The sequence below is a fragment of the Triturus cristatus genome, chromosome 10 (assembly GCF_964204655.1).
Source record: "Triturus cristatus chromosome 10, aTriCri1.1, whole genome shotgun sequence".
NCBI lineage: Eukaryota > Metazoa > Chordata > Amphibia > Caudata > Salamandridae > Triturus > Triturus cristatus.
In genome coordinates, this window is record NC_140593.1 from 704,128,073 (window position 1) to 705,281,505 (window position 1,153,433).

The 1,153,433-nt window shown below is 44.3% G+C and overlaps 1 long non-coding RNA gene across 2 annotated transcripts; it reads right to left on the reverse strand.

Annotated features, from left to right (window-relative positions):
• Positions 1 to 8,347: 8,347 nt before the first annotated feature.
• Positions 8,348 to 752,846, reverse strand: LOC146789917 (uncharacterized). 2 transcript variants are annotated; one of them, XR_014969877.1, is made up of 3 exons: positions 752,718 to 752,846; positions 464,677 to 464,759; positions 8,348 to 8,421 (listed from the first exon to the last, which is right to left on the reverse strand). It is a non-coding gene; the product is annotated as an uncharacterized LOC146789917 (long non-coding RNA). The 2 variants fall into 2 exon arrangements; XR_014969878.1 differs by lacking the exon at positions 8,348 to 8,421 and adding an exon at positions 450,373 to 450,474.
• Positions 752,847 to 1,153,433: the final 400,587 nt, after the last annotated feature.

Below are 1,153,433 nucleotides of genomic sequence, written 5' to 3' on the forward strand. Positions count from 1 at the left end.
TTACGACTCCAACCAGCAAAAGCGCCACTGCGCTTGGACTCAGCCGAGTCAAAAAGCGAAGCTCAATGGTTGACCGGTAGAGCTTCCGGGTCCTTCACAGGTGACGATGGGGCAAGACACGGCCCAGGGAGTAACGACTCGACCTACCTCCGTTCTTGCCTTACTGGAGCACCACTCCGGAACACTGCTCTTCACGAAGCAGGTACGTCGGTGTAAACACAATATCCGACAGCCTTGTACCTCCCGGTTCCTCCCTTTATAGGGCGTGTTTTCCTTGAGTTATGTAACAGCTCTCCTGTTTACATAAGGGCGTGTTTCCCTTGAGTTATGTAACAGCTCTCCTGTTTACATAAGGGCGTGTTTCCCTTGTATGACAGGAATTCTTGACACCTGTCAATAGTGAGGTTGGTGATTTTCAACTCTGTTTATTAGATCCGGTGAATTTTGTGCCACAAGAGAGGGGGCTGGGGGGGGAAATCTCATCAACAAATAAAATCATGACTTTGTCATGGAATATTGCCGGCCTGAGAACGAAAAGAGGCGATACAAATTGGAAGGCTTTCCTTTCTACCTACCACATAATTGCCCTGCAAGAGATGTGGGAGGTTAAAGATTCCTATTATTTGGATGGGTATCAGTCTTTTAATAAAAACGCCGTGCCCTCCTCGATGGGGAGACCTCGGGGGGGTCTCCTGTTATTATTTAGCCTTAAGTTATTGTATAGTACAGAACTATTAGTGACGAGTTCTCCAAACATACTGGCGGTTAAACTTGAAGGTGCCAATCTCCCGTCATTATTAGTGGTGAATTTAGTAGGGCGGATGAATTGGAGCACCTAAAAGCACTGTTTACATTCTTGGATGAGTTTGATGCAAGTAATGTTACACCTTACTCTTTTTTATTTTTTGGCGATTTTAATATTTATGTATATCATCTCAATTGTTTTGAAAATTTTAATCATGACTATTGCCCTCAAGAGATAACCCACTTTGAACACTCTAAGGGTGGGATGTACCTAGAGTGTATTGTATCTTCATTTATTTGCTCCTGCACAAGATTCCTTATCTCCTGTCCCTACATTCACTTGACAGGGTCACTATAGTATTATTGATTACATTTTTATTTCTTGTCTTTTGAAGGACCTTATAGGTTCTTTTTGTGTCACTCAAAATGCCTTAAGTGATCATAATCCTCTGACTATGGAAATTAATATAAATGCTGTGACTGGGTCAAACCCTCCGTCTGCGATTGCTAACTTAAACCTAGTCCCTATAAATCAGGGAAGACGTTTGAGATGGGACGTCATTACCCCAACTGATTTCCTTGAGAATTTGTATAATAGTAATATGGGGGATCTAAGTATATGTTTGTCAATAGAGTCACAACCAGTGGAAATCCTTGGTGCTTTCGAGAGAATAACAAAACAGGTAGCGGGTAACTTAACCCACCACGGGAGACCAAGGCCTAAGAAATTTAAAAACTGGTTTGATCAAGCATGCTCTAGTGCGCATTTTGTACTCTTATCAGCATTAAAAGAATGTGGGAAAGACGCAAGTAAGATTGTGGAGGCAAGAAGGACCTATAAAAAAGTAAAAAAGGCAAGGAAATTTCAGTTAAAGAATATGGCTTGGGAGGAATTGTCAGAAGCAAGTGTTTTAAAAAATAGTACCCAATTTTGGAAAGTAATTAATAGCCCACTTTTTAATGAGATGGAGAACACAATCAAAGACTGTCTTATTCCACCAGATAAATGGGTGGCCCACTTTAGTGGGCTCTATTCTGAAACTCTTCAACTTAACCCAGTGAATTATGGGGATATAAACCTGGCTTCGAAAATTCATTTCAATGAAGACGAAGTCCAGGAGGACATTGAGTCAATGGCAAAAAGCAAAGCACCAGGTCCGAATGGTGTCCCCGCAGACCTTTATAGGGCAGATTCAAGGTATTGGGCGAAGCTTTTAACCTCTGTTTTTAATGCTGTTTCTAAGGCGGGTGCTCCTAGTTCTTAGAGCAAAGCAGTCATAGTACCATTATTCAAAAAAGGCTCAAGAGAGGATCCGGCATGTTATCGGCCTATCTCTCTCTTGGACTCTGCTATGAAGATAATGGGTAAAGTAGTCCTCTCTAGATTAACAAATTGGTTGGAGGATAAATCCATTATTTCGGATTTACAATATGGGTTTAGACAAGGAAAGGGCACTGTGGGTCAATGCCTCAATTTACATCTTATCATTGGGAAGTACACGGTCGCTAAGCAGGGGGATTTACACCTAGCGTGTATGGATTTGTCCACTGCTTACGACCTTGTAAATCGCCAAAAATTATGGGCCTCCCTAGTGGTATTGGGGCTGGACCCGGTGTTGATTGCCTTTCTGGCACTTATTCACGAGGACACCACCGCAGTCGTACGCTACAGTGATGACGGGAGTCTGTTAGAAGCTTGGCAGGTGAAGCGAGGGGTAAGACAGGGGTGCATTCTTGCTCCCCTGCTTTTCTCGCTTTATATTAATAATCTGGGTGATGCTTTAATTTCGACCAGCAAGGATATCCCCAGAGCCGGCATAAAATTGATCCCCGCATTATTGTATGCGGACGACACGGTTCTGCTGGCAAGAACCGCGAGAGGCCTACAAGCCCTTTTAAATGGATTTAATGATTTTATGGTTTCTTTAGACCTATTAATACATTTTAAAAAATCTCACTCCATGTCAATTGGTTGTGGGGGGGCGAAAAAGGCTAAATTCTACTGTAATGGGCAGGAGCTCACAAAAGTGCAGACCTTCCCATATTTGGGGATCTTCTTTGATGATAGGAGAACCTGGGTCATGCAACGTGCCCAGAAAAAGAATATTCTTGCTAGGGCTACAGGAGCCCTGTTGGGCTTTGCAAAACGTTTGGGTTGTAAACCCTTGCCCGCGGTTATGAAGATATATAGCGCCAAGTGTGTTCCCATGGCCCTATATGGTAGCGAGGTATGGGGTTACAAGGCTTCGACAGAGATCCAATCAGTAGAAAGTGCCTTTTTCCGGAAATTGCTGTCACTCCCCACATCTGCTCCTATTTTTAATATTCATGAAGACCTGGGGGTAGGTTACCTTACTGATCAAATTTCTGTGGCTCCATTATTAGGCTGGTTAAGAGTTTGGGCTCAGCATCCTCCGAACCTAAATCAACTTATTATTCAAGACTGTTTGTCTCTTGATAAAGCCATGTGTATTCCTTGGTTGCGATATATCAAATCTAATTTGGAGTCACTCGGTTACCTTGACCTATTTGATAAACCAAGCGCGATGAGGTAAATAGAAATAAAGGCCTTCAAGACTCAGTTCGTGAGTAGAGCAATGTTGCTGAGGGAAGGAGGGGAAATGGGTAAGCCGACAGTCAGGAGATTTGTCATATTAAGTATAGGCAGAGAGATTCAGCCATACCTGACCTATATAAGCAAACCATTCCATCTGTTTTTGTTAATAAGGTTCAAGCATGGCATGCTTCCCTGGCTTTTAGCTTACCCGAAGGGTTTTTTCAAAGAGGGTACCCTGGGGCCCTGTCCTTGTGACAACACCTCAGAACAAAATACGCTGCATATGGTTTTCTTTTGTAAATTTTACACCTTGCAGCGAAAGAAATTTATCTGCCCTATTTTTAAGAACCGTAATTTTGAGCAAGTGAGGCACGCAATGGTTTATCTGCAAATGTTAGGGTCACCACTGGTATGTTTCGGGGTAGCCAGCTACTTCATAGGGGCCATCAGGTGTAGAAATCGGGTGTAGTTCTTTGGGTACCCCCCTCATTTTTAGTTTTGTTTGATAGTTGGAGAACGTGGATTAATGAATTAGTTTTGGTTTTATGGAGATGCAAAAATTGTAGAATCGTTGGGATGACACACTTTTTATTGTGATTGTTTGCCAACTATATTGTATTATTCATTATTTATGAAACATTGTTAATTGTGTTTATTTTGGTATTGTATTAATGGATTTTTCAGATTACTGTAATTGTAACTATTTGCAGCATGAAATATCGTCGTATGCTTTGATGGTTTTGAAATTTTTAACCGAATAAAGCGATTGTTGACTTGACTTGTATCAATGCTACATTAGAACTGATTATTTAATATAGCCTTAGAGCCTGCTGTACAAGCTCTACTGGGCATTACAGGCACGCTCTAACATTAAAGGCATAAGCCGAAGGAGAGGGCCTTTAGCATGAGAGGTGGCTTTTAATGGCCGGTAGAGCCTGCTATGGAGGGCTCTAAGGCTATTAGAACATTCTGCTCCTAGAGGGAAGAATGTTCTAATTTGTAACAAAGGCCTCACAGAGCCGAGAGGGTTGAAATCCCCTCGGGCTCCGAGAGGCCTTTGTTCACAACTACAACTGCGAACAAACATTGGAATGTTGATGTTCCGGGCTTCTACCAGCCATTAGAAGCCCAGAACACTCCATTGTTTTCAATAGAGCACCCAACATTCCAATGTTCTAATAAAGCATAAAGTGTATATTAAAGTGATTCATGCTTTGTCCTTGTTGAAATATCTTAATAGGCCACAATAAAAACATGATCAAGATAAAAACATGATAATCAAGGAGTTCCCAGAATACTAGTGCTTTGTGCAAATCGAACATAGAACTCACAGTCATTAGTGCAAAACTGGTCAATTACCCGTCCAGTGCAATAAACCTATTACGACTTCTGTCACTTACTCAAAGCGTATTCTTGCTCTATTTACTGTGCCTAAACATTTCGTGTTCAACCAATTGAAGATTCCTCTCTTCACACCAATTTTTTATCACTGGGCTCTCATCACAGATTCTAAAATATCTACAAGAAGAAAGCACACAATATCTGAAAATGTTAACTAGTACAAGTTTGTTTAACAAATATTCAAAGATAATCTATATTCAATAATCTATATTCAATTATAATGGTAGATTCTCCATAGTTCTATAAAATATATAAAATATTGACATGTTTGATGCCTCAAAAAATAAGGATGCCTTTTCCTAGTTACGTTTTGAATGTTTTAATTAGCAGGTTTTACATTATGCAATTTAGCAAAATCCATGCTCAAATTGTTAGGTGATTGCATAGTCATTCTTTTATATGTGTCATGATCACTGAAGGGTTCTATTTGGAGCTCACGGAGGGAGGGGGCTTAAAGGGCAGTGATATGAAGATGGTTTTTGCAGCCTGGTGCTCCTTGAGCCTTGGTGCATGACTGTGGACATGCAAATGGCGTAGCCACCATTTTGGCAATGTTAGCGTCAGTGCTGACTTTGTAAAAGAATGGGTGTCCCTGCCGAAAGCTCTGTTCAGAAACCTGCGGCCGGAGTTCTTAAATGTTGGTGCGCCAAATACCAAGGCTGCATGGTCTTGAACTCATCCCATGCTTCATTAATTCACTAACAGATAGAACCTGCCCCCTTTCACTATTGAGGTGTCTGATTTCTTTCTGTGAAACAGTTTTTCGTCTTTATCTTTCTCCTTCTGTCCCCTGTGTTGGTTTTACCTTTCCTTGCTCTCCGTCATTGTCTGATGAATTAAAATAAGTGCTGGTCCCCAAATATGAGTGCAGGTGGCCACCACCGGTTCAAATTAACCACTAGTTAGAATAAAGAATGAGGATGTGATATTGAGTATTGATGTTTCCTTAGAAAGGCTGAGTTCAATGATAACCATTGCTGCATGTGGAGGTGGTGATATGTTTCATCAGGTTGCTCAAAATGTATGTTCCGCTTTTCAATCAATCAATCAATCTCTAAACTTTATTCGATCTATCGAGATAGACCATAAAAGTACAAGAAGAAAAAAAGTTACAGTACAATGCAAAAAGATGAAGGGGTTACCAGTACATTATAAAAAATGGTTAATAGTTTTACATTTACAATTAAAATCAGCGAGAAGGCAAAAACCTCAGTTGGCCATGCGCTATGCATTTCATTCTACCCAAATTTTTCTTAAAATCATCAAGCTTCACTTAAAACTATGTACAGTAGTTACGACAATAAATGAGACAAAAGTATATATTGTTAAAAACCACATAATGCGCCTTTAACAATTCAGTTCATAAACCCCTCCCCACTAAATTACAAGGATAAAAAGCGGGCTGAGACATAGACCGGGGCAATCATGTAAATAGAGCTCACAAAATGTTCTTTAACCCCTTGGCTGCGGCAGGAATTCTGCCGCAGCGCTGGGGGGGGGTTTGGGGGCACTACGGTGGCGCCGTGCTCATGACGGAACCACTCCATCATGAGTCACGGTTGCGCTGTGCTCATGACGGAGTGGTTCCATCATGACTCCGCCCACGGCGCTAATCGCCCACACAGGCGGGGAATTAGCGCCGCGTGGGCGGAGCGGCCGCCAACGGCCGCAGCATGACGGAACCACTCCGTCATGAGCACACGGCACCCGTGGCTCATGACGGAGTGGTTCCGTCATGAGCAGGGAAGGGGTTAAGGACACGTTCCGCTTTTACCATTCCCACAACAATAAGTGATGAGCTAGGGCAAAAGAGATTTTAGTTACTCTGTGTGGTGAAAAAAATGGTCATTCTTCTAAAGACTACATATCGTATGATCTTAGAAACAATATTTTGGGATATATTTTGAGTTGCAAAACTACTGAACTCTAACGTTGGAATGTTAAGTAGTCCATCACACCTCTCAGACCCCAGCACACCCACCTAGATACACTTTCTGGATGTATGCTTACCTTCAACCCGGTTAAGCATTACACTCTCTTGCAGCTATGTTCAAGCTGCAGGAACACCACATACAGAAATACAAGCATACATGAAACACAAGGAGTGTGCACTATGACTGGTTATATCAACTTCCCACCTGTCAGGTGTTCCGGTGGTTAAAAGGGAAAACTTAACTGTAGATGGCCAACCCTAGCTACTGTCTGCCCCCACTCACAACCAGAGGATACAAATCTGTTATCATAAAAAAGACATCAATGATACATAATCTCCCTTATTTCTATGTTAACATGGACATACAAAATATGAACAAAACTTCCATGACGTAAACAAACCAGTCCCCCACATGTACTTATGCAAGATAAACTACATGTCATATACGAACCAATATAACGAGGTTAGTTAGCTGGAAAACACACTGCTCTACAGCCCTAGGCTTCTGGCCTTCCCCATCACACAAACTCTGAAGAGATGCTAGACCAGGGGCACTTCCAAAGGTGGTAATTGAGGATGACCTCTGCCCTGTCAACAGCGGCAGTCATCTACCACCAGATACTTGGCAATGGAAGCACACTGTACAAAGCATACATGAACACAACACAAATAACATAACATGTATTTGTACAAGCGCACGTTCACCCTAGGCATCATGGCGCTGAATGACAGATGTTTATTGTTACCCAATTCAATGGTGCTCATTCGTGACAGAGACAAATATAATCCACAGGCATTGATGAACTCGCCTTAGGTACCAGAAAACAAGCCTCTGAATATTCACCATCTGCCTTCAATCAACTCTGTCAGTGCTTGCCTGAGTCTCATGTTTGTAAGTGCAGGCTAGGCCAGGGTCTGAACATTGCAATACTGCCTTGGGAGTGCTTCCACCCTAACTCACATTCCTTGGCTGCAGCTTGGCCTTTGAACATTATCATTTGGAGTGAGATCAAATCACAATTCCATGTATCAATAGTCGCAGAACTTTAATCTGTGTTTGAATATTCCTTGTTACAATTCTTCACACGTTTTCTATGCCCCAGGTCATGTGTGACGCTGTTGGGTTGAGGTTTGTGTAGTATCTGGTATAGACACAGTGGTGTAAGAAATACCTCCGATTCTGAGTTTTCACTCAGAAAATGGGACACTTAGGTGGTATTTGGTGCACAAAACAAATTGCCCATGTACCAGAATGTTCTGGGCTTTTACCCAAATACATTTCACTACTTCTTACCTGATTAAATTTACATGGGTATCGCTGCAGGGTATATGGCAATGACTGGAATTCCAATATGTGAGGTAAGAGCAGAGGAGGAACAGGATTTCATGTTTTTTCTATAACCTTCTAGAAAATTAGTCTCTCCTGTTATTTCCAGTCATGAGTGAAAATTTGATTTAGCCAGGTGGAACGCTGGTGTTTATACACTAGAGATTTCTTTCCATAGATTTCTCTATCAACCACTTTTCCTCAACCCAACATGTCAATTTGACTACCACTGCTGCCTACTATTGATAGAAGAGCAATAATGAGTTCCATGGGTCTAGTACTGTGTTATTCTAATCCCAGGTCAAATTCAAATCCTTACAATTCTGGGGATGGTATAATTGTACAAGCATCCGTTAAGGTAAGAGAAGGGAAATACTCACAGTAGCCGGAGACCGGGACAATAACCGCCAGCACCAAATCCAATGACCAGTTTCTCACAAGTTGTCCAAAATCCAATCACTGTAAGAGATGACAAAATAACATCAAGTCACAAAGGACATTAGACATTAGATTTACCAGAAAGATGTGGTCAATTTAAGACAAGAGGTGTATACTGACCCCATTGACTAATTTCAAACTAATACAGATTTTCAGTCCCATTGTCAAACAAAATTGTGCCAGTCAGTGGGAAATGAAAAAAAAGTCAGCAACCTCTGCAACATGTAGTGAAGTGGCAATATGAATTTTGTAATTATTTATTAAGAGGTAGTTTTTTAACGTAAGTGCTGTAACTAGGCACAATCAATCCTACTTGGTTGTTTACAGAGAGATTAACAGCATACAGGTGGGCTGGTGATGGTTGCAAAATGAATAATGAGACATTTATATGCAAAAGATCAAATTACAGATAAAGGCAGCAGAACAAACTGTGTAAAAAACATAAAGGTCCCTACCATGCAAGTAATTCAAAAGGGTTTATGAATGTGCCCACAAATCGGTGGCAAATATTGCACACATGATCTGTTTGCACATCGGAATGTTGAGTAACCTGCTATTTGAGGGTTATTCCTCATTCTTAATTGAAATGGAGTACGGTTTCCCTCTGTTGATTTCAGCACCCTGTGCTAATGAAAATTAGCAAGTTAACACATTTGCACCCTCATTTTGCTGCTCCATTGTGACAATCCAATTGTAGTAGCACATTGTAAAAAGTGAAAAGGGAAGCAACCTAAAGGTCCACCTCAAGCAGCAAAGGCATTTGGGCACCACCAAGGATGCCTATAAAACACAATGGAATCTAAGCAAGACTATCAGCCACAAGTACAGGAAAAGGTTGGTTTGAGTCAGGCATCAGATGAGTGAACACATTTCACCAAGCAAGAAAAAGTTAATGAAGGCCTTATTAAGAGAGCCACCATTTTTTTGAACCGGGATGAGGGTTATTAAATATGTGACTTTTAATGATTGGGCCCTTTAGCATCCAGGACCTTATGACATTTTGCTAATTTGTCTGCATCATAAACTTCAAAGGACATCACAGATAGCAATAAGTGAAAACAAAGTAATCTCTTTAGTTTTACCACATATATTACCTTCACTTCACTGGTGAATCATAGTGGACAATAATTAGAAAATATAAACCAAATAGGTATGTTTGAAACAGTATTCATTTCAAAAAAATTATAAAGAGACATAGGATAAAGAGGAACTTGAAATACAATTGAGAAATGATAACACATCAATCAATCAAGTAATCAATCAAGTGTTTGTAAAGCTCGGCAAATCACCCGTCAGGGTCTGAAAGTGGTTGGAGTTGCTGCTTGTATTGTGGTGATCTGTTCATTTGAACAGCCAGGTCTTGAGTCCTTTCCTGAATTGCTGGAGAAATGGGGTGGTTCTGAGGAGCAAGGGAGGGTCATTCCAAGCTTTGACTGCCAGGTCTGAGCAGGAGCATCCACCACTGTTGCTTCAGTGGGTATGGGAGGTGTCTGCGAGGGAGGTGGATCATAGGTGTCTGGTTGGTTGGGAGAAGGTCAAACATTTAGTGATGTAAGGCTGGTCCTTCATTTTGCAGGGCTTTGTATGCATGGGTCAGTATCTTGAATTGGCATCTCTCCTGGATCGGGAGCCTGTGTAGCTTCCTGAGGTGGAGGTTGAGGCTGATTCTGGCTGCTGAAGTTTTGTATTATCTGTAGTCTCTTTAGGAGGTGTTTAGTGGTTCCTACGTAGAGTGTGTTCCCTTAGTCCAGCCTGCTAGTGTCAAGGGTCTGCGTGATGGTCCTTCTAGTGTTGACTGGTAGCTACCAGAAGATCTTGCAGAACATGGCTAGGGTATGGAAGCAGGCAGATGAAACTATGTTTGCTTGTTTCTTCATTGAAAGCTTGCTCTTCAAGATGATGCTGAGGTTGCGGGTGTGGTCAATTGGGGCGGGGGATGGACCGAGTTCAGCAGGCCACCAAGAGTTGTTCCATGGAGAGGTGTTATTTCCATACATGAGGACTTCCATTTTGTCTGTGTTGAGCTTTAGACAGTTGTCCTTCATTCAGTGGGTGACGTTCTTCATACATCTTTGGAAGTTAACTCTGGTGGTGGAGAGGTCTTCATACAGAGAGATGATGAGCTGGGTGTCTTTGGCATAGGAGATGATGTTGTCTGTGGGATCTGATGGTGCTGTACAAATGTAGGTGAATACGCGCTACAACCAGATTCGAAAGGGTTGCATCCTATTTTTCAATATTAAGTGTGCTCCTGGAGTAACATCTTCCAATCAGTGACGTCTCTTAAACATGCAAATTTCAGCACATCCTCGGAGGGGCGTGTCCCCCTAGGCACAACTTGCATCCCAATGATGGGCTCCTCAGATTATGATAAACCGTATACTCCAAAGGAAGGTTTAGTTCATATTTCTATTTATTTTCATTCTTGTGAAGTACTTTGTTCATTTCCAATATCAATAATTCAATTCATTATGACTGGATTTATAACATTCAATGCATTCTGGGGATTACCCCTTCGTCAGGGAACATTCCTGAAGAACAAAACATATAATACTATGAGAGACTTGACTGTCAATTACATTCATCTGCTTATTGTAATATATACATTGTGCATGTTTTTTAATCAAAGCATAATACTATATGAAATGTAGTTTAATCTAAAAATTGCTAGCGGGTTAAAGAAACAATCAATTAATTTCATTGCATTAAATAGTGTGAAGGTTAATCATGCTTAATACTTAATAAACAAATTTTGATGAGCTAGCATGCTCTAGATTAAAGTAGTGGTTTACCGTGAAATTAAAAGATTTTACGAAAGTAAACAATATCTGACGAGTTTAAACTCCGTGATGAGTCCGTGTCTTTGCGACATGCTAAAGAGACAGAATGTGTCAGCATGTTGATCAGATTGCCCGTAATTCAGAAGGTGAGATTATCGTGCCGGTACTGTTCAAAAAGCGAACATGAACTATTGCGAGGACCCGGTAAGTTGTGTGTATAAACTCCGAGTGCTAGAATAAAAGATAACGTATAGCAAAAATGAATAATAGGCACTTACGGTCCAGTCATATGCTCTAGTCTTGTTATCAACGGCTCGGATCAGTCCTGGGTGGTGTGTAACTAACAACCGTCAGTCCGTGTATAAAGCATGCTGGGTTAATAATCGATAACGGACTCTGTTCATTGAAACTTGGTGGCCATCTTTGAGTAGCGTGTATAGAATATATCTATTTGTCTAAAATGTCATTAAAGAACTGAAATGTACTATGAATAGTAGCAATCTGACTAATAGTGTTTTGTATGAGAGTATGCATACGTATTCGTAATTATTATTGGTTATTATAGGTAACGACCGGTATGGGACTGCAGTTTGCTAAAGTGTGGCAGCCATCTTAAAATAGTCTAGCATGAGACTAAGTGCTCCCGCTATGTGACGATCAAGATGATATGCATGATACTCCGTATATATGCCAGGACATATATATTAGATTAGGTGAAAAAATTAAGTGAGCATCAGTCAATATGATGTTATAATGTAAATGTGAGTGTGAAAAATTAATAAAACAGCGCAAATGCATGTATGTATCACACACATTTTTCTCTCACCTACGATGTTGTGGTGCTTAATTAACTCATCATTAAACTCATTAGTGTATCATTCTGTTGATGTATAACAAAAAGAAAAGATATGCAACAGTTCTAAGTAACAAGAATATTCAATGCGATCATTCATCCCATGAGTTTTCAAACTGTCCTGTGATTTTATCCAATGGTTCTCTCTTTGAAGGAGGTACTTCCTTTTTAGCAACCACTTCTAGGAGTAAGAATTTAAGTTGACTGACGTTGTGTTGGTGTTCAAAAAAATGATTAGCCACAACCGATTTCATGTTGTTCGTGCGGATATTTGACTTATGTTCATTGATGCTAATTTTGACTTTTCGTTCTCTTTTTCCCACATACACTTCTCCGCATGGACATTTTAGTAGATAAATACAGCTCTTAGTGTCACATGTGGCTGTGACCTTTAGTTTAATATTATATTCTTTTCTAGGGTGTATCATGGCTGTACCTGGTATTACATTATGGCAGTTATTTCAATTATGACAGGCTATAGCACCTTTATTGGTTGTATTTTCTTCCTCGTATGTTTTTGAATATTTGAGCATTTCTCCCATATTTTTATTTCTGGTATATGCAAAAATCGGAGGTCCTGTAAATAAATTCTTGAAATCTTCTTCTAAGGATAGTATTCACCAGTGCCAATTTATGATGTGTTTGAATCTTTTACTTGCGGTTGAGTATTTGGATACCATTACCATGCGATTGCTGGTTTTATTTGGTGATTTTTGTAGGAGTTCTGTCCTACTTCTTAATTGGCTTTGTCGTTTAGCATTATCCAATATAGGTCTGGGAAAACCTCTATCCATGAAGCGGACTGTCATTTCTTCCATTCTTTGGGCAACTACTAATGGGTTGGATACTATTCGTCTTATTCTAAGCATTTGTGAATATGGTAGATGTCGTTTAAGTGTATCTTGATGAAAACTTCCATAGTGAAGTGTATTGTTTCTATCTGTTGGTTTTCTGAAAGTGTCAGTCTCTAGTTTGTTCTTGGCTATGGTTATTGCCACATCCAAAAATATGATTCTTTCTTCTTGTATTTCATGAGTGAATAGGATTCTTTCATTGATATCATTGAGTTTGTTTAAGGCGTCTATAAGAGTTGATTTTGAGTCATTCCATATGACAAAAATATTGTCAATGTAGCGGAGAAACAATTTACAGTTGTCTGTCCATGGATGTTTTGTTAAGATGTTGTCTTGTTCAAATTTACCCATGAATATATTTGCATACGCCGGTGCGGTGCAGAAGTTCCTGTAGTTTGAAGAAATTATCGGTCTTTCCATCTAAAGTTACTGTGTAAGAGGGTGAATTGTAGCAACTCCATCAAGAATGTTTGCATGTCATGTTCTATGGCTTCAATTCCTAAGTTATGTGGTATTGAGGTGTATAAATATTTCACATCTATTGTACAAAGTAAAACAGACTCATTGTCAGCGATGATAACTTGTAATTTGTTTAAAAAATCGGTGGTGTATCGTACAAAGGTTTGCATTTTTGTGACGCTAGGTTGTAAATAGCGGTCAATGAATTGTCCTATTGGTTCATATATACTGCCTTTGGTTGATACAATTGGTCTAAACAGAGGATGTAACAGATCTTTATGTATTTTAGGTGTCATGTAGAATGTTGGGCTCTTCGGGTGTCCTTGTATTACATTTTTTTTCGTTTTTATAATTGATCACTCCATTCTCATGTGCTAAATTGATCATATTTTTTAGTAGTGCGGAAAAAGCTTCAGTGGGATTAGCATCCAATTCGATATAGGTGGTTCCATCTGAAACATGTTTATTAAGTTCTTATTCATAATGTGTTGAGTTAAGAATCACTAAGGCACCTCCTTTGTCTGCTTTCTGACAAACTAAATTGGGATTCTTAGCTATATTTTTAATGACGCCGAGCTCTGATGGTGCTGGCCAGGGGGCCATGTATGTGTTGGAGAGGATGGTGACTGAGGGGCGATCCTTGGAGGATGCCACAGATGATCTTCTTGGGTTCCAAGGTGAACGGTGGGAGACTGATTCTCTGGGTTCTTCCTGTGAGGTATGAGCCGCTCCATTTGAGGGTGTCTGCTTGAATTCCGATGGGGTGGAGTCTGCTGATCAGGATGTGATGGGAGACGGTGTCAAAGGCAGCTGCAGTCCAGGAGAGCCCTGATGTCATCGGTGGCTGCGATAAGGACTGTCTTGGTGCTGTGGTTGGCTCGGAATCTGGATTGAGAGGGATCCAGGAGGTTGTTGCTTTCCAGGTGTTCGGTGACTTGCTGGTTGATTGCCTTCTTGAGAACCTTTTCTGGGAAAGAGAGCAGGGAGATGGACTGGTAGTTCTTTGGATCTTCTGGGTCGGTGGATGGTATCGTCAGGAGGGGCCTCACTTCAGCATGTTTCCAGTCCTTAGGGAAGGAGGTCCAGGTGATGGAGGTGTTCAAGAATTTCTTGAGCTCATCGCCAATAGTCTTACTCCTGAGGTTAAAGACTTTGTGGGGACAGGGGTCTGTGGGTTTGCTTGAGTGCAATGAGTTCATGATAGAGATTGTAACTTGAGATGTGAAAGGGTCCCAGGGGGAGATCAGGTTTTCAGGGTTTGTGTTCGTAGGTGTGAGCAGTCTGATGCGGTCAGCGGCGGTGGGTTGGGGTTTGAAGTTTTCATCGATGGCAGAGATCTTTTTGTGGAAGAAGTCAGCTAAGGTATCACACAGTTCTTGGGACAGGGTGATGCTGTTCTTGGTGGTTGCGGGTTTGGAGAACTCCTTCAGGGTGGCAAAGAGCTCCTTCCTGCGGTTAGTGCTGGCTTCTATGCGGTCTGCTAGAGCACTCTTCTTTGCTTCCTTAAAGCCTTGGTGATACTAGTTGAGTGCTTTCATGAAGGTGGTGTGATCTTCTGTGTCTTTGCTGGTGTGCCACTTCCTCTCTAGTTTCCGGCAGTTGAATTTGGTGGAATTCAGCTCCATTGTGAACCAGTTGGCTCTTCGGACCAGTCCTTTGAATTTGACTGGCTTGTCGGGGGTGATAGTGTTGGCACATTTACTGATCTACTGGGAGAAGCTTTTCACAGCTTGATTTGGGTTGGATGTTGTGTCTGGGAGGTGTAAGTTAAGAGCCTTGTTCCATTGGTCTTCTGGGATCTTTTTCAAGTCTTTGTGCATGGAGCAGGGGGCAAGGTGCCAGTGATGGTAGGTCCTGAGATGGTGAAGTGGACACTGTAGTGGTCAGTCTAGGTGAGCTGGGAGACGTGGTTTTGCTTGACTATGGATGCTAAAATGGGGTAGAACATGTATCCTGCACTGTGGTTGAGGATGGTGACAAGTTGCTTGAAGCCGATGTTGCTCATGCTTTCCAGGAGGTCAATTTTGTTGGTGTCACTGGGGTCGTTGAGGTGTAACTTAAGATCTGTTAGGAAGATTTAGGGCTCCGAGTTAATGGTTATCTGGTGATGAGTGCAGGGATGGCGTTTGCAGAAGCTGGGGCATTGTGAGGATACCTCTGACGGTGCTTTTTCCATCGGTGTAGAGATGCAAGTTGATATGCTCCATTGTGAAGTTGTATTTGTCTTAGGTGTTCATGCAGTGGATGGTGTCCTTGAAGTTGATGGCAATTCCGCCTCCGTGTTTGTTGTTTCAGTCCCAGTGTGTTATCTTGTAGCCATCGAGGGTGGCATTGGCGATGTCTGGCGTGGAGGCAGGGTTCAGTCAGGTCTCTGTGAGGAAGATGGCATCCGGAGTGAGGGATGAGATCGTGTCCCAGATAACTATGGCATGTTTGCTGAGCTATGGTGCTTTGAGTAGGATGCACTGGAGTTCTGCTGTGGTGGTCTTGGCCGGCGAGGTGGATGCAGTAATTTTTTTGTGGTGTCTCCAACGTTGTTGGTTGCTCTGGTGTTGTGCGAGAAGAGGCAGCAGTGACATGTGAAAGGTCCTACTGTTGATCGTAGAGATGCGATATAGCAGTTGGAGCTCTGTGCAGGATATCTGTGGGTTGAAGGAGGGAAAAGGTTCCTGATGCTGGACACGGTCCAGGCACAGGCGGGTGCAGATGAGCTTGCCTCCGGGTGCTCCAGCGCTTCTTCGCTGCGCTGTCATTAAGTAGGTCCTGGAGGATCGCTGGGAGGCAGTGGGCTGGGCTGGCAAGAGGGAGGAAGGGAGAAAAAGAATCATCAGGAAGTGAGTGGGCAGAGGGTGGTGGGGGAGCAAAAAAAAATAAATTCTAGGGGGCAAGCAAACCCAAAATGAACAAAAAGAGGCAGCAATCACAGGCAGTAGGGAAAGCGGACACAAGGACCTGCTCAATGGGGTCGTGAGGCAACCTACATTAAGTAGGTCCTGGGAGGTGTGAGGGTCGCTGAAAGGTGGTAGGCTGGGCTGGTGTGAGGGAAAAAAAGAATTGGTGGGAAGCGAGTGGGCAGATAGCGGTGGGGGGAACAGAAACAAGGAATTCCAAGAGGAAATCAATCCCACAGCTAGCAAAATGAGGCAGCAATCAGAGGCAGTGAGGGGAGTGGACATGAGGACCTGATCCAATACAACCAAACGTTACTGTTTCAATTGGTCTAGAATAAGTGACCCCAATTTTAGGGCACTCTCTTTTTTCCTTTTCTTCAAAAATATTGGTAGACTTACAATTCCATGAGAAGCCTAAACAAAAAACAATAATGTTCTGATATTGAACATCGCCTTAGCATTTCTATCAAAATATCTCAGAGATCATTGAGAAGTATTCCTGAGGGGTGGCTAAATACAACACAAATACTTGAAGTTATCGCCGTTACTCATAAGGTGAATGAAGAGACTGCACAAGAACAATTACAGATTGGTAGATTTGAGTAACATGCTAAGACATGTTCGAAATTGTTTTCTTAAGTTTCTCTCTTTGAGAGTCTTCCCCTCGTAAATTGGCCACTTTTAATAATTGTAATTTGTACATATTTACATTTATTCAAAGGTGTCGAATTTTCAATTTTAGAAATATAAAACAACTGGATAGGTGTCAATAGGTGCAGTCCAAGGCTGCTTCAAAAGACCTGCTTAATACCAGAGAAGAGAGAGTACCAACCTCATAGTAAATTGTCAAAGGCCTATTCATCTATTGTATTAATTGTTTTGAGGATTTGTTTTTAAGCCGACTATGACTGTTCAGCCATTAGAGAACTGTAGAAGGTCAGGCCTTTCGTTAATTCTTTGCATCACTAGTCATAATGGAATTAGTAGCAAAAGACCATGGCCCTATTAGGTCCCCGTTAATTACACAACTAACTATCCCTTCCGGAGATACTGATACTGGATATTGATCCCGCTAGGCGAGTAGATTTAGCAGGGGTTACAAATGGGTCCTTCTGGATCAGGTTGAAATTAGAAATTACCAAAGCAATTTTTAAATCTGATCCCAATTCCGCCCAGTAATTCTGCTGTTTAGCATATTTACTTCAGATCCTGAAATCCTAATTTGGTTGGTGAATCCTATTACCAGCCTATTCAGGATAACTGGAACCCTCATATTTTGGCTCCTGGTGAGATTAAGCATGTTGCACAATCAATTAAGTCTCCAAGGTACACAGGCACCATCTGTATGTGGAAGTTCCAACTTGTTTATTTCATAAGGAAGTTGAGAAAGCCTCTTTTACACTAGATTTCTTCTCTAGGAGGGAGGGGGTATTTGACTTCGGAGAAATCTCTGCTTGACTATTTGGAAAATAAACTGTTCGGTATTGTGAGTATGACATTCAGAGATAATAACTTATGCAAGGCATAATGGAAACATACAACCACATTATTCCTTCCCAGATAGTCCAAGCATTCTTAAGAAATGTCCCAACTTGGCCCGATTAAAAAAAAAAAGACTGATAAATAACACATACACAAGTCAACAATTAATTTTTTTACAATTGTTTTATGATGATGGCCTTAACATGATATTACATTTTGGAAATTGATTTACTGGTTGAGGGGGGTGAAATACTACTACAGTAGCAATCACAATCTGTCAGGGTGTAACACGAGCAAACCCTAAATGATTATATGCCTAACCCTTTAGTAGCTTGGCACAAAGCAGTCAGACTTAACATAGAGGAAATGTGTAAAGTATTTAAGCAGCGCTCAAACTGTAATAAAGTGAAAACATCACACAAGGAAAATTCCATACCAATTTAGGAAAGAAGAGTAAATGTAATTGCTTATTTTGACCAAAACAACAAAAATCCTATCAGTAGAACTAGAGCTATGCAATTTAAAAAATTTCTGGTAAATATAGTGCCTAAAATCACCTAAAAACACAAAGCGCCACTCACAGTTATCTTATCATTCGAAACCAGGTGGAAGTCACAAGTTCAGGCCGACCGCAATAGAGTGCAGGCCATATACAAAGACCAAGGTAGTCCCGCTGAAAGTGTTACTTTCAAAAGTCCAGCTTGAAGAGTTCTGTTTGCATTGGAGGGGTCCATGAGGTGCAGGGGGAGCTTTGAAGATGGTCATTGAGGTAGTGCAAACATCTTGTCGAGCATTGTGAACGGCCATTGTGGTCACTGTCAATGCTGTAGCTCAAAGTGCAGATCTTGCTCTGTAGATGTGGTTGGCAGCCGCTGTGGAGCAAAGAGCCAGGTTCACCATAACTTAGCACTGGCAGTCACCACGAGCGGCAGAATTATGAAAAGAACAGGCCTCTTCGTGGTTGCATAGAGCACGCAACTTCAAGATTTTTCCTATTCTTAGGGAGAGAGCTCAAAGAGGCCTCACCAAGGTCTAAAACCTGAGGGGCACCTCTTGGGACTCAGGAATTCACTTAAGCAGAGGCCAGCAGGGCTTAGACAGGCTGGGCAAGCAGGTCAGCTGGGCAGTTGCAGGTAGCCTCTGGAGCTTGTTATGTCTCTGTAGCTCAAACAGGAGGTCAGTCAGCTGAACCTTGGAGTTACTTCAGCTTGAGATGAAGGATGCAAGTCCAGTCTTCCTTCTTAGCAAGCAGGGAACCAGGCAGCTGAGTAATAGGACAGCAGAGCAGCACATCAGTCCATCTGTAGTATCCACAGGTTCAGGAGTGTACTGACAAGTTGTGATTGACGGTCCATTATTTACACCTGGCGCCCACTGTGAAGTAGGAGAAGGTACTGAGGTTTGCACCCTGAGAGGTTTTTGGATTTTCATGCCTCCCTGTCCTGACACCAGCTTCACTGGGGACACACAAGGCCAGCGTGAAAGCCTGTTGTGAGTGTGCTGGGAAACCTTTGTGATGTGCAAGTGCGATAGTTGACACCTCCTCCCCTCATCAAGTCAGATATGTCCCATCCTGCCAACACCTATTCTCCTTTGTCTCCCTGTCTGGGAGCAATTCACAAAGACCAACTGCCAGCTACATTTACGTGACCCAGGAACAGACTAATGACACCAAATGGTAGGACAAGAAAAAGCTAACTTTCAAAAAGTGGTATTTTTAGAATTGCGTCTTAAAAACAAACATTACCATTAAAAAGGGTTTGAAATTACAATTCTTTAGACACCAAACTCAACATTCGTTTTTGCTCACAATTGAAAGTTATCACTTATTAAATGTAACAAATGAACCCAATGCTATACTATGGGAGAGGCAGGCCTTGCAGTAGTGTAAAACCAAATTGAGCAGTTGTTCACTAGCAGGACATATACAACTTTTTACATACACTGCACCCTGCCCTATGAGCTCTTTTATGCCTACCTTATGGGTGACATATGTATCAAAAAGGAAGAATATCATTTTTGTCAGGGTGAAATGGCAGTTTAAAAACTGCTTGTACAGACTGAATGGTAGTCCTGAGACATGTTTAAAAGGCTACTTGAGTGGTTGGCACAATCAGTGCTACAGGCCCACTAATAGCACTTAATGTACAGACCCTGGGTACATGTAGTATCAATTTACTAGGGACTTACAAGTAAATTAAATGTGCCATTTGAGTGCAAGCCAATATTACCATGTTTTTGGTAGTTAGCACTATCATTTTAGCACTGGCTAGCAATGGTAAAGTGCACAGATTCCCAAAAGCCAACACAAATGGGTTCAGATAACAGGAGGGTGAAGTCAAAAAGTTTGGGGCTAACTCTGCAGAAAGGGCCAAGTCCAACAGCAAAATATTACAGTACTTCCATTAGTGCACATTCAGCCCTCCTGGTGAATCAACATGTATTACCCTGTGTCAAATTTAATCAGGATCCATCAATTGGGTTGTTTAATGGAACAATGCATACCTGAACAACGCATGCCTGAACAACGCATGCCTGAACCACGTGTTCTTAATCATGACAGCGTCTTCACCATGCATGCCTCTACCACGCATGCCTTTACCACTCAACTCAAAATAAGCTTTATTCGGTTGGGACATACAACCATAAAATCACAATATATAGCACATGACATACTAAAATACCATGATACAGATCCACATAGAATATTAAAACACATACAGTTATCATTTTACAATATCCAACAGACCATGGTTATCTTCTCTTAAAATAAATAGTAAGCACAGAATAGCATTACAAACTTACATTAGGGGGAACCATCGAGGCTTTTCAATATCCGGTATATAGTGCGTAAGTTAAAACAAAACTCCAGATGTAAACAAAGAACTCATAGCAGCTTAACCTGATATTAATAGCGATAGCGAAGGATCAACTCGCAAAGGCTTAAAAAAGTACAAAAGCTAAAGTGCGAAGTGCATAGAGTGCAGGAGCAATAGGACTGTCCCTAACTTAATGAAGAATAAAGGTTCACGTTAGAACAGCATACTCTTCCTTATCTTAATTGCACTTAAAATAAATGTAGCAGTATAAAAACATACATCAGGGCCGTTGAGTGCAAAAAGTAGGGTCATAGCAACATTGATGGTACTGGTTTCATACTTTTTAAACAAGGGCTTGAGATAGACAATCCTTAAAGGCAGAAAAAGATCACATAAAAACAGAAAGTGCAAAGTGCTTTGTTTTGTGGACCCGTCACAAGGACAAGGGGTAACTGGGTGCTGGTTCATCATAGGAAACGCAACTAGATGGTGCACAAGGCCTAATCTCAATCTGGTTAATACATAACGATGGGAAGATCTTGTAACTAAAGAGAGATAGGATTGGAAACCCAGCGTATCCATATATTGGTGGTAAAACTGGTATGTGGTTTGTTTCTTAATTAATTCCCTCCTACATCCGTTCTTATGTGACAAAAAGATGTTCTTTAACTCCTGTTTAGATGTAACTGGTGTCTCGTTATGCTTTCCCAGAACAGATAGATTTAAAATGTCCCCATAAGTTTGAGTTAAATATTTTAACCATGGTATCTTTAGATAATTTTCCAGGCACAGACAGTCGTTTATAGTAGACTTAGTAAAAGATGTCTCGTCTTTAGACCATATCGAACGCCAAAGCTGAAGCGGTCTCAATGCTATTAAATCACTCAAAAAGTTAAGACCGACCTCGCAATGGATAGGTTCAGAGGGGGCAGAGACGGGGAGACATAAAAGCTTTTTTTTTAAAAGAGTTCTCTTCCACCTGTAGATCATGGCAAGGTTCTGATCCCCAAACCCCAGCCCCGTAAAGGGCGACCGATGTACATCTAGCTTTAAAGATCTCAATCATGTCTTTAATACGACGATCCCCCAGATTAATGGCAAATTTAAAAACACCATATATACTTTTCCTCAGTTTGGCCCAAACCTGGGATATTTCATAGTTCCATTTCCCATCCGATGAGAAAGAGATACCCAAATAACAGAAATTATCCACATTTTCTATTTTATTACCCTCAATAAAAAACGGTTTCAAGTTTTTATATTTTGGGCCACATACCATTGTGAAGGTTTTGGTTTTGTTTATTACCAGCTTCCTCTGGTTGGTAAAAGCTCCAAACCTATCTATTAACCTCTGGAGGCCAACCGGTGTTCTTGATAAAAGCATGGCATCGTCTGCGTAAAGCAGGATTGGTACTTTTTTGCCTTCCACTAGCGGTGAATCCGCCTGCATACTCTTAAGAATAGCATCAACTTTGTTAATGAACAGAGTAAAGAGTAGTGGGGCTAGTACACAGCCTTGGCGAATGCCGCGTTTTACGTTAAAATGGGGGTGCATTCACCCTTCTGGCCATATCTAACTTTGGTTGAAAGGTTTTCGTACAACCTGGCCAAAAAATAAATAATCGGTTTCGGGGCCCCTAGATTGAGTAAAACAGACCATAAAATTCCATGATCAACCAAATCAAAAGCACTACTTAAATCAATGAAACATAAAAAAGCCGACCATGCTTGTCTTTGGTATATTTGCCGATTAAAAGCTCCAAATTAATAAATTGTTCCAACGTGCCTAACCCTTTTCTGAAACCATATTGTGCCTGTGACATAATTTCATTATCCAAAACCCACTCCTCCAATCTTAACAATAAAACCCTACTCATGATTTTTACTGAGGAGTCAAGTAGGGAGATTGGGCGGTAGTTCTTCGCTTCTGATTTATTACCTTTTTTATAAATAGGGATAATAACAGATTCCCCCCAAGTGGTAGGGCAACCCTCGGTTACCGCTGCGTTAAAAACTCTGGTAAGTACGGGTCCCCATATTTCTGGTATTGATTTGTACACATCAATGGGGGCACCGTCAACATCCGGTGTTTTGTCTCCTTTACTATTTCCTATTAGGACTTCGTCCAAAGATATATCAAGCGGGATAATTGGCCAAAGGCATTGGGTATTTAAATTTACTGAGGGGATATCGCTAGGACTAAAAATACTAGAAAAATGGGCCACCCATTCTTCACAGCTTACATGAGTTAAAAGCTCTGGGACTGATTAGATTTTAAGTAATTTTGAACTCACTGTTTCCCAGAATAGCTTATTATTTGAGGTTTCTGCTGTGAATGCAAGGTTGTCCCATGCCTCTTGTTGAAGCTCTTTCTTCCTTCGTTTTATATTAAGATTATATTCTACTCTTAGCAAATGGATAACTGAACTATCCCTTGGTTTATTTGAGAGGGCTATTTTCAAACGGTTCAGGGAAACAGTACAAAAGTGATCAAACCAGCCCCTAGCCTGTGTTGGTTTCCTGGATAGAAACACAGTCAGTAATTTAGTAATATGTGCAGAGATTTTAAAGGAAATTAGACATAATCTGTGGTGGTTCCGTCCCGAAAGATAAACAATCATCTATTTCATTACTACATGTCTGTACAATCTTTTTTTGCATCACACAGGAGCTGGAACCTCTCCATTTCAGTCTTGTACCATTAGGGCGTGACGGTATGATGTTATTCACAATTGTACATGGTTCAGCTGTCTTACGCCCCCATATATTCAGGTACATAGTGATTGAATTATGGTCACTTATAGACAATTCGACAACCTGCGGGGTAGAACATAAATTTACAATATTGGCAGAAACTATGACATGGTCAATATAACTGTGTGCAGACCTTCCAATAAAGGTTGGGATCTCTTGTCCGCTCCCATCCTTAGCACACTGCAGAATATCCAGGTCAAATTCTGTCATTACTGCATTTAGAGTGTTACCATAGGTAATATGTGGGAAGTGCAGATAATCATTACCCTCTTCATGTTGACATCCGCATACTTTGGTCATCGACAAAGGACAGGTAACAACATTAAAATCACCTAGCCAAACAATATTCGAATAAAATTCTTCCCTATTGGCCATTTTGTCTAATTCTAGTTTTAATTTTAAAACTACATTATAGCGGGTGGAATCGAAAATATTATTATAAAACTTAATCAAAAGCACATCCTGGGCATCCCTATGCTGCAGCCATAATAACTGTGAATTATGCCCTATATTGGTGCCTCTTTTGACTTTCATCGGAAAGTTATTTTTTAATAAGATTAACAAACCTCCCTTTGCTCTTCCACTGGGGGGGGAAGGGGTTGCGGGCAGATTATATTCTACATAACCATCGAAATAGACATCTACGGTACTCCAGGTTTCCTGAAAACAAACAATATCAAATTAACTAACAAATTCCTTCCATCCTCACACACCAGACTTACTTGCAATGCCGGCTATGTTCCAACTAATGATTGAATAACCATCATCCTGGTGTGCTCCCTGTTGTAATGCGGGTAGGATGGTTCCTTTGCGGGTAGGATCACTAATGGGGGCTCCACCTTGAACCTTTGTACGGTCGTCTAATAGTGCACTACTAGAGGAATTTGCAATTAAACTGTGACCGTTACTCCGATCTATATTAAGCCCTTTTTGGGGGGTTATTTGCTCTCCTTGATATAGGGATGTCATTTTATCACAGGCTACATAGTTAGACATGGAGAAGCCATCGGGATCTTTGGTAGACCCCTTTACAGAGGGCAAATCTAAGTCCAAGGACCCAGGAACTCCCAACCCCCTTACATATATACTAGTTGGATCCAGTCAATCATTACAGTCTAGGGTACTGAGAGGTTGGAATCTATTATGTATGGGCAGACCAGGATATTTCTGCGAATTTAATACTGAATTAAAACTACAAGCACTGGGGTTCCTGTCTCCAAACTGAGGGTGACTTAAATGTCTATAAATATAATCAAGAGGGTAGAGCGAGACACGGCGTTCGGAATACGGACTTAAAGCTACTCTCTCAAGGGACATTTGCACCCAGGACGGGTTCTTAAAGTTAATAATGATACAGTCCCCATACAGAGTCTTTCTGGAGGGCCCTATCCAGTTCACCCTTCTAGTAAAAAGTACCTGGTCCGCCCGACCCACTGGGAAACCGCATTTTTGGTTCAACCAGTGCACCACCTTATTTTTTAGGGTATCACAGCTTTCTATTTGTTGCACCTCTAGTTGTGGGACATTAACCATAACTGCCACATATGGGCTACATTCTGGCGGTAGGTTAATAGAAGTAACTGTTAGACCCACAGGCTCTTCCCTACTTTCCGGTTTATTACGAGTTGGGTGTTTAATAATTATTGCCTCTCCATTAATCTGTGGACCCATCCACCTGTCCCCTCTTGCTAAAGAATTATTGGCTGCCTTAGATGTAGGATTAATAGTCACTGAATCATAGATCTTCCTGATGGGACTGTGGGATGTAGCTATACCACTAGTGGATGGAATAGATATAACTTCATTTATTGGATTTAAATTACTGGGCAATCACCCGACGGTAACCTTACCGGTCCACAAATGTCTTTAAGGATATTGCCAAGTTTGGTCACCTCCGCATTTAAGCTAATTATTTTATCAACTAGGGGTTTGATGGTTGATTCAATTTTTTGTGTTAGAGTGGATATAATAAAATTAGCTTGTTCATCAGGCAATAGGTTTAAAACACTCTCTTTTACAGGTTCCTTACTCGTGTTGCGAGAAGTGGCCCCTTTAATTGGTTTACAACTATTCCTTGTCTTGGTTTGTTCTTTCCTGCAATTTCTTTTCCTTTTCAGTGCCGGGGATCCACTTGTAGAGGGTGATTGAGGTGTCACAGTTTGCATCGGTAGGGCTTGGGGAAGAAAAGGACTCTCAGAATGCACAAGGGGGATGGGATCTTGAGCATTACCCGATGTGACATCTAACCCCGGGACAGATGGATTCACTTGACCATTAACAACTCCAAGAGACAAACGGCGTTCAGCCCTATTTATTTCGACATCTATGTCACTAACAACCTTAACTAAATATTCGTCTATGGTTGGGCCATGGCTTTCCTTATTTATGGGGGTTTTCAAATGTTTACGCTTAGACATCCTACCCCAACACAGAACCTTATTATAAGTCACCCAAAAGACAAGGCTACTAAGACCAGACAAACTGATGCTATGTGTATTATCGCCAGTGGCTACTATGACAGAACTATATAAATATCTTGTCTAGCTCGGATACTGTGGCTTAAATACTTAGGTGCCGATTCCGATCCGTTAAAAATTTACCCCGTACGAATCGTATCCGGATTTTTGTCCGTACGAATCGTACAAGTATCGTACAAACTGCCAAGTACGATTCGTATGGGAAAAAGTCCATACGAATCGCATTGGGAAAATTTCCCCACACGTCCTCGGGTCGGAAATTGTGTCCGACACATCCCCGGATGATTTAACGTACGAATCGGAAAAATGAAGTCCGACCGCGCAAGTACGATCCGTCCCGTGCTTCCGATTTTACAACTGTATGGAAAAAACACGGTACGGACCGAACTCCTATAGCAACCATGGAGACATGTGCCTGCATACGTGCCGAACACCCCACCCCAGACCCCGTATGTACGCGCAGAACACCCCCCAGCCCTCGTATGTATGCACCGAACACCCCCCCTCAGCCCCCGTATGTACGCGCGAAACGCCCCCCCCGGCCACGGATGTACGCGCCGAACCCCCACCAGTGTATATACGGAGCGTACCCCCACCCGTGTATGTACGGAGCGTACCCCCACCCGTGTATGTACGGAGCGTACCCCCACCCGTGTATGAATGGAGCGTACCCACACCCCACCAGTGTATGTACGGAGCATACCACCACCCGTGTATGTATGGAGCGTACCAACACCCCACCAGTGTATGTACGGAGCGTACCTCCATCCGGTTATGAATGGAGCGTGCCCACACCCGTGTATGTATGGAGCATACCAACACCCCACCAGCGTATGTAAGGAGCGTACCCCCACCTGTGTATGTATGAAGCGTACCCCCACCCGTGTATGTATGGAGCGTACCCCCACCCATGTATGAATGGAGCGTACCCACACCCCACCAGTGTATGTACGGAGCGTACCCCCACCCGTGTATGTATGGAGCATACCAACACCCCACCAGTGTATGTACAGAGCGTACCCCCACCCGTGTATGTATGGAGCGTACCCCCACCCGTGTATGTATGGAGCATACCCCCACCCGTGTATGTACGGAGCGTACCCCCACCCGTGTATGAATGGAGCGTACCCACACCCCACCAGTGTATGTATGGAGCGTACCCCCACCTGTCTATGTATGGAGCGTACCAACACCCCACCAGTGTATGTACGGAGCGTACCCCCACCCGTGTATGTATGGAGCGTACCAACACCCCACCAGCGTATGTACGGAGTGTACCCCCACCCGTGTATGTACGGAGCGTACCCCCACCCGTGTATGTATGGAGCGTACCCCCACCCCACCAGTGTATGTATGGAGCGTACCCCCACCTGTGTATGAATGGAGCGTACCCACACTCCACCAGTGTATGTACGGAGCGTACCCCCACCCGTGAATGTATGGAGCGTACCAACACCCCACCAGCGTATGTACGGAGTGTACCCCCACCCGTGTGTGTATGGAGCGTACCCCCACCCGTGTATGTATGGAGCATACCCCCACCCATGTATGAATGGAGCGTACCCACACCCCACCAGTGTATGTATGGAGCGTACCCCCACCCGTGTATGTATGGAGCGTACCAACACCCCACCAGTGTATGTACAGAGCGTACCCCCACCCGTGTATGTATGGAGCGTACCCCCACCCGTGTATGTATGGAGTGTACCCCCACCCGTGTATGTACGGAGCGTACCCCCACTCATGTATGTACGGAGCGTACCCCCACCCCACCAGTGTATGTATGGAGCGTACCCCCACCTGTGTATGAATGGAGCGTACCCACACCCCACCAGTGTATGTACGGAGCATACCCCCACCCGTGTATGTATGGAGCATACCAACACCCCACCAGCGTATGTACGGAGCGTACCCCCACCCGTGTATGTATGGAGCGTACCCCCACCCATGTATGTATGGAGCATACCCCCACCCATGTATGAATGGAGCGTACCCACACCCCACCAGTGTATGTATGGAGCGTACCCCCACCCATGTATGTATGGAGCGTACCCCCACCCATGTATGTATGGAGCATACCCCCACCCATGTATGAATGGAGCGTACCCACACCCCACCAGTGTATGTATGGAGCGTACCCCCACCCGTGAATGTATGGAGCGTACCAACACCCCACCAGCGTATGTACGGAGTGTACCCCCACCCGTGTGTGTATGGAGCGTACCCCCACCCGTGTATGTATGGAGCATACCCCCACCCATGTATGAATGGAGCGTACCCACACCCCACCAGTGTATGTATGGAGCGTACCCCCACCCGTGTATGTATGGAGCGTACCAACACCCCACCAGTGTATGTACAGAGCGTACCCCCACCCGTGTATGTATGGAGCGTACCCCCACCCGTGTATGTATGGAGTGTACCCCCACCCGTGTATGTACGGAGCGTACCCCCACCCATGTATGTACGGAGCGTACCCCCACCCCACCAGTGTATGTATGGAGCGTACCCCCACCTGTGTATGAATGGAGCGTACCCACACCCCACCAGTGTATGTACGGAGCATACCCCCACCCGTGTATGTATGGAGCATACCAACACCCCACCAGCGTATGTACGGAGCGTACCCCCACCCGTGTATGTATGGAGCGTACCCCCACCCATGTATGTATGGAGCATACCCCCACCCATGTATGAATGGAGCGTACCCACACCCCACCAGTGTATGTATGGAGCGTACCCCCACCCGTGTATGTATGGAGCGTACCAACACCCCACCAGTGTATGTATGGAGCATACCCCCACCCATGTATGTATTGTGCGTTCCCCCACCCGTGTATGTACGGAGCGTACCCCCACCCGTGTATGTACAGAGCGTACCCCCACCCGTGTATGAATGGAGCGTACCCACACCCCACCAGTGTATGTACGGAGCGTACCCCCACCCGTGTATGTATGGAGCATACCAACACCCCACCAGTGTATGTGCGGAGCGTACCCCCACCCGTGTATGTATGGAGCATACCCCCACCCGTGTATGTATGGAGCGTACCCCCACCCATGTATAAATGGAACGTACCCACACCCCACCAGTGTATGTACGAAGCGTACCCCCACCCGTGTATGTATGGAGCGTACCCCCACCCGTGTATGTATGGAGCATACCCCCACCCATGTATGTACGGAGCGTACCCCCACCCGTGTATGAATGGAGCGTACCCACACCCCACCAGTGTATGTACAGAGCATACCCCCACCCGTGTATGTATGGAGCTTACCCCCACCTGTGTATGTCTGGAGCGACCCCCACCCGTGTATGTACGGAGAGTACCCCCACCCGTGTATGAATAGAGCATACCCACACCCCACCAGTGTATGTACGAAGCCTACCCCCACCCGTGTATGTATGGAGCGTACCAACACCCCACCAGTGTATGTACGGAGCGTACACCGAGCCCCCCCTGTATGTACAGTGCGAAACACCACCACCTATGGACGGTGCGGACCAACACCCTGCCCAGTGTATGTACGGAGCATACCCCCACCCGTGTATGTATGGAGCATACCAACACCCCACCAGCGTATGTACGGAGCGTACCCCCACCCGTGTATGTATGGAGCGTACCCCCACCCATGTATGTATGGAGCATACCCCCACCCATGTATGAATGGAGCGTACCCACACCCCACCAGTGTATGTATGGAGCGTACCCCCACCCGTGTATGTATGGAGCGTACCAACACCCCACCAGTGTATGTATGGAGCATACCCCCACCCATGTATGTATTGTGCGTTCCCCCACCCGTGTATGTACGGAGCGTACCCCCACCCGTGTATGTACAGAGCGTACCCCCACCCGTGTATGAATGGAGCGTACCCACACCCCACCAGTGTATGTACGGAGCGTACCCCCACCCGTGTATGTATGGAGCATACCAACACCCCACCAGTGTATGTGCGGAGCGTACCCCCACCCGTGTATGTATGGAGCATACCCCCACCCGTGTATGTATGGAGCGTACCCCCACCCGTGTATAAATGGAACGTACCCACACCCCACCAGTGTATGTACGAAGCGTACCCCCACCCGTGTATGTATGGAGCGTACCCCCACCCGTGTATGTATGGAGCATACCCCCACCCATGTATGTACGGAGCGTACCCCCACCCGTGTATGAATGGAGCGTACCCACACCCCACCAGTGTATGTACAGAGCATACCCCCACCCGTGTATGTATGGAGCTTACCCCCACCTGTGTATGTCTGGAGCGACCCCCACCCGTGTATGTACGGAGAGTACCCCCACCCGTGTATGAATAGAGCATACCCACACCCCACCAGTGTATGTACGAAGCCTACCCCCACCCGTGTATGTATGGAGCGTACCAACACCCCACCAGTGTATGTACGGAGCGTACACCGAGCCCCCCCTGTATGTACAGTGCGAAACACCACCACCTATGGACGGTGCGGACCAACACCCTGCCCGTGTCTGTACGCACCCTACCCCAGGCCCCTACACCAGCACCCTCACCCAACATCGCGCATGTACGAGTCGTACTAAGCCATAGCAAAGGTCAGCACTGTACAACAACATGGCCCATGTACGCACCGTACAGACGCCAAAAACACTCGTACTGAACCAGGACAAAGCAAAACAACACAAGGAGAGTCAATTTGATTCGCACAACACCACAAAACATGTCCAACAAGCCCAAATACATCCTATACACTGACCTGCAACTGCCAAACAGCTAAACAGAGGCCCAAAACACAACCACTCCTTATAACACACCCACCCAAAGTTCAAACACAGCCACACCCACAAATGGACCAATAAAAAGGCCCAACACACACAAACTATGATCCTTTGCAACAGATCCACTACTGCCAGACCACAGAGACAACGCACTGCACCACACTACATCCATCAATACACCTTACACTTGCACTCCTTCATACAACCACCATCACAAACACCCCCTCAACACATTCACACACACACACACCTTCACAACCACACTCACACACCCACAACCATCCACACCCACACCCCCACAACCATCCACACCCACACCCCACACCATGCCCACTAACAAGAATCCAAAGTTCACAAAGGAGGAGCTGGAGATCCTTGTCGACAAAATCATCAGAGTCGAGCCACAGCCCATTGGAACATTTGTCAGACAGACCAGCATAGCAGCAAAATCAGCCATGTGGCAGAGGATTGTCAATTCTGTGAATGCTGTTGGGGCCACCAGAAGGACCAGGCATGAGTGCCAAGCCAGGTGGTACGATCTGCGGAGGACGGTCCGCCGCAAAATGACGGACAATACCAACCAGGGGAACATCACTGGAGGAGGGCCGCCCCGCAGACGGGTACAATACCATCCCTGGGAGGAGAAGGTGATGGCCACGCTGCCGCCGGTGGGAGTACACGGACTAGAAGGATTCCGAGACCCTGGTGAGTACACAAACAACTCACCTCACATGGGGGGAACGCCATACACAACCAAAATCCCAATCAAGCACGCAACCCCCCCAAAGCCAGCACCGGACACAACCACACTCCAAAAACACACACATGCCACTAGCGCCTCCATGCCCCATGCACCAAGCAAGGCCATGCCAAGTCACAGGCCACACAAAACACCAACACAAGACAGGATGTCCCCGATGCCGGGAGGGTGGGCCTCAAAACTAACATTGAGCAACTCAGAAGCACACAACAATGCCCTCAGCCCATATGGCCTAGGGCACAGCCATACAAACAGTGTGTCCCCACACAGTACTGTGTTGCCTGCAAATGGTGGCCGCGTAGCAGGAGGACATGGGTATGAAGGCACAATTTGCACATAACAGCAGCTAATGAAGACGCATCACTCTGAAAGAGTGTCAGCACACACCGCCACAGCAGCAGCACAGACTTAGACACTCCGCCCAATGGGTGCCCGGAGATTAGAAACAAACCCACATGAACAAGCCAATGGCCTTTGAAAGACCTGCAAACTGTGTGTGTCCAGAAAGCTGGGCTGAGGTGACAGAGGGTGACACACAGAGGGAGGGAGAGGGGGAGAGAGAGGGAGGGAGACAGAGGGGACACAAGGAGACAGACAGAGGGAGGGAAGAGTGTGACAGAGGGAGGGAGAAAGGGAGACAGAGGGAGACGGACAGAGGGAGGAGGGTGACAGAGGGAGGCAGAAAGGGAGACAGAGGGAGACGGACAGAGGGAGGAGGCTGACAGAGGGAGGGAGAAAGGGAGACAGAGGGAGACGGACAGAGGGAGGAGGCTGACAGAGGGAGGGAGAAAGGAGACAGAGGGAGACGGACAGAGGGAGGAGGCTGACAGAGGGAGGGAGAAAGGGAGACAGAGGGAGACCAAATCACCATTGGGTGGTGTGGCCATGTCCGCTCGTCAGCAGGTGGACTGTGTGCATGTAGACAAGGTTTGGCAGTGCCTTAACCCCCCCTTTTCCTTTGATAAACACTGGGCCATGTGTCAATCTGTGCACGAGTACATCCGTGCTGCAGGCACAAACCTAACCTTACACCCAGTAAACCCACCCACTGTGTTTGTTAGAACCCTGTCACAAATGCTTAAGTTACCTACCTGCATTCTCAAATAGCATGGAAAAAACACCATTTGGCCACGTACAGTGCAACACGTAAGGCGGCTCTGCATGGCTCGCTACGCCCGCTCACTACACTGCTGACTGCGTTCCAAAAAGATGCATCAACTAAGATTGTGTCACACATAGGTAAAGTGTCGAAAGCTGTGGCCAAGGGACATACCCATGCACAAGTACACTGTGAGAGGAATGCAAGACATATCCAACTACCCAGAGGAACTGTGCCAACTCAAAAATGAATGAAACATGGATGTCGCATGTAACACAATTAACATTGTCTCTCTCACACACAGGTCAACGTCGTCGATCTCTCCCCAACACTGGGGGGAAGACTCACAGGATCAGGCTCTGCGTGAAGAGGACCCCACCGGCAGCGACGACTCTCACCACTCCGTGGATGACCCAGACCAACCTGGCCACTCTGGTGTCCAACCACCTGCAGCACCTGCGTCAGGTACAACTGTGCCAACCACCACCCCCATTCCTGCCACATCCCAGGAGACACCCAGGAGCCCTGCCCGCACACGACAACACAGCCAGGCTGACCTGGAGGGACAAGGTCCTCCGGGCACCCAGGAGGAGGCAGGTGACACCGCAAATGCCATCCCTCAGGGGTCCCGGAGACCCGATGTGCCCACAACAGCAGGCCAGGTGCAAGTGGGCAGGGGTGGTGGGAGTGGAGGACAGCGGAGGCGCGAACCTGACCAGTTGGCTTAGGAACCGGTAATGTCACACGTCAGCAACATCCTGGACACATACCAGCGTGACACCAGGGGCATGGGCCAGGTGGTGGAGACCCTCAATGAGATTAAGAACATGCAGGCCGAGCAATATGCCAGTCAACAGCAACACCAAGAACGGATGGAGGCAAGACTGGCTGAGCTTGTGGCGGTGCAAACGGACATGACCCGTGTACTCCGTCGGATTGCCGAAAACATGGGCAACCCTCCCTGTGCCACCAGGCGAAAAACATCACCAGCCCCAGGGAGGGATCAGGAGGAGGAGGATTCATCCGACGGAGCATCACAAGCATCGTCACGGCCTGCTTCTGAGGGTCCCCGCAGGAAGGTGGGTCGTCCACACAAAAGACCGTGAGAGTCAGCGGAACATCACCATCTCCCAGGTCACGTGGCCTGGCACCTGGCCCTCTGGCCCAACAGCAGCACATCATCACATGACATTCTCTGGCACATGAACTTGCTGGTCACTGTCTGACCAATGTTGACAAAGACTGTGGCATAGACTCTGATGACTACCAATGGCAAGGATACCAACTCCCCCAGTGAACTTTGGATGCTACACTCCCGCCAAGCACCTCTTGTCATCCCCCCAAACACGTACCCCACCACAAATAAAAATCATCACAATCACAAGATAATGCCGTAATTTTGCATTATTCCACTACATGTGTGTGTTGTAAAGTCAAACCATGCTTGATTTTAGAAGTAACTCCAACCATCCATACCCTGGGGTCTGAGTCTGGCACAGGACACACATGGGTCACAATGTATCATCCAATACAGACATGGAGCACCATACTCACCCGTGATGGGCCCAACCAGCTGAGGGGGTGCCCGCACAACTGTGCCTACAGACCTATTTAGAAGAGCAACAGTCATGCGCAGAGGTCAGGGATCATGTGGAGTGTCCTGGGGTGCTACTCCCAGGTATGTGTAGACAGGTGGCAGAACCATGTCCTGCATGCTTGAGTCAGGTGGATGTGGAGAATGGTGGGCCGGCCAAGGTTGGATGCATGGAGATGGCACAATGGGGTCTTGGATCACAGTGCCACAAGGTTGTGTTGGGGTTGTGGGCTGCATCCTGAGTGTGTGCGTGGATTGAGAAGGTCATCCTGCAGCTGGCAGTGATCCATTCCCCCATCTCTGTCGGACGTTGATGTGGCTTGGTCGCCGTATGTAGAAGCAGAGCTGTGCAGATGCACCCTGGATGTGGACAAGTATCATGGGAGTTGTAACGCACATGTCCGTAGAGTGCAGGGTAGGATTAGACACGGATGTTGTAGTTGACCTGGGGGATGGTCTCTCTTGCCTTGAGGTGGATGGAACTGGGGATCTTGTGCATAATGCATAGTGTGCTGCAGCATGAGGCACAGATGCTGCTGATCAGCATAGCACATGTTAGCAAGAAATCCATGATGAACACCAGCTCGTTTGCGTGGACACTGGGTGCCCTTGCTGCAGGGCCTGCAGCAGCATGCACCAGGTCAAGAAAACAATGCCACAAGTTGCACACAAAGACAAGGATCTCAGGAAGGAACTATGCAAAAGGTGTATGTCAAGGAAGGAATGTCTGGTTCAACATGGCACACACAAACACAATGGATGCACATGCAGCACAGTGGCCGTCGTGGAGACTGACATGCCACAATACCTACACAGCCATGGACATCATGCACAATACAGATTCTAATCCCTGACAAACAGCTTGCAACTTGCTACTCTACACATAGACTCATATGCACTATCTCTGATAACTATGCCAGACATGCCGCATGCACAGTGGCAACAGACCACCATTGACAGAGATGAGGCACCTTGGAGGCAGAGGAACACCTTTATTAGTCATGTGTGTCGGAATGCTAATGCAACTCTGTCAACACATACACAGGTCATGTGGATGAACATGTGGGACCGACACTGGCACCCCCCTTTGCACCACAGATGCTGGAAATCCATAGAACTGGCACACAAGTGACGGGTTACAGCTAAACACCCCCTGCTGCTCACGGAGAGGCTGCTATACACCATTGAGCCTCTAATGGGGAATTCACACACCATGTCAACCCGGTGCAACCCGTATGTTTCCGAGGGCAGTGTTACATACATTGATGGCTTCATCACAATCCACAATCCCATTACAGATGACTGTCACCAAATCTGATCATCAATTCAGGTTAATTCAGCTCCATGTCATGTGCCCCATGGTGATTCTACATGTATGCAAAGTAACCAAACATGAACAGGAGCAGTGCACACACATTCAAACCAAATACCACACCCAAAAAGCCGTGCTGCATCCCGTACCCTAAGGAGATTTTCAAACTTGTCCGTGCATGTAACGCTGATTCAGCACATTTTGCTGTGTTCATGAGGAATAGCAGGAGCACAACAATGCCACCAGCAGACAGCATGCTTAAGTACCTGTGGATGAGAGACACACAAGAAGTCAGCCAAAAGAAGCACATCCCCATGCATGTGCATGTACTGGACACGTATAAGGTTGTCAACATGCTAGGTGACAATGATGACTCTGGAAAAACATTCTTCTATTGCACCATCACTCGAGTGACACATCCAAACACACCTCTGACTCACTTGGCAGACATGCAGATGGACACACACATTGCAACACATGCCACACACGGCCCAATGCGTGCACACTCAGACACTGGACTCACCACTAAGCAAAGAAGTCGCGTATGAGCCGACTCCGGATGTCCTCTACCGCCTCCTCCTCCTCCACATCACTTGCCTCATCCCAAGCCCTTCATCCTCCACAGGTGGATGGTCCTGCTCATCCGGATCCAGGATGAGTGGCACAGCTTTCTCCACTGCCATGTTGTGCAGCATGCAGCACACGAGGAAGATCTTGCAGACCTTCACCGGTGCATATGGGAGTGCGCCACCAGTTTTGTGGAGGCAACGGAAACGGCTCTTCAGGAGGCCAAACTTCCTCTCTATCACTCGCCTGGTCTACCCATGGGCGTTGTTGTAGCGGTGCTCGGCAGCCGTGCTGGGGTTGCGGAAAGGCGTGATCAGCCATGGCATGATGGGATAGCCAGCGTCCCCTACATGGAAACATCATGGACCAAAGTGGGTCAGGAGAAGCAGTAAGACAGGAAGATGACGCTAAATACAGGACTGCCAGAGTATACCCACCAACAATACATGCTCATTCGTTGCGCAGCTGCAGCATCATTTCAGGCACCCTGCAACGCCTCATGATGTAGGCATCGTGTGCTGATCCTGGAAAACGAGCACAGACATGTGAAATCACCATGTTGGCAAGACACACCACAAGGGCATTAATGGAGTGGTAATGCTTGCGGTTCCTATACGCTACCTCCTGTGCCTGTGGTGGTACCAAAGCCACATGTGTTCCATCTATGGACCCAATGACATGGGGCATCCCTCCCAGGGCATAGAACTCACGCTTGACACCTGTCAACTGCTCAGGAGTTGGGAATTTAATGAACTCATCTAGGTGATCCGACATGGCCTCTAAAAAATCATGCAGAACACTGCTGAACATGGTTTGGGACATGCCACCAACATGAGCAATGGTATATTGGAAGGTACCCGTGGCAAAGAAATGTAGGGCTGCCATCACCTTCATCTTGGGTGTCAGTGCAGTAGGATACCTGTGTAGCGGTTGGAGGTGTGGTGCCAGCCGTGTCGTCAAGTTCTCAATCAACGGTCGGGGGAAGCGGTAGCGGCGTATACAGTCATGTTCCCTCAGGTCAGCTAAGTCCGGAATTGGTCGAGGGAGAGGCGGAGCCCTGCAGAAAATTTGAAGGGACAACGAAGAGTGAGTACAGTACACCACCAATGTCAATGTACTGAGCACATGTTCAACAGGCAATACACATATGCTACATACAGAGTCAGGTCTGTGCAATATGCCCTGGACACGCATGCCAGGCAGGTGACACTCCTACCAAGAGCCAGCTACAAACGTCGATTCTCAACCTCAATATGCCATGCCATGAAACTAGCTGTGGGCCAGTGTAAGTGAACAGGCAGACGCATCACAGGAGTTACAGACATCCACATATGTGCAGAAGAAGGATGTTTATCATACAGACAGGTTGCGGAACACTAGATGCACAGGTCACATGTCATAGAAAAAGGACAGACCACACAGCTTGCCATGAAGGAGTACATGTCAAGACTGATCACACATACATTGAGAGTATGCAGATATGTCCTTGTTTTGAAACTCTGTGTCGATGCATACATACACACCTTACGTCGGATTACACATGTGGGCTGGTGTGCGTAACAGTGTGCCATGCCCATCTACACACAGACACATGTTGGTTGCAGCAACTGCAGATGCATTTGACCAAACACCTACAGCAAACCTATGGGAACACGTGACACACACATGACATAGTTAAAGTGTGCAACGCGGGCATTCACATGTCAGGTGTAATATTCCGTGTACCTGGCATCAGGGGACAGTTGCGGGTGTCGGTGACTGTCCCATGCCAGTGACGCATGGCTCAACAAGTCTGTACTACATGCACACATGTCAAAGGAGTGAAGGGGATGTGTGGCACATAGTGCACCATCACACATGACATGTGTACACAGCTCATCATACATTGATTTGCTTCTCACCTCAGGAGTAATGTGCCACATCACAGCCTGACACACCTGTGCCCGACACATGTAGTACTGCACAGACAATGCCTTGATGTCCAGCCTTGGCCAAGTATGACAGCTCTATTCCTGTCTGTGTGCCGCCTGTCACCACTGTCAGGTGTAAAACGCACCATACATATGCTCTGAGGGCGTGTGTAGGGTCCCTATCACTATGGGAGTGCTGGCGTATGCGTACGCTATAGTAATACGGACCGTACACACGTGTGTAGGGTCCCTATCACTATAGGAGTGCTGGCGTATGCGTACGCCATAGTAATACGGACCGTACACGCGTGTGTAGGGTCCCTATCACTATGGGAGTGCTGGCGTATGCGTACGCCATAGTAATACGACCCGTACATGCGTGTGTACGGTCCGTATTACTATGGCGTACGCATACGCGAGCACTCCCACAGTGATAGGGACCCTACACACGCCTGTACGGTCCGTTTCACTGCATTTGGGGTGCCCTAGGGCCGTGGAACCCACCGTACCTGTGTGTAAATATTGAAATAACATAGGGGACACATGAGGGACAAGTATAAGGGCCTAAATGCATGCTGGTTGTCATGGAGACCGAGTTTAAAGTTTGCATTTTTGCATCAGGTGGCCAGCAGAAGTCGGTTGGAAACAATATACTTTGTTGCAAAGTGGTTGTTGACTTGACATCATGCTCAATTTTTAAACCATGCAAAGCCACTCACTGGGGTAGGTTTAAAGGGATTGGAGGAAACGTAGGATGCTAATGTGACTGACCAATCACTCTGTACTCCTGTAAATGAAACAGGCCAGCAAGGCAGATATAAGGCAGCCAGATCCCATGAGAGAGCACTTGCCTGCACATCCTTTCATTCCACAACACTGCTGCTGCTCGTGATTCCTCTGGCACCATGTCCAGGTCTGTGGAGATGGCCCAGCCATTCACCATGGAGGAGAATATGGCGTTGGTGGATGTGATCCTCCCACAGTACACCATGCTGTATGGTTGACCAGGGGAGCAGGTGAGTGCAGACTCCACTAGCTTAGACTGTGCCCCTTTTTTGTGACTGTGACTTCTGGCATTGTGTCCATGTGTGACAGACATGCAATGTTGTTTAGAGTGGGTCCCAGGGTGGGGAAGGCCTCATGTCTCCCATGCAGAGAATGCTGTAGTTCCTGTGTGCACTCCTCACTTGCATAGTGCTTACTGTGACAATCAATGCATGGTGCATGCCACATTCTGCCTGGCTACTCCTCCTGGGAATGTTGTTTCTACAGTCCTGATGTGATTCTGTTGTCCCCCCCAGTGTGACAGGTGACAGTACCCATAGATGTGTGTTTGTTTAGTGTACCTGTGCTGTGAGTGTCCAAATGATGTGTTCGTCCCCTGGACATTGGTGTGTGTGTGTGTAAGTCCCCTGTCATGTGGGTGAGTGCATATGGGGAGTGTTGCACACCAGCTGCATGATGGATGGAAATACCCTGCTGTTAGACGGACCGGGAGGGTCGGCCGAGGACAAGGGGAGAGGTCTCCGGTTAGAGCCGTCTCCAGCGATCGTACAGACAAATAACTTCCCCCCCCCACAGACAGATACCACACAAGGATAAGATTTAGCGTTCTTTATATGCACTTCTTAAGGTACGATGAAATGGTACAAGGAGGTCTGGACTTAGGGGTCCCCTCGATTAAGTCTCTCAAGATAGGAAAAGGGGTAGCGGGACAGTCTGGTTACCAGTCTGGTAGTTCGGATGATATGGTGATTAGCTCACAATCCTCGAGCTTGGTGGTTTAGCTGGTACGGGCCGCGGCAGCGCCAGCAGGTCCCGGTGGAGATGGTCGATACACGGTCCGCGGCAGCGCCAGCAGGTCCCTGTGAAGATGGTCGATACACGGTCCGCGGCAGCGCCAGCAGGTCCCGGTGAAGATGGTCGAGGTATGGTCCGCGGCAGCGCCAGCAGGTCCCGGTGAAGGTGGTCGTTACAACGGTCCGCGGCAGCGCCAGCAGGTCCCGACGAGGATGGATGTTGCAGAAGGCCGCGGCAGCGCCAGCAGGCAGGACAATAGTTCGCAAGGTAGGGCTACGGCAGCGCCAGTAGTCCGTCAAGGCTGAGTTCTCTTGGTGTCTCTCGACTCCCGGATACAACTGCCTCCCTGCTCCGGAGCTGCCCCAGTTATAGGGCAGGCGCCCTTTGATGTCCGGACCCTCGCACTTGGAGGTCGGAGGGTCCGGGATGAAGGTGTCCAGACACCCAGCAGGGGGTGGAGCCAGCGCCTGGGGGAGCTGGAGGCGATCGGCACCTGGCGGGGGAGAGTCCTTGGTGCTTCATTCTCCCATTGACCTGCCAAGTGGTCCGCTCACCTCCTGGGTGGATGGTGGTGCCGGGATGTCGGGGCCGGCCAGGCCCAGGGTTAGGGTCGGATGGAGGCCACGCGGCCTCGTGGCGCAGGGCCCAAGATGGCGGCTTGACCCGGCCGGGGGAGCCGGTGGTGGCTTGGGTCCGTGATACATGGAGGTCCGAGGGCAGGGATTCCGTCGGGAGACGGGGTGCGGGTGATTCTCGTGGGTCACGCCTGGTGGGCCTGGGCTGGGGCCCTGTCATGCGGGGAGGGAGCCAGCCCTTCGTGAGGCCTGTCCAACATGCGTCCCCCCCAGCTGAAGGCGGGGAGAGTCACCCATCTCCTTGGGGACTCTCCTCGTCGAGGCGGAAAAATCGTGACAGGCCATCCGCGTTGGCGTGGTCTTGGCCCGGTCGGTGCTCCACGGTGAAGTCCATTCCCTGCAGGGAGATGGACCAGCGCAATAGTTTTGGGTTCTCCCCCCGCATCTGCATCAGCCACTGCAGGGGTCGATGGTCGGTTTGTACCCGGAAGTGGGTACCGAAGAGATAGGGCCGGAGCTTTTTGAGGGCCCACACCACTGCGAAGGCCTCCCTCTCAATTGTGCTCCAGCGCTGTTCTCGGGCCAGGAGACGTCGGCTGATGAAGGCCACCGGCTGGTCATGACCTTCGGGGTTCACTTGGGAAAGAACCGCCCCGATGCCGTGGTCGGAGGCGTCTGTCTGTACCACGAATTCCCGACTGTAATCGGGGGCCTGGAGTACAGGGGCGGTGCACAGGGCAGCCTTCAGCTTTTCGAAGGCCGCTTGACAGTCGGTGGTCCAGTTAATCCGCTTCGGCTGGTTTTTGGACGTGAGACCCGTGAGGGGCCCCACAATGCTGCCGTAGTCCCTCACGAACCGCCGGTAGTAGCCGGTGAGCCCCAAGAAGGCTCGGACCTCGGTCTGGGTGGCGGGGGGCTGCCAGGACTGGATGGCAGCAATTTTAAGTTGCAGCGGGGCCACCAGCCCGCTTCCCACCTGGTGCCCAAGGTAGGTCACGGACCCTTGACCAATTTGGCATTTGCCGGCCTTAATCGTGAGGCCAGCCCGCTGGAGGGCTTGTAGGACCTCTTGGAGGTGGAGGAGGTGGTCGGACCAGTGGCGGCTGTATACAGCGATATCGTCCAGGTAGGCCGCGCTGAACTCTTCGAGCCCCGCCAAGACCTGGTTCACAAGACGTTGAAACGTGGCGGGGGCGTTCTTCATGCCGAAGGGCATGACCTTGAAGTGGTAGTGGCCATCGGGGGTAGAGAAGGCAGATCGTTCCTGAGCCCGGGGTGTGAGGCCGATCTGCCAGTAGCCTGCTGTTAGGTCGAAGATACTGAGGTAGCGGGCGGCCCCCAGCCGGTCGATCAGTTCGTCCGCCCGGGGGATAGGGTGAGCGTCGGTCCGGGTGACAGCGTTCAAGCCCCGGTAGTCGACGCAGAATCTCAGTTCAGGTGTGGTGCCGGGGGCAGCGGCTTTGGGTACCAATACAACCGGGCTGGCCCAGGGACTGTCCGAGGGCTCGATGACCCCGATCGTGAGCATTCTGGCTACTTCTTCTTGTATGCAAGCCCGTACCCGATCTGGTACGCGATAGGCCCGGTGTCGGATAGGGGGACTGTCCCCGGTGTCCACGTCGTGCAAGCACCAAGGGGTGACCCCGGGGGTGAGGGAGAACAGTGTAGCGAACCGCAGCAGGAGGTCCAGGCAGCCCTGGCGTTGCTCTGGGGTGAGGGCATCGGAGAGCCGGACCCCGTCCACGGAACCGTCGTTCTCCTGAGCCTTCAGTAGATCCGGGAGGGGTTCGGAGTCTTCCTCTGCCCCACTGTCCGTAGCCATCAGGAGGCTAAGTTCTGAGCGCACAAAGTGTGGTTTGAGTCTGTTGGTGTGGAGGACCCGAAGGGGGTTCCGGGGGGTCCCCATGTCGATGAGGTAAGTGACGGGGCTTTTGCGCTCGACCACTTTGAAGGGCCCCGTCCACTTATCTTGCAAGGCACATGGTTCGGTGGGGGACATCACCCACACTTGTTGACCAGGTTCGAACTCGACGGAGGAGGCATTGTGATCATACCACCTCTTCATGTCTCCCTGGCTGGCCTCGAGGTTCGCCTTGGCCATCTCCCTGAAGCGCCGAGTCTGGTTGCGTAGGGCCAGGAGGTACTTGAAGACGTCTGGAGGGGTCTTTAGGGGGGCCATCTCCCAACCTTCTTTGACTAGGCTGAGGGGCCCTCGCACAGGGTGCCCGTACAGGAGTTCGAAAGGGCTAAAACCGAGGGATTTCTGGGGAACTTCCCGGTAGGCGAAGAGGAGGCACGGGAGTAGTACATCCCACTGGCGTCGGAGGGGCTCTTCCAATCCCCCAATCATCCCCTTGAGAGTGCGGTTGAATCGCTCCACTAGTCCATTCCCTTGTGGGTGATAGGGGGTCGTGAATCTGTAGGTGACCCCGCACTGTTGCCAGAGGGACTTCATGTATTTGGAGATGAAGTTCGTCCCTCGGTCGCTGACGACTTCTCGGGGGAAGCCCACCCGGGAGAAGATCCCCATTAGGGCCCGGCCAACCACCGGAGCGGTCACAGTTCGTAGGGGCACCGCCTTGGGGTAGCGGGTGGCGTGGTCCACCAGTACTAGGATGAACCTGTGTCCTTGCGCCGTGCGGGGGTCCAGGGGCCCCACAATGTCTATCCCTACCCTCTCGAACGGGGTAGTGACCACTGGGAAGGGTTGTAGAGGGGCTTTCAGCTTACGGCCACTCTTCCCGCTGGCTTGGCACGTGGGGCAGGACCGGCAGTGGTTCAGGACGTCGTTCCTCATCTTCGGCCAGAAAAAGTGGGTTACTAGGCGACTGTAAGTTTTGTCCTGGCCCAGGTGTCCAGCCAGGGGTACATCGTGGGCCAGGTTGAGCAGAAAGTCTCTGAAGCGTAGAGGTACCACTAGTACTCGACCGGCCCCTAGCTCCGCGATTCTTTGCTCGCTGTATAGCAGGTCGTTATCCCAGTAGACCCAGTGAGTTCCGGTGGAGTCCCCTGCGCTCTGGGCGCTGGCTTGTTGGCGGAGTCCCTCGAGGGAGGGGCAGGTCTTTTGCTCCTGGCGGAACTGTTCCTGGGTGGGCCCCCCTTCTTGACGCCATTGAGCCAGGCCGGGTAGGTCCTGGGGTTGCGTGTCCCCTTCGATCGTTGGTTCCGGGGGGTTGGCCTCGTCGTTGTCTTCTACTGGGGTGACCGGGGGCGGAGGTGCTGGCCATTCCGGTTCTTCGGATCGGGGGACGGCACGGGCGGCCATGGACCGGGTGGTTACGCAGGCCCAGTCCGGGAGGCCCAGCATCCCCAGGTGCTCTCTTCTCTCGACGGTGGCCCACGGGGAACTCTCAAGGTCATTCCCCAGGAGGCAGTCCACGGGGGCATCATCCCGGACCGTCACCTTCAACAGGCCGGAGACCCCTCCCCATTCGAAGGGGACGCAGGCCATTTGACACAGACTTTCGGAGTTGTCGGCTGAGCGGACGGGGCAGAGAATGTTCGGCAGGATCTGCTCGGGCTTCACCAGGTGACAGCGGACGGCCGTCACACTGGCGCCTGTGTCACGTAAGGCCTCGGCCCGATGCCCATTAATGGTCACCCACTGACCGTATTTCCTGGTGTTGGCGGGTAGGGGAGCCCGCGGGACCATGTCTTTTCCCCCTAGACACGCTAGAACCATGGCGGCCGGTTCCCACTCTTGCTGGGCCGGCTCATACTCTCCCTGTTCCTCTGATAGTCGTTCTTCCCCCAGGGCGGCGGCAGCCACCTGGCGGGGCTTGGGCGTTTGGTTCTGCGGGCAGCTCGGGTCATTGGCGTAGTGGCCGACTCGCTGGCATCGGTGGCACGTGACGTTGGCTCGGAACCCAGGACGCATCGGGGGGTTGCCCCGGCCGGTCGGGGGCGGGGTGCTGGTCACGGTTGTTGCCGGGGGGCTGTCTCTCCCTCGCCCCTGGCCTCCTCCTCCTCCCCGGGGACGGTGCTGGCCTTGGTTGCTTCGGTTTTGCTCGTGTGGTCCTCTCCGGCCCACTCGGGTGCTTTCCCATCGATCAGCCTCAGCGGCGAGCTGCCGGGGGTCAGTCAGTTTACTGTCGAGGAGGTGCTGCCTGAGCTCGACGAAACAGTTGTTCGACAGGTGTTCCCATACCATAAGGTTAAAGAGTTGTTCGTAGGTTGTTACCTGGCTCCCCTTGATCCAACCCTCGAAGGCTCGGCTGAAATAGTTGACGTACTCCACCCAAGTTGTACCCGGGATCCGGGTGCAATCTCTGAACCTCTGGCGGTACATCTCGGGTGTGAGGCCGTAGCGGGTGAGGAGGGCAGCCTTCATGTGGTCGTAGGACGACATTTGGTGATCTGGGAGCTGCAGCAGGGCATCGCGGCCTTCGTTGACGAACCTCCCCCATAGTCCGGCTCCCCAATCACTCCGGTCGATCCGGTGGGAGGTCATGGCGATCTCGTAGGCTTTGAACCACTGTTGTATGTCGTCTTCTCGAACATACTCTCGGACAACATCCTTGGGGATGTGGACTTTTTTCTCGGTTGCCCCCGGGGTGTGCGGTCGCTCAGGCATCCCCGGTTCTTTATTCTGTTTCCGAAGTTCTATTTCCGCCAGTTTGCGCTCGTGTTCGAGTGTTATTCTTTTTTCCTCAAGCTCTCTCTGTCTTTGCTTTTCTTCTCGCTCTTCTCGGAGCCGCAGATGCTCTAGATTTATTTTCTGCTCGGCTAACTTGAGTTCACCGTCCATCTTGAGTCGTGCCATTTCCAATTCGTGTAGTCTGGTTCTTTCTCTTTCCTGGATCTCCTCCTGCGAGAGGCCCGTTCCCCGCTCCTCGGGAGCCGTGGCGTTCCCCTCTGGTGCGACACTGTTTTGGTCGGAGGGTCCGGTGATCCCAGTTTCTGTCCACGACTCAAGGGCGTGCTTCAAATCATCTTTGGTACTCAGGCCGGTGGTAGTAATGCCTAGTTCCATGCAGAATTGTTTAAGTTCGCGGTGGCTATATTCTTCCAACTTATCCATTTGGAACTTTTCAGTGGAACCGCTATCTTTGGCTGACATCGTGGTTTTGTCGTGGGGTGAGCTACTTTCTGTACGATTACGCGTTGATTCGGATCGCGCCGCTGGCCACCAATGTTAGACGGACCGGGAGGGTCGGCCGAGGACAAGGGGAGAGGTCTCCGGGGAGAGCCGTCTCCAGCGATCGTACAGACAAATAACTTCCCCCCCCCACAGACAGATACCACACAAGGATAAGATTTAGCGTTCTTTATATGCACTTCTTAAGGTACGATGAAATGGTACAAGGAGGTCTGGACTTAGGGGTCCCCTCGATTAAGTCTCTCAAGATAGGAAAAGGGGTAGCGGGACAGTCTGGTTACCAGTCTGGTAGTTCGGATGATATGGTGATTAGCTCACAATCCTCGAGCTTGGTGGTTTAGCTGGTACGGGCCACGGCAGCGCCAGCAGGTCCCGGTGGAGATGGTCGATACACGGTCCGCGGCAGCGCCAGCAGGTCCCGGTGAAGATGGTCGATACACGGTCCGCGGCAGCGCCAGCAGGTCCCGGTGAAGATGGTCGAGGTACGGTCCGCGGCAGCGCCAGCAGGTCCCAGTGAAGGTGGTCGTAACAACGGTCCGCGGCAGCGCCAGCAGGTCCCGACGAGGATGGATGTTGCAGAAGGCCGCGGCAGCGCCAGCAGGCAGGACAATAGTTCGCAAGGTAGGGCTACGGCAGCGCCAGTAGTCCGTCAAGGCTGAGTTCTCTTGGTGTCTCTCGACTCCCGGATACAACTGCCTCCCTGCTCCGGAGCTGCCCCAGTTATAGGGCAGGCGCCCTTTGATGTCCGGACCCTCGCACTTGGAGGTCGGAGGGTCCGGGATGAAGGTGTCCAGACACCCAGCAGGGGGTGGAGCCAGCGCCTGGGGGAGCTGGAGGCGATCGGCACCTGGCGGGGGAGAGTCCTTGGCGCTTCATTCTCCCATTGACCTGCCAAGTGGTCCGCTCACCTCCTGGGTGGATGGTGGTGCCGGGATGTCGGGGCCGGCCAGGCCCAGGGTTAGGGTCGGATGGAGGCCACGCGGCCTCGTGGCGCAGGGCCCAAGATGGCGGCTTGACCCGGCCGGGGGAGCCGGTGGTGGCTTGGGTCCGTGATACATGGAGGTCCGAGGGCAGGGATTCCGTCGGGAGACGGGGTGCGGGTGATTCTCGTGGGTCACGCCTGGTGGGCCTGGGCTGGGGCCCTGTCATGCGGGGAGGGAGCCAGCCCTTCGTGAGGCCTGGCCAACACCTGCCCATCTGATGTGAGCAGGGAGCAGTGCTGTGTGACTGCCGTGCTGAGCCAGCCCCACACCTGTGACACCCCCCAGTCTAGTGGCACATGGGCAGTGTGAGGTTTGTACCCGCAGTTGGCAATGGCAGGTGATTGTCCTGTGCCTGTGTGTGTCTGTGTACTCTGCTGAGGTTGCGTCAGTGGGCTGGGGCATGTGACTGCTTTGAGGTGCTGTACATAATCCTGGTGTAGCTTGTGATGCACAGTGTGATCCAGGATCATTGATTGTGTGGCACCCCTCATGCCACCTGTGTACTTTCAATGCCACGTAGTGCATTTGGCCTTCCCCAGAGGATAATGTCCCTATGACAAAGGTGCAATGAGTTGCCAGCATACCATGGCCTGTTCAAACAAGACAAATTATTAATATGTGTGTCTCTGTGTCATTGCTCAGGTGTATTAAAGTATTCTCACTTTTGCATCCTCACAGGTAGGCGTCCATGCCAAGGGGGAGATATAGAAGCAAGCCGTGAGTGCCGTGAGGAAGACGGAGGGTCGGAAGTGGCGCCTAGCCCAGGTGAGGAAACGCTGGCAGGATATCCGGTGCTGGATGAGGAGGATCGCACGGGTCCTGCTGGGGGACTCACCTGAGAGCCACAAGAACCATGGGCGCCGGCGTCTGACCCACATCCATAAGCATGTGCTGGCGGTGGTCTTCCCCGACTTGGATAGGCGCTTACGGGAGAAGCAGCAGCAGGAAGGGGGTAGGTACATGTGTGTTTTTTGTGTGTCACCAGCTTTTGGAAGTGCGCAGTTGCATGAATACACTGCCAGGGTTTAAATGTGCAGTGCATGACCTGTTCCCCAAAGTAAACCGGTGCTGTTCTTCCTCCCTTTCCCTCCTTAACATGTGTTCCCTGGCCTGTGTGTAGTCACTCTTGCACAAGGTTATCTAGGCTGGCAGTTAATCCAAGTGCCCAATGCTTTCAGCATCATGTGTGGGGGTGGTGTGTAACAGGTTTTTGGACCTTGCCTGTACCTGGCCAGTTCAGTCATTGTGGGGTCCATGTCAGTTGGCACTGATGGTGAGTCCCGACATAGGAGTGTGTCTTAAAAGTGTACTGCCTTACAGCATGCATGTCCAATGTTGTGCCCTCTGACATGATGTGCATGAGTGGGAATAATGCATAGTGCAGGGACGGTTGCTTCAGTTGCAGTCATAATCATCCAGGACCATGGAGGAGTGTGGCCACTACCGTGCCCTGGGGCACCTTTTCCTAGGTATCATGTGTGTCATCCAACAATGTGGACATTCTCTGTGTCTTCGGCATTGGTTGGGCTCTGTGGCATTGTACCCTGGCCTCATCTGTATTTAAGTAAACTGTGCTACATGTGTCCACTGTACAGTGTGACCCAATTTTGCTGGTGCATACTCACAGTGGGCAGTGCCTGTGTGTCTTGGTACGACAATCTGATGATGGTTGATTGTCAATGATATATGTGGACAGGCGCACCAGGGGTAGTTTGTGTACAATCAGGATTTAGTGCAGGTCATGTGTTTTTATCCCAGAGTAAGAGGTGTAAGTACTTCCACTGTCTCACATTGTCTCAGGTAGGGGGTGGTTTGTGCGGGCAAGGCATACATGTAAAAATCTGAAGTCTCCTTGCTAGGTCTGGCCTGTGTGTGATGTTTGTCTGGACATACACTCATGGTGCAGTGACCCAGTCATGTTGGGCATGGTTTAATGTATTAGCTTTGCAGCATGTGCAAAAAGTTAATAGGCATGGTTCCTGCTCATCCCTTTTTTGGCAACGCTGTGTGGTGCAGATGCTGTGCACGATTGTCCCCAGAGCCTGGCTCCTCTGTCCAATTTGATATCAAGTAATTTGCTGTTGTGTCATGCTCTCCATTGTTTCTCAGTGGCATGGTGGGTCAACCAACTGTGTGTTGCAGGGCCTACATATGTACCTTGTATTGTAGATGTTGCTCATGTTGCTTTTCAGGCTATGCACTGTGACCTATGTAGATTTGACTCATGTGACATATGTATACAGGTGTCTGATTATTTCCTGTCTCTTCACCTTGCCCACAGCATCGTCGGGGGACTCCGAGGGAGACACTGGCACGGACCGTGAGGAGGGATCGAGCACCAGTGCTGTCTTGTCTGGCGCATCGAGTGGCATGGAGGCCGAGGGGAGTGAGGCGGAGGACCTGTCCAGTCCCTCCACCGACTATGACGCTGACGGGTCCGAGGGTGAGCTCCCAGAGGGGGCGGAGGCTGCTCCCACAGCTGAAAGCAGCACTCAATCTCTACCCGCCCCCTCCATTCCCATCACCGGCCTCCCACTTGCTCGGGTCCCTTCCCGCTGTGCTAGTTCACCACGTGTCTCCTTCTTGCCAGGCACCGCACCCCCTGCCCCTGTCTCCACTGCTGCAGTGAATGCCGAGTCTGTGGACATCCTGCGCCAGTTGCAGGTTGGTCAGACTGCGATGCTTAATGTCCTCCATGGCCACACCCGAGTGCTCACCCAGATGGAGGCATACATGGAGGGCATCTCAGCTGCGCAGTCTGACCAACGCCAGTTGCTGAGGTCCATAGACTCCACACTGACTGCAGCAGTGGGTCTCCTGCAGCGCTGCGTCCCCCCCTACCCCTGCACCATCCACACTTCTCACTCCCATGCCTGTCCGAAGCACACCCAGACGTACCCATGCACGCACCCCACCAGACACAGGCACCACACCACCAGGGAAGGCCAAGCGCACACCTCCTGTCACGCACACACAGGGTGAAGTAGGCAAACCCACTGGGTCGGGGGCAAACAGAAGACACGCAGCCACAGTGGGAGTCCACATTCCCCACAACACACTCCCTCCAAATCCACTCTCCTCAGCTCTCCTGGCCAAGATTCAAACAAAGATTCCTTCATGGCCTCTCTGTCCCTGAGCCCCAGTGTGTCACCACCCCGCAAGCGGTCAAAGGAGTCCCCGGTCAGGGTAGTTGAGTCCCCCCCCTGTCCACACCCTCCCCCAGTAGCGCTGCGACCCATCCCTCCGACCCCCCCCTCCTTGGGGCCTGTGGTTCCTTCGGGTGCAGGGGAGACGCTGGGGGACCTTGCAACCGTGTGCAGCGCCATTCTCACCACCACCTTTGGTGCTGCCCCACCCCCTGTGGTAGAGTCGTCCGTCCCTGCACCCACCACACCTACCCTTGCCCCCCCTGTCCCTGCGGTGCCTGGTCCTTCCCCCCACATGATGCCCCCCACCTGTGGAAGCAAAGGAGGTATGAACTGTGCAGGCAAGCTAGGGGACACGCGTCCCTATGTGTCCCCCACCAGGAATTGGACTATGGACTGCCCTATGGGCCTTGTACATATTGAACTTTTATTAACCAATTTTTTTTCATGCTGAATAAAGCAATGTTTTTTTTCCTTTGAACACTACTGCTTTTCTGGTATTGCTGTTGGTGGTGCTGCTCCATGATTTGGGTTGGTGATAATGTGTTAGGTGTCTGGGAAATGTAGTAGTGTGCTGCTCATGGGGTGGACCCTGGTATCTGTGTGCCATCACAATGTATTTGCAAAATATTTTTGTTCATGTAAGCTCTTACTGCATGTTGACATTGTCCCAAGGTGTGTTCCTCTGTGGCCCCTGACATCTTCCCTGCAGGGTGTTTCCTAAATGTTGTGCTGAGCTGTGTCTACATTTCCTTCGTGTGTGACGGATCCGTTCAACTTTGCCCATGCATGCTGGGCAATGTCTCGACCTGCATCATTAGTGGCATCCTTGGTGGTCACTGTACTTGTGTATGGAGTATATTGACATGACTTCATGTGGACATGTTCCCTTTTACACACTATGCATGTGTGTACTCCCAGCCTCGCACACATGTGTTACGTGTTCTGCAGAGTCTTTGAGCACCTGACTGACAATTGTGGGCATTGTATCTGTGGGTACTGCACCCTTTTCTTTCCATGGGCACTGCTGGGGGGACTCTGCACCCACCCCTCCTGTGTCTGGGCACTGCTGGGAGTGATAGGCACCCACCCCTCCTGTGTCTGGGCACTGCTGGGAGAACTCTGCACCCACCCCTCCTATGTCTGGACACTGCTGGGAGGACTCTGCACCCACCCCTCCTATGTCTGGGCACTGCTGGGAGTGATAGGCACCCACACCTCCTGTGTCTGGGCACTGCTGGGAGGACTCTGCACCCACCCCTCCTATGTCTGGGCACTGATGGGAGGACTCTGCGCCCACCCCTCCTATGTCTGGGCACTGCTGGGAGTGATGGGCACCCACCACTCCTGTGTCTGGGCACTGCTGGGAGTGATAGGCACCCACCCCTCCTGTGTCTGGGCACTGCTGGGAGGACTCTGCACCCACCCCTCCTATGTCTGGGCACTGCTGGGAGGACTCTGCACCCACCCCTCCTGTGTCTGGGCACTGCTGGGGGGACTCTGCACCCACCCCTCCTGTGTCTGGGCACTGCTGGGAGGACTCTGCACCCACCCCTCCTATGTCTGGGCACTGCTGGGGGGACTCTGCACCCACCCCTCCTATGTCTGGGCACTGCTGGGAGTGATAGGCACCCACCCCTCCTGTGTCTGGGCACTGCTGGGAGGACTCTGCACCCACCCCTCCTATGTCTGGGCACTGCTGGGGGGACTCTGCACCCACCCTTCCTGTGTCTGGGCACTGCTGGGAGGACTCTGCACCCACCCCTCCTATGTCTGGGCACTGCTGGGGGGACTCTGCACCCACCCCTCCTATGTCTGGGCACTGCTGGGAGTGATAGGCACCCACCCCTCCTGTGTCTGGGCACTGCTGGGAGGACTCTGCACCCACCCCTCCTATGTCTGGGCACTGCTGGGAGGACTCTGCACCCATCCCTCCTATGTCTGGGCACTGCTGGGAGTGATAGGCACCCACCCCTCCTGTGTCTGGGCACTGCTGGGAGGACTCTGAACCCACCCCTCCTATGTCTGGGCACTGCTGGGAGGACTCTGCACCCACCCCTCCTATGTCTGGGCACTGATGGGGGGACTCTGCACCCACCCCTTCTGTGTCTTGGCGCTGCTGGGAGGACTCTGCACCCACCCCTCCTATGTCTGGGCACTGCTGGGGGGACTCTGCACCCACCCCTCCTATGTCTGGGCACTGCTGGGAGTGATAGGCACCCACCCCTCCTGTGTCTGGGCACTGCTGGGAGGACTCTGCACCCACCCCTCCTATGTCTGGGCACTGCTGGGAGGACTCTGCACCCATCCCTCCTATGTCTAGGCACTGCTGGGGGGACTCTGCACCCACCCCTCCTGTGTCTGGGCACTGCTGGGAGGACTCTGCACCCACCCCTCCTATGTCTGGGCACTGCTGGGGCACTCTGCACCCACCCCTCCTGAGTCTGGGCACTGCTGGGAGGACTCTGCACCCACCCCTCCTATGTCTGGGCACTGCTGGGGGGACTCTGCACCCACCCCTCCTATGTCTGGGCACTGCTGGGAGTGATAGGCACCCACCCCTCCTGTGTCTGGGCACTGCTGGGAGGACTCTGCACCCAACCCTCCTATGTCTGCGCACTGCTGGGAGGACTCTGCACTAGGGGTGGGCGGAATTTGCGGAATTAACCTTCGCAAATTATCGCGAGAATGTTTAAAATTATCGCAAACAAGCAGAAATATCGCGAAGATGCGGAAGGTTTTTTCCGGCATGTTCGCGCGATTTTCTGCATGGTTGCGGGTCGCCAACTTACCCATGTGGCTGCTTGCGGGCGCGGCCATCTTGTTTTGAGTTGTTCTCGCGGTGCATGATCGCGAGAAGAAAGACGTGATCGCGCGACGCATGACGTCACTGCGGGCGCGAACTGTCGCGAGACAGCGCAAATGGCTAAAAACAATACAACATCTCATGGAGAACGCGACCGGATCAAGAAAACTTGTCGGCGAACGCAGGGAATCAGGTAAGGCGATCGCGCGCGCGCGAGAATGTATCATTTTACAGCGCGAGCAAGAAACAAATTATCGCCAAGCTGCGGAAACCGGAATTTTTGACATCTTCGCGCTCTCCGCGGAACGCAAAAATGTCAAAATATCGCAATTTCCGCGAACGGAACGAAATTTTTGCCCAGGCCTACTCTGCACCCACCCCTCCTATGTCTAGGCACTGCTGGGGGGACTCTGCACCCACCCCTCCTGTGTCTGGGCACTGCTGGGAGTGATAGGCACCCACCCCTCCTGTGTCTGGGCACTGCTGTGAGGACTCTGCACCCACCCCTCCTATGTCTGGGCACTGCTGGGAGGACTCTGCACCCACCCCTCCTATGTCTGGGCACTGCTGGGGGGACTCTGCACCCACCCCTCCTGTGTCTGGGCACTGCTGGGAGGACTCTGCACCCACCCCTCCTATGTCTGGGCACTGCTGGGAGTGATAGGCACCCACCCCTCCTGTGTCTGGGCACTGCTGGGAGGACTCTGCACCCACCCCTCCTATGTCTGGGCACTGCTGGGAGTGATAGGCACCCACCCCTCCTGTGTCTGGGCACTGCTGGGAGGACTCTGCACCCACCCTTCCTATGTCTGGGCACTGCTGGGAGGACTCTGCACCCACCCCTCCTATGTCTGGGCACTGCTGGGAGTGATAGGCACCCACCCCTCCTGTGTCTGGGCACTGCTGGGAGGACTCTGCACCCACCCCTCCTATGTCTGGGCACTGCTGGGAGGACTCTGCACCCACCCCTCCTATGTCTGGGCACTGCTCGGAGTGATAGGCACCCACCCCTCCTATGTCTGGGCACTGCTGGGAGTGATAGGCACCCACCCCTCCTGTGTCTGAGCACTGCTGGGAGGACTCTGCACCCATCCCTCCTATGTCTGGGCACTGCTGGGGGGACTCTGCACCCACCCCTCCTGTGTCTGGGCACTGCTGGGAGGACTCTGCACCCACTCCTCCTATGTCTGGGCACTGCTGGGGGGACTCTGCACCCACCCCTCCTATGTCTGGGCACTGCTGGGAGTGATAGGCACCCACCCCTCCTGTGTCTGGGCACTGCTGGGAGGACTCTGCACCCACCCCTCCTATGTCTGGGCACTGCTGGGAGGACTCTGCACCCATCCCTCCTATGTCTGGGCACTGCTGGGAGTGATAGGCACCCACCCCTCCTGTGTCTGGGCACTGCTGGGAGGACTCTGAACCCACCCCTCCTATGTCTGGGCACTGCTGGGAGGACTCTGCACCCACCCCTCCTATGTCTGGGCACTGATGGGGGGACTCTGCACCCACCCCTTCTGTGTCTTGGCGCTGCTGGGAGGACTCTGCACCCACCCCTCCTATGTCTGGGCACTGCTGGGGGGACTCTGCACCCACCCCTCCTATGTCTGGGCACTGCTGGGAGTGATAGGCACCCACCCCTCCTGTGTCTGGGCACTGCTGGGAGGACTCTGCACCCACCCCTCCTATGTCTGGGCACTGCTGGGAGGACTCTGCACCCATCCCTCCTATGTCTAGGCACTGCTGGGGGGACTCTGCACCCACCCCTCCTGTGTCTGGGCACTGCTGGGAGGACTCTGCACCCACCCCTCCTATGTCTGGGCACTGCTGGGGCACTCTGCACCCACCCCTCCTGAGTCTGGGCACTGCTGGGAGGACTCTGCACCCACCCCTCCTATGTCTGGGCACTGCTGGGGGGACTCTGCACCCACCCCTCCTATGTCTGGGCACTGCTGGGAGTGATAGGCACCCACCCCTCCTGTGTCTGGGCACTGCTGGGAGGACTCTGCACCCAACCCTCCTATGTCTGCGCACTGCTGGGAGGACTCTGCACCCACCCCTCCTATGTCTAGGCACTGCTGGGGGGACTCTGCACCCACCCCTCCTGTGTCTGGGCACTGCTGGGAGTGATAGGCACCCACCCCTCCTGTGTCTGGGCACTGCTGTGAGGACTCTGCACCCACCCCTCCTATGTCTGGGCACTGCTGGGAGGACTCTGCACCCACCCCTCCTATGTCTGGGCACTGCTGGGGGGACTCTGCACCCACCCCTCCTGTGTCTGGGCACTGCTGGGAGGACTCTGCACCCACCCCTCCTATGTCTGGGCACTGCTGGGAGTGATAGGCACCCACCCCTCCTGTGTCTGGGCACTGCTGGGAGGACTCTGCACCCACCCCTCCTATGTCTGGGCACTGCTGGGAGTGATAGGCACCCACCCCTCCTGTGTCTGGGCACTGCTGGGAGGACTCTGCACCCACCCTTCCTATGTCTGGGCACTGCTGGGAGGACTCTGCACCCACCCCTCCTATGTCTGGGCACTGCTGGGAGTGATAGGCACCCACCCCTCCTGTGTCTGGGCACTGCTGGGAGGACTCTGCACCCACCCCTCCTATGTCTGGGCACTGCTGGGAGGACTCTGCACCCACCCCTCCTATGTCTGGGCACTGCTCGGAGTGATAGGCACCCACCCCTCCTATGTCTGGGCACTGCTGGGAGTGATAGGCACCCACCCCTCCTGTGTCTGAGCACTGCTGGGAGGACTCTGCACCCATCCCTCCTATGTCTGGGCACTGCTGGGGGGACTCTGCACCCACCCCTCCTGTGTCTGGGCACTGCTGGGAGGACTCTGCACCCACCCCTCCTATGTCTGGGCACTGCTGGGGGCACTCTGCACCCACCCCTCCTATGTCTGGGCACTGCTGGGAGGACTCTGCACCCACCCCTCCTATGTCTGGGCACTGCTGGGGGGACTCTGCACCCACCCCTCCTATGTCTGGGCACTGCTGCGAGTGATAGGCACCCACCCCTCCTGTGTCTGGGCACTGCTGGGAGGACTCTGCACCCACCCCTCCTATGTCTGGGCACTGCTGGGAGGACTCTGCACCCACCCCTCCTATGTCTGGGCACTGCTGGGGGGACTCTGCACCCACCCCTCCTGTGTCTGGGCACTGCTGGGAGGACTCTGCACCCACCCTTCCTATGTCTGGGCACTGCTGGGAGGACTCTGCACCCACCCCTCCTATGTCTGGGCACTGCTGGGAGTGATAGGCACCCACCCCTCCTGTGTCTGGGCACTGCTGGGAGGACTCTGCACCCACCCCTCCTATGTCTGGGCACTACTGGGAGGACTCTGCACCCACCCCTCCTATGTCTGGGCACTGCTGGGGGGACTCTGCACCCACCCCTCCTGTGTCTGGGCACTGCTGGGAGGACTCTGCACCCACCCTTCCTATGTCTGGGCACTGCTGGGAGTGATAGGCACCCACCCCTCCTGTGTCTGGGCACAGCTGGGAGGACTCTGCACCCACCCCTCCTATGTCTGGGCACTGCTGGGAGTGATAGGCACCCACCCCTCCTGTGTCTGGGCACTGGTGGGAGGACTCTGCACCCACCCCTCCTATGTCTGGGCACTGCTGGGAGGACTCTGCGCCCACCCCTCCTATGTCTGGGCACTGCTGGGAGTGATAGGCACCCACCCCTCCTGTGTCTGGGCACTGGTGGGAGGACTCTGCACCCACCCCTCCTATGTCTGTGCACTACTGGGAGGACTTTGCACCCACCCCTCCTATGTCTGGGCACTGCTGGGGGGACTCTGCACCCACCCCTCCTGTGTCTGGGCACTGCTGGGAGGACTCTGCACCCACCCCTCCTATGTCTGGGCACTGCTGGGAGTGATAGGCACCCACCCCTCCTGTGTCTGGGCACAGCTGGGAGGACTCTGCACCCACCCCTCCTATGTCTGGGCACTGCTGGGAGTGATAGGCACCCACCCCTCCTGTGTCTGGGCACTGGTGGGAGGACTCTGCACCCACCCCTCCTATGTCTGGGCACTGCTGGGAGGACTCTGCACCCACCCCTCCTATGTCTGGGCACTGCTGGGAGTGATAGGCACCCACCCCTCCTGTGTCTGGGCACTGCTGGGAGGACTCTGCACCCACCCCTCCTATGTCTGGGCACTGCTCGGAGTGATAGGCACCCACCCCTCCTATGTCTGGGCACTGCTGGGAGTGATAGGCACCCACCCCTCCTGTGTCTGAGCACTGCTGGGAGGAGTCTGCACCCACCCCTCCTATGTCTGGGCACTGCTGGGAGGACTCTGCACCCACCCCTCCTATGTCTGGGCACTGCTGGGAGTGATAGGCACCCACCCCTCCTGTGTCTGGGCACTGCAGGGAGGACTCTGCACCCAGGCCTTTAGAACGTGGGTACGGGCCATACCGCCATTGTTGGGGTGACGGAGGGGTGGGCGTTGTACGACCCGTACCCACGCTCTTAAGGCGTGGGTACGGTACGTACCAGAATTGTTGTGTTGCCGGTTCACGTCAACATCCACCTCCGTTGTGGCGGACGCATGCATTGCTGGACACGCCCCCACCCCCTCGAAGTGACCAGGCCCTGTTGGTGAGGTATGTCCAGGGCATGTAGGATTTGTGACTTAGGTGGGGGTTATGTGTCCTGCCCCTGCCCCCCCCTTTGCCCCCGGGTGTTGTTCTGACCTTCTGCGGCGTCTGCGTCGGTTCCTGTAGAGCAGGTGGACTGCTATGAGGGCTGGGATGACACGTAGGTTCGGGTCCATGGCTGTCCGTCGCATACAGGTGCTCCTTGTGCGCGTCGTCCTGATTTCCAGGCAGTTTTTGGCAGCCGGAAAATATAATCCGTGAGGGGTGACGTCGGTCCGGATCGAACCTACTGGTTCGTGAAACGCAGCCTGAATGTGTCCCGACGTCACGTCGGTGCTCTCCCGGATCACATTTGTATGTATATTTTCGTCGGTCAGTGTTCTGTATGATTCGTACGGAAATAGTGTTTCCACACGAATCGTACTTGCATTTTTGTAATGTTTTTTAACCAGGTATGAGTCGGACGGAGAAAATGCTCCGTCCGACGGTTCGTACCCGGTTTCTCCAGGATCGGAATCGGCCCCTTAATATTAAAACAGCCGCAATAATAATATCCCAGTAACCATGTAATATAATTGCTTACATTCTGCAACTAAACTAAAGACAGATAAAAACTAATTATAATAAAAATGTCCAAAGAATAAAAAAACTTCTTCTGTTCTACCAGAGAGTAAATGTCCATTAGGTAGTGCAAAGAAATCAATAATGCACAACTTGCTAATTACCTGTGGAAATTTAAGGAACATAGTCCTTTGGAGTTGCGAAATGATCCTATATGATCCTGTATGCACGAAGTTCAAACATTAAATAACGTGACCCTGCCCTGCCCTGGTGCTGTGGGAGCCCTGGGCCGGTTTTTACCGTGCCTCCTGGTTCTGGCGGGTGACAAAAACAGCAGGCGCCACAGGGGGACTCTGGCAGATGGAGTCTTCCGGTTAGTAGATGTGGCAATGCAGACCCCCACGGACTGTTAAGCAACAGGCAGGCAGAGAGATGGCTTAAGATGGGTTAGGCGAGGCCGCAATCCAGACAGGGCTCATGTAACTAACCGTGACAACTGAAGACGATGCTAGGTGCCAGCCCTGTCACAGGCCTAATTGTTGCGCTGCTGAAGGTAGCCTAAAGTGGTATCAGGGGCCTGAAGGAGAGGGGCAGTACAACAGGCCTCCGGAGACTCCACCCCAATGTCAGTCAGGCGGCCAGTAGAATCTCACAGGGCCGTAGGCCGCAGCGACTATCAGGGGAGTTGCTGGAGAGGGCAACAGAATTCAGATCGTGGCGACGACGGGCAATGAAGGCCAGTGCTTATACAAGTGGAACAGGATCGTGAGCTGCAGGGTTTAGGTGCTGGGCCCCCAAAGCGCAGTCAAGTGCCACTCAATTTCCTGGTAAAGGCACAGGTGTACCTAAGATCATACTCTTGCCCTCAGCCCTGAAAACTGTCCTGTTTCCCCCGCCCTAAGCCCAAAGAATTAACCCCATGCTCTAACAGCTCCCCCGACCCCAGCTCCCCCACCCTTAGTCTTAAAAACTGTCACCTACATCTATAAAGTACCCTGAACTCAGCCCCCCGCCCTTAGGCCTAAAACTGCCATATGCCCTAAATCTATCCCTTCCCCCACCACACCCTGATCCCTTCAAATTAATCCCATGCCCTAAAAACTACCCCGACCCCAGCCCTCAGTCCCATAAACTGTCCTCTGAAGCTGTAAAGTACCCTGACCCAGACCCCTGCCCTAAGCCCTAAAACTGCTCCCTGCCCTATAAACAAACAGACCCATAGTCCTAAAAACTACCCCACCCCGAAAAACTAAAAGACCCAGCCCCACTTACCTCACAGCATACTCTACCTGTCTTCTTATGCCCACCCATCCACTCTGCATCTAGACTGTGCATTGCCTTAACCACGCATATGCATTGTTAAGGCATATGCATGGTTAAGGCAAGCGTGGCTCGACTTCCGGGGAAAGGGCATGCGTGGTTGAGCCTTCGTTGTTAAGGCCGTTTCCCATCAATTGTGAGGGAGATCATTAATGATTCACAGGCTCTCTTTTCTGGAGGAAACCCTCACAATAACTGCATTGCACTCCAATCTATAAATTTACAATCAAAAAAGCTGATTTACATTCTCTAAGAGGTATGATACAAATCTAGTAACACACTTGAGACTTCTGTGCTCATCTCCATGCCTCAGAAATGTCTTTGAAATGTGGAAAAACTCCTTTGAGAGATCATACCCCACTTCGCAACTGGTGTGATGGAGCTCAAAACTGTTTAAAATCACACAAGGCAATGAAAATGCTTGATGTGCGCCATTGTTCATATCAATGGCTGAAGTATGATGAGATGCAAAATCTTAGTAATTGGTTTTGTGCACACAGTAAATTGTAAGTAGTGCTTTACTTTGAAATAGTACCGGGCGATATTTTAATTATGTACGTGAAATTTATGATACAAAATTTTTGCTGGGAACTGTTTTGCACAGAAAATATCTCATTAAGAGACCTTCTGCTGGAACCAGTCTCTTGCTTCCATCTTGTATGAATTTTTTGTACAAAGCACACCTTCATGTGAAAAATGTAAAGTAAGACACCGGCAAAACACTTTATACAAAAAATTATTTCACCAATCATCATGAAATTGTGCAAAATGTCTAAAATATATATGCAATTTTGTACACCCTTACTTAGTTAATCTTTGGATATTTCAACAAAGTGTTAGAACACCAGTAAAAGTTAATTTGTAGGGTTCTCATCTGAGCCAGAAAAGAGGACAACACATTTAAAAATACATACTTTACAGAAATAAATAGGACAACTGCAAAATATTCCGGACTGAAAAAACATTGAACAGAGCAAAGCTATCTAAAATTTACTAAAACGCAATCTATTTGTGACCAATTAAGTAAACCAGATTCCTCTTTACTATCACATTTTCTTCAGTTGCCAATTTCTTTGGAAACAGATAAGGTCACACTGAATGAATCTGTTCCTCATTACTCTGCCCATCATGACTCTGCCTCCTTGACCCATCTCCTACTCTTCCTTCTACATCCAATTTGTGGGTTCTCTGAACCTTTTCTTTTTGAATTTTAAGCCCAGAGTTCTTACAGTTGCTTCTCACAGCTCAAGTCCATATTGGTTAATTCCTGCTTCTAGGAAAGAAAAAAATTAATTGTTGCCCATACTTTTTCCATGCAAGCAGCAACCCTTTGAAATTCCCTACCTGCAAAGATCGGAGCAACTGAGAATAATTTGGCGTGAAGGATGTTTATGACTTTGTTGGAGCACATTGGGACTAACAAAGATTCCACACATTCTCATTTCCTAACCACAGACAGGTACCTTCCAGGAACATCAAAGATCAAGGAAATGCTAAATCAGCAGAATCTCTTTCCAACCATTAATTTCAGTCGGAATCATATGCAAAAAAAATTTAACACTGATGGCTCACTCTCAAAAAGACAACTAACAGTATCATCAGTGCAAAGGATTTATTGTCCACTTCTCAAATTCTCAACCAACATATCAACAAACCACTGTCCAGACATACCCCATATTAAAAAGAGAAAAAAAACACACAAGAACAAAATATGACACTTTCAGTGATATTCAATATCCAAGTTGAAGGGAGCAGACAGACTGCACCACTGGGGTCAACTGGTGGATCAACCAAAGAGAACAACTTCTATCACCTCCACAAAGGTAATCCACTTTCAACCTTTCTTACTACTCTTTCTACTTCCTCAAATTGAATCCTACCACAACATTCCAAAAACCCTGGATGAAAGTATCTTGATTTATATCTATGGATTCTCTCTTCCTATTTGAATGATACTCTTCCCTGCACTTTAGCCTCTGCATGCCTTAGTGCCTCCGAGTTTCCTTACACTTACACATGCTTTTCTCCTCATGAACTACATTTCAGTAAAATAATTATGCCCCTCCTTACAAAGTATAAACTGTCCTTTGGAGTAATTGTTCAAAACACATCTAAACAATCTACTGATCCTGTTCCATACATCACAGTGTCTCCTTCTGTTTGACCTTTCCGTATCATCTCAAAATATTTACCCTCCATCACCCTATTATCCTCAACCCTTCTTTTCCTCTTCCATTAACTCATTCTAAAATTACACACAACATTTAATGCAATACATAAATATTTGAAAATTTAAAGAAATTCTTCAGTTTGTTTTAGAGCTAAAGTCCAACCTAAAAACCAACAAATCAACAACAATAATAAATAACCACTGGCGTAAGGACTAACATAGGGCAACAAGTAGCATGCTTCCTGCCTTAAAGCACTTCAGCACTGATGGAGCAAGTTTTTGTTTGCAAACTTCTCGAATAACCTATAACATTGTAATTAACCTGTTCGTAAATACTAATTCTGCACCACATTTGTATCTAGGGGAAGCTTTTCTATGTATTCTATTAACCAGTAACCCGAGTGTCCTAAAATGGCTGCCAAAACGTGGGAATTCTTCTGCGCATGCGTCTACTACACCTACATAGTATGGCGCTTACTGTCGCTTGGGGGGAAAACTTTGCAGCTGCGCAGTAGCTTTTAATATGGCTGCTCGAAATCTTCACACTAAAGCACATGCTGAGCTGAAACTAACTTATGCAAGTTTTACTAAACCATTAATGCAAAAGATTTATTAAGTAAATGAGCTTAGAGTAGAAATAAGTGGTATACAGTGAATTCATTTAAGTTTGTATCCTAACTTGTTCTTCTTTGATTTTATTAATAGCTGATACTTGGGTCTTGTAGGGTGACAGCGTCTCTGTTTCCTAGTGGCTTCCACGCATGTGCAACGTCTGCTTGTCCTAAAACAATTGAGGTTATGGACTGGCTGCCAAAACCTAAGCCCAGCAAGGACATGGGAAGAACAGCTCTTGACCCTACGAGAGGAAGAGGATGCAACATTGTATTACAGATTTATCGATCCACATATGAAATGCTTGTGGGAATAAAGCTTGTTGGTATTAAAATTAAGGGGCGGGGAGCTAGACAATAGACTAAAGAAAAATATTACACTTTGGGGCCGATTCCGATCCTGGAGAAACCGGGTACGAACCGTCGGTCGGAGCGTGTTTCCGTCCGACTCGTACCCGGGAAAAAAACATTACAAACATGCAAGTACGATTCGCACGGAAACACCATTTCCGTACGAATTGTAAAAAACACCGACCGACGAAAAAATACATACCAATGTGATCCGAGACAGCGCCGACGTGACGTCGGGACGCATTCAGGCTGCGTTTCACGAACCAGGAAGTACGATCCGCACCGACGTCACCCCGCACGGATTAAATTCTCCGGCTGCCAAAAACTGCCGGGAAATCAGGACGACGGGCACAAGGAGCACCTGTACGCGACGGACAGCCATGGACCCGAACCTACGTGTCATCCCAGCCCTCATAGCAGTCCACCTGCTCTACAGGAACCGCTGCAGATGCCGCAGAAGGTCAGAACAACACCCAGGGGCAAAGGGGGGGGCAGGGGCAAGACACATAACCCCCACCCAAGTCACAAATCACACATGCCCTGGACATACCTGATCTGCAGGACCTGGTCACCTCGAGGGGGTGGGGGCTTGTCCAGCAACGCAAGCGTCTGCCACAACGGAAGTGGATGTTGACGCGAACCGGCAACACAACAATACCGGTACGTACCGTACCCATGCCTTAAGAGCGTGGGTACGGGTCGTACCACGCCCACCCCTACGTCACCCCAACAATGGCGATACGGCCCGTACCCACGCTCTGAAGGCCTGGGTACGGGCCGTACCAGCATTGTTGGGGTGATGTAGGGGTACGCGTGGTATGACCCGTACCCACGCTCTGAAGGCCTGGGTATGGTGCAGACCCCCAATGGGGTGCCGTAGGGGTGCCGTAGGGGTACACCCCCACCCGTGTATGAATGGAGCGTACCCTCACCCCACCAGTGTATGTACGGAGCGTACCCCCACCCGTGTATGAATGGAGTGTACCCACACCCGTGTATGAATGGAGCGTACCCACACCCCACCAGTGTATGTACGGAGCGTACCCCCACCCGTGTATGAATGGAGCGTACCCCCACCCGTGTATGAATGGAGCGTACCCACACCCCACCAGTGTATGTACGGAGCATACCCCCACCCGTGTATGAATGGAGCGTACCCACACCCGTGTATGAATGGAGCGTACCCACACCCCACCAGTGTATGTACGGAGCGTACCCCCACCTGTGTATGAATGGAGCGTACCCACACCCCACCCGTGTATGTACGGAGTGTACCCCCACCCGTGAATACATGGAGCGTACCCACACCTGTGTATGTCCCGAGCGTACATGCCCAGACACAGGAGGGGTGGGTGCAGAGTCCTCCCAGCAGTGCCCAGACATAGGACGGGTGGGTGCCTATCACTCCCAGCAGTGCCCAGACACAGGAGGGGTGGGTGCAGAGTCCTCCCAGCAATGCCCAGACACAGGAGGGGTGGGTGCAGAGTCCTCCCAGCAGTGCCCAGACATAGGAGGGGTGGGTGCCTTTCACTCCCAGCAGTGCCCAGACACAGGAGGGGTGGGTGCAGAGTCCTCCCAGCAGTGCCCAGACATAGGAGGGGTGGGTGCCTATCACTCCCAGCAGTGCCCACACACAGGAGAGGTGGGTGCCTATCACTCCCAGCAGTGCCCAGACACAGGAGGGGTGGGTGCAGAGTCCTCCCAGCAGTGCCCAGGCACAGGAGGGGTGGGTGCAGAGTCCTCCCAGCAGTGCCCAGACATAGGAGGGGTGGGTGCCTATCACTCCCAGCAGTGCCCAGACACAGGAGGGGTGGGTGCAGAGTCCTCCCAGCAGTGCCCAGACACAGGAGGGGTGGGTGCAGAGTTCTCCCAGCAGTGCCCAGACTTAGGAGGGGTGGGTGCCTATCACTCCCAGCAGTGCACAGACACAGGAGGGGTGGGCGCAGAGTCCTCCCAGCAGTGCCCAGACACAGGAGGGGTGGGTGCAGAGTCCTAGGAGGGGTGGGTGCAGAGTCCTCCTAGCAGTGCCCAGACACAGGAGGGGTGGGTGCAGAGTCCTCCCAGCAGTGCCCATGGAAAGAAAAGGGTGCAGATACAATGCCCACAATTGTCAGTCAGGTGCTCAAAGACCCTGCAGAACACGTAACATGTGTGCGAGGCTGGGAGTACACCCATGCATAGTGTGTAAAAGGGAACATGTCCACATGAAGTAACTTCAATATACTCCACACACAAGTACAGTGACCACCAAGGATGCCACAAATGATGCAGGTGGAGACATTGCCCAGCATGCATGGCCAAAGTAGAACGGATCCGTCACACACCAAGGATATGTAGACACAGCTCAGCACAACATTTAGGAAACACCCTGCAGGGAAGATGTCAGGGTCCACAGAGGAAGGAACACACCTTGGGACAATGTCACCATGCAGTAAGAGCATACATGAACAAAGTTATTTCGCAAATACCTTGTGATGGCACACAGATACCAGGGTCCATCCCATGAGCAGCACACTACTACATTTGCCAGACACCTAACACATTATCCCCACCCCAAATCATGGAGCAGCACCAACAACAGCAATACCAGAAAAGCAGTAGTGTGCAAAGGGAAAAAAACATAGCTTTATTCAGCATTAAAAAAAGATTTGTTATTAAAAGTTGAATATGTACAAGGCCCATAGGGCAGTCCATAGTCCAATTCCTGGTGGGGGACACATAGGGACGCGTGTCCCCTAGCTTGCCTGCACAGTTCATACCTCCTTTGCTTCCACAGGGGGGGGCAGCATGTGGGGGGGAAGGACTAGGCACCGCAGGGACAGGAGGGGCAAGGGTAGGTGTTGTGGGTGCAGGGACGGAGGACTCCACCACAGGGGGTGGGGCAGTGCCAAAGGTGGAGGTGAGAATGGCGCTGTACACGGTTGCAAGGTCCTCCAGCGTCTCCCCTGCACCCGAAGGAACCACAGGCCCCAAGGAGGGGGGGTGTCAGAGGGATGGGTCGCAGTGCTACTGGGGAAGGGTGTGGACAGGGGGGGGACTGAACTACTCTGACCGGGGACTCCTTCGACCGCTTGCTGGGTGGTGTCACACTGGGGCTCAGGGACAGAGCGGCCATGAAGGATTCTTTGGTGGAATCCTGGCCAGGAGAGCTGAGGGGAGTGGATTTGGAGGTAGTGGGTTGTGATGATAGTGGACTCCCACTGTGGCTGCGTGTATTCCGTTTTCCCCCTGACCCAGTGGGTGTGCCTACTTCACCCTGTGTGTGCGTGACAGGAGGTGTGCGCTTGGCCTTCTCTAGTGGTGTGGTGCCTGTGTCTGGTGGGGTGCGTGCATGGGTACGTCTGGGTGTGCTTTGGACAGGCATGGGAGTGGGAAGTGTGGATGGTGCAGGGGTAGGGGGGGACGTAGCGCTGCAGGAGACCCACTGCTGCAGTCAGTGTCGAGTCAATGGACCTCAGCAACTGGCGTTGGTCAGACTGCGCAGCTGAGATGCCCTCCATGTATGCCTCCATCTGGGTGAGCACTCGTGTGTGGCCATGGAGGACATTAAGCATCGCAGTCTGACCAACCTGCAACTGGCGCAGGATGTCCACAGACTCGGCATTCGTGGCAGCAGTGGAGACAGGGGCAGGGGGTGCGGTGCCTGGCAAGAAGGAGACACGTGGTGACCTAGCGCGGCGGGAAGGGACCCGAGCAAGTGGGAGGCCGGTGATGGGAATCGAGGGGGCGGGTAGAGATCGAGTGCTGCTGTCAGCTGTGGGAGCAGCCTCCGCCCCCTCTGGGAGATCAGCCTCGGACCCGTCAGCGTCATAGTCGGTGGTGGTACTGGACAGGTCCTCCGCCTCACTCCCCTCAGCCTCCGTACCACTCGATGCGCCAGACAAGACAGCACTGCTGCCACTGGTGCCTGCTCCCTCCTCACGGTCCGTGCCAGTGTCTCCCTCGGAGTCCCCCGACGATGCTGTGGGCAAGGTGAAGAGACAGGAAATAATCAGACACCTGTATACATATGTCACATGAGTCAAATCTACATAGGTCACAGTGCATAGCCTGAAAAGCAACATGAGTAACATCTACAACACAAGGTACATATGTAGGCTCTGCAACAAACAGCTGGTTGACCCACCATGCCACTGAGAAACAATGGAGAGCATGACCCAACAGCAAATTACTTGATATCAAATAGGACAGAGGAGCCAGGCTCTGGGGACAATCGTGCACAACATCTGTACCACACAGCGTTGACAAAAAAGGGATGAGCAGGAACCATGTCTATTAACTTTTTGCACATGCTGCAAAGCCAATACATTAAAACATGCACAACATGACTGGGTCACTGCACCTTGAGTGTATGTCCAGACCAACATCACACACAGGCCAGACCTAACAGGGAGACTTCAGATTTGGACATATAGGCCCTGCCCGCACAAAGCACCCCCTACCTGAGACAATGTGAGACAGTGGAAGTACTTACACCTCTTACTCTGGGATAAAAACACATGGCCTGCACTAAATCCAGATTGTACACAAACTACCCCTGGTGCGCCTGTCCACATATATCATTGACAATCAACCATCATCAGATTGTCGTTCCAAGACACACAGGCACTGCCCACTGTGAGTATGCACAAGCAAAATTGGGTCACACTGTACAGTGGACACATGTAGCACGCTTTAAGTCAATACAGATGAGGCCAGGGTACAATGCCACAGAGCCCAACCTATGCCGACGACCCAGAGAATGTCCACATTGATGGATGACACACATGATACCTAGGAAAAGGTGCCCCAGGGCACGGTAGTGGCCACACACCTCCATGGTCCTGGATGGATATGACTGTGTGGGAGCCGGCCTCGTGGCGTGGTCCTGTTTCCCCGCGCTAAGCCGCACGAGGTCCCATGCACATCGGGACTCCTCCATCTTGGATTGCACGTCACTCCACGTGACCATCTGTATGACCCTGCTCTACCCGGCCTCGGTCCCAGCGAGGCCCGACATCGAGACGCCAACCCCTGGCCCGGGGGATACCACGTGAGCCCTTCCCACTCCCGGCGGAGGGCAGTATCGATGGGACCCCCAACCGTCTCTCCACACCTGGGTGTGACCACCCCACAGCTCTCTGGGGCCTGGCGCCTCTCCTGCTGGGCGTCTGGCCGCTCCCTACCCGGCCTCTCCGCCCCTCCGGGTGCCAGGGTCTGGACATCAAAGGGCTCCCGTCCTATATCTGGGGCGACCCGACAACAGGGCAGCAGTTGTATCCTGGAGTCGAGAGCCCTGCTGATCGGATCGCGGCTGACCCTACGGAAGAAGACTCACCCTGAACCACCACTTGAGCCCTGCTGACGACGTCGCGGCTCCACCGTGCTTAAAGACCTTCACGAACCTTTGGGGCCCTGCTGAAGCTGTCGCGGCCCGACCTTGTTGAACCTTACCACCTGAGCCCAGCTGACCTCGTCGCGGCTCGACCAAAGCGGACCTACCACCAGAGCCCTGCTGACCGTGTCGCGGCTCGACCTGAGCGGAACTACCATCCGAGCCCTGCAGACGCCGTCGCGGCTCTCCACGTCCGAGCCGCTCTGAGACCAGCATCCATGGTCTGGCACAGAGCCCTCCCGTACCTGGCTGGTACTAAGACTGTCCCGCTACCCTATCCTCTTAACGAACATTGAGACTCTGATAGGATCCCTCGATCCCCCTGTAAATATTGCCTGTATTACTGCCGATAAAGAATCTAAACTTGCAACTGCTATTGAAGTCCTGTGTGGTGGTGTTACTGGGCCTAGTACGATCATAGGAGAAGGACCTCCCCGAGGGGGCTTCTCAGCGGCGCTCGGCTATAACTTTGTGGCAGGAAGGTGCCCGGAATAGTCTCCCCGACTACCCGGTGGGCCTCCCTCCAACAGACTGCAACTGAAGCAACCGTCCCTGCACTATGCATTACTCCCACTCATGCACATCATGTCAGAGGGCACAACATTGGACATGCATGCTGGAAGGCAGTACACTTTAAAGACACACTCCTATGTTGGGACTCAGCATCAGTGCCAACTGACATGGACCCCACAATGACTGAACTGGCCAGGGCACAGCCAAGGTCCCAAAACCTGTTACACTCCTCCCCCACACATGATGCTGCAAGCATTGGGCACTTGGATTAACTGCCAGCCTAGATTACCTTGTGCAAGAGTGACTACACACAGACCAGGGAACACATGGCAAGGAGGGGAAGGGAGGAAGAACAGCACCGGTTTACTTTGGGGAACTGGTCATGCACTGCACATGTAAACCCTGGCAGTGTATCCATGCAACTGCGCACTTCCAAAAGCTGGTGACACACAACAAACACACATGTACCTACCCCCTTCCTGCTGCTACTTCTCCTGTAAGCGCCTATCCAAGTCGGGGAAGACCACCGCCAGCACACGCTTATGGATGTGGGTCAGACGCCGGCGCCCACGGTTCTTCCGGCTCTCAGGTGAGTCCCCCAGCAGGACCCATGCAATCCTCCTCGTCCAGCACCGGATGTCCTGCCAGCGTTTCCTCACCTGGGCTAGGCGCCGCTTCCGACCCTCTGTATTCCTCACAGCACTGACGGCTTGCTTCCATATCTCCCCCTTGGCATGGACGCCTACCTGTGAGGATGCAAAAGTGAGAATACTTTAATTCACCTGAGCAATGACACAGAGACACACATATTAACAATTTGTCTTCTTTGAACAGGCCATGGTATGCAGGCAACTCATTGCACATTTGTCATAGGGACATAATCCACTGTGGAAGGCAAAATGCACTACGTAGCATTGAAAGTACACAGGTGGCATGAGGGCTGCCACACAATCAATGATCCTGGATCACACTGTGCATCACAAGCTACACAAGGATTATGTACAACACCTCAAAGCAGTCACATGCCCCAGCCCACTGACGCTACCTCAGCAGAGTACACAGGCACACACAGGCACAGGACAATCACCTGCCATTGCCAACTGCGGGTACAAACCTCACTCTGCCCATGTGCCACTAGACTGGGGGGTGTCACAGGTGTGGGGCTGGCTCAGCACGGCAGTCACACAGCACTGCTCCCATCACATGGGCAGGGTATATCCATCCCTCATGCAGCTGGTGTGCAACACTCCCCATATGCACTCACCCACATGACAGGGGACTTACACACACACCAATGTCCAGGGGACAAACACATCATTTGGACACTCACAGCACAGGTACACTAAACAAACGCACATCTATGGGTACTGTCACCTGTCACACTGGGAGGACCACAGAATCACATCAGGACTGTAGCAACAACATTCCCAGGAGAAGTAGCCAGGCAGAATGTGGCATGCACCATGCATTGATTGTCACAGTATGCTCAATGCAAGTGAGGAGTGCACACAGGAACCACAGCATGCTCTGCATGGGAGACATGAGGCCTTCCCCACCCTGGGACCCACTCGAAACTACATTGCATGTCTGTCACACAGGAACACAATGCCAGAAGTCACAGTCACAAAAAAGGGGCACAGTCTAAGCTAGTGTAGTCTGCACTCACCTGCTCCCCTGGTCGACCATACAGCATGGTGTACTGTGGGAGGATCACATCCACCAACGCCATATTCTCCTCCATGGTGAATGGCTGGGCCCTCTCCACAGACCTGGACATGGTGCCAGAGGAATCACGAGCAGCAGCAGTGTTGTGGAATGAAAGGATGTGCAGGCAAGTGCTCTCTCATGGGACCTGGCTGCCTTATATCTGCCTTGCTGGCCTGTTTCATTTACAGGAGTACAGAGTGATTGGTCAGTCACATTAGCATCCTACGTTTCCTCCAATCCCTTTAAACCTACCCCAGTGAGCGGCTTTGCATGGTTTAAAAATTGAGCATGATGTCAAGTCAACAACCACTTTGCAACAAAGTATATTGTTTCCAACCGACTTGTGCTGTCCACCTGATGCAATAATTCAAACTTTAAACTGGGTCTCCATGACAACCAGCATGCATTTAGGCCCTTATACTTGTCCCTCATGTGTCCCCTATGTTATTTCAATATTTACACACAGGTACGGTCCGTTCCATGGCCCTAGGGCACCCCAAATGCAGTGATACGGACCGTACACGTGTGTGTAGGGTCCCTATCACTATGGGAGTGCTGGCGTATGCGTACGCCACAGTGATAAGGACCGTACACGCGTGTGTAGGGTCCCTATCAGTATGGGAGTGCTGGCGTATGCTTACGCCATAGCTATTTGAGAATGCAGGTAGGTAAATTAACCATTTGTGACAGGGTTCTGACAAACACAGTGGGTGGGTATACTGGGTGTAAGGTTATGTTTGTGCCTGCAGCACGGATGTATTCGTGCACACATGGCCCAGTGTTTATCAAAGGAAAAGGGGGGGTTAAGGCACTGCCAAACCTTGTCTACATGCACACAGTCCACCTGCTGACGAGCGGACATGGCCACAGCACCCAAGGGTTATTTGGTCTCCCTCTGTCTCCCTTTCTCCCTCCCTCTGTCAGCCTCCTTCCACTGTCCGTCTCCCTTTCTCCCTCCCTCTGTCACCCTCCTCCCACTGTCTGTCTCCCTCTGTCTCCCTTTCTCCCTCCCTCTGTCAGCCTCCTCCCTCTGTCCGTCTCCCTCTGTCTCCCTTTCTCCCTCCCTCTGTCAGCCTCCTCCCTCTGTCCGTCTCCCTCTGTCTCCCTTTCTCCCTCCCTCCCTCCCTCTGTCAGCCTCCTCCCACTGTCCGTCTCCCTTTCTCCCTCCCTCTGTCACCCTCCTCCCACTGTCCGTCTCCCTCTGTCTCCCTCCCTCTGTCAGCCTCCTCCCTCCCTCTGTCTGTCTCCCTGTGTCCACCTCTGTCTCTGTCCCTCTCTCTCCCCCTCTCCCTCCCTCTGTGTGTCACCCTCTGTCACCTCAGCCCAGCTTCCTGGGCACACACAGTTTGCAGGTCTTTCAAAGGCCATTGGCTTGTTCATGTGGGTTTGTTTCTTATCTCCGGGCACCCATTGGGCGGAGTGTCTGAGTCTGCGCTGCTGCTGTGGCGGTGTGTGCTGACACTCTTTCAGAGTGATGCGTCTTCATTAGCTGCTGTTATGCGCAAATTGTGCCTTCATACCCATGTGATCCTGCAACGCGGCCACCATTAGCAGGCAACACAGTATTGTGTGGGGACACACTGTTTGTATGGCTGTGCCCTAGGCCATATGGGCTGAGGGCATTGTTGTGTGCTTCAGAGTTGCTCTATGTTAGTTTTAAGGCCCACCCTCCCGGCATCTTGTGTTGGTGTTTTGTGTGGCCTGTGACTTGGCATGGCCTTGCTTGGGGCATGGGGCATGGGGCATGGAGGCGCTAGTGGCATGTGTGTGTTTTTGGAGTGTGGTTGTGTACGGTGCTGGCTTTGGGGGGGTTGCGTGCATGATTGGTATTTTGGTTGTGTATGGCGTTCCCCCCCATGTGAGGTGAGTTGTTTGTGTACTCACCAGGCTCTCGGACTCCTTCTACTCCATCTACTCCCACCGGCGGCAGCGTGGCCATCACCTTCTCCTCCCAGGGATGGTAGTGTACCAGTGTGCGGGGCGGCCCTCCTCCAGTGATGTTGGCCGGTTGTGCTCATCCGTCATTTTGCGGCGGACTGTCCTCCGCAGATCGTACCACCTGGCTTGGCACTCATGCCTGGTCCTTTTGGTGGACCCAACAGCATTCACAGAATTGACAATCCTCTCCCACATAGCTGATTTTTCGTCTATGCTGGTCCGTCTGACCAATGTTCCAAAGAGCTGTGGCTCGACTCTGACGATTTCATCGACAAGGACCTCCAGTTCCTCCTTGGTGAACTTTGGATTCTTGTTAGTGGGCATGGTGTGGGGTGTGGGTGTGGATGGTTGTGGGGGTGTGCGTGTGGATGGTTGTGGGGGTGTGAGTGTGGTTGCGCAGGTGTGTGTGTGTGAATGTGATGAGGGTGTGTTTGTGATGGTGGTTGTGTGAAGGAGTGCAAGTGTAAGGTGTATTGATGTATGTAGTATGGTGCAGTGCGTTGTCTCTGTGGTCTAGCAGTAGTGGATCTGTTGCAAAGGATCATGGTTCGTGTGTGCTGGGCCTTTTTATTGGTCCATTTGTGGGTGTGGTTGTGTTTGAACTTTGGGTGGGTGTGTTATAAGGAGTGGTAGTGGTTTGGGCCTCTGTTTAGCTGTTTGTCAGTTGCAGGTCAGTGTATAGGATGTATTTGGCCTTGTTGGACATGTTTTGTGGTGTTGTGTGCATCGAATTGACTCTCCTTGTGTTTTTTTGGTTTGTCCTGGTTCAGTACGAGTGTTTTTTGCATCTGTACGGTGCGTACATGGGCCATGTTGTTGTACAGTGCTGGCCTTTGCTATGGCTTAGTACGACTCGTACATGTGCGATGTTGGGTGAGGGTGCTGGTGTGGGGGCCTGGGATAGGGTGCGTACAGACACGGGCAGCACCGTCCATCGGTGGTGGTGATTCGCACCATACATACAGGGGGGGCTGGGTGTACGCTCCGTACATACACTGGTGGGGTGTTGGTACGCTCCATTCATACACGGGTGGGGGTACGGTCCGTACATACACTGGTGGGGTGTTGGTATGCTCCATTCATACACAGGTGGGGGTACGGTCCGTACATACACTGGTGGGGGTACGCTCCGTACATACACTGGTGGGGGTACGCTCCGTACATACACAGGTGGGGGTACGCTCCGTACATACACTGGTGGGGGTACGGTCCGTACATACACGGGTGGGGGTACGCTCCGTACATACACTGGTGGGGTGTGGGTACGCTCCATTCATACACGGGTGGGGGTACGGTCCGTACATACACGGGTGGGGAGTTGGTACGCTCCATGCATACACCGGTGGGGGTACGGTCCATACATACACGGTGGGGGTACGCTCCGTACATACACTGGTGGGGTGTTGGTACGGTCCATTCATACACGGGTGGGGGTACGGTCCGTACATACACTGGTGGGGTGTTGGTACGCTCCAGTCATACACGGGTGGGGGTACGGTCCGTACATACACTGGTGGGGGTACGCTCCGTACATACACTGGTCGGGTGTGGGTACGCTCCATTCATACACGGGTGGGGGTACGGTCCGTACATACACGGGTGGGGGTACGCTCCGTACATACACGGGTGGGGTGTGGGTACGCTCCATACATACACGGGTGGGGGTACACTCCATACATACACTGGTGGGGGTTCAGCGCGTACATCCGCGGCTGGGGGGCATTTGGCGCGTACATGCGGGGGATGGGGGGTTTCGGCGCGTGCATACGAGGGCTGGGGGTGTGTTCTGCGCGTACATATGGGGTCTGGGGTGGGGTGTTCGGCGCGTATGCGGGCACATGTCTCCATGGTTGCTATAGGAGTTCGGTCTGTACGGTGTTTTTTCCATACAGTTGTAAAATCGAAAGGACGGGAGTGATCGTACTTGCACGGTCGGACTTCATTTTTCTGATTCGTACGGTAAATCGTCCGGGGATGTGTCAGACACATTTTCCGACACGAGGACGTGTGGGGAAATGTTTCCAATGTGATTCGTATGGAGTTTTTCCCCTGCGAATCGTACTTGGCAGTTTGTACGCTACTTGTAAGATTCGTATGGAAAAAAATCCGGATACGATTCGTACGGGGGAAATTTTCCCAGGATCGGAATCGGCACCTTAGTATGGTGTGATGTTCTCACCCCACTGTTTGGCCCAATCAAATTGCGGGTGAACATGGAATTGAAACATTTGGGGGTGGATCATACATTTGAATTGGTATAACAGAGGTACGTTCTAGATAGTTAGACACACTTGATGCTGAGATGCCGATGCTATGCTGAGATGCTGCCCGATTTTGCTGCAATTTGACTACAGAATCTAACACTAGGGAAATTCGCAGAACAACCGAGGAGGTACATCTAGGAAGGGGTCCCGACGAGGCCGAGCCAGAGAGAGTAGCTCCAGAGAGGGGTGCAGCGCTGGTGTTACACTATAAGAGGTCACCTACCATGTCCTGAGCAGGTCCTGAATCTTTGACACTCTGATGTCGGGGTCCTCACACCATTCTAGGTAAATATAACTGTAGGGTTATGCTCTGTGCCTGTTCTCTATTCTTTCTCTCCTCAGGTACTGTCATTGCAAGAATTAATTGATGCAAACTGATTATAAGCTAACTGTACTATTTTTCCTGATGGAGAATTATGGCATGGATCACTGACGAAATATCGAGAAGGAGAATATCGAATTGCCAAAATATCGAAGGAAAAATATAGAATGTCAAAATATCGAAGCCCTATCTCAAAACAGGTAAGTACAAAAATATTGAATCCAAAACATCGTTGTAAAAATGTAAAATTAATGAAATAAAACATATAATTAACTGAAACATACTTAAAAATACTTAAATAACTTTAAAATTAATAAATAATTAATGTAAGTAAAAAAAATAATAATACATATATATTAACGTAATATTAATTTAAAAAATGCAATATTTTTTGCGTAGGATAGCGGGCAGGTAAAATTTACTATTACCACTCCAGTAAGTGCAATAGTAGGGAAAGCGTTAGATAGCGGGAGGGTAAAAATTACTATTCCCACTACAGAGAGTGCAACAGTAGGGAAACCGTTGGATAGCGGGAGGGTAAAAATTAGTATTCCCACTCCAGACAGTGCAATAATAGGGAAAGCATTGGATAGCGTAGGGGTAAAAATTACCATTCCCACTCCAAAGAGTGCAACAGTAGGGAAAACGTTGGATAGCGTAGGGGTAAAAATTACTATTCCCACTACAGAGAGTGCAACAGTAGGGAAAGCGTTGGCTAGCGTATGGGTAAAAGTTACTATTCCCACTCCAGAGAGTGCAACAGTAGGGAAAGCGTTGGATAGCGGGAGGGTAACATTTACTATTCCCACTCCAGTGAGTGAAACTGTAGGGTAAATGTTGGATACCGTAGGGGTAAAAATTATTATTCCCACTCCAGTGAGTGCAATAGTATGGAAAGCGTTGGATAGCGTAGGGGTAAAAATTACTATTCCCACTCCAGTGAGTGCAATAGTAGAGAAAATAATAATTTAATATTTTATTAAAAATAAATGAATTATTAATACCCCCAAAAATATATATAAATACAATTTTTTTAATAACCTATTAATAATTAATTAACAACCAATTAATTTTCAATACCAAAAATTAATAAACTAAATTAATACCAATTAATAATTAAGAATAAATTAATTAGCAATATACAAAAATTATTTCAATAATTATTTACAATTAAATTAATTCCCACCATATTCTCCTATAAACCCACAACCCGCTACAAATAATAAATTAATACAATTAACATAATTATCAATTAAACAATTAATACAAATTAATTACCAATTAATACAAATTATTTACCAATTAATAATTAATCAATCAACAACCAATTAATTTTCAATACCAAATAATAATTACCTAATAACATTTTAATTACTTCCCACCCTATTCCCCTATAGACCCACAACCCGCTACAGAAGTAAAACACAAAATTAAATTAAAATAATTAATAATTCCTAAAAATTATTATTTAATGTACTATAATTAAATTACTTCCCACCCTAATCCCCTATAAACCCACAACCTGCTACGGAATTAAATTACACAAAAATTAAATAACATAAAATTCATTACTTTAAAAATATTCAAACATACATTCCAAAATTTATACATACTTTTAACACATATACTAACACTTAAAACACTATAAAAAAATTCGATATTCTTAACAACTATATCATGACTGTCGATATTACTTACTTCTATATTATTTAAATCGATATTTTATTTCTTACCTGATTTTCGATATTCTTCACCACTATATTTTGGCAATTCGATATTCTGTCCATTCTATATTAAAAACTCGATATTCTGTCCTGTCGATATTTTTAATTCGATATTATGTCTGTTTACCTTATGGTATATCTATGTGTATTCTGATTTGACTCACAAAATTATTAATTCAGATAAACTTTTAAAAATCCTTTTGAGTCTGTGGTTCTTTGAATAAAGGATAAATGTATTATTGTATTTACTCCCTATTCTAATCTACTACTAGATCTTTTGAATGTGCATTTACTCAGGAGACAGGAATGGTAAGAATACTGGGGTAAAAGTTTCCTAGGGTAAAAAAAAATTGATAACCAGTGGACATTTGCCAGCTCATTGAGTGCATGAATGTATATGGGCCCAAATGAGTGTTGTGTGTATGAAGGTGTAGAGCTGGTAAACTCAGCTGCATCAGTTTTACTTGGTAGCAGAGGCATGGTTAGTATAGTTAGTTAGGTGAGGATTGTTTTTGAAATTTTGAATTATTGCTTTATGTTTTAACCAAAACCCGTTATGTATTTTTTTATGTTGTCCGGAAATTCCCAGGAATAATAAATAGCGGGTGGTAAATGGAAGCCACACTGCAGTGAGGTTATTGGTCTGGATCGAGAAAGTGCTGAAAGTTATGCAGGACTACAAGCACTACATTAGGTGAAGATGCATTGCATAGCAGAAGCGATGCATTGATTCAAAGATGTTGCAGTGTGAGGCCCTGTCTCACCGTCAAGGATCTCATCAACCAGGGCTTGCGATGTGAAGTCTGGAGTAAAGGATGCACAGAGCAGTGGGGGCGCTGCTTCAGTTCAGAGGAGCTGCAAAGTGGAATCTGGCATTGTCACCTAGGCTGCCATCAACTAGTGATGCGAGGGCCTGTGCAGAGGATGCATTGTGCAGTGGCGGTTCTGATGTGGTGACAGGCTACGATGTGGGTCTTTGTGGTAGTTCAGATTCATGCAGTAGCGGCAATACATCGATTCTGCCCAGGGTGGCACAGCACAGCAGAGGAGATGCATTGGTTCCCCAGGATCCACAGAGGCTCCCAGAGCACTTTAAGTCCACTTTCCAGGGTCCAGGACTGGGGTGGCCCCACTTGGCAAGGTAAACTCAAAAACGACAGAGTCCAGGTGCTGGGTCAAGGTTTTTGGAGCTTTTTTTCTCTGAGGCTCAAGTCAAAATGCCAGCCAGCAAGCCTGTGGAGTCATTTTGGGGTTCTGGGTTCAAGCAATGCAGGTTCAGTCCTTCTCACCCAGGCAAAAGCGAGGCAGGTAGAAGAGCAGCACAGCAAGGCAGCAGTCCAGCAGGGCAATAGTCTGGAAGACTGGCAGTCCTTCAGCATCTCAGCAGTCCTTCTTGGCAGAATATCCACAAGTTTACTTAAGTGGTGATGTCTGAGGACCAGTATTTATACCCATTTGTGCCTTTGAAGTGAGGAGAAGCTTTTAGAAGTTTCCCTTTCAAGTCTCTAGATATCCTGCTTTCCCTACCCTGACTCCAGACTAACGACAGAGGGTATGCAGATCTTTGTGTGGAGCTAGAAAACAGCCTATTCAGGTATAAATGGGTTGGGTCCAGCTCCTCCCTACCATCCTGCCAGTGATGGCCCATCCAGACGCACCTATGCTTCCTATTTTGTGTGGCTGTCTTGGAGAAACACGCAGAGCTAAACTGTCAGGTACACCAAGTCATGTGATCCAGGTACAAGCACCAAATGGCTAAGGCATTTCTGGTGAAGCCATCCTACTGGCATGGATCAATTTCCCTAATACTCCCCTTCCAGCCTCTCAGGTAATCTAATTACAGAGGCTCCTGCCTGGCTGGGGGGTGCAGGATGTTGGGGTGAGCCTGTGCTGCCCTATACTGTCATTCCCTCTTTGAAGACCAGTTTGCTACTCCTCCCCCATCCTGCCTTTTGCTCTGCAGCTCTCCATCCACCAGATGTCCATTGACTCTAGTCAGGCCATTTTACACCTCATCAAGGCAGCTTGGCTCAGCCTGGCAGAGGCTGGCCAATCAGAGAAGGGCTGCTGGAAGATTGGATTTGGCTCATCTGAAAAGCAAGGTGTATAACTTATTTTCTGTGCTAGTTATAATGCATTTAACAGTGGCACGTTGTTGGATTGAATCTATCTATCAATTTGATACTGTGAAGTATATCTTTAGCTCCTTTCTTTCAATAGTTATACTTATTTAAGTATTCCCATATTAGCCTATGGAACCATTGTGCTACAATAAGGAAAAACAAAATTGGCAGTTTTTCTCTCACAGGGCTTATAAAACATCTTTGTTAATGTCCCTGCTTATAGTTACAAGGCCCTCTATCCCTGGGGCACCTAAGGAAGACCTTAGGGGTGACGTAAATGTAACAATAAGGTAGTTTGAGACTTTAGAAGTACCTCTAATACCATAGTCAAATTAGCATATGCTTCTGGTCCTGATTTAGATTTCAGTGTATGGGTTACTCCGTCACAATGGTGATGGATATCCTGTCCACCAAAATATACATTCCTTAATATTCTATGAGATTTATATTTCAGAGGACGTGGTGTCTGTTGCTGTTGTGATAGAGTAACCTGTCCACTGAAATGTAAATCAGGCCCTACATTTTAAGAAACAGCCTGCAAGACAGGGCTGGATTTTAAAATGTTAGCAGGCACCACAGTAGTGCACACTTTAGTGCATTAAATCTACTGGGCCTCTAAACCTACATGCCCCACCATAAATTAGGGACTTGATGGTAGGGTGTCATACCAATGTTAATTACACCTGATTATCATATCCATTTTAAACAGAGCACTGCCCCCCAGGTCTGGTTAGCAAAGCCCAGGACAGTCTGAGTTATTAACCATTGGTTTCAGCCTAAAAATGTGGGTGATCAGGGCAAAATGGACTACTTTCTCACAGCAGTTTAAAACTGCACACACAGGCTGCAATGGCACTCCTGAGACTTGTTTAACAGCTTACTTAAGTGTACGGCACGATCAGAGCTGCAGGCCCAGTAGTAGCATTTAATTTACAGTTAAGCCTGGGCAGGTAACTACGCTCTGCCTGCGGACTTTACGTAGTTTTGCATACTCCGCGTTCCGTTGTGAACGCAGAGTTTAGGCAAAACTACGACTCCGTGGCAGAACGTAGTTAGCCGGCCCCTCCACCCTCCCAAAGGAATTATAAAGTCAGAAAAAGACACTCACCTGTCGTGGCTACCCCCTTCTCGCCATGGCCGCTCTCCTTTCTCGTCCTCGACGTCCTTCTTCTTTGATGACCCCTATGTTGTACGTCTCGCGAGTGCGTGTGCGCAAGACATACTACGTAGGGGTTATCAAAGCAGAAGGACGGTGAGGACAAGGAAGGAGAGCAGCCACGGCGAGAAGGAGGCAGTCACGGCAGGTAAGTGCCTTTTTTCATACTATATAAATACTTTGGAAGGGGGAAGGAAGCGTACCAGAGTTTTTTTCCATCTCCGTGGAACTCCGTGTAGAGGCACTACGCCTGCTCCACCCGGGATTATTTACAGGCACTGGGCACATGTAATGCCACTTTACTAGGGACTTACAAGTAAATTAAATTGGCCAATTGGGGATTAGCCAATGTTTCCATGGTTTAAGGAGTGAGCACATGCACCTTAGTTCTGTTTAGCTAGCTGTGGTAAAGTGCACAGAGTCCTAAGGCCAGCAAAAACAAGATCAGCAAAAAATAGAGGTGGAAGGCAAAAGGTTTGGGGAAAAAGACCACCCTAAGGCTGAAAGGTGTAACACTTGCCATTTACTATGGTAAGTACCATTATTACTATTTTACTGTCATTTTTTGCCTTTCAAATATTTTCTTTTAAAGGGTCGCTAATGCTCCTCCTGTGCAAGTGCCCTATATACATCTGATAAATAAAGAAATGTGTTTAATTCCATTGTGATACCTACTAAGTCTGCTTACCATTTACACAAGATAGTTAATCTTTATATTGATCTCCAATAGAGATTTTAGCTGTTCCTGGGATCATGTGGAGTCTTCACTGTAGACCTGCGTAAATATGTAGGAACATAACAGGTTTCTCCGCTCTGTTATGCCTCTGGCGGGGTCTGCTCTATGAGTGAAAACTACTTCCGAAGCCTCTCTTTATTTAACTTCAGCAATAGTCAATCAATAACCAAGATGTCAAACTGTATGAAAGGATTGATGAATATGTTATTCTCCGGGGCACAGAAATGCAATTAAATCAGACCCATTCGAGTAGACAATAAGTGATTGTGTATCAGTAAAGTTTAACAATTTATTGATATGAAAATTAACCGATTCCGAGTTAGTTTGTGTGCTTACATATTCCATCAACTCATGTGAACAGTTATGTCCCATTTTAGTTCCGATGTTATTTTGTACATTCTCTTGATTAATCAATTTTTTTTAGTTTCCCAGTTTTCACAAATTGTGATATATTTTTTTAAGTTACTTTAAAACACCGGATTTTACTTTTGCTTTCTTTGTGTCTTAGCTTCTCCGTAAATGTTTTTAGAAATAAAAAAAAACATTTTCCTGATACAGTACAGTGTCCCTTGCCAAAGTATCCATAGTTTAAAGTCTTCCTTTCACTAATCAGCATGCTTTCCTGCTGGGTCTGTAGGCAGCAGTGGTCTTTGCATGCTCCCCGGGTCACACTGTACCCATCTTTTGTGTAACAGGATTAGATCCCGTTTGATAAAGTTCTAAGCCACTGAAAGTCTGTTCTCAGCATCAAACACTGGTTAAACCAAGAAATAATAAAAGGAGGGGTGAACCTCAAGATACAGCAGCAATCTAACCACGGGACAAGAATAGGATGTGACCTCAGAGTCAGAGGAACAACTGCCTTTGGAAAAAGCTGAGATTATGAACGCTCCAGTTTACAATGTCTTCCACAGCTTGACACGAGAAAAATAGAGCTTACATTCAAAGAGGACTCAGAATTGGCAGATAACATGCTGAGAGCTAACGCTGGCATCAATCTGTTCATTTTCTTTCAGCAAAATTAATATCCATCAGAAGAGGGACTTTATATAGACTACCAGAATGTAGCATCACGTTAGAAAATCTGAACAAAGGCACCCAAGCCTGGCACATATGGTGGATGCAACAAAAAAAAAAAAAGGAAGCACGGATAACTTTAAGAATGTTGTTTTAATGCAATTCATATAGCTTTGGCAGCCATGAAACAGCCTGAAGGACAGGTTCTTCGTTGGACATAGACGGCATAGGTGGTTACCAGTATGACGCCACCAGCTGCATGATACAAAGGTGCTTCTGAAGTCTAGCATACGTTTTGTACTGGAAGAATACTTTCCAATATAAAATCTTATGCTTAAACACTTATTTACATTTTATACATGGGTTACCTTTATCTAACATTACACTCGTCTATCTTTATCATTGTATTAATGCGTCTACAAGTCTACAAGCCAAAGCATAGGCTTTCCAGTAAAAGGGCAGACCTATCAATATATCTTCCAGTTAATACCAGTCACACTGCCCTAATGCCAGTAGTGGTACTCGTTTCTTGCCTCCCTCATTTGTCGAAGGAACTCTATATTACATAACTTTCCTCTCAAGCATCTAGCTAGGATTTCCAATAAAGAGGGTTCCTGTAATAACCAATCAGATGGGCACAGTCTAAAGAATACAACCAATCCTATCAACATTGCAAAACGCCGCTTGAAACTACATCGATTGCAGATAAGCCTCCAAACAAATCTGTCTCATGTATACCGGAAAGACTAACACAATGCAAATGCACAAAAAAACTAACAAATCCCTCCATAATCACCCTACCATAGCCCAGTTGTATTGTAAGATGCAGAGCTGTAGACACTTCTGTCAATACAACTCGATCGACAGAGCTCCAGTCATACACCAGAACAACAAGAACTGCACTGTAGGAGTACTCTTATACTGCTGAATATCAAATTCTTTTTGAAGGAAAGCGATAGACATTGAGAAGTAGACCTTGCAGTCACATCTCCAATTTAGAACAAGTCAATGTATCCGGCTTCTGAATGTGCTTTTTGTGTCATTGGTGGGTTCAGGCACTCAAGTGATCGTTCAGGAACTCTGTCACTCATCCTTGCACTTATGTAACCATTCACCCATCCACCAACTCACTAATGTCTGCATTCACCCTCTGACACAACTGTAATAAAACACATACAAACTCAACAATCTGTGTAAGATTAAATAAAATAATACAAGTTGAAAACAACAAAGTATGTTGTAGACTTAACACAGTTGGCATTTGCTTGCAATATTAAAATGTAACATAGCAGTGGGTGTTATTCTTGCAGAGGTATAGTAAATAGTCTATTGCTGTTTTTGGAAATTCCAGCATGGCCATCACATTTAGAACGAAAACGTTAGCCATCTTAGAATGCTACAACAATGATACACTGTGGACAAAAGCATTCCATAATGATCTCCTGGTTTAGAGAAATGACCATGTGTTTGTTGGCCACTGCAGAAGAAATGAGTGGCAAGCAAGCACCCTGTTAGCACTGGCTGCTGGAGAGCTGTGGTATCCTCTTAAGAAACAAATAAAAAGAGGAGAAGCCAATACATAAAAGGGAACGTATAAGAGGAGATAATTGAATACCAAAGTACTGGCAAACCAGCCCAACACTGAAGCATTCTTCTATTTTGGTGGATGTACATGTCTAATCAGACAATGCCAACATTCACAGAGCTCAAAAAAGTCAAAGACTGATGTGGGCTGAACAATTACCCCATGGAGTACACTGTCATGGATGGCAGGACAGAGTTGATCTTTCAGGACCACCTGGCTAAAGTCAAATCGGGAGCCCCCACGGACTGCTGCCCACCTCACATACTAAAAGTCTCCCTCTCAACATTCCCGGGCCCAGCCCTCGCCCTCCTGAATGAGTCCCTTTCTTCTGGTCGCATTCCAACAGCATTTAAAGAAGCCATCATGGTTCCTCTCCTGAAAAAACCTGGAGCTGACCCCATGAATCTGCCTAACTACCATCCCATCTCCCTGCTCCCATTTTTGGCAAAAGTACTAGAGGCCTATGCAGCAAGATGCCTGTCCAACTTCTTGGAAGAATCAAAATACTTCGACCCTCACCAGGCTGGCTTCCGCCCCGCACACTCCACAGAAAAAGTGATATTAGCTGTCCTGGACACTCTCCGTGATAACGCTGACAGAAGCTCCCCTCAGGCACTGGTACTGCTAGTGCCTGAGGGGACTAGTAGACTACGGGACTAGTAGTGACATGGTCGACCACACTATATTGGCAGACCATGTCAGGCAAGCTGGCATCCAGGGTACAGCTGCTAGATGACTTAGTTCCTTCCTGCAGGATCGGTCCCAGGCTGTTCGCACAGGCCACTTCACGGCCCCTAAACGAAGAACCACGTGGCTCCTCACTCTCCACTCACCTGTTCAATCTCTACATCCTCCCCCTGATCCAGTCCCTCTAAGAATGGAAGGTGACTGTATTCAATTACACGGACGACCTTCAATTGGTTTTCACGGTCGACAATTCACACAGCTCAGTCACTGAATTTCACGCCACCATCCTGCACATTCAACATTGGATGAACAACAACCACCTCAAGCTAAATCCTGGCAAGACGGAGCTAGTCCTCACAGGAGACAGCCATAATTCTGGGGCCCACACTACTGGCCGACAGAGCTAGGATCCCCGCCCATTCCTTCCTCTTCGGTAAAAACACTCGGTGTCAACTTAAACAGTGATCTTTCACTAAAAACGCAGGTCGGGTCAGTAATCTCTAAATGCTTCTTCCAATTGTGGAAGATTTGCTGTTTACTCATGCAGGAAGCCTTGACTCAGGTTGTAATAGCTACCGTTTTGTCGCACCTGGACTATGCAAACTCTGTTTACCTGAGCATGCCACTCTACCTGTTCAAACGGCTGCAGATAGTCCAGAATCAGGCAGCCAGAATGATTCTTCGACAACCCAGGTGGCATCCGGCGACACCTCTAATGAGGAAATTGCACTGGCTCCCCATCCTTCAACGTTTCGCATTTAAAACTGGTTGCTTGATCTTCAAATCCTTGCACGGTCAACATCCCAAACTCATAAACAACCCGATACTCAGGTACACCCGCTCTCACAACCTGCGATCAGCTCACCTCTTGCTCCTTTCCACCCCCACGTTCAAGCAGAAACGTCAGGGAGGCTGCAGATTCACAACCCTCGCCCCTAGACTGTGGAACTCCTTCCCCTTGGAGATCCGGTCATGCACTGACCTTCTGAAATTCAGGAGGTCGCTCAAAACATGGTTATTTGCATAAGCCTACAACTTACTTCTCCATAGGTAACAGGCAAGGCCTACTACAGTGCCATGAAACCAATCGGTGTACGTGCGCTTTACAAATCATTATTAACATATACATATATATATTCACAGAAAAAAACATAGGTTTCAGGGGTATTATACTTAGCTGGCCATTTCACTCGTACAAAACCATAGAAATTCCTCCGTTCTAGTTAGTTCTGCTAACTATAACTCGCACGCTCGCAATGCACTGCTGATGAAGTCACATATTGCATCATTCATGACATGGTCAGTGACATCACTCATGACATCATCCAGTGAATGTGTTTTAGTTTGAAATTTAAATATGTATTATATATATATATATATACCAATCTGTATTGAATATTGAGTGGATATATAACTGTCTGGATGGAGGATTTAGTAGCTGTCTGACTGTCTGTTTAAGTGAGTAATTAAAAGTGTCTCACTTAATACATGGATTAGTAACTTAACTATGTGAATGTGTGCATCACTGTCTCTGTTGTTGTAAAAGGCTGCATCAGTTGTTCACTAACTACATGAGTGTGTATATTAGTTATTGATTAGTTGGGTGAGTATTTGTATGGGATACTGAGTTTGTGTGTGGTTGGATAGTGTGTGTGTAACTATGCATAGATGTGTGAATGGTTGATTGACTAGGTGTATAGGTTTAAGAATGCATGTGGAAACAGTTGTTTGGGTGAATGAGTGTATTTATGTGTGTGTTGGTGAGCGAATATATGTTTTAGTTGTACATCTTCAACAAAGTAAAAAAATAAAAGGCATTGTATGTGAGAGTTGGTGTATATAAATAAGTATGTGTAAGAGTCAGTGATTGTGCGAGTAACTATATGAATGAGTGTATAATTGTAATGGGGATTTTTTAACATAATATCTATGAGTTACTATGTGTTTGAATAAATGAGGTGTTGTTGTATAATTGTGTAAGTGAGTAAATGTAAGTGTGATTAATTTTTTTCATGAGTGAGTAGGATACTGCATAACCGACTAAGATGACTGCTGATGTGTCAATGTCTATATATGTGTATAAGTGAATTTGATAGTGTTCTATTAATTAGTGACTGCATGTATAAATGATTCTGTTGTTGAATGGGTAGTTGTGTGTGTAGACGTAGGAATCAGTGAGTGGGTATGCAGTAACTGGTATTGGTGTGTCAATGGTTTCAAATATGGTACAATATATTTTACAGTGAGTGATGAAAGGTTATACTAGTGTATGATGAGGTGTATCAGATTGTCAAATGGATGATGTCATCAGTGATGTCATTTGAGATGTCATCAGTTTTGTCAATGACCATGTCATGAATGATGCAATATGTGACATCATCAGCAATGCATTGCGGGCGCGCAAGTTATAGTTAGCAGAACTAACTATAACGGAGGAATTTCTATGGTTTTGTACGAGTGAAATGGCCAGCTAACTATAATACCCCTGAAACCTATGTTTTTTTTTGTGAATTTCTAAGGTTTTTTTAATGCTAATTTCTAACTATAACATGCCTGAAACCTATGGTTTTTTCAGTGAATTTCAAAGCTTTTTTAAATGCTAATTTTTAAGTGTGATAGTAGTTATACCTATTTTTTTGTACTGATTTTCTACAGTTTTTTAACTGCTTATACATTTTTTATTCATTAAATAACATATTTTTCTGAAAATTGCAAAAAAAATTAAAAAAAATTCAAACTGAAATATTGATTAATTTTCTTGTTTTGATTTTATATTTTCATATATTTATATTATTTTCTTTAAAACAAATTCTATTTTTTTTCGGAGTCGCGCACTTAAAGCGTACACATTACGGTGGGTGCGCGCATTCTAGCCGCCATTTTAGAAAAGTCGTGAAGGATCCGCGTACGGTGTGCGATGGCTGTGTGTTTTTCAGTTACATCATATACATTTAATATTACATGATGTGCGCGATTGGTATGCGACCAGTCCGCGACTCCTGCTCCCACGCATTCGCGACACATGTGCATTACGGTACGAGATGCTTGCGCGGTTGCGGGTTCTGCATGACGTGCTATACGTGCTGGGGCACGCTGGTTGCGCTACTCCCGCAACAAAAAAATGTATGTTCCAAAATTATATGTATGTGTCTTTAATATACGTATTAGGGCAAGAGATTATTTAAGATATTCATAAAAATAATATATTTGTACTTATAACAAACTTATATTACTTTTAAATATATTTTCGCGAAGCCGGGTGCGTGCATCGTGAGTGCAGAGAAGAAGGTCAGCAGAGCTGCTCTAGAGCCTAAGAACTAGGCCAGCTGAGCTTCTCTAGAGCCAGAGATACAGGTCAGCAGAGCTGCAGTGGAGCCAGAGAAACCAGGCCAGCAGAGCTGGTTTAGAGGGAGAGAACCAGGTCAGCAGAGCTGCTCTAGAGGGAGAGAACCAGGTCAGCAGAGCTGCTCTAGAGCCAGAGAACCATGTCAGCAGAACTGCTTTAGCGCCATAGAACCAGGTCAGCAACGCTGCTTTAGAGCCAGAGAACCAGGTCAGCAGAGCTGCTCTGTAGCCTAAGAACTAGGTCAGCAGAGCTGCTTTAGAGCCAGAGAACCAGGTCTGCAGAGCTGCTCTAGCTGACACTGACTGACTGACACTGACTGACTGACACTGACCGATAGACACTGACTGACACTGACTGACACTGACTGACACTGTTTGACTGACTCTGATTGACTGACACAGACTGACTGACACTGACTGACTGATTGACACTCATTGACTGACACTGACTGACTGACGGACACTGATTGACGGACACTGACTGACGGACACTGATTGACTGACACTGATTGACTGACACTGATTGACTGATACTGACACTGACTGACACTGACTGACACTGACTGACTACTCTCTACTACTCTACTGCTCACTCTCTACTACTCTCTACTACTCACTACTACTCACTCTCTACTACTCTCTCTCTACTACTCTCTACTATTCACTCTCTACTATTCACTCTCTACTACTCTCTACTATTCACTCTCTGCTACTCACTCTACTACTCTCTTCCACTAACTCTCTACTTCTCACTCTCTACTACTCTACTACTCTCTACTACTCACTCTCTACTACTCTCTACTACTCACTCTCTACTACTCGCTACTATTCACTCTACTATTCACTGTCTACTACTCTCTACTACTCACTCTACTACTCACTCTACTAATCTCTACCACTCACTCTCTACTACTCTACTACTCACTCTCTACTACTCTCTACTATTCACTCTCTACTATTCACTCTCTACTATTCACTCTCTACTACTCACTCTACTACTCTCTACCACTAACTCTCTACTACTCACTCTCTACTACTCACTCTCTACTACTCTCTCTCTACTACTCTCTACTACTCTCTCTACTATTCACGTTCTACTACTGTCTACTATTCACTCTACTATTCACTGTCTACTACTCTCTACTACTCACTCTACTACTCACTCTACTAATCTCTACCACTCACTCTCTACTACTCTACTACTCACTCTCTATTACTCTACTACTCACTCTCTACTACTCTCTACTATTCACTCTCTACTATTCACTCTCTACTACTCTCTACTATTCACTCTCTACTACTCACTCTACTACTCCCTACTACTCACTCTCTACTACTCACTCTCTACTACTCACTCTCTACTACTCTCTACTACTCTCTACTACTCTCTCTCTACTACTCACTCGCTACTACTCATTCTCTACTACTCTCTACTATTCACTTTCTACTACTCTCTACTATTCACTCTACTATTCACTCCACCACTCTCTACTACTCACTCTATTACTCTCTACCACTCACTCTCTACTACTCTACTACTCACTCTCTACTACTCTACTACTCACTTTCTACTACTCTCTCTCTACTACTTACTCTCTACTACTTACTCTCTACCACTCTCTACCACTCTCTACTACTCTCTACTACTCACTCTACTACTCTCTACTATTCACTCTCTACTACTCACTCTCTACTACTTTCTACCACTCACTCTCTACTACTCTCTCTCTACTACTCACTAGCTACTACTCACTCTCTACTACTCTCTCTCTCTACTACTCTCTCTCTCTCTCTCTCTCTCTCTCTCTCTCTCTACTACTCTCTACTATTCACTCTCTACTACTCTCTACTATTGAACAATACAACTACCCCGGCACTCAAACGTAATGATTCTTATACTTTAAGTCAAACTTTGTTAGGCAAAAACCATATTTCAATATAACACTGATTGTAAACAGAGATAGATTCGTACAAAAAGATTGTATGTTTAATTTTGTCAAAACATAAAATATAGACAAAACATTCTAACAACATAGTTTGATAGACAGAAAACCATGTAGACCCCTAAATTTGTCATGAACTTGACAATTGCAGTATCAATTGTGAAGGGTGTCTGTGGTTCTAAAGTCTTGATCCCAAAAGCGCAACAGCCGACACATCAGTGACTTTCTCAAGGCTGTAAAGATAATAACATGGTCTCATATTTTATGCATGGTAAAATAGAATGGTCTCCATATGGAGATGTTACTTTTACGGAGTATACGAAGAGTGAATTAGTGCCGAAGAAAATTAAAGAAAGTTGTGAGCTAAGAACAAGCAAGAAATATTATCAAAAACAGAAACAAGATCATAATACACAAGAAAAGGTAAGGACCACCAGAGTGCCAATGACATCAAGAGAGTGAAATTCATAAATTCAGAAAAAATAAATAAAAATAATTGTGAAAAGAATCTAGAGCGAGAACCCACTGCCAAGTGATGTGCAGCCAGACCTGAATTGACATTGTGAAAACAATTATTAAGCATGAGATGCAAAATAGTAGAATCCACGATCACTAACCTTATACAGCAATATAAAGATCTCTGTATTTTGATATCTGATGCCGAAAAAGGCCTCAGGACAAGCGAAATTCTATATATATAAGCGTCCAAGAAAGAGAACAGATATTTTAGTGAGCAGTTCTAACTATTCCTATATTCCTGATTATAGTATTATTAAAAAATGGACACTGCTCACTAATTTGTGAAGGCAAAACTTGCCCGTCCGATGACCTCAAAGACCGAACAATCATCTAATAAATGATTCCAAAAATGTATTGAGAAAAGATCCTAGTGGACAAGAAAATGAACAATATGAAAATTAGAAAGGCCATCCCAATATTCTCAGTGCAATAGTGTAACACTCTCAAAAACTTACTAAATGTTGATAATGATTCTATTGGACATGAGTCGAATAATACTCCTAACTCCGTCATCCATGTTTCAAAGGAGACATCATCCCTGTTAAGAACACATTCTTTAAATAGGTCTAGTTGCCAATTGAGCCCTCGATTCTGTAATAATACCAGAAAAACAACAATTATGAAATTATTTCCTGAGGGGCTGTTTCCTTTCAATCGAAAGCGGATCCCTGTTGCTTACCTGTGTGGCCTCGTGTGTTTCTTGGGACCACTCGTTCTTCTTCATCTGGCCTCACGACTCCCCCCCGCCGTCGCCTGACATCGCGACCGCCGTGTGGGGGGAGTTCTCCACGGGGACTACATTACCCAGGCCCCTCAGCGACCCGGAAGCAGAAACCACGCACTTTGCGCGCCCGGAGGCGCTACTTAACTGATCCCGCCCCCCGCGTCGCGGGATCGCGCGCGGGTCGGCGCCGGGAGAAGCCCGGGACAAGGGCGGGACCGTCTGTGGCCGTCCGGGGCCGGAAGAGGCCGGGCCGGGCCACACCCTGTTTCGTTTGCCATTTCAAGTAAGCTGCTGTTGGTTGCTAAACCGGGACTATTGATGACTGTTGATATTTACACTTTGTAGATCACTGTGCTGTAGGTCCCGTGAAAATGGCAGGGAAGGGGAAACGTACCGCAGCTCAAACCACAATTGCAGGGACCATGGACCAATTTATCACCCATGCCGTCTCGGTCCTGGAGCATGAAATTGCCATTACCGAAAGACGTCTCTCAACAGAGCCCCTATTTACAAGGCGTTCATCACTGGGCCCCTTAGTTCACGTAAGCTCACCAAGCAATAACAGAGAGCAGCCACGAGAGGAGGTATCACGACCCATATCAGATACAACTGACCTAGTGGCTGCATCACCAGTAGAGGAAGTAGAATCTATACTAGCACCTAAAACCCCTCGCCCCCAGACTAGAGCAGGGGCTAGATCTTCTACACCCACTAGATTAGTCGCACAGAAAAGGAAAAGGGGGAGGGCGACTGAGCGCTCTAGACCAGCTAAAGTTTCCAAAGCACTTAAAAATATTGTGCCCCTTGACTCACCTAACATTAGTCCCGGCACTTCTGAGGAGGATGCTGGTAGACTTGAGTTACCTCCTTTTAACCCAAGTAACTTTGCTCTTCAGCTAGAAAGCATCGTTCGTACTCTAATATCCCCTTTAATGGAAAGGATCGAAATGGTTGTATCCAAAGTAGATAAATTGGAACAAACTATTCTGGATAACTTTTGCTCGGTGAAGAATGTCGTTAAACTATGTGCTAAGGACATATCCAAAAATAATTACTCTGTGGGTTCTGCTGGTCCTGTCCTACCCATATCTGTCATACCGCCTGTCTCTGCCTTTATTCCAACTGCTGTAGATACTTTAACCATAAACAGCAATCAGTCATCTCGACAGAAGGGAACGACACAAAACTGTAAATCCCCGAGGTGTGAGGGTAGGTCAAGTAAAGATACACAGGGCACCAATACAAATACCATGCATTTGGGTGGTCCGAGCACTAATCCTCCTAGTTTGAACGCTGTTCCACAAGGAAACGAATCTAGGCCATCCCCGATCCAACTCCATCTCCCATGTGAATCCTTCCCTTATGTTGCAGTTTTAACTGGTGTCCCCGAACTTCCCACTAACAAATATGAATCCTATGAGCAATTAAAAAACAAAGTTAGTCACTGGCTCAACATTCATAGACCTATTCCAAATGAATTGAATGGTCGAATTCTTTTTGTTAGAAGGGTCCAATGGGTAGGACCTTTACCTAAAAATACTCAGGGCGATTGTGTTGTTGTCAATTTTAAAGATGCGCGCCTTTCAAAGTTTATCACGGAAATTAATTCCTATGGCCCTAGATCTGGAATTGCGGTGCATGATTTAAACTACTTCTACACTACACCTACATGCCATTGACAATTTCATAGTATTGACACCCCCTTAATTCCTGTGGCATTAGGGGCTACTGTTAACCCAACAATGGATGGACTGGTAATCATGCCAGAGATCTCACCGTTGTCATCACATATGCGCGAAGCGAGGGCAAATGTATCTGGATATTCTGCTGAGCCCCGTGCTATATGCGCGGGTAAAAACTGGGGCACTCTTTTGTCTTGGAACCTGGCTAGTATCACAACTAAAATTGATACTCCTGAATGGGCGAGTTTTATTAATGATTTCGATGTTTGCCTATTTCAGGAAACATGGTCCCTCGAGGCCCAGTACATGCCGGGTTATCTGAATTTTTATGTCCCAGCAACCAAAGGCACAAAAGGTCGTCCTTCTGGTGGTTTAACTATATGGGCTCGCCAGAACTTATTTTCACATGCCACAGGGATTGACACTGGGTCCCAGGATATTCAACTGGTTAGGCTCACGTTCGGCCCCAAGAAGTCTGTGGATATATATAATGTCTACCTTCGGGGCACGAAGGGGAAGAAGTCAAGTGCGCTTGAATCCCTTACTGCACTCATAGAATCTAAATCGAGTAGCAGGGACTTGATTGTAGCTGGGGATTTTAATGTCACTTTTGAACCCCTCCTAGATAGCGATTCTGAATGGGGGCTTGACCCCGAAGAGGACCAACGCTGGGGCATCCCAGCCCTCGCATTACCTCCAATCAAACGGTGGTCTATGGTGGCTACCCAGGTCAATGCACTCTGTCTAGAATTCGGGCTCCGGGCATTGAACGGTAGAGTCAACGGAGATAAGCTTGGAGCACCGACCTTCGATAACGGCCGCTCATGCAGCCGGATTGATTATGTCCTCTGCTGTATGAGACTGTGGTCCCCCCCTATAGATATGGAGGTGGTGCAAAGATTGGAGAGCGACCACAATCCCATTTGTGTCTCTCATAGCTGGTGGGGTAAATCATGCTTAATGTTAAAAGAAGCAATTCGGGTCCCCCCCGCAAGCGTGCCTACCAACGACCTACGAAGGTTAAAATGGGCATCAGTAAAGTCCAAGGATTCAGTATTAGCCCAGATTAATATCAAACTCTCTGCAACCATGGCGAATCTTGAGGATATTTCGCAAAGCCGAGACCAAGTAATTAGGCTGCATGAGTCATTTTTTGAGGGTCTACGTCCCTTTTTTTTTAAGCAAATAAGGCACGGTACTAAGCAGCAGCCCAAGCAACCTAAGTGGTACGATAAACACTGTAAAAATGCAAGATCCACCCTGGCTAAAGCCTTATCTAGTGGTAGCACCCCATTCATCCAATTAGCAAGATCTGCTTATAGGAAATGCATCACACAAGCTAAAATAAAGTGGGAAGAAATGTTTTGGCAGGACCTAAAGGAAGCCAGTGATTCCCGAGATGCTAGACTATTTTGGAACGTTCTGAAGTGGGGCAGAGGAGGTCTATCAGAAAATCCTTCAAACCATGTCTCAGAAGGGGATTGGCTGGACTACTTTAAGCCCCAATATGCGCGTGATCCCCTCTACATAAGTCAGGGCACAATGCCTTATGCTTTTTATTCGTCAGGGCCTTTCACCCCGGAAGACTGTTTAGCTGCACTGTCTTGTGTAGCTGCAGGACGGGCTCCTGGGTTGGATGGTATTCCTTCTGATCTCTTTCTAGAGAATAAAGATTCATGGAGCAAGTATATCGCTCTTATAGCGAATGCCGTGGCTGAAGGTGCGCCAGTACCTAAATCTTGGGGAGGCGCAGTCATAATTCCAATTTATAAAAAGGGTGACAAAAGCCTCCCGGGGAATTACAGGCCCATCAGCCTAATTGACACAATTCAAAAAGTCATTGGGAGGATGGTCCTGAATGAGGTACATAATTGGATTGATGCGAACGAGATTCTTTCTAGTCTCCAGGTGGGTTTTCGCAAATCCATTAGCACCATTGATCAGGTGTTCCGCTTTAAGCAACTGTTATGGAAAGTTGTTGAACTGGGCAAAGGCAGTCTCTATGTCACCTTCGTGGACTTAAGAGCTGCCTTTGACCTCGTCCCTCGTGAACAGCTCTGGAAGGTCCTAGAAAAGCTAGGACTTTCCTTGGAACTCCTGACCTTAATTCGAAGATTGCATGAGTCCAACTTCGCAAAAATTCAATGGGGTGGCCTGGGGGAATCAACCATCGAGTTCCCAGTAGAGCGGGGAGTCCGTCAAGGATGTGCAATGGCCCCAACACTATTCTCTTTGTACATTAATGGAATAGTGGACTACATGCTTCAGACCAATACTGATGCTCCAAAATTGGCAGGTGTTACAACACCAATACTAATGTTTGCCGATGACACTCTTATAGTGTCAAAAACCCCGAGCGGCATGCAGAAGGCATTGGCAATTTTTGAAAATTTCTGTAAAGACCATGGACTGGAGGTCAACGTGGCAAAGACAAAGCTTATGACCTTCAACCCACACACTAGCTATAGGGTTGGTAAGCTTAGGATGAATGGCCAAACCCTCGAGGAGGTTACTAACTTCACATACTTAGGCATTCATATGTCCCACAACAACCGGTGGAACAGGCATTTGGAAAGGTCAACATTGAAACTCACACAAATATCGGGAACGCTGGCCAAAGAGTTCAAAAAATCTTTTACTAAACCTCTTAAACCGGTGTTACAAGTCTACGAGGCAAAGGCCTTAAACTCGGTTCTGTATGGAGCTGAGTTGTGGGGCTTTGATATATTAACACCCCTCATGGTAGTTGAAAACAAATTTTTCCGCTCCATTACAGGCTTGCCACAAAGTACGCCAATGGTCCCACTGCGTTACGACCTAGGTAGGAAGTCCATCAAAGATTTGGCAAATCTCCGTCCAGTTTTATACTGGAGGAGATTGTGGACTACTCCGGAGCTTCGACCTTACGCAGTGGGTATCATGGACGTAATCCAGGTTGACACATTTCACAAAATCAAGTGGTTAAGGAACCTCCGAGATTCACTAATTGCCTTGGGACTGGAAAACTTATGGAATGACCCAGTGGCCGCTGTCTTCCCTATAAAAAAGCTTATGAAAAAACTTTATTGGGACAAGGTAAATCACAGGGTGTGGGCAGCCTCTACTTCCTCTTCCATGACTCATCGTTTCCTAGAGGCAAAGGTTATACCCCTACTGGAACCCTACTGGGATCTGATAACATCTCCAAAGGATAGGAAACTCTATTTTCAACTCAGAGCAGGCTCTCTTCCATTAAGGGCTTTAACTTCTGGGTGGTTTGGTGGAAGTACATGTATTTGCCCTGCCTGTGGAGACAAACGAGAAACCACTGGCCATTTCCTTTTCGTGTGCCCAGTATATGCCGCCCCTCGACGTCACTGGCTTTCCCCTTTATGCAAATTGATGGGCACTAGGAGCTCTGCCGTAGCTATTCGAATCTTATGCACGAGCACCTTACCAGTCCATTCAATAGGTCTAGCTAAATATTTGGGGTGGGCATGGTCACTTAGATTAAAAACCCTTCATTCCTTAGAGAATGTACGTGGGCTGGCTTGAAGTTTGCAAAATGCACTGCTGTCACTTTTGCCTCAATTATCCTCTTTTAATCATGTGCATTTCACGTCATTTGTCTGTTGCTTGTTTAATATTTTCTTATCTAAAAGGTTTTATTTATTTATTGGAATGTATTTATTGAACCGATTACTGTGATTTTATATATTTGTGATTTGTTGTGTCTTTATGAATTATTTTTAATTCGAATAAAGACTTATGACTTGACTTGATATCTGATGCTGAAAAAGGCCTCAGGACAAGCGAAATTCTATATATATAAGCGTCCAAGAAAGAGAACAGATATTTTAGTGAGCAGTTCTAACTATTCCTATATTCCTGATTATAGTATTATTAAAAAATGGACACTGCTCACTAATTTGTGAAGGCAAAACTTGCCCGTCCGATGACCTCAAAGACCGAACAATCATCTAATAAATGATTCCAAAAATGTATTGAGAAAAGATCCTAGTGGACAAGAAAATGAACAATATGAAAATTAGAAAGGCCATCCCAATATTCTCAGTGCAATAGTGTAACACTCTCAAAAACTTACTAAATGTTGATAATGATTCTATTGGACATGAGTCGAATAATACTCCTAACTCCGTCATCCATGTTTCAAAGGAGACATCGTCCCTGTTAAGAACACATTCTTTAAATAGGTCTAGTTGCCAATTGAGCCCTCGATTCTGTAATAATACCAGAAAAACAACAATTATGAAATTATAAAGTGTTAACGTGAGGTTGATCTCACTATGTTTCCATGCAACTTACTTTGTTAGCATTTGTTGTGAATTCCCAAAATATGTAGATCCTATATGGGCTATGATAGGCCCCTGTGAGTCACGGCTTCACGTGTTCTATGTGTCTATGTACCCAAGGTAGTAGGGTACATTTGTAGACCCTAGTGGCACCATTTTTTAATTTGTTTCTGTTGATGTTTATTAAGACAAATGAGAACTTTTCCTACATTGCCCAGTCTGATTGTACACTGATTACTGAAGTGCGATCTATCAAACACTACTACCGCTTCTCTGGTTTTGCCAACTCTCTACTATTCACTCTCTACTACTCTCTACTATTCACTCTCTACTATTCACTCTCTACTACTCACTCTACTACTCTCTCTACTATTCACTCTCTACTACTCTCTACTATTCACTCTCTACTATTCCCTACTATTCACTCTCTACTACTCACTCTACTATTCTCTACTACTCAGTCTCTACTACTCTACTACTCACTCTCTACTACTATACTACTCACTCTCTACTACTCACTCTCTACTACTCTACTACTCTCTACTACTCACTCTCTACTACTCACTCTACTACTCACTCTCTACTACTGTCTACTAATCTCTCTCTACTACTCTCTACTACTCACTCTACTACCTTCTACTACTCTCTATCACTCACTCTCTACTACTCTATCACTCACTCTCTACTACTCTACCACTCACTCTCTACTACTCTCTCGCTACTATTCACTACCTACTACTCACTCTACTCTCTACTACTCACTCTCTACTACTCACTCTCTACTACTCTCTCTTTACTACTCTCTCTTTACTACTCTCTCTCTACTACTCGCTGCTACTCACTCTCCACTACTCACTCTCAAATACTCGCTCTGTATTACTCTGTACTACTCTGTACTACTCTCTATTACTCACTCTCTACTATTCACTCTCTACTACTCACTCTCTACTCTACTACTCTCTACCAATCACTCTCTACTACTCACTCTACTACTCACTCTACTACTCTCTCTCTCTACTACTCTCTAGTACTCACTCTCTACTCTCTCTACTAGTCACTCTACTACTCACTCTCTACTACTCTCTACTACTCACTCTCTACTACTCTCTACTACTCACTCTCTACTACTCACTCTAAACTACTCTCTACTACTCACTCTCTACTACTCTCTACTACTCACTCTCTACTACTCACTCTCTACTACTCTCTACTAGTCACTCTCTACTACTCACTCTCTACTACTCTCTACTACTCTATAATACTCTCTCTCTGCTACTCACTCTCTACTACTCACTACTACTCACCCTCTACTACTCACTCTCCACTACTCTCTACTACTCACTCTCTACTACTCTCTACTACTCACTCTCTACTACTCACTCTACTACTACTCTCTCTCTACTACTCACTTTACTACTCTCCACTACTCACTCTCTACTCTCTACCTCTCTACCTCTCTCTACCCTCTCTCTTCTACTGTCTACCTCTCTACCTCTACACCTCTACACCTCTCTACATGCACTCATACACACATATATATATGCATATGCATTTATATATATGTATGTGTATATATTGATACATATAAAATGTATATATATAATCTGCATATCTATATAAATACAAATATAAATGCATGCACACATACATACATGCATACATACGCATGTTATGTACATTAAAGTTTTAAAAACACTAATACAAGCAAAGCTAAAAAGCCACCTAATTACAAACAGAATTGCTTTACCTTAAAACGAGGGCGAGACCTATTGCATTTCCAATGCTTGTTTACTTTGGTTATATGAAGAAGGCATTCAGATGTGTCACACATTTGCCATAAATTCAGAATGTTAGCACTCTAGTTGCTCATTAGATCACTGTAGTTAAGCTACTGCTCACCAGGGAAGTCTGCTGCTGGTATTCAAAGTGCATGTTTCAGTCTGCATGTCAGAATTTTTTTATGCAATAGAAGAGGATTTGAGAAGTCAAAATGTGCCCTAATTTTTCTTTTTGCAGCACTAATCATAATTTCTATGGCAAAATGAACCCCCTCATTCTGTTCTTTTGAAAATTAAATGTTTTAAGTGTTACCACTTTATTCCAATCAAGATGGCTTCAGGTGTACCATGCTTTTGTCATAAATAAGACAGTTAGCGCTCTAGGACACTCTGTCATTGAGCTATACTTGGGCTACATCTGGGTGATATTTGTGCTACATTTGGGCTCTTTTGTCTCTGGTGGCCATCTTGGGAGACTTATTTGCTGTGAAGTTTCCTAATTTCCTCATTTACTACAGTCTCCTAAGTAGGAAATACGTTCAGGGTTTTTACTTTGATTCCATCAAGAAGGCATTCAGATGTGTCACACATTTGCCATAAATTCGGAATGTTAGCATTCTAGTTGATTATTAGATCACTGTAGTAAAACTACTGCTCACCAGGGAAGTCTGTGGCTGGTATTGAAAGTGCATGTTTCAGTCTGCATGTCAGAATTTTTTAATGAAATAGAAGAGGATTTGAGAAGTCACTCAAAATGTGCCCTAATTTTCTTTCTGCAGCACTAACCATACTTTCTATGGCAAAATGAATTCCCTCATTTTGTTCCTTTTTAAATTAAATGTTTTAAGAGTTACCACTTTATTCCAATCAAGATGGCTTCAGGTGTGCCATACATTTATCATAATTAGGACTGTTAGCGCTCTAGTTGTTCTTTGGAACACTCTGGGAAGCAGCAGTAGAACACAAAGGAATCAACTGACAGTCTCTGCCCTTGTTGGATGTACATGTTTTACTGAGAATGTCAGACTTCATTCTCAAATGACTGAGAAAGATAATGTGAATTTACAGAAAATATGCTCTCAGTTTAGCTTATAGATCACTTTCCAAACCTCTGTGGGTAAAACATGAGAAAATAGTTTTCTCTCAAACATGATTCATGATATCCCAGCAGAAGGCTTTTTCACATGGTAAAATCACCTTAGAACATACCACAATTCCTAAAATGAATATGGTACCATCAACACATGATTTATAATGTAACTAAAGTCTTAAAACCTCTATTAACTGCAATGCTTTTTAATGAGGTGCTATCATGTATATTGGTCCCAAGATGGCTGCCAACACTTCTTGGATGAAGTGCTGACAGCCAATCTGATCTCACGATGAGATGTGTGGTTAGGTTCCGCCCAGATATATATATGTGACTTTACTTTTGATTTTCTCAGGAACTACTGAACAGATTTACACCATTTAAGCAAAAGGCACGAGTCTGAGCTGAGGACAGGAGGGACATGGAGAGGTGCACCAAACTGACCCTACAGGGCAGGCATCAGGGTTTGCAGCAGCACAATACACCACACAGCGCATGCGTGACGGGAGTGCAGCACAACACTCCATAGAAAGAAATAGGGAGGGGACAGGACCATGCACATGGACAACAGAGAACAGATGGGAAAGAGGCAATGGTAGCTAGCTGACCATAATGGACAGACAGAAAGCTGCAGCATAACAGACCATAAAGGGCAGGAGGGACGGATCAGGGGCATTACAATGGAACAGACAAACCAGGAGGGAGGGAATAGGGGGTCTGCACATGGAAACTGAGAGCTGGGGGCAAGGTGGCAGGGCAGGAGCAGCAAGATGACCATGGAGGTCAGGCAGGATGGGCACTAGAAACAAGACACACCATGGAGAGCAACAATGAGACTATGGTGGCATACACACAGACCATGGAGGGAAGGTGGGAGGGGGTCAGGGGCAGCTAGCTGACCACACAGGGAAGGTGGGGGGCCATGGCAGCACAGAAGACCATGCATGGCAAGCGGGAGGGTTAGTGGCAGCACAATGGCTATGATGGGCAAGAAGGAGGGTGCAGGGGCATGCACAAAGGACCATGGAGGATAGAAGGGAGGGTCAGGACCTGGGCACAGACAAGAGAGTTCAGGGGAAGGGGCCTCACAACAGACCACATGGGGCAGGCAGGAGGAACAGTTACAGCACAACAGATCAGGGAGGGCAGAAGGGTGTGGCAGTAAAATGGAGCATGGAGGACAGGAGGAAGGGGATAGGGGCATGGCATGTGGACAGGCAGGGTAGAGGTGGCAGGGACAGGTTACAGTCATCGGTCATCTGACAATGCTAGGCAGGTGGGAGGGGAGTGGCAGCTCAACAGAACACCCAGAGTAGATAGGAGTGGCAGGTCCATGGAACATAGTGGGCAAAAAGGATAGAGCAGGGGCATGCACAAAGACATCGGAGGGCAGGGGGAAGGAGAATAGGGGCAGCAAGCTAAACACAGAGGCTAAGCAGGAGGTCAATGATGGGCCATAGAATTGGGAAATGGAGGGCAGGAGGAGTGGACTGGTACATCATGCTAAATGGAGGGCAGTGGCAGCACATCAGACCATGCATGGCAGGAGGGAGGAGGCTAGTCCATGGATTCAGACAACAGAGGATAGGGAGGAGGTGGATGGGGCAGCAAGCTAACTGTTTAGAGAAGGTGAGTATTAGGAACTTTATTGTTTTTAAAATGTGTGTCTGTGCGAACTACTTAAAATATGAACAAGTATGCAGCATAATCTCACTTTTATTCAGGAAGAAGGGGACGTTTGTGACTGTGACTCCGGGCTCACTTGGCAGAAACACCCCCTGACCCTCCACCCCCATCGCAAAATGTAATGCCATTGAAAAGGGTAGGTGGACGCAGTGTTATATAGAACATAGTCCTGAGAGCACGATTGAAAATGAAAACTAGATGTAGTATATGGTATAAACTATGCACCAAAAAGTGTGATACAAGATGAACCGGGGCGTGAAATATAATATGCAATACATTGTGCGCAATGACAGATTCATTGGAGAGCGCGAGATAGCACAGGCACTAGCGCGTGCTATGCGATATGCGCCTTGGAGTGTAATATGCACAGGGCAGTGTTGTGTAACCTAACTAGTCTCTAAAGTTGTAATATAAAATATGTGCTGGGGAGTGTAACGTTGCATATGCACTGTGATATGGATCCCAGATTGTAATATGTATGGCATAGCGCTGTGCGTTATAACATAGGCATGGAGGAAGGCACGTTAATGGGGTAAAATAACCCATGCGAAAGCAAGTGTGGCATGACATATTCACGGGGTGGTGTTACAGTGCATATGGGCTAGAGAGTGTCGTAGCATACACACTAACTGGTGGAATACAACACAGAGGTGTGAGGCAATCGGCGGGCACTGGTGGGTGTAACACAGCATTGGGCTCAGCCAGGAGCACGCTGTGACTCAAGTGAGGTTCGTCTCCTTTCCAGAGAGTAAAATAAAAAGTATTACACATCCGGCGGTGGATGTGTTTTTTATTAACCGTGAGGGGGGTTTCTTGCATAGTTTGGTCGAATTTTTGTCGAATCCTCTTTGAGTGGCTTGGTGTGCGTGTATAATAAATGTGCCCGTCAATAGCTACCCATGTTTGTATAAATGAACGACAAGGGTGTCTACTTGGAGAGTACCCACCGGCGGGGGCGCCGGGATTAGGCACGGTAGGGCGTCAGACATGTCAGAGCTTCACTAGCGGTGTAAATCCATTCCATGTGGATTCATTCTATGCATAGTCGCCTTTTAATGAATATCATGCAAATTGTCATGGTGATAGGTACATACGGTTTGTCCAGCATGTCCTAGGTGTTTCTATAAATATATATATTTTTAAAATAATAAAAAACAAAGGTCGGCCCCGGGGGATGGGGTCCCCGGAGGCATAAGTGGCCTGAGGAGGGGGGCAACACAGCCCCCTCCTAAAGAATTTAAATTAAAAAAAGGCCATGACCCGGGGTTGGGGTCCCCGGGGCCGATTAAGACCTTGGGAGGGCCAAATTTATTTTTTTCAACAAAAAAAATTAGGGTGCAGGCCCTTGGGGATGGGGTCCCCAGGGCCAGTAAATTAGAAAAAGAAGGGGGGCCACACAGCCCTTCTTCTTAAAAAAATAAAATAAATAAAAGACCGGCATCGTGCTGGAGGCCACGCCCCCTCCTTGCAGCACTCTGCAAACGCGCCCCCTGGCCAGTTGTAAGTTGGGGAATTAATTCCCCTTCAATACTGAGGGTCCCTGAGGGCCAACTAGCCCAACCTGTATCTCCAGTGTGCGCCAGGGAGCTGCGTTGCAGACAGGTGTTCTGAGGCCACGCCCCTTTTTACACCTCTATGCAACGCAGCTCTGTGGCGCTTACTGGAGGTACCTAGTGGGCTAGTTTGACCCTAGGGACCCTTAGGATTCAAGGGGACTTAATCTCTCAACTTAGAACGGCCACAGGGCGCGTTTACACAGTGGTGAAGGGAGGGGACGGGGCCTGAGGTGACGTGTACAAACACGCCCTGTGGCGCGTTTTAAGTTGGGGAAATAATTCCCTTTCAATCCTGAGGGACCCTGGGGGCCAACTAGCCCACCAGGTGCTTCCAGTAAGTGCCACTGCTCTGCGTTGCAGAGAGGTGGTGCAGGCCGTGCCCCTTTTTACACCTCTCTGCAATGGCGCTTACTGGACGTACCTAGTGGGCTATTTTGCCCCTAGGGATCCTCAGAATTCAAGGGGACTTAATCTCCCAACTTAAAAAACGGCCACAGGGCAAGTTTACACAGTGGGGAAGGAAGGGGACGGGGCCTGAGGTGACGTGTGCAAACACGCCCTATGGCGAGTTTTAAGTTGGGGAAATATTTCCCCTTCAATCCTGAGGGCCCCTGGGGGCTAACTAGCCCACCAGGTGCTTCCAGTAAGCACCACTGAGCTGCGTTGCAGAAAGGTGGTCTAGGCCGTGCCCCTTTTTACATCTCTCTGCAACGCAGCTCTGTGGCGCTTACTGGAGGTACCTAGTAGTCTAATTGGACCCTAGGGACCCTCAGGATTCAAGGGGACTTAATCTCCCAACTTAAAACGGCCACAGGGCGTGTTTACACAGTGGGGAAGTGAGGGGACGGGGCCTGAGGTGTCGTGTGCAAACACGCCCTGTGGCGCGTTTTAAGAGGTAGTTTTAATCCCCTGCCCTATTATATACTAGGGGCTTACAGAGGAGGTCATGCTGATCACAGGGGGACCCCAACGCAGTGTTCCCTAGTGTATGTAGGTGTTTTCACTGTATTCTGAGTGTCTTTTAACATAGCACTGGCTCTAGGACTGGTTAGTCAGACTCAGTTACCACCAGTATCCGTCTGAAAAAGTTGAGGGTACAGGAGAATTTTGCAACAAGGCTTCTTTCTGCTCTTCTGTTTGTTCTTTCTGCACGTTATCCTTCTTCCTGCACTTTTCTTCGTCTTTGAGGACTTCTGTTGCTTCTTTCTGCATTTCTTTTTTTTCTTTCTGTGCGTTTTTTCTTCTTTCTTCACATGTCCTATCTCTGTAGGCATAGTTAGAAATTAGCATTTAAAAAACCTTTGAAATTCACTGAAAAAACCATAGGTTTCAGGCACGTTATAGTTAGGAATTAGCATTTAAAAAACCTTAGAAATTCACTGAAAAAATCATAGGTTTCAGGGGCGTTATATTTAGCTGGACTTTTCACTCATACAAAACCATTGAAATTCCCTCGTTATAGTTAGTTCAGCTAACTAGAACTCGCGCGCCCGCAATGCACTGCTGATGACGTCACATATTACATCACTCATGACATGGTCAGTGACATCACTGATGACATCTCAAATGATATCACTAATGACATCATTGATGACATCAACCTTTTGATAGAGTGGCAGACCTCCTCTTCCCCTAATATAACCTTCGATACACACATTCAAAAATAGAAACTACAATGTTCAAAACAATGGACATACCAATACCAGTTACAACAACCTATTCAGTAATTCTAAGATCCACATACACATCCACTCATTCACCAACAGTCCTATACAGTCACTCATACATGTACTCACTCATCATATGTACTCACACACCTACACATCCTGTTACACAACGCCACTCATCCATAGAGTTACTCACACACATAGTCACTCATGCTAATAAAGAATCAAACATCCATTTACTTGCATATACAGTTATACACACACCACCACACTTACTTCTACAGAAACTTACACATACTTAGTCTTTTAAACAATCACTTATAGAAACACATACTTATTCATTCAGGAACTCTTTCAATCTCTCACTCTCACATATACTCACTTATATACACCAATAGTCACATATACTAGTTTAAAACATATGCAGTTACTCATAAAGACACTATTAAGACAGTCTATCACTCACTAACACACCCATGCACACACTCATCCACCCATACAGTCCTGCACACATGCTGTCTTCAACACATACAAACAGTGAGTCACTCATTCATGCACTTATGCACTACGTAATACCCCCCACCAAACCATACAGGCACTCAGACACTCATACTGATACTCAAAAAACCAACTAATAACATATATAGACACTCATGTAGCTACTCACCAACCCATGCAGCCATTTATACACAAAGTGAGAGACTGATACAGATATTTACATATTTAAACATTACTCACTAAGCCATGTATTCACTAAGATACACTTAATCAGTCAGTTATACAATCAATTTTTCAAAAACAAATCATCCATTTAGACACTTATATACCCATTTATTCTTCCATCGACCTTGAGATAAACATATATAAAACATATGTAATTTTCAGAAAAACACACATTCACTGGATGATGTCATCAGTGATGTCATTTGAGATGTCATCAGTGATGTCATGAGTGATGTCACTGACCATGTCATGAGTGATGTAATATGTGACGTCATCAGCAGTGCATTGCGGGCGCGCGAGTTATAGTTAGCTGAACTAACTATAACGGGGGAATTTCAATGGTTTTGTACAAGTGAAAAGTCCAGCTAACTATAACACCCCTGAAACCTATGTTATACACACACACACACTGGCAGTCGCCAGTAGGTAGTTTTTGTTAGGACCTAGTTTCTATTCAAAAAGCGTTTTTTCTTTTGCCAATATCTTTTGCGCCATTTGTTGAATCTTCACCAAATTTTCAAAACTAATGGTTTACTCAGGTCAGCTCCTGTCCTGAAAATTCGGGGCAAGTCGTCAAGCGGGGGCCTAAAAAAAAAAGTAGTGGGCCCAAAACGCGTTTTCCTCATGTTAATTTCCATAGGAACTTTAGGACACTGCTACAGCCTGAACTGCTGAATGGAGTTACAACAAATTTTGCAAAAGGGTAGCTCTTGGTCCAGAAAGCGACCTTTTTTTAATTAAAATAGTGTAAATACGTTCAGTAGTTGCTGGAAATTTAAAACATAAAAATGTATAAATCTGAGCACCGAGGAGGAGTTGAGATTCCTCCCGAGCATGAGCTTCAATCTAATTGACTGCCCACACTCCAAACCAGGAAGTGTTGGCAGCCATCTTGTAACTCGGTAACCTACTCACAAGAAAACAGTACAAAAAAGGTGAAAAACAAGAAAAGGGGGCAGGGTAGAAAAACCCTGATCCCCTAGGCCTGCTCAGGGGTCCCACAAGGACCCCCAGGGTCAAAAAAAGCATTTTTTTAAAATAATTTCAGCCACATTCGCACTGGGTGCTCGAATCCGTCAACATTATAAAAAAATGAAGCGTGGTCTCCCGCGCTTTTTTTGTTTCAAGCTCTTGGGTGGGCCAGGTCCCGGGGGCAATTCTTAATTATGGTGTGGGGGCCTGTGGGGGCCCCCACAGCCACGGGGACTACCACCTCCCCGGGGCTTTATCATATGTGGTTGGCCCCAAAAACACTAAAAGAGGGGGGCCAAATTGCCCCCTTCTAAATATATATTTTTTAAAAAGCCGGCATCTCGCCGGAGGCCCCGCCCCCTCCCTGCACCACTTTGCAAACGCGTACCTTGGCACGTTCTAAGTTGCACAATTAAGTCCCCTTGAATACTGAGGGTTCCTGGGGGCCAACTAGCCCACCAGTTATCTCCAGTAAGCGCTACACAGCTGAATTGCAGGGAAGTGTTCCGAGGCCACGCCCCTTTTAACACTACTCTGCAAACACGCCTCTTGGCACACTGCTGGTGGGGCGATGAGGTCCTCTTGTGTCCTGAGGACCTCAAGACACAATTGAACTTCCCCCAAGCAGCAGTGCTCCAGGAGTGGCGTTTGCAGAGTGGTGTAAAAAGGGTGTGTGGCCTCTTACCGCTCTCAAGAATCCAGGTGTGTGGTGTTTACTGGAGGTACCTTGTGGGCTAGTTGGCCCCCAGGGACACTCAGTAATGAAGGGGACTTAATACCCCAACTTAGAACGTGCCAGGAGATGCGTTTGCAGAGTGGTGGGGAAAGAGGGCATGGCCTTTGTCCACCTCTCAGCAATCACACTGTGTGGGGCTTATTGGAGGTAAGAGGTAGGAAAGTTGGCCCCTAAAGGACCCCCAGAGCGTGCCAAGGAGCGCGTTTTGCAGAGTGGTGGGCAAAGGGGGTGTGGCCTGCTATGAGAACTTAGCAATCCTGATGTGTGGAACTTACTGGAGGTAATAGGAGGGGTAGTTGGCCCCAAAGGATGTCCGTAGGAGCCAACTACCCTTCTTGATACCTCCATTAAGTCCCACACAGTGGGATTGCTAAGACGTCTTCGGAGGCCATGGCCCCCTTTCTCCACCACTCTGCAAATGCACCTCCTGGCAGACTGCTGGTTAGGGAATGAAGTCCAATTTACTCCCGAGGGACTTTAGGGGCCAAGAAGCCCTCCTGGTACCTCCTAAGTCATACACAGTGGAATTCCTAAGCACTGGTTGGAGACCCAGCACCCTTTCTCCACCACCATGCAAATGTTACTACTACTTATAGAAGCGTTTACAATGTAATAGGTTCCACATTTTCGAGAATTAGAGCTATTGGCGATGTAAATGTAAATGTTTTTTACTAAAGTTTTTTGTAGTGGAATTATGTGGCATGTTGTGCAGTGAAATTATGTGGATATAAAGTATGTGGTATTTAGTGTATCGGAATTATGGAGAGTGGGATTATGTGTTATGGAGAGTAATTATGTGGTATGGTAGTCTGTGTTGTGAAGTGGTAACATCAGGTTTAGTCTTCTTCGTTTCCATAGAAGCTCAACTATGAACTCAGTGAGACAAAAAAGAAGGAATCAATGATGAGTACTTGTGGACTTAGTCAGGGGTATGAGCAGAGCCACTGGAATTATGCAACTGTTTTGGCTGCACCAACTTTCGCATAATTATACATTTTTTGCATTAGCCACATAATTCATAATCTGCTCCCTAATCTGCAGATTTGAACAAAAAAGCCTTGTTTCTAGCTCAAACGGATCAACATTACCAAAAATGCAGCAACAAGGCCCTTTGTAAACCTTGACTGGTCACCTTTTACCTACTGCTAAATGTGGGTGTTAAAGTGGTACTAATTCTGTGCAAGTCACTCTTGCCTCCTTCTGCACCTCTCTTGCCTCTTTCTGCATGTCTGTTGCTTCTTTCTGCACATTTCTTTCTTTTTCTGCACTTATCTTGCCTCTTTCTGTAACTCTCTTACCTCTTTCTGCACCTCACTTGCTTCTTTCTGCAGCCCTATTGCCTGTGTCTGCACCCCTTCCCTCTTTGTGCAACTCTCTTGCCTCTTTCTACATCTCTGTTGGTTCTTTCTGCACCTCTTTTTCTTCATTCTGCTCTCCACTTGCCTCTTTCTGTACCCGTCTTGCTTCTTTCTGCACCTCTGCTGGTACTTTCTGGACTGCTTTGGCTTCTTCCTGCACCTCTGTTCCAAATTTCTGCATCCCTCTTGCTTTTCTCTGTATCCCTCTTTCCTCTTTCTATACCTCTCTTGCCTCAGTCTGCCACCTCTTCCCTCTTTCTGCACCCCATTTGCCTGTTTCTGCAACTCTTTTCGATTTCTGCAGTTATCTTGCCTCCTTCTGTACCTCACTTCTCTCTTTTTGCACGTCTGTTGGTTCTTTTGCACTGCTCTTGCTCCTTTCTGCACCCCTCTTGCCTCTTTCTGCACCCCTCTTGCCTCTTTCTGTACCCCTTTTACCAGATTTTGCTCCTCTCTTGCCTCTGTTGCTTCTTTCTGCATTTCTCTTGCCTCTTTCTGCACCCCCGTTGCGTCATTCTGTACTTTCCATGCTTCTTTCTGCACCAGTCTTTCTTCTTTCTGCACCCCTGTTGTATCTTTCTGCACTGGTCTTCCCTCTTTCAATACCTTTCTGTCCAGTTTCTGAATCTCACGTGCCTCTTTCTGTACTTTTCTTGCTTCTTTCTACACCTCTGTTGCTTCTTACAGCAATTATCTTGCTTCTTTTTGCACTTCTCTTGCCTGTTTCTTCACCTCTCTTGCTTCTTTCTGCACCTCTCTTGACTCTTTCTGCACCTCACTTGCTTCTTTCTGCAACCCTATTGCCTCTTTCTGCACCCCTGTTGCTTCATTCTGTAATTTCCATGATTGTTTCTGGACCTGTCCTGCTTCTTTCTGCACCCCTGTTGTTTCTTTATATACCTCTTTTGACTGTTTCTGCAACTCTCTTGCCTTTTTTCTGCAATTCTCTTGCCACCTTCTACACCTCTGTTTCTTTCTGCATTTCTCCTGCCTCTTTCTGCACCCCTGTTGCTTCATTCTGCACTTTCCATGCTTCTTTCTGCATCGGTCATGCTTCTTTCTGCACCCCTGTTGTCTCTTTCTGCACTTCTCTTCCCTCTATCTGTACCCTTCCTTGGCTCTTTCTGCACCCGTCTTCCCTTTTTGTGCAACTCTCTTGCCCTTTCTACACCTCTCTTCCCTCATTCTGCACCACTCTTGCCTCTTTTTGTACATCTGTTGCTTCTTTCTGCACTTCTCCTGCCTCTTTCTGCACCCTTTGTGCCTCCTTCAGCACCTCTATTGCCACCTGCTGCACCTCTGTTGCTTCTTTCTGCACTTCTCTTGGTTCTTTCTGCACTGCTCTTGCCTCTTTCTGCATCTCTCTTGCCTCTTTGAGCACCTCTTTAGCTTATTTCTGCACTTCTCTCTCACCTCTTTCTGTACTACTCTTGCCTCTTTCCTCACCTCTAATGCTTCTTTCTGCATATCTCTTGCTTCTTTCTGCAGCTGCCTTGCCTCTTTCAGCACCTATTCCTTTTTTCTACAGATCTCTTGCCTCTTTCTTCACCTCACTTGCCTGTTTCAGCACCTGTTGCTTTTTTCTGCAGATCGCTTGCCTCTTTCTGTGCCCCTCTTTTCTCTTTCTGCACCTCTCTTGCCTCTTTCTGTTCCCCTGTTCCCTCTTTCTGCACCTCTCTTACCTCTTTCTGTACCTCTGTTGCTTCTTTCTGTACTTCTCTTGCTCTTTTTGCATCCTTCTTGCCTCTTTCAGCACCTCTGCTACTTCTTTTTGCACTTCCATTCCTTCTTTCTGTACCTCTCTTGCTTCTTTTTGAAACTCTATTGCCTCTTTCAGCACCTCTGTTGTTTTTTTCTGCAGATCTCTTGCCTCATTCTGCACCTCACTTGCCTGTTTCAGCACCTCTGTTGCTTTTTTTCTGCAGATCTCTCTGCCTCTTTCTGCACCCCTGTTCCCTCTTTCTGCACCTTTCCTGCCTGTTTCTGCACCTATCTTGCCTCTTTGTGTGCCCCTCTTACCTTTTTCTGTACCCCTCTTTCCTCTTTTTGCACCTCTGTTGGTTCTGCACTGCTCTTGTTTCTTTCTGTATCTTACTTGCCTCTTTCTGTACTCCACTTGCATCTTTCTACACCTCTGTTGCTTCTTTCGAGAAATGCTCTTGCCTCTCTCTGCACTTCTTATTCCTTCTGCACCCCTCCTGCCTCTTTTTGTACCTCTCTTGCCTCTTTGTGCACCTATCCTACTCTTTCTGCACCACTCTTGCCTCTTTTTGCACCTCTGTTGGTTCTTTCTGCACTGCTCTTGCTTCTTTCTGCACCTCACTTGCCTCTTTATGCACTTCTCTTGGTTCTCTATGTACCTCTGTTGGCTCTTTTGGCACCTCTGTTGCTTCTTTCTGTACCCCTCCTGCCTCTTTCTGCACCCTCTTCTCTCTTTGTGCAACTCTCTTGCCTCTTTCTACACTTCTCTCTCCTCTTTCTGCACCCCTTTTTGCTCTATCTTCACCTCTCTTGCCTCTTTCTGCACCCCTGTTCCTTGTTTCTGCACCTTTCATGCCTGTTTCCGCACCTCTCTTGCTTCTTTCTGTAACTCTGTTGCCTCTTTCCGCCCTTCTCTTGCTCTTTCTGCACACTTCATGCATCTTTCAGCACCTCTGTTGGTTCTTTCTGCACTGCTCTGGCTTCTTTCTGCACCTAACTTGCCTCTCTGCATGTATCTTGCTTCTTTCTACACCTCTGTTGCCTCTTTCAGTGTTTTTCTGCAATTTTCTTCCTACTTTCTGCACCCCCTCCTGCCTCTTTCAGTACCTCTCTTGCTTCTTTGTGCACCTCTCCTACCTCTTTCTGCACCCCCTTGCCTCTTTTTGCACCTATGTTGATTTATTCTGCAGTTCTCTTTCCTTTTTTTGCTCCGCTGTTGCTTTTTTCTGCACTGCTTTTGCTTCTTTATGCACCCCTTGTGCCTCTTTTTGTACCCCTCTTGTCTCTTTCTGCACCTCTGATCCCTCTTTATGTACCTTCCCTGCCTGTCTCTGCACCTCTTACCTCTTTCTGTACCTCTGTTGCTTCTTTCTGCCCTTCTCTTCCATCTATCTTTCTGCACCCCTCTTCCTTCTTCCTGCACCTCTCTTGCCTCTTTCTGCACCCGTGTTTCCTCTTTCTGCACCTTTCCTGCCTATTTAAGCACATCTCTTGCTTATTTCTGTACCTCTGTTGCTTCTTTCTGTACTTCTTGTGGCTCTTTCTGCACCCTTCTTGCTTGTATCTGCAACTCTCTTGCCTCTTTCTGTACCTCTGTTGCTTTTTTCTGCACTTCTCTTGCTTTTTCTGCACTGTTTGTGCCTCTTTTGGCACCTCTATTGCTTCTCTCTGAACTTCTCTTCCTTCTTTCTGTACCCCTCCTGCCACTTTCTGTACTTCTCTTGCCTTTTTGTGCACCTCTCCTACCTTTTTCTGCACCCCTCTAGCCTCTTTCTGGACCTCACTTGCCTTCTTCTGCATTTCTGTTGCTTCTTTCTAAAGCTTTGTTGCTTCTTTCAGCAACTCTCTTGCCTCTTTTTGCACTTCTCTTCCTTCTTTCTGCACCCCTCCTGCCTCTTTCTGTACCTCTCTTGCCTCTTTCGGCACCTCTGCTGCTTCTTTCTGCACTTCTCATACCTCTTTCTGCACCTCTGAGTTAGAGGTAATTTTAATCCCTATGCCCTATTATGTACTAGTGCCTTACAGGGGAGGTCATGCCAATCACAGGGGTACCCCAACCCATAGTGTACCCTAGTGTATGTAGGTGTTTTTGACTGTATTCTAAGTGTCTTTCAGCATAGCACTGGCTCTGGGACTGGTTAATCAGAGTCAATTACCACCAGTACCAGTCAGCAAAAAGTTGGGGGCAAAAGATGACTTTGTAACAAGGCCTCTTTCTGCACCACTGTTTTTTCTTTATGCATATCTCTTGCTACTCTCTGCACTTTTCTTCGTCTTTCTGGACTTTTTTGCCTCTTTCTGTGTTTCTCTTGTTTCCTTCTGTGCCTTTCTTCCTCTTTCTGCACATGTCCTACCTCTGTAGGCATAGTTAGAAATTAACATTTATAAATCCTTTGAAATTCACTGAAACAAACAATAGGTTTCAGGGACATTATAGTTAGAAATTAGCATTTAAAAACCTTAGAAATTTACTGAAAAAAAGATAGGTTTCAGGGACATTATAGTTAGAAATTAGCAGTTAAAAAACCATAGAAATAAACTGAAGAAACCACAGGTTTCAAGAACGTTTCACTCATACAAAACCGGAGAAATTCTGCCGTTATAGTTAGTTGAGCCAAGTATAACTCGCACCCCCGCAATGCACTGCTGTACCTCACTTCTCTCTTTTTGCACGTCTGTTGGTTCTTTTGCACTGCTCTTGCTCCTTTCTGCACCCCTCTTGCCTCTTTCTGCACCCCTCTTGCCTCTTTCTGTACCCCTTTTACCAGATTTTGCTCCTCTCTTGCCTCTGTTGCTTCTTTCTGCATTTCTCTTGCCTCTTTCTGCACCCCCGTTGCGTCATTCTGTACTTTCCATGCTTCTTTCTGCACCAGTCTTTCTTCTTTCTGCACCCCTGTTGTATCTTTCTGCACTGGTCTTCCCTCTTTCAATACCTTTCTGTCCAGTTTCTGAATCTCACGTGCCTCTTTCTGTACTTTTCTTGCTTCTTTCTACACCTCTGTTGCTTCTTACAGAAATTATCTTGCTTCTTTTTGCACTTCTCTTGCCTGTTTCTTCACCTCTCTTGCTTCTTTCTGCACCTCTCTTGACTCTTTCTGCACCTCACTTGCTTCTTTCTGCAACCCTATTGCCTCTTTCTGCACCCCTGTTGCTTCATTCTGTAATTTCCATGATTGTTTCTGGACCTGTCCTGCTTCTTTCTGCACCCCTGTTGTTTCTTTATATACCTCTTTTGACTGTTTCTGCAACTCTCTTGCCTTTTTTCTGCAATTCTCTTGCCACCTTCTACACCTCTGTTTCTTTCTGCATTTCTCCTGCCTCTTTCTGCACCCCTGTTGCTTCATTCTGCACTTTCCATGCTTCTTTCTGCATCGGTCATGCTTCTTTCTGCACCCCTGTTGTCTCTTTCTGCACTTCTCTTCCCTCTATCTGTACCCTTCCTTGGCTCTTTCTGCACCCGTCTTCCCTTTTTGTGCAACTCTCTTGCCCTTTCTACACCTCTCTTCCCTCATTCTGCACCACTCTTGCCTCTTTTTGTACATCTGTTGCTTCTTTCTGCACTTCTCCTGCCTCTTTCTGCACCCTTTGTGCCTCCTTCAGCACCTCTATTGCCACCTGCTGCACCTCTGTTGCTTCTTTCTGCACTTCTCTTGGTTCTTTCTGCACTGCTCTTGCCTCTTTCTGCATCTCTCTTGCCTCTTTGAGCACCTCTTTAGCTTATTTCTGCACTTCTCTCTCACCTCTTTCTGTACTACTCTTGCCTCTTTCCTCACCTCTAATGCTTCTTTCTGCATATCTCTTGCTTCTTTCTGCAGCTGCCTTGCCTCTTTCAGCACCTATTCCTTTTTTCTACAGATCTCTTGCCTCTTTCTTCACCTCACTTGCCTGTTTCAGCACCTGTTGCTTTTTTCTGCAGATCGCTTGCCTCTTTCTGTGCCCCTCTTTTCTCTTTCTGCACCTCTCTTGCCTCTTTCTGTTCCCCTGTTCCCTCTTTCTGCACCTCTCTTACCTCTTTCTGTACCTCTGTTGCTTCTTTCTGTACTTCTCTTGCTCTTTTTGCATCCTTCTTGCCTCTTTCAGCACCTCTGCTACTTCTTTTTGCACTTCCATTCCTTCTTTCTGTACCTCTCTTGCTTCTTTTTGAAACTCTATTGCCTCTTTCAGCACCTCTGTTGTTTTTTTCTGCAGATCTCTTGCCTCATTCTGCACCTCACTTGCCTGTTTCAGCACCTCTGTTGCTTTTTTTCTGCAGATCTCTCTGCCTCTTTCTGCACCCCTGTTCCCTCTTTCTGCACCTTTCCTGCCTGTTTCTGCACCTATCTTGCCTCTTTGTGTGCCCCTCTTACCTTTTTCTGTACCCCTCTTTCCTCTTTTTGCACCTCTGTTGGTTCTGCACTGCTCTTGTTTCTTTCTGTATCTTACTTGCCTCTTTCTGTACTCCACTTGCATCTTTCTACACCTCTGTTGCTTCTTTCGAGAAATGCTCTTGCCTCTCTCTGCACTTCTTATTCCTTCTGCACCCCTCCTGCCTCTTTTTGTACCTCTCTTGCCTCTTTGTGCACCTATCCTACTCTTTCTGCACCACTCTTGCCTCTTTTTGCACCTCTGTTGGTTCTTTCTGCACTGCTCTTGCTTCTTTCTGCACCTCACTTGCCTCTTTATGCACTTCTCTTGGTTCTCTATGTACCTCTGTTGGCTCTTTTGGCACCTCTGTTGCTTCTTTCTGTACCCCTCCTGCCTCTTTCTGCACCCTCTTCTCTCTTTGTGCAACTCTCTTGCCTCTTTCTACACTTCTCTCTCCTCTTTCTGCACCCCTTTTTGCTCTATCTTCACCTCTCTTGCCTCTTTCTGCACCCCTGTTCCTTGTTTCTGCACCTTTCATGCCTGTTTCCGCACCTCTCTTGCTTCTTTCTGTAACTCTGTTGCCTCTTTCCGCCCTTCTCTTGCTCTTTCTGCACACTTCATGCATCTTTCAGCACCTCTGTTGGTTCTTTCTGCACTGCTCTGGCTTCTTTCTGCACCTAACTTGCCTCTCTGCATGTATCTTGCTTCTTTCTACACCTCTGTTGCCTCTTTCAGTGTTTTTCTGCAATTTTCTTCCTACTTTCTGCACCCCCTCCTGCCTCTTTCAGTACCTCTCTTGCTTCTTTGTGCACCTCTCCTACCTCTTTCTGCACCCCCTTGCCTCTTTTTGCACCTATGTTGATTTATTCTGCAGTTCTCTTTCCTTTTTTTGCTCCGCTGTTGCTTTTTTCTGCACTGATTTTGCTTCTTTATGCACCCCTTGTGCCTCTTTTTGTACCCCTCTTGTCTCTTTCTGCACCTCTGATCCCTCTTTATGTACCTTCCCTGCCTGTCTCTGCACCTCTTACCTCTTTCTGTACCTCTGTTGCTTCTTTCTGCCCTTCTCTTCCATCTATCTTTCTGCACCCCTCTTCCTTCTTCCTGCACCTCTCTTGCCTCTTTCTGCACCCGTGTTTCCTCTTTCTGCACCTTTCCTGCCTATTTAAGCACATCTCTTGCTTATTTCTGTACCTCTGTTGCTTCTTTCTGTACTTCTTGTGGCTCTTTCTGCACCCTTCTTGCTTGTATCTGCAACTCTCTTGCCTCTTTCTGTACCTCTGTTGCTTTTTTCTGCACTTCTCTTGCTTTTTCTGCACTGTTTGTGCCTCTTTTGGCACCTCTATTGCTTCTCTCTGAACTTCTCTTCCTTCTTTCTGTACCCCTCCTGCCACTTTCTGTACTTCTCTTGCCTTTTTGTGCACCCCTCCTACCTTTTTCTGCACCCCTCTAGCCTCTTTCTGGACCTCACTTGCCTTCTTCTGCATTTCTGTTGCTTCTTTCTAAAGCTTTGTTGCTTCTTTCAGCAACTCTCTTGCCTCTTTTTGCACTTCTCTTCCTTCTTTCTGCACCCCTCCTGCCTCTTTCTGTACCTCTCTTGCCTCTTTCGGCACCTCTGCTGCTTCTTTCTGCACTTCTCATACCTCTTTCTGCACCTCTGAGTTAGAGGTAATTTTAATCCCTATGCCCTATTATGTACTAGTGCCTTACAGGGGAGGTCATGCCAATCACAGGGGTACCCCAACCCATAGTGTACCCTAGTGTATGTAGGTGTTTTTGACTGTATTCTAAGTGTCTTTCAGCATAGCACTGGCTCTGGGACTGGTTAATCAGAGTCAATTACCACCAGTACCAGTCAGCAAAAAGTTGGGGGCAAAAGATGACTTTGTAACAAGGCCTCTTTCTGCACCACTGTTTTTCTTTATGCATATCTCTTGCTACTCTCTGCACTTTTCTTCGTCTTTCTGGACTTTTTTGCCTCTTTCTGTGTTTCTCTTGTTTCCTTCTGTGCCTTTCTTCCTCTTTCTGCACATGTCCTACCTCTGTAGGCATAGTTAGAAATTAACATTTAAAAATCCTTTGAAATTCACTGAAACAAACAATAGGTTTCAGGGACATTATAGTTAGAAATTAGCATTTAAAAACCTTAGAAATTTACTGAAAAAAAGATAGGTTTCAGGGACATTATAGTTAGAAATTAGCAGTTAAAAAACCATAGAAATAAACTGAAGAAACCACAGGTTTCAAGAACGTTTCACTCATACAAAACCGGAGAAATTCTGCCGTTATAGTTAGTTGAGCCAAGTATAACTCGCACCCCCGCAATGCACTGCTGATGACAGCACATATTACATCACTCATGACATGGTCAGTGACATCACTCATGACATCTCAAATGACATCACTGATGACATCATCCACGTGATCCGCTGATGCACCTCCTCACAGCCTAATATAACCTTTGATGGGCCCACTCTAAAATACAGACTGCCATTCTTGAAACCATAGACACACCAATACCAGTTACTAGATACTCACCCACTGATTCCTAGGTCTACACACATATCCACTCACTCACCCATACAGTCACTCATACATGCAGTCACTCATCAATACAGCCACTATCATATGCACTCATACACCTAAACACTCACACACCACCACTCGCCCATAGAGTTACTTACACAGCTAGTTAGTCATGCAAAGAATCAATCACACTCCCATTACTCACCTATACAGTTATACACACACCACCTCACTTATTCACACAGATACTAACACACACTTACTCACTTGTACAATCACTGACACAAGCACATACTCATCCACATAGCCACTCACAATCACTCACTCTCACATATCATCATTGATATACTCCAACACTCACATATACTGCCTTTAACATATGTAGCTACTCACACATGTACCACTGAGACATCCATTTAGTCACCAACAAAGTCATACACACACCCACCCATACAGCCACTCACAGATGCACTCTTGAACACATACACCCGGAAATTACCCACTCACACATCCATACAGTGAGTCACACACACCCCACCCACACAGACACTCAGGCACCCATACAGATTCTCAGACAAGCAATCAATAACCCATATAGACACTCATGTAGCTACTCACCAACCCAAGCAACAGCTTACACACCAACAGACAGACTGATTGACATTCACACAGTTTAGTCACTAACCCCTGCATTCAGTAAGACAAGTTTAATCACTCACTTATACAGTCAGTCACTCATCTACTAAATCATCTATTCAGACACTCACATACCCACTAATTATTCAATAAACCTTGGCCTATATATATATAAAACATATTTAAACTTTACAGAAACACACAGTCACTGGATGATGTCATCAGTGATGTCATTTGAGATGTCATCAGTATTGTCACTGACCATGTCATGTGTGATGTAATATGTGATGTCATCAGCAATACATTGCGGGGCACGAGTTATACTTAACTAACTATAACGGCCGAATTTCTCTGGTTTTGTACAAGTGAAATGTCCAACTATCTATAACAACCCTGAAACCTGTGGTTTTATTCAGTGAAAATATATATATATATATATTCACTAAAAAAACCATAGGTTTCAGGCACGCTATAGTTAGGAATTAGCATTTAATTTTTTTTTCGAAATTCACTGAAAAAAACATAGGTTTTAGGGGCGCTATAGTTGCTGGAATTTTCACTCATACAAAACCATTGAAATTCCCCCGTTATAGTTAGTTCAGCTAACTATAACTCATACACCCGCAATGCACTGCTGATGGCGTGCCACATTGCGTGTTTGCACATGTCACCACAGGCCCCATCCCTTCCCTTCCCCACTGTGTAAACACGCCATGTGGGCGTTTTAAGTTGGCAGATTCAGTCCCATGGAATCCTGAGGGTCCCTAGGGGCAAACTAGCCCACTAGGTACGTCCAGGAAGCGCCATTGCAGAGAAGTGTAAAAAGGGGCACGGCCTGCACCACCTCTCTGCAACGCAGCGCAGTGGCGCCTACCGGAAGCACCTGGTGGGCTACTTGGCCCCCAGGGTCCCTCAGGACTCAAAGGGATTTATTTCCCCAACTAAATCATTCCACAGGACATGTTTGCACAAGTCACCGCAGGCCCCGTCCCCTCCCTTCCACCACTGTGTAAAAGGGCCTTGTGGCCATTCTGAGTTGAGAGATGAAGTCCCCTTGAATCCTAAGGGTACCAATGGGTCAAACTAGCCCACTAGTTACCTCCAGTAAGCGCCACAGAGCTGTGTTGTAGAGAGGTGTAAAAAGGGGCGTGGCCTCAGAACACCTGTCTGCAATGCAGCTCCCTGGCACATACTGGAGATACCCGTTGGGCTAGTTGGCCCTCAGGGACCCTCTGAATTGAAGGGGAATTAATTCCCCAACTTACAACTCGCCAGGAGGCACGTTTGCAGAGTTCTGCAGGGAGAGGGGCTGGCCTCCGACGTGATACCGGTCTTTTCTTTTTTTTTTTAAGAAGGGGGGCTGTGTGGCCCATCTTCTTTTTCTAATTTATTGGCCCTATCCCCCAGGGCCTGCCTGCTAATTTATTTTTAGAAAAAAAAGAAATTTGGAAGGGGACCGCGTGGCCCCCCTCCCGAGGTCTTAATTGGCCCCGGGGACCCCAACCCACGGGCATGGCCTTTTTAAAATTCTTTAGGAGGGGGGCTGCGTTGCCCCCCTCCTCAGGCCACTTATGGCCCCAGGGACCCCATCCCCCGTTGGGGGATGGGGTCCCTTTTTTATATTTAAAAAAATATATATTTATAGAAACACCTAGGACATGCTGGACAAACTGTACGCACCTATCACCATGACGATTTGCGTGATATTCATTAAAAGGCGACTATGCATACAATGAATCCACGTGGAATGTATTTACACCGCTAGTGAAGCTCTGACATGTCTGACGCCCTACCGTGCCTAATTCCAGCGCCCCAGCCGGTGGGTACTCTCCAAGTAGACACCCTTGTCGTTTATTAATACAAACATGGGTAGCTATTGACGGTCACATTTAATACACACGCACACAAACCCATTCAAAGGGGATTCGACAAAAATTCGACCAAAACTATGCAAGAAACCCCCCTCACGGTTAATAATCCACCGCTGGATGTGTAATTCTTTTTATTTTACTCTCTGGAAAGGAGACAAACCTCACTTGAGAGTCACAATGCGCTCCTGGCTGAGCCCAATGCTGTGTTACACCCACCAGTGCCCGCCGAGTGCCACACACCTCTGTGTTGTATTCCACCAGCTAGTGCGTATGCTACGACACTCTCTAGCCCATGTGCACTGTAACACCACCCCGTGAATATGTCATGCCACACTTGCTTTCGCATGGGTTATTTTACCCCATTAACGTGCCTTCCTCCATGCCTATGTTATAATGCACAGCGCTATGCCATACATATTACAATCTGGGATCCATATCCTTGTCACAGTGCATATGCAACGTTACACTCCCCAGCACATATTTTATATTACAACTTTAGAGACTAGTTAGGTTACACAACACTGCCCTGTGCATATTACACTCCAAGGTGCATATTGCATAGCACGCGCTAGTGCCTGTGCTATCTCGCGCTCTCCAATGAATTTGTCATTGCGCACAATGTATTGCATATTATATTTCACGCCCAGGTTCATCTTATATCACACTTTTTGGTGCATAGTTTATACCATACACTATATCTAGTTTTCATTCTCAATCGTGCTCTTAGGACTATATTCTATATAACACTGCGTTCACCTACCCTTTTCATGGGCATTACATTTTGCGATGGGGAGGGAGGGTCAGGGGGTGTTTCTGCCAAGTGAGCCCGGAGTCAGAGTCACAAACATCCTCTTCTTCCTGAATAAAAGTGAGATTATGCTGCATACTTTTAAGTAGTTCTCACAGACACACATTTTAAAAACAATAAAGTTCCTAATACCCACCTTCTCTGAACAGTTAGCTTGCTGCCCCATCCACCTCCTCCCTATCCTCTGTTGTCTGAAACCATGGACTAGCCTCCTCCCTCCTGCCATGCATGGTCTGATGTGCTGCCACTTCCCTCCATTTAGCATGATGTACCAGTCCACTCCTCCTGCCCTCCATTGCCCAATTCTATGCCCCATTATTGAACTCCTGCTCAGCCTCTATGCTTAACTTGCTGCATCTATTCTCATTCCCCCTGCCCTCTGATGTCTTTGTGCATGCCCCTGCTCAATCCTTTTTGCCCACCATGTTCCCTGGACCTGCCACTCCTATCTACTCTGAGTGTTCTGTTGAGCTGCCACTCCCCTCCCACCTGCCTAGCATTGTCAGATGACTGTAACCTGTCCCTGCCACCTCCACCCTGCCTGTTCACATTCCATGCCCCTAACCCCTTCCTCCTGTCCTCCATGGTCCATTTTACTGCCACACCCTTCCTCCCTCCCTGGTCTGTTGTGCTGTAACTGCTCCTCCTGCATGCCCCATGTGGTCTGTTGTGAGGCCCCTTCCCCTGAACTCTCTTGTCTGTGCCCAGGTCCTGACCATCCCTTCTATCCTCCATGGTCCTTTGTGCATGCCCCTGCACCCTCCTTCTTGCCCATCATAGCCATTGTGCTGCCACAAAACCTCCCGCTTGCCATGCATGATCTTCTGTGCTACCACAGCCCCTCCCACCTTCCCTGTGTGGTCAGCTAGCTGCCCCTGACCCCCTCCCACCTTCCCTCCATGGTCTGTGTGTATGCCATCATAGTCTCATTGTTGCTCTCCATGGTGTGTCTTGCTTCTAGTGCCCATCCTGCCTGACCCCCATGGTCATCTTGCTGCTCCTGCCCTTCTCCCTTGCCCCCAGCCCTCTGTTTCCATGTGCAGACCCCTATTCCCTTCCTCCTGGCTTGTCTGTTCCATTGCAATGCCCCTGATCCGTCCCTCCTGCCTTTTATAGTCTGTTATGCTGCAGCTTTCTCTCCTGTCTGTCCATTATGGTCAGCTAGCTACCATTGCCTCTTTCCCCTCTGTTCTCTGTTGTCCATGTGCATGGTGCTGTCCCCTCCCTATTGCTTTCTATGGATTGTTGTGCTGCACTCCCATGCCCTGTGTGGTGTATTGTGCTGCTGCAAACCTTGATTCCTGCCCTGTAGGGTCAGTTTGGTGCACCTCTCCATGTCCCTCCTATCCTCTGTTATCCGAGTCCATGTCCCTACCCCAATTCCTTCTGCCTTCCATGATCCAATGTACCATACTTGCGAACATTTTGAACTTGGTAAGAGGGAGATTTTGAAAAAAAAACTGGGGTATTGATTTTCCCCTTTGAGTTACATTGAAAAAGAGGAGATTGTAGACAGAAGACAGATCAAATAAAGCCCATTTGAGCTAAAAAAACATTGGACGTTTCCTGGCTGAAACGGGTCTGTTGGCATGTATGGTTGTACTACCACTGCCTCTTCCTTCTGCCCCCAATGGTCTATTATATTGACACAGCTTCTCTTGCCAGTCCTGTATTGTTGGTTTGTTGCCCATTGCCCCCCTTTCCACTGCGCTCCATAGTCTGTTGTGCTGCCACTGCCCTTCCTGCCTGCCCCATGTGGTCAAATTGTTGCCTCTGCATCCTCCTACCTGCCTTCAATTTTCAGAGTCCGTGCCCTGGCCTCTGCCTCTCAACAGTATCCTAATGAACAACTAGATTGCTATCATTCTATATTCATTACAAATGTGTGGAACGCCTGACGTCATCTTGATGGAATCAAAACTGTAATACCTAGAGCATTTCCTTTAGAAATTACATATATGAGAGGGTCATATTTGCATCACAATTATGGTTGGTGCTCTAAAAAACTAAAATGAGGACAGATTTTCTGAGTTTTCAAATAGCGACAAAGCACTTTTAAATTATTTGTTATCTTTATGTTTTTTTTATCCAGTTGACCACTTGATTAAATGTTGCACCTAGGAGAGAGGATGTGGTGTTACTTCCAGAGCTGCAGACTTTGCAACTGGGGAACCAGGTTGGAGTTTCTGCTTCAGCTCAACATTCTGTGATTCTGGTCAAATCACTTAATCTCCCCATGTCTACAACCAAAATGAATTTGTTCTTGTGTGATGTAACCAATGCTCATGTAAAGCACTCCAATACCTGACAAGTCTGCACTATATAAAACTGCAAAAACACAAAAAATAAAAGTGTTTTGCACACTTCTGTTATTGTGCTACATGTGGGCTACATCTGGGTGATATTTGTGCTACATTTGGGCTCTTTTGTCTCTGGTGGCCATCTTGGGAGGTTTATTTGTTATGAAGTTTCCTAATTTCCTCATTTCCTGCAGTCTCCTCAGTAGGAAATACTTTCAGTTTTTTATTTTGATTCCATCCAGAAGGCATTCAGATGTGTCACACATTTGCCATAAATTCAGAATGTTAGCACTCTAGTTGCTCATTAGAGCACTGTAGTAAAGCTACTGCTCACCAGGGAAGTCTGCTGCTGGTATTGAAAGTGCAGGTTTCAGTCTGCATGTCAGAATTATTTAATGAAATAGAAGAGGATTTGAGAAGTCACTCAAAATGTGCCCTAATTTTTCTTTCTGCAGCACTAATCATACTTTCTATGGCAAAATGAACCCCCTCGTTTTGTTCATTTTTAAATTAAATGTTTTAAGATTTACCACTTTATTCCAATAAAGATGGCTTCAGGTGTGCAATACGTTTATCATAAGTAGGACTGTTAGCGCTCTAGTTGTTCTTTAGAACACTCTGGCAAGATGCAGTAGGATTCAAAGGAATCAACTGACAGTCTCTGCCCTTGTTGGATGTACATGTTTTACTGAGAATGTCAGACTTCATTCTCAGATGACTGAGAAAGATAATGTGAATTTACAGAAAATATGTTCTCAGTTTAGCTTATAGATTACCTTCCAAACCTCTGTGGGAAATGCATCAGAAAGTAGTTTTCTCTCAAACGTGATTCATGATATCCCAGCAGAAGGCTTTTTCACATGGTAAAATCACCTTAGAACACACCACAATTCCTAAAATGAGTATGGTACCATCAACAAATGATTTATAATGTAACTAACGTCTTAAAATCTTCTATTAACTGCAATGCTTTTTAATGAGGTGCTATCATGTATATTGGTCCCAAGATGGCTGCCAACACTTCTTGGATGAAGTGCCGACAGCGAATCAGATCTCACGATGAGATGCGTGGTTAGGCTCCACCCAGATATATATGTGATTTTACTTTTGATTTTCTCAAGAACTACTGAATGAATTTACACCATTTAATCAAAAGGCATGACTCTGAACCAAGGGCTACCCTTTTGCCACATTTGGTGTAATTCCGTTCAGCAGTTCAGGCTGTAGCTGCGACTAAAGGTTCCTATGGAAAACTGCGTGGGGAAAACACATTTTGGGACGCCCCATTTTTCTCTTCCCCCGCTTGACGAATCACCCCGAGACTTTCAGGATAGGAGCGGACTGTAGCTGGCCAAAGGTTTTGATTCTTTCGCGAAGATTCGTCAACCGGCGCCAAAGTTATTGGGAATAGAATGTTGTGGATTTCCAATGGAAACTAGGTCCCAACTATAACTACCTACTGGCAACCGCCAGTAGGTAATATATATATGGCTGGGTGAGGGGATGCGTGACTGCCTGTATGGATGAGTGAGAGGGTGACTCAGTGGCTTTATGGGTTAGTGAGAGCAGGTGAGAAGTTTTGTATGGGTGAGTGAGTGTGTGTATTGCTGTGTCAGTGAGTAAGTGGATGTGTCAGTAGTATATGGGTGAATAACTGCATATGTGAAAGGTAGTATAGGTGAGTGTTGGGGTATATGCGTGACTGTATGGGTGAGTGAGTGATTGTGAGTGGCTGAATGGGTGAGTTTGTGCTTGTGTCAGTGACTATTTAGGTGAGTGAGTATGTGTTAGTATCTGCATAAGTAAGTAAGTGGGTGTGTGTGTAAGTGTATAGGGGAGTAAGTGGTTGTATGATTGATATTATGGGTGAGTGAGTAGGTGTGTGAGTAGCTCTATGGGTGACTGACAGTGTGCGAGTGGCTGTATGGGTGTATGAGTGGGTATTTCAGTGGCTGTGTGGGTGAGTGGGTGTGTGAGAGGCTGTATGGGTGAGTGAGTAGATGTGTGTGTTGTCCTAAGAATCAGGGAGTGGCTGTTTAAGTACTGGTATGGGCATGTGAATGGGTTTGAGAATGGTAGTGTGGAAGTTGGAGTGTGTCTATAAAAGGTTAAATGGGGTATGAACGGGTGCATTAGAGATTATGTGTGTGATGTCATCAGTGATGTTATTTGAGATGTCATGAGTGATGTAATATGTGAGGTTATAAGCAGTGCATTGCGGGGGGTGAGTTATAGTCAGCTCACCTAACTATAACTGTTAAATTTCTCTGTGTTTGTACGAGTGAAATGTCAGCCTAACTAGAACGTCCCTGTAACCTTTGGTTTTTTTCAGTGAATATACATTTCTTGTGATCAAGGCCACAGTCAGGCTGCCGAAACATGTCATTTGGACTTGATATTGCAATAAAGAATCTTCTTTTTCATTATCACTGGAGTCTGTGCCCTTGTGTTGTCCTGGCGTGGCCAAACCTTGGGATGTTGCTCTGATATATATATATATATATATATATATATATATATATAGATAGATAGATATATATATATATATATACACACATATACACACACACACATGCTCCTTGTTTATATAGGAGTCGCCAGTAGGTAGCTAAGTTAGGATGTAGTTTCTACAGGAAGAGCGTTTTTTTATTTGCCAATAACTTTGGCATTTTTTGATGAATCCTCGCAAAATGTTCAAAACTAGTTTGCCACTAACCCCAGCTGCTGTCTTGAGCGTTTCAGGTGATCCATCAAGTGGGGACCAAGAAAAAGGGGGGGTCCCAAAACATGTATCTTTCCTTAGGAAATTTAAACAAGGCTACAGCCCGAACTGGTGAAGGGAGTTATACCAAATTTAGCACAAAGGTAACTGTTATTGCAGAAAGCAGCCTTTTTCTAAAGTTGGTGTAAATCCATTAAGTAGTTGCAAAGCTTATTTAAAGAAATTTCTAATTGTTTATATAGGGATGCGGAGGATCTGCGACCTCTCTCGATCTCTTGCTGAGATCCTATTGTTGTTATGTTATGTTAAATGCATTTATATCACGCGTGGCTACTCAGGAGTGTCCCGGCGCTGTACCTTGCAAGAGAGTGGGAGTCAGACAGAGGAGTTTATACAAAGAGCAGTCTTTTCAGCCGTTTGCTGAACAGCTTAGCATCTTGGATACAGCACAATTCCAAATGGAGTGTGTTCCAAGCCACGGCAGCCTTATAGGCCAAAGAGCTGCCACCCATTCTCACCCTGCGGAAACGTGGAATCAATGCCAGGAACTGTGCCATAGAATGCAGGTTGCTTGAGGGCATGTAGAATTTAAAATGCTTCCTGAGATAGCCAGGGCCGGACTGATACAGGGCTGCATGCACCATGGTAAGTTCTTTAAATCGCACTCTTTCTGCAACTGGCAGCCAGTGGAGATCATGCAGATGTTTTTGTATGCTTGATCTTTGAGGGATATTCAGTACAACCCTGGCTGCGGCATTCTGGATAGATTGGAGTTTTTTCAACTGGTACCCAGGAACGCCAACACAAAGTGCGTTTGCGTAATCAATATGCGACAGTATTAGGGCGTGGGTGACCATCTCTTCGGCAGGCTGTGGTAGAAGTGGCAGAAACTTCCTATGTGATCTTAGGGCACCAAAACATTGTCCTGCATATTTTGTAATCTGAGTGGTAAACCTAAGATCCTCATTAAACCAAATCCCCAGATATTTACAGGTTGGCCATCTGAATTGGGTAGACGATATTCAGCCGGCCAGAGGGATTCTTTGAACTGAGAGGGAAAGGTACTGTACAAAAGGATTTCAGACTTCTCCTCGTTGCACTTATGCTCTGCAGCATGAAGCCATTTAAAAACAGCCGACAGGCAAGCTCTGGCCTGAACCAGAGAAGAGTCATCTTTACTCCAAGTGAAGAGGAACTGGGTATCATCAGCGTAGGCAATGATCTTGGCATCCAGCTCCTCTGCCAGATAAATCAGAGGAGTCATATATATGTTAAAAAGGAGAGGGCTCAGAGAGGAGCCCTGAGGGACTCCGGTGGTCAGAGCTTGTGGCGTAGAGGAGAACGGGGGCATCCATACTTGCGGAGAGCATTGGTCCAAAAATGAGCCAACCCAGCTCAGCGCGGAACCTGTCACCCCATTGTCAGACAGGCGGGCCAGAAGCAGCGAGTGAGGGACGGTATCAAATGCCGCAGAGAGGTCTAATAAAATCAGAGCCGCTCTGCCGCCAGCGTCCAAACACTCTCTGATGGCCTCAGTCATTTCAACCAAGGCAGACTCATACTATAACTGGCCCTAAATCCTGATTGGGCTGGATGAAACAAGCCTTTGTCTTCCACAAAGGAGGTAAGTTGTTTATTTACCGCCTTCTCACAGACTTTGGCCACAGCTGGAAGTAGCGAGACTGGCCTGTAGCTTGTAGGGATCAGAGGATCAAGAGAATGCTTTTTCAGCAATGGCAAGAGTTTGGCTTGCTTCCACATCAGAGACACAGTAGTTGTCCTCAAGGATAGATTAATCAAAGTGTTAACCTCTAGGTTGACTGTCTCAGCTACTGAGACCAACAGCCTGGCCTCACAGGGATCGGATGGGGAACCAGATTTAAGTGCTTATAAAATTGCCAAAGAATCTTGCAAAATAATGGGAGAAAAGCAGAGAGCACCGAAGATCCATGCGGTCCCCCTAATACGGCTGATGGGGCAGAGCACTCGACTGATGAAGTCGAGGATTTCTTGAAATTTTCATTGATCGCCAGAATTTTTTGTCAATAAAAAAGCTCAATAGTTTCTCACACCAGGCAATCGATGTGGTAAGAGGGGTACTTTCAGCAATAGGTGCCAGGAAACTCTGTACAATGGAGAAGATTTCTTTAGCATTGTTTTTTGAAAGAGCAATTCTCTCAGCATAGTTCAGGCTCTTGGCCTGCAATATGGCAGCATAATACAGTTTTTGAGCTTTCGTCAACAGCCCTTTTGCCAGGGGGCAATAGGTTTGATGCCAGCTCCGTTCTAGTTTTTTACATGCGCGCTTCTGTGTTTTGAGCACCTCAGAGAAGCAAGGTTTTGAAGGAGAGTCTCTGGCTCGCCTGGGGGGGGAAGGGAAGGGGAAGTAAGCTTGACTGCCTGAGCAATCCAGCTAATAAAGTTTTCCTAAGCTTCCTCCAGATCTTGGGCTAAGTCTGGCTTGGACCTTGCCAAAGCTAATCTGAAGGCGTCTGGGTTGATTTTGGGTGTCGGTCTGTACTTGGTGGGCTTTTTAGGGGGGACTTCAAATCAGGAAGTGTTGCCAGGCATTTTGGAACTTGGCTTGAGTCAGTGCCAGAAAAATGCAAAAAGAAAAAGAAAAGGGGGCAAGGTAGAAATAGCATGACCCACCTAGGCCTCTTAGGGGGGTCCCATAGGGACACCGCAGGACCAAAAAGGCATTAAAAAAAAAAAGTGAAGTGCTGGATCTGCAGATCCTGACAAAAATAAAAAAAGAATCCAAGCGCGGGCTCCCGTGCTTCATTAATAATTGGCCCCCATGTGGGCAGGTCTTGGGGAATTTGCATAGTAACGGAGGGAGGCACACGGGTCCCCCTCCTGGGCTTATTATTTTCTCCTGGGACCACCACCTACCCGGGACTTATTTATTTAGAAACAGGGGGCCTCCAGGACCCACCCTGGCCCCAGGGACAACAACCTCCCGGGGCTACATTGAAAAACAAAATGGAGGGCCTCCCAGACCCCCAGTGTCCCGGGAACCACCACCTCATTCTTTATTATTGGGGGGCCTCTCGGACCCCCCTCTGGCCCCAGGGACTACCACTTGCCCTGGGCCATGATCAATTTGTAGCAGGGGGGCCTCAGATATCAACCTGGCCCCAGGGACCAAAACCTCCATGAGGCTAACCGCCACCTTCCAGGGGCAGGTCCAACATCAATAATGGGTGGGGCAGCTCAATCATTTCTCCTGGAGCCATATGTGGCCTTGGAGAATGCCACCCCCAGGGCCGGGTCATGCAATTTCCCGGGTGTCTGATATTGAATTGCTTGCTGGAAGCAGAGCGGAATTGCTTTTAGACACAGGAAGCTGCATTTCCAGCAGCTCCCTATGTCTAAAAGCAATGCAGGCACCTGCAGGAGGCAGGGAGCTGGCAGGGACCACGGGGGGCTTGAGACTCCCCCCACGATATCCAACAGATGTGAGTGGATGTCCAGGATGGGGTCAGTATATTTTCAAAAAACAATGGAACCAAAGTAATCTAGAAGGGACCTTGGGTACAATTATTTATTCAGGATTAGTTGTCCTTAACAACAGTAATAAACACAAAGAAACAATTATATCTATGTTCTAGATGTCCCAATAAAAAATTATGATTTATTTACATAAAAAACTCAAGAAACCATAAAAAGTGGGACAGTATTCAGGTATTTACAATAAATGTATGAGCAATTCCATGTCAAGATGCTGATGTTGACTGCATTTTGATCCCTAATGTTGTAATGGGATCATTATCAAGACACAACTAATAATGCCTGAAATTAATGCTTGCCAGATGGATGAGAAGAGTGTACATCAAATGACTCCATGTGTAAGGTTATGAAGGGGAAACGGGCGCTGGAACAAAGCATGATCTGATTTCAAGAAGGACAACCAACTTGTCCTTGAAGTGAGTAGAGAATCAATACCATTCATTAAGCAACCCAGACCAGCCTTCAGTAGAACACAGTGTATAACTGCACGGCGAAGTTAGTTGGGATAATTTTGTGCGGAGACAGGCTGCAGCCCGTGAGGAAGACCACAAATGGTACCGTGGCCATGATTAAGTGGGACCAGGGCACCCACAATAGAGTCTGGCCCCCTTGAGTCTGGGTTTACTGAGCTGAAATTGGCCCGTGGAGGTGGGCATGTGGGTCCCCTCCCAAATAACATGTAGGCCGGGACCCATGGGATGGGGTCCCTTGGGACAAAATCAGCCCACGGAGGGGGGGAACACATGGTCTGCTTTCTCAATTTCAAAACGGCTTGGCCCCGGGGATGTGTTTCCCAGGGCCCAAATAAGCCCAACAAAGGTGGGCCCTCCTCCCCTAATAAAATATATATTTATTCTTTTAAAGTCCAGCAAGGTGACGGAGGCCCCACCCCCTTTTACCACCAGTCTGCAAGTGTGCCTTATGGTGCATTACTTCTTGGGTATGAAGTCCCCTTGGCTCTTGAGTATCTTTGGGGGCCCACTACTTCTGTTACCTCCAGTAAGTCCCATACAGTGGGATTACTGAGAGGCTGTTGGAGGACATATCCCCTTTCTTCATCACTCTGCAGACACACCTCAAGGCACACGAGTGGTTGGGGAATGAACTCCCCTTGGCTACTGAGGGTCCTTGGGAGCCAACAACTCTCCCTTAACCTCCAGTAAGTCCCACACAGTGGGATGGCTGAGAGGTTGGCAGAAGCCATGCCCCCTTTCTCTACCACTCTGCAAATGCTCTTCCTGGTGCACAACTGGTTGGGGGTGAAGTCCCCTAGGCTCTTGAGGGTCTTTAGGGGCCAGCTACCCCTCCTGTTACCTCCAGTAAGTTAATGACCTCACATATTACTTCACTCATGACATGGTCATGATCTCACTGATAACCTAACTGATGACATCATATACGGAACCACTCACACACCCACTCAAATCCCCATACAAACTCTCATGCACCCACCCAAACAAACACTCACATACCCATTCACAGTACTCACACACTTGCTAACTCCTCCATAGAGCCACTCACACAACCATTCAATCACCCATACAGTCACTCATGCAACCAATCACTCACCCACACAACCAGTCACATAACCACACACTCACCAATACAGCTACTCACATACCCATTTATTTACCTACACAGTCACTCACTCACCCATACAAGCACTCACACACCCATTCACACATCCATACAAGCACTCACATAACCACTCGCTCACCCATACAGCCATACATACAGACATTTAGCCTACTATGATAATCTCTGGGATTCCATGTAAAAATAATCCTAGCTGTAGTCTTTAAAATGGAGTAGTACCAATTCTCACTTAAATGCCTATTGACCTTAATGTGCTTTTTGCATCTGATCTAATGCCTTTGTTCTAATATTTCATAATAAACTTATCAGGCCTATAGCAACTATCATTGGTTTGCCACTATAACTATAGCTTATACTTGGAACTACTGATGTATGAAGTATAAGCTTTGCATAAATTGAAAAATGTAATAAATAATTTTTTTTTTGTGGGCGTACATAAATTTGGCTCAATTAAATCCTGTAATCAAGGAAACCAGCAAGTGTATGGAGCCTAAGCCCCTCACTCAGTAGTATTCTGAAAGCTTTGTGTTCATCACATAAGCAGGGGCATCTACTCTATTTGATAGAAGGAGCGTCAGCCCACACGCCCCAAGGTTGAAAAATAAAATAGTAATAAAGTTTATTTATTACCATTTTATATTTCAGCAATCTGTCCCAAACTAAGTGTCAGGATGGGCCATTGCCAGTGCTGTTGGGTGGCAGCAGCAGAGAGCAGTGCACTTCAAAATGTGGACGTCTCTTTTGCCAGCCGTTTAGGAATGGCCAGCCAGACATGCACATTTTAAAGGTCTCTAACCTAGCTGTTCTAGACAGCTGGGTTAGAGAAAGTGAAGTTCTCCAGTGCTCTTATGAGTGCTGATACAGCCTGCTCTATCCAATACTGATGCTGTTCGCATATTGTGACAGCAGCACCAGGATTGGGTAGTGGAGTATCCTGCATCCAGAGCTTGCAGATTGTTAGAATAGAAATGACTTTGTTTATGTATTATCATATGTAAGTTAGCATTCGCGGCACCATTTTCTATTTAGGCACCATTTTGAATCATGATTGAAACCAATCCTTTGCTATTTCTGAGAAAAGGCCTCTACTGAGTTGCATTACTCCAAGGTTGAGTTTTGCTTCATTAATGAATGGACTGTTCTTAAAAGCACATACCTTTCTCTCTAGATAGAGGCCTACACCCACTTGTCTAGTGGCAGGGACGGGCAGAACAAACTTGAATAGTAGATAATGTGTGCCCGGTCCCAGAATCCAAACTTACTCTTCGTACTTCACTGTTTTGCTGCAACTGCTTGGAAAATTTAATTATGGGCGTGCCTTCATTGGTTCTGAATGTACATAATGTATCTTTATGCTCTGCAGCACTCCTAGCGACTGGGCAGACCGGGCTCTGCTCTGAGTGTACTTTGAATAAACAGTTATTGGTTTGTATCATCTTCTGTCTGACATTCTCTTAATTTTGTATGGAAGGCTAGGAGGTGGTCATTAGTGACCTGAGTGACCCTAATCGGGTCACTTCCTTCAAGATGACACCCGAGGTAGGAGGACATCATGTTGCAAGTTCAGAAGGTAAGAATATTTCCTTTTTTTGTGCCCCCAGTCATACCACCCTCAGTACATGTCAACCGACACTGCACTTAAGGTCAGGCGACAGCTACACTGTCAAGCTAGATCTATAAATCTATATAGATTAGTGTAGCTGGGGCATCCCATACTGCTCTCCAACACAAAACTGCACTCTGAAGTCCAAAGTTAGTGATGGAAGTGGATCATGGTTGTACTGAAATATATTTCTCATGACAGCCCTCCCATCTGTGCTGCTGCCATACTAAGACAAATATGATAAAGTATTGACATTTCAGAGACACTTCAACAGCCATACAATGTTGTGTGTGCCCTTGAAGGTTCAAGCTGAGGTAGCCATACCACTGCTAGATCAACATCTATATAAATTAACAAAATCACAGCTGCATGAGAAGAATCACTTTCTGTGGAAGCACATAACTTCTGCACAATCAAAGCATGCAATCCTGGATATGAACATGTGGGAGGAACCAAAACTGTCTGTATTACTCCTGAGAGTTCATTTTTCAGTTTATCTCATTAAAATGTGAAAGCTGTAAAGCTCAGAACATAAAATCTAAACAAGGCTTTTTCCCCTAAAGTTTCAAAATGTCTTGGTCAATCTCTTGGTATTGACCAGCATTAAAAACTACCAAGAGATACATTAGTTAACAGTATCATACGATAAAACAATTAAAATCCAAGTTATGTACTGTTTGACCTGTCAGCTCTAGGGTGGTCTTCCCTCAAACCTTTTACCTTACACCTCCATAATTTTTTGCTGATCTCATTTTTGATGGCCTTAGGACACTGTCCACTGTACCACTTCTGACTAGTGCGAAAGTGCTTGTGCCCTCTCCTTAAAATATGGTAAAATTGGTGCACAAGCAATTAACCTATTAAATGTACTTGTACGTCCCTAGTACAGTGGTACTACATTCACCCTGGAGCTGTAAATGAAATGCTACTACTGAGTTTACAGCACAAATTCTGCCACCCATTAAGTAGCACTTTAAACAAATCTCAGGCCTGCCATTTCAGCCTGTGTGTGCAGTGTAACCTGCTATTTTGACCTGGCAAAAAAGAACCTTTGCTAGGCCTATACATTCCTTTTTTATGCATTAATGACACCCTTAGGGTAGGCCCGGACGCCAAGATGGCAGGCTGCAAGGCATTTAAAAAGCAGGACATATACTTTTAGGTTTTACTTGTCCTAGTAGTGAAAAACTCAAATTAGTTTTTCACTATTGCACGGCCTGCCTCTCCAATAGGATAACATTGGGTAAACTTCTTACATTTAATATGTGATAATTTCAATGGGGAGCAAGTAGGAATGTTGAGTTTGGTGTCTAAAGAATTGTAATTTAAAATATTGGACGCTCAGACCCACCTCTTCAGAACACCTCTGGACATGTGGAAAATGTAGTAGTGCTGTGCTGCAAGAAGGACTGCTACTCTGCTACCTGATTGGTGGTCCTGGGCTCAAGATGTAGGTCTAGTCCTTCTCAGAGTGACTCCAAAGGCTAGGTGGCTGGCCTCCTGATCAGAGCCTCAGAGACAGAAAAGACTCCAATCAAGTTGAAACCAGCATCTGGACTCTGTCTGCTTTGAGTCTTGCCCCTTAGTGGTGCCACCCCAGACCTGGACCCTTGGAAGTGGGCCGGAAGGTGCTCTGCTGGTCCAGTTGTGGTCTCTAGGGCAAAATATACAACGCAACTGATCCCCCCCACAGCTCCACATCGGAACGCATCCCCAGTGCAGGACCTCACCTCACAGCTTCTCAAAACTGACACTGTGTGACGCATTATCAACAAAGTACTTCGCATCGCAAGCCCAGTTGACAGCATCATCAGGCACAATGCATCTCCGATGAGGATTCTCGCAATGCTCTGCAACCAGAATTCAAGGTACTCTGTACAGCAGATCTATCTTGGTCCCTAAGCCTCGAATTCTCTCCATCGTGGTTGGCCTGAACTTGTGACTTTGCCCCGGTCCGTCATGAATAGATAACCACAGTTGGCACTTTGTTCATGTAAGCACTGTTTTCACCTAAAACTTTAAAGTTACATACCTTCAGCTCTGGTTGGATTTTTGTGGATTTGGTCTCAAAGAATTAATTTCATTTTAGTCTTTCTAAATGAGTGCTGGATTTTTCTTGTGTTGTGTTTTCACTCTATTACTGTGTGAAGTGCTGCATGAATACTTTACACATTGCCTCTAAGTTAAGCTTGACTTTTGTGGCAAGCTACCAGAGTAATGAGCACAGGTTAATTTGGGGTTTGCATGTGTTTCACCCTGACAAGAATTGTGGTTGCTGCTTTAGTAGATTTTCACTACTCTTAATCAGTAGACGAATTTCCTACATATAGGAAAAAATTGATGAAATGCAATACTTTTAATACAACCTATCAATCGAAAAATGAGATGTTCAGCGGCAAAACATTTCTGAATTTCTTTAAAAAATCCAAGTGTGCTATATGCGAACCCCGACCTAAGTTTTTAATTTGTATACAAAGTTCAAACATGCCACCTGGTGATCTAGGATAATCAAAAGCAAGCTATAATATTTCTTTCTATCAGCTCATTGGTTTAACACTCCCCTACTGGTCGTGGAGTCGGGCAAAAAGCCAAATTAACGACTTTAGAAAAGGTTCTATCACAAAGAACTGCCTCTCCCCACTGATGCTGAAGCCACATTTTTAGAACGTTGTTCTTCAGTATAATAAAAAAGCGGCAGAATTCATCTGCTTGGAGCACAGGGGACACTACAAAGAAACAATTAGGGATTATGAAAGGTGCATTAGATCACTTGTAAATTGCTAGAGCTGAAAAGGTTAGCAACTTGTTCTGCGTCCTCAAAAGCCATTACCATCAATTATTATGAGCAGCAATGTAAGAGTAATGCGGGTGACCGCGTGCCTGGGAGCTCAGGCTGTCTCCTTCCACAAAGGGAAAAATGGCGCACCTTGTGTGTTATCAGTGTGCTTTTATTACAGACGGGTGGCTCTGCATATCAAGTGCGAGGGGGATTTGTCTCGAGTGAATGGAATCCTCATCTGCCGTTTATCATGCGAGGAATGAAACAAAGGCCTGTAGATTTCAGCGCAGGTGCATGTTTGCTTCAGTTTTCGAGTTTCTTTCATGTTTGAATGTTATTATACTTATGATTGCTATAAACACATGCTGATTAGCATCCTTAGTTTGCAAGTAATCGTTTTTCTTTGGAGGATTTTACCATCAGCTTGTAAACACACCTTTCAGACTGTACACACAAACATACACACTGACCCATTCACAGCCTTATTCATTAAGCATTTCTGCGAAATGCTTTAAAAGCATTTCCTAATAATGTAAGTATTTTATTAAATGTTTCCATACAAGACTTATTTCGAGCAAATAGTACATTGAAAGTCCTCAATGTGGAAGCACGAGTTAAAGAGAGTTATAAATGTGCTAGGACCTACACTGGAATATTAACCCCTCGTTCACTCAAACCATCATTCATAGCCACAAATGTCTCTTTAGAACCTGGTTCATTTTTACTCGCCCAAGCCGATAATCAACAGCTCAAGCATCAATATTATACTTTTGAATGCCCATCGGATCTCCGCTTACTACAAATTTGATGGACCTCGTGTGAGTCAGAGGTCCTCTGCCTTTGGACATGCATCTCCTATAGGCTGTCTCTGGAGTCCATGCCTGCCATGTGGCACTAAAACGTGACTTATTGAGACACCTTTTGGAATGTCTCAGCCAGCAGTCTTTTGTGGGCCGTCTGTATACCCCTTTACTGTCTTATTTCATTCAGTGCAATAGGCACTGATATTTTTCTTTTTAATGTCTCTACAGACAATTTATGCGGCTGGCAGACAGGTCAATAATTTAATAAAATGTATAAAAACAAGAAGTACTGAAGGAGATGCGCCAGCCACTTCCCACAATTGGCTCTCACTTATTTTGCATGGTTTGCCAGTGCTTGGATGGGTTTTGCTTGAAACCCATGTCATTTTATGGATGTTTAATTGTCCCATTATGGTTTGTATTAGGATTTGGTATGGGCTTCAACTCTTAGCCCTACACACCTTGTCTCCCTCACTCCACATCCTTTACTATTTTCCCATTACCTCGACCCAACTCTAATGCACTCTGTCATTCCTTTCCCCTTTCCCCGTTAACCTTTCCACCCTATCCCCATAGTCATTACTTCCTATCATCAAATTCCCACTCCCACCGATCCCTAATGCTTTCCACCTTTTCCACAAACTTTCCTTGCTCCCCATCACTGGTTCCCTTCTCTGTTCCTTCCTTGCCATCTTTCCCTCTAGTTGTTTCTGTACAGCAAATTTTTCTTCTTCCTAATTCTGTTCCAACCCCAGCGCCCTCCCCTTTCCTTCTTTGTTTTCCCCCTCTTTTGCTTTTGCCTTCTGCCCCATTCCTCAATGCTTTCCTACTGTCTTTGTCCACCTGCCTTGCTCCATGTCATTGCCTTCCCTCTTTTTCTACCCAATCACTGCCCCACCTACTTCCATGGTTATCTCGCTCTCCCTCTCTTGCCATAACTGCATGCCTGTGGAAAACCTAGTCCTTCTGACTTCTGGAGAACACAGAAAAAAACTATACAAGTTGACTACTGAGAAACTTCACAATAAGATAGCCCTGGCTTAAAGTTAGTAAACTGTGGTGGGAGATGGCCCTGGCAAAGCTAACAGACTGGCGTTAGTGTGTCGTTCATGGTCACCAACGTTGTGATGCACCTCTGCGAATATGTTATGAATGGAACACTAAATCAACCAGAGCTCACAATATGGGATAGGATGGTCAGCTGACCTATACAGAACAGACTAAAAGCCTGCAATAACGCTCAAGATGCAAGTAAATGGGAAAAATAAAATCTGAATGGAGCAGCTAAGAGTAAATGGTAAAGGTACCTCCTTTAGAGGGTGGCACCAGTACTCCTGAAAAAAGTGCTCAGAGATTAAGTTTCAATGTGGAGTCCTATAGTTTAGACAGAATAGGCAATGCATGTAGCTGGAGCAGCGTAATTTAGATTTCACACTCTGCATATACCTTATACATATGTTATAGCATATAATCTATATATTAATTGTGTGCCTTAACTCATTAACCCATGTATTTTATATTTATGCATTATCATACAATGTTGCTATGCACATCTAGAAGTCACAATGTAATAAAGGGGAGTGGATACACAAGACATGTATTTACCCTTATTGAATGTTAACCAGTATGACAGCTTGGTTTTTAAGGTTAATAACATTATACTGTGCTTCCATTTTGATTCCCAAGCTAACTTAGCTTAACTTAACTTAAGGCCTTAGCCAAATGCTACACATTTTGAGACTTACCATATGCTACTTGTTCATTTAATTAGCTAGAGAAAGGCCCATTATTCTGTACTCTATTTGATAGTAAGGCTTGGAGAGAGGATGTTGGCAGTAAAGACAGAGATGAGATGATTAAAGGAGACTCCTGGACCCGACAAACCAGTAGGATGCAGTTAAAACGAGCAGGTGTGTGCCTAGTTGTGCTGGGTTGGGAATTTAGGGAGTTTATCTACACCTGGTAAATGCTGCCACGGGATTGGTTCTGAAATGTGGAAGCGAGATATTGATGTTCTGGAACTTTCGATTGTGTTTTTAATTAGTGTTCCACAGCAGTTAACATGTAGACCTTCTATCTGACTCTGAAGAGAGGAGATCCCTCTACCTTTCTGGTTCCCCAAAGTGTGAGGCTTGGTGCTAAATACTCTTTCTATTTCTGAACTTCTGAGGTTCACATGATGCTTTCCCCTTTGGAAATCCCCTCTGTATTTTCATTTCTCAAATTAGTTAGAATTGGTTCCTTTTCGGAAAATTCAATCTGGATGATTTGCATTATTTACATATTGATTATTTGCATTCTATAATTTATGTTATCTCAATTTAGAGTGCATGAGCACCTTAACCTTTCCCTATAAGAAGATTTTTGATTAACCTTTGAAGAGTTTGGTGATTAAAATGAACAAATAATTTTAAAAATAACTTTTATGGTCGAATACTGTCTTCTTTCATCATTACAGACTTGTACTGATTTTATTTGAAATGGAACGGACTTCTGGATGGTCGCTGCCCTCAATGCTTCAAGCAGACAACCAAAGAACCCTAAGACCAGTGGGGGAGTTTTGTTTGATGATTACACCAAGAGATTGAAGTTCAGAGACCCGCGCTGCATCAAAGCTCCAAATTTGCTTAAGGCAAGAAAGTTAGTTGTTTAGGACTGTAAGGGAAGTGTGCAGCCTTAATCAAACTTGGGCGTAAGATTAGCCCTTGCTCTAAGAATATCAATCACTACAGCACAGGTTCCAATTCTTTGAGTTTTAAACTGTTTCACTGTGGTGAGAGGGTGATAAACAGGATTATCAGTTTAAAATTCACACCCCAGCAAATAGGGATTAGACATATTGTAACTGCTGAGCGGTAAAAGGGATGAGAATGATAGTATTGTAACAACGTTTGTTTTATCATTCAACAACTGCATAAATTAGGCTTCATCAGTGAACAGTAAAGCCAGTTATAAGGGCGAGATCCTAAAATTGAAAACTTGAGTCTGCTCCGGGAGAGAATTCTGTGATGAATACAAACTCTTACATGATAAATCATGGCAACAACGATCAAACCCAAATAGATGCTCAGGGTGTCGGACTTAAGGGGGCCGCAAACACTGCAAATAAGGTAAGCATGTATGTGATGCCATGGCATATGATCAGCAGATGCAAGCAGCAACAGAGGGTTAGCGAACTGGGAGCTTCATGTGAGAAGCAAGTCTGTATAAACTCAGAAATACCAATCCCCCTATACAGTCGTATGGCGCAATGCTTAAGGACTAAACACGCTCTACTCTATCATCGACAGATGTCCCTTTTTTATTTTGTTAGGCTTTGTAGGAAAGTAGGATCTGCTTTCATGGTTGCCCCCACTTTTTGCTGTTGTCATACTGTGTTTCTGACCAGTCAGACTGGAATCCTGCTAATCAGGACCCCAGTCACTGTGCTTCCTTCCTAAATTGGTGATGGGGAGTACCTTGGTAAATTTCTAATTAGCTCTTGGTATACCCTAGTAAATCCCTAGTATATATGGTACTCAGGTGCCTAGGTGCACCAGGGACCCCCTCTGGGCTGAAGCATATATTATGGCACCCATAGGGGACCTTCCAAACTCTGACTACAGGCCTGCCATTACAGCCTGTGTGAGTTGGTGCTTGCACCTCTCACAAAAGATATATGTTTCCTTATGTCTAACATCACTGCACTTAAAACCTCTAAGTCACCCCTCTAGTAGGCCTTTCAGTCCCAAAGGCAGGGTGCTTGGTTCTATGTGTGGGGTGGCCCTGCATGAGCAGGAGGCCCTTTCAACCATCGGAGTCCATTTGCCTGGGTTGTCAGTACATCAGCCAATACGATCCATTGAGTTACCATGCGTCACTATGCAATGACCATCTCTAAACAGGCTGTAGCGAACCCTATCATGTTCGGTATATAACATGTTGGAATCATATTCCCACACCGTAACCAGTGTGGGAGGTAGGATTCCATGAACTGTAAATCTCCATCGGGAGGCCCTCGGTCCTCTCGGTACCAGTCTTCCAGAACCGGACAGCAAGCTAGGGCTGCTGCCGACCTGAGACCCGATGCTGCCCCCCTGAGCAGAGGAAGGCAGAACAATCGGTATTCTGTCACTGGGAGGTATAACCACCTCTCAGACAGGGTTTAGTGCATTTGGACAGGGTGGGGGTGCTTGCCAGCACCATTCAGACTGCTTGAGGGGCACATTTGGTGCCCTCCTTGCATACTTCAGCTCAAACCATTTCAGGGAGCTGCTGGATCCCGCTCTGGAGTGAAAGTGTACAAAGGACATGGGAGTATCCTCCCCACTGTCCAGCCCCTCCTCTGGGAGGGACTTCTGAATCATCCCAACCCTTTCCTTAGGGTATTTAAGGGCTTACTTGAGGGTGGGTTCCTAGATTAGCTGTGGCATTCGATTCAGATCTAACTCAGCATCCTCTTCATCCGTCTGGACATTCTGACAAAGTCGTACGGACCTTGTCAGACTGACCACATCGGACTTTGCTTTGGAACCGAGACTGCAACCGGGAAAACTCGGTCTACTCCTGATCTCTTCATTCTGAAAGCCCGCCCGCTGCACCGTCAGTGTCTGCGCTCCAGACAGGTTCCATCCAGGAGCTGTGGACATCCAAAGACACCCGAAGAAATCCACCTTGGAGTGAAAGAGTCACTCCCCTGCATCCGCAGGCTACGCAACGTAGCTGACCGATTTGCTGATTCTGGGCTCCTACGGACTCCAACACGTTTCAGTAACACAGGAGGCTGCTCTGCAACTTCTTCAAGGCCTGCACTGTCTTAAGACCGAGTCTGAGGCGATCATCCCTTGTCGACACCGCCGGAACAGAGTCACTCAGCACCGTGTCGGCTAGCCGTTGCTGAGGCTGGGCGACTCTCGTCTCCAGAGATCTTTGGACCCTGTCGAGGATCTCCTTTGATTCCATTAGGCTCCCCTGCTTGCTCAGGGCCTGCCTGGACGTACTTGAAAGAGGTGAGTCTCTTGGATCTTGTTGGTCCCAACACTGTACCTTTTCATCTTCTTCCACTTGTTGCCATTGGTGCTCCCGCCAGACGCCGACACCTTGGATATCGACATCCAATGTTGAACAACTCGTACACCATTCCTGGTCATTATCAGCATCATCTGTGCCATGTAGATGCAGAGACAAGGGCACCGTGAACTCTCCTGTAACAGCGACATTGGTAGGAACTCGACTCTGGTGCCTCCTGGTCACTCCAGAGTGACCTAGACGCTGTCCCCCTGCATACAGGTACTCTTCTTCTTGAATCCACCCTTGGATTCCAACGGACTCTTCCAGCTTCTTTGCCAGCAGCATCTACTTGAAATCCTCCATTGGGGTCTACAGCCGTTCCCAACGTCATTTTGTACCTATGCATCCAGCTTCCCTGGGGCAGGTAACCTTGTCTCCTGGATAGCCACGGGTGGGGTGACTCTTGAACCATTTATCTTCCACTTGTGTCGTCCAATTCCTCTGTGAAAGGTCCTTTTTTCTGAGAACTACGACCGCGACTTTCCCATTGACTAACCTTGAGCATGCAGTTATGTATTCACTTAGCACACCCCCTCCGTGGGGTTCCTAGGTCCTTACCTTGGGTGTTCCCTTGGACCCCCAGCACTCCTAAGTCTTCCACTCTCGACTTAGATCGCTAGTCACATTTCACTATTTTTCAATATGGTTTGGTCTCCCCAGGGAGCCCACTGTATGTTCAGGCTATTTACCTGTTGTATTATCAAAGTATTGTGTATATTGTAGTTATATCTCCAGGCAGGAGATATTGCATTGGGTTAGTGAGAGTCTGTCATAAATAACTATTTTTATAACTACACTGTGTGATTCTTTTTTCACGTAATTTGCACTATATAAGGTTAGATACTGGTGAAACAAGCTAATTTACACTCCTCCTAGACTAAGCCTGAAGGCTGCTCTCCACAGCTACCACTTAAAGAGCTTTCTAAGGTTGTCTAAACCACTGAAAACATCATAAGGGTTGTCTGGATTGGTGCCCGGTGCTACACTTGAAATGAAATGAAAAAAGGAATTTAGTAAAGCGCACTGCGGCCAAAGCGGCTTCCTGGCGCTGGGGGCTCAAACACGCTCACAGGGAAAAACCCAAGAGGACAGGCCGGGAAAAGCCTGGGAAAAAAGAAAAGTTTTAAGGGCCTTGCGAAAGTGACGGTAAATGGGGATGGAACGGATAGCAAGAGGAAGGCTGTTCCAAAGCCGAGGGGCCAGAACCGAGAAGCGAGTGCCCCCGGTACGAGTTTTACGAAAGCGGGGAATGTGAAGCAGAGACAAAGATGAGGAGCGAAGAGTGCGAGCGGGGGCATGAGAGGTGATGAGGGAGTTAATGAACAGAGGGGCAGAACGATGGTGGGCCAGGAAGGCCAAACAAGCAAGTTTAAAAGAAGATCTGAAATGTACTGGGAGCCAGTGGAGAGACCTAAGGGCAGGAGTGATGTGAGAGCATTTAGGTAAGTGAAGAATGAGTCGGGCCGCCTGATTTTGGATGGCCTGAAGACGGCGGGCTTCATAGGCCGGGATGCCAGCATACAGGCCATTCCCATAGTCAAGGCGGGAGATGATTAAAGCGATGACTATAGTTTTTAGAGCATCAGTCGAAAAAAAACGAGAGATCTTGCGAATAATACGAAGGGAAAGGAAACACGAAGAAACAACAGAACTAATTTGTGAGTGCATAGACAGGTCTTGGCTGATCTTGATGCCCAAAGTCCGGACAGAAGAGACGGGTACCGGGGGAGGACCAAAAGAGAGAGGGCAATGAACAGGGGACCAAGGGTTGGAAGGACCACCGGTGAGGACAAGCTCCGTTTTATCCGGATTGAGCTTCAAATGATTGGAGCTCATCCACTGCGAAATAAAAACTAGGGTAGAGCAAAATTTGGGAAGGGAAAGAGAAGGGGAAGAGAGATCGAAAACAAGCTGGAGGTCATCAGCGTAGTTATACACAGAAACCCCCAGCTCGAGAAGAGAAGAGACAAGAGGGCGGATATAAAGATTGAAAAGAAGAGGGGAGAGAGAAGAGCCCTGCGGCACCCCACAGGTGACTGAGCGAGGGGGAGCGGACAATCCGGAAAGATGAACCGCTTGCGTCCTGCCTGAGAGGAAGGACGCGATCCAAGAAAGGGCAGCTCCCTGAATGCCCACTGCGCTGACACGGTCGAGAAGAATGGCATGATCGACCGTGTCAAACGCAGCGGACAGGTCGAGGAGAACCAGGGCCTGGGGGAGACTGCTATCAGCTTTCCCCTTAAGTTCATACATGACTGCCAACACCACGCCCTCTGTAGAGTGGCCAGGGCGAAAACCCGCCTGGTGGGAGGCCAAAAGACGATTCTCCTCGAGATAGGTGGATAAGCAAGTAGTGACGTAGCTTTCAAGGATTTTCCCGAGATAGGGAAGCAGAGAAATAGGCCTGAAATTAGATAACGAGGAGGGATCAAGACTAGGTTTTTAAGAATGGGAAGAATGATAGCAGATTTGAATGAAGAGGGGACAGTAGCCAAAGTAAGAGAAGCATTAAGAAGAGCAAGAGGGGGAGCAGGGCAACTAGAAAAAAGAGTTCTAAGGATGCGAGCAGGAGCGCAGTCCGCAGGAGAACCGGACTTAACTTTGGCAAGCAGATCCAAAAAGAGGTGAGAGGAAATGGGCTGAAAGTAATTAAAAGAAGAAGAGGGTGAAAAGGAAGAGGCAGAAAATTCAGGTTGGGGCGCAGGAGGAATGTTGGCCTTAATAGTAAGGATCTTATCAATAAAGTAATCATTGAGTGAAGAACATAAAGATTGGGAAGGAACCAAGGATGTGCAAGTGCGGTCAGAAGTGGCAAGACTATGAACTAGGGAAAAAATTTCACGCGATTTGTTGGCAGAGAGGGTAACTCTCTCAGTGAAGTATTTGGTCTTGGCCGCTAAAATAGCACTTTTGTATTCGTTCAAGAGGGTTTTATATTTGAGCCGGAGAGTGGGACAGTAGTTCCGTCTCCACTGACGTTCAGAGCGCCTGAGACCCAGTTTAAGAGTTTTTAGTTCACAAGTAAACCATTTGTGGGCATCATAAGGTCGAACACGCTGAAACCCTCTTCAGGGGGGCGGCCTGATCACAAGAGGAGGAGAGCCAAACAGTAATGGCATCAGCCTGATCTTCCAAGGGCAAGTTAGTGAGGTCAGGAGCGGATAGAGCCAGAGAAGAAGAGAGAGAATTAAGATCAATCTGGTTCCAGCTGCGTGCCAAGATGGTCTTAGAAGGGGAAGCTTTCTCAGCAGAGCCCAGATGGATGGAGAAAGAGATCATAGAGTGATCCGACCAGACACAGGGAAGAATGGAAATTGATGAGATGTTGCAGCATGAAGACCAGATTTGATCCAGAGTATGACCCTGTGTGTGAGTGGGGGCTGAAACATGAGAGGAAAAATTGAGGCACTTAAGTGTGGCAGTGAAGTCTTTGGATGATGAATCCTCCCTGGGATCACCTGGCCAATAGTTAAAATCCCCGAGTAGCAGCAACGAAGAGTTGTTGACTACCAGGGTGGCCAGGAGGTCTAGCAGGGTGGACACAAAAAGCGGCATGGCTTGAGGGGGGCAATACAGAAGAACAACTGTAAGAGGAGAGGGTAGATTAAGTGAGCGGGCCACCAAGAAGTCTACATTAAGTATAGGGGGGTGGGCGAGGAGTTGAAATTTCAAGGAGGATCGAATTATCATGGCCACACCCCCACCTATCTTACCGTCCGGGCGATCAGCTCGGAGGGCATAATAGGTGTCAGGCAGAATAGCTAAGAGATCAGGAAGAGAGTCAGAAGAGAACCAGGTTTCTGTGAGAAATAGAAAATCTGGAGAGTCCGTGTGAAGAAGAGTGGAAAGTGCCGTATGATTTTTGGCCGCAGAGCGAGTATTGAGCAGAATAGCAGAGGCTGGAGGGAGACTAAGAGAAGAGCGGGAAGCAGGAGGAATACAAGGCAAGGGAAGGGAGGAAGTACTACCATCAGAGAGGGAACAAGGAAGAGGGCGGGCATAAATGCCCAAAGCGTCTAGATGGAGCCGTAGAGAAGGAGAAAGTGGAAGAGTAGTGGAGTGAGCAGACAGTTGAGCCGAAGTATACACTTGAATAAGTGTGCACGATATACCAGGCCAGGCCAGCCTCCTAAAGGCTTCAAATACAGCTATTCTGATCATTTGGATTTATCTTCTTTGAGGAGGCGGTGAATGCATGTAATGAAAAGGTGTGAAAAAGTAAACAACTTGAATGTTCCCCTGAATCATTTTTAAGAAAGGCAGTTACTTTGTACCATACTTTATCAAGTAACAATGTGGTCTTGTTGTATTAGTGGCTGCCAATACATCAAGACTTATTAGTAACCAATGATGACTGTTCAGGACAAAGTTGAGGAGCGTGGGAACTAGAAAAGACATTCTAACTTTTAGATTTTTGGGGATTCCAGAAGGGGCTCAACATTGTATTCCTCTGGTCTTTATGAAATGGATGTTAAAGAAAGCCTTTCTGTAGTAGAAAGAATGGTAGCTGAGGTACAAGAGAGCTCACGGAGTATGTTTTAAGCCTTGAAATTATTCAAAAAAAAAGTGTACCATGCATGTAAAGTTTCTTCTAAACTTGATATTTTGAAAACCTAATTTTTGTTTACCCTGACCTCACAAACGAGAGACTATCAAATTTGGTTTTCTCTGATTTATGCCACAATCAATCTGACTTGCGGTGAAGGCACTGACAAGGTTTGTTTGACAGAATACCGACCAATAAAACATTGAGGCACAAAAATATTTTTTGTACAAATATTGGCTGCCAAAATATTGACATAGTAGTGAGTGTATGTATTCAATTGTAACTGGCATTATTATGATTTAAAATAAAAAATGAATTTTCTATTTGAATTTTTCTTCAAAACCATTACAAAACTATTCTTTAAAGGCCTTAATTGCAAACTTTATGATGCTTATGTGTGAAAAATCCTGCTTCTGATTCATTCAGTAGTTTGCTATTAACAGCTTGCAAATGCCTTTATTTTATGAATTGTCTTATGAAAATATGTAGAACATACTGTAGTGTATGACACCTGTTTTTTAAAATAGTACATTTTTGTAAATATATACATATGTGAAATATCTGTATCTAATTACAATTTTATTATTTTGTTATCAATTAAAAATTATTGTATATTTTATTAATTATGTGATACTTCCACCATATTTATCTAGTTGATATCAGTCAACATGTAAATTAAAGTTAGTATGGATGTGAACATCCACTCTAGAGGCTATAATAACGTTTTCACATATGTTTGCCTTTTAAAAGAAATATAAAAAATATGAATACACTTAAGTCTTACAAATTTTTTACGTCTGTACTCAGATGTAAATTGGCATAAGAAAATATGTGTGCATATTTTATATATATGGATGAGTGTAACTATTAGTTTCACAGAATGTAATCACACAGAATTAACTAAATGTTCAGCAAGATTAAGCAGAATTACAGGAGAAGTGTAATTCTGCATTTTGCATAATTTTCTTAGGGCCAAAATGCCATAATACCATCTCATGTAAATGAGAAATGCATTCAATGAAAAACCCTCTCGCAGGACCATGGAACATGGTGATCGACGTGGCCACAACTCATATCACCCAAATGTGAGCAACATTTCTAGAATTTGGGCACCAACAAAGTAACTTGAAAACTAATTTTGTGTTAACGTTTCTGCTTGAGGGACCATTCCAGTAAATTATGAGCACAAACAGCATCATGTTTCCTTTTGTTGTATTTAAAAGCACTGGAGTGTAGGGCTGCTTTAACAGAGAGAATCAACTTCCTCTCCAGAAGACTCCTTCTAGTGCTATGTCCAGCCCTTGGTTATTCCAGATTTTAGAGGAAAAACATAATTTTTCCTCTGTCTGCAATGGTGGTTGCATTATCCACCCTTTGAAGCTGGAATTTATACCTTTTACTTTTAGTTCAGTACAGCTATTTGCATAATGTTTGTTTTGGCAGGTAGGTAGTAATAAGGGGAATTGACATTTTTGGATGGCGGTGTCCTGGCATTATCATATCTCCTCATTTTCCTTGTGATTTTGTGAATTTTTGTCCAGATGTGTCTTCATACTGTGGTGGGGTTTATATTTGAGGCCCTAGTGTGCTGTGGGTTTTGAAAGCACTTTAAACAAATCTCACTGATTGTGTGCTAGAGATATTTTTTACCTTATTTTAGGGGCTTGTCAGTGGGCTTGTAGTTATGTTGAATTCAGGGATTTGTTTTTTATCTGCATACTGCTGAGGTGGTGATTTGTTTTCTGGATTTCTTTCCACAACATGGTCTGGAATTAGTTTCTATAGACACTGTGGCGCTCAGGACTTATTCAATGTAATAACATGAGACAAAGAACCAGCCAGGTTATTAAAGTCCTCTAACCTCTCACTTACTTATATTCTCTTAATCCCTGGTTATGGTTTAAAAATAACTGAGAAATCAAGATTGTTTATTGAAGAACAAGGCTTCATAGAAATAAATCACTGGAAAAAAGCAATTCAAACTGTGCAGAAATGAAAATGAATATTTTCAAATTAGCTGAACTATCACTTTGCAATTGATAGCAATAATTGCACATTTATAGTTGTAGTATACACCTAACTAATCAAACAAACATGATTCAAAAGGTTGATATATAGAAAAGAAAAAATATATTACGACATTGTCCTTTATTCCTCTCCATGTTTTTGCCCACCATTTTGTTTTTTGTGTGTTTGTGTGAGATGGTTGATTAATTATATTTCTTGCTCTTTCAAAAGTATTGTGTATGGGTAATGGCTGCCTTGTGCTTTTTAAGTTGGTTGCAGTTGTAATCAATTTTAAACTTTTCTCACTGTTCCCATGCTTCATTTCTATTGAGGTCATTGCTGCCTCTTTGCTGCTAGTGTACTAGGCCCACAGATAGGCCCAATCACATGTTAGATTTGTATTTAAACAGCTGCCTGAACCAGCAGCAGTATGGCTAACGGAGCTTAAACTTTCAAGTGTCCTCACATGACTGACAATTTAATGCTATTAAACTGTCTTAGAATACTTTACCTGCACTCCTGCAATTTTTTGATGGAGGGGGGAATAGTGGGCTCCAGCCAGGTTAGGGCAGCTGTGTTCTCTTTATTTTCCAAACCTTCATGAGGTGACAGTAATTTTGGGGACTTTGGTGTGGGTGTGTGTATGTGTATCATGGGCAGCCATTTTGTCCTTGTTCTCCTTGCTGGCCAATGAAATTCTGTAATGTCTGTATGAGCACTGACCATGAAGGAGGCCAAAGAGGATAGTGGATTACTTAAATCACATGCTAATTCCCTTTGTGACTTTGACATAGGAAGTCAGGAAGGAGGAAAGTATCATGAGCCAGACAATCCCATTGTTGCACACCCAGTATGAGCATTTCCAAAGGTGGAACAAACAATTATAATGTTAATGAATAAGCAGCTGTTTGGTCAAGAGATTAATCCTTCACCTGAACAGAAAACAAAGTCTGTGTAAAGAGGTTTTTTCCCTTGAATAGTGAATGTGTGCCAATATACTGGATCTATGGTAAAAATAGTGCTGGGCACTTTCATTCAATTTTCAAAAGTCAACATCTCAATTTACAAGAACTAGATTGTCAGAAATGTGGGAGACTTAGAAGATGAAGAATTGTAAAGGTGTGGCCATAGCATAACTGCAATTCAGCCTTCATACTCCAAAGAGAGCAGTGTTTGCCTAGAATTGAGAAGCATGTTGCACCTGTAGCAGCACCCACCAGTGATAACACCATCACTTTCTACTAAACCTACGCCATTAACAGCTTCACATTCAATATCAGCAGTGGGTTGTTGTATTGCTATAGCAGGACATGAACCAAGTGCACAGGGAATGCATGAACATTAAGTGTCAACAACATTGACACTCGAGGAGACGTCAAAGGGCTATTTTAAAAAACCAATGAAGGTCTATCTGAATCAAGACCTATTGAATGATTGCCTTGGGAAGACGTACCAGTGTCCATAACTAAACAGGCTTGCAATAAAGTATCTTCCATTTCTGGTAGCCAGTATATCTGCAGAGCACGTGTTCAGTACAGCTATGGCAATAGCCCCCATCAGAAGGAACAGTCTTTCTCCCCAAACCATGAAGCTGATTGATTAAAATGAAAACAGCAATATACGCCTAAACATCATAAGGCTCCAGAAGACAGAACCATGGATGAAGAAAGTTTTGTTGATATCACAAGTGTGGAGAACGATCCTCCTCCAGACAGCCCCCCTGAATTTGAGGATGAACTCTATTTAACAGATTAAACTAGTGACAATCCAATTACAGAAATGTTTCCCATCCACAAAAAACTACAAAACATCTGTAGTTTTAGATTTGGTGTGTGGCTAATGAATAAAAATGTAAATGGACCACAATGTGCTGCACAGCTAAACAATCAATCAGGACAGTCATTTAGCTTGGTGAGTGATGAGAAGTAACAGAAGGAAAACGAATTCAGACTTAAGATAATCCTTGGACTTTAAAATAAGCAGCAGTACTTTCTAAGTCTAAAATGGAGCCTCCATTTTCTACAAAGAACAGGAAGCCTCCCATGCCTAACCTTGTATTCCCATGCCCAGCTCTCCATTAAAATAAACGCACTGCTTATTTATATTGTTTCATGGGAAACAGAGATACAAGTAAAAGGACACCAGCTTTGCAAGAGTTGGCTAGAATGAATGACTGCCAAATGATGACTAATGTTTCATGTGACGGATGGAAGGGTATTAGATTAACATGGTATTTATTTAATGTTTGGGTAATTCTATGTGTCATTGGGAGTGTTTTACTAACAACCTGGTTGTGACATCTTCAGAATGTTGGCGTGATAAGGCCATATACAGTAAGGCTTTGGTCAATCCCCATATTGTATCTCTTAATTGAGTTAACAGAAAATACATGTTTCTACTCAGCCAATAATTGAAAGGAGGAAGTGGTTGATCTTGGGGTTAGAGGCATGATTTTATATCTACAACCACATTATATTTGCACAAGTTAAAAAAATACCTAAACAATTTTGAATGATTGCAGCCAAAATATTTGATGTAATAAAAATATTAAAAATGGGGAAAAGGTCAGAAAAGGATCAAGCATACAAAGAATAAGGGAAGGAAGAGCCAACGGCTAGAATGGATATTAGAGGTAACCGCAAACTCCATCACCACTGCTCCCTACCTGAGAGCCAAAGTACAGGATCTTTCCCTGGGGACTCGGTGTCCCGTGAGCCCCTGCCTGGAGAAACGCTCTCACAAGGCAGGCCCGGAGGAGGCTGGGCTGGGCCCCTCCTCTAACAACTGGAATCTTTGCACGGTACTGTGCTAACATTATTCCTTTGACTATAACTGATTACTCCCAACTGAGGAATGTTTAAGCGAAAAAGTGAAAGTGTGCAAGTGGGTGGTGGAGTAGTAGGCACCCTCAATGCATTTCTAACAAGGGCAGCGTGCGTCCTCACACACAAAATTGAACTAACAGCGGCGCTTATCACTGGAGCCCCTGATCTCTCAGAAGCACTGCTCCTTAGGGGATATAAATGCAGACACTGTTACAACCCAGATCCTCTCAACATCCCTACTAGATCATGTGGGGACTGTCCTTCCAGAATCCCCTCCTGTGATACCCACCACCTCCCCAATATCTACCAGGGATGTGGTTCCACAACCTGATTTGGATGGCAACAATGAACTGCCAGTTAAGAGAAGAAGGATGGAGGGCCTGCAAGATCCACTCACGCAGCAAACATAGCTGCAGAAGTTGGCGCGAATATTCCCCAACCACCTTCCCTGCCTTCCTGTCTGAACAATGAAGACATGTGGAAAAAATTTGAAAATATGGTCACCACATTGTTGACCCCTCTCCTACTTAAATTAACCCAGATTGAAGGGAGATTATCCCAAATTGAGGACCAGGGCACTAGTAACCCTTCTAAGCTTTCATGCTCTGGGAATGTCCTATAATTGCAGGTGGGGAGCCAGTTACTGGAAAACTGAGCAACACCATTTACAGTAACTCAGGCCCGGTCACATACCTAAACGACCGTTCTGAAACTGGTCCCTCCCCTCACACTCAAACGCTTTCTTCACAAGACATTGTCCACCTTGAGAAGCCGATGGAAGATATAATGCCAAATTCACACATCACAACTATCTCAAACAGTCTAGCGGCCCTGTTGATGGGGGTGGAGGGAGGGACTATCCACAGAGGCCAGAAAGATCTAGGGTGGGGAAGACCAATTATTCGCTCCAGATCTTGCACCTTCCACCAGCAGCTTCCCGCTTGCTCTGGGTATGGCAAATGTACCGCCTATGCGGGAGGATCAGCAAGAAACTACAAACTAACTAATGGACGAATGCCTGCATTGGCTGTCGCATCATTTAACTTACCTGGGAGGTGGGAACAGATGTTTGTCGAATCAAATTATCATGGCAAGGAGAATAGAGTGGTTGGGAACGTCCAGTAAAGTAATACCAGGTGACTGTGTGGGGATAAATATTAATGATCAATTTGTAGCTAGATTCCTTTTAGCACAGCTACAAAGAGTTCCCCACAAGGGCATGAAATATTTTTATAGGCATTTTTTTCTCCTGGGCAACGAACACAGAGGTCAGGCAAGGGGGTTGCCCAACATGGTCCTTCACAGGAGCAAATATTAGCTCTCCAGGGTAGAGTCTCGCAAATAGATTTGCCCCCCTGTCTGACCTGGAAGTATGTGATTGACTACCCCCTGGAGGTGACAATCCCCTAGTTGGATTGGATAGACCACCCAGCCTAGATCCTGTCGCTCAGGGAGTCCTAAAATCATTGACGCACAGTACGTGGCACACAAACACTCAATTAAATTAGCGTCCTGGAACATGACGGGTATTGCCCATATGTTAGGTAATGATCACTGGCATAACCTCTGTCAAGCCTGGGTCATCTCATGTCTACAGGAATCAATTTTTGTAACTGGCTACCACTCATTCTAGACAGTGGCAATACCATCAGTGTCAGGGAGAGCTAAGGAGGGACTCGTAATGCTAATCACTAACACACTAACAATAAAAGTAAAGAAGTTTGAATCCCCGACCGCTCATTTCCACCCGCTCTTCCTAGAGGCCGCCAGCGAGGACAACTGGCTTTTAATTAATTATTACAATAATGATTTTGGGGGAAACATGCACTTAGTGGTAGATGAGCTGAACAGGGCAATATATAAATTTACAAGGTTTGATAATAATGGCGCACTTAATATTTTCTGGGTGGGTGACTTTAACATACATCTCTGCAAGCATAACCAAGACCGTGTTTGTGGTCTGGAAGACCTCCGGGGAAGCCCTATCTATCATTTGGCCCACAATGACTATGGAAATAGCTTAAATAGGATGCTATATACCAGGAACATGGTATTAGCCAACCACCTGAATTCACCAACAGGCCATCCAGGGAAAACCTTCCGAATGAATGGCTACGAATCTACTATTGGTTTTATCATAGCCACTATTCCTTTTAATAATAAGGTTACTCACGTAGACACCCTATTCACGAGTTTTAGTAACCACACCATTCTAATTTTACATCTCAGCTTGGCCACTAGGGAAGTGAGACAGCACCAGAAAATGGAAAGCCCAATCCTCTCAAGAAAGAATGGCTTTCAACTAAAGTGTGCTCAAATTGACAAGATTAAACTAGTCCCCGAAATCATACAGAATATGCTGGATAACATTTTTAACTGCCTAGAATTAGAGTCTTGCCCAGTAGTACTAGTATTGCACTTTAGAGATCTCGTAGAGAAAGTCAAATTGGCACTTACCCGCTACAAACTGGTGAATAGCCTAACAGGCAACCGCTGGTTCGACTCTCCCTATACAAAAAACAGAAAAGCTCTCACTTAAGCCCTGAAAGTCCAACCTAGAAATATGAAGCCAATAAGATCATTACGGAGCGACTACAAGTAAGCAAGAAGAAAAAAAAAAAAGGCTATGAGGGAGGAGGCCTGGGATAAACTTGACCATGCAGCTAAGACAGGAAATAGCAGAGAATTTTGGAAGGTAGTTAATGCACCTTGCTTCAAAAACCCTAAGGATCCTACATTAGACAGCCGTGTAGGCAAAAAAGCATGGGTTGCACTTTTCGAAAACATCTTTGCATCCACCACCTCCCCTGTGCAACTTCCCACTAATTTAGACCGTAGACCACAGGGTACCTTGTCCTTCTCACTCTCTGAAGTAAGAAGAGAGCTGTTGGCCTGTAGCGCTGGAAAGGCTCTGGATCCCAATAGATTTTTTCCAGGAAAACCAAGACCTGTGGGTCCCTCTACTAACCAACGTTTTCAATAACATAGCTAGACCCGGCCCCCTGCTTTCCTGGAAAACCAGCATAATCATCCAGATTCACAAAAAAGGGGACAGTGGAAGCCCAAAGAATTATCGGCCAATTTCCTTGTTGGACACAACCGCCAAGCTCATGGGCCGACTCCTTCTATTTAGGTTGGAGGGGTGAGCACAAGAGAAGATCATCTTAAAGCAGGCAGAGTGTGGATTCCAACGGGGAAAGGGCACCATAGACCAGTGCCTGAATCTATCACTAACCATAGATAAATATACCAGAGTGAAGGGCGGTAACATTTATATGGCCTTTATAGATCTGTCAGCAGCATTCGACTGCGTGGGCCACTCCAAGCTCTAGCATATAATGGAGGTGATAGGGATTGATCCAGCCATAATTAACTCAATCCGCCAACTATACTCTAATGCCACTGCATGCATTTGCTATGATAAAAACGGGGAATGCACCCGCCCCTTTAAGATCACCAGGGGAGTTAGGCAGGGATGCGTCCTAGCCCCATTTCTTTTTTCCATCTATACAAACGGTGTTCAGGCAGCCCTTTCGGGTTCATCTCTGGACGTCCCTGTGTTTGACACTCACCCCATTCCAAAACTGGCCTACACCGATAATGCCGTGTTGATTGCTAGAACGGGCTTAGGCCTCCAACACCTTAGAACATCTTATGCGTCTTTTATGGCTTTACTGGATCTGACAGTTTACCTAACTAAATCATTTGTCATCATAACAGGGGATAGCAAATGTGACAAAGCCCTGCACTTTCATTTGGAATCAGGTAAAATTGAAGTGATAGCCACCTTTCCTTATTTAGGGATTCTCTTTGATCAAAATCCAACATGGCCAAACCTGGAGGGTAGGCTTCTAGGAATGGAGAGGAGTCTGACAGCCATTATGTCTTTCTCCAAAAAGTTGGACGCTAGACCGCTACACCTTATAAAATCATCTACCAGGCTAAGACAAATTCAGCAGCTATGTCTGGGGAAGGAGTCTGGGGGATGGTGACGATAGACCCTCTTCAGATCCTTGAAGATAGATTTTTTAAGTCCTTAGTCTCCCTCCCGTCTTCCCATTCTAACTATATCCTTCACACTGGACTGAGCTTGGCCTGTATCTCAGATACAATCAGATTAGCCCCAATCCTACTCTAGTACTCTATCCGGCATAGGGACATGGTAAATCTAACGAAAAATATAATAAAAAATTGTCTAAAACTGGAAAACTACACTAAGATTAGATGGGTGAATTATGTGGAATCAGAGCGGACCACTATTGGGCTTGTGGAGTTATTTAAGTATCCAACTGTGTGCAGGAAGATTTTGAAACAGAAGCTGATTAACACCTTCATGCTGAGGGCACATTACAAGTAAATGGGAAAGAACTATAATAAACAGTCAATCCTCACATACCATTCGATCCCACCCCTGATAGAGGGAGAGTATTTCTACTTAGCACGCAATAGCATAGCACAGCACAGATATATACATTTGAGATTCCGTATGAATCTGAGTCCACTGATGTTAGGTTATCCAGAGAGAAGTTTCAAATACTCAGACCTGACCCTCTGTCCCTGTGACAAACTTTCCCCCTAAACAAACTTGCACCTAGTCTTGCTCTGTGGGCTGTACAAGAAAGAAAGGAAAGCTTACATTCTCCAGATTTTAAAGCAATATAATTTCAGACAATGTTGGGTTGCACTTCATTTTTTTAAACCATTGCCTGACCCTTTGGTTTGCTCCTCAGTTGCCACATTTTTGTGGGCTTGTATAAAAAAGAGAAAGCGACGGGGATTATAAAGGGTATTGTGTTTTTAGTTAATAGTCTATAGAAGATAACATGTAACCATCTATATATCGTATGTGGGCAAAAGGGTAGGAAAACTCCCCGGTTTTCCTTTGATTGTATGTTTTTAGACTTTTAATAATACATATTTTCATATCTGATATATAATTTTACCCATAACATGGATTCTACTTTACATAAATTGGAGATGTATGTTAATTACTGTTTTTCTTTATCTCTGCTTTTATGATCTGTATTTAATGGATCGAATAAAGATTTTATTGATTAAAATTAGAGGGCCAGGTTGTTTAATTTATTGGCTAATTGCTAGTGCTACAACAGTAAAAATAGGGAAAAGAAAAGGGAAATAGTAATTCCAAAGTAGATAGAAACAAATAGGCTGAGGAAATAGATTCTAGAAAAGAACATGCATGTAAACATAAGTGGATTCATAGGTTAACTTAACAGACGCTGAAGAAAGATAAGGGTATTTTGGAAGGCTGAGAAAAGTTTAGGACAATACCAAAAAGTGTTGCATAAGAAGGAAATTGATTTATTTTTGTTCAATCAAAGGAAAGTAAACAAACAATATTTTCAAGAAGAGGCAGTCATGCCTTCACTTGTGATTGCAATGGCCTGTGCTTGGCACCTGACACTGGCCCGTCTGCCTTCTTGCCTCTAGGTTTCTTCAGTTACCTTGATAGGCGGACAGAGGACAGAAGAAGACACAGTAGTACAATCTACAAAGGTAATTGACAAATGTACAAATTTGCAAGAAAACTAATTACTGCTTGAGTAACCAATACTATTGCCACCAACCTAGACACTAAATACGCTTTCCTGTCCTACTCATTACTTACATTTTCAAGATATTGCTTCTTTATTAACTTCCTAAATTTACATTATCACCACACTAAAGATACCCTCACTGTCCCTTTACAGAAATGGAGGCTTTGCAGCCTGATAAGAGTCATGGAGGAGGCCAACCCCCTCGATATCTTCTCTCCTCACGTCGTGCATATTAAGGACAGGATTCCGAGCTCCCAAGCTGCTTGATATCACCCTAGTTGACAAATTACTCATAGATAAAAAAAAAATGTATCTCAACCAAGCAGACGTGTTGCTGTCCAATCCAGTCATCCTGACAACCTTTCCTGACAATAACCAAGTTATCTCTCTGGAGGTGGGAAGCCGTCCGGGCATACGGGTGTCTTCCAGGTGCCAGCGTGGTCCCCAACCGTGGTAAGTGGGTGTCCAGGAGGCACCCACTTTAAATGGCCAGGACCCGGGAGATTGGGCCCCTGGGGCCAAATTCAGTACAGAAAGCGGGCCGTACAGGCCCCCTCCCCATCTGTAAATGGCTGGGCCTGGGGGGATGGAGCCTCCAGAGCTGAAATCAGTCAATGGGCGGGGGCCGTGCAAGACCCTCCCCTGTATTAGAAAAAATAATAAAGAAAAGGCCAGGCCCTGGGGGATTGGGTTCCTGGGAACAAGATACGCATGGGGAGGATGGACGCGCAGCCCTCTCCCATATATTTAATAAGAAAAGGCTGGGCCCCGGGATGGAGTCCATGGGCCCAAAATTCGCCCCTAATAAAAAAGAATTAAAAACAGCAAGTCCCGGAGGCCCCACCCCCTTTCACCTCCCCTCTGCAAACATGCCTCCTGACGCACTACTCTGTAGGGTCCTTGGGGGGCCAAAAAGCCCTCCTGTTACCTCCAGTAGATCCCACACAAAATTCCCATGTTTAGTTGAATGATCACTCGATCAGCTAAGTGTCCACTTCTGACATTATAAATCTGGTCATATTTGGGACCATCAAAAGCCCAGGTTGGCTTTTAAATGTTCCCAGAATTGTTAAAGCTAGGTATTTAGGGGCTTATTTACAAGCCCCTTGCACAGCTGGTGTGCAACTTTTTTTTTATGCACCTGCGTTGCATTGTGCAAGCTTATATTTACAAGGCCACGTAAAGCCACCCTGCATGGCTTTTCATGGCCGTGTGAATACGGCCCCTTTGGACTCATCACTTTGCATGAAAGGGGCGTGACATCAGTGCTGCTGTAAGTGTTCCCACGCAACACCCAAGGATTTTGCTGAATTACCACATTTACAACATTTCATAAACCTGAGAATGTGCCAGGTGAGGCATAAGGAGGTGCAAGGAGAAATACTTTTATCTCTCCTCATTTTTTCCTCTTTCTATATGTGTTGCATTCTGCAGCATGCACAGAAAGAGGAAAACACCAACAATTTTTTTCTGTCCTTGCGCTATACTACTGCCACCATGTAACTAGAGGTCCGTCCTTGCACTACACTACCTCACTCTGCCTGGCCCCAGATGGCCGCTACCTACAATACGATTTGAAATGACATACTCCGGAGGGATCCTCTGGTGCCTTACGGCGTTGCCCTGAGCAGGGCCTCAGCACTCCGACTGGGTACGGTACGAGCCGACTCTTTGCAGCTTTGCCCCCGTGGACGACCACTAGCCTCTGCTTTTGGGTCCTGGCCTGTCCTGGCTAGCCCAATCTCTCGGACTCCACTACAGGCTTACCCCCGCGGATGACCACTTGCCTCTGCTTCTTTGGATCCCGGCCTGTCCTGGCTCTGCCCTGGGCCTGAAGCACTGAAGCTGGCCCAGTCTCTCGGACTCCGCTGCAGCTTCGCCCAGTGGCCTGACCACTACTGGGAAAAACTACTACACTCTGTTGTATCCTCACAACCTCTCCAAAACTGCCGCAAAATATTTTAAGCACTGCACCCTGAAAGCTCACCCTGAGACATTGATCTCTGATCTATGCTACACCGCTTACAAGGGCACAGTCATTAACGACCTCATTTTCTTCTCCAGAAGAACATCCGCCTGGCGCAAAACCATCGCACACCGCCTCAAGGTACACAGAACCAGGAACATTCCGTATGGGACCAAGCTCACAATAGCGCACTCCGCAACCTTGCAAGCTGACCTCACCATCACCCTGGACAAAAACGGCATCGTCCTGATCCAAGCTACAACCATAAACCTCAATAAATTTGCGGACCTTTTTACCCTCCTCAAAAACCACATGCACGACTCCTGCAGGGGAGCAAACACCCGCCCCGATGAACGCCTGACTAGTGTGCCCAGCCACCCACAAACCACCACCCTAAGAGCTCGCAAATCAGTTCAACCCAACCCCTATTCCACGCCACATAGGCTTACCAACAGAAGCGTTCCCAGACATTTTGTCTCCTCCCCTCCAGCTCCTCTCCCTGACGTTGAGATCGAAACTCTCCCATTGACCTACGCCACAGATCGACCCAGGTCTGCTACCCCACCACCAACGCATCCAAATAGAACTGCTACCAAACCATTGTTCCCCTGCCTTCAAGCGCCTCCCTCTTATATGGATATCAAAACTCTGCACCACAGAGCAGCCAAATTAACGCAGAGCATCCATAACTCCACTCTAGACCCAAAGCACCTCCTTCACGTCACTGAACTCTTCTTCACCAAACTCAAGCCTCTGGGGAACCCCACCCCCCTCCCTATCACAGAACCTCCCAAACACCCATAGCCGCTATCAGGGAGACACCTTCGCCCTCGCAAGCAACCATGCCACCTCTCGGAGGAGGAAATTCTAACTCTCCTCCTCTCCTACAACCCTACCGCTGTCACCCCTAGTTTGCTAGACCTCACTGAAGAGGAGATTCGAGCCATCCTCCTGTCCTACAACTCTAACCTAGAAACCCCTATGCCACCAGGCGTGATTGTCGAACATGCCATCCACACAGTCGCAATCAACGCCAATAGATCAGCTACACTCCGCAACAGGAATGTGGTTGATTGTAACCTAGTGCCAGTACCCCTGTCCACCCCTTTGCACGACACTCTCCGATCCCCCTTTGTTTGGCCTCCTAATTAACTGCCGTTCAGCAGCTAAGCATGCCGCCAACATCTCAGATCTCATACTGAGTCAAAACCCTGACTTAGCAATCCTGACTGAATCATGGCTCACGAATACACTTCTCCATGCCTGGACCTCCTAGTCCCTCCAAATTACCACATCACAAGGCTGGATAGGCAATCTAGCAAAAAAGGCAGCGGCATTGCCTGCATTTACCACTCTAACTTCCTTGCCACAGAACTCCTGGCAGACACCATAGACGCCTGTGAACACCTCGTACTTTCAATATGCAGCAACACTAGCCAACTGTGCAGTCTGCACATTTTTTACCACCACCCAGGCATGAATGACACCTTCACTGATCACCTCATGGAAATCATCACAGCCAAGGTTTCCCCCAACTCTAAAGACATTTTCCTCGGTGACTTCAACCTGCATTGGAACGGCCCTAAAGATCCTCATGTCAATGCCATCAAAGATTTCCTGGCCGACCAAGCCCTAATCCAAGTCTACTCACTCCCCACACACTCGAAAGGCGCCTCTCTAGACTGGATTATCGCTAAGGAATCAACAGTCAAGCTTATCGCTATAGACCCTTGTGACTGGTCTGACCACCACGTCATCTCTTTCCTTTTACCTGGCACCCACAAGATGAGGGCACCACAACAGGTGATTCCTAAACGCTGGGCTAGAGACACCAAGAACCTTGATCCCAGGGAACTGGCAGCTCGCTGCAAATCCGACCGCCCCCCTTCATATCACATCAGTCAGTGACCTCAATGACCATTACTCTGTGACTATAGTTAACATTCTTGATGACCTTGCCCCTCTAAAATTAAAAAGAACTCAAACCAAAGACAGAAACCCCTGGTTCAATGGGTCCCTCAACAATGGGAGGCGATCCCTCCGGCAGTCAGAAAGAATCTGGTGACAGCACCCCTCAGCCGCACACTTAAAACTTCTTCGCCAGGCCAGAAATGCCTACAACAGGAACATCCTCAAGTCAAAAAAAGAATTCTTCAGATCGGAACTGGGGAACGCCAAGAACAGACCCCGCAAACGCTTCGAATAGGTCAAATACCAATCCAAAAAACTGGCCAAAACTTAGAAAGAAACCCCTAAGTCCCTTATAGCATGTGAGGAATTCTCCTCCTTTTTCTCTGACAAAATCACAACCTTAGGAAATGAACTCAGATCCGCCACTTACTCTCAATCCCTTCCTGATCTGCCTCTTCCTCCGGGCTGCCCCCACAGGCCTCACCTAAAAACCAAGCGCACTGGACTGATTTCAAACTCTATGACGAACACTCCGTCTCGGAAATCTTTTCCACCTTAAACCCGAACAACCACTTTAATGACCCACTCCCCTCTAACTGCCTAGCTGCCACTGCCTAATCCATCATTCCTAGCTGGACGACAATAATCAACGCCTCCCTTCTTCAGGGATCTATACCCGACTCTCTGAAAGCCGGCCAAGTCCTCTACATCTTAAAAAAAACGTTGCTTGATCCTGCCTCCCCTGACAACTTTAGACCTATTTCTAACATCCCTCTCTAAGCCAAAGTTCTAGAGAAGTGTGTGCAACAGCAGCTAAGCCAGCATATCGCCAACTTCCATTACTAGATGACTTCCAAACCGGCTTCAGGACCGGGCACAGCAGGGAAATAGCCATTCTCCACATTGTTGATGATGCCCTCCAAGCCCTTGACCAAGGCAAAACCTGCCTACTAATCCTCCTTGATCTTTCCTCGGCCTTCAACAGGGTCAACCACGAAATACTACTCGAATGCCTCAAACTCAGGATGGGAATGGATGGCGCTGTTCTTGAAGGGTTCAGGTCCTTCCTCCATAACCGGTCACGGAGGTTCTTAATTAACGGCAACCTGTCCGCTCCATCTCCGGTCACTGTTGGATCAACCCTATCCCCAACCCTCTTCAACCTTTACCTAGAACTGCTTGCCAAAGTACTACACACCGCAAATATCTCCTACCACATGTATGCTGACGACACCCAGATCTACATCAAAATCCCCTCCCTCAAGGAGATTCTTTCCCTGAATGAGGCCTTGAAATTGTCTGTCCTCTGGCTCTCCTCCAACCAACTCAAACTCAAAGCAAAGAAGACAGAATTCCTACTAATCTCACCTCAAAAAACCAACCATGAGACTCAGATATGGATTAAGGCCATAGAGTCAAAAAAGGGGAAGGAAAACTAGGGCTGTTAGAATTAGGTCCGGCATACGTACCCATTAAACTATGTGAACACAATTAGTATGCAGTTCCTATCAAAAGGAAGATGACGGATCGTAACTGTTGGGTGGAAATCAGTAAAAGACAGGAGATGAATCTCCTTTTTGGAAAAAGCCCTCACACACCCAACAAGTAGGTGTCTTGCTTCATCATCGGGTCTGCTCCTACTCGGGCCGGCGCTGCAATGCCCGATCAGGCGCCCGTGATGGGGCCTACTTAACGGAGATCTTTATTCCAAGGCAGACAGGTGATGTGTGAGTGAGGGTCCTAGTGTTGTGTAGGTGAATGTGAAATATAAAGTGAAATTTAAAATAGGGCAAAATAGACCAATCAAAATAATTTTAATGAAGTAGGCTACTCCCCTAATTAAAATGAAAAAAATTGCGTATAGTCACTTAATGTTGTGTATTTCTACTCTTATGAAATGAGGTTGACATGTTTCTTGCCATAGTATCAAATCGATGGCAATTCCTCAGGACCTTATCAAATACTACCTACACATTTTTTGGTGGTGGTCACCCAACACTAACAGTGAAAAAGAGGCCACCCTTACAGCACCCTAAAAAATGTGGGGGTACCTTTAGTTTCGACAATGCTAATTAAGTATTAACCTGTAATAATAAAAAACAGTTAGGACAGTCAAAAAACAAAGCAATACAATGTTATTTTCCTTGAAGACCAATGCTATTGGTTCAGTTAGTGACAGTGCGTCAAAAGCATGCAGATGGCCCGTGGGCGGTGACATGCTTGCTGCATCTATACTGTACTACATCAATATATGAGCATTCAGGTGATGAAGATAAAAATCAGTGAACTTAGCGATAGGTATAAAATTAGAAGGTCTAGCAATTATGAAAAGAATAAAACACAATCCACGAGAAAAACCTCACCCTTATTGAGTCTGTTCCGGGCCATAACAGTACCAGTCGCCGTCGACACTGAACTCTAGTGTCCTAATATATAGTAAGATTGATATTAGCTCTTGTAAAGATACTAAACACGATCGGCATAGATGATAAACTCCGGATGACACTCGGGAGAGAATACTGTGTGTGCATATTACCTTAGCAACGAAGAATGAGGTAATTAAATGTGTAAAGTTGGTCAAATATGTATCCAATCGAGCAAAATTAGTTGGAAGACGGGATTACCCAGACATAATAACGTGTAGGAACAGCAGGTTGTGTTTTAAATAATATTATTAACGCTTGCTGCTCGTGGGGAATCTTACCAAATATGAAAGGAATTGCAGCAGGGCCTCGAGAGGCGGAAACGCAAATACGTACATATTTATCAAGTTAGCACAGTAAATATAGTCAGCTCCCGTTTACTCACGGTTCCCCTGGCGGAATCACGAAGTTGATCCTACCCTGACGGATCGGCCTGTCCAAGCGGTCTGCTTGGTGAAATTGGACCAAGGAGGATATAGAGAACTGACAGGTCGGGGTGGGCGTGTCAACAAGGACTTCCAGGTGGTTGGGTGGATTGCTAGAATGCCGACCTTTAGACGGCTCCATGACTCTGATGTGGTCATGTGATTACCTTTCCAATATGGCACCATCTAAAGGTCGGCATTCTAGCAATCCACCCAACCACCCGCAAGTGGACTATATTTACTGTGCTAACTTGATAAATATGTACATATTTGCGTTTCCGCGTCTCGAGGCCCTGCTGCAATTCCTTTCAGATTTGGTAAGATTCCCCACGAGCAGCAAGCGTTAATATTATTATTTAAAACACAACCTGCTGTTCCTACAAATTATTATGTCTGGGTAATCCCGTCGGAGGTCTGTTTTCCCTATAAGCCTTCGCACCAATTTAAGTGGTTGTCTTAAACATTAACGCCGTTCCAACTAATTTTGCTCGATTGGATACATACTTGTCCAACTTTACACATTTACCTACCTCATTCTTCGTTGCTAAGGTAATATGCACACACAGTGTTCTCTCCCGAATGTCATCCGGAGTTTATCATCTATGCCGATCGTGTTTAGTATCTTTACAAGAGCTAATATCAATCTTACTATATATTAGGACACTAGAGTTCAGTGTCGACGGCGACCGGTACTGTTATGGCCCGGAACAGACTCAATAAGGGTGAGGTTTTTCTCGTGGATTGTGTTTTATTCTTTTCATAATTGCTAGACCTTCTAATTTTATACCTATTGCTAAGTTCACTGATTTTTATCTTCATCACCTGAATGCTCATATATTGATCTAGTACAGTATAGATGCATCAAGCATGTCACCGCCCACGGGCCATCTGCATGCTTTTGACGCACTGTCACTAACTGAACCAATAGCATTGGTCTTCAAGGAAAATAACATTGTATTGCTTTGTTTTTTGACTGTCCTAACTGTTTTGGTATTATTACAGGTTAATACTTAATTAGCTTTGTCGAAACTAAAGGTACCCCCACATTTTTTAGGGTGCTGGAAGGGTGGCCTCTTTTTCACTGTTAGTGTTGGGTGATCAACACCAAAAAATGTGTAGGTAGTATTTGATAAGGTCCTGAGGAATTGCCATCGATTTGATACTATGGCAAGAAACATGTCGACCTCATTTCATAAGCGTAGAAATACACAACATTAAGTGACTATACGCGATTTTTTCATTTTAATTAGGGGAGTAGCCTACTTCATTAAAATTATTTTGATTGGACTATTTTGCCCTATTTTAAATTTCACTTTACATTTCACATTCACCTACACGACACTAGGACCCTCACTCACACATCACCTGTCGGCCTTGGAATAAAGATCTCCGTTAAGTAGGCCCCATCACGGGCGCCTGATCGGGCATTGCAGCGCCGGCCCGAGTAGGAGCAGACCCGATGATGAAGCAAGACACCTACTTGTTGGGTGTGTGAGGGCCTTTTTCCAAAAAGGAGATTCATCTCCTGTCTTTTACTGATTTCCACCCAACAGTTACGATCCGTCATCTTCCTTTTGATAGGAACTGCATACTAATTGTGTTCACATGGATTAAGGCCATCACAGCCTTAAACTGCCCTCCGACCATTGTGGACTCAGCCAAATCCCTCGGAATAACCCTTGACTGCAATTTGAACATGCGGGACCACATTAACTTAATGGCCAAATCAGCCAGATTCCACCTGAACTACCCAAGGAAATTGAAACACTTCCTTGACACTCCCGACCTAAAAAAGGCAGTCCAGGCACTAGTCATCTCCAGACTAGAATATGTCTGCTCCACCCTCTCGGGCTTACACAAGATCTCCCTGGCACCTTTAAAAGCCTGCCTCAATGCGGCCGCCAGACTACTATTAGGCTCAAGGAAATTGGACCACATTTCACCTCATCTGAAAGCTCTGAATTGGCTTCCTCTAGAGGCCAGAATCCAACTCAAATTGGAATGTATCACGCACAAGGCATTATACTCAAACTCCCATGCATATCTTGCCCAGAAACTCGTGTTATCCGGAGGTACCAGAAACTCCCAGTCCACCTGAGGCGTTGAGGGATAAAAAAAGTATATTTCCCGTATATAAGGAGTATCAGACCTATATTATGTTAGCATGATGCATCTATACGTACACTCCCTGTTTGATATATATACTTTTGCTTGGAGGAAACTCGTTTATTTCCTCCCTGAATATCTATTGCTAAAAGAGTAGGCCGAGAACCATACAGACGACATCTTTTCATCACATGCTCGAGCACGGGCCGTGATCACGCGTTGATCACATGAAATTGTCAGGCCCCAGTTCATCTGAGTTACTGGTAGCAGCTGAAGGTAGGCTGTTTACTTGACTGTTCTAAGACTCAAGGTCGCATCTGGTTTTGGGGGTGATGAGCGCATTACTGGAGGCGCCGTGTCTACACTCCCAGGCACCAAGACGAAAGGGAGTCACCCCTCCTGACCTCATCAGTAATAGATAGTCAAGCCTTTGTACTGGTCTGACATGTGCCATATATGGTTCATTCCTGGAGCTCGAGGGCCAACTGGTGTTTTTCCTTTTACAGTGATTGTATGTGTTGAACCTAAAAGTATATAACCTCATGTTTGAATAGAAGCCAACAGTCTTCTCGGTGCACCTGATGGGTGAGGTTCGGAGAGGCTCCTCTATAGAGTATTTTGTTCAATAAACGATTGAACCTTCTTCACTGCCAACTGACTGATTATTTGGTAATGGTATTGGGACTATTGGTAGGTATAGTCCTTTAGTTTATTTTTATCGTACATCAGTTGGAGACTCCGCCGGGATTCCGTGACTGGGTCGTCCTCCCCGTAAACGGGTGATAAGGACAAGGGGTAATTCTAGTCGAGCGGGTGGACTGAATAAGGATCCTTTGAAATTTAGCCATCTTTGGTATGAACTTACTCCGCTCTTACGATCAGAGTATCCCCAGCTGCTAGTGACCCTTCACCAGAGTCCTACGGGTGTAACCCAGGAGCTGACCATGTTGGTCTTCAGGAGTTGGCAGTGGAGAACACGCAATTATACCTGTGTGCACCAGGTGAGTTGAATTGTTTTGATGTTCTTGGCGTGCACTGTTGAGCAGTGCTTTTGAAGCAGTTAACTGTGTGAGTATTTGGTGGTAAGTGTACCACAGAGAATCTTGGGGGTCTGACGGGGCAGCATTGTGGTGGCTGCACGTATAGATGCTCCACGGACCTTTTGTGAATAATAGAGATGCCAATCTGACACCCGGTGTGGCATGTGTGGTGCGCGCCCGGCCGGACTGCTCTTGGAAAAGCCTGTGGCTGTACCTGGGTAGCCTTGAGAACACATCTGAAGCGGTGCTAATGCAGCGGGCTTAGTCAGAATAGTCCCAAGAGTGAACCAGGAAGGCTGCGGGATGGTCTGTAGGTCGGTCTGTGGTTATACCTGTCTGACGGTCTCTTGGTAGTCTTTGGACTGCTTGATTTTGGTATCTGTCAGTCTTGAAATCTGAATTTGATTGATTCTCCATGAACAGGAGTCGACAGGCTCTGTTCTTTGTTTGAAAAGACGTCAATTTGAATATCTTGGTATGTACATATATATTATTGTCTTGTGTATGTTTGAATGAGCGTGAGGTTGTAGGTTTTGCGAATGTTTGAACATGGCCATGTTTGGAAGTTTATTTTTATGATCGAATGAGGAACGCGTGACGACAATAACTATGCCGTGTTTTAGCAAATTGAGTTGTTTTGGATGTGGTTGCCACCCTAATGATACGCGTTTGGCTGAAAGTCAACCTGCTTCGCCTGAGGGCAGTCGAAGTTATGATATGTATGTTAAGCATGGTATTACACCTCTCTTGTTTAATACACTATGGCATAAATATACTAAATATAATGTGGGATTGCAATGGCCCTTAACCGGGACCTTTGATGAGAAAAAGATACATTTTCTGCAGGATCGATTCTTTTCTAAACGAAGTCGACAGTCAATGTTTGACTAACTAAGCCTGTGGCAGAAGGAAGCAAAGCGTAGACGTATGCGGGAGGAGAAAGTATGTAGGATGAAAGGAAATCAGACAATTACGCAGAAAGCTATAGCTTATGATAAAGCACAAACTGAACAAAGGATTGATTGTGCAGACAGACAATTTAGATTGCAAGTGGATAAGACCTATGTGGCTAGGACTGAAGTGGAGGATGAGATGGAGTATTTACTGGATACTCGTCCACCTCCACCTTATGCTCCGCAGAGCATATATCCTGTTGTTCCCCCGACTCTAGTACAGGCCCCTTCAGCTTCTGCCCCTGTCGTTTCCTCTTCTCTTGCCTCTCCGGGAACGTCCTCCGTTTTGTCTCCCTCAGTATCTGAGACGGCTACTTTATGGCCTGTTACCCTGCCGTCTTCCGTTATGTCCACAGCTGTTTTGTCTCCTCCCACCCCTGTGTGGGCTTCCCTTTCTGCGAGCACGACCCCATCTCCAGTTGTTTCGACTCCATTTCGTGCTCCAGGGGATTTTGACGCACGGAAGCTGTTTACCCCTTCGGCTGTAGGACAGAATGAGAAACAGATGATTGAGAATCAGTCATCTCAGTGGATGCGACAGCCTATTTACACTATAACTGATGTATGGAACACGCTTCGAGACTATGAGCCTGTTATGCAGCAACATGCCTTGAAATACATGGCTGCATGTATTATTACTCTCTGGGAACAGTGTTTTCCAGGAGGGATGGCACCCCAAGTGATGTATGACATCCGGGACCAGGCTCATAAGTCTGAACTTAGCCCAGATGAAGTGTATAGAAATGTGGGGGGTTTATTAAATTATCGAGAACGGATGCATCAAAAGGGTCCCTCATGGGACACTCAGCATCCTATGCGAGAAGTTCATCCTATCTTTCATCCTGAAATACCGGAACTAACAGATGGCCACGGCGTGGTGACTCGACCTCGTGTAGACGCCCGAGTGCAGGAGCAATGGGTTTACACCCCCTGGAAGAGGAGTGAAGTCCTCTCGCTAAAATCACAATTACCTGACCCCCTTAAGAATCCCAAACTTATTATAAAGAACTCAGAGAAGCGGCCTCTTCGGCCGTCATGACCTTAGCTGACAGAGTCATTTTTTGCATTGTTAGTTCCGGTTGACGTATGGCGTCAGGTGCATGATCAGGAGCATGCTCAAGAATTAGGCGGAAGATGGGAGCAGATAAAAGATTGGGACAAGGAATGTAAGCCTGGAGATAAGCCGAAACCTGAATTATTGGCATTACCTGGCCATATTATCACTTACATGCATAACTTAATTTCGCCTCGTAAGGTGGATTGGGACAAATTGACCGCATGTAAACAGAAGAAAGATTAAAGTGTTTAAGATTTTTTCACTAGATTTGAGGGCGTATTCATTGATTTTAGTGGACAGGATTTATCGTTGGAAGGCGGTATACGATTATTTGTTAATCGTTTTGTGACCAATTTGTTAACAGGAGTCTCTGCAAGGCTACAGGCCGCTGAAAGTACCTGGACCAGTTCCACGTCCTCGGTAATATTGAGTATGGCCCAGTATTATGAACATAGAGAAAATTAGAGTAAGGATAAGACGGAAAAGAAAACGTAGGACCTTAAAACACGGGTGTTGTTGCAAAAAGTTGCTCAAGGACGAGGCAGAGAGAGAGGCGGTAGAGGGTTTGTCCCGATGGGGGCGGAAACTGGACGAGGCACAGAGTCAGCTGTCATTTTGGGACCAAATCAGTGTGCTTATTGTAAGGAGAAAGGGCATTGGCGATTTCAGTGTCCGTTGTTGCTGGCCCAGAACGGGGCTATGAGAAGTAGAGGAAGAGGTTGGGGAAGTATGGATCGCAGTGAAATGCAACAAGAAGAGGCGACGCAAGTTGGACAAGAAAATAATTATTTTGATAATCCATGAGGTAGGCAGTATTATAATGAGGACTGTGCAATGGACGTGATCGAAGGGTATGCTTATACATAGGATAGCCATGGACAGAGTGAGGGCCAGGTGTCAGTACCCATTGATCAGCAAGGACCTTATGTAGAGGCGCATTTGATGGGGACATCTGAAAAGTTTTTAGTTGATACGGGTGCAATGAATAGTTCTATTTCTCGTTCCCTGGTCCCAGGGGCTGCTCTGTCTGGGCACAATAACGTTTCGGTAGGATTCTCGGGAATTACGGTGGTGAGCCCCATCTCCAAACCTATTCCTTTTACAATTGGTCCTGTTACGATAGACTCCCAGTTTCTTTTGACTTCCCATTGTGGCAAAAAATTTGTTGGGTTTGGATTTGTTGAATAAATTACATGCTAAGATTCATTGTTCACCTGATGGTGTTTACTTGACTATTAATTCCCTTGGGGGGCATACTTTACAGTGTTTCACTAAAAATGAACCCCTCCCTCCTGAGTTCGCTGCTATTCCAGCAACATTGTGGGCCACTGGTGACACAGATGTAGGATTATTAAAGATTCCGCCCATTTCTATTACTTTGAAGCAAAATGCTCGGCTTCCTCGTATACCGCAGTACAAAATTTCTCCATCAGGCGAGAAGGCTTTGCTCGCCTTCATACAAGATTTGGTAAAACGGGGTGTGGTGGAAGAGACAACTGCTAATGTGTGCAACAGCCCCATTTTGCCTATCTTAAAGAGAGCCCCTGTTGGAAGCGATCCTGACTATGTTGATACCTATAGTTTTGTGATTGATTTGCGTGAAATTAATAAAATTGTGGTGCCACAATTCCCTATGGTTTCAAACATCACTACTATTCTCACCATGATTCCGCCTACTGCTAAATATTTCTCTGTGATTGATTTAAAGAATGCTTTCTTTAGCATTCCGATTCATCCTGATAGCCGTCATATTTTCGGCTTCTTATTGTCTGGTCGCAGCTTCCGTAGGTGACCTATCTCGGTCATCTACTGTCGAAAGAGGGGAGGAGACTAACCCCTGAGAGTGTGACTACCATTTGTAACCTCGTACTCAGCGTGATGTTCGTGCATTTCTTGGCATAACGTCTTGCTGTCGCCAATGGATCCCTAATTTTTCCCTTCTCACTAAGGGCCTCATGTAGGTAAATAAATTTTACCGGTTCTTAAATACCGAGCCGTACCGAATCGGTAAATTAGAATCGGTAAGTTACATGTAGGTAAAAATTCGGTAACAGTTACCGATTCGGTAACAGTCGGTAAATACGAATCGGAATTCACCGATTCGGTAAATACCGAGGTGATAATTACCGAATCGGAAAATACCGAGGTGGTATCTACCGAATCGGAAAATACCGAGGTGGTATCTACCGAATCGGAAAATACCGAATCGGTACGTACGGATTCGGTAAATAACATCACATGACTTGACGAAACAGCTAATCCTGTGCAACGACAGCCCACCCAACCAGGAACTGCCCACACCCAGGCAGGTGTACACAATTAGCCGAAGTGGCCACACCCAGGCAGGTGTACATAATTAGCCGACCCTGGAGAGGCTCGGAGTGCAGAGGAGAGGCAGGGAGCAGTTGCATGTGCGAGCGGGAAACGAACAGCATGTCCAGCCAGAGCACACAGAAAGACGGAGGGGAAAGGAGGAGGAAGCTCAAATTCAGCCCCAAGGAACTCCAGGTGCTGGTGGAGGAGGTGGTGAAGCAGCACCAGAAGCTGTTTGGGAGGCAATCCCTGCAAGTGCCTGAGGCCGAAAAGCGCAACATATGGCTGGCCATCCAGGCGCAGGTCAATGCTGTGGGAGTGACCCACAGGGAAATTGAGGTCCTCAAAAAGCGCTGGTATGACCTGAGGATTGTGACCAAGAGGAAGATGGGCGACATCCAGAAGGAGGCCAGCCAGACCGGAGGTGGAACCAACAGGGCACCTGCCCTCACCGAACTGGAGGAGCTGGTGGCGGCCACACTCGAGCAAGAGAGCGTCGTGGGTCTTGGGGACGCCGACAGCTCTGCCAGAGCCGCAACACACCAAGGTAAGACGAAAGCACAGCAATGTAGCCGCCCCTACCCCTATCCCACATCCCCCATTGTGACACGAGAATCACACTGCAGTCCACACGTGTCAGTGCAGACAGGCAATGCATTCCGGGAGATGTAGTCAGGGCAACACTAACCATGACGTAAATGTCACAGGGCAACAAGGCATGTCACGCACTCGAGGCACAAGGAGACAGAGGACAGATTGGAATGTGAAATGATTTATTGTGACGCTTGCAATGCAGCCCTTCGGGGACACTGAGCCAATGTTGTTTTTCTGTCCACAGATGTGACATCATGCAGTACAGGGCATGCTGCAGGGGAGACGGCACACCGGCCACAAAAATCACCTCTAGCCAGCACGAGTGCAGACCAGGGAGCAGGCCCACTTGCAGCCGCACCACCTACGCAGCCAGCCTCGCCGCACACAGAGCCAGCATCACCTCACCGAGAGCCAGCATCACCTCACCGAGAGCCAGCATCACCACCACCAGAGCCAGCATCGCCACTCATGTTCGATTCACCGGCCACATCTCCGCTTGCAGGTGTGAGAATGAGGAGGCGTCCAGCAGCCAGGCTACGAGCCTTAGACACCTCGTCAGACGACAGCATGGGCCCAGAAGACCGCACCGGGCCCCAGGAAGGGAGCCATCCCACTGTGCCCCAAACATCACAGGCAGCACAGACGGGAGCAAGAGGGCGCCGCAGGTCGCGTGTCCAGAGTCCACCAGCACCCACTGACGGCCATGGTGTCTTCTTGGGGCTCGAGGGCCAAATGTTGAAGCAACAGCGCCTGCAATCAAAGGCAGTAATGTCAGTCCAGAGGCACATGCGGGTGATGAGGACAAGCTTAGTCAACATGGACACAAACATTGGCGGCATGGCTGCGGGCATTCGGGACATGTCCCAGTCAATCCAGCAGTTGTGCAGCAAATTAGATGCTGACATCGAAGCACGGCGCCGGGAACGCCAGAGAAGGGACACTACCAGCAGGGCACTCAACCGTCTGGCAACTGCGACTTCCCTACTTTGCCGGCGCTCTGTGACGATGCAGGAGGGCCTAACACAGTGCTGCAGCGACCTGTCACGGGGGATGGTGCAGGTGACAAGTGCACTAGGGGTGCTATTGACAAGTCAGGCGTCGACAACTGCTGCAGGGGATGCTGCGGAGAGCATCGACACCAGCAGCAGCATCACACCCCCCGTCCCCGAAGCACACAGGAGCAGCAGGCGGCTTGGGGTTGGCTCTAGTGAGGATGCACAGGCCGTGCAATCCACCACTGCAGCGCGTATGCGCAAACATTGATGTGGCCCTGCTTATCCACTTGCCATTGGGTGACGTAACCCTGGACATACTCATTGTATAGATGGCATATTGCCAGATTGGCCTGTTCATGTGTTCATGGCGTGGTGCCACATTAAACTACGTCATGACTTCTCACGACTCGCTGTGTCCCCTCACTTACTCAGAAATAGTTGCATGTGATCTCTGCCCGTCTCTCTCTCCCATCGATTGCAGTTGGCACTCTAGCTGCGCTGCCCTCTGGCTGGCCTGACTCATCCTCGTTGTCCTCAAAATATGTTAGTTCCACATCTGTACCTTTTTTCGTGGCAAGGTTGTGCAGCATTGCACAAGTGGCAATTATCTTGCAGCAGGTGATGGGTTTGTACTGGCGTGCGCCTCCGCTCTTGTGGAGGCAGCGGAACCTGCTCTTCAGCAGTCCAAACGTGCGCTCCACCACATTGCGTGTAGATTTGTGGGCCACGTTGTATCGTCTCTCACTCTGGGTTGCTGGGTGTAGGTAGGGAGTGAGGATGAATGAACGGCATGCATATGCACTGTCGCCTGGATGAGTAAAAGGGAACCATCAGTTACATGCCTCTATACACTCTGATTTGCAGGTTTCAAGGGGCGTCACTGTTACTTACCCAGCAGGTATCCCTCTCCGAATTCTCCGGCTCTCAGTCGTGTGTAGATCCCACTATTCTGGAAGATGTAAGAGTCGTGGGTGCTCCCAGGAAACTTTGCAACAATATCTGTGATGATGTTCCCTGCATCACAGATCACCTGCACATTGATGGAGTGGGTGGACTTCCTGTTCCTGTAGATGTGCTCTGTGTCAGCTGGAGGACAGATTGGGATGTGTGTACCATCAATACAGCCGATGACATGGGGGAACTGTGCCATGTGATAAAAGTCTGTTTTTGTTTTCTGCAGTGCAGCCTGTGTGTTTGGGAAGCTGATGTAGTGGTGCATTCTCTGCATCATGGCATCCAGGAACTTCCTGAAGAAACGTGACAGGCAACTCTGGGATACCCCACCCACCGCAGCTATCACCACCTGATAACTGCCGGATGCCAACAGATGTAGGCTGCAGAGCACCTGCACATGTGGGGGTATGGCGTGCGCCCTTCTTATTGGCTGGTCCAGGAGTGGGTGAAGGTCCCTGATTAAGTCCATGATGGTTTCGGGGTGTAGCCTGTACCTCTCATGTATCTCTGCATCAGTCAGCTGGAATAGTGTGATGCGCTGTCTGTAGATTTGTTCCTCCCGTCGCCACACCCTCAGTCCTGCTGCCTGTAGACGTAGGCGCCTTGCAATGACGTACATGGCGGCCATGTTGTCCACGCTGTTGCATTTTGGGATTGCTTATGTGCATTGTTGATGGTTACCACCTGCTTTCCATCCGTGTTAATTACCGACTCTTATTTACCGATTTTCCTGGATTTCTTAATTACCGACTGCTCCTACATGTCATTTTCAATTTTTACCACTTCATATTTACCACTTCATATTTACCGATTCGTTAATAATGTATTCGGTAAATATGAATCGGTATTTTAGAATTCGGTAACTATGAATCGGTATTTACCGCCTCATATTTACCGAAAAGTGGTTTTTGGACTCCTACATCTCACTTGTCTGAATACCGGTCGGTAACGGCATATTTACCGAAAATCGGCCGTTACCGACCGGTATTTGGCTACCTACATGAGGCCCTAAACCTCTTCTGTATTTAACCACTAAAGATGTGCATGAACCTTTACCCTGGACTGATGCTTGTCAAGATGCTTTTGACTCTTTGAAATCTGCACTTTGTTCTGCACCTGTTCTTGGTACTCCTGACTACCGAAAACCTTTTGTGCTTTACGTACAAGAGGTGGACAGTTGCTCGCTTTCTGTGTTAGCACAAGGATTTGGTGGTAAGCAGAGACCTTGTGCCCATTTCTCGGCGGTGTTGGATAACGTCACCAGAGCACTCCCTAGCTGTTTAAGAGCTACTGCTGCGGTTGCGGTAGCTATTCGACAGTCGGAAGGGCTCGTTCTGAACACTGACCTCACAGTGATGGTACCGCATGCTGTGGATACATTTTTGAACAAAACATAGACCCAGCACCTTACGAGTGCGTGTCTTACCGGATACAAATTGACTTTGTTTGCTCCACACATTATGATTAAACGATGTGCCACTCTGAACCCTGCTACGTTACTACCCCTCCCTTCAAATGAAAAGAACAATGATGTTCATGATTGTATACTTCGGACTGAGGAAGAAACGAAGGGACGAGTAGACCTGACTGACACTCCTCTATCTGACCCTCAAGGGGAGTTGTATGTCGATGGCTCTTGTTTCAAGTTACCAGATGGCACGACAACTGCTGCATATGCGATAACTACTCTTCGCACTATAGTTGAGACTTCTCGAGTACCCTATCAGTCAGCACAGGCGGCTGAATTAATGGCATTGTTTCGGGCCTGTGAGTTAAGTGAAGGACTGAGAGTAAATATTTACACCGACAGCCAGTACGCCTTTGGCTTGGCTCATAGTTTTGGTCGACTCTGGGCAGAAAGAGGTTTTCTTACTTCTCATGGTCAGTGAATACAGCATGGCCCCTTGATTTTGCGATTACTGACAGCATTGACGTTACCAGAAATAGTGGCTGTAGTCAAATGCAGTGCACACAAGGCAGTGGTTGATGCAGTGGGGAAGGGTAATGCCTTTGCCGATCAAGTAGCTATGGAAACTACGAAATCCAAATTGACCTCAATGTTTGTAACTAGTTCTGCTAGGTGGGTGGCTGAAACAGATGTTTGATAATACCATGGAGAGTGTCCGAGAAATACAGAAAGAAGCTACCCCTATTGAACTGGCTCACTGGAAAGAGCGAATTGGGAGATTAGATGCAGATGGTTGTTGGATTGATCTGACAGAAAAGCAGCGGTGGCTGTTGCCTAATGCATCAGTGAATGCGGTGGTGACAATGGCACATGGTTCAGCTCATATTGGGGTGAAAGGTATTTGTGCATTATTTGATCCTGTATGGTATAATCCCAATGTTTCTAAGACTGCTGCTCATTTGGTACAAAATTGCATGGTTTGCTTACGACATAATCCAGGGGGCAGGGAGCCTGTTCTGAGTGGAAACTTTGCACCACCATCTTTGCCTTTTGAGGTGCTTCAAATGGATTATATCCAGTTGGAGCGCGTTAACAATTTGAAGTATGTTCTAGTCGTGGTATGCGCTTTCAGTAAATGGGTGGAAGCCTACCCGACAAAATAAAACACTGCTTTGGCAACGGCAAAAGCGTTGGTAAAGGAGTATTTCCCTCGCTACGGATTGCCTCATGTGATCTGGAGTGACAACGGAAGACATTTGAATGCAGAACTTATCACACATATATGTAATGGATTACAGATTAAACAGAAATTCCATCCAGCTCGACACCCTCAGTCCTCTGGGTTGGTCGAGAAGTATAATGGGATATTAAAGCTCAAATTAGCTAAAATTCAAGAAAGTACTGGATTGAGGTGGCCAGATGCTCTGCCGCTGACATTAATGTCAATACGAGTTACCCCACATTCTCGTTCTGGTTTGTCTCCGCATGAGGTCATTTTTGGGCACCCTGCTAATGTTTGGGGCGTCCCGATATCCAGAACGTTTCGTGATATAGAGTATCCTATGCTGACAGACTATTTGTATGCTTTGACTAAAGATCTTCGTTCCATTCATCAACAGGTCTCAGCAGTTTTGCAGCCCCTGCCGGAGGGTTTTGGACATCGCTTGGAACCAGGACAGTGGGTTCTGGTGCGTAACTATCAGCGAAAATCCAGCTTGGATCCTCATTGGTCTGAACCGTTTCAAGTCTTGTTGGCCACGCGGACAGCGGTAAAAGTGAACGCCAAGCGACACTGGATTCATGTGTCACATCTGAAAAAACGAACCCTCCCGCTTCCATATGATCAGCGAATCCAGGACGGGGTTCTGACTCAAGAAAGTGAGCAAGTTCCTCGATTCATCCCTTTTTCTGATGCCCGGGTAATTGGAGACGGGCAAGGAGAAGGTGCACCGGGCTCATAAGGGGCTCCGTCATCAGCACAATTAATCGCCCCAGATTCTGTTATTCCTACAGCTAACCCAGAGGCTCGCAGTACCCCTGTTTCACAGGATTCGTCATCCTCTGTTTTGTTCTCTGATCAAGAAGTGCCTGGCCATACTCGATACAACCTGCGGCCCAGAAAACAACACGGTACACCAGGTGAACATGGTAGGAGATAGGAAGAGACTTGAGTGATAGGGTACAGACCTGTGCTATGAATGTCTGTTAGTTACGCTTCTGGTGTACTGAGCGAGACACTGGACTGAACGTGCTGAGAGCCTTGAACATTTGTTTGCTCTGTTCAGAAAGAAAGACTGAATTTCAGATTCAAAGGGGCCCAGGTTGTGTTTTCTTCAAGGGTTGTGTGAGAACATAACTCCAACGTGAGACGTTTGTTTTGGTATCATCTGTGATGAACGATAGGAGCCTGCCTGTGAGGCTCTAAACGGACACAGGAAAGAAGCACCCTCTGGCAGGTTGGACTGCATTGCCCTAGTTTATTGTTGGACTTTTAGTCAGCATGTATCCCTTTGCTCGTTTTGTTCCTGAAGAGGAACGTCTTTTTGTACCATGTCATTTTCCTACATATATGCCTGTTTTTTCTAGTTGGACCAATCGTGTTAAAATTGCATTTATAGCTACTATAGCAATATTGCTAATTATATTACTGGGAGTATTCATATATTTAGAATTTCGCCACCCTATGCATACTGTTTTAGGAACAACTATCCCACCTCCGAAACATGTGTTTCATACTTTAGCCCCTCATTAGGAAAGGCATCGTCAGACCTATGTGAAAAACGCATTCATTGAAATGCTTCATCAAGCACACAGTGCCACCAATATTACGAATTGTTGGGTTTGTGGTCTTTTACCATTGGTTATGCACAAACACGACCTATTTATATCCCTACCCTTGTCTTATCTGGGAAGTTGCGAGGCTTGGTTCCAATTGCTTTCGATGATGTATATGCATTACACTGTGGACGCTCGAAGGTTTTCAGAGAAAGATTATGAAATGATTTTAGCATATATAGAGGTTCATCAAGGGTTCAACCCCAATGGGAATAATGGAGAGGGAACCTTAGATCCGAATGCCTGTATGAATATGTATACAACGCATGAAAATACAACTTGGTGGAAAAATGAAATTTTGGACTTTGTTGAATTCAATTTCACTCAATATTATCGACACTTTCAGGACCATAATATTACTGAAGATAGGGCTATTCCAGTACCTGTATTGAACAGTACCCTTATGTTTTGTGTTCAAGGAGTAGGGTACATATCAGTAGGAGAAAGCCGATGTAATTACACTTATCAGTTGCGTACCTTTAGCAGCCCTCCTAATGTACATTTTGTTTGTGGACAAAGTGCCTATACTTGGCTTCCACAAGGTTGGACTGGACGTTGCTACATGTCCTTCCTGTACCCTCCAGTATATATTGCCCCTTCTAATTATCACAAGGATCACCGACTAGATAAACGTAGCGTGCTTATTAGGAGAAATAATAGGGTGATAGATACCACCGATATAGATCAGACCGATACTCCACTGCAGCATTTCACCGACACTATGAAGGGAGTGTTCCCCTTTTGGGGGCCTATGATTACTTGCCAAGAAGTCCGACGTTTGTCTAGAGTAGTTGAAGGGGTAATTAACACTACTGCAGGAATACTGACCAATATAACAGTAGAGCTACAGGCGACCAGACTTGTTTCGCTTCAAACCCGTATGGTTTTGGACGTTATCTTGGCAGATCGAGGAGGAGCATGCCGTGTGATCGGCAGCTCTTGCTGTGTTTATATTCCTGACTCCGCCCCCTCCGTTCATTTGGCTATACAGAAGCTACATCATTTAGCTTCTGAGATACATGTAGAAACTGGTACGTGGTCTCTCTCTAGTTGGTTCTGGGGTTTGCTGTCTACTTGGGGATGGAAAATTCTGATGGTGCTGGCATGTATAGCCGGTATCATATTCACGTGTTGTGTTTGTGTACAATGTGGACCTGCATGTTGCTCTTATTGCGCGACAAAACTCACTTCCTCTGTGTCTGGTCCATCCCCAACAGCGGTAAAAGCTCAGCTAGTTCAGCAGGAACTCAAAGACCTAATGAAGATTGATGAGGGAATATTTGAAGATTCAACTGTTTTAGTTAGCTACATCATGCTAAAAGGGCCGTTCTGAGGGATAAAAAAAGTAGATTTCCCGTATATAAGAAGTATCGGACCTATATTATGTTAGCATGATTCATCTATACGTACACTCCCTGTTTGATATATATACTTTTGCTTGGAGGAAACTCGTTGATTTCCTCCCTGTATATCTATTGCTAAAAGAGTAGGCCGAGAACCATACAGACGCCATCTTTTCATCACATGCTCGAGCACGGGACGTGATCACGTGAAATTGTCAGGCCCCAGTTCATCTAAGTTACTGGTAGCAGCTGAAGGTAGGCTGTTTACTTGACTGTTCTCAGACTCAAAGTCGCATCTGGTTTTGGGGGTGATAAGCGCATTTCTGGAGGCGCTGTGTCTACACTCCCAGGCACCAAGACAAAAGGGAGTCACCCCTCCTGACCGCATCAGTAATAGATAGTCAAGCCTTTGTACTGGTCTGACGTGTGCCATATATGGTCCTTTCCTGGAGCTCGAGGGCCAACTGGTGTTTTTCCTTTTACAGTGATTGTATGTGTTGAACCGAAAAGTATATAACCTCATGTTTGAATAGAAGCCTACAGTCTTCTCGGCGCACCTGATGGGTGAGGTTCAGAGAGGCTCCTCTATAGAGTATTTTGTTTAATAAACGATTGAACCTTCTTCACTGCCAACTGACTGATTATTTGGTAATGGTATTGGGACTATTGGTAGGTATAGTCCTTTAGTTAATTTTTATGGTACATCGACGTCTTGCTCCAACCTACACGTTTGAGGAAAAAGAAAACTTACAATCAGGCCTTCCCTGGGACCGCACCAAGAATATGGAATTCACCCCTCCCGACATTAGAAGAATCTCTTCTATGGCTCGTTTAAAAAAAGATGTGAAAACCTTCCTAATGGGCAAATTCCTTGCCTAAATCTTGCCTTCTAATTTCCCAGAGACCTTGCTCTACCTCCGACTAGTGCATCCCCTGGAGTACCTAGTCACTATCCACTCGGCACCTCCGGGTATCCCACAGTGGAACTTGGGACCTTGCATTTCTCATAAAATGTGATTGTAAATTGTACATACTTGCCCTTTATCCCTTATGTATCCAGCCACCCCTCCTAGTCTTTTGTATACTACTGTTGTTTACTGTAAAGCGCTCTGATACCCTAACGGGTCAAGTTCGCGCTCTATAAAACTCAAAATAAATAAATAAATAAACAGTGTCCCTTCCTACACAACAACAATCATCTTAGCAATTCAGGCCCCCTTGAACCATGGTGTAAGGTACCTGGATTAGCGCATGACAGCCAATTGTGCACCAGCGTGGGGAAAGCACAGAAATGAGTCATATTTTTCGTAAATATGATGTATCCTTGTGCTTTCAAAATGACTCAGCTCAGCGCAGCAAAATGGCTTGCGGCGCCGTGCTGCGTCCTTTTGTTTTAAATGAGGCTCTGAGTGCTAAGAAACAGAAAAAGTGTTATAATAAGTGCTACATAACAGACACTGGGTTTTGCTTGACCTATTGCACGAAACAGTACGTATCAGCAGCGCTACTGTAAAGTTCGGGCAGTTATTTAGTTCTATAAAAGTGGTCCATGTCCTCTTTATATTTTGTTGATGGTATGTTAAAAAAAGTAAATCTCCAACTTCTTAATAAATAAACATACAGACCACCGTTCATACAGCATCCAATTTTTAAAGTGCAGCTTGGGTCACATTACTTCTTTGCCTTAGTATGAAGTTCACTGTATCAGTAATTGGTGGTGTACTGTCAAAGCAGGAATCTTTACAATTAGAGACACGTTCTCTGTAGTTATTTTTGGAAATACACAAAGCACACGCTGTCTATAATTCACCATCTGCTTTAAATGCCCCCAAGTGAGGTGTTGGCAGATACTGTACAATTATCTACACAGGACTGGTTTTTGCTTGCCAACCGAAACTCAAATGTTTACTGGTTTTGATAATAAAGCACGTACACTGCATAGCAGACACCGGCATCCGCAGCACAAATGTATTACAGCTGCTAAAAGCACTAGCAGTCTCACTGGTTTATCGTTCTCAACATCTGAATGACTTCACGGCCCTGTACCCAACACACACCTGGCACACACTCCTCACATTAAGGCACTAGGGTTACTTTTATTTTGGAGAACTTACATTTTGAATAGTTTCATAGACATAAAAACAGAATCATAAAAAAGATTTAACTTTCCTTCTACAAAATCTATATTTTTAATGTCTGATTGATTGTTGAAATCATATTTGATAGATGTTACCAATCGAGCTATTATTTCCATCTATAATGTTTTCGACTAATTTTCCATAGTAAGCTTTGTGTTTTTGATTTGGTTTGAGGTTGTCAGTCAAGGACTTTAAAATAGATCATTTAACTTAAAATGTACTTTGCCCGTGATCATCTTTGGCATTTCATAGAGAAACTGAATTGATCTACCCGTTTTTACTAAGTGATACTATTATCCTACAGATTTTATATTGCATGCATATATCGCTAGAGACCTGTCATGGGCACCGCCTTTTCCCACTTACTAATGATGTCATTTGCGTCATGAGAAATCTCATACTGTGGCTTCCTGGAGGGTCACCTCACCTCTTACTTCTCATCCCCAGTAAATGTCCAAACATCACCACTGGAAATCCCCAAAAAGGAATCATGTCTTAAAATCAGGATGGGACTAGAACTATTACAGTGACTGTTAGTTTAGTATTGTGTGCCCACATCTGTGATGAGGAGGAAGTCTTTACCAGAAACATTTGCTACCTGGCAATCATATATGTTATGTTAGATTATTTCTAGAGTGGGCAGCTGCCCCAACAAAGGGGATTCCTGGTGCTGATAATGAGAGACAAAGCAGCAGAGGAAGCACACAGCAAATAAAGCCTAGTCTGGAAACAACCAGGTCTTTAACTGTTTCCGGAAGCATAAGTGATTTTGAATCTTTCTTAGCTGAGGTGGCGTAGAGTTCCATAAAGTCAGAGCCATAACACGAAAGGAGCATCCTCCTATTCTGGTTCTTATGTGGCGAGGTATGAAGGGCAGGTTCAGATCTGTGGAGTGTAAAGCTCTAGTGGGCACATATGATTGCATCAAGGCATCTAGCTTTGGTGCTCCTTGCTTGTAAAGAATTTTATGGGAGATCCATAAAGCTTTGAACGTCATACGCTTTTTAATAGAGAACCAGTAAAGATTAGCTAATAGTTGAGAAGAAGAGCAGAACTTTGGTAGAGATAAAAGAAGCCAGCTACACCGTTTTGAGCAATCTACAATTGGAACAAGACAGATTTTTTTGCACCCAGATCGGGAATGTTACAGAAGCCCAGGCGTGAAATAACAAAGGATTGCCCAATGAGTCGGCAAATTTGTCAAAAGAAAATTTCCATAATGGACTTGAGGCTTCTTAGGATGCTAAAGCGATAACCGCCAAGAGTCCTAACTTGGGTTTCAAAGGATAGAGAGTTATCTATCTAAACTCGAAGATCTTTTACCACAGATTAACGTTCAGGGGGGACCCAAGCACTTCTGGCCTCCGTGATTGCCCCATGGATGGGTGTGCCTACCCACCAAGAGGATCTCTGTTTTAATGGTATTAATTTTTGAACAGTTGTCGTGCATCCATCTGGCAACCACTGTTAGACAGTTTTTAAAATTAACACTGCCATCAGCTGACTTCATTAACAGGGAAATAATTAACTGAGTATCACCGAAGTAAGATACTAGTGATATCCCAAAGAATTTCACCACATCAGCTAAAACCAGATTACATCTTGAAATTTCAGGAGAGTATTACACTTGTTTTATTGGAATTGGCCAGTCTTTTGTTGAGGACTGTGGTGGTGCCAATCTCATGGAAACATGCCAAGAGTATTACTCTTTAAAAAAGCCTTCACTAGAAGCCACTCTACTCTAAGAATATCAATGCTCATTGGCGCCGAATAATGGTCCGGTCAGATCACCTGGATAGGGGCCACTATTTAAAATTAGACAGATTTTAAAAACTGAGTCTAACAAATGGCCAGCCACGTGAGTTGAATGTTTTACTAGCTGTATCAGTTGCATATTAATTAAGTCATTGAGAAAGTCCTGGATTTCTTTATCATAGTCAGATCAAGGTAGAGATTCAAGTTGCAAATAATGTTAAAATTAGACAGCTAAAACAAGAGCATAGAGATGCTCTCTAAGAAAGATTCCCTGAACTGTTTAAGCAAACCTGCCAGTCTTTATATAAAAATGCTTGAGAAAGTAACATTTTTGTTTAATGTTATGAAGTTTGAATAGCGTGCTTTCACAGTACTGAATGAGTACAGGAGACATGATTCACTCAAGACTAGTGCTGTGAATAATTGCAACACCGCCCCCTCGGCAAAGGGTCTATCGCATCTTTTGATGTAATACCCTGGAGGGAGAGCCCAAGAGAGTTCTGCAAGTGTGGATTGGGTGAGCCATGTTTCAGTAAGAAATAAAATATTAAGCCTTTGGTCTAAGACTAAATTGTAAATATCAGCACAATGGCGGAATAACGAGCAACAATGAATACTATACACTTTCATAGTAGATAAAGTTGGATTAGAATGTGTGAGCTTATTGGTAAAATTTGTAAGATAACCCACGGAACCCGAGGAGAAACCACGGTGTCTGCAAAAAACCTCAGCATTTTCATCTTCCAGATCATTGGAAGATTGCAGGCAAACAATTGCGCATGGTGGCCTGAGTAGCAGCAGTAGAGGGGCAGAATAGATTATCCTAGATGACGCCGGAGGGGCAGGGGTTCTGGCACCATCTGGGCGCAGATGGGCACAGATGGGCTTACCTTTGGTGCACGTACAGCATGCCAGAATGCATCAGAACATCAACCGCCTTTTTATGGCCCATTGGGATTGGGCTCATAAAGAATCCTCTCAGAGAGCAGCCACTAGACTGCTAACCTGCTCTCTTTTAGTGGCTGGAGCAACATAGCCAACGAGGAGAGCAAAATGCCGAAAAAAAGACAAAAACACCTTGCTTGTCTAAAGCCCCCAAACATTGCTCCACCTTCCCCTACAATCAAATTCAATTAGCAACAGTAGTTTTTAAACGCACAACCGATAAAAGAGAGTGAAATTCAAATGTTACCAATCTTAAAATAAAGCATCACAGCACCAGCGTTTCACCATGAGTACAATTGTACTGTAAAATTGAATGTCATATGAAATTTCTCATTTAAATTTTTTAGGATGATTAGGAAGGTTGTTGGGGTATTAGTTAAGAGGGGTGGAAAACACTCAAATTAAACACAATACTTGTCAGAATAAACAGCATAAGTCACTAAATAAATCAGCACTTAAGCACGTTTGCTTGGTACCAATCTGCCAGAGTTTTAACTTGGAGGCAACGTGTAAAGTATTTAGGCAGCACACACATTAATAAGGGGAAAACACAACAAGAAAAATACCAAACCGATTTAGAAAAATAAAGTAAATAGTAATATATAAAATAATACCAGAATGACAGAAATCCTATCAGTAGATATGAGTTTTTAAAGTTTTAGGTGAAAATAGTTCTAAAAAGCACACGTGTCACTCACGGTTACCTAGTTTTGCTGAACCAAGAGAAAGTCACCTATTCAGGCCGACTGCAATGGAGCCTGCGTCTGATTCAGGAACCAGGTTCATCCTGAAGAATTACCTTCTAAATTCTCCACAAACAGTGGTAATCGCATTGGCCACAAGCAAGCCAGCATGATGAGCAGGTCTGGCATCGTACAGTCATTACTGTAGCAGCAAGAGCCATTCGGCGCTGGAGATTTGTGTAGCCGGTCATCTCAAAGAGGATACTTTGCAGTTGAGAGAAACCCAAGTCTTCACCTTTTCTTCAGGAGTAGTTCTAAATGATGCCAGCCAACAGTACAGGGCATAGGGGGCACTCCTGGGGAATCAGGACTCACTCCAGCAGAAGGGCTCAGGCAGGTCTAGTTGGTGTTTGTCAGTAGTTGGGAGGCCTCTGGAAGCTTGTTGTGTCCTTGTAGCTCAAAAAGAAGTTCAACCAACTGACCCTTGGAGTCACTCTGGAAAGCCTTGGTTTAAGGCAAGCAGGCCAAATCTTCATTCTTCAGGCTGCACGGCAGACCTCCTCCTGAACCCACAAGTCCAGGCTAGTTCTAATGAGACGTGCTGAGGGTCCCACTTTTTTTAGCTTTGTGTAGGGGAATTCTCTGACCTACCTGGACTTAAACAGTTTTCCCATTCCCCTGGTCCTGGCTCCAAACTGTCTATGGGGGACAAGGGCAGGCCTTGTGTCTGAAGCCTTTGTGTGGGCTGCAAGCAGGTCCCTTTGAATGGCAATCCAGGCAGGGTACAGCTCCTCCCCAATCATCCTGTCAAGTAGTCCCTCTCCCCTCAAATGTAGGCTTACTTTTTCTCACTCTCTGTGAATGGCTCTGCTGGTGTGAGTTGTGTATTACTTCAAGTCATGTGACCCAGAACACAAGCAGAAAGGAACAGTTGATTTAGGCGGAGAAATTGAAATTTTCTAAAAGTGATATTTCAGAATAGTAACTTAAAATCCGAGGTTTTTAAAATTCAAATTCATTTGAGCATGAACATTATTTCGCTATCTGCTCCCAAACTTATGTTAGAGCTTAGGTATAATAAGTTAACCCACTGTTAGTCTATGGAAGACATGCCTATTTAGGGGCCGATTCCGATCCAGGTCAGAAGGGCACAGAATGCGATCCGGCCGGAAAAACTGCGAGCCGTACGCGTGTTTTCCACCCAACTCGTACAGCTGTACGAGTGAGCAAGTACGATGCGAGCTACGTGAAATTCATCGACCGAGTCGTTTCCAGGTCCGAACCGCTCCATACGTCTCGGTCGTAAGCTAACCGTGGCGTGCAATGGATGCGATTTACAACCGAGCCAGTACGATGCACATGTCGGATAGCCGGTGCAAGCTGGAGAGTCCGGCTCGCAAAACGTCTGGGTGGTTGCCTTTGGGGTCCGCGCCGGACCCCTTGTCACCCGCAGCTCTACGACTCAGACACAGGGGGAGACCCAAGGGTCCCCCCAACACAGGCATGTACGGTGCGGATGGCACAGATGCGTACCCACTGTAGGGGGCACCCTTGTGCAAGACGTACTCATTAAGTCAATGGGAGCCCATGTACGCGTCGTACGCCCGGCTCCCATTGACTTCTATGGGAGTCCGACCGAACTGAGTCTGGCAGCATACGGCCACATCGTACTCGCTCGGTCGGACTGCAGGACTCCGGCTCGGTCGGAAAACACTCCGGATCCGGCTCGGACAGAGTGCTTTCCCACCCGGATCGGAATCGGCACCAAAGTAGTGAAATACCACTTTCACGTTCACCATGCCAAGACACATTAAACCTAAGCCCACATGTTCTACATTTTAAATACCGTGCCCTAAAAGACTTCAGAACCAATCTTACGGTTGATTTATAAGCTAATAATCCTATTACTAGTTGGAGAGGGTGGTCTTAGAGGGACAAATAAAAGAAGAATTATCAAAACTTGTCCTTACAATCCCATAGGAGTCCTACGGGACTCAGCATGGCCCTTATTTAATCCTGTGGGCATTTAGAAAGAGAACTAGGGGTTTGGTCTGTGGCCCATATACCCCTTGTGCGGGTGATGGCCACCTGCTGGTGGTTAGCTACTAAGGCTGGCCACAGGCAAGTCCCCCATTGTCAGCCATGCTCTGCAGAAGGCCTACCTACCATGGGCCTCCAGCCTACAATTTTCTTTTCTTTTTGTCATTACCGATATACTCCCCCAGTATCGTAGCTGAAACTCAACCTGCGGTGCAGTATAAGGTTCACTTATTAATGCTTGTGTGATCTCTCATGACCCAGTTGTAATACATACTAAAAAAAAGAAATTTTGGCACAGGGGAACACCTCGGACTCCTACTCTTCCCACATTGAATTTTTTCTTTTTCATAACTCAAGACACAGGAAGTCCTGAAACCGAAGCCACTATATTTTTGTTCAAAGCTACTGTGGCCAGGTGCTTCCTCATCAATGTTAACCCTATCTCATCCACTCGGCTGGGATGATGCTGAAATGAAATTGAAAATGTGTTTACTGTATGTGCATGAACACACTAGATCAAGAGGTTTTACCACAGACCATTACTAAAGTGCACTGAACACTCCAGCTACAAGGTCCACTATAGTGGCTTCCACATTAGCATGAAGATAGCATGTATGCTAAATGGCCTGCAAACAGTTCAATTGCATGAGTGAACTTTTCTCAAATCCATACTCATGCACCTAGTAGGATACTTGAACACCTTGTACAGTTTGGCCCTTGTAGTATGCCAGGGTGACCTGATGTCATCAAATAGGATGGCAATGACACACTCATTCCTACAGATTCCTCACAAGGCCCTGCAATCAGCAAATAGTCATATACCTAATATCACATTATTATGAAATGATGGTCAAGTAATACAGCTATGTTGCAGCAATAGGTGCAGTAGCAGGAAGAAGGTTTCATGGAAATGCTCATTTCACATTGTTGACACTTCCTAATTGAAAGTTCCTCATATGTTCACTGTCAGTATAGTCTCATGAAAGCTGTACTTAAGTAAAGTGGCGGCTCTTCCGCCAAGGCGGAAGATCGTCATCCCCCTGCTCAAAAGGAATAATAAAATGATAATAACGTAACATTATCATCATTTTATTTATCCTATTGCAGTCAGTGGAGGGCGGGGAGGGCCAGAGCGGAGGGGGGAGTGGTTTGCACTCCCAAAGTGCTTATGGCTGTTTGGTCACTCCTCTTGGGCCGGCCAAACATTCATGAGCCCTTTGCATGTTCCCCACCAGGCTGAGTTAAACCGACTGGTGAGGAAAATGCACAGGTTCCCAGGCCTCGTCTGAGTGCCGAACCATGGCGCTCAGACCAATGACAATGCTGCATAGCAGCGTTGTGTTTGGCTCTGGGGAGCCTGTGTGCCTGCGTGCTTCCTGCTTCTGGCCAGGACAGTATGAAGGATGAGGACGAGGACGGAGAACAGGCGGCGGCCGTTCCAGGTAAGTCTGTTTTCTTTCTTCACTCAACCCCCCCCTCCGGCGCCCCACTTCCCCCATCCGGTAGAGGCCGCTACTGCTTAAGACCTTCGCTATGTATCATATGTAACATAAAAAAGTGGACTGAGGACAATCTGGACCACATTTCTGGAGGATTTGTCCACAAATATCCACAGCAAAATGATTCACCTAGGCATATGGACATCCCCCATCTAGCTTGGTACTGTTGAGAATCCCATTCTTGCATTGCCAATAGACCACTGAAGGTTGTTAAGGCTCAGGGAATCTCCATTACATGAAGAGATGGTTTCACTTTTATCCTAATGTTAAGGAACATAACAGTACCTTTTTGTCAGGCATACACTAATTCCATTGTCATCCTGAGTGTAGACAGACACTCACAAATAATCCCTACATGGTATCCAGGGAAAATATTGAAACCAAAGAATTGTTCTGCCAAAATATTGTGTATAAAATATTGAGATATGGAAATATCGTCTGCAAGATTATTGTTGTCAGGAATATCGATTTTAATGTAAGTAATACCAATTTTGAAAATACCGGAAGGTATTATTGTTTACAAAAATATAGTTATCGTTTTTTAAATACTGTTATGCATTTTAGTATATTTAAAAAATGTATATGATGTACTTTTTTTGTATAATTATTGTTTATGTTTTCTAATATTTTTTAGTAGTTCTTAAATGCAATTTAATAACATTTTGTGATTTTATTACCATAGCGGGTTGTGAGGTTTTAGGGGTACATGTGGGAAGTAATTTAATTATAATTAATTCATTGTTTTTAATTAATATTAAATATTTAATTTATAATTATACATGTTAATTGTGCAATTAATTTCTTTTCAAATAGTAGGTCTGAGCTGTGGGGTGTATAGGGGTACAGGGTGGGAAGTAACTTATAATGAATTAATAATTAGTTTTTAATTAATACAAAATATTTAATTGCTATTTAATTATGTTAATTGTGCAATTGTTTTTTAAATGAATGTTTTAGGTGCTGGTTATTGTGTTTATGGGCTAGAGGGTAAGAAGTAAATTAATTATACTTTATAAATATTTAGTTTTAAATTAATATTCATTATTTAATTGACAAGTAATAATGTTAATTGTGCAACTAAGTTTTTTTTAGTTACATTTAAACTGCGGTTTGTGGGTTTTTTAGGGCTATAGAGAGGGAAGTAAATACATTTTAATGAAGTAATCATTTATTTTTAATTGGTGTCAATTATTTAACTGATAATTATGGCATTTGTGTAAATAATTTTTGGTTAAATTCAATTTTAAGAGGTTGTGTATTTTGTAGGGGTATATTGTGTAAAATAAGTTAATAGAAATTAGATTGTATTTAATGATATTTTGCTAATTGATACATATTTATGATAATAGTGCAAATCTTTTTTTTTAAAGTTAAGTTCAGGTTGTGAGTTTTGTAGGGGTATAGGGTGGGAAGAACCTGAATTAGAATTATTTAATCAATAATTTGATGTTAATAATTAACGTTTAAATAATACTAAATTAGAATTAATCATGTAAATTGTGTAATACATCAATTGATTTTTTTTGGTGTGTGATGTATTTTTTGTATGTGTATAGGATGTATAGTAAATTAATTATACTAAATAATTAACTTACATTTAAGATATTTACAGAAATTAAAAAATATTTATGTTAAATATGTACATTACATATTTTGTATATTATATATTAGGTGTGAGTTGTTGAGGGTGTAGGAGAAAATAGTGGGAAGGTAATGAAATATTAATGTATTATTATTTAGGGCCAATGTGAGACCGACACTGATGGCACTTTGGTGTCGGTCCCACCAACATCTGCCCCTGCGGTCCGCCCCCGCATTACGACGTGGCGGGTGGAGGCATCAGACGGAGGGACTGTCCGATGCTGTTCCGACGGGCTCCTTGAGCCCATTGGAGCATTGGAAATGCTCATGATCTCTTAACGACTGCAGATCTGCTGTGGGGATCATTGTGTCATTTTCGGACAGCCTTTCCAAGTTGGCCTTTCCGACGTGGAAAAGTGGTTATAAAATGTCTTTTGGGGCCCCTATCAGGGCCCCCTTCTCCCCTGGCCCTCAGCTATGGGATCTGCGGGACACCTATGGTGACCCCCTAAACATCCGGGCACCGCACTATCAAAGGAAGCTTGTGCTGCAGGCCTTTTCTGCCCACCGCACAAGCTTCAATTGGAAAATGGATGTTTGCGACCACCTTTTATCCGGTTGCATCCTAAACCGCTGACCTAAGGTCAGGCGGTTCCAGAGCCATACAGACATTGTAATCAGCCCCTCAATTGTTAATAATAAATGCTTAATTGAGATTTAATTATGAAAATGTAGAAAATAATAATGATTTAATTTATATGTTTGGTGTGAGCTGTTTTATTTGTAAGGATCAATGGTGGGGTGGTAATTACCTATTATTATTTTAGGTTAGCATTTTTATTATTAATATTGTAACTAATATTTTAATATATTGGTATAGAATGTAATTTAAGTTTTAGCAAATTTAAAAATAGTTAATAATTTTCTAAAAATATATGTATTTATTATTGTATGTGCTAATTGTGTTTTTCAAAAATGTAAATTATATTTTACTTATTTTTTATTATGTTGAGAATATATTTTTGTATTTTAATTATATTTATAGGTATGTATATCTTACATTGTACTACATATTTATTTTAATTTTTAAAATAAAATGTATTTGTATTTCTTTTAACATATTTATATTTTTAATTGATTATTATGTTTTTGAAATTATTTTATTATGTTGAAAATAATTTGTTTGTTTCTAATGTTGCACTGGTTGGAGTAGGAATGGTAAATTGGACCCCTCCACATTTTTATTACTGTTTCACTAATTGGAGTGGGAATAGTACATGTTAATCTTCCGCAATCCAACACTTTCCCTACTGTTGCACTCACTGGATTTGGAATAGTAAATTCTACCCCTCTGCAACCCAACACCTTCCCTACTGTTACACTGATTGGAGAGGAAATAGTAAATTTGAACCCTCCAGAATCCAACACTTTCCTTAGTGTTGCACTGATTCAAGTGGGAATAGTAGATTTTACCCCTCCACAGTCCTTTTCTTACAGCTGCAGTAAGTGGAGTGGGAATAGTTAATTGTACCTCGCTGTTATAGAACACTTTTCCTACTGTTACACTGACTGCAGTGGGAATAGTTCATTTTACCTCTCAGTTATAAAACACTTTCCCTATTGTTGCACTGACTGGAGTGGAAAAAGTACATTTTACTTCTCCGCAATCAAACACATTTCCTACTGTTCCACTGACTGGAGTGGTAATAGTAAAGGTTTCCTCTCTGCTATCCAACACTTACTCTAGTGTTACACTAACTGTAGTGGGAATAGTATATGTTACCCCTCCCCAATCTAACACTTTCACTATTGTTGCATTGAGTGTAGAGGAAATTGTAAAATGTATCCCTCCACAATTTAATAATTACTCTATTGTTGCAGTGACTGTAGTGGGAATAGTAAATTTTACCCTTGTGTGATGTAACTGCTTTCCTACTGTTGCATTGCTTGAAGCGGGAGTAGTAATTTTATCCATACTTAGTCCAACACTTTGCCTACTTTGGTATACATTATAGTGAAAATAGTATTCGTATTCAGTGTAAAATTGTAGTATATATTTTATATTGTTACAATTTATATTATGTTTTTGTTTGTTCAAACTGATAATACTTATAATTATTCATGTTTTAATGTGTAAAATATGTTTAGCAAATTATAAGGTATTTAAGATGTTTACTTTTTTTATTTGAAATAAAATGGCTTGTTTTTATGTTCTTGATGTACATATAGATATATATCAAGTCTAAAGTCTTGTCCCACCTTCTGCAGCAAGGGGGAAACAAAGCAGGTACGGACCAACAAAGATCTCCAATAAATCCAAAGCAAAGGCTCAAAGTTCTTTTCTTTATTCACATTATCACCACAGTGAAACAGACGAGTGTCCGCCCCAGACACGTTTCGATCACCACAGTGATCTTCATCACCCGACGCGTTAGTGACGACTCACTACACAAATACTCAGTGTGACCAATCACAACAAAGGACTGGTCGAAGGTCAGTGCAAACAAAATAAATAACAGACTATTGTATGGAGCTGTTAATGTAAAAAACCTTACTAGAGATACAGCATGACTCTTGATATATACACTTCAATTAATAAATACATAAATAGAAAGTGTGAAGAATTTAAATAAACTAGCCCAAGGTAAAGAAATGCATAGATATTACAAAGAGGTTAAATAACTAGAATCATTCTATGTGTGAAGTATTATCAATGATAAAAACTTGACTGTACACAGAATAAAAACAATGTCAGAGCGCAAATATGCTAAAAATCACGGTTAGTGCCAATAATTGATAAAGTGCAAAGAATGTAAACCAACTGACATGTTGAACACCAAGTGGTATTGTCTCTCCAATATCCATAACAACTCATTTGAAATAAACCACATGGGCCAGATGGAACAAATCTAGATAGCATCTAATACTGTAAATATAAAGTGCAAACAAGAGTAAAAGAGTTGCTGAAAACTCCATATTAAATACATGTGCAAAAGTGCAAAAAGTGACAAAAACAAATATGAATCGCCCTATATACACTGGTATATAAAAAGTAGTAGGGTTGTGCAAAAGGCGCAAACAGTACTATTGAAACACAACCCGTAGGTTGTAATCAAAGTGCTAATGCTTAATAAAGTGTCAGTGCCAGAAAAATACAGTTCCAATAGAATCAGTCAAATATATGTAAAAGATACAACACAAATTCACATTTTGAGTAGTAGAAAAATGGAAAAATTAGAACATTATGCAGAAAAGAGGATGAGACTGTGAGTCACTAACCCATAAGCATGTCAGATAGCCAAATAAACACACCTATAAGTAGTTGTGTAAGTCCTCACTGGTATTTAATCCGTTAGGCATCTTTGTGTCGAGGGTCATGATAAAAGAAGACTAACTGTCGCAGCTTCCTTTCTCTATTGACCCTCGAATGGAGGGGGGGGGCAGCCCAAATTACTGAAAATTTCAAGTCACTGACTTTCTTCTGATGGATAGCTTTAAAATGTCGGGCAACTGGATAGTTGGGGTCTGAGTTGATTATAGCTCGCAAGTGCTGCAATATCCTATTGAACACCAGGAGCTTAGTGCTGCCTATGTACTTAAGGTGATATGTGCATTCCAGCAAGTATACAGCATATTCAGTGCGGCAAGTATAATGTTCCTGGAATGTCACTGAAAGCCGTTAAGTATTGACTCCAAACTTACATGCCCGGCAGGATGAACATTTAAAAAAGCCAGATTTTGAAAGCCAGGTAGATTCAGGTGTCATTTCAGGGCTGGATTTAACCAAGGCATCCCTCATAGAGTGTGCATTTCTGAATGTAATAGCAGGAAGAGTTGGCAACAGTGATTTTAATGTTAAGTCAGTGAGCACAATGGGCCAAGGTGTGTAAACAATTTTCCGGATTCGTTTTTCCTGCTTACCGAATGTCGTAATTAATCTAATGGGCTGTTTTTCACTGTTCACTTCAGCAGGTTAAGACTGAACTGCCATTTCAAAATTGCGTCAATTTCTTGTTTTTAAGTAGAACTCACGTGGTTGGGAATTGGCCTTGTCCAAGGCTAATTGTAAATCTGGATACTTATACCCACGAGCCAGGAAGCGTTCAAGAGCCTCAGTTTGACACTGTCTTAGATCGGACTCAAGACTGCAGATACGACGTAGGCGAAGAAATTCCCCATATGGTATACTGCGAATTAGGTGTGGCGGATGAGAGCTGGTGGCGCGTAGCGTGGAATTCCCTGCAGTGCTCTTTCTGTGCAATTTAGTTTGAATACAGTTATCATGGACATTTACTTCCACATCTAGGAACTCCACTCTCTGTTCCCTCACAGTAGCGTTGAAAGGGAGATTCAATTGGTTATCATTGATAGATGTTACAAATTGTAAAGCTGCCTGTTTGGTGCCCTCCCATACAATAAATACATCATTGATGTATCTGCAATAATATTTAATATGGGTGTCCCACATGTCCTTATGGATCGTCCTGAGGGAGTGTTCCTCCCACCATCCCACCAGTAAACAGGCGTAGCTGGGAAAGATGCACGCCCCCATCGCAACCCCTCTCAACTGTTTGTACAAAATTTTGTTGAACAGGAACAGATTGTTATTAAGGCAAAGATCAATCATTTAAAGCAGCGTACAATTGTGGTCATGCAGACAAATCATTGAGAAAATATTTGACTGCCTCCAGACCGTGAGTGTGATGGATGCTAGTGTACAGCGAAGCTATATTCATAACAATTAACAAATAGTCAGGCTGCCACTCAAGTTCAATGATTTTTTTCAAGAAGTCTCCTGTGTCTTTAATGAAGGAGGGCAAACTGATCATATGTGGCTGTTAAAATAAGTCAACATACTTGGACACCGCTTCTAACACACTGTTCCTAGCTGAAATAATAGGTCTACCAAGAACAGGGGATGTCCCCTTATGCACATTATGCATGCACCTTAGGAATAAAGTACCAAATGGGAGTCGTTGGAAAATCATTCTTTAAAAAGAGATATTCATTTTTAGATAGTAGGCCCTGTCTCTCCCATTCCTGGAGATGTTTAAATACATTGTCTTTTACCAAGCTCAAGTGTTGACGGGTGACAATACAGTAACAGCTGGAGTCAGAGAGGTTCAGTTGAGCTTCAAATAGATAGTCAGTCTTAGGCCATAACACGATATTGCCACCATTGTCACACTGCTGACAATGACCTCATGTTTCTCGCAATGTTTTTTCATAAGGGCCCAGTAACTCTTCAAGCGATAACTGCGATGCTGACATTTGGAATTGACAGAGAAATTGAGTTGTTTCAAATCTTCAATTACCATCTCACTGAAAACATCAACAGAATCTTTGGGCATTAGTGGGTAAAAAGATGAAGGAGGACTAAATGGACTGGCGGCCTCCACTCTTATATTAATTCCTTCAATGGACATGCTATCAGTATATTATATTACATTATTTTAAAACAATTGAAATTATAATATAAATTGAAATTATTAGTTTAATAATAGTTTTTAACTAAATATATGTACACATATTTAACATGTGTATTAAACTTTTTCTAAATAAGTTTCATTGTGATATTTTTTAAATATACATTAAATCTGATGATATTTAATGCAATATTAATGACGATATTTTACCCCCGATATTTTTGTACTTACCATTATAAGTATAGGATGATTTTTCTGATGATATTTTTGTCACAATATTTTGGTATGGTGATATTTTGTCAGTGAACCATGCATGTCACCAGCCAGGGAAGGAACCTTGCCAAATCAACATGTGCAGTTCACATAACTGAATACTCCCACTTCAATGGCATGAAAATACACATTGTGACAAATTACTGTAAGTCTACCTGTCATGTCCTTCGTTGCTTCATCAATTGGACCCGACTAATGACACGGAGTAAAGGGTATGTGTAATCCACCCACCAATGTGTACACATTTCTGTCTGTGGTGAAACATCATCTGTATACCCTTCACAAATACCTCTTTTCAAATACAGATTGGCCTACACACACAGTGGTGATGGAATCAGACACCAACTTATGAAGACACGTAGATCATGAATGAAACGTTAGTGCAGATGATACTACAACAGGGAAAGGCATTAATACTGATGGCACCAGTGATGTTTGCTATCTCATGGTAATGTAGATTCCACACTCACCAAGGGGAAGTATTGCTTAGTCATTGCATCCAAAGTGCACTGTATACTATGTCACATGTAAGATGGCCACCATCACATGAGACATAGTAGTGAGGGAGCATCACTACTAACACAATGAAGTCATGTGGCCTGTTTGGGACAGCTGTCACCCAGAACATCAAACAATTTTAGGTGATTTTTATGACTTTAGTCAGCCATGTGTATGCTCAAATCAGAAAATTGGTATGTGACTGAACTCTTCTTTGTTCCTGCTCAAAAAGACAACAAGCTGTTAATTGCTGCTGTGTGGAGGGGACTACTGTTCCCATATTGCCCTGCCCTGCTGCCCTGTGCTAACATTCGCGCCAGGAGGCGCTGCCGCCATTCCACCGTGCCCGGAGGCGCATAAATTTCAGCGCGGCTCCCGCTTCGCGGGAACCGCTGGTAATTGCTGCCGTGTGGAGGGGACTACTGTTCCCATATTACCCTGCCCTGCTGCCCTGTGCTGACGTTCGCGGCAGGAGGCGCTGCCGCCATTCCACCGCGCCCGGAGGCGCATACATTTCAGCGAGGCTCCCGCTTTGCGGGACGCGCACAGACGCGCGCCGTGCAAGGGGCGTGCCCGTCTGTGCCTGTCAGGGTCCAACAGGGGCCGGGCTGGGTCACCCCCCTAACCCCCACAATACGAGCGCTTTGCTAGATGCTGTGGTGATCGGACATTGGACTAAGGATTCTTACTCACGGAAGTAAGCTTGTTAAAAGTGCTCGCTTTATTTGTACTGCTGTCCTGTTATTGTTAAATCATGTCAAAAAGGAAGATGAATCATGCAGCAACTACATCAAATGTAGAGGCCAAGGTAGCGGGCCAGACATCATTATTGGTATATCTCACAGGGGCTATGGGGGCTATCGAGAAGCAAATTAGCATGGTGGAGGAATCGTTATCAAAGGGAAGGAGGGGCCCAGTAAGGGAGGAGGGAGGTCTTAACTCCAATAACCCCTTAATACAATGTGATAATAATCCTGCTCTGGGTTCCTAAAATGGCTCTATACAGGATACCTCAGCTCACATACTTCAGAGTGACCTGAGTGACCTGGTAGAGGATATTCAACCACCATTGAAGCGTAGTAAAAATCCTGGAAGCCCAGAGAGCATACGTACACAAAAACCCAAAGGGCAAGGTCTAGGGAGGTGTAAAAAGAGCTCCCAAGGCAAGAAAAGGGCAACTCAGAGTAAATTGCCATCTCAACCTCTACCTGCACGTAATAACATAGGGGGCCTAAGAAAACCTACCACGCAAGCCCAGTTAGCGAGCCAATCTGTGGCACTAGAAAAAATATCGAAAAGTATAGACGAAATGCACAGGCACTTAGAGAATGCACTGGGGAAATTAATTTAGAGAGTGGTAAATCTGGAGGGGAACATAATGGGCAAACTTTGCATAAAAAATCAGGGGAATCCAACACATGTCCAGGAAAAGACTTCTATAAGTGGCCCGATAAGTACAACCAATATAGCTATCCCTAACCCAGTGACTAGGAGCATTATCTCTGGATCCCCCATCCTTGGATACAACGCTGACATGAGTGATCAAAACGTTATCACTGAGACAAATAAGTTGGCGGGGGAGGAGAATAGATATAAAAATAGACTTGGGCATAATGGTAGGGATTTGAGGCTAATTCAGGAGCCCCAAACACATACTCGCCTTGATTTGCCACCGGAAGCTACACCATATGTGGTAATCTTGGCTAATGCCCCAGTACTAAGGTCCCCTGAACTAGAAACGTGGATAGAAATTCGCACTAAGTCTCTCCACTGGTTGGGAAGGCATACTGGCCTCACGGATGTGTTATTCAAGCATTTCAAAATGGCAAGACAGGTTGCGTGGGTGGGCAAAGAAAGAAAAGAGCTACAGGGTGATTGTATGGTGCTGACGTTTAGTGATCCGAGACTAGTGCATGCAATCCTAAATAGGCTAGGAAATACTTCTTTTATCAATAATGCAATCAATGTACTGCCACTAGGAGCTTTCTACCCACCACTCGCAGGCCTATATAGGCTCAATGGTAAATACCCTGTTTTGGGCCCTGATGTTAGGAAACCCATAGGGGATCGTTTTGAACCTTTAATGGGAATGGAAGAATTAGACTGACCTATTGCTATGGTAGAGAGGGAGGAGAACCAAGGGAAAATTGGCACAACTCTGAAAAGGGGGAGACACGTAGTAAATAAGGGACTCAAAACTAAATGCACGAATGCATTGGAGCAATCCTCGCCTATAAATGCAAGCTATGTGGGGGAGGTTAGAAGCATAGCTTCTGCAAAATGCCCAAGTAAAGATGGTCATATCGATCATACCATAATAGATACCCAATGGATAAAAGGAGAAGTAATTAGCCGAAAACCTAGTAAATCCTGTAAAATATTAACTTGGAATGTCGCTGGTTTAGCGGCTAAAGTAAAAGACCCTCAGTGGCTAACTTACATTAATGACTACGCCATCGTTTGTCTCTAAGAAACATTGGCAATAGAGGAGATGCACATAATCGGCTTTCAAACATTTAACACCGCAGCGTGCATTAGTAAACAGGGCCGTAATAAAGGAGGACTATGTAGTTATGTCTCCAATTAGTCAGGGGTCTCATGTGAAAGTTAGAGAGGTTAGTGACTACAATCAGATTCTGACTATGAATTTATGTGGGCAAAGGGATGCAGTTTTGATAAATCTATATAATAACATTCCTAAAGCCCAGCAAATGAATGTTTTATCTAACTTAGGTACATCCTTAAAAAATCTTGGAGGAAAATTAAAGGGAGATATGTTTAATATCTGGATGGGTGATTTCAACTGCTCGTTGTGCCAATTCAGCGAACCAGGGATCTGTGGGTTGGGTAATGAAAATGAAGATACATCGTCTCACTTCTCAGACACATTTTTGGGAGATCTGTTGAATGACATAGCTTTCCAATTTGATCTTGGTTATGCGAATGAAATATGTTTGCCTCCCATTCCGTTTCAATCAACTTATAATGGAAGGGGATGTAATTCTACCATTGACTTTGTCCTAATTTCCAATAGATACTCCCGTAATGTACTTTCTTGCAAGACTTCTGACATCCTAATGAGTGATCATTACCCTATTTGCCTAGATCTCGTTCTAAGAGGACAGAAGAAAAAACCTGATAGGATTTCGCAATATAATAGCTATTTTTATCTTGCCAGCATAAACGGGTATATGCTAAACTTGGCAAAAGTGGATCCTGGGGCATTCCTCCTAGGCCTGATTAATAATAGCTCAGAGGACATAGCGATATGCCCCTCACAGGATAGGGAGGATAAAGATATAATTAATGCCTTCCTTAAGATTTCAGCTGAGGTCAGGAAGCGATTTACAAGACAAAAACGACATGGCCAGCAACTCTCTCAGGGCTGGTTTGACAAAGAATGCACTAAGGCCCATACCCATTTAAAAAAGGCTCTGCATAATATACCGAGGTGCAGGGATAAAATAAGGCAGGCAAGATTTTTGTACCAGTTGGCGCAAAAAAAACGCAGGACAACATTAAAAAAGGAAGCGTGGGATGCCTTACATGAGGCTTGCACAAACAAAGATAACACTGGCTTCTGGAGAGCGGTTAATGCCCCTTTTTTAATAATAGAGATGCAGATATCATAGACATGGCTATTCGTGGCGATATGTGGGTAGACTTTTTCTCGGGGCTCTATAGGGATGAGACCATAGATGGAAATGTGACAGAAATAGTCACACTGAGAGTAGATGATAATATTGATCGTGGACCGTTCCCCCTAAAGATCAATATTACCCTCGAGGAAGTCACTAAGGCAATCAATGATAGTGCCTCAAGGAAAGCGCCAGGGCCAGATGGCATCCCGGTGGATGCCTATAAATCTAATATAGGCTTATGGGCCCCTCTCTTAACTAATGTAATAATTAGTTGTACTCGTCATGGGTTAATCCCTACCTGGGCAGATGCCATTGTGATACCTTTATTCAAGAAAGGGAACAGAAAGGAGCCTAAGTGTTACCGTCCGATATCATTATTGGATGCCTTTATGAAAATAGCGGGTAGGGTTATCTTAAACAAGCTTGAGACCTGGGTCCAAGAGATAGGTGTGTTATCAGTCTTTCAATATGGTTTCCGACCAGGTCTAGACACCATCGAACAGGGACTTAATTTGTCTCTGATAATTGACAAATATACAAAAGCTTAGAAGGGCAAACTTTTCCTCACCTTTGTGGACCTAAGCTCTGCTTTTGATTGTGTCAAACAGGTCATGCTGTGGGACACCCTTAAAGATCTAGAGCTGGACCCTCCCTTGCTGCTGTTCATAAAGGTATTGTACAGGGGGGCAGGCACGAGGGTACGGTATGGGAAACAGGGAGAATGCTCAACCAGGTTCCCCATAAAAAGAGGGGTAAAGCAGGGGTGCATTCTTGCCCCCTTGCTTTTCTCCCTCTATATAAACAACTTGGGGCAGTACTTGAGCGAGTTCCATCATGATTATCCAACCATTAAGGGTACCCCTGTTCCTATTTTTTTATATGCAGACAACGCTGTTATAATGTGGCGGACACAGCTGGGCTTGCAAAGGTCTGTCTCAAATGTTGTCGCCTACATGTCAGAACGGGATTTAAAGGTAAATATCGCCAAGACATTTACCATGAGCTGTGGGACAAGATTGAGAAAGACATGTGACATTTTTATTGATAACAAAAAAATTGCAAGCACGGATACATTTTCATATCTAGGTATAACCGTTGATAGGAAGGGTCTTTGGACAGCAGCCATGAACAGCAGAAAGCTGTCCCTGTCGAGAGCCATAGGAGCCGTTAGTAACTTTGCTAATAAAATAGGTGGAAGACCTGTCCCAGAGCTGCTGGCCATCTATAAATCTAAATGCACCTCAATAGGCACATATGGGGCAGGCATTTGGGGTATTGAATGTTTGGACCAAATACAACGCTGTGAAAATACTTTCTTGCGCTATCTATTGGCGGTCCCTAGTTCGACCGCCACTTATTTTTGTCACAGGGAACTTGGTTTAGCACATATCTCTGATACAATAAAGATTACTCCTCTCCTTCTATGGCACAAGGTATGGGTATCAGTAGAGACGGGCTTCAATAGGGATGTAATTATGGACTGTCTTAAGTTGGACGGGGTGGCAAATCTGCCTTGGATTAGTTGTATTAAGGGTTAGACATATAATATAGGCCAACCTGAATATTTTCATCAACCCAGCAGTTTAAAAATTGTTTCCAGAAAATCCCTTAAGACACACTGTTTGAATTACTTAGAGAACAAACATTGGCTCATCGAGAGAGAAAAGAAATCGGTCATGGCAAATTACTTGATGTCCACTTGTATAGGTTTACAACCCTACTTAACAGTGGTACAGAGCAGTTTTTCTCGCATGCTTCTGGCCCGTTTTCGTAGTGGGTCTTTCTTTAGGATCGTTACATTTCCTGATATCAATGACTGGTCTAAACACCATCCTATATGTCCATGCGATGATATTTCTAGATTAACCACAATGCACTGCACTTTATTCTGTAAAATATTATGTTGCACCGAGGAATATTTTTTTATTGCCCATTCTTAGAAGATGGAATCTAAAACAATGTAGAATAGCTTTTTTAAGATTACAAATGCTAGAAAATAAATTCATCATCGCGGCCACCTCTTCCTTCTTAAAAGCTGTCATAAGGTTTCGGAACACTATGTGAAGAAATTGTGAATAACTGCTGTCCCTGTACTCTCCTGTGTGTATATATATGGATTATATTATGCATCTATGTTTTTATAGTGATTGTATTCTTTATTATACTGTCGATTGTATTTGAACCTGGAGAATTGTATTTTTTTGTTTTTAAATAGTTTTTTTATCATTGTGCTTTTATGATTTTATGCTATAGAATCGAATAAAGCTATTTGACTGACTGAGTGACAACAAGCTAAGTATATCATCATGCACCTACTATCAGACCTACACATTCAACAACTCATCAAGTGCATTGGGCATGAGTCACCATCAATGTTGATGGGGAAATGGTTGCCTGCAACCACAACATATGGCCATGTAACATGTAGATTTCTGGTCAAGACTTAACCCCTTGTAGCTGGCCTTCAACTGCCCATCCAGCTCAGGTTAGGACACACCAGTATGTGAGCCATTTCAGCGGAGTCAGTGTACGGTGCGCGCCCGATCCACATTGAGTGGAATTCCCCAGCTGGACCTCTGCGATATTCTGGGTCCAGAACCTCAAGTCCTCCCATGTCCCTTGGCAATCGATACAGCGCCACTTGAAGACCTTCAGGCTCCATGCCTTTCTGGTGATACCCTTCCATATGTCCCACTTCTGATGCGTGTTGACATGTATGTGTACAAGAGAACAAAAACCAGTTGGTAAAGGAAACTTTCTGTATATCAGTTGTGATGTGATATATTGAGAATACATCTAGCACACTCATTACTTAAAAGTCAACACACAAGTTATGTACTTTAACATGCTGAGCACTAGTTATACATGGATGCACACTTTTGTATCAATATTCTGACTAGCATCATACCTGGTCATGTCCCAAACGGATTAAGGCAGCACACTAACATCATGAATGCCAGGCCTATCTCACATGTACTGTAATGTGAATTACTATGACACCAGAGAAAACATTGTGGCCTATTGCAGGCTAACCAACTTTAGCATTACTGTTCTGACACCTTTACATCCAGGCCCATTGATTTGATGGCTATGGACCATAGAGCCTGGTATCCTAGTATACACTACATTGTATGTTTGAATTCATGATAAAAGGGCTGCCATGTGTGTCAGTGAGAGTTTGCTCACTGGGGATGTGGGGACATGTGAACTCATAGATGGGATACAATACTACAGGATTATGTGTGCCATGTACTAGCATCACAGGACACACCTTTTCCCATATGTGGAACTTGTATAGGGATGACATCAACATATCATTGCATGTCCTGTTGGATTGGTCGAAGATTAATAAGCTGGTGAGTCACTGAGACAACACATGTTATGAAGTAACCAACTATTTGCACTGTTAATGTGTCACATGTGAGATAGAGCTGTACAATGCAGGCAATACTCATGGAACAGTGAAAAAAGACCTGTGGAAGTAAGGGACCTGTCATTTGGAAATCACACACCTGGGAAATGCAGGTCAATGGACAGGAGTACCAGTCTAAGGGGTAACTACAATCACAATTCCAAATGGGGTTCTGATTGTGCACAGCTTATTGTCAGACCTTTCTGTCTGCAGGCTGAGATACAGATGTAACATGTCCAGCACATTCCCAACATTGCTGATTCTAAATGATGAGCTTGGGGTCCTCTGTTGCATGACCTCAAGGCTGTGTGGTACTCTGAAGGGGTTTGTGAGCTATTGCTAGTTCACAGACAATGGTTTGGAGAGCCCTGAATGTGGCTGACTGATATTTGGGACAGTACACTTAGCTAACAGCATCCTTATCTGCTCCAGACAGAGTGCATACACAGCTCATGATGTAAAGGTTAAATAGTTGTCTTCACATTTAAGAATTATCAGAGTTGTATCAACATAAGAGGGACCATGAAAAGAATGAATGCATAGATGGCTACATGCACACCAGGTAGAATCTAGTGCTTTCCACACACTACACATGCCAATGGTGATGTCACAATAACAATGTGTAGTGCTCAATAATACCCAACATGAGTGTACTCTGTAGGGACCAACATATGATACACTTAACAGACCAGACTCTGGAATTCAGGGGCACATTGCATGCTGTGGAAATGACAAAGAGGGAGTTACAGAGCAATATATGTATGTCATAGAGATGCCTGCTCCTCAGGTGAGCAATAAAGCTTTCCATACAGGGAAGGGACCTCTTCAGGCAGCAGATCCAGCTGCTCTGCAGAGGAGGCACTGGCCTTCCCACCTGTTTGGCCTGGATTGATTCCTTCCAGATGTGTCTAACAGCAGCTAAAGTGGAAGAGGTGTTGATACCAGAAGTCAGGAGTCAAGTGAGTTATTTTTCAAACCACGCTGTACATGCACACGCTGTACGCGGTAATTAGCGGAGATAGACACAGCCATTGGCCCTCTACTGTCACAATCACCAACCTTTTCCTATGGCTGTTTCCATTGTAGATTTAACCACCCATCACGTGGTCAACTTCTGCCAGTGGCAGCAGATTCAGATTGTCCAATATGCGAGGTCAGGCATTGAGCATTTTAGCAGTTGGAAGTACAGTATTGGTGACTTTTAAGTGCAACACCACCACTCCAAATGTTGGGTCACATGTTCAGATTTGGACTACTCCATTGCCATTTGATTTCCATGACACAAATCATCTGTGTAGTAAATTACTGTGCAGAAGCGCGAAATGTGAGCGGTGCACTCCACAGCGTTGACATTTTTTGACTAAAACTACCCTAACATCAATATTAAGATGCTGAGAATACCTTTCTGGATGTATAATTTGCACATTTATGTTACAGGCACATGTGAAGGCCACAATGGTGATTATTGGTGGATGTTGGACAGTAGACAATTATGTCAATAATGTGCTATGATTTCTAAACCAGTTATGTTTTGACAAATTACTTTTTGCTTATTCTTCTTCTGTCGACATTGTGGCCAACTTTCAAAAACTGTTTTCCATTTCACACATAAGTACCATAGGAGAGGGAGGAGACATCAGCCTCCATGTTACCACCCATTTACAGACCTTTAGACCATGGAAGAAAGGGATATAATCAAGAAGTTTCATTTGAATGGGCAAACAATATAGGATTTATGTCATCAGTTGGAGCCTGATCTCCTTCCTCAAAACAGTAATCCCACATATGTCCCAACAATTGTGAAACTTAAGGGAGTATAGCATTTTCTGGCCACAGGTTCCTTTCAATACACTGGCTATATCTGGTGGTTTGTCATAACCAATGTTCAGTGGTGTACTACAAGACGTGCTTTCAGCAATGATAAGACACATTGACAGCTACATCCAGTTTCCCAGACATGAGGATTTACCCAATGTGAAGGTAGACTTCTATGGATTTGGTTGGAGCCATTGATGGCACCCATATGGCCTTAGTACCACCGCAAGTCAGGGAACAAGTTTACTGTAACAGGAAGCACCTTCATTCTGTCAACGTACATGTTGGCTGCTTACCATATTTGTATATCTGTGTCCAGGTCCCAAGATCAGCCCACGATTCCTTTATACTTGAAACCGCACCATAGCCAGGCTGATGTCACAATTACTTTCGGAGAAGGCCTGACTTATTGTTTATTATGATCTGTCCTAAATTTGTGTGGGTAATGTCAGGTAGTAGAATCTGAAAATGTATAACTTATTGTTGCACTTATGTCTGTCTTCCATCTAGGAGTCAACGTATTCCAACTGTCCATGGTTGTTGGGACTGCTGTGGAATCCCACAACACCAAAGGAAGAACACTTCAATGAGGCCCATGAAAGAACATGGCAGCTAGTGGAGTGGCCCTTTGGGCTCCTGAAGGCCAGATTCAGATGTCTGGACAAGACTGGGGGAGCCCTCCTCTACTCACCCAGGAAGGTGTGTCAAATCACTGTGGCCTGCTGCATACTCCACAACATCCTCCTATGATGTAACATCCCTTATATTGCAGAGGATGGAGACCATGAAGTGCCATCCGCTGAGGTTCCTGAAATGCCAAATGATGATAGTGGTGAAGAGGAAGGAGCTGACTTGTGTCAAGACCTCATCGACAACTTCTTCACATGAGTGTTAGTATGTTGTGAAATGTCATGACTTTGACTGTGGCAGCAACTTTTGTTGTGATGATGTCAGAGAGATATGCCAAGCGAAAATATTAAAAAGGTAAAGCTCTGGAAAATCCTGGTGTTTGTGGGGAAAGGTTTTGGCACATGGTCATTTTGTTAGTGTTGCTCTGTTTAAATCTGTTTTTTGTCATGAACTGTGATGTCCAGAAATTCACTATATGAATTAAGTTATAAGTATGGTTTCATAGCTAATCTTCGTTTTGGTCCGTTTTAGGTACCTTCACTAGGTCATCTTCCTTTGAACATTTCAGAATTGTAACATTAGCAGGTATATGATGCTGTTTGGAGTTACGAAGGAACATGGGTTGGTCCTCAGAATGTCTGTCACAGGCATTGGGTGCACAAATCCTGCAAATGACAGCTTGCACAGCAATTGGATGCAAGTTAGAAGGAATCCATTGGACTTGTTCCTTGTCATGTGGTGGTCCTAATGCAATATGTGTGCCATCATGTGCCCCAACAAAATGTTGTTTGGGGGCCAAATCATGCTAGTCTCCCTCCACATTGGCTAAATCCTCATTGAATATAAACTGTATGTAGCGGTTAATGTTTCTCCTCATTGTAGGCCAAAGTGTTTGTGGCACACCACTGACATTTGTTTGTGGCATAAAACTAAGAGCAGCAACATTGGATTGGAAAGATCCTATGATCATAAAATGTTGTACTGGCATGTGTCTGTTTATTGGTGTTAGTGATGTGGGATTCCGTTTGTGAGCTAGGCGATATGGCTTCAGCTGATGACAGACCAATTTTATTTTGCCTATTCAATAGAAAATGTTATGATGTATCCCCTCCTTCCATGTTGTTAAGATCTGCACCTGAAAATGTGATCACCGGCACAGAATATTGAGTCATGTATGATTTGTTATGTTTCTGACCTAATGCCAGTCTATTGTTGGAAAAATAGAATAAAAATGGTATAAGACAATACAGTTGTTTGTATGTGTTGGTGTGACATGGTTGTTATACTGAGCTAACTTTTTGTGCACATGCAACATATCCATGCTTGCATAAGTAGCATTTTTCCATTGTAAAGTTCAGATGATAGTACATATATACATTGCTAGTTGTGAGACACACTTCAGCAGACAATGAGTTTCTGTCCTGTGTATTTATTGACGTGGACAAGGTGAAAATAAACATTGTGCAAAACCAAACAGGAATAAAAAAAGGGAAGAAGTCAGTCATCATGAGTGAAACCATAGTCAAATGTCCAAAATTGTACACTCATCAGAAAAGTTAATGTGTCACACATAGTCCACAGAGTGAATACGTTATACACACTGGTGGAAATTAGGGTTGAGGTGTCTTGCTGGTGGTGGTGGTAGCCTGGTCATCTGCACCTCCTCAAAATTTGCACAGTCGACCCTGCATGTTAGTGCGGGAGGGATCCGCTGCTGCAGAGACAGGGATGTCTGCAGGCATGTCTTTCTCTAGCAGGGCCTCCCTTCCCATGGCTTCCACAGATATAGATGCCCGGATATTGTTTGACCACAGGAAGAGGTAGCTGGAGCTGGAAAAGCCCTGAACAGGTGTGTGTAGATGTCCTGCAGCATCCCAATGAGGAAGCCCATGTTGGAGTTGTGGGCTTTCAGCTAATGGTGTATGTCCCACTGTATCTGCTTCATTTCCCAGTTGTGGTTAGTATCTTACCCATCATAGCTTGGGACTCATGATAGACTTCCATGACTTCGTTGATGGTGGCCTGGTTGTGAGTGGCCCCAGGTGCCTCACTGTAATGTAATGTAATGTAATGTAATGTAAGTGCCAATTTGTATCGCGCGGCAATCGCTCCAAGGAGCATCTAGGCGCCCAGAAAGGACCACCAGATGTTAGGTAGTCCCTATGCTTACTTGACCGAGAACCCGAATTACACTAGGCTTCTGGCAGTTATATCTTGGAGATTAAAGATCCAGGTTTTTAAATGTTTACGGAAGTCTATTTCTTTATCCAGTAATCTCAACTGGGGGGGAAGAGTATTCCATGCTTTTGCTCCCAGTACCGCCAGGGATTTGCCCCCTCGAGTTTTGAGTCTGAAACTCGGGACGGTAAGCAGGTTGGCCGTTGAAGAACGCAGTGCTCTGGTTGGACAGTATCTGCTGAATTTTTTCCTCAGATAGGACGGGCCTAGGTTGTAAACAGCTCTAAAAGTAATTAACAGTACTTTAAACAAAACCCTTTTTGTAATGGGCAGCCAATGTAATGCCTTGAGGGCTTTGGTTGCAGATGATCTTTTCGGCCATTTTAGAACCAGCCTCGCTGCTGCATGTTGCACCATCTGAAGTTTGTGTGTGACAACTTTATTTGTACCAGCATAGAGGCTGTTGCAGTAATCGATGCGCGATGTTACAAGTGCAACCGTAACTGTTTTCCTTGCTTCAAGGGGCAAAAGATCAAAGAACTTTCTCAGTCCCTTTATTACCCCAAAGCACATGCCTGCCACTCTAGCTGCTTGTTGTCTAAAAGACAGGTCAGAGTCAAAATGCACCCCCAGATTACGGGCCGAGTCGGTTGTATGAGGTGGTATTTCAGCTTTTTCTGGCCACCATAATCGTGGGGTGAACTCATTTTTTGGGCCTATAGGCATGATCTCTGTTTTACCTGTGTTGCATTTCAGGTGATTTAGGCGCATCCATTCAAAGGTGGCCGTTAGGCAACCTTTGAGCTTATCCTCCCAGGCTTGGTTATCCTTATCCATTACCAGGATAGGTTGTGTGTCATCGGCATAGGCTATAGCGTCTATGCCAAATGACGATATCAGTTTTATCAGGGATGCAGTATAAACATTAAACAGGGTCGGGCTCAGGCTCGAACCCTGCGGAACTCCCGTCAACAGCGCTTTTTCACTGGAGCAGAATTCCCCCAGGGTCACCACTTGCCTCCTGTCACTTAAAAAGTTTCTTATCCACTCAAGCACTGTCCCTGTGACACCAGATGTTATTAACCGGTCTAATAGGATGGCATGTGGGACCGTGTCGAAGGACGCCGATAGGTCTAATAAAATCAGGACGGCCTTCTTGCCTTGGTCTAGGGCTGAGCGGATAGTTTCTGTAGTGAACAGGAGGGCCGATTCGGTGGAATGTTGGGCCCTGAAACCTGCCTGGTTGGGGTGCCATACATCACTATCTTCCAAGAAACGAATAAGTTGTTTATTTACAATTGACTCTGTGACTTTGCACAGAGCCGGAAGTCGTGAGATGGGTCGTAGGTTCGACAATGTGGTGGGGTCAGGGAGTTGTTTTTTTTGCAGTGGTTTCACCGCTGCCAGTTTCCACTCTGGGGGGACTTTGGCTGTGGACAGTGAGGTGTTGACAATGGCATTTATTATTGGATTGGCAATGTCCACAATGAGGTGTAAAAGTCTAACTGGGCATGGGTCGAAGGGGGATCCGGATTTTGTTGCCAGAATTCCTCTTTTGGTATCCTCCAGGCTAACTGGAAGGAAAGTTGTCAACTGCGTGGCCCCTTGCCTCACTATATGATCCTCTGTTCTTGGCTCTAATATAGGGACATCGAAGTCCTTCGTCAGCCCCTGTACTTTTCCCTCAAAGAAATCTGCGATCTTGTCACAGAGTGCCTGCGAGGGCGGGATATCCTGCGCTAAACATTTAGGCTTACAGTGCCCCTCCCATGAACCCTACCCCCAACGAGCCTGTGCCATTGGCCCAGGGTGCCCTCTCCCACTGGGTCCCGGGGCCTCTCTAACTGGGCGGGGCATTGGCACCTCATGATCCAGGAATGGGGGGGCACAAGAAGGTTGAAAATGTGTTAGGTACACAGGTTGGGAGGACTAACTTTCAAAACAAAAATGCACCCAAGCTCACACAGTTGCAATCACAAGGTAAGTCTCCTGTTTGTAGTCCGCTATCAATTCCAGTCCACACAAATCAAAGTATTTCACAAAGTTTTTTACTCCGAGAGCAGATTTCCATACAATGCTGTCCAAAAATGCTGTGATAATTGCAGAGTGTAGAACAATGGTTCTGTCTCTCTGGGGCCTCAAAATATGGTGGTACACAGACCTAGTAACTACAGACCAGCACTCTCAGGGTTGTGCCGTCCCTCCTTTGGTGTAATAGTACTGAAGCAGGCACAGATTCTTAGAGGATCCCTTCGTAGTCAGCCCAGTAATGGGACAACCATTATCTTGAGGCCCCAGACAGATGGAACCATTGTTCTACACTTTGCGATTATCACATTTGGGAGAAACCTTAAGTTTATTTTGGGCATATCACCATACTCAGTCTTGAAAAAGTTCAGGTGGATGAAACACATATCGGCTATGGCATTTTTGAACAGCATTATATGAAAATCTGCTCTTGGAGTAAAAAAGTTTGTGGAATACACCAGCACCATCATTCACAGCCACATCTCCAAGAGTGTTGTCATCACGGAGTGCTTGATCCTGTGATGGAGTGGAAGTCTCTTCAGTGGCCAAGCTCTGGTCAGGTGTTCTATCAGATAGACCTGTTTTGCAATAGAGAGCATTGTCATTGGTGGATTGTGGGATCTACATCCAAATCTTTTGTGACACAGTAAGTAGAGACCTAGGAAAAACAAATTGTAGAGAGAGTTCTTGTGATATATTTCAGTAGTATTGAACACTTTAACAAGACATCTGGAGACATTACATATATGTAATTGAATTAGGCAGCTCATTAGATGTCCTAAGATGTTGCATTGTGGATTAAGGTATGAACATGACATCTCACAAACATTTAAGGCAACACAGTAGAGAGGTAACATGAATATTTGACCATTCCAAGGCCTAGTTATGTACAAAACAGACCATCATCGTGGGAGCAGTGCTGAGTCAATGGGTCGCCTGACACTTCTAACGAGCTGGGTTACCCTCAAACCTTCCAATTATTTGAGCTACACACTTGGTATGGTGTCACTCATGCAATCAATAATTTCAGTTGAGGAGACCAGGACAACATAAAGCTAAGTAGGTAAAAATGTCTCTGTGTAGAACATTGTATGTAGATTACTGACTCCATGAGACATGAACATCAGTTGTAATTTGTCAGACAAGACAGAAATGGCAAAATCGCAATGCCATCTTGTTTTGAGTTACAGAAACAGGGCCTCAAGGTAGTTGAGGTCATTTCAAAGTCTACTTGTCAACGCTTGAAAAATGTTTAGTGTAACATACCTGTTGTCAAAAGGACAATGCATTTACATATATACACTTATCATGGGTCCTGGACTGATATTTTTTAGGTAATAAACTTAGACAACATTAAAACATGTAGAATGTAATGGAGATTGATACATGTGATTATATATGTAACAATGCACACTGGCACAGACAAATCAACATCTCTGATACTTTGAGAATTGCATGTTAGGAAACTAGGTACACAACACAATTTCAAAAGCGGAGTTGAGAGCAAACAGGACATGGTGGTTTTGTAACGGTTAGTGAGGTGTAACTTACCAGACTCCATTCCCCAAGATATGCCTGTCAAGCTTTCCGAATGTAGGATGGCCAAGACCACCTCAGTGGCATAACAAAACTTGATGGGCCCCCTGCAAAGTATATGGCTGGGCCCCCTTCTGAACTCACTCAGGAGCTCTAAGGCTAGGGTACTGTGTTGAGGGGGGCCCCCAGTTCTGTGTGTCCTTTGTTACACCACTGCTTCTCCTCCCAGCAAAACAGACGTAATGGGGCCTGGGAGGACCACAGCCAGTCTTCTGGTCCTCCAGATGTTGCATGGAGGGCAGGGAATGCACATTCTCCCTCAGGTCATTGTACCTCATTCTAATTTCTTCTCATGTGCATGGTACCTACACCATTCACTCTGTCAACTATTCTGGACCACATTTCTCTTTTCCTACTGAGACCAGTATGTTAGACTGGGATCCAAACAATTGTGGCTCTACTCTTATGATTTCATCTACCATGACTGATAACTCATCCTCAGAAAAACATTGATTTTTTAGTGCGTAGCATAACTCTAAATTAAAGTGTGTGACAATGATAAAATACACCAAGGGATGTAAGTAAAGTGTGCCACAAGACTATGTGGAGAGTGGTAAGAGGGATGGGGAGAAAGGGCTGCCTATCCTCACCCAAAATGTGGGCTTTGCCTTGTTGTGCTGCAGTGGAGAGGCAAAGGATCATGGTATGAAATGGGGTGTGTATTATTGTGTGATTTTCAGGTGTATCCTCTTCACAAATTGACATTAGGCACGTTATATTCGTATCCATCGAATAGCCACTTTTGCAGTGCTTTCCTAAGAGCAAAAGCACTGTAAGTGGCCTACTACTGGGGGAACCACCGCTAGGGGACTGCCACTACAAGTGTGTTTTTGCAATAGGTTTAGCGGGAACCCACGGCCCTGACGGCGATAGATTATGCATCGCTAACATTGCAGCCCACCGCGGCCCAGGTGGACACTCTGCGTTGGCATGATTGGCGTTTCAGGCTGCATGCATCATAATAGGGCGAGTAAAAGACCGTAGGCTCAGTGGTCTTCCTCGGACCGCCACCGCATCGGTATGGTGGTAAGACCACCAAACTTGTAATGGGGCCCTATATTTTTTAATTAAAAAACTACCTCTTTTACTATGTAGCTTTATTTAAAAAAAAGAAAAGAGTATTTAACCCCAAAACGAATTCCCTCACTTTAAAAATAGTCTCCTCTTCTTTTTACGTCTTGCTTTCTTCCTTTTTTTCTTTAAAAAAAATAATTCTCTATCTCTCTGTGAAAAACCAGATTTAAAAACCAAAACGGCTTGGTTTTAAAAAATGAATACAACGAAATAAAATACTGTATTTATTTGTCTGCAAATTGCATAAAGGAGTGATTAGTTTTCTTTTATTTACTTTTTTTTAAAAACACACACACCCGCTACGACAACAACCTGCAATGGAATATTTTGTAAATAAATGTATTACAAACAAATAAATTTCAAACTTAACCCCTTTGCTGCTAGGCCGCCCCCGTGCTAAGCCTTTTTTTGGCTATTTGGGGAAGTTCACGCTTAGGCCTCTGTAACTTTTTGACCATATAAGTTATCAATGCCAAATTTGCGACCTTATTTTCCAACATCATGGGGATTCTAAAGGTACCCAGGGTTTGTGGATTCCCCTGGAGGGGACCCAGAAATTAGCCAAAATACAGCAACATTTTTTTTTTGGGGGGGGGGAATGGGAAAAAAGGGCTCCAGATGAAAACGCCTGTTTTTTCCCTGCAAATGGTATCAAAAAAGGGGTTGTGGTGCTAAAATCACCATCTTCCCAGCTGTCAGGGACAAGCAGACTTTTGTCAGAAAACCAATTTTTTTTTTTACACAGTTTTGGCATTTTTCGTGAACATAGCCTATTTTTGCTATGTTTTGTGCTTTCAACCTCCTTCGAGTTAATGGTAGAAATTGCTATGAAAGCAATAATAGATCCTGGAAAGCTATACATTTTTTTCAAAAAGTAGACAAAATTCTAAATTCAGCAAGGGGTCATTTGTGTAGATCCTTCAAGGTTTCTTCATAGAAACCAACAGTTAAATATAGGAAAATTAGGTGAAAGTTTTCTCCTCTAACTTCTTCTAATTATGACTGTTTGAAAGCAATATACCATTACATCTGCTGGACCTTTATGGTTGTGGGGATATATAAGACTTGTAGGTTCACCAAGAACCCAACGAACCCAGAGCCAATAACTGAGCAGTGTCTTGCAATGGGTTTTTATTATGTACCGGGTATATAGCAATTATTTTGGAAAAATGTATACATGCAAAAATCAGTATTAAAGACACCTATGTATTTCTGAAATGGGAACAAAATATAGAGTTTAGAAACAGTAGATATTTGCACATTTCCAAAATTGGGAGTACCCATATTAGCATGAGAGTTATAGGTAAATTTTCAAAACTACTTCTTTTTTACACATTGTCTTTCATTTGGAAGGCAGAAATGCATCGAAAGTCAATAGGTAATAACAGTTGCTCTACAATCCTGTGTTACCATAAGTCTCCCGATAAAAATGGTACCTCACTTGTGTGGGTAGGCCTTGTACCCACGACAGGAAATGGCTCAAAACGCAACCTGGACACACCACATTTTCACAATGAAAAAGGACCCTAATATTGCAAAGTGCTTAACTGTAGTTTTTGAACCCTAGTTCTGCCAGCACCTAGAGAAACCTAGCAAACCTAGACATTTTTGAAAATTAGACACCGGAGGTATGGCTTGCACGGATCCACCAAAGTTTTCTTACCTAGATTCCCCTGCAAACCTCAAATTTAGCTTAAAAAAAATCACTTTCTTCACACATTTTTGTGTGGTAAAGTTGTGGCATCACAGGGCTGACACAAATTTCCTACCACACAGCGTTCCCCAGGTCTCCCGATAAAAATCATGCCTCACTCGTGTGGGAGGCCCAAGTACCCACGACAGGCAAGGGCCCAAAACGTATTGAAGCGACATCAAAATTGCCCATCACAAAACAACCTGGTTTTGCAAGGGGGGTCACCTGGATTTTTTGCCCAGTGGTGTAAAAAGGGGCATGGCCTCGGACCACCTCTCTGCAATTCAGCTGTGTGGCGCTTATTGGAGGTACCTGGTGGGTTAGTTGGCCCACAGGGACCCTCAGTATTTAAGGGGACGTAATTCCCCAACTTAGAATGCACCAGGGCTGCATTTGCAGACTCTTTTTTTCTTTTTCTTTATTTCTTAATTTTATGGGAGGGTGCCCTATGCCCCCCTTCCCTGGGCCACTTTTAGCCCTGGGGAACCCATACCCGGGGCCTGGCAGACTTTTTTTTCTTCATTTTGAAGACGGGGGCCGCGTGGCCCCCCTCCAGAAGCCAATTATGGCCCGGGGAACCCACCAGCCTTCTTTTTTTATTGTATTTTTGGCCCCCTCCTCAGGCCAATTATGGCCCCGGAGACCCCATCCCCCGGGCCCAGCATTTCTGTTTTTTTATTACAGGGCAGGGGGGCCTCGTGTCCCCCTCACAGGCCACTTCTGGCCCCGGAGTCCCCATCCCCCGGGGCTGTCCTCACTGTTGGGGGACCGTGAGGGGAGCCCCAATGTCCCCATGGACCCAGCCGGCTTCCAGAGAAATGTGTCCGTTATAGTTGAGCTAAGTATAACTCGCGCCCTCGCAATGCACTGCTGATGACATCACATATTACATCACTCATGACATGGTCAGTGACATCACTGATTGCATCTCAAATTACATCAATGATGACATCATCCAGTGACTGTGTGTTTCTGTAAAGTTTAAATATGTTATACATATATATAGGCCAATGTGTATTGAAGAATGAGTGGGTGTATGAATGTCTGAATGGATGATTTAGTAGGTGTGTGACTGTTTAAGTGAGTGATTAAACGTGTCTGACTGAATGCATGGGTTAGTGACCAAACTGTGTGAATGTCTGTATCAGTCTGTCTGTTATTAAGTGGCTGCATGGGTTGGGGAGTGGCTACACAAGTATGTCTATGGGTTATTGATTGCTGGTCTGAGTATCTGTATGGGTGCCTGAGTTTGAGTGGGTGAGTGAGGTGTGTGTCACTCACTGCATGGATGTGTGAGTGGGTGATTCACTGGGTGTGTGGGTTCAAAAGTGCATCTGTGAGGGGCTGTATGGGTGGGTAAGTGGGTACATGAATGCGTTGGTTAGTGAATATTTCTCAGTGGTACATGTGTGAGTAACTACATATGTGAAAGGCAGTATATGTGAGTGTTGGAGTAAATACATGACTATGTGAGAGTGTGAGAGTGGCTGTGTGGACGAGTGTGTGCATGTGTCAGTGAGTATATAAGAGAGCAAGTATGTGTTAGTATCTGTGTGAATAAGTGAGGTTGTGTGTGTATTACTGTATAGGTGAGTAAATGGGAGTGTGATTGAATCTGTGCATGACTAACTAGCTATGTAAGTAACTCTAAGGGTGAGTGGTGGTGTATGAGTGCATATGAAAGTAGCTCTATTGATGAATGGCTGCATATATGAGTGACTGTATGGGTGAGTGAGTGGATGTGTGTAGACCTAGGAAACAGTGAGTGGGTATGTAGGAACTGGTATTGGTGTGTCTATGGTTTTGAGAATGGCAGTCTGTATTTTAGAGTGGGTGTTTCAAAGTTTACATTAGGCTGTGAGAAGGTGCATCAGAGGATCACGTGGATGATGTCATCAGTGATGTAATTTGAGATGCCATCAGTGATGTCACTGAGCATGTCATGAGTGATGTAATCTGTGATGTCATCAGCAATGCATTGCAGGTGCACAAGTTATACTTAGCTCAACTAACTATAACAGCCGAAACATTCTGGTTTTGTATGAGTGAAATGTCCAACTAACTAGAACGTCCCTGAAACCTGTGGTTTTTTTCAGTGAATTTCAAAGGTTTTTAAAATGCTAATTTCTATCTATGCCTACAGAGGTAGGACATGTCCAGAAAGATGAAGAAAAGTGCAGAAAGAAGCATGAGATATGCAGAAAGAACCAACAGGGGTGCAGAAAGAAACAATGTTCCAAAGTCATCCTGTGCCCCCAACTTTTTCTGACTGGTACTAGTGGTAACTGACTGACTAACCAGTTCTGGAGCCAGTGCTATGCTGAAAGACACTTATAATACAGTGAAAAAACACCTACATACGATAGGGTACACTATGGGTTGGGGTACCCCTGCATGACCTCCCAAGTAAGGCTCTAGTACCTAATAGGCCAGTGGGAGTAAAACTACCTCTAACTCAGAGGTACAGAAAGAGGCAAGAGAAGTGAAGAAAGAAGCAAGTGAAGTGCAGAAAGAGGCAAGAGAGATGCAAAAAGAGGCAAGATAAGTACAGAAAGATGCAGCAGGGGTGCAAAAAGAAGGAAGAGAAGTGCAGAGAGAGGCAAGAGAATTGCTAAAAGAAGCAACAGAGGTGTAGAAAGAACCAAGAGAAGTACACAAAGAGGCAAGTGAGGTCCAAAAAAAAAGCAAGAGCAGTTCAGAAGGAACCAACAGAGGTACTGAAAGAGGCATGAGGGGAGCAGAAAGAAGGAAGAGAAGTTCAGTAAGAAGTAACAGAGGTGCTGAAAGCGGCGCTAACTGTGCGGAAAGAGCAAGAGAAATACAGAAAAAAGCAACAGAGGTACAGAAAGAGGCAAGAGGTGCAGAAACAGGCAGGAAGGTGCAGAAAGAGGGAACAGGGTTGCAAAAAGAGGCAAGAGGGGTGCAGAAAGAGGCAAGAGGGATGCAGAAAGCAGCAAGAACAGTGCAGCATGAACCAACAGAGGTGCAGAAAGAGGCAAGAAGGGTGCAGAAAGATGCAAGAGCAGTCCAGAAAGAAGAAACAGAGGTGCTAAAAGAGGCGTGAAGGGGGCAGAAAGAGGCAAGTGAGGTGCAAAAAGAAGCAAGAGCCGTGCAGAAAGAACCAACAGAGGAACAGAAAGAGGCAGGAGGGGTGCAGAAAGAAGGAAGAGAAGTACAGAAAGAAGCAACAGAGGTGCTGAAAGCGGTGTGAACGGTGCAGAAAGAGCAAGAGAAGTACAGAAAAAAGCAACAGAGGTACAGAAAGAGGCAAGAGGTGTAGAAACCGGAAGGAAAGGTGTAGAAAGAGGGAACAGGGTTGCAAAAAGAGGCAAGAGGGGTGCAGAAAGAGGCAAGAGGGATGCAGAAAGCAGCAAGAGCAGTGCAGCATGAACCAACAGAGGTGCAGAAAGAGGCAAGAAGGGTGCAGAAAGAAGCAAGAGCAGTCCAGAAAGAAGAAACAGAGGTGCTAAAAGAGGCATGAAGGGTGCAGAAAGAGGCAAGAGAAGTGCAGAAAGAGGCAAGTGAGGTGCAAAAAGAAGCAAGAGCCGTGCAGAAAGAACCAACAGAGGAACAGAAAGAGGCAGGAGGGGTGCAGAAATTTGCAAAAGAGGTACAGAAAGAAGTATGAGCAGTGCAGAAAAAACCAACAGAGGTGCAAAAAGAGGCACGAGGGGTGCAGAAATAGGTAAGAGAAATACACAAAGAGGCAAGAGGGATATAGAGAGAAGCAGGAGGGGTGTAGAAAGAAGGTAGAGAAGTGCAGAAAGAAGCAACAGAGGTGCTAAAAGAGGCATGAAGGGTGCAGAAAGAGGCAAGAGAATTGCAGAAAGAAGCAACAGAGGCACATAAAGAGGCAAAGGAAGTGCAGAAAAGAGCAGGAAAGGTGCAGAAAGAGGGAATAGTGGTGCCGAAAGAAGCAAGAGAGGTGCAGAAAGAGGGGTGCAGAAAGGGACCAAGGGGTTACAGAAAGAAGCAAGTGAGGTACAGAAAGAGGCAACAGAGGTGCAGAAAGATAAAAGCGAGGTGCAGAAACAAGCAAGAGAAGTGCAGAAAGAGACAAAGACTTGCTGAAAGAGGCAACAGAGGTGTAGAAAGAAGCAAAAGAAGTTCAGGAAGAGGCAAGTGAGATGCAAAAAGAGGCAAGAGGGGTGCATAAAATAGCAAGAGAACTGCAGAAAGAGGCAAGAGGGGTGCCAAAAGGGAAAGAAGGGTGTATAAGGAAGCAAGAGGGGTGCATAAAGAGGCAAAAGCAGTGCAGAAAGAACCAAGAGACGTGCAGGAAGAGGCAAGAGCAGTCCAGAAAGAAGCAACAGAGGTGCTTAAAGAGGCAGAAGGGAGGCATAAAGAACAAGAGGAGTGCAGTAAGAAGCAACAGAGGTGCCGCAAGAGGCAAGACAGGTGCAGAAACAGACAAGAAAGGTACAGAAAGAGGGAATAGGGATGCAGAAAGAGGTAATAGGGATACAGAAATTTACAAGAGAGGTGCAGAAAGAAGCAACAGAGGTGCTGTAAGAGGCATGAAGGGTGCAGAAAGAGGCAAGAGAAGTACAGAAAGAAGCAACAGAGGTACAGAAGGAGGCAAGTGAGGTGCAGAAAGAGGGAAGAGGGGTGCAGAAAGAGGGAAGAGGGGTGCAGAAAGAGGGAAGAGGGGTGCAGAAAGAGGGAAGAGGGGTGCAGAAAGAGGCAAGAGGGTAACATAAAGAAGCAAGTGAGGTACAGAAAGAGGCAAGTGAGGTGCAGAAAGAGGCAAGAGAAGTGTAGAAAGAGGCAAGAGAATTGCAGAAAGAAGTACCAGAGGTGTGGAAAGAAGCAAGCGAAGTGCAGAAAGAGGCAACAAAGGTGCAGACAGAGGGAAGACTAGTGCAGAATGAGGCAACAGGGGTGCAGAAAGAGGCAAGAGAAGTGCAGAAACAGGCAAAAGAGGTACAGAAAGAGGGAACAGGAGTGCAGACAGAGGCAAGAGAGGTGCAGAAACAGGTAAGAGGTGCAGACATTTGCAATAGAGATACTGATAGAAGCGAGAGCAGTGCAAATGAAGAAACAGAGGTGCAAAAAGAGGCACATGAGGTGCAGAAAGAGGCAAGAGAAGTGCAGAAAGAGGCAAGTGAGGTGTAAAAAGAAGCAAGAGCAGTGCAGAAAGAACCAACAGAGGAGCAGAAAAAGAGGCAGGAGGGGTGCAGAAAGAAGGAAGAGAAGTACAGAAAGAAGCAACAGAGGTGCTGAAAGCGGCGTGAACGGTGCAGAAAGAGCAAGAGAAGTACAGAAAAAAGCAACAGAGGTACAGAAAGAGGCAAGAGGGGTGCAGAAACCGGAAGGAAAGGTGTAGAAAGAGGGAACAGAGTTGCAGAAAGAGGCAAGAGGGGTGCAGAAAGAGACAAGAGGGGTGCAGAAAGAATCAAGAGCAGTGCATAATGAACCAACAGAGGTGCAGAAAGAGGCAAGAGGGGTGCAGAAAGAGGCAAGAGGGGTGCAGAAAGAAGCAAGAGCAGTCCAGAAAGAAGCAACAGAGGTGCTTAAAGAGGCAGAAGGGAGGCATAAAGAACGAGAGGAGTGCAGTAAGAAGCAACAGAGGTGCCGCAAGAGGCAAGACAGGTGCAGAAACAAACAAGAAAGGTACAGAAAGAGGGAATAGGGATGCAGAAAGAGGTAATAGGGATACAGAAATTTACAAGAGAGGTGCAGAAAGAAGCAAGAGAAGTGTAGAAAGAAGCAAGAGAGGTAGAAAAATAGGGAAGAGGGGTGCAGAAAGACATGAGGGATGCAGAAATGTGCTAAATAGGTACAGAAAGAAGCATGAGCAGTGCAGAAAGAACCAACAGAGGTGCAAAAAGAGGCAAGAGGGGTGCAGAAATAGGTAAGAGAAATACACAAAGAGGCAAGAGGGATATAGAGAGAAGCAGGAGGGGTGTAGAAAGAAGGAAGAGAAGTGCAGAAAGAAGCAACAGAGGTGCTAAAAGAGGCATGAAGGGTGCAGAAAGAGGCAAGAGAAGTGCAGAAAGAAGCAACAGAGGTACAGAAAGAGGCAAAAGAAGTGTGGAAAAAGGCAGGAAAGGTGCAGAAAGAGGGAATAGTGGTGCCGAAAGAAGCAAGAGAGGTGCAGAAAGAGGGGTGCAGAAAGGGACAAAAGGGGTACAGTAAGAGGCAACAGAGGTGCAGAAAGATAAAAGCGAGGTGCAGAAACAAGCAAGAGAAGTGCAGAAAGAGACAAAAGACTTGCTGAAAGAAGCAACAGAGGTGTAGAAAGATGCAAAAGAAGTGCATGAAGAGGCAAGTGAGATGCAACAAGAGGCAAGAGGGGTGCATAAAATAGCAAGAGAACTGCAGAAAGAGGCAAGAGGGGTGCAAAAAGGGAAAGAAGGGTGTATAAGGAAGCAAGAGGGGCGCATAAAGAGGCAAAAGCAGTGCAGAAAGAACCAAGAGACGTGCAGGAAAAGGGAAGAAGGGTGCAGAAAGATGCAACAGAGGTGCTGTAAGAGGCATGAAGGGTGCAGAAAGAGGCAAGAGAAGTACAGAAAGAGGCAACAGAGGTACAGAAGGAGGCAAGAGGAGGCAAGAGTGGTGCAGAAAGAGGGAAGAGGGGTGCAGAAAGAGGAAAGAGGGGTACAGAAAGAGGCAAGAGGGGAACATAAAGAAGCAAGTGAGGTACAGAAAGAGGCAAGTGAGGTGCAGAAAGAGGCAAGAGAAGTGTAGACAGAGGCAAGAGAAGTGTAGACAGAGGCAAGAGAATTGCAGAAAGAAGTACCAGAGGTGTGGAAAGAAGCAAGAGAAGTGCAGAAAGAGGCAACAAAGGTGCAGAAAGAGGGAAGACTAGTGCAGAAACAGGCAAAATAGGTACAGAAAGAGGGAACAGGAGTGCAGACAGAGGCAAGAGAGGTGCAGAAACAGGTGCAGACATTTGCAATAGAGATGCAGATAGAAGCAAGAGCAGTGCAAATGAAGAAACAGAGGTGCAAAAAGAGGCACATGAGGTGCAGAAGCAGGCAAGAGAACTTCAGAAACAGGCAAAAGGCGTGCAAAAAGATGGAACACTTGGGCAGACTGAGGCAAGAGAGGTGCAGAAAGAGGTAAAAAGATGCAGAAAAAGGCAACAGGGATGCAGAAATTTGGAACAGAGAGCAGAAAGAAGCAAGAGCAGTGTAGAAAGAACCAACAGATGTCCAGAAAGGGGCAAGATGGGTACAGAAAGAGGCAAGTGAAGTGCAGAACGAAGCAAAAGAGGTGCTGGAAGAACCAACAGAGGTGCAAACAGACAAGAGGGGTATAGAAATGGGTAAGAGAGGTGCACAAAGAGGTAAGAGGGGTACAGAAATAGGCAGGAAGGTGCAGAAAGAAAGAAGAGAACTACCGAAAGAAGCAACAGCAGTACAGAAAGAGGCAAGAGTGGTGCAGAAAGAGGGAAGAGGGGTGCAGAAAGAGGCAAGAGGGGTGCAGAAAGAGGCAAGAGGGGTACAGAAGGAAGCAAGTGAGATGCAGAAATAGGCAAGTGAGGTGCAGAAAGAAGCAAGAAAAGTGCAGAAAGAGGCAACAAAGGTGCAGAAAGAGGGAAGACTAGTGCAGAAAGAGACAACAGGGATGCAGAAAGAGACAACGGGGTGCAGAAAGAAGAAAGATATGTGCATAAAGAAGCACGAAAAGTGCAGAATGAGGCAACAGGGGTGCCAAAAGAGGCAAGAGAAGTGCAGAAACAGGCAAAAGAGGTATAGAAAGAGGGAACAGGAGTGCAGACAGAGGCAAGAGAGGTGCAGAGAGAGGGAAAAAGATGCAGAAAAAGGCAACAGTGATGCAGAAATTTGGAACAGAGGTGCAGAAAGAAGCAAGAGCAGTGTAGAAAGAACCAATAGAGGTCCAGAAAGGGGCAAGATGGGTACAGAAAGAGGCAAGAGAAGTGCAGAAAGAGGCAGGAGAGGTGGAGAAACATGCCAGAGAAGTGTTGAAAGAGGCAACAGATGTGCAGAAAGAGGCAAGAGAATTGCAGAAAGAGGCAAGGGAGCTGCAGAAAGAGGCAAGTGAGGTGCAGAAGGAGGCAAAAAGGTGCAGAAAGAGGCTAGTGAGGTGCAGAAAGAAGCAAGAGAGGTGCAGAAAGAATCAAAAGAAGTTCACAAAGAAGGAACAGAGGTGCAGAAAGAGGCACGAGGGAAGCAGAAAGAGGCAGGAGAGGTGCAGAAAGAAGTAAGAAGGGTGCAAAAAGAAGCAAACGGGGTATGGAAAGTAGAAGAGATGTGCATAAAGAAGCAAGAGAAGTGCAGAAAAAGAAAGAAATGTGCAGAAAGAAGCAACAGAAATGCAGAAAGAGGCAAGAGAGGCGCAGGAAGAAGCAAGAGTGGCTTGCACACCATTAGTACTAATTTAACACCCACATTTAGCAATAAGTAGTCAGCTGCCAGGAGGGGTTAAGCTTTATTGTTCAATTACTTAAAATCGTTACAATATACTATCATTACAATAATCTAAAAGAGGAAAAGAGTTAAAATCCTGCACAACTTGCTGCAAACTATGAGAGTTAAAACATTAAAAACAGTTTATCCAAACTGGCAATAAAGTGCAAGTGCATAAAACTTAGTGGGGAGTATTGTCAAAGTCTCTCTTGCTTGATAGCCAGCTGGTTTCTTTTTTGTGACTCCATTTTCTGTGACAGTGCTGCCCGGATTGATTCTGTAAATTTCCCTAACCGCGCAACTGTTTGAGCTGTTTTAGCAGAGAAACACAGGTCTGAGACTTCTCTGCATCGTACAAGACCGTGAGACCTGCAAATGGGAAGAACCAGTCGGTGCCGCTCGCTAGCTAGCAATGGGCAGCAGCACAGCAGGTGTAGCCAGGATTCACGATGGTAACTACAAAGTCGACATGCAGCTGAATTATCCTTCAAGACCCAGGCTTGGTTAAAATCCACGATAGGCAGTGCGAGAAGTCTCATACAGGTGATTTTATTCCAGGCCAGAACTGTCAGTGCTTGCTCAAAGTAAGGCTGTGGTTTGCCCACTGTATAGGAAGTGTCCAGTGCTGAGAGATTGGATTGATGTTGTAAGCTTTCCAAATCTTTTTCATAGGATATTTTCTTAACTTGTGTATTCAGTGTTCTTTTCCAAGCGGTTACTGGAATATTTAAATTGTGCAAATTTTGAGCATCTATTTCTAGCGATTCTATGGCTACTGCCAGCTGACCCTGCCATGGAGAACCTCCTTCTTCAAAGATTGTTTTAATTTGCATTTTCAGGGAGGTTACTGGAGCACGCAGGGTGCTAATGTAGTATTTTAGAATGTCCGGACGGGTGAGACCCAGCTCCAACCTTACTCTTGCTTCGCTGGCCTGTCGTGGAAGTTCTAGCACCTTCTTATAGGCAGAAATTTGGTGATTTATGAGGAACTTAGTGAAGGCTCCGGGGAAGGCTAGGTGGCCGTAGTTAAGAGAGGGGACTAATTTTGCTTTTAAAACTTTCAAGATGGGTTCGGCAGTCGGACTCTGTAGACTTCGATTGAGATTTCTCAAGCTGTGTATGATACCGGCCCCCTTACTCCTTAGATGTTTCAGATGGGCTGTGGGTTTGGCCCTGTCCGATAACATGAGACCCAAATAGTTATAACTTCTGCATGTCCTGATTTGCAGGTCACCTAGGCGCCATTGGGCTGTCTTCTTTCGATGGTACTTCCCAAAGATGATTATCCTGGTTTTCTCTTGGTTCACCGAAAGATTGTTCTTTTGGCTAAACCTATACAGAGCTTCTAAGGCTTTCTGTAAGCCTGTCCTAGTGTGATCCATTATGACTATGTCGTCAGCGTATTGGAGAATTTGGAGTCGCTCATTCCCCAGCCTTGGTGTTTATAGATTTGCCCCCGCCTGGGCTTTGCCCAGGTCGGCTGTGTAGAGATTAAAAAGTAGGGGGGCGGGAATGCATCCTTGTTTAAGACCGTTATTAGTTGGAACCTTAGTTGCTACAGATGATTGACTGGTTTTGATATGAACCTAGGTCCCCTCATAAAGGGCGATTATTGCCCTTAACAGCTTTTGAGGAACGTCTCAGGAGTCCAGTTTTTCCCACAGCTATCCACGGTCAACTCGAAGGCTGCACTGTAGGTAACAAAACAGCAAAACAGGGGTAATTGTGATGGCTGGATTGCACGGAGTGACAGATGTCCCAGTGCTAAGATCTTATCTATGTTAGAACTTTGGGGCCTGAAACCGAATTGAAAGAAGGGGAGGATGTTATTATCCTTTGCCTAGGTTTCTAGTTCTTTCAACAGAATTCTGGCATATGCCTTCGCTTCTGTGTCTAATAGGGTGACAAGCCGGTAGTTCTCAGGTTTTGTACGGTCCCCTTTTTTATGAATGGGAAAAAGTATTGAGCCTTTCCACGACAGAGGAACGATAGAAGTGGCAAGTGCATGCTTTAAAAGTGATGTTAATTGTTCTGCCCACAATCCATGAGAGGATTTAAACACTGCTGCGGGGACTCCGTTGGGGCCTGGGGCACCATCTTTTCTCATTTTTTTGATCAGGTTGATTATCTCGACCTTAGTGATGACAGGAGTCTTGACGTCTTTTTGTGTTTCTAAGGGAGTTTGTTGTGTTTGGGAGTAAGACCTGTTCTGATGTGTTGTATACAGTTGCTTTGCTTATTTGACCCACTCCGAGGCTGCCACCCTGTTTTCCTTTATCTGGCCGCTATGGCTATGTTGCTTAATATATCTCCACAGTTGGATGTGTCCCTTTTCTTTGAGAAGATTAAATATTTTCAGCCACTCAGCCTCGATTTTTTTTAGTCGTATTTCCGATACTTTCTTTCTGTGTTCCCTACGAAGCGCTGTTATTGCTGGCGTTTGTGAATTTGGGGCTACTTTTCTTCTTGCTTTCAAGGCCTTTGAAAGACTGTACTTGGTCTGAACTAAGGCCCTTAGATTTATTTGTGCTGGTAGGCATTGGGGATAGGAGACATGTGCTTTAGGGACTCCAGTACGTCCCCAAAGAACGTTTTTTAATTCATCTAAGAGTGTTTTCCAAATCACCAAGGGGGATTCAGTGCTTATGCCTGTGGAGCTCGACTCTTTATATTTAATCCAATCCAGGAGTTTTGGACCTAAATTTGTGGCCCATTTTATTCTCCACAAAACTTCAGGGTGCTCTTCTCCGGTTGGAATCCCCAGTTGTTTTGCAGGTTTCCCGTTTAGGTGAAGAGATAACCTCTGTGGTCACTCTCGTCCCTATTTCCCACTTCAAAAATGTTAAAAAATGATGCCAGGTTATCCGCGATGAAGATGTAGTCTATTGTGGACTTATCCCTGAAGGTGGGGAGAAGAAACCAGAGCAGATCGCAAGCTTTTTTGATGGCACGAAGACTCGACACATCACTCCCCCTACAGACTGGACTCAACACAACCCGTCCACTGCATGCAGTGGGGCTGTCGCATCGCCGTCTCAGGAGTGTTGCATCTCTTTGTTTGCCATCGCTGCAGCTGTTTGGCTTGGGAACGTTTGTTGCATCTACAGGTACTTTGGTGAAAAGTCACGCATCCATAGATTTCTATGGTACAAGTTCTTGAAACCTTTCTAAAGTCATATTTTTAAACTGTGTATGTTGGATTTTTGTCATTTTGGTCTTGTGTAGTTTAGATAAAGATACTTTATTTTTCTAAACTGGTGTAGTGTCCATTTATGGTGTTTTCACTGTGTTACTGTGAGTGTTGGTACAAATACTTTACACATTGCCTTTGGGATAAGCCTGTCTGTTCGTGCCAAGCTATCAAGGGGCTGAGCAGGGGTTATCTAAAGTGTGTGTATCCCCCTTACCTTGACTAGAAGCAAGGATCCCTATTTGGTCAAAGGTACCTACCTCTGTCAACAAGAGGACCCCAGTTTTAACAGTCCCACACTTCAGGATTGCTAAGTTCTCATAGCAGGCCACACACCCTTTGCCCCCAATTCTGCAAATGCGCTCCCTGGCACACTCTTGGATGGGGATTGATGTCCCCATTGCTGCTGGGGGTCCTTAGAGGCTAACTAACATACCTCATACATCCAATAAGCCCCACACAGTGGGATTGTGCACCACTCTTCAAATGCACCTCCTGGCATGCTCTTGGTATGTCCCACACAGCTGGATTGCTGAGAGTGGTCCGAGCTCATGCCCCCTTTTTACACCACTCTGCAAACGACCCTCCTGGCGCACTTGCTGCTCAGGGAATGAAGTCCACTTTAGTGCTGAGGTCCTCAGGACACAAGAGGACCTCATTGACCCACCAGCAGTGCGCCAAGAGGCGTGTTTACAGAGTGGTGTGAAAGGGGAGTGGTCTCGGACCACCTCACAGTAATCCTACTATGTGGGGCTTACTGGAGGTACCTGGTGGGCTAGTTGGCCCCCAGGGACCCTCAGGATTGAAGGGGACTTAATCCCCCAACATAGAACGTGCCAGGAGGTGCATTTGCAGAGTGGTGCTGGAAGGGGGCGGGGCCTCCGGCAAGATGCCAGCTTTTCTTCTTTTTTTTGTTAGAAGGGCGGCTGTGTGGCCACGCTTCTTTTACTATTTTTTGTGGCCCTGGAGGCCCCGTCCCCCAGGACCTGGTCAGTCTTTTCTTTTTCTTTCTCTCTTGGATGGGGGCCGCGTGGTCCCCCTCCTGATGCCTTTATCGGCCCTGGGGACCCCTTCCCCTGGGGCATTGCCTCATTTAAAAAATATATATATATTTGGGAGGGGGGCCATGTGGCCCCGCTTCCCTGGGCTACCTATGGCCCTGGGACCCCATCCCCCAGGGCGTGGTCAGCACTGTTTTAAAAAATATATATTTGGAGGGGGGCAGTGTTGCCCCCCTCCTCAGGCCAATTATGGCCCCGGGGACCCCATCCCCTGGGGCCTGGCCTCAGAATTGGGGACCGTAGGGGGAGCCCCAATGCCCCCAGGGTCCCTGTTGACCCCCCGCCTCCTGCTGGAGCCGGCATTGCTTTTGGGCAAGGGGAGCTGCTAACATGCACTATGTTCTCATTGACAGCCAGGACCCAGGAAGGGATACATGGAGCCGTGAAAGAGATCCCGACCCAGTCTCGCAGTAAGAGTGCATTCTGGGAACTGTGGTCTGCCGATTAGACTACAGCGTTGATGGTGACTCGGAGCCGGCCCACCTGACCACGTTATTAAAGACAGAACGGATGGAGGTATTTCAAGTGACTGGCGTGCAAGCACAGTGATAGCAGGCATCTGAGGAAGACATTCACGTCAAAATGTGTCATGCCTATGCTGGTTGTTATTAAATACCATACCTGAAATCCCAGCTGTGTATCCTCCAGTTCTTCTGTGTGTTGAAGACTTTTTTGCGATAGATATATATATATATATTCACTGAAAAAACCATAGGTTTCAGGCCTGATATAGTTAGGAATTAGCATTTAAAAAACCTTAGAAATTCACTGAAAAAACAATAGGTTTTAGGGGTGTTGTAGCTAGCTGGACATTTCACTCGAACAAAACCATTGAAATTCCTCCGATATAGTTAGTTGTACTAACTACATCTCGCGCATCCGCAATCCACTGCTGATGATGTCACACATTACATCATTCATGACATGGTTAGAGACATCACTGATGACATCTCAAATGACATCACTGATGACATCTCGGATGCCATCATCCAGTGAATGTGGTTTGGTTCGTTATTTAAATATGTATTATATATCTAGCAATTTGCATTGAAGCATGAGTGGATATATAAATATAAATATCTGGATGGAGGATTTAGTAAGTGTGATTGACTGTTTACTTGACTAATTTATAGTGTCTCACTAAATATATTGGATAGTGACTAAACTGTGTGAATATCTATCACTTTGTCAGTTGTTGTGTAAACTGCTGCACTAGTTGATTACTAGCTACCTGAAAGTCTATATTATTTATTGATTAGTCAACTGAGTATTTTTATGGGAGAGTGAATGTGTGTGTGGTTCGGTGGGGGGGTGACAACCCAAAGATGTGTGAATAGTTGATTCAGTAGGTATATGAAGTTAAAACTACATGTTAGAACAGTTGTTTGGGTGCGTGAATATCTTTATGGGTGTGGCGATGAGCAAATATATGTCTCAATGGTACATGTCCAACAAACTAGAAAAATAAAAGCCAGTGTATGTGTCAGTTGTTGTATATAAACAGGTATACATAAGACTCAGTGATTGTATGAGTGACTGTATGGATAAATGTATACTTGTAATAGTGTTTTTATAACACACCAAGTATGAGTTATTATCTATATGAATAGATGAAGTGGTGTTTTTATAAGTGTATAGCTAAGTAAAAGTAAGTATGATCCATTGTTTGAAAAAGTGAGTAGGATGACTTCATAAGTGATTAGGATGTGTGCTGGTGTGTAATGTCGATCTAGGTGTATAAGTATATTTGATAGTGTTCTATTGATCATTGACAGCATGTATGAGTGAATCTATAGGTAAGTGATTACATATGTGTATAGATCTAGGATTCACTTAGTGGGTGTTTAGAAACTTGTATTGGTGTGTCAATAGTTTTAAATCTGGCACTCTGTATTTTACAGTGAGTGATGAAAGGTTATACTAGTGTATGATGAGGTGTATCTGATTGTCACATGGATGATGTCATCAGTGATGTCATCAGTGATGTCACTGACCATGTCATGAATGATGTACTATGTGACATCATCAGCAGTGGATTGCGCGCGCGCGAGATGTAGTTAGTACAACTAACTATATCGGAGGAATTTCAATGGTTTTGTTCGAGTGAAATGTCCAGCTAGCTATAATACCCCTAAAACCTATTGTTTTTTCAGTGAATTTTTAAGGTTTTTTAAATGCTAATTCCTAAATATATCAGGCCTGAAACCTATGGTTTTTTCAGTGACTTTCAAAGGTTTTGTAAATGACAATTTGTAATGTATTAATTGTTATACTGATTATTTTGATACTGATTTACTACATTTTGTAATCTGTTTATTTTTAGATATTTTATTTTTTTTAATTACATTATACATTACAATACAAAATATACTTTCTCAGAATGAATTACTTTAGTTTAAATACTTTCCAAATAGGCAATAGACTTAAGTACAGTAGTTTCAGTTGTTGCAATGGGCAACACAATTTCAAACACAATGCAACATTGAGCTCAATGTGAATTTCTAGTCAAATGCAATTAGTTACTTTATGGATTACTTTTCTAACCACAGAAGTGGGTCCTAGATTCAGTCCTTGGACATCACCTGTAAACAGTTGAGTAAAAGCCTTTTGGTTACAGTAGTAATTTTTAAGGAATATTATTGTATTTTAAAAGTTGACAGTTCGAAAAATGTTCACATAGAATCACCAATGTCATCCTAAGGCAGAAAATTCACTTAGCAGGTAAGTAGTGTTATTGTTACTTTTTCTTACTCAGTGGTGGATCCTGGATCCAGCACTGGCCAATCTCCTGTAAACAGTTGAAAGAATGTATTTAACTCATACAGACAATTTTTTAGGAATATTTTTAGTTTGTGAAAATAGACACTTTGAAACTTTTCTGGTGAAAACCACACAATGGATTCCTATGGAAGGAAATACAAGTTACTGGTAAGTACACTTAAAATAACTTTTCAGGGTAAGTTCTGGGCTAAAAGATGCAGCCCTGGGTTCTCTCCTGATAACAGGTGAGTAAATCGGAATTCGTAGTTTGGCTGATTTTAGAGGAATATTTGTACAATGGTGAAGAAAGGGGGCTGGGTCTGAGGTGACGTGTGCAAACACGCCCTGTGGCGCGTTTTAAGTTGGGGGATTAATTTCTCTTCAATCCAGAGGTCCCCTGGGGGCCAACTAGCCCACCAGGTACCTCCTGTATGCGCCAGGGAGCTGCGTTGCAGAGAGGTGTTCAGAGGCCACAGCCCTTTTTACAACACTCTGCAACGCAGCTCTGTGGCGCTTACTGGAGGTACCTGGTGGGATAGTTGGCCCCTAGGGGACCTCTGGATTGAAGAGGAATTAATTCCCCAACCTAAAACGTGCCACAGGGCGTGTTTGCACACATATCACCTCAGGCCCCGCCCCCTACTTTCACCACTGTGCAAACGTGCACAGTGGCGTGTTTTATGTTTGGGGATTAAGTCCCCTTGAATCCTGAGGTCCCCTGGTGGCCAACTAGCCCACCAGGTACCTCCAGTATGTGCCAGGGAGCTGCATTGCAGAGAGGTCTTCAGAGGTCACGCCCCTTTTTACAACACTCTGCAAAGCAGCTCAGTGGCGCTTACTGGAGGTACCTGGTGGTGGAGGTACCTGGTGGGCTAGTTGGCCCCTCGGGGACCTCTGGATTGAAGAGGGATGAATTCCCCAACTTAAAACGCACCACAGGGCGTGTTTGCACAGTACCACCTCAGGCCACACCTCCTACCTTCACCACTGTGCAAATGCACCCCGTGGCACATTTTAAGTTGGGGGATTATGTCCCCTTGAATCCTGAGGTCCCCTGGCGGCCAACTAGGCCACCAGGTACCTCCAGTAAGCGCCACGGAGCTGCGTTGCAGAGAGGTGTAAAAGGGGCGTGGCCTCATTACACCTCTCTGCAACGCAGCCCCCTGGCGCATACTGGAGGTTCCTGGTGGGCTAGTTGGCCCCCAGGGACCCCCAGTATTCAAGGGGAATTAGTTCCCCCTCTGCAAACGCACCAGGGGGCGCGTTTGCAGAGTGATGAAAGGAGGGGGCGTGGCAGTCATTCACTCACTAACACACCCATGCACACACTCATCCACCCATACAGTCCTGCACACGTTGTCTTCAACACATACAATCAGTGAGTCACTCATTCATGCACCTATGCACTACGTAATACCCCCCACCGAACCATACAGACACTCAGACACTCATATTGATACTCAAAAAAACGACTAATAACCTATATAGACACTCATGTAGTTACTCACCAACCCATGCAGCCACTTATACACAAAGTGAGAGACTGATACAGATATTTACATATTTAAACATTACTCACTAAGCCATGTTTTCATGAAGATACACTTAATCAGTCAGTTATACAATCAATTTTTCAAAAACAAATCATCCATTTAGACACTTACATACCCATTTATTCTTCCATCGACCTTGAGATATACATATATAAAACATATGTAATTTTCAGAAAAACACACATTCACTGTATGATGTCATCAGTGATGTCATCAGTGCTGTCATATGAGATGTCATCAGTGATGTCATGAGTGATGTCACTGACCAGGTCATGAGTGATGTAATATGTGACGTCATCAGCAGTGCATTGCGGGCGCGCGAGTTATAGTTAGCTAAACTAACTATAACGGGGGAATTTCAATGGTTTTGTACAAGTGAAAAGTCCAGCTAACTATAACGCCCCTGAAACCTATGGTTTTTCCAGTGAATGAATATAGATATATATATATATTACATAAATCAGAAAGGTAGCCAATACTTACCCAAATGCATGGTAAAGACATGCATTGTAAAAGTATACGCTGTAAAATGTGTGGTAAATGTATCTCGTTGTAATAACTTTGCGATAAATAAAGGCTGCTTCCCACAAGAAGCTACTGTGTGGCTAGAATTAGCATGCAAAACAATCAAACACAAAAAAAAAAATTTAGTGGTCGGATAAGTTGGGTTTGCAAATTAAATTATGACAGGTTGGAAATATACTATGAACCTGGAAATAGGCGATATAGGTCACAGCTCAAGCCTCTTGTACCATCAAATGGCCCCACTGTTAGTCAGGGGTAGCAATGCCGGCTCTGCAGAGATGGAGAAAGTTTTGCGAGATTCCCTTGCCATGCTGAAGAAGGAAAGGAATTTATACACACGCCCGTAAGGGACTGAAGGACAAGAATTTATACACGCTCCCTTAAGGGTATAAATGCAGGCTAGCAGATGGACCCAGTGCTTGGCTTCCGGAAATTTCACCCTTGAGACCACGCCCACTTCCTGTTCCTTCGTGGAGATCATCCTTGCTGTGGCTAAAACCCATTTTTCTGTGGAGGTATTAAATCCTATTTCTTTTGGGCTGCCAATCCTTTTTGTTCCTTTTCTGTTTCCAGCTGGCACGCTACTGCTCCCTGATTCTTTTTGTGGATGGAGCGTTTGCCTGTTATTGCGCAGTAGCGCTACAGGCATTTAATGAGCAGCACCTATTTTTTTATTTGAGCAGTGTGTAACTCCGTGGCCGCGTTTGAGGGTAATTCGCGTCCGCGTCCTTTTTCTCGCTGCAACCGCGGTCGTGTATATATCTAATGTGCGACCATGTTTATTACAGTTGCACCTCTCGGATTATTTTTTGGCTTAAGCGCCAATTCATGAACATTCCTGACCCCCACTATCAAGTGGCAACATTGGGCTGAATAAACGCCCCCGAAATAAAAGGCCTTTTGGGAAATTGAGTCATACTCCAGCTTTTTTATTGTGTACCAAAGTCCCTATGTTTGGAAATCTCCATATGTTCAGTAATAGACTGTGAATGCTCTTAAGAGGCCTACGAATTTGTAAAGTCAGACTTTTTCTGGAACTTACACCTTTAAACATGTTTGGACATTGAAAGCAAACCTTTTTGGATTTATCTGTCTCTTCTTCTTCGGATCTTCTGCGAACTGTGAAGGAAATAACTGATGTGCCTGATTTACCTTGTTCTTCGAATCACTCACAAAGTTCATACGTTCCTTATCAAATCTGGCTGGTAAGTGGAATCACTGTCTCTGCGGGACAGGCATAATATCCTTACGAAGTTTTTGAGATTTACAGAAGGGGATTGAATTTAATTTGGGGCATTTCTTTTTTTCTCTCCTAGGACACTCATTTTGAATTCGCTTTCCTTGAACCTTTTGGGGATTCAGTAGAGGCTATCTGGGTTGGATATCATTGCCCGCATCTCCCTGGGCTAGTCTTCCTGTATGAGAGAATCTCTTTTCCATATCAGGGTTGCTGTCTTTGGGGAGTGTGGAGAGTTCTCTTCGTTCCCGTGGACTGCTCATCACTTCAGGTCAGTGGATCCAGCGACAGAAAGCCAAGCCCACGAATTATCGTCCACCTGAGCGAAGATGGATCTAGAAGAGGCATGTTCTACCTTAAACCCTACACTCCAGAGACCCTCATTAGAAGATCTTGCAGCAGCTATAGTTAATTTACAGAGTGAGGTTGGTAGGTTGAGGGTAGAAATTCAACGCCTCCAAACTGAATTAGTACAAGCTCGATTTCAGTCATCATTAGATAATAGTGCGACAGAAATAACACAAAAGAATAAGAAAACTTATATTCAGCAGGCTCGATTCACGATTCCCTCTGCCACTATGAATCCAGTTTCCCCCACCTCTTTGACTCTTCCACCTGTACATGTAAAGGTTCATGCTCCCAACCCTGTTCCTTTGGCCTTGCCTGAAAGATTTAATGGGGAAAGCTCCAAATACAGTGTGTTCATGAATCAGTGTCTTTTGCATTTCATGTGTAAACCAATGTCCTTCCCCGATGATGCAGCCAAGGTGGCTTTTGTCATTTCTTATTTAAGTGGGAATGCAGCCAAATGGGCTAAACCCCTAGTAGAAAACAATGATCCGCTCCTCTACGATTTCCAGCAATTCAAGGAAAAGATGCGAAGCCTGTTTGCTGAACACACGTTGGTCCGAGCCAGTGATAATCAGCTATTGAATCTCAAACAGGGGTCTAAAGATCTACTTACTTACCTTATGGAATTCAATAGACTCATAGTCGAAACTCAATGGCCAGAGTAAAAGAGAACCTCCTCATTCTACCGTGGGTTAAATGATAATTTAAAAGACCTTCTCTCCCAAATAGTCGATCCTCCAGAAGACTGAAATACTTTCATTGATTTGGTGGTTAAGCTTGATCGATTGAACAAGAGAAAGGGTGAGAAATCATGCACCACTCTGTCTCTACTTGTTCTAGCACAAGGGGAGAAAATAGAAGTTAGAGACACCAAAGACACAAATGAATCCATGCAGATAGGTGGTTTGTGGGCCCCCTTATCCATGGAAGAAAAAGATAAATGTAGAAAAAACAATCTCTGTTTATACTGTGGTAAAGGGGGTCATTATGCTAATGAGTGTCCAGCTAAAACCTGCTTCTGCTCTAAAACAATAGCTGGAAATCAAAACTATGCTTCCCCATCGGAAAACTAAACAACTTGAGGAAACGTGAGACCGGTTCCTCAAGTCGTGGGTCTCGTGAGGTCTCTCAACATTCAGCCCAATAAGCAGCCCCTGTTGCAAAACATTTTACCTTGTCTGTGACACTGATTATATCGAATCAGCAGAGAAAAGCCATCTCCATAATTTTAGATTCTGGTGCTACCGGTAATTTTCTTGATATCCGGTTAGCTCATAAGTTAGGCATTCATTTTCTACCTAAATCCCGGCCTGAACCTGTGAGGGCGGTAGATGGGAGTGAACTGTCCTCTGGGTTAATCACTTATCATACTCCTGACTTAATCCTGGTATGCAGTAATGGTCACTCAGAATCTCTTCAATTCGATTTGATAGATACACCCAATTTTGGAGCCATTTTAGGAGTTCCATGGTTGCAGACTCATAATCCTCTTATAGACGGGACTAAGCGTACAGTTACCCTGAAGTCCCCCCCATTGCCTGTTACATTGCTATAAAGAAGCCAGCCGGATAGAACACCGGATGTGTTGTGCCCTTGATACTCTTGAAAGGACACACAAAATCCCCTCTATCTGTGAAACTTATAAAGAAGTCTTTGATGAAGTTAGTGCTACTGCCCTTCCCACACATAGAAGTTATGATTGTAGAATTGATCTGGTTCCAGGAGCCGTGTTACCAGTCAGTAGAGTTTATGCCTTGACAGATTCTGAAACAGAATATTTGCAAAAATACATAACAGAAATGTTGAAGAAAGGGTTCATTAGACATTCTACATCTCCTGTATCATCACCCATGTTTTTAATTTCTAAGAGAGAAGGAGGTCTGTGTGCCTGTTTGGACTACCGCGCATTGAATAAGGTAACTATAAAGAATAAATATCCCTTGCCACTCATTCCATTGCTATTAGACCAAATACGCGGAGCCAAAATCTTTATCAAATTAGATCTTAGAGGGGCCTATCATCTGATAAGAATTAAAGAGGGAGATGAATGGAAAACTGCGTTTCGAACTAAATTTGGATTGTATGAATATTGTGTCATGCCTTTTGGACTCTGTAACCCCCCTGCGGCCTTTCAATTTTTCATTAATGAGATTTTACGGGAATATCTAGATTTCTTTGTGATTGTCTATATAGATGACATCTTGATTTACTCTCAGAATGAAGTAGAGCATGTAAAGAAGATCTTACAACGACTCAAAGACAATCACTTATTTGCTAAATTAGATAAGAGTATATTTCATACTACCAAAGTAGAATTCCTAGGCTTTGTGATCTCTCCCGATGACATTCACATGGACCCCAAGATAATAGAAGCCTTGATTAATTGGCCCAGCCCCACCTCAGTAAAGTAAGTAAAATCCTTTCTGGGTTTAGCAAATTTTTACAGAAGATTCATTGACCATTTTTCTGATCTTATTTCTCCGATCACTCGGTTACTTCGCAAAAGAGTGGTCTTTAAGTATCCCATGAGGCAGAACAGGCTTTTGCACAGTTAAAGAAAAGATTTACTACTTCTCCTATCCTTAAGCATGCAGACAACACCCAGCCTTATTATGTTGAAGCAGACGCTTCCCAATTTGCGGTAGGAGGAGTTCTGTCACAACGTGATCAGATAACTGTCTGTTTGCATCCAGTAGCTTATTTCTCCAAAAAACTCCTCCCAGCAGAGCAAAATTACACCATCGGAGAACAGGAGTTATTGGCCATAAAGATGGCTTTCCAAGAATGGAGACATTATCGATTAGGCTCCCCTCACACAGTTACTATTTATACAGACCACAAAAATGTACAGTTTTTTAAATCCGCTAGAGCCTTGACTCCCCGACAAATGCGATGGGTTCTATTCTTTAGCGAATACAACTTCATTATCACATATTGCCCTGGCTCTCAACAAGGAAAAGCAGACGCATTATCCAGAATAGGTCAAGAAAAGAAGATCTATACAAGCACATTCTCTTCCATCATACCATGTCATAAGATAATAGGGGTAGGAGATCGAGTAGAAAACCATGCTCCATCGTTTTTGTATCGACTGACACAGGCTTATTCTACCTTCTCCACATCTGACTGGTTAAAAAAAACCAAAAACAAAATAATAGAAGGCTTGTATTACCATGAAGGGAAATTATACATACCAACTGTAGACTTACAACAACAAGTCATTAAATGGTGTCATGATACTGCATTAGCTGGACATCCAGGTGGGGAGAAAACAGTACAAACGTGCCAACGTTGGTTTTGGTGGGAAGGTATGTCTAAAGACATATTTACTTATGTTACTTCTTGTCCAGTTTGTGCAAGACAGAAATCGTCTCATTCAGCTCCTGCAGGACTACTACAACCTATAGCAGTTTCGAAGTACCTTGACACTCCATTAGTATGGATTTTATTACAGATCTTCTGCAGATACGAGGCTATAATACTATTCTTGTGGTAGTCGATATGTTCACTAAAATGGCCCACTTTATACCGCTGAAAAAATTACCCTCCTCTAAAGAGTTAGTTCAAGTGTTTCTGGAACAGATAGTCCGGTTACACAGCCTTCCCTCTGTAATAATTAAACACAGAGGGACTCAATTTGTGTCTCGGTTTTGCCAAGAAATTTGTGGCGCTCTTGGAATAGATCATAGACTCTCTACTGCCTATCACCCACAAACAGATGGTCAAACTGAAAGAACTAATCAAACACTTGAGCAGTATCTACGATGTCTACTCGTCTCTATCACCTCTGATTGGGTTCATGCTCTTCCATTGGCAGAATTTGCATACAATAATACCACACATTCTTCTGCTGGTTTCTCTCCCTTCTTCCTTTTACAGTCTCATTATCCTCGCTTTCTACCCCTCCCATTACCTGCCACATTAGTGGATATCCCTGCTGTAAACATCCATCATACAGTTCTTTTAAATAAATTGGAAGAAAGCAAAACATGAGTTATTAGTAGCGAAAGAAGCCATGAAGCAACAGGCAGATAAACATCGTAGTCCGACACCAGAATATAAAGTGGGAGACCAAGTTTGGTTGTCTACCAAGAATTTAAAGCTAGAGGGTCCCAGAAAATTACAACCCCGATATGTCAGCCCTTACACTATTAAGAAGGTTATCACCCCTGTTACTTTAAAGATAGTTAGCCGAAGAACTACGCATCCACCCCGTATTCTACACTTCATTACTCAAAAGGTATATTCCCTCTTCTGAACCGGAGAAACGAATATGAAGTAAAACGTATCCTTGACTCACGCTGATACAAAGGTAAACTACAATATTTAATAGACTGGGTAGGTTATTCACCTGAAGATAGATCATGGGAACCAGCAGAAAATGTACATGCTCCTGTTTTAGTACGACGAATCCATGCCCTCCACCCCACGAAACCCCGCCCTGTGAAAAGACCTTTGGGAGGGAGAACTGTCACAGCTCAAGCCTCTTGTACCATCAAATGGCCCCATTGTTAGTCAGGGGTAGCAATGCCTGCTCTGCAGAGATAGAGAACGTTTTGCGAGATTCCCTTGCCATGCTGAAGAAGGACAGGAATTTATACACGCTCTCTTAAGGGACTGAAGGACAGGAATTTATACACGCTCCCTTAAGGGTATAAATGCAGGCCAGCAGATGGACCCAGTGCTTGGCTTCCGGAAACTTCACCCTTGAGACCACGCCCACTTCCTGTTCCTTCGTGGAGATCATCCTTGCTGTGGCTGAAACCCATTTTTCTGGGGAGGTATTAAATCCCATTTCTTTTGGGCTGCCAATCCTTTTTGTTCCTTTTCTTTTTCCAGCTGGCACGCTACTGCTCCCTGATTCTTTTTGTGGATGGAGCGTTTGCCTGTTATTGCGCAGTAGCGCTAAAGGCATTTAATGAGCAGCACCTATTTTTTTATTTGAGCAGTGTGTAACTCCGTGGCCGCGTTTGAGGGTAATTCGCGTCTGTGTCCTTTTTCTCGCTGCAACCGCGGTCATGTATATATCTAATGCACGACCATGTTTATTACAGTAGCACCTCTCTGATTATTTTTTGGCTTAAGCGCCAATTCATGAACATTCCTGGCCCCCAATATCAAGTGGCAACATTGGGCTGAATAAACGCCCCCGAAATAAAAGGCTTTTTGGGAAATTGATCCATACTCCAGCTTTTTTATTTTGTACCAAGGTCCCTATGTTTGGAAATCTCCATATGTTCTCAGTAATAGACTGTGAATGCTCTTAAGAGGCCTACGAATTTGTAAAGTCAGACTTTTTGTGGAACTTACACCTTTAAACATGTTTGGACATTGAAAGCAAACCTTTTTGGATTTATCTGCCTCTTCTTCTTCGGATCTTCTGCGAACTGTGAAGGAAATAACTGAAGTGCCTGATTTACCTTGTTCTTCGAATCACTCACAAAGTTCATACGTTCCTTATCAAATCTGGCTGGTAAGTGGAACGACTGTCTCTGCGGGACAGGCATAATATCCTTACGAAGTTTTTGAGATTTACATAAGGGGATAGAAGTTCATTTGGGGCATTTCTTGTTTTCTCTCCTAGGACACTCATTTTGAATTTGCTTTCCTTGAACCTTTTGGGGATTTAGAAGAGGCTACCTGGGTTGGATATCATTCCCCGCATCTCCCTTGGCTAGCCTTCTTTTATGAGAGAATCTCTTTTCCATATCAGGGGGGCTGTCTTTGGGGAGTGTGGAGAGCTCTCTTCGTTCCCGTGGACTGGGCATCACTTCAGGGCAGTGGATCCGGCGACAATATATATGCTGCGGATAGCAAAAAGCAATTTATGCCTTGTATGAAGGAAGGTTTAGCTGTGCTTTAAATTAAATGACTTGCCTTTTTCATACAGAAACGTGACATTTAAAAGTAACAAAATAACTGAAACCATGAATAACAAATCATTAAACCAGCCACAGATTAAAGCACTAATGACTAGATCAGCAATTGCAAAAAAAAAAATGTATTTAACACATTTTCAAAAATAAAATGAGAGAGAAGCTGATATTTAATTAAAGTTCCTTTTTCCTATTAAGCTTGGAACACTTACATTTCAGTCAAAGATTGTCATTATCTCAACAGAAATAAAGTAAAGATCTAAAAATATCAGTAAGGAAAAAGGTAATTTTAAATATTCAACAGTTTTTGTAATCCAAGCCATTAGATGCATTTTGGTAAACCCAAGATTAGTTGGAAAGATCGTAGGTGTACACGTAGTTGGGGGTGTTAGGTGTCATCCCTTCTCAGATGTGCAGTGTCGGGTTCAGTTGGACCGGGGGATTTAGATATTGGTTTTGCTATCTATTCAGGTTGCAGGTGGGCATATTATCGCATCAGGCACAGGAGCTAGTCCCAGAATTGTAAATGTTTACATATTGGTGAGCTCCTGCTCCAGGTGTGGCCCTTGCAAGTAAGAGCAGTGGGGCAGGGTGGTGGTGGTGGTGGGGGGGGGGGGTTCGACAGAAGACGAAGAGGGAAAATTACATTTAAAAAAAAAAGAAAACCACTCACCTTGCTCTCCCCCCATTGCCGACTCAGCGCAAGGTGAGTGGTTTTCTTTTTTTAAATTTAATTTTCCCTCGTCCCCATCTGTCGACCCCGCCCCCCCCCCACCCGCTCCATCGCTCTTACCTGCACAGTCGCTCCTGTGCTGCTTCCATTGCTGTACACCAGAGCAGGGTATAAAGTGACTGATTAACAAAGGTCTTTTGTGTATCATAAACAATGTGCACCTGTGCAAAAATTGGCGTGCATCAGGGCTTTCAGTGGGTCGGGTCCTGCCGGTGCTCAGCACTGGCAGTTCTTAAAAAGCAGGTGCTGAGACAGGTCCCTATTGGGCTCTTCATTTTTGACCTCACCTTCAGGGTGAAATGAAAAAAAACGTAACTCCGCAGCAACACTACTCTTCACTGTATTTGATGGAACTTCGAAGAGAATCGTTCTAGGTCTTTTATAGTTTCATCGTTTCAGAAGTGAAGCATTTTCAATATTATATACAATGAAGCCAGACTTGTTTCTCATTTATCTTATGCAACTAACAGTCATTAACAAAGCCAATGGTCCTGGCTTATTGTAGGTATAATGTTACTTTCTGTATTATATTTCAGGATGCATTGACAGAAACCGCAAAATACCAGTCGGGCGGCGCACTGTGCTAAGAACAGGTTTTTAGATTTTAAGCCACACCCTTAATTACATAGGCCACGCCTCTTAGAGTCTCCAGTTCTTTTATCCCACTTAAATCCCTGGCTTGCATACTTTAGTTTGCACACACCCAGATGCTCTGTTGTGAATAGTGCAGATTTGCATAATGCATTGATCATACGCGGTGCACATTGTATCGATCCTATCTGAGAATAAGGACTTTGGGCCCGATTACGATCTTGGTGGATGGGATGTTTCATCACAAACATCATGGATATCTCTTCCTCAGTAGAGGGAGGTGGAGAAGTGTGGCTCAATGATTAGAGCGGCAGACCCTGATGCAGAGGTCTAGCCCGGGACCAGGGTTCAATTCCCCGCCTCGGTGGGTCTTGGGCTCAAAGATTCCACGGACCTGATAATTCTCGCCTCGGTGCCATTCCAATCATGGAGTCCCACTCTGCAACTCTGGGCAATAGCTTGCTTAATCTCCACAACGGCCCCCACAACGCTAAGGATGCCTGGCCTCCACCTTGGGGGTGCCCAGGAGTGGACGCCTCACAGGGAAAGCCAGGATGGGTTCCACAGCGGTATTCGTACAAGCGCCTTGAGACCCTTGCGGGTGAGTAGTGCGCTATACAAGTATCAATTTACATTACAGTATTACAAGCTCCATAGGATATATTGGAATTATAATTTGGTAGACAGGATATCTGTCCCGTTTGTGATGGAGTAACCTGTCCACCATGACCCTAATCAGGCCCTACCCCATCCATCTTACAATGAGCACTAACTAATTATGAATGTGATACGCACGTCAGTGCTAATTACAACGACTGGTTTGTTGGGAAAGTGACGAGGAGGTCACATAAATCAGATAAAAGTAGGATATTGTATGTGAACGATGTCGCACAAACAACTTGTTGCACATGCGCACATTTTTATGATATGGCACGTCGCTGGCAACAGCTCGGGTATGACTCACTGCTGGGAAACAGCCAATCTATTTAAAATAACATCTAACCTTTCCTGCATGGAGCAATGTTTTCGCATGTTTATTTCAATGCAGAGGAAAGAAATATTAACGATGGGCAAAGGGGCACAATGCTAAACGCATGCACAAGCCTTGCTTCTAATTTTATTTATTCATGGATGGGGGGAGTAGGGAATGGGCTTTGAGAACTTCATTGATCTTGTAATGAATATTTATGCCTTATCAGACAGGACAAGGCACTGGACCTGTTTTTAAGAAATTACCATAACCAACGTTCATGCACTTCACATGGAAATTGTTCAAGTTAGTGTATGAATTGCAGGCAGCTCAGAAACCGGGAATAGTGATTGTCCCACTCTGTGTCACGAAATTTAAATCTATCACTTTGCACCATACTTCAGCGCAAAATGTGTTCTAGGGTCATTTTTGAGTGAAAAGAAGCATTTACCCAAAACATAGTGAACATATTGTTCCTGTGCATTTGCACTAAGTTTTTACTGTGCATGGTGCCATTTGCTAGAATTATTACTGCATCGTGAACGTCGCATACTTACATTAAGTGGCATAATAGCATCATTTTGGGAATTATCGGTAAAATGCATAATGCAAAATATCCTAAATTAAATTAATTACACTGTGTAATTTCAATTTCGCCAAAACATAGCAATAAACCTGCAACCTGTAGCACTTGACTTGCAAGATATCAAGGCAGAGCATGTGATGGTCAATAAAGCATTTCCTTGACCACTCAGTAAAATCTAGTGAGATTTTCACTTACATGCATAGTGATTCTCTGTTAAAATTGTGTTAATAAAGCATTTCAATGTAAATTACTTTAGTGCAAGAGTCTTTCTTCTATTTTTAAGCCTGCTACAAGCTCAGCATCCAGAATGGCCAACAAGTATCCCCCAGAGCCCATGGGCAAAAGCCCAACACTCCAGGAGTACTTTGGGACAATTCTGTGGCACACAATTGCTTCTGGCCAGCTGCCCCAAACAACTTAAGCTGCGGCGCCTATGCTCTGCCTGGCACTGTGCACCTGATATGCAGATTAGACATGCTAGGGGCATACTTTTGCCTTGGGCTATGTTCACCTAAACTGTGCGGCCTCATGGTACCAATCCTCTACCCTTTTTAATATCCCAAATGCCCATGCCTTCTATAGAACACCAGGGATGCAGAACTCTTGGGCTGTGCAGGGAGCCAAAGCCTGCATGGATCAGGTTGCTCCCTGACCCAATACTGTTACTTTGCCAGCACAGAAGCTGGCAATCACTGTTCGCCCCTTCCACAGAGGTGGGTGAGGACTCTACCCGTGTCTGGGGAGTGGGGAGTGGAATGCGGGGAGAGCGGAACAACCAAAGAGAAGAGGATGCAGAACTACAATTTTCCTGGGACTGGTCTTCATGGGGGCAGACTCATCCTCAGAAGGCAGAAGGAATCCGGCCACACTTCTGTCTCCAGAGAGCTGGGGGTCCTTAGAGACAATTGAACAGGCAGTCATGAAGTTGCTCATTCATTTTTTCTCTTCAGTTTGGTCCCTGGAAACAGGGTGCACCCAGGAACACTCCTTCAATAAGAAGGAGCACTAAGAAGTTGTTCCAAGGACAATCTTCTATACTCTGGGACTTAGCCCTCCCTGGAGAGTTGACCTTTCTAAAAGCGGAGAGCCACTCACGCCTGATCATGGCCATGTGTCCTGGAGGGCAGAGATATCCTGGTAGTCAGCTCTAGCCACTTGGAGGTGTTTAGATTCTTTGGGGAGCTGCTTTTGCTATGCTTAAGGTCCTTTCTCATGACCAGCACTCTGTCCTGCACCTGTTCTTCTCCGTCTGGGATCATCTCTAGCAGCATACCACTATCCTTAAGGTGGAACACTCCATTTCTGCTCTCCTCGGGTCCCATGGCAACCTTGGCCACTTGAAAGGCAAACACTTGTCAGCAGAAGTTAGAAGCCTACTGTATGATGAGGGGCACCCAAAAACCTACTCATCAGAAGTCCCAGAGATCCCTTTTTCTCCACGGTCCCTCAGCAGGTCGGTCCCTATGTCCCTTAGAGAGTGTAGCAACAGTGCCACTAGAACTTGAGAAGTGAAATCATCCAGGCTAAGTTCAGGGTGCTCCTGCCACCAGATAGGGGACAAGTCATCTTCAGGGACCTACAAAATCCACCTCTCTGTTCTGTGGAGAAATGTTTAAGTGGGGGGGGGGGGGTTAGAAGGGAGGTATATCTGTCCAATTTTAGGATGACATTCCTATACCCTTAGCCTCAACCCTCGCTAAGGATGCTTGGGGATGTCAATATGGCAACTTGAAGCAGTCTGTTTAAAGACCTCTCCGAGAGCCTGAAACACTTCTAACTGCCACAGCTGTCTGGCCCCTTCCTTCCAAAAATTCAAAGAACAGCCATTCGTGTGCTTGGCTACAGAGGACTAGCTGCACTCCTTTGTTCTACTTGAGTGGGCTTTCCCAGGCCTGGTGAAATGTGAAAGGATCATCAGCACATTCCAGTTCTGCCCCCACCCCTGTCCCTACCAGGCACAGGCCCAATCCTAACAAATGGCTCTCCTGTGTGCTGGTTGCTCAGCAGGGTCAATAAATAGTCCCAGCAGGGAAATGTAAAACTAGTAATGTAATTCAGGAGTGATAGTTCTGAAAATCTTTAAGTAATGCAGATGTGACTGAACCTGCTGGAAATGACAATCTTTTATGTGGTATTTACCCCAGGTGTTTACCTTTGCTATCCTATTTTTGCTGAACCAATTTCTGTTGGCTTTAGGGCTTTGTGCACTTTAATCCTGCTAATCAGAGGTAAAGTGCTTGTGCTTTCACTTCCAAACAACATACAATTGCCGTACATCTAATTAGCTCTTTCAATTTACTTATAGTCCCTAGTATATGGTATTATGTGTGCCTGGGGTTTATAGGAGTACACCAACCTTAAAGTGGTGGAGGGGCTTGCATGTCTCCATGAACTGAAAAGCTATGCTGGCCAAAGTTTAGCCTCCAGGCAGGGTCACTCAAGCTGGACAGGCCAAAGGGTAGAGACCAGATAATGCACGATCCACTGGTACTCCAGTTTGGGCCCAAAGCCAACAACCTTCTCCCATAAAAAAAACATTTGATACGGAAACAGCAGCAAGAACACCAATTCTTCTGGGCACAAGGTCTTCCAGATTCTCTGGAGGAGACTTGAATGATTGGAGAGTAGTCAAAGCTGAAGTAAACTACTGACAGGATGAGAGGACTTTGAGTGCCAAGTGCTAGACCTGAATTGGATTCTGGAACATATGGACACATCATGGCAAGGAATCTTGGTCAAATAACATCTGAGATGAGGTGCTACAAGCTACACATCTTGAGCGTCCTCAAGCTACCCATCCTGGGTGTCAGTGAAAGTAAGTGGACCAGATCTGGCAGAATGAAAACCAAGAGGAGAGATACTACAGTTATTTATGAACATCACAATGGAGTAGCCATTATCCTACATAAGGTAGCAGAAATATCTATTTGAGTGGAATCCAGTCAACAGCAGACTCATGACAACCATATTAAAAGGCAGATGACACCACCACCCTTACCAAGTGCTTTGGTCGAACAAATGACAAAAGAACTACCACATATTTTACCAACACATGCAAGCTGAGGTTGAAGCCATGCTGAACCAAATCTGAAGCTTGTGATGTCAGACTTGAATGCTAAAGTGGGAAATGACATTGCAAACTATGACAGAGCCATGGGAAAGGAAGGTTAAGGAACAATGAATGATAATGGAGAATGGCTTTTAGAATTTTGCACCACAAATGATACAGCCATGCCTATCCTGTGTTGTATAGAGCTAAGCCTCTGTATATTAGATGGCAGGAAGTTTCCCTGCATCAGACATATGTACACTGTGACATAATTATTATTGTTTACTGCATTTTTTGTATTTGTAATTGCCTGTATGTTCTTTTTTTCTCTATTTGCCTGGAAAATTCAATAAATAAATACATAACAAAAAACAAAAAAACAAATGATCTTGCCATAGGAGGGTCTGTCTTCTCTCACCGGGATATTCACAGACAAGCTCAGTGCTTACCCAATGGTAGAGACAGAATCCAGACTGACCACCTGTTAAGAGGTAGCTGGAGACACTCACTTCAATGTCAGAGTGAGGGGGGGGGGAGCAGATTTTGGCAGCGATCAATGCAGAGTTGCTGCTTTTGTAAAGCTGAAGGTCAAAATAACAGAACACAAAACATCAGAACAACTGCACCTTGATATGGCAAAATTATGGGACCCCAAAACTAAGAAGGCATTCAATTTACAAATCAAAATCAGGTTCCAACTTCAGGCAAACACAGAAGATCTATCTGAGCCAGCTGCAGACTCACTCAAACAAGAAATGGGAACAGGTCTCCTCAATATATGTGAAGAGCAATGAAACATTCGTAGGGTCCAAGACACGGAGGAGAAAAGAATGAATAAGATCAGACACATTGCATACAATTGAAGAAACTCATGGAGGCCAACACTGAGAGGCTGTCTGAGATGTAAAAGTGACAGTATTTAGAAGCAAAAGAGAAGTCAAAAGAATACCAAGAGCAGAGAAGCAGGCATGCATGGATAACTTTATCAGCCAAGCCAAGGAGGGTGCTGGTAGAGGAGAATGAGGGATTGTCTTCAAGAACACAAAGAAAGTCAGTGGCAAATCTAATTTAACATACAACACAGATAACATGGACAAGCAAGGCAGACTACTCACAGAGAAAGAGCAGGAAGCACGATTGGCCGAGCACTTCAAAGTTGTCTTAAACAGACAACTATCAACAAGTGAAGTGGACATCTAAGAAGCTTAGACAGACTTTGATGTGAAAACTATCCCACTACAGAAAGAAAAAACGTCATTTATCCAATCTCTCAAGAATGGAAAAGCTCCTGGACAAAATACCCTGAATGAGAAACTTTCAAGGCAGACCCTTCTGTCAATCCAGAGAAAAATGTTAATACATTGATTTCTGATGCTGTGGAAAGGCAGTTAAGAAACCAGGCTGGGTTCTGCAAGGGCAGAGGTTGTGTTGATCAGATCCTTAGTCTACGCAACATCATGGCAGTGAAGGGAGTGGGAGAGACCACTATAACTCAACGTTGATTGAGAGAAAACCTTTGAAAGTACAAATCATGACAGCCCCTATCTTATACCAATAGACAATTACATTCTGCAGCAGATAGTTTCTCCTTAACAGCTTGTATGATAATTTTACCTGCAAGGTGGAAGACAGGCTGGTGTGAGAGAGGGATGTGTGATGTCAGCATTGATCTATAACCAGGTCTTCGACTGCATGATGCAATGCACAATAGAATACCAGAACACAGGGATGAGATGCACCTTATTCTATATACTGGAAGACCTTTAATAGGTGGATAACCTAGCCTTACTCACAGACACATTCACACACACAGACACAATGGGACTCAACATCCCAAATACCTCACCAATCAAGGTGAATGGTGATGACCTAGATGGCCTACCAATGACTGGGGAGCTTACCTACTTAGGCAGTACTATCAGACATGATGGAATGCCAGTCTGACATCAAGAACAGACTTAACAAGGCTGGGATTGTCTTAAGGATGCTGAATACTTTGTGGAGGTCATCATAGTACAACAAAACAAAGGCAGAGGGACAACACTAAGGTGAGGCTTTAACAGAGCTGTGTTCTGTTCACACTGTTGTATTAATCAGAATTCTGGAAGATGGCAAAGATTGACATCACCAAACAGTCACCCTTCCACACCACTAACCTGAGAAGAACCTTATGCTTTTTCTGACCACCAACCAAGAACCAGATACAAGCAAGAGAGCAAGGACAACATATTTATGAGAAAAAGATAGCAATTGAAAGGCACACCATCAGAAGAGAAAAATACTCCATCACAAGAATAACTCTCCATCGGACCCTAGAAGGCATATTGAAACAAGGCAAGCAAAAGAACATCTGGTGTTGAACTGTGGAAACAGAAACAGGGGGCTCAGAAGCACAACTGGGGCACTGTAGAGAAATGTGCCGAAGACAGACAGAAGTGGAGGTCCTTCATTCCTGCTCATTATGTTGACTGGCATTTAGGGCAGCAAGCACCTAGGGCCTGTAAATTAAATGCTACAAGTGGGATGCAGTACTCATTGCACCACCCAATAGAATAGCACTGCATGTCATGCCTAAAGGCCTGCCCTTGCAGCCTGTGTGCATATTTAAACTGCCATTTCAACCTGGCAAAATTAACCTTCTTTTTTAATGCTTATTAGTCACCTCTAAGGTAGGTTCTAACAGCTCATATATCAGGGTGCATGGTATTAAAGAGTAGGACATGTACATTTCATGTTTTACATTTTCTGGAAGTGAAAAACATTTTTCAATCTGGCAAGCAAGCTGATTTACTTTATTACATTTAATAAGTGCTAAATTTAGTTTGGGAACAGATAGAGATGCTTCTTCCACTCATCTTAATCAATGTAAAATCCTTTTGAATGTTAAAGTATGATTTTAACGTATTTTGAAAATGTAACTTTTAGAAAGTTGGGCGTTCCTGACCTTGAGTTTCTGGGGCCTTTCTGTGTCTAGCTGCCCTTGGATTGATGGCTCCACCACTGGGAAATGTGTATTAGGTCCAGACAGTGGACAACGGGCCTGGATGTTGGTAGGGAAGAGTCCTCCTGACAGGCTGGCCGGGCAAGAGCTGCGCCCCTGCCCTGATTGCACGTTAATGGGTAGCCCGTAGGCTGAACCCAGCCCTCCCTGACTTCAGAAGATGGCTACCTTATCCCTGGCAGATGCATCTCATACCTGGGCCTGCATGCCACATTTTTTACTAGCCTGGCTGCAGGGGAAAGTTAATAACTGACCAGAACCAGTTGTAGAGTTACACAAAGGGAAGTCCCTAACCCACAGAATGGCACTGGGCATACAACTAGCATCCGCGGAACTTCAAATCAGACCACCCCTGGACTGAAGCAGATTCAGAAGAAGAACTGCCCTGCTGTATGAAAAAGGAAGGCTGGTCTGGGGTGGAGGGAGCAGGTCCAACCTGAGTGACTCCAAGGGTCAGTTAGCTGACCTTCTGTTTGAGTACCAGGGCCACAACAAGCTTCTAGAGTCCTTTCCCACTTATATGATCCGACTAGATGGGGCATGGGCCCCTCTACTGGCCTCTGTGAGTGAGTTCTGACCCCTAAATGCTATCCTCCAGGTCCTGTACCTTGACTGTAGTCAGAGTGTACTTCTCTCTACTCAAGTCAAGTTTTTATTTGAGATGGCACTTACTAAATGGCCTTACATTACAGCATCGCATATATTTAAGAACTGATGACTCCAGTCCTCCAGAATGGATTTTTGTTGTTTTGGTGTCATTTTATGTATTCAAATGTTCTCTATATTTCTAAGCTGGAACAATCTTCTGCGCTACTCTTCCTGGCCTCCTCCACTTCCAACAAAACTCTTCATGCTGGACTTTAGAAGGTACATTTTTTGGCAGTACTACCAAGACCTTGTATCAGGCCCACACTCCATCCTGATCAGCTTGAATTTGTGACTTGCACCCGGTCTCATATAACCAGATAACTATGAGTGGAAATTTGTGCTTTTTGGGGCTATACTTATCTTAAATCTTTGAATTTGCATATCTCCTGATTTGATTTGTCATTTTGGTGCCAATTGCATTTAATTGTACTCTATTTTTTCTAAATTGATGTGGAAATGTTCTTGTTGTGTGCTTTCACTTTATTACTGTTTGTGTGCAGCATAAATACTCTACATATTGCCTCTATGTTAAGCCGGAATGCCTTTGTGCCAAGCAACCAGAGGGTTATGCACAAGTTAATTTAGTTCATTTCAGTTCACAACTCTTTATTTCAGCCACCAGGGGCATAAAAGAACAATTCATCACATGGCCATGTTCATGATGAAACATAATTAAAAAACACACATTTTCCTAAAAACATGTAGGATGTATATTTATATACAGTTATAAACTGATAAATATAAATTGGACATATCAAAAAATAAAATGGGGCATTGTAAAACATATAAGACAAACTGAATGTTGGTTCGTTAAGCAGGTAAGTGACCTAGGGTTTTCTTATGCAGGACCCACATTGCATGGTTAATTTAGTAATTTTTTGTGGTTCAGCCTGAACAAGATTGTGATTTTAAGTGTGTTCTCACCCCCTTCAAAAAATAATCCAATTTCTTACAGACTGAAAATTAAATATACATTTCTGAAATGTTTTAACCTTAAGATTGGTACAACACTAACCTCTAGGTCGAACTAGGGTGAAACTATACTATAGTGCAAAGTTCATACCACAATGTATAATACTACACTCTTTTCAATTAAACTCTTCAGATCTACGCTATAATTGGTTACTTTCATTATAAGGCCTACCTCGGGTCAGCACCAATTCCTGAAGGGTCTCTTCTATGAAACACTACCTGTGCACAGATAGTGGCTGAGCTGGACACTAGTCCCACTCAGCCTACACATGTGTGCACACATGTGTAAGCAACCAGTGGCTACTGACTTGCCGAGTTTGGCTACTTTAGCTTTGATGGCCCTGGTGGTTGTTCCAGGAGATAATATGTATCAATAGGAGAGAGAGGAATGAGAGAATAGGCTACTTCACTTCTCATTGGTATATGTAAGAATCAAAAAGAGCTAGCTATTATTTAGAAGCTCAAGGTGTGTGTTTTGGGAAGGAAAAAAAACATGTTTTTTATGAAGGCCCTCGTCCACCAACCTAGGTTGGTGGGTGAGGGCCTTCATACTAGGTTGTTCATAGTAGGTTGTTCCAGGAGGGCAGCTGACTGACTCTTGGAGTCACTTCTTTGGTCTGAGAATGGGACATGACTTTTCCCCCAAGCCTGGAGAAACAGGCACAGTGATCTTTTCACTAGAACAAGGTGCAGAAGGTCCAGTCCAGCAGAAGGTGCATCCTCTCCTTGTGCAGTCCAGGGGTCAGCTAAACAGTCCTCTTTTGGCCCTTGTTCCAGTCCCGATGTGATCTGAAGTTCAGGGTGCTAGGGGTGCCATATTTATTCCCTGAAGGTTCCATAGGGGGATGATGTAGTCACTAGCCAACGAGCTACCCAGTCCCCTCTCTCTTAATGATGACTTTACGATTATGTGTGGGATCTGGCAATCCCAGAGTTCACTACTCTGCCCACTTTCAAGATGTTGGGACCCTTCGTCATATGTTAGAAGCTTGGTAGCCCACACTAGGGATGTGTCTACATGTGGGCTACACAAATATGGGAAAACCATTTAGAACACTGGTCTCCCCTCTGTCCCCATTGCCAGCCCGTCTACCTGATCAAAGTCGTGCTCCTCAAGAGTGTGATCGCCATTTGCCCCCCTCTCCAAAGACTGCTTCATTTTTTAAATCTACCTTTTGGGCTAACACCCCGAGTGGCTTCTTGTGAAGGCAAGGTGACACAGCTCCCTGTAGCAGGCTGCTATTGTTCCTAAGCTTAGGAGTCATTCACACTACTCCACAGGAGGGTAGAAGCAGACTGGTGGCCAGTGACCACGTGAGGCCACTGGACAAACTGTGTCACATAGTGGCAGCTTTCTAAAAGTTGCATTTCTTTAATAGCAACATTAAATTCAAGTTGGGCATTAAGTCTGGTTTAATGCCACGATTAATTTGATATCTTAGAGTACCCTTCTGAGTAGTCCCATTCAGGATCCAGCCGGAATGAGGGGTCAGACGGTAACCCTATGTTGGCCAATAGAGCTACTAACTCTCCCACAACAAACTTAAATGTAGAAATTGGTGTAAAGACACACATAAAAATACAAGTTCAACTTAATATATGCCTCCCTGCCTTAAGGCTTAAAAGGCCTTCCGTAGGTGAGACTCAAATATATTGTTAAGGGAAGTGGGGGCTTTCCCATTAGTTTGAATGGCAAAGTCCAACTAGCAATGTAACCACTGCCCTTCCAGTCTGCAGTGGCGGCTGGGAGCAATTTTGTACCTTGTCTGCATGGATGCTTGCCTTACATGCCCTGGGTACCATATACTAGGGACTTATAAGTAAGTAAGTCCTTGCCAATCGGGGTAGCCAATTCAAAATACACTATGTAAGGGGTTAGAACACTGGCACTGAGGTCTGGTTAGCAGGTCTCAGAGCACTCAGAGTCAATAAACCATCAGCATCAGTCCAAAAACGTGGGGTTGAACATGCAAAAAATGGCATTTTCGTTACACTATGGCTGAAAAAAAGACAATTTCCAAGCCTATTTGGGTGCTCAGCACCCTAAATCCTACATCTCAAAGTGTGCCCACTAGTAGGGTTGATTGGGGCAGTGTTAACCTCCATTTCATCAAGCAGTGTGTCCCAGGATAAGGTGCAAATCAGCACATCAAGTATACAGTCAAATAATTAAAGACTGATCAAATAAGTGGTGCTGAGCAAAATTAAGGAAACTCATCAGTAGTGGCTGGTGTCACAGCAGAGTGGCAGGTGGGGGTGGCAGGGGTGGGTGGAAATCAAGGATGATGAAAATACATTAAAGAAAGAAAAAAATATACTACCTGCTGCCCATTGCTTCACCCCTCTTCTGCTCCTCTCTGGTTCCATACAGGCTCCCATACTACCCTACGACCAATCCGGATGCTGCTCTCATGCTGCAAGCAGCATAAAAGCAGCATAAAGATTGGCCTGAGCATCCTGGATGTATGCTACCAAAGGGACTAGAATCCTATCCCTGCTGTCTGCAACCTGGCAACGCAGCTCGGGTTGGAGACAGCTCAGTGCACATGTTGGTTTGGCCATCCTGAGATGGCCGGCCAAACAGATGCACACTGACAGCAGTGCAACCACTCCACCTTTGTGACTGTCATCCCCGTGGCCCCACCCCCAAACTTGAAAAATAAAAGGATAATAAACCGGTTTTATCACTTTTTAGGCTGCTGGCAGGGGGGGCGATGCTCCTCCGCCATGGCAGAAGAGACGCTACAGAAACGCATGAAGGTTTGTTACAAAGCTTTGAAAGATACAATACAGGACAATTGAATGAAGAACTACTGGGTTACATGGTAATCAAATTGCCATCAGTTCAGAAATATACAGAAAGGTCGGAGAAATGCCCAAATGTGCAGCAAATTCGATCAAATATCATACAGCATCCCAAGCATAATTCAAAAGATTCATGGCTCAAATTCAAGGATTTATTGTATAGAAAATTCCCCCATTGAAGAATCAGAAAACTGCATAATCATTGTGATCTGAGCAAAGAAATAAATGTCCAACAAATCAGAATAAGGATTTTAAAATAAATAGTCAGACAGACCATCACCTATGCACTAACCCACTACGTGAAAACTGATTCAGTCCCTCTGACCTAATGTCATCCGGAGCTGTCAAAACAAACTAGTTACATAAACAGTTTACTATTATGAATACATGTAATACTTCGTGCAAGTGCAAGGTCTTTGGAAAAATGTTACATTAGTGAGCCCTTGCTAAATAGTCTTTTTCAAGAACGATGTCATTCAGAAATAAAACATGTGTTGCTTGACTATGTACAGCAGAATGGTAAACCAAGTACGAACAGAATGAGATTTCTATTTTGAACAAGATGGTGTTCAGGCCCAGTTGAAGCCTAGCTGGCATAAGCCAAGAATATACATTTGAACATGTTTTCACAAATCTGTTTTAGGCATTAGAATCATTAATATATATGTGTGAAATCAAGTGGAAAAAAATATTGTGCACATTGTTAATACACATTCTTGTTGAATACACAAAAGGTCTCACCTAAACCAAACGTTCATGACAAACTTAAAATTCTATTTGGACCCACAACGCTCGGGTTGTAAGTAACTGTAAGCCCCTTGCTGTGTATGATCGCTAGTGAGTTTGCATGCATTGCTTTAGCTGTCGCAGGCAAGACCTAAAGGTTGGACCATCAGACCATAAAACAGCCCCACAGACAATGGACTATGAATCAGTCCACACATTGACCCATCAGACCAGTAATTTTGGCACTGCTAGGTCGCCTTATAGGCCAGTCGGCCCCTGAAGGGGACATGGGTATCCAAGCCCATGAAAGAGCATACGGATATCGAAAGCTCCACAACAGAGCAAATGTAGCTGAAGATAAACAGAGTGCATTATACATCTCAGACACACCCCAGGGAGAGCAGCCACAGTGAAGAAGTATGTGCAGTAGAATTAAATGCTGGTCTCCACTTCTCTAGAAAATGATGCTCATCAAGGTGGCCACCATGATGATTCAGTGGGAGTATATCCACTAACATTGACTGTAAGGGATCTCTTGCATTTGCCCTCCATGACTAGTGGCTGACATTTTGCTGTGTCTAGGAAATTGTCTGCTGCATGCGGTTCTTGCTCCTGCAGCCACAGCTAGCAGGGTCACAAATTCATTATTGCTACAGTACCCGAACACGCCGGTCATTCATGCTCCACTCTGGGTGGGGCACTCCAAGCCAGGAAGGGGTGACGTCACTCAGAGGCAGCCCATCACGGAATCATTGTTCAGTTAGGAGCAAGTAGTCACGATGTAAGGCATGGCAAGAAAGATCAGAGATACCTGGGGGAGGAGAGTTTGAAGGCGCTGTGCTCCCGCTCACGGCGGCACTATCTGGAAGGTATGGAGGAGAGGTGCTCCTGTCGAGCTCCTGTCCCGTGGATGGATGCTGTTCGTAATTTCTTATAGGATTTTTCCTTCCCCTTGCTTGGAAATGGTACTCATTTTCCATGTTCGCACACGCCATCTAGTCCTTTTGGCAACCATTACATAACATTTATATTCAAGGTACCACTTCATGACACCGTTGAGGCCAAACCTAAAAATTAAAACATTTGTGACATGCAAGTACAGCCATAACTTGAAATCCATCATTTGCCATGTCTGCTGTCTACAATACCGCCCTCTAACCAGTCTTGCAGACGCTGATCTCCGATCCACAAAAGCGTTTTCTCTGTAATTAGACGGCACATGAGCGCATATTTCCCAAAGTAAAAGCACATAATGTCAGATGTGATCAGTTTTTTGGATCCTTCAAGTGAGATATTTGTCAACAGAAATGAGGCTTGTAAGTGCAGTCCCACTCGGCTACATTAGCGTTGTTTGTAATTAAAACGGCACATAGGTTAATATTTCATTATTTTTCGAAAAACGATTTTGTAGACTATTTTAGATTAGCTGCTTTTTTACTTTTATTTCTTTAATAATAATAATAATAATAATAATAATAATAATAATAATAATAATAATAATAATAATAATAATAATAATGTATTAATAACTAAAATAAGCAGTGATTAAGATCCCAGAGTGGTGTTTATTTTAAATCAAAAGACTAAAATATCACAGAGCTAATGATGAACACACAACCTGCAACGCTTCCCCTAACGGATATACCAGCAGGTGCCAAATCAGATACACGTGCAATGTGATTTTTGAAAAGATTGTTCCGTTAGTAAGTATGACCAAAGCTTCTATGGAACTTACGTTTTTGACAGTTGCTTGATATAGATGTCCGACAGCTCAGTGACGTCAGCAGCCACATTTCAGAAGTGGCCTTGCGGCTCAAATAATGTTTGCTGAACTCTTTCTGTAATGTCATATAGGATCATGTTTTTTGACTCCTGTGTGATGGTAAAGGGGAAGAACCGCTTTTCATTGTGGAGTGGGCCCGTTCAAATATAACAGATGTGCTTCTGGGCCTGCGCAGAATTGCCGATGCAGGCTACGAATTAAACGCCTTTTCGGGAGGTTCACCCGCTGCATTCCATACTGGGAGCTTGATTCACGAAGGTAAACTTAAACATTAGTTTAACTTTACTATTTTTTGGGGTATTCACAAACTGCGAGTTAAATTTTACCAATAGTAATAACTGAACAACTGCTGACGCTCCGCACATAAGATAAGCGAGTCTTATCATTTATGTGCGGAGTTCCCAGCACAAATGTCTCCACAGTAGTAAAATTACTATTGGTAAATTTAAACATGTAGTTTGTGAGTCCCCCAAAAATAGTTAAGTCACGCAAAAGCTTAAGATAACTTTTGTGAATCAGGCCCTGGAAACGGTGCAGAGTCATTACGTCCTCGGACAGTCCCTTTTGAAATAGGTCACTGGGGTCTCTGACCCGGCAGGTGCAGACAGATGACGTCACAGTCAAGTGCCTGCAGGGATTTCCTGCCCCACGTTCTAAGTCAGTTTGGTTCCCAAGCAGTGACGTATAAAGGGGCGCGGTGAAACTGCTGGTCTGTACACTGCTGCATTGTCCAGTACAAGTACATGTTTGCCCTGTGCTGGGACCAATCTCTACTTTTGTTATCTAGTCAGAGGACAGCAGCATTCAGGAAGGTCATAATTGCAAAACTGATACCTACAGCAGGCTATGCGCAAGAAGCTTTCCCTGGAAAATGTGATACATTACTAGACAAACTCCAATGTCAAGGATATAAGCGTGTATTTCAACTACCAAAAAACACACATAACAGCTTGATACGACAGGGGTTTGGCCTCGCACAGCAGAAATGCGAATGTTTGCGTACAACAGCAAGATATTGCTATTGAATTTTAAAGTCTCCAGCAGGCTCTTTGAAGGAAGTATTAAAACAATATATACAGTGACTCTGGAGTACTCACTTAACAAGAGCATTGGAGACTTTGAAGCTGGCAACAGACAATTGGTCCATGGAATCAATAAGCTACACGATGGTGAGGAACTCCATAAACAAACTAGTAAGATATCACGAGAATCGGATATTGCCAGCATTCAGGAAAAGCAATGGCAGACAGCCTTAACCCCTTCAGTGCCACGCCCTTTCCCCCTCCTGTGCCGGGCGTTGCACTAGTGGGTGGGGTTCATTACGAGATAGTCTTGTCATGGGCACAGCGCAACCGTGCTCCATAACGACACTATCTCGTCATGGGCACTGAAGAGGTTAACTGCATCCTACCAGGCCCACAAAAAAACAACCTTGTTTAAGCCAGGCACTGGGAAGAAAATGCTTGAAAGAAATTCTTTGGGCCAGACTGGTACCCCTGCAGACGAAAGAATGAAATCCCAGCTGGAAAACGTAAGCATAATTAGATGCAGACTATGCAATTTAAAAAAGGAGTCCTTATTGCATCTTATATGTGTTTGTCCGGCATCATTACAGCCTTGATAGAAATTATTAAAAGCTATTTTCCAAACGAAGGGGACACGAACACGTGTAGAGGCAATGGAGGCGCTATTTAAATGCGCGGTTCCACAGAGCTAGCAAGATTCTGCAAATTCATGCAGTTTGTCCTGTGCTGGGACCAATCTCTACTTTTGTTATCTAGTCAGAGGACAGCAGCATTCAGGAAGGTCATAATTGCAAAACTGATACCTACAGCAGGCTATGCGCAAGAAGCTTTCCCGGGAAAATGTGATACATTACTAGACAAACTCCAATGTCAAGGATATAAGCGTGTATTTCAACTACCAAAAAACACACATAACAGCTTGATACGACAGGGGTTTAGCCTCACACAGCAGAAATGCGAAAAGGAGTCCTTATTGCATCTTATATGTGTTTGTCCGGCATCATTACAGCCTTGATAGAAATGATTAAAAGCTATTTTCCAAACGAAGGGGACACGAACACGTGTAGAGGCAATGGAGGCGCTATTTAAATGCGCGGTTCCACAGAGCTAGCAAGATTCTGCAAATTCATGCAGTTTGTCCTGTGCTGGGACCAATCTCTTCTTTTGTTATCTAGTCAGAGGACAGCAGCATTCAGGAAGGTCATAATTGCAAAACTGATACCTACAGCAGGCTATGCGCAAGAAGCTTTCCCGGGAAAATGTGATACATTACTAGACAAACTCCAATGTCAAGGATATAAGCGTGTATTTCAACTACCAAAAAACACACTTAACAGCTTGATACGACAGGGGTTTGGCCTCACACAGCAGAAATGCGAAAAGGAGTCCTTATTGCATCTTATATGTGTTTGTCCGGCATCATTACAGCCTTGATAGAAATGATTAAAAGCTATTTTCCAAACGAAGGGGACACGTACACGTGTAGAGGCAATGGAGGCGCTATTTAAATGCGCGGTTCCACAGAGCTAGCAAGATTCTGCAAATTCATGCAGGCAGTAAGAACGGCACTAAAAGAAGCAAGGTCTCACTGTGTTAATAAAAACTCTGCCTCCTATCTCGGGCAATGTCACTGTCGCCCAACTTAGTATAATGTGAGTACACATGCAGTTTTTTTGCAAACTCAGTTCAGTTTGCTTCTCAGAGAGGCCACAGATGAGGGTATAAAATGGCAGCTTTAACCCCCTCCAGGCGGCGAGTCGCCCCGCCCCGCTCCCCTTAACCGTTTCATCCAACCGCACGCTTTTACCTTTAATCACCACTGTCAACATTCTTAGGTGCCTGAAAAGGTAGCAGTTTATTCATATGCAAAAACAACAGTTGATGGACAGAATGCATAACAATGTCATACATTCACCCCAGTACAGAGATCTGGCCCAAAATCCATCGTTTTTTTGCTCACCATGCAATTCCAGTTTGAACCCAGCCATATGCAAATCAGTCTTGACCCTGTGCCTCATGGGAACAGTCCAGCCCGAACTGCCAAGCCAGGTCCTCCCTGGACTGGAAACAAGCATCCTAGGACCGGTTTTGGGGTTTCACCGCTCTTCAGCCAGGATAGCTTGATTCCAGTGGCATGGAGAGCACGGGACTCACGTCTGAGCATACCCATCCCACTCGGGGTGACAAATGCAAAAACAACAGTTGATGGACAGAATGCAGAACAATGTCATACATTCACCCCAGTACAGAGATCTGGGCCTAAATCCATTGTTTTTTTGCTCACCATACCATTCCAGTTTGAACCCAGCCATATGCAAATCAATCTTGACCCTGTGCCTCATGGGAACAGTCCAGCTCGAACTGCCAAGCCAGGTCCTCCCTGGACTGGAAACAAGCATCCTAGGACCGTTTTCTGTGACTGGGGGTGAATGTTTTGCAATGTGCAACATTCCGTCCATCATCGTGTGTGTTTTGCTGTTCGCCCTATGTGGGAAGGGTATGCCCAGACATGGGACCCGTGCTCACTATGCCACTAGTCAAGCTATCCTGGCTGAAGAGGGGTGAAACCCCGAAACAGGTCCTAGGATGCTTGATTCCGGTCCAGGAAAGACATGGCTTGGCAGTTCTGGCTGGACTGTTCCCATGAGGCACAGGGTCAAGACTGATTTGCATATGGCCATGTCTGAACTGGGGTGGCGTGGTGAGCAAAATAACAATGGATTAAACCCAGATCTGTGACTGGGGGGGAATGTTTTGGCAATGTGCAACATTCCGTCCATCATCTTGTGTGTTTTGCAGTTTATTCATCAACATAACTTTATACATTTCAGTTGTTCCTGGTCGTATTCACATGTATTGTCCATGATATATATTTCCATCTGCTGTTCATAAAACTCTTGCATTATGGACCCAGCCTCCTCAATTTCCTGGGAGGGGTGGGGCCCCTTTTCTGGGCTTCCGATTCACGGGCCTAGGCTTCAGCTTGCTACCGACTTTGAGGGTGTCTGTCTGGACCTGCCCGGGCTGCAAGTGCCGTCCCGCTCACCCTGTAACCCTTTCGTGGGCCCTCCCTTCTCCCAGGGTTCCCTGCCATGTAGCATCCCAAGGACCTTACTTGAGCATCTACTCTACCTTTCCTGAGGCGGAGTCCTTGCCATCTTCTCCCTCGGTACCCCTGCCGTGAGGCATCCCAAGGGTCCTGTTGGATCATCACATCTACTCTTTTTATGGCGGCTCGCCGCCCCTTGGCTCCCTCAGTGCCCCTGCCTTCCTTTTTGCGAGGGGGGTGTATGTGCTTAACTCAGGCCGTTGGCCCCTTTTTATCCCCCCCTTCACCCTAATTAGCTCGCCCCGATTGGGGGGCTCGACTTGTTTGAGGAGGCCAATCCTGGCCCCCACCGTTCTAGCCGGCAAGCAAATAGGGGGCGGGGAGGGCTTCCCGTCTACAGACGGCATTTGCCCCGTGCCCCCATTGGGTCCGGTTTTGCCTTCCCTGCCCGGGTTCTAACGCACTAGATGTCATTGAAACTGTTCACACATAGCTTTAGTGATTCCCAGAGAAGCAGCCGTCCATGGAACAAAACCCTTCACCTTTCTAGCCTAGTTCATGTTGTCTTTGCACTTTAATTTCATTCTCTTATCTGCTTAGATAGGTTTCGTGCCTAGGGACACATCCGGCAGGGTGGGGTCACTTGTCCGGCTTAGACGTCTATTGACCAAGTATTTTATTATTGTACTTTTTGTACAATAAAAAATTATTGAAGCTAGCACCATAAGAACAGTGAACATGACGCTAAGGAGGACAAGTTTTAGTGGTATAATCTGTCAGTCGAATTTGTAATTTTAAGTATGATTAGTTGTATATAGATGTAAATGACCTTTTTATTCCCTTCTCCATATGTTATGGAGGATTTTATTATATGCAATGTTTAGGTCTATATATTGTTTGGTAATAACAATCGGGAACAGAGTTTGTAAAAATATACTGTCAAACATTGCTGACATAGCTGCATTCTGTTCACTCATATTGTAATACTGTATTTATTGAGAACAATATTCCAATGATTTAAATTAATCACGCAATAAAAAAAATGTTTCATTCATTGTATTACTTTTGTAATAGGGCCCTCTGCTCTGTGCCCGTTTCATCAAATGATAGCGGGCCCAAGGGCAGACGAGAGCATTGCACCTGTTTATGTGGTACATAGACAGGTGAACCCAGAAACATAATTGGCCACTGTGCACTGGTGCCTCAAAACCCAACTATTGATCACATATACAATTCCAGCAGCCCAACCTTGAATCGCAAACAGCTCCTCCTTGTTTTTGCTTACTGACACATGCTTCTATATTAAATTAGAATATTAGGTGCTCAATTGAAGACAATGGAGTGATCCGGGCGACGCTGGAGCCGGCCTTTAATGGCCGGTATAGCCTGCTACGACGGGCTATACCCTTTAATGCCCAGTATAGCCCGCAATGGCGGGCCACAAGGCTATACTAGCGGGCAGTTATTTTTGTTTGAGCGGATCTGTGAGGGAATATTCGTTTCTTTCTTCTTCAAGAACAAATGAGAGGAAATCCTATCTTTTATTGTGTTCACAAACGAAATATTAGCAGAAATCCCTAGACAATTAGCGCCCCCATAAGGAAAGGTAGTGTATTATTTCCTTAACTACGAATCAGTGTTTAATTATAAAATATGAATAGAAAATCTCCCAAAAATCCATCATTCCCTTCCATGCTGCAAACAGCTATCCAGAGAGCACGCTAATGGTCCATGCCCCCGTATTTATTCACAGTAACGTCTGTTGTGTGTAAGTATTTTGTAATAAAAAGGCCTGTTTTCTGTGGTAATTGAAAGCAGCTCAATCTGTGCTGTCGAAAACGTCAAACACATTAATGTAATTATGGCCGCAGTTTAATTACAACCTTGCATTACCCGAGTACAACACCACGTCCCATCAATCTGTGTCACAAACTAATCTCTGCACCAACTAGTCAAGAATGTCCTGGCTCCTCGTTACCGTGATTGATGGCAGCGCATTTTACTCAGACTTTTATGTATGCTTTCCAGACAAATTGGACTCTGGTTCAATGTTTTTTCTCTCATTTCACAGCCTTGTTGTATGTTATGTCAATATGACCTCCGCAATTTTCCTTTTTGAATCGCAATACTTAAAGCTCCACTCAGGTGGTAAAGTGTGGTATCTTTTGATTATTTTTGTGTATTTTGTTTTTAGTTTGCTGTAGAATTGCGCTCCCTTTTGCTAAGTTGCTGGTCAGTCTCAAAGGCTTTTGTTAGGCAGTGTATTTATTTATGTATTATTTCTGTATTTTTCGTATGTCCCTTTTTATTACCTACTGGTGATCTGATTTAGAGACGAGTCCATAGATACGCTAAAAATGGCTGAAACGGTAGACAATTAAAGCCGGGCATTTGCACATATAACGTAGTAGAAGAATAAGAAGCAAAATCTTTACTTCTATTGGTGAATCCACAACTTTTCTATGTCACCAAAAATCAAATGGTGGTACCTCCGGAACGTATCTGGATATTGGCCAAATTACCTGGTGATCTCCTGGTATTATTTTGTCACCTACCATAAACAAAGTGAATGCCTATTAATATTGTTAAGTGTCAAAAAAAGTTTGACTTACCCAAATTGCAAGACTTTTTCTGCTTCGCACACGCACTTATAAGTGCCCGGGGTTGCTCCTCACAGTCACTCTACAACACACAGCAACAAGCAGTGACAAAGTCAAATGGTCTTGCTTTGGCAGCTCCTAGATTTACCAATGAATTTTCCTTTGCTATAGATAAGTGATAGACCTGTCAGCCTTAGAACGGTCCTCCCACAAACTTTGCCAGTTTCAGCGCATTTTTCTGCTCACATTTGCTTTTGTTGGCCTTAGGACACTAGCACTGGTTAGTCATAAAGAGCTCAAAGTGCTTGTGCTCATTCCTCTAAAACATGGTTAAACTGGTTTACACCTGATCTGTATATTTAATTTACTTATAAGTCCCTACAAGAGTGGTAAACCATGTACCCAGGGCCTCCAACGTAAATGCTACTAGTGGGCCTTCAGCACTTATTGTGTCACCCACTAAGTAGCCCCATCACACTGGCCCCAGGACGGCCACTGCAGCCTGAATGTCAATTCGTCTTAGCTATATAACCCCCTTGCCAAGCCTTAAACTCCCTTTTATTACAAACAGGTCACCATTAAGGTTGGATCTAGGTAGTACATAGGGCAGGGTACATTGTAATTAAAAGGTTTGACACGTACATTTACGTTTTACGTGTCCTGGTAGTGAAAATCTCCTAAATTCATTTTTCACTACTGTGAGGCTCACCTCTCCAATAGGATAACAGTAGATTGACTTATTACATTCAATAAATGATAGCTTTTGACTGGGACCAGGTAGCCAGCTAAGTCTTGGTATCTATGAAATTGTGATTATAAATCCTCTGTAATGGTAAAGTTGGATTTTAAGTTACAATTTTGAAAATGCCACTTGTAGAAAATTGTCCTTTTCCTTTCTTCCTTAGTAATTTGGTGTCTGCTGCCTCCCCGGTTTCCCATGACCCGCTGTAGTCTGCCTTTGGACTTTGTGAATTCCTCTCAGACAGTTACACAATAGAGGGATTTAGGTGTGCTTGAATGGGCCATCTGCTGGCAGGATGGGGGCAGAGCTGAGCACAGCCCCAATTGCAACGGAATAGGCTGTGCTTTGCCTACACACAAAGGGCTTGTTACCACCACATTGTCTCTGCAGCCAGCTTGGAGCAAGAGAAGTGGAGTCAGGAAATTCTAAGCACTTCAAAGAGAAACCTCTAGAAACTTCTCCTAACTGCAAAGACACCAAGTATACAAATAAAGTCCTCAGACCAGCTATGCAGTTCATTTTTTGGACCTCCTGAAGGACTCTGAGGACTGGTTGCTGCTGTGGCCTGCTGTGTACTCCACAAGACTGCTTTGCTGCAAATGGAAGGACTACTAGGCTGTCTGGAGCCTGCTTTGAACCCTCAGAGGCCTGTCTTTTTTTAGCCTTCACCTGAATCCAGGGCAACCAGAGTGACTCCAAGGGCTAGTTTGCTGGCCTCATGTTTAGAGCCACAGGTACATAAAAGGCTCCCACCATCTTGAACTTGCACCTGGACCCAGCCTGAGTGTGTCCTGAAACCCCAAGTGGGTCCCCACAGTCCTGGAACCTTGGTTGTGGTGCTAAAGGTGCCCAGATAGCCAAAATCCAAAACTTGGGACTTGGAAGATTTCAGACTAAACACTGTTGAAGACTGGGACCAATCTTCTCATCGATCCACCCAATGTGCATCGCCAGTCAGCCTGACTTTACGCCTGCTCCCACTGCATTTTTCTCTGCAGCAAAAAATCCTGTATACCAAAGAAGTATTCGACCTCCTGGCATTGTCTTCAGCTACAGCCTCCTGCCACGTCACACTGGAGGTTTTCAACTTCCAAAAAGTGGCTAAGTCTGAACGTAGAAATCTTCACCACAACCGTGTCCAGCGGCTCCCAGACTCTCATTCCTCAGGCACTCCCTGCAGACTTGCATCACTGAACTTAACCTTCTCAAAACTTTTCTTGAAAATTCTTTTAAGTTTGAAGTTAAGCGCCAATCAAGCCCACTTCACTTCTTTTATCTGACTCAAACTCCATAGAGGTCAGCCATATTTTGAACTTTGACCCAGCCTCTGGCGACCACATGTCCATGGTTGGCGTTTTTATCTTTAAGGCGCTAGTTTTTACTAGAAACTTTAATACATAACTCTGGTTCTATTAATTGGATTTTTGTAGGTTTGGTGTTAAATATGTTATTAATATTTACTCTATTTTTCAAAATTGGTGTAGGATTTTTCTAGTGCTGAGATTTCCTTTTATTACCGTTTGTGTGCCAAATAAACACTTCACACATTGCCTCCAAGTAAATCATGACTGCCTTATGTGTCAAGCTACCAGGGTTAAGCACAGGTTAATTTGCTGACTTTTTGTGGTTTACCCTGGTGGGGATTGTGTCTGTTGCTTGACTAGGCTTAGTACCCTAGTCAACCAACAACCCATTTTCTCACAATAAGCATTAACAGACCTTTTAAGAAAAATGTTGGGCATCTTGGAACACTAACATAATCCTAAAGTGGAAGAGATTTTTTTTTTAAGATGGCCAGAGATGCATAGACATGTATGTTGATGCACAGGCAGCCAACTTATTGGATCAACACAGTTGAGGACCATGTGGGATAATATACGACCCCTATGGTATGAGGTATATATATGGTATTTTTGCCCATGCCTGCAGCCCCAACACGGCAGAGATTAGGGAAGGCTCAGCTAAGCAGATTTAATCAGGGTGTGCTGGTAGAAATGAGCTCTTGCACATGGCAGAGCAGGCAGTTGTGCACACTGGCAAATGACATACAATCCAAAAGTCAAAGTGTACTGCGGAGGAGAGTCATTCAAAATTATTAGACTGAACAGGAACATAAACAGCGGAGCAGCGTAAATTTAGGCTCCACCTTCTAAACATCATTGGTATGCATTTACATGCAACTCAAATATTCAATGTGTGGTTAACTTCATTAATCTGCGTGTTCCTCCACACTAAGAATTGTAGTAGGCTATCACTTTTGAACATGTTAAGAAATCATATGAAGCTGTTCTGAGTTAATTGATAATAAATGTAACTGCATGCATCAAATATGCATTTACACTTTAATAACACAATTTGATTACTAAAGATTAATATTATTGTAACGTGCTTCGATCATGATTCTCAAGTTAACTTAATGTTAGGCCTTAGCCGAGCATTGCACATATTTGCCTGCATGTAATTTTCTTTTCATATGCTTGAGTGTCATCGGGTTCCTATTTATTCAGAGAAAGTATTGTTGTTATGTATAGACTGATAGCGAGGCCTGAGAAAAGAAAAGTGGCAGTAGACATGGAGGGATGACTGTGTAAGGAGCCATCTGTACCTGGCGTACTAGGAAGATGTAATTCTGAAGGACAAGCAGATGTGTACCTTATTATGACAACATGGGAATTTAAGGCATTTATCGGTTCTGGGCAACTACCACCATGGGATTGGTTTTGGGCTGTGGGAGTGAGATTAGGATGCAGGGATATCTTAAGGATGTTGGAGGCCTTGGCTAAATGTATTTTGGGGGCCCCTGTTTGGAACAACTTTGAATTTATGATCTCCTTTCAACACTTTCATGCCCTCTTTGACCAAATAGCTAACCATGCACAGGCCCACTGCTCCAAATTCTAAATGTGTTTACATCTAACATTCAAGGATAGTGGCATGTGTTTTCAATATTGTAGCACAGCAGCAGCACATTAACATTATTGCAAATAATCTCTGTGACCCTTTCCCATTTTCATGTGAGAAGTCCTGTTTTGATCTAAAGGAAACTTTTTTTTTTTAATGGGTATTGCATGAAACAAACCAATTTATGTGCAAAATGTCTGTGTACCACCAATCACCCACATTAAAAATAAAGGAACACAATATTTAAAGCAATATGGAAAGCAGGAATGCAGAAATGAGCTCATGCGATCGGGATGAGAGTCTAGAGAAGGACGGATAGAACCTCAGACGTTTACACTCGATACTTTAAAGCTCATTGGAATGTATTCATATATCCTCAGATTCAATGACTACTGAATATATTGACTAGCCTTCAGAAAGCCCTGGCATAACTTGCCACATAGGGCGAAACACGTGTCGGCTGTTCCTTTCTTTAAAAAAGAGTGAAACTTTGCACAATGGATTTACGCAGCGGTGAATGAAAATACAATTACTACCTCCATTTAAACTTCTCTGGATTATTGTTTTTGTGTCATAAAAAGGAATCACACTATTGGCCAAATTTAAATTTCTGGAAGGGAGGAATATACACACACACCCATTTTTACACAATTTGGATATGTTGCATTAATTGCACATTCATTGGTACTATATCCTATTTCAGAATACTTACCTCAGGAATACTTGAGCACTGAAATATTCTGGCTGTATTAACAATCTAATTTGTTAACTACGGTCAACTTTGCTGATTGATGATTTGACAAATATTTGGAAAATGAACCTTTTTGGTTGAAGACCATCCTCTATTATTGTGAAGCCACCTTGGTTTCACTGCATTTGAAATGCATTTTTGATGTAGCTCCCTCTCAACACCAAGAGCCCATACGACCAGTTGGGAATTTTCTTTGAGTTTACCACACGGTTCAGATTCAAATACCCCCGCATCATCAACAGTCAAGAGCAAAAGATGTGCGTTAGCCATGTTCCTCTAGCACTGGGTGCAATGCAGGGTCGATCACTGTCGCACCAGGTTAAACAGTTGCTGATTATTCGAACCGAGGTATGTCAATTATTCGTTGTGCCTGTCCAGAAAAAAATACCTTTAAGTTTTTCACTGCCAACTATTGCAGTGCATTGATAGAGAAACCTCATTTCATCTTACTTTTAAATGTGTGCATAGTACTGTGTTGGTGCACTTTTTGTACCCTGGTAGATGGAACCTTATTTATAGCAAAGTCTTCTTTGATATGGGGATCAAAGGGGCATGTGGAATTCCTTTTTCGTGCCTAGAAATGGAGAACTTGTCCTATTCACATTTATGTTCGCTCCATTGTGGCTGTTTCCATAAATCATTTATATGCCTAGAAGTGATTAGGTATGGCGTGATTAGCACTATACATTTCAACCCACTAAATTAGATGAGTACTGTCAATTATAAACACCTTCGCAGGAGCAGTCCATTAAGCAACAAGTTATTATGACCACCTTTAAGAAATTGGGTTGTTAATGGACTGTGGTGTGAGTCCTGATCAAGCAGCAACCACAGTCCTTGTCAGTGTAAGGTACAAGCGAACCCCAAATTAATCAGCCGCCTGGTTGCTTGGCACAGAGCAGTCAGGCATATTTTAGAGGCAATGTGTAAGTATTTGGGCAGCACTTAAAACAGTAAACAATGAAAACACCACACAAACAGATCCCACACCACATTACACAAGAGAGCAAAATATAATAAATAAAACAAAACCAAAACACCTAAAGTCCAATCATTAAACCAGGGCTATGAATCTTTAACAGTAAAGTGTAAAATAGCACAAATGCAAAAAGCGCTAGCCGTGGCTATATGGGTGCTCAGGGCTGGGTCAAATTCACACGTTCAGGCCTGCCGAGAAGGAGAGTGGATCGGGTACAATCCCAGATTAGTCCCACTGAAGTTTTATCTTCTCAAGTTTTGTGCCAAGAGTGCCGTTCACGCAGGAGAGGGTCGCAATGAGAGTATTGTCAGTGAAGAGCAGGCGGGCGTCATGGACAGGTAGGCTGGAGCTTTGCTGCTGTGTGAAGAGACAGGCTGGCAGCAGCGCGTGCTGGTTTTTGAAGCTAGCAGAGTGTTCTTGGCATGAATGGACACAAATGGTTGTGAAGAACCCAAAAGCTTGCATTTTCAGTCCATGAGGCACACCCAAGGGTAAGGGTACAGGACCTGAGAGGCACCATTTGGGGGTGAGGACCTTGTTGCAGCTGGGTCCGGGAGATGGTTGCTGGGTCTTTTATGTCCTTGACGGTCAGATCAGGAGGTCACCAGACTAGCCCTTGAAATTACTCAGGGTCCTGGGATTAATTTGCAGTTGCAGTTGCAGGTCCAGGTCCAGTTCTTCTTCCCCAGGCAAGAGGGCAGCACGTCAGCACAGCAGGGCGCAGTTCCTTTAGAGTAGCAGTCCAGCAGAGTGGCAGTCCTTTTAGCAGCACAGCAGTCCTTCCTGGAAGAGTGTCCACAAGTCCAGAAGTGTTCTGAAGAGTAGGTGACTGAGGTCCAGTATTTGTACTCAGTTTTGCCCTTGAAGTGGGGGAGGAGCTTCAGGTGGTTTTCCTTTGAAGTCCGCAGGCATCTTGCCTTCCCCGTTCTGGCTCCAGACTAATTACAGGGGGTGTGCAGCCCTTTGTGTGGAGGCAGGGCACAGACTATTATTGCCTGTGATGACCCATCCAGGCACACTAAGCTTCCTATTGTGTGTGGTTGTCTAGGAGACATACACAAAGCTCAACTGTCAGCTACACCCAGTCATGTGACCCAGGTACAGGCTACAGGTGCTAATGGCTGAGGCAGGAAATTGCCAACATTCCAAACATGGCATTTTCAAAATCACAATATAAAATCCATTTTCGCCGTAAGTTAGGATTTTAAATTGTGATGTCGGAGACAGCCACCATGAACTGGTTAACCAAATTAAATATACCAATTGGGTATAAGCCAATGTTACCATGTTTAGAAGAGCAATGACAAGCATGTTAGCACAGGTTAGCAGTGGTTAATGGCACAGAGTCCTAAGGCCAGAAAAACGAGGTCATTAAAAATAAGAGGAGGAAGGTAAAAGGTTTGGGAGAAGAGCACCCTAAGGCTAACAGGTCTAACACCTACTGAAGCGCTAACTTTGGGAAAACATGGAATGTAAAATTATGGATGATGGACACCATTGATGGAGAAGTAAATCTGTGATTTATCTACATAGTTAGGATAGCCAGTGTTAGACCTGCTTCCTCAGTGTGATATTCCCCCAAACAATTTTCCTTCACACTCCTCCTGTTTTGATGGACGATTTTTTGTTTCCATTAGGACTCTGTGCACTTTACGCCTGATAACCAGTGGTAAAGTGATTGTGCTCTCTCCTTAAACATGATTCAATTGGCCTACACTTTCACATATAAATTACACACATGACCCTAGAAAATTGTATTACCTGTGCCCAGGGCCTGTAAATGATATGCTATTAGTTGGCTTGAAACACTCATTGTCCCACCCACTAAGTTAGCACTGCAAAACATGTCTCTGGCTTGCCACTGCAGCCTGTAGTGCAGTTCTAAGCTGCTATTTCAACCTGGCAAAATAAGACTTTTGCCAGGCCCATACCTTCCATGTTAATAACTATAAGTCACTCGTATGGTAGACCCTAATCAATCAGAGCAGGGTGCATGGTACTTAAAAAGACAGGAAATGTGGGTTTAAGATGTGCATGTCCTGACAGTGAAAAACTCCTAAAGTTGTTTTTCACTGTTGAAAGTTTATCTCATAATTAGACACTTAAGTAATAACTTCTGTTCGGACCACCGGATAGAGCAATTCTATTTCCATACAAATTTATTGTGATCTAAAATGATCTTTACTGGGGAAGTCAGAGTTGAAGTTACTGTTTTGAAAATGCAAATTCTTGAAAGGTAGCATTCTTCTGCCTAACACAAATGTGCCTGTCTGCCAGTGTTTGGAGAAATTGGACTGTGAATGACCTACTGTGGAGTTTTTGTGTATTCTTCCAGACATGGGCGCTAAAGGGCATTGTGTTGCAGGGAGTTTCTCTTTTGAGCAGGAGATTCTGGGGAGGTTTACTCAGCCTTCCTGAGCTTCAAAGGCTAGTCTCAAGGCTTCCACCCAGCCCTTGCTGACTTCTAAGGGCTGCCTGCCCTGCCACTGACAATTGCATCTCACATCATCTAGGTCTGCCTGCCCTTTGTCACCCCAGTTTAAAGCCAAACCCAGAAAAATAGAAAGGTTAGAAAAAGAGAGCATCCCTCCCCACAAGCTGGCACTGCAAACAAAAGTGACATCCTCGGAATATCTCATCAGAACCCTCTTGTGGAACATTTAGAAAAAGGACTGTAGCGCTGTCTTAAGTAGTAAGACTGGACCTGCTTGCCTTGATCCCAGGATTCCCTGAAGTGGCTCCAGGGAACAGTTGTCTGATGTCTCGTTTGAGATACAATGGCTACAAGCAGCTTCTAGAGGCCTCTCTGCAACTGCACAGCAACAACTGGACTTGCCTGGACATGTCTGAGCCCTTTTGCTGGCGTCTACTCGTTTCCTGACCACCAAGAGGTGCCCCCCTAAGTTTTGGACCCTTGGCTGACAGAGTGCGCTCCTCCTGAACTCAAGCTGCCACGCTGTAATGAGAGGCTGTTTCCTATTAAATGCAATCAGATGTTCTCAGGGAGGAAGAGTTAAGGAAAGCACATCATAACTGTGCAGTCAACCAACAGACACAATAACTTTGTCCAGCTAGAACTTATCGTTTGGTTAAAAAGAAAGTACTATAATTTCACAACACACACATCAATGGGATTACAGTTGCTGGGTTGTGATCTCACCTATGGATTCCAATGAAGGGTGACCCCTCCTTGAATAATGCATTTCACTATAATAGTACAGGACTATACCTGCCTATGTTGTCCTCACCTCACTCTAGGAAGTTCCCTAGTGTCTATGGCAATTCATGGGACTTTACTGGGAGAGGAATTAAGCACAAATGCACATCAGTAGTGGGTATCACACTGGATAGTCCATAGCTCATTCAATAGTTTGATACAAAATACTTCACACTGGCAAAGGTTAGTGTTCTAATGATAGGTTCACCTTTGCATGACTAAGACACCATCTTTCAGTCTTTGCAAGTTCAGGAGCCAGTACTGGCTCCAGTAATGTGGGACCACTGTCTGCAGTTTTGTTCTTCATTTGCCCACCGTGCTTGAACAGCATGGCAGACCCACTTGGCATGTGCTCTTCTCAGCCAGTTTCAGCCTCCATATCTGGTGCACATGGGTGCTCTTCTTCAACAGTAGCGGTCTCAAGGTTGGGTGCAGATTTTCTTCAGGAACTGAGGCCTCTGGGCTGAGTGAAGACAGGTGTTCTTGTTCGACAGTTGTGCCCTCACGACCAATGACAAGACTTCCTCTTCTTCAGCAAGGACAACTTCTTGTGGGAGTACAGCACATTGGGCATCCACAGCATCAGTGCTGTGGGCAAGCTGCAGGGGTGCCAGGGAGCAATGTGTTATTCTGGGTGATAGCTTCTTTTTGCAGTTCACTACAGGAACCACAAAGGGAGATTAGGGAAACCCTCATGACAGGTTGGCACCGGCCTCACTTCCACTGGTAGTCAACTGTTTGTGGACCTATCAAATGATTGGAAAACTGATATTATCCTAACATTTTCTTTTTACATAGTATAGGGCACTCTCCTTCCCTCTCTCAGCAGGCAGGCAGACTTTGGAGGCATTAGGCAAACCCTCAGCTTCTGAAGTAAACTGCACAGACTTCAGGTGATGTCTCATAAGTTCTGGGACACTGGCCCACGTCGCAAATTAGCTCTTAGAGTACACTGTGGAATACTCCATTCCATGGTCAAGAAGAACTTGGAACTCAAACACAGTTGAGTGATTTGGGTCCCACTTTTATATGCATTTTCCAGTCCAGGCAGGGTGAGGTTCCATTGTCTATGGTCCTGAAACTGGGTTGTGGTGAATCCTTATCAGAATAACCATTTCCAGGCAATATTGTGCCTGGGCCACATAACTTATGCTACACAAGTGTGTTAACTAGGCCAGTCAAATGTCAGGATAGTTTCACGTGCATGTGGGTCACTCCAGGCAGGGCTGAATGCCTATTGACCAGGCAGGAGACATTACCACCCCAAAAGTACGGTATTCCAAGCTGTACAGCATTCGGGTGAATATTACTGTACCTGGTAATCCCTGATACTGCAGGGTGGGAAATGTTACTGATGACGTAAATGCCTCATCTTCCAAGTTTGTTAATTCTGAAAGGGGCTTAACATGTGGATTCAATAGTTTACAGCACCCAAGTACTGCAGATGTTGCTTTTATACCTGGGCATTTTTCCTTAATACCTTTCACCAGGTTTTTCGTGATGAAAGCTGTCAGAGTAAAATTGTGAAGGCTGGTAATTGAAGTACATCTATGAATTCTTATCCACCCATAAATCTCCATTTGTGTTTGAAACATTTTTAAAACAATTTGTATTTCAGGCCTAATTAAAGTTTGGAAGGTTAACAAAGGCATGGATAACTTATGAGAACAAAAAAATAACTGGCTTTGTATTTCCATTATTATGGCCTCGCAGCGCCTTAGGAGTTCAGTATATTGTATTATAGTTGTGTTTTAATAGCAATTCATGTTCCTGACAAGGTTCCCAAAGAGCAATTGAGTAGGTAGCATGATACTACATGGGTGTGCTGTGGATGGAAGAGAGTTGGTCATGTGACTCAGAGGCAACATACTGGTGTCATGGCCATATTTGTGCTTTTACTCTTTAGGAGCAATTTTATGCTTAAGTATAAAGTGAGAAGCGTGAAAGACAGGTTGCTTAAGCATTAGTTTTGAATGTGTGAATGAAAAGATGTGTGAATGGTGTTTGCCTATATGTGAATTATGTTGGTGGCATGTGTGTACAGCTGTAACTGCTCAAACTATATGACATATAAGCAGGTACTTGTGCTGCCTCTTGGTTGCACAAGAAAGGACAATCTATAGATATGGTCATGCCGGCGAATACCTATGCTCTTTCGACTGGTCTGAAAATACAGTTCACACCACAGACTACGCCTCTAGTAAAGGGCCCAGAGATGAGGGTGCTACCCTTGAGAGGTGCAAAGCCAGTAATACAGGCAGTTACAAGTTCTAATAGCCCATCTAATCACCCCCAAACAGCCTCTATGGAATGAAATAAGGTATGCATGGCACGCTACAAATTGGCCCACTGCACCCAAAATACCTAAAATGCTCCAGGGCAACAATTAACTGGGACCAGGAGGACGACAGGCTCAGAGGACTGGGGCATAAATTAGACTCACGTCTGGAAACGGATACAAGAATATAGCATTCTTGTTTAATCTTGGTTTAAATAGTGTCTGGTGTTATATGAATGGCTTCAAAGCATTACAAATATAGATTTTTAAATAATTCTAATTGTGTACACATTGTTAAACATTTACTTTGGTGGGAAACATCTTTACAGCTTTTTTCTTCTATTTGCCTCTTTCCATCGCATTCACTACATTCTGAATCTATCTTTTCATTAGGAAGTGGCAAGGTACCTTTACTTTGCATTTGTGTTGGAGTGCGATAAACGACTTGTATCCCTGTTGATCTCTCCCTTGACATTTCTTATAAATCTCATTCTGATTTTAATAGACACCTTGGAAGTGGGCTGATTAGGCTGTGTAAGTCAAGACACCAAGGACAATAACCAGCAATGGAAAAACAAAATGGGTGACTTAAAAAGGTAACTTACACTTGTGAGTAATTTACATAAGTTTACTTATACACTTGAGTAACCTGATAACTTTCTCGCTATTTACAAAATCGGAGTGTTAAGTTACTCATAAGTGTAGATTTACATGTATCAATCCCCCGATATAGGATGTGAAGCCAAATTTGCAATTGGAAGTTACTTCTTCCAATAATAAACAGTATTCAGTCCAGCATCACATATGGCCAACCACTGATACTGCAACAAACTCCTATAGAAAACAATGGAGGTAAAAAGCTTAAAATTGAAAGAAATAGTAGAAATATTAATTAACTGCTTCCATGTTCATGACGAGCCCAGCTTGTCATGAGGCACAGTGGAGCTGTGCTCATGACGAGCTGGGCTCATCATAACAGTCGCGCCACTCCCAAGCGCAATTGATTCCCCGCCTGTGCAGGAGAATCAATCAGGGGGCGGAGTCGTGACAAGCCCAGCTCGTCATGAGCACAGCTCCACTGTGCCTCATGATGAGCTGGGCTCGTCACGAGCACAGCGCCGCCCGCCGCGTCCCCCCCCCCGCGGCGAAGGGGTTAATCATTGTAAATTAATTTTATGTTTTTATTTTAAATATAGGAATGAAAAAATACTACAGCTTTATCAACGTAATGTTGAAATGCATCTTTAATTTTAATCTGTTAAATAAGCATAATTTTTCTGAAGTTTAAAATAAAAAATTGCCACCTGAAGTGAACAAAAGTATTCTTTTGCTAAGCAGTAAGTATTAAAAGTGATGTAAAGAATTAATTAAAAAGTAAATTACATCTTGTTGAAATGTAAATTTATTTACATTAATAAAATATTTTGAAATTAAATAGTAAATGTTTTATCATTAAATTGTATTTATTTAAATTTGAAACTATTTTAGGTAATCTAATTTTTACATTATTGCGTATGGGTTTTAATTCCCTGCTTTCATTAATTTCTATGGGAGGTTTTTGCAGTACCAGTAGTAGGAAGTGTGTGGTGCTGCACTTACTTGAGCTCTGAGCTGGAGTAATTGACTATAGCTTTAGAGCCTGACGTAGCGGGCTCTACCGTCCATTAAATGATTTCTCCGGCATTAAAGGCTAGAGCTGAATAAGAGTGCATTTAACAAGGGAGCGGGCATTTAATGGCCTCTAGGACCCGCTACAGAGGGCTCTAAGGCTATCAGAGCATTCCGCCCCAGAGAGCAGAATATTCTAATTCATAAAACAAAGGCCTCATGGAGCATGAGGGGGTTGAAATACTCTCGGGCTCCGTGAGACCTTTGTTAAACAATGGAATGTTGATGCTCCCTGCTTCTACTGGCCATTAGAATCCCAGAGTACTCCATTGTTTTCAATGGCGCTCCCAACATTCTAATGTTCTCATACTATTTTGGGTCCCCATTTGGCTCAGGTAATTTTAGAAGTGCAGTTTGTGTATGGGAATGACCTTACTCTTGTGGGTGGGTGCATGTCCCTCCCTAAACCCATCCTTGCCCTTTATTCCACTCCCCTTTAGTCATAAGTATTCCACTCTCCTATGCTCCTCCCTTATTTACTACTAAAGATATACTTGCATTTGCAGAGACTCCGCAGTCTGGGCGGAGATTTCCACACGGGAAAGAGATAGGAGAGGTAGCCTCCACATTTAATTTTGTGAGTAGCATTTTGTACTACGTTAGTAATACTATTGTAGTACTTTAACATACTACACATTGCAGGTTATGAATAGGCTGTAATGGTCGTTGGATGCAAGGTAAAGATGGCATTAAACAAATCAAATTAAAGGTTATTAGATTGTATTTTAATGGGCCCTCTGATTAATAAGTGCCTGTTATCTTTGCCCAATGATATTTTGAAGAGAGGACATCAACAGGCCTTTATTTTCATCTCTCACTCTTCTTTTAGTAGTTACAGAATAGTTTGAAAATTGTATGTATGTTCAGTTTATCATTGTTTCCAAATGGCATGCTAAAAAACTTGTGTTTTATGTTATTTACAACACTTTCTCTAGCTTGATTTTTTTTGTTATTATAATAATGAGTTCACTCCTTGTAGAACCATCATTCGTTCACTGATGGCATTTAACAGAATGCCTCCCTGTTCATCAGTAGGCAAGGAACAACTGTTAGCAGGAGGCGTGACAAATCTTCACTGCCAACTGCTACTATGGTAATGAGACAATTGGGCAAAATGTTCTAATTACCATCCAAATCGAATTTGTATGATGGCGAGTGCAATGTAGGAGTCATTGTGCTCAGAAATAAATCTGTTTTAGGGTCACTTGCCACATGACCGCCAGAGTAAGCAAGGATTTTGCAAGCAGGCTACAACGGTAACACTTTAACGTCTAACTGTAATTTAGCTCCATATTTTTTTAATGTGTAAATGAAGTGGCAACTTAAAGGAGATGTCCTTGTGTATTAGTGTTCATAATTGGGCTTTTTATGCTGAGGGTAGTTTACTCATTGCTATAAGCAAGTAAGGAAAATGCGTGTAGTTTTGAAATGACACAATCAAGTGGAAGGATGTGGACATTGCCTGTGGTGCTGCAATTTCTTTCTATATTGAGGACAGGGTTATGTAAGTTAAAAATTATTACATAAATGTAACCTCATAGTAATATAGAAACGTGCCTTAACATAGAAAATGTGTGTGTCAATATAGTGGTTAGGGAAAATGTGGTTTTATTAAACGTTCAAAAAGGGAAAACGCTGCTTATTTCAGAAGAAAGCTCCCATTTCTATTGTTCTTTTACTGCTAGACCTCAATGTTCTTTTGATTCTCCCCTATCCTTTCAATAAAATTAAAGTCTTTTTGTAAATGCTTATTTAACCTTACAACTGAACTGTAGAACTTGACATCTTCGTGAAATGTGCTGTTTGATGCATAATGTATTTCTTTACTCTCTCCCACCATATTTAGGGGAGAGGAGTTGGCCTAACGTCTAGGATGGTCGACCTGGAATCTGGGGAACCGGGTTCGAGTCTCGGCAATGACGCTCAACAACCTGTGATACTGGGCAAATCACTTAATCTCCCTCTGCCTAACAAAAATGAATGTGTCCTCATGAAACACAACTGGTGCTATGTAAAGCGCTCTGATACCCGATACGTTTGGGTCAAGTTTGCGCTATATAAAACTCCATAAAATAAAAATGAAAAATATGACTTCATTATATTTTAGATACTTTTCTCCACTACATGCTTATAATGAACACGTATATCAGCGGAAGAAAATGCTTGCTGTAGGTTTATATTCCACGATCTAACTAGAACATGCTGGATATTAATGTTTAATTTCATAAACAGTCTATTGTTATACAATGGGACAATGAATAGCTATCAGAGTAGGCTTGCAAACGTTTTCATGAGAACCTCCCTAGATGTATCATTTTGTAATATGCTGTAGCCACATTTCAAGTAACTACATGTCGACATGGACGTTTACCGTGGGAATTGAGAAAGAAGATGACAGACCATCGGAAGATCCTTTCCTGTTGTTTAGAAAAGATTCAGCAGTCCTAGTTTGCAACATGTCTTGTGCTTTCTATATAGTATGTGTCACTAGCTAAAGGTATAAGGCATTCTTTGCATCCCTACCCTCCATGCCCCTTAGCACTTTGTTGTGCTAGCCCAAATTGCCATAAGCTACTGCGAACAGTGATTTTTTTTGCTTTCCTTACCCTTTGTGAGGGGACTTTCTATCTTTATGCTGATCATAACTACTGCTGTGATTAATACCTTTTACTTGTTATAGCGGTTGCTACTGCAGCTGTTAGGGAACTCGGCTGAGTTTTCAGAACTACTCTTTATGGGAGATCGACCATTCATAGCAATTAGTCTTTTGCTCCATATTTTACGTGTTCTTTTCCAAAACAACTCTTTATGGGCTCTTTCTAGGATAGGTTAGGTCATTTAGATTAAGATAGTAGGGACTAATACCTTCATGGAACACGCTGTTATTTTGTATGCTTGTTCTAAACAAAATTTTCTTGATATTTCTGTAAACTGATTTGACTAATCTGAATAAAAAGACAAAACTACAAACTAATCTCTTACAACTTCAAACCTCTCATCATTGACTGAGGATTAAATGCTGTAGGATAAGGATTATTTTAGAGATGTGTTTGGGTTGTGCTTCATTCTAATATGGTGCAAAAAGAACAACTGATGGACGGAATGCTGAGCAATGACAAACATTCACCTCCACTACAGAGGTCTGGGCCTAAATCGATACATTTTTTGCTCACTATGCCATTCCAGTTTGTACCCAGCCATAACAAATAGGTCTTGAATCTGCTCCCCATGGAAACAGTCCAGTCCAAACTGTCAGTCCAGGTTGTCCCTAGACGGAAATAAGCATCCTGGGACCGGTCTCGGGCATCACCCCTAATCAAGCAGGCTAGCTTGAATTCACTGGCGCAGTGAGCATGGGACACATGTCTGGGCATACCCTTCCCACTTAGGGCAACAAAAGTAAAAAGAACAAATGATGGACGGAATGCTGAACAATGCAACCATTCACCCGCAGTCACAAGGATCTGGGTTTAATCCATCTTTTTTTTTTGCTCACCATGCCACACCAGTATGGACCCAGTCATATACAAATCAGTCTTGACCCTGCTCCTCTTAAGAACAGTCCAGCCCAAACTGCCAAGCCAGGTGCTCCCTGAGGCATGGTGAGCACGGGAACCACATCTAGGCATAACTGTCCCACTCAGGGTGACAAATGTAAACTGAAAAATTGATGGATGGAATGCTGAATAATGTCAAACATTCACCCAAGTACAGAGGTCTGGACCTAAACTCCAACATTTGTTTCATTTTCATGCCATTCCAGTTTGTACCCAGCTATATGTTAATTAGTCTTGAACCTAGCATTCGGTCCATCATTCGTTTTTTTTGCCATTTTAAAACAATCACAAAAAGAACAGATGAACGAATGCTTATCAATGCAAACATTCACCCCAGTCAACAAATCTAGCCTGGTTGATGAGGGTGATACCCCGATACCGGTCCAAAGATGCTCGTTTCCGGTCCAGGGATGACCTGGCTTGGCAGTTCGGGAGAGACTGTTCCCAGGAGGAGCTGGGTCAAGACTGATTTTTATATGGCTGGGTCCAAACCGGGTGGTGTGTTGAGCAAAAAAATTATGATTATTCCCAGATCCTGGTAACGGGGGGTGAATGTTTGCATTGTTCAACATTATGTCCATCATTTGTTCTTTTTGATTCTAATATGGTGGCAAAGATTCATTGACCTGAAAAGATGTGGAAATGAGAGGTTCGCCTAATAAGTTTAAAGTGGAGCTCTTTCTAAAATGTTTATGAGATTTCCACACTCGCAGAATCTGGTAGCAGAGGATAGGTTTAACACAGTGAATAGAGTTATAAAATACTACCCAGAAATATTTTGATATGCTTGATTCCTGAATCCAATGTGCGGTACTTGGCGATCCTGCAAAGTGGTATTTAAATGCAGTTGTGGTTTTGAAAATGTGAGTATTAAAAGAGGAAAAGTGTTGTGGTTGTGATTGTGCATTTCTTCTGGCTTGAATGTTTAATTTGAATGAGTGGTTAAGGAGAAACTAGTGGAATAGTGGTTGAAAAGGTGTTCAAAGCTTTTAGAGTTGTTGTAGTCAACAGATCCCAGAACAACAAAAGAATTGACTACTTGCTTGCAGAAATGTTAAGGTGTGGTGTGTGAGGTACCACCACCTACATCAGTGACATAGGGCTATTAAAATGTTATGACTGATTAACATTGATTGGTGTTAGATGAACCTAATTGTGCAAATCGGGGAACCTGCATTGATTTGGGTGATTTCAAACTGGTCAAGATTTCTCTTGCGTTTATTGAAAATATTCTTGAATGTGTGGGAAACATTATTTGTTTTAGTAGAGCAAACAAGAAAGTTTTTTAAAAGTTGCAATTATAGTTGAGCAAGTATGAATAAAATTGTAAAGGAGGGTGAGTTGCTGCGAGGAGTTAGGTTGTGGTCATGCTGTTTTGTGCTGGAATTGGTAGGTTGGTTGGTGAAGCTGCAGTGCAGTGTTGGGATTGGATCTCTAAAAGAAAACAAAAAGTGAATACTGGATTTGGATTTGTTATTAGGAACTGTGAGATAAAAAAAATAACTAGATTTCAATTGGTTCAGCAGAAAATTGACCTATACAGAACAAAATCATATCATTCAGTTTAAACATGCTGTTTCAAATTGACCTGTCAATATGAGATATTTTAGAGCCTTTCAAAAATTTGTGAGGGGTATTTTACTATTCCAACACACAATGGTGAAGAGACACCTCCTGAGGGTACGCCTGCATACTTTATGACTACTGAGCATGGTTTAAGCACAAGTCTTTGGCTTTACCAATGGAGTAAAACTAATGAGAAGGAGGGTGCCTTGATTTTCCTTGCTATGGAACATTTAACGCCAGGATTCTTGATCATTTGAAAGGAAAATTGTATGAAATGAAGCCACCACCTAGACCCATACAATATGACGCTATGAAGCATTTAGTGCTTGGGAAAGAGTTGCTAGGGAAAAAGAGGAAAAATACTAGAGGGGGACTAATAGGGCAGTGAAAGATAACATCTGAGGAGGAGTGTAAATAGAGAAAAGCTATTATAGAAGCAACTAGATTATATACCTGAGACTGCTTAGAAAGAAAAGGACAAAGATTCCTTTGAGAAAGAAGGTGGATGAGTCAGATGCTGATTCAGGAGATGAAATACTTTAACTAATGTTGACTTTGAGACCCCCATCACATGATCCCTGCAGAGCAAAGTGAATCAGGTGCTAGAACTGGTTCGATAGTGCCTACTGCTGCCGCACATCAAGGTGCAACCCCAATTGAACAACCCCTACAAATATTGCAGATTACCTCACCAATAATAGCGTGACCACAAGTTACTACTACAACAGTGACTACTAGAGCTTCAGTGACTAGTATAGCACCAGCACCTGTTAATGCTCAATCTGTAACCAGGGTAGTAACAAGTGCTCCTCCACTTGTGGAGACAAGAGCAGAGACTCAACTAATTGCCAGAGGTTTACCTACCTAGGAATTTGCCCAGACTTCCCAGAACTTAGATAGTTTCATGGAAGCCAAGACTAACTGGGTAAGCACTAATAAATGGAGGGATGTTAAATACTTACAGCTCCAATATCACCAGAAGAAATAGTTGCGACTGAGGAGGAATATATACCAGCCTAGATTGAGGAAACAGCAAGACATAGTAAGGCAGATATTTCAGGAACACCTGAAAAATCTGAGGTTGAAAAGGAGAACCCCTTAAATGTTTCTCAACTGAAAGTTTAACAGGAGGAAATAACACAGGTAAATTTGGAGTTTGAGCACATAGAGCAATATAAAAGGAAATAATTGGTGTAGTTGAGCAAATAGGTTACGAGAAGGGCAGCCTTAGTTCATGACAAATTAACTGAACTAGCTCAAAAATATGAAAAAGATCTTACAAAACCTGTGCATTTACACAGAAGCTATAGATTTCAATAGGATGACCCATATTTGAGAATATGGGGATTACATGACTGCATTTGCACAATATAGAATTGGCTAAGAAACATGAGAAGAAAAAGAGGTTAGCAGCTAATACAGGAAAGCAAGATGAAGGAAGTGAGGGAGAAGTGACAGTTTACCCTCTCACAGAAATCACAGGAGGAATGTATATACATGTTCCTTGGAGTCATGGGGATTTGGCAGCATTCATGAACAATTTTCCCAAATTTAGAGATAAGCTTGTGCAGTGGTATACGCAAGTGGAAAGATTCATAAAGATTTCAAAAGTGTTCTGGACTGATTTTTATAATTTTTTGACATTGTGGAGCCTGCAGATTTATGGGTTGAATGTAAGACTATAGTCCAGTGGCCCAAGGAGGAACCAGCGAGACTGGGACAAATGCACCATCCCCCACGGTGATGTAAAAGTTTGAGCCAGTTATTACCATTTTGAAAGGCAGAGTATCTCCGAAAGATATGGATTGACTCAAAATTAAAAGAACCACACATGAGCCAAAGGAGGCAGTACATAATTTTATGAGAGATTGTTGCAGGTATTTCAGGAGCACAGTCGACGTGATTATAATAGGGATTATGATATGAGGATTTTCATACCCTGTTTGTTTTCGGTCCGAAGCCAGAGATCTGTTAGAAAATAACTCATTGAATGAATGAAAGGAATTTAATATAGCACACAGCTACTCAACAAGAGTTTCCCATTGCTGAAAGAGCATGTGGCACAACTAATTCTTGAAAAGCCAGGTTTTAAAATGTTTCTTGAAAGTAATGGCTCTCAGCATGGGAGGTAGTTTATTCCATGCCTGTGCACCCAGGAACCCGAAGGACCTGCCACCCATATGGGCAAAGCGTACTTTAGGGGTGCAGAGGAGGACAGAGGAGGATCTTAAGGCCGGCGCTGGAATGTAGCGCTTCACGCGCTTATTGAGATAGCTGGCTACTTTGCCATGAAGGGCCTTGAAGAACACCACCAGGGCTTGAATTGAATCCTTTTCTTAATTCACAGGAAAATGTAGGGACTTCAGGGGGGGGGCATATAAGACCTAGGATTAGGTCTAAGAATCACCCTTGCCGCGGAGTTTTGTACCACTTGCAGGCGCTGGATAAGGTAGCAGGGTAGGCCCAGGTACAGAATATTTTGTAGTCCAGTCTTGACGTCCAAGGCTTGGACCACTATTTTCCTGGTATCAGATGTCAGCAGTGGAAGGAATTATTTAAGCAAATTAAGCATGCCAAAACAGGAGCCTATCAGAGTTTGAACCTGGGACCGCCTAGAGAGGGCACTATCCAAGAAAATACCAAGATTTTTGACCGACGCTTAGGCTGAAAGGGGAGGACACAACTCCTCCATCCACCATAAGCTCCAATTACTCACTACAGGCTGGCCGAAAAAAAAAAAACATCTCAGATTTATCCGGGGATGCATTTCAACTGATTCACTTTGAGCCAGTTAAACACTTTTGTGAAATAAGATCTAATATTTTCTCCATCAAAGTCGGTTCCTTTTTCGCAGGTGAAAATCAGTTGAGTATCATCCGCATAGGATATAATCTTCGCACCATTAGCCTCTGCTAAGGGTGCCGGGGCGGCATATGTTATAAATTGAAGAGGATAGGGCCAAGAATGGAGCCCTGGGGTTCTCCAACATTCATGCTAGGCATGGGGGATAAGAAAGGTGGTATCCATATTTCCTGACATCTGTCTTTCAAAAGGAAGTCATACAGGCCAGTGCTGTCCCACCAATACCCATGTTCCTCAATCTGTCAAGAAGTCTCATGTGGGACTGTATTGAATACTGCCAACAGGTCAAGTAATATAAGGACGGCCCTACCACCATGATCCAGTTTTTAGGTCTCGCTGAGCCAGCGCGTATGCGCTGCTCGGAGAGCATTTAGTATACAGGTTTTCAAAGTGCTACCCAGGCCTAAAGCTTGAGTGCACGATGTCGTGCACGTGCACAGCTGCTGCTCGCACTCCCTCCTCCCTTCTCCCCCTCCCTTTTCACCAGCTTTAATCAGGCTCCTCTGCTGCTGGCATTCCCCCCTCCCTTCTCGCCCAGCCCTTCTTGTCACCTCGGCTTGCACTCACCCCTCCTTTCTCCCCTTTCAGCCGCTTTGATGATCTCAGTGAGCCGTGCGGCCAATGCTTGTTTGCATGTGCATTTACTCTCGAACCCCTAACCTCTCCATAAAAGCTTTCTTAATGACATCTTACAATTTGTTGCAATTAAGAAAAAAAAAAACAACGGTCAACTAGATTCAAAGTCACAAGCATAATGGTTTTTAAATCCAATCGTGAGAAAAATGGTGCATCTATTTTGTCCATTCAAGGAAACGGGGAATACTCTGACAATTCCATTGGTTCCCAAAATATGCCAGATTGCTTCCCAATTGTCTCTGGCCTTTAACTTTTGCCTAATAACATGCACATATTTGTTCTCACCTTTTATTTAACTGGGAAAGAAATGACAGTACCTTACTGCCGGAAGTATATCTTATTTACCAGCCTCGGAAATGTTCCTCTTGTATCTATTACAAGGGATATCTGTAGCTGCAGAGTTACAATTACTCGCTAGTGGTTTGAATGCTTAACTCTCATCAAATCGAATGTAACCACAACCACACACACGAACACACAACCACACACACGAACACACACATGAACACACAACCACACACACACACCCACATACACAACCACATACCACAACCACATACACAACCACACACAACCACACACCACACATTCAACCACATCCACACACCACCCACAACCACACACACAACCACACCCACAACCACACCCACACCACCACACACCCACAAGCACACACAGCCACACCCACACAACCACATCACACAACTACAACAACCCACAACCACACACACAACCACAACATCACACAATCACAACAACCCACAACCACACGCATAACCACACACAACCAGAAGCACAACCACAAGCACACACCACCACACACACAACCACACACACACAACCACACACACAACCACACACACACACACACACACCCAAAACCACAAGCACACAGCCAAACACGCATACAACCACATACACACAACCACACACACAACCACAACTACACACACCCACAGACACACACAACCACACACAACCACAACCAACCACACACACACAACCACACATACATAACCACACACACAACCACAACTACACACACATAACTACACACACAAAACCACAAGCACACACAACCACACACCCACACAATAACACAAACACACAACCACAAGCACACACAATAACACAAACACACAACCACACACACAACCACAACACATACAACCACACACACCCACAAGCACACACAACCACACACAATCACACACACAACCACACACAACCACACACACAACCAACCACAACCACGCACACAACCACACACACTTTTTTGGGCTGTCAGCATAAATACGCTGTCACCAAACACTATGAACACCTCGGGAAAGTTTGGGAAGTCACCCCCAACTTTGAAACCACTTGCTGTTGCAGAGTGTGTGCTGTCCATATGGCAATACCTTGTCACAGTGGACTGTTGCAAGGAATGCTTTGAGCCTCGGAGGCTGACAGACCTCCGTCTGTGCATTAGTTCACCCCGTCTTGGCGCTGCATGAAAACAGGGTTCCCACTGTCCAGCATGAAGTGAGACATTGTGATCGGGGCTGGAGATGCTATTTAGCAATCTTCTTAGAACATTGTGTTTCATTTATGGCATTAAACATAAAGGAGCACTGGCAACACTGATAAAATGGATTTCATTTTGAGTAGTGACTAAAACTTTTAAAAAGCCTGCAGTACTGAAACAAGCATTTACAATGCAAAAGGTCTCGCATTTCCAAAAGTTTAAGCTATTGGCATTGTTCATGACAATGCCATTTTTATTTATTTTATAAAACAAACACATAAATAAATGCCGTTATCATTTACAATGCCAAAAGCTAGTGTTTCGTTATTATTAGCAATGCCAACTGCTCACACTTTTATAATGCGAGACCTACTGCATTGCAAATGCTTGTAATTTAAGGGGCATCAAGTTTCAAAGTTTGGCGGTGGCCACCGCAAAGCTCTTGCCTCCCCTAGTGGCTCTCTTGACTTTAGGTACAACCAGATTGGCTTGGGAGGACAATCTTAAAATCCTAGGTGGGCTGCATCGGTGAAAGAGCTGTCTAATAGATTCTGGGCCATCAAAATGCAGAGGATGGGTGTGTTTTTAGACTATTGCAGAAGATGGGTGTATTTTTGGACATCTGTGTATGACCTGCGCCACTGTTTAACTGTGTTAAAAACAAGGGAGCATGTACTGGTTCATTCAAACACAAAGTGACACCGATGACAGCTTTGAATAATTACTGCTTGAACCAGTAGCTGGAATAAAGTGCAATTTATTTCTAAAGGGGCAAATATCATTTTGATCTAGCCTTTCCCAAATGCAGCAAAGGTATTAAGCAGGAGCTTGTGTCTTTACAGTCCCCACCAGTTCAGTTCCATGGCTCACTCCCCAGGATTTGATGGAGAACAAAACTATAAAGCAGGTGCACACAGGTGTCGTAGACCTCAATGCCACGTGCCACCTAATGAGCCACTGTTGAGCTTTTTAAGCGTCAGCCCCTGTACATGTGTGTTTTACCCATTCCTTGCCATTACAAACCTCAAAAGGCAAAACCCCCCCAAGATGGAACACGCTGTTCGATAAAAATCCTAGAATGGTTTCGAGGCTACATCATGTGACAGCACACAGCAACTATGGTTACACAGGAATATGAACCAAGCACCAAGCCAAAGCATGCTGCACTACCTTCTATGTGTCAGTAAATTAAGGAGAAAGCAATCAGAAAATGATAACAACATCAGCATACGCAAAGATTGTTCTCTATAGCTCATAAAAATTAGCAATTTCTTAAATGATAAATAATTCAATCGTATTGCTTTATTAACCTTCCTGCTTCCTCAAATTTGCTTGAAAATACACCATTTGTCCACTCTCTTTTCAAAATTTTCCTCGGGGGAGAACCCCCCTTGCCCCCCAGTAGGATGTTCGGCCTCGCTCGCTCGCCGCAGTGCAGTACGACAAGAATTTTACGCCCTACAACTTTCAAATGTCACCAGCCGCCACTGCTTATAAGTGTTTAGCCATGCAACAGTTGATGTTGTTGCACCAAGGATATTATGCTGCGTAACTAAATACTTGTAAGGTCCCAAAAGCGAGACCTATTGGCTATGCCAATGCTTGTTCCTTGATGTGCTCAGTCCCTTCCAACAGGGCAGACTCTGTACTATAGTTTGCCCTGAAGCCAGATTGGGATGGATGCAGCAAATTATAGATTTCTGTGTGATCTGAAATGACTGTTAACATGTTTCTCTAAAACTTTAGAGAGGGCCGGCAGGAGGGAGATAAGCCTATAGCTAGTCGGGTCGTTATGATCGGCAGTCAAGATGTGCATCACTTTGACGATGGAAAGGGATAAATTAAGTAGCTTATTGACTGTGAAATTGATTGTGGGAGCTAAGGATGCTAATAGTTTAGCTGGAGAGGCATTTATTGGAGAGCCGGACCTGAGGTCTTTGAGGTAAGTGAGCAAGTTGCCCAGTTGTATTTCAGGAAGCTCTAATAATGCAGGAGGCTGCAAGGAACCAGACTTTCTGATCAAAGGCTGATATAAGACTTGGTCCTCCTCTGTACCTTTAGAAAAATATTGTTGGATTGTAGGAACTTTAATATGGATGGATAGAGACACCTGCCTGGTCCACTCAGCTGAATGAGGGGATTCTTTCTTAGCAACCGTATGGGAGGAGAATGATTTTATAATATTGAAAATGTCCTTTCCTTGTTGTGGCCAGTTTCCATCTTAACCTGCAGATAGTTCTTGTTGGCCTCTTTCACCTGAAAATATTAGCATTGTAAGGCAGCCTTCTAGTTCTTCCGGTCTTCAAGTGTGTAGTATTTGCTCCATTTCCTTTCCATACCTCTACATGTACTTTTACTCATTCTTAGGGATTAATTGAACCATGGAGCAGGGGTGCTAGTTCTCCTTTAAGTACATGAGGCCAGAGGGGCAGCAGTGTCTTTGTTGGACCTAAGCTAAGATTCAAGTGCAGTGGCATCAGATTCAGGGTTACCAGACAAGGCTGGGAAGGACAATGCTAGAGCCTCCGCCTGCGTGGGAAGGGATATTTTATGGAAGGCTCTAAATTTGTGTTCATTCCTCATTGCTTTGGGCAGTGAGCTTATGCCTAGACTGGTTATCTTAAAATTGATAAGAAAGTGATGGGACCAGATAATAGGGGATGGAGAATCAGCCACCAATTCCACGTTGCAGAATATCTGGTCAAAAATAATGCCCATGGGGGCGTGGCTTGCTGCCAAGAAAGATGGCCGCAGCTTAACCGAGCTCCGAGGGTGAGGCCCACTCCCCACGCATCCGCCTGTCCATCCGTGCCTCTTTCCAGTCCCAAGGTCAATAAACGGGGAGCGGAGGCGAAGCGACCCCGCCTGCTCCCACTCCCGGGTCCCCCCGTGGCCCGGATCACATTTGGCACCGCCCGGAAGGTTGCGGCCTACCTCAGTGCCGGAGACCGGGACCTTGAGTTAGCGGAGTGTCCCGAGTGCTGCGCGGAAGATCCGGACCGAGTCGGAAGGCGATCCGAGAAGGTTGGCGACTCGAGGCGGGCCTGGCGCTGACGCGTGCTGCTCGCGCCCCGCTCGGGTACTCCCTCATTACACAGCGCATCAGCGGACCCGGGAAAGGCGAGGTCTGGGTAGCGTTGGGGCGGACGGCCCCACAGAAAATTCGTGGTCAGGCCTGAGGGCCTCGGCTGTCCCATGCTGGAGGACCCGACTGGCAGGTCAAGCCTGAGACGTGCTCTGGGGTGTTCCGGTCACCGGCGCTGCCGCTGACCCTGGGGAGCGGCTGGAGGTGCTGCCTGCGGCCTATGGTGGGGCTTCTCGGTGTGGCCCCCTTCTGCTGAGCCTGGGGGGTGAGCTGCGGGTCTGCTCAGTGCTGGGCCCCGAGTTGCTTTGGGAGTTACCCCTGGATAATCGAGCTGCGCCCGAGAGTGTGCTCCGCGGTAGTGGACGGCTCCTGTGCTGGCCTGGTAATCTTGGCGCCCGGTCGGGGCTTCCCGTTACGACGGCTGGCTGGCAGTGGACGGGGCACACTTCTGGCGGCATCACCCGATGCGGCCATGAGCGGGAAAGGAGCCCGGGCGAGCCAGCAGAGCAAGCTGGACAAGTTTGTCTACAGCAAAGACTCTTCCTCGCTGTCGGACCGCGGTGGACGCGCCGAAAGGGTGGCAGCGGAAACAGACACCGAAAGTGACACTGGAAGACATCATGGCTGCCCTGATGCAAGTACAATCCACCCTGGGATCGATTTCATCGGACGTGTCCCTTCTCCGTGCGGACTTTCACAAAATGTCAGCCAGGGTCACGGATGTGGAGCAAGTGACGGCCACCTTAACAAAAGATTCCAGCTATCTCCTGCAAAAGGTGTCGCAGCTGGAGGCGGAGAACAAACGCATGGCGGCCAGGTTGGACGACCAAGAAGGGCGCTCCCGGCGCAATAATGTGCGCATAACTGGGATTCCCGAAAGTGAGGGGCATCTGGCCATGGACCTATATGTTGAGGATCTGATAAAGTCCAAACTGCAGCCCAGGGGTCTCTTGGCCTTTCTTTCGGTGGAACGCGCCCACAGAGTACCTGGTGGCTGGCCGAAGGTGGGTGCGCCTCCGAGACCGGTCCTGGCTCGCATGTTCAACTTTTGCGACAGGGACACCATTCTCCAGGCGGCGCGGGTGGCGCCGCCCATCCGTCTCCAGAACTCCACAGTGTCCTTCTTCCTGAATTACACGGCGGTGGTGGCGGCGCAGCGGAGGAGCTTCCTGGAAGTCAAAAAGAAGCTTCGTGCCCGTGAGCTCCCCTATGCTATGGTAGGTAAAGCTTTATTCGATATAAAATATCATAAAAGCACAACATACAATGATAAAAAAGAGGATCAAGTGTACATAAAAGACATCAGTAGTCGCGAACGTCTTAAAAAGTTATAAAAACAGTTAAAAGCAGCATATAAGAAACAGAGAATAAAGTGCTTGGTTATTTAGAGTTCGTTAAAATACATGGTAGCCGTCGATCTCATAAATGGGTCAGTGCAGTTGGGATGGAATGTTTTTCTTACGCAATAGCCACGCACAACCCAAGTACTTGGCAATGCCGCAGACAATAGTATGCTATGCTTTTCCCGGCACGGCTACGAGTGGTGGCGGATGGGACTATGAGATTCTTCGACACGCCGGAGGAGGCTCATGACTGGCTTGAGGGATGGCAGCAGGTCAAGGGTGCCGGACGCTCGGACCGGAGGAGACAGTCTGGGGGCTCTGAGGATCCTGATGGTCGAAAACGACGGACGGGTGAGGCGGAGGAGGGATCTGCCGGATAAGGTCCTGGCAGAGGCCTTTCCCGGCATGCTGATCTGTAGCGAACTCGGAGACCCACTGACACCGGAGTGGCCTACTTCACGTTGCTTAACTGTATAACCTATGGGACCTTGGGACAGGGGATGTTTTGGTCTTCCTCGGACCTCCCGCTCCTTTAGACGCAAGTACTGTTCGGGGTTAAGGGGTTTGAGCACTCTGCTGAGTTGGGGTGGCGGGCAGTTCCAGGTCCGTATGGCAGGGAGGCAGGGAGGCAGGGAGGGGGATGGGGGTCGGGGATTGTTTTACTGTTTTTTTCACAGGTTTGGGTTCTTGGTGGCAATGACACTTGAGTCACACAATGCACGCCTTCATTACACTGCATATGTGTAACGCCCTGAACGTCTCAGGATCGTTTAACAGACACGATAATGAGGACGCAACCACTTGTGAAGGGTTAGTTATTTTAATGAAGGCAAAAACAATACAACGAATAAACAAAAGTTATAGTCACTGGAATCCTCCAGGCTAAGTACGTTACCAGCCCACAGCACGGATGGTCCTAACCGTCCTCTGCATATACGCCGATCCCGGCGTATGCCAACAGAGGGCAGAAATGAAATGGCCGATAATGCCAATCGGTAGGCTGTGAGGGGCACGAAGAGTGTTGGGGAGAATCGAGGAGTCAGGGAAACACCCAGCCGGGGTCTCTACCTGAAGGGAGCAGCCGCTCAACCTCTTCCTCAGACTGCACCGGGACGCGGAGTCACCTCCTGGTGATGCGTCACCGATACCCCAATCAAAAGCAAGAAGACTGAACCAAGAGCAGCCGCTCGATCGATCCTGTGGACTTCCGAGTCTGTAACGCGGCAAACACCTCCTGGTGTGCGTTACAGCTGGCAGTCCCTGTATCTCTGGTCGGGCTGGGAGTTACGACTCCAACCAGCAAAAGCGCCACTGCGCTTTGACTCAGCCGAGTCAAAAAGCGAAGCTCAATGGTTGACCGGTAGAGCTTCCGGGTCCTTCACAGGTGACGATGGGGCAAGACACGGCCCAGGGAGTAACGACTCGACCTACCTCCGTTCTTGCCTTACTGGAGCACCACTCCGGAACACTGCTCTTCACGAAGCAGGTACGTCGGTGTAAACACAATATCCGACAGCCTTGTACCTCCCGGTTCCTCCCTTTATAGGGCGTGTTTTCCTTGAGTTATGTAACAGCTCTCCTGTTTACATAAGGGCGTGTTTTCCCTTGAGTTATGTAACAGCTCTCCTGTTTACATAAGGGCGTGTTTTCCCTTGAGTTATGTAACAGCTCTCCTGTTTACATAAGGGCGTGTTTTCCTTGAGTTATGTAACAGCTCTCCTGTTTACATAACCTCTCAACCGCTAAGCATCCTGGGAGATGTAGTCCGTTTACGCTGGTTACCGTTTTCCTCCCCTCGCATGACAGGAATTCTTGACAATATGTCCCACACCGGTATATCCGCACTGTTCACTGCCTTTCGCCCCAACCACTGCAATGTCCGGTTTGGAGCGCGAAACCAGTCTGACCCCGGTGCGGCCTCTCTCACTGCTCACGTGGAATGTGCGGGGCTTAGGCGACAAAATCAAACGGGGCCTGGTCCTGCATAGTATTAAGAGGTGCACCCCGACGGTGGTCCTGCTCCAGGAGACCCACCTTATTGGCACCGCTAGTAAAGCGATGGATAGATGGGGGTATAAGATGGTGGCACACTCTGAATTTACTTCCGGATCTCGGGGGTGGGCATATTGGTGCGCCGACAGTCCCATTTAATAGTGCACAGCGTTCACATTGAGGGGTCGGGGCAGTTTGCGGCAGTCCACACCCAATGGGAGGGGCGTCCCCTTAACATTGTGTCTGTTTATATTCCACCTGCACTGCATGCTGTGGCGCTCCCGGCGCTCAGTGAATTTCTGCTGGCTCAACCGGAGGGGGAGGTGATACTGGGTGGTGACTTTAATGCGGTTATGAACGACCTCAATGACCGATGTCCTCCACGGACGAGGGGCGGGGGAATATCGCGCCTTGAGAGTTTTACAGAGGCAATCGGGCTAACAGATCTATGGCGATTGCATCACCCGGCGGTGCAGCAATTCACGTATCACTCTGGGGTACACAATAGTTTGACTCGTATAGTCTACTTCCTGGGCTCGTCTGGTTGCCTTCAAAATATTGACAGTATAGATATCAGACCGAGAGGTATATCTGATTATTCCCCGAAACTCTTGCACTACACAAGCTATCACTTGATGCGTCGTCGCATCTACCCGTTGCGTCCCGGCTGCCTACGGCTCCCTGAGATTAGTAAATCCATAGCGAAGGCGACGAGCCTCTACTTCCAGGAAAATACTGCCTCGGTTGCTTCCCCTACTGTTCTTTGGGAGGCATACAAAACGGTCGTTCGGGGGCAGGCTATGGCCTCCATTGCGGAGCACAAGCGCGGACAACATTGCGGAGCACAAGCGCGGACAACAGTCCGAGCTGCAGTCACTTGAGCTTGAGCTTCATGCGGCGGAGGCTCGCCAGGCCTGGGACCCGTCCCCCACGGCCTCCCACGATCTGCGCTTGGCGCAGACGAAGTACAGGGAGCACCTCGCAGAGCGCACCAGACAACACTTGGAGGCCTCGCGGCACACAGTTTATGACGTGGGGGATAAAACAGGAAAGTTGCTGGCGTGGCTCGAAAGACGCGACAATGGCACCAGGTGGATTGCGCAACTTAGCACCGCTGAGGGGCGGAGGACGTCCGACCCGCACGCAATAGTGCGTGCCCTGGCGGGGCACTATTGGAGGGTCAACTCTTCCGCTTCCTCCAGGACGGTGGAGGAGGCGCTGACATGCATCAAAGACCTTCAGATGCCCAAACTCTCCCCTGCGGCTCGGGAGACCCTGGAGGCTGAGCCCACGGTGGAGGAGCTCCGGGCGGCTATTGGCGCGTTGCAGCCTGGCAAGGCTTTGGGGCCCAACGGCATACCGGTTGAGCTATACCAGAGGCTGTCTGAGACGCTCGCCCCACACTTACTAAATATGTTTACTCACAGTTTGCAGGCGGGCGAGCTTCCATTAGATCAATGCACGGCCACCATTGTGGTGATTCCGAAACCAGGTAAACCTGCTGATCAATGTACCTCTTACCGTCCCATATCACTGCTTAATGCGGAGGCCAAGATCCTCGCTAAGCTGCTGGCCATCAGGCTGACGCCACACCTGTCTGAAATTGTACACCCGGCTCAGTCAGGCTTTATGCCCGGCAGAAGTACGTCCCACAATTTGAGGCGCCTGCACGGGGTGCTGGCCCGGGCGGGGCAAGTGCGGGAACCGGCGGTACTTCTCTCTCTGGACGCGCGTATGGCGTTCGACATGGTTGAGTGGCCCTTTCTTTTTGCGGAATTGTTGCATCTGGGCTTCGGGCCAATGGGCATATATTGGAGGACTTCCCCCTGACGTGTGGCACGCGCCAGGCCTGCCCTCTGTCGCCACTGCTCTTCGCCCTAGTGCTTGAGCCGCTCGCGGCTTGGATACGCTGGGAGCCCATGATACGGGGCCTCCGGTGGTCGGACGGCTGGGAGGACCGCGTCTCCCTATACGCGGATGACGTGTTGCTGTATCTGTCCTCCCCTAGACGTTCTATATTGACGTTACTTAACATCTGCGAGATCTTCTGCAGGGCGTCCGGCTATACGATAAATTGGTCTAAATCGGTCCTATTTGTGCTGCGTGGGCCTCCCCCGCGGTTGCCGGCGGGCTATCCTCTCCATGTGGTAGAAGGTTCGTTTAAATATCTAGGTGTGTACATTACGTTGGATCAGACGGAGTTCTTTCGGCGCAATTTATGCCCTCCAATGGACCGCCTCAAGCGGGATGTGCATCACTGGGGAGCGCTGCCACTGACCCTGTTGGGGAGAGCAGCGCTCTTCAAAATGATGGCTCTGCCACGTTTCTTATATGTGCTGGAAAACACGCCATACCCGGTGCCTCCGGCCTACTTCCGTGCGATAGCAACGCAAGTCTCTAGCCTCCTGTGGGGTAACAAGCCGGCATGCATTGCGCAGTCTAAACTAGTTTGCGGGTGGTACGATGGGGGAATTGCGCTCCCGGGTATCCAGCTCTACTATTGGGCAGTGCAGCTGAAGGTAATTAACCAGTGGCTCCACGCGCCACAGTCTGACCCGGCATTTAAGGCGGACAGAGACATACTGGGCGAGAGGGGTCTGCTATCACCTTTATGTGATGGAAGATTGGCCTCGAAGTTGATCGGCCCTCTGAGACAGACTGTGTCCATCTGGCACAGGCCAAACTCAGGTGGCGGGGGGTTTTGACTCAACTCACACCTCTCTGGGATGCAAAGCAGTTGGGACGGTTGAGGGGTAGCAAAGGATTCGATGCTTGGGACAACATCGGCATTTTGGTGATAGGTGACATGTGGCAAAAGGGGGCGGTCGTCCAGTTCGCACGCTTACAACAACAATAGGAGCTCGCTCCTTCGGAGTGGTTCAGATACACTCAGATTAAACATGCCCTGGTTGCACAGCTGGCACCCGGTGAGGAGGTTCCGGAGTCATCCCCGTTGGAAGACAGGTTACTGACTGAATACATGCCCAAGAAGGCTACGTCCTTCACGTACCGCAAGCTTATCAATAACCTGCCGGACCCCATGGGGCCCCTGTGGGAGAGGTGGGCCGACGAGGTCGGTGAATTTGATGACCCGGAATGGCGCGAGGTGCTGGCCTTGCCGCGGGAGGCGGGTATACCGTCAAGACTGCGGCTGGTGCAGCTTCAAATCCTGCATCGCTCATATTACACCAGACAGTTATTGCACAAGATGGGCAGAGCATTACACCCCTTTTGTTTGCGGGGTTGTGGGGAGGAAGGAACCTTTTATCACACCATTTGGGATTGCCCTGTAATCCAAGACTTCTGGAGATGAGTGATGCGGACAATGTCGCAGGTGTGCGGAATATCGTTGGTGCCTGAACCCCGGCGCTGTTTGTTAAACATGTGAGAGCCAAATGATCTCAATCGTCAGGCGCAGAGCTGGGTGACGCTGGGGATAATGATGGCTAAAAGGAACATAGCCCAAAAATGGGGGGCGGAGGGGGGACCATCACTGACCGCATGGGGAAGGGACATGGATGCAGCCATGTTTGCTGAACGCTTAGCATTTATCAGGCGGGGGTGCCCTCGCAAGTGGGAGAAGGTATGGGGGGCGTGGAACAAATTCAGAGGAGACATCTGTACCCCTCCACCATTGTCACATGATGATTCCTCTGACTCAGACTGATGAGGCGGTTCCCGGGTTGGAGGGTTACTGCCGACTGTGTGGCACAGTGCAGAACTGGGGTTTGCTTCTGGATTTTAACTTGGGGTGCAATGTTGTCAAATGATATGTGCAAAATGCCTTTTCAAGTGTCTTGTTGGTTTGTTTACAAGGAAAATAATAAAAAACTTAAAAAAATAAATACAATTTAAAAAAAATTAGGAGGAGCGAAGGAAAAACATTTGGGAGAAGACCGCCCTAAGGCTGACAGGTTAAACACATTTCTTTAATCTAAAAGATCAAGATACCCCAAACTAGTCATAGACAGCAACTAACTCATATAGATATTGGGGTAAGTGATGTAATCTTCAAGTTTTCTCCTTCTGCTCGCCCACCCATTGCATCTCATTCTTGTCATATATTTATATTATTGAGTGCACATATCTCATTTATGAATGCATGCTACATTTAGAATTGTTTGTGCATGTGCAACATGCATTCGATTTATTATAGTTTGATAGTGCAATAAATAATGATGTATGTATTCCCATGAAAAAAAATAAAAAAAATAATGCCCATGTTATGTGTGGGAGCAAAGATAAAAGGGGTCAGATTGCAGACTGACATAGATTCAGTCAGGGAGATTATGAAGGGGTCCAGTGGCTTGTCCATATGTAAATTAAAATCTCCCAAAAGGATGAACCGGATATATCTGAGGGCAATAGGGGTAATAACTTCATTAAGTGAAGATATTAAATTGGCAAGAGCCACCGGAGGCCTGTTCATCAAGATCCCGGCTATGCATTGTTGAGGGGACAAGGAACAAAAAAAGCCCAAACATTCTGCACCCTCAATCAGGTCTAACGAGAAAGAAATACAATCTAACATTTGTTTAGAAAGTATGGCAATGTACCCCCCTTTCCCACTCGACAGATCTTTCCTTAGAATTTTATATCCCACGGGGATGGCAGAGGCAATGTTGGGATTAGAAGACTCAGATAACCATGTTTCTATGAGAAACAGGAGATCCAGACGGTCCTCCAACAGAAGGTCATGGATTTGTGCCTCATGCTTTTGCAGCGAGCGTGTGTTAAGTAGTTCTGCTCTAAAATGCATCCCGTTTTTGTCTAAACTGTTAAGGAGGAAGGCTTGGAAGGTTTATCTATGATCCGGGGAAGGGTCCAGTTACATGCAGGGCATTGAAGATTAGCCCACATCTCTACATTAGTAACTAAACACTGACATGATTGGGATACATTAAAGTTAAGCAATTCCTCATGCCCCTAATAAAAAGTATGACTCATACCTGAGAAGGAAGAGGCAGCATGGTCGGCTGCTGCCAGGACTCTGACGAGCGCAGCCTGGCTTGTCTTTGGCGCACCTTTGGCATATCAGTGGCACGTCCGCTGCACGTGTCCGCTCTGGCATAAATTTAAATAAGCGGTAGGCCATGTAAAATAGACTGCACACCTTACCGGAAGAGCTGGGACAGAATTGATCTCAAAAGCTCCACACTGCCCTCCGGCAAAAGGCAATGCAGCCTCGGCAGAACGGTGCAAGTGGTCAAATAATATACAACAGTTAGCAAGTGAGTAACAGTTTAATATAACTGAAATTTCTTTAAAAAGATTTAAGAAAAATTACACACCCCACTGGAGAAATGTTTAAAAAAGCCGGACATCGTCAGTAGACATGCCACTGTCCACTGCGTGCCCGCTCCGGCATAAATTTAAATAAGCGGAAGGCCGTTTAAACTAGACTGCACACCTTACCGGAAGAGCTGGGACGGTAGTGATCTTAAAAGCTCCACACTGCCCTTTGCGCAAACGGCAATGAAGCCACTGCAGAATGGAGCAAGTGGTCAACTATTAAACAGTGAGCAAGTGAGTACCAGTTTAACACTAAAAGTTCTTTAGAAATATTTAAGAAAAAGGACATGCCCCACTGGAGAAACGTTTAAAAAAGAAGGACGGCGTCAGCAGACCCTGCCACTGTGAAGGAACGTATCCTAAGACCATGCAACTCTCCAATTATGGGTTTGCAGAGACCCAACTGTAAATACATAATAGCTCAGTGTTGGACTTGGCCCTTTTTACAGAGTCATGCCAGAACCTTTTGCCCTCCTCCTGTAGTTTTTCTGACGTGTTGTTGGTGGTTTTAGGACCCCTGGCACTTTATCACTGCTGATCAATGCTAAAGTGCATTAGCTCTCAATGGTAAACTGGCTAAGATTGGTCTACACCTGTTTGTCACATTTAATAAACCTATCAGACCCATGTACAGTGGTATCTCATATATCCAAGGCCAGTAAATTAAATGCTACTGGTGGGCTTGCAGCGTTGCTTGCGCCACCCACCAAAGTAGCCTTTCGAACCTGTCTTAGGTTCACTGCCGCTGTGATGTGACACATAAATTAGTTGCCACGTCTGGGACTCCCCTTTAACTACCTATTAATCACGCTTAAGGTAGGCCCTAGTTAGCCCTATGGGCAATGTGTGGTTTAGGTAAAAGGTAGGACATGTGCCTTAACTGTGTGGCATGTCCTGGTAGTGACAAACAGCCTATTTAGTTTCTCACTACTGTGAGGCTGCCCTCTCATAGGAATGCATTGGGGATTCCCTGATATGTGCTTCAGTGGTAATTCCTGACATGAGAGGGGTAGCGTGATCAAGTTTGGTATGTTTGGAATAGTGGTGATAAATGCTGCATACTGGTGTTCGCGGATTTAATATCACTATTTTAGAAATGCCACTTATAGAAGTAGGCATTTGTGTGCTGTGTGTCTTTGTGCCTGCCTGTTGTGTATTGGCTGTCTGGCCTTGGAGTGACAGGGGCTGGGGGGGTGAAGTGGCTCCAGAGAGTCTGGGTGAGTCAGCGCTAGGATGAATAGGCCTGATCTGCATGTGGAGTAGTGGAAGGAGTAGCACATGCACCTGATTAGAGCTGTGCCTACATTCCACAGTGTCGGCTCCACCACCCCTTTGGTGTGTCTGGGGCGAGGGCTTCCACTTACAATGTGGAGTGTTGGGCACTGTAAGGCTAATTTTAAGTGCTACCAGAAGTAGTTTGGACTGGGTCCAGGGCCCTGTACCAGGGCAGAATAAAGACTTTGTACAGTATATATATTAGAGCGGTGACCCCATGTTTGGGTGCTTACTTGGGAACTGGAAGAGGAGGACTGCTGGGTGCCAGGAGGAATCGCCACTAAGGACTCCCCCCCCCCCCTCTGCTGGAGGACCCTGTAAGCTGGCCTGCCTGTGCCCAGCTCTGCCCTGGGTGATCTTGGACTCAGCGTGTGGTAAGAGCTGGATTTTCACCCTGCCTTCAGGAAACTACGTGCCCTTGCTCTGGGAAGCGTGCCAGGCACGAGAAGAGCGCTGCCATGTCTCTGTGTTGTGTCTCCAGGGTGGAGAAAAGCAGGGTGCTGTTGTGGCCGCAGGGAGTGGAGGACGAGCGCAGCGAGTTCCCCTTCATTGTGGGAAAACCATTCAAAGTCCAGGGCTGGAAGGAGCTGCCGTCCAAGAGCGGCTGCTCATCATTGAGCCGTTGCCTGGCAACTAGCCCCTACGGTGGAGAGGTTGGAAACCAGACAGAAGCTGTTCCTGGTTGTGGGGAGGGGGGGGGGGGGGAGTCCGGGAAACCCTCCACATCCTCCAGCAACGCCAACGTTCTCGAGGGCAGGGCCCAGCGAGGAGATTGGCAGGCAGCTGCATCCGTTTCTTCCATTTCAGGAGCTTTTTGGTTGCTCTGCACTTGGGGAAGCAGTGCTCCCCCTCTCCCTGCCCGCAATGACCTCCGAAGGAAAAGCCAGGTGAGGAGCCGAATCGTCGTCACCACAACTGGCCAGGGTTGCAGCTGTCCCAGATGGTAGTGGGCAGCTGCCGGAGTGACCCTTGACCCCACAGTCCTAATTTTGGGGCAGAGGCCTTGTTGTGGTTTTTGGTAGCTCAGGGTATACCTCAACAGAGCCCCCAGCCTTGGTGGAAGAAGGAACCTCCACAGAATTACTGCGCAGCCCATGTGGTGAGCACAGAAGCGCTGGGACTGCCGATTGAAGGTAAAGGGGCCGGTACAGTGGTGCCCTACATGTGTTGGGGGCCAGGGGGCTCTCATGAATGTATTCAGAGTGGGCATGTTCAGACCCTGATTATGTTGTGGTGTCTATGTGGCCTACGCAGGACAGATGTACCGTAATGGTGATAGCATAATATGCGCACATTACTAATGTTTACTATGATGCACTGCTGATGACATTTTATGACTAAAGGTGATGTGCTAACCTCACCCTTAACAGTAGTTACTGGTTGTCCTCACTAACTGTGAATTGTGATGATTATGACAGTGACCTGGTGATTTATGTACTACCTGTACAGTCATTACAAGTGCCTGGTGGCACAGTGTATATATGTGATATTCTCTAAGGTTTTTATGGATAATACAAAGGCTATTTTTATATAACCTTGCATGGAGTTTCTTTTGCGGTATGCCTAGTGTGTTGCTGCTGTGTGACTTTGTTGCGCAAACGCTTTACACATTGCCTTTGGGATAAGCCTGACTGCTCTGCCAAGCTACCAAGGGGGTGAGCAGAGGTTATCTTCAGTGTGTAACTTCCTTGCCCTGACTAGAGTGGTGGTTTATGCCTGGTTTAGGTGCATGCGCCTAACCAACCAGAAATCCAATTTCTAACACTCAGTATTTGTGACAGGCAAATGAAATAGTAGTGCCCTGTTGTCCTGTTGTACCAAATCCAGTTCCCATAATATTGATGTAACCTATACTGCAGAGGGGTTTACAGTCCTCGACTTGTGCCAGTCTTTCTTCTCAGTGCCATTGTACACGGAAAGCAAATATATCTATTCTTTTATATTCCAGCAGAAGGTATTAACCTGGTGTTGTGTCCCACAAGGGTATATAGAGAGTACATCCATTTTCTATCAAATCCTAAAATGAAATCTAGAAACCTTGCAGATGCCCTGCAGGTCAACCCTTGTACAACACATGGATGATCTGCTTGTGGCATCAGAAATACAAGATGCATTTAAACTTGACACCATTGCACTTGAATCACCTGGCTCAGAATGGACACAGAGGGTCACCAGGGAAACTGCAGTATTGTCCAAAGAAGTTCAAATCTGGGATGCATTCATGTGAAAGGAGCTGGGAAAGTGTCACCACAAAGAGTGGAAACAATCTTGCAGATGAATCCACCTCCATCTCTGAAAGAAACCAGAATATTTTGGGGAGTTGGCTACTGCAGACAGTGGATACAAAACGTTTCCTTGCTGGCCAAGCCTCTCTTGAGGCTGATACACAGATGTGTCTGATCCAATTCCATGGGACTACAAATGTACAAGAGCATTCCTAGAGTTGAAAGAGAAATTGTGCTGCGCCCCAGCACCAGGAATGCCAGATTATACGAAATAATTCATATTGTTTTGCAGTGAGAGAGAAGTGCACTCTCTCAGTTTTGACACAAACACATGGAGGAGCTTGAATGTCTATTGCCTATTTTTCACCAACACTTGACCCTGTAGTGACAGGACTTCCCGGTTGGCTTAAAGCTGTAGATGCTGTAAGTAGTAGTCTGGAAAATAACAAGAACATAGTGATGGGATACCCATTAACTGTCATGGTCCCACACTCTGTGGAGGTACTGTTACCGAGAACAAATACACAGTACTCATGACCCATAATAGGCTTACCTGACATGAGCAAAATAAACTCTTTTCTTACAATATTGTTTTGAAATGATGTACGGTAGTGAACCCTTTGACTTTGTTATCTGTCTAGATGTCATGGTATTGTGCACCAACCCCCGCCCTGACATTAAGGACTGACCTCTGATTGAGCCTGTTATTCATAGATGGTTCATGGTTGAGAGGAACAATGGCACATTCAGAGCAGCATATGCTGTGTTAATCATAAATAGATTGGTTGAAAACTCATGGCTACAAAAAGCTTTTTCTGCCCAAGTTGCTGAACTTATTGCTCATACTAAAGGTTGCAGTTTAACTGCTCAAATTAGAGTCACCATATTCACTGACAGTCAGTATGGGTTTGGTGTTGCCCATGATTTTGGACAATTGTCATCACAGAGGGGCTTTCTTACCTCGTCAGGTACACCGATTAAAAATGGAACCTACGACAAGCACCTATTGGATGCTCTGTAAATACCAGGAGAAATCGCTGTGGTAAAATGTTTAGCGCATCAAGGAGGAAGCAGATACGTTGCCATGGGCAACTTATATGCTGACTCAGTGGCCAGGTATTGTGCATTATTAGCCTGTTCCTTTAATGGAAATTTCACATGTGAGAAGAGCAGGGTTCTTTTGTAATGCTGATGAGTTACTGACAGGTTGGATGAATTGAAACAGGTGCAGGAAATTGTGTCAGAAGCAGAACAGAATAGTTGGGTAAAGGCAGGATGTGAGAAAAATGCAAACATCTGGATGTCCTAAGATGGAAGACCAGTATTACTGGATAGCTTAATGTTTCCAATGACCTGTTACTACCATGGGTACACACATTTAGGGAGAGATGCAATGGTGAGACTTTTCAGGCAGAGTTGGCACAATCCCAGATTCAGAATGTTGGTAGAAGAGATTTGCCATCAGTGTGTGTTAGAAATGGTATGTCTGGTTGGCTAGGGCTTGCGCCAAAGCCAGGCAGAAACCACCACTCTAGTCAGGGCAAGGGAGTTACCCGCTGAAGATAACCCCTGCTCACCCCCTTGGTAGGTTGGCACGAGCAGTCAGGCTTATCCCGGAGGCAATGTGTAAAGCGTTTGTGCACGCACACCGCAACAACACCCTAGGCCCACCACAAAGGAAACTCCACACAAGGTTATATATAAAAATAGCCTTTGTATTATAAGAAACACATTAGATGATAATCACATAATTTACACTGTGCCAACTGGCACTGGGCAGAATTTTACAAGGGACTATTTACACGGGACAGGGCCACATGGACCACTGTCAGAATCAGCACAAAGCACCAATCGTACATGTAGAACATATACTAACTGTAACACAAATTATCACTGTAGAGCACAACCAGTAACTACTGGCGCAATAATGACCTCAGCGTCATCACACTAGAATCAGGTATAAAACCTATCCTGCATCCATCACAGGGGCATAAACACATTATGCAATTTCTCATTAGTCTAACGCATTAGACCTACCTCCTAAGTATAATTACACTAGGGGCGTACATCACACAGGGAGACATAATCTAACTAGCAAGAACAACCTCCTAATCAGAAAAGACCACATTTAGAGGTATAACACAGGGTGCGCAAAACATACTATACACAGTACATTTCCTAACACCATAAGCATTAATATATGAATCACAATAACACCTAAATCATATTAGGGTCCAGGTTGCGCCAGAACCTAAACGTAGCAGCTGCCCACTACTTGCTGGGCAGCTGCGGACAAGAACAGGGCCTAAAGGGAAACATCCTTTACCACGCAACCATTACAACGCGGTATGGTTACATCGTGGTTTTTACAACGCAAGTCGTTACACCGACTTGCACTGGAGGGCGCTCTAGACTAAGGAATAGTGTGAATTACTATTCCAACACCTTCCCTACTGTACGTAGACTGGAGTTGGAATAGTAATTCACACTATTTCTAAATCCAGCGCCCTCCAACGCAAGTCGATGTAACGACTTGCGTCGTCAAAACCACGATGTTACATACCGCGTTGTGATGGTACGCATTGTACCATCATACATCCGGGCTTAAACGCTGCAGCTGGCACTATGTGCTGCGCAGCTGGGGAAGTCAAATGAGGCCTGGGCCCTCAATGGCCTTTACAGCAAACTATGCCCCACGTGGGAGCCACACGGGGCTCTGTAGATAAATCATTGCAACCATTGGAGCCTCCTAGGCTCGAAGAACAATCAGGCCGTCAGTATGGACCCCTCTGGGCCCTCTTAAAACCATGAGGCAATCGTTGGAGCCACCTAGGCTCTAAAAACACTTGTGCACATGTCATGGGAGCCACGGGGCTCTTAAAATAGACATGCCCCCGTTGGAGCGGTCGGGCGTTCAAAACAAATATGTCCCCCTCGTTGCAGCGGCCCACAACTGCGGCGCCACTGTGAAGGTCAGCTCCTCATGGGGGCACGGAAGAATGCTTACGGGCCCCTCTGGCCCTTTAAACAAATATGCTCACAATCGTAGGAGCGTCCCGCAACGGCGGGTCCACTCATGACCAAAATAGGTGCCCGTCATGTAACCCGCCCAGCCTTCACTCACCGGGCCTCTGGGCGGGGACTCTGCTCCTCACCCGGTTACTCTGCGGCGGCCCGCTGGCTGCTCTGGACACCTCTACACCCGGGCCCCCTCCTGGGACCCAGGACTCCATCGTGGTTGGCGCAGGTGTCCGCGGGGCTCTCTCCTCACTAGGAGAGCCCCGCACACCGGGCCCTTCATGGCAGAGCCTGCAAGGTTCTGTGTGGTTTCTCCCGAGATGGGAGAAGCGGAAATGGAGCCCGCGAGGCTCCGGCTTACGTCGCCGGCCCCGCCCACAACCAGACGGATGGCCAGACTTCTGTTTCCAGTGCTCCTCTTCTCCGTGGCGGTGAAACGCGGGGTGGACACCCGCATTGGGACCTAAAGTATTTGGCGGTTCAACAGTGGGGTGGGCACCCGCGACACAGCAAAAAGTGCGGGTGGGCACACGCTACTTAAAATAACGATGATGCGGGGTAGGCACCCGCAAGGGCTCACATAAGCGGGGTGGGCACCCGCATCAAGCCATCACGTAACGAAGATGCAGGGTGGGCACCTGCGCACCAAAAGCAACAAAATAAGCGGGGTGGGCTCCTGCAAGGCCGACATCACGGGGGAATCACTAGTCTGGGGATTCCCTCTCACTCTCTCAGCAGCGCGACGCTGCACAGCCCCAGCTCCTCTCTCTGGGGGAATTAGAATAAAGCGCTCCCCAGGCGCTATGTTCAGGACCACCAAAAAGTCCTTGATAGATCAAGAAAACAGCAAAAAGGTCCCACAAAGTCCATCAGGCATTCAGGGGCTGGGCAGGGCCCAGGGAGGCAAGCCTTCCCCTGGGCCCCAGCAGCAGCACGCCCCTGGCAGATTCAAGTCATAACAAGAACAGTTTAATGGGGTCACAGCCCCTCTTTTATACACCAAATCCTTTGTTTCCAAAGGTGCAGGGAAGGGGCGGACCAGATGCAACTGGTTCCTGAGCACTTTGTTTTGCTCAGCCCCTCTCCCTATTCACAGGACAGGACAGGGACATTAGACCTACCACAGGGGTGGAGCCAGCATTGTGTGGGGAAAGCCCAGCCCTATTCAGGTCCCAGGTGTACTCCTTCCTGCCATCAACATGCAGCTCTCTCCATTCACCACCGGGGCAGACCCATCCAGACTCCTGGAGCCAGACACACCAGCCAATCGCAAGCCAGACAGTCACTGCACATTTATGCCAGCGTCTAGAAGTGGCACTTCTATACTAGTCACAGTAATGCCGCACACATCATTGCGCAGCATTCACTCTCACGAGTTCGCACATACCAAACTCGACCCTGCACTCCTCTCACATCAGGACTTAACACGGTCACTCAAATCCCCCATGCATTCCTATGGGAGGGCAGGTCAGTCTCACCAAACCATACACAGAGCGCACGCGCTCTCCACTGGGACACAGTGTAAAAGCGCCTAGAGGCCTGAAACCACTAGTACAACACAGGAAAAAGGCTAGGATAATGCAAAAAGTTTTAGGGGTGAACTTGCCAGAAGGGCCAAGTCCAACACAGTGTGTAACTTGTCAAAAGTTAAACATAAGGAAATGAACACTTGTCAGTTTAACACACCTAGGGAGATCAGTTGGCCCATTCAACAGGATCCAAAAGGATTTTATCAAGCTGCCTGTGCATAATGAATCCAAGAGATTGTGTTCATCTTCTCAAGATGGGTACCCAACTAGAAGAAGCAACAGTCTTACTGTAGTTAAGCAGCTAATGCATGAATTAAAACCCAGGTTTGGCATGCTGATTTCTCTCGAGTCAGATAGAAGAACACACCTCAACAATGAAGTGATGACGATGATCTGCACAGCCTAACAGATTGAACAAAGCTAACACTGCAGTTATAGATCTCTGGTGTCGAGCATATAAATGGTACCATCAAGTCTAGATTGTCCAAGGATTGTACATCGACCTCTCTGAAATGGCCAGATGCTTTACCTTTGGTGTGATGAGTATCCGGAGTACCTCTGACAGGAAGACGGGGTTATCCCCCATGAAATACTTATGGGCAGACCAATGAGATTACCTGCAGTTCCAGCCAATGTTCTCTTTAATATCATTGATGATATTATATTAGATTATTGCAAAGGACTGGCTAATGTGGTTCATTCTGTCTTTCATCAGGTCTCAGATGCTATACAATACCCGAATCAAGAACACTGTCACGACCTCACTCCAGGTGATTGAGTCGTGATCAAGAAGCATGCATGGAAGACTTGCCATGAACCCATATGGAAACGCCCCTGTCAGGTGATCATCACCACACATACTGCTGTTAAGTGTGCTGGAGACCCGAGTTGGATTCATGTCTCGCACACCAAAAGAGTGAGCAGTCCAAAAGAAGTGCCTTTGGTCTATGATCCTGAATGAAGACCATCGGTGGTTGCATCGCCAATCAAGAGACTACCCAGGCCAACAGCACCAGTGTCAATCCAGCCACTAAAAGAAGGAAGGGGTGAAGATCAGTTGACAGATTGTCAAGTGCAAGTACCTGAAGTAACACAGAGTGGCATTGATGTATCTAACGGAGGAGAAGCAGAGATCGAGCCACAGAGAGAAAGTGGCTCCGACATGGTACTAAGACCAAAAGATCCAGGCGAAGGAACCAGCACTGGAATGCAGAGAATAAATCGACAAGTGGAACGGCCACAAAGTTATGAATTCTGAGAGGAAGTTCTTCAATAGCTCCAATTCCAGAAATAATTTAGCGATGAACATGGCCTATATCCAAATCACCGAATCCTAAGAAGATCAAAAAGAGCATGAGTGCCCTGTCGCAGATATTCAGCACCTGAATGGCCATACTTCGTGAACACCACATTGAATGTTGAAGATTTGTATAATTTGAATCCTGAACTATTTGAACATCCCTGAAAAAGCATGACTGATGGAGCTGATCTGAAAATACCCCCTTGAAACCAAATGGAATTTGAAGAAAGAATTTTGAATCATACTGATTAGATATTTGTTGTTTAAGTTCTTCGTTTTACAGCTGATCAACCTAGGCCTGAGATGAAAGTTACAGAAGAATAAGGGAAACATTTTAGAAAAACATGAAGTGTTGTTTTGTATTGTATTTTATAAAGCGCTTGTAGAGTGCATATCTACCTTTAGGCATTCCATTGCTAAGTAGGGTCAAGGATTGTCTAGTTAGAAGCTTTTCTGTTGAAGAAAAAAAAGATTAACTGCACTAAAGAAGCTACATACAAAAACATGCTGCAAGCTATTGAACTAAGTGCTTTGAACTGACTCTGGGAATGTTTTGCTTTAGAAATAAGTGCAAATACATCCTGGGTTCAATTTTTGTAACAGTAATAATGATCACTATAGTACTAATAGGATTTTACCGAGCCCAGTGTCAGAGCCTAAAGCAAAGAACATTACTAAAACACCTATTTACCATACTAAGGAAGATCCCTTTATTTACTCCTTTGCAAGCTATTAGAAAAATGATTATTCTACTAATGTTTATTCTAGGTTTCCACAAGAATACACTAATGCCATGAATGCAGAGGATTATTACGTATGAGCACACATACCTCCATCAGTTTCAGAAGAAGTTATCTATTACCACATGTCTTTATCCTAAGCCATTTCTTGCAGCATCCTATAGGCGAGGACATTTTTAATATTTCTATTATAATCATGACCTAATACTTTCCAGTGAACCATTAATTGAAAACATCAATTTAAACTCACAAGCAAGTAAGATGGACACAGCCTGATACTATGTCTTTCCTCAGACCCATAGATAGTGTAAAGGCTTACAAAAACAACTTAACCTGTTTAATGGAGAAGCCTTATATAATTGCTTTAAAAGAGAGATAGTCTAACATGACATGAACTACTGAGAAAAAGAGCGATGTTTTACAGAATGCGTGGAAGAAGGAAGAAAACAATTTTAGAAAGAAGATGGATTAATCTAAACTGAGACTTGAGAGCCAACAAAAAGGGGAACTTTATATGTCCAGAAGACGAACACTTAAAAGAAATATGCATGTAGGGATTAGTAGTTGTGAACACATATTGAAATTAACAGGGGGATCTTGGCAAATCGTCCAGATGATGAAAATTCTATTCCAGGGGTTTATTACATTTGTGGACAGCATGCTTCCTTCTTATTGCCAGCTAACTGGTAGGGGATCTGCTATTTAGACATACTAATTTCAAAGATGTGCCATATGAAGTGGTTAGATGCACTAACATTAACACACGCACACAGACAGAAATGCATTACAAACACAGGAACTGAACTAGTAGGAGATATATTTGGGGCTGTCATTCCACCTGTAGTGATCATCTTAAATGGCAAAAAGATTATAAAGTTGTCAAAAAAATGTAAACTAGTATATCCAGAGCTTTTCTTGTAATTAATACAGAACTAACAGCTCAATGGTCGGTGGTTTTACAGGATCAAGTTGCCTTAGACATCTTACTCACAGTAAAGGGCGGAGTCTTCAAAATACTTTAACTCTTTGCTGTAGATACATACCTGACAACAGTAGGGAAATGGCTTTGCTAAGAATACATCAGGCTCATAACCTGAATTCTGTGAATTGGAAACACCAAGTTTCTTTGAAAGTTTTGGAAAGGGAGTTGCCACAATTATAAATTGGTTTTCAGCAGCAGGAAAAGGTATGTTGATGGCTATTCTAATGCCAAGAGTAATAGTGGGTATTTGTCTAATATTTCTTTATGCACTATTTTTGAGCTGTAGATACTTACTTCGCAAGACAAAGGAAAAGTTGGAAAAGAAATGGAATGAGAAGGATTTGGGATTGAGGGGCACTATGAATGATGATCAAGCAAAGATGTTTTATTTGATTAGGTTCAGAATGGGTATTGCTCATTTACTGGTATCGTACCCACGTGATGCATATTGTGATGCCAAATTAGAACTGTGTCCATGTAATTAAATTTCTGCACAAAGCACCTTGCACTTTGTTTTTTTGTAAATTGTATCTTAACCCTAGACGCACTTTTTTAAAACCATTAAGATTTTTATATATTAGAAAGTGTCAACTTGCACTATGTCATCTACTTCTTTTAAATAATGAATTCACCTGTCTTATGGTCTATAAGTATATCTCCGCTGCAGTTCGACTTCGTAATGTTGTCGGAAAATGAACTCTTGGGTATCATTCACATTGGTTAAAATCTTAATATGTGCATTATTGTTAAAATAATGTTTTATTTGTTCTTTTATGGCCGTCATTAAGCCGAATAAAGATTTTTGACTGACTGAATGATGATTACAAGAACGCTTTAAAATTTAGGGGCTTGAAAAGAAAAAGATGAGACTCAACTGACAATTAAAGTGCACTCTGAATTGGATTCACATAAGAAACCTACATATGTGATGATTAATAAAATCATCAGGCAGGGGATTGTAGAAGATGAACATTTTCAGGTACATTTAACCTCATAATATTATTGAAATGTGCCTTAGTGTTAAGGTAGAAAATGTGCGTGATTATAGTAGTTAAGGAAAATGTGCTTTTCTTAAACGTACAAAAAGTGAAAATGCTTCTTATTTCTGCAGAAAGCTCCCATTTCTAGCTTTCTTTCACTGCTAGGCCTCAATGTTCTCTTGATTCCTTCCTATCCTTTTAATAAAATAAATACCTTTTTGTAAATGCTGATTTAGGGCCTCATGTAGGTAGCGAAATACCGGTCGGTAACGGCCGATTTTCGGTAAATATGCCGTTACCGACCGGTATTCAGACAAGTGAGATGTAGGAGTCCAAAAACCACTTTTCGGTAAATATGAGGCGGTAAATACCGATTCATAGTTACCGAATTCTAAAATACCGATTCATATTTACCGAATACATAATTAACGAATCGGTAAATATGAAGTGGTAAATATGAAGTGGTAAAATTTTAAAATGACATGTAGGAGCAGTCGGTAATTAAGAAATCCAGGAAAATCGGTAAATAAGAGTCGGTAATTAACACGGATTGAAAGCAGGTGGTAACCATCAACAATGCACATAAGCAATCCCAAAATGCAACAGCGTGGACAACATGGCCGCCATGTACGTCATTGCAAGGCGCCTACGTCTACAGGCAGCAGGACTGAGGGTGTGGCGACGGGAGGAACAAATCTACAGACAGCGCATCACACTATTACAGCTGACTGATGCAGAGATACATGAGAGGTACAGGCTACACCCCGAAACCATCATGGACTTAATCAGGGACCTACACCCACTCCTGGACCAGCCAATAAGAAGGGCGCACGCCATACCCCCACATGTGCAGGTGCTCTGCAGCCTACATCTGTTGGCATCCGGCAGTTATCAGGTGGTGATAGCTGCGGTGGGTGGTGTATCCCAGAGTTGCCTGTCCCGTTTCTTCAGGAAGTTCCTGGATGCCATGATGCAGAGAATGCACCACTACATAAGCTTCCCAAACACACAGGCTGCACTGCAGAAAACAAAAACAGACTTTTATCACATGGCACAGTTCCCCCATGTCATCGGCTGTATTGATGGTACACACATCCCAATCTGTCCACCAGCTGATACAGAGCACATCTACAGGAACAGGAAGTCCACCCACTCCATCAATGTGCAGGTGATCTGTGATGCAGGGAACATCATCACAGATATTGTTGCCAAGTTTCCTGGGAGCACCCACGACTCTTACATCTTCCAGAATAGTGGGATCTACACACGACTGAGTGCCGGCGAATTCGGAGAGGGATACCTGCTGGGTAAGTAACAGTGACGCCCCTTGAAACCTGCAAATCAGAGTGTATAGAGGCATGTAACTGATGGTTCCCTTTTACTCATCCAGGCGACAGTGCATATGCATGCCGTTCATTCATCCTCACTCCCTACCTACACCCAGCAACCCAGAGTGAGAGACGATACAACGTGGCCCACAAAACAACACGCAATGTGGTGGAGCGCACGTTTGGACTACTGAAGAGCAGGTTCCGCTGCCTCCACAAGAGCGGAGGCGCACGCCAGTACAAACCCATCACCTGCTGCAAGATTATTGCCACTTGTGCAATGCTGCACAACCTTGCCACGAAAAAAGGTACAGATGTGGAACTAACATATTTTGAGGACAACGAGGATGAGTCAGGCCAGCCAGAGGGCAGCGCAGCTAGAGTGCCAACTGCAATCGATGGGAGAGAGAGACGGGCAGAGATCACATGCAACTATTTCTGAGTAAGTGAGGGGACACAGCGAGTTGTGAGAAGTCATGACGTAGTTTAATGTGGCACCACGCCATGAACACATGAACAGGCCAATCTGGCAATATACCATCTATACAAGGAGTATGTCCAGGGTTACGTCACCCAATGGGAAGTGGCTAAGCAGGGCCACATCAATGTTTGCGCATACGCGCTGCAGTGGTGGATTGCACGGCCTGTGCATCCTCACTAGAGCCAACCCCAAGCCGCCTGCTGCTCCTGCGTGCTTCGGGGACGGGGGGTGTGATGCTGCTGCTGGTGTCGATGCTCTCCGCAGCATCCCCTGCAGCAGTTGTCGACGCCTGACTAGTCAATAGCACCCCTAGTGCACTTGTCACCTGCACCATCCCCCGAGACAGGTCGCTGCAGCACTGTGTTAGGCCCTCCTGCATCGTCACAGAGCGCCGGCAAAGTAGGGAAGTCGCAGTTGCCAGACGGTTGAGTGCCCTGCTGGTAGTGTCCCTTCTCTGGCGTTCCCGGCGCCGTGCTTCGATGTCAGCATCTAATTTGCTGCACAACTGCTGGATTGACTGGGACATGTCCCGAATGCCCGCAGCCATGCCGCCAATGTTTGTGTCCATGTTGACTAAGCTTGTCTTCATCACCCGCATGTGCCTCTGGACTGACATAACTGCCTTTGATTGCAGGCGCTGTTGCTTCAACATTTGGCCCTCGAGCCCCAAGAAGACACCATGGCCGTCAGTGGGTGCTGGTGGACTCTGGACACGCGACCTGCGGCGCCCTCTTGCTCCCGTCTGTGCTGCCTGTGAGGTGTGGGGCACAGTGGGATGGCTCCCTTCCTGGGGCCCGGTGCGGTCTTCTGGGCCCATGCTGTGGTCTGACGAGGTGTCGAAGGCTCGTAGCCTGGCTGCTGGACGCCTCCTCATTCTCACACCTGCAAGCGGAGATGTGGCCGGTGATTCGAACATGAGTGGCGATGCTGGCTGTGGTTGTGGTGATGCTGGCTCTCGGTGAGGTGATGCTGGCTCTGTGTGGGGCGAGGCTGGCTGTGTTGGTGGTGCTGCTGCCAGTGGGCCTGCTCCCTGGTCTGAACTCGTGCTGGCTAGAGGTGATTTTTGTGGCCGGTGTGCCGTCTCCCCTGCAGCATGCCCTGTACTGCATGATGTCACATCTGTGGACAGAAAAACAACATTGGCTCAGTGTCCCCGAAGGGCTGCATTGCAAGCGTCACAATAAATCATTTCACATTCCAATCTGTCCTCTGTCTCCTTGTGCCTCGAGTGCGTGACATGCCTTGTTGCCCTGTGACATTTACGTCATGGTTAGTGTTGCCCTGACTACATCTCCCGGAATGCATTGCCTGTCTGCACTGACACGTGTGGACTGCAGTGTGATTCTCGTTTCACAATGGGGGATGTGGGATAGGGGTAGGGGAGGCTACATTGCTGTGCTTTCGTCTTACCTTGCTGTGTTGCGGCTCTGGCAGAGCTGTCGGCGTCCCCAAGACCCACGACGCTTTCTTGCTCGATTGTGGCCGCCACCAGCTCCTCCAGTTCGGTGAGGGCAGGTGCCCTGTTGGTTCCACCTCCGGTCTGGCTGGCCTCCTTCTGGATGTCGCCCATCTTCCTCTTGGTCACAATCCTCAGGTCATACCAGCGCTTTTTGAGGACCTCAATGTCCCTGTGGGTCACTCCCACAGCATTGACCTGCGCCTGGATGGCCAGCCATATGTTGCGCTTTTCGGCCTCAGGCACTTGCAGGGATTGCCTCCCAAACAGCTTCTGGTGCTGCTTCACCACCTCCTCCACCAGCACCTGGAGTTCCTTGGGGCTGAATTTGAGCTTCCTCCTCCTTTCCCCTCCGTCTTTCTGTGTTCTCTGGCTGGACATGCTGTTCGTTTCCCGCTCGCACATGCAACTGCTCCCTGCCTCTCCTCTGCACTCCAAGCCTCTCCAGGGTCGGCTAATTATGTACACCTGCCTGGGTGTGGCCACTTCGGCTAATTGTGTACACCTGCCTGGGTGTGGGCAGTTCCTGGTTGGGTGGGCTGTCGTTGCACAGGATTAGCTGTTTCGTCAAGTCATGTGATGTTATTTACCGAATCCGTACATACCGATTCGGTATTTTCCGATTCGGTAGATACCACCTCGGTATTTTCCGATTCGGTAGATACCACCTCGGTATTTTCCGATTCGGTAATTATCACCTCGGTATTTACCGAATCGGTGAATTCCGATTCGTATTTACCGAATGTTACCGAATCGGTAACTGTTACCGAATTTTTACCTACATATAACTTACCGATTCTAATTTACCGATTCGGTACGGCTCGGTATTTAAGAACCGGTAAAATTTATTTACCTACATGAGGCCCTTAATGTTATAAATGAACTGTAGAACTTGACATTTTTGTGAAATGTGCTTTTTGCTGCAACATGTATTTCTTTCCTTTCTCATACCATGTGTCTCCATCATATTTTAGATTGTTTCCTCTGCCACATGAATATAGTGAACAAGTATGTTAACAAAAGAAAATACTTGCTGTAAGTTTAAATTCCATGATCTAATCAGCACGTGCTAGATATTAATGTTTCATTTCACAGAGCAGTCCACTGTTACATAATAAGTCACTAAATAGCTATCCGAGTAGGCTTGCAAAGGTTCTCATGAGAACTTTCATAAATGTATCTTTTTAGAATATGCTGTAGCCACATTAAAATAACTACATGTTCACAAGGACGTTTACCATGGGAATCGAGAAAGAAGACGACGGACCATCGGAAGATCCTTTCCTATTGGTTAGAAATTAATCAAAATTCAGTTTGCAACATGTGTGGTGCTTTCTATATAGTACGTGTACCTAGCTAGATGTTAAGGCATTCTATGAATCTATGCAACCCTACCGTGCCACGTCCCTTAGCACTTAGCAGTAGTTTATGGTAATTTGAGCTAATACAGCGAACAGTGATTTCTTAGTTTTCCTTAGCTTTTTGTTAGGAGACTTTCTATCTTTATGCTGATCATACCTAATCCTGTGATAAATCCTCTTACCTGTTTTAAAGGTTGCTACGGCAGCTGTTAGGGAACTCAGCTGAGTTTCCAGAACTACCCTCTATGGGAGTTTGACCTTTTGATACAGATTAGTCTTTTGCTCCAAATTTTACTTGCTCATTCCAAAACATCTATTTATGGGTTCTCACTAGGACTTTCCTTTAGATTAGGATAGGGACTAATTCCTTTATGGAACATGCAGTTATTTTGTGTGCTTGATATAACCAAAAGTTTCTCGATATTTCAGTAAATGGATTTATTTGACTAATCTGAACAAAAAGACAAAAATACCGACTAATCTCTCAAACAGAAAATAAAACTTCATCAAACCTCTACTGAACTTAAAATGCTGTAGTACAATGATTATTTTAGAGATATGTTTGGATGGGCTCCATTCAAATATTGTGGCAAAGATTCATCTACCCGAAGGTGTCGAAATTAGAGGTTTGCTTTAGTTTAAGTTTAAATTTGAGCTATTTGTAAAAATGTTATGAGATTTCCGAGCTCGCAGGGTAAAAACATGGTCAGCAAGATGGAATCCGGTGAAGCATGATGGTGCCACCAAAACGCTGTACCATCCGAGGAAATCTATTATCTGGTCAAATGAGGAGAAAGAGGGGATGAAAGATTCCACACAACCTCTAAGGTGTTGGGCTGGTCTGTGGTAGAACGTATGGGCTGTGTTAGCAAGTCTTGTGGTTGAGCCAAAGACTAAGAAGGGAAGGGGAGTCAGGCCAAATCTGGTGATGGAGCACATTGGACTACATCAAAATGTGGAAACATGCTAAACTATTGGCACCTGAATAGCATACATTCTCCTGCTGTATGGTGTTAAAGACATGACAGCAGTTCTATGACTTTCCACTTAATTTTGACATTACTGATAGGTTGTGCCTGCAAGAGGACATTTGGTCTATGGTGGATAAGTCACGTGTGGAGGCTCTGCTATGCTAAACTGACTCAACCCCAAACCTACTGGCCTTTCAAAGGAGGTAGTCTGTTATAAAAAAAAATCTCTGGAATCCCATAACTATCTTGCAATCAGCATGTTTACATATAACATCCTTACTTGGGGAATATTAAATGTTCCCAGATTTCTTTCAGCTTCCTCTCTACAAGGCCAAATGATTGCTGATAGATGTGTTTCGTGTCCCTGTCAGGTCACTGAGCTATGGTATATAACCAGGGACCAGTGGGACACTCTTGGATTCAGTAGTTATGTCAAGTATTAGAGAGCTGGAAAGCTGCAGTCCGACAGCAGGGCTACTAGCTTGTCCCAGACTGAAAATTAGGTTTAAACCCTATAGGATGCTCCTGATATCCTCATATTTTGATGCAGTCCAGGGTGTTTATCCCATGGCCTCTAATAGCATCTTGTGTGAAATCGCACTATGTATTTAACGCTTAGCTGTGATCAGGACTCCATTGTTTTCAGTTAAATTAAATGGCTTACTTGAAGGGTAAAATGATCAGAGCTGGCTCTTCTAGTAGTATGCTCTCCCTCCACTTGATGCTAGCCAGATCCCCAAACCCAAATGTTGGATCCAATTCCTCCAGAGAGCCTTTTTAGGAACATTATTAAAAGCACTGGCAAAGACAGCAGGTCTGGCATTGGCCGCCAGACTTTTGGAAATTCTTGCTTCTCATGGTTTTTGCAAACCTTTATTTTTTGCAAAAATGCCAGGTCACCAAGCTAAAAGCAAACATTTGCTACAGCCCAATATGTTTTTTTAGTCTAAAAGAACCAACACACACACGACCATGGTACTTTCTAGTAACTACTTTATGTGTGAATGTGGTCCTTATAATAAGACGGCATGCCATAATTCATTGTGAACTCAGCCAACGGCTGAGGTGGGCTTATTATATTGCCGCTTAAAAGCATGCTGGAGCAGGTTGAAGAAACATGTGAATGGCACCAACCACAGGCTAATTGATGAAGTCTGGCTGAACCCCTATATACAACTATGATACACATAATTTTAGCAATATCAAAATGTCTTGGCTAACAAACCTAAAAAAGTCAGCCTGGCCGTAAGTAAAGAGTGTAACAATACTGAACAGTTTCAAATGGACACAATCTGGTATGCTATGTAACAGCTGGAATCAGATAAACAACACTCATAAAGGAATTTACAAGAGCATTGGCAGGAGATGGGATCTAATAGAGATGGAATGTGCATCAGAGGTGCCCCACTATCACACCAGCCTCTAAACACCAAGGCTACACTAAAGTAATTCTAAAGCAAAACAAAAATACTTCTCTGATAGGAGCTAGCTTGTTTGAGGGTGTGCTCCTTGAGAGAAAACAAAACACAGTTATTCAAAGTAAAGTTAATCAGTGGTTTAAGTAGGCTGAACCACTGTCCCATGCTAAGCAAAATATGGATGACAGCAACAGACCAATGAATTGAATGGCGGATGAAAGCCCCTAATTTAAGTATACAATGCATATTTATGTAGAATCAAAAAGTCTTCACTAACACCAGGCCGAAAAATGCTAAGAGTAAGGGATACAGGTAAATGTGATGTTCTGTTGAGGCAGGGTCCTCATTGTTTTCAGATTATAAACTGAAAATGCTAAGTAAGGTATCGATTCAGTGAAAAATATTGTTACCCTTTCAGTAAATTGCATACAGTAAAAATCACAGTTATCTGTTCATATAGTGACTCATATCAGTAAGATAGCTCAGTCAGATGCACATTCTGTGCTGAATAAGTGGTTATCTGTAGATTAAATTTAAACCCCAGCAAAGTCAACTCAGACTGTTAGACACACAATGATAGTGCTTACAAATAGCATAATTGTAGTATGAATTGCTATACAAATAAGTTATAGCATATGCAGATAAAGTCATGCCCACAGTGAAAATGAAATAACCAGCTTAACTATCTACAGTAAATGCGATCCTGTTCTTTCTGCTAGACCTATAAAATACACATGTCAAACAAGACAACTTTCCAGCCATTGACTACAGTTGACCTGCACAGGGGAACCTCTTTGACGGTTTTTAGTCACTGCAGTTCAACAGTAATTTTCTTTGGTTCTATTGTATACTCAGACTTTACCTGCCTGTACCCCTTATAGTGATGTGATCTCTTCTATGCTTCTTCCCCCCTCTTGCTCTATGCATGGAAGATTATATCTATAATCAGTCTGCAAAAGGCCTCCACCATGCATGCACTGAGGCTCTGGCCAAAAGATAAAATAATGTTCCTCTTCAGGCCTGGAGCATTACAGAGCCAGCATTGAGCACACAGCTGCTGAGCATGTTAAACAGTCACATGCTCCTATACAGCACAGAAAAGTGAAGGAGATCACCTTCGGGTATGGGACTACAGACCTCTCCCCTACACTGCAGGTGGTGTGTTGTTGTTTATTACACCTCAGACCCAACACCTTATTTAAATGTGCCAATTGTGTTTCATTTCAAGCAATCTTTTTGAGGCTGACTTTGTTCTGAAACCAGGCTGAAGCAACTCAGGATTAAGGAATATTTTCCTCAATTCCAGGAGCAAAGCACAGGAAATAATAATGTGCTAACACATTCAATTGTATAGCTCTGAAAGTTCATTTCCTGCACAAATTAGCACAATTAAAATTATAGAAGAATTTCACTGTTCCCTAACCAATTCAAAGAACAGATTGAGATCCATGGTCCTGTGTTTCAGTACAACAATCAATAAAGTGAGTTATCCTTTTCTTCTATGAACTCACTTCTACAAAATATTGTTAATGGTATATCTTCGATATTTTTGTAGGATCCTCACCCACAGGTACCAACTCTGGCATGCATCACCATTAGATCCTCACCCACTGCACCTTGTGTGAGTGGGCGGGCTCGACACAATTTGACTGCGAAGCACTTCACTAAGAGGGAGGGGTTGTGCCAATGGTAAAATTAAAATAAAATTACCTTCTGGATTCTCTTGGAGTTTAATTTGAGGTTCTTTGTCAAGGTTAAAAACAAAATTATGTAACTGGATAGAATGGCCCAAAACATCTGTGGGTCGACATGTTTCAGGCACTCCATATGCCTCTAAGGGTCAGCAGGTTTTCTTCAGGACCTATTTGAATATATCACTCAGTATTGCAATTATCTCAATTCATTAATGGTGTGAACCTATATATGTATGAAACATACATGCTAATACAGACCAATGCAGACTTTTTCCTCTGTATTAGCTGGAATTAGAGAAGATTTTTTTTAACTTCACGTTGGGTACAAAGTCGTGCCTCTTTCATGCCACATCATGCTTTGTGTGTGCGTCAAGGCATGCACACATGTGAGATCAGCCCACTTTCGCACTTATAACTCATCACACTGCCTTTTGGCAACATATAAAATGGCACACAAAGTAAGATAACTAAAACAAACAGTGGTTCCATGCACACACATGTGCCCCACAAAGTCCTGCCCCGTGTCCCACACTCTGCGTTGCTTATTTTAGCTCTATAAGGCAATGGGAAGGGTGATCCCTGTTGTCACATACAAAGGAAATAAATGTTGTAATGATTAAATTAGTGATTCCCTGGTCGGCCATGCCATCCATAATGGTCCCTCCTCAAGTATGCCCCTTAGACTCACATATTACTACCCCCACAATACTACTTTCTCAATACCACGGCAATGGGTGTTTAAGCAAGAATTGCCTTAACTTGCCACCAAGGACATAAAATAATACCAGCCAAAAACGTTTATTGATCTGGCCTGAAAACCTTGAAAGAGTTAATCCCACACAGGAATACTGCGAAACATGTATAACATTACCGCAATCAGCCACTAAAAGCATCATCGTTTGTGACCAATCTCTAATATTTCACTTTAACTCCATGAATACTTATATATTAATATCACAATTTCACTTAACTAAAATCAGTTCTCTGTTGGTACCAAATATTCTGCATACCTGAGAAATGAAACATGGAGATCTATCTTTAAGTTTTGGGAGGAAGTTTTTTGAATATTACAATGTTGTCAAGAGATCTGAAAGATAAATGTGAAAACAGAAGAGAGGGCTACACACAATTTTAAATCAGTGTGTGCCAGTCTTGGAAGCAGGCTGGTCGTCTGCTTTTCTAAATCTAGCCCAAGATGTAACATCCTTGGAATTGGAAAAAAGTCAGGTAAACTATTCTGCTTCCTAAACATATTATTTAAAAAAAACATGTACATGCCATCTCAAAGACGTCCAAGAAGGTCGATACTCTGATGTTCCCTCTACACCCTTAAAGATTCAGAGAGAAAGTAACCCAAAAATAATGGAGTTTTACATATTATTTGAGCCGGAAGCACAACTTCTTTTAAGGAATATAATAACATTTTCAGTATTTTAAGTGATAATAAATTAGCAATTTCTTCTGAATTCAAGTTTTCTGATAATTAGCCTCGCGAAAAGGAAAATCACTTACTACATAATTCAGTTTCAGAAGGTACTGTAAAAAGCAGCTTCCTTATCATATCACTTAATCCCGCCATGGACAAATGAAGGGATTAACAGTTTCAGTGCACTTTGTTCTACATTATGTTTTTTTTTTATTTTTTTACTTTTTATTTTTTTTATTTCAGTGCATGGATGCTGGCTTACATTTTCATGGACCCCACACATTCCAAAGCGCAACCATATTTTACAAACTGTTTATAAGAATTTATAAGCTACTTATTAATATCTTTAATTTAGGGGTACAAGGATATGTATTACATATTGTTTAAAAATGATGACCTCTGACTAGATCTAGCAACATACCCAGGAATTAACTGGAGCTAAAGGGAGGGTGATAGTGTTACCATGTATTATAGCGATCATAATACCCCTTGCCTTGGGTAAAAATTATATTTCAAGTACCTTGGCTTTCAATACCTTGAAAAAATAATACAATATTTGGTCTTGACCCTCTCTTTGGTCACTGAATTTCAGTGTAATGCCTTTATAACAATACCTGAGTACATTGTCCCATAAACAAACCTGATGGCCTAAAATCTGTGCCCACATTCTGTAATTTGTAGCAATTTCTTGTAACTAAATATGGAGTCATTGGGAGTGAAGCTGGTAATGTATAGGATACAATTATTACCACTGAACTCTGTTTGTGAGAAACTCATTTCTCATATTTTTTCAAGAAATGAGAAGGAAAATATAGAAGCGAATCTCAAACGCCTCCTAATAGATATCTAACGCCAAGGGAATTATGAGGCAGCAATTAACTTCACTTCACTCTCAATAATTAGACTGTATAATTGAACACTTTAGCTCTATAAGGTATTTTTCAAGTAAGGCAACTACTACTTAATCTGGGTTGTAATAATCCCTCCCAGGCATGACATTCTGCTAAAGGGATTGGTAAAATAACTTAAATGGAAAAAAAGCGCCAAAAAACTGGGGTCAAACTTCCGGGTTTTCATGCTTAGTCAGTAAAGCAGTGGCATTAAGCAGCCAGTGACAGATGTCATTGCACAGGAGGGGGATGCAAAGTATTGTCGGCATGTACAATTTTAATTATTTCTAAAGTCGGGATCGACATTAATCTACAATGCAAATCAAAGGGGAATGTAAGAGCACAAGAAAGGGTCCAGAAACCACAAGGTAAGCGTCGGAAAAACGTCCGAGTCAGGTGGAGAATACAGGAGCACAGAGGTTTCTTCACTTCCGTATGACAACTTTTGCACGCCAAGTACTGCCCTTTCTCTGTGAATTGTAAACAACTCCTGCATTTCCGATCATTCCTTTGGTGAATGGTTAAAGTACATCTTTTTTCCCCGAAAGCGGCATCTTACCTCATAAAAAAGATTGTGTGACATCCGTAAAATTTTCCTTCGATTATCCTCACCGTTTGTAAGTTAAACAGGGTAATACAAGCTTGTAGGATGAGTCCCTAATGACCATTTGGATAAGATACCGCCTGTCAGAATAGTATGTTCTGCAGTCCAAGCCACAGGATGCGGGCTTGCTGCATTATACTAATACGGGACCCTCATAGCCCATGGGAAGCTATCATGGTAATTCAAACCCTGTAGGGTCTCTAAAGGAGGCTGGGCATTCTGGACTATGACCCCGGTCTGTATAACACTCTGTGGCTCCTATCAGGTTCCTCAGTAATAGCCAGCTGACTGAATGATGAAATCTTGTATGTGATTTGTAAAAAAAAAAAAGAACTGCAGAGAAGGCGCTGAGCAGACCCTTCAGGGTCACGAGGGAGCAGTCTGCTAGTTAGTGACTGTAAGAAAGTTGTTTTTTAGTTGTGAGGGGTGAAAGCCCCACACAGCCACAACAACAATCCTTGTCAGGGCGAACCACCAACAAATCTCTAAATCAACCTGTGCTTAGCCCTCTGTAACTTGGCACAACAGTAGTCAGGCTTCTCTTGGAGGCAATGTGCAAAGTAGTTATGCATCACTCAAATGTGGAGTAAAACACCAGAGATCCATGCTGTCCGGTGCCATGGACAGTAGTCGTTTGGCTTGAAGAATCCACTTCAGGGTCATGAGGAGCCCAAAACGTCTGGATTTTCCCCTTGAGTCCAGGAAGAGTACCCATCGATACCAGTCAATGGTCCAGAACCTGGGGAGCTCCTCTTGGGGATTAGGAATTAGTCTAGCAAAAAACAGCAGTAGGGCTCAGGTAGGTTCTGTTAGTGTTGGTTGGCTGGTGTAGTTGCAAGGAGGCCTCTGTAAGCTTGTCCTGTGTCAATGGCTCAAACATGATGTCAGCCAACTAACTCTTGGAATCACTCTTGGGAATCCTGGGTTTAAGGCAAATAGGTCCAGTCTACCTTCTTCAGACATCAGGCTTGCCCTCCTTTTGAGAGTTCCATAGATCCAGGAGTGCTTGGAGGAGAGGTTCTGAATGTGCCACATTTATCCACAGTGACAGCCTGTAGTTGGGGGATGCCCCCTTTTTCTAACCCTCTACCTTTTTTGTTTTTATCTCCAAAATGTGTATGGCAGTGGTTATTAACCTTTTGACTTGTGTGGACTCCCCCACTTTATAGTTTCTGGAATCTTGAGACCCCCCTAGTGAGTCACTACTTAAACTCAGGGACCCTAACATAAGCAATTTTGATTAATTTAACCTCAAATCAATACTTACTCCTCCTTCACATTGACACTATGCATGACACTGTCTTTCCATTGCAATATTTGGCCTACCCATTGTGGGCTGTGGAGACAGAGAATGCAGCAGATATCAATTGTGGACAGTGGAGACAGAGCGCAGCAGATATCCAATGCTTCACACCAAATTGGGACTTACGGATTGTGGCTGTAATAATTTTATTGTATATAGTCAATTAAAACCTTTACAATTTTTTGTGCTGACATCTTCCGATTGACATAAAATAAAAAATACACAAACATATTATACAGTCATATTTAAATAAATATATTATCTTTAGATTCTAAACTATTACTTGCACCTCAATCATTTAATTTTAAAAGATTTTGTTCCCATATACTATTTTTCACTTTTCTGTATTAAGAGACTGACTTTCTGCAAAAATCTGGAGGCCCTGCATGCTACCTGTAGCGGGTTGCTGTTCAGTACTAACATGACTGCTGGCCGACATGATCCAATTTGGTATCTCCGGAATACATGTAATAAATAAAAACATCTCAAATTATTCAGCGATGAACAAATACACAATAAATGAGTCAGAGTTTCTTCTGCTTGACCACAGTCTGCAGAGTGATGTTGGCCATGTTTGTTTCCATGCTGGAACCTGATATTTTGAGATGAAAGCCCCCATCCGAATTCAGAGTAGCAGTTGTTGGGTAGCAGTTGTGATGTAATTGACTATATATGGTTGAGGGGTGCATCTCTCGTATGAGGCTAGTACCGTCCAGCCATGTTTTTTCTTTGCTAACGCGGCTTTATCTGAAATCCAAGCTATTTGTTTTGTCGCATTATTAGCTATTTTTTTTAAAGTTGCAAAGGTGTAATTGGTGTTCCATGCTTCTTGCATTTTAAGATTAGTCAATTCTTCTAGGGCTGTTTACCAGGTATTTTTTCCTTTTGTTTGGTTCTTTATTTCAATCCAACAGTACCCCATCAACGAATCCTCTTGTGCTGCTTTTATTTTCCAGCACATTTTTATTATTGCTGCTTATCTTGCTGGGTGCTGATTTTGTAACCCAAATTCCAGACGTACTTGTGCTTGTGATACAAACTTCGGGATCTGAAAAAAGTATTTGAATAACTGATTGTTGCAGATTCAGAAAGTATCGATTGTGGCTTCATGACCCCTGGAAAGCCAATTTTGGTTCAGAGCATATTCAGAGTGCCAACAAGAAGTTTCTGTTTGACTCTATACAGTCCTGCATTGTTATGTGACTGTACCCATGCTCAGGAGAGAGGGCCACCAAGACTGCTGGGACTATAAAGAGTTGAAAACACATGAGCTCCACACTGTGTGGAGGAGGGAACAAGAGGCACAGGGTTTTAGGAGCTAGCAGCCTCCAACTATGAATGTTTAACCACAAAAAAGCTGCTCCTAAAGTGATAAACACTATAAGGTTTGAGTTATACTGTGACTGGGGACATCTCACAAAAAGTAATGGACTGGTCTCACACACCACCTGGTGTCATGCTTCATCACTGACCAGTCCTCGCCCTCTAAAACCTTGGTTTGATAGAGGGCGGGCATACACCTGACGACAGGGATGCACTTCTAAACTAAGTGGGGGCCCGTGTGTGATTGAGATTAAAAATCATTATAGTTATCCTCATTGTGTTTTTTAATGTGAAAGGTAACTATATGATGTTTAAAAGCAGGTGACGGTATGCGGGGGAATTAGTGTCCCCTAACCGTTGTGTTTAGAGGTCGACATGTTTCTGCTGTCTTGGCCCAGGAGGGTCCAGGGCATTCATCAGGTCCTAAATATGTAAATGGGGGCTCCGTTCTTACCAAAAGTGGCAAGAGTGTACCACTGTGTGGGCGTGATCACTGTCACACTCCACAATTGGATGCCTCCTAGATTCAAACCTGTAAAAGAAAATGTAGGGAGGGAAAAAATATATAACAGACCGTAGTACTGGTGAATAACTGAACTCAATACATGCACTGATCCAGTTTCTGTGTGAGTGACTACTCATGTGACATGTGCCACTCAATTTGTGTACATGATGGGGATGCAAAGGTGAGAGCACGTGTCTCACTGTTCTTACCCTAAAAACCAAAGCCACTGGCCACATGGGAGGAGGGGAGGGGAAACCCCTGTTTTTCAGAACCTGAGGAAAAAACATATAGATCACAGCGGCGTGAGAATTATGGTTTTTCAAGTACAAACACATAGAACATTCATCCTCAATTGTGCTAATTGCCCCAAAGTACTTTCATTCAACCCGATCTCATTCACACCCTTACTGCCTCAAGGAACGTTTCCTGCGTGGATCCTAGGTGACTGCTCCCGTTCCTCCCCGGTGTAGGACTGGGTGGAGAGCTGTTGTGCTTTTATAGTCTGCTCACTTAAGCAAATTGGTTTTAAGTGGTGCTAAGTGAAATCAGGTGCGTGGTTTCCTGTGTCCCTGCAGGGGAAGCCTGATTTATCCATGGCCACACTGTGCACATGCTCAGTGTGAATAAACCCGGAGTACTACTTCCTGTGTCCTGAAGCCCGAGTGCCTGGTTTCAAAATGGTGGAGTTACGCACATGCTCAGATTAGAGAAGTGAAGCGTGTGACGGAAATCACTGAGGAAAAGTGCGCGGTGGTCCATGCCTTACGTGACAGTGCCTAGTTTTAAATGGGCAAAAGTACACACATGCTCTTGTGTGCTATTGGTGCGTGACTGCCAAGGCACCCGATGTGGAAACGTGTGGGCGGCCAATTACTGTGATGCAAGGTGAAATTCTACCTAGATTTTTTTGCTGCCCAGAGGGGCGAGATTTTGCAGAAGGGGCAGAAGTACACGTCTGCTCTGTGTGTGACTGCGAAGCACCCGGTGTGTGAACGGGTGTGTGGCTGATTGCCCAGAACAAAGGGGGGGTATTCTACCCAGAGTCTAGAGCTGCCCAGATGGGCGATGTTGTGCGTGTACTAGCGGGCAGTTTTCGGTTGGACTTGCTCTGATGCACTTGTGCAAACAGGTATTCCAAAGGAAGATCATAGTAAGGGTGATAAGGGTAAGGATGTCAAATGTTGGGTATTAGCGCTCAGTCTCTGCGCTATCATTTCTATTAATGAGTTAAGCCTGGGTGAGAGACGGTTCCAGCTGGGGGAGGATGACTTTGGAGGGCATGTGGCCTATAAGCCTCACGACTTCGGCTTAGTTTAAAAGCCAGCTAAGTGTGATAATTCCAGGTAGACTCAGCCCATTTTAAGTAAACTCATTTAAGACAGGGCACTGCATGTACCAATGGTTTCACAGTGTCGTGTGATGGTATACCAGGTACACTCCGTCTATGTGTTAGTGTGAATTAATCTACTGTTGGTTGTTAGAGGTTTCAACACCCCATTTGGAGCCACGGTATTTCATAGTTGAGCCCTTTGTCCCAGGTTCGTAAACGGAACACCCAGCGTTGTTCTCTTACAGGTAGGGCTTTAGTAAGGTCACACTTTCGTTTTTTGATTACTTCCAGAATGGTCCATTTCAGGTCTGTGTCTTTATGTTTTTTTTCAATGAAATGACGAGTCAGTTTGGGGTTGGTCTTTTTACACCGAATCGTGCTCTGATGTTCATTGATACGCACTTTGATTTTCCTGGTGGTCATGCCAACGTATTTGAGGTCACATGGGCAGTTCAAGATATATACGACGTTCTCCGTGTTGCAATTGCTGAATTCTCACAGTTGCCAAGGGATCCCCGTTCCTATGTCTACCTCCTTGGTATTAGAAGTGAGCGCGCAGGATGTACAGTTCCCACAGGAGAAGTGGCCGACGGGCCGTGGTTGGCTCCACAGGGTTTGTTGTTCCTCTTCTTCGGTCGATGGTCTGTTTGCGTGTACTAGTTTGTTGCGCAGACTCCTGTTCCTTCTAAAGGCAAATAAAGGTGGCTGCCACTGGTTTCCAGCGCTATTAAGGATGTGCCAGTTTTTTCTCATGATTTTTTGTACTTTGTTTGAGATTGGAGTGTATGTCATAACGCATACTGGTCTTTTGGTGTCTCCTTTAGTTATATCCTCTAGTAGTGACTCTCTTGGATTGTTCCTGGCATGTTTCCTTGCTCGTCTCACCATTTTTCTCGGGTAGTGGTGTTCTAGAAGTTTATTTTCCAGTTGTTCAGCCTGCTCCTTAAAGGTTGTTGTATTCGAGCAGTTCCGTCAGATTCGGAGGAACTGACCTACCGGGAGGTTTGGTCTCAGGGCCCTAGGAATGTAGCTCTCATAGAGAAGTAAACAGTTTTTATCTGTGGTTTTGTTATGAACCTTTGTTGTGAATCCTTCTTTGGTTATGGTAATGTCTAGATCCAGAAAAATTGTGTGGTTCACATCAATCGTGTGTGTGAATCTGAGATGGGTGTCCTTGGAATTGACCCATTGGACAAATCGTTGCCTCTTCCTTGGTTCCGTGCCATACAATCAGCACATCATCAATAAAGCGTTTCCACACCTTAAGATGTTTCAGGAATGGATTATTAGGATTGTAAATGTGGTCTTCAAATTGTTGGACATCGAGACATGCCATGCTTGGGGCAAAAGTGCTGCCCATCGAAGTACCGGTAATCTGGTGGTAGATGGTGTTTTCGAATCCGAAAAAATTCTCAGTTTGTGCCAATTCAGCACATTCCATCACAAAATGTTGGGGAGTGATGAAATTCCACTCCATGTTTAGGATAATTTGTTCCACCACTTCCAAGGTTCGTCTCTGTGGTATGCCTGTGTATAAGGCCTCTATGTCCATTGTTATCAGAAGGTTCTCTGTAGGATCTATTTCCAGATCTCGGAGAAGGCAAAGGACATCCTTGGTGTCCCTAAGGTAGGAATGTGATTTTTTCACAATCCGTCTGAGGAACCAATCGCAAAACTGCGAAAGAGGTTCCAGAATTGATCCAATCCCGGATACAATGGGTTTTCCAGGTTGGGGGGTCCGGTTCTTGTGGATCTTAGGGAGTGTGTAGAATCTAGGCATCCTAGGTTCCTCATTAATAAGGAAAACCGCCTCCTGTCTAGTGATCCAATCATTGGTGAGGGCCTCCTCTACCATATTTTTGATTCTCGTCATGAGGGATGTGGTTGGATCAATTCTGTGTATGGAGTAACTAACTGTGTCTGAGAGGAGTGTTTTACACTCTTCTTGGTACATCTCCTGGTCCATAATCACAATTGTTCCCCCTTTGTCCGCGGGTTTTATCACAAGATCGTGGTTGTTCTTCAGACTTTGCCGTGCTGTGTGCTCATTTTCCTAAGGTTTTGGAAACCCTTGGTACTCTGGAATTTTATCCCCTTGATTTCATTGAGTACTGCTTCTTCAAAAGCTAGTACTTGACATGGGGTGTTCTGGGTTGGTGGTTGGAATGTTGACTTCTTTCTAAGTCCTGTTGCAGTTTTTTCTTCTTCGTTCTGGTCTTCATTATCACCAAAGTAATCGCGTAGCTTAAGTTTTCTGAAGAACTGTGCAAGTTCTGTGTGGAGTACAAAGGCGTCATTCTTTGGTGTAGGGACGAAACCCAGTCCTTTTGATAGGACTGTTTCCGCATCAGTAGTCAGAACATGCTTGCTGAGGTTAACAATGTTGGTTATTCCCTGCTTGTTGAGGGCATGTTCGCCCTCCCTTTGCTCCTGGTCACCACTGTGGTGGGTGGTTGGTCCTCCCACTGCACCCTTGTGTTCCTTCTTTTTTGTCGGCCTCTGCCTCTGCCCCCGCCCCGGTATAAAAAAGGCTGGGGACCTTGTGGGAAGCCAAATCCTGGTGGAAAGTAAGGTTGTTGCCAAAAACCAAAGGGGGGTGGTGGTTGTGGTGCCATTGTTTGGCGGTAGCCCTGCTGTCTATTCTGCTGTTGTCCTGAGCTTTCATCATTGCTAGTGTCACTCCTTTCATCCCCTGAGCTGAAAGTCCAATTCAATGGAGTCGGTCTGAATCTTTGTTTTCTGCCCGTTTGCTGTTGTGCAGGTTTGTCATAGTGTTCGTCCGTTATGTATGGATACACTGTTTCTCTACTAAACTTCTGCACATCTTTTCTCAGTTTTGTTAACTTGGATTGTGTGAGGTAGTCTTTGTACTCGGAGTGGTCATTGTTAATTTCTTCAAGTTTCTTCTTGAAGACTGATAACTGTACCGTTGTTTTTAATCTGTATTCACTTTGTTGAATTTCAACAAGGAGGGCATCAGCCAGCTGCCTGGCGGTGTTGATGATTAAAATGAGCCAATCCTTGGTACACTTCCAGGCAATGCATAACCAATTAGTACGGAATTCTTTGTTGTTAAGAAACAACCTTGGTTCATTGGTGACTATGAGTACTCTCGGGGCGGTGTTTTTTCTGAAGTACTCTGTCATAAATGCCCCATGCAGGGCAGTGCGTATCTGGTCTTTCTTCTTTGTTGATAGTGCTTCCCATTCGTCAGAGTTTAACTTTTTGAGCTACCACAGTTTCAGCTAGCAAAGATGGTGCACTGAGGATCTCAGCTAAGATCTCATCCCCAAATGAAATTTCCATATCCATGGTTACAGTAGAGTGAGGTGAGATAGGGTAACTTGATGGGCGGACTGGATCAAATTGTGATCCGTTCCTTTTTATCTGTGGGGAAAGGACTGGGGATTAACTGTATCCATCACTTCCTATTAGTCTGATCCTTGGGTAATCAGTACTTTTTCCTATTGTTAGGAATGTTTTTACCCCCGTTTATGTTCCCACAGCCATCAGCTGTACGAAATCAAAAACACATGAGCTCACTGTGTGGAGGAGGGAACAAGAGGCACGGGGTTTTAGGAACCAGTAGCCTCCAACTATGAATGTTTAACCACAAAAGAGCTGCTCCTAAAGTGATAAGCAATATAAGGTTTGAGTTATATTGTGAGTGGGGACATCGCACAAAAAGTAACGGACTGGTCTCCCACACCACCTGGTGTTATGCTTCATCATTGACCAGCCCTCGCCCTGTAAAACTTTGGTTTGATAGACAGCGGGCATACACCTGACGACAGGGATGCACTTCTAAAACAACTGGGGGCCCGTGTATGAGTGAGTGAGAATTTTTTCTAATTCGAAAACACCACCTACCACCAGATTACCGGTACTTCTATGGGCAGCACTTTTGCCCCAAGCATGGCATGTCTCTATGTCCAACAATTTCAGGAAGACCACATTTACAATCCTAATAATCCATTCCTGAAACACCTTAAGGTGTGGAAACGCTTTATTGATGATGTGCTGATTGTATGGCACGGAACCAAGGAAGAGGCAACAGAATTTGCCCAATGGGTCAATTCCAAGGACACCCATCTCAGATTCACTCACACGATTGATGTGAACCACACAATTTTTCTGGATCTAGACATTACCATAACCCAAGAAGGATTCACAACAAAGGTTCATAACAAAACCACAGATAAAAACAGTTTACTTCTCTATGAGAGCTACCATCCTAGGGCCTCGAGACAAAACCTCCCGGTAGGTCAGTTCCTCCGAATCCCACGGAACTGCTCGAATACAACAACCTTTGAGGAGCAGGCTGAACAACTGGAAAATAAACTTCTAGAATGCCACTACCCGAGAAAAATGGTGAGACGAGCAAGGAAACGTGCCAGGAACAATGCAAGAGAGTCACTACTAGAGGATATAACAAAAGGAGACACCAAAAGACCAGTATGCGTTACGACATACACTCCGATCTCAAACAAAGTACAAAAAATCATGAGAAAAAACTGACATCCTCAATAGCGCTGGAAACCACTGGCAGCCACCTTTGCCTTTAGAAGGAACAGATGTCTGCGCAACTAACTAGTACACGCAAAGAGACCATAGACCAGAGAAGAGGAACAACAAACCCTGTGGAGCCAACCACGGCCCCTCAGCCACTTCTCCTGTGGGAACTGTACATCCTGGGCACACACTTCTAATTCCAAAGAGGTAGACATAGGAACAGGGATCCCTTGGCAACTGCGAGAATTCAGTAATTGCAACACGGAGAACGTCGTATACCTCTTGAACTGCCCATGTGACCTCAAACACGTTTTTTGATACTTGTGAGGTGCAGAATTTATTTAGCAAGATCAGGCTACAGGCGTTCTTTTTAGATCATCCGCCGCCCACTAGCGGTGACTCAGGTCTCCACAGACCATCAACCTTCACGCCCACTAGGAGTATGGGCCCGCCGGAAGTACTTACTTTTGAAAAGGCAGTTCTAAAGGATCTTAATATGGATACCAACCGAGTGTCCTTCCAGAACTTGTCTACCAGTGAGTCGCTGGCTATCAGAGATTTGGCCAATGACTAGACTATTGTAATAAAACAAGCAGATAAGGGTGGGGCGACAGTCATCTGGTCCTCAGTTGACTACGATACTGAATGTCGTAGACAACTAACCAACACTAGATATTACACGCCCATTAAGGAAGACCCTACCCAACAGCTGTCCAGGACAATAGGCTCTATGGTCTCCACAGCTGAGTTAGAAGGCTGGATCTCTAAGAAAGAAGCAAACTTCCTCATAGCAAAAGAACCAGTGATCCCCTTCTTTTATTGCCTTCCCAAAATTCATAAAGGGACTACTCCAGTGCCTGGACGGCCCATCGTATCAGGCATAGGATCCATTCTGGAACCCCTGTCGCAATTTGTTGACCACTTCATCCAGCCCCTGGTCAGAACCACTCCTTCGTACATCCGAGATACCACTGACGTTCTCCGCCTCCTAGAGGGTACCCAAAACCCACAGGAGGTAGACCTGTTGTTGACACTGGATGTTGAGGCATTATATACTAATATACCCCAACAAGCCACTCTCCAGGTCATCGAGGATGCCTTGATGAGCAGTGAACAGACTTCGACTACACCTGTACCATTCATAATGGAATGTGCTAGTCTGGCCCTTACTCAAAACTTCTTTGAGTATAATACCCAACTGTATCATCAAACCCAAGGAACTTCCATGGGCAGTACATTCGCTCCGAGTCTAGCATGTATGTACATGTCGGCCTTTGAAGCTAGGGCCATCCACCACTCTTCCAATCCCTACTCGGCGAATGTACTGCTCTGGAAAAGATTTATTGATGATATCCTTATCCGTTGGAGAGGAGACTACACTAAATGTACAGAATTCCGTACTTGGATCAACACCTTAAACCCCTATTTGAGATTTACCCACACGATCTCTGAAAAAGAAGTTCCCTTCTTGGATCTACTTGTTCGCCTTGAAGGAGACAAGATTACTACGAGTCTGTACCGAAAACCAACAGACAGGAATAGCCTCCTCTTGTTTAGCAGTTATCATCCTAAGTCATTGAAGGAAAATCTGCCCTTCGGGCAATTCCTGCGCATCAGGAGGAACTGCAGCTCTGTGGTAGATTACCAGAAAGAGTCCGCAACCCTCATGAATGATCTGATCAAACGAGACTACCCCAAACAAGTAGTGTCACAGGCTCGCAAACGAGCAAGAAATAACAACAGAGAGAGCTTACTAGACACTGTCACCAAGGAACCTGATCAATCCCTTACATGTGTCACCACTTTTACTCCTGATTCGAACAGGATCAGATCCATCATTAAAAAACACTGTGGGATCCTCAATACTGGCGACCTGAATCTAGCCACCCCCAGGTTCGCATTTAAGCGTACTAGTAATCTTAAGGACTTACTAATACATACCAGACCTAAGAAACCCACTACTAGGTCACAAAGAACGCTGTGGGATTTGCCTCCTGTTAAGGGTCATTATCCCTGTGGGTCGTGCTCTATGTGTCCTCAGACACGCATTAGTAAAGAATTGACATTTCCTAACGGCTTGACTTGGAGTATTTGCAAACACACCAATTGCAACTCATCCAACTGTATTTATCTGATGACATGTCCTTGCGGTCTACCTTATATAGGTATGACCACTCGTGCAGTCAAGACTCGCATGCTGGAACATAAAAGCAGTTTCAGATGCGCCAAAACGAACACCAAAATGACGACCCATTATCAACTTGAACGACATGCCCCTACTTCATTCCATTGGGTTGTACTTGAATCCCACCCACACATGTCTAAAAAAGCCCTCTTTAGACTTGAACAGCGTTGGATTCTGAGATTGGCTGCAGATGCCACTGGCCTTAATGAGGACATACCGTGGAGTATGCTTTTTTGAATTCTGGTTTGTTTTTGTTTTGCTTGACTGCCCCCTATTATTCTAGCTGAAATAAATTCACTGACACCTCACTTTATTATACCTCAGTACTGAAGTGTAACCTTGTGCTCTATTCTAACAAATTGTTAGCCCTATACCACATTTATAATTGTATTATCTTATAACTCTACGCTCTCTTGTGGAGTCTCTTGGTTTTTGTTCCGTGTTTTCTTGTTGGTCCGGTTGCCGCAATGCCAACGGTTGTCCTTCTACCCTCTTGGTAACTCCACGCGCAAACGAGCGTCATGGTTGTCTACCCCACGCACGAGTTTTCTGAACAATTGCGCACACGGTCCTTCCATTGCACACTGGCAAGGTTCTCGGTCTAGTTGTTATCACGTAGGCACGCCTGCCCCGACCGGATGTTCCCGCCCCCCACGCCGACGTGTTCCCATAACCAGCAACTCATCGGACGTGCGGATACCAGACTGCTTTGGCTGGTGAGGTTATAGGTCCACGGCAATTATCCCCAACCCGGAACTGTGAGTATTGAAACGTAATTTTCGTTTACCACGAGGCTCCCTGCATTGATATCCTCATAACTCTAATCCCTTCGAGGTGGTGCACACGTAGTATATATGCGCTAGGTTGTACGCGCCATTAGAGTTTGTACTTGTGCACCATATGCGCGAAGTCTATTGGATACTTGACTACCCCATGATTTGTGGCATTATATTTTCATTCATATGTGTTCCTCTGCTCATGGTGTACTTTGGCATAGAGCAGGTTTCTGGGTTCCCGCTAGGAAGCACTACTTTCTGTTTCAGGATTGGATTAACCTAACTCAGACTCGATGTGACTATAGCATAGAGCACATTTGGTTTGGTTTTGCGCAATTAAGCGCCATTTTCTGTATTTGGATTGGAGGGACTTTTACTCAGACTCTCATACGTTATTCACTCCCCGGGCGACTAACAGCGTTTTGTAACCCTCGAGTTGCACTGCACTAATTACCATAGAGACTGTTCATACCTCTCAGGGGTCTCTGCTGCAGTTTGTTCCTTCAACATTCTAATACATTATGAGGTGCCTGCAACTCAGTTTATAATGCCTTACAAAGCGTTTTGTTTTTGTTTCTACTTTGTCCTCCAATTGTTTTTTGTGTTTTGTTTTTTGTTTTTTGTTTCATCTTCTGTTTATATTTACATTTTAGGACACTAAAATTTAGTGTTCTCCCACCCTGGCCTCGCATCTCTCACAGCCTATTAAGGTGAGTTGTACAAACCACTCTTGAGTAATTGACACAGCATTTTAGTGCTGGTCTTTGAGTTAGTAGATCCTGTGCTGCTTTTAGCCCTCAGTAACGTCCGACATTACATTTCCTACAATCGATGCATGTCACGGTTTTAATTTATGACACCACCAACTGTCTTAATGTAACCTGATATCTCGGATTGGCTTTTATCATACTGTTTTTACCTTATTTCTTCCTTTTATCTACAGGTTGTGTTCGTTTTTCCACGGTACCATACACTTTTTTTAGGGTGCTGTATGTGTGTCCACCATTGATACCTCTTTGAGGTTGTGGCCACCACCAAAAAGGTGTAGGTAGCCGCCCCTTTTTCCTTGGTCCTGAAGAATTGCCCTTTAATACATTATAAGGCAAGAAACATGTTTACCTTCTGATACTTTTTAGCACGCTAACCCACACACCTAATGGTGAGAAATGTGCAGATTATTTTGATTTTAATCAGGATGGTGACCAGGCTTTATTAAAATTGTTTTAAGTGGATCACCTACCTCTGTTTTATTACACCTTTCTTTCACTTCACATGCACCTACACCCACTACTTTAATTAACCTCGGTTCCCCCACACACCCTACCCATTGGCGTTGGAAATAAAGATCTCCGATAGGAAGGCCCCATTGGGTGTCTGATCGGGCATTGCACCGCCGGCCCGATAAGGAGCAAAGACCCGCTGATGAAGCAAGACACCCGCTTGTTGGGTGTGTGAGGGTCTTCTTTTCCAAAAGGAGTGGTCTTCACTCCTGCTTGTCACATCATCGTCACAGTATCACCCTGGTATCTTAAGTCATTCTAACACACCTCGCGTTTACTTTAGGAACTGCATACCTCTTTGTTTTCACCTCAAATACGTTGGCATGACCACCAGGAAAATCAAAGTGCGTATCAATGAACATCGGAGCACGATTCGGTGTAAAAAGACCAACACCAAACTGACTCGTCATTTCACTGAAAAAAACCATAAAGACACAGACCTGAAATGGACCATTCTGGAAGTAATGAAAAAACAAAAGTTTGACCTTACTAAAGCCCTAAATGTAAGAGAACAACGCTGGGTGTTCCGTTTACGAACCTGGGACAAAGGGCTCAACGATTAAATACCGTGGCTCCGAATGGGCGTTGAAACCTCTAACAACCACCAGTAGATTAATTCACACTAACACATAGACGGAGTGTACCTGGTATACCATCACATGACACTGTGAAACCATCGGTACATGCAGTGCCCTGTCTTAAATGAGTTTACTTAAAATGGGCTGAGTCTACCTGGAATTATCACACTTAGCTGGCTTTTAAACTAAGCCGAAGCCATGAGGCTAATAGGCCACATGCCCTCCAAAGTCATCCTCCCCCAGCTGGAACGTCTCTCACCCAGGTTTAACGCATGAATAGAAATGATAGCGCAGACACTCAGCGCTAATACCCAACATTTGACATCCTTACCCTTATCACCCTTATCATGATCTTCCTTTGGAATACCTGTTTGCACAAGTGCATCGGAGCAAGTCCAACCGAAAACTTCCCGCTAGTACACGCACAACATCGCCCATCTGGGCAGCTCTAGACTCTGGGTAGAATACTCCCCCTTTGTTCTGGGCAATCAGCCGCTCACCCGTTCACACACCGGGTGCTTCGCAGTCACGCACCAGTCACACACAGAGCAGACATGTACTTCTGCCCCTTCTGCAAAATCTCACCCCTCTGGGCAGCTAAAAAAATCTAGGTAGAATTTCACCTTGCATCACAGTAATTGGCCGCCCACCCGTTTCCACATCGGGCGCCTTGGAAGTCACGCACCAATATCACACAAAAGCCTGCGTGTACTTTTGCCAATTTAAAACTAGGCACTGTCGCGTAGGGCACGGACCACCGCGCACTTTTCCTCAGTGATTTCCATCACGTGCTTCACTTCTCTAATCTGAGCATGTGCACAACTTCACCATTTTGAAATCAGGCACTCGCGCTTCAGGACACAGGAAGAAGTGCTCCGGGTTTATTCACACTGAGCATGTGCACAGTGCGGCCATGGATTAATCAGGTTTCCCCTCCAGGGACACAGGAAACCACGCACCTTATTTCACTTAGCACCACTTAAAACCAATTTGCTTAAGTGAGCAGACTATAAAAGCACAACGGCTCTCCACCCAGTCCTACACCGGGGAGGAACAGGAGCAGTCGCCTAGGATCCACGCAGGAAACTTTCCTTGAGGCAGAAAGGGTGTGAATGAGATCGGATTGAATGAAAGTACTTTGGGGCAATTAGCACAATTGAGGATGAATGTTCTGTGTGTTTGTACTTGAAAAAACATAATTCTCATGCCAGCTGTGATGATGCATTCTGTCCATCAACTGTTTTTGCATTGGTCACCCAGAGTGGGACGGGTATGCTCAGACGTGAGTCCAGTGCTCTCCATACCACTGGAATCAAGCTATCCTGGCTGAAGAGGGGTGAAACCCCGAAACCGGTCCTAGGATGCTTGTTTCCAGTCCAGGTAGGAAAAGGCTTGGCAGTTCGGGCTGGACTGTTCCCATGAGGCACAGGGTCAAGACTGATTTGCATATGGCTGGGTTCAAACTGGAATGGCATGGTGAGCAGAAAAACAATGGATTTAGGCCCAGATCTCTGTACTGGGGTGAATGTATGACATTGTTCTGCATTCTGTCCATCAACTGTTGTTTTTGCAGACCGACTAGTAGCATGTACTTTGGATGCCCTGGGTCACATGTACTGCACTTTACTAGGAACTTAAGTTAATTAAATATGCTAATTAGGTATAAGCCAACTCTGCCATGTTTCGAGGAGAGAGCACAAGCACTTTAGCACTGGCTAGCAGTGGTAAAGTGCATAGAGTCCTAAGAGCAACAAAATTAATTCAACAAAAAGTGGAGGAGGAAGGCAAAAAGTTTGGAGAAAACCCTACAGAGAGGTCAATTTCTAACAAGGGGCATTACATGAGGGCCACTCCACTGCTGATCACCGCTTCACCATGTGGCTGTCAATAGGAAATCACTGGAAATGAATCAGACGTTGTGCTGCGGTTTGTTTTTTACTTCGGCACACACTTTGGTATGGTGGAAAGAGGCTAGCTCTAGGATAAATTGCGAGCCTGACTTATCCCTTGTGATATTCTACATATGATTAAGGCCTTACATATGGAGAACAGGGAAAAGGCAGAACTGGATAAGTCAGGGTGCCTATCAAGGAAAGTCAAAATATTTAATGGGTTTCCGCAGAATTATGTCTTTCCAGTTTATATGTGGCAGATCTGCCAGCAGTTTTAAAATCTTTCATTCTCCCGAAAGGTGGGCCCCATGCATATCCCATTTCTGATTTATGCAGATTATTTGATTCTATCACACTATACACCAATCAGTCTACAGAGAAAATTGGAGGCCCTATATTTAGACTGTAAAGAACATTTCCTGAAGAGAAAACATGATTAAACTAAGATTATGATATTTGGTAAATAAGTTAACTTTATGGGTATTGTTTTTGTCTTAGGTTGAGGTAGTCAAGTTTTACAAATATCTGGAGTTAGGTTTCCTAGAAACTGAAAGCATGATGCCACATGTAAAATGTAAAAGACAGCGTCCTGTTACAAACAGGGTGTTTGCCTTTCACCCACTAGATGTAGGGGGGCTCTCACTGGCCCCACTCAGGAATTCATGGGAGTGTAAAATCCCCTGCTTATCCTATATGGGGTGGAGGTCCTGTGCTTGGAAGCTACTCATATTTGGTAGCCAGCAGAGAGAGCCGCCCTCAATTGCTTGCTTATTTTCCCTGAATGGGCTAGGGGCAAAGTATTCAGCAAGAATTACATCTAATATGGTAGTATCTTATAGCAAGTTCCCACTTGTTAAGGTTCCTGAATATGTTGTCTTTAGATGCATTCAATTAAAATTTTAAAGCTATACTGGGAGGAAATGTGTGCCCATGAAAGGAAATGGGGCTATGCTCAAAGGGATTAACAATATCAAAACTATGCACAACTTGATGGGAACCACAGGAAAGTGGTTCCCAAACAACCAATTGTTGAGTCTACCCTTCAAGTGTTCCACAGATTAGATATGGTTAATCTTTTGAAGAAACCTGCCATCTGTTTTTCATTAATCAACCTAGGATATGGGGATGTTTTTCAATAATTAGCTCACTAAATTGCCCAATTCCAAACTGCATATGGAGAATCTCAGATTATAGTTCGGGTGCAATCCAAACTCTAAAATTGAATGGTAGAAAAACATTCCAGATACAAATGGTCTGAGCAGGTGTTTTAAAAAAATTAACTGTTCGATATGCCATGTATTCAGTGACTTGACTTCGTATTTTATAAAATTGCCCATATTCAGCTATTGAAACCCATATTTTACAATATCAAATGTGGTCCAGATCTGATGAAATTGAGTTTTTGTCAATCTTGTGTTTTTTGAAGTGGTGGCGGAAAAGCATGTTTTCTGCTTTTCATCACATACACACACATTGTAATGAATAGTAATCATTATCTTCTATCTGTAAACAGTAATTCTGGTAGCTTTTGACATTCATGATTTGACATTGTTTTTAATTTTGTATGTTATCTGTTTTACAAATATTTTATGGGCCTTTGTCCCAATAAACTTATTAACCTAAAAAATTACTCAAAAAAATAAAAAGGCTATAACCAAGCAAATACACAAGTGATTCTGGTGTAATATCAGGTGTCGAGGAGAGTGTATTTGTGTCCCTTGTGAGTCTCCCATATCATGAAGCCCAAATGTTTATAGAGTTAGCTTAATGCAATAGTGTTTGATGGATCCTTCTCCTATTATTTTAGGAAATAGTTTATCCTGCTGTTTTCTCTTGATTTGAACGAATTTGATTTTTGTTTCCGTGGTGTGTTTTTCCATGCTTGCTTTTACAGTAGTGAATTGTCTAACTTATTTTAAGAGATGCATTCAATTGGTTTTCTGTTACCTTTGAGACCATGTTACTTTCTGGAAACAAATCCTCTTTGATTAATATGAGGGTCATTGGATCCAGTGGCTCCTTAGTCATTAGGAGAGCCACATGCTAATATGCAAGTCACATCCCTGTATGTAAAATTTCCTAAAATTATTTTACCACACGGGGATTGGTTCTCCGTAGTAATGGTTTTTCTTTACACCTTTATGATACACTGACTGGAGGTTTTCGCAGCTTGGGGGTAGTTTCTCAAATGCTTGTTTTCCCTCTTGTATCACACACTGACCATTCTGAATGGGGATGGAGTTCTGGGGATGGTAGCACATTGGGTATAGTGTGGACTTTATGGGTATTGGGTATGTACTGGAGATATACAGATTTTATTAAGTTGGATATGCATGTTGTCATTTCCTGCTTGATTTAGATAATTTGTTCTGGGTTTGCAGTGAGGATTCCCCTGAGACACCAAACTGTTGGCTTTTGTTTTGTATAGTGGTCGATAATTTGAGTACTTGACCATGAATTTTTATTCTTTTGCATATTATCTTATTCATTATATACCTTTTTCATTTTTTACTGTGCCCCTCATTGTTATCACTCGTACTTTCAGATTTCTGTTCTTTCTGCTCAAAAATAATTTAGTCATGAAGATGACCCTGTAAATTGTTTGGGTTGGAACATAGTCAATGCATTACTGGCAAGTTGGAAAGGAACATTATTTGTGATAGATAGTTTTCATTTTGTGTGGTTGCTTCAACTGAAATGTGAGATTCTTTTGCAATTGTTTTCTTTCTGTTAACACTGTGTAATGTCTTTAGTGTAATCTGTTGACTGTAATATGTTAGGTTATTGTGATTCTTGTGAAATGTATTATACAATAATAAGTTAATTACTTTTGAAGATTTGTGTGTGTATTATTTCCATCTATATTGTAATTTGGTTAAAAAAAAAAAATCTTACAAGGTGCATTTTCAGAGTTGTATCTTAAAATCGGACTTCACCATTAAAGTGGATTTTAAATTATAATTCAAATGAGTGGAAAAAGCATTTCTCTATATGGTCCCAAACTGAAGTGGTCACTTTAACTGTATTAAGGTAACCCAGTGTTAGGATATGGAAGAGAGAGCATTGCAGCAGTGGAAAACTACATTAGGAGTTTTCAATGCCAGACATGTATTACTTAAATACACACGTGGTTAGCTCCTACCTTAGCGGTGACTTATAACAATTACAAAGGAATATTTAGGCTTGCAAAAGGTTTATTTTACAAGGTCAAGATGGCAGTGTAAATCTGCACTACATGCTGCAAGGACAGGCCTGAGACAGGTTTTACAGTGCTACTTTGTTAGTGGCATAATGAGTGCTGCAGCCCAATAGCAGCATTTAATTCACTGACCCTGAGTATGTCTTGTACCAATCACAAGTGAGTATATTATGCAAATGATATGTATCAACTAGGGGTAAGGAGACATAGCACAAGTACTTTACACCTGATTTGCACAAAAAAGGTACACAAAGTCCTAAGGCTACCAAGGAAAACTTTGATCTAAAACAGGGGAGTGAAGGCAAAATTATCTGGGGGAAATACCATGCCAAGGACTTCTGGGCTAAAAGTGCTGCACTGAATTAATCTTTCAAACTGAAAAAAAACAGTGAGGAGCCGGCCCCTAAATTTAAAAGATGGATATCAATTAAAATGTTTAGATAATAGGGGTCTGCATCATTTAACATCTTTCCAAAGCCATGGCTCAATTTGTGCTGGTGTTTGTGTCAGGAGTGAAGGTACCAGACAGGTTCCAAGGCAGGTCAGATACAGTTTAGGGCTGTCGCTACTGCACCAGACTTATAGGAGATTACGCCGAGTCTTGTGCATGCCCCAGGTCTCCTTGTTCATGCGGATTCTTCTGGGTTCGCGGCCGCGGAATTCCAAGATGGTCGCTGTCCACCGCTGCTGAGGTTATCGGTCTAGTTGTTTGACCCACGAGCGATCGCAGCTGTCCTAGCGCTCGCTCGCGATAACTGTGGCGCACTTCAACAGAATTCTTGAGGAGAAGGCAGCGTTCCTGTAGAGCTCTGTATTCCAGTCATAATTCAACGTTTTTTCCAGAGCAGCAGAATTCCTGAGAAAAAGACAGCTAAGTCTTCACAGAGTATTTTGGCAGTAATAGATTCTTGGAATGATATGGACATATCTTGATAAAGTTGAATTCAACTTTTAAGACTGAAAGCCTATCTGACATATTCTTCCACAGCTGTAAATTGGGAGTCAAATGAAATCCTTCATAGCGAATCATTCGAAGTCCACGAATTGAAGAAAATTCCTAGCGTCTTGGATAGTCGCTTGGCCTTGACAATTATAATCTCTGGAGAAGAGTGTGTGAGTGGGTTGTATTGTGTGTATATATATATATATATATATATATATATATATATAATTATTCAATTATCAGCTCCTTGACACAATCAATTCATCGGCAGTAAGTTGGAACTTATGGACAAATGAAAGAAAGTCTCACATAGTCGTCTCACTGAAACATACAGGTAACTTCGGTATCGTGAGGGAAGTCTTGAGGTGGGAAATATTTTAGGGCAAGAGGTTACATATAATTTGTGTTACAGAAATACTTCTAGACGATGCAAACACCAGACCAGAATAGAAAAGAGCTAGAACCAGAAGTATCGAACAGCATACAAGAGAGCAGCGAAGCACTGTGGGAAGACAGGTACACAGAAGTATCAGTGAAGGGTATAGTAGTGGGAAGTGATGTTTGAGGTTACATGCAAATAATGTTATTTATTACAGGATACAACACGAAGAAGAGTAGTATCCAGTCAGAAGAAGACGAAGCAGTGCAGTCTCTCTTTCTCATTCCAATTCCCCTTTCCCCCCTCTCCTATATGTGAGTGACAAGACTCGCAGCTAGGGAAGTTGGGAATTGAGGAACACACATTGGCTCCTGTGGAAGCTAAAGTTTGGTTGGTACTTGACTGTTTGTAGTTGGTGGCCACCAGAACTAAATTTGGGGGCCAGGACATATTTTTCATCATTAGACCTTGATGCAGAGCAAAAGAATCAAAGTCAGAAAATGAAAAAAGGAGAAGGAAGAGAAAGATAGAAAATAACTGGCAGAGGGGTGAAATAAAATGTAAGGGTTACAAGGAAACAGGATGTGTAGGATTGCAGAACAACAAAGCATGAGAGAAAATTGGAGGCCCTATATTTAGACTGTAAAGAACATTTCCTGAAGAGAAAACATGATTAAACTAAGATTATGATATTTGGTAAATAAGTTAACTTTATGGGTATTGTTTTTGTCTTAGGTTGAGGTAGTCAAGTTTTACAAATATCTGGAGTTAGGTTTCCTAGAAACTGAAAGCATGATGCCACATGTAAAATGTAAAAGACAGCGTCCTGTTACAAACAGGGTGTTTGCCTTTCACCCACTAGATGTAGGGGGGCTCTCACTGGCCCCACTCAGGAATTCATGGGAGTGTAAAATCCCCTGCTTATCCTATATGGGGTGGAGGTCCTGTGCTTGGAAGCTACTCATATTTGGTAGCCAGCAGAGAGAGCCGCCCTCAATTGCTTGCTTATTTTCCCTGAATGGGCTAGGGGCAAAGTATTCAGCAAGAATTACATCTAATATGGTAGTATCTTATAGCAAGTTCCCACTTGTTAAGGTTCCTGAATATGTTGTCTTTAGATGCATTCAATTAAAATTTTAAAGCTATACTGGGAGGAAATGTGTGCCCATGAAAGGAAATGGGGCTATGCTCAAAGGGATTAACAATATCAAAACTATGCACAACTTGATGGGAACCACAGGAAAGTGGTTCCCAAACAACCAATTGTTGAGTCTACCCTTCAAGTGTTCCACAGATTAGATATGGTTAATCTTTTGAAGAAACCTGCCATCTGTTTTTCATTAATCAACCTAGGATATGGGGATGTTTTTCAATAATTAGCTCACTAAATTGCCCAATTCCAAACTGCATATGGAGAATCTCAGATTATAGTTCGGGTGCAATCCAAACTCTAAAATTGAATGGTAGAAAAACATTCCAGATACAAATGGTCTGAGCAGGTGTTTTAAAAAAATTAACTGTTCGATATGCCATGTATTCAGTGACTTGACTTCGTATTTTATAAAATTGCCCATATTCAGCTATTGAAACCCATATTTTACAATATCAAATGTGGTCCAGATCTGATGAAATTGAGTTTTTGTCAATCTTGTGTTTTTTGAAGTGGTGGCGGAAAAGCATGTTTTCTGCTTTTCATCACATACACACACATTGTAATGAATAGTAATCATTATCTTCTATCTGTAAACAGTAATTCTGGTAGCTTTTGACATTCATGATTTGACATTGTTTTTAATTTTGTATGTTATCTGTTTTACAAATATTTTATGGGCCTTTGTCCCAATAAACTTATTAACCTAAAAAATTACTCAAAAAAATAAAAAGGCTATAACCAAGCAAATACACAAGTGATTCTGGTGTAATATCAGGTGTCGAGGAGAGTGTATTTGTGTCCCTTGTGAGTCTCCCATATCATGAAGCCCAAATGTTTATAGAGTTAGCTTAATGCAATAGTGTTTGATGGATCCTTCTCCTATTATTTTAGGAAATAGTTTATCCTGCTGTTTTCTCTTGATTTGAACGAATTTGATTTTTGTTTCCGTGGTGTGTTTTTCCATGCTTGCTTTTACAGTAGTGAATTGTCTAACTTATTTTAAGAGATGCATTCAATTGGTTTTCTGTTACCTTTGAGACCATGTTACTTTCTGGAAACAAATCCTCTTTGATTAATATGAGGGTCATTGGATCCAGTGGCTCCTTAGTCATTAGGAGAGCCACATGCTAATATGCAAGTCACATCCCTGTATGTAAAATTTCCTAAAATTATTTTACCACACGGGGATTGGTTCTCCGTAGTAATGGTTTTTCTTTACACCTTTATGATACACTGACTGGAGGTTTTCGCAGCTTGGGGGTAGTTTCTCAAATGCTTGTTTTCCCTCTTGTATCACACACTGACCATTCTGAATGGGGATGGAGTTCTGGGGATGGTAGCACATTGGGTATAGTGTGGACTTTATGGGTATTGGGTATGTACTGGAGATATACAGATTTTATTAAGTTGGATATGCATGTTGTCATTTCCTGCTTGATTTAGATAATTTGTTCTGGGTTTGCAGTGAGGATTCCCCTGAGACACCAAACTGTTGGCTTTTGTTTTGTATAGTGGTCGATAATTTGAGTACTTGACCATGAATTTTTATTCTTTTGCATATTATCTTATTCATTATATACCTTTTTCATTTTTTACTGTGCCCCTCATTGTTATCACTCGTACTTTCAGATTTCTGTTCTTTCTGCTCAAAAATAATTTAGTCATGAAGATGACCCTGTAAATTGTTTGGGTTGGAACATAGTCAATGCATTACTGGCAAGTTGGAAAGGAACATTATTTGTGATAGATAGTTTTCATTTTGTGTGGTTGCTTCAACTGAAATGTGAGATTCTTTTGCAATTGTTTTCTTTCTGTTAACACTGTGTAATGTCTTTAGTGTAATCTGTTGACTGTAATATGTTAGGTTATTGTGATTCTTGTGAAATGTATTATACAATAATAAGTTAATTACTTTTGAAGATTTGTGTGTGTATTATTTCCATCTATATTGTAATTTGGTTAAAAAAAAAAAATCTTACAAGGTGCATTTTCAGAGTTGTATCTTAAAATCGGACTTCACCATTAAAGTGGATTTTAAATTATAATTCAAATGAGTGGAAAAAGCATTTCTCTATATGGTCCCAAACTGAAGTGGTCACTTTAACTGTATTAAGGTAACCCAGTGTTAGGATATGGAAGAGAGAGCATTGCAGCAGTGGAAAACTACATTAGGAGTTTTCAATGCCAGACATGTATTACTTAAATACACACGTGGTTAGCTCCTACCTTAGCGGTGACTTATAACAATTACAAAGGAATATTTAGGCTTGCAAAAGGTTTATTTTACAAGGTCAAGATGGCAGTGTAAATCTGCACTACATGCTGCAAGGACAGGCCTGAGACAGGTTTTACAGTGCTACTTTGTTAGTGGCATAATGAGTGCTGCAGCCCAATAGCAGCATTTAATTCACTGACCCTGAGTATGTCTTGTACCAATCACAAGTGAGTATATTATGCAAATGATATGTATCAACTAGGGGTAAGGAGACATAGCACAAGTACTTTACACCTGATTTGCACAAAAAAGGTACACAAAGTCCTAAGGCTACCAAGGAAAACTTTGATCTAAAACAGGGGAGTGAAGGCAAAATTATCTGGGGGAAATACCATGCCAAGGACTTCTGGGCTAAAAGTGCTGCACTGAATTAATCTTTCAAACTGAAAAAAAACAGTGAGGAGCCGGCCCCTAAATTTAAAAGATGGATATCAATTAAAATGTTTAGATAATAGGGGTCTGCATCATTTAACATCTTTCCAAAGCCATGGCTCAATTTGTGCTGGTGTTTGTGTCAGGAGTGAAGGTACCAGACAGGTTCCAAGGCAGGTCAGATACAGTTTAGGGCTGTCGCTACTGCACCAGACTTATAGGAGATTACGCCGAGTCTTGTGCATGCCCCAGGTCTCCTTGTTCATGCGGATTCTTCTGGGTTCGCGGCCGCGGAATTCCAAGATGGTCGCTGTCCACCGCTGCTGAGGTTATCGGTCTAGTTGTTTGACCCACGAGCGATCGCAGCTGTCCTAGCGCTCGCTCGCGATAACTGTGGCGCACTTCAACAGAATTCTTGAGGAGAAGGCAGCGTTCCTGTAGAGCTCTGTATTCCAGTCATAATTCAACGTTTTTTCCAGAGCAGCAGAATTCCTGAGAAAAAGACAGCTAAGTCTTCACAGAGTATTTTGGCAGTAATAGATTCTTGGAATGATATGGACATATCTTGATAAAGTTGAATTCAACTTTTAAGACTGAAAGCCTATCTGACATATTCTTCCACAGCTGTAAATTGGGAGTCAAATGAAATCCTTCATAGCGAATCATTCGAAGTCCACGAATTGAAGAAAATTCCTAGCGTCTTGGATAGTCGCTTGGCCTTGACAATTATAATCTCTGGAGAAGAGTGTGTGAGTGGGTTGTATTGTGTGTATATATATATATATATATATATATATATATATATATAATTATTCAATTATCAGCTCCTTGACACAATCAATTCATCGGCAGTAAGTTGGAACTTATGGACAAATGAAAGAAAGTCTCACATAGTCGTCTCACTGAAACATACAGGTAACTTCGGTATCGTGAGGGAAGTCTTGAGGTGGGAAATATTTTAGGGCAAGAGGTTACATATAATTTGTGTTACAGAAATACTTCTAGACGATGCAAACACCAGACCAGAATAGAAAAGAGCTAGAACCAGAAGTATCGAACAGCATACAAGAGAGCAGCGAAGCACTGTGGGAAGACAGGTACACAGAAGTATCAGTGAAGGGTATAGTAGTGGGAAGTGATGTTTGAGGTTACATGCAAATAATGTTATTTATTACAGGATACAACACGAAGAAGAGTAGTATCCAGTCAGAAGAAGACGAAGCAGTGCAGTCTCTCTTTCTCATTCCAATTCCCCTTTCCCCCCTCTCCTATATGTGAGTGACAAGACTCGCAGCTAGGGAAGTTGGGAATTGAGGAACACACATTGGCTCCTGTGGAAGCTAAAGTTTGGTTGGTACTTGACTGTTTGTAGTTGGTGGCCACCAGAACTAAATTTGGGGGCCAGGACATATTTTTCATCATTAGACCTTGATGCAGAGCAAAAGAATCAAAGTCAGAAAATGAAAAAAGGAGAAGGAAGAGAAAGATAGAAAATAACTGGCAGAGGGGTGAAATAAAATGTAAGGGTTACAAGGAAACAGGATGTGTAGGATTGCAGAACAACAAAGCATGAGTGGAATCAAAACTATACAGACTTGTTATTCAACAACTCCAACACAGACAGTAGGTTCCTTAGGAAAAAGCAATAGGTTTATATAGACATTGTTTTTTTACCATTAAAAAAACATTGAACTGCAAAAATGCACTCCTAAAAAAGTGACTTACACACAAAGAGAGCATTAGCAGGTAGTCTTGAATGAACTTGTCGTGTGGAGAAGAGATTCTACTTTTTTGAACAAGGATGTTAAGGAACTTGTGCAAAATCTCATAGTGAGCCTATGTCTGTATCACAAATTGAACTCAATTTAGGCCAACCAACATGTGTAGCAAAGACTGAATTTCATTCCGATTGTTCAATACGGTCAGCGTCATGCCATTACTATGAATATATAATTGATTTAAAAAAAGTTTTATATAGGGTCAACTTGACCTGAAGGTACTGGAGTGCTATGCATTAGCATCAGTTACATTACAAAAGATCAAGTTCATTTTTAAGGATCAAGGGGACTACGTGATTTTCCAGAATCACAGAATGTTTACAGCAAGCAGAGAGTCAAATCTGGTCCCTTGTTCCAAATGCAGCAGTTATGGCTGTAAAGCCACACCCTCTCCTAAAATTACTGTTAAGAACAAAACAACCCGCGGAACAAATCTGGTTGTGGTACCGGAATCCGATTAGGCAGGAAATTGAAATACCTGAACTAAAGTTCTAAAGCCTGAGATGATCTGAAATTTAATCCTATATGCAAGACTTGCCCCTGCTGTTCAATTATTGTTTACGGATGCAAATTTGCATAAAATCTGCTTCCTGTTATTAAATCACGTTCTTTTTATTATCCTTTTTACCCATTGTCTCTATGTCTGCATGATTGCTAATTTTACATTGATTTTGTCCGACACATTGTATCAATTATTGCAATGATTTTACCTAAATGAACTATGCATTCTTTATTATCTAAGGCTTGTTTAATGCCATACTGGAGAATCCAACAGATTGTTAATTGCAAGACCAATGGTCCTGCAGCAGTTATTCTGTCAAAATTTATAATAATTATGTGTATCCTATTTAGCATGCTAAAATGCCATCTTGGGCCTTTTCACACTATTTTAGTTAGCTCAACATGTGAAATTATGATAGCATCCTTGCTGCAGGTTGGACAGTACACAGAACATTTAATACCTTGGTCACGTCTGAGTACTGAGGGTGTATTACAACCAGGTCTACAGGAAAATGAAAACATTTGAAAAGCAAAAAGTGGCTGTAAATCTCAAGGGGTAAAGGTGAGTGTTAGGGTGGGAGAAGGACATAAGGGAAGGGTTATAATTAAAGGAAAACAAATTAATATGTTAAAGGAGGGCAACTGCATGTCTGGTCCCATTATTAAAAAATTAATATAAGAATATATTCATTAAAATATTATACACAAAATAACATAACAAAAAAACTTTCAAAGTAGTAAGGAAAATATTTTTAAAAGATCAAAGTTGTACAACAGATTTTCTCAAATTAAGTGAAAAATAATCTTTAAAAAATAAATATAATCACTATTAATCATCCTACAAATAACCCTAGTGAATAGTGAATCAAGAAAAAAACCTTGCCACGGTGCAGTATAAGGATACTACTCTTTGGATCCCCCTCAGAAAGGATGAAACATAGGTGTTAATAGTGATGATAGAGGGGTGGCCAAATCACTTACTCAAGAGGAAAACTGTCAATGCCTTCAAGATGCAGAGCGCCCATAAGTAGGGGGTCTAGAGCATAGTAGAAGTGAGTACTTGAAAATGGCAGAGGTGGGGGGCTGCATGATGATAATATAATCTCTATGGTTGATCATCCAGAATCTGACCTAAATGAAGAGCTTGGCATACAATTCCACTAAGCACTAAAGCAGAAGTTTGTGCAGATAACTGAGGCCTGTGCCAATTCGGTTATGGTGCTCTTTCTGAGCTGGGATGCTATAGTTAGTTAGTTTCCTTGACTTAGATATAGCCTAAACAAGAGGAACTCTTTTTGTGACAACAATTTAAACTATGGTTGTTGTAGCATAACGTTGGCTATTATATTGTCAAGAATGTATCCGCTTTGATAGAAATAACTGTAGGAAATTGGAGTATTAGCGCTCCTTCCTCCTTGTTCCCCATTTTTCATTCTGTGCCCTGTGCCACTTTGCCCCGGTCTCCTCCATAATTGTATCTGTTTTGACCTATTGGTTCAGTGTTTCTTCCCCCATTTTTATTCTGTGCCCTGTGCCCCCTTGCCTTCTGTTTTTTCACCATTCCTGCCCCCGATTTCCCGCCGCTGCGTACAGTGTAGCCCCGCTTGCCCATTTGTCCGCTCCCTCCTCCCAGCTGCCTCCTCCCTCCCACCTCCCCTTCTTATGGCGGCTGCTGTGCGGCTGCGTGCAGCAGGCACGCCGCTGGTGCTCCAAAGGCGCACCTAAGGCAAGCCCGTCCGCGCCCATCCACGCCTGGACCATGCCCAGCACCAGAACCCCTGGCCCCCGCGAATGTCACAATGCCTGTCTCCGCTACGATGCCAGCACCCTCCACACACTCAACACAGGATGCCCAGACACCTGCTTCCTGGCTGCCCTGAAGCACACCCAAGGACCCTTCTCCTGCCGGAACTGCAGCTTCACCAGCATCCGATCCGCCAACCCAACCACCAGGAAAGAACCCAACTACCTCAGATGCGTTCTTCTCAACACCCGCTCCTCCCACAAACACGCCGTTGAACTCTGGGACCTACTAGACTCAACCTCTCCAGACGTCGCCTTCCTGACAGAGACCTGGCTAAACCCCTCCTCGGCACCAGACATTGCCATAGCCATCCCGGACGGCTACAAGATCTCCCGCAAGAACTGCAGCAGCGGAGTAGGAGGAGGAATTGCCATCGTCCACAGGAACACTCTCAGAGTCTCGACCAACACAGACTACACCCTCAGCACCGCCGAACACCTGCACTTTCAGATGCACACCGATCCCAACACCACCCTCAAAGGAACCCTCGTCTATAGACCCCCAGACCGTGAGCACAGTTAAGCGACTCCATCGCCGACTTCGTCAGCACACACGCCCTCGCCTCCACGGACTACATCCTCCTCAGGGACCTGAACTTCCACCTCGAGAACAACAACGACACCAACTCCACCACCCTGTTCGACAACCTCGCCAACCTCAGACTCAGACAACTCGTCACAACACCCACCCACTCCGCCGGCCACACGCTTGACCCCATCTTCTCCACAAGCTCCCACATCTTCTTCAACCACACCACCGAACTCCACTGGACCGACCACCGCTGCATCCACTTCACCTCCTGGAAACCCACCACGCACCACCGCACCCAACAGATCCCCCGCCGCTGCTGGAGCAAAGTCACCGAAGACCAGCCAACCACTACACTCGCCCAGAGCCCTCCCGCCGACCCCGACACCGCCACCCGCAACCTCAGACAGTGGATCGATGACTGCGCCAACACCATTGCATAATCAAGAAACCCTCCAACAGTCACACCAGCAAGAAAGCCAGCTAATTCACTGAAGACCTCCAGGCCTCCAAGCAAACCTGCTGAAAGCTGGAAAAGAAATGGCACCGTGAACTAACACCGACCTGCTACGAGCCCACAAGAACGCCACCCGCAGACACCACCACCTCATCAGATCCGCCAAAAGGGCCTCCTTCAAAGACCGCCTAGACAACAACGTACACAACAGCAAAGAGCTCTTCAACATCATGAAGGAACTCTCCAACCCCAGCTCCAACACCAACGACATCCCACCTAAGCAAGACTTGCGACTCCCTTGCCACCTTCTTCCATCGGAAGATCGCAGACATCCACAACAGCTTCAATGCAACAACCGCCCAGTCAACCACTGAGACCTCCGCCCCCACAACCACCATCCACACCCACCGCATGCTCTCCTGGACCAACATAAATGATGACGACACCATCAAAATCATGAACACCATCCACTCCGGATCTCCGTCAGACCCATGCCCACACCACATCTTCAACAAAGCCAGCACCACCATCGCAACCCATCTCCGGAAAGCCATCAACATCTCCTTCGAGACAGCAACCTTCCTTTGGTTGTTCCTCCAATTCCTTCGAGTGACGTATTCTAAAAAAAAGGTGCTCAGCTTGGAGCAAGTACTCATGGCTGCTAGAGTGGAAGAAAGAGCTGACAGACAAGAGAGCTGGAAGCACGCCGAGATCAACGCCTTCCTCAAAAAACCCAAGTGGACCCCAAGGATCTCAAGAAATTCCGGCCCATCTCCCTGCTCCCGTTCCCGGCGAGGTCATCGAGAAGACCGTCAACAAACAACTGACCCGCTACCTCGAGGAGAACAGCATCCTGAACTCATCACAGTCCAAGTTCTGCAACAACCACAGCACCAAAACTGCCCTCATTGCTGCCACCGATGACATCAGGGCCCTGCTAGACACCGGAGAAACTGCGGCCCTCATTCTCCTGGACCTGTCAGCCGCCTTCGACAGGGTCTGCCACCGCACACTACGCACACGCTTCCACGACGCTGGGATCCAAGAGAAGGCCCTGGACTGGACCACATCCTTCCTCTCTGGCAGTACCCAGAGCATCCGCCTACCACCTTTCCGCTCCGAAGCCACCAAGATCATCTGCGGCGTGCCCCAGGGCTCATCCCTCAGCCCAACACTGTTTAACATCTACATGGCACCACTCGCCCACGTCGCCCGACTGCATGACCTCAACTTCATCTCCTACGCCGATGACACCCAGCTGATCCTCTCCCTCACCAAGGACCCCCACACCGCCAAAACCAACTTCCACGAAGGAGTGAAAGCTGTCGCCGAGTGGATGAAGTACAGCCGACTGAAGCTAAACTCGGACAAGACTGAAGTCCTCATCCTCGGATCCACCCCCTCAGCCTGGGATGACTCCTGGTGGCCGACCACACTGGGATCAGCTCCAAAACCCACCGACCACGCACGTAGCCTAGGGTTCATCCTCGACTCCACCCTCTCCATGACAAAGCAGGTACATTTTTGTCTCATCCTCCTGCTTCAACATCCTCAGCATGCTCCACAAGATCTACAAGTGGATCCCCACCGAAACGAGAAAAACGGTAACCCAGGCCCTTGTCAGCAGCAGGTTGGACTACGGAAACGCTCTTTACGCAGGAGCCTCGGCCAAACTCCTGAAACAAATTCAGCGCATTCTGAATGCCTCTGCATGCCTGATCCTCGACATCCCTTGACACAGCCACATCACACCCCACCTGAGAGACCTGTACTGGCTCTCCGTCAACAAGAGGATAACCTTCAAGCTCCTCATCCACGCACAAAAGGCACTCCACAACACAGGACCAATGTACCTCAACCGACGACTCCGCTTCTACACCCCCACTCGCCAGCTTCGCTCCGCCGACCTTGCCCACGCCACAGTCCCCCGCATCCGAAGAGCGACCTCCGGCGGCATATTGTTCTCCCACCTCCCCGCCAAGACCTGGAACACCCTCCCTATCCCCCTACGGCAGACCCAAGACCTGCTGACCTTCAGAAAACTCCTCAAGACCTGGCTTTGAGCAGTAGCAGCATCCCCCCCCCCAGCACCTTGAGACCCTCACGGGTAAGTAGTGCGCTTTACAAATGTTCTGATTGATTGATTGAGGTGCTTTATGGCTTTCTTCGCTATTCTAGCATCAGATAGAATGGTTTATTCACACCAGCTAATGTCGGAATTTCAATTTAAGATGCTATTCGCCTTTAGACATTTTAACTTTCAAATATGTATTTTCAATTTTTGGATTTAACATTTTATTTACAAAATTGTTTTCATACTATTTTGTTCCGATGTCATCACTTAGAACCCATTTAAAGGTTGTTGAATAACTTTCACACAAATAATGTTAAGAAACCTATAGACCTTAATACAAATAAGCCTGCTGGCTCATCCAGTGGCGGAAAACGCATTATCTAAATGGCGGAGCAACACATCATTATCAATGCCATAGAGGTCAATAAAGTGTATTAAGTACATAGCAGATTTTAAGCTCATTTGCAGTAAATATTCTGAAGCAACACTAGCAATCACCTTTAAGCTAAGAGCAATCAATTCCCTCGAGGCGTTGACATCATTAAGCCCTATTTTGAAAACTTGTGTTAATCAACAACTGACTTCCCTAGTGCTGGAAGAAGATGTTTTGAGGCTGCAGGCGTCTCCATCTTGAGAAAGATCACACTCCATGTTAATATGACCACATCATGCCATTTTAGTGTCTCCCACTGACATCAACAAGCAAAGGATGGAGAGAGTATACTTATTTTAACATAACAGTACCTGTAAAGTACTATTCTCAGAAATAAAACTCAAAAAGTAGGAATAAAGGCAATTACTGCCCTGTGTTCCCAAGCTGTCAGCAAAACATGCATCAGCTCGAAGATATTTTGAGTTAATGTTTTCACTCAAGACACCAAAAAAAAGGGTATGAACCTCTTTTGCTTCCTCCCAGCACAGCCAACAGCATCATGATACAGCCTCAACTGGGCAGTGTTTAAACAGTTTATTGATTTCTAGTCTGACAACTGCTATACGTGAAAATGACAGTTACCCAAACTTCTGAATTCGGTCCAATGGCTACTCACCAATAACCCCTAATAAGGTTTTTTAAAGCTTGAATCGGAGCAGTTTTATTTATTTTTATAAGTTTTTGCCAAAATAGAACAAAGAAAAGCACAATAAGTGGACATCACAGCATAGCATGAAGATACAGGGAGAGAATATTGCTATATGCAGGGCAACACTCAAACATGTCAAATTTATTTTCAATAACTATGCCCATGTTTCACACTCTTCAGACCTGGATCAGATTTGGCGTCAGGACAAACATAGTGCCTCTATATTTACACCATTTCCCCCTCCAGGTTTTATAATGTTTCTCTGTGTAGTCTCCATCTCAAAGACAGGTATGTCAAAAGTTAAAGTATGACTCATTTAGTTGCACCAAGCCTCTGAGGGGTGAGGGTCTCATTAGTTGGAAATTTCACTCTTGGCTACCAGAAAGCTCAACTACAACAGGGTCAGTTTAATGCGGTTCATGTCAAAGTCCACCGATCTATTGAGCAAAACTAAATTAGGATCAAGCCCTATCTTCCACCCAAACACCTCTTCGAACATCCTATTCACCCATTCCAAAAGGGTTTGCATGGGCTGCTCCACCAGGTTGTGCTGAAGAGATCTATTGGATATCTGCCTTGAAAACACTCTGGGGACGGAGCACAGACGATTTCCCAATGTTTTCTCTGGTCAAGTCATATTTACGCAGGATCAGACTTAATCTTGAGGCCATCACTGGCTCTTGTAGCTTCTTATCACTCATCATTTGTCAGTTCCCTTATATCTTACTTACACATCTGTTTCAATACATCAAAAGTATCTGGGGTGCTACTGACCCAAGATTGATGAAGTGGGGATATATTGTTTTCTCAATTCCCCTATTAATAGTTTGGCTTCTACTGGATTGAAGTAATTAAGTGCCTCAACATTTAATATATAAGGGATTAAGTTAGGCTAAGGCTGCAACTAACAAAATAATTTCCTTTTGTGGAGCCCAGACTTCGCTTGCATTCTTTGAATAAACATGCCTGTTCCAGTCATCCGCTCTAATGGTGGAAATGCTATAGAGTCCCACTCACCAAAACCATTCTGTAGAGTGCCGAGAGAAACCTGTTGTGGGCTGGCACCAGTGTTGCTTAAGTCAACTTGTCTTCCCATTCCACGTAATTCAGTGTCTCGCACCAGAGTTCAAGTACTGTTTGGTTATGCCAAGGAGAAGGGATTTCGGCTCTTCACAACATAGGTGCTACAGAACCAAAATGTCTTCCCCTTGCCCAAAACTCTGAAACCAAGGCTGGATCATCCAGTGTATATTTTCTTCATTCACTTACAATGATCAAATGAACCACCTGTTAATATGAAGCAATATCTTCCACCCAAATGCCACCTTTGTACACCAATTGAAATATTTAGTAAGGGCAATTCTGGGAGAGCCTTGATTGGGAGAGCCCAGATGTGATTCTACAGAAACCCCTCAGAAATGAGTTAAGGTGGTTAAAAGAGAATTTGAAAGCCAACATTGACATTGTTTTTAAATCATAGATCAAGTGAGACAGAGCAACCATTTTCTAGATGGATTCTTGAACCAGTAACAAAAAAGGCAAAAGCGACCAAAGCGAAATACTATTCCACAACTGGTCTAGTTCTGGCTGAGTATTTTGTCACTAGTCAAATGTCTCACCTTTGGTCACATATACTCCAAGGTAACAGAAGCCAGTGGTGGTTAATGAAATACCTTATGCCCACTTCAAGCTCTGTATTTGATTACCAAACGGCTAAAATATAAATGTAGCTTTAATCTAGAGTCCTGTAAGTTCACAAAATATGCAAATGAAAGGAATATCTCTTTGTAAGAATATTATTGCTTCAACCAATTGTGGCCCATTCAAACCCAAAAAGCCTACCAATGATACAGATCCATTCCACCAGTGGTTCAGTTACAGTGTGAACCCTAAGTTGTGCTGCGTAGTATGTCATACTGTGTACTATGTCCTGTAATAAATGGGTCGGATCTACTCCTACCAACCCCGATTCTCAGACCGATATGAATATTGCTGACTTTTGTAATTGATAAATTATTAAACTATGTTTATTTGCTTTATTTCAGGCAAACAAATAGACCCAGCCTACTGAGTTAAAGTCCTCCAACAATAGCGCTAGTGGGCCTTGTTGTCTGTCACCCAGGACACTGTGCAAGTGTCTATTATGATGTCTAGTAGACCTATTGGGCATTAAATCAGATGTGTCAGGCCAAACTGGGGATTGAGGTGATTGAGTCACAGTTGTTAGTCACTTTGCTAGGGCATGGCTAGCACTGTAATCTCCACATTCAAGGGAAAATTAAATGACAAGAGGAACATTTGTCTGGAAATCTACCCCGTGTGTTTAGCAGCTAAGTGGAGATCAGTTAAACAAATTCTGCCTGTAATCCACTGGGGACAGTGATTAAGTTGGCTCAGAGTGGTCCTTAACTCATCACTACAGATGGCTACCTCTAGGAGATCTCGATATACCACAGTCAGTTATTTATTCCCAAACTTTTTCGACTCTCGGCTCACTTGACCAATTGGCAGTTGGCTGCAGCTCCTCACTGTTATTTTCTTTTTGGAGGGTGGGGGGATGTAAGCCCAACCTCTGGAGTAGTTGACATTTTCTCCCTGAAAATAATTGGGATGAAGCTCATTAAGGTATTATAATCATGCGCAGGGTGTTCTGTATTATTTAGGTGGCACACAAAAAAAATCTTAGTTACACTTCTTTGCCCATGCCTTTTTTAGAAAACCCTCTCAAACTTTTTCATCCCACTTACAGTATGAGATAGCAACCCTATGAAAGTAGGCCCCATTGCTAAAGTGTTTCTGAGATTGAAAGATATTTGTAAGCACTTCCATTTCTACCCATGTCATACATGCCAACACACCTGTCTCAGCAGGGTGACTCAATTTTTTAAACTCCATACTGCTATATTTTAGCTGCCTCCTCCCTAAAATTGCCTCCAATTAAATGCAAGCCAAATAAAATGCCGCTTTTTTTTGTTTAAAAAAGCTACCAAAGCTTGCTTCCAAATGTTGGCATTATGCCGTATATGGTGTTTTACTTCCCTGTGCTCATGGAGAGCAGATTGGTCTGGAAGTGTGTTTATTGTAAAAAATGTGTACTGGAAGTACCTATGGTTCAAGTCCACATGTCAATACTTAACAACACTTAGGACTTCATTGAACTGCATCAAACACCCCTATGGACAGCGTTTCCGACCATCTGATTATGATACTGATTTCCAACAGCCTTTCTGAACTGGCCTGTCTGACACAGAAAGGCTGTCAGAAAGTGACTTTGGGGGCCCCTAGCAGGTACCCCTTCACCCGGAGTCCTCTGGTTGGGAGTCGAGGGGGTACCTAAGGGACCCCCTTTAAAACTCTGTACTGTGTGGCAAGCACCGTCGGGTGCCCACAACTGGGTGTAGGGGTTTACAGACACCCCATTTCACCACTGGCACCTGTGTTGTCAGTAACCCTAGGCGGAAAACTATGCTACGCTCGTGGAGTGTGCGTAGCGAGCGCAACTATGTGCTATGCGAAATGCATGTAGCACAGTGCAAAAACGCATAGCGTAGCAGGCATTTTTTGCTCGCTCGAGGTCCTCAACGTCAAGTTGGCGACCGCGAGCGCACAAAATCAACATCCCGGCGAGACTTTTTCCTCGTTTGTGATCGGCAACATCAAGTTGCCGATCGCAAGCATGGAAAATCAACTTCCCGTTGAGATTCTCAACGCGGGGAGGTCAGGTTTCTCATTGCGAGTGGTCGTGTATGCTCGCGACCGCTCACGATGAGAAACTACCAGTCCGCGTTGAGAAAGTTGCCTCTCGAGTACAAATCTACTTGAGCGGTAGAAAACAACTGCTTGCCCTGTGCAGGATGCCGTTAGCAATGATTGCACAGTGCGGACAAGCATCCGGCACTGTGCAATCATTGCGAACAGCATTTCCCTACCGCACTATGTAGTTCGCTTAGCTACGCATAGCCCGATGTAGTGCAAAGTGCACTTCACGTAGCGTAGCATAGCGCGACTACGCGAACTACGCCCAGGGTTAGTTGTCCGGCGGAACACAAGCTCCCATAGGGCACAATCAGACTCCAACAGAACAGTGTTCGGCTGCATTGTAATCGATCGGGCAGAACTGCCAAGCGAAAGTCGGTCCGTCCAGATTCCGAGAAGTGTCGGGCAGAAAGATTACACCTGACATTGTAATGAGACCCTTAGTGTGTTTTGAAAGACAGGACAAGTGTACGTTTCCTGATAACTTGCATTGGTGTAAAATGTATTTGGAAAAGATCTAAACTATCAACAAGTCTAACAAAATAAATCTGGGATCTTCCAATTACTTTGGGAGAGTTGAAACGTGGGGAGCCAGTGAAATATGGAGGTCATCTCGCTTGACATGCCATCAATTAAACACTACGTTTCCAGCTTTAGGCTTGTCACTTACAGATCATTGACATCATGCGATTAAGTCTAATTAGTTTAACTGAAGCCAAGAAACCTTTCAAAATAAATGCATTCAAGTGCTTGGACCGTGGCTCCCTTGGCTAGTTTTGAAGGTACCCCAGTTTGGGAACCACTGGTTTACAGGGAAGATCCTCCATAAAACATTGGCGATTCTCTACTGTGGGAGATGATACCTTAAAATGAAAGGTCTAACATGACGCAGAAGCAGTAGCCATGGTGTTGTCCCCACTATTTATAAGATCTTGGTATTTCAGCACCTGGGTGGTGTAGCCTCTGCATCGCATTGAGAACTAACCGGTGTAGAGCCTTGCTCGCTTTGTATCCCTTTTGATATATGCAGTTGTATGTAGTCAACCATATGACTGTAGCTTCATTCATCAGGTTTTGGCTGAGTACAGTTTTATGGTGCTTGGTTTGTCAGTGTATGTCTGGGAATGATTGTTCGTTGGGATTCATATTCTCAGAGCTGTTCTTTGATCTTAGTGGCTCTTGGTGCCATTGGTCCTGGACCTTCTCTTAATTTTAGCTGAGAAGGTACCCCCTAATTGTGGCTCTGAAAGCTTGTCAAAGCATCCAGGGGAGTTCATAGAACCAATATTGAGCTCAAAATACTTTTTTGTACTTCTAAAATGTGGGCTCTACAAGCCATGTCAGACAGACAACATGGGTTCAGGCTCAAAACCAAAGTTTTAATGCACTGCCCAGTTCCACTACCAACTCCACTGCGGAGTGGTCAGCCAGGCCCCAGGCAAGTCTTTGAGCACTCAGGACTTGGCAGAACTGGTGCAGCCCCATCAGGAAGTTGTCTAGTTTTAAGACGGATTTAGGAGCCCCAGAATAGAGCATAAACCATAATTCTGCAGCATGAACTTTACGTCAAACATCTACAATGCCAAGAATATTCAGAACTTGGATAGTATGGTGGCTGTCTGCTACAGAGGTGGGCTCACCTACTCCTCTGAGGTTGTTGCCTAATGTTTGAGGGAACTTGCACCATTATTACATCTAGAATTTCCAGGAAACCCATCAATAATTGTGGTGGAGTATATGCACTGATGACTGACCGGTGTCTTTGACACAAAGTACCCATAACTACAATATATTTACTAAAGTGGTCAAGTCAGACCTTTATTGCCTGTAAAGTTAGGTAGCGCTTCATGAAGACAGCTGTACCTCCCAAGCCTCTTGTATAACCAGCATGGAATACCTGTGCAAAGCCACAGTATGCCAGGAAGGGGCATCTCTCAACCATCTTTCCTTTTCCACCACAAACCTCTGCCTATCATCCTCCTACAGGGAGCAAGTTTGATATCCATCTGAACTTTCATGGATTGTGGGCCAAAGCCACTCCTCACCTTCCTCCTCCCCCTGGTTCACTGGAAATGGGTGTGGGATAAGACCATGCACTCAGTTTACATGGGCATAAGCTCATATACTAAAGTCTCCAGGGCCAGCTCCCATCTGGGGGAGGCATGGGGTGAACCCTTAATGGCAAAATTAAAGTGATTGCTATTTCTACAGTAGGCTAACTGCATTGTACGTGATAGGTTGAATTCAGAAGTTGCAACTCCCCTCTGGGACGATAAATTGGAAGTCTGCTGAAGTGTCATGTTCACGGCGCCTGCCGTTTTCCCCGCTTCCCCGCTAACACACACAGAAACGGCCAAGAGACTCACTTCCGGCTGGAAGGTGAGTCACGGTCTAGTCTTTGGACAGGCGTAGCGGTTCACGAAAGCACTTCCGGGGGAAACGCTTAAACATCGCGTTTCCCGCCGGCTCCGTGCTTCGGATTTCGCTAGATGTGCAGAACGACACAAGACGCTGTTCCTGCTTTAACGGAAGACTTCAGAAGCGGGCTGTGCCTTTCGGACTGGAGCCCCGCTGTGGGTCTTCGTTGTCTCTCTGGGGAACAGTTAAGGTACATTCGTTCTAATTCCTGTGGAGTCACCGTAACGCGGCTGCGTTATGGGTGGTCAGGAGTAATATCCGCGCTGAAGCGCTTTATGATGATTTTGTTAGATCCGCGCAGGAGCGCTTAGAGTTTTTTGATTTTGACCACGCAGGAGCGCTTTATGGTTCATTTTGCATTTTGTCCGCGCTGAAGCGCTTTATGATGATTTTGTTAGATCCGCGCAGGAGCGCTTAGGGTTATTTTGATCTTGTTCGTTCTCCTTGGTTTTCCAACATTTGCTTTCAAGGGATGCCAGTATTTTGTTAGGTCCAGACTCGTGAAACATACGCGCAGGAGCGCTATCCTTTGAGTTCATTGAGAGCCTAACGCTGTCACCACGTCTCAGCTGAACCTTCCTTGAAGCTGTATTCAGGGTTCAGTGGTTTGCAGCCACTGGTGAGTTTCCAGGTTGGGAACAGGGCTTTCTGTGTGTGTTTGGCGTATCTTGCATTACAGGAGTTTGGGTCCTTCACTGATCTGGGTCTATTTGTCTTCCAGTTGGCTCCGAGACACCCTTCACCTCAACCCCCTGCTTTCGTTCTGGCTCCCTTCCCTGCGTCCATCTCATCCCTGCTGGGTTCTACTGTCCACACGGGTCAGGTGGGTACAGGGGCGGGCGCTCCTGTCGTCTCTGCGGACTTGCTTCACAGGCAGAGGTAAGCATTGTGGGGCACCTGACAAAGAGGAGGCCTTTTCTCAGCCAAGGATCATGCTGCCTCTTTAGTTTCATAAAATAAAGTACACGATTAAAATATTATTTTCAGATTAAAAAATAGAGCAGCAACTACTGTATTTTCATTGAGAGCAGCTTTCTTTTCACTTCTTTGAAGGATCATCATTGCTGCATGTATTTGCTATTATCTGGAGAAATCATGATGCAAGCAGATTCGTAATGGATATTCTCACATTTTTTTTTCTCGGTATTTTCTTTGTAAATAATCTTTATTAGCATTTTTCCAAATCAATTTACAGCAGGTTTGTCAGCTCAGGCCAGCCGGATGCATATCTCTCAATGTGAACACAATTTTCCAATTGAGTTACTGCTATCATTTTACGTTATTTCTCTGCCTACAGGAGTTACATGATCTTAAGGAGGGAAGAAAAGGAATAAAGAACAGTGAAGTATAAAACAATATGCCAAACCCACATTCGTGTCCAGGGTGTCCCATGATGGCGGGAGTAGCCTGGTCATCTTATGATGCTTAAGCATCTTACTCACATTGCCCTAGTTTGTTGACAGTTATCACCTTTTTGGGAAAGATCCCACAACTTGGTTTTGCGCCCTAGTCCTCAAGCCTCTCAATACACATTAATTTCCCCAGCAAGGAAGGTATCATCTCTCCCCATACAGCTTAATCGTCTGTGAGTGCCTGGCATGGCATGGTTGGGTGTATAGGAGATTCTCAATGTTGCTAATATATAGACTTGATGAGGGATTTGGAAGTGACCCTCTCATGCTGTGGGGCACTACATAGGCTTCCAAGGCCAATCTCTGACAATGTACCCTTCACATGCATTAAGCATGGAAGTCTACAAGAGCCCACAAACAATAACATTTCCTAGAACCCTTGTCGATAAGCTGATAACCCCAGGGTAGCCCAGATCCTCCTCAAAAAAAGTATGGGATGCAAAGCAAGTCTGTTAGAGAGGTCTCTAACTCCAAAGTCCAATCTAAATTGAAGGAGAGGAATGCTTACAGCTACATCCACCAACTGACGCATAAAGCGATTTTCCACCATTACCAATGAGGTTGCTCCCAGATGTTCCCAGAGCTCAGCACCATAGGCAGCTGTTCCCAAGGCCTTAAGTTGAAAAATCTTTATCTCTGACAGGATGGGTCGATAATGATAGCTATGCGTTAATCTTTAAGATACTCACACTACTTGCTCCATGTTTAATCAGTGTTCGTCCGCCACCCCGCTGATCAGGAAGACCGAACAAAATCTCTCTTGCCTCCAACAGAACACCTCCCAGTCTTCGATCCTCTTCAAGACTAACTTGTCACTTTTCTCCATGCGATTATGCCTCAGTACAGCTACTGCCTCTTGGAGTCAATCAGGTTAAGAGTCCTTGGTGGTAGCCACAGTCTCAACCAGATCACAGATTCTAATGAAATGGTATCCAAGGAAACATGCTTGACAAAATCCAGAAGTTATTCAAGGGGATTACATCAGGGGAAATGGATAATTCAGTACTGATATAGAGTACAGAGGCATCCGCATCTTGGCTAGCATGCGGCCCGCCCCCCCTTAATTTTACCAATAATGTATTTCTAAAAAGAAACTGTCACAGGTTGTATAAAGCAGGATTGGATATCCCAAACTCGAAAAACCATATTGGGCTGTAAGAAAGTGTTTGTAGCTCCCAATAGATGCTCCTCTTCAAGTTTCTATATTCTGCCAATTTAATCTATTCAGCTTAATGTGACGCTTTTCCAAATAAGTATAATAACCCAATGCTTTAAAAAATATCAATTTGAAGATTACTCAAGATATTGTCCAAGCCTGGAGGAATAGTGAGAGCTCTGGATTTTATCAAGTATACCAATTTTACTGCAATCTGCAGTAACCCAGAATTTCCAACCCTTCAAATTCCAACCAGCTTCTTCCATCACACTTTCAATATACTAATTCTTAGATGCTCTTGCAACTCAGCTAAAAGATGGATTTTTTTTCCAACGACAGACACCATCAGTTAACTTTAAACATATGATTATGACTCAAAGAATTACTGATTTAGCATACATTGGAAACATTTCTATCCCAGAGGACACATCATTTTATGTTTCAAAATACGCATTTAGTATGATCTCCCGGTTTTATAGAAAAATAGATTCAGATGTGTCTGATTGGCATTCTCAACTAACTGTGCTGTGAAGGAATAAAACTGTGGATGTATGGAAGGTTTTCATTCTTAAAACATACTAACACATCAATCAATCAATTGTATTTGTAGGTTTAAGCACTGTCACCCCTAAGGGTATGTGGGTGCTGAGTGTGCCGTGTCTCCATTGAAAAGCCAGGTCTTGAGTTTCTTTCTGAAGACAACCAGGACGTGAGCTGTTTGGAGGTGGAGGGGCTGGTCCTTCCAGGCTTTGGGCGAAATGAAGGAGAAGGAGAGCAGGTTGTGTGTGATAGTGAGAGATGCAGACCGCAGACGTCTTCCAGGCAGGTGGAAGTTAAGTCAATGGTTGATGCACGATGGTCCCTGGTCGTGGAGGGCTCGGTATGTGAGCGTGAGGATCTTTAACTGGTATTTACCAACAATTCACTTACCAAACACAAAAAATATAGATTTCTTCCATCAAGAGACATAAAAGCCTACAATTTGCAGCATCCATTACAGCTCATGTTCATTTATTTTTCACCCTTCTGAGTTGGTCTTTTTTGGCACAGTTTTTGCCTATTTAAAGAACATAGGGCCACATTTACAACAATTTTTAGCTGTCTCAAACAGAGGTTCAGGTTGTTTGCAACCACTAAAAAAGGTTGTAGCATGTATCAACCCCATTTTCAAGTCAATAACCTGTTACCAACTCGCAAAATATGGCTTGCAAGTCGCTATTAGGGAGGGTCATGCCAAGGGCGTCCCTTCCTAATAGGGAGTCATAGTGGGATGTACAATTGTTTTGTGACAAGAATGCAATCAAATCAAAAATATACTTTATTCGATTTTTGTCACATATCTATTTGTAAAATTATCAATTAAATTTTGTTTTCGGTCATCTAAAAACCATTTTAAAAACATCATAATTTCTGTTAAAATATTGATACACTTGTGAAATCACTCATACAGTACATTATTTTTAAAAATTATAGGATCAGTAAACCAAGATTATAGTGAAAGAAAAAATAAAAAACATTGAGAATTGAACCCTTATGTTTGCATTCTATGGTATTAACAATCTGCAAAGAAGAAATTACAAAGAAGTCCTATTGTTGCTAACAAGAAAGTCTAGATCAAGTTGTTTCCTGCACTTAATTGTTTTCTTCAGAAATGAGACGACAATTTTTGTTAGACATTAATTATCAAGGAATTGAAGAGCAATAAAAGCTGGGTGGCATTGTCGGGGACCCCATATTTTTAAGATCGGTTTTATCCACTTTTTCCTTGGTTCCTGATAAAATTTACAAAACAGGACAACATGCATCGTTGATTGTGGAGATACATTGTCACACGGACAGCTTAATAAATTTTTTGACCAATCGTTGACCATTGGAAAAATAACCAATCTATGAAAGATATTCAACCTAAACAGGTAAGGACGAATCTGTCATATCCCTTTAAAGTGTATTGGAGATATGGTTGCATATTGAGAAAAGAAGTTCTCAATAAATTTGATTGGACTGTGGGTTTTGATGCCTCATTCGCAAATCTAATGTTCTCCATATGCTGCATACACTGTTTTTTAAATTCTTTTCCTGGGATGAGGCAGATTGTCTGAGGGTTATAATAATAGTCTGGTTTTCCTAGGTCGGTCATAAAATCCCTTATATATCTCATCCATTCTATCTCTAGAGCATGTTCTAATTTTAAAGCGTCTTGCAGAACCATCTGATTAAATTTATTATATTGTGACTTCCAGATCCGGTGCCACAAGACAACTGGTTGGTTCTGGGCACTGCTAATAGGTATCTAAGAAACATGTTCTCCACTTTCTGTATTTCTGATACGTTTCGATGACCCAATACCCTGCCCCGTATATTGCTACACTTATACATTTGGCTTTGTAAATCTTAATTAATTCAGTTGGGGGCCTCTTGCCCAATTTTTGTGAAAAATTAACAAGGGCTGTCATGGTTCTCATAAATAGGAGCTTCCTGGTATTAATGGCTTGACCCCAAGAACCATTGTCATCTATTAATATCCCTAAATAGGGATAGGTTGATGTGTTTGCCAACTTCCTCCTGTTTAAAGGTAAATGTATGCGTCTTGTAAAGCGCACTGCTGCCCTGAGGCATCCTGGTGCTGTAGACCGCTGGGGAACCCGTCCTGGCTATCCCTGTGAGATGGTCCCTCCTGGGTATCTCCAAGGTGAAACCAAGCATCCCCGGCGAATGTGGGGGGCCGTTGTGGAGATGAGGCAAGCTAATGCCCAGAGTTGCCGAGTGTGATCCCTGGTTAGAGTAGGCACCGAGGCGAGAATGATCGAGTCCGCTGGCCCTGGTCTACGACCCTGCCGCGTCGGGAATTGAACCCTGGTCCCGGGCCATCCTCTGCTTCCGGGACTTCTGCCTCTAACCAGTGAGCCAACCCACTCCACTCCTTCTGTTTCTTACCACCTCTACCACAGTTCATTACATAAGTTTTGGTGACGTTTATTTGTAAATCAGGTTTTTTCATAAAAACATTATAGAATTCTAATGCTCTTTGCAGCGCCAATGGGGTCCTAGCCATAATAACGGCATCGTCCACATATAATAGTACGGGTATTGGTCGTCTTTCCAATTGGGGTAGGTCCCGACACCCCTCTAAAATTGCCTTCGCTAAGCCATTTGTATATAATGTAAAAAGGAAAGGTGCCAAGACACACCCCTTTCTTACGCCTCTTCTCATTTGGAACAATGTTGTACATTCCCCTTTAAACCCATAGCGTACACGCGCTTTAGCGTTAGTGTATAGAGCTTTCAAAAAAATCAATTAAAGGTGCCTCTACCCCTATTCTCATTAAGATGCTCCACAGTTTCTCATGGGAAACACAATCGAAGGCAGCGGAGAGGTCGACAAACGCCAGATGTAATTTCCCCCTCCTTGCCTTCGTGTATTTACCCATTAATATAGACAAATTGAGCCCTTGATCGATTGTACTTAGCCCTTCCCTAAATCCGAACTGTAAATCCGAGAGTATATTTTTCTCCTTGGCCCATTGTTGTAGGCGCTTTAACAGTATCCTGCCCGCTACCTTCCCCAGCGAATCCAATAAGGAGATTGGTCTATAGCAAGATGGATCCTGCCTGTCTCCTTTTTTATAAATGGGGACCATAATAGACGCAGACCAAGTTTCAATTAGTCCCCTCTTGGTGGCAGCGTTAAGCACACAGGTTAATAATGGAGCCCAGAGATCTGGGTTATGCTTGTATATGTCAACCGGAACCCCGTCAGGTCCGGGGGCTTTGCTTCCTTTACTTACAATCAGTGCGATTTGGACTTCTTTTAAAGAAAAGAGTACATCTATAGGGTAGTTTACCAATTCATTGGCCGATGGTGGTACAAAATCTTGTCTGCCTACAGGCACCTCCACCTGTCCAAAAATTTTAGAAAAATGGCCCACCCACTGATTTTCATCAATCACAATTTCAATTGAGGGTTTGCCCTCGGGGCTGAAAAAAGGGGATCTAACTACACTCCAAAAAGACCTACTATCTTTTAAAGTGCTAGCCCCATGCATATCTTCCCAAATAGAGTTTTTAATCTCCTTTTTCCGAAATTTTATTGCTCGGTTATATGCTTTCCTGGCTCGTTTTATTTCTATCTTATCACAGTCATCATTATGTATTGCTTTTTTAAGTGCGCAATGGGCTTTTGTGCAATCAGTATTGAACCACCCCTTTTTCTTATTAGCTCCCCTTTTTGTCTCTACCTTCATGGTGTTTATTATTTTTGTTATGTATAAAAAGTTTTCTAAAAACCATCTCCTGTGACGTATTTTCATTTAAACAATTCATTATTGGGTCCAGTGCCTTGCCAACCACTAATTTTGTTATTTTATCAGGATCAACCGCTTCCCACTTCAATGAATAACCATTTGCTCTATCGATCTCCAGATTATTACATGTTTGGTCCAAATCTTTATTAGAGTATTGTTTAAGATTTGTAGATAATATTGTTAGTGTTTGTGGGAAGTGATCACTGATAGTATAATAGGATTTAAAGTGCATAATATAGCTATGTGAGAGATGGTTGGAGAGCAAAATAAAATCTATAAAAGAGCTCAAACCTCTCCCATTAAATATTTGCGAAAAAGGGATGGGAGGTGAAACTAATGTGTTAGCAAAACCCAGATCCAACATAAATATATTCTCATTTAAAACATTGCCATAGACGTTATGTGGAAAATGAATTAAATTACGAGTTTCCTCGTCCGTCAAACCACATTTCGGGTTCTTATTGTGTGGACATATGTTAGTATTAAAGTCCCCTCCCCATACAATCTGGGCAGTCCCTGGATTTGAATTCTGATTTTTTTGCAATGCGTGTCTTAAATGTTTCACGGTATCTTCCACCTTTTCCTTAGCGATATTATTATAAAAATGTACTATGTTTACGAGATTATTACTAGCCATACTTAATGTTACAATTTGATAGTTTGGTTTGGACATAACGAACGAGGTTCTTTTTATTGACAGCATATTTGAAATATAGATACATAAGCCGCCCTTTGATCTCCCAAAATTTGAGGGACTGACAGATGTATGATAAGTTTTAAAGCCGTCTATATGAGTTTCTCTCAGGACCCACGTCTCCTGAAGACAGAGAATATCAGTTTTCCTAATAAAATCTAAAAAGGGATCATTAGAAAGTTGAGATGATAGGCCCGCTATGTTCCAAAATGTAATCTTTATCCTCTCCTCATTGGCTGTTAATATTTTTAGTGGGGGACCTCATTTTCAGATATCCTGGCCTTTTTTGATATATGATTTGATCCCTCATTATTATTGAGTGATAAACTATGGTCATCTGGTTTATTTAGCCTCCTCCCTTGAATACTGTTACCTTGACTTTGAGGATTCCTCTAAGCCAGTTGTTACCGAGTGATGTAGTCAATCTAGTTCCTCTGAAGGGGAAAGTGTTCTGAATCGGTTTCTTACTGGTACATTGTATATAGGCCATGACATACCCTCAAGGTGGCTTGATTTCTCTGTCTCGGGAGGTGGGCGATAAAAATAGCCCAGAGGTAAGATATTAATCCCTACCTCTAGCATTTTGCTTCCCCCTTCCCTCAGAATCCTTTCCACTAGTTGTGGTGAGCGGAACGTTAGGACCACACAATCACCTGCAAGGCATTTCTTAGCTTTACCTACCCATCCCACCCTGCGTGCCATTTTAAATTCTTTGAACAATCTGGTCGTGGGGCCCACTTTTTCACTTAACCAATGCAGTGACTTATTTCTAAGTGTTTCACATGTCTATGTCTTGCGACCCTAACTGCGGTACATTTGCAAGGACAACTGTAAAGGGGGTGCAGGCTGGTGGTAGATCCAGATGGCTCAATTTTTGCGGGTGGTAGTTATCAGGTTGCATAATTTTTAATTGATCTTGAGACATAGTTTTTTTGCTTACGTTGTTGGGTAAAACAAGTGTTGGTACTGTTAGTGGTTTAGCATAATCTCTATTTATATTACTTTGTGTATCCCTGGCCCGATCTTCTCGCTGTTGATTTCTTCCTACTTCCCTATAACTACTCACTTTGGTGTTGTCGTGTTGTACTCTAACTTGTGGTCTTACTTCTTCTTTCCTAGCAAGAAATCTTTCTAACTGTATCTCTACCTGGCTTAATCTATCTTCAATATTCGCAAGCGTGCCTCTTAAATATAGGTCTAAGCTTTTTATGGCTATGGCAAGGTTTTCCGCTCCATTGTCCTTCTTACCCTACTCTGAAATGTTCCCTGTTGCGACTGATGTTGAAAGCCTTGTTTGATTCTCTAATCTATATTGCTTATCAGATGTAGATCTTCCTACTGTGTTTACTTTTGTCACAATTAATTTTTCAATTTCTATCTTGCCACTTTTTTCTTTAAATTTCTTGGCTATCTTTTTTTTCCTTTTTTGTGGGGGGGAGGAAGTTAACTCTGGATCGCTATTTATTGTTTCAGCTATTGCCCCTTGATCATCATTTAATGCTATTACCTGAGCAGAGTTTGTTTGTTCTAAATTCTCTGTTGCAGTTAAAGTGCCTGCAGCTAATGTCTGCTCTACCGATGTAATCTGTTTTTCAATTGCTCCCATTGCCCCAGTCAGATAAGTCAGCAGTGTCTGTTTTTTAGGCTTTTTGAGGTCCTTCCCAACCAGTGGATCGTTTGTTTGTGCTTTTCTTTTGCCCATTTTGGTTTATCTGTTACCTCTCACTGTTAAGCGGTTGTACCCACCCTCCTTCACAACAGTATAGTCAATCAATACAAGTCAATACAGGCCCCAATTTCTCATTGGACCTCAATCGAGTAAATATCTTCCCCTATGTGACTTTCTATTAGAGTACACACAGGGGTAAGAGATATTAAATGTAATCAGCCCCTCCACTTCACACAAATATATTAATTATAAGGTTCCTACCACATGTCCGTGAACTAGCGTTTGACAATCCCTCATCAATTTCCAAGAGGGTAGGCCCAGCCCAGCCTCTGACAGCCACTGACGGGCAAGGACAGGCCCGCCCTTGGCCCGGGCAAGCCCTCGCTCATCCCGCGTCGTGGCAATCCCGGCAAAGATTTATGCACCGGCAGCTAAGTCGCACAGCTGTTGCGTGGCTCCTGGAACAAGGTCCGCTATGCCCCCCTGGGAATTGTAGTCCGGGGCAGTTCGCGACCTGGTAGGTGTTGAGCCGGGGTTCTGCAAAGTTCAGCAGCCACGATAGAGGTCCTTACTGGGAGCAGGGTACGGCGATTTAGAACAGTAAGGAAAGAACAGCTCCTGAGAGTTTGGTTAAGGCGTCCCACATCGCGGGAAGCCCGACAATGATTTATGCACCGGCAGCTATGTCGCACAGGTGTTGCGCGGCTCCTGGAACAAGGTCCGCTATGCCCCCCTGGGAATTGTAGTCCGGGACAGTCTGCGACCTAGTAGGTGTTGAGCCGGGGTTCTGCAAAGTTCAGCAGCCATGATAGAGGTCCTTACTGGGAGCAGGACACGGCGATTTAGAACAGTAAGGAAAGAACAGCTCCTGAGAGTTTGGTTAAGGCGTCCCCTGCAGTCAAAAACTATCGCAACTTACACCCTACTTCAAGTAGGTGGTAAACCACTAGCAAACAAAAGGGGTCACCAGGGGACCCCGTCCCCTTTGTGATTGGCAGCGAAAACAATACTCTTAATAAATAAAACTAAATATTTCATTTTTGTTTTTAAAATGCATCCATAAAGGAAAATAGGCTACATTAAAAAAGGGTCTTTATTCAAAAAGCAAACACAGATATGGGGTCTGCTGTCCCCAGTAGGCCACCATGACCGCTTTATTGCCCATTTCCAATGGGTCGCAAATTGTTCTGTAAGTAATTTGCTTTCTCTCGTCTTCTCTCATTATCATTACTTAAGTATACTCTCAACTTGATTATGAGGCCAAACGTATCTGTAATTTCCTGTTTTCCTTGCTTTTAATCAATTGCACAGACCACATACATTTCTTTCACACGAAACGTGGTTGAGCAGAAAATGTCGCAAGGGAACTGCGAACTCGGCTCTGTGCTTCATGCATTGTGCTAGCAATGCCAACTGTGTGACTTACAGAAACTCAATGGATGTACACCTTTTTTTTGTTGATTCCAATGTATTATTTAGAGAAGTTAATATTAAAGTGCATTGGTATTTTTTGTCAGTTTTATATAACAAATATTACACATACCAAAATAAAAATGTTCGGCAGGTTTGAGGAGACTGAACAGAAGCTGTTGGGAGAAGAAGGCCCAGAGTACAGGACAATCACTGAGTCTGCAGCATGCAATAAGGAGGGAATGGGATTCCAAAGCTAAATAACTTGTTTAAGTTCATGATAAGAAGAGAGTTCATGAGAGTAGTTGATCCTGTGAAAGATCGCTTCGTAATATGGGAAGCCCTGAAATTGGTAGTCTGTAGATGCAGTGGGTCTTCATTTCCTAGCAGTAGCATAGCAATAGTTAGGGACGCAAGTCAGGAAAATGCCCCCTTTGACTGCTGTTGGTGTAGTAATTCAGACGTTATCAGTGTTCAATGGACCCCTCGGGCTTGGGGACTTGGTCCTGCTGCACCAACAGTAGCTATGTCCTGCTATCTTGATTGGTACTAGTTCGGTATTCCAGCCAGAATAGCGTTTTCTAAGGGATAGTCAGCTATGGGTTATTGCTTTTAGCTGTATTGAGTTTAATAGTTAAAAAAAAAAAATCTGCAAGGAATGCTTGTAGAGATTTGGTGATTGAAATAGTTTGTTTATGAGGGGTATCGCTATATGTTGTCAATCAAAGTCTAGCGATTTCACCACTTAGAACCACCACAGTTTGAATTACCTTCAAGTTATGAATCTACCTATCCCAGTTCTTCACCTATTCCCATTGGATGACTTACCTCCAATATGAGTACTTACTACGTACCAAGCTATTCAACTTTAGTTCCTGAGCTCGGTTTAGACATTTATGAAACTAAGCAAACCAACCAACATAGGAACGCCCAAGACAATCTCACAGAGCTCACCACAGCCTTTACAAGACTGGCTTTGTGATCGAAAGCAGATGACTGAGACCGTACTGAGGACTGTAGCATGCTTTGTATGAAGGACTCTTTTACACTTAGCACAAGTTCAATTTATCACTCTGAACGCCCATGACACCTTATCCTTCCCTTGTAGGTATCAATGCAGGCACACACACACCTCCAAAAATGCATCCATGCCACTGCAAGAAGCTAACCAGAAAAAGTTGAAAACTAAGAGGACAAACAAGAGTGAGAAGAAAGCAATCAAATAATAAGAAACAAAGGAAAGAAAATTCATTTCTTGAACTGAACTAAGTTAGCAGTGCATAAAAATAGATAAAACTATCTCTGTCGCCTGAATAACGCTTGCCTTGAAGTATGCTATTCTGTTTAGATTTGTTTCCCCCAACATAAATGGAATAATCCAAATAAAAGCCAATCTGAGTAAACATCACTAACGTGCCTTGTTAAGTACAAAAACATGATAAATCAACTGAAAACACTAACGCTTGTGGCAAGCAGGCCAGGGAGATGAAATCAGGCCAATTATATAAACAACACTATAAGTATAAAAAAAACACCATTGCAGCTCTGCTTATAATAGAAAAGTCTTTAGGAGGATCCTAGGTCGACCAGCAGTTCCCACACCATGGTTTCATGTTAATTCAAGAAAGGAAGCAGAAACTAGATGGTGACAAGTGCCCCCTACAGTTATGAAAAAGGTTTCACATACAATAATCTTTACTGGTTGTTGGTCATAGTCGTCAGTGATTGGCCAGTTAAAAGCAATCAGCTAGCTAGACGTGGCCTCCCCTTTTCTCTAGAGTGATCATTGTAAGTGCCCATAACCTACAAAGTGTCACATCATATTGGAAATGCAATCATGTCCTCGGGGATAACTTTGGGAAGTTAATAGCCATTTAAAATATTTTTCAATTTTATTCACACTTTTTTTCTAACTATATTTCCAAAAACATATTTATAAACACAAATACATACAAGAATGTATAAATGACCTATGTAAAATAATAACCACAATAAAGTATTTAAAGATTGTGCGTGACTCCAAAGGGTATCTCACAACCTTGGTGAACGATATGAAACAGTAAATCAATGACGGAACAACGCATTCTGTTGCAATGCATGCCGTTACAACGCATGTGTTACAAAGCGAATGCCATTACCACACAAACCCTGTCCCACGTTTTTTTACAACACTTTTATGCCTTTACTGTGAATTTCATTGTAAAAGCATTAATGTTAAAGGCAAATGAGTGGTTTTCTTTGACCCCAGCCATGCTCCCTAAAACCAGACCCCAAGGCGACCCCCACTAGGGCCCCAGCCATTTATAAAACAACCGGCTCTTTCCCTCAGCCCTAAACCAATACCTAGGACAACCTCCCCTGGCCCAAGCCTTTTTAAAAAAAATACCCAGGCAATGCCCGGAGCCCTAAAACCGGACCCGGGCGTGGCCCACCTGTCCCAAAGCCTTTTTAATAAATACTCAGCCCCCTGCCCTAAAGCCCTAACACTAGACCCCTAGTGTGACCTCCCCTGGCCCTCAGGCCTTTCCAAAAATTACCGTCCCCTGGTCTGTGCCCTAAACTGGACCCCGGTGTATCCCCTCCCCCCAGCTCCCAGTACTTTAAAAAAAAAAAAACAGCCCAAAGCCCTGTAGCCATATCCCCTGCCCCATGCCCACGGGCCCTTACCTCATGAGGACGACGAGGCAGCTCTTCAAGGTTGAAGTGTGGTGCAGGTCATAATCAGAAAGTGGAAGTGGAAGGATCTTTGTTTACGCTAATGACGCTGATTGCCACGCACATGCCTTCATCTCCGTTACCACATATTTGCCCTTACCACCAGTACCATGCATATACCTTTAACATCCATACCTTTACAACGTAATGCGTGGTAATGGTATATGTGTTATAATGCACGCCTGGTAAAGGCTATGCGTGGTAACAGCCATGTTGTAATGGCGGTTTCCCTGTAACAGCATTTCCAAAAGTGACAAAATGTCTTGAAACAAATGATACCATGGTTTAAGTTCGAAGCATACATGACTTCCAGATTTTTTTAAAAAAAATGTTCTCCAGGAGTCCAACATTTTCCCCAGTGTTGTTTAGTTAGAATATTAAACCAGGCCCCCAAAATATATACATTTATTCAACTAGTAGTTGGATGGGAGCTAGAATGGTAAATTTGACCCCAATACGCTATCCATGTGGATTTTTTCAATCTCAGGTAGGTCTGAAGAGAATGTTAAATCGGGCCCTTCTCCCGCCCCCCCTCCTACTATAGATATTTCCCAGATTCAATTGGACTGGCATGTGAGAAAACAATTGCTTGAAAATATATTGTTATTTTCAAATAGTTGTTTAAAACTTGTTCTAAATTGATCTATATTTTGTAAATTCAATATTTAACAAAGTTATGTTTTTTTATTTGTGATTTAAATTACATTTTTAAAGAATTCCAAGATATATTAATTTTAATTATCTGAAGTACGAGTATTGAAGTATTTTGAAATCTGTTACATTTCAATTTCATACTTTCTTATAGAACAGAACCAACCTGTTCCTCCAATATACCTGAAACAAATAATAAAAATATAAATATTAAATATTTAAAAAAAAATACATATCACAAAGTAAATAACCATTTAGAGATTAATATCATTTATAGCTAAATCAAATGTATTTTATTTTACTCCTACATTTAAAAACTGCACACCAAGTTCATCAATAAATCCCACCTCCCTCCATAAAATGTAAAATATTTCAAAATGATAATACATATAGAAGAGAAAAATAATGTCAACATCACAAATTTAAAATATAAAAAAAATGAATATCAAAAGTATAGTTTAAAAAGGACACTGGCCACCAAAATGCTTCAAAATGTAAAATAAAAAATAGAAAATAATAGTTTCCTAAACAAATATTAAAAATTATAGGTTACATTTCAACAAATATAAATTGCATCAATCAATTGTGATGAATTCAAACTTGTGCCCCAAGGTAACTAAAACTCAAGCACTTCCCTTTCACTGCCAATTTCTCCACAAATTATTTCACTTGTGACATGATTTAGAACATGTCTGATATCATTGCAACATTTAAAATTACATAATTAATGGCAAAACTGTATATGGAAGGGACGAGAGTTATAGTTAGGGCATGAATAATAGTTACTTGAGATAACTGGTGAATTTAAAACGTTACGTTGTCACTGAAATTTTCACCCACTATAACATCACTTTAATCATTGTTGTTTTCAGTATATATTGCCCTACAATTATGCCCCTTTAAAAAAAAACTCTATCCAAGCAGTGGACAGACAATTGCAGGGGCCGTCCAGTTAGAGAACTCCTTTTGCCACCAAAGAAAACACTAGCACTCCTTTAGTTGTGCAAGTAAAGCGAACAATTTATGTAGCCATGGCATCAGTATCCATTGGTACTGCTTCACATACTTCTGAGTATGCAATATTTTAGGTGAAAAAAACTTAGTGTAACTACTGTTAAATGTTATTCCTTTTCTAATTTTATAACATACTGTACTTATATTTGAAATGAGTATATAACATGTCTCCGATCAAGCACTGCAAACCTTGTCTGCACTCGTACGTACCGAAGATCTACACAGGGGGGAACGGGGGTGTTCTCTGTAAAAGCAGCTCAGATATGGAATGAGCTTCTGCACTCATTGAGGGCCTCATTGGAGTTGCTGCAATTTAGAAAGGCCCAGAAGACTTGGCTCTTCCTAAAGTAATTCCATTCTGATGATTAAAGATGGCCTGTGCACTCTCAGCTAGATAGCTCACTGTATGCTAGCACCAGGATACCAGTTTTGGGGAGTGTAAATACTAGAAATAAATATATATAGTGTCGCTTCCATACACCACACAGATTATATGTGGACTGTTAAGGATTCTATGAGAAGTTAAGTATGGGCCTTGCCTTTGGCTGGGTGGTAGTATGTGACATCTGCAAACATTTATAGTGATAATAGATATGCAGAGAGAAAGACAAAGATACTATTTTTGTAATGGATAATGATCATTTATCACAGCCAAGCTCATCTTTAAGCATCGTTAATCTTTAATATTTGTTTTCATCTTTCAAAAATCAACAATTTTGTAATTCAAGACTTCAAACTGAATCAGACCCAATGCAAATGTATTCAATATGGACAGGGTTTGAGCAAATATGCAGATATAAGATTTGTGTAGCAGTTCATCTGACTATATTTATCTCAATTGCAACCCATAGGGAATTAACGATTGTGTGAAAGCTTAATTGTATTCTAGTGCATGCTTAAGAGAAGAAAAAAAAGGCAAATAACAGGGTTTTCAAAAACAAAATTCCACTTCTACAAACTTTCGGTGGTTTGCGCTGGTTCGTACTAACTCAGTCTGTGAGCGAAAATTCGCCACTGGAGGATTTGGCAAATTATGCCATTCAGGAAAATTTGCACCCACTGTTATAGATTCAAAGAGTTTGCTTTCGCCATTTGTAATAGCTCTGCAGAGGTACGGCAGCATGTGCATCAACAAATACCATTTTTCATGTAGGAGCACTTGTTACCCAAAAAGTAGCCTGGTTAAAGTGCACCCATGGACCTGAAGCATTCCATAATACTGCTAATTAAATACTAGGTTACACGATACAAGAACATTTGAGGTCCAAATAACATTTGGTACACCAGGTTTTAAAAGTAGTCAGTAATTGGGAATAGACGTACAACCATGAAGAGGGCAGAGCTTTAGGAAGAGAAGCAACGGAATGAAGTACAGAAAAGGAAAACTACTTCCTTATAATAATACTTCATGGTGCATTAAATTCCATTTCCAAGAGGGCAAAGCATACAGTGGATTAAAACAACAGCCCAAGTCTCTGCTGTAAGCCCAGCCGTGCAGTACTGCGAGTGTGATGTGCTCTCCCTGTGAACTATGGGAAGTGACGCCTCCGAGCCTGGGCTGAGATATTAATATGTGAGCTGTTATCCTGGCTAGTAATATGAAACCTGACCAGGCAGGACCCCTGTGCTGTAAAAGAAACGAAACCGTTTATTTCATCTTATCTTCTCTGCAGATTGGTAGCTAGTTTAATGGGAACGTTTTAAACTTGTCGGTTTCTATTCGGAGGCATATCACGTCTTGTCGCACATCTTCGCTTCTCCAAAAGCTTAGGAATGTGTTGTCTGTACGAAGGGCCAGTGCATCTTGTGACCTGGTGTTTACATGCACAGTTCAAGCCCTTGATGTTTTATCGCAGCTAAAAATAATATAGTTGAGGAAAATTGCAACTTCTATTTGGGTTATTATGAGAATGTATTGGGTTTTCTTTTTACCTGTAATTTGAGTTGTGATAGTTCTTTGATCATCAAGATTGGGTATATAGCACTATTACTATGCGTAAATGTACCACTAATATTTTATTTGTATTTTACGTCTGTTAGCAGTAGTTTACATACCATTGCGGTCATCGTTAGTATTAGTCGTACTACTGTCAGCAGGATTATCACTGCTGTAGAAAATATACTTTTCTGCATGTTCACCAAATTGTTTTGCAGCATTTTCTGGACCCTGTGTTTGCTTGCTTTAGAGCTCTGTGCACTTTATCACTGCTAAACAATAAGGTCCCTCTGATTCCCTCTAAAACATGTGCTGTACATTGGAACTCCCTATTATGCCCATTTAACTATTCAAAAGTCCATTGTAAATGGTGCCTAAAGTAAACCAGTGGCACAGCAAGTTAAATGTCATGTGGCTGCACTGAGTATTTACACCACCCACATGTCTGACACTATACCTCTGCCAAGAGCACCAATGAGCTCTGACTGGGCTGCAGTACAAATGGACTTAATTGACAAATCCCTAAGCAAAATGCCTTTGACATGGAGGACTAAACTGTGCTTATGAAAAGGCTAGACAAATGCTTCAATGTTATTTCCAGCTTGGTTTTAAACATCTTATTTAATGGTGAAATCAGATTGTTGATAACGTAAGCACAATATTAATTTTATAAAGATAAACCACAGACTGCTGGAAATTGAATTGGTTTAAAAACCATATCTGCCTCTCACACATTCAGAGCTAGGATACATATTCTTGGCTAGGAGAGTTAGCATAATAACCAGAGCACCTGCAATTATGCGGCAGGGGAGGGCCAAATTATGTGGCAGGGTTGAGTAAGTTATGCCGGCAGAAAAGCAAAGTTATGTGAAAAAATACAACACATTTTGTGATAGTATTCAATTATTATTTTGACATCTTTATGATGTCTGGGCATTGGGTGCACCTCATTTGTACCAGTTTAACACCTAATTATAGTAATAAGCCACAGAGCGGACCAGTTCACCTTTGCAGAGGGCGTTTCACTGCGAAGCAGTGCGTGTTGCTGAATTTTTATAGCTTTGAAGTGTTTGAGCAAAGAAAACAAATGTTAATATCTACAGATTATGCAACAGATGATAGCTTATGTAGCAAGTGCAGCTGATCTACAATTATGCAAAAAACACCAAAGAATCACATAATTCCAGTGACCCTGATAAAACCCAGGCTCAGAGGACAATGGGCAGCCTCTAAGCTCAGGAAGTGCAAAAACAACACTTGATGGACAGAATGCAGAACAATGTCATACATTCACCCCAGTACAAAGATCTGGGCCTAAATCCATCGTTTTTTTTGCTCACCATGCCATTCCAGTTTGAACCCAGCCATATGCAAATCAGTCTTGACCCTGTGCCTCATGGGAACAGTCCAGCCTGAACTGCCAAGCCAGGTCCTCCCTGGACTGGAAACAAGCATCTAAACTGGGGTGGCATGGTGAGCAAAAGAATGATGGATTTAACCCAGATCTCTTGACTGGGGGTGAATGTTTTGATTTGTACTGCATTCCATCCATCAATTGTGTGTCTTTTGCTTTCTCGCCCTAAGTCCAACAGGTATGCTCAGACGTGAGTCCTGGGCTCACTGTGCCACTGGAATCAAGCTATCCTGGCTGAAGAGGGGTGAAACCCCGAAACCGGTCCTTGGATGCTGGTTTCCAGTCCAGGGAGGACCTGGCTTGACAGTTCGGGCTGGACTGTTTCCATGAGAAACAGGGTCAAGACTGATTTGCATGTGGCCAGGTCTAAACTGGGGTGGCATGGTGAGCAAAAGAATGATGGATTTAACCTAGATCTCTTGACTGGGGGTGAATGTTTTGATTTGTTCTGCATTCCATCCATCAATTGTGTGTCTTTTGCTTTCTAAGCTCAGGAAGGGCACATGAATGCTAATGCATTTTAAAATCAGCAAGGATTAAGCTACCTGGGAATAGAAAGGACAAGGTTGAGAGAACAAAGGGCAGTTCCAGCGCTGCCTCTTGGCTTGGAGAAGCCAAGGAGGGGCTGTCCTAGTCATTCCTAGGACCATCCTAGACAGCCAGGCTCCTGTCACAGTGGAAGGGGAAACCACCCTTAACTCCATCAGATGGAAGTAAAGTTCATATGAATGAAGGAATAGGATAGGATAGGATATGTGTTTATAAAGCGCTCGAATGCCGAGGCGTCTTGACGCTGGTGTAAATGGAAGTGTTGCAGCCTGTATCACAAGCCTGTGCTCTTTGATTTTTTCAGTTTTACCATTTTGGAATTTATATGAAGATGTATTTTGACCGTGTTCACATGGTCGACATTTGGAACATTTCTCGAAGCCAGGTGTAGTTAGCCAAGATGACAGTGATGGTTTTTTTTTATAGTAGGATGGCTTTGTGTTACAATGTCTCCCAAGGAAGCCGCTTTTCTATATGTGAGGCTTGGATTGGTGGTCAATGTTTATTTCAAAGTTTTATCTAATACGAACATTTTCCAGTTAATGTTGCAGAATATCTCTCAAGTCTTTATTTTCCTTATTGAAATTCATGATCAAACATATTTTTTCATTTTTATCACCTTTTTTATCATTTCTTGGTCTGGATATAAGAAGTTAATCTCTTGATTGTTGCCTAACTCTCTTTTTTGCAGTCTCTATCACTTCCCATGGGTAATCTCTTTCAAGAAAGCGATTGCTCATTTCTTCCATTTGTTTTTCAATGTCTACTGAGTCTGAGCAGTTCCTCTGAGTATTTCTCCATATGGTATATTCCATTTAAAATAATTTGGGTGCCACTATTCGCATGGAGAATACTATTACATTAGGTCTGCTTTCGATGCACGTTTGTACTGAGCCTCTGATTTTTTACCAAACCTCTACATCTAGGAACATAATGCTTTCTCTACGAATGGAAGATGTGAAAGATACATTTTATTTGTTTTCATTCATTGAGTGTATGAAATTCTCAAATTCGCTCTGATCTCCTTCCCAAATAACAAAAAGGTCATCAATGAATCTTGTCTAGAACTTGATGTTCCTGTTATATTTTTTCCGTATAGTTTCATTTTCCCAAAATCCCATTAGAAGATTAGCGTAAGTGGATGCAAAGGAGGTATCCATTGCAAGCCCCTGTATTTTTTTCAAAAGAAATCTCCATTGAAGAGAAAGATGTTGTAAGTTAGGCAGTATGCTAACATTTCTAATAACAATTCTTGAATGTTCCAAAAAACTGATTGATCAGGTTTTAAAAAAAATATTTTACAGCTGATATTCCATTCTCATGTAAAATTGATGTGTATAGTGATGCCACTTCTATAGTTGCCATTACACAGGTCCTTTTCCATTGGATTTCTTTGATCTTATTGAGGAAATCCATTGTGCCTCGTAAGTATGATTGTAGAGAGGTGACGTAATCCATTACAAAATGTCAATAAATCTTGAAGTTTTTTCCAAAAGAGAACCAATTGAACTCACTCTTGGTTTCCCTGTGGATTTATGAATGATTTATGTACTTTTGCTTGAAACTATATTGTTGGAATAATGAGATGGTCATCTTTCAGATACATGTATTCTTAAAAATCAATCAGATCCAAGTTTTTGCACTCCTGCAGTTTATGATGGTATTCTTGGGTTATAATTTCCAAGGGATTCTTTATAAGCTTTTCATAATGATATTTATTTTTTAATTGTCTATTGGCTTCTATTAAATAGTCATTATGGTTCTGAATCACATTGTTGCCACCTTTGTCCGAGGCTTTGATAATGATATTAAAATCTTCTTTTAATTCTTTTTATTACTCTACTGTCTTCTTGAGTTAGATTCAATGATTTTTTTTTTATCTCGTTAGTCATAATTGTTCTGGAAATTGCTGTGCATTCGTTGATTGATATCCTCTATCATGATCTTATGGAAGAGGTCAATTTTGTTTCCAGGTGGTAATTGTGGACAAAAGGTCAATTGGGTTTTTCGACCACTGTTTCCTCCTTTCCAAGTTGCAATACCCATAATCAGGCATAATTGTTTGTCAGATTCCAATAGCTGTCCCATTTCATCTGAAGTTACTTCTTGTTCTATTTCTAGGGATATCAAGGTTCTTAAGGTTGGTATATCTTTTAGACTTATTAAAGATGTTTCTATGGTTGTTGCTGTATTGCTCAGTGAACTCAGTGGATTATTTTCAAAATGCTTTGTTAATTTCAATTACGATAAAATTTGTACAGGCCAATACGAAGGTTAGGTAAATCGAGGTCATTATTAGGACAAAAGAAAAGTCCTTTATTCAACAATTTGATTATATCGGTACTGAGGATTTTGGAGGAGAGATTAACTACCAAATCCTTTGTGATTAATTTCTTTTTTAATTTAGCTTTTTCTTTCCTCTTCCTTTTTTAGATTTTGATTCTTTTTCTGCTTCTTCTGGTTGTGATTTGTTTTGTCCCCTCCCCCACGTGGTTCCTCTTTCTCTTTGTTGCTTGATCATCTGTACTAATCGCATTTCCATGGAAAAATCCAAATTCGAAATGTTGGAATCCTTATCTGCTGAGCTTTTATCTGAACTATCAACTAACTGGCACATCAATCCATCACAGCTCTGTTTCTATACATATCGTATTTTCTAGCACATGTGTAGATTCCTCCTCTTGCATAGTCTATTCTGTCCCTGTTAAATTTGCTTGCTTTCCTTTTCTTGACTTTTATTTTAGGTTTACTTATATTCTTTTCCACTGCCTCCAATATTTCTTTAATTTCCTCATTTGCGGTATGTTTTCCCAACTCATGTTCCAGCTCCTTAATTTTTTTATTTTTTTTCCAATTTCCTTTCATCATGGATAATTAAGGTCCTCATTAGTTTAAAAGAACATTCATTTGTGTCGATTTGCCATTGTTTAATTAAACAGTATCCAAGTCATTGAGAGTTGGCATTATTCAGATTCTCAGACCTCTTGGCACTCTCTTGTGTTCAATGTACTTTTGGAGGGTGGTCATTTCCCACCATTTGTTTACTTCCATCATTCGTCTTTTTCTAGTTCTCTCACAATACTGTTGATTGTCCTCTTTTTCACTTCTCCATGTGTATTCTTAGTACTTGTACCTGTAGATGAGGCTATGTCATCATTTAAGCAATTCACTTGATCTTTGTGTTCTGCTTCTTTCAGCCATGTAAATTTAAGAAGATATCCTTTCACTTTATATACACATACATACATATACATACATATATACATATAAATACACACATACATATAAAAACACAAACACATTTGCATTTCATTGAAAGAACTTTAAATTAAAGAGCATCCTCTACTACCTCAACCCATCTCTGGGGTACCAACAATACAAAAAGTTGGGTTATTTTGCCTTTCTTAGATCATACAATATTCAGGACCGATACAGTGATATTATTTATGAGGTCATCAATAATGTAATATGTGAGGTAATCAGTGCATGACAAGGAGGTGAGTTATGCTTTGGGTTGCAGAATATTACTGCAGAATTTCAATACTTTTAAAGGTTATACTTTGGAATCAGAACCTCACTGTAAATGTACTTTTAGAAGGCCATCTCCCTCTATGCGCATACACACATTTACATTTTAATCCCTTCGATGCTCATGATGGAACGGTTCCATCATGAGTATCGGTTGGGCTGTGCTCATGACGGAACAGTTCCATCATTGCACCCACCCATGGGGGAAGCGCTGGCCATTTATTTCCAGGTTTCCCAAGGAGGAGAGGTAGATTTTGGTCTCCGGTGGGGCAGATCCAGACACCTTAAGCCATCGGGGAGAGAAAACAGTGTTTCCTCTCCCCTGATGGCTCAATGCAGGGCATTCCTGCTGCACGATCGCGCACAGCATCGTGATCATGCAGCAGGAATGACCCACTAGACGCCAGGCATGTCTTTTTTTTAAAAAAGGAAGTGACCCCTTGGGCAAGGGTCACTTCCAATGGGGGCCAAATATTTTCAAGACTTTTCTGCCCCCCTTGGGGACAGATCGCCTGATTGTTTAGGCGTTTCTGGCCCCAGGGGGGGCAGAAAAGCCCACTAGAGCTAGGGATTTTTTTATTATTAAATTGGAAGTGGCCCCTTTATTCGGCCTTTCTGCCCCCATTTGGGTAGTGACATAATGCTAATTTGTTTATTTTCTTGTGAATTGTAATGCTTTAGGTTTCCCTGTTTGTTCTAGTTCAAGGCTTTTGCTCTTTAGACTGTTCCAGGTTGCGGTTTCGTTACTGGTGGTTCTGCTGTTTGTGTAGTTGCATGTGTTTGGTAAGATAATGTTTTTTGTACAATGTAAATGAGTTTCATTTCTCTGCATAAATGTGTTTTTTGCAAATGGTGTAATAATAGCAGCATGTTTTACTTCTGTTTTTTGAGTGTCAAAAACTTTTTGCATTTGTGCGCGATGTGTCTTGTGAGTAATTGGTTTTGTTTTTTCTGTCTAGTGGGATATCGTTGGTTTTTGCTGTGTCTCTGCAGAGTAGGTGCTGGTGAGTGTAGCTGTCTCTTGCCAGTGATTCATATAGTTTTTGAGTATATAGATCTTTGTGATAAAGGCACACATTTTTTTCACTTACTTATTTTGCACAGTGTTGGTTGTTGTTGACTTGTTTGTGCAGGCTCCTTTCTTAGCAAGGATAATGGCTAGCTGCAGGATTATTGCTCAGCAGGTTGTTTGTATGGTTTTTGAGTCTTCCTCTGACCATGGTTCAGAGTCTGACCCTGCATCTGAGGCAGGGGAGGGAGGGGAAGAGTCAGGCAGTGAGTTTTCTCTCCACATAGAATCATCGGATGATGAAGCTACTCTCAGTGCGGATGAAGCTACTCTCAGTGCGGATGAAGTGCCTGTGTTAGAAGAGGACATTGATGATCCGATAGTGCGGCAAGAGGCATCTGGGCTGCAGCCTGGGGCTGCAAGGCTTCCCGTTGAAAGCGCCAACCTCTGGGTTGCCCCAGGCATGGTGCAGCCGGCATTGCCAGACTTTACTGGTGTTCCAGGGTGTAGAGTGAATACAGAAAAACTTTTGCTGATAATTTTTTTAAAGTTGTTTATGGACAATGTGTTTTTGGCAGCGATTGTTGAGCAGACTAATTTGTGTGCCGAACAGTTTTTGAGGGACAATAGTGCCAGCCTTAAGCCCCATTCTAGAGCTACCCGTTGGACTCCCATAAATCTGGAAGAGCTGAAGAAGTTCTTGGGTTTAACTTTTTTGATGGGCTTGCTAAGGAAGCCATCAATGTCTTCATATTGGTCTACTAGTCCCTTGATGGCAACGGCTATATTTCCGGCAGTCATGAGTCGTGATAGGTATTTGCTTCTGCTTTGGATGCTGCATTTTGTCGATAATGGTTTAGCATTGCCACGAGATCACCCTGAGTGTGACTGTCTTGTTAAGATTCGGCCTGTCATTGATCACTTTGTAGATCGATTTTCTGAGAACTATGCTCCAGGGAAAGAAATAGCAGTGGATGAGTCTTTGGTCTTGTTCAAGGGCCGCTTGGTTTTTTGGCAATACATTCCTAGTAAGAGGGAACGCTATGGAATTAAGCTGTATATGCTGTGTGACAGTAGGACTGGATAGGTCTCTAATTTCAGGGTGTACACCAGTAAGGAATCCAGGATTAACCCCCCTGGTTGTCCGTCCACTTTTGGAGTGACTGAGAAAATTGGGTGGGAACTTGGTAGAGGACTTTATAACAAAGGTCACCATTTATATATAGATAACTTCTACTCTGGTGTGCGGTTGTTCAGGGAATTGGCCAAAGTGGACACTGTTGATTGTGGCAAAATCTGCTCTAACCGTAAAGGTTTCCCTAAAGAACTAGTTTATCAAAATCTTGTGCGGGGACAGTGCAGTTGTTAGAGTCGGGGGTCTCTGGTTGGCGCAAGGTTGCCCTTGTGTCAAGCAGGAACCCTCTCCTCCACGTCAGGGCGCAGGATAACCCCTCGCGAATGACCCTTGCTCACCCTCTAGGTGCGTGGCGTGAGCAGCCAAGGCGATTCCTCAGGCGTTGTTGGTTAAGCACTTACAATCATACACACAGTAAATACATCAATCCCCCCAGAAACGGACACCAGACTTGGATATATAGAAAAATACGCTTCTTTATGTAAAAATAGGTATATATATCTCAGCAGACTTATCACAAGACCAACAACGTTTTCGCTATGCCACCAGGTTGTAAAGCAGGCAACTGTTCTTTGTTCGTAGCTCAAATGGAGACCTTGTAGTCTCTTGCAAATGTTACTTGTGGTTCCAGTACTCACAGAGATCGGCTCCTGCGAACGGGGAAATAAGGCGTTGCGGGCCCCGAGCCCGATACTGGAACTTCTTTCGTGATGTGGAGAGTCGGCACAGGTCGGTGCGACTCTCAGCTTGGGAAGTGTTCCTGGGTCCTCAATCAGCAGGTGTGGGCAAGTAGGCAGGCGCGGCCAGCGACCCTTTAGCACGGCGGTGCCGGAGGGTCTCCACAGCGGGGGCGGCGCGGCCTGAGATGTCCGGGGATAGCGAAGCGGGGTCGCAGGGCACGGTCAGTGCAGCTGGATGACCCGGCGTAGATCACAGTCGTCGGACGGTTTCCGGCGGGAGGGGTGATAGCGCGGTCAGCGCGCTCCAGTAGCAGGCAGTGACAGGGATGCAGGCGACCTGGCCCGGGGACAAAGAGCGGCTCTGGACGGAGCGGGGCTCTCACGGGTTTGAGGCAGGCAAGCTTCTGAGTGTCACGGCCCTAGGAGGGGCGATGAGGGGCGCAGTCTCTTTCCAGCGGGATGCACACACGGCTCGAATTGGAGGACGAGCAAAAGCACAGAGAACCCACTGGTCCTGGGGTTCAGTTCAGGGGGCAAGCTCAGATCAAGCCCTTGGAGAATGTTCAAGCACAAAGTAGCAAAGTCTTTTCAGTAAGTCTCTTCCTCTCCTTTCTCAGCAAGGCAAGCAGCAGGCCAGCTCCTCCAGCGTCTTCTTCTCCTTCTAGTCGGGCAGAGGTTCTTTGTGGTAAACAGGATTCTGATTTCTTAGGAGCCAGGCTCCTACTTTTATACCATGATTCTTTTGTTCTTTAGCGCCAGGGGGCCTGGGCCTGGCTCAGTCCAGTTCTGGAGCACTTTGTTATGGTGACTCTGCTCTTTCCTTTCAGCAGCAGGGCAGAGACATCAGCCGCCCCACAGGGGGCGGCGCCGGCTTTGTGGTGGCAGAGCACAGGTCTATTCAAGAGTCAAGGTGTACTCCTCCCACCCATCCTGGTGTCATCTCCCTACCTACCACCTGGCAGCCAACCTGTCTCTGGGGATCCCGCCACCCTGCTCCTTACTCGTTGCTAGGCAGAACACACACACAGCAGAGGCGGACTGAGATGGTTAGGTCAGTAAATACTAACTTTCTAAAAGTAGTATTTACAAACCCAGGATATTAAAATAAACTTGACTACAAGAAGTATTTTATTATTCTGAGCTCAGGCATACTAAACTTGACACTCTACCATGCTCTCGGAGTCCACTGGGGTCACAGCGTTGGCGTGATCCCAGCAGCCCATTCTGGTCTATGGAGAGCAGGTAGCCTTCAATAGTGAAAAACGACAAGGGCTGTAATTCACTACTAAGACATGCCACACACATCAGGGCATGTCCTACCTTATGCCTACAATGCACCCTGCCCTTGGGCCTACCAGAGGGGTGGCTAATATGTAGGTAAGGGAAGGTTTAGGGACTGGCAAGTGGGGGCACTTGCGCAATCAGCGCGACGGTCCCGGACCGCGCACAGGGTCTGCGGTGGCAGACCCTAGACACATTTTACAAGGCCGCTTTCTGTGGGTGGCGCAACCAGCGCTGCAAGCCCACCAGCAGCATTGGCATTCACAAGCCCTGGCACCCCTGGTGCACTTTACTGGGGACTGACAGTGAATCCAATAAACCAATCAGGAACATCAATTACAGGTACACTTTACCTAGGGAGCACTTGCACTGCGGCACGGATTAGCCGTGGCGCAGTGCCCTGAGCGGACAACACCAGCAAAACAATCGAGGCACACCATCAAAAAGTGGAAAGGAAACTCACGCCAAGGTGCCAGGTCTAACAGCAGTGTGTTGCGAGGAACTTCTAGCTGTAAAGTTTTCAGACAGGAGAGATTTCAACATGCTAATACCATCCATGATGAAAGCACTTCACCTGTGACTGTTTGGGGTCAGGTTGCTGAAGCGCGCAAACCTGTGTGCATTTTAGACTATAATAGGCACATGGTTGGTGTTGACAGAGTAGATCAGAGGTTAGAACCTTACACTGCTCTTCGTAAGGCTTACATTTGGTATAAGAAGTTGGCTATCCATCTTTTCCACTTGGCAACCTTTAATGGTTTTGTTGTATTCAAGGATTTTTGACCTGAGTCAAAGATGACTTTCGCTAAGTTTCAGGAGTCTGTAATAGGCAGCCTTGTTTTAGTGGAACAGGCAAGTGTTCCTAGAGTTGGAATGGTGGAGGATGTGGCTAGATTGAAAGGTCGCCACTTTCCTGATCACATTCCTCCCACACCCTCAAAAGACTTTCCCAGTAGGTGATGTAGAGTCTGTTGGCGAAGAGGTACGCGGAAGGAGATTCGTATGTACTGCCCCGAGTGTCCTTCTAACCCTTGGCTGTGTGTGCCTGCTTGTTTTAGAATGTACCACACGCAAAATAATTTTTGGGAGCATCCATGAGTGGTAAAGTGAACTGCCTGGCCTCTATTGTTTAATATTTTTTGTTCAGTTTCAAGGTTGGTATGTGTGCAATGTATTTAGTTTCAGATTTTGTGTTATTAGATTTGTATCTATTTACATTTTCTTTTTTGTATAAAAAAATCCTAAAATGTGATGGTGGTGTGCCTGGAGTGGCGCTTGGCTGGCAGTGTGCGTGGACTGGTGCTTGGCCGGTGGTGTGTTTGGATTGGCGCTTGGCAGGTGGAGTACATGGACTGGCACTTGGCTGGCGGTGTGTTTAGACTGGCGCTTGGCTGGCAGTGTGTTTGGACTGGCTCTTGGCTGGTGGTGTGCGTGGACTGGTGCTTGGCTGGCGGTGTGCATGGACTGGCGCTTGACTGGCTGTGTGCATGGACTGGCATTTGGCTGGCAGTGTGTGTGGACTGATGCTTGGCTGGCGGTGTGTGTGGACTGGCGCTTGGCTGGCGGTGTGTTTGGATTGATGCTTGGCTGGGAGTGTGCGTGGACTGGCGCTTGGCTGGCGGTGTGCTTGGACTGGCACTTGGCTGGCAGTGTGTTTGGACTGGCGCTTGGCTGGCAGTGTGCATGGACTGGCACTTGGCTGACGGTGTGCATGGACTGGCACTTGCATGACAGTGTGTGTGGACTGGTGCTTGGCTGGCGGTGTCCGTGGACTGGCTCTCAGCTGGGGGTGTACATGGACTGGCGCTTGGCTGGCGGTGTGTTTGGATTGATGCTTGGCTGGTGGTGTGGATGGACTGGCGCTTGGCTGGTTTTGTGTTTGGACTGGCGCTTGACTGCAGTGTGTTTGGACTGGCGCTCGGCTGGCGGTGTGCATGGACTGGCACTTGGCTGGCGGTGTGTGGACTGACACTTGGCTGGCAGTGTGCGTGGACTGGCGCTCGGCTGGTGGTGTACGTGGACTGGCACTTGGCTGGCGGTATGTGAGTAGTGACTAGCTGCCGGTCTTTCACACACTGCTAGCCAAACACCACTCCATGCAATCCATGAGCTGGTGTGGTTGCTGTTTATGGAATGTGGGTGTGTGAAAGTGATGTGCCCTTGAATGGTGCTGTCTGCTGGCGTGAGTGTTGTAATGAGCTGGGCCCCCGGCTGGCGGTGTGAATGGTTTTGTATGTGTCACACGTATGAAAGGTGTATGAATGGCCTGTACCAAACCATCACATTTCTGGAAACTAGACACCCGCGGGAGTCCAGCGAGGTATGGCTTGCGTGGGTCCTCAAACACTGTCCTATCCAGAATCCCCTGCAAACCTCAAATTTCACTGAAAAAAAATCACCTTTTTCTCAAATTTCTGTGTGGGAAAGTTCTGAAATCTGCGTGGATCCACAAATTTCCTCCCACCCAGCGTTCCCCCAGGTCTTTCCTGAAAAAAATGGTACCTCACTTATGTGGGTAGGCATAGTGACCGCAACAGGAAATGGCCCAAATCGTACTGTGGAGACTTCAAAATTACCTATAAGAAAACTACCTGGTTTTGGGGGGGCCTGAGATTTTGGCCCGGGGCTCAGCGGGCCATCGTGGGAAAGTACCAAACCCAAACATTTCTGAAAACGAAACACCCGGGGGAGTCCAATGAGGTATGGCTTGCGTGGATCCCCCAACGTTTTCCTACCCAGAATGCCAGTCAAACCTCAAATTTAGCTAAAAAAAACACATTTTCCATACATTTTTGTGTGGAATCACCGTGCCGGCACAAATGTCCTACCCCACAGCGTTCCCCTGAGTCTCCCGAGTAAAATGATACCTCACTTGTGTGGGTGGGGCAAGGGACTGTGACTGGGAAGAGCCCAAAACATAAGGAATGAGGGCATAGCACCGAGAATTCTAAGCGCTACATTTAAAAAAAAAAATACGTTTTTAGCCAAATCTGCATTGGACATGTGGTGTGTTCACATTGCGTTTTGAGCCGTTTGTCGTGGGCACTATGCCTACCCACACAAGTGAGGTACCATTTATATCGGATGACTTAGGGTAATTCTGATTTGTAAAGCAACTGTTATTACCTATTGACTTTCAATGTATTCTGCCTTCCAAATGAAAGACAATGTGTAAAGAAGTCATTTTGAAAAATTAACGATAATTCTCATGCTAGGAGTATTCCCAATTTCGGAAATGTGCAAATATCTACTGTTTCTAAACTCTATATTTTGTTCCCATTTCAGAAATACATAGGTATTTTTCATATCGATTTTTCCATGTATACATTTTGCCAAAATAATTACAATATACCCGGTACATGATAAAAAACCATTGCAAGTCGCCGCTCAGTTTTTGGCTCTGGGTTCATCGGGTTCTTGGTGAACCTACAAGTCCTATATATCCCCACAACCAGAAGGTCCCGCGGATGTAACGCATATTCATTTCAAAGAGCTGTCTTAATTAGAAGAAGTTACAGGTGAAAACGTTGACACAAAAGGCTGTTTTTTCAACTAATTTTCAATTTTTCCTATATTTAACTGTTAGTTTCTATAAAGAAACCTTGAAGGATCTACACAAATGACCCTTGCTGAATTCAGAATTTTGTCTACTTTACTAAAATGTATAGCTTTTCAGGATCCATTATTGCTTTCATACCCATTTCTACCATTAACTGGAAGGAGGTTGAAAGCACAAAAATGAGCAAACATAGGCTATGTCCCAGAAAAATGCCAAAACTTTGTAAACAATTTAAATTTTCTGACAAAAGTCTGTCATTCCCTAAAAGCTGGGAAAAATGTGATTTCAGCCCCACAAACCCTTTTATTGATACCATTTGCAGGGAAAAACCCAGACGCTTTCATTTTCCACAAACCCTGGGTACCTTTTGAATCCCCATGATGTTGGAAGAAAAGGACGCAAATTTGGTGTGGATACCTTATGTGGTCAAAAAGTTACAGGGGCCTAAGCGCGAACTACCCCAAATAGCCAAAAAAAGGCTTAGCACAGGGGGGAAAGACCTCGCAGCGAAGGGGTTAAGTGAGAAAACTTGACATAAATTGGAAATAAAAGGCATACAACTTTTCGTACATTCATTTTTTGTTTGGGTAACAATTAGCAATCTAAAATGGTTCTTTACCTGCGGAACATGAGTATCTGTGCAAAAGTGACAGGATATGGTAATTTCAAGCTATATGTACTTCTTTAAACAATATACGCACTATGGTTAAACTAAGAATATAGCCCAGCGTGTTGGGTATTCAGTGTATACCTTTATTTATTTCTTAGAAGACTTGCTGATTCTGGGAAACACATCTGTGACTACTGAAGCCTCCAGTCCAGGAACATGCTTACAGTCTCAGAGCAGAGCTATAGTTTTATGTTATTGTAATATTTAAGCACAAAAGTTTAACTCGGAATTTCGCCAATTAGTGCTCGAGTTGCACACAACTGTTATTGTTATTATACTTGCATGTGCATTTTATGGTCAGTTCAAGCACATTTGACACTTCCTACATTTTACACCTTTCTCCCACCTTGATCTCTCTGACAGTGTGTTTTCTCTAACACTATCAAAATAATTACTATCTCGTGTTTCTGCGAAGCTATGCAAATAAGGGAAGTTAGAGTTCATGTTACAAACAAGAGATCATATGATGGGTAAAAAATAAATAAATAAATTCAAACATTTTGTGCAGTGAAGTAGCCATTGCAACATTTTCGAATGGACTGCCGCCTTAAATGTATATAGGGTGACAGGACAGCAGGAAGATCAGGAAAAGCAATGAATCTCCGATTTCGGCTTACTCTTAAAAGATTGTTGTTTTAGAATTTACATTCCTATTCCCTGAATATACCACCTATACATCTGGATGCTTCTGCAGCCGTTTCCCTGTGGTTGAATGTAGCAAACGGGTCTACAGCTGTCATTTCATGCGAGTTTGAAACACATCTGTTCTGTAAAGAAGATGAAAAGTAGTTTCCAAACACTTGGTTCTGAAACCGTACAGGAAAAGCAGCTGTGGTCCCAGGTGGCTATATGCAGCCGGCTAAGGCTGAAGAGGAGCCTGCTCTTTTCATTATACTTTAAAAGGACCAGAGCCTGGTGTGAAGTACAAGCACATGCTATTCTTTAACCCATCTGTGGTCCTGGGCATAATAGCAAGGTGGGCACTCAATGCAGAGGCGCCCTGCCCTGTGCGTGCAGAAGGGAAAGCAACGTCTGCAGACAGACACCAGCAGCAATTGACAACCAACATATAAAATCCAAGCAATCTGTCAGGCTCCTCGTCACTTTCAATGCTACTCGACACAGCCTTCTGTTTTTGGGGTGCCACATCAAACAGCGTGTGGATAATGTCTATTCATTTTCTCTAGAAGTAAAAAAGCAAACTGTAAATAGCATGTATAACTTTCAAAGCCATTACAAAATAAAACTACTTTACCTCTTGGATAAACGTAGGCTCCCTGGGAGCCCTACAGGTCTGAGAACCAATCACATTCTTTGCTCGGAAAGCAAATTTAAAAAATGGGAACGTGCAACTCTTAATTTGGGTAACCCTGCTCTACAATTTTGTTTTCTGTCTTCAGTATTCTATTCCACTTCCATGAAAAACAATATTTTAGAGAGCATCTTTCTATAAAATGTACAATAATTTAAAAAAATAGTTTTTTACATCCACAACTTGAATTAAAACTAGCACTAACACCTTAGTCATGTTGACACGTAAAACATTTCTTATGTCTACAGAAAGTTTTAATTTATTTATTTATAATGTGAACAGTTACCCAGGAACATAGTGTCCTGGTGTAGGTCACCACACAGCATGATAATTCTAACTGGTATTTCTCGAGCAAAACCATTTTCTTCTTCTAATCCGTGCTCAAGTCTACAGGGACTAAATTCCTTATAATATTTTCAAGCCAGTGTTGATCTTCAAAAACATATGAGCATGGTTACAATTTGAGAGGTCAATTCTCACAAATTCCTGCATGAGAATTGTTTAGTCCTTGGTAGCTTCTACCCAGTGGTGGCTCCTCTGCAATGGCGGAGGAGCGTCGCCCCACTTCTTTTAAGCAATGCCAAGTAGAAACATAAAATGATAATAACTTAAGAGTTATTATCATTTTATGTTTCCTGTCCTGCTGCTTTGCGGGCAAGTGTGCGGGGCTGATCTGCTTTCAGAGCAGGGTTAGGAGTGGTTTGTCCACTCCTAAGTGCGCAATGACTGTTTGGTCGGCACTCTCGGGCTGCCCAAACCTGTCATGCACACTTTCCCTGTTCTCCAGGCAGGCTGCAGTACAGCCTGCGTGGAGAACATGCCCACACCTCCAGCTCCTGGCTGAGCGCTATGACGGGCGCTCAGACCAATCACAACGCCACACTGCGGTGTTGTGATTGGCTTAGGGAGGGAGCCTGGCTGCTTGCTTCCTGTTGCTGTAGTCGGAGGCAGGAAACATCTGATTCAAGACCCTCATTCCAAAACCACAAAGGATCTACAGATTTTACTTTTCTCTAGGGCTGGCTTCTGCTCTGAGTGGATTTGAAGTGTGCAGACTAATTGTGGAAGGTGATCTACCTTCACAGGCCATTGTGCAAACCACTATTAGAAGAGCAAGAAGGAAGCGTAACACTATATAGTCACAAAAGAACAAAGATGATCAGATATACATTGCAAAGAGTATGACAGCACAAACTATGATGTGATTACAGTGTTTCTGCAGGGGAGTTGTTTCAGATAGTTTAAAGACTCCAGAGAGTGTATTTGAGCAGAATATTGAGTGAGGCAACTGCAAGTGACCTGCCTATTGGACATTTATTTTTACCAAAACCAGCAAGTGTGCCAGGAGGTACCCAAGATTTGCCCACAGGGTGACCATAGAGAGGAGCAAAACCCTTGCTGAGGAGAAGGCAGGATCCTTGGTGCACAAGGAGGTTACCGCTTTGGTGCAAGGCAAGTTCATAGCAACCAACCAGTCAATTATCAGGGATCAACTGGCGCAAGGAACAGAGGATGGAAATGAATCACTAAAATGCACACAGATTCTTTTGTTATCAGTAACTAATTAATGTCCAAACTAAGATAGTTGAAAATATTATTTACATATATAAGTTAAACAAAATGTTATTAAACAGTGTAGCAATCATGAGTGTTTACAAAAAAATGCCATTCTAAAAGAAATCAATGCATAGGTAATTTGTATGTTATTCTATATGGTGTGTGAGGATGGGGTACTCACCCCCTGGGATTGACCGCCAGTGGAGTGAACATATGAAAAAGTTGACTGCTCTTTCCAGTTCGTTTTGAAGTCAAAACTTTCCAGTGAGCAAGGTGGAAAGCTGTAGCAAAAAAAAAAAGAGACGGATATTCAGTTTTACCTTCCTACTGCAGCATCAAACTTCATAGTTAAACTCCAAGAACAACTAACTGCCAACATACAGCTGTTCTTTATTTATCAGAAAGTCTTGCAACTTTGTCTTCCAGAGATTGATGTCTTCTAATTTCCAACAACTGCAAAAAGTACTGAAGTTGTTTCTAGTTGTTTGAATACCTCTAACTCGTCAGAAAAGGTTCATTTGGCACCTGTCAAAGTGTCCAAACTGCAGAAAATCTCCCTACAATTCTTGTTCAGGTCCACAGTAAAATGTCTAGTATGAATATATGACGTTGCAACACATGTGTTTACGATGCATGCCTATACAACGCGGTCAGTACTACAATCGCGTTAACATGCATACCAATACAACGCAAATCATTACAATGACTTGCTGTAGGGGGCGCTGGAGTTTGGACTAGTGTAATTTACTATTCCAACTCCAGTCTGTGCAACAATAAGGAAGGTGTTGGATTGCAAATCCAACACCTAAAGCCCCCTACAGCAAGTCGTTCTAATGACTTGCGCTGTAATGGTATGCGTGGTAACAACACGGTTGTTGTACTGACTGCGCTGGAATGGTACCGCGTTGTACCGACAGCGTTGTAAATACTGTTTCCCGTCTAGTACCAGCTGGTACTTTGCTTTCATGTGCTGCATCAACTCCAATTATCCATATGGCCGACTTCACTTCCCAGACACACAGAAGAGGGCCAGTTTTATCTGATCTACTGGTTTTTATCCAGGCTGACAAGGTTTTCCCTTTATCCTCGTCATTATGTCCTCCCTAGCTTAAGGAGCGAAGTATCAAATGACCAAGCAGGCTACTGTGCAGGACTTGAAACCCACTGTTCTTGCTTGTTAGGAAAAAGGCTTTCTCCCTCAGCCTGTGAAGCACCTTTCCAGACCAGGAATTTGAGGGTAAGTGAACCGGAGACACAATCTATCTAGAGTTCTCTGTAAGGCAGATGGTGTTCTGACCCCTATTCAAGGGGAAAGATGAAAATTGGTCTGAAATTGAATTGTTCTTTATTAACCGTTTGAAGCACAGATGTAGTCGTAAATAGTAAGTTGAGTCATTTAGAAATACTTGATTTCTACTCATTAGAAACGTCCCCTAGGTCCTTGGGTGCTATTCCACAATTTCACTAAGTCTAAGCCTGTGCCCTGTATCCTTCCCAATGTAATAAAGAAACCCGGGCTAGGTCTCAATACAAGTTTCATTTAAACTCTGCTCAGCCCTTGGTAGACTGTCATGGCAGAAGCAGCGGGAATTCTTCCAAAGAAATCGATGCTACGTTCAAGCAGAATTGTAATACATTTCATTATTTGGGGTGACTATCCGCCTTAAGGAATAATCACAACCCTTGCCAGGGTGAACCTTTAGGGTCAATGAATTAACCTGACCACAGTGAAAGATTTGGATCCGCATCTTCTGGAAAGAGGAAGCAAGCCTGTGAGGGAGGAGCGGAGCCTTCCCTGCTGCCGTGGCCAACGCACACCTGAAGCACTGCACCTAGCATGCATTGGCCCTGGGCCCACAGACCGGCAGCTGTGTGGGGGTCCAGCTGCAGAGAAACACAGAGGCCAGAGCGGGGTGACCAACCCACAAACAGAGACAGCAGGTGATTGCTGTACACACACTGCATGGATGTGGAGATGTGTCGGCACAGTTGAAGGCAGTAGGTGACAGTGTGCCAGTAGGGGCATAGGCCACAGGCTTCTTAAGCAGCACAAAAGCAACCAGCCGGCGTTAGTCCAGTGCAGCTTGTGCCTCTGGGGGCTGCATCTGGCATGCATGTTTCTCCACCCCTTTTACCCTTGGCAACATCTTAACCCTCTACACATCATCCTACTGCTTTGGGCACTTTGTTCACGGTAAGACATGTTTTCATGCTTTCATGCCTATTTGCCTTCCTGTTTCTCACCACAATATACCCTTAAATATTTCTACAAGAATTGCTAAAGGCTGCCTATTCACACCTGCAGGCCTGTGAACCTTAAGTTTTTTCAAGGACCTCTTTAGCCCCACATAAAGTGTCTGAAGTTTGGTTTACTATGCGTGTGCCACCTTTTGCACTATTGCTTCTGGTGACCTCCTGTTCTGAGAGAAAGGGGAGCTTGTGGAGAGAGCAATGGCTTAGGTGTCCCTACACAGGGTGGAGTCTGGGTCCTGTGGACGTGACAGTCTAGTTTCAGGTGCAAATTGCGGCACCCAGTGAGCTCACCGCTCGCCATCTTTTGCCAGTACCACTATAGCTGGGGTTTCTTACCGGATATTAAGATACCACCAGTCTGTTAGCTGTGTAAAATTTAGTGTTGAATCCCAAGGCTTCCCAGGTTTCAAATTCACCTCCTATGACACGACTATTGTGATCACAATGCGCTCAGGGAAACTCCGGGGTCTGCCCATGGCCAGAGCAACAAGAAGAAAGGAAGGGGTAGAAAGACTGAAAAAACAGACATGATTCTCACTACTGATGATGCGGCAGACGATGCCTCGAATACCGCAACATATACCTATCTTTCTACCTCCCACCTGTCCTCATCTATCTATACAGTCCAAGTTTATGAATTTTTTAAAGTCAAGTGTAAATAAGGGGGCTCCGACAACTTTTCAATGGCTAGACCGGACCTTGGGTGGCAAATGCACTGAAGCACCAACCAATGATCAGGATAATGGCGTGCATTATACAAGCCAAACCTTCACCACCCAGATCCATTCAGATGGTGATACTTCATTCCTAGAGACCGCTTTTGATCCTTCTCTTTCCCCTTTGCTAGAGGCAGAGGAGGAGACTGGGGTTAGGGAAGGGGGGGGTGGGGACTCCCTGCCCCAGGTAAGCGCTCAAAACTGCAACAGGAGCGAACCTTTAAGCCTAATGGCTAGCTTCGTCAACAACATTACTTAGCATCCCAAGGATCGCCAAAGGATTAGTTTAACAACCAAGAGTTCATTTGACCAGTTAACAGATTGCAATAATTCCACAAAAAAACTTTGCTTGCCAACTAGCTCCCTCCACACCACTTAGTTCTATTAAGCTAAACTTCTTGACTATTGCAACTTCAAGTATTAGTCCATTTAGAGGCAGAACCAGGAATAGTTTTGCAGATAATACTCTTTCCTCTTTTCTGCTTTTCAGGGCATTTTGATCTCATGTCCATGTGGGCAGATTGTAATTCTTCAACCAACTCTTGCACTTGTTGGCCTGGAGAAACAACCCAAACAACATGAGTGCTAATTTATAGAGTGCCCTTCTCAACAATCTGGACGCAGTTTTTGTATCTCTGACATACCATTCTGATGAGCTAGATATGCAGATGGACATTCTAAATGCCTTGACTGTTCATGTAGTGGGAATTGATGCTTAGCGGTCTGCTCTAAATAATCTCATTGAACAGTTCCATATAATCTAGCGGTTGCATACCATGCCTTCCTTTGCACTAGCACAATTGAATCCTTTGCAGAGGTACCCCAAACTCTGGATGCTCTTATGGATTGAGTAGCAGTGCCAATACAGCAGCCACTTTCTGTATCTGACCAACAGGCCAAACTGGAGGCCAGTCAGGGTTATAACTTATTGACGACCTTGTCCGAACTTTCACCACTCAAGGCAGTGCCAAATTCCAATGTTAGCCCTGGGCTCAATAAGGCCTAAAACTGAAATGTGCCCAAGCAGCTTACCCCCCCCCCCCCCCCCCACCCCCACATCCCCTGAAATTGCTTCTGCAAGTAGTGGCAGCAAGGAAGAGGGCGGTTTCAGCGGGATATGCCTCAAGCAATAGGATGGTAATAGCCACTTACACTTTGACATTGAGCATTGTGGGGAACCACTAGTCAATACTTATCACCCATTATGATCATACTACTATCATCAAGCTGCCTACATTAACCCTTCAAGGGACAGAGCAGCTAGAAAAATTAAACCTACAGCAAAACCACACACGAAAAGGGGAAACAAGTGGCTTCGGAAAGCCAGATTCAACTGCAGTCCTCCAACAACTTGGATCTCGAGCAAGGCCTTTGAAGCCTATTTCTTCTGCCATTGAAATACCTTTGGTCAATGTAGTCTCCGGTAATGAATAAACAGGGCTCCAATCATATTACTGAAACAAAGACCTACCCTATTGTACACTAAAATACAGCATACATTCCAGAATAAAAAACAGAATGACGGTTGATGTAAAACTGAGCCACGGAGCAACAAGCCTACTCTTAGTGACCTGATTTTAACGCCTGTTATAGACTCGCTGGTTTCAACGAGGCACTCTGTCGATGCACAGCCTGAGCAGCGTATTATCACACTGTCAGGTTCCAAGGAGTTCACTACCCATAGTGAAGATCCTATACATCTTTACATTCATTTTCCAACTCAGTTGTCAATGGTTCAGGTGGCAACAATAGAAATAGAACATAAACAAGGTCAATTTACTGCTGACCTAGTGTCTCCAGTTAGGCATATTGCAAACCTATCAAGAAACCGGGAATACAAGATCACTGGAGCTACTCTGGCAAGGTAGAAGCCCACTGTTATTCTCGACTTTCCAACTAAGTTAGAATTTATTCTGCATTATACCTCAAATGGCAAGCACAATATCTTAAATAGGAATATGTCCTTAAATTTGCTTGTATCATTGGAGGGCTCTAGACATAGCAGTACAATACATTTGGAGGCAATAGAATTCAAGGCTAACACAGTTCTGTGAGGAAGAGAACACAATAACCACCTGATCTTCTCCGAAGATAGTCAATCATATTTGACAGTTTAAGGGGACATTTATTTCATGAGGCTTCGAGTTGCTGCAAGAGCTTCCACGTGGCTATCCTACCCCACTGTCACCAAGTGCTCGAAACTCCAATGCGCCAAGCTTAAGCATCTTGAGGGGAGCTACTGACTTGGATTTTCTAAGGCACCAATATGACCTCTCAGGTATTTTTAGTGTTCAAAGAGAGGGTTATTATCGTGAAGTAAGCTCCCAATCACAATAAATCTACTGTGAGGGATCATGGATGAGATCCATTCAATGATAGCTCATGTCTGGAATTCCTGTGGAAAACAGAAAGCAGGCAACCTAGTGCATGACATTAGCCCCAGTTAAAATTATGGTGGAAGGACAAATGTGGCATCTGGATCTAATTATAATTTTGTGTGAAGATCTCAACTGAGCACAAGGAATAATGGGAGTCATGCCTGCCCTGAACCCCCTACATCAAGTGCATTACACTTCGTACACTCAGAGGAATCAGAAATCAGATCAAAGGCTGGCCTACATAAAGGGCAGCTCTGCACCCATTCAACCAGCTCAATGTCTTGATCTATCTTTTGAATCCTATGACCACTTCCTTTTTCGTAAAGTGGCTGGCATAAGGGGAAAAATTGATAATCAGGCATGGTCCAGCTTTGTGGGAACTTTCGCTATAATGTTCAGCCAGGAGACATGGTCAGTTTTGCCTGTATATATTAACAGGTTTTAAATACTCCATCAGGCAGTCACTACATAGCCCTTTAGTCACCCTAGGGGAGATGTGGCAATATACATCCCCACCATGGTCAATGCCAACCCCTTTTTCTATAAGGCAGACACATTATTCTATTGGATACTCAGCCTCAATTTGTAGAAGGCTCACGGTTGGGTATCGTGAACTTTTATAATACCATTCCAAAAGCAAATAGAGAATGTGTTTTTGGATCTTGATTTTGATTCCTTTAAACGAAAAGTAGGCAAAGAGTTAGGTTTGTTGTGGGGGGTGACTTTAATGCTTAGCTTTGTCCCAATATGCAACGGGAGGCTTGCGGTCTTATGGATGTTGCAGTTCCTCAATGGAACTGACCCTGCAGTAACCTCAGATGGCTGAAGTCTTTGGATAGCAGTAAACTTTTCTGATCTTTAATTTGATCTGAAGTTAACTATTTCAATAGTGGTCTCAGGCCCTGGACTTAGCACCGATCGCACCAATCTAAGATCCTACTCCAACATGATTGGAAGAGGTGTGGCACAGCAGCCAGTGCGACTGACTACGGAACGCGGAACCTGGGGGCTCACGGTTAGATCCCCGCCGCCGCCAGCAGATGAGCCTAGCACCATGTGACTCTGGGCAATAGCTTGCTTAATCTTCCCAATGGCCCCCAGCGCCTTGACACCTTGAAGTAATTGTTTGCGCTTTACAAATACTGGACTGGACTATTGTGGTGAAATTACTTCCCTTTTCACTCAAGGCACTGTGTTAGAGGAACCCTGCATGTTCCTCTGTTTACATGGCACAGAGTGGGGAAACTTCAGTATGGACATTTGTTTCTTCTAGTCCTCGGGCTCTTTCATAAAGAAGCAGTAGAAAGTAAAATAGGACTCCTTTTTCCCAGAGGTCAGACATTTACTTTAGTAATGGGCATGTGGTATATGAGCCTCAGAAAGAAAAGAAGGACTTCTACTTTCATGACTGAAGAGCCTCAGAAAGCAAGGAAGTACTCCGAGTTTCATGACTGAAGAGCCACAGAAAGCATGGAAAGACTACTATTTTCTTGAATCATGACTGAAGAGCCACAGTTAGTAAGGAAGGACTACTACTTTCATGACTGAAGAGCAACTGAAAGTAAAGAAGTACATCTACTTTTGTGACTGTTCGTGTGAGACTGCAGAGTTCAGAACTCATGGTATCCATCCTGTGATGGCAGATGTCTTAGCCCTAATTTGGGTTCTTGGCATGCCAGCAGTGAGTGCAATTGTCTGATGTATCTATGTTACCACTTTCAGAACAAAGCGAGAGAGAAATGCCACAATGGGAGCTGAAATTTGAGAAATCATGACTGTCCAGTTATCAGCAATATGAGCATGAAATGAGAGACAGCGCTTTCTAGTCACTTACAACCATGAAAAGTGACAAATTGCTCCTGAATATTAATCTAAGTAATGCCCAGGCACTGTAATAGAAATATCTTTCTGCTCCATACCCTCAGGGAACATTACACTTCGCTATCCCTGCAGGGGCTTGAATACAAAAAACAGACACAATGACATTTCTCTACCCTAAACCCCATGACAGCGTACTTGAGAGATAGGGCCCCAATTCGTGGAGTATAAAATATACAAAGTATCTCTCAAACAAAGCAAGGAAAAGGTTTCAACACAACCCATTCAAACAACTTCCAGAGACACTAATAGCCGATACCTACTACACAGCGAGCAACGGTAACATGAAAAATTACTTTCTTTCCCTCAAAATGCCCGACAAAATGGTGAAACATCAAAATTCCCTATGGAACTACACTCACCACCGTCCCCTCCCAAAACTTCAGAGGTGAGATCTCCATATCTAGCTTCAGAATGGGTAACATGCAAATTCAAGCGACAGACCATCTTTGACCATCACTTCTTGATACTTTTCACCTTATTGTCACATGGTCATGTTCCCCTCGAACCCTCCTCCCCTCTACCTCCGCCTATGAACGTTGTTCCCATAAGGCACCAAAACACAGCCCCTTGATGTGCACATTGAACACGATACCATTAGGCCTAACTCAAGATCGCCGCCCACCGAGCCTTCTGCAAATCCACCCTGGACTCCCAATGTAGTACACACACAGACAAAACGAGCCCTCTCCACTTCTAACTTTGATGGCATCGCCCTTACGCTCTAATGAAGATCACATAACTTCTTTAGACACATGACCTGCTGCAGGTCCACTCTGATTCCAAGCAGGACTCCTCCCTTCCATACTTACCCTATACCTTACCCGTATAGAAAAAATAACTGGACTCTCTAGCCAAAGACTTTGCTCATGTAAGAAACAACCTTGTGATTCAGGCTGAGTTAACACTCAATTTCCCTCAGAGAATGGATAAATGGACATCCCTTAAAAGACATCCAAGCAACAGTGGGCACATCGACCCTATGTCGCCTGTCCCACAGACCCTACCAAGCCGTCAACCCCTCATCCTCAATTGACATAGAAGCACTCAATGAATCATACATCACAAAAACCGCTCAATTGGTTCCCAACCATCCATCCAGTATTCCAGTAAAAATGGGCACTGACAGACTCCCTCAAGCTGTCATATCTCCCAGACCATCTGCACAATGCACCAACATCCAGACACTACACCCTATTAATATTACTCCTAACTCCCTCAGCTGCATGATTCTTAACTATCAGATGAGAAAATTAAATTGCAACAGAAATAACAGTAACTATACTAGAGGAGGAAATCAACATTGGATTCCTAACGGAAACATGGCTGAATGATCACTCAACCCCCATTCAGGACTTGCTGGGCTACTCCATTCTTAGACAGGCTAGACCAGAAAGAAAAGGGGGGGATGTAGCGATCATCCACAAAGAAGAAACCTTAGAAACTATGAACTACTCGACCTTCGAATACATGGAAGTTGGACTTATGACAAAAGGCTTCACTCCTATCAAACTCCACACCATCTATAACCCCCACCAACCGTGTACTCTTCAGTGAATAACTAACTAACCTAATAATATGGGTTTCCTTAACTGACACAAACAACGTGTTCTTAGGTGACTTCAAAGTCCACTGGAATGACACAGATAATGCCTCAATCCGCATCCCATCAAATCTCTTTGAAATCAACAAGCTTAAGCAAATCTGTAAAGAACAGACTAGGGGTGGGCAGTGAACTCTGCTCCGCTGGCAGAGCTCACAGAGTTTTTCCCACTTCACACTCCGCTTGGAGCGAGGAATTTAGCAAAAACTCTGATACAGCTGAGTAGCGGAGTTTACTGCTCCCCATCATCATCTCCCAAATAAACCTGTTCTGTATGTCTCCGAGTGCACCGTATCCTGCATGCAACATGATAACATAAATTTGGCCACCTGAGCCCTGTATTCTTTAATTTGATTTCTGGCACCCATGCACCTTACCCGAAAAGTGTACTGGAGGCATGACGCAGATACGTGCCACAGCATTACACCAATACGCGATACAGACAGACACACTGTGAGGCCGGTCTAAGTGGAACTCAGGAGGAGGAGATGCGAGCGTGATGCCAGTACAGACCGGGTGGTTCTCGATTGTGTATGGAAGCAGCAGAAGCTGCTTAGGAGTGGAGTTAAAGTTCAGTCAACTTCGTCGTCCGGCCAACACTCCACCAGTCCTGTATAGTGGTCGATGTTTAGGGCGTCCCACCAGACCTGCCTCATAATTAAGGCAAGCAAGGCCAGAGTTTGGGGCACCCAAGACCTTGTCAGGTAAGCCAATTTTATTCCATTGGCAGCACCATGTCATCGTGTTATCCCTTATAATTGGCAGAGCTCGCCACGTTGTAAGGTCTCAGCGATATGCGCTAAGCCAGGAGCTATAAAGTTTCTGACCAAGCTTCTCCGATTGGTCCGGGTCTTAATTGGAAAAAACTGCCTATTTTCCTTCAGGCTTCCAACTTTTCTTTGGCAAATGTTCCTGATGCCTGACGTTGTTCGGTGCTCACTTCACTCGCAAGTGACACCTTCACCCGGACATACCCAACATACATGGCAGCAGCAAACCCTTGTTGTTGTCTCTTTGAGCTATCCTAGAATGAGATATTACGTAGGGTGAGGAATTGAGAGTAAAAGCAGATTTCGGTCCTCAAAATCCTAGAAGTGTGGGCAACTAGTAGTAGTGCTGTTTGGGCTGTCAGGCACATTCAGAGTAAAGTTAACCAGGGCAAATTCTACACCACAAGCTTGCTGAACTCAGCAGTATTTGGCTGAAATTTTCAGTAACTCCATGGAATTCCACAGAGTGATACTCCGTGAGCTCTTCCTAGCATTAGAACACACCCACATCAAAGGATCTACTATTGATGTCATAATCACCAGAAATTAACTTGTCTCCCTCAGATCCATCATACCCATAAATCGCATAAAACGGGTAAAGTATAAACTTTGAAAAATCTAAAGTCATGGTATTAAACCAGTGGAGTAACAAACATCAACCCCGATGGATGATGGTCGGCCAGCTGTTGGAGACGGTTGAGGAATATAAGTATCTGGGAATAATCTTCGACAGGAAGGGCACGTACCTCAAACAAAAAGCAGCTATCAAAGGTAGGGGGACCTTAATGGTAGTTTCATTAAAAAACATCAGGCACAAATTAACCGTCTCCAATCTTATTTCTCTACTAGAAGTGCTTCGAGCTAGGCTTTTACCTACAGTTACTTATGTTAGTGAATCGATGAGAGGGAAAGATGAGATCACTTTGGACAAGGCGGTCTCCAAAGCCATGAGAATAATATTCAATCTCCCACAATACACTTTGCCAGCACAAATAAGGCTAGAGTTCGGACTCCAAAAGCAGCAAATAACACGGAAAGGTGCCTACGCCAAATGCTGGCACAAAATAGAGGGAGCCAAGCCTGGCACATTGCACTCACACTTATGGAAGGAGATGATAAGGAAAAAAGTAGTCTTGCCATGGCCTACCTTCATTCAGCAATTAGGCTTCTTGCAGAACATACGGGAAACCAGTATGCCCCACAAAAGCTTCAAGGATCTTGTAGATAAATCAGTAAAGATTGCATCCCTTAAAGAAGACAAAGCAGCACTAAGCAGGAGGGCTCACGGATGTTTTGTAATTCAGAGTTACACAAGGTGCAAGCCACAAACATACCTATGAACAGGCTTCTCGAGATGCATGAAGGAAAGTTTTTTTGCTTCTGCGGTTGGGAATCTTTCCTGTTAAGAGGCACCTCCCTCCATGGAAACGCACAGGCACAACTAATCATTGTAGACTATGCGGCGACACCAAAGAGGATGTCTTACACTTACTGTGCATTTGCAAGGGCTTAGACGAGGAACGAAGACCGCTATTAAAGCCGTGCCTGATTGAAAGTCAGATATACGAACATGTAGACAGGCGGTGAAAGCCTGCTTCGAGGGAGGTGACGTGCGGTTGGCCTGCAGCTTCGTCCGCTTTATGAGCGCAGTAAAAACAAAGCTAACCCTGGCAGTACTCTAACAAATCGTTCCTCAATCAAAGCCCATCGATCTCCGAGTTACTCACTGGAATCCTTCTTAAAAGAGATCTACTGTGGTACCTACTGTTTCAACTACTATTCCTTGGGATTTTAAATAGTCTTTTATCTGTGGGTCATTAACTGTAACTGGCAAATATGTACTTTTGGATGAGCATCTTTAGACTGCCACACTAGTTCAGTCATGACTCTTAAGGCCAATTTTATTGAAATATGCACTGCCCTAGGAACTCTTTAGGAGAATGGTCCCTAAAACTGACACACTGCACTTTTTCATGACACCCATCGAACAAGTTACTTACCTTCGGTAACGATGTATCTGTAAGAAACATTAGTTAGATAGATTCCTCACCTTAGAATATCCCCAGGCGTCAGGCTGGATCCGGAAAGATTTTTCGTCAGCAATACCCCTTGCGCGTCGCTAGGCGTCGTCTGCGGCTCCGTGTCTGTCGTCGGCGTTGTGCGCCAGAATGACGTCGTCGGAGTACTTAGACGCCGCCTTCGCGCGCGGACGTCAGTTCTAGTACATAGCTTTCCGCGCCAGGAACGCAGAGCCATGCAAGAGACCGACACTGGTGCCAAAAAAGCTAGGGCCCTGAAAAGGATAGCCTTAACCCTAGATGTCAGTTCGCAGATCGGGGAGGATGGGTGGGTCGGTGAGGAATCTAACTAATGTTTCTTACAGATACATCGTTACCGAAGGAGTAACTTGTTCATCTGAAAGAAACACTTTAGTTAGATTCCTCACCTTAGAATAGATACCCCAGCAATACCAACCCCGGTGGTGGGTCTGCGAACCAAGATCACACCAGAAAGTCCTGGAGAACAGAACGGCCAAAGAAGCCGTCACTCAGGACTTGGCTGTCCAGGCAATAGTGCTTGGCAAACGTGTGCAGTGAAGCCCACGTCGCCGCCTGACAGATGTCCCACAAGGGAACTCCCCGGCCCAGGGCAGTAGTAGCCGCTGTGGCCCGGGTGGAATGGGCCCTCAACCCAACCGGAGGGTCATTTTTTGCCAAGGAGTAACAAATTTTAATACACAACACGACCCACCGCATGATGGTCCGTTTGTGTACCGCTTTCCCATTCTTAGCTCCTACGTATCCAACAAAAAGTTGGTCGTCCACCCGGAACTGTTTGGTGCGGTCCAAATAAAAGGACAGCGCCCGTTTTGGGTCCAGACGGTGGAGCCTCGCTTCCTCTTTTGAAGGATGTGGAGGCGGAAAGAAGGTCGGCAACGTGACAGATTGCCCGAGATGAAATGGGGTCACCACTTTCGGTAGGAAAGAAGGATGCGGCCGGAGGACAACCTTGTCCGGATGAACAGAAATAAAGGGAGGCTTAGATGATAGAGCCTGGAGCTCACTCACCCGTCTAGCCGAGGTGATAGCTACCATGAAAGCAGTCTTCAGGGTCAGAAGACTAATAGGACAATTGTGAAGAGGCTCAAAAGGAGCGCACATCAGAAAGGTCAGAACAAGATTCAAGTCCCACTGAGGCATTACGAAGGGGACAGGAGGGAACATGTGAGTAATGCCTTTGAGAAAACGTGAAACAACAGGCGACTTGGAGAGAAGGCTGATCAGGAAGCCGTAAGAAGGCAGAGATTGCAGCAAGATAACCTTTCAAGGTGCCCAGAGCAGAGCCCTGCTGGGCCAAAGAAAGAAGAAAGAGTAGAACCTCAGAAAGAGGGGCGGAAAGGGGATCCACAGCCTTTGCTGTGCACCATGCCACAAATTTGTTCCACCGGCAGGCGTATACAGTCTTTGTGGAGGGACGCCTGGCTGCCAGAATGACATCACAGACTTCAGGAGGCAAGTCAAATGGCATCAACTGCCGCCGCTCAATCTCCACGCATGGAGGTGGAGGCTGGACAGGTTCAGGTGGAGGACCGTCCCCTGCTGCTGCAACAGAAGGTCCTCCTGAAGAGGCAGTCGTATCGGAGGATCGATTGACATACTGAGTAGCCCGGGATACCAGAACCTTCGTGCCCAATCCGGAGCCACTAAGATAACTTGGGCCCGGTCGCGCCTGATCTTCTTCAGCACTCTGGGCAGAAGTGGTATAGGCGGAAAAGCGTACAACAGACCGCAACTCCACTCGCGACGAAAAGCATCTCCGAGCGAGTGCTGACATTGCGCGTTCTCTTCGGTGGCAAATAGATCTAACCAAGGCTCAGACGCCATTCGTGATCCATCATGCACCGGCGGCTGAGTTCGTCTGCTCTGGCATTCAGAGAGCCCGCCAGATGTTGAACGACCAGGGTGATGCCCTGGTGTTCCAGACAGGTCCAGAGGCGCAGAACCTCCTGACAAAGGGTCCACGAACCCACCCCGCCCTGTTTGTTGCAATACCACATGGCGGTGGTGTTGTCCATGAACACCTGCACAACACTTCCCCGGACAGAGGGAAGGAAGGCTTTCAGTGCAAGCCGGATCGCTCTCAGCTCCAAAAGGTTGATGTGGAGTTGAGTCTCCGCTGGAGAACAGAGTCCTCTGATCTCTGCCTCTCCCATGTGGCCCCCCAATCCCAGTAGGGACGCGTCCGTCACTACTACGTGCTCCGATTGGGGTAGGGAGAGGTATCTGCCGCTGACCCAATCGCGGTCCGTGAGCCACCACTGCAACTGTTTCGCAGTGCCCTCCAAGATCAAGACATGGTCGGACAGGTTGCCTCGATGCTGGGCCCACTGAAACTTCAGGTCCCACTGCAGAGCCCGCATTCGCCACCTGGCGTAATGCACCAACAGGATGCAGGAGGCCATCAGCCCCAGAAGCCGCAGCACCAACATGACCGAAACCCAGGATAGAGGCCGAAATATGGGAATCAGAGCCTGAATATCCTGGACCCGCTGTTCTGGAGGATAAGCCCGGAACTGCGCCGAATCGAGAACCGCTCCGATGAAGAGGAGCTTCTGGGAGGGACTCAGGTGTGACTTCGGCACGTTGATGGAGAACCCCAGCAAATGCAGGAGGTCGGCTGTAGTCTGGAGGTGGAACACGACTTGCTGGGGTGAGCCCGCCTTCAACAGCCAGTCATCGAGATAGGTGAAGACTGGAACCCCTGATCTGCGCAGATGAGCTGCGACCACCGCCATCACTTTCGTGAACACACGAGGGGCACTGGTGAGGCCAAAGGGGAGCACGGTGAGTTGAAAGTGCTCCTGACCCACCGTGAACCGCAGGTAACGCCGGTGGGCCGGCAGGACAGGGATGTGAAAATAGGCGTCCTGCAAGTCCAATGCTACCATCCAGTCTCCAGGGTTGAGGGCAGCCAGAACCTTACTAAAGTTAGCATCTTGAACCGTTCCTTCCAGAGGAAGGTGTTGACGCTCCTGAGGTCCAAGATAGGGCGTAGGCCCCCTTTGCCCTTCTTGGGAACCAGAAAGTAGTGGGAATAGCAACCACGGCCTACTTCTGGACCAGGAACGCGCTTGACGGCCTCTTTGGCCAAGAGGGCCGTAACTTCCTCCCGCAGAAGATTCAAGTGATCCTCCGATATACGGTGGCACTGCGGTGGTATGGCTGGAGGGGTCGTCTCGAAGGGGAGGGAGTAGCCCCTTCGGACGATATGCAGCACCCACCTGTCCGAAGTCATGGAGCACCAGTGGAGGAGGTGATGGCGAACTCTGCCACCAACTGGCGTGGAATGGGCCTGAAAGCTATGACTAGGAAGGCTTTGAGGCGGATGCTGCCGGGGTGGATGTGGACTGACCGGCGCGTTGTACTCTAGAACCGCCACAGCGGAACCCACGTCCGTGACCGCGTGCAGGTTGGGTCTGCAGCCGGTGGCTAGGTGGATGTGAGGAGGCGCCCCTTCCTTGGCCACGAAAGGGGCTAAAGGCGGAAGCGTGCGGCCGAGACACCCAAGGATGTGGCCGTAGCCCGGGAGTCCTTAAAACGAGCCAGCGCACTATCCGCCTTCTCACCAAAAAGGCGAGTGCCATCAAAGGGCATATCCATGAGGGTACTCTGGACATCCCCCGAAAAAGACGTGGACCTCAGCCAGGCGTGGCGCCGGAGCACCACCGTGGTGGAAATCGCCCTTCCCAGCGAGTCCGTGGTGTCAAGTCCACACCGTATGGCATGTCGCGCTGCATCTCGCCCGTCAGCAAGTCCCTGGGAGAGACGTGTCCGGGCCTCCACCGGACACAGTGGCAGCACGTCCTCCACCGTATCCCACAGAGAGTGGGAGAAATGGTCCAAGAGGCAAGTGGTGTTCAAAGACCGCAGGCCCAAACTCAGGGAAGAGAACAGTTTCTTGCCGAACTGTTCCAGCCTCTTGGATTCCCAATCCAGAGGAGCGGACGGGAAGGGGATTGGGAAGTGGAGGCCTGGATAACCAGGCTCTCGGGGGTGGGGTGTTGGTACAGGAAACTGGGGTCGCCCGGAGCAGGGCGGTGGCGCCGGGCCACGTTCTGATCCACAGGAGGAACTGTGGAGGGCTTGGACCAAGTGCCCTGCAGAATGTCGACGAGGGCCTCATTGAACTGCAGCAGAGGTTCAGTGGAGCTTGCTGATGGTTGAAGCACCTCTGTGAGGATATTAGTCCTCACGGCCACAGCAGGCAACTCGAGCCCCAGGGCTTCGGCCACCTTGCACAGCACCACGGAAAAAGCTGCACCTTCCTCCTAAGCCACAGTCAGAGGAGAGATGAAGCCAGCGTCCGGCGAAGTGTCCAGACAACTGGCATCCCCCAGTTCGTCTGCCCAGTCCTGTGCAAGTTGACCCTGGAGGGCCATAGGGTCCTCAGACCCCTCCCAGTAGCCCCCGTCATCCGATTCCTGATAAACAGGAGGAACGATCGGAGCCGGACGATAGATGAAACCTTCATCCATCGGCGTCGGTTGCGGCGCCGTGCGGCGCCGTGCCGGCGTCGGGTCCGGACAGGGACTAAACTGGGGAACGGCGTCATCCGGAGACGGTGCCGGAGGTGGAACCAGTGTCGGCGGAGGAGGCGTCGTGAGGTCGACCGGCGCAGACAGAGATCCAGGCCTGGATCTCTCGGAGACCTGCGGCGTCGGGACCGAAGTCGTCGACGGCGCCGGGGCCGGAGCCGCCGGCACGCGAGGTCGCCTAGTCGAGCCCGCTTGGCCCGAAGGCACGCCGGCAGGCATCGACGGCGGAGCCAGGCCCCTCATGGCCGAGAGGAAGGCACTGACCTCCGCCGGAGTCACGTCAGTCCCAGGGACCGGTGGGTATGGAGACGGACGCGGCTCCTGCGGCTCCGGCGGAGCCGCGGGGGTGGGAACACCCTGACCCTCGGCCGAGTTGTGCGACCGGCGAGGGGAGTCTGAAGAACAGTGTCGCCTCTTGGACTTCTTGGATCGCTTCGACTTACCCGAAGACTTCGAGCCCGACGAGCGATGATGATGACTGCGGCTTCGCGACCGGTCCTTGGACCTCCTCCTGGACCAGGAGCAGCGCGGAGCCGAGTGCCGAAGCTCGAGAAGCTTACAGGACCGCTCCCGCCTAGCCTTCGAGGTCAAGGCCTGACAGTCGGGGCACGGCGTCGTGGTCAGCCCCCAGGCAGTAAAGGCACCGGCGATGGTGATCCGCCACCGACATCTGGCGATGACAGGCGTCACAGGCCTTAAATCCAGGCATCCTACCGGCACCAGAGTCGAGTCCACAAAGACCAAAAAGAGTCAAAAAATTTTAGTCAAAAATTTACTAAGGGGTAAGCTCTTCCCGGATCCGCGCTGTCTGGCGCGGAAAAAAAAAAGAACTGATGTCAGCGCGCGAGGACGGCGTCTAAGTACTCCGACGACGTCATTCCGGTGCACGACGCCGACGACGGACGCGGAGCCGCAGACGACGCCTAGCGACGCACAAGGGGTATTGCTGACGAAAAATCTTTCCGGATCCAGCCGGACGCCTGGGGATATTCTAAGGTGAGGAATCTAACTAACGTGTTTCTTTCACATGCACCTTATTGCTCGTACTGTATGCCAGTTTTTACACTCTCCTTGTAATTTTATGGATATATTCTAATTTCTAAATGAATTGTAACTAACTTTTCTGTTACAAAATGGGTTGTTTTATGCACTCTGCACATGTGTTTTACTATGTAGTTGATTGCAAAGGTTTTATTAATCAAACAATAAAGAGATTACTTACTTACCATCATGCCGATCGACTGGTCGGATCACCATCAAATACTGTTCAATCTGAAGGTTTATCCCAGATACTACCCAGCCCCATCCAACAAATCCACACACTGGGCAAGGAGCATTAAACAAATCCCTCTAACGTTGGTTGAAGGCAGGATCAGCGACTAATTACATTCTCAGGCAATCCCCCGCTCTGTTGATAACCTTACCACCCACTACAGCTCAGCGATGACAGATGTGCTTGACCATGCGGCCTGCTCAAACTTAAGAACTCTAGAAAAACCCAGTGTAGATCCTGGTTCGACTCAGACCAGAACAAAGAGAGAAAACAACTAAGACGGCCGAAAAGGTTATGGAGACAGAACCCCTCACCGGCACACCTTGCACTCCTCAGATCGGAACGCCTCTCACACAAGAAACACTCTTTAGAGGAAAAGCCAATTTATTTTGCCATTAACTTTACAGTGCGAGGAATAGAGCGAGGGAGCTCTTCAACATAATAAAACAACAAACCATCCTGGCCTCCCTACACCAAACATTAGCCACCAATGAACGATGTGAAGAAATTGCTAACTTCTTCACCGACAATGTTTCTAAAATGGAACAATGTATTGTCCTGATCACAATTCAAACTTCCCAGGCTGACTGCCCAATTGACACACAAACCACCATCACAACTACCCTGTCATTTAAGGAACTGAGTTCCCCAAAAATAACTAAAGACAATATTGATTTCCTATCACTGAAAAATAATGCCAAATGGATTGATTGAAGCCTGTGGCAGAAGGACAAGTCTTCAAAATAACCGCAATGTTAAAGCCCACATCTCACACTGCTGACCCCACCCATCCACCCTAGTAAAAAACCTCAACCACATAATCACTCTGTTTTGGATCAAAATCATCAATGTCTCTCTATTGTCATGCAGGTACCTGATTCCCTCCAACGAAGCCAAGTCACACCCATTCTCAAAAACACAGGCCCAAACCCAAATGACCTTAATAACCTAAGACCTGTCACCAACCTTCTTTTGCCTAACGAAGACCATTAAGAAGTGTGTCCCACTACAACTCAACCAACACATTGAGGAATTCAACCTACATGACACATTCCAATCAGGATTAAGTAAAGGATGTGGCATGGAAACTGTGATTCTCAACATATCAGATACATTCACAGATCCCTTGATGACAGCGACTCCCGCATCCTTATCCTACGCAACTTATCGGCAGCATTTGATACTTTAAATTATCAAGTTTTACTCAAGACACTCAAGAACCACACTAGTATCAATGGCACAGTCCTGAGATGGTTTATGTCCTATTTGCAACATCAGTCTCAGTAAATAAAAATCAACAGCTGTCTCTTGAGGTCGGCTCCAGTTCCACAAGGTGTAACACAAGGCTCAATCATCCCCCAGCCCTTTTTAATCCCTTCATGGAACCCCTCACAGTTCTTCTATATCAAGCAAGGGTCAAATATCACCTATATGCTGATGACACACAACTCTACTACAAATAAATATCACCCAGAGATATTTGTCATCTAAATACCACACTAAATAGATTCAAACCTGGTTAAACCCCAATCACCTAAGCTGAACCCCAGCAATATGAAACTATTAATCTGCTCCTCTAAAAAGAAACCTCTACCAATCCAAGAATCTGGATGCAATAAACTGTTCTCTTTAACTTTCGAACAAAGTAAAGTGACTGGGTATCACCCTGGACCAAACATGTCTATGAGAGACCACAGCAACACTTCTGCCAAAGGGGCGCTCTTCACCCTAAAACATCTCCAAAAAATTCAAGCAGTTTGTCCCACTTGAAGATCTAAAGAATGTAGTGCAATAACTTGTCCTATCAAAACTTGATTACCACAATGCTTTCCTCACCAGGATTTCAAAAATCCACCATGCTCCTCTAAGAGCAACACACAATGCTGCTGCTAGACTCCTCACAGGAACACAAAGATATTACCACATCTCACCTGCTCTCAAGAGTCTCAATTGGCTCCCAATAGAAGGAAGATGCACTTTCAAGACAGTCTGTATCACACACAAAACCCTTTACACTGCAAATCATTAATATTTAGAAAACAAATTTGCAAGAGCATGTAGAAATTGGGCCCTAAGGAGCTCCAACTCACTCCTTCTCATCCCTCCTAAACTGAAGAAAAAACTCATCCCAGAAACACTCTTTCTCAGAATGCTCCATGGATTTGGAACTCACTTCCTAAAGACCTCCGCTGTAATCCTTCCTATACTTGTTTCAAACGGAACCTCAAATCATTATTGCTGAACAAATGTTTCAAAGCGCTCCCCCGAACCTGCTACACCAACAAGGATCATTAGATGTGGTCACCTGACCCTATGCAGAGTTTTTCCTCTCTCATCAATAACTAAGAGGGATAATGTTGTGCTATGTGTTACTTTTTGATTTACTTAGATAATGTTTCACTGTTTCTCCTTTTTTTTCCCTCTCCTCATGGATATATTATGTCAACCTTGAATCTGCCTATTACTTGTCTTGTAAAGCGCTCTGATACCTCTAGCTAGGGCTATATAAAACTCACAAATAAATCATAAATGGACGTAGATGGGAATCCTTTGTTTCACTTCTCTCCCTACATGTTTGCTAACAGCTTCAATCATCTGATGATGAAGTTTAAACATGTGCTTTGCAAATTAGCATAGTAACATGAATGGCACCTTTCCTAACACATTTGTAGGTAGCGTAAGGGTTGAAGTTTAGATTACATCTTTCTATCTGCCAATTTAGCCAACATGGTAGGGGACCTTTTGATATTCAATTTGGCAATGAGTGACCATCTTCCTCAAAGCATAACCCTAGAGTTTCCCAAATGGTATGTGGTGCATTGCCCAGTCAGACAAGCATAGACATCTCTGCCCAAAGGAAAAAAAGGTACTCGTATCAAATGGGAGTCTGTTAGTGCCAAGACATTTTTGTCTCAGCTGGTCACAGATAATCTTACCTCATTTGATGTATGTCTAGACATAGAGTCTGAAGCGACCAACATAAAAAATGTGTTTATTTCCCTATGTTACGCATGAAAGACAGAGGCGCAGTTTTTCAGGAAACAGCCGCCCCCTGCTCCGGACCTCTGGTGGCCTACAGAAATGGGCCCTCCACCCTCCCCTGCAGACTGTATAAAAGACCTAGGAGTGAAGTGGGAGGCTGACCTCTCATTCTCGGCACAGATACGTCAGGTGTCAGCTACCTGCTTTTGTAAAATGAGGAATTTGAAGAAATTCCTGCATCTGTTGCAAGAGGAGTGCTGAAAAAGCATAGTACATGCCTTAGTGACATCTAGGCTGGACTATGCAAAACAGCCTCTATCTGGGCCAACCAAAGTATTTGATTAAGCGCCTGCAGATGGTGTAAAATGCGGATGCGAGGCTGATCAGGCGAGTACCTTTTCGTGAACATGTCTCTCCACATCTAAAAGTGCTTCATTGGCTCCCTGTGGCCAAAATAATTGAATTTAAGGCCTTGACACTGGCCCTCTGAGCCATGCATGGCAAGTGCCCTAACTATCTAAAACACAGATTACGTGGATATAAGCAGTCAAGATCCTTGAGGTCCAATTCACAATTTTTACTGTGCATTCCCCGTTTTAAGAAGTCGCGCTTGAGGGGGAAGATCTTTTATGCTTGGTGCAGCAAAACTGTAGAATTCTCTGTCCAGTAACTGCCACACCATTGAAACGGAGACCCTTTTTAGGAAAATGGCTAAAACCTGGCTCTTTGGGGCGGATTAGGTTCCGTAGACCTGGTTTCTGACTGTTCTCTGCTGCACTACTGTCCTCTTCAGCGCCGGGACACCTCTGTTTGAGGGTGCGGTCGCACTTTACAAGTGTCTGTATTATTATTATTATGTTAGCCAGCCAATGGGTGTTTAGCAAAGAGGAGGGGATGGTTCGAGGCAATGTGCACTAGATGTCACAAAGAATTAAGGATTTCACTCCACAAAAATACTAGGTCAGCCCCTGAAGTTGCACAGTGTAGGAAGGCTTATAAGAAGGTCATTGCGGATAGGAAAAGTACATTTGAATCCAAGGCTTGGGAAGATTTACAGGAAGCCACCCTTAAGAATGACCAGAAAGTCTTGTGGTGCTCTCTAAATCAACCATTTCTTAATGACTCATAAGAGCCCATAATCAAAATAGCCATAACAGGTCACGAATGGGCCACCTTTTTTGGTGGAGTTTACTCCTCCAGTGGAAGGAGGGAGGCGATAGGGAACTATCCTGTTTGGCAAAGAAAAAATTCTCCCCTAAGAATTTCCGTCTTTAGAAGGAGTGATGGAGGCTATTAGATCTAGCCCTAGTGGGACAGCCCCTGGCCTTGATGAGGGTCCCTTTGGATTTATTCAAGAATAATCTCAAATGATGGACCCCGCTGTTAACCAATGTCTTTCAGGTGGTAAGCTCCTCCACCAAAATTCAATCTTGGTCCAACTCGCTAATTATCTCAACCTTTAAGACAGGGAATCCTAAAGGACCCTAGTTGTTACTGCCCAATCTCTTTCCTGGACTCTGCGGTGAAGGACCTACTCTCCCGCATTAAGGAGTGGGCTGAGGAGACCGGCACCTTTCCAGACATTCAGTATGGGCTCAGGATAGGGACTGGGAGAGAGAATGAGTGTTTCAACTTGTCCATCCTGCTGGGGAAGTAAACAGTTACCAAGCGAGGTTCTATCTTTTTAGGTTTTATTGATCTATTCAGCTCGTTGGGCTGTGTTTCCCACAGGAAATTGTAGTATAACCTCGAAAATTTGGACTTGGATGGATCTATTAATAACCCCATTGGGGAAATGTACACCAATTTCAAAACTGCAGTAAGGTTTGGGCTGCAGGGAGAGTGTTCTGAGAAGTTTGGAGTTAGCAGGGGTGTTAGGCAAGGGTGTGTCCCTGCAGCATTTCTCTTCACTCAGTATATTAACCATATGGCGAGGTAGTTGGTCTTAATGTGCAAGGACATACCCCAGGTTGGACAGTGTCCCTTACCAATACTGCTATATGCTTATGGTGCTGTCCTTATGGGCTGCACCCATGGAGCTCTTCAGTGTCTTCTGGATACCTTTTTCTCCTTCATGGAGAGGTTAGATCTGAATTAACATAAGCAAGAACATCGTAATATCTTGTGATCAAAAGAGTAATTTGAAACCAACCCTCTAGCTACATGCCAACTAACTAAAACAGAAGGGCAATTTGATCTATCTGGGGATAAGCTTTAACTGCAGAGGCTCAAGACTTCCCTAATTGGAAGTCAGAAATAACCAACAGGTGAGGTGGATTAATGCCCTGTTTTCCTTCACAGCCAAATTGGGCAAAAGATCATGCGCACACATTCTGACTATTTCTCGGGCAAAATGCACCAGTATAGCATCCTATGGGGCAGGGGTATGGTCCTTCCGGGCAGCCTCATCTTTATAGGTAACTGAAAATTAATTCATACGTCATTTAGTGTCTCTCCTGCCGAGTGTGTCTTCCTTTATCTGCCACAGGGAGGTAAGGTTATCCTACCTTGAGGATCCTTTAAAGGTCCTTTAAAGGTGCACCCTGTAATGTTGTGGCACTGGGTCTGGACTAATGAGGCTTTGTAACTGAATAGAATGATAATTGAGGATTGTTTGTCAGTGACCCCGTGGACTAGAGATTCCCTGGCTCAGTAGAATTAGGGATGTGGCATTGGCTGTGTGCAGGAGGTACCTGTTCGAAGATTGATCCTCATCCCTAATCTTGGTGAGTAGGAAGACACTCACTTTCTGGGAAGATATGAGGTGATGTAAGGCAATTAAGTCTTCATCTGTAATTTCATACATGCAGCTTAAACCATCTAAGGGTACTCAGTCATTTCTTTTACTAGATACACAGCGCCATCAGCACTTATCTTACTCAGGCTCCAGCTTAACCTATTGCCTAGGTTAGCCACTTTTCCTCAGTGCACTGACTGAACACAAAACCTTTCACCCTGCCCCTGTGATCAAAAGCCAGCACAGAGCACTTTGTATATAATGCTTTTTCTGCTCTTTTTATTCTAACGTTAGATCCTGCACAATCAAGCATCTTCTGATTAATTATTCTTTGCATCATTGCACAGAAACACTTCACTTTTTGAAATCCCTGGCCTCAGACAAGATTATATCAATTGTGTATACCTTTTTGAGGATTGTGATCAAGGTTAGAAGATTTCTTGAGTATGTCTCCGAAGTTTATTATCTGTGGTCGTGTACTATGATTTGTGACCCAAATAAATTGTTAAATATGCCGAGGGAGGCCATACAGTTCTTTTTTATTTTTATCTTCATGGTTTTAAATTTTGCTGTGGGTCTTACTTGCAATTTGCTTGGTTGATTAATATTTCCCGAGAAATATGAAATTGTGATGTTTTAGCTTGATTTTAATACTAATCACTAATATACATACTATACTTTTATAGTCTATATTTACTATGACCAAATAAAGTTTTTTATCCTGAACCCAACCACAGTTCCCTGGTAGCTATGGCACAGAGCAGACAAGCTTAACTTAGTGCAACATTTAAGCAGTACAAACACATTAGTAAAGTCAAAATGCAACACAAAAATATTAAACCAAATTAGAAAAAGAATATAATTTAATAAACAAAATGACAATAACCCAATACGGAGAACGTAAAGTGTCAAACTTTTAAGTCAGATTTGTGCCAAGATAGTCAATTACAGTAGGCCAGGGCCTAAGATCAGTTTAACACTGACCATGACAATGTGTGGGCAAGCTATACCAGGCAAGTTTGTACCAATTGAAGATTTCACCTTCTGACTTTAATCCTTTATATCCCAAGCAACCACAGGAGTGCATTTTAAATCCCACAATAACTAATGGGAGGCACTTAGATATGTACAGGGGGTCTGTTAGAAATGGGGTCTCCAGCTGGCAGTCAGTATGCACCCTGTTCGTGTTGGGACCCAAAGATGAAAACAGGCAGAGGGGAGATGAGGCAACAGCAAAACAAACCAATGCATTGGTTCCTTACTTTCAGGGGAGGTGATGCGTTGGTTCCTTAGTGAACGGGGATAGGATGCATCCGTTCCTTACTTCTACAGGAGAGGTGATGAGTCTGTTCCTTACTGCCAGGGAAGGTGATTCGTCAGTTCCTTATTGCTACGCAGGGAAGGTGATGCATCGGTTCCTTACTGTCAGGGGATATGATGCATTGGTTCCTTACTTCTACCCAGGGGAGGTGATGAGTCTGTTCCTTACTGCCAGAGAAGGTGATGCGTCAGTTCCTTATTGCTATCGAGGGAAGGCGATGCATCGGTTCCTTACTGTCAGGGGAGGTGATGCTTTGGTTCTTTACGGGAGGGGGAGGTGATGTGTTGCTCTCAGGACACACAGGCTTGGTTCCCTACTGCTGGGCAACGTTAATTAAGAGACATCATTGAAGTACGATGCATCAAAAATCCAGACATGCTGTGTCGATCCAATGGTGGCGAAGCAAGCACTGCGTCAATTTCACAGCCGCAAAGCAGACGATGTATAGATTCTTCAGATGCAAAGCAGGGGCAGAGTTGGAGAGGGTGCCATGGACGTCAGTGACACTGTGTTTGGGCTGCAGTGATTTTTCAGCCACACAGCAGGCGCTGTGTTGATTCTTCGGCAGCACAGTGGTGCAGCATCGAGAAAACAGGCACTGAAAGTCGATGTGTTGATTTTCTCACTAGTTAACACTTCCAAGGGCCCAGGAACTGTATTTGGCACCACTTAGCAAGTCAGGGCTCTCAGCAGAAGAGACTTCTTAGCTGGAGGCTAGCACACACAAGCCCTTGGAGAACCTTGAAAGCAGGATACAGAAAGCAAAATCCTTTCACTCCCAGGATAAAAGAAGCAAGCAGCATACCAGCACGACAAAGCAACAGGCAGAGTGTCCGTCCCTCCTACAGCATACAGCTCTCCCTCTTGACAAAATGTCCTTTGTCCAGAGTGTTCTGAAGTTATGGTGTCACAGCTCCAGTACTTATACCTTGCCCATGGGGTGCCTTTACCTACCTTAGGGGTGACATACATGTACTAAAAGGAAAGGTTTGGGCCTGGTTATTGGGTGCCCTTGCCAGGTCGAAATGGCAGTTATAAAGTGCACACACAGACCCTGCAGTGCAGATTTGAGAAATGTTTGCAGGGTGACTCATGCAGGTGGCACAATCAGTGCTACAGGCTCACAAGTAGCATTTGATTTACAGACCTTGGGCACAACTGGTGCACTTTACCAGGGACTTAATAGTAAACAAATATTCCAATCATGGATAAACCCATCTCCAATACAATTTAGACAGAGCATATGTACTTTAGCACTGGTTAGCAATGGTAAAGTACCCAGAGACCTCAAGCCAACAAAAACAGGTATGATAGTATAATCGCTGCAGTAAATGATCCTTCAACAGAGACATATCATGTAGAAGAATAAAGGTGGAAAGACCCCGAAATAATTTAGATGGTTACGGTCCGGCGACAACCTTACTAAGAGAACAGAAATACACTCGAGCATAATTTAAACAGTCCTTGTGGGTGGTGGGAAAAATTGCTACTAATTAGCCAACATACAGAGTATTGTACGACACGTAACATCACTTAAAGAATTAGCGATTGCAGTACTCATTATAGTAAGATTATGGCACGCAGTAGGGTTGTCTATGATGAAAAATGGACAATGTGGGATGTACAACCCTCAGCATCATAATACTTAGGTATTATTTAATAAAGATAGTTGGGTGTAGGTTGCATCAAGTTCATTAAGGCCACTAAGGACAGAATCAAACCGGTCCATCCATTTACATTCCCTGATGTTAAGAATTGAGCCAAGGTCACCACCCCTAACGCCCAGTGTAATGGCCTCAATTACCAGCCATTTTATCGATTCTGGGGGATGGTTGCATGTTTTAACATGGTCGACCATGGGTGCTCCAGAGGTGGTACATCTTATTCTGCTGCAGTGTTGGAGTATCCGGCATTTCACTTTCTGAGTAGTCTGGCCTATGTAAATCTTATTGCAGGGGCAGACTATCGCATAGATGACGTTCTTTGTATTGCAATTGGTGAGCGTCTTTAAATCCACCGTACAGTTGTTATGTTGGAACGTCTTCGTTTCAATGGTCAGATTGCAGGCTTTGCACTGTCCACATTTGACATGGCCTGTAGGAGCGGGAAGATGCCAGAGCGATTCAATGGTTGGTCTAGTCGGTGTTTCCAAGAGGGACTTGACCACATGGTCGCGTACATTTTTGCCTTTCTTGAAGGAATGCATTGGGGGTTCGGTAAGCTGTAGTTCTGCTGACACCAAATGCCAATGTTTATTAACAATCTGGCGGATATCGTTACTCCTGGTGTTAAATGTAGTAACACATATCAGTCTATTAGGGTCATCCGTCCGGACCTTAGGAGTAAGGAGAAGGTCTCTGTGGTTGTACCAGGCTCTTTTACGAGCCCTCTTGACAAGCCTCCGAGGATAGCCGCGTTCGATCAATCTACAGATGAGGTCATCTGATTCCGTGAAGAAATCATCTTTTCTGGTGCAGTTCCTCCTGATCCTGAGGAACTGGCCGAAAGGGAGGTTATCGCGTAGTCCTCTAGGGTGATGGCTCCCATACCTCAATAAGGTGTTTCTTTCCGTAATTTTACGGAACAGGGTTGAGTAGAGACAATCATCCATAGCCTTGATAGTGATATCAAGGAAGTCAATACTAGACTTGTCCTTAGTCATAGTAAACTGAATATCCACCGATCTATCATTCAACCAACGGAAAAAGTCATCTAGTTCCTGGTCATTGCCTGTCCAAACCATCAGGACGTCATCAATATAACGTTTCCAGTACGTGACCTGTTGGCTGAAAGGATTTGAGATGTTACTAACAAAGGTCTGCTCAAAGTTGTCCATATACAAAATGGCCAGGTCTGGGGCAAAGCTGGCACCCATCGCGACGCCTTTAGTTTGCATAAAAAAGTCATTTTGAAAGAAAAAGAAATTCTGTGTCATCGCTATTTTGAGCAATTGAATGATGAAATCTGAGGGAACTTGCATCGGTTGAGTTCTTGTCTCCAAATATTTCAAAGTCACCTCCAAAGCGTGTTGTTGAGGGATACTGGTGTATAGTGACACAATGTCCAGTGTCACTAGAATTTGGGTGGCTGGATTGAAAGGCATCCCATCGACCAGATTGATAACTTGCATGGTGTCTCGCAGGTACGAATCTGTGTTTTCTGCCAAGGGCTTCAAGAAAAAATCGATGTATTTGCATAGTGGCTCGAGGATTGAGCCACACCCCGAGACTATGGGGCGGCCGAGTGGCCTTTCCTGGTTTTTATGTACCTTAGGTAAGGTGTAAATTGTCGGAAGACGAGGTTGAGGCTGATTCAGAAAATGGAACTCCAGATTCGAAAGGAAACCTTGGGCGAGGCCATCTTGAGTTACTCGAAGAATCATGGTACTGATCTTCTTGGAGGGATTTAGATTGAGTCTGGTATAACTGATACCGTCATTTAATTAAGAATAAAGTTCTTCCTTATAGTTTTCCACATTCTGTAATACGATGGCTCCACCCTTGTCAGCGGGTTTGATGACAATAGAGTGGTTATTCCTCAAGTCATCCAAGGCCTTTCGTTCCGCAGAGGTGACATTGTGTTTAACATACTTCCTGATGGAGCAGATTCTTAGTGCCTCCTTAAGTACAGTACTCTCATAAGTCAATATCCGATGTGAGACCATTTGAGAAGTAGGTGTAAATGTGGAAGGAGTGCGTAAGCCAGTACAAGATGTGATGGGACTCACTGGAGCCTGACGAAAGAAGTAGCGTAACCGTATTTTTCGAAAGAAACGGTGTAACTCAGTCTGAAGATTGAATTTGTTGGGATAAGTCGTAGGAACATATGATAGACCTTTACTCAAAATCCGATGTTCATCATCGGTAAGTGTATGATTAGACAAGTTCATGATAGGGTCCTTTAAAGTGCCTACCAACGATAGACCCGGCGTCTCGTTTGAATTTCTCCATGTGGTTCCTGTGGGAAGTGTACCTGCTTCTGGGCAGTATTCATCCCTTGTTGCAGAGCTCTGTCCCAACCCTGGCCTTGTTGTAGACGACCGCGTCCGCGGCCTCTGTTCCAATTCCAATTCGCATTTCTTCCCCTGGGTGGTCGCCATTGTCGGTCCTCTAAAAAAGCCGGTCCAGAGGGTGGATAGTAGGCAGTATCCTGAGGTTGGTACCCTGTGTAGCTCCCTGCCTGTTTGCCCTCACTGCCAGTGGAGCCCGACGACTCCGAAAAATTCGTGAATCTGCGAGTACCTCGGAAGCCACCTCTTCCTCTATTGAAGAAACGGCCCTGTTGGTCCTGCTTGTAATAATCTTCCTGCAGGTACGGATAGGTCAGTTTCTTATCATAGAAGCGGACGTCTTTAGAAAGTTTATCCAATTTCTTGGCTTGCGTGTTGACATCAAATTCCTTGATGGTTTTTTCAAGGCGTTCTAAAGCTTCCTTAGCATTTGTTAGTGCATTGTCTGTAGAGATATCTCGTTTCAAATCCGCAATTTCTTTCATCAATAATTCGACCTGTTCAAGGGCAGTCTCAACTCCCAGGACCATCCAGTGGCGTGAACAGTTGTTGGCCACGAAGCTGAAGCCTTCCTTGAATTTGGGTTGGTCCACAAAGATCGCTGGCTCGTTCTTAACCTGCAATCCAACCGGTATGACGTTTGACTGTAGATATTTGGTCAGAAGATGGCCATGCAGCCTGGTGCGCATCAGCTTCTTCTCTAATCTCTCTAGTTTGTTAATCTTCTCATTAAGAGACACATCAATGTTTGGGGTATTCAGGATCCAGTCATCTATGGTAACCTGGGTCCCTTCGAGTTAAGGTTCCTCCATATTTTCATGTCCTTGGAGGTTGAGAATCTGACCCTTGGAAAGCAGTTCCAGCCTCTGGAATCCAAGAGTAGTCAGGAGACCTAGAGACTCTTAATGTTCCTTCAGGGTCTTCAGGTGTAACCTTCCCAGGTCTAGGAATGTTATCAGAAGGTTGTGTGAGATGGCTGATGTAACCTATTCATGAGCTAGTAATTGGATAATTTCTCCCACACAATCTTTTTTTCGTTTTCTTCCCTTAGTCTACCACCTTATATTTACTGAAACAATTCCCATAAATCTTCAATCCAAAACTGAAAAATCCTTCTTCCATCGCAAGGGGTTCTGGCTCTCCCTAACCCACTGCCAGGGCCACAAACTAGTTTTCCCACTGCTGGAACAACAGCCAGAAAGTTTAGGAGGGTCTTGTAAATAAATGGGAGAACAGTTACGTCCCAATTGACACCTCTAAATTAAAAGAGGCAATGTTAAGGTTGCCAATTTTTGGCCAACTGCTCCTGCCACCTTCCCAGATGGCTAAAATCTGTACATGGCCAGGTGTAAAAAGCAACACCCCTGCCTACCTGGCGACACAGCCCGAGATTTGTCCCCTGTAGAGCAGGGTTTTTAACTCCAGTCAGGATCATGTACTAGGCCTCTTAATATATGCAGAGATACACAAAATACATTTTTATAAAGTTACTTTTCTACTAAAGTTACCGAATATCTATTCAGAATACGAATTCAGATTTTTAAAAGTAGATGGATAAGAATGGACTCATTTTGTTAGCATTTTCCCAGCGGAAGAAAAATGTTATAGTTCATTTAATCTAGGCCTGTTCATAGAGAATCTAGTTGAATCTATACAGTGAAAACATCGTTTTACCATTTAGTGACTGTAGAGACAAACCCTTCCACATATCTAATGTGCCACTTTGTTATACATTAAGCACTGAACCAAGTGGGTTTACAAGGCCCAATTTAGGGGTGGCTCAATAAATAAAATTGTTTTTCCTGCAATGCACTTTTAATTTCCATGTGTTAATGTAGTGCTTTTAATCCTTTTAGTGCGCCCCGTAACCCGTTGCCGATGGCCGCACTATCTTTACAGTGCAGCTGTCAGCAAGAGCTTGATAGCCATAAAACAAAAGAAAATACCCCTGGTGAAAATGTCAGAACTATTTTACTTTCAAATGTCAAAGCCAGGATGCAATGGAAGAGCTTCCATCACATCAAGAGTAAATTTATTTTTTATATTGCTGGACCATCAATCCATACAATGCAATGACATCATAGCAACATTAAGTGAAAGCAGACTGTGCTGAACACATGGTCTACTTTCACTTTTGATCAATGCTGGGGATTTTCCGCCAAGCATCGATCTCGGTGAAAGCAGCAGCTCTGGAAAGGGGACAGTCCTGTCACTCTCTACTGGATCCCAGCTTTGGTATCACCCTCAGAGTACAATCCCCAAATAGGGATTAACCTGATTAGATGGCAGGGAGTCATTCTTTGCAGGTGAACAGCACCTTGTGTATGTGGGTGAAGACTGCCCCACAGATTCCAGATGTTTTGGTCACAGAAATGTGAAAGTCATGCATGATTTGTCCAAGGTTAGTCATTTGTAGGGTATTGTGGATAAGAAAACAACATAGGATTCACACAAGCACACCACACTGGACTACCGTGATTGCCTACTTTTCATAAATATCTGCTTTTGATAGGTGTGCTTGGGAGGTGGCCAAGCTTGGGCCCAATTACCACAGCAAGTCATCATCATCAAATTACTTTATTCGAATACTTATACGCATACCATAAAAGCACATATTATGATTTATACAATCTAAAAAGGAAAGAAAAATAGCAGGGATCAGTTTATGTCACAATCATATCAAAACACAATTTACTTCCGCAATTTAAAAACATTTTTTTAAAAAGCAGTGATAGCAGCAATTATATATTCACTATCCAAGAACTGTAGTGCTAGTAGTGCAGGACGGCATTGCCTCAAACCTAGTTTTTTAAGCACTGTTACAATCCATATTTTCCTAGGGTTATGATAAAATTTACAAAAAAACAAAATATGTAAAGAGGATTGTACAGAAAGATCACCACACGGACATTTACATAATGTTCTAGACCAGACATTCAATTCTGGAAAACTTAATGACCTAAATATAATATTTAACCTAAATCTAGTTAACAAGAATCTTTCATAATCGCTAGTGATCATTAATATGTATGGCTGCATATGCTCAAAAGCCAGAGTTAAATAATGGGATTGTACTGTTATTTTGTCCATTTCCCTCAGGATTCTCTTTTCACTTAAAAATTTCATGCAACTAGACTTTAGGTCCTTTCTAGACACCTTGCGTGAGGTGTGGGGATCATGATAATATTCCTGATGGCTTATTTGACCCAAGAATAATTTAACGTATTCTAGCCATCTTATGTTTTTTACTCCATCGAGGCCCATTGCGTCTTTTAGTATGTGACGGTTAAGAGTCAGCTCATCTGTAGTCCAAACCCTATGCCAAAGGAGGACAGGCTGGATCTTAATCGTGTCCTCCAAATAGGGTAGGCCAAGTTCGGCATGACAAATGGAGTTAGACGTGCTGTCTGGTACAGACAATAGAAATTTAAGAAACATATTTTCCATCGTTTGTAGTGTAGTAACGTTGGAAAAAAAACAAATTCCTGCCCTGTCGATCGCAATCACAATGCATTTTGCCTTATATATATGCAGTAATTCCCCCGGAGAGTGGTTTCCCAACTTTCTACTGAAGTTTGCCAATGCCGCCAATGACTTACTAAACAGGAGTCATCTAGATTTTACTGCACTGGTCCAACTTCCTGTTTGATCAAATAAAAACCCTAGGTAGGAAAATGTTTTAGTGCATTCTATGGCCTTGTTATGAATATAAATATTATTGCTCTTTTTATTTGATCCATTGCCACAATTCATAACAAAGGTTTTTGAGCAATTTATAGTGAGGCCCAATTTGGACATAAAACTGGTAAAAGAAGTAACTACCCTTTGAAGGCCAATTGGCGTACGTGACATAAGAACCGCATCATCTGCGTAGAGGAGCGCAGGGATAGGACAAGTAAATGCTAATGGTAAATCCCTGCACTTCTCTCCAAGGGTAGTCTCTAGGTTATTTATATACATAGTAAATAAGAAGGGGGCAAGGACACAGCCTTGCCTAACGCCCTTCCTAACTCTAAAACTTTTTGTACATTCCCCGTCCCACCCAAAGCGCACCCTTGCCCTTGTGCCCATATAGCGTTGCCTTAAAAAGGAAATTAAAATAGCATCTGCCCCCTGCTCCTCTAAAATTGACCACAGCTTTTCATGCACAACACAATCAAATGCAGCTGTTAGGTCAACGAATGTTAAGAACAGCTTTTCTCCCTTTGCTTTTGTATATTTATCGATTAAAATATTTAGATTTAATCCCTGATCGATAGTCCCTAGGCCTTGACGAAAACCATATTGTAGATCGCTTATAATTCTATGTTCATCTGTCCAATCCTGCATTCTCTCTAAAATCACCCGACCCAGGATCTTCACTGTGCAGTCCAATAATGAGATTGGGCGATAAAAGATTGGGCTCTGCCTATCTCCCTTTTTAAAACTTGGAACTATAATGGAATTGTACCAGGTCATTAGGAATCCCTCTGAGCAGCATGCATTAAAAACTTGCGTTAAAATCGGTCCCCACAGGGCCAGATTAGATTTAAATAAATCAACGGGAATGCCGTCCGGCCCTGGCGCCTTTCCGCCCATGCTTGCGTTTATGGCGTTGTTAACCTCGTTCAGGGTAAAAACCAAAAGATAACTTTAGAAAAAGGGGGGGGGGGGGACTTAAGTTCATCCCCGTTTACTGGTGTCTCAGTTTCATCTCTAGTTTCATTATTGTACAATTTAGAGTAATGTGAGATCCACTCCCGTTCTGTTATAGCGATCTCTATACTGGGTTTGTTGCTCTCCACCAAAAAAGGGGCATTTACTGCTTTCCAGAAAGCTATAGGGTCTCGATCGATTGATGCCTCATGCAAAGCGTTCCAAGCTTCTTTTTTGAAGGTTTTTTTCCTAACATTTATGACTCTCCTATAGTTCCTTCTGGTTTCCCTGATATATTCCTGGTTCCTTACCCCCATATTCAGTGCATGCTTAACCCCTTCCATGCTGCGCAAATTCCGCCGCTGTGCTGACGGAATCTTGCGCGGGCGTGGTCATGACGGAACGGTTCCGTCATGAGCACAGCTCAACCGTGGCTCATGACGGAACCGTTCCGTCATGAGCACCGAAGGGGTTAAGTTTAGTGTAGGCCTTTGTACAATGAGAGTCAAACCATCCTTCATTGCGTGTATTCTTCCCTCTTGTATTTACCCACAATGTGTCTTTGATATGAAAGGCAATATTTTGGAAGCACATAATAATTTCCTGGTCTGTAGACTTCTCATTTAAACAAGAGTAAAACATGCTTTTGCATTTCGAGACAATATTTGTAACAAAAATCTCTGTATTCAGATTCTCCCACTTTAGTGCATATCCATTTTGTCTAGATAATATGAAGTTCTTTGACAACTGATTAGGTTTGCTTTTCATGTGGGAATCTTGTTTACAGGCTACAATATAAATGCTCTGCGGGTAGTGATCACTTAAGGCCATGTCATATGTGGTAAATGCGTTAACACGTGTTGAGTGCCTACATGTTACCAGTATAAAATCGATGGTAGAAAGTGAGCCTCGTCCATTGAACGTTGAGGAGAAAGGGACCATCGGTGAGCATAAATTATTTGCAAAACCCATATCATATAAAAAGATGATCTCGTTTAATAGATCTCCTAAAGGTGTATGTGTGAAATGAGGCAGGGTGATATCTCTTCCGAGTGTTATTCCACATGTCCCCTTACCATCCCTTTGGCAGATCGGGGAGTTGAAGTCACCACCCCATATGATAATAGTTTCATTAGTCGAATGAGAGAGTAGCTTATTCAACTCGCCAATTAATTTATGCAATATGCTCTCGATCAATTCTGTTGGGATATTATTGTAAAAATTTAATATAATCACTTGTATGCCTCAATCAATTTGTAAAGTTATAAGTTGATAATACTTGTTAGTTATAGTTAATTCTGTTTTTCACAAATTTAAATGGTTAGAGATATAGGTGCATAACCCCCCTTTAGCTCTGCCATGATGGGATCTTAATGCTGGGGTATGAGCTTTTTAAACCCGTTTATGTGGATCGGTTCCAAAGCCCAGGTTTCTTGGAGGCTTATTATCTCGAATTTACACACAAAGTCCAACCATATGTTGATGGAGATTTTGCTTTTTAGGCCAGCCACGTTCCAAAATAGGAACTGGCATTTATCTTGCCTGTCCATACCCCTGCTCCTGCCCTGACCCTCCCCCCCCTGCAGATTAATAAGCCCAGCTTGTGAATGGGAAGGTGGAATTATCGCAGCCGAGATTTCTGTTACTATTCCCACACTTGCCTGTATATAACCCATATTATCTTTTCTTTGTGTATTGGTCATTTCAATATTAGGGACAATTATTGGCATACCCAATCTTGTTCTGTTATCAATATTTCTAGATGTTATTGCCTGGGCAGGCTCCTCCTGTCTCAGTCAGTCTACCGCTTCGAGGTTGTTAAGTACATCGAAGCGGTTGTATGTTTGAATGTTAAAAAGATCGCTAGAGTTTAACATATGGGGTTTCCCATCTGGCCTTGCACAACTGCTATATAGCGGTTGGTAGAAATATCCTAATGGAAGCACTTTAATACCATGTGCAAGTGTGGTGTGGTTACCTGTTCTACTCATAATCAAATTTACTAAACCAGGGGTCCTAAAAGTCAAGACTACGCAATCCCCTGGAAGTGTTTTCCGTCCTCTACCAACCCATCCTATTCTCCTTGCCATTTTAAATTCATGAAATAACTCCCCCGTGAGGCCTGTCCTAATGCTAAGCCAATGAAGTGACCTATTTTTTAATGTTTCCAACGTTTCTTCTGGCACATGATTTAATTTAGGGACATTTGCCAACACCACAATATAGGGCGTGGCAGCTGGAGGTAAATCAAGATATGACATGTGCTGTTCCTTCTTTCTTTCGTGGGGAGTATTGGAGTTATTGGCAATAGTAGGACATGTGGGCATGATGTTAGCTGGTGGTATAACTGGCAGGGAAGTCCGTATGTTTACAGTAGGGGGCTGAGGCAGTGTGTTATATGTGCCTGGTCCTGTATCATTGGCGGTACCTAGGGCAGACATATTTGTATCGTTTCTCAATCTATTAACTGCCTTACCCAATGAACTTTCATGGGTGGAAACACACCCCTGTCCAGAAGACTCCAATTTGTCCAAGCATTTGGTCAAGTTTTCTTCCACCTGGTCGAATCTCGACATCAGATTACTTATGCTATTTTTAATATATGTTTCCAGAGCCTCCAACTCGATTTTTAGTTTACCCACCTTGCTCTGTATGCGCACATTAGAGCTGAGCAGTGATTCTTCCCAATTTTCGGATTCTGGGACTTAGCTTTCATGGAGGCCTTTTTACATAATTTCGGTGGAGGTTTACTTGGCTTTGGGCGTGGTATCTCTGTGATTGAAGGGCACGTGTCAGGATTTCTAGGGCGGTGGCTGTATTTCATGATCATGTTCACTAATATGTTCACCATCGATTATTTGATCAGAGATATTTACCACACAAACCATTTAAGATCGAATCACTTCCCCGAGCTTCTGTTGGACTAAAGGGAGTAATATCCCTAGTTACGCCCCCTTCCACAACTGGGTTCACAGTTTCTTCTACAGTTATTATCTGGCGTTCAATAGCCCCCACAGCGCCTGTTAAATAAATTAATAGTGTCTGGCGTGGATGTTCTCCTGACTTTACTGGTATTTTATTCTGGTTAGTCGCCAGTTTTTTTTTCCCCATGATCAATCAAATAGGTGGCGGATCAAAACAGTACAAATCAAAATAAGCAAAGTTAAACAAAGAATAAAATGGATAATAATTTGTGTATACACCCTTAGTATAAATATACTTGGTCCAGTGAACAGATAGTGGCGATCAGTCAGTATACAGAGTCTTTCTTCACAGCCAGTTCATTCCCTCCTTCCTACTCAGGAGAGAGCGGCGCGTAATGGTACAAGTTCAACTGTATTTTTTTTTTTTTTTATTGTTTTTTACCAGTATAGTTCCAGAATAGGCCTAGAACGTAAATATTCTCATCAAACCCTGGGTACAGTACCTTACATGTGGTAGGTGAAAGGGGTATGGCCCGGCCCGGCCTTGGTCGGGCTAGGACGGGCTAAGACGGGCCCGGTCTTGGCCCGCGCGCGCCCCGCGCGTGTTCCGCGTAGCGTGAATGCCACCGGTACTTTCTAATCCCTCCAGGGACCGTCCTGAAAGTGTTGCGTGCGTTTGAGGCAGGGCAGGGACGCTGGAGAAAGTGCAATGTGCTGGATTCCTGTGATGCGATCTCCCGCGTAGCGGGACCGCCGCCTGTACTTTCTAATCCCTCCAGGGACCGTCCTGAAAGTGCTGCGTGCGTTTGAGGCAGGGCAGGGACGCTGGAGAAAGTGCAATGTGCTGGATTCCTGTGTTGCGATCTCCCGCGTAGCGGGACCGCCGCCGGTACTTTCTAATCCCTCCAGGGACCGTCCTGAAAGTGCTGCGTGCATTTGAGGAAGGGCAGGGACGCTGGAGAAAGTGCAATGTGCTGGATTTCTGTGTTGCGATCTCCCCACAAGTCATTTTTTTTTTACTGGAAAAGTTTATGTATCTTCGTAGCTTTTTTGATGCATTTTGTGTCACAGGCGCTATATCACAAAAGTGGGGCAGTGTTTTTATAATGAGTCATATGGGAATGCTGAGTAGTAGGAATTTTCAGATTCCAAAAAATCCAGTCACCAAAAAAGGAGGAAGTATTTGATGTTAGCCGAAGATTGAGAATCGTGGAGAATTATGGGTATTTGACCTGACCATTTTTTGTAGGGTATCCCCAAGTTTGTTGCTTTCTATTGCTGAACCCGTTTTTGTTTGCATTAAGACTCTGTGCACTTTACCACTTCAAACCACGTCTGAAGGGTTTGTGCTCTCTCCCTAAAACATGTTACAATTGGCCTAAACTGAATTGGCACATTTAATTTAATTCTAAGTCCCTCATAAATGGTACTACATGTACACAGGTTCAGCAAAATAAATGCTACTAATGGGCCTGCAACACTCATTGTGCCACCCGCTAGAGTTGTCTTTTAAAATAGGTCTTAGGCCTGCTACTGCAGCCTGTAGCTATTTTTAAATTCACATTTCACCCAGGCAAAATTTACCGTTTGCCAGGTCTAACCCTTCTGTTTTTTCATACATCCATCATCCCTAATATAGCCCCTAAAAGGCTCATAGGGTGTGGTGCTTTGTGTTTTTATAGTAGGACATGTGTAAGTATGTTTAACATACCCTTGCAGTGAAAAACTCTACAAGTTGTTTTTCACTGTTGTAAGGCCTGTCTCTCCCAAACACTAAATGAGATTACTTTATTACATTTAATAAGCAATAATTTTGGATTGGGGACAAATCGAGATATGGTATTTGAACTCAATTGTAATTTAAGATTCCCTTTAATGGCAAAGTCGAATTTTAATTCACAATCCTGAAAATGCCACTTTTAGAAAGTTAAATCAAATATGTGTGAGAATGCACTCCTTCCCTTAAATATTTGAATCCTATTACACTGAAAAACTATATCTTTGTAGTGCGTGCGCCCAGATACTGTGAAACGTCCCATATCACAGCGATTAACAAGTTCAGCCAAAGGGCACTTTCCTCGCACACCCGTCTGTCGCACTGCTAAATGGGGAAGAGATTTCTCCCAATACACCACTTATTCCTGAACCATCCTGGTTTGTCATGGTTTTCCATGATTTTAGAAAGTTGGCATCATGTGTCCCATTTGTCCCATTTGTGCCTTCTGCCTTTGTCCTGAGTCACATGACTGAATGTCTATGCTTGGGGTCTGTGAATTTCTTCCAGACATGAACACAAATGTAGACTATGTCTGGGCAGGATGGCTGGGGCTACTCTTTATCACCCCAGACGTTTTGGAGCCTTTTCATGGGAAATTAAGAACTTATCAGAACCAGATGTGGGGGTAGTTTAGGGAATCCCCCTATTTCAAAGGCTGGCACCAGGTATAACTATTGAACTTCCAGAGCAATTCTTCAGTACACTCCTGGACCTGTGGAAGACTTGAGACAGACTACATGGAGCACCAGGGGCCTACCCTGCTTCTACCAAAGGGCTGCCCCGCTGCTTGCAGGCCTGCCATGTTGCTTGAAGGAGAAGTGGACCTACTCCGTGAACCCAGAACTATCAGAATGGACTTCAAAGGCTAGTTGGCTGGTCTCCTGTGAGAGCCACAGGGACACAAGCTCCAGAGACCTTGAGCCCTGCACCTGTCCTCTGTTGAAGTGAGTCATGATCCTAGACCCTTGCCTGGCATCGGTTGAGTTCCTCTTGTGATCAAAGGTGAAATTCTGAGGTTTTTGACTCTTGACGACCTGGTATGTTCACACTTAAGTCTCTGCCGACAGCAACTACTGGCGATATCTGCACTTCACAAAACAATGACAGCTTATACTGATTGCCATCGTGAAGCTCCAGCAACGACCATCAGCTACGCCATGCCTGCTCTTTGAGCTACAGTAAGGACCTTCAATGAAGCTCATTGTGCTCCTCGTGGCCTCCTCAACTGCTAACGGAACTATTCGTTCCAGATTTGGAGTAATTAAGTGTGAACTTGTGATTTTCCCCTGGTCTAGCACGACCAAATGACCACAAGTGGCACTTTGTGCTTTTAGGTGCTATGAATACCTAAAACTTTAAAATTGCTAATCTCCAAATCTACTAATTGGATTTTTGTCAGTCAGGTACATTTTATTTATTAAAATTTACTCTATTTTTCTAAACTGGTGTTCGAGTTTTCTTATGTTACCTTTCACTTTATTACTGTTTGTATGCTGCATAAATACTTTACATATTGCATCTAAGTTAAGCCTGACTGTTTTTGTGCCAAGTAACTAGAGGGCTAAGCGCTGGCAAATTTGGGGACTTTTTTGGTTCAGCCTGACAAGGATTACGGTTGTTACAGTGGGTAAGAAAACCCCATTGGAATGGGCGCTAGGCACAACACAATGGATACTTCTCTGTATCTAGTTTTTCAAACTGTCTGGGTTTGGTAGGTTTCCATGAGTGGTGGCTGGGCCCAAACACCTAAGCTACACCCATCACCAAACAAGGTAATTGTTTTAGACAGGAAATGCGGATGTTGTATTGTGGGGCCTTTTGTGTCATGGGCACTACTCCCAGTCACACTAGCTAGCATTTTTATCTGAAGAAGTGTGAAAATACAGAATAATAAAACATTTGCTATTATGAATTGAATCTCTCTGCATTATGTGTTTATGAATGTAAGAAAGTGTGCAAGAAGATACCGTATTTTAAGTGGTCTTCAGAAACACATGATAATATGGGTAACCCCGAGTCAAAGCTGTACAAGTAACCACAATTCCTAAAATCAGTATCTAAGGGATATTTTTCAAAAACGAGTAGGATTACTTCATAATCATTTTTCCTTCATTATGTTGTACCTAATGTGTTGATGCATGGTTAGTACTTGTACGCTGTTGCCCAGTGTGTAGCTCTCGATATCACCACTTTAGGGACATCTAAGCAAACCTATATCTCCTTGTGACTAGAATTATCTGATGGAGGTAATGTTATATTATTTCAATATATCAGCAATCGGGACAAACAATTTACAGATGAAAACATTTGCTATTCCTTTTTTTCAACACTTTTTCCCCTTATTTTTGATTTCAGTGACTAGTTTTTTTGAAGAAACCAAGAGCTTTCCAAATTAATCATTCCTTGCTAAATTCAGAATGTTGTCTCGTTTAAAAAAAATTATAGTTTTTCTGTGTGAGGAATTGAGTTCTTGATTAATGAGGGTGAAACCCTACTCAAGCAACAGCTACCATTTTTATCAGGGTGAACAACAAAACAAAATCACAAATGTAACCTATGCTTAACCCTTTGGTAGCTCAGCACAAAAGCAATTAGCCTTCACTTAGAGTCAATGTGTGAAAAATCTATGCAGAACACACACGGAAATAAGGCGAAAACAACACAAGAACAATCATGCACCAATTTAGGAAAATCCAGCCCCAATTTAGAAAAATAGAGTACATTTTAGAAATTGACACCAAAAGACACATATCCAATCAGTAGAACCAGAGATATGCAATTTTAAAGTTTTAGTGTATGTATAGCACCTACACTCGCAAAGCACCGAGTGTGGTTATCTGGTCGCTCTGGCCTGGGACAAAGTCACATGTTCAGACAGACCATGATGAAGTGTTGGCCGTATATAGGGACCAGGTTAGTCCCTCTGAGAATGGTACTATACGGTCCTGATGCGAGGCATTGTGGTGTACTGCGTTGGTTCCAATGAGAAGATACAAGGTCCGGCATCATGTTGCGTCAAAAACTGAGTCAGTTCGGAGGGAACCCACAGGTGGGCGAGGAGGAGTATACTGATGCCATCACAGGGTTCAGGACCTGGGGGCACATCTTGAGGATGAGGACTCACTTCAGCAGAGGCCAGCAGCAGGGCACAAGCAGGTCCAGTTGACTCTCGGCAGCTGGACAGATACAGGACAGATCTCTGGAGCTTGTTTTATCCCTGTATCTCAAAACAGTATTCCAGTCAGCTCGCCCTTAGAGTCACTCTAGTGATTCTGAGTTCAAGGAGCAGGTCCAGTCTTACTTGCTCAGACAACATGGCAGTTCATTTTTGTTGGACTTGGCCCTGCTGGCAGGGTCATCTCGAAATTTTTTGGCCTTCCCCCTAGTCTTTTTCCTGACATAAGGTTGGTGGTTTCAGGACTCTGGGCACTTTAGCGTTGGTTAGCAGTGTGTGTGCTTTCTGCCTTCCATAGGCTTACATTAGGAACTCCCCCCCTTAGGGGATATCTCCCCCATGGTAGAAAATATATATGCCATGTTTGATATGTGTGAGATGGAAATATTAAATGCTGCACAATGGTGTGCATAGATTTATTTTCACCATTGTGGAAATGCCACTTTTAAACCTTGGCATTTTGGTGTGCTGTGTGCCTGCCTTGTGGAAGGCTGGCTCCGCCCCCTGGGGTGTATCTGTCTCCCAGACCCCAGCTCATGAAGGGAGGAGGGAAGTCTGGCAGACAGGGTGCTCAACACCTCCCCCAAAACCAGTTGGGACTGGTTTCCCCAGAGACCCTTCCAGAAGCTTCTGGCCCTTTCTGGTAGGTGGGGTGAGGGGTGTATATTTAGAGGAGCAGAGACTCCATTTGGGTGTGCTTGGACTCTGATTTGGAGGGGAAACTCTGCCAGGAGTTACCGCCGCAAGGGCCTGCGTGCTGGCCCCTGTGCCCATCTGTACCCCTCTGCGGTCCACAGGGCCAGTGAGAGACAATTGCTGGAGTGCCAGGAGGAGCGCCACATTATGGGGGTTACAAATGCAAAAACAACAGTTGAAGGACAGAATGCAGAACAATGTCATATATTCATCCCAGTACTGATCTGCGGGCCTAAATCCATCGTTTTTTTGCTCACCATGCCATTCCAGTTTGAACCCAGCCATATGCAAACCAGTCTTGACCCTGTGCCTCATGGGAACAGTCCAGACCGAACTGCCAAGCCAGGTCCTCCCTGGTCTGGAACCAAGCATCCTAGGACCGGTTTCGGGGTTTCACCCCTCTTCAGCCAGGATGGCTTGATTCCAGTGGCATGGAGAGCACGGGACTCACGTCTGAGCATACCCGACCCACTCAGGGTGACAAATGCAGAAACAACAGTTGATGGTAAGAATGCAAAACAATGTCATACATTCACCCTAGTAAAGAGATCTGGGCATTTTCACCCTAAGTGGGAAGGGTATGCACAGACGTGGGTCTCGTGCTCACTTCGCCACTGGAGTCAAGCTCTCCTGGCTGATGAGGGCTGAAAGCCTGAAACCGGTCCTAGGATGCTTGATTCCTGTCCAGGGAAGACATGGCTTGGCAGTTCGGTCTGGACTGTTCCCATGAGGCACAGGGTCAAGACTGATTTGCATATGGCTATGTCTGAACTGGGTTGGTGTGGTGAGCAAAGTAACAATGGATTAAACACAGACCTGGGACTGGGGGTGAATGTTTGACAATGTTCAACATTCCGTCCATCATCTTTTTGTGTTGCATTTTCACCCTAAGTGGGAAGGGTATGCCCAGACTTGGGTCCCGTGCTCACTTCGCCACTGGAGTCAAGCTATCCTGGCTGATGAGGGTTGAAAGACCGAATCTGGTCCTAGGATGCTTGATTCCTGTCCAGGGAAGACATGGCTTGGCAGTTTGGGCTGGACTGTTCCCATGAGGCACAGGGTCAAGACTGATTTGCATATGGCTATGTCTGAACTGGGGTGGCGTGGTGAGCAAGGTAACGATGGATTAAACCTAGATCTGTGACTGGGGGTGAATGTTTGACAATGTTCAACATTCCGTGCATCATCTTTTTGTGTTGCATTTTCACCCTAAGTAGGAAGGGTATTCCCAGACGTAGGTCCCGTGCTCTCTTCGCCACTGGAGTCAAGATATCCTGGCTGATGAGGGCTGAAAGCCTGAAACCGGTCCTAGGATGCTTGATTCCTGTCCAGGGAAGACATGGCTTGGCAGTTCGGTCTGGACTGTTCCCATGAGGCACAGGGTCAAGACTGATTTGCATATGGTTATGTCTGAACTGGGGTGGCGTGGTGAGCAAGGTAACAATGGATTAAGCCCAGATCTGTGACTGGGGGTGAATGTTTGACAATGTTCAGCATTCCATCCATCATCTCTTTGTGTTACATTATGGGGGTTGACTGTTCCAAGGAACTGCTGTCCTGTTCTGATGAGCCGCCCACAACCTGCTGATCTTGCCCAACATTGCCTGTCTGCTCCCCCTGGCGCCTCGTGGGCTCTACTTTATTGTGTGGGATCCTGAATCTGTGCCAACTACCTAGCGCCTCATGAGCGCTGCATCTAGCACCTGCCCAGGAGAAGAGGAGCTGACGCCTGCAGCATTGTGCTGCCAAAGCGCCATGAGGGAATCCCGGCATGTGGGATTCCCTCCCCCTATGTGCGTACTTGAAAGCGGGAGTCCACCCCGCCTTGTGGTGCCTGAGGATCGGGTGCCACCCCGTCTTTATAGCCTGTTAAACAGCGGGTGCCCACCCCACGTGCTGCCAGAGAGAGCTGCTGATTCAAAAATACAGCGGGAGCCTGCCCCACATCTTACCGACTTCGGCAGGTGCCCACCTGCGTTGTCTTCGTAGGAAAAGCACCACCGCCGCCTGGGATCCTGCATGCGGTGTGAAGCGCTATGACCTGGAAAGGGCTGCGAACAGAATTCACTGCTGCTGCCCGGGACCCTGAACGTGCTGTATCCTGTAGAGCGCTGTGGAGAAGAAGCGCAGGGGGCCCGAGATCACCGCCGCCAGCCCGGAAGTCCCAGGAACACCACGCGGGCTCACCCACTGACGTCAGAGGGGAGTTCCGCTTGGATTGGTGCTGGTGACGAGAGGGGCCCGGAAAGTAGACGAGGTAGAGAGTGGGAGGGGCTGCCTCTCCTCTCCGCCGTGCAGTGTCCACTGAGAGAGGAGCCCCGCGGGCAGCCCAGGACGTCTGGAACCTCGCAGGCTCCTGGCCGAAATCCCAGCCCCGGGAGAGGGATCGGGTGAAGAAGGGAGTTACCACCGCCACAGAGAAGACCCAGACCGGCGGAGGCGAGAGAACTGGAAGAGGCCGCCGAGACGCCCTCAGTCTTGAGAGGTCAGGAGAGGTTCCGGTCGGGCAGGGACTGCGAGGCACATTGTCGGTGCCTTCCCTGCCCGAGGAGATGTCCGGAGCGTGCCCCGAGAGCCTGGTGAGTGGGGCTCATTGAGGAGCTGGGTGTGGAGGGGGCATCGGGATACATTGTCGGTGCCCGCCTCCCCTGTGGTCCCTCTGAGAGAACCATAGTGGTCGTACTGGTTTCCCAGCTGCCACGCCTGGTAGTGGGCAGCTGAAGCATGCGGCCACCTTTGTGTTGGAGTCCACGTGGGGCTCCAGCGTGAACTGGGACACAGTGTCCTATGGGCTACACAGCAGCGCCGCAGCTGCGGGCCGCTGCAACGTTCTTTTTGGCAAAACTATTTTTGGAGTGGGGCTGCCATGACACAAGGGTGCCCAGACTAGTGGACACAGCTGCACCGCAGAAGCAGGCTGCTGCAACATTGGACAAACCTTTCTTTTAGAGTCCGAGAGTAGGGGCTCCCCCGGCGCATTATGCTAATATGCAAAGTTATGCAATTTCTATGGTTAGAGTCCCAGGGTGGGGCTCCAGTTTGCACTTGTTGGCAATGTTATATGCATGGTGTACTTGTGCTGATGATTTGTTGCAGAATATGCCTCTCTCAGTAATATCATGATGTATGCCTAATGTCATCATTGGGTTATGCCTAAGGTCTGTTCATGCCATGATGTTCTAGGGCTACGCCACGGCTAATGATGATGCCTCTATGCTAGTGTGTTTAGGCCTAACACTCTCCCCTAATGTCATTACTGGGTTATGCCCAATGCAGTTATAGAGTATACATGGGGTTATTGGGACCCACTAATGCTATAATGTTTAGGCTTCAATATGGATGCATAATGTATTTCGGCTGATGCTTGCCAAATGTGTTTAATGCCCCATTTTTGTTACATAATGTGTTTTCTGCCTGCTGAGGAGGCCTTCATGTTCATATTTTATGCCCCATTCTAATAGGGGTATGCATAATGTAAGTTATGTCTAGAGATGTTGTATTCATGCTCATGTGATTTCCCTTAACTGTCATGTTTTGCTTGCATTTTATGCCTGAGCTAATGTGGTTTATGCTTACGCCAATATTGCTGACCTCATTATTTTGCCAGTAGTCACTGGTTGCTTTGCATAGGCCTAACGACTGATTAAGTTGTTTATGCCTGATCTGATGTGTTTATACCTTACTCTAATATGATGATGCTCAGTTCCTGTCCTTGCCAGTAAGTACTGGCTGTTTTGCATTTAGTGGTGATATGTCGTGTTGGTTCTAGCAGCGACCTGGTGGGCGCTGCCTTGTACATAATCTGGATGGCACAGTGTAAATATATCTGTGATTGCATTCTAATGTGTTTTGCATTATACAAAAGTTATTTTTATATAGCCTGGTGTGGAGTCCCTTTTGTAGTGTGCCTAGTGTGTCGCTGCTTTGAGTGTGTTGCGCAAACGCTTTACACATTGCCTCCTGAGTTTAGCTTACCGGCTCCATGCCGAGCTACCCCGTTTCTAACAATCTTGCATCAGGGCAGCAGAGTAGACCATCACATAGGAGGGTAGCACAGCAGTCCTTCCAACAGCAGGGAAGCACAGCAGTCCTTCCAACAGCAGGGCAGCTTCCACATTTCCAGAAGTAATATGAAGAGTGGGTCACAGGATGATACCTGATGCTAGTTTCGAAATGGGAGAAGCTTCTGGAGTTCCACAGACAGACAGACAGACAGAGACACACACACACACACACACACACACACACACACACACAGGTTTGTAATTCCCTGACTTGATGGCCTAGTCCCAATCTGTCTACAGTCACAATAAGCTAGTGTGAGGTTCTTTGTGTATGAGCTGGAGTCAGTGTTTTAGTGCAAGTAGGGTTGTGCACAGCTTTGCGTCCTCATCAAGTCAGTATGGCCTATCTGGCCAACACCTAGGCCCTCTGTTGTATGGCTGCCTGGCAAGAATACACAAAGGCAAACTGCACCTAGTCATGTGACCCTGGATGCAGGCACCAAATGGTTAGGACATGAAACGCCAACTTTCTAAAAGTGGATTTTCAGAATTATGACTTAAACCCCAACTTTACCATTAAAAAACATTTTAAATATTATTCCTCGGACACCAACATTGCCTTTCCACCTGCTACCAAACAAAAGCTACAACTTACTGAATATGATATGGTATCTCCAATTGTATCCTATGGGAGAGGTAGTCTTGCAGCTGTGAAAATTTAATTCAAGAGTTTTTCACTAACAGGAAATGGAAAATGCAGATGCATCCAGCTTTTTAAAATTAATGCACCACGCCACATGGATTGTTTAGGGCCTACCCCCGGGACGACATGTAAATTAAAAAGGAAGGTTTATGCCTTGCAAGAGGTTTCTTTGTCCAGGTCAAATGGGCAGTTTAGAACTGCATACAGGCTGCAACGGCATACCTGAGAACTGTTTAAAAGGCTATTTAAGTGGGTGGCACAAAATGTGCTACAGACCCACTAGTAGCATTGAACTTACAGGCCCGAGTAAATTTAGTAACACTTTACCAGAAACTTAGAAATAAAATTAAAGTTCCAATTGGGTGTAAGCCAATTTTATCATGTTCAAAGGAGAGAGCACAAGCACTTTAGCACTGATAAGCAGTGGTAAAATGCACATAGTTCTAAAAACCAACAATATTGGGTTCAGAAAACAGGCAGGGTGAAGGCAAAAGGTTTGTGGGTGACCCCGCAGGGAAGGACATGTCCAACATCTGGCTTCACCCATGAGTTGCACACCTGTTTTCACTACAAACTGCAAATAGGTTGAAACCACAAAAAATAGATGACTACCACGACAACGCAAAGGCTTTGGTAAAAAAGTGCCTTTTACAACCCTTCTTGTTCCTGAAGGCTGGGAAGTTAATGATACTAGCCAGTCAGTCAGTCATCATCAGTCTTTATTCGATTTAAAATGAATCATAAAAGACACAAACATAAAAGCAAGAGCACAATTATTGTGCCCACAATAATACCAGACACCAATAAATACATTAAAAAGACTATTAAGAGAAACATTAAATAAGTAGTATGCTGATGAATAAATCTTGAAATAGTAAAAAAACACACTATCAGTTACACATTCTAAATCACTAGGCTGAAAGACCAGGCTCGACACACATTGATGACCCAGTTCCCATGTTCCCTAGCAGAGCTCCTGGGGTGTTCTTAATCGCTTTTCTCCGTAAAGACCATGCCCAACCCAGATATTTAGCTAGGGCCACTGAGACAATTGTTAGAGAGCTAGTGCGCAGGATTCGAAATGCCACAGCACTGCTCCTGGTACCAAGTGTCTTACACAAAGGGGAAAGCCAGACGCGTCTTGGGATAATAAATGTCGGACAGGCAAACAGGAAATGAGCAATTGTTTCTGATTTAGCCCCACATACAGGGCACGATTCCTCCAGTTTCCTATCCCATCTCCCTGTCAGGGATCTAAGGGGTAAAGACCCAGCTCTAAACTGGAAATAGATGATACTAGCACTGCAAAACCTTTAATTGATTAAATGTTTAGAAAAATAAACCATGCCCTTTCTTACACTGCACTTTTCATACTTGTTTAGAAAACAACCTAATATGCACTTTTAATTTGACTTTCCTCTCATTTCCCTCCACGGAAATCCACAGAACCTTGGTACCTTTGAAATTTCCACGATGTAAGAAAAGTATTTAAAGTTTTCCACAAATGGCATTCACACCAGATGTTTTGACTTAAGCGTGAAATACCCCAAACACCAGAAAAAGGCTTAGCAATGGGGTGGAAAATCCCCAACAGCTAACTGGTTAAACTGCAGCCCAGCCAGAGGACAGTGATATTTTCTGCAGATTTTTTGTTTTTTACATATGTGGATGAAAATACACACTATGGCCCACATAGGACATCTCACTTCCAATCCAGTGCTGTAATGTCTGTACCATGTATCATTGCCTTACAGGAAACTTTACTAGACCAATTGGGTGAAACTAGTTTGACTGTACCATTGTGGGTCACAACACACACAGTCACATTGCAGAGTCATTATATTAGTACAAATAGGGTCTAGAAAAAGGCAAAACATCTGTGGAGACCATGAAGAAAGTGTAACTCTGTTACAGGAAGAAAGCCTAAACCGTGAAAGCTAAGTCAGGTGTGACTATCACTAACTGTGTAAAATAGCAGTTCCATTCTGCATGCAATGCAGACACTCAATGGAAAGGATATTACTTAAACATCTAGATTATTTGATTATCATTTTACTATTCAGCGGTGTAGTAATTGCAGTCAAGATCTGAAACTGCAGGGTTTAAACTTGGAAAAAGAGGGTTCAAAACATTTTTATTTCTTCACTTAAAGAGATTATGTTGTCAGTTGCCCACTTATCAATATTGTGAAGAAACAACAAAAAAACAGTAAGAGCCTTGTTCTGAGGGAAACTGTCAATCCAGGTTTATGCAGATATAGTTTGTGTGTGTGGGGTTTTCAGGCACATCTTCTTCAGGTGGTAAATGGAGCAATTTGTGGGTACAACCAAGAAGTTGAGTGAGGTAATGTGCAGATTTCAATTGCAGTAAATGCACATCTAAAATTTATTACCAACACCGATATGAACAACTTGGAATGGTTGATAAAGTCACCCTTTGGAAAGATTGCGATTTATTCTAGTGGATTTTCCCTAAAGCAATTCTAGTGCATAAAAAGCAAAAAGAATAATAAATAGCAAATGTACTTTGCCAAAGTTGAAATATGAGCTCTCTATAACATTTCAGTGCCTTTTCATGACAAAGATCTTGCATCCTCTGAAAAATAAATACACATATTCGGATACTGCTTAAGCAATATAACAGGCTTGGCTCACTATTACAATGGATCGGGTCATCCAGTTTCGTTTCGGGCCCAATCTCCCATTTATGCTCAAAATGGTACTGTAATGTTGGGGCAGATCTCTGGTGTTTAATGCCATAGTTTGTGGCGGGTTATGCCAGAGCAAATAATGCAGATGCACTTTTTGTGAAATAACAAGTATTATTGGCCCATCCCCAAGTATCAAACACAGAATCAAGCACAATTTGTGTACCCCACGTTGAAGCAAATGAGCAGGTACACAAATTACACCTGGATTGTGCAACATAATTTTGATCAGGGTACTTATTACCGAACAGATGGGAATAACCATTCCACTTCAAAATATTTTGGTTAGACCGCAGGTGGCATTTACCAATGGATCAAACATTAACTCACCCTTATAGATTTTGTTTCAAGCAACTATAATTACACAGGAGTTTTGTGGTGATGGTCACATAGTCATTTACATCTTTAAACAAAATCCTTGGACCAGTCATGTGAACAACATGCCTGACGTCACATAATTGGCCCAGCATTCAAACCCTTAAAGGCACATTTATGTTCTTCCACATATCCACCCATCAATAATTCATGTGAAGCTTTCCTAATTAACCCACTACAAGGTTTGCAGTGGTGACGCCATCTCTGGTGAAAATCATTGGCATTGCAAGTTTGCCACATTTTTTCCAGGTAATAGTGACGATCACCCAACTCTAATTAGAGCATGGTATCAGCCAGGATATTTCCCTACCTGGTTCTGCCATGCAAGGCATGTTCCCTGGCAGGGAAAATCAATTAATGGCCTGATATAGAGGGAGAAAACTCCTTGTGCATCATACTGAATGACATTGCTTTTCAAAAGTAAGTTCCCACTTTGGGAGTTTGCTTTTGAAATGCAGAGCCCAAATAATCCAGAGTCTGCTGAGCATTTCTCTCACCCTCCATAGATGCCCCTGGTGCAGTAGTTCAACTGTAGGTTTAGAGGTCACCACCTGGCAGGCTGGGATTGTAAAATAGGGTAAACTGTGTTCCACCAAGGAAGCAGAGAACAGCTCAACTGGCGGGTCTGCATGCTAGCTCCCAAAGACAAAATGCAGCCCTTCATCTTCAAATACATGATGTTCTGCACATAAGAAAAACAGGATCTAGCCAGCCAATATCCAGGATAATCAATTATTAAGCAATATGTTAATCTAGTCTAACATAACCTTCCCATCCTTTATCAACTTTAGAAACAGGTTTCCTTTTTTTTTTTTTGCTTGACACCCAATATTTTCTATTCTGTTATAACACTTCATATAATTTTTATGTTAAATCTTTTCCTCTAAGACCTTTTACTAGCTTATTGTCTCTACTCACAATCTAGCTAGCTTTTTGAATTATCTAAAAATTACATTTTTTCCATTATTTTAATAGATCATGTAAAGATACCATCAAAAATATCTATAAATGTCAATGTCTTTATGGATACCTTTTTGGGTTGTTAAGGGGCTATGTGCTCCTATTAAAAGACAGAGTTTTAGCAAATGTGATGTGGCTCTGTTACAAGCGAGCCATTTGGTACAATCTGAAGCTAAAAAACATGCGCAATTAGGGATGAAATGTATTTTCTTTTGTAAATAGGAGTACAATGAATGGATTTGTTGGCCTTTTTAAAATTATTTAGCTCACCTAATATCTCAGGATTGTGATACAGAACGGAGGTGGCTTATAGTAAAATTAACAATTAATAAAATGAAGTTCATTTCATTTAACGGTTATAAGCCTACTAAACCTGAAACACTTTTGGCCAGACATTTGACATATATGTCAATTTCAGATTTGATTCTTGGAAGTGATTGCAATCTTGTCATTGACCATTTCATTGATCATAATTCCAAGTTTAAGTTTATTCCATTCATGGTTCACAGATAATTTAAGTCAACCATAGACCACAGATCTCTGGTGGATGGATGAAAACTCTGTAATCCGACATTGCAGAATAAAGGCAATATACTACTTTCCTTTCTCCAGAATACTCTTCTCAGTCCAGGATAGATAATTCATCTTCAAATCTTTATCTCCACCTCTTTTGATTTCAGAGATAGGTTCGTTTTCATTTTTCATCAAACTTTGTTTTTTTTTCAAATAAAACTATAAAAGTCATACAGCCGTCAATAAAGTGCATCATATGTTCAGAATAACCAAGCAATGTGACCATTATAATCTAATTACGGTATAAAAATGAGTTAGTCACAGCTTGATCCGAGCCGGATGGCGGTCCCTAAAAACCTGAGCACATACAGTACAGTTTCATTTGGAATAAGTTGTAAAAAGATAAAAGCAGGTCTCACCCACCTAAAACAAGCCTTTTTAAGAATATGGATGATAAAAGATTTTCTAGGAACCTCATAAGAACTACAAAACATTAAAAAGTGCATCATGTCCTAAGGATCTGGTGGCTCAGTAGACTAAAGCAGCCACTGCAGGGGTCTGTGTTCAACCTCATGGTCACAGGTTCAAATCCCGGTGGGTCCACTCAGCCTTTCATCCATCTGATGTCGATAAAATGAGTACCATTGAGTTGGGTAACAATAAACATCTGTTATTCAGTGCCAGGACACCTTCGGGTAATCGTGCCCTTTACAAATACACCTGTTATGTTAAGGAGACTGGCCGTTGCAGCCACAGGTAATGAGACACTGTCCTCTATAAATGCCACGTGGTTGGCCCAGGAGGTAGTGAAAGAGGTGAATCCTAAATCTTGTCAGTAGGAGACGACCATGGTTACTTTTGATTAGGGATCCCGGTTTTATGGTTTTTATTTTGTTTGTTTTTTAACATTTCCATCTGTATTTATCCATATTTATGTTTTGTTCATTTTATGTGTATTTACCCACATTTATTTTTATAGCAAGCAAAAGAAGAGGCAGCAGCTAGTATTTTTGCACATTTATATATAATAGCCAATGCAACCTTGCACGGTTGTTATAGATTTATAAATCGATACATATATGCCAAATTCGGTTTACTTATTACATTCATCTGAAAACTTTGCCATTGTAGTACAAGCACATGTTCAAGCTCCTAGAGTCAGAGCGCTCGTGAGGACCATATCAGCTGTTTCCCTTTGCAACCCGCCTTCAGTTATGTAGCACTTTTCATGACGTGTGTAATTATTGGTATACAAAGCGGGATCCATGACATAGGTCAAGTTGTGATCCATTGTTATGTGTGCTTCCTAGGCACTCTTCTATACTTTGGTTTTAAAACAATGTTCAGTACAACACTGAGAATGTCATGTAATAGCTACAACTTGCAATGTTCCAAAGCAAAAAAGACAAAATAAACCACCGGTGTCTGTAAAAAGTTAGATGTTCCCTATCCCGGTCAGAGAAAAGCAACCAGCAGTAATTGTTCGCCATCCACTATTTATTATTTTGTGGACTTCCCTCTACACACCCTGTTTCGCTACCCACCCCCTGCAGTTAAAAACTTAAATCTCGAAATAGTGCACTCTGATACCCTGGTTGTTTAGAATGAATGCACGTTTATGCTTCTGAAAAGTAAGAAGTTTAAACATCATATAAACAGAGTAACATAGAATTCAGCAAGTAGAGGGTATCTGCACTAGCCCCATCAAGCTGTAATTTTTTCTCCCTTGACACCAGTCAGGAATTAACCCACGACACCGGCACCAGATATAGAGCCCAAAACCTGAGTTTCAAGGTGGCGCAGAGAAGTGTGATGCAGGCGTGAAGGATTGCTCACCTCTCCACTTAAAGCGAGGTTTACACTATAAAAGGCCCTTCCCACTCCCTCACTCCGTGCTTTTCAAATAATAAAACATAGATGTGCACCCTCCCTTTCACTTACATTGGCTTTGAAGTGGCTGAGGGGGGCTGTTACACACGAATCCGACCACGATTAGGTGAAAGAAAATAATTAGAAAATATCAGCAGGGTTTGGCGGCAGGCAGAGTGCGTCCACAGATCTACATCAGACAGAGGGGAGTGGCAACCCTGTTCTGGAGCATGTCTGCGCAGTACAAGTTTCAGAATCAGTGTTGGCAGTATTTAACCATTTCTATTGCTATATTATATAAATACAGACAAAGAAAAAATAGTTTCCCGTCTGTATTTTTATGTAGAAATCCGTATAAACGGAATACCGGGATCCTTACTTTTGATACCTAGAAGATATGGTTCAATGGTTGACACATTTTTAATCCAATATACCTACGCACACTGGGCTTGCTCAGCTCTTTTTCCTCTCAATCACAACAGTGCCTTCTAAAAATATGCTCTTTTACCCCGGTAAAGTCCCTCTTACATGTGCCCTCTGGGATATCAAAGAAATCCGCCCTTCCCAGGCTATGGAGACATTCTCTTACATACTTTAACCAGTGAATGCGATTAACGTTTAAAGACAATCCTTTAGAATATCCTTACCAAGGGCATCTCTTTTTTTAGCCCAAATCTTTATCCACAATGCTAACGGACGAAAAGCCAGTTCATCTGATAGAAAAACCATCCCCAGCTCTGCGTGCACTACATAAGACGGCACACTCTGCGGTAATGAAAGTACCCGTCTCAAGAAGGTGTTTACTGCAATTTGCAAAGCCTTCAGCCCAGTGTGACACCATATCTCGCTCCCATAACGGGCCTGTGCGATACATTTGGCTCGGTCGGTTCCCTCCCCCACTCTGTAAGCAAAGTTAAAGACAGCCTTGGTCGCTCTGGCCAGGTCATTTTTCTTACAAGTAATCAAGGGGCACTGATTCAGGGTGTCGTCAAACACCACTCCCAGATAAGAAAATACCTTTGTCATCAGAATTGCCAAGGTTCCCATCTTAAAAGTGAACTGCTTTGCTGTACGAGATCCCACCGGCGTAACAAACAATTTGCTGTGATTAACCAGCAGGTCCAGGCCCTCTATAAAATGGACGAAGGAATTCAACAGAAGTTGTAACCCCTAGCTGTCCTTGGCATGAAGACAGCATCATCTGCATATAATAGAACCAGCAGGCTGCGCTTACCACCTGTGGGCAATTGGCTTTTGCCTTTAAGAGGACCTTCTCCATGGAGTTGATATATAGATTAAAAAGGAAGGGGGTCAAGATGCACCCCTGGTGCACCCCTCTCCTAATATCAAACTTTAAGTTCTTTTGAATAACAGACAGCTGCTTTTGAGTCCCTGTGAAGGTCCCTTGGGAATAAAACGATGCCCCTGTCAATGCCAATAGAGGACATTATCTGCCAATGCTTTGATCTGTTTACACAATCGAAAGCGGAGGACACATACATAAAGGCTAGGAGAATAGAGCCAATGCGAACCACAGTGTACTTGTTTAAAACCATATACAGGTTTAAAAATTGTTCCAGTGTGGAAATCCCTGGGTGAAAACCATATTGTACCTCAGCTAAATTGTTATTTTCATCCACCCAGGTTACAAGTCTGTCTAGAACCATGTGACCGACCACCTTCACCATGGAATTCAAAAGAGAAATGGGCCTGTAGCAGAGCGTGCTATACAGATCCCCATTTTTAAAAATGGAGACAATGGACGATAGGGCCCAGGAGTCTGGGATGCTGGCCTGAACTGAAGCATTAATGACTGCTTTGAGTACAGGCACCCAGGTTTCCACATTCGCGATGTAAAGGTCTGGAGGAATCCCATCAGGGCCTGGAGCCTTATTTTTAGACAGTCTCATAATGCAGGCTATTACTTCTTGAGCTGTACAAAAAACCTCCGATTTGCCTACCTTCCTATCCTGCCCTTCTACTGGCAAAGTATCAGTCTAACAATTGCCCTTGAAGTGGTTTACCCAATCTTCCTCGAAGATTTGGGCATCCATTGGGTTTCCGGTGTCTCCTGCCACAAAGGAGCTATTGATGATGCTCCAAAACTTTGAGCTGTTGCACAAAGTGCTAGTCTCTACTATTCTAACCAGGCCTCCTCCTCCTTCAGGGCAGACATACGCTTTGCTAGGGTTGCCTTATAGGCTCTCTGGAGGTTCTTAACAACCACCTGGTCACGAGGCATCACTCCCAAGGCCTGTTTCAGTCTCCTGGAGGCACAAGAGCACTCAGAGTCAAACCATCTCAGTCCTAAATGTGTTGGGGACATGCCTGGTGTCCATAGTAGCTTTAATAAAACACTGGACATTCTTTCAAAGGCATCCATGATGTACGATGGGGTGGCCTCACTATCTAGACATGTGGCAAACTCCCTATGACACGGAGTTGAAAGGGATTCATAAAACTACTCTGGGTCGATTTGACCCCACTTTAGTCTCCTCCCACCTTCCACAGCTTTTAGAGGTGCCCCAGAGTCTCCCTAGTTTTCTTATTTACTCAGTGCCATCCGGTTGAGACACAAACAGGGTTGTGATCGCTGTGAGCACACGCCTTAACTGAAAAGTCCCTAATCAGGAGAAAAAAGGGTATAGAGACGAAGATAAAATCAATAACGGACGCGCACCCTCTCCCAATGAAAGTGGGAACAATATCAGTTTTATCCGGAGGCAGCTTATTCACAGCAGATGTTAACTCATGTTCATGCAGGGTAGCATTAAGTTTGATATCCTGAGGGGTAAGCTTCATATGCAAACCAGCTTCTTGAGGGCAGCCTATGGCTTTCACCCCCCTAGACAATTATCTCCACACATATGAATGTTAAAATGCCCTGTTAAAAAGATATTATGGTAGCTTCTCCCTCTTGGGATAATGTTCCGTAATGCGGACCCAAGCCGTGTAAGGTTACATTCTTCCCTGTGGGCAACTTCTGCATTAAAGAAGTTTAAGAGCAAGAGCTTACTCTTTCCACTCGATAATAGAGTAGACGAAGTATGGAGCAAGGTGACGGAGCTGCCTCGTACTGCTACAAAAGAGACAAAAGTAACAAGACTCCCCTTGGCTAGGCCTAACCTAGAGGGGGTAGCTGAAATAAAGAAGATTTTATCGCCTTCCAGGTGAAATCTATTCTCTATAGCCCATGTTTCCTGGAGGTAGATCATGTAAAAGCGTTTAATGAGGAGTAACCAATCAGGGTCCTCAATCTTGCTCGCAAGCCCTGCGATATTCCAGGAGATAGAATTACACCATTTATACTCATTGAATCCCTGGTCCAAAGGCTTTGCCTCCCCCTTTGATGGGGAAACGTCTGGGGACTAAGAGCCAGCAAACCGTCAATCACATCCATCTAGTGAACTCAGTGGCTTGAACCTATTTGCCAGACTTACTCCAGTGGTTGCCTCAAGTCAGTTCCTGTAGCCCACATCTTGAGGCCATCCCTGTGGGCAGCCAAGTCAAGGAAAATGGTAACTCCTTGGCTTATAAAAGTATCTCAACAGGAGTACCACAATTTCCGAAATCCAACTCCTGTAATTAGATTGCACAACTATTCTTAAAATTCAGTTTACCATAAAAAAATTATTAAAATTAATGATAACAGTCCCTGGCCCGCTCTCTCTTAGCAATGCACACCCAAGATGTCCTGCGCACCATGAGAATTTGGTTTTCCACCCTTAGCCCTGGAGCAATGTTCAAATTTAGCCAGTGCACCACCTTGTTTATCAACTTATCAAAGTCTTCCTTGGTCCCCAAGTCGAGATGGCAACGTTGGCTAAGCGGGGTAGACTCTGGTGGCAGGTGAACAGGACACTGACTCTGGGGAGGGTTATTAAGTTCTCTTGGTATAATAGATAGGTTCAGTATTGATTTATGATCATGCGCCAGTCATAATGGATTTGGATCTACTTCCGGTTTCTACACATAGTAGAAGATAGTGTTTTAATAATTCTCTCACTAGATACCCAGTTTACTCAACATTTTGAAACCCCTGTTCAAGACCTTTTTTCTTTTTAATGATACTACTCCTAACTGCCCCCAAATCCTCAAATTCTTTGGGATTCATTGAAAGCAAAAGCCTGGAACTTAATTATCTTGTAGGTTTCTAAAAAACTAAAGGTTATTTACCAAAAATCATACACAATCTTTTTTAAAAATCACACAACTGGAACACATACTATTAAGTTCTGCTCTAGTCTTGATAAGTTCATTAAGGCCAAATTTTGATATAATAAGCTTTCCTCTACGAAGGATGCAGCATCTTATTTATTTAAATATAGTGCCTGATAATATGTAGGCCAAAATAGGACAGGTAAACTGAATTAATTCTTACTTCTGATACTCTTACACAGTCACTCATAGTCAACAAGAACATGATATTTGTATTGATCCTTCTCCTTTGGAGGATTAGATTACTGCACATGAACCTCTAACTGCAATGAAGATGATCAAGAAAGGAAAAACTACTGGTCCAGACGGATTTACAATTAAATGTTATCTTCAGTAAACCTAAATCTGCAGTGAGAACATTTCAGGAAGCCTTGATCTGTCTCCTTCCTAAGATGGCAAAGATTTTAAATAATTTAAACATTATAGGCCTTTCTCGTTAGTTAGTTTGGATTATAAGTGTTTTGCAAAAATGTATGCTCGTTGTCTTGATCCATTATTATCCAAACAGATAGGATGCAAACTGACAGGGTTTGTTAGAGGTAGATACCTATCAGACAATACCAAACTGTTCTTTAATATTCTAAGTAAGTCTAATAAATGCAAGCATTCCTTAGCTGCTATTTCTCTGGATGCTGAGAAAGCATTTGATCACATGGCTTGGTCTTTCATCTTTCAAGCTCTTAAACAGTGTGGCCTTACTGAAAATTCGACAAAACCTAGTAATTAAGGGTCAAAATTTGACACAACCTAGTAATTAAGGGATTTCAGTTCAGTGAAACAAGGTGAAATTAGCTGTTGTGCAGACTATGTTTTGATTTTTATATCTAACCCATCCTATTCTCTGCTAGCATTCCTACGTGAAGCAGATAGATGGTCTCCTTTATAAACCTAATAAAGACAAGTGAGAAATCCTTCCTTTGACTCATTTTTGTTTGCACCACATTTTGTACGGACACCCTCAAAAATTAAGTATCTGGGGGTTATGGTTTGGAAACAACATCAAAGAAACAATATGTGCTAGCATAGATTCAGTAACTAAAAAAATCAATTCTCCAACTTCTAGATTGAATTCACAATTCTTATCATGGTGCAGCAGATTGGATTCAATGAAAATGATGCTTGTACGTATTAATCTTATTACTTTATCTAACTTACCTGTACAAATTCCAGGTCAGTATTTTAAATCCTTATACTCTATCTTAATTATTTTTATAGAATAATAAGAAACCTCGGGTGTCTTTTTAAATTACAAAAATCCAAAGAGCTAAATGGAATTAATGTTTCCAGTTTTGCATCCTACCACACTGATTTTTTATCCCAAATCAATGCAGCTGTTAGATTACGAAAGACACTGAGCCTCCACCTTTATGTACAGAACTTTAACTTTCTTTTATACTTCCATGTTCATTTTATGAACTTTTGACCTTTACTCATGCCTGTCTCTTCTAACTCTTAAACACACTAATAGAACTTTTCATTCAATCTTAGATCCACCTTTAACTTCCTCAGACGCATCTTTGTGGTATAATACATTGATTACAAATAAGGGTAGAACTATTTTTTGAATGTGCTAGAGTGATAAAGAACTAACTGGCACATGCATCAACATAGGCTTTTGCGATTCCTTAATTGCGATTATTAAGGAATCGCAATTAAGGAATTGCAAAACCCTATGCATGTAGGAATCGCTATAAAAATAGCGATTCCTACACATTCCTTAATTGCGACTCACAAATTGCGAGTCACAATTAAGGAATGCTGTCCCATTCATTCCTATAGGCCTCCAGGCCATAGGAATGAATTGGAGATTGCATGAGCAATTTGCGAGTACCAGTAGGTACTCGCAAATTGCTCATGCAATTTCAAGGGTGCAAGGGTGTCAAAATGACACCCTTTTGCACCCCTGAAATTGATCTGTGCAAATATGTTGCACACACACATGCCTTAAGGGCATGTGTGTGCGCAACATGAAACTTTGAAAAATGCACAAAAGTGCATTTTTCAAAGTTTTTGCAAATTTCCATGAAGTTCAACTTCATGGTAATTTGCTCCCCCTATTAGCGAAATTGCTAATTTTTTTTACTTTAATGCATTGCATTTAAGGAACCTCAATTTGGGATTCCTTAAATGCAATCGCAATTTAAGTAATCGCAATTTAGAGATTCCTTAAATTGCGATTTTTGCATTTGGGATGATGCATCCCAAATGCAAAAATACCGGTCGCAAAGGGGCAGATTCTGAGAATCTGCCGTTTGCGACCGGTTTTTCCTTTGATGCATGTGCCTGTTTGTGGGTTAAACTACTTGTGGATAATGAGGATTATATATACTTTTAAGAGGCACAACATTTCACCTACCGAATTATTTTGCTCATAAATGCACAATAACAAAAATATATAATCTTTCAATTATCGTAGACCCTCACCTCTACAGATGGGTTTGTAACTTCTAACATATGCATTACACAATTTATTTAATCTTCATCAGCATCCACAAATTACAGAACTCTCAATGCATCAAATGATTTAAGAGAAAATATTAAATTGAACTTCAATGGGAAAAGGATTTAAGTATTTTACGGTAAATGCAATTATGGTATGAAATATGGGCTAAACTACGCAAATCCTCTAGAGTAGCAAGCACTATCCAAAAACTATTTTTGTATATAACAGACTCCTCTTAATGCCCATTTCAATAAATAGAATGAAGTCCATCTCCCCTGGTTGCTGGTCAGGTAATTCACCTTCCACTGACCTTTGTGATATTTTTTTATCCTGCCCCAAACACATCAATTCTGTTTGAAATGAAAATAAATTAAGGATATTTTTCATACCAACGTTTGTTTTTCATATTCAAATGTATCTTTAGGTAGTTTATTAGAAGACTGGAGAAGTTATGCATGTAATGTTAATATATTAGATCTATTATTGGCAGTCACTTTTCAACAAATAGCCAAAAATTGGAAAGATTCTTCTCCCATTTCCTCTCAGGCATTGCTGTATGGTATTTGCCACTATCGTCAACTGGATAGAGCATATGTTCAAACTATGTCTTAAGCAATATGAAGAGAAACTTTCTTGTTATAGTTTTTCTAGACACAACTGTTCAAATCTTACTCAATCGTGATATGCCTCCTCGAATGTTCCTATATAATGTGTTAACTTTTATATTTCAGATATTTATTGTATTATTCTCTATGTGCTTTATTAGATTTAGTAAATTAGCTAGTTCCAGATGTTTCACTTAATATTCTTATTGTTTTTACATGACTAGTAACTATTATATATACAATGAAAAGAGAACTTAGAAGAGAAATAAGTGATCTATAGATAGATAGATAGATATCACCACCATTTGTTCCTCTTCCAGAAACAAACCAGAGCACACAGCGGGCTGCAGAAGTTCTTTTTTATTTTAAAAATGCATAACGCGTTTCAGCAAGTGTGCCTTCATCAGATGCATGGCTTCCAGGTTTGTCTACACCATTTTTTCTATGGTATGCTGCCTCTCAGTCATTGGATATATATATTTTCACTTAAAAAAACATAGGTTTCACACAAGTTATAGTTAGGAATTAGCATTTAAAAAACCTTGCAAATTCACTTAAAAAACCATAGGTTTCACACATGTTATAGTTAGCTGGACATTTCACTCGTAAAAAACCATTGAAATTCCCCCGTTATAGTTAGTTCAGATAACTATAACTTGCGCGCCCGCAATCCACTGCTGATGATGTCACATATTGCATCACTCATGACATGGTCAGTGGCATCACTCATGACATCACTGATGACATCATCCTTGTGATAGAGTGGCGGTTTCGCGAGGATTCGTCAACCGGCGCCAAAGTTATTCAAAATAGAATTTTCAGATTCCCTATGGAAACACGGTCCTAACTATAACTATCTACTGGCGACCGCCAGTAGATAATATAAATATACACATACATACATATATTTTACTTCTATTTTCTCTTTTTATTCTTTTTTCTCTTTCCTTTGCGCCAGTATTTTTAGATCTTAACTACTGTTATATTATCATCTTATCTTCTATTAATAATCATATCACTGTCTAATGAGATGACTTATTATTGATTTGTTCTTTAATAAATCTTTTAAACTTAAAAAGAAATGGATTGCCAAGTGCAAGAAGATATTTGTGAGCTCCTGTTTTTTCAAGCACCATTGAATTGTAAAGACCCTAAAACCAAGCTGAAAGATTATTTTTGGGGGATCAAAATGTGTTAGCATTGCAAATTAGAAAAAAAAATTGTTTCCAGGAAATACCTAGTGTTGTCAGTCCGGGAGAAGTTTTAGTAAAGAGCCAGGATGGAACATTTGTTGATTTGTTTCAGCAGCTTTATCAGGACTACCACTTTGCAACAGGCCCTGTAATAGAAAATGTTTTAAGTAAACTATCTCCCAACTAAAGCAGAATCATTGCTTCTAGATCATTTACATAAGAAATAAAGTATATAATTTTTTTCTTATTCAATGGTAACGTCTGCAGCAATGACGGGCTTCTATTCTAATTTGATAAGACACTCATAATAGTCATAAGATGGCCAATAATGCAGATGTGTGACCATTTTGTTTTAGCAGAGAGGAATCTTGGCTCCTGCACTCCAAATTCTAATATGATTTTTGAAAACAGGGTAACAAGCCTTTTGCCCCATTGACTTTGACACCAATCACCCTGCTATATTCAAATTATAAATTATTAGCTGAAGCACTGGCAAAAAGAATAACAAATTAGGCTCATTTGCTGGTCCATTAGTATTGGAATGGATTAATTCTTGGCTACCAGCTCAATCATGAAGGATTACCTGATCAAAATGTTTGGTTTATATTCCAAAGACAATACACCTGTGTCCATCTTATTTATTGATGATGAAAAAGTATTCCTCATAGTGAGCTATTTTAGTAAAATGGGATATTAGTTGAGAGGGGTGGAAGCCTGACTCAAGCAACAACCACAATCCTTGTCAGGGTGAACCACAAAAGTTACTGAATTAACCTGTATTTAACTTTCCGATACATTGCCAGAAAAGCAGTCAGGTTTAACTTAAAGGCAATGTGTAAAGTATTTATGCAGCACACAAACAGTAATAAAGTGAAGACACAACACAAGAAAAAACCCAAACCAATTTTGAAAAATAGAGTACACTTTAAGAAAGTTATACCAGAAAAAAAATCTAATTATTCAAACCGGAAGATATTACGTTTTCAAGTTTTTAGTAAAAATAGTAGCTAAACTCATGGTCATCTGGTTGTGCTAGACAGGGGAAAGTCACAAATTCAGGATGATTGTTATGCAGGATGGATACAAGCCAAGGACCAGTTTAGTCCAGCTGAAAACAGAGGGGGCTGAGATTCATGAATAGTTATCATTGCACTGCAAAATGCAGGTCGGGAATCACAGACAGCCATTTCTGTAGCAAAAAGAGCCAGTCAAATGTAGAAAATGGTTGTTGTGGACTGGCAATGCTGTGGAGCGGAGTACAGGTCTTGTGTTTCCAGTTACCACAAAGAGCAGGTCATACTGCTACTTCGCATTGGCAGTCATCATGGGCGGCAGAGTCTTGGTGGAAATGGGCCGGTTCACTGTCACAAAGAGTCCAAACTTCAGCATTTTCACTTTTATTTCTGGAGGAATAAACTCGGATGCCCTACAATGGTCCAGGACAAGGAGAGCACCTCTTGGAGCTCAGGGACTTACTCTAGCAGAGGCAACCAGAGCTCAGGCAGGGCCCAATGCTGGTTCAGTTGCTGCAAGTCTGCAGCAGGAAGGACTCTGAAGCTGATGTGTCCCTATCGCTCACTCAAGACATCAGCAAACTGATGCTTGGAATCACTCTGCATAGCTTGGGATGAAGACAAGCAGGTCCAGTGTTCTTTCTCAGGCAGCAAGGCAGTCCTTCAAGCAGCAGGACAGTTCTTCTGTAAATTCCACAGGTCCCAGGCATTTCTGAGTGGCTCTGGAGATCCAATATTTATACCTGGTGCCAGCCTTTGTGTGTGTGTGTATGGGTGGCAGGTAGGGACACTCCTTGTCCTTCTACATCTGGCTCTGGAAAGAAGTTCACCTTCCCCAGTCAAGCTTCAAACTGTCTGGGGGTGACAAAAGGCAGAGCAGGCCTTGTGTCATTTTTCTTTGTGAGTACAGGAAGCAAAGCCCTTTAAAGTTTAAGAGGGGCTTGGCACACCTCCCCCTGTTCATTGTGCCAGGATGGCCAATCCCGTCCAAAACTAAGCCCCCTCTGTTTTATTGACGGAAAGCAATACAGAAACCCTGTACGCAAAGCCATTCACAGTCATGTGAACCAGGGTACTGGCAGAAGGCACAAATGGTGGGACACAAAAATACCAACTTTCTAAAAGTGGTATCTTCAGAATTTTAACTTAAAATACGACTTCACCATTAAAGAGGATTTTTAAAAAAACTTTACTTTGAATGTAAACACCATATTGCTATCTACTCCCAATCGTACGTTAGTTCATATTAAATGTAATAAGGTAATCTGGTGTTAGTGAATGGGAAAAATAAGCTCTAAAACAGTGAAACACAACTTTAGGAGTGTTTCACTGCCAGTTGCAAAACTTAAGCACACATTTCCTACTTTGTAAATACAATGCACACTGCCTTATGTGTTTTCATGGTCTACCTTAGGGGTGATGTGTGTTAAAGAAGAAGGTTTAGCCCTGACAAAATGTTTGTTTTACTATGTCAAAATTGCAGTTTAACACTACACTACAGCCTGCAGTAGCAGGCCGGAGAAATGTTTTACAGTGTTACTGTAGAGGGTGGCATAATGAGCGCTGCAGGCCTAGTAGTAGCATGTAATTCATAGGCCCTGGCTTCATGTAGTACCATTTTTTAGGGTATAACAAGTAAATTAAATGTGCCACTTAGGAGAAGGTCAATTTTACAATGTGTAGAGAAGAAAGCATTAGCACTTTAGCACCGATTACCATTGGTAAAGTGAACAGAGTCCTAAAGCCAAAACAAATTCAGCTAAACAGGAGGGGTGAAGGCAAAAATTTTTGGGGGGAGGGGAAGAATACCCCACCAAGAATGTATGGTCCGACAGCTAGGAGTACTTTTTTTTACCATTCTTTATGCGATATGTTTTCGCTCCCAACCCACAAAGTTACTTGCAACCTTGTATCAGGGATCATCTGCTTCAAAATTAATTCTCATAAGGGAGGTCTAACATGAATATAGCATGCTACAACGCATGCTATTACATTGCGTACTGCGCTGGACTTAGGAATAGTATTATTTACTATTCCTACTCCAGTTTGCGCCACAGCAGGGAAGGTGTTGGATTTCATATCCGATACCTTAGCGCCCCCTATAGCAAGTTGTTCTAATGACTTGCGATGTAAAGGTATTTCGAACTAAGGCCGTGTTGTAATGACCACATTGTAAAAGCATTGTGTTGTAACAAAAGTGCTGTAAACACTCCTCATGGCAGTTAAGTTACCTGTAAACTCTTTTTTTGTCATAACTGATAGTTTAATAGTGGGATTGATCTTGGCAAATCTTATATATTGCATAAATCTACAGACACTGTGTTATGCCCTGCATAGTATTTTCATATATTGCAGTTTCCCAGTTCTCCTGCTGTTCAGCCACAGCGTGTGTTTGGAGTAGAATGTTGAGAATGCTGTGATGCATAGAACGTTGGGAGTCTGACTGGGTGACAGATGACAGTTACAGATGGGCTGAGCAGCAGACTGGCTGCTCCTGGTGGGGTTAGATACTACCAAGGGGATTTGATACTACTAAGGTGTTACCTGTGGCATAGGACCAAGGACTTACTACTGGGCTAACCTACTTTACCTTATCTTGTTACCTGTACTACCTGTTGATGTACCAGTAAACCAACTTGCTGTACTACTGGAATAAAGGTACTAAAGAACTTACATGGCTATCAGCGTCTACTTCATGTAAGAGTACAACATATTTTTGGCGACGAGCGAGAGTTGGAGACTTACTCACTGCCCTACATGCCCTTGGTGATGATCTAGGAACAAGAAGAAGACATTTCTAACAGCACAACAAAAGAAGTAACTCAAGATTACACAAGCAACAAAAGAAAGTGGCACACCACTCTTCGCAACCCCACCAGTGTCCTGTGCATCGGACGGCCCCAGCAACAGAGTGCTGTACAGTGTGGCTGTGTGTACAACCACAAGTTCTGCGCCTAAAAGGAAAGTGAATGTCTTGGAAATATTTGTCTACAAGTACTTAGGCGCAGCAAAGATCAAGACAAACATGGACTGCTGTTTAACGCCATATTTTGATGATGCCTGGTGTTGGCGTTACTTTGGAGGTGTATGAGGGTTACAGCACACGTCAAGTCTGACATCTGGAGGTGGTTTTCATGTGCTTGAAAAAACGATTTTACCTCATGGTTTTACGTGGATTTGGTACAAGGATCTACAATGTTTTTGATGGATCTGATGGTTGTTTCCTCTCACAACGATGTGGTTTTAAAGAAATATGAGCATTGTGGGCCATTCTCAGCGTGGAGAATTCACACGAAGGAAAGTGTGTGATGTGCAGTGACACTGGCAAGTTGTGGATGAGTACGAGTCTCTCTTTGGAGTGGCAGGTGAGACTTATTTTTGTGTTTGTCATGGGTTTTTAGTCCATTCTGAGACCTTAGAGTCGCGGTGTTTTCCAACCGCCTGCCTATTTTTGAATACAAACGTTGCACGAGCTCTGTATGGCGCGTGAGTTCCTACCTTCAGGAAGACGCTGCTGGCTTCGTGCTGTCTGCTATGACGTCTTCCTGGTCTTGCACTCCCTGTTTGGACGCTTGGCACACACAGCGTGCCGTGAGCCACTCGACGCGGTGTGTAAAAACGTGCCGCCATTTTGAGGCATGAACATTTACTATCTGACAACCACGCAATTTTGCCAACCAGTTTTTTTTTTCATGTGCGCAAAGTTTGATAAAGTTATTTGAAGCACGAAGATGATCGAGAAGGTCGTCTCAACTGGTGTGTGAGCGGGCTGCTGATGATCCAGGTGATTGATTGGTACACCAGCGGTGAGTGGAAGTTTATGGTTCCTTCAGTTTTAAGAGTATCCGGTGGCCAAAAATTTTCTTGGATCTACTTTTTGGCGCTGGACATTTGGAAAGTTAAATTCAGAGAATGTTCCTGTTTCAGAACATTGGGGCTGAACATTATGCAGTGACTATTTGGAGCGTTGGTGATTTTTCAACATGAACGGTGGAAATGTTTTCGGGTGAGAGATCGCTCACCGGTGTGAGACACAGTTTTTGGATGTATTCCATTTAGTGTACTTGCAAGTTTTATGGAATGTTATTAAGTGTAGTGATATGCCACAGTCTTCGCTTCCCTGTATATGGGTGGGACATATAATGTCGGGGTGGTAATCACATGTTTATCCCTAGTTTCAGGGATGTGGTTCTGTTTATGCTCATTACGTAGTTATAGTGCTCTATTAGTGGTGTTATTGGGCAGAGGCTACATGTATGCCTGGTTTAGTTAGTGAGTGTAAAGTTGAGGTGTTTCGACCTCAGTGGTTCTAATTCCACAGGTTTAGTGCCCTTACGCAAGGGATGCCCTAATAGAGTTGTTAGTGGGCAGTTTGGGTATGGGTTTGGTTTTATTTCATTCCCATGTAGAGTTATTGGAACCCCTGCTCTGGGGTGGGTATGTGGTCTTGGTACACATTAAGCGGCACACGCGGGCTTTTTATTGAGGCGGGTTGGTGAGTGTGATTTCTACTCACAGTTCCCTTACATGAGGGATGGTCATGGTTTGGGTACTAGCCCCTTTCCATAGTGTGTTACACACAGCCTTTACTAAGGTGAGTTTATGGGTATTGGTCCCATCCGAGGTTTATAGATTAGTTTTTTTTGGTAACCCGGACGCGGGTCATGTTTTCTTGGTTTTCACCAGTTAACATAACATTTTACCCTCTCTGGGTTGGTTTAGATTTATGGGTACGGTTCCCCTACACAGGGTGTATCTTTTAGTTATGTGGTCCCATATTCATTGTTATAGTCTTAGACTCTTTCATTAGGGTGGTTTTTAGGGTCATAATCCCGAGTTTTTGTATCTCACAAGAGGAGTGAAGGTTTGTTTTTAGTCATCTTCACAACGTAGGTGAGTTTCCTTATGCTAGGAACTGTGCTTTTCATGTGTTCCCTTTCTTTAGGGATTGTACTATAGAGTTGGTATGTGTCGGATGGGTCCCATGTTTTTCTAGGTCAATCCTACTCAGGATGTGCATGCATGGGAGTTAGACTCGAATACAGTGGAAAGGTGGTTACCTTTTGTCTAACGCGATGACACTTTCTCATTTTTGTTTTTGGGAGAGGATGGGTTGTTGTACTCAATTTTTACAATTGTTGTATTTTATCCGTTCTCTACTTTGAATGGTTCATTATCTCTCGTGATGTTCTTATTTGCACATCCCTGGTTTTGATTCATTCTTTTCTTGGGTAATTTTGCTATGTTTGAGACTTGGCAATATCTGCTTTATGCGGGTTTGTTCCCCTTTTCTATACGCTACCTATTGTCTCAATCTATTGTATTTATTTAATTACAAGTGTATTTTCTTTTGTGTATGGCTTGCTCATATTGTATTGTTGCATTTCCATAGTACAAATGTCACTTTTGTTTTTCATTTTAAAAGAAGGGGGATATGTTATGCCCTGCATAGTATTTTCATATATTGCAGTTTCCCAGTTCTCCTGCTGTTCAGCCACAGCGTGTGTTTGGAGTAGAATGTTGAGAATGCTGTGATGCATAGAACGTTGGGAGTCTGACTGGGTGACAGATGACAGTTACAGATGGGCTGAGCAGCAGACTGGCTGCTCCTGGTGGGGTTAGATACTACCAAGGGGATTTGATACTACTAAGGTGTTACCTGTGGCATAGGACCAAGGACTTACTACTGGGCTAACCTACTTTACCTTATCTTGTTACCTGTACTACCTGTTGATGTACCAGTAAACCAACTTGCTGTACTACTGGAATAAAGGTACTAAAGAACTTACATGGCTATCAGCGTCTACTTCATGTAAGAGTACAACACACTGTTTCTTCCAACGAAAGCTGGCAGTATAATGCCTCCTAATTTTAACTTTATCTTAAAGCTTCTTTTACACATCATTTTACCTCCATACAATAAACATTTCTTGTATAATTCTCTAATTACATGAAATGAATGAAGAGTATCAAACTATTTTCAGTGCCTACTCTACAGCCTACAAAAAGTGCTATATAAAACACAGACCATATTAATTCAGCAGAAAAATGCTTTATAATGATTATTTACAATTCTGGATTAGATGCTGATACCAGGCCAATACTTTATAAAATTAAGTTTCCTTTCTTTGACACAAAAACATCCAAAAGTCTTAAAAAGTCAGTATGATACAGGTTAATAATGTATTGTTCTGCCATCACCAAGAATCTTGGGATTGAATTAAGCAAATGGACATGCAGCATTTTCACCCAATGGGATTGTACACATTTTCTTATTTTAAAAAATATAATGCTAGATATATCCTGCCTTGACGTAAATACATAAGGCATTGGATTTGACAAATCATTTTCTAAGAAATCTTTATTTTCAGGAACTGTACTTTGAAGCTATCCCAATGAATAATGTTTGGAGAAAGGCTGAAGAAGGTTGACAATTACATTTCATTTTACATGCAAATGAGCACATTTAAGGATAATGGAGCTTGATGGTTGGACAACATGTAACACCCACTCATTTATGTAAAAGGTGATCAACATCTCAATTCCATGTCCTATGAACCAGATTGATAATGTTGGGGATTAGTTTCACATGGCATACGTATGCCCCTACCCCATGTCTTACAGGGAGGTAGTTTGTCAATTTATTAGCTGTAGAATACAGGTCTTTCAGAAGAACCCATTTTGTACCCCTTTAGTTTATCTACTTCAAAGATCAGGTTTAGGCAAAGTAGAACCAATCAATGCACAATTTTGGGAGTCAGTACATTAACCAACATAAAGTTACACGCACAATCCACTTCTCAAAATTGGAAAATATAAATGTCAGTACATATAAGAAAATACGGCAACCAGAAAATTCTGTCAAATACGTGGACATTTAGATAATTTGGTACTGGAAAAGACGTCATGGAAAGTTTAAGTATAAAGAAGACTTTTTGACTAAAGATTGCAGAGATGTTAATGACAATGTGCAATGCAAAGTTTTGTTTTCATTACAATTTCCATTTGTTCTAAATAGCCAGATTTTTTCAATAATATTTTGTAGTGTACCTTACAGGATAATTCTATGTCAAATACACAAAACGTACAATTATAAAATATTTAGCCAGTAGGGAAACCTTGAATCCTAATGCACCGAGGGTTAAAATAAAAAGTATATTGTACTATACAAATGCACGTAGAATTCCAAAATATTTCCACTTACTCTACTTATAAATCACTATCCTAATGCAGTGTTTATTTAAAAAAAAAGCAGAATCTCATTTTGCTTTTTGTTTCATTGTGTTTGTCTCAGAAATTGAAATTGTGAGTCGCTGTGCACTCCTTTGTTTTGAGGGATACCCCACATTCTTTTAGATATAGCTACTCACAAGGCCCATGTTATCAATACTTATCTTTTTTTATCATACACCAATTTAAGAATATCATAATTCGTATGCAGTTTTTACCCAAGAATCAACCATATTTACTCTTTTTCATCAGACTGTGTTAAAGATAAAATGTCTAGTTTTCCTCCTCAACATCTAAATAATCATTTCCTTCTCTATTGATAGGTATGTTTAGTTTTAACTGAGCCAAGCAACACTTTAACAGGAATGTCAAAGCAGTATTTCAATAGTTTAGGTCTTGCTCAGTCATCAGGAAGCTCAGACGCCGATTGCTGTTTAAGACTTTGAAAGAGTCCCTCCACTTTCTGAAATGATTTCATGTTTATGAAAATGTCTTTCATTTCCAAAGTCTCTTCCACTCTAACATGGATATGTATAATGTGCCTGTGTGAAAATTAACAACCATTGTCAAAACAATTATGTCTGGCTAGCGTTTTGATTCTTGACTAAGCCATACAAGTGCATGCTGCAGTGAAACAAAAACATGTTTACCTACACTACCCATTTACCTGATGAAGCATTGAAAAAGTGAGATCATTTATTGTACTTTTAAAAATTATATATTTCCCCATGCACTGCAATGCAATCACTAAAATTGAATTGAGTTGGATTCATCAATCACCCAATTGCTTGAGGTGAGAGACAAATACTCCTCGGGGCGGACTCAAAGGCCACTCAATGTATTTTTTTGAAGAATTAGTAAGAGTTGTTCCTATTAATATGACCAATGCAACTCCAGACATTTCCAAGGAAAAGCTCACATTTTAAATTTCAATATAATTGCACACACAAATCTCAAAATGGTTTCAAACATGTGCAAAAAGCACCCAGCAATAGTGATTGGGACCACGGAAGTCTGACAAGACCCTCTCAGCACATGGATAGAAGTAAATCCTTTTGTAACAAGAATTGCAATTATGTAGGACTCTGTACTCTCAATATATGAGAAGTAAGTGTTCATAAAACTTGGCAAGTTAGTGCAGCAACAGGCACAAAGACAACACGTCTGATCTGACTCCCTGCTTTAAAGGGGAGGGGGGTAAACATTGCTGCTGGGTAAAAATCACTTTCCAGCTCACAACCTTTTGGGAACAACAACAAAATGGTTCCAAGGAAAGAAAAAGTGTATTCGCAAAGGCAGTAGGGTTGATCCAACATGGAATTCCAATGTCTGGAAGTAGTTATGGGGTAGCTTGAAGATGCCGCTTTAGGAAACAAATTTATGTGGATATTAAATTCTATACGCGAGTTAAGTAAGCCTACAAAGGGACACGAGGCAAAATGTGAAAAGAAGTAGAGAATGGCATCATAACACAAGGAAGATGAAATGACATTAAAGGGGGAAGGCATATCATAATATCAAGGGAATAAGGGGTTAAGGAGAAATTTGATTTAGTGTGACAGGGACCATGCATATGTAATTAGTATACTGTCGGAACATTCAGTACTGTTGAATGTTTTAATCTTAAATTTAGGCCTGCAGGTTGGTTCACCTTAAATTTAAACTGTTGCTTCTCAAAACTATAGTCCCCCCCCCAATCAAATGTACTTCTCCAACATAGAAATTTAAAACTCCTCAAATGAACCTTACTTTCCTTGCAAAATGTAGCAACTCTTTCTGTGATTTAGGAGAAATGGTCTCCCCAGACATATTGCGACTTCGGCTACCAAGACAAAACAAAAATCCTATTTCTGCTCAGTATATAAATATGAATTAATTGACATTGTTTCCTTGGTAAGCAATCTGACGGCCTTTGTTTTTATACTGCGCACTTTGGGGCAATATTGGTTGAACTCTGCACTGTGTGATCACCTAAGCATACTGAGAACTTAATTTCTATGATATTAAAAACGTATATAACTCTTGAATACATTTGAATTACTTGATGATGAACCACAAATATCGAAATGTGTACGGCTCTTAGTTTGTCACCATTAAATGATGGTATGTTTTATTAAAATGCACAATACCCTATGATTTGAGCATCTCCTCAACAGAGATGTTCTTCCGCGAGGAGGCATCACTGTGGTCAGTTCACATCAGATAGCACCATTTCCTGGGCTCTAGTTTTCTCATTGGGTGTTCGGTGTGTTGGACAGTGTGGTCAAATCAGGACATAGTGTTGCAGAGATTCATTTTGATGAAGATGACCAGGCAATTGAATAATTTAACAAAGATGCAATTCCAAGCCTCAGAGAAAAAGGGCCGGATTTCGATTCTGTTGGTCTTCTGACTGCAAGACTCGCGGTGGCGGGAAACAACCTTTACAACAAAACTTTGACAACGCACTACCATTACAACAAAACTTTTACAACGAACGTGATGTAACCACGCGATGCCATTACAACGCAAGTCTTTACATCGACTTGCGCTAGATGGCGTGCTAACATTACAAATAGTGTAGTTTACTATCCCAACACCTTCCCTACTCTTAAGTGGACTGGAGTTGGAATAGTAAATTACGCTTTTCTAATGTTATCACGCCATCTAGCGCAAGTCGATGTAAAGACTTGCGTTGTAATGGCATCGCGTGGTTACATCGCGTTCGTTGTAAAAACCGCGATGTAACTGCACGCGTTGTAAAGACACGCGTTGTTACGTCGTACATCCCGTGGTGGCGGTGCACCGTCTGCTGCATTATGAATTTGAAAGTGGTTGCGGCAGTGGACCACTGGCTGCGCCTGGAAACATTCCTTATCTGGCAGTGGCGCATCTGTGCCACAGTGTAAGTAGATCAGTGGGACTGCCACTGAGCATATTACAAGTTCTGCCACCACCAGCCATTTCATGGCAGGAGCCCCACCATGATAAGTCTGGCAGTGGAGGAAAAAAGAGGGTGCTACAGGTTCCCCATCCTCACTACCATGTGGATACATTCAGGGCATACAACATGTGCCCCCCTGTTTATATTCCCCCAACGTTCCAGCATGGCTTGGACATCACCGTCCATGCCATACTGGAACAATTTTGGCCGATCCCACTGCAGTGCCTGTATAACTGGCACCACTATGGGAAAGGCGAAGGACAATCTGCTGCACAAGAGTTTAACTCATATTACAGTGGGCTGTCATTGTGTGGGTTTGGCACAGCTGTTCCAATGGAGATCAGGCGCAACTGCTCCAAATTCATACTCCGCCTCAAAGATATTTTAGGTTTGCACTCACTTCAAACAATGGTATATGAGTGCTCAGGTGTCAAGGTGTGAGACTTGTGATATGTATGTATTCGTGGTAAACATGCTTTAACGTTTTCCAGGAGGTGTAATGGAAGTACACACTGCCTACTCAATACTAGTTTAGGTCTTTCAGCAGAGCCCGTCAACAATGGCGCCACATTTATGAAGATGAAAGGATATGCACCACAATCAGAGTAACCTTTACTATCACTTATCAGCTACTGTGAATCATCTTTCTGGTCCCCACAAGTTTCTAGACACTGGATGAGCACGATTTAGGGGAATATCGAATAAACACAATAGGGGTGGGCACAAAGGAAACTGCAGAAGAAAAGAAGGAGTGCAAACTCTATAATAATTTAGAGTCAAAAGGGAACATTGAGACGTCCCTATCAAGCAGCTTAATAGATACGCAGTAGTGTAGCTTCCATTGGTGCAGCAGGTGTACTGGCACCAGGGTCCTGTGTGGCCTAATGAACCCTGATTATTGCTTTGTTCAGAGTCTAAACTGCAACCAGGGGGTGTCATTTCCTTCCTTGTATTAAGGCAGAGTGTATACTGGCTCCCTCACTATAGATTCGAGTTGGTAGGTCAAATGAAAAAAGAGTGCTTTTAATAGAATGACCGCTTCTTCCAAAACCCGACAAGCGTAGAAACAGACAAGGTGAGATATGGGATGAAAAGTACAGCCACTTCCTTACCTAATGGATTTACTTTGAAAGTGAATTGCTCTCCTCTTTGAAGAATAATAGTCAGTCAAGAGTTCAATGTAACAAGGCCAGTGAACTCAAGGTTTCCTCTTTCAGATGAATAGGTCAACAACTTCAGGTTCCTTTTGCTCTTTGGTGTCTATAATCCTATTTATCATATCCTAAATTCAGTAGTTGAAGTACCATGATGAACAGGAATAACCTGGACTGAATCAGTTACTCCTACATGAACTGGGAAATTTTAGAGCAGTGTCAAGCAAGAAAGAGTGATAATGGGTACCCCCACTTTGATGTTTCAACAGTGCAAATATTTTGGATTCGGAAGTGGAGTAATCATGTAAGCATCCCTGACCACGAACCTTTGCTCCTAAACACACATACATACTAACAAACATGTTTACATCCTGGTGAGTAGAGAAGTCAAGAAACAGGAATACCATAATGTTGTGGCATGCATTCTGCACATCAGTTCTTTGTAGTGTGGTTTGAGGAAGAGAAACAAGTCCCTATGCAGTTACATGTATTCTGAAGTGCATCACATGCCAACAGCAATAGTGAAGTGCATTCTAGATGGAATCTGGTAGGACCTCTTATTAACATGTTGGACTAAATACATTTATTTCAATGCTCTTAGTAGGGTGGTTAAAAACATTAGTAGGTCTGGATTACAATCAAATTAACTTGCAATCATAAGCACTATACTATACCAGAAACACTGCAGAGTGTGAACACCACTATCAGGGTCTTCTTACCTACGGCCCGTCAATAGTGGACAACATTCTCCCCAGAATAAGGCATGAATCTTCCGACACATCAACTTTGAGTATTCACCAAACCCACAAAGGATCCACAGGGAAGGGGTACCATCCTTCCAGCCCCACTTTCTGTCCCTCCTCTAACTCCCCTCAATCAGATCAAGAACATTCCACCCGGAAAACAAAGCTAGCCACCTACAGTCCTTTACTTGACGTTCCTCCATACCCCAACAGCCACAGCGACTTAACTAAATAGAGGGGCTAGAATCTACTGAAGTCCAAGAGAAGCATAGTAAGAACCCCCTGAGAGAGTGGCAATCCAATGGCAAGATTCACATGATCAGGCTGGGGGCAGCTATAAAGTAGAGGGGGCCACAGTGGGTGGGGCCTGGGAGTGGAAATATCAGTACTGGGTTACGTTCCCAGTTACTTTAACTCTGGCAAAGGGATTCTATTTTTGTTTGAAAGGGTGGTAGGATGTTTCCCATGTGCCCTGTATGGCAGCAGCACATCTATCTCCTCATTGTGGCTAGGTCAGCATTTAACTTGTAAGTGGTTGATGTAGGCAAAGAACTACATTGAGTTTAGCCTCAATGGCATCATTAAGATCAAACATATGACAGTGTTCTACAGCCAGAATATTTCTATGTAATCACGCAAATAGGCCTAAATAAATTAAGTACAACTGCTCACATTAAACTGGTTTGTAACACAATATGCACATTAAATATCCACAAAAATACAGTAGCAAACGTACCAGTTGTATGATACAATGAAGGGTGTCATCACTAGAAAATGCATAAGCTTCGTCAGTCTCCTAATTTCCATTTGAAATACACTTTCAGAATAGGCTATGCTATGGCGACTTGCAAAGCGTGTAGCTACCCAAAGGCTTAACAGCGCTGAGTGAGTACATGCTGATCTAATGCTAAAGAGGAGAGCCACTGATGATGGAGCCAGGACTTGAGAATTTTCCTCCACTTAGTTCCATTTATATGTAAGTATATGCAAGTTTATTTATGAAAGCAGCATTGTAGACAAGTTGAATGAGTGTCACCTGGGACATAGTCCACCCTTGCAAGTTCACACCTCAAGATAGAATTTAAATGCAACCGGAATGGGACAATGATATTTACATTTTAGTTCTAAATCATTGTGGAAGCTTGCAAAGTACCAGTGCCATCATTCTGTGATGAAACATCTCTTTAAATTGATACATTGGAGTGCTTTGTGAGGGGAGCATGCAGAATGCTCCTTTACTACTGCATATTATAGCAGATGTCTCCCCCTTTTCATTTTTACTCACCATATCATTGAGGTGATTTGGTATCTTGCATCCTTTGAGTGCCACTTCTTTCAGAGCATGTCAACCATATCACAACGAAGAACCTGAAACAGGGAGAAACACATTAAGTGATATGTAGATACCAATGGGGAATACCTCAAGTCCACCAAATCACAAGCATATTAGACAATTATATCAGGCCGTCATTGCCTCATAGACCACTATCAATGCCTTAATTGGGCCTCTACAGGCTGCCAGTACCAGCATGTTATTTTACCAGTTTTGTTTAAAAGAGCGTTTTTTGTCAACAGAAAATGCTGGTACTTGTTGCAAAGGAGAAGACGCAAAGCAGCCATTCACTGGTGTGGGCACCATGTCCTGCCCAGCTGGATTACAACTGCCCTGTTCCAGCAACCAGAATTAGCAGCACTCCAGATAGGTGGGTTGTCCACTACAAATATGGGGCCACATTACACATAAAGCACATTTTCATTGTTTAATTGCCTATTACAATGAATGTGCTGCCCCCAGGGCAGCCCCGAACTCGTGCTGCCCTGTGGGTGGAGCATTCAGGTGAAAAATGGAGCAGCTGATTTCCAGCCACTCCGTGATTTCACAGTGCAGGCGGCAACCCTCCTGCACTTTTGAAGGGGATTAGAGAGCCCCTTGAAGGCGGATACAATCAGTAACTGCAACTGCAATGGGATGTCTGGGGGGGGTCCATGGGAACCTTTTTCCCCCACCAGAGGGCTGCTATCAGGGGGTGCATTGATAGTGTGCCACCTTTTAGGTGGTGCACTCTCAGAATGCCTTCTGAGGGCTTCTTTGTCTCTGTGCCCACATCGGTAATACGGCATGGGCGCAGAGGCAAAGGGATTCCGTCATTTGCATGGGGCACGCCCCAGTACAAATGAGGGAACACCCCCTTGAAGATAGCACTGGTTCTTTATGTGTGCCAGCACTATTGGTATTACAGAAGGGGCCGCACAAGCGTCTTCGGCCCCTCCTGTAATACCAAAGTGCCCCAGCGGTGTTCAAAGCAGGCACAAACACCAGTTGCTCCCCCAGGGCACTTTAGGTAAAACAGCCCCTGTTGTAGGTTTTTCCAATTCCCCATTCCCCTCCCCCCCCCTTTAAGTGAGGTCAGGGCTGCAGGTGGTGGGGGGCAGACTCATTTTTGATGACCAGGACTTATTTTACATCATCACACTTTGACCCAGAGAAAGAAATACAGAGGAGGATTAAGGAAAGAGGAAGAGAAAGACAGGAAAACAGTCACAAATAGAGAAAACAGGATGAAAAAGAGCCTGCAAACGTGAAACAAAGAGAGGGAGTGTAGAGCTGGTGAAGACTAAGGTATGAGGTGGTTTTAAGACTAGCCAGTGTTGGTATTTTGCAATCCGTACATTCAACAGCAGGCTCCTAAGTAAAACTAGGACGTCTGCTGTCAATCCATTCAAAGAGGGAGACGGGATGGCTTACCAACCCTTTGGCATTTTTAGTACCCCTGAAACTTATACGACCACATATTTTTGTTGATTTTAAAGCAAGCTTAATCTACCTACAATTGACAGGGCATCTGACATGGTTAATACCATTAGGTACTGCCAGATACAGTGAGTTTGTTGGCAGGGACTTCGCAAAACTTCATATCTACTTGCAGTTATTTTTTTCTATTTATTATATTGGTTTATTAAATTTTTTCCACAAATTTAACACTACATCTCACCTTCATGGAGGTTGCTGTAACAGGGATGGGAAAACAAAACAAGTGATTAAGGCTTTACTGCCTGACTGTTGCCTGGTAACCGCAATGCCAGAAAGAAAAATAAACTATGACAATAGAAATTTTGACTGCTTTTCTAGTGTGATAAAATTTAAGTCAATTGTCTCTCTTGGTTGTTTTTCTGCCTTTTTACAGGTTAAAAGATGTTGCCGTATGAGGGAGGGGACAGTCGTGAATGTGCACAGTCCTAAATCTACCCAAATCTACTCCTTAGCTGTTCTTTATAAGAAGAGCCCGCATAATAGAGCTTTATTTAGTTGATTGCTATCTATTGTTTATGCGCTCAAATTCCTAATAAAAGAAACAGCAGGTAGTGATGTCATATTAAAATGCATTACGTTTGACGATTGTGCAACAGGGTGATTGATCTGCAGGACAAGCCTGTGACCTCCAGGATATACACAGGTCTGTGTATCAAGAAATCCTTCTTCGCTGCCTCTCCAAGACTACTTACCTGCACGTTGCAGTTAGGAAAGAGCCATAGATGCACTAACAAGATATCTTACATTGAACTTGACATGCAGAGTAAACTACACATTACAAATTGGAGCAAGCTTACTGTGATGGCAACACATAGCCTTGAGATTCCTCCTAGCTCCCTTCTGGCTGCCAAATTAACTCTTGATCTGTCGTAGTATGACTGTAATTGGCCACTGGCAGGTTTTAATTAATTCAGAATCCAGGTTTACCTGCAGTTGAAACCTCACTGGTGGGGGGGCTGGGGGGCTACTCAAGCAGCAACCACAATCCTTGTCAGGGTGAGGCACAAACAAATCCCAAATGAACCTGTGCTCAACCCTCTGGTAATTTGGCACAGAGCAGTCAGGCTTAATTTAGAGGCAATGTGCAAAGTATTTATGTAGCACTTCAAACAATAATAAGGTGAAAACACAACATAGGAAAAACCCCCACCAATGTAATGTTTATTAAATAAACTAAGACTACAATGAAAGAGATCCAATCTCTAGAACCAGAGATTTGGAATTTTAAATATTTCACTGAAAATAGTGTAAAGCATTGCAGCAGTGGGAATCAGTTTAAATGATATAGTTTATCATCTTTCTCTCACACTGGGCTGATCCCCTTTCTGGTTTATCTTTTCTTTCTGTTTTTTGTCCCTCTGGTCAAAATATGCAACAGACCTTGCTGGTCATATTTGAGAATTAAGATCAAACCACAACATAAATCATAAGTTCAGTAACTAATGATAGTTTGAGTTAATTTTAAGGGTTTTATTTTCATTAAAGGTTAAGTAAATTCTCGTTTTATTCAATTAGTTCAATATGTAAGTCAATTAACAGAATTGATAATAAAAGTCTGTTTAGATCAAAATATTACTAATGTATCAAGTGCATTCCATAAAGGAAAGAATCCCTTTTTTAAGAATGGGACACAAAGGTGCCAATAAGAACCCATAAAGAGTTTCTTGTTTGAGAGAAAGGGTGATATTACATAAAGCTCAAATTTTATTAATCAATAACAGCTGAACTTCCCATAAAGAGAGGTTCATGGAACTCAGTAGAGTCTAGAGAAAAAAGGTAAAATATCCATGCAGAAGCAGTAGCCACTGCAATCAGTAATTAGGTTCAGAAAGGTAACTAAATCAGCTTTCTGTGTTCAGCATTCATCCTTGAAGTGGATGGGGAGAGGATTTGGAAAATGGACATAGGTATAGTTATATAGCCAAAAAGAGTTAATCCACCCTAGGATCACACAGTTAAAAAGAAATGATGCAGTCCATGTTGCATTTTATCTTCCTCTTGTTCAATCAGCTTACAATATACTTCTGAGAACAGGCCTACTCCATCCTTTTCCAAGTACGATGCTAAGTTATTACTGACCTCGTATGAGATCATTCGATTTCAAACGGCCTCCCTAATACCCGATGTAGCCCGAATCCAGGGTTACAAGGTACAACTGTAACTTGCATGATTGTGCTCACGAAAAAGTTTTGCCCGGTGCTATCAATTTGGGTGCAATGTGTAGTAGTCCTTTTACAGTTTCCATATACATTTGAATACAACCTCGGAATAGTGACGTTCGTTTCATGTATAACGAAGCTTGTAGACAGACCACATTGACCTGTATTGCGTGACTTTACAATTCACTTAGTTAAAATGTTCTACAGTAACCGTTGTATTTACCACCAGGAAGTATATACCGGCATTTCTCTGACTTGCGCAACATAGCGTCATAGTATGTTAGTCAAAAAAAAGGGGGCCATCTTACAAACACGTAATCCGCTCCTCCTTATAAATACGTAATCTCCCTTTTTTGAACATCCCTCTAATATTAGTGTCAGGATCTGTTTCATGCATATTGAAGCTCGAAGATAGGCTATACCGCTTAATACAAACATCGAGTTACTTCCGTTAGCACATTCTAAATGATGGCCCACACAAGAGATCATAGAATGAGGCATATCCAACCTGGTTTAATGACACTGATACATCTGTGCTACCAGAATCCTTTTACTTTTTTCTGTGTAATGTTATTCCTACTTTTCATCAATAGCTATTTGTCTGGAACTTTAATGTTGAAAAAATATAGACATACGAACATTCTGAGTTTTTTTCAATGAGTTTTTCCAAATAGAAGATGAGACCATATCGTGATTACTCGCAACTAGTAGTTCTAATATGACAAAATTGATGTATTGTCAGATTTGTACTTGCTTAAATGAGGGTTGAGTTTGCCATAATGAACTGGAAATGAGTGGTGTTAAATAATTGACATTTTTTGATTTACCATAACAGAGCGAAATGATTACTGTTAAAAGTTGCCATTTTCTAGTTGTTGCACCGTTAGATGCTTTTAATGTATTCTATTTTATTAGCATTGATACAGTAAATGTACAAACTAAACAAAGTTTGTCCTTTCTTACTTCCTCCCCCTCCTTTCCTTTTCATCAACGTAGGTTCAAATTGAACAATGACAGGTGGAATAATCGTCCCACCTACTCACTGGAGACCCTATTAAGATAAGGGCCCCCTTCACTTTGCTAGGTCCTGAAGAAAGCCCACTTGACCCTGAGGGGCATTACAGAGGGCTGAAACATGTCGACCTTTTTATGGACACTTCACAGTGCACTAGACCATAATTAGTCTACTTTGTGCACTCCAAGCATTTTTTAACTATCTCGAACCCAGTCTAACTAAAACTGCGTACTGGTTTTACGAGTTTTTTATAATATATCACTTCACGTCACCTCACCACACACATTTTTTAAGATCACAACTGAAATAACCAGTGGGAGAACCTTCGGGTGGAGGAAGCATATTATTAACCCAATGATGATGCTGTCACGTTGATAACAACAGAGTGGAGAATCGAAATATACCGCCTTAATCCACCTGTTAAACGTGAATGAGGGTTTCTTAACGGTACACGGTACTGACACTGCAAACCCTGTTTTTTTCTGGACTAGTGATCCACTCTCCACCTGATTTTTTGACCCCTAAGGAATAGTCATGGAAAGTTCACATTTTATGCATGCTTCAGCACATCTAGTCAAGCTACTTGTAAAGCAAAGCAGCTTTAGGCATTTTTTAAGCCTAGTACAAATAAGTATGACTGCTTACTACAAATTGCACATTTTTCTTTTTTCAACATTTTTTCAGTTCAATATAAATTGCATGTTGAAATTGTACATTTGATTTTAACAATTTACTTTTTTTTTGTTAAACTCCCTATCTGCGCCAATTGTGGATATCTGGTTGCACCGGACTGGGACAAAGTCACACGTTCAGGCAAACTGTGATGGAGCATGGACTGGCTACAGGGATGGAGTTATGCCCACTGAACAAGAGTAGCTTAAATTCTGGTTGAAGAGTGTGGCGAGGTCCAGCGCTGAGGATGAATAATAAAGCCTAGGCCATGCGGCTGTTCCGAGGAGCTGCAAAGCAAGGTCCTGCATTGTCAGGGGAGGCCATCAATGAAAGCTTGCGCTGTGACTTGCAGCGTCCAGGATGCATCACACAGTCAAGGCAATGCAGCAGTTCGAAAGACCTGTGAAGCACGAACCTGCATCATTGTCGAGGCTACCGTTGATGAAAGATTTGCGATGTGAGGGCCTGCATCAAGCAAACTTTACTCAGCAGCAGTTCCAATGCTGGCAGTGAGGTTGATGCAGAGTCCTTCTCCTGAGAGAAACCTCACAGCAAAGCCAATGCGTTGTATCTGCTCTTGTTTGTGCCTCGCAGTAGAGTAGACGTGTTGTTTCCACTGGGTGCTGTTAGAGCACCTTTGGACCCACTTCCAAGGGTCCAGGACTGGGGTGGCATAACTTGGAAGGGTAGGACTCACAGATGGCAGAGTCCAGGTGCTGGGTTCAAGGTTGTTGGAGCCTTCTGTTCCTGAGGCTTTAGTCAGAATGCCAGCCAAATCACTCTGGGGTCCGGGGTTTAACTGGTGCTGGTCGAACCCTTCTTACCCAGGCAAGACGGCAGCAGGGCAGCAGTCCTTCAGAGTAACAGTTCTTCCAGTAACATAGTGGTACTTCTTTCTGTTAGAGTATCTACAAATCCACAGGTGTATTGAAGAGTTGGTGTCTGAGGTCCAATATTTATACATGAGCCTTCCATTGAAGTGAGAGAAGCTTTGAGAGGTTTCCCATTAAAATCCACAGGCTTCCTGCCATCAGACAAACTACAAGGGACATGCAGCCCTTTTGTGGAAGCAGGACACATCCTATTAAATTGTAAGTAGGGCTGTGCTCAGCTCCGTCCTCCCATCCTGCCAGTGGTGACCCTTCCAGGCACAACTAAACCCTCTATTGTGTGTGCCTGGCTGGGAGTAATACACAATGCCCAACTGTCAGCTACATACAGTGATGTGACCCAGACATAGGTTGCAGGCATTAAATTAGGTCTGGGGGTGAACTATGTGCCACCGGTGGAGTTTGCAGAGTTTTCCAAACTCTGTGCTCTGCCTTGAGTGCAGAGTTCCAGAAAAACGCAGCAAAACCACCTAGTGGCGTAGTTTTTCTCACAAGCAGCTCGCTAATGTTAAGACATGTCCTGCTGTGATACCTCAACATGGGCGGTCACAGCAGGTTGCTACCATTTGCATTGAAAAAGCTCCTGCTTAATTGGAATATCTACTTGTGCGGAAGAAAGAAGCAGCTCCATCTGGTGCAGCTTGTGGTGCCGTTCATACTGATTTTACAGCATGTTACAAGCTCCTGCCACTACAAATCAGCGCAAGCAGCACAACGTGTTGAAAGATTCCGCTGCTCGCAGAACTCCGCAGGATTTTCACTGAGTTTTTATGTAACTTCACAGAATTCTGTGGAGTACAACTCTGAGTTTCCCCCACCCCTACATTAAACAGCTAAGGCAAAAAAATGCCAACTTTATAAATGTGTCATTTACAAAATTGTACTTTAAAATCTGCCTTCACCATGAGAGAGGACTTTTCATTGCAATTCCAAAGACACCAAGCATTAACTGGTAACCTAGTTCCATTTGGAAATTATCACTTATTAAATGTAATAAGCTAACTTCAATGTTATCATATGGGAGTGGCAGGCCTTGCAGTAGTGGAAAACTAATTTAAGAGTTTTTCACTCCCAGGATATGTCAAACTAAAAAGTACATGCCCAAACTTGTATATACACTGCACTTTCCCTTCTGGGGTATCCAGGGCCAACACTAGGGGCGGCCTGTGTGTATCAAAAATAAACCTTGGGGCATGGCCAAAGGTTTATTTTGGAAGGTTGAAATAACAGCTGAAAAACTGCCCACACAGGCTGAAAAGACAGGTCTGAGATATGTTTGAAAGGGCTACTTATGTGGGTGGTGGCACAATCAGTGCTCCAGGCCGACTAGTAGATGGAATTTACAGGCCATGGGCACATGTACGACCACTTTACGAGCAACCTATAAGTAAGTTAATTATGACATTTGGGTACAAGCCAATTCTACCATGTTTTAAAGAGAGAGCACAAGCCCTGGTTAGCAGTGGTAAAGTGTGGAGAGTCCTAAAGCCTGCATAAACGAAGTCAGCAAAACACGAGGATGGAAGGCAAAAAGTTAGGGGTAAACCACACCAAGGATGCCGAACAGTTAAAGTACTGATTACAGGCAATTTAGTTATTTTTCCTATGCTGTAATCAGTGATACCTATTTTATGGACCTCAGAAGGTTGAAAAGCTTTGTTGGCCCCACTGGAATTTAAAACTGGGAACTTACAGGTTGAACATGTCTCTCTGTATCATATATATTAACTCTATTAGGCATTCTATCTGCAAGGGACTTATTTTAACTCCCCAATGGAATATGCTGGCCTAAATGCAAGTTTAATGCTACAATGAGCATCACGCTATGGTGATCTCAAAACACTTCGCACACATTTTAAGTTAGGCGAGAGGTTCTTTGTGACAGCTTTTTAGAGGTGTGCATACTAATAAACAGCACTATGTTGCAATCCAGATCACAGGGGCAGAATGGATGATCCTCTTTGAATTTCTGTGCAATGCATGAATCAGTTGCCCACACAGTAATGATTACACTTTGCTTTCTGGTACTTGTAGCTTCATTTTTGAAAGACTAGAAATACCAGAATGCAGAGAAAGATATGAATGAACACTAATAGTAAGTACCTAATCCAATATTTATTCAGTTTGTAAACCAATAAAATAATACACATCATAAAATTAATTAACTGGCCAATGGTAGAATGTTTGTGGGGAGGCGAAACATTTACAGTCTGCTCAGTGTATAGATCTACTCGGGATGATCCTGAGGTGTTTGACTTTTTGGACACGGAGTTAGAAACCTGGCCTACTCCAGTAATAATGTGTGGGGATTATAATATTAACGGGCTGGGTGGGCTGTGGGGTGATGTAGGAGGTGGTTATTCTGGTCACAAAAGGAAGGTATTTAAGGCTCTTACAAATTTAGTAAGGAATAATGGATTAACTGACATCTGGGCCTATTTAATGCCCGAAGACCCCGGCAGTACGTTTTTTGCAGCCCCTCAAAAGGTTCTCTTCAGATTGGATTATTTTGTTTCTTCATAGTGTTTGTTGGCAAGGGCTAGGATAGAGAAATATCCTTGGATATTCTCAGATCATAACCCCTTAGTCTTTTCGGTTGGCTTTACAGGGGGGGGGGGTGAGGCCCAAGCGGGCCTGGACTTTTGAAAGGGGTTGTTACAAGATCTCGAATATGTGCTCCATATGAAAAGATTGGATTAAGGAATTCTGGGATTTTACTAGGGATAGCACTAGTGTCGGGATAGTTTGGGACGCATTCAAAGCAGGGGTCAGAGGGGAGACATTGAGTTATAGCCTGCGTCGGCAGAAGAAGGAGGCTCAGCGAGAGGAAACATTGTGTAAGACTCTGATCGGGACTGAGGAGGAGCTTGCAACTGCTGTAAATATGTGCAATCCAATGGATGATATACTGCTCTGGCTGGCCTTAGCTAAAGCAGAAATATGAGATCAAATAGCCTCTAAGGCTGCTGAAAGATTTTTGGCTAAAAAAGTGCACTGCTATGAGTTTAGTGAAAAGGTGGGACACACTCTTGCTGTCAGATTGAGACAAAAGATCATGGCAGGGAAATTACTCAAAATAACGGTTTGATAGAGGGAATTTATTGCTGACCCACCCGGCAAGTTTTGACAATTTTATCAGCGTTTATATAGTGAAGAATCCCAGGTGGAGCAAAACTTAATTCAGGAATATTTAAGTAGAATCCCCTTGCAAAGTATGTATTCGGTAGATAACGAATCCCTCGAGACTGTATTGACCCAGGATGAGATTTATTGTGCATTGAGAAACCTTCCTTCTGGCAAGGCTGCCAGACCAGACCTGATTCCTTTAGAGTTTTATAAAACCTTTGTGGATGTGATTGGATCTGCTCTGGTGGATATATTTCGCCGGGCTCAGGAGGGTGAGGTGGCACCTGAGTCATGGGCCGGAGTAGATATTATAATTTTTTTGAAAGAGGGCAAGGGACCCAGGGCACCTGGGTCTTATAGGCCAATTACACTGATGAAGAGTGATGTTAAAAAAAATTCTAAAGCCATGGCGACCCGTTTAAATCGTATTATCGGGAAAACAATCCATCCCTGTCAGCATGTGTTCATAGCGGGGAGGGAAAAAACGCAACACATTCGGCAGGTAATAACTATGTTTGATGCAAAGGAGGTCTCAGGGGACCCTATGACGGTGATGCTTTTGAATGCTGAGAAAGCATTTGACAGGGTCTCCTGGGACTATCTCTGGGAGGCTCTGAGATGGCTCGGCATTGGGAGGGGATTCATCAAAGCCATCCGGATCTTGTATAGAGCACCAACGGCCCGAATAAGATTAAATGGGGGCTATACTACACCATTTTTGATTAAATGTGGCATAAGGCAGGGCTGACCCTACTCCCCCCTCCTTTTCGCTATCTATATTGATTCCCGAATACGATTGTTTTAGGCTACTAATAGAATTGAGCCCATTATCAGCCAAAGGTCGGGAACAATAATTCTGGCATATGCGGATGATGTTGCCATCATTACATCTAATCCCTCAACTACGCTAGCTACAGTTGAGAAGGTAGCTCATGATTTTGGTAGATTCGCTGGGTACGCCCTAAACAGGCAAAAGACGCAGATAGTTAAGAATGGTAAGGTCGATCAGGATGATGCCCGGGTGACAGAGTCAGCTGTTTATTTGGGTATTGATATTACGTCTGAGCTGGGGAAGTTAGTGGCAATAAACATCGAGCCCGTAATCGGGAAGGCTAAATCAGATTTTTATAGATTTAATAATCTACATATGTCTTTGGAGGGCCGCTGCAATGTGGTAAAATTATGTTTTTTGCCCAAAATACGTTATTTGTTTCGTGCAGTACCCTTAGAATTTGAAAATCACTGGTTTGTGGCACTTGAGAGCATAGTAAATAGGTTTATTTGGGCACATGGTAAAACTAGGAGGGCTTTTAGGCTTATGTCATTGCCCAGGGAAAGAGGAGGCTTTGCAGTCCCTGATTTTAAAGCTTATTACTGGGCTGCTGCCTTCCATTATATGAGTAACCTAATTGGCGGGTGCACAATGGATCCCCGGGATGAAGCAGGGCTACCATATGTGTATAAGTTATTGCTAGGCGATGATGCTTCTAACTGCTTTATGAAATTTAATGAGCCCAGCTATTACAAGAAAACAAGATTCAAGACCCTGATGGCAGCTTCTAAAATTTGGGCAGCACTTAAAAAGAAGACGGGCCTTGGGAGAATAAATTGTTACACCCAGCTTTATAAAAACCCAGTGCTTCCCGGAATGTTCTGACACGACTATGGCAGATTGGGCTAGGTGGGGTGTCCAGACTGTCGGGGATTTAATACGGCCAGACTGAATTCACCAGTTTAGCGATATCCAGGGTGAGTTTGGAATTGAGAAGACACATATTTTTAAATACTTGCAGCTGCAAGGTTTTCTCAGTGGGAAGATAGGAGGGCTGAATGGCTTCTGCAAAGTTAAAATCATTGACGTTGTTAGAGAAGGGAGGGACTGTACTATAAAGAGACTGTATGCCGAACTTGTAGCACTTAAGCAGGATGATATGGAAAAACATTGGAAGAAATGGGTTGAACGACTGGGCATAGAACTGGATAGATTTCTGGATTCATTAGAACTGGGACAGACAGTGGTGTGCTCTGCTGGGCTTCAAACTCAGCATAATAAGACAATCTTTTCACTCTATTATACTCTGGCTAGGATTGCACAATGGGGGGGGGCAGGTGGGAGTTAGATGCCCTCGGTGTGACTCTTTGGAGGCCGATTTAATCCATATGTTTGCATCATGCTCACAGCTTGAAATTTTATTAACTTCCAAAGAGAAATTCATGGATCAGACATTAGGCGTGAAAGCTGTGCTAACCCCTGCTTTAATACTTCTCGGGGTAGACAGCAAAGGAGGGCAAGATCCATATTACCGATTCCTCTTCCTGGCTATGGCTGTAGTCCGGATATGCATAGCTTCGGCCTGGCTAGACCCAGTAGCCCCAACATTTCAGCAATAGCTTGCCTGGTTGCTTGCTATGTTTAACTTGGAAAGAGGTATTTTGAAAGAAGAGGCAGAAGAGGGAGACTGTCTGGCAGGCATATCTGGGCTCCTATCCTAAGTTGGAAGGAGGCTCAGGTAACTAATGGTCCTTGATTTATCGTAGTTTTGGGGTGCAATTAGCTGTTCCACTAAGTCTCATTGTCCCTGAAGTTTTCTTTTCTGATTTGATCAGATGTTACTGTCTGCCATGGCTAAGAATGATTTTTATTTTTTTATTTTGCTGGATTAATTTGCAAAATATGCCTCTTGTGTTCTTCAGTGCTATTTACTTGTATAGCTCAATTTTTCTGTAAATATGAATGAATTCTTTATTATTAGGTAGAAGTGAGCATCCCTCATGTCTATAATATCTGTATAACTGTGTGCTTTTATATATAAAGTACATTAAAAATATATTTTCAAAAATCCTTAATACACAATCAATATACCATAGCAATTACAATTAAAATTTAACATCAAATGCTTAAAAATATAAAAGTGACAAATGTAATTAAAAACGCTGATAGGTACACCACAGTAAAAATGAAGTTCATCAAGTGACTCGTGCATCAAAACATTACTTTCACAGCACATTACTCAGTCTAACTGCAGCCGATATAAACTTGTGTACCATCATGCAGACATATTCAGTTTGCAACCATTGCAAATAGAATAGAGCTGGCCTGCACTTTCTAATGTTCAGAAACATAAGTAATGGAATTAAAAATTGTTTCCTTGGCGCAGCATACGCTTTACAGAACAAAAGAAAAGTGTAACAAAGTTTGATCTGATTGAGATTCACAGGGGTATAGCTCAAGGCCTGATTCACTATAGGTATATCTTGGATAGGAGACTAAAAGATGCGCTATACTGAATTTGAACCTGAGCAGTTAAAATCTCCGAAGGTGACGAGGTAGAGAATACAATTAGGACTCCATGCGGTCTGTGATTACTAGCATATAATGGGCAGCCATGCTCTTCTTATTGAGCTCTTGAAATTCCCTTCTCCATCCCTTTTGGATTAGGCAGAGATATCATGTGGAGTATGAAAACATTCAGGCCTCCCTAGCATAGTAAATTGCTTTTTAACATACCTCAACCGCGGAATTCTGTGAGCGTAATCAATGCGTAGGCAATCAGTAATTATATCCTGATTTAGAAGAGTTTCATATTTGAACCAAATAGAGTGCCACAATGCAGTCGTCTAAATACAATAGGTGCGGCTACACATGACAGGCATAGTTAGGTATACTGGTAGAAATGGATAACAATCTTCTCAAAAATATATTCTCGCTAGCCTGTAAGTGCAAAGTACTGCTGTAGCCCCATATCCCTGCACCGTATGACATAGCAGAACAGCATTGTGCTTTATAAATATTAAACATCACATCTAGAGATATAGAGCCCATCCTCATCACATCTAGCGATATAGAGCCCATCCTCATCACATCTAGCGATATAGAGCCCCTCCTCATCACATCTAGAGATATAGAGCCCATCCTCATCACATCTAGCGATATAGAGCCCATCCTCATCACATCTAGCGATATAGAGCCCCTCCTCATCACATCTAGAGATATAGAGCCCATCCTCATCACATCTAGCGATATAGAGCCCCTCCTCATCACATCTAGAGATATAGAGCCCATCCTCATCACATCTAGCGATATAGAGCCGATCCTCATCACATCTAGCGACATAGAGCCGATCCTCATCACATCTAGAGATACAGAGCCCATCCTCCCCGCCAACCTGAGAGATGCCTTTGTATTTTTTCCGAACTGAGTTTCCCTAACCTTCGTAGGGTGGACCCAGGGACATTTTCAGTCAAAAGGTACCCTCAAATATATAAAAGTCTGGATGTAGAGAAGTTTATTGCCATTATTAAGATGGGGTTTCAAGTTTTTAGGGAAGCAGTCACAAACCATGGTGTGTGACTTAGCAATATTGGTGGGTTGTGGGTTTCAACAGAGTCTGAGCACAAATTGCCATTTTAGTTACACGCCCAGCTGCATTTTTGCCCTGCAAAACAGGGCTGCGGCCTTTGTGACTGTGAAATACCTCCTACAATTATAGATTTAACCAATCTCCCTGTATCTTCTGCAGGCAGAAAGCCGTATTTTCCTCTACAAATGATTTTCTCTTGGAACGGCACACCGAAGAAAGAGCAGAAGTGTGGGGTACAGTTGTTTTTACCATCCTGTCTGACCACATCTGTGGGCTGTTTGTGTGAGAAAACATTTTCCCTCTGACAAGCATCAAGTTGCTAATGTCCTCCTTGAATATATCGGATTCAAATGCCTGCATGTGTTATGCATCTCAATTATTGCTGGAGCGGGTAATACAAAATTTTGTATAGCCCCCCCATTCTGCATGTTTATATTAATCCGGATAATAAATTAATTGTAATATTATTAATCCGTTTGAAGTGATAACTCACCAATTATATTAACAAAGAATTACACGTGGGAATTGCACCTTGCATGGCTATATTAATTGTGAACTAACTCGAGTACGCAAATTAATAGTAGAAAATTAGAATATTGCATGTTATATGTTGCTTTGGTGACGTATTTGTGATCTGTGCTTTATTCAGTGAGTATAAACCTCTCTTTGAGTGTTGCTTCTGCTAGATAAATACACACACATATGGGTATTAGCAAGGGGATAACATTTTATTAGCCATTTCTATGTTTTAATTACGTTTTTGTGTTTCTTTTGCTTAAGTTGACCATTTCGGCCCAAACAAGATGGCTGAACGAGACGTTAAACGTGACTGCCCGACAACACGAGGTTCTGGGTGAAGTGCGCAGGCGTCACTGCCAGCAGCAGTGGCCTGGACCTGACCCCGGGAGAACATGTACCCTTCAAGGACGCTCCGGGAACTTATCCAAGACCAAAGACAAAGTTCAATTTAAAAACCGGAACAAGCAAGTTTGATGACTTCATCGTTTGACACCCTGAGAACTGCACCCCTCGACCCCAAGTGGACCAATCAGGACTTTCTAAACCCCGATCTTGATACTTTTTGACATTATTTTCATTATAAAAGTAGGTAGGGAATTGGACAAATTGGAATGCTTATGCGGACGCTAACGCTCTTCTTTGACGAACTCGATTTCCTGACGTTATGCTGATGGAGAGGACGGTGACACTGCTGGACAGCTGTTATCCTGAATCTTTGAGAGACTGAATTGCGGCCTAACTTTGATGAATAAAATTCTTCTTGACTGACTGACTTAGAGGACGACTTTAGCCAGAATAGGTAAATATGATGCTCTGTAATGCTGATGATGATTTCTAATGTTTCTTGCAATATTTCTTAGATAAAGAATATTTGATTAATTGACCAATGTGTTGCGTCGATTATTTTTAGAAGAGAATTTAATAGGATTTGAAGACTAGATAAATGACTGTGAAACTAAACCTGCAAACAACTAAATGATCCATCTCCTTATGAGAGGGATATCTTAGGTCTGAGGTCAATGTGTTTAGAGTAAGGTAAAGGTATTCCTTTCATGTCAGCGTTTGGAAGCATATTTCCCTCAGAAAACAGATCAACTGAGTGTAAGCATTGGTGTTATGGGCCCCACCAATGAATGTATTTGAGTGAATTTGATGCTGAGGTAGTTGGTCTGTGCCCAAGGGGGAATTTGATGTTCCGCGCTGCAACAGTTTTTCTGGTAGCAAGACGATGGTTTTTATTGTTTTGGTTTGGTGATTATTGCTTGTAAATAGCTTATTGATTATTGGTTATTGATATTGGTTTATGTACTATCACTCTATGGTGAGTTGTATTGAGTTTTATGTTGTTTGCATGGCTTCTGGGATGTAGGAAGTCGGAAGTTTGTAACGGTTCCATAGTAGAGCAGAGGTAAGCGCTGTTCTCGGTAAAGACGGAATTGTTGTTATCCTGTAGGTACACAGGAGAAAACGTGCGACGATTGAAGTTGCACGACGCATTGTCTGGGTTCGATTCGGTGACATCGCCGTGTGTTGCCATTAGAGACATTTTCTGTGTGAAAGAAGTGTGTATGATAGCGAAGGTTACCTGTGAAATTCTGGTCTTCGGTACCAGGGATCCAACTGGCATTCCGATAACGCTTATCACTGGAAAGGTAACAGGTGTTCTCTGAGCTTGTTAGAAGGACAAAGGAGAGGTAAGCCCTGCTTTGTTAACGTATGTCATAATTCTGTAGTAGGACAGACTGTTCTCTGTTCTCGGGAAAGACAGGATTCTGTGTGAATGTACTACTTTTTCTTGTGTGAAAGTGCATGAATGAAAAGGCATTCAGGTTAATTGTGAAACTCTAGTTTTATTTCTCAGGAGCATTGGGTCTCCAACTATATGTCTTAATTCTGGAGAAACGGTTAGCTAATGCGTGTTAGAAGGGTGAAGTAGAGGGATGTGCTACTTTATCAACGGAAGTAACGATTCCGTAGTAGGGCAGAGGTAAGCGCTGCTCTTGGGAAAGACGGAATTCTCGTGAGAAAGGTCTAATGCTATTCCTTGGTTAGCGAAGCGGACAATGGAGACGTTTTTATGTTGTTACTAACAGAATTGTAGAAATTGAAAAAAAACTTACTGAGCAGATTTGTAAAGGAGGGGAAGACAGGAGCAGGAGCTGCCGCAGCGGCTGCTGACGTCAGAACGAATGCGCTGGGATTGGACAGTCGGTTGGAAACGAAAAATGCTCCGAATTGGTGCATTAGAGTGTGCTGCGCTAGGAGTGGAGAAATACAGGGTGACGTAAAAGCTCCCTATTGGTGCGTTAGCGTGAGTCGCGCTGGGATTTGAGAATTGTGACAGTGACGTAGACGCTTCGAATTGGTGCGTTAGTGTGAGTCGCGCTGCAATTGGACAGAATAGCGGTACAGTCGTAAGGAGAAACTAGTGAGACACGAAAGAAAGGAAAATGTATTACGATCCACCAGAAAAAGAGAAAAACTAATGGTTTGGTAAAATTAAGAAGTGGTTTAAAAAGGACAAACCGATCATTACTAGGGAAGGACAGTTACTTCATCCACCGAAAACCACAGCATCCTTTATGGTTGTGAAGTATGGATATCACACCTGCATTTGGTTAGATAATTGGGTTAAATACACTGAAAAGGACGGAGTATTGGCTTTTCCAGAGCATGGTTCATTTAATTTGGCTGTCTTGAGAAATTTGAGAGAGAAAATGATGAATTTAGAACTGAGACCTAGACCGACTCAATTTGAGGCTTTGACAGTGTGGGAAGACGAAATGCATGACCGAGAAAGACAGAGAAATGGTAGAGGATATAGGTACCTGTTTGGCAGATCATATGGACATGAGACGCATGATGATCGAATGAGAAGGTGGCGAAATGCGAGTAAGACTGAGGGTTTGTTTCCCGTAAGAACTGCAGGAGAGAATGAAGGACGAAAGTGTGTAGAAAAGAGGCATACTGTGGAATCGAGAGGGTATGGAGTGAATGAATCAGAGGATGATGTACTTGATGATGTGTTCTATAAGAATCCACCACCATACCGACCAGAACCAGAAATATTAACTCCAAGTGCCCCAATGAAAGAAATAGTACGAATTATAAAATCGGAACCAGAATTCCAAGATTTAGGAAGAAACAATTCCATTAGAGAGGTAGAAAAGAAGTCTGGAGGAAAATTGGACGGAGAAAATTCAGCAGAATTAGCAAAAACAACTCCAGAATTAACCGAGAAAATAAGAGAATTGACTAAGAATTTGGAAGCAGTAACTGTACCAGTAACTATAGGTCCAGTAATGCCTATTTTTGACAAGCAGAAAGACAGTGAACATTGTTTGACAGTCCCTTACAAAAGTAATATACCGGTTCAACAACCAAGAATGAGTCAGAGTGAGAATCCATGGAGACAGACTATGAGCATGATTGAACCGAATTTTTCAAATAATTCATTTATAGGTCAAAACTGTGCAGAGAAACCTGTGATGATGATAGAGACAATGTCAGATACTCAAAAAAATTTGGGACAAGGAAATGTAGAGAAGCCAGTAGGACCATCTACAGAGGAGTTGAGTGAATGGTTGAGAAACTTGTAAAAGAAAGACAAGGAATCCCAGTCAATAGACGTAGCCAAATTACGAATGGTACTGGAAGAATTAATAGTAGGAACTATTCCGACAGAGAAGTTGAAAACTTACCAAGATGAGGAGTTGTTATTTCTGTGCAAAAGCGTAACGTGGAGAGCAAAGAGTCTTCATGAAAGATTAGAAGAAGTGGCCAATGAGATGGGTATTGATATTGAAAAGGTAAAAGCCCTACAGAAACCCTATCGAGTAGATTTCACCGAAAAAGACATTGAAAACATGGATACCACAGGACGAATAGATCAGATTAAGGAAATAATTATTGTGTTGAGGGAATGGGGAGATGTGGACAAATGGAAGAGCAGATGGTTTTGCAAACGAGACGAAGTTTCAGACAAAACGTTTTCAGCTTATCCTGTGAGAGAGAAAGAGAAGGTTGTGGCAGAATACCCTATGAGAGAGATTCCGGGAGGAGGATATGTGCATGTCCCATGGACTAGTATAAACAAAGAGAGAGCGAGGAAAAAAAGGTAACTTGTCCTCTTCCCCAATGAATTTTCACAAACAAAATGGACAAGTTTTTAGGAAGGCAACTTAAAGCAAACGTTTTTTGCAGTCACCTTTTGAAAAACTGAGAAGGAGAGTACACAACTGTTGTAGAAAAACCCCTCACCCACCTGCCTAGTAGGTGGCATGCTTCATCATCGGGGTCCAACTGGATTGCCTAATGCAATCCAGCTGTGCTACAACGCCTGAGTTACAGCGGAGCAGGTTGTTGGGTGAAAAGCAAGTGACGTGTTATGTGAAGTGAAATTATGGGTTAAAAATGTCTCTAAGGAATGCCCTTTTGAAAAAAATTTATTAGAAGGGTCCTAGGACATGAGTTAAAAACACATTTGGGATCTCTACAAAGGTATGGTATATACCTTGGTATCCCTATCAAATGAGGTCTACTAGTTTCAGCCTTCTAGATAGTTCTTGAGGCTTTCTTCAGGACCAAAAAATAGTGCGTGGCCTAAAAATAGGGGGGGCCACGTGGGGTGTAAATATCAGCACACACCCTAAAGTGTGCTGTGAGTGTAGTGGGTAGTGAAGATTACTCACAAAACCTCTGTTGGGAGTACCTGTAAATAAAAAAAATTATAAATACATATATACAGTTGTTTCTACATGCATCTGTATTGTAAATGCATGCTCCTATATATTTGTAGCAGGTGGTAACATCCATGTGGCAGGGTGGGCATGCATGTCCACTAGGAGAACTTGTGTGGTTACAATGTGCCCCGGTGGTGATGATATGCAACGGGGAATCCATCGGTGTATTATAGGAAGTGTCATGGACTAGACAGGATATTTTGTCATTTACAAATGACTTCCCTCGACTGCGTGAAAAATCCATCGAGTGGTATAGACAGGTGGACAGGTTTGTGAAATTATCCAAAGTATTGTGGATCGATCTGAATAGCTTGTTTGACATAATTGTACCAGCAGATCTATGGACAGAATGTAAAATAGTAATAGATTGGCCGACACAGGAATACCCAAGGGATTCTAAGACAGGAGCTCCAGACCCTGAGGTAATGAAGAAATACGAACAGGTTATGGCATTTTTGAAGACCAAAGTACCCCCTAAAGAGACAGATTGGGTGAAAATTGACAGAACACATCAGGAAAGCAAAGAATCGGTACATGCCTATTATGAGAGGTTAATCTTAGCCTTTAAACAATTCAGTGGAGATGAAAATTTGAGTGATAAGGATTTGAGTCATTTCGTATTCAGATTTGTATATGGTCTTCGTCCAGAAATTAGTGAAATGATATAACAGCATACGGTAGATTGGTAAAATAAGAAAATAGACGAAGTATTGAGACATGCTAAATATTTCAGTGATGAAATTGAAGCAAAACAGCGAAAACTTAAAGAGAATAAATGTGGGCACAGGTAAAAGTAGCAGAGAGACAGGAAGCACAGTTAGTGGAACAAGCTGGGTCAAAACAGATTTAATCCTGGGAAAAATAAAGGGAATATTGAGGAAGCCAAAAATACATTTCCGTGTCATAATTGTGGTAGGATAGGGCATTGGAAATCCGAGTGTAAGAATCCACCAAGTACTAACGATGAAAATTCATCCTTGTATCCACAGGTGCAGAATGAGGTGAGTGGTCAACAGCAACGACAACAGCAGGGTGTAACACAACAGAATCAGGTGCCAAAACCACCTTTTCCACAGAACAAAAATTGCCAGAAGTATAGTAAGGAGAATGGATTCTACAACGAAGAACAGGTAAATAAGCCGCAACGCGCTAGCGCTGCTTCACAGTATTGGCTGCAACGCGATGAAAGCGATTCAGAAGAGGGTTATTGACAGTGCCAAAGGGAGGAAGAAGAGTGCGTACTTGGTGCAACTCTAGAAGTAGACCAGACAGGCCCATTTGTAGATGGAAAAGTTAATAATGAAAATATTACTTTCCTAGTTGATACTGGTGCTACTCGATCAACAGTTAGATCAGCTGATGTCAAGAATCTTCCTCTCTCGGGTGAAACGATCCAAGTAGGTGGTGTGTCCAACAGACAGATTAAAACTTACCTTACAGAACCAGTGAAAGTTAGTATAGGGAAATTTTCTGAAATGCACAGATTCGTAGTGTGCGATACCAGTCCTGTGAACTTGTTAGGTAAAGATTTATTGTGCAAGATGAATTGCACCATATTTTGCACTCCAGATGGAATAGCCTTTGAAACACCAGATGATGATGTGTTCTATAAAATGACAATGGCAAACAGAGAGAAAGAGGTTACAGGAACCTATGCTGTATTCAACCCTGATGAATTACCAAAAGAATTAAAACAATCTGTAAAAGCAGAAGTTTGGGATTTTACAGGAGAAGACATAGGATTGATGAGAAATGTAGATCCAGTAAAAATAACTGTAAAAGAAGGAGTATGTTACCCAAATGTCCAACAATATAAATTGACACCTGAAATAATCGAAGTAGTTACTCCTGTGATTGAGAAAATGATAAAACAAGGAATTGAGAGAAATAATGAGTAGCCCATGTAATTCACCAATAATGGGTCTGAAAAAGCCTAGTGGGAAGTTCAGAATAGTGCAAGATCTGAGAAAGATAAACAAAATTGTTGTACCATGTTGTCCCATTGTACCGAATCCATCTGTGATTTTATATCAGATCCCTCATGATGCAGAATGGTACACAGTGATTGATTTGTGCCATGCTTTCTTTTCCATCCCATTGCACCATGACAGTCAGCAAATTTTTGCATTTCGTTTCGGCAAGCGTATTTTGGCGCGGTGCCGAATTCCACAGGGGTATACAGAAAGCCCCTCAATATTTAATCAGCTATTGAAAAAGTCTTTGAAGAGTCTAGAAATGTCTGAAAATTCAGTACTAGTACAGTATATCGATGACCTACTTGTGGCATCGAAAACTCGTGAAGCTTGTGAGGTAGACATGGTAGCTTTGCTGAATCATCTGGCAGATGGAGGATTAAAAGTGTCACCATCAAAATTACAATTTTGTAAGAAAGAAGTCCAATATTTAGGACACAGCATTGAGAAAGGACAGAGGAAAATAACCCTAGACAGAATCAGGATCATAAAAAGAATGAGTCCCCCCATGACCCAAAGAGAAGTGAGAATGTTTCTGGGAATGGTTGGATATTGTCGTCAGTGGATAGGAAATTTTTAATTTATTGCAAAACCTTTGGTGCGATTGACAAGAAGTGATGTGAGAGATCCGATTGATTTGAACAAAGAGGAGTTGGCAGCATTCAAGAAGTTAAGAGAAGGATTGTGTGAGGCGCCTGCATTAGGATAGGCTGACTATGATAAAGAATTCGAGTTGTATTGCAGTGAGAGAAATGGATGTGCGCTTTCTGTTCTAGTACAGAAGCATGGAAAACTGAGGAAACCAATTGCATATTTTTCATCCATGTTGGACCCAGTAGCTGTAGCCCTTCCTGGGTGTCTGAAAGCAGTAGCTGCTACATGTCGAAGTTTGGAACAGAGTGAAGGAATTGTGATGGGATATCCTGTGAAAGTGTTTGTTCCTCGTGATGTGGCGATTCTTTTAACAAGGAGTCGTACTCAGTATATGACACACAGCCGACTGACTAAGTATGAAAAGGTAATTTTGGGAGCAACAAATGTGAGTCTTGTGAGATGCGTGAATGTGAATCCTTCAACATTGTTGCCTGATGTAGAGCATGTGGAGGTATGAGATGAAGCAGATCATGATTGTTTGGATGTACTTGATTTCTGTACAAAACCAAGACCTGACATAAAAGATGAACCTTTGCCAGAAAGTGATTATGTCATGTTTGTTGATGGATCTTGTTTGAGAACAGATGATGGAGTGCTGAGTGCAGCATATGCGGTATGTACAGTTGCAGCAGTGATGGAAGCATCCTATTTGAAAGGAGTAAGGTCAGCCCAAATAGCTGAACTTATTGCCCTGACCAGAGCATGTAAGATTGGGAAAAGCGTGAGTGTGACTGTGAGAACTGATAGCCAGTATGGCTACGGGGTGGTCCATGATTTCGGCCAAATTTGGCTACAAAGAGGTTTCCTAACCTCAAGTGGAACTCCCATTAAAAATGCTGAAGTGGTTGGAAAGTTGCTTGAGGCAATACAGCTGCCTAGGCAATTGGCTGTGGTAACGTGCTGCTCATAGTCGCAGTGGGGATTACATTGCCACTGGAAATAAGTTTGCAAATGACATGGCACAATATTGTCCACGAAATCAGAATTCAATCAATAGGGCAAAGGAAAGGGAGTTGATTTCTTGTTTCCCAATGTTTACTAACACTGTGAGAACATGGGATGAGGTAAGATAATTGCAGGAAGAAGTAGGAGAGGAAGAAGTAAAACAATGGGTAAAAGCAGGATGTGCACCAATAGAGAAAGACCATGTGTGGGTCTATCGAGATGGAAGACCATTTATGCCTGATAGCATGATGTCTGCCATGGCACGGATGTATCATGGACAGGTACATATAGGGAGAGACACCATGATTAGGTCTTTTAAACAAACTTGGTATAATGCCAAGTTCAGGCTTGTGGCGGAAAGTATTGGTCTAATTTGTCAGCAGTACAATCCAGGAAGAAAACAGTGGTGAGTCTAGGAACAATAGGTCGAGAGGGAGAGCCTTTCACCAGAATGCAAGTAGATTTTATTGAGATGCCTCCTTGTAACAGGTTGAGGTATGTTTTGGTGATGGTGTGCCTTTTCTCCAGGTGGGTAGAGGCGTTCCCAACAAGAAGAAATGATGGAATGACAGTGGCAAAATTATTGTTGAGGGAATTTATACCTAGGTTTGGGTTCCCAGTAACAATTGAATCAGACAAAGGAGGACATTTTCATAATGAGATCATAAAACTGATTTGTGAAGCATTGAATGTATGACAAAAACTGCATTGTGCCTACCGACCAGAGGCTTCTGGTGTAGTAGAACAAATGAATGGTACTATCAAAAACAGAATAGGGAGAATGTGTTTAGCCACAGGTATGAAATGGCCAGATGTCTTGCCTCTAGTACTCATGACTATTAGATCAATACCAGACAGAACTTCTGGTTTGAGTCCTCATGAGATCCTCATGGGGCGCGCAATGAAACATGTATTTATACCAGTCAACAAGCAGATGACAATAACTGATGACATGGTATTGGATTACTGTAAAAGCCTGGCTGACGCAGTTCATTCTGTGTTTCATCAGGTTGGAGCGGATGCCACCACTCTTGAAAAAAAGCCAGCTCATGATCTAAGCCCAGGGGACTGGGTAAGGATAAAAGTACACAGAAGAAGAAACTGTTTGGTTCCCAGGTGGGGAAAACCAAGGCAAGTCATTTTGACTACAGCAACAGCTATGAAGTGTGCTGGATTGAAGAACTGGATTCATGCAAATCATACTTTGAGAATTCCAAATCCAGTTGACTGTAAAGAAAAGGAGTATTTTGATGAGTCAGAATCCAGTACTGAGTCAAATGACGGAGAGCCAAAAGATAAGGAAGGAGAAAACTCTGAAAGGGGGAGACCGAGCCAAGGTTAACTTTGGTCCCCAGAAGTAATTCCCTGAGGAAAAGGTTACAGATTTCTGATACCAGTTTAGACTCAGAGACAAAACAAAGAGCACATTCGTCCAAGAAAGAACAAAGGAGGAACAAAGAAAAAGAAAGTGGCGAGACAATAAAAGAAATCTGTGAGGAGGAAGTGCCAGATGAAAGATTGAGAGAAATTCCACCTGAAACAACACCTTTAGATGGACAGGTGCCAGATACAGAGAGAGAGGGAAAGATTATTGCGGAAGACCCCAGAGGAGGTGTAGGGAACTCCAACATCCAGTGAGAATCAGGGACAAGTAATCAGTAGTTAGATTGCGTGACGGAGATTCAAGGAGGGACAGAAGTAGGGAAAACAAACGAAGTGGTGGAAAAAGAAATCGTTGAAGTTAAAAAGCAAGTTGAAACAGAGTCTGAGGAAAACGAAGATGAAATACCAGAAGGACGAGTTCTGAGAAAGAGAGCTTGGAGAACTGAAAAGAATAATAAAGGGAGTAAATTGAAAAGAGCGGCAAAAGACGAGGTGTGGCCAAACAAAATCAAGAGACTGAGATATCGACTGACACGTGTAAACTCGCCAAGAGCTGAACAGGTGAATGAAGTAACGAGTCAGGAGAAATCGAAAGAAGAAGAACAAACAGTAGTCAAAGAAAACAAAAGAACAAGAAAACCTAACCAGAAGTATAAATCACCAGAATGGACATATGTGGCCTTGCCTGAAGTGAAAGAAGAGGCGGATAGCCAAGGAAATCCAGAGGTGGTTGTACCGGAAGTGGTTGAGGAAGACGAAGAATCGGAAATCCTGAGAGTTATCTTGTCCGATATTGGAGAAGAAGTGGATGTTCAGGACAACCTATATGTTGAAAATGAAGGGAAGGTGAAAGATGATGAGATGCCAAACTGAACGAGATAAGAAATTACTGATGGAAAGACAATAAAACATTGAAAAAGGCAAAAACTGGTAGAACCACGTAGGTGCTTAGAAGCCTTGGGTTACAAACTAGTTGTGAAGTAGAAGAGGCTAAGTCAAAAGACACGGCTCATTTTAGGAGAGATGGCAAACATAGAAAGTAGCAAAAGTAGATGTACCTTCCTTAGAAGATGGTGAAAAATGTGTTGTTGTTGTACAGGATTATTAATGCTTCTTTGGAGTATTCTTGCTCTACTAATTTCATTTAAAGTTAGATAAATTAGAAGGACATAGTGATAACATAACTAATATATGGAGAATTCAAAAGGTAGTTCCAAGTAGAATAGATACAAACTATTTACATAAAGACAGGTCAATAACAGATTTTTCTAATAATGTGTTTTCAAAGTTGTTGTATGAATATGTAAAAACAATGGACGAAAGGGATTGCTACGTATGTATGCAATTACCTGCATCTGTATCTGAAGGAGTGACTTATCATCACCTTCCTGTAACATATGGAATAACATGTAGTGTAATAGCTAGTTTATTTTATCAAGCAGGTAAATTAGAGTATTATTTTTCAGATGTAGATACTATATTTTCACAAGTACCAGCAATTAACAAACTAAACAAGGTAAAACCTGCAAAGGTATTAGGTGAATTTTTCTTAGAGAGTAATGAACTAACTTTAGAATATATATTTAGAAATAACTTGACTTGCAGTTTAAAGAAAAAGGAGAAGACATTTTTGGATCTGGTTGAAGAAAGGAGATTGAAAATGCAAAGAAAAGCTTCAGAAGGGAATGTGGAAAAAACAGTTTGGGATGTAGAAACGGAGAAGCACTTAAGAGGGGAAACGAGTCCAACTATGGCTTTAGATTGGCCTCAGAAAGGAAAGTTGTGTATAAGAAGAAATCAGACGGCGTATGACTATTATTTTCTAGGGAATAGTGAGTGCCATGATACATACCGAATCATGGGAGGATGGGGATTTAAAGGTGGAAGAGTTCCAGTCTTTCCAGGACTGTATTTCATTTGTGGGAACAGGGCAGATTATCGTTTGCCAAACCATTGGTATGGCACTTGTTATGTCGGCCTGGTTTTTCTAAAGAGTTTTCATATATATAGAGGAGAAGATGGTGTACAATTTCTAGGTAGTTATTTAGCACGTAGTAAGAGAGAATCTTGGACTGAAATTGTGGGTGACATATTTGGAGCACTGATACCCGCAGTGGGAATATCTCTGAATGCAAATAAAATTAGAAAAATTTCAACAGTAGTGGATCGCTTGTCAACAAGCACCGCTGGAGGATTCTTATTGGTGAATACTGAAATGTTTGCCATGCGTGCTATGGTATTGCAAAATCGACTTGCCCTTGATATTTTATTGGCAAAAGAGGGTGGAGTCTGTGGAATGCTGAAAGTTCAACATTGTTGTACTTACATTCCTGACGAAAATAGAGATTTGAAAATTTATATAAAGAATATTACAGAATTGCATGACGAAATTGTACCACTAGTGGTTGAAGGTGTCTGGGAGAAGATAGGTAAGAAAATATCAGCTATTAAAGACTTTGTAGTAAAATTAGGTAGTACATTTATAGGTAAGATATTATTTCCATTAACTTGTGTGATTTCCTTAGTATTAATAATTAGACTAGGTTGAATTTGTTGTAGAAAGAATAAAAATCAGAAAATAATAAAAAGAGAAAACTTAAGGAGAGGGGATAATAAACAAGAAAGAGAATTTGAAGAAATAGAACTAGAAGAGTTAAAGGATAGCATGTATAAAACAGCAAAATGAGAAGAAAAAGGGGAAACTGAAATATGAACGAAACAAGAAATTAATTTAAATTTCCGTAAAAGGGATACAACATTTTTTTGATTAGTGTGGTGATATAATCACCAAAGGGGGGATTGCTGGAGCGGGTAATACAACATTTTGTATACCCCCCCATTCTGCATGTTTATATTAATCCGATTAATAAATTAATTGTAATATTATTAATCCGTTTGAAGTGATAACTCACAAATTATATTAAGAATTACACGTGGGAATTGCACCTTGCATGGCTATATTAATTGTGAACTAACTTGAGTACGCATATTAATAGTAGAAAATTAGAATATTGCATGTTATAGGTTGCTTTGGTGACGTATTTGTGATTTGTGCTTTATTAGGCGAGTATAAACCTCACTCTGAGTGTTGCTTCTGCTAGATAAATACACACACATATGGGTATTAGCAAGGGGATAACATTTTATTAGCCATTTCTATGTTTTAATTACGTTTTTGTGTTTCTTTTGCTTAAGTTGACCATTTTGGCCTAAACAAGATGGCTGAACGAGACGTTAAGCGTGACTGCCCAACAACACGAGGTTCTGGGTGAAGTGCGCAGGCGTCACCGCCAGCAGCAGTGGCCTGGACCTGACCCCAGGAGAACATGTACCCTTTAAGGACGCTCCGGGAACCTATCCAAGACCTATCCAAGACCAAAGACAAAGCTCAATTTAAAAACCGGAACAAGCAAGTTTGATGACTTCATCGTTTGACACCCTGAGAACTGTACCCCTCGACCCCAAGTGGACCAATCAGAACTTTTTAAACCCCGATCTTGATACTTTTTGACATTATTTTCATTATAAAAGTAGGTAGGGAATTGGACAAATTGGAATGCTTATGCTGACGCTAACGCTCTTCTTTGACAAACTCGATTTCCTGACGTTATGCTGACGAAGAGGACGGTGACACTGCTGGACAGCTGTTATCCTGAATCTTTGAGAGACTGAATTGCGGCCTAACTTTGATGAATAAAGTTCTTCTTGACTGACTGACTTAGAGGACGACTTTAGCCAGAATAGGTAAATAAGATGCTCTGAAATGCTGATGATGATTTCTAATGTTTCTTCAATATTTCTTAGATGAAGAATATTTGATTAATTGACCAATGTGTTGTGTCGATTATTTTTAGAAGAGAATTTAATAGGATTTCAAGGCTAGATAAATGACTGTGAAACTAAACCTGCAAACAACTAAATGATCCATCTCCTTATGAGAGGGCTATCTAAGGTCTGAGGACAATGTGTTTAGAGTAAGGTAAAGGTATTCCTTTCATGTCAGCGTTTGGAAGCATATTTCCCTCAGAAAACAGATCAACTGAGTGTAAGCATTGGTGTTATGGGCCCCACCAATGAATGCATTTGAGTGAATTTGATGCTGAGGTAGTTGGTCTGTGCCGAAGGGGGAATTTGATGTTCCGCGCTGCAACACTATTGCATACGTTTTTTTCATTTTTCAACTCATTTCTTCTCCTGTGCTATGTCTGAAAAAATTAATTTGCCATTTTTTCTTTCCAATTTGGGAAGTGCACAAGCTGCAGTTAGGACTAGATTCTTCAGCATCACAAAGTAGGCTACTTTTTTAGGTACTTCATCAGGGGTTCGAGTCTGTTTAAATGTCATACATTCTGCCCATCAGATATCACTAAGATTTTTGTAAACTGACAAAGATATTTTTATGTAATATTTTTGGGCAACTCTTTCACCAGTGGCGCATGTATACAATCTGGAAAGTTCGCGCAGCTGCACCAGTCACTCTCCAAAATCAACTATATGCTTTTCCTATTTCTTTGTTTTTTTCAGAGCGCCACAGCTTTATTTCATAGAATATCTTTTTCCACTTTCACCTGGAAGATCTACTTGATTTCATTGTTATTTTCATGCCATGTATCTTCCAATTCTTTTGCTATCAACAGGGCTGTTTTAACAGCATTATAGGTCCCTGGGCAAAGCACTGCAGTGGGCCCTGCCTACACAACCACTCACAGGAATACAAATGTTTAACAGAAAATTTGAGTTAAAGTCTTGTCTTAAGGAGGCCCCAATGCTTGTGGGGCCCCTGGGCAACTGCCTAGAATGCCCATACGTTAAGACATACTGGCTACCACTGCTTTATTCTATACTTCTACAAGGTAAAAAAAGGTATTTTCACTCTTTATCAAGGCCACCTCAACTCTCCCAACCTCCATCGCTTTCAATCATAAACACAGATCGTCTTCTGTCCATTTCCAAATCAATTCCTGCTTTAACTCCTCTGTATCTTGCTGAAACACTCTTCTCTCTCACCCACTGGACTTTTATATTGTGTTTAGGAGGGAGCAAAGCTGAAACCCAAATGGTCCACAACTCCACAAAAAGGTATAGCTTTCCCAGATTTATTAAATTCTGAGGGGCAGCATTAGCAGTGTTTTGTACCAGTGAGAAATTGTGCCTGTTACCACGAGGGGCTCCTCAGGCAACAGGGGAAATGCGCCACACTATGCTCTGCTGGGAGTCACCCGCTATAGATTCTCAGCTGGCCCACCCGCCACTGGCCAGCGCTCAACCAAACGCAGATTCTCTGTATTTCCATGTCATCTGGCATGCTCCATTGGAATGTTCTTTTTACAGATTCTCAGCTGTACCACGAGCCACTGACCAGCACTCGTCCACATGCACATTCCCGCTATTGCCATGTCATCTGGAATGCTTCATTGGAATGTTCTCTCTATCAATTCTCAGCTGCCCCACCCGCCACTGGCCAGCGCTCGCCCATATGCACATTCTCGCTATTGCCATGTCATCTGGCATGCTTCATTGGAATGTTCTCTCCATAGATTCTCAGCTGTACCACCCGCAGGCAACCACTGGCCTGCGCTCGCCCATATGCACATTCTCACTATCGCCATGTCATTTGACATGCTTCATTGGAATATTCTCTCTATAGATTCTCAGCTGTACCACCCGCAAGCAGCCACTGGCCAGCGCTCGCCCATATGCACATTCTCGCTATTGCCATGTCATCTGGCATGCTTTATTGGAATGTTCCCTCTATTTACCTTAAATGTATGCCGCCCTTTTCTGCCTTTATATTTACTCTAAAGCGCAGCTTCTCAATTGTGATGTTGCATATCTTAAAAACTCAATTCCATCCTTTCCCACTCCTCCAACTTTGATGCTTGATATATCACAAATGTATTATAATAAAGTATGTTCTTTTTCTTGTAGCTTCTCTTTTCCACCATATGTGTAATCTTCAACCGACATAACTTGAAATAACCCCAGTTGAACTTGTACTTCTGTACTTTTGATCTACTGTATACTGCATTTCTGATAAAAGTGGTAATGTTTTTCGAAGTAAACCCAATGTGAAAGGACCTCTGCAAAATAGTTGTTCTTTTCTATGTTTCACTCATTCAAAGCTCTCAGAATCAGGCTCCCGAACTTCAGCACCAGACTTTGCTAAGTTACAAATCAAATAGCCTGAAATAAAAATTGCTACAATTTAAACATTTGTTTTTTTTATTTACTAGAGTTTGTGAATACCCAAAGTATGGAAAGCTAAAATAGTGCCTAAACGGCTTCTGTTATAAAATAATGGAATAATATTTCTGAGCTATGCATCTATATCCTGATTTAGATTGCATTTCCTTTGTTTTGGGGGAAGTCTGAACATTTTCTTACTGTAGTTACAAAATCCCTCTTTTAAATGGAGCATCTGATACCACTATTGATTTTGTCGCGCCACTGTACTTACTGCCTGATGGGCCTTGTTACTTCTTATCTTATGTAATCATCTAATTTCAATCTAAAGTTAATTAGACTTCAGCATCAGATGCTCGTCCATAGTACCGCCATTATTCACTGTCCAAAGCATTTCAATGGCATTTCTGAGTAAAATTAATGCCGGGAAAAACGTGCTGTCTTTGGTTAATATCGAACAAAAAGTAAATTATATTTTAAATGTGGTGGGAAACCACGATACTCCATTTTAATTAAGAAAAATAGAACTCCACGGTTCTCTACTGGGCAGTGAGAATCAAGTGGATTATAATGGATAGGTGTAGCCTGTTGGAAATTTTACAGATCAAGGTTCTGTCCTGAAAATTAATTATTATTAATTGCATTATTCAAAAATCACCAGTTTAATCAATACCAAGGTTCCCAAGGAAAGTAAAAAAGTTAGATCTGCAACATACTCTGAAAAACTCCTACAATGTAAACTAAATTAAAACTGCTTTGCGTTAGCTTTTCTCCAAATTAGCATATTTTCAGTTAATTTGAGCGCAACCATTGTCGATAGGGTTGGACTAGAACAGAAAATCGGCCTGAGCACCAAAATAAAAGTGGCCTCCAGTAGCGAATCAGAGAGCTAATAAAGTGGCCCGCATTTGCCAATCGGGACTGTTTGGAACTTATAAAGACATGCTGTGTAGGTGTTTTCAAGGTGTGGGAGACTTTATGCATCTGTGCTTTCAGCAGGCCACTTGTGAGTTGATATCAAGGAAATTAACAATAAAAACGGGCCATCAGACCATAAAAGAGGCTCACATGCTGACCGGTCAGCCCAGCCTTGCTCACACAGCCAGGTTGCCCCGTAGCCCTGACGGCTCCTGGTTGATACCCATGCCTATGTAGGTCTAGAAAAAAAACTGAATTTGACTGCCAGTCTTGGGCTGACAAACTGGATGTCCAGGAACACCAATGGACGTACTTTCACAATTGTTGGCTCATTGGTGGCATTAATGCAGGAGAACAACCTTGGCAATTTAGTTCCGTTCTGTCTAAAGTGAAGAAGTAGGACAAGGAATCCTAGGATATGTACTCTCTCCTACAGAAACACAAACGCACCCCAGATAGGTTTCAGTGTCACTTGGCTTCAACAGTAAGGAGATTAGTCTTCATTAGGACTTGATAAATGTTGTTTTAAATGAGCAAAAACCTTTCAAAATGTGCACATTTTGGGAAAGTTCATGCAATTTTACAGCAAAAAATATTCCATGTGTTTTTAGCCCACAAGAGACTGGTGGAAACAGAAAATGTCTACCAGGAACCGTAAAACTGTAGCTGAGAAACATTTCCCCCTCAAACCAGTTTCCCGTTGATATGGTGCATACCCTCTTTTTACATTTGTTAGCAAGATACCAGGGAGTACATTTTGCTCGAACGCACAATTTCGCCCAAACCTACACAGGACACAGAGTCCGCATTCCTATTTAACTTGGGATCCTAACAACGTACTGGGCTGTTTCAACTTACAATTTTAAACCAAATGAAAAATTTCAGTCAGAAAGTATTACTTGGTATTTCACAAATACCAGGCTGGTTTTTTAGACTGGTTTTCGGTCGCAAAACATAGGCCACAGTGGAATGGAATATGGAAACTCTTTTCAGAAGCTTAATTTATGTGCTTTAAGGCACCCAATTCATTTGACTAAACATAGTGTCATAACCCCTTTCAGAGGTCCACAGGGAACACAGTGGTTACTGGGCTCAATCGAGGGGGTTGAGGCCTTTTACTCCTGATGTCAAGGGGGCCCAACTTACTGTGGATCCCAAGCAACTGGCAAAGTACCCTTCTGCACTTAACTCTCAGTAGTAGCTGTTGACAAGCAGTTAAAGACCTCCTGTGGGGAGGGAGGGGAGGGGAATGTGTAAAAACAGATTAGTGAACATGAATCCCTTAAAGTGCACTTAGCAATGTCAATAAATCAATGTATTGTCAAATACTTATTTTTGTAGGAAAAAGAAATATAATATTTCTAACTCTATGCATTCAAAGAAGTAATAACATTCCTAAGCAAAACCCACCCCCTTGACGTCGGGGCTCTAGTATTTCTCTGTTGAATCCATGTCCTATCCTCCTCCTTGCATTGTGGTCAGGGTTATTCCCCATTCACTGGGGACAATATGCAGGCAATGCTCACTAATCAGCCTTACTCAAGAGTTCCCCTTTGACTCTTAGAATTAGTCAAAGTCTTTATGATGCCGCAGCACCTTCAGCAACGAGTCACCAGTGGCCACACAGGCTTGATTTAAGCCTGACCAGTTCATGCAGCATGGAAGCGTTCAGCGTCACAACGGGTGGCCTGACTGCAGGCACGAAAAAGTTCTGGTTTTGTTCAGAGTAGTTGGGCTGCTTGGGGTCCACGTAGCAGTACCGGCAAGTGCACGCTCTCTATCCCAAGTGGCGGTGCTGGCTTTCCTCAGTAATCAGAGATGCTTCCAGCCTTCGTGGACCCTACAAATCTGCAGTGCTTAATTTGAGCCGGTGCTTTCTGGTTCTCAGCACCGGCACTTAATTGGTTTCTAGTGCGCAGCACCGGCCTCCTAATTATCAACACCATACTTTGAACAGTCCACCATAAGGTGGCGCTGCTCATCTAATTTAGAGATGAACAGAGCAACGGTAGTTTAGGACTACAATATTCATTAAAATTGGTAATACCTGCCATTCCTTTAGCTTTGGGGACCTGGAATAAACTGAACTGTTGCATTTACGTGCGAGCGAGATGGTTTGTAGTTATTTTGGCAGTGATGACAAGGGTGATGAGTGGTGCAAGCTGCAGTGGCCTCCTGGTCAGAGTCCTGGCACTTAATATTTTTCAAATTAAGCACTGCAAGTCTGTCTTCCTCACACAGGCAGGAGTTATCTTCAACTCCCAACCAGACGCTGGCTATGGTGCAGCGTTGTCCTCAGCGTCCTCCCAAATTCCTCAGGGTCGGTTAGGGGCAGACCGTGATGCCTAAGCTTGACCTGCCTGCCACAGTTCCTATTCTTCCCAGGCAACAGCCTGAACATTCGTCAAACACAGTACTGCCAGCCTCTTCTGGCAGATGGGGTTGCTGTGGTACTTGCGGGCACAGCGCAGACTCCGATGCAATCACCCTCAACACAGTGGTCCCTCCTGGCACACAGGGTCGCTGTTAAGGCACTCTCAAACCTTGGTGTGCTTGTCTCCACAATCACTTCAACAGTGGTACCATTTAGCATATGGGCTCATCGCAACAAGACAGTAGGCTTACAGCTCCCCGCATGGCACTTGATGCATTGTGTCCCTCTCCTGGTATACAGGGTTTACTGAATAACTCCTGCCACAGGCAATGACCCTATCAGTGCAGTTGTGTCCTCACACCTTGCACAGGCAGTCCTCTCTGTAGAGCTCCCCACTGGACTTCGCTCCCTTCAATGCTCTTCTCTTCCTCACAAAGCACAATGGTCTTGGCAGGTGCTTGTGCTCCAGGCTCCAGGGCAGGTGGTCTTGGTTCCTTAGATGATGTCCCCTCATCCATCACAGAGACTAGCAGGCTTGGTCTCCAGTACTGGTCACAGGCAGAAGTTGTGTAGATCTTCCCCTCCTGATGCAGCTCATCTGGCTGCTTTACAGATAACAAATTTTGGGGTCTCAACTTTCCCTTTTTATACTCAATTCCCAGACATCAAATGTGATTTAGTCTTTGATGTTTTAGTTTGGGGTTCTGTAAAGTATACACTGTTCTGTCTCTTTTTTCCTCTTGAAAGGTTGTCTGTCACAGCAGACTCCAAAGCTGATAGTCCCAAAACACAGACCATGGGACTGACTAAAGATCACACCTGGATGTCAGCAACAGTGATGTGTGTATAAAAATGTTAATCCTGGGCTCCCAACCCCACTCTGTATTATTCCTTTATCAGCCTCATCTCCTTCCTGAGATGTGTCCAGGCCCCTGCCTTGTGATCTATCACTGAATCAAAGAGCACCAGGTGTAAAGGAGGAGTTTCTCTCTCACTCTCCTTTCCTTTAGTGTGTCCCACCCTGCTCACAGGAATTCAGCAATACGCAAATTCGTATGGGTGGATTCTTCTACTTCTCAAGTCTTCCTAATGAGGCAGGTTCGGCCTTCCCAAATTGGATCCCACAGTCCTCCATGTGAGGCACACTTCCACTCAGTGTACATACATAGCACTGACACTTTTCAATACTGTCATCTCTACATATTGTGCCACCCAAGGTTCACACACATCCAGTACCCACAATCGCTATGTGCGCACTGCACAGTAATATATCCTTTCTGTATTGTGCCATGATGTGCTATTTGCAGACATACACAGCTAGCACACGTATTCACCATGCAGGTGTTGCACAAACTTCACCTGTCATTTATTGTACTTCTCGCAAGCACACACACACACAGCAAATGCTTCCCTTGTGCACACACTGCACAACACTAAAGCCTTCATTTAATCTATTCCTCACAGGCATACACATGCAGTACATGCACTAACCATCCATGTACTGCACAGCACTGCTCTATCCGTGCACTGTACCCTTTTCCAGGCACACATACATCCAGCACAGAGTCACTACTCCTGCGCTATTGAACACTTTACATCTCCATGTTTTAAGCCAAGGGTGAGTTAAGCACACAGCAGCAGAACCTTTAAATAGGTGAGTAAGCCTGTAGGCCTCACTCCATTTACCAAGGGTAAAAAACGACCCATTCACTTCTACTGATCACTGCACGGTATGCTGCCACACCCGCAATCATGCTGCTTACCTCTTGGTGAAGGTGGTAGCCTTCCACCACTATGAGAGTAGAGCACTGGGCACCTTTTCTGGTCCACCAATCCCACAATCTGGGAGACACGCCTAAATCATGGCACACACGCATGATCTGGGTTTTCCCATGATAACAAAAATCAGCATTAGGGATCCTGACAACAGTACAGTTGGGCACTCAAGGCAGGGGTAAATGTCTTTTACCATGCAGAGGAATTTTCCATTACAACAACAAAGTGTACCAGGTCTGTCAAAAACAAAGGTGTTTCTGACATACTTAGCAACTGTAAGTTGGTTATATCTTTACATACAAGTAATGAGGAGATTAAACCACAATCAGAAGTGAGAACATGTTAATCTGCTTCTTTTGACTATATCGCCACAGGATGAGTTTAAGAAATTGGGTTATTAGTTGAAAGAAGTGACAACCCAACTCAAATAATAAATTAGTTCTTAGCAGTGTGAGCCACTAAAGTCACTAAACAAACCTGAGCACAAGCCCCTGGTAGCTTTGCAGAAAGAAGAAAGGCTTAACTTAGAGGCACTGTATAACGTATTTATGTAGTACTAAAACAGTGATGAAGTCAAAATGCAAAACATGAAAAAATAGAGCAAAATTTAGAAACAAAATGACACTCATATGATATAAATGAACGTACGTTCTTATCCCGCAGTCTTTTGCCCCGCAGGGAATCACAACGCGGTCTTTACAACAACCGCATTGTGATTCCGCATACCATTACTCCGCAAGTCGGAACAACGACTTGCGGAGGGGGGGCGCTGGATGTTGAAATAGTATAATTTACCATTCCAACTCCAGTCTGTGCGGACAATAGGGAAGGTTTTGGATTTTAAATCCAACACCTCCCCCCCCCCCCCCCCCCCCCCCTCCTCAAGTCGTTGTTCCGACTTGCGGAGTAATGGTATGCGGAATCACAACGCGGTTGTTGTAACGACCGCGTTGTGATTCCCTGTGGGGAAAAAGGTTTGTGGTATACGTTGTTTACCGATATAAATCATATGACAAAACTCCAATATGGGGAACAGGAGACATAAATATTTTTTAAGTTTTAAATAGAAATAGTAACAAGAAACCCAAAGTGGCAATAGTAGTCAATGGTGTCTGCAGACCAGGACCTAGATGCAATTTGATGTTTACCACGATGGAGTGTGGGTCAAAGACACTAATTAGATTTGCACTGGTCAAAGATTTTTCCTTTTGTCTTTAGGCCTTTAAGTCTCAATCGCCACAGGTGCAAACCTCTAAAGCCCTTCAGATCTCAGGGGAGGCCAACATAGTCCATTCCAGGCCCAGTTGCCACTGATCTGCAGGGCAGTAGCAGGAAAGGCCTCTTGGAGTTCGTTGTATTTCAGTTGCTTTAACAGGAGGTCAGCCTTATGATCCTTGAAGTCAACTTCTTTGTCTGGGGTTAAAGAGGGAGTGCAGGTCCAGTCTTCTAGACTCTTCTCAAGTCTCACACACCAGTTTCAGCCCTCTTCTGATCTTCCACACGTTAAGCAGAGTTCTGATGTGAGTTCTTGAGACTCCACTTTTATGCCCAGTGCCCACCTGTGGGTGTACAGGAAATCCTTTGTCCATCCTCTAAACCAGTTCTGGGCAGCTCCCCCCCACCACTCGGGTTGAAGCCAGCCTGACTGGAACTACAAATAGGAGGCAGGCCTAGGTATGAGCTTTATCTGCCAGCGGCTGTGTAGGCATCTTTTGAAGCTCAGGTAGAGGCTGGTACCACCCCAGGCTATTCTGTCAATAAGGGAAACTCCCTCCCCACACTTTGTCCACTGTACTGGAGCAAGACGCATCTCGCAACAGGGGAGCCATCAGTAGTCTGGTGGGGGAAAAGCCATTACATCACCTCTGTTACTCCGCATGCCATTACAACCAAGTGTTACGCATGCGTTGTAACAAAGCGTAGTCTTTACTACACATTTTTTTGCAATGTATGTGCTTTCACCACATATGCTTTTACATTTCATTGTAAAGGTATGTATGGTAAAAGCACATATGCTGTAAAAAAAATATAGGCGATCCAAGTTGTAAGGAAACAGAGGCTTTTCCGCTTCCTCACAATGACGTGCACTGCCCCTCAGACAACCACAGGAACCAAGAGGAGCGAGAGGTAAGGGGGAGTTGTCCTGGGGAGGCGGTTACTATTTTAGGGTAAGAGGGGGTTAGGGATTGTGTAGGGGTAGTAGTTGAGTAGGGAAAGGATTTGGGGTCAGGGGGTCATGCAGGGGTAGTGTTTAGGGAAGGGAGAGGACTGGGGTTGGAGGGTCATGCAGGGGTAGAGCTTTAGGGTAGGGAGAGTACTGGGGGTTGGGGAGGTCATGCAGAGCAGTGCTTTAGGGTAGGGAGAGGATTGAGAGGTCCAGGGAGGTCATGCAGGGTAGTGTTTTAGGGTAGGGAGAGGACTGGGGGTCGGGTGGAGGGTCTTGCAGGATGCAGTGTTTTAGGGTAGGGAGCAGACTGTGGGTCAGGGGGGTCATGCAGGGGTGGTGTTTTAGGGTAGGGTGAGGATTGAGGTTTGGGGGTTGTGCAGGGGTAGTGATTTAGGGTTTACGATAGGGAAAGGATTGGGGTCGTGCAGGGATATTAATTTAGGGGGTAGGATAAGGGCTGGGGGCTCATGCAGGGGGAATGATTTAGGGTAGGGCAGGGTAATGTTACTTACCTTACACAATTTTACCAAGTGTATGCCTTTACCATGCATGCCTTTGCATTGTAATGGCATACGTGGTAAAGGGATATGCGTGGTAAAAGAGTGCGTTATAATGGTAGGTCATAAGCCTACTAGCGTAGTAATACCCATGTTGTAATGGCTTGCATGGTATTAGTGTGTGTAGTAACATCATACAACCGTCTGGTGGCAGCTGGACACTAGCATAATGTTTTAAACCGAAACAATGCAACTTTCTAAAAGTCTTTTCCAAAATAGTTTTGTAAACCGTAACACTAGATTATAATGTACTCTTATATTTAGTGCTTGAATTATTTTTGTAGCTGTCACGTGCCGAATGTAGCACTTATTAAGTGTAGTGGTGTAAACCAGTGTTGACCCATGAGAGAGCCAGTACTACCAGTGAAAAACAACTTTGAGGGGTTCTCAATGCAAGGCCATGTAAACATTACCTTCTACATGTCCTACTTTCAAATACCATGCATCTGTGTTATTGGGCAAGAGGCCTAACTTAGGGGTAACTTATAGATATTAAAAAGGAAGGGTTTGGACTGTGAAAAGGGTGATTGTGACAGGTTGAAATGACAGTTTAAAACTGCACACCCAGGCTGCGGTGACAGGCCTGGACACAGGTTTTTACACCTCTACTTTAGTGGGTGGCACAATGAGTGCTTCAGCCCACTGTTAGTATTTAATATACAGGCCCTGGGTTCATGTAGTATCATATAGTATGGACTTACAATTAATTAAATGTGCAAGTCAGGTGCATACCAATTTTAACATGTTTGAAAGGGGGACCAAAAGCAGTTTATCACTGGTTGGCAGGGGTAAAGTACACAGAGTCCCATGGCCAACAAAAATGGGTTCAACAAAAGAAGTAAAAAAATCTAGGGAAATACCACAAAAAAGTGGTAATTTCCAACAGTGAGGAATTTTCAGAAAATTGAGGTGTTGTTCATGCAGTTTGTTTTGCTGCAACTTAGCACTGTATTCTTTCTCATCTTTTGTTGGACCTTGTTTGCTACAGAAATATTTAGCTTTACTCCATTGCTTCCAGTACTTACATTTGATTAAAGTAAATCAGCCACTTGTTCATAGTTGAAATGTTTTGCTGTATGCGTCAATTCCCTCCTCCTCATTCAATGCCTTTCCACCATATTCTTGTACTTGTTCTGCCCAGCAGCATTTTGGTCTCACATTGATTTGATTGGATGATATATCCTTTTACAGTGAACATGAAACTGAGCTATGTATTGTTGAGCAGGGTCGACTGTCACTGGGGGTTTCCAAAATGTATATACTTTACTTTTGCTTATTTAGGTAAATTTGTGGCAAAATTGCATGAAATACAAAATTAACATTTTGTGCCTTATTTCAACTGGAAATGCATCCTTGAGTCCAATGTGGGCACAATAATGCATTTGAGATAAAATAAAATAGTGTGAAAAGAACAAAAGCACTGCTAACAACAACCATACGTGCTCTGTCATTTATGTTGTTCCAGCATGTTGGAGGTATTTTCTTTTACCATTACCAGCACATTTGCAAAAAACATTTACTTTGATTGACATCCAATTATGTGATGTGGTCTGATAGTATAATTTTGGGAATCTCACATAACGGGAGCAATGCAAAATGACTAGAATTACGTTGGTGTGATGCAAATCTTACCTGAGCTTGGTTGTCATCCTCCATCTCCCTGTTACCCATCTGCTTTTAAACCCTCCTACTCCCTTTCCTTCCATCCAGTGTCCTATGATCCCCCATCCTCTTTAGGGTTGTTTAACTTTTTTTACATTTTTTCCACTATTTGCCCCTTGATGCCCTATCAGCAGTTGGCCATTTACATTTATTTTGACAATTGCAAGATGGCCGCCTTTATGTGCGCATGTCCACTCATGCATGGAGGACACCTACAAATGATTGTGTTTTATTTAACCAAAACCCATTCAAAGATGTACTCCTTGGATGCACGCACATTGATCATGAGACACACAATTGATGGACGGAATGCAGAACAAATTAAAACATTCACCCCCAGTCACAAGATATGGGTTAAATACATCATTCTTTTGCTCACCATGCCACCCTGGTTTAGACCTGGCCATATACAAATCAGTCTTGACCCTGTGCCTCATGGTAACAGTTCAGCCCGAACTGCAAAGCCAGGTCCTCCCTGGACTGGAAACAAGCATCCTCGGACCGGTTTTGGGTATTCACCCTTATCAGCAAGGATAGCTAGATTCCAGTGGCTCAGTGAGCACGGGACCCACATCTGGCACTTAGGGCGATCTTTTGAACAGAATTTGATAAAACATTACAAATGCATTCAGAGATGACAGCTATGGATGCCTGCACATTCAAGACATGCATATTTAAAAGAAGTAAGCAATGTTTTAAAACCCTTAAATAGGTTTTACTGTTAAGATCTATTAAATTTGCAAATGCTTGTTGTTAATTGTTAACTAACAGTAGACAAGAGACCTAACTGAATGTTGTATTTTCGAAATAGTTGCAATATTTTGATTACATTGACAATGACAAATTGGGTTCTTTCTCCCATTGCGCTCTCAGGATATTATATATGCTTGATGAGAATTGTGCTTCAGAAAGGCATAAAATATTATGTGTAACTATTATTAAGACCAGGTAATGATGTAGTATTAATGTGTAGAGTCCTTACCACATCTCACTTATCTTAAATCTACCATCTTTTTTAGAAGAACTAGTAAGTTTGATCATGGTAGGATTGTTTCTCACTCTCACACTTAGAGGTGGGACTGTTTGAAACATTTTTATTTGTAATATGCATATTTGTTTCATTAATAATGCATATTGTACATATGTAACTCAGCCAGTCATCCATGTAATACTGTATTCGAGGTATGTTCAAAAGACATGCAGTATATCAGCCTAATGTATTGTCCATTCAGGTTCATTTCCTCACATTAAGCAAACTCTCAAAGGAGAGCAGCAAACATTATGTTAACAGTGTAACCACAAGAAAATGTAAATTATTGAAACTATATATTTTTTTAAACTGAATTCTGGATTCCCACCTATTACCCTCAGGTTACACATAAATTATGCACATTCCGATTGAAACCCCTACTCTGCACATTAAAAATGCAAGCTATGATTTGCCATGATATGATCTACGAGGTGACCTCAGTCTCAAATATATGTTGCTTTCCTAGTATGCAAAATATATTAAACTGGATGAGGAGCTCTGGAAGAAAAAAAGAGGATCAGGCAATATTCCCCATATACCCTTCAAATCATGAATTTCAGAGCAGACACAATAACTACTTCGAGCCGTTGAGGCAGACAATTGCTGCAGCTCCATTCCCCTGAGACTCTCATTGACCACAGGAGGATGGTAGTACACAAGGGAGAACTTGAATGACATATTCACAAAAAAGGACTCCACAGACAACGGTGTTTGTATTGGAGAACAGATAGTTTTGGAACGCATGCTAGCCTCCTGGCTCTTGCCACTAGACGTATGTTGGACCCGGCCTCGTGGCGTGGTCCTTAACCCCCTGGATTGTACCCGTTCCCCGCCCCGGCCGTCACGGGCCACCCGTCTGAACTGCACCAAGGCCCTTCACCCGGAGCTGCACGTGGACGCATACTCCTCGTGGCTCCGCCATCTTGTTGGCATCCACGTCACACCGTGCACCAGCCGGCGCGACCCCGCTCAACCCGGCCTCGACCCCAGCGAAGCCCCGACATCGAGGCACCACGAACTAGCCAGGGGGTGCCGCAGGAACCATTCATCGCCCCGGCGGAGGACAGTATCGATGGGACCCCCAACTGTCCTCCCCTCTCAAGGTGTGATCGCCCTGCAACTCCCATGGGCCTGGCGCCTCTCCTGCTGGGCGTCTGGCCACCTCCACCCGGCCACTCCGCCCCCTCGGGCGCATAGGTCCGGACATCAAAGGGCTCCAGACCTATATCTGGGGCGACCCCACCACAGCTCGGGAGTTGTATCCCGGAGTCGAGAGCCCTGCTGATTGAATCGCGGCTGACCCTACGGAGAAGAACTCTTGTCGGAACCATCACGAGCCCTGCTGACTGCGTCGCGGCTCCCTCCTGTGAACCCTTTTCTGAACCACCTGGAACATCGGAGCCCTGCAGACGCCGTCGCGGCCCAACCTCGCTGGAACCTTCCTCGGAGCCCTGCTGACGACGTCGCGGCTCGAGCTGAACAGAGACCATCTTGAGAGCCCTGCTGATTGAATCGCGGCTCTCCACGAACTGTACGCCAGAGCCCTGCTGACGCCGTCGCGGCTCGACCCCTCCGAGATCGGAGGTCCTCCAGCGTGAGGATAAGAACTGGGCCCCAGGTACCCTCGTACCACATTCCTGCCAAAGACTGTCCCGCTACCCCTACCCTTCCAAAGAGACATTGAGACTTTTGGTGGATCCCTCGATCCCTTCGTGTAAATATTGAGCTCGTAACCTTTTTATTGATGATAAAGAATTGCTTGTCTGGAGACAACCTCCTTGAGTCCGGTGTGGTGGTGTTACTGTGCTAGTACGGGATAGGAGAAGGATCTCTCAGGAGACTTCTCGGCAGCGCTCGGCTACTTCGTGCAGTGAGAGGGCCCCCCCCTTGGTGGTCTCACCGACTCCTCGGGGTCCGCCTTCCAACATTTGGTGGCCAGCGACGGGATCCGAGCCGAACGCAGTACGTACCAGCCAGTACCCACTAGCTACCCATCCAAACGAATAGCATCATGAGCAGCCAGGAAAACAACGCGACAATGGAGTTCCAGCCCGAACGGCTGGAAGAATATACGCACAAAGAATTAAAACAGTTCTGCAGAGACAAAGGCATTGCAACCACCAGCCTCGGTACCAAGGAAGAGATGCAGAAAGCTCTGAGGGCATGGTTGGAGGCTGGGGCAGGCCCCTCCCAGGAAGAAGGGCCCTTGCCCCTGACGGAGACCACAGCAACCGCACTGACCCCGGCAACCGGAGGAAGAAAGAGCCTAGAAACCGGCCTCTCCGAGGAAGAAATACGAGAGCGGGAAAAGGTCCGGAGCCACGAACTAGAGCTCGCCCGACTGCGGCTGGACGGCGAACTCCAGCTGGCAGAAAAGAAACTGGCCCTCGAGCAGCTACGCCTTCAAGAAGAAATAGAAGAGAAGAGACGGCACCGGGAGTTGGAGGAAAAGAAACTAACTCTTGAGCACGAGCGCAGTCTCAAGGAGCTCGAGATCAAGGCCAAGAACGGAGGGACCAACACCCCCAGTACTAGAGACACTTTACCGCCCCCCGAGGCCAAGGTGCATATCCCGAAGGAGGTCGTCAAGGAGTATTACAAGAATGACGATATCCAACAATGGTTCAAGGCCTACGAGGTGGCCATGACCTCCCATCGGGTGCCCCGAAAAGACTGGGGCGCAGGCCTGTGGGGGCGATTCCTGAGTGAAGGGCGGGACACGCTGCTCCAGCTACCGGAGGAGGTGATGACCTCCTACGATCACATGAAGGAGGCCCTGCTCACCCGATACGGGCTAACAGCGGAGATGTACCGCCAGCGGTTCCGAGACTGCAAGAAAATCCCGGGTACCACATGGGTGGAATATGTGGACTTTTTCAGTCGGGCCCTAGAAGGGTGGATCAAAGGCAGCAAAGTAACCACCTACGGACAACTGGTCGACCTCATCGTCTGGGAACACCTTTCCAATAATTGCTTCGTGGAACTGAGGCAGCACCTCCTCGACAGCAAAATGACCGACCCGCGAAAACTTGCCGTCGAGGCCGATCGATGGGTCAACTCCCGGAGCTCAATGGGGGAGTACCAGAGGAACCCCAACGGACCCCCACGCCAGCGCGGTGGGGGGGGAGGGCCGAACAGGAACCGAGACCCTCCCGCTGGGGCCCCCAGGAGCCCCCCTCGAGGGCCACCGCAGCCACATCTCTCCCCGAGCCTAGCGCGAAGGGTGGGCCCGGCCCGACCCGGACCACGGCCACCCGTGACCTGCTATGGCTGCCAACAAACCGGACACTTTGCCAGCGACCCGGCCTGCCCCCTGAACCGAAGAAACGGGGCCGGCGGGCCCCCGCCCCGGCAGCTGACAGCCGCCGCCTTGGGGGGAGAGGAGGAAGAAGAGGCCCTCGACCGAGAAAACACTGAGTGGGAGCCGGCAGCCATGTCCCTGGTCTGCCTGGGTAGCCGAGAGATGGTACCCTGCACCCCCATCCCAACCAACACCCAGAAGTACCGGCAGCAGGTCACGGTCAACGGACAACGGGCCGAAGCCCTTCGCGACACCGGCGCCAGTATCACCGCTGTCCGCTGCCACCTGGTGACCCCTGAACAGATTCTACCGAATGTGCTGTGCCCGGTGCGGACGGCCGACAACAGTGAAAGCCTATGCCAGATGGCCCTGGTCCCCTTCGAGTGGGGAGGGGTGACGGGCCTGCTGAAGGTGACGGTGCGCGACGACGCCCCGGTTGACTGCCTCCTGGGGAACGACTTGGAGAGTTCCCCCTGGGCTCAAGTAGAACGACGAGAGCACCTCCGAATGTTGGGACTGGCTGATTGGGCCTGCGCCATCACCCGGTCCATGACCGCCCAGGCCCCCCGCTCCTCCTCGACCTCCGGGACGGCCCGACCCGAGGGGCTCACACCCCCTCCCGCCAGCAGCGAGGAGGAGGCGGACACCGACCCCGGGCCCAGCGAATCCTCCCCCGAAGAGATGGCTTCTCCGAGCGCCCTACCAGAACTGACGCAATGGCAACATGAAGGGGGCCCCACCCGAGAGCAGTTCCAGCAAGAGCAGCAGTCCTGTCCCTCTCTCGAAGGGGTCCGACAGCAGGCGACCGCGCAAGCCAACGGTGACCAGACCGGCACCCACTGGATCTACTGGGCCGAGGGTCTGTTGTACAGTGAACAGAAAGTGGCAGAACTCGGGGCCGGCCGCGTGTTGGTGGTCCCCCTCCGCTTCCGGGAGTTCCTTCTCAACCTGGCCCATGATGTGCCCCTCGCCGGACACTTGGGGCAAGACAAAACGTACAGTCGTCTGGTGACCCACTTCTACTGGCCTCGGATGCGGAGAGATGTGGACAACCACTGCCGGTCCTGCCAGACCTGCCAAGCCAGCGGGAAGACGGGGGGTCGGGTCAAGGCCCCCCTCCAGCCCTTTCCCGCCGTCAGCACCCCGTTTGAACGAGTCGGAATCGACATTGTGGGACCCCTGGACCCCCAAACCGCCCTGGGCCACCGCTTCATCCTGGTCCTCGTGGACCACGCCACCAGGTACCCGGAGGCGGTCCCACTCAGAACTATAACGGCCCCTGTGGTAGGCCGGGCCTTGATGGGGATCTTCTCCCGAGTGGGATTCCCCAGCGAAGTGGTGAGCGACCGTGGCACGAACTTTATCTCCAGGTACATGCGGTCCCTGTGGCAACAATGCGGGGTCACATACAAGTTCACGACCCCATATCACCCTCAGGGGAACGGGCTGGTTGAGCGGTTCAACCGAACATTGAAAGGGATGATCCAGGGCCTGGAAGAACCCCTCAGGCGGAAATGGGATGTCCTGCTGCCCTGCCTCCTGTTTGCCTATCGGGAGGTCCCGCAGAAGTCCCTGGGGTTCAGCCCGTTTGAACTATTGTATGGGCACCCGGTCCGCGGACCACTCAGCCTGGTCAAGGAGGGCTGGGAGATGAAGCCCCGAGGCGCCCCTCCTGACGTCTACCGATACCTCCTGACCCTCCGAAACCAGACCCGCAAGTTCCGAGCCATAGCCGAAGCCAACCTCGAGGCCAGCCAGGAGGACATGAAGCGGTGGTACGATCGCAACACTTCTACGGTAGAATTCGAGCCAGGTCAGAAAGTATGGGTCATGGCCCCGGTCGAACCCGGCGCCCTCCAGGACAAGTGGACCGGGCCCTTCAAGGTGGTGGAGAAGAAAAGTCCCGTCACCTACCTGGTCGATCTGGAGTCCCCCCGGAACCCCCTCCGGGTCCTACATGCGAACAGGCTAAAACCCCACTTCGCCCGGACCGAACTGAGCCTGCTGCTAGCGACCGACGAGGGGAGCGAGGACGACTCCGAGCCCTTGCCCGACCTCTTGCAATCCGACAGCCACGATGGATCGATCGAAGGGGTCCAACTCGCCTCGTCCCTGACCCCGGAGCAGCGCAACGACTGCCAGCGATTACTGCGGGACTACGCAGCCCTCTTCTCTCTCACCCCGGGGGTGACCCACTGGTGCGTCCACGACGTCGACACCGGGGAGAACCCCCCCATACGACACAGAGCCTACCGGGTGCCTGACCGAGTGCGGGCCTGCATCCAGGCCGAAGTAGCGAAGATGCTGGCCCTGGGGGTCATCGAGCCTTCCGACAGCCCGTGGGCCAGCCCTGTCGTCCTGGTGCCCAAGGCCGCAGCTCCCGGTCACCCCCCGGAGTTGCGATTCTGCGTGGACTACCGAGCCCTGAATGTAGTAACCAAGACAGACGCACACCCGATACCCCGGGCCGACGAACTGATCGACCGCCTAGGGGCCGCTCGCTACTTGAGCACGCTGGACCTCACCGCCGGGTACTGGCAAATCCAGCTCACCCCCGGCGCCCAAGAAAGATCCGCCTTTTCGACCCCGGATGGGCATTACCACTTTCGGGTGATGCCCTTCGGAATGAAGAACGCCCCGGCCACCTTCCAAAGACTGGTGAACAAGGTTTTGGCCGGGCTTGAGGCCTTCAGCGCGGCCTACTTAGATGACATTGCCGTGTACAGCAACCACTGGGCCGAGCACCTTCTCCACCTGAAGGCCGTCCTGGCCGCCCTTCAGCGGGCCGGGCTCACAATCAAGGCCAGCAAATGCCAAATCGGCCACGGATCCGTGACCTACCTGGGCCATCAAGTGGGGAGCGGGCAGGTGGCCCCCCTCCAAGCAAAGATAGATGCCATCCAGACCTGGGAACCCCCCACTACCCAGACCGCTGTCCGGGCCTTCCTGGGCCTCACCGGATACTACCGGCGGTTTATCCGGGACTATGGGAGCCTTGTTGGCCCCCTCACAGAGTTAACGTCCAAAAAGCAGCCCAAGAAGGTACACTGGACACCCCGCTGCCAAACAGCCTTCGACACCCTAAAGACAGCCATGTGTACTGCTCCGGTGCTGCAGGCCCCGGACTACCAGAAGGAGTTCGTGGGACAGACGGACGCCTCCGAGTATGGGATCGGGGCCGTCCTATCCCAAGCCGACGAAAAGGGGCTCGACCGACCAGTGGCCTTCATCAGCCGACGACTACTGCCCCGAGAGCAACGCTGGAGCACTATTGAGCGTGAGGCCTTCGCTGTGGTGTGGGCCCTCAAGAAGCTCCGGCCCTACCTCTTTGGCACCCACTTCCGGGTCCAGACCGACCACCGGCCCTTGCAATGGCTAATGCAAATGCGGGGCGAGAACCCCAAGCTGCTGCGGTGGTCCATCTCGCTACAAGGGATGGACTTTGACGTCGAACACCGGCCCGGCAATGACCACGCCAACGCCGACGGCCTGTCCCGCTTCTTCCGCCTTGACGAGGAGAATCCCCAAGGAGATGGGTGACTCTCCATGCCTTCGGCTGGGGGGGACGCCTGTCGGACCCGGCCTCGTGGCGTGGTCCTTAACCCCCTGGATTGTACCCGTTCCCCGCCCCGGCCGTCACGGGCCACCCGTCTGAACTGCACCAAGGCCCTTCACCCGGAGCTGCACGTGGACGCATACTCCTCGTGGCTCCGCCATCTTGTTGGCATCCACGTCACACCGTGCACCAGCCGGCGCGACCCCGCTCAACCCGGCCTCGACCCCAGTGAAGCCCCGACATCGAGGCACCACGAACTAGCCAGGGGGTGCCGCAGGAACCATTCATCGCCCCGGCGGAGGACAGTATCGATGGGACCCCCAACTGTCCTCCCCTCTCAAGGTGTGATCGCCCTGCAACTCCCATGGGCCTGGCGCCTCTCCTGCTGGGCGTCTGGCCACCTCCACCCGGCCACTCCGCCCCCTCGGGCGCATAGGTCCGGACATCAAAGGGCTCCAGACCTATATCTGGGGCGACCCCACCACAGCTCGGGAGTTGTATCCCGGAGTCGAGAGCCCTGCTGATTGAATCGCGGCTGACCCTACGGAGAAGAACTCTTGTCGGAACCATCACGAGCCCTGCTGACTGCGTCGCGGCTCCCTCCTGTGAACCCTTTTCTGAACCACCTGGAACATCGGAGCCCTGCAGACGCCGTCGCGGCCCAACCTCGCTGGAACCTTCCTCGGAGCCCTGCTGACGACGTCGCGGCTCGAGCTGAACAGAGACCATCTTGAGAGCCCTGCTGATTGAATCGCGGCTCTCCACGAACTGTACGCCAGAGCCCTGCTGACACCGTCGCGGCTCGACCCCTCCGAGATCGGAGGTCCTCCAGCGTGAGGATAAGAACTGGGCCCCAGGTACCCTCGTACCACATTCCTGCCAAAGACTGTCCCGCTACCCCTACCCTTCCAAAGAGACATTGAGACTTTTGGTGGATCCCTCGATCCCTTCGTGTAAATATTGAGCTCGTAACCTTTTTATTGATGATAAAGAATTGCTTGTCTGGAGACAACCTCCTTGAGTCCGGTGTGGTGGTGTTACTGTGCTAGTACGGGATAGGAGAAGGATCTCTCAGGAGACTTCTCGGCAGCGCTCGGCTACTTCGTGCAGTGAGAGGGCCCCCCCCTTGGTGGTCTCACCGACTCCTCGGGGTCCGCCTTCCAACAACGTACATCATTGTATGATCTCCAACCATGGTTTATGTACACAATAACTACTTCACAAGGCTCTCATATCATAGTCAATATCTGGATGGGAGGGCAAAGCCAGGCAAAGTTGCAAAAAGGCTGCTCTGGCCATTATATACAGATACTCTGTTAGCCTGTTGCATGACCAGAATGGTGCTCACAAAATATATGACTTGCACATATGGGCTACGGTAAGCTTGCACATTGGAATCATGGTAACATAAATAGTGCTTGCTTATATAGACCCAATTTGAAAAGGACAAAATAATCCATAGACACCACACCATATGTGTCCTTGTGAATATTATTCAAGATTGATAGATGTCAATGAGACCTTGCCTTATGTGGTGCTCTTTCTTTTGTTTTTCTCCAAACAATCTGCAGGATATGGAAGGCTGTACTCTAGTTATGTCCGTTGTTAGGTCCTCTCCTGCTTCTCATAGCCAGTTTGTTAAATCATGAAACATCCCTTCTGCCTAGGACATCACATTTGTTCTTTGGTGGCCCACCCAGTGTTGCCCTCTGAAAAGTACCACCAACCCCATGCCCTCGACTTAGAACCTTATATGAAGGTGGTGTCCAGGATACTCCGTCTTTCCTGTTGGCTGTATTACAAGTGCATTAAAGCCTATGGTACTTGTTATACAGTGCAGAGGATATTACTCCACGGTTTGAAGGAGCATCCATCACACCAAACTCTAAATCAGGCATCCGAGTTTCCCCTGTCTTTTTGCTTTCTAATCTCCCAGTATTTGCTGGTTTAGTGTCTCTGCGCACTTTCTCACTGCTGTCCTGTGTGAAAGTGCAAGTGCTTCTATTGTAAATTGGATTATGGATTGGTGTTTCCTTGATTGGCATATTTAATGTACTTGTAAGTTACTAGTAAAGTGCACTGAGAGTGCCAGGACCTGTAAATCAAATGCTGCTAGTAAGCCTGCAACACTGATTGTGCCACCTACATGAGCAGCCTTTCAAAGGGTTATCAGACCTCCACTGCAGTGTCAGCACATAGTTTTTACTGACATGTCGACTTGGCAAGTGCCCCCACTTGCCAAGCCCTAACCTTCTCTTTTATATCATGCGAGTCACCCCTAAAGTAGGCCCAAGATACCACTATGGGCAGGGTGCATGTGTAATTGAAAGGTAGGACATGTACTGGTGTGTGACATGTCCTGATAGTGAAATACAGTCTATTTCGTTTTTCGATGTTGAAAGGCTATGTGTCCTATAGGATAGAATGGGGAATACTCTCTAATATTTTACAAGTATATCTTCCTATTGGGACAAGATAGAGAAATGGAGTTCTATATGCTTGAACTCAGAATGTAGAAATGCATCTTTTAGTAAAGATGATTCTTATGTTCTGTGTTTGAAAACACCACTTTTACAAAGAAGGTATTTTCTTGCTTAGCCATCCTGTGTGCCTCTGCTGGGTTGTGGATTGTATGTCTAGCAGTGAAGGAACAGGGGCTGAGGAGGAGTATTCTCTTCCAAAAACCATGGGGGGATCAAGGTGTGTCCTTTTTTTCCTTGGTGAATCAGTGCTGGGTGAATAGACCTGTGCTGCAATTAGAGTAGTGGAAGGAGATTTCCTTGCACCTGAATGGGCCTGGTCTGGGTTGGACAATGCGGTCTCCACCTCCTACCGAGAAGCTGGGCCAGAGTAGGAGAAACTGGTTAGGACTAGGCACAGACACTCTCTGCCCAAGAGAATAAAGAGAAAGTAAGTATAAATATTAGGGCCCAGACCCTAGAACTTTAGAACTTGCTTAGAACAAGGAACCTGCCAAGAAGAAGAGGTGGAATAACTGCCAGGAGGAGTAATGCCCCTTTGCTGTGTTGTTGCTTTGTTGGGTTGGCCTGCAGTTGCTGCTTCTGCCTTGGGCAGTGAAAGGACTGGACTGAACTGTCTTCACTGTTGCTGAGTATCTCCAAGGGTTGAAATAGAGCTTGCCTCCTGTTCACGTAGTCTCAGGGACAGCAAAGACTTCACTTACCTCTGGGAACCGACGCTGGAACCGTGGGTTTCAGTTGTCACAGAGGCAGCAATCCGTCACTGACACCACTGCTGGCTCCATGTTCTGAAGCTACCGCAGAAGGCACCACCGCACCTCGCAACACAACCCTGGTCTCACCGACAGTGATGACTGTTGCCGCCACCGAGTAGCTGCTTTTACCTCAACCTGTGGGCACCTTGTCTCTGCCTGCTGACCTCGACACCCGTGACCACACCGTGGTTTGGGGCCACCACTCGTAAGTCATACAACACGCCGCCCTGTCTCACACCACAGTCTGGGCCGACCCACTCCTGCACCATCAACCGACATTGCCACTGCACCAAGACTTGTCAGCACTGCCACTAACGATGCCTCACTTTGTACCGCAGCCCTAGTCTCACTGACACCGCTGGGCGACCGTCACTAAGCCAAAGCCGCTGCCTGCACCGTGACCTGAGGGCACTGTACGCTGCACTGCTACGTTTCACATCGCAACCGCGATGGTTGCTGTAACCTGCGATTGGCTGCAACCTAAGGTCCTGTTTACGAGTCTGCTGACAATAACGCCTGCCCACAACGACACGGTCAGCCGGAACTGTTGGATTCTGTTTTCAGCAAAGCAGTGTCTTAAGCATTTTATTTGACTTGCTTGTACAGCTACAGGTATTAGGAAGCCCTTTTGTTATCCAGTTTACATTTGGATCGGAACCTAAGAGAATTGTTACTCAACTTAGGGACAACTACCTCTGGGCTAGTACTGAAGCAAAACAATCTTATGGTATTGTATTAATTCGCATGTCGCCCTCATGTGTTTTTGTAACTCAAGTTTGTGTTATATATTGTATGGTTTATTTCTATAACCTGATACAAAGTTGATTGATTGAGATTAGTAATCAAAATGTGAACATCTGTATGGTCCCTTCTGATGTTTGGCACTATTGTTTTTATTTGTCAATAGGACTGCAAGAATTATTCTGAGAGCATTTCCAATGATAACTCTTCAGTGGGGTTGGATGAAACTGTACAAGATACTAAACCCAAATGTAAAGGTAAAATATTTACACATGCTTCTCAATAGAGTGGAGTGATTAGTGGTTCAGGTTAATGCAAACAGTATGGCCAGTTAATTTTTGGAAATGGGTTTATGAATCCATGGTGCAGGTGGGATAAGGAGAAAACCATAGGCCTTTGTATGGCTATGGGTCTTGAATTAGAGGAAATAATTGTGCCACTGTACCCCTTCCATAATTTGTTTAAATTTGGCAAATCAGTTTCAATCCATAGCAGAGTTCTTTAAGTTTGCTGTAGCTCAATGACCATGGCAGTCTATCTGATTCTCCCACATATTCAATGTGATCTGGTGAAGTATCTCCGGAACAGAACTGCATCAAAGGTACCTTGCACCACAGACGTAAGCCTGATGTGTGACTGTTTGACACACCATTGGGAATATGCACAGTTATGGAGAGTGTAAACAAAATACCTTGCTTGTTGGTTGCTTATTATTACAAAGCAAATTATGACCCTTCAATTCCCCCAAAGTTTGTGATTTTGGACCTTTGGTATTGGTAGTAGATGTGTGTGAAATTTGTGTAATTTGCTTTCAAGTGATTACACAAATTTACAAGTAATTATGCAAAATACAAATCCGTCTTTTGTTAGCGCAATAGGCATTATTTTGTCAAGTTTTGACATGAGGATGCATTTCATACTAAATAAATAGCATGGCAAAAACAAATGCTGTGAACCACAGCCACTCGCATTCTGGTGGTTTGCATAGTTCCCGAGCTAATGCACTATAATTTTGCTGGGAAATGCAGTGTTATTATTTGACATGGCATAAGGGCATAGTTTCAGGAATTTAGCATAATCAGTTTAATGCTAAAATTCTACCAGTTATATAGATTCTGCCAGTGTAGTTAAAATTTAGCATTGGCCTAATTTGGAACTTTACTGTGAGTAAGTCCTACTAACTGAATCACACTCACTCTAACCTTCTGCTAAAATAGACTTGAGTAATAAACCCCCAGTTATTGACTTTAAAATGAAGGACCAACAGCTGTTTAGTTAGGGTAAGTGTTTGTGCACTGGTTCCACACAAACACTAAGTGCAGAAGACTACTGCTTAACTCAGCCTGGTGTCTCTGCACAGGTAGCCTGTTGCAGATGGAACTCTGGATTTCTGTTTATGGAAATGAAGGATCCCCTTTCTTTTTGTTTCAAACTGTAAATCTGAAGTGTTTTACTCTATTTATACTTTGGGTGAAAACTGAGCAAATAGATTTATTTACAATTGGCACAACATAGAAAACTGATTGTTACAATTTTTCTTCCATTTAAAAAGGACTCAAGCAAGGGAGTCGGCAGCGTGTGCGAACCAAGATGGCCACCGCGCCTTGAGCTCCGTCCTCACCTGCTTCGCCGACGAGTTTAATCCGATGAAAGGGGCATTGTTAAAGCTTAGTTTTTGCTCCCAAGTGTTCCGTTGTGGTTGCTGCAGCGTTTGGCTCAATTTTGGAAGTCTGGTGCCTCCTTGGGAAGGGCAGTAGACGTTTTTTAGTTTCTCCTCATAGAGGGCTCTTGCTCTCCTCAGCATTCTCCAGCATCCTTCCACACAGAGGAGGCGGACTTAACCCACTGAGCACCTCCTCTATTTAGAAGCCTCAGCCCTTATTTCAGAGGTTTTCGTCCTGCCTCTTGTTTCCCACAACTTTCCTTTTTGGAAAGTATTAAAGGGATTTTTGTCCTTTTAGTCTCTATAACAGCTTATTGTCACAATGTACTAAGTTATTTTGGAGCTCATTTCCTGAATACTGCTTTGTTATTTAATATCGTGCCAAGGCTCCTTACCGCACTGCCGACTTTGGTTATTTGTAGTGTAATTAATTTTTCTCTTTCCATTGTTTGCTCCCTGTTTTACCAGGATGGAGTCCAATATGGGTCCAAATAAACTTAAACAAGCTGTCTCACCTCCTCCTGCCAAAGCCAAAGCTATTGACTCCCAAGAGGATTCATTGGCAAAAACTTTGGAGGAAATTCAAGCTATTCCTACCAACATGGACACAATTTCCTCAGATATCAAAAATATTCACAGAGATGTGGCTTCCTTATCGATGAGAGTGGCTGACAATGAGATTAGAATTTGTGATCATACTGCAGCCACTACATCTATGGCTCCACTTCCTACTCAGGTTGCTTCTCTCCAACGTTCCCTACTTGATTTGGAAAATAGAAATAGACAATACAATTTACGCCTATTTAATGGTCCTGAAGGAGTTGAAGGTCAGAATTGTTGTCTTTTCTTGGAAAATCTTCTCCCTAAACTGTTAAATATTAACTTTCCAGAGCGCTTTGAGATTGATAAAGCCCACAGAATGCCTTCAATTCGTAAACCTCATCAAATCAAACAACAACAAATCATTTTTAAAGTTCTGAGGCATCACCATCGTCTTCTGATATGAAAGGCTGTCCGAGAGATCTCTTCTCTCATAATTGAAGGAAACAAAGTCTTCATTCATCAGGACTTTGCAAAAGAGACTGCTCAAATATGACGCCAATTTTCAGATTTGCGACCTCGTTTGTGAGAAGCTGGCTACAAATATGGCCTTTTGACCCTGCAGTTATGCGCATCTGGAAAAATAAAATTTCTAAGTCTTTCTCAGCTCCTGCTGATTTATTAAGATTCTTAGATCAACATCATCCTGTTCTCATGGACTCTCAGCCTTCCGGTTCTGCGGGCTGATAATATTTTTCTACCCCCTCACTGTAAGTTGTTACTCACTTTCTTTGCAGGTGCTTATTAATGGTGGTTTTTCTTGCTTCATACCTCCTTCTCCAATGTTCTATTGGTATGAGGTCTTGGTGACTAACCTCGTTTCATGTTGTTTGTCTTGTTTTGTCTTTTTTATATGGGCTACTGTCTTTCTCTTTTTCTCTCCTGTTACTTTTCTTACTTATAGAACAATATGTCTAGACCACAAAAGTTAATTGTTGCTCCATTAAATGTTAAGGGTCTCAGACACCCAGTTAAGCGACGTAAAATTGTAGAATATATACACAAGTCTAAGGTAGATATTTGTTTTGTTCAAGAAACTCATGCTATTGACAAAATATTGCATACTATGTCTAAAGGTTGTGTAGGGATTTTAGTTTTCTCTCCTGCTGCAAAACGTAAAAATGGAGTAGAAATAATTTTCTCACACAAAGCTTGTGCACAAATTTTGTCACATCACCATGACACAGATGGTAGATTTGTTGCTGCTCAAGTTTGCATTGACAAACTTACTTTAAATTTGGTTAATATTTATGCTCCTACCTCTGATGACCCTGCCTTTTGGTCCTATGTCTCTGCTGAAGGACCTAAAATTGGCAATGCGTCCCTTATAATGGGTGGTGATTTTAATCTTATCAGAGATCCTTTTTTGGACCGGTCTTAAGTTCTGGCCTAGCAAGACTTTCTTTGCTCTAAAATCCTTCCTTTCTGTTACGAAATTGGTCGATTTTTAGAGATTGGAACACCCTACTGACAAAGATTTTACTTTTTATTCTAATGCTCACTCCTCTTTTTCTAGAATTGATTACTTATTGTCCTCAGGTAATTTATGTCACATGATTAGTGAATCAGTTATACACCATATTACGGTTTTAGACCATGCTTTAATTTATTTTTCTTTATCTATTTCCAATCCCCAAATTCCTAATCAAAGATGGAGAATGAACTCGGAAGTAGTTCTTAACCCAACCAATCCTAAAAAAATGGCCTCAGCTATTACGGATTCTTTTTTTAATAATAAGTCTTGTGACACCTCCAAAATTATACATTGGGTTGCTTTTGAATCTTATATCCGTGGAGTTTCAATTTATATTATGGCAGACTAATATAAATATTTTTATTTCCACCTCACGGAATTAAAGACACAGATTGCATCAGTGGAACGACGTTTTATTACATCTAGAGATCCACTATATAAATCCCAACTTCAGATATACCGCTACGAATATAATTGTATGCTTAGTAAACGAGCAGGTTTACTTACTTCATATGAAAAATCTAATTTTCATTTTAATTCCAATAAATCTGGTTGCCTGCTAGCTAACTATCTGCGCCTAACGCGTGACAGAGTTCAAATTCCAGCCATCAAAATGAATAATGGTACATTGGTGACGGAGGTTGAAGATATACTGAAAGAGTTCCTTTCCTTCTACTCTTCTTTATACCACAAACCTCTTGTCCCTCACAACAAGGTTCTTCATGATTTTCTTGATTCCTATTGATTGCCTCAGATGTCTGATAATGATAGAGCAACCTTAGATAACCCTATTGGCATTATATACATTTTTGCAGCAATTAATGCATTAAATTTCAAAAAAACTCTTGGTCCAGATGGAATTCCGTCTGAATTCTATAAATGTTATCAGGACCAACTATCCCCTTTTTTACTTTCCTTTTTTATGGAGTTTCAGCGTACTTCCATGATGGGGGGACCTTTTAATGAAGCCACTATAATTGTTCTTCCCAAGCCTAATAAAGATCATACCTCAGTCTCAAATGTTCGGCCCATCTCTTTAATCAATCAGGACTGTAAAATATATGCAAACCGTTTGGCAAATAGATTATCACCCCTACTATCCAATATTATACAACCTGATCAAACTGGCTTTAATGAAAGGTAGACTATCCGCTCATAATACCCGGTTGCTCTGTCATACATTATCCCTTGCCAAAGAATCCAAAGGTCCAATTGGTGCAATGGCCTTACATGCAGAAAAGGCATTTGATAAGGTTAATTTGTAATTTATATTTAAAACTTTAGAAGCATTCTGTTTTGGTCCTATTTTTCTCAATATTATTAAGGCATTGTATTCAAGCCTCTATTCTAGTCAATGGTTTGTGCTCCTCCCCATTTCGGCTGTATAGAGGCACTCTGCAGAGATGTCCTCTTTCCCCTTTACTTTTTCTTATTGCAATAGAGCATCTCTTATGCTCCCTTCGTAATAGTGATACTTATACAGGTGTTGTTTTGAAAGATACTACCATTAATCTTTCTGCTTACGCCGATGATGTGTTATTATATGATACTGACCCTCTTATCTCTATACCGGTTATCCTTGATATTATTCATAAATATGCTACGATTTCTGGTTACTCCCTTAATACTAATAAGACAGAATTTTTTCCATGAAATGCCTTTTGTAATTCTACAATGTTGGAGAATACTGATCTAATTTGGTCTCCAAAAAACACCCAAATATTTAGGGATAATTTTTACTGGTTCAGTTAAAGATACAGTTCAAACCAATTGTTCTGCTATTTTAACTAATACCAAAGAGAAACTTGATAGATGGTCTAATCTACTTCTAAACTGGTGGAGACGCAGTGCAGCAATTAAAATGTCTATAACGCCACAAATTCTATATCTATTGTCTATGTTACCATTCACCTTCCCGTCCACTTTTTATGCTAAATTATATGTTATTTACTAAATTCCTCTGGAATAATAGGCCACACGCATTAGTCTTACGACTTTACAACAGCCCAAATGTGAAGGTGGGGTTGGTCTTCAAGAATTTATAAAAATATAATTCTGCATTCCTTGTGGCACAATGTTCTTTATGGTTCCATACTGTCCCCCCTTCAAATGAACCTAAATGGCTTATCCTGAAAATAAGTATTTTGGCTCCATACCCTTTAATTGCATTTCACACCATGGCCAATGGCTCTTTTGGTAAGTGTTCCCCTCTTCTTGCCAACTGTAAAATTGCCCTTCTATCATTTGATAGTAGTTTTTCTATTACTCTGTCTTCCACTAAAAAAGTTTCTCTTTGGTTCAATCCTAACCTCCAATATCATAAGCATATTTCTTTCTGGAAATTATGGATTGCTGCTGGTATTTTCTTTGTTGCAAACATATGTCAATAGGATATGTTTTACTCATTTGATGTTATTGAAGCTAATTACAATCTGCCCTTGTCTGAGCTACCCAAATATACATTACTATGTAATCCGATTCTTAATGCTTACCCGCAACTACTTTCTATGTCTCAGTCCTCTGGTATTGAATAAGCCTGGGCGTAGTGGGCATAGTGGGGCTATGTGGAGCAGCGCGTAGTGTGCCCAAATCTACGCACACTTGCGTGCTCCACGTAGCCTCACTACGCGCCGCCCGCCTCCCGCCCACCCTCCTTTTAAAATAATAGCATGCATGATAAAATAATTAAATGTAAAGACTTACCTGCAGTGCGGCATCTCCGGGGTTCCCTCTTCCTCGTTTCCAACTTCTTGTGACAAATGCGCATGCGCGGACGCCCGCGCATGCGCATTTCTTGCGAGAAATGCGCTTGCGCGGGCGTCCGCACATGCGCATTTGTCACAAGAAGTTGGAAACGAGGAATAGGGAGCCCCGGAGACGCCGCACTGCAGGTAAGTCTTTACAGTTAATTATTTTAGCATGCATGCTATTATTTTAAAAGGAGGGCGGGTGGGAAGCAGGTGGCGGGTGGCAGGCAGCTACGCTTCGCCCTGGCGTGTGCGTAGCGCTGCCTGCTTCGCCTACTTCGAAAACTGCGAAGCAGGCAGCGCTACATAAACTACGTGGGCAAAGCGTAGTATAACGCCCAGGGTTAGTATTGAATTTTGTATTTCTGTGTTCAGACGTTCAGGACCTATAGCCTCTAAAGTATATAAAAAACGTATTACTTCAAAGTCCTCCTTCTCACATTTGAATCAAAAATGCTCACCACACTTAAATCTTCATTCACCTAGCATAACCTGGAAGGTCATTTGGAATTCCAAGACAGCTAATTATCTTCCGGCTACCCTTATACAAACTAATATTTACCTGCTTTATCAATGCTTTTGGGCTCCAGACAATTATTTAGAGCTAAACTTCTAGATACTCCAAACTGTTGGCACTGTCAATCTGTAACTGGTGACCTACAACACTTATTTTTCAATTGTTCTATTATTCATCAGTTTTTATTAGAAATATGGCATATTATTACCCAAATCCTTAAGATCCAAAAAACTCATCATTTCATGTTTTAATTCTCAAATCCTACCTTTTTAAATCCATATTATCCCCTATGAAGTGTAAATTGTTGGATTTCCTTATTTCGACTGCAATCAAATCTATTACCTGTAATTGGAAAGACGCCACTTCACTTTCTGTTCACCCATGGTGGGAATGGTTTATTTTTCATAGACGTGGGCAATGCTTTTTTCCACACTCTCATAAAGATTCCTCTTCTTCTAGGTCTAGTATGTGGTCCAGTCTAGACTCCTATATTATTACGTTCTGCAATTTAGAATACTTATTTCAATTTCTATTAATGAATTTTTGCTTACTGTAGCCCTTTTTCTTGTTTATATTATTATTTATATCTTGTATGTACTTTTTTAATGCTGTTATAGGTATTCTATTCCATTATTCATATATTGTAATATGTTCCTATACTATACAATTTTTTGTATTGTGTTTCACATTTATGATAAATTCCTTCAATAAAACATTTTGAACACAAAAATAGGACCCAAGCAAAATAAATATGTACCTGGCCATATTTGTGCTCCTTCATGTTTTTTGCCTTTTGCAATTTTTTTCTGTGCAAGCACTATATTTGATTCAACTTTGAACTTCCCTGTTGGACCAAGGTATTGTACTTGCAAGTCGATAGGTGAGAGCCACTACTGGACAGTAGGATCATTTGGATGTTAATAATTTTCTCCTGATAGAGAAAGGAGTCAGAGATAAATTCACAGGCTGATTCATTGACAAGCCTAGCCATATCCTTTTCACAGGAATAATGGAGGGAACAGGAAGAACTCTGACATTAGTCACACCAAGAATTCCCCCTGAAGCAGTGGTGGGAAGAAAACAGTATTGTACTGTCAATAAGGGGTAGAGGTAAGATATAGGAAGAGCCCTTGCAGACCACAGTTTGATTCTGCCATTTTGAAAAGCCTCAACGTTATGTGCAGGTGGTGGTCCGGAAGTGTCTTTCAAGGAAAGAGGAGTCAAATAATCTGGAACTCATGTACCCTTTTAAACCTCTGCAAGATGGACAGACTTTGAGAAAAGAGGGAAATACAGAGAAGGAATGAGACACCCATTCTATTGAGGGACACTTGCCTGGAGAGGACTCTAGGCTCGCAATGGGACTCAAACTGGATCCATGGCCAACTGGACTTGCTTCCGCACACCCTCTCAGAGACAGCAGAGGGTGGAAATGCTATGGGCCTTGAAGGCGAGGGCTCGCTTGCATTTCTGTGTACCAAATCTAGCTGAAAGTGCTTTGGACAGGGAACCTCACACTCCTGCAAGACACACAGGTGCCCTGTAAGTGGCCAGGAGGCCATGCAGAATGGCAGTGCAGTCAGGCAGTGTAGTCTGTCTTAAGAGGTGTGGGATGCTGCTGCTAATCACAAAGGAGCTACTAGGGGCTGGGATTGGACTGTAGGACAAATCTAGTGAGCAGAAGGCCCTAAACAATTACTGTTTGTGACTATAGAACAGAGGTTTTCAATCTGTGGGGCACAACCCCCAGAGGGGCCGTGGAGTCTTGAGAAGGGGATCACACATTTCCAGGCCTCACTATTGCCTAGAATCCAAAACATCTGCTCTTCCATTTGGAAAATGTGATGCTTCATTATGGTAATTAAAATGCTTCAGCTGAAGTTAATTGAATCTCCTTTGCTGTGCGAGGAAGAGGCTAGGCAGACAGGTAAAATTATCCTCAGTGCCAGGGTGCCTGAATGAAATGTAATTGTGCCTTATGAACTAATCTGCAAATGTAAAGGGTCCTTGGGATCGGTTCTGGCTTTAATTGCTTTGTGATGGCAAAGATTTGGTTTTGTTTTGAGTGGTAGTGGGAAAAGTTTACAACTGGGCTGTGAAGTGTATGCTTTTAATAGTAATGTACACAGTGCTTAGTACCCCTGAGGAAGTGTTGAAGGGACAGTTATGCAAAAAATACAATGCATTACTTATGGTCCGTTATTACGAAAATCTACATTTTGGGAGCTCCATTTTATCCTAAAACTATTTGCACAGTTTGTAGCAGTCTATCTTATAATGTGTGTAATGCAAGAATAAAATAATGACTGACACATTCACAGGTCTTTCTGTCACAGACTGTGACCTCGTAGGCACTAAAAATACACAATTCACTATTGTCCACTGCACCAACCAAATTTAATTCTGTGGCTCTCTGATGACACACAGACCACTGCATTAACTAATAAAGGTTTCCTAATTTATTACAGTGCATTTCCCACTGAGTAACAACTTTTTAAAAATTATTTTTCATTTAAGCTACCCATTATTTTATGTGTAACTACCGGATGGTGAAAGACCTAAAAAAACGGACAAAATATTTTTGGGCTGATTTATGAGAGGCTTGGATTGCCGGAACAACACTTTTTTTGAAGCTCTGGCTGCACAAGCGTCTCAATCATATCTATGAGGTGACACAAAGTCACCCTGCGTGGCTTTACATGGCATCATACATATGGTGTAAGACAAAGCAGTGCAAGACTCTGTCTTGCTTTGCCTGTCAAGTAGGTGTTTCATGAGCAATGCGGTGGGTGTTCCCACACAACACCCATGGATTTTGGTGCTGTGCCAAAACCTTCTGCCTCTCCACAGCAGGCGTAATGAGGAAAACATTTGAATTGCTCTTAGTTTTTTTCCCCTTCTCATGTGTGCTGCATTCTGCAGCTCACATAGAAAGAGGAAAACCCCTATCAGGATTGTTTTTGTGCAGGAAGGTACCCCTTCCTGTACAAAACCAATCCTGCCTATATTTGCACTAGGCAGCAATTTGTGCGCCAACGCAGGGGGAAAGGACAGGAATGAGCCATGTTTCATAAATAAGGTACATTCCTACCCTTTCACATTGGCGTAGGCCAACGTAGCAAGAAGACTTGCCGTGCTGCCCTACGCCAATTCCTCATATATGAGGCCCTTTGTTTTTAGCCACACCTTTGATCACACTGTCACATTCACCGACCTTTCGTTTGGTACACACTCTTTAATATTTTTTTCCCACTGTAAAAATGATTTGCTATGGGAATTGGGGGCGTTTATGGTTGTCGATAGGTGTCAATGATGAGGAGTACCAAGTTCTAAAAAATTGTCAGGAGGGGGTCCATCCGCCTAAGAAATCTTGCAAAGGGGGTCTCTCCATCAAAACGTTTGAAGACCACTTACTATAGAGCATCACCAGGATCACCACAAACAAACTAGGCCAGTAGGCCCTAAATAATCCCTGTTGGGGACTATAGAGAAACACCGGGATCACCACAATCAAAGCCCTGTGTCAAATGGCCCATCAAGACTTAACTGTCTCATTGTTATTCTGCACCTTGTAGACTGCATTTTTCAGGCTACCGGACTGAGAAAATTGATGCCACATACAAGTTCTTTAAATTACGCCCCCAGTGAGGGCCAGGATGTTACAAGTGTGCCATGATCAGCATTGTACATTGGGAACTAGCAATTACCCAGTGGCATTGCATTGGTGGAGAAGCGTGAAATACTTCAGACATATTACTGTCCGAGGGAGCACCTAGGCCCTGTGCTGGCAGTCCATGAGGAGCATCAACTCCCCAGGCAGAAGGTGAATGAGCAAACTCTGGTTCCATGCTTCAGGGATGTGAGATGCTGAGCTGGTGGAAAGGAGAATGACCTGGTGGCCGAGTCATTCTGTTCATGTGGACTCTGGCTCCTACACCACTCTTGAGATCAGTGAACAGGTACCCCATGTGAAGAAGGGGTGTCCACTTCTAAGTAAAAGTGAACACACTAGTGGTCATACTGCCAACAGAATGAAAAAAATTAATGGAAAGATTCACCAATGTGGCCGATTGAAAGGACCAGCCTCTGTCTGGGCTTGAGAATAGCTAATAGGCCCCAGAGGGCATATGGACATTTGCATAACGGTTTCATGTGGTGCCCCAGGGGAAATGTCATGTTCCCTCGCGCTCCCCGCCAGCGGACCGGAAGCAGGGCAGTTTTCCCTCGCAACGAGACTCCTCCCATCTGTTTACCCCTGGCAAGTTGCAGTCTAGTCATTCGACGGCGTGTAACTGACGCCGCCGGCCGGCCGACACTTCCGGCTGCATTGGCATATCAAGGCAGAGAACACCAGCCTCGGCGCTTCGGATTCCGTAACGGAGCTTCGCAGGCACGCAGGAGCGTAGCGAAGGCTCTACCAGCAACCGGACAGTCGGTCCGGACCGCGCAAGGGCGCCTAAAGATTGCTTTCAGTGACTCGTGCGGAGGCACGGAGTCACATTTCCTTTGGTCCCTCATGCAGTGCAGGAGCGCTTTATCTTTGCTTCGATGACTCGTGCGACGACACGGAGTCGCCATTACCTTGTTTCCCCCACACAGCGCAGTAGCGCTTTATCTTTGCTTCGATGACTCGTGCGACGGCACGGAGTTGCCATACTTTGTTTCCCTCACACAGCGCAGGAGCACTTTGCCTTTCCTTGGGCAACGCGTGCGACGGCACGGAGCCGCCATTACTTTGTTCTCCCCACACAGCGCAGTAGCGCTTTATCTTTGCTTCGACGACTCGTCCGACGGCACGGAGTCGCCATTACTTTGTTTCCCCCACGCAGCGCAGGAGCGCTTAATCACCTTGCCCTTCCATTGACGATCCACGCAACTACACGGACATCGCGGCTGTCATGTCCAGCATTTCCACAACGCGTGAACACCTTTCTCTCAGGTAACCAAGTAGGGATTCATGCTCCACATTCTCTATGTCTATCCGCTGTGATCATTGGATGTGCCTGTTCCCTCTACAACCGGCACAGTAGTTACACCTGTCTCCTCTCTTGCCATTAGGTAGCGTGGAATCCCACACAGCCTCAGAAGTCACGAAGGGTGCCCCATCACGACATCCGCTATCTCGCTCTCACCCCCTTCTTGACAGCCTCCCCCGGTTCCCTCCTTGACCTGGTTAGTGTATTTTGTCCTTCCAGTATGAGAAGGGCGCAGGAGGGGGTTGTCCTTGTCGTCCCCGTGGGATTCCTCTACAAACACAAGGTAAGAATTGTGGGGATCTGACTGAATCCGAAGCCCAAGCTAATCATCCTACCCGGACAACATGGAGAGCCCCGAAGTCACATTACAGGACATAGCAGCTATGTTAACCAGCATCCAAGCTGAGAATCGTAGCCTGAGAAACGACGTTACTGCCTTACAAGGACAGATGGGTGCAGGACACGCAGGAGCCTGGGGCGCGCCTCCGGTACAACATCCCCGACCAGAAGGAATAGTGAGACCTCCCTTATTTAACCCGTGGGGTCCGGCGTGCACTCTCTCGACTACTCCTCCACCTGTTCAGGTTCTAGCCCAACCCGCGGCCCAGTTGGCCGCACCAGAACGTTTCTATGGTGATAGTACGAAGTACAGCATATTCCTCAACCAGTGCCACCTACACTTCATGGCCAGAGCGACTGCATTCCCGGATGACGCCTCGAAGGTCGCCTTTGTTCTCTCCTATTTAGGAGGTGATGCCGCTCAGTGGTCCATTCCCTGGGTAGAGAACGACGAGCCTCTGCTATTCAACTTTCCAGTGTTTAAGGAGACCATGAGACGTATGTTTGCCCGCCATACATTCATGCAAGCCGCGAACAATGAATTACTCAATTTAAAACAGGGCAACACTGACTTGCAGCATTACATCACCACCTTCAACCGATTGGTAGTAGAAGCTCACTGGCCTGAATCCAAACAAGTATCGGTGTTCTATAGGGGCCTACGGGATGAGTTAAAGGACCTCATCTCTCAGATGACAGACCCACCAGTGGACATAGGTCTGTTTATTGATATGGTAGTGAAACAAAACTATCGCCTACAAGAGCGGAGAACCGAAAGATCCAAAGGAGGTGAGACCAGGGTCCCGGTATACAGAGACACCCCAAAACCCCGTGAAGTGCCCGAGCCCATGCAGATCGGAGGCGTCCGTGCCCCCTTGACTAAAGAAGAGAAAGAAAAAAGACGGAAACGGAACCTATGCCTTTATTGTGGCAAGAACGGTCATTTTGTGCGGGACTGCCCGGCAAAGCCACGCCAGCCCAGGGAGAGGACTTCTCCTGCTCTATCGATCACCAGAGGAGAAGGAATGGGAAACGGGACCTCCCAGTAGATAACGGGGTCTGTCTACTGGGACTACTAGCCGAGCAGAAGCAGACCTCGACCATCTGTGCCGACCACCACCATATGGGCATGCCGGTGCTCTTACAGTCATCTACAGGATCCTCCTGGCACGTCATAGCATTAATCGACTCAGGAGAAACCGGGAACTTCATCGATGCCCAATATATGACGGGCCTGGGCATGCTGAAACGAGCCAAAAGGAAACCCGAAACAGTGAAGGCAGTGGACGGTACGGACTTAACCTCAGGACTGATCCGATACCAAACAGAAGACCTGCAAATGGTGATGGAAAACCAGCATACCGAGACCATCGCCTTCGACATCATCGATGCCCCTCAGTTCAGGCTGATACTAGGCCACCCCTGGCTGGTACAGCATAACCCCCTGATTAATTGGACAACCGGCAAAACGATATTGGACTCGGACAGGAAAACCGTGACAAGAGAGGTCCAGGCCTGTACCCTGCCTAGGGACGGCATGGGCTTGGTCACACATGAGACTATACCCCAGGAATACAGAGACCTGGCCCGGGTTTTTGACAAACAAGGAGCCAATACCCTACCCCCACATCGTCACTTTGACTGTAGAATAGATCTGATCCCGGGATCAACGCTCCCTTGCAGTCGTGTTTACTCCCTCACGGAAAAGGAGAACGAACATCTCCGCACCTACCTCACACAATACCTTCATAATGGGTTCATCCGCCACTCCAAATCTCCTGTCTCCTCCCCTCTCTTCTTCGTGGCAAAGAAAGAGGGTGATCTACGCACATGTTTTAACTTTAGGGCGATGAAGGCCATAACCTTAAGAACAGGTATCCTCTACCCTTAATTCCCGACTTACTGGACCAAGTGAAAGGCGCGGCTGTATATACCAAGTTGGATTTGCGAGGGGCCTACCATCTAGTCAGAGTTCGGGAGGGGGGTGAAAGGAAGACCGCCTTCCGGACACGGTACGGGTTGTTCGAGTACCGTGTCATGCCCTTCGGACTCTGCAATGCCCCAGCCGCCTTTCAGTATTTCATCGATGAGGTGTTACGGGACTTTATCGACCGTTTCTGCATCGTGTATATCGATGATATACTGATCTACTCCGCGAACATGAAGGAGCACCTCCAACATGCACGAGCCGTTCTCCAACAATTGCAACAACACGGGCTGTACGTGAAACTGGAGAAGAGCGTCTTCCACACCACAACGGTGGAATTCTTGGGACACATTCTAACACCAGGAGGTGTTCAAATGGATTCCAGAAAAGTCGACGCCATTTTGATGTGGCCATCCCCGAACTCCGTGAAACAAGTCCAGAGGTTCCTGGGGTTCGCGAATTACTATCGCCGCTTCATCGATGGTTTTTCTCGGATTGTCACCCCCATTACATGTCTACTACGTAAAGGGGTACGTTTCGCATGGAACGCCAAAGCAGAACATGCATTCCAAGAACTGAAGACCAGATTCACCTCTGCTCCGATCCTGAAACATCCTGACCCTACACGCCCCTTTATAGTGGAGGCCGATGCCTCACAGAACGCCCTAGGGGGAGTATTGTCACAGAAAGACAGCAAGACCAATCTGCTTCACCCGGTAGCCTACTACTCCAGAAAGTTGCAACCAGCAGAATGCAACTACTCCATTGGAGATAAGGAACTCTTGGCCATCAAGGCGGTGTTTGAGGAATGGCGACACTACCTCAAGGACGCTAAACATACGGTGACCATCTTTACCGATCACAGGAATCTAAAATTCCTCCGTTCAGCCAGAGCATTGACGGCGAGACAACTGCGCTGGACACTCTTTTTTAAGGAATTCGATTTACAGATTACATATAGACCCGGAAGGGAGAACGCCAAAGCCAACGCCTTGTCACGATTAGAGGAAACCAAAGACCAGACGTCCCCCACAGAACCAGTACCCGTTATTCCCATCCGATGCTTCCAGGGAGTAGTGACATCCTCCGAATTTTTGACACAACTCCACCAAGAGTTACAGCAGAAAACCTGGGACGAATGGACCGGAGATGTCCAAGGACTCACAGAACACAACGGATTCCTGTTCAAGGACGGGCGATATTATTTGCCATTGACCACTCATCAGCAACAAGCACTGGTCATGTGCCATGACCACCCCCTAGCAGGTCATCCTGGGTACTAAAAGACCAAGGAACTACTGCAGAGACAATTCTGGTGGCCAACCCTCAGTCGTGACACACAAGCCTACATCGCCCGCTGTGCCATCTGTACTCAAGGTAAAACGCTCTCAGAACCCACAGTAGGGTTGTTACACCCCATTCCGGTTCCCCCTTGCCCGTGGCACACTGTCTCGATGGACTTCGTGGTAGAACTCCCTAAGACCTCCACAGGACACACTACCATCCTTACTATCGTAGACCACCTGACTAAAATGGCGCACTTCGTACCACTGACACATCTACCCTCAGCGGCAGAATTGGCAGCCCTGTTCATGCAGAATGTAGTACGGCTGCATGGTATCCCGTCGGTACTGATAACGGACAGAGGAACTCAATTTGTGTCCAGGTTCTGGACGGCAGTCTGCTCGCTTTTGCAAATGGAAGCCCGTTTATCATCCTCCTACCATCCCCAAACAGATGGACAGACCGAGCGAACGAATCGCACTATGGAACAATACCTCCGTTGCCGGTTACTTTCCATGGAAACGGAATGGTCCAAGGTGTTATGGGTAGTGGAGTACGCCTATAATAACAGTAAACATGGGGCAACAGGGGTTTCCCCATTCTTTTGCCTCCAGGGACACCACCCCAGAACGACTCCCTGGGAAGAGGCCCAGACTTGTGCAGTACCTACAATACAGGAACACCATGCTTTCCTCCGCACTATATGGCAACAAGCCCAAGTAGCCAAAGAATACTACAAGCACAACACAGATAAACACCGACAATCCGAACCCGCCTACGTAGTGGGAGACAAGGTGTGGGTATCCATCAAGAACCTCAACACGCATGGGCCCAAAAAACTGTTGCCCCGATACATAGGTCCCTATCCCATAGCCCGAGTCATCAACCAGGTGTCCATGAGGCTCTCACTGCCTTCCCACATGAAAATCCATCCCGTCTTTCACGTTTCTCTATTACGTCCTGCTCATCCTGACTGCTCGAGGGCGGAGCCCCCTCCTCCTGTTCCCGTGGATGACCACGTGGAATACGAGGTTTGGGCCATTCTTGATTCCCGTAGAACAAGGGGGAAACTCTTTTACCTGGTGGATTGGAAGGGGTATGGCCCGGAAGAACGCTCCTGGGAACCCCTTTCCCACGTCCGCAATGCTCCTTCCTTAGTCTGAGCCTTTCATGCCTGACAACCCCAGAAACCCCGGCCTGTTACCCCTCTCTGACCAATGGGTTGGTCTGCTTTAGGGGTGGATGCTGTCATGTTCCCTCGCACTCCCCGCCAGCGGACCAGAAGCAGGGTAGACTCCCCTCGCAACGAGACTCCTCCCATCTGTTTACCCCTGGCAGGTCGCAGTCTAGTCGTTCGACGGCACGTAACTGACGCTGCCGGCCGGCCGACACTTCCGGCTGCATTGGCATATCAAGGCAGAGAACACCAGCCTCGGCGCTTCGGATTCCGTAACGGAGCTTCGCAGGCACGCAGGAGCTTAGCGAAGGCTCTACCAGCAACCGGACAGTCGGTCCTGACCGCGCAAGGGCGCCTAAAGATTCCTTTCAGTGACTCGTGCGGAGGCACGGAGTCACATTTCCTTTGGTCCCTCACGCAGCGCAGGAGCGCTTTATCTTTGCTTCGACGACTCGTGCGACGGCACAAAGTCGCCATTACCTTGTTACCCCCACACAGCGCAGTAGCGCTTTATCTTTGCTTCGACGACTCGTGCGACGGCACGGAGTTGCCATTACCTTGTTTCCCCCACACAGCACAGTAGCGCTTTATCTTTGCTTCGACGACTCGTGCGACGGCACGGAGTCGCCATACTTTGTTTCCCTCACACAGCGCAGGAGCGCTTTGCCTTTCGTTGGGCAACGTGTGCGACGGCACGGAGTCGCCATTACTTTGTTTCCCCCACGCAGCGCAGGAGTGCTTTATCACCTTGCCCTTCCATTGATGATCCACGCAACTACACGGACATCGCGGCTGTCATGTCCAGCATTTCCACAACGCGTGAATACCTTTCTCTCAGGTAACCAAGTAGGGATTCATGCTCCACATTCTCTGTGTCTATCCGCTGTGATCATCGGATGTGCCTGTTCCCTCTACAACCGGCACAGTAGTTACACCTGTCTCCTCTCTTGCCATTAGGTGGCGTGGACTCCCACACAACCTCAGAAGCCACGAAGGGTGCCCCATCACGACATCCGCTATCTCGCTCTCACCCCCTTCTTGACAGCCTCCCCCGGTTCCCTCCTTGACCTGGTTAGTGTATTTTGTCCTTCCAGTAGGAGAAGGGCGCAGGAGGGGGTTGTCCATGTCGTCCCCGTGGGATTCCTCCACAAACACAAGGTAAGAATTGTGGGGATCTGACAGGAAATGGACCCTTACAGAAGATGTTCTTTCAGGTTTGTGAGACTGCCAGGAAAGTGGCAGCCCCCCCACCTGCAACCAACGGCCTCACATTATTTTGAAGTCTTTTCAGTCATAAAAGAGTGACCATGGGATAGGTGCCAGATTCAATCAAGCATTCCTGGAGCTAGCGCATTTTCCCTTAGGGTTTGGGAACATTGACCTGTGTTGTTATTTCCTTTGAGCCTGCCAGGCAACAATGTAAAAGGTAGAAATACAATTCCTACACTGAAATGATCAACAAGTTAATGTTTTACTGATCTGTTGATGTATAAGGTTGAAAAATCAATAAAAACGTATTTTAATGCTTTATTGATATGTGCAACTGAAACTTGAAATCACTGCAGATATCTGATACTAATGTGAGGTATATTCAGTGTAATTGCATTGTGGATAAAGGACTTATGTTCTACATTTGATTATTATGGTGACACCCTGGAATGCCAGTAGTCGTTTTTCTTCTTGTGATAAGTGTCTTGGAGTTATTATACGTTTAGGAGTTAGGGCTTTACTTGTATGCTAGCTGTTAGATGTCCTGCCAGCATAAGAGGAATTAGGAACATTCACAGGCTTACTCAACCTTTGTGTCTTTTCTGTGTTGTGTGCTCAAAGTAGTATGTGAGGTCTTTTAGAGAATGTCTGATAGGCATTGCACTGTTCAGTCTTTATATATTTGTTCATTTGTGCACAGTATTTAGTTTGTAATAATAAAGATATGTTCCTTTTTTTAAAAAAAATATTTCTATTTCACTCAAAGGATAGTAGTTTCTTTAGTGGTTTTTGTTTTGCAGAGCTCCGAGTCTGTAGTCTACAGCACCGCCCGGGATTAAGCCTCGAGTTGCCCTGCCTCACTACCTTAAGAGTTGATGTAGCAGAAAATTAATTTTCATTTGTATTGGTGCATTACAATCACACATGCAGAGCACACCTACATATAATCCTGTCGTGATAACAAAGTGTAAGGAGCTTGAAATGTAATACCATAAAATGTGATGCATTTAGGTCATAAAATAGAAAATGTGAAGAGTCAATGTGAAAATCACATGTAACTAGAAGAAAACACTAACATGAAGAATTTGTGTGGTGCAACTGACAAGCATTCATTATAAATGTGTTTATTAATCATGTCATTTTATATATAGGAAAGAATATCAACCAAATGAGCCTTATTTTCTATGCAATTTCGTAAAGCTCATACTCCATTTCTCCATGTTAGCTGAATCTTGTTGGCCTGAAATGCATTTCCCTAGAAGCTCTCTCTTTAGAATTAACAGTTTGAATTTCATGTGTGCTGTGGATTTTGTTCTTTCTCACATTTGTGTTGCAGTTGAAAGAAAGTCCCTTGATGTCTTTGTTTTAATAGTTAGGCCAGGGAAAAAGAAGATACATTGAGAGTTTAGGACGATAAGTAGAGCGGTTGTAATTTCACACCAGAGAATGCCTGGGAATCAAGGTCATCATGTTGCTGTTTAGGAACATCACTGTCCTGTGGGAAAATACCTTTGAGAACGTGGTCAGAGTGGATGGCATGAACCGAAAGGAATCTTGGGAAGATACCTGTAATACTAGAACATTGCAAGTAGGGAAATCAGCCCACTTCTTCTCTTACTTTGGAGAGGGAGTATCTCAGAATGAGCTCTGTCTCAATAGCTTATGCTATTCCACCCATCAATAGTAGAACAGCTTCTTAGGAAGACTCCGCATGCTGACACATCTCTATTCCCTTTTTCTCTAAAGGATGCTGAAGTAGGGATGTTACATTAGCGTTAGTGTAGGGATAGATTGCTGCATTATATTCATCAGCCCTCGATGCTGGGAAATTTGGACTCATGCTTTTTGATCCTCTGCATCCTATTCCGCAAGTTAACAGTATTGTGCCTGTTGCACCGACTCAACTTTGTTCACAGATTTGGCTTCATGTTGATTCCAATGTTTTTCTACAATCTCACCTTGAGGTGTCTTTATGTCCAGTTATTTTTGGCTTTGTAATAAATTAACTAACCTTACGTAGTGGTCTGTGGTTACTATGTGTCAGAGAAATTGAATTGATTAATTAATTTGTTAATGATTTTCTCCCCGCTACGCTCACATGCTGCTGAAAAGAACCATCAAATTGTGACTCTAGAACAGATGTAGAACCTCTCAGAGCTGAGTGCTTAAAAGGGGTTCTTCCCAGTTTGGGTGTTTGCAGAATGGGACAACAGGAGACCAGATGAAAAAGGCCAAAGTTGTTCCAATTGGCACCCAGTACATTTTGCTGTCCTGGCACCTAACCTAGATCTCTCATATTTGCACAGGGTAACAACCTCCCATGGAATTCTGTGTAGAACACAGGTACCTACCAACAAAGTCCTACCTCTCAAAGCAATGATTCGTGTCAGAAACTTTAAGGGGTAATAGAGTTAAGCATTCTAAAGAATGTTTGGGAGAGGGAGTGCTCCTATATTTCAATACACCCATTCTGGTTAGGGCAAAATTAGAGTTCTGGGAGAAACATGCTCAATCCCTGGTAGCCAAGTCACAAGCAACAGGTAATTATCAGAGTCTTGTGTGTTAAGTATAATCTGTACACACAATTTTAAAGTAAAAACACTACAAAAAAGAACTCAAATAGAAATTTAGAAAAATAGAGAGACATGTAATAATTAAGATGGCACCTTTAAAAAAGGTTAAGGGGAATCAGGGATATGATTTTTTGAAGTTTTAGGGAAAAAAGCACCAAGAAAAACTAAGGATACAGTCAAAAGCTACTATTTGCCATTGACCAGGACCTAACCATGATTTCAGACCACCAACATAAAGCATAAGTCAGATACGCCAAGATGGTGATCTCAGTCAAACCTTTCACCTTGGGGCTTATATTCGTAAATGGAAGCCAAAATGCTCCATCGGGCAAGGTCCAAAGCTGTAAATGATGATGGTCATGGTTGCTGAGATCCCACTGAAGCAGGTGATTTTAGCACCTACTTCTCTGAGTGGGACAAGACTAGAGTTATTAGACTCCAAGGTCGCTTTGTGGGTCAGATAGATTTGCCACTTCACCCAGTCCAAGGTTTTAGCTTCGACATAGCCACTTTTGGAAAGGGGAAACCCACCAATATGGCAAGGATGGAAGCTGTAGATGAGCAAAACTCCACAATACATTATACCTTCACTACAAAGTCACGCTTAATCAGATTTCAATGGTGCAAAAAGCTCTAAACATATGAACCTGATTTATTTTGCCAACTATGGGCAATTTCCTGGGCAACTCTTACCATCTTGTCCTGATCCTCAGGAGTAAAAAAAATTATGAATTCACAACTTTATCTAAGTAATGGAAACAGACCTCTTCACCTCAAGGAACCCTTCTAGGTCCTCTGTTAAGAGTTCGCAAATGCTGCCGACAGTGACAGCTTTATCACTGGTAACTCTAAATTAGGTAGGGGAACAAAGAGAAGGCTGATAAGAAATAAACCTTTTTTGTTGGCTGTCTCATTCCCTCCTTCCTCTAAAGGAGGCCCAGTGACTCCAAATTGACCACTGATCCCGATCAATGGCTCATATTAACATATTACCAATGCTATGTTGTCTCATCAGGGATAAGAGGCACTTTTTAAATCCTAATATGCTATAGATTAGAGTACAATACACTACAGGAAGAAAAGGACGAATTGATTGGAAAAGTAATGCAAGGAGCTCTAGCTGGTGTTTGGCTGAAATGAATGCCAGTAAGGTAAGTATCATTCTCACCTGTGCTTGGCCTCACAATGATGCACCGATGCACTAGATTTTTTGCAAATATTGTAATATCTGCCAAGACAAAAAAGCCCTGTTGAGGCTGTGGGCCAAAAACGATTGTGCAGCAGAGAGGTGGTAAAGGATGCTGGAAAAGGAAAATCTAAAAACCATAAAAGTTAAGAACATGAGACAATTTTTGTCTTCACAAAACAAAAACATAATAGGTATCTTCTGTTCACAATTCACAGCTGAGCTGTTAAACTGAGACACATAATTTTCATTTTAGTGTGGAATCTTGCAGAGTGCAATACCAACAAACCATCAAAGTTAACTCCTTCGCTGCTAGGCCTTTTCCTCCCCTGTGCTAAGCCTTTTTTTGGTTATTTGGGGTAGTTCACGCTTAAGCCCCTGTAACTTTTTGACTACATAAGCTATCCATGCCAAATGTGTGGGGATTCTAAAGGTAATATAATACCAGGTGAGAAAAAGAGGGTCGGAGGGAGTTTACAGACCTGCCCGGATAAGGATAAATCCCCTTACCATATACAACAACAACATAGAATCCACGGGTCCCTAAAAGGGATATATATACAGACAAGTAACCAGTACAAACCAACAGAAAAGCACAACTAAAGGGAGTCTCATTTAAGAGGACGGAATCCCATCACCCACCAAGGTGGCATGCTTCATCATTTGGGATCTCATCTTGGCTGCAACTTGGTGCAGCCAAGGAGCTGCAACTCCTTGCTAGTGTAAAGGAGGAGCCTACAGATGTTTTGGTGTAATCCAGGGTTAGATCACCCAAGATCACCTAAGATCGATGGAGCATGAAACAGTGTGGTAAAAGTACGTGATGCAGTGTATAAAGTAAGTAAGTTAAAATTGACTACCGTGAGAAAAACGAGTTTATTAAGTATCTCGTGGTGTCAAGGATTAAAAGCAGTAAGGGCGCGGTCTGAATAAATGTGTGAGCACGCTAGTGAAAATGCTGAGAAGGTCATTCTAAAAGGTACCCAGGGTTTGTGGATTCCCCCAGAAGCGACCCAGAAATTAGCCAAAATACAGCTAAATTTTGTTTTTTGGGGAAAAATGGGAAAAAAGGGCTACAGATTAAAGAGTCTGTTTTTTGCCCTACAAATAGTATAAAAAAAGGGGTCATCGAGCTGAAATCACCATCTACCCAGCTGTCAGGGACAAGCAGACTTTTGTCAGAAAACCACATTTTTTTACACAGTTTTGGCATTTTTCTGGGACATAGCCTAATTTTGCTATTTTTTGTGCTTTCAACCTCTTTCCAGTTAACCACATCGATGCTCAGGACTGCTCCCGGCCGTCATGAGTCACGGTAGTCATGTGAAAACCTATATATTTTTTTTAACTAGGCACCCAGAGTAATCCAGGATGGGGTGACTTGACGGGCTTTCACCAGGTTCCATTACCCAGAATCCCTTGCAAACCTAAACATTTGTTTAAAAGAAAAACACATTTTCCTCACATTTCTGCAGTGAAAAGTTCTGGAATCTGCGTGGATCCACAAATTTCCACCTAGCCCGCATTCCCCAAAGTCTTCCGAGAAAAATGGTACCTCACCTGTGTGGATAGACCTAGTGCCCGCAGCAGGAAACGGCCCAAAACGCAACGTGGACACACCACATTTTCACTGTGAAAACAGATCCTTTTTTTTCCAAAGTGCCTAGCTGTAGATTTTGAACCCTAGCTCTAACGGCACCTAGGGAAACCTAGCAAACGTATACATTTTGGAAAACTAGACACCCAGGGGATTCCATGGAGGTATGGCTTGTGTGGATCCCCCAATGTTTTTTACCCAGAATCCCCAGCAAACCTCAAATTTAGCTGAAAAGGTCTTTTTCCACACATTTTTGTGTGGGAAAGTTGAGGCTTAACTGGGTTGACACAAATTTCCTACCACCCAGCGTTCCCCCAGGTCGCCTGATAAAAATGGTGCCTCTCTCGTGCGGGAAGCCCAAGTACCCGCGACAGGCAAGGGCCCAAAACGTATTGAGGCAACATCAAAATGGTCTCACAAAACGACCTGGTTTTGCAAGGGGGGAGGGGGGGGGGGGTCACCTGGGTTTTTGGCTCCATGCTCGGCGGCCAGCTAGGGAAACCTACCAAACCCACACTTTTCTGAAAACTAGATACCCCGGGGATTCCAGGGAGGTATGGCTTGCATGTATCCCCCAATGTGTTCTTACCCAGAATCCCCTGCAAACCTCAAAGTTAGCTGGAAAAAATCCCTTTTTCGACACATTTTTGTGTGGGAAAGTTGTGGCATCACTGGGGTGACACAAATTTCCTACCGCCCAGCGTTCCCCCAGGTCTCCCGATAAAAATGGTGCCTCACTCGTGCGGGAGGCCCAAGTACCCCTGACAGGCAAGGGCCCAAAACGTATTGAGGCAACATCAAAATTACCAATCACAAAATGACCTGGTTTTGCAAGGGGGTTCACCTGGGTTTTTGGCCCCATGCTCGGCGGCCAGCTAAGGAAACCTACCAAACCCATGCATTTCAGAAAACCAGAGAGACAGAGGATTTTATGGAGGTATGGCTTGTGTGTATCCCCCAACGTGTTCTTACCCAGAATCCCCTGCAAACCTCAAAGTTAGCTGGAAAAAATCCCTTTTTCGACACATTTTTGTGTGGGAAAGTTGTGGCATCACTGGAGTGACACAAATTTCCTACCACCCAGCTCTCCCCCAGGTCTCCCGATAAAAATGGTGCCTCACTCGTGCAGGAGGCCGCAGTACCCGCAGCAGGCAAGGGCCCAAAACATATTAAGGCAACATCAAAATTGCCTATCACAAAATGACCTGGTTTTGCAAGGGGGTCATCTCTTTTTTTGGCCCCATGCTCGGCAGCCAGCTAGGTAAACCTACCAAACCCACGCATTTCTGAAAACTAGACACCCGGGGGAATATAGGGAGATATGGCTTGCGTGAATCCCCCAATGTTTTCTTACCCAGAATCCCCTGCAAACCTCAGATTTTGGGCAGCCCCCACCCCTAGCGCATAAAAAACAATCCCTGGCATCTAGGGTGCTTTCTGCTCCCCTGGGTGGGCAGATTGGGGGCTACTGTCCTCCTCTGCCCCCCAGGGGGGCCAGAAAGGCTGTAGCACTTTGTATTTCATTTTGGGTGGGGGTATTTGCATGCCCATTCTGGGCAGCCCCCACCCCTATGTATATATAAAAAAATCCCTGAGGCCTAGTGGGCTTTCTGTTCCCCCTGGGGGCAGATCAGGGGCTATTGCCCCCTTCTGCTTCCTGGGGGGACAGACAGTCTTATTCTTACTGGGGCAGTAGGGTGGGGGCTTTTGCATGCCCATTCTGGGTAGCCCCCACCCTTGCCGCATAAAAAAATCCCTGGTGTCTAGGGGGCTTATTGTGCAGGGGGGTTTGGGGGCTTTGGCGTGCCCAAATCGGGCAGCCCCCACCCCTAATTTACATAATAAAATAAATCCCCGATTTCTAGTGGGCTTTCTGCCCCCCCCCGGGGGGCCGATTGGGGGCTACTGCAGAAAGTCTGGAATTTTGTGGGGGGAGGGGTGGGGGCTGACCAAGATGGGCATGCCAATGCCACCATTAATGTAACAAGAAAAAAACACCTGGAGTCTAGCGGGCTTTCTGCTCCCCCGGGGGGGGTAGATTGGGGGCTACTGCCCCATCTGCCCCCCAGGGGGGGCCGAAAGACTAATTGTGCAGGGGGGTGAGGGCATTGGTGTGCCCATATTGGGCAGCCCCCACCCCTAATTTACATAAAAAAACAATTTCCCTGGTTCTAGTGGGCTTTGTGCCCCCGGGGGCAGAATGGGGGCTGTACTGGAGCCCCCATCTGCCTCCCAGAGGGAGAAGAAAGACTGAATTTTGCCCCAAAATATGGGGGGAGCAAAGGCCCTTGCCCAAGGGGCCGCTCCCCCCTCCCTGGTGCCTATTGAGTGGATCCCTGCTGGGTGATCCCCTAGCAGGGATCCACTAGGGAAGGGTACTATTAGAAATGGGAGATTCTCCCCTTTCCAACGATACGTCTCCCAAGTGTTTCAGTGCTCGGGGGGCTGAGAAAGCCCCACAAACACTGAAACACTTAGTGACGACAGCGCGCCATATGCACAATCGACATGAGATTAAAACCACTGATGGGCATCTGGAGGTTGGGAAGCTCTTCCCCACCTCCTGAGGCCCAAAGAAAAATGGAAATCCCTCTGCTGTTTGCAGCAGAGGGATTTTGTGCCCCTGTCCTCATGATGGAGTGGTTCCGTCATGAGCACAGGAGCACCGGTGCTCATGACGGAACCATTCCATCATGAGCACCGAAGGGGTTAATGACTGCAAACCTAGTGAGGAATTTTATTTGTAAGAATGCATTTTCATTAAGGACTATCCATTGGATAGAAAATCAATTTCACACATTGCATTTAGAAGCTACTTCCTCCAAAATACTGTAGAAATAACACACTAGGGACCAGATGTAAGACCATTGGATTTAGCGCCGCGCAATTTGTGACAGATCACGAGTTGCAAATTCGAAGGCGCTAAATCCAATGTACGACAGCTTCTCAGACACTGTATGCGATTCCCAATGGGGTCGCAAATTGCGAGGCTCATGAATATTAATGAGCTACTCACAATTTGCGAGCCCATTGGGAATGGCTGCCCCTGCCAGGGATGGTGGCCTGCTGGGCTCAGCAGACCAGCATGTCTGGGACTGCTTTTCAATAAAGAAGTTTTTTTTTTGTTTTGTTTTTTAATGCAGCTCGTGTTCCTTAAAGGAAAAGGGGATGCATTTAAAAAGAAAAAAAAAATGATTTTGTTTCATTTTTTAAGGGCAGGTAGTGGTTCCTGTGACCACTGCCTGCCCTTAAAAATATTTTTAGAGCTAGTCACAAAGGGGAAGGGGTCCCTTCCCATTGGCAACTACATTACCACCCTCTTGAAGAGGGTGGTAATTTGCGAGAGATTTGCGACCGCAATTGCGGTCACAAAACATTCCTACATGGCTAGGGACTCGCTGTTAGGAAGGGAACGCCCCTTCCTATTAATGAGTCGCAAAACACTGTTTTGCGAGTGGCAATTTTTTTCGAGTCGCAAAATAGTGTTTGTACATTAACCATGTAGGTTTTTACATGCGCAAACAGGTCGCAAACCCGTTTACGCATTCAAAAACTGGTCGTACATCTGGCCCCAACTGTACAATGTGAGATAAACAGATTTTAGTATAAACTAACAAGATTCACAAGAAACCTCATGTGGTAGAAGCAATACCAAAACATTTATGTTACATTCTTAGATCTCTGTTGCTAATATGCTTTCCCTTCCTTTCCTCCTTCCTACCTCATGAAACCTCCAGGTTTTAGCATTCCCAACATATCACTAAACAACACTTGTAACATAACAAAATATATGACATAAAATAAGCAAGGTTATACGTAGAGTAGGCAGAGTAGAAGGGATTTCTAGAGATTGAGTTTAATAAGGAGAAAGACATATAAGAAAACGAGGTGCAAAGAGAATGAGGTACAGAAAGAATGAAAGTGGCTGTTGACTCAATGTTATTGTTATTGAATGTTATTGAGTTGGAAAATGGATGTAGAAAAAGGAATGGATATCGCAAGAAGTAAAAGCATAGATCTACTTACAAACAGTACATAAGAAGCAGAACTATAGTCAAGAAGGAAAAGGGAGCAATAAAGAAATGTACAGACCAAAAGACGTTTGAAAAACAGGCGAAATTCAAATTGAAAAATCAGTTGAAAAATCAGTGTAAAGCACATGACGGACGACCGGCCCAGAGAGAAAGAAAGTAATGAAAATGTTAAGTCAAAGAATGAATAAAACAAAATAATCGACCTTGAAATGTTCAAGATCTGATCTTTAAGACCGGTTGGCCCTGGCAAATAAATGGAAAAAAGGAAAGCGAGAAGATGGATGGCATGAAATGGGCCGATAAGACAGGAAAAACAGAACATGGAGTAACCACATAATGATAAGAAGCTTTAACATACTTATCACAAGTGAAGACATGAAGAAAGTGTAAGGGCATCGCAGACACAATGGCCAAGGTCAAGTAAAAATGGATCAAATCAGAAGGAAAGGTGAAAAATAAAGATCTGTGAATTTACAGCAGAGATATTACAGGAAAGGTTGTATTTTAAACAGGATAGCCACTTGGAGAATCTTTTAATGATGTTATTAGAAATGTGTGACAACCCTAGGATTAGAAAGGCACTGGAAGGTTACAAAACCCATCCAATTTTCTTGTGTCAGAACACTTCACATTTTATTTGAGGACTAAAAAGACATTTTATTCCAATAATCATTGGCGATTGTGAAAGAAACTCCACTTGAAAAACCCTTGCGTCTTCTGGTTTGAAATACCGTAACATACTTCCTCTATGTAACTACAATTTATTGCATTAGATATGCTTTTTATAAGCGCTAGAGTTGCAACCTTTTTAATCCTCATTCACCTTAAAATATGTAGCAACTAATTAGAAACATTGGGCTGCACCTATAGATGTCTGTTGAGCTTTATTAAATGGGCAGATTCTCAATTCTGATTGACAGAGCTTGGAATTAAATTACTCCCACAGTCATTGGCTCATAATATTGCAATTTACAGTTAGAAATCAAAAGAGCCCATCTAGAGTTTACCTCTAAAAAGCTGGGAGTGCTAATAATACCAATATGGTTTGACGGAAAGGAAAACGTTATTTAGCAGGACCAGCACAACATAAATACCATCTAATGTACAGATACTGCCCATATAAATGGTGCTATTTCTGCCAGAGAGTACTAAAATGAAATACATGGTTGTCATGATAACACCATGGAAGTGTGAGGGACCCCAGGGAACATACAATGTACTGCGATCTACATGTAGTTACTAGGCAACTTGCAGATAGCCGATCTTTGCACAAGGATGTGGGAGGTTTGGGTATAGGATTGTTACGTTTTGAAAGGCAAATGAAAGGGAAACATCCAACACCTCTGTGGAAGGGACTGATACCGTGCATGGAACGGCCCACCATCACCGCCAGTTGGGGGACTTCAGGCCCCAGGATTCTTTGCTCTCCCAGGAGGGAGGAGCATGCCTGCCTTCAGGTGCTTCAAAACTGCCTACGATCCCCGCAGCGCGGGATGCTGTCACTGCCCTCTCTCACCACCAGTTGGGGGACTCCAAGCCCCAGGATTCTTTGCTCTCCCAGGAGCGAGGACCAGGCCTGCCTTCACATGCTTCAAAAGCGTCTACAACCCCCGCAGTGAGGGATGCGCCTGGGCCAAGGGCGGGTCTGTCCTTGCCAGGAAGAGGCAGGGCAGGGCCACCCCGCTTTCATTTGACTCCTGGATCACGTTGCTGACTGTCACCAGCTCACTGAGGTACTGTGCGAACTATCTGTGATATATGTGGAGGCCCTGTGTAGAGCGAAGACGTTAAAAACTCTCTGGACTGGAATTTCCTGTCTGGGCATACCAATTATTGTAATTTGGAATGTGGTTTTAACATTTTATTGTGCCCTGGGTATTAGCTATTTTGTGGGCTACTGCTAGTGATTAGTCATAAACACCCTACACAGAATAGAATATGGGTAAAAGGAAAACTATGGAGGGAACAGGAAGAGGTAATGGTGGGGTTGGGAAGGGAAAAAAGGCAAGGAAATCACACAAACCCGCAGGTAGCAACTGCGTGTTTGATAGAATAGACACCCTTATCAGTGAATGCGAAGGTATGAAGGTATCTTAGAAGCTGAAACAATAGTGCCTCATACCAACGGCCAATCCCCCCCTAAAGTTACCAGCCCTTCCCATCCAACCACAATCCCAGTAATGTTCCACAAGCCCCGCTGAAAGGGGGTCCCTGCACTCAATAAAGATACAAAATTGGAGCCATTGGCAGTACAGGCGAGGGACTCCCATGCTCTAAACCCCTCCACTTGCACCGATGAGCGTCAGTCCAGTCCATCTATCCCCTGTGTAAATAGGCTTTCACCATTGGCGGACTTGCCTGATAACTATAGGCATGATACTGCCCAGTTATCTTGCACGCCCATTACAGGGCTTAACGAAGAGCAAATTCCATTGCCACAGGATACATCCCAGCTCGTCAATGTGCTTAGGTCCGAGATAGGAACCATGAGGCACATGATTGAAGGACTTACTGCCCTGGTTAAATCCTTGCTCTTAAAGTACCCACCTTGTCAGCAGCATGCAAACCCCTTGTCTGAACGTTGCCCACAACCTCATATGGCACGTGTGTCGACTACTAAGGAAAGGGGCACATCAGGCTGTGAGTCCTCTTTGCCCCTCTTATCAACCCACAAGCATACCACACTAAATCCTAAGACCAATTGCCTAGACAATTCCAAAACCAGCACCCACAATGATCATTACAGTTTAGCTGCCTCCCGGGTCCCTATAAACCATGCCAGATCTTTTATCCCATCACCGGCACAGTGCCCCCCTGAGAAAGCCCAACAGCAGCAGAACCATCCAGTTACCCCCCTTCTGCCCCATGCGTTAAAATCTTTATGGTTAATGTCCCTAGGCTTGGTCCAAAGAGTGGCCCTGAAAATGAAGACTCTTTAACCAATAAAGCCATTCATTGGATCCGCCGTGTCAGGGGCTGCCGTTGAGTAATACGAGATGACATCACCAGGGCCCGGAGATGTAAGTGCCTTGCTCAACCCCTGGACTGTATTGAGCTTACTATGATTAAAACTGAATTGGCTGAAAACCTCCTCGCACTGGACTATCGCACCTACCCCCGGACACTTCATCTATACAGTTCAGGCGGTTCCCATCCGTCACTGGGGGTAGGCCACCACCATGCAATTATCTACCATTCCAGTGGGAGGGCTCTCTTTGGAAGGCATTTATTGACTACAGTGTGAATCTCAACCGCACCAGGAACCGTACCTTACCCCATTAAATAACAAACACGGCCCCATACCACCGTGGCCCCACGCACTGATTTTGAACCACTGGCAGACAGCCTATTGATACTCAGAGGGCCTAGGAAGTGGACCTCCACACACCCATAGACCCCCCGGTATTGCCTTATACCCCAACTCCGCTTAGCCAACACACTCCAAGCAGAAACAATGCTCCCGCCTCAGCTTCACACTATCAGCTGAAGATAATATCTTGGAATGTGGCAAGGTTAAGCAGCAAATTGTCTATCCCCCACTGGAACGAACGGATTGAGGGCTTCGATATCTTTATTTTTCAGGAAACCTGGAGTTTGGTCCCATTATATAAATCAGGCTATACTTGTTCTTGCTCGCCAGCTATCGCCATGGGGAGAGAATGCCATTCAGGGGGTCTGATCATCTGGGTGAACATCGCCTTAAGCTGCTGAACTATCTTACAACCAAGTTCAAGTCCCGACATTTTGAGGCTTACCATCAAGGGACCTGGGGGGCACCGACTTGTTCAATGTCTATATAAGGGGGACCAAGGGGGAAGACCATCACCTATGGTCACAACTCTAGAAGATACTCTAGCCATTCTAGGGTCGTGGTTGCAGAGAGATTTCAACTGCACTTTTGAGCCCCTGAGTATAGAGGAAATGCTGGGGGTCGAGGATGACAATAGAAAATGGGCTTTCCCCCCACTTAATGCACCCCCGTTTAAAGATGGACTCAGTTAGCAATCCAACTCAATGCACTCACTATAGAGTTTGGTTTGAGGGCAACCAACGGCAGAACTCTATCAGATACTCAGGGGGGCAAACACCTACAATAGAGTTAGTTGCCCGTCAGTCATCGACTACATTTTATTAGATATAAGGCTCTGGGGAAATATGATAGATATGTTTGTGGGCACCACCATCGATAGTGATCACGACCCTCTCTGTGCTAATATGAAGACTCCATTGGCTGTCCCTTGCCATCAAGAGAGCACTCGAATGCTAACCTCTACTAAAGAGGCTGTTCCTTCAAACTGCAAAAGATTCTTAAAATGGCGCAAGGTCTCTTTACAAGAATCAAAAATAGCTGGTATTCAGCAAGTCCTGACCCTGAATACATTAGAGCTTCAGGCCGCTGTCATAGATTTAGGGGGGTTGGCAGATGTCCCTATTATTCATTCACGCATAGTGGAACAACTGAGTACTTTCTTCCAAGCACCCAGTAAGAGTATCAAGCCAAGTGTGCCTCCTAGAGGGTCACATTTGTGGTATTTGAAAGATTGCAGGCATAAAAAGGCAGCTCTTAGACTTAGCAATTAGAAACAAGAACTGTCCTCTGATTCAGATAGCTAGAAAGGATTACAGAGCAGCATTGCATCAAGCAAAGATGAAGTGGAATGAATCGCACTGGCAGGATCTGAAGGATGCTAGTCTAGCTAAGGACACCAATCTATTCTGGACCCTAGTTAGCCAGGGCAACAAGAAGGATTCAGGCCTACTCCCTAACCACATCCCAAGCCAGGACTGGTATGATCATTTTGGGAAGCTTTACTCTGCTTCAGAGACCATACCTCTAGAGGGGCTATGTGACCCCATAGACTCCTTTGGTGCTGGCAATGTTATCAAACCCTTTTCTTTGGCTGAAATTGAACCCGCATTAAGGAAGATAGTCACTGCTAAAGCTGCTGGACCAGATGGACTGCCTGAAGATTTATTCCTCACAGACATTACAAATTGGGAACATTATATTCTGATACTCATCAATGCCATTGCCAGTGGTTGACCAGTACCAGAGTCTTGGAAGAGGTGGTCCCGATTTATATAAAGGGCGCCAGAGAGGACCCCTCAAATTACAGACCAATTTGTCTGATTGATGCAATGCAGAAGGTCTTTGGTAGAGTCCTGCTACAGAGGATCCAATCCTGGGCAGAGGATGAAGATGTCCTTTCCCAATATCATGCAGGCTTTAGGGCCAACACTGGAACGGTCTACCTGGTATTTAGGCGGCTTCTTCTATATTGGAAAGTTGTGGTGATTGGCAAGGGCAGCCTTTATATCGCATTTCTCGACTTAAAGACTGCCTTTGACCTGGTACCCAGGAATAAGTTGTGGCAGATACTTGGAGACATGGGCATCCCTCCTCTAATCCTTAATTTGTTGGTCTGGCTTCATGAGGGCAATTATGCACAGGTGAGATGGGAGACACAAGGCCAGCTGACAGAGCGGATCACCGTAAATAGGGGAGTCCGCCAGGGCTGTGTAATGGCACCCACCCTGTTCTCTTTATATGTGAATGGGGTGGTCAGCTTCTTACGAGAAGACCCAGCTGACGCTCCAGCCCTGGCGGTGGCAAGGTACCAACTCTACTGTTTGCTGACGATACCCTGCTGGTGTCTAAGACCCCAGCAGGGCTACAAAAATTACTGAATAGATTCCAATCTTTCTGTGATTCTCGGGGGCTGGTCATCAATACCTCAAAAACTAAGTTCATGACATTCAACCCCCATAAACCATTTAGAAACAACCTTATGCTGGATGGGACTCATTTGGAGAGTCAGTACCTTTGACTACCTTGGCATCCGACTCTCCGATAAAATGTCATGGAGGCCCCGTTTAGCTAAAATGCTTATGAGAAATAAATGTGTGGCCGGGTACTAGGTAAAGACCATAATTCCTCGCAAAGCAGGCCTGTTGACCCGGCCCTCACGGTTTATGATGCCAAAGCAGTTAGCCCAGCCCTCTACGGAACTGAGCTATGGGGGTTTGATAATGTAGATGACATCTGTAGATCTGAGCACAAGTTTCTGAGGGACTTGGTGATGCTTCCCCGTAATGTTCCATTAACATCTTTATTGCTTCGAAACGGGCAGGCGGTCGTTCAGAGACATTGCTAAGTTCCGCCCATTGCTTATTTGGCGGACCCCAGAACTTTCTAAATATGCCATAGCACTAACCGAGGTGATGAGCTTAGACGTTGACCATAGAGTCAGCTGGACATCAAGTGTCAGGAAAACATTGACAACTCTGGGCCTTAAAGAATCCTGGGATAGCCAACATCCCCCCAGCAAATTGGAGCTCAAACATTTGTACTGGAACTGGATAGATAGCCAGAAACTCAGCAAGCCAAATGTGGGAAGACTAACAGAAGAATTCTATCACCACAAGCAGAGCAGAAGCCTTGAGCCATATGTAGATATAATCCAGGTACCACAAGACATGGTGGTGTAAATTCATTTTAGGCTTGGTACGCTTCATATTTGTGCATTAACCACAAAATGGCATCCTCCCAAACAGAAGACTGCCCTTGTTGCAGAGCCCCGTTGGAGTGTGTTGCCCATGCTTTGTTTGTTTGTCCAGCGTATAAAGCAGCAAGGTCTAAATGGCTAAAACCAATCTGCAGACAACTGGGCACGCTTGGCCACCGGGTTGCTCTGTGCATTCTGAAGTCTGATGCAAGAGCCCTCTTTGCTTGCAGGGTGGACAAGTTCCTTAGCCACGCTTGGATAGTTAGGCAAAAAGCCGTGCGTGGGGTGGTCTAGCACAACATCTTAGGAGTTGTAGAGAAATCACTCCAGCCCAAGATGAATACCCATCCACTATTAAAGCTCCACTTTATGCACTGGCACTTTATACAAGCTTACCTGCCCCCCGAATGAGGGCCCAAATGAGTCTTTTAGTCATGCACGGTGGGTTCTACACTGCTTTTTTCTGTGATATCCCTATTGGGTTGAACTGTTATGATTGTACTTTTTAACTGTTATTATTGTAATTATTTACGATTTTATTAATGAACTACGAAAACTTTTTATTGTACAGTTTCCGATAAATGTTTTATCTTTCGCGGTGCAATAGCGCTTTTATGTTCCGGCTGAGCACAGTCTTGGGACTACCTTTGTATCGCTTGCTAATTTGCATACTTTTAACTTTTTTCAAATGTTGCTTGATGCTTTTATGATACCAGTTATCGAAATAAAGCAAATGATTAATTGGTTTTAACGCAGCTACCCATAGACACACTTACTTTTCACTTCGGACATTTGTTATCCATTGAAACCATGGTTTTTGATGCGACTGAGTGACCAGCTGCATCTTAAGGGAGGAGGTGCAATGAAGCACATTTGTGGCTAACTCTGAAACAATATTAGGATTGTCAGGGTCACTGAAGGCTCAGAGAGTTCATCCTCAACATGATTTGTTGTAGAATGGCTGCACTCAAGGATGCCGAAGGAGAAAGTACACCATATTTGTGGTAGAAAGAGCCCGCTGGTCACTGGCCCGAGGCCCCCACCCGGTGCTCTGGCACGCCTCATCATGACCTGATTTCTAAACTTTGCTGATAGTCTGCAGTCCAGTGGGCTGCAAGGAAACAGTGGAAGCTGGTATGCAACTCAGCATCAGCATTTTCCTTTTCCCAGACTACACACTCAAAGTGCTGTAACAGACATTAAACAATAGGTACAAGCGATGCAAATTCAGTATATATGCTACCATTCCCTGCAATGCTGAAGGTCATCTTTAATGGCAAAAACCTATTTTTCAACACCCCAGAGGCCTCATGGGCCTGGGTGGAGCAACAACCAAGTTTTCAGCAAGAATTTGCCCAACTGCTGGAGGCCGGAAGAAGGGATGAGGCAGTCTGGTGCTGACTTCAGCAGTGAACGTGCCAATCCTGGACGAGGCATTGATCCTCAGTGAGCCCATGGTGGAATACAAAATACACAAGATTAGCTTCCTTGGACCCGACTACTGCCCAGGAGGGCACCATGACAACTCTGCAGTGAGATGGTGGGGAGAAAAGCGACAGCACTTCCCCCCGGAGCTACAGGACCCTGTGTAGCATAGAGTAACAACCAAACAGCAGGTCCAAATTGACCACCCTTCAAACTATTGTATATTCTTTTGCTTGGTTTTCCTTTCCTAGTTGATTCCACAACAGATGCTTCTGGTTAGTGAAGTATTGGGATTTGTCATTCTTTTTGTTTCTCTTTTACTGTCTAGTTTGATGGGTTTGAGAAAAGGGAGAACTCGTATGGCGAGCTACTGTTGAGTCCTCAACAAAACAAACTCACACTTGTTCCACCATTTAAACCGCCAAGCCTAGACATGACTGATAACCCCACAACACAGTGCCAAGACCTGATACACATTCTTACTTGGAAAATGAACTGCCTCCTAGATAGGGTCAAGGGTGGGGCAGTGCTTATGCCAGAAGTCTAGCAGTGGTCATCCCCACTCCTCCAGGAGACACACCTGCTGGGGAATAAATGCCCCTTTATGGCCCCACTTGCGCTTCTCTGAGGTGTTTCATGCTAGCTTCAAAAACAGGTCAAGAGGGATATCTATTTTAATCCATGGCCGCTTACCCTTTAAGGTCAAGCAGGTGTAGCAGGACAGATGGCATAGGTACGTAGCGATATCAGGGCTTCTCTATAGTTGACCTATATCCCTGGTCAATGTCTATGCATACCTTAACTCACGAAGGAGTTTTTGACAATTCAGTGGCACAATTTCCTCCAAAGATATTGGGTTATTGGGGAGCATTTCAATGGGTGGTTGAATGGAGACGTGATAGGATGAGCACGGGGTGACCAGCGTGGTCCCTCCCCACTGGAATAATTTAAGGAAACGCTGTGGCTGTCAGATACTTCAAAGGCCCTGCACACTCGAGAGCACTGCAACAATTTTTGCTCAGGTGCCCACTAGATGTTCTCCCACCTGGTCTACCTATTCCTTCCTAATATTGAAACTCATAGTGTGAGGGGTTCACATATACATGCTTGAGGACTATCTTAGCACTCATGGGTAGAGCTACACCTAAAACGAGAAGGGAGGGAGGAGTGGGTAGCAACTGGTTTATGGCAGCTGCAAAGACCCAGACACGAGGACATGCATATCAACCATGCTCTCCCACTGTCTGTCAAACAACACGGGTTCTGTCACATCGCCAGGGATATTATAGGATTGGCTCAAGGCATCCTCTAGAGCGGACATTATCAGCAGGCCAAAATAAACATCGACAGCAGGAAGTGGCCCTGCTAGAAGCGCACATTCTGGAACTAGAAAGGGAAGTTGTGGCCTTAAACTCAGTTGTAGCACTCAGAGACTCACTACACACACAGACAGTGCTAAAACAGACTATCTTGACTGAAGCCAGAATGGCATGGTTGCCAATGCAAAGCCATGTCTACCAGTGGGGCAACAAATCTAGTAAAATACTATACAGGCTCTGCACAGATGCTATTCACCAAGAACTGATATATGATGTCCTGAACGTGGACAAAAATAGGACATTTGGGGACATTGATGTAGCACACTGGTTTGCATTCTATTAACCAGACCTCTGCTGTAACAAACAGTGCCCCAACTTAGCTGAACTCTGGCACATTGTAGAGGACCCTCCGACCAGATCCTTTTTGCACAAAAATAGGTAATATGTGGCAGACAACATAACCGGAGAGGAACTAGCTGAGGCCCCAGGACTGAAGCAGGTGGGCAAAAAGGCTGGGTTTCAAGAGATTCCCAGCAAAATCCTTTAAAACCTATAGGGCCCAACTCATTGAGGGCTCTGCAGAGGCCCAGGATGTTGGATATCTCTGACTGGATCTATGCTTACCAGACCAAGCCAGATTCATGCCCCACTGGGCTACTAGACAACATACTCTGGGTATAATTTGCACTCTTATCAGTTGATTTTCATAAGACCATTAACTCAGCAAATTGGTTGTGCCTCTCCTTTTTCCAGTACAAGTTAAATTTTGGACGCAAATTGATAGGACAAATGCCTCCACTAGATTCCGATTTGAAGGCTTGTGCAAGATTCAGCATCACACTCTGATTCCGTCCCAGAGTTCAGAGGCACAAAGCATGGATGTCTCCTGCCTCCTGTGCGGTTTCCTATTGCCATTGAACCTCTGGCTGTGTGGACGGGGATAGATGCCCAGCTCCAGGGACTAGAGTGGTCGCCGACAGATTCTCCTTGTATGTGGACAATGTCCTTATTTTTCTGGTAGATCCTCAGACCTTCAAGATACTCCAGATATTCAGCAGCTTCTCAGACTCCACTCTAGCAGGGTTAAATCAGTAATATACCCCATGAAGTGCCCACCCACAGCTTTTGAATGGGCGGCTATCATACTTACACCCTAAAGTTTTTAAATGCTTGGGAGTATATATGATTGACAAATCCGACTCAAGCATTGACCATGAACATACAACTTCAAACAGACCACTTGAAGCGCAATTTAGAGTTTTGGTGGACCCTCCTATATCCATTCTGGGAGGATGGTGGCTAAACCCCACCTCCTACGCCAACTATAAAATGATCCTTTCCTCATACCACATTTATTCTTTAACAAGCGACACACAATCTTACAGAGTTTTCTATGGAACCACGATGAATGGCTGTATATAATTGCTTTAAAATGCCCTACAAAGGAGGAATTGCAGTGCTGATCCTTCAATCATACTGCAGGGCTTTTTATTTAATTATAGTAAATGAGTGGAGGTTTGGACACCTCAGGTGACCCGGCCTTCATTTAATAAAAAAAAAAAAAAAAAAAAAAAAAAAAGAAGGGGGCGATGGGCGACATATACACTCTACAAGTAATTTATTGGGGGCGCCCTGGACTTCCTCACAGCGGTACGGGAATGGTGCTGCAGTTTGGCAAGAGACGAATATGGCCTTGGGGTGGTGGGGCCGGGTGCGTCAGTGAATCCATGGTTACAACAATCCTTGACGGGGGTAATCCCATTGGTGGCCTTTGCCGTTCTTTTGCAACCTTCTTTGGCATTCCGTTCTCTCATGCACACCTTAGCAAAAAGAACAAATGATGGACAGAATGCTTAACAATGCATATATTCACCCCTGTCACAAAGATCTGGGTTTAATCCATCGTTCTTTTGCTCACAACGCCACCCCAGTTTTAACCCCCCATATGAAAATCAGCCGCGTCCCTGTTCCTTATGGAAACAGTCCAGACCGAACTGCCAAGCCCGGTCCTCCCAAGACTGGAAACAAGCATCCTGGGACCGGTTTCGGGGCATAACCCCTCATCAGTCATGCTAGCTTGAATCCAGTGGTGCAGTGAGCATGGGACCCACGTCTGGGCGTACACTTTCCATTTAGGATGACAAAACCAAATATAACAAATGATGGATGTAATGCTGAACAAAGCATACATTCACCCCCGCTCACAAAGAGCTGGGTTTAATCCATCGTTCTTTTGCTAACCACACCACCCCGGTTTGGACCCGGACATATGCAAATCAGCCTTGACCCTGTTCCCTATGGGAACAGTCCAACCTGAACTGCCAAGCCAGTTCCCCCCTGGACCAGAAACCAGTATCCTGGGACCAGTTTTGGGACATCACCCCTCATCAGCCAGGGTCGCTTGAATCCAGTGGCGCAGTGAGCAGGGGACTCATGTCTGGGTATAAGACGATAAAAGCAAAAAGAACAAATGATTGACAGAATGCTGAATAACGCATACATCCACACCTTAGGCACTTGCACCCATGTGGCCTTCTGAATACACTTTCAGTTCATCATGGTCAAGAGTATGTAGGGTATACAGCACGTCACCTTAAGTCACATTGGGGGATCTCGCTCCCTTTAGACATGGTGGTTTATGCTTTAATTGACCTCCAGCTCAGATTTTCCTCATGCCTTGGAAGGGGGTCTGATTACTGGTGAAATCATCCTTGGTTGGTGAGTCATTCAAAACAACATTATACAGGGGACTGAATACTGGTGTGTGTCATTCTCAGCTGAGGGGTCAACCTTAACAAGGGGGAGTCATCTTCAGCTGACGAGTCAACCACAAGAACAGTGAATCATCCTCAGCTGACGAGTCATCCACAAAAACATGAAACGGCCTGCCAAGATCTCGCGAGACCTCAACGTCTCGGTGGCTATTTTTTAAATCTCTGAACTATAAGTAGCCTGGCTCCTGAACATTCGATGCTTCATATCAAGGAATTTAGACATGATGCATCTCCTGCCCATCCCCCAAATTTGGATCACAAGTCTCCATCTGGATACGATAAGTACTCTATTTAGAGCTCTACTGCTTTGACATTAGTCCCACGGCCACTGCACTCATTGGTAGGAGCTTTGTTGCCTTGCTTGGGCCTCTGGCTGTGGATAAAGGAAAGCCTAGTACCTCTCACCACCAGTGAATATTCTGTGAATTCAAGCTTTTGAACATTTTAAAACAGCTATGCTATGATTATTTAACTCTGCAACCAAGTTTGTTGTTTATTGTGTATATTATGTTCTCTTTCAACCACCCTAGGAACACTTTGTCAGCGTACTAGTGGAGATCTACTAGGTATGAAGGCTGATACCAAGAATTACGTGTTCTGATATATAATGTTGAGCTGTGACAAGTAATATATGTACACTTGTGATATTCTTGTTTATGAACATCATCAGGAGGTCATAGTGTCACGCCCCTCTTTTAGTGTGCTGGACTAGTAGGCTCAGTATCTTGTTACAGTCCTTTAGAACATGCTAAGTACCCTTTAGGTAGAATCTGTCAGTTTCAATTTGGGTGATATATTGGTCCCGCTATCTGTACTAAATTTTCCTTATGATTTCTCGTTCTGTAGTTCCAAGTAGGACCTCTGGAGGATAGTGGATCATCTTGTTATTTTGGTAAATTGTTTTAGCCTTTTATTTTAGCTTTTAACTTTAGTTTGTTGTTTGCTGCCAAACCCCTTTCCCTTGTGTTCATCCTGACACCATCATGTTCTTCTTCTACTTGTGGTGTATGCTGGGGAGAGACGGTGCATGCTGCTCCCGCAACAGTTGATCTTGAGCCTCGTGGAAGAAGACCAAAAACGGCAACGCACTTTGTCAGCCTGACGAAGGAGACCCCCACTCTGCTGGGCACTACTGAGGCAAGTGACCTGGGACACCATCGGCATTACCAAATAGGGTGGTGTAGCAAAAGGGGCAACAATGAAACCCTTCACGAACCACCAGACCGAATATGAGCTTCACTGCAGCCAGTTCCACAGATATTTGCAATGCTGATACACTGTAACTCCCTACATAAGAGATCTAAAGGAGCTACCAGAATTCAGCCTTATAGAAGCAAAGGTACGTTCAGATGAATTGATGGGACACAAGATCTCAAATGTCTACAGTTCATTGATAAGCAACTCACAAGACATGTTTGACCATCTGAGAGAGGCATGGGCTAAGGACATGGGCCCACTGATGGATGATGACAGGAAGGAGGTGCGGGATTCTCCCCGGCCATAGCCTCCAAGTTCACACAACTAAAATATTTACTCAGAATATATTACACAAGAAAGACACTGACATGCTTGTGATGCCACTGGAATCAAGCTGTCCTGGCTGAAGAGGGGTGAAACCCCGAAACCGGTCCTAGGATGCTTGTTTCCAGTCCAGGGAGGACCTGGCTTGGCATTTCGGACTGGACTGTTCCCATGAGGCACAGGGTCACGACTGATTTTCATATGGCTGGGTTCAAACTGGAATGGCATGGTGAGCAAAAAAACGATGGATTTAGGCCCAGATCTCTGTACTGGGGTGAATGTATGACATTGTTCTGCATTCTGTCCATCAATTGTTGTTTTTGCATTTGTCACCCCGAGTGGGACGGGTATGCTCAGACGTGAGTCCCGTGCTCTCCATGCCACTGGAATCAAGCTATCCTGGCTGAAGAGGGGTGAAACCCCGAAACCGGTCCTAGGATGCTTGTTTCCAGTCCAGGGAGGACCTGGCTTGGCATTTCGGACTGGACTGTTCCCATGAGGCACAGGGTCACGACTAATTTGCATATGGCTGGGTTCAAACTGGAATGGCATGGTGAGCAGAAAAACAATGGATTTAGGCCCAGATCCCTGTACTGGGGTGAATGTATGACATTGTTCTGCATTCTGTCCATCAATTGTTGTTTTTGCATGTGATGTGATGGGTGACAGGCCGCAAATCATTTGGGCATGTCAGAGATCAGAGCCCTTTTTGCAGAGGATGTGCTAGCATGCTTGGTTAGCATGCTTGGGGAAGATCCTTGGATGGAGAAACCGCAAACGCTTGAAGCTTGTGTGATTGCAACAGATATCAAGCCATGCCGTTGTGGTTGGGACTGGTGGTGAAAAGGGTTGTAGCCAATATGTGAACATTGCTGTAGGCACTGCTGGACCCACCTAACCTGGCGCCCTGGAGACAGGGCCTAGACAGATGCATGAGCTTAGAGTTTCTAGTATATGCAACAAGAGGCTGTCCAGGGAAACACTCTAAAATTCCTGAAATGATTCAGACTGGATCGTTCCAATTGGAACAGGGTTAAAAATGATTTGCTGTATTGTATATTGCTGTGTGCAAATTGAAATGGTATGATAGACAAAAGAATGATAGTCTGGAATGCTAGCCTAAGTGATTGCCAGTGGTTAGACTTATTGCTAGCATTCCTTATTGCAAGCAATTCTCCCACCTTTGATGTCACACCCTAAGTGGTCCCGTGCTCACTGTGCCACTGGAATTATGCTGCACCCACCTGAAGAATCCCAATCAGGGAGAAATTGGTCTTAGGTTGCTTGTAGGAGGGACCATACTGATTTGCATATGGCTGTGTCCAAACTGAGGTGGCATGGTGGGCAAAATAACAATGGGTTTGATAGCTACCCCAAGTTTGAGGATTAGCTTCTTCAGTCAGGGTTATTCCTTTGCATTCTGGGGCTTGTAGGGCGATCTGTCCCATTATAAAACCAGTACTACTAGTACTTGAAAGCTATACAACAAAATCTTGGATTCTAGAGTTGCCATCACAAGGACCTGGGATACTTTGCAACTCTGCATTAGAAGCATCCAAAAACCAACCTATCACTTTTTTAATGTAGGACAAAAATACAGAAGTCTGTACCCAGAGATAAAAGCAGTGGCTGTGCCAACGTACGACCAACACCCTTCAAGTTGGTAGTAAAGTGACAGTATTCATGTGCTGCCAGTGCTGAATTTGAGTCAGTGGTTTCCGGTGCTCAGTACCGGCACTTAAGTGTCAACACCTGCACTTATGAAAGCTGACACGTGGTACCACTGTTTGTGTAATTTTGAGATGAGCAGAAAAACAGTTGTTTATTAATTCAATATGCATTGAAAACCATATTATACCTGCCGCCAGAGGAATTGTTATAAGTTTGGGGGGGTAGTACAAACTTTCGTGGCCTCCTGACGAGGGTCCTGGCTCTTAATTCGTTTTTTGCAAAGTAAGCATTGTGCGCTGCACCTATCATTCCCCCAAACAACGGGACTGGGTTGATCACTTTGTAATCCTTATCTCTCTGCTCATAGAGAGTGTCCTAGCAACAAACCAAAGCCCACACAAAAGATAAGACCAAACCATCAAATGCTTCAAAGACTTTTCCATTAACAACCTATTGCTTTAACTCATCTCTCATTCTACACTATCAAATTCAAGCCTGAAGCCATCAACCTTGTAAACAATTTTCACAATTTTATTGAAGGCTATAGGAATATCCACACCCCAATTACAACATACAAATGCAAACCAATGGCATCAGAACCCTTGTTCTCTGAAGACATTTCTGACAATAAATGATCAATTCACAGACAGGAAAGAAAATGGAAGAAAAAAAAACACCAGAGGATTTCTTGTTACTGTAGTCCCTGCACTCAATCGGCAGACAGCTCATCACATCAGGCACAGGAAAGTACTATACCAACACCATCAATGAAGCACACAACAGAAGCAGAATGCTGTTCAAGACAATCAATCACTGCATCAACTTCCTCCCAGACATCACATATTCTTTGATTCACAGAAAATGTAATGCCATCAACGACTTCTTCAACGAATAAATAATTAAGACTTAAGATCCAAAAGCACATCGATGACACCAAGCTTGCTTTATATCTTTCACCCAACCCATCCAGTATGGCCTCATATTGGTCTGCATTTAAATCTTGTGAAAATCAAGCAACTGATGCACTTCTTGTCAGGGGAACCACAAAAAGTCACTAAATGAACCTGTGCTTAACCTTCTGGTAGTTTTGCACAAAAACAGGCTTAACTTACAGGCAATTTGTAAAGCTTTTATACATTACTAGAATAGTAATAAAGTGGAAACATTAAACAAGAAAAATCCCACAACAATTTAGAAAAATAGAGTGAAATTTAATAAATTAAAAATAGTGGCCAAAAGATCAAAGCGCCAACTGCAGTGATCTAGTCTGTCAAAAGTTAAGGCCACCTGCGTTGGCGTGCAGTTTGGATTCATGAAGTGGATTGGGCCCGGTTCCCACTTACCTTCGGACTTAAAAGAAATTTGTGAAAAACTATTTGAGAAGGTAAAGTTCAGCAGGGCAAGGCAATCGGCGGTGTCTTGGGAGGAATCATCTTCATTGGGAAAACACTGGACAAAGTCAAAGGGAAGATTTCTATGTTCAACATACTCTTTTTTGGAAGTAAAAAAAAAAAAAAAAAAAAAAAACTAAATAAATAAAAATAAATCGCCTGTAGGATGAAGTTGCAGGTCTGCAGCTGACAAGGGCTTCACAAGGCTGGATACTCTTCTGGACAGAAGCTGCTGAAAATGATTTGCTGCTGAGGAGAAGAACATAGCAGGAGCTACCATGAAGTCAGGCCTACCGGAGATGCACCTTGGGCAGATCAGTGAGCAGGCAGGTCCCGGCCACCTCTCTAGTCTCAGGGCACTTTTTGGCTGAAAAATGTTTACGCCTAAATTTTGGATTGGGCTATTTGGACACTTTTTACATCCCTTCCAAAAATCTAGGACTCGAGGGGCACCACTTGCAGGGTTAGAACTTGCACAGGCTGGGTACAGGTGCGGGTGCAAGATGGTTGGAGCCTTCTTTCTCCCTGAGGCTCTTATTAGGATGCCAGACATCTAGCCATAGGAGTCACTCTGGAAATCTTGGTTTCCAGTAGAGAAGCAGGTCTTAAGCAATCCTCTAAGGGCACAGGTCAGGCTTCAGTCAGTAGTGCAGTCCTCTTAGTGAAGCAGGGCAGTCCTCTGAAGTACACAGCAGGACACAGGCAGCAAAGCCTTTCTGAAGAAAGTCCTCCACAGGTCCATTAGTGGACTAAAGAGTGTGTCTGAGGATCCTAGTTTTATAGCTGGTGCCAGTTTTGAAGTGGGTAAAAAAACGTCTGGAGTTTTAACCCCACAGAAGTGTCTAGAATTACCTGTTTCCATGCTCTCTTCCCAAGATGTCTGGGGACACAAAAGGCTAATGTGATGTTCTTTGTTTGTGAGCTGAGGTAGTGCATTTGAAGTGCAAGAGGGTCTGTGCACAACTCTGCCCAATAATCTTGCCAAGGTGGTCCATTCTGACAACACCCAGTCCCCATATTTTGTGGCTGTCTGGGAGGAATACACAAAGGCCAATTTCACCTAGTCATGTGACCCAGGAACAGGCAAAGGGTTAGAACAACGAAAATGCCAAATTTCTTAAAGTTGGATTTTCAGAATTGGGACTTAAAATCTGACTTTTAAAAAAAACAATGTGTCCAAAGTGACTCAGTTTCCAATTGTATACTCTTGTGTTTGGTAGAATGTGGGCTTATAAGACAGTTACTTTGTGTGCCTCCCAGTCGTTAGCGCTGTGTCTGCAAACGCTAGAAGAATATATCGCAAGGATACTAGCTGTGAGAACACTGCCCAGCTGACAAACGCACTTAGCATCAAAAAGAGAGGTTTTTTTTCCCCAAGCTTTCTGTTATGGAAGTGATGTTTCAATAAATTCTCAATCATTCATAATTTTTTATCAGTTTTTAATTTATTATGATGATTTTTGTAGTTCAATGATCCTCATTATACAGATAATTCTGCAGTTAAACAATTGTTCCAAACCCAATGCATTTCTGGTCATACCCGGCCCTTCATCAAGCGTCTCTCGTGACAGTCTATAAACAACTGAAACAAGAGTCAGCTCAATACAATGGGGAATTCTAACATGCGAGAATATATCCAATATTTAACCATGTGTGTGACAACGACCGAAATTAAAATTCTCGTAATGTGCCTAAACAAAAATAATTAAACAAAGAGACTATCCGGTTTAATTAGTTACCGACAGTAACCATGCATCTGCTCGATAAAGTAATTTGTGTAAAAATGTAAGCCGCCACTAACTCAACATGCCGTTAATCATACACTACGCAAGAATATTCGTAGTGTACAGTGATCATCAGCTCATGCACTTGACCAAGTGATTGTTACACTCCGCATTCCCTCATTTCCCAATACGTGCTCCACCTGATACCACATATCCTGCAGTTTTTCAAGTGCTCATCTCATAATGCGTGACAGAATGGCATGCACCCGGTAGGCTTCACCCCAACATGCTTACCCAATAGACTGCAGTTTGCGTGTTTCTGCTTCAACACAAATATGACCATTAAAAGTCGATCCGACTCACTGGCTAATTAATATGGACGTTGCAGTCATCATGACGTATACGGAAGGTGCAAGCTTAAAGTGATCACCTACTCAGTGCTAATCACAACACCAGTGAAATGTGAAAAAATTCAGATTAATTGGGGGTTTGGTTTAAAAAACTAAGAGTACGAGATGCAGTGATCATAGATCCTCATGTAGCCTCCTCAGTAGGAATTGCGGCGCAAGTGAAATATGAAATTTGTATGGCTAAATATATATTTTTTTTTAACCATGAATTAGATTTTTAACAAAAGGGAGCAAAAAGCAGTGATCATCAATCCTCATGTTGCATTATTACATCATTTTATCCAATTAACAATATATTGAAAAAAATTATTATAGCATCTAAACGACTTAGAGAAAACATGCAAGTTCCAATCGATCAGTCATCCCATGAGGTTGCATGGCATTTAGTTTTTTTAATCCACAAGAATTCAGATCTTGCTAATTGTTTACAGTGAGCCACGTCAGGTTTAAGTTAAGGCTTCTAGAATGGTAAATCGCAATGGTGCAACATTATGTCCAGCTTGCTGCCAATGCATTGCCACAGTTGACTTAACATTGAAGTTTCTAATAATGCTCTTATGTTCTGATATCCGGATTTTTATTTTACGTTCAGTTTTGCCCACATGAAGTTTCCCGCAAGGGCATTTCAAGGCACAAATGACATTAGATGTGTCACACATACTTGAGTGTTGCAACTTGATTGTCAAGCCTTTGGTTGGATGAATAAAACAACTGCCGCAAATTACATTATTACAATGTACACAATTTGCATACCTCTGCATTCCTTTTTGCGTCACTATCTCAGTTTTTTCTTCCTTATTGTCAAAACCTCTTTAAGATTCCTCGATTTCTAAAGCAAACGTTGGTTTTTGGGTGAATATTTGTTGTAGATCGGGTTCAGTTTGAATGATGGTCTAATGTTTCATGATGATAGATTTTATTTGATGTGCTTTAGTGGAATCTTTTAATACACATACGATTGGACTTTTAGTAGATGGAGTTTTTCTTAACGATTTTCTGTCGACTGCTGACATTTGGTTAACTGATTTTTCTATTATGTCTCTAGGATATCCACGACGTTGGAATTGATCAGCAAAATGATTCATCGCGTACGATGCTTCATGAGAGTCTGATGTTATTCTCTTCAATCTAATGAATTGGGAATATGGTAAATGGCGCTGCAGTGAGTGTTGATGGAAACTCTTAAAATGCAGACAGTTATTTCGATCAGTCTCCTTAGTGTACACATTTGTTTTGATGCCTTCTGCATCTATCTGTACCAGAACATCTAAAAATGCGATCTTGCTTTTGTCCATCTGATATGTGAATTTGATGTGATTATGAGACAGGTTCAACTTTACGATGTTGTCTTGTATCCATTTCACATCACCTTTCCAAATTATGAAGATGTCATCAATGTAGCGTTTATAGGCTACCAGGTGTTCATGCTATGTTGCTTTTTGTAATACGTGCTTGTGCTGAAATTTTGACATCGATATATTTGCATTAGACGGTGGTCCAGCAAAACCCATGGACGTCCCATTACATTGTGCATAAAAGTTCTCCTTTTATTGAAAATAACTATGAAATAACGCAAAATGCAAAAGTTCTAATAAAAAAAATGTATTTGCTCCAATGGTGTCATGTTGTAGCACAGCCCTTTCCATGGCTTCTAAACCTTCATTATGAGGGATGGAAGTATATAAAGCAGTGACATCGATGGTGCAAAGCCACCAGTTGTCTATATCCGCAATGTTCAATGTGGTCAACATGTTAAAGAATGCTGTGGTATCCTTGATGTGTGTCTCCCATGGTTGTACAATGGGTTGCAGGAAAAAAAAATCAAGATATTTTCCAATTGGTTCAGAAATAGAACCGCACGCTGATACGATTGGTTTGAAAGGAGGATTATTCAAAGTTTTATGCATCTAGGCCACATATAAAGGTATTCTCATTGATCCATTCCATATTTATTGATCTTTCTAATATTTGTTTCAGAATGCATTGAAACTCCTTTGTGGGAACTTGTGCTAAAGGTAGGTAAATACATGTATCCTGGACGTGTGCCAGCACACTAGATTAATAAAACTCTGTATCCATTACAACGAGTGCTTCTCCTTTGACAGCTTTTTGAAAAGTCAGCTGGTTATGATTGGCCAAGGAAGACATTGTACGCCACTCTTTGCGGTAAAAGTTATTAGCTCTTCCTTCTTGAAATTCAATCTTGTTCAAGTCAATTTTTATGAGATGTTCAAAAGGGTCGATGGTTTTATGTGAAATAGGAGAACAAAAGATACTGTTGATTTTAAGTTCCTTGTATTCTGTTTCATGTGGTAGATTTATAGGTGATTCTAATGTGCTGATAAAGTTTTTGAGCCTCATTGATCTTAAAAATTTAAAAGACTGAAATCTCTGTTTCAGCAATATTACTGTGGTATGATGGAACAAAAGAGGTTCCCTTGTTTAACAGGACTGTCTGCGCCTGGGTCAATGTGATTTTTGATATATTAATCACTAAGTTGTTTTCATCTTGCTGCGTAGAGTTCTTCCCCATATCGGCATCTGTTTCTTTGGCTCCTATGTTTTTTTCCGGTTTTTTGTTTGGTTGATTGTTGGCTGCTGGGCTGGTGGATCAAATAGATCCCTTTGATGTTTTTTTGCCGCCTGCACTGGTGGAAGGCTGAATTGCTGTTCTTTCACTTAGTGCCAGAGGTGGTCAAAAACCATCAAAGGCATCTTTTTTATCCACCAGCCCAGCAGCCAACAATCAACCAAACAAAAACATGGGAAAAAACGTAGGAGCCAAAGAAACAGATGCAGATATGGAGAGAAGAACTCTATGCAGCAAGACAAAAACAACTTAGTGATTGATGTATCAAAAATCACATTGACCCAGGCGCAGACAGTCCTCTTAAACAAGGGAACCTCTTTTGTGCCATCATACCACAGTAATATTGCTAAAACAGAGATTTCAGTCTTTACATTTTTAAGATCAATGAGGCTAAAATACTTTTTCAGCACATTAGAATCACCTCTTAATCTACCACAAGAAACAGAATACAAGGAATTTAAAATCAAGAGTACCTTTTGTTCTCCTTTTTCACATAAAATCACCAACGCTTTTGAACGTCTCATAAAAATTGATTTGAAACAAGATTGCATTTCGAGAAGGAAGAGCTAACAACTTGTCCCCCAAAGAGTGGAGTACAATGACTTCTTTGGCCAATAATAGTTAGCTGACTTTTCAAAAAGCTGACAGAGGAGGGGCACTTGTTGTAATGGATACTGGATACTGAGTTTTAGGAATCTAGCTTGCTGGCACACGTCCAGGATACATGTATTTACCTACCTTTAGAACAAGATCCCACAAAGGAGTTTCAATGCATTCTGAAACAAATATTAGAAAGAGCATTAAATATGGAATGGATCAATGAGAATACCTTCTAGTTTTAATACACGGAATACACACGCCCGCCGCAACTTTATATGTTGCATAAGATACATAAAACTTTGAATACTTCTCCTTTTAGACCAATCGTATCAGCGTGCAGATCTATTTCAGAACCAATTGGAAAATATCTGGATTTCTTCTTGCAACCCATCATACAACAATGGGAGACACACATCAAGGATACCAACGCGTTCTTGAACATGTTGACCACATTGAACATCGCGCATATATAGAACCGGTGGCTTTGCACTATCAATGTCACTGCTTTATATACATCCATCCCTCTTAATGAAGGTTTAAAAGCCATGGAATGGGCTTTGCTACAACACAACACCATTGGAGCAAATACGTTTTTCTATTAGAACTTTTGCATTTTGTGCTATTTCTAGTTATTTTCAATGGAAGGAGAACTTTTATGCACAATGTATTAGGACGTCCATGGGTTTACTGGAGCACCACATTATGCAGATAGATTTGTCAAAATTTGAGCACGAGCACATATTACAAAAAGCAACATGGCATGAACACCTGGTAGCCTATAAACGCTACATTGATGACATCTTCATAATTTGGATAGATGATGTGAAACAGATACAAGACAACATCGTAAAGTTGAATCAGTCTCATGATTACATCAAATTCAAATATCAGATGGACACACACAAGATCGGATTTTTAGATTTTCTGTTACAGATGGATGCGGAAGGAATCAAAACAAATGTGTACACTAAGGAAACCGATAGAATTGACTGTTTGCATTTTAAGAGTTTCCATCAACAGTCACTGAAGCACCACTTACCTTATTCCCAATTCTTTAAGTTGAAGAGAATATCAGACCCTCATGAAGCATTGGACACTCTCAGTCGTTTTGCTAATCGGTTCCAATGACGTGGACATCCGAGACACATCATAGAAAAATTCATTAACCAAGTGTCAGCAGTCGGCAGACAATCCTTGTAAAGAAATACTCCATCTACAAAAGAAAGTCCAATGGTATGTGTATTAAAACATTCAGCGAAAGTACATCAAATAAAATCTATCATCATGAAACATTGGGCCATCATTCAAACTGAACCAGATCTACAACAAATACTCACCCAAAAACCCACGTTTGCTTTCTAAAGATCGAGGAAACTTAAGGAACGGTTTACAATAAAGAAGAAAAAAACTGAGCTAGTGATGCACAAAGGAATGCAGATGGGTGCAAATTGTGTACATTGTAAAAATGTAATGTGTGGCAATAGTTTTACTCATCCAACCAAAGGCTGACAATCAAGTTACAACACTCAAGTATGTGCGACACATCTAATGTCATTTATGCCTTGAAATGCCCTTGCCGTGAAATTTACGTGGGCAAAACTGAACGTGAAATCAAAATTTGGATATCGGAACACAAGACCAATATTAGAAACTTCAATGTTAAGTCAACTGTGGCAATGCATTGGCAGCAAGTTGGACATAATGTTGCACAGATGCATTTCACCATTCTAGAAGCCTTAAACTTAAACCTGACGTGGATCACTGTAAACAATTAGCAAGATCTGAATTATTTTGGATTAAAAAACGAAATGCCATGTAACCGCATGGGATGAATGGTCGATTGGAACTTGCATGTTTCCTCTAAGTTGTTTAGCTGCTTTAATATAATATTTTTTTTCAATATATAGTTCATTGGGTAAGATGATGTAATAATGCAACATGAGGATTGATGATCACTGCTTTTTCAAATCAATCAATCATTGTACTTATAAAGCGTGCTATTTACCCGCGAGGGTCTTAAGGCGCTGGGGGGGGGGGGCCTACTCTTGAGGAGTCTTCTGAAGGTGAGCAGTTCTTGGGTCTGTCGTAGGTGGGTAGTGAGGGTGTTCCAAGTTTTGGCGGCAAGGAAGGAGATGGATCTGCCACCGGAGGTCGTTCGTTGGATGCAGTGGACGGCGGCGAGGGCGAGGCTGGTGGAGCTGAGCTGGCGGGTGGGGGGTGTAGAAGCTGAGTCTGCTGTTGAGGTAGGCTGGTCCGGTGTTGTGGAGTACTTTGTGAGCGTAGGTGAGCATCTTAGAGGTGATCCTCTTGTCGACAGGGAGCCTGTGTAGGTCTCTCAGGTGGAGGGTGATGTGGCTGCGGCGGGGAACGTTGAGGATCAGTCGGGCGTTGCAGTCATCGCAGGTGTTTGGCTGGGATTCCTGCATAGAGTGCGTTGCCGTTGTCCAACCTGCTGCTGACGAGGACCTGTGTCACCGTTCTTCTTGTCTCATGGGGATCCACTTGTAGATCCTGCAGAGCATGCAGAGGGTGTTGTAGCAGGAGGAGGAGACGGCGTTGACCTGTTTTGACATGGAGAGGGAGGAGTCGAGGATGATTCCTAGGTTGCGTGCGTGGTCGGTGGGTGTCGGTGCTGTTCCCAGCATGGTCGGCCACCAGGAGTCATCCCAGGCTGAGGGGGTGGATCCGAGGATGAGGACCTCTGTCTTGTCCGAGTTCAGCTTCAGTCGGCTGTCTCTCATCCATTCGGCGACGGCCTTCATTCCCTCGTGGAGGTTGGTTTTCGTGGTGCGCAGGTCCTTGGTGAGGGAGAGGATGAGCTGGGTGTCATCGGCGTAGGAGATGATGTTGAGGTCGTGCTGGCGGGTGACGTGAGCGAGGGGGTACTGGGGTACGCCACAGATTTTGTCGGTGGCTTCGGAGCGGAAGGGGGGAAGTGGACGCTCTGGGTTCTGCCGGAGAGGAAGGATGTGGTCCAGTCCAGGGCCTTCTCTTGGATTCTGGCCTTTCGGAGGCGTGTCTTTAGTGTGCGGTGGCAGACAGTGTCAAAGGCAGCTGACAGGTCCAGGAGGATGAGGGCTGATGTTTCGCCGTTGTCTAGTTGGATCCTGATGTCGTCTGTGTCGGCGATGAGGGCTGTCTCGGTGCTGTGGTTTTTTTCGGAATCTGGAGTGGGATGGGTCTAGGATGTCGTTGTCCTCAAGGTAGTGGGTCAGTTGCGTGTTGACGATTTTCTCGATGACCTTCGCTGGGAACGGGAGCAGAGAGATGGCCCAGAAATTCTTGAGGTCCTTGGGGTCCGCCTTGGGCTTCTTGAGAAGGGCGTTGATTTCGGCGTGCTTCCAGCTTTCCGTGAATGTAGCCGTCTCGAAGGAGATGTTGATTACTTTCCGTAGTTGGGGTGCGATGGCTGTGTCTGCTTTGTTGAATATGTGGTGTGGGCAGGGGTCTGACGGTGATCCTGAGTGGATGGAGTTCATGGTCTTACGTGTTGATGCGGGTGGTGTTCGTGGGGGGGTGGAGTCTGGCGATGTCGGGGTGGTCGTGCTGTGTTGAAGCTGTCGTGGATGTCAGCGATCTTGCGGTGGAAGAAGGTGGCCAGTGAGTCACACAGTACTTGTTTGGAGAGTTCCTTCAAGATGCTGAAGTGCTCTTTGCTGTCGTGTGCGCTGTTGTCCAGGCGGCCTTTGAAGGAGGATCTCTTGGCTAATCTGATGAGATGTCGATGTCTGAGGGTGGCATCCTTGTGAGCCGCGTGGCTGTCTGGTGTTCGTTCCTGGAGCCATTTCTTCTCCATTTTCCGGCATACTCGTTTGGAAGTCTGGAGTTCTTCGGTGAACCAGGTGGCTTTCTTGCTGGTGCGGCTGTTGGAGGGTTTCTTGAGCTGGGCGAGGGTGTTGGCACAGTCGTTGATCCACTGTCTGAGGTTGCAGGCAGTGTCGTCCGGGTTGGTGGGGTCGGTGGGAGTGTTCTGGGCGAGGGTGGTGGCTAGCTGGTCTTCGGTGATTCTGGTCCAGCAGCGGTGGGGCAGCAGTTGGGTGTGGTGGTGCATGGTGGGCTTCTTGTTGGTGAAATGGGTGCAGCGGTGATCCGTTCAGTGGAGTTTGGTGGTGCAGTCGAAGGAGACGTGGGTGCTTGTGGAGAAGATGGGGTCGAGCGTGTGGCCGGCAGCATGGGTGGGAGTGGGGACGAGTTGTCTGAGGCCGAGGTGCTCAATCAGGGTGGCGGAGTTGGCGTTGTTGTTGTCCTCGAGGTGGAAGTTCAGGTCCCCGAGGAGGATGTAGTCCATGGAGGTGAGTGTGTGGGTGCTGACTAGGTCGGCGATGGAGTCGCTGAACTGTGGTCGGGGTCCTGGGGGTCTGTAGACTAGTTTTCCTCAGCGGGTGGTGTTGGGTCAGAGTGGATCCGGAAGTGCAGGTGTTCGGCGGTGCTGAGGGTGTCATCTGAGTCGGTGAAGACCTTGAGGCTGGACTTGTGGACAATGGCTATTCCTCCTCCTGTTCCGTTGGTGCGGTCTCTGTGGGCGATCTTGTAGCCGTCCGGGACGACTATGGCGATGTCGGGGACCAAGGAGACGTTCCACCAGGTCTCGGTCAGGAAGGCAACGTCTTGGGTGGAGGTGTCGAGCAGGTCCCAGAGCTCGACGGCATGTTTGCGTGCAGAGCGTGTGTTAAGGAGTGGTTGGGTCGGGTCCTTGGTGGTTTGGTGGCTCTGTCGCAGATGAAGCTGCAGGTGCGGCAGGAGAAAGGTCCGTGGGTGCGTTTCGGGGCAGCCTGGAAGCAGCTGCGGTCTCGGCCAGTGTTGAGTGCATGGAGAGTGCTGGCAAAGTATCGGAGTCTGGTGTTGTGGTGTTCACAGGGGCATGGGGTTCTGGTGCTGGGCACGGTCCAGAAACGGACGGGCGCAGACGGGCTTGCCTTAGGTGCACCAGCTGTGCGGCCGCGCAATGTCCAGCATATATGGGGAGGTGGGAGGGAGGAGCAGCTGGGAGGCGGGAGCAGTGAGTGGGCGGGCCACAGGGGGCGCAGCGGCGGGGTACTGAGGGGGGTGGAGAACGAGTAGCACAGGGAGCAGAGAAAGCGGTCACAATGGAGGGGGGAAAAAGCGAGTGGCACAGAAGTGCAGGAACGGAGGAAGGGCACACTTAACAGTGTGATTTAGCAGCTGCAGCAGGGGCACACAGGCGGAGCTGCGTGGAGGGGGAGCGACCTACCAGCAGGGTCAGGGGTCGATCTCCTCACCGTGCAGCATCCGGCATATATGGGGAGGTGGGAGGGAGGAGCATCTGGGAGGCAGAAGGAGCAAGTGGGCAGGGGGCGGGCCGCAGGGGGCGCAGCGGCAGGGAGACGAGTGCGCAGGGGGCGCAGCGGCAGGGAGACGAGTGGTACAGAAAGCAAAATTGGGCACAGAGGGGGGAAAAGAGGCACAGAGCGAAAAAAACGGGGTACTGAGGGGGGTGGAGAACGAGTGGCACAGGGAGCAGCGAAAGCAGTCACAATGGAAGGGGGGAAAAAGCAAGTGGCACAGAAACGCAGGAACGGAGGAAAACGGAGGAAGGGCACAGTGTGATTTGGCAGCAGGGGCACACAGGCGGAGCTGCGTAGATGGGGAGCGACCTACCAGGAGGGTCAGGGGTACCTTTTGTTAAAATTCTAATTGAGGTTTTGTTTTAAAAACAAAATCAATATTTAGCCACACTAATTTCATATTTCATTTGCATCTAATAATACTGAGGATCTATGATCACTGTATCTCGTACTGTTAGTTTTTGGAACCCTTTAAAAAAAATATATATATCTTCATTTCTTCACATTACACTGGTGTTGGGATTAGCACTGAGTAGGCAATCACTTTAAGCTTGCACCTTCCGTATACATCATGACGACCATAACGTAACGTCCACCTTAATTAACCAGTGAGTTGGATCGGTTTTTAATGGTCGGATTTGTTTTGAAGCGAAAACACACAAACTGCAGTCTATTGGGTAAGCAGTTGGGGTGAAGTCTACCGGATGCATGCCATTCTGTCACACATTATGAGATAAGCACTTGAAATACTGCAGGGTATGTGTTATCAGATGGAGCACATATTGGGAAATGAGGCAATACGGAGTGTGACAATCACTTGGTCGAGTGCATGAGCTGACGATCACTGTACTCTAAGAGTATTCTTGCGTAGTGTATAATTAACAGCATGTTTAGTTAGCGGCATATTACATTTTTACACAGAGCACTTTATCGAGCAGATGCATGGTTACTGTCAGTAACTAATTAAACCGGATGGTCTTTTCGTTTCATTTTTCCCGTTTAGGCACAGGACGAGAATCTTAATTTCGGTTGATGTCACATACATGGTTGAATATTGGATATATTCTCGCATGTTAGAATTCCCCATTGCATTGAGCTGCCTCTTGTTTCATTTTGTTTATAGACTGTCACGAGAGACCCTGATGAAGGATGATACAAATGCATTGGGTGTGGAACAATTATTTAACTGCAGAATTATCTGTATAATGAGGATCATTGAACTACAAAAATCATCATAATGAATTCAAAACTGATAAAAAATTATGGATGATTGAGAATGTATTGAAACATCACTTGCATAGCAGAAAGCTTGGAAGAAAAAACTCTTTAGTTTTGATGCTAAGTGCATCAGTCAGCTGGGCAATGTTTTCACACCTAGCACCCTTGCGTTAAAATCTGACTTTGCAATTAGACAATTTTAAATTACTATCTCTTACACACCGGACGTGACATTTCTACCTGCTCCCAATCAAAACTTATCACTTATTAAATGTAATAAGGTAACCCAGTGTGATGCTGTGGGAGAGGCAGGCCTCACAGTAGTGAAAAACACATTTGTGAGTTCTTCGCTACCAACACATGCAAAAGTTCAAAGTACATGTCCCACTTTTTAAATACACTGTACCCTGCCCGTAGGGCTGTTTAGGGCCTCCCTATTGATGATTTATATTTATTAAAAAGGGAGTTTTAGGCCTAGCCTGAGGTTTAATAAAGATCCACAAAAATGAAGGGAAGAGAGAGATTGAGCCTTCCCTCATTCGCCTACAAACTATACTACTCATTACATGAGAAGGACTTGAAAATAGGGACAACTACTCACAAATTATTTGTTATTTGTATTACCCTCTAGGGCATGAGCCAGCCAGTACAATCCTAGTTCCAAAAAAACAAAAAACAAACAATCTTTACCTTTACAAAAGAGGGGAGGAAATCCCGAATCCCCCTAGACTTGTGAAAGAGGAGAGAAAAAGAATTAGGCAAGAGAAAATTATAACATCTTTTGGGAATCCCTTAAGGGTGTAAATACTGCCCTCACCCCCTCAAGGAGTGGCATGCTTCATCATAGAGCTGCTGCGACTCCCTGGTGCAGACCAACATACAGAGAGGAGCGCTGGAAAAAAGAATATAGAAAAGAAAGAAATCTTAGATTAGGGATCCCTCACGCAGAGAAACATTGTAAAACTGTCTAAGTGGGTATTTGCTGTCTTTATTATGGATTCCACCTGGCTGGATTAAAAAGGTTCAAATAAAGGATATATGGGAGAGTAGCGACCCCATTACCCTATCTGCCATATCAACATGTTTCTGCTGTAAGTAGCCGCCTGTCAAGGTCGATGGCATTCGTCAGGGGAGGGAGGGGGGGGGGAGGGGGGGAAATGGGGTGGGACTGGCTGGCCCATGCCCTAGAGGGTAATACATATAACAAATAATTTGTGAGTAATTATCCCCATTTTCAAGTCATTCTCGTGTAGTGAGTAGAGGAGGTTTATTTTGCCAGCTCAAACCGGCAGTTTAAAACTGCATGCAGGCTGCAATGGCAAGCTTGACACATTTTAAGGGGCTATTTAAGTTGGTGGCACAATATGTGCTGCAGGCCCACTAGTAGCATTGTATGTACATGTCCTGGGTATATGGTATACCACTATATTAGGGACTTATAAGTAAATTAAATATGCCAATCAGGCGTAACCCAATTTTGCCATGTTTAAAGGAGTGAGCATAAGCACTTTAGCATTGGTTAGCAGTGCTAAAGTGCACTATAAAAAACAAATTCCACAAAAACGGAGTAGAGATGGCAGCAATTGTTGGGGAAAACCACCCTAAGGCTGGCATGTCTAACACTTATCTCTCCCTGATCTTGCTGACATGCTCATCTTCCTCAAATCTACTTCTCATGTAGAGGTTTTCTTATCTTCCTTCATCAAATCTCTCTCTCTCTCTCTCTCTCTCTCTCTCTCTCTCTCTCTCTCTCTCTCTCTGGGGGTGCTCCCTTATCCCTGCTTACTATTGTCGGTGTCTCCCTTCATTCAAGGCATCTTCCCAGAGTTGAGGCCAAATCTGCCCACTCCAAAAGAAACCCATACTAGACCCTGATGACCTTGCCAGCTACTGGCCCAGCACTCACCTAGCTTTCATTGGCAAGAACAAGAAAAAAGTAGTCTATGTTCAACTCTAAGATCACAACCATCTCATACATGCCTACCAGGATGGCTTCAAGTCATGCCGAAGCATGGTAAGCGCAACCTTATACATTGTAGACAATGCCATTTTGACCACAGAGGAAGATGATCCCTTGATATTGCTGGATCTCCCAGCTGCCTTTGACAACCATTCACTGACCAGCAATATCCTTCACTGGGTCTCCTCCTACCTTTACAACTGACACTAGGTTGTTCACATGAGCACCTCCAGATCACAAAACATTCATATAATCTTCAGAGTCACTCAGGATTCCATATTGTATCTTATCATATTCAACCTTCACATGGAGCCGCTTGGTGCTCTACTCACAGATAAGAGCATCAATATTCACCAATATGCTGATGATACACAACCCTACTTGAAAGTCTCCTCTACATCACACATCTAGCATCTCAAACACTACTTGCACATGATTCCGACCTTAACTCAATCAAGACAGAATTTGTGTTATTTATCAGAAACTACAAAGAAGATACAGTATAAACGTGGCTCAATCAGATGAACCTTGGTATCTTCAAACTCCAACTTTCACCAAATGCCAAGTCATTTGGATTCACCCTGGAAACCAAACTCGCCCTCAAGGGAGACATTAACAAAATATATATCAAAAAAGATACCATCTCTCTCTTCTATAGAAAAACAAAACAGTTTCTTACAGAATGCGACTTCAAAACTGCGGTTCAAGCCTGCCCTACTCCATGACCTCCCGTACTGACACTAATCAGTGGAATCCTACATGCCACAGCACGTTTCATCCAGGACCTCAAATAATATTGAAATATGAATACATCACCCTTGTGACGGACTTCATTGCCTCCCCTTCCTACCCAGTGCCATCTTCAAACCCTTGAAGATAAGCTCACCATCTCCATTAGTTCTTGACACACTTGTAGCCAGGACAACATCAGACTGAAGACTAAGAAGTAGGGGTGGGCGGAATTTGCGAAAGCGACTTTCGCAAATTATCGCGAAAATGTTTAAAATCTCCGCAAACACGCGGAAATATCGCGAAGATGCGGAAGTTTTTTTCCCGCCCGTTCGCGGTATTTTCTGCGTGTGTTCGCGGCTCGCCAACTTACCCATGCGGTTGCTTGCGGGCGCGGCCATCTTGTTTTCGCTCTTCTCGCGGTGCATGATCACGAGAAGAAAGACGTGATCGCGCGACGCATGACGTTACTGCGGGCGCGAACTGTCGCGAGACATCGCAAATGGCTACCAACAATCCAACATCTCGTGGAGAACGCAACCGGATCGGGAAAACTTGTCGGCGAACGCGGGGATTCAGGTAAGGCGATCGCGCGCGCGAGAATGTATTATTTTACAGCGCGAGCAAGAACCAAATTATCGCTAAGCTGCGGAATGCGGAAATGTTGACATTTTTGCGCTCTCCGCGGAACGCGAAGATGGCACATTATCGCAATTTACGCGAGCGGAACGGAAATTTAGCCCAGGCCTACTAAGAAGAATAAAAGACTTTAAAAAACAGCAGCAGGCTTTTCCAACTATGCAACAAGGGTCTGGAACAACATCGCTATATCCATCAGGCCTGCCCTAACACTTCTCAAATTTAGGTAAGAATGAAACGCTGACCTCTTTGAAGAACGATACATCACAATGCATTGCACATCCACAACTCAGCTTCCTCTTCTATTACTCACTTTATGTTTGTCTGTGGCCATGTGCAGCCATTCGCTGCCTTTTTGCTAGGTTCGCACTTTAGAAACACCATATACATGCTTACATAATGCATACCTGAAAGGTGCTGTTGTACCAAGCATTGTGCTCCCCTCCCCTTTGACTGTGAGCTCCACATTGGACTTATTAAGCTTGTAAGCCTATGCGGATGTACACCCACTCTGAGGGTACTTGAAGTGAAAGACAATGTGAAAAGCATTGCAAGCACCCCAAACCAACCTCTGCTGATTCAGGACAAAAAACCAGAACACATGTTCAGAGAGACATGTATTGGCTGCGACTACACGTGGCAAATGCTCTTCAAGTTGCGAATGAATTAAAATGACTGTATTCATGTACTGCATCGACCATAATGCTTCCGAGTAAACTGGTGCAGTTATCCTAAGCAATGTGCTCTCCATCTCCTTTACCTTTGTTTAAAGGTGTGTGTGTGTGTGTGTGTGTGTTTAGGAGTGATGGTATGTATTCATGTGAAGGTAAGCATGCAAGTGTAGCCGTGACTGCTTTGGTGGTTCCTTGGGATTTTCTTCAGGAGCATTAATTGCTCTGAGTTTAACTTCATGTGTTTAATCTCCGAATAATTAATATTAGGCTTTTTTTGGTAAAGGATCTGTACTATAGTTTCACACAGTTATTGACAGATTAAGCTGATGTAAATCATATTTTTGTTATGTTTGGCTCTCACAGAGAGCCAACAGTGTGAAAAGTGGATTCTAAATACAGTTACCGAATCACAGCAGTGGAACAAAACCAATAACAATTAAATATTAATTTACAAAAAAAATATCTTTAAAGGAACAGAATTGTAAATCCCCAGCGAACACTTGATAGGGAACAGAGTTTCACTATAAAAATCAGAAAATGTGGTAAGGAAAAAACGTACAGGACTAAAGTGTGGTGAAAGGGAAAGGAGTGAAGGAGTGAAAGGGGAAGGGGAAGGGAGGATTAGCCCGCACAAGAAAAAAAAAGTGGAAATGAGGAAGAGTGAGTTTTAATTCACGATATAAAAATGGTTGGAAAAATGGAGGGTTTGATTGGGTACCTATCAGGATCAGAAATGTGGAAAAAAGTAGTCCATCAGCCATGGAAAGGGGAGGTTGATGGTGAAAAGGATCCATGCATGTATTCTAGAAAAACAGCTGGCGAGCACCTTAAACTTAATGCTATTTCCCCTTTCAAATTAGCATGTAAAATACAAAATCGAGAAAAGGGCATTTCATGAATGGATTCATCGCAAGACTTAAATACTGTTTATTTAAAAAAAAAAATTGCAGTCTAGGTAAAGTGTGTGCACAGAACTTGCATGGATTTGTGTTCCTATACGAACATGTACAACTCTTTAATGTTGTACTGCACACTAACTCCCCTCCACCTTTTCCTTCCCTATGGCAGCTCAAAATATGAGAATGAGATTAAATAATTAATATTTGCCTCTCTTTTTACTTCATGCCCAATTCATTATTTGTGGGGAATAATATATTTTGAATTGCCGATTTCAGGAATTACTACATGCAATCATTTAGAATTCATTTTCCTGTAAATTGTTTGGTTCTGGAAATATTGATAAAAGTTTCCATCATGAACCTTACACTTGCTCAATAGTTTAATTGTACTTATGAGGCCTAAGTTTATGGCGAGCTACCTCTTCCAGGGCCTCAAGGGAAGGAGCAGACATTTTAAGAAGCAACTCTTGAAGCATATGTACTTGCAGCCAGTGAACCCTTGCTGGGAAGAAGAATGAGTGCCTTCCTGAGATGAGTCCCTCAGTGGTGTTGCTATAGTCACTGCAGCATAGAGCGGAATGCTTTTCACGCTAAAGTTGAAGACTTGGACTGACCAGAAGAAATCTTTAGTTGCTGAGGTCAATTGGTGAACACCTCGATGTCTTAAGAACATCTTTTGAGACAATATGTGTGTGCTCCAACTGCTCCGAACCGCAACCGATTAAGTAAACACGCAGGTTCGACTGCTCTGGAATCAATTGCACTTTTTAGTTATAGGTTCTCTCATTTTTACACCTTTTATCCCCACCACTGCTGTGGCGTTGTGGCTTGGACTGAAAGCTATAAATATGATCAAAAAAGTGAAAAATAATTATCCCCATCAGTTGAAGGCTCGAGGTAACTTTATTATTTTCATTTAATTTGAGTATTTTATAAGAGCAAAACCTCCCAAAAATGACTGCTGAAACCCCTGTACATTAAGGCCCCTATTACGATGTCGCTCAGAGTTGCCTCCGGCCGACACAGTTTCTGTGTGAGAACCGACCGACCATAGGTCAGCGGCTCATCATACCTTATTAGGACGCAACCGCACATGGTGTGGTCGCAAACTCCCATTTCTCTATGGGAGCTTGTGCGACAGGCAGAAACCGCCCGCCTCACAAATTCCCATTGAGAAATGGGAGTTTGTGTAAATCCTTGCATCATGTGGCAGACATCTCACATTGCCTGCCATATGGTGCAGGGATTTTCAGGCCCCACAACTGTAGGCCATGGAGGGATGGGGCTTTCCGTCATCCTTTCCATGTTGAAAAGGCAGACATGAAAAGGCTGTCGGAAGCTGACATTATAATCCAGCCCGTAGGAACTCAGTCAGATTGACCGGCCAATTTACACTCCAACCGCCAACATTGAAATTCCATAATCGGGCTGTAAACCTACCCTGTCGGTCGGTAAACATTCGATGAGCAGTCGGAGGCTTACATACCAACATCGTAATGAGGCCCTAAATATGCTAAAACATTTGAGGTACACTACTCAATAGATCATGTAAAATAAGATTTTGGGCTTTGGATATTGCCATCAGAAAAAGAATAAATAGTTTCATATTGCAGAAAAAACTTCCCTTAAACTGGATCTATCAATTGACGGATCTTGTCCAAACACTCATGTAGCTAATGTGTGAAGGTACAAAATCTCTGACAACATTGCAAGGCCATACTAACCCTTACTTTACTGGTAGTTCAGGACCCATGGACATAGACCTATGATCATTTTGACTTTGTACAAAGATCAATAAAAGTCACCACATACATAAACGTTAAAGCCGGTCTCATTTTACCACATCAGAGGTTGCAGAAAGTCTTCCTCGATAAATGCCCATTTATTTTGGTTAAATGTATCATGTTACGCATATCATAGAAGCAAATTCTTCAATGAATATAACAGAAATATTAGTTAGAATAGTCTCTCACTAGTGAGTCTCACAAAACAAAGGAATTTTAATCAAAATGTAACATTAATGCTATTTAATAGAGTTGCCCCTCCATTTCGCTGGCCGCATAACGTTAAGTATATATTCGATTCATTGTTTTGTTTAGTTTTCAAATTGAAAACTGGTGTGCATTTACACATATGTTTGTGTTAATGTATTTTTAACATTTGTGGTGCGGAAGTCCACAAGAGCCTCTAACCTCTACCTGCATTCAATGTGACTGACTTTAGTGATTAAGTACCTAGAGAGGCTGAGAAATCCTTCATATATTATTGAACTGAGGTACACAAGTTTCAGAGAACTAGGATTATTTTAACTAGTGTAGACCTATCAAACCGTTTGTGGCTTTGCTCAGAAGATATTGAAGAACAGCTCCGGTCATCTTGGTACTTAGACCTTGGCAATCAGTGACTCAGTGCCCTATTTAGGCCACTGTGACAAAGGACACTGTAGAACACTGACAATTTCTAAGCTGGGGGTTAACCGGTGGAGGCTGCTTCCAATGTCACCTGGTAGGGTGGCAGCACGTGGGGGAATTCAAAACCAAAACCAAAAAATTACCTCTTACCTGATGCTGTGTTCATCGTGCTCCTCCCCCTATCCTCGACTGGGGCACACTGCGCAGGGTCCCAGATGCCAATCCCGACACTGATCTCATGCTGGAAATGCTATTACCCAGCATAGGAGAAGCACTGTGATTGGTCTGAGTGGCCTGGTTTGCAACTCAGACAGGGCCTGGGAGCCTGTGTGTTCTCCATCTGGCTGTGCAACACACCTCGGATAGACAAATGCTAACTGCGCATGTTGGATTGGCTGAACTAAGACGGCCGGCTAAACAGATTTGCGCACTTAGCAGTGCACATCACCCCTCCCGGGGGACAACAGCCGGCCCCGCCCTGCAACTCGGCTAGCCAGCAGCGGCACCAGTGGGGAAAAAAAAAACTTATTTAAAATCATTTTATTTTTCACTGTTGCCTCTGCTGGGTAACAGCAGCAGGGTGATGCTCCTGTGATCTAGAGAGCCACCCCTGGAGTTAACTATTACCATTTCACACTTACCATTACAAAGTCTAATTAATCCTACACTCATCAAGTTGTTATTTTAAGTAAAAGCATCAGCACTTATGGCCAGTAACGACACCCTCCACTTCCACCAGTTATGGGCCTGAGCTACTTACAATGGCTCAAAATAGGTGGGGGGGGGGTCTCTCACAGATGTGCACTGCAGGTATGGGAACTAAGGCTTTTACTGCTACCCTGCTTCCATGAACTAAATTAACCATGGAAGATAGACAAAATGGCTTGTCACGACAGCAGGAACCGCTCTCTGATCAGAAGCTGCTCTCACCGCCACTTTGTGCTAGCTCCTCCTCTTCCATCTCAAATGGAGAGTGCAGGCCCGAATGCCACAGCAGATTAGTATAAAATAATAATTATACATGGTTTTTTTTTCTCCTATTTTTCTATGGTTGCAAGGACTTACATTTCTCATCAAAAAAGGAAGGCACTGGGTAGGCATGGAGTGACAGAGAGTGCAGCTTCCAATTAGAGAATGACTGCTAAAGGTGATAACCAGGTGCCGTTTTGTGAGACCTAGATCTTTGTGACTGGGGGTGAATGTTTGAATTGTTCAGCATTCCGTTCACCAAAGTTCCTGTTGTTTTGTCACCCTAAGTCGGAAGGGTATGCACAGATGTGGGTCCCGTGCTCACTGCGCTACTGTATTCAAGCTAGCCTGGCTGATACAGGGTGATACCCCAAAACCGGTCCCAAGATGCTTGTTTCTGGTCCAGGGAGGACCTGGTTTGGCAGTGCAGGCTGGTCTGTCCACATGAGGAACAGGGTCAAGATGAATTTGCATATGGCTTGGTCCAAACTTGGGTGGCATGGTGAGCAAAAGAACAGTGGATTAAACCCAGATCTTTAAGACTGGGGCTGAATGTTTGCATAGTTCAGCATTCTGTATATCATTTGTTCCTTTTGCAGCTCTAAATGGGAAGGGTATGCCCAGACGTGGGTCCCGTGCTCACTGCACCACTGGATTCAAGTTAGCCTGGCTGATGAGGTGAAGCCCCGAAACCGGTCCCAGGATGCTGGTTTCCAGTCCAGGGAGGACCTGCTTGGCAGTTTGGGCTGGACTGCTCCCATGAGGAACAAGGTCAAGACTGATTTCCATCTGGCTGGATCCAAACTGGGGGGGCAAGGCGAACAAGAAAATGTATTAAACCCTGATCTTTATGACTGGGGGTAAAGGTTTGCATTGTTCCGCACTCCATTCATCATTTGTTCCTTTTGCGAGCGCTCACCTTAGGCTAGGGGCAATTTGCAAGGTTTGGAAGGAGTACAGCATGATGGAGGAATAAAGCACTTAGGAAGACTGATACCAATAAGATTTTAATAATGCACTTTAGTCAGATAGATTTAGCTTTTTATGCTCATATGTTATTTTTGTAGTTAATACTTTAGGCATTGGATGGGCGTTTAGTATTTAACTGCTTGTATGGGACAGTTCCTTCGGATGCTTCTAGACACATACCAATAACTTTTCCCTGAGGTACCAGCGAGCAAGCTATGCAACGAAAGCTATACTTGACTTTACCCACCCCCCTATGCATGAACAAATTAGTGGTTTGGTTGAATGGTACAGAAAACACGCTGCCCGGACAGAGAAAAAGGTACATTTATTGTATGTATTAAAATAATCAGACATAACAATCACTGCTAAGAACTCACATTTTCTTCTTCCAACCGTCCTCACTAGAATTCCCCCAACGTTCTCCCATGCAGTCCCCCCAGCATTCCAAACTCTAGATTCCAATTATCAAAGGAAAACAACATACCTCTTCCCATTACAGAACAATAAAACAAACAAGGTCAATTAAAAATAATAAAACCATGATAAATATATACACTCATCAAGCCAAATGTGCTACATACAGTGAAGCAAAATGGGCATGGAATGTGAACTGAATACAATAGCCAAACTTAAACAATGCTTTTAATAATTAACATATTCCAACTATTTTGCGGGTGACAGTTTGGTTCGTGAGGTCCTTCCAAATCCATCTTCTAAACTTCCTGAATTGATTACACTTTGTGTAGCACACTCATAGTCATCACTAACAGAATTGTGCACACTAACAACAGAATTATACGCACACTCACACACAAGCAGATCGAGAAACACATTCCTCTCTTCCAAGTTCTCCTGAGGGTCAGGTGTGCTCAAATTGGCACACACTTGGTTTCTGCAAACTGAAATTCTGCTCATATTCCAAATGTTACCTCCCTGTACCTCACTGATTCACCATAAACTTCTGGAACTTTAATGGGATCTGACCATCTAGGTAACTTCTTACCAGGTAACACGGGTTTCCTAACGCAAACCCAATCACATGGCCCAATTTTAACACAAGAAGGCTTTCCTCCGTTCTTCAATATATTCCAAATTTTTCTTGAAAGATTTCTACACGCTCTCTGATTGTCTTATAATCAACAACCACAGCAGTTTCTTCACTACAATCCTTCAACCACCATGAAGCCAGTTTGGTTCCAGGTTTCCTTCTACAGAGCAATTCAAACGGGAAACACCCAGTAACAGAATTAAGCATAGTACAATACAACAAATAAAGTGGCCTGTAATGCTTTCCTCCAAGGTAACCACCTTTACTGGCCAATTGAATGGATCATTAGATTGAGGATAATTTTTAGTCGTTTTTTCTCTTTTATACCACACCTCAGTAATTACTCTTCAAACTTCTTACTCACAAATTGGAACCGTTATCTGAAGGTAACTCTTCTCTGCAAAAACATTCTCCAAAAATTAAGTTACAATCTCAGACTTCACTCTCTGTCATCCTAACCTCAGACCCTTTAGAAAAATAATCAATTAATACCATGGCAAAGGCTTCTTTCTTGAGACTGGTACAAAGGGACCTACAATATCTATATCTAGCTTCCCCCACAGCCCAGAAACAAACTCAATGGGTGAGCTTTAACACATGGTTTGCTGTTTCAACACTGTTGGAACACAGTTTACAACTCCCTACCAAAGCACCCACCATACCATTGATACCAGGCTACCAGTAAAACGTATGAATAGGTATCTTAGTGGCAGATATCCCAGTGTGTCCATCATGTCCCACTGCAAAAATACCCATCCTCGATCCACAGGTGGCACAACCATATCTCCTCGACTGGTTACCAGTCCTGTTCATGAGAGAATTATTCTGTAGGAGAGGAAACAAGTTAAATACTGCATGATGGACTGTGGTTAGTGTCCTCAAACTGGAAAAATATTTTCCATTCACCCATCCCTTAGGCCCTGAGCAGACCTCGATACGAAGGTTCCTCCTCACTCCTTAATCCATCATCTTTTGTTAGTGCCAATAGAAGTGAAAGGATAGAAATATACAATGATCAATATTTCCTGGAGTAAACCATCATTGCGAGATTTAGCGGATGTATGATGCCACATGGACCAGGACTTGGTAAGTGAATAATATGTTGGACCAAAGGCTGAAGTTGATAATGGGCCCAGAGAGCTATCAAAAAACAGGTTGTCATGTTAACCTGTATTCTCAACTAGTCGCAAACTGTTGCTTCTGTGCAGGGAAACTTCTGCTTTCTTGAGGACAGGAGGAAAACATGGCCAGAACATTGCAAAACATGGCCCTATCAACTGGAGTGCTGTGAAGAAAACTGGTGAGACTTCTCCAAATTGGGAAGGAAACCATGGATTTGGAGTACTCTGCAGATTTGGTGCATATCCTCACAACTCATAGAAAAAGAAGAGACACAAGTAAGCCAATCACCCAGATAAGGAAGCACATGGATTTCCTATAATCAATTGTGACCAACAACAGATTCAAAATTGCTCTAAAAACTCTTGCAATAGATGTGGGAAAATATAAAAGCACTTCAAATTATAAAATGTTGATCCTTGATGTGGAAGTGAAGAATGCTCTGGAAATCTTGATGTTTAGGTACATGGATGAAGGTATCCAGGGGATCCAGGGAAGACAAGAAATATGTGAGTAGAATGGACTGTGGACTAGGTTAACTGCCAGTTAATTATCTCCTGATGCTTTATGATTATGAAAAAAGATCCAATGGATCCAATGGATGGACCTCCACCAGTGGTATCGGAACAATGGTTTGTCTCATAAGTCTAGTGTTCTCTAACACAGAGGCTGATGATGAAGGATAGAATGCGGTAAAGAAGGTGAACAGAAGAGCACTTTGGCCTGCTCTTATGTCATTCAGCACCAAGACATTTTAAATTGAACAGCTGCAGGCACTAAAAAGATCCAGAGATAACCTTCCAAGGGGCCCATGATCGTCCAGAGGAATGATGGCATAGTCCTGGTTTGGAATGAAGAAAGAAGGAAGTGTGAAATAGGTCTATAACCATGCCTTGTGAGAGAATGGGGTCCCCTTGGCCAGGACCTATTACACTAAAGGGTTAGCTAAGAATTTTAAGAGTAAAAGAAGAACCAAAGAACCTCTTAAAACAATAAATGAATACTTTGACTAGGGAATGATCTCAACAATCAACATACAAAAAACGTCCTCCAGCTAGGTACCAAATGTTTTTGCTCCTTTATATGAAAGATACATTAGTAGAGCCTTTTGGTAACTGTCTGACTTCCAGTACTACATGCATTGGCAGCCACCAATGATCCCAAGGTTGCAGCAGCTGCACACAGACGAGCAAAAGAAGTTAACCTGTTGCTCCATCATAGACAGGGTAGATGTACAATCAACCACCAGTTGCATCTGATGGGAACTCACCAGAAAAATGCTCTAAAGTATCAAGCTTTATTAGAAACCTAGGAAACACATTACATTCCACTTCCTTCTGTTTTTGGCAGAGGCCCCATGGATGCATGTGTGGGGAAAAGTATTCAGACTTTTTTACATTGTTGGAAGACGTCTTCCTCTTTTTCATGCGAAGAAGGTTAAGAGAATGATAGATTACTCTTAAGATATTACGTAATGTCTGTCAAGTCAGTTCTTACTAGTAAGCAATATATGAGGTCCTCTTTCTGGTTTCTGTACTCATGATGCTGGGTGAGACTATCATCCATAGTGTTTGGAGGCTGTAGGACCTGCACTGCATTAACGACAGCCTGCTTAATAGTCTGCTGCAACATTGCCATGGTAGGAGCGTGCTCTGGGGTTTTCCACTCTGCTTTTGGAAAATCATGAGACTACAACTTAGAACAGTTGTGGTAACTCCTATAACCTATGCCAGGCTTATCCAGAATGTTAAAGTCAGATGGCGTCTTCTTACTTTTCAAAGCAAACCAAATAAACTCCGCAAATGATGGAACCAACTTACACTTCCAGAGTCAGCCTGTTCCTTTAGAGTCAAAGTACTGCTTATTTTTCAGAGATCTTGTGAGACTGCCACCATGTAAGAGGAATAGATGCAGCTGTTATCCAGGGAAAATATTAAGTCAGTGCATTTTGCTTCTCTATCCCTCACGCTCAGCAGGGGGATTTACCATTAAACTCTTCTAAAATCATGATCACCCGTCTCTCTGATTAACAAAAACAGTAATTACAGCTCCAGCCCACTAAACCAGGTCCTATACGATGTTCATGATAAAAAGACCAAAGACTTTCAAAAAGACTAAGGCACAGCCATGGAAGTTCTTCTGAGAAATACAATTTGATAAAAGAGTAACCAGAAGAGCAGGACACTTACATTATATGAGACAAACTAAAAACTGAAGCTTCACCCAATGTAGTATGGCGAGGGATATGTCAGTTCTAACTATGGAACAAAGTATGAAATCGCGGTGGCTGTTCACTCGCTTTAGTTTTCCAAGAAGGGAGGAACCAGAAGGAGAACTCCGAAGACGATGCTGTTTTCAGTTATTTTATTTTAGCATGGATAGATAAATATTGAATTTACAGCAAAGCAAAACCTTAGAACATTAGGAGCGGGACGCTAGGACATACGAGGGGGTAATGCAACCTTATGTCATGAAAATGAGGAATTGCAAGCTGCATTTTGTATTTTTGCACCGAATTCTGTATATGTTGGAATTTCTCATGTTTTTACTTGGAACACTTCAGGTTTTACCTGCTGAAATTGATCAAGGGCAAACTTCACGAATAAACGCAAATTCTGATTCTTGCACTGAGAAGGGTTTGCGCATAGAACATAATTGAGTGGGCCACTTGAAACCAATTAGAGCCGTAATGTAACGCCCAGACATCAATCTGAACCGCCTTTCAGTCTAAGGAACACACATTTGTTGACAAATCAGTGGCCCTGTATTATCTGTTGCGCATGCCATTTTCAAAACGTTTAATCACATTGCTAGAATAGGCGGTGAAGGTAGTGAGGGTGGAAGCAGGTGCTGTGGGGATCTGATAATTTCACGTCCCTAGCATGAGACAGGCTTTTTAGATCACTGAAAGACTTGATAGTAAAATTTGTACTATTAATGGCATTGAAAATAATGGAAGGGCCAGCTAGGAATTTAACATTGTTGGGAATCAAGTTATACACAACTAATGCAGAATCAAGAATTGCATTGCGTTGGTTAGTTGGTCACATAAACTGGCACTGTAGGCAGAGGTAAAGGAGCAGGGCTGATCTAATAAACGTGTAACACTCATTGGACTACTCAACATGCAAAGCTGCAAAGGTGATTGGATCGTTCTGCAGGCACTGGGTTATGACGATGGCAAAATACAAGATCCCCTACAGGATCAGGTTGACAAGATAGATCAAAAAATGCATTAGTACATACACTGCAAAGAATCAAGTGGTCCTCTACCATAGAAAAGAGAATAAGTGAATGGATAACAAGAGTAGCCCCAAATCTCATGGCTAACTTAATGGGGAAGGCCGGAATTTAAGACCATTTCAAATCAGAAGTATAGGATGATTTATTGACACAAAAAACGAACTATAAAAATCTAGCAAGATCTACTGTCCTATTTGAAATCACAGAAAGGCTGGTAATCATTGGAGCTACGGAACAAAAATTGAGAACTCCCAAATAAATCCAAGAAGAAAAAAATCAAACACAGGAATGCTAATTCTGTTGTGGTCATCAAATTAAGTGATCTCAGACAACAATACAAAAATTGCATTTGGAAGGTGAAGCATTCACACAAAGAACACAACTGGATTGATTTGCAGAAAACATGCTCCTCGTTTAATATTAGAAGATTCTGGGCTTTATAAAATGAAATTTATGATAGAAATATCTCAACTATAAATAATAATGTCAAAGCTGAGAGATGAATCAACCTTGTAGGCACCCTAAACTCCCAAGGCAAACACAGGGAGGAATTAATAAAATATAAGCTCAAATGTTTAACAAAACCTCTGATAGCTACCATAGAGGAAGATTTTGATACTATCAGTCCAACTATTTTGAATAAATCAAGGTCAAACCAACTGTAAACGAAATGGGTCAGTACAAAACAGATACTACAAATGATACACAAAAGCAGGGATGATTCTGCCCCTGGGCAAGTGGGATTCCATCTGCAGTATTCAAATCATTCCTAAATACTAGGCGCCAGCCTTGACCATCTTTTTGGGAATTGCTGTAATGCAGGAGCAGACCCTGTTTCTTGGCAAGAAGCGGTCTATGTCCATTATACAAAAAAAAAAACAATAAACAAGTCCAAGCCAATTATAGACTAATTGCCTTAATGGATGTAGAATCCAAAACACTATTCATCACTCCTGTTGGAAGACCTGAAAAAGTGGGCAAAGTGGGCTGATGACTTTCTTGGTTTCAGGTTGGCTTCCAAACAAACACCAGTTATCAGGGAAATGTAATAGGAATCATTATACTAATTCACAAAGCCCATTGTGTTAACAGACTATATGCTTGCTTCATAGATTTGAAGAAAGCATTCAATCTATTAACAGAGATCTGCTTTGGGCCAAACTCGTTAAAGGAGAATTCTTGCTCGAATTTGCTTGAACTGTTGCGGTTGGACCGATATTATGGCCACCAGGGAGACTTACCAGAAAAGAAACTTACAATTGGGTAGGACCGAATAATTGTTCTATCGTGGGGATTACGCTTACCCTATTATATATTGAGATCGACGCATTTCTTTGTTTGGAATATTAGGAAATTACAAAGAATTGGATTCACAGGATTTTTCATAATGATTGCACCAAAAGCCCTGATGAAGTTCCGTAGGAACGAAACGCGTTGGCTGTGCCGTACTGTTAAAAGAAAATAAAGATTTTGTCACAAGACTGAAACTTCGTAAATTGTGCTACATTGTGCACCGTCCTTATTCCTCAAAGGAGAATTCTTGTGAAAATCTCTGAATGCCATTAAAAGTATCTATTTATCAAACTGGATCCAGGGTAAATTGGAGAATTATTCCAAGTACAATCGAAAAAATTCTGACAAACAATGGACTGGAACAAGGATGTGTCCATGCACCATTGCTTTTTAACCTGTATGTGTCAGACATTGAGGAGCCACTGAAGAATTCTACAGCTTGAGACCTTGAGCTCAACAACCATCAAGTAATCATTATACAATGTGCAGATGACACCTTCTCTTTGGACCATACCAAACCTGGCCTACGACACACCCTAAAGAATATCGCCTATTATTGGAAGCAAACCCAATTAGCTCTCAATTCCAAAAAAAGAAAAAACAAGCATTGGCTTAGCCAATAGGTCTCGCGTTTGGGACCTTATAAGTGTTTAGCCATGCAACAATACAAATAAGGTCCCAAAAGCGAGACCTATTGGCTATGCCAAGCGGCCGTGCTGCCGCAAAAGTGAAAGTAATCGTGGTAAAGCGTGGCGCGCGCGCCCACGCACATGCACTGTAGCTCTAGGCTGGCCTGGTAGCACTTTTTGGAGCCCTCTCAATAAGTCTCGCCAGACCAGCGCATGGGCGAGACCTAAAAAATATGCATTGCTTTTAAAAAGGAAGGCCTCTACCTGGAACAAGGTAAACAATTGGAACTGGCCGATTCATATGCCTAATTGACGATGCTCTGCATAAAATGGCGCCACAAAGCCCTTTTGGAGGGAATGAAAATGAAAGCAGTGTCATAAAAATAAAATATCCAAAAACAGAAATGGTCCTTCAATTGTGCTGCTTCTTAAGGCGATAAAGGCCAAATACATTCCATCCTTAATATACGGGAAAAAAGAAAGAAAGAGAGAAAAGAAGAAAAGACAGGGTTGTGAAGATAGATCAAGCACACTCAAACTCAGAGTTCATGTGAGCTGCTGCTTGTATTGCGGTCGTCCTTCAACCGGCTGTGCTCTCCACAATTTTTACAGATTAGTCCCGGAGTTGGAGCATTATTGTTATTGAAGCATGAAGATTTGCATACGGACTGTTTATTTCACAGATACATTATAACAAAAATAATGCTCACCATTCACAGAGTACGCAGCACCAGAAGGATAGAGGTTGCTTTACATATCATATAGCTCACTCGGAGTCAACCCACTGAGCCTTTTCAGTAGAAAGCAAAGTTATCACTGATTCCACTGTAATGAGCTGCCTGCCTCGCTCATGAATGTATACATAGTTACAATTTTAATGACATATTTCACTGGCTTCAAAGGTATCTGTGATAATATTGCAAATGAACTTTTTTGCTGCCCTCACAGTATGAAATTCTGCATACTAAAACCCAAATTACATCCCATACATGTTTAAACAAGCATTTGCAATGCAATCGGTCTCGCCTTTGGGACCTTATATGTATATAGCTATGCAGCACATTAGCCAGGGTGCTGAACCATCTACTGTTCTTTAACATGGTGGAAAGTAAGCACCAAACTGCGTGACACGTCAGGTATGGGAACACATGGAGAGAAGTATTGCCTTTCAGCGGAAAATGGTATAGTCCAATTCTCCGTTTTTAAAATAAAATCAGGGCCTTCGGTGGTCACTGAAAATACAAGATTTGAAAAAGATAATATTATCTACTGGTGCTCGTGGAAGACAATTTCTATGGACTGGAATCTAGAGTATGCTAAAGTGATTCTGGTATTTTACTGACCTATGCTGGTCGTTTTCTATCAAGAAAGTTAAATAGAGGCAGTTCCCAGAAAGATTTTAAAAAAGAAAGTCCCTCAGCAGAAAGCAATTCTGGTATTTTACTGACCTCTACTGTTCCTTTTTTATTAAGACAGTTAAAGAAAGGCAGTTGAACAGAAAAACAGTTCCTAAGCGGAAGCAGACAAGTCCTAGGGCTGATCTCCAGAGCCCACAAAGGGCATACACATATAGGTATATACTAATATATAAGTATATACTAAAGTATATACACAAGAACCCTCAAATGCTCGACCAAATAAAAATGTTATGTGTCTTGCAAATTAAACTCAGTAATGGTCGGCTTTCTTCCTAAGCGAAGTTTATTGCTGAAACCAGGATAAACAATTCTGCAGAACTGTCCACTGATGTTTTGGTTTGTATATTATACTGGAATAGATAGATATAATTGCATTTCATTGTGTGAACACTATAATAGGAGAACTTTATGCAGAACAGTTTTGAATCAACACAATCTGGTATGCTGTGAACTAGCAGCAGTCAGATAAACAAAGGCCACTCTAAAAGGAATTTATTACAGCACTGGCAGGAGACAGGAACTGATAAAGCTGGAATGTACATTGTGTGTGGATGTACTTTTTGCGAAGGAGCAAAACGCAGTCACTCAAAGTGAAGTTAGCCAGTGGCTGAAATAGGCTGACCCATTGCCCGATAGGGTATACTATTGGGGTGGAGGCAAAATGTGAATGGCACGACAAAACATCAAATGATTACGAGGCAGAGCTGAAAGCACCTTTAAGTATACTATACATATCATTTTAGTAAAATCAAAAGCTCTTGGCTAACCCCAGATCTAAAAACTGGGCACACGAACCTGCAAAGAAACAGTACTGTACTGTTTGAATAAATATTATATTTTATTAATACTTTTGTCAAATTCATTAACTGGATTTGAATGAAATTGGACCATTCATAACATTGCTGTTAAAGACTTAAACTAAAACCTACTGTGCAAGAGAAGTATGCGTCTCTAACCAGAAAAGAGTTTCTGACTTTTTAGTGTGCATAAAGCCATTTATGAACTCTTAGTATAGGTTAATCTTTGAGATTGGGCCATTCCTCGACCCAGAGACCAGTCACAAAAATGTTTCCAATGGATTTTCATCAAAAATGGATTTGTTGTTATGTCGGTTTATGTTTGGCGTTTTAAAAGGAATTCTTACTCATTATATTGTAATAGTTCTAATTAATCAATCAATACAACTGGTTACTTCCTACTATTGCCCATGAACTTGATTAAAATAGCAGTTTAAAATAAACTTGGCTTGAAATTTGAAAAAAGATAGATCAACAGTGCTTTACATATGTGGTGGACATTTTTATGGGTCCAGTGATGTTTCAGAGTTGCAGCCAGCTGACATGACAGAAAAACGAGACAAGTGGATCACTTTGGTAAATGATCTTGATGTAACAAGAAGTAATCTGATGCTTGACTAGCCAGGAAATACAACATTGCCTTCTTTGCGTGTTTTGCTTGAGCATTAGTGGCATGAGGGTGACTGGGCAATTACCGATCGATAGATAACATTCTTCAGGAACCATGTGGCTGTGTAAATATGGTGGAGACATTTCATTAGAGGCCTATGGGTTCTGAGATTAAGGATGATAATGATGTCACACTGGTTAAAGTTGAATAAAACTATTCAAGTTGAGGCACATTTTACCCTGGAGAAGAGCATAGCTGGTGCATTATCGCAGTAGGAGTGTTGAGGTCCTTTTGTTGGCTCAGTAGTCCCATCAGCTTGGAATCCTAGGACCTGCACACATCGGGAGCCTGAGAGTAATACAGTGCTTCATCTAATTAGCCGATCAATAGCCCCATTGTCACGGACCTTTTAAACACAGACATACATCAGAGCGAGAATGACTCGATTCAATGCTTGAAACCGATGAAGCTCAAGAAAGCCTTAATTGAAGACTGTGCTCTGGACCTTGGAGCAAGCAGGTCACTATGTCTGACTGACTGAACAGGAGTGCTCTGCTGTATAGTGACCATGAGTCAAGTTTCAATTGGGCAGCCCGGGTAGCTCATAACTTCTAGCCATGCAACCCACCACGCAACAATCCAGTGCTCAGAAGTGTCCTTCAACCAGCTGGAGACCGTTGATGAGGCAGGAATCTGCACATCCCCTCAGACCCAGGGTGCGGGGCCCCACTGCTGCTCCTCTGGACTTCACCCAAGTGCCGGAGTATTCGCAGCCAGTACATCTCCTTCCAGAAGTGAGAAGGTGAGCCTCACAATCTCAGTCACTGCCATAACCGGAGCCTTGCTGTGGTGAAATAAAAACATTTGGGGACTGAGGCAAGTGCACACACTCTAGAGCAAGGGGTAGCTCTGCACCTAGCCCTGCCACTTACACCTGCCATCCCATATTTAAACCTGGGAATAGGGTAGAGGTGAAGTGGGAAGAAGGGATTACAAATACCGAGGTACAGTAACTGTACCACAGTGAGATAGCAGTACTTGCTTATTTTAGTGTGTTTTATTACATTTTCATTGGGTATTAAACTACTTCATTTTTACAAAAGACAAGCACTGCAGTGGACGATAAATTATTTCACTGCTCTGATCTGTAGTCTGATTTGAACTCTGATATTGAACCTCACCCACACTGTCTTCAAAAGAAACCCATGACTGCTCCTCATCGCAGCCACGGAGAGTCGGGTACTCAAGTGGTTGAACTTAGCCAGGTTTGCTGAGTCATTGCAGAACAGACCCAGGGACATCAGAAGCAAATTAACTCAGCTCCCACAACTGAGACACACTAGTCCCTCGTTACCCCATTGATCCCTAAAATGTGAAGTTATGTTAGCGGGATTTGATATAGTGCAGGTGAACCACTCCCGAAAGAGTATCTTGACTCCCATTGCAGTTCTAGACAGGAGAGTGAATCAGACTAGCCAGGTCTTTCAAAGTTTTCTTTAAAGCTGTTGGAATTTGAGCAGGAGTGGAGGTGAAAAGGATGTTTGTTCCAGTTATGAGGAGCAAGAAAGGAAAATTACCAAACACTGTATTTAGCCATACAGATAATAGGGGGAAATAGCATAAGTTGGCCTTTAGATCCAAGATTCCGACGGGGGAAATATGGAAGACGTAGCTTTTGGAGATACATTGGGCCTTTACCAGATAAAGATTTGTGAACAAGACACAAAAGGTTAAACAGGGCACATTTTTTCACAGCCAAAGGAGGCATTTCAGTGTAGGCTCCAAAGGACAACCAGAAGGGAGGGTGCAGACCAGGCGTGCCGCAGTGTTCAGAACCACTTGCAGTTTAGAAAGTAGCGACTCATTTCATTTGCAGCTACCAAAATCGCGTTTCCATAATTTAGGTGACTCCTGATGAGTGCTTAAAAGAGTTCTCCTAGAGCTTACTGGGAGCCACTGAAATACCTTTTTGAGCATGAGCAGAATCCCAAAGCATGCATCACAATTGAACCCAATTTCCTCTCTCATAGAGAGATTCTCATACAACTAGGATGCCAAGATTTGTTACTGCCTTTTTAGGATAATGGGCAAAGATGAACTCAGAAGGCCACCAGTCATCACACCAGTTAGCCTGGGTCTTGCAAAACAGCAGAATCTCATTCTTGTCTCCATTCAGCTGTAATCAGTTTAGAGTCATCCAAGAAGTGACTTTCCTCATACATTCAACAAATCTGCTTTTGGCATTTACTGGATTGTGTCCCAATGAAATGATCAATTGAGTGTCCTCTGCATATGAGATTACTTCAAAGCCACATGCTTTTATAATTTGGACAAGCGGTGCCACTTGCATGCTAAAGAGCATGGGGCTCAAGGAGGAGCCTTGATGTACCTCCTTGTCTAGTGTCATGGTGAGAGATTTGAATGAGTAAAGGGACATCCTCTGGGGCAAATAGTCAAGGAAGTCCTTGAACCAACGCAAAGATTTCCAGTGGATGTCAGTCTCATAAAGTCTATAGATTAGGATGGAATGAGAGATGGTATTGAATATGGCAGACAGGTCAAGTAACACCAACATTGCTGGAAAGCTGGCATCAAGAGAAAGGCTACCACCAGTACAGACCCCAGTGCCGTTTCCATGCTGTGAAAGGCCCTAAAGCCAGATTACATATAGTCCAGTAGGGAGTAGTCTTCCAGTTGAGAGGAGAGTTGTTTGTTTACAAGGAACTCCAAAACCTTGCCTAGATAGAAGGAGCGAGATAGGTCTACAGTGAAAAAGCTTATTGGGGTCAGTATTGGGTTTTTCCAGATAGGACACACGTGTGCTGCTTTCCATTTCAATGGCATAGTGGCAGAGCTGAGAGAAAGGTTGCACAACAGTAAGAAGTAAAGTGGATAGAGTCACTGTTACGTATGGGGGAGATATCAGAGGGGAAACATGATACAAATGTACTCATCATATCAGATACTTGCTCATGGGTAATAGGTTCAAACTCCCCGAGTAAGGACAGGGTGTCTGTGGAGAGAGTAAAGCTGGGAGGGCAACCAAAAGAGATGTGGATTTGGAAACATTTGGATAGATTTTCAAGATTTTCCCCCGAAAGTGATCTGTGAGAGCGTCACACAAAGACAAAGAGGTAGGAATAATAGAAGTATAGTCATGAGGCTTTGTGAATTCATTTAGTGCTTTAAACAGTTCTTTGACTGAGTTACCAGCTTTATTATTCCCATTGTTAGTATAGGATCTGCAACATGTTCTAATCTTTTTATGGTAGGTCCCTAAAGCAAGCTTTTTTGCTTTTTTCTGAGGGATAGATTTAGTAACACGCCATCTTCTCTCGTCTTCTACAGACACCTCTTTCCAATTTCAGTTCATCTGACAGGCCCAGTCCTGCTGCAGACACTATGCTTTTGTTGTAATGGGGCAAACCACTATTAAAAGCTGTCACATGAAACCAAAGCTACAATTAGGCCTGTGATTTTAAAACCGCGTCATGACTCCTCTGGGTTCTGCTTAATAAAACTCTGTTGATAAGTACAGAAAGCTGATAAATTAAATATTGTGAAAAATGAATGTTTTACAGAATATGTAAACTAGGTGATAGCTCTGGCCTGAACTCCACTGTCCTTTTCAACTCTGATCCCTTCATAATGGCAAAAGTGAAAGATGCTGACCTCTGCACAAACAGACATTTGTGTAAATATTGGAATGTTTTTGGGTATACACCACACTTCCACAATTTTTCCTTCTGAGATTTTAGCACGTCAAACCTACTAACATTTATAAGGAGGAAAGTGCTGCAAAAACCAGATACATATGGAATTAGATGTGATAAATATCGATTTGGTATGCAATTTCACATTTTACTTGTACAACGTAAGAATTAGAGGTACTTACCACACTCAAAAAGTCCTTCACCCAAGGGTATTGGTCGAAACCATGAATGGTAAATATTGTTACCCTAGTCCGACAGACTCATAATCATGGCCTCTATGTTCAGCAGGGTATGGTCTAGTCTTCATCAAGAGTTGACTTTGGAAATTCTGCCTATCTGAGCCTCCCTCAAAAAAGCCTAAAAAAAATTCAGAATACATAAAATTCCACCATGGGGCACATTTGCACATTATAAATTGCGAGCTCGTTTCTATCTACTATGAGTCCATTCATTTACTACCTGTTAGATCTGGCATTCTTGGTGTGGTTCCCACCTACCTTTTTTGCCTTCCATCCTCCTGTTTTGCGGACTTCAACTTTAGGACTCTGCACAGTCTACCACTGCTAACCAGTGCTAAAGTGCTTGTGCACTGTCCTTAAAACATGGTAGAATTAGTTTGCACCAAAGTGGCATATTTTATTTACTAAGATGTCCCTACTACAGCGGTACACATATAACCAGGGCCTGTAAATTAAATGGTATTAATTGGCCTGGAGCACTGAATGTGCCACCTCCAGCAGTAGCCTTTTCAAACATGTCTCAGGCCTGCCATTATAGCCTGTGTGTGCAGTTTTGATCTGCTATTTCATCCTGGCCAAATAAAACTTTTGCCAGGCCCAAACCTTCCTTTTTAAAAAGTGTAAGTCACCCCTAGTTTAGGCCTTGGACTGCCTAGAGGATAGGTTAAGGTGTATTTAATCAGGAGGGAGTGTTCTTTTGAATTTTACATGTCCTGGAATTGAAAAACTCTTAAATTATTTTGTCAGTACTGCAATGCCTGCCTCTTCTATAGGAGAACATGATTAAAAATAATTCCTTCTGTATCCCACCTTCGTCGTTCCCGCCGCAGCATCCTCTGTGGCCCAACACCCCTGATCGCCTCTTTGCCACCCAGCTCCCGTCTTCCAGCTGCTCCTCCCTCCCACCTACCCTTATATGGCGGCCACGCTGCTGGCGCGTCTAAGGCAAGCCCGTCCGCGCCTGGACCACACCCAGCACCAGACCCCCTGGCCCACACGAACACCACGACTCCCGACGCCGCTACGACACAAGCACCCTCCACGCACTCAACGCCGCATGTCTGCAAACCTGCTTCCTGGCCGCCCTGAAGTGCACCAAAGAACACTTTTCCTGCCAGAACTACAGCTTCACCAGCATCCGACCCACCAATCCACCCACCGTGAAAGAACACAACGACCTCAGATGCATTCTTCTCAACACCCGCTCCACAGGCAAACACGCCGTTGAACTCTGGGACCTACTCGACTCAACCTCCCCAGACATCGCCTTCCTGATGGAGACCTGGCTGAACTGCTCCTCGGCATCCGACATCGCCATAGCCATCCCGGACGGCTACAATATCACCCGCAGGGACCGTACCAACGGAGTAGGAGGAGGAATCGCCATCAATCACAGGAACACTCTCAGAGTCTCGACCAACACCAACGACACCCTCAGCACCGCCGAACACCTACACTTCCAGATCCACACCGATCCCAACACCACCCTCAGAGGAACCCTCATCTACAGACCCCCCCAGACCCCGACCACAGTTCAGCGACTCCATCACCTACTTCGTCAGTACACACGCCCTTGCCTCCACAGACTACATTCTCCTCGGGGACCTGAAATTCCACCTCGAGAACAACAACAACTCCATCACCCTGATCGACAACCTCGGACTCAGACAACTCATCACAACACCCACCCACTCTGCCGGCCACACGCTTGACCCCATCTTCTCCGCAAGCTCCCACGTCTCCTTCAACTACACCACCGAACTTCATTGGACCGACCATCGCTGCATCCACTTCACCTGCAGGAAATCCACCACGCACCACCGCACCCAACAGATCCCCCACCGCTGCCAAAAGGGCCTCCTTCAAAGACCGCCTAGACAACAATGCACACAACAGCAAAGAGCTCTTCAAAATCGTGAACGAACTCTCCAACCCCAGCTCCAACAACAACGACATCCCACCTTCGCAAGACCTGTGCGACTCCCTTGCCAACTTCTTCCACAGCAAGATCGCAGACATCCATGACAGCTTCAATGTCACGACCGCCCCGACAACCACTGAGACCTCCGTCCCCACGACCACCATTCCCCTGCTCTCCTGGACCAACATCAACGACGACAACACCATCAAAATCATGCACACCATCTATTCCGGATCTCCGTCAGACCCATGCCCACACCACATCTTCAAAAAAGCCAGCACCACCATCGCACCCCATCTCCGGAAAGCCATCAACATCTCCTTCGAGACAACGACCTTCCCAGAGAGCTGGAAGCACCCCGGGATCAACACCTTACTCAATAAACCCAAGGCTGAACCCAAAGACCTCAAAAACTTCTGGCCCATCCCCCTGCTCCCGTTGCCGGCGAAGGTCAGCAAGAAAACCGTCAGACAACTGACCCGCTACCTCGAGGAGAACAACATCCTAGAGCCATCCCAGTCCGGGTTCCGCAGCAACCACAGCACCGAAACTGCCCTCATCGCTGCCACCGATGACATCAGGGCCCTGCTGGAAAACGGAGAAACAGCAGCCCTCATGTTCCTGGACCTGTCAGTCACCTTCAACACCGTCTGCCACCGCACCCTATGCACACGCCTCAACGACGCTGGGATCCGAGACAAGACTCTGGATTGGACCACCTCCTTCCTCTCCAGCAGAACCCAGAGCGTCTACCTCCCCCCTTTCTGCTCCAAAGCCACGGAGATCATCTGCGGCGTACCCCAGGGCTCATCTCTCAGCCTGACATTGTTCAACATCTACATGGCACCGCTCGCCCACGTCACCCGACTGCAAAACCTCAACATCATCTCCTAAGCCGACGACACCCAGCTGATCCTCTCCCTCGCCAAGGACCCTCTCACCGCCAAAACCAACCTCCACAAAGGGATGAAAGCCGTCGCCGAATGGATGAAGAACAGCCGACTGAAGCTAAACTCAGACAAGACAGAAGTACTCATCCTCGGCTCCACCCCCTCGGCCTGGGACGACTCATGTTGGCCGACCGCATTGGAAACAGCTCCAACACCCACTGACAATGCGCGCACACTTGGGGTTCCTCCTCAACTCTACTCTCTCCATGACAAAGCAGGTCAACGCCGTCTCGTCCTCCTGCTTCAACACCCTCCGCATGCTCCACAAGATCTACAGGTGGATCCCCACCGAAACAAGAAGAATGGTCACCCAGGCTCTCGTCAGCAGCAGGCTGGACTACGGAAACGCCCTCTATGCTGGAGCCTCGTCCAAATTCCTGAAACGACTTCAACGCATTTAAAACGCCTCTGCACGCCTGCTCCTCGGCATCCCTTGCCGCAGCCACATCACACCACACCTGAAATACCTGCACTGGCTCCCCATCAACAAGAGGATCACCTTCAAGCTCCTCACCCACGCACACAAGGCACTCCACAACACCGGACCAGCATACCTCAACAGACGACTCAGCTTCTACACCCCCAACCGCCAGCTCCGCTCCGCCGACCTCGCCCTCATCCCCCACATCCAAAGAGTGACCTCCAGCAGAAGATCGTTCTCCCACCTCGCTGCCAAAACCTGGCACACCCTCCCCATCCTCCTACGGCAGACCCAGGACCTGCTAACCTTCAGAGGACTCCTCAAGACCTGGCTATTTGAGCAGTAGCAGCATCCCCCCCCCCCCAAGCGCCTTGAGACCCTCACAGGTAAAAGCGCCTTGAGACCCTCACAGGTAAGTAGTGCGCTTTACAGATGTTTGATTGATTGATTGATTGGAATTACCATTTTACATTTAATAAGTGATCATTTCTAAATGGGAGCAGGTAGGCGGTTCATGTTTGGTGTCTTCGGAATTGTAATGAACAATACTCTCTTAGGGTCGTCAGATTTTAAATTACAGTTTTTAAAATGCCAATTTTAGAAAGGGAGGACCTGGCCTGGCAGTTCGGGCTGGACTGTTCCTAATGGGCACAGGGACTAGACTGATTTGCATATGGCTGGATTCAAACTGGAATGGCATGGTGAGCAAAAAAACGATGGATTTAGGCCCAGGTCTCTGTACTGGGGTGAATGTATGACATTGTTCTACATTCTGTCCATCAACTGTTTTTGCGTTTGACACCCCGAGTGGGACAGGTATGCTCAGACGTGAGTCCCGTGCTCTCCATGCCACTGGAATCAAGCTATCCTGGCTGAAGAGGGGTGAAACCCCGAAACCGGTCCTAGGATGCTTGTTTCCAGTCCAGGGAGGACCTGGCTTGCCAGTTCAGGCTGGACTGTTCCCATGAGGCACAGGGTCAAGACTGATTTGCATATGGCTGGGTTCAAACTGGAATTGCATGGTGAGCAAAAAAACGATGGATTTAGGCCCAGATCTCCGTACTGGGATGAATGTATGACATTGTTCTGCATTCTGTCCATCAACTGTTGTTTTTGCACTTTTAGAAAGTTGGCATTTCCCCTGCCTTTGCCATTAAGTGTCAGCAGCCTGTACCTGGGTCACAGGACTAGTTTAGTCGGAAATTTGGCCGACAAGCCGACTGTATTGACAGCGGCGTGTCAGAGAAGTAGCTCTCTTTCTTGTGTCTAACTTTTGCAGGCATAAGTATCAGCGGATGCGCTTAATTTCTCCTCTGGACGCCGACTGTATTCATAGCGAACGGTCAGAGCAGTTGCGCTCTATTTTAAATTTCACGCGGACTGCAGGGCCAGTCATAGGAGTAGCGCCCCGTTCTTTGTTTGTTTGAACGAGTTTTTCAATTGCTTTCTCTTGGTGCAATTAACCAGGAAGACTTTATTTACATAACAGATTCAGTCATGATTAGATATTCCCCACGAAATGTTCATAATGGTCCTACAACAGTTCATTTGATCATCCTGAAGATGGTCTAATGGATGCGAACACCAACAAGACCGAAACTTTGACAACTGTATCTATTTCCTTTTTGATTGGTTTTCTTTATTAAGTGTTTTCTGTTTTGTTCAGATTCACGGTTTTATTTATGTATTTATGTTTGGAACAGATGTTCGCATTAATGACTGAGGTGTTAACAGTACAGAACTCTGTTGTAAACCTCGGTCATGTTTTTGCTGCTCTAATTCTTTGTACCCTTTCTATTTACATCACATAAATGTGTTTTTTAAAGAATTCACATCTGTTTCATTAGTATCTTTTACAGATCTTTTAGGAAGTAATTAACAAATGAATTGTAGATTGTTTATGTAGGTTACCGGCTGGAACCTTGACACGTTTCCATATGAATCGTCTAAATAAATATGCCTAACAAATCACTTGCAGGCACATTTACATATTAATAATTTACTTTCCCAAGCTCCATGGGTTAATTGGGTTCCCCACTTTCCTTTGCACTTTTAGGAAGTTGGCATTTCCCTGCCTTTGCCATTTATTGCCTGCAGGCTATACCTGGGTCACATGACTAGTTTATTCGGAAATTGGGCTTTGTGTATTCTCCTAGATGGCCACACAAAATAGTGAGCTTAAGAGTACTGGTTGAGCCATCACTGGCAGGATTGGAGGGTGGAGCTGGGCACAGCCCTAGTTACACATGAATAGGCTATGCCCTGCCTCCATACAAAGGGCTGCATACCCACTGTACTTAGTCTGGAGCCAGGGTAAGGGAGCAGGAAACCTGTGCATTTCAAAGGGAAACCTCTATAAGCTTCTCCCACTTCAAAGGAGGTACTTGGTATAAATATTGGACCTCAGACTCCAATTCTTCAGTACACTTGCGGACCTGGAGAGACTCTGCCAAGAAGAAGGACTACTGTGCTGCTGAAAGGACTGCGACTCTGCTGGACTAATTCCTTGCTGGACTACCCAGATGCCCTGACGCCCTTCTCCTTAAGTCAGAGGGATTGGATCTACATCTCAACCAAGGGCTCCCAGTGTTGAGCTCCAAGGGCTAGTCTGGTGGCTTCCTGTTCAGAACCACAGCAAAATAACAGGCTTAAAAACACCTGAACCAGTACCCAGATCCAGCTTGATCAAGCCCTTCCACTCCAAGTGGTGCACCAACAGGTCCTAGACCTGTGGTATGGTCTCAGAGAGGCCGATGTATAGGTGTTTGGCTTTTTGGGACCGCCAGTGGGCCCATTGGTGCCAAAACCTTGTTGCTTGCACAGCCCGCTAGCATGAAGTTCTGTCAACCCAACTCTTTGTGCTATAGCATTGACCACTTGTGGAGATCACCACCGCAAAGCTCCTGCTTACTCACAACGACAACAAGATCATTACACCACAGCAACGATCATTTGCAACACCAGGCCTGCTCTTCACACTGCATTGAGAACCATCCGTGACTCTTCCCTCTACTGTGAACAAGCCTCCTTGTGCTGGACTGAGAAGGTAACTTTTCAGTAGGACTAACCTGTTCACTGTATCCAACCCAGGCTCCATCGTGGTCTGCCTGAACTGGTCATTTTCTTCTAGTCTCACATGATCAGATAGCCACAAGTGGCGCTTTGAGCTTTTTGGTGCTATTTTTATTTAAAAATTGCATATCTCTGGTTCTATCATTGGATTTTTTTTGTTTTGGTCTTGATTTACTTATTAAATGTCCCCTTATTTTTCTAAATTGGGGAGGGATTTTTCTTGTATTGTATTCTTACTTTATTACTGTTTAAGTGCTGCGTAAATACTTCACACATTGCCTCTAAATTAAGCATGGCTGCTCTGTGCCAAGCTACCAGAAGCTTGACCACTGGTTAATTTCGAGTTTGCTTGTGCCTCACCCTGACAAGGATTGTAGTTGCTGCTTGAGTAGTGTTCACCCCCTCAAACAGTAACCCAGTTTCTCATACGAACTGTAAAAACGTTAAAAGTTGTATGTTTAACGTATAGGGCATTCGATGGACCCCTTCCCAAAAATAAAAAAAGGTTCCATCATGTCCCTGACTTTCACAGTCACAAATATCAATGTAAAGAACTGGAAGGCAGGGACTTTTGTGCTATGGTCCCCACCTTCGGAACTCCTTACCAATAAATTATCATAGGTAACAACAAATATTTTTATGTTTCGAAGAGCCCTTAAGACCTGGTTTTACATTCAGTTATCCATCCATATATCTTACTCAGCCTGAGGTCTCACTTTTTCCACAAGCAAGTACTTAGAGATGTGCTCGGTAAATTATATGCACTATAAGAAATAATAATAAAAATAATATCACCAAACATGTGGTTGGTAAGTGAAGACATCATTCTGTAGTTAGAAAGAAACACTTGCACATGAGTCTTTTGCTCATCTTTTCAGATCATTCCAACATTACCATATGAATAAACATTCATTAAAGTGTTTATGAATGATCTATTCCCTGGAGGCAGTGTGTGCATGTATTTAAATCCCCCTAGTCCTCCAAGGGGAAAATGTTCCCCAGTCACATTGTTATGCCTATGTCATGTGTAGCACCAAGAGTCACTTCAGGTTTTTATGCTAATCTAATGAAGTTTATATGTATCAATGGAGTAGATAAATGTTTGGTCCTAAAATGCATAGCGCTTTTAACTTAAAAACCAACAGTGACTTTGAACTATGTAAAAGGGTGCTCCATAGTGTACAAGGGTCTAGAGATAGGAAAGGAGAAGCCCATGCAAACCCCAGTTTGCTCGTTGGAGTGCACATTTTTAGGGTTTACCTGCACAGCGCTTGTGCTGTGCTTGCGAAATCTCTTGTAAACAATGTATTGGGCTTCGAGACAGTCAATTATTCACCATTATTTACCATTGGTTGGCTTCGACGTCACTCATTTCCTTGCATCTCATTGGGCAGCGCCTCCTGCTTCCACTTTCTCTTTAGGTCTTCCTTTGGTCCATGGAGCTCAGAATAAGTAATGTTCCCTGCATGGGCGTCCGCAGACATTTTTCCGGGGGGGGGGGGGGGGCAAAATGTTAATGTCATCACCATCCTCCAACATGATGTGTGCCAGGTGGGGCACAAGAAACACTGGGGCACAGGAGGAGCAATGGGGGACAGGAAGCAGGCTGCATATGATCTCATACACCATAGGGTTGTTGTGCCACAGCCATCTCTTTCTTTAATAAAGTAAGATTTCTCTGGTGGTTAATGCAAAGATCTGTGTTTTGTCTACACCCAGTTAAGAATCAAGAAGTTTAACATGCAAATTTAAAATTTGTATTTTATGTATCAAGGTAAGCAGGTTACTGCTTTTGACATCCTCTTGTTACATTAGAATTATTGCAAGTTATGAACAGCAAGTATCACAGAGAGCTATGGATTGGCATCAAGGAGCTACATGCAAGTGTCAAGGCATGGGTTTAGAACCTTATTGCTATTTTCAAAATCTGTCTGTTAGCAAGATTGCCAAAAGAGGTCATTCAGAAGTAAGAAAGTCTAACGGGGTTTTAAATCATGACTGTGTTTCTCCCGACCAGGCACTCTTGACAATTTGTAATCCTCATTGTCTTATGGAACATACTGTAGATTGAACACTTATGATTTATTGTCAATTTTTAACATGTGCGTGTGATGTAACATACTCTGACACCCTACACTGAGATGAGTAATGCTATGAAACAATTAAATAAAAAAATTAGAACATTTTAAAAATCATAATTTGTGTAATTACCCAGATCTGACATACTTACGGTGTGTGCTCATCTCTTATACACAGAGGCTGAACAACGTCAAAAACGTGCCTCCAAATCAAATTTTCCTCATACAGATCACAAGCTGTGTGTCTTAGTTTCCCTCGATTGCATTAGCATTTAGGTGTTAGGCTCCAGGTAGTTCCCACCATGGTGATACTCAAACAAAAGGAGTGCTGATGGCCCTTTAAATTAAGCCCTTGTTTTGGGGTTCCACCAGGTGATACTCGAACAAAAGGAGGGCTGATGACCATTTAAAGTAGTCCGTTGTTTTGGGTCCACCTGGAAGTGAAAATAAAAAAGCCCCTTCACCGCCTGCAGGTTGATGCTGTAGCAGAGTAGGATCTGCTTCTTATGGTTTCCCCCACTTTTTGCTGATGTTTCACTGTTTTTTTACTTTAGTCTGGCTGGGGCCCTGCTATTCAGGACCCCAGCCTTGCTGATTCCTATCTAAAATGGATTCCAGGTACCTTAGGTACCCTAGAGATTGGATTCTGGAGTGCCATTTTAAGTCCCTAGTATATGGTATACTATGTACCCAGGGCATAGGTACCCTTGAGGCCTACCAGGGGCTGAAGCATGTATTATGCCACCCCTGGGATGCCCTCCAAAATGACACCACTGGACTGCTACTGCAGCCTGAGTAAGGTGGTGCATGCACCCCTTACTGTGATATAGGTTACCTGTATCACTACCAATACACACATATATAAACCTATAAGTCACTCCTATGACAGGCCTTATCAATCCTGAAGGCAGAGTGCTTGGTTTTCATGTGAGAGGGTGCCCCTGCATGAGCAGAACCCCTCTAGTTCGGAGTCTATTCTCTGATGCTGTTTGTGGTGCAGCCGGACCATATACTCTTAAGTGCATTATAACCTCACGGTAAATGCTAACTTTGGGATGGCTGCACATGCACGGAAACATGTCATGTTTGGTGTCAAACACCTTGGAATCCTACCCCCACACCAGTAACTGGTGTGGGAGTAGATTCCCACCCTTCCAGAGGGAGAGACATGACAGCACCGGTATACCCGGTACCAACTTAACAGAGCCCTGGCATCACAAAACGGATGCTGCAGCCACAGACACAAGTCTGGCCTCCTGCTGCTGACCGAAACTCCGGCAGGGGAGGCCTGGACAATAGGTTTCCTGTCACAGGGAGGTGTAACCACCTCCCAGACAGGCTGATGTGTATTGGGGCTGGGCGGGAGCACTCCCAGAGTGCTTTGAAGTCCTGCATTGGGGGCACATTTGGTGTCCCTGTGCATAGTACAGCTCAAACCGGTTGCAAGGGCTACCAGCCCCTGCTCTGGCATGAAACTGGACAAAGGAAATGGGTGTAGCCACCTCTCTTTCCAAACCCTCCTATAGGTGGGTCCCCTGAGTTAGTGCAACCCCTTCCTTAGGTATAAGTAAGGAACCTTTGTAACCAGAACTTTAGATATCCCTGGATGAAACTCTGAAACTGAATCCTGGAACTTCGACTTTCTACTCAAGACTAGAAGACTGAAGAAACCCCCTCTTGGACTCCCCTGCTTGGCAGGCACCAACGACGCATCTGTCCGGTCTGCATCTCCGAAGCTCCCGCCGGACGGCAATGAAACTCTGAAACTGAATCCTGGAACTTCGACTTTCTACTCAAGACTAGAAGACTGAAGAAACCCCCTCTTGGACTCCCCTGCTTGGCAGGCACCAACGACGCATCTGTCCGGTCTGCATCTCCGAAGCTCCCGCCGGACGGCAAAGACTTTGCAACACCAGAGGTAGATTTTCAGACTTCCCCGAGGCTGACCTGAGTCCCCAGCAAAGCTGAGACCCGTTGCTGCCGTGGGAAACGTGGAAGCGGAACCCCTGGACTCCATGCACATTTTCAAGGGCATCACCTTCCGGACGACTCTCGAAGCTGTGCTTTGGGCTACTTGTAGCCCAGATCCAGAGCAGAAAATCCACCGAAGATTGCTGACCTACCCACTCCGAGTGACCCATGGGCCGCCATTTTGTGATTCAGCTCGAGGTACCTTTGCGATCCCTTGTCCGTCGACTTGTGGGCCCCCGAGAAGGCAACTCTGATGTTCCTTGGGCTTTCCTGGTTGCTCCAGATGTGCCCCCACTCGCCATCGCTGGGTGAGTTCCTCGGACCTTGCTGGTCCTCACCGAAGCCGTTGTTCTCTTTCTGCGTGAGTTGCTGTTGCCAAGCCTTGGTGTGTCCAATCTGGACCCCGACACTGCAGCACTCGATATCCTTTGTGGGACAGCTCGAATCCAGCTCCTGGTTGTCCTCGACGCCTCCTGGTCCTCGTGGCTGAAGAGTCAAGCTTCCCGTCAACTCACCTGTAGCACCCGACATCGGTGGGCATTCGACTATCGTGCCCCTGTTCACTGGCAAGGGGCCAGACTCTGTCTCCTCTGTTTTCAGGTTCTTCTCATCTTCGATCCAGGCTTGGATCTCTTCGGACACTTCGCATCTTCCCAGCAGCAGCATTTCTTCACCAGCTTCCACTGAAAACGACGAGGTGACCTGACACCATTTGACACCTATGCACCCGGCTCCCCTGGGTTAGGTAACTCGAGTACTCCGGTGCTCCCGTGGGTGTTGGCCCTAGGCACCTCTAAGTCCAAAAGGGTTTGCTTCTAGTCATCTCCCAAGTGTCCTTAAACGTTAAAATTCCAACCGCGACTTTCCCCATGGAAGCTAACGGCGCTCGCGGCTGTGTTCCCACACTGCACGCATCCCCCTTGGGTCCCCTGTGTCACTACCTTGGGTGGTTCTGAAGGGGCCCAGCGATTCTACAGGCTCTAAACCTTCTGTCTAGTCAAGTCATGGTTCTTATACCACTATTTTAGTATATCGTTTGATACGCCCCTAGGGCTAACTGTTTATTGTGCTATTTACTGTTGATATTTGCCTTGTAACTTGTGTACTTCGACTTCTAGCCTCATAAAGAGACTAGAGGGGTGTGTTTTAGAATAAATACATATATTTTATATATACACCTGGTGTGGTTCTCCTTTCATTTGGTCATTCAAGAGATTATAGACTGGTAAAACAAGCTGCTTTACATTCCTTCACGACTTAGCCTGAAGGCTGCTCTCCATAGCTATCACTAGGATAGCTTTCAATAAAGGTTGTCTTTAACCTATCATCCATAAGGGGTTGTTTGGACTGGTACAGGGTGCCCACTATAACTAGTGGACAGCATATACCAGGCCAACTTCTCACAGATGCTCAGAATAAAGAGCTGTCAGTGGCGGGTGCTGCTGAATGTGTCATGGTGTTGGCAAATTACGCCAGGCCAAAATCAGCATTACCTCATGGAGGGCACCCTGGATCCTGGACCATGCTTAATAACAGCCCCGGGATCTGGCAGGAGCACCCTAATGTTCTGCACTGTACTGAGCACATGTATTACCCCACATGAGGTAATTCTCAATATACTGTAAAGGTGTGTGGTAAATCACCCTTTTTAAAGTGCACCAATCTCTGAAGGGCGTAGGTTTACCTCAAATAAATAACGCTCACAAGCAAGTGGTAAATGCTTTCTACCATCTAATAACAATGTGTGCCAGGACAGGTTGCCCAACAAATACACAATTACACAAACAGTTACATTAGTTTTGTCTGGTTCTTACGCCGAGGGTTTAAGAGGAAACAGCACCTTACAGGCCTAATTCTGGGGTGGCTGGAGAGAACAAAGGCAAATGGTTATATTTTTTGTTCTTACTCCTGTTATGAGCTGATCATACATGCCGTTTGCTCTTGTGTTTGCTCAAGCAATTGTCAAAGGGTCCTACCTGGAGGATATTTGGTGTACAAATCTGTAAGCTAGGAGTAATAACATTTCAAATTTGCCACAGGAAACGTTTACTCATGTTATTCCTTATTTCAGGGCACATGTAATTGGGTGCAAATACATACCCCATTGCCAGCACCCAAATAATAATGCTATATCAGGTGCAAATGAGAGTTTGGGCCAGAATTATTATCACCAGCAAAGCTGCCATCGGAGACTAAACTAGCAACAAACACATTCACAGATTTTAGCACCAAGCGTGTTTAAAGTCAGACGCGCAATGCCCCTTTGAGCTCAAAGGGCTTCAGCAGCCCCCCTCCTCTGCCTCCCTCGTGTGTGTCAGCCCGGCTGAGACAGCTACCCGAGCACACACACACACAGCCGCACCCGAGTACTTCACACAGGTCTTTAAAAGACCATGTACTTGTTAATGAGGCTTTGTTGTGTTTTCACCCCTTCTTAGAGCCCCTGCATCTCCACTCTGCATATGGCTGGATGAATTAGCCCCCCCCCACCGCCCCGAAATTTGACTCTAGTTGCGCCTCTGTTTAAAGTCAAGGTAGGAAAGAGATTAGTTGGCGTGAGGTTTAAAAGAGGGGTGAAGGAGGGATTGAAGACGCCACGTGGTGATGGTCATGGGCGTCTGCAGGGAGGGCTAGGACGGGCGCTCCTTGCCCCCCCCCCCATCCTGCGGACACCCATGGTTCCCTGTCTGTCTCCAGTGTCCTTCCACTGGCCATCCAGTTGCAGAGGGGCTTTTTTGTTTTTTTTACACTAGAACTCCAAAAGAGTGCATATATTTGCAATCCCTTTCTATCACTACCCATCCCTCATGCCCCCTTCCCGTCCTTGTAGCTAGCCCTGTCCCTCCCACCCCTCACCCATTTTGTCATTACTTCCCCCTTCCCTCCCACCCACTCCTGCTTGGTAGTTGCTTGCTCTCATCCATTCCACTCTCTCGCAACCTTGTCGCTTGCCCTCATCCAGTACCACCTCTCCCTCATCCTTTTCTTGGCCCAATCTCAGCGGTTTTTTTTGTTGTTTTTTTTTTTTTTTTAATTGCTTGCCCCGTCCCTCAAACCCCATCCATTTCCTTCCCACCACCTTATGCAGTCTTCTTCTCCCTCATCTGTCTATAAAATTACAAAATAGGTAAACGCTCGGCGACCTAAAGGAGAGGCAGACAAGGTAGACCTAAAAATAAGTATTTTCAGAGCCATTACGTTTCGACTATTCAAAATCTATTGCCTTTGACAATGTTTTTTAGACATGTTTCACAGCAGTGCGGGCCGCCGCAAAACATGGCTTACAGTGAAAAAAATGAAAAAAGGGTGATATGAGGTGGCGCGCCCCCCTGTGTAAAAAGTCTAAAAACATTGACAGACCTCCCGTTGGCAAAACCTCTTTGCCAATGCCTTTTTTTCAGTACTTTAGCACCAAGACCAGGTGAGGTCCTATGGCCTAACCTCACACAATGAAGACAATGGGGCTGCCCACAGACAATTGAATATTCAGTATATACACACACATTACGCAACCGTAAATAAAGTGAACCTGCCACATTGCAATGCCTTGCAATTCAACGTGCGCTATAAACAGAATCAGAGCTGAAAAAGAGGGTCACAACAATTTATATTCCAGTATTGTTTAGAAACGCACATAGCCTTAACAAGAACAAGACATATTCAATACTTTTGTAATTGGTAGTATATAAAACCCCTTGCACATTTACATAAATACAAGCTGCCAATGAGGCCAGCTTTGAAAATGTTCCGCCCTTGGATTCTTTGCGATCCTCTGCGCGCCACAGCTTCATTCAGCTCGCAACAAGAGCAGGTATTGATTACCAGTGAATGCCCACTGACTGAGGACTGCGGCGCAGCCACCAGAGTAGAATTTCTGATTCCGAGTGAAAATTAGAGTTTGCCCTACAAGAGTGCACAATAAATCAGCGAGGAAATCAACCAGCGTGTGCTCCCGGGTCACTGAAGTGATGTTGACACATTACAATAATGAGAACTGGAAATACCTCATACTCTATTGATTTTTAAGCTGCGCCATTCACGCGGTGGAGGCGTTTACAAGACTGACTCTCGTCGCAGACGCAGCCCGCAAGGGAGGTTCTGGTCAAATATACGCGCACAGACTTGAACGAAAATAATATTTCCTGTACATAGTAAAATTATTAAATCCTTTCTTGGTTCAGAGTACTATGTCAGCTCATTTAGCCTCTAAGGACCGAACTTTCACAGCTTTAGCCTCCCCCAGAATGAACCTATTATTTTCTTCATGTTATGGATATATTCGAGAAACACGCAAAAACAGTTGATGGACAGAATGCAGAACAATGTCATACATTCACCCCAGTACAGAGATCTGGGCCTAATTCCATCATTTTTTTTCTCACCATGCCATTCCAGGTTGAACCCAGCCATATGCAAATCAGTCTTGACCCTGTGCCTCATGGGAACAGTCCAGCCCGAACTGCCAAACCAGGTCCTCCCTGGACTAGAACCAAGCATCCTAGGACCGGTTTCGGGGTTTCACCCCTCTTCAGCCAGGATACCTTGATTCCAGTGGCATGGAGAGCACGGGACTCACGTCTGAGCATACCCGTCCCACTCGGGGTGACAAATGCAAAAACAACAGTTGATGGACAGAATGCGGAACAATGTCATACATTCACCCCTGTACAGAGATCTGGGCCTAAATCCATCATTTTTTTGCTCACCATGCCATTCCAGTTGGTCAGACTGATTTGCATATGGCCATGTCTGGAGTGAGCTAAAGAATGATGATGGATTAAACCCAGATCAGTTGACTAGGGGTGAGTGTTTGATTTGCTCAAATGCTCCGTCCATCATCCCCTTTGGTATCGCTTTGTTCGCCCTAAGTTGGCAGGGTATGCCCGGACGTGGGTCCCTTGCTCACTTTGCCACTGAATTCAAGATAGCCTGGCTGATGAGGGTTATGAACCCGAAACCGGTCCCAGGATGCATGTTTCCGGTCCAGGGAAGACATGGTTTGGCAGTTCGGGCTGGACTGTTCCCATGAGGCACAGGGTCAGACTGATTTGCATATGGACATGTCTCAACTGGGGTGGTGGAGTGAGCTAAAGAATGATGATGGATTAAACCCAGATCAGTTGACAGGGGGTGAGTGTTTGATTTACTCAAACGCTCCGTCCATCATCCCCTTTGGTATTGCTTTGTTCGCCCTAAGTTGGCAGGGTATGCCCAGACGTGGGTCCCTTGCTCACTTTGCCACTGAATTCAAGATAGCCTGGCTGATGAGTTATGAACCCGAAACCGGTCCCAGGATGCTTGTTTCCGGTCCAGGGAAGACATGGTTAGGCAGTTCGGGCTGGACTGTTCCCATGAGGCACAGGGTCAGACTGATTTGCATATGGCCATGTCTGAACTGGGGTGGTGGAGTGAGCTAAAGAATGATGATGGATTAAACCCAGATCAGTTGAATGGGGGTGAGTGTTTGATTTGCTCAAACGCTCCGTCCATCATCCCCTTTGGTATCGCTATATTCGAGAAACACGGCCACTGGTTTCTCGAATAACAAAGCAGTGCTGCAAGTGTTTGAGAGTTGGGTGCCCCCTATACAAGACTATACTCATTTTGGTTATTCAAAGCCTGGAACCAACTCCAGACTTATAAGAGATATTTGAACAACGGTTTAAATATATAGCAGTATGACTTCAACACCGGATAAGATACAATTACATTTTTTTCAGATCTTTCAGCCTTAAAAGTAGCATAAAAATCAATCGGAATAAAATTGCCTACGATGATCACCAAAAAAAATATGAAAACAATTCTGGGACTTCTAATATCAAAATACATCTTCGCCATAATAACGAAACACACCTGTAAGACATTCTTGCCCAGTGCATTTTCTTTATAGAGTTGTCTCACCTCACAGAGATTGAACTCTTTTTCGCTATTCGTAGTATAGAAATCACCTCACGCTTCTAGGAGATATTTAAATTGTGTATGAAATATGAAGATTTATAAGTGGTACAATCTGACAAGGAAAATTAAATTAAAAACTTATCAGGTGAACTGTGGTAATGCAAAAGGTGTATGTATGACAGAAGCTAGCATGCTTGAAAGGGTAAAAAAAAAAAAATCCATGGCAATTTGTGCTTGCCTACAAAAAATGATCTAAAATAAAGTTGGGACCAGTTTGCATTAGGGCCCTAATGATAGTAATAATAATTACATTGCATTTTACCGCAGAAAGATAATGTGACGACGTAGTGCAAGTTCCCGTACCAGAATGCATCTGAGCGTTAATAAAAACGCACACCTGTGAGGAATTGTTACACACTGCTCCACGTGTCTGAGAGCTCCCTTCCCCCATGCAAGATTGGACTCGTTTGGCTCTCAAGAGACTGTGGCACACTTCACGCTTCTGGGACGTATTTGAACCATATTGGAAATATAAAGCAGCATTAGTGGCACAATCTGAAAAAATTAAATGCCACACTTTTCGGACATAATTTTACTTGAAAGTGGTGTGAAACCTATGAAGAGTAAAATTGTATTTGACTGTAGAAAAATGATACGAGAACACACTGGGGCATGCTGAAATAAAAGAATGAGGAGGCTGTGCCATACTCTTGCGCGCACGTAGAGGACATAGGTGCTCAGGTCTTTGCTGTTCGACAGTTGGTTCCTCCCATCGCACGCGCCTGAACTCTATTTGGCTGTATCGAGCAACTCCCAGTAGCTGGGAGGTGCTGAGCTATGCTACAGGGAGCTTTGAACGTGGAACATAAAAACAAGGAAAATATTTTAAACAATTTCTTTGGAAAACGTTGGCACTGCAAACTGTGTATGGATAAAAGTAATTAAATGATGCAAAACAATATTGGGGCTTCGAACACCGGAATCCACCCATACTATAAGAATGCTCACATTGTGTAGGAAATTGTGGCTCAGTACTTGAGATGTTGGGAGTTAACCACAAACTCCAAGTATTGCAAGTCTGAAATATTTCCAGTGCGCGGGGGAAAGGGGGGGGGGGGAGGTTTCTAAACGTCGCAAAGGTGTGTTAACCATTTTCCAAATTAAAACGCAGCACAATGGCTCGAGCCCGTACGTTTACGTTTTACGGAGGTTATCTTACTCGAGAGCGGCATAAATTGAAATTGCACAGAGCTAAAATAAATGTTGCTTACTGCGTTTGTTATTTGATAGTTTCCCTGCTACCACATTTAATTATTTTGGATTCTTGATCCCGGGGCTCCCTCCATTCTTCGCGGACGTCTTTTTTTTTCAAAAAAAATGTCTAGCAAATATTAAGCGGCCCCTCGAATAACGGGGCTTAAATAAGTAATGCGATTTACAATTGCGTTTGGCTGCGGATAAGTGAAATGAAACCATAATAGGTTTTCTAATAGAAGAATGCGTGCGAGTCATAACACAAGTGTAAAATACTGTTTGGTGAGTACGTTGTTAGAGAGTTGGGCAACTCCCTTTATCCAAAGTGTCTTTCGCTAAAACAGTAAATACAGTTCATTTTGCTCTACTGTTACCTGTCTTCGTGTCGTTTCCCTTCAATTAAAGCGCCTTGAGGAACTTAGCCTTGCCCCCTTACAGGAACAGGTGTCCGGTTATGTCTTCATTTGCGTTGCCCTGCAGCATTGAAAGTCGCCTTTACCTCACCAGGTTAAGATCCTCTCAAGAGCTCCAATGGAAGTGAAACTCCACCTTGTCTGCAGATTAGCTTCTTGAATTGTAGGCGTTGCATTAAAACAGAGTATCTCATTGGTGATTGGAGACTGAAAACCAAAATCAAAGCTGTGAACACGCACACCTGTTGAAAGCTATGTTTTCTTTGTTCGACTGCTTTCCTGATTTTTTTTGTGTGTTTACAAAATTAAATATGTTGCAAGAGCACTACACAAAACCGGAATGTATATTGTTAACAAAATCTGAAGTTCTAGATGCCTGGGCATCTCTAAAACAGATTTAGGGGGTAAATACTGGATGAGTCTTGTGTATCTTTACCACACTGTTTGCTTCTATATTACACCATGGTTCCTTTTCCCTGGACAGAAAAAAGTTCAAATGAGCCATAACGCCAATCCTAAAGCGGCACCCCTCGTATGGCATGTTATTCCACATTTAATCTTAAATGTATTTGGTGGTGAGAATTGTAGTGATATCAAGTGATATGGTCGCCTTGCTCAACAGCCGAACGCATGGCACAGGCATAGTTAAGTCTGCAGATAAGAAGTGTCTTTCCGTTGTTGCTAGAGGGTGTGTTACATTGCTACTATTGATGCACTGTGACACAGTAAAGGAGTTTGAGGCGCCATTATCACAACAGTAAAACAGCAGTTGAGTAACAATCAGTGGTTCGAGGGGTTCTGTGAAAGTAGACCCCAGAATACCATGATTGGAATGACTTATGCTCTCAGCTTCAGAGTTTTGTGACCCGTCCAAGAAACACCATGCATTACAAAAATAGACTTTTACGCCTTTCTTTGTAAATTCTATAGATGCATTCCGCATTGCTTTCACACCTCCTTTTGGTCAAATGTAGAACCTTTTGATCAAGGGTTTTAGCACCTTGTTTTATACAGTATACATGTCGAATCATCGATGAATGCCTTATACGCATTTCAATGGTCGGCAGGTAGATCCACAGTGCTGGACCCCACATCGATCATAAGGTGTATAAGTAGCAGCACATGCTGCTAACACCAGTAGTCCTTTAAAGTAATAGGTGGCAACCCTTCAGTGAAAGTAGATCAATGAGGTTTGGCCAGAGAACAGTTATACCTATTCCTACAAGTACCACCAACCCTTGGAAGAAATGGGAAATACTGAAGATCTAGGCACCAGGGCTTCCATCTGACATCATATGAAATACAAACTAGGACTCGCTTGGTACCCCCAGGGCCAAGTGTTCATATCCAGGCAGAAGGAGGGGGAACCTCTTGAGATAGATATTATGTTTCGTTATGTAGAAGGGCTTGTTCATCTCTTACGAGCATTATTTATATGTGTTTTAGGCCTTGAAATTTCTTCTAATGAATATTAAGTAGACTCACTCAAAAGGTCATAGTGCTACTTATGGGGAAAATATTTCATATCAATGCAATACAGATTCATGTTACTCTGGCCGTAAATCCTACATACCCTTATTGTGGGGACTGTTAAGTCATCAATGGCAAATCTATATATTGATTAGTATTTTGTTTATGGAAGTTATGCAGATTCATGCATCTTGGTACCTTGGCTTTGGGAAGTTGTGTAGATCCATGCAGCCGGTCTTGGACCATCTTCTATTGGGCGCCATGCAGATCCATTCAGAAGGACAGAATGCCCCTATCGAAGGTCAAAACAGAAGGGCTACAACCACAGTGGTCTTTGCCCACTATATGGGTAGTTAAGCAGATTCAGAAACCGGTTTTGGCATCCTGTCCCTGATAAGTCTAGAATACCAACGAGGCAGCATTGGGCACCTCTCTGTACGGACATCAATGGGAATAATGCAGTGGGTTCAGGTTAATTTTTCGTGAGACACAATGCTCAAGAGTGGAGTAGGGCTTCATGGCTCCGCCTTAAGGAGTCCAAGCAGTAATATGTTATATTATTTTCAGTAGGTAATTCTTGAGGGTCTGGTGTTTGGACATTTGGATGATGATTAAATCTATGTAGCAGGTTTGGGGCTTGCGTCACTGGGTGTTCTGCATATTTCGACCTCTTCTGCTGGACGAAATGACTTTCATGAAGGAGAACTTGTTACTCCTCACAAGTGTAATGATCAAGGAATGCTGTGATGCTTGCTGGCTGTAGCACTTACTGTAAGAAGTCATGCAAGGTGGAAAATTGGACGAGCTTTCAAGCTTACAACAAACCTTTTTTAGATGTTATCAGCTGCTCCAGACAACGGAAAAAGAATTCAGTAGCAAATTTAAAGGCTATGTATAACACAATTTTGGCACCATGTTTCAGTCGGTCCATGACGATGCAGAAGACCAGGACTACGCTATGTAAAACAGCAACATTGGTGTGAATACAGCGAGAGATTTTTATCGAACGGTTTTAGTCGGAGTACCTAACTGCAATTCTACAGGTCACTCCCTGTAAGAGTGTGCTATTACTCGGTCACTAGCGCCCAATCATGAGCCTGGACACATGTGGAAGAGGTGTGGCGTGGCGGCCAGGGTGCCTGACTCCGGACCACAGGGTTCACAGTTCGATCCAGGGCGCCGGTGGCAGATCAGCCCAGTACCATGTGACTCTGGGCAATAGCTTGCTTAATCTTCCCGAGGGCCCTCAGCGCCGGGAAACCACTTCGGAGGTAGCTGTGCGCTTTACAAATTCAAGGTTATTATTATGGATAAGGAAAGTGACACTCGCCGTCAGAGTATGGAAGCTTCCAGAACCTTAGTAAATTTGCGACGTCAGGATGTGTAATTGTGTGAGCGTTATCGACATGTGACGGCTACAGTCACTTTGGGGCAGATTTACAAGAAACTGACACATCTGTAGAGATGCGTCAGTTTCCCTGCGCCAGTCTGCGATACCCTTGCGCCACCATGGATGCTCCGTATTTACAATACGGCGCACCATGGCACAAGATTGACAGATGCGTCAGACATTCTGACGCATCTGTTGGTGCTAAAGTCACGGATTGCTAGAATCGTGTCACAAGCACATCGCAACTCCAGCAATGCATGGGGAGGCCTATACTGATTGTACTGCATCACTCCTTATGCCTACTTCAAGCAGGTGTAAGGTTTTGACGCAGTGGCATCCTAGAAGTGGAGCAGTGAAATATTGTAGATTTTACTGCATCACTTCTACGAGGCTTTCCTGCGTGGGAACATCCACCCTGCATACATTATACCTGACGCAGGAATAATTTGATGCATGGCTTTACAACATGACGCATCTCCTCAATGTGGCGCATTGTTACGCCGCCGCTGCGTCACAAAAATTGATGCAACGGCCGCATAAAAGTGTCTCAAGGGGCTTGTATATCTGCTCCTTCGTCAGGTTATAACAGAAGAGGCTTTCTCCACAGTATGTTCTCATATGAGCTTTGGTTTACAAATGGTGGGTGCTTACAGTGTATGACATTTTTGTTGAAAACATACGTATTGCAACTCGGGGCCAGGGATAAGCGGATTCGTCTGTGAATCTGAAATTTGTCCTTTTAGAACCACCCGGGTTCAGCTTGGCTCTGCTGATGTGACGTCATCAGATGCAATCCGCTCCTGAAGAGCGATAAGTCCTTGAAACAAGTGCATAAGTAAGCTGTGCCCAATCTATTAACGCGCCAACGCTTCCCACACCCCTCGAGTCATAACATCATCTCGACTTCAAAGAATGTTCCAAGAGTGTAACAAGATGATATTCATGCCAATTAGCCATCCCATTACATAAAACCAGGGCAGAGTCGATAAGGTCCCAAATGAACAGCAATAATGTAAATCTCTTTCAAATGAAATAAATTAAATCTGTTCCCTACTGGAGCGCCCTGTTGGGGATTTATTTCATCGCTGACAAGTGAGTGCGTCTTCACAGTTGGGCAGACAGCGGCTGTACCGTTCAGACATTCATTTAATCTCTGAATATGCAACGTTTTCCTTTTTCATGACTGCACGAGCCCGTCTCCTCATTTGCTGCTGTGCAATTAGTTCCACAGACTGCAAAACCCTTCTGCTGGGGGGTGACGTGAGAGAGGGAATGACTGAGTTTGAATTTTCTGCTGAGTGAGAACAGACGAGGGGGATCTTTTAGGACGGGAACTGTAAAGATAACAGTACCTGCCACAATGCTAGTCTCCAATTGGTATTGAATCCAGGCGTAAACTGGAAATGCTGTGTTCTAAGCCCACTCGAGTGCTTCTGTGACTTGTGTGTTTATTCTTGACACCTTTCTGTGCCACTGTGACAGAGATCCCTTTGTTGAACACCCACACTTTAATTTACCTGCATTCAAAACACCAGGGCGGTGCTCGTACGTAATCCACAATTACAATGACAAAACGTTCGTTGTAGTGGATTAGGGATACTACGACTATCTTTCCAAGCCTGTGAATAACTCTCATGACTTTGAATCAATCCGCAAATGTGAAATGAAAGTCAGTATTACGGCCAACGACAATGCCAACGCCTGTGCAAAATTGCTTCCCTAGGATCCCTACTAATCCACTCATTAGTTCAAAATGCAATCTTTCACACTCTTTATTTTAATGTTTTCTGCAGGGGGGGGGGCTTTTTTTAAAAAAAAGTTTCAAATCAGACAAATTCTATAAGTATTGTAAAATGCAAAATTCGATACTTCTGTGTTAGAGGCGCTGCGAAGATAAAAAAAAAAGAGACTACAGGGCACATCAAAGCATAAACCTACAACATATAGGGAGGCATGTAAGAAATAAAAAGCAGACGTCAAAACAACAAAAAGAAATGTAAATAATGTCCAAAAAAGACGAGTGAAAAATATTTTTTTCTACTAAATATTAAATGAGAAAAATAGAGAACACTCAACCGAAGTAAAAATTAAGTCTGAACTGCTTATTTGCTTCTACAACTTCTGCCCTAAATTATGCTAATTGTGTTTCTATTCGAGGGTCTTGTAGAGACGAAGGTCCAAACTCCACCCTGCAGCTCATCGACACATTGTGCGAAATACAGACGTTCCTCTGCATATTTCCCTTTTTCAGAGTTTTGAAGCCCCCAATTACATGGGGTGCCTCAAAATGCAAACCTTAAGCTTATCCCTGCTTGAACAGAGATGGAGATGCCCTACATTGGTCTACTCAGCCTATATTGACAAGGCTTTACACCCCTTAACCAATATGCAAGATCTGTGACCAGTGACAGCATTTATTTTTATATAGTCTTTTGTCTACGCTTATGGGAGCCTCACCATATAAATTAAGCCCAGAGGTTTGGGGCACACAGAGACACCACTGTGGTAGTTTATGTTTTGTGCCTTGGGAGTTTAACAAACATTGAGAATAACGTTTACGATATTGATTGTGCTCTTTTCATTGTAAGTTATTTGTGAACATTAATAGTGCACCTGCTGATGAATTGTCCCATGGCTATTTTTAATAATTAATTTCTAAGAAAGGTAAATGCAGGATAAATGATATGATATGCCTATAGTGTAAAACAAGGGCAGGCTACCCCTTACCACCACCACCAAATCTGCTTTTGCTGGGTGTTTTACCCTAGGGTTTTGTGATGAGAATACGTCATTAATTTGCTGGAATAGACTCGTATAAGGTGACAGTGGGAACACCGGGTCCAAGAAGACAAGAATGGAAAGACGGTGGAGGCGAGCCCCAAATGCCAGCCGCGCTACAGAGCACATCCTGTAACCTGCTGCATGGGCCAAGGGTGGCTATAGTAGCTACTTTTACTTTGGGGAGGTGGGGGTACTTCTTCAGTTATTGATTACATACTTGTGACCAGATATTTTCAGAATTGGATTGTGGAACAGACAGTCTTGCTCAGCATCTTCAGTGATTACAATCCCTTAATTTTTAACCTGTGGTGATCCGTCAAGAGGCCCAAGGAATTTCTGGTGAGCAGGAGGGACAGCTTTACCCAGAATATTGAGAGCAGGCTGGTTTAGAGATCTTAAATATGGCTAACCTATTGTCCAAGTTGTGCGTTAATCACCTGATCTTGAATAAATATTGGTGCCTTCCTGAGGGGGATTTATTTTATAGTATTGAGCTCAATACTCATTCGGGCCAAACAATCAGGGCTCTCCACACTAAGCCCCAGAAGTGCGTGATGGATAACCAACCTTCATGATTTGACAGGGCATGTAGGCAAGACGCCTCCATAGATTAATGCAACACATTCCAAGGAATGGAGAGGCATTCACAGAATGTAGAAGAGTGTACAAGCAAGTCCTGAGGAAAAGGAGAATTGATTTGCGGTTAGACACCTGGGATAAACTGGTTCCTTTATGTGGACTCATATACTTCTATGTTTTGGCATACTGTTAGCCATAACAAACTGATCAGATTTGGTTCTAATGGTACAAGAGTGAAAATGTCCCTAGACGTGTGGGTGGGCCACTATCAAAGATTTATTGTTCAGGTGTGAGTAACATCATGGGAACTGGGCTTCTGTTTCAAACCTTTCCTGTTGACGTGGTGTTCTCCCTTGAGGAGGTGACTGAGGCAATACAAGTACTTCTAGAAAAGCCCCCAGCCCTGACAGGGTTGTTATGGATCTATAAAAACAAATTACTGATCTATGGGTGCAGCTATTGACTATCTACATCAGTTGGGTCTGCAGAAATGGAATCCTTTAGTCTTGGTGATCTGCAATTTTTATGACCATTTAAAAGAAAGAGAATCGGTTGAGTCCTAGCTGACCCCAACCAATGTGCCTTTTAGTTTTGGTAGTAAAAGTTGTTGGTAGGGCTGTTCTTGATAGATTGACCCTATTGGTATCAGACAATTCTGTGCTGTCCGATTTGCACTATGGTTTCAGAGCTAGACTAAAGACAGTGCATCAATTTACATCTTATGATACGAAAATACACATTTGCTGAACACAGCCCAATCTACCTAGCCTTCTTTATGCAGTGGCAGCTGGCACGCATTGGGGTGGTGAGGAGGAGGCTGAAAAAAAAGTTACACTTACCTCTTCACGGCCGCCGACTCTCCTCTGCTTCTCTTCATGGTGAGTCCTGGAAGCAGGAAGCAAACGGGATCCCCTAAGCCAATCATGACGCTGCTGTCATCAACATGACAGCGGCATCATGATTGGTCTGAGCTCCATGGTTTGGCGCTCAGGCAGGGAGGTGGAGCCTATGTATGTTCTCTACCCAGGCTGTGCAATACAGCCAGGTGGAGAACATGCTAAGTATGCATGACTGTTAGGACGGCCCCAGAAGGTCGGCCAAACCGTCATGCGCACTTATAGAGGGTTCACCTCTCCTCCCCCTGCTCTGGACTGCCCAGTCCCGCCCACCCCAGAACTTAGCCACTACAGAAAAATAAAATGATAGCACAATGTTATCATCATTTAATTTCCCTTTTTTGCACTGCTGAAAAGCAGTGGGGTGCAAATGCTTTATGGATCTGTCTTGACCCTTGGACTGCATCGTCAGGCCCAAGCTCTGGGAAAGGTTATTGTAGCCTCACAGAACTCCACCGAATACTTAGCTTAAGTGGCGTCAATTATTTTGGGTTCCTAATAGTCCCTAAACAGGGATCCTGGAATGCCATGGTAAGTTGAAGAACCAATTTTGTTCTTTACAGTATCACAAACAGAAACTGCACTAAGAAAAAGACACATAAACTAAAAATTGTTTATTTCAACAGTCTCATCCTGTTGCATAACACATCTAAAATAATCACACAGAATCTTATTAAAACAGCACAAATGCATGTTGTGAACAATGAGAATAAAATGGACATTTCTACCATATTTAAAAAGTATTCTAGCAACCTAGCACCCTAGAACCTACTTCTATGTGTTACACTAGGGAACAAAAATGTAAATCCAGTATTTGTAAAGCGCACAGCTACCCGGAGGCATCCCGGCGCTGGGGGCTGTCCGGGAGATTACGAGAGCTATTGCCCAGAGTCACATGGTGCTGGGCTGACCTGCCACTGGTTCCGGGGATTGAACCGTGAGCCCCAGCATCCAGTGCCAGTCGCCCTGGCATCAGCGCCACACCTCTTTCCTAGGAGAGCCTGGAGTAGCATCCTTTTCATCTAGAGTTTCTTAGGGTGAATCAATGCACTGCATATCTGTTCATAGCAAAACTCTATTGTTATCAGAAGTCGGGAAAGCAGTGTTTCCTTTTAAAGGACATGTGTTGCATCAGCTCCTCTCTTCCCAGCCTTAGCTCGGTATCTGTTTTCTGCATATAGCGCAATGTGCAGCATATCTGCAATCTGGCAGTCAAGATCGTCTCTGGCAGTGTTTTACACGATAATCTGGCGCGAAGGACCTCTCCTGAAGAGTGGTCAAATGGTAGCCCTTTTTATACTGTATCTTATCTGAGAGAGAAAATTCTGTCATAACCTATGTGCATCAAGATGCTAGTCTTGGATGCATTCTTATAAACAAATAAGATAAAAATATGTCAATTCAAAATACCCTGTTTATGTTCTTGTCTTTCCTTGAAATAGAGCTAACAAGGCGTTTGTCCCCGGTTGCCTCATCAGGTATTCTTATCTATGTCATTGTCTAAGTAACGTGACACCTTCACAGGTTCATGGAAAGATAAGGACAGGCAACATCAGATCAAGGGCAGGCATGTCAAAGACCCTGCAAAAGTAGAGGAAATGGAGTCTCGGACAGCTCAAGATGGAGTTGGGCCTTATCGACTATACGTCAAATCCTAACTTTATTCAGATTACGGATTATCAGAAGTTATTTGTTTTATTTAGGTTTCCCTCTTGGCTGATAAGATCCTGCTGCCATCCTGACTTGACCCTGCGAAGATTATTCTTTTCAGAGCTTGTTGCATTTTATGTTCTTTTGTAAATATTATCGATCCTCTACAAACAGATATTTAATCCTTGTTCTGCGAGACACTGCACTGATGTGATGCACACCTGTGCTGTTTTTTTTGCAACAGCTCAAATCTCCTGTGTTCTGTTTAAGTGTTTGTACTGTTTTTTAGCTCTGCTTCAAACAAAATTGTTTAGATTTTAAAACTACTGTTTGTATATAATATGGATCAGATGTTTTTATTCTTGGAAAGTATTTGCATTTTTGATGTACGACTTGAGCTTTTATGATTATCTTTTAATGATAAAGTAAATGATTGATTGATTGCTGCAGTAGACCAATGCAATAGGTGCCTGGGTTATGGCATGTGTGCAATGGCCATGATAATGTGTTTTGGGAAGTGAGCCTTATCATACACCTCTGAGGGTGAAAACTCTGCCTCACAACAATGACTCTAGCAGTAAGTACCTTCAGAATTCAGAGTTTGTTGCTGCTCCTGTCTAGGTTCAAGCTTTTTGTCTTCCTGTTTGTCCCCTGAATGGAGTGCAAACCTCTTGAGTTAGGAACCCAGAGAATGTATGTCCTTCAGCAGTGAGAGAACTTCATTTTTAGTTGAGCAACACTAAACTTAAAACCATGAGGTAGGCTTAACTTGCTGGCCACAGTAAATTCACATCTGAGGCACACTCCCTTTGCTTTAGGTTACTAAGTACAGTTAGGGTTGACATCTCTTTTTTCTGGCCTCTGTGGGAAAACACTGGCAATGCTGGTAAAAAAAATAGAATTGGCAAAAATCATATCTCGCATTTTAGATGCTAATGCAGACCCATTCGCTTAGCCAATGCATTTTTCATCAATGCTGTTCAGCAGCGGCAAAAAAGAAACACTTCTGCATAAGTGTGAGGACGTGTATGTGTCATGATGTTACAATGGCCCACTGGTTCCAGTTATGCATGTACGAGTGTCACCACTCATGTCCACATTCGGCATGACTTGCAGCCATTTAATTACATTTTTGTATACCATTCCAAAAAGGAAGGCACCAATCTTGGAGCGGTGGATGCCTCTTCAGCATGGGGGTGGAGGAAACAAATCTCACTTATTTGCTTCAGGTAGAGAAAAACACTTTTCATGAATAAGGCCTCTGCGAAAAACCTCACGTGTATTAAAATGACCGAGTGAGCCAGGTCTCACTGTCGGAGAGGATGTTTTGACTGGTGTTCTGGATCTCGAGAGGGGGTCTGTCTCTTGATTCATCTAAGGTCATTTTCACCACAAGGTTCTGTTTCCCTAAACTATGTGATTGGCACTCAATAGCGAGCAATTCAAAGGTGTAGGTGGACAATATTTTATGTTTGTAGCCCACAGACCCAAATTTCCCATTTCAGACACCCATTTCCACCAACCCAGTCTACAAACTACAGACTCCCGCCTCCACTGAACCTGGATTAAAATCTGCAGCCTCCAGGTTCTACCTTACAAACCTTCAATGCCACTCACTCCCATTGCCACCACAGGATAAAATGCTTCCCTTGATTAACATTGATTCTTAAGATAACACAACGTTCTTGACTAATATAGGCACTGTGCTCTTGACTAACAATAATCTGCGTAGGGTGTGGTATAGCATTTATATTTAAAGTATCATATATTCATCCTCCCCAATACCAAACAAGTACTCACCTCATATCGTGTCTTCCAGAGCCTGTTTCTATCCCATCCTCAAGAGTTACTTGCCCGTCTTGGACATCCAAATATCAAGTCTATGTAACCACCTCAATTTAAATTTAGTGAGCTGAGCCGTTCGTCGTGATCTTGCTAAAATCAAATAAAATACTCCCTCCCTCTCCCTGCTCAGAATGTCTCTAGGTGGGAGCCGTTATCTCTCCAGGTGCATCACAGACTGGAAGTAGACACAGCTATCCCACGACTGGAAGAATATTGGTCATTGACTGAAACTCAGACACGAGGTCAGAGATGTGTACACGTATGCCTGCGTGCAAGGGTACCAGTAGACAAGTAGACTAGCACTTGAGTTTGGCATGACAGACTCTTGCCACTTGCATCCGTTTACCCCCTCAGAAATGCTGGAGTTAAACAGCAGAGTTATGAGCCATGCACCCTCTACCATGTCCCAACCATGGATGGGGCTAAACTACTGCTTATTCACTGGAACAGGCAAAGTGTCAGCCTACACCCTGCTATCTTGGAATTTGAATGCCTAATTTGGTCTACAAATAAGTGGACATTTTCCTATCCTATGTCTTGAATCGTTGTGCCCCTACCCTCCTAAATGGTCCCTGGGAACTGTGCAATTGGCAGCCCACAGCTATCCCTCCTATCAACCCTCTCTGCAATTATACACTAAACAGATACATTAATTGTTTAATAAGAGAGAGCAGAAGGTCTGCATTTGCCTTCTTGCAAACTATTTGATTCAAACCAGAGAACAATAAGGCACACCCAGCCATGCAGTTTGCTGGCTTGCATATGTTTCCTAATTGCAGCACAGTTGCTTGATGATACAGCACAATTATTTCCCAAAAATGTGTAAGCTTTCTTCGTGACTCTTTTCTCTTTATTGTGGATAAGTATGAATAAGAGAATGAAAGGTGGTGACCTGTTACCCTGACTCCTGAGAGGGTTCAAGGTCTTGTGTTCTAGGGTGCTAACTTACTTGTCACTCTGGAAGGTTAGGAGGGCAGGTAAAGCACTATGAGTTAGTTTGGATTTGGGCCCATAGCTACAGAGGTGGTATGGTGACTAAATCCCTACATAATGATGATCTGTGATCCCAGATCTAAACAGAATCCCTGCAACAAACTCTAATGTGGAATAAAGAGTATTTAGGTATAGCACTTGCAGTTGCAATGAGTCTTTGACTCAGTCCATAGTTCTGTAGTTTTAAGTATTTAATTGGAAATTAATTCTGAGCATTCAGTGGGAGGAATTAGTCCAGTATTTTAGCTAATCTGCAGTGTGTATACCATCAGAAAATGTTCGGGTCACAGGAGCTTTTCCTGGATTTTGATGAAGCCAGACGGAGGTGGGTGGCCAAATATTTTTCAAATGTTTTCTATATATCTTAGCATCCGTGTTTAACACTGGACTTCTGCTATGCAAGGTACGCACTAGGTTTGTAATTTGGCTTCAGAAGGAAGTAAATTGAAGAATCAGCCATGATATCTGAAACAGAACTATATTAAAAAAAGCAGTTAAAGTTTTTACCGAAGTTTCCTCAAGACATTAACAAATATTTTATGTAAGATTGGATCAAAGCCATAACACCTCTTCAACTTTTCCACTTTCACATTTGCATCCACTACAACTGAAATATTTTCCGAACCCATCAAAAAAATATTTTTATTGGTTATTGAAAGTTTTAAGGAATTGTGCAATTATTTTGACACAGTCCTCAGATGGGCAAATGATCTGCTGCTCAATAAGGATTCTATCACTTTAAGATTTAGTGTTGGATCATTTCTGCTGCCACACCCTAGTGTGGCACTGGTTAGTATCTTGTCTGCCATATTGTCATTCTGTAAGTATAGTGTTCTGAGATCTAATGATGATGTCTTAGATATCATGAAGTGGTACTGCCCAGGGTGGCATGGCAGTTGGAGATCTAGCTTGAGAATGTCAAACGCCTGTCTTGGACTAGTCAACATGTTCCCCTGGAACAAGATTGGTTGCTGTATGTCTTGTAGGTTGAAGTTTGATGCAATGAGGCAGTAGGCATAGTTGTACAAGAAAAAAAAAATCTGTGCCAGCCTGTGTCCCAGGTTCCAGGACATCTTAGGCTTCTGAGCCCCCAGCTCGCTAATGTGGACTTCTCCAGCAGGAAGATATCCCATCAGGTTTCTTGCCTATTATGAAATCAGGTTCTGGGAGCAGAGACAAAGACTAAGCAAGAATCTTTCAATGTTTCCCTGTTAGGTAGAAGTAAGGAGGTTTTTGTTTTTCTTGAGTCATGCTGGTGCTGAAGTACAAGTCATGGAGGGAGTTAATCATTCATCCAGATTTCAAGGGAGGTGACAAAAGTAATCCTGGAAACTACTGCTTCATCACTTTCCTGGACAACAAGGTCAAGTCTCCTGCCAGCCGACTGCTTCAAAATCTATAAAAGTGGGAAATCAACAATAATATTGCCCCATGGAATCAGATAGTCTGTCCCTTTGAATCAGAGATGCTGTACAACCTCTTTGCACTCTCCTTGTGCATGGAAAAACACGTTAACGACCAAAAAGGTATTGTACAATTAATTTGTTGATTGCAAAGCAGCCTTTAATAGTGTGCTAAGAGGCATCCTGTGGCATAAACTGGTTAAGTGAGGTATCCTGTTGAAACCACTGAAGGCGATACAATGTCTATACAGAGATACATGGTTACAGGTTAAAATAGGCGATGGAACTAAATTATAGTTTGTCTGGCGTAAAGCATGGGTGCATCTTGGCACTTCTCTGTTTTAACCTGTTTATCCCTGACCGATGGAAAGTTTGACCTGGTGAATGCATATCCTTCCAAACTGGTGGGCAATCAAGTCTCCAACCTCACACATGCTGATAATATATTATTGATGAGCAAGATGAAGATAGGACTTCAAAGATTACTGAATGACCTCTACAGCTACACAGCTGCTGAGAGGATTGATATCAATTTGAATAAAACCAAAGTGCTCAGAATTGGGAAGGAATTTTAAAAACCCACAGCAAATGAAAATTAGTACAAATAATACAGCCTGATTGTACGTCCTGTCAGCTAATGGTAATTACCCTTGACTACCTTTTGATATAGTATTGCTTTACCAATAACGTCACCTAATTTTAGCCTATTTACTTCTAGGTGCTCCTTTCCCCTCATTCACCTTTCCCTTGAGTCCTGGTGAAGACCCCCCAATAAGGATGAAGCTACTTTTATGATTACAGGGGTTGAAACGTTGACATATTGGCATTTATATCAAACACAGGTGACAGAGACATGTTTATCTGTACCTATAATGTAATGTTTAGTTACTTTATTGGTTTGCCAAGTAAAAGGCCAGATTGGATCTAAAAAACTTGGATGGGCAATTGATCTGCTGCTCAATAAGGATCCTATCACTTTAAGATTTAGTGTTGGATCATTTCTGGTGTCATGCCCTAGTGTGGCACTGGTTAGTATCTTGTCTGCCATATTGTCATTCTGTAAGTATAGTGTTCTGAGATCTAATGATGATGTCTTAGATATCATGAAGTAGCAATGGCCAAGGTGGCATGGCAGTTGGAGATCTAGCTTGAGAATGTCAAACGCCTGCCTTGGACGCGTCAAAATGTTCCCCTGGAACAAGATTGGTTGCTGTATGTCTTACATGATTCATGATATCACAGCAGAAGGATTTTTGACATGGTAAAATCACCTTAGAACACACCACAATTCCTAAAATGAGAATGGTACCATCAACAAATGATTTATAATGTAACTAAAGTCTTAAAACCTTCTATTAACGGCAATGCTTTTTAATGAGGTGCTATCATGTATATTGGTCCCAAAATGGCTGCCAACACTTCTTGGATGAAGTACTGACAGCCAATCAGATCTCACGATGAGATGTGTGGTTAGGCTCCGCCCAGATATATCTATCTTTTTAACTCTAATTTTCTCAGGAACTACTGAACGGATTTACACCATTTAAGCAAAAGGTACGAGTCTGAACTGTGGACTACCTCTTTGCCAAATTTGGTGTAATTCCGTTTGGCAGTTCGGGCTGTAGCTGCGTCAACAGGTCCTTTGGGAAAATGCATGCGTAAAACTCGTTTTGGGACCCCCCTTTTTTCTCGGCCCCCGCTTGACGAATCACCGTGAAATTTTCAGGATAGGAGCGGACCGGAGCTGGCCAAAAGTTTGGAAAATTTCACGAAGATTCGTCAATCTGCGCCAACGTTATTCCAAACAGAATGTTGCGGATTTCCTATGGAAAATAGATCCTAACTATAACTACCTACTGGTGACTGCCAGTAGGTAATATATATATATATATATATATATATATATATATATATATATATATATATATATATATATTACTTCCACTCCTTTCCCTTGCACTCGTTGTCGCTGCAAACAGGAGCCCAGACCACGGTTAAGTGCTTCAAAAGGAATCTTTATTCGTCCGCTCTCAGGTAGTTAGACAGCCATTACGCGTTTCGAGCCCGTGGGCCCTTGATCACATGACGCTGATATCACTCACACCTGGGCTTTTTAAACATTTTTTTCAAAAGTGCATTTTTTTCTTTTTAAAGTGACAAGGTGCTTACTAGAGTTACCAATAGGATAGTGCAATATACAGGTAATAGACATAGAAGATATATTCCTATCTTTTGTGTTTGACATACATAAATACCACAATGTTAATATTTAAAATTCACTTCATTGTTGACAATAAATATATAAATAAATATATAAATATGATTTCATATATATACAATTGTGTAAAAAAGGGAAAAAACGCTTTTGATAAAATGTCATCTAAAAGCAGCCACTAATAAATTCTTGTGAAGGGTTTTTTTCCCCCCGGCTGAAACATGTTATTGTATTCAATAATCATTTTAGTAGTAATGACATAGTGTCTTAGTTTCAATAGATATTGGCAGTTCAGTTTATAACATTGATGTTATTAGAGAACCCAATTATGTCAAACCTAGAGATGTTTTTTGCTAAAACCCATATTGCATGTTGTTTTTTGGTAACATTTGGCGTGTGAAAGTGTCAAGTGCTTATTGTGTTTTTTCCTACCTCGTCCCTACCCAAAACGTGTGACAGTGATAAAGAACAGAGAGGCAGTTTGCAGATTACTTCTATATAAAATATACTATAGATATTTAGTCATTTGCAACTTATTTTTAAAAATAGATTAAAAGGGCGCATATTTTGGAAAAGTTGGGTCTAAAGGCAAGTGTATAAATCCTCTGTGCTATTTAGGCCTACAGGTTGTTTGCTGTCCAGTTGAAGAATGTATCTAGTTTCCAATAATCTTAGGGCTTTCTCCCTGTTGCCTCCTCTCTTGTTGTGTGGCACATTGTCGATCAAAAAGTATTTTAAACCTTTGGGATCTCCATTGTGGGATTCTTCAAAGTGCCATGCCACAGGGTATGTGTGATCTTTGTTCTTGATGACTCTCATGTGTTGAAGTATCCGTTTGTGGCCTTGGAGAACTGTGCTCCCAACATATTGAAGGCCACAAGGACACTCCAGCACGTAGATCACATATTCATTCTTGCATGTCAGAAATCTGTGTATGGGGAATTCTTTGTCACTAAAAGGTGTTTTATAGGACCGTTTGTTTTCTCCATATTGACATGCTTTGCATACCGTGCACTTAAAAAAACCTGTGCGTTGTTCTAGCCAGGTGGTTTTTTTACATACGAAAGGGTCATTGTGGACCAACTCGTCCCTCATCGAGGGTCCTTTGCTGTTTGTGATTGCTGGTTTGCTCGCTAGACAATGGCCAATAATGGGATCACCTAGTATGAGTGGCCAATTGTCTTTAATGATTTTGTTTATGGCCCTCGATTGTTTGTTGTATTCCAATATAAAACGGAATGTTTCTAGATTGGAAGCAGTTTCATTGGTGGGACTAGCATTAATGCTGTTATTCTCTGTCTGTGGTGTCAAAAGGCAGTCCCTACTGATTTTGCTGCATCTTTTTATGGCCATATCTATAGTTTTTCTGGAGTATCCCTTCTCAAGAAATCGTTTGGTGCTTGCCACCTGGGCACTAAACAAATCGTTCTCATTGCTACTTATACGCTTCAATCTTAGCATCTCCCCATACGGTATACTCTGTATAAGATGTCTAGGGTGGGAGCTAGTGGCGTGTAATATGTCATTTCCCGCCGTTTTCTTGCGGTGAAGTTTAGTGGCAATTGACCCCTCTTTTATGTATACCTCAACGTCAAGGAATTCTGCCCTTTGCTCACTGATATTGGCTGTGAATTCCAGATTTAAGTTATTGGAATTAAGTTTATTGACGAACATCTATGCCTCTGACCGGGTCCCCTTCCAGACGATAAAGAGGTCGTCAATATATCTAAGCCAAAGTTTTACATGTGTGTTTATGGTTTGTTCATGTTCTTTATGGAGGACCAACTCCTCCCACCAGCCCATGTGTAAACATGCATAGCTAGGGGAGAAGCTGGCCCCCATCGCAACGCCCCGTAGTTGTTGGTATAGAGTATTTCTATACATGAAAATGTTGTTGTTAAGACAGAACTCAGTCATGTCTTTGAGCATTTTGTTATGATTTGAATAATATGAGGGTCTTTGGTTGAGGTAATGTAATAATGCCCTGATGCCATCTTGATGATTAATAGACGTATAAAGTGAGGAGACATCTAAAGTAATTAATAAATAGTCATCATTCCAACTGAAGTCTTTGATTTTGGATAAAAAGTCACCAGTGTCACGTATATATGATGGTAGCTGATGCACAAAGTTCTGGAGAAAAAAGTCAACATATTTAGATGTTCGTTCTAGCAGGCTGTTCCTCGCTGAAATAATAGGTCTCCCTGGTGGATTCGTGGGATCCTTGTGTATTTTGGGGATGAAGTATATAATTGGGGTTGTTGGATGGTCATTGCGGAGATAGAGGTATTCATCCTGTGTGAGCAATCCTGCATTTTTCCAAGTGATCAGCTTCATCCTGTAAGTGTTGTAAGTGTTCCTCAGGGTTAACTGATCACTTTTGCGGTAGCATACTTTATCTTGTAATTGTTTCATGGCTTCATCATTGTACTCAGATTTTTTCCATAGGACTAAATTGCCACCCTTGTCTGAATTTCGAATGACAACATCAGAATTGTTTTTTAATCTTTTCATCAATATGTGATATTGAATCTCAGTCTTATTCTTCTTAGTTCTGGCAATTCTTTGTGTCCTATGATTGAGTTTTTTTATTTGACTGACCACATGTTCATGGAAGATTTCGATTCCATCTCGAGGCATAATGGGATTAAAGGTTGAAGTAGGTTTAAATCCCGTTTCAATCATTTGGGTGATAGGCACTTGTCGTTCCATCTCATATTGTGTAGATGTCATGTTTTCATCAAGCAGAGCTTGCATTGTATTGAGCATGGATACATCAGCATTGGTAGCATCAATAGATGGTGATTTTGATGACCCAGATATTTGTTTTAAACTGTCTTCTGTCCCTGATTTTTTCTGTGACATGAAGTGTTTTTTCAGTTTTAGTTTGCGTATACTGCGATAGATATCCATGCGTGTTGAGGCATAGTCAAAAGTACTCTCAGGGCAATAAGATAGTCCTAGCGAAAGTAATTGTTCCTCAGCTTTGGTCAAATCGATGTTCGCCAAATTGATTATTGTTGGACTTATTGCCGGTTTTGTCGTCTCCAATTTCTGCGGGTCATCCCCCTCTTTCTGGGAGCGTTTGCGTTTTGCTGCTCGCCTCTCTCTGCGTTTGATGGTTGGTGTTTTACGTAAGCATTTACTTGATTTCTGGGGCGCAGTGTTTCTCTGCGTTCTCTGGATAAAAAATCCACTGCATCAACCAGAGAGATTTGGGTGTGTGCTGGTCTCGTAGTGCGCCCGCCAACTTCAGGTTCCGATTCACTTTCTATGGCGGAGCTAAGATCCGAATTGGAGAAAGTTGCTGTTCTGTTAGCACTGGTTCCTATGTTCGCTTGTGTTGTGCCATATTTAGATGCCTTGATGGAGTCGAATTTCTTTGCAAATGTAAAAATGCGGCCGCATTCGTAATCCATGCGGTCTCTGTGAAACTTGAATGCCTTTCTTTCACGGATGATTTCCTCCTCTTTTTTCATCTTTTTGTCATCTCCTCTTTTAATTTACTTAATTCTTCATTTTGTCCCATTGAATTGAGTTCTCCATTGAGTAAAACAATTTCTTCTTGTAGCTTTATGCGGTCTTTTTCGGCATATTTTACCAAAATCGTGACTAATTTTCTAGAGGATTCTAAGTTGGTCTCGGCCCACTCCCTCATCATTTCAGGGTCGGGGTTCTCATAACTGGGAGCTGTTAAAATCCGTAGGCCTCTCGGTATTCTCCCAACATCCAAATAGCGCTGCAATGATTTCGCCTCCCACCATTTACTTTGCTCTGATTTCATTTTCTTCTCCAAGATTTTTACTTTTTCTTTCAAGCTGGTATTTTTAATGCTGTCAGTTGCATGCTGGGAGATGGAGTGCAAGGTGGGTGCTTTCAAATCATCAAAAATATCCGCTGCTGCTGCCTCTCTGTCTTTGAGCGCGTCTGCTGACATGATAGATGTTGCCTTCGAGCTTGGACTAATTAAATACTATTTGTTGGGCGGGTAGCGTACACTTGACAATGCTCTTTATGGTTTAATTGCCCTTTCCGCTTAGCCGCCTATACATACATATATATATATTCACTGAAAAAACCATAGGTTTCACACATGTTATAGTTAGCTGGACATTTTACTGATAAAAAACCAATGAAATTCCCCCGTTCTAGTTAGTGCAGGCAACTATAACTCACGCGACGGCAATCCTCTGCTGATGCTAATACTGTATTTAGACACTTATTTGCCCATGTCTTCTTCCATTAAATTTTAGCTATACATATATTACAAATATTTTTTTTTCATAAAGACACATATGTCATCAGCAGAGGATTGCGGTCGCGTGAGTTATAGTTGCCTGCACTAACTAGAACGGGGGAATTTCATTGGTTTTTTATCAGTAAAATGTCCAGCTAACTATAACATGTGTGAAACCTATGGTTTTTTCAGTGAATTTGCAAGGTTTTTTAAATGCTATTTCCTAACTATAACGTGTGTGAAACCTATGGTTTTTTCAGTGAATTTGTACGGTTTTTTAAATGCTAAGTTACTTTACGCCGTTCGTGGCGTGCGCGCCCAGTTAACGCAGTTCGTTCCGTGCGCGCACGGTGTGCTTCGCGCACCGTGCGCGCACAGTGAGCATGCGGTGCGCTTCGCGCACCGCGCGCCCACTTTACGCAGTTAGTGCCGTGCACGCACGGTGGTCACGCGGTGCGCTGCGCGCACCGCGTGCCCACGTTTAGTGGGATGGGCCATGTACGCACGATGCGCTTCGTGCACCGTGCGCACATGGGGGACATATTATGCGCTTCGTTGTGAAAGGTTTTCTTTATTCATAACCTGTAAGACATATGCCATGCACAAATGGTGCTCTTTGGGTACCATTTGCACACGGGGTTGAGAGAGTGTCGATAATTTTTTTTTTTTAAATAATTTTTACCGTACGCATACGGTAAGCGTAATCGGCGATTTTTCGAAAAAAAATAAACATTTTTTGGCCTTGGGGGTTGTTTGGGGACACCTACATCAATGCTGGGTGGTTAAGAACTGAATATACTGCCCCTTTATATGTTTTTTGACTTTGTTTTTGCTGCCCCACCCAGAGTGCGAGAGAGAAAATGGCGGACGCCGCTTCCTGGTTTCGACCGATTCGAATGTTTACTAAGATCTAACAGCCAATCAGAATCGCGCTCGCGCACGTCACCGTACGCGTACGGTAAGCGCACCGTAAGCTGGCTCAGATATATATATTGATTTAAAGGCTATTTTCTCAGAATCTACTGAACAGATTTACACCAAACCTACAAAAGGCACTTCCTTGACCTGTAGACTACCTCTCTGCCAAATTTCAAGGAACTCTGTTCAGCCGTTCGGGCTGTAGCTGTGTCTAAAGGTGCTATGGAAAAATGCATGGGAAAAACGCGTTTTGGGACCCCCCTTTTATCTCAGCCCCCGCTTGACGAATCCCCCCGAGACTTTCAGGGTAGGAGCGGAGCGTAGCGCCCCACCTATTTTGAAAATTTCGCGAGGATTCGTCGACCGGCGCCAAAGTTATTCAAAATAGAATGTTGCGGTTTTCCTATGGAAACGTGGTCCTAACTATAACTACCTACTGGCGACCGCCAGTAGGTAATATATCTAAAAATATATATATATATATATTTATATATATATATATATATATACATATATATATACATATATATATATATATTGCAATAAGTCCTTCACAATCCATGGAAGGAAAATATATATATATTTTCACTAAAAAAACAAAGGTTACTGGGATGTTATAGTTAGGCTCAGAATTCACTTGTACAAAATCAGTGAAATTCAGCATTTTCAGTTACCTGAGTGAATATTAACTTACACCCCTGCAAGGCACTGCTAACGTCCCTGTAAACTTAGATTTTTTCTGTAAATTTCTAAGGTTTTTAAAATTCTATTTCCTAACTATAACGTCCCTGTAACCCTTGGTATTTCAGTGAATTTCAAGATTTGTTTTCACATTAAGTAAGATGCCCATCACAATGCAAGGTAGGAAGGGTGGTTGGAGGCAGGGCCTGGCCTGGCATTGTGCATCCCCATCCAACCTTGCTCCTCCTGCCCACCTCCTCCTTGACATCCATTGTCCATTTCCCTGCTCCCTCATTACAGCCCTGTGGGGCTGTTGTTCTGCCACTGCAATTCGCACCTGCCCTGAACAGTTTGCTTCCTGCCCCATCAAACTCCACCCTACCCTGTACTGTACAAGCCCATACACCAGCCCCCTCCCTCCTTCCCTCCATGGTCTGATGTGCTGCCACTGCCCTCCATTTTGTTTGATGTCCCTGCCCACTCTTCCTGCCCTCTGTTGCCCAATTGTATGTCTCCTCATTGCCCTCCTGCTTAGCCTCTGTGCTTAGTTTGCTCCTAATCTCTTCCCCCTGCCCTCCGATATAATAAATAGTGACTATTTTCTCTAAATTTAAATCCTGTCCCATTTAATTTTAATTGGACTAAGGGCCTGATTACGATCTTGGCTGGTGGGATACTCCATCACAAACGTGAAGGATATCCCATCCGCCGTATTTAAGTTCTGTTATATCCTGTGGAACATGTAGTATGGCGTATGGGATATCTGTCACATTTGTGACAGAGTTTCTCATCTGCCAATTCTGTAATCAGGCCCTAAGAGGAAGCCATTGTCAGATTTGTGTATGGTTTCACTTGAAGAATGGGGCATGAGAAATATATAAATATGGTGGGCTTATCATAGGTCGCACTCTGAACAATGTACTCATTTTGTGTTGGGAAACCATTGACCCCCCCTTCTTGATAAACCTCTCAGTTGTGAACAGTACTTTACAGCTTAATAGCTCTATTCACATTATATAAGTTACAAACCTACAAACAGACATACATACATCATTGAGATGATTTCTAATGGATGCATGATATTTTCATCTTGCTAAGTTATTTTGCCAGAATCTTTACGGTAAACAATGGCTTTTAAAAATTCTAAACATGAATAAAATTGTAATATATCCATGAAATAGGTTAACCCTGCTGAAATTTTGACGCTACCTTATTAAAATCAAATTATACGGATAAATGTGAAGCAAAAACAATTACGTTGGAAGTTATGGGGATGTACGAAATTTGCGTAATTTTTACTTTTGAAATTATTTTTTGCAACCTTTTATCCATTTTGGACTCTAGTACTGTTTCGTGCTAAACAAAAATGCAAAAAAACCACAAGCACCGGAAAAAGCTAAATTCTCACATTCTGGTAATTTGTGTTATAATGCACTGAATTTTTTGCATGTGGTGTAACATTAATTTGAGGATTTGATGTAAGAAGAATAAACCAGAATTGTAAGATTACACCAGTGTGACAAAAAACATTCACCCAGGCCTTCTTATAAACAGTATTGAATTGTTTTGGTATGAAAACAAAGCACTGCATTCTTACAGTGAGAACTGATGTGTTTTTTTAAGTGGATTATGACACCGGGCATTCTGATCTGAAATAAGCTCTCTCACCTTTACAAATCCTATTTTGAAAGCAGACGAAGCTAGACACTGTTTTGACATTTGGACAACCTTTAAGTGAGCGGAAATTTGTTATAGCACCTTATATGAATTAAAGCCGGCTCCCCTGTCTAAGCATGTGGGAGACAAGACAGCACTTAGCGCTCAAAGAGGGAAAATAAATGCTTGAATTTATTATGAATGATGTGCTTTGTTACATCGGTTAGTATTTCCAGCATCGTGTGCAAAAATGTGAGTACCAGCATGGAGAATGCACCTTTTCCTAGCTAGTAATACTGTTCATAAGAATACCATTTGCAGTACAAAAGATTTGTATTTATATTTTATGTATGTTATAGTATGAACACATCAGAGCACCTAAGAGAGATGTTTGTTATTGCAGTAGTAGCATTGGATACAAGTTTCTGAGCCAGGCATGGTAGAGCGGTTTCTATCTTGCCTGATTCGCAACACAGATTACCGCATTTTGCTCAGCAACCCAACCTTGGTGAAAAAGCACCCAATCCGGTGGTACTCTGTGGTTGACCACCTTGTGATGGCAGCCGAAGGGTGCCCAGCTGCTGGAGATCTGGTCTTGAGGCCCCCGCTTTCAGTGCAGAACTTGCTGTGGGCTCCGTTCCCATGCACGGGCAGGCCTTGGAGGCCCTGCCGCAACAGGGGCAGCCGGTGAACCTGAGGCTGCCAAACATGGCGCTCGCCAAGTCAGGGGGCCACTGAGGACCATGTGGGAGCACCAAACCTTGGTATCTGCCCCATATGCATACTGGGGTCTCACCCTGCCTCGGCTATACCATCGGGGCAGTGCTTAATTTGAGCCAGTGGTTTCTGGTGCTTGGCACCAGTACTTAATTGTCAACACTGGTGCTTGTGAAAGTCTTGCACAAGGTGGCACTGTCTGACTAATTTAGAGATGACCACAACACTAGTTATTTATAAATTAAATATGCATTAGAAATGGCTATTTCCTGTTGGCAGAGGCAATGTGTGGTGAAAGCTGCCGTGGCCTCCTGATGATAGCCCCGGGCACTTATTTTTTTTACAAACTAAGCAGAGTTGATTGTACCTACATTTAGAGACCTCTTTGGACTTCCATAATGTGATTATACCCAGGTGGCCCATTGAGGAGTTCTGTCTTTCTCTGCTAAATACTGTGCGCCCCTCCTGAGCCTCACACTGCTTGCGACAATTAATTAGGCTGAACACAAGAAGCAAAGCAGGCTTACGTTTGAGAGATGTGGAACCATTGGAGACTCACCTACCTCTGGCAGGGCTAGTGTGGGGGTACCTGGGTACTGGGAGCCTGGTCCTAGGGTATCCATTGAAGCGCTGCTTGATATTAATGCAAGTCTGGCCTTAATATTTGACTGTCTTACTGAGTGCCTGGATAGGCAAACCTATGTCTTGACAGTTCAGAGAATAGAATCTCAAACATGGAATATGACTCCGCTGCCACTGTTGGTAAGGTCTCCCAACTTGAAAAATTAATGCACCCAATAGCAGCGAAAAATGAAGATTTAGAAGCCTGCTCCTGCTGCAACAAAGTCCTTATTATGGGGGTACCTGAATCTATAAATATGGGGTATCCAGATCTATTAGTTCAAGATTTGCTGTCTGATCTACTAGACAAAGAATTGATTTCCACTGCTTTCTTGGTCGAGAGAGTTTTCTTGCAGACCCTCATTGGGCCTCTCCTCAAAATTAGAGATGGGGATACAGTGATTGTTTTTGCTAGAAAGAAATAATTCCAAACATAGAGGTCTGATCTACCTGGACTCTACCCAGGCTGTACAAGAGACAAGATGCAAGTTAATTGACCTCCAGGGTCGTCAAATGTGACATGTTGTATCCGGCCAGGTAGTGGGTGGAGCTAGCCCTGAATGTTCTCGGCGGAGGCAAGACAGATATGCAAGAAGTTTTTCAACATACAAAGGACTACCCCAAACTCTAATTGTGCTCTGGCCAGCAGTGGAATGAGCACTTCACGAGCTCCTCTCAGTGATTTAGAGTAAAGGCACTGCAACACTTTGTCTGATGCTGTAACTTAGGAGTCAGTCTATAATGCCTATCGGCCTCTTAGACTGTTTTGTTACTCATTTCAGACCTTAATTCCTGAACTTTGATTCTAGTTTGTTGAGGCATATAATTTCCCACTACTTTGACCACAAACACCATTACCTAATCCCTGTAATAGAGCAGAAGTGGTACTGTCACGCCCTTGGTATGTATCACCACATTTTTACTCGAAAGGGTTTGGTTTTTGAGTTTCAGGAGTTCATGGCACTGACAATTGGGGATCCCAGTGTGGCAGGGGAGTCAAGTTGGTGAGTTGGATAGCATCCATTTTGACTCCATGCAGCATGCAACAAGAGAACCATATTGTAGGTGTTTGGTCAGTGGTGTTTGATCAGTGACTACAACGCATTGCACAATCTCAGGTCAGCTTTATGATCCCAGAAAATTGGAACATGAAATTATACTGTAATATTTGGAACCTAAATAATGAGAGCAACATGAGAAGGGTAGTGGTGTATTTAGAACACCATCAAATAGATATTTCTATGTTACAGGATACCCATTAACCACCAGTGCACTCAGCTATTTTAACGAAAGATGGGGACCACACCAATACTTCTCTTAACTCCAAGGGGGTCGACATTTTAATCCGTAAACATATTCATTTGAGCTCAAACAGTGCATGACAGATGGGGAGGGAAGGTATGTTTTCCTTGAAGGGGATTCTCTGTGATCAAGACCTTGTGTGTCCGAATGCATATGCTCTAAATGTAGAGTCCCGCAATATTCTCTGGGATATTTATGCCACTCTAAGATTCTCTGATACTGAAAAAATGTGTGGATGTGATTTAATTTAGTCTTCAACCCCACACTGGACTTCTTCAGTGGCGAAGACCTCAGACACATGCAGGCATTTTGGACAATACCTGAAATAATGGGTACCTACTTCCTAGAAGATATCCGGCAATATCAATGTTGCAAAGTCATCCTGTGTGCCGTGTGCACCCACATTTTGAGCTGACTGGTACTAGTGGTAACTAACTCTGACTGATAGAACAAGAGTCTCCCACCATATCCTAGTTTGTTTGTAAGCCCAAACCAGTCTGATAAGGAGTGTCTTAAGGGTGTGAAAGAATGCTTTATTTAAAATAATGAGAATATTGGGGAACAGTTACGGAAATCTGGGAAAGATTATCATTTTTGTAAGTGCTGCTTATACCGCAATAGATAGAGGCAGTTTAATCCAAGCCTTCACTTAATGTGTCCACTCGGATATGGCTGGGAAGTAATTCAACCTAAGAATCTCCTCTTTATCTCCATAAATGTATGTTCCCAGGTATTTGACTGAGTCAGTTACTCAACGAATCAGGAATTACAGCTCAGTACTTCCGCACTGTCCATCAGGGGAACAGTTTCTTTTTTTCCACAGTAGAGCCGGATCCCGGAATATTCACCATCTCATCACTTCACAGATTAATGGGGATCAATTCTCTTCCAGATGTAAAACAAATAGAAAAATATCACCTAGACACTATACAGCCTGAACAGAAGGTCAGCTCTCTCTGCAGATGAGAACCCTGTAACTTCCTGGCCAGGTGGGTTCATAGCTAGTATATAGTCACAGCGATGAAGGACACCCCTGTCATGTGCGTAGGCTATGGAACAATGATCATAGGTCAGACCATTGGTCCTCACCTTGGCTGTTGGATTTGAATATATAAGCTGTATCAGAGCTAGAAAACTATCTGTAATGTCAAATCGCCACAGCACAGCTATCATGAAAGGCCATTCTAATAAGTCAAAGGCCCTTTCAGCGTCCAAGAAGGCCTCCACTGTCCTTGGCTCGGTTTTAACCTGGTGTAGCAGGGCAAACACTGCCCATAGGTTTATGGCAGTGGACCTGTGTGGCACAAGTACAGACTGCGCTGGGGGTACCATCCCCTGCATCAGCAGGGATAATTAATTGGCTATGACTTTGGACAGTATGATATTATCTAGTTTCAGAAGGGATAGGAGGCGGTATTAGGCAGAGATGTCCCTGTCTCTGCATGGTTTAGGGTGTCTAGTGATAATTGTTTCCCACAGTGTCAGAGTCAACAATCCCTCTTTGAAAGATTTGTCATACAGTGAATAAATGCTTACAAATTTTAAAGAACTCTGACGTAAGCCCATGTGAACCTGAGGCTTTGCTCCTTAGTATATTATGAATGGTCACTTGTTAGACCTGTACCCTCCTTTTTTTGCAGGATCACCTCTAGATTTTTGCCTTCTGTTGCATAACTCTTTTTTGTTGCCATTATGTGCCCCACACGGGGCATTTAAATTAAATACTAGTAGTGGGCCTACAAAGCCCACTGTGTAACCCATTAAGGTAGCCCTTTAAACAGGTCTCAGGTCTGCCATTGCAGCCTGTGTGTGCAGTTTTAAACTATGATGCAAGAAGATATGCAGAGAGGAAAGGAAGAAAGGAGGGGACACGGGACTGGTAATGGTCAGTCCAAGGTTATGCGGGGGGCAGGGGATTCCCCCAAAGGAATTACGACTTCACACACCCGGCTGGGTGTCATGCTTCATCATAGGGCATGCTCCTCGTCAGGTCGGTGCTGTAATACCTGACGGGCTCCCTATGAAGGGCTCTTTTCTGGAGATCTGTTATTCCCAAATGCCATTGGGTGCTGTGTGGGTATGGTGCCTTGTCGTGTAGATGGATGTGAAAAGTGTAGGTGCTCGGAGTGGTGTAATAAAATGGGAAAATGGAGGTACTCCAGAATATACTTTAATCAGCAAGTCCTCCAAACCCAATTAAAACATAAAGGTGGCACACTGCTGAAATGATGTTTAGAAGTGACGCAAGTTATATGGTCAAATTGTTTCTTGCCTGTGTAGCCTGAAGATCTCTGGCAAAGGGCCCCTCACAGGGAGCCCGTCAGGTATTTCGGCACTGACCTAACGAGGAACATGCCCTATGGTTCAAGGTTCAAAACACTTTATTCGGATAACATCATATTCATAAAAGCAAAAAAACACAACAACAAACAGGTAAAAAGATATACAAATAAGAGAGTCATAATAAAAACCATTAGCAACATTCAATGTACAGTAATCTTTAGATTCATGAAAGTTAATTAATAGATAAAAGCTCAAGGATTAGCCATCATTTGGCGTGCACGAACAGCAATTCTCAAATAAGTGCCTGTGCAAAAGACCAGCTCTTCATCGTCCAGGGTAAGTAGCCTCAAATAGGCATTTTCCAAGCTGATGGGCATATGCTTTTTAAAATACAGCGTTAAAAGCCACTTAATATACTTTAAAAAATAATTGAAAAAGAACAAGAAGTGTAAAATAGATTGGCCACTCTGACCATCACACGAACAGGGTATACGATCGAGGTCGGAGTGGTGGCCAAGAGGAAATCATAATACAAATTTAAAAGTGCCTGCCCTTAAATGAAACAAAAGGTTCCTCTCCCAATGGCTCATAGGCAGGATAATGTAATTCGCCAGGGGGTGTACAGAATTTTCAATGACCATGTAGCTATGGACAAGTGATTTTCTGGATTCCTTTTCAATCCTTTCTGCTCTATATTGCAAATAGAGCACACTTCTAAGTTTGTTTTTATTCATAGTCATTGCTGTGCTGGGATCTGAAAAAATTCTTCCCTTGTTAACTCTACATAGGCTCTGATACAGCCCTGACAGCCATGGTATGTCCGTCCCTTTCACACATCCCATGCAATAGCTGATAATCTCTCCCATTAGGGATGCGGGCGGGTTTTTCCCAACCGATAACCGGAAAAGGGCAGGACGGGTCCTAATACAGTCTTCAATAAAATTTACTTGAGATGCCTATGGCAAGTATATTGTGGTGTTGAGATTGGGATGCCTAATAACTTCCTGCAAACTCTGTCCTCTTCCTGTTGAATGCAGGAGCTCTTCACAAAGCCTCAGCACAATACGTGGCTGATGGCACGAATTGGGACTTTAAATTTTTTGTAATAGCTAAAATGGCTCCTGTTCTCTTTGGGCGCGGAAGACTAAGAATCGATTTGATGGCCTTAGAGAACTTGCTCCTGGAGTGAGCCATATTCTCAGTCCAGGAGCCGTTCGCAGCAAAGACCACCCCAAGATAGGGAAAAGTCCTGGTGATCATCAGCTTCTGGTTGCCCACCGATATTGAACTGAGTTGAAGTTTCTTTGGACCACACAACATTATGAAAGACTTTTTAAAATTGGTGCGTATGTCCAGGCTATCCATGTGGTTAACAAACCCCAGCACTAGGGTGCGTAAAGAATTCGGAGTGCGGCCCATAAGGACCGCATCATCTGCATAGAGTAATACGGAAAGTGATTTTCTGTTAATTTTTGGGACGTCTTGTGTTAATGTTTTAAATATTTTATTCAGGCCATTGATATAGATAGTAAAAAGGAGGGGGGCCAGAACACAAGCCTGTCTAACCCCCCTACCTACATCTATGGGTTTGGTGACCTCACCCCCACATCCGATCCAGGCCCTATGAGGAAGCACGACACCCAGCCGGGTGCGTGTGGGCCCTAATTCCCATAGGGGGAATCCCCTGCCACCCCTATAACCTTGGACTGATGACCGACCAGTCCTGTGACCCTTCTTTTCTTCCTTTCCTCTCAGGAACACTGCATACCTTTTTGTATCATATATTGAAGGGGCATGTATGCTGGACCTAATAACGCCCCTAGTCCCAATGTTTTTGAGATGCAGTTTTAAACTGCCATATCGACTTGGCAAAATGAACCTTTTGCTATGCCTAATCCCTGCTTGTTAATACATTTAATATCCAAAGCGGGGTACAGAGTTTATTCACCAAGACTTGTTAGAAAACAACAGGGAACCAGGAAGATTCCCTTTGGTGGAACTAATGCTCTCACACACCCAGCAAGCTAGGTGTCATGCTTCATCATATGAGCATTGCCCCTCGTCAAGTCGGCGCTGCAATCCTTGACGGGCTCCCGAAACGGGGCTCTTTATCGGGGATCTTTTGTTCCTGCCGATATATGCTTGGGTGTAAGGGGCCTAGTAAATAAATGTAGCAGAAAATGGAAATGTGTGGTAAAAAGGGTTAGTCAGTCCTAACAGTGTTTTATTCAAAAGGTAGACTACCCTATTAAAATGTGTAGAGTGGCTAAGTGCTAGAAGTAAGGTGTCTAGACGTGAAGACGAGTGAGTGCAACCCACACTACACGTGATACCGGACTGTGGTGTATAAGCAATTTGTACGGGTCCACGGGCCCGACAACACCAACCCAACCCCCCCCCCCCCTCTTTTCCATACTCTCGATAAGACTGCTGCAGGACGTCATTAATCACGTCTCCAACAACCAATAGTTTTTAACTTTTAGACGCCATGGAGACACGCCCCAGCGTCTGTATTGGGCTCCTAGCAACCAGACTAGTCATCACGCTACGTGAGGAGACGTGGTTACGTCAGGCTCACACCCACTCCTTGCAGTATATCTAAACGATAGCGGCATTTGTCAATTACCACCCCGGACACTGACGGCTTGGGTAGGTCTGGAAGTGAAGCGCTCGTTAGCGCTGGTGAGTACGGCTGAATTCTTGTTCCCTTGTCCTCCGTTATGTTTGTAACTGGTTGAGTGAATTTGATTGGCTACCTTCATTAGAAACAATTCTCATATGAATTTGATTATGCCAGTCACTAGATTCGACAGCTTTAGCTAAGCACAAAGTCAGACGTGCTCTGATTTCAAGGTTGACAACTTCTAACGGTATTATCATATGCACTCAACTAGAAGTAACATCCTCGATTGCTCTTACATCTGTACCTTGATTGTCAGTAGTTGTCCCTTCCATTTCTCTCCCCCCCCCCCCTTTTTTACCCTAGGACCCAATCGGTGTCCTTTAAAGCCGCCAGCTCCGTTGCGAGCGTGTTTAGTCAATGCATTAGGTGAGTGAACCTCTTTTGTCATTTAGAACGGCTTTTAGTGTATTAGTAGATCTAATACACCAAATCACCCCCCTCACTTATTGTTCACTTACCCTTGAAATAGTGCACCTTGAAGCAGGTTGTTATTGTCACGTTATACACGGTGCTGTGTGTAAACACCATTGTTGACATTATGTACTCATGGCAGAGATGCAATTGGTTTTACCCTTGATGTTGTTACTTCATCTTTACAGGTCGCAGCATCGGACGTGGTATGTAGAGCAGTGTTCCCAGGAAGCTGCGCGCCTGCGCGCCCGCGCACCTTTAATTAATTGAGCGCGCAGTGTCCTGTGTAAAGCGCGCATACGTTCGCGCCGCTGCCCGCTTTTAAGACGCGAGCGTGAAAAACGGCAATTTCCCTGTTGCCTGAAGCCTTTGTGAAAGTATAATCACAGCGCCCGTTAAGCACGGCAATTAACAGGAATACTTTCAGAAATTCCTACAATCAGCCCGCAGCCTCTCACTATTGAAAAAAGGCATGCATCAAGTCCAAAAGCGTGACGTGTGCTTTACACATCGTGCTTTCCGACTTGCTTCATTTCTTTTCTAAATAGAGCGCCGCTGGGTGCTAATTGTGGACCTTTGTGAAAGGATTCCTGTTAATTGCAGTGCATAACAGTGCTGCAATTAACATAAATATTTTCACAATGGCCCACAATCAGCACCCAGCCACGCTCTATTTAGAAAAGAAATGAAGCAAGTCAGAAAGCACGACGTGTAAAGCACACGTCACGCTTTTGGACTTCATGCATGCCTTTTTTTCAATAGTGAGAGGCTCCGGCTGATTGTATGAATTTCTGAAAGTATTCCTCTTAATTGCAGCGCATAACGGGCGCTGTGCTCACTGGTACCTGAGAGGTCAGGTGAATTTACACAGACTGTGACCTGTCCAGGCCTGGACACAATACACAAGCACTTAACTTAAGGACAGAGGTCTCCTCGCGAGGGGAGGGGGCTCTGACGGGTGTCAGGGGGTCGGCAGCCCTCACACAGCAGTGAGTGACGGTGACCTGCCCTCCTCGGCCAGCCCAGGTCAGACGAGCAGCGCCGCGCAGGCTCAGTTTCATGGCGGCTAAGTGGCAGCAGCGCCGGGTCTTGTGGCGTAACTAAGAAAGCAGAGACAGTAATGCGCCATTAGGGCGACGCTGAAAGATCACTGGTCAGGGGGCTACCAAGGCGGGACCGAAACGGCTGAAGAAGGGGGCGACGAGAGGCCATGGGGCGCCCCCGCCCAAGTACAACGTGAAAGGAAGGCAGGCTCTTTCAGTGCCGATGTCACTCAGTGAGCTGACAGCTCAGTGTAGACCCCCGATGCCCGTCATCAATGACGTAGCGTAGCAAGGATAGTATGGGACCGAATCAACAAAAAAACAGGCCCTCTGACCTCCCGCTGGTCGGGATTAAAAGCCAGTCATGACCGGGGTACAGTGGGCTCTGGGCACCCCCGGAACCGGTGACACAGCACCTACTATCCTACCCACAGCGATGATGTCTCTCCTCTCTTTACCCCTTTCCCTCTTTCTTCTCTACCACTGTCCACTCTTTGTCGTCTCTCATTCGACCCTATTTCCTTCTTCCCTTTCTCACTATTTCTTATCTCCATTTTCATTAAGCCATCTCCTTTTATGCCAATTTGTCTCTTTACTTTATTCTTTCTGCGTCCAGCAGTTTTCTGTCCCCCAACCTCCATTTATTCTCCCCGATCTCCATGTAATCCCTTCCCTCCCTTTCTTTTTTGCACCTATGTCTAGACTTTCTGTGTTCTTTTTCCTCCGTTCTCTCCGTCATCCTTATTTCTACCTCTGTTTATGTTGCCTCTCTTGTCCCTTCTAATGTTTCTTTTCCCTTCCTCTCTCTCCATTTCCAGACATGCCAGCCCTCCCGATTCAGGCGGGAGACTACCGATTTCAAGGCTAGTCTCCCGCCTCCCGATTCCTGCATGCAAAGACCCGATTCCTGGGGGGTTTAAGCAGACAGGGGGGCTTGGTATTGTGTAATGTGCTAATTCTTTCAGCAACAGTGAGAGTGGCGATGCAGGGGCTCTAGAAGGGGTGAAAACCCAACAAAGCCTCATTAACAAGGGAATGGTCTTTTAAAGACCTGTGAAGTACTCGGGGGCAGTTGAGTGTGCACGGGAAGCTGTTTCAGCCCGGGCTGCCACACAGGGGGGCGTTGGGGGGGGGGTAGGGCTGGGCTGGGATAATATGCACTGCCAGCAACCTGTCATGCTTCTGAAAGAAAAGAAAAAAATGTGCATTTGCTTTTAAATGTCCAATCCTGCAGCAGCACACTTCCAAAGCCCATACATGACAGTAACCCGATTCAAGACCCCATTCTCCCGATTTTTTTTTTAATCTCCCACTTTGCTTTTCTGAAATGTTGGCATGTATGCATTTCCTCTCATTTCCACCCCTCACCGTCCCCTTTTATCCTCACTTCTTACCCTGTTCTCTATTTTTCCCTTATTCCTTCCTTCCTCCCTTCTCTCACCTCCATGTCTCGCATTTTCTTTCTCTCTCTGCCCTCTGCATTTGTCCTCCATCTCTCCCGCTATGATCAATTACCCTCCTTCCTCCCTCTCTCCTGCCTCAGCTTTTCATTATTTAGATCTTTTTTCTATTCATCTCCCATCGCTTCCTATATTATGTCCCTGCTTTCTTGTTAGTCCTTTATTCTCCCAGGTTTTTCTTTTTTACTCTGCTTAGTATCTCCTTCCTCCATCTCTCACTGGTATTTCCTGTATCCATTTCTCACTGGTATCTCATTCGGCCATTTCTCACAGTCCCACAAATATAATTAAACGTATAGTTTATATCAGAGGTTTAAATATGTTTTTTTTATAGAAAAAAACATGTCACCTCTTATCCACTTTAAAGAACTTTCTTATGCAAAGCGTGAACCTTGTATTCATAATTGATGACTAGCAAAAAATAAAAGGACTTAGGGAGGGTCATTTGGAACTGGGTAGTCAAATTCCACCGTTCTCATTCTCCTTGTTGTTTAGAGGACGCAAATAGCATCAGATGGTACACACTTTTTAGGGTGGGCTGTCAGACACAATGTCCAAAGTGTTTGTCTCACTTATACATCATGCTCCACTGATTACAGCTAGGCTCTCACATCTGCACTGCTAAGTTGAATTTAGGTGCACAAGTGCCTCTGAGAAATGAAACCAACCATCACACTAAACATTAAGTGGAATTTTCAGTCAAATCTTAGTCCAAGCAACAAAGCATGATTTAGAATATCAAACATAGTATGCTTTTAAATGATATGATAGAGAAAGATAATTATTTCTAATTTTTACATCACACCTCTTATACTCCCACTTCAAAAACACAGCGTGTACTTTCAGAATAAATTGAAAGTACACGCTGTGTTTTTAAACTTGCTGTACTCTTTTGAGTAAAGCGCTATGTCCCCAAAAAGGAGGCAAGTTTAAGGTTCAGGTACCCATAGCTGCCAAGGTTTCAGATCGCTATGTGTGACATTTTTATGATTCTAGTGGAATTATGAGTGATATTTCATCGACTATAAGTGACACTTTCTTTGCAAGCAATGAAAATGCGGGAAACATAAATATCAGAAACTACACCCATTTGAGCAACGTGACTGTGACACCAAAAGCAATTTTATATAGCATAGCAAGTCAGTGCAACAGTAGGAGATCAGGACGTACACCACAGCAAACACGGTTTCAGGGTGTCCTCATAGCTATGTAAGTGTTTTGCATGTCAGATTCTGTCCATTTAAGCTTACTGCAGGGGTTTTTTTTCTTCGGAAAAATCCTCAGTCCAGCCCTAGCTCGAAAAGCTCACAAACAGACAAAACACTGACCTGACCGGTCACCTCAAGATCGGAAAGCACTGGTGGCAGAACAGCAACGAAAGAGATAGCTGCAGCCTCATCTCAAGGGGCTGGTCTCAGCTCTACCCTTCGTGCGCTGACAAAAAGCTTGAGGCCAGTGTAAGCTTCATTGAAGCTCCGGGCAGCCCACCCGTCCAGCGCCAAGTTAGCTATAGATTCCCTCATTGTGGCCGGTCCAGACACAACCCCTTCCACCCTCCAGGGCACAGGCTTCCTCGCTGTGCAGTTCTGGGGTCAGGAGGAGCGATCTGCTCCTCTCAGTGCTTGAATGTCTGCTGCAAGTTTGTAGTGCGCATTCACTTTACAGCTGCAAACTCTGTCCTGCACCGGGTAACCTAGCGGTGCTCTGGCCTGTGTCACCCGAGATTCGCTGTGGGTGGGCGGGGATCAGCTGGCGCCACCACTGCTCCCCGATAGTTTCATTCAGTATAGAAGCGCTACGGCTTAACTACCGAGCCAAGCACTGTACCTAAAATGCGTGACTTTCCATTTCTGTACGGTGATGTGGGTCACCACACTGAAGTGCATTATTCCCACGCCTGATGCGCGGCACTTGGCAGGCATGCACATAAATGATGCTGTTAATGTCGGTATCTATCGCACTGTGATTGACTGCTGAGCCCGTCGGTTGCTCCTTAGTGCTGCGAAGTGCCCATGGAGCTATGTTTAATGTGATTCTCCTGTTACTGAGATCTTCGTGTAACCTCCAGCGCACTGAGTTTTTAAACTTGCTGTACTCTTTTGAGTAACGCACAGTGCGGGGCATATTGTGTGCTTTAGTTTAAGTATTCATGTTAATCACAGCCCCTTCACGAGATGTGATTAACATGAATACTTAAATAAAAGCACACAATCTGCCCGCACTGCGCTTTACTCAAAAGAGTACAGCAAGTTTAAAAACACAGCATGAACTCATGAAGGGGCTGTGATTAACATGAATACAGCAGTGAACAATCAGGGTTATGGCAGAACGGAGCAGAGAAAGGTGGCGTTTCTTTAGTAAAACCTTATGATGGTACCACCGTTGGCGTCTTGTGCTTTTCTAAACCTGAAGTGTACATGTCTGTGTAACCAATTCATGTCATGGCGTGTTTATCCAATTAACAAACCTCCTTTAAGACCCTTAATGTGGCGCTGTATGTGTGGAAATGCACCATCTTTTCACTTTTTTAAGTAAATATTTAGTGATATTTGGCGCTGCACTCACGCGTGGTCTAGTTCCTGGCGCACGTAGCCATGGTTGCAGCGCACAGACACCCTCCACTGCCGCACACAGAGGAAAAAAATTAGAGGGAACATTGATGTAGAGTACACATCACCATTTTAATGTAGACAGTTCCTGATCCTGATGAATTGCCTTGATCTTTCTGACTAATATGGCAAGAAACATGTCGTAGAGCTTCACGTCTAGACACCTTACTTCTAGCACTTAGCCACTCTACACATTTTAATAGGGTAGTCTACCTTTTGAATAAAACACTGTTAGGACTGACTAACCCTTTTTACCACACATTTCCATTTTCTGCTACATTTATTTACTAGGCCCCTTACACCCAAGCATATATCGGCAGGAACAAAAGATCCCCCATAAAGAGCCCCGTTTCGGGAGCCCGTCAAGGATTGCAGCGCCGACTTGACGAGGGGCAATGCTCATATGATGAAGCATGACACCTAGCTTGCTGGGTGTGTGAGAGCATTAGTTCCACCAAAGGGAATCTTCCTGGTTCCCTGTTGTTTTCTAACAAGTCTTGGTGAATAAATCCTTCTAGTACTTGAGGAACTCTGTACCCCTCTTTGGATATAGTCTGTTGGGGCTTGTACATTGGACCTCCTTAAATATAGCCCCTTGTCCCCCCTTTTGGATTACTGTTAATACATTTAAGTCACGCCTAAGGTAGGCCCCAAAGGCTCCTGGGGCAAGGTGTATTGTATTTAAAAAATAGGAAATGTGGGTTTATGTTTTACATGTTCTGGCAGTGAACAACTCCCAAAGTTGTTTTTCACTGTTGTATGACCTACTGCTCCTATTGACTAACACTGTATTACCTTATTTCATTTAATGGGTGCTAACTTGGGATTGGGAGGAGATGCTATTTACACTCAAAGGAATTGTCCTTTAAAATTCTCTTCAATGATGAAGTCAGATTTTAAGTAAGACTCCTGAAAATGCCACTTTTAGAAAGTTAAAGACACACAATTGATGGACGGATTGCAGAACAAATCAAAACATTAAACCCAAGTCTAGAGATCTGGGTTAAAGCCATAATTATTTTGCTTACCATGCCACCCAAGTTTAGACCTGGCCATATGCAAATCAATCTTGACCCTATGCCTCATGAGAACAGTCCAGCCCAAACTGCCAAGCCAGGTCCTCCCTGGACCAGAAACAAGCATCCTAAGACCGGTTTCAGGGTTTTATCCCTCATCAGCCAGGATAGCTTGAATCCATTGGCACAGTGAGCCCGGAACCCACGTCTGAGCATACCCGGAGCACTTAGAGTGAGGAAGCAAAAGACACACAATTGATGTATGGAATACAGAAGAAATCAAAAGATTCACCCCCAGTGAAGAGATCTGGGTTAAATCCATCATTCTTTTGCTCACCATGCCACCACGGGTTCCAAGATGGGCTCATGTGCTTGTGGGCTACTCCCTGGTCTTAGCCTTGCACTCCCAGAGATTGCCCTGCGAGCTCGTGTCTCAGCGATCCTGGGGCCTCGTGTTCTCCCTTGGACTCGGACGTGCTCCCTCACACCGCCATTCCCTGCAGACAACATGGGTCCTCGTCTCCGCCCTGCACTCCCAGAGATCGCCCTGCGAGCTCGTGTCTCAGCGATCCTGGTGCCTCGAGCTCTCCCTTGGACTGGGACGTGCTCCCTCGCGCCGCCTTTCCCCGCAGACAACATGGGTCCTCAGAGTGAGGTCCTCCCTGGGCACCCCCACAGGCCGGGCTCCCGGTATTTGTATTATCCCCTTTCGCACGCTTCCGACATGGACCATCTCAACAGCACTCTATCACTGGCAGAGCTGCTGGGGCGAGCACCTCGGTTTTGCCGAGATGAGCCTTTTTTGGTGCAGACCGCCGCCGGAACCCCAAAGCTGGAGCTGTGGCTCCACTCTGCTCAGCCATCTCGCTCTTCCACACCTTTCTTTGAGCCCTGCTCCACGCTCATCGCCGCTTCCTGACTTCCTCCTCACCGCCCCTCGGCGGATTCCATCGCAACACCGCCGATGCCTTCAGACTCTATTTTTCAGGATGGCCGCTGAGGAACCGGGCTGAGGCTCTCCCCCACAACCTACCTCTGCCTCCGGACTTTACTGCTGCTGCTTTTCCTACTGCCATCCCGCCTGGCTTGCCTCCCGTAAAACACCTGGGACAACTTGGAGGTTTTGAGCGGAGGTAAGAACTACACCATTGGACTTTTGGACTACGTCGCTTTTGCACCCCACCATTTTGTGTCCATCTCCAATGGTCACTTCTGTCCCGTTCTGCCATCTTGCGAACTGGTCTGGTCCTCTGGCCCCACGGGTCTCCACCTGGACTATTTTTGATCTTCTCTCCTCTCCACAGATAAAAGCATTGTCTAAAAATATTGCTGATACCTCTTTTCCCCCACTCCTTTTATGTCATGTCCAACCCACCCGATTATTCGCATGTTCTAATACTATGGTTCATATTGTGCAACACTGCATCTATCCTTTGTTTACTCTGTGTAATTATGTATCTTACCAATAACCGTGCTAGAATGCTGACTCCTCCGGGTCTTTCCAGCACCAGTGACCATCCCTGTTGTGACTGCCTGTACCGGCCTGACCTTAAAATGGCAGGCAAATTCTCCCCACAGGCTACATCTTCCCTTTCCCTCCACAATCATTTGTTTCCAATGTTTCTGCGATCTCCTTATTCTGCCTACGCTCTTTCACCCTTTAACTCAATTTTTACTGCTAGTCCTCCCATTTTTGAACATGAAGGTAATTGATTTTGATTAAGCTACATTCAGTTTGGCAGACTACTCATATTATTTTCTTGGCTTTTTCATACTACCTTCAACGTTAGCTGCTCTAGGGCAGTAGGCGTCTGTACCAGCGTCCCTACTCTCATTCCCCCATTCTACTGTGTAGGTCCTCCCCTACCGCCCAACTGTCCCTAAACGGCCTCCTTGAATGTGCCCCTTGCCAAAGCACTCCCACTTCCCGTGTTGGGGTGGGATCCTGCATTTATGCCCTGGAATCTCAGATACCCCTCTGAGAGAGTCCACAGTATGAAGGGATTCTCACATAGCGGAGGTTAAGGAATGTTCCCATTATCGCTGGGAACTCAGCACCTCACACCGTGAAAGGAGCTCTCGCTGAAGCCTTTTGATGATCTCCTCTAGGCTGATACTTTAACCCTCTGATGTACTTTGGCGACCGAGCAACCATTGGCCGATGACCGGTGGAGTTGCCTTACGCAGCTATAGAGGAGTTTGGCTCTGGTTCCCCCCTTGGCTGTCACCTACCCATCCGATCGACGGACACTGTTTCTTTTCTCATCTCCCCATTGTGTTTCCTACCCCCTCCCTCTCTTCTTTCCTCCCTCACTCTTTTTCTTCCTCTTCTATTCCCTCCCTCTCTTCCCCCAATCTCTCTCCCCTACCTGCTTTTCCATCCCCATACCTGATCCATGCCTTTGTATCTCTTGTTTCTCCAGTAACTATGTACCTGAAACTGTTGTAATTATGTAACTATGTTCTTGAAGCAATTGTACCTCCTCATGTAAAGCGCTCTGATACCTCTGGGTTTAGCCAGCGCTATATAAAACTTTTCAAACAAATAAAAGAATATCGAAGGCAAGATTATAGTTTTTTGGGAATATCTATATTTACTTTGTTATAGCTGGAATAAATAAAATGTTTTGATTAATTTTGTGTTTTAGTTAAAATATATTATTAGTTATCAGTATTTATTATAATTGCTATATATTTCTTACAGTACAGTTAAACTTAATTGGTAATTTCAAATGTAATTGCAAGTTGCTGGGGTTTTAAGGTAATAGGATGGTAAATTAGACTATATTTTGAATTACATTATTTATTGTAAATTAAATGTTTTTTTACTTTGATTACTTTAATATATATCAATTTTACGTTTAAATTACATTTTAGTAGTGAGTTGCTGGATTTCTAGGTAAATAGGGTGGGAAGTTATTGAATTGATTTTTTGTAGTTAATTATTCATAATATTGAACTAAATAGCTGATAGTGATATTTATTAATGGTTGATGTATGTACATTATATTTGAATTGATTGCTATTTTGAATGCTTAGAAAGTGTATTTTTTTTAAATATTATTGTTATTTTAAGTAATACCTTAAATATTGTTGTACTGTTTTTTTCCTTGGGTTTTTTAGTTTGTAGGCAAGGAAGTGAATTTTCTGTTTATTAATGTAAAAGTGTTCTTTCAATTTTTGTTTTTTCTTAAATGATATAGTATTTATTTTTTTATATAGAATGTGATTTAATACTTTACTGTTCAATTTTTAAATGTTTTGTAAAATATATTTGCTTCAAACTATTAAGTTTACCCTGAGATTTTATCCTTGCATCAGTGTAGATTTCCTCAAGTCATACATTTATGAAGCTGTTCCAATTTATACCGGGTAGCCTGCACCTTTCCCGATGTAATTATGGAACATGTTTGTAAATTACCTTTTTGTATGTGAGAATTTTGCATATCTACACTCATGCGTAGGCCTAATTTCAGTAATTTTGTGTCTTGAGAGCATAGGGATGATTGAGGTGCTGTCTGTTTGCATCAAAACCTCCCCTGCATCATCAATTGTTGGGATCTTGGTTTATAGACCCCCTGACACCCCATTCAGCCATCTGCATGAGTTATGCGACTCGCAGATTTGTTGCTGAGGCTTGCCAATTTCACAGTCCTCTGCGACTTTAACGTCCACATGGACAATGGCAACTGTTCCATAGCTTCTCAGTTAGCAGATAGGCTGAAGGGTTTAAACCTGGTACAAAAGGTGTGTGCACATACCCATATAGCTGGCCATACGCTGGATCTCATTTTTACTAATGACCCCTCCCTGAAAGTAGAGGTCCCAATAGCCCTAACCTGGTCGGACCAGCGGTTAGTTCCTTTCAGTTTGACTGGCAAATCCTTGGGCAATAGTGCCAGGCCAATGTACGAGGAAAGGAGAAACTGGAGGAAGGTCTCCCTTGAGACTCTGGGTCCCGTGTTACAAATTGCCCCACTTCAGCTGACGGGAGATCCTAGCAGCGATGTTTCTACTTTCAACTGCTGGGTCACTTAAGCCCTGGATAGATTAGTCCCGTTGAAAACAACGAAACCTGCCAGGAAAAGCCCTCTGCCCCCTGGTTCACTACGGAACTTCGAATGGAACGTGCTTGGCATAAATCCTACAATCCAGAGGCCAAGTGCACTTACAAAGCGGCCTTTAAAAAATTCCATGGACTGAAACGTAACACCATCAGGGACTACATTGCCAACCAAATGAAGTCTTCTGATAACTCAGCCAAAGAAGTCTTTAAGTTAGTTGAAGATGTTATCAAACCTAAGGCTCTGGATAGTACCATTGCCCCTTCAGCTACTCTCTGTGAGGACTTATCAGTCTTCTTCCAGGAGAAAGTACGACTTATCTATTCCTCCTTCTCTTCGGCTGTGCCATCAACTACACTAAAGTCCACACTAGAACCATCTAGCAACTGGTCTGAATTTCTCCCCTTTTGCCCAAAAGCATTCCTGATAGAACTGAACAAAGGTAAATCAGGTTCTCCCGGCGATCCCTGCCCGGCTAAGATTTTTAAATTGCTGGCCCCATGGCTCAATAACGGGCACTTATCCAACCGTCTGTAAATTGGCCTATGTTCTGCTGATTCTCAAGAAAGCAGACGCGGATCCAGCAGAGCTCAAGAATTTTAGGCCTATCTCCCTTTTGCCAGCACCGGCCAAACTTCTTGAGAAGGAAGACCAGAAGCAACTATCCAACTTCCTGGAGTCTAACAACTGTCTCCATGACTCTCAATCTGGTTTTTAGACCAGTTTATAGCACAGAGACTGCTCTTCTGGAAGTTGCGGAAACTGTACGTGAAGCCTTAGAGCAGGGCAGCTCCGCAATGCTTGTGCTGCTGGATTTAGCTGCAGTATTCGATACAGTGTCCCATCGGGTTCTTTTGGAGAGACTTGAGCATCAGGAGTGACGGACACCACCCTGGCCTGGATCAACTCATTTCTAGATGTATGTGGTAGGGATACTGAGCCCGATGTACTGCTGCTAAATGCTCTACAGTTAGTTGCGTTTTTGCGTTTTTGCATGCTTGGTCTATAAATTGAATACCTTTTTAAAGTCTATCTTTTAGGTGTTTTATCATAGTGATTTTATTACTGTGCTTACATTTTATTTCTTTGCTCAACCCCGGCGGTACCCATATGTCAGAGCGGGTCCGCACTGTACTGGGGTTGACAGTCTAGTCCTTTACTCTCCACTATTTAAACCACGCTGGAGCGACCGTGCAGCATGTATGTGGTAGGGATACTGAGCCCGATGTACTGCTGCTAAATGCTCTACACTTAGTTGTGTTTTTATGTTTTTGCACATGTTTGGTCTATAAATTGAATACCTTTTTAAAGTCTATCTTTTAGGTGTTTTATCATAGTGATTTTATTACTGTGCTTACATTTTAGTTTCTTTGCTCAACCCCGGCGGTACCCATATGTCAGAGCAGGTCCGGACTGCACTGGGGTAGATGGTCTAATCCTTTACTCTTTACTCTCCACTATTTAAACCACGCTGGAGCAACCGCGCAGCGTGTATGTGGTAGGGTTACTGAGCCCGATGTACTGCTGCTAAATGCTCTACAGTTAGTTGTGTTTTTGCACATGTTTGGTCTATAAATTGAGTACCTTTTTAAAGTCTATCTTTTAGGTGTTTTATCATAGTGATTTTATTACTGTGCTTACATTTTAGTTTCTTTGCTCGACCCAGGCGGTACCCGTATGTCAGAGTGGGTCCGCACTGCACTGGGGTTGACGGTCTAGTCCTTTACTCTCCACTATTTAAACCGCGCCGGAGTGACTGTGCAGTAAAGGCAAGCCCGTCTGTGTCCGTCGGCGCCCAGAGCGCGACCAACGCCACAACCCCTGGCCGTTTTATGTCCCAAAGCTACTGCAGAAATCAGGTGTTTGATCTCAGAAGAGGCATATGTAGTGCCCCTGATATGCTCCTTGAAAACAACAATACGGGTGAGTCCTTATACTCCAAATGTCTCAACTGGCTCAATCCGGTTTTCGATAACATTTTTGGGCACACAAACATGGCAGGGAGAGGAACGGGAGGAGAGAAGACTGACGTTTGTATGAATAGAGAAACGGGGGGATGACTAATAACATCACCACAAATAGGTTAGTCAGAGTCCCAAAGGTAATACACGAGCAGTCTGTTCAGTGTTTTCTGCTGAATGTCTGCTCTGTAGTAAAACATAAATGCCAGCTAGAAGACTTGATTCAGCTTTCTAACCCAGACATAAACTTTCTGACAGAGAGCTGGACGGACAAAACCTCTGCCCCAGAGTGGAACATCGCCCTGCCAGCGGGCTATGCAGTCACCTCTCAAGATAGGGATGAAGGTAAAGGGAAGGCATAGCCATCATCCACCGAGACCATCTGATGGTGTGTGTGAAAGCCATCTCAGTTCTACCAGCAGAAGCGCTGTATTTTTGTATAAAATTAAATAATCTTTCTACCTTTCAGGGGCTACTCATTTATCGCCCACCTGGATCCAGAGCTGTTTTTACCCAGGCACTGCTGACGCTTTTGGAGTCCTATACAGACTTTCACTCCCTCACTATTCTGGGTGATTTTAACTACCACCTGGAACTAATGAACAATTCGGACACAGTCAGACCGCTTGACAATTTAGCAGCATACGGGTTAAACCAACTAGTAACCAAACCCACCCACCTGGCTGGCCATACTTTGGATGGCATTTTTACTAACAACTCTGACATCAATCTGACTTAAACATCAACTCTTCCATGGATGGACCATAAGGCCGTCTATTTTAAAATCAAGGTTATTCTGCCCAATAACTGTATTCAAATTAAGCCTTCCAAGGCAAAAATTCGAAGTTGAAATATGGTTCAAGGCAGGGATCTAGAAATTGCCCTTGGTCACTTCCCCATCACGTTTGCTAAGGACAATAACGCAGCAGCATCCCAGTTTAATGATTGGCTTCTGGCAGCAGCCAATTGTGTTGCGCCTGAACAACTGGCGACAGTAAAAAGGTGTAAGACATCGTCACCTTGGTATGGCCCTGAGCTTAAGTGCCTAAGAATAAACTGTAGGAGAGATGAGTGTCTCTGGAGACTAGACTACAGTAGTGAAAAGAAAGCAGCCTATATTCTAGCTCTGCAACAGTACAAGGAAGCAAAGTTGCAGCTAAGAGGCAATTTTTTACGACGAAGATTGAGAAAGCCAGAAACTCTACTAAGGAACTTTTTAAATCTGTTAAACTCCTGGTTAAACCGCAGCAGGACAATGCATTTAAACCAGACCAAGCCATGTGTAACAAAGTGGCCTTATACTTTCATGAGGTGCAACTGATTTATAATGACCTCTTAAAGACTCTGAGAGCTCCTGATAATCAACACCAACCGCTTTGTGATGTTAGGTCAACCCATTGCAGACTATCCTGCTTTCAAACACTCTCTAACGATGAGGTACAAAAACTCCTCCTCTCTATAAAATCCAGTTCACCTAAAGACCCCTGCCCCCCAGCCATTATGCACCTGGCCTCCAAGAAGATTTGTGATAAGCTTACCCCCTCATTAATCAAGTTTTGGAATCAGGTAATTATACGGTGGCCTGGAAAAGAGTATGTATCAGGCCAATTCTCAAAAAGCCGACTCTGGACCCTACTGAACCTAAGAACTACTGCCCAATTGCTGGCTTGCCGATAGTAGCCAACATTCTGGAGAAGTCAATTAATAAGGTTAGACTGAGAAGCAGCGAAGGCTGCCACGCTACTCTGCTCCGTGAATGCTGTTTTTAAAATTACATTTTATGCTTACTTGTACTGTGTGATTACCCTCTGTGTTCCTTTCCCGCTCGGACTCGATCCTCCTCGGCTGGTGCCGCTAGAGCGGCGTGTCCCTGGAAGCGGCACTTCCGCCCTCAGAGATTCGGGGAAGGGGATTGGACTAGCCGCCCCCACCCCTAGGCGCAGTATTGGCTACTTAACACACGTGTTGTGACCGGGCTCATTCTGAGACTGAGAAGCAGCGAAGGCTGCCACGCTACTCTGCTCCGTGAATGCTGTTTTTAAAATTACATTTTATGCTTACTTGTACTGTGTGATTACCCTCTGTGTTCCTTTCCCGCTCGGACTCGATCCGCCTCGGCTGGTGCCGCTAGAGCGGCGTGTCCCTGGAAGCGGCACTTCCGCCCTCAGAGATTCGGGGAAGGGGATTGGACTAGCCGCCCCCACCCCTAGGCGCAGTATTGGCTACTTAACACACGTGTTGTGACCGGGCTCATTCTGAGACTGAGAAGCAGCGAAGGCTGCCACGCTACTCTGCTCCGTGAATGCTGTTTTTAAAATTACATTTTATGCTTACTTGTACTGTGTGATTACCCTCTGTGTTCCTTTCCCGCTCGGACTCGATCCGCCTCGGCTGGTGCCGCTAGAGCGGCGTGTCCCTGGAAGCGGCACTTCCGCCCTCAGAGATTCGGGGAAGGGGATTGGACTAGCCGCCCCCACCCCTAGGCGCAGTATTGGCTACTTAACACACGTGTTGTGACCGGGCTCATTCTGAGACTGAGAAGCAGCGAAGGCTGCCACGCTACTCTGCTCCGTGAATGCTGTTTTTAAAATTACATTTTATGCTTACTTGTACTGTGTGATTACCCTCTGTGTTCCTTTCCCGCTCGGACTCGATCCGCCTCGGCTGGTGCCGCTAGAGCGGCGTGTCCCTGGAAGCGGCACTTCCGCCCTCAGAGATTCGGGGAAGGGGATTGGACTAGCCGCCCCCACCCCTAGGCGCAGTATTGGCTACTTAACACACGTGTTGTGACCGGGCTCATTCTGAGACTGAGAAGCAGCGAAGGCTGCCACGCTACTCTGCTCCGTGAATGCTGTTTTTAAAATTACATTTTATGCTTACTTGTACTGTGTGATTACCCTCTGTGTTCCTTTCCCGCTCGGACTCGATCCGCCTCGGCTGGTGCCGCTAGAGCGGCGTGTCCCTGGAAGCGGCACTTCCGCCCTCAGAGATTCGGGGAAGGGGATTGGACTAGCCGCCCCCACCCCTAGGCGCAGTATTGGCTACTTAACACACGTGTTGTGACCGGGCTCATTCTGAGACTGAGAAGCAGCGAAGGCTGCCACGCTACTCTGCTCCGTGAATGCTGTTTTTAAAATTACATTTTATGCTTACTTGTACTGTGTGATTACCCTCTGTGTTCCTTTCCCGCTCGGACTCGATCCGCCTCGGCTGGTGCCGCTAGAGCGGCGTGTCCCTGGAAGCGGCACTTCCGCCCTCAGAGATTCGGGGAAGGGGATTGGACTAGCCGCCTTCTACAGCGGACTATTTAATATGGGGGAGTGGCGGAGGTGCAGCGGACGGGCGCAGCGAGGGCGCCGACTTCGCGCCGAAGTTGCGCCAAAGTTAAGCCCGTCTGCGCCCGTCCGCGACCAGACGGGACCAGGGACCACCCCCCCTGCATCGTGCTCCACAATCCCCAGGCTTTACTATTCAAGCCATGCCTTACGATCTCTTCATTCCCCTATGAATAATACTTGCCCCTGCTTACGGGCCTTGGATGCCCCTACATCTTGTCAGATTTGCTCCCTGACTTTAACTTCGGCACCCTCACTTACCCATATTCCTAGTTCTACGTTTTGGAAACCCTCTTCATGTCAAATTATTCCCTCCCCCACTCATCATTCCACGGAGTTTACTTTCCTGAGCTTGAACTGCAGGTCCCTGCCGAAACACAAGAGGGACATTTTCGATCTTTTGGTTTCTGACAGTCCAGCGGCCCTGTTCTTAACAGAAACTTGGCTGTCCGACTGCACGGGACCTGACGTTGCTACAGCTCTCCCTAATAACTACACCTATGTGTGCCGCAATAGACAGGGCAAGGAGGGAGGTGGCATTGCCATCATATATAAACGTACCTACTCATGTAAGTGGGAAGATTTAGCCATACCCAACTGCGAAGCTGGCTACTTCAAACTATTACTTAATCCTAACTACACCTTGTCGGGTGTATTACTCTATCGTCCACCGGGCGCTGTTGGCGCATGGGCTTCCTCTTTATCGGAAAATTTAGCTCCTCTATTGCTTCAAACCTCAAACTTCCTTCTCCTTGGCGATTTTAATATCCACTTCAACAACTCACTCTGTCCTATCCGTACACACCTTCTTCAAGATTTGGCCGCTCTTAATCTACATCTCCATAACACTGGCCCTACACACAAGGCAGGTAATTTACTTGACCCCATCTTTTCGAACCTTGATGACATTACCTGCCTCCCTTCCAAACCTATTACCTGGTCCGACCACTACATTATCGAGTTTAACATCCTGACGAGTGTCATTGCCGGTCCATCTGTGCATACTCAGACTCTCAGACCGAATAGAAATTGGAAAAAACTCAAATTGTCACAACTGAATCACCAGCTTGCCTTAACCCTACCCTCTCTACCCAACAATATTACTACTAAAGATGAAAGCTTAATTAACACATGGCTTTCTTCAGCCGTTGATATCTGTCTTCCGGCCCGTAATGGAAAACATAATTTCACTCACCCCCCTGCCCCCTGGTTTAATGACCAACTCAAATGCGCCAAATCCAAGTGTAAGAGACTGGAACGCATATGGAGATCTGCGTATTCCCCTAACGATAAAGAAATTTACAAAATGGAACTTCGAAACTACCATTCCCTGTGCAAATCTGCTAGGGCTAACTATGTTAACACCTTTATTCTATCAGCCCAAAACCGACCAAAAGCTCTTTTTAAAGCAGTCCAAGAACTCTCTGGACAATCAAACTCGCCAAAAGCCCCCTGTTTGGACACAGTTCAGTGTAATACTCTTGCCGAATTTTTTACGGAAAAAATAGACCGTATTTATGCCGGTTTTGATGCCTCCCCACGAGCACTCGACATTCCTTTCAGTACTGATCCTGACAATGCCATCTCCCAGGACACTACTACCTTTGTCCCGCACACTTCTATTGACAAATGGGATTCGATCTCTTTGGAACTCTTCTCCAAACTCATGGCTAAAATCAAATCTGGCTCCCCACTTGATGCTATGCCTCCTCAAATTTTAAGCAGTCTTGATACTCCCGCTCTTTTACCCATCTTAGCCCTCCTGAACGCATCTTTGTTGGAAGCCACCGTCCCTGCAGTTTGGAAACACGCTATGGTGGTTCCCCTTCTCAAAAAAAACAACGCCGATCCCAATAACCCTTCCAATTTCCGACCCATATCTCTTCTCCCTTGTCTTTCTAAGGTTTTAGAAAAACACATTAACCTCTGCCTCTCCTCTCACATTGAGGCCACCAATTTCTTGCACCCATCCCAGTCTGGTTTTAGGGCTGGATTCTCCACTGAATCCACCCTGTTAGGTGTCACTGAGGCAATTAGACAACAGGTGGACAGAGGAGAGACGGTGGCGCTTATCCTGTTGGATTTAAGCGCGGCATTTGACACCGTCTCTCATGACATCCTCCTCTCCACCCTAAAGGCCGCTGGTATCCATGGCATGGCTTTAGCCTGGATTGCCAGTTTTCTGTCCGCACGCACTTTCCAGGTTTTTTCCCCTACTTCTGTTTCCTCTGTTCTCCCGTCCCCTCACGGTGTACCCCAGGGCTCTGTCCTGAGCCCTCTCTTCTTCAATATTTATGTTAGTCCTCTCGCCTCTCTCGCAGAACAATCTGGTCTCTCTATATTTTCATATGCGGACGACACCCAAATTATTTTCTCTCTTTCTTCTAATAAACACGCCCCTACTTCTTCTCTTCGATCTGGGCTTATCAATATTGCCAACTGGATGCTGACCAATAAATTAAAATTAAACGGCGATAAAACTGAACTTCTTTTATTCGGCCCTGACACCTCTCTCTGGGGCCCTAAGCATTGGCCTCTGCAAATGGGTCCCCTGCCGGTTCCATCCACCATGGCTCGTAACCTGGGAGTTACATTTGACAGCCAATTGTCTATGAAGCAGCATGCTGTGAAAGTCTCAGCCATCTGTACTAATATCATGCGATGGCTGAGAAAAATAGCATGGATGCTGCCGCCTGATACCCTACGAACTGTGGTCCAGGCTTTAGTAACCTCCAGGTTAGACTACGGTAACGTGCTCCTCCTTGGGGTTAACAAGGAAGTAACACGCAAATTGCAAGTGGTGCAAAACATGGCAGCTCGCCTGCTTTGCAATTTGCCCAGAACTGCCTCTGCTGCTGTTTCCCTGCGCAGCCTTCACTGGCTGCGCATCGAATCTAGAGCAAAGTTCAAAGCTCTCTGTTACATGCACAGGATTAAAACAGGCAACTCCCCCCCTTACCTTTCCACTCTGGTTCAACCATACTGTCCTGTGCGTACCCTCAGATCTTCTTCTCTTGGCACCTTCTCCGTGCCACGTTTCAATCGCACCAGAGTTGGCGGTAGCTCCTTTTCCTATCTGGCGCCATCACTCTGGAACTCACTCCCTATTTCTTTGCGCTTTGAAACTTGCTACCTGAAATTCAGGAAGGGCCTAAAAACCTGGCTTTTCTCTGCTTAATGTCTACTTTCATCTTGTCTCCCTGCTTCTCTTCCTCTGTTAGCGCCGGGAAACCCCCGGGTATCTGTGCGCTTTATAAACTCAAATATAATAATAATAATAATAAGGTGTTGACTAACCTGCTTAATTCTACACAGCATGGTTTTCGGTCTTGTCACTCCACCGAGTCAGCCCTGATTACTGCACCTGAAGAGATCCAGAGAATAGTGGATGGAGGGGGCAGAGCGGTCCTCATCCTCCGAGACCTATCAGCAGCATTTGACACCGTGAATCACACGGTGTTAGTGCAGCAGGTGAAGGACGTGGGAATCGAGGACACAGCTCTGGCCCTTCTCTCCTCTTTTTCGGAAGCTAGGGAGCAGAGTCTGAACTGGGATGGTCTGCAATCTGATAGCTTCCATCTTCCATGAGGAGTCTCACAGGGATCGGCCCTGTCCCTGACGATGTTCAGCATCTATCTCACTCCGTTGGCCAGACTCATCAAGAGGCATGGTTTTGCCCTGGTCTCCTACGCTGATGACTCTCAGCTTGTGATCTCTATATCCAACCAGCCTGAGACCACAGCCATCAGTTTTCATGCTTGTCTCACTGAGATCATGACCCGGATGAACCATAGTTTCCTGAAAATTAACACCGATAAAACAGAGGTGGTAGAGTTTGGCAAGGGCCGATCACTGTGGAACGACTCCTGGTGGCCGGTGGAGACTGGGGAGTGCCCCTGCCCGGTCTCTAAGGTCAGGAACCTCGGAGTTATCTTCAACGACCAGATGAATTTTTCTGCCCAGGTCAACTGTCTCACTTCCTCCTGCTTCTTTTTATTAAAAACCCTGCAGAAAAAATGTCCTTTTATATCACAAGAACTGCAAAAGACGGCGGTGGGGGCTCTCTTCCTGTCCTAATTGGATTATTGCAACACCCTTTTCCTAGGCATTGACAAGACCCAGATGAGGAAACTGTAGTCACTACAGAACGCTGCAGCACGACTACTTCTAAATATACGCAAAGGACATTCTACCTCGGCAGGGATCAAGTCACTGCACTGGCTTCCCATTATGCAGCGCGAGGAATTTAAGGCCCAATGCCTGGTGCATAAGGCACTTTACGGTGGTGGTTCCGAGGACATCCCAAAAATGTTCTTACCTTACACCCCTTCTTGAGCTCGTGGGTCTGCAAATCCAGACTCCTAAAATCAGGCGGTCAAGATGGGGTGGTAGGACTTTATCGAATTGTGCAGTAAAGTTGTGGAACAAAATGCCAACAGCCATGAGATTTCAATCCAATCGGCAGCTTTTTAGGAAGGCTCTGAAAACATGGTTGTTTACCCCCACCTAGTTCTCCTGGTAGGGTAGGCTGTACTCCCTTTCACATACACTAGCGCCAAGACGCCACACCAATCGAGCACTTTACAAGCATATATCCTATCCTATTCTATCCTATCCTAGAGGGTTGGTCTCAACAGGTATTTCTCTGCCCCCATGTTTCCTTACCAAAACCCCTTGTGTGCGGGGTTCCCCAAGGTTCGGCTATGAGCCCTACATTATTTAATGCCTATCTTGCCCCCCTTGCATCATTAGTCAAGCAATGGGGAGTGAAAGTTGTATCCTATGCTGATGATACTCAGCTGGTGTTCTTTTAGAGAACACTCCGAGGCAGCTTTCGCCAACTTCAAGTACTGCCTGAACAACATCACGACTTGGATGACGGATAGCTGCTTGAAATTAAATACCGATAAAACAGAGGTATTGTTTTTTAATCAATCCTCTCCTCTGCTATCCGAACTCTGGTGGCCGTCGGAGCTAAACCTCCCCACTGACCCCAGTTGATTGAGCTAGGAATCTGAGGTTCAAATTTGACACAAACCTCTCCTGCAAGGCCCAGATATGCCAAACCTCCTCATCCTGCTCTGGAAACTGAAAGCCCTGCGGAGATTCCTTCATCTCCTGCCTATGGACTGCAGGAAGACTGTGATCCATGCATTGGTCATGTCCCAGCTAGATTATGCTATTAGCCTATATAGGGTGTACCAGTTTATTTGATCCGAAGACTGCATATTATTCAAAACGCTGAGGCCAGACTTTTTAGGAATGAGCCATTCTGCCACCGCATAGCCCCCCCATCTGCGGAGTCTACATTGGCTGCCGGTCAAAAGGAGGATTGAGTTCAAGGCGCTTTCCATTGCCTATAGAGCCACCAGAGATAGGGGCCCTACATACCTGAAACAGAGACTTCAGAAATATCACCATGCTAGGGCTTTGAGATCTAATCACCAGAAATTACTCAGAATTCCTCGTTTCTCTAAAGCCAGGATAGGCGGTCGAGCTTTCTCAGTGAGAACTACATCACTCTGGAACTCAATGCCTGACAATCTACATAAGTTAGAGTCACAACAAGCATTCAGGGAAGCACTGAAAACCTGGCTTTTCAGCCTACCTTAGCTCTCCCTTTTTTCTCTCACCGCTGTATCCGCTGTTAGCGCCGGGACACCTCTGTTGGAGGTAGCCGCGTGCTGTATAAATGTCCTATTGATTGATTGATTGATTCTACTTGCTATGTGAAATTCCTGAAGTCATCTCACATAGAGTACAGAAATAAATGAAAGGAGCAGTGCACACAACCACAACTCATTCATGTTGGTTCTCAGCATTTTTTTTTTTTTAGTATGAAATGTTCTCGCATCCAAAATGGACACAAGGACTCTTTTCAATCCAAAATTTAGCAGTAAAATCAAGTTTTGCATTTCGTGTAATTTCCAGTAATTTTAGTGGAATTGTGTATAGTTATGTTAAAACAAATGTTGTGAGTTTCGCACACCCCTTTCGCAAATGTAGGTGCTCTGTTTTTTCTCTCTCCACCAAAAAACCCGCTTCTCCTACCCCTTCCAGTTGTGTAAGGTCCTTCAGCTCCACGCCATAGGAAAATATTTACTTCTGTCTCTCACAGGATCAAACCCTGGAACCTTCCCTCCATCTTAAAGGGTTGGAAATTCATTTGTGTATTTCTGAGGACAAACCTCTAGTGCATTCTTTACTTAGCCTTCTCTGAAATGTCTACTTTAGACTAGCAAGAGTAGATTTACTCACACAAATATCCGTGAGAGTCAATCCACTTCTAATACAATATCAACAATTTTGAATAACAAAAACTAATTTTACACTTTTAAATCAAACTTTATTTCTGTGTTAGTCTGATTCACACATGTAAATAGATAGCTGTCAAAATAAGTCCTTTATGGTGTTTAACAATCCCAAATACGTTAAATTTAAAAAAAAGTCTTTATGAGACACTAGTGCAGAATAAATATAAAGTATATTATAATGCTATGTAGGGCTGTTATGACATGTTTCGAGGGGCTTCCAGAGGCTTAGTAATGTGACCAAGGATTTAATACCAAATATAAGACAAGTTATACATCGGTCACACTCTGAATCCTTGCGGTAGCCTTTTCAATACTAGACGTGTCTAAGATGTAGAAGTTCTGCTGAGTGGCAACAATGTATAGCTTTTATAAAAGCAATTGTTTTATCGGAGGAACAAAGAACGGATTTATCCGATGGCATTCACACCATTTAGCGCAAAAAACAGTCATTGGTAAATTATTTTCCCAATTCAAATACGGTATTAGAATCTGAACAGAACATATAAGCCCCCAATGAGAGCTCATAGTAAATTCCCTCAAGGAGTTCTGATAGCCCTTTCAGCTCTCAAACTGAAGCAGACGTTTGGCATTTGGTATGGGGATGCCCGGTAGTTGCACAATACTAAGCTGAAATAATGATTACTCTTGAATAAATAATTGAGATGGAGGGCTTATACGATGCAGAATGATGTATATTGAGTATATTGCATTCCCCGAACAATGTTGGACCATGGACAAAATTCACAAATCTCACCCTGTCACTAGCAAGAAGGGCAAAAGCAATGGTCTGGAGGGCTCGGTGTCTCTTTCTATAAGCAAATGGTGAACGTAAGTGTCACAGTGGGATGAATCCATCGGACTTTACTTGGAAACACCTGAAATGAGGAGAACTTCTCACCTCCCCCAGCACTGGAAACTTATTTTCGCCTTCCTCATCACAGTTCCTGTTATGTAAGGGTGACTCGCCTCTGAAGATATTGAAACCATTAATTTATTTTCTTGTAAACTGCTCTCTACCCAAGTTACTATAAAGAGGAAAACCCCAGAAAATCTAGGGTTCTCGCTCATTCTCACAACAGGCCTGCTCACACTCAGCTTGGCTAACCCAATCCGAAATTGACACATTCTGCCCTTCACATGCTGGGTGGAGTCTGAATGCTGGCATTGTTGATGGTTTATATTGCTTTTTGATTTGATAGAAAACCAGTATTAAGGTTCAAATTAATGATTTAGAGTTCTGAGGCCCAGGGATCCCAGGTCCTGGAGAGTATTGCTTAATTTGGATGAAATCGATGTTGTGTTCTCGGGGGAAGAGACTCAAGGCACTGGACCTCTATGGCCTTAAAAAATCATGAATCCTTGTAGTAGTGAGTCAGTTTCCCTCTCTCTGTAGTAAGGAATATCCAGTCACTTGGTAAATCCAAAGTATTCTTTATTCGTGGCAAAAATGAACATGAACAGCCAACACGTGTTTCGCCCCTTTGGCACGATTTTGGCCAGGGCTTTCTCAAGGCTCGGAATTTAGCTCAGAACAGTTTCCCGTATGCTTCATCTCAATTTTTCATTTTTTTCATTTTTTCAAAGGTTACTGTACAATACAGGTAGACCAGCCTTGTTGGGCTTGAGGATCGGGGTCTAGAAAGGATTCCCGTCGCGAATATTCTTCGACGCGGAAGAATATTCTTGACGGGAATCCTTTCTAGACCCCGATCCTCAAGACCAACAAGGCTGGTCTACCTGTATTGTACAGTAACCTTTAAAAAAATGAAAAAAAAGGTTCAAATTAATGGCCTTTAGGATCCTTTATGATCTCCTTATAATTTTAATAGCGCTATATTCTGATATAAGCTTCTAAATTGTAGGCGGCTTCATTATCTTGTCTCATTCAAGTCAATTGAAATAATGAAAAGTCTACAACAAAGATGAGTTTCGTGACTCTTGCTGTTCTCACTAGACAGATACAGTCTCAGAGGTGCATTTTTTATCTTTATTTTAAAATGTCTCCCTGTTTTTGTTGATACACTGCTTTCTACACTGCCCGGACCAGGTCAAGATTTTCGATAGGTCTCCATTGGTCCTCAACTTGTTCTGAAATAGTTGTATAACTACTCTTCAAATCATTTCCTGAAAACAAATAATTCTAAGTCCAAGCTAAAGGTGTTTCCCATTAAGAAACCACATGTTTTCCTGTCAGTTGGGTTCAAAATCAAGTTAAAGGAAAGATTGTGGATACTTTTTTTCTGTGAGAAGTAGCTTGTCCAAACAAGCATTTAGGGGCTGATTATGATGTTGTTTGGAAGGGCTCCGGATGGGATTCGGTAGTGTCGAATCCGATTCGGAACCCTTGTATTCGACCAAATCGGTCACCCTTCCGTATGACTGAGTATGATGCAAGGAAAGCATTCGGGCTGTCCGAATCAGTTCTGAATGAGATTGAGGCAGCGCAAGTCATTCGGAGCCGAATCGTACATCCCAATGGAGATGGTCTCCAAACGAGCGAGTACAATGACTGATTCAGACAGCTGCTCCGAAACAGTTTGCCCTAGATGAAACGGCTTTGGGAATAGTCTTTGGGGTCCCGTTGTGTGCCCCTCTTCACCTGGAGGGGACCGAATGTGGCCCGTGGGGGTACCCAAGGGACCCCTCTTCCCAACCATTCACAACGTGGCAGGCATCATGGGTGCACGTCACTGGGTGCACGATTTTCCCCAACCACCTTCAATGGGAGCCTGAGTTTTCGTTCGGTACACAGGCTCCAATTGAAGTCAATGGGAATCCGACCGAACAGAGTTCGTAAGCATCCAGACACATCGTAATTGGTAGGTAGGACTCCCCAAATATGAATCGTTAGGAAAGCATTCCTAACCTGTTTCGTTGGGAAGGCTTTGCTAATGAGATCGTAACCGGCCCCTTAGTCTTGAACTTCTTCTCACAAGCTCATATGCACACTTCTTTAAAACTCTAAATCAATGTGGCTTTCACCTTAATGAGGGTTCTCCTCACACGATTCGAGAAGCTGGAAAAAGAATTTGGGTCTAGTTGAGCGTTGATTGTTTGTTGGATCACCAGCCTAAAACATTATTTGAGAATGTGACATACCATTCTCTGCGGTGGAGTTAGGCTCTTTTTTTATGATCTTCATACTAATGATTTCCCACTTTGAAATAATACATGCAAATATTCACAAAGCGGCCCTCTGTAGGGAGGCCTTGACCAGTAGCCCTCTTGAGGAAAGAGTGTGGTTCAGGACCCCCATCAGTTAGTTTTAATTTCTCGCTAAATCTGCTAGCATTTGGACTTTCTATAATGTGCATTGTCACTGGCTGAGGGCTAGAAAAGTTCAGGTAAATACAAATAAGGACAAAGGTGTGTTTGTGCGCGCCTTTGTGCCCTGTCTTGGATATGAACTTTGTAGGTATTCCTGTAGTATAAGTTCATCCAACACAGGTCCTCAACATTGCTTCCCATGATCCCCTGGTAGACATTTTCTCTACAGATACCTTAAATGTAAGATTTTTTTAGAAAGCGGTTAAAGGACTTCACTGCTTGTGAGTTCCTCATACAGCCTTACAGTTCGCTCAGCGTGTAGCCTAAAATAAATGGAAAGAAAATTAAATGATATTTAAAATGTACAAATTTAATTCTGAAGATCACATGTAGATTTCTCAGAGAACGTTCTCAGCCCTCCATTGCCTGGCTAAAAACATGCATTTTTTGTATTCCAATCCAACTGCACTGTGAGTTTCTGTAATTGACTCCTTGTGTGTCTGTTCAATAATATTTATTAAGGAAGGCAGTCTTAATCCAATCAATGAATCGGATCGATTTTGTCTAATATTCCTTCTAACGCAACCCATTTATAATAAATATTGAAAGTTAAAAATATGGCCTGCTTTCTCTCAAGCCCTCATCATGAATGTGGATTAAAGGATGAATCATGCAATACATTAAACGAGGCTAGACTGAACAGTGAGTCAGCGAAAAAGATTCAGAAAGAAATAGTGTTGGGTTAAGAAACCCAATGACAGTACAAGAGAAAATGCTAGATCAGAAAGGTGCATACACATAAACAGAGGATACTGGTACCAGATCAAGGGAAATATTACCATCTAGGACACAAAGGGCAAGATGTATCGAAGGGTTTTACCCATTCTGTGTCTATTAGAAAATGTCTTAGTACTTATGACCCAAAGACCCATAAAATTCAATGGATATAACCTTGTACTTTTCCAACCAGAAACATACTGGGCAGGCATACACTAACATCCTGGAACTGAACATACAGATATGATGGATGAGAAGACACATACAATGGTACAACAAATACACCGAGACGTTAAATTTACTGATACCAGCAAAGGGAATGCACAATACAAAGGCAGAAAATAAACAGCCAATAAGGCACCACATACATGGAAGTTGAGACAGCAAAGGTGGGGATACCAAGGAAAGCAGAATGTGGTAAAGCAGACACACCACAAAGACATCACTATAGTGAAACAAATATTAGTGAACATGGTACTTACATTGAAACAGGAAATTAACTATGGGGCCTATTACGATAGCGGGCGGACCGTACCGGGAAACTGGACCGACCATCACAGGTGCGATGGGCCCGCCATGGGAATTAGGATGCCACCACCACGTTGGCGGTGGCATCCCGCATATGTTACATTGTGGTGGGCGGTGCTGTAAGCAGCACCTGCCACAATGCAATATATGCATGTCCTGCATTTGCATGCACAACGTGGAATGCACAACATGCACCCCTAACTCCCCAACCCCTGGGGGCCCACCTCGCTTTCCATGACGGGGTCTCCGCCATGGAAAGCTCTGCTCCGCCGCCCATCCTAATATGGATGGCGGTGTCTTGCAGACACCGCCACCATATTGGAGCCCTTTGCCGCCCGGTCACCTGTCCGACCGGCGGAAAGACCGTCTGCCGGGGTCCCCACTGCCATTGTCATTTGGCGGGGGAAATGGTAGGCGGGCGGTGGAAGATGTCAGGTGGATCGCCACCACCAGACGGGTGGTGGCGATCCACCCCCATCCTAATAGACCATGATATTTGGACTAAACTCTGATAATAGAAAAGAAAGGTTTACTGTGACGTAAGTAACTAGTCCTTGGGGTAGGGACACATTGGAGTCCATTAATAATATGCCAGTGGGGTATGGGAAACTGATATGTCTTGTTATCAGTTGTATAATCTAATCAAAATGAGGTTTCCTTTCTATCTAAACTTCTTGATCAACGTCCTCTACTAGCTTAACTATCTTATCTAATTGTTGCTGTCCTCTTTAAGTAGGCCTTCAACAATATTGTTCGCTCCCATTCAGTGCTTGAAATAGGCAGGTACTGTCCGGTACTGAGTACCAACACCCCTTTAATTTGAAAGGATATAGACTGGGAGGCAGCATTGATGCATCCATGCAAGTTGGCTATCAAGTTATTCCTGCTCCTGATCCAATTTAAAATTCTCCACAGGGTTCATTATGATCGTAACAAGCTCCATACTATGGGGAAAGTGCAGGCCCGACCTGCTTACATTGTGTAGATGCTATAGGGTCCTTCATACACACACTCTGGCAATGTCCCCATTAACAATCATATTGGAAAAACAATTGTCCAAGTGCTCTTGAGTATTCATGAGGTTTCAGTTCCACTCGAGCTGCAGTTTGTTCTGTTGGGGATCCCAAGTGATGTAGATGTCCCACTTTTAAACGTGGGACATCGTGCACTGGCCCTTGTAGTGGTCAAGAGAGATGTGGCCAGGTACTGGGGAGTGCTGGAGGTACTCTCCAAACAGGAATGGAGACGAGGGATGGAATTTTACATGGCGGCAGAAAAGGTGACATATAGTGGTAGAGGCTGTCCCCGTATGTTTTACAAGATCTGTGGGTGGTGGTGAGCTTACTTTGGGCTGGGGCCCATAGAGGGAAAAATGGGCATGACACCAGGTTCGAGTGCCACTCAGACACAAATGACATGAAGAGGTCTTGTGTTGTTTATTTGCATATTCTGCCCTATATTACAGTATATTTGTGAGTCCGAAGAGTTTTATTTGGCACATAAATGAAACATTGAACACCATTAATAGCTCTCTATGGCTAATGATAAAAGAAATATGTGCTGCTATTGCCTTTATTGGTGTGTGTATTTAAATGAAAAGTGAAAATAATATATATATATATATATATATATATATATATATATATATATATATATATATATATGTCCAAAGGTTGCCCCTGAGCTTAAAGACGCCACTCCACAGGGGAAAAGGTAACACCTTTATTAATTCAAACCGGCTCACTGTTGGTTTCGTTCGATGATTCCTCTGTGCTGAAACCTGGCTGCCGTTTTTCAAGCAACCAGACAGACCTGATTTCCAGTTTGCCAGGCGGTGCAATCTACAATACCCAACATACCACGCACTGAAGCATGGTTGTATTTAAGAGGGAAAATGACATTGCAGTCTGTTCCGTGTTTTTCTGTCGTCCCCCATCCCTATGACTAAGATGCAGGAGCATTGAAACGCGTAAGGGGAGATGAATCCAATTGGGAAAGTGAGCCGGTTTGAATTAATAAAGGTGTTACCTTTTCCCCTGTGGAGTGGCGTCTTTAAGCTCAGGGGCAACCTTTGGACATGTTGTTACACGGCGGCCTCGGCCGTGGAAGATTGCACCGCCTGGCAAACTGGAAATCAGGTCTGTCTGGTTGCTTGAAAAACGGCAGCCAGGTTTCAGCACAGAGGAATCATCGAACGAAACCGGAGCTCTTTCCTGAGGCCCACTGGAGGGCTGCAAACATTATTGAAAATATTTGGGGAGCTTTGAATATTGACAATTACACGGACCCCATCGAGGGGGGTGATTTTGGACTACAATACCCAACATACCACGCACTGAAGCATGGTTGTATTTAAGAGGGAAAATGACATTGCAGTCTGTTCCGTGTTTTTCTGTCGTCCCCCATCCCTATGACTAAGATGCAGGAGCATTGAAACGCGTAAGGGGAGATGAATCCAATTGGGAAAGTGAGCCGGTTTGAATTAATAAAGGTGTTACCTTTTCCCCTGTGGAGTGGCGTCTTTAAGCTCAGGGGCAACCTTTGGACATATATATATATATATATATATATATATATATATATATATATATATTTAGTTTTAAGTATTATTCATTTATTATATATATTTTTTATTGATAATTATGTAAATTGTGAAATTATTATACTTTTTAAGTTATATTTTAGGTGCAGGTATTTAGATTTGTTGGGGAACAGGGTGGAAGTTAATTAAGTAAATGTTAAATATCAATTCATTATTCATTTAAATTAACATATGTAATGTATTTATAATTATTGCAATTGTTTAATAAAAATATTTTGTATGATAAATATTAGGTGTATGTTGTGTGCTTAGGGGGGTAGTGTGGGAAGTTATTTAAGACATAATTAATTAATAGTTAATTATTCATTTTCTATTAAATATTTTATTTATTACTTAATATGCTAATAGTGTTATGCATTTTTGTTTTTATTATATTTTAAAAGTGGGCCGCTAGGATGTGGAAGTATAGTCTTGGAATTTAATTAAGTAATCCATTAATAGCATTTTCAATTTGATATTAATTATTTAAAAACATGTATAACTATGCAAATTGTTTAATTGTTTTTTACATGTATATATATATATATATATAGCAAAACCAGATCAGTTGACTTGGGGTGAGTGCTTGCAATGTTCAACACTCCGTCCATCATTTCCTTTGGTTTTGCTTTGTTCGCCATAAGTTGGCAGGGTATGCTCAGTCGTAAGTCCCTTGCTCACTTTGCCACTGGATTCAAGCAAGCCTGGCTGAAGACGGCTGAAATGCAAGAAACCGGTCCTAGGAAGCTTGTTTCCGGTCCAGGGAAGACATGGCTTGGCAGTTCGGGCTGGACTGTTCCCATGAGGCACAGGGTCAGACTGATTTGCATATGGCCATGTCTGAACTGGGGTGGCAGAGTGGGCTAAAAAACGGTGATGGATTAAACCCAGATCAGTTGACTGGGGGTGAGTGCTTGCAATGTTCAACACTCCGTCCATCATTTCCTTTGGTTTTGCTTTGTTCGCCATGAGTTGGCAGGGTATGCTCAGACGAGAGTCCCGTGCTCACTTTGCCACTGAATTCAAGCAAACCCGGCTGAAGACGGCTGAAATGCCAGAAACCGATCCTAGGAAGATTGTTTCCGGTCCATGGAAGACAGGGCTTGGCAGTTCGGGCTGGACTGTTCCCATGAGGCACAGGGTCAGACTGATTTGCATATGGCCATGTCTGAACTGGGGTGGCAGAGTGGGATAAAGAACGGTGATGGATTAAACCCAGATCAGTTGACTGGGGGTGAGTGCTTGCAATGTTCAACACTCCGTCCATCATTTCCTTGGGTTTTGCTTTGTTCGCCATAAGTTGGCAGGGTATGCTCAGACGTGAGTCCCTTGTTCACTTCGCCACTGGATTCAAGCAAGCCTGGCTGAAGACGGCTGAAATGCCAGAAACCGCTCCTAGGAAGCTTGTTTCCTGTCCAGGGAAGACATGGCTTGGCAGTTCGGGCTGGACTGTTCCCATGAGGCACAGGGTCAGACTGATTTGCATATGGCCATGTCTGAACTGGAGTGGCAGAGTGGGCTAAAGAACGGTGATGGATTAAACCCAGATCAGTTGACTGGGGGTGAGTGCTTGCAATGTTCAACACTCCGTCCATCATTTCCTTTGGTTTTGCTATATATATATATATATATATATATATATATATATATATATTACCTACTGGCGGTCGCCAGTAGGTAGTTATAGTTAGGACCCCTTTTCCATAGGAAATCCGCAACATTCTATTTTGAATAACTTTGGCGCCGGTCGATGAATCCTCGCGAATTTCTCAAAATAGGTGGGGCGCTACGCTCCGCTCCTACCCTGAAAGTCTCGGGGGGATACGTCAAGCGGGGGCTGAGATAAAAGGGGGGTCCCAAAACGCGTTTTTCCCATGCATTTTTCCATAGGACCTTTAGAACGAGCTACAGCCCGAACGGCTGAACAGAATTACTAGAAATTTGGCAGAGAGGTAGTCCCTATGTCAAGGAAGTGCCTTTTGTAGGTTTGGTGTAAATCTGTTCAGTAGATTCTGAGAAAATAGCCTTTAAATCAATATATATATCTGAGCCCGCTTACGGTACGCTTACCGTACGCTTACGGTAAGCTTACGGTACGCGTACGGTGGCGTGCGCGAGCGCGATTCTGATTGGCTGTTAGATCTTAGTAAACATTCGAATCGGCCGAAACCAGGAAGCGGCGGCCGCCATTTTGTGTGTTTCACTCAGGAAAAAAAGAGTGAAAACAAGAAAAGGGGGCAATGAGGAGAGTTACAGACCCCCTTACATTTGTGAGGGGGTCAAAGAAGGACTGAAAAGTACAAAGAAAACATTTATTGATTTTTAAAAAAATCACGGGGTACGCGTACGGTAAGCGTACGGTAGAAAAAAAAATAAAAAAATAAATGAAATTCAGATTTAAGTGTTTAGATATTAGGGGGCTCTAAAAAGAGCCGTTGTGTTTATGAAATGATTTTTTAGTGGTACCTACAAGTAAGTACCGATGCAGAGTCTAAGGTTCAAGAGGAAGACTCTGTTCCCTTCATCATTGAAGTGCACACCATCTCCTCTATAAATGTCTTGCATGTCATAACGCAAGTTGTTGTGGTAAATGGCACCCATACCATAGTCACGGAGGAAAGCAGAAACAGATTTGTTGACGTGCTTTCTTGCTTTGTCAATCTGCGGACAGAAATGATTGGACCAGTTCCATTTTTGCCTTTGGCATATGTTGGAAAACACAAAGGCAGTTTTAGGGAAAAGTGAAAACAGTTGTGCAAAGGTGTCCTTCATAAGCATTTCCAGACCTACCCCAGTCAAAGTGCCTAGGTCATTGCCACCACAGTGCACTATTATGAGGTCAGGGTGTTGGATTTGCATGAAGGATTTCACCAATGGCATCAATTGGTGCCACTTTAACCCTCTCTGACCAATCCATTTAATGTCTACATTTGGCAAAGCAAGGTCTCTCACCATATCTGTTTTCTCTGCAAACTTTTCACTCCAGAAGACATAGCTGTGCCCTACAATCCACACTGTGAACATCTTCAAAGGAGAACTGGATGCACTCAGGAGGTGTCTTTCAGTAGAATGGCAATATGAAAAGAAAGACAGTTTGGAAATGGAGGCATACATATTTTTTTCAAAACAAAAAGAACTGATTGGCTGTTTCATACCATTCTAGAATAAAAACTAGGCTGTATGTGTAAACTAATAGAAGCATGTTTTGTATTGGTACAAAAAAATGTGTTACCAAAGAACAGTACTATGGATTTGCTGTTAGGTTTGAAAAGTCAAGCACTCTTGCTCTGTGGAATTGAAACATTGTGTGGCGAACTTCTGACCTAACTCCACACAGCAGTGTTCCATGAGCTGTTGCTATGGTAGCAGGCAGAAGTCAAGTTGGGGGAAGGGTACTAGGCAGAAGTCAAGTTGGGGGCAGGGTACTTTTGGAAAAGGGTTGGTTTTCAACCAATAGAAATGTGTGATTACATTTGAAAAAAAGGGGGAAGCACTGAGATTTGAAACTTACATGTATATGTGTGGAAAAATAGAGGGAAAGTTTGCCATTATCTGGTTCTGCTGAGAGGAGAGAGGTGAACAGAACAGAGATCCTGGCTCTGATAATCTGCTGTTTGAGTGCCACATTTCTTTCACAACTAACTAATTTTAAAGGTGAGGTTAGAGTTTGAGAGGAGATGTATATGGTAAATTAAGAAATGAATAATAGAAATGGAAATTCTTTTTGTTGAAGTTGCGTTTATCATTTTCTGTTTTGGGAGAAATTTAAATGTGAGGAACATGTAAAATAATATGGACTATGTTTTCACGATAAATTAAGGTGTACTGGAAAAAAAAAGAATAGTTTAAGGGTTTGAGGTTGGACTCAGTAATGCAAATACATTCAGCATCACTAAGGCTGGTTGCCCTTGCTGGAATGTAGGCAGCCACCCAGGTTACACATGGTGGTGGTCTGAAAAAGCAGTTTGGACAAGTGCATTTAAAAAAATCAAAAAAGTGGTTTCATAATGTGTCAGTCTGTAAAAGTGATTTTCACTTGCCAAAAAAAAAGAGCAGTAAGTGTGCTTTCAAATTGGCAAAGAAATTTCGTTTTGGGACTAATGTGAAAACATGACTCTGTGTGGAAATAGGAATTACAGGCAGAGATTTATTGCGTTTTTTTCTGGTGATTTCACAGTTGCATTAGTAGGAAAAAGGGGGAGCGATTTTTTGGGGGAAGAAGCAGACTCTTAGCACACACCCATCTGCTTGCCATGTATAATCATGCACAGTATTTACAAGCGAGTGGGGTTTTCAGGTTTCAGTCTGTTAATGCAAATACATTCAGCATCACTAAGGCTGGTTGCCCTTGCTGGAATGTAGGCAGCCACCCAGGTAACACATGGTGGTGGTCTGAAAAAGCAGTTTGGACATGTGCATTTAAAAAAATCAAAAAAGTGGTTTCATAATGTGTCAGTCTGTAAAAGTGATTTTCACTTGCCAAAAAAAAAGAGCAGTAAGTGTGCTTTCAAATTGGCAAAGAAATTTCGTTTTGGGACTAATGTGAAAACATGACTCTGTGTGGAAATAGGAATTACAGGCAGAGATTTATTGCGTTTTTTTCTGGTGATTTCACAGTTGCATTAGTAGGAAAAAGGGGGAGCGATTTTTTGGGGGAAGAAGCAGACTCTTAGCACACACCCATCTGCTTGCCATGTATAATCATGCACAGTATTTACAAGCGAGTGGGGTTTTCAGGTTTCAGTCTGTAATGCAAATACATTCAGCATCACTAAGGCTGGTTGCCCTTGCTGGAATGTAGGCAGCCACCCAGGTTACACATGGTGGTGGTCTGAAAAAGCAGTTTGGACATGTGCATTTAAAAAAATCAAAAAAGTGGTTTCATAATGTGTCAGTCTGTAAAAGTGATTTTCACTTGCCAAAAAAAAAGAGCAGTAAGTGTGCATTCAAATTGGCAAAGAAATTTCGTTTTGGGACTAATGTGAAAACATGACTCTGTGTGGAAATAGGAATTACAGGCAGAGATTTATTGCGTTTTTTTCTGGTGATTTCACAGTTGCATTAGTAGGAAAAAGGGGGAGCGATTTTTTGGGGGAAGAAGCAGACTCTTAGCACACACCCATCTGCTTGCCATGTATAATCATGCACAGTATTTACAAGCGAGTGGGGTTTTCAGGTTTCAGTCTGTAATGCAAATACATTCAGCATCACTAAGGCTGGTTGCCCTTGCTGGAATGTAGGCAGCCACCCAGGTTACACATGGTGGTGGTCTGAAAAAGCAGTTTGGACATGTGCATTTAAAAAAATCAAAAAAGTGGTTTCATAATGTGTCAGTCTGTAAAAGTGATTTTCACTTGCCAAAAAAAAAGAGCAGTAAGTGTGCATTTAAATTGGCAAAGAAATTTCGTTTTGGGACTAATGTGAAAACATGACTCTGTGTGGAAATAGGAATTACAGGCAGAGATTTATTGCGTTTTTTTCTGGTGATTTCACAGTTGCATTAGTAGGAAAAAGGGGGAGCGATTTTTTGGGGGAAGAAGCAGACTCTTAGCACACACCCATCTGCTTGCCATGAATAATCATGCACAGTATTTACAAGCGAGTGGGGTTTTCAGGTTTCAGTCTGTAATGCAAATACATTCAGCATCACTAAGGCTGGTTGCCCTTGCTGGAATGTAGGCAGCCACCCAGGTTACACATGGTGGTGGTCTGAAAAAGCAGTTTGGACATGTGCATTTAAAAAAATCAAAAAAGTGGTTTCATAATGTGTCAGTCTGTAAAAGTGATTTTCACTTGCCAAAAAAAAAGAGCAGTAAGTGTGCTTTCAAATTGGCAAAGAAATTTAGTTTTGGGACTAATGTGAAAACATGACTCTGTGTGGAAATAGGAATTACAGGCAGAGATTTATTGCGTTTTTTTTTTGGTGATTTCACAGTTGCATTAGTAGGAAAAAGGGGGAGCGATTTTTTGGGGGAAGAAGCAGACTCTTAGCACACACCCATCTGCTTGCCATGTATAATCATGCACAGTATTTACAAGCGAGTGGGGTTTTCAGGTTTTAGTCTGTAATGCAAATACATTCAGCATCACTAAGGCTGGTTGCCCTTGCTGGAATGTAGGCAGCCACCCAGGTTACACATGGTGGTGGTCTGAAAAAGCAGTTTGGACATGTGCATTTAAAAAAATCAAAAAAGTGGTTTCATAATGTGTCAGTCTGTAAAAGTGATTTTCACTTGCCAAAAAAAAAGAGCAGTAAGTGTGCATTCAAATTGGCAAAGAAATTTCGTTTTGGGACTAATGTGAAAACATGACTCTGTGTGGAAATAGGAATTACAGGCAGAGATTTATTGCGTTTTTTTCTGGTGATTTCACAGTTGCATTAGTAGGAAAAAGGGGGAGCGATTTTTTGGGGGAAGAAGCAGACTCTTAGCACACACCCATCTGCTTGCCATGTATAATCATGCACAGTATTTACAAGCGAGTGGGGTTTTCAGGTTTCAGTCTGTAATGCAAATACATTCAGCATCACTAAGGCTGGTTGCCCTTGCTGGAATGTAGGCAGCCACCCAGGTTACACATGGTGGTGGTCTGAAAAAGCAGTTTGGACATGTGCATTTAAAAAAATCAAAAAAGTGGTTTCATAATGTGTCAGTCTGTAAAAGTGATTTTCACTTGCCAAAAAAAAGAGCAGTAAGTGTGCATTTAAATTGGCAAAGAAATTTCGTTTTGGGACTAATGTGAAAACATGACTCTGTGTGGAAATAGGAATTACAGGCAGAGATTTATTGCGTTTTTTTCTGGTGATTTCACAGTTGCATTAGTAGGAAAAAGGGGGAGCGATTTTTTGGGGGAAGAAGCAGACTCTTAGCACACACCCATCTGCTTGCCATGAATAATCATGCACAGTATTTACAAGCGAGTGGGGTTTTCAGGTTTCAGTCTGTAATGCAAATACATTCAGCATCACTAAGGCTGGTTGCCCTTGCTGGAATGTAGGCAGCCACCCAGGTTACACATGGTGGTGGTCTGAAAAAGCAGTTTGGACATGTGCAATTAAAAAAATCAAAAAAGTGGTTTCATAATGTGTCAGTCTGTAAAAGTGATTTTCACTTGCCAAAAAAAAAGAGCAGTAAGTGTGCTTTCAAATTGGCAAAGAATTTTAGTTTTGGGACTAATGTGAAAACATGACTCTGTGTGGAAATAGGAATTACAGGCAGAGATTTATTGCGTTTTTTTCTGGTGATTTCACAGTTGCATTAGTAGGAAAAAGGGGGAGCGATTTTTTGGGGGAAGAAGCAGACTCTTAGCACACAACCATCTGCTTGCCATGTATAATCATGCACAGTATTTACAAGCGAGTGGGGTTTTCAGGTTTCAGTCTGTAATGCAAATACATTCAGCATCACTAAGGCTGGTTGCCCTTGCTGGAATGTAGGCAGCCACCCAATAGAAGAAAAAAAAAACAATTAGCATTTCAAAAACCTTGCAAATTCACTGAAAAAACCATGGGTTTCACACACGTTATAGTTAGGAATTAGCATTTAAAAAACCTTAGAAATTCAGTGAAAAAACCATAGGTTTCACACACGTTATAGTTAGGAATTAGCATTTAAAAAACCTTAGAAATTCAGTGAAAAAACCATAGGTTTCACACATGTTATAGTTAGCTGGACATTTTACTCGTAAAAAACCAATGAAATTCCCCCGTTATAGTTAGTTCAGCTAACTATAACTCGCGCGCCCGCAATGCACTGCTGATGACGTCACATATTACATCACTCATGACATGGTCAGTGACATCACTCATGACATCACTGATGACATCTCAAATGACATCACTGATGACATCACTGATGACATCATCCTTGTGATAGAGTGGCAGACCTCCTCTTCCCCTAATATAACCTTTGATACACGCATTCAAAAATAGAGACTAAAATTTTCAAAACAATGGACATACCAATAACAGTTACAACAACCTCTTCAGTAATTCTAAGATCCACATACACATCCACTCATTCACCAACAGTCCTATACAGTCACTCATACATGTACTCACTTATCATATGTACTCATACACCTATACATCCTGTTACACAATGCCACTCATCCATAGAGCTACTCACACACATAGTCACTCATGCTAATAAAGAATCAAACATACATTTACTTGCATATACAGTTATACACACACCACCACACTTACTTCTACGGAAACTTACACATACTTAGTCTTTTAAACAATCACTTATAGAAATACATACTTATTCATACAGGAACTCTTTCAATCTCTCACTCTCACATATACTCACATATATAAACCAATAGTCACATATACTAGTTTTAAACATATGTAGTTACTCATAAAGACACTATTGAGACAGTCATTCACTCACTAACACACCCATACACACACTCATCCACCCATGCAGTCCTGCACACATGCTCTGTTCAACACATACAAACAGTGAGTCACTCATTCATGCACCTATGCACTACGTCATACCCCCCACCGAACCATGCAGACACTCAGACTAATACTCAAAAAACCAACTAATAACCTATATAGACACCCATGTAGCTACTCACCAACCCATGCAGCCACTTATACACAAAGTGAAAAAATGATACAGATATTTACATATTTAAATATTACTCACTAAGCCATGTATTCACTATGATACACTTAATCAGTCAGTTACACAATCAATTTTTCAAAAAGAAATCATCCATTTAGACAGTAATATACCCATTTATTCTTCTATCAACCTTGAGATATACATATATAAAACATATTTAATTTTCAGAAAAACACACATTCACTGGATGATGTCATCAGTGATGTCATCAGTGATGTCATTTGAGATGTCATCAGTGATGTCATGAGTGATGTCACTGACCATGTCATGAGTGATGTAATATGTGACGTCATCAGCAGTGCATTGCGGGCGCGCGAGTTATAGTTAGCTGAACTAACTATAACGGGGGAATTTCATTGGTTTTTTACGAGTAAAATGTCCAGCTAACTATAACATGTGTGAAACCTATGGTTTTTTCACTGAATTTCTAAGGTTTTTTAAATGCTAATTCCTAACTATAACGTGTGTGAAACCTATGGTTTTTTCACTGAATATATATATATATATATATATATATATATATATATATGTATATATATATATATATATATATATATATAAATTTTTATTAAAAGGTTTATGTTTTGTTCAATTAATACATGTATTAAAATATGGCATGTGTTTGAAGTGAAGTACTTTCCCTTCTACGGCATTGACTGGAGTGGAAATAGCAAATTTTACCCCTCCGCACTGTAACACTTTAGTTACTGTTGCACACACTGGAGTGGGAATAGTACATTGTACCCCTCCTGAGTCCAACGATTTCATTACTGTTGCACCAACTGGAGTGGGAATAGTACATTTTACCCGTCCTGAGTCCAACGCTTTCCATACTGTTACATTGACTGGAGTGGAAAGAGTAAATTTTACCCCTCCGCAGTGTAACGCTTTCCCTACTTTTGCACTGGCTGGAGTAGGAATAGTAAATTGTACCTCTCCTCTGTTCAATGCTTTCCCTGCTGTGCATACTCTGGAGTGGGAATAGTAACTTTTACTCCTCTGGAGTACAACGCTTTTCCTACTGTTGTACCAACTCGACTGGGAATAGTACATTTTATTGTTACAAAACAGTTTTTATGCCGTTCCTCTCATATAAGAGAGCTAGAAATACAGAGTCAGAGAAGACAAGGAGTCCCACTAGCCCGAGAGTTGGGGTCTGTGTGGGAAATCCATATTCCGGATAGTAATGCCCTCACACACCCTTGCAGGTGTCATGCTTCATCATTTGGGCTGCTCCTCGTCGGGTCGGCGGTGCAATACCCGACGGGCTCCCTGTAATAGGGGCTCTTTATCGGAGATCTTCTTATCCGGATGCCGTATGGTGAAGTGCAGGTGTGGGGGCTAAGGGGTGTAGAATAGTGTAGTGGATTAAAATAGGGAAAGGAGTACCTAACATGAACGAATTTTATTCTGGGGGTCTCCTACCCTAGTTTAAAAGTGAAGGACGGAAAACAAGGCACTAGCCCGAGAATAATGTCTCGTATAGTGTAAATCCTTGTTTTACTCAGTGTGGGTCAACATGTTTCTCGCTGTAGGAAGGGTATCCTTGCGATTCTTTAGGACCTAGAAAAGACTAATGTTCTACACCTAAAACATATGTGGTGAATTTATCTACTCACGGACAAAGGGTGTCAGATCATTAAAGTACCTGGATCTACCCTATTCGGTAGAACCCCTGGCTTCAACAGTACCCGGTGGTATAAGCATAGCGCCTGGTGCCTAAAAAATTCACCACATATGTTTTAGGTGTAGAACATTAGTCTTTTCTAGGTCCTGAAGAATCGCAACTATAGCTACAGCTAACTATAACTCGCGCGACCGCAATCCACTGCTGATGAAGTCACATATTACATCACTGTATTTACTAAGATACTGTTAATAAGTCAGTTATACATTTAATTTTACAAAAAAAAACATCCATTGAGACACTTATTTACCCATTTATTCTTCCATTAACCTTTTGATATACATATATAAAAAATATTTATTTTTCAGAAAGACACATATTCACTGGATGATGTCATCAGTGATGTCATTTGAGATGTCATCAGTGATGTCATGAGTGATGTCACTGACCATGTCATGAGTGATGTAATATGTGACGTCATCAGCAGTGGATTGCGGTCGCGCGAGTTATAGTTAGCTGAACTAACTATAACGGGGGAATTTCAATGGTTTTGTACGAGTGAAATGTCCAGCTAACTATAACATGTGTGAAACCTATGGTTTTTTCAGTGAATTTGCAAGGTTTTTTAAATGCTAATTCCTAACTATAACGTGTGTGAAACCTATGGTTTTTTTAGTGAATTTGTAAGGTTTTTGAAATGCTAATTTATGTATGTATTATTATATTTTTTATATAAACTACCTATGTATATAGTTATAGATTGACTGTACTCTTTAATATGGAATGGCTCAGCTCTTTTATTTTGAATTTGGATAAAGTTGAACAGCATAGTTAATAACTTCTATAAACTTATAAACAGTTTAAAATGTTTTTTTAAGGCTTTTTCACGGTACGCGCACCGTGCGCGCACCCCGCGATTTTTTGAAAAAAAATAAAATGGTTTTTTCACCCTTCGGGGTCCTTCAGGGACACCCTGAAAAGGCTAGGGGGTCAGGAACTCTCTACCCTGCCTCCTTTTCACGTTCTCCACCTTTCTTTTTCACTGTCACACACAAAATGGCGTCCGACACTTCCTGATTTCGACCAATTCGAATGTTGACTGATATCTAACCACCAATCAGAATTACGCTCGCGGACATTTGGTGCGCGCCCTGTGCGAGCAACGTGTGCGCACGGTGCGCGCATATAGATATTGATGTACTTTTAACTGCAATTTTCTCAGGAACTACTGAACCGATTGACACCATATATGCAAAAGGCACATGCCTGACCTGAGGACTACCTCTTTGCCAAATTTCAAGTAATTCTGTTCAGCCGTTCGGGCTGTACCTTCGACTAAAGGTCCTATGGGAAAATGCATGGGGAAAACGCGTTTTGGGACCCCCTCTTTTTTCTCAGCCCCCGCTTGACGAATCACCCCGAGACTTTCAGGGTAGGAGCTGAGCGGAGCGGAGCGGAGCGCCCCATTAGTTTTGGAAATTTCACGAAGATAAGTCAACCGGCGCCAAAGTTATTCAAAATAGAATTTTCAGATTTCCTATGGGAACTCGGTCCTAACTATAACTATCTACTGGCGACCGCCAGTATATAATATATATATATATATATATTTATAAAACAATATTTATGTGTAAACTTTTTCAATATTAGTATAAAACAATATTTATTTGTTATATTATTGTACTTACCTTTATATGTATAGGAAAACGATATTTTTGTGATCGAGATTTTTGACACACTATTTCTGTATCATGATATTTCGAGTTTTGATATTATGTCACTGAACCTTCTTCAGGTAGCCCTGGTGGACCTAAATTTGATAAAAATACTGATTCCTTCTCTGTGGTACGGGTATGTCTGGAGAGATATAATTCACTAAAAGGGAACCAATTTCAGTCACTATCTCAAATGGATGAGTTGGTAACAAGTGTTTTTCTTGACTTAATGGGATCATGTGCTGCAATTCTGTTTGTTTAAATTGTGATGCCCACAGTCTTTGGGCTTTTTCACCCTGCTCATAATAATTTCTCAGTGTAGGTTCAAGGACATATTCTACTTTGGCTGAAAATAGTGTTAAGGTCTTACTTTGCTTTAACCATAAATCTCAGGACAACTGGCTACTATCTGCTGTTAGATGTTAACCTACAAATATCTAGTTGAATTTGCCAGGGCAGAATCACTCATCTTACATTCAAATATCCTTCCACAGCTGCCAGCAGGATTCGAGCTGACATAACACAACCTTCATTACCTTCCGGATAAGTCATCAGAAAGGAACATGGACGTTCCTATTCTGCATGTAACTTTATTGTTGTGTTCATGCCCACAGGTCCTGCTGGGGCTGTTAATACACCAAAATCCAGCTGTATTTCTAGCAGCTCATTGTAGGAAAATGTCTCTTTGCATGGTCACCCCCTTTCTTTTTTTTATGGGACTGATGCTGCTGTTTCTTTAATTCTGTGCAGTAAGACTCTCCTAACCCGCCATCAAAGCATGGGCTCTGAGTCCTAAAATATATATATCAAAATTGTTTGTACTCCTAATTGGCTTATTTAACTTGTGTATACATCCCTAGTGTATGGTACAAAGTGTACCCGCACCCTGTAAGTTAAATGTATATTTTAGGCTGGAGCATATATTGTGCCACCACTAAAGTGACAATGAAAAACATGACTTCAGGCCTCCTACCAGTAACCTGGCTGTGCAGGTTTCAACTGCAAATTCAATCTGTCAAAATCATCCTTTTGACAAGCCTAAATGCTCCTATTAAACACCCAAGTTAGCCTTAAGTGCTCATAAAGCAGGGCGCTAGGTATTCAAAAGTAGGATTAGTAAAAGTTTAATGTTAAATACATCTTTACAGTGAAAATGCGTAAAATGCTATTTTCTATACAGCAGGGTTAACAATTTTATAGGGAAGCATTGAGAATGAATATTTAAAATTAAATAATGCTATATTGGGCTAAGAACCAGATAGAAAGTTTATTCTTGGCCTTTTTTTTTACATGTTTATTGCAATAGAAATGTGGTTATCTTCAAATGGCCTGCCCTGTCAGAGATAGATATAGCTCACATCTGAGCCTGTCGCCTCATTTGTCCTTCTAGCCAGCCAGGTTCCAACCTCAGTGGGATAGGAGCTGCCCCCGGAATGAGTTTCGAGTGACCACTGGGGGACAGTGCTCACTTCTCTTGCCACATCTGTGGGGGGAACAGGAACTCTGAAAGGGGAGGAAAAGTTCTGCCATGTAGGATTAGGCAGAGAAGAACACTATGGGATTGTTTGCAGTAGGTCACACATGAACTGCTGCAAATGTGGGTAGTTACCCCTGGGAACTTTTCCCCTATTGCTTAAGGAGGGGATAGGAGTCTCTTCCACATACAAGCTAGTGCCGGGCATAAATGTGGCACTCCTATAAACCTTAAATAGAACACTACTAGATCTGTGGAATAAAGAAGAAGGAATATTCACTGCTAAGAGATGGGACTTATACATTTTGTACAAGTTTTTTGCCTGGAGATCCAACAGAAGGCCAGGACCAACTTGCCAAGCCGATTATGAATGCCACATTCTGCATTTTACATTTAAACTAATGCTATATAGAATCTGCCTATGTTTTTCAGAACCCAAGAGATATTATTTTATCAGACTCACAACTACACCCTTCTTCTGTGCTGCATGTGTGAACTTGACAGATGATGATACATATCTGCTCATAAAATTCAATTTACCTTCTGAAACTCATTTTAATTTGTCACACTTTTGGGAAGATACTTCTGTCCCCTACAACAAAGTTGTATATAGATATTTGGATCCAAGAACAGATAGACCTTTTCCCTTCTTTATACAGTGCGTGAAGTCATTCACATGTAAACAAAGTATACTTAAGGGGTTGGAATTGGGGGTTGACATGGCCAAAACAGGCTAGTGCAAGATGTAGCTGTGTGTGAGCTTTATAGATATTTTTTAGGTTATATTACATGACCTGACCATTACATAGTGATAAGTAATTCACCCAAGTAGGTTATGTCGTTTGTAAAATGGGGCTATGGCTGTGATAGCTCTGGTCTCTGTCTGCTATCTGCACTAGAGTGAGAGCTTGAAACCCAAAACAACATCACTGCAATTTAGAGGAAAACGCTCTCCACTGAATCCAAACTGATGACGGCAAAGCAAAACGAATAATGCACAATGGGTCACCGATAATCCCAATTACAATAAAATGTCAATTCAGGGTAAAGAACCAAATCAAACACATGAAAGATCCAAACTGATAAGTAGATAGGCAAAACATTGAACAGGTGAGTGACAGGACAGCTGACCTAGTGGTGAGATCCGTTGTGCCAGGACTCAAAGTACAAAGCTTAAACCAGGAGGGATTCTGCATATTTCTGTTGGGATGTGCTATGTGCCCTTCAGATATTAGAAAATTAATGAGTTGACCAACAACAACTGATGGTACAGCTTTCACTATGCTGAGGGTTCTCCCAGTGGGACCCATGATTATGGAAAAAATATTCCTTTCCATTCCTTTCTTGATCAGACCAACTAGACAGACATTGTGAGTAAGTGAACATTCCTTGAGGTTAGTCCATAGTACCATATTATTCATTTTTGAGTATCTGAGTACCATGTCAAATTTAAAGTTGTCATAACAAACTAACAAGATAATGGTGCTATTTTTGCCTGCCATGTTACATAGCTACATACTAATATTTAGAGACACTACAAAATAGAGTCATTAGTCTTTATATGGCAACCTGGATTTGGCTCTACTTGGACTCAACTACGGAGTTTGAGGCAATATGTCACAGGTGTCTTGGGGTCCATCGTACTATTGCTCTGCAAATTGTCAGGTACAACCCTTTAAGCACTTGATTCACATGTTATGGAGGACAAGGAGCCCAAGGCTTCACAGGAAGGTTGTGTGGGGCAGGAGTTCAGAACTTATCAGACAAAGAGAAACAAAAACTCTTTGTCCATACCAGTGCTGATCTTTAGTAAAAAGAAATTACCTTATTACTGCAGCAAAATTTAATACAACACAATTCAGTGGGGCTAGGATACAAAATGACAGTTACAACTGTAATCTCTAGTAAATGGCCCACCAAATAGTATGCCCTGTCCCGGTTCTGGTAATTGGTGCAGTGTTCATAATGCTTCGAATCATCTAATCTTAGACACAGTGCAGGTCACCAGGCCTTCAATCACTTTACAGTTCAGTTGTGGGGTTTTTCCCCAACTTGAAGGGATCTTTTCAGTAACAGTTACTGTTCCAGCTGCAGAACACAGCCTGCATATTAGCTTTAATCTCATATGAGCCACCCTAGCACTCCTTGGTGTGGCACTTTTGGCGACATATTTGCCAACACAATCCTTTGCTAACAAGGCCTTCATTAAATTTCTGATGGTATCCCTTTTCCATCCTACTCAATCAAGTGTTTTGAACTCTACTGCCACATGAATGAAGGGGATAAATGTGTATTGTCTGATGAATACACATATATTCCTACCCTCCATCTTGTGCCATGCTAAAAGAGGGGCTTTTAAAATGGATGCACAGGTACTCCGAATCCTAGAACACAGATTCCTAGTATGATAAATGTTCTACGTATGTACTGCACAAACACACACTTGAAATACACATGCAATGTAAGTCCAACGTTCTGCGTTTCACATAACAGTGGAATTTTATGAGAAAGGGGGTCAGACTGCTTTCTTACTGACAAAGAGAAAAAGGTCTGGACACACTAAAGTTCACTAAAAATGGTATGCGGCCTCCACCACTATGTGATGTACCAAGGGCAAGGACAGGAGTCCATTGCCAACATGAGATAATGCTTGATGCCCCCCTGCAGATCACAAGACCGGTACTGGACCTTGCAATGTCAGGGACAGGCCTACCCTCTGCACACATGCTAGATTAGCATAATCCCAGGGCCACAAATAAGTGAGGATACCAGTTTCAGTTGCAGTCACTCACTGGGGGCAGGTATACGTGCTTGTTTACCATGCAGAGGGGGCATTCCCATAACAACACATTCCATTTATTTTAGCTCACAGCAAGACTTCACTACTGCCAGAGTCAGGTAGGCAAAAGAAAATGTTCATATATTTTAAATGCCAAAATATTTACTGCTGTAGATAACATGGGCCATTCGACAAGAGAGCCTAAAAAACCTATCAGGAGCGGACTGATCTGTCACCACCCCTACATTATACCCTCTTTACTACAGCCATTGAGTTAAAGAAAGTTGTTTCATGTCCATTTCCGTTCATTCATTAAACAGGCTTTCAAAGTAGAGAAAGTTATGGAATCGCCTGTATCAATTCAAAGCAACAACTGTCACCACCTAAATTGAGTACCGTAGACCCTGCTGGTCCGCCACATCATCGAACAGTGAATGCAGAAACACTGAAGGGTATAGGGCACAATGAAGAACCCTGTGGAGCTCCACATTGCCCCATATCTAAATTCCTCACTGATATGAGTGCAGGTGCTGGAGCGGGTAGTACAAAATGTTGTATACCCCCCCCATTCTGCATATTTATATTAATCTGAATAATCAACTAATAGTAATCTTACTAATTTGTTTGAAGTGGAGACTTACCAATTATATTAACAAAAGAAATACACATGGGATTTGCACTTTGCATGGCTAAACTAACTGTATACTAACTTATGTGTGCATACTAATAGTAGAAAATTAGAATAATGCATGATATATGTTGCTTTTGTGATGTAATTGTAAGTTGTGCATCATTGAGTGAGTATAAACGCTTTGAATGTTGCTATTCTGCTACATAAATTAGTGAGGGTTTAACATTTTATTAGCCATTTCCATGTTTTAATTACGTTTTTGTGTTTGTTTTGCTTAAGTTGACCATTTCAAAATGGCTGACGGAGACGTACAACGTGACTGCTGCTGACACACGAGGTTCTTGGTGAAGTGCGCATGCGTCACTGCCAGCAACAATGGCCTAGTCCTGACCCCAGGAGATGATGTTCTTACCAAGGACACTCTGAGAGCTTCGCCAAGGATAATACAATGGACTGTCTTTAAAACCGGAACCAGCAAGTGCAATGACTTAATCTCGCGGACTATGTGAGAACTTTAGAGATTGACCCCATATCCACCAATGAGGACAGTCTAAAACCCCAATCTTGATACATTTTGACATTAGTTTCATTATAAAAGTAGGTAGAAAAGTGAACTAAAAAAACTCTTCCCTCTTTGACGAACTTGATTTCCTGACGTTATTCTGATGAGGAGGACGGTGACACTGCTGGACAGAAGTTATCCTGAATCTATGAGAGACTGAATTGCGGCCTGACTTTTCCACGACTTGACTGACTTAGAGGACGACTAATAGCCAGATTAGGTAAATATGATGTTCTGCGGTTTGAATGATGATTTTTAACAATTTGCAATTTTATTAGATAAACGATATTTGATTAATTGATAAATGTGTTGTGTTGATTATTTGAAGAAGAAAACTAGGATAAGAGAAGAGTATAGATAGATGAATTGGATCACTAAACCATACAAAAACTAATTGATTCATCACCCAATGAGGGGAATATCACAAGGTTGGAGTTAATAAAGTATTCAATGCATTTAGGGGTTAGGTAAAGATATTCCTTTCATGTCAGCGTTTGGAAACTTATTCCTCTAGGGAAGCAGATCAATAAAGTATGAGTGTTGGTGTTATGGGCCCCACCAATGAATGGTTTTGAGTGAATTTGCTATTGCGGTATTTGGTCTGTGACAAAAGGGGAATTTGATTTTCCACGCTGCAACACAGGCGATGGCTTTTTTATAATAACTTCTGTGGTTGACTTTCTACTCCATTTTAAAGCACCAGTGATTACCGCCTGATGGAGACTGGGCACACATTTCTTAGGTCCTGTTGATAAGAACAGGTCTTATTTTGGATGGGGATAAATAACTCCATTTATAAGGTCAGCAAGAGGATAACCCCATTTAACTTTGTTATAAAAAAATAATACATAATTAAGTCAAAGTCAAAATCAACTCGACGTAGATGCAGCCATAAAATTACAAAATACAACAATATAAAAACCGACACCAGACTTAAAACTGCGTATACATTTTTGATTATTATAGTTCTGGTCAGTTCGCAGTAGCATCTATTAAAAAAACACAAATTAAATGAAGTGCCATGTGTTTAGCCAAGGTGTATAGAATGCGTGGATCGCACAGCTGTTCTTAAAAATAAACTTCAATACAAACATGTTTCATCGTCGTGCATCTGTTTCAGAAAAATAAACTACTATATGATTCATAAATGCTTGCCAGTGCCCATAATTTTTATACATGGATTCGCACCACCTACTTACACATGGCCTACAACTGAAAATGCGGCCCGTGTTCACCAGGGGTACCGCATCACAACCTATTGCTTGCATCGACGCAGCCCAATGTCTTTTTTGCTAATACACACAACCACTTAGATCCCTATGTATTCAATAGGAGTAGCAGCGCAGACTTCTTTCACGTACAGAAACACAGATACAGTACTGCAGGAGAGCACAACCTCCAAACAGCTCATAGGTGCTATTTCAGAAACGTTATTTACATAAATGTGAACAGAAAATATTGGTCGCAATAAAGTAAACTAAAATAAATTAATTGTGGTGTGAATCATGGGGTTGCTGCAGCACTCAGCTAGTGGCGAGTTGAGATGAAGTTGAGCCGGTGCACTGTGGGAAAATGTACAGCTTAAAAAACACATACATCACATTTTCCAATTTAGCAAAGTTGAAGTGACTTATAGTGTTTGATTTGTTTAGCCAGAGGCTAACAAATGCCTAGTTTCAGTGAGAGTTATGAGTGCAACAGGAGATCAAGACTTTCTTGGCATAAAATAAAAGCACAAATGTCTGTCGCCTTTGCAAATGCAGGACTGGAAGCAATTTTCGTTACATGTGCCCTACAATTAAACAACCAGCGAAGGCTTGTGAGATTCTTGAGTCTGAACTGGGGCTGTGTGAAAGTCAAGTTATTTCCTTTCTCTTAATTGCATGACATTTTGGGGAAAATATGCGAATTTATGCGAAACGCGAATCAGTCGTTTAGAACTATATGTATGTTTTGGTGTGAAATGAGCCATTGAGTCAATTTTTGATGCAAGGACATATTTTGCTCTGAAATAATGGTACAAAAAATTACTGCAAACAGGCGCATGTGTTCTTGTTGTTCCCGTGCGAATTGCATGTTCGTAGTACAATTTTTAACCCCTTCAATGCGTGTGACGGAGCGGTTCCGTCATGCGCATCGGTCGCGCTGTGCGGATGACGGAACCGCTCCGTCACGGCCCCGCCCACGCACGAACCCTTCAGCACAGCGCAGTAACCCACGTTGCGCTGAAGGGGTTGATGCAAATGTTGTGCCATTACGAAATGTGGAATAGTAGCATATTTTAGGGAATTTGTATTGTTGTAATGACTTGCATTGTAATGGAATGCATGGTAACGACGCTGCGGTGTTCTGTCTGCTTTGTAAACGCTGTTTCTTGAGCCCACCCATTGCCTACCATTTACTAGCTTCATTTTCAGTCTTGATTGCTAGCTCCTATTTGGTCAGCATTTGTTAGCTTTACTTTCTGTTTGCGTTTCCTCAATTCCTGGAGCATGGAACAAGTACAGCTTCCCTCTCTTGGGAGTATTCTACCACTACTTCAATTTTCTGTCTATGATTATTTATTTTTTCGTATACTTGCAGGACTTTGTAAAAGTATATGTTTTGTTAGGTTGACTTGCTCCTTTTTTTGTTCCGTGTTACTTTCACTGCTCATTTACATTGTTTTTTCTCTTTTACTTTTCATCCTCTCCCCTTCTATTTTTTGGTGCAGTATAAAACTAGCAGGCCACAGGCTGTTAGCCTTGCTTTTTACCATGTTTTCAAAATACACTAATGACTTTGTAATATTTCGATTTAGATATCACTAGTTTAGTTTGTTACAAAGTATTTTTTGGTCCATATTTCATTATTTAAAGAATACTTGGGCATGAATAAAATGGTTTATGCAAAAAACAGGGTGTATTTTAAATTGGTTTATAGTTGCGAAACTACGAGTTGGATAGAACATTCTAGCTTGAATATAACCTTAGCTTGTAATCACCTTTTTGCTTGTTTGGCTGCTCCTATTGCTCTTCCTCCTTTGGCTTAATATGTATGCTGTAACAAAGATTACAATACTACACAAAGACATACCATACATAAGACATTGAGGCTCATTCCAGCAGAGGCCAGTAGCAGTGTCCTGGGAAGGTCCAGTTTGAACTGGTCAGCTGGGAGTGTAGGAAAAAGGCATGTTGGAGCTGCTTTTATTCTTGCAGTGTAAACAGGAGGTCTGCTAACTGACCTTTGGAATCTCTTGTAGGATCCAGGGTTGAAGGCAAATGGGTCCAGTCTTTCTTCAGGTTTTTCAGAGGGCAGAGCTGTATGTCTGGTTCTCCACAGGTCCAGGTGTGTTCTGAGGAGGGCACTGAGGTTGCTACATTTATGCTCAGTATCAGCCTGTGGGTGAGGAAAACGCAGGGCTACTCTCTAACCAATGGGCAAAAGTTCACCAGGGGTGACACTACCCCCGTATACAGCACTTCCTATCCCTGTGTGTTTTACTGTAAACTATCCCACTTTACTCTTTCCCTAAACCCAACATGGTGGAACCTTTCTTCATCTGTGCAGAGCTCCCTGTTACCACTAAAACCAGCATGTCAGAACAATTTCTCCCTTGTGCAGAACCCCTGTGCACACCCAGAGGTGTGGCTATGATAATGGGCAGAGCAAACACAAGGAGATGATGGGTGGAGTGCTACAACTTCTCAGACACTCACCCCCTGTCAAAGATGTGGGTTGAATCCATCATCATTCTTTAGCTCACTTCACTACCTCAGTTCAGACCCAGGCATATGCAAATCAGTCTTGACTCTGTTCCTTATAGTAACAGTCCAGCCCGAACTGCCAAGCCAGATCTTCGCTGAACCGGAAACAAGCATACTGGGAAAACCCTCCCTTAAGGTCACTTTAAACCAGTTATGGGGGCAGCTTCTCTCCTAATGGGACAAGTGCTTAGCCTGCCAGCAGAATAACAGAGGAAGCAACCCCAGGTGAAATCTACATCTGCCTGTCACAGTGTGGATATCCTTTTGAATTTAATTACGTTCTTGGGCACAACCCAGACGCCCATCCTATCAGGGGAACGTCACACCTTTCCCTTTGTCTCAGCTCTTGTAGCCACTTCACGCCTAATCAAGGAAACATTCAGCTCTGGATGACAGAGCACACCCGCAAAAAAGCACTTTGGGCTCAGGCAGGAACATGGCAACTTTATAAAAAGGCCCTTTTAAAAAATAGTTATATATAATTCAACGTTACCATTAAGTTTGATTCACAAATTACTATTAAAATTAATCCTTGAATCACATTTCTAGCTGCTCCTAAGTTGAAATAGGCACTATAAGTTGTTATAGTGTAGCACTGTTTTCCTGTGGTAGGACCAACCTTTCCACAGTGAAGAACTACTTTGGAGGTTTTTCATTGCCAGCACATGTATATTTATTGTTTTACATGCCATACTTTTTAACTTCTAGTCAGTCTATCCTATAGGTACTTAAGGCCTACCTTAAGAGTGACATTTAAACATTAAAGAGGAAGGTTTAGGCCTAGCAAAAGGTTATTTTGCAGATTAAAATGGCAGTGTGAAATTGCAGACACAGGCGGCAGGATCAGCCTTGGAGACATGTTTCAAAGTTCTACTTTAGTGGGTTGCACAATGAGTGGTAAAATCCACTAATTTCATTTAATTTAATTTACAGGCTCGTGCACATGTAGTACCATATACTAAGGACTTAAAAGTAAATTAAATGTCCCAGTTCGAAATATGGATCCCATTGCTGCTGCTTTACCCGGTTGCTTAAAAGCAGTTGCTGCTACATGTGTGAGTTTGGAACAGGGTGAATCGATTGTGATGGGACATCCTTTGAAAGTGTTTGTGCCACATTCAGTTGAGATTTTGTTATTGCGAACTTGCACACATCACCTTACAAGCAGTTGTTTAACAAAATATGAACAGAGGATTTTGAGTGTGGAGAACGTGTCTATGACAAGATGTACTTTGAACCCAGCTGCTTTGTTGCCACTTCCCAATTGTGAAGTGGAGGTGGATGAAGCAGATCATGATTTCCTTGATGTGACTGAATTGTGTACAAAACCGAGACCTGATATACAGGATACTCCATTGACTGAATCCGATCATGTGTTGTTTGTTGATGGATCATGCTTGAGAGACATTGAAGGTGCCATGTGAGCTGCGTATGCAATTTGTACAGTGATGGGTGTTGCTGAAGCATCATTGTTGAAAGGAGTAAGTTCAGCACAAGCGGCAGAATTGATTGCATGAACTAGGGCATGTTGTATTACGAAACAAATGTGAGTCACCATATTTACAGAGAGTCAAGATGGTTTTGGGGTGGTGCACGATTTTGGGCAGTTGTGGTCTCAACGTGGGTTTATGACCTCTTCAGGTTCACCAATACGAAACCGAGAGTGTGTAAAAAAAATTATTGATGGCACTACAGCTGCCAGCCCAAATTGTGGTGGTAAAATGTTCTGCTCACAAATCTGGCTGTGACTATGTCACTGTTGGTAATAGATATGCTGATGAAATTGCACTGTATTGTGCTCTAAATTTGCATGAAATCAATGGTGGATCTTTGGAAAAACAATCTGAGGAATCTGAATGCAGACTAATGTTTTTAATTGTTGAAACTTGGGACGAAATTAGAGAATTACAAGATTCAGTTAGTGAAGCAGAAAGAGGTGGATGCCTCCTTGTTATGGATTAAAATATGTCCTTGTGATTGTGTGTTTGTTCTCACATTGGGTTAAGGAATACTATAAGTGACATAATGACAGTTTAACTGTTGCTAAATTGCTGCTTAGAGAGTTGATTCCGAGATTTGGATTTCCAGTCTTGTTGGAATAAGATAGAGGAACACACTTTAATAATGAAGTGGTGCGAATGCTTTGTGCAGCTTTGCAAATTGAGCAAAAATTGCACTGTGCTTTTCGACCTGAGGCATCAGGTGTGGTCGAACAAGTAAACAGCACAATGAAATCACGGTTAGCAAAGGTTTGTGCGTCCACGTCACTGACATGGCCTGATGCATTACCATTGGGGTTGATGAGTTTGAGAAGTATCCCAGACTAAAGAACAGGACTATCCCCTCACAAAATCATCATGGGGAGGGCTATGAGACAGCCTACAGTCCCAGCAAATCAGCTTGTGAACATATCTGATGATTCAGTGCTCGATTACTGTAGAGGACTGGCTGATGTAGCGCTTGTCAAGAAACATGTGAGAAAAACTTGTTTGGAACCTCGTTGGCATGGGCCATATCAAGTGACTCTTGTGACAATAACTGCAGTTAAATGTGGTGATCTACCTACATGGGTGCATGCAACACATACTCGTCTAGTCCCATGTCCACTTGAAAGTACAGAGACAGTTGAAGGTGAACAAAATCAACTTGAAGGGACTGAGCCTCAAGTAAAGTGGGCATCTGCTACTGGGTCTCGTTACACTGTTGAAAATGAAAGAAAGTTAATCCCTGAAGAAGCTGAACAAAACTCTGAGATAAATGGAATAGACAGTGTACCAGAAAAACAAGTGTGAAGAAATGACTAATGGCCCAGAGGAAACTGAGCAGTTGAAAGATACTTTGGCTAAAAAAATCCCAAACATTGTAGCTGAAGGCAAGGTTCAAAGCGAACTAAGTGATACAGACGGAGAAGAAATTACAGTGGGAAGAACAAAAAGAGCATGAGTACCAAGCAAGAGGTACACAGCACCTGAGTGGACATATCTGGCTGCAACAAGTGACTGGGAGAAAGAATTTATTGCATTTTGTTTCAAAGGTAACTCATCATATGAGCCACCCTAAACAAACTGTTCCCAAGAAAAAGGGTGCTTAAAAAAAAAGAGAGGAGGTGGAAGAAATAAGGCCCCTAATCAGACAGATGTACAGACTTTGCCAATATAGTGGTTTAGTTATTTATTTTTATTTTTGTTAAAATGAAAATGTATAAAATGGATGGTTCCGGGACTGAAAATCCATTTGGAGAAAGGTGTTTACGTGTTTGCGTATTATTGTTCTAATATTGTCTACTTAACCCATTGAATGCTCATGACGAGCCCAGCTCGTCATGAGGCACAGTGGAGCTGTGCCCATGATGAGCTGGGTTCGTCATAATGGTTGCGCCACTCCCACGCGTAATTGATTCCCCGCCTGTGCGGGAGAATCAATTAGTGGGCGGAGTCGTGATGAGCCCAGCTCGTCATGAGCACAGCTCCACTGTGCAGCATGATGAGCTGGGCTCATCACGAGCACAGCGCAGCCGCTGGCGCCCTCCCTGTGCCGCGGGGGAATTACCCCCGCAACAAAGGGGTTATTGTCCATATTAATTGTGCCTCGTTATGTTTATCGTGTTAAGTCTGCTAAATAACATGTGAGCATGACTACTGAATTAACAAAAGTCCTTGGAGAAGACACTAATATTAAAAGATGAACAGGAAATTACTTACATCAAGATGAATCAATTAATGATTTTTCGTTAAATGTTTTTACCAAACCTTTGTATGAGTACGTTGATACTATGGATGCAAGAGATTGTTATTAATGCATGCTTTTACCTACGTCTGTCTCTGAAGGGGTGACTTATTCTAATCTTCCTTTAACCTATGGAATCTCTTGTAGTGTACTAACCAGTTTATTCTATAGCAAGGAGCAGTTTAAAATTTCTACTCAAATTTTGATGTAGTTTTTTTCAGAGGTTTCTATTAGGAAGAACATGAACATAGTAGCTAGTGCCAAAAATGCTGAAATAATTAATGGATTTTTTCATACTACTATGCCAATTGATACTGTATACACAAAGAAATAATTTACCATGCATTTTACGAAAGAAAGAAATAGATTTTTTTAACAAAGTAGAGATAGACGAGAAGAAATTAAAAGAAAAGCTGTAGAACAGAATACTAGAATACCTCCTTGGGCTCATAAGGAGGGTGATTACAAAAAAGGTGAGCCTTATGCTGAAATGACTATGGACTGGCATCAAAATGGCAAGCTTTGCATATTAAGACAAAAGACTGATTCTAACAATATATTCATGGGTTCCAGTGAGTGTGAACATACCTTCCTAACTACGGGGTTGGGATTAAAAGGTAGTACTGATCCAGTTTTCCCAGGAGAATATTTCATATGTGGTAAGAATGCGTATTATAAATTGCCTAAACATTGGTATGGTTGCTGTTATATGGGTATTGTCTTCCCAAAGATATACCATGTGGGTGATCATCATGGAACCAATGAAAATTAACTAATACGGAGTAAAAGGGGAATAAGTGCTGCAGAAATTAGGGGTGATATATTTGGTGCGATAATACCTTCAGTAGGAGTCATTTTAAATTCACATAAAATTAGAAAGTTGTCTACTTGTTGACCATTTATCAACGAATACCGCTGGTGGGTTTTTGGTAATTGATACTGAAATGTTTGCTATTATATCAATGGCTTTGAAGAACCGACTTGCCCTGGATGTATTGTTGGCAAAAGAGGGTGGAGTCTGTCGCATGCTGAAAATTCAACAATGTTGCACTTTTATCGCTGACAAAAGTAGAGACTTACAGGGATATATCAGTAACATTACTAACCTAAGTAATGTTTTAACCAAATTAAAAGCTGATGGTGCATGGTAGAAGCATGGTAAGGGTTTTCTTCAGTGGGAAATTGGCTTGCAGCACTGGGTAACAGTTTAGTGGGACGAATACTAACACCAGTGATAGCTTTTGCTGGTGGGATAACAATGATAGTACTAATATATAAATGTTGCAAACACAAAGTAGAAATAAAACGAAGTAAATTTTGAAAAAAAAAGTCTGATATAGATTTAGAAGACTAAAAAGGTACTTATTATGAAGTGATGAAAGACATAGGCTGAAACAAATAAAAACAAGTGCATTCTAGGATAATCAGATTGTTAAAGATTGTGTGATGGCTTGATTCCCCATCAGATGGGAAATTGATGGGGCGTGATTATTTAAGAATGTTTTGCTCGATCAATTCCTGATCATTGGGTATGATACTAATACTTAAGAAATCGGACTAACAGAGTGTCTCATGAAATATGTGAAAGTTTAAAACTGCATTATAAAAGCATGGAGAAGTGTCACAAACTGGTTTGAGGTTACAGTTATTCATGACTAAGAGAGAAACCTACTAATGTGTTATAGCCAATAATACGAAAAATAATAATGCAGTTTGTAGTTTTTTTAATAAATATGATCATGTAAATGCTTAAGTAAAATAAATTTTGCTATATTTGCTTGGACAGGTAAATCTAAGAGAAAGTGCCTGCTCATTTGTTAAGGAATTATAAATAGATTAAGCTCATAAGTATAATGAAATGGTGATCTTATATTATTTCTTGTGCATCATTATTTCTCTAAAATGCTTTTAACATTAACGTGTTATTTCATTAGAAAATGATGATTTAATGGTTTTTATTGTAGGCCTCACAAAATGTATTTTGTCTTTCATTATTTCCTTTGATTAAGACTAGAAGAATGTTGACCTGATTGTACTGCAACTACAAGTAATATCACTGAAAGTTTCTTTCCTACAGTTTGAATAATGTAGATGTTCTCTGTATCTAGAAAACGGTATCAACCTTGTTGCAAGCTCAAAGGAGAGCATGATGAGTGGACATGTTGAGTTACAAGTGTATTTTCCTGTTTCCAAAAGGAAATGATATTGTACATTCCTAGAGAATAGTAATTATTAAACAACTACACATTTAAACATGTGTAGGTTCCTGACGATTCGAGTTAGAGAACGATCATACCACGATCATACCATGGATTTTGACCAATAGAAATCGTGTAAACGGCGTAAGTTACTTTGTGAACAGGAAACTGTGAATGTTTAGAAGTATAAATGCCCTGTGGGAAAAGGACGTGTGCGGCTATTTTCCTTGCAAATCCTGTGCCTGACCTACATTTAGTTTGAACTCTGATTTTCCTGAATAGAACTCTCCTGATTTCCTCTGTACATTACCGGCTGGTGAAGTCAAGCAGATCGAACCCTTCAGCTGAAGGGTTAAAGACTTAAGCTTTTGTACACTGTGCTCTAGTGCTCCACTGAGACTATTCTCGTGCCCATGGTCCTGATAAATCTACAACCGAATCTTTGGTTTGTGTGATTCTCAATTGCATACTGTATTTTTGCATTGTGTTTCTCTCTCTCACTCCCTCTCACCTTTCCACCAGGTACCTAATTTATAATGTATTTGTGATTCACCTGTATACAAATGAATAATGTAATTAAATGATTCTAATGTGCTTTGTGTTTTGACCATTCATATTGAAGTTTGATAAAGGTATCTTGATTACTATTCTTTGAGTCTGTCCTTACTTTTTAATAATCTTGTTGATATTTTATGAATATTATTATTAATTAAGCCCAGTTTATTACAGGTCCTCATGAAGGAGTGGCATTCCGTCTCTTGTTATTTTAGTCCCTTTCAGCTCTTACAAATATCTATTGGAGGACCTTGTGGTTTGTGAATGATGGTAAAGTTTCTATGGGTGAAACTTTGTGTTATTGTAAATTGTGTACATGTGAAATAAGTTTACAGTGTGTTGGGAGAAGCTCACAAATTTACACAGCTTCCGCTGGATCAGCATTATGACTTTAAAGCTCCAAGTTTCTCAATCAAAAAGGTGTTTCGTGGCTCAAACATATTAATCCCTGACCCTTTTCAAGGCAAAGATGTGTGGGCAAGTCTCTTGAAAACTTCAGCTTCCCAGTCCTAGGTCAAGTCTGGGAACCCAGCAAGTATTTGGACGCTTTCTACAGGATGTGAAGATCCCATCACAAGTGTCAAGCTGGAGAGTGCTAGCAGGTCCTTCAGGACTGTGGTAACCAGAGATTAGGAAGGGGTTTTCCCATACCTTTTCTGACTGCTATTTTTTTACTAGGAAGGCAGTAAGAGAGTGAACCGCAGTGGTTCTCTTGGATACACGGTTAGCAGGGTTTTTCCTAGACATGTGAAAATCATTGAGACACCTACTGTATGAGGGATGAGACAACATGAGTGCCCTAGTAACAAGGATATTGAGTGCTAGTCTGCGATGAAAAGAGGGGATTCCAAAGTCATTTTGACTCTGAGGACAGCTTGGTTGAGCAGTCAAGCTCTACATCGCAGGAGTCATGTGAAGGTGGAGATAGGAAAATACAATCATCCTCATGATAAATCCACAGAATTAAAGTTATTTATTTAAAAATGGCATTATTAACAAAGTAAGATAAAAGAAATAGTTAAAATCAGAGAGGGTATAACAACAACATTGTTTGGAATCAGAGGTTGTTTGAGATATATACTGTCCTTTAAACAATGTTCTCTATAAAAATTGGCCATGATCCACTCTCCTAAAAATCATAGAGCAATTTAATGCTAATGAGTTACAATACCATTTATATTTTAACAATGGATGTTGAGGTGTTCCTGTTGTACCTTACATAGAATTCAAAGTTATTAACTTTATATGTCTTGAGGCCCATCCCACTGGTTAATCTTTTCCCACTTTAAAGTAAAACAAAATCTATGCAAAAGCAGTAGAACCACAATAATATTGAACTTGGATTAAACATAAATAAAACATGAAGGGTGCATTAATTTCAAATATTTGCAGTTAAGTATTTATGGTGCCCCTGAATCTCTAGCAAAGATAACTCTGTCAACTAGTCACAGGCACGAATTCCAACTCTGGTAAAACAAATAGTCTCAGCCAATACTTTTTTAACTAACAAGTCAACCAGTTGCTTGGTCAATGAACAGCCAGTCGGAGCCAAGTGGTCCCACAAGTAGACTCAGGTGTTATTCTTCTGCCATGTGGTCAGAATCAGCAGAAGGACTAGCAGCAAGATAGTGGCAGATTTGCATGGCTAATCCCAGTCTTGGGAAGGCAGGTAGCATGTAACCTCAAACATTAAGGAAGGCATTAATGCAGGTTTCATGTGGCTGGCTCGCAATGAAGTGAACCAGACTGAAGTGGAGGGTGCATCTCTATTGATTGTTAACTGCAACTGAGCAGATATTCAGTGCTCATCGGAGAAAGTTGAATCTCACAGGTTAAAATCGCAGTGTTTGTGGACATTACTCTTTTTTTATTTATTAGGTGGTGGAGGCATTTAATGGCCAGCCATTGTGGTGTTAATGCAAATTTCTGATTAGTATTATATTTGGTTATTAATGTGAATCTTTTGTTAATGAAACGGTAATGTGTGATATACAGAACTGTTTACTGGCCTATGCCAAACTAGGCCTTGACTCCATCTTGTATTTGTATGGTTGCTTCCTAATATTCATTGTGTTTTAATTTCTCATTGACATGGATGCAGCAAAATGTGCACAGTTTTGCAATGACCTGCAGTTCGCGAAGAATTCTGGAGGAAGCCTTAAATTACTTTTCTAAGCTCTTCCTGCTCTTTCACTGTAGGCTATTCATTGAGGAGGTTTTCTATTCATGTGACCAGGTTTATTCTTACGCCTTGGATGGCATTAGGCCAGTGGGATCATATTATATATTTAGGGGGGATAGTTTTAGGACTATGTTGCTTGAATATGAATTTACCTTGCAAAAATAAAGAGGAGTCTTTTGGCGAAAAAGGAACAGTTGGTTTAATTTAATACTGTGGCTAGGAGTACAGCATGCTGAAATGGGTCTGGGGACTGACTCCAAGTGCAATCGTTTTGAGTCTCTTTTTATACATTTTTTGAAGCATCATAATACAATTCATCAATCCTTTTTAGGGAAAGGAATCTAGGCCTAGTCATGGGACCATAATTTACTCCCACCTGATGACAAATGCAAGTCTCGACCTTGTGTGGACACAATAAGGGCCAGCGGTTAACATGTCCAGCATGAGGAGCGTGTGATCACTGAGTTTGCTATGGGGAGCACGTGATCACTGAGTGTGCTATGTCCCGATTGGCTGAGTGTTCCCAACTTCATGTAGCGTCTAACTTTATGGTGTTTTGGGAACACGTGCCTCCCCAGCCATGTACGTTTTATTGGGCCAATCTCCCTGGACCATTGTGGAGTCGCTGCCTAACTCGGGGACTAATCTGGATTTTTCCTGTTTACGCCTTTGTCCTGCTGGTTACATGCCATCCCATCTGTGATCTGTCAATCAGTAGTTTTTGACCTAGGTCGCAGGGCCTGCCTGACCACATGTTTCTGACTTGGGGTTGATAGAGATGTCATATCAGGAGATTTCAACAACAGTGATTTGATTTTGTATTTATACATACATGTATCATTGCGTAGATCGACATCAATATTAACATTGGGGTTCTTAGATTTTATAATGCTGTATCTTGATTTGTTGCTGTAGAGTTAAAAATGCTTACCCCATGCAGGCTGTGTGATTTCTATTGCTTTCCTTGGAAAACTCTATATAAGTCATGATTTTGGGGGTGATACAGGTTTTTTTCAGTCTGTACTAGGGATGCTGTCCATTACTCTGTCGATTTGCTGCACAGTCTGGATTTCTGATTTTTCTCATTGCTGCATCAATTTTATTAAGTTTCTTTATGGCAACTGATTTCTGTGTGTCTTAACTGATTTGTTGAGAATTAATATATTTTTTATCTTCTGTAGTGGACTTTCATGTTTTTTTTAAATTACTGATCTCAAAAATCCCTTCTTAAGTTAATTTCATTTATTGACTGGTACTTAAAATGCTGTTTTGACTCTTACCTTTAGGGACACATTGCCCATCTATTCTTGAGGACATAACATTGAACACTTCATCCTAGTCATGCAGATTATCAGATATATGGCACCCAGAGTGGCAATATGCTGTTTTGCAGGTGAAGCTTGAGGAGGACTGCTAAAGAGTAAAACTAAGTGTATCCCACCAAGACAGTGCCCCAACAAGACTCAAATGGGACCGTTCATTTTTTCCTGGTCAGATGATGCCTTATTGATACTTCAAGCTTCCCCCCTCAGTGCCTGGTTACCTTTTTTGTTTACCAAAGCCTTTACTCCTATGTAATAAACATCAAAGCACTTTGAGGAATTTGAGAATGTATACGGCACACATTGTGGGTCGCGGGCAGGACCCATGCTCTTTTAATCTCTATCATAAAATCCTCACCACGAGGTCCACGTCAAATCATATATTGCGTTCAGAGTGGCAACTGTAAGCATCACTTTCTAATAGAAATGCACCTTCTGATTACAGTGAGAAGGGCAAGTAGTTATCATACAGTGTGTCCCCATGATGAATTAAGAACACTATATAAATCTAGAATCTTTTTTTAAATAAATTGTTTTATAGTGGGTAAAAATACTGGCATCCAAAATATTTTCTGGTGTGCATTTGATAAAAGTTCTGTACAGAGAACAAAGAAACATTAAAATCATAGCATGTTTATTTTTCACAGAGGCGTTCTGAGTGAATGAACCAGGCAACTAGATAAAGCCTTCAGTTGTGCATGATACCCCACAGAACTCTGACTTGAAAAAGATTCCCTTTTTTCACTTACCCATCTCAAATGTTGTTATGTGTGCCCCCTCTCCCACTCAGCCCACTTCAAATTATCTGCCTTTGCTTCCAATACCTATGCAGGGGAAGAGGAGTAATGGGAAGCCATAAAAAACATGACCTCATCTTCCTCAGCCTCCTGCCTTCTGTTTTATATGGTTTCCCACTCATCACACTCTGGCCATTCATTCCCTCACAAACATAAAAAATATGGCCTCTTGCCACCCATCCCCCTGACTATCTGAATATAATCTCCACTTCAGCACAAATTAAAAACAATTATATCTGCCCTGCTGCCTAACCCTACTACTCTCTGAATACATTTCCCTCCCCAGTACTAGGTCTATTGCTGACCACTGCCACCACCTTCGGTGCCTTTCCTACTCCTGAATGCTGAAACCTGTGCTTCTGTTATCACATTGACAGTGGAAAGCCAGTGCTGCACTGATAGCGGCTCAGTGAGAGCCACTTTTCAGCATGGCATTTATTTCACGGTCAGGAGAGACATGCAGATTACAGAGAAATTAGCGGATGAAATATTGCACCAGCAATGCTTAATTTGTGCCAGTGGATGTAGGTGGTGTGAACCAGGCACACATTTTATGCAGACCAGGGAAATTTTTCATCCTCAGACTGTGATCCTAAGAAGGGAAAACAGAGGAGGAAGAGAACTGTAGGACAAATGTATAAAGGGAAAAGGATGGAATGATTAAAAAAAACTGATTGAACTGGAGAGAGTGGGGGCTAGATAACAAAAACTGTCCTTTGCAGTAAGGCAGTGCTTGGTGCAAACACATTTTAACACCATGTTATAGAAGCATATTTTTAATGTGGTAATATAAGACCAGAAGTTAGTACATGATTGTGTTTTACATTTTGTTGGGTGATGATTTATTTTTTGGGCGCTGTTGTGTTTTTTGTGCTGCATTATGTTGCTTGTTGTACTGTGGGTATGTTCTGTTTCGACTGTTTCGTTTTTCAATGCCATTTGTTTTCTTTTGGGTTATGTTGCTTTGTGTCATGTTCTAAGGTTCCACTGTTTACTTCATGAGTGTCAACAAATTCTGCTTCATATACAGCCAAAAGAAGCATATTCCTTTACATTTCCTGTGAGAAACAACCATTTACAACTGTGAGACGTGGTCAAATGCTACACCTCAGCTCTTCAACTATTAATAAGACACCAGTCGATCCAAACCTTCTCTTGGATTGAGATAGCACTAGTACGGCTTTAAGTGATACAGCCTAGGAAATCTAGTGTGGTAGACGAAAGAGCCATGGGGTGGATTCAATACGAGGCACTCTTGGTATTTAGCACCCCCTGCAATCGGCAGCAACAACCGTGGATTCCTAGGTTTTGGCGCTGCAATGACTTGTTTTTAAACAAACCAGGTATAGCTCAGTACCACTTTTAGCCAAGAGTCATAAAAGGGGATCCTGCATTACCACGGACACATTAGGAAAGTCAAACCAGCTCCCCATCTCTGATTGTGGATGCTGGGGAGGGAGCATTGCCTCCTTAAAGATCGGACTGCAGTAGAGGATGTGTAAATGGCGGGCAGGGTACCCTGAGAGACCCTTGGACTCCTCCCGTTACCCTTCCAGAGATGGGCAGGATGGAAGAGTAGGGTGTCTGAGGCATTTCCTTAGTCGGAAGCATTTTCTTTTGATCTGCTTAAACGGCTGAGATTAGACAAATGACAATCTATCTAGATGTAGAAAAAAACATAAGATTTAGGAATCGCACGCGATTCAAAACAACAATTTATGTTCTGAATATTTAATTGGCACTTTTAGGGACTGAAAGAGCATTATATCTTCTCATCACAATGCAAACTAGTTTGTGCTTCGGCTTCGTGTATAAATCCCAATTGCTTAGGTCAACTTGTTCTTGTAATAGCAATTGAAATAGCCATTAGCATTAAACTACGCGCTCAGGTTATTTACAGCCCTCCTTTAACAAAGGTATTTCCATCAGTCATGCTCGTTGTTTGATCTTGGACGGAACGGATTCTTCTCAATACTTCTCTAAAATCTGCTGTTAGTGTACTATATTTTCTTTACTTTTTCTTGAAAAATTAAATCTCTTACACTAGTGCCTTACATGTGCCCCTCGCGTGCACCTACAGTGCGGACCTGATTATCCACCTCCTACTCCACCTCCCACACACAAATCCAAACATCAGACAAGTACCCGCCAAATCAGTGCAGTGCTAACGCAGAGTCTGCTGACCAAGCCAGACATCAGGAGTCTGTGTCCCCTAAGTCACCTCCAAACAGTGTGGCTGGTCACTGTGGGAGGGGGGGACAGATGGAATGTTCCGAGTGTGCGTTTATGTGGTATGAGCCCTGGAACGCCTGAGGTGTGCACTTCTTTGGATGCTGCTGTGTCATCAGTGGGTTATAAAAGAAAGCTGGTTTGTTCATCCCCAAACTGCCTCAGTTTCTGGTCAGAACGAAAAGCAACAATCATCGGACTTTAGTAAGAAGTAGCAGTAATTATTCATTTGTATTTTAAGTGTTCCACTCTGGCATCTACCAGCAGATTGTAAAAGGTGATGTTGACATTTTGTAGGAAACTATTGTGGTAACATAACTTCTCAAGCCTTGCTTGACAGCGCACCTGTTGGTAGACAAAATGTGAGTAACTGAAAAAGGAATTTCGGTAGCATTGACACTGATTCTGTCGAGTAAAGCTCTTGATTGGGCAGACGTTGTGTGGTTCCACTAAAAAAGAGCTTGTGTTTCATATTTTGTGATGTGGTATAGTTGATAGGCAATATAGCAAGACAGAGTTGGTTCTGGTGACAAACCCGTAATCAAGGTTAACGGCCTGAGTTTAAAGTTATGATAAGGAGGATGACATAAATCACACAAACCTAAGGGGTAAGAGGGTAAACTCCTACATCAGCCTTCCTAGTTAAGAGAGACAAACCTTATAACTATGAATATTATTTCCTAATATAACTAGTTTTTGATTACAGGGAGCAGCCATCGCTCCCGCACCTTTTTGAGCTTCAACTACTGTTAAACTCAGCAAGATTTCTCTTTTTGTTATGGGCTCTATCCAATCAGCTGAAATATGTTGACAAATATGCAGTTAGGAGTGGTGAGAGGCTAATATGAATCCCCGACACCACCATCCTATATTTATTTTAATACTGACCTTGAAATCCAGGAATAAAGTATATTGGTGGATATTTCTGAGACAGTTTTAGATTCTATGTTCTGCACTAATATTTCTATTTTGGATCCCTACAATTTTATGTTTGCATTGTCTTCCCCCTCCCTTTTGCTCCACTTCAGGAATTGGTCAGCGTGGGTATGTTGTTTAGCAAGCCCTATGATGAAGCATGCCCTAAAGTTTGGGTGAGGGCAGTTTTAAAATACACAGCATGTGCCACCAAGTACACCCATCTGTGTCTGAACACTCCTACTTCTCTTTTGTGTGTAAGGCAGAAGACATGACTTATTTATTGTGAAAATAATGTTTTTAAAGCCTACACGTTTGTAAGGGTAGATTGCTATTACACTGTGTTAAAGATTCTAGATAGTTATTTCGTTAAATGTATTTCCACAGAATACCATATTAGGCAAGGGTTTTGGTGACACAACCTTGGGATAGCAAATTTACAATGTGATAATGCCTGTTGGGCTGTTTTTGAAAGAGTTGTGTATTGTTTTGTACATATTTGTAATTTTATGACTGTGATTCATGGTTACCTATTAGTAAAGGTCATGATCTATCCAGTAGACTTTAGCTTGCTATGGTGACAAGTAAGCCTGATTAATCTATTGTGAAAGTCAATAGGTATTTAACACTAGATAGTAACATTCCATCCTTAAAAAGGGATAGGCTAGTGAGACAACCTCACTCCAGGTCATTATGAATACCCTCTACAGTCTTGAACATTACACCTAAAAATCAATATTTTAAAGATTCTTAGTTTAGTTAATGTGTTTGTGATAGTGTTAGTTTAATTGGTTTAATAGTAATAAAGCAAGACTACGACACCTAGAATACACTGTCGTAGACATTTATATTATAGTATACACAAAGTCATGGATGGAATGCTTTAATCTTAGTCACTGGTAATAACTTGGCACTGGATTCTAGTCCGTCATTATTTTACACACAATGCCACCTCAATTTGGACCCAGCCATATGCAAATCAATCTTGACCCTGCCCCAATGAGAACAGTCCAACCCAAACGGCCAACCTCCCTGAACTTAAACACAAGCAACCTGTGACTGGTTTTGCCCTAGTTAGGGCTCATCAACTATGTAAATCTAAGATTTATTCAAGTTTTCCATCCATCAGGTTGTGTATGCTTCAGTATATATCATATTAGGCAAGGGTATTAATGTTGGTTACTCCTTGCTACAAACCCTTTGGGTGAGGATTTCCAATGTGATTTTAGGCCCTTTCAAGAGAGATCGCATATTGTTTTGCCAACTAAATGTGTAAATATTTATAAATTAACAGCTGAAAGCCTGATGCTTGCCTGGTGTAAACCTTATGCTCAATACAGTGAGCCTGAGCTGGTGACGATCCAATTATAGTTATAGTTCTCATTGATACATTGCAAAAAGAGATGTCAAATTCCATAGAGTTGATCTGTTTCATGTAAAAAAAATATGACATAGGCAGCAAGCAGGCCTGCCATTTATTCTGAAAGCATATGTTGATACCAATAGGCCTTTGAGGATAGATTTTAACTTCACCTTTCTGAAGTCACAATTGTAGATGAGGATTTTGTCTTTGGGTACCCCTTCTGGCCAGCATTTGAGGCAGAAGATTTGCACTTTAAGAATCTTTGTTAGACTACGTTAAGAGGGCTTCTGTATTGTTTTTCAAAATATTTTTTAGTTCAGAATTAGTTTATTAAAGATAAAGAGGTGGATACAAATAATACATGTTACAGATCAAAAGAGAAACAATACATCTTATACCAATTCCGGCATAGATATAAGAATAAAAAATAAAAAGTTTTAAAAACACAGCTACAGGATAATCAAGGAAAAAACATAATGTATGTATAAATGAAGGAAAAGAAAAAAATAGCATTATAAATCAAGGGGGTTTAAGCACTTCCTGCTGAGATGGGGTTGGTAGAGAGTGTTTAAAAGCACATTTATCAAAAAAGGTTGTGACAGGCATCCATAATTGAATTGTTTTATACATACAATAGGCTCTTATTATCTCCTCACATTTTAAATAAAAGATTTCCCACTATACAGGATATTTGTTGGTCCTGTTCTTCTCCTGATGCTGATTTGTTTCATATGCTTTTTTCATGTTCACTTGTAAATAGGTTTTGGACACAGGTTTGGTCTCAAATTAATTTAATTTTTGGTGCCACTGCCCCATTTTGTGTGAAAGACATTTTCCTAGGTAGCCTTTCCCCAATTTGGGATAAATATGACATTGATATCAGAATTGTTGATCTATTAATAGCAGTTGCCTTTCAGCAAATAACAAGAAATTGGAAAGATTTCACAAAGATTTCTTACAAAGCTTGGTGGTATGATGTATGCCATAACCATAGACTGGATACATTTCTCCTGTTTCCTCTACAAATGGCCATGAAGCGAATTCAATTATGGATGCCTGTCACAACCTTTTTTGATAAATGTGCGTTTTTCAAAATATTTATTTGTATAGGCTTGTGTTTTTTTTCAAAGTGTGCCAGTTGGTTGCTCTTTGGCCTGATCTGTGACTGTGACAAAACAATGATAAACCAAGTAGACAAGTATTATGTTACTGTAGCACATGGGTTACGCCATTTAGAGCACCAGGATTTTCAGTTTTTTTACCACCTGGTATTTAGACCTTTAGTGTGGGTGAGTTGAATTACCACAAGTTCACTCAAGTTGAATTCACAGTAATTGGAGTAAACATGTTTACCTCCAGTATCCCCCTTTAAAATAAGGCCCATGCAGCACAGCAAAGGTAGGGAGCACTGGGCTGGTTACACATGAACATATGCACAAACGTGTGTGGGCTCCAAGTGTGAGACTACTGTTGTTCACAGCGCAGTAATGCACACAAGTAGCCTGGTGCAGACCACTATGCAAGGATAGGTGCTGACCTGAGGTAGGCCATACAAAATTAGTGGGCGTTCTTAGATGGGCCAGTAAGGTTTAAAAGCTATAGTGCTTTTAGTGTATTATGCAACATACTAAATACATTTGTTATGGGATCTCAGGAATTGTCGTAACTACCTGATTTAGCTCATAATCAGAATCCAGGCCTTTAATTCCCTCCCCCTCGTGGGCCAAGATAATTACTGTGCTCCCAGGCAGAGAGAACAAAGGCCTCCCCCCAATAAAAGGTGCAATTATCAGTGGTTGACTCTTCCTGGGAAAAGAAGGGGGTGGAGGAAAATCTGCATCTGATTATTAGTGTGTCACACAGTACCTGGATTGGGCCAGCCCAGTCCCACTGAATAAAGTAGGAAGCCCAGCCGGATGTATGACACGATCACACATGCTTTTACAATGTATGCCATTGCAGTGCGGGCAATACAACAAATGTATTGTTACTACACGTTCCATCACCACTCAAGTCGTTACAACGACTTGCCTTAAAGAAGCACTAGACATTGGAATTTTATATATTACTATTTCAACTCCAGTCTGTGCAAAAGTGGGGAAGGTGTTGTATTTTAAATTCAACAACACGTTCCCTAATGCAAGTTGTTGTAACGACTTGCGAGGTAATGGAACATGTGGTAACAATGCGTCCATTGTTTTGCCCACGTTCTAATGGTACTGCGTAGTTCTGGCTACATAGTAAAGACTGTTTCCCAGCTCAGTCATTTGGCATGAGATGCTTGTTCTTAAAGATATGACTTTCAACCCTAGAAAAATGAGAAACCCAGTGTGTGGGGCATCACTGCTATTTCTCTAAATTATCTCCGGGGAGAGCCCTGGCCTGGGTTTCGGTGCAGCTTTATTAATTTAAAGAGTGGCTTGACTGGGCCCCCTCTCTGATCCAACTTTTGTCCCCAGGGATCCCATCACCCTCAACAATGACGACCGAGAAGGCCAGCAGTTCTCCTGCTGCCAGGATGGACAGAGCTCCAGGAGCAATTTAGGGTCTATGTAGGACACTTCCGCCCAGTATCTGTTTTTTAGGTGGGGGTATAGAGTGTTGAGGTGTTAGTGTCCACCAGGCGGTGAGACAAGAGAACATAGCTCAGCCTGCCCACGAGAAAAGGAGCGCAGGGCAAGAGGGAAACCAATTTGCCAGCTTGACAATGTGGAAGCAAACAGACTAGGAACATTGGGTAATATACATAGGACCGGGAAACCCGTGTTTTTTTTTTTTTAAAGGCTGCAGAAGAAGAGCCCCCCCACTCACCTATTATTCATAAAAATTGGGCAAACAGTGCCCAATAGTGCTCCACGAGTAGGCAAAATTTTCATTTCTTTTGGTCTGATGGTGCCCAATGGGAGGGCTGTCGTACCACTAACATGATTAGTAGGTGTTGTGGGTGCTGCAGGTAGTGTATCAGACCCCAAAAATATTATATTACAAACTTACCCAAAGTCTTCTGGGGTCATGTAGAATTACCTCAGAAGAGGGTTTATTCAGTTGTGAACATGCACACGGATGTTGCACTCAGACTTTGGAGTGGGAACACATTGTGGTTGGTGCAGTGGCTACATTGTGGCCTGAGTGGTGTAAATGAAAGACTCAAACACAATTGTGTGGTTGTTTTGGTCAGGAATGCTTTATTTGAAGTGTTGTGCTGATAATGATTTTCAATGAACATTGCAGTGCTTGTATTAATAACTAATGCATTAGAATAGGGTGATTGATTCTATGATTTTAATGGAAACTTATGACATGTGGATTTTTGTTTAATGTGGCAGAAACTGAAAAGTTAGTCCAGTAGGTACAAATTTACATACTTGCTGATTTCAGTCAATCAACCACTCATATATTGTATTCATACCATCAACAAGATATATTCTATGAATACTTTGAAAGCAACACTGTGAAAGCAACCACATACATTTCAGAAATTTGTCGTTGAAAATGTATTATTTATATAAAAGTCTTCTTAATTCATATTTTCAGCTGTTGTTATCCCCTAAAAACACATGGAAACAAATGTTGCAAATAATTTCAAAGCATATTAATCCAAGCTCATACATTGGGTTTTAAACCAATACATATCTATCAAATGATGTGACTGTACAATCAATTTATGTCTCCTAAGCTATCACTCAGTGCTAATTGGTTATTGTTCCTATCCTTTGACAAGTTTTGCTTTAAATACATACTTAAGAACCACATTCTTCAGCACGTTCGAATTTATTATCATCCTAAAACAAAACTTATTTAAGAACATATACTGTGCATTATGAACAAAAGAAATTGCAATGTATGAACATCAAATGAGACATATACGACCCGGGGTTCACTTAGTATGATCTAGAGCATTCAATAGCTTACTTTTTCTTCTTTAGAAGGCTTACAAACACTTTTTAGCAAGTGCTCCCTATATCAATAATCAAATGATCACTCAATGGGTGGTGCTTGTTGTGAAGAATGTCCATCCAGTTTAGATCTCTGGTTTATTCAATAGGTTCTTCCGACGTGCCAAAATGCGCCAAGAACAAACTTCATCAGAAGGCAACTTAATGTGTCTTATTCCACTGGTCCAGCTGATGCCACTCATATCCTGAGCCCAAAGCTCTAGTGTCATTCATGTGCTCTCTGTCATGCCATAAACCTTTTGCCTGTCAAAGACAGAAGGCTTGCCTTTTTAATATTGGTGTGGTGACCCCTTGACAGAGCCAATAGGCCAGCCTTACATATTGATGTTGTGACCCCTAGATGAAACTAGCATGCCAGCCTTAAAAATAGAGCTCCATGGTTTGGTGGTGTTTTTTTAAAAATTACATTTCCATCTGCATTTATCCATATATATTATTTGCTCATTTTATCTGTATTTATTCATATTTACTCTGGCTTTTGTGAAAATAAATGACTTTAAAATTAGTATATTACCACATTTATTTAACAGCTATATGTACTTTTTTTGCTTGAATGCCTGACAGGTTTTAGAGCCTGAAGCCTGTCACAGCTTGAGATTTTTTTGAAACCATGAGCTCATAAGGAACTGAGCTTTCAAGTGGTTTCTGCATGCCATTCTCCCTTTATCTAGGATGCAGTGGAATGGCCAGAGCTGCAAACTTTGGACTTGGGGAACCGCGTTTGAGTCTCAGCATTGGTCCAACATGCTCCATGCATATTAAAAATAAATGAATGTGCTTTTGTGTAGTGTAACTGTTCCTCATGTAAATCGCTCCACTACCTACAGATCAAGTTCAGGCTATGTAAAGTCCAGAAAAACGCACAGCGGCGAAAACAAAGCATTAACATATGGAAAGTTAGACTCCCATTTAGTATTTAATTTGTACAAAGTGAAACCAGAAAACCTGGATAAATTGCAGCTTCTCCTCCTAACTTGTATGATCTTAAGGAAATATATATTTCTCCAAAACTCCTCTTTCTTCATCAAAGCGCTTTCAAATATTTGAATTCAGAAAGGTTTAGAGGTTTCAGGGTTTACATGACAACTGCCAATCCTCTAGGCCCTAATTCACTAATGGTTTATGTTTGAAAACTATCGCTTATAATAAGTGTTGAATGTGGCCCTTTTTAGAGACTGCCACTGCTGAAGTAAGTCATGAGACCTTTTAAGGGTGGTAGCATAGTTATTGTGATGTAGATCTGTGAAACTCTGAGAAACATTGATACAAAGTTGTCTAGTTAAGTGAGTAATTGAGTACTGCATGCGCATAACAGCAGGCAATGCTGATGGTGGGCTGTTAAAAAGAAGAGCTTTTGATTTAGTATGGTTTAACTTGTAACCCCCTATATCAGTGAAGACCTGGATCTTAGCCAGGGCGTTGGTATTACTTTTATTCCTCATCAGCCAAGTAAAGGGTCATATCATCTGCAAACAATCAAACATCAAAGGTAACCTGAGGATCTTGCCTCAAAGTTGGCAAACAGAACTGGTGACATAGGGCAACCTTGACTTGTGCCTCTTTAAATTGTGATGTCCTACTACCTCGTAATTAATTATAATTTTTGCTTTGGCCTTCTGATATCATTTTTCTATTAAAGCAACAAAATCACATGGAAAAGCAAATTTCTATAAAATAGAAAGCAGTGTTCACCATTGCACTAGATCAGAAGCTTTTTTGGGGTCTAGCATGATGATAACTGCTTTTACGAAATTTTTAGAGTAATAATCGAGTGCCTGTAATAGAGCATTGGTGCTGTATGATAGCAATCTTCCTGTCAGAAATCCACTTTGGTCCAGATGAAAGATACTTGACGCTAGTGGAGTAACCCTGAGAGTGATTATTTTAGTAAATAGTTTGTAATCATTATTTGGCAAACTGTTAGGGCAATAGGACCCAGGTTTTCTACGGGTTTGTCTTTATTCAAGAAGCTGACGATTACTGCTTCTGAAAAGGAGCTAGGAAGCTCACAACCTGCAAAAATCTTATTAAATAAAATTACTAAGATCTTGAGTATTTTTGTTTCAAATATCTTATAGATTTCTACTGGTAGCCCATCACATCTGCAGGCTTTTGCGTTGGGGAGGTTTTAATTGTGTTCTCTACTTCAACAGAATTAATAGGAGATATGATACTGGCTTGTGCCTTACTGGAAAGAGTCTGCAATCGAACAGAATATAGATATTCCTCAATGCATGTCGAGGAGGGTCCCTCAGAGAGAATATACAGTCTTGCATAAAAATCAAGAAACACTCTACCGATCTGCTGTGCCTCATCACCCACGTGTTTTTTTGATTCATCATAAATAGCCTAATAATCTCCTCATTTCTTTTTTTCCTAATGGACCAAGTCAGGTAGCGGTCTACATGCTCACTTTCTTAATGAAGGTTTTAGAAACAGTTCTGCTGGTTTACAATTTTCTTTGCTGTAGAAAAATTCTTCAAATTATGGCGAGCTGGTTGGGGCCTGATATCTGTTCCAGATACCTGGCCAGTGGATTAAATGTAGGTAGCCTGATATAGTTCAAGCTGCAAGATCCTCACCTGATCTATTCTCAACTTATTTATTTGGGCACTAAGCGAGATTGCTTTGCCTCGTATAAATGAATTGAATGGCCTCCATACTATAAAAGGCGAAGCGGTACCAACGTTTCTACAAAACAAAATTATCTTTGGTGGGACTAATTAACGAACCCCAAGACTCGGCAGTCAATAATGAACGATCAAGGGTCCATCATGGTCATTGTTGCGGTGATTCCTTCAACAGTAGTGCTATATAGAACTCTGAGTGGTCTGAGAACGTATTTGACAAAATGCCTGGCTGTAGCCTGTTCCATAGGTGGGAAATTAAAATAAGTTTATTCTGTTCCCCTAGTTATATTGTTTCAAAAAGCATTTATACATTCTATCTTGCCGGTGATCAACTCACCAACGATCCAGCATGGCATGATCACTAGACAATTTCCTAACTTAATACAGATATTTAGACTTATTTAGCTGCTTATTAGTGCATGAACAATCAATTTTAGGTCCTAAATTATATTTAAGTCGCCCTCAATTATAACCGGCCCATCGTACAGTTTGAAGTAGATCATATATTTCTCGTAGAAAGGGCTTGTCATCGTCAATGGGCCCATAATAACTGATAATGTGTATAGTTTGGGAATGCACCCTTAACTTCACCATGATCCATCTGTCCCGTGGGTCTCAGTGATCTGCTTGGCTGCACATGCAAGGTTGCTTGATATAAAAACCTCCCCACTTACTGCAGCATCAGCTGATGCATAGAAGGTATGTGAAATAAATCCAGAGATAGTAGGTTGTTTGGCCAGGGTTTTTAAATGGGTCTCCTTCTAAAGAATACTCTGGGCCTTAAAGGACTTCAGCCATGCCAAAATAGATATAAACTTTGTCCGATTGTTGTTTTTAGGTTTTGCCTAGGCAGCGCATGCGCTGTCTCGCCGAGAGATGCTGTATACAGTATAGTGGGGGAAGCACCAACCCCTTTCCGCCTATCTTTTTGATTGGCTGAATTCCTAAATGCTGCAATCTGATTGGTTTTCCTCAACTTAATCCCGCCTCCTGATGGCCATGTCATCATTTTTCTCCTTCCATAGCTATCGCCCCTTTACTTTTAAAACTGTTTTGTTCCCCTGCCTCAACCGTTCCCTCCCGCAGTCCGTCACTTCTCTGCCTACCACAACCCCCCCACCCACTCCCGTTCCTGCCTTCTTGGATGACCGCAGTTTTATTTACAAAAGGACTTGCGTAAATACGAATCCTATTGCATTTGTAAATGCTTTTTTCCCTCTGATTGGCTGGCTGCATGCACACTTTATTTTGCCTATGTCATTACATTTACCTTCCCATCTGAGGTTAGAGAGGCTTGGAACGCACGCTTCATTGGTAGTTCTTCCTTGTTTCAGCATGCGTCAGAAGTGCAGCATCGGTGGTTGAAGTGTGTGCTGCTTGCAGCTTACACTCACGGGAGAATGCGTGGGGCTGTAATGGCGAGAGTCCGGTGAGCTTCCGGAAGATGCTGGAGCAGAGCGAGGAGCAAGAGCTGGAGGTAACGCAGAATTGAGACACAAGCTATTGGATTGGATTTCTCAGTGATCTGCTTGGCTGCACATGCATGGTTGCTTGATATAAAAACCTCTCCACTTACTGCAGCATCAGTTGATGCGTAGAAGGCATGAGAAATAAATCCAGAGATAGTAGGTTGTTTGGCCAGGGTTTTTAAATGGGTCTCCTGATAAAGAATACTCTGGGCCTTAAAGGACTTCAGCCATGACAAAATAGATATAAACTTTGTCCGATTGTTTATACCATTTGCATTGCAGGATACCACCTTCAAATGATCCGAGGCGGGTGCCTTGTTGTTGGCTAAAGGCTTACTCCTTTCTATTCCCGCCACCATACTGTTTGACTTGCTCCAAGCAAGAGACTTGCCGCCTCAACAAACCGGGGTCTAAACTGCAAAAACAGGATAGCAGCCTTTCAAATTTCTTTACATGCTTTTTCCTACCCTGAAGTGCCCTTTCCCTCACCCCTCTCACCCCTCTTCCACTAGGGACTCCCTGCAGAGCGAGGACCTCCCCCAATATGCAAAACTTCTATCCTGTGACCCCCCTTCCCGTAAGTGAGTGCTTTGACATGGCACTCATGTGACCAAAAGCAACTAGAATTCAGCAAAGATAGCCTGCAAAATTATCCAGGAGACAGACTGCCATAAAAACTAAAAGGCAAAGAAACAGATAGAAATCTTTCAAAAGTGGGACAAGGACACACAAATAGAAATACAAGCCAAAAGAATACCAATTTCAAAATAGGCTCCTTCTTTCTTATCCCTTAGACCCGAATCTTTACCGACCGCCCTTCTCCCTCATCAAATTCTTGAACACACTCGTAGAGGTACAGCCTGAAGGATACAAAATGAATGAAAAGGTGCCCTTCTCACTATCCCTTAAACTTTAAATCACGCCCCCCCACAAATTGAAATTTTTAATATCCTGTAGAAACTGATTGGTCCATCCCTGCTGGGGCCACTAAACTCTAAAAGTTATCAATCATCAGTTTAAAATCTTTTCGGCATTGGGCTGCTGAGATAAACATATCAGAAAATATTCTAAAAGAGTAACTGTTAGGGGCACTATATGCTTTGTTTTGAATGGCATTGGTCAACACCCTCTCTTTAACCCAAAAATCAGCAAAATTGACTAGGATAGTTCTAGTGTATTTAGAGTAGGGAGTCCAAAATGCTGGTACTCGATGGTAAAGGGTTATGGTAAGGTGGATGTCCTTGGCAGCTTCCGGTATTACCTGTTTTATAATTAGTTCAGTGATCAGCTTAGTAACCGATTGGCCACTCTCTTGCTTATCCGGGATCCCAACAAAGCACAGGTTGGAGGGTCATGATCTATTTTCGATGTCATCAAGCCTGAGCTGCAACTCAGAAATTTCTAATTAAAGTCTTAATGATTTGGATCTTGATATCCTGAAATCCTCAAGATCAGAGACTCTTTGCTCATGTTGTCCTACTCATGATGTAAGTACTTGCATATTTGTATTGATCTGGCTCAGCGGGTCTTGTATTTCGAGTTGTGCTTTATCTTGTGAGCTCTTCATCTCTCCAATCTCGCCAAGTATTTGCTGCAGAACAACCTTGATTGATGGAGATTGAGCTGACTGCGCCATTGGTGCCTTGGATATGGGGCCCGTGAGAGAGAGCTGCTCTGAATTAGAAGTAGTAACTGAGGCAGTTTTTCACCTTCCCCACCAAGGATCTTATCCACCTTATGATGCTCCAACGAGGTTGATTCTAGGCTGAAAGAATAGGTTTTCCAAGAGATTCATTTATGAGAAGGGATATGACTGGGGCTCCTCCAAAGTTTGCCACTTTCCCTAGTTACCCTCTAAATCTTGTTAGAGTGAACAGGGGGTATATTAATAGTTTTTTTGAGCCATGGGAAATGCTTGAGGTTGGTATTTGGGAGGGGATAGCTATAGAAGCAGGGCTGCAAACAGACAAAGGCTGTTGATCAAAGTTTGAATTAAGTGTATTATGTAGCATATATGGATCTTTTAGAACCGCCTTAGATTGCTCCACCTCACATATCTCCTTTGATTGTGTTCACCAACAGTGATAGTCATATTCGGGAGAAATTCTGGCATTAAGGAAATGCACTGGCTCTCTTCATTATGCCCTGCATCAGAGGGTGATGGATAGTCAGGCGTGATAGACCATTAGGATAGGTATTTCGTTCTTTCCCCTCAGTTGAACAGGGCCAGGGTGGCCCTTGTCCTCCACTCTTTTTGACCCAAGCATTGAGGTGGAAGACAATGAGAGCGAAGCTTAGTAACTCTTGCTGCTTTTCCTGGAGGACGTACTCTGACCGCCTCTCTTGTAAGTTGTTTCATTGATTCCAGGATACTAGCAATATAGCAACTGCACGTACGTGCCAGGAGTAAGATTCAGTAGAGTTGGCTGACCAGCAAGGGTATTAATTTCCAATTGAGGATGCATAGGGAGTACTTTAAGTTAGTGCAAGTGTTTGAGAAGTAACTGGGGTCTCTCAAGGAGGCCACAAGCTCCATCTGTCATTATGCAGAACACCTCAGCAACCTTGACAAGGAATCCCCCCACACCTGTGAGGTCTTCTAGTGAGACCAAACACAACATTATTTAAAAGAAATAATGTTTGCATTGTTGTTTGAGTGTCTTGGTGCATTGCAAGTATGCAACTTTAGTGTCTGAACGATCTGAGGTCAAAGGTGTGATTTAGTCAGTCAGTCAAATACACTTTATTCGATTTGTTAAAATCATAAAAGACATACATTTTACATACATACAACATAAAAAACAGCCAATGATATGTCTAAAAATCTGTACAATAGAAAACATTTTCAATTAGTGCAAGACAATTAAATATGTTAAAATCTACTTAAAAACATAATTGATTAAAGTAGTGCATTAGGTGGGACTTTCAGTTTCTTGATCCTAATTGCCGCCACTAAAAAACTGGCCACACAAAAGATAATACGGGTGGAGCCCAAGAGCTGGAGATAAATTAATGCAGGCCTAACCTGAGTAAAGCCAGCCTCTCTCAGAATTGGTAACAGATGTTTTTTCCTTATTTCCCTATATGTCTCGCAAAACATAATAAAATGCATGGTGTCTTGCTGCAAAAATTTATCACAGTTACAGGGAGGGCCCACTTCTGGTTTTGCCCATGATGGATAACTACCCAGAGTTAAATGGATCAAATTAAACCTAAATTTTGGTCAACAAAGTGTGATTTAGTCCGTACCAGCACTTCCAAACTCCGCCCATTCCAATCTGTTCCCAGTAGAATGCAATATAATCCACCGCCTGTACTCACTGCCATGAAAAAGGCAAAACTATGCAAGTTCAGTCAGAATTTGCTTCTGTCGTTTGGCAGCTTGCTGGTGTTATATGCATTTCACCGATGACCAATTGGGCCACAATCATGTAATCAATTATTTCCCTAGGCAGCTTAGAATCAGTGAGTTATGTCAGCTTATTGGTTTTACCTGCTTGGCTTTTGATGTCAACTCACACACAGCAGGGATCCACTGCTTCGAGCATGCATAGTCAATCAGAGGGGGTGCTCAAACTCCATTGCACCCCCCTTCCTGCTACCTTGAGACTGAGAGCTAACCACCTCCATTGTTAACCCGTTTATTAGGGCTCCGCTCCAGACATCCTACAACGTGGTTAATTTCCTTTAGGGCACTCCACTATCCCCAGAACGATCATTGCTGCAATAATTGCACTGCTCACTCGGCGCAGATGCAGCACATTTCAGGTCATCCTCGTGAATGGGCCCATCTCAGAGCCTGCATTGCGGCCATACCGCCGATCCTACCACATGGGCACTCGACACCCCTACTTCTTTCTCTGTCTCTGCCCACACTGGAAGTAGTCTGGCCCTAGTCGTATGCTGCTGAAGGAAGTTGATCATGGCCCACACCTGATTCACTCACTTATCTGTTTGGAGGGAGAGAGGGGGTGGGAAATGAGCAGATCGGCTGGCCTGCACCACCATCAATGTGTTTGCAGCATTGTGCTTCTGATGCACTGGAAGTAATCAATACATCTAACAAAAGCTAGACGTTTTGAAGTCATGCTCGTGGATGATGTGTGAAATTGCCTTCCCCAGGGGTTTTCTATTTATTTCCATTTATTTTTTATTTTTTTACTGTTCATGTTTGATTGTTCATGTTTTACCACTGTTGTGACTGGTTTACATGGTTTGTGGCTATATTTTTACTGTGTTAATGTTAAGCATGTGTGTTCACCATGTGTTCTCTTTATGGGTGCTGGTAATCCTGCTTCATTATTTGCCTGTCTGGTGGCTGCTGAAAGCATGATTCAAGATCTAGTGAGGATGGCAATCCCATTGTCTGACTCATAGCCCATAGTCTCTGTTCTCGTCAATTTACTACTAATTTGTGATGTTGATAGAGTTGGTACCTGCTCTCTGGCATGTCCTGTGGCGTTCACCAAAATGAATTGATGCCTTACCCAATTTATTTATTAATTTCAACTGAGATAATGACACAATGTGCATACCACCATCTCTCTTTGGTACAGGGAATCCCTCAGAGTCAAAACTTTACAGTGGGGGGCTAAAAACACATCACTGTTATTGTTGTATATGTTCTCAACATCTCACTTTCCTAATAGAAACTAGTATTTACACATATTCCTCCTACCCACCTCATAGTAGTATACCATACTGCTATTGCTTTGACAGGGTCACATGCTGCACCAACACCACCTGTGGGTGGGAATTTGTAGATGGACTTGTGTGAGTTCCTAAGGAGGTTAAAAAAGGCACCACATATCAGCTGACGGATTAGGTTCCCCTTCTTTACCTGCTGAAAGCTGTATTGAAAATCCTCCATATGGATTCTGGACACTACAGTACCACAGGAGATATGATGAGATCCTCAAAGAACCGTGATGTAGCAATGCTGGTATTCCACAGTCGCAGATGAAGGTGGTCTTTCTAGTTTATTCTAATTCTCTTTCTAATGAAGGCATTCTCACAACTGCTTTACAACTGTTGCTGGTGCTGCCTCACTTACTGCCAGTATCAATGGGGAAAGGCTCACTTTGGTACTGTTACTTGCCCGTTATTTTCCTTGATATTCACTCTCTTCAGCATGGCGGGTGGCATTTTTCTCCTCAAAATTTGGGTCCCCCATTTTGATTGGGGGGCCTAGTACCACCTCATCAGAGATGGGTGAATATTCCTAAAGGTGAGAGTCCATTTTGCTATTTAAGTGAGCGTTGCTGGCTGCCAAGCCGCCAGCAAGTTAAGTCTGCCGTAAGCAGAATATTGGTAGTAATGCTTACTAGAGGCACTGCTACTCATAGGTATGATCCCGATGATGTGTTTCTCTTAGTGCAGTGTTATGGATAAAATATCTTCAGAAATAAAAACAAAAGTGACAGAGATAGTGCTGAGGCCTGGCATTAGGCAGCTAGTGATGGCAACCGGTATGATAGTACTGCTGAATATGTTAGTAAACATCGTCATACAGATATTGTATTGGCTTTCTTGTGCTGTAAATGGGAAGAGGGTGAGCCATGTAGTGCACCTTTGTAAAGTGTTTGTGGTGGTTAGATGGTTATTGTGTAGCAGCAACAGTGTTTTTGAGATTTTCAGCTGCACATTACCACATGTAGCAACATCAAGCAGGAATGTTATTGGTGTGGCTTACAAAACTTCACCTGCTGGGACAGTGTGCAGACTTGTATGTAATGCAACAGTTGTGGTATACAATTTTTCCAAGATTTGTATCTGACTGTATGCCACTATAGGTATGCCTAGAAATGGTTTAGCTGTCTCTAAAGAACTTATACAATCTAATCGGAGAGAGCATCATAGAAGCCAGTTACCAGCAGCCAAAATTTGTTCACATATTGATTATCCCACATTCATCAGCTCTTCGTTGGTCGTGGTGCAGCGAAACAATTGCCCATCTTTTATATGTAATAAATACTTAATAGATACATGACATGAACGTGCAGTTAGCACATGTTTCTTGTATGGTTTAACGATTAATGTAAGGGTTGCACTTAATATCATTATAAGATAGTGTATTCACTCTAGATGATAGACCTGATATCCTTGGTGTGGTTGTCCCTGGCTTTAGCCTCGACCTCCTGTATTTTTGACTGTGTGCTGGACATCCTTTATGCTGATTTGTGTGCTCTGGGCACATTACCGCTAATGATCAGTGCTAAAGAGCAAGTGCTCCCAGTATAAATTGTGAGAATGATTGGTTATCCATGATTGGCATATTCAATTCACTGTTAAGTCCCTAATAAAGTGCAGTGTTTGTGCCCAGGGCCTGTAAATCACATGATACTAGTGGGTATGCAACACTGATTTTGCCACCCACATGAGTAGCCCTGTACACTTGTCTCAGGCCCGCCAATGCAGTTTAAACTGCCATGTTGACCTGGCAAATGCACCCACTTGTCGGGTCCAAATCTTCCCTTTTATTACATGTAAAGCACCCCTAAGGTAGGCCCAATGTAGCTCCATGGACAGGGTGCAGTGTATTTAAAAGAGAGGACATGTGCTGGCATGTTTTACATGTCCTGAAAGTGAAATACTGCTAATTTTGCTTTTCACTATTGCAAGACCTCTCTCTTCCATAGGTTACTATTGAAGCTGCCTTGTAACTTCTTACAAGTGTAACTTTCAATCAGGAAGAGATAGAAATTTGGAGTTTGGTTTACCTGAACTCAGGATTTAAAAACACATCTTTCTATGAAGGTGATTTTTAAACAGTTTTTTTCAAAATGTTACTTTTCAAAAGTGGGCATTTTCTTCCTTTACCATCCTGTGCCTCTGCCTGCCTGTGGAATACATGTGTAGTTTAGAGTGAACAATGGGGTGTTTATGCATTCACTCTAAACAGTCACACAAATGAAGCTTAGCTGTGCCTTGCATGTCCTGATTGCCCATCACCAGACTTATGGTCCTCCCTGAGCTAGACTAGTGGGAAGAGTTGAACTGACACCTGATTATGGCTGTGCCTGTCCTCTCACAATGTTGTCTCTACTCCCCTGTAGTGCGCCTGGAGCAAATTCATGGCAAGGCAGGATCTATGCACTACAAAGACCATCATTTGAAGTATGCCTACTTCAAAGGCCAAAAGAGGATTAAGTATTTGACCTGTAACCCCAGACGTTTAGAACACATCTGGATCAAGAGGAGACTCTGACATGAGGAAGAACTGGAGAGCTCTCAGAAGGAGTATGCCCTTTTGCTGTGTTGCTTTGCTGGGTTGGCCTGCAGTTGCTCCTTCTGTCTTGGAGAGGACAAGGACTGGAATTTGCTTTAGTATCCTTCTTGAGACAATCTTCCAAAGGCTTTTGTGTGCTTGCCTCCTGTTAAGAAAACGCAAGACCATCAAAGACTTTATATGCAGCCCCCTGACCTCCTCAGGTGGGAGTTCTGACATGCCAAGTGGTGCCAATTCCAGTTCTGTGCCCTTGGAGGTGGATTTGCTGCTTTAAAGAGTCAAAATCCATAAATCGACCTTCTAGCGCACCTTTTCCAGCTGCAAGCTTGTGGTGCAGTTGAAAATCCAACGTATCACTGCAGTGCAGCTGAAAATTCAACACAGCACCTGTTCGCGGCCAGAAGTACAGCTGAAACCTGAGTCCAGAGCACCACATCTCCGATGTCGAAGACCCCTGCTCCGACTCCGATGCAGGCCCTGCTATGCAGCTGAAAGAATCAACGCATCTCTGGTTCGGGGCTGGAAGAAACAGCGCAGCACCTATTTTGTCGCTGCTGAATTGATCCCAGTGCATTTGGAATTCCACGCATCGCACCTGTATGCCAAGTTTCCAGTGCATTGCCCAGCAGACCGCAACCATCTTCAGATATTGATGCATTGCTTCTCCTTGCAGTAAGGAATTGACGCAGCATGTCTCGTGCGTGCAGCAGAAATGATGCCTCCATTCCTCTGAGACTCAAGAATCTACACATCACTGTATTTTCTAACACTTCTCTCCTTTGATGCTGTTTTTTGTCCTGGATTTTAGCGCATCAAAGGTACTGTGTGCTAAAATCAATGCATCCATGGAGTTCTATGAACAGAATTGACTAAATCTTTAAAAAGAGATATCTTGGGTTCTGTATGTTAAATATTTGTTATTTTGGAATGGTTTGGTTTAGTAAAAGATTGTTTATTATTCTAAACTGATGTGGAGTCCACTTGTAGTGTTTTCACTGTGTTACTTTGTGTTTTATGTACAAATGCTCTACACATTGCCTTTGCGATGAACCTGATTGCTCATGCTGAGCTATCAAGGGGGTGAACAGGGGTTATCTTGGGCGTGTAACTCCCTTACCCTGACTAGAATAAAGGGTCGCTACTTGGACAGGGTGCATCCCACTGACAACTAGAGACCCCCATTTCTGACAGTAGGATTAGAGTATACTCATATTGTATATTTTTACCATAACTGATTTATATATTATTTCAAGTCTTGACTAAATAAACCATCCTTGCTTAAAAGATAATGCACTGATAAAGATGAAATTCAACATAGTGTGTCTTTTAATACTGTGAGTGACATTTACTGATTTACAAACTAAATAGAAACCATCCTTGGATATTCAGGATGTGATTACACTAGAAGTGATAAACAAATGTTTATGTAATGTGTGCACTAATGTTACACATATATGTCATTTAAATGTAGTTCCTGGACATATTTCCACATGGTTATTTTAAGGATTTACTGTATGTCACATATAATTTGAATCTAATGCACTAGAACCTTATATTAGTTTGTGTCTAAATGTACACACACATATTACATGTGCACACTGAGTTAATCCTTTAACTTGGCCTGTATTTAACCATGCTGCATAAATACTGTTTTCCATTTTCTATTAATGTGTCATGTCTTGCAGGTATTCACATGCATTATTAGTTTGAGAATGGATACATTACTGTACTAGCAACAGAGGAGAAAGCCTGAGAAGAAGGCCTTGACAAAAGAACTCGAGGAGCCAGAGAAGCAACTGAAAGGCGTATTCATCAATGTTGTGATATAACCTGTACGTGAGAAGATGTCTATCCTATGTCTAGTGTGAGATTTTTCCTTGATGCTGCAGTCTGCAACATGAGTAATGGACGAGAACAATGGACCCCGATGTGTACAAAGGGGTGTTACCCATCAGACTCTTGTGTCTTATAACTCAGCGTTCACCCCTTCAGACTTTGGAGCCCTTTTGCAGAGATTCTTTAGGAGATCTCATTTGGAACCTTCCCTGCTCCTTCAGACATTGCCTGTCCTTTAGACTCTGAGCGGTATAGACTTCAATTCGAACTCCGATTCTTTCTTAAGTGTGGCTTAGGTTAACACTTCTTCTCTGACCCATAGAAGGCTCTTGACTGAGCTTCTGAAATGCTGACACCTTCCTACTTAACTTTTCCTTGCCTTTTTCTAATTCCTTTATGGAAATTCCCTGATTTTTTTAGATTTGTTACGGTACAGAACTATCCTCTTAACTTAGACTGATTTATGAGATTTATATTACTCAATGTATAGTCGAGAGAACTTTAGAATTTTCTCTGAGCATCAAATCCTGGTACTGCTCTTTTTTATTGTTGGGACTGAACTGCCTGACTGCCTAATATTGGTCCGCCTCAGTTTCTTTTGGAATTTGGGCATACCTGTTGTTATTCTATATCTTCATAGAATGTTGTTAAGAGTTTTGTACCTGAACTTGATTATCAATTTGTAATATACCTTCTCAACTATAGCTACTGATTCCTGATTGTCGCCAAATGGGTTAAACTGTTACTGGATTTTTGTTGATTTCAAAGTTAACTTTCATCACCTCTCAGTTGGGGAAAAATGTCATTGGAAGACCAATGGTAAGCAAGGCACCCAGAAAAACGCTATCAGTATAGCACTGAATGTTTTTCCTCTCCATCAGCCCATGTTCTTTTCATTGGAATGATAGGTATGTGAATCTGAACATCGTTTTTGCAGCTTCATGATGGCAGGATCCTGAACTGTGTGTATGGAAAATCATGTCACATTTATAAAGGTGTGAGGACAATAAGCCCTTGGGCCATGATAATACTGAATATTATCTGTCTCTATACAGGAAGTACTTGAAGCCATGCTGTTTGGAACTTGAGTTAGGAATGGAGTGCATCTTTTGCTGGTTTCTTTTTCGGGGTTACACCAGTCTGACTTCATAACATAACATAAAATAACATAACATGTATTTGTAAAGCGCACGTTCACTGCTATGGGTATCTTGGCACTGAATAACAGATGTTCAGGGACACACCATTCTGGGATAAACAAGTTTAGCCCACTTTCTCATCACTTACGAGACAACAGAGCCTGCTTCTTGTCGAGGTGCAAAATGATTTAAGTGCCAGTTCTTTTTACGGCAAAGTGCTTGGGCGGCCCTCCAAGGTACTCATATACATAGAGATAAAAACATAAATTGACAGCTACCAGGGACAAATCAGACTACAGTGGCAGCACCTACTGACTTAAAAAAGAGACTGCAACGGCATAATGAATGGATTTCGACAGCAGGCTAGGTATGAAAATGGAGGTTATAAACTCTGCTTCATTTTAGCAGTTTAAACAGCTTAATCTGATCAATAGGGCACTTGCCCGACATACGTACATGCTGCAGACTTACTTTTTCCTACTCATTATGGTACTTACAGTTCTGCTTTTCACTTTATAAATGCAAAACAGAGTACCAGAATGTAATGCTAACACCTACCATAAGATACCTGACATGAGACAAATTATGGCAAATACATTTGCCACAGTTTAGAATGAAAAGCAGAAGGTTGTGGCATAAAAAATCTGTAGAACCATTAAAAAAATGTGATAAGTTGGTGAGACTCGTGCATAGCTACTATGTGGATCTAACTACTTTAGATAATTTTAGCTAGATTTTTTCCCCTGCAGCATTTTAGGCACTAGTATTTTTAGCTGTATCAGAAAAAGAGAAACCATGTGCTTTATAATACAAAGTTATATTGGATGATGTAAGAAAACAGGCCTTTTTGCAGGTGTCCCCCAACTTTTTGCCTCCATTTGTACTACTAGTTGCTGGTTTTGAACTCTGACGGTGCACTGAATCCTACTAACCAGGCCTCAGTGCCAATGCTCTCTCCCTAAAACTTGTTCATATGAAAAGGCAACCCCAATTGGCAAATACTGTAACCCACTTATAAATCCTTAGTATTTGGTACCAGTGGTACCTAGGGCACGGAAGTTATAGGGGTCACCAGGTCCTGAAACACTGTTTGTGCGACCCCGAGTGACCCAAGTAAACTACTGACAGCACGCCCACCATTGTAGACTGCTGGAGCCGTGCAAACTGCTTAAACTCGACTCTGCCCTCACCATGTGTGGCAAGGTCAGTGCACTATTTTTAATATATGCGAGTCACAACTAAGTAAGGCCTCCTGAGCCCATGAGGAAGGTTGCATTATATTAATGGTCAGGACACATAAGTGCAAGCTCATATATCCCTCCAGTAGCCTTTTCCATTAAGGGCTACTATAAGTGATAGGTGGCCCATGGGATGATATGGACTGGCACCCAGGCAAGCCCGAGGTTGACTGCTCCATTATGATACTACCAAAATATGTCATATTTAGCATCAAACAACATGCCGGAGGATGATGTGTCATGCATCTAGGTGGCTACGCGAAGGGCTGCCGTTTGGCCAGTTCCTTCAGCTTAAAAGGAACTGTTCGACCACTGAAGATTTCAGAAAACATGCCACCACGTTAACTCGGAATCTGCAGGCTAGGAAATACCCTCAGAGATTTATACGCCAGTCTTACAAAAGAGCTTCCAATACCAACCACGAGGCATTGATAGAACCATCAGCGCCAAAACCCCCACTTACGAGACTTACCTGTGTGAATACATTCAGCACACAGTCCAACCAGATTCAGAAGATTGTGCGCAAACATTGGCGCATTCTAATGGTAGGACAGGACAAGATACCTCCCCCTCTTTTCTCTTTTAAAAGAGGCCTGAATCTGCAGGATTGTCTAGTCCACACACGACCTAGAGGTGACACTGCCCCAGGACCAGCTACACTTTGGAACATGCCAGCGGTCCAAGGACACTATCCATGTGGTACATGTGCGGTGTGTCCACAAACTAAAAACACCACTGAGTTAGACATTGGGACCCATAAACCGTGGAGAGAAACCAAGCATACAAATTGCAATAGCGAGAGAGTCGTCTACTTAATAACATGTCCCTGTGTCAAAAAATATGTTGGCAAGACAACCAGAAAGGTTAAACAGAGGATTATGGAGCACAAGAGCACTATCCGGTGCAGAAAACAATCCACTAGATTGACCAACCATTTCCTCAAGCTCAAACATAGGCCAGAGGATATGGTTTGGACCATCCTCGAGCAGCCATACATACCAAGACATATCACTGACGTGTCCAGATTCCTATTTAGAAAAGATCAGCATTGGGTCTTCAAGTTACGCAGTGACTCAGAGGGGCTGAATGATGAGACCCTGTGAACGCTAGTTTGAGTCTTCGGTTCTTTGACCGGTGTCAGGATCTGCATTATCAGCAAGAATAGCTCCTTACCCTTGACGTTGCAACCAGTGGGCCTTACTTGGCGATATAACAATTTACAGGCCCAAACTTAGCACATCTTAAGTAACCCTGGGCGTAGTTTGCATAGTAGCGCTATGCACAGCTACGCGAAGTGCACTTCGCACTACGCTAGCTACGCGAACTACGTAGTGCACTTCGCACTACGCTAGCTACGCTAACTGCGTAGTGCACTGTGCAAAATGCTCTTCGCACTGATTGCACAGTGCCGGATGCTTTTCCGCATTGTGCAATCATTGCAAACGGCATCTTTCACAGTGCAAGCGGTCGTTTTCTGCCGCACGAATAGATTTGTACTCGAGCAGCAGCTTTCTCAATGCGGACTGGAAGTTTCTCATCGATCTTAGGAGATCTAGCCCCCGGATAACACTAAAACATCCGCGAGCTCCTCATTTACACTAGCAAGGAGTTGTAGTTCCTTGACTGCACCAGGTTGCAGCCAAGAGGAGATCCAAAATTATGAAGCATGCCACCTCGGTGGGTGATGGGATTCCGTCTTCTTAAATAGGACTTCCTCCATTTGTTCTTTCCTATTGGGTTACGCTGGTTACTTGTCTGTATATACATATATATTGTTTCTAGGGCCCCGCGGATTCTATGTTGATGTCATATATGGTAGGGGGATTTATCCGCGCAGGTCTGTAAACTTCCCTCAGACCCTTCTTCTCACCTGGTAATATTATTGTTTTTTTATTTTTTTTACCTTAGAGTTTGCCCACCAGGTTATCCCAGCATTTCCTGTGCTCTGACTGTCAGCCTGAAGCTGCTGCCACCAATATAGGTATCTGACATCCTACCAGAAGGTGTGAATTCTTCCAGGCATCAAAATCAATGGCCTGGAATGGAAGGAGGTCACACCTCCCTCCCTCACAGGATGGCTAGTGAATTGGCACATCAAGGCTGTGAGCTTCAAAGCCCGCCTGTGATATGCAACAAGGCTGCATCCAGGCACATTTGCACTTAGACAGGTAGAAAAAGTATAACTTCAAGAAGTGAACACCTCCAGAGGGCTAGCCACACCTCTAGGGGGACTACCTGGTTTTTACAGCTAACAAGCGTTGCTGACATTTTTAAAAAGTGTTAGAATAGAGGGTTCTGGGTAGTAAAGGAGAAGCACATCCCCAGATGTGGTCACCTCAAGGGTGGATTAGCCTCTGGGGCTAGTAGCCCATTGGCTACTTGCAGCCACACCTCTAAATCTAGAATTTAAGGGGCACCCCTGGCACCAGAACCTCAGTACTGATCTAACTTGTGACAAAGGACAAAGAAAAGACCCTGTCTGCAATAACAGGAGCTGCAAAAGCCAAAGGTGTAAGACTCTGCACCTCTGGCAACCTTCCTGGAACTACATGACTGCGACTTATCCTGGGCCAAAAACTTGTTCCACCCAGACAGAAGGACACCTTTGAGAGCTAAAGACAACTCCAGACTCTTCTGGACTAGTGCCACTAGTCCCCTGTCCACCACATGTAAAAACAGCATACCAGAACTAAAGAATTACTGGCCATTGGGACCTCTGTGGGATCGCCTAAAATGTGATGGTCCAGTTCATTGTGGGAAACGTAGTCCTGACCTCCAGTAAGTTACAGGCAGCTTCCATTTTTGCCTGGACCTGGACCTCTGGACATCAAAATAACTTTCTGTTGACCTTACTGAAGCCAAAGCTTGTTGGCAGGCAGCCTAGCAACCACCACCTTTACTCGACACTGCACCCTGAGGGAACACCGCAACACCTTCATCCGATGCCAACAGTGGCTTAGTTGACGTGTTGTACCCATTTCCACACCAGCACCATGTAAGCTATAAAACCAGTTCCCTGCGGCTCCAGCTTCAGCACCAGGGACATCCAAGACAATGCTGTACCTGGGCTTTCTCGAGCCAGGTAAAATCAAACTGGCTGTTGTGGCTTGGTCCTGGGACCCACATCACCTTTACCCTCCTTGGGTTCCACGCAACTCGACCTGCAAGTGACAGATTGTCACTTGTGCTTCTCATCATTGAGCACAACGGTAAACGTTTGCAGTATTGTTTTGAACTGATTTAATTTTGCTTCTAAAATCCATAACTCCAGCTATATTTATCTTATTGACTTCTTTCTTTCGAATCGTGTCAATTACTTGTCGTCCATGTTGGTACTCTGAAATGCTTAAAACACGTTCCTCTAGTAAAGCCTGACTGCTCTTTGCCACTCTACCAGGACTGAGCTAAGGATTTATTATTGTGAATCCAAGATCCATCTTTGAGGTATTGTGAGAGTATTGATGAAGAAGCCTAACCAGCATAACCACATAATCTTCCTACAGATGAAATACCAAGGGTGGGCTGATGAGGTCTGGGCAAGATTTGTATTAAATCTGCATAATCTCATGTAATTTCCTGCATTTTGTGTTAGACTTGGCATCATTTCAACAATTTCAATCAATCAGCATAATTGAAGCTCCTCAATTGTGAGAGACTAACAGCATGCATTCAAAAATACTCACTTTATAGCATACATGAAAGCAACGATGCACACAGTTCAATAGACATAAAAGCACTCGAGCAGACAAAACACACACCTACGTGCACATACATACACAGCTAATGAAATCCGTTCATGCAGGCACACAAAATATATCCGTGTTCGAAAATGCAGAGGCAGAGTAAACACTTAATCATTCATCAACACACAAACGTGCATAATGGCATCAATCTACCAAGGCCAGTCAATAAGCATGTATCAATCAATCACATAATTTGTAAAGCGCACTACAAACCCGTGAGGGTTGCAAGGCGCTGGGGAGGGGTGTGCTTCTGCTATTGGTCAAAGAGCCAGGTCTTGAGTTGTCTCCTGAAGGTCAGCAGGTCTTCGGTTTGTCGTAGGTAGAGGGGAGGGTGTTCCAGGTCCTGGCGGTGCGATGGGAGAAGGATCTGCCTCCAGAAGTAGTTCTCTGGATGCGTGGGACCGTGGCCAGGGCGTGGTCAGCGGAGCGGAGTTTCCTATTGGGTGCGTAGAAGGAGAGTCGACTGTTGAGATAGGCTGGGCCGGTTTTGTGGAGTGCCTTGTGTGCATGGATCAGGAGCTTGGAGGAGATTCTTTTGTCGATGGGGAGCCAGTGCAGGTTCCTCAGATGGGGGGTGATGTGGTTGCGGCGTTGGACGTCGAGGATCTGCCGTGCAGAGGCATTCTGGATTCTCTGTAGTCTGTTGATGAGCTTGAACGAGGCTCCGGCGTAGAGGGCGTTTCCGTAGTTCAGTCTGCTGCTGACTAAGGCCTGGGTGACTGTTTTCCTTGTGTTTGTCAGGATCCATCTGTAGATCTTGCGGAGCATGCGGAGGGTGTTGAAACAGGTGGAGAAGACTGCGTTGGTCATAGAGAGTTTCGAGTCGAGGATGACTCCCAGGTTGCGTGCGTGGTCAGTGGGGGCCGGGGGGACCGCAGTGACGTGGGCCACCAAGAGTCATCCCATGCGGAGGGGTTGTACCCGAGGATGAGGATTTCCATCTAGTCTGTGTTCAGTTTGAGGCGGCTGTCCTCCATCCAGTCTGTGATGGCCTTCATTCCCTGGTGAAGGTTGGATTTGGCGGTGAGGGTGTCCTTGGTGAGGGAGAGGATCAGCTGAGTGTTGTCGGCGTAGGAGATTATGTTGAGGTTGTGCTGTTGGCCGATGCGTGCTAGTGGTACCATGTAGACGTTGAATAGCGTCAGGCTGAGGGAAGATCCTTGAGGGACGCCACAGATGATCTCAGAGGCCTCGGATGGGAATGGGGGGAGGCGGACTCTCTGAGTTCTGCCGGAGAGGAAGGAGGTGGTCCAGTCCAGGGCCTTATCTCGGATCACTGCGTCGTGGAGGCGCGTGCGTAGTGTGCGGTGGCAGGCGCTGTCGAAGGCGGCGGAGAGGTCCAGTAGGATGAGGGCCGCTGTCTCGCCGTTGTCTAGTAGGATCCTGATGTCGTCTGTGGTGGCGATTAGGGCAGTCACGGTGTTGTGGTAGCTGCGGAATCCTGATTGGGACGGGTCCAAGATGTTGTTGTCATCGAGGTGACGGGTGAGCTTGGTGTTTACTATCTTCTCGATGACCTTTGCTGGGAACGGAAGCAGGGAGATGGGTCGGAAGTTCTTGAGGTCGCTCGGATCCGCCTTGGGTTTCTTCAGTAGGGCGTTGATCTCTGCATGCTTCCAGTTCTCAGGGAAGGTGGCGGTCTCGAAGGAGAGGTTGATGATTTTGTGCAGGTGGGGTGCGATGGAATTGCTGGCTTTGTTGAAGATGTGGTGCGGGAGCGGGTCGGACGGGGATCCGGAGTGGATTGTTCCCATGGTCTTGATTGTGTCCTCGATGCTCACGTTGGCCCAGGCTGTCAGGGTGTCGTGGGCGGAGGGGTGCAGTGGGTTCAGTGCGGTGCGGTCAGCAGGGGTCGTCCGGGGTCTGAAGCTGTTATGGATGTTGGTGATTTTCCGGTGAAAGAAGGCGGTGAGGGAGTCGCACAGGGCTTGCGATGGTGGGATGTCGTTGGCGTTGGAGCTGGGGTTGGAGAGTTCCTTCACGATGGTGAAGAGCTCCTTGCTGTTGTGTGCGTTGTTGTCAAGGCGGTCTGTGAAGGAGGTCCTTTTGGCGGTCCTGATGAGGTGGTGGTGGTTGCGGATGGCGTCATTGTGGGCAGTGCAGTTGTCTGGCTTCTTGTCGCTGTGCCATATGTTCTCCAGTTTCCAGCAGTTGCGTTTTGAGTTGAGGAGTTCCGGGGTGAACCAGCTGACTCTTCTGCTGGTGTCTCTGCTGGTGGGATTTTTCAGCGGTGCGACGGTGTTGGCGCAGTCGTTCATCTAGCGTTCGAGGATGAGTGCACCCTCATCGGGGTTGGTGGGGTTCGTCGGAGGGTTGAGTGTGAGGCTTGTCTGTAGTTGTTCTTGGGTGATTTTGCCCCAGCAGCGGCGGGAGGTCTGTAGTGTGCAGTGGTGTGTGAGGGGTTTTCGGAAGGAGAAGTGGATGCAGCGGTGGTCTGTCCAGGTGAGTTCGGAGGCGTGGCTGAAGGTGACGTGTGGGCTTGAGGAGAAGATGGCATCTAGCGTGTGGCCGGCGATGTGGGTCGGTGTCGTGACGAGCTGTTTCAGTCCGACGTTGGCGAGGTTGTCGATCAGGGTGGAGGAGTTGCTGTCGTTGTTGTTCTCCAGGTGATAGTTCAGGTCTCCGAGGAGGATGTAGTCGGTGGAGGTCAGCGCATGCGTGCTGATGAGGTTGGCGATGGAGTCGCAGAATTGAGGCCGGGGTCCTGGCGGTCTGTAGACAAGGGTGCCTCTAAGGGTGGTCTTGGGGTCCGTGTGGATCTGAAAGTGCATGTGTTCGGTGGTGCTGAGGGTGTCGTTGGTGTTTGTTGAGACCCTGATGGTGTTTTTGTGGACAATGGCGATTCCTCCTCCGGCCCTGTTGGTGCGGTGTCTGCGGGTGATCTTGTACCCGTCTGGGATGGCTATGGCGATGTCTGGCGAAGAGGTTTCGTTCATCCAGGTCTCGGTTAGGAAGGCGACGTCCGATGATGCGGTGTCGAGTAGGTCCCAGACGGCTTGTTTGTGTGCGGAGCGGGTGTTGAACAGGATGCATCTAAGCTGGTTGGGTTCTGTCGTGGCAGGCGTCTTGGCGCTTTCGCGGCAGGAGAAGCTTCAGTTCTGGCAGGTGAAGGGGCCGTGGGTGAGCCTCGGGGCGGCCTTGCAGCAGGTGTGGGTCCTTCCTGGGTTGAGATGCGACGAGGGTGTTGGCGTCGTAGCAGAGGCGGACTTCGTGGTTGCTGCGGGGGCCAGGGGTTCTGGCGCTGGGCATGGTCCAGGCGCGGACGGGCGCGGACGGGCGCAGACGGGCTTGCCTTAGGCGTGCCAGCTGGGAGGTTGGAGGCGAGGGACAGGTGGAGCGAATGGGCACAGAGGGGGCGGGGCCGCAGGGGAGGCAGCAGTGGGGATGGGGGAAAGGAGACCGGCACGGGGTACGGACTCGAGGAGGGGGCACAGAAAAAGACGCACAAAATCAGAGGGGGCACAGGAGTACAAGAACAAAATCAGAGGGGCACAGGAGTACAAAGCACAAAATCAGAGGGGCACAGGGGACAGTGGTACAGAATATAAGGGGGCACAGAGGTTGGCGAGGGGTCAGAAGGGGCACGGAAGCAAGCGGTGAGCGGGGGCAGGGGGTCACAGAAGAGGAGCGGGCAGACAGGCAACGCAAGCAACAGGCACAGTGGAAACGAACCTTAGGCCACCACTGGCCACCAGGGATGAGGCGCAGGTGGAGCCTGTGGGTGGAGGAGGGTCTCGATATCACCGGCGGCTGTAACAGAGACAGCGGGGGTGACGGCGGAGCTGCAGCGGGGGGAGCAACCTACTAGGAAGGTCAAGGGTCGCTCTCCTCACCACGCAGCAGCCACCATATATGGGGAGGTGGGGAGGGAGGAGCAGCTGGGAGGTGGGAGGCGAGGGACGGGTGTAGCGAATGGGCACGGAGGGGGTGGGGCCGCAGGGGAGGCAGCGGCGGGGACTGGGGAAAGGAGACCGGCGCGGGGCACGGACTCGAGGAGGGGGCACAGAAAAAGAAGCACAAAATCAGAGGGGGCACAGGAGTACAAGCACAAAATCAGAGGGGCACAGGAGTACAAAGCACAAAATCAGAGGGGCACAGGAGACAGTGGTACAGAATATAAGGGGGCACAGAGGTTGGCGAGGGAGTACAGAAATCAGAAGGGGCACGGAAGCAAGCGGTGTGCGGGGGGCAGGGGGGCACAGAAGAGGAGCGGGCAGACAGGCAACGCAAGCAACAGGCACAGTGGAAATGAACCTTAGGCCACCACTGGCCACCAGAGATGAGGCGCAGGTGGAGCCTGTGGGTGGAGGAGGGCCTCGACATCACCGGCGGTGGCAGCAGAGACAGCGGGGGTGACGGCGGAGCTGCAGCGGAGAGGAGCGACCTACCAACATTTGTATAAACATTTGCAGATACAAGCACTCTTGCTTATACAGACAGCACTTGATAAACGAGTAGCTCACATAGAGGGCCAAATAGAAGCATTAAACAGGCACACAGTCAATCGCAGAATACATACTTAGAAGCACCTATGCAGACAGGTGGATGGACAAGGTATGACTAGGTATATGATCAATGGATGCATGACTCAGAGTGAATACATTGATGACTTACTGCAGGTGGAAGAGCGGATGCTTAGATGGGTGGATGAATGTGTGGACTGGTGGAGGAATAAGAATTTCAATGGGTGGATAGACAATTCAGAAATTAATGCTTAAATATTTTTAAAATGAATCCATCAATCAATTAACTTGCTCATCAAATTACTCAACTGTTCACTCATTCATCCATTCACTCACAATTTCCTCCACCCATCATCAATTTATGTACTCAATTATCCTTTCTTGCATTAATAATCAATTTCTATATCCTTCCTTCTGCTAAACCAACTCTTCATCCAAACACTTAACAACTCACTCATGAGCCATTCATCCAGACACTGTTTCAAAAACTTTATTCGGATTAATAATAATCCATAAAAGCACAAAATACAGTAAGCATTACAAAATACACAATATGATGATGTTTACAAGATAAAAACAACAATCCATACAATCTTTAAGACATAGTTAATCGGGCACGAACCACAGTTTTTAAGAAGGAGCTCATACGAAAAACAAGTTCATGATCATCCAGGGTCAATATCATCGAAAATGCAAGGTCCTGGCTGATTGGTTTCAGTTTTTTAAAATACGGGGTTAAAAACCATTTAATATATTTAATATAAAATTTGCAGAAGAATAAAAAGTGTAAAAAGTGATCATTATAGTTCCATAGCGGAAAACTGAGAGCATATTTGATAGTACCTGCCCTAAGACGGAATATAAGGCCTCGCTCCCAGTGGCTCATTGGAAGAGTTAAATAACTAGGTGTGGGATAAGTTAAAAGAGTGCGAGCTAGATATCTAGAGACACTAGGTTTCATAGACTCTCTCGCGACCCTTTCATCACTGAACAACGTATAAAGTGCTTGTTTAAGTTCAGACTTGGGTGGTAGCTTGGTGGTGGTAGGTTTTAAGAAAACATTTTGAAAATTCACACAGCAAAGGGCACCCAGCGCGAATAAAGTCCCGTATAAAATGCAATCCCACTTCCTTATGGCATATGTAGTGTGGGGAGGAAATGGGGGCACAGAGGAGTTTCCTGCAAAATCTATTTTCCTCCGCATGTATGTGTGAACATCTAGCAGTTCCCCAGACCTCAGCTCCGTATGTAGCAACCGGGATGCATTGGGCTTTATATATTTTTAAGGTAGCGGCCAGCGCACCGGTCTTTTTAGGGCGGGGGAGGCTCAAGATTGAGTTAATGGCCTTTGAGAACCTACCCCTGGAGTGGGCAATATGCCCACTCCAGGAGTTGTTTGCAGCAAAGACCACTCCCAAATACGGGAAACTACTAGTTGACCGCAGTCTCTCTGTCCCCACTACAATGCTACCAATATGTCGTTTCTTCGGGCCACAGGACATAACAAAAGATTTTTTTAAATTGGTCTTTAAGTCTAGGGAGTCCATGTGGTCGACGAAACCATTCACTAAAATGCGTAATGCATTAGGGGTGCGGCCCATAAGGACCGCATCATCTGCATATAGCAGGGCGGGGAGGTAGTTGCCGTTTATTTTAGGCTCATCACCAGTTAGGGCAACCAGATGCTTGTGCAGGCCATTAATATAAATAATAAATAAAAGAGGGGCTAGGACGCAGCCCTGTCTGACCCCTCTGTGGACTCTTACCGTCTCAGTCACCTCACCCCCTTGGCCAATCCTAATACAGGCCTTCATATCTCTATGCAAATAGGCCAGGAAATGAACCATAGATTCATCCAGGCCATATTTCAATAAGGCCCTCCAAAGCAACGACCTGTTAACAAGGTCGAAGGCGGTAGATAAGTCCATAAAAGCAAGGTAAATTGGGGATTTACGTGCTACAGTATATTTGCCCAAAATAAGGTTGAGGTTAAGGCACTGCTCTGCCGTGCCAACCTTATTGCGAAAACCCAACTGGCAACTCTCTAAAATATGGTTATCCTCAGCCCAGGTCAAAATTTTATTATACAGCACTCTGCCTAAAATTTTTAGGGTGTTGTCGATGAGGGAGATAGGCCTATAACATGATGGTTGGGACCGATCGCCCTTTTTAAAAATAGGCACTATTATGCTCGATGACCATGTTGGTGGTGGAGAGGTTAGAGTTAAATTTTTAAAAACATTCAACAAAAGAGGGCCCCACAAATCAGGGTAAGCTTTAATGATGTCAATAGGAAGGCCATCCGAGCCTGGGGCCTTATTCCCCGCGCTCTGAGCGATAGCCTCTTCCACCTCCGATAATGATATTTCTACCCACGGAGGGTGGTTAAATATTGGAGTAGCTATCGCTGAGAGTGGGGCGGCATAAATCTTAGAGAAATGGTCCACTCAGGCAGCTCCGGAAATGGTGCAGTCCATTGGAGTCAAGAGCTGACCTGAACAGCGCAGATCTTTGACCGCGGCCCAAAAGATGTCCCCCATTCCACGATCACCGGTTTGCGCTAGCACCTCCCAACGCTCTTCAAGGATATCCTCCTTCCTTCTACTAATGGCCAATTTATATTGAATCCTAGCATTTTTCATGTCGGTCAAGTTCCTCGGGCAGGAAGATAAAACACGCCGCAGGTCACGGTTGGCCAGAGAACACTCATGGTCAAACCATCCCTTGTCCACCGTGACTGTACGCGGCGGGGTCATGAGCTGGGCTCGAAGAGCTGAGCAAATCTTTACGAAATCCTCAACTGCATCAGGATTCGGATTTAAATCAGACAGACATGAGAGAAAAAGGGGTAGGTTATCACTAACCAGAGTCTGAAAAGTCCCCATAACGTTGATGCCCCTCCATTTTAGTCTAAGATTGTTTGAGCAAATGGAGAGGTTCCTAGCTCCACATTCCTTATTATATACTGGGCGGTGGATTGCTTTTAGGCAGACCTTAATGGGGTTGTGATCCCCATGAGGCATAGGAATTATATAGCCTTGCTGATGCGATCGGCCAACCCAGGAGAAATAAAAATGTAGTCAATTATTGATGAGCAATCTCTACCTCTAAATGTGGGCACTAGGGGGGCTGTTGGGAGACAGTTAGCCATTATGTCCATGGCATTCTCCAGATTATGTGAGTTCAAAAAGGAAGTTAATTCCACACCCCTTTGACACCCAGGGGCCAGGTTACATTCCCCCATAGGTGGACAATCTGCATTAAGTCTCGCATTAAAATCACCTCCCAACACAAGGCCGCTAGTATCATCAAAGTCATGCCTAGATTCCAGAATGGTGATAAAATTAAAAAGATTTATAAAATTTATATTTGGTGATGAACTAAAATCGTTATTATAAAAATTGACCAGGAAGAAACTTATTTTCTGATTGAATAATACAGCCTGGAAATTCTGGTTGTTCGTTGGTATAACCCTGGTGGTGCCTCCGACTGAAATATTAACCCAGATAGATAAGCCTCCCGAGGGGCGGCCCATTCTGGATTTGGTTGCGAAAATGTTATGACACAGGAACCCATTGACATATAGATCTGTAGTGGCCCACGTCTCCTGTAACATGATTATATCGTGACTCTGAATAAAACTAACCCACCCAGGGTTGCGAAGCCTCTGTTTGAGGCCTGCTACATTCCAACTTAAAACATTTAGGGTGCCTACTCTTGACACTACACTCCCTAGGTGGTTGTCTAAGCTATTTTGAGTAACAGGTACTAGTGCTAGGGGAAGAGCAGGAGTGGCCTCATTCTGTAACGGGACTGGAGATTCAGCACTCATTCTTGGTTGTCAGTCAGGAACGTCTAGATCAGACAGAGCTGAGAAGCGATTGACCAAAGGGAGGGCCGTGGGCGTGGGCGCACAAGCGTTAGTAATGGGTTTATAAAAATAACCAAGTGTAAACATACATATATTCGTCTTAAAGCCCGGCAATAACTCACGGGTTCGCATTAGAGACTGAACAGTGTGTGGTCTACAAAAATTTATAACAATACAATCGCCTGTGATGTTTTTGACAGATTCACCCACCCATCCCACTCTCCGCACCATTAAGATTTCGTGTAATCTGGCTGGATCAAACCCTTTGTGTTTCCTCAACCAATCCATGCATTTGTTACGAAGATCCACCCATGATTCCTTCTTCGCACCTGACAAGCAAGGAAGTCCAGCCAAAACTATCACATAATGATAGGAGGCAGGGGGGAAATTCAAAGTCTCGGTTTTAGGAAAAGTCTTTGGTGGCGTTGGAGCTGTGGGGAATTGTCTTACTTCGTGGTCCGATATTTGGGGGGGAACAATCGCAGAAGAATGTTGCGATAGACTACTAGATGGACACTGGGTCCTATTATTAGCATCAGCCGTCCCAAGACCTAAGTTAACGGAATCCCCCGGCATACAAGTGGTTGTGATTAGAGGATTACGATTATCAGCCGGTGGATCAGAAACTGACTCCCGAGTTAACAATTGCTCCATACGTGTGAATCTTTCCTGTAAAGAGGCAACGTTTTTATCGAATAAGCCCTTAGAGTGGCTGACTATTGCTCTCAAGGCCGACTCCAGGGCTATCATAATGTCGTCCTTACTTTGGGAGCTAATGATATCATCAGTTTGAGTGCCAACAGACACAGTATTAGGAGCAGCTAGTAATTTTAGGGGAGCAGTACTAAGGCCTTCAGAACAGCAGTGAGAATTAGATTTATTGTTGGGGCCCCTTTTGCGTTTGGCCGGCGGACCACTAGATTTAGACTCTATAGTTATTTTAGAAGTGCGTGATCTAGTGCGAGCTTTTTGGCCACTTGGAATAGTACCGGCGGGTAAATCCGAAATTACTAAGGGGGAGGGTTGGGGAGAAGATGCCACAGACATAGGAGGTAGGGTAGGTGACACAGAGAGGCGGTGATGTAGAATGTCCCCCTGTGTAAAGGCTTCCAAAGAAGTGCGCCGTTGAGCCGTTATTAAATCTAGAGATAAACGCCGCTCAGTTAGCTCAATCTCGTGTGTGAGTAAGCTCTCTGCCCTGATCATGAATGCATCAAGTGTCCCCACCGCGCCCTTACGTCTATTCATATTTGCACAATTTAAAACACCCCCAGAGGCAAAAGTACAAAGCAAGTCAATGTAACAAACACCCGGATGTTTGACAATCACCTGGGCAAATAGGTTGTCGAAAACAGCAAATCCAAGGGGGGTGTCCCAGCCCGGCCTCCTCTGGCCCCGAACGGCAACAGACGGCCCGCCTTTTGCCCGGGCTTAGCCCGGCGCAGTCCGCGCGCAGTCACGCGACACGGGGGATGAGGTGGTTTAAGAAGCGCCTCCAGGCGCAGGTAGTGGGCGGAACCTTCCGGCCTTGGCAGCAGGAATGCCTGGGAGTTGTAGTCTCCCTCCAGACCGCGGCCACGAGGATGGCAAACGCGGCGGCGGGAGGGAGACGCGAGCAAGAACAAAGCTGGCAAGGTGAAAATAAATGCTGGGAGGCTGAGGGTCCGCACACAGGGCTCCACACTACAGCACAGTTAATGATGATTAGTCCCCCGCTCCGCCGAGGGTGAGGTGGTTTAAGAAGCACCTCCAGACGCGGGTAGTGGGCGGGAGCTTCCGGTCTTGGCAGCAGGTATGCCTGGGAGTTGTAGTCTCCCTCCAGACCGCGGCTGCGAGGATGGCAAACGCGGCGGCGGGAGGGAGACGCGAGCAAGAACAAAGCTGGCAAGGTGAAAATAAATGCTGGGAGGCTGAGGGTCCGCACACAGGGCTCCACACTACAGCACAGTTAATGATGATTAGTCCAGACACTGACTCATTCTTACTTCAACCTACTAGCTCATCAACAGAAACAAACAGTTGGGACCCTATTCACTAACAGCATTTTGTCGTATGTAAAGTAGTACTACAGCAGTACTACTCACAAATTACAAAACGCATTTCACAAAAACACTGGTGGATAACTCGGTCTGTGGTTGTTCTGTCTTTTTGTGCAGAGAGTTCTGCTAGTGTCTGAGACCTATGCACACATAGGTGTACTTTTCAGTAGTTAATGTGGGTTGGATACGGGAGAGTACTCAGAAAATGGGAAATACCTACTACAAATTGGGAGGGTTTAGTTATACAGTGGTTGATGGAGAGACTTGCTAATACACACACACAAAAAGGGTAAGACCATTTGTATTTAGAAGCAACACTTCTAAAGTTACTGCGGGCCTAAAGGTGTCAAAATAGGTGTAAATTCATTCCAGTCCAGCCTTGAAGTAAGACAAGCATCACACATGCCATTCACAGGTACTGCAACACACTCCCATAGAAAATAATAGAGGAAGGGGAAAAGAAACTCTGAATAATTGATGTGTAAATAATGTAATTATTTCGACATTTATAGTACATTGTGCCTATGTGTGTATGTGTACTTCTATACATGTGTGTGCATATATCTGTGTTTATATTTGTGTGTATGTTTAAAACATTAACTTATTATAAACATTAATAAACTTACAATTAAAAAGGTTTGTGTTGATTTAATTAATTGCTGGTCAAAATATATAAATGAATAGATTTAAATTATTAAATACACAAGCTGAGTTAATGTACTGTAGTAATTATCTGTATTAGTTCTAGGTTAAAATATAATATGTAAGGTTCATTTAAATTTATATCTTACATTAACATATTTTTAATAATAAACTTTCATAATTTTCCTCTTCTTTCCCATAGGGAAATTTGCGCCATTCTGACAAGTCCCCTCCAACTATGTGTGCATAGTTATGGGTCCCACCCCCTGATTTGAGCAGTAGAGACATGAAAGCCTACATCTTGGTTAAAATCTACACTTGGAAATAGCGACTTGCAAAGCATGTAGCATTACACTGAGGTGTAGTAGTAAATATATGTTTGAGAAAATAAGCATGAGTATAGACACCACCAATTTAAAATCCATCAAGTAATCTTGTGTACCTATAAGAAGTTAGATATAATTACTTTGTCAATAGTTATTAATGTGTACCAGTCAAGAATGTGAAACGGGTTACATGTACAGAGCCGCGTATTAATCAAAAAAGCCAACAATACAAAACAAATTGTACTGGTCGAGACATGGAAATAAAGTGAAGGTTGAATATTAATGATCTAATCTGATCAATTCATTCAAATTTAAAATGACATCAAATGCTCTCACAAGCATGCCAACATGTTCTTTTTCATGCATGAATTCTACACATAAAAAATCTGTGGTGGCTGGCTTGTACCAAGGGTGGTAGGGCGGGCACAAAAATAAAAAATACACTTACTTTTGCAGGGTGACGCACTCCTCCCTCTGCTCTCACAGCATAAAAGCAGCACCTGGTTCGGATAGAGCAGGCTCTCTCAGCGCTCCTAAGAGCACGTGAGGCCTGCGCTTTCTCTAAACCAGCTGTCTAAGACAGTTATAAGAGAACTTTATAAATGCGCATGTCTGGCTGGCTGGCCAAAGAGACATGCACATTTTAAAGCACATGGCTCCCTGCTGCTGCCACTCAGCAGCGCTGGCTTCACCTGTCCTGACACTTAGTTCAGGATGGGTTGCTGAAAAATAAAACAGTAATAAATAAACTTTATTACCATTTTATTTTTCTGCTTTGGGCTTGTGGGGTGACACTCCTCTGCTCAAATGGAGGAGCCACCCCTCAAAAAAAGGACTCTGCCACCGTCCCCATCAGTAGGGTGAAAATTTTAAATCCTACCACAAATTGTCCATGAGACAGGAAAATGTGCTGATTGGATGAAGGCAGAATCGTAGGTTTCCCTTCTGTATTTGCTGCTCCATTTGAGTATGACATTCACATGGAGGGCTGTGATTAAAGCAATATTTACTGTTCCTTGCTGCTACTACAAATAGTTTTTTATTAGAAAGAGTAGAATTGTTATATTCTAATTTTCCTCAATGTTAAAAGGCAGCTCAACATGAAAATGTGAACAGGCTGGCTGGGTACCTTTATCACAGGGGAACATATTTCTATTCTTCCCTAGACTTGGCCTTTCATTAAATAAATTGGTTTGTGGCGTATGGCCTTACTCTGAATCAACTGAACGAACTAAAGCCTAATAAGCTTACTTAATTCTAAGGTGTTTCCAAAGTTTACGGCCACTTCAAATTGAAAGTTCACTTGTTATTTTGAAATATGCATTTTAAAAGGAGAAATAAAAGAACAATGTGTTGCTGCATCTAGCCAGGTCAAGCTTTAGCACTGGTAGCGCCTGGTGCAACAATCATTTTTGGTGCACCTCCCTCAATGACCTCCTTCTTCACAGATTCGCTCACTACCACCATCCAACAGTGCCTCTCATCTCTCCACACCCCCTCTTGTAAATGCATTTTGGTTTTTTTTATAGAGCTACTCATACCAGTGTAGCACTTTACTTCACAAAAACTATATAGAGACAATAAACCATATGTGTCTAAATCAATCTATAGGAAATGTTACATAAAAAAAATTAGGATTACAAGGTGTTGGAACAGCGGTGGTTCCTCCCTAACGGAGTAGAAGTGATGCCAATCCCACTGCTGCACAGAATGTGTGAACAATGAATTGGAAATAAAATGATTTTATTAACATTTTATACTTTACTCTGCCAGCCGAACTGAGTGTAAGGACAGGATGATCCGGTGAGCCATTGCTGCTGACTGGCAGCAGTGAGTAGTGGTCACTTTAGTTTGAAGTGTTCAGGTCGGTTTGGCTAGCTGTGGTCTGACGGCCTGCCCGACTTGTGCAATTCAAACCTTTTCAACCCAGCTGTCTCAGAAAACTGGGTGGAGAGCAGGTACAGGCTTCCAGTGCCTTTAGAAACCAATCCTGGTTCATGCTGCTTAACATTGTTAACAGCATGAAAGCAGCTTCTGTATTGGATAAGGGAGTTGGCTGTAGAACCTGGTGCTTGGAGCCAGGAACTGTAGAACATCAGCGATGTGCTGGGCCGTGCTGCAGGCTGCTAAGGTAATTTATACATTTAACCATTTAATTTTTCTTTCTAAAATGTTTTATTTATTTAAATAACATAAGGTAACTGGTGCTCACGTTAAGGTCTGCAAATTCTTTTGGTCAAGTTCTACTCGTATAGTGCCTCACTATTTTCGTATTTCACCAACCGCCATCGTGTAGGAATTATATGTCATCTGTACTAGTAGGCAGTATATTTTAAAAGTGTTTGATCTGAAGAAGAACAAAGTTATGATTTAAAACATACCACAGTTGTTGGGGTTTACTTTACTACTAATAATGTATTTCCATCCAAACCAATCGTTTTGATCAACATTAGGATAATAAAAGACTGAGGGAAACACATAACATTCTAACCTATACCATTAAGTCTGCATGCAGCTCTTCAATGTCAGTTCATAGTAACTATATTAGGACTGTAACTCATGAACTGCAGGTAAAACAATCCATGTCCAAACGAGGCGATATTAATATAAGGAAGCATCCTGTTTGCATCACATGTCATTGAAACTAAATATACACAAAACACTACAAACCAAAATTAGTGCTGCAACATTAGAAAACAAAAGACACACAATTGATGGATGTAATGCAAGAAAAAATCAAAACACTCAGCCTCAGCCAAGAGAACTGGGTTAAATCTATCATTCTTTTGCTCACCATGCCACCCCAGTTCAGGCCTGGCCATATGCAAATTAGTCTTGACCCTGTGCCTCATGGGAACAGTCCAGCCCGAACGGCCAAGCCAGGTCCTCCTAGACCGGAAACGGGCATCCTAGGACCAGTTTCGTGGTTTAACCCCTCATCAGCCAGGATAGTTAGAATCCAGTGGCACAGTGAGCCCAGGACCCACGTCTGGACATACCCGGAGCACTTAGGACGAGTTAGCAAAAGACACACAATTGATGGACGGAGTGCAGAACAAATAAAAAAAATCACCCCTTAGTCAAGAGATCTGGGTTTACTCCATCATTCTTTTGCTCACCATGCCACCCTAGTTCAGACCTGGACATATGCAAATCAGTCTTGACCCTGTGCCTCATGGAAACAGTCCAGCCCAAACTGCCAAGCCTGGTCCTCCCTGGACCGGAAACAAGCATCCTAGGACTGGTTTCAGGGTTTCACCCCTCATCAGCCAGGATAGCTTGAATCCAGTGGCACCGTGAGCCCGGGACCCACGTCTGGGCATACCCGGCACACTTAGGGCAAGAAAGCAAAAGACACAAAATTGATGGACGGAATGCAGAACAAATCAAAACATTCACCGGGTATGCCCAGACGTGGGTCCTGTGCTCTCCATGCCCCTGGAATCAAGCTACCCTGGTTGATGAGGGGTGAAACCCTGAAACCGGTCCTAGGATGCTAGGTTCCAGTCCAGGGAGGACTTGGCCTGGCAATTTGGGCTGGACTGTTCCCATTGGGCACAGGGTCAAGAATGATTTGCATATGGCTGGGTTCAAAGTGGAATGGCATGATAAGCAAAAAAAACGATAGATTTAGGCCCAGATCTCTGTACTGGGGTAAATGTATGACATTGTTCTACATTCAGTCCATCAATTGTTATTTTTGCGTTTGTCACCCCAAGTCGGACGGGTATGTCGAGACGTGGGTTCCGTGATCTCCATGCCACTGGAATCAAACTATCATGGCTGATGAGGAGGGAAACCCAGAAACCGGTCCTAGGATGCTAAGTTCCAGTCCAGGGAGGACCTGGCCTGGCAGTTTGGGCTGGACTGTTCCCATTGGGCACAGGGTCAAGACTGATTTGCATATGGCTGGGTTCAAACTGGAATGGCATGATGAGCAAAGAAACGATGGATTTAGGCCCAGATGTCTGTACTGAGGTGAACGTATGACATTGGTCTACATTCAGTCCATCAATTGTTATTTTAGCATCTGTCACCCCAAGTGGGACAGGTATACCCAGACGTGGGTCCTGTGCTCTCCATGCCACTGGAATAAAGCTATCCTGGCTGATGATGGATGACACCCAGAAACTGGTCCTATGATGCTAGGTTTCAGTCCAGAGAGGACCTGGCCTGGCAGTTCGGGCTGGACTGTTCCAGGGTCAAGACTGATCTGCATATGGCTGAGTTCAAACTGGAATGGCATGGTGAGCAAAAAAACAATGGATTTAAGCCCAGATCTCTGTACTGGGGTGAATGTATGACATTGTTCTGCATTCCGTCCATCAATTGTTATTTTTTTTTTATGTTTGAAAAGCTTTATTCAAAAAGAATGAAATACATAGACATCAGCTGTAATATAAGGGACAAGTAAATGGAATGAAATGACATTAAACAAGCTAATATCATTAAAAAAAAATAGACAAAAGCATTTTATAGAGTTTTAAGGAAAAAGGGGAAGGGAGGAAGGGAAAAGGGGAACAAGAAAATAAAAGGGAGAAAGGGAAACGGCAATAACATATTATATAATAAAAGACCCTAAATCCTTGCTATGAGGAATGAAAGCTGTAGGCAAAACACCTTCAAAATGTTACATAGCAAATCCAATAGAATCATAAACAAATCTGAGATTGTTAAAGTAGGAGAAGAAGGAGTAATTCCCTCAAGGTGGTTTGAAGTTTTCCGAAGTGATGGCGGAAAGTTTCTTCGGGACCATCCGATCTAGGTATGTGGTAAGAGGTAGCCAAAAAAGATCCCTATTATGTGTAGGATTGTAGGAGGACGCAAAAGTAATATCCAGCCTGTGAAAATGACACAAGGAGTTCCACCAGTGACGGATAGAAAGGTTTGCCAGGGTTTTTCCAGTTAGAGGAAATGTGCTGAAAGGCGAGAGCAAGCATGAGGTCAAAAAGACCTCGAGAACATAGAGGAAGACTCAAAGACTCAGATAAGCTGCCTAAAAAAAGGGTAGAAATTGAGTATGGAGAAGGGAGAGTGAAAATACGAGAGGTATAGAGCCAAACAGAGTTCCAGAATTGAGAGACAGAGGGACATAAGAATAAGAGATGAAAAAGATCAGCCTTAGGGGCAGAACAAGTCCAACAATTAGAATCAGAAGAGGAGGAAAAACGGGCTAGAGAAAGTGGAGAGAGATATAATCTATGGTATAAATAGAATAAAGATTGAGTAAGGGAGGCCGAACGAGAAATTTTCAAAGATCTAGACCAAAGCTTATCCCACAAGGCGACGGACCAAGCACAACCCAAGTCCTCCTCCCAAGCAAGTTCTAGTTTAGATTTAAGGCGCTCTGGATTAGGGGATGAAAAGAATTTATAAATGAGAGAGGCCTTGGGAAGGGTTAAAAGAATTTTAAGAAGAGGTGTTTGGGAGAGCGAAGAAGGGGAAGGGGGAAGAGAGTAAAAAATATCAAGGATAAGCGTCATCAAGATAACAAACTTCTGCAGAAAGGACCGGGGACAGTGAAAGGACATCTGAAACTGGGGAAAAGAACACGGGGATGTTCTATCAAAAAACTGGTTCACCCAGATGATGCCCAGTGATCTCCAAGATTTCCAGAAGATGGGTCTATTCTTTATAAGAATAAGGGAATTATGCCAAACAGTGGAATTCAAGAAAGACTCCCGAGTAATAGGCGTAGGATTGAAAAGTGGTTTTAGAAGAGAAGAAGTATGCTTAAATAAGGGAAGTGCCAAGTGCGGGACCCTGGCAGAGAAGCGTATAACCTCCCCGAAAGAAAAGGGTAACAATAATATATGTTCGATGCGAAGCCAAAGGGGAGTAAAAGCAGAAGGGACAGAAGCAAGCCATCTAGACGCCTGGCGAAGGGAAAAAGATTTATGATAAAGACGAAAGTCTGGGAAGTTGACCCCACCATTGGCCTTCGATTTACGGAGCGATGCCAAAGAGATTCTAGATCTTTTCTTGTTCCAAAGGAAACCAGACAAACAAGAATCGATACGTTTAAAATAAATTGCGGGGATATGAACAGGTAGCATAGAAAGAACGTAGATTAAAATGGGGGCTATCATCATTTTGATGGAGTCTAATCTCCCCCACCAAGAAAGGAAGAGGGGATTCCAAGAAGAGAATAAACGTTCAATGCGGGACAAAACCGCTGACATATTAAGAGCAATTGAAGAAGAAATAGAGTTAGAAAACCATACTCCTAAATATTTAATTTTAGAGCCATTCCAAGCAAAGCCAGTAGGGGAAAAGGCGTGAGGAGTGCAAAATTTCGTAAGGGGAAGAATTTCAGTTTTATCCGAATTGATTTTATAACCAGAAACCTGTGAGAAAGACTCAAATTCGGACAGTAGTGGGGGAATGGATGTTTCTGGAGTGGAAACGAAAAGAAGAATATCATCTGCGTATGCAGGGAGTTTCAATTGATCGTCGCCATAGGGGAAACCAGTGATGGCATTATTGTTACGGATAGAAGACAGAAAGGGTGCAAGGGCAAGAACAAAAAGCAAGGGAGATAAAGGGCAGCCTTGACGAACCCCTCGCTGAAGAGGGAAGTACGAAGAAACTTGACCATTAACCAGAACTGAAGCCTTAGGGGCAGAATATAACAAGGAAATAAGAGAGATGAAGCGAGGGCCGAAGCCATGCCAGCGCAGTGAAGCAAATAAGAAAGACCAGTCAACTCTATCAAAGGCTTTCTCTGCGTCAACAGAGATAGCCGCTAAGGGAATAGAAAGAGATGGAACTTTATTTAGTACATTAAGGAAAAGACGAGAATTATCAGAGGTCAACCGACCCTTCACAAAGCCACACTGCTCCTTACCGATGAGATGGGGCATTAAGGGATCTAGGCGTAGAGCCAATACTTTAGCAAACAGCTTATAGTCGACATTCACTAAAGAAATCGGGCGGTAGTTCTTACAGTATTTAGGGTCGCGACCGTCTTTAGGGATAAGGCAGATGGTGGCTTCTTGAAACGTACCTTCCGCTCTCCCCAATAAATAAAACGATTGAAAAAGAGAGAGGAGTTTAGGAAGTAACAGGTCAGAAAAATGTAGATAAAATTCAACTGAAAAGCCATCAGGACCTGGAGTTTTACCCTTGGTAAGAGTAGTCAACGCCGTAGAGAGCTCATGTAAAGAAAGGTCAACTTCCAGATCCGGGAAATTAAGATGAGACGTCAAGGGCTTAGGAAGTTTGTCTAGGTAAGCTTGGACAAGAGAGGGAGAGGGAGAAGACTCAGGTGTATAAAGGGTACGATAAAATAATTGAAATTGTTCAAGAATATCCTGAGCTTTATGCAATAAAGTATTATCAGAGGAGTAAATGGAGTCAATGGATGAACGTTCTTTGCGTGATTTGAGATAATTGGCTAAAAGCTTCCCTGCTCTGTTACGCCCACCATAAAACCGGGCAGTACTACGAAGAAGCATTGACGAGGCATTATCGGTAGTTGATTTGTTAAAATCTAGTTTGGCACGAATAAGTTCCGGAGGAACGGAATTATTAGAGGAAGAGTAGAACTGGTGCTCCAGAGACTTAATATGGGCTAATATATCCCTCTGTTTCTGGAGAAAACGTTTCTTTTTCTCGGAAACAAAATCAATAACAAATCCGCGAGCGGTAGCTTTAAAGGAGTCCCAGAGAAGATGAGGGGAAATGTTAGAAACATCATTTAATAGAAAGAAATCAGTAGCAAAAGAGCGGAAGGAAGAGGAGAAAAAGGGATCAGTAAGGCGAGAGTTGTTAAAGCGCCAACGAGAGGATCTGGGAGAAGGGGAAAGAAGGTCAAGGTCCGTTACAATAGGAGCATGGTCAGAGATAAGTATAGGTTCGATAGAAGACGACAGCAAATTTTGCGACAAGGAAAGAGAAAGAAAAATATAATCAAGACGAGAGAAAGAGGAGTGAGGAGGAGAGAAAAAGGAATAATCAAGAGTGTCAGGGTGCGAAAGCCTCCAAGAGTCAGTGAGAGATGCTTGAGAAATGGTGTCGAGAAATTGTTTGTGGGATTTGTGAGGTATGAAACGAACACTTGACTTACGATGAAGAAAGGGGTCCACAATCTGGTTACAATCGCCACCTAGGATGAAGAGGTCATCTTTATATTGAATACATTTGCTAGTAACTAAAGGCCAAAAAAGTAAATCAGGTTGTGTAGGGCCATAAACATTAAACACAGTTAAAGGGATAGAATTAATTGACAATTTAGCCAGAATCCATCTACCATCAGAATCCGACTCTTGTGTTAAAACTTTACATACTAACTTTTTATGACACAAAATAACCACACCATTCTTCTTGTTGGTAGAAGGAGAAAATAGAACCGTACCCACCCATCCCCACTTTAATTTGAGAGACTCAGCCTCCGAAAGATGCGTTTCTTGTAAGAGAACTATGTCAGGATTATAAGTAGCAAGGTGGGAAAGGATTCTCTGGCGCTTGATAGGGTTAATAAAACCTTTCACATTCCAGGAAATTACTCTGAACTTAAACACTGAATAACATTATCAGGAGCAATATCTACAGCAATGGGTAAAAAACAAAACATTTGTAAAAGATAAAAACAGAAAAGAATAGGTACAAAAAGAGAAAACTCAAGCAAGGTAAGGGAAACGAAGAATGAAGAAGGTAAGAATAAAGAAGGGAAGAGAGGGGAAAGGTAAAGAGAGAAAGATACAAGAAGAGACAGTACAAATCCATAAAGGACGACTGAAATTAACATACCTGAAGGGAGCATGGAGAGGATACCGGGGCAGTGGATGACGCAACAAGACAAGAATGACCTCCCGAAACCAGGAGGACAGTCCGACCGCACCAGGATGGAATGAGAAACACGACTCACATGAGGGAAGAGGGGGATACTTTAGACGATCTGGGTAAGAGAAACAAACACGAGAATAAAAAACGCTGATAAGAAAAAGGGACACATAAATAAATGCATGAACAATGGAACGCAAACTGCCAAGAATTGTGGGCAATAATAAAAATGGGAGTAACCAGCAGGGTTAATAAGAGACATTGAGAAATAACATATCAAAAACTCTTAAGAGTAAAACAGAATGAGAAAAACCAACAGCATAACAGACCATGGCAATACAGAAACATTATCAGGAACAACCTGGAAGAAAAAAGGAGAGGGAACATTCAACCACTGGTAGAAGTGGAAGTATCCATGCCAACGTTGGACTGTGTGTGAATAAAGTTTTTAAGCTCCGCAGGTTCTTGAAAAGTCCAAGTCTTATTCTGATGAGTAACTTTGAAGGTACAAGGATGGAAAAGACCAAATCTGGCACCAAGAGAGCGCAAAGGTGTACGAAGGCTCAAAAACTCTTTTCTTCTTGCTGCAGTAGCATTGGAAACATCCTGAGCAAAGAAAACCCTCTGGCCCAACCAGGAAACTTGGCGTTTGGCTCTAGCCGCGGAGAGGACAAGGAGTAGGTCCGTGAACTTCAGAAAGAGTATGATAACTCCTCGAGGCTTAGTTGCAGTTGACAGACGAGGACCAAGCCTGTGGGCCCTTTGGATGGTAAGAGAGGTGGTAGGAGGCATATCCAAAAGCTTCGGGAGGAAAGAGGAGAAGAACGAGACGGGGTCATCACTCTCCAAAGACTCCGGCAGACCATAAATGCGGAGGTTGTTCCTCCTATTCCGGTTTTCTAAGTCCTCGGTATGTTGCTGAAGAGCAAGAACAGATTTCTCCAGCGAGGTGATACGCTGAGAGTGAGATTGAATCTCCGAAGTCTGAAGCTCCACCACCGACACTCTGCTCTCAATAGTTGACCATCTCTCTTCAAAAAGTTGCATCTTGTTATTGGTTTCCTCAACAAACGGACGTAAAGCCCGTATTTCCTCAAGTATTAACTCCATGGAGATAGGGGGTGATGGCTGATCCGGAGGAGGAGAGTCCTGTTTTAACCGTTTGGTTGACGTAGCAGAAGAAGAGGACTTACTGGGGGTTGACTGTGACAAGGGAGGACGACTGGACGACGCTGTCGCCATTGGATCCGCAGGACTGGAGGAAGGATCAACTGATGAGGAGGAGGAAGGAGGAGCCGTGGAAGATCCCTTTGATGGTACAAAAACAAACTTCGGGTTGCGAAGCTTGCCCATAGGTGCCCTCCAAACAAGTCCACACAAATATCGCACTTCAGGGGAGCGCGCAGCGTCGTCACAAGAGTTTTAATAGGCACTTAACGGGATCACAGCGATCCACCCAAAGACCCCACAGCCACCTCCACCTGCCACGAAGAAGAACCAAGGCCTCCGAAGGAGTTGAAGCAGGAAAATAAAGTGGCACCAGACAGCATCTGACAGGAACCTCAAACCACAAGCAGACCGAGGAAAGCATAAAAACTGTGCATCCTTGTCAATAAATACCTTTGAAAGTTGGCCATGAAGGGGAAATAAGCTGCGTAGAAATCATCGCGCCGAAAAAACAAAATGGCGGCCGCTATGAGGCGCATACAAAACGGGAGAAAAGCGGAGCTTGTAGGAGTCACTGCGCGCTCATTTTAGGCTCACCATGCAGTCCCCATGTTCCGACTTCAGGAACCGACGGAGAACGTGAGGAAACAACGCGTAAATCAACGCGAGGCAGGAGAGATCATCCCGATGCGGCGGAGCCCTGGACTCAGGCGGCCATCTTGAACGGCGTCCAAGCCACGCCCCCCCATCAATTGTTATTTTTGCATTTGTCACCCCGAGTGGGACGGGTTTTCCCAGACATGGGTCCCGTGCTCTCCATGCTACTGGAATCAAGCTATCCTAGCTGATGAGGGGTGAAACCCCGAAAATGGTACTAGGATGCTAGGTTCTAGTCCACGGAGGACCTGGCAGTTCGGGATGGACTGTTTCCATTGGGCACAGGGTCAAGACTGATTTGCATAAGGCTGGGTTTAAACTGGAATGGCAAGGTGAGCAAAAAAATAACGGATTTAGGCCCAGATCTCTGCACTGGGGTGAATGTATGACTTTCTTCTGTATTCTGTCCATCCATTGTTATTTTTGCATTTGCAACATTAGAAAAAGCATGATGAAAATGCCGCTAGTCCTCAAATCTCACTGAATCAAAACTTTGAATATCAAAATATCCAAAAAGGATTACCAATGTAACATAAAAACATGAAAGTATAATAGTTACCCCTGCGGTCAGGATACAAGTTTCGGACACATACACGATACAGGGAACGCTGAAAAAACATGTTCATGTTTCAATCGTTGGTTAAATACTAAAGTCATCGACATAGAAAGAGGACCCATAGTCAAAAGTCCTAACATGAATGACTGCTGGTGGTGGCCATGTTAAAAGAGTGGAATATCTCACAGAAAAATTTCCAAAGCTAAACAGATTCTCAAAAAAGGAAGTGCTTTGATGCATGTATAACAGTGGCGGCCAGCACGAATCTGGGGTGTGGGTGCGGCCAGGGGGTAAGATGGTCTAACAAAGAAAAATACACTTACCTCCTGCCACATCTCACCCACGTCTTCTCTCCTCGGCGTCGGGCTAAGTTGCAGAACAGGAAGCACATCCAGGCTCCCCAGAGCCAATCACTGCGCTGTAATGCAGCATTGTGTTTGGTTTGAGCATTGTACTTCGGCACTCAGACGGGGACTGGGGGCCTTGGCATGCTCTCCACCCAGGCTGTAATGCAGCCTGGGTGGAGAACATGCTAAGTGCACATGATTGTTTGACCAACCCTCTCGGGCCGGTCAAAGCGTCATATGAATTTCAGTGTGCCCACCACTCCTCCCCCTGCCCTGCTCTGTGAGTAGAGCAGCCCGCCCACCAAACAGGTGCAGCAGGACAAAATAAAATGATAATAACATCAAGTTATTATCATTTTCTTGTTCCATTATTTCACTGCTTCAAATAAGTGGGGCGACGCTCCACCAACTTAGCGAAGGAGCTGCCACTGATGTATAATCAAATTTGTAAGCCTATTAATGCAAATCTTACTTGGCGAACAAAAATATTACATAATGAAAGTTCTCTTGCAAATTTGCAGCAAAAACACGGAAATATCCCTGTTAACCTCTTCAGTGCCCCGCCCTTTCCCCGCCCTGTGCGGGCGTTGCATTAGCGGGCGGGGTTCATGACGAGATAGTCTCGTCACGGGCACAGCGCAACCGCGCTCCATGACGAGACTATCTCGTCATGGGCACTGAAGGGGTTAAGGACAATTTTCCTTCAGGGACCCACTTTTATAAAAGAGAAACGTACACGCTAGGTGTACATTTATTGTAATGCACAATCCACTGTTAAAAGAGTAAAGCAGCAATTAACACTTCGTTTAGATACAGAAGACTTTTACAGCATAGCCAACATGTATGAATGTGAGGCAGACAGCGTAGCAGTTGAGGCAGAGAAAGCAGAGGGTGAGGTGGAGAGCGAAGGGTGGGAATCAGAGAGCAGGAGGAGAGGCAAGGCAGTGAAAAAGTAATGTGAAGCAGAGAGCAAAAAAAGGCACGCACGTAGCCCCTCAAAACACATTGATTTAAAGTTCCTAAGCAGGAAGTAAAAAGGGAGGCAGACAAGTCCTGGGGCAATGCTCCAGAGCCCACAAAGTGCATACAACAGATCTTCCAGACAGTGCACTCACTGTTTAGGCTCGACCTAAAAAGGATTTCTATGACAAAAACAGTAACACACTGAGCTATCCACATAAATACAGCAGTGGCGCAACATAAGCCCCCACAGTGCGAGGGGGGGGGGGCGAGCTCCAGGGGGCCCCTCTCAGCAAAAGTGGTAGGTGGTGGGCCGGGGAGGGGGTCCTCTCCGTGTACTCTGCAGGGGGGCCCCTCACCTTTTGTTACGCTGCTGAAATACAGTTAGCAGGTATATTTAACCCTGTGGACAGAAACTGACACTTTAAACTCCTAATTCTATCCAGCAGGAACATTTCTCACATCTTGACATTTTTATGATTGCCTGAAACCTGCAGGACACACAAGGAATTATGCAACAGGTGCTTTTAAACTCCCCGAACTCAGCGCCCCTCAAACTCAGCGCCAGGTGCGGCTTCACCCGTCGCACCACCCTAAAGCTGTCACTGCGTGCAGTCACCGCTCTTCTGGTGCGCCTCCGTCTTGGGGTTCAGCTAACTCGCTAGAAGAAGGTCAGCTACTATACATAGCCGGCAATACAAACGGAGCAAGGACATAGAGAAAAATCTAATTAATTTGCTGTGTTCGCCAAAAATTAATTGCTCGAAGGATAAACAATGCGATCTAGACGAAACAATTGAGAAATGGGCATCCCGCGAATTCACCAGTCCTAAATAATCAAATTTCCCATGCTTCCAAACGACCACAAACTGATTTTGCCATGCGACTGACAAGTGCAACTCGAAGTCGTGGATGACCGGAGGAAAACTTGCCAGCCGTGACCCAAATGGAAGTGGCAGCGACCCGCCACATGTATGCGATCTGACAGGTGTGTAAATCAGAGCATTGTCTATCAGCAAATGCAAGCAGGTCATTGACGTAATGAGGATGCACAGAATGCGCGAAAAGGGGAATTCAGTCAAACTCGGTCGACAGAATGCATATATATCCCCGTAGTTATGTACACGGCACTTAAAATTATCGTGCGTGAGTAGGCAAGCATGCTCGTTATAAAGAAACCCAACACAATGAATTAAAAAATGGTCCTTGAAGCCATCCGTAATTGTATGCTTGCAATTTGAGGTGTGGCTGTTTCTAATTTCACTTACTGGGTTTATAATTGCGCTGTCCGCTAATTCTGATGTATGGCTGGGTCTGCACGCTGCAGTTAATAACAATCAGCTCGCCTGTAATGAGGGCCTCGGTGCAAGTCCGCTGCTTGGCAAGCTGAAAGGATTGCTGGATACGATGACAAATTGAGGTGGGAAGCGCTCGCAGCGCCATGGCTAATAATAACGGAGGGCGGCCTCCGAGCGAGCTGCCTCTGAAGGCAAAGCCGCGGCGCCGCGCGCTCTGCGGGACGCGATTTACTGTTCATGTGGAATATGAATAACTATCGTGATAAAATCAAAATGTAATATTCGCAGTACGGAATGGTGCTGCTGGAGCAGTTTTCAGAGTGGGTTTTGCTGCCATTAATGTGATGTCAGTTAAGTCAAAGGGACTGGGATCAATTCAAAGGTCGCACAAAAGAAGAGCAGCCAATCACCACTGATGCTCTTTCAACAGGAGAGTGGTAATGGTGTGGTTTGTAGCTGGTGGTGCATTTTGGAGCATTGATGAGGAAGCGTATTGAAATTTACAGAAAGCACATTTTCCATTGAAATTCCTACTGAATGTGCGTAGACATGCAGTTTTACTGGTCAAACGATATCGTGTAAGAACGATAACGTGGCAATCGATTTTACCCAATATTTGATATGAGCATCATCAAGTGTCTTTGTTTTGATCCTATTGGCATGTTTGTATCAACACACTTACAAATTCGAAAAACATGGTTCATTTGTGCTTTTCTAATTGCTGATATAATTTGAAATATGTCTATAGTTCATTTACCAGTTGTAGAAAGCTGTCTCTGTATATATCATATCAAAGCGACGTATAGTGTGCACAGAGTCTGTGGATCCCCAGAGGTATAGCAGAGGCTAAAGTAGATAATACCAACAGCCCTATTTGTGGTAGTGTGGTCGAGCAGTTAGGCTTATCAGAGAGCCGTGTTAAGCTCTTTTTGTACACACTCAGGCAAGAAATGTTATCACACACTCAAAGACTGAGTCCAGACCAATTGGTAAGTATAAAAAGTTATACTTTGTTTGTAATTCAAGAACCAAAGGTTACTTAATGCAGGGAAGTTGTAATACTTTCAATGTATCAAAGCTTTTCAGGTAGAAAGTTTTGTAGAGTTTTTCAAGCAATACGTTCAGGGCTCGAGTCGGGGTACCACACGGGTGGACGGCGTCCCCCCACTTATTTTACCGGGTTTTTACCCGGTGGACGCCGTCCCCCCTGCTCAAAAGCTGGACTTTCAATTATGGCGTTACTTGCCCGCAGGGCCGTCCCTTCAATTTCCCTTTACCCAGTCACTTGAGAGATCCGTGCAATTGGAATTTTACCTGCATTATTACTATTATAATATTATGCATAACGCAAAGCACAGAGAGTTGTAAAACCAGGACTGGCTGATATCGCCCACATGACAGTGGAAAACTTGAGAGCTCGATAACTGGAGCAATTGGAGCCACACATTCACTCTTAGGCCTCTCTGGGGCGATATTGGAGCTCATTCAGAATGCTGCTCATGCGCTGGCTTCTCTGATGCAATCCCATTTAAGGGATGAGCGAGGGGAGGCAATGTGTCTGATGGTGCAAGCCACCTTTTGTGACGTCACTTCCTGTTGTGACGTCGCTTCCGGTGACACCACCTAACTTTGAGCGTCCCCCCACTTCTGTTTTTAGGACTTGTGCCCTCAATACGTTTCAGTCTGAAAGAAAATACTTGGTATTCTGGATATACAGTTAGTGTAATGCAGAGAGAACACTATGCAATCCTGTGGAGGGAAAGACAGGTGATGGACTTACAAATAAGTACCCAGATTACATTTTCAGTCTTTCGGTGGTCAAGGCCAACACTGTGGGCAATGTTGGTTGTTGGGGTCTAGGGGCACCCAGAGGTGCAGATTTCAGTATCTACGCCACGGCGGCCGATACCAGCAATGAGATTTACCCTTGTGGTCCAAAAAGAGTAATGTAGTAGGTTGATGTTCAGCAGACCGCCAACATGGTTACTGTCACGGTCACTGGCGGCTGGCTGCTGTCGTTCAGCTGGAGGAGTTTCGCCATCGTCGGACCATTACAGGGAGGTTGTGGGGATTTGGTTGGGCCAGAGGCACCCTAGGAGTTTGACAGGGCTACTTGCAGGATGGTACGGGCTCTCAGGCACTAGCTGGGCACACCTGGGGTCTTGGGGCCGAGAGGATCCCTCGAGCTCGTGGAGGCCCTCCGGCTGGGATGCTTTTGTTCTGGCAGGGCAGAGTCGTGTCGACACAAGTGTTACCCTCTACACTTGGGGTGTTCTTTTGTAGCAGTGAGTTCCGTCGACACCAGTGTTGGTCCACACTGTGGCGGGTCTTGTACTGGCAGACACGGGGACTAGAGCCTCTTGTCTGAAGGGAGATACTTGGCACTTTGGCATAGGTTGTAGGGCCTCCGGGGTTTCTTGGAGGTCAGGCAGGGTTTCTGGAGGGACAGCAGGCCCAGTGGCCGAACCAGGTGCAGGTGGTGGGGTTCTTGCCGAGTTTCGTGTGAAGCCGTTCAGTTCCTGGCCAGCTGCGGTCCTAGTCCGTCTTCTTCTTTGGTCCATCGAATCTGAAGAGGTAAGGTTCCGAGGTGTCCCTAAATACTAGATTTAGGGGTGTTACATGGGTGTGCTGGTCAGGACCAATGGGTCCCTTCCTTGGGGTGTCTACATCCCCTTGTATGCCATCCTGCTGTGGGAGGGGGGCATAATCCTCTTCCTAATTGGCTGAGTCCCTCATATTTAAGATGGAGGGGACTGAGATGTGTCCTTCACCTCGCCTCCCCCACCTCAGGGGAGGGGTTGGCAAAGGTGGGCACACCTCCTTTCCTGGCTTGGTTTTTCTACCGGTTCTCATGCCCAAATGGGGGTCAGAACCAGTGGGAGACAGTTGCTGATAGCAGCAAAAGGCAGGAGGTAGCTAACCAAGGCGGCAGCCTTTGAAGCTCCCTCTTCGTTGCCCTTGCCCATCCTGGTGGAGGAGGCATGACACATCTGCCCAGGATGTGCCTTGTTGCCAGACTCAGAGAGTGGATGTGCTTCTACCTAGGGGTCCAGAAACATGTCTGGTGGTGGCAGATGGCTGGTAGCCAGTCAGGAACCACACCAGGGCTAGTTGGGTTTCAGGGGGCATCTATAAGATGCCCTCTGAGTGCATTTTACATTAAATCTGATACTGGCATCAGTGCGGGTTTAATATGCTCAGAAGTTTGATACCAAACTTCAAAGTCCTCAGTAAAGCCATCATGGAGCTGGGGAGTTTGTGATGACAAACTCCCAGCCCATGTACTCAAAATGGCTTCACTGAACTTACAATGTCTGTGAATGGCACAGGCACTGTAGGGGCACAGAGATTGTGCAACTGTGCCCTCACTTGTGGTATAGTACACCCTGTTGCAGGGGTGACTTGTCTATGCCACAGGCAGTGATGATTAAGCATGGCACCCAGGTACGGGTGCCATGATGACTTTTGGGTTTGGGATCTCCCTCTGATACAAAGGCTGCAGTGGCGGGTTGAGGAGTCTCTGTGGGTGGCATAATACATGCTGCAGCCCTCAGAGGCTCTTTCTGGTCACAAGGCCCATTGGTACCTTATACAAGGAACTTACATGTGATCCAGTGGTTCTGCCAATTGTGGATGCAAAGGTACAGTTTTGGGAAAGAACACAAGTGCTGGGACCTGGTTAGCAGGATCCCAGCACACACTTCAGTCAGGTTGGCATCAGTTCTAGGCAAAAAGTTAGACGGTAACCATGCAAAAAGGGTCATTTTCCTACTCCAGTTTTTGAATTTTGTGTTAGAAAATAACGGACATCCTACCACATTTCGTTTCACTTCCTGTGCCACAACCGGATTGCCAAGTAGATCATTTTACAAAATCCTCTCACTTTGCAGTCAGAAAAATAAAAGTAAACAACTGTGTTATGCCTTGTGGGTAGGTTTAGAGTGTTAGCCTGCGTGGCAGGGTTTAGGAATGTTCATGGGGGTTGCTGGGTGATGGAGTCAGAGGATTCCAGGCTTTTCAAATGTATGCAGAGACGTTTTATTGTTGAAGGTGGATGTCTTATGTTGCCTCTGCTGTGATGACCAGTAATAAACCTTCTAAAAGGACCCGACTCCTGAGGTGATTACTACAATTTGATTGGCGAAGATTCCCGGTCTTCACAGCTGCTCCTTCGAACCTACGCGAGTGTTTCAGCCTCGTTTGAACAAACTAAAGAAAGACAACCAATTTGAGCTGGGTGCGAGCGGTTTCTACGCCTCGAGACAACCAGCGATTCACCGCTTCTCAAAAAAACAAACACCCTTACGTGGCTACAAGGTAAGGGTGTCTAATTTCGTTTAAAATACAGACTGGCAACCGTTTTTCGTGAAAACACGAACTTACCCGACCAGAGGAAGATCGATCTACTTTCCGCTGTTGTCGTACCGCGGTGTATCTTCTTTTTGACTCTGTGTCTGTTCCGGACGTTTTGGAGATTATTTCTCGTTTTTGCTGCGCATGCGCGAAGGTAGTTCTGATCTACTCTTACTACGCAAGCGCGAACCGGCAACACGTCCAAGCTATCTGCCAGTCCTGCTGTTCTCGTTACCTAGCAACAATCACCACACGAGTGATTAACCTCCTACACGCCGCACTCGAGTGTACAGTGTTACAGCTAATGAATATCGTTTCTTCAGTGGATTGCTTCTGTGATCCACACACACTTACATATATTCATTGATTCTGTGATGTTGTCTACGAAATCAGCAGATTACTCCTGTGATCTGCACACAGTCATTTTTTTTTAGTTTCAAATAAAAAGAAGCAGATTCTTCCTGTGATCTGCACACAGACATTTTTTTTTAAATTGTTTTTTTTTTCCTCCCAGACTCTTTTTTTTTTCTCCAGTTATCTTCATACAAACCCAGATTGTGTATAACTTCGTATTTTGGGTGTTACTTTTCTGCTCTTTTCATTTTTTTATCAAAACTGTTTGATCATCTTTCTGTGTTCATCATTTGTCATTCACTACTGATATGCAATCAGTCACTCTGCCTCCTGCTTTTCTAGAATCAGCGGGGGATCCACCAGTTAGGTGGGAACTGTGGTTTGATGCTTTTCAAACTTATTTGGGTGCCATTGGAGCATCCAGATTCGGCGATGAACGTAAAAGATTTTTACTTCTTCATTCTCTTGGTTTTGAGGGGAGGTCTATTTTCAAACATCTTCCTGAGATCGTTCATACTCCAGGTGAAGACATAGATGTATTTCAAGATGCAGTGACGAAACTTAAGACAAGGTTTCACAAACAACCCAGCCTGATGGTTCTGCGACATAAATTTTTCAAGAGGCAACAAAAAGATGGAGAAGATGTTGACATGTATGTTTCTGCGCTAAGAAAACTTGCTTCTGAATGTCAGTTTGAGACATTTTTAGAGCAACTGATCAGAGATCAGTTTGTCTGTCACTGCAGTGACAAACAAATAAGACAAAAACTTCTTTCTCTCTCGAATCCTGATTTAGATGAAACTATAAAGATAGCTAAAAGTATTGAAACTTCTCAAATATCTTTAAAAGAATTGGAAGACAAGCTTCCAGACCCGGTGAATGTGATCTCGTCAAGTTCAAAATTCAAGCGTATTGACTCCAAACCAGAGGTCAAAGATAATGAGTCTAAGAGATCCACTTCAAAGAAAAATATGTATCCCTCACATGACTCTAAAAATATGTGCAACAGATGTGGTAACAAACAACATCAGAAGGGGACTAGATGCCCAGGGATGAATGTTATATGCAGTTATTGCAAAAAAACAGGACATTTTGCCAAAGTTTGTTTTAAGAAGAAATTCAATGAGCAAAAAAGGTCCGTTGCATGTGTGCTAGAGTCAGACTGTGAGTCAGATTCAGAAACAATTGGTGTTGTTCTAGATAGTCCTGATCATGTTTTAAAGATTTCTGATGAGACAGACTGTATCGATCCAATTGTTGAGATTCTGGTGGGGGACAAAACACTAAATTTACTTGTAGACTCTGGGGCTAGGATAACAATGATAACCAAGGAACTGTTTGAAGAAACTTGGGGAAATAGGAGTTTGCTACCCCCCGATCGCTCGCCAGTATCTTATGAGGGTCGTAAGATAGAACTGTTGGGGTATTTCGAGGATGAACTTCAATTTGATGGTAGGGTGATCAAGGGCAAGATTTATGTTGCTGTCAAAGGACTAAATATCTTAGGATGGTTTCACCAGGGGTTATTTGGAATGATCCTTAAGCCAGGTTGTAGAGTGCAAGTTTTAACAGTTTCTGATGGTGGTTTTGATGGCAATGTCAAATGGGAGCAACTTTTTCCTACTGTTTTTTCAAAGGAGTTAGGAACTATCCGGGGGTTCAAGCACCGAATCATTGTCAAAGAAGGATCTCTACCTGTTAAACACAAATTAAGGGGTGTCCCGTTCAGTGTTAGGGAAGACCTTGAAGTAGAGATAAAGCGCTTGTGCCAGGAGGACATCATAGAACCAACAGAGTCTTCTCTATGGCTTTCTCCTCTTGTTGTAGCACACAAGAGGTGTGGTAAGTTGCGTGTCTGTGTGGACCTTAGGTCCTTGAATAAGGAGATCTGGGTGGATTCCCATCCACTGCCAAAAATTGATGATCTGTTTGCATGCGTCAGGGGTTCAAGATATTTTTCTAAATTAGACTTGGCAAATGCTTACCACCAGATCGAATTGGAGGAGGAGTCTCGTCATTTTACATCATTTATTTCACCTCTGGGTACTTTTCGCTATAAACAGATGCCATTTGGTTTGGCTTCTGCCGCATAGGTTTTCCAACGTGTGATGCAGAGTATGTTGGGTGAAATCAAAGGGGTGCTGGTATTTCAAGATGATGTGCTGGTTCATTCCCGAGACATTAGTTCGCACAATGTCTTGTTGAGAAAGGTTTTTGAAACGTTCAGAGAATATGGCGTTGTAGTAAAGCCTGAAAAGTGTAAATTTTTATGTGATGAGGTTGAGTATTTGGGACATCACATTTCTGGCGAAGGTATTCGACCAAGGCAAGGTTTGTTGGATGCCATTACCAATGCGCCTATTCCCAAGGATAAAACGGGTGTTAAGTCTCTGTTGGGTTTATTGGAATATTATTCTAAATTTATTCCAAACTATGCCTCTGTGGTTAGGCCAATCAGCTATTTATTGAGGAAGGGTGTTATGTTTGGTTGGTCAAACGAGTGCACTGCAGCTTTGGAGACTGTGAAAGTTCTACTTAAGAACAGTGAGGCACTTAAGCCTTATGATCCTTCCCTTTCTACTTGCATCACGGTGGATGCAAGTCAGGTGGGTTTGGGATGTGTGGTTACACAAGATACTCGAGGTGGTGAAAATACTATTGCGTTTGCATCCAGAGTCTTAAGGGATGCGGAAACGCAATATTCAGTAATTGAGAAAGAGTTGTTGTCTTGTCTCTGGGCTGTGAGTAAGTTTCGTACTTATGTCTGGGGAAGACGTTTCACTTTGAGGACCGACCATAAACCTTTGGTGAATATTCTTAGTGCTGGTACTAGCAAGTGTTGTTCACCGAGGATTGTAAGAATGGTTTCTAGACTTATGCAGTTTCAATTCGATGTGGTCCATGTTTCTGGTGGAAAGAATACAAGAGCGGATTTCTTGTCTAGATTTCCTGTAGGTTTAAACCAAGGGGTCTGTTCAGATGAATACCGAGAGGACGAAGACGATTCGGATGATTGTTTCATAGCTGCAGTTGATATTGCTGTTGGAGACGAAGGAAGTTGGTTAGAAGCTATTGCTCAAGACGAAGTTCTTCAGCAAGTGAACCATTATGTGATGAATGGTTGGCCTAGAGAAAGTACTTTGGTGCATTATTTACAACCTTACTGGAAAGTACAGTCTGAGATTTCCATTGAAGGGGGGGTGTTGGTTCGAGGAGAACGACTTATTCCTCCTCTTGGTGTAAGAAAAGACATCATTCTCAGAGCTCATGAGGGTCATCTAGGTTCGACTCTCACCAAACGTAGAGTTCGAGATGGTTTCTGGTGGCCATCAATGGATGCGGATGTTACAGAAGTTGTTGACAGGTGTGTCATATGCAGTAAAGCGGACAAAGGGTTGAAAGTAAAGACTCCACCACTTCTGCCTGTTGATTGTCCACCAGCTCCCTGGAGCAAGTTGGGGTTGGACATCATGGGGCCGATAGAAGATTTGCAGAATGGTGGACGTTTTGTGCTGGTTTTAATTGATTATGTTTCTAAATGGCCAGAGGTTAAGGTTGTTAAAGATATTTCTTCCTCTACGGTGATTATGTTTTTGAGAGAGGTGTTTATTCGAGAGGGGTTTCCTGAAACATTGGTGACAGACAATGGCACTCAATTTGTTAGTGTAGAATTTGAATCATTTCTAAAGTCTTCCAATATTAAACATACGAAGAGTTCTCTGTATCACCCACAGTCTAATGGTCAAGAGGAGCGCATGAACAGAGTGGTGGGTGATTGTATCAGATGGGCTAAGAGTGAGAGAGTGAATTTACAGGGTTCCTTAGATAGCATGCTTTGGTTCTATAGGACTACTCCTCATTCTACCACTAGAATTTCTCCTTTTGAGCTATTGAGAGGACGTAAAGCTAATACATGTTTCCGACCAGGTTGGATGAATAAGTGGATCAAGTTGTTGCATGATGTGAACAGTCTAATGGAGATCGTGAAAAGGAATGTTGGTTGTGCTCAAGTTAAGCAAAAGCGGTGGTTTGATAAGAAAAATTCCGCAAAGCTCGTTGAAGTGCATGTGGGGGATCTTGTTAGGATTAAATCCTCCATACACGTCAAGAAAGGGGAGAGTAAGTTTGGACTACCCATCCGTGTTATAGAATTAGGTAGGAATGCTGTAAAGGTTGAAGGGGGAAGTTGGTGGAATGTAGGTAAGATTGTTAAAGCTAGGGAAACGAGTGGGACAGGACAGGAGGTTAGCTATGGTGAGCCTTACTCTTCTGATGCTAGTCGTAGAACTTGTGATGTTCGTTCTACGGTGAGGAGGAGCAGTAGGACGCGCAGTATTCCCATGCGTTTTCGTGAGTGATTCATTATCATAGTGTTGATGTGAAAGTTGGGGTTGTTTTATTATTGTGTGTAATGTTTTTTTTTTTTTTTTTTTTAAATGAGAAAGGGGGATATGTTATGCCTTGTGGGTAGGTTTAGAGTGTTAGCCTGCGTGGCAGGGTTTAGGAATGTTCATGGGGGTTGCTGGGTGATGGAGTCAGAGGATTCCAGGCTTTTCAAATGTATGCAGAGACGTTTTATTGTTGAAGGTGGATGTCTTATGTTGCCTCTGCTGTGATGACCAGTAATAAACCTTCTAAAAGGACCCGACTCCTGAGGTGATTACTACAAACTGCTTCCAAATAAGCATCAATTTGTCACACCTAGCCTGACAGTTGACTCTTGTCTTTGAACACACAGCAACGGATAAATACAAATTGTTTAGACATATATATATATTGCTCATTCACCTTCTGAACACCACAATTATTTCTCAGGGTGTTGCAGCATCCCCCACCACGCACCTCTACTTCAAGCCCAATGACAGGAGGGCTGGTCACTTCCTCGGCACAGCAATGCACAGTGTGCCCTCATCAGCAACAGGGTGCTCTATAAAAATGTTGATTAATTCATTGGTTAACTTATTTAATTTAGATTCATTCATGAAGATTCCTGATAGTCAACAACCTTGCATGGAACGCCATTGACAGATGTGTTGTTCAAATGCTGATAGTCTAGAGGTGCTGAAAATATAGTGTATCTAGGCTGACTTGCCAGTTGCAATCATCACACAACCACATTCTAACCATTCAGAATTCATGCAACACCAAGTAAGCACTGCACAATTAGAAAACACTTGGTTGTCTCCTTTTTTAAAAAAAGAAGTAAATAATACAAAACACATTTCTCATGTTCTGGAACAGGTAGCCCCTTTTGAAAGTTTCACCAGGCAAGGCCCAAGCATCTCACCTGATCAGCAGAAATGCAACAACAAATTTATTTCAGAGTTGCCTTACCCTCAGTGGTAAAGTAACAAGCCAGCTCTAACATTTCATTTTGAAAGTGAACAAATGATTGTTATCACCAAAGTAATTAAGATGGGTCATTTAGTTTGTGTCCCTGCTTCAGAGTTGTGCACCGATCTTCTGCTGCACATCATTGCTGAGGCTATCAGATGACTATGTGTCATTAGACTACCGTTTGCCAGTTCAGTGTTTCCTTCTACACCCCGTTCCAGTCTAGAACATTTAGCCCAATCGGTTAATTAAGGTGCTAGTGGCCTGCAACTCCTAGAGTGCATTAGGTTGTTAAATAAAACCACAGAGCTTCAGCATGGTGCCCCTAGTGATGTAGTCAACCAATTATCTAAAGTTTAGTGCAGTTATCCTAAGTTTCAGAAATTTAAAATCCTACTTCAGAATTTGTTAGGATTTTAAATTAGAATCCCAGAGACACCAGACATGAAACAGTATTTGCTTCCAATTTGGAAATTAGACTTAGAAAATGTAATAAGGCAACTCCAATGTTATCCTATGGAAGAGAGAGGCCTGGCAGAACTGAAAAACAACTATGAGAGTTTTCCACTATCAGGTCATGCAAAACTTAAAAGTACATGTCCTGCCTTTTAAATACATTGCACCCTGTCCTTGGTGCTGTCCAGGGCCTAACCTAGGGGTGATCTATATGTATAAAAAGGGAAGTTTTGGGCATGGCTAAAGGTTTATTTTTCCAGGTCGAAATGGCAAGTTAAAACTGCGTGCACAGGCTCTGTAATTGCAGGCATGAGACATTTAAAGGGCTGCTTAAGTGACTTGCACAATCATTGCTGCATTGCTCACCATGCCACCCCAGTTTGGACCTAACTATTTGGAAATCAGTCTTGACCCTGCTCCACAGGGGAACAGTCCAGCCCAACATGCCAAACCTGATCCTCCGTGAAACGAAAACAAGCATCCTAGGACCTGTTTCAGGGTATCACTCCTCACCAGCCTGGCTAACTTGAATCCAGTGTCATAGCAAGCACAGGACCCACATCTGGGCATCCACGTCCCACTTGGTGGGACAAATGCACAAAGAACAATTAATGAATGGAATGCTGAACAATGTCACTCACTCACCCCCAGTACTGAGATCTGGGCCTTAATTCACTGTTTTTTGCTCATCATGTCACTCCATTTTGGACGTTGCCATTTGCCAATCAGTCGTGACCTGGCTCCTCATGGATGCAGTCCAGCCCGAACTGCGAAGCCAAGTCCTCCCTGGACCAGAAACAAACCTTCAAGTACCTGTTTCAGGATATTACCCTTCATCAGCCAGGATAGCTTGAATCCAGTGGCATGACAAGCACGGAACCCACATCTGGGCATCCCCGTCACTCTTGGGATGACAAATGCGAAAAGAACAACTGATGAACGGAATGCTAAACAATGTCAAACACTCACCACGAGTACAGAGATCTAGGCCCAAATCCATTTTTTTTGCTCACCATGCCACCCCAGTTTGGACATAGCCATATGCAAATCAGTCTTGACCCTGCTCCTCATAGGAACAGTGCATTCGAACTGCCAAGCCAGGTCCTCCCTGAGCCGGTAACAAGCATCCTAGGACTTGTTTTCGGGGTATCACTCCTCATCAGCCAGGGTAGCTTGAATCCAATGGCATGGTGAGCACAGGACCTACGTCTGGGCATCCCTGTCCCACTTGGGATAACAAATGCAAAAAGAACAATTGATGGACGGAATGCTGAACAATGTCTAACACCCACCCCCAATGCTGATATTTGGGCCTTAATCCATCATTTTTTTTTCTCACTACGCAACTGCAGTTTTAACTTAGCCATATGTAAATCAGACTTGACCCTGCTCCCTTCACACTCACTTCACACTTTACATCCCTGATCCCCTCACAACCCCTAAACACCAATCATGCTTACTCTAAAATTCCCTTATCACGCCTAAACTCCACCCATCTCTGAACCCTTAAAATCCTCTACACCCTTAAACTCCACCCATCCCTGAGCCCTACAAAGCTTATCACCCTAAACATTGCCCATCCCTGAACCCCCAAACCACCCTAAACTCCTCCATATTTGAATGTGATTTTTGCTAAAAGTATCTTTCGATTAAAATTATTTATTTGTATTTCCATTAAAAAGAAATGGTTAAAATTGGTTTTCCATAATGTGGTTTCCTCCAATGTGGTTTGTCAGTTTTCCTTTTCCATTAATTCACAAGGATCAGTACAAATGAATTTTGTTGTGCTGTCCAGAGGCTTGTAGTCTTTTGAGTTAAGACACTTGAGAATATATTTTTGGTCTCATTGTTGATTAGGCTGATGCGACAATTTGCAGGTGTCATTCCTACAACCTGTTTTTGTGTATGGGCACGATAGCTGCACTGAACCATGATTTGGCGGGATCAGGTTTTGTTTTTAAATATAGCAATCCCCCAAAAACAATAGAGTGAGTCCAATGAAAGGTCCTGTTTTAGGCCAATTAAGCACTACTTCATTAACACTTTGCTTTGTAGTCTTTATAAAGATAACACATGCACATTTATTCCAGATCATCTCGGTTTTAGAACATGTAAATGTAAGGTACATTAACCAATGGCAATGCAATGGGCTCTACCGAATTTTAGTGCATGCTTCCTAAATATTTGTTCTTGGACACAGTCACTGAATAACATCAGCAGTTCAAATACCTACAGTCATTCAGTATCAACTGCTCGATATAAGTTGCTCGTCAGGGTGCAGGAGCATTGTTTACATCTCTTTCAGTATCCAGTGTGATGGGTGCACTTTATCCTCATTCCTATGACTGATAGTTTGGGCTATACCGCCACATGCTGAATTGCAGAGTTCGAGTTCAAACTCTTTGTCCCTCATTATGAGTGGTCCAATAATTTCCAATATATGCATTAACTCCTCTTACCGCATACATCGGAACTGTAAGTATTTCGTTTTTTATTACACCCAGTACATACTTAGTGTGATGAAATGGCATTCCCTGTTACATTTTGGTAGGACAGACCTGCTAGAATTGAAAGGTAGAAAAATACCAGAACATGCAGATTTCAGTGCAGAAAACACCAACTTCCTCATGTGACACCTGCTTTTAGGGGAAAAGCTCATAAGGGTGCTAAATATCACATCTGATTAATAACCTATCCTATGGAACTGTAATTCATGTGGCACCTCTTACCAGGTCACTCATAATGAGTCCTATGGTGCATGAAATGGGAGTAATCTGAACGAGGTTGTGGGTTTTACTTAGACTAAAAAGGACAATGGGGCTCCATGGGTAGGCTGGACGGTTTACCTGCAGCTCATTTTGTGACATATTGGCAGAGTGAGAAGGATCCAGAAAGGCCCATGGGTGTGGTTCTAACTTAAAGTGCGAGTGTATCACAACCAGAGCCTCAGGAGAGAACAGAGCCTGGTCATAGGGATGCGCCTAGACACAGACAATTAGGTCTTAATAATACCAGTGACCCCATGAGAGGGCCTTCCCCTTAATATGGGCCATCACATTCTGCCTGCCACCTGCTACTTGGTTGATAGAATATAATCTTAACAAATCTATACATATTAACTGTATATTAAATTCATAATAAGATCTAGAAAGATTTCAGAGTCAGAAAAGCATGGAGAAGGGCTTCTTTACTTTTTAAGTTTCTTTGGACTCTTCGGTGACCAGTAGTTATAGACCATTTTTATCTTCCTGTTTGTAGTGAAGCTAAGGAGGAAGAAGTTGTTGCAAATGATCAAGAATGTCTAAGTCCAAAAGCCATAAAAGGGTCCTGGACTAAAGAAGCACCGAAAGTATTCAAATTTGGAGGTAGTAATAGTAGATAAAAGAACATTTGGGATCCTGCCCTCATGCACAAATCCTGTTAGATCTATTGACGGCATTTGAAACATTGAACTAGTGATCCTTCTGAATCCCAGCAGAACTCAATAGGAAAACTGGTTGGTGTAAAACATTGTGTTAGATTAGAAGCATGAGACCCCAACTCAAATAATAATCACAATTCTTGTCAGTGTGAACCGCAAAAGTCACTAAACAAAGCTTCACGGGTAACTTTAGATGCAATGTGTGAAGCATTTATGCAGTACTCAAACAGTAATAAAGTCAAAGCACAGCAGAGAAAAATCCTGAACCAATCTACCAAAATAAAGAATATTTAAATAAATAAAATGGCACAGAAAAGACACAAATCCAATAAAGAGAACAGGAGATGTGATTTTTTTAAATTTTAAATGAAAAAACTAGCGAAAAAGCTTTAAGCACCATTTACGGACATCTGGTTGCCTTTGATTTTTACTAAGGTGAAAGTTAGGGTCAAGGGCAATGGAACAAGGATCCAACATAGGTACCAGGTTTGCCCAGTCAAAAGTTACTTTCACACTTAAACTTTTATATAAGAGGAAAAGTCTTTGGTGGCTCAAAGTAGCAAGATGTTGCCAAAGAGCTTGAGGTTGACGGAATCTGGTGTCAAGAAGTCCTGCTGAAAAGGAGTTTCTGCTGTGGAGGAAAACATGGTGGGAGCTATGTAAACTTCCGCTCAGCGGCAATACAGATCGGCTTGGCAGGTTGGTCCTGGTCTCTTGGTGGCTCTCCGGGCAATGGGTTTCTAAGTCTCAGGTTGTAGGATTAGCGAGGATGGACTGCACTTTGAGGACAATCAATGGTCTAGGAACTTGGAGACATCACTTGGAGGCAAGTCTCACTCCAGCAGAGGCCAGCAGCATGACCCAGAGCTGGTCCATTTGGGACTCTTCAGCTGGAAATGCAGGAATGTTAGACCTGGCACCTTGGCGTGAGTCTCCCTTCCACTTTTTGTCGCTGTGCCTCATGTATTTTTATGGTGTTGGTCGCTCAGAGCACTGTGCCACTGCCAAATAGTGCCACAGTGCAAGTGCTCCCTATTTAAAATGTATATGTTGGTTGGATTCCATGATTGGCTTCATCTTAGGCACCCCTATGGTAGGCCCAAGGACAGGGTGCATTGTAAGCATAAGGTAGGACAAGCCCTGATGTGTGTGGCATGTCCTAATAGTGAATTACAGCCATTTTCGTTTTTCACTATTGTAAGGCTACCTGTTCTCCATAGGCCAGAATGGGCTGTTAGAATTGTTACATCTTATGATCCTAACAGACCCAGGGAACATGGTAGGAAATCGAGTTTAGTATAATACAATAATAAAATACATCTTTTAGTAAAGTTTATTTTAATATTCTGTGTTTGCAAATACCACTTTTAGAAAGTTGGTATTTGCTTGCCTAACCATTTTAGCCCGCCTCTGCTATGATGTGTATCTGCCTGTCTGGTTTGTGTGAGTGACAGGGCTGGGGAAACCCAGAGGGGCAGGGCTAGGTAGCCTGGTGGTGAATGGAGAGATTGACATCCAGATGGGTGGGAGGAGTGCACCTGGACTCTGAATAGGGCTGTGCTCTGCCACCACAATGCTGGCTCCACCTCCTGTGGAACGGCTGATGTCTCTGCCCTGCACCCTGAATAGAAAGGCAGAGTCATGTCAACAAAGTGCTCAAGAACTGGTTTGGACTGGGCAAAGGCCCCTCTACCCCAGAGGAACAAAGGAATTAGGGGTATAAGTATTGGAACCCTGCTCCCAAGAAATTAGATCCTGCTTGACAAGAAGAACCTCTGCCTGAGGAGAAGGAACTGGGAAAGCTGTAAGGAGGAGTACTGTCCCTGACCAAGGGGATTGGCCTGCAGTGGTTGCCTTGCTGCTGAGAGGAGAGGAGAAAGACTACAAAGACTTTATTTCAACTTGTGCTTAAGAGATCTCCAAGGGCTTGTGCTGAGCTTGCCCCCTGAACGAAGTCCCAGGATCAGTGGACTTCACCCCCCAGCTCCCCAGAGTCTTTTGGAAGGGCCTGCTGCTGTTGTTGGGCCGTCTGAGGGACTGCGGGTCACAAGGAGCTGGAAGCGCGACTCAAGAAGGAGAAGTGTGCCGCCGTCGGAGCTGTTGTCGTCGCATCTCGCAAAGGGTGTCACTGCTGCAGCATCGCATAGAGCGGAAGCGTCTCGCATCATTCCGGAAGTGTCTCGCAACGCCGAAGAAGCATGTCGCCATCGCAGCCATCGTAGCTGACGCATTGCACCGCATCAAGAGAAGAGTCTCGCTTCGAGGAAGAAGCGTGTCGCCATCGCAGCCATCGTAGTTGTCGCATTGCACTGCATCAAGAAAAGCGCCTCGCATCCACGGAGAAGCGCGCAGCCGTCGGAGCTGCTGTTGTCGCATCGCGTAAAGGGGTGACGCCGCTGTAGCATCGCATCGAGCGGAAGTATCTCGCAAACGTCGGAGAAGAGTGCCGCTGCCAAAGCCGCTGTCGTCGCATCGCGTAAAGGGGTGACGCCGCTGCAGCCGACGCATCCAGACGAGTCTTCTCGCAACATCGGAGAAGCGTAACGCATCTGGAAGAGCTTCACGTCTTTATTTCTTTGCACCAAAAACTTCATCGCATCAGCATCGTTGCAACACTTTCGTTGCCCTGCGTGTCGCATCTAAGGTACATTGACTTAAAGTGTCGCATTTAAGAACTAAAGAGAACTAAGCAAACTTCTACCATCTAAAGTAACAGTATTGTGTATTATTGTCGTTTAATGGTCATGTGGTAACTCTATATAAAGAATCCTTATTTTTAATATAAAAACCTGTGTGGTGTCCATTTGTAGTGTTGTCACTTGGTTACTGTATGTGTTCATAAATGCTTAACCTATAACGCTCTGAGATAAGCCTTGTCTGCTCGCGCCAAGCTTTCTAGAGGGTGAGCAGGGGTTATTTTAGGAGTGTAACCCCTTACCCTGACTAGAGGAAAGGTTCCCTGCTTGTCACAAGTACCTACCTGTGCCAATCAGAGAACCCGGATTCTAACAAGGAACAAAAGCCTCTTTAAGTGTGGTGTGCCCCTGTAACTCATACAGGATATCTTTTTCATGACGACTATAGTCACTTCTGCAATTTTGGTATCAGGAAAGCAGCTCCTGTCTTCTCAGGACTTCAGCAGGGTGATCCTCTTCTCAGTCTACCTCAGGTGCAGCAGTGTTCTGAGGAGGGTACTGGGGCTACATTTATGCCCAGTGCTAGCCTGTGAGTGGGACAACACTTGGCCACTCCCTATCCATTGGAGTAAATGTTTCCAGGGGTGATCCTACCTATTTTTGCAGCATGTTCTGTGTTTTTGTACTGTAAACTATCTCAGAGTGACCCTCTCTCCCCAAATCCAACATGGCAGACATTTCTTCCCCTGGTCAGAGCTCCCTGTGCCCAATTAGAGGTGTGTTTATGGAAATTGGCAAGCCTCCCCGTAGAAACCCTAACCCAGTTCTGGGCCACCTCCCACTTCACAGGGACTGATGCCAACCTTAATAGATGTATAATGGAGGAGAGAAGCCTATGTGTGACCTACATCTGCCTGTGATAGGCTAGGCCTCCTTTGGAGTTAACCAAGTACCTGGGTACAGTACACAGGCCATCATGTCCCCACATGAAAGGCCCTTTATCCCTGTCCGGATAGAAATTAACACTTCATTGCAGAAGAGCCACCAGCTGCCAGGTGATAGCTGCTTAATTACAGAAAGGACTTAGAGAGGTTAGGCAGTGAAAAGTAATTTTTTCAAAAATTCCTTTTCCTTAATAGTAAGATAAAATTCAACTTTGCTATTAAATTGGATTTTGCCTGTTAAAAGGAATCCTTGAAATATTTCTCTAGCTGTTACCAGTGTGACATTGGCATTATAAGGCTGAATAATGAATTCCAGGGTTTTTCTATGTAAGCAGTGGCCTAGCTACCGTGAAAATACATTTTAGCCTTTTTCTCAGCAAGGATATGTGTTACGTTAAATATTTGTATGTTACTTCTTATCAATAATATGCCCCTGTCTTATGGCACTAAGGCCTAACTTAGGGAGGTTTAGGCCTGTCAAGAGTTTAATTTGACAGGTTTTATCTGGCTGTTTTAATCTGCACTGCTAGGCTCCAATGGTATGCCTGGTGTCGGGTTTGCAGTGTCATTATTGTGGTTGGCACAATAGGTGCACAGCCCACTGGTGACATTGAAATTACAGGCCCTGGGTACACTTAGTCCCATATACTATGGACTTATAGGTAAGTTAAATGTACCAATCAGATGTATACCAATTTCATAATTTTCATAGGGAGAGCACAATTTCTTTGCCACTGTGTAACTGGAGTAAAGTGTTTCTAGTCCTACCAAATACAGTCAAGGTAACAATCTAGGAGAATATCACACAAAGGATGGTCATTTCCATGAGACGGACATTCATAAAAGGGATCTAGTGACAAGGCCTAGCAGAATGATGGCATAGTTTAGTTTCCTTTAAATAATGTTTGAAAGGTGGTCACACCCCTTTCATCTGATGTCCCATAATTGGTGAAAGTTTCATCTCTAATCCACTCTGGCAGTTGCTCTAGCCCCAGGGTTGGCATCATGCTAGTCACTTCTATAATTAATTGATGAGCATGGTGCAAAATTGTGCTGAGTGAGTAAACTATTCTGACCTGTTTGTGGGTTCAGGAAAGTCAATGTGTTTTAAAATGTAAAAGGATGAGCAGCCCAATAATTTCGCAGTGCGGGAGTAAATGCCCACAGGGAGCTCTGCCCTTTCCAACATCAAAAACGAGGTCGAAGTAAGACATGAGATAAGAATCCACAGGTGGCTTAGCTGCCCACGATTCTGTGCCCAGCACTCGGACAATGTAGAGGTATGAGGTGATTGTACACATGGGGATTCCTTCCTATACCAATACCTACAACTTCCCTAGAGAATGCATATGTTTAGGAAAAACAGCACCTACGAAGCACTCTTTCCTCCCCTACCGCTGGTAACAGAAAGTGCTAACTTTGGGCTGTGCCCTTACCCCCCCCCCACCCATCCACCCAAAATCTTCAAACATTTGGTCAGACATTGTATGGGTCCAGAGGTGAGTTCCTGCAGGTTTTTTAGTCAGTCATAACCAAGTCTGTTTACACTACGGGCAGGTTCAGTACGGCCAAGTCAGGCAATATTTGTCTGCCACACTCAAATCATTTTGCTGGGATGCTAAATTTATTGAATTGAGCTTTTCTTTTACCTTTTTGCTTTACTTCCTTTCTAAACTGAGTCTGTCTGTACAAGGGCCGGCTTTAGGGCAGTGCGACCTCTGCGGCCGCACTGGGTGCTGACCTATGGAGGGGGCGCTGACCTCAGGGGGTGGAACTGTGTTTAGTAATAACTTATGATTGGAGAGATGAGGGACACTTTTGCCTGCTGGTAGAGACAGAATCTGAGGAGGCGTCATGGGGAGTGGGGGCGCCGAAAATGATTGTCGCACCGGGCGCCACCTGCGCTAAAGCCGACCATGGTCTGTATCTTCTAGGAGTCAGTTAGTGAAAAAGTGAAAGCAGAGGAGACAAGCACAGACAGGAGCAGACTGCTGTGTTCAGCTTTGCAACATGATGATGCATCATTATAGTCGTGTCTTGGGGTAGACAAATGACAAGACTTGTCTTCTTTAAACTCCTGGTCTTTTTCTTTCTCTTTTGCGTTATTTTTCTTTCATCGTTCTTTCCACCTCTTTCCTTCTTACTTTCTTTCACTTTTTTTCGCTTATATATCCTTCTTTGACTACGCCCTTTCTTTATATGTCGTTCTCTGCCACCAGTCACCTCACTCCTTTTGTCACAATCTCTCCCACCAGTCACCATGGTACACAAGGTACACACAAGTGATATGCAGGGACCGTGAAGAGTAGACTAACGTTCACAAAGAGGTATGGTCTTTTTATGCCAAATGACCACAGGTTATCATAACAATCGCGCCTCTAGAAATGTTTGAAATATTATACAATGTTTGGGTCTGTGATGACCTCAAGGGAAAACACACTTCACAACATCCTAACCAGTGATAGGAAACTGTAGGTTCGTCTTTTCTGCACTAAACTAAAAAACATGTCCGCGTCTTCCCTCACCTCCACCATTCATGCCATATCTGGCTACTGGAGAGATGCAACTGACTCAGAGCCCTTCTTTTCGTGCACACTAGGCTCCGACAGCTCCAGTTCAGTGGAAATGTTAAATGTAGTCACCATGGTAAAGTTTGGTATGTTACACCGCCTGTCTCCAACCACGGTTACAATGAAGCACTCCTCAAAAGTGGTTAGTAAAGCACGTGCAAGCAGTATGGTGCCCTCAGTTGTGTAATCACTAATGTCCTCAGGGACATCTTAAGGATTTGGGGGGCCCTGGGCCAAACATATTTTGGGGGCCCCTGTTCAGAATAGATTTGAATTTATGATCCAATTTGAGCCCCTGTTTCCCACTCAGTTTCCGCTTCCTAGCAGCGTTAGCCATCCAGTTTGCATCATAGGCATTAGCCTATATATTCCTGATGTAAATGGACACGCGCAGCTGACAGTGGTAGAATTTTTGTGTTTCCTGCCCTCCTACTAGCTTTTTAAATTGTATATGTGTGGCTGAATTACTCTGTCCTTTAAAAAAATGTCTCCTACCTATGCGCTCTTGCACTTTATTTGATTCTGCTTGCCTACACCTCCTTAGCTGCTCTGATTCGCATCTCGCTTTTCCTCCAGTCCTGGTCCGCCGTGGCTGATACACCGATTGTGTGGAGGGCTGGGGCTACTATCAGGCTCCTCACTTCTGCCCACACAGTTTCCGCTTCTTCAGCTGCGTTACCGATCCAGTTTGCATCATAGATATTAGCCTATATATTGCCAATGCAAACGGACTTGCGCAGCAAACGCGTGCTGCTGGCGCGCCCTAGTGGTGCCAAAGGCAAGCCCATCTGCGCCTGTCAGTGTCCCGGAGGCAACCGGCACCTGCCATGCTGCCCAGTTCCCCTCCGGTGAGTTTATTCCACTATATTACAATAGGGAAAAACTGCTTAGCCTTAGGCGGCTACCATTATGTCAGTGTACAGCGGCTGATCCGAGCTTGGAGGTAGACTTTCTATGAAATAAGTGCAGCTGGTCTCTCCTTCAGCCCAGGAAACTTGCACCAAAGATCCTCCCACTGAACAATAAGTGTAAAAACAATAAGAAAACAGAGGACTTAAAGCCCACCCTTTTAAATTGTCGCTCTATGCAAAAGCATGAACCACACATTTATTACCCTTTTAAATTGTCGCTCTATGCAAAAGCATTACCCACACATTTATTACCTACTTTTAGATGAACAGCCTGATCTTTTATTTCTCACTGAGATCTGGCTGTCAGAAGCCCCAACCCTACTATCACCTCTGCCATCCCTATGGGTTATAAAATCCTTAGGAGGGACTAACCGAGTGGAAAGGGGGGCGGTGTCGCCATCAGTAACAATAAAAAACTAGACTGCTCTCCCATCCCGACGGAAATCATCAAAGGGGGGAAGATTCCTTAGGCTTCCGCTGTACCTTATCCCCCCATTATAGCATAGCTGCTTTTCTGATTTACAGACCTTCCGGTGTAATTGGAAATTTTATTATTACGCTTAATACAGCCACCACCTCCCTGGCCTTAAAATAGAACAACTGCCTTATTCTGGGAGATTTCAATATACATATGGACAATTGAAAAGACCCTCAAACAATTTCCTTGTTGGAGACGCTGCAGGCCTGCAACATGTTTCCATCTATTTCTTCGGCCACCCATGAGAAGGGCCATACCCTAGACCAATTCTTTCACAACTTTGGCATATCAGTAAGCATACCTCTTCCCGTTACCTGGTCTGACCACCTCCTGTTAAAATTTGTCATTCCCAACTCTGCAGCAGTCACTGACCCTTCTCCAAAGCATTAAGTCTGGCTCTCCTTCAAACCCATGTCCAGCGAATATCCTGCACCTATTAGCTCCCACCATAAACCTCAAGGTAAACCAGCTCTTTAATGCTTCCCTCTCCTCAGGCAACATGCCAAAATTTTGGAAGAATGCTAAGATTCTTCCACTGATAAAAAAGGCTAACGCCAAACCGACGACCCTGCCAACTACAGGCCAATCTCCCTTCATCCGGCCCTCTCCAAAGTATTAGAGAAGCATGTAAACAAGGCCCTCCAAAAACACATTAAAGTTGGGAAGCTCCTTCATGAGTCCCAATCCGGTTTTAGGGCTAACTACAGTACGGAGTCCGCCTCGCTGGAAGTAACTGAATTTCTCAAGGGTAAGCTGGACCAGGGAGGCAAGGCTGTTCTGATACTGCTCGATCTGTCGGTGGCCTTCGATATGGTTTCACAAGAGAGGCTCCTGGAGAGACTTGCTAACATCGGCCTGCGGGGGACCGCCTTAACATGGATGTCATCCTTCTTGGCAAATAGATCTCAGGAGATCTGGCTCCCCCCTTTCTCATCCCAGGTTCCGTCCATGAATATAGGTGTCCCTTAGGGCTCCATTCTCAGTCCTACCCTTTTTATTATATATCTATCCCCCATTGCATTTCTGGTACAGGAAGAGGGCATCAAAATTGTTTCCTATGCTGATGACATTCAGCTGATATTTACATGTGAAAAAGGAACCAACTTTGAAGGGGCAATGATTAGGTCTTGCCTCACAAAGGTTTTTAACTGGCTTAAGCTCAATCAGCTGAAGTGCAATCCTGACAAACCTGAAGTTGTTTACTTTGATAATCCAGAAACACCTGACTGGAGCTCTTGGTGGCCAAAAGATCTGCCGTCCCTGCCCGTGGAAAAGGAGAAAGTCAAAAACGTAGGAATTGTCATAGACAAGACACTCTCCATGCACTTTCAAATCCAAAATCCAATTGGTGCTTGCTTTGGCATACTCCGGATGCTAAAAAAATTCCTGCCACTGTTACCGCTTGAGAGCAGAAAGATCGTGGTGCAGGCTCTGGTGACATCAAAGCTGGACTATGTCAACAGCTTGTACCTCGGACTTCCCAAATCTCTTATCCAGCGCCTACAAGTCATACAAAACGCTGGAGCCAGAGCCATCCTGAGACCTAAACCCAGATCTAGTATGACCCCTATTCTTAAGTTTCTACACTGGCTCCGCATAAAAGAACAGATCGTCTTTAAAGCGATGACCATCTTCTTTAATGCTTTACACGGCTTAGGAGCCGGCTACCTAAATAAGTGCGTTAATCGCTACACAACAACTAGACCCCTCAGAGCTTCCAATGCCAACCTGGCCATCGTGCCTAAAATATGCTGTGCCCACACTGGAGGCAGATCCCTCGGCTTTCTAGGCGCAAAATTGCAGAATAGACTCCCTGAGTCTCTGAGACTAACCACGGACCTACTCTCTTTCAGGAAGAACTTAAAAACCTGGCTTTTGATTAACTGATGGGTCTTTTACTCATGTTTTTCTCCGGCTGTCATGCGCCAGGACACTCTAGTCTGAGTAGATGCGCGCTTTATTAAATACACTATTTCATTTCATTTCATTAGGTCCCTGACAGTGCAAAGGAACACTCGTCCAAATTCTAAGGGCCTTATTTATGAGGCCTTGCTTCACTTTTATACCGCCAGTGCGTCACTTGTTGTGACGCACCGGCAGCTTAAAAAATGTGCCATGTTACGCCCTATTTACAAAGTGACACATCTAGGCAGATGCGTCATTTTGTAAACCCCTGCACAACATTATACCTGCGCCAGGTATAATGTATGCAGGTTGGGTGTTCCCCTGAAAAAAGCCTCATAGAAGTGGCGTATTGAAATCTATGAGAACTCATGGCGCCACTTTTAGGACGCCGTTGCGTCAATATCTTACACCTGCCTCACAGCAGGTGTAAGACTGATGCAGGCCCTTTTACATGGGGATTTCACCATGTGAAAGGACACATTGCTGGAGTTGCGTCTATTTTCAAACACACCCCAGCAATGCATCACTTTTGCGCCTACAGATACGTCAGAAATACTGATGGATCTGTAACTCCTTGCAACATAATGCGTCATACAGTAAATATGACACATCCATCATTTCGCAAGGATCACGAAGCATCAAATCTATTCTCTCCCAATACCTCCAAACAGTGTCACCTCCTGCCAAATTCAGAGCCAAGTCGGTTGCAAGTCATTTCTTTATCAAGCTGCTAGATCCTGACATATGATATATCACATTCTGTTGAAAGGCCATTTCCAAGCCATGACTACCGTCTGTCTCCCAACACAATCTATATCAGACATGCCTTCCTTGTTTTCCTCCACACCTTAAAAAGAATAACGTGGTTGTTCCGTTAGTGCCGTATCTTAAATGTCCATTTAAGAAAATCCCTTAAGTAGCTTCACTAATCAATGTGATCTCTAAACAACCTTTAGCCCTCTATGCAAGCTTCCTAAAAATTGTAGAAACTGAGAAATGACTTTAAGACCTACTCCAACGCATTGCCTGAAGTTGACAAATTCCTGATGTGCTCTGAATATCATTAAAATGAGTGTACTTTTTCTGAGAATGGAAAGATGTACACGCCTAGTTTTGGTTTGTATGTGAATGTAGACTGAAGTCATGCTATCTTTGCGTGCTCTAGATATAGAGTGAGATATATTTATCTGTATTACAGTGACTCATCCACCTTGCAGTTATTGACTCCAGCTCATGTAAAACCAGCATCCATTTTAACCATTGTACCCTTTTCTTTTGATCTTTTTTTCTATGCTCACCAGGTTCCTCGTCCTTAATATTCCATACTTCTCCATAGCCATCACTTCAAATTGCCTCTTGAGGTGCAGTGCCCTGTACCAGTTCTAGGAAGTCCAATTAGAACAGAACATCTGCCCAACTGTGTGCAAACATATGCCTTGAAGTGCAAACGATTCTCATAATTTATTCCACAGAATACAAAAAATCGGTTTAAAATATTGTACTTGATCCATAGTTCTACAAAGCTTGAATTTCATTATATTGAGAAAAGCAACTGCGATTCACAAGGCATTTTAGTTGATTAGAAATGGCAAACCCCATTCAGCTTGAAGAGCTATTTATCACTAAAGAATCATTTGAACAAATGGGGATCCTGCTTAATTAGCACAGCAATAGGGGCACCTATGTCCAACCAGCAAAAAACAATAAATATAATCAAATGCTTTGCTTCCTATTTACCCTTTTCCAGCAATGCATTATGTATACAAATTATGCTATACTAGTGTGTCTCAGAGGAATATATGACATTACAACGCATGCCTTTACAACGCGGTCAGTACAACAACTGCGTGGTTATCACGCGTACCATTACAATGCAAGTCATTACAACAACTTGCTGTAGGGGGGGCCACTGGAGTTTGGAATAGTATAATTTACTATTCCAACTCTAGTCTGTGCAACAGTAGGGAAGGTGTTGGATTTATAATCCAACACCTAACGCCCCAAACAGCAAGTCGTTGTAATGACTTGCATTGTAATAGTATGCATGGTAACAACGCGGTTATTGTACTGACCGTGTTGTAATGGCACCGCGTTGTAAACACTGTTCCCAAAGTCAAAGTACAGATGTATGACCTCATAGCCACAGCAAGATGCAGAGATAAGATGGCTAAAATAGTAACCTGGAAAGCTGGAATGCATGCAGGTCTCCATAGCCATGACAGACACTCCTAACATAAAGGTGGCTGCCGTTGCCACAAAACCATTGAGCAGCCATCATGTGATGCAACGTACACATGAACAAAAGTAAAAGACTATCTCCCCCAAAGCTACCGCACCACCATTAAAAAGGTTTAGCACTAACCCTCACGGGGCATGGTTGGACGGCACAGCGCATGGCTGCCTACCTCCATCTCTCCACCAGGCACCAAGTGAAATGAAACAATTTTAATCTGACTGAGCAGGACGATAGGTGAGACATGGTCGGATTACAAACCTGGTAGATCTGCTGCGCCCGTGGCACGCATCAATTTGTATTTTTGAGAGGCTTGATTGAAAGGAACACCCTGACAACTCCCTGGCGTCTTCCTCACAAAATGGCAGAGAGGCCTATCTGGGCTGGAGACTGAGTCATCATGTCAATTGCATCCCGGCCAGACCAGGGAACTATCAGTTTATGGGGGCTACCAGTGCGATCTCAACCTACCAAGGTACTGAACTTTGATTTTGTTTTTGCTTACCAGCGATACATCTTGGTAAGCACAGTTAACCTCGATCACTGCCTCACCCTGAGATGGCAGAACTCCTTGCTGTACGAGTGCCGATTAACCTGCATCCTGTGCAATAAACATGGTAATTAGCATTAAGCCTTCTACCAGATGAGCACTCCACAACTGTTCTCTTCATAACCATCGACAAAAGCCCGTACAGCGTAACACCCCTCGGGCTCCTCGGGATCGCTCTGATGCTCTGCCTGACACCGAGATGGTGACATTACATGCTGCATGGGAGCCTTTCAACCTACAATCCATGCTCTAATCTGTAAATGTACAAGCGCGTGGCAAATCAACCCTAGGGCGCCTAAATGCTGTATCACTGCATCAATAAAACATCACACGCAAACAAACCTTCTATAGTGTGATCATCACTGCATACCACGCGGCTGCACCTGAAGTGGCAACCGTATTCTGGTGAGGGACTCATAACCAAATAGTTTGCATTATTAATGCTAGGACCACGCCCAGTCGTCTCCTGCTATAAACAAACATCAACTACAGATTCTATGTTTAGAAATGCCCATCCCTTCTCTATGCCCTGTGTAGTTGGAATCTACACTAAATATCAAATGGGGTCTATAACAGACTATAAATAAACCATAGTCTCCAGGCTCTAAACACACCTTGTTTGGCCGCATGATCAACTATCCACAGAAGAGTTTTACTCATAAACCTATGGGAGACCACCTAGTCTGTTAACTACAAAAGTAGGCCTGTATAGATACTACTGCGACGCATAGACTACCACTCTATCATCTATCACCTACGCCATCTACCATCTACATCGGATTACGATCTAAATAATCTCTTTCAACATCTTAGCAGCTACCTCTGCCTATCCAGAATGGCACAAATAGAACCCAAATTGCACTACAAAAGGTTGAAGGCTGAATCTCCATCGCCAGACTCCCCTATTAATCTCAGACATAAACAGAACAATGGAAATAGTAATAAAGAAGCTGGCGGATGTACACAACCTGGCGAAGTTAACTATACAAAACACAGACGCTATGCAGCTCGAAATGACTGCCATCCGTGCTGATATCAACACAAGAATTTCAGAGGCTGAACAAAGTGGAAGACTCTACTATCTACGCCAACAAGGTCATAAGAACCTTTCTAACTGCCGCAAAACATATATAAAAAAAATCGCTGATCTCGAAGACCACAACTGGTGTAGCAACATAAGGATATTTGGTGTTCCGGAAGATTCTGAAAATACAGCCAACTCCTGCATATCCTTTTTGGAAAATTGGATCCCGCAAATCACTGGCATAAAATTCAACAAAGATTTGGAACTAGAACGGGCCCACAGAGTACCAACATTCAAACCTACCTCCAAAATCTCGATAAGATTGATCGGCTGCAAGCCACTTAGGTACCATCACATCAAAGCCATCCTTCCTATGCCTGTAAAACTGCCAAATCATATAGAATGAACATAAAATAATCTTCACACAGGATTATTCAAAGCCAACGGTCCAGATCAGGAAGAGCTTCTTATCACTCAGAGTCAAACACCGGGAAATGAATCTCCGGTTTTCTTTTGCAGGCCCTGCCAAATTTAGAGTTACTGTGAAAGGAAAGCACCATATCTTGGACGATCCAACTGACCTGTCAAGTTTCTTAGATGAACTTAACTTTCAAGAGATGGAACACTCCAACTTCTTCACCAACAAAAGGAAATCATAATATTCACCATCCAGGGAAACAGGTCTGTCACATGATTCGAGGATCACATACACCCTCGGCTCAAAAGGGCTTGTTACTCATATAATCTGGCTTCAAAATTGTTAATTGGTGAAGTCAGTTTCCAGACGTCTCTGTTTTTCAATTGTTGGTGCTGCAAATTCTCTCAAGAAAAAGGGAATTATATAATTGTTATCAAATGTCTTTTCAGTAAGCCTGGACTCCGACTGTCCACAATGGCCTCTCTACCTGTTATACTACAATCTGTTATTAGACATGCTTTTACCACTATATGTCTGTTAAGTCTGGACCAATTGCTAATAGTTCATGTTCTTTGGCATGCTGTTACAACACGCAATACCATCAGTACTGTTCATCCTGGTCTGTTCAACATTGTTCGCAATTTCATTGTAAACAATGTTTTAAAAGTAACTATGCTATTACCCAGTTAAGATTTACTCCGTGCTGGAGGATGGGCGCTCATGTCATCGCACCTCCTGTGTTCTATACTCTTGGGGAAGGGATTGGGGGGAGGGGAGGAAGGTGGGACAGGAGCGTTTGTTCTTGATTTTGTTATTGGATCCGTTATTACTCATAAATATGTCTTGAGATTTTCCTTTTATTCATTTGCAGACTCCACACCTTTTTCCTTTTCCCTCACACTATTGCATGCAACCTTACTCCATCCATTACACAGAATCAATTTGGAGTAACAGACTTATGTCACTCCTGTGGATATGTGAGACAAATCAGCTATACATTTATCTACCTTCCACTATATTTGCTATACGAGTACAGTCTGGGAACCTCAATGTAAGTTGTCACCCAATACCTACACACCACCTACATACTGAAATAAGTACACATAGCATTTCTGACAGCCTTAACATAATCTCCCTAAATGTGAAGGGGCTAAATCACTCAATCATATGCTGTAAAATCGACTACTTAGATAAATCAAAAAGAGATATCATTCGCCTCAAAGAAACCAAATTATTTGACAAGTATCCAGCGTTTCTTAGGAAGAACTGGATCTCGCATGTGGCTTGCTCCCCAGCAAATCACATGACAAACAGTGTGATCACCTTAACCTCAAAGCACTCCAATGTGACTCTAGAGTCATTTACCCCAGATGAGGATGGTAGACTCCTGATCTCAACCCTATGTAGAGGAGAGGACTCATTTCATATCCTAAATGTATATGGCCCAAAAACTGAAGGTGCTACTTTTTGGGAGGAGGTATCTAATAAAATAGGCCGTCTACCTCAAGACGACCTTATTGTATCAGGTGGAGACTTCAACTTACCTCTAGACACAATCCTCGATCGCCAATCCACCTGTGAATATCACCCACCAAAATCTCATTGAATCCTACAGAAGATTTGCTCAAAATATAATCTTAAAGATTCCTGGCGCCTATAACACCCTGACTCCAGAAAATACACTTTCTACTCAGCCCCGTATAACTAGTATACAAGAATAGACTACATTCTTATCTCTGGTTCCTATACCCATCTGATTGACCAAACAAACATTTCTCAGAAACTTGCCTCAGATCACTCCTGTATCAATACTCTCTTAGCAGGCACCAATGTAAAATCACCCACCAGACTATGGTGCTTTAATAATGAAGTATTATCAAACTCTTAGGACAGGATAAAAATGTGAAGCGATTATCACAAACTATTTCAAAGAAAATGACCTACCAGATACAAATATACAAACCCTATGGGATGTCCTCAAAGCTGCCCTAAGAGGTATCCTTATAGAAACTAAAACTAAAAACAAATAATGCCAGTCTCTTATCATTGGAACAAGAAATAAAATAACTGGAATTGTCACAGACCAATTCCCTAGACAACACCACACTATTCTTTCTTACACAGAAAAAATATGAATCTAACAAAATCCTGAGTGAAAGGCCAGGCGTGTGAATATTACACATTTAAAGGCCTTAAACTATGCAAGGCTAATAAAGCTGGAAGGATGCTAGCCTTCTACCTCAAAAATAAACAAAATCAAAATAAGATTACAACAATTAAAGACACCAAAAACATAACCCATACTAATCCAGAGAAGATACTAGACACCTTCAAGAAACTCTTTGAAACTCTATACCGGAGCCCTCAACCTTTGACTTGCCTAAATGCAAGGACTATTTAGAGAAAATCAAAGCCCCACGTCTATCAGAAACAGGCAAAACTGCCCTTAGCAGACCGATATCCCAAGTGTCAAAAGCAATGAATACACTAAAAGAAAACAAAGCCGCTGGCCCGGATGGTTTCACAGCCAAATGTATCAATCTTTCTTCGATTTGCTACAACCAACCATGCTATCCCTATTCAACCACATCACTAATTCAGACATAGTTACAGGTAAAATGGCTGAAGCTAGCATTATCATGATCCCCAAAGACGGGAAAGATCTGTCACTGCCCACAAACTGCAGACCGATCTCGGTGATAAATATAGATTGCAAAGTCTATGTGAAGATCTTGGCTGCACGACTTAATGAATCCCACAATTGATAATCCACTCCCAAGTAGGTTTTCTCAAAAAAACCATATGTCAAAGATAACATACGCCTCTTATGCCACATCCTTGGTAACGCGAAAACGTTATCCTTATTATCTGTCGCAATAACGCTGGGTGCAGAAAATGCATTTGACAGAGTAACTTTCAAACACTTTTAAAACACTCCTTGGAATCTTTCAACCTTGGAGGTACATTCATAAAAATGGTCATGGCTCTATAAAAACCCAATCGCACGTATCTCGTTAATGGTTCCCTGTCACAACCGCTTAACCTACAACAAGGAATGAGAGAAGGCTGCCCACTCTCCCCATCTCTATTTCTCCTAGAACTGGAACCTCCACTATTAGATATAAAAGAGAACTCCAAGATCACTGGAATAGGTTTTAAGGACAAGTAGGTTAAACTGGCTACCTACGTGAATGAAATCTTGATAGTTAAAGAAAGCCCAGGCCTCTCTATACAAGCCTTCATGTCCACCATAGAACTCTACTCTGAACACTCGGGATACAAACTAAACAGGGATAAATCCGAGGTGAAACCACTAAACCTCCACTTCACAGAAGATGTTTTAGGTATACCTGAGGACTAACCTGGCAGACTGGCTACATAAAATATCTGGGGATAGAGTTCTGGATGGACCTAATAGATACCATTAAACATAACGAACACATTGCCCATTAAAAAAAAAAATAGCCTTCTGGACAAATGGTCCCCTAAATTTATTAACTGGTGAGGCAGTATTGAAACTATAAAAATGAAGATCAGCCCTATAATTAACTAAGTTATCAGTATGCTCTCAGTACTCTTGAAATGGAAAATTAAATTCAGTATTTGTAAAGCACAAACAAGTACCCAAGGGTGTCAAGGCGCTCTGGGCCGTCGGGAATATTAAGCGAGCTATAGCCAAGAGTCACATGGTGCTGGGCTAAGCTGCCGCCGGCACCGGGAATCGAACCGCGAGCCCTCGTGTTCCGGTGTCAGCCACCCTGGCTGCTGCGCCACACTACTTAACTCTTATCAGGTGAAATCCACCAAAAAGTAGACACACTGATCTCAAGTTTCATCTGGCAAGATACAAAAGCTAGAATAGCCTTGAATAAACTTACACAACGCACTAGGGGGTGTTACCCTGACCAATTTCAGGGACTGCCAAACTGCCTTTCTTGCCGAACAAGGCTCATATTGGATTCATTCTCCGAGCAACTATGCACTGGAATGGCTGGAAATGGAATGGGCATTATTAAACAACCTAAACTAATTAACACTGCTAACAGCCAGCACTAAGCACCTTGATAGATCCAAATAAATATTACAGAATACAAAAAACTCTCACCTAAAAATAGATAAGAGACTACCCTCAAGTATAAGATTCTAACTTGGCTTCACTCTGGAACAACCCAAACATTAACACCTTCAGTGCTCATGACGGAATGGTTCCGTCATGAGCACCAGTTCTCCTGTGCTCATGACGGAACCATTCCGTCATGAGGACAGGTGCACTAAATCCCTCTGCTGCAAAAAGTGAGGGATTTCCTTTGTTGAGGGGGCCTCAGGAGTTGGGGAAGAGCTTTCCTAACCTCCCGTGGCCCTTTACTGATTCTCAATGTAATGACGATCACGCGCATGGCGTGCTGTTGTCATTACATTGAAAACGAAACTGAAACTTAGTTTCTGTTTCAATGTTTCAGTGTTCGTGGGGCTATCTCATCCCGCCGACCACCGAAACACTTGGGAGAGGTATGTTGGAAAGGAGAGAATCTCCCCTTTCCAATGGTACCCTTCCCTAGTGGATCCCTGCTTGGGGAACACCCCAGGTGGGCAATCCCCATGCAGGTATCCACCCACTAGCCACCAGGGAGGGAGGAGTGGCCCCTTGGGAAAGGGCCTTTGCTCTCCCCCCATTATATTTTGCCAGACAGCCTTTCCTCCCTCCCGGGGGGCAGATGGGGCAGTGGCCCCCAATCTGCCCCCCAGAGAGGCAGAAAGCATCCTAGACACCAGAGATTTTTTTATAGGCCAGGTGTTGGGGGCTGCCCAGAATTGGCATGCCAATGCCCCCACCCTATGCCCCAAAAGAAGGCATAAGACTAGGCACCAGGGATTTCTTGCCCCCCAAATGCCCCCACCCCCAAAAAATGCCACAGTCTTTATGCCCCCCAGGAGGCAGATGGGGTAATAGCCCCCTAGGCACCAGCGATTTGTTTTTTTCTATACGCAGGGGCGGGCTGCCCAGAATGGGCATGCCAATGCCACATCCCCAAAAAATTACCACTGTCTTTCTGCCCCCCCCAGGAGGTGTATGGGGGCAATAGCCCCTTATCTTCCCCCTCGTGGGGGCAGAAAACCCACTGGGCACCAGGGGTACTTTTTAAAAAAATTCAGGGATGGAGGTTTCCCAGAATGGGTATGACAATGCCCCCCAAAAAGAAGTTACAGTCTTTCTGCCCCCCCAGGATGTAGATGGGGGCAGTAGCCCCTGATCTTCCCCCCAGGGGGAACAGAGAGCCCACTAGGCGCCAGTGATTTTGCTGGCTTTTTTATATGTAGGGGCTGCCCAGAATGGGCATTCCAATGTCCCCACCCACCCCCAAAAAATAGCCACAGTCTTTCTGCCCCCCTTGGGGTCATATCGGGGCATTAGCCCCCAATTTCCCCCTCCCCAGGGCAGAAGAAAGCCCACTAGGCACTGACATTTTTTCTGAATGTGCCTACCTGTGGATTTGGGGTTTTAGCGCAGCTGGCACCCAAGGAAACCTAGCAAACCTATACATTTTTTAAAACTAGACACCCAGGGGAATCCAAGATGTGGTGACTTGTGTGGCTCTCTCTAGGTTCTGTTACCTAGAATCCCTTGCAAACCTCACATTTCTGTGCTGGAATGTTCTGGAATCTGCGCAGATCCACAAACTTCCACTCACCCAGCATTCCCCAAAGTCTCCAGATAAAAATGGCACCTCACTTGTTTGGGCAGACCTACTACCCGCGACAAGAAATGAACCGAAACACATCGTGGACACACCACATTTTCACAGTGAAAACGGACCCTTTCTTGGCAAAGTGCCTAGCTGTAGATTTTGAACACTAGCTCTGCCGGCACCTAGGGAAACCTAGCAAACCTATACATTTTTTTAAACTAGATACCTAGGTGAGTCCAGGATAGGTTGACTTGTGTGGGTTTCACCAGGTTCTGTTACCCAGAATCCCTTGCAATCCTCAAACTTTGTAAAAAAAAACATTTCCCCCACATTTCTGTGATGGAAAGTTCTGGAATCTGCGTTGCTTCACAAAACTTCCACCCACCCCGCATTCTCCAAAGCATATCATGTTTAGAAGCTCAACTGTGTCAATGACTGGAGGTGTGTCTTCAGTCACTGACCCTGCAAAACTGGCCCTAGAAGGAAAACATAAGCACAAACCAATCTTTCTGTATTTTGACTGCTGTTTGAGACCACAATAGTAAATACATTGGAGAAGGGTCTTACAAACTCAAACCAGAATATATCAATATCAGAATAAATCCACGCAAAATATGAAGTCATTTTTCATTCATACAGTTCTTCTTAATGATCTAAATGTTGATTAGACTACCGCCTCACTATAGGTCATCGTGGACCACTTTCCAGCCCTGGGCTTTTAACGAAACACTGCTATCAGATACATTACCCTAATAAGCTCAGTGGAAACAAACCAACTCTATAGCAAACATAAGACATTAGTTCATTACATGAAAGCCAAGGACGGGAATTGTGTCCATGATATATCAAAAGACTGCCACCGTAAAGTCTGCAATCACTCTTAAGACACTAAAATGACCTTTGTTATTATTTAAAGCCACTAAGCACTGGTTACACCAGCAACACCCCAGGTTGATTCGAGTAAACACGTTTATGTTCGACAGGACCTATTTTTAGATACATTTATTCAACAATAACTCCATATACACCAAAAAAGCATATTGTAAATCATATTATCATTTCCCATCAAGTACACAGGTACCCATGGATGTTCGACACTTTTGATGAAGACCCTTATACAACAAATAATAAAGGGCTAAAAGCATTTGTCCATAAGAAAATGAGGATATATTGTTACAGAATTACAGAATACTGGAAACAGACAAAATGTATACAAAAAAATGAAACGATTAAATGGTTCCGCAAGTATACCAAAAACCCAATAGGTTGCAGTGGTTTTACAAAGGATCCTTTTACCTAAGCGTCTATATAATCCTGGTTTCCCCATTTGGGCTTGCAGAGATCCCAATCTGGAAAGGGTAGTGGAAGGAAGACTGATCTTTTGAAAGAGGAAGCCTCACCCATGTTATGTAGCATGCTTCATTGTAGGCAACCTCTCCCCACCCTGATAGGTGAAACCACCAGGGCGGACTCATCTTCCAAGTGGGAACAATGGAGGGAGTTCTTAGATGCAGTACTTCCAGGACGATAGGAGATCCAGATTAACTAAAAGTACCTAGAGGTAACCAGGTTTTCACCTTTAATAATGGTAACCTCTGGTGCATATAAAATCATCTATGCGGTGGAGTGTATGTGAAATGGCTCAATCCATCATCCTTGTGGCAACATATTTCTGCACAATTTAATTGCCTATATAGGTCCTCTCCCTCTCACCAAACCACTGCCTGCGTCATTTTGCAGCATTACTGGATGCCCACTGCCCCTCACATCCACGTCCACTCTGCCCAGCTATTGGCCATGCTATTGGCCCTGGTACTGTCTACGCTCTAACACATTGCCAATTAATGGGCAGGACACTGGGATATTGTGACATTGAGCTGCATGAGGGGTAATAGTGCGTATCACTACTCCACGGCACTAAACAAACAAACCCCCTTCATTTGCATTTCTCCTCCTTCTCCTTCAGTATATCGGGCCCTCCTGTTCAGGGAGTGCAGACCTATTGGAGCAGCTGCATGAGGTTGAGCCCCAAGCCTGCAGAAGCGGCCTGGCTGTGGCTTGCGAGCTGGGGAAATCGTCGATAGGTGATAATTAATCTCCAACCTGATGCCGAGTAAAGCTCCGACATTGAACGGCACTGAGCCATAGGTGCCTGCTACAAGTGAGGTGAGGATCTGGAGGCAGAGGGTGGGTGACTAGCCATGAGCTTCCAGGGTGGTGCTCAGCACATAGAAGCACTAACATTGTCATCTGCTGCAGTTGCCTGTTATATCCATGGCATTAAACTCCTGGTCAGGGAGAAGAGCTGGCAAATTAGAAGACGACGTTGGGAGCAAATTACAACACTGGGAAAGGGTGGATTTGTGTTTCCCCGCCCCCACTGCGCCCCAATGCCATATAAGAAACTTAGGACTAGACCTATCTACATGAAAAGATTGGGCACGGAACAGCCCTTGACTAAAAACAAATGCAGAGCCCTTCATACAGGAATAGTAACTGGAACCACAGGGATATCAAAATTCTTCTCAGGCCTAGCAAAATTAAGAACCCTATTGGTAGGAGTTGACGAAGAGAAAATTCTAAGAAAAACCTCCATATCGGAAATGAAACCTTAATATTAATAAATGATAGGGCTCCGGTAGAGGAACAAGAAAGGATTTGCCCCATCGAACATGGGAACGGACACCAATCATTAGACCTGTAGAAACAAAAGCCACAAAAGGCAGAGGAGATACTGCTCACAATTTCAGTAGATGATTTTACCTTACCAGATATAAATACTAATTTATTTCCTCCTACAGTATTTCTAGAAACAACAAAGGAGGCTCTGTTGATACTTAATAGTACCCCTAACCACACTCCCGATCAAAATGAAAATTTGTCTCAGTCACCAGATTTTCTGTTGTTCAACTCGCTGCACTCACTCAACAGACAAGATACAATATCAAGTGCACATTTTACTCTCCAAAAATCTTTAGAATCTATACTAGCTCTGATGGAAAACTATGTGGACACCTCTGATCAGATACTGGAAATCCAAACAGGTATTCTTCAATTCCTAGTTAATAAAATGCGGGAAAAGCAACTTAAATACCAAAAACAATCTTCACCAATGAAACTAGAAAACACAGATGAGGAACCAAAACAAAGAATGGCACCTTCTACGCCAACTAAATCATACTCTACAATAAAGATCCAAAGATCCACACAGACCAACAGGGCTGCTGGTAACAAAGACAAAGTGAAAGTGCCCCTCGAGGAAAAAATGTATTTACTCTGGAAATTATTTAAGGAGTCTTCAAGTGACACCAACATTGAAGAAAGTATTTCATTTTTTCCAATCTTTGATCAGAAAAGAAATCAAACCACGACAAGTCATATTCCTGATAAGGAAGCAACAGTTACTTCTAAATCTGTGATTGTAACAGAGACCGGACGGCAGCCAAATCAAAAGGGAAAGAAATGTAAAAACAATTGTAAAGACAAAGAGTGCAAGAAGAAAACAATATGAAGGCTATGTCGGCAATCCGCAGGGAAAATAAAAATCCCTCCTATTACGTCACCAGAAAGGGAAGCGGATGATAAGTCTCAACTTTCAAAAACCCCGAAGATCGCCTTAACAAAAGATCAGTCACTAAGTATGTACTTTTCAAATGCTTCTGTAGTGCAATTAAATCCTCTTGCTCCAATTTGTACTACAGATTTTCCAACTGATCCGTTTCAGGTGAACAATCTAGGCAACGAAGACTATTCGTCTCCAGGAAATTCAAATGAAAACTTGATTGCTTCCTATACTTTGGAAATGACTGATCTGTTTTCTGTAGGAAATATACCTTTAAACTGTGGAAAAATATTAAACTTGTTGCAGAAAATTGACCTGCTTCACGGCCTAACACCATCGGAAATAAAATTAGTGTCATTTCCAAATATACCTCAGTCTACGATGGCAAACGTTGAATTTTGGTCTAAAGTGATTCCATCAATTATCTTAACCCCTTCCATGCTCATGATGAGCCCAGCTCGTCATGAGTCACAGTGGAGCTGTACTCATGATGAGCTGGGCTCGTCATAACGGCCGCGGACCCGCCCACGCACAATTGATTCCCTGCCTGTGCGGGAGAATTAATCAGTGGGCGGGGTCGTGACGAGCCCAGCTCATCATGAGCACAGCTCCACTGTGACTCATGACGAGTTGGAACCCCTCTCCCCCGTGCCATGGGGGAATTACCCTCACGGCGAAGGGGTTAAAGGAGAAGGATATCATCCATAAATATGGATTTGATGTGGTTGAATTCAGGGAAAATCGAAATCGCCCCAAAAAACTTAATATACAAACAGACACTAGGACCACATGTAGTATCCACATTCCACATAGTACAAGTGCATAAGCAATGGTACCTGGAGGAATGCTAACTGTCTCTGTAAGTAACGGGGAACGACGAATTTTGGACCTCACCCAAGAAAACCATAGGCCACAGCCCCATAATCCTTCTTGGTCTTGGATGCTAAAAATCTGAATAACTATAAGCTGGGCAAGGCAAACAAGCATCCTTTTTAGAAGATCTTTAACTGTTGCATCATGGAATATAGCCGGGAAAGATCCTGGAAACCGAGCATTGATCTTAGATAACTCACCGTCAATAGTGACCCTGCAAGAGACGTGGTCAATAGTATCCTTTGACCAAAAAGATTATATCATGTATGATCTCCCGGCAGAGGCAGTGGGAAGGGGCCTTGCAAAAGGAAGCCTCTCCATTTTATTGAAGGAAGATATATTCTGGGATAAGTAAGTAGTTAATATGTGTCTGCCAAATATCCAATGTAAAAAAATTAAGTATAAGAAAAAGACTGTTGACTCTATGGACTGTCTCCTTATCTTTAATGTTTATATCCCCCCGGGACCTGTGAATGACCATTTAATGATCAAAGTTTTTAAATTGACTGTGATAGATTCCAAAGGATTCCCTTCAGTATTGATAAAGGGGGACTTTAATGGGAAAATGTCTAATACCCTACGGTCTGAATGGAGCACTTACGCATAGGAGGATAAGTTGTCAATTCCATCACCGTTATTCCCTTCAGAGATAAAGGCTGACAAAAGAGGGAAAATGTTTATTGCCTCGGTGATGACCTCAAATGGGCTTATACTAAACGGAAGGATAGAAGGGGATATCCCCACGGCTTATACCGGAAAGGGACCATATAGTGCATCCATCCTCGACTATGTAATCTGCAGTCTGGATCTCTATGGGATGATGCAAACATTGACCGCTAAAACTACAAAAGTAAGCGACCATGCAATTATTATTGACAACAGAGATCCTGCTACAATCCTCAGATACATGGCATCTGACACAGCAAAATGCAACAACAGAAATCTACTCCAAGAACAGGCGAATAAAGTGGAACTCTAAAGCAATTTCAAAAATAAATTCCGCTATGATTTTTTCAAAATTGACTAACGGTAGCACAGATGCCGATCCGCTAACAGCCTATGGGAACAAGATTGCCGAGATAGTGGTCCCATTGACCGCCTGAACAGTTAGGAGCAGGGTGCGTAAGGGTCAATCAGCTCCAACCATTCAGACAGCATAACCTCTAAGTTGAACAAATTGATTAGGCTGCAATTTTTAAAATATTCTGGAGCCAGACAGAGAGAGGTTGTAAAGTTTTTAAAAAGCGCATCAACGGCAGAAGGAGAAAACTAGGCATGCACAAACTGATAAAAACTATGTCGACATTCAAATAGCAGTGAACCAAAAAAACAGTAAAGAATTCTGGAGGATCATAGCAGAAGTAACAGGCAAACGGAAAGCTAGTAACTCCTCTCTAGTTCCACCTTCGGAGTGGGAAAAATATCTCCTCAAGCTCTATAAGCCAAATCATAATTACCTGGCAAGTTCATTACAATCCGGCTACAGAAAAGAGGAGAAATTTCCTGATATGACAGCACCATCAGTGAAAGAAATAGCATTACATATTAAGGCAGCAAGATCAACTGCAGCAATAGGTTCTGATAAAATCCCCATTAAGGTTCTTCAAAGCAACCCTGAAGACTGGAGCAAGTTTTTGACTCCGGTATTCTCCCACTATCTTTTCACCAGGAGAATCCCAAAATCATGGCAAGGGAGCATTGTGGTGCCCGTTTAAACAAAAGGATCCGACCGCTCCCCAATAACTACTGACAGATGTCCCTCTTGGTTGCTACAGGGAAGAACTTTGCTAAATGAGTGCTGGAACATCTGAAAGACTGGGCATTTTCCACAGGAGTGATACCAATGACCCAGGCTAGCTTTCGACCAAAGCAATCTGTGACGGATAACATCGCAGTGTTACAAACTGTTATAGACAAATATGTAGTAATGAAGAAGCAAACAGTTTATTGTGTTTTTGTCGATTTTACCACTACCTTTGACCGCGTAGACAGGCCAACACTATGGACTAAGCTAGGGAAGCTTGGAATACCGAACGATTTGCTCACCATAATCATGGCATTACATTCTGCAACTTGGTGTAATGTTCAGCTGGGGGGGTGAAAAAGGGTTGACGGGGCCTATTGCTACGAAGAACGGCCTTAAGCAAGGCTGCGTTTTTGCCCCCATGTTATTTTCCTTATACAGAAGTGACCTCCCAGAATGTCTACAAACAATCAATAACACCCCACCATAAATAGCCTCCTGCAATATGCATATTTTAATGTACGTTGATGAAGTAGTAATAATGGATCTTCCACCGGTAGGTTTACAAATAAATCTTAATGCTCTAGATAAGTATGCTAAAGACAGTTATCTTATACCAAATAGTCCTCCCCTTCAGAGGTAGAAAACACTACCTGTACTATAACTAGACATTAGATAGAAAACCTCTAGAGGTTGTTAAAGAATATATTTACCTGGGGAGAATTTTTACCCAGACCATACAAAATTCGCCCCACCTTGGACTCATCAGCCTAAAGGCTGAAGCACACATTGGCGGACTATTGAGACTCTATTCTTCATCAGGTAATTGACATTTCGCTCTTATGCTTGAGGTTTACCGTTCAAAGATACCACCAATTTTACTATATGCATGGGAATATATCCCGATTAAGGAATGGCACCGACTGGATGTAAAAGAAGGGACTCTACTGCATAAATTGCTAGAGTTAACCAGTCAGTACCTGTCCAACCAATTTGCCTTGAGCTATCTATAGACAGTGTGTATGCAACCTCCATTATAAATATACTATGCTGGGCCTATAATCTTTTACATGCAGACCAAGGCACCATAAGGTATATCCTAAAATTGGAGACTTTTAGTCGATGCACCCCAGCACACTTTAATAAGAGCTTAAATATTGCACTAACCTACTCTTGCTGCACGTTTGCACTATTGAAATCTATGACCCCCTTACAACTGAAGCTTTATCTAAAGAATCTGACCACAACATTAAGTTATGAGTTAGATTTAGACCACTGTTCTCGGCTAAAACATTATGCCCAGTTTGCAGATACTTTACAATATAAAACTCCACAACGTTAGATTAGTTTTTCACTAGAGCACATGGTCAGACGTACCATAATTTTAATGTGGAAGGGGTCTTAGTCTTGAAGACCCTGACTTTTAAATGGGACAAATCGGATAATTCCGCAGAAACTTGTGATTTATGTAATGGAGGACGGCAGGATCTAGTACATGTGTTATTAATTTGTCCAAACTTGATTCTGGTAAAGGCCCGGCGCGGGCATATTAAGCCCATATGTTTTAGACATAATCTTAGATCTGCAAGAAGTTTAATTGAGTTTTGTAATTCACCGCCAGATGAATTTACTTGTTATAATCTATATAAGTTTTTTTAAAGTTTCTTAAAATTGTTTTAATATTGAATAATACAATTTTTTAATTATCTTTTGATCATGTATTTGTTGACCTCAGTTGAGGTCTAAATCAAATTCAATAAAATTCAAAATATATAGGTCAAGTGCATTTTTCAGGACAGTGGATCCCTAAAAACCGTGCCTAATCACCATTAAGAATGATACAAGATTAAATAAGACCAGAGTGATTCCCACACTCTGGTGCCGATCACGATCCGGTAAAAAATTCCCCCGTGCGACTCGTATCGGGTCTTTTTACCGTACGAATCGTACAAGTGCCGTACGAACTGGCAATCACGATTCGCATGGTAAAAAGTCCATACGAACCGCACTGGGAATCATTCCCCACACGTCCTCGGGTCGAAAATGTGTCCGACACGTCCTCGGACGATTTACCTTACAAACGTGAAAATCCAAGTCCGACCGAGGAATCACGATCCATCCCGTGCGTCCGAGGTTACAACCGGATGGAAAAAACACCGTCCGCACCGAACTCCTACAGCAACCATGGAGACATGTGCCCGCATACGCGCCCAACACTCCCCCCAGCCCCCGTACGTCCGACACGTACCCCCCGTATATGTATACCCCCACCCGTCTAGGTACACCCCAGTACGTTCCAGTCGAACCCCCACCCCAGTACGTGTCGTACCACCGTCAATGTACACCCCCCCACCCCTGTACGTGTCGTACCACCGTCCATGTACACCCCAGTACGTTCCAGTCGTACCCCCACCCCAGTACGTGTCGTACCACCGTCAATGTACACCCCCCCACCCCAGTACGTGTCGTACCACCGTCAATGTACACCCCCCCACCCCTGTACGTGTCGTACCACCGTCAATGTACACCCCCCCACCCCTGTACGTGTCGTACCACCGTCCATGTACACCCCAGTACGTTCCAGTCGTACCCCCACCCCAGTACGTGTCGTACCACCGTCAATGTACACCCCCCCACCCCAGTACGTGTCGTACCACCGTCCATGTACACCCCAGTACGTTCCAGTCGTACCCCCACCCCAGTACGTGTCGTACCACCGTGAACCTACACCCCAGTACGTTCGAGCCCCACCCCCACCCCAGTACGTGTCGTACCACCGTCAATGTACACCCCCCCACCCCTGTACGTGTCGTACCACCGTCCATGTACACCCCAGTACGTTCCAGTCGTACCCCCACCCCAGTACGTGTCGTACCACCGTCAATGTACACCCCCCCACCCCAGTACGTGTCGTACCACCGTCCATGTACACCCCAGTACGTTCCAGTCGTACCCCCACCCCAGTACGTGTCGTACCACCGTGAACCTACACCCCAGTACGTTCGAGCCCCACCCCCACCCCAGTACGTGTCGTACCACCGTCAATGTACACCCCCCCACCCCTGTACGTGTCGTACCACCGTCCATGTACACCCCAGTACGTTCCAGTCGTACCCCCACCCCAGTACGTGTCGTACCACCGTCAATGTACACCCCCCCACCCCAGTACGTGTCGTACCACCGTCAATGTACACCCCCCCACCCCTGTACGTGTCGTACCACCGTCCATGTACACCCCAGTACGTTCCAGTCGTACCCCCACCCCAGTACGTGTCGTACCACCGTCAATGTACACCCCCCCACCCCAGTACGTGTCGTACCACCGTCCATGTACACCCCAGTACGTTCCAGTCGTACCCCCACCCCAGTACATGTCGTACCACCGTGAACCTACACCCCAGTACGTTCGAGTCCCACCCCCACCCCAGTACATTTCGTACCACCGTCAATGTACACCCCCCCACCCCTGTACGTGTCGTACCACCGTCCATGTACACCCCAGTACGTTCCAGTCGTACCCCCACCCCAGTACGTGTCGTACCACCGTCAATGTACACCCCCCCACCCCAGTACGTGTCGTACCACCGTCAATGTACACCCCCCCACCCCTGTACGTGTCGTACCACCGTCCATGTACACCCCAGTATGTTCCAGTCGTACCCCCACCCCAGTACGTGTCGTACCACCGTCAATGTACACCCCCCCACCCCAGTACGTGTCGTACCACCGTCCATGTACACCCCAGTACGTTCCAGTCATACCCCCACCCCAGTACGTGTCGTACCACCGTGAACCTACACCCCAGTACGTTCGAGCCCCACCCCCACCCCAGTACGTGTCGTACCACCGTCAATGTACACCCCCCACCCCTGTACGTGTCGTACCACCGTCCATGTACACCCCAGTACGTTCCAGTCGTACCCCCACCCCAGTACGTGTCGTACCACCGTCAATGTACACCCCCCCACCCCAGTACGTGTCGTACCACCGTCAATGTACACCCCCCACCCCTGTACGTGTCGTACCACCGTCCATGTACACCCCAGTACGTTCCAGTCGTACCCCCACCCCAGTACGTGTCGTACCACAGTCAATGTACACCCCCCCACCCCAGTACGTGTCGTACCACCATCCATGTACACCCCAGTACGTTCCAGTCGTACCCCCACCCCAGTACGTGTCGTACCACCGTGAACCTACACCCCAGTACGTTCGAGCCCCACCCCAGTACGTGTCGTACCACCGTCAATGTACACCCCCCCACCCCTGTACGTGTCGTACCAACGTCAATGTACACCCCCCCACCCCTGTATGTGTCGTACCACCGTCCATGTACACCCCAGTACGTTCCTGGCGCACCCCCAACACAACCTCCTAAGTACGGAGCGCACCCCATGCCCCAACATCACAACCGCATGTACGAGTCGTACAAAGCCACACACAAGGACATAATCGTACAACCAAATGGCCCATGTACACACCGTACACACGCTCAAAACGCACGTACACAACAAGGACAAAACAAAACAACACAAGAATACACCATTCGAAAGGCACACAGCCACTAAACATGGCCAACAACCACTAAAATAACACAATCACTGACCTGCAACTGTCAAAAACAAACAGAGGCCCAATACACCACCACTCCTTATAACACACCCACCCAAAATTCAAACACTGCCACACCCACCCATGGACCAATGAAAAGGGCCCACACACACAAACCATGAGCCTTTGCAACAGACTCACTGCTGCCAGACACCACAGAACCAGACTACAAGCTACACCACATCTTACACTTGCACACCTTCACACGACCACCCTCACAAACACCCTCTCATCACATTCACACACACACACAACCATCCACACCCCCCCCAACATCCACACACCCCCCACACCCACACCATCCCCACCCACACCCCTCACCATGCCCACTACCAAGAATCCAAAGTTCAGTCACCGAGAGTTGGAGGTCCTTGTTGATCAAATCCTCAGAGTCGAGCCACAGATCTTTGGAACATTGGTCAGAAGCACCAGCCAGGCAGCCAAAACAGCCATGTGGCAGACCATCGTCGATGCTGTGAATGCTGTTGCGGACACCAGGAGGACCAAGCAGGATTGCCAGAACAGGTGGTACGATCTGCGGAGGAGGGTCAGAGCCAAGAGGCAGGAGGAACACGACCAGGCCAACGCCACCGGAGGAGGGCCCTCCCGCAGAGCCGTACAGTACCATCCCTGGGAGGAGATGGTGATGGCCATACTGCCGGTGGAGGCAGTTGAAGGAGTAGAAGGACTCCGAGACCCGGGTGAGTACACAAACAACGCACCTCACATGGGGGGAACTGCAACCACAACCAAAATTAATAACAGGCACGCAACCACCACAAGCCATCGCATGACTCAACCACACTCCATGAGCAGGCACATGCCACTGCTGCCACCATGCCCCATGCACCCAGCTGGACAATGTCAAGTCACAGGCCACAGAAGACAACAACACATGACACGGTAACCCGGATGGCGGGAGGCTGGGCACCAAAAATCACATAGTGCGACTCCAAAGCAGACAACAATGCCCTCTGCCCATATGGCCTAGGTCACAGCCAGACAAACACTGTGTCCCAACACAGGAATGACTTGCCAGCAAATGGCGGACGCCTTGCATCAACACATGGGGGTGAAGGCACTGTTTTGCACATGACAGCAGCTAATGAACAGCCAACATTGTGAAAGAGTGGCAGCACACACCACCACAGCAGCAGCGCACAGACACACAGCAGACAAAATGGGTGCCTGGAGATCAGAAACAAACTCACATCAACAGGCCAAGGGCCACTCAAAGATCTGCTAACAGTGTGTGCCCAGGAAGCTGGGCCAAGGTGACAGAGGGTGACACACGGAGGGAGGGAGAGGGGGACACAGAGGGAGGGAGAGGGGGACAGAGAGGGAGGGAGACACAGGAAGATGGACAGAGGGAGGAGGCTGACACACAGAGGGAGGGAGAGGGGGACAGAGAGGGAGGGAGAGGGGGACAGAGAGGGAGGGAGACACAGGAAGATGGACAGAGGGAGGAGGCTGACACACAGAGGGAGGGAGAGGGGGACAGAGAGGGAGGGAGAGGGGGACAGAGAGGGAGGGAGACACAGGAAGATGGACAGAGGGAGGAGGCTGACACACAGAGGGAGGGAGAGGGGGACAGAGAGGGAGGGAGAGGGGGACAGAGAAGGAGGGAGACACAGGGAGAGCAAATCAGTCCTTTGGTGTGTGGGAATGTCTGCTCGTCAGCAGGTGGACTGTGTGCATGTAGACAAGGGTGGCCAGTGCCAGAACCCCCCCTCTTCATCATGGCAAAACGCAGGGCCATGTCACAACCTGTACACGAGCACAAGGACAGCCACCTGCATCATATAAGTGTGTGGATCCACTCCATGTGCACATGTACAGTGCTACAAGGAAGGCGCAAATGCATGGCTCGCCACACCTGCACACTCCACTGCTGACTGCAGTCACACTTGACGCAGCAAGTAAGACTGTGCCACACATAGTTAAAGGGGCCAAATTGGTGCCCAAGGGACACACCCATGCACAAGTGCACTGTGAGTGGAATGCAAGACAGATCCTAATTCCAAGAGGAAATGTGCCAACTTTGAAACGGATGAAACATGGATGTTGCATGGATCAAAATTAACATTTTCTCTCTCACACACAGGTCAACGTCGTGCTGCACCCCCCAACACTGGGGGGGAACACTCACAGGACCCGGATCTGCAGGAGACCGATCCCACCGGCAGCGACCACTCTCACCACTCTGCGGACGACCCCGACCGACCTGGCCCCTCTGGTGTCCAACCACCTGCAGCACCTGCGTCAGGTACAACCGTGCCAACCACCACCCCCACTCCTGCCACATCCCAGGAGACACCCAGGATCCCTGCCCCAACACCACAATGCAGCCAGGCTCGCCAGGAGGGACACGGTGTCCCGGGCACCCAGGAGGAGGCAGGCGACAACGCCAATGCCACCCCTCAGGGGTCCCGGAGACCCGATGTTCCCACAAGTGCAGGCCAGACGCAAGTGGGCAGGGGTGGTGGGAGTGGAGGACGGCGGAAGCGCGAGCCTGACCAGTTGGCTGGGGATCCGGTATTTTCCCATGTCCGTAACATCCTGGACTCATACCGGCAGGACACCACGGGCATGGCCCAGGTTGTGTCCGTCCTCGAGGGGATCAAGGTCCAGCAGGCCCAGCAACATGCGGAGCTAATAGCCTGTCTACAGGTACACCAACGGAGGATGGAGGACAGACAGGCTGAGCAGTGACGGCGTCCCAGGGGATTCACGCTGCACTCCGTCGGATGGCCGACACCATGGCCGACCCTCCCTGTGCCAGAAGGCGGAGAACATCACCACCCACAGGGAGGGATCATGAGGAGGAGGAGGAAACATCCGACGGAGCATCCCAGACGTCGTCACGGCCTGCTGCTGAGGTTCCCCGCAGGAAGCCGGGTCGTCCACGGAAAGGACCGTGAGGGTGGCTGCTACATCACCATCTCCCAGGACACCTGGCCTGGCACCTGGCCCACTGGAGCAACAGCATCACAGCATCAAGAGACATTCTCTGCCACATGGCCCTGCTGGTCACTGGCTGACCAATGTTGACAAAGACTGTGGCATGGACTCTGAGGATTTCCAATGGCAAGGACACCAACTCCCCTACTGAACTTTGGATTCCCTAATCCCGGAAAGCCCCTCACTTTGTCCCCCCCCCCCCCCCAATAATAAATCACACTATTAAGAGTAGATGCCTGCTGGTAGCATTATTACCTAACATGTGTCTTGTACAGTCTAAACATGCCTGAGTCATCTGTTCACTTCAACCATCCACACCCTGGGGCCTGAGTCTGGCACAGGACACATGGGTCACAGTTTATTAGGCAAGACAGACATGGAGCACCATACACACCCGTGATGGTCAGAACCAGCTGAGGGGGTGGCCGAACAACCGTGCTGACAGACACATTGAGTACAGCAACAGTCATGCGCAGAGGTCAGGGATCCTGGCCCGTGTCCTGGGGGGCACCCAGGTATGTGTAGACAGGTGGCAGAACCATGTCCTGCAAGCTTGAGTCCGGTGGATGCAGAGAATGGGGTCATGGACAACGTTGGATGCATGAGGATGGCACATGTCACAATACCCACACAGTCATGGACATCATGCCCAATACACAGTCTCAGCACACACACACAGCTTGCATCTTGCCACTCGACACATTGACACATAGCCACAATCAGGGAATACCATGCCAGACATGCAGGATGCACCGTGCCAACACACCAGCATTGACTAAGAAGAGGCACCTTGGAGGCATGGGGACACCTTTATTAGTCATGTTTTTGGGATTGCAGAGGCAACTTGAAGTACACATGAACACATCATGTGGAGTAACATGTGGCTCCAACACTGGCACCCCCCTTCTGCAGCACAAATGCGTGATAGCCATGGAACTGGCACACAAGCGTCGGCTAACAGCTAAACACCCACAGCTGCTCACGGAGAGCCTGCCATACACCATACATCCGCTGATGTGGAAGTCCCACGCCATGTCAAGACAATGTTAACCGTATGTGTCCGAGGGCAGTGTCACACACATTGATGCCATCATCACAATCCACTATCCCATCACTGATGACTGACAACCAGGCAGACCATCTATTCAGGTGTACCCAGCTGCATGTTGTGTCCCATGGGGATGCCACATGTCTGCAGAGGAACCAAACCCCGACCGGGGCAGTGTGCACACATCGTGAACAACTGCCACACCCAATACACCCCAGATGCATCCCTTACCCCATGGAGACTTCCAAACGTGTCCGTGCCTGTAACGCTGAGTCAGCCCACGATGTCATGTCCATGAGGAATAGCAGTGCCACAACAATGCAACCAGCAAACGGCATGCGCAGGTACCTGGGGAAGAGAGACACACAAGAAGTCAGCCACAAAAAGCACAGCCACTTGCATGTGCAGTTACTCGACACATGTATGGATGACAACATGATAGGTCACAATTATGACTGGGGAAATACTACCATCACTGCCACCATCACTCCAGTGACACACCCACACACACCTCTGACCAACGTGCCGTACATGCAGGTGGAGACACACATCACAACGCATGCCACACGGGGACCAATGCGTGCACACTCAGACCCTGGTACTCACCACTAAGCAAAGAAGTCGCGTATGAGCCGAGTCCGGATGTCCTCTTGCGGCTCCACATCCTCCACATCACTAGCCCCATTGCCAAGCCCTTCGTCCTCCACGGGTGGATGGTCCTCGTCATGTTGATTCAGGATGAGTGGCACAGCTCTTTCAACTGCCATGTTGTGCAGCATGCAGCAGACCATGAAGATCTTGCAGACCTTCGCCGGGGCATAAGGGAGTGCACCGCCGGTCTTGTGGAGGCACCGGAATCGGCTCTTCAGCATGCCAAACGTCCTCTCTATCACTCGCCTTGTCCGGCCATGGGCGGTGTTATAGCGGAGCTGGGCCGGCGTGATGGGGTTGCGGAGAGGTGTCAGCAGCCAAGGCATGTTGGGATAGCCAGCGTCCCCTACATGGGAAGCACATGGACATCGTTAGAACTGGTGTAGCGGTCGTGCTGGTCGGCTATGCAGAATACAGGACAGACAGACTGTACCCACCAACAACACATGCCCGTTCGTTGCGCAGCTGCATCATCATATCAGGCATCCCGCTACGCCTCATGATGTAGGCATCGTGTGCTGATCCTGGGAAACGAGCACAGACATGTGAAATCACCATATTGGACAGACACACCACAAGGGCATTGATGGAGTGGTAGTGCTTCCGATTGCGGTACGCCACCTCCCGTGCGTGTGGTGGTACCAAACCTACATGTGTCCCATCTATGGACCCAATGACATGGGGCATCCCTCCCAGGGCATAGAATCCACGCTTGACCTCAGTCATCTGTTCAGGGGTTGGGAACTTGATGAAGTCATCCAGGTGAATCAACATGGCCTCCAAGAAATCATGCAGCACACCGCTGAACATGCTCTGGGACATGCCACCAACATGAGCTATGGTATTTTGGAAGGTACCCGTGGCAAGAAAATGTAGGGCAGCCATTACCTTCAGCTGGGGTGTCAGTGCCGTAGGATACCTGTGCTGCGGTTGCAGGTGTGGTGCCAGTCTCGCCGTCAGCTCCAGAATCAACGGTTGGGTGAAGCGGTAGAGCCGGATCCTGTCATTCTCCTGCATGGTAGCCAAGTCTGGAATTCTTCGGGCAACAGGAGGCGCTCTGCAGTAATTTGGAAGTGACAAGGAAGAGTGAGTGCACTACGAGAACAACTCATGTCTACTGAGCACATGTAAATCTGGCAATACACACATGCCACATAGGGAGTCAGGCATGTGCTACATGCCCAGGACACGTATGGATGCAAGGTGACACTCCTTCCAAGACCCAGCTACACACGGTGATTGAGAACCTCCCCATGCCACGCCATGGAAATAGCTGTGTCCCAGTGCAAGTGCACTGCCCGACGCAAGACAGGAGTGACATACACCCACACATCAGCAGAAGTGTGATGCCGATTGCAGAGACTGGTAGCGGAACACTGGAGCCACAGGTCACATGACATTACACTAGTCCAGCCCACACACCTTGCCATGAAGGTGCACATGTCATGACTCACCACACATTCCTCGTGAGTTTGCTGACATGGCCTTGTCACGCTACTCCGTGTCCCATGCATACATGTGCACCTCACATCCGATAACACATGTGGCATGGTGTTGGGAACAGTGTGCAATGACAATCTACACACAGCCACATGTTGGTTGCTGCAACGGCTGCAGCTTTTGAGGGTGCTACAACATCAACCTGATGTAAATCCCGGACACATATATGACATAGTCACATTGTGCACTGTGGGTAGTGACAAGTCATGTGTCATGACCCCTGTACCGGGCATCATGGGACACTTCCGTGTGTTGGTGTCCGTGCCATGCCAGTGATGCTCACCCCAAGTGCGCAGTCCCACATGCACACATGTCAAAGGAGTCAAGGGCATGCCTGGCACACATTGCACCCTCACACAGTACACATGTACACATCTCATCATACATCTGGTGCCTTCTCCACTCAGGAGGCATGTTCCACATCACAGCCTGTGACACCTGTGCCCCACACATGTAGTAATGCACAGACGATGCCTTGATGTCCATTCCTGGACAAGTATGTCCATCCATGGACAAGTATGTCCGCCCTATTCCTACATGTGTGTCGCCTACCACCACAGTGATGTGTAAAAACCGCCGTACTGCTGCTGAGAGGGCCTGTGCATGTTCCCAAATCACTGTGGGAGTGCTGCCGTATGTGTACCCATCGTGATGGCGAGCGTACAGGCATTTGTACGGTCCGTACCACTACGGGTACGCATACGCGTGCAGACCCATAGTGATAGTAGTGGTACGGACCGTACACTCGCATGTACGCTCACTATCACTACGAGTACGCATACGCGTGCAGACCCATAGTGATATAGAGCGTACATGCGTGTGTACGGTCCGTAACACTACGGGTACGCATACGCGTGCAGACCCATAGTGATAGAGAGCGTACATGCGTGTGTACGGTCCGTAACACTACGGGTACGCATACGCGTGCAGACCCATAGTGATGGAGAGCGTAGGCATGCATGTACGGGCCGTTGCCATGCATTTGGGGTGCCCTAGGGCCCCGAAACGCACCGTACCTGTGTGTGATGCTCCAAATTACACAGGGGACAAGTATTAAGGCCTACATGCATGCTGGTTGTCATGGAGACCAAGTTCAAAATTCGAAATTGTTCTGGAAGGTGCACAGCAGAAGTCAGTTGGAATTCTTCTACTTTGTTGCAATGTGTTTGTGGGGCTGACATCATGCAGGAGAATGAAACCGATAGAGAACCTACAGACTGCTAGGTTTGAAGGGATTGGTGGAAACATAGGATGCAAATGTGAGTGACCAATCACTCTGTACTCCTGTGCATGAGACTGGGCAGAAGGGCACATATAAGGCAGCCAGGTCCCATGAGGGAGCACTTGCCTGCACATCTTTGCATTCGTCGACCCAGCTGCTGCTACTGATTCCCTGGAACCATGTCAAGGGCTGTGGAGAGGACACAGCCATTCACCCTGGAGGAGAACATGGCTCTGCTGGATGTGATCCTCCCACAGTACTCCATGCTGTATGGGCGACCAGGGTATCAGGTGAGTGCATAGGCCACTGCCACAGACTGTCCCTATGTTGTGACTGTGACTTCTGCCATTGCGTCCAGGTGTAACACACATGCCATGTACTGTCGGGGGGGTCCCAGGGGGGGGGTGCCTGATGTCTCCCAGCAGTGCCCTGAGACAGGAGGGGTGGGGGCCTATCACTCCCAGCAGTGCCCTGAGACAGGAGGGGTGGGGGCCTATCACTCACAGCAGTGCCCTGAGACAGGAGGGGTGGGGGCCTATCACTCACAGCAGTGCCCTGAGACAGGAGGGGTGGGGGCCTATCACTCACAGCAGTGCCCTGAGACAGGAGGGGTGGGGGCCTATCACTCACAGCAGTGCCCTGAGACAGGAGGGGTGGGGGCCTATCACTCACAGCAGTGCCCTGAGACAGGAGGGGTGGGGGCCTATCACTCACAGCAGTGCCCTGAGACAGGAGGGGTGGGGGCCTATCACTCACAGCAGTGCCCTGAGACAGGAGGGGTGGGTGTGATGCACAGTGTGAGCCTTGATCATTGATTGTGACATTGCCATCATTCCACCTGTGTACCCACTGTGGCACGTTCAACTTTTTCCCTCACCAGGGGATGATGTCCCTATGACAAAGGTGCAATGCATTGGCTGCATGACATGCCTTGTTGTAACCAGCTAATTTGTACCCATATGTCTCTCTGTGACATGTGGCTGGTGTATTGATGTGGTGTCACTTGTTCCTCCTCACAGGTAGGCGCCACTGCCAAGGAGCAGATCTGGCTGACCGCCGTCAGTGCCGTGAGGGGTGTGGATGGTCGGAGGCGGAGCCTGCCCCAGGTGAGAAAACGCTGGCAGGATATCCGGTGCTGGACGCGGAGGATTGCACGGCTCCTGCTGGGGGACTCACCTGAGAGCCACAAGAACCGCGGCCGCCGCCGTCTGAGCCACCTCCACAGGCGTGTGCTGCCGGTGGTCTTTCCAGACCTGGAGAGGCGCTTACAGGCGATGCAGCAGCCGGAAGGGGGTAGGTACATGTGTGTTTGTTGTGTGTCACCGGCATTTGTAAGGGCACAGTAGCATGAATTCACTGGCAGGGTTTAAAGGTGCTGTGCAGATCCTGTTTGCCCCAGTATAGCGCTGTGCCCCTGCCACCCTTCCCCTCCTTGCAATGTGTTCCCTGGTCTGTGTGTAGTCACTCCTTCACAAGGTGATGTAGGCTGGCGCTTTGTCCACGAGAACAATGACTGTAGCATCATGTGTGGGGGTGGTGTGTAACTGGGACCTTGCCTGTGCACTGTCAAGTTCACTGCATGTGGGTTCCATGTCAGTTGGCACTGATGCTGACTCCAGACATGGGAGTTGGTCTCTCATGTGTCATGCCTTACAGCGCGCATGTCCTATGTAGTGGCCTGTGACATGATGTGCATGAGTGTGCGATACACATAGTGCAGGGATGGTGACGTGTGTTGCAGTCATTAACATTCAGTAGCATGTAGTTGCGTGCCCACTACTGTCCCCTGGGGCACCTTTTCCTCAGTGGTGTATGTGTCATCATAAACGTGGACAATCTCAGTGTCTACAGCGTAGGTTGTGCTCTGTGCCATTGTCCCCTGTCACCATGTATATAGACGTGCTATTTTGTACAGGTGTCCACTGTGCAGCCTGACCTGATTGTCCTTCTTCATACTCACAGTTGCCAGTGCCTGTGTGTCTTGTTATACTCATCTGAGGATGGGCACTGGTACCTCATTATTTGTACAGGCGCACCTTGGCTGTTTGGCGTACACTCTGGCTTTTTGCCTGCCCCTGTGTGTATCAGCCAGACTATGAGATGTTGGTGCCACCTGTGTCTCAACAATTTGCCTCGTGTAGGTTCTTGTTGGTGCGGGCAATGCCTATGTGTCAAATCCTGATTTCTACTTGCTGGGTCTGGGCAGTGTGTGATGTGTCTGGACACACACGCAATGTGCAGTGACCGAGTCATGTTGGGCATGTTTTCAGCATTACCTATGCAGCATGTGTCTCAAGTTCATGGATATGGTCCCTGGTCATCGGTATTTTCGCCAACGCTGTGTGGTGCAGATGCAGTGCTGGATTGTCCCCAGGGCCTGGGTGCTATGTCAGACTCCGTTTCCTGTGTTTAGCTATTGTCTCATGCTCTCCATGGTATTTCAGTGGCATGGTGGCTCAACCAACTGTGTGTTTCATGCCCTACATCGGTACCTTGTTCAGTAGATGTTAGGGATCTTCCTTTTCAGGCTATGCAATGTTACCTATGTAGATTGGACTCATGTGACAGATGTGTACAGGTGTCTGATTAATTTCTGTCTCTCAACCCTGCCCACAGCATCGTCGGGGGACACAGAGGGAGATATGGACACAGACCAGGCGGAGGGACCGAGCACCAGTGCCAGCCGTGACATCGGGTCTGGCACATCGAGTGGGACAGAGGCGGAGGAGAGTGTGGCCGAGGACCTGTCGACTGGCACATCAGACTACGAAGCTGACAGGTCCGAGGAGGATGTCTCCGAGTGGGCGGAGGCTGCACCAGCAGCTGACAGCGGAACAACACCTCGCCCCGCCCCCTCAGTTTCCATCAGCCGCCTCCCACTTGCTCGTGTCCCTTCCCAGCGTGCCCGGTCACAGCATGTCTCCTTCCTGCCAGGCACCGCACCCCCTGCCCCTGTCTCCACTGCTGCCGCCAATGCAGAGTCTGTGGACATCCAGCGGCAACTGCAGGTTGGTCAGGCTGCGATCCTTAATGTCCTCCATGCCCACGGCAAAACCCTCACCAACATCGAGGCTTTCTTGGAGGGCATTCATTCATCGCAGGCTGACCAACGCAACTTGCTGAGGTCCATCGACTCCACACTGACTGCAGCAGTGGGTCTCCTGCAGCGCGACCTCCCCCCACCTACCCCTGCCCCATCCACACTTCCCACTCCCATGCCTGTCCCACGTACACCCAGACGTCGGCATGCACCCACATCAACGGACACGGGCACCACACCAGCAGGGAAGGTCCACCGCACTCCTCCTGACACGCACACACAGGGTGAGGTAGGCACACCCACTGGGTCGGGGGGCAAACGTGTGACACGCAGCCATAGTGGGAGTCTGCATTCCACCCAGTCCACTCCCTCCAAATCCCCTCCCCTCAGCTCTCCTGGCCACATCTCCCCCAAGGACTCCTTCATGGCCGCTCTGTCCCTGAGCCCCACAGTTACACCACCACGCAAGCGGTCAAGGAGGTCCCCGGTCAGGGTGGTTGAGTCTCCCCCCCTGTCTCCACCCTCCCCCGGTGGCGCTGCGACCCATCCCTCTGACCCCCCCCCTCCTTGGGGCCTGAGGTCCCTTCGGGTGCAGGGGACTCCCTGGAGGACCTTGCAAAGGTGTGTAGTGCCATCCTGGCCTCCGCCTTTGGCACTGACCCACCCCCTGTGGTGGAGTCCTCCATCCCTGCACCCACGACGCCGCCCCTTTGCCCTGATGTCCCTGCGGTGCCTGTTGCTTCCCCCCCCCCCCGATGCCCTCACCAGTGTGGAAGACGATGCCATTTGACTGTGCAGGCAAGGTAGGGGACACGCATCCCACTGTGTCCCCCATCCAGCTGAGAATCATTGACTGCCCTATGGGTTTTGTGAAGATTGAACTGCCTGCGATCCACGGACATTGTGCTCATGCTGAATAAAGCTTAATTTTGTTTTCATTATCACACTACTGCTATGCTGGGATTGGTGTTGGTGGGGCTGCTACATGGTTTTTGGTGGTGTGTAAGGGTTTGGGTGTGTGGGATATGTAGTAGTGTACTGCTCATTGGTGGGACCCTGGGATCTGTGTGCCATCACAAGGTGTTGGCTAACTTTCTTTGTTCATGTAAGCAGTTACTGCATGGTGCACTTGTCCCAGGGTGTATTCCTTCCTCTGTGTACCCAGCTTTCTTCCCTGCAGGGTGTTCCCAATGTTTAGCGCAGAGCTGTGTCTACATGAGCTGTGTGTGACGGAGCCCTTCTACTTTGGCCATGCATGCAGGGCCATGTCTCCACCTGCAACAATCGTGGCATCCTTGATGATCACTGTACTTGTGTGTGGAGTCTGTTGACATGAGTTCATGGGGACATGTTCCCTTGTAGCCAGTATGCATGTGGATAATTCTGGCCTCACACACATGTGTTACACCCCTCCTGTCTCAGGGCACTGGTGGGAGGACTCCACACCCACCCCTCCTGTCTCAGGGCACTGCTGGGAGTGATAGGCACCCACCCCTCCTGTCTCAGGGCACTGCTGGGAGGACTCTGCACCCACCCCTCCTGTCTCAGGGCACTGCTGGGAGTGATAGGCACCCACCCCTCCTGTCTCAGGGCACTGCTGGGAGGACTCTGCACACACCCCTCCTGTCTCAGGGCACTGCTGGGAGTGATAGGCCCCCACCCCTCCTGTCTCAGGGCACTGCTGGGAGGACTCTGCACACACCCCTCCTGTCTCAGGGCACTGCTGGGAGGACTCTGCACACACCCCTCCTGTCTCAGGGCACTGCTGGGAGGACTCCACACCCACCCCTCCTGTCTCTGGGCACAGCTGGGAGGACTCCACACCCACCCCTCCTGTCTCAGGGCACTGCTGGGAGTGATAGGCACCCACCCCTCCTGTCTCAGGGCACTGCTGGGAGTGATAGGCAACCACCCCTCCTGTCTCAGGGCACTGCTGGGTGGACTCTGCACACACACCTCCGATTTCAGGATATGTACGCTTGGCACATACACGGTGGGGGTACGCTCAATGCATTCGAGGTGAGGGTACGAGTCTACTTACACTGGTGTGGTGGGGGTACGCTCCATGCATACGCGGGTGAGGGTACGGGTCGAACTTACACTGTTGGGGTGGGGGTACGCTCCGTACGTCCGCGGGTGGGGGTACGGGTCGTACTTACACTGTTGGCATGGGGGTACGCTCCTTGCATACGCGGGTGGGGGTACGGGTCGTACTTACACTGTTGGGCTGGGGGGTACGCTCCTTGCATTCGCGGGTGGGGGTACGGGTCGTACTTACACTGTTGGGCTGGGGGTACGCTCCTTGCATTCGCGGGTGGGGGTACGGTTCGTACTTACGCTGTTGGGCTGGGGGGTACGCTCCTTGCATTCGCGGGTGGGGGTACGGGTCGTACTTACACTGTTGGGCTGGGGGGTACGCTCCTTGCATTCGCGGGTGGGGGTACGGGTTGTACTTACGCTGTTGGGCTGGGGGTACGCTCCTTGCATTCGCGGGTGGGGGTACGGGTCATACTTACACTGTTGGGCTGGGGGTTCGCTCCTTGCATTCGCGGGTGGGGGTACGGGTCGTACTTACACTGTTGGGCTGGGGGGTACGCTCCTTGCATTCGCGGGTGGGGGTACGGGTCGTACTTACGCTGTTGGGCTGGGGGGTACGCTCCATGCATACGCGGGTGAGGGTACGGGTCGAACTTACACTGTTGGGGTGGGGGTACGCTCCGTACGTCCGCGGGTGGGGGTACGGGTCGTACTAACACTGTTGGCATGGGGGGTACGCTCCTTGCATACGCGGGTGGGGGTACGGGTCGTACTTACACTGTTGGGCTGGGGGGTACGCTCCTTGCATACGCGGGTGAGGGTTCGCGTCGTACTTGCACTGTTGGCATGGGGGGTACGCTCCATGCATACGCGGGTGGGGGTACGGGTCATACTTGCACTGTTGGGCTGGGGGGTACGCTCCTTGCATACGGGGTGGGGGTAGGGTCCGTACATATCCGTCCCCACGCTATGTGATGTTTGTGCGGCCCGTACCCAGGCCTTTGCCACGTGGGTGCGATCCGTCCCGCCATTGTTGGGGTGACGTGTGTGGGCGTGGTCCGACTCGTACCCACGCTCTTCAGGCGTGGGTACGGGACGTACCTGTCTGGTTGTGTTGCCGGTTCGCGTGGTGACGGACTTCCGTTGTGGCGGTCGCTGGCTTATCAGGACACGCCCCCACCCCCTCGTGGTGACCAGGGCATGGGAGTCAGGTATGTCCAGGCCATGTGTGGTGTGTGACTTATGTGGTTGTTTTGTGGCCTGCCCTGGTCGTGCCACCCCCACCCCACCCCACTTTCCCCCCTCCCTTAGTTATTCTGACCTTCTGCGGCGTCTGCGGCGTAACCTGTAGAGGAGGTGTACTGCTATGAGGGCAGGGATGACTCGTAGGTTCGGGTCCATGTCTGTCCGTCGCGTACTGGTACTCCTTGCTCGCGTCGTCCTGTCGCGTACGGGTCCTCCTTGATCGCGTCGTCCTGTCGCGTACGGGTCCTCCTTGGTGGCGTCGTCCTGTGTGTCCGTCACGTACTGGTCCTCCTTGTTCGCGTCGTCGTCTGTCCGTCGCGTACTGGTGGTCCTTGTTCGCGTCGTCCTGATTTCCCGGCAGTTTTTGGCTGCCGCAAAATATTCACCGTGCGGGGTGACATCGGTGCGAATCGTGATTCCTGGGTCGTGAATGGCTGGCTGCGAGCGTCCCGACGTCAGGTCGGCGCTTTCCCGGAACGCATTGGTAGGTGTTTTTTTGTTCGGTCGGGCTTTTTTACGATTCGTACGGTAATGGTGTACCCGTGCGAATCGTAATTCCTTGTTTGTGAAAATTGACGACCGGGTACGCGTCGGGCGGAGATTGTGCTCCGTCCGACGGTTCGTACCCGGTTTTTGCAGGATCGTGATCGGCACCTCTGTGTGTTAAATCACCTAAAATAATTAAACAGACAATAGCAGAATCTTTATAAAACGAGATTGGTATTCATTTTTTATTTTATCATCTCACCCAGCACCAGGCTACTGCTTTTACTGACCGAACATGTAGAAGAGCCATCATGAACGGTGCAGCGACCCTTTCAGTTGTGGACACCCTTTAATCCCTGTTCAATCTTTTAAGAATATGTTATCATGGGGGGGGGTCCTGCCTGCCACCTGCATTGCGGATCCATCTTAACGTGATATTGTGCACCTCTTAGCAAGTTATTCTTCTCTGAGGTTCCGGTCCATGTTTGTCCCCATTTGCCGGTTTGGGGCTTGTGTGGCTGCTTACTTTATGAACCGCAACAGCACTTTACTCTTGTAACAAGAAAATAGTTCTACATTGAAGCTGAATCTGCATCGTTCTTTTTCCCTATCCATTTATGCTAAGGGAAACATTGCTAGATTTCTTCTGGCACTCGATTAATATAGGATCCTTTGAGAACAAACACACCCCTACCCTTGACACTGATATTGGAACTAGATATATTATGTTTACAGTCCATTCAGGGCTGGCTTGCAGATACTTCTATGTGGTTTCCACCACGTGGCTTCCCGAAGAAGGCGTTTTGCCGAAATGCTCGTAGATATTTCAAACATAAATCACATGAAGATTGACTATATATTGAATTAATTTATTGTATTTTGTTCCTGGATCATCAAACTATGCTGCTCATGAATGATTACCATATTAGTTGCATTCTGCTAGTGTAGGAATGGGTGGTTTTGAATGAGTAATGATATGAAAGTATTAGACTGAATGTTGTACATTTCTAAAACTATTATGTCAAATGTCCTGATTCGATATCGATTTTAATCACTTTACAATATTTCATATTAGTAGAGTCTAAATTAAATAATAAAAAGCATATATTTTGATTCACCCTTTATATATTGTTTTTTCTGTGCCCTCTCTTTTTCTGAATGTGTTTCATTTCTTATAGGAGTTTATTATCTTGATCATTTGAGTTGCCTATGGTTTCTGTACATTGGTATAGTACATCCTGCGCAGGAATTTATATATAATGGATAATGCTAGCCTACTGCTCGATGCAATACACCCTGTCTGTTGACAACAATAGAGCCACTGCGCATCAGTAAGGGGAGTTCCAAACTCCAGGTCTACTCTCCTCGGGCGCCCGCCCATGTCAGGCATCTCCAACTGTGCTAAATGGTACTGGTAGGACACCAAGATTTTCATTCTTTCAGAGTTAATTAATGTATGCAGTGTGCTAAATGTGGGTGGCTCCTGTGGGAAGTCAGGGATATCAGCTTTTACTTCATGGCATAATCTGATATAGGCGGGGCGTGGCTAGGCGCCGATGTGACGGGAAGCGGACTCCGGAGCTCCGTCCGTGGCATCCCCTCGCCCGTAATGATCCTGATGGCATAGAGGTGCCCCTTACAGGGACACCTGTGGTGGATACACTGGTGTCAGCGGTGAGCTGCCGCAGAGTGACGGAGGTGCTCTGTGAGCGGCGAAAACGCAGATAGTGTCTCCGAGAGCTTCGGGTGCTGAAGACACAAGATGGCGGCTGAGCGCTGATGCGACAACATCTACTGCGCGCCGACGGGATGATTCCGAGCTAGCGGTGGGTACCGCTCGACATCTGGTGATGCCCTGCAAGTGTGCTACCGGCATTAGGGAGGAGGAGAACCCCCACACCTGCGGAGAGCAGAGTGCATGCCTCTGGGTGGAGCGTTACAACGCCTCCACAAAATGGCAGCAGTTACCGGTGAAGCGAAGCCCTGGCGGATCTGGCAGTGAGGGGCGGACTTTGGGCCCACGGGGCGACAGTGGCAGCCGTGGACAGGCCTGACTTTACTTGGTGGCTCGCTAAGGACTGGGGTGGTCCGCCCTGAACAATGCGCTTCAGAGGCAAAGTAGCAGTGGGTGGCGCTGTGCTGGACCTGTGCCGAGTAGGCCCCTGACCGGGATCACAACGAGGAAGTGAACGGCTGATACTGGGAAGGTGAGAGCCCGCTTGGCCTGCGTGGGAGCTGGTGGAGCACAACGAGGAGGGCATTGATATAGCGGGATGGTGCTGCATTGATTGGGAGGTCTGACACCGCCAGTTGGCGGTACTTCTGGGGGAAGATTCCCTGTGCTGGTGTCTCGCCCCTCGCCCCAACAGCTTGTGTACACGAAAGAGTCCCTAAGACATGGACCTCTGATGCCCTGTGGACACGGCTGAGAGTGTTGAGCACTGGACTTGTGGTCTGGGGGTGAGGGCTGGCCCGCCTTACTGCCGAGCTTGGTGCCTACGCTTAAAGACTCTTGCAGGTCCCATCCCGAAGACCCCAGAGAACCTCCATAGCTGCTACCAATAGGAAGGGTGTCTAAAAAGAATGGGTTCGCTGCGTTGCAAGTGGAAGACACGGAACCGCACACGAATGATGAGGATGAGGTGGCGGAGAGGCGGAAGGACGTCGTCCCGGGGGGCCCCACTCTGGGGGATATCATGCAGGCCATCACTTCTTCAAAAGAGGCGCTGTAGGCAAAGATGGATTCTATAGGGGCGGCCCTCAATCTACTGAAGGACAACCATCGTAAGCTTAAGGAGCGAGGGAAGCTTAATGAGAAAGTCATGGAGAATGTCCCAGAGGCGGTCACGGTGCTACAGCGTTCGCTGAAGCTAGTGGAGGCCAAGGTCAGGGTCCTGGAAGTGAGAGCGGAGGACAGCGAAGGACGCTCCCGCTGGAACAATCTGCACATTGTGGGAGTCCCGGAGCATGAGGAGGGGGGCGACGCAGTGCAGTTTATGGAAGACTTGATTAAGATGGAGGTGGCCCCGGAGGGGCTCTCCTCCTTCTATGCACTTGAGCGAGCCCACAGAGTCCCGACTAGACCACCCAAACCTGGGGGCCCTCCTTGTCCAATGGTGGTGCGGCTGCTCCACTACTGTGATAGGGTTCACATCTTGCATCAAGCCCTAGAGATACTAACTTGCAGATTGGGAATGCCAGGGTGATGATATTTCCGGACTTCATCAGGGAGGTGCAGAAGCAGTGTGCATCCTTCCTGACTCTCAAGCGGAAGCTGCACCAATTGCAAATTCCCAGCACACCTCCGGGTGGTTGACAACACAGAGACTCACTTCTTCACTGCCCCACAAGACGCCTGGCATTGGCTGGAGACCCGGCAGACACTTGTTGCAAGTACTTCACTGCCAGGTTGTGTCCAGCGACCATCAGGCACTCCCCCACAATCTCCAAGGGCTCCTACACCGCCAGTCACCAAATCGAGAGGCAACTAGTAGATCCTGAATGCAGGTATGTGGTGGTCTTGGGGAGGTTAGACGGCAGGGATATAGTGATAGGGAGTCTCTATGCTCCTAACGTGGAACAATCTGCATTTTTTGCACATCTCTTGAGGACGCTGGTGACCATGCTGACAGGGCCGATACTGTTGGGGGGACTTTAACAGTATCAAGGACGTTGACTTGGACAGATCTCACCCACCACTTCCAGACACTCCCATACATAGGCTTGCAGCAATCAGACGTGACTGGCAGCAACACTGGGGGTTGACAGATACCTGTAGGGCCCATCACCCGAATGAATGGGATTATTCCTACTACCCTGCATTGCACGAACTGCACATTCGGTTGGACTCGAACCTATGTTCCCCAGAAGTGCATGGTGGGGTCACACTCAGCGAATATCTGGCTATAACGATTTCTTATCATAACCCGTTGTTGTCTTTAGACTGGCTATGGCTTAGACCTACTATACCTAGTTGGCGCTGCGCCCAGAGGCATTGGAGGACCCAGTGTTTCGGACCACAATAGGTTCCGCTATCGATGATGAATACCGGGACAGCGATGAGTCCACTTGTTGAGTGGGATGCCTTTGAAAACTGTTGTTAGGGGTCTTTGTATTGGAGAAGTGGTTAGAGTGCTGGGTGTGTTATTACGGGAGGTACAAACTGCGGAGCGTAGGCTCCGGGACCTGAAGAAAGAGAGAGCGGAGCGCATAGATAAGCAGGCCGATCTCCTCGCAGCTCGAGAAGTCCTCGCTGCGCAGGTAGAGCGGCTGCGCTGCTTCGGTTATAAGGCATACATCACCTGAGCCCACACGGAACGTGACAAATCTGGAGCACTGTTGGGGTGGCTGGCTAATTCCACGCACAGTGGGAGGACGATATTGGAGCTGAGGGAACAAGGAGACGAGGTATTCTACAGTCAACAAGGTATCAATGCTTGTTGTATTATGCTTTCCTCTACCAGAGTAGGCTTGACCCAGGGGCGGAGGATGGAACGGGTTTCTTGGTTGGTTTGGAGCTTCCTACGGTTGATGCTGAGGTGGCAGAGGCACTGGGCAGGGAGGTGGAGATTGGGGAAGGTTGTAGCACCATCAAACACATGGCTAGAAATAAGACCCCGGGGATGGGTGGGCTCCCAGTGGAGTTCTATTCTGTATACATAGATGTGGTGTTGCCACAACTAGTGACATTGTATAACCAGGCGAAACAGGAGGGTTGTCTTCCTGTTTCAACGAGGGAAGCGATAATTGTCCCATTGTTAAAACCTGGTAAGCCCCCTGAGGACCGAAGTGCGTATCGGCCTCTAGCCATGCTTAACTTAGACTATAATACACTGAGCCGTATATTGGCAAGTCTGCTATTAGCCCACATGCCGGCGCTTATCCATGTAGACCAGGCAGGCTTCATCCCATCCAGGAACACGGCAATGAATGTCCGTAGGCTGCTGCGCATACTGGGGGCCGATACCTATTGCCAGGAGGAAGCGTGCATTTTTACAGTTGACATTGAGAAGGCTTTTGACAGCCTAGAATGACTGTACCTATTTATGGTTCTGAGAGCTTTTGGATTGGGGGACTGCTTCGTGGAATGGACGGCGCTCCTCTACAAAAATTCCACTGCCAGAGTCCGGATGGGGCGGGGGTTGATTTCGGAGGCCTGTATAGTGGGAAGATGTACGAGACAAGGTTGTCCACTATCGCCTTTATTGTTCGTGCTGACGATGGAACCCATGGCCGTGCACGCCAGGTCAGGCCGTTACTATCAGGGGCTGGTGATAGAGGGACGGTTTCAGCATATTACGCTATATGCGGATGACCTCCTACTGTTTCTGGCGAACTCGGGGGAGGCACTACGGGGAGTCAAAGAGCTGCTGTAGGTCCTGGGGAGAGTTGCGGGGCTTCGGCTGAATTGGGCCAAGTTGTGTCTCTTACCTACAAAATCGGATCTACGGCAGCTGAGGGAGTGCCTTGGGAAACTAGATGCTCACCTTACCTGGGCACTAGGATCTACCATGACCCTGTAGATCTGCTGGAGGGTAACATAGGGCACGCAGTGCATATCACAAAAGGCAACTTTGAGTTCTGGGGGACCCTCCCATTATCTGTGGCGGGCAGGGTGGCTTTGGTGATAATGGTTACATTACCCAGGCTTCTCTATTTATTCGGGACACTCTCAATCTGGATCCCACCCAAGATATTTGCTCAACTCAACACGATGCTCACGGTTTCTTCTGGGGTACTGGGAGGCGGAGAGTGGCTCTCACCACTACGATGAGGCCTAGGGAGGAGGGAGGCTTCGCGGTGGCAGATTTTGAGGCCTATTATCATGCAGCGCAGCTGCAGTGTTACACGAAATGGATGGCAGGACGGTTAAAAAACACGGAAGACCTTGGTAGTCCGGACCCAGGCCTGAACCTCTTAACCTGGGTGCTACTGTGTTTTCCCATGGGGGGAGTGATCCCCTCGGACTTACACATGGTCCACCAGTGTTGGAACAGACTGGCTAGACGAGCGCGGGTGTGGACCCCATATGCGCCTGAGATCCCATTGGTTGTTTGTGAAGCATTGCCTTATGGTGGAGACTGGAGCAGGCTGCACCTACGGAGTGAGGTTGGGATCTCCACGCTAGGAGACTTATATGAAGACAATATCTTGCTCCCATTTAATGATCTTCGGGAGCGGTATGACCTTCCCAGAGGTGATTTCCCCCTACATGCCGCTCTGACAGCAACAGTCAGAAAACATTGGCGAGAGGAGATGGTGGAACCCCAGACCTTCCTGGCCTGTCAGTATGTGGTGATGGCAGAGGGTACTATCAAGGCGGTCACTTGCCTCTACAGGCGTATCACACAAGGGCTGCGTCGGCCCCTAGCAGCGCTGCACCTCAAATGGGAGGAGGACCTGGGTGAGGCCATTGATGAGAAACCATGGGGGGAACTTGTGGAAAGGGCTTGGAAGAGCTCTAGGAATGCATGCTTCCAACTGATTCACTTCTATGTCCTCCACAGGGCGTACCTCACCCCGGGCAAGATTAACAAATACTTCGGGGCCAGGACTACGTGCCCGAGATGCAAGCTAGAGGGAGTGGGGTTCCTCCACAAGTTCTGGGATTGTCCACATTTGGGAGAGTACTGGAAGGGGGTGACAACTGGGCTGGCGGCTGTGACGGAGAGGGACATATCACTCTCACCAGGTTGTTGTTTGCTACACAGGTTCCCAAGCAACGCAAAGAATAAAGTTACTAGTAAGTTCATGGATCTGGGGTTGGTGTTGGCTAAAAGGGAACTCATTAGTCATTGGAAAATGAAAAACGGTCCAAGTGTGACACGCTGGAATGGGGAGATGGTGAAATGGGCGTTTGCAGATGGTCAACCGCACAGGTAATGAGAGAACGCTGAAGATGGCATGGGCATGGGTGGCATTGGTGGTCCGGTTGAAACATCCAACGGATGACACTGACGACAACCACGGGAATGATCCAGGGGTTGTCTTGTTGCTTTGCGGGCCTCTATGGACTGGACCGACATAGTAATCATCCCATCCACTGGTGCCCTTGACTGGACACATGGGGCACAGCACCCCCAACACGTGACTGAATTGACCACGGTCCGAGTATTGATGATTGGAAGATTTAGCAACATGCCTCGGGGGGTGGGAAGGGAGGGAACTTGGAGGGAGTTTCAAGGGAGTTGGCGGGGGTGGGGGGGTTATTGGATGTTATTCTCACAGGGTTTTCCGGTGGAGTTTCGGACACATAGAGTGCACTAATAAGCACTACAGGATCCTGAGTAGCGGGCGGGCCCCGGCTTAAGGTGTGCATCACCATAATTTCCTCACAGGTGGTCTGGCAATCGAACCTGAAAGATTATTTTGCACTTTTATATTCCACTGTGTTGAACCTTGAGGCGAACGTCATGCTTTCCACAACGCCCTGTGGGCGGTTTTCACTGTTTTATTGCAAATCAATAAAATGTTTTTTTTTTTTAAATGGCATAATCTGATATAATGGAAGACATTTAGGGGCGTCGGTGTCCCTCCAGCAAACCTGGCTTGATGAGTAGTAAATAGGTCATCTTTCTAGAGGTCACCTCAAGTGCTCATCCCAGTCCCAAGCAGCATGTTCCGGCATGTATTTTTATGTGTTACAGTAATGGATGCCTGGTAGTGTAATGAATGGAAGGTGAGTATAGTATCAGTTTACCATTCATTTTAGCCCTTTTGCCCCTCACTAGATTGGTGCAAAGCATAGAGGCGTCAGAGGGGGCAGCGGTAAATTCCTGCAGCCCCAGGTTATCAGTAGTGGGAATCGGCGCCCTGTAAAATGGCCAGGGTTGGCATGTAAGCCGCATGTTTGTACCAATAGATAGAGTAGTGCGTCTAGGCACGCAGGTAATAGAGTTCCATGTCAGGGGCTTCAAAGCCCCCCCGCCCAAAGGGTTGAGTGAGCATCTCCCATTGTTTACTTGGTTGCTTACCTGCCGGGGCCAAGCAAATCATCAGTGTCCTGAGCATTTTGAAGAAATGTCTCCCCTGGTTAGTGAGGAATATTGAAAAACAGGTACAGAAACTTTTGCAATATGACCATTTTCATGAGGGAAATCTGTCCCACCAGAGAAAGGGGCCAGAAGAGCCAGCGGGGGACACTAACCATCATACAGTTTGCACGTATCAGTTCATCTCTAGTTCTAAACACCTCAATGTCCAAATATCTAAGGACAGACTTGTACCACGTCAGTAGAAAATCCGGTTGAAATCTTTGGGTAGCTGCGGTTAGAGGGAAGATGTTAGATTTCTCCCAGTTTATCTGAATGCCCGACAGTCTGTCAAAGTGTAAAACTCACGAATCACAACGTTCGGACTGTCCTGAGGTTCTCTAGAATACAGTGTGATGTCATATGTGTATAGTGATACTAAGATATGTTTATTGGGATATCTGATTGCATATTGGTGGTGATCCTTCAAAGCTTGGCAGCCAGTGGTTCCACTGCTAGGGCAAACAGCAAGGGTGAAAGAGGACACTCCTGCCGTGTTCACAGAGTGATGAAGAATGGACCCGAACATGATCCATTGATCTGGACCTTGGCTGTTGGGTGGGAGTACAGGAGGGCAATCCATGACGGAAATGCTGGGGGAATACCATACGCCGAAGCACCATCAGGTAGTCCCATTCTGACAAATCAAAAGCCTTAGTGAAATCTAGAAAGACTGCAACCACAGGCAGATTTGGGTAATGTCCTGTAGTAGTGTGAACAGGGTACATAATTTGTGGAATGTGGCCTGCCCAAGTATGAAACCCGACTGGTCCAGCCAAAACAGAAATGTCATTAAGAGACTGACGCAATGTGCCAGAATCTTGGCCTGTATCTTACATCGCAATTGATAAGCTACAGGGGCCAGTAGGAATCACAAGTGTCTGCCACTTTGTCAAGTTTGAGTAGGGCAATTATCATGGCTTCCCCCACAGAGTGCAGGAGTAATCCTTCTTGTTTCACTTCGTGATATAACGCTTTTAATAGCGGTGTGAGAATGCTGATTTATGCTTTATAAAAGTCTGCACCTTGCCCAACTGCAGCTGCATTATAGCATTCCATAGCTCATCCTCTTTTATATCTGCTGCAAAGAATTCCCTCTCCGCATTGCTCGGCCGCCCCAATGCAATGTCTCTTAGGTAGCCATCTACATCAGTCTCCTGCTTCCTTGTAGAGGTGTATAGGGTACCATAAAATGGGACAAACACATGCAAAATGTCTGCTGTATCATGCATTAAGGAGCTATCTCTGTACCTAATCTCAAGTACAGCTTTTTGAAGCAGAGTTTACACGTCATGTATGCCAGGGCATGCCCTGGCCTTTCTCTCTTGCCATATGTCCTCAACCAAGCGTATTTTCCCCGGTATAGCCATTCTCACTCTGCAGTTTCATTGAATTCAGACTCTGCAGCCTTAATCTTTTTAGCTACCTCCAGATCGCCAAGCAACCCTAATCAGGACTCTAGAGACTTGATGTCTCCCACTATTTTCTTAGGAGTATCCCTGAATGCATGTAGCACACCACCACTCTCAGCCAGGCATAGCCCCCTCACTGTGACCTTAAATGCCTCCCAGGTGGTACTCAGCTTTGAGACTGTATCTCTGTTTCTGTCAAAGAAGTCTCTATTCTCTTGTCACAGATCCTCCCAGAAGGAGTCATCCAATAGCAAATGTGGAGAGAGTCGCCACATTGTATTTGGTGGGGGAGTCAGCAGGGTACTTAGTTCAAGGAGAACAGGGGAGTGGTCCAAGTAGTTGGAAGCTAGGTGTGTAACCCCCTCTCATATCAATGACTCAAGCCCCAGCGAGATGATCCAGTAGTCTAATCTAGTCCAACTTTCATGTACCCCAGATTAAAGGGAGCCTTCTGCCACCTGTGGGTGTATTGTGCACTAGACATCTAGCTTCTCATGTTCTACCATAATGCCATGAACATGTCAGGCAGCTACACAGTGTGAAGTGGAGGAGCTATATCGTCGATCCAGCTCTGCATTGAGAGCCAAATTGTACTCTGCTCCCCAGAGAATGTGTGGGAACCCACTTACTATTTGGCCCCATAATCTATCGAAGAAGGAGGGGTCATCAGTGTTTGGGCCATAACAGTTAACAATGGTGAGTGAGATAGAAGTAGTTTGCCCCATATCAATGTGTATTGTTCTTGGGGGTCATTATGATGTGCCTGCAGAATGTACGGTGTGCCCTTACTCACTAGTATCGCTGTGCCACGTGCATACGAGCAATACGTCACAAATTGCCTATATGAGGCCCAACGTATGCAAATGTGGTGTGTGCAGTATTAACAAAGTGTGTCATCTGTAATAAGGTGATGTGGATATTATGCCTTTCCAGATATGCAAGAATGTGCCTCCAATTACGAGGGTCACCTAAGCCCCTAACATTCCATGTGAAGCAATTGATACGGAGGCACATGCTGCTAGGCTGCATGGATTCAATTCATCTCTGAATAATTAGTGTATATCTGATTGGTCTCTAAATACGTGAAGGTACAGTTTCAATAGAATCACCCATTCTGGCCTTTACAATCTAGGTAGATGCACAGAAGAAACCAAATAGAACATTTCCCTTCCCACCCTCCTAACACACTAGTAGCCGAATCTCGCCAGTGATACTTCAGCCACCTAAGCCCCAAGAAGCAAAGATAGTCTCATAATGGCATTGTCACTAGCAGAAATTGGATGAGGTCATCTATCCATGGCAATCCACGACCAATGGTAGACAAAAGAGAGGGATAAATTGAATATAGAGAAAAAGAAAGAGGAGTAAGGAACAGGGATGAGGACGAGAACTCACAAGCAGCAGGCAGCGTACAAAGATTACAGAATCAGGTTGAGACCGAGGGGAGTGACACCAAGAACGCCGAAGGCTGTTTGTGCAAGAGTCAAAAAGTACCATGTAATAAAATCAGGTGTATCCTACGGGGGGGGGGGTCACCCAGTGAGCCATGTAGATCCTCCTTGCCTACATGAGGTTGTCTGGGGAACATTATCAAATGTCTATATACCTCAGAAATCAGCATAGCAGGGACAGCAAAGCAACACACATGATTAGGCAAAGCTAAAGTGTTCAGCATAAGATTGTCCCCGAGACGTGACTCTAGAGTGGTGTCCATAGAACATCATCTGGATCCCTAACAGTTCAGTATAGTCAGGTGGGATGTTTCAAGACTGGGTGCTGAAAAGTAAGATTAGTCTTTCCGTTAGGAGTCATTTTAGTCTTGTTCTGATAATGGGTAGAAGAGCCTGGACTGAGGCGTCATGTGAGCCAGCGGGGAGGAACACGTAGCATTCCATCTCATGAAGTCTCCAGCCAGTTGTGGGGAGAAGAAAATGTGGTCCTTGTCCAGGTGTGAGATCCGAAGACGTGCAGGGTACAGCATTGCATAGGGGATGTTGCCATAGGGAAGAGGTGTGGCACCGCGGCCAGGGCGACTGACTCAGGAAAATGGGGATCACGGTTCGATCCCCGGCGCCGGAGGCAGCTTAGCCCAGCACCATATGACTCTGGGCAATAGCTTGATTAATCTTCCCAATGGCCCCCAGCGCCTAGAGACCCTTACAGGTGATTGTTTGCGCTTTACAAATGTGGATTATTGCCATGTCCCACTTCTGTTTAATGGGTATGAATTTCCTACAGGCTACCTGTACCGCAACAGTGAAGTCTGGGTAGATTGTAGTGTGCTTTTGTCCCAGGCTAAGCGTAATGCAGCATCACTATCGCAGTAAATAAGAATCCTGGCAATTATTGGATGGGGAGAGGAGCACGGCCGAAGCTGGGTCATCAGCGCATGGTGGGCTTACTCAGTAATTAGAATCTTGGAGAACGAATCTGCGTTGAATAAGATGGTGAGTAGACACTCCATAAAAGTCCTCCATTCAGCCAGTGTTGGTGGACTTGGGAATCCCTATTATTCTTATGTTGTTTCTGTGGGACCTCACCTCCAAATCTTCATCTTTGGCAGTTATTAGTTTAAGCACCTTCTCCATATTTAGTAGCTGTTGGCCCAGGATAGACATTGTGTCCTCGAATGCAGAGATTCTGTGTTATGTTTCTGCTATACGTCCATCCTGCTTTTGCATTTTGTGGGTGATAGCGTCCATTCTGGTGCACATGGTATCCATTTTGCTTCCCATTGATGCAAGGCTTTGCTGCATTGCAACGAGTAATGATTATATCTGCTGCCTCAGTGGCATCTTCCATGGGGGAATCTTGCAATCGCATTTAGTTATTATCGCTTGCCAGTGCACGGGCAAACCTGTGCACATCCAACTGCAGCTTAGTTTGGCATCTGTCTGTGTTCCCCATTATTATAGGTGGCAGAGTTCCCAGGTCTCAAATATCTTGATGTGTAGTTGTGTGGTTTTGGGCCTTCTATATATGTCTCCATTACGCGGCTTGATCTGGTGGCTCCTGGTGGCTCCCCAGCACTCCACCTCATCAGGAGATACAACTGGTGTGCCCCGCAGCCTCGTAGTCCCACCACACCTCAGCAGTATAGTCAGAGGGATACCAGCAGACTCGGGCAGCACAGAATGGCGGCACATGTTCCACAATGCGATTAGGTTTTTGTTGTTGGTCACTGTACCCCAGTTCCTCCCAGGATGTCAGAGGGGCACCTGAGCCCATCGTCAAGAAACATGCAGCCTGAAATGGGCAGACGCCTGTTATCTTAGGCCCACCCCTCTGACTTATCACAGGCAAATAAGTGTTGGTGTATTCAATTATCACAGGCCCCCAGAATTCTGGCCTCCAGACAGTGGGCCTTGTCAGTGTGCCGTACGGCCAATGTCTACTAGTAGTTACAGGCTGGAGCCACAGTGATTTAGGCAGCTGTGTAGAGCAATTTACTTGCAAGAAAAAGCAATGGTGCCTCAGGCATCTTTTCCTGCCACAGCTACCGCTAACAACCGGGCATCCACGCTCCTCCGTATATCGCTTCTACAGCGCTTCATAATATAGGGGGCACCAACCCCTCCTCAATAGGATGCAACCCTTCTTAAGGATTTGTTGAGGAGGGGGTCTGCACCACCATACTGTGCCCGCAGGAGCTGATTCCTTCACACAGAGGCCTTGAGGTGGACGAGCGCTCAGCGTGTCCCCCAGGCAGAGGCCCCCACAGTCAGTCCACCTGGTGCCTGCGCTGTCACCTCACACATGGGGGCTACTGCATTGTCTGACCGAGCATGGGTCCGCTGCGAGGGGAGGACATTCTATGCCCCTCAGTGGCACCGCAGACCCTTGTGAAGCTGCCATGAGTCTAGCAGGTAACGGGGTTGCTGGACAGCCCTGGCAAGCCACTTCACTCACTCTGAACCGCCCTGTGGCCCAAGCCCCACGTGTGTTGTCTTCTAGGCAAGTGAAGTCAAGGAGAGCCTCTGGCTGCATCCGCTACAGCGCCCTGTACCGCCGCTCACTGTCTCTTGCAGCTCAGTTTATAGACCTTACCCATGCTGGCAGCTACCACGACAGTCTTGAGGCCTTGCAGTAGGTCAGTCGGGCCTTTTGCTCAGGTAGGCTCGATATGCACCGGTTTGCACCCAAAGAATGCCGAAATTTGTCATCTAGCAGTTTCTGCTGTCAGTGTAGCAATGTTTGAGACACCATGTGGGCATCCAGGCCATAATTTTGTCAGATAATGGCTGCAGACTGCAGCAGCCTAACATACGTGTGGCCATCTTGCACGCCAGATCTCTAACAGCCCCAAAATTGGTATTCATGGCATACTTACATGCAGAGACCAGAAATCTCATGGTTGATCACTTGTGGTACTGAACTTAAAAACAACCAATGGACGACCACACTGCAGATTGCATCGGGATATACTTCTTTCTTACCCTAGCTAAGGGGATACCTGCTATCCGGTCAGGGAGGGACGATGTGGTCTGTAGTCACATTGTAAAGTTACCACGCCAGCTGTCATCAGCCAAGTCTAACCCAGAGGTGCACGGTACTATTAAAGCAAAATTGCTGATTCAATTTTAATCCAGTCAACCAAACTTTCTTGAATTCCACCTTCCTAAATTTTGTAACCATAAAGGATCTCACATGATGTGTAAATATATTAATTTTGAATAAAGCCAAAATGCTCTTTTCTTAACATTGAATATTCCTTATCATAGTTCATCAACAGGACCAAATGCATTTCAGACAGAGGCCTTTCATTCGGTACATTTGACAATTCTATATTAACGCTTGAAAACAGGAAATACAGGAAAATACATGTATAGAATAGGGCAAATGCAAGAACAGTCACACCTCTAAATATCTGAGGCATGCTGTAAGGTTCTCAATGCACAAATTACCCTTATTGAATATAGCTTGCAATAATGAATTAAATAAACACCATGCTTGTTAACTCTGGTCAAATCTCCCATGTTGTTGCTACGTCTATGTGAACTATACAAAATTGTGCATTCTCGCTGAATACAATGCACACTCTCACAGATAATATAAACAAACCTCATATAGGCGATGTTAAAAAAAACAGTTGCTGTCTATTGCAAGGATCATAATGAAGTATACAACACACCTGGCATATTGAGTCCTAATCGTCAGACCCACCCGTTGGTGACAATGCGATACAAATCTGCATCAATATCACCTAAGGTGTGCTGTCTAAAGCTCACCCAATGGAAATACTGACCAACTCTCAATGCGGGCAAGGAGGACAAAGCTGTAAAAATGCACCAAAGATCCATAATGCAATCTGACTATTTAGAAACTAATTCTCAAAACTGTATGCAGGTTGGAAATGGTAAGTATGTGCAGAACCATGAAAACATGATCCTGCAACTCATGATGTAGCACTCGGGTCATGCCAACATGTAAATGGTCTTGCCACATTGGATTGTATAAATAGAAAAATTGTGCAATGTCTTGTAGTTGGTATTGCCATGATGGCAGCCATGTTGGAATATTCAATAATGTTGAATTTGATATTTAAGGTCACCAAAACTGGTTTAAAGTAGCTTTAAATAAATCATTGCTCTCTACTACATATATTTTTAATTTGTTTGTGTTGGCATTAGGACTCTAGCATTGGATAGTAGTGGTAAAATGCCCAAAGTGCTTGTGCTCCATACATAAAAACATAGTAAAATTGGCCTTACCCTGATTGGCGCATTTAATTTACTTGCAAGTCCCTAGTGTATGGTACTACAAGTTACCTTGAGCTCGTAAATTTAATGCTATTAGTAGGCTTGCAGCGCTTGTTGTACATCCACTAAAGCAGCACTTTAAAACATGTCTCAGGCCTTTCACTGCACCCTGAAGCGCAGTTTTAAACTGCCCTTTTGTCCAGGCAAAATAGACCAGGCATAAACTTTACTTTTTAGTACATATGTCACCCCTAAAGTAGGCACTAAATGCCCATTGGGTAGGGTGCATGGTATTTAAAAAGTACAACATATCTACATAAATATTACATGTCCTAGTAGTGAAAAATTCCTAAATTAGGTTTTCGCTACTGCAAGCCCTATCTCTCCCATAAGATAGCATTGAGTAACTTATTATATTTGGTAATTGCCAACTTTTTATTTGAGAACTGATATAATTGTCATGTCCTAACCGTTTGCACCTCTGCCTGTATCCTGGGTCACATGACTGAATGGCTTTGCTGTTGGGCTTTGTGTATTCCACCCCAGACAGTAAGACAAAAGGCAAAAGACAAAAGGTGTTGGCAGATAGGGTATTCTGCCAGGATGACTGGGGGCAGAGCTTTTCCCTGCTTCACTTACATTTCAAAGGGCTTGCCTCCAGCATGCACAGAGGAAACTGGCACTGCTCTTTTCTCATCCTAGACTTCTTGGAATATTGACAGATAAAGGTGAGGATTTTCCAGAACCATATGTGGGGCTAGTAAAGGGAAGACCCCCATTTCAGAAGCTGGTGCCAGGTATAAATATTGGAACCTTATAACACCTCCTCAGTACACACCTGGACCTGTGGTAAACTTCAGAAGGACCATCAGGACTCCCTGTTGCTAACTAGAGAATTGCTGTGTTGCTTGAGGGCCTGCCTTGCTGCTTGAAAGAGAACTGGACCATCTTGTTGAACCCAGTACCACCAGAAGTGACTCCAAGTGCTAATTGGCTGGCCTCCTGTGTGCACTACAGGGACAGAGAAAACTCCTGAAGCCTTGAACTCTGCACCTGGCCTCCTAACCCGCAAGTGGAGCCCCCTACGCCCTACAACTTGGGAAACATCTTTTTTACCAAGAGGGCCCTCAGAACAGATAGAAGACTAGGGCCTACCTGCTAGCTGATCTGCCCAAAGTGCATTGCTAGTTGGCCTGCTATGATTTTCTCGACAACAGCAAATCCTGTTCAGTGGAAACTCTTGATGAAGGTATCTGGATTGATGTAGCCCTCGTTGGCTTTACCTGCTGCTTTGTCCCACTCAAGATTTTCAAATTCCAAAAATGTGACAAAGTTTGAAGGTAAAAATCTTCACCATGACCTCGTCCAGGGGCTCTCCAACAAACATCCTCCTCCTCGGACACAGTTTGCTGCCTTGCCTAGATTAACTCATTTTTAGGAACTTTTTTTCAGAATTTCTTGTAAGTCCGGAGGTGTGCCAAGACTAGGCACAATCCACTTGTGTATCTTTTTATGAAAGAAAAATATTTGTGAATAAAAGAAGATATCACTTGAAAAATACCTTGGACACTGACTTGATGTTTTGTGATGTGTCTATTGTTTTTTGCTATGAAGTGGTGCACCTTTGCAATTTATTCCACTTGGTATCAGACTTGTACTCCATCGCGGTTGGCCTTAAAGTTTGACTTTGACCTGGTCTCTCTCAGCCAGATACCCGCAGTTATTGCTTTGATCTTTTAGGCGCTATTTATGCTAAAACTACAAAACTCCCGTTCTACTGATTTGATTTAGTTTGTTTCGTGCCATTGCATCTGAAAACATTTTCTCTATTTTCCTAAATTGATTTGGGATTTTCACTTTATTACTGTTTGTGTGTTGCATAAATACTCCACACATTGTCTCAAAGTTAAGACTGGCAGCATTTGTGCCAAGCTTCCAGAGGGTAAGGACAGGTTAATTTAGGGCTTGATTAAGAAATCGGCAGATGGGTTACTGTGTCACAATGGGGATGGATATCCTGTCCACTGAAATATAAATCTCATAACACCTGATAGGATTTAGATTTCGGTGGCTGGGATATCCGTCACCATTGTGATGAAGTATCTGTCCATCGATATCTAACTCAGGCGCTTAGTGTTTTTCGTGGCTTTGTCTGGCAAGGATTGTGATTGTTGCCTAAGTGGACTTCCACTCCCAATGAAGGGTTTTGTTATGTCAATTCACCAAAACGTCTTAGAGGTTCCATAAACAATCCTCTCAAGTTCACCAAAACTACTTTAGAAGTTCCATAAACAATCCTCCCTAGTTACACTATCTACAATACAGTGAGTTCATTCTGCATCAGAAGACTAACATTGACAGATATATAAAAGGAACTCTGTGCTTATAAAAGACTGTGTCAAATAATATACCAAAAACTCATTTATGACAAAAATGGACCAACCTCAACCAAGAAACAAGCAGTTTCCACTGTATCTGGCCTTCACTTAATGTTAACAATGCAGTTGCAAGACATCACTTATGCACAAGATACAAACTGAAGAATGTGCTATACTTAAAGATTCCAAGAGATGGATGCAGTCACAAGATAACCATAGATGTAGTCATGTTAAAGTGTATTTTCCTGACCACAAATTGTACCTGTGTTTATGCAATCTACCCTATCATTTATATATATCTTAACTGATGAGTCAGTGCAGTACCAACATTGGGGCTACTGCACAAGACAACTGTGCCATAATACAGAAATTTGATATTACCAAATCTTGTACTGGTAGGTGTATGAGAATTATTTCGAAGTTCATGACCTGGAAACATGCTGGTTGATATATAGAGCCCACAAACACACAGGGCATGAGACACACTTAGAAGATGTCACATGAGCAAAATGCTGATTGGAGTATTTAAATATTAAAGAAAAATACAAAAGAAACCTGTCAGTTCCACAAGGAAATGTAGGACTTTTGGATGTAAACTATACAATGTTCTCATCCAAAAGATTTCTCATTGAAAAAGCTTCTTATTGATGTCCGTCTGGAGCACTATCCCCAATTACCACTATTTCTAGCTGAATTATAAAAAGTTAGTTTTGAATCAAGGAAATGCATGGGCACTATAGTTTTTCTTGTAAATATTGCTTTTCTGACCTATAATAGGTAAATTGACTTTTTTTTAACCTATATAAAGACAACCACACAGACACTTCACTGAGTAAATGCAGTTCTTAGTATTACAATCACCTCTATATTTGAATTTGATCACGGAACCCTTGTAAGGGCGCCGTGCAACTGGCCCCAGGATCAAATTACGGTGTATGTAATTGTAGCGAGGAATGGGGCCCACATAATCATTTTTTGTATATTGTTTTGTTTGTTTCCTGATCACCTGTCATTTATGTGGTGAGCAGTCTAAATATCGAGTTTTAAATTTCGACCTACAAGTATATCGAGTTGTAAATATCGTAGGTACAGAATATCGAAGTCAAGAATATCGATGGACAGAATATCGACCCCAAGGTAAGTATTATCGAAGTTAATAATATCGAAGTCATTAATATAGATGTAAGTAATATCGTAATCAAAAATTTCGATGTCAAGAATATCGATATTTTATTAGTGTAATGTATTTTAATATGTATTTTATTTGTATGTTAAAGATTATTGTAATGTATTTTAATACATTTAAAAATAAATGTTTAGAGATTAATAATTATTTAAAATATAATTTAGCATTTTAGTATCAGAGCGGGTTGTGGGTTTATAGGGGAATAGGGTGGGAAGTAATTTAATTATAATTAATTAATTAATATGTATTGTTTAAATGGTATTTATGATTTATTAATTGTTAATTAATTACTAATTGTTAATTAAATATGTTAATTAATTAATTAATATGTATTGTTTAAATGGTATTTATGATTTATTAATTGTTAATTAATTACTAATTGTTAATTAAATATATTAATTGATTAATTAATTGTTAATTAATTATTAATTGTAAATTAATTGTATTAATTGGTTAATTATATAAGTTATAATTAGTTTAATATTAATATTTATTTATTGGTATTGTTAATTAATTAATTGTTAATTACTAATTAATTGGTGATTTAATTTTATTAAGTGATTAATTGATGATTAAATTAATTATGTGAATTTTTATGTGTAGTGGGTTGTGGGTTTATAGGGGAATAGGGTGGGATGTAATTAAATTCAAATAATTACTGATCATTTTTATTTATTTGTAATTAATAATAATTGATTGTTAATTAATTATTAATTGGTAATTAATTGTTATTAGTACGTTAAATATAGTAAATATAAATAATTTATTATTTCATGTTATTTGTTGTTATTGCTAATTAATGTATTGTTAATTAATAATTAATTTGTGAATAATTGTAATTTGGTAGTTAATATGTAAAAAATTTGTAAATAATAAGTATATTAACCCCTTGAGTGCCCGCCCCTTTCCCCGCCCTGTGCCGGGCGTTTCATTAGCGGGCGGGGTTTATGACGAGCTGGTCTCATCATGGGCACAGCGCAACCGCGGCCCATGACGAGACCAGCTCGTCATGGGCACTCAAGAGGTTAATTATAAAGAATGTATTATTAATTGTAAATAATAGATAAACTGATATTTAAATGTATTGTGTATTTTGTATGTGTAGTGTGTTGTGTGTTAAAGGGGGAATAGTGTGGGATGTAATTTAAAGGTATTTATATAAATATTTATTTTAAATAATTGGTATTTAATAATACATATTTTGTAAATTAATTATTAATATGCTATTTTTTTATAACTAATTATTTAATTGGTTATTATGTTTATAGAATCCCTATGCTATCCAGTGCTTTCCCAACTGTTTTACTATCTGGAGTTGGAATAGTAATTTTTAACCCTACGCTATCCAGCGCTTTCCCTACTGTTTCACTTACTGGAGTGGGAATAGTAATTTGTACCCCTACGCTATCCAGCGTTTTCACTACTGTTGCACTCTCTGGAGTGGGAATAGTAATTTTTACTCCTACGCTATCCAACGCTTTCCCTTCTGTTGGACTCACTGGAGTGGGAATAGTAATTTTTACTCTTACGCTATCCAACGCTTTCCCTACTATTGCACTCTCTGGAGTTGGAATAGTAATTTTTACCCCTACGCTATCCAACGCTTTCCCTACTGTTGCACTCTTTGGAGTTGGAATAGTAATTTTTACCCCTACGCTATCCAGCGCTTTCCCTACTGTTTCACTTACTGGAGTGGGAATAGTAATTTGTACCCCTACGCTATCCAATGCTTTCCCTACTGTTGCACTCTCTGGAGTTGGAATAGTAATTTTTACCCCTACGCTATCCAGCGCTTTTCCTACTGTTGCACTCTCTGGAGTTGGAATAGTAATTTTTACCCCTACGCTATCCAGCGCTTTCCCTACTGTTTCACTTACTGGAGTGGGAATAGTAATTTTTACCCCTACGTTATCCAGCGCTTTTCCTACTGTTTCACTTACTGGAGTGGGAATAGTAATTTGTACCCCTACGCTATCCAGCGTTTTCACTACTGTTGCACTCTCTGGAGTGGGAATAGTAATTTTTACCCCTACGCTATCCAACGCTTTCCCTACTGTTGGACTCACTGGAGTGGGAATAGTAATTTTTACTCCTACGCTATCCAACGTTTTCCCTACTATTGCACTCTCTGGAGTTGGAATAGTAATTCTTTTCCCTACGCTATCCAACACTTTCCCTACTGTTGCACTCTCTGAAGTGGGAATATTAATTTTTACCCTTACGATATCCAACGCTTTCCCTACTATTGCACTCTCTGGAGTTGGAATAGTAATTTTTACCCCTACGCTATCCAACGCTTTCCCTACTGTTGCACTCTTTGGAGTTGGAATAGTAATTTTTACCCCTACGCTATCCAGCGCTTTCCCTACTGTTTCACTTACTGGAGTGGGAATAGTAATTTGTACCCCTACGCTATCCAACGCTTTCCCTACTGTTGCACTCTCTGGAGTTGGAATAGTAATTTTTACCCCTACGCTATCCAACGCTTTCCCTACTGTTGCACTCTTTGGAGTTGGAATAGTAATTTTTACCCCTACGCTATCCAACGTTTTCCCTACTGTTGCACTCTCTGGAGTGGGAATAGTAATTTTTACCTTTACGCTATCCAACGCTTTCCCTACTATTGCACTCTCTGGAGTTGGAATAGTAATTTTAACCCTACGCTATCCAACGCTTTCCCTACTGTTGCACTCTTTGGAGTTGGAATAGTACCTATGTCTTCGTAGTAATAGATAGTAATTTTTACCCCTACGGTATCCAACATTTTCCTTACTGTTGTTTTTGTTGGAGTTGGACTAGTAGTTTTATTGTGTCTGATATTTCATATGTTTTGTATTATTTTTCCTATTGTAATATATCATTAATAATAAAAATTATTCACATTAAAAATATTGATTATTATTTGCTATATGTAATTATTAAATATTTATTAATGTTATTATTTTATGTGTATAGATGTATTGGTAATTTTGAAAAACATTTAATAATTTATACGTTACAGAAATTATTATTAAAATTAATTATTAAGTAAGTATATATATTATATATTATATGTATATGTTTAATTAAAGTTTTATTAAATTATATATATTAATTATACATTTTAAATATTATACAATATATTTAATTATGTTTATTTAATTTCTAAGTATAATTTGGTTTATTTTACATATATTTTTAAAGTAAAAGAAAAACGATATTTTTAATAACGATATTTTTGACATCGATATTTAATTTTCGATATTTTTGTACTTACCATGTTGTAGATAGGATGTCGATATTCTTGACATCGATATTTTTGTTGCGATATATTTGTAGGTCGATTTTCTGTCTGTCGAAATTATGTCATACAACCCATTTATGTTCATTGATCTTTGATAGACAACCAAAGTAAGTTTTGCATAGAGTGCACCAAAATATTGGTCTTGTAGTATGATTTCTATGTGTAAATTAATATATTTCTGATAGCCATGCTGGTGGTTGAAAACCTTAATACAAACGTAAATTGTGGCTCTGAGGATGTTATTCATTTGGTCAGTAGGTTTTGTTGATCATATTTCTTGACACCATGAATGGCCTCAGATGACATGTTATGGATATACTCTTAAGAATCTTTCTTTTTGTTCACTTCACACTTGAGCAAAACTTACAGGTTTAAATGGAATTTGTTGTAAAAATGGTAAAAGATCTTATTTGCTCCAATTTGTCCAACCTTTTACAAAGGGCATGCGATGGCTCGAATTCCGTTTTAATGAGATATGGAGGAATATAGTGCTTTCACGTTGATAGTGTATAATCACAGATCTACCAATGAGGACAGCTCAAACGACCCCATTTTATTTACGTCAGTGGTGTGTTTTAAATGCGACCTCACACTCTGAGCTATTGGTTGTTAAAACTGTCAATATATCTTCATTCGACACATGGATGGAACCACAACCGTCTCATGGCTCATGGATGGAACCACAACCCATGACTATTGGATGAAAAGGTGAATCATTCAAAACGTAATGCACTGTGTAATCTATACCATTTTAGCTGTCTAGAAAAGTAACAGGCTTATTTATGAGCACTTTGCACCACCAGTGTGTCACTTTTATGACACTCCGGCATCGCAAAGTTCAGACCCACATATACGAGGCCACGCAGAGCCACTTTGCGTGGCTTTTCATGGCCTCATAGAAATGGTGTAAGGCAACACAGCGCAAGTCACCGAATTGCCTTACACTGTGTCAGGGGGGCTTTTCGTGGGTGTTGTTGTGGGTTTTCCAATGCAACACCCATGGGGCTTGAAACAATCTCAGATTTACAAGGATCTGAAAACCTGGGAATGCATCAAAACGGTTCACCTCCCAGGGGAGGCATAATGAGGAGAAATATCTTTATTTCTACTCTTTTTTTTGCTCTTTCTATGTGTGCTGAAATTCTGCAACACACATAGAAAGAGGAAAAAGCCTTCATGAATTGTTTTTGTGCAGAAAGGTTTCCCTTCCAGCACAAAAACAATCCTCCAACAATGCAGACACCCTTACACCAAGGTGCAAGGGTGCCTGTGTTGGCACTATGCATCAAATGTGCACCAGAGCAGAAAATAGGACAGGAATGCACTGTATCTTGTAAAAATATTCCATTCTTGCCCTTTCAAATTGGCTTAGGGAAGCGCAGCTAAAGATTTGTGGTGGTGCCCTACGACAATTCATTGTAAAGGAGGCCCTAAATCTGTAAAAATTGATTCACTTTTGTACCGTTCCATTCCAGATCCTCCGCTTTCTTCACAATTACATTCAAGGTGCCTTGATGTCTATATTTAAAAAGGAGATTCCACAGCAGAATTTCAGTGCCATAGATATATTTATACACTTTTTTCTAATATTATTCCGTGTTGATTACCACCAGGCCACCATCTTTCACAGATAACTGCTATGTGATGTTTGTATTTTGAGCTAATGTTAGAAACACACTTCCTTCCTTTTAACAAATGTTTTCTTGTCATGTGTTCTTTTTGTCCCAAATCAGTTTTTTCTGATCATTGACCAGAAATTCAAAGGTATCTACGGTCTTGTGTGACATGGATGTTATGGATGTGCTCTTGGGTTTGAACCTCTTATGTCTATTCTCACTGGAGTACTCATTCCGAGTCTCAATCTTAATAAAATTATTTTAGATGAAGATTTCTTATGAATTTAAATTTTTCAATATCAGTTTTCAGTTTGTTAGTTTTGTTTGTAGGAACACAATATGTTTTTCTTTTACATTTACAGACTCCAATAAGCATGTTGCTCATGTGATATTTTTGTATTATTGTTTATATCATGGCCCTATCTGTTTGGGTGTTCTGTGTAGCCACCTACCTTTGTCAATGTTGTGAACTTGAGAATAATCAATCATACCCCCACCAGAACAAAATTAGGTAATATCAAGTTTGTGTGGAAACAGTTGTCTTTCAGTAGGCATAACGTTGATACTACAAAGATTCACCAGTTCAAACATAAATAAACTTCCAGATTGTAAAAACATAGGTCAAATTTATGAGCACAATGCAGTGCTTTTTAGCTGTGACCTATAGTGTGTACCTGTTCTTGTGTACATCATGCACCTTTCGATCTTTATCTTATGGCATGCACATATCATTTAAATACAATTTGTACTTCTTATCTTATTACTATATGCTTGATTATCTTATGATGCTTTTCACAACATGCTCTCTAACTTTGGTGCCGCAGCTATGATTACCTTGTGACTGCAAACCGCTCTTCCAATCTTGAAGTCTGGTGCATGGTTCAGTTTGGATCATGTGCATAACTAGTTTCTTTGAACCACATTGTTCTCATTGAGTGAAGTTCAGTCACAGTGAAAATGTAATGTTTACACATATTTTTGGTTTCCATTGTTCATCAATGGTTTCATTGTTTATCATTTGATTATGCCTTTTTGTAGACACAATGAAGCATTGATATTTCGGTCTGTCACTCTTTTTCTACAGAATTGATTCAGTTTATTGTTTATAATGTAAATTGAGATGATTGTTCATGCAGCCTCTAAGTTTTGGTGAAATGACATATCAAACCCTTTACTATGGACTGTTACAACATAACTGCTATTATTACAATACAAGTCATATTACATCAAATTATTTAGTTACTGGATTTATACAATCTACTATGGCTAATTTGCTGAAAGGCCAGCGTTATCTGGGTATTACTTCTCCTGTGGTGACATTGTATATTGTTTGCATTTAAGATAGTGATCGTTTTGTTACACTACATTTCAGCAGTTTTGGTGATCTTTCATATCAAGCACCACATTATTGAATATTTCAGCATGGATACCATCATGCCAGCATCTATACAATGATATTACATAATTTTTGGCTCCATACGATCTAACATGGTAAAACTGTTTACATGCATGCATGATCTGAATGCTACATCCCACATTGCAGAAGAAAGACAAGGGTGTCCCAATATTAGAACCTGGGGTGGAATAATGTTTACAGAAACAGTGGTTCAAATCGTGGCCAAAAAGTGGTCCTGGCCAGACTCAGGGGTTGCGCAAAAATGGGCGCTAGTGCAACTAAGTAAGGAAAGGCAATTAATGCTGGAAGGAGCAAGGAAATGTGTGACCAGGGACACGTTACGATCAGAGTAACAATAGATGTTTATTTTCAATAGTATGCAAGGAATAATACTAGTTCAGGTACTCACATAAACAAGTGACAACAAGTGTGAAGTGCCTAGTGAGAGTGACTTTAAAATGTACACATCGCATTGACAACACGCAAGTAAACTCCTTATGAAAGAAGTTATATAAAATATATGGAGTTCTGGTTGTAGGGGGTTAACTGCATTTCGATCTCAGTTAGTTAGAGATCATCTTCAGGACATAGCATATGTGAGCAATCCAAATCCATAAGAGATATTACATAATATTAGAATGACGTCCTGGTCATGGAGTATTACTGCATACTAGAATTGGAGTAGAGCTCCCAGAGAGACAACAGAAATCAAACACATTGGTTGAAAGACACCTAATAAGTTAATGCCTATATTGATATGATGTGTGAGTAAGGCATAAAGATGTGATATAGGGAATTCAACTTTCAAAACCAGGGGGAGTCAAACAAGTTAACGTGATGAAGGAATTGAATTCAATTATGGATTCAAAATTCAAGCGAGGTGATATACTTAACGAATTAGACTAGTGAGTGAATAAAGCCACAGTAAAAGGAAAGGATAGTTATTCAAGTGCGTGGAAAATAACGAGAGAGGGGGAATATGGTGAGGCGCCTATTTACGATTTTAAGGACTTTTACCTTACTCAAAATTAGATGGAGTGTAGGAAGACCTCTGAATGGTAAGCGCTGGGGCTGGCATTAGCTCACTTGTATTATGTACCCAGGTGGCTAAGGAAAAATGAAAATAACTGAATAGGGCTATTGAGTAGTGCGAACACATGCAGGTAGAATATAAGTGGTGGCTGCACTTACGATGTGGGGAACATCAGCGCGGGAATGGCGGGAATTGCTTAGTGCCAGTATTAGGAAACCAAGGTGCCGCAAAGATTTACGAATTTAGTCCTGAAATGGTAAAATAAGGGTTGAGTACAGCCGCACGTAGGAAGATAATCAGTTGGCGTGTTACATAATAGTGGGGTGGCAGACTTACATAATTAAACAGGTGATTCAAGGAGCAACACAGCCGTGTTGCCAGTAAGGGGGCTAATTAATTAAGTCCTTCCGATTGTAGAGTTACCTAGTGAGGAAAAGGGGAAGCCATCAGGGTTGTTGAAGGGCAGCACGCTAGGAAAGAAGGAGTCTGTGACGAGCTGGGGACTTAATTAGTGATGAGACTGCCGGAGTCAGTCTGAAGGGGAGGTGCGGGCTCTGTTCCTCACTTCCGCGAGAGGCACGATGAATAGTGGCAACTGAGTGGTGCGTTCTGTGTGCTCTTAATAGGAACACCGGCATGTACATGCGCATGCAGCAACTAAATCAGGTGGGGATGTGATTGATAGAACACGTGGGGCCCTCACCAGCAGCTGCAGGGTATTAACCCTAAAATAGCGTTATGGCAACCGTATTTAGTTGGAAAACAGAGGACAGAATTGAGGAATAGTAGTGGACAGATTAAAGAATTGGAGAAGCAGATATATGGGATGATAAATGTGACAATTTAGAACAAAAGCAACTACAACAAAAACAAATATGCCTTAAAAATATATATTAATAAACAAGGATAAAATCCTCAATATTTACAACGATTCTGGAGGACTAGCCACAAAACTAAGATGGGTAAGTTCAAGAAAAAAGTCTTAATAATCAGTGAAACTATCACGAATACAGTAAATAGCGTCATAATTAGGATGTTACAAACAAGCTGAGGGATGGTAAATTGGCAGAGGCTGATGTGAGACACCTGTGATGTGTCTCATATGTATCCAGTGTTTAGATGAAAGCATTCCATTCATCCAATGAGTTTAGTCCATGCTCAATTGTCCGTCAGTTGAAGATCCTGTTGGGTTTTAGGAAGAAATGCAGACTGGAGCTATTTTTAAAAAACTCCCACTTTCTACCTCTAGTAGCCATATGCCTGATTGGGTGCACTTGTGAGAAAATTTTGCTAGCCGGCGGAGGGTATTTAAGATCTTGCCTGCTTGACATCTGTGCTTGGTTTCTCTTCTGGTTCTGGTCAAAGGAAGGTCTTTGCCAGCTGAACTCTTGGATACGCTCTTGGAATCCCTGGATCTTCACACTGCAGCTGATGGGTGCCTCAGGATTTGGATAAGAAACCTTGGGATCCTTGTTGGGACATGTCTTACCCTCCTCTCCTCTCCTCTCCTCTCCCTTCCTGTTTTTTTTTTTCTTTTCTTCCCTTATGGTGCTTCGTTAGTGCTAGAGAAAGTACGGGTGAAGCAACGCGGCTGCGTTCCCGTCTTCCCTTCACTGTTTCCTGTATTTAGCTAACCAGTCCACATCGTTATGGGAAATTCAGGCATTTTCACAGAGAAGTCCTAAGCCGGCAGTCGTCTGGCTCTCCTCTCCCTTAATCTATGTTTTTTTTTTTTTGGGCTCAGTTTGTCTTTTTCCTGCTATGTCATTTTTGGCTCAGAGTGGGTGTCATTTTGGGGTTCAGGGAGATTGGACATTTAAATGCTGAATGCCTTTCTTCTTGAAGACATCCTTCACAGCTTCCTGGTTTGATAAACGAGTTGGAAGAGTTCTATCTCAAGTATACGCTCTCTCTCTCCAGGCCCCACGACCATCTGGAAGGGGTAAGAATAACGTTAAACCTGCATCCATGTGCACTTGATCATGTATGTTTGCTATTTGTGTATAGCATTCTGCTAAATTACATTACTTATTTTTCTCTCTTCTCAAGGCCGCCTGTTCCTTCCTCACTTTCCATCACTGGTCGTGAAGAGAGAGAGAGAGAAGCACAGCACCGTCTGATTGTTGTTTTTCTTTTCCCTGTTTTCCCCCACCTTCTCCCGGCGCCTTTGTTAGCTGTCACCCTTAAATATATGAATGGGTGGCAGTGTTGGGCTAATATCAGAGTGGTGGCAGAACAGAAAACCAAGCCCATGAATTTGAACACTGCCTGAGCGAAGATGGATCAAGAAGGCGTGAAACCAATGTCAGTAGATGATGCGGGTGGGGGTGGTTCCCTCAATGCAGGAGTTGATGGCTGCTCCTAATACCCTTCAGAAAGAAGTTCAGGAATTGAGGCACGAGAATCATGGCTTAAATCAGGAATTGAACGCCTTTAGAGCCAGGGAACATCCCTTGGGGAAGGGGTCGGTCATTCTTCCAAAGTGCAGGGACCAATAGTACAACCCGCTACCTTCCAGTTTGACCGGACAGCTATTCAGGGGGCTAGTGGTGTTACACCTGTAGCCATCACTGTTACAACTGGCTGTTCCAGAAAGGTTTTCTGGGGATTGTAATAAATTTGGGATTTTTATGAACCAGTGTCATTTGCACTTTATGTGCCGTCCCACTGCATTTCTGGATGACTCGGCTAAAGTTGCGTTTATACTTTCCTATTAACTGGTACAGCAGCTATGTGGGCTGTTCCTCTGGTGGTTGGGGATGACCCCGTTTTGTATAATTTCCCAGCATTTAAAGAGCAGATGTGTTGTCTATTTGTGAAGTATGCTTTTTTTTTTTAACAAACTTTATTGAAAACCTCAGTTCGGTTGCAATATATCAGAGCACGTACTTATGGCATTTTTGTTTTTGTTGTATGTCAACCAATCTTTGCCAACAACAGCCTTAAACAGACTTTAAGTCACAGTACATCCTGTAGTATATCTTAATATAGTTGTTACAGATTGAAGCCATTTTATACATCCACAATATATAATTTAATCACCGAAGGTGATTGTATTTTGTACTTTAAAATTATATCATGAACTGAACCATCCCCTCACCCTCCCTCGTGAAGCATGCTTTTATGAAGGCTAGTGACGCAGAATTGCTCAAACTGAGACAAGGGAAACAGGATCACTTAACATGCATTTCTTCCTTTAACCGTCTTGTTTCAGAAACACACTGGCCCCTTGCGAAAAGAACTTCATTATTTTATCAGGGGTTGTGTGAAGAGTTAAACGATGTAGTATCCCAGGTTGTTAATCCTTCAGACAATTGTACCAAATTTATTGATTTGTTGGTTAAGCTGAACCATTGGTTGTCTGAATGAAAATCTGATAGGAATAGGTTTCAGGAATCTCGTGTGGTAGTCATCAGAGGGAAGTAAAAGGAAAATGTTGAGTCTAAACAATTGCCTGAAGCTACGCAGATTGTTGGGGTAAGGGGGCCTTTGACAAATTAAAAGAAGGGAAGACGACGATCTCAAAATTTGTGCTTGTATTGTGGGAAAAGCGGGCATTACGCTAGTGAGTGTCCCGTGAAACCGACTAGTTTTCCTACAAGTAAAGAAGTGGCTTTTGTTGGAAAAGAAGTTGGTGGATTATCTCCTGAAAAAATTGTTTGTAGCAACCCGTATGTAATCCCAGGGGCAGTTCAAAGGGTCCCGCGTCACTTTACCATTACGGTGTGTTTGGTGTTGACTAACAGAAGCACGTCTACTATACCGGTGTTACTTGATTCCGGTGCTACTGGGAATTTTAGGGACATTCGGTTAGCTGATAAATTGAATTTTCCTTGTGAGTATAAAGAACAGCCTGAACCAGTATGAGCAATTGATGGGACAGAACTATCCTCTGGGTCGATAATTTGGCAGATCCTCTCTTGTTACAATGTGACAGTGGGCACTCAGAAACTATTAGTTTTGACCTTTCGATGCTCCTTCCTTTGGGGTTATACTCGGAGTGCCTTGGCTGCAGATACACAACCCTAGGATCGATTGGGTGAGGCGGCTGTCACGTTAGACTCTGAACATTGTTTACAACATTTTTATCAGGTAGCGACAGATTGGGTTATGCCTTTAACCTGTGCAGTGGGCACTTGTGGAGACCATAGTGACATCCTTTCTTCTTATGGGGAACTTAGTGATGTTTTTGATGAAGTGCAAGCTAGTGTGTTTTTACGAAACTCAATTTAAGGGGTGCTTACCATCTCATTCGTGTCCGTGAGGGAGATGAATGGAAAACCGCATTTTGTACAAAATGTGGTTTATTTGAGTATTGCGTTATGCCTTTCGGTTTATGTAATGCCCCTGCTGCTTTTCAGTTTTTTATTAATGAAGTATTGCAGGAGTATCTGGATGTGAGTGTGATTGACTATATTGACAATATTTTGATTTTCTACAAGACAACTGCGGAGCATGAACACCAATGTATTACAGGTGTTACAAAAACTACAAGGACATCATTTATTTGAGAAACTGGAAAAGTGTAAGTTCAGTGTGTCCTGTGTGGAGTTTTTGGGTTTTCTTATTTCCTGTGATGGCATCAAGATGGACCCTCGAAACATTGAGGCTATTGTCACTTGGCCTTCTCCTTCTTGTGTGAAGGACGTTCAGGTTCTCTTAGGATTTGCTCATTTTTACAGGCGTTTTATCTCCCATTTTTCAGACATTATAATACCCATGACAGCGCTATTGAGGAATGGAGTGCAGCCCAATCTGCATTAGAGCAGTTGATAGCCAAGTTTACCACAGCTCCTGTTCTCATGCATTTGATCCGGCCTTGCCTTTTTTTTTGGAGGCTGATGCTTCCCAACATACTGTGGGAGGGTTATTGTCCCAAAGGGATGTTGATATAAGGTCTTATGCACCCTATTGCATACTATTATAAAACATTGGGGCCAGCTCAGCAAAATTATACAGTGGCCGGAAGGGAGTTGCTGGCTATTAAGTTGTCGTTTGCGGAGTGGCGTCATCATTTATGGGGTGCTAGACATCCTATTACGATCTACACAGATCATAAAAACCTGGAGTTCTTTCGCTCTGCAAGGGCTTTAACCCAAAGACAGATGAGATGGATGTTATTTTTTAATGAATACGATTTTACCATCATATATAGACCTGCTGCACAACAAGTCAAATCAGATGTGCTGTCTCTTTGATGAGATGTCGGTTTCGGACGTTAGACCTCTAATCTCAGCGGATAAGATAGTCTCTGTGGATGACTTTCTGGCATCAGTGAAGGAAGAGGTGGGAAACCTGGATTTGACTCTATGGTTGACCAATCCATTGTTTAAGTTGCAAGATGGGTTGTTATACCATGATGGATGGCTATTTATACCAACTGAGTTGAGGAAGCAAGTGCTGACCTGGTGTCATTCCTCTTCTTTAGTCGGACATTCAGGGATGAATAAGACCAAGGAGTTTTGTTTATGGTGGTTTTGGTGGGATACGGTGGGACATGATGTTCAGGTGTTTGTGGCATCCTGTCCTGTTTGTGCTGTTAGTAAGTCTTCACATACATACCCTTCTGGGTTATTGCACCCCTTACCGGAGCCCCCTGCCCTCTGGCATACTGTCAGTATGGATTTTGTTACTGATCTTCCTTTGGAAGTTGGGTATACTACCATAATGGTGGTGGTAGATTTGTTTACTGAGACAGCGCATTTTAACCCATTACCTAAGGTGCCAACTGCTAGAGAATTGGCTGTTTTTTTCATAGCACAGGTTTTAAGTAACCCTGGGCGTAGTTCACGAAGTAGCGCTACGCGTAGCTACGCAAAGTGCACTTCGCACTACGCGAGCTACGCGTAGCACTTCGCAAACTGCGTAGTACCCTGTTTGCACTATGCAAGATGCCGTTTTCAATGATTGCACAGTGCGGACAAGCATCCGGCACTGTGCAATCATTGAAAACAGCATCTTGCACAGTGCGAGCTGTAGTTTTCTGCCGCTCGAGTAGATTTTTACTCAAGCGGCTGCTTTCTCAACGTGGACTGGTAGTTTCTCATCGCGAGCAGTCACGAGCATACGCGACCACTCGCAATGAGAAACCTGACCTCCCTGCGTTGAGAATCTCGCCGGGAGGTTTATTTTCCACTCTCGCGATCGGCAAATTGATGTTGCTGATCGCGAACGAGAAAAAAGTCTCGCCGGGGTGTCATTTTGCTTGCTCGCGGTCACCAACTTGACGTTGAGGACCACGAGCAAGCAAAAAATGACCGCTGCACTACGCTACGGGTGTTTGCACTGTGCTACGTGCAATTCGCGTAGTGCAAAGTAGAGCAAACATCGCAAACTACGCGAGCGGAGCGTAGTGCTTTGCCCAGGCTTAGTTTTAAGGTCCTACCACCCACAGACAGATAGGCAAACGGAATGGACAAATCAGACAATTGGAGCATTATATACGATGTCTACTGTTCTCCTTAACAGGGAGTTGAGCACCAGCACTCCCCTTGGCTGAGTTTGCATATAATAACAGCATGCATTCAGCTTTGGGTATGACCCCTTTTTTTTTTTGTTCAATGGGGTTTCATCCTAAGGCCATACCTATTCAACTGTCTGGAAGGATGCCTGCAGTTGAAACTTTGAGTCGTGCTTTAGTGGACATTTGGGAGAAGGTACAAGAACAGTTATTGGCCGCCAAGCTTATATGAAGAAGCAGGCATACAGGCATAGTTGTCCTGCCCCCTCGTATGCAGTGGGTGATATGTTATGGTTGGCTACGAAGAATTTGAGGTTTGAAGACCCTAGGAAATTGCAGCCTAGGTATGTGGGACCCTTTAGTATCCTAAAGTTGGTGAACCCTGTAGATATGAAAATAGCTTTACCTGATGAAGATCATGTTCATCCAGTGTTTCACACGTCTCTGTTGAAACCTTACACTAGGACTACCCCAGCATTGCCTCCACCTCCCCCGTGGTTATGTATGACCATGAGGAATTTGAAGTCAACTCTATTTTGGATTCAAGGAGGAGACGAGGGAAATTATTTTTTCTAGTGGATTGGAGGGGGTATACGCCTGATGACCATACCTGGGAGCCAGCGAGTAATGTACATGCTCTTCGGTAGGTGCGACTATTCCAGGTATGTCACCCTGGTAAACCCCGTCCGGTGGGAGGCATTTAGGGGGAGGTACTGTTGAGTTTTAGGAAGAAATGCATAGTGTGGCTATTTTTGAAAAACTCCCACTTTCTACCTCTATTAGCCACATACCTGGTCGGGTGCACTTAAAGCAGAATCTAGCTAGCCGGCAGATGTTATTTAAGATCCTGCCGGCTTGACATCTGTGCATGGTTTCTCTTCCGGTTCTGGGTGCCGTTTTTGCCCCCAATGTTGCTATTTTGTTCGTTGATAACATAGAGACCTCTACAATTCTCAACATACTCATCCCATACCTCCATCAAATTTGAGTATGGCAGAGGTATATAGATGATGTCTTCATGATTTGGCTAGGTGACAGAACAGAATTACAAGACTTCTGCTCTTGGCTTAATAACAGTCAGCCAGACCTCAGATTCACATACAACCACAGCAACACCCAAATTGACTATCTGGACGTTACCATAGACAATTTGGATGGAGCACTATATTCAACCCTGTTCAGAAAACCTACTGAATGCAATACCCTACTTCAGTATAATAGTTCACACCCCAAAGCACTCAGAGATGGTCTACCACATGGCCAATTTCTCAGAATCAGGAGGAATTTTAAATTCAAAGAAGATTTCTTCAGAAAAGCAGAGATACTTTGCAAGAAATTGACTGAAAGGGGTTACCTAAGACGCCTGGTCAAACGCTCTATGAAACGAGCATGGTACTCGCATCAAGAATAGTTGATCTAACCAAAAGAAAAGAGACCCCTCAACAAAATTTACATGTGTCACCACATATTGTCCAGTGAGCAATAAACTGACAAAAATGATTAAAAAAAACACTGGTCAGTCCTTGCACCGCTTGACTTGACCACAGGAAATCCCCTGTTTTCCTTTAAAAGAGGCCGTAACATTAAAGATCACTTGGTTAGGGCTCACAAACCTGCAAATAAGGACAATTTCCTTCAATCTTACCTTGTATTACCCCCTGTACAAGGCCATTACAAATGTAACAACTGTTTGGCATTTGATTCCACTATGAACACCAAAGTGTTTGAGTATGGAGGTTTAAAACACACTCTAAAGTCATTTTCCAACTGTAATTCACAAAATATGATTTATTGCATTAAATGCACTTGTAAAATGCTATATATTGGACAGACCACCCAGAAGATAAAAATCAGGATCTCGCAACACAAGAGCTGGATTCGCTGCAGGATTACCACAGCAGCCCTTGTTGAACATTTCCTGGAAAAAGGACACTCTGAACTGGAGTTTAAATGGGTAGTGATTGAAAGCATACGCCCCAACTGCAGAGGTGGAAGTCTACAACAGGTTTTCAACAGACTGGAATGTAAATGGATATTCAACTGCCGGACCATTGAGCATGGACCAAACTCAATGGATGAATGGAATGCTTTCATCTAAACACTGGATACTATTGAGACACATCACAGGTGTCTCTCACATCAGCCTTTGCCAAAAAGTTTAATTACAAATTTACCCTCCCTCGCCTCGTTTGTAACAGCCTAATTATAACTGTATAAGTGATAGTTTCACTGATTAATTAGACTTTTACCTTGTACTTAACCAGCTGAGTTGTATGGCTAGTCCTCTAGAATCGCTGTAAATATTGAGGATATTTTCCCTGTTTATTAATATAAATTTTTAAGGCATATTTGTTTTTGTTGCAGTTGCTTTTGTTTTAAATTGTCACATTTATCAACCCATATATCTGCTTCTTCTATTCCTTGAATCAGTCCGCTACTATTCCTCAAACCTGTTCTCTGTTTTCCAACTAACTATGGTTGCCTTAACGCTATTTAATGGTTAATACCCTGCAGCTGCTGGCAAGGGCCCCACGTGTTCTATCAATCAGACCCGCCTGATTTAGCTGCTGTACACGCACGTACATGCCGGCGTTCCTATTAATAGCACACGGAACGCCCCACTCAGCTGCCACCATTCATTGTGCCTCTTGCGGAAGCGAGGAACAGAGCCCGCTCCTCCCCTTCAGACTGACTCTGGCAGTCTCATCACTAGGTAAGTCCCCAGCTCACAACAGACTCCTTCTCTCCCAGCATGTTGCCCTTAAACAACCCTGATGGCTTCCCCTTTTCCTCACTAGGTGACTCTACAATCGGAAGGACTAAATTAATTAAGCTCCGCTGACAAAATGACTGTGTTGCTTCTTGAATCACCTGTTTAATTATGGAAGTCTGCCACCCCACTATCATGTAACGTGCCAACTGATTATCTTCCTACGTGCTGCTGCACTCAACCCTTATTTTCCCATTTCAGGACTTAATTCGTAAATGATTCTGGCTCCTTGGTTTCCTAATACTGGCACTAAGCAATTCCCGCCATTCCCGCACTGATGTTCCCCACGCCGTAAGTGCAGCAACCATTTATATTCTACCTGCATGTGTTTGCACTTCTCAATAGCCCTATTCAGTTGTTTTCCTTTTTCCTTAGCCGGAACACCAAGCTGAAGCATAGACAACATCACGTGGGAGAAGTAGCTATAGGCAGAGTTACAATTTTTTCCTATTTAGGTCTTATTTTTAATAGAAAGGGCAAATGGAAAACAGACATTGACTCATGTAATTTGAAATTTTTAAGAATTTTTGAAGGAATTTTTTGATTTTCGACTAAAATAGGACATAAACCTGTAAGGGAAATTCTCACCCTGTATAGAACCAAGTGTGTGACGGGTGCCTGTTATGGGTCAGCGATATGGGGGAGAGCAAATTCCACATCCTTACACACACAAGAAAAGACATTTTTAAAAAGAGTATTGGCAGTCCAAAATTCTACAGCCAACTAAATAATACATAAAAACAGTCGGTATCGTATATAAGTGATTTTATTAATATTGCTGGACTTACATTCTGGCGAGGGTTGTGGGTCAAAGAAGAGACCAAACTTACCACACACCTGCTAGAGGACTGTCTGGCCCTTGACCATAGTAAAAAAATCCCCTGCTTGGAGCATATCGATAATTTACTAAAATGTTGTAAAATAGACTTTAATAAAAACCGATCCGGCGTCTATCCAAGAGATTAGTAAAAAATGATTTGAAGTTGAGATATACTTCTGCCAGAGAACAGGATAGAATTGATGATGCAAGACAGAAACATAGAGTTACTACCTATTGTGAAATCCCTTTGGTGGAGAGTACACAAACATATTTAACTTTGGAAAGAAACACTCAACACAGATTTTATTTAACAAGGCTTAGACTTGGTACTTTACATTATATAACTGCATTCTCTAATAAGGAAAAGTGGTCTTACAATTTACCAAACTGCCCGTGCAATGGAAATATCCCCCAGTCTATGTTGCACTTTTTACTATTTTGCACCTTTTATAGTGACATTCGGAAAACTGTTTTAAAACCACTTTTTTTTAACTAATAGGCTTTTTGACTATAAACATGCTTTTAAATTTGTATGCAGCCTGGATAATATGAAAACTGTGTACTCTGTCATTCGTTTCATAGTAAGGGCACTCAGGAAAGGAAAGGATTTATCACACCTAGATGCATTACTATATGAGAAACCTGATGAGAGTAACAAGCTGTGTTTTTTTATGAATTAGTTTAATATGCAATTTTGCACATTATATCTGTTCGTACATGTGATATATAGTACTAGATTCTATTGTATTGTTGTGTATTTTATAATAATATATAGACTGTATGAAATAGATGTATACCAGTTGGAAATTTTTAAATTGTATTGTACACCCTTATCAATTAGTATGTTTTCTTTCTAGTACTGAATCATTGGTATTTGACAAAAAGAAGTTTATATCAATTGAATTTTTTTTTAACATGTATATTGCCTTTCTTGATTTTAATTTTTTGTGCTTAAGAATGTTTGTTTTTAGTATACTTTTATGGTTATTCATTTTACACCGACTAAAGCTGATTTGACTTGACTAAATTCGTAAATCATTCCGGCTCCTTGGTTTCCTAATACTGGGACTAAGCAATTCCTGCCATTCCTGCTCTGATGTTCCCCACGCCGTAAGTGCAGCAACCATTTATATTCTACCTGCATGTGTTTGCACTTCTCAATAGCCCTATTCAGTTGTTTTCCTTTTTCCTTAGCTGCCTGGTTACGTAATACAATTTGGCTAACGCCAGCCTCAGCGCTTACCATTCAGAGGTCTTCCTACACTCCATCTAATTTTGATTAAGGTAAAAGTCCTTAACATCGTAAATAGGCGCCTCTCCATGTTCCCCCTCTCTCATTATTTTGTGCACACTGGAATAACTATCTTTTCCTTTTACCGTGACTCTATCCACTCACTAGTCTAATTCGTTGAGTAGATCACCTCGCTTGAATTTTGAATCCTTAATTTAATTCCTTTATCAAGTTAACTTGTTTGATTCACCCTGGTTTTTAAACTTGAATTCCCTATATCACATCTTTATGCCTTACTCACATATCATACCAATATATGAATTAACTTATTAAGTGTCTTTCAACTAATGTGTTTGATTTCTGTTGCTTCTCTGGGAGCTCTACTCCAATTCTAATATGAAGTAATACTCCATGACCAGGACGTCATCCTAATACTATATAACATCTCTTATAGATTTGGATTGCTCACATATGCTATGTCCTAAAGATGATCTCTAACTTACTGAGATCGAAACGCTGTCGCCCCCCTACAACCAGAACTCCACATATTTTATATAAATTCTTTCATAAGGAGTTCACTTGCGTGTTGTCAATGCGATGTACATATTTTAAAGTCACCCTCACTGAGCACCTGACGGTTGTTGTCACTTGTTTATGTAAGCACCTGAACTAGTATTATTCCTTGCATACTATTGAAAATAAACAACTATTGGTACTCTGATCTGAACATGTTCCTGGTCTCACATTTCCTTGCTCCTTCCAGCATTAATTGCCTTCCCTTACTTAGTTGCACTATTGCCCATTTTGGCGCAACCCCTCAGTCTGCCCTGGATCATTTTTTGGCCACGTTTTGAACCATTGTTTCTATAAACATTATTCCACCCCAGGTTCTAATATTGGGGTACCCTTGTCTTTCTTCTACGTGTTGAGCGCAGTGGCTACACTGCAAGGGTTTCCACTATCTTAGTGGTTATATTAATTATTCTTTAAAGTATTCTCTATGTGCATAATTTTTGTTCCTCACTTTTTTAATTCTGAACTCATTCTGGCCTACTACACGCATAATGTCTGCATCCGTTATTCGAACATACACTGAGGAATACATTGCCAAAATTCTTAGTGGCTCCTCTCTGTTCCATACTCCAGTCTCTAACACCACCACCCCAACAGACTTAGCCACTGAAAAATTGACTGCCCTAGAAAGACTGAAAAATAAACACATACAGACAGAACTACATGCACGCATGCTCACAGAATATCTGAAAGCAGATATTATACCATTAGGCTTGCAAGTGCGCAATATCCCAGCTATTTTTCTCCAGGATAAACAATTCAAGAGCGGTTTTTCATACATTGGAACTACCTGTTCCCACCACTGGATGGTGCTCAGTATAGATAGCGCACTCAAACACAGCAAGAAAGAATTGGAAGAAATTCTTGAGCTAGAAAAGGCAATCCTAGAACTAGACAGTCTAGCAGATGCTAAAGCAGTCCTAGATAAACTAGAGTGCACAATACTTGACTTCCAAAGCTTTGAGCATCACCAGAAATCCACAAAAGTGTGTAAAGACTTAAAAAACTATAGTAAGGAGAGAACATATCATTATCTACAGGAAGGTTTCTTCAAGGCACCCACCCAAGAACAGCTGAGAAACCCTGCGAGAACTTGGGGCAGATTTAAAAATAGGAAACTCGCAACTTTTCTGACTCCTCACCGGACTCAGACGCCTCTGACCTCGGGTTAGACCCAAGCAACTCAACCCACAACCTTAATTTTTTAGGGAGAGTCCAACCCTTTGGAGGGGAGAGAGCTAGAGGCAGGGCGAAAACCAGGTACAACTTCCCACCTGGGGAGCGTAAAACAAGACAGAAGTTCTACCAATGTGGGAACCAAAACTAGACCTTATGCCCCTTACACCCACACCCAATATGGTAGAAATCCCAATTTTTAACATGTCCCAACACCAGTTGGCATCTACGGACATTGCTCTACTGAGCAGAGGTCTATTCTTTGTAATAACAGAGAACCCCAACTGGCTCAAAATACAAAATGAAATCTTCCAGTTCTTTAGAAAAGCAAGACTGAATGTTTTCTTCCAAAATAAAGAACCTTCCAACAACACAGATACTACCGGACTGCGTCCAAAAACTACATTCAACCCCCTGAGTGGCTCCATGCCCCGTAAATTCTCACTTTCGAACATCTAGTCCTGAAAGACCTGGACAAAATACAAAAAGAGTACATGTTTACCCCGTACAATGTCAGCCTGAGAGAAAAGAAGAGTCTCAACAGCCTAAAAGACCTTGATGATATTGTTTTAAAATATTGTGACAGGGGGGGGGGGGGATAGTCATACATTAAAACATAGCCTATGACAAGGAGATTTTCTGTCAGCTAAACAACACAACGTATTATGAGCACCACACGTGCAACCCTCTCCAAGAGATTAGCGCCCTGCTTTTAAATGTCACTAAAAAAGCTGAAGAGGAGGGTTTTATCAGTAAAAATGAATTCTTATTTCTCAACAATAAGACCCCACGCACCCCTGTTCTATACACGCTACACAAAATATATAAGAATTTGGAAACACCACCGGGCAGGCCAATCCCATCGGAATGCTTTTTTTTTTTTTTTGTTTTGTTTTTTTATCCTCATCTCACCAATAAGCATTAACAGAAAAGGCCGTCATCTTGATCTATACGCCCTGCGGCCACTGTTTGCACTTAGGTCTAGCCAGACCGGCCCCGTTGATGTAGGCTTGGTGTAATCATAGGACAAAGAGGAGGTTGTAAGGAGGGGGAGCGGGGGCAACAGGGGCAACCAACAGCGTTTATATCAATCTCAATTTCAGGCCCCAGGACCATAGGGGTTGCCATATGTTCAACTCACTTTCCCTGCCCTTTCCCTGATCTAATCGAGCCATAGCAAATGCCGCCTTATACCAATCCTCCCCCCTAGGAGGACCCTGATCTTTCCACCTCATACATATCTCACGTCTAGCTAATAACACTAGGTTTAGCAGGAGACCCCGCTGTGACTGTGATAAATTATTCTCGGATATTCCAACGTCTCCAAAAATTATCAAAGAGATATTTATCCTGAAACTAGTATTAAAAATGTCACAGAGGGCGTCCCCCACTTCTTTCCAATATCTACTCAGAACAGGACACTCAAAGAAGATATGTATGTCATTGGCACTCGGGGCATTGCATCTTGGGCACTTAGGGGATGATAAGGGAGCAAACCTGGTGATTTTAGCAGGAGTATAATAAAGTCTATTTACCACAAAAAAGTGATTTTTTTTAAACTAGCCAGTTTAACATATTTGTACAAAAGTTTCATTGAAGGTTCAAAAAGGTCTACTGCTATCTCCTCGAGGGGGGACTGGTTCCAAACTGCATGTTGCGGAGGCAGCTCTTTATCATCAGAATCCATAAGTTTCCCATACCATAAAGAGATTTCTTTTTTTTTACGGTTAGGATTCTGCAAAAGATGTTCTGTTTCCCAGTCACCACTTATATCCCCTTTTTCCGCATTGAACCAAGAACTCAATTGCATATATTTAAACCGGGAGAAATCACTTCCAATCCGAGACCTTAATACCTCCCAAGGGTAGATCCCTTCTTCTGAAATCAGGTCTGACCAGATTGTAATACCTGCACTTCTGATAGGGACTGCAAGGCTATCCTTCAAGCAGATCGGGGTTCCTGGAGAATCCCAAATAGGGGAAAAATCGGAATAATACCCAATCCCCCATCTACGTCTCACCTTAACCCATACCTCCAAGGCAGCCCTTAGTACCTTCAAACGTACTCTCTTAAAAAACCTTGGCGCCCCAAATTTATACAAGAAACTCTCCTCACCACACCCACCCTCTGTCCTAACCATTTCACCCAATAATCTCCCCCAAGATGATTCCCCCGGCTTAACAAGTAGCATCCTAATATTTTTTAACTGAAAGGCTACAGAATACCACCTAATATCGGGGAGGGCCAGCCCCCCTCTAAGAAGCCTTCGTCTTAGCTTTTTCCAGGACAGTCTAGCACCCTTATTGGCCCAAATAAAACTACCAATTTTGCCTTGAATTCTATCCATACCTTTGCTAGGAAAGGACAGAGGAATAGTATTAAAGAAGTATGTCAACTTGGGCAAGATAACCATCTTCACAAGGTTGACCCTGCCATATATTGTCAATGGTAGATTTCTCCACCTGGCAAAAATACGGTCTATCTCGTTACAGATCCTAGTAAGAATAATCTGTGGGATCTTGTCCAGATCTTTCACAATAATGACACCTAGATATTTTAGTTCTTCACTTATCTGTCCCTCCCAACCATCAATGTTCCAACACATTACCTCCGATTTAGAGGTATTAACAAGATAACCTGATAACATGCCGAATTCAGCCAATAATGCTTCAGCTCTTGGTATAGTCTCTTTTGGGTTATCTGTGTATAACAACAGATCATCGGCATAAAGGGCCAGTTTGCTACCATATTGTAATGATTTAAAGGGGGTAATTAAGTTATCCAATCTTATAGCCTGTGCCAGTGGCTCGATGTAGATATCAAACAGCAGGGGTGAAATGGGACAACCCTGTCTTGTTCCTCTTTGGATTTTAAAACTCGTTGTCAACAAGCCATTCAGCAAGATGTTGGCCGAGGCACCCTGATAGCAGTTTATCATAGTCTGGACAAAGATTGGTCCAAAGCCCATCTGCCTAAGAACTTCCCACAAATACGTCCAACACACTCTATCGAAAGCCTTGGCTGCGTCCAAAGCGACTATAGCCAATGGATCCGACCTAGCCACTGCCAGGTCTATATTGCCTATTAGTTGCTGCGTCAGCTCCTCAATATACCTTCCAGGTACAAACCCCTTTTGATCGGGATTAATTAGGCTAGGAACAAATTTAGCCAATCTCCCTGCCAGAATACCCATAAAGATTTTATAATCGGTATTCAGCAGAGATATTGGTCGATACGAGTCCGCCTTTAGGGGTCCTTCCCTGGTTTTAAAATAAGTACAATAGTAGCTTCCTTCCAGGTCTCTGGAACCTTTCCTGTTATACTATATACTGAGTTAAATAACTCACACAATACCGGGACCAACTCGTCTAACAGCATCTTATAAACCTCGCTTGGAAGTGCATCTGTGCCCGCAGCCTTATTGTTCTTACATTCGTTAATTTGTACTTTAATTTCTTCCTCAGTAATTGGGGCATCCAACACTCTCCTACTATCTGCAGTCATCCCAGACAAAGATTTACTTTTCAGCCAAGCTTGCAGATGTTCAGAGCTAGGGGATATTTCCTTTTTATAAAGCTCAGAGAATAAGGAAAGAAGACAAGCCTGTATATCCTCTATATTACTTGATTTTTTCCCATCCTGATTTATAATTAATTCATTAATACAATTTTGTGAACGTTCTACTCTTGCTTTCCAGGCCAATAGTGCCCCTGCCTTTTCGCCGTATTCAAAATTCTGCATGCTTTTACTCAACCATTGAGCTCTACACTTTTGATCCAGCCTTCCTCTATACTCCTGCCGGGCACTCTCGAGGTCCCGCAAAACTTGCATCAACCTATCAGGATTCCCTTGATTAATCAGATCTCTTTCCTGCTCTAACTGGCGGATTCTCCCCTCAATATCCTGCATCTCCCGTGCATCCACCTTAAACAAATACGACTATGTAAGGTCCCCCTCAAATAGGCCTTAAAAGCGTCCCACACAAAACTTAAAGAGGTCGACCCAATATTCATGGAAAAATAATCCAATGTGGCTGCTTTAATATCCCTCACTATTTCGGGATCAGCTAACATTGATCTTTTCAATGTCCACCTATATTGTAGATTATGTGTTTTTTGGGAATAAGAGAACAAAATAGGGGCGTGATCCGATAGATGGCTAGGGATGACTGATATATCCGTCAAGTTATCTATACTGGGCCTATCGATTAAAACATAATCTATTCTTGACGAGTGACCATGTTTCTTGCTAAAAAAGGTAAATCCTTGTGTATCTCCTTTTTTTTTGCCCTCCATACATCAACTAATCCTAAATCACACAACATGTTTTTCATGGCTCTACGCACACGCGTGGCCCCTATATAGTATCTCTGATCAGACCTATCTTTCTGAGGGTCAAATAATACATTAAAGTCTCCTCCGATTATTAATGTGTTAGTGATTTCCATTAATTTAGATTGGAGTCTACAAATATATGTTGGGTCGTCCATATTAGGACCGTAAAATGAGGCACAGGTCACCTCTTGCCCTCCAAAATCTAACGAAGCCACTATCCACCTCCCAGAATTGTCAGACTGGACTGATTTTATAGTACAACCTGCCCCCCGTTTTATCAATATTGCCACTCCCTTACTATGAATTGTATGTTCGGAAGAGCAGAAATATTTCACCCAGGGGCACTTTACAAATATACTACATGATTCTTCATAGCTTAAATGAGTTTCCTGTATAAGGCAAATCTGTGCAGGAGAAAGTTCCAGATATTTTAGTACCAATCTTTGTCTGCGAGAGCACCTTAAACCATTAACATTCCATGAGATAAATTTTACCTCCTTAATCATCCCATTTATACCTGCCATCAAATCCAACCCCCAGGGATGACAATCTAATACTAACATTGACAAGCGAATGAGGATATATATATATTTTTATTTTTTATTTAACCCACTGCTCCCCACCCTGTGCCACCCCCCACTTTCCTGCCACCCACCCAGTAGTCCCAGTGAACCCCTCACCCCATGGGAAACCCTCCCTACTAATAGGCAAGCCTTTTTGGCCTCAGCCCGCTCAGGCACTTAGCAAAAAAAAAAAAAACAAAGTGCTAAAACGAACTTAAAAAAACAAAACTGTACTTCCGCTGACACTGATCCCTCCCGAAACCCCCCCCCCCCCTTCTATGTGTCTCCCCCGCTCTTGATCTTAACAATAAAGGCATCCACCTCTTCCACTGTACGGTATTGGTACATCTGATTATTCCACATTACTCGCAGTACCGCAGGGAATCTCAGTTGAGCCTTGGCCCCCAGACTATTCAGTTCCTCCAATCTCTTCCCCAATTCCCACTGCCTAGTTGCCGTGATGTTGGATATGTCTGATCTTATTAAGAAGGAGAAAGGGGTTGAGACCTTAGATGCTAACGATCCCTCTCTGAGAGCCAAAGACAGAATTTCCTCTTTCACAGTATATGTCAAAAAATTGACCAGAATCTTCCTGGGCTTCTGCTTAGTCAACTTCCTCTTAAATGGATCGCGATGCACTCGCTGTATCTCCTTCGCAAGATCAACATTGGGGGAATTCTTCAAAACTGTCTCTTTTAATAGAGAAATCACGAACCCCTTTATGTCAGTTCCTTCCAATGCTTCTGGAACATTAATAAGCCTCAGGTTGTTCTTCCTTGAGTGATTCTCCAGGCGCTCAATGTCGTCTCTCATCTCTTTATTCTGGGTGACTAACTTTGTCATATCTGCCATAGTACTATCAAGAGCCTCTTTAATTTTAGGTACCTCAGACTCTAATACTCCAGTTCTTAGAGAGACATCCTCAAGTTTTTGAGCTAAATCTACACAGGATGATTGAATCGCCGCCTGATTAGTCTCTGAAACTGTAAACCTGTTTGCTATCTCCGAAAATCTACTAGTCATTTCGTCTTTAAGTGCCAGTAAAATGTCTGCCAATGATCTAGACCTGGCTCCTGTCTCAACAGACTCCTCTATGATCTGTTGTTGCTCTTCCTGCTCTTCTTGTTCGTCTTGCAATACCAACGGAGCAAAACTATTTGATAGCACTACTGCAGGATGTATCATAGGTGAAGAACACGCTGGACTACCCTTTTGTACTTTCGGCGCATTTAATAGCTTCATATCTTTCTGTGTGACTGCTAGTACGTCAGACTGTTTATTCAAGCCAGATCACGCCTGAACTTCTTCGCCCAAACTGCTAGTATCTCCCAAAGAGGTGTCCAAGGCACCTGGTTGAGACCCTCTTTTCTTGGGGTTTCGGGTGGTTGAGGAAGACATCACCTTATAAAACGTTTTCAGCGAGGGAGTTATCTTAACCTTGGAGGTAAGTACTCTCCTACCCCTGCCTCTACCCCCTCCTCTACTTCCTTCAACAGCAGCATTGGTATCTACACTTACCCCCTTATACTTCTGAGGTCTAATCATAGCTCTGACCTCTGATATCGGGGGAGAAATTCTAGGGGGGAGGATAGAGTGGGTTATAGCGGTATTAGACGTGGAATGTGCGGCTCTGGCCCGCAGAGTGTATCTATTGAGAGCAGGGGAGACTATAGGGCATAAGGAGGACTCAATAGCTGTGGCTGCAATCTGAACCCCATTTATCTCCATGCACGTGAAGTGAGTCAAGCCTGTTTGTCCCTTACTTCGCTTAAACATGCGAGGAATGCTGATCTATCCTAGAACCCCTAGGTAAATACATTGATAACTTCATATGGGATCTGGTACAGACTACTACTACATATTTGAAGGATACCCGATACTTCATAAAACTGATTGAATCAGAACTCTTTGACCCACAGACTGAACTCCTGATTACCCTACCCTTGACACCGAATCACTATACACAAATATCCCCCAGGACAAGGGAATTGAGGTTATCAGAAATCCCCTTAACCAACGGCAGGCACCTCACCAAGTTCCCATACACTTCATGATCTCACTTCTAGAAATAGCTCTGCCCAAAACCGATTTCCTTTTCCAAGACAAATACTATAGACAGTGCAAAGGTACATCTATGGGTGCCGTTTTTGCCTCGAATTTTGCGATTCTGTTCATTGATAACATAGAGACCTCTACAATTCTCAACATAGTCAACCCATACCTCTCAAAAATTTGAGTATGGCGGAGGTATATAGATGATGTCTTCATGATTTGGCTAGGTGACAGAACAGAATTACAAGACTTCTGCTCTTGGCTTAATACCAGTCAGCCAGACCTCAGATTCAGATACAACCACAGCAACACCCAAATTGACTATCTGGACGTTACTATAAAGTGTTTGGACAGAGCACTATATAAAAACCCATTCAGAAAGCCTACTGAATGCAATACCCTACTTCAGTATAATAGTTCACACCCCAGAGCACTCAGGGATGGTCTTCCATATGGCCATTTTCTCAGAATCAGGAGGAATTGTAAATTCAAAGACGATTTATTCAGAGAAGCAGAGATACTCTGCAAGAAATTGACTGAAAGGGGTTACCCCAGATGCCTGGTCAAACGCTCTATGAAACAAGCATGGTACTCGCACCAAGAATACTTGCTCCTACCTGAAAAAAAGACACCCCTCAGCAAAATCACGTGTCCCCACATATTGTCCAGTGAGCAATAAACTGAGAAAAATGTTTAAGAATACACTGGTCAGTCCTTGCATCGCTTGACTTGACCACAGGAACTCCCCTGTTTTCCTTTAAAAGAGGCCGTAACATTAAAGATCACTTGGTTAGGGCTCACAAACCTGCAAGAAAGGAAAATTTCCTTCAATCTTACAGTGAATTACCCCCTGTACAAGGCCACTACAAATGTACCAACTGTTTGGCATGTGATTCCACTATGAACACCAAAGTTTTTAAGTATAGAGGTTTAAAGCACACTCTAAAGTAATTTTCCAACTGTAATTCACAAAATGTGATTTATTGCATTGAATGCCCTTGTAAAATGCTATATATTGGACAAACCACCCAGAAGGTAAAAACCAAGATCTCGCAACAGAAGAGCCGGATTCGCTGCAGGATTACCACAGCAGCCCTTGTTGAACATTTCCTGGAAAAAAGACACTCTGAACTGGAGTTTAAATGGCTAGTGATTGATAGTGTACACCCCACCTGCAGTGGTGGAAGTCTACAACAGGTTCTCAACAGAGTGGAATGTAAATGGATCTTCAACTGCCAGACCATTGAGCATGGACTAAACTCAATGGATGAATGGAATGCTTTCATCTTAACACCGGATACATATGAGACACATCACAGGTGTCTCTCACACCAGCCTCGGTCAACAAGTTTAATTACCAATTTACCCTCCCTCAGCTTGTTTGTAACAGCCTAATTATGACACTATTAAATGTATTAGTGATAGTTTCCCTGATTATTACTTTTTCCTTGTACTTAACCAGCTTAATTGTCTGGCTAGTCCTTCAGAATCATAGTAAATATTGAGGATATTATCCCCGTTTATTAATATATATTTTTAAGGCCTATTTGTTTTTGTTGTATTTTTTTTTTTAGAAATTTGTTTATTGAGTTTTTATAATAGCAAGCAGAATAATCACAATCATAGGCAATGAAAATGCATATACCAGTAAGACAGCAATATTACAAAGACATGTATAAGCACGCCAGTGACCATGGAGTCTTCTAAAGTGCGGTGAGCGGGGACAAGGGGATTTGCAGGGAGGTCATTGATTCCAATGTGGTGAAGACCTGCTGCCAGTAAATGAAGATTGAATTACAACCCCATGCAAGGTGAAGGAAGTCTGCTGCTTCCTCCCTACACCTGTCGCATTGGTTTGTTTTGCTTAGTTTGTATTTGTGTAGTTTAACTGGAGTATAGTACAGTCGAAATAGGAATTTGTAGTGAGTAATGCACAACCGACTGTTGGAAGAAACTTGTTCAGTCTGCTTACAACAATACAACAATACAACCATTGTTGGTCCATGATCTCATGTCCAAAGTCCACCACCCATTTCTCTCGGGAAGCACCGGGGGGATAGGCCATCTTTGTGTATATGCTATGATAGAGTGTGGATACCAGGTGGGATGCGTTGCTGACACGTAGTACGTGATGCAGTGGAGCGACAATTGGGGGCTCCTGAGGATATGAGGGAGTGTATTCTTTAAAACCCTGCCATAGGCGGACATAAAGGAAGATGTCGATGGGGCAGGGTTGTGCATCCCTAATATAGTTGTTGCATGGTGCTGAATTTGCCATTAAGAAAGTGGTCACCCCAGCAATGAATGTTATGTTTAGTTCTGGTTTTGTGAAAAACTCCTTCCTGTAAGACTGGCATCTGTGGGTGATATGTAAGCTTGAGCAGAGGTAATATAAGATGGGGGCCTGAAGGCCACGAGTGAGGCGGCGCCATACTGCAACCGTACAATCTACAGAGGTCAGGCAAGACGTGCAAGGTGAGGGTGTAGTCAATATAACCCCCTCCAGGGGGGTGGGATCAGACAGCCAGTGTTCTGTTGCGACGTGAGGCGTATATTGAGGAGGGTGGAATCAATAATGAGCATAATGTGCTTGGGCACATATGTAGTACGGCTCTAAATCAGGGACATCAAATCCCCCCTGGGAGTATGGTCGTGTAAGTGTATCCCACTGCAGGCGTGGTTGTTTACCACCCCAAACTAAGCGTATGAGTTCCGAGCAAAGTTGAGAGAAGAAATGTCTGCCCGAGTCATAAGGGATATTTAAAAACAAATATAGGCGCTTAGGGAGGATGACCATTTTAATGAGCGAGACATGACCCACCATGGTAGGGAGGAGAGCGTTCCAGCAAGTGATGTTGCTAGTGACAAGTGCCAATGTATGACCATAATTGAGCCTCATTAACTCCTCGCGATCACTGGTGACGTGTATCCCCAAGTACTTCACCTTGGCATCACACCACTCTTTGAGATAGTCCATGGGGAATCGCACCACAGATGCTGTAAGTGGATTTGGCCCAATTGATATGGACACCGGAGAGACCCCCAAATCTAACGATTTCACGTAGGAGCGAGTTGAGGTTCTGTTGAGGGTCTTTGACATAGAAGGTGACATCGTCCGCGAACAGGGATATAAGGATCGGACGGAGGAAGCTTCGAAGGGCTTTTCTTGATGATGCTGCCTAATTTTGGCTGCCAGTGGTTGTATGGGAAGGGCAAATAGGATGGGAGATAAGGGCAGCCCTGACGGGTGCCCCGATGGAGGAGGAAGGAAGGGGGGATGTGGCCATAAATCAGAACTCGTGCCGTGGGAGAAGCATAAAGCAGACGTATCCATGCCAGGAAATCTACAGGTAGGACCATGCACTGTAGGACAGTGAAGAGATAGTCCAAGTCCACAGAGTCAAAGGCCTTCGTGGCATCTAAAAAAACTGCCACTAGGGTCAATTGGGGATCAACCGTTTGCAGAATGGAGGATAGAGTACGGAGGTTGTGCAAGGTTGCTTTCCCGGGTATAAAACCTGCCTGATGAGGCAGCACAATTTTCTCTATTAGTAAGCTGAGGCGGTTAGCTAGACATTTTGCAAGAATTTTAGCATCTGTATTAATGAGGGAAAGGGGCCCATAAGAGTCACAGTGATCTGCAGGCTTTCCAGGCTTCAAGAGGAAGGTAATTAATGCCTCACGCTTTGTGACAGGAAGGATCTGTGCCTCTAGAGCTTCAAGATATACCTCTCTCAACACTGGAAGTAATTGATCCAGGTACGTCTTGTATAAGTCTATGGGAAGGCAGTCAGAACCAGGGGCTTTGCCCGATTTCATTTGCATAATGGCCACTCGAAACTCGTCGTCTTCAAAGGGAGCCGCAAGGAATTCCCATTGATTATCACCTAACCATCCCAACGTGATATCTTGGAGGAATGGAGTGAAATCCAGGGGTGCGGACCTACGCGAACAGTAGAGATTTGTGTAAAATTTGGTGAACGTTTGCAAGATTTCAATGCTCTCCTGGTGGCGTGTCCCTGACCAATCTATTACGTCCATAATGTAATTGGAGAAGCGGGGCAAACAAATTTCCATCGCTAGTGCCCTGCCAGGTCTCTCTCTCCCTCCCCAAATCTGCGAGTGGTGAAGTATTTGCCTGGAAAGCGAACCTCCAGGTCTGCTATGGTGGTGTATTCTGAAAGTTTGTCCCTAAGTGTAGCCTTCTGAGCCCCGGTTGCATCTGGCCACATGTCTTTTTCTAGTTGTTGTAGTTCACCTTCAAGGCGACGGAGGCTGCGGCGAATGTTTCTTAGGACCCCAAAGCTTTTGGATTTGCAGATACCGTGCACCGTAACTTTAAAAGCCTCCCAAAGTGTGCTCATGTGGGTGACTGTGCCCTTATTGCTCTCAAAGAAATCAGAAATCTCTTCTCCAAGTTCCGCTTTGAAGGCAGTATCTAATAGCGCTTCCGGCTGTAGGCTCCAAGAGCGTGGGGAGGCAATCAAGTTAAGGGGCGCGATTGTCATGCACACCGGAGCATGATCAGATAGGGTCCTGGCCATGTGCTCCACCGAGAGAATACAAGGAGCAACCCCTCGGGAGACAATCCAATAGTCAAGTCGCGACCAGGAAGCGTGTGCCATAGTGTAATAGGTGCCTTCCTTGCCAGTGGGGTGGATGTGATGCCAAGCGTCAATAAGCCCATGATCACGGAGCCGGCGTGTCAGTGTGTCATACGTTTTGGGGTAATGATGAGGAAGAGGATTGGACCTGTCCATTGAGGGGCATAGGGCAGTGTTGAAATCCCCCCCAAAATGATCTGAGTGGATCCCATCTTAAGGATGTGTCCCCATAATGTAGCAAAGTGATCAGGATCGTCGATGTTAGGCCCATAGCAACAAATGAGTGAAACAGACTGTGTACCCAGTGGGCTCCAGAGCATGCAGCTTCTACCAGAAGGGTCACTGAAAGTGCAGCCTAGGATAAAGGGCGTGTTCTTGTTAACTAAAATCAAGGTACCCCGGGAGCACGTAGAGTAAGAGGAGAATACTCGCTCCGCATGCCATTTACTCCCAAAGCGGGGAGGACGGCGTGGGTCAACGTGTTTCTCCTGGAGCATGGCAATATGTACACAGGGTCACAGAGGCTTCTGACATTCCATGTAAGCAATTTTATATGGAGGGTATCAGGAGATGGATGCATTACTCAGAGGGGAGTAAGTGGCAAATGCAAGTACCGTGACGGCGTGTGCTATACATGGCTAATTCAATATGTACTGGTATGATTATCTGCTGACGCATTACCCAAAGAACATTCAAAAACAACAATACCTGTCCCACCGCCACCACAGCGGCACCCAAAACGTGCCGGAATGACAAAGCCCACCCGTCACCCATGAAGTACGTGACATTGTAGTCCAGTTCTAGAGAGTCCAACAAATGGAAATGCAAGTAACAAGGGGGATTGCCCGTATGAGGGGATCGCTGGTGGGTCACGATTCCCTCCCTGCTCGCTCGTACTGCAAGCAGTCACCCAATGGAATGGGGATATAAGGGGAGAGAGAGGGAGGGGTAATTGGCATAGTTCAGTTCTATTTATGAAACTATGTATTGAATCTGCTGTCCCAACATGCAAAAAGTTCTTGTGCTGAGCACATCACTTATCTGTCCTTCATGCTCTGGGAGCCATCAGGATCCCTGGAATCCGGGAACGTTCGTTACCTCAGCCCTAGAAATCAGGAATTCGTCTTCGTTTGAGTTCCTGGATGTGGCAGACGAAAGAGTGTGCAAGAGGCATTAGCGAAACACCTGGTCTCGGTGCTGCTACAGGGGTCAGTCTGCTGCAGGGGATGGAGACCTGGATTCACAGAGGTTGGAGGCTCCTCTCAGGGATCGTCAGGAGATAGATTTGAGGAAATCTACCACTTGCTGTGGGTTGGTGAAGATGGAGCATATTCATTTTGCGCCTTCCAAAGCTTCTGTTTGACCACCAGGAATTTTTTCCGCTCCTCCTGCACTGTGACGATGATGTCAGGGAAGATGGTGAATTCCAAGCCTTCGTAATGCAGCGGTTTATTCTCAAGGGCAAATTTGAGCGCCGTGTCCGATCTCTGTAATTGAGGAGGCAGGCCACGATGGGGTGAGGTGCACTACCTGGTGGAGGTCGGGGACCCAGGGATCGATGCGTTCCACAATAATCTGCGAGGAGAAGGTATCAGCATCCCATGCACCTTTCAGGAGGCGCTCAACAAAGTCTTCCATACAGCCTGTGTTGGTACTTTCCGAAATGCCAATTATTCGGATATTATTATGGCAGCTGCGGGCCTGCGATGACTTTGGGCAGCTTATCCATCTGCGAGACCTGTAGCTGTAGCTGTGCGGTGGTATCCTCAGCGTCCGAGATATGACGCTCCACCCCTTTGATCTGCCCATCATGCTTATCCACCTTTTGCACTAAGAAATCTAGGCGGCTGTACATGGTGTACATTTTCCCCGAAAGGTCCGTGAGACTGTGTTGCATAGCCAGAAGCAGCGTTTTGACCTCATCACCAGGGGTTGAAGATTGCGGTTGTGGCTGCTCTTTGCTTGGGTGGATGGAGTCCACTGTATTGGAGCGTTTAGCCGTCCTCTTGGCGTCGAAGACCAGCTGAGGCTGGTGACCATCCGGCTTTCCCATGACCGCCAAAGGAGGAGGCGGCCAACGAAAAGGTGTCTGCAGGAGCAAAGCACTGAGCGTGTCTCAGTAGCACAGCGTTATTAGCCCAGGGTTGATGAGAGGTCGCTTCAGCCCAGTATCACTTCCCTCAGCCAGCCATCACAACAGACGAGCACCGGTACGACGAGGAGGTGAGCGACTAAGGCCTGTTGGCTTTGCAGGCAATAGGAGCAAGTGCAAGGTTACCAAGCTGCTGGTGGTGAAGTCTAGCGCGGAACACGGGGTCAGCCAGCACAGCAGAGTGCAACAGGCATATGACAGACTTGTAGCCCGCAATACAGCAGCCATTGAGGGTTCTCTTGGTTATGGCTGGTAAGTGAGGAGGAGTGTCCAGAGTCGCAGTGGAGCAGTTCAGTCTGTAGCGGGGACAGGGCAGAAAGCATGCCTCAGCGAACCCCAGCGCACTGAAGTTCCGGCGGTCTGGGAAAATTCAAAAGATGGCGCCTGGAGCAGCAGGGAGAGATAAGGGCACAAGTAACCGCTGCACAGTGCAGCGCAGATGAGGGCTCCAAAGTCCAACAGGCCCGAGCAGCAGTGCTGACTCAGGGCGGCAGGCCCAGTAGGAGAGTGTCTAGCATATGGCAGCGGTATGGAGGCAGAAATGTAGTGTGAGCGCCAGCACACATCAGGAAGCCTTACCACAAGTAGTAACGTGTGACCCTCCGTGGGAATGGCTGAACGGAAAACGGTGCAGTAATCAAGGTGCTGACCTCCAGATAATGGCCAACGGGATCTGATGGCGGGAGCCGGGGGGAAGAGCCTGGGCGGCAGAGCTCCCCTTTGCCAGTGTATGCCTCAGCAGCATTTGGGGGTGTGCAATGGGTAGCCAGACGAGCAGTAGTAGAGTGTAGCCGTCACAAACGAGCCGATGGGGCAGCAGGCAAAGGCAAAGTGGAGTCGCAGTGTGGTGCAGCCAGAGGGCCCCACGCCACGTGGTGTTCTCGGGACGTGCATAGCTGAGGCAGCCATATGGGGCTCCAGGCGCATCACCACTCTCACCTCATGGTCCACAGAATCCAGAAGAAAACTCCACTTGTTGAGGGTCTTGGGCCCTGAATGTTGCACCAGAGTTAGTGGGTAGCTGAAGGAGCAAGCAACAGGGTGCAGATGAAGGTTCAGAGTAGTTTAAAGGTGGATAATTGAAGGATTATGCCACCAAGCAGGCAGAGCCTCACAGGTGTGCGTCCATCTTGGTCACGTGCCACCTAGCGCCCCTGTTTTTATTGTAGTTGCTTTTGTTCTAAATTGTCACATTTATCATCCCATATATCTGCTTCTACAATTAGTTAAATCTGTCTGCTACTATTCCTCAATTCTGTCCTCTGTTTTCCATCTAACTACGGTTGCCATAACGCTATTTAAGGGCTAATACCCTGCAGCTGCCGGCGAGGGCCCCACATTTTCAATCAATCACACCCCGCCTGATTTAGCTGCTGCATGCGCATGTACATACGGGTTGCTACAAACAATTTTTTCAGGAGATAACCCACCAACATCTTTTCCAACAAAAGCCACTGCTTTACTTGTAGGAAAATTAGATGGTTTCACGGAACCATCACGAGCGTAATGCCCTCTCTTTCCACAATACAAGCACAAATTTTGAGATCGTCATCTTCCCTTCTCTTCGTTTATCAAAGGACCCCTTACCCCACCAATCTGCATAGCTTCAGGCAATTGTTTAGACTCAACATTTTCCTTTGACTCCCCTCTGACGACTACCACACGAGATGCCTGAAACCGATTCCTCTCACCTTTTCATTCAGACAACCAATGGTTCAGCTTAACCACCAAATCAATAAATTCAGTACAATCGTCTGAAGGATTAATATCCTGGGATACTACATCCTTTAACTCTTCACACAACCCCTGATAACATAATGAAGTTCTTTTCACAAGGAGCCAGTGTGTTTCTGAAACAAGACGGTTAAAGGAAGAAATGCATGTTAAGAGATCCTGTTTCCCTTGTCTCAGTTTGAGCAATTCTGCGTCACTAGCCTGCATAAAAGCATGCTTCACAAATAGACAACACATGTGCTCTTTAAATGCTGGGAAATTATACAAAACGGGGCATCCCCATCAACCAGAGGAGCAGCCCACATAGCTGCTGTACCAGCTAAATAGTAAATTATAAACGCAACCTTAGCCGAGTCGTCTGGAAATGCAGTGGGACGGCACATAAAGTGCAAATGACACTGGTTCATAAAACCCCCAAATGTATTACAATCCCCAGGAAACCTTTCTGGAGCAGCCAGTGGTAACAGTGATGGCTACAGGTGTAACACCACTAGCCCCCTGACTTGTTGTCCGGTCAAACTGGAAGGTAGCGGGTTGTACTATTGGTCCCTGCACTTTGGAAGAAGGACCGACCCCATCCCCCAGGGATGTTCCCTGGCTCTAAAGGCATTCAATTCCTGATGTAACCCAAGATTCTCGTGCCTCAATTCATGAACTTCGGTCTGAAGGGTATTAAGGGCAGCCACCAACTCCTGCATCGAGGGAACCACCCCCCCACCCACATCATCTACTGACATTGGTTTCACGCCTTCCTGATCCATCTTCGCTCAGGCAGTGTTCAAATTCATGGGCTTGGTTTTCAGTTCTGCCACCACTCTGATGTTAGCCCAACACTGTATCCCAATCAGCTACCCACGCTGCAGTTGCTGCCACCCATACATATATTTAAGGGTGACAGCTAGCAAAGGCGCCGGGAGAAGGTGGGGGAAAACAGGGAAAAGAAAAACAACAATCAGACGGTGCTGTGCTTCTCTCTCTCGCTCTCTCTCTCTCTCTCTCTCTTCACGACCGGTGATGGAATGTGAGGAAGGAACAGGTGGCCTTGAGAAGAGAGAATAAGAAGTAATGTAATTTAGCAGAATGGTATACACAAATAGCAAACATACATGATCAAGTGCACATGGATGCAGGTTTAATGTTATTCTTACACCTTCCAGATGGTTGTGTGGCCTGGAGAGAGAGAGTGTATACTTGAGATAGAACTCTTCCAACTTGTTGATCAAACCAGGAAGCTGTGAAGGATGTCTTCAAGAAGAAAGGCATTCGGAATTAAAATGTCCAATCTCCCTGAACCCCAAAATGACACCTACCCCGAGCCAAAAATAACATAGGGGGAAAAAGACAAACTGAGCCAAAAAAAAAAAAAAAACATAGATTAAGGGAGAGGAGAGCCAGATGACTGCCGGCTTAGGACTTCTCTGTGAAAATGCCTGAATTTCCCATAACGATGTGGACCTGATAACTAAATACAGGAACCTGTGAATGGAAGACTGGAACGCAGCCGTGTTGCTTCACCTGTACTTTTTCTAGCACTAACGAAGCCCGATAAGGGAAGAAAAAAAAAACATAAACAGGAAGGGAGAGGAGGGTAAGAAATGTCCCAACAAGGGTCCCAAGGTTTCTTATCCAAATCCTGAGGCATGCATCAGTTGCAGTGCGAAGATCCAGGGATTCCAAGAGCGTATCCAAGAGTTCACCTGGCAAAGATCTTCCGGTGACCAGAACCGGAGGAGAAACCAAGCACAGATGTCAAGCAGGCAAGATCTTAAATACCCGCCGCCGGCTAGCTAGATTCTCTTGCAAGAGCACCCGATCAGGTATGTGGCTAGTAGAGGTAGAAAGTGGGAGTTTTTAAAAAATAGCTTCAGTCTGCATTTCCTCCTAAAACCCAACAGAATCTTCAACTGCCGGACCATTGAGCATGGCCTAAACTCAATGGATGAATGGAATGCTTTCATCTAAACACTGGATACATATGAGACACATCACAGGTGTCTCTCACATCAGCCTCTGTCAACAAGTTTAATTAGCAATTTACCCTCCCTCACCTTGTTTATAACAGCCTTATTATGACGCTACTAACTGTATTAGTGATAGTTTCACTGATTATTAAGACTTTTTCCTTGTACTTAACCATCTTAGTTGTGTGGCTAGTCCTCCAGAATCGTTGTAAATATTGAGGATTTTATCCTTGTTTATTAATATATATTTTTAAGGCATATTTGTTTTTGTTGTAGTTGCTTTTGTTCTAAATTGTCACATTTATCATCCCATATATCTGCTTCTCCAAATTCCTTTAATCTGTCCGCTACTATTCCTCAATTCTGTCCTCTGTTTTCCAGCTAACCACAGTTGCCATAATGCTATTTTAGGGTTAATACCCTGCAGCTGCCGGCGAGGGCCCCACGTGTTCTATCAATCACACCTCGCCTGATTTAGTGCTGCACGTGGACGTACATGCTGGCGTTCCTATTAATAGGACACGGAACGCACCACTCAGCTGCCACCATTCATTGCGCCTCTCGTGAAAACGAGGAACAGAGTCCGCTCCTCCCCTTCAGACTGACTCCGGCGGTCTCATCACTAAGTAAGTCCCCAGCTCGCCGCAGACTCCTTCTCCCAGCGTGTTGCGCTTCAACAACCCTGATTCTTTTCCCTTTTCCTCACTAGGTGACTCTACAATCGCAAGCACTTAATTAATTAGCCTCGGCTGACAACACGGCTGTGTTGCTCCTTGAATCACCTGTTTAATTATGTAAGTCTGCCAGCCCACTATTATGCAACACGCCAACTTATCATCTTCCTATGTGCGGCTGCACTCAACCCTTATTTTACCATTTCAGGACTAAATTCATATTTTATTTCGGTGCCTTGGTTTCCTAATACTGGCACTAAGCAATTCCCGCCATTCCCGTGCTGATGTTCCCCACGCTGTAAGTGCAGCCACCACTTATATTCTACTTCCATGCGTTCACACTTCTCAATAGCCCTATTCAATTGTTTTCCTTTTTCCTTAACCGCCTGGGTGCATAATATAATTGGGCTAACGCCAGCCCAAGCACTTACCAATCAGAGATCTTCCTGCACTCCATCTAATTTTGAGTAAGGTAAAAGTCCTTAACATCATAACTAGGCGCCTCTCCATGTTGCCCCTCTCTCGTTATTTAACGCGTACTGGAATAACTACCCTTTCCTTTTACCGTGGCTACATCCACTCACTAGTCTAATTCGTTAAGTGGATCACCTTGCTTGAATTTTGAATACTTAATTTAATTCCTTCATCAAGGGTAACTTGTTTGACTCACCCTGGTTTTGAAACTTGAATTCCCTATCTCACGTCTTTATGACTTACTCACACCTCATACCAATATAGGCATTAACTTATTAAGTGTCTTTCAACCAATGTGTTTGATTTCTGGGAGCTCCACTCCAATTCTAGTATTAAGTAATACTCCATGACCAGAACTTCATCCTAATACTATGTAATATCTCTTATAGATTTGGATTGCTCATATATGCTATGTCCTTAAGATGATCTCTAAGTAACTGAGATCGAAACGCCGTCGACCCCCTACAACCAGAACTCCATACATTTTATAGAAATTCTTTCATAAGGAGTTCACTTGTGTGTTGTCAATGCGATGTACATATTTTAAAGTCACCCTCACTGAGCACCTCATGCTTGTTGTCACTTGTTTATGTGTGCACCTGAACTAGTATTATTCATTGCATACTATTGAAAATAAACAACTATTATTACTCTGATCGTAACGTGTCCATGGTCACACATTTCCTTGCTCCTTCCAGCATTAATTGCCTTCCCTTACTTAATTGCACTGTTGCCTATTTTGGCGCAACCCCTGAGTCTGCCCTGGACCATTTTTTGGCCACAATGTAAACCATTGTTTCTATAAACACATCCCACATTGAGACATGCAGTTTTGATTTTACACATTTGTGGTGTTTTTGAATCTGCAGATAGGTATAAGAATGTTTGCACCTATTCAGATTGCATCTGATACTTTGAAACTTTGGCATTTCTTTGGGGCCTTGTCCTGGCCAATATTTAGAGAGCTGGTATTCTCATTGGCTGCATTTTAGAGAGCACGCCTAGTGTGATATCAATGCAGAGTTTTATTACAATGTTGCCCCTGGATGGGCCTGACAGTTAGGACTTAATATTCCAGTTGTGAGCTTCAATATGATCTTTTTAATAGGCACAATTTGGTATTTCAACATTGTATATATGGGGTTTGTTGATATTATATGTGAAGGTGTTGATTATGTTAAATGAGAATGAACAACTTTGTATAGTTCACATAGATATAGCAACAATTATCATTGCAGCAGCACAATCAACATGGGGACTCTGTTCTTAGTTCAGTTCATTAGTTATCACAAGCTATATTTAATGTAGCTAACTTGTGCATTACAAGTACTACAGCATGCATCAAGTATTTTGAGCTGACTATTCTTGTATTCTTGTATTTGGTGGACATTCCTGTTTGAAACTGGGTTACCGATTGATGAGAGTGAAACCGTACTCAAGCAGCAATCACAATCTTTCTGGGTGAAACCCAGCAAACCTCTAATTAACCTCTGCTCAACCCTCTGGTAGCTTGGCACCAAAGAAGCCAAGATTAACTTGGAGGCAGTGTATGAAGTATTTTGGCATCACTTCAAACAGTAATAAAGTGAAAGTACAACACAAGAAAATGCCACACCAATTTATAAAAATTTTGTAAAATGTAATAAATTATTTGAGGCTAAAATGACAAATTTCCAATTGGTGGAACCGAAGATATGAAATTGTATTAGTTTTAAGTCAATGCAGAGCTTAGAAGCACAAAGCACCAACTAAGGTTATTAGGCTGCGCTGGACCGGGGCAAAGTTGCAAGTTAAGGATGACTGCGATGGATCGCTGCCGAATACAGGGAGCAAGTTAGACCTGTTGAACAAAGTACCTTAAATCCGGGTTGCAGAGAGCTGCGAGGCCCTGCATTGGATGCGTTGGGCAGTAGGTTCCAACAAGCTGCTGGATCCTGCGCTGGGGATGCTTTGCACTGCGTCAGTTCTGATGCGAAGTGATGTGTTGTGCTGGGATGGTTCTCCTTGAACCACAAGTTGGCCTGGCAGTTCACCTTTTGGACCACTTCCAAGGGTCCAACACTGATGTGGCACCATTTAGGACAGGACTCGAAACAAGCAGAATCCAGGTGCTGGGTTCAAGGTGGTGGGAGATTTTTCTGTCCTAGAGGTTCTTATCAGGAGGCCAGCCAGTTAGTCCTTGGAGTCACTCTTCTGGTCCTGGGTTCAAGATGCATGTTCAGTCCTTCACTAGGTCAGCAGGGCAACAGGGTAGTAGCAGTCCTTCTAGCTGAGCATCAGAGCAGTCATTTTGAGTTTTCCACAGTTACATAAATGTACTGAAGAGTTGGGCCTGAGGGTCCACTATGTATACCTCATGTCCACTTTGAAGTAGGAGAAGGTTCTGGAGAATTTCTTTTGAAGTCCTTGAAGTTTCCTGCCTCCCCTGCCCTGTCTCCAAGATGGTTGCGTGAACAATGCAGTGGTGACAAGCCTCTTGTGTGAAGGTACAGCACAGCATATTCAGTTGAAAGTGGGGCTGTGCCCAGCTCCACCCACGCACTACTGCCAATTGATGGCCCATCCAGGCGCAATTAATTTCTCTATTGTGTGGCTGTCAGGGAGGAATAAACAAAGTTCAACTGCAAACTACACCAAGTCATGTGCTCGAGGAACAGGCTACAAGCACCAAATAGGGAGGGAAAATCCCAACTTTCTAAACGTGACATTTTCAAATTTGTAACTCAAAATCCTAATTAACTATTGAAGAGAATGTTTAATTAGAATTTGTCAGACACCAATCAGGATATTCCTATCTGCTCTCAGTGGAAAGTTATCACTTATTATTGCAATAAGGGAGCCCAATGCTATCCTATAGGAGTAGTAGATCAACACGAGGGAACAACAAACTGTCTAGTAGGAATACACAAAGACCAACTGCCAGCTACACCCAGTCATGTGACCCAGGATCAGGCACCAAATGGTTAGGACAAGAAAAAAAAAAAAAATTTAAAAGTGCCATTTTCAGAATTTTGATTAAAAATCCTACTTTACTATTAAAGAGGGCTTTTAATTACAATTCTGTAGACACCAAACTCTACATGTCTACCTGATCCCAAGTGGAAGCTACAGCTTAATAAATGTAATAAGGTAACTCTGATGGTATCCTATGGGAGGGAGGCCTTGCTGTAGTGAAAAACGAATTTAGGAGGTTTTCCCTACTAGCATATGTAAAAATTAAAAGTACATGTCCAACTTTTTAAATACACTGCACCCTTCGCTATATGCTGTTTAGGGGCTTCTGTAGAAGTGACTTATATGAATAAAAAAGAAGGATGTTTGGGCCTGGCACAAGGTTTACCTTTCCAGGTTGAAACAGCAGTTCAAAACTGCACACTCAGGCTTCAGTTGCTGGTTTTAGGCATGTTTAAAGGACTAATTAAGTGGGTGGTACAATCAATGCTGCAGACCTACTAGTAGCATTTAATTTGCAGGCCCTGGGTAAATGTAGTACCCTTTTTTAGACTTATTAGTAAATTAAATATGCTAATTGGGTGTAAGCCATTTTCACCATGATTAAAGTTGAGATTGCAAGTACTTTAGCACTGGTAATCAGTGGTAAAGAGCGCAGAGTCCTAAGAACAGCAAAAATTAGGTCAGCAAAACCAGGAGGATGGAAGGCAGAATGTTGGGGGGAAACCAAGCCAAGAGTGTCAGGTCCAACAATATCCTTGTTCACTTTGATATTTGCATGCATTTTCTTGTATTTCCTGTTTTTTAGAATGCAGTATAGAATTCATTGCCAAATGTCCACCTGATGAAGGACCTCGGATCAAACTGGACTGGGGAATGTTTATGAAATAGGAACATGAAAACTCAATGTCAAGAAAAGCACATTTTGACATTCTGAAAAGGGAATATGACTACACATGTTGGACAATTGATGATGGTTGCAAAATTACAAGATACTGCTTGATTAAGAAGGTTGGAATGTAACAACATTTCATTTATTGGCTGTACATTAAATCAGCAACTTTGCTGTGATAGAGCTGTGCACCTGAAGGATCAACCTGTGCTGCTCTCTGATTTGTAACATAATTTTCTATTTTTTCTATTTTATTTTTTGTAGAAGGTGGAAATTGCTCATGGGCATCAGTAAATCTCGATGTGTTTGTGCCAATATGAGGAATTCATAGTCCAACAAGCTTTAATGATGTTCTGTATTGATTTGCCTGTCACCATGAAAATAAAAAATTGTGTTCCGAAGTGAGATTGTTTCATGAAATCCACTGTTAAACAGTCTTTGGCTCTAAAAACACAGTATAAGCAACATTTCCCCTGCTTGTAATGCGGCACAACCAAGTGGGCTGGTGCATATATTTGGCATAGTATGCAATTGAAAAGATGAGGCACTGCCACCCAAAACCTTTCCTAAGGAGTCCATCATCTTCCACCACCCTATCAAGGTCACTGAGGGATACTGCTTAGTGAGCCTAAATGTACTGGACACACATCAAACTGTCAGAAAAGACATAAGGCTTAAAAGACATACATAGGAAGCCCAGCAGCTCTTAAATTCTGCTGGTGGTTGCAGCTGGTGTAGATGGGAACTTATATTTCATCCGAATTTGACCAAGAGAGGAAAAGGCAGAAAAAGTAGGAAGGACGAGGAAGCGAGATGGAAAACTGTGACAAAGGAGGAAGGGTCATGCAATAGCGCAATGAAGACAGGAAGTGTAGAGTGGAGGAAGATAGAACTGTGAGCTGGATCCAATGACATGCCGCCTTCATACCTTTCATATTACATGTGAAAAGTTAATCAATAAGTTCTAAGAACAGGTGCTTAAATGTAACATTGTTGATTTCTTAAATGCTCAGCGCTGATGATAAACCACTTCACAGCATGTGGAAAGAGAGTATATTAGAGGGAGACGTGATCGGAGGAGAATAAGACAGCCAGTTCCTTTTAAAGCTACATTAGTCAAATTGCAGTCATTGATTATTATACCTGGAGTTTGAAGACTGGCGATGGTCGTCTTTCCTGTCTTTGGTGATCAATGTAGTCAAATAAAATTGCCATTGAGAACGGCAATTGGAGACTCACATAGTTTAGAGCCTATTTGTGTGCAGTCTATGCGAAACATCGCTGGGCATGGTCTACAAAGCTGGAATCTAGTCTGTTCACATTGCTGAATTATGTGTTTTACAATTTACATTCGTCATTTTTTATTAATACTTGTACTTTTTCAATAAACATACACACGGGATACACAATGCAAAGAATCAGGCACAATTACAGTGAAGGGGCCAATTTTTCCAAAATAGAGTGGGGTGTATGAGCAGTAGGGATGGGAGCGGCATTTACGATTTTGTTGTGAATCAGGAACACAGTGGGCCGCATTGGATAAAGTATCTCTGGATATTTCGTTTGGATGAACCCCAGCGGAGCCTGTGTTGTGTACAGACGTTTCATTATCAGTCTTGAGAGGTATTTACAAGATATTGCACGCATACCAAAAGGATTAAAATGACACCAAGGATATCAATAGTAGCAGCCCAGAAAGGTGGAATCGGTGGCCATTCCCATGCTATGTGACAGAAGGTGATATCTGAGATGGACTTGTGGGTAGATCTGTCCGATCTGTCATGGCCCATGGCATGTCATTTCACTGCCTAAGGTATGCATGGTGAATGGATTTAAATTGAATACCCTGTGTCCGGTGTGGACCGAGGTCACTTTGAACATAATGTATCTCTTACACTGATTGGGTTTGGAGTACTGTAGATTCTGGCCCACTGCAAACTGAGGAGAATTCTTTTTGGAAAAGACTCCCTGGTTTGCCTCAGATTTCATTCAGGTGAAAATCCCATTATGGAAACATGGGAACCATCCATATAAAACATGAGCAGCTGGGTGCATTTCATGTTAAAAAATAGTGCTAAATGTCATACTTGCATTTAGTGTAATAAAGCCTATGTTTTCTTAATTTTGGGGGACAGTTCCATATGGTCAAATCCGGCAGCCAGTTTATTCTAATTTATCATTCATGAATATTTAAATATAAATGCAGTTAGTAAGATCCACCGAATAATGGTTGTGAAAGAAGGTCTAAATGAAACTGGTCGACATGATCTGTATAACTGCCCTGAGAGTACGTGTCAAGCAGAGAGAATGTACGTCATGAAATATTTTCTCGAGTGGAGGACTGCGATTATGCAAGGAACTGAACTTGTGGAATACTCTGTGAAATATCACTATTTAACCTTTAACACAAATGGTTTCGAACCCTTTTTGCTCACAATTTTAAACGTCTGAGCTAAATCTGTTAACTAAATGTATAGAGAGCATACTGCATCCCTCACTTACCTTCCCTAAGGGTTGGAGTTGAGGTTTAAGCCCTTGTCCCTGTGACAATCATGTTATTTAAACCATTAAGCACATTGTTTCTTGCAATACATACAAACTTATGTAAGAAAATGACTCTTTCTGCATGATCACCCCTATTTGTTTGACTGATTGCTTTTTATTTTACTCTTCACTGGCCCTCTGCTAACCTGGCCCCAGTGCATGTGCTCCAACACCTAAAACATGTTGAATTGACTAAATACTTAATTGGCAACCTTAGCATACAATAAGTCCCAACAATATATAGTACTCTGTGTATCCAGAGCTTGTAAGTTAACTGTAAAGTCTGCAGAACTTATTGTTCTATCACTAAAGTGAAAAGGTAATACATGTCTACAGGCCTTACAGTGCAGTCTGGTGGTGTAGTTTTAAACTGTCCTTTCAGATAACCCTGGGAGGAGCTGGCGTAGTGCCTCTATGCGTAGCTCCACAAAGTTTTAAAAAACTCCATTGGGCTACGCATAGCTCCGCTCCGCTCCCTCCCCGCTCCCTCCCCACTCCCAAATCATAAAAAAAGATATAAAGAAGTGACTTACCTTTCTTTCTGACGCCTCCCCTGCCTGGCCGCTCTCCTTTCTGCTCATCTCTCGCATCGTCCATCTTCTTTAAAAAAAACACTACGTTGTAAGTCTTGCGCCTGTGCACACGCAAGACATACCACCCAGTGTTTTGTTTTTTTAAGATGGACGACTGTCTATTTTTTCACCCTACACTCCCCTCCTTTCACAACTCTTTCCTCGTAATATTTCTGTAAATTTCTAGAAACACTGAATCCAAAATGGATAACCCCTTCTGCTATCTGAAGAAGCTTTCACACTCCCTAAACCACTCCCATCTTTAGGTGTGGTTTCCTCCTCGGTGAGGGAAAATCGGATTTCTCCCCTGCTAGCATTGGAGTCAAAAGGCTAACTAGAGCCCTGGAAATGAATGGGAGCTGATCCTTTCATTTCCATTCAGCATCTCCAAGTCAAAAGAGGTAGCTTAAAGGCTGTCCTATGTCCTGCGTGGTCTTACTCTCCCCTCCAACATGGTTGATCCCTTTATTTTTTTTTAAATAACATTTTTATTGAGAACAAAATCCACAACATAGCAGCAGTCATGACACTTAATCGGCACCTACACAAGCAAAGTATACATTCGGGCAATGGAGACGACAAGCGATACCCCCAGGGCAGTAAGCATTGAAACAAGCCAGTCAGTAACGTATTACAAAGGTGGTTACATATACATGTTAGGATCAGGGGGCCCCCCGCACTCAGTATACGAGTGATGGCCTTAAGAGTTGAGGTCACCGCACTTGCCCCCATTTTATCCAGGATAGCCTGTCTCTCCCTTCTGAGTTCCACCGTTGGAGAAATACAGATGTCCCCTCGATACTTATTCCACCGTCCCCACTTGTGGTCCCACTTCCTAGGGCAGCCTCGACTCTTGTAGACCGTTTTCTCCGCCACCATAGCTAGATCCATATCAGTGGCCCAACCGCGCAGCAGCGGCATGGTGGCTACCCCCCACTTCTGGGCAATATTCCTTTTAGCAATGGCCCACCCCACCGCCGACCACTCCTGCGCCGCCTGGGTGAGGTCTGTATCGTCCCACACATTAAGGAGGCAGAGCTGGGTAGAGGGGGCGATGGGCTTACCTACGGACCTCGCCATCTGTCGGGTGACTTCTATCCAGTAATGCTGAATTAGTGGGCAAGCCCATAGAATATGTAGAAATGTACCAGTCTGGTGACATTGTCATAGGCAGAGTGCGTCAGGACGTCTTCCCAATTTACACAACAGTGCGGCATCAAAATACACACGGTGCAGCACTTTGAGCTGAACTAGGCGGAGTCGCATCGGTATTGCCACCTCCCGAGGGGAAGCTAGCGCTTCAACCCCATCCTCGTCAGCCATTTCTTCCAAATCCGTCTCCCACCTGGCTTGTAATTTCCGCATTGGGTCAGTACGATTATTAAATAACTTTTTATACGTCAAGGAGATAGCCTTGCGGTCCATTGGGTCCAGCAACAGTCTGTCCTCCAAAGGAGAGGAGTCTGGAAGGGGTGCACCAGCTGGGAGGGCGCCGCCGATAGCATGGCTAATTTGAAGATATCGATAATACTCTGAGGGTGCGAGCTGGTATTTAAGCTGAAGCTCCGCGAAGGACGCCTTCTTGCCTTTAATCCAAACATCCCCCACCGTAGAGATACCAATAAGGTCCCATTTATCGAAACCTGCGCAGGTGCTCAGTCTCCCCAGACAATCCGGCTCCCAGAGTGGGGTGGCCTTTGTCAGCCGCCCATACCAACCCATGTGCCTTTGAAGCATGTGCCATGTTTCCACCGTCCGGGCCGTGGGGCCAGTCAGGCCCAAATGTTTGGGGCTTGAGTACAGTGCCCTATTATAACCTCCCTTCCCCAAAAGCCAGCGGTCAGTACGGAAGCTAGGATCATCATGAGACCCGAACACCCACTGGTTGACTGCGATCAACTGTGTTGCCTGGTAGTAAAGGCGTAAGTCCGTCAGTCCGATCCCACCGTCGTACCAGCCCATTGTCAGTTTTTGCATTGCGATACGCGGCGGCCCTGTATCCCACAACAAACCGCGCAGCGCTGCATCAATCTTCAAAAAATAGGATTCTGGAATCGGGATGGGCGTGTTTTGTAGGGCATAGAGAAAACGGGGGAGGGCTAGCATCTTAAAAAGGGCTGCCCGGCCCAGGAGTGTGAGGGGCAGTGTCTTCCAGTGGCCCACATCTGTCCTGAACCGCTGCAATGGGCCCACTAGGTTTCGCTCGTGAAATAGGGATGGGTCCGATGTTATGAAGATGCCAAGGTATTGAAAGCCCTGTAATGCCACCGGAATGGTATACCCCCTAGGGCTATGCGGCGGGTCGCCCCAGAGGGGGTACATCTGGGATTTGGACCAGTTGATCTGGTACCCCGAGTGGGCCCCAAATATATGAAAAATATGAAGTACCCGGCGGACCGAGTGCGCTGGGGAAGCCAGGTACAACAAAGTATCGTCCGTATATAAAGAAATACGGTCTTCATGGTCTGCCGTCCATTTAAGTCCCCTGATTTCAGGGTCACTCCGGATCCAGACCGCGAGTGGCTCAAGTGCAAAGGCAAAAAGGAGCGGCGACAGTGGACAGCCCTGTCTCGTGCCATGGCCTAGGGAGAAGGAGCTCGAACGGTGATTGTTTACTGACACATGGGCTGTAGGCGAGTTGTATAGCAGTCGGATCCACCCTATCAGCCGGGAACCCAACCCCACACGGGCCAGGACAGTGAAAAGATACTCCCACGCCACCGTATCAAATGTCATTTTGGCATCGAGCGCAAGCAAGAGTGCTTCTTCTTGAAGTGTTGCAGCACGGCCCAGTGCCCCGTGCACACGGCGCAGATTACGAGCAGAATTACGGCCTGGCATGAATCCCGACTGGTCCGGGTGGATCAGTGCAGTGAGATATGGAAGCAGACGATTGGCCAGCAGTTTGGCCAGAATCTTGGCCTCAACTGTGATCAGGGAAATGGGTCGGTACGATGCACACTCGTCCTCTGGTTTACCGGGTTTGCGGATAACAACTATGGTGGCGGTACGGATATCGGGTGGGAGGACGCCAGTCTCGTAGCAGTCATTGTATAAATTCAGCAAGTGGGGCGCAAGCTTCAGAGCCATCGATTTCATGAGTTCTATCGGGATTCCGTTGGGGCCCATGGCCTTGCCGGACCGGACATCTCGAATGGCTTTTTGAATCTCCTCAATTGAAATGTCCACCTCCAGAGCCTCCTTATCTTGCTGGGAAACACAGCACATGTCAATAGTGGCAAGGAAGTCTGCCGCCCATCGTGCCTGCGAGTTCTGCGGCGGAGTATATATTTGCTCATAGTAGTTTGCAAACGTTTTGGCAATGTTTTGAGGGTCCAAGATTAGCACACCATCCGACCCTTTGATAGCGCCCACCCACCGCGCTGCCAATTCCTTACGTTCCAGCCATCCCAACAATTTACCGGAGCGTTCAACCAGCTCATATATTCGGTGCCGGGTAGCTAGGGCGCGTTGGTTGGCATCTTCCAAGAGCAGTTGCCTATAGTCCTGTCTCTTGACATTAAGTATGTGTTGGGTCTCGTGGGTGGGGGTATGCGAAACCCCACGCTCAAGGTGCAATATCTCCGCCTCCAATTCGCTAACTCGCCGCCTACGTTCAGTCTTGTGTCCTACAATCGCGGACAACGCCCGTCCCTTGATAACTGCTTCATAAGCGCCCCATAGTGTTATCGCCGATGCCACCGACCCCGTGTTTTCATCAAAATAGTGATCTGTGTCTTGCCGCAGGGAATCTCTAATGTGCGGGATTTTCAGCAACCAGGGCTAAATCATGATGGGGCCAGGCTGCCGTAGCCTGCTGGCCCCAAAGATAGACTTTACCGGGGAGTGGTCGGATATCTCCCGTGCTAGGCTCGTGGACTCAGTGAAGTGTTGAATATGTTGCGCCTGTGTGAACAGGTAGTCAAGCCGCGAGTGACTGCCATGAACGCCAGATTGAAAAGTGTAGAGTGTGTCTTGGCAGTGTGACCATCTCCAGATGTCCAACAGGCCGAACGCGTCTGTAAAATTGCGCAGTGGCGAGCCCTGCTGAGCGTCCCGTCGGGGCGAAGTGCGATCTATGGCCCCGTCCATCGTCAAGTTAAAGTCGCAGCCCACCACCAGAGCACCCTCCGGCAAGGAGGGTGCTCTGGTGCCGGAGGTGCCTGCTAGGGTCTGGCGTTGAAGGCCCGGTGGCGCGTACACTGAGAGCAAATTGAGGACCCTTCCCTCCCAGCTACCTGAACAAGCAACATACCTACCCTGCGGTTCAGTCCGAGAAGTGTGAATCACATAGGGGCAACCCTTACGTAGGAGGATCCCCACCCCTCTGGATCCCGAGGTAAAGCCAGAATGCGCTACCATACGATACCCTTTTCGGTCCAGGGCCTGACAGGAGTTACCTATGAGGTGTGTTTCTTGTAGCAACACCACGTCTAATCGGTGTCGATGAATATATTGTTGCACTATACCCCGTTTGATTTTGTCGCGCAGCCCATTTACGTTCCAGGTCATTAGGCTAAGTCCCTGAGTAATAGCCATAGGATCCCAACAGTAACCTGCGTGAATGGTCGGAGTGCCCATCGCATAGAGGTCCATTAGCCCCCACCCTGAATACAGCACCAGCCGCCCCCACGCCCTTCATGAAGACGAAGGAGAGGAGACCAGGAGCCTGTAGGTGATTACTCCATGCCAAGCATTGATAAAGAATGCCATTTAGTGCTGCTGCAAAAAAACAATAGAGAACAACCCCCCAATCAAACCCACTCAAACCAAGCGATACCCCTAAAAAGGCATCTCCCACCCTGCCTCCCTGCATAACGGGACTAGAACCGCCCGCCTCCCCCAACATGCAGAGCGCCTGTCGCCCCCTCCTGAACAATTCAAGGAAACGTGTGCCGCCCCACTCCCCTCATATCAGCTGACATCGCATAGGATTCGTCACCTCCCCACTAGGAACGAAAATTACTAGCACTGCTTGGATCACCAGAGCCCCTCTTAACTAGCCCCATCATAGCGGCAGGAGTCGCACCCATGTCTATATAGAAAACAGGTCTGATGAATACATACACCTTTGAGGAAAACCACTCTACGATTGTGGAAACCAGGCTATCGTCCCCCAATGTCTGCATCGGGGGCCCAGGGTGACAACGTACCAAAGGGGTGAACACTCCCCACATCTCTGGGCCCCCACATTCTAGTTACCCTATCATCGTGAAAATATGAGTCCGCTTGTGACACATTCCGGGGAGTTCCGACATGGCCATACAAAACACTATACCCTCTTACCAATGTCCAGAGTTAGGGTTCCCCAGCAGGGCCCGGGGCATCGGAGTCTGAGCGTGAGGGAGAACGCCTTTGCTGGCGCCAATCGTCGGCCATATCTGCCGCCGATGGCCCCCTTTTTTCCGTTTGACCACAGTGCGCCAGCCCTCCAGCCAGTCCCAAGCATCCTCCGGGCGCGTAAAGAACCACGATTTGCCATCGGATTCCACCCGCAGCTTGGCAGGGAACATCATTGCGTACTTGACTTCCTGTTCACGAAGAGCCTTTTTTACCTCCAGGAAGCTGCGTCTTTGTTTCTGGACTCTTAGGGTAAAATCGGGAAAGAACGTGATTTTGCTGTTCTCAACCGTGACGGGCGGAGCCGCCCTCGCCGTTTGAAGAATAATGTATCGGTCACGGAAATTAAACACTCGGGCAAGAAGTGGTCGAGGAGGGGCCCCCGGTCGAGGGCGACCACCCGGCACCCGATGGGCTCTTTCAATTGAAAAACACTTTGAGAGCCCTTGAGGCTGCAGGTGTGTGAGGACCAAGTCCTCGACAAAGAGGTCCACTGCCTGTCCCTCCGCCCGCTCCGGGACACCAATAATTCGAAAATTATTCTGCTGCATCCTGCCTTCATAGTTGTCCAGCTGCTGGGCAAGTACCTCATGGGAGGCACGCAGGTCAGCGACCTCACGTTTGAGAAGGCCAGTGTCGCTGGACAGTTCTTTGGTGACACTTTCCACTGCCCCCACGCGGTCGGCGATTTTTCTCACATCCTCACGAATCAGACCCACATCGGTGGCCACGGTATCGATCCGAGTTTCAAGGGACACCTTGACCGCAGTGATAGCATCCAGGAGGTCTTTATTCGTCGGTTCTGTCTTGCCGTCCAAGGCCGGCGTCCCGACCCGCTCACCGCCCTGCTGGTGTTGCCATGCGAATTTCTCCAGTTTAGTCTGTGTCGCCGTTTTGCTGCTCTGCCCAGATGGCATGGTCACAATTCAGGGGATGCACCCCAGCTATAGGGCGCAGCCGCTATTCCACGCCACCTGGCTACACCCCAGCTGCCGGGACACTCCTCTCGGCCCAAACACCCAGCAATGGAATACGACGGTGGCAGGCCTCCGTCCTTCGCCCACTCGAGTCGCCTCTTCAGTAGTGTTGCGTTCCAGCCGTCAGTACCACCCCGGGGAAGCCAGGCGTCGCCGACCGTCGAGCAGCCTCAGTGCCCAACCGTCTTGAGAGTCGTCCCTCCAGTCCCACGGGTCATGTATCACCGGCGTCCAAGGCCCACAACAGCGCAGGAGCGGGGAGTCGCGGACCTCCCAGCCGGTCCCTCAGGGTACGTTAAGCGGCGCTGTGCAGTCATTGGGACCCTCCCGGAGTGCCCCCTCCTCCCCTGGGTATTATCCACCAACCCGAATCGGACTGCCTGGGCAGAGGAGGCAGAGGATCCCAATCGCGCCGGAACCGCCGTCGTTCAGGCCTCAGCAGGACATCCAGCCGCCGGGGAGGACCTCCACAATGTATAGGCCAGGCCACGTCAGGGCAGCAGTCTGGTCCCTCTTCTCTCCGCTGGGCCCGCACCTCTGCCGCCAAAGTGTATGGATGGCGATCCGGCGGGGCACCCGTCAGCTCGCACCGGGTCCTGCCACTTTGTCAATGACGGTGCCAAGCTCCCCGATCCTACCTCCAGGAGCGGTCGATCGCCGCAGCAGCCGTCGACTCCCCAGGCGGGGCACGTCCCCCTCAGGCTGCGTAGCGGCCGACACGCCGGGCCTGGAGCTCCGCTGCGGCGTCTCCTCAATTCCGCCCCCTGCAGCAGCTGGAAGCCCCGGGGCACAGGAGTGGCAACCTGACCCTGTGGAACAATCTACCGCAGTGATGGAGGCGCCGAGCCTCAAAGTTCCACCTCCCGGAGACACCAGGCCGCAGCCGCGGCCTCACGTAGGCGTTGTGCCCGTCAGGGCAACGTCTCTCCCAGCCCGGTCCCCGTCCAGCTCTCGGGAAAAGGCACCGCGTCTCGGCCCCACCTCCGATCGGCCCCAGATTTCGCAGCCAGGTCGGCGGGAGCCTCAGAACAACCAGGGACACCTTATATCACGGGTCGGGGCCTCGGGGCACGAATATTCAGGATATTGCGGGAGTGGTGCTGCAGAGCCTCGCTACTGAGCGGCCATTCCCGTCGGCAGCAAGCCACGCCCCCTCGGTTGATGCCTTTTAAGCAGTCAATTGGAGCAACACCCCTGCTTTAACGGATCTAAAGACGAAGCCATTAGCCTCTTGAGAGCAGGGTTGTTAACTCCTGCTAGGAATGGGTTTGAAGAGTTTCGGGGAGAGATGGGTTGCACAACTGGTTCTAACTCGTGTTTGGCTCAGATAGCACAAAGTACATTTTTATAAAAGTTACTTTTCCTCTAATGTTATCAAAAATCTACTTTTGCCACGAGATTAGATATTTACATTTGCATGGAAAATTATTTTGAACAATTTTGCTAGAATTTTTAATGGAAAGAACTGGATTAAGAGTTTCTATGATACACAGGCTTGTTTTTGGAGAATATAGCTTAATCTTCAAATTGAAAACCGCTTTAAAATATATAATCACTGTGAGTGAACACTGTTTCTAATATATGTGTCACTTTTTAAATATTAAGTACCCAGCCATGTGGGCTTACACTGCAGATTTTTAAATATATGTAAAGAATAGGTTTTCCTACATGACAAAGGCACTTCAGATTTCCATGTGGAAAGTGCAGCCAGATTACTTGGGAGCATGGGCTGAAAAAGTTGTTTGAATATTTTTTCCTTGATCCATTACTGATGAACTCTACATTCCAGCTGCGATGGCTCGGATTGGGCGGGAGCCAATGATTTGCAGTATTTTTTTTACTAAAAGTTAGTAAAAATCACTTAAACATAACTGAAAATGCAGTATTGTAAATGGAATGTACAGCCATCTGGCTGCTCTTGTGAGATGCCTCTTTCCTCTATTCCTCTTGTAAACCAATCTACGCCTGAGAAATGAAGGACTGCCAAGACCCTCTCCTTCTATGTTCAGATGGTCCATTGGGTTGGGTAGACAGCAGTTGTAGCCATTTTGTCACAGTAGCATTATACCACCAAGTCTGGGAACCGTCTTTCAAGGTTTTTCATCCTTTTTTGATTGTTCACAACCTAGGAGTAGGTAGAAGCAATGTTTGTTGGCGATTGAATGCCACAACTTCAGTCATACCTTTGGAGAGTAAGTGGACATTAACTAGCTAAGTACTCGTTCCTACTCCTTGAACATCTCTGCCAAATAGTACTCAATTTGTGTATAAAAAAAAAATGAATGCCTGGGACCTTGTCAGGAGGCCACTGTAACCTACACCATCCATTGCCCAGCCAGCACCTCCAGTGACAGAACCAACAAAACTCCTAATATCACACCCCACAAGTGTGACAACTCAGACTTTTCCAGGCCCCAAAAACTATGTGAATGACTTGGGCAGCAGGTATTAGTCACTTTTAATTAAATATTGAATCAATACACAACTGTTGTTGTGTTCATCTCTAATTTAGACAAACAGTGCCACAGTGTCATAAGTGCCGGTGGTGACAATTAAGTGCCTGTGCCGAGTACTGGAAACCACTGCTTAAATTAAGCACGTCTGCCAAGATTTCAAGCTAAATGGAAGATTTGGATGTGAATGCTCTTATGGTGTCCATGCAGAGGATGGAGCTGGATGCCTTGTGTTCTTCTGGCCAGTGCTATAATCTCAAAATGTCCAGATCTTTTCCTTTGTGTGAGCTTTGTGAGCAGAATAAATGTGCAAGTGTGCCCCCGAATTGTCTCAGTTAGTGAGCCTGAATTCTTGTACAATGTAGTGTTCTGTAGCCCGCATGCTTTAATAGCTGTAGGACTACCAAACAAGAATATTGAATTATCATTTGGTAAAATACAGGTATCACGTGATGTGATTTTTTTTCTTTTTACTTTTAATGACTCTTTTATGATTTACAAGCATTGTATTGGTGTTTGCCAATGTAGAACATCTATGCAATTTTGTTGATGGACCGTGTGATTATGCGATATAAATATTATGTGATGGCAGTTACTGCTGTCTTCATTCCTCTGTTGCTCTAAACCATAATCGCTTCCACTGGATATACAGTTGTAGCAGTGCTTTGTGTGAGACTCAGAAATGTTTTTATTTGCTCTATTTAAATCTCTCTCTGATCTCTGCTTTACCCTAACTGTCCTGGTCTTTGGCTTACACTGTGTTAAGTACTTGCGTTTCTTTTCCCCCCAAATTGGAATGAGCTCTGACATCCCTTCAAATCCGGTCTGTGCTCTGTTAAATTGTTGACACTGATGGAGCGGGTAGTACAACATTTTGTATACCCTCCCCCCCTTAATTTGCATGCCTATACTAAATAGAATAATCTATTAATTGCATCAACACAAAATAAAATACATGAAGTTTAGCAACCAGCTTTTCTAACTGAAACAAGTTTAGGGACGCCCAATCTAAAGGATTACTATCAATGCTCCAAAAGACTGCAGTATGAAGCGTTTCTGTGTGGAAGATTGCTATTTAGCCAACGGTAGTAGTATTTTCAGTGGCGGCCCCTCTGATAAGGTGGAGTAGTGTTGCCGTACTGGTTTTTGCAGTGTAAATAAAGGAAAATCAAAATCATAATAACTCAATATTATTATCCTTTTTTTTTCCTGCTGCAGAAACTTAGCGGGGTGGGGCTGCTCTGCTCACAGAGCAGAGGGATGAGTGTTGGGCACTCTGTAAGTGCGCATTAATGTTTGGCCGACCGTCTGGTGCTGGCCAAACAGCCATGAGCACTTTGTATGTTCTTCACTCAGGCTGTATTACAGCTTGGGTGAACAACATGCCCAGGTTCCCAGTCCCCGTCTGAGCGCCTAACCACGCCACTCAGACCAATCACAATGCTGCATTGCAGCGTTGTGATTGGCTTAATCATAACACTGCATTGCAGTGTTCTGATTGGCTTTGGGGAGCCTGGGTGCATCCTTTTCCAGCTGGACGCGGAGAGACGACGGAGGAGAGACGCGACAAGGAGGTAAGTTTCTTTTTCTTTTTGTCTACCCCTTTCCTCCCCGCCCTCCACGCCACCACCTCCGATTTGTGCCAGCCGCCACTGAGTATTTGTCTTTTAGGATGGGCGTTATGATTACTGATAGTGTGCTACTTGGAAATTCAATTGGACATACCACATGAGAAGGGGAGATGGAGAGGCGCCTTGAGATCAGGAGTAAAAACGTGACCTCATTTCAGAGTAAGTGATAACTTTCCATTTTATTTCAAGAATTCTTCAGATACTGGTTGAATAAAATCATAAAAATAGATGTTTAACAGATGTACATAATTTGTGACAGGGTATGCTTACAATTACTCACTTGGCTGTCATATTCTCATGCGTATGTTACCCAACAATTGGTGCAATTTGGGGCTGGGACGAAGGGAGTGGTTTCTAGGGTCTTTCGCCTGTACTCAGATATATATCCTCAGTACTCAGTTGTATTTTGAGTCCCATGATTTTAGTTGTTAAGGGTTCTTTGTTGCGAGTCCCGCCCCCCTCCCCCAATAAATATGTTTGCCGGGTAGAATGTCTTTGTCACAGTGCCTATTGTAGTATGTAAAGGGTATGCCCCAATCCTACCTGCCATTAGTTGTCCATTTCTGTCCCATATCTAAGGGCTGCCTTGTTCCTGTGGGTTAATTTCCCTGTCCTCAGAATAGTAGCGCGTGCAATTCAGATTATTCAAGCACAGTTTTGCAAATGTAACAAAGTGTACAAGCACAAAACTTGGAAACAAAGCTTTGTGAAGGAGATTTTGCATGCATGAGAGTTCTTCCGAAAAATAGGAATTGGGAATTTTACTCTTGCAAATGACAAAATAAAATGTACATAATTTGTTCTCTATTGTTTGTTAAACTGGACCTATTTAACAAAGTTACAAAGCCAACTCGACACATTTTTAACACCACAAACCCAATTGCATCCATGTTGAATGTCTGGCAGTGGGAATAAGAGAATCACCCTGTCCTAATGTTTACCTGTAGATGTGCATGCTTTATTCCCAAGTAGGCACGTCTCCCTCTCCTAGCGTATGATGATCGCTGTTGTAAAGTACTTGACTCCTTCACGCAGTGACTATCTTTCCTGTTTCTACAGCGTCAGAGTAACCAAGTACCTGTTTCTGACTCTCCCTGTCCCAGTGAAATTGTCCCCCTCAGTCACTGCTTCTAAAGCAATCCATCTGAGTAGCGCTTGCTATGTCTCTGCCATGTTAACCATCCCTTGTGACCAATGAAACCTCTGAAGCTGTAATGCTTTGAAGATTGAGGGCGGTGGATTTCGATTTTTCTCCTCCAAGACTAGGGGGCATATTTACAAGCAAGTGGAAGAGCGTCGGATAGCTCCAAAATTGCTAACACCATGCTCCGTCACTTTAGAAACATATGCATGCGCGGTATTAACATTTGCACTGGCGCTAAAATCAGCTTCCTGACGCGGGCACCCTTGCACCATAGTGCAAAAGTGCCTGCATTAAGGGAATGATTATTTATTTGCAGGAAGGTGTCCTTTGCTACCAACCAACCCACCAACCCCGATGAGGGCGCACTCACCCTCAAACACTGGATGAACGACTGTGCCAACACCGTAGCCCCGCTGAAAAACCCCACCAACAGACACCAGCAAAAGAGTCCGCTGGTTCACCGCGGAACTCATCGGCTCAAAACGCACCTGCCAGAAATTAGAGAACATATGGCACAGCAACAAGACGCCAGACAGCCGCGCTGCCCACAAAGATGCCATCCGCAACCACCACCACCTCATCAGGACAACCAAAAGGACCTCCTTCACAGACCGCCTTGACAACAACGCACACAACAGCAAGGAGCTCTTAACTATCGTGAAGGAACTCTCCAACCCCAGTGCCAACGACATCCCACCATCGCAAGCCCTGTGCGACTCCCTCGCCACCTTCTTTCACCGGAAAATCACCGACATACATGACAGTTTCAAACCCCGGACGACCCCTGCAGACCTCGCCGCACCGGACCCACCGCACCCCACCGCCCACGACACCCTGACAACCTGGGCCAACGTGAGCATCGAGGACACAATCAAGACCATGAGCACAATCCACTCCGGAACCCCGTCCGACCCTCTCCCGCACCACATCTTCAACAAAGCCAGCAACTCCATCGCACCCCATCTGCGCAACATCATCAACCTCTCCTTCGAGAACGCCACCTTCCCTGAGAACTGGAAGCACGCAGAGATCAACGCCCTACTGAAGAAACCCAAGGCGGATCCGAGCGGCCTCAAGAACTTCCGACCCATCTCCCTGCTTCCGTTCCCATCAAAGGTCATCGAGAAGATAGTTAACACCCAGCTCACCCATCACCTTGAAGACAACAACATCCTGTACCCGTCCCAATCAGGATTCCGCAGCAACCACAGCACCGAGACCACCCTCATCGCCGCCACAGACGACATCAGGATTCTTCTAGACAACGGCGAGACGGCGGCCCTCATCCTCCTGGATCTCTCTGCCGCCTTCGACACCGTCTGCCACCGAACACTACACACGCGACTCCAAGGCGCAGGGATCCGGGAGAAGGCCCTGGACTGGACCACCTCCTTCCTCTCCGGCAGAACTCAGAGAGTCCGCCTCCCCTGTTCCAGTCGGAGGCCTCCAAGATCATCTGCGACGTCCCTCAAGGATCCTCCCTCAGCCCGACGTTGTTCAATGTCTACATGGCACCACTAGCACGCATCGCCCGACAGCACGACCTCAACATAATCTCCTACACCGACGACACGCAGCTGATCCTCTCCCTCACCAAGGACCCTCTCACCGCCAAATCCAACCTCCACCAGGGAATGAAGACAATTGCCGACTGGATGAAGGAAAGACGACTTAAGCTGAACTCAGACAAGACGGAGATCCTCATCCTCGGTCCCAACCCCTCAGCATGGGATGACTCATGGTGGCCCGCAGCACTGGGGACGCCCCCGGCCGTCACCGACCACGCACGCATCCTGGGAATCATCCTAGACTCAAAACTCACCATGACCAAACAAGTCAATGCAGTGTCCTCCACCTGCTTCAACACCCTCTAGATGCGCCGCAAGATCTACAGATGGATCCCGACTACCACGAGGAAAACAATCACCCGGGCCCTAGTCAGCAGCAGACTCGACTACGGAAATGCTCTCTACACCGGCGCCTCGTCCAAGCTCATCAACAGACTACAGAGAATCCAGAACGCCTCTGCATGCCTGATCCGCGACATCCCGCGCTGCAACCACATCACCCCCCACCTGAGGAACCTGCACTGGCTCCCCGTCGACAGGAGAATCTCCTTCAAGCTCCTGATCCATGCACACAAGGCACTCCACAAGACCGGACCAGCCTATCTCAACAATCGACTCTCCTTCTACGTACCCAACAGGAAACTCCGCTCTGCTGACCACACCCTAGCCATGGTCCAGCGCATCCGTAGAACAACCTCCGGAGGCAGGCCCTTCTCCCAACGCGCCGCAAGGACCTGGAACACCCTCCCCCTCTACCTACGACAAACCGAAGACCTGCTGACCTTTAGGAGACAACTCAAGACATGGCTCTTCGACCAGGAGCAGCAGCACCCTCCCCCCTCCACCCCCAGCGCCTTGAAACCCTTATGGGTATGTAGTGCGCTTTACAAATTTCATGATTGATTGATTGATTGCTACACATTAACAATCCAGAATTGCGATTTTAACTCCTATGAGTGCCGCATTCTGCAGCACGCATATAAGTTGCAAATTGTCATTTTTTTAATGATTGTTTATGTGCAGGAAGGGACACCTACTGCATATAAACAATTATTCATGGCATTTTGCTGTTTCCATGTGTACTGCACAATGCAGCACACATAGAAAAAACAAAAACGAGGAGAAATAAAGCCTTTCTCCTCGTTTCGCCATATTACGACCAGGTTTTCCCTGGTCTTAATTTTGGCACTGACTCCTATTTATGCCACCCTTGTAAATAGGGGGGGGGGGCGTAAAAAACAATGGGTGTTGCAGCAGACGCCCACTGCAACACCCATTGCCCACCACTTTCACGCTAAGTGTAGCTTGAAAAGGGGCCTTTTTACGAGGGGGTGTTAAGCCACGTTAAGTGGCTTAATGTCACCTTGTAAATAAGGTGAAGCCCCTATCGCCACAGGAATGTTGTTAAAAGTGAAGCTCCTGTGGTGATAGGGGCTTTTAAATATGCCCCTAGATGCCTCACGACGGCTGACTTCAGTCTGACACGCTTTTCCACCCAACATTAGAACCCAGCCATGGTTCTTCACAATATGGAAACAGAGACACATACACTCCGCCTATTCTTGGAAAAGGTCAGAAGCATTTCTGTTAGCATGCTTCCGGTTACTCTGCCTTTCTATTTTCACTCCCTATGCCTCTTCCACCTCAATGTGATCTCTTGGCATGCTCCTCCACTTCATATGCAACTCTCTCCGTTATCTCACCATTCTGTTAAGTTCTAATTCATTTGATCGTAATTGTTTTTAGTGTATATGTAAAGTGCCTATATGCCTGCAATTGTTAGTACACTTTATAAAACTGTTAAATGAATAAATAAATATTATCCACATCTGCCTGCACCAGAGCTGTTAGGTATGGGAAAATAATGTATTTTGGAAGAAAGACCTCAGTGCGGGTAAATATTTATAAAAATAGAATAGTCCTAGCTCTCAAAATAACTGTAATATGGAAAGGTGTACACTACCATATCCAGTAACGGGGTGTAATCACATACATTGGTAAGTATCTTGCAGTTAGGAGCAGACACTGGCATGCATAATTTATACGTGGATCGAATGAAATGCCTATAAATATCCAGTGATTAATTGCGCTTTTATCTGTATAAACTGTGCCCTCCAACAATGAGAAGGTGGGAACAGAGTACTTCACATGAATCTGTTTAATGCTCCCCCTGACACTTGAATTCGGCAATTTTGATAAAGGACTTTCTCTTTCCTTTCGCACTTAGGGCAGAGGTAGATACACTTCAAGAAACCATGCCCTTTAACCTTTTGCTGCTTCCCGTTTTGGAGTCCATCAAATTACAATCGAAACAAGCATTTGCAATGCAATAGGTCTCGCATTTATACGAGTTTGAGCTATTGGCATTGTAAATGACAATGCTTTTTATTTAAGTTTGGTTTTTGTAAAACATAAATAAATGGCACTGTCATTTACAATGCTAATAGCTCAAACTCTCGCAAATGCGAGACCGATTGCATTGCAAATTCTTGTTGTTGAAGGTTCTGTTGTGCACAAAACCAATATGTAAAGATGGCTTTGGGTCAGCATATTACTTGTGATTTGTTGACTTTATGTTTATCTGCCGCTTCATGACGCACACCGTACTCGTGTAGTGATGCAGGAACAAACATATGTCATCATGCTGGAGTCTAAGCCAGAATGGCCTCCACGTCATGACATATGCATGTGCATTTTTGGTGTTGTATGTGTACATCATCATGCTTTGATCAGATTTGTTTTCTCTCATGCTATTTAGCATCTGCAACAAGTCTGTAACTCTGTTCAAAAGTGAGACCTATTGGCTTTGCCAGTGCTTTTTTTTCTTATTTTATGCCATTTTTAAGTAAGTTCAGTGTGCATTGGACAATGTTAAAATAGTATAGATTATTTTAGGTCACATTGGGGCATACTTTGGTTGTTTGGTTATTTCAGTTCTGGCCAGGTTAATGTACCAGGTTAGGTTATTGGCCGGGCCAATGGAATTGTGCGCAGGGGAGGACCAAATTATGTGGCAGGGTCGACCTCATTATGCAGCAAGATAAGGCAAGTTATGTGACCTATTGAGGAACATTTTGTGATAGTATTGCTTCATATTTTTTTCATGTTAACACAATCTGGTCAAAGGTTTCACCTCAGTAGTACCAGTTTAACACCAAAAAAGAGTAATAGGAACATGACCAGTCAACCTTTGCATAGGGCCTTCCACTGCGTGGCAACATGGGTCGCTGCGTTTTCAGAAAACACTTTTTTTTGTATTAAAATCTGGAGATTATGCAGTAGATGATGGATTGTGTGGTTTATGCGGCAAATGTATTATTGTGCATACAACACTGCCGCCGCAGAATCACATAACTCCAGTGGTTCTGATTATTGGATATTTATTGAACTCACTATTTCCCAGCTTTTTGGCGCTATGGAAAATGTATCAATTTAGTAGCAGCTAGAATATCTGTTCTGCCGAACTTTCCGGTGAACGATGATTGTACGCATTATGTAATAACGCAATAATGTAACTCGTGATTATAAGAAGCGCTACAATACCTTAGGGCCGAGTTCGCGCTAAATGAATCTAAAAACAAACAAGCATTGAAAATGCAATAGGTTTTGCCTTTGATTAAGTTAAAGTCATTTGCTTTGCTAATGGTATTATATAGCAAAGCAAATGGCTTTAACTTAATGGAAGGCAAGACCTATTGCATTTAAAATGCTTGTGCTGTGTTGCGGTCCAATTTTCCCCTCTGGAAATTGTATGAGGGGGTAAGTACAGTGGAACCCCATCCCTTTTTCTTGGGCCCTACTTGACAGATCAAGATCACCCCAAAAGTTTCCAGAAAGGAGCTGAGGTAGATTACTTTGCTTTGTCGAAAAAAAAACCTGCTTTTGGCATATTTGTTCGGTAAGACTGGGGAAACTTAGATGGTACTAGGGGGCTTATTTGCAAGCCCCTCACACCACCGGTGCATCACTTTTAATGGGGAAAGGTGACTTACGGGTGGTGCAAGGGGCTTGTAAATAAGCCCCTGGGTGTCCTCATAAACTTGTGAAGGGTTTCTGGATTAAATTGACGACATGAGCCCCATAAAAGGTTTTAAAAGGCCTGGCTGTCAGGAAGCATGAAGTCAATCCAGAGTGGATTGGCTTCAAGTGGTGCAAATTTTTTTTGCATGGAATTGTGTGGTGTGAAATTGTATGGCGTGCAATTGTGTGCCATGGAGTGAAATTTTGAGACATGGTATTGTGAGGAGTGCCACTGCGTGACATGGAGTGCAATTGTGTTGAGTGGGATTAAGTGTTGTGGAGTGGAATTATGTGACGTGGTGTGGAATTATGTGGTGTTGAGTGAAAGTGTGTGGCATATAGTAGAATTCTGTCGCATAATTATGTGGTGTAGAGTAGAATTAGGTGGCGTGAAAAATTGTGGAGAAGAATTGTGTTGCATGGAATTGTTTGACATGGTATTGTGCGGCATTGAGAGGATTGGAATTATGCGACATGGAGTGGAATTATGTTGCTTGGATTGGAAATATGAGGGTGGAGTGCACTTAGGTGGCATGGAGTTGAATTGTGTGGTGCAGAATTGTGTTGCATGGAGTGGAATTGTGCAACGTGGAATTGTGTGGCGTGAAATGCAATTGTGTGAGGTGGAGTGCAATTGGGTGACATGGAGTGTCACTGAGTGGAGTGCTAATTATAGCATGGAGTGGAATTATGTGACATGGTAATGAATTGTGTGGTGTTGAGTGGAATTACGTGCCGTGGAATTATGTGGCATGGAGCCGAATTATGTTGATTTGAATTGTGTGGCATGGCATTACATGCCATGGATTGGCTTTAAGTGGTGCTGTTTTTTTTGGCATGGAATTGTGTGGTGTGAAATTGTATGGCGTGCAATTGTGTGCCATGGAGTGTAATTTTGAGACATGGAATTGTGATGAGTGCCACAGTGTGACATGGAGTGCAATTGTGTGAAGTGGGATTAACTGATGTGGAGTGGAATTATGTGTGGTGGTGTGGCATTATGTGGTTTGGACTGTAAGTGTGTGGCATATAGTAGAATAATGTGGCATGGATGTACGTGATGTGCAATTGTTTCGCATGGCAAGGAATTGAGTTGAGGGGAAATATGTAGATCAGAATTATGTGGCACGAAAGGGAAGAGGCATAATGTGACACAGATCGCCATTATGTTGTAGGGGCTGAAATTATGTGGCATAGTATGTGGCATGATGTGGATTTATATGTTGTGCACTAAAGTGGAATTATGTGGTATGGAGTAGAAAAATGTGGCATGTAATTGTGTGAGTGGAAATTTGTGGCCTGAGTGGAATTCTGAGATGTGTAATTGTGTTGCATGGAAATTATGTTGCATGGGGTGAAATGATGTGGTATGGAGTGGATTGAAAAGAGGTGGAGTGGAATTATGTGACTTGGAGGGGTAATATATGGCATGAAATTATGTGTTGTGGAGTTGAACTACGTTGCGTGGAACTTGGTTGCGTGGGATTCTGTGATGTGGAGTCGAATTGTGAGACATGGAATTGTGCAGCAGGGAGAGCAATTGTGTTGCATGAAGGGCAGATGTGTAACTTGGAGTGCAAATGTGTGATGTGGAATGCCATTGTGTGGTGTGAAATTGTATGGCGTGCAATTCTGTGCCATGGAGTGAACTTTTGAGACATTGAATTGTGAGGAGTTCCACTGTGTGACATGGAGTGCAATTGTGTGGAGTGGGATTAAGTGATGTGGAGTGGAATTATGTGACGTGGTGTGGAATTATGTGGTGTGGAGTGAAAGTGTGTGGCATATAGTACAAATATGTGGCATGGATTTACGTGATGTGCAATTGTGCCGCATGGCAATGAATTGATTTGAGTGGAAATATGTTGATCTGAATTATGCGGCACGAAAGGGAAGAGGCATTATGTGACACAGAGTGGAATTATGTTGTAGGGAGTGAAATAATGTGGCATAGTATGTGGCATGATGTGGATTTATATGTTGTGCACTGAAGTGGAATTATGTGGTATGGACTAGAATTATGTGGCATGGAATTGTGTGAGTGGCAATTTGTGGCACGAGTGGAATGATGAGATGTTGAATTGTGTTGCATGGAAATTTTGTGGCATGGGGTGAAATGATGTGGTATGGAGTGGATTGAAAAGAGGTGGAGTGGAATTATGTGACTTGAAGGGGTAATATATGGCATGAAATTATGTGGTGTGGAGTTGAATTACGTTGCGTGGAACTTGGTTGCGTGGGATTCTGTGATGTGGAGTCCAATTGTGAGACATGGAATTGTGCAGCATGGAGAGCAATTGTGTGGCATGAAGGGCAGATGTGTAACTTGGAGTGCAATTGTGTGATGTGGAATGCCATTGTGTGGAGTGGAGTCATGTAGGGAGGAGTGGAATTATGTGACACACATGGCATGTGACTCGTGTTGGTTTCTACAGATTTCTATCTGATTTTCGTAGCGTTTCACATTATTGGGGCCCCATAGGTCATTTAAGTGCCTGCTGCATGTTTCCTCTGACATACGGTCACTTGAGAGCAATGTATCGGAGTTCAGAGTTGATCAACAGGACCCGATGTGTTCTCGGGCTCAGAGGGGAAACAGCAATTAAGGAGGATGTCTCTGTCTCCCTTAAGGCCCAGGGAGGAGGGAGATGCGAGCAGAGCATCAAAGGGCTGGGTGAGAAGGGAGGGGGGAATGCAAAGGTCAAAGCGCGAAAGTGAAAGTAATTCTGTCTGCCGTGTGGCACAGTGGCGCCTGTTGTCTGTTCCGAGCAGAGAGGAAGGAGCTGTAGAATCCGGCTTCATGCGCTTGTGGAGGAGGAATAAGTATTCTGAAAAGTTTGCCTTGTCTCCAGGTTACCCAGAGTTTCGTCCAGACTAAAACCTCCCATGCTTGTTCTTTGTAAATATATAGAGCGCGTGCATGTTTACATTGAGGCAGAGAGCAATGGGGTTTTGGGGGTGGTGGGGGGGGATGGTTGTGGAGGAGGGAAGGCAGCTGAGAAAAGTATCACGGGGCAGCTGGCCGATCGCCTTGGCACTGATGTATGTCTGTGTATATCTACCTACTCACGGCTAAACTTTCTTTGCAGAACAAATAAAAGTAGAAATGAATGCGTGTGTGTGAATGTGTGAGTGCGTGTGTGTGTGTGCAGTTGAGTGAAGTTCGCATCAAGTTGGAAACTGATGCCTGCCAAAGCATTAAGCATGCAGGATGGCTCTCTCTGCTGTCTCTGCGTCTTTTGACACGCCTCTATGTTCCTTGGACAGTTTACCCAAATGTTCTTGTAACTAAATAATTTTTTATTGTAAATGGCAGACTCCATGAGAGATCAATCCAGACAGAGGCTTCGTAAAGAAGCAATGGGGTTTGGGGGGTGGGGGGTGGTTGTGGAGGAAGGGAGGCAGCGGCGAAAATTGGCAAAGGTCAGCTTGCCGATTGCCTTGGCACTTATTTATGGCTGTGTATATGTCACTGGTCACGGCTAAAGTTTCTTAGCAGGGCCTGCATGTCGGCCTTGCTTCAATGCGATCTCTTATCAGCACAGGGGTCCGTCAGCTGTGGCCAGTGTGCCCTGCAGCACTCACGTCTTTCACCCCTGTCAAGAGCCTCTTTCCAGTTACCCTGCAGAACATGGGTACATTCATGCGTGTCCACTCACCCCATGACATACCCCTCCTGGCAAATAATAAATAATATTTGAGACACGTTCCCTAGCTAAAATATTTCAGCGTATTTCCATTGATTAACTCCAGCTTATACAGATAGATGTGGATACCCTTTTGGCTGACCTAGAGGAAGGGTGCTGTTTGACAGGATGTTTTATATAACTGCAGCTGTCAGGAGAGAAGGGAGGGGGAGTCAATCCGAGGAACAGGCTCTGTGTTCTCCGTCTCACCCCTGGCAAGAGCCTCTTTCCAGTTACCCGGCAGAACATGGGTACATTCTTGCGTGTCCACTCTCCCCATGACATACCCCTCCTGGCAAATAATAAACAATCTTTGAGACACGTCCCCTAGATAAAATATTTTAACGTATTTCCATTGATTAACTCCTGCTGATACATAGAGATGTAGACACCCTTTTGGCTGACATAGAGGAGGTGTTATGTTTTACAGGATGTTTTCTATAACTGCAGCTGGCATGATGACAGGGTTAAGAGGTGTAGAGAAAGAGGGTTTAAGAGAGGGATAGAGAGAAAGCTGGAGAGAGAGGTTTAGAGCTAGGGGTACAGAGAGGAATAGAGTGTGAGTATAGAGAGCGATGGGTAGAGAGACAGGTATACTGTGAGCAGAGAAAGAGGGTTTAAGAGAGGGATAGAGAGAAAGCTGGAGAGTAGAAATACGTGTTGTCAAGTAGAGTGGAAATATGCAGAGTGAAATTTTGCCGTGTGGGGTGAAATTATGTGGCATTAAAGTATGTTGAGTGTCTTGGAACTGTGTGGCATGGAGCTGAATTGTGAGATGTGGAATTGTTTGGCGTGGTGTGGCATAGACTGCAATTGTATGGAAATGAATTATGTTCCCTGGATTTAAATTATGTGGCATGGTGTGGAATTAAGGGATGTGGTGTGGATTTAGTTGGCATGGCATGGAGTAGGATTATATGGTGTGGAGTGTAATTGTGTGGAATGGAATTGTGTGTCATGGAATTGTGTTGAGAGGAATGGAAGTATGTGTCATGGAATGGAGTGTAAATATGTGGGCTTGAATGATATTATGTGGTGGACTTTAATTATGTCCGGCTAAGTGGAATTATGTAATTGAGTGGATTCATTAATAGTGGAGTGGAATTATGCGGCATGGAATTACGTTCCATGGAGTCTAATTATGTGTTGTGGCATGGAATTAATTGGTGTGGATTTGTTTGGTGTGTCCTCCAATTGTGGGGTGTTGAGGGAAATTGTGAGACATGGAATTGTGTGGCGTGGTATGCAATTGTGTGACATGGAGTGCAATTCTGCGGAGAGGAAGTATGGGGGTGGACTTGAATTATGTGATGTGATGTGGAATTATGGGGTGTGGTATGCAATTATGTGGCATGCAATTCTGTGCCATGGAATGGAATTATGTGGTGTGGATTTATGAGAAGTGGAGAGCACTTTATTTTGCATGGAATTATGTGTAGTGGAATTTGTTTGCATTCACTGAGATAGACATGTTACTGTGTGGCGTGAACTACAAGTATGTGACGTGGTGTGCAATTGTGCGGAGAGGAATTAAGTGCCGTGAAGTGGATTTATGTGACATGGTGTGAAATCAAGTGGTGTGGCATAGAATTAGGTGGCAAGGAGTGGAATTATGCTCTGTGGAGTAGAATTATGAGATGTGACATGGAATGGTGTGGCATGGAATTGTCTGGTGTGGAATTGTGTGGTCTGAAATTAGTTTGGTTTGGGGATCTTAAATTTAGGCGGTACAGTGTGGTCCAATGTGAAATTACGTGGTATGGAGTGGAATTATGTCTCATGGAGTGGAATTATGTTGCATGATGTGGAGTCGTGATGTTGCATGGAGTGAAATTGTGTGGGCTGGAGTTGAATTGTGTGGCATGGAATTGTGGGGTGTTGACTAGTGGAATTATGTGGTGTAGAGTAGAATTAGGTGGCGTGAAAGTATGTGGAGAAGAGTTGTGTTGCATGGTATTGTGCGGCATTGAGAGGATTGGAATTATGCGACATGGAGTGGAATTATGTGGCTTGGATTGGAAATATGAGGGTGGAGTGCCCTTCGGTGGCATGGAGTTGAATAGTGTGGTGCCGAATTGTGTTGCATGGAGTGAAATTGTGTTTCCTGGAGTGGAATTGTGCACCGTGGAATTGTGTGTCGTGAAATGCAATTGTGTGATGTGGAGTGCAATAGGGTGACATGGAGTGTCACTGAGTGGAGTGGAAACCATATAGCCTGGAGTGGAATTATGTGACATGGTAATGAATTGTGTGGTGTTGAGTGGAATTACGCGCCGTGGAATTATGTGGCATGGAACCGAAATCATGTTGATTTGAATTGTGTGGCATGGCATTACATGCCATGGATTGGCTTTAAGTGGCGCAAATTTTTTTTGCATGGAATTGTGTGGTGTGAAATTGTATGGCGTGCAATTGTGTGCCATGGAGTGAATTTTTGAGACATGGAATTGTGAGGAGTGCCACTGTGTGACACGGAGGGCAATTGTGTTGAGTGGGATGAAGTGTTGTGGAGTGGAATTATGTTACGTGGTGTGGAATTATGTGGTGTTGAGTGAAAGTGTGTTGCATATAGTAGAATTCTGTTGCATAATTATGTGGTGCAGAGTAGAATTAGGTGGTGTGAAATAATGTGGAGAAGAATTGTGTTGCATGGAATTTTTTGGCATGGTATTGTGCGGCATTGAGAGGATTGGAATTATGCGACATGGAGTGGAATTATGTGGCTTGGATAGGAAATATGAGGGTGTAGTGCACTTAGGTGGCATGGAGTTGAATTGTGTGGTGCAGAATTGTGTTGCATGGAGTGGAATTGTGCAACGTGGAATTGTGTGGCGTGAAATGCAATTGTGTGAGGTGGAGTGCAATTGGGTGACATCGAGTTTCACTGAGTGGAGTTGTAATCATAGCATGGAGTGGAATTCTGTGACATGGTAATGAATTGTGTGGTGTTGAGTGGAATTACGTGCCGTGGAATTATGTTGCATGGAGCCGAATTATGTTGATTTGAATTGTGTGGCATGGCATTACATGCCATGGATTGGCTTTAAGTGGTGCTGTTTTCTTTGGCATGGAATTGTGTGGTCTGAAATTGTATGGCGTGCAATTGTGTGCCATGGAGTGTAATTTTGAGACATGGAATTGTGATGAGTGCCACAGAGTGACATGGTGTGCAATTGTGTGGAGTGGGATTAACTGATGTGGAGTGGAATTATGTGACGTGGTGTGGAATTATGTGGTTTGGACTGAAAGTGTGTGGCATATAGTAGAATAATGTGGCATGGCTGTACGTGACGTGCAATTGTGTCGCATGGCAAGGAATTGAGTTGAGGGGAAATATGTTGATCTGAATCATGTGGCACGAAAGGGAAGATGCATTAAGTGACACAGAGTGGAATTATGTTGTAGGGAGTGAAATTATGTGGCATAGTATGTGTCATGATGTGGATTTATATGTTGTGCACTGAAGTGGAATTATGTGTTATGGAGTAGAATTATGTGGCATGGAATTGTGTGAGTGGAAATTTGTGGCCTGAGCGGTATTCTGAGATGTGGAATTGTGTTGCATGGAAATTATGTTGCATGGGGTGAAATGATGAGGTATGGAGTGGATTGAAAAGAGGTGGAGTGGAATTATGTGACTTGGAGGGGTAATATATGGCATGAAATTATGTGGTGTGGAGTTGAACTACGTAGCGTGGAACTTGGTTGCGTGGGATTCTGTGATGTGGAGTCGAATTGTGAGACATGGAATTGTGCAGCAGGGAGAGCAATTGTGTGGCATGAAGGGCAGATGTGTAACTTGGAGTGCAATTGTGTGATGTGGAATGCCATTGTGTGGAGTGGAGTCATGTAGGGAGGAGTGGAATTATGTTACACACATGGCATGTGACTCGTGTTGGTTTGTACAGATTTCTATCTGATTTTCGGTTTGTACAGATTTCTATCTGATTTTCGTAGTGTTTAGCATTATTGGGGCTCCATAGGTCATTTAAGTGCCTGCTGCTTGTTTCAAGGGCTGGGTGAGAAGGGAGGGGGGAATGCAAAGGTCAAAGCGCGAAAGTGAAAGTAATTGAGCAGAGCATCAAAGGACTGGGTGAGAAGGGAGGGGGGAATGCAATTAGCAGAGGAGCAGCTGTGCACGTGCATGTGTTCTCGTGCACTCAAGGTTTAGGCCAGCCAAAAGTGTGGGTAGCACTTTGAAAATCCCACATATAAAATGTCTCTTCGAGCCTTTGGCTCGCGAGACCTAAAAAACGATACATGGCACGAAGCCAAAATGACACTAATGTAGGCTGTACCAATTTATGAGCGGCTTGGATTCCAGAACACAAACTACAAAGCAATGAAGTACATTAAACATTGCATTTCTATTTTTGAACTCTCTCTCCAGATATCGAAGCGGATGCGTTGCAGCTGGTTCAACTTAAGTAGATGTAAGACCAAATACCTTTATAGGTCAGGATCCCTATGTCTTGCCATCACCTGCTTTGGTAATTGCCCTGATATTTATTGTGCATACACTTCTTTTATAGACACTGGTTTTAGACACTGTATTCACAAAAGATGAAATTATCGGATTGTAACAAATTGAGTTGTTGATAAGGTGGAGGAGGGGGGCATTCAGGTACAACCACAATCCTTTTCAGGATGAACCATTAAAATCTCAAAAATTCACCCGTGCTTAACCCTTGGCAGAAAAGTGGTGGTTGCTGTCAATGTGAAGTGCAGATCTCAGCTTCTCATTGGTAGTCTTTGTGGTCAGTAGAGTTTTGGCACACACGTGCTTGTTTGTATTCACAATGAGCCCGAACTACAGGATTTTCACATATTCTCCAGGAAAAGTACACTCTAATTCCGGCCATGGGCCCAGGACTTGGGGAAGCACATCTTGGGGTTCAGGGACTCACTCCAGCAGAGGCCAGCAGTGCTCACACAAGCACCAGTTGCAGCAGGTCAAATGGGCAGTTGCAGGGAGGCCTCTGAAGCTTGTTGTGGTCCTGTACTTGGTGCAAGAGGTCAGCCAATTCGGAATCACTCTGGTTAGCCTGGGATGAAGGAAAGCTAGTGCAATCTTTCTTCTCTGACAGAAAGGTGGTCTTCAAGCAGCAGGGCAGTTCACTGGCATTAGGGCAGTCCTTCTTCTGAATCTTCCACAGGTCCAAGAGTGTTCTCTAGAGTTGCCCTGGAGGTCCAATATTTATGCTTGGTGCAAGCCTTTGTGCAGTGGGACTCCGGTCCTATCTCCATATCTCATTCTGGAAAGCTTCTCCCCTTACCCTGTCAAGGTTACTAAATATCTGGGATGACAAAATGCAGGATTTCTTTGTGTGGGCAGGAGGCAAAGCCCTTTGAAGTTTAAAGGGGGGCTGGGTATAGCCCATCTCCTATCACCCTACCAGGATGACCCATCCTGTCCACATATAGCTCCAGCTTTATTACTGTCTAGAAGCACTACACAAACCCCAACAGCAGAACGATTCAGTTATGTGGCACATGACACTGGTAGGAAGCGTAAAAGGTTGGGACAAGAAAATGGCAACTTTCTAAAAGTGGCATTTTTAGAATTGTGACTTAAAATCTGACTTTACTGTTATAGAGGATTGTAAATTAAAATTCATGTGAGTCTAATCAGCATATTTGTATCTGCTCCCAATTTAAAGTCAGCACTTATTAAATGTAATCAGCAGTTTTTCACTGCCAGGACTTCTACATCCGAAATACACTAAAACTACTTTTTTAAATAACATGCACGGTTAGAAATGGGGGTTTCTAGATGGCAGTGATTTGCACCCTGTGCAAGTAGGGACAGTTCCTTCTAGCCAGGGTGAAGGAGTTGCACACCCAACCCAAGATAACCCCTTCTTTCCTCATGGGTAGCTAGGCTCGGGCAGTCAGGCATATCTCAGAGGCAATGTGTAATGCATTTGTACATAAACACACAGTAACACAGTGAAAACACTACAAATGAACACCACACTAGTTTAGAAAAATAACCAATCTTTCGCTAAACCAAGCAAGACCAAAATAACAAAAATCTAAAATACATAAGTAGAAATATCACTTTAAAAAGGTTTAAGCAATTCTGTCCGTAGAACTCAATAGACGTGTGGATTTTAGCACAAAGTAGATTTGAAGCATCAAAACCTAAGTTGAAAAACAGCCAAAAAGGAGGGAAGCATCAGAAAACACAAGCAATGCGTTGATTCTTGAGTCATCAGTTTTGCTGCATGCAGGAGAAGTACTGCATCGATTCGTTACTGCGAGGGGAAGTGATGCATTGATTTCCAGATGCAGCTCCTTTCTGCAGGGCAATGCACTTAAAACTTTGTGCACAGGTGTGATGTGTAGAAAATCCGTACGTACTGGGTCGATACGGTGGCAAAACAGGTGCTGCACCAATTCCACAGACAGGTGATGTGTCGATTCCTTCCGTCACACAGCAGGGTCTGCGTTGAAGTCAGAGAGGGGGTCTTGGACGTCGGAGATACAGTGCTCTGGACTTTGGCTGTGGTGGTTCTTCTAGCCGCAATCAGGCGCTTGGTCGATTTATGCTCACACCGCGGTGATGAGTTGCTTTTTTCAACTGCACAGCAGGCATGTGGCCGGAGAAACAGCACTGAAGGTGCGATGCATGGATTGTCAGCTCTTGAGGGTGCCAAACCTCCTCCGAAGGCCCAAAACTGGAGTTGGCACCACTTGACAGGTCAGAACTCCCAGCAGAGGAGATCTGAGGGGCTGCAGATGAAGTCTTTGATGGCTCTGAGACTTCCATCAGGAGGCAAGCACACACAAGCTCTTAGAGAACTTGGAAAGCAGGATTCAAGAGAGTAAAGTCCAGTCCTTTCACTGCTCACAGACAGAAGCAGCAACTGCATGCCAACCAGCAAAGCAAACCAGCTAAGGTACAGTACTCCTTCTGACAGTTCTTCAGCCCTTCTTCTTGGCAGAGTCCTCAATCCAGAAATGTTCTAAAGATGTGGGGTACAGGTCCAATACATATACTCCTTTTCGCCTTTGAAGTAGCCATACTTTAAAGGATAGTTTTGTAGTGCACAGATCCTGCCTTTCCCTGTCCCGGCTCCAGACACACTACGGGGGATGGAGACAGCATTGTGAGAGGACAGGGACATCTCTATTCAGGTGTTAGTGACAACTCCTCCGCCCGTCTAGCTCAGGAAGGCCTATCAGCCTGGTGATGGGCAATCAGGATATGCAGGGCACACCTCCGCTCCCTTTGTGTGACTGTTTAGAGTGAATGCACAAACAGCCCAACTATCAGTCTGAACCAGACTTGGATTCCATAGGCAGGCAGAGACACAGGATGGTAAAGCAACAAAATGTGCACTTTCTAAAAGTGCCATTTTCGAACACACTATTTAAAAAACACCTTCACAGAAAGATGTGATTGTAAATCCTGAGTTCAGGCAACCCAAACTCCAAATCTCTATATCTTCCCAATTGATATCTAACTTGTAAGGTGTTTCAAGGCAGCTTCAATGATAACCTATGGAAGGGACAGTCCTTGCAATAGTGAAAAACCAAATTAGCAGTATTTCACTATCAGGACATGTGAAACACACCAGTAAATGCTATATGTTTCACATACACAGTACCCTGCCAATGGTGCTACCTTGTTCCTACCGTAGGGGTGCCTTACATGTAGTAAAAGAGAAGGTTTGGGACTGGAAAGCGGGTGCATTGGCCAGGTCAACATGGCAGTTTAAAGCTGCACTTGCAGACACTGCAGTAGCAGGCCTGAGACATATTTACAGGACTACTCATGTGGGCGGCACAATCAGTACTGCAGGCCCACTAGTAGCATTTGATTTACAGGCCCTGGGCACACACAGTACACTTCACTAGGGGCTTACCAGTAATCCAATAGGCCAATCATGAATAACCATCTGAAGGGGACATAGCGATAGACAGGCCACCTTTGTTAAGTCAAATACCGCTAACAGAATAACCTTCTACCAGCACACAAGCGCAAATGTTCACAAATATGCATTTTTAGCTCGAGCCCGACAGCCAACAACCAACCTGAAAAAGACAAGGGAAGACAAGGAGGAGCCAAAGAAAAAAAACTGAGAAAGAGAGGAGGAACTTACAAAGTCAGGTGAAAGTCTAATCATCAATATATCAAGAGCTAATTTAACCACAGCACAACTAGCAATTCTTAATAAAAGGACTGTCATTTGTATCATCATGTCACGGCAACCTAACAGGAAGTGAGATATCCTTCTTTAAATGTATCAGGAACATAAGTTTGAAATATTTCTTTAGCACTTTGGATCTTACCCCACAGAATCAAGCAGAACCTGATTATAAGTCATCAAAAACCAGGAGCACATTCATGGATCCCATCACCCACAAATCATTGGATTCATTTGAACTACTGGTGCAAAATGACTTAAAAACTGTGAAGTATGATGCTAGATGTTCCAGGGACCTAACCAGCAATGAGTGAAGCACTTTGAAGTTTTTAACAGCGAATGCTGGTATCACATTTCAACCAGCTGATAAAGGGGGTGCACTTGTGGTTATGGATACTACATATTATATGTAGAAAGTCAACACTCACGTAAATTGTACCAACATTTATATACAATTGAAAGCAGATCCCACGGAAGCCTTTCAAATCACCTTCCAGGAGATTTTTTATTAAAGCAGAAGATTTGGAGTGAATAAGTGACCAAACAAGAATGTATCTATTTACCCAACACCCTGCAGACCTCAACTCTACATGCTGCCCTAAAAATCATAAACATCCAAATGACACACCTTTTCATCCCATCGTTTATGTCTGTGATCAATACTTTAACCAATTGGTTGGTGTTAGACCTGACATCCTTGGCATGGATTTTTCCCCTATCTTTTGCCTCTGCTTCCTGTATTTTTGATGCTGCGCTGGATTTCGTTTTTGCTGGTTTAGATGCTTTGGACACTCTGCCACTGCTGTCCAGTGCCAGAGTGTAAGTGCTCCCTGTGTAAAATATCATATTGATTGGATATACCTGATTGGCATATTTGTATCACAATGAAGTCCCTAGTAAAGTGCACTATGTGTGCCAGGGCTGGTGATGACAGATGCTACTAGTGGGCCTGCAGCGCTGATTGCGCCACCCACATGAGTAGCCCTAAAATGGTGTCTCAGGCCTGCCACCGCAGGCCTGCCTGCAGTCCCTGGACTGCCATGTCCTCCTGGCCAGTGTCCACACTGGCCGGGCCTGACCCTTCCCTTTTTGTACATATCAGTCATCCCTATGGAAGTCCCAAGGTACCCCCCTGGGCAGGGTGCTGTGTATGTAAAAGGTAGAGCATGTACTAGTGCAGGTACCATGCTCTGGTAGTGAACAGCGGCCATTTTGTGCGTTCACTGCTGCAAGGTTATTTTGCTCCATAGGCTAACATGGGGAGGCTAGTGCCAATGGCTATCAGCCTATCTTCTCATAGGAACAAGAAAAGACATGAATCTTTGATATCCCTGAGCTCAGCATTTAATAACACATCTTTTAGGAGAGGTTGTTTTTAAATCCTGAGTTGGAGAACAGTACTTTTTAGAGAGTAGCTGTTCTCTTGTCTGACCCTTCTGTGTGCCTGGGCATGCTTGTGGATTGACTGTCTGGTTTGAGAGTGACAGGGGCTGGGGAGCCCCCAGGAGGTTGAATGAGTCAGCCCTTTGCTGAATGACTGCATTTGCAAGTAGAGTGGAGGGGGGAGATAGCACCTGGGAGTGAATAGGGCTGTGCCTGCCTGCTACGATGCTGGCTTCACCTCCTGCTGGGCGGCTGACGACTCTGCCCCTCACTCTGAAAGGAAAGAAGAAGCCAGGAAAACAAAGTGCTCCAGCAACACCCAGAACTGGATCAGACCGGGCTCAGGACCCACTTGCACAAAGGCTTCAAAGACTTTTAGGGGTATAAGTAACAGACCCCTGACAACAGAAAATTAGATTCTACAATCAAGAGGAACCTCTGCCAGAAGAAGGACCGCGGAAAAACTGAAGGAAGATTGCCTTGCTGTGTGCTCCAAGGCCTGACCTGTTCTGCTGTTCAACTGAAGGAGAGAAGAAGGGCTTGCTGTGTGCTGTGCCCCTGCCTACTTGTATCTACCGAGACTTTGCTGTGTGCTGTGTCTTCGACTGAATCTCCAAGGGGCTGAGAAGAGCTGGCCTCCTGTCCTGGAACCCAGGGCTAAAAGGTTCCCAAGAAACTGAACTAAGCTATCAAGACCATGCTGTTTCTGCCTGGAGCGTGAATTTGTCAACAGCTGCTAAGTGTCCCGATCGGTGTGCTCATCGGCACACAGCTTTTGCGAGGGTCGGAGGTCTGTGTGGCCTCCCCTCGTGAATTCTGCCTTAAATCAACACCTGGGACCTTGAAGGCGGCCTAGCCGTGGCCAGCACCGTCCAAACCCTGTTGCCGTGAAAGTTTTCCGCTGCCAGAGGGCCGTACATCGTCCCGCGATCTTGCCGTACCTTGCCGGTGCTTCCGAGGCAAAGATCGAGCCCGCTGCCCTCTCATTGGTCGAGAGGATCGAGCCCCCTCGCTAACGCCGCGCTGGGATTGGCCAGCGTCATCGGAACATCCCGGGAAGCCGTCGAGAGTGGTGCCGAGAAGAAGAACCCTCGGGGAAGTGGTGCCCGAGTCATCTGCGTGACCCGTCCCCGCCGAGTGAGCAGCGAGTGTGTTCAGCGCCCCCGGCCTGCGGTCCCAGAAAGAGAAGTGCCGAACTGCCTCCCTGCCGCTCGTTGGATTGTCGAGAGCGTGCGGAAGAGCGGACGGGATCGGCCGGGGCTGCTCCTGAGATTCCGCCCACGCTGAGGCTTCAGTGGAAAGCGCAACGGTGAGAAGAGCATAGAAAAGTACCGCTAGAGTTAGCGAAGAGCTGACTTTGGTCACACAGCCCTGCTGTGATACCCTGTGATAGCGATTAGAGACTTGAGACTATTTTTAAGTAGAAGAACTTCCTAGTAACCTAGTGCAACCATTAGGCTCAAGTGCAATCATCCTGTAAGTGATCGTCTTTCTTTCCTGCTAAACTAGATAAAGATATATTTTTATATACCTACCTGTGTGGTCTACCTTTGTGGTGTACTGGGGGGTCATTGTGGTGATTGAGTGCAAATACCTAACACATTGCCTTGGGGATAAGCCTGTCTGCTCATGCCAAGCTACCTAGAGGGTGAGCAGGGTTATCTACAGTGTGTGTCCCTGTGCCCTGACTAGAAGCAAGGGTCCCTATTTGGTCTCAGGTACTTACCTCTGCCAACTAGAGACCCCCAGATCTAACAGTTGGTATCTGGATTATTTCCTTCAACCATTTGTGCAGCAATGGTGATTGTATATCAAAGACAAAACAGCATTCTTTTTTTTATCCTCATTCACCTCCGACCTCACTGAACAAAACAAGCCGTCCGTATCAAAGAGACGTAGGCTGTTGACTTGGGACGAAGGGCAATGCCCTGCCTACAGGTACCGTGACAGTCTCGGATGTCACTAACCCCCAAATAAAGGGGGAGAGGTCACTCTTCCACTCGGCCCGGGTGAGCCTGGTGACTATTATCGTTGGCCTGTCGGGGGAACTGGAGATGCCTAACATAGTCAGAAGAGTGCCAAGGAGGCATAATCATAGGACCCATAAATTATTTTGAAGATACTTAAATAATTGTTTAAGCTCCTAACAATCTCACCCGACTAAGCCCCAGACCATTTTAACAAAAAATCCCAAAAAGCTGTCTTTTTCCTGCCTAGAGTTCTACACAGATCCATCTTGGATGTCTCAAAGAGCGAGGTCAATCAGTCAGAGTGCAAGGGGGATGTGGGATCTATCCATCTTTTACATATTTGCCTCCTAGCTAATAGTATAGCATAAAATAGGAAGAATCTAGCAGAACCTGTGATTTCCTTAGAGAAACCAAAAATTATCAAAGTGAGATTTATTTGGATTGGGAGGCCTAAAATATCCACCACAGAATTTCCTTAACCTTCACAGGAATCTGCTATTGCCGGGAAGTCCTTGAACATATGTACATCTGAAGCTCCTCCCAGACTGCATTTTCTACAGCTGACTGGAGGCCCACTCGACATTTTAGTCAACCTCAGCGGAGATAGGTAGACCCTGTGTGCGGTGAACATGTGCTTCCTCATAAGCCCGGCTGGTTTGACAATGGTGAATAAGATCTCAAACAAAGTTTGCCACAAATACTCCCACTGTTCATTTGGTAAAAGATCCCCCCACAATTCTTTGGCCAGTTTGAATTCTCCGTCTACAGCCTACTCGATGGTCCAGTATCAGAAAGAAACCTCCTTCCTCCCAACTGGTCTTACCACTAACTGATGTTCCAAGATGTTACCGCTACCTATGGGGGTTTTCAGAGATTGGGCCCAGCTCTGCAGCTGAATGTACTTGAACCTTGAAAGACCCACTCCAACCCTTTCACTGAGTGATGCCCATAAAATAGGCGTACCATCATGGGCCAAGACCCCCCCCCCCCACCTTTAAACCAGCTGCTCTAAGAAGTAATGCCAACCTATCCTTTAGGCACTCTGGTGTGCTTGGTGAGTCCCAAAGAGGGGCGAAGCTAGAAAAGTAGTAGTTAAGACCGGCAAGGCGCTGGAGACTGGCACACAATCTGGCCATTGCCTGGAGAACTTTAAGCTTGACCTTTTTGAAAAATGTGGGTTCTCCAAATTTAAACAGGAAACCCTCCTCAGATAGGCTAACACCCTTTAGCATTGCAGAGAACATGGCCCCCACCCCTGTGCTTGCTGGAGTTTTTAAGAGCATCCTAGAATGTGACAGCTGGAAAGCCCATGCATAATATTGCAAATCAGGCAAAGCAAGTCCACCCTTCTCCCTCCTATGACACAGCTTCTTCCAGGCGATTCTAGTGGACCTATATGCCCAAACAAAAGAGTTGATAGCCTACTGGAAATTGTCAATAGCCGGTTTGTCAAAATACAGGGGGATAGAATTAAAAAGGGAGGTTTTCTTGGGGAGTACCACCATCTTAACTAAGTTGACCCTCCCAAGAATATTTAAAGGGAGATGGGCCCAAGATTTCCTCAGTTTCTGGCACTCCCTTGAGACAGCTTCAAAATTAACCTCTATAATCTTGGCAATGCCCTGGACGATTCTGACTCCCAGATACCATATACTACGCTTGATCTGATGCTGGGGCCCCTCAAGATTCCATGTCATGACCTAGTTTTCCCAGCATTTACCTCATAACCTGACACCTGCCCGAAGTCCTGTGCCAATCTGATTACAGCAGGGAAGGTCGTAGCAAGGTACGCAAAGAGAATCAAAATGTCGTCTGCATACAGGGCCACCTTCCTCTCCCAAGCACTGTGCTTAAAAGGCAAAATGCTAGGTTCCTCTCTCAGTCGCTGAGCAAAAGGCTTGATGTATAGTTCAAAGAGGAGAGGAGGAAGAGGGCAGCCCTGCCTAGTTCCCCTGGTGATATTAAAAGGTCGGTCAGGTTGCCATTAACCAAAAGTCTGTCTGACAGTTCTTGATAAATCAACTAAATAGCTCAACAAAACTTCCTGCCCAAATAAAATTTCTCCATGACTGCCGACAGGTAAACCCAGTTAACCCAGTAGAAAGCCTTAGTGGCATTAAGTGTCATAGCTACGAGAGGAAGTGAGTGAGTAGAGGCGATGTCTATTGTACCCATGAAATCATAGGTGAAGTCTGATGGGTTCCTGCCTTTAACAAACCCCTTCTGATCAGAATGAATGATGTTACCTGCACGAGGCCCAGCCTAGCCGCCAGGATCCAGGCAATGATTTTATAATCTGCGTTCAACAGCGAGATGGGCCTATAAGACCCACAACTCGCTGGATTCTTATCGGGTTTCAAAATCAGGATGATTGTGGCTTCACCCCAAGAACCTGGAAGCTTAAAGCCATCAGATAAGATCTCATTAAATAGTTGTGTTAAGGCCGGAACTATCACCTCACCCAGAGATCAGCAGAGCTCTATTGGAAGCCCATCGAGCCCGGCAGCTTTCCCTCTCTTACAGGCAAAAATAGCTTTTTTCACCTCTTCCTGCATGATATCCTGCTCTAGATCTTCCTGTTACATGGACCTCAGGTGGGTAAGAGTGGTCCTGCTCAACCACTCCGTAGCCTCCATCTTATCTACAACTTGATCTTCTTGATATAAATCCTGGAAAAAACTCAAAGAATGCATCTCCTAATTCTTCGTCCGAGGACAGAGCAGTTACCCCATCATCACCATCAATTTGTTTAATCTGGTTGCGAAGCCTGTCGGACTTGGCCTTCCATGCCAACAGCTTACCTGCCCCTTACTCATACTCGAAAAGGACAAGCTTGCTTGCCTCCCATCTACTCCTAATCCTAGTTTGGAGAATAGTGTCCAACTGCTCCCTTAACTTGCTGAGTTTGGCCAGATCCTCTTGCTGTCTCTCCAAACCGACCCCTCTATTCAGATCTAACTCTACTGCCTTCATTTCCACCTCCTTGAGTGTCACCTCCCCTCTGTATTTTTTATTCCTAAAGCTCACCCTACTCGTGATTAGGCCCCTTAGAAAAGCCTTTAGGGAGTCCCAAACCACAGCAGTCATAGCAGAGCCTAGATTCACCTTCAGAAAATATTCAGTCTCATTAGATAGGTAGGATATCTCTTCTGCCACGAGAAGCAAAGTTCGATTGAAAGTCCAGGCTTTGAGATGCTGGGCCTGCACCAAGTCGAGGTCTATCAATATCCCTGAATGATCAGACAGATGCGGAGTCAGGTATCCTGTGTCCTTGACCTTGCCCCTCAAAACATTGGCTGACCAGAATATAGCCGATTCTCGACTTGTGTCGATATTTACTATTGCAGTATGAGACCGATCTTTCTGTCCAAATATCTCAGAGGCCGGTTTGCTCCATCACAGACTGCAGGTGCATCCGGGACTTAGAAGGAACCATGGCTCTGCTACTTGCCGACTTGTTGAGTTTAGGATTGAGGACAATATTAAAGTCCCCGTCCATAATAACCGGGTCTGGGTAGTCTAGGAGATGCGAGAAAATGGTTTTAAGAGAGGAAGGGTCGTCTTGGTTTGGGCCATAATAGCCGACCAAGGTGAGGAGAAAGCCTGTGATAGTCACTTTCAGGATTACCCATCTGCCACCTGAGTCAGCCAAAATGTGTAAGACACGGGCATTAGCTTTTTTTTAAAAAAAGTATGGCAACGCCCCTGATGTTGGCAGTCTGATTTGAACAAATGAGAAAGTCCACCCATTTTTTATTTTTGAATATCTCGGTGATCTCTTCCTTGAGGAGATGAGTTTCCTGGCAGATAATGACATGCGCGGGGGAGTCTTTTAAATATCGCAACATTTTTGGCCTTCTGGACCTCATACGAAAGCCATTAACATTCCAGGACAGGGACTGAATTGTTTTCATGGAGGTTTAGACCCGAGATTTCTAACACGGTCAAGACACGGAAGGAACCAGCACCAGACCAATCGCACCCTAGCCACGGCCATCTGAATGGACACTAAGGTGAGTGAGAAAATGTTGTATTTTATACCGCTGTGCACCCCCACCCCCTCTTCCCAAACACTTCCCCCGTAAAACCCCCGCCAATTTACCTGGACAGATATAGTCCAGATGCTGCCTCCCGGAGCAGCCCACCCCGTCCCTTTATGTGTAGACAAAAAAGAGTATGAGCCAAACTACGAGAAAAAAAATGGATGAGCAACTAAATGATTATTACTATCATTTCATATCATATCTGAGCAAAAAAAGCGGGCAAGAATTTAGGAATCCACTGCTATGGGCTGCCCTGAACAGCCGATATGCAAATAAACCGAGTCAATGCCAGGCCTTGGGGATAGATTCGCCCATTAAGGCTCCCCTTTCCCCATGATTTCGAGCAACTCATCCGCCTCCTGGACTGATCTTATATTATGCATTTAGTTCTTGTGCATGATTTTCATAGTTGCTGGGAATTTGAGCTGGGCGACGGCACCACGTTTTTTAAAGTCATCGAGCTTCCTGCCCAATTCCCATTGTCTTTTAAGAGTAACTCTGGCAAGGTCTGAACGGATTTCAAAAGAGAAGTCCCTGGCCCTCAACGATTTCACCTTTAAGGCCATGTTAAGAATCTTCTCCTTTAGGGAATAAGTATGAAATTTTCCTCTGCAGTGTTCTGTTTGGATTTCTGCGAAAAGGGTCCCTATGGATTCTCTGAATATCGCTACTCAGAACCTCCTCTGATTCTTCAAGCTCCAAGGATTCTTTCAGCAATGAGACCATTTAAGACTTGAGGTCAGTCCCTTCACTCCCCTCCGGAACATTCAGAATACGCAGATTGTTCCTTCGAGAGTTGTTCTCCAACAACTCCAACCTGTCACGAAAGGCCACTTACTCCCTCTTGAGGGACTGGATATCAGCTTTAGCTGCCCCAAGATGATCTTTTAGCTCTCCGACAGTTTCTCTAAAGTCTCAGTTCTTATATTTAAGAGATCTTCTTTCCTCTCCAATGACTCGCAGAATTTCCTAATCTCTCCCTGGTTAGCAGCGGAAACCGAGAACCCTCTCTTATTGTCCTCCGATAGTGTAGAGAAAAGAACCTCCAAAGAAGCCACTGAGGGTCCCCTTGCTTCATGGTCCTTGGAGGCTTTATCTACCCCTCCGTTGTGACCAACTACTGGTGCCGAGGCCATCTGCCCAGCGGACTCTTTCGCTTTATCTGGACCCCCATTATACCACTCTTGCTAAGAAAAGTTGAGGTTACGTCCAGGGACAGGGAGCCACCAGCTGCCTCCATGCTATCGGGAGCAGATTTTGATGCTAGTTGCCCTGCTGACCTCCTTCTGAGAGCCTCTCCCTGCTTAATAATGTCTGGTACCGCTGGTTGTACTTTAAAGTACGACCTCAAGGAAGGGGTGATCCTAACTTTGGAATCAAGGTAATTACTTTTGGCCCTTTCTGCCTTAATGCTCCTACCTTTGACCTCGTACAACTGAAAGGCAGAGCTGCAGGTGAGTGCATCTACGTTGGGGGAGTCCTGGTTCTCTGACTCTTACCACTGATCCCCTACCAGCCTCCTCGGGGGGCTGTTTGCTATTTTTGACACCTGATGTTAGTTTCACTGGCCCCAGGGTCACCCCCCCATGCTTTTTGCCTTTTTCAAGTCTCCTTAACAAAAGGAACGATAGTAGGTCTCACCTGGGGTAATGGGCTAGCGTACTCCTCCCGGACCCCCTGTACCTGCTTCTCCTGTTGTAACTGCAACAATGGCTCCAAGGAAGCGTTGCTGGTTAGAGCCAGCTCCTCCTGTGTCTCCTCAACCAGAGCGTTCCTCTCTGGGACGCCAGGGTGTCTGCAGGTGCTGACACTACCACCACTGACCCCGAGAAGCCAACGAGCCACTGTTCTGTGGCCTCTCCTGAGCTCCAGGGTGGCCTCCAACCACCGAGTCAGGCGGAGAGAACCGAGGGACAATGTCTTCCCCAGGCACATGCCCAGCCAAAGCAGCCAAAGCAGCCGAGCCCCCGCGGAAAGAAGCAAGCCTGCAGCCGAAATCCAACGACGTTCAGACGGTAAGGCGAGTCTCCCTCAGAGACTCAAAATCATCTCAAAACGGACGCGAGTGCTCCGGGTGCAAGCGGCAGCTCAGCAAGCAGTCGCCATGTTTTCCTACAGATTGTACCTCAACAGCATTCTTAAACACCATGTCACAAATCCCCACGGAGGACATTGCAGAGTGGTGGCTCTGCACAATGAATGTTAACGTTTTGTACACATCTATCCCACGTAAGAAAGGATTGGAAGCAGTGGAATGGGCCTTACTGAAACAGGAAGAAATAGTTGCAAATAAAGTCTTTTTGTTGGAAATTTTACACTTTGCTTTATTCCAGTTATTTCCAATGGCAAGATAGGTAATTCCTTCAAAGGAAAGGAACTTCGATGGGCTAACTCCGAGCTCCATCGTACGCCCACATCTTTAAGATCTTCAAGATGCCGATTGGCAGCAGCGTCTTATAGTTTACAAAGGTTTAATTAATGACATTTTCCTCATATGGAAGCAGAGTGTGAAGACATAGGAAGCAAACATCCCTTTCTATAGGAACGGTATGTTTTCTCAAATATACCACCAAAGCTTGTGTCATTAAATCAATCATCAATAAGCAATGGGAAATTCTGAAGAATGAGCTGGATTTACAGGGATTATTCACCAACTAACCCTTGTTTACATATTGTAGATCTAAAAACTTCAAGGAAATGATATTCACAAAACAACAGCAAGAACATAACCACAAAGGCATGCAAAGATGTTTCATTTGCATACATTGCAACAATATTATCCCAGGAAACAAGATGATACATCTCTCAACTGAGACATTTAGCAAACTACAACAGCAAGAACACCATTTATGCACTAAAATGTCTATGCGGGAATCTTTAAATGGGAAAACAGAGAGAAAAAATAAAATTCCAATTGCAGAGCACAACCATGACTTCGAGCATAGCCATGCATTGGATAGAAGAGGAGCACAACATGGCACACTTAAGGTGAAGTCGTCACTTTGAAAGCGGGCATGGACATTCAAAAAAGACTCTCGCAAGCAGAGTTTTATTGGATCGAGAAACTAGACATCATACACCCCAGCTGGATGAATTACATATTAGAATAGGCAGGCTTCTTCTAAACATTATAAGAGCACATGCACTGTATATGGGTTTATAATTTCAAACCCAGGAAGACAATACAACCTCCACACAGGGCAAGTTATAAATATTATGCTGTTTTGATTTTTTGACATATTTTTTCTTTTTCTTAAATTTAGCTCTGTTTTATGTTCTAAAATAGAACTACATATGTTACACATTAGATTGGTTGCTTCGTATGAGAAGCCCTGCAGCTTTTTTTCCATTGTCAGAGGAAGAGACCTTTACATTTCTCCAGCTTTCAGCAAGACGTATACGCGTAGTTTACGGTGGGCCAATAAGATTTAATACTTGCACTGGGCAGACACTTCCACTTTCAAACTGTGATGATGGGCGGCAGCAAGTGAACGCGCCATCCGTGTCCACCTTTCACAGTAAGCACAGTATTAGAAATGGGGTTTCTGGTTGGCTAGGGTATGCACCTAAGCCAGGCATATCCCACCACTCTAGTCAGGTCAAGGGAGTTACACACCGAAGATAACTCATGCTCACCCCATTGGTAGCTTGGCAGAGCAGTCAGGCTTATCCCAGAGGCAATGTGTAAAGTGTTTGCGCAACACATTCACACAGCAGTGACACTTTAGGCACATCCCAAAAGATACTCCACACAGGATTATATAAAAATATCCTTTGTATTATCCTTAAAAACACATTAGATCACAGTCACATATATTACACTGTGGCACAAGGCACTCATCATGACTTGACAGGAATTACATAAATCACTAGGCCAATCAGGCCACTGTCATAAACATCAGTTAGGACAAGCCAGTAGTTACTGGTAGGAACTGTACTCAGCATAACATATTATGCATAAACATAATCACCAGTGCACCATAGTAAACACTTGTAGCAGGCAGGGCAAACATCATAAGTACATCATGCCCACCTTAGGCATATGCAGATAACCATAGTGATGCGTAGGGTGCCAACCTTGGCAATGTAACCCAACATACATGTGAGCATCCGGCATTAGGCATAACCATCATCACTGAGTCTGATCCACAATGTGGAAAAATGCAACCTTCCTGGCCATGTAGGTACTCCCCCGTAGGAGTGGTGGTGGTCCCTTGGACCCCCAGCACGAGGCCTTCATATCAGCCCCAAGTTGCAGCCAGGATTACCGTAAACCTTGGGCCAGCCGCACGAAACAAAATGAGGGCGGAGACCCGGCACCCAGTTGCATGAAGTGCAACGGAAGGAAAACAATGTACCCCCACAGGTCCGCAACGGGACATCTTGTTAAATCTCTGTCAGTTTTTGTTCATATGTGAATTTATTGTATCCTTCTCCTTTTCCTTTTGTCCACATAAATTTGTGCTCTAATAAGTATACACCCGTCTTGTATTGTTTTTCTTCTTGCTAAGATTGTTTCACGTTAAAATAAGCAATAATTATTTTGAAAAAATAATCTAAAATAGGCTACTGCTCAGGGCTTATCTAAATTCACTTCTGAAAGTGGCATTTATAAAATACAAATAATATATGTGCTTTCACCAATAAGCAGGATTTATCACTACTATTCCAAACATACCGAACATGGTCACGCTACCCCTCTCATTTCAAGAATTACCACTGAAGCACATATCAGGGAATCCCCAATACAATCCTATGAGAGGACAGCCTCGCAGCAGTGAGGAACCAAATAGGCTGTTTTTCACTACCAGTACATGCCACACAGTTAAGACACATGTCCTATCTTTTACCGACACCGCACCCTGCCCATAGAACTAGCTAGGACCTACCTTAGAAGTGACCGATATGTAGAAAAAGGGGAGTTGCAGAGGTGGCAAACACTTTATATGCCACACCACAGCAGCAGTAAACTGCGCGCACAGAGACAGGTTTAAAAGGCTACTTAGGTGGGTGGCAAAAGCAGCGCTGCAAGCCCACCAGTAGCATTTAATTTACAGGCCCTGGTTATATGGGATACCACTGTACAAGGGACTCACAGGTAAATTAAATATGATAATCAGATCTAGACCAAACTTACCAAGTTTACAATAGAGAGAACATGCACTTTAGCACTGATCAGCAGTGATAACGTGCCCAGAATCATAAAACCACCAACAACAGGTCAGAAAAAATGCAGAAGGAAGGCAAAAATGTCTGGGATGACCCTGCAAAAAGGGCCAAGTCCAACACATGGTGTATCACTTTGTTTTTAGGATCATGGGCATCATTCACTTTGGTGAGCATGTAAATATACACAGTTTTATCATCAGTGATCGGCATCGCATGGTAAAGACACAAGGGAGTCATTGTTTAAATGGATCTTTTAATACAAGATGGCATGGCACACACAAATCGGGTCATCTGCATCTTTGTGAATCGGTAACCGTTTAGAGAAGCACATGCTGGCTGGAATGCTTTCATGGCACTTTTATAATTTTCACTCACTACGCATAAAATCGGCCACAAAAAAAACAAAACGGGGCAGTTTTATTAAAACCATTTTTAACTGCATTGAGGCACAATGCATATTGCAGAAACATATTGACGTTATATACCTCACGTTTCATATTCTCTGATGTTATGTACTGTAGTGAGCTGCATCTGGGGCACAATTTACTGACCTCATTTTCTACTGTTTATTTAAGGGTCTCATGACCCAAAATGCATTGGGTCGAAAGAATATTTTGGCACATTGATAATGTTGGATATGTGGATGAAGTTTCAGAATGTTGACAATTTGAAATTTGGAGATGCCTAAATGAAAGCATAAACTGGGATACAAATACCCACAATTGAACTGAAAAATAAATCTGAATGGAGACTTGGCTAAAACTGTTCCTTGAAGTGCATTGATTCATTAAACGAAAGATAGATTAGAGCCACATCAGTTCACAGTGACTTGTGACCGGGCCAGGCAAGTGGGGATCTACTACTGGCACATGGGTTACTGATCTGATAGTAGTGCAATACAGGGACATTGAACGACCTGGTCAGCACAGAAAGAAAAGAGTGGAGAAACATGTTCAGATGAGAGTGCGTGATTGGTACATTAGGTATGATCATGGATAACCGATCATAATCACAATTTACACAGGGAGCACTTGCTCTTTAGCACTGATCAGCAGTGGTAAAGAGAACAGAGTTCAAACACCAGCAAAAACAAAGTCCTGCATACAGTCAAAAATACAGGACATAGAGGAAAAAAGACAGGAGAAACCGGCCAATAATGCCAGGTCTAACAAGCACCCTGCCCAATCAGCATTTAGGGCCTATATTAGGGGTGACTAATATGTATTAAAAATGGAGGTTTAGGCCTGGTAAGAGGTTTTTTTGCCAGGATGATATTGCAGTTTAAAACTGTACTTAAGGCCTGCCTGTTTTTAAAGGGCTGCTGAAGTGGGTGGCACAATGAGGGCCTGAGGCCTACTGGTAATATTTTATTTACAGGGCCTGGGCACACGCATTACCACTTTACTAGGGGCATACAAGTAAATTAAATGTGCCATTTGGGCTTAAGCCAATTTTATCATGTTAAAGGAGATAGCACGAGCACTTTAGAACTGGTGAGCAGTAATAAAGTGCACAGTCCTAAAGCCAGCAAAAATGGATTACCTCAAACAGTACAGGGGTAGGCAAAATGTTTGGTGGAAGACCACACTAAGGCTGACATGTATAACAATATGCAAACAGAGCCTGCTTATAAGAGTCTTAGCACACTGCTACCTCTGTAATATTTTGCATCAGAGGCTCCATGGTTAAAGCCAATAAAGATGAAGACAAGGGGCAGTTGTGTTTAAAGCCCCTGAGAGAGAGAAAAGTGGAGTTCCTCTATTGATGGCTTATAGTCTGCTTTCTTCTGTGTAAGCGGGATCATGCAACACTATCAGAAGTTTTTTCGAAATCTAGTGAGAGGCGTATTTTTTGAGAATGCATGCAAGACGTGACATCCATCTGGTTGAGTGCCAAGCAGACGTTATCTGTATCCTGCTGTTCTTAATTAACCCTACTTGTGCTGGATCTATTAGCAACAGTCTCGTGATTTTAAGCAGTGTGGTCAAGACATTATCCTTAAAATGGGTTTGTCAGCCTGCAGATTCCATAGAACTCATAGATTTGTTTGGGCTTGCATCACAGACTCCATCATGGACTCAGTCACAGATTCGATAGAAAGTGGTTAAAAACCAATTTCCAGCAGTTCTATCAATAACTTAGTAAATGCTCATTAGATCTGGCATCTTTGGTGTGTTTTTCCGCTGTCTTTTTTGCTTCAGACTCCTGTTTTTGACTGTGTGCTGCATTTTGTTTTTGCTGGTTTTAGGACTCTGGGCACTTTAACACTGCTGATCAGTGCTAAAGTGGGAGTGCACCCTGTGTAAATTGTGTCTGTGATTGGTTATCCAGGATTGACATATTTGATTTACTAGTAAGTGCCTTTGAAAGTGCACGTTGGATGCCCAGCGCCTGTACATCAAATGCTACTAGTGGGCCTGCAGCACTGACTGTGCAACCCACATGAGTAGCCCTGTTACCATGTCTCAGGCCTGCCACTGCAGTGTCTGTGAGTGAAGTTTTAAACTGCTATGTCGGCCTGGCAAGTGCACCCACATGCCAGGGCCTTCCCTTTTTCTACATGTAAGGTACCCCTAAGGTAGGCACAAGGTAGACCCATGGACAGTGTGCAGTGCATGTGAAAAATAGGGCATGTACTGGTGTGTTTTGCATGTTCTGATAGTGAAATATTGGCAATTAAATGTTTCACTCTTGCAAGGACTATCTCTCCCATATTTTATCATTGGAGATACATTTTAACCTCTTACAAGTGTGACTGCCAATTGGGAAGAGATAAAGATTTGGAGTTTGGGGTCCTGAACTCACAATTTCAAAATATATATTTTAGTGAAATTGATGTTTTAATTGCATGTTTGAAAATTACACTCTTAGAAAGTGGGCATTTTCTTGCTTTACCATCCTGTGCCTCTGCCTGCCTGTGTAATTCACATCAGGTTTGGAATGACAGTTGGGCTCTTTGTGCATTCCCTTCAGACAGTCACACAAGGGGAGCTGAGGTGTGCCCTGCATATCCTGATGGCCTATCACCCCAGGCTGATGGGTTTTCGTGAGTTAGAGTGGTGGGAGGAGTTGTCTCTGATACCTGAATAGGACTGTGACAGTCCTCGCAGAAAGCTGTCTCCACCCACCTATAGTGTGTCTGGAGTCAGGACAGGGAAAGGGAGGGTATTGTGCACTACAAAGACTTTCCTTTGAAGCTTGCCTACTTCAAAGGCAGAAACTGGTATAAGTACTGATGCCGTGATCCCATAACTTCAGAACACTTCTGGACTTAGAGGAGATTCTGCTGATAAGAAGTGCTGGAGAAGCCATAGTAGGGCAACTCCCACTCTGCTTGTTGCTGTGTTGTGCTAGCCAACAATTTGCTGCTTCTGTCATGGGCAGTAAAAGGATTGGACTTTGCTTTCTGTATCCTGCTTACCAAGGTTCTCCAAAGGCTTGTTTGTGCTTGCCTCCTGTTAACAAGTCTCAGGGCCATCAAAGACTTCATCGACAGCCCTTGAACTCCTCTGCTGGCAGTTCTGACCTACCAATGCATCGCAGCTGTGCGGCCAAAGAATTGGTGCAATGCCTGTCATATGGCTGAAAGATCATCGCAGCCCACTGTGTCACAGACGTCCATGACACCCGCTCTAACTCCGATGCAGGCCATGCTGTGCGGCTGAAGAAATCGATGTATCACCTGCTTTGCAGCTGGAAAGTCGATGCAGCACCTGCTTCGTGGCTGAAAAAATGATGCAGCACCTGTTTCGCCAACACCCCATCGACCCAGCATGTCTGGATTTTCGACACATTGCACCAGTGCGCCAAGTTCTTCCTCAATGTTGCCCAGCAGTAAGGAACCAAGGCTGCATGTCCAGAAATCAACACCTTACCTCACCTCCCCTCATAATATGGAACCAATGCATCACCTCCCCTGACAGTAAGAAACCAACACATCACCTCACCTGCGCTGCAGTAAGGAACAGACTCATCACCTCCCCTGGCAGTGAAGAACCGATGCATCACCTCCTTGGGAGTAAGGAACAAACACATCTCTTGGCTTTTCTGGCGCCTCACTTCTCCGGCACCTGTTTTCGTCCTTGATTTTGACACATACCAGGTACTTTGTGATAAAAGGGAAGCATCCATAGTTTCCTATCAACTGTGATATCTTGATTGTGTATGTTGAATTTTTGTCAGTTTGGTCTAGTTTTATTCAGATAAATATTAGTTAATTTTCTAAACTGGTGTGGTGTCCTTTTGTAGTGCTTTCATTGTGTTACTCTGCGAGTATGTACAAATGCTTTACACATTGCCTCTGAGATAAGCTTGACTGCTTGTGCAAAGCTACCAAGGGGGTGAGCAGGGGTTATATTGGGTGTTTAACTTCCTACCCTGACTAGAATAACGGTCCCTACTTGGACAAGGTGCAAGCCACTGACAACTAGAGACTCTCATTTCTAACATTGTTGGCAGTATTAGAACAGGGCTTGTGTTTGTACTTCATATACAGTGATTGGTGTACACTACTACCAAATCGCAGTCCCCTACCCAACCACATATGAGTTTTTGATTTGTTTCTCTTCTTTTACAATTCCAGAGTTTTTCATCTACAAATCATGTCCCAGTCTGGTAAGTCAGCAGTTGGAGCTGTGGAGTCAGTGTTTGAGCTAGAGAGGTTGGGATCCTACATGGTGCCTCAGCTCAAAAAGTTCTGCAAGAAGCTCAAATGTCCAACCCAGGGCCTCGCAAGGAAGTTGGAACTTCAAAAGGTGTTTAGGGCCTAGGGGAAGTAGGGTGAGGCTGATGATAACACAGATGAAGGAAATTAAGTTGTGAATGAGGAGCTGAACAGCCTGCAGGAGGATGTTGTGGATCAGGATGTACCCACGGGTGGAGTACCCCCCAGAGCTGGTAGCAGCATCGCCTCTGAGACCCTTTCCCCAGAGGAGCCGGAGGACAGGTGGGAAGCTAGAAAATACCAGCTGGAAAAGCTGAAACTGGAGCATAAATGGAAGCTACAGTTGGTACTAGCTAAGCTTAAGAGGGAGGCAGAAAAGGATGCTATGGACATGGAAGAGAGAAAGATGATCCTGGCTCAGGAGCTGAGCTTTAAGGAGTTGGACTTGAAGGCCAAGTCCATCACAGAGAGTGGCAGCGTTTCATCCATGCAATCTGAGAGCAAGGTGCACTTGCTAAAACATATAGGGAAAGAGTGCATCAAGGGAGATGATATCCAGAGATGGTTTCAAGGTTATGAGGCAGAGCTGCACATGAATGGGGTTCCTGAGAAGAACTGAGGGGGCAAGAATCTGGAATCACTTCACAGCGGAGGAAAGGGAGACATTGCTGGGTTATCCTTGAGACGTACAGGGATCAGTTTAGAAAGAGTAGGGAACTTGATTCCTAGGCATCGCTGGAGTGTGTTGATTCTTTTTTCAGAGCGCTGGATGGTTGGTTGAAGGGCACTATTGTAACAGATGACCAGGGGCTGTACAATTTGATTATGTAGGAGCACTCGTCTGATCTGTGTTTTCCAGAGCTGAGCCAGCACCTGTTGGACAGCAAGTTTACTGAGCCCAGGAAGCTGCCTCAGGAGGCAGACTACTGGGTGAGTACCAGGGTCCACAGGAATGTGACTGGGGGAGATTCCGCCAATGGTGGACAGGGTCCTCATCAGAAGAGTGGTGGGGACACGGGTAAACAGCAGAAGTTCTCTAAAGGTCCCCATTCTAATTCGCAGGGTAAAGATTCCCTTCACCAAGGTGATAAGAAGCCATGGACCTCTTCAGAGAAGGCTAGTGTGAGGGGTCCCAGAAAATGAGATGCTTGTGATCAGGAGGGTCACATGTGAGGGGGCCCAAGTATCCAAGTGGGCACACTCTCCCACCTTTGGGCAGTCATGGGTGATAGCTAGTGTAGCGCTTGGGGAGGAGTTGGTCGCAGGAGGGTGTGTGGACCTAGCTGAGATGACCCTTGTCTCACTACTGTACAGTGAGAGGGGACAGGATAACCTAAAGCCTGATAAAACTAAGAAGTACAAGTAGTGGGTGACTGTCAATGGAAAGAGGGTAGTGGCTCTGAGAGACACAGCAGCCAGTATGACTACTGTCAGATGTCACCTGGTGCCTGAAGAGCAAGTAGCACTTAGTGTACTTCACCAAGCTGTGGCAGTAGACAACATTAAGCGCTTCTGTAAAGTGTCTCAGGTTTCCTTTGAGTTGGGGAAGGATCTCAGGTTCCTTGTATGTACCTGTGAGTCTATTCATGCCTGTGGATAGTCTGCTGGGGAATGACCTGTGACACACCGCCTGGAGGGAGGTGGAATACAGGTCCCAATTAGAGATGCTGGGATTGCCTGAGTGGGCGTGCCTGATCACACTGTCCATGGCAGCCCAGGGTAATCAAGAGGACCTGGACCCTGAATCAGTGGCCCAGGTGTCTGCCAAGGAGAGGAGGGCCAACGGCGTGGAAATCCCACTTCTTAAATTCCCATGGTCCGGAAGTGGCATAACTTGAGGGGGAGGACCCAGTACCTGCAGGGAAGATGCACCAGAGATTGCAACTCTAGTAAGGGATTGTTTTGAAAAGAATCGGATCTACAGCACCAATAATCCTTACAGGATGAATATTTTACACTGGTTGCAATATATAAATGACATTTGATGATGTGGGAAGGGAGCTGCACCACCCTTGCACAAATCCATAGTTGGCTGAATGCACTCAACCCTGACCTTAAATTCTCCTTGACATATATACCCTGCTCCACTTCACAAGCGGGCATCTGAGGACACTGAAACAGGATCTACCATATGGGCAATTTCTTTGGATCTGAAGAAATTGGACCACTAAGGATGACTACTTTGTGAACACAGAGACACTCAAAAACAAATTGGTCAATAGAGGTTACCCAAAAAATTGATAAAAGGGGCCCTAAAAAGGGCATGGTACACACTCAGAGAAGAACTATTCAGTCCAAAAACTTGGACTGAATCTAATCCATTAACCTATGTACTTACTTATAACCCGAAAGCCAACAAAGTAAAAAATATAATTCTTTGGAACTGGAAAATGCTTAACCCTTTACAGTTGCCTAAACCCCTGTTTGCATTCCGTAAAGGGACAAACTTGTGTCAGCAACATGTTAAAGCTGCATGGCCAGCAGAAAAAAGAAAGGACCTACGAGGGCTTCTGGGATTACCCATAGTGACGGGACATTTTAAATACAACAATTGGATAGCTTGTCCTTTGACAAAAGACACTAAATCTATAACCATAGGAGAAAAAAACACATTACCAAAAGTGATTTTCAAATTGCAATACAAAAAATGTCATCTACTGTAAAAAATGTTCATGCAACAGGTTTTATGTACAACAAACCAGCCAACCAGTAAAAACAAGAATTGCTCAACTCATGTCAAGACTGAAATGTGGTGTGCAAGGTGACACACTAGCACAACACTACCAACAGCAGAAACATTCTGAGAATGATATACAATGGTCAGTGTTATATGTAGTCCAGAGCAATAAACAAGTACACAATTTGGAGACAGTACTTAGTAGAACTGAAGCGAGACTGATATAAAAATACAATACTGCAACATGTGGTTTAAATGAGTATGATGAAATATGGGCCTTGAGCTAGATGGTTGTGGCTGAACTAGGATGATCTAGTAGGCTCACCTATTTGACAGTATAATTGGCAACATTTTATTGTTCATTGCCACTGACGCAGGTTGAGCTTTCCTCACTCCTTTCTGTTGCAGATGATGCATCGCATTGACTACCTGGATGATCATGTATCTTATAGTTTGCAAATAATATTTTTAAGTCATTGAAAAAGAGTGTCATGGTCATGTGTAGGATGGAGAAGGTCTTTCCTTGCTTCCTTGCTTTTTAGTTCTATCTGTTTAGTTTAACCATTATTTTAGTTTTTATCGCAATCAATCAATCAATCACTGCATTTGTAAAGCGCACTACATACCCAAGAGGGTCTCAAGGTGCTGGGGCGGGGGGGTGCTACTGGTCGAAGAGCCAGGTCTTGAGGAGTCTTCTGAAGGCCAGCAGGTCCTGGGTCTGTCGTAGGATGGTGGGGAGAGTGTTCCAGGTCTTGGCGGCGAGGTAGGAGAAGGATCTGCCGCCGGCGGTGGTTTTTCGGATGCGAGGGACTGTGGCGAGGGTGAGGTTGGCTGAGCGGAGGCTTCGGGTGGGGGTGTGGTAGCTGAGTCGCTTGTTGAGGTAGGTGGGTCCGGTGTTGTGCAGTGCTTTGTGTGCGTTGCTCAGGAGCTTGTAGGTGATCCTTTTGTTGACGGGGAGCCAGTGCAGGCCTCTCAGGTGGAGTGTGATATGGCTGCGGCGGGGGACGTCGAGGAAGAGTCGGGCCGAGGCGTTCTGGATGCGTTGGAGTCGTCTCAGGAGCTTGTTTGTAGTTCCTGAGTAGATGGCGTTCCCGTAGTCGACTCTGTTAGTGATGAGGGCCTGGGTAACGTTTTTTCTCGTGTCGAGGGGGATCCATTTGAAGATCCTGCAGAGCATACGGAGGGTGTTGAAGCAGGACGCGGAGACGGCGTTGACTTGCCTGGTCATGGAGAGAGTGGAGTCGAGGATGACCCCCAGGTTGCGTGCATGGTCCGTGGGTTCCGGGGCTGTGCCTAGTGACGTGGGCCACCAAGAGTCGTCCCAGGCTGATGGGGTGGGTCCGAGAATGAGGACCTCTGTCTTGTCTGAGTTCAGCTTCAGTCTGCTGTCCTTCATCCAGTCGGCTACGGCCTTCATTCCTCTGTGGAGGTTAGCTTTGGCGGTGTGGGGATCTTCGGTGAGGGATATGATCAGCTGGGTGTCGTCGGCATAGGAGATGATGTTGAGGTTGTGTTGTCGTGCGACATGGGCGAGGGGGGCCATGTAGATATTGAACAGTGTCGGGCCGAGGGAGGATCCCTGTGGGACGCCACAGATGATCTCGGTGGTTTTGGAGCGGAAGGGTGGGAGGCGGACGCTCTGGGTTCTTCCAGAGAGGAAGGATGTGGTCCAGGCCAGGGCCTTCTCTTGGATACCGGCGTCATGGAGGCGTGCTGATAGGGTGCGGTGGCAGACCGTGTCAAAGGCTGCTGATAGGTTCAGGAAGATGAGGGCGGCTGTTTCTCCTTTGTCCATCAGGGTCCGGATGTCGTCAGTGGCGGCGATGAGGGCGGTCTCGGTGCTGTGGTTGCTGCGAAATCCGGATTGGGAAGGGTCCAGGATGTTGTTAACTTCGAGGTAGCGGGTCAGCTGTTTGTTGACAATCTTCTCGGTCACTTTTGCCGGGAAAGGGAGCAGGGAGATGGGCTGGAAGTTCTTGAGGTCCTTGGGGTCCGCCTTGGGTTTCTTCAGAAGGGCGTTGATCTTGGCGTGCTTCCAGCTTTCTGGGAAGGTTGCTGTCTCGAAGGAACAGTTGATTGTTTTCCGGAGGTGGGGCGCGATGGTTGCGCTGGCTTTGTTGAAGACGTGGTGAGGGCAGGGGTCCAATGGGGATCCGGAGTGGATGGAGTTCATGGTTTTGATGGTGTCTTCGTCGCTGGCGCTGGACCAGACGGTCAGGCGACTGGTGCGAGTGGTAGTCGCAGGGGTGGTGGACTCAGTGGTGGGTGCGAGGGGGTCGGAGTTGAAGCTGTCATGGATGTCGGTGATCTTGCGGTGGAAGAAGGTGGCCAGGGAGTCGCACAGGTCTGGCGAGAAGTCATTGGTATTGGAGAGTTCTTTCACGATGCTGAAGAGCTCTTTGGTGTTGTGTGCATTGTTGTCTAGGCAGTCCTTGAAGGCGGTCTGCTTGGCGGTCCTGATGAGTTGGTGGTGTCTGCGGGTGGCGCTCTTGAGGGCTGTGTGGTTGTCTGGTGTTCGGTCATGGAGCCATTTCTTCTCCAGCTTCCGACCGGTGTGCTTGGAGATCCGGAGGTCCTCGGTGAACCAGGCAGCTTTCTTGTTGGTGTGATTGGTTGTAGAGATCTTGAGAGGGGCAAAGGTGTTGGCGCAGTCGTTGATCCACTGTGTGAGGTTGGTCGCGGCGGTGTCTGGGTCGGTTGGGTTGGTGGGTGGTCTCAGGGCGAGGGCGGTAGTCAGTTGGTCCTCGGTGACCTTGCCCCAGCAGCGGCGTGGTAGCTGTTGGGTGCGGTGGTGTGTGGTGGGTTTTCTGAAGGTGAAGTGGACGCATCTGTGGTCGGTCCAGTGTGGTTCGGTGGTGTGGTAGAAGGAGACGTGGGGGCTTGTGGAGAAGATGGGGTCGAGCGTGTGTCCAGCGGCATGAGTAGGTGTCGTTACGAGCTGTTTGAGTCCGAGGTTGGTGAGGTTGTCGATCAGGGCAGTGGAGTTGGCGTCGTTGTTGTTCTCGAGGTGGAAGTTCAGGTCCCCGAGGAGGATGTAGTCCGTGGAAGCGGGGGCGTGGGTGCTGATGAGGTCGGCGATGGTGTCACTGAACTGTGGGCGGGGTCCGCGAGGTCTGTAGATGAGAGTTCCTCTGAGGGTGGTGTTGGGGTCGGTGTGGATCTGGAAGTGCATGTGCTCGGCGGTGCTGAGAGTGTCATCGGTGTTCGTTGAGATTTTGATGGAGTCTTTGTGAATGATGGCGATTCCTCCTCCCACTCGGTTGGTGCGATCTCTGCGGGAGATCTTGTAGCCTTGTCGGATGGCTATGGCGATGTCTGGTGCTGAGGTGGCGTTCAGCCAGGTCTCCGTCAGGAAGGTGACGTCGGGGGCGGTGGAGTCTAGGAGGTCCCAGAGTTCGATGGCGTGCTTGCGAGCGGAGCGGGTGTTGAGGAGGATGCAGCGGAGGAGGTTGGGTTCTCTGGCTGGTGGTGTGGAGGGTTGGATGCTGGTGAATCTGCAGTTCCGGCAGGTGCAAGGCCCCTGGGTGTGTTTCGGGGTGGCCCGGTAGCAGGGGTGGTCTCGTCTGGTGTTGGGTGCGTGGAGGGTGCTTGCGTCGTAGTGCACTCTGGCGTTGCGGAGGGTCCAGGGGTTCTGGTGCTGGGTGCGGTCCAGGCGCGGACGGGCTTGCCTTAGGCCTATGAGGGCAGAGGGAGGGAGGAGCAGCTGGGAGATGGGAGCGGGGCGGCCAATGGGAATGAAGGGGGCGGGGCCACAGGGGCTCAGCGGCGGGGGAAAACCCAGGGAAAAAACAGCGGGAAAAGTCGGCGGGAGAGGGAAAACAGAGCACAGGGGTACAGAAAGCAAAACACAGGGGCACAGAATGAAAAAACAAAGTGGCACAGAAAGCCAAGCGCAGGGGTACAGAATAAAAAAGGGAGCGAGCAGTCAGGCGGCAAAACCCACAGGGGGCTGCGTGGCGGATGGGGGGAGCGACCTGCCTGGTGACAGGGTCAAAGATTGCAGCCTTCTCATAATAAGGGCTCACAAATCAGCACATATTTTATTTCCACCTTTTTGACTGATACTGGATACTTTCACCCATGCTTATAAAATATATATTTGTTTTGACATTCCCAGCCTCATATGTATTTCATAAGCACTTGCTTAGAGTATGTATTTATGAGCCACATACTCAGCGTGCCGGCCGTGCCTTTGGCGGCTTCTTTAAGATTAGCCACCACGCCCCCGGATGTACACCATATGATTACACAGGGATTTTTGCTTTTGGTGTCTTTCTAGCAGCGAAGCTTAGCTTTTGAGCTCCTGGGGGCATGCACTCAGGATGGGACTTTACTTGGATCGCAGAAGCTTTTGTCTCAAATAATTGGGCTAGATGGCCTTGCAACAGTGAAAACACATTTGGCAGTATTTCACTGTCAGGACATGGTACACACCTCAGTACGTCTTACCTTTCACATACACCTGCACCCTGCCCAGGGGGGTACCTTGGGCCTACTATAGGGGTGTCTGATGTGCATAAAAAGGGAAGGTAAGGCCTGGCAAATGGGTGCACTTGCCAAAACAACAAGGCAGTTAACAAACTGCGCGCAGGCACTGCAGTGGCACGCCTGAGATCTCTTCTTAGGGCTACTTGTGTGGGTGGCACAATTGGTGCTGCAGGCCCACTAGTAGCATTTGCATTACCAAGCCTGGCACACATAATGCACTTTACTAGGGTTTTCAATATTAAGACAAACATACCAATTATGGACAATCAATTACCATAACACTTTATACAGGGAGCACTTGCCCTTTGACACTGATCAGCAGTGGCAAAGTGCATTTAAGCTAGCAAAACGAAATCCATCACAGCATCAAAAATAGAGGCGGTAGGAGCAAAAAGTCAGGGGCAATCACGCCAAGAAATGCCAGGTCTAACACCTACCTATTGGACTTGCTGACTCTTAGGAAGTACTTGAGGGTCCTGCACGTAAATCGCCTCAAACCCCACTTTGAGAGGCCTGAGTTAACCATGATCCTGGCTACAGATGATGGGGTGGAAGAGGAGCGTGAACCTCTCCTTGGCCTTCTGAATGTATATTTTCTGGCAGTGATACAGCTCCAAATTCATTTTTCATTGCAACAAGGATGTCTCTCCCACAGAAAAGCACTGGGTTACACATAACACCTTATAATGCTTACGCTCAGTTTGGAAAAAGCTAGTATCATGGTTCTGTGTTGTAACGAAAGTTGAAGGGGTCCCCCTGCAAGGTACACAGAGGGGCCCCTGCTCCGGATTTAATCTGGAGCTTTCGGGTGTGACTACAGTGCTGAGGGGGCCCCCCCTGCAGCTCGGGCCCCCCCAAACTGCGGGGGATGCGGAGGCCTGTGTTACGTCCCTGCCATGGTTCAAGGACTTAAAAAATAGGATTTTAAAATACAATTTGATGGTCAAGTCAGATTTTAAATGGCTGTTTTTGAAATGCCACTTTAAGAAAGTGCACATTTCGGGGTCGTGGCTACGCGCTTGAACGTGATGGCTGCGTAGAGGTTTAGCTCCCGCAGCATCGCCCGTATTCTTTAAAATCCTGACACCAATATCCGCTCCTCAGGGCTAGGACACCCGTGAGAGAGAGCCCCCAGAGCTGGAGTACAAGGAGGGTTGCTTGAAGCGTTCTCCCGCAGCTCTGACACGGATCGCCGACATAGAGGCCTGGGCTGCATGGAAAGCCAGGGACTGTGGTGACGGAAGTCTGGGCTGCACTGGCGAGACAGACCGAAGAACGCACACGGCTGTTCAAAGGGCCGGTGAGAGACTTCCTCGATCCGGCATCATGCGGTGAATGGTGCGGGATCTTCACCCCTCCCCTGCCACCCCCCCTCGCTTGGCTCTGGGTTCACCTCGGTCCTCTTCATAATTTTGCGGAGCGCGGCCGTCATTATTGCTGAGGGCGCACCTTCGCAGGGGCGCACACTGAGCACAGCGTTAACTATCGGATTGCCTGCATAACGAGCTCCACTTCCCAGGGACAATCGTACATTGTAGACAGCGACTTGGGGCTTCTCACAACGTCTGGAACTCCTGCAATAACAGGGACTAGCTGTTCCACGGAGCGTGTGGCTCCGGAGCAGCTACCAACTGGGGGGCCCCACCTAACATAGCCGGACCGCCTCCTCATCTTGGGCGATCTCTGAATAGCTGTTCTACCTCTCTGTGACGATCTACACTGGACACCACTGGTGGCCTGGGCATTACAGTTGGTCAGCGGGGGGCCCCCAGCACAGTGGGCATCGTCGGAAACCCAGCACGATGTCCAAAGCTAAAGGTACCAAGGCGCAGCCACAGAACAGACTGGACCGTTTTACTTATCACAAAGTGAACTCCCCTGAACCAGCAGCGAAGGAAAAACCAAACGCAGAGACAGGAAGTGCACCTCCTGAACACACTCTGAAAGACGTCATGGACGCCATTGCGGGAGTGCGAACTTCAATGGAACAGCGCACTGACGCCATAACGGTGGAAATCACCCTCATCAGGACGGACCTCTCCAAGATGAGCGACAAGGTAAAGCAGCTTGAGGTCACTTAATCTAGTCTTGTGGATGATGTCTCTCAGCTCCAATCCGAACTCAGAGAGCCTTCAAGAAGCAAGCAGAAGACAAGTTAGATGATTTTAAAGGGCGCTCCAGAAGAAACAACGTGCAAATTATTGGGGTGCCTGAAAAAGCAGAAGGGCAAGCGGCAGACCTATTTGTTGAGGACCTCATCACAAAACCCCTCTGCCCCAAAGGCCTGTCGCGTTTATTTGTGGTCGAGAGGGTCCACAGAGTACCAGGTGGAAGACCAAAACCAGGAGTACCGCCACGACCAATCCTGGCTCGTCTGCTGAACTTCAGGGACCGTGATGTAATCTTGCAGAGCGCCAGAGTTGCCCCGCCACTCAAATATGACAACCCCACAATTTCCTTTTTTCCGCATTTCACCCAAAATATGCAGAATCTCAGATGTTCCTTCCTTGCAGTTAAGAAGCAGCTCCGAGACAGGGGTATAAAGTACTCAATGATCTTTCCGGCCCGCCTACGGGTGGAATCCAATGGGAAGGCCTGGTTCTTTGAACACCCGGAGGAGACGAGGGACTGGCTGGAGGGCTGGCAGGATGCGAGAGATCATAATGCTGATTGAGGCTTCGAAACTTACTGATTGGTGAGAGGCAGCGCATACTGACCTCTTGGATTCTTACTTCGGCTGGAGAAGAGGGACATTGGTGGGACACTAAGGACTGGCATCTCCCCTGCACTCTGATCGGGAGGTGCTTACACTGAGGAACATTAGGACACTGGGATGCCTAGCTGAGGAAACAAACTAGTCCTTTCTTTTGCGGTTGGGGCGAGCTGTGGGGGCGATTGTTCCCCATAGTTACCTTCTTTTCTGGTTTGTAGATTGGGTGTCAGGCACTCTGCACAGTTACTATATTTGAGCAGTTTGGAGCTCAGAATGCAGGGTAGCAGGGAGGGGTACTTGGGGTTGGGGGGTGGGAGAAGTTCGATGGTTTTTACTATTTCATGTCAATTGGTTGATATTTGAGATAAGACGGCTGGATATTTTGCACATCATACACATAAATAATAATCACACACATGCCCGCGCAGTTAAAACTACTTAGCTGGAATGTAAATGGACTCGGGGATAGGCTAAAGCGAACACTGGCCCTCCAATATCTCATGTGTCACTCCCCTGATGTACTGCTTCTCCAAGAGACCCACTTAAAGGGAATCACCTGTAGAGCCCTCAACCGATGGGGTTACAAGATGATCGCTCATGCTGGCTTTACCACAAGCTCCCGAGGGGAGGGTATCCTCCTGAAAAGCACATGTTCCTTTACTCCGCAGCACACACGTACTGATGACGGGGGCAGATATGTGGCTGTCACGGGGAGATGGGAGGGAGGGCACCCTTAATCTAATTTCAGCATACGTTCCCCCTGGTCTCCAACACACGTCATTCACTGACCTAGGTACGCTTCTCTTGGGACTCCCTGAGGGTCTCCTCCTGGTGGGTGGGGATTTCAACGCGGTGGTTTCGGGAACCATGGATCGGTACCGTCCAAGAGACCTGAACCTGTCGAACCACTGGTTGCCTGATTTTCGTGACTCCCTGGGGCTTACAGACATGTGGAGGGCATTCCACCCTACCAGTACACAATAACATTTTTTTCAGGAGCACACAAGAGCTTCTCTTGCATCGACTATGTACTTACCCCCGCTACACAGATGTCTTACATACGGGAGGCCAAACACCTAGCTAGGGGCATCTCGGACCACTCCCCCTTACGGGTGCCAATGGGGGTTAGGAGAGATACAGACGAAATGAGTCGCGCCAATCAACCCGTGGTATCTGCGTAATCTGCAGGTCAAAAAAGCACTCCTAAAATCTATCAGGTTGTACTTCCAGGAGGACCAGGGCTCGGTCGAGTCCCCGTAGATTCTGTGGGAGGCTTTTAAATAGTTTGTCCGGGGTAGCGCCATATCTCTCATAGCTGGAACTAAGAAAGAGAAACACAAAGAGCTGGAGAAAATTGAGTCTGACATTTTGGACTTTGAGAGGCTCTCAGCTAAGGGCCCATCTCCGGGTACGCTGCACCTCCTAAGTGAAGAATACAAACACATAGCAACAGATAAAGCCAGGGAGTGGGGTGCAGAAAGAGATGGTAGGATCGACGAATGGGGGGATAAGGCCGGCAAACTGATTGCCTGGCTTGATAAGAAAGAAAGAGCCAGTAGACATGTCCCCGAATTAACGGTCGAGGGCGGCAACATGATTAGTGACCCCATGGCAATAACAAAAGCATTCGCAGAACACTTCAATACAATATACAAATCCATAGCACCACTGGAGGACGAGGACTCTAGAACCCTCCTGCGAGACGACAAGTTGTACCTTGACAGTACTATAACGACTGAAGAGATAGCGCAGGCCATTCAGAGTCTTAAACCTGTGAAGGCCATGGGTCCCAATGGACTCCCCATCAAATTATATAAGCTATGCCCAGACATGCTCTCCCCTTATTTGAAGGCAATGTGTGAAGAATTTAGAGATATAGGCTCACTCCCGCCAAATCAGCGTCTGGCCTCTCTGGTAGTTATCCATAAAGAAGGCAAACCTAGGGATCTGTGCTCTGCGTACAGACCCATCTCTCTTCTCAACGCGGAACCCAAAATCCTTGCCAAGTTACTTGCAACTAGACTAGTTAAGGTCATAAATAGTATGGTGCATACTGATCAATTGGGCTTCATGCCTCAGCAAAATACGGCCCTTAATCTGCGGCGAGTACATGGTGTTTTGGGTAGGGCTTCTACGATCCAAGAAAATGCCATCATCCTGTCCCTGGATGCTTCGATGGCCTTCGATACCGTAGAATGGCCCTATCTCATGTCTGTGTTTTAGAAACTGGGCTTCGAGCCTGCTTTTGTGTCCTGGACTAGGCTGCTGTATGCGACACCGCAGGCACAGGTAGTAGTGAACAATAAACGCTCTGGGGCCTTCGAACTAAGCCGCGGTATCCGACAAGGGTGTCCGCTGTCACCATTATTATTTGCTTTGTCCCTCGAAAATCTGGCGGGCTGGATCCGACAAGACCCCGTTATCCAAGGACTGAAATGGTCAATGGATCGGGAGGATCGCATCTCGCTATATGCAGATGATATACTCCATTTTTTAGCTTCCCCCGTAGGTCGCTCAGGAGTGTCCTGGACATTTTCGCAGTATTTGGGCGACACTCCGGTTTTTCGATTAATTGGGATAAATCAATAATGTATGTGCTTAAGTGGGCCCCTCCCCGTTTATTTGACGATTGCTCCATTCAGACAGCAGAAGGTGGATTTCGTTATTTGGGTATCTTTGTTACTCCTGACCCTAAGCTGCATTATGTTAGTAACCTGTGCCCACCTCTACAGAGTCTGAGGAGGGACGTTGCCGCCTGGGGGGCGCTGCCTCTCTCTCTCCTTGGATGGGCAGCTTTATTTAAAATGATGTCTCTACCCCGTTTTCTGTACACCTTGCAAAATGCTCCTAATCCGGTGCCAGCCGGCTATTTTAGGGAAATAGAGGGTTTGCAACGGGAACTGATCTGGAACGGGAGACCCCGCATAGCACATACAAAATTAGTCCTCAACTGGTATGACGGTGCCATAAGCCTTCCAGATATTAAGAAATACGACCAAGCTGCCCAACTTGCAGCCATTAATCATGCCACCTACCGCGACCCCCATGATCCAGGATATGCCATGAATAGATGGCTCCTCCCGGGCAGGAACTTCAATGTAGCATTGTACTCCCCCTGAAACAAATTACCGTTCACTGGCCCAATCAGTCATGCGGTAAGGATTTGGCACGACGTCCAGAAAAGTTTGGGTTGGAGGGATAGACTAACTCTTGCCACCCCTCTATGGGACTCGTAACTACTTGGTCGGCTGAGGTTTTCCAAAGGTTTCGATAAATGTGATCTCATTGTCATATCGCGCATAGGTGATCTCTGGTCCAAGGGAGAGGTAGTACCGTTTTCGGCGTTTCAACAACAATATGAAATGGCAGACACAGAATTCTTCCATTACTTGCAGATCCGCCACATTCTTTATGCAGCTATACCAAAGGGCACCTCTCTTCCTGACTCCTCCCCACTAGAAAACAGGCTCCTAGACGGCTACTTGCCTGAGAAAGCAGTCTCCCTTACCTATAAGAAACTATTACACAACACCTCTGACACCCTAGAGAAATTTGAGGAACACTGGGTGGCAGACGGCCTAGAAATAGATGACGATGAGTGGCGAGAGGCATTAGCGTCCCCCGGGAGGTGGGTATCTCTGCAAGATTGTGGTTGGTCCAACTCAAGATCCACATTAGGATTTATATCATAGGACCACAGTTGGTACATATGGGGAGAGAAGGTGGGAGTGAGTGTCGTAGAGGGTGTGGACTGACAGGCATATATATGCACATCCTCTGGGAATGCGATCATGTCCAGCGGTTTTGGCAAGCAATACAACGGACCTTTAGGGCGGTCCTAAAAAAAAATATACACCTCAAGGCTAAACGTTGCCTCCTCAACATATGGGAGCCCACTGACCTTACCACCTCAGAAAAAACCTGGGAGACCTTGCGTTTACAGAGGCAAAAAGGGACATTGCACAAAACTGGGTGTCTGCCACACCACCCACATTGTCAAAATGGAAACAAAATATTGACTGGTGCTTGTTTAGGGAAAAGACTGTATACACTGCACGGGGATGTCCCAAGAAATGGTCCTCAATCTGGGGCGCCTGGAATGCCTATAGAGGGGATATATGTGAAGCACCCATGATGCAAACAGATGAGTCAGACCTATCTTCTCAAGTCCAAGTTATGAAAATGACTTGCAGTGTGATATCGAAGCCTGCCATATGTGTATTGTAGAGGATTAGTATATTGTATTTCCATATTGCATTGCTGCTGTCTCTTCGTACTTTCAATAAAAATAACTTTAAAAAAAACATATGGAAAAAGCGAAACGTAAAAATAAGACACCTGGACAAAACAAATGACATGTAATGGATACAGTTCAGAAGAGGGTTAGGGGTTTTCATTCTTCTTGAATACCTCATCACTGGTTTCTTTCCTTTTTTGTAGAAACTGCAAGCTGGCAATATGCCAATGAGATGCTGTTCAAATGTAAACTGTCCTTCTTGTGTAAAATACCCCCATGTAGTATGTACCATTCCTTATATAAAATTGATGTCAAATTGTTTTTATGTAATCTACTCTCACACAAATAAAAATGTTGTCGTATATAGCGCAAAAAAAAAATTGAAAGTGCACATTTTCCTGCCTGAAGCCTCTTGTTGTATTTTTAGAGTTAATCCTGAACTGTCACCTGGTTGCCTGCTGGTAGGTTTGGGAGGCTATTGGGAATAGCTAGGACCATGGTTCAAGGTGTTCAAATTAATAGGAATTTGAAAGCCCATTGATGGTTGTCAGATTTTAAATTATCGATTCTAGAATGTCACTTTCAGGAAATTCACCTTTGACTGCCTAAGGTCTCTAGTTGTCTTTTCATAGTTAATCCTGAACTGTCATCTGGCAGCCTGCGGGGAGGAGTGACTGGAACTCAAAAAAAGGAATAAGAAGGACTTGGCTGGTAGGAGGTGTGTCTTCCTCCTTAGAAGATAGTTTGGTAGATGTGCCCACCAACTGCACAAGCTTCAAAATTGCATGCCCTGTCACAAGCAGATGAAACTCACACCTAGGTCTGCCCCTGCTATCGTCCAAATATCCACAGTGGCACCAATCCCAGTGGTGGTGGAAACCTGTTTCAGAAATGCTTTGCAGGGGGGGGGTGTTAATTTCCCTAGACACCTCATGTATTTGCTCTGAGCACTGTCCAGGGAAAGAAAGATTCTTCCATTTTGGGTTTGTCAGAGCAGAACAATGTGGGATTGCTTAGGGCCAAAATCCAAGGAAATGATATCAAACAGGGTAAGTTTGCCCCTAGGAACTTTTTTCCCTTCCAGACAGGGAGTTCCCCTCACCTTTATAAGTACCTTCTTCAGAGCGCCCTTTAACCTGTGGAAGACACAAGGAGGACTGCACGTGCTTTTGAACCTGTGGAGAGAGATCCCAAGAGCTGGGCCTACTCCTACTTGTGCCCAGGACTTAAAAGTGGACTCCAAGGGATCGTTGTCCAATCTGTTAAGCTACAGGGACACAAAAGCTGCAAGAAACACACCTTCTTTGAAGAGCCCAGCTGACCAATTCAAACTGGGCCATACTGGTGACTTCCCCTGCAGTGAGCACTGACCTTAGAGGTTGCATACCCATGGGGGGGGGCACCATGCACTCCCCTGCATCCATCCTCAAGCCATGAGGCAACAGGAGGCCCTGTAGGCCCCCCTTAGTTTCTTCACTGCCACAGGTATCATGGTAGCTCACTGCCATGAAATCTGTGGCGTGAGGAAACTCGAATATTCTAGCTGGTGCTACAGTGGCACCACCAGGGATCGTGCATCCTTAGCGGTTGCGGCGGTTCTATGGCTGTCTGACTGCTGTAGTTGTAATACCAAGGTCGGACCACTGGTGCAGCATTCCCCCACTGCCACCACACCTCCACCACGAGTATGGCAGTCTATCAACTCACTATTAGGCCCTAAGTTGGCAGGTAAACCTCTGTGAGACCGTACGTGTTCCTTGCATCTTACTCACGCTCTATCACGGTCAGCCTGAAATTTTGACTTGGAACCAATCTGGCATGACCAGGTGCCGGCGTTTAACACTTTAGGTGATAGAAAATTCTGAAACTTTGAAAAATCATGTCTCTATTTTCCTCCATCTGATTGTTGTCATTTTTGTTTTTCATTTGCTCATTGAAATTTTCTATTTTTGAAAAAGTGGTATATTTTATTGTTTTGTGCTTTCCACTTTTTAACTCTTTTAGTACTGTTAAGTGCTTTACTCATTTCTATTTGGTTAATCCCGTCTTTGCTGTGCTACAGTTCCCAAGGGTTGAGCTCAGATTTAAATTATTGAAACCGAACTGAACCTGGTAAGGAATAGTGCAATTTTTTCTTGAGGAGGACCACCGTCCACTTGAAAGAATAATCCACTTTCTCACTCTGATTTACAACACTATTTGTGATCAGTGTGTGTGACTAGGCAAAAGGAAAATAAGCTTCAAACATCTGAGCTGCCATAATAATTATTTGAATGGAGATGCTATTGCACACTCATACAAGCACATTGCCCAGGGCTGCAGCATTGCCACAATATGAGGCCTGGCCAGTGGTTGTGGCCAGAGAATGTGTGCACATGCTGAACTTCAGAAGGCATTTGGAAACTCTATCACTGATTCTATCACTGCAGGAGAGTTAGCTGTCAAACCATTGCACATCCTCCTGAAACCAAACCACAAAGATGTGATGCTGCACAAGGTGATTCAATGATCAGTCAACAACCTGGTAAGCTTAGTTATGCAGTATAAACTGGATGTGGAAGAGCAAGCCTCACCCACACTTTTGTGGCATGCTTCATCATAGGCTATCTCAACCCGCCCTGATATGTAATTATTTGTCCCAAAAGTAAGGTTTTGTCTTTAAAAGACACTGGTTTTTAAAGTGCTGTACAATTGTGTTAAAGCTTGTGGGAAGCTACCCATTCCTGACTTGCAAAGTCTGGTCCACCTAATATTAGAAAACTAGAATGGTGAGAGATCCTCTGTAATCAGTGAAGTGGCTCAGTGCAAATTGTGGCTACTATAGACCACCTGCTCCAAAATTCCAATGACTGTTTTTCATTTATTAATTTAGAACATTCTACCCTCAATGAGTGAAACTGTTCAAAGAGCATTTTTGCCCTTCTGCGTTGGGCTAAACTGGATGCTAAAGTCCCTCTTCATTGTCACTCACCCTAGCTTCTCACTCAGGCCTATCCCTTGTGTTCAACCTTAATGAACCACATTAGCCCTATACAGTGGGCTACAATGCTTTGTATAAAAATTGAAACACATCTTTTAAAACTATAACCTGTCTCTGACATGTTTTCTTGCTCCTGCTACATTGTCTGAGTTTTGGAGACACATTGTTATTCGTGAAGGCTGTCTACTAATCCTCATGAGGCAGAGTCTTGTTCTCTTGCTGGATTCTTTGACATGCCATCAATACCAAATAGTAGGGTATGCACTTGAGCTCTGCCTTGTCCATCCCCTTTTCTTCAATCTCTACGATTGTCAGACTATTTTTCTGAAGCTCTTTCAGAGTCCACCCAAAATGTGTGGCAAATATTCCTTTGTCTGCTGTAAAACATAATCTATCTGTCAGGCTTTACGGATGCCACCACTTCATTAGAGCTTTGCTGGTAGATAGATGAATAATAGGGATTGATCTCTAGGTTCTAAGACAAAGTTCTTACTATGAGATACAACCCTCCAACCAGTCTTTTGAAGATCAGGGACCAGCATTTGCTCCCCCAGCCCTCTTGGCACTCAGTTTGAGTCATATTTGGGCACTAACTACTAATACAGTGGCATCTGCTGGCTATTCTTCAAGGTGTGAGTTATTCGTAATTGCTATCCTTACTATAATATAGATGTATTTTTATCTGTGCAATGTCATAACTGTTTTAAAAAAAATCATAGCTCAGATGTTTGCAGTGGCAGCTCCTCCGCTAAGGTAGCAAAAGAAAGGAGAAAATAACATTATAATAACTAATAACTAATGTTATTATAATTTTATTTTGTCCTCCTGCTGCTGCAGCTTTTGTGAGGGGGCAGGGAGGGGTTGAAGAGCAGGGGAGGAGTGGTACAGCACTCCTTAGTGTGCAATGACTGTTTGCTCGGCCCTCCTGGGCTGCCCAAATGAGTCATGCACACTTTCCCTGTTCTCCATACAGGCTGCATTACAGCCTGCATGGATACATGCCCACCCCTACAGCCCCTGGGTGAGAGCTGTGTCATGGCACTCAGACCAATCACAATGCTGCATTGCAGCGTTGTGATTGGCTGAGGAGAGCATCAGAGCTCTGGTGCTTCCTGCCTCCTGTTTCTCATAAGAAGCCAGGAAGAGGACACATGAAAGGCGGCGGCCAGCCAGCTGTGGCATTGCAGCAAAAATGTAATATTGTAAAAGGGGAATTACATGTTTTCTGTACTTGCAGTACAGAGGGAATGTTTCGCTAGCAGGCACATCCGAATGATGTGAGGGACAGAGAAAGTCTGGTTGACAAAGTTCCTGTGAGGCTGAGACAGATATTTTTCAGACCCATGTGTGGCACAGCTGCTGAAGGATGTTTGAATGTTAAACACTTGTAAGTCCAGGACTGCTACTGCTTCCATAAAGTGGTGGAAATGGCCCTTGGAAGGCAACCTAGCAGCAATACCAAATTAATACACCAGTGAAGAAAAATGCCTGATCAGTGTACATATTGGTAGTACACCAGTAGACAAAATGAAATGTTTCCTGAAGGTGCAAACATTCTCGCATCATTCTCAGTATCCATATACCTGCCTATCTTTCACTATAAAGAGATACAGGTAGCTTAGAAATAAAACCTTAGCTCAATACTTAGGTGCCCATTCACAAAGTAATTTCCGTACATAAGTAGTTCTCCTATAGCACTACTTCACGGACTCTTAAAGCCTTAGTGAATTGTCTAAAACATCTAAAGTGGAAATATTCTGGTTATATTCCATTATAAATCATAAAAATATAACAAGCATTTGCAATGCATTAGGTCTCACATTTTCTAGAGTTAGAGCTATTGATGTTGTAAATGACAATGTCTTTTACACATGTGTTTTTGTTTGGTTTAGATGTATGTGGTGAGGTGTGGAATTATGTGGGTTGGATTGGGATTGTTAGTTTTGGAATTTTGTGGGATAGAATTGTGTGGTGTGTAGTGGAATTATATGGTATGGTTAACAGATAGGGGTGAGAGCTGCACGGGATAGAAAAGATGATAGAGAAGGATAATTTGTTTGTGCACAATGTGTTGGATGAACTCCATACAGAGAAGCAGAAAGAGTGAGTGAAAAGAGAAAGAAGGGGGGATCAGGCCACAGAGGCATAAAGAGGGAGCACATGTGTACACAGGAGACACCCTAAGAACAGGAGTAGAGTGTGGATCTCCAAGATGGAAACCGTGAAAAGGCTCTGATAAGAAACTGTGTTTGAAGACCTGAAGTGAACCACATGACAGAGGTGGGAAGAATGTGTGAACGCGAGGAGTGAAAGAGTATGAGAGGGATGAGTGAAAGGGGCCCCCAGTGGTGGACAACTGCACAGCTTGAGGGGGTATAGGAAGGTAGCATTTGTAAGCTGGCAGTATAGAGAGGAGACAGGGATTGTGAGGCAGGAATGAGAGGGGGCAGTCGGTTTGTTAAATGAGAGGTGGCAGTGGCAGTGTGAGGGAGAGATGAGAGGAGCAGTGGGTGTATGGGGAAGAGATGGTAGGGCTGGTGGAAGTGCAAGGGAGAGATGGGTTGTGTTGGAATTGTTTGTTGTGGAATTGTGTGATGTGGAGTTGTGTGGTGGAAATGTGGTATGGTGTGCTGTGGAATTATGTGGATAGTAATTAAAGGGTATGAAGTGCACTGGAATTATGTAGAGTGAGATTGTGTGTTATGGAGTTATGTCTAGTAGCATGTTGTGTAGTTGAATTATGTTGTGTGTGAAATTGTGTGGCATGATGTATTAATATGTGGTGTGGATTGGAGGTATGTGGTGTGTTGTGGAATTGTGTTGTGTGGTTAAATATGTTGTTGTGGAATTACATGGTGTGTATTGGAAATGTGTGGAGTTGAATTCTGTGGCATGGACTTGTGTGGCATTGAGTGTAGTTATGCTTATTGGATTTATTTGTCATGGTGTGGAGGGCATTTATGTGGGCTGCCGGGATGTGGTATAGAGTGCATTTATGTGGTGTGTATTTAGGTTGTATGGAGTAGAATGTAATTATGTGGAGAGTAATTATGTGGGATTGAGTGGTAATATGTGGAGTGTAATTATGTTGTGTGGTGCAGAATTGAGTGGCATTCAATTGTGTGGTGTGTTAAATTATGTGGGATGGTTCAGAGTAGTATTATGTGGTATGGTGTGGTGTAGTATTATATGGTGTGTAATTATGTGGGATGTTGTGAAGCTGAATTTATTTTGTGCAATGCTCATAGGTTTTGCATTTGAAAGAGTTAAAGCTTTTTTTTTTATTTTATTTTTTTATTAAGAATTTTTCCCCATATAATTTGCACAGGGCTCAACACATTACATAATAAGAACACAGAAAAAGAAAAAAAAAAAAAAAAAAATTGAAACGGCAATTTATACAGTCTGTTCACTACTACCATTTTCTTAAACCTTAAACAGTTCATAATCAATCATGTAATATATACAAGCAAATTATCAATTAATTATAATCTAACAAATTATATTATCTTACACGTCACTCATTCCACTTGGTTATGGGTTCCCAAATTTGTCTGCCTAATCTCCTTCCCTTTTTTCCCTTCCTTGCGTAAATTGCCATCTCCAGATTATAAGTCTCTGTGAGTCTAGCTAACCAACTGTGAAAGGTCGGGGGTAGGGGTGCAAGCCATTCCGAAGCAATACACAGTCTCAATACTGCCATAGCGACAAAGATAAAACATTCATATTCCATTTGCCTATCATCATTTTTGACTCCTAACAGTATAATCACCGGTGTTAAATTAATCTCAAATCCTAATGATCTAGAAAAAAAGGCTTCAATATCTTTTTGTATTGTTTGCATGTGTGGGCATGTTGCAAAGATGTGAATTATATCAGCCTCTAGACTCCCACATCTTGGGCAGGTAGTTCCTGTTGTCCCTTCCCATTGCGCTATTCTAGCAGGGGTATAATATAATCTATACAGAGTTTTATAATGCTGTGCCTGAAGAGCCGCAGAGCATAATATACTCTGCCCCATTTCTAATGAGAGAAAAAAGGATTCTTTCCCTACATCCAGCTTTTGTGCCCAATTTCCCGCTCCTCTTTCCAAATCATCCTGCTTAGATTCTATCAATTCAGAGTAAAATCTTTTAATCGTACAGTCAATTCCTTCCTGAATAATCTCCATGATTGAGTTTTTCTTAAATCCTACCTGCCCTCCATTCTTTGTTACCATAAAGCTTCTAACCTGTAGATATTTAAAAAAATGTCTTGAGGCTAATCCGTATTTTTGTTGAATCTCCGAAAACTGCATAATCCCCTGCCCATCCAAGATATCACCAATCTTACTTATTCCCTTCCTCCCCCATTCTTTAAACACAGAGTCAGAAAAAATATCTTGAGGTAAGGAGGGGTTCTCTCCCATTCTTGTATAGCAGTTATATCTCCCAAGGCCAAATTTCTTCGTAAAAGCTTTCCAAATACTAAATGCTGCCGTGATCGTCTTAAATCTGGTCCTTTTGAAGTAACTCGAGTCCATCTGCTTCAGGAATACGTTCTCTGCTTCTGAACCTAAAGCTAACCCATATATAGCAATTGTGCTGAGGACCCCTTGTCCTTCTATTTCTGCACCCCCAATTAGGCCTGTCATATACTGCAGGGCTGCTGCCCAATAATAAAGCTTTAAGTCAGGTAGCGCCCATCCCCCCCTATGTCGTGGCAACGCCATGAACCTCAATGCTCTCCTCGTCTTGCCCTTGGCCCAAATGAATCTATTTATCATGTTCTCTAGTATTTTAAACCATTTATCCTCAAACATTAGGGGAATTGCCCTAAATATATATAAAAATGTTGGGAGGACCATCATTTTAATAATGTTTGTACGACCCATAATAGAGAGGTGTAAATTCTGAAGCCTATCTAGATCTTTCCCCACCTTAATAATTATTGGAGCTATGTTTTTTTCCACTAAAGTCTCTAAGGCAGAGGTGATATTTACCCCTAAATAGACACCTGAATCCACCACCCTGTGATCCAGACAGTGCACATACTGATTCTTAATTATTTGCGTTTTGGAGGTGTTCAGCGCATACCCCGATATCCATCCAAATTTCAAAGCCTCGATCTCAATCTGCTCTATTGCCTCTGCTGGATTTGGTGTTATAACCGCAACGTCATCGGCGTATGCTAATATCTTGCACTGTCCCAAGCACGTACTTAGTGGATCAATTCTTTCGTTCATCTCCAACCTACGTATTAGCGGATCCATATACATCGCAAACAATAGCGGTGAGCAGGGACACCCCTGTCTTGTTCCCCGTTTTATTTTCACTGGAGGGGTGGAGCCCACATTTACTTTAATAGAGGCTACCGGAGCTATATACAGAGCCTGCAGTGCCCTGACATATCCCTCCCGAAGCCCTGCTCTCTTTAAGGTATACCACAAATAGTCCCAGGAGACCCGATCGAAAGCTTTTTCTGCATCTAAAATCATTACCGCAATCGGTTCTCCTGAAACTTCTCCAACATCAAGTAGTGTAATAACCTTCCTTGTATGATGGGTAGTGCCCCTACCGGGTATGAAGCCGTGTTGATTGTTGCTAACAAGAGTGTGTATTATACTAGCGAATCTAGTGGCTAATACCTTTGAATAGCTCTTCGTATCCGCATTCATTAAGGTTATCGGCCTATATGAGCCTGGTTCGGTAGGTGGTTTCCCTTTCTTCTAAATTATAACGATATCCGCCCCTCCCCATGATGCCGGTATGGAAATTCCTACCTGCGCCTGCTGCAATGTATCCAAAAATTCTATAGTTATCTCGTTCCAAAATACCTTATAGAATTCAATCGAAATTTGATCCGGTCCTGCTGCTTTACCAGAGGGTAGATTCTGTATAGCGGCTTTAATTTCTGTTCTATCTAAAGGTGTCTCTAACAACTAAGCATCCTCCTCACTTAATGTTGTTACTGGTATCTCCCGTAAATATGTATTAATTGCCTCCTCCTCTTTACCACATTGCTCATCATATAGGGTAGCGTAAAACTGCCTAAATACTTCGCGAATCTCCTCTGTATCTATATGTAGCGTGCCCCTATTGTCTCTAATTTCCCTAACTTCCCCTGTAGCCACCTTCTGCCTGGTGCGAATAGCAAGTGTACGTCCCACTCTCTCACTAAACTCGTGACATCTCTCTTTGTTTGCTAAATATAACTTAGCAGCCCTACTTGACTCGCTCTCTTCTGCCTGTAATTTTGCCCTAGCAAGCTTGATGAGGGCTTGCTCAGGCGAAACCCCTAGCAGAATACATTGCTTTAACTCCTTCTCAGCCTCAAGCAATGCCTTGGTTACTTCTAGATTCCTCAGCCGCTCTTGTTTTCTTTTATACGTACTATAACTGAGGGTCTCCCCCCGGGCTCTAGCCTTGAAGGCATCCCAAACCATACCTGTCGCCGCAGTCCCCCTGTTAATCTCAAAAATGGACTTTATCCATTGTGTCATATGTTGAATATACTCTTCATCACTTAGTAACCCTCTTTCAAACGTCCATACCCTCTCCTTCCGTATAGCAATAATTGTAGCCAAATTTAAAATCAGCGGGTTATGATCGGAAAATACTCTAGGAAGTCTTTCAATTTCTAAGCTAGGAATCAGAGAGTTGGTTGCAAAATAATAATCCAGCCTTACACAGGTCTTATGCGGAGCTCAGTAATATGTGAACCCCATATCACCCGGTCTCAAGCTCCCCCATACATCTGTTAAAACATTGTTTTGTACAAGGCTAGATAACGCCTTACACACTCTTTTTTTTCCTGCCTTTATATCCACCTCGGGGCCCAAGCCCTAACCCGTTTGCCCCATTAATATTGAAGTCCCCGGCTAAGATAACACAGGGAGCCCAGGTGGCTAACGCCAAATCCAAGTATTCAAATATCTCTGGGTCGTCATCAGTGGATCCATAAATCGACCCCAGGGTAATCCACTTCCCATTGAGTAAGCACTCAACCAATGCCCACCTACCCCACTGATCTTCTAGCTTTTTCCTTGTAATTACATCCTTTTTTCTGGAAAGGATAGCCACACCTCTATTTTTTGCCCCCTGCTTAGAGTATACTAATACCTGGAAGCCTAACTGGTCCAGAAGATACCCTTGAATCGCCATTATGTGTGTTTCTTGTAGTAGCACAAAATCCACATTCATCCTTTTTAATACCAGTGAAACTGCCCGCCTTTTCTGATAATCATTTAATCCGCATACATTCCACGTGACAAATCGAGTACCCATTAACCTACTTCTAGTATTTGTCCCTGCCAGTGAATCCTACTAATTCTTCGATCCTTCCCCCACTTAGGTATCTGTCTGTTTTTCTTATTCTTGCATGATTTCATGTCATCTATCTCTAACAATCCTTCTTCCCTCACTATTGTGCCCATACATTCACTCAATGTGTCTTGTGAGAGAGTTAGAGCTATTGGCATTGTAAATGACAATGTAGTTCACCCATATGTTATAGAGTGAAGTGAATGTATGTTGTGTGGAATTACATGGGTTGGATTAGAAATGTCAGTTGTGAAATTGTGTGGAGTGGAAATGTGTGGTGTGGAGTGAATATGTGTAGTTGAATTATGTGCCATGGTGTGCACTTGAATTATGTGGATAGTAATTATGTGGTTTTGAGTGTACTGGAATTATGTGGAGTGGGATTGTGTATTGGAAGACTGGAATGGCTGGGGCAGTTTTGGTGGAACAGCTAACCCTGTTTCATGTGCAAATAACTGCCACTGTAAAAGGCAAAAACTATGGTGCATTTTAGTAAAAGTAAAAATGGCCATGTTACCGCGTTGGATATACTGGAAGGCCTAGGACCGCGTCAGTGGCACGGGAAGTCCTGCTTAAATTGTATGCTATTAGGTAAAACACAAGCTTAATATTTGTTTATCTGACACCATGCAGTCACATATTTGAAGGTGCTCTCTTCTGTGACAGTGAACAAAAAAGAAGGCTTGGTAAAATAAAGGTTTGTCCCCTCCGAGGGACTTTTGTGACTTTACTTGCTCTTTCTCCTGTTTGATTTTGCAAGCTCCGATGCCAGATGCCCAGACCTCGTCAGCCTCTGAGCAAAAAACTTGTACAACAGCACCGTGTTATGTCTGCCAATGTTGGTGGATTGCGTGAAAAATGCAATGGCTCTTCTCTGACCTCACTTGCTTGCGCAAGGATTGCGACATCCTCTTTCCCCTAGAAGGCAAACAAAGCCCTGCTGTGATAGTATCACTGGGTTATACATGGTAAGGCCTGTAGAGACCGCTCACCCTCCTCCTTCCTGGCCACCTGTGGTCCGGGTTGCCATGGCATTGCATGGACAAGGGGAGCTGGATACACTCAATGCATTCTTTCCAACATGGGAGTTTACATTCCGGATATCCTTGCGGCTGTGTGCTTCAGCCTGTGTACAGCCATTCCCCTCCACACGGGTCATCGTTTCATCTCACCTGTAGTCTGCCCTCCCACTCACCGACCCTCCAAAAAGGGCAGTTTTTGCAGGTTTTTAATTCAAATAGAAACTAATAAAGCACCAAAGAAGAGACAGGACAGAAGATCTCTCCCCTCCCACTCTTCCTTCCATGGAACACACCTTGATGCACCCCACCAGTTGGAAGCTGGCTCCTCAGCTGCTGAATAAACACTGGTCTTAAGCTAATGGCCTCAGGAGTTCCCTCTCCGTTTATATATTTTCAAGAAGGGCTGTGGCTGAAGGCAGGTAAGTAGAAGAGTAACCGGAATTCCTGCTGACGCCTTCAGTGTGTCTGACCGAAAAGCAGTGACGCAGGGATGAGTTGGGGTGGCTGAGCAGACCATTCAATCAGTGGAAGCTCGTAGTGGGAGTGTTGTGGGGCGGTGAGGCGGAGTTGGAGAGGGGCAGGGTGGGGGGTAGTAAACTCCAGCATATGGCTGACCGGAGGTAAGTAGATAAATAAATTAAATGAATTACACTGCGCGCGCTGCAACGCCATTTGCGTTGCAACGTGCACAATGTAATTTGTTTTATTTATTTATTTATGTACTTACCTGCGGTCAGCCGTATGCCGGAGTTTACTAGCCCCCACTCTGACCCTCCCCGCCCCTCCACCCTGCAACACTCCCACTATGAGCCGCTACTGCATTCAATGTAACCAGATCGAGGCAGGCTGCTGAAACCGATGGGTTAAAAGTAAAAGTTTATGCATAAAGTTTAAAATGTAAAATCTGTTTGTGGAAAAGGCAAACGAGTAGGCTTACATGTGCTCAACCACCTCTAATCTGTGCTAAAAAATACATCAAATGCTGAGAGAGCACACCACGTGGAACATTCAATGTAACCAAATCGAGGCAAGCTGCTTTAAAAAACAAACAAGAAAAAAAGTGCTATGGGAAACAAACATGTGTGCTTTTTTAAGCTAACAATGTGGCTTAGGTTACAGAACTGCCGACCGTGTGCCTGGGGAACCTGGTTCAAGTCTCGTGGTTGGATCCACCAAAAACAGGCCATTCATAATAAATGAATCTAATAACAAATCAATTGAAATAAACAATGGCAATTCAAAACCAAATGGAAACTGAAACCAATGGTGCCGGAACAATTCAAAGAAAACCTGCCGGCCACTAAGTAAAAAGAACACAGGAGGGGGTAGGGCACCAACAGTCACAGTGAAAAGTCAACCAAAACAAGTGGCAGCAGCTATTGCTGCAGCTGGCATCCTGTGAGTGCTGTGCACAATAATTAAGTAAATAACTCTACCAACTGCTAAAGAAAGCTACTGAGTAAGGACAGATGTAAGAGGGGCTGGCCTTAAGGGAAGTACCAACAGGAGACTGGGAGGTACTAAGGAAGGACTACCAAGCCTATTGACAAATCAAAAAACATATTTTACAAAGGACAGGAAGAGGAGCCAATTGTAAAGATGGGCTGAACATGGGTGGAGCTTAATGTCCATATACTGAAAACCGCATTTCTCAAAGAGACATCGCAAGTGCTGCCTAGGAGAGACCGTTAAAGAAGACAAGGGAATCTAATGGTGCCTCGACCAAACCGGTGCAAGCCACTAAAGCTACACCATGACCCGTACCACCAACTTATCCACCTAGGGACAAAAAGAACGAGCAGAAAACAAGAGAGGAGGCCTCTGGGCAATCACCGCCCAAGCCCCCAAGGATGGGACCAGACTGCAGTAAATGGGTAAGGAGTTCACTCACCTCCAACGTGAAGAAATCCAGTCAAGGAAGACTGAACTGAAGAAGAAAGGACTGAAAAACTTCAGATCCAAACCCAACGTCACAGAGAACGTACCGACTCAGCATCGGCAGACCCAAACACCCTCCATGGAAGATAGACTGCAGTAAGGCAGGAGCTAGAAAACAGCCCTCCGGGAAAAGGAGAAGCAGAGAGGGGCACATACTTCCCCACTGTTGCACATAGGTGCAGACAAGCTGGTTGTCCGCCAGAGCACACCGCTCTGTGCAACAACAGGGTACGGAAAATTAAAAAGGCCATTATAAAAGCCGCCATTCCATCCCAAGGGGAAGACAGAAGTGTCATCATCCAATGACACCACCTCAGAGCAGTTGAATCACCAGAGGGCCCACCAACCATCCCACAAGCATCTGGTGAGAGAACCAGGCCGGGAAGAAGAACTGCAAAAAAGAACAGGGTACAACCACCCCTGGAGATCCCGTGCATCAGATGAGCACCAGCACCAGAAACTTCCACAATCAAGACAACGGGTACTTAAGCCATATGAGATGGCGAGCCAGGGAAAACAGTCATCCTCTCCTCCAAGAGAAAAAAGAGCAAAAGCAGAGGACAGCACCCTTAGACTGCAGACCAAAGTTTTAGCATTTGCCAAGGGGTAAAGAAGAGAAGAGGACAAAAGGGAGCAGCAGAGAGAAACACAAAGCTATACTGATACAAAAACCATCTGAAGCCCATGCTGAAGCCGACGGCCGGCCAGACCAGGGACTACCCCTAGTTGAGTATGAAGCCGTATCCCAGCAACAACGTGGTCACCCAGATAATCACAGGAGCCAACCCGCCAGCCATCCAGAGAAGGGAAGAGGTGGACACCTGCAAATGGGAAATGCATACCAACGGAGGAAAAGCATGGAGCCTGCCCTGGGTGTGAATGCCTGAAGTGCAGGACCTGGAGCAGGCAGAGGAGGCCCTGGACTGGGAAGCAGAGAAACAGCCAGTGAGATCACCAGACTGGTATCTGGAGAGAGGCAACCACGAAAATAATAGAGGACAGGAATTTGCCACCTGGAAGAGAGGCAGAAGCAGCTGGAAAGACACCAACCGGAATTACACATGAGGGAGAAACTGAAGGCCACCCTCGACTGCCAGAACAGTGTGGAACACCCCTGAAGCCAACTGGACCTGGAGAAGCAGGGACAAACCCAAGGAAATCTACTCAGGAGGAAATATAGCAGTCTAATGGACCCATTGAAGCAAGAACTGCCAGCAGATAAACAACTCACACCAAAGAGGGAATGTCTACAGCAAAAAATATTCCAATGGATAGCAGGCAGACAGAAAGCAAGGAAACCAGCCACAGCATGTTCCACCCACTCACAACCCAAGCCACAAAATCTAAATGAGTGAGCAGAAATGCAGGCACCCACGACTGGCCCACCACAAAAAAAGGTACCAGAGGCCACCTGGGAGTCAAAACAGGAAAGTGGGGCCTGTGGAACCCACATATATGAGCCCAACAAATCCTCCCCTGAAAACAAAATCCATAGACGGGAATCAGGAGCAGCTGAGCACGAAGCCCCAGGTTTCAAACACAGAATACCACTGCTGTGATAAACATTCTCGGTGGCAGTTTCACAACAAGTAAGGAGTCCCTCACCCCCAGAAGCTAAAACCTCAGTGAAAGGTCATCGCATGGCGAGCTCACTCCCACCAACCGAGGAGACCTACACCCCATGGCAACACATAGAAGCATGGTGCCCCTCCATTGCCAAAAAAGAGCAGAATTGAAAGGACAACACGCATCCAAACAACCTTGCAGGCCAGCACCCTTTGTGTCGCCCAGCAACAGAGGGGCCCACCATGCGCAATACTGTCCAGCAGAAAGGACAAGAAAGAAGTGGCAACAAGACTGCTCACACAAGAGAAGCCAGAGCAGTGTGTGGACTGGAAGCCCCGCTCCGATCCCAACCGAGGAGCAGGAACCCAAGCAACAGGTGTGCCCCAAGAGCAAGCAACCTTTTGGCGGAGCCGACTAAAACCGCCCAGCGTAGGGGGCCCCAAATGAGGAAATATGACAACACCGTTACATCCAGAGAAGCATCGCTCAACACTAACCTACTAAGGAGCAGGAAGGACAAGATGGAAGTGGCAATTAGAACCAATATGGCCCCCAGAAGAGAAGCAATGTGAGGGTCCATATGCCTACTCCAAAGCCCAGCAGAGGAGCAGGAATACAAGAACTGGGAGTGCTCCAAGAGAAAGCATCCCAACAAACACTGCTCAGCAGAGGGGCAGCATATAATGCAAACCAACAAACTGAATGTATACAAATACCAAAACAGAAAAAGTAAATACCAGAACAAAGCAGTGCTCTGTGAACAAATGAAAATGGCCACAAAGCCTCCACAAAAGGAGTCGCAGGAACTTAATCAGGGGGTGCCTCCCCGCCACCCCAGGACCTGATAAGCAGCCCCTACAGCATCCGCAAGAAGATCCTGGAGAACAGAGGTCACAGCAATCCCCGTAGAAGGCCCAGCCATCAGGGCAGTAACTCCAGAACCCCTCATTGTGACTGGAAATGCAAAGATCCCTGCAGCACCAAGCTACCAGCAAGGCAGCAACTATCAGTGCAGAATTCAAATGTCCGCAACCAGTGGCAGACACAGGCGAGGAAAACCAAAGGAACCGACAACCAGACCAACACTGAAAACTCATCCAGAAAAGCCAGCCGTCCACCAGAGCAGCACCATCCATGAGTGCGCCACCCCGCGGCCAAAGGACAGGTAGAAGCAACAAGCCGTGCCACAACATGAGATCAGGCAGACGCCACGCATCCCTCAACATAGCACCGGGCCACCAAAGAAGTGCTGCGCACCCCATGGAAGTCCGAAATGCTGAAAAAAAACCAGGGGAATAAAGCGTACAATAAGAAATAAAAAGAAACATACACAAACGTAAAGGAAATATCCCCCAGTCCATCACAGGCTGCCCAGCACCCCACAGAAAACCCTATGGTCTTGCATGCCCCACACTCAAGCATGACCACCCAAAACAACACAGAACCACTATAGCAGACCCGAAACAACAAAAGAATAAGAAACATATCTGTAGCCAAAATTGGTAGTCGGCTGCAGAAAAAAGAAACAGAAAGTTCTTCCCAGGAAGTGATGTATTTATACTCTTTTGTATGAGGGCAATCTTGGATTGGTAAGGAAAAGTCAAGTTTGATAATTAGGTTCTGCATGAATGGAGATGGACTCATATGTAAGGAATGTGAGGGGAAGACCGACCAGGAGGTAATCAGCAATTCATGTAGCACCTGACAAAATGAACAAGCATTTGCAATGCATTCAGTCTCGCCTTTTGGACCTAATATGTATTTAGCTATGCAGTATATTAGCCTGGGTGCTGAAACATCTACTGATAGCCAGGTATGGGAACACATGGAGAGAAATATTGCCTTTCAGCGGGAAATTATATAGTCCAAAGCTCTGTTTCTAATATAAAAGCAGGGCCTTCGGTGGTCATATCACTAAAAATACAAGATTTGGACAAAAATTGTTGTCTACGGGTGCTCTTGGAAGACAATTTCTATGGACTGGAATCTAGGGAATGCTAAAGTGATTGTGGTATTTGACTAACCTCTGCTGGTTGATTTCTATCAAGAAAGTTCAATAGAGGCAGTTGCCAGAAAAATTAAAAACAGAAAGAACCCTCAGCAGAAAGCTATTCTGGTATTTTACTGACCTCTGCTAGTCATTTTCTATCAAGACAGTTAAATAGAGGAAGTTGAACAGAAAAGAAAGTCCCTAAGCGGAAGCAGACAAGTCCTAGGTCTGATCTCCAAAGCCCACAAAGTACATACACATATAAGTATATAGGGGCAGATTTACAAGCCCCTTGCGCCTCTTTTATGCCGCCGTTGCGTCACTTTTGTGACGCAGCGGCGGCGCAAAACCAGCGCCATGCTGCGGGGTTTTACAACGTGACGCATCTGGGAGATGCGTCACGTTGTAAAGCCCTGCGCCAGAAGTAGGCGTTCCTGCGCAGGGGGGGGGAGTTCCGTCGCAGGAACACCTCTTAAAAGTGGCTGAGTGAAATCTACAAGATTTCACTCAGTCACTTTTGGGCCCATGCTGCGTCAAAACCCTGCGCCTGCTTGAAGCAGGCCTAAGGATTGACGCAGCATTGTGGAGATAGGGCACCCCAGAGCCTTGCTGGAGCTGCGTCGCGCGTGCGACGCAACTCCAGCAATGCGCTGCCTTTACGGCACAGATGCGTCACGCATCAGTCAGTTTTTGCCCCATGGTGCGCCGCATTGTATATGCGGCGCATCCATGGTGGCGGAGCCGTGACGCACAATAACTGGCGCATCCCTGCTGATATGCAGGGATGCGTCAGTTATTGTAAATCTGCCCCATAGTATATGCTAAAGTATATACTTAAGTATATGCAAGAGGTCTCGAATGCTCGACCTAATGACCGCGATGTACTTTACTGTATAAGATATCGTCAGGCATATTAGTCTCCACTAAAAAAGGATGTCTGTGATTTTGAATTGCTCGAATGCATAAAGGTGGTTCTGTTAAGTTAAAATATGCGGAAGCAAAAAAGAGCAGTTTGGCATTGTAAGTATGAAAAAAAAGGAATATTAATGACGGTAAAAATGAAACTTACAAAAAAATAATAAAAGACCAATTATACCTCTGACTCGCAATGGCAAAGATTACAGAGTAGAAAATAACATTACGGTCTGTATTTTAAAATTGATTGACTTCCTTTGCTCAGTATAGAGCATGCAAGAGGAGTGAATGGAAGGGGGTATAGAAAGAGAAACCGGCATGGACTGCAGTTATTTCATGAGCGTAAAGCTTTCTGTCTCCGCGTAAGTTACCTGCCTATCACGCGCAGCCGATCCCCTGGTCACTCTTATTCCAGCTGTACACATCTATATATTTAAAAGCACCCAAGTTGAGCCCTGACTTTCGCAAGCGCCAATTTGTCAGGAAGAAGAAAAAAGTGTCATTTTTTGTATTCTGTATCATAGTGCATCCTTTTGATTAAGGACCAGTGGCCAAGAGCAGAAACCTGCATCTCTTCTGATAAAGGTAGTTACACCGTTTCCCTGCTCTGGAGGAGGTCGTTAAAACAAACTCGAATTTTCTTTGAGACTGTGCAGCTACTCGCGGCCGGAAGACCATTTCCTGTACTCCGTGCCTTGTGTAACCCATAAGATGTACATTTGAATACATATTTTCATAATAGGAAATGTTACGTATTTTTTACTTTTCTTGTTGCCTCGGTTTTAAAGCCTCCTAGCATTGCTAATAATCTGTTAATGTCACTCAATGTAGTGGTCCTTACCTTGACCTTAAAGAGCTAAATGTCTCTGTTGAGGCATTGAAAATGGACAGTGCATAAATGTAATAGCTTCATTAGATATTTGACTTCGCCCACTGATATTAAAATTTATCACTGAAGCACCCACACACACACTGATTGCGAATACATACTGGAGGTTTCAACCATGCTGCTCATTTCCCTCTCATTTCAGAAAATTCAGACTGATTAATCCTCAGCTTTTCCTTAGCTGCCCCATACCTTAAAACTAAACCAATTATTTCACGCACACTTAATACACCATTGATATATGCTCCCTACAATCTAACTGGAATGTGAAGAGCATTTTTTAGATAGACTCATAGTTACTCACAGAAAGGATCATAACCTTTCCATAACTGTTCGTTTGTCCTTCAGGGGGAATAGACTGGTGTCACAGAAGTTGCCAGCAGGCATCTTCCGTTATATCAAACGTGTGCCCACTCGTCTATTGGGTGCTGTAGGAAAATGCGCCTTTTTGCGTGGTCACCCATTTTTTGTGTTAGATTTTGTTGCTGATTTTTTAACTCTGTACAATGGGATACTGCTGTTCAGTGCCCAGTGCTTGTGCTCTGACCCTATATACATGTCAATTTGACTATATTTCTAATTGGCATATTTAATTTACCTACAAATCCATAGTATATGGTACACTGGGTACCCAGGACAATGTCACTAGATGACTGCAGCAAATCTTGTGCTGCTATCAAAAGTGAGAATCTAAAATCTGACTGCAGGCCTGCTACGTGGCAGTGCAGGTTTCAACTGCAACTTTGACCTGTCAAAATAACCCCTTTTGATGGGCCTACATACTCCTTTTAAATATTAATAAGTTGGCCTGAAGTTAGCATTTTTAGGCTTTCTTTCAAATGCTACTCACCCTGCCTTATGGGCACTTAAGGCTATTTTCACAGTTGTAGGGTTAGCTGTTGAATTGAAAAAGCATTTGGAGATAAAATAAAATTATGTCCATCTAAGAACCAGATGAAAAGCTACTACTCATACTTTTTAAAATACTTATTACAAATCCAATTAATTGGCAGAAGTCTTATTTATAACAAATATTTCAAGGGAAAATACTTTAAAAAACTCTCGTTTTGCCTGCCTAGAGCCTCAAGAAGCGCATTTACATGATCGTCTATATTTCCTCCTTAATGTGGGAAGTGCCCATTTAGGCAGTGGCAGTACCTTAATTATCTTAAAAGGGGCTGCCCTGTCACTGGCAGATGTATATCACACCTGGGCCTGCCCCCTCGATTGTCTGTACAGCCCATGAGGCACCAGTCCAGTGGGAGAGGAGCTCCCCCACAGAGGGTTTTGAGTGACCATATGGGAGAGTTTGCTCAGTTCCTTGGCCAGACCTCTCTGCTAGGCATAGAAGTTCTGCTCAAAGGAACATAGGTTCTGTCATCTTGGTTTTAGGTAGCGGTGACACTGTAGGATTGTGTGCATTAGGGCACACAGGAACATCTGCAAAACTGGGTAGGGAGTTACTCCCAACCACAGTCTAGTGTCAGGCACAAATATAGCACCCATGTGCACCTTCTTCAGAACTCTACTGGACGTGTGAAAGACAGAAGAACTGCACATGCTGTTGGAAACTGTGAGGAGGCCACCAAAGGCTGGGCCTGCTCCCGCATGCACCCAGGCTAAAGAAATGCCCACCAAGAGCAAGTTAGCTGACCTACTAAGCTACAGGGATCCAAAATCTGCAAGAAGTCCACTTTTCTGGAAGAGGCCCAGCTGACCCATTATAACTTGTCCTGCCCTGGACCCTGCTGTTGGTTTCTGTTAGAGTGAGCCGTGACTCTCTAGTGCTGTTTCTGAGGTCATCAAACAATTGACGGATGTCAGAGTCTACTCCTCCTGCCTAAAACTAAAAACCTGAAATGTAGAAATGTTTGCAAAATTACTGCCAGGAGAACCATCATGGGATTGGGACCAACTTGCCGGTGGCTGTTCTGCCAAGTGTGCATCACCCATGTGCCTGGCTGTGCCACAACTCCTGCTACGTTCTTCTCTGCAGCAGCAAATAAGCCAACCAGCTGTCAACAACATCAAACTTTCTTTAGCTACAGCCTTGCCCCGCTGAGGAAATTTAACTCCCAATGAAGAGTTTAAGTCCGAAGGTAGAAATTTTCACCAGGTCCAAAAACCAGGCATTATCCAATGAACGTCTTCCTGGGTGCAAACTCGACTTTTCCTGCCTTTGCCAGTCACTTTACCAGGACCTCTTCCTTCGTCAAACGGTCTCCAGATCCAGCTTGAAGCCTTGCCACTCAGAGGACCATACCTTCTTGAAAATGTTAGAAATGTGAAGCTACCTTTAGGGCTGGGACCAATCTGACCTGTGTTTGTCCCGCGCCATATCTCGGTCAGCCTTGAACCTTACCCTTGTCCCAGACTCGTGGGACCAATTTCCCATGGTTGGCGCTTTGCACTACTTTTATTTCAAATTTAAATAAAACCAATTTCGGATTTCCCTTATTGACTTTTTGTTGATTTGGTGTCATTTTGTTCATTTTAATATTATTGTATTTTACATTTGAGTGGGATTTTATTGGAGTCTTTGCATTTTTAACTGTTTTGGTACTTCTAAATGCTTAACACATTTTCTTAAGTTAAGGCTGTCTGTTCTGTGCCATAGCTACTAGGGGTTGAGCTTGGGTTTAAATTACTGAAACCTTTACTGGACCTATCAAGGATAGTACCAATATTACTTGTGAGAAACTACTATCCATCCCAACTAATAATTCCCTTTCTCATATGTGCATATTCATAACTAGGAATTCTTCATTGCTTTTGACTTTACACCCATTTAAATAAGTCAATCTATATGCCTGTATATATGATCCATATTACCAATTCATGGAGATGACCAAATACATCCTAGGAGTATTCTGTGAAAAGGTGCCTTCAGGAATTGGTGCACATTCAGTACACCGTACCTGGACCTTGACAACCTACACCTGGTCCTTGGGGATGCCTTGAAATCAACATGAAAGGTGGGTGAGACCTTCTTTGCACCTACACATTAATAGTGTCTCCCACTACTGCTTGCCGGTCGACTGTGAATGCTTGAACATGCATATGCTCCAGCCTTGACAGCACATCCACAGGTACACTAAGTGATGCTCAGCTGCACCATGTCTTCATACACCCCATTTTGCCTGCTCACACACCAATCATATATCTGGTTCCATTTGAATATATGCCCCAAACATGCATAGGGATTTAGGGTTGTATCTGAAGTGAACAATACGGTGAAGAACATAGGCCATTTAGACCTTACTGAAACATCATGACCATGTAATATTTAAGGTGTAGGGTGTGGGTATTTCAAGGCGAATGAGCTATCAAGGAAACTATATGATTATAGACAGCAGACTGTAGCAAAGGTTTTTAAAGTTTGTCAAACAAGGAACAAACATTACTTAATTTGTTTATTGATAACATCACTAACACACACAGTTACCTATTCAGTGACCTCAGGTGAGGGTAGGAGAGGTCGGGTGACATGAGATATATGAAATGAATCTCACTTTGGGAGCCAAAGAGTTGGGTGCTATACGAGCTGCAGTCCTATGAAATTAATAGCTGCAACAGGTTGAATTTGTATTATATCACAATTTCAAATTTTATTCGAAAGAGAACACACAAAACGGTATGCTGAATTTATGTCAGTTTTTTATAAACAAAAAAGCTACACATCTATGTGTGGATGTTTTTATTTTATTACTATGACGTCAAAGTGGTTTGGAATCTCATTGAGGAACTTGTCTGTAATTAAGTGGTTTTAGCAGACTGGATGCTTGCTATGATTGTGAAATTATTGTATCTCAGTGAATGGTGTTCCTCTAAATCAATCACCCAAAGCCATTACAAAGAAAGGCTCAATATGCTCTCCTCTATCTTGAAAAATGTTTGAGTAGATTATGAAGTCCTGTTTTTCCTTTGTGTTCTGGTGTTGTTGACTTGCATTCAGAACTGAAAATATATTTATTATAAGTTGAATTTCAAAAATTTAGAATCCTGACAGCGGGTTAATTTATACTTAATTTAACTTTATATTATGCTATTCAATACACATTTTTTTCTAATATACATTGTGTGCTCACTGCTTTGCATCGCCGTATGCACCTACAATTGAGGGCACTCAGGTTGTGCAACATCTAGTGCCCATCTAATGCAGGTCACTGGGTTCTCACATGAAATATCCTTCAGTGCTTTGAGGAGGCTCATGTGCTTATATGAAATGGCTCGTCCCATTTCTCCATGGGAGGATCACCTACTGCTGCACTGGAACACATCCCGTGCTAGTCGAGTATACATTAATGTATGTATATGCCTAGTTTCTATACACTACCCTAGTACAGTACTTTGTGATGCTTATAGCCTTGTAATGCCTGTTGAACATCATCCTGTACTAAACCAATGTATATCACAAGGGCCGGCTTTAGCATTTGTGGTGCCCAGTGCAACAATCTTTGTTGCCACCTCCTAATGACCACCTCTGCCCCAGATTTCCTCACTACCGTCCTTTAACAGTGCACCTCAAGTCTCCATAACCACTGTCGGTCAGATGCGTTTAATTAGTTTTATAGCTCTGCCGCCCCTCATACCAGTGTTGGGTGTCAGAGTACTTTATATCACTCAAACTACACAGAGGCAATCAATCATCGGTGTGCAAATCAGCAAATATGAAATGTTACATAAGACAGAGGATTGTGAGGTGTAGGAGTCATATGTCATCCATACTGGTGGACAATGTCGTTTAATAGTGCTTGGTCTAGAGAAGCACAATCTCAGAATTTAAAACTTAACACTGTGATTGGGGGATCTCTTTCCATCTAAATGAACCCTTTTTCCAAAATAGGATAATGAAAGACTGGGGGGGAAATCATAACCCACTAATCTATACCTTGCAGTTTGCATGCAGCTCTTTCATGACAGTTTAGCTCACTGTTGTGTGTTAGGATTATAACATATAAACTGCAAGTAACAAAAGGATCTCTCAGACAAAAGCAGTAACCCACTGACCTATTTCATTATGTGCACTTTGTGATCTGAAAGGTACATGTTCTTTGCAGCAGGCCTATGAACCCTCTGCTCTACCTAACCATAAATAAAAACGTTCACTATACAAACCTCTGATCTCTCTCTAGGAAGAACATTACTCACTGGAGTTTTTTATTGTCTGAAATTTTCTGGAGGCTAGCAACACAGCAGCTGGTGCTTTTCAAAACCATAGTATACTTGCAAGCATGACGTCCCACCCAAAGTCAGCGCCCGGTACGGTCGCACTGCCCTAGAGCCTGCTGCCGGTCCTGTATATCACCCTGCGGCTCCTGCTACACAGGGTTCTGCATGCCTGTTGGTCTGTAGGCATTCATGTCTCTGGATTTTTTCATATCTGTTGGTAAGTGCATGTAGGTCAGTTTGACTTAGTCAAAATGAGTACTGTGGGTGTGATGGGGTTTATGCATGTGTACATGCTCTGTATATGCCTTTATGCTGTATAATTCTATGCATGCACTATAGGAAAGCCAGACCTATTATGTTTATCATTATTTGTTTTAAAATGTTTGTATGATGCCTAATAGCCCTAGGACTGTGGAAGGAAGTAATAAAAAATATATTTACCTTTAATGCAAGATGTAAAATAAAGACAATGGGAATACATTCAAATAGTAAATACATCGGTTATAGAAGAGATTATAAAGTTTTTGCAAGCGAAATCTGTTTTGCTAGAAATTAGGTTTTCGGCCTTTATGCCGATTTTTTTTATGACTGTATAGTTCTTGCTGTTCGCCCTATGTGGGAAGGGGATGCCCAGACGTGGGTCCCGTGCTCACTACACCACTGGATTCAAGCTATCCTGGCTGAAGAGGGGTGATACCCCGAAACCGGTCCTAGGATGCTTGATTCCGGTTCAGGGAAGACATGGCTTGGCAGTTCGGGCTGGACTGTTCCCATGAGGCACAGGGTCAAAACTGATTTGCATATGGCCATGTCTGAACTGGGGTGGCGTGGTGAGCAAAATAACAATGGATTAAACCCAGATCTGTGACTGGGGGTGAATGTTTTGCCAATGTGCAACATTCTGTCCATTATCTTGTGTGTTTTGTAGTTCTCAACTCAAGCCGGAAAAGGTTATGCAAGTTTGCATCCTTAGCAGGGATGGAATTGAGTCTGAGATGTGTAAAACCATTTATTGTGGACATTATTCTAGTTGCATAGAATTACCTAAAGACAGAAAGAGTTACCAGATGAATTAAAAAATATTTGGATGAGTCAATTTTTTCATGTCAGCTCTCCAGGAAAGAATTGCTGTCAGAACTGTAGGAGGAAATTAGAATTGAAAAAGCCAGAATAACTGACCTCTGCATGCTGGTGCAATGATTGATTTATGTTTACATGTTTTATTGCAAGCATATGTCATGAAATTAAAAGCAAAGCATGCTGCCACTTACCTGTGGCCATGTGCTTTCAATCAAAAATTTACATTCAAAAAGCCTTGACTGAAGATAGTGTTTTCTACACTTTTGACGGAAAAGCTGCAGGCGGTAGGACATTGAATTTAGTGCCTATAGAAGGTCCTCTCACAAGCCAGTTACTTTTAGCACCTTCACCCGGGAAGATTTCTACATTCTGACTTGGTCTCTTTTTTGTAGCTCGGACTCTTTCAGCGGGGCAAGGATGCACACTCTAGCAGGAGAGGGCCCCATGAGGCTACACACCTTCTCTGCAACGCCCCGCTGAATCAGATTTGCTGCTGTGGAAAAGCTCCGAGCAGAAACAACCCGAATCTTTGGCCCAGTGTTAAAACACATTTGTTGGTTTGGCTTGGCAGGTTAGTCCTGATCCCCTGGAGATCTTTGAAGCCAACATGTTTCAGAGTATGTTAAGAGGTGTACACTATGACACCAGCCAAGGGTCCAAGACCTTTGCTGGAGTGAATCTTGATCCACCCCCCGCCCCCTGAATATTGTACCATAGGTAATTATGTGGGTCCAAGACAGGTCTGGTTGAAGTGCTTAATTTGAGCCAGTGGTTGCTGGTGGAGCCCACCTGCACTCGATTTTGGGGTTCGGCACTTATTTTTCCTCAATAAACTTGGATGCAGAGCAAGAAAGAAAAACACAAAACAAGGAAAGATGGAGGATGAGACAGAAAAATAGTGACAAATAGCAAAACCAGGAAACTGCACAATTGACATCAATCTATAGGGAGTGTCTGGTGGTGAAATAGCCTTGGAATTCAGCACTCCATCCCTTGTTAGTGCAGGCCACAGGTTTATTAACATACCTATGTGCCCCAGCACTTATTCTTTTACAAATGAAGCACTGTCCAGTTGGAAATGGTCACCTAAGTGGTTTCCGGAAAGGCCTATTGTAACTTGTTGTGTCACTGTAGCTTGAACAGGAAGTCAATTGAATGACCCTTGGAGTCTAGCTCTTTATCTAGGGTACAAGAGGGATAGAAAGTCCAGTCTTCTAGGCTCTTCTCGGCACAGAGACAGCAAGTTCAGTTACTTTCTGCTCTCCACACGTTCAGATAGAGTTCTGACGTGGCTACTGGGGGGTGCCACATTTATGGGTGGGGGGACCCCTGGCTCCTTCAAAACCAATGGGGTAAAGATTTCCAGGTATATCCTACCCATTTTACCAGCATTTCATGTATGCCCTACTGCAAGCAATCTCACAGTGCATTTCTCTACCTAACACCAAGATGGCAGAACCTTTTTCTCCCAGTTCACAGCTTCTGTGCCCACCCTAGTGGTGTGTCGAGGTAAAATAGCAACATCTTTCTCTGTGGTTACTCTAAACCAGTCCTGGGGCAGCTCTGGGTGCCTGCCTGACAGGGGTAGCATTCTTTGTAGTGCTTAATGCGTTTTGGAGTTCTTTTAGGTCCTGCCCAGTTGTCCAAGAAAAGTTGCCAGTGACAGAGTAGGCCTAGCTGAAATTAATAAAGTTCCTGGACACAGTCCAGATTGTCACCATGCCAAAGGAACTATCACACCTTCCCACACCCAAGACTACTTTCCAGCTCTGGGAGCTGTTTTCACAATTCAAGGGGGCTATTCGGCTGCCAGGTGACAGTTGCAGCTCCTGGACATGGACCTCCAGAGGCTCGAGGCAGGTAAAAGGTAACTTTCAACAAGTGCCTATTTCAAAATATTTATTGCAATTTGCCATTACAATTTAATTGGGCTTGTAATAAATATTTTTAAAAGTCCAAGAATTAATTTTGAAGTAGTTTTCTAGCTGGTGAAAACCTAACATTGCATCCCAATTCTTTCCTATGGATCAACCAACCCGGCCACAGGAAAATAGGTTTTTGGGCCTTTTCACTGTAAGGACTTGTTTGACATCAACTTTGCATTGTATGTAAAAGCCGGCCATGTAACTCTACCTTTTGGGCAGTGATACTTACTTCGGGGCGACTTATTATTATTTAAAAGAAAACTTTAGGCTTGTTAAAAGGGGTTATAGTGACAGCTCGAACTTACAGTTAAAGACCTGCACAGCCAGGCTACATATGGCAGGGCAGCAGTCATGTTTGCACTGTCACTGTAGTGGATGGCACAAAGGGTGTTGCAGTTCACTAGTGACTTAACTTACTGGCGGCTCTGGGATGACATTGTACCATACACTAGGTACTAACTACGAGCATGGCAATCAATTCCTATTGAATGGGTTGAGGACAGAAACTTAACCCTGCAACCACCCCCCCCCCCCCCCTCAATATAGGAAACTGTGGTAAGAGCACCGTTTTACAGCCAGTAAAAACAAACAAGGCAGAAATCTGTGGATACACCACACAAAAGTCGTTTATTTCCAGCAACGACTATATGAAATATTCTCTCTTTCCTATTTATAGCGAATGGTGGGAACAATGTTTGGCTTCCTCTGTAGAGCAAACAAGAGCCATGAGTTTATGGAGGCAGGGAAGTGAGGGAAGGAATACAGTACGCTCTCTAATCTTTCTTCTTTTCATAGTATGGAGTATCTGTGAGTCAGTGAAGTTTTCAATCTGTGTTCTTGGGGGTAGAGCAGTCAATGCTTTGACTGGATGCAGGAAGTTGTTTGTGCATACTGCATTTGTTCTCTAATGTTTGTGCTGTTCAAAAGAAGAGAAGAGCTGCGTCAACTTTGGTATGTTTCTTTGTGTGCACACAGATGGTTGTTAACATGAATGTGTGCATCTGCACTTTTGATTCATGTATTTCTTCCTTGGAGAGAGAGACACTGTGTGTGTGTGTTTGTCCAAGTGCATGTGTATCAGCTAAATTATGCTTATATCCTGATCGGGATTTATAATTTGGCGTGAGTCAGATTATTGTGTATATTAACATCTCCCAAATTGTGTCAGCAATTAAGATTTCCATTCCAGGGTGTCACTCCCGGTTGGTTTCCAGTGCTGAAGTTGTATTATCTAGGGGCTGGCATAACTTGCCAAATTCAATGTCACATAATCACGTGGAGTTCCACGAGATTACCCTTAATTATGTCTAAATAGCCCAAAATGCACTCTTGTGTCCAATGTGGGCAAGAGAATGCACTTTGTGCTAGGAAATAGGTCTAAATGCAGTAGAACACAAATAGCGAGCACGAGCGCCTGCTCGTGTTCGCTAAATGTGCTCTTGCAGGAGGAGTTTTAGTCCCCAAATTACTCATCATTATGCAACTAATTGTATAATTATCAGTAATTCTACATCAAGGAGTGGCACAGAATTACTGAAATTTTTCTGATTGCTCCACCAGCATAAATGAATTTAAACCCTGGTTTAGTATTATTATCTCCTTTACATGCACATCATTATGCTCCTAAAATCCTGCCCCCTCCCAACTTCATACATTATGTCTCACTCTCTGCCCTTTCTTCACCCAGGAAACCCCCCACTAACACTCACACTGTCAAAGCTACCAAATTTATAAGTTTACCAGATAATTGCATGTTACTAATTCGGTAAGATTACAAAAACCTGCACTTTGCATTTAGGGAGCGAAGCTTTATTTTTACGATCAATGTTTCCACCATTTAAAAATAAGTCATGTTGACATAACATAGTTCCAGTCCTGAGATTATATTGTTAGCAAGTGCCACTGGTTCAACTGAAGAGACAAGAGACTACAACACAACACCCATGATACACTGTCCTCAGGTCAACAAATAGTGTGATTAGGTAGGCACAACCATTCATCCAAAATAATGTAAAGATACCAAAGCCCTCATAAGAGAAGTCTGAATAAATCTAAGTCCACAAAGTAGGGTACGTACAAATTCCAGTTCCAGGGATTTATTAATATGTTGTGAATTCATTAATTCTTGTGAATATGTAATCAAAGCAGCATCGAACACATGTTTCGTCATGAGAAGTGACTTTTCCAAAATATAGCTATGATAATATGCAAACCCTCCTTTGTGGTCACCCCAAACCAGTTCTGGAGTAGCTCTTCCTCTTCCACTGGGTTAGAGGCCAAGTAGTCTAGGAAGGTAAGAGAGACAGACCTACGTGTGAGCTACACCGTTGAGGAACAAGGTAGGCCTCCTTGTAAAGCTCAGCAAGGGGCTTTGCACAGCCTCGAGGCCATACTGCTCATGGAAGAAAAACAACTCTCAGATCCAAGCTCTTTGTCTACTGTCTGGAAGCAAACCACACCTTGCCACAGGGAAGCCATCAGCAGTCATGTGATACTTGACTCTGGCAGAAAGCAGGAAAAGTGCAACTTTCTGAATGTGTTTACCAACTGACTTAACTATTAAATTGGATTTGAAATGTATTAAAATGATTCCTTGAATCAGTATGGTAGCCATACTATAAGTTGTAATTGTATAACTTGTTTTCTTACTATGGGAGAGCCAGCTTTGCCACAGTGAAGAGCGACTCTAGAGGTTTTTCACTGCCAGGACTTGAAAACCTTAGCAATACATGCCCTACTTTTCAAATACCATGGACCCTACCTTGTGGACTGTTTTGGGTTACCTTAGGTTTGACTTATATGCATTAAAAAGGAAGGTTTATACCTGGCAAAAGGTTTGTTTTGCCAAGTTGAAATGACAGTTTAAAACTGCACACCCAGGCTGCAATGCCAGGCCTAAGTCATGTTTGCGGGGATACTTTAATCGATGGCCCAATGAGTGCTGCAGCCCAACAGTAGCATTTAATTTACTGGCTCTGGGTATGCAAGGTACCATTTACTAAGGACGTATAAGAAAATTAATTCTACCATTTAGGGATATGCCAGTTCTAACGTGTTACAGGGAGAGCACAAGCTCTAGACCACTGTTTAGCAGGAGTAAATTGAGTAGAGACCCATGGCCAGCAAAAACGTGTTCCGCAAGAGGCGGCAAAAACCTGGGGAAATACCACACAGAGGGTGGTCATATTATAATACCACAGCTTGCTAAATAGTTATCTTTCTCTAAATTACTCAGATCTTGGAGGAAGGTTACCACTTATTGAAGCAAGTGGTCAAAAATGTGGTAGCTTTCTAATGGTAAAACGTTAGTTAGTGGGCCAGACTGGCAAAACTTTCTTAGATGTCTAAGAGTGGCACGTCCTTTTGGAGTCTTATGTTAAGCAATCATGGATTAGCCACCAATCATAAAACCAAATGTTTCCAAGATGCACGTAAGAAGATCTCCATTAGTGTGTAGCTTATGAAAGGATGCCCAATATGTGCATATGTAAATGACTTCGAGATTAATAAAATTGGGAACGTCAGATATGTGAGGAGTGCAATTACTTGCAAATGAGGTATACACACATGGTCTTTAAAATGTTTCAGAGCAATTGCAATGTTCTTCCCCACAAGTATCTTCATGTCTAATTGTGCAGCTTGGTCCGTCCAAGTGCTGCAGCAAATGTGGATATAGTGCATCATATTCCCCATATTCCCAGGATGGGCATGGGAAGATATTGTGTTTCTATGAAAAGAACGTAACAAAAAATCACATCTGAGAAATGTCACACTTTTTCCAAACTTACCCATGCATAATATGTGCAAACAGGAAAACAGGTGTATGCTACATTTACGAATCACAAACATCTTTCTATGGCCGCCTCCACTGTACTGAGTTAGGTAATACACATGCCAGAGAGTTTTGCAAATATTCTGAGAGAGCACACTTATGCTTCACATTCTGGAATGCAATACTCGCTTGTTGAATGAAGCACTTTTTGTGCACTTATTAAATAATAATCCATGCTCTGCAGGGTCAAGACAGTAAGTATTTGTTTTGCCCCTTCAATACACCATCAGCATCACAAGTCATAACGTAAGCAATAATATTTGAGCCCTTAACACAATCCAAGTTGTGACATTTTTGCAAGAGACAAGTTCAACTAAACACTTTCTCCTCAAGGTGAAATGTAGATTAGAGTGTAGTTTACCTCAAACCATTAATACTCAAATATTTAATTTGTTCGCTCAATAAAAGTGACTTAGCCCATAATGCTGCCAACTTTGGATCTGGAAACCAGGTTGGAATAGTGGCTTCGGCTCACCATCCTGTGTTTCTGGACAAATAGCTCTCTCACTGTCTTTAAAAAGAAGTATAACCTATGGTTGTTACCTAAAAAAATTAATTTGTTTCGGCTCCAAATAAATATTTTTTTATTACATAGTAACATTGTGAGAAATTGGGTTGTTGGTTGAGTGTGGTTTAATCCTTCTTAAGCAACAGCCACAACCCCTGTCAGGGTTAAAAACAAAAGTCACTAAATTAACCAGTACTTGAGCCTTTCTCAGCTAAGCTTGACACAAAACAATCAGGCTTAACTTAGAGTCAATGTGTAAAGTATTTATGCAGCACACAAACAGTAATAAAGTGAAAACACTGGAAAAGAAAAATCCACATCAATTTAGAAAAATAGAGAAAAATGTAATAACTTCACACCAAAGTGATGAAAATCCAATAAGTAGAATCAGAGTTATGAATTTTGTTACGTTTTTAGTAAAAAATTAGCTCCTAAAATATCAAGCGCCAACTGTGGACATCTAGTCATGCAAAGCTGGTTCAAAGGCGAAAAACATTGCTGACAATGACGGAGTTTGGGTTGGATACAAGATGCATACCTGGTCGGCGCTTACCTTTGGACTTAGAAGAAATGTCAGCAGTAAGTTATCTGAGAAGGTAGAAGTTCAGCTGGGAAAAGCTATAGGCGGTATCCGAAGAAGAGCCGTTGTCGGGGAGCTGCTGGACAAAGTCATGGTGAATATTTAAAAGGTCAGACTTAGTCTCTTTTTTGGCAGTCAAAATTGTCCAGCGGAACTAGAGGCTGCAGCCAACCAGGGCTCCAAGAGGCTGGATACCAATTCTGAAATAGACTACTGAACAGGATGTGCTGCCGAGGAGAACATAGCAGGAGTTATTGTGAAGTCAGGCCAACTGGCGGTGAACACGATTTGCTGCTGCAGAGAACCTAGCAGGAACTGCCATGAAGTCAGGCTAACCGGTGCTGCACCTTGGGCGGATTGACAAGCAGATTAGTCCCGATCTCCTCTCGGTTCACAGAGTAGACAAACATTTTTCCAAGTCTCAAGTTTTTGATTTTTCCTATCTGGTTACCTGTAGCACCACTGCCAAGGGTTCAGGACTGAGAGACACCACTTGAAGGGTCAGGACTCACTCAGGCTGGGTCCAGGTGCAGGTTCAAGATGATTGAGCCTTTTCAGTCCCCAAGGCTCTTATCAGGAGGCCAGCCAACTAACCTCTTGAGTTACTGTTAGTCTTGGGTTCAAGACGTGGAACAGGGCTCAAACAACAGGACAAGTCTCTGCTCTTCTTCGTGAAGCCTGCCTTGAACCCTCAGTCTTCTGAAGTACACAGCAGGCCTCAGCAGCATTACTCTTCGGCAGGTCCAGAAAGTGTTCTCTAGAGTTGGTCTGAAGGTCGTATTTTTTACTTGGTGTCTTCTTTGAAGTAGACGTTTCTAAAGATCTTTTTTTAAGTGTTTGGAGTTTCCTGACTCTACTGCACTGGGTCCACCCTAGTTGCCTATACAATTACGTGGTGTGAAGTCCTTTGTGTGAAAGCAGGGCACAGCCCATTGATTTGAAAGTGGGACTGTGCCTAGATCTGCCCCTCCCCCTAGTTTGCCAGAGATGGCCCATCCAGGCACACTTTTTCCCTCTATTGTGTGGCAGTCTGGGAGGAATAAACAAGGTCCAACTGCCAGTTACACCCAGTTATGTGTATAAGAATCAGGCTTCAGGCATCATATGTTTAAGAAAAGAAAATGCCAACTTTTTAACATTGGTTCTTTCAGAATTGTAACTTAAAATCTGACTTTACTATTAAAGAGGTATTTAAATTATAATTCCTTAAACACCAAACATGACAGTGCTACTTGCTACCAATCAAAAGTTAGCACTTATTAAATGTAACAAGACAATCATATGTTATCCTATGGAAGAGGTAGGCTTCACCGTAGTGAAATATGAATGTAGGCGTTTATTACTACCAGGACATGTCAAACTTAAAAATATGTTCAACCTTTTAATTACAATACACACTGCCCTATGTATCTACCTACGGCTTACCTTAGGGGTGACTTGTATGTAATAAAAGGGAGTTTAAGACTTGGCAAGAGGGATATTTTGCCTAATCGAGTTGGCACTTTAAAGCTGCCAGCAGGCTTCAATTGCAGACCTGGGACATGTTTTAGGGGACTACTTAAGTGGGTGGCACAAAAAGTGCTGTAGGTCAATTAGTAACATTTAATTTATAGGCCCTGCGTACATGGTATATTAATTTACTGGGGACCTATAAGAAAATTAAATGCAAAAATCAGATGTAAACCAATTCTACCACAATTTAGGGAGTGAGCACAAGCACTTCGTCCAGCGATTACCTGTGCTAGAGTACTAAGGCCATCAAAAACATATTCCACACACATAGGAGGGATGAAGGCAAAAAAGTTTGTTAGTGACCCTGAAGAGAGGACCATGTCCCACAGACATGATGTATTTAGATTTTAGGAGTGGCAGTTCAGATGCAGTCCAATATTTTATATCTGGCTTTCTCTGTGCAAGTAATCATGTATTGCTGTGAATTATAATGTCTAGGAAAAAGGTGTCCACTTGTGGAATGGCAAAGTTTCATTTGTTTTGCATGATCTAAGCTGATCTTGTGAATATCTGTATGTCATCATAATGTGTCTATCTGTGGCTAACAAAAGTACAAATTATACTGAAATTGACATTAGATTATGACTGCAGACAAAAACGTTATTAGTTGTGGATGCCTAGATATTTCCTCCTAACCTTTCAGAGTTCCAAAGACAATTAAAATGCCTTAACAGACTGATAATGAGCTTAGGCATTTCCAATAGGTCTGGCTTTAAAGGGGTGTTATATGGTAATGTTATACATTCAAAGTAAATGGCATGGGAATAGATATGTATTTGTGTGAAAGCAAAGAACTGTGGAATAAGATTGGTATAGGTTAAAAAGGTCAGGTGGCAGTTGCACTGTCAAACCAGACCTAAAAATCAATGAAGGTTAATGACTGCCTTTCTTCCATCTGTTTTGCTGCCAGAGGAAAACATAAATTATGTTGCTATCTATGACACTTTATAGCATTCCAATGTCATTCGTGTTCCCTCTTAAAGTTCAAGCTTAGGCAGCTAAATAAGTAAATAAAATGATGAAAGCTATGTGGAGGGTAAGCACTTTTTTTGTGGAAGCACACAACGTTTGCCCCATCAAAACATGTACTCTAGGCTCCCCACATGTGGGTAGAGCAAAAGCCCCTCTGTCGTGATGCTCACATAATTGGCTGGCGACAGCCACGCTGTCAAGCCAGGCCAAAAAAATGATTATTAGAAAGCTGCTTATAAAAATAGTTTCATACACCGAAATAAAGCTTTTGTTTGATCTAATATCAATAATGTGAAAGAAACCATCAAAGCTATGTTGAATATATATTACTGAACCCTATTTTTCTTCTGAACCAGTATTCTTTGAGGAAACGTAGTTTGGTAAGGTGTATTTGAATTGAAAATCATTTGTGGACCATAAAATGCAGATTTGCATTTTAAGTTTCTCAACCACATCGTATGTGAACACAGTGGAACTGACTCATAAAGCTGATTCTATCTCCGATTAAGTGCGCCTTACTGTTTGAAATGCAGGCATAATTCACGCTTAAGTTATTAGTTAGACCCAACTATTCACAGAAAAAGTTTTGTGAATTTTGAGCCAAATATCCTTCCATACAAAGTAGACCATGTGTTTTTTTTGCTGTGTATTAAACAGGATGTCATGTTATGGTTCAGCCCAACCTATCTATCAGTGTATCAATGCTAACTCATGTGCTACACTGCACCATTTAGGATAGTACATTAAAACTTCCAAAAACTGAAAATCTGAACTTTTAGAATCATGTTATGTTTACCTAATTCATAAAAGAATCAAAACAAGAAAAATCTCCTCTGGCAATTTGTCTACGCAAAGAGTATGCTTCAATTGTATGACAAGCCTCTTGCTAAAGCCCTAAAGAGATAGTACGTTTTGAATGTCATTATGAGAATGAATTTGTTAGTTCTGCCTAAAATCTGAAATGTTCTGTAAATGCTATCATCCTATGTGAATAAAAAAGAAATCTATCTCCAATGAACCGTTCTGTGTTTCCTCCTAGTGCTCCTCTCTTAAGTTTCCATCGGGACTAATATAAAAATATATTTCCCTCTTCGGTTTCCAGATAGGACATCCTTCACTTATGAATATGAAAAGTGGATTGAAATAGTCAATTACAAAACATCTTTTAATTCTTCACTGAAAGATGAATTAAACGTGTGAAAAATTGACTGCAGTAGGTTTATCTGAATTATGCTTAACTTAACAAATCAGAATGCCCCTGGAATACAGCTTTCATAAGTCTCACTGGTTTGCTGGAGCAGTGCAACTCACGCATAGCGCCTATGCTTGCATCTACAGATAACTGATAGGCTGCTAAAGTTGCACTGTGAATAAAACCGAGAAGGCATCATACGGATAATCACGCTGACTACTGACATTCTGTGTGCCTGGTGAGCTTTCTTAATAAAGAAGTGCTTGAGTCTCTTCTGTTTACATCGGTGTATGAACAGTATCACCTAAATGCTGTTGCAGTGATAGAAGATATCATTGTTTTTAAACAATCTGAACACTTGTCCTGAAGTAAACCTGGGTGATTTTAGTTTCTGGACCAAAATTTTACATCAAGGCTTGAATGTACGTATTCTAATGGTGTTGATAGGCAACACAATAAAGGAATTTGATTTGAAACTTAAAATGTCGGCTGGTAGCATATTACAACAACACCTATACACATGCTTATTTAGGAAATACACTTATTTGCACCCCGATGTCATCAACTAAAATAAAAGACATTGTGTGCGTTTTTTTTGTAATCTATTAACTTCTTACAGTTTATGTTAACAAAGTTCGCCATGTCGACCCTTGATTGCTCCAAAATATCATCTTACAAATAGTTGAAACGGAATTAGTTTTAAAGTGAAAAGGAATTAGTTTAAAATTGAAAAGCAATTAGTTTGAAATGAAAAGGAATTAGGTTTTAAACTGTAAGGAATTAGTTTTAAACAGTTATTATATTTGATCTGTATACAATTTCCACCATATATTTGTATGTAAGATCTATTTATGGGGCACACTTGCACAAAAAACAAATGATTGATTACCTCCTGTAGTCGTAGTGACAGGTAAAGTATGACAAGGATTTTAGAACCTGTGCTATTGCTTCATAGGTTTGGGAGAACTTCTGATAAAATGCTCTTTTTCTCATTGGATTAATTGAAATTGAACGTCTTGGGAATTTTAATGAAGTGTGCAAATATGTTACAAATGTGTGCATGTGTCTAAACTCACATACAAAGGTCCTATATCAGATGTGGGTACTTCTCACTGACAAATATGGGACTGCTGGCGGCCGTAAAGTGAAAAGGCTACACAGTTGTACATGTGATCGTTTATTGCTCACTTAGTAAAAATAAGCAAATGGACAATAACAAAGCGTCATCTGACTCACAGTTCCTGTAAGCAAAACAACTCTGCCTGATACACCTATACTGAGTACCCCAGTTGTATGCTTCGCATTCCCTTATACACGCTAATATTAGCTTTTCGGACGAGAAAGGTTAACGTTCAAAAGAATTGCTCTTCCTGTATTGCCAAAGGAAGCCAACCTCAAACTGCAACCCGCCTCAATTTTTCAAGCCTTTTCCTTCTCCAATTTAAACACGGCATAACATTGCATGTCTATTTGCAAGAAACACATGGACATGCCTATGGCTGAATCAAACAGTGAAATTAACAGTCAAGGCTCCTATATTTAATAATCAGACGTGTATTGTCAGACGAAGGGTGGTTTTTAAGTGTGGAACCCATCCGGCTCCTTTTCAACAGTGGTAGGATATGTTTTACATCTAGCTAGAGCGCTTTCTTTCGAAAGTGATAATGCCAGATTAACAGTGATCTGTGGCACAGCACTTCAGATAGGGTGGCGGTTGGCTAGTACACATTGCCACTGTTATAATCATTGTACATCCAGTGGCAAAGGTTTGAATCAGTGGTTATTTGGACGAACCTTTATGTGAAGTGTGTTTGGTTGACTCGGTGCAGCTCTGAGAAGTGTGCAATGACTGCTTGGTACCACCAAGGATTCGGTCCATATGGCACATTATTTGGTACATGCATCCATGAAAGCCCTGGCTCATTTAATGAAACACATTCTTCATTCTTACGCTGAAGAGACAAACCATTTCTGGGTCACAAACCAGACACGTTAGGGCAATATGTAGCCCTGGTGGAATCCAGGATCACAATTTCAACTGCATCTGTTATGTTTATGCACATACAATTGCATGTATAATTGTATATATATATATATGTAACTACCAGTTATATATTCCAGATAACTCCAAAAAGCACCACTGGGCATCGGTAACCAGCTCCAGGATGTACCTAAAATGAACAGGGATGTTGCCCAGAACCCTCAAACACATGAATAAGGGCAGAGCATTCGGGTCAGCTAAACGTTTCTGTAAACAATCAACTGGGATTTCCAGTGAGGAGGGGGACTCTTGTAGTTGTCTTTGGAAAAGTGGAAAAATATTCCAGTGATATTGGAGGAGGATCCACGATTCTTCATCACGATCTGGAGCGTGCTTATTGAGCACACAAACGTAATAATACTTTCAAGTTCATAAAATAGAAAAGGGCACTTCCCGTGATCAACTGCACAAGCGCCCTCGCTCACTAGCCAGGATTTTTTAACCCGTATAGTTTTATTTACTAAAATACAACCTGTTTGAACGAGGTACTTAGAAGTAGGTGCTCTAATTGGAAAAAGTGCTACTGGTCACACAAAACTGAGCAAGAAGAAAACCACGTAGGCTGCTGGCCCTTCATTTTGGTAAAAATCTCACTTTATTTTCTGAAATAATTGTCTGATTTGCTCTGTTGGGAAAGCAAAAGGAATAGGTTGCAGAACTGCATGCATTAATCACAGAAATTGTATATTACTTTGAGTACGTTTATTGTGCTGTAGGCAAAAGCCCTAAAACTTTCAACAATCCGATATACTGTATTCAAACATACAAGTATATTTCTACAAAACAAGCCTAGTCGTTGTTTTCAGTGCTATAAGGGTTCTGAGAACTTGATTTAAAGAAAATTCAAACACTAAATACTACTTGGAACACTTTTACTTAAACCGACCACTTTGAACGGATGATCTGCTGCGATTTGAACCTGTGACCTGCAACTGATGCAGGTAAAGGCCCACCCGGTCCTGAAGTCACTGACCTGATTTTATTATTTGTGAGACAAAGTATATTAAAAAGTGACTCGCAGTTTGCCTGCCACCGTAGATGACTTCATGGCACATGTATCTGTATGTGTATGTTGATTTAAGTGGTCTGCCTATCATAGGCTTTTTGTCTTGGGGCCATTTCATGGTAACTTCTAGAACTAGAGATGCGACAGGCACTGACAACCCCAATCATAGGGCACAACTGCCATAAGTGTACATCAGGGGGAGTTGATTCTGAGACACTCCTTGCTGGAGGGGCTCGAACGCCCAGATGAGGGAGATGTAACAAATGTGTTGCATATATGTTTTTGGGAGGAGCAAGAGAGACACACAAAATGCACAGGGTTCAACCGCACTATTTAAGCTTGAAAACGTTGTATCATTTCTGCCAAACTGCAAAGGAGAACAGTTTCAATTCCTCAGCATACACCGAGCCTACTCACATTTGATTGAAATGCCTTGACAGCAAAGGAGAAACTGTGAACACATTAACACTGGTCTGTGCGGGTCCTGCCTAAGAAATGCTCACAGATTCTAAAAAATCTGTGTGTTTTCAGCACATCAATGGAAAGCAGTTTGTCAACTAAATTAAAACTTTTTGGGGGCATACTCTGGGATATTCAACTCGAGAAAGTTAGTCATTTAATGAACCCAAGCAGACATCTATTGGAGGCGACAGTATTACACTGCAAACCACCAAGTGATCTGCAACAGGAAAAAATACACCCATCATCAATATGTATGGCAGTGAAATAAACTGGCAGATAAAATAGGTACATTTGGGCAAAGTCTACTTACAACAACAATATTATGTGTAAGAGCTCGTATTAAAATGCATCACTTCTTTTTAGCTTTGGTGTTTAGCCAAATCAGTAGATGTGCTCAAACCATATAGAAATTATGTTCTGACAAAACTTTGGTTGAGCACCCCTTTTTTAGAGCTTTCCCACACAATGTGCAAGCTGCAGTTTCCATATTCGGTTCCACCGTTTTGCTGGCAGACAAAAACAAATGTACCAAATCATGTCAATGTATATACATGTTTTGCCAAGTGAAGGGATATAGGCAGATGCATGGGTATCTACGTTATTGCTATGGTTACCGTAATACAACTGAGCCGTCGTTACAGATGACAGGCATCGTGTAGTGCAATGTCCTCTAATTTAATTCTTCCTCAAGAAATCAAATGTCGGTTTGCACACTATGGATGCGTATCCGACGAGTTGAAAGTACATACTATAAGGCTGTGGGGTGGGTGGGGGTGTTTGTACTTCAAAAACACGAGGCTGTCACCCAAACTGCAGGGTTTGAGCAGTAATCACATTACCTCCGAAAGAATATAAATCAGCATTTCTAAACCGAGGGCTGCATCTGTGCGCATGAGATTGTAGAAGTATTTTACATAAATGAATAATAGACTTGTTACGAGGAAGTTACAGCGCCTTGTTAAAGCGTACACGCAGTTTATTCAGGAAACTCAGAGCAAAGCAAGTCCCAGGACATATCGGAATGTCACAAGAATGTCGTACCCTAAGTGCACAGTCTCGCGTCACATCCAAAGACCTCTCCCCCCACCCCATCGAGCCCCCTCATGCGTACATACCATGCGCCTTTCTCAAGCAGGGTGCCGGCAGGAGGCAGACAACATTTCTTTTGGTGATTACTCCATCAGTCGCTCAATCCCTATTCCAATCACACAGCCGGAAGCCCCTCACAAACACGGAGCTGTCTGCGTTAACGCTGGGCAGCTCTGGAGGCAGGCACACAATAACAGGCGCCAAACATATCAATTCCTCCCTGCCTCCCGTCCCCTATCCCAGCATCCCTGTCACTGCATGTACTTTGCATCATTCGCGCCCCCTCCCCTCCCTACTCCCCGCCCTCCATTACAATGTTTAAAGCTTCCTTATCCTGACTTACCTGAAGGGCATCTCCCACGGCTGCAATTAGCTGCCAAGGTTTCATTGTCGGCTGCAAAGTGCCTCCTGTTCCCCCGCTGGGAGGACCGTAGAGAAGTAAGGGGAAACCGAGACCCGGGCCCACGTGCTGGCAATGTAAATGACCGGAGACATCTGTCGCGCTCGCGCCGCCTCTGGCTTCCTTCTGCTCCTCCGCTGCCTTCCTTGCGCTGCTGCTGTCAGGTGTCTCGCGCACCTAGGCTGACGCCCGCGCCCGGGCGGGCCGAAATCAAACAGGGGCAGGGGCGGGGGGCGCCAAGAAATCCGGTCGTCGCTGCAGAAATAAAGACTTCCTACTGGACCGCCAATGGAATGATTTGTATCCCAAATCCCAATTGGCAAAAAAAGTAGTGTTAAAATGGCAGTGTAGCGCTACTGCGGAACCCCCACTTCGTTCTGAAACGCGGAGTTGGTTCCACTATATATCTCTGCCGTGCTCCGTCTCTCCTGCACGTGCCCTCGCTTGTTCTTTCAAGCATTAAATATGTACCTCCTGACAGAGTAGGGCACCTTGCGCAGCCCACGGAGCCCACATTTGACAACCAATTTGAGCTCGCGAGCAAAGAAATGTCCACCGGCAGAATGTGTGCACTTCCAATTACTTATGCGACTCCTCTGTTATTCAAAATGTCTACGGGACAGTATTTATGTCTACCAATATGCTATTTTCTAAGTATTGATACAAGATAAAACCGCTAGTCTGCATTTTCGCGGTTGCGGGACCGTGCCTGTGCAGTGAAGTGTTTTCCTACACAGGAAAGCTTTTGCTTAGCGAAGAGATGTGAGATGATACATGGTGGTTCGTCGCTGGCGGGAGACCTTCCTCGCCACAAGAGGGCAAGTCTGAATTAACTATTTAATAAGAGATTATGGTAAAAGTGTTCTGTATGCCTTCCAAAAAAGCTGATAAATACCATCGACGTTTGTTTATTAATCTTGAACTATTCACACCATTTCGGGGCAGAATGTGTTCATTTTTAAAGCTGCGAAGCAACCAGAAGTACTGTGCTTTGTTGCGCAAGCGGGGAACACAGTACAGACCCAAATAGATCTACTGTCTTCCCCTGCGCTGGTTCTCGGGAAAGATGCCTTGAGCGATGCAGAGCCTTGCAAAAGTGTGCGCTGAGTTGCACAGAATTGGTCCTACACTGCGCCATTACTATACAAATTCCTCTGTCTAGATTACCTCGAAAGGCACCCATGAATTAAATGTGCACTATGAACTTAAGCGTACACGCAATGCACTAGTGTTTGAGGATATCAAAATATTTCTCCTTGTTACTGCATGCTTCAAGGAGGTGTTTTTGATGAAAAAGCCTGGTATGGCTATTTTAGTAGATTGATCTTTGTGTAAAAAAATGGCAGGTTTTTATACTGTAGCACCCCAGTACCTGCCCTCTTGACAGAAAGCAGTGCGATGCAGAGGAAATAGCTTTCTGCACTGAAAAAATGTCACCTTTTAAGGAAAGTAATTACCAATGCATTGCTTTGTGCCACTTTATGTTACTTTGCAACAGTGTTAAGTGTCAGCAAATCTTGGCCTTCGTACGCATATGCACTAAAGCAAGCTGCACAAAATTTGGAGCATGTCTTCAAACCGCATGCAAGTTAACCAAGATCTCCCACGTAAGTCTTACTGCATCCATAAGACTTCCAATCATATACACATACAAAAGTACGTCTCAAAAGTGATGATAATCGGAGTATTTTGGGGCCAATTCAGGGTAATACTCATGCTCCAACACAACAGTAATTCACAATGGAGTCATAATGACACTCGTGAGGAGCCCAAAACTTCTGGATTTTCACATGGAGTTCAGGAGGAGTACAATCTGATACCACCCAAGGGTCCAGGACCTGGGGTCATCCTTTGGGGATCAGTACTCACTCCAGCAGAGGCTAGCGACAGGGCACAGGCAGGTCTAGTTGGTGCTGCTGGTCAACAGGGCAGTTCCAGGTAAGGCCTCTGGAGCTTCCTGTGTCCTTGTAGCTCAAACAAGAGGTTAGCCAACTTACCCTTGGAGTCACTTCTGGGGCACCTGGGCTCAAGCAGGTGCAGTGTTTATTCAGACAGCAGGAAAGTCCTTCTAAATCTGCCACAGGTCCAGGAGTGTTCTGATGGAAAGTTCTGAAGGTGCCATTTTCATTCCCAGTACCGACCCCTTTGGGTGGGGGCAGGGCCGCACTCGCCAGACATATGGATACATGAACCAGGTCATCCCGCAAGGGTGGGGACTGGTTTTTTGACCCCTGGGGGCCGTTTTTGTTACTGGGGGCTGGTTTGTCGCCCCTGTAACAAAAGCAGCATCAGTGTTTTCCACACCGCCTCCCCCCCCACCACCAATGGCCAGTCCGATTCAATTGCCAGGGCTGGTTTGTAATCCCAGTCTGGCCCTGGGTGGGAGATGCCCGCTTTGTCTAATCACCCCCTTTTCCTGGGTTTGGCTCCAAACTATCTATGGTAACAAAGGACAGACAGCCCTAGGTAGGAGCTAGATTTGTCAGTAAAAGAGCAGGCAGACCTTAGAAGTCAGGAAGAGAGTGGGGAAGCAATGAGGCTACCTTTTGAAGATCAGTAATGGCTGAGTCCAACTCCCCAGACCATCATGTTCAGAAGATCAGCATCCTGCCCCACAGCCAAGGGCCTTTGTCCCCATGTCTGAAAGAAATACACAAAACACCACAGTATAGTCAATCACAGTAAATTGACCCAGGGGACTGGCTGAAAGGCACACTGGGTTTAGGCAAAAAAAAAATCCCAACTTTCTAAAAGGTTTCTAAAACTTTTCTAAAATTTAAAAATAGCAACCTAAAATTGGACTTTACTATTAACCTCTTCAATGCCCATGACGAGCTGGTCTCGTCATGGGCCGCGGTTGCGCTGTGCCCATGACGAGACCAGCTCGTCATAAACCCCGCCCGCTAATGAAACGGCCGGCACAGGGCGGGGAAAGGGGCGGGCACTGAAGGGGTTAAAGAGGAGGTAAAATCAAAATTCATTTAAGTGGAATAAGCATTTATCTAGGTGTTCACAAGCTGAAGTTACTACTTATTAAGTGTAATAAGGTAACCAAGTGTTAGTCTATGGGAGAGATAGCCTTACAGCAGTAAACAACAACTTTAGAAGTTTTTCACTGCAAGGATATGTAAAACTTAAGTACGCATATTCCACTTTTTAAATACATTGTAAACTGCTCTATGAGCCTTTAGGACCTACTTTAGTGGTGATTTATATGTATTAAACAAACGTTTATGTCTGCCAATTGGTTTATTTTGCTGGATGGAATTGGCAGATTAACTCTGCTTTACAAGCAGCACTGGAAGGCCTGAGATGTTTTAAAAGGCTCTGTGAGTGTTAAAGGCCCACTAATAGAATGTCATTTTGTAGGCTCTGGGTACATGTAGTACCATATACTAGGCAACTACAAGTACATTAAATGAGACAATCAGGTATAGGCCAAGAGTACAATGTTTATGGGAGAGAGCAGAAGCACTTTCCCTGCTAATCAGTGCCAGAGTGCTAAAACCCAACAAAAACCATTCAAAAAAGGAAGGCAAAAAAGCCTGTGGTGACCCTTCAGAGAAGACAGGTACAACACGGAACCAAACGTCCTAGAGATAAGAATCTAATGGGCAAGAAAGGCATAAGACCTAAGACGACTATGTCCTTTGTCACTACCTGGCGAACACCAGGGTCTTGCAGGAAAAAGAGCAGTGCAGTGGCTTTTTCCTCATGTGGGGTAGACGTGCACTTTACAATACTCTGTGAACCTCAAAGATGGAAGATTGTCATCTGATGGTAGTTTAACTTCCTGGGTGTTAATCCTTAAAGTGACCACTGGCACTCCCTATCCAACCCCTCCTTTGAATGACTAGGGTCCATTGTATCCATCCTTCGGCAAATGAGCCCAACCTGACTTCAAAGATTCTTGAGTAAGGTCCAATGCCAGAAGAAAACAGGCTCAGGACTCCTGCTGGCACCCAGGAACTGGAAGTGTCAGTCAAGTCTCAAACGGTTGGGCTCCTGTTTGAGTCTTTCTGTTTTCTGTGTCTCTGAAGAGGCAAAGACGGCCCAGCTGACCACAGAGGACTTGAACTTGCAGTAGGTTAGGGTGGCAAAATATTGGGTGCCTAGAAGCCATTCTGAGAAGTTAGAAACTGAAGGATTGAGCAGAAGGTACTTTTCCAGCATTTGGAGAAGAGTGACTTAATCATCGCCCCCTCCCCCTTTGAAGGACCAGAACAAGGTGCTGAGAGGTGCTTAGGAATATCTCATTCTAGGTGAGCAAGAAATCCAGGTTTGCCCTGGTCAGAGCTCTTTGCTATGCTAAAAACAGAACAGGCTGACCTAGGCCTCGTTGTAAAGTTTCTGGCCTTGTGCAGACATGCCTAGCTGCAGTTTCCTGACCTGTCTAGCTGCAGTAGTTTGATTTCCAAAAACGTGCTTGGACTGTAGGTAAAAGCTTGGAACAGAACGAGGTGTTAAAAATCTATTGAACTGGGAAAGCTTCCTCAACAATTACCAAATAAAACTTTGTCCCACTCAGAGCTTTGGCACCAAAATGTAAGGGCTTCAACATGAGCTTGAAGATGGCTCATCTGACTTGAACCTTGTCCCACTGTAAGATTTTAACCATCAGTTCAGAGAATATCTCTGAAGATGAAAATTTGACCTGGATGACCTGGTTCCTGTATCCAACCTCTGATCAATCGAGGTTAGACTGAAATTACGCCCAAGTGCAAGGCTACTGTAAACTTTTGTTTTGCAATGTTGCTTTACTTTTTCAAGTTGATATTTTACTTAAAACTTTGAAAATCCACATCTTCAATTACCCTTATTGAATTGTGATATTACTGGTGTCTGTTTGTTCATTAAATGCTCTCTTTTCTACATGGGTTTGCGAAATATACTTTGTTTTCTTGAATTTGTTGGTAGACTGGAAGTTCACACACTTTGCACCGGAGATTCACTGCTGATTGTCTATAGCTACCAGGAGTTCAGCAGAATTCTCGCAGGACTCTCTTTTGACCTAACCCAAATGTGTTTATTAAGTTGATATTATTCACCCCCCTCCAAATTAAGAACCTAGTTGCTAACATGGCCCGTAATCCCTCAGCTGAAGGTCACTACTAAGGTCTCCTGGTGCTCCCTGGTGGGGGATTATAGTGTCAAGCTGCCAGCACCCTTCTCACAACTACATTAGTCACTTCAGAGGTCACTAATAAGACCTGCATTCTGCTCCGGACTTTAGCCCTGGGACTAAGCACTTGCCTGGCAGTCCCTGACTTTCTTGGTTGATAAACAGTCTAAACTGTTAAGGGTGTCTATGCTGCAGCGTGGAACATAAAATTCCCCTTTCGTCACAGACCAAAATCCTCAACAGCAAATTCACTCATATACATTCATTGGTGGGGCCCATAACACCAATACTTACACTCCGTTGATCTGCTTTCCTAGGGAAATAAGCTTCCAAACGCTGACATGAAAGGAATACCTTTACCTAACCCTAAATATATTGACTTCAACCCTAAGATATTCCTCTCATAAGGAGATGAATCATTTAGTTGTTATCTATGATTTTAGTGATTAAACTCATCTATCTACACACTACTTCTTTATCTTAATTCTTTTCTTCGAAATAATCGACATAACACATTTGCCAATTAATCAAATATTCTTTATCTAAGAAATATTGCAAGAATTGTTAGAAATCATCATCAGCATTTCAGAGCATCATATTTACCTATTCTGGCTAAAAGTCATCCTCTAAGTCAGTCTGATCAGGTCAGAATCTTTATTCAGCAAAGTTAGGCAGCAATTCAGTCTCTCAAAGATTCAGGATAACAGCTGTCCAGCAGTGTCACCGTCCTCTCCGTCAGCATAACATCAGGAAATCGAGTTCGTCAAAGAAGAGCGAGTGTTTGCGTTAGCGATTTGTTCAATTCCCTACCTACTTTTATAATGAAAATAATGTCAAAAAGTATGAAGATCGGGGTTTAGAAAGTCCTGATTGGTCGACTTGGGGTCGCAACGTGAAGTTCTCAGGGTGTCTGTGTGATGAACTCATCGCACTTGCTGGTTCCGGTTTTTAAATCGGTCATTGTCTTTGGTACTGGCGACGTTCCCGGAGAGACCTTGAAGAGTACATGTTCACCCGAGGTCATGTACAGGCCACTGCTGCCTAGCGGTGACGCATGCACACTTCACCCAGAACCTCGTGTTGTCAGGGCAGTCACGTTCAACGTCTCGTTCAGCCATCTTGTCTAGGCCGAAATGGTCAACTTAAGCAAAAGAAACATAAAAACGTAATTAAAACATAGAAATGGCTAATAAAATGTTATCCCCTCGCTAATACCCATATGTGTGTGTATTTATCTAGCAGAAAGCAACACTCAGAGCGGTTTATACTCACTTAATAAAGCACAAATCACAAATACATCACGTAAGCAACATATATCATGCAATATTCTAATTTTCTACTATTAGTATGCGTACACATGTTAGTTTACAATTAGTATAGCCATGCATAGTGCAATTCCCACGTGTAATTCTTTTATTAGTATGATTGATAGGTATTTCACTGCAAACCAATTAATAAGATTACTATTAGTTAATTATTCAGATTAATATAAACATGCAGAAAAGGGGGGGTATACAAAATGTTGTACTACCTGCTCCAGCAATCCCCCCTTTGGTGATTATATCACCACACTAACCAAAAATGTTGTATCCCTTTCACGGAATTCTAAATTGATTTCTTGTTTCATTCATATTTCAGTTTCCCCTGTTTCTTCTCTTTTTGCTGTTTTTTACATGCTATCCTTCAACTCCTCTAGTTCTATTTCTTCAAATTCTCTTTCATGTTTCCTATCCCTTCTCCTTAAGTTTTCTCTTTTTATTCTTTTTTGATTTTTATTCTTTCTACAAAAACTACAACCTAGTCTAATTATTAATACTAAGGAAATCACACATGTTAATGGAAATAATATCTTACCTATAAATGTACTACCTAATTTTACTACAAAGTCTTTAATAGCTTATATTTTCTTACCAATCTTCTCCCAGACTCCTTCAACCTCCAGTGGTACAATTTCGTCATGCAATTCTGTAATATTTGTTGTGTAAATTTTCAAATCTTTACTTTCGTCAGGAATGTTAGTACAACAATGTTGAACTTTCAGCATTCCACAGACTCCACCCTCCTTTGCCAATAAAATATCAAGGGAAAGTCGATTTTGCATTACCATAGCACGCATGGCAACCATTTCAGTATTTACCAATAAGAATCCTCCAGCGGTGCTTGTTGACAAACGATCCACTACTGTTGATAGTTTTCTAATTTTGTTTGCATTCAGAGATATTTCCACTGCGGGTATCAGTGCTCCAAATATGTCACCCACAATTTCAGTCCAAGATTCCCTCTTACTACGCGCTAAATAACTACCTTAACTATGTACACCATCATCTCCTTTATCCATATGAAAAATCTTTGGAAAAACCAGGCCAACATAACATGTGCCATACCAATGGTCTGGCAAACGATAATATGCCCTGTTCCCACAAATGAAATACAGTCCTGGAAAGACTGGATCTCTTCCACCTTTAAATCCCCATCCTCCCATGATTCGGTATGTATCATGGCACTCACTATTCCCTAGAAAATAATTGTCATACGCCGTCTGATTCCTTCTTATACATAATTTCCCTTTCTGAGGACAATCTAAAGCCATAGTTGGACTCGTATCTCCTTTCAAATGTTTCTCCATTTCTCCATTCCAAACTGTTTTCTCCACTTTCCCTTCTGAAGCCTTTCTTTGCATTTTCAATCTCATTTCTTCAACCATATCTAAAAATGTCTTTTCTTCCTTCTTTAAACTGCAAGTAAAATTTTTTCTAAATATGTATTCTAATGTTAGTTCTTTAGTCTCTAAGAAAAATTCACCCAATACCTTTGCAGGTTTTACCTTGTTTAGTTTGTTAATCGCTGGTACTTGTGAAAATATAGTATCTACGTCTGAAAAATAATACTCTAATTTACCTGTTTGATAAAAAAAACTAGCTATTACACTACATGTTATTCCATATGTTACTGGACGGTGATGATAAGTCACTCCTTCAGATACAGATGCAGGTAATTGGATACAAACGTAGCAATCCTTTACGTCCATTGTTTTTTAAATATTCATACAACAATTTTGAAAACACATTGTTAGAAAAATCTGTTATTGACCTATCTTCATGTAAATAGTTTTTATCTATTCTAGTTGGAACTACCTTTTGAACTGTCCCTATATTAGTTAGGTTATCACTATGTCCTTCTAATGTATCTACAGTAACTTTGAATGAAATTAGTAGAGCAAGAATACTCCAAAGAAGCATCAATAATCCTGTACAACAACAACACATTTTGCACCATCTTCTAAGGAAGGTACATCTACTTTTGCTACTTTCTATGTTTGCCATCTTTCTAAAATGAGCCGTGTCTTTTGTCTTAGCCTCTTCTACTTCACAACTAGTTTCTAAACCAAGGCTTCTAAGCACCTACGTGGTTCTACCAGTTTTTGTCTTTTTCAGTATTTTATTGTCTTTCCATCATCAATTGTTTTTGCCTCATTCAGTTTGGCATCTCATCATCTTTCACTTTCCCTTCATTCTCAACATACAGGTTGTCCGAAACATCCGCTTCTTCTCCAATATCGGACAAGATAACTCTCAGGATTTCCGATTCTGCGTCTTCCTCAACCACTTTCGGTACAACCACCGCTGGATCTCCTTGGCTATCTGCCTCTTCTTTCACTTCAGGCAGGGCCACATATGTCCATTCCGGTGATTTATACTTCTGGTTAGGTTTCCTTGTTCTTTTGCTTTCTTTGACTACTGTTTGTTCTTCTCCTTTCGATTTCTCCTGACTCGTTATTTCATTCACCTGTTCAGCTCTCGGCGAATTCACACGTGTCAGTCGATATCTCAGTCTCTTTATTTTGTTTGGCCACACCTCATCTTTTGCCTCTCTTTTTAATTTACTCCCTTTATCATTCTTTTCAGTTCTCCAAGCTCTCTCTTTCTCAGGACTCGACCTTCTGGTATTTCATCTTCGCTTTCCTCAGACTCTGTTTCAACTTGATTTTGGCCTTCAACGATTTCTTTTTCCACCACTTCTTTTGTTTTCCCTACTTCTGTCCCTCCTCGAATCTCCGGCACGCAATCTTCCTGCTGACTACTTGTCCCTGCTTCTAACTGGATGTTGGAGTTCCCTACACCTCCCGGGGGGGTCTTCCGCAATAATCTTTCCCTCTCTCTCTGTATCTGGCACCTGTCCATCTAAAGGTGTTGTTTCAGGTGGAATTTCTCTCAATCTTTCATCTGGCACTTCCTTCTCACGGATTTATATTATTGTCTCACCACTGTCCTTTTCTTTGTTCTTCCCTTGTTCTTTCTTGGAAGAGTGTGCTCTTTGTTCTGTCTCTGAGTCTGAGCTGGTATCAGAAATCTGTAACCTTCTCCTCAGGGAATTACTTCTGGGGACCAAAGTTAAACTTGGCTCTGTTTCCCCCCTTTCAGGGTTTTCTTTTTCTTTGTATTTTGACTCTCCGTCATCCGACTCAGTACTGGATTCTGATTCATCAAAATACTCCTTTTCTTTACAGTCAACTGGATTTGGAATTCTCAAAGTATGACTTGCATGGATCCAGTTCTTCAATCCAGCACACTTCACAGCTGTTGTTGTGGTCAAGATGACTTGCCTTGGTTCTCCCCACCTGGGAACCAAACAGTTTCTTCTTCTGTGTACTTTAATCCTTACCCAGTCCCCTGGGCTTAGATCATGAGCTGGCTTCTTTTCAAGAGTGGTGGCATCCGCTCCAACCTGATGAAACACAGAATGAACTGCGACAGCCAGGCTTTTACAGTATTCCAACACCATGTCATCAGTTATTGTCATCAGCTTGTTGACTGGTATAAACACATGTCTCAGGGCGCGTCCCTTGATGATCTCATGCGGACTCAAACCAGTGCTTCTGTCTGGAATTGATCTAATAGTCATGAGTACCAGAGGCAAGACATCAGGCCATTTCATACCAGTGGCTAAACACATTTTCCCTATTCTGTTTTTGATAGTACCATTCATTTGTTCTACTACACCAGAAGCCTCTGGTCGGTAGGCACAATGCAGTTTTTGTCATACATTCAATGCTTCACAAATCAGTTTTATGATTTCATTATGAAAATGTCCCCCTCTGTCTGATTCAATTGTTACCGGGAACCCAAATCTGGGGATGAATTCTCTCAACAGTAATTTTGCCACTGTCATTCCATCATTTCTTCTTGTTGGGAACGCCTCTACCCACCTGGAGAATAGGCATACCATCACCAAAACATACCTCAACCTGTTACAAGGAGGCATCTCAATTAAATCTACTTGCATTCTGGTGAAGGGTCCTCCCTCTGGACCTCTTGTTCCTAGATTCACTACTGTCTTTCTTCCTGGATTGTATTGCTGACAAATTAGACATCTTTGACAAATACTTTCTGCTACAAGTCTGAACTTGGCATTATACCAAGTTTGTTTAAAAGACCTAATCATAGCGTCTCTCCCTATATGTCCCTGTCCATGATACATCCGTGCCATGGCAGACATCATGCTATCAGGCATAACTGGTCTTCCATCTCGATAAACCCACACATGATCTTTTTCTCTTGGTGCACATCCTGCTTTTACCCACTGTTTTATTTCTTCCTCTCCTGCCTCTTCGTGCAATTGTCTTACCTCTTCCCATGTTTCCACAGTGTTAGTAAACATTGGGAAACAAGAAATCAATTCCTTTTCCTTTGCCCGATTGATTGAATTCTGATTTCGTGCACAATATTGTGCCATATCATTAGCGAACTTATTTCCAGTGGCAATGTAATCACCACTACGACTATGGGCAGCGCATTTTACCACAGCCAATTGCCTAGGCAGCTGTATTGCCTCAAGCAACTTTCCAACCACTTCTGCATTCTTAATGGGAGTTCCACTTGAGGTTAGGAAACCTCTTTGCAATTATGGACCACCCCGTAGCTATACTGGCTATCAGTTATCACAGTCACTCTCACACTTTTCCCAATCTTACATGCTCTGGTCAGGGCAACAAAATCAGCTACTTGGGCTGACCTTACTCCTTTCAAATAGGATGCTTCCATCACTGCTGCAACTGTACATACCGCATATGCTGCACTCAGCACTCCATCCTCTGTTCTCAAACAAGATCCATCAATAAACATGACATAATCACTTTCTGGCAAAGGTTCATCTTTTATGTCAGGTCTTGGTTTTGTACAGAAATCAAGTACATCCAAACAATCATGATCTGCTTCATCTGTTACCTCCACATGCTCTACGTCTGGCAACAATGCCCATGGACTCGATAATTCTCGCTTCGGTGCCCACTCTAAGCACGAGTTCACACTATGCAGCTCTGGGCAACAAGCCTGCTTAATCTCCACAACGGCCCCCCGCGGCGGGATGCCTGGCTTTCACCTTGGGGATGCCCGGTACGGGTTATCTTACAGGGAAAAACCAGGACGGGTTCCCAATGCAAGCGCCAAGATGCCCGTAGGGTGATAGCTGCGCTCTATAAGTACATCAATCAATCAATCAATCAATCAATCAATCAATGTTGAAGGATTCACATTCACACATCTCACAAGACTCACGTTTGTTGCACCCAAAATGACCTTTTCATACTTAGTCAGTCGGCTGTGCTTCATATACCGAGTACGACTCCTTGTTAAAAGAATCGCCACATCATGAGTTACAAACACTTTCACAGGATATCCCATCACAATTCCCTCACTCTGTTCCAAACCTCAACATGTAGCAGCTACTGCTTTCAGACACCCAGGAAGGGCTACAGCTACTGGGTCCAACATGGATGAAAAATATGCAATTGATTTCCTCAGTTTTCAATGCTTCTGTACTAGAACAGAGAGTGCACATCCATTTCTCTCACTGCAATACAACTCAAACTCCTTGTCATAGTCAGGCATCCCTAATGCAGGCGCTTCACACAATCCTTCTCTCAATTTCTTGAATGCTGCCAACTCCTCTTTGTTCAAATCAATTGGATCTCTCACATCACTTCTTGTCAATCGTACCAAAGGTTTTGCAATCAATGAAAAATTTCCTATCCACTGACGACAATATCCAACCATTCCCAGAAACATTCTCACTTCTCTTTGGGTCATTGGTGGGCTCATTCTTTTTATGATCCTGATTCTGTCTATGGTTATTTTCCTGTGTCCTTTCTCAATGCTGTGTCCCAAATATTGGACTTCTTTCTTACACAATTGTAATTTCGATGGTGACACTTTTAGTCCTCCATCTGCCAAGTGATTCAGCAAGGCTACTGTGTCTACCTCACAAGCTTCACAAGTTTTCGATGCCACAAGCAGGTCATCGATATATTGGACTAGTACTGAATTCTCAGGCATTTCTAGACTTTCCAAAGACTTTTTCAATAGCTGATTAAATATTGAGGGGCTTTCTGTATACCCCTGTGGAATTCGGCACCACGCCAAAATACGCTCACCGAAATGAAATGCAAAAATTTGCTGACTGTCATGGTGCAATGGGATGGAAAAGAAAGCATGGCATAGATCAATCACTGTATACCATTCTGCGTCATGAGGGATCTGATATAAAATTACAGATGGATTCGGTACAATGGGACAACATGGTACAACAATTTTGTTTATCTTTCTCAGATCTTGCACTATCCTGAACTTCCCACTAGGCTTTTTCAGTCCCATTATTGGTGAATTACATGGGCTACTCATTATTTCTCTCAAAATTCCTTGTTTTATCATTTTCTCAATCACAGGAGTAACTCCTTCGATTATTTCAGGTGTCAATTTATATTGGGGGCATTTGGGTAACGTTTGGGCAATTTTGACACGGAAATTTCTTTTTAGCTTCCTCAATATTCCTTTTTATTTTTCCCACGATTAAATTTCTGTTTTGACCCAGCTTGTTCCGCTAATTGTACTTCCTGTCTTTCCGCCACTTTTACCTGTGCCCACATAGCCTTCTCTTTCAGTTTTCGTTGTTTTGCTTCAATTTCATCACTGAAATATTTAGCATGTCTCAATTTGTGTATTTTCTTATTTTACCAATCTACCGTATGCTGTTTTATCATTTCACTAATTTCTAGACGAAGACCATATACAAATCTGTATACGAAATTACTCAAATCCTTGTCACTTAGATTTTCATCTCCACTGAATTGTTTAAAGGCTAAAATTAACCTCTCATAATAGGCATGTACTGATTCTTTGTTTTCCTGATTTGTTCTGTCAATTTTTACCCAATCTGTCTCTTTAGGTGGTACCTTGTTCTTCAAAAATGCCATAACCTGTTCATATTTCTTCATTACCTCAGGGTCTGGAGCTCCTGTCTTTGGATCCCTTGGGTATTCCTGTATCAGCCAATCTATTACTATTTTACATTCTGTCCATAGATCTGCTGGAAGTATTATGTCAAACAAGCTATTCAGATCGATCCACAATCTTTTGGATAGCTTCGCAAATCTGTTTACCTGTCTATACCACTCGACGGGTTTTTCACGCAGTCAAGGGAAGTCATTCGTAAATGACAAAATATCCTGTCTAGTCCATGGGACATGTACATAGCCTCCTCCTGGAATCTCTCTCATAGGGCATTCTGTCACAACCTTCTCTTTTTCTCTCACAGGGTAAGCTGAAAACGTTTTGTCTGAAAATTCATCTCGTTTACGATACCATCTGCTTTTCCATTTGTCCACATCTCCCCATTTTCTCAGCAAAATAATTATCTCTTTAATCTGACCTATTCGTCCTATGGTATTCATGTTTTCCATATCTTTTTCGGTGAAATCTACTCGATAGGGTTTCTGTAGTGCTTTTACCTTCCCAATATCAATACCCATTTCATTTGCCACTTCTTCTAATCTTTCATGAAGACTTTTTGCTCTCCATGTTACGCTTTTGCACAGAAATAACAACTCCTCATCTTGGTAAGTTTTTAACTTCTCTGTCGGGATAGTTCCTACTATTAATTCTTCCAGTACCATTCGTAATTTGGCTACATCAATTGACTGGGATTCTTTGTCTTTCTTTTGCAAGCTTCTCAACCATTCACTCAACTCCTCTGTTGATGGTCCTACTGGCTTTTCCACATTTCCTTGTCCAAAATCTTTTTGAGTTTCTGACATTATCTCTATCATTGTCATAAGCTTTTCTGCACAGTTTTGACCTAAAAACGGGTTATTTGAAAAATGTGGTTCAATCATACTCATAGTCTGTCTCCATGGATTCTCACTCTGATTCATTCTTGGTTGTTCAACCGGTTTACTACTCTTATAAGGGACTTTCAAATAATGTTCGCTATCTTTCTGCTTATCAAAAATAGGCATTACTGGACCTATCGTTACTGGAACAGTTACCGCTTCTAGATTCTTAGTCAATTCTCTTATTTTCTCGGTTAATTCTAGGGTCATTTTTGCTAATTCTGCTGAATTTTCTCCATCTAATTTTCCTCCAGACTTCTTTTCTACCTCTCTAATGGAATTGTTTCTCCCCAAATCTTGGAACTCTGGTTCCGATTTTATGATTTGTACTGTCTCTTTCATTGGGACACTAGAGTTTAATATTTCTGGTTCTGGTCGATATGGAGGTGGATTCTTATAGAACATATCATCAAGAACATCATCCTCTGATTCATTCATTCCATACGCTCTCGATTCCACATTATGCATCTTTTCTACACACTTTCGTCCTTCATTCTCTCCTACAGTTCTTACGGGAAACAAACCCTCAGTCATACTCGCATTCCACCATCTTCTCATTCGATCATCATGCGTCTCATGTCCGTAGGATCTGCCAAACAGGTACCTATATCCTCTACCATTTCTCTGTCTTTCTCGGTCATGCATCTCGTCTGCCCACTCCGTCAAAGCCTCAAATTGAGTCGGTCTAGGTCTTGGTTCTAAATTCATCATTTTCTCTCTCAAATTTCTCAAAACAGCCAAATTAAATGTACCATGTTCCAGAAAAGCCAACACTCCGTCCTTCTCGGTATATTTGACCCAATTATCCAACCAAATACAAGTGTGATATCCATATTTCCCAACCATAAAGGATGCAGGGGTGTTTGGTGGAGGAAGTAACTGTTCTTCCCTAGTTACAATCGGTTTGTCCTTCTTAAACCACTTCTTAATTCTACCAAACCATGACTTTTTCTCCTTTTCTGGTGGATCATAATACATTTTCCCTTCTTTCGTGTTTCTCTAATTCTTTTACAACAGTACCGCTTTTCTGTCCAACTGTAGCGCGACTCACACTAACGCACCAATCCGGAGCGTTTTCGTCTCTGTCACGATTCTCAAATCCCAGCGCGACTCACACTAATGCACCAATAGGGAGCGTTTACGTCACCCTGTATTTCTCCACTCCTAGCGCGGCGTTTACTAACGCACCAATCCGGAGCATTTTACGGTTCTGACCGACTGTCCAATCCCAGCGCAGTCGTTCTGACATCAGCAGCCGCTGCGGCAGCTCCTGCTCCTGTCTACCCCTCCTTCACAGAATCCGCTCAGTAAGTTTTTGTTTCAATTTCTACAATTCTGTTAGTAACAACATAAAATGCCGCCATTGTCCGCTTCGCTAACCAAAGAATAGCAGTAGACCTTTCTCACGAGAATTCCGTCTTTCCCGAGAGCAGGGCTTACCTCTGCCCTACTACGGAATCGTTACTTCCATTGATAAAGTAGCACATCCCTCTACTTCACCCTTCTGACAAGCATTAGCTAACCATTTCTCCAGAGCTAAGACACATAGTTGGAGACCCAATGCTCCTGAGAAATAAAACTAGAGTTTCACAATTAACCCGAATGCTTTTTCATTCACGCACTTTCACAAAGAAAAAGTAGTACATTCACACAGAATCCTGTCTTTCCCAAGAACAGCGAACAGTCTGTTCTACTACAGAATTATGACATACGTTAACAAAGCACTAGAAGGTGGAGAGATAATTTCCTCTTTTGATTCTATCTGTAAACAGGTTGCCTCAGACCTAACCATCACTAGCAAACCGCGTCCTTTACAGGGAAAAAAGTGGTTTGATACGAGCTGTTGCAGGGCTCATCGAAATTTATTGATTGCCCTAAAAAAGCTACCCCGGGACAAGGCCCTAATAGCTACCCTTAGGAAAGATTACAAATCTATTATCCAGGGCCGAAAAAACGAATTAAAGAAGGAGGCCTGGGATGCCTTAACCTCAGTTGAGGTTCTTAAGGATAGCGCAAAGTTCTGGAGTATAGTCAATAGCCCACTCTTAACGGGGAAGGAAAATGCCCCACTCGACATTAATATTCCAGAGGGGGAGTGGCTGACCCACTTTGAAGGAATTTATGCAAGTAACCTGATTCTTGACTCTTTTAAGGTCCCTGAAACCTACCCCCCCTAAACCATTTGATATTCAATAAGAATGACGTGGGGAAGGCCATAAAAGACTCTGCCACTAATAAGGCCCCAGGACCAGATGGCGTCCCGTTGGATCTTTACAAAGGGGACATTGAGCTCTGGAGCAACATTTTAACTAATGTATTTAATGCTAGTGTTGTGAATGGGTTTCCGGAGTCTTGGTCTAAATCAATCATTATACCGGTTTTTAAAAAGGGAGAGAGGGGTGACCCGAGATGTTACCGGCCCATGTCATTAATTGACTCAGCGGTCAAAATTTTGGGTAAAGTGATCCTGAATAAAATCTCAGATTGTGTGACGGAGAGAGGGATTTTATCGGAGGTTCAATACGGTTTTAGATCAGGTAGAGGAACCATGGACCAGTGCCTCAATCTGTACTTGTTAATTAACAAGTATACAAAAGCCACTAAAGGATCCATATATCTGGCATTCATGGATCTATCCACAGCCTTTGATCTGGTGAACAGATCGAGGCTGTGGATGATCCTGTTGGATCTGAGGATTGATCCTTGTCTGGTTCACTTTTTAGTGGACTTGCACCAAGATTTGCAGGCTGCAGTAAGGGTCTCCCATGAGGGCAAATGTACATGCCACTTTAAATCGGTCAGAGGGGTATGCCAAGGATGCATCCTGGCCCCCTTACTTTTTACTTTATATATTAATAGGTTAGACTTAACCTTAGGTACGGCCAGCCTGGATATTACGCGTATAGGGAACAGTACTCTCCCTGCTCTTCTATACGCGGATGATGCTGTCCTATTGGCTCGTACCCCTCTGGGATTACAGAGACTACTGAACTCCTTTGGGGAGTTCATGAGCTCATTGGACCTAGTGGTGAATAGCTCTAAATCGCATGTTATGTCCCTGGGTACACGGAAAAATAAAGTTAAACACTTCTATTGTAAAGGACTGGAGGTCACAAGAGTAAAGGTATTTACTTACCTGGGGGTCTTATTTGATGACAAGCTCAGAAAGTACCTATTACCTTTCCAGTGATAAGCGTTATCGGAATGCCATTTGGATCCCTGGTACCTAAGACCAGAATTTCACAGGTAACCTTCGCTATCATACACACTTCTTTCACACAGAAAATGTCTCTAATGGCAACACACAGCGATGTCACCGAATCGAACCCAGACAATGCGTCGTGCAAATTCAATCGTCACACGTTTCTCCTGTGTACCTACAGGATAACAACAATTCCGGCTTTCCCGAGAACAGCGCTTACCTCTGCTCTACTACGGAACCGTTACAAACTTCCGACTTCCTAAATCCCAGAATCCGTGCAAACAACGTAAAACTCAACATGACTCAACATAGAGTGTTAGTACATAAACCAATATCAATAACCAATTATCAATAAGCTATTTACAAGCAATAATGACCAAACCAAAACAATAAAAACCATCATACTGCTACCAGAAAAACTGCTGCAGCGTGGAACATCAAATTCCCCTTTCGTCACAGACCAAAATCCTCAACAGCAAATTCACTCATATACATTCATTGGTGGGGCCCATAACACCAATACTTACACTCCGTTGATCTGCTTTCCTAGGGAAATAAGCTTCCAAACGCTGACATGAAAGGAATACCTTTACCTAACCCTAAATATATTGACTTCAACCCTAAGATATTCCTCTCATAAGGAGATCAATCATTTAGTTGTTATCTATGATTTTAGCGATTAAACTCATCTATCTACACACTACTTCTTTATCTTTATTCTCTTCTTCAAAATAATCGACACAACACATTTGTCAATTAATCAAATATTCTTTATCTAAGAAATATTGCAAGAATTGTTAGAAATCATCATCAGCATTTCAGAGCATCATATTTACCTATTCTTGCTAAAAGTCGTCCTCTAAGTCAGTCAGATAAGGTCAGAATCTTTATTCAGCAAAGTTAGGCCGCAATTCAGTCTCTCAAAGATTCAGGATAACAGCTGTCCAGCAGTGTCAACGTCCTCTCCGTCAGCATAACGTCAGGAAATCGAGTTCGTCAAAGAAGAGCGAGTGTTAGCGTTAGCATTAGCGTTAGCTTTTTGTTCAATTCCCTACCTACTTTTATAAGGAAAATAATGTCAAAAAGTATCAAGGCTGTCCGTGTGATGAACTCATCGCACTTGCTGGTTCCGGTTTTTAAATCGGTCATTGTCTTGGGTACTGGCGACGTTCCCGGAGAGACCTTGAAGAGTACATGTTCACCCGGGGTCAGGTCCAGGCCACTGCTGCTGGCGGTGACGCATGCGCACTTCACCCAGAACCTCGTGTTGTCAGGGCAGTCACGTTCAAAGTCTCGTTCAGCCATCTTGTCTAGGTCGAAATGGTCAACTTAAGCAAAAGAAACATAAAAACGTAATTAAAACATAGAAATGGCTAATAAAATGTTATCCCCTCTCTAATACCCATATGTGTGTATTTATCCAGCAGAAAGCAAAACTCAAAGCGGTTTATACTCACTTAATGAAGCACAAATCAAAAATACATCACGTAAGCAACATATATCATGCAATATTCTAATTTTCTACTATTAGTATGCGTACACATGTTAGTTTACAATTAGTATAGCCATGCATAGTGCAATTCCCACATGTAATTCTTTTATTAGTAGGATTGATAAGTATTTCACTGCAAACCAATGAATAAGATTACTATTAGTTAATTATTCAGATTAATATAAACATGCAGAAAAGGGGGGGTATACAAAATGTTGTACTACCCGCTCCAGCATCTGACTTTGTCAGTGCCATGCAGTGGTCTACTAGATATAGGTTCTCCTATCACCTATCAAGTAGTTAGAGCATGTCAAAAATGGCCCATCCAGTCCAAGTCTTGGTTATTTTCTTCCAGAGTAGGTGACGCCTGGCACGCTTGTATGAAACCATAGGTGGCACCTCCCCTCTATGCCTTCCTGTCCTTTTGGTTCCTTAATCTCAATACCTTCATCTCAGTACCATTGGAGTCCCTCCTCAGGGCAACCTGGGTGCTCACCTCTTGGGTTCCCATCCTGCATAATGAATATGTCACACACAGTTCTGTAATAGATGTCATTATTCCTCAGCATACGATCACACACTGCACTCTCCTTATGTCATAACTGTTAATAACCACACTTTAACACCTCCTAGCAAGGTATGTAATTCCTTTGTTGAATCTGCCCAGAACCACCAGGGTCCTAGCTCACAGTCTCATGACACTACATCTCTCCCTTTGGTAAATAAATAGTACAAACGACACTCACAACACATTTCCTTATTGAGTCGTCAAGGTGCTCTCACTAGTTGTCCAGCTCGAGTGGTATGACGTGGTTGAGACACACTCTCATTGTGCACTGATGGCACAGGGTCTACTGCTTGATCCAGACTGTTAAATAGGGTCACCTCATTCATTATTGCAGAAGCTGATGAACTTCAAGGTAGGTGCTTAAATTTTGACGCCTCAAGCTTTTTCCTTTTGAGGGTCCTATCTGGTCCTCAGTGGAGGTGTCTCAACTGCCCCAATTAGCTGGTAGTATGAACCTGGTACTAGAAGAAATGTATGAGGTGTCATCACCCACCTCCTGTAGGTCGTTGGAGGGGTCACACTCCCTTTCCTTCTCTGGAGCTGCCTGTGCCCAGGCCTTGAGGGACCTAATCTACTCTGTCTTCCTGATCTTGTTGCTTTTTGGTAGCCCCCTAGAAATACAATGAACCCTAAGCTCAGCCACTATGAGTTTGTTCATTTTAGCCAGATATAGCTCCATGGTATCCCTAATTTTGGGTCAGACAAACTTTACAAATCAGAAATAGAACAAATTTAGAAAAATCAAAAGATGGATTAAAAATCATTTTAGTACAAATTTCAGAAATTCAAAAATCAAACTTTTTGTTTGTTCTAAATCAATTTAGTAGATTTTTGACTGTATGGTGTAATTTAAACACAAGTACGTATCCTCACTGCTGAACACCAAAAGTTGGAAGGTGGATTATTAGTAGGGGTAAGTATGCACCTACCTCTAGCAATTAGGCCACCAATGCAATATAAGGTCCACAGAAGGTCTCAATAAATTATCCCCTTGCTCTACCCTTGGTAGCTGTCAATGAGCAGGCAGGCTTATCTTAGGAGACAGGTGTGTAAAGCATTAAAACACCAATACATTACACAGGTAAGACACAACACACAATACAAATCCACAACCAATTTGCAAGAATAGGAAATATTTTTATGATTAAAATGACACCAAAATAACAAAATTTGAATATAGGGAACCGGAGATTGAATTTGTAACTAATAAACACTTTGTAGTGCTTAAAAGCATATAGCCCCAACTGGGGACATCTGGTCGCGCTTGACCGGGAGAAAGTGAAAGTTTGAGGCCGACTGCAATGGAGCCTAGGCCGGTTACACTAAGCGGGAGGCCCTGGTCAAAATGTTACCTTAGCATTCAGAAACATTTCTGGAGGATTTTCTGTCAGCGTCGACTGGCCCTCTCCGGCAGGCTGGATGCGCATCAGCTTAGTTGGCTTGGTTCAGCAGGAACCCCCGATCAACTCCTAGAAGTCTTGAGCTCCAGAGCTTTCAGCGGGAGAACCTAAAATCCAGGCAGGCTTGGGGTGCGAGGTAATTGGCTTGACTCTCAACTCTGTGTCGGTCACCTCATGGAGATTTTTCCAAAAGTTGCTCCAAACTTCTGGAACTTCTTCCTGAAATTCCTCTTGAGGGTTAAAGGTGTTCACAACACAAGTCCAAGGTTCCAGAGTCTCTGAGTTGCTCATCGGAAGTTGAGACTACAATTCCCACAATGCACCTTGCCAAATCCTTGAAAGTCCCCTGGACAAACTCCAGGCTAGGGACATCTTGGGGGAGATGGTGCAGGTGAGCTCTGTTAACCTGTTGCTTTCGGGGAGTCCACCCCCCAATCTTTTTTAAAACAAGGCAAAGTCCTCAGGGCTGTAGTTCCAAGTGTGCAGCAGGATCAGTCTTTCAGAGTGCAACCTGTGTGGTGCAGATCAGGGTTCCATCAGAGCAGTCCTTTTTCTCCTTCAAGTTTTAGGCAGCAGATCTGAGATTCCATGGAGCTCTCACCTATTAATTCCTTGTTCAGGGTGACAAGCAAGGGGTCATCCCTGACCAATGGGGTATAGGTTGCCACCTAAAAGCATGACAGCTTCCTCTAAAGTGTGGCATTTTCTTGTCTCACATAGTACTGCACTTTAAAACTCAAGAAAAAGAATACCTCTCCGTGGGAGTAAGGGCTGGCTGGGCCAACCCACTGGTGTGGCTAATATCCCATAACACTCCCTTTCCAGACATCCTGAAAATTCCGCTCTTTGGGCTTCCATATGGCTGGGGATACAGGAAGAGCAGGTAAGCCTGGCTGGCATTCCTTCCTGTCCTGCTCTCTTTGATGCCCAGTTTGATTAACCCAGCCCCCGTCCTGGTCTCTGCAGCTGCAGAGCTCCCCCATTAGGTAATCTCTGTCTCTGTGCAGGCCACTTATCACCTCACCGAAGCAGTTTGGCTAAGTCTGTTAAGGGCTGGCCAATCAGGAGAGGCTGATAGAAGGCTGGATTTTGGTTCACAGAAAATAAAGTTCTATATCTTCTTTTCTCTATTAGTTATGATAAATTCAACAGCGGCAAGATGTTGGATTTATCATTACCAATCTTTTAAGTCCTTGAAATATTATTTTAGCTCACTCCTGTTAATAGATTACAATTTCCCCTCGTTAGTCCATGGAGCTAAAAGGCTACAATGGGGGAAAACAAAATTAGTAGTTTTTCCCGCACCAGGTCATATAAAACATCGTTTAAAATATCCCTGCTTATTTTGACATGGCACTCTACCCTGGGGGCACCTAGGGTTAACCTTAGGGATGATTTATATGTACAAATGAGGAAGTTTGATACTTTGTGAGTACTTTAAATGCAAAGCCAAATTTGCATGTAATTTCACTTTAAAAGCAGCTTGCAAAGCAGGGCTGACTTTCAAAATGACAGCAAGCAACACAGCAGTGCTCACTTAAGCGCCTCAAAGCTGCTGGACCTCTAAACCTACATGTCCTACCAAATACTAGGGACTTACAGGAAGGTTGCAAGTACTAATTGTAGTTACACTTAATTGCCATATACCTTTTAAATAAGAACACTGGCCCTGTGTCTGGCTAGCAGAGCCCAGGGTACAGTCAGAGTCAGTTACCACCAGAACCAGTTAAAAAGTAGTGGGAATGGTCAAGGCAAAAAGGATCCCTTTCTCACACGCCCATGCTCCAAAGATGTCATTCAGCCGCTCAATGACCTTGTCATGGGTTGTTGATGATAACTCCTCTTCTTAATGAAAACATGAATACTCATCAATAACTACCATGAGATGATGTCCGTTTCCTAAAGGCTCAAACAAATCAACTGCAACTCTTTACCAAGCATGCGCAGGAAGGTTGGACAATGTCAGTGGATGCTGAGTCAATTTGTGGTAAGGCTTTTGCAAAGATGACACTCTTTTAGCTCCCACTCCACTCGCTCATCTAGGCACAGGAACCGCATTCGGTCCCTTAGGGCTCTTTTAGTGGCTACAATGCCACATTGTCCTTCATGGGCTAGTTCAATGACTTGCTGTATTAGGCTCTCAGGTATGATAATTCTTGAGCCTCTTAATACAACACCTTCCTTGGTTTTGGACAGACAGTTCATCCTGTACATTTTTGAATTTATGAAATTTAGCATCGTCAGCAAAAGGTCGAGCATTCTTCTTCTACATTTGAGTTGAAATTATGTCTTTGAGAATAAGCATGTTCTTAACAGCATTAGTAGCAGCAACACTCTGTTTAATGGATAGGGCTGCTGGTGTAGTGGACCTCATAGTGAAGTTAATGTACTCAGCTGTTTTCGATGTCAAACTGTGATGATGTAGCGGCACTCGTGAAAAGTAATCAGCAGGATTCTGATCTTTACCTGGCTTGTGTACAATTGTATAGTTGTACTCTTGGAGTCACAACCCCCACCTCTCTATGCAAGGGGGCATCTTGGCTTTAGGGTTTCCAAAAATGGTGAGCAGTGCATGATGTTCTGTAATGACAGTGAAAGGTTTTCAATATAGAAACACATTAAAAAGTTTGAAGGCCCACACCAAAGCCAGACTCTCTTTCTCCGGCTGAGAATAGGCACATTCTGTGTCAGACAGGCTTCGACTAGCATAGGCCCCAATGTGTCTCTGAGCTTTCAGATGACCACTATGTTGAACAAGGATGGCTCTCAGCTCCACTGGCTCACATCTACTGTGATATCATTACGTAGCTTGGGCACTGGAAAGGGACATTTCATTTTGTCAAGTTTCTTAATGGGGCATTCACAGTAGCATAGTCACAAATGTACTTTGAGCAATAACTTGGTATTTATACCATTTTACGTTTCTGCTTCTCACAGTGTGAGAAAGCAGTGGCGACGCTCTGACGCCCATATGGAGGAGCTGCCCCTGATATGTTTCCTGGTGTGCTCAGTGATAAAACATCAAGAGCATCTTTCACTGGACTTGGGTAAGTCTTATGGAGGCTCTTAGAGGAGCATGGTAAGTGGTATACAAAAATACTAAACTTGTTTCAGATTTGCTCCAATTACTGCCCTGTGCATTAATTGATGCAAGGGTTCTCTCTTCAGAGGTTATGTTTGTTCCAATTTTTCGACTCCTTACTCATCACACAGTTAGGGAAATGTTGGCTAATAAAATAATTAAAATCTAGATTAGGGATAAAGTTTTTTTTTCATAGAAAGTTCCTTTGAGAATCTGGTCTTGTGCCTAACTCTTACCATTGTCACTACTAACTCCTCAATGGAAGATATTTAACAAAAAGCCCCTCTTGAAGGCAGAAAGTACTTTGCTTTCAGATCCTGAAATGACTTCAACTCTTCCTAGTAACAGCTATCCCAGCGTAACTACAACCCTGTATCAATGGCTGTGATGCTACTTTGGTAATTCCCTCTGCAGTTTCAATATAGTTCCATATTGGCATTTATCTATACCACTGGGTAATGCTGCCATATTCCTGAAAGCTGTCCGTATTTCGGAGAGCCCTACTCACCGTTTACATTTTTTTTTTTTTAAAGAGAAACGACATGGACTTTCGAAATTGAAATAACAATACTTGCATTTTGTTTCCCTTGTAGCCATCCATATCAAATATACTAGCCATTCTTGGTTCTAATAATCTCTGTAAATACTAGCCTTTGAAAGCCGGCAGATGCCATCCTCCCTGTTGCTAACAGCTGCAGCTTCGCTCTGCTATTTCTACCAGTTTTGCCACCCCTGATAAATCGTATTATCGTTGTATTTATTGTTTCAATTAACTTCCTGGGCAAGTGTGCAGTGTTTGAAACAGAAATGAAAACATGACAAAACTGGTATCTTAAGATTGGTTTTTCCCACTACGGAAAGAGGTAGTAAATCAGGATCAGGACTGTATAACTTAGCCTTTCCAAGAGTACTGACTCTAATATGTTTATTTCCTATCAAGCGCTAGATTCATTTGTAGCATTATTTCACATTGGCGCTATATTTATACTTCACCTTTTGGGCTTATTTACAAGCTCCTTGCGCCGCTTTTGCAACTATTTAAAAGTGGGGAAAAGTGACGTACTGGTGATGTAATAAATAATGTGCCTCCTCATGCATAAGATACAGAGGATTAACCTTCTCTAGAGGTCAGTATTTTGTCCATGAGGGAATGTTAATTGATGGATCGTCTGTGATCCACGACCAATGGGCTGAATAATGTGTGTGAATAACGCAGTGCTAATCGCCCTTATTTTATGCATGACGAAGATAGATACATGTTGTGCAATGTGCAGGGCGCATGGTACACTAATCGGTGCTTACGATATATGTAATCGATAGTGGAGGATTGCTCTAGGGAATTATCTCTTTGTCTGCACAGAGCGATGGGCCATCTTTGCCAACCATTAAATGGTTTCCATACATTGACAGTTCATATTATTCGTACAATCTTAAGCTAAGATGTTAGGTACGGTTAAACTGCCTGTTGACTGTGGGCGTATCAACATGGATCATGAATAGACTCTGACTTCTATATGTAATGAACAAGAGTGTATAATGTGTAGACCAATAAATGTCTCAGCAAGATACACTCATGGCACATCCAGATATATAACACTGAGGTGAACCATGTGGATATTTGATGATTATAACAAGGATCAAAATAAACAGTAGTAAATCGGTTTATTTCAGATAAGAATCCTTAAAAACACAGCGATACATATACAAATCCCGAGTGGCCTCCAAAACTCTCCTGAATAAATGTAGTGTTTTTTTGCCAGGATCATGGCCTGGAAACGAATGCAACTAAAACTAAATTTATGGTGTTTAGTGCAGCAAAAAAGGCTAGGGGTAATATGAGACTTGGAGATAGGTTTCAAGAGTGAGTTGACTCGTTTGAATACCTAGGAATTAAACTTTCATTCAATATTTCCTGGTCCAAGTACATTGAAAAGGCTTGTTTAAAGCACAGACAGATCACTGGAGCTATATTAAAAAAAATCTTACATCTTTTACTAAATCAGTGAAACCCGCCCTCCAGGTGTATGAGGCCAAGGCTGTTGGTGCTTGGCTAATTGGCGGGGAACTGTGGGGCTTTGGAGAAGTCTCTGCTTTGGAACGATCTGAAAATGGTTCGTTGAGAGTTCTGGTTTCCCTCCCATCCAGTACCCCTCTGTATCCCATATTTTTAGACATGGGTCTTAAAAAGGTTGCCCTTAAGGCCCCCTTTACATGGCCTGTTGTTCTGGCGAAGACTATGGGCAACCCCAGAGTTGAGCCATTACGCTGCTGCATTACAAGATGTTATCAATGCTAATAGATTCCTAAAATATCTTGGCTGTCCTCGATCAAGAAGCTATGTTAATCTCCGGTACCATCTAGCTATGGGTTATTTTCCTTCTAAGGGGGTATTGAAACACCAGTACTGAGCATTGGCAATAGAGAGGGAGGAACAAAATATAGTAGGGACCTCACTGACGGAGAGACATTTTGAATTTTAAAGCAGTGCATGAGCTAGAGATGTATTGGGACTTAATCACCAACCTGTTAGGAAACTATATCATCAATTTAGAGTAGGGACGCTCCCTCTAAAGTCTTTTATGGTAAAGTGGACGGGTTTTGATACTGGTAAGTGCCGCTATTGTGCTGAACAGGAGGCGGCTGTGCCACATGTGTTGTTTGTATGTCAGGTCTATGCCCAGATTCATTTAGCTTAGCTAGCACTTTTATATAGGCTTATAAGGATTTTGTGCCACTGTACTGCCTTGAGGATACTAAGATCAGATCCTTCTGCATTGTATGCTTGCGCTACAGAATTTTTTTGGGGGCAAATGTGGGCAAACAGAAGACAAGCTATTAAATGATGATGTTTGATGATGTTTTATACTGATCTTATCAATTTTATAATATTGCTAATTTTTAAATATATTTTATTTATATTTATTATTGTATATTAAATATATTATGTGAAATGGTTGCCCGAATGTGGAGGAGACCGCTTTGACTCTGAAGTCATTTGTGGGGACGTTTGCGCCATTGGAGGAGTTTCTACTTTAACACACTATATGAAACGTGCTTGATTATCTGATTTTGAGATGGAACTATGATGGTTTTTTAAAAATAACGAGAAGAAAACGACATTATGACAATTTGAAAACAACCTTTAAAGGAGTAGCTTATTGACAACAGACTGGTATCGACATTCATTTTGATACACAGCACTGAATTTTTGGGAAGCGGGTGCCCTCCTTTATGTAATCGGGGGTATTTCATATACCTCAGGGTGGATAATTATTGTTAGAATCCCCAGAGTGTAAAGATCACTGGTTTATTATCTGATGGGTCCTGATGAAGGTGGTGCCTATTTCCTTTGTATGCCACCGAAACGCGTTGACCAAGGCCAATTAAACACTGCTATATGCAGTTGTCTTGAAAACGGTCACAGAGACTGAAACCAACATTATGTCTCAGCTTGTACATATATATGTGATTGTGAATGGGATATGTATGTAGTATATAAGATTTGAATGTATGAGTTTTGACTGGTATATTTGTGTTGGTTCTCTATCTGGGTTTGAATATGTTGTTATATGAAGAAATACTTTTGTATTATAGAGGTTTTTGAGTATATTGTAAATATGTACCTTTGATATGTTCAAATGATTAAAAGAAATGATGATAGAATAAGAATTTTGACGAAAAGCAGGAAAATAAAACAAAGTTAAACAAATAGCAAGGTGTACATGTTAATGACTTTTACTTAGGTTTGTTTCTAATGAACAGCCCATGTTAGAATTCATTATTTGAATCTTAGGAAAGAGAATATAGGTCACGAGGGAGCTTGTTTTTTTGGTGAAATGATTCTAGGACACGTTTTTATTAGTACAGATTGATTTAGAATGTTGTTTATTAATTGTGTTGATGGAAAACTTTTATGACTTTGTCGAAATAAAGTATCATTGAACTGAACTATACAAATCTCCTCCCAAATAAATAGTTAAATTAAAACATTAAGATACAATTCATTATATGAGCACAACTATAAAACAGACTGCGTATGATAAGCAGATGTGTAATTTCCAAATATTGCTGCAAAATGTTGTTCTTATTATTCAAGCATCCTTTGATAAACTACCCACTTTAAAGGCAGAAGTCTTTCTGTGCTAGATCTTCAGACTTGTAAAGCTTGTGCATGCAGCCTAACACCTGGATAACAACAAATGTGTAGAATCCATTTAATTCGCATAGCAATGTATATGGTGTGAAAAAAAACATGTATCTCAGTTTCTGACTCTTTTTTACAAGCTGGGCAAGAATTATTATCAAAATTGCCTTTGGCCCACTTCAAACAGAGCTTTTTAGTTGGCAGTATTTCATATCTAAATTTAATATATAGCTGTTTTGATCTTTGCCATGTGATAAAGTCTAAAAAAGGATCACAAGATGGAACACTCTTATGATTTACAAATCTTTCAGTGATTGACGCATCTTTACATTTCCCTAATTATTGTCCCAATAAAATTAATAAAATCTTTTTTTAGGATAGATTTTGTGATCCATCGCACATCCGATGGTGTATCCCATAGGTCTGCAAACCCCAAACTATATAGTGGAGTTTTTACAGATGCTAACCATGATATAGAAAAATGCTTTTTACGCTTTAGGCCTTCCTCCAGTGCAGTTCTGTAAGGACCAAGGTCCCCAAGTACAACCATTTTTAGGAGTCGCAAACAGTGAACCGTGCCATTTGTGACCACTAAAATGGCATATAACATGTATCAATTCTATTTTGAGAGTCAGTAACCTGTTACCGACTTGCAAAATAGGGTTTGCGAATCTCTATTAGGAATGGGCATGCTATGGAATCCCCTTCCTAATATCTAGTCACAATTCGGTCACAAAACAGTTGCAGTTTACCATGTACTTCAAGTAGGTGGTAAGCCAGTTGCAAATGGGATGGAGTGCTCAGGGGAGCCCTTTCCCTATGTGATTGCCAGTGAAAACGTTTTTCAAGAGCTGGCAGTGGTCCCACGGACCACTGACAACACTTAAAAAATGAACCAGAAAGGTTTCATTTTTCTTTTTCATATGCATCCCGTTTTCTTTTAAGGAAAACGGGCTGCATTAAAAATAAAAACCTGCTTTCTTGAAAAAGCAATCACAGATATAGTGGACTGCTGATGCCAGCAGATCACCATCCCTGTGAGTGCTGACCACTTCCAATGGGTCGCAAATTGCGAACTGCCTCATGAATATTACTGAGGCAGGTCCCTTTTGAACCATTTGGGAATCGCAAACAGTGTCTGAGATACTGTTGTACATTTCATTTTGTGATTTGCTGATTGTGAGTTGCAAACATTTTAATTTACAAGTCGCAAAATTATATGGTTGTACATGTGGCCCCAAGTTCCTCAGTATGCTGTAGTCTACGTCAGTAGAGAAGACTCTAAATTTAACTATATGATCAACTGGATGATGGCCAAAATCAATGTACATTGGCAGAAGGGGAGCATTATGTGGCAAACCTGTGTGATACTTGAGTAAACTATTTTCTGCTCTAAGTTGCTGGTTTTCTCAAAACTCCACAGCTCAGCTCCATAAAGTGATTGTCAAATGAAGACCTCTCCACAAAAATGGTTAATTCCCCTTTATGTTTCCAATCTAGGGTCAATGGAGTTTGAAATCCTGCCATTAAATGCACTATTTCATCCTTAGTCCACTTATGTTCATTCTGAATATTTTTGTCTGTTTTTGACTTAGATTCCAAATTTCTCCTGTCCTCAACCAAATATATAATCAAACAACAAAGACCTGGCGCTTCTAGGGACTCTCATCACTTTTATATGCCCTACAAGGGGGGGTAAAAACACCAGTCATCAGTCGCGTCACTCAGAAAACACCACTCAAACCTAGAGTGTATGTATCTACACTATAGGTCTGAGTGGTGTTTTCTGAGTGACGTGACTGATGACTGGTGTTTTTTCCCCCCATTGCTGGGCAGTTTGAAATTATTAAATCTTTACGCACGGGGGATCAGGCCAGAGTTCATTTAGAACAGCTGAGTATGGGCAGAGATAATGATATCGCCCTGCAGTAACCCCACACATCTTTATATATATATATATAAAAAGTGTTGAGAGGGGGGCGTGGCTTAGGAGCCAGAGGAAATGGCCGCCGCTCTGAGGAGCTCCGAGGGAGCGTAGAGCGACGGACCTCCTCCGGGTTCCCAACGTAGATGAGTGGACCGCAGGACTGCTTCCCAGAGCAGCGGAGCCTCGCCTGCACGGTTTTGGAGCTTTGTGGAGGCGCGGGGTGAGCATTTTCCATGTTTTTTTTTTGCGTGGTAATTAATGGCCGCGGCGCTCTCCCGAGTCGCGGCGGCCATTTTGCATATTTTACCGCTCCCCGCGCTTCCCGCTAGAATCTCTCTCAGGAGTTTTGTATTGGAATGCCATCCGCCAATCTGCCAGTACATTGCCTCATTTTTCACTTCTTCATATTTTTTGTGGACTGCAGCATATGTTTTTAGGCGCTTAGAGACTGGAGCAAAATAGTCCCTCAGAGTGACATTTCTTTTCTTGGACGCCATTTTACGTCTTTCCATAGAGTCAAGAGCCAAGTAATTTTTCTATACCATGCTCATTGGATTTGCATAATATGTTTATTCTTCCGCTCAGTCTTTGAACTTATCCTGGACATGTATTAGGTGGCTTTTTATACCTCCTCACATCATCTCAATATTCTTCTTTTGAATGTCACTTACGGACCGGCATACAGGCTCCAGTTCTTTTCTCTGCTCATATTCTTTGATATAATGGCTCGCTCCAATCGCAGTAATGCGCAACAAATGAACACTAATTGTGTGTCGCTTGAGGATAATAACCCCTTTAGTGTGTTACAAGACAACATTGATGAAACACTTACCGACTCAGCAGGGATAAAAGGCTCCTCCTCTACCGTCACACGTCCTGGTTCCAAACCTAACTCTAAAATACCTTCCACTTCAGGAAAGCGAGCTAAGGCAAATCCTCTTTTCCCTACTAACTCCTCCTCTTCCATATTTATGGAACTTCTCCTAGAAGAGATTCGCTCACTCAAACCATACATGGCCAAAACGAATACAAGCCTTCAAAGTCTGGAAGATAAATGGTCTCATACCGAGCAGCAAGTTGCGGATCTTGAAAGAAGAATGGCCTCAGTGCAGGTAGTTTCAGACCAGGTTCCAGCCATACATAGAGAAATACAGAATCTAAAGCAACAAGTTGAAAATTTGGAAAATCGTAACAGACGCAACAATCTACGAATTTATGGGCTGGCGGAAGGTCTCGAGACTCCTGATCCTATACATTTATTTCAATCATTTTTGCCAACTCTCCTTGGTCTACCCAGTTCTCCTCCATTGAATATTTAACGGGCTCATCGTTTGGGCCCACCTTCTCACTCATCCAACTCTTCATCGTCTGTGAAACCTAGAGGTGTTATCCTTTATTTCCTTGAATACACGGATTTGCTTAAAGTTATGGGAAACTTACTTGGAATGGTTCGAATCTCTTTTTTGTGCAAGATTACGCTAAAGCTACTGCAGATCGCCGGAGACAGTTTTTGGACATGAGACCTGCTCTCCGTACCCTGAATGCACGTTACAGAGTTTTCCATCCTTGTCTCTTCAAAGTCACCTACAATAATAGAAAGACCAATTATGAAGATCCTGCACTTCTTCAACAGTTCCTGAACTCTTGTAGAAATGATTCTATGGACATTCCCCGATTATAATCATCTTGTTTGCTCCTTCCCTATATGCTGTTAATTGTTTTTGCTTTCCTCTACTGTTGTATCTGGTTGCGGTATAAGAATTCTTCCTAATGTTTTCCCTTTCTTTTTATTAGTTGCGGTCCTATGATCCTCTATTGTATGACTTTTTCCGTTTAATGCCCGGAGGCGGTTTCCCCTTTGCTGCGCCCCCTTGGAGTCGTCCATTCGGTGTGTTACCTTCCCTATGTGGTTCCTCCTTCCCCATCTTCATTGTCTTCTTGTGGTATGTCTTTTTGACATTTATATCCATCATCAACGCATGTTGTTTGACTTGTTTTATATTCCTGTTCTATGTTTTCTTCCTCCCTATACTCCTTTCTTTTCCCTTCTTTTCTTTGCCTGTTTTAACTCTCTTCTTCTTTTTTCCCTTTTCCTATTTATAATTGGTGATGGTTTTTCCATTTATCTCTCTATCTTTTTCCCCAATCTGGATCTTCTTCTATTTCTCTCATTATCATCCTATTCTCTACCTTTCTTTACGTAATGAACTTAGTTTTTTAATTTCTTGCATTACAACAGTTCATGTTACAGTTATTTGGTTATATTCTTATTTTACTTTGTACCATTTATTCAATAAGGTTTTTAGTTTACTCATTGTTTTGCATACTAACTGTTCAAATTGATTTTGATTGGTTCCTTTTAGAGTAGTTACATGGAATGTTAAAGGATTAAACAATCCTATAAAAAGGCAACGGGTATTATCCCATTTAGCTAAATTAAAGACTGACATAGCCCTAATTCAAGAAACACACTTATCTGATGCTGAAGCGTCTAAATTGAAGCGTTGTTGGATAGGTAATGTTTTTTCTTCCCAAGCTTTAGGTAAGAAAAATACCAAGTGTCAGTCTCCCATCAATAATGTGACTCAGAAGGGCGTTGGGTATTAGTCAGGCTCCTCGTAAATCATATACCTTTAGTGTTTTTCAATGTCTATGCTCCAGTTACAGTAGATAATGTTTTTTTGGACTCATATTTCTGAGAAGCTACTTTTGCTGGATAATGAATATATTATTTTTGGTGGCGACTGTAACCAGATCTTTGATCCCATTTTGGACAGACGTTCTTCAGTTAAATTTACCAACACTAAGATGCATTCCCAATTTACTTCTACCATAAACCGTAAATCCCTAGTTGATATTTGGAGACTTTGTAACCCTGACACCCGAGAATACAGCTTTTATTCACCCTCCCATCATTCACAATCTCGAATAGATAACCTATTTTTTAGTAAATCTTTGTCTCAACAGGTTTCCAACTCTGAGATTGGATCCATTTTGATTTTGGATCATGCCCCTATTTCTGTTGATTTTGATTTGTTACCCTTTGTCTCTCATCCGAGAAGATGGCGTTTCAACAATTCCCTATTATTTGATCCAAAATTCTCAAGCCAATTCTCCACCTTTGCTTCCGAATTCTTTTTCTTCAATTCTACTCCGGACTCTACGCCTGTTATGATCTGGGACTCCTTTAAAGCTGCTGCTAGGGGGTTTGTTATACATTTTGTTTCTCAAAAGAAGAAATCTTTTGAAGCCCAAACTTCCCAAATACTTGCTGAAATCAAACAACTTGAATATACTTATTACCACTCAAACTGGGAATCTTCATTAAAAAACCTTATTGCCGCAAAATTCAAATTTAATAAATCTACCACTGAAGCTGCTTCTTCATATCTTCTAAAGAGTAGTGCACGTTACTATGGAGGTCAGAATAAAATGGGGAAATTATTAGCAAATTATTTGAAAATACGACGTGATCGAACCAAGATTGAGTCTATACGAAACTCTCAGGTACTTCCTTAATCAAGGATAATGATATTTTAAACGAATTTGTTTCCCTTTATAAGACTTTATACTCTCCCGAATCTCTCCCGTCTTTATCCGAACTCTCTACTTTCTTTCAATCAATTGACAAACCTCCTTCTCATAATACTGATTTTATGTCTTTAGAAACTGATATCACTCTCTCTGAAATCACTCAAGCAGTTTCTATTCTAAAGAGAGGGAAAGCGCCTGGCCCAGACGGTTTTTGCTGTTGAATTTTATGCACATTTTGCTAATCTTCTTCTCCCACATCTTCTATTACTTTTTAATTAATTTATTACAGCTGGTGCCTCTTCTGGTACCTTTCAAGAAGCTATGATCTGTTTAATACCCAGGGATAATAAGGACCCTTCACTCTGCAAGAATTACCGTACAATCTCCTTAGTCAATCTTGATTATAAGATTTTTGCAAAAATCCTTGCCCTCCGTATTGATCCTATTTTACCTAATCTTATTGGTCCCGAGCAATCCGGTTTTGTTAAAGGTCGTTTGGCGTCTGATAATTCCAGAGACTTTTTTAATATTCTCAGTAAATCTTCCTCTCTTGATTCCCTTATTGCTGCTATAGCACTAGACGCTGAAAAAGCATTTGACAGAATTGGTTGGGATTTCATGTGCCAGGCGTTACATTGGATAGGATTTCCTCCTACATTAATATCTCTTATTTCACTATTGTATTCCGGCCCTAAAGCTTCCATTTTTGTTAACGGGAACATTCCTGAATTTTTTCCACTTTTAAGAGGGGTACGTCAGTGATGTGCCCTTTCTCCTCTTTTATTTATAATAGCATTGGAACCCTTTTTAACTAGAATTAGGCAAGATGCTCAAATTACCGGTTTTCGACTTGATTCTTCCCAGGTTAAAATGTCTGTTTACGCAATTGATATTCTTTTATATTGTTCCAACCCTTCTACATCCATTCCTGCTTTTATGAAACAGGTTGATATTTTTTCTCAATTATCCGGTTATTGTCTCAATTCTGATAAGTGTGAAGTTCTTCCTCTTAATGTGCTTTGCCTCAAACAGGATTTCATTTCTATGGGTTTTTCTTGGAACACTTCTAAGATAAAATATCTCGGGCTATGGTTCTCTTCTAATATTCCCGAAACGCTAAAACTTAATTTTGCGCATATAACCAAAACTCTATCTGATTCTATTGATCGCTGGCACCCACTTTTTCTCTCCTGGTGGGGACGATTAGATTCTATCAAGATGATGCTTTCTGCCTTAATCTTATATGTTCTTTCCATGATTCCTGTCAATATTCCTCAATTATACTTTAAAAAAATGTATTCTCTTTTAACAAAGTTCCTCTGGAAAAATAAATCTCCCAGCTCTGTCCGCTCTGAAAGCAGATAAAACCGCAGGCGGTCTTAAATTTTCTCAATTATACTCAATTATACTTTAAAAATGTATTCTCTTTTAAGAAAGTTCCTCTGGAAAAATAAATCTCCCAGCTCTGTCTGCTCTGAAAGCAGATAAAACCGCAGGCGGTCTTAAATTTCCTCAATTATACTCAATTATACTTTAAAAATGTATTCTCTTTTAACAAAGTTCCTCTGGAAAAATAAATCTCCCAGCTCTGTCCGCTCTGAAAGCAGATAAAACCGCAGGCGGTCTTAAATTTCCTGACTTTAAAAAATATCATTATGTCTTTTCTTTAAAACAATCTTTCCGTTGGCTTTCTTGTGATCAGTATATATATCCGCCAATTTGGTTGACTATAGAGAAGTTCTTTATGTCACCTTTCAATTTTTGAGAATCTCTTGCTTTTACTAACAATCTTTCTTCTTTTCGACTCATCATCTCTCACACTCGTAAAATTCTTGATCCATTGTTACCCTCTACCTATCCAGTTATTGTCTCAATTCTGATAAGTGTGAAGTTCTTCCTCTTAATGTGCTTTGCCTCAAGCAGGATTTCATTTCTACGGGTTTTTCTTGGAACTCTTCTAAGATAAAATATCTCGGGCTATGGTTCTCTTCTAATATTCCCGAAACGCTAAAACTCAATTTTGCGCATATAACCAAAACTCTATCTGATTCTATTGATCTTCTCCATCCTATTGTGAAAAAACACCGGGTTCATGTGGGTCTCCATAAAGTCACAGAGCTGAAGATGGATGTATTGTCCAGTGGAAGCCACTCTGGTTCCATGTCAGTAATGAGTCGGCTAAAGAAACTCCCTCTCCAGCCATTGGGGGAGCTACTACATAGGTTCTAAAGTAAAGTTCAGTTAGTGTGTTCTTCCAGGGCTTTATTTGTGAAAGAAAGTACTGGTGTGCGAAGCCCCGCTCAACGGTGCAATTAAACATCGGCACACTGAATACCAAGCCCGTTTATGTTTAAACCACTACCAGCCCTCCTTGCCCCTTTTATTTGCTCCTGTAGGCTCCAGTTTTCAGTTTGTGCTGTTTTTTTCTGTCTCTTTATTATTCCATCTTTCCGCTTTGTTTGTTTTTTCTTTTCTTGCACTTAGTACATCTCTGCTAGGTAAAAAAAAGTGCCGATCCCTCCAAAATAAGTGCCAGTGCCACCCACCAGCTCAAATTAAGCACTGCTTCTTCCAGCAAATTCGGTGGAGGTGGATACATGGAAAAATTTGTACTTGGGCAGCACACTGCCTCCCATTTTCCACCCTCAACCTTTCTTTTTGCTTTAAGGCATTCCCTGCCCTTTCCTAAGTTTTGGGCTCTTTGGGGACATGTGGTTTATTATTCTTATGCCTTGGGATTAGAGTGAACTACTCTTTAAGTGGTTACTCCTTTCTGTATTTCTGAATGCTCTCTTGGTGGCGTATGTCAGTCTTCAGCCCAGGCCTTGTGGGGTCAGTGAACATAGTGTCCGCAAGATGCTGGTTCAATTGTATAAACGCATTACTGAAATTGAGCTCATCAAAATGTATCGTTCAGTGTAGGTTGTTATCGATGGTACTCTTAACCCAACCCTTAAATTAAAATTCTTCTCAAGGTTGGTGGGACTTTTTGAGCTGTCAAAAACAAGGGGGGGACCAGGAGCTGTATTTAGACAGGTCCTGCACACTAACTCCAAATTGAACTAAGTATCAAGAAGGTGTGCAGTTCTTAGTGAGAGGATCGGGGAAAGGGAGGTCTTTCTTCGTGATGCCCTCACACACCCCGAAGGATGTCACGCTTCATCATTGGGCCAAGCTCCTCGTCGGGCCGGCGCTGCAATGCCCAATGGGCTCCCGTAAACGGGGCTGTTTGGTGGAGATCTTTTGAAGAAGCCGTAGGGTGCGTGCGGGTGTGGGAGCTGGGTAGTGCACAAGTAAGTGGGTTAAAATAAGTCTAGAGCTGTCCTACTCTCATAAGTGTTTATTGATGTGGTAGTTCAGGCTTAATTAAAAGTTATTGGTGCCCTAGATGGATATAATGTTCCTATAGGGCTGTCGCGGTGTAGTGGGTCAACATGTTTCGTGCCTAATTGCCCCTAACGGGTCAGGTGGCACTTCATCAGGACCACGAACAGTTAAATGTGGAAGGTGCACTATCGACTGTCTGGTACTCGTAATTAAGACTGATGTACAGACGCAGTAGAAGGTACCCTAGTAGGCTTATACCGGGGTAGGAGACCTGGAGGGGAGAGGGGGAAAACAACAAGAAAGAAGAATAACCAATAAAAGATTAATGAGAAACCTCGACTGGAGGCTCTTATCAGGCAAGTACAAGTCATATAAACAGGCTAGATGTTATAGTGAGATAGTGGGCACATGCTCAAGTTGTCTTAATCTAAATGATTACTGTGCCACATGCTTCTCCCATATGTAGTGTATCATAGACACAAGTGTGTTAGTGTGCGCTGCGAACGATTATCATGGAGGTAAGGCATCTGGACAATCCATGAGCAGTCTCAAGTTAGCTACACTGAATACCGTAATCGTGAATCACATGTGTCATAAGGTGTTCATAATGTCAATGTGCTGGTTGCCACACAAAATTGTGCAAGTGTGACTCTTTTAAAGGACCCCATTGTGACTTGCCTAGAGCCACAAGCATAGCAGAGTGCCTCGACGGTGAGCGGGGCTGCTCATATTAACACTGTACTGGAGGGGCGCAAGTGCGTCCAATTAAAAATACAAATCCCCCCGTGACATGCCTTAAGCCGAAAGCGTAGCTGTGTGCCTTAGCGGTAAGCTGGGCTATCTCACACGCAGCATGCAGAGTGTGGATATGCTTTTTGGTGCTAAGGGTAGAAGTGTTGGCATTAACCCAAACATGGCACGCATTGAGGTAGACCTGGCAACTGCCAATACAGAGGCTATCTCCCACACGGTTTGCAGAGTGTGCGTATGCTCGTTGGTGCTAAGGGTAAAAGTACTGGCATTAATCCAAACTAGGCACGCATTGAGGTAGAAATGGTGACTGCCGATACAGAGGGTGGGAGTAGCATGCACATGACAAATAAAAATACTCATTATTGCCCAATGCGAGAAAAACGCATGAACTCCAATGGAACTCGCTCCTTGGTGAAACTCGCATTTGCCGTTTGCCGCTGCTAGACTCGCTGGCGGCATGCAATGACTCACCCGTGGTATGCAAGCCTACAGCTGATGGGGAGGCAGAGCACGTCGTTGCACTGTGGCTGTAAAAGAAAGTAAGGTGGTAAAAAGGCAAGCAGGAGTAAAAGGCTTACCGGAATCCTGTGGCATGGAAGCGTCATGGAACTAGTATACTCACGGAAGAGTGGCAGGCGACTTTCGTCTATCCTACCCTTGCTCTGGGCCCCGTGCTGGCTGCTTCCGGGTCCCAAGCTGAAATATGCAGTGGAACGTCAGCAGCATCCCAGTGCTATAGACATAACCCGGGAGGCCTTCTTGGAAGTTTTAGTTTCAATACAACTAATTCTTGAAGTTATCGAGCTAGGAGGCATATAAACAGTGTTGAGCATTTTACAGGCTCTGTGTAAATGTCACAGGGTGCAAACCGCTTTGGTGAGTGATGCGTATTGCACTACAACTCTGTTGAGGAGTGTGTGAGTCGTGACTAAGTTGACTGCGGCTATTTGTCCACAGAGCTCTTACAAAAGGGAAGTTTGAGGCATGTGAATCATGGTGGTGGTCACGGGCATTGACGGGCAAGGTCTAAAGCTAATTGCTGGTGTCAGACAGCCGAAGACAGCCTGACTAGAAAATGGAAAAGCGCACCGGTTTTGGTGGTAGTGCGTCCGACTTAGGGAGGCTAAGAGTGTCAGGGGTGGACAATGGCCCTGAAGACTTGTAGAAAGGCTTGAAAGGCGCAGCAACTAAGCTGATGCCTGTGTGATGCCACATGGAGGTATGAATAGCTAAAGGGCCAAGTGCGATGTATGCAGGTGCAAATGGCAACTGATGTGATCATGCTACTTAGGTGCGAGGCATGTATGCTAAAGGATGTATGGTGCTGTGCAACATTGATGTATGTTTAATGGTTTAATTTGGCCCAAGGGATGTCGTCGTTGAGACCACTAGTATCGGGTGAGAGTTTGAAAACCCAGTTCTGTTCCTTCCTGAATAAGGCTTCTTTTGAAATATTTGGGAAGACTTCCAGGATGGTCCAATGTAGGTCGTTGGGGGTGTGGTGATGTTCATCATACTGTGCACACATTTTAGTATTGGTCTTTCTACATCTGATGTTGCTCCTATGTTCAGTCATCCTTGTTTTTGCTGGGCGGGTTATCATCCTATATATTGGAGGTGACAGGGGCAGGTGATTAAGTAGATTCAGTTGCGAGTGTTGCAGTTGGTATGCATGTTTTGCCTCCATGTCCAAGTGGCTGTAAGTGAAATGGTCTTGGTGGCTTTGGTAAGGGGACAGACTACACATTGTCCGCAGGGGTAGTGGCCTGTGACGGGGGTAGATTCCATAATGTGTTGGGTGGTACAGGTACATTCTTTTTTAGTCTGGTATTGATGAGTAAGTCTTTAATGTTTGCAATACGTTTAAAGGCAAACTTGGCTTACTTAGGGGCTGCTCTCCTACCTGGAGGATCCTCCAGTGTTTATTGATGATCCTTTTTATCATATTTGATTCTGATGTTTATGTTGTAGCACGTGATTGAATCAGAGTCAGGTTTAGGGTGTGTCTCAAGAAGAGCCGGTTTGTTGGCATTACAGGCTCTTTTTTGCACAGTTTTGATTTTATTGATAGGGTATTGTCTGTTAGTCAAGTGTGTGCTAAGTTCAGCAGCTTGTATTTTGAAATCCTCCACAGTACTACAGTTTCTGCGTATACGCAAAAACTGTCCATATGGGAGGTTCTCCCTCAGGGCTTTTGGATGAAAACTCTGGTAGAGTAATGGACAGTAACTGTCAGTAGGCTTTCTGTAGCTGATGGTGTCTAGTCTGTCTTGTTTTTTCATGATCAGGAGGTCGAGGAACAGTAATTCTTTCTCAGAGCTGTTGGCAGTAAAGTTGAGATAAGGGTTTAGACTGTTTATCCATGTTATGAAGGCTTGGATGGTATTTGCCTCCCCTTTCCAAAACACCAGGATATCGTCAATGTAGCGTCACCATAATTGGACATTATCCAAGAACGGGTTCGAGTCGGTGAGCATGTGCTTGCCCTCAAAGTCTGACATGTAAAGACTTGGGGCAAAGGTGCTGCCTATAAAGGTCCCCTGGGTCTGATGGAAGAAACATTCCTCAAATTGAAAGAAATTTTCTGTTAGTGCAATGTGTACACATTCGATAACAAAGCTTATGGGTGTTGGTGAGGGCCATGAGTTATTGTGGAGAAACAACGAGCATTCCCTCAGAGGAAAACCGAGAGGAAAGGGGCGAGGCAGAAAAGGCAAAACCAAAGATGAGGACACCAGAAAAAAAAGCAACAACGCTTGTATGGGAAAATGCGGCCAGGGGAAGAAGAAACACTAATGGCAGACACAACACAGCAACTAACGGTAATCAATCTGTCTGATAGAATTATATCTGAGAGTGAAAAGAATGTGTTGAAATGACGTTTGTCATTTTGTCTTGACATGCCATTTGATTATGTGCACACACAGATTGATCTCTATATATTTGTATGCTAACTGAAATTGTTCAAGATACACACTTTGCAAAAAGGTAATGCACCACATCAAACCCATATTAGACCTAGTGAAGACAGGTCACATTTGTCCACTGATGACATTGGGACACTGCCCTTACTGTATGACATCAGTAATCAGGATCAGAGTTTTGCCCTAAGGGAAAAGCATGTCCCTTTGTTCTGGCCCACCTAAGAGAACTTCCAGATACATTTGGGATCAATGTAGGAGCTCCTGCTGAGACTAGATTCAGAGCACCCTCAAAATACATACCACAAATAGCTAATGATCACATAGATATTTTCTGTGGTACTGTAGCACACAACATACTTAACCTCATTGATAAGACACCTCAAAGAAAGAACATAACCAAAGAATAATGGAAGACAGTCAATACATTAAAAAGAGATGAACTTCTGATCATGAAACCTTTCAACAAAAGAGGCAATATGGTTTTGATGAGTACGACCAAATACATCAGAGAGGTCCATCAACAACTCAATGACACTACATGCTACATAAGAGCAGATAAAATGTATCTAATTAGTCCACAAGAAAGACACTTCAACCTTGTACAGGGTTGGTTTGATAGACAACTTCTGACCTCGGACAAACAACAATTTCTCAGGAACAAAAGACCCATGACACCCACATTTTGCCTACTTCCTAAGGTGCATAAGAATCCATTAGAGCTCCCTGGATGACCCATAGTCTCCTAAGAAAACAGCTTATTTTGAAACACCTCGATTTTTGTTGACCACTTCCTTTTCCCTTATGTGAAAGATCTTAACTCTTATGTGAGGGATGCAAAAGATTTTCTACAGAAGATACAGAACTTATATTGGGGCAGTGAGCACTGGATTGCATGCCTTGATGTGGAAAAGCCTATACACTAGCATAAGACAAATTGATGGACTAGAACCATGAAAACCTTTTCTCAAAACCCATAGTATCCACATGTTAGAGCACACACACGATCCTAAAAATGATTGAGACTTGTCTCACTGAAAATATGTTTGTGTTTGAAAATTAATACTTCAAACAGATACAAGGGACCTCCAAGGGCACCTGCTTTGCTTGGAGCAACATCAATCTCATGGTGGGCTGGTGGGAGAAGCAGCTGCTCTGGAGTGGGGAGAAGGAATGTTGGACCAACAAAGTCAATATCTAGTTCAGATATGTTGATGATGTCTTTTTTGTATGGGAAGACACTGAGACTGACCTCAAAACATTTGCGACAGTATTGAACAATAATGACATGAATCTAAGATTCACAATGCAACACACTCAAAAAACCATAGATTCCTGGATTTAAGGCTAACAGTAGTGAATGGGACCCTCACCACTGAACCTTACAGGGAGGAAAAAGCAGGGAACTCCATACTACATGCAGTTAGCTGTCATCCAAAAAGCTTTAGGTTGAGTATTCCATACAGTGAATTCCTCAGAGCCAAAAGTAACGTTAGCTCGAATGAAGCATACCAGAAAACCGAAAGTGGGATGATTGACAGATTGAACGCACAAAATTACCCCCTTAGAGCTCTGTAACAAGCCACTAAAAGAGTACAGTCCATGAGGATGGAGGATGTCCTATTCCAATCCACCCACTCCAAAGAAAACAAGGAAGGGAGGGTGGTCCCATCAGAATTGTAACTAACTATAACAGCCCGGCGGGCAAATTGAGACAGATCTTAAAACAACGCTAGAACTTATTGCGGCAGGGCCATATACTTAAAGATAAAGTAGTAGTGGTCCCTTCGATAACATACCAAAGAAACCTCTCACGAAAGGACATGTTTGTCCAAAGTAATCTCACACCACGAGAATCCAATTGGTTGAAACACGGTAAAGGTTTATGCAATGTGTATGCTGCAAAGCATGCAAAAATAGTTAGAATGTTAATCAAGTCACTCTTCAGAAAGTCCATAAAAAATGGCAATTTCCCAAAATGATTACTTGTGGAACTGAATTTATTGTTTACGCTATAACATGTCCATGTGGTAAATGGTACATATATATACAGCATGCCACGCCCCCTTTGCTCACCACTCTGCAAACGCGCTCCCTGGCATGCTCTTGGATGGGGCATGAAGTCCCTTTCGCTGCTGGGGGTCCTTAGGGGTCAACTAGCCTACCTGTTACCTCCAGTAAGCCCCACACAGTGGGATGCTGAGAGGTGGACACAGGCCACACCCCGTTCTCCTCCACTGTGCAAACGCGCTTCCTGGTGACTCTTTGTTGGGGATAAAGTCCCCTTGCATCATAAGGGTCCCTGGGGCCAACTAGCTCTCTTGTTACCTCTAAAAAGCCCCACACAGCTTGATTGTTGAGAGTGGTCAGAGGCCACACCCCCTTATCACACCACTCTAGCAAACCTGCATCCTGGCGCACTACTGCTTGGAGGATGAAGTTCACTTTAGTCCTGAGGTTCTCAGGATGCAAGGGGACCTCATCACCCCACCAGCAGTGCACCAAGAGGCGCGTTTGCAGAGTGGTGTAAAAAGGGGTGTGGCCTCGTACCTCCTCTCAGCAATCCCACTGTATGGGGCTTACTGGAGTTCCCTAGTGGCCTAGTTGGCACCCAGGGACCCTCAGTAGCAACGAGGACTTTATACCCCAACCCAGAGCGTGACAGGAAGCTCGTTGGCAGAGTTGTGCAGGGAGGGGGCAGGGCCTCCGGGAGTTGCCAGTTTATTTAATTTAAAAAGAAAAAAAGTATTTTATGGGAGAGGGGCCGCATGGCCCCCCTTCCCTGGGCCACTTTTGTCCCAGGGGACCAAGTCCCCTGGGGCATATCCAGCCTGTTTTTTTTATTTTGGCGGGGTCCCATGTGGCTTCCCTCTTGAGGCCAATTTGGGCCCCGAGGACCCCATCCCCTGGGGCCCGGCCTTCTTTTAAAAAAAATTTGATTAAAAAAGGGAGGGGGCAGCATGGATCCCCACCCAGGCCTTTTTTGGCCACCGGGGACCCCATCCCCCGGGCCTTGGCCATTCCTTTTTTTTAAAGGGAGGGTGGCCAAGCGGCCAAGCGGCCTTCTGTACCCCTGTGTGTTCGTCCTCCCCCATTGAGCCCCCTTACTTTGCTGTCCTCTTGCCTCTGTGACCCCGCCATTTTCTTTTCCCGCCGCTGCGTCCCTGCGGCCCCACCCCCTAGTCTCCCATTCGCCGCCCCGCTCCCACCTCCCAGCTGCTCCTCCCTCCCTCTCCCCCTCATATGGAGGCCACGCAGCGGTAGAGAGAGCGACAGGCAGGTCGCTCCCCTCACCGCCACGCAGCCCCCTGTGTGACAGGTGTTCCGCTGCCACTGCGCCCGTATTAAGCCTCCTGCCTCCAGGTTAAGTACTGTGCTGCCTTGTCTTTGCCTCTGTTTGTTTACTCCTGGTTGTTTTTGCGTGATTGTCTTTGCCTCTGTTTGTTTACTCCTGGTTGTTTCTGCGCGATTGTACCCCTGTGCCATTTTGCCTTCTGTACCCCTGTGTGTTCGTCCTCCCCCATTGAGCCCCCTTACTTTGCTGTCCTCTTGCCTCTTTGACCCCGCCGTTTTCTTTTCCCGCCGCTGCATCCCTGCGGCCCCGCCCCCTTGTCTCCCATTCGCCGCCCCGCTCCCACCTCCCAGCTGCTCCTCCCTCCCTCTCCCCCTCATATGGAGGCTGCGCAGCGGTAGAGAGAGCGACCTTTGACCCTGTCACCAGGCAGGTCGCTCCCCTCACTGCCACGCAGCCCCCTGTGTGACTGGTGTTCCGCTGCCACTGCACCCGTATTAAGCCTCCTGCCTCCAGGTTAAGTACTGTGCTGCCTTGTCTTTGCATCTGTTTGTTTACTCCTGGTTGTTTTTGCGTGATTGTCTTTGCCTCTGTTTGTTTACTCCTGGTTGTTTCTGCGCAATTGTACCCCTGTGCCATTTTGCCTTCTCTACCCCTGTGTGTTCGTCCTCCCCCATTGAGTCCCCTTACTTTGCTGTCCCCTTGCCTCCGTGACCCCGCCGTTTTTCTTTCCTGCCACTGCGTCCCTGCCCCCTTGTCTCCCATTCGCCGCCCGCTCCCGCCTCCCAGCTGCTCCTCCCTCCCTCTCCCCCTCATATGGAGGCCGCGTGCAGCGGGCGCACTGCTGGCGCGCCGAAGCCGCGCCAAAGGCAAGCCCGTCTGCGCCCGTCCGTGCCTGGACCGCGCCCAGCGCCAGAACCCCTGGCCCCGGCCAGAGCCAGAAACCTCGACTGAGATACAACTCCGCCGCCCTCTACGCACTCAACACCGGACGACCACATGCCTACCACCGAGCAACCCCGAAGCGCACCCACGGACCATTCACCTGTCAAGCCTGCAAATTCACCTGCCTCCGAACCTGCCCCCCGCCCGCCGGACCAAGCAACAACAACAACCACCTCAAATGCATCCTCCTCAACACACGCTCCGTCCACAAGCACGCTGTCGAACTCTGGGACCTCCTCGACACAACAGCACCTGACATCGCCTTCCTCACGGAAACCTGGATGAATGCCTCCTCGGCCCCCGACATCGCCATAGCCATCCCGGACGGCTACAAGATCACCAGGATGGACCACGTCAACCAAACCGGAGGAGGAATCGCCATCATCTACAGGAACACCATCAACATCACGACCAACGCCGAAGACACATTCCCCGACGCCGAACACCTACACTTCCAGATTCGCACCGACCCCAAGACCACCCTTAGAGGAACGCTCATCTACAGACTCCCAGGCCCGCGCACGCAATTCAGCGAAACCATCGCCGACTTCATCAGCCCGCACGCCCTAGCCTCACCAGAATACATCCTCCTAGGGGACCTGAACTTCCACCTGGAGAAACACAACGACAACAACACCACCACACTGCTCGACAACCTCGACAACCTCGGACTCAAACAACTGGTGAACATCCCCACCCACCTCGCTAGCCACACGCTCGACCCCATCTTCTCCACCAGCAACCACGTCTCCTTCAGCCACTCTACCGGACCACACTGGACCGACCACAGATGCATCCACTTCACCTTCAAAAAGACCACAGCACAACACCGCACGCAACAAATCCCCCGCAGATGCTGGAGCAAAATCACCACAGACCAGCTCCTCTCATCACTGAGCCAGAACCCACCAGCTGACACTGCTGACACAAACGACGCAGCCCACAACCTCACACAGTGGATCACCAACTGCGCCGACGACCATGCCCCACTGAAGAACCCCCCAGGCAAGACCGGCAACAGGAAAACCTCATGGTTCACTGACGCCCTCAAAGAATCAAAGAAATCCTGCAGAACCCTCGAAAAAACCTGGCGCCACGAACAGACAACAGAAAACATGACAGCCCTCAAAAACGCCACTCGCGAGCACCACCAGCTGATCCAGACCACCAAAAGGACATCGTTCAAAGAGCGGCTAGACAGCAACACCCACAACAGCAAGGAACTCTTCAGCATCGTCAAAGAGCTCTCCAACCCCAGCGCCAGCAACAACGACATCACACCGTCACAAGACCTCTGCAACTCCCTCGCCACGTTCTTCCACCGCAAGAATGCAGACATACACAACAGCTTCGGACCCCAGACGCCGCCTCCAGCCACCAAACCAACGACCCCCACCACCACCCTCAGCACCTGGACCCCCATCAGCACTGAAGACACCACCCACACCATGAACACCATCCACTCTGGCTCCCCCTCTGATCCATGCCCCCATCATATCTTCAACAAAGCCGACATCATCATCGCACCCCACCTCCGGAACGTCATCAACAACTCCTTCGCGTCAGCCTCCTTGCCTGAGAGCTGGAAGCACGCAGAAATCAACGCCCTTCTGAAGAAACCCACAGCGGACCCCAAAGACCTCAAGAACTTCCGCCCCATCTCTCTTCTTCAATTCCCGGCTAAAGTCATCGAGAAGACCGTCATCAAACAGCTGACTTCATTCCTCGAGGCAACCAACTCGCTCGACCCATCCCAGTCTGGATTTCGAGCCAACCACAGCACCGAGACCGCCCTCATCGCAGCCACCGACGACATCAGGACCCTGATGGACAACGGAGAAACAACTGCTCTCATCCTCCTAGACCTCTCGGCAGCCTTTGATACCGTATGCCATCGCACCCTAATAACCCGCCTCTTCAACACTGGGATCCAAGGAAAGGCCCTGGACTGGATCACCTCGTTCCTCTCCGACAGAACCCAGAGAGTCCGCCTCCCTCCCTTCCGCTCAGTGGCCACCGAGATCATCTGCGGCGTACCCCAAGGCTCCTCACTCAGCCCAACCCTCTTCAACATCTACATGAGCCCCCTCGCCGCCATCGCACGCAAACACAACATCAACATCATCTCCTATGCCGATGACACCCAGCTGATACTCTCCCTCACCAAAGACCCAGCCACCGCCAAAACCAACCTCCATGAAGGAATGAAAGATGTCGCAGAATGGATGAAGCTCAGTCGCCTGAAGCTGAACTCAGACAAGATGGAGGTCCTCATCCTCGGAAAATCCCCATCCGCCTGGAACGACCCCTGGTGGCCCACAGCACTGGGCTCCGCGCCAACACCCTCGGACCACGCACGCAACCTGGGATTCATCCTGGACTCCTCCCTCACGATGACCAAGCAAGTCAACGCCGTCTCGTCCTCCTGCTTCAACACCCAGCGCATGCTCCGAAAAATCTTCCGGTGGATCCCCACCGAAACCAGAAAGACCGTCACCCAGGGCCTCGTCACCAGCCGACTGGACTACGGAAACGCCCTATACACAGGAACTACAGCCAAACTTCAGAAACAACTTCAGCGCATACAGAACGCCTCCCCACGACTCATCCTCAACATCCCTCACCACAGCCACATATCCGCCCACCTGAGAAACCTGCACTGGCTCCCCGTCAGCAAGAGGATCACGTTCAGACTCCTCACCCACACACACAAAGCACTCCACGACATGGGCCCCAAATACCTCAACAGCCGCAGGTTTCCTGCTCTCGCTTCCAAGAAGCAAAGCAGTGTTTGCTATGGCAGGGCAGGAGCCGTGCTCCCGCACTGCCATAGCAAACAGCAATGTCCTGGGGTGGGCACCCCGGGACATTGCAGGAGCTGGCCCTGGGACTTGGCTGTCCCCAGGGCCCTCTAGGGCTCCAGGAGGGGGGCCACATGGCACCCTCCCAGCTGTTTAAAGCCCTGGGGAGGTGGTGGTCCCTGGGGCCAGGGGTCCTCAACGAACTCCTGCATTTTAATCAAGAGTGCCCTGGGGAGGTTGTGATCTGCAGGGCAGTGTGGGGGGCTCAAGCCCCCCATACTTTGTTTTTCAAAGTAGCCCCGGGGAGGTGGCGGTCCCCGGGGTTTGGGGGGCCCATGAGGCCCCTCTGCCCTAAAATAACGTAATGCCCCGGGGAGGTGGCAGTCCCAGGGGTAGTGAGGGGGGCAGGAGCACCCCCACACATTTAAAAAAAAAAGCCCCAGGGAGGTGGTGCTCCCCAGGGCTGCAAGGGCCCCCATGGGCCCCGCTATATAATTAGATATTGGCCCCAGGACCTGGCCCACCCGCAGGCTTATAGAAAATGAATCGTGGGAGCCCGCGCTTTGTTTTTTTTTGGCGGGATTCGCGCACCCAGTGTGAATTCTGCCGATTTATTTTTTTAAAAAAATGCTTTTTTTGGCCCTGGGGGTCCTTGAGGGACCCCCTGATCAGGCCAAGTGGGTCAAGGTGTTTCCACCCTGCACCCTTTTCTTGATTTTTCTTTTTTCTACTGTTTTCTTGTGATTCGGTTTTACAGAGTCACAAGATGGCCGCCAACACTTTTTGGTTTGGATTGTTGGCAGCCAATCAGAATGAAGCTCATTCTCTGGAGGGTTTGCGTATCCTCCTCGGCCCTCAGATATCGATATATATATATATTTTTTTAATTTCTCAGGAACTACTGAACGAATTTACACCATTGGAAAAAAGCACACTTTCTGGACCAAGACCTACCTTTTTGACAAATTTGGTGAAATTTCGTTCAGCAGTTCAGGCTGTAGTTGTGTCCAAAGTTCCTATGGAAATTAATATTGAGAAAGCATGTTTTGGGACCCCCTTTTTTCTTGGCCCCCGCTTGATGAATCACCCCGAAACTTTCAAGACAGTAGCTGACCTGAGTGAACCATTAGTTTGGAACATTTTGCGAAGATTCGTCAAAGGGTGGCAAAGATATTGGCAAAAGAAAAACGCTTTTTGAATAGAAACAAGGTCCTAACTATAACTACCTACTAGCGGCCACCAGTAGGTAATAAATAAACATACATACATATATATATATACGTACTGTGACCATGTATGCAATGGTACCATCCCACAACAGCCTTGTACAATAAGCATCAAATAGCTCCCATTCGAGAGCGGCTCAAACACTGAATGAATCACTGCAGCCGTGGAACCCTTTAAGTAACAGGACAAGTTTGCAACTGAAGCATTTCAGACACCGTGAAGCAAAATATCCTTGCAAACTAAGGACCCACTTAAAGCACTTTCACAGTTTCAACAGCGAAGAAAAACTTCAGTGTCCCCATTCCTGCATCTAAATCTGTATAGTAATTCCCAGTACTCATGTATGTACCCTTCTCCTAGTGCTTCATGTCTGCCTACCTGATGGTATTTGAGACAGTATTGAAATTGGAATGTCGTGACTGACAGTGCAATATAGCCATTCTGTGGAAGGTGACTCAGCCACAGTGAAATGCAATTGGTCCAATTTTTCAATGTGCAACGTGGTATATTTTGAATCTCTGTGTGCCATAAGCATCTGTCTTTCCGTTAGATTGTATATAGAGAACAGAGTCATGTATGCACGTACCACTGGCATGCGACCTGATCTCCGGGGGTGCATGTAAAACGCCCGGACACAGGCATATTAACATCCAGGTACTTCCGTTGCAGTTACCAACAGAACGTAAACAACAGAACAGCACTCCGGGCGAAGCTTCAAATTGTAGTTTATTTCAATTTCAGTATACATTATATATATTATATAAACTGTGAAAGTGCTTTAAGTGGGTCCTTAGTTTTCAAGGATATTTTGCTTCACGGTGTCTGAAATGCTTCAGTTGAAAACTTGTCCTGTTACTTAAAAGGTTCAACGGCTGCAGTGATTCATTCGGTGTTTGAGCTGCTCTCGAATGGGAGCTATTTGATGCTTATTGTACAAGGCTGTTGTGGGATGGTACTATTGCATACATGGTCACAGTACGTTCCAGGGTTACTTGTTCTACACAAGTATTGTTTCCACCGGCCATCATATTTAGGGAGGCAATGCCAAGGCATTTATTGAATGTTTCTTTTATATGGTTTGATTCTCTGAGCAGACTGAACACCATGGTTTTTCAGAAAGATGTGGCCTTAACCTCAGTCCGAGACACGTTTGATCTCCACGTTGCAAGGTCTTCATCTGAGATACAGGCACTAGTCCATACAAACTTACCACTCTATTTCAGGGAACTGGTTCATCATATCTGTAACATGTCATATACGAAGGGGATCGTGCACCTATTTAAACTTATAGGTTCTGGACTGTTCAGCACCTTTCAGACAATCTTCGGAGTCATTCCAGCATTTATACACTCTATATTGGGAACGTTTTTGGAGGGCTTCTGCTGGTCCTACTACATATAGTGGGCATACTGGTTTTAGTTTTCCTACTTCACAATGGATGTTCCAGTTCATTTAGAGATGGAAAAAGCAATGCTGGTGCGACGTTGTCGTGAACACATGGTGCTTGATCTGGGCACACCTCGGCTTCAGGAGCTAAGAAAGCATTGGTCCCTATTGTTCAGTCCAGTCTGGTTTGACTCATCTTGCCTGCGTTCCACAGCCTATTATGCAGATACGAATGCGTGTTGGACTTGTCTCTGACCCTTCCATCGGTTGTGCCACCATACATATACGAACTACTGGACCCCTTAAATGTCAAAGTGTATTGGTGTCCTCAGAGTATTCCCATGATGATGATGGCATTCTTAGAGCCTCCAAAGAATGCTTCAGCTTCTGGCGGAACGGATAACGGCTCTACAACATGCTCACAGGTGTTGAGTGCTTCCTAAGCAGCTGCTATGGGAACTGGAGAAAGTTACCTGTGTTCCTCTGATATAAGAAGTGTTACAGAGACCGTCGTCTGCGAATGTGAGTGACAGTGATGTAGCGTCTCCCACACATGACGCATAAACATTTGGCTCTCCGAGTGAAGGGAACAATTTGGCCTTTTTTCCAAAACAAGCCAAATTGGAATGAAAAACATTGCTTTGTTTTATTTTTTCTTGTCGTCTTACTGAGCACCATTGCCTTTGATGTGCTCAGTCAGTTTAATCATATATTGATTTTTTAGTGAAATTGTAGAGCTTCTGAATTTTAATAGTATCTTTTTGTTAGACATATAACATGTCTTTGAATGATTTTAGACACTGTTTTTTTGACAATGTTTGTATGCTTTTTAGCAGACTTATTTTAGCATTAGTTGACCTTGTTGACCTTCAGATGGGGTGGGTGTTATGTTCCCTAACCTAGGCCTAAGTAGCAAAGCGACCTTTTACCTATATTTATCCTATCTTGCTCTGCATAATGGTTCTATCAATGACCATTTTTTTCCAGTTATGTGCTGAATAACTGTAGTGTGTTTTTCTTCGAAAACTAGCCTCTTTAATATGCATGAGTATTCTTAGTATCATATCTTACTCCCCTACCTGCAATATTGCCACCTTCTGTATAATAGCTCTGTACAAAAGTCACCGTATCGGCATCCTCGGACGACAAGCCCACAGTACCATTACTCATCTAGTTAAAACCCCTAAGGGTACCTTTTGGGAATAAAAGAGGAGCATCCTCACTTGGCAGCTAGAGGAGAAACTTCCATGCTGACACAAAATGCTGAGATCTCTCCACACAGAAACTCCAGCATGCATTGGTCTGACATCCCTTGAGGGATGCCAGCTTGAGACCAAGATGGGTTCCTTCGTTCTCTCCCATCAGGTGTTGCAGGGATTCTGCCCAAAAACAGAACTATGCATATACTTTTAGGACCTTGGTGTATAGGGATGAGTCATCCTACCACCTTAGTACCCATGAGCTCAGGACTGACTAGCTATAGTGTCTTACTTGTTCTCATACTCACTCACAGAGAAATAAATGATTAGACACCCCAGAACACAACACTCCCAGATCTCTCAGGAATCGCTGTAACAAGACGCACCCTTTTGCTCACAATCTTGTACTTGTCCCCAATAAGATCTAACAGAGACACGAAATAGGTTAAAATATTTATTTTAACTAACGTGCCCTAACATGCAGTATACATGCCACAACAAGCAGAAAAATGTATAGTACAAATACAGTCAGTATAGCAGCTAGTCCATATATCTTGAAGGGGAATGGCATAATGAAAATGACAATAGAGCCTAACTTCCCTGCGCTTGCTAAGAAGCAGTGTTATTATATATTAGAAGATTTCTAGGCTTTGTCAGCAGACCCCATACCTTAGCCTATAGAGAGTAGATCTACATCATAGGTGTTGTCTCGCTTTTCTTTCTGGAAAGGTCCCTTTCCAAGTATGTGCTACCTATTTGTGTATTCAAAGAAAACCAAAGAGCGTTGTCCAAACAACAGCTGCATCGCTATGTTTTGTCTAAGGGCTAAGGCCAGGCCGGAACAAAATAACAAGGGACATTGTTGCTCGACCTTGCTCACAATGTTCAGTAAAAAAAATCCCAGGAACCGGCAGAGAGTGAACACAGCGGCGAGTTCTCATGTAAAAACAGCTAAGAAGTTATTGCAAAAATCAAGTTTTGTAGTATTGTGCGCAAAGTAGCAGGCAAACTGCAGCGTGCTCATGCTAACTTACAGAAAACAACAATGTCCCCATGGGCCTTTTGACACAGGTAATTGGGTTGTCTTTTTCCTTGGGGGATTCTTGGCTTTACACCTTACATACATGCTAGGTACATTTAGGGACACTTGGATAGGGTTAGCATCTTAGGAATACGCTTGATTACTGCCATGTATCTATATGCCTGCATATATTCACTGTTTTAGCACCATGGTAGAATTCTACCTTTTATTTACTCTATTGGTGCTTGCAATCGTATGGAATGATGCTGGTTCAATAAATGCTTATTGGCAACGTCCCTATCGTTTATTCTGTGTTTTTCTCTGAGACAAAGTGAGCATGAGAAACTATTTGCTCCTTCGTAAGGTTAGGGGGCTTATGGTGGCATTGTGAGCTAGCTGGTCTAAAGGCAAACATATCCTTTGGGGGCATCTGGAATCAGTCTGGACACCGACCCCTTACTTTATGTTGTCTAAACGCGCTGATCCTATATAGATTTATACACGACAATACCTCCGCCAGGTCTGATTGGCCTGTCTAATCTAATGATGTTGTGATTAGGTGGCAGTAGAAGGTCAAGGGTAGATGAGGAAGGTTCATTTAGAAGTGTTTCTGTCAGGTTTTGTTTGTCTAGCTTGTGTGTGAGAATGAGGTCCGCAATGTCCGCCGCATGTTTCACAGCCGATCTGCAATTTAGTAGCATGCATTTCAGGTGTGGTTTGGTGTCATCTGAGGATGGCTGAGTGATGGGCACTTGCAAAAGGTTTGACTTGTTTATGGGTCTGTGGTTGTGCCTTGTTTCTCTGTGTGGGTTTGTAGGGACTGTTTGGATTTGGGCCGCATCACTTCTGTTCGCTGAGTAAGTACCATCATATGAGATAAGGCGGGAATGAATGTCCTTATGGGAAAGGGGATTCTTCAACCTGTGTGGGCGCGAATCGGCGTTGGAGTAGGGTATCGTTTGCCAATTCAGGTGAGGGTATGGCAAGAACGATGAGATCCTGTTGTCTTTGTGGTGTGAATTCGGCCTAGTGCAGTAATTAAAATCTAGGGTGTGAATGAACCTAATCGTCTTGGTTGTAATGTTGGTTCCATGTTGTTCGCCAAATTTGAGGTGATGCTTATGAGTCTTTTTAACTGCCGACCAGGAGATAGTCATGGTGAACTCATTGTTCAAATAGGAGTGTGTCACTGCGATCTTTCCTAATGAAGGGTGGTAAGCGCTTATTCCTGATTTTTGATTCAAGGGTAGGGTCTCCAGTTCCACCTGTGTAGGCTGAGTGGTGATATAATGCGTGTTGTGGACCCTGAGGGAGACTTGTGGGGCAAGGGTATCAGTAGAGACAGGAGAGCCTCGGGCAGTGGCTTAATCATTACTATTTATAGCATTTTTGATGATAGAGAAGGTTTCATAAAAAAATTCTAGGTAGTGGTCCGAGGATTGTATGTGGATAATCCCATTATTGTATAGTGTGACGGTTGCGTCTGCTCTGTGAGTCAGAGAGAGGGCTACTGAGAGTTTGAGCCCATATGGAATTTTCCAAGATGAGACGATCCTGAGCTGAGGGAGCAAGGCTTTCCTACATTGTGCTCTTCTTTTTGTGTAGAAAATGAGATCCGTAATTATAGCTCCTTTTTTGTGCAGAAATAAGGGTGCGAAATCAGCATTTCTGGATGTAATCTGAGAAATCTGTGTTTTAGGTTTTGGAAGCATGTTTTGATAGCTTGGGAAGATAAGTAAGTCGAGAGGCATTGTAACCTACCTGCTCTAAAGTAATGTTGGGAGCTCTAGTGTGGTTAGCCTTACTGTCTGGGTGATCAACAGGCGAAAAACATCAACATGTTCAAGACAGATATTGTATGAGTAAGGGGGGTGATGACCTCGTAATTTTAAAGCAAATGATAAAAGGACCTTGCACCCTAGAGGCTTGTTGAGGTTGTATAAATAGATTAAAGGAGCAGCATCAAACCCATGACGAAATGTAGCTTTTTTTATCAGCTGGTAGTAAGCATTCTATGCAGCCTAGTCCTCCTATGCACACGGCCTCATTAATTCCGGTCCTTTTATCTCCCCGACATAATCCAGCCAACGTCTGTGTTCTCTCATTAAAGACCCTTAAAAACCTTACCAACGCTGTAAAGCTGTGACTAAGATAGCTCAGCAAGAACATGGCGACAGAACCATTTTAGTACGTTCTGTATAAATTGTAAACTGCCCAGAAACGAAACACTCAATTGTTTTTAACACATTCAAATATATTGAAACATTTAAATTAGCATTCCAGGGCACACACACACACTCCACTGCATTGTCATTAAAATGACGTTCAGTTTGCACTGGAGAAATACATGTAAACGAGACTCCCGAACAACTTTCTACAATATCCTTGGAACAAAACATATCAGACTTTCTTCTATTCATCACAGCAACACTTCACCCAGGTTCCTGGAACATCCGTTTTAGAAACAGTGGGAATAACATCATCTGCAGCAATCCTGCTCAATTGCAGAGGAGGAAAGAGCGTTAGACGAGTCCCCCTCGATGCCCTTTCTGAATCTGAGCAAGAGGCTTACATTCATATCTCAAACTTTTCTCTGCAGGCGCGTAAGTGGGAAATCCCTGGCAGGATTGTTTAGGGGAAAATACACAGCAAGTGCAAATGGCAAGTCTGCTTTACCAGAGCAATGATATCAGCACGTGAACCAGGCGCGCAACACCCATTGGACTCAAAGGGCTTCAGCCCCCCCCCCGTCGTGTGTGGCAGCCCGGGATGAGACACCTTCCCGGGCAAAAAAGCAGCCGCACCCGAGCACTTCACAGGTCTGTAAAAGACCATTTGCATGTTAATGAGGCCTCGCTGTTGTTTCACCCCTTCTAAGAGCCCCTGCAGCTCCACTCTGCCTATGGCTTAAAGTTCAGCCCCCCCCGAAATTTTTGCTCAGCCCCCCCCGAAATTTGGCTCTAGTTGCGCCTCTGACGTGAACAGACTAGGCTTCCTAAAGTCCGTACAACCTAGCGACCAGAGGAGGGGGAAGCATATCCTGAAGGGCTGTGCTGGCTCAATGCAGAGCCCAGAACCTCTTTCTTGGCGCCTGTTGTTTGTGAACTAGTGAACTCATTTATCCCGCTGTTTCTGTGCTGTGCTGCCTGAAAATAAAGCTTTAACGCCGAACAATGTCAATTGCATCGTTCATTTTAGACACTGCAGGTGCATAGAAACAGGCTCAGGTCTGCGCGGAGCTTTCTGATAATGTCAAGAAGAGTAATATCCAGAAAACGTGTGGTACTTTGACTCTTGTGACATGTTCACACCATTAAATATGGGATCTCACACTCAGATGGTTTGTCAAGTTTAAAGAGGGATGTACATTAAGGGGCAGATTTACGAGACTCTTGCGCCTCTTTTGTGCCACCGTTGCGTCACTTCTGTGGCGCAGCGGCGGCGTAAACCATGCACCACGTTGCACCTTATTTACAACATGACACATCTAGGGAGATGCGTCACGTTGTAAAGCCCTGCGCCACATGAAAACTGCATCAGATTTCATGTGGGCGTTCCGGCGCAGGGGGGGGCGTTCCGGCGCAGTAAAGCCTCGGAAAGTGCCTGAGTGAAATCTACAAGATTCCACTCAGTCACTTTTCCTACGTCCCTGCGTCAAAACCTTGCGCCTGCTTGAAGCAGGCGTAAGGCGTGACGCACCACGTTATGTATGGGCAGGCCATGAGCATTGCTGGAGTTGCGTCGTGCTTGCGACACGACTCCAGCAATGCGCCACCCTTCCAACGGGAGATGCGTCACGCATCTGTTTATCCTTGCGCCACGATGCGCCGCATAGTAAATGCGGCGCATCTGTGGTGGCCCAAGGGTAAACTTGCGTGACGCATCTTACCTGGCACATCCCTGCTGATTTGCAGGGATGCACCAGTCGTCATACATCTGCCCCATAGTGCCTCATTGTCCGTGCCTGGCAATCCTGTTGGGGTAGTTAGGGGAGTTTACCAGCAATATTGCAATTACTGAATTCGAGACAACACTGAGGATTGGGTGTGTTTTATGATGAGATTTCTCGTTTGATGAAAGCAGATAAAATGTACTGTCAATAACATGCAGAAATCGTTGGGGAAACACTGATTCCTGCATATAATCCCCCAAGATCCCCTGCAAAGTTAACAATGCCCCAAGGGTCAGTAACTTGGTGATAGAATTCTGGAGAGAAACCACCTGACTTGTAATGGGCTTGTTTGTTTTCAATTGCAACCGTGCTCTTTTACCCTATTAAGTAAAACTTCATCACACCGCCCTGGATGCAACGTTAATTGCTGCAGATAAAATAAAACAATGGTAGTGTTTTGTTTTTTTTGCTTTACTTTTTTACATGCTAAATAAATAGGCTAATTGTTTCTGTATAATCAATCAGTCCTTTCGTTGCAGCATTTCAAACTAAAGTTAAACCATGCTACAACTCTGAATTTATTAGGCTGGGGAACGAGACAGGTGCACACTACACCTCCATTCTTTTTCTAATAATTGTGGGTCAACAGACCAGGCATAGTTTGAGGTCCCCTATTAAAAACATGCAAACAAGTGATTTATTAGTTGCGAAGGATGCTAGTCCTTCACCAGTAATACGTCTGCAACCTTCCCTTTACTGGGAATCAAGTTCCCTGTTGTGACAATTGACTCTCCCAGGATAATAAAGCAGAGAGGTCCAGGCCTTCTTAGGGGAGGTAATGTGGGTTAATACCCCTGTCTGCTGGTATGCAGCAAACCACACAATAAATCATAACATTTCACTATCAATGTCATTACTGTCAATAAATCACTAGTAATTCAATTAAATTTGTACAAGAGTATCTCTTACTTTGCTCAGCATGTATGTGGCTAACCAACAAGGGGTACACTCTCCCTAGCCTCTGAGCGTAAGCCCAGGCTCCAGGAGTGTTTTTAAGTTGAACAAACTTCTCTTGAGGTCATTCTTTTAACATACTTGGGAGATTGATTTTCTTCCCAATATATAGCCTGCACCCTCAGCATTCAGGAGCATACTATACATGGTGTATCATTTTGTAGATTATTAATGTGGGGTTTCCATATGGCACTAAATCAATCTCTCATTCCTTAAATCATGTGTCAACAATTCCATCACTAAAATAGGCCAGACCTAATTAGAACAATTGCACATATCAAAAATTCTAACCTTTTTCAATTTAAGCTCTAGTTCTTGTTTGATAGTCCGTAACATGTGAGATATAAGTATCCAGGATTCAGGCTATTGGGAATCCTAGCATATTTTTCATATGGTTTAAGGCCTCCTTCCAGTAGTTTCGAATTTTGAACATGACCACCATTTATGCATTATGTCTACCCTAATCCCATCTATTCTTTCAGCATCTACTCTATGTGCGTGGATATACATGTTAACATTTTTGACAGGGTCTTACACAAACTATACATTATTTTACCAGGTTCCTCTGTCCTGGACACTGAATGCTGTCCATTGATTATCACACCATTGTTTATTTAATCTTCCAATATTTTTCTTTAGTTTTATCAATTGACTAATAAATCGGTTTCACTAAAACCCTACCCCTGTGATAATTTTTTAGAGCAGGATACTCTGCATTTTATGTTTTTCTGCGCCCACTACGATTCTTCGGGCAGAAAACATATTTTACCATTACTTAGAGACCGCCAATCTGTCCAAGTCAGGCCGGCTGTGCTCTATCTTCAAATGTTATCTTCTCCCATGGTTTGCTTTGGGGTAGCAAGCTTTCTAATTGGGGCTATCAAACACAGAAAAAAGTTGTCACCGCTGTAGCCATTCTGTTACCTTACTTAGTGCTAACATGTTTTTTCTAACCATTATAATGTGCACTTTATGGGACAATGCTTATAGCCTTTGGACTAATGCCTAGCAGTGTTGCACTTTATATGTCATACCCTTTGTAGGTCTATATGTGATTGATGAAATATTAAAGCCGGATGCCCTTTTATTGCTCTGCATAGATATCTTAACTATTTTTATGTAACCTAAGTTTTTATGTATAAAATGTGTTTCAATGAAATGTGTCTTTTTAAAAATGTTTACTTTTGTGGCTCTTGGCTGCCGAATAAAGTTCTTTTTGACTTTGACAATTGACTAATATAGTTCCTCTGTGATTTCTGCCTCGTTATCAGTACAGCATATCAATCTATTTGTGGAGTCAGATGTTGGAGATACCTTTCCTTAGGGTGTAAGCAGAGAGTGGCTGTTGGAGTGCCCAATGCTTGAGCAGGAATTATCTTAGTCATTTGTAGTAATTCTCTTCACACAAATAGGTATATGCTGAAGCAGTTTATCGAAGTCAAGTGAACACGTCTGTACAACAGGGGCACAGGAGTAACTGACACTCACATAATGCAATGCTTATGACATTGCTGCATTCAATGGTGCACCAACACTTCATTTAACACTACACCAATTCAATTCAATTCAATGAAACTTTATTCGGATCGTTGAGAATCCATAAAAGTACAAAAAGACAATTATTAAATCGTACAATAAAATAAAATACTATTTGCACATGAGAAATAATCCATCTAAACTTTAAGACATAGTAGACCGGGCACGAACCGCAGTTTTTAAAAAAGAGCTCACACGAAAAACAAGTTCATCATCGTCCAAGGCCAAAATCATTGAAAATGCAAGTTCCAGGCTAATAGGTTTTGTTTTTTTAAAATACGGAGTTAAAAACCATTTAATATACTTCATATAAAATTTACAGAAGAATAAAAAATGTAGAGTTGTCTGCCTGCTCTGGGAATCACAAGGGCATGGCTCAACACATTGGTCATTAAAATTCCATAGGGGGAAGCTAAGTGCATGCTTGATGGTGCCTGCCCTAAGGCGAAATATAAGGCCTCGCTCCCAATGACTCAACGGCAGGGTTAAATATCTGGGTGTGGGATGTATTATAAAATTGCAAGCTAAATAACCAGAAACACTAGATTTCAAGGTCTCCCTTACTACCCTTTCGACATCAAATAACTTATAAAGTACTTTTTTAAATTCACATTTAGTGGGGTGCTTAGTGGTAGAGGGTTTAAGAAAAATGTCTTCAGAGTTCACGCTGCGAAAAATGCTATGCACTCCTGATAGCCAGGGAATGGTCATACCCCTGTCGCAGCGGAGGCAATCCTCAATGATGTCCCTAGTCAGTTTGGCAGCGGGGTTTTTCCAGATCGACAGCCAAAAAAGGGCTGGACGGGCACGGATAAAATCCCCTATAAAATGCAAACCCAATTCCCTATGGCATATAAAATGTGGGGAAGTAATGGGAACACAGAGAAGTTTCCTACAAAATCTATGTTCCTCAATAATTATGTCTGAGCAACTGGCAGTACCCCAAACCTCAGCGCCATAAGTGGCAACCGGGACGCATTGAGTTTTGTATATTTTTAGGATAGCAGGCAATGCCCCGGTCAGTTTTGGACGGGGGAGGCTCAAAATTGAGTTAATGGACTTTGAGAACTTACTCCTGGCGTGGGCAATATGCCCACTCCAGGAGTTGTTCGCAGCAAAGACCACTCCCAAATACGGGAAACTGCCAGTTGACCCCAGTCTTTCTGCCCCCACAACTATGCTGCCAATATGATGCCTCTTCGGGCCGCAAGACATTACAAAAGACTTTTTAAAATTGGTCTTCAGATCTAGGGAATCCATATGTGCAACAAAGCCATTCACCAATATACGTAGTGCATTTGGGGTGCGTCCCATAAGGACCGCGTCGTCTGCATATAGCAGTGCGGGAAGAAGGTTATCTTTTATGGACGGGACATCACCGGTTAAAGAGACCAAATGTTTGTGTAGGCCGTTTATGTATATTATAAATAAAAGGGGGGCTAGGACACATCCCTGTCTAACCCCTCTGTTAACTGTAACAGGCTCGGAAACCTCACCCCCAGTGCCAATTCTTCGGGCAGAAAACATATTTTACCATTACTTAGAGACCGCCAATCTGTCCAAGTCAGGCCGGCTGTGCTCTATCTTCAAATGTTATCTTCTCCCATGGTTTGCTTTGGGGTAGCAAGCTTTCTAATTGGGGCTATCAAACACAGAAAAAAGTTGTCACCGCTGTAGCCATTCTGTTACCTTACTTAGTGCTAACATGTTTTTTCTAACCATTATAATGTGCACTTTATGGGACAATGCTTATAGCCTTTGGACTAATGCCTAGCAGTGTTGCACTTTATATGTCATACCCTTTGTAGGTCTATATGTGATTGATGAAATATTAAAGCCGGATGCCCTTTTATTGCTCTGCATAGATATCTTAACTATTTTTATGTAACCTAAGTTTTTATGTATAAAATGTGTTTCAATGAAATGTGTCTTTTTAAAAATGTTTACTTTTGTGGCTCTTGGCTGCCGAATAAAGTTCTTTTTGACTTTGACAATTGACTAATATAGTTCCTCTGTGATTTCTGCCTCGTTATCAGTACAGCATATCAATCTATTTGTGGAGTCAGATGTTGGAGATACCTTTCCTTAGGGTGTAAGCAGAGAGTGGCTGTTGGAGTGCCCAATGCTTGAGCAGGAATTATCTTAGTCATTTGTAGTAATTCTCTTCACACAAATAGGTATATGCTGAAGCAGTTTATCGAAGTCAAGTGAACACGTCTGTACAACAGGGGCACAGGAGTAACTGACACTCACATAATGCAATGCTTATGACATTGCTGCATTCAATGGTGCACCAACACTTCATTTAACACTACACCACACATCTCCCCCTTGTTTATAAAGAAATACATATCCTTATCTTCTATCTGTGAAACATTACTAGCATAAAATCCTCTTTTTAATAACACCACCCCATCCACCATCCCCAAAAATTAATTATACATAAAATACAGAATAAATGAAAACGATGTACAAGAAATCTAGTGCATAATAAAATGCAACAGCTTTTCCTATCAGTATCTGACAAACTCTTGCCATTTGTTTGGTGCCAATCTGGTACGAGTACTTCTTCTTTCAAAGTTATCTGACTAATCCATTCTTGATTTATCACATGCTCGCTTATAAGTAATGTTGCTGTAGTCATGAGGCATCAATGCCACACGGGTAGTAATCTACCATTTTCCATCCAACAACTTCACAGAACTCTTCCATAACTCACACACCTGAGCTAGTTCTTTAAATTCAGATAGTCCCTTACCCCCCAAATAGTTTTTTTAACACAAGTCAAGGTCAAGAATAACTTTATTTGGTTCAAAGAATTGACCATAAAAGTGCATACAAAAAGAAATGAATACAATTTCATATTAAACTTGTTCATCAATATATCATGTGACTCAAATACTACATGGTGTGGTTTTTTTTTTTTTTTTTTTTATTTATTTATTTTTAAGTTCAAGGTTAAAATTATTAAAAAGGTCAAACAGTCATTTTATTTACATTTCATACAGTTTCCTTATTAAAAATGCAATTCTAATAAAATGTAATACTGCAGCGCAAATAACTTCAGAGGACAGAGATGGCAGGAGATCAAAACCTTCCTGTTAATTGCGGGGGCAACTCTCTCTTAAAAATCGAATAAGGAAATGTGACCTTGGCTCTTTGTAAAGTGCACAAAAAAGAATAAAGTGCAGAGTGCTTTGTTGTGTTAAACCGTCACAGGGGCAAGAAGTGAGGTTATTGCACCAACCAGCCTGTTTGGGAACGGCCACTAAAAAGTGCAATGTGCAAAGTCGAAACCTAGTCAGTAAAAATCTGTGATGCAAATTCGTGGTAAAGGACAAATAAAATTGTTGTTGAATGAGGTGCTGATCTTGGTGGGGCCATAGTTGCTGCCTGAGATTGTTATGCTCAGCAAAATATGCGTTTTTTATGATGAGTTTCATATTTGTGTCAATGCTCGATGGATTATCATAGTAATGCCCTAGGCCTTTTCATTAGATTTTCGTGGCACGTAGCAAAGCCATGGACTGGCCTCAGCATTATCTAGCGTAATACAATCCTTAATGATCGCTCTTGTGAGATTTAATCCTTCTGACACCCAGACTTTGGCCCAAAGGATCAATGGGGCAATGTTAATCACATCTAAGATGAAACCCATCCATACCTCGCTGTGACAGAAAGCTGATGGTGCACTTTTTGGGATCACCAATAATCTTTTCAAAAACGTATTTTCTGGTATTTGTAGTTGAGTATTTTTGTGGACTCCCCATACTCCCGCCCCGTAGGTAGCAATAGACAAGCATTTTGCTTTATATAAGGTGATCAATTTCATTACACATGCCCAATCCCCTATTTTCAATTATATACATCTTCTTTTTCCGCTCAGTATCCATTCTTTCCAAATTGGTTAAGTTAGACATCCTTTCAGCATGTTTCCACCATTTACAAACACCCCCTTCTTTTAAAAACAGTTAAACTATTAAAAAAGGACAATGTTCTGTAGCAGCTTTCGTCTCTCTCATCAACTCAAATTGCCAGTGATGCTGTGTGGTGCAGTGCTGCATGACCAGACTAATTCCTTGACTGCCTCAACAACATCCATATTGCTTCTAATCATGGACTGCACACACTCCACCAACACTCGATTGAAGTGTTCTACCTTCCCGTTACTTTGGAGATAGTGGTGTCCTCACATGCTTTACTAGCTCATCGGTTTAAAAATAAAGTCACTAGAGAAGTAAGCCAAAGGCCATTTTCAGTCAAAATCTCCCCTGGCATTCCTTCTCTAGCAAACAATCTTTGAAAGCAATCAATCAATTTCCTTGTGGTACGGCTACAAACTGGTTGTACATCAACCCATCTTGACAAGTGAACAATCATTACCATGAAGTACCTTGTATGGCTGGGTAATACATGGTATGGTCCTAAGAAGTCCACATCCACACATTGCCGAGCCCTGCTAGAACACAATGTGATCAACGCAACAGTACCCTCAGTTACCAAAACGTTGTCATTTATTTTGTATTTCAAACAATTTCTCACAAAATCTTCATTTCACCATCCATTCTTGGCCACCAAAAATCCTCTCTAACATTCTGTTTAGTCACAGTAGAACCTAAATTCCTCAAATGTGCCAGCTAAATAATACGCTGATGGAGCATGAGGGTAGAATTAATGCACTAACTTCCCATCTTCTATAGCCAATTACCCTGAAATGTTCCAAAAAATTTGGAATTTGTGAGATAAACTCTTATTTTTTGGCCAATTGTATTTGACTAACAAGATTGCTTCATTCAAAATGTGATCCTCCTCAACAACCTTGACCTGGTCTTCACTTTTACTACAGATTCTGACATCTTCAACATGAGCTGTGAAACATTCTTTGACCTGAGATTCTCACTGAAGATCTTCCTAATTTTCAATAGATAGTCTTGACAGACAATCTGCCATGGAGCTTTTTCCCCCTGGAATATACTTTACAGTAAATGTAAACTCCAACAACTTTGCTACTAACCTCACAATTCTAGCTTAGATCGTTTTCATTTTTTTCCTGACCAGTTATTCACTAAAGGACAGTTATCGGTTCTCAACACAAATATCCTCCCCCAAAGATAAGGCTTAAATGTTTCTACACTCCACACACATGCCAACAGTTGTTTTTTAATGAATTATTATTTCCGCTCAGCCTGACGTGATGTCATGGATACAACCCCTATTGGGTATTCATGTTTACATTGCAACTGGGACAAAAATGCCACCAACCCATACTCACATGCATCTACTCTGACAATTGTCTTTCTTCCCTCATCAAACGGTTGAAGAGCAGATACTTTAATGACCTCTTCCTTGATGGTTTTGAACGTTTTTTCACAAATTGCAGACCACACAAAATCTACACCTTTCTTCAAAGACACTCTAAAACATTCAATTATATGTGCAACATTTTTCAAAAATTTGGCATGAAATTCCCACACCTCTAAAAAAGATAACTGTTCCATATTTTTAGGAGCTGGTGCTTCGACTATGCTCTTGATAAGACTAGGTTTAGGTTTCACTCCTTGCCCTGACAAAACATTATCAAGATACTCAATTTCTCTCTTCTTTAAAAATCATTTATCTTTTCATAAAGTTGCTCCTCTACTTTCAAGAACACTCAACACATTACTCAACACTTGGTCATGTTCAATTTCCGTGTTTACAAATATTGTCCTGAAATACCACTATTTGTGGAAAATCTTTGCACATAGTTGACATCAATCTTTGATGGACTTCCACAGCAGAGGTTTTGCTAAACTGCATTCTGCAGAATTTGAAAATGCCTTCTAGGTTAATGAAAGTGGTTAGATGTTGTAAATCTGTGTCCATTTCCACTTGATGATGCGCCTCTCTTAAATCTAGTTTGGTGAACCAGCTAGAGTGACCTATTTTAGTAATCAAATCTTCAGTTCTTGGCAGAGGGAAATTTATCTACTCAGAGGGCACCATTGACACTTAAGTCCGCATACATTTTGAGTTCCCCAGACTTCTCCTTAGCTAAAACAATTAGGGATAACTACAGAGTTGCCTCCCTTTCTCAATAATGCCCTGCTCATGCATATCCTTGAACAATTCAGACAAATATTTTCCTACACTCAGAGGAATGTTACATAATTTGTGCTTTACAGGTGGTACCTCTTGTTTGACTTTAATTGTGTGTGTGAAATCAGTTATTTTGCCAAATTCTTCCTGAAACGCCAGACCAAACTTCTTTTACCAAAAATTCCCCATATTAGTAACAGAACTAATTTAATTTCTCTCAATGGTAACAGGTTTATCTGATCCTGGTCTTATTGTTATTTTAAATTCAACCTGATGTTCCCATCCTAACACTTCGTTGCCTTTATGTGCTACGTACACCTTCCCTTTGATTGATTCCCCTAATGTCTCACTAGTAGCCCAAAAACAGCCAAACAAAATCCACTCTGCTACCCTTCAATGCCACAGTCAGTATGCCTGGTGGCAACAAAGATTTTGTTGATAAAAATGCATCAAATTTCTCATGTCACAATGGTAATGGCTCCTCCGGTATGAACTAGCAATTTGATTATATTCCCTTCTATCATAACATCAATGTCAGGGTCAGCAATGTAATTACTCCATTAGAATTCTCTTACCTCATTCCTAATACTAACACTTTACATTCTCCATGTCTGTCTTACTCACTGTCCTCATACTCTTCACTGAGTACACAGAGAATGCTAATAATTTTGCCACCTCTGCATACTTTGAAGAAATTACTGATTTTCCCAGATTTCTTACATTGTTGACCATGAGCTCGACAGTTTTTGAAGGCAGATACATGATTTGGAGAACCACACCTATAACAGTTCACGTTATGTGATTGATACATTGACACTCTTGGTTTCCTTGACCGTCTAACTTTTCTATATTATGAAGCAGGAACTGGCTTGCCAACTACAGATCCTGAAACTTTGACTTTGGTGAATGATTCTTCTAAGAATTGTGCATCTTCACAAGCCCCCTCAATGCTTTTGGCTATTTCTATAGTTGTGTCCAAAAAATGGATTCTTACAAGTTAGCAATCACTCCTGTATCTTCTTTGAGCTACATCTTATCATTAATTGGTCCCCAATTAACTGTGAAGTAAAATCATTGAACTCACATTTGCCTGCAAGAACCTTCAGTGCTGTAACTTAGGCATCAATACTCTCATTCGGTTTTTGCACTCTCGTAAACAATTTATATCTATCCACTATTACGTTGTAGAAAATAATTTATCCAATTGGGCCACAGCCATGTCAAATTCATCAAGATCCTCACCAGCTGTAGACTCATACTCAGGTAAGTGGTCATACAAATTCTGGCTTTTAACCCCTAAATAGTAATACATTAGGCTTTTCTTTCTCTCTGGCCTGAACATTTGAGCATCAATTGCCCCTAAATATGCTTTGAAAGACCTCAATCATGAGTTCCACTCTAATGGCAGATCACCCGTTTCCTGCAACAAAGGATCACGAGGTGATACAGTCTGCATTTTGTTTTACCACTAATGAAATAAATAAATACAATTAAAAAAAATTACACTTATTAAAAACAGAGACCCACAGAAACATTCTAGCATAAATAAGTACTTATGCACATTAAAGTGTGCCCTCTTCTGTTCTTCTAATTCTAAATAGAACCTGCAAATTACTGAACAACAATTTTCACAAGTACCTTTGTGGAGTTGTTGTCTTCCATTTTTTTTTTTACTCCAAATTGCTGAAAAACAATTTGCACCGATGTAATAGTATGCAAATTGCTGAAATGTACTTCTCTTAAACGTTTTCTTTTTTTTCTCTTTAGGGTGCAAATCACTGAAAAACAATTTGCACTGATATAATAGCGTGCAAATCACTGAAATGTAACAATGCTTAAATGTTTTCTTCTTTGATTTGCATAAATACGTAAGCAGTATAAAATGCACAGTTCTCTTCCTTTCTCAGATAGCAGGATTAAAAGTATTATTCACACAGTTCCTTTTCTATTTCCGATAGTTAGAAACGGGGATTCCTGGCAGGCTAGGGCATGCTCTAAAGCCAGGCAGAAACCCCTGTTCTAGTCAGGGTGTGGGAGTTACACACTGAATATAACCCCTGCTCACCCCCTTAGTAGCTTGGCACGAGCAGTCAGGCTTATCTCAGAGGCAATGTGTAAAGCGCAACACACAGCGGCGACGCACTAGGCGCACTACAAAAGAGACTCCGCACAAGGTTATATAAAAATAGCCTTTGTATTATGTAAAACACATTAGAGTGCAATCACATATCTATACACTGTGCCCACTGGCACCAAGTTGCAATTTACAGGGTACTATGTACAAGGCAGCACCAATCGGGTCGCTGCCAGAACCATCACAGACACAACCAATAAATGCTAAACAAACAGTAACTACTGGCAAGATCATGAACTTAGCTTCATCTCATTAACATGAGGCATAAAACATCAGATCAGGCATGAACCTAAACCACCATAGCAAGACATTAGGCATGCACATTATCATTAGGCATATCATAGCGTACATGAGCATGGGGCATAGGACATATTCCGTAGTGCCCACAGTAGGTCATTGCCCTTATGGTACATGTAGGGCCAACCTCAGCACTTAAAACAACCATCACCCTCATTGCAGCTGCCCTCTCGTGGTGCAGCTGGAGATAACCAAGAAAACACTGGCACCAGCTGTGCCTCCTTAGCCCTCTGGGACTCTGAAAAGAGTTTTGCCCAAAAACGTTGCAGCGGCTCGCAACTGCGGCGCCGCTGTGTAGTCCAAGGGAAGCTGGTTTTTCTGGTGCCCCGCTCTGGGGCTCTCTACACAAATATGGCCCACAGGGAAAATGGCGCTCGGCTCTGGGGCCCCGCTCTGGGGCTCTCTTAATCAAATTTGTCCCCCAAAGTTGGAGTGGCCAGCTCTCCTGCGGGGCCGCTCAAGAATAACAGGCACCCGCAATGTAAGGTAAAGCCCATCTCACCGGGGACTCCCTCGTGGTCTCCGCTCCTCCGGGCGTCGGCTTCCTGCTCACCATGGCCGGCATTACTCACCGGCAGTCCTGGGTCTCCTCCGGTCGTCCTCCATAGGAGGGGGCAGGCACCGACCGTGTGCCCCGACCACCCCATCTCCTGGGATTCCCTTGTGACTGCGCTCCTCTTAGTCAACATCGCAGGGCTCTCCCAGACTCACCGGAGCCCCGCTCGGCCGCACACAGTCTTCCAGTCTCGGTTGCCGGCCCCACCCACAGTCAGACAGACTTGCCTGGCTTCCGGGTGGGGCCGGCGGCTCTTCCTTCCTCGTCTCGGGCCGCGGCGGTGATTTCCTAGCAGCGAAGTGCAGGGTGGGCACCTGCTTACAAATAAAGCAATTGCGGGGTGAGCAACCGCTAGGACGCACTATAAGGGGGGTGGGCACCCGCTCTATAAACAAGCAGGAATGCGGGTTGGGCACCCGTTTTGACCAAAAGTAATTGTGGGTTGGGCACCCATTCGGTCGAGACCACAAACGGCAAAAACTCGGGGTGGGCACCTGCCGTTTCAACATGCATAAAGCGGGGTGTGCTCCCACTTGGTTTGGCCAAAGGCGGGGTGGGCTCCCGCTGTTAAAGGGAACATGGGGGAATCCCCATGCCGGGATTCCCTCCAGCAATCTTGGCAGCACGCTGCAGGCGCCAGCCCCTCTCTCTCCTGGCAGGCAGAATCAAACTCCTTGGGCAGTTAAAATATAGCGCTCACGAGGCCCTGGAAGGCTGGCAGAGATTCAGGGATAGTCAAATAGCACTCCTCTTCTCCTGGAGCACAGTCCAAGGGCTCAGGCTTGTCAAGGATCGGCAGGCAGTGGGGCGGCTCAGCCAAAACCGGGTAGCAGTTCCTAGGAACAGTCTTAACTTAGCAAGGTGACAATCCTCCTGGCGCAGCAGTCTTTACTCAAGCAATAGTCTCTTCCTGGTCCAGTAGAAGGCAGAGGGGCAGAGCTGGGCACAGGCAGTCCAGCACACAGGGACCCCCAGGAGCCAGCAGCTGGGTCCCTCAGCGGTTCCTCCTGGCCGCGTCCCCGCCAAGTAAGCACAAGCACAACACACCCATGGGGTCACAGCCCCTCTTTTTATATTACATCTCTACTGTACTTTTGTGGCCCGCGATGTTAGCCTCTCATTGGTCTTTAATATGAATTTCCACTCATGGAAGGATCAAACATGTATCATTTTAAGCTGTTGATTGTTTTGTTTTTATATTATGATGTATTTGATATGCACTTTTATGGTATTTTTCATACCGAATAAAGTATTGTTATTATTATTATTATTATTACATCTCTTCTTGGTCTACCCCCTACTAGAAACTTCTGGGAGGGTCTTGGAGTTTCCAGTCCCAACTGGCTTTGGGAGGGGTGTCAATCACTTTGTTTACCAGGCTTCCCTCCTCCTTTGTGAGCTGGGGCCTGGTCATCAGACACACCACAGGGGGGCAGAGCCAACATTGTAGAGGGCAAGCACATATCTAATCAGGGGCAGTGGAATTCTCCTCCCACTACTCCAATTGCAGATCTTCTATTCCGCCTAGTGCTGACTCACCCTGCCCTCTCTGGAGCCACCCACACCTCACCTGCCCTGGTCACTTCTAGAACCAGACATGCAATACACATCAGGCAGGCAGGCAGGCGCATAGCACACAGAAATGCTAACTTCTAAAAGTGACATTCCTAAAATAGTGAAAATAAATCTGCGCACACCATTGCGCAGCAATTATTATTTCCATTTCAAACATACCAAACATGACATACTTATTTTGTTCCATTTAGGAGTTATCCCATAAGGGGGGCTGTCCCAATGTTAGCCTATCGAGGGCAGAGAGCACACGCACTTTGCATAGCTGAGCAGGGCTAAAGGGCCCAGAGTCCCAAAACCACCAACACCATGTTAGAAAAAAGGCTAGGAGGAAGGCAAAAAGTTCAGGGATGACCCTGCAAAAAGGGCCAAGTCCAACAGATAGGATGAAGATTACAGTCCCATTTCCATGAACACTGCCATAGAGTTGTACCGTGAAGAAGAACCCAACTGCCAGGGCATGTCTATAACCACAATGAGGCTTGAGGATCAACGAATAAGAAGCCGGACGGATACTTCAAGGCAAATTACAAGTGTGTAATAACAACTTCCCCCGTTCAGTCTCTGAGCTCTCGTGCAAAAGTAGTAGCAGCAGTGCACGTGTAGAAATCATGGGGAATGCACAACTGGCTTAAGGGCTAGCTGCTTTGAGATGGATTCATGTGCTGCATTACATAAAGACCGTTGACAGCCAAAGTCATGTCCAGTAAACACAGAGTAACAAGTGCACGGCCAAAAAAGCCCCAAATCGAACACCATCAAAGTGTAGGGTCAGTGCACAACCCTGAATCTTCAACAGTGCCTCTCACATTTCAAGATTAATTAAATAGACGTAGAAATATTGCTGAAACACCAGGCACGTTGTTCCTCATGGGGAAGGCCGTCCCTCACTGGCCTTTGCACAGGTTCACTACAATAAATATTGCTTGTTGCTAAAACTGTAGTAATTCTCTTTTGATATTTATTTTTACAAAGCCTGACGTTTGCCTAAGAGTGTCATTGTGCTATCTTCTGCAAATTAGAGAGCTGCCATACCATATGGAAACCCACTTCTTCCTGGAAGGATGAAAATAACCATGTCTTCAAATATTTCCTAAAGGTCACTAAAGCCTGCTTGCTCTGAGATGCGCAGGTAGCTGGTTCCAGAGTTTGCAAGTGGAGTATATCATGCTTCTACCACCCCATGAGGCAGTGTAAACTCTAGGTACTCTAACCATTTTAGAGCTTGTTGACCTAACACATCTTCCCAAGTTATACCAGATAAATGTACTCTTTAAGTAGGCTGGACAGGTATTATGGAGAGCTTTGTGTGCTGTACTGAGTGCCTCAAAATCAACTCTCTTTTTTATTGTAAGCAAGTGGAGCTCCTCTAGGGCCTTGGTATCTGAATCATATTTCCTGATATTCTTAATTATCTGTGCAGCAGCATTCTGCACTCTTTTCTGCAACTTAAAAGGAATAAAGGTAAAATATTTTCCCAAAATAGTTAGTTAGTAAAAGCAGTTGGAGACCAGCTTATTAGTCTAGTCAGTGAAAGCAGGTTTAGAATCAAAGATTATTCCCAGGTTTCTTGCGTTAGGGACTGGAATAGGTAAAGGACCTGAGTATTTAGGCCACCAAGAATCATTCCAATATGAGGTGCTCCTGCCAAATTAGTGTACCTCCGTTTTTCTGAGTTCAATTTAAAGTCAGTGCCTGCTTATCCAACTAACCACTGCTTGTATATTTCTATTAAAATGCTGCACCACCTCCTCAATGTTCACACTAAAAGGTATAAGCTAAAGTAATTTATTGAAGTCAAGTGAATACATCTGCATAAACAGGGGCGCAGGAGTTAATGACACATGTGGAATGCAATGTTTATGATACTGCGGCATTCCATGATGCACCAACACTCCATTTAACACATCACCATACCATTCTTTCTTCATCGTTTATGTTGATCATCTAACCTGCCCTAAATAGAATGGATTGCCTTCCTATTGAATGAAGATGCATTTTCAAGACTACTTGTATCACTGTCGGAGGGAGGGTCAGAAATGAAAACGAGGCGGCCGTATGGGATGTGCAATGGTGGCAAGATTTTATTTCGGTCTTCAGGAAGGGTGGATGGTAAATGGAAAAATGGGTAAAGATTCACAGGAATCTTGAATTCCAGTTGTAGTTCATCAGGGGATGACGAAAGGGTCGAGTCGCCGTGAGTAGAGGGCTTCTGTCCACTGGTAATGTGGTCTTCCTCGCTTGTGGTGGCACCCCAGGATACTTGGCAAGACAGAAAAACAAGTGGCGGTAAATATCCTGGCCTATTTTACTCTTCTGAGTGCAGTACAGTAGGGACGGCTGTGAGGCATGTGAGGGAGGGGCGTGTAGGGATAGGAAAAAGAGGTTGTGACAGAAAAAATATCAGCGGATTTTGTGAGCCTATAGAGGCGGAGGGTTTATGTCGGTGAAATAACAACAGTGCCGGCCGGGGTTGCAGACTTTCCCTTTCCCCAGCATCGACAAATGGCCCCCAAAGTAAAAGCAAAAGACAAAATGAATAATCAGCCCTCCAGGGTCATGGAACTTAATGTGCAAGGTGGCCTTAAATGTAATATCGAAGGAGCTGTTTTAGTCACAGCTCTGACAACCAATGGCAGCCCCCCCTTTCACTATACCCATCCTCCTCCTCCCCCTCAGGTGCCCCGGTGACTCCTTACTCACCGCCAGAGCCATAACTCTCCTGAGATACGGCGGCAAGCTTGTGTCTCCCGGGGGCTGTCACCAGTTGATGGCACTGGCGGTGGGGTCAGTCCCGGTGTCCTCCTTCTCCGGCTCATTGGGATGTCTCCTCTCCCTCCTGGCATCTTCCTCCTCGTTTTCTTTGGCGTCCTCGGTTTCTCCATCTCCGGCTTCTGCATTCGCCCCCTCCTCTCGCGAGAGGCCTCTTTTCCCTGCCTCCCTCAGCGGCGATTGGTCCTCCGCATCAACACTCTCCGCATCATCCTGTAAGGGAGAAGGCCTGAGTAATTCGTTAACCCCTCCCTGGCTGTACCTGTCTTTCTCTTCCCGCGGCCGCCAAGGCCTGGGGTATGCTGCATCTGTTCCCCGTCCGGCCTCTCCCTGACAATCACCCACAAAGCCCTTCACACAAATACACCACATACCTAGAAACCAAACTATCCGGAACAGGAAAAGCCTAGGCATTGAGAAGCTCCATCTCTCTTCTTCTCATACCTCCTAATCTAAAGAAGAAATCATCCCAGGCACGTTCTTTCTCAGGAAATGCTCCTAGGATCTGTAACTCACTCCCTCTCCTCTTCAAACCTTCTTTTGATTGATTCAAATGGAACCTCAAATCTCTACAGCTTAACAACTGCTTTAACACGGGCTCAAGCTGAAATACATTTCCCACAGATCCAGCTCATATTGACAGTATCCAAACTCTATTCTGTCTCCAACAACATTGCCTTAATGCTATAAGTTCAGTTTCAGTTTCAGTTTATTGTTTATTGTTATTAGTTAGTCAAAACCATCACAATACAAGTTAGATACATAAAAAATAAATCCTTTTTAACATAATCAGTTTACTTAAAAACATTGATTAATATTAGTGCAACACAAGAAAATATTTTGGACTTATAAAATAGAACGTTAAAAAATTCATTCAATTCATGATTGTGGGTACACTTCACCATTGTGATAAAGTAGCATATGCGTCTATAAATAATTCCGCAGCTCCAAATATTAACATCCTGCGACTGTTTTGTCATCATATGCTATATTGTTATATACTTTTCACGACTAGTCAGACCACCTTAATGTTGTATCATTTTTATATTTTTACTATGACTTTCTGTGACCCATTCAAATCCCCACAATTACTTCTAGTAAATGTATGCACATACCATGCAAAGAGCTCTGATACCTTCAGTTCTAGCTAGCACTTCTATAAATCTCAAAAATAATAATAAATAATCAATCTTGAACTCACTTTTGTAAGTGTCAAATAATTGAATTTTCTTTTGGATATTATCTCTGTTTCTACAGTCCCCTGATTTCTATTTAGTGCACTGGGTTGCCTCTAGCACTGGTGTGGAGTCTGTATTGTGTTCCAGTGGAATATGTGGCAATGGTAAATATATGATTCTTTTGTGTCTCAATAGTATGTGGCAGTCTAGTCTTCATTAGCAGGCTGTGTCATTTTAGAAATCTGCCCCATCTATGGCTATGGTTTTTGGGAAACTAAATCAAAATCCAACAAAGGAAGGAAAGGGTGCAGTATCTCAGGCTGTTACTAGGTATCTATGTGGAGTTGTACATGGATCTCTACTCACCAAATAAGGTACTGCACCCTTAATGCAATTATGAAGAAAAAAGACTGCAGCTGAGCACACGTTTCCTCAACTCCTCTTTTTCTCTGGTTAACCGACGGTGGTTCATGTAGAGCTGTCTGACCTGGGAAATGTCAGCTCTGGTTAAGGAGTGTGAAGATGTACACAATTCCCCCAGCCAATAGCTTCATACATTGAGTGCATATATTTCTATCAGGGAATGGCAAGTCCCTGCTCACATTTCAGGCGCTCTTCAATGATCTTCCTATTAAGGTTGGTATACTTGATTGTCTAGATGGAGGCCCTAAGGACTGAGGGTGCCACCTTGACTAAATCAGAGACATAAGTAATACCCAGTTTCTCATGTAGGAAAAAGTGTGGAGTAAAGTGTGGTAGGAAGAGGAGGTTCCTGCAAAAGCAATTCTCCTTGGCCTGCACCACAGCAACATCTCTGTAGCCCCAGACAGCGGCACTATACATTAAAACAGGCAAACACTTGCACTGATAAACCTATTCTAGGGGCAAAATCGGGTTATTACCCATTCTCTTTGCAAAATCAAACAGGGCCTCCACAGAGTGTTTGAAGCGTTGGAATCGGTGGGCTATACTTGGGGACTATGAGCATTTCGGGTCAAACACAACACTCACATATGGGAAATTGGTGACCCATTCACTATGCCTGCCTTTAATCAAGAAACGTTCCTTCTTTCCTCACTCTAGGGCCACAGACCATATATTTGGTTTTAGATGTCTGTTTTCAGGTCTAAATTATCCATAAAAGTTTCAAAGCTGCTTGTTAAGGACCTCAGCATAAAGCAGGGATGGAACTGAGGTTGACTTGATCATAGACATGGCCTTCCCTAAGGTTTGTAGACGTTCATTTAATCCATTAACATAAAATAAAAATAAAATAGGAGTGCTGGACATTAATACAGCATCTGCATAAAGTTTTCAAGGAATGCATTTGTCAGGATAGTAATACGCTGGGGACACAGCCGAGCATGGGACCTCAGTGGTTCCAGCCTCGTGTTTAAGTCTGCAGGCATTTCCGTCTCGAGTGTCAGGCAGATGTCCAACATGCATTCTTCACCGGAGAACAGGCATCGAAGAACAGGTAAGATGCAATCCATCCAGACTGATCTAAATGATAAGAACCAAGAAGCACTCAGTTCTCGTAGGCGAGGCTCGCCCAGATATTGTACCATGCGCTCACAGTATCTACGCTCCAGAAGTGCTTTCGCCATGTCGTTCATGATTGGGCTGTCTATTGCGTATCAGGTAAATGATGATCAGGATTCCAGCTATTAAAAGCAGTATCAGAGGTAAACCTCCATAGATGCTTCCAAATATGGATTGTATAACATTTGGGATAACTCCGAGGACTGTTTGGAAGGTGCTTAGAAATCCTGACCCTATGGTATTAAATAGGTGTACAATACCACTCGTATCAGACATGTTAAAGATACGACCCACCATTTCTACTAAATGAAAGGAGCAGTTTGTATGAATAAGTGCCTGTATCTCAGTCAGGGTCCTTGCAACTTGAAGATCAAAGGTTTCTCGAGCAGAGGTTAAGGGTACAGTCTGCTGTAAAAGCATGGCTTTCATTCTGCTCAAAGTGTCACATTTTTTAAAAGATATGTTTAACGAAGGCCACAAAGGCGCCTCCCTGACTGTACTTATTTGGGGAAACAATACTTGCATACAATAAGTAACCCTGGCCTTCACGGTGACCAGATAGGCGATGTCCGTCAGCATGCCACAGCAACCTTGATCATTCAGCATCAAGTAACTCCCATTCGAGAGGAACTCAAAAACTGGTGTGATGACGGCAGCTGGAGTTCCTTTCATGTGGCAAGACAGATTCGCTATTGAACCATTACATGCTCCATGCAAAACAATATCTTGGCACATGCGAGAACCGCTTAAAGCTTTCTTGCAGTTTGTACCACTTGGAAACACTTCTCGATCCCCACTCAGACATCAAAATCTATATGGTAAATCCCAGGATTTCTTAATGTATTTTTTACCCAATTTTTCATATCTGCCTGCCTGCCTTTGCTCAAGGCAATAGTGAAACTGAAACTTCCTGAACGGGAGAGTGATGTGGCTGTGGATTAGCCATTCTGTTGATGGTGATTCCGTCACTGTGAATGGTAGCCTGTCCAGTTTTTCAATTTGCAGATTTGTATATTTAGCTTCACTTTGTGCCATTTCTATCTGTTTATCCGTTAGATTGTTTTTGGAAAACAGAGACGTACTGTTTCTAAAACGCCAAGGCAGAAAGCCTGCACGCAAAGATTGCAGCGTCCAGCTTAATAACATAATAGAACGTAACGGAGATTGGCCGTGTTGTAATATGGCTAAATCCTGTTCCAGTATGTCGAAAGCAGAAGATACAATGTTGCACAATGAATATATCCTGGAGGTCAAAGTTGTTAACCTATTATCTACCACACCTATAGCTTTTTCTAAGTTTATGCGGTCTATTTCCCATATTCTGTCTGCGGCTTCTTGTTGGGAAAATTTCCAGATTTCATTATAGGCAGCATAAATGCCTGCATATATGAAAAGTTTTTGACGTTGTTTCCTGGCTCCTAGTAAAAAGTCCCTAAGATCCATGTCATGTGAGAGTAAAGATAAGTGTTGTTTCACTTCTGCAAGTGTTGAGGTTTCTAGACAATTGAGGCACAACTTCCCAACACTATAGGATGTCACTACCCCTGGATGTTCTCTCTGTACATAACGTGGGTCTGGCCTATGGATACTGAGTCCCTCGGTGATATTCAGGAATCACTTATGACAGCTATTAGTGTCTAAGGGCCAAACCACCCACTGTTTCCAATTTGGGTCTGTTCTATTGTACTTTAAGATGTCATCTATTGTTGCCCCTTCTTGTGTAGTTGAATTCTGCCACCCCCATATGTCGGTGTTGGAAACGTAGGGGTGTTCAGGTCCTTGCTCTTGGCTAGTCCAAGACAGGATGTCTGTTGCACAGTATCATTTAAAAACATAATCTGTGGTGAAATGAGGCATGCTCTAATTAGTGCATCTGTACCCTGGACTTGCCAGTCCCTCGAACCCCAGACTGATTTTAAGTCAATTTTGTCTTTCCATAGGTCGAAACCCTGTTCAGACAATTGGGCCAAAAAGGAAGCAGAGTAAATCTGTTTAGTGTTTGTCAACATAATTTTCAGTGCTGATGTTTGTGCAACCTATAGTAATATGAGGCTGGATCTGTGGTATTAAACCCTGAAAAGTATGAACATTTCTGTGCAAACGTTTGTGAACTACTTGTTGGTGGTGTTGGGCAATGTTCCCACTGATGGTAATCAAAAACATTCTTAGGTGAAATGGATTTGTGCAGGAAATGATGACCATAATGTTGGTAACAGTACAATTTGTCATAATCTGAAGAACCCTCTAACATTTCATTATTAGAAAATGCAGCAGTTTTCTCTAACTCAGACAACATCTTATTAACTGTTTCAGAGTCCCAATCATCGGAAAATGTACTTGAGGTAATAATATCACTCAATGAAATTTTAAATACAGAATTAATTTTTAAAAGCTTGGTCGGACTGAATGTGTTCAAATCAACCTTGTCCCATACTAAACCATCCGGTATTGGAACTGCTGTAATGTTCACTGATGACAAGTCTCTTTGCTCACGATGTGATGATGGATGTGGCTTCAGTAGTATGTTGACCTTTTGGGCTATGGAACTTTGTTGAAGATAATGTCCATTAATAAGCATCCTAAAAGTTAGTACTACGCCTAGCCAGAAAAGAATAAAAGAATATACCAGAAATTACCCAGAGTTCAATCCAAGGTGATACAAGGTATGTCTTTTTTAGAAAGTGAAGAAAGTTCTTTATTTGTTGCTTGAATGGTGCTTTGGCTGGCGGCGTTTCCGGCTCGCTTGGTTCCAGAGAAAAAGTTGTACATTTTTGAATGATTTTGGAGCCTATAGCAGCGCACACTTTTCCTAAAAAGTTAGCTGCCAAACTTTTCCCTTCACTTGACAGCTCATATCCCAAAAGTAGGACATTGAGGTGGGCTATTTATGATTTTTTAAAGTTAAATTTGTAGCCCTCAGTGGCAAATCCTATAATAATGGTGCTTACCCTGGTCAAGTGCCTCTCCAAGTTGTCGTCCGTTAGATAAATATCATCCACATAGGACAACGCTTCTTCATCAAAATTTTGAAGTACATCTGTTACCCTTACTGAAAATACCCCAAGGCTTTTCTTATACCCTTGGGGAAGTCGACAACATTTGCGCTGAGATCATAACGCTGAGAATCTGGTCAGATACCTGCTTTCAGGTGCTATATTTTGGCAGGAGATATTAAGTGTTGTTTTGTATTTTTTCCACACAATGTTATTCATTAATGCAGCATTATGTGCATTTTGGTTAGCAAATGTCTTTGTGCATGAATTTAAATGTCTGTACTCTAAAAGTAGACGAAATGTATTGTTGGGTTTAGAGTCAGCAAACAAAGGATTGTTCATTGGAGAGGTACATTTTTCAATGACCCCCTGGTATTCAAGTTGATCTAAGATCTCCCTGACCTGTTTTTTAGCTTCTTGCTTTATTGTGTATTGCCTCTGAGCATTAGGTGAAACTTTTAATGTGATCACGTGGTAGGTTGAGTCCTCATCCCACCCAGCATGATTTTTGCACAAAGCTGTAGTTTGGGCTACTGCCCACTCCGGTGCATATGTATGTATAAGGTGAACGGGAACATGGTCAGAAAATGCAGGAAAAATTATACTTTCTCCTCTGGGGCACTCCTTTACGAATGCTGGCAGCCAATCTTGTTCGGCTAACAGAATGTCATAACCAGATGATAAGTTCCTCCAAAAGAGAACTTTTACTTTCCTGGGCTTGTCCCCCTCCATCCGGAGTGTTATTTCATGTAACTTATGTGGGATGCTCACCCTTTTATCTGGTGTTTCCACCGTGATGTAATCATTCAAGTCCGCTGACGCCAGAAATTCCTTCAGGTTCTGGCGAGCTATTTTTACTTCTGCCGCACTGTCTAGCATTGTGAGAGCCCATTTCCCATTCAGAAGTTGTGTCCTCAGAATTCTGGGCATGTCTGATTTTCAGACCAGCAACTTTCTTTTTCTTAAATTGAGGTTTTGATTTTGGCCTATCTTCTTTTTTGGAAGTAAAGTTTAGAGCGCGCTGCTTGTCTCTGGACTGTGTGCGCTCCTCTCTGTGTTCTGACCGTCCTTCTCTCTTGAAGTTTTTCTTCGAGCCCTGAAAGGAACGAGAGGAATGTGCATCAGTATCCTGATACCTGTCAGGTTTCCTAATATTATCCCTATTCCTAAGGTTGTACCTCTTTTCTGAGGGCTCCTGTGGAGGAGACCTACCTCAGGACTGAGATCTGTTGTCTTTAAAATGTTGTTGTTTTTTATCATCCCACTTCTTTTTAGAAGAAGTCGTGTCTGTTTAGAAGTGTCCTTTTTGGGACTGCCCATTAGTTGAGGTTTTACAGCTTTTCCCCCAAAACTATCCATGCCTAATTCTGCATACGCAGTTTCAATTATTTTGGGTGGTTCATTCTCCTGTTCAAATGGAGAGAACTACTGTAGGAGCTGGTTGATTTCCACTGATGCAGCTTTCCCTTTAATGTTAGCTAGTATTATGACTGATAACTGGTCGTAGTTATTTAATAACTTCATCCCTAGGTTCAGAGCAGGCTCTGCTCAGAACTCATTTTGTATTTGTCTTAATACATCTGGTATGACTGCTAATGAAGGAATACCCTGAGTTCTGGTATACATGGCAGCAAAGACTGTACCCCAAGAGGTACAATCCTCTAACTGTGGTGTAATCCCTATGGGCAAGCAGATTGATAACATTCTGTGTTTTTCAAATGGTATGGTATATGGGAATACTGCTTCTAACCGGGTTATTTTCTGAGCTACCCAGGAAGGAATTTGTTCATATTTTGGGGGCAATTTACCCATTACCGTGTGTAATATTTGTGGAGTAATTTTAGTAGCCGTGCTCTGTGTAGGAGCTGCATTTGGTGTAATTACTGTTGATTGGACCTTTAGTGTCCTCATGACGAATTGTGTCATGTTTCTGTAAAGTTTTATCAACTCTTTGGGTTGAACGAGCAATTCATTATCTGGGATTGTGTCAATGTCAAGATGTGGTGCATAGGTCGCTAATATCGGCCATGTTGCTCCTGGTCTTCCTAATGGACCGAGTCTTGCTCTTCTTCTCGAGTGGGGTAGGGCTCCATTAAATCAGAAAAATATGTTCCTGGTAGGTAAGCGGAATTTCAGTCTCCTCAAACAGAGTGTAGACTGCTGGGACTTCTTCATGTGTCTAATAATAAAAAGTTTTTGTTATAGTATTTGCTGCTGGGAATGTAACCCATGAATAGAACACCTCTGTTTGGAAATATTTGTGTGCCTCCATCACAAATATTACTGTACCTCCTCTGGATTGTACACCATTTTTGAGGAGTTTCACTGTGAGTGTGTGTCTTACATTGGGTTCAATCTGTATTTCATTGGCAACTTCCTCATCTGACTGAGTAAGTGCTTCTGTCATTTGGTCAAATTCTCCGTTTTGGTTAGTCATTATGTTAAGAACACAGAATAACTGTCCAAGGAAATTAAGATTAGATGTTTTGCCCTTCAAGCTTGATTTAACCAACAGCCAATAAATAGGATATCTCGCCTACTCAGCTGTGGCGGAGTTTTTGTGCCCACCCACTCCAGGCGTCTCTGGTGTTTTATGAGCAGGGGTCTCTGAGAATAAGCACAACTGAACTACTCAGATTCTACTGTTAAATATGTACCAAGTCCCACGTTGGGCACCATGTAGTGTACTTCCTATAGAACCCCTGCAGGACCTACGCTTTTGGATAACATACACTGTGGGCCTGGTGGCAGACTGATTCTGAGTACCGCATATGTTAGCATGTTTTGCATTAGCTAGCTCACAGTGCCACTAGAATCTCCTTTTATCAGAGAGATTCGCTTTTGGCAACCTCAGAACGCAACAACCGTGAATCCTCAGACTCGTGGAAGAAATGTACTACTTTTTGTCCAGTCACTTGTGCTTGCTCATTTGGGGCCATATGTAGGTAGCCTAATACCGGTCGGTAACGGCCGATTTTCGATAAAAATCCCGTTACCGACCGGTATTCAGGCTTTTGGTATGTAGGGGGGACATTTCAGGATTCGGTAATTTACCGAATCGGTAAAATTACCGATTCTTTAATTTTACCGATTCGGTAATTACCGAATCCTGAAATGAGATGTAGGGGGAGTATGTGGGTGTAGTGTGGATTCGTTATTTACCACCAACTAAAAGTTGGTGGTAAATGACGAATGTCTTAGAAAAAGCATTATTTGGCCCTTAGAAGTGTGCAATGTGGCAGACATACATGCCCTTAGGGCATGTATGTGTGCCACATGTGCACACATGCAGGAATCAGGGGTGCAACAGGGTGTCACTGTGACACCCTGCCACCCTTGATTGTGCTCCCCCCATTACCGAATCGGTATTTACCGATTCGGTAATGGTAACTGGCTTCCCATTGATTCCTATGGGCCTCCTGGCCCATAGGAATCAATGGGAAGCCAGTTACCATTACCGAATCGGTAAATACCGATTCTTGATTACCGACCAATTCCGAATCGGTAATTTTTACCGACTGATTACCTACATAGCATTTACCACTTCATAAATACCGAATCGGTAAAATTCGGAATTTATGAAGTGGTAAATGTTAGGCTACCTACATAAGGCCCTTGGTCTCAGATAGTTACACAGAAGAAACAGTCAAGCGTGTTTACATTAAGAATTTATTGCGCAGTTGTTCTTCTAGTGTAAAATATATGTGCTGCAACAACTGTTCAACAGTACCAGAGATATATGATCAGCATTACAGTGAACAAGCATTTGCAATGCAATTGGTCTCGCCTTTGGGACCTTATATGTATTTACCTATGCAGCACATTAGCCTGGGTGCTGAAACAGCTACTGTTCTTTAACATGGAGTGAAAGTAAGCAAACTGACACGCCAGGTATGGGAACACATGGAGAGAAATATTGCCTTTCAGCGGGATATGGTATAGTCCAAAGCTCTGTTTTTAATATAAAATCAGGGCCTTTGGTGGTCATATCACTGAAAATACAAGATTTAAAAAAAATATTATTGTCTACGGGTGCTCATGGAAGACAATTTCTATGGACTGGAATCTAGAGAATGCGAAAGTGATTCTGGTATTTTATTGACCTCTGCTGGTCGTTTTCTATCAAGAAAGTTAAATAGAGGCGCGTGTCAGAAGTATTTTTTTTTAATAAAAGGAAAGTCCCTCAGCAGAAAGCAATTCTGGTATTTTACTGACCTCTTCTGGTTGTTTTCCATCAAGACAGTTCAATAGAGGCATTTGAACAGAAAAAAGTCTCTAAGCGGAAGCAGACAAGTTCTAGGGATGATCTCCAGAGCCTACATAGTACATACACATATAAGTATATACTAAAGTATATACAAGAGGTCTCGAATGCTTGACCTAAAAACCCTTGGACAGTTCACTTGGAACAGCTGAACTCCTTTACAGAGCATTATTTTCTTGAACAGCTTTTATGGATGGCAATGCTCAGAGTACATGCGTTACTGTGCAAACTTATGGGCAAAACATCACTTCACATGTGAACAAAGGATCTGCGAGAATTGATAGAGATAGCAAATATTGGAATGAACAAGTCCAGTCCCACTGAATTAGCACAGTGTTCTTCAAGAGCACTTTCCAACGAAGTGCTATAAAAGCTGAAATTGCAAAGATTTTCGCTGTATCCAGCATATGTCCCACACCCCCTCCACAGCAAAGTACCCAACGTAAAATTGTTCAGCCTTAAGATAACCAGTGTAGTCTTTGCTGTAGAACACTGTAGCTCTTTGTCACCAACTGCACTAGGAAATATCCCTCCATTTATTTCTTCTTTCTGTCTGTTTCACAGCAGGAGGGCATTTCCCATGGTGTCACTTGGCCATGTCTTACTACCTGATACAGCACGTCACTATCCATCAACATTAGCTTTTCAAGGCAAACAGTCTATCATCAGGAGAACATAAATATATTAGGATTGCTAGCCAATCTTGTCTGTTACAAAGTTAATAACCAAAAATGTTTTTGTCCCCAAGGAGTGTGTAAAGGGCAAACAATTCAGGTCAGTTAATCCAGGCATATTTCTAAAGTGAACCTGGTGAAAAGATCCCTTTTGCAACGAGAAAGCAACCACACCTTGCTTATTGCACATGATTCTCACTCTGTAGCAAGCATAGCTAGAATAAATCTGTAATGCATCTCATTTCACTAATCTGCATTGAAAACATCCCTTTCTCTTTCATGGGCAGTAAGCCTTGATGCCTCCATTAGGGGACACTGAAGCATTTCTTCTCACATTTGTGATGGGTCAAGACCACAGTTTTTCATTTTGTTGAAAAGGCATCTTACAACTTTGTTGCCAAACTGTGTCCCCTTTAGAATCCACTCAACTCAGTAACCCACCCACAAAAACAATAACAGAGACTGCTGAAAACAAAATTGATGAACATGCTTTTAGGCACCAATATCCACCTAAGAGAGCGCCAGAAGATTTTCAGGGCTCCTATTGCTGCGTGTCCGGCTTAACGAGTCAGAGGGCTAAAGAGCCTCTCATAATACACATATAGATGGCTAATGGCTATGCATCCATTTGTTTTTTCATGTTAAAATCTATTTGAGAATGACCAATAGAACAACAATTAAAAGTTGCCTCTTTGACTGTTTAAGCCTTGCTCCCAGCTTAGCTACTTGGTTACTATTCCTGTTTTTTAGTGGATACCAAACTGGTAATCGGGTTTGTTAAGAAGGGACCCTCAAAGCTGTACAACTCACAGAGGGTGCTTGTCATCTTCATATAATATCCTTGAAAACCTATCTAAAAATAGTACAACGGTTCAGCTGTCTCATTGGAAAACCATGCAGCTCTCTTCAGTGCCCCTATTCAAGGCGACCCTTGAAATCAAATTGCATAAATGTGTAATTTACTTCACTCTTGATGCCCCTACACAATCTAAAAGAGCAGATTTGCATATCAATTAACAAAGCCAATTTTACCCGTTCGGGCTGAGCCAGTGGAATTGTGCCTCCCTCAGCCACGCTTGCTGCATGCTACATGATTCAACTGTAGTTTATTGCAGTGGGGAAATCTAACTTGGAGATAGTATGTAAATCAATTCTTCATACTAAAATCTGCCGGAGAGACGTTTCTCTTTGGTGGAGGGAGTCGTGGGGTGGAAAATGCAAAAAGCCAATTACAAATGCTACGAAACAAAATGCTTACGGATGGTAGAAGCTGAAAGTGAACTCTCCCTGCAATAACGACAATCAAAAGAGATATTGATAGGGTTTTAAAAGGTGGTTATTCATTCACTGTCTGTCAAGCATGAACATCGGTGTCATTTGTTTCCATTCTCGGCAGCTAAGAGTGACCTCACAACGTCCAATTCAGTTCGCCACTGCCGTCCAAAACTTGTCATTCACTTCTTTGCCCTTTTTGTGTTCTCGCCTTTTCTTGTCGGGCAGCAAGCTCCTCAGCTCCTGCCCCTCCCTCCCAGGTAACCGCCACACACATTCTCTCCCAGTATCTTTCAGAGTCAAGAGAAAGAGACTGGGAAAATTTGGAAGGCCATTACGCTCCTTTCCGATCCTATAACTCAGACAAGTGAACAGGCAATATAAGAAAGTGCTGAGTCATGACATTGGCTCTTTTTTGTACCTCGATAGACTGAAGAGGCATTTTCATGTCTACGACGCCAGTTCATATTGTGACTGGACCTCAGTATTGTAAGTCCTTGGATGCTGGCGTTTCACTGTAAATTTTGTCTGAGGTGCAATATCACAAATACTGTCATTGAGAAGCAAGGAAGCCTCGTGGCTCCCTTACTTCTTTATGGAGTGAATGTTATATTATACCTGATGCCTTTATTTGTTTAGCAATATGCTATAATTGACCCTAAACTAACATGCGCGCGGAGGGGAGAGAGGAGGGGGCCTGCGCGATTCACTTGCGGGAGCAAGCAGCTGGCGCCGCGATAATTGATAACATATGGCGCCAGCCGCTCGCTCCCACAAGTGAATCTCCAGACGTGCACGCGTTGCCATTGGAAGCAATGCAACGCGTGCACGTTTTTGCCCTCAAAGCTGTGCCGATGGCTAAAGGTCTTTCCTATGCAGCGCATGTGCGCTGCGTAGGCGAGACCCAATAAAAAGGAATAATACAGTTCTACCATTTTGCAATAGTCATGAACATATACATGAATATAAAATGCATTTATAAAATAAAGAGCATACTCCTACGATGCCTGTCTAGATGTACCTTAGTGTACCTAGCATGTGAGTATGTGTGAAATAAGCCAAGAATCCCACTAGGATTTAGTCAAACTCCATTACATGAATACTGAGAGTGTGGGACAATGTCCTATTCTCGAGTTGGACAACCCGCAAGGGATGGTTAGACCACTGTTAGCTGGAGCGACTGCATGCAGGAGCCTCAGCATCTCTGGTCAGTGTGACGTCCTGGAAGTCTCGGTTCCCTCTAACTTCTTATAGAAAGCGGTGCTGTGTGTATACAGAAAAGTATAGAGTCCCTTTGTCCCTTGTGTCTTGTGTTAGCCATTGTTGGGTATGAAGATGACGTATGGGATGAACCGTTTACGTAGATGTCTATAAAGGTGGATTATAGCCCCTGCCTGGTTTCCTAGAACTCTTATGAATATTTAATCATACTGGATGAGCACATCTAAGATGGTATAGGAGATCATTGTTTGGGAAAAACCCTCCTTCTGTACCCAAACCACAGTCTAGATAAGGTTCAACCCTCAGCGCCTGTTATTGTGGAGAATAGGGAACTAATGTAGGTGAAAGATTATGCCTATATTAGGGCATCTCAAACCATGCCTATATTACGGCATCTACATGAAACAAAACATGAGAAGCTCCATCTCTCTTCTTCTCATACCTCCTAATCTAAAGCAGAAATCATACCAGAATAGTTCTTACTCAGAAAATGCTCCTAGGATCTGTAACTCACTCCCTAAGGATCTCCACTTCAAACCTTCTTTTGCTTGATTTAAATGGAACCTCAAATCTCTACTGCTTAACAACTGCTTCAACACGGGCACAAGCTGAAATACATTTCCCACAGACCTAGCTCATATTGACAGTATCCAATCTCTATTCTGTCTCCAACGCCTTAATGTTATATTGTTATATACTTTTTGTGACTATTCAGACCTCCTTAATGTTGTATCATTTTTATAATGACGGGAGACCAGAACTCAATGTTCTCCTTGTATAGGTCTGCCTGTTCCAGGTGCCTTCCGAGAGAGACTGTCATTGATTATCTCCCATACCTCAGTTACAGCAAACTTAATTGTCAGTGGTAAAGGCGGGTGTAAATCTTCAGAATTATGATCCATTGGGCCCGAGTAAGAGTAAATGACTTTTAAGTGATTGACCACTGCCCTGCATTAATGTTGAACCCCAAGCCATTGGTCAGACGTTTGGTGATTTTTGGATGATTAATAATTTTCCCCAAAACTCCTGTGTCCTTAGCTGCAATGGCTGCAACCAGACAGTCCCACATTTCCTGTATAACTGCCCACTTTCTATCCTTGATGGCTGTTTTATATGCAGCTCAGCATGCCACCAATTTAACCCTGTCCCTAGGGACAGATGCTGGTGCTTCCCATAGCTACCTATTATCAGGCCTACATTCCTTATCAAACCAGTCAAGCTCTGGATTTTTGCAAGCTCACACCTGACACAAAGGACTGCTTTCAATAATTTCATGTTGGATATGTAAGCCAAAAGAATGGCAGCACTGGACTGGGTTGCCAACAAAAGGTGTTCCATGATTAGGGATAGCTCAAATGTTATCACTGAGATGAGAAGTTTGGAATAATAGACACCTCACCATTTAAGACTTAACCCTTGATCTTGTAAAGAGATGTCCCTAGTACCAATTGCAGCAGGAGGGTTAGCCGACCCCGGAAGAATTAATAAAACATCGATAGAATTCTGATCGCTAAAAGCAGTAGCCAAGATGACTATAGGATGAATTAGCTTACAAATACGTGGAGAAGCCAAAACATAGCCAATGATGGAAACTTTTCCTCAACCAGTAATAGTGGGATTAACGGAATCAATATCCCTGCATAGTTCAATAGCATTAAACAGGCCAAGATCGAGTAAATACTTAACCAACTTTTCACCCTTGCAACCTGAATACCCAGGTGCGTAGACCTCCTAGCAAACTTAGAAAGACTGAAGTACAGAGGGCTTTGAGCCCAGTTTAGCATTGAAATCCCCCCTATAAGAATCTGAGAATGGTTAAGGGTATGAACAAACTTTTGTGGTGGCAATACACAATAAAAACAAATCATATACATTACAGATTTATTCACTTGACCCCACAGCATTAAACAAAGAATTATAAGACAACAGCAGAATTGGATCAAAAGCACCATATATAGGATCTGTATCCATGCATGCTTTATGGGTATTGGGTATATCTTTAAATTAAGCAGTAGTGCTAGCAAAAAATATCATACCCTCACTATCCCTGCCCCTGTAGGATCTACGGACTGGCAAACAACAAGTCTGGTATCCATCCAATGTAGTGTAATCGAGACACCAAGATAAGGTCAAAGCCTGGGAGAGGATGTTGCCTTACAGATAAGCTGCCGACTTTGGAGCTGGGAAACCAGGTTCCAGCCTCGGTGTCGGCTCAGCATCCTGTAATTCTTGGCAAATAACTTACTCTCCCGAACGCCTACCAAGAGATGAATGTGTCCTTGTGTAACGTAACTGGTGCTCATGTAAAGCGCTCCAATACCTTTGGGTCGAGTTCGCGCTATGTAAATCTGCAAAAAATAAAATAAAAACTGGCAACATAGGAGAGCCAGTCTGAATATACCCTGAAAGGGTGCACCCCCCCTTTGAGGATAGTACAGATTATCGGAGTGGTACTGTCAACAATCTATGTCATTTATGTGTGTAATGGAGGTGAAAAGCAGTTGTTACATGATGGGGTCTATACCCCTGGATGGAATTTGTGGACTCTCAACATGGGTAGGGCCGGGTTATTTTTAGGTGCCTATAAAGGAAACCTAAAGGTAGCAAGCAAATATTTCCTTCTATAGCCAAATATGGTCATTGCTGAAAAAGAACATGCCTAGGAAGTAGCGGGTATCTAAAGTTTATCCTTATGCAATCTCCACAAACAGTTTTGGCAGCAGGCACAACCTACGATCAAGATGTAATGGTAGTACTGCAAGTTTGAGTGATCAGCTAGCCAATGACACACTCCTATTCTTGAGCTGAAGATAACACTCTGTTCTGGGATCCATCACTGGGCACGTTATTCCCTTAGTATGCTGTGGGGCTTTGCCAAAGATGTCCTTTTGGAGCTGGTTTTGGGAATTGGTTAGTGTAGGAGTAGCAGTCAGGAGAACTGACAGTGTATCAGTGTCTCTATTGGGGCAAATAGATACAGCAGCAGCACTCGGAATGCCGAAAATTGTCAAAGCTCCTGCACTGCGAAACTGTTAAGGGATTATGAGTGTGAGTAGTTGAATCCCCCTCCTCCTCTGTGGGCTCCCTCTGGGCTGCAGGGGAACATAGCAGCACTCAGAATGAGTCAAAGCTCCTGCACCACAAGACTATTGTACCATTTATATGCGCAAGTAAGTGAGGATCCCTACTCCTCAGCAGGCTCTCTTGGGTCTGCTGGAGGACGTAGTCCCATTCCAGCAGCAGCACTCGGGATGTGGCAACATTTTCAAACCTCCCGCACAGCGGGACAGTGGTAGCACTTATCAGCACAAGTAGGTGCGGCCCCCTTCTCTGTGAGCTCTTTTGGGGCTGCTGGGGGATGTAGTCCCTTCCCAGCAGCAGTACAAAGAATGTGACAAAGTTTCAAAGCTCCCCAATCTGCAACCTACACCATTGTCTACAGCCAAACTGATAATTCAAGCCACACATTAGCCAAGCACCTAAACCATTCACCCCAAAATACTGCCTATATTTTGTAGCCTGTGCTAAGCCTACTTCATATACCAAAACGTATAAAAACATATGGTCTCATTTATTAAAGACATCACCACCCGTACAATCAAACCATCATCTACATCATGCACCATGTACACCCCAGTTCATGTTGTTCCCTCTGTTACACTCTCCCAGTTTGCTGGGGTATATATGGATATGCAAATTTGTAACTATACATGCACTGTTAAGGGAAATCATGAGAATTTGAACTATGGGGTTGTGGGTGTAGTTTCCTAATTGTTCTCTAAAGACATGATGCATAGTAAAGGGAGGAAACATTGGGGCTGCGGAAGGAACCTATGGCGGACCGCTGGGAACAGTTGCTTATCGAGCTCCGGCGCCTGGAAGGGGAGGGTCACACGGGCCACACGGGGGTGGTTGGAAGCGCCTGCGCGAGTGACGGTGCAACCAGGGCTGCCTCGCTGACGGGATAGCACAGCATAGCCCCTACTACCTCTGGCCTACAGTCGGGGCATCTGCGGACACGTGGGGGTGGTTGCCATCGTGGGGCGTGGGGGTGATCCAGGGGGTGAAGGGGGGAGTCAGGGGTAGAAAGGGGGGGAGCACTATACGTATACAACTGTTCACGCTGCCACTGTTACGAGTTCTTTTTTTTTAATTTGTAGGTAACTCCTCTGTTTCTAAGCCTCAACTGAGTGGGCGGCATAAGCTTGCATGCACGGCCAAGTGGCTGATATACAGTTGCTACTGTTAATCCTTAAAGAGACTGCACCAGAGCTGATAATGAAGATGCGGCCGGCTCCCGAGCGGGTGGTGGTTGACACATAATTTGCATGCGTGTTATATTAAATTGGCTATAGACCAAGTACGGATTAACAATTTGCATGTGCTCACGAACTCCTGTGTGTAATGTATGCTGCCAACATGTGTATTCTTTTAAAAATAATAAAAACAGATTTGCAAAATAAAAAGACATGATGCATAGTATATCGCCCCACTTGGCTTACCCAGCACCTATCTTTGTTCCTACTAGTGTAACCACTGACAGTGAAGCCTGTGTCCTCCTCCTGCTTTGGGTAGGTGTCTGAAATAGGTGGGCAAAGGGCTCAGGCACAGGGCGTAGGCCTAGAAGCTTCATAGACCCCCTACTTCTGTCCTCATTGGGACAAGGAGCAGGCTACAGAATTTCTCTGTCATCTGCTGTGTTGAGTAGAAGCACATGCAACTTCCTTTTCTTAAGTCCAGTAAGCTACTGCCAAAATGCAATGCAAATCCCCACATACAATCACACTACCACCAACGCATAAGCTTTAATTTACAGTATAGTATACTCTAAATACCACCAAGTACACTCAAAAACACCTATATTTTGCATCAAAATCTACCTTTTGTAAAGCTTAAATCACTACTGAAAACCATGACGCCACTGCACACAACCAAGTCTGCCAGCTACACCCTAAACTATCTTACACCCTACACAAACAGTTTTTGTGTACTAAGCATCATATACCCTACAAACCAACTTCATCTCTTCCACCATGCCTTTAGCCGCTCTATACAACTAATGTCTTTAAACCATCAACATTCTATACCGCCTACACATAAAGCACCACTTGCACCTTATACCATAAACTAGAGCCTCAGCCTATTATCCATCCTCATCCTCTCGAGGCTGATATGCCTCTTAAAATGGTTAGCAGCAGGAGGTAGCAGTACTTCACTTGCTGTCTGCCAGATTGGTTCTCCTCCTCTGTACATTCATGCTTCCATCTACAGTTTACACACAAGGTTCTTGATAGAACAAAGTAAGATAGAGCACATTCTTGTCCCCATTGCTCCAGCCCATACTGCTTAAGCCCCTCCGTACCCTCAGGCCACATATACCCTGCATTATAGACTGGGCCATCTCCTTTAACTCACACAACCTACAACCGTTATCAAGACCTAATACATTTCAGAGGCACAGCACTACAAACACCTTACACAAAGTTCTTTAACCAACCACCCAACCTGTATCCTGCATCAACATTGCCACTACCCACATTTTCAACCACCTTATGTCCATGTTACCAGGACCTGCACTTACACAACATATAACTTCACAACAACCTATACCAGCCTGTTTATTTTTCCTAAACCATCACCTGAATGATGCCCTTTACTCTTCACAACCACAAACTTACAGCTTCATGACCACCTGCACATGCCCACAGCCACAGTGAACACTCTTGCACCACTCCACTCTATGCATAAATAGCTGTAGCTGAGACCTTAAGCTCTATTCCAACACCTATGTCGTACGGCATCGCCATAGACGAACTGTAAAGATGTACCCTACCTACATGGCCATCTATACCATACTCAACCATTTGTGCACGCATCTACACAGTCCACAACGACTTACATCATAAACCATCAACTTCAACCCATGCACTATACACAGCTAAGAGCCTAGAACATATCCAAATGTTATTAACCACATACTATACTGCCATCATAATACACCACCTACAGTCGACTCCATATGCACCAACTACATATGATCCCAACACTCAAAAACACATACAAATCAAATCCTCTGGCATACACAACTAACACCCAAATACGTTGGAGTACAGAGTGGGTAGTCCACACCACCTATGTTACATCACCAAATTAGAACATCCACTGTGATCCTATCTCTTCACATTTTGTCATGCTAAATTGCGCACGCTCCAACAGCTATACCTAACACCACCACAGTCAGAACCCCTTTCAGTGGGCCACGGTACCCATGGGCTACTGGACCAAATGGTAGCAGGTGAGGCCTTCTATACCTGATGTCCAGGGGACTGACCTGCTATGATTCCTGAGCAAAAAAGCCAAGTACCTCTTCTGCACTTGACTCTAAATGGTATCTCTGATTGAGCAGTTAAGGCTCTCTCTGGGGGAATGTAGATACAGGTCATACATAGCTCACAGTGCAAACAGTATCTGCAATGTACAGTCCAATACTCACTTTTATAGAAAAAAAGTATTTTTATTTCTAACCTTATACATGCAAAGGTACACGACATTCGGAAGCAATAATACAATCCCCTTGAGGTTGAGGTTCTAGTAGTTGTCAGGCAAACGTCGATCACACCCTCTTTTGTGTAATGTGTTTGGGGATTATTCCCCATTAAGTGATGGAAGCATCCATGGAATGCAAACTATTAGGCTGCAATCAAGAGGCCTCTCTTTGACTCTTTAGGAATTAATCAAAAGTGTCTATGGAGCCTCAGCGCATTTGGCAGCCAATTGCACAGTGCCAGAAAGTCCCACTTCCAATCTTAATAACAAAACACAATTGAGCCTTGAGGACTCATTTAACTTTGATTCATATTTGAAGTTGTCACAAAAGTGAACACAATTTCACAGAACTCAAAAGGTTTTCATCAATAAATAGTTCTTTTTATAATTGAATCAATCTATTATCACAATCTATACATTTTCTCAAAAAAACATGGAACAATATTCCTAAATCATATCATACATGGCAACCAAATAACTACTGTCTAATTTCCTCTAGTATATACAGTAGTGTGTGACATCTTTTGTACAGAAATATTAGACAGTATAAAAATCAGCCATATATTGTAGTCAGTTCATTATTTCGTTCCATTCAATAAACATCCATTGATAATGATTTACACAAAAGAAGTGTCGTAGCGTCGACGCTTCGGTCTTATATACGGTTAATCAAATCCACGAGACCATCCTCAGGACGTATGTTGCACCGTGAATCTAGCATAAAACATACAATATATTCAGAAGACATATTTTATAAAAACCTTGAGTTCCAATATGTATCGTCTGCTTATAACTCAAACTGAAAATCAAGTGCCACCTATATATAAAGTCACCATATGCCAGAACTCGTGAAATCCACAATAATAACCCTGGGCATAGTTTGCGAAGTAGCGCTACACGTAGCTACACGAAGTGCACTTCGCACTACGCGAGCTATGCGTAGCTTCGCAAACTGCGTAGTGCACTGTACAAGATGCTGTTCGCACTGATTGCACAGAGCCGGATGCTTGTCCGCACTGTGCAATTAGTGCAAACTGCATCTTGTACAGTGCAAGTGGTCATTTTCTGCCGCTCGAGTATATTTCTACTCGAGCGACAGCTTTCTAAACGCGGACTGGTAGTTTCTCATCGCGAGCGGTCGCGAGCATACGCGACCACTCGCAATGAGAAACCTGACCTCCACGCGTTGAAAAGCTCGCCGGGAGGTTTATGTTCCACGCTCGCGATCGGCAACTTGATGTTGCTGATCGCGAACGAGGAAAAAGTCTCGCCGGGATGTCATTTTGCTTGCTCACGGTCGCCAACTTGACGTTAAGGACTGCGAGCAAGCAAAAAATGACCACTGCACCACGCTACGCTACGCGTGTTTGCACTGTGCTACATGCAATTCGCATAGTGCGAAGTAGCGCAAACTTCGCAAACTACAAGAGCGTAGCGTAGTGCTTTGCCTAGGCTTACACAATAACAGAGTGATCTTATCTACAACTTATGTGAAATACCTATACAGAGAAACCTCCACCGTGTTTCCCACCACTAGTGAAAGAACTCCACAAAATTTACTCACAAAAATGCCAAGTCTTTCAACTATTTCTTCAACAGCACTAAGCACCTAAAAACAACCATGTAAGTCTGTGAATTACTCGGAAGATAGTTCGCCGAAACAACAACACTAACCACCTTCTATTCTTACCTTCTGCCACCTTCTCATTTAATCTTTGGTCAAAAATACATCTCTTATGTCAATTTCACCAACACTACTTATACCGGCACCCTGCATATAGCCATTCACAGTATCATAATACTCACGTCAAGATCAGCGTGTTAATCTGCAATCTTTCTGAAAGATGAAGACAGCACATTAAAATTAAACTCAAGTTCCGTGCTCTTCTCCGAAAACACTCATGCAACTTAGAAAAGTTAACGGCCAGGATGTCGGTACTAAGCTTACTTGTTTTGGAACTTGACTCAATCCGTCCCACACTTGACAACAAGACCGAGTGAGGACGCGGCCTGGTGCTGCCCTCACAGCGCTTCAATACAGCCCAGAACAAGGAAGCCCTCTTCTGGCCTAGAGCGCTCACAGAGCACGGGCAATGGCCCAATTTGTGTAGAGCCTCACACCTCGCTGAGAGAATTCTCATGCTGGGCTCCAACGCACTCCTCTCCTTCACAGGGCACACTGGTCTTAGCAAGCAGGTCACACCAATATTACACCCAAGAAAACAATCGCAGGCTACACCATTTATATCCACATCTTCTCATACACCAAGTTACATTTTGAACTTTACCCTCTCTGTAGGATAACCCCAAACATTTTGACTTCACCACTCATATTTTTGCTAAAATCATTTTTGTTGGAGTTAGGATGCTGCACTTTACCACACCTGGTGGTATATGCTCTAGGGCAGGGTCCCTACCTCCCCAGGGTGATATTACAGTGTCCTGGTGAGCCCACCCCAACACACTGGCTCCTTGCCAGACAAAGTTCGGGCATACCCTCGTACAAAATCAGTGAAACTATATAACTATAACTCATGTCTCCGCAATCACTGCTTATGACCTCACATATTACATCACTGCTGGTTGAGGGATGAAGTCCCCTTGCCTACAGAGGGTCTTTGGTGGCAAACAACCCATCCTGTTACCTCCAGTAAGTCCCATACAGCGGGATTGCGGAGAGGTTGTCTGAGACCACGCCCCTTTCTCCAGCACTCTCCCATCGTGCCTCCTTGCACACTGCTGGTTGGGGAATGAATTCCACTTGACTCTTGAGAGCCTCAGGACTAAAGTTTTTCACTAAAAGAAACAAAGGCTACAGGGACGCTATAGTTAGGCTCAGGTTTCACTCATACAATACCAGTGAAATTCAGCTGTTATTGTAAGTGAGCTAACTATAACTCTCACCCATGCAATGCTCTGCTTATGGCCTCACATATTACATCACTCATGACATGGTCAATGACATCACTCATGACATCTCAAATTACATCACTGATAACATCATTTAGTTATAGTGAGCTCAGTAAATATAAAGGGCTGAATTTCGCTGGTTTTGTACGAGTGAAACCTGAGCCTAACTATAACACCCCAGTAACTTTTGTTTTTTTATTGAATATAAGGCATGCACTGTACTTTCAGACTTTCTGGAAGCTTTGGCAAACTGAAGAGTCAGAATTGTTTTTTGTTAAGATTTGCCAGTAAAACCAAATATATATCGGCCAATATATATATATATGTATATATATATATATATATATTACCTACTGGCGGTCGCCAGTAGGTAGTTATAGTTAGGACCCCTTTTCCATAGGAAATCCGCAACATTCTATTTTGAATAACTTTGGCGCCGGTCGATGAATCCTCGCGAATTTCTCAAAATAGGTGGGGCGCTATGCTCCGCTCCTACCCTGAAAGTCTCGGGGGGATTCGTCAAGCGGGGGCTGAGATAAAAGGGGGGTCCCAAAACGCGTTTTTCCCATGCATTTTTCCATAGGACCTTTAGAACGAGCTACAGCCCGAACGGCTGAACAGAATTACTAGAAATTTGGCAGAGAGGTAGCCATAAGGTCAAGGAAGTGCCTTTTGCAGGTCTGGTGTAAATCTGTTCAGTATTTCCTGAGTAAATAGCATTTAAAAGCATATATATATGTGGGCGGAGCCTAACCACACATCTCATCCTGAGATCTGATTGGCTGTCAGCACTTCATCCAAGAAGTGTTGGCAGCCATCTTGGGACAAATATACATGATAGCACCTCATTAAAAAGCATTGCAGTTAATAGAAGGTTTTAAGACTTTAGTTACATTATAAATCATTTGTTGATGGTACCATACTCATTTTAGGAATTGTGGTATGTTCTAAGGTGATTTCACCATGTGAAAAAGCCTTCTGCTGGGATATCATGATTGAGAGAAAAATATTTTCTCATGCTTTTACCACAGAGGTTTGGAAGGTGATCTATAGGCTAAACTGAGAGCTTATTTTCTGTAAATTCACATTATCTTTCTCAGTCATGTGAGAATGAAGTCTGATATTCTCAGTAAAACATGTACATCCAACAAGGGCAGAGACTGTCAGTTGATTCCTTTGTGTTCTACTGCAGCTTCCCAGAGTGTTCCAAAGAACTACTAGAGCGCTAACAGTCCTACTTATGATAAACGTATGGCACACCTGAAGCCATCTTGCTTGGATTAAAGTGGTAACTCTTAAAACATTTAATTTAAAAAGGAACAAAATGAGGGGGTTCATTTTTCCATAAAAAGTATGATTAGTGCTGCAGAAAGAAAAATTAGGGCACATTTTGAGTGACTTCTCAAATCCTCTTCTATTTCATTAAAAAATTCTGACATGCAGACTGAAACATGCCCTTTCAATACCAGCAGCAGTTTCCCCTGGTGAGCAGTAGCTTTACTACAGTGATCTAATGAGCAAAAAGAGTGCTATCATTCTGAATTTATGGCAAATGTGTGACACATCTGAATGCCTTCTTGATGGAATCAAAGTAAAAAACTGAAAGTATTTCCTACTGAGGAGACTGCAGTAAATGAGGAAATTAGGAAACATCATAACAAATAAGTCTCCCAAGATGGCCACCAGAGACAAAAGAGCCCAAATGTAGCCCAAATATCACCCAGATGTAGCCCAAGTATAGCCCAATGACAGAATGTCCCAGAATGTTCTTAAAAACAACTAGAGCGCTTACTGTCTTCATTATGACAAAAGTATGGCACACCTGAAGCCATCTTGATTGGAATAAACTGGTAACACTTAAAACATTTAATTTAAAAAGGAACACAATGAGGAGGTTCATTTTGCCATAGAAATTATGATTAATACTGAAGAAAGAAAATGAGGGCACATTTTGAGTGACTTCTCAAATCCTCTTCTATTTCATTAAAAAATTCTGACATGCAGACTGAAACATGCACTTTTAATACCAGGAGCAGACTTCCATGGTGGAGTAGTTTTACTACAGTGATCTAATGAGCAACTAGAGTGCTAACATTCAGAATTTATGGCAAATGTGTGACATATCTGAATACCTTCATGATGGAATCAAAGTAAAAAACTGAAAGCATTTCCTACTGAGGAGACTGCAGTACATGAGGAAATTAGGAAACTTCATAACAAATAAATCTCCCAAGATGGCCACCGGAGACAAAAGAGCCCAAATGTAGCCCAAAATCAACCAGATGTAGCCCAAATATAGCCCAATGACAGAAGTGTGCAAAACACGTATTATTTTGTGTTTTTGCAGTGTTATATAGTGCAGACTTGTCAGGTATTGGAGTGCTTTACATGAGCATTGGTTACATCACACAAGAACAAATTCATTTTGGTTGTAGACATGGGGAGACTAAGTGATTTGACCAGAATCACAGAATGTCGAGCTGAAGCAGAAACTTCAACCTGGTTCCCCAGTTGCAAAGTCTGCAGTTCTGGAAGTAACACCACATCCTCTCCCCTAAGTGCAACATTTAATCAAGTGGTCAACTGGATAAAAAAACATAAAGATAACAAATAATTTAAAAGTGCTTTGTCGCTATTTGAAAACTCAGAAAATATGTCCTTATTTTAGTCTTTTAGAGCACTAACCATAATTTTGATGCCAATAAGACCCTCTCATATATGTAATTTCTAAAGGAAATGCTCTAGGTATTACAGTTTTGATTACATCAAGATGATGTCAGGCGTTCCACACTTTTGTAATAAATATAGAATGTTAGCAATCTAGTTGTTCATTAGGATACTGTTGAGAGGCAGAGGCCAGGGGCACGGACTCTGAAAATTGAAGGCAGGTAGGAGGGTGCAAAGGCAACAATTTAACCACACTGAGCAGGCAGGAAGGGCCGTGGAAGCACAACAGACTATGGAGGGCAGTGGAAAGGGGGGCAGGGGCAACAAACCAACAATACAGGACTTGCAAGAGAGGCTGTTGGAGGGAAGATCTATTACGGGTCAAGGAAGCTAGGGGCGGTCCCCAGATCCCCGGGAGCCACCACAGAACTGAGCAGGAGAGTGAGTCAGGGACAAAAGGGGCACCTTAATTTGAGCCGGGGTGCCTAGGAACGCTTGCTCCAAAAATGAAGAAAACAGACATATGAGACATGGAATTGGAGGCAGAATACAATGGCAGTTTAATGAGAAAATGCAACTTCAAAGAAACCGCAGAATAGAGACATAAAGTACAAAAAACAGAATCCAGATAATCATACAGCTGTCATAATAATCTCTGTATCTCAATTAATGTACTGACAGAGAGAGAGAGAAAACACATCTATAAATGCATCATGAGAAACAAGTTACACCAAGGAAAATGTTACCTAGGAACACTCACGTTTACTCTTAGAGCAAGCATTCCTGCAATTACAATACAAAATCTTTTAAATGCAAAAGTAAAGAGAACAATGGTTAAACATAACATGACATTTCATATAGGTAAAATAGAATAAGATACTTCAAGCAAAGCAGAGCAAGACATTTTAAGCAAAGGAAGACAAGAGCTCCCAGCTCTTGGGGAAAACCTGCACTGCCTGTTAACCTACATACAGACGGCGAGGTAGTCCGTCGATATCTGTGGGTGCTCCCTTTTTATATCATTTTGTGGGCTCCTTTGCACGCTACATCTACCTACGTATGCTACCCAAAAGCTTCGACTGCAGATTTTACCAGACATTTCGTCATTTACCCACTTAATGCTGACAATGGACTGGGTGAAAAGGTCAGTCTCTCAGGCCAATCGCTTATCGTAAGTTCCATAGAGCAAGCAGAAAATAATGGGTATTGTACGGGAATTCAATATATTCATGTATAAAATCTCCTCAGTTCTCCTAACTTGACGCTCTGCGGTTGCCACTTCCTTAAAAGCGGGAAACCTGCCCAGGAAGCAAGTACCAGTCCAGGATGCAGCCTACTGTATGTCGACAGCTTCAGGGGGATGTTGAACTTTGATACCGAGCACGGAGCACTCGGGTAGGGTGGGGGCTACTAGTTTGGATCAGAAGGCCTTGCAGACCTGCCTTCAGACTGCTATACACTAAAATTGCAGAGCTATGGTCAATTTAACAAAGAGGCCTACATATTGAACAGAAGGGCCTACACAGGGGTTTTATGCTGGCTGAGTGGTAAGGATGTCTCAGGATAATTATATAGCAATACAGGACCCGCTGGTCAATTTAATACGGCCTACAAATGCAGCTGGCAGGGCAAGGACAAGGGTCTCATACTTCAGGTGTGGACAGAACGGGCCAGGGGCCCCCTGTGATACAAAATCTACCCTCCTTCAAGGCTGTGGCAATGTAATAGACCATTGTGGGCAGAAGGAAGAGGCAATGGTAGTACAACCATACATGCCAACAGACCCGATTCAGCCAGGAAACGTCCAATGTTTTTAAGCTCAAATGGGCTTTATTTGATCTGTCTCCTGTCTACAATATCCTCTTTTTCAATGTAACTCAAAGGGGAAAATCAATACCCCAGTTTTTTTTCAAAATCTCCCTCTTACCAAGTTCAAAATGTTCGCAAGTATGGTACATTGGATCATGGAAGGAAATGGGATAGGGACATGGACTTGGATAACAGAGGACAGGAGGGACATGGAGAGGTGCACCAAACTGACCCTGCAGGGCAGGCATCAGGGTTTGCAGCAGCACAATACACCACACAGGGCATGCAGGACGGGAGTGCAGCACAACAATCCATAGAAAGCAAGAGGGAGGGGACAGGACCATGCACATGGACAACAGAGAACAGAGGGGCAAGAGGCAATGGTAGCTAGCTGACCATAATGGACAGACAGGAGAGAAAGCTGCAGCATAACAGACCATAAAGGGCAGGAGGGACGGATCAGGGGCATTACAATAGAACAGACAAGCCAGGAGGGAGGGAGTAGGGCTGGGGGCAAGGGGGCAGGGCAGGAGCAGCAAGATAGCCATGGAGGTCAGGCAGGATGGGCACTAGAAGCAAGACACACCGTGAAGAGCAACAGTGAGACTGTGATGGCATACACACAGACCATGGAGGGAAGGTGGGAGGGGGTCAGGGGCAGCTAACTGACCACACAGGGAAGGTGGGAGGGGCCATGGCAGCACAGAAGACCATGCATGGCAAGTGGGAGGGTTAGTGGCAGCACAATGGCTATGATGGGCAAGAAGGAGGGTGGAGGGGCATGCACAAAGGACAATGGAGGATAGAAGGGAGGGTCAGGACCTGTGCACAGACAAGAAAGTTCAGGGGAAGGGACCTCACAACAGACCACACGGGGCAGGCAGGAGGAGCAGTTGCAGCACAACAGACCAGGGAGGGCAGAAGGGTGTGGCAGTACAATGGACCATGTAGGACAGGAGGAAGAGGATAGGGGCATGGCATGTGGACAGGCAGGGTGGAGGTGGCAGGGACAGGTTACAGTCATCTGACAATGCTAGGCAGGTGGGAGGGGAGTGGCAGCTCAACAGAACACTCAGAGTAGATAGGAGTGGCAGGTCCATGGGACATGGTGGGCAAAAAGGATGGAGCAGGGGCATGCACAAAGACATCGGAGGGCAGGGGGAAGGAGAATAGGGGCAGCAAGCTAAGCACAGAGTTTAAGCAGGAGGTCAATGATGGGGCATAGAATTGGGCAATGGAGGGCAGGAGGACTGGACTGGTACATCATACTAAATTGAGGGCAGTGGCAGCACATCAGACCATGCATGGCAGGAGGGAGGAGGCTAGTCCATGGATTCACACAACAGAGGATAGGGAGGAAGGGGATGGGGCAGCAAGCTAACTGTTCAGAGAAGGCGGGTATTAGGAACTTTATTGTTTTTAAAACATTGTGTCTGTGCGAACTACTTAAAATATGAACAAGTATGCAGCATAATCTCACTTTTATTCAGGAAGAAGAGGACGTTTGTGACTGTGACTCCGGGCTCACTTGGCAGAAACACCCCCTGACCCTCCACCCCCTATCGCAAAATGTAATGCCCGTGAAAAGGGTAGGTGAACACAGTGTTATATAGAACATAGTCCTGAGAGCACGATTGAAAATGAAAACTAGATATAGTGTATGGTATAAACTATGCACCAAAAAGTGTGATATAAGATGAACCGGGCGTGAAATATAATTTGCAATACATTGTGCGCAATGACAGATTCATTGGAGAGCGCGAGATAGCACAGGCACTAGCGCGTGCTATGCGATATGCGCCTTGGAGTGTAATATGCACAGGGCAGTGTTGTGTAACCTAACTAGTCTCTAAAGTTGTAATATAAAATATGTGCTGGGGAGTGTAACGTTGCATATGCACTGTGACAAATATATGGATCCCAGATTGTAATATGTATGGCATAGCACTGTGCGTTATAACATAGGCATCGAGAAAGGCACGTTAGATGGGGCAATATAACCCGTGCGAAGACAAGTGTGGCATGACATATTCACGGGGTGGTGTTACAGTGCACATGGGCTAGAGAGTGTCATAGCATATGCACTAGCTAGTGGAATACAACACAGAGGTGTGTGGCACTCGGCAGGCAATGGTGGGTGTAACACAGCATTGGGCTCTGTCAGGAGCACGCTGTGACTCTCAAGTGATGTTCGTCCCCTTTCCAGAGAGTAAAATAAAAAGTATTACACATCCGGCAGTGGATGTGTGTTTTATTAACCGTGAGGGGGGTTTCTTGCATAGTTTTGGTCTAATTTTTGTCGAATCCCCTTTGAATGGCTTGGTGTGCATGTGTATTAAATGTGCCCGTCAATAGCTACCCATGTTTGTATAAATAAACGACAAGGGTGTCTACCAGGATTAGGCACGGTAGGGCATCAGACATGTCAGAGCTTCACTAGTGGTGTAAATACATTCCACGTGGATTCATTGCATGCATAGTCGCCTTTTAATGAATATCACGCAAATCGTCATGGTGATAGGTACGTACGGTTTGTCCAGCATGTCCTAGGTGTGTCTATAAATATATATTTTTTAAAAATAATAAAAAACAGTGGCCGGCCCTGGGGATTGGGGTCAAAAAAATATAATTAGGAGACTGGCCCTGGGGGATGGGGTCATCAGGGCCAATAAATTAGAATAAGAAGGGGAACCAAACAGCCCCCCTTCTTAAAAAACTAAAATAAATAAAAGACTGGCATCGTGCCGGAGGCCATGCCCCCTCCGTGCAGCACTCTGCAAACGCGCCCCCAACAGGCATCTCCAGTATGCGCCAGGGAGCTGCGCTGCAGCCAGGTGTTCTGAGGCCAAGCCCCTTTTTACACCTCTCTGCAACGCAGCTCTGTGGCGCTTACTGGAGGTACCTAGTGGTCTAGTTTGACCCTAGGGACCCTTAGGATTTAGGGGGACTCTCAACTTAGAACAGCCACAGGGCGCGTTTACACAGTGGTGAAGGGAGGGGACGGGGCCTGAGGTGACGTGTGCAAACACGCACTATGGCATGTTTTAAATTGGGGATATAATTTCCCTTCAATACTGAGGGCCCCTGGGGGCTAACTAGCCCACCAAGTGCTTCCAGTAAGCGCCACTGAGCTGCATTGCAGAGAGGTGGTCCAGGCCGTGCCACTTTTTACACCTCTCTGCAACGCAGCTCTGTGGCACTTACTGGAGGTACCTAGTGGGCTAGTTGGACCCTAGGGACCCTCAGGATTCAAATGAACTTAATCTCCCAACTAAAAATGGACACAGGGCGTGTTTACACAGTGGTGAAGGGAGGGGACGGGGCCTGAGTTAATGTGTGCAAAAACGCCCTGTGGCCTGTTTTAAGAGGTAGTTTTAATCCCCATGCCCTATTATACACTAGGGGCTTACAGAGGAGGTCATGCTAATCACAGGGGGACCCCAACGCATAATGTTCCCTAGTGTATGTAGGTGTTTTCACTGTATTCTAAGTGTCTTTTAACATAGCACTGGCTCTAGGACTGGTTAGTCAGACTCAGTTACCACCAGTATCCGTCTGAAAAAGTTGAGGGTACAGGATGATTTTGCAACAAGGCTTCTTTCTGCTCTTCTTTTTGTTCTTTCTGCACGTTATCCTTCTTCCTGCACTTATCTTCGTATTTGAGGACTTCTGTTGCTTCTTTCTGCACTTCTTTTGTTTCTTTCTGTGCATTTTTTCTTCTTTCTTCACATGTCCTATCTCTGTAGGCATAGTTAGAAATTAGCATTTAAAAAACCTTTGAAATTCACTGAAAAAACCATGGGTTTCACACACGTTATAGTTAGGAATTAGCATTTAAAAAACCTTAGAAATTCAATGAAAAAACCAAAGGTTTCACACATGTTATAGTTAGCTGGACATTTCACTCGTAAAAAACCATTGAAATTCCCCCGTTATAGTTAGTTCAGCTAACTATAACTCGCGCGCCCGCAATGCACTACTGATGACGTCACATATTACATCACTCATGACATGGTCACTGACATCACTCATGACATCACTGATGACATCTCAAATGACATCACTGATGACATCACTGATGACATCATCCAGTGATTGTGTGTTTTTATGAAAATTATATATTTTTTATATTTATGTATATCTCAAGGTCAAAGGAAGAATAAATGGGTATATAAGTGTCTAAATGGATACTTTTTTTTGGAATTTTTTTTGTGTAACTGACTGTTTAAGTGTATCATAGTGAATACATGGCTTACTGAGTAATCTTTAAATATTTAAATATCTGTATCAGTTTCTTACTTTGTGTATAAGTGGCTGCATGGGTTGGTGAGTAGCTACATGAGTGTCTATATAGGTTATTAGTTGGTTTTTTATCACTATGAGTGTCTGAGTTTCTGTATGGTTCGGTGGGGGGTATTACTTAGTGCATAGGTGCATGAATGAGTGACTCACTGTTTGTATGTGTTGAATACAGCATGTGTGCAGGACTGTATGGGTGGATGAGTGTGTGCATGGGTGTGTTAGTGAGTGAATGACTGTCTCAATAGTGTCTTTATGAGTAACTACATATGTTTTAAACTAGTATATGTGACTATTGGTGTATATAAGTGAGTATATGTGAGAGTGAGAGATTGGAAGAGTTCCTGTATGAATAAGTATGTGTTTCTATAAGTGATTGTTTAAAAGAGTAAGTATATGTAAGTTTCTGTAGAAGTAAGTGTGGTGGTGTGTGTATAACTGTATATGCAAGTAAATGGATGATTGATTCTTTATTAGCATGAGTGACTATGTGTGTGAGTTACTCTATGGATGAGTGGCATTGTGTAACGGGATGTACAGGTGTATGAGTACATATGATGAGTGAGTACATGTATGAGTGACTGTAGAGGACTGTTGGTGAATTACTGTATGTGTATGTGGTTCTTAGAATTACTGAATAGGTTGTTGTAACTGATATTGATATGTTCATTATTTTGAACATTTTAGTTTCTATTTTTGAATGTGTGTTTCAATGGTTATATTAGGGGGAGAGGAGGTCTGCCACTCTATCACAAGGATGATGTCATCAGTGATGTCATCAGTGATGTCATTTGAGATGTCATCAGTGATGTCATGAGTGATGTCAGTGACCATGTCATGAGTGATGTAATATGTGACGTCATCAGTAGTGCATTGCGGGCGCGCGAGTTATAGTTAGCTGAACTAACTATAACGGGGGAATTTCAATGGTTTTTTACGAGTGAAATGTCCAGCTAACTATAACATGTGTGAAACCTTTGGTTTTTTCATTGAATATATATATATATATATATATATATATATATATATATATATATATATATATATATATATCCTCGAAATCCAACTAGTTCGGAAGGATCGTGCTGCTAGACCTTCCGAAAGCAGGAAACGGACACCAACTTGTGCTTAATTACTTTTATTACCCGCAGTAGATGCCGCCATGACGCGTTTCGGGCCCGTGAGCCCTTGATCATATATATATATATATTATCTACTGGCGGTCGCCAGTAGATAGTTATAGTTAGGACCGTGTTTCCATAGGAAATCCGCAACATTCTATTTGGAATAACTTTGGCGCCGGTTGACGAATCCTCGCGAATTTTTCAAAACTAATGGGGCGCTACGCTCCGCTCCTACCCTGAAAGTCTCGGGGGGATTCGTCAAGCGGGGGCTGAGAAAAAAGGGGGGTCCCAAAACGCGTTTTCCCCATGCATTTTCCCATAGGACCTTTAGTCCGAGCTACAGCCCGAACGGCTGAACAGAATTACTTGAAATTGGGCAGAGAGGTAGTCCTCAGGTCAGGGATGTGCCTTTTGCAGGTCTGGTGTAAATCTGTTCAGTAGGTCCTGAGAAAATAGCATTTAAATCAATATATATATCTGTAAGCGCGCTCCGTGCGCTTACGGTAAGCTTACCGTACGCGTACGGTGCCGTGCGCGAGCTCAATTCTGATTGGTGGTTACATGACTGTAAACATTCGAATTGGTCGAAATCAGAAAGTATCGGCCGCCATTTTCTGTCTCTCGCACTGAAAAACAAAGGTTGATAACATGAAAAGGGGGCAACGAAGAGAGTTGCAGACCCCCTAGCGTTCGTCAGGGGGTTCATGAAGGACCAAAAAGTATGAAAAATAAATGTAATAATTTTTTTTAAAAATCGCGGAGTGCGCGTACGGTAAGCTTACCGTACGCGTACGGTAAATAAAAAAAATAATAAATAAATAAATTAACAATCACATTTAATATATAAATCTAAGGACCCCCAAGGGAGAAAAAAACAATTGATATTTTGTAAAAAATGGCGAGGCGTGCACGGTACGAAATGCGCAACATGGGTGCTCGGTGCGCGAAGCGCACCGAGTGCCCACAGCGCGCGCACGACGCGCAAAGCGCACCGTGCGCGCAAAAATTAAAAATAAATACATAACTTACCATTTAAAAAAATGTACAAATTCACTGAAAAAACCATAGGTTTCACACACGTTATAGTTAGGAAATAGCATTTAATAAACCTTGCAAATTCACTTAAAAAACCATAGGTTTCACACAAGTTATAGTTAGCTGTACATTTCACTCGTAAAAAAACAATGAAATTCCACATTATAGTTAGATCAGGTAACTATAACTTGCGCGACCGCAATGCACAATGTGTCATTTCAGATGTCATCATTGATGTCATGAGTGATGTCACTGACCATGTCATAAGTGATGTAATATGTGACGTCATCAGCAGTTTATTGTGGGCGCGCAAGTTATAGTTACCTGATCTAACTATAACGTGGAATTTCATTGGTTTTTTACGAGTGAAATGTACAGCTAACTATAACTTGTGTGAAACCTATGGTTTTTTAAGTGAATTTGCAAGGTTTTTTAAATGCTAATTCCTAACTATAACGTGTGTGAAACCTATGGTTTTTTCAGTGAATATATATATATATATATATATATATATATATATATATATATCACCACAAACTCCCTCCTCACGAAGAAAGCAGAGGCCACACGGGGGAAATCCAGGGAACCACTTTTATTGTCGGCAAATGCATTTCGGCCTGTTGGCCTTCCTCAGTGCTCAAGCAGTGTTCAGGAGGTTTTAGCAGTTCCGTTTGAAGTGAGCCCTGCTTCGATGTTATAGGACAATGTTGGCTCCGCCCCCACACAGGTGAAACTGCTCACACGAAGTAGCTCACGAGATTTGCGGTGAACTACTAGTCCCAGAATGCTGTTGGCTATCAGGTAGGTGATGCATATATACACACATATATATTTAAATCAGCTTCAGAATGTGCTGTTTAGCCCTAATTCATAGAAAATTATTTTTGGGATAGAATGCCTCTGAACCTCTCTCACGAACATCTAGCTCATAGATATGACATTTTAGGCAGGGCTTTTGGTTTCCTGGTTAGGCCTTTGCAGGTACCAAACAATAACGGTCTTCTATAGTCCATTTTTGGTATTACGTCTATATCTCTATCTCCAAACTGTAGATTTTGTAGGCTTTGAACTGTGGTTGTTAAAGCATCCACATTGAAATTCCTCACCAATATGAATATTTTAAAAATCGATATCCTAAAAAAATGACCAATGGGGTCAGGCAGACAATAAATCCACAAAAAGATTTAAGGAACCTAAGAAGAAGATGTGGGGTTACAGACATATCTGCTGACTTTGGGACTGGGGAACCAGGTTTGAGTCTAGTAGGCTCAAATTCCTGTGATTCTGGTCAAATCACCTGATTTAGATCTTGGTGGATGGGTTAGTCCATCACAAACAAGACAAATATCTCGTCACCGTATTACAAGTGCATTATATCCTATGGCACTAGTAATATGGCGGACAGGATATCTGTCACGTTTGTTAGAGAATCTCATCCAACAAGATCAAAATCAGGTTCTTAATTTCCCTCTAGCTAAAAGAAAAATGATGAGGTCTTGTGTAATGTAACTACTGGTGCTCATATAAAACACGTTTAGGTCAAGTTAACCCTACATAAAACTTTTTTTTTTTTTTAAACGGACCCAGGACCCGAACACAGCCATTGCTGTGGAGCACTGCTTGTGCCACTCTTGAGGACTTGTTATATAACTCTCGAATGAGCCGGAGCTGGGGAGAGCCTTCCAAGTAGTCTTGTGCTTTTTGCAAAAGATTACAGCATTCTAAACACTGGATTTGAATGTCGTTTAATTTTAAAGTTGTGCTGCAGTCATTAGTCCATGAAAAATAGAGGCATCAACATAATATGTCTGTTAAAACTTCTGAACATAGTATATGAATGCTCGTAAGGTTGAGCGCCTAGCTGCAACTCATAGAATCAAACTAGACCATGATCAACTCCTACTGTCACTCTTTTGACTTAAGGCCTAATTCTGATGACCGCCAGACTCGCAGAGACGTGTCAGTGATAGTCCAACCACTGCCACACCAGTGGTCGGAACTCTCAGTTTTACCACTTTGGCAGTCGGACTGCCATTGCACCGTCGCAACTGCCAGGGAATCGCATTCCCTGGGGTCCGTGGCAGTCAGGGGCTCACAATATGCTGGTGGTGCTTTTGTGGCTCCGCAATGCATATTTTGAGTTTCAGGACCACCAGCGGTGTCATGGAGGTTCTTCCCTACAGGGCCACTTCATGTCCCATGCATGGGGGTGCATGCAAGGGGACACAGGTTGTGTCTCCCTGTATGTATGTGATCCAGCGCGGAGTGCAAAATCCCTCCCTACTGCCACGGACCAACGGATCTCACACACGCACACTATCCATACATTCGCTGGTGGGGCCCATAAAACCAACGGACACTTACCATTAGTCCGTGCGAAGGAGATCATTCCTTCCAAGCGCTGGATAATGAGGGAGGAGGATACCACTTTACCCTAATGAGCAACACACCTACAAACCCTTCTCATACTCATTAGGCCCTAGACTCCACATTTGGTATTATCCTCCCAAAACCGGGATGAATCTGTTAGTTGAAGTTTTAGTGAAACCCTAATTCTCTAATTAACCTTTACATTAACACATTTCAATTGAATAAACAACCCAACTTATTTCTGTAGTTGGTCAAATCCAAATTTATATTAATATTGCAGATTAAATCATTCATTTGATCAAGTTGCCATTCATTTTTACCTATTCTGGCTAAAGTCGTCCTCTATGTCAAATCTGGTAGTCTCACAATTCTATGCCCATCAATTTAGCAGGTTAAGTTCATCAGGAATTTGGGAATTAATTCAGTCCGTCAGAGATTTAGGCTAACAGCTGTCCTGCAGTGTCACCATCCTCTCAGTCAGCATATCATCAGGAAATCGAAAAGCGCGACGCAATTACCTCTCCATTCTACCATAATTTATAGTAAAATTGATGATAAAAAGTAACACATTTTGGGCATCCGAGTTCGCTGATTGGACAATCAGGGATCATCCTTTTGGGTTCTCACAAAAGTGTCTTTTGGATTATGACCCTTGCCAGTTCCGGTTCACACAACAGTCTTTGTTTGAAATATTTGGACGGCGTCCCAGACTGTCCTTGAAAGGTACATGTTCATCTGGGGTCAGGTCCAGGCCACTGTGTATCTGTTGTCAGCGAAGGCACACTTCACCCAAGCCTTGTTCAGCGTTGGCAGTCGGGTTAGGCACCACAAGCAGCCATCTTTTGGCAGGCCAAAATGGACAACTTAAGCAAAGAAACACAAACGTAATTAATACATAGAAATGACTAATTAAATGTTATTCCCTTGTTAATACCCATATGTGTGTGTATTTATCTAGCAAAAGCAACACTCATTGCGGGTTATACTTACAAAATAAAGCACGAACCACAATTACATCACTAAAGCAACAAATATCATGCAACATTCTATTTATCTATCATTAGTATGTGTACGGATTTTAATTCACGTAATTAATTAGGCCATGCAGATGCAAATCCCACGTGTATTCGGTCATTAATAAGGTTGGTTAGTTATTTTCATATCACTCCAAACCATTAGTATGATTATAATTAATTAATTAATCTAATTAATAGAATGGCATGCAAAATGGGGTGGGTATACAAAATTTAGCATAACCCGCTCCAGCAATCCCCCCTACGGTGATTTTATCACCACACCATCCAACATTTTGTTCTGTCTTTACGGAATCTTTGAAATGTTTTTCTTGCTCTTAATTATAATTCAGTTTCACCCATTTCTTCTCTTTTTGCAGTTTTATAAATACTCTCCTTCCATTCTTCTAATGTTATCTCTTCCAAATCTCTATCTTGTTTCTTATCTTTTCTTTTTTAATTTTCTCTTTTTATTCTTTTCTTATTTTTCTTGTTTCTACAACACATACAACATAATCTTATCATTAAAATTATGCAGATTACACATGTTAATGGAAACAATATCTTACCTATAAGAGTACTACCTATTTTCACTAAGAAATTCTTTATAGCAGCTATTTTCTTTCCAATTCTATCCCAAACACTTTCAACCTCCAGTGTTGGAAGTTCATCATGCAATTCAGTAATATTCTTAATATAAGTTTTCAGATCTTTGCTTTCGTCAGGAATGTAAGTACAACAATGTTGAAGTTTCAGCATTCCACAGACTCCACCCTCTTTTGCCAATAAAATATCAAGGGCAAGTCTATTTTGCATTACCATAGCACGCATGGCAACCATTTCAGTATTAACCAATAAAAATCCTCCAGCGGTGCTTGTTGACAAGCGATCCACTACTGTTGACAATTTTCTAATTTTGTTTGCATTCAGAGTTATTCCCACTGCTGGTATCAATACCTGAAAAATATCACCTACAATTTCTGCCCAAGATTATCTCTTGGTTCTAGCTAAATGATTACTTAAGCTATGTACACCATCTTCTCCTCTATCCATATGAAAGATTTTTGGAAAGACCAAGCCTACATAACATGTGCCATACCAATGGTCTGGCAAACAATAATATGCCCTCTTCCCACAAATAAAATATAATCCAGGAAAGACTGGATCTCTTCCACCTTTGAATCCCCATCCACCCATGATTTGATATGTATCATGGCACTCACTATTACCTAGAAAATAATTATCATACGCAGTCTGATTCCTTCGAATGCAAAATTTCCCTTTCTGAGGCCAATCTAAAGCTATAATTGGACTAGCTTCTCCTTTCAAGTGTTTTTCTTTCTCTTTATCCCAGATTGTTTTCTCCACTTTCCCTTCTGCTGCTTTCTTTTGCATTTTCAATCTCCTTTCCTCAACCATGTCTAGGAATGTCTTTTCCTCCTTATTCAAACTGCATGTCAGATTGTTTCTAATAATATATTCTAATGTTAGTTCCTTAGTTTCGAAGAAAAATTCACCTAATACCTCAGCAGGTTTTACTTTGTTCAATTTATTATAGGAAGGCACTTGCGCAAAAATATTATCTACATCTGAAAAATAATATTCTAATTTCCCTGTCTCATAACACAAACTAGCTATTACACTACATGTTATTCCATTTGTTGCTGGAAGGTGATGATATGTCACTCCCTCAGAAACAGATGCAGGTAACTGCATACATATGTAGCAGTCCCGTACGTCCATTGTCTTTACATATTCATACAATAATTTTGAAAACACATTATTAGAAAAATCTGTTATTGACCTTTCTTTATGCAAATAATTTTTATCTATTCTAGTTGGGACTACCTTTGGAATTTTCCCTATATTCGTTTTATTCTCACTATGTCCTTCTAATGTATCTATAGTAGCCTTAAAAGAAATGACAAGAGCAAGGATGCTCCATAAAAGCATTAATAATCCTGTACAACAACAACACATTTTACACCATCTTTTCTTCATGAATGTATATCTACCTTTACTACTTTCTATGTTAGCCATCTTGTTAAAATGGACCGTGTCTTTTGACTTAGCCTCTTTTACCTCACAACTAGTTTTTCTAACCTAAGGTTCTAACACCTATTTGGTTCTACCAGTCTCTATTTTCACTTCAATATCTTGTTTTCTTCATCAATAATTTTCTTAACCTATTCAGTTGAGCATCTCATCGTTCTTCACTCTCCTCTTGTCTTCCAAATGTGGATTTCCCTGAACTTCCGTTTCTTCTTCTCCAATGTCGGACAAGAGAACTCTCAGGATATCCGATTTCATCCTCAACCACTTTCAGTACAGTCTCCTCTGGATTTCCTTGACTATCTGCCTCTTCTCCCTGTTCTGGCTAAGCCACATACGTCCATTCTGGTGACTTATACTTCTGGTTAGGTTTCCTTGTTCTTCTACTCTCTTTGTCTTCAGTTAATTTGTCTTCTTTTGATTTCTCTTGACTTGTCACTTCATTCACCTGTTCAGCTCTTGGTGAATTCACTCGTGTCAGTCTGTATCTTAGTTTCCTTATTTTATTGGGCCAAACATCATCTCTTGCAACTCTTTTTACTTTACTTCCTTTGTCATTCTTTTCATTCCTCCAAGCTCTCTTTCTTAGAACTCGACCTTCAGGTATTTCATTTTCACTCTCTTCAGACTCTGTCTCAACTTGTTTTGTCTTCCCTACTTCTGTCCCTCCTCGGGTCTCCGGCACGCAATCTTCCTGCTGACTACTTGTCCCTTCACCTAACTGGATGTTGCAGTTCCCTACACCTCCTCGGGGGTCTTCCGCAATCTGTCCCTCTCTCTCTGTACCTGTCCCTTGTTCACTTAGATTTGTTACTTCAGGTGGAATTTCTCTCAGTCTCTCATCTGGTACTTCCTTTCCACAAATTTCTTTTGTTGCATCTTCAGTACTCTTTCCTCTTTTCTTCCTGTGTTCCTTCTTGGAACCCTGTGCTACTTGCTCGTTTCCAGAATCGCTGGATTCAGAAATCTGCAATCTTCTTCTCAGAGCGACACTTCTGGGGACTAAAGCTGATCTTTGTTCTGTTTCCCCCCTTTCAGAGTTTCCTTGTGTCTTTGACCCATCATCATCTGATTCGGTGCTTGATTCTGATTCATCAAAGTATTCTTGTCCTGTGCTGTCCACAGGATTTGGAATTCTCAAGGTATGACTGGCATGGACCCAGTTTTTCAGTCCAGCACACTTCACAGCTGTGGTCATGGTCAAAATGACTTGTCGTGGTTTTCCCCACCTTGGAACCAGACAATTTCTTCTTCTGTGGACTTTTATCCTTACCCAATCACCTGGGCTCAGATCATGGGCTTGCTTCTTTTCAAGTGTGGTAGCATCTGGTCCAACCTGATGAAACACAGAATGAACTGCGTCAGCCAGGCCTTTACAGCATTCCAACACCATGTCATCAGAAATTGTCATCAGCTTGTTGACTGGTATAAACACATGTCTCATTGCACGTCCCATGATTATTTCATGAGGACTCAATCCTGAAGTTCTGTCTGGAATGGCCCTAATTGTCATGAGTACTAGAGGCAAGACATCAGGCCATTTCATACCTGTGGCCAAACACATTTTCCCTATTCTATTTTTGATAGTACCATTCATCTGTTCAACCACACCAGAAGCCTCTGGTCGGTAGGCGCAATGTAGTTTTTGTTGTACATTCAATGCTTCACAAATTAATCCTACAATCTCATTATGGAAATGTCCTCCTCGGTCTGACTCAATTGTCACTGGGAACCCGAACCTGGGGATGAATTCTCTCAGCAATAGCTTAGCCACTGTCAACCCATTGCTTCTTCTTGTTGGGAATGCTTCCACCCACCTGGAGAATAGGTAGACCACTACCAAAACATACCTCAATCTGTTACAGGGAGGCATCTCAATGAAATCTACTTGCATTCTGGTGAAAGGCCCTCCTTCTAGACCTATTGTTCCCAAACTCACTACTGTCATCCTGCCAGGATTGTACTGCTGACATATTAAGCATCTCTGACAAAAACTTTCTGCCACAAGTCTGAATTTTGCATTGTACCAGGTCTGTTTAAATGACCTGATCATAGCATCCCGTCCAATATGTCCCTGGCCATGATACATCCGTGCCATGGTAGACATCATGCTATCAGGCATAACTGGTCTTCCATCTTTATAGACCCACACATGATCCTTTTCTCTTGGGCCACATCCTGCTTTTAGCCACTGTCTCATTTCTTCATCTCCTGCCTCATCCTGCAATTGTTTTACCTCTTCCCAAGTTCCCACAATGTTTGTGAACATCAATGAGCAAGAAGACATTTCTCTTTCCTTAGCCCGATTGACCGAATTCTGATTTCGTGCACAATACTGCGCCATGTCATTGGCGTACCTGTTCCCAATAGCAATATAATCACCACTTTGACTATGTGCAGCACATTTTACAACAGCCAATTGTTTAGGCAGCTGTATCGCCTCAAGCAACTTTCCAACCACTTCTGCATTCTTAATAGGAGTTCCACTCGAGGTTAGGAAACCTCTTTGTAGCCATAGTTGGCCAAAGTCATGGACGACTCTAAAGCCATACTGGCTGTCAGTTATCACAGTCACTCTCACACTCTTCCCAATCTTGCATGCTCTAGTCAAAGCCACAAGTTCAGCTACCTGGGCTGATATTACTCCTTTCAAATATGAGGCTTCAATTACTGCTGCAACTGTGCATACTGCATACGCTGCACTCAGCACTCCTTCGTCTGTTCTCAAACATGACCCATCAACGAACATCACAAAATCACTTTCTGGCAAAGGTACATCTTTTATATCTGGTTGTGGTTTTGTGCAGAAAGCAGGTACATCCAGACAACCATGATCAACTTCATCTCTTACCTCCACAATCTCATTATCAGGCAACAAAGTTGCAGGATTCACATTCACACATCTTGCAAGTCTCACATTAGTTGCACCCAATATGACCTTTTCATACTTAGTCAGCCGACTGTGTGTCATATACTGAGTACGACTCCTTGTCAACAGAATTGCTATATCATGAGGTACAAACACTTTCAATGGATATCCCATCACAATTCCTTCACTTTGCTCCAGACTTCGACATGTTGCAGCCACTGCTTTCAGACATCCAGGTAAACCTACAGCTACTGGCTCCAGCATTGATCAAAAATATGCAATCGGTCTTCTCAGTTTTCCATGTTTCTGGGTCAACACAGAAAGTGCACATCCATTCCTCTCACTGCAATACAACTCAAATTCTTTCTCATAGTCAGGCATGCCTAATGCAGGTGCTTCACACAAACCATCTCTCAATTGTCTAAATGCTGCCAATTCTTCTCTGCTTAATTCAAGGGGATCTTTTACATCACTTCTCGTTAATCGCACCAAAGGTTTTGCAATCAAGGAGAAGTTCCCTATCCACTGACGGCAGTACCCTACCATTCCCAAAAACATTCTCACTTCTCACTTCTCTTTGAGTCATGGGAGCTCTCATTCCTTTTATTATTCTGATTCTGTCTATTGTTATTTTCCTTAGTCCTTTCTCAATGTTGTGTCCCAGATACTGCACTTCCTTCTTGCAAAACTGTAGTTTTGCAGGTGACACTTTAAGTCCTCCATCTGCCAAATGATTCAGTAAGGCTATTGTAGCTACTTCACAGGCTTCAAGTGTTTTTGACACCACCAAAAGGTCGTCAATATATTGCACTAATACAGAATTTTCTGGCATTTCTAGACTCTCCAAAGATCTCTTTAACAACTGATTGAATATTGAGGGGCTCTATGTATACCCCTGTGGAATTCGGCACCATGCCAAAATACGCTCACCAAAACGAAATGCAAACATTTGCTGACTGTCATGGTGCAATGGGATGGAAATGAAAGCATGACACAGATCAATTACTGTGTACCATTCTGCATCATGGGGAATCTGATACAAAATCACTGATGGATTTGGTACAATGGGACAACATGATACCACAATTTTGTTCATCTTTCTCAAATCTTGCACTATCCTGAATTTAATATATCAAGAGGGAGGGACAGAAGGGCTTAGAAAGGTCCAACGTACATGCCCAACAGTCATACAAAGAGAGGGTACGTAGTTCCTTATTGTGGGTCTAAAAAAGAGGTGAGAGAGCTTAGTGAAACATCCACTGTAGTGAATGGTCGTACTATGAAAAAGGGAGGGAAAATCCTCCCTTTGGAACTAGGGCCCTCACACACCCAGCCCGCTAGGTGTCATGCTTCATCATTGGGCCTGCTCCTCGTCGGGTCGGCGCTGCAATACCCGACGGGCACCCAATGAGGGGCTCTTTAGCGGAGATCTTTTGTTCCTCGCCGTATGGTGCCGTGGGGGTGAGGGGCCTAATAGGTGTGGATGTGATGTGCTGGTGAGTGCTAAGACTAAAACAGGTGCGGAAGTCCAATAAGAAACCTTTATTCTGGTAGGCTCCCTACCTGATTAAAAATAGAAAAGAAGTGGCGGCTATCTGACTATAATGAATCAAGACATCACGCTCTACTTTTACTTTTCTGGTCAACATGTTTCTTGCCTGGTAGTCAGGGGGATCAATGGCAATTCTTCAGGACCAAATTAAAACTATCCACACACTATGGTAGGGTGAGTCTACTACCTACCATATAATTGAACTGCGGGGAAAAGTACCCACAGATATGGAGGACGACCTGAAAAGATGGGAAAACAATTCATCAATAACTGTACAGGTGAAGTAACAGTAAAAGCTCTCTCAACATCTTTAAAAATTATAACATTGATAATAGTGACCCATTAAAAAAGCAAAGTTTGCCTTATATCATCACACACGTGTAGTGCTAGCATGCGGTGAAACAACTAACAGCAAACTCAAGGTGAAGTAGCTTAAAAAAGGAGGGGACTCCCAATGATCACAGGACTAGTGAAGAACAGGAAATAGGACTCACCTAAAATATGTAAAAGGCATGCCTCAACAGTTACCGGCGGCTTAAGGACACACATAGTGCGGTGTCCTATCAGGGCAAAGTAATAAAGAAATATTAAGTAAATGGGTTCACAAATAGAGTCATCAAAACCCCTGCTACAAATCACATAATATATGCAGCTAGTGAGTGGAGGCGGTATATCAGATGCAAAACACGTCTTTCCAGAATGAATTGATCTACATACGCAAACCACCATAAGCCGAAAAATCGGCAGGCCACTGACACCTCTAAGTGCCCATTCAAAAAGACACCTGGAGCATAAGGTGTAGACCTGCCGAATAACGGAGGATTGTTTCCCCGTATTCACAATCAGCTTAATGAGTGGCTCTATGGAATAGGCGTTAACATGCTAAGGACGCGATGTAGTGATTAATCGCCTAGCTCACCTCCAAAACGGGCAATGACTGCTCATAATTTCCTTCATACCTGATATCCACAGGATTTTAGATGTGGACCTATCCCTACGTCGCCGGAACCGGGTGGTGGCAGACGGTACGTGAAGGTGCTGATAAACCCACCGGTTCCTGTTAGAGGGCGGGGTCAACATCCACATGGAAAAGTGTGACGTATTACTGTCAGCGACGTGTATCTAGGAGGCAACACTAGAGATGTTGTGTCGGCCATCTTAGAAGGTGCAAAGAGGCCTATAAACACTATGTGAGAGCGTAATAATACAGGCGCCTGTGCTTGACAGTGTTTAATATGCATACAATATATTAAATATGTATAAGTTTCCCCGAGTAAACCAATATGTAGAATGGCAGTGACATACTTAATCCACGGGATGGGGTAAGCTAAATAGAAGTCTCATCCACAGTGGACTAGCAACGTCGACCATATCGTCAGGAAATAAAAGTCATCAGTGCAGTTTATTTGCAAATGTCACACCGGTGTCCCAATGGTCCATAGTAATTTCCCATAGTGACCTGGAGTCCCAGATTGGTGCTATATGAGTATTAGCAAGCAATAGCAGACAATTCAAATTAAAAGTATATATATTTATATATACAAAATAAAAACGAGTGGGCCAGGAAAAGCAATTTGCGTTTCTGGTAACCTGAGGATAAAGTCCCGCGGGTGTTACCCGTGCATTCAATATATCAAGAGGGAGGGACAGAAGGGCTTAGAAAGGTCCAACGTACATGCCCAACAGTCATACAAAGAGAGGGTACGTAGTTCCTTATTGTGGGTCTAAAAAAGAGGTGAGAGAGCTTAGTGAAACATCCACTGTAGTGAATGGTCGTACTATGAAAAAGGGAGGGAAAATCCTCCCTTTGGAACTAGGGCCCTCACACACCCAGCCCGCTAGGTGTCATGCTTCATCATTGGGCCTGCTCCTCGTCGGGTCGGCGCTGCAATACCCGACGGGCACCCAATGAGGGGCTCTTTAGCGGAGATCTTTTGTTCCTCGCCGTATGGTGCCGTGGGGGTGAGGGGCCTAATAGGTGTGGATGTGATGTGCTGGTGAGTGCTAAGACTAAAACAGGTGCGGAAGTCCAATAAGAAACCTTTATTCTGGTAGGCTCCCTACCTGATTAAAAATAGAAAAGAAGTGGCGGCTATCTGACTATAATGAATCAAGACATCACGCTCTACTTTTACTTTTCTGGTCAACATGTTTCTTGCCTGGTAGTCAGGGGGATCAATGGCAATTCTTCAGGACCAAATTAAAACTATCCACACACTATGGTAGGGTGAGTCTACTACCTACCATATAATTGAACTGCGGGGAAAAGTACCCACAGATATGGAGCACGACCTGAAAAGATGGGAAAACAATTCATCAATAACTGTACAGGTGAAGTAACAGTAAAAGCTCTCTCAACATCTTTAAAAATTATAACATTGATAATAGTGACCCATTAAAAAAGCAAAGTTTGCCTTATATCATCACACACCTGTAGTGCTAGCATGCGGTGAAACAACTAACAGCAAACTCAAGGTGAAGTAGCTTAAAAAAGGAGGGGACTCCCAATGATCACAGGACTAGTGAAGAACAGGAAATAGGACTCACCTAAAATATGTAAAAGGCATGCCTCAACAGTTACCGGCGGCTTAAGGACACACATAGTGCGGTGTCCTATCAGGGCAAAGTAATAAAGAAATATTAAGTAAATGGGTTCACAAATAGAGTCATCAAAACCCCTGCTACAAATCACATAATATATGCAGCTAGTGAGTGGAGGCGGTATATCAGATGCAAAACACGTCTTTCCATAATGAATTGATCTACATACGCAAACCACCATAAGCCGAAAAATCGGCAGGCCACAGACACCTCTAAGTGCCCATTCAAAAAGACACCTGGAGCATAAGGTGTAGACCTGCCGAATAACGGAGGATTGTTTCCCCGTATTCACAATCAGCTTAATGAGTGGCTCTATGGAATAGGCGTTAACATGCTAAGGACGCGATGTAGTGATTAATCGCCTAGCTTACCTCCAAAACGGGCAATGACTGCTCATAATTTCCTTCATACCTGATATCCACAGGATTTTAGATGTGGACCTATCCCTACGTCGCCGGAACCGGGTGGTGGCAGACGCTACGTGAAGGTGCTGATAAACCCTCCGGTTCCTGTTAGAGGGCGGGGTCAACATCCACATGGAAAAGTGTGACGTATTACTGTCAGCGACGTGTATCTAGGAGGCAACAGTAGAGATGTTGTGTCGGCCATCTTAGAAGGTGCAAAGAGGCCTATAAACACTATGTGAGAGCGTAATAATACAGGCGCCTGTGCTTGACAGTGTTTAATATGCATACAATATATTAAATATGTATAAGTTTCCCCGAGTAAACCAATATGTAGAATGGCAGTGACATACTTAATCCACGGGATGGGGTAAGCTAAATAGAAGTCTCATCCACAGTGGACTAGCAACGTCGACCATATCGTCAGGAAATAAAAGTCATCAGTGCAGTTTATTTGCAAATGTCACACCGGTGTCCCAATGGTCCATAGTAATTTCCCATAGTGACCTGGAGTCCCAGATTGGTGCTATATGAGTATCAGCAAGCAATAGCAGACAATTCAAATTAAAAGTATATATATTTATATATACAAAATAAAAACGAGTGGGCCAGGAAAAGCAATTTGCGTTTCTGGTAACCTGAGGATAAAGTCCCGCGGGTGTTACCCGTGCATTCAATATATCAAGAGGGAGGGACAGAAGGGCTTAGAAAGGTCCAACGTACATGCCCAACAGTCATACAAAGAGAGGGTACGTAGTTCCTTATTGTGGGTCTAAAAAAGAGGTGAGAGAGCTTAGTGAAACATCCACTGTAGTGAATGGTCGTACTATGAAAAAGGGAGGGAAAATCCTCCCTTTGGAACTAGGGCCCTCACACACCCAGCCCGCTAGGTGTCATGCTTCATCATTGGGCCTGCTCCTCATCGGGTCGGCGCTGCAATACCCGACGGGCACCCAATGAGGGGCTCTTTAGCGGAGATCTTTTGTTCCTCGCCGTATGGTGCCGTGGGGGTGAGGGGCCTAATAGGTGTGGATGTGATGTGCTGGTGAGTGCTAAGACTAAAACAGGTGCGGAAGTCCAATAAGAAACCTTTATTCTGGTAGGCTCCCTACCTGATTAAAAATAGAAAAGAAGTGGCGGCTATCTGACTATAATGAATCAAGACATCACGCTCTACTTTTACTTTTCTGGTCAACATGTTTCTTGCCTGGTAGTCAGGGGGATCAATGGCAATTCTTCAGGACCAAATTAAAACTATCCACACACTATGGTAGGGTGATTCTACTACCTACCATATAATTGAACTGCGGGGAAAAGTACCCACAGATATGGAGCACGACCTGAAAAGATGGGAAAACAATTCATCAATAACTGTACAGGTGAAGTAACAGTAAAAGCTCTCTCAACATCTTTAAAAATTATAACATTGATAATAGTGACCCATTAAAAAAGCAAAGTTTGCCTTATATCATCACACACCTGTAGTGCTAGCATGCGGTGAAACAACTAACAGCAAACTCAAGGTGAAGTAGCTTAAAAAAGGAGGGGACTCCCAATGATCACAGGACTAGTGAAGAACAGGAAATAGGACTCACCTAAAATATGTAAAAGGCATGCCTCAACAGTTACCTGCGGCTTAAGGACACACATAGTGCGGTGTCCTATCAGGGCAAAGTAATAAAGAAATATTAAGTAAATGGGTTCACAAATAGAGTCATCAAAACCCCTGCTACAAATCACATAATATATGCAGCTAGTGAGTGGAGGCGGTATATCAGATGCAAAACACGTCTTTCCATAATGAATTGATCTACATACGCAAACCACCATAAGCCGAAAAATCGGCAGGCCACAGACACCTCTAAGTGCCCATTCAAAAAGACACCTGGAGCATAAGGTGTAGACCTGCCGAATAACGGAGGATTGTTTCCCCGTATTCACAATCAGCTTAATGAGTGGCTCTATGGAATAGGCGTTAACATGCTAAGGACGCGATGTAGTGATTAATCGCCTAGCTCACCTCCAAAACGGGCAATGACTGCTCGTAATTTCCTTCATACCTGATATCCACAGGATTTTAGATGTGGACCTATCCCTACGTCGCCGGAACCGGGTGGTGGCAGACGCTACGTGAAGGTGCTGATAAACCCACCGGTTCCTGTTAGAGGGCGGGGTCAACATCCACATGGAAAAGTGTGACGTATTACTGTCAGCGACGTGTATCTAGGAGGCAACAGTAGAGATGTTGTGTCGGCCATCTTAGAAGGTGCAAAGAGGCCTATAAACACTATGTGAGAGCGTAATAATACAGGCGCCTGTGCTTGACAGTGTTTAATATGCATACAATATATTAAATATGTATAAGTTTCCCCGAGTAAACCAATTTGTAGAATGGCAGTGACATACTTAATCCACGGGATGGGGTAAGCTAAATAGAAGTCTCATCCACAGTGGACTAGCAACGTCGACCATATCGTCAGGAAATAAAAGTCATCAGTGCAGTTTATTTGCAAATGTCACACCGGTGTCCCAATGGTCCATAGTAATTTCCCATAGTGACCTGGAGTCCCAGATTGGTGCTATATGAGTATTAGCAAGCAATAGCAGACAATTCAAATTAAAAGTATATATATTTATATATACAAAATAAAAACGAGTGGGCCAGGAAAAGCAATTTGCGTTTCTGGTAACCTGAGGATAAAGTCCCGCGGGTTTTACCCGTGCATTCAATATATCAAGAGGGAGGGACAGAAGGGCTTAGAAAGGTCCAACGTACATGCCCAACAGTCATACAAAGAGAGGGTACGTAGTTCCTTATTGTGGGTCTAAAAAAGAGGTGAGAGAGCTTAGTGAAACATCCACTGTAGTGAATGGTCGTACTATGAAAAAGGGAGGGAAAATCCTCCCTTTGGAACTAGGGCCCTCACACACCCAGCCCGCTAGGTGTCATGCTTCATCATTGGGCCTGCTCCTCGTCGGGTCGGCGCTGCAATACCCGACGGGCACCCAATGAGGGGCTCTTTAGCGGAGATCTTTTGTTCCTCGCCGTATGGTGCCGTGGGGGTGAGGGGCCTAATAGGTGTGGATGTGATGTGCTGGTTAGTGCTAAGACTAAAACAGGTGCGGAAGTCCAATAAGAAACCTTTATTCTGGTAGGCTCCCTACCTGATTAAAAATAGAAAAGAAGTGGCGGCTATCTGACTATAATGAATCAAGACATCACGCTCTACTTTTACTTTTCTGGTCAACATGTTTCTTGCCTGGTAGTCAGGGGGATCAATGGCAATTCTTCAGGACCAAATTAAAACTATCCACACACTATGGTAGGGTGAGTCTACTACCTACCATATAATTGAACTGCGGGGAAAAGTACCCACAGATATGGAGGACGACCTGAAAAGATGGGAAAACAATTCATCAATAACTGTACAGGTGAAGTAACAGTAAAAGCTCTCTCAACATCTTTAAAAATTATAACATTGATAATAGTGACCCATTAAAAAAGCAAAGTTTGCCTTATATCATCACACACCTGTAGTGCTAGCATGCGGTGAAACAACTAACAGCAAACTCAAGGTGAAGTAGCTTAAAAAAGGAGGGGACTCCCAATGATCACAGGACTAGTGAAGAACAGGAAATAGGACTCACCTAAAATATGTAAAAGGCATGCCTCAACAGTTACCGGCGGCTTAAGGACACACATAGTGCGGTGTCCTATCAGGGCAAAGTAATAAAGAAATATTAAGTAAATGGGTTCACAAATAGAGTCATCAAAACCCCTGCTACAAATCACATAATATATGCAGCTAGTGAGTGGAGGCGGTATATCAGATGCAATACACGTCTTTCCATAATGAATTGATCTACATAAGCAAACCACCATAAGCCGAAAAATCGGCAGGCCACAGACACCTCTAAGTGCCCATTCAAAAAGACACCTGGAGCATAAGGTGTAGACCTGCCGAATAACGGAGGATTGTTTCCCCGTATTCACAATCAGCTTAATGAGTGGCTCTATGGAATAGGCGTTAACATGCTAAGGACGCGATGTAGTGATTAATCGCCTAGCTCACCTCCAAAACGGGCAATGACTGCTCGTAATTTCCTTCATACCTGATATCCACAGGATTTTAGATGTGGACCTATCCCTACGTCGCCGGAACCGGGTGGTGGCAGACGCTACGTGAAGGTGCTGATAAACCCACCGGTTCCTGTTAGAGGGCGGGGTCAACATCCACATGGAAAAGTGTGACGTATTACTGTCAGCGACGTGTATCTAGGAGGCAACAGTAGAGATGTTGTGTCGGCCATCTTAGAAGGTGCAAAGAGGCCTATAAACACTATGTGAGAGCGTAATAATACAGGCGCCTGTGCTTGACACTGTTTAATATGCATACAATATATTAAATATGTATAAGTTTCCCCGAGTAAACCAATATGTAGAATGGCAGTGACATACTTAATCCACGGGATGGGGTAAGCTAAATAGAAGTCTCATCCACAGTGGACTAGCAACGTCGACCATATCGTCAGGAAATAAAAGTCATCAGTGCAGTTTATTTGCAAATGTCACACCGGTGTCCCAATGGTCCATAGTAATTTCCCATAGTGACCTGGAGTCCCAGATTGGTGCTATATGAGTATTAGCAAGCAATAGCAGACAATTCAAATTAAAAGTATATATATTTATATATACAAAATAAAAACGACTGGGCCAGGAAAAGCAATTTGCGTTTCTGGTAACCTGAGGATAAAGTCCCGCGGGTGTTACCCGTGCATTCAATATATCAAGAGGGAGGGACAGAAGGGCTTAGAAAGGTCCAACGTACATGCCCAACAGTCATACAAAGAGAGGGTACGTAGTTCCTTATTGTGGGTCTAAAAAAGAGGTGAGAGAGCTTAGTGAAACATCCACTGTAGTGAATGGTCGTACTATGAAAAAGGGAGGGAAAATCCTCCCTTTGGAACTAGGGCCCTCACACACCCAGCCCGCTAGGTGTCATGCTTCATCATTGGGCCTGCTCCTCGTCGGGTCGGCGCTGCAATACCCGACGGGCACCCAATGAGGGGCTCTTTAGCGGAGATCTTTTGTTCCTCGCCGTATGGTGCCGTGGGGGTGAGGGGCCTAATAGGTGTGGATGTGATGTGCTGGTGAGTGCTAAGACTAAAACAGGTGCGGAAGTCCAATAAGAAACCTTTACTCTGGTAGGCTCCCTACCTGATTAAAAATAGAAAAGAAGTGGCGGCTATCTGACTATAATGAATCAAGACATCACGCTCTACTTTTACTTTTCTGGTCAACATGTTTCTTGCCTGGTAGTCAGGGGGATCAATGGCAATTCTTCAGGACCAAATTAAAACTATCCACACACTATGGTAGGGTGAGTCTACTACCTACCATATAATTGAACTGCGGGGAAAAGTACCCACAGATATGGAGGACGACCTGAAAAGATGGGAAAACAATTCATCAATAACTGTACAGGTGAAGTAACAGTAAAAGCTCTCTCAACATCTTTAAAAATTATAACATTGATAATAGTGACCCATTAAAAAAGCAAAGTTTGCCTTATATCATCACACACCTGTAGTGCTAGCATGCGGTGAAACAACTAACAGCAAACTCAAGGTGAAGTAGCTTAAAAAAGGAGGGGACTCCCAATGATCACAGGACTAGTGAAGAACAGGAAATAGGACTCACCTAAAATATGTAAAAGGCATGCCTCAACAGTTACCGGCGGCTTAAGGACACACATAGTGCGGTGTCCTATCAGGGCAAAGTAATAAAGAAATATTAAGTAAATGGGTTCACAAATAGAGTCATCAAAACCCCTGCTACAAATCACATAATATATGCAGCTAGTGAGTGGAGGCGGTATATCAGATGCAAAACACGTCTTTCCATAATGAATTGATCTACATACGCAAACCACCATAAGCCGAAAAATCGGCAGGCCACAGACACCTCTAAGTGCCCATTCAAAAAGACACCTGGAGCATAAGGTGTAGACCTGCCGAATAACGGAGGATTGTTTCCCCGTATTCACAATCAGCTTAATGAGTGGCTCTATGGAATAGGCGTTAACATGCTAAGGACGCGATGTAGTGATTAATCGCCTAGCTCACCTCCAAAACGGGCAATGACTGCTCGTAATTTCCTTCATACCTGATATCCACAGGATTTTAGATGTGGACCTATCCCTACGTCGCCGGAACCGGGTGGTGGCAGACGCTACGTGAAGGTGCTGATAAACCCACCGGTTCCTGTTAGAGGGCGGGGTCAACATCCACATGGAAAAGTGTGACGTATTACTGTCAGCGACGTGTATCTAGGAGGCAACAGTAGAGATGTTGTGTCGGCCATCTTAGAAGGTGCAAAGAGGCCTATAAACACTATGTGAGAGCGTAATAATACAGGCGCCTGTGCTTGACAGTGTTTAATATGCATACAATATATTAAATATGTATAAGTTTCCCCGAGTAAACCAATATGTAGAATGGCAGTGACATACTTAATCCACGGGATGGGGTAAGCTAAATAGAAGTCTCATCCACAGTGGACTAGCAACGTCGACCATATCGTCAGGAAATAAAAGTCATCAGTGCAGTTTAGTCCATAGTGACCTGGAGTCCCAGATTGGTGCTATATGAGTATTAGCAAGCAATAGCAGACAATTCAAATTAAAAGTATATATATTTATATATACAAAATAAAAACGAGTGGGCCAGGAAAAGCAATTTGCGTTTCTGGTAACCTGAGGATAAAGTCCCGCGGGTGTTACCCGTGCATTCAATATATCAAGAGGGAGGGACAGAAGGGCTTAGAAAGGTCCAACGTACATGCCCAACAGTCATACAAAGAGAGGGTACGTAGTTCCTTATTGTGGGTCTAAAAAAGAGGTGAGAGAGCTTAGTGAAACATCCACTGTAGTGAATGGTCGTACTATGAAAAAGGGAGGGAAAATCCTCCCTTTGGAACTAGGGCCCTCACACACCCAGCCCGCTAGGTGTCATGCTTCATCATTGGGCCTGCTCCTCGTCGGGTCGGCACTGCAATACCCGACGGGCACCCAATGAGGGGCTCTTTAGCGGAGATCTTTTGTTCCTCGCCGTATGGTGCCGTGGGGGTGAGGGGCCTAATAGGTGTGGATGTGATGTGCTGGTGAGTGCTAAGACTAAAACAGGTGCGGAAGTCCAATAAGAAACCTCTCTTTGTATGACTGTTGGGCATGTACGTTGGACCTTTCTAAGCCCTTCTGTCCCTCCCTCTTGATATATTGAATGCACGGGTAACACCCGCGGGACTTTATCCTCAGGTTACCAGAAACGCAAATTGCTTTTCCTGGCCCACTCGTTTTTATTTTGTATATATAAATATATATACTTTTAATTTGAATTGTCTGCTATTGCTTGCTAATACTCATATAGCACCAATCTGGGACTCCAGGTCACTATGGGAAATTACTATGGACCATTGGGACACCGGTGTGACATTTGCAAATAAACTGCACTGATGACTTTTATTTCCTGACGGTATGGTCGACGTTGCTAGTCCACTGTGGATGAGACTTCTATTTAGCTTACCCCATCCCGTGGATTAAGTATGTCACTGCCATTCTACATATTGGTTTACTCGGGGAAACTTATACATATTTAATATATTGTATGCATATTAAACACTGTCAAGCACAGGCGCCTGTATTATTACGCTCTCACATAGTGTTTATAGGCCTCTTTGCACCTTCTAAGATGGCCGACACAACATCTCTACTGTTGCCTCCTAGATACACGTCGCTGACAGTAATACGTCACACTTTTCCATGTGGATGTTGACCCCGCCCTCTAACAGGAACCGGTGGGTTTATCAGCACCTTCACGTAGCGTCTGCCACCACCCGGTTCCGGCGACGTAGGGATAGGTCCACATCTAAAATCCTGTGGATATCAGGTATGAAGGAAATTACGAGCAGTCATTGCCCGTTTTGGAGGTGAGCTAGGCGATTAATCACTACATCGCGTCCTTAGCATGTTAACGCCTATTCCATAGAGCCACTCATTAAGCTGATTGTGAATACGGGGAAACAATCCTCCGTTATTCGGCAGGTCTACACCTTATGCTCCAGGTGTCTTTTTGAATGGGCACTTAGAGGTGTCTGTGGCCTGCCGATTTTTCGGCTTATGGTGGTTTGCGTATGTAGATCAATTCATTATGGAAAGACGTGTTTTGCATCTGATATACCGCCTCCACTCACTAGCTGCATATATTATGTGATTTGTAGCAGGGGTTTTGATGACTCTATTTGTGAACCCATTTACTTAATATTTCTTTATTACTTTGCCCTGATAGGACACCGCACTATGTGTGTCCTTAAGCCGCCGGTAACTGTTGAGGCATGCCTTTTACATATTTTAGGTGAGTCCTATTTCCTGTTCTTCACTAGTCCTGTGATCATTGGGAGTCCCCCCCTTTTTTAAGCTACTTCACCTTGAGTTTGCTGTTAGTTGTTTCACCGCATGCTAGCACTACAGGTGTGTGATGATATAAGGCAAACTTTGCTTTTTTAATGGGTCACTATTATCAATGTTATAATTTTTAAAGATGTTGAGAGAGCTTTTACTGTTACTTCACCTGTACAGTTATTGATGAATTGTTTTCCCATCTTTTCAGGTCGTCCTCCATATCTGTGGGTACTTTTCCCCGCAGTTCAATTATATGGTAGGTAGTAGACTCACCCTACCATAGTGTGTGGATAGTTTTAATTTGGTCCTGAAGAATTGCCATTGATCCCCCTGACTACCAGGCAAGAAACATGTTGACCAGAAAAGTAAAAGTAGAGCGTGATGTCTTGATTCATTATAGTCAGATAGCCGCCACTTCTTTTCTATTTTTAATCAGGTAGGGAGCCTACCAGAATAAAGGTTTCTTATTGGACTTCCGCACCTGTTTTAGTCTTAGCACTCACCAGCACATCACATCCACACCTATTAGGCCCCTCACCCCCACGGCACCATACGGCGAGGAACAAAAGATCTCCGCTAAAGAGCCCCTCATTGGGTGCCCGTCGGGTATTGCAGCGCCGACCCGACGAGGAGCAGGCCCAATGATGAAGCATGACAACTAGCGGGCTGGGTGTGTGAGGGCCCTAGTTCCAAAGGGAGGATTTTCCCTCCCTTTTTCATAGTACGACCATTCACTACAGTGGATGTTTCACTAAGCTCTCTCACCTCTTTTTTAGACCCACAATAAGGAACTACGTACCCTCTCTTTGTATGACTATCCTGAATTTCCCATTAGGCTTTTTCAGTCCCATTATCGGTGAATTACATGGACTACTCATTATTTCTCTCAAGATTCCTTGTCTGATCATTTTCTCTATCATAGGAGTTACACCCTCAATTATTTCAGGTGTCAATCTGTACTGTGGAACATTTGGATACGTTACTCCTTCTTTTACAGTTATTTTAACTGGATCTACATTTCTCATTAGTCCTACATCCTCTCCAGTGAAATCCCGAACCTCTGCTTTTACAGAGTTTCTCAGTTCCTTTGGTAATACATCAGGGTTGAATACAGCATATGTTTCAGTAACTTCACTTTCTCTGTTAGCTAGGGTCATCTTATACAACACATCATCATCTGGTGTTTCAAAAGCTATTCCATCCGGAGTACAAAATATAGTGCAATTCATTTTGCACAACAAGTCCCTACCTAATAAATTCACAGGACTGGTGTCACACACCACAAAGCGGTGCATTTCTGGAATTTTCCCTATGCTGACTTTCACTGGTTCTGTAAGATAGATCTTAATTTGCCTGTTGGACACACCAACTACTTGGATTGTTTCATCCGAGAGAAGAAGATTCTTAACATCAGCTGATCTAACATTTGATCGAGTAGCACCAGTGTCCACTAGGAAAGTAATATTTTCATCATTAACCCTCCCATCTACAAAAGGTCCTGTCTGGTCTACTTCTAGAGTTGCGCCAAGTACACACTCTTCTTCCTCCCTTCGGCACCGTCAATAGCTCTCTTCTGCGTCACTCTCATCGCGTTGCAGCCAATACTGCGAGACAGCGCTAGCGCGCGGTAGCTTAATTACCTGTTCTTCATTGTAGAATACCGATTCACTACTATACTTCTGTGTGTTTCTGCTCTGTAGAAAAGGCGGCATTGGCACCTGATTCTGTGGGGGAACAACTTGCTGCTGTTGCTGCAGTTGACCACTCACCTCATGCTGCACCTGTGGGTTCAATGATGAATTTTCATTGTTAGTACTCAGGGGAAATTTACACTCGGATTTCCAATGCCCTATCCGGCCGCAATTATGACACAGAAATTTCTTTTTAGCTTCTTCAATGTTCCCTTTGTACTTCCCATTATTAAATTTTGGCTTGGTCCCTGCTTGTTCCACCAATTGTGCTTCCTGTCTCTCCGCTACCTTTACCTGTGCCCACATTGCCTTCTCCATTAACTTTTGCTGTTTTGCTTCAATTTCATCACTGAAGTATTTAGCATGTCTCAATACTTCATCTATTTTCTTGTTTTGCCAATCTACCGTATGCTGTTTAATCATATCACCAATTTCTGGTCTTAGACCATATACAAATCTGTATACAAAATGGCTCAAATCCTTTTTACTCAGATTCTCGTCTCCGCTAAACTGCTTAAAAGCTTGTATTAGCCTCTCATAGAATGCATGTACTGACTCTTTACTTTCCTGGTGTGTTCGATCAATTTTTACCCAGTCTGTTTCTTTAGGGGGCACCTTATTTTTCAAAAATACCATAACCTGCTCATATTTCTTCATTACCTCGGGTCTGGTGTTCCTGTTTTGGGATCCCTTGGATATTCCTTGGTTGGCCAATTTATCATCAGCTTACACTCCGACCATAGATCTGATGGTACAATTATGTCAAATAGACTATTCAAATCAATCCATAGTACTTTAGACAATTTTACAAATCTGTCTACCTGTCTGTACCACTCGATGGGCTTTTCGCGTAGTCGAGGGAAGTCAGTCGTAAATGACAAAATATCCTGTCTCGTCCATGGGACATATACATATCCTCCTCCTGGAATCTCTCTCATAGGGCACTCTGTCACTACCTTCTCCTTTTCTCTCACAGGAAAGGCTGGCAATGTCTTATCTGAGGCATCATCGCATTTTCTATACCATCTGCTTCTCCATTTATCCATGTCTCCCCATTTTCTCAGCAAAATGATTATGTCCTTAATTTGACCTATTTGTCCTGTGGTGTTCATGTTCTCAATGTCCTTTTCAGTGAATTCTACTCGATATGGTTTCTGCAAGGCTTTTACCTTTTCAATATCAATACCCATTTCATTTGCTACTTCTTCTAACCTTTCATGCAAGTTTTTCGCTCTCCAGGTTGCACTTTTGCACAAAAAAAATAATTCTTCATCCTGATAAGTTTTCAACTTTTCTGTCGGGATAGTCCCTACGATTAACTCTTCAAATACCATTCGTAACTTGGCCACATCAATTTATTGGGATTCTTTGTCTTTCCTCTGCAAGCTTCTCAACCATTCACTTAGCTCGTCTGTTGATGGTCCTACTGGTTTTTCTACACTTCCATGTCCAAAATCATTTTGTGTTTCTGACACTGTCTCAATCATTGTCATACGTCTCTCTGCACAATTCTGATCTACAAATGGATTATTTGTAAAATTTGGTTCCATTACACTCATAGTCTGTCTCCATGGATTCTCATTCTGTCTCACTCTTGGTTGTTCTACAGGGTTACTATTTCTGTAAGGGACTGTCAAACAATGCTCGCTGTCCTTCTGTTTTTCAAAAATAGGCATTACTGGACCTATTGTTACTGGAACAGTTACTGCTTCTAGATTCTTGGTCAATTCTCTTATTTTCTCCGTCAATTCCAGAGTTGTTTTTGATAATTCTACTGAATTTTCTCCATCTGTTCTTCCTTCTGATCTCTTTTCTACCTCTCTGGTACCACTGTCTTTACTCAAACTTAGGGATTCTGGTTCCGTTTTTATAATTCGCACTGTTTCTCTCATTGGGGCACTTGGAGTTAACATTTCTGGTTCTGATCTATACAGTGGTGGATTTTTATAGAACATATAGCATCAAGAACATCATCCTCAGACTCATTCACTCCATACCCTCTCGACTTCAAATTATGCCTCTTTTCCGCACACTTTCGACCTTCATTATCTCCTACAGTTCTTACAGGGAACACACCCTCAGTAATGCTCGCATCTCGCCATCTTTTCATTCGGTCACTATGCGTTTCGTGTCCGTATGGTCTTCCAAACCAGTACCTATATCCTCTACCACTTCTGTTTCTTTCTCGTTCATGCATTTCGTCTTCCCATTCGGTCAAAGCCTCAAACTGTGACGGTCTAGATCTTGGCTCTAAATTTGTCATTCTTTCCCTCAAGTTTCTTAAAACAGCCAAATTAAATGAACCATGCTCTGGAAAAGCTAGTGCTCCGTCGTCATTGGTGTATCTTACCCAGTTATCCAACCAAATACAAGTATGATACCCATATTTCGCAATCATAAAGGATGCAGGGGTTTTCGGTGGAGGAAGTAACTGTCCTTCCCTAGTCTTAACTGGTTTGTCTTTCTTAAACCACTTCTTAATTCTCCCTAACCAGGTCTTCTTCTCCTTTTCTGGTGGATCGTAATACATTTTCCTGTCTTTCACGCAATGCTAGTCCCTCTTTACAACTGTACCACTAATCTATCCAATCACAGCGCAACTTCACACTAACGCACTATTCAGAGCATCCACGTCACTGCCACAGTCCTCGAATCCTAGCGCAACTCACACTAACGCACCAATAAGGAGAGTCTACGTCACCCTGTTTCTTCTCCAATCCTAACGCGGCGTACACTAACGCACCATTCCGGGGCGTTTCACAGTTCTGACCGACTGTCCAATCCCAGCGCGGTCATTCTGACGTCAGCAGCCGCTACGGCAGCTCCTGCTCCTGCTTCTGTCTACCCCTCCTTTACAAATCCGCTCAGTAAGTTTTTGTTTCAATTTTCTACACTTCTGTTAGTAACAACATAGAAACATCTCCATTGTCCGCTTTGCTAACCAAAGAACAGCAAAAAGACCTTTCTCACGGGAATTCCGTCTTTCCCGAGAACAGCGCTTACCTCTGCCCTCTACGGAATCATTACTTCCGTTGATAAAGTAGCACATCCCTCTACTTCACCCTTCTAACAAGCATTAGCTAATTGTTTCTCTAGTATTTAAGACACATAGTTGGAGACACAATGCTCATGAGAAATAAACCTAGAGTTTCGCAATCAACCCAAATGCCTTTGCATTCACACTCGTTCACACAAGAAAAATGTAGTGCATTCACACAGAATCCTGTCTTTCCCGAGAACAGCGAACAGTCTGTTCTACTACAGAATTATGACATACGCTAACAAAGCAGCGCTTACCTCTCCTTTGTACTTCTAACAAGCTCAGAGAGTACCTATTACCTTTCCAGTGATAAGCGTTATCGGAATGCCAGTTGGATCCCTGGTACCTAAGACCAGAACTTCACAGGTAACCTTCGCTATCATACACACTTCCCTCACACTATAAATGTCTCTAATGGCAACACACGACGATGCTACCGAATCGAACCCAGACAATGCGCCGTGCAACTTCACTTGTCACACGTTTCCCCTGTGTACCTACAGGGCAACAACAATTCCGTCTTTCCCGAGAGCAGCGCTTACCTCTGCCCTACTACGGAACCGTTACAAACTTCCGACTTCCTACATCCCAGAAGCCGTGCCAACAACATTAAACTCAATGTAACTCAACATAGAGTGTTAGTACATAAATCAATACCAATTAATAACCAAAATCAATAAGCAATGTACAAGCAATTATCACTAAATCAAACAATAACAAACCATCATTCCGCTACCAGAAAAACTGATGCAGCGCGGAGTGCAAAATCCCTCCCTACTGCCACAGACCAACAGATCTCACACACGCACACTATCCATACATTCGCTGGAGGGGCCCATAACACCAACGGACACTTACCATTAGTCCGTGCGGGAGGAGATCATTCCTTCCAAGCGCTGGATAATGAGGGAGGAGGATACCACTTTACCTTAATGAGCAACACACCTACAAACCCTTCTCATACTCATTAGGCCCTAGACTCCACATTTGGTATTATCCTCCCAAAACCGAGATGGATCTGTTAGTTGAAGTTTTATTGAAACCCTAATTCTCTAATTAACCTTTACATTAACACATTTCAATTGAATAAACAACCCGACTCATTTCTGTAGTTGTTCAGATCCAAATTTATAATAATATTGCAGATTAAATCATTCATTTGATCAAGTTGCCATTCATATTTACCTATTCTGGCTAAAGTCGTCCTCTATGTCAAATCTGGTAGTCTCGCAATTCTATGCCCATCAATTTAGCAGGTTAAGTTCATCAGGAATTTGGGCATTAATTCAGTCCGTCAGAGATTTAGGCTAACAGCTGTCCTGCAGTGTCACCGTCCTCTCCGTCAGCATATCATCAGGAAATCGAAAAGCGCAACGTAGTTACCTCTCCATTCTACCATAATTTATAGTAAAATTGATGATAAAGAGTAACACATTTTGGGCATCCGAGTTCGCTGATTGGACAATCAGGGATCATCCTTTTGGGTTCTCACAAAAGTGTCTTTTGGGTTATGACCCTTGCCAGTTCCGTTTGGAATATTTGGACGGCGTCCCAGACTGTCCTTGAAAGGTACATGTTCATCTGGGGTCAGGTCCAGGCCACTGTGTATCTGTTGTCAGCGCAGGCGCACTTCACCCAAGCCTTGTTCAGCGTTGGCAGTTGGGTTAGGCACCACAAGCAGCCATCTTTTGGCAGGCCAAAATGGACAACTTAAGCAAAGAAACACAAACGTAATTAATACATAGAAATGACTAATTAAATATGTCTTTTATGATTTTTAATCGAATAAAGACTAAATGAATGAATGACTAATTAAATGTTATTCCCTTGCTAATACCGATATGTGTGTGTATTTATCTAGCAAAGGCAACACTCATTGCGGGTTATGCTTACAAAATAAAGCACGAATCACAATTACATCACTAAAGCAACAAATATCATGCAACATTCTATTTATCTATCATTAGTATGCGTACGGATTTTAATTCACGTAATTAATTAGGCCATGCAGATGCAAATCCCACGTGCATTTCGGTCATTAATAAGGTTGGTTAGTTATTTTCATATCACTCCAAACCATTAGTACGATTATAATTAATTAATTAATCTAATTAATAGAATGACATGCAAAATGGGGTGGGTATACAAAATTTAGCATAACCCGCTCCAGCATATGCACCCCTAGTACCAGCATGGCATGGACTTCACAGTCCGTACTGTGCTGGAACACGCTGTGGCAGTCCTATGGCGGTGCCTTTGAAAGGCATTCATGGGTGCCTTTGAAAGGCACCACCGCATGGCTGCCACTCCACCCGCCAGACAGAAAAACGTGTAGTCATGCCGGTGGCTGGGTGCCCTGTTTGGCGGTTCTGGAGCAGGTCAGTGGTGTGCTGGCCAGCTCCAGGAAGGCCAAACTCTTAATCAGGCCCTTAGCATAAGTACCAATCAGTGAGAGATTAGTACCTATTACAGAGCCAACATTTTTTTTCCTTGTAGTATGAAAATGGCTGATCTAAAATACAAAACAGAATGGATAGATACTGGAACCTCTTATAAATAGTCTTTACCCCAGAAGTCGTTTTCTTTATTCTGGCTAACACTTGAACCAGTCACTTGAAAGATTATCTGGAGCCCTTACTACTATCTTCTCAACAATTGTTCAGAAATGAATGGTTTCTGATTAATTTTTGGAAATGTTTGTTTCCCCCTTCAACTTACACACTACAAGTGCACAGCTCATCTCCCTCACGTTCCTTCTATCCCTGTGTCTTACCCTTCTACTTTTCCCTCCGTCCTCTCTATACGCCCTCGCTGTTCCCTGTCCTTCCTCTCCCACCCTATGCCACGATTCCCTCTTTTTCTGCTGATTTTTCCATCTCTCTTCCAATCAATCTATTTGAGAGAGAGAAAGGCAGAGATGATGAGAACACTTTGTTTTTCTCCACATCTCTCTCCATTTGTCTCTCTTCAAAATGTTTGCTAGGAAACCCTTCGACGCAGTAAGACAGGATCCTTGCTCCAAAATGTTTGAGTCGTGGGCAGGCAGGCTAATGAAGTTCGGTGTTCCATGTTTGAAAGGTTATACATCATTATTCGAGAAATTGAGGCGTAAAGAACTGGTCTCAAAGTCTGTAGTGCAAGAAGGCACCTACTGCTGTAAAAATAATAATACAAGATACATAAGTAAGCGGTGAGGCCAGCTCAAAGAGGATCACAAAACCACTTTGTAGTTTTTTGTCTGGTCAATATCTTAGACCCTGTATACTTGCTGTTGGCTGTCTGTGGCTACCTGCTGACGTCCCTGTGGGGCTCACCTGCCTACTGCAGTGCCCGTGCCCATGTAATGTGGCAGAGTGTTACAACTGAGGCCAGGCTATGCAGAATAGGGCAGGAGCCTTCAATCCATCTGAAGATTGGGAGAAAAGAACAAAATAGCTTTCTACCCTACTCTTTAGCTCTTGCAGTGTGTGGGCAAATGCCCGACTGAAGGCTCACAGTGCCAATACCCTGGCAGAAGGGTAGCACACTTGCTGACTGGTGGAAAGCGGAGGTTCATACTGCTACTCCAGCATGCGAGTGTCCGGAGTTGTAGTAGTGCTTAATTTGTGCTGATACTTTCCGGTGCTTAGCACCAGCACTTATTTATCAGGGCCGGGTCTAGAGACCTGAGTGCCAACTAACATCAACCACGACTGCACAACGTGTGTCTGTGTCACGTCACCCAATAATATTTGTTCACAATCACAGTCACTCACTCTGTCTCCTTCTCTTCGAGTCCCGGTGGAGAGCTGAGAGTCAATAATAAATCCATGCCCCTTCAGTCAGTGTTTCCGGTGGGCGGACCACCCATTGGGCTGGATTTGGTCCTGCTGCAGCTGCACAAGCATGCGTGCTGTAACATTTTTAAAACTCCATGTCCTCGTCCTGTCTTTACTATCACGAGGTACACAAGTACGACGCACAGGCACCGGCAGCCCCGTCCGACCAGCACTACTATGTAAAGCAGCATGTTGTGTGCTGAGTACAGCAGAAGGCCAGGCCTCCTATAATAAAGGCAGTAAAGTTAACGTTACGTGACGTGATTCAGTAAGTAACCCTGCTTTTTAGGTCTCGCTGAGACAGCGAAAGCTGTCTCTTTGTTAGGTCTCGCTTAGACAGCGAAAGCTGTCTCTTTGAGACATTTTGTAAGTGGGTTTTCAAAAGTGCTACCCACTGGTTTTGCTGGCCTAGAGCTTGAGTGCATGATGGCGTGCACGTGCACAGCTGCTCCTTGCATTCCCCCCTCCCTTCTCACCCAGCCCTTTGATGCTCTGCTTGCATCTCCCTTCTCCTCCTCTTTTTCTCACTTGTATTCAGGCTCCTCACATTCCCCCCTCCCTTCTCGCCCAGCCCTTCTTGTTTTTAGGTCTCGACCTTGCTATCGCGTAAGCGATCGCAAAGCGAGACTATTGTAAAGGGGCTTTTCAAAGTGCTCCCAAAAGCGGATTGCATGGCTAGCACACGCACAATCACGCGCATCGTGCCGCCATACACTCCGCTTTTGGGAGCACTTCAAAGGGTCCGCTCCCCCACCTGGAATGTGCTCCCCCGCCACCAATGCGCTCCCCCGCCAAACGCACGCCCCAAATTTGCTTTCACTTTTGCGCTGCGAGCAGACGCGCCGAATTTGCTTTCACTTTCACGCCGCGAAACGCAAATCATAACTAAGCAAATCATTTAATATCACCGCGCCTCAAAATGAATGGGTCTGTAATGCAACTGGTGCCCATGTAAAGCGCTGTTATACCTTCGGGTCGCGTTCACGCTATATAAAACTTCAACAGCAAAAAAACTCGGAAAAAACGAAAACCATCCGAAGCAGTGCTTCCAGTATTTTAAACGATTCATTTCGAAACCGCGAGGGGCTTTCGAGGCTCTTCCTCCGGAGGGGTGTAGACGAGTATGCACATAAGAAACATATTGCCCGTTAACATGTCTAAATAGGGGTGTGGGTGGGTACGAACAGTAAGGGACAGTGCAGATGACTTTGAGCCAGGCACGCAACGCACATTGGGATCAAAGGGCTTCAGCCCCACTCCCCTCACATCGTGTGTGGCAACCCAGGCTGAGTTTCCAGCACCACAGTCGGCAGTTTAGCCGACGGACCACATCCTCTTCCCCAAGAAACTTAACGAAACCCAAATCATAACTAAACAAATCATTTAATATCACCGCGCCTCAAAATGAATGGGTCTGTAATGCAACTGGTGCCCATGTAAAGCGCTGTTATACCTTCGGGTCGCGTTCGCATTATATAAAACTTCAACAGCAAAAAAACTCGGAAAAAACGAAAACCATCCGAAGCAGTGCTTCCAGTATTTTAAACGATTCATTTCGAAACCACGAGGTGCTTTCGAGGCTCTTCCTCCGGAGGGGTGTAGACGAGTATGCACATAAGAAACATATTGCCCGTTAACATGTCTAAATAGGGGTGTGGGTGGGTACGAACAGTAAGGGACAGTGCAGATGACTTTGAGCCCGGCGCGCAACGCACATTGGGATCAAAGGGCTTCAGCCCCACTCCCCTCACATCTTGTGTGTCAACCCAGGCGGAGTTTCCAGCACCAAAGTCAGCAGTTTAGCCGACGGACCACATCCTCTTCCCCAAGAAACTTAACGAAACCCAAATCATAACTAAACAAATCATTTAATATCACCGCGCCTCAAAATGAATAGGTCTGTAATGCAACTGGTGCCCATGTAAAGCGCTGTTATACCTTCGGGTCGCGTTCGGGCTATATAAAACTTCAACAGCAAAAAAACTCGGAAAAAACGAAAACCATCCGAAGCAGTGCTTCCAGTATTTTAAACGATTCATTTCGAAACCACGAGGGGCTTTCGAGGCTCTTCCTCCGGAGGGGTGTAGACGAGTATGCACATAAGAAACATATTGCCCGTTAACATGTCTGAATAGGGGTGTGGGTGGGTATGAACAGTAAGGGACAATGCAGATGACTTCGAGCCAGGCGCGCAACGCACATTGGGATCAAAGGGCTTCAGCCCCACTCCCCTCACATCGTGTGTGGCAACCCAGGCTAAGTTTCCAGCACCAAAGTCGGCAGTTTAGCCGACGGACCACATCCTCTTCCCCAAGAAACTTAACAAAACCCAAATCATAACTAAACAAATCATTTAATATCACCGCGCCTCAAAATGAATGGGTCTGTAATGCAACTGGTGCCCATGTAAAGCGCTGTTATACCATTGGGTCGCGTTCGCGCTATATAAAACTTCAACAGCAAAAAAACTCGGAAAAAATGAAAACCATCCGAAGCAGTGCTTCCAGTATTTTAAACGATTCATTTCGAAACCACGAGGGGCTTTCGAGGCTCTTCCTCCGGAGGGGTGTAGACGAGTATGCACATAAGAAACATATTGCCCGTTAACATGTCTAAATAGGGGTGTGGGTGGGTACGAACAGTAAGGGACAGTGCAGATGACTTCGAGCCAGGCGCGCAATGCACATTGGGATCAAAGGGCTTCAGCCCCACTCCCCTCACGTCGTGTGTGGCAACCCAGGCTGAGACGGCTTCCTGGGTACCTGAGTACTTCACAGGTCTTTAAAAGACCATTTGCTTGTGAATGAGGCTTTGCGGTTTTTCACCCCTTTTCAGAGCCCCTGCATCTCCACGCTTAACTACTGCTGGAAGAGTCAGCCCCCCACCCGAAATTTTTTCTTAGCCCCCTCGAAATTTGGCTCTAGTTGCGCCCCTGCTACGAGTGTATCTAAAGGGTGATGGTGACCAAGCGTGCACCACTGAGCGCCGCTCCTCTAGATGTGTGCACGAGGGTGCTGCTGCTCATGTCTGTGTAAACAAGTCTGGTGCCCGCCCAGCGTGGGCTCAACAACCGTCCTTTGTGGAGGGTGCCGAAGCCACCCGAGTCTGCGCACATCAGTGGTCCAAGTGTGTGTGTGTGTGGGGAGGGAGGGGTCTGATGGGCACGACGTGCCCATAATTGTAACAAGCATTGGCATAGCCAATAGGTCTCTCTTTTTTGGAACTGATAAGTATTTAGTTTTGCAGCACAATATCTTTTGCGCAACACCATCAGCTGTTGAATGGCTAAACCTTGTACCTTATAGGTGTTTAGCCATGCAACAGTTGATGTTGTGCTGCATAACTAAATACTTATAAGGTCCCAAAAGCGAGACCTATTGGCAATGCCAATGCTTGTTATTGATTGTGTTGGTGGTTGGTATGTTACTGTTCGTTGAGTTAAGACTGGCTCCGAACAATCATGCCCCAGGGCACCACGTGGAATCCTCCAGGCCAGGAGGCTGGAAGGAAGGGGGACGGGCCAGTGTTGAAAAGGGGGGCTGGACTCGTTTTGTAAGGTGTTTCTTCCCCTATTGCGCAGCATTTCCAGATCCCTGTCCTCTGATACCTGGGTCAATGAATCAATCCCTATGGCCACGATGAGGTTCACAGAGCGGCCACGTTTTGGTAGTCACTGATTGCCTGTTGGGCAGGAAAAGCGAGACATTTAAATTCTCAGAGGGAAAGGTTTGGAGATGGCGATAGCACTTTGTTGCTCCTTTCCCTTATTTACTTTCCCCACTGTAATTTTTCCTGGATGTTTTCCTAGACTGAGTTGCCCACTTTCTGTGTCTGCTTTTTCCAGGCCAGCCTCACACTTGTATCACATCCTAGCTTGCCCAACGCTGGCAGCTTAGCATCAACTAAGCCCTTCATTGCTTTGCTGTGCACAACTTGCTGCTCTGTGCTCATTGTCTTGTGGATTTCATAATGCTCCTAACTGTCCCCTTATCAAATCGGATTTCCTACAGTAGTTCTGACACTTCAAAAATCTCCTTCTCCATACTGTACTCCCACCAAAATATATGCAGCAAGTGAACCCCTCTCCGAACTCCACGCAGATTTCATCAAGTGAACAGAGGCACACTAAGTAATGTCTGTCTCAGAGTGAGATGGTCCATTGTTTCTTTCCATAGGCCTTGAGAAGCTGTGCCGATGAAATTAACACAGTGCGTTATATCCTGACATGTCGTGTCAAGCAATATTTTCATTTGTCAGCCTCATTGGTCCTTAATCATAAACACTGGCACTTTTCATTAAGGACACATCCTTTATAGTAGGCACAGGGAGATTAAGTGATTTGCCCAGAGTCACAGGATGTAGGGATGCTGCGATTGTAACCTATGCAAAAAGAACTATTGATGGACAGAATGCAGAACAATGTCATACATTCCCCTCAGTACAGAGATCTGTGCCTAAATCCATCGTTTTTTTGCTCACCATGCCATTCCAGTTTGGACCCAGCCATATGCAAATCAGTCTTGACCCTGTGCCCAATGGGAACAGTCCAGCCCGAACTGCCAGGCCAGGTCCTTCCTGGACTGGAAACAAGCATCCTAGGACCGGTTTCGGGGTTTCACCCCTCTTCAGCCAGGATAGCTTGATTCCAGTGGCATGTAGAGCAAGGGACTCACGTCTGAGCATACCTGTCCCACTCAGGGTGACAAATGCAAAAAGAACTATTGATGGACAGAATGCAGAACAATGTCATACATTCACCCCAGTACAGAGGTCTGGGCCTAAATCCATCGTTTTTTTGCTCACCATGTCATTCCAGTTTGGATCCAGCCATACGCAAATCAGTCTTGACCCTGTGCCCAGTGGGAACAGTCCAGCCCGAACTGCCAGGCCAGGTCCTCCCTGGACTGGAAACAAGCATCCTAGGACTGGTTTCGGGGTTTCACCCCTCTTCAGCCAGGATAGCTTGATTCAAGTGGCATGGAGAGCACGGGACTCACGTCTGAGCATACCCGTCCCACTCGGGGTGTCGTGACTGTTAGGCCAAGTGTAACGTGAAAAGTCCACTAACCTGCAACAAGAGCGGCTAGCAGGGACGATGTCGTGTAGATAATCCCGATTATTCCCCTGGAAACACCCCCCACCTAGATCTAGTTCAACTCCAGGTGTGAAGATGCAACCCGGGGGACAACCGGGAGAAGATAACGGAAACTGGGGAAGTGTAGAGGGATGAGGGTCGGATGCCGTGAAGTGGTAAGGCACGGTCCCTTTTTTGAGGTAGGCTGCAGTGGGAGAAAATAACAGAAAAAAAGGGTCAAAGGGAGAACACTATGAAAGATACTATACACCCCCTCTTCCCTTCCGTCTCTCCTTACTGTAGTTTTAAGGATACTCCAGGGATCCCTCGGGAAACACAGGTAATCACCCAGGATTTGAATGCTGCACTAGTCCACTGTCGGGGGGTCCCTAGCAGGCGGGTTTAACGTCACACCGCCCACACGGGCCCGGCAGGCTTGTGCCACCAAAGAAAACAAGGAAGTAGTTTGGTTCTGGCGATGTAGGACAGTTTCAGAGAGGCCAAGAACCCAAGGTACTGCGGACTCCAACAGACAATTGAATGCCTTTTGAGGAATGGGGGAAACACAACAAAAGGAGCGCAGGCAGAGCGGGAGACGCTTCCACTCCCTGCGCGGACCTAAATACCTGAACCGATCTCCAAAGATCGTAATCACGGATGCGTTGAAGTCTCAATCCTCAGGGGCCAGAGATGTCTGAAATCCAATTTGGAGCTTGAATGAGTAGCGCGCAAAAGAATCCGCGGGGAGTACCATCCGCAACGCGCTACTCTACGAAACAGGGAAATCCAGATCACGGACTGTTTGTCAAGCCCCGCTTCCTGGAAGAGGCGGGGCTTTTGTAATGCGCGGTAACTTCGCGCGCGGCTCGTCCCGCACGTCTTTGCCCCTTGGCCTTCTGGGCCTCATAGTCTGTTTTGCGCCGGACTCGGCCTGCGGCTCTAGGATCGCGACAGAACCCCCTCTCAAGAATCGCCGTCTCGGCGGTTGACCTGGCTTGCCGGGGTGTGCGATGGAACCGGTTCACCAACTGAGGGCAATGTAGATTAGTGCAGGTTCCCAGGTTCTTTCCTCCACTCCGTAGCCCTTCCAATCAACTAAGTACTGCAAGCGTCCTCTCACACGTCGGGAATCTAGCACCTCTTTCACCTCGTACTCCTCTTGTCCATCTATACTTAGCGGGACAGGGACCGGAGCAACTCTTGTGCTGTCGGGACATGCTTTTAGCAAGGACACATGGAACACGGGATGGATTTTCCATGATGGGGGCAAGGACAGCTTCATGGCCACAGGATTAATGATTTGTTGAATACCGTAGGGTCCCACAAACTTGGGAATTAGCTTACCCCCTTTTTTAACCTGCAAGTGTTTTGTGGATAACCACACCTTGTCCCCTACCTTGTATGAGGGTTCTGGGGTTCTCTTTTTGTCTGCCTGTTGTTTCTGTGCTCTTTGTGCTTTTTCTAACTGACCCTTCACCTCCGCAAGCACAGCTCGTAAATGGGTGTGGTGCTCGTGTATGGTGGGATGATGCGTTTCTATAGGCCCTTCGAAGGGTAGGAAATACGGATGGAAACCATAAAGACAGAAAAAGGGGGAACACCCTAATGTGGTATGTTGTGCGTTATTGTAAGCAAACTCGGCAGTCCAAAGTAATGAATGCCAATCTGGAGTATTCTGGAGGGTAAAACATCGTAGATATTGTTCGAGGGTTTGGTTTAACCTTTCCGTTTTTCGATCTGTTTGTGGGTGGTAACTGGTAGACAGACGTACTTCCACTCCCATGATGGCACATAAGGACCTCCAGAATCGTGAGATGAATTGGGATCCCCTGTCGGTAATGAGAACTCAAGGTAGTCCATGGGCGCGTACTACATGCTGAAGGATGATGGTAGCGAGTTCAGCGGATGTAGGTAGTTTCTTGAGGGGGATAAAATGGCCCATTTTGGACAAGTGATCAACCACCACTAGGATGGTGGTGTACTCGTCACATGGCGGCATTTCCACAATAAAGTCCATTGAAATGGTGTGCCAGGGGAACGGAGGCACCGGGATTGGGTGTAGTAATCCAGCAGGTTTGGAATGACTCGCCTTGCTTTGGGCACAGATAGCACAATTCTTGATATATTCTTTGGTGTCAGACCGTAGGGAGGGCCACCAATATGATCTCTCGAGGAGAGAGATGGTTTTCGTATTTCCTAGGTGCCCTCCTAATGGGGAATCGTGAGCCCAGGCTACCATCTGTTGTTGTTGGACGGATCGGGGGAGCTATAGGGCTTCATGATGAAACAGTAAACGATGTTTTGTTGTTCGATTGTCAGGGTCTTCTTGTATCCAGGAATTGCTTTCGAATGAATCCCAGGACGCCTTCAGGTCCTCCAGAAAATCCGGGGCTGTGAGAGCTGCAATGCTGTCAGGTGGAAAGGAGTTTTCTGCGAGAACGCTAGGAGGCTCTGGGTGTTCTTCAGTTTCTGGGTGTGAGGGGTCCTCTAACCGTGATAAGGCGTCAGCTTTTCCGTTCTGTGTTCCTGGTCTATATCGGATAATAAAATCAAAATCGGAAAAGAAAAACGACCACCTTAGTTGCCGGGGTGTGAGGGCTTTAGCTGTCTTTAGGAAAATAAGATTTTGATGATCGGTGTAGATCTCAATGGTGTGGACAGCCCCTAAGAGGTAGTGCCTCCATTCTTCACAGGCCCTTTTGATGGCCAATAATTCTTTGTCCGTAATGGAATAGTTGATTTCACTAGGGGAAATCTTTTTGGAATAATATGCCACTGGATGTATCTGCCCTGTTTCTGGATGTCTTTGTGACAGCACCCCACCAATGGCATATTGTGACGCGTCTGTTTCCAACAGGTATGGTAGAGTCGGGTTTGGATGACGCAATATGGGTGCTTGGACAAAACGGTTCTTTAGTTCTTGAAATGCTGCATCGGCCTCTTGATCCCAGGAAAATGTGGTGTTTTTTCTCAACAGCCGCGATATCGGGTGTATGATCTTTGAGAAATCCTTGATAAAGCGCCTGTAATAATTCGCAAAGCCAAGAAAACTCTGGGCAGCTTTGACGTGTTGAGGCGCCTTCCACTGGGTAACAGCTTCAACCTTGCTCCTGTCCATTTGGAAACCTTGGGCATTGATGACATATCCCAAAAAGGCTATCTCGTTGACATGGAACTGGCATTTTTCCAGTTTAGCGTACAATGAGTGTATTCGTAGTCGTTCCAACACCTTCTTCACGTGAGTGATATGTTCTTGAAGGGTAGCTGAATAGATCAGGATATCATCAATATAGACGATACAAAAGAGGTCTAGCAATCCCCTCAGTACTTCATCCATGAAATACTGGAATGCAGCCGGGGCGTTGCATAACCCGAACGGCATGACCTGATACTCGTATAACCCAAACTTGGTCCTGAAGGCAGTCTTCCATTCATCTCCGGTCTTTACGCGAACCAAGTGGTAGGCCCCTCGAAGGTCCAGTTTGGTAAATACCCGGGCTCCCTTGAGTTGGTCCAACAGGACCGGTATTAAGGGCAGGGGATACCGGTTTTTTATGGTTAGTCTGTTGATAGCCCTATTGTCTATGCATGTTCTTAATTCATCGCAGTCTTTCTTCCCGATGAAGAAGAGAGGAGATGATGCGGGTGAGGAAGAAGGTCGAATGAAGCCTGAGGCGAGATTTTCTTCCAAGTAAGTTTTCAGGTAACGAGTCTCAGGTTCCGTTAGAGCGTAAACTCGACTGCATGGAATGACTGCTCCGGGGACTAGGTCGATCCGACAGTCGTATGGACGGTGTGGGGGCAGTCAAGTAGCTTCCTGTTTGTTGAAAACGGACTGGTAATCCTGGTAAACTTCTGGAAGCTTCATAATGCTACAACAACTGCGTTCTTCACTTCCGTCTTGGAGGAACCCTGCTTGTGTTTTTGTATCCTCGTCTACGAGGGCGTGATGAGGAAGGCATTGCTCCCTGCAATATGGGGAGGTTAAGGAAACTGTGCGATCCGCCCATCGAATCACGGGATCGTGCAGGGTTAACGACGGCATACCTAGAATGATGCGGAAATGAGGAGCGTCGATGAGGTCAAACTGAATCAGTTCCTGATGTATCTCTCCTATCAGCATCCGTAGGGGGTAAGTATGGTGCCTCACTGGTCCTGAGGTTAAAGGCTTCCCGTCCACGGCTTTTACTACTTCTGGTTTTTCCTTGGTTTCATATGGTATTCCAAGTTCTCGGGCATATTGCTGATCCATAAAATTCCCAGTGGCTCCGCAATCCAAAAGAGCTGACACGATTATGTTATGTACTTGCGATACCCATAACGTCACGCTTACATTGATGTGAGCCACTGATGGTTGCATAGTGTTAGGTATGCGTAGAGAGACCGTTTTCTTTTCTAGTCCCAAGTCAGAGGTCCCTGTCTGTCTTGGGTGTTGCAGTTTTCCGACGGTTGCGGGGATGCGGTGGCCTGGGACTTGGAGGTAGAGGTTCGTTCCGGGAGTCTGGTTCGGGCTCGGCATTCTTTAATGAAGTGCCCGCTTTTTCCGCAATATAGGCATAACTTCTGTTGCCTTCTCTTCTCTCTTTCTTCTGCTGAAAGTGGACCTCGGAGTCCTCCGATTTGCATGGGTTCTGGTCCATCCGCCGTTCGTGGGGGTTCTTCGTGGGTCGGTTTGACTCGAGCGGGCAGAAAACGGGTTTCGCTTTTGCCTCGGTCTCCCTTTCTCTCTAGCAACCGATGATCTAGTTGGACGGTGAGGTCGATTAGTTCTTCACATGTACTGGGTAGCTGTACCACTTGAGCTAAGACATCTTTGAGTTCTCCTCTTAGGCCTTGATAGAATAGGGTGGTTCTCTTCTCTGGCGGCCAGTCCGTCTCTACCACAAGACGATTGAAGGTTGTTATATAGGACAATAAATCCTGAGACCCCTGTCGTAAGATAAGCAGTTCACGATCCAGGGACATCATGTGGGCCTTGCGATCGAATAATTTTCTCATTTCGAGACAAAATCCCTGAAAATTTTGTAGAACCGGATCGTTCCTTTCCAGTAAAGGAATGGTCCAGCTTGCAGCATTACCTCCCATGTAGGACATCATGAATGAAGTTTTTGCCACCTCCTCCTGAAACACTTGTGGTTTACACAGAAAGTGAAGTCTGCATTGATGGAGAAAAGTTTCAAACTTCCTGGCGTCCCCATAGAAGCGTTCGGGGGGCGCCAAAGGAATCCCTTGACTCTGAACAATATGAACAGTGGGTAGTGACCTATCAGGAGGTGCAGTGTCCGATGTGGTGGCGGGAAACCCTGTGTCAAAAGCACCCCCCCCTTGGGCGCGGGTCGTGATGGGAGGTGGAAGCGTCCTGTCTCTGATGTATGATTCTTTTCCCGAACCCTTGCGAGAAATTCCTGCTACCTCTCTACGTAATGTGTTCATGTCCTTCTTTATTTCCTGATTCTCAACTCGAGAAGTGTGCACTTCCTGCTGGAGTGCCGAAATGCTCTCCACCAGGGAAGCCAACACCGTATTGGTGTCCATCGTCCGGGCTAGACAGTTACCGTGGGCTTGACAATCTGTCGTGACTGTTAGGCCAAGTGTAACGTGAAAAGTCCACTAACCTGCAACAAGAGCGGCTAGCAGGGACGATGTCGTGTAGATAATCCCGATTATTCCCCTGGAAACACCCCCCACCTAGATCTAGTTCAACTCCAGGTGTGAAGATGCAACCCGGGGGACAACCGGGAGAAGATAACGGAAACTGGGGAAGTGTAGAGGGATGAGGGTCGGATGCCGTGAAGTGGTAAGGCACGGTCCCTTTTTTGAGGTAGGCTGCAGTGGGAGAAAATAACAGAAACAAAGGGTCAAAGGGAGAACACTATGAAAGATACTATACACCCCCTCTTCCCTTCCGTCTCTCCTTACTGTAGTTTTAAGGATACTCCAGGGATCCCTCGGGAAACACAGGTAATCACCCAGGATTTGAATGCTGCACTAGTCCACTGTCGGGGGGTACCCTAGCAGGCGTGTTTAACGTCACACCGCCCACACGGGCCCGGCAGGCTTGTGCCACCAAAGAAAACAAGGAAGTAGTTTGGTTCTGGCGATGTAGGACAGTTTCAGAGAGGCCAAGAACCCAAGGTACTGCGGACTCCAACAGACAATTGAATGCCTTTTGAGGAATGGGGGAAACACAACAAAAGGAGCGCAGGCAGAGCGGGAGACGCTTCCACTCCCTGCGCGGACCTAAATACCTGAACCGATCTCCAAAGATCGTAATCACGGATGCGTTGAAGTCTCAATCCTCAGGGGCCAGAGATGTCTGAAATCCAATTTGGAGCTTGAATGAGTAGCGCGCAAAAGAATCCGCGGGGAGTACCATCCGCAACGCGCTACTCTACGAAACAGGGAAATCCAGATCACGGACTGTTTGTCAAGCCCCGCTTCCTGGAAGAGGCGGGGCTTTTGTAATGCGCGGTAACATCGCGCGCGGCTCGTCCCGCACGTCTTTGCCCCTTGGCCTTCTGGGCCTCGTAGTCTGTTTTGCGCCGGACTCGGCCTGCAGCTCTAGGATCGTGGCACGGGGTGAGAAATGCAAAAAGATCGATTGATGGACAGAATGCAGAACAATGTCATACATTCACCCCAGTACAGAGATCTGGGCCTAAATCCATCGTTTTTTTGCTCACCATGTCATTCCAGTTTGGGCCCAGCCATATACAAATCAGTCTTGACCCTGTGCCCAGTGGGAACAGTCCAGCCCGAACTGCCAGGCCAGGTCCTCCCTGGATTGGAAACAAGCATCCTAGGACCGGTTTCCGGGTTTCACCCCTCTTCAGCCAGGATAGCTTGATTCCAGTGGCATGGAGAGCAGTTCGGGCTGGACTGTTCCCATGAGGCACAGGGTCAAGACTGATTTGCATATGGCCATGTCTGAACTGGGGTGTCGTGGTGAGCAAAATAATGATGAATTAAACCCAGATCTGTGACTGGGGGTGATTTTTGCCAATGTGCAACATTCCGTCCATCATCTTGTGTGTTTTGCTGTTCGCCCTATGTGGAATGGGTATGCCCAGACGTGGGTCCTGTGCTCACTACGCCACTGGAGTCAAGCTATCCTGGCTGAAGAGAGGTGAAACTCCGAAACCGGTCCTAGGATGCTTGATTCCGGTCCAGGGAAGACATGGCTTGGCAGTTCGGGCTTGACTGTTCCCATGAGGCACAGGGTCAAGACTGATTTGCATATGGCCATATCTGAACTGGGGTGGCGTGGTGAGCAAAATAACGATGGATTAAACCCAGATCTGTGACTGTGGATGAGTTTTGCCAATGTGCAAATTCCGTCCATCACCTTGTGTGTTTTGCGATTGTAACCTGGCACCCCAGTCGGCAGCTCTAGCCATTGCCCACATCCTTTCACCACTTTCATGGTTAATAGTTGATTCTGTTTGAGGCGGCGCTAGCTGGGGACATGGCCTGGTGCAAGATGTTTCCTGACGAGAGCCCCGGCACTTATGTTTTTTACAAATTAACCACTGTGCTTCACTATACATCGACTACTCAGGATGTTGGTCCTACCCAAATATAAAGCAGCAACCCTTCGCACATCTCTCCTGTAAGTCTCACCATATTCTTAAAAGTATACATGCACGTGTCTTCATCTTTAGTCGTCGTGTGAAGGCCTAAGGTCCTGATGGGGTCCCATTTGACCTCTTTCAAACATACTTGGACTTCTGGTCCTATTTCTGAACCAAATTCTGGAAGCTATCTGTAAATCGGCGGCATTAACAACATGGTCTACCTCTAAAGTATGACAATTTAGGAGAAAGGGGACAGGGCTGATGCAAATGCTGTCAGCTGATTACACTCTTCGACTTACTCCTGATGGTGGCCGCAAGAATACTACTTTCCAGATTGGAGATCTGGGCTGAGGATAATCAAATCATGTCAGAGACCTAGTATCTTTTCAGAATAGAGGTAGGAACAGCTGAACATTGTCTCAATTTGTGTCTACTTATAGGAAAATACACTTTATCAAAGGAAGGTCCTATATATTTGGTAATCATGGACCTTTCCAGTGCATTGGATTGGGTGAACCACAACAAATTATGGAATATGATGACTAGGATGAGTATTGAGTGTCCCTTACTTAATTTTATGAGATAAATCTATTCTGTCACGAAAGCCAGAGCTAGGTTTGGGATTCTTGGTGAGTGCACACAGGAGTTTACCTTTGGCTTTGGAGTAAGCCGTAGCACCCTTATTCTTTAAACTTTCCATTTAATAATCTGTGCAGGGTTCTTGAGGAATTAAACGTGGACATACAGCAAATAGGCCAGAGAACAATACCTGCACTTCTGTACATGGACAATGCAGTACTCATGGCTTGTACTTTCAAGGCCTTTCAATCTGTGATTCATTTGTTAAATATATGGCCTCCCTAGGCTTGAGAGTCAATCTGTCAAAACGTCTGTTATGAAATGGGGTCCAAAGAAGGATAGTTCTTATCAGTTTAAAGTAGGGGCTACTAAACTTGCTACAACATCCATCTTCTCTTACTTGAAACTGTTGTTTGCTGTTCAGGGCATTTGGGGGCAGTTGTCCACAGCTAGAAAAATGTAAATTAATAAATCAATTGCTGTGTTAAATATTTTGGCAAAATTGCGAAGGAAACACTTGAGAGTTAAGTTTTATTTGTAGAGCAAAATGTACCTCCTTGGCCCAATGTGGGGCAGTAGTTTGGGGCTATGGTAATTAGAAAAATGACAGCGTGCTGAAAACATGTGTTTATGAAAGTACCATTCCATCCCACAAGATATTTCTACCTAGGAACTGGGCCGCTTGTTTTTTCACGATCTGATTAAGGGCTTAATTTTGATCTTGGTGGATGGGTTACTCTATCACAACAGTGACAAATGTCCCGTCTGCCGAAATATAAATCCCAATATGTCCTGAGGCATTTATATTTCAGTGGAAGGGATATCCGTCACCATTATGATGGAGTAACCTGTCTGCCAAGACCTAAATCAGGCCCTACGTTATGCTCTATCCAACTTTGGTACAAAATGTTGACCCAGTCTGAGACTTTCTCAAACAGGAGGATAAACACTGGTTGCTTATCTTTTGATCAGGCAAATACAGTTAAAATATATTAATGACGTTTGTGACAGGCTAGGTAGACTGGATTTTTGTATTGTTCACGTCTCCCTACATGATGTTAGGATGATAGACATTAAACATATCACTGAATTATTTGGAGGACGAAAGATTTTGCCAGAAATGTGGAAAGCGTAGTGTTTTAAATCATGGACTGGTGTTAACAAATGATGGCATACAGCTTTACCCAGAACATGTGTATTCCCCTCAGCATAGATTTGTTTTAACCCGGTTGCAATGTAACATTATCCACCACTTTCTGTTCTTCCCTAGAGTAAATGATTGGACACCCACAAATGTGAGGCACCTGAGTGATGGTGTTAGTGAACAATGTATATCAACAAAAATCTAGGGGGGGCGAACAGGGCTTTGGAAAGGAGGTCCAGCTAAGGGGGCCCTGAAATATACAACCATAAAAATATCAAAGCTGTTCCTTAAGTGAGTGAGACGGACCATGTGGTGTTCAAAAAAGTTTGTTTGGATATAGGAACCCTCACACAACCATCAGGATGTCGTGCTTCACGCACCCATCAGGATGTAGTGCTTCATCATCGGGCTGCTCCACGTCGAGTCGGCTGGTGCAATACCCGACGGGCTCTTTGTTAGGGAGCACTCTTATGGAGATCTTTTTATCCAATACAGCCGTTAGGTGAGGTGGGAGTGAGGGGCTCTATTGTAATGTAGATGAAGGAGAGTAGTTGCTAGTTAAAATAGAGAAGGGAGTGCTTTCTCAATCAGTTTATTATGAAGCCTCCTTACCTAATTAAAAACTATGAGGTTGAGTGTTAGTAACGTAGGTTAATGTGCTAGGTTATAGACACTGCCTCATCGGGGTCAACATGTTTCTCGCTCTGACTGAGGATTACTCTAGCGATTCTTCAGGACCTAGTGTATTCTATCTACATTTGAACTTAAACTGTATATCCAATTGACAGTAAGCATTCTCATTTGTAGCTGGTATTTTACCTGCAACTCGGTCTACCTGTGGAGAGGAAGGAGAGGCAGACCAGGATGGTTATAGAATGCATGAATACAATTTTTATATATTTACAGGGAGCGTCTCGTGAACTAGTTAGTGCAGCTGCAGTGACGGTGCACACTATTCATAGTGATAATAAAAACACAAGCATGAGCCACGTGAAGTGATCACTCTTTAAAGTGTCGAAAAAACTGTTTTTAAACCGGGAAGCAAAACGTGTTGTGTGAACTTACCCTATAAACTCCATAGGATAGTACACTGCAGTTCCTGGTAGGCTACGCAAGGAGTTCCTCGCGTACTGTAATTATATAATGAGAGAGCTAATAGATCGGAGTGATTAAAATCACACAACTCCAGGGTTATGAAAGCCCCTTCTCTTATTTTCATTTAGCCACACGTAACTTGACATTTCTGTATAGAGAGAGCTCGTACATAGACAAGATCAAGGTCACACAACCCCAGGTTAAATAAGCCCCTACTCTTGTTTAGGCAACATAATGTAAAAAATGAACATAAAAAATGACATTTTCGTATAACCCAGATAGTATTTAAGAGGTATAGACATAGAGACATGCGTGTGCTTAAAAGACACGCCGAAGCCGTGTCTCGTGTCGGCCTACTCCGCTCGAGTAAGCCCCTTCTCTTGTTCAGACATGGGGACATGCGTGTACTTAAAGACACGCCGAAGCCGTGTCTCGTGTCAGCCTACCTCGCTCGAGTAAGCCCCTTCACTTGTTCAGGCCCCATGCAAATAGACGTTTTCCGTATTGCCCTGCTCCTAGTTAAGGGATAGACATGGATAAACATTGTACTTACAGACACGCCGAGTCCGTGTCTCCAGTCGACCTACCCCGCTCTACCAGGACTGGGGGGTGGGGTTGCAGGTATCGCGTGAGTTTAAAAAGGATATTGTCGTCTGGTTGGCGGAAGTTGGAATAGAGGCACCACTCTACGTGTGGTACAATGCTAGAGGTTCATTGCAGCCACCATCTTGGGTGAGGGGCTAACTAGCAGTAAAGGGACTCAAAGTGTGTAAATTGCGATCGGGTATTCAGGGTTGGGTGAGAAAGTCCGAATGTCAGACTTCAGCTGCAGGGTACTTAGAGTAAGTAATGACGGACGCGTAGAATGCGGTGTGGAAAAAATGCCAAACGCAGGGGACAAAATGTTTTTTATCCCATATGTATCATGTGATGGTCAAAGGGTCAGTGTATAAACAAGCTTTGGTGGGGAGAGGGAGGAATAAACCCGTACCCATATCAATAGATTTTGTCTGGGGATGACCAATCGGGAGATAGGGCATATTGCACTATATAGTGTATGATGTGAGCTGGAGACTCATGTATGAAGGGGTCACATTGGTAAAAGGTACATCGTTTATAGCTAAAGCGGTGTGGAATTAACTCAGGGTGGTTTCAGAGAGGACCAAGGGATGGCGTCATTGAGACCTGTAGCGTGGGAGCCCAATCTGTACACCCACCTTTGTTCTTTCACTAGTAGGGCGTCTTTGGTAATATTGGGGAATGATTCCAAAACTAGCCATGTGAATGAGTCTGGGGTGTGTCCCTTTTCTTGAAAATGCACGCACATTCTGGTATTGGTTCTTTTGCAACGGAAGTTGCTGCGATGTTCAGTAATGCGTGTTTTTACTGGGCGGGTTGTCATACCAATATATTGCAGATCGCAGGGGCATGTAATCAAATACACGCAGTTGGACGTGTTGCAATTGGTATGACGACGTAGCTCCCACTTAAAGCTGTTGTTAAGCTGGACTATCTTGTGTGTTGCAGTTAGAGGGCATACCGAACAAGAACCGCATGGGTGGTGCCCAGTCACAGGCGGCAGGTCCCATAATTGTCTTTGAATGGGTAGCCCCTGCGTACGTGGGCGGGTTTAAATCTGAGTGTCCCTCAAGTTTTTTGTGTGTTTGAACGAGAACCTAGGAACTGCAAGGTTCATTGTGCCTGTATTCAAGATGTTCCAGTGTTTTTGTATTACTTTAGTAATCTGATTGGACACTGGAGTAAATGAGGTGACGACACATGTGAGGACATCTGTAAGGACTTGTGTTTTAGGTTCCAACAGTGCCTCCCAATGGTTGTTGCGAGCTCTTTTGTTGGCTAAGGCAATCTGTTTTTCTGGGTATTCACGTGCCCTCAGGTGGCTAGCCAGTTTTTCTGCTTCTGACCTGTAGTCTGATAGATTACTACAGTTACGTCTCACCCTCAGAAATTAGGTATATATCAGCATCAAATGGATTTGAGTTATGGAAAATGTAGCGAGTCTCAAAATCAGACATGTACAGACATGCTAGACTCGGCGCAAACGTGCTGCCCATACAAGTGCCTTGTGTTTGTTGGTAAATTTGGCCTTTGAATTAAAAAAAGTTTTCTGTTAGGGCTAAAGTTGCGCAATCCATAACGAAGCTGATAGGGGTATTGTGGTCCCAAGGTTTGTGATTAAGGACACTTTCCACCACATCAAGAGTAGCCCTCTGGGGTATGTTGGTATATAAGGCCTGTACATCTAGGGTCACTAGGAGTTTGATCTCATCTGTAGTGGGTAACCCTATTAAGAGTCAAAGCAAATCTGAGGTGTCTTGTATGTAAGGTGCGGTCTTTTTGACAAATGGTTGAAGAAAATAGTCGCAAAATTGCGAGAGGGGTTCGAGGACTGAATCAATGCCCGACACTATTGGCCTTCCAGGTACAGGGGAGGTCCCTTTATGAATTTTAGGAAAGGTGTAGAAGTATGGAGTCCGAGGGTTCTTCTTAATCAAGAAAGCAGCTTCTTTCTTGCTTATCCAGCCTTGACTCTCAGCTGAGAAGACTAAGGCTATGATAGTAGTCAGGAGACGTTGTGTGGGATTAATAGTGACTGGAGTGTAGTAGACTCGGTCACTTAGTTGTCGTCTACATTCCAGTTCGTAGTCAACCGTGTCCATAATTACTGTAGCCCCGCCTTTGTCTGCTTGTTTTATGGTAATGGATGTATCATTTGATAGGTTCTTGATGGCTTCGGTTTCAGCTTTAGACATGTTGTTATAATGTCTAGACATTGTCAAGTTTGACAGGTCTTTGAGTACGGCCTGTTCAAAGGTGATGACCTCAGGTGGAACCATGGTTGTATTAGGGGTGAAAGTGGACGTGTTATGCAATCCACTGTCTGTCCGCTGTACAGTTTCCGTGTCTTGAAAGAATGACTTTAGTCTGATCTTGCGGAAAAACTGTTGGATTTCACATTGTTGTTTGAACAGGTCAGTCTTTGGTGTTGGTACAAAGCCCAGACCTCTCTGTAATACCTTGTGCTCGATATCAGCGAGGTTCCTCTGGGAGAGATTGACTACTAGGTCTTCTTTTTGTTGTTGGTGTAGCTCCGAGTTTCCATGGTTCTCGGGGTGTCCTCCCACTGGATTCTCGTTCCTTGTGGTGTTGGATGATTGTTTTTTCTTCTTAGCCCGCGCCCTCTGCCCCAACCTCTGCCTAAAAAAGGCTGGTTGGACACCGGGGGGTAGAATTGGGGCAGGCCTTGTGGTGGCATAGGATATTGAGGTGGGCCATGAGGGTGTATTGGATATTGCCAAAATGCTGGATGTTGGAAGGTGGCCATCTGAAGATTTGGGTAGGCTTGGCGATTTCCTTTACGAGATGTGCCGTAATTAACTGATTCAGAACTAGAGTTGCTGTTACTCGAGGACCCTCGTCTGGAGGAGTTGGAGCCTGAATCTCCTGGAGTGTTGGAGCTAGGAGGTATAAAGTCTTCTTTCAGATAGGGGTATACCTTTTCTTTATCGAAATTGCTCACGTCTTTCTGTAATTTTTTTACTTTTTGTTTCATTAGGTACTCGCGGTGTTCAGCAATTTTGTTGTTAATTTCTGAAAGTTTGGTCTTGAAAAGGGTTGATACAGTTGCGCTTTTTAAAGCGCTTTCTGCCAATTGGATTCTTGCCAGGAGGGCCTCTGCTAGTCTCTTAGCAGTACTGATGATCAGAATAAGGAGGTCTCTGGTACATTTCCAGGATACCTGGGACCAATCAACTTTAAATGTACCATCCTCTAGAAAGATCCGGGGGAAATTTTGACTATCAAACCATTTGGGGCAATACGTTTTGCTTCCCGGTTTAAAAACAGTTTTTTCGACACTTTAAAGAGTGATCACTTCACGTGGCTCATGCTTGTGTTTTTATTATCACTATGAATAGTGTGCACCGTCACTGCAGCTGCACTAACTAGTTCACGAGACGCACCCTGTAAATATATAAAAATTGTATTCATGCATTCTACAACCATCCTGGTCTGCCTCTCCTTCCTCTCCACAGGTAGACCGAGTTGCAGGTAAAATACCAGCTACAATTGAGAATGCTTACTGTCAATTGGATATACAGTTTAAGTTCAAATGTAGATAGAATACACTAGGTCCTGAAGAATCGCTAGAGTAATCCTCAGTCAGAGCGAGAAGCATGTTGACCCCGATGAGGCAGTGTCTATAACCTAGCACATTAACCTACGTTACTAACACTCAACCTCATAGTTTTTAATTAGGTAAGGAGGCTTCATAATAAACTGATTGAGAAAGCACTCCCTTCTCTATTTTAACTAGCAACTACTCTCCTTCATCTACATTACAATAGAGCCCCTCACTCCCACCTCACCTAACGGCTGTATTGGATAAAAAGATCTCCATAAGAGTGCTCCCTAACAAAGAGCCCGTCGGGTATTGCACCAGCCGACTCGACGTGGAGCAGCCCGATGATGAAGCACTACATCCTGATGGGTGCTTGAAGCACGACATCCTGATGGTTGTGTGAGGGTTCCTATATCCAAACAAACTTTTTTGAACACCACATGGTCCGTCTCACTCACTTAAGGAACAGCTTTGATATTTTTATGGTTAGTGAACAATGCACATTGTGCTTCACATTGTTTAGTAAATTTTATGAGATCCCACGGACACAATTCTTAAAGCCGATAGTGCAAAGGTTCAAATTTATGAAGTGCAGACCAGTTATGCTTTTCCTACAACCATTGCAGTCTCGTGAAACTTGCTTAGCTGTGTTCAAGTCCCTAGGGAAGGCTATAATAATACACAAGAATATGAGTGGGTAATCCTTTAAAGGGAGTTGTTCTATGCCTATTTATATCCCTGTAATGACATCTTAGAAAGGTATTTTTGTATCATTATTTTGTGTATTGCTTTTTTAACATATGAATGTTTTTGATGTATTGAGCAATTTATGTCTTTTTCCTTTTAATTAAATGTATTTTTTTATTGCTGTGGTTTTATGGGTTTTATGTCTGAATCCGAATAAAGCATATTGGTATGCTATTGGTATTTGCATTGATTTATATCAATCACAACTAATTGAACAGATCATTCTATTAATTTACTATCTCACGCAAAGGTCCCCAATGATTAACTCTGATAGCTGAATTAAAGCTATTTCGAACCTAACAGCATTGTACCTGCCCTAAACATGCGCATGCCTCTAATTTACGCGTATCAAAGAGCGTGTGGCAACGTCGCTGTGAATACACTCTGCACAGTTTCAATTTTTTTTATTTATGCGACAAGCAGCTTTTATAAATGGCGGCGGGCGATGGATTTGTTTTCTGACAAGGCCGTGAAGTGTGGCTTTCAAAGCCTGTGCGGTCTTCTAGCTGCTAATGTCCATTGAAATGTGTGGCACTGCAGGACCTCCCCAGGCATTTTGACATTTCTGTCTGGATCACTCTTAATCTACTTTACAAGAGAGGTGAGAGAAATAGACTCTGATGCATGGCTTAAAGATTAAAAGCCACTCCTTTTGATCTTTTAATTAAACCAGTCAGGAGGAAGTAAGCCACTCTGTAAAAATATAGAATTCTATTCAATAAATAGCACATTTGTGTAATAGCATTAAGCATGCCACGTGCTTCCGGTATCACTTTCTTTCCGTCAGCACATGGGCAACAGACGTCTGCGGTTTAAGCTGCAGCAGGGCACGCAGAGTATGCTCTGACAAGGTCAGGGCGTTTCTACAGACGATGCAAACACTTTCATGGTCAGTTATTAACGCCTCATTTTGAGTAGGGTTGGTGGCAGGCCTGGCTAGCAGGGACCCACACAGAGACGTTTTAAGGCATGGGCAAAGTGGGCTCTGGCCCAGGGCCCCAGCCTTCGAGGGGGGCCCCTGAAAGAGCCAGCTCTGTTCTGCAGAGTCTTGTCCCGATTGCCTTGAATAATTCTTAAGAAGATTGAGTTAAATACCGTTTTCCTTCAATTTATTTTTAATGTGGTTGAAGTGTGAGAATGTATTACAGACATTTTACAGAGAAATTTTGTGTTTATGTTTCATGTAACATTCATAAAAAAGTTTCTTTTAGATCAAACCAGGACCTCACAAATGAGAAATGGGAGGGTGTCACAAAGATTATTTATAGTAATATTAGTGAGCTGGTGTTGTGTTACAATATTGAAAACACACATCACTATCCCTGAATCCTATATGCAAACACATTTAGAATTTGGCCAGAGTGCCTGTGGACTGTCAATGACCTGGTCAAAGAAGGCATGAAAGAGCTGGAATTGGATCATACATCCAAAGCTGTTCCCATCAGGGGGCCCTAAAATATGTTTTGCCCAGGGCCCCCAAAATCCTTAAGATGTCCCTGGACCCATACCTCTGCTGTGCAGGCAGAGAACCTCCCAAGGCTCCACTGTTGTTTTAGTCAAATGTTAAGAATTTAGACAAATGTTAAGAATGCGTGATGTTCGGTTGGCCCCGTGGACATTTCTGCTTGTTTACTACAAAATATCCAAAGTGGGAGTTCGTAAGTGTTAAACTATCGATGGGCCTGACAGGCAGGGAGATTATTCCCTAATTGTGGAGTCATTCATTGTTTTCTGATGCCCAGGACTGTCATTTCTTGCATCATATGTGATTGTGAGAGGGCTGGACTTGGTCTGTTAGGCTCTGCCAAGCAAGGTGGATATGATGTCACGGTGTAATGTGCAGTGGGATAGGGTGCAGAACAAAGCGAACATGTAGGTGGCAGTGTAGGATATAGATGGGGTGTAAGTTATGGGTTAGAGAGTAGATCGTAGTAAATAATAGATGACCCAGGTGTAAGTTGTAGGTGGTGGTACAGCATGCGGCCATGAAGGTGAAGATGGTGTGTGGAAGTAAATAGCGTAAGATAGGGTTGGTGGTGCAGGCCATAGATGGAAAAGGTAAGAGTGTTTAACATAAAAGATGGTTGGAGTTTAAATGTTGGGAGAGTGAAGGGGAAAGACATCTGTACTGTGAAAACAGGATGAACGATGGGTATGAAACTGTGCTTGCTTCTGTGCCCACCTCAAAAGCCTAGGGGATTGTTGGAGAAGAAGAAACTTGCACTGGGATGGGTTCTAGTATGTGACAGGTAGCATATGTTGTGGGCTATTTAGTACTGAGGCTATTTAGCATATAGGGCGTGAAGATGATGACATAGGGGAGAGTGTATTATGTCAGTGTTGCAGGTTGACATGGGTGCTTAGATGGTGATGTGCATACTGCATGTGGTGAAGTGCAAAAATAATATAGGGTACAAGTGGGAGTATGGTACAGGAGCTGTAGGTTGCGTAGAGTTTACGCACTCTTGCAGATTGGTCCCAGTGGCAGTATTTCCTATCTTTCAATGTGTTTACATTTACTAAACTGCATGATTTGTTTTTTGGTGCCTTGGACAGTCAAAACTAGCCATCATCATGGCAGGTGCTGTCCATGTCCTCACCCGTGCGTGATGCTGCAGACGAATATCACTCGTTACTTAGCATGCGTTTAGTACACATGCCATTACAACGCGGTCGTTAGTACGACCGCGTTGTTAGTTCGCATACCTTTACTACGCAATTCGGAACAACGAATTGCAGTATGGGGCGCTGGATGTTGGGATAGTATAATTTACTATTCCAACTCCAGTCTATGCGGACACTAGGGAAGGTGTTGGATTTTAAATCCAACACCTTCTCCCCCCTAACGCAAGTCGCTGTTCCGACTTGCGTAGTAAAGGTATACGAACTAACAACGTGGTCGTACTAACGTCCGCATTGTAATGGCATGCGAAGAATCGCATGCGAAGTAAACGCTGTTTACCGCTGCATACAGTCTGTTATTGCAGCTGATGTACGGTGGGACCGCCTAAGCCTTGAGTTTCAGCTTAACAGCATGTATTGCACAACCCCAGTGGTTAATTTGTGAAAAAATAAGTGCCGGGGCTCTCGTCAGGAAACAACTTGCACCAGGCCATGTCCCCTGTTAGCGCCACCTAAAACAGAATCAACTACTAACCATGAAAGTGGTGAGAGGATGTGGGCAATGGCTAGAGCTGCCGACTGGGGTGCCAGGTTAGAATCTCGGCATCCCTACATCCTGTGATTCTGGGCAAATTAATTAATCTCCCTGTGCCTACTATAACGAATGTGCCCTTAATGAAAAGCGCCAGCCTTTATGATTAAGGACCAATGAGGCTGACAAATGAAAATATTGCTGACATGACATGTCGGGATATAACACTGTGTGTTAATTTCAAAATTAGATTGAGCTGTGAAAACAAGGCACATGATAGAGCAATAAAGCCGACGGACAGCCATCGGCACAGTTTCTCAAGGGCTATAGAAAGAAACAATGGACCATCTTACTCTGAGACAGACATTACTTAGTGTGCTTCTGTTGACTTGATGAAACCTGCGTGGAGTTCGGAGAGGGGTTCACTTGCTGCATATATTTTGGCAGGAGTGCAGCATGGAGAAGGAGATTTTTGAAGTGTCATAACTACTGTAGCAATCCCAATTTGATAAGGGGGCAGTTAGGAGCATAATGGAAGTCATGAGAAAATAAGCACAGAGCAGCAAGTTGTGCACAGCAAAGCAAGGAAGGGCATAGTTGATGCTAAGCTGCCAGCGTTGGGCAAGCTAGGATGTGATACAAGTATGAGGCTGGCCTGGAAAAAACAGAAACAGAAAGTGGGCAACTCAGTCTAGTAAACCATCCAGGGAAAATAACAGTGAAGAAAGTAAATAAGGGAAAGGAGCAACAAAGTGCTATCGCCATCTCCAAACCTTTCCCTCTGAGAAAGCCAACAGGCAATCAGCAACTACCAAAGAGTGACGCTCTGTGAACCTCATTTTAGCCATAGGGATTTATTCAGTGACCCAGACTTCAGAGGACAGGGATCTGGAACTGCTGTGCAATAGGGGAAGAAAGAACTTACAAAACAAGTCCAGCCCCGTTTCAAAACTGGCCTGTCCCCCTCCCTTCCAGCCTCCCAGCCTGGGGGATTCCACATGGTGCCCTGGGGCATGATTGCTCGGAGCCAGTCTTCACTCACGGAACAGTAACATACCAACCAGCAACACAATCAATAAAAAGCAGTGTTACTTACTGAGTCACGTCATGTAACGTTAGGTTTACTGCCTTTATGATAGGAGGCCTGGCCTTCTGCTGCACTCAGCACACAACACGCTGCTTTACATAATATTGCCGGTCGGACAGAACTGCCGGTGCCTGTGTGTCGTGTACCTCGTTATAGTAAAGACAGGACGACGACATGGAGTTTTAAAAAGGTTACAGCACGCATGCTTGTGTTGCTGCAGAAGGACCAAATCCAGCCCAATCAGTGGTCCTCCCACCGGAAACACTGACTGAAGGGGCATGGATTTATTATCGACTCTCAGCTCTCCACCGGGGACTCGAAGAGAAGTAGACAGAGTGAGTGACTGTGATTGTGAACACATTTCATTAGGTGACGTGACACAGACACACGTTGTGCAGTCATGGTTGATGTTAGTTGGCACTCAGGTCTCTAGACCCGGCCCTGATAAATAAGTGCTGGTGCTAAGCATCGGAAAGCATCGGAAAGCACTGATACAAATTAAGTACTGAAGCTGCAGCACAAAAGTGAGGTTTAAGACATGTTGACAGAGGGATTAATGATTAGGCTACTTTGTATGAGTCTGTGGAAAGGTACACTTTACATATACCGCAAAATTTTCAGTGTCTGTTTCAAATGTAAAGATTAGTCTGTCAAGTTTTAAGGTCTGCATGGTGTTGTGACTGAGGTATGTCTCTACTTGCACATGTATTCTCATTCGTGTTATGCATCTGAAGATGCTAAATGTATAAAAGAGAAGGATACCTCTATTTGTATGTTTGTTTTATATATGATGCCTCTAGTAAAAGGTACAGACACATGTATGCATACTTTCAGGAATATGGTGAGACTTACAAGAGAGATATGTGAAGGGTTTCTGCTTTATATTTGAGTAGGCTCAACACTGTAGGTGTTATTTTGAAATGGGGACGCCAGTCTGTGAAGTTTAAGGGACTTTAAGCAGTTGCGAATGACGTATGTGTGTACTTCTACACCTATTGTCTGATGTTTTATACATTTGAACCTGGTTGGTTTGGACAGTAGTAGAGAAATTGTTTACTTATGCTCTATTATTCTGTTGCAGAGGTTGTGATGTCTTCTAAATGAAGGAATTGCCCAATGTCTGATATAGCTTGTTCAATACTCAGGTGCCATATTTTATGAGTAGAAATTAATACATACACTTTTTTCACTCAAATTTAAAAACTATGTGCTCTGAGATGTTACTGTTTAAACATTTGGTTCTTATTGTAAGTTTGATAATATGTAAAGTATAATATTGTAAATATTTCTGTGTTATGGAGACACTTGAAATGAAATTGAAACTATGTGTTTGTTTATAGATGATAATTTTTGTATATAATTACTTGAATAATATAAAATTATTTTTAGAAACTATGCAAACTTTTAATTTTTTTTCAGATATTCACCATTATTACTAAGAAAGATTCAGTATAGCAAAAAAAGTTCAAAAGAAAAGACAAGAAAGCAAACAGTACTATTTAAAGGAAAGAGAAAAGCAGAAATCAGATGAAGTTCAAAATGTTAAATTGAAGAAAAATACATCCGGTAAGAGAACTAAAGAGTTTGTTAAAAGACTTTTAAAGAATGTAACACATCTTGGAAATGTGGTAAAGAGAAAGGAAAGTTGTACAACCAATCGGAAAGAAACAAAAAAAGGATATATTAATAGAAAATCATGTTATGGGAAAACAATCCATGTTGAAAAAAGGCTGAAAGAATTTAAAGACAGAAGGAGGAGAATGTTCAGAAGTAGAGTACTTCAAAATGTATTAAAAGATTTAAAAAAAAATATTTTAAAAAAGATTAGCAGCTTATAAGAAAAAGCAGCAGATTTCAAGTGTAGTAAAAAAGCTTTTGAATTGAAACAAATATTATTTATATTGGTTTTGAAGAGAATGAAAACATTGAATAAAACAATGCACTTTATGAAGGAGAAAAGCAAAGGAAAAAGACTGATTAATTGAAGTATCTTTTGCAAAACATTCTCAGGTGAATGGAAGCACACTTCTAGTACTGAGCCTTTCTTTAATGAAGAAAGCTATTTTCAACAAAATACATTAGTTCATGCAGTTGATACCAGTGGTGGTTGATATGAGGTGAAAGAGGGTTTTCCAATTGAAAGAGAAAAGATGGTTCCTAGAAATGTAAAAGAAGTAATAGCTGAAGAAGTTCAAGGGAGATGTACACAAGCTCCACTGTATAAGTGGATTGTAGTAATATTTGCAGTATTCAAAAGGAATCTATTGATATATTATGAGTTTACTTACGAGAATATGCCAAAAAAGTGTTAAACAGAAGATTAAGATGTTGCACGGACTAGATCCTTGTAAAGTGATAAATATAATAAGTTTCAGGGTTATTCTCTGGCTTGTCTTTCTAGAAAAGTGTGTGGAAGTATATTTAATAATTTAAGAATATTAGCAGTACACCACTCAGAAATGCGGAAGTTAATAAGGAGACTCTACTATGTAAAAAGTCCTGCATTATGTTTAAGTGAAATGAACGCAGCTCTTTTGCATGGTTCAGTATCAGATGTTAAAAAAGTTTATGATGATATAGGGGTATATTCACAAGAACGTGTGCTAAACATCACCGAAAAATGCTAACTCAACTTTACACATCGCAGCCTATCGCGGGAAAATAACCCCGTGTCAACGTGGAATTCACAACACGGCGGTGCCATGCGATAGTCCGCTGAAAATGCGACCAAACCCCAATATGAAAAAACATGTGATGGGCCAAAGCGCGATGAGGAAATCAGCGATAAGCAGCGCCTGGCCTGAAATACACACATGGCAGGCAGCAAAAATCACTATAAAAGTAGAAAAGACACTCAAACACAAACTGACCAACACCCAAGCACCATAGAGGCAGCCGGAGCATGCGCAGAGGACGAGTGCAACCCCACAAGCACCCCAGACGACCAGCCTGGGACCTCGGGGATAGGGAAGGGCAAGGACAAGAAGAAGAGGAAGATGAATTTCAGTCCAAAGGAAAACAGGATCCTAGTCACTGAGGTGATGGAACACCATCAACAACTGTTCGTCACCTCCAACGTGTCATTGGGCACCAAAATTGGAATATGGCGGGACATCGTGGACAAGGTGAATGCCGTCAGAGAGCACAAGAGGTCAATGGACGAGGCCAAGAGGCGATGGATTGACATCAAGCGGAAGAAAAAGGAGAAACTCGCAGCCAACCAGAAGGCAGCATTGCAGACTGGAGGTGGGAGCCCAGCACCACAGCTCGTGATGGATGACATGGAGGAGCTGGTGTCAACAGTCAGCAGTGTGGAGACTGTGGCCTGAGTCGGAGGACCAGACATTGCTCGACAGGACACCACACAACCGCAACAGGGTGAGTGACCACCATGTACTGGGGGGACGGGTGGAGATGGCCACAATGGCACACAAGCACAATCAAGCAGAGCACAGTGCACACCCACAATGACTCTGGGTCATGGCCCTGATCCGCAGACTGTCACAATGTACAATGCCATGCTGTCTGAATGTCAACATGTACCATGTGGCTACATACATGTGGACACATTGTAATACACTATCTCCACTTCACATTGCAGGGGCACCGTCAACACCTCCTGCAGAGCAGTCCCAGTCACTCTTCACTGATGACGAGGAGGACACCCTCAGCATCGACACCCAAGCCCTCCAAGACATTATTGACATCATCTGCAACTCACCTCCAGGATCAGGGAAGCCCAGCTGCATCGAGGAGTCCCCACCCACTACCCAAACCACCCAGCAGGAGGCACCCACAGACACGGCAGTCTCCCAAGACCCCCAGGAACAACACATGGCCTTCCAATGCTGTGTGCTGGAGGGGCAGAGGGAGACGGCTGTGCAGGTGCGGGTGGGGTTCGGCATCATGGCTACCAAACTGAACGCCATCCATGGGTGTATAGACCCGCTCCATGGTCTCCAACGAGCCCTGACTGACATCGCTGGAGTCATGACGTGGAGAGAAGAACACCTGTCTGCTCAGAGTGGCTCCAGCTATTCCAGCCGTGAGCTGGCACACATGCAGAAGCTCATGGAGAACATGGTGCGGATGGAGGCGGAAAGGATAGCAGATGTGGACACTGCAGCAGGGACATACGCATTAGTCACTTCCTTGTCCGGACATGGACTGAACCACGCACAGAGCCCCCGAGTCATTGTTGCAAGCCCTGCGCTGGTCCAGCATACGCCAGGCCGGACCACTCCGCATACGCTCCGAGGGGGGGGCTCACATAGGTACCTGTTGCAGGCGTACTTGCTGGTGGTGGGTATCCGCTTTACATGATCATTGTCTCCATGTGACCTGTGGGTCTTCCGGTGTGACTCTTGGCTGGGCTCCCTTTTATGCTGCAGGTGGTCGTCCTGCTTAACACCAGAAAAAGGCAGGTGTTAATTCCCTTGTGCTACCGCGGCTTATCGCCTGTTTTTGGTTCACATCGCAGATGTGGCAGTTCATTGTGAAAGTGGTGTTGTGGTCTTTCCGTGTGTTTTTGCACGGGAATGCCTACTCTGCATCTCATTAGGGTTAGTTGGTGGTGCCCACCATGCAGATACATTTTGGGGCAGTTATCGCGGGAATACTGGTGATGTCTGCAGTTTGCACCGGCTTGTGAATGGGGTGTTAAATCTGTCTCCACTTTTGATGCGTTAAGGTGGAGATAAATCGGAGATAAGTCCTGGTGAATATACCCCATAGAGTTTTGTTTCTTTGGTTGACAGTAGGAGTGTAGGGAAAGTGAGAGTTTGATTATGTGTAGGTGTTGAAGAACAGGTGAAAGATATTAGTACTGACAAGTTTGCGGAAGACTTTACAAAGTTTAAGATAGTTTCATCTGAAAAACCAAACTATGGGACTCATTTGGATGGCGGACGGATGCGCATCCGCGGTGCACCACTTCGACATCCATAATCGATTTTCTGGATATTTCAACTTACGTGGAGGAGAACAGATTACGGACTATAGCCTTCAGGAAAGCCACATCGGCTAACTCTATTCTCTATTCTCTCTATTCTCAGAGCATACAGTTCCCATCCCTCAAAAGACTATTTTGAATATACCCAAAGGCGAATTCAAATGGATGAGGAGAAACTGCAGTAATCTGGAAACTTACAGAGAGAAATCGCAAGACCTAACAGAAAGGCAGCAACAACGAGTTTACCCCAAAGACCGGCTAATCAAAACTGCCAAAGAATGTATAACCCTATCTCGTTAAGCACTACTCCAACCCAAAATTCCCAAAGAAACACAGAAACCCAACAAAATCAGATTCCTGACGGATTTCCACAACTTGCCACCAGTACATCCGGAAATTTATAAGAAAGCACTGGTATCTATTGACCGGCAATGCATCCCTAACAGACAAAATGGAATATTTCCCCCAGATGGGTTTTAGAAGAGCCAGAAATATCAAACAAATCCTATGCAAATTGGAATTTGTGGATAAGCACAAACAATCGGGACCACACTTTCTGACCAGACCTCGTGGTTTCTACACCTGCCACGATTGCAATGCATGTTAACCCCTTCGCTGCTAGGCCTTTCCCCCCCCTTTGCTAAGCCTTTTTTGGGCTATTTGGGGTAGTGCACGCTTAGGACCCTGTAACTTTTTGACCACATAAGGTATCCACGCCAAATTTGCGTCCTTTTCTTCCAACATTATGGGGGTTCTAAAGGTACCCAGGGTTTGTGGATTCCCCTGGAGGGGTCCCAGAAATTCGCCAAAATACAGCAAAAATATATTTGTTTTTGGAAAAATGGGAAAAACGGCCTGCAAATGAAAGCGTCTGGGTTTTCTCTGCAAATGGTATCAAAAAAGGGTTTATGGGGCTGAAATAACCATTTTCACAGCTTTTAGGGAATGATAGACTTTTGTCAGAAAACCGACATTTTTTACACAGTTTTGGCATTTGTCTGTGACATAGCCTATTTTTGCTATTTTTTGTGCTTTCAACATCCTTCCAGTTAATAGTAGAAATGGGTCTGAAAAGCAATAATGGATCCTGGAAAGCTATACATTTTTGAAAAGTAGACAAAATTCTGAATTCAGCAAGGGGTCATTTGTGTAGATCCATCAAGGTTTCTTTATAGAAGCTAACAATTAAATATAGGAAAAAATGAAAATTAGTTGAAAAAAACAGCCTTTAGTGTGAACGTTTTCACCTGTAACTTCTTCTAATTATGACAGCTCTTTGAAAGCAATATACTGTTACATCCGCTGGACCTTCCTGGTTGTGGGGATATATAGGACTTGTAAGTTCACCAAGAACCCGACGAACCCAGAATCAAAAACTGAGCAGCAATTTGCAATGGTTTTTTATTATGTTCAGGGTATATAGCAATTATTGTGGGAAAATGTACACATGGAAAAATCGGTATGAAAGACACCTATGTATTTCTGAAAAGGGAACAAATTATGGAGTTTAGAAATAGTACATATTTGCACATTTCCGAAATTAGGAATACTCAAACTAGCATGAGAATTATCAGTCATTTTTCAAAATGACTTTTTTTTTACACAAAGTCTTTCATTTGGAAGGCAGAAATGCATGAAAAATCAATAGGTAATAACAGTTGCTTTCAAATCTGAATTACCCCAAGTCTCCCAATAAAAATGGTACCTCACTTGTGTGGGTAGGCATAGTGCCCACAACAGAAAAGGGCTCAAAACCCAACGTGAACACACCACATTTTCATAATGAAAATGTACCCTTTTTTTGCGAAGTGTCTAGCTGTAGTTTTATAACACTAGCTCTGCCGGAACCTAGTGAAATGTTGCAAACCTATACATTTTTTAAAACTAGACACCCTGGAGAATCCAGGATGGGGTGACTTGACTGCCTCCCTCCAGGGTCTGTTACTCAGAATCCCTTGCAAACCTAAAAAATTGTCAAAAAAAACACAATTTCCCCACATTTTTGCGGTGGAAAGTTCCGGAATCTGTGTGGATCCACAAATTTCCACCTACTCCGTGTTCCGCAAAGTCTTACGAGAAAAATGGTACCTCACTTGTGCGGGTCAGCCTAGTGCCAGCAACAGGAAACGGCATAAAACGCAACGTGGTCACATCTCAATTTCGCGGTGAAAAATTACCCTTTTTTGGCAAAGTGTGTAGCTCTAGTTTTTGAACCCTAGCTCTGTGGGCACCTTGGGAAACCTGACAAACCTATACATTTTTTAAAACTAGACACCCAGCGTAATCCAGGATGGGGTGACTTGACTGCCTCCCACCAGGGTCTGTTACCCAGAATCCCTTGTAAACCTAAAACATTGTCCAAAAAAACATATTTTCCCCACATTTCTGTGGTGAAAAGTTCTAGAATCTGCGTGGATCCACAAATTTCCACCCACCCCGCATTCCCCAAAGTCTTACGAGAAAAACGGTACCTCACTTGTGCGGGTCGGCCTAGTGTCTGTGACAGGAAACGGCGCAAATTAGCAACGTGGTCACACCTCAATTTCGCAGTGAAAAATGACCCTTTTTTGGCAAAGTGCCTAGCTGTAGTTTTTGAACCCTAGCTCTGCGGGCACCTTGGGCTACCTAGCAAACCTATACATTTTTGAAAACTAGACACACGGGGGAATCCAGGATGGGGTGACTTGACTGCCTCCCACCAGGGTCTGTTACCCAGAATCCCTTGCAAACCTAAAACATTGTCCAAAAAAACATATTTTCCCCACATTTCTGTGGTGAAAAGTTCTGGAATCAGCGTGGATCCACAAATTTCCACCGACCCCACGTTCCCTAAAGTCTTACGAGAAAAAGGGTACCTCACTTGTGCGGGTCGGCCTAGTGCCCGTGGCAGGAAACGGCGCAAAACGCAACGTGGTCACACCTCAATATCGCAGTGAAAAATGACCCTTTTTTGGCAAAGTGCCTAGCTCTAGTTTTTGAACCCTAGCTCTGCGGGCACCTTGGGAAACCTAGCAAACCTCTACATTTTTTAAAACTAGACACCCAGGGGAATCCAGGATGGGGTGACTTGACTGCCTCCCACCAGGGTCCGTTACCCAGAATCCCTTGCAAACCTAAAAATATTGTCAAAAAAACACATTTTCCCACATTTCTGTGGTGGAAGGTTCCGGAATCTGCGTGGATCAACAAATTTCCACCTACCCCGCGTTCCCCAAAGTGTTACAAGAAAAATGGTTCCTCACTTGTGCGGGTCGGCCTAGTGCCTGCGACAGGAAACGGCGCAAAACGCAACGTGGTCACACCTCAATTTCGCAGTGAAAAATGACCCTTTTCTGGCAAAGTCCCTAGCTCTAGTTTTTGAACCCTAGCTCTGCGGGCACCTTGGGAAACCTAGCAAACTTATACATTTCTGAAAACGAGACACCCGTGGGCTTCCTGGGAGTTATGGCTTGCGTGGATCCCCCAATGTTTCCTTACCCAGAAACCCCTGCAAACCTCAATTTTAGCTAAAAAAATCACTTATTTCACACATTTTTGTGTGGGAAAGTTGTGGCATCACCGGGCTCACTCAAATTTCCCACCACCCAGCGTTCCCCCAGTTTCCCGGTAAAAATGGTGCCTCACTTGTGTGGAAGGCCCAAGTACCCGTGACAGGCAAGGGCCAAAAACCCAAGTGACCCCCCTTGAAAAACCAGGTGGTTTTGAGATGGGCAATTTTGATGTCGCCTCACTACATTTTGGGCCCTTGCCTGTCACGGGTACTTGGGCCTTTCCACACAAGTGAGGCAACATTTTTACCGGGAGACCTGGGGGAATGCTGGGTGGTGGGAAACTTGTGTGAGCCCGGTGATGCCACAACATTCCCACACAAAAATGTGGAAAAAAGCCATACCTCCCTGGAAGCCCCCTGGTGTCTAGTTTTCAGAAATGTATGGGTTTGGTAGGTTTCCCTAGATGGTCGCCGAGCATGGGGCCACAAACCCAGATGACCCCCCTTGCAAAACCAGATCATTTTGACATAATTAGTTGTTTGTTTCTACAGTGTGAGAATTTCGGCACAATATTGCAAGGAAAATGTGACAGACATTTTGAGGTTTGCAGGACATTGTGGATAAAATAACTTTTTGGAATTCACAAGAGAGACATCACCATGAACTCCTATGGGTTTATGACAATATCTACAGTTGGTGGGTTATTCTTACATGAAACATACACCTTGGCAGAGAAACTAAAAAGACAAAGATTCCTGCACAGCCATCTAATCCTCAAGCACACACACACACTGGTTGGATTTGGCACGAGGGTGAGTGATGGTTCAGTATATACAATTGTATAAGCAAGTGATTTCACAAAAATGAAATGCACTGTTAATATTTGAAAGGGCGAGACACTGAACCATTGACTCACAGCTCGTGAGCTGTAAAGCCACGACAAGGCACCAACCTCTTTACAGGCCATTCATACACCTTTCATACGTGTGACACATACAAAACCATTCATATCGCCAGCCGCACGCCCATCACATTACAACACTCACACCAGCAGACAGCGCCATTCAAGGGCCCATCACTTTCACACACCCACATTCCTGACACAGCAACCACACAAGCTGATGGATTGCGTGGAGTGGCACTCAGCTAGCAGTGTGTGTAGTGACCAGCAGCAAGTCACTACTCACACACAGCCAGCCGAGCGCCAGCATACGCACACCGCTAGACGAGCGCCAGTCCGCGCACACCGCTAGCCAAACACCAGTCCACGCACACCGCCAACCAAGTGCCAGTCCACACACACCACCAGCCAATCGCCAGTCCAGGCACACTGCCAGCCAATCGCCAATCCATGCACACCACCAGCCAAGCACCAGTCCACCCACACCACCAGCCAAGCGCCAGTCCACGCACACAGCCAGCCAAGCGCCAGTCCACGCACACCACAAGTCAAGCGCCAGTCCAGGCACACCGCCAGTCAAGCGCCAGTCCACGCACACCGCCAGCCAAGCACCAGTCCACGCACACCGCCAGCCAAGCGCCAGTCCATGCACACCGCCAGCCAAGCGCCAGTCCACACACACCAAAGCCAAGCGCCAGCCTACACACACCGCCATCACATTTAGGACAAATTGCAAATAGATACAAATCTACTAACACAAAATCAGAAACTAAATACATTACACTAATGCCAACCTTGAAACAGAATCAAATTTTTTAAAGAATACAGACGAGGCAGTTCACTTTACCACTCATGGAGGCTCTCAAAAATTATTTTGCGTGTGGTACGCTCTAAAACAAGCAGGGACACACAGCCCAGGGTTAGAAGGACACTCGGGGCAGTACATACGAGTCTCCTTCCGCGTACCTCTTCGCCAACAGACTCTAAATCTCCTACTGGGAAAGTCTTTTGAGACTGTGGGAGGAATGTGATCAGGAAGGTGGCGATCTTTCAATCTAGCAACATCCTCCACCACTCCAACTCAAGGAAAACTTGCCTGTTCCACTAAAACAAGACTCCTGAAACTTAGCAAAAGTCATCTTTGACTCAGGACAAGAATCCTGGAACACAACAAAAGCATTAATGGTTGCCAAGTGGAAAAGATGGATAGCCAACTTCTTATACCAAATGTAAGCCTTACGAAGAGCAGCGTAAGGTGCCAACCTCTGAACTACTCTGTCAACACCACCCATGTGCCTATTATAGTCTAAAATGCACACAGGTTTGCGCGCTTCAGCAACCTGACCCCAAACAGTCACAGGTGCAGTGCTTTCATCATGGATGGTAGTCAGCATGTAGACATCTCTCCTGTCTGAAAACTTCACAGCTAGAAGCTCCTCGCAATGCAAAGCACTGCACAGTCCCCGCACAAGCTTTTGACAAACAAGTTCTTTTGGGAAACCTTTACGGTTAGAGCGGATTGTGCCACAAACAACAGTGTCCACTTTGGCCAATTCACTGAACAACCGCACAACAGTGTAGAAGTTATCTACATATAAATGGTGGCCTTTGTTAAAAAATCCTCTACCAGGTTCCCAAACAATTTCTCAGTCACTCTAAAAATGGATGGACAACCAGGGGGGTTAATCCTGGATTCCTTACCGGTGTACACCCTGAAATTAGAGACATATCCAGTCCTACTGTCATGCAGCATATACAGCTTAATTCCATAGCGTGCCCTCTTACTAGGAATGTATTGCCTAAAAACCAAGCGTCCCTTGAACAACACCAAAGACTCATCCACTGCTATTTCTTTCCCTGGAGCATAGATCTCAGAAAATCGATCAACAAAGTGATCAAGGACAGGACGAATCTTAAAAAGACAGTCACAATCAGCGTGATCTAGTGGCAATGCTAAACCATTATCGACAAAATGCATATTCCGAAGCAGAAGCAAATACCGATCACGACTCATGACTGCCGGAAATATAGCAGTTGCCATCAAGGGACTAGTAGACCAATATGAAGACATTGATGGCTTCCTTAGCAAGCCCATCAAAAAGGTTAAACCCAAGAACTTCTTCATCTCATCCAGATTTGTGGGAGTCCATCGGGTAGCTCTAGAGTGGGGCTTAAGGCTGGCACTGTTGTCCCTCAAAAACTGTTCGGCATACAAATTAGTCTGCTCAACAATCTCTGCCAAAAATACATCATCCATAGACAACTGAAAAAAATGTATTGGCAAAAAGTTTTCAGTATTCACTCTACACCCTGGAACACCAGTAAAGTCTGGCAATGCTGGCTGCACCATCCCTGGGGCAACCCAGATGTCAGCACTTTCAACAGGAAGCCTTGCAGCCCCAGGCTGCAGTCCAGATGCCTCTTGCCGCACTACACCAACGGGAAGCCTTGCAGCCCCAGGCTGCAGCCCAGATGCCTCTTGCCGCACTAC